Source organism: Pipistrellus hanaki (assembly GCF_964339955.1).
Source record: "Pipistrellus hanaki genome assembly, chromosome: 7".
NCBI lineage: Eukaryota > Metazoa > Chordata > Mammalia > Chiroptera > Vespertilionidae > Pipistrellus > Pipistrellus hanaki.
The window spans coordinates 8,321,615-9,475,047 of NC_140509.1; the positions used below are offsets into that span (position 1 = coordinate 8,321,615).

The 1,153,433-nt window shown below is 43.0% G+C and overlaps 6 protein-coding genes and 3 pseudogenes across 13 annotated transcripts; 4 read left to right on the plus strand and 5 right to left on the minus strand.

Annotated features, from left to right (window-relative positions):
• Nucleotides 1-23,656: 23,656 nt before the first annotated feature.
• ZFAND3 (zinc finger AN1-type containing 3) lies at nt 23,657-271,155 on the plus strand. The gene is made up of 6 exons (XM_084889538.1): nt 23,657-24,185; nt 85,823-85,863; nt 185,254-185,436; nt 205,337-205,402; nt 237,941-238,108; nt 270,772-271,155. The coding sequence occupies exons 1-6, from the start codon at nt 24,115-24,117 to the stop codon at nt 270,924-270,926; spliced, it is 684 nt and encodes a 227-aa protein (XP_084745664.1). The 5' UTR covers nt 23,657-24,114; the 3' UTR covers nt 270,927-271,155.
• Nucleotides 271,156-284,861: 13,706 nt separating this feature from the next.
• Nucleotides 284,862-696,282, minus strand: BTBD9 (BTB domain containing 9). Of its 2 annotated transcripts, none has more exons than XM_084889529.1 (11): nt 696,060-696,282; nt 646,972-647,183; nt 639,204-639,567; nt 637,916-638,180; nt 631,877-632,096; nt 625,454-625,573; nt 439,513-439,622; nt 399,209-399,398; nt 358,873-358,980; nt 304,964-305,042; nt 284,862-285,830 (listed from the first exon to the last, which is right to left on the minus strand). In XM_084889529.1, exons 2-11 carry the CDS (start codon nt 647,154-647,156, stop codon nt 285,642-285,644), a joined length of 1,830 nt encoding a protein of 609 aa, XP_084745655.1. In that variant the 5' UTR covers nt 647,157-647,183; nt 696,060-696,282; the 3' UTR covers nt 284,862-285,641. The 2 variants fall into 2 exon arrangements, with proteins under 2 accessions (XP_084745655.1, XP_084745654.1); XM_084889528.1 differs by lacking the exon at nt 696,060-696,282 and adding an exon at nt 695,493-695,891.
• On the plus strand, nt 578,372-579,096 carry LOC311625678 (large ribosomal subunit protein eL6-like; annotated as a pseudogene). The gene has a single exon. The product of its transcript is annotated as a large ribosomal subunit protein eL6-like (transcript).
• LOC311625359 (large ribosomal subunit protein eL6-like) lies at nt 630,696-631,607 on the minus strand (annotated as a pseudogene). The gene has a single exon. The product of its transcript is annotated as a large ribosomal subunit protein eL6-like (transcript).
• Nucleotides 696,283-714,613: 18,331 nt separating the features above from the next.
• Nucleotides 714,614-732,546, minus strand: GLO1 (glyoxalase I). The gene is made up of 6 exons (XM_084890719.1): nt 732,234-732,546; nt 725,212-725,294; nt 721,726-721,866; nt 720,491-720,558; nt 719,551-719,640; nt 714,614-716,048 (listed from the first exon to the last, which is right to left on the minus strand). Exons 1-6 carry the CDS (start codon nt 732,315-732,317, stop codon nt 715,960-715,962), a joined length of 555 nt encoding a protein of 184 aa, XP_084746845.1. The 5' UTR covers nt 732,318-732,546; the 3' UTR covers nt 714,614-715,959.
• A 20,235-nt stretch (nt 732,547-752,781) lies between these two features.
• On the plus strand, nt 752,782-1,008,272 carry DNAH8 (dynein axonemal heavy chain 8). Its single transcript, XM_084889523.1, has 89 exons — nt 752,782-752,907; nt 754,955-755,144; nt 755,647-755,810; nt 761,461-761,637; nt 770,572-770,685; nt 776,054-776,161; nt 779,933-780,034; nt 780,501-780,647; nt 783,479-783,676; nt 786,587-786,663; nt 790,786-790,885; nt 791,474-791,593; nt 792,818-792,953; nt 797,539-797,726; nt 807,243-807,323; nt 807,724-807,840; nt 808,784-808,903; nt 810,114-810,249; nt 811,669-811,784; nt 815,203-815,309; nt 820,592-820,667; nt 821,457-821,649; nt 825,639-825,835; nt 826,380-826,506; nt 829,632-829,867; nt 832,020-832,124; nt 836,740-836,853; nt 838,297-838,359; nt 843,746-843,846; nt 847,070-847,207; nt 847,374-847,614; nt 850,160-850,359; nt 851,234-851,387; nt 853,023-853,186; nt 854,429-854,531; nt 855,466-855,570; nt 855,908-856,069; nt 858,986-859,210; nt 862,409-862,581; nt 863,916-864,094; nt 869,951-870,138; nt 872,845-872,931; nt 873,024-873,131; nt 873,999-874,133; nt 875,526-875,687; nt 877,484-877,730; nt 877,853-878,094; nt 878,184-878,324; nt 879,614-879,851; nt 881,864-882,006; nt 882,436-882,570; nt 883,120-883,242; nt 890,749-890,962; nt 894,353-894,462; nt 898,293-898,456; nt 900,423-900,615; nt 902,273-902,395; nt 904,059-904,189; nt 907,018-907,171; nt 908,697-908,861; nt 910,058-910,284; nt 912,009-912,127; nt 913,781-913,884; nt 915,493-915,669; nt 916,309-916,476; nt 916,880-917,095; nt 919,805-919,942; nt 923,709-923,836; nt 924,434-924,605; nt 925,777-925,932; nt 926,817-926,972; nt 928,935-929,117; nt 933,085-933,190; nt 935,208-935,460; nt 935,549-935,739; nt 941,788-941,909; nt 945,459-945,577; nt 947,018-947,220; nt 955,430-955,503; nt 957,950-958,102; nt 958,431-958,586; nt 967,756-967,872; nt 969,592-969,693; nt 977,218-977,378; nt 988,764-988,920; nt 992,771-992,923; nt 993,205-993,394; nt 1,004,450-1,004,571; nt 1,007,981-1,008,272. The coding sequence occupies exons 1-89, from the start codon at nt 752,797-752,799 to the stop codon at nt 1,008,266-1,008,268; spliced, it is 13,479 nt and encodes a 4,492-aa protein (XP_084745649.1). The 5' UTR covers nt 752,782-752,796; the 3' UTR covers nt 1,008,269-1,008,272.
• LOC311625679 (proteasome subunit alpha type-1-like) lies at nt 813,180-814,645 on the minus strand (annotated as a pseudogene). The gene is made up of 2 exons: nt 814,597-814,645; nt 813,180-814,081 (listed from the first exon to the last, which is right to left on the minus strand). The product of its transcript is annotated as a proteasome subunit alpha type-1-like (transcript).
• Nucleotides 1,008,273-1,027,333: 19,061 nt separating the features above from the next.
• Nucleotides 1,027,334-1,067,023, plus strand: GLP1R (glucagon like peptide 1 receptor). Of its 4 annotated transcripts, none has more exons than XM_084889536.1 (14): nt 1,027,334-1,027,441; nt 1,035,722-1,035,818; nt 1,036,455-1,036,562; nt 1,044,509-1,044,627; nt 1,044,946-1,045,052; nt 1,048,699-1,048,852; nt 1,049,106-1,049,265; nt 1,053,344-1,053,404; nt 1,053,865-1,053,934; nt 1,054,028-1,054,116; nt 1,054,453-1,054,591; nt 1,055,721-1,055,762; nt 1,060,924-1,061,114; nt 1,065,347-1,065,452. In XM_084889536.1, exons 1-13 carry the CDS (start codon nt 1,027,364-1,027,366, stop codon nt 1,061,089-1,061,091), a joined length of 1,392 nt encoding a protein of 463 aa, XP_084745662.1. In that variant the 5' UTR covers nt 1,027,334-1,027,363; the 3' UTR covers nt 1,061,092-1,061,114; nt 1,065,347-1,065,452. The 4 variants fall into 4 exon arrangements, with proteins under 4 accessions (XP_084745662.1, XP_084745661.1, XP_084745663.1 ...); XM_084889535.1 differs by lacking the exon at nt 1,065,347-1,065,452 and adding an exon at nt 1,061,343-1,062,238; XM_084889537.1 differs by lacking the exon at nt 1,060,924-1,061,114 and having other exon boundaries at nt 1,065,347-1,067,023.
• Nucleotides 1,067,024-1,080,086: 13,063 nt separating this feature from the next.
• Nucleotides 1,080,087-1,087,605, minus strand: SAYSD1 (SAYSVFN motif domain containing 1). The gene is made up of 2 exons (XM_084890081.1): nt 1,087,129-1,087,605; nt 1,080,087-1,080,682 (listed from the first exon to the last, which is right to left on the minus strand). The coding sequence occupies exons 1-2, from the start codon at nt 1,087,594-1,087,596 to the stop codon at nt 1,080,338-1,080,340; spliced, it is 813 nt and encodes a 270-aa protein (XP_084746207.1). The 5' UTR covers nt 1,087,597-1,087,605; the 3' UTR covers nt 1,080,087-1,080,337.
• Nucleotides 1,087,606-1,153,433: the final 65,828 nt, after the last annotated feature.

Genomic DNA, 1,153,433 nt, shown 5'->3' on the forward strand with positions numbered 1-1,153,433 from the left:
TGGAGCCCAGTGGGAGGAAGCAGCTGGGAGAGATAAAGGCCTTGCCTGCCATGAGCTGTTGACCTTTTGGCCACGGGGGCCAGAATACCTGCCTGGCCTTGATTAATGACAGGTCACTGAGTGGGAGCTGGGTGTGTGACTTTTAGAGGGGTAGTATATATAGAAACACACACATATACATGTGCACACATACATACACACAGAGACAGTAAGATTTCACACTCATAGAAGACTGTGTTGTTACAGTACTCTGGTTACTAACCAGAGTCCTCAGGCAATTTCCAATGCATGGACAGAGCCTCCCTCTGTTGCTCAGTGCTGTTGTGAGCGTTTTACGTGTATTCACTCATTTATTCACCAGAACAGCCCTATGAGGCAGGTGCTATTACCGCGCAGAGGAGGAGGCTGTGTGGTGTTGGGTTATGCTTTGGTGACCATCGTGCTCTCTCTCCACCCCCCAACAGCACTCAAAAAATTCTACTGTGTGTTCCAAAGTGTGTGTTTGAGCCTCGGCCCCCAGCTCACATGCACACGCACACACACGCACATGGACATGTAGCACGGCTCATGTCTGAACCAGGCTGTATTTGACTCCCAGTCAAGGTTCAATCACAGAAAATGCCCGGGATGAAATGCCTGGCTTAGGCTTATCTCAGTCCTCACATCCAGATCCTCAGGCCTCCTCTTCTCTGCTCTCAGACCTGCTGCCATGGAAGTATTTGAAACGCATTTTTACAAACATAAACGTGACTGAGAAAGACTTAAAATACTGCCCTGTACTGAATAGTCACTAAAAACCAACTCTATGATGCTTATCCTGGACTATGCCATGCTCTAACATCATCCGTGGCTCCCATTTTTTATTTTTTTTTTCCAGAAAGCTCAAACTCTCTCCTAGCATTCAAAGTCCCCTTGCACGGAATCTTTCTTCCTTCCTTTCTTTCTTTCTTTCTTTCTTTCTTTCTTTTTTGTTAATCCTCACCTGAGAATGATTTTTTCATTGATTTTTAGAGAGAGGGAAAGAGAGAGGAAAAGACAGAGAGAAACATCAATGTGAGAGAAACAAATTGATTGGTTGCCTCTATCATGAGCCCTGGCCAGGGCCTGTGCCCAGGAGGATTTTCTTCCTTTGTTTCTTCCTTCCTTCCTTTCTCTCTTTCTTTCTCTCTCTCTTTCTCTCTTTCTCTCTCTCTCTTTCTTTAATTTTCTCTAGCACTGAATCTAAACCATCTGTTCAGCTTTATCTTCCACCTCATACAGCCAATGTGTCTTTTTTTTAGACACAGTTCAAATAAACAGAACTATTTGTCCAGTTCAGTGAGGAAGTGCAGGAAAGATGGAACACTGGGAGTTCTCAGGGGAAAAGGAAAAAGTGTTCTCAGAGATAGAACGTGGAGCTGGGAAGTGTTGGCTGAGGGTGTGGGTGGCGAGAAGGACACAGGCAGGAAGAAGGACGGGGCAGGGGAGCCAAAGAGGCTTGTCTTTCTCCCTCATGCCTTGTGCCCCAGGACTGGAAACCGGAGCTGATGGGGATAACTATGCTGATGATGATAACAGCGAATATGAATATTCAATAAAACAGCAGCCCGGCACTGCTCTGAGCACATTAGGTACGTTAGCTCATTTGATCTTCACAGTAACACTGTAAGGTAGCTGCTATGATAGTGCTACATCCAGTTTACGGATGATGAAGCTGAGGCACACCCAGGGAGGTATTAAACTCAACTCTTCTGGCTCCTCTGGATCAACCTGTGTTAGAGCCCCATTTGGTTCCCCTCTCCAACACATCCCTGTCTGTCTTTCTTCCTCAGTTAGCTTTGGTATCTGGGCCTCTCCTTCTGCCTCCAGTTCCTGCCGTCTTTCTGTCTCTGCCCCACTTCCCCTCATCCGTTTAGTACAACACACACACACACACACACACACACACACACACACACATGCTCTTTCCACTCCAGTCTCTTATCATCCATCAAAGTCAAAAAGGGGAACTGGCACTGTGACTGAGCGCTGTGCCATCAATAAAGTGCTAATAATGCTTCACCCGGGAGGAGGCTGCTGGAGAGAGGGCTGGGGACACGGGAACGGGAACGGGGTTGGGAAGACAGGGGCAGGGGCAGCGACCGGGCTGCCTTAATCCTGTTTGTCCTGAAAGGGCTTTGGAGGGCAGGAGGCATGGAGTTAACCTCAGCTCTCCAGGAAGGATCTGGAAGATGATCGGGATTCCTTGCAGCCCAGCTCTATTTCTGGCCGCCTCCCCGGGCAGGCCTGGAGACACAGGCCATGAAATTCCCTTTGTGTGCCAGGCCCAGCCCCGGGCCCCTCCAGAGCTGGGGGAGGGACAGCCGACGGACAGCTGCAGTGGGAGGAGCAGCCAGGCCCAGGCCCAGGGAGGCTGGAACCTGATCCAAAGAGGGATTCCAAGGAGGAGTTGGAGGAGCTGCTGTGAGCTGAGTGCAGGCGACTTCCGTCCTTCCCTCTGCACTCGGAGGCCTTCCCACCTGTCCTCAGGAGGGGGACAGTGTCTGCCATATGCGGCGACCCGGGCAGCCCCGCCACGTGGCGGGCCCTGCCGCGCGGAGAGACCATGTGTGAGGTGCTCATCGGTGTATTTGCACCTGCATTAGGTCTTCACGGCAAGAATTGGCAGGAAAAAAATTAGCTCAAATCCTTAGCACACGTGCAGTTGGGCCCAGAGCAGCCCGTTTTGATAAGTTAGTGAGCCCAGCAGCTTTGGGTCAAATAAACATCCGATGACCGTGAAGCCGGGAGAGGGACATCCTCCAGATTATGACTGTGCTTTTGGACTGTGCCTTTCACTGTCCTCAAATACCAGAAATTCCCCCAGGAACAGACTTTGGCAAAAGGTGGAAATGTAAATACGGCATGTGTGCGCGCGCACACACACACACACACACACACTCACACACACTCACACACACTCACACACACACTGAAATCCAGCGAGGGAGCTGGGTGTTTTCATTCTTTTCCTGATAATGAATCCAGCAGGAGGCGGGGAGCCTCCCACGCTCTGTGCGTCTGCACTCGGGCTTTGTGCTGTGATTATAATTCATTTTCTTTGATTTCCTCTGTGGAAGCCCGAATGCTCTGACGAGGCCTCTTTGGGACCACATGAAAGCTTGAAGAGATTTATAAATAGAGCTAAATTCCCGGATTGTGTTCCCACAGTTTGGTTCTGTAAATTGAGATGGCTGAAGCGAGAGGCGGAAGGGCACAGTGGGCGGGACCTGCCCCTGCCTCAGCCCCCGCTCTCCCAGGGCAAAGTCACTGCTGTTACCTTTGCTATGGGGGCCTCTGAACCCTGGAAGCTAATGCTCCTCTGGCTCCCAGCTTTCTCCTGACGCCACAGGGCGAGGAGCAGCGCTCTGGGGAGCTTTCTGCCCTGCCCAACCTGCCCAACCGGGGGGCCTGGCGGTGGAGTACTAGGAAGGTGGTCTATAAAGAGGGTTCGGGCTACTTCTTTTAGAAAATCCCCTCTGTTTGGAATGTCCTCCTTTTGGAGATCTTGGCAAGAACTTCCCTCTTCCTTTGAGAATCCCAATCTACTGAGAACTTCTTTCCTCTACCAATGAAGAAATCCTAGAGGAAAACCCCTTTCTTGGTTTCTTGGTGAGCAGCCCTGCAGGCTGGGCTGGGTAACGGAGGTGGGAGGGGTGGGGGAGGAGTAAGGGGGCAGGGAAGGGGTGGGAAAGAACGGAGTGGGGCCTCTGTATGGAAGAGGCGCTCGGTGTTGAGTCCAAAGGTGGAATGGTTGTGTATTACTTACCTTAGAACAATGTTGTTTGTTTAAGAAACTAAACTATTTTTGGAGTCCGGATAGATAAGACTGGGGAGAGTGAAAGACAGGGGCACCGTAGGATCTGGTAGTCCACCCTCCCTCATGCTTCCTCCTTCCCGTGGTCCCTGCACGCCCCTCCTCTAGGGTCAAGGGTCCCAACTAGAGATGAGTTTGCTCCACCCGAGGCATTTGGCAATAGCTGGTGATGTTTTGAGTTGCCACAACTGGGAAAGCAAATGCAATTGGCACCTGGCGGGTAGACACTAGAGATGCTGCTGAACATCCTACAATGCACAGGGCAGTTCCCACAACAAAGGAGTGTCCAGCCCAGCTTGTCAATGGTGCAGGTTGAGAAACCCTGACCGAGCCCGTTCCTTAGAGGGGTGAGTGCGCCCGGGGATCAAGTCCTGGTGGGAGAGCCATGTGTGAATCCTGGCTTGGTGGGCAAAGAGAGTGCCATCCTGCATGCCCCAAAACTTCAAAAACCTGAGGGTGTAAGGGGGACAGGGAGAATGAGGGTACCTGTGGAGGGCAATGAGATGGTCCAGAGTGGGGTGGTCTGAGGAGGAAGAAGAAAGGGTGGAAGAGCCACGAACTCCCCGCAGCCCCCATGGATGAATCTGGGCAGGGCAGCCTGTCCCTCCGGAGCAGAGGACCTGGGGTTGGTGTGAGCACAAAGCTGGCCACGCGGCTATTGTCTGGGCCTCTCTCCCGCTGATCTCAGGGGTAGCGTTACTGCAGCTCATTACAAACCTTAACCAGAGACAAATACAGCAACATTAATTTAATTTTATTTACATTTCAGAGCCATTTAGACCGAATAAATGGAACCGAAGTTGATGGAAAGTGTCCTCCAGGACAGGCCCTGAGCTTCCTCAGGCCGCCTGGCACTGATGAGTGATGGCAGCGGCTGCCCAGAGCACGCAGCCTCCCTGGGAGGCCGGGCAGGGGCGGAGGATCCAGCCAGGGGACCGCCCACGCCCAGGAGCCCCAGGGCAGGCCGGCCCCTCCCACTTCACTGTGCCCTTCAGCAGCTCATCATCAGTTTGTCCTTTCTCCTCTTCCGTTTTCCTCACAGGCCTGGATGCCTTCCTCCCCCAAATCTGTCCTTTTAATTCGATTCAAATACAGCCTGCACTAACAGAGATCTGGCGCCATGCTAAGCGCTGGGGGTAGAGAGATGAACAAGCCACCTTCATGGACTTCGGGGGCAGGACTCAACTCCCCGTTTCACTAATTAAGGGGTTAGTGATCAGGGCAAATTTTTCACCTCCCTGGTCTCATTTTCTTTATCTTTAAAATGAGACTAAAGCGCGAAAAATGGAAGTGCTCTCTAAAAATGTTTTTAAATTGATTTTTAGAGAGAGAGGAAAGGTAAGGGATGGACAGATAGAAGCATCGATGAGAGGAACATCATCGATAGGCTGCCCCCTGCACGCTCCCTACTGGGGATCGACCCCGAAACCCCGGCAGGTGCCCTGACTGGGAATCAATCCAGGGACCTCATGGTTCCTGGGTCAACACAACTGCTGAGCCACACCAGCTGGGCGCAAGTGCTATTTTTAAAAAGCTCACGTAGTCTTTTCTACCGCCTGAACGAATGGGTCTTTCATTCAGGAAAATGCCTTGACACTACTTGATTTTGGTGGGGAAGTGGGGGTGCTGTGGGACCAGCTTGCATGGGGAGACCCAGGCTAAGGGGGGCTGAATTGCTTTTTGTAACAAAGTAAGGGGAGCAGGAGTCTTGGAAAGGGAGAGAAAAGGCAGGAAAGTCTGGAGCTGATAGTGACTGAATGCAGGCCACTTATATTGAAGACACCTCCTCCTCCACAGGCAGCACTGGCCTGTGGGATATCAGGTCCGAGCTGACTGCGGCTGCCCTGGTTTCACGGGGCCTGTGCTCTGGAGTTCACCACAGCCCCTCGTTACATCCCGGCCACCTCACCCGAGTGTGTTCCTTTCCTATTCCTTGTAGACTTGGCGTCTGTGATCTCTTCCAGGGACGAGGGGGTGAGCAACCACATGATGGAGGAGGGTCCTAGGAGGTACCCACCCAGTGACAGAACGGCCATATGTCCTAGGGCTCGTGATGTCTGCGCAACTTCAGCTGCTTGCTGCCCTGTGCTGTAATTGCTCCCAGGTGACTCCAAATCCTCAGGGAAAATTAACACCATCATGACGAGTTAGTGGCACTTTGAGGGGATGAAGAAAGAGGGCTGGTGTCCAGTGTGGGGTAAAGTGACACGAAAAGAAGACATTGGCAAAGGAGCCCAGGACAAATTTTAAGAGCCACCCAAGGGTAGAAAATGGTGGGTAACAAGCACAGAGTTCCTGCTCTGGGACAGAATTAGGATTGTTCTAGAGTAGCCAACACTGCTCCAGGGTGGCAGAAGTCAGAATGGTGGTAATTTTAAAATATATATATATATTTAAAATATATTTAATATATATATATATGATGAGAAGAATCATTGATTGTCTGCCTCCTGCATGCCCCACACTGGGGATTGAGCTTGCATCGGGCATGCACCCTGAGTGAGAATCAAACTGTGACCTTCTGGTTCAAGGTCAGTGGTGGTGTTTACTTTTGGGGAATGGGGGATGCTGAGAAAGACTCCTCTGAGGTGCCAGAGATGTTCAGATGTTCACTATCTTGATCTGGGTGGTGGTTATGCAGGTGTGTGTGTGTGTGTGTGTGTGTGTGTGTGTGTGTCAAACTGTAGATTGAAGGTTTGTGTACTTTCTTGCGTGTATGTTAAAATCTAATAAAAACCAAAGTTAAGGGAAAGCTGTGTGATGCTCAGAGTCTTTGTGCCTATTTGCTTGCATTTCCACTCAGCCCTGGCATCCACAAATCTTTCTGCCTCTATGGATTTAGTTTTTCTTCATAGTTTATATTAATAGAGTCGTACAATGTATGGATATTCGCACCTTTCTCTGAGCATGTTTTTGAGGTTCACTCATGTTGTAGCCTTACAGTACATTTTCCCTTTGATTGATGAATCGTATTTCAAGGTTTGGGTATATCATTCATCTGTTAACAGACAGTTGAGTCATTTCACTTTGTGGCTATTATGAATAATGTTGCTACAAACATTTGTGTACAAGTCTTTGTGCAGACATATACTTTCATTTTTCTCAGCAGGTAGATACCTTGGAGTGGAATTGCTGGGTTGTATAGAAAACCTAGGTTTAACCTATTAAAAAACTGACAAATTGATGCATCAAACAGACCGTCAAACCTCAGAGGGAAGGCGGCGGGGGAGGGGGTAAGAGATCAACCAAAGAACTTGTATGTATGCATATACGCACAACCAATGACCACAGACACTAGGGGGGGTGAGAGCATGTGCTGGGGGGTGGTGATGGCCAGAGATAGGTCAATGGGGTGGTGGGGGGGGGAGGAGACATATATAATACTTTAATCAATAAAGAATAAAAAAACACCTGACAAATTATCTTCCAATGTGTGGCACCATTTTACATTCCTACCAGCAACAGATGAGGCTTCCAGTTTCCCCACATCCTTGGCAGACTCGTTACTGGCTGTCTTTTTGCGTCTAGTCATCCTAGTGGATGCGAAAGAGTGCCTCGCTGCGGTCTGGGTTTTCATTTCCCTGATGACTAATGAATGATGTTGAACATCCTTTCCGGTGCTGATTAGCTATTCATCTCTCCTTTGGTGAAATGTCTATTCAAACCCTTTGTCTGCTTTTTAGATTGGATTGTTTGTCTTTTTTATTATCAGATTTCAAGAATTCTTTATATATTTTGGGGAGCAGGCCTTTTATAAAATATTTGATTTCAAATATTTTCCCACAGTCCGTGCCTTCTTTTTTCACATTTTGATGGTATCTTTGAAAGCACAAGTTTTTATGGGCTGCTCTTAAATGAAACGGAAATGAACTGCTGTTGTGTTTAAGCCACTGTTATTTGGTTTTGTGTTATAAGCAGGAAAATGGCTGATATGTGCCCTTCCCCTTCGCAGGCAGAAGGCCCCGGAGGCAGGCGGGGTGCACTGGGGGCTGCAGGAACGTGAAAGAGAAAGTGGGAACTTCTAAGTGGAACTTTGGGGAATGAAGTCTCCTGGGGGCATTGGCCTTTGAGTTAGGACTGTGGTCAGCAAACTGCGGCTCGAGAGCCACATGCGGCTCTTTGGCCATTGAGTGTGGCTCTTCCACAAAATACCATGGCCTGGGCAAGTCTATTTTGAAGAAGTGGCGTTAGAAGAAGTTTAAGTTTAAAAAAGTTGGCTCTCAAAAGAAATTTCAATCGTTGTACTGTTGATATTTGGCTCTGCTGACTAATGAGTTTGCCGACCACTGAGTTAGGAATGAACGTTCTCCGCTAGGTTTCTCGTCTGTCAGCTGTGTCTTTGGAGGGCGGATGCTCCTCAGTCTGGGCAGCCTTGGTCCCTTCACCAGCTTTAGGAACAGATTCTGTCTGTCTCTGTCTAATGTGGGAAGATTTGCCTCGTAGACTCCAAGCGGTTTCCCAGGGGAAGAACTCGCTCTCGACAGCATTCAGCTTCCTGAGTCTCCGTTAAATTGGACTATTCCCCCCAAAGTTCCTCTCTGGCTTGGCCCCCAACCTGACAACCTCTCCCCGCGGCTCTAAGCCTGGATCCTTTTCCTGAGGCTCTTTTCCAGGCCCTCTCCCAGGGGGACTTCCATTCAGGCCAATCAGTCTGGCCCCATTGCCTCTGCCACCGTGCCTCCCTGGCCGTCACAGTCCAGGCCCGGCCTGGTGGCTGACAAAGCACTCTGTTCTGGCCACAGAGACCCAGAATGGGTCTGAGGCATCGCCCACCTTTTCTGAAAGTCAGCTAGGTACCATGCTCTGCGCCAACTGGTTTTACTTTATCAAGTCATTTCAGCCTCATAACAGTCTTTGGTATCAGTGACCTGTTGTCCGGGGAGGTAGCCACGACTCTGAGAGGGTAAATAGCTCTCTCCAGTCCCACAGCCAGTAGAGGAGGGAGCCAGGAGGTCAACCCAGGTCTGTTTAGCGTCAAATGCCACAACCTTCTTTTGGCCATGCACACTGACCACCTTTGAAAGCTCCTCTGTGTCCTGGTCTATTGACTTAGAATCATCTTTAACTCCCCAGGCCCTCCTCACTGCTCTTCACTGGCCCTGCTGGGCACTCAGCTTGGAGCCCGCTAACCTCAAACCGCCCCCCTCCACACACACTCCCCAGCTGGGAGCTTCCTGAGGCTGGCACTAAGTCACCCGGTTCGAACAGGACCCACCCTCTTCCCACGAGGGTCGGCTTCTCCCTTTCTCTGAGTCACTCATGGTGTCTGGTAAGATGTTTTTTAGTTTTGTTTTGTTTTTCACATTGAACATTTATATAGAAAAGTGTACAAATCATACGTACCAGTCAATGAATTTGCACGAACTGAATGCATACATGGAAGCAGCATTTAGATCGAGAAATAAAATATTACCTATGACTAGCGCCTCCCCGCTCCCCAAGTCCCTCCGGTGCCCCCTCCCAGGCGTTCCCTGTCCCCTACAATGATAACCTTTCTCCTAACTCTCGGCCTCATAGATTAGTTACATCTGTTTTTAAACTCTATGTAAAGGAAATCATGTAGTAGATATTTTGTGTCTGACTTCTTTTGCTCAACTCTATGTGGATAATTCATATTGTCATGTGTAGTAGCAGTAGCTTGTTTGTTCTTATTCTGAGAAGATTTGGGAGGAGATGGTAATTAAATATCACACACAGTGGAATCAGAGACATGATCTCAAATCCTGGCTCTACCACTTAAAAATTGAGTCCTTGGTAGTTGATTTGGTTTCGTCATCTGCAGAATAAAACAAGGTAAAGTGTCTCCTGTGTGGTGATTGTCAGGTTTATGTTACTACAATCACTGATGTGTGTAAACCACCTGGCATAGTTACTGGCGTGTGGAAGGTAAGAAAAAAAATTAAAAAAAAATGGTAGCATTATGACTTATCCATGACAACTTTGCTAAATGATCACTGTGAAGGAAATAGAACCACAATGGTTGTGAGTCCCAGTGTTCATATCCACCTTTGTGCACGCCTACCAGCATGAGCACTATGCAGGTTTCCCTCCCAGCAGCTCTTTCAAGGAAAACACACCAGATGGGATTGGTGGGCTTCATGACTGAGCAGCGCCCCCACAGCAGAAAGGCGTAATCATTGAGTCCATCACGGGGTGCAGCTCTGAGGAGGGCATGGCTCCTCGTCCTGCCCAATGGGTCGTGGAGGAATGCATCCTTCTCCGGAGCGGAGAGCAGACATGGGCGGCCAGTTGCCAGGCAATGGAGCCAAGAGAACAGATGGCCACTGCATAGCCTCCTCCTGGCCCTGCTCCCTGGAAGCTGAGAAACTTCAGGTGGGATGCATAAGCCTCCTGAGTGCCTTTAACAGGATCCTAAGTCTCTGGTCCTATTGTAACCTTAACTCTATTCCCTGACTGTTAATCAGAGGCCAAGTTGCCTTATTTGATTAATCATAGCCTTAGGAGAAAGCCCTAGGTAATTCTATCAAATATCACATCACCCTTATCTGCACATTCTCACACACACACACACCAGACACACACACACACATACTGTCCCTAGGTGTGGCAGACATGTAGGTGTCCCATATGGATCCTTGGGTCTCACCCCTTCAGAGTGATCCCACCATCTCGGAAGGCCAGTGCCTGCGAATCTTTGCCTGAGGGCTTTCTCTGAAACAGGGAAGGGTGTTCTGCCAGCAAAAGGCAGGCTGAAGTGCTGCGAGCAGCTGTCAGCTATGAACAGAAGTGGGTGTACAAACACTCAGTCAGCTGAGATAACTTCAAGGTGTAATTTTGCACAGTCCTCACTGCACTCTAGTCACTCCCTGTAATAGCTGGCACACCCTGTATTTATCACCTTGCCATTCCTAGAGTGTTCTCTGCTCATCCGAGTTCTTGTTTCAGAGTCAGCTTTTGGGAAGGCAAAATCCAAACATTTTAAAATATATATATTTATACTAGAGGCCCAGTGCACAAATTTGTGAATGGATGGGGTCCAGCCAGCCCGGCCCCAATTGGGGCAGATGGGGCCAGCTGTTGGGAGGAGGAGATGGTGGGAGGTTGGCTGGCTGGCCCACCCCAATTGGCCTGATCAGGGCCTGGCCAGCCATGGGGAGGAGCTGTGGGAGGTTGGCTGGCCAGCCTCACCCCTGATTGGTGTGTGGGAGGCCCATCGGGGGCAGAGCTGGCTGGGGGGAGGGGCTGTGGGCTGATTGAGGTGGTGGGAGCCCCATCAGGAGTGCAGTGTGGGGGGGGGGAGGCAGTTGGCCAGATGGCCCTGCCCCTAATTGGGGTGGGGGGCCAATCTGGGGTGAGGCTGGGGAGGGGGAGGGGCTGCAGGAGGTTGGCCATCTGGCCCCGCCCCCTATTGGGGTAAGGGGGGCAATCAGGGGCAGGGTCGGCCAAGGGAAGGGGCTGTGGCCCTATTAGGGTGGGGCAGGCCTATCAGGGGTAGGGCCGGTGGGGTGGAGGGGCTGTGGGAGGTTGGCTGGCCAACCCCATCCCCCCAATCAGGCCAGTTCAGTGGCCGAAGTGGGCTTCATAGTGACTGGTCATATATATAGAGTGGCCAGATTATTATGATCTCTGAATGCATAATAATCTGGCCACTCAGTGTATATCCTTATATAATAATAGGCTAATATGCAAATTGTCCCCTCTACCAGGAGTTTGAGCAGCAGGCAGGCCAGCCAACTGTCCATGTTCCCTCCCCCTGGCCAGGCTGGCCAGACCACCCATGCATGAATTCATGCACCAGGCCTCTAATATATATATATATATACACACACACACACACACACACACACACACACACACTGAGTGACCAAATTATTATGTTATTATGCGTTCAGAGATCATAATAATCTGGCCACTCAGTGTAGATTGATTTCAGAGAGGAAGGGAGAAAGGAGAAGAGATAGAAATATCTATGATGAGAGAGAATCATTGATCAGCTGCCTCCTATAAACACCCCACTGGGGATCAAGCCTGCAACCCAGGCATGTGCCCTTGACTGGAATCGAACCCAAGACCCTTCAGTCTGCAGGCCAAACCAGCTAGGGCACACCAGCCTTAGCTTTTTTACTCTATCATGGATATCTAAGCCTCTCCCCCATTTATAACCATTTTCCTGAGCCACCAATTCTGCTTAGTGTTCTAAGTATCTACTCCTGTCTTCCCAGCCCAACCCATCCACCTCTGGCTCCCTCCCCAGTTTCGACCTGACAATGAATTCTAACCCTTGTTTCCTAACCACTCCCCATTTCTCAAGTACCTTTGGTTCTTCCCATTAGTTCAGTCCTTGGTGCCATTTCCTCCTAGATCCTATCTCCAAACCTGAGCAAGGACTTGATGGGAAACCTCAAGCCAGTCCCACACCTTTAGACAGGAAATTGGGAAGGCTGAGACCTAAGTCCTAGATGATTCACCTCAGGCTGCTCAGGCTGGTCCTGAGCCGAGGGGCTGGGCTGACCATGCCATTTGCCTCAGAGCTGAGCTTGCCCAACATGAGGTGGGCTGGGCAGGCTGAGGGCTTGAGCTTTCTCTCAGTGTTTGCCCCCCTTCTCCTGTAATTTCCTATCTTTTTCCCTTTAATTCTCTGGGGGGTTTTTCCTTTTCTTTTGACTTGTCAGCCATAACTAGAGTCCTTGAGGAAAAAGTGCCCATGGGGGCAATTAAAACACTAGCCAAGGTTAATTCATATAGTTTCTCTGCTTTTTAAACTCTTGAAAATCAAAAGCCTAGATACAACTAAGAGACAAATGACAGAGAAATAACTTGCAGCACATACGACAAAAAGTTGATATTCTTAATATCAATATAAATAGAGGGCGGGGAAGAAAGTAGGTTTACAGGTACATGGAAAATAATACAACAATGATTAAAAAAAACCTATATAATTTTATTAACCAATGTAATCCCAATTAATTTGTTAAAATAAACAAATGGGTTTAGCATTGAAAAATACAATATATGCATGGGGGGGGGGGTTTGAGAGAAGGAGGGGTGTGGTGGTGGGAGGGAAGCCTCCCGGAAGCCCTGTTCTTGCAGGAATCTTCTTGCAATGGGCCTCTATATATTAGTTAATAAATAATAATGCAAGAATAAACTTACACATACTCACAACTATACATCTAATTTTGTCCAACTCTGTACTTTATTTTTTTAATTTTTAAAAAAATATATTTTATTGATTTTTTACAGAGAGGAAGGGAGAGAGATAGAGAGCTAGAAAAATCGATGAGAGAGAAACATCGACTAGCTGCCTCTTGCACATCCCCCACCGGGAATGTGCCCGCAACCAATGTACATGCCCTTGACCGGAATCGAACCTGGGACCTTTCAGTCCACAGACCGATGCTCTACTGCTGAGCCAAACCGGTTTCGGCCCACTCTGTACTTTAAACTAAATAAGAAAAAAAAAAACATTATAGAAAAATGGATAGATAGTACACACATAAAAAAAAAATCCATGCAAAAATAAATTTAAGTAAGTCCAAATCTAAATTTTGTGAGACCTCCTCATTAATAACTCAACCAATGCAAATAAAAATTCCATTAGGTGCCTTTTTTTTTTTTTTTTTTTTACCTTTTACACTGGCAACTATTAAAAAGAATAATGATGTGCCAGTGCCAGTGAGGTGTGAGGAACCTGCCTTTTCCTTGACTATTGAAGGGAGTATAAATTGGTACAACCCTTCTGGAGGGAGGTTTGGCCACATATAACAAATGTGAAGTGGTATTGTATTGTTTCTAAAATATTTATTCAAGACCTTAAGAGGACAAGTGGACAAAGACTCATTGTACATTTTTAAATAAAAGCAGAAAGGAAGACCTCACTGTTCTTCAAGACATTTTAAAAAACTTTTTGTATGACTCCACCACTAGAGGATACACACCATTAGAGTGGGGAACCTTACCTATCTCATTTGCCACTGTATCCTTAAGGCTTAAAACAGTGCCTAGCACAGAGTGTCTTTTGAGTGAATAAATGAATGAATGAAAAGATAAATGAATTAAGAGGAAATTCATTAAATGGTTCACCCATAATTGTGAGCTCAATCCACAGTGGGGGACGTGCAGGAGGCAGCCAATCGATGATTCTCTCTCATCATTGATGTTTCTATTTCTCTCTTCCTCTCCCTTCTTTTCTGAAATCAATAAAAATATATTTTAAAAAAGAAACAATAATGATAGTGAATGTTAGGGAATGTCTATTATATGCTACATACTATGTTAAGATTTCTTCATCCTATAAAATAAAGAGCTAATATGATAATTAGACCAAACAGCAGAATGACTGTCCAGACGACCATCTGGACAACGTTCTGGATGAAGCTGAGGCTGCAAGGGCTGTGGCAGCCAGGGCTGTGAGGGCCAGGGCAGCTGGGACTGTGAGATCTGAGCCCCTTGCACGAATTTCATGCATTGGGCCTCTAGTCCTATATAATAAAAGCCTAATATGCTAAGTGTCCAGTCATCCAATCAGACATTCAATCAATCAAAGCATATTATGCTAATGATATGCTATGGCAGCTAAAACACTCGCTATAGCATGCATTGATCAACAGGAAGCAGACGCTCTGACTGGTAGGTTAGCTAGCTGTTGGGATCAGGCCGATTGGGTTTGAGTGAGATGGCCTGGACATGCCCTGGTGACCTCCTGGGGTCCCTCCCTGGCTGACCAACATCTCCCATCCCTCCCCATCCCTGATCATGCACCAGTGGGATCCCTCAGCCTGGCCTGTGCCCTATCACAATCAGGGCTGAAGAACCCCTACCCCGAGTGCATGAATTTCATGCACCGGGCCTCGAATGGAACATCACAATAAACCTATGACATAAGTAGATAATATTATCCATAGTCAGAACTTCTATCATTGAAACATACTGACTCAAATTAGCTTAGGAAAAACATTATTGGTCCATGTAACTGGAAAGTCCACAGGTTAGTTTTGGCTTCAGATTTCGTTGGATTCAAGGACTTGGTGCCTTCACGATATAGTTTTTCTTTCTTTCCATCTCTTTTTCCTCTATGTTGGCTTGATTACCAGAGAGCCTGTTTCACATGGAGGGTCCCTCAGTAGCTCTGAGCTTATATGAGCCTAAAGACATTTGATCTCAGAAGGCAGAGCTAGCAAGTCAGCCAGGAAAGGGCCCTGGTTCTCCTTGAGCCAGCTGAACTCCTGGAGGCAGAAACTCGGGTTCCCTGACTAAACCTGGTCACTGCATCTCTGAGAAGGCCTGGGAGCAGGGGAAGTGGGGTCACCAAAGAGAAACTGGGCAGTTGAAAGGCATAGCACATCACAGATGTTTCCTGTAACACAGATGAGGAAACTGAGGCACAGAAAGCCTCAGTGACTTCCTTGAAGTCTCAGAGCTGGTAGGAAGTAGAATTCAGATTTGAAACGAGGCAGCTTGACTTTATAGTGTGATGGTTAATTTTATGTGTCAACTTGACCAGACCATGGAATGTCCAAATGTTTGGTTAAACATTCTGGATATATCTGATTTTTTTCTAGATGAGATTAACCTTTGACTAAATAAAACAGATTGCCCTTCCCAATATGGGCAATACTGTTAAAGGCATGAGTAGTAAATCAAAAGGTTGAGCAAAAGAGAAAAGGCCACCTGCCTGATGGCCTCCCAGCTGTGGCACTGGTCTCTGCTGTCTGAGACTAGAATTTATACCATCAGCTCTCCTGGTTCTCTGGCCATTGGGACCCCTCAGCCTCCATGATGGCTTGAGTCAATTCTTTTTAATAAATCTCTTTTATATGTCTGGTAGATATAAATAAATCTCATATATAGTTATATATACTTTATAAGTATGTTTTTCATCTATCTATGCATCTATAGAGAACCCTAATACATTTAGCTACAAGACAACACTGCAAAGTTATATGCATAGAAATGGAAGATATCCATGACATGTTTTTAAGTTAAAAAATAATCAGCTAGAGCCGAAACTGGTTTGGCTCAGTGGATAGAGAGTCGGTCTGCGGACTGAAGGGTCCCATGTTCGATTCCGGTCAAGGGCATGTACATTGGTTGCGGGCACATCCCTGGTGGGGGAGTGTGCAGGAGGGAGCTGGTCGATGTATCTCTCTCATCGATGTTTTAAGCTTTCTATCCCTCTCCTTTCCTCTCTGTGAAAAATCAAGAAAATATATTTGAAAAAATTTTTTAAATAAAAAGCTAGAATGTGCTGTCAAATCACCCCATTTATATAACCATATATATACATGAGAAGCCTGGAGGGCTGTCTACCAAACTGTTAACAAAGGTGTTGGTTGGAGGGTGGGGAGGGGTTGGTGGTATTTAGGAGGACTTTTGCTTTCTCATTACTTGAATTCCCCCCCCCCCCCCACAAAGGTCAAGTGTTTATGAGAAAAACAATCTTTCCATTCTTGAGAAGAAATTTAAAAGTCAGTAAAATCAAATTTCACACCAAGATGGGAGTGAGAAGTAGGGAAATCAGCAATTGCTTCATGAACATGAGAATACAGGATGTGAAATGGCAGTATTTTCTCCTCTCTTCCCCTCTCCCCCATAGCACTCTTCATTTTAATTTATTTTTAGTTTCCTGAGAAAGGCTGGAGAGGGTATGCTTGGTTGCTCTTCCTCTCCCCTTGGTTCTGAGAGTTTATCCATGCCAACTGGACCATAGTGACTAAAAGAATCAACTGCACATCAGAAAATTGGAGGGCCAGAAGAGACTACAGAGAGGGTCTGGTTCAGTGACTTAAAAAAAAATTGTTTTTTCTCTCCTTTGAAAAACCAAACTCAAGTTAGGGAGGAGAACAGAAACTAGAATTCTTGTTCTGGGAACATGGTTTGAAAGCCATTAACCTAACCCTATCATTTTACAGAAGGGTCTCAGGTCTTCTGCTCATGGCGAACTGAACCACACATTCTTGAGTCTACACAGGTGCCTTGAAGTGCATCTTTTCTGGACAGTCAGAGACTGAGCAGCTCCTGAGTTAAGCAACAGGACAAGGTATCACTGGACAGTGTCTGTGTCCTGCCCAGGTGAGAGATGCCTCTTTTCTTTTTCCTGGCAGCTCAAAGACTCTTTTTTTCCCCTTCTTTTTTAAGGATTATTGAAACTGGCACCCATTCTCCCCAGGGAACCAGGATGTTATAGAGTCTCTGCTCCCAGGAGTGGGTCAGGGTCAAGGTACACAAGAAAGAACAGCTGGGGAAAACAACTCAGTGGCAAGGCAAGGGGCTCATAGAATTAGGGTTGGGATTAGGTTTGAAACCTTGGATTACATTTTTACAGATATTAGGAGTAGGATTAATATTGAGGCTAGAGTTCGGATTGGATGTTGGGGATAATAACCACATTAGAATGAATTATAATGATGAAAGGGTTTGAACTGGGAATTAGAGATGTTGGGTAAGCACTAGAATCGGAGTTGGAGGGCCATCTATTGTCTCTCAATTCTCTACAAGTTTCTCCCTTTTGGTTTTTTCATCCAGGGCTAAAGTCTTTGGACTCAGTATTACCAAGAAAACAACCGTGTGAACCCCTGACTGAGTCACACCTGGCTCTTTCCCATACCACCTCAGTTGCTAAGTCAAGGGCTCTGGCTGTTGCCTTTTTTTGGGGCAAATGGTGATTAAAACTGTCCCCAACAGTGACATCACAGGTTTATTTGGAATGTAATCCACACTAGTAAACAGTCAAGACAATTATGACGAAAGTATTTAAACCAATTACCCCCACACTTTGGTCCCCCAATTTGATGATGTCCTGACATTTTATGTCCTCTCTGAGTTTTCGGCCAATTCTGAGTTTTCGGCATGTTATAGGAATTGGTTCAAGGATTCTTCAAAAAGAAACCTTAGGAACTAAGAGGGAAGAGCTAGTTGGGTACAAATGTCATATGGAAAAGCAGATGAACACTGGGCTTCATTGCATACTACGGTGTGGTGAAAAGCTCACAGTAAGTCTCAGTCTTCTAGGGAAGTGCGTGGTGGTGGAGACATTCCCCCAGGATAATCTGATAAGGATGCCTACTCATATAGGGATCTCACATTGATAAACAAGTTATTGTGTCTTTTTATTCTTTCAACAAGTATACTTTTATTATGTTTAAAGATTTAAAATTTTAATTTTTAATTTTCATTTTGAGAGAGAGAGAGAAAGAAACATCCATGTGAGAGCAAAACATCAATTGGCTGCTACCTGAAGGCCCCCTACTGGGGATCGAGCCTGAAATCCTGATCAGAAATCCAACCAAGCAACCCTTAGGTGCTTGGGACGATGCCCAACCCACAACAAGTTTATTAAATGCCTCACCAAATGTGCCCTGGGCATTGTGTATATAGCAGTGAACAAAACAGACATGATCTTTGGAGAGGAGACACACAAATATTTAATCATATACTGTGATACGTGCTACAAAGGAAGAGGGTACCAGAGAAGATAAATAAAGTGCGGCATAATTTTAGTTGGGACTGGGTGGGAGGCTGTCAGCGAAGATGTCTTTGAGAGAGTGCCATTTAAATTTAGGCCTGAAATCGTTTAAGTGGGAGTTAGTTTTTTTTTTTTGTTTTTTTTTTTTGAGAATTCTTGCCCTTGTTCATTGTTCTTTGTATTTTGAATTTCAGGCTGCAATTTATTCCTTTTTTGGTGGTAGTCACCTTTTAGTCTAAACATAAGCAACCTTCTTAGAGAACTGCAGGCTACAGGATGGGCCTCTGGCAGCCATATCTCAGTACAAAACAAAGAGCTTTGACAACATACTGCTCTACTGGCTAAAGGTGACTGTTGCCAGATTAGACTACCTGACATAAACTAGAACTACTGGGGTTCATAGATACGGATTAATGTCTCAAATTTTTGTTGTAGTTAATTCTCACCCGAGGATATTTTTCCATTGATGTTTAGAGGGAGTGGAAGGAAGGGAGGGGAGAGAGAAACATCCATGTGAAACACATTGATTGGTTGCCTCCTGCACATACCCCAAGGTCTGGGGATGAACCTGCAACCCAGGTATGTGCCCTTGACTGGGAATCAAACCTGAGACCTAGAACCAATACTCTTAACCACTAAGTAACACCAGCCAGGACCTCTGCTGGTTCTTGAAGTGAGATGAGGCATGCTTGGACAGTCATGTTCTACTATGTTCCCAGACAGCAAGTCTGCAGAAAAGAATGAAGCAACTTTGTAGAGAGAAATAGTGATGGAAGAACATTTGACCATAGAGAAGGATAATGAAAGGATAGCTACTTGGCTTCCTGTTGATATTTTAAAAATTTACTTAAAGCAAAAAACCAGAAATGTTATTGTTGAGAGTGTTATAGATGTACCTCTTTTGTCCTCCTTTTCCCCCTCCCCCTGCCCAGCTCATTGCCTCCTTCCACCTGGTTCTCGGGCCTTCACCATCCTATTGTCCGTGTCCATAGGTAATGCATATATGCTTATATTTGGATAATCTCTTCCTGCCCTCCACCCTTCCTTTTGAGATTCCTCAGTCTGTTCCATGTTTCCATGCCTCTGAATTTATTTTAGTTATCAGTTAATTTTGTTCCTTAATTTCTTGTTCATTTATTTTGATTTTTAGATTCAATTGTTGATAGATATGTATTTATTGCCATTTTATTGTTTATTTTTTAAAAAAATATTTTTAATGATTTCAGAGTGGGAGGGAGAAGAAGAGAGATAGAAACATCAATGATGAGAGAGAATCATTGATTGGCTGCCTCCTGCATGCCCAACACTGGGATTGAGCCCGCAACCCAATATGTGCCCTGACCAGGAATTGAATGGCCATTTCCTGGTTTTTAAGTCAACACTCAACTGCTAAATTGGAAGGGCTTGTTCATATTTTTTATCTTCTTAAAGAATATCCTTCAACATTTCATGTAATACTGGTTTGGTGGTGAGGAACTTCTTTAGCTTTTTCTTGTCTGTGAAGCTCTTTATCTGACCTTCAATTCTAAATGATAGCTTTGTTAGGTAAACTTGGTTGTAGGTCCTTGCTATTCATCACTTTGAATATTTCTTACCACTCTTCTCGCCCGCAACATTTCTGTTGAGAAATCAGCTGACAGTCATATGGGCACTCCCTCATAGAAAACTGCTTTTCTCTTGCTGCTTTCAAGATTCTCATTAAGATCCTTGAGTAACCTCTTAACCATTGTTTTGAACTCTGTTTCCATTTCTTTCATTTGTGACATATGTCTTTGTCTCTGCATTTTGGTTGCTTCCCTGTGTTTGTTTCTATGAATTAGGTAGAGCTGCTATGTCTCCTTGGTAGAGTGGTTTTGTGTCATTGGTGTCCTGTAGGGCCCAGTGGCTCAGCCTCCCCAGTCACCTGAATTGGGTACTCTATGTGGGCTGTGTGCAAAGTCTTGTTGTTGAGCCTTGATTGCTGTTGACATCACTAGTAGGAGTTGACCTGCAGGCCAATTGGCTATGAGGACCAGGGATGATTACAGTATAAGTTGCTGTGCAGGATACGCTCCTATGGAGCAGGATTTGCTTCAGTGGGCTTTGGTGCTCACTGAGACTGCCCCTTGAATGTATCACTTGTGGATATGTAGAGTTGTAATTGGTATGGTCTGAAGCTGTCCACTGGGTGCACTGGCTCTGGGGTCTCCTGGAAAGTGCAAAGTCAGCCACTGCTTGGGGTCCCCTGGCAGGAGCTACAGAGAGATCTGCAGAAGGCTGCTAATTGTATTGAGCTTGGACATGCCCAGGTGATACCCAGCTGTGAAGCAAGTCAGGCTGGTGCTAGTGCCAGGTCTTGGGCCTTTTATTATAAGTGTGGGGCATGCTGACACTAGGTACTGCTTGTTTGAGAGATTTTAATAGTCTGAAGCTTGAGCCAGGCAGGTCATTCATATAGAAAAGCCATAGCAAACAGCTTGAGTGGTACTGAAAATTGGATGGGACAGGGTCTCAGGGAATCACTAGGGCAGAGCAAACAGTGTGGGCTAGGCTGATGGAAATTCAGATATGGCTGCCAGTCAACTCTGTGATGGGGGAAGTCCCAGCAAGGAATAATAAACCCTGGCAGCACCTTCATCTGGGAAAAAACTTCCCTCAAGTTCCTACCTGTATGCCAGACAATCCAGTTTCTCACCCTATGTCCCTGGATTCCCCCCAGCCATTGCATAGAGGAAGTGGGACTGTGTAAGTTCCTGCACCAGCCCTTTAAGAGGAACTGTGTGGGACACCAGCAGCCTCTGTGTCATTCAGGCACAACCCCTGCTGGTTTTTACAGCCCAAAGTTACAGGCGACTTCTCTTTCCAGCTCTGGAACCCTGAGCTAAAGGTCTGGTGTGGGCCTGGGACCCCTTGCTTCTCACAGGAGACCTCTGCAACAGAGATATCCTTCCCAATAATAATAATAAAAAAAATAAATAAATAAATAAATAAATAAATAATAAAGGCCCATGTGGGTTTAGAACAGCCTGCTCTGCACTTCTGTCCCTCCTACAAGTCTTGCTGTAGTTTCTTCTTTACTTCTCTAGTTGTAGGACTTCCATTCAGCTAGATTTCAGGTGGTTCTGTATGGTTGTTCCGTATTTTAGCTGTAATTTTCATGTGGTTGTGAAAGACAGCATTTACCTGCACTACCATCTTGGTTCTCCTCTGTTTCCTATTAATGTTTTAGATCCTTGTTCCAGTCCTTCATGGATCGAGTTTGCTTCAATCTGACAGAGATTTGTGGACCCCACAAGTCCACAGAGAATGAACAAATAAATGGTATATACAGAATAAAATAGTAACATTTGGTAATAAAATTAACACAGGGAATACCCCCTGTGCCTCTTGTATCCCCACTGGGTTGGGGGTACATACCATAGCTATTTCTAAAAGTCAGTCCTTTTGGAGCTAGGTTTTGTGAGGAGACAAATGTAAATTTCCAGGTATGATATAATGAGATTATGTGGGCAGAGGAACGAGGGACCAATCTGCCTTGTCAGGCTATGGAAGACATTGAATAAGTGACGTGTGGCTAAAGTAAGAGTGTGCTGGGCAAGAATGAGGAAGGGCAGTTGGGGCAGAAGGGAATGGGGGGACAAGGCCTTAGGAAATACTGGGTACTCCACAAATGCTTGTTAAATTGAATACATGGCAAACAGACAGGTAGGCAAGCAGTTTGTAAGATGACAATCACCTTTTATATTAAAGTACCCTTTTTATTTAGGGTTTCCCTTTCAATATAGAAAATTAAGATGTCAATAGTCTACTTAATCTCAGTTTGTTAAACTCATAGGCTGTGAGTCTTCCACAAATGTGGCAATTTTATGTCAGTTTAAGTGAAGATTTCAGGGCAGTATGAGTTCAGTGAGCGAGCGCTAGGTGTGCGGTATGGCTTCATCCACACTTTTGACAAATATTTATTGAAGGTTTGTGAAAATTCACAAAGTTGAAACTAAATATTTATCCCAAATAAACCAGCACTCACATTTGGGGGGTGATTCAGCATTAAATGGTTTTACTTTTCACAATCATTTGTCTTCATCATCAATAGCATCTTTAGGAAGAGGCTAAATGTGACCCTTGCTCTTTAGATGCCAAAAGAAGCCGCATCAACGTTAACAAGTCCACAGAATATGCACTAACAGAACATGTGGTAATAAAATCGATCTGGTGTCCCCACAGGGTCGGGGTACACAGCAGCTATTTCTAAAAGCCAGCAAACCTTCCTTCCTGGAAGTATCAGGGACTGAGAAGTTCACCCATCAGGACCTCAGCTGTGGGTCAACTCTCCAGGAAGTCTGGTGCAAGTTTCCTCTGGGTGGAAATGAGTCACCAACAATCGCCTTCAGATTACGTTTGGCTGGAGCTCAGAGTGAGTTCGGAACACAAAACATGCAGCAGAGAGCAACAGGACTCATTTTGTAGTGGTTCAAACTTCTTTGGTCACTCATCAATTTCCATCACTGACATAAATGATGTAGCTCCCCTTCAAAATCCAAACATGTCCACTCCAAGAGGAAAACAGGTCCTCCTAAGCCTAGGCTTAGAGAACGGACTTGTGTCTCTGAGGCTATGGGGCCCTAAGGCATGGGCCCTGACCTGGACACAACTCTCCGGCCCCGCCCTCGTTGGGACGGAGGAGAGGAGGGACACTTCCCTAAGTTCATTACTGCCAAGAGGAGGCCAGTTCCTCGAGTGGAACTGGAAGGGTGGGTCGGATCTGGGGGGGACTGGGAAGAGAGATTTCCAGGGTGCTGGAACTTTGCGCAGAAAAACCACCGGGCATTTCCCAGGGCCGGGAGCAGCCAATCCTGGGACCTCTCCGGCAGCTGAAGACCCCCGGCCATCCCAGGAAGACCGAGGCCCACTTCCGGGTTTGGGAGCGCTGCCTCCCGGCCCCTCCCCGCACCCAGTTACGGGGTCTCCGGGCGCATGCGCAGCGCTCGGCCGCCGCTCTGGGACCGGCCCAACTTACCCTAAACAACCACGCCGCTCCCCTCCCTCCCGTTCGGGGCGTACCATTCCCGTGTGTGGGGGGCAACGCGCCCCCAAGTAATCAGGGGTCGGCTGCCCCTTTTCAGACGTAGGGATGGGGGAAGGTAAGTTTGCCTCAGATTTTTAAAAAGTCCCCCAAATAAGAAAGCCTTAGGCCTGTCGTCCAGTGAAAGCCTCCCTCCCGGCCCCAAGCGCTTCCTTTGAGGAGCTGAACAAAGTGGCACGCCCGGCTCCCAGCTGATCAGCTGCTGGGCTTTGGCGGCGGCTCTCCCGGGCGAGACCATTGTGACTTCTTGGGAGGGGGGCGCGCGTGAGGGAGGGCGGGGGAGGGGCGGCCATTGTCCGGTCAGCGCAGCCTCCGGGGGAGGGGAGGGCGAGCGGGACCTGGAGCTTCACTGAGGCCGCTGCTACGCCGGAGCCGGCGGGGGCCTCGGGTCCTCCCCAGCGCGGCCACACAGGACATCGCTGTGGCTGGGAGCGGCGGTGGGAGCTGCCGAGGGCGCCGGGCTTCCCCTCCGGCCCCTCTCCCCGCGGGGCCTCGGCTCGCCCGCACGCCCCTCCTCCTCGACTCCCCTCCCACTCCGCTGCGCGCCTCCCCGAGCTCCCCGCACCCCCCGGCCCCGCAGGCCCAGTGGTGCGGCCCGCCTCCAGCTGACCGGCCTGGAATCCCGGCTCGGAGCCCCGGACTCGCGCCCGCCCGCGCGCCCGCTCCCTCCCCCTTCCCCCGCCCCGAGCCCCCCACAGTCGCCGCCGCCGCCGCCGCCGCCTCCTCCGAGCGGGGCCCAGGCCCAGCCGCCGCCACCGCTGCCGCCGCCGAGCTCCGCCGCCGCCGAGCACCATGGGAGACGCCGGGAGCGAGCGCAGCAAAGCGCCCAGCCTGCCGCCCCGCTGCCCCTGCGGCTTCTGGGGGTGAGTACCCGGCCGGCGGGGCGGGCGGGGGCCGGGGCGCGGGCGCGGGGGGCCTCCGGGGCCGGCCTGGGCCGGGGAGGCCCGAGCCCTGGGGGCTGGGCTCCGCCCGGGCCTACGGGGAGGAGGCAGGGCCGAGGCCGGGGAGGGGTGCCGGGTGGGGCAGGGGCAGGGGCAGGGGCAGGGGCTGGGGGTGGGTCCGGGCCCCCGAGTGCGCTGCCACCCTCCGTGATTCTCCTGCCCGAGGCCGGGGCCGACCGGGAAGGCCCAGGCCCCGGGTGAGGGGGGCAGGGCAGCGGGCAGGGGTGTGGGGGCGGCTGGGTGCCCCCTTTCCTGGGCATGTGGAGCTAGCCCTTGTCCCCCTCTCTTCCCTCCCCTCGGTGTGAGTTTGTGCCCAGGCTCCAGGAGGGTATTTCCTCTGACTTTTTCACCTCCCCTCCTCCCTGTGCCCCAGAGACTTGCATCATCACTTCCTAAATTATATCCCAGTGCCCCATTTGCTTTTAGGAAGCTGTTCACACGTCACCCATTTGTAAAGATAAGAATCCAGGCTGAGGTGAAGTTTTAAGACAGTGGAGGCCTCACCTTTATGTAAAATACATTTCAGAAGATCTATAAAACTTCCTTGCCAAAAAGAAAAGAAAAGAAAACAAAACACAAAAACACCCCCAAAACAATCTCAAGTCAGCCTGGCTTGGGAACTTGAGGGCCAATTGGTTCAAATTCCCTTTTCTCCCCATTAAACAAACAAACAAAAAAACCCCAATAAAAATATTCACATTGGCCAGCCAATATTATTACTTGGTCATTCTGTTTTAGAGTTGAAAAATGTGAAAAATGTTTAAGCTGAGCCCTTGAGTTTGAGAGCTTGCCACGTTTCTTACCTAACAGGTGCCTCGGTGGTACCTGAGGACTCTGGTTCTGCCCTAAGGAAACGAGACTCCAAAGGCCAACTTTTGTGATTGAGACCTTTTTTTGTTTTTTATTTCCCAAAGACTCAGTATATCTGGAGGTGCATAGAGGCAGTAAGGAAAGGATTATTCCTGGGGAGGACATCTTGGAAAGATATATTTTATCTCTCTGAACCTAGGAATGGTTAAGGTGGAAATGAAGGCAGTGATTTTGGGAGTGCAGAGAAAGATTACGGACTGTATCTTAATGTAGATTTCCGTGAACTTTGTCAAATCCGAGGGGTATGATGAAATAGAGTCTTGTCTTCTCATCTTTCTGCCTTTTATCTAAAGTTTCCCAGTTGGAAGGACATAAGTAAAAAGTCAGTTTGTGACATTACCAAAGGTTCTGAAGATGTGAAAACATTTTAGGTTTTATAGTCTTCTTTTTTGGTTTGAAAATAATAATTGGATTATTTGCTAAGGGCTATCTTGGATAGTCTAACTCCTTCAAGGACCTTAGAAAATCTTATCTATTTATTTATATAGATGAGGAAGGAGGCTTAAAGAGGGTGGGTAACTTGCCCCTCGCACACAGGGAGTTCAGTGTTGAGCTGGTGAACTCTTTAAGGTGCTTAGTGCCATCCTGTTTATGACATCAGTCTGCAGCCATGGAAAACTCGGGTGTCACAAGCCTCAGATTGTAACTCTGAAGGAGACATGTGGCTCAAAGGAGTTGCCAATGGCAATGAATGCCCAGTATATATCAAAGTTCTATTTCCTGGCAACATGTTTTTATGTTCTTTGGGCCATTGTCATGAGTGGAACCCTTATTGAAAGACTTATATCAAGACTTAGAAATTAAGGAATTGGAGTAGCCCTTTCCCCTTTTTCCCCCTTTAGACTGCAGAATTCTTTGTGATGCCAAGAGTTTGGTAGTAGCAAAGTGGGATAGTTAGGCTGATGCCATACTTGGCCTATATAAGCAATCAGGACTTCTTTCTTGATACTTTCAGTCTGAAATGTTGAACTGCAATTTGCCTAACGGGTGTAGTGACCACAAAACTAACATTTTTATGATGAAAAGTGCTCTTTTTAATACGTAATGTTTTAACCTTTCCTAAAGGTGTTTGTAGGCATCTGTGTAGTTTGCATTTTATACCAAAGTATAATGAAATTACTGCTTAGTTTCCATCGTATCTTAACTGACTTTGAACTTGTTTTCTTTATTGCATGATGACATATCAATATTATGTTCACTAAACTTAGAATATATTAAAATTTTTTTTTATTGTTTAAAGTTTTACATGTCTCCTTTTTTCCTCGATTGTCAAAACTTGAGCGCCTTTGATATAGGGGACCAAGGGGCCCTGGCCCCATTCTTTGGAGCGGGGAGCATAGAAAAGTAGTGACAGTTACAGTACGATGTGGGCTGTAGAGGAAGGAGCCTGGAGGAGGTGACACCAGCCTAGTCCTGTAGGAAAGGACGGAAGTAGGGAGAAGAGTGTTTCAGGCCGGGGAATAGCATTGGTGAAGGCCTGGACGTGGGAGAGCACTACACGTTTGAGGAACTGGAAGTTCAACGGGGTCGATTGGTAGAAGGTGAGGCTTAGATGGTGAGAGCAGTTGATAATGCAGGGCCCCTTATGACTTTGGACTTTCATCCTGATGCTTTATCCTTAGGACAGAACATTGCAGAACATTGAGCGGGTAGTGATGTGATTTCCTTTAATGTGAAAAATTATTGGATCATATTGAAAGTCACCTGGGTGTGTGGCTATGGTTTGTGAGTCTGTATGACTATGACGTATTATGTATATTCGTGGGGTGTTGCCAGACTAACAAAAGACTTATCAGGAGGAGTAATACAGGGCAGTGATGCTGGTGGCCTGTACTGGTTTAGCGGCCAGGAGGAGGGAGAGAAATAGGTATGAAAGCTGTTCAGGAGGTATCTCTTGCCTTTTCCTTTCACAAAAATGACGGTGTGTCTAAAAACTTCAGTCAGCATTGCACTCTGGGAGCTGTAGGTCTGTAAAGTCAGCTAGCCAGAGCCCACACCCAGTGCTTTGCAGAGAAGCCTCACTGCAGAATGTTCTGGCACCAACAAACTAAAGGCATTTCCTTTAGGATTGCTTTTTCTCTCCAATGCCTTAGGCTGCAGGACTTGCTGTCCAGCATTGTCCAGCCAGGACACCAGTCAGTGGGGCTCGGTTAAATAGAGCTCTGGGGTCTTTCTGTGGGAACACAATTAGAAAGGAGAATGCCAAGAGGGGCATATGATGCAAATGTGTTAGTGTTTAGAACACCAAGTTTCTAGTTCTCTCCCTCTTGGTTTATATTGTGTAAGTAGTGACCACAAACATATGTAAGATAAAGTACTCGTAATTTTTGAACCATTTTATAGAGAGGCCATCTTTCCATTGGAAAACTTTGCTATCTTGTTGAAAATGTACCTGTTTATAAAACTTGGAGGTTGTGCCGAAACCGGTTTGGCTCAGTGGATAGAGTGTCGGCCTGTGGACTGAAGGGTCCCAGGTTTGATTCCGGTCAAGGGCATGTACCTTGATTGTGGGCACATCCCCAGTGGGGAGTGTGCAGGAGGCGGCTGGTCAGTGATTCTCATGGATGTTTCTCTCTGATCCTCTCTCTTTCTCTCTGTAAAAAAATCAATAAAATATATTAAAAAAAGAAAACAAAATTTGGAGGTTTGCATAATAATGCAATGTTTTTAGGGTTAATGACCATAACCTTCCCCCCCCCCCCAACTTAAAACTTTTAGTGAAATATGAACATTTTCTTATGTATTTTAGGTAATCAGTACTTATGCAAAATAATAACAATTTATAATTGCCAAATATGGAATGACATAATTAGTACTTTTTCTTTAGTTGAAATATACACATATAGAAAAACACTTTTAAACTATACAGATATAAGTGATATTAGTTGAAGGTACTTTTCAAATTGTTTAGATGTTTAAAATGTACTGAGACACGTGGCTTTTTCAGATATTTTCAAAAGTTGTTGATAGAGCAGATTTAGAATATGGTAAAAAAGATAGGAAGAAGATTAAGACAAAAAGAATATACTGAGTATATTATAGGATAATTGATAGAATGTTTAGGTAGGTTGAGGAAAGATGGATTTTTTTCTCTCATTCTTAATGTTTATAAAAATTAATTACTATTATTAATACTTTGCTTTTCATTTGGAGACAATCTATCACAATGTAATTTTATAAAAACTTTGCAAAGTACTATTTCTTCTGTAAATAAGTTTTTAGACAAATGTTCAGTCTGGTATTAGGGAGTAATGGAGTATTTAAATATGGAATTTTTTGGGTAAACTGTTAATTGTTTTGATAAAAAAAGAAGCCTTCTAATGAACCATTTCATAAAAAATATTAGGCCAATATATATTTTTTAGGGAAATACATTTTATTGGTATTTCACCTTTGTGATCTATTCTGTTGAAGCATTGTACTTACTAGATCTGCTAGATAATTGATATATTTTAATTGATTATGTATGTATGTATTTATTTATTTATAGAATGGAGCACTGCTTTCTTTTTTGTTTCATTTTTTCCCATCACCATTTATCCACTCTATGCCCTCTTTCACCTCCATCCACCCTCTACCCCCAATCATCACAGTGTTGTCCATGAATTCTTTTATTTATTTAAAAAAATATTTTTATTGATTTCATAGAGGAAGGGAGAGAGACAGAAATACCAATGATGAGAGAAAACCACTGACCTGCTGCTTCCTGCACCCCCCCACTGGGGACTGAGCCAGCAAACCCAGTCATGGGTCCTTGACTGGAATTGAACCTGGGACCCTTCAGTCTGCAGGCTGATGCTCTATCCACTGATGCAAACTGGCTTTTTCGCTCAATCCTTCTACCCCCCAACGTCACCAAGAACTGTCTGCCTGTTCTTTTATCTATGAGTCTGTTTCTAGATAATAGATGTATTTCAAATAAAGATAGGGTTATGTAGAGATCAATAGTTTTCTCACACAAATTCTGTTCCTGAAATGGTTACTAGTAGAAAGTTGTTGATTGAACATATACTTTGTTTATTCCATTTTACTTTTGGAAATCACAAGATAATTGAGTTACTTTAAATAGAATTTACATACATATCTATATACCTATTTTCTCTTTCTTCTGAGCCTAGTCTTTGGGAATTAATATTGATCTCTGTCACTTTGTGAGTCATCTGGCTAGTGTCCTTGGCTCCTAAGCAGTGTGTAGCGCTCACACTTAGTTTGATTCCTCAGTCTCTGTCTCTTAATTGGAACATGTTGCCACACTTCAACCAGCTTAACCTGGGCTTTCAAGATTGTGGGACACAGCATGAATCACTAGTTAATCAGAATGTTCATTCCAATGATGTCACTAATTATCCCTTGATTATACAAACCCCTTAAACATTCTCTCAAAAACAAAGCAGCTTGTTTGTGCAGTTTTTCTTTTCACCTTTGAGTTTTGTGTGCACCTGAAGATACAACATGATTTAAATGAACTATTCACTGTCAATATTTATCTACTTGCTCTGTTTTCTTGATTACATTTGAGGTGTCCAGAAAATAGGAAATTTGCCCCTTTTATGTGATGGAATACAGGGAGACAATAAAAAAAAAGAAAAAAGAAAACATGGTCTTTATCTACATTGGTTTGACGTAGTAGCTTTTTAGAGTTATATCCAGTTAACATATATAGGATATTTGGCTCTTCTGGTATTATCCTTTTTTCCTTCCCAGTCACCTTTTTCCTCCAAAAAAGAGAAGAACCCAGTACTTTAAATCATACAGAAAAGTTTTGACTAAAAATTTTAAGAATAATCCTTAATGGTATTAAAATTAACATTGGTTTTCACAAATTAACTTTTTTTCCTAGCTGGAAAAATTAGAGGGTTAAAATTTTTTTGAAATGAATAAAGTCCATTAAAAAAAAAACACCTTAATGTATTAAATGTTATTGACTGAGAGTAGAGTGAGAATTAATATAATTTGGATTTTTTGTTAGGTTATAAGGAGGTTGTATCTTTGCAAAGTGATGCAAAGTTTTGAAATCCTGTAATAATCATAATTAAGTTGAGGTTAAAAATTCTTTTTTCTTTAAAAAAAAATCCTTACCTGAGACTGTTTCCATTGATTTTAGATAGAGATGGAGGGAGGGAAAGAAAAACAAACATGGGATTGCCTACCATATGCTTCCTAACTAGGGATGGAACCTGCACCCTAGGTCTGTGCCCTGACTGGGAATTGAACGTGCAACCTTTGGTGTAGGCAGGGTAGGGGAAGACATGCCAACGAACAAAGCCACATAGAGGAAGCGACTGGTCACAGCTCAACACTTTAATAATTTTAGTGAAACACTTAAAAAATCATGCAGATTCAGGCTGATTGGATAGGACTTTGTGCCAGAGTGGTTTGCAAAAGAGGGTCTTCTTCCCAACGAGGTGGATCACACTGATGTCACTCATTTCTGTTAGGGGCTTTGAGAAACAGGCTGATTCTTCTTTGGGCTGGGTCCCTACATAACAAGATTACATTGCTGAATGAGATATTTAGGCACAAGGAAGAACTTTCCTGTATGTGTTAAGTGTGGAAGAGAGGTTAAGCACCTTTATTTAAAGTGTTTATTGTTCAGAATCTAAGACCCTATTCTAGAATTATGCTGTCCAGCTTGGTAGCCACCAGCTAAATGTAGCAATTTAAAATCATACTAATTAAAATTAAAAATAAAGATTCAATTCTTCAATCTCACTAGCTACTACATTTTAAGTACTCACTAGCTCAAGAACTAGTGACTATTGAGGAACACAGATATAGAACACTTCATTCTCCCAGAATGTTCTGTTAGTCAGTTCTAGAATGTTGTCCAGATAGGGTATTCAAGATTATTTTCGTCCCAGTTTTTTGAGATATAATTAACATTCAACCTTATTTTCTTTTAAGTGCTCCAGATCCTGTTTTCTTATATTTTGAAAATGAGGGACTTGTTTAATTTTAACTGTTTCTTTCCAGCTCTAACATGATATTTTATTTACTTTGGGGAAGCAATGCTATTGTTAACCCATATTACAGGGAAATGCTCCTTTGATCACTTTTGGGAATTAAAATTGCAGTACCAATGAGTCTATAATTTGAACATTTCTTTCATGTTCCCTTTTGAGTCAATCATATTTGCTCTTTTCTACACACTACTTAACTGGTAATGTCAAAGGTCTATGAAGGGAGATGTTGGACTAATAGAGAATCGTGTTCTTTTTCCCCTGTGATTTTTGTAGAGGAATGATGTGTTTTCACAAATGTAAGTTTTACATGGCAGCTGTTGATATGTGATTGGGAATAACTGCATTAGATTTCCTGGAAAATTTAAGCCTCTAAAAATTTAAGAGGAAGATGGGAGTGTATTGGAGCATCCAGCAGCAGGGGACAAAACCAGAGTGGTCTGTGACGTACCAGGCTGAGGGAATGGCACAGATGAATGACAGTGACAGGGGTCGGAACCGCAAGTAGTGATGGACATCTGAGGTTGTGGCTTCAGCTGCTAACCAGAGGAAGGAAAAATGCAGTCAGAAGAAGATGCATTACTAGCTAACACCAGTTGTTCATTCAGCTGTACCAGATGTCTTGAATCATAGGCAGGTGCTACTAGTATTTTGTGTTAGGGCAAAAGAATGTCCCGGGAGAGGTCATTGATGCAGCTTGCTGCCAGTCTGGCCTCGGGCGAGGAGTGCAGAGCACACCACAATATTTTGTGTTTCAAGTTTGTGGACAGACTTTAAGCCTCATTGCTGCCTCATCGTGAATGACCTGGTAAACGGTGAGGTTGGTGATGTTGTACGTGGGACCTTTTGAGGAGTGCCTTTTCTCATTTATTTCTGCTGCAGTGGAGTGATGTGTAGTAAAAGCTGGTGATGTCTTATCTATTTCTTATACGCTGGTAAGCTGAAGTGCATTTATATAAAGTAATCATACTGTCAGCCACATTTCCTAAAAGAATTAATTGACCATTCAAAAGTACGCCTCCTGCAGTCAGGTTCTTGGGCCGGGCATTTGATTTCTCTTACATGCTTGCATTGGTAACATTCCTGAACAACCTATGAGGTTTCTGTAGCTTATGGTTCTTACTGGAGTGGGAGCAAGAATTTGTAGACTACAGATTGGGTGGAGGACTTAACATTCTATGCATTCAAAGTCTCTGCATTTTTCAGTCCATCATTTTTCTTTTTATTTATTTATTTTAGAGAGAGAGAGGAAGGGGTTTCACTTATTTATGCATTCATTGGCTGTTTTTTTCTTCTTCTTAATCTTCACCTGAGGATATGTGTTTATCAATTTGAGAAAAAGAGTAAGATAAACACATATCGATTTGAGAGAGACAGAGAGAGACATTAATTGGTTGCCTCCCATAAAGTATGCACCCCGACTGGGGATCGAACCCACAACCTAGGTGTGAACCCTGACCTGGAATTGAACCCGAAACCTTTTGGTGTATGGGAGGACACTCCAACAAACTGAGCCACCTGGCAGGGCTCCTTGGTTGGTTTTTGTGGGTCCCTGATAGGGGATGGAACCTACAACCTTGGAGTATCAGGATGAGGCTTTAACCAACTGAGCTACCTGGCCAGGGCCTCAGGACATTACTTTTCAAGTTTCAACCCTTTCTAGGGTGTTTTACATGGATAATTGTGCTGGCAAAGTTATCTTCTGAAAGAATTTTTTTCACCCGACATATGAATGAAACACTAGGCCAATTGAATAATACACTCATTTTTAAACTGGCAAGAAGTGTATTATCAGCAAGAAACAAAAAAATAAGCTTCAGGTGTGGGAGAATGTGTGGTATATTTCAGTGTGAGTTGTTTCTAGATTTATGATTTCTTGGTTTCTGTCCTGGGGGGGAGGGCATGGATGGTATTTTATCTTTTTCAGATGCTGCTGAAATCCAGAAAACCAGGTTTTTCAAGTCTTTGTATGTCTACTGCATATGAAACTTTGCATATAGTGTATACAAAATCTCCAGTGTGTATGGCTTTACGCAGTTTTTATCTATATAGTTTGCTTTTTCCTTTTAACATGACACAAAGCTGTGCTACTCATCTTTAAAAATAAAGGGGTGTTCTTGGATGTTGATCAACAAAAATGCTTGCTTAGGGGAACTTGTATTATTTTGTTGTGGCTAGGTCACTGCTAATCAGCTCTGCCTGTTATCCATATTGTCCTTTCCCCTCCCCCCTAGTACTATAGTACTTTCAAGATGTATCCAAACTGTACATTTTATTTGTGGGGCAAATCTTTTTTCTTCAGTGCATATTGGGCAGGATGTAATCAAGGAACAGTTGCTGTGACTTAAGCAATAAAGATATCTTGAGTGAAATGTGGAGTATTGCATGGTGTATTTAGGGTTTATAATCTCAATAATATCAGTATGGGTTAATTTATAAAATGATAGCCACAGTAAAACCTGTTCTGAAAGTATATGTTCTTAGAGACTGCATGGTTTTATCCTTTGTTTTGAACTTGCCTAGTGACTAGATATTCTTATCCCATAGTTTGAAAGCCCTCTGTATTTACTTGAATAATTTTTGTTGTAGATAAATTAGATAGTTATATATTGTTTGTGTTTTTGGTTGGGGCTAGGGACAGGAAGAATGAACATGTTGGTTTTGTGTTTAAACTTGGGTACAAAAAAGTCACTGGACAGGTCTGTATCAGACATCAGATATGGAGATGGGTTAGAAGTGTTAAGGACACAAGAGGATGGTTAAGGGGAAGATGAGTTTGAGGGGGAATGTAGACAGGGAAATGTGGATCGGAAGTGGGGTGGTAATTGAAAATGCTTTGTGGTCACCAGCTTCTAGTTAAAGTATGAGAGGTGGCCACATCTTAAGGGCTAATGAAACTAATATAAAAAGGTGGTGGGTGAGATTAAAGAAAACATTATGTATTGAGGTGTGTGTAGAGTGTGAGTCCTGTGGAGTCTTACAGGGAAGTGTTAAAGATCATAGGATCAGAGCCTGGCTGATTTGGCTTGGCTTGGCTCAGTGGTTGTGTGTTGACCTATGAAGTAGGAGGTCACAGTTCAGAGCACTTGCCCGGGATGCAGGCTAGGTCCCCAGTAGGGGGCATGCAGGAGGCAGCTGATCAGTGATTCTCTCTCATCATTGATGTTTCTATCTCTCTCCCTCTCCCTTCCTCTCTGCAATCAGTAAAAACATTACAAAAAAACCTAATTTAAAAAGATCATAGGATGAGAGCTATGGTGCAGTTCCATAGTGGAAATGGCAGAGCTTTCAGCAAAAGCCACCTGGGTTGATTTAACCTGCGCCCAGATATGAGCTTTTGACCAGGAATCAAACCCTTGACCCTCTTGTGCATGGCCCTAGTCACTGAGCACCCTGGCCAGGGCTAAACACTTTTTTCTATCCACGGACTATAGGGCCAATAGACCCTACATATAGCAATCCTGAGTGAATGCTGTGAAAGAAGAGCTGAGAATGAATGTAGGCAGAAACTTGGGTATTTTAAATAGTTCACTTGGGCTGCTATAATAAAATATACTGGGTGGTTTATAAACAACAGGAGTTTATTTCTCACAATTATAGAGGCTGAAAGTCCCAAGTTCACGGTACCAGCAGGTTTGGTGTTTGATGAGAGCCTCCTTCCCTTCCATGCTGTCTTTTCACTGTAACCTCATATGATGGAAGGGATAAGGGACCTCTCTCCAGCCGCTTTTATAAGGGTACTAATCCCATTCATGAGGACTCTGCCTCCCAAAGGCCCATCTTCAAACTCCATCATATTGGGCATTAGGGTTCAACATAGAAGTTTAGGGGGTGGGCACAAACATTTCAGTCCATAGCACTGGAGTAGTGAGGATGGAGAGTTCGAGAACTTGAGTATAAGAGCAGAGACAGATCGGATGAAAGATGGGATGGAGGGAGGTGGAAAGGAGAAGAGCGGCAGCAGGATTTCTGACATGGCAACTGGGTGAAAGATGGTGTCATTTATTCCTAAGTCCAAAGTGAAATTGTAGAAGCAACCACTAATGCCATCTGTCAGTGGAGTAGAGTATTGTTGGGTAGACAAAAGTTTATATACTTTGTAAGTTTTAAGTTGAGGTGATTGTGTCTAGAAAATGATGAGTGGGGAAGAGATGACTAACTTTAGTCAGGTTGAGTATATTTTTTTGGTGAATTAGGTAGCATGTCAATGTACTTTTATATCCTTTTTAATTTAGACTTTTATTGAAGTGTTGTGTACATAGTGAAAAATGCATACATCTTAAAAATATAGCGAAATGAATTTTCATAAAATGAATATGTAACTGGCACCTGTATCAATAAATAGCATTCCAGACCTCTAACAAACCTTCCTCCTATTCTCTTCAGTCACTGCCCTCTTCCTCAAGGGTAATCACTATCTTGACTGCTGACATCATTGTTTACCTTACATATTTTTCTTCTTAGATCTTCCTTCCATTTTTTAATTGAGGCATAATTAGCTTACTGCACATTTCAAATGTATACTTTAATCAGTTGAAAAATATTTTTAGCCCTAACCGGTTTGGCTCAGTGGATAGAGCATTGGCCTGCGAACTCAAGGGTCCCAGGTTAGATTCTGGTCAAGGGCATGTACCTTGGTTGCGGGCACATGTGCAGGAGGCAGCTGATGGATGTTTCTCATCGATGTTTCTAACTCTCTATCCCTCTCCCTTTTTCCTCTCTGTAAAAAATAAAATATGTTTAAAAAAGAAAGAAAAAAAGTATTTTTAGAGCAACATTACATTCACAGCAACATTGAATAGGAGGTAAAGAGTTCTCCTATAGGCCTATCTCTATACATAAACAGCTTCCCTCACTATGAACATTCCCTACCAGAATGGTTCAATTTGTTACTGCCAGTGAATGTGCATTAACACATCAAAGTCCATAGTTGGAAATAGGGTTCACTGGCCCTGGCTGGCATGGCTCAGTTGGTTGAATGTCCTCCCATGTAACAAAAGATTGCTGGTTCAATTCCCAGTGAGGGCACATACCTAGTTGCAGGCTCGATCCTGGGTTCCTGTGTAGCCAGCCGACTCATGTTTCTCCCTCTCCCTTCCCCGTCTCTAAAAAAGTATATATTAAAAAAAAAATAGGATTCACTTCTAGTGTTGTACATTCTATAGGTTTTGACAAATGTATAATGGCATGTATCCAACATTATAGTATCATACAAAATGGGTTAACTGTCCTAAAATATTCATATTTGTACTCCCTCGCAATCACTGATCTTTTTACTAATCTCCATGGTTTTGCTCTTTTTTGAATATCATAATGGTTGGAATAATACAATATGTAGCCTTTTCAGATTGGCTTTTTTTACTTAGTTAATGCACTTAAGGTTCCACGATGTCTTTTCATGGCTTGATAGTTCATTTCTCTTTAGCACTGAACATAGATACTCCATTGTTTGGGTGTAGTGCAGTTTATCAATTCACATGCTGAAGGACATCTTGGTTGTGTTCAAGTTTTGGCAATTCTGACTAAAGCTGCTCTAAGTATTCACGTGCAGGTTTTTGTGTGGGCATAAGTTCTCAACTTGGTAAACCAAGGATTGTGATTGTTGGATTGTATAAGAGTGTGTTTAGTTTTGTGAGAAACTGCCAAACTGTTTCCCGTTTTTCATTCCCACCAGCAATGAATGAGAGTTTGTATTGCTTCACATCCTTACCAGCATCTGGTGTTGTCATTGGTTTGGACCTTAGCCATTTTAAAGGGCTTGTAGTGGTTTCTCATTTTAATTTGCCTGTTCTTTAATGATAAATGATGATGTACATCTTTTCAGATGCTTCTTTGCCATCTGTACATCTTTTGTGAGGTGTCTGTTCAGGTCTTTTGCCTATTTTTAATTGAGCTTTTTTTCTTATTATATTTTAAAAGTTCTTTGTATATTTGATTATCAGATGTCTTTTATAAATATTTTTTCCCAGTCTGTAGCTTATTTTCTCATTCTCTTAAGTTTGATGGATTTTTATGTACAAATTGAAATACCATCTACCCAGATTGTCATATAGGCTGTCCACTTTCGGCACCTCTACTAAGATTTCCTTGTGCCTTATCCCAGTTAATACTCCCAACTTATTCTGGCTTCTATCACCATAAGATTAGTTTTGCTTGTTTTTAAATTTTATGCACTAGTAAATGGAATCGTTATATTTACTCTTTGTGTTTAGCTTCTTCTCCTTCAGCATTATGGCTATGAGCTTCATGTACATTTTTGTAGAGGGGTAATGATTTTTTACTGGTATGTGGTATTCTATTGTATGATATAACTTATCTGTTCTGCTTTTCAAAGTTTTTTTGTTTGTTTGGGGGTATTATGAATAATGCTGCAATGAATATTCTTGCATGTATCTTTTGGTGGACATAGCACTCATTTCTTTAGGGTATATACCCAGCAGTAGAATTGTTGGGTTATAAGGTGTATGTTTATAGTTTAGATTTAATAGGTGCTGCCGGTTTTCTAAAGTGGTTGTATCAGTTCACACTCCCACCACCAGTATGAGAGCTATGGTTATTCCACATCTTTATCAATACTTGATATTGTCTCTTTCATCTTTGTGTATAGAGTTATTGCTTTGTGATTTTAATTTCCCTGTTGAAATTAGTAAAATGTATATGAAATGGGAAGTCTGGCCAGTGGAGGTGAGCACTGTGCTCACTTCCACCCCAGTGTCAGCGGAATGACATCTGCTGGAAGACCTACCCCTGGGTCTGAGAGGCTGGCCTTGGACAAGGGATGGGGGGGCGCAACCTCAGGTCCTTGGCCCGGCCTCAGGTCCCCTGGTGTGAGGGCGTGACAACCATTTGCATATTAGGCTATTATTATATAGGACTAGAGGTCCGGTGCATGAAATTAGTGCACTGGGGGGGGGGGGGAGTGTCCCTCAGCCAAGCCTGCCCCCTCTGATAGACTGGGAGCCCTCAGGGGATGTTCTACTGACAGGAAGCGGGCCTAAGCCGCAGTCTGGTCTTCCTCTGCGGGAGGTGACTGGGCTGATCAGGGGAAGGCGCCATTACCCTGCTGCTGCTGCCACTGTCACAGCCACCAAGGTGTTTTCATCAACATGGACTCCAGTCCCTTCACCATGAAAAAAATGGCAACTTTCTTTAGGCATTTTCAAGATGCGTCTTTCATAGGATATGACATTTCTTTCTATTTTATCCTCACCTGAGGATATGTTTCCATTGCTTTTTAGAGAGCTTGGAAGAGAGAGGGAAAGACAGAGAGAAACATCAATGTGAGAGGAATACTTTGATTGGTTGCCTCCTGCATGACCCCTGGCCAGGGAGGAGCCTGCAACTTAGGTACATGACTTTGATCAGAATCGAACCCAGACCCTGCGATCAGCAGGCCAAGGCTCTATCCACTGAGCCAAACTGGCTAGGGGAAGATATGACATTTCTTAGCCCCTCCAGCAACAGACCTTAGTTTTTCCTACATGATTGTGGTGGAAAAACCCTAGATCACCTTGTTGGGTTCTTATTACTCAAGTTACCAAGAACACTGTGAGAGGCAGCTTACAGGGAGGGTTAGCCAATGAGCCCTCAGAAAAGGTGTTTCCTCTGCAGCGCATGCACAGAGGACCCCCTGCATTGTGTCCACAGGGCTTCAGTCCACTGGGCTGGAGGCCGCTCACAGCAACCTGCGCCCCAGGACCCTCGCTGGCTTCCCCCCAGCTGCCTGCAGGTATCTGGGACCCTGGCCGGCTTTCCTGGGGCCCTGGCTTTGTCAGGAAGGACGTCAGGAAAGTCGTTCGGCTGTCCACTCTAATTACCATATTACCCTTACATTATTATACATGTTTGTCTAGTTTTTATAGAACTCTTTCTCATTTATCAGTGTGTTTTGTATCTTGATCTGTGTATCTCTAATTTTCTATGATGGAAGGAAGCTGAATTGGAGTATTTGGGTTTAGTAAAGAGAATAACTTGAATCTGAGATCATAGAACTTTAGTAAATCTTTTAGAAGAAATATTGGTAGTTGGAATTTGTTGAACCTTTGTTTCTTTTAGGAAATTTGATAGACAGGGTTGGGAAGTGCTTACAGATAACAGTGAGTTCTCAATACTTAATGATACATGGGCGAATCCTGTGATAATTTCATAACCTTGTAGTTTTCCTTGTGGTGATTTCCTTTCCTCTTTGGTACTTTATTTGACATTAATAATCAGAACCAGAGTGAAATGTTGGGTATTTCATCTTTTCCTGTGTGAAAGCTGGAGCTGTGATGGAATTTCTTAGGAGCAAGGAATTGGTCTAATGAGAAGAGGCTAGAGATGAGGATAGTTTATGAAAACTTCTGATGTGATTTGGTGCTGCTCTTTCATATATATCCAACCATCTTGCCAATTTTCATTGGGATGGGAGAAGAGAATATGAAAAATGGTTTCCAAGGAGGCCTATTCTAGCACAGGGATGCTGAGGTATAAGAATTCTCAAACTGCCGAAGCCGGTTTGGCTCAGTGGTAGAGCATTGGTCTGCGGATTGAAAGGTCCCAGGTTCGATTCCGGTCAGGGGCACGTACATTGGTTGCTGGCACATCCCCGGTAGGGGGTGTGCAAGAGGCAGCTGGTTGATGTTTCTCTCTCATCGACGTTTCTAGCTCTCTATCTCTCTCCCTTCCTCTCTGTAAAAAATCAATAAAATATATTAAAAAAAAAAAAAGAATTCTCAAACTATTTTCCTTTTACCTAGTGGTCTGCAGAGCTTGAAAGAAGGAAGTCAAAGCAATTTCAAGGCTGTTCTTCCCTTGTTGAGCACTGTGCTGCGGAAGCATGTGGCTGGTGGGATGAGAAAGAGATGCAAGCTAGTGCATAGGTTCTACTCATTGTTTTTTTTTTTTTTTTTTTTTTTAATATATTTTATTGATTTTCCACAGAGAGGAAGGGAGAGGGATAGAGAGCCAGAAACGTCGATGAGAAACATCGACCAGCTGCCTCCTGCACCCCCCCCCACTGGGGATGTGCCCGCAGCCTATGTACATGCCCTTGACTGGAATCGAACCCGGGACCCTTCAGTCCGCAGACCGAAGCTCTATCCACTGAGCCAAACCGGTCTCGGCAGGTTCTACTCATTGTTAACAAAAAGTACCATTTGGGGGCTGACATCCTCCTTCATTCGATGAAAGCATAGCTAAAAAATGCATTTGCTATCATCCTTAATGTACCAAATAGTCATTTAAAGTTTTTTAGGGCTCCAGTGGTTTGCTCTTTATTTCAAATGAAATACCTTCCCCCTCTCTCTCCCACCCCAATGCGTCCCCATTCACACTGCAGACCAGGGAGAGGGCTGGGGCTGAGGTGTATATGGGTGGCTTTACTCTGCCTCCTGTATAGTCAGTGTAAGAACACAGCCTGGGGTAAGAACTGGGAGGCCAGGAAATACATTAAAAAAATTTTTTTTTAAAGTATTGCATGCTTATTTCAAGCAGTTCATAGTTGTGTAAAGCATAAAGTTGTCTGTTACTCCACTCTTTCCCTTACTTAAGGTATCATTAAGTGTTGAGAATTCTCTGTTACCTTTGTAGTCATCTCCTCCTACTTTCCGGAGATGACTACTTCTTGGTATCTAACCTTTTAGGCCAAAGGGCTTCTTTGGTGTAAAGAATAATGTATAACTTTGGCATGATGTTTGATGTTTATAACCTTTTATTATGGAACTTGACTGACATTTTTTTGGCAGTTTGTATTTCTTAAGAAGAAGTAGGACACTTTGGACTTTTTATGCTCTGAGAGTTAACAATATTCTGTTAAAAACCTATCCCAAAAAGTCACAACTCCTGTGCTATTTCCTTTCTTAACTGAAACAGCATTTTGGCCACAGATGTGATGAAAGGCCTGAAAGCTGGAGCTGTGATCTGGTGGCTTTTCTAGTTATCTGTTGCTTCTCAACAAACACTCTAAAATTTAGGGTCATAAAAACAATGATCGTTTGTCACGGTGGCCAGGCTCAGCTGGAAACGGCATAGCACCACTTCTGCTGTATTCTCCAGTCAGAGCAGTCACACGCCTGTCCAGATTCACTAGGAGGGGATTTAGACTTCCTCAATGAGAGGAGTAGCAGAGGCGGTCTTGGGAGGGAGAGGTAACTGAATTATAGAATACTCTTTTTTTTATCACTCATTTTTTTAAGAAAATTTCCTTTTTGAAATTTACCATGCCTGATCACAGCTCCAAGGTAAACTTATTTTGTTGTTATAAATAGGTAAATATGAGTAATACTTGGTTATGGAAAAATTTTTAATGATGCAGATAAAAAAAAAAAAAAAAACTCTAGAAGAATGGCAGATTTCCTAGTCGCTCTTCTTCCCAAGGAAGCATATATACATAGCTTATTCTTTTCATAACTAACTTGTTATGTTGCTTTTCTTTCTGAGGAGGACTGTGATAATTTCAAGAGTTTAAGAAAATGGTTTCTGACGCAGGCTGATAATATTATTGTATGTGTATTACAATACAATATGAGCCAAGTATGTCGATTTCCACTCCCTCAAGAGACTTAGTAGGCCAAACTTACTCCTTCCCTGTAACTCAGTCTACTCTAAACAGTATCCTCTTAGAGACTGGGAAGTGTTTTGGGAAGTGATGAAGTATGGTTTGAAACCAGCATTGTTTACAATTTTTCTACTTATTTATCTTGCTTATTCTTCAAAATGCTTACATTTCAGAAGTTTATGGTGAGGTTTTTCTTTTTCTGGTTAGAATTTAAAAATGAAACAAATTTTGAAATTTTTTTTAGAATTTGAACTTTCCTATATTCTGGGGTGTGTTCTTTCACCTCTGTACTTATGCTCTTGCAATTTCCTCTGTTACAATATATTTCCCATCACCTATCTAAGACCATTATTAAATATCTGTTAAACTTTTTCTGATCCTATAATAAACTAGAGGCCTGGTGCATGAAATTTGCACCGGAGGGAGGTGTCACTCATCTCAGCCTGCACCCTCTCTAATCTGGAACTCCTCAGGGGATGTCTGATTGCCGGTTTAGGCCTGATCATGCAGGGATTGGGCCTAAACCAGCAGTCGGACATCCCTCACAATCTGGGACTGCTGGCTCCTAACCACTCGCCTGCTTGGCTGCCTGATTGCCCCTAACCACTCTGCCTGCCAGCCTGATCAGCTCCTAACCACTCCCCTCCCGGCCTCATTGATACCTAACTTCTCTGCCAGCCCAATCACCCCCAGGTGCTCTCCCCTGCAGGCCCAGTTGCCCCCAACTGCCCTCCCCTGCAGGCCTGGTCACCCCCAACTGCCCTTCCCTGCCATCCATCTTGTGATGACGAGGGAGCGACCATCTTGTGATGTGAGGGCATGAGGGTCAATTTGCATATTACTTATTACTCTTTTATTAGTATAGATATGACCATAATTGAATTCTTGGCTTTACTAAAATAATTTCTTTATTTTTCTGGTGGTACATTAACCAGAGAGTTAATTTGCAGCAGTTTGATTTAATATTATCCTTTGGAAATGTATTGAATGTGAAAGTTTCTTTTTATGTTTTTATTATCTTTTGAGACTAACAAATAAGTTTTAACTGTATAAAGTTATTTGCCCAAATTAACAAGTGCTAATAAATCTTTAGTTAGCTTCATACTGGATGGAATACTCTTATTAATATTAGACAATCAGCATTATAGACACAGAAAGTGATTAGAGTGACTATTTTCTCAATTCTCTGTAGTATGGTACATAATTAGTATTCTAGATGATAGGAGAGAAGTTAATCTTAAGAATTAGGTTGCCTTAAGAATTAGGTTGACAACTATTGCCAACAACTAAATCAAGCTAAAGAACCAAGACGTTTTAAAAAATAAGAATGGTTTTGAAAAAAAAAATTTTTCTGTGAAAATTATATGAAGTTCAAATTTCATTGTCCAAACATAGTTTTATTGGAACACAGTCACATTCATTTACTTAACTGTTGACAGCTGCTTTCGAGTGCCAGAATTGAGTAGTTGTGACAGAAAGACCATATGTTCTGAAAAGCCTAAAATATTTGTGAAAAAGGTTTTGCCAACTTCTTCCTTAGGACATTAGTACTTAATTTTGTCCTGTGGAACCACAGTTGAGAAAAGCCAGGACTACTAGTGAAGACACCTGTTAGAGTGCAGTAGCATCCTTTGTATTTAAGGTGGGGCGGGCAGTGTGTGTATCAACTCCTTTGGGAATTTGATCCTCTTTGTTGCTCTGGAATGATGTTCTGTTTCACTTGGCTTTGACAGTTGATGCCTGGATTGGGCACCCAGGTTTTATTTTGTTCTAACATGCTGAGTTTGACTAATCCATTGTATTTGACACTTTGAAAAGCACTTTTAAATGGCTTACATTGAGAGTTGCTTTTGAGAAGCTACTAGTTGGCAATTCTAAACAGGACAGATTGAGGCCAGGTAAAGCCTGTAGGTGCCTGTTAGGCAGCAGTGAAGTAAAAAAATCACCTGCTGTCAACACCAGGCAATTTTATTATCATTTTCACTTTTAAATAAATGGAGAATCATTAGATTCCTGGAGCTGCAGCATTCAATGGGAAAATGAGTAGTCTGCTTCTGTGGAATATTTCCTTTGTCTCTGTAGATTCATCATAAATCAGTGTTTTCTAACCTCTTTTTGACTTTGGTTAAAAATTGTATCTCTGGTAAGTTTTTGATTAGAACATGCAGAAATAGAACTGCTTAAATTGTCATGACTTAAACTAGCCACGTAACTTTTAATCTGGAGAGGGAGCTGTCTAGTTTAGAAAGTGACTGAGTTTATCCGTGAAGAATTGGGGGGAAAAATCCACAAAAAAAGAGAGGGATGTGTTTGCTGCCTTAATGCTAGTAGTTTTATATTATATGAAGCCATACACAATTATAGAAAGGGATAAGAGAATTATTGAGAAAGCTGTTGACTTCTTTTTTAAAATTTCTGTTTTGTATGGAACTTTTAAACTTTGATCTAGCTTTGACAAGTGAGGTTCTTCAACATCATGTTTTCCTTTAGAAGTAGATCTTTAAATAAAAAATAAACTCCAAGGTTTGACAGAAGTCTTCTGGCACATCAGCCAATAGTGTTGTATTTTTCAGTTAATTGAAATAAACTGCCTTGCAAGTTGAGATGAATTAGCTCGGAATCTACATTCTTACTGCCCTTCTGCAGTAGTAGCCGATGGCCAGAAAGATGGTGGATGGAGAGGTGGGAGTGCAGGTGCATCACATCCGAGGGCCAGCGCTCTCCTTTTTGAGTTGCTTTGTGCTACTTCTTTTCTCCTTTTGTGTCACCCCACCCATTTTTTGGTGATGTTGGGTAGTAAGTAATTTATGAACACCTATCATCCCCAAATTATTTGCTTCATTTAGTAATTTATACCTATGCTGTTAGTATTTTGATTTTAAAACTTTACCAGGTTTAAGATGAAATAGAGTTGTGATGATAGTCAGAAAATATCCTGAAGGATAGTTGATGGACTTAAAATTTGACTTAAGTGCATTGTGGGAGGGATTATGATGGTCTTTAGGAAAGAATGAGTAATGAGGCTTTGTGGGTTCTGTCACCCTCTCCCCTTTTTTTTTTTTCCATAGTCTTATCAAGGTATGGATTCTTTCTCTGCCTTATCCCTTTCTCTCTGCCCTGTTCTCCTTCTTGGTGCTGCCACTATTGTCTGCTGCAGGTACCTGTAAGATGGCTGTGTTGTGTGTAAGCAATAAGTTGAGCTATGGATCAATAGAGAGAACACTAGAGGCCCAGCGCACGGAATTTGTGCACGGTTGCGGTTCCTGGGCCTGTCCTGTGATCTGGGCCATCTTCCATAGCTGCCAGCAGCCGGCTCCAAACCCCCCCCACCCCCCGTTCCCTATTTGCCATTGGGCAGTTGGAGCGTGCCAGCCGGGGGGAGGGACCACGAAGTTGGCTGTTTCTGCCGCTTGCCGGCCCTGCCCCCCTCCACCGGTTGCCCTCTGTGTGTGGCAATCAGTGGGGTGGGGGTCTTGGTCTGGCGCTGCCCATGTCCTCCATCACCCACCTCCAGTTTCCAGTTCTCCATAGGGTGATCAGGGCCTGCGAGCTGGGGGTAGTGACCGGTCATTCTGCCATTCAGTCGATTTGCATGTTACCCTTTTATTATATAGGATTTTATTATATAGGATTGTGTTCATGCTGGGTACAGTCCCATTAGGTTTACTGCTTCAGTGGGGGCTTGATTGAGTAACTTATCCCAAAGGGAATATAGATAAGAATAAGAATAGATAATTGAAACATAACCATTAATATTTATACCTAAGTGTTAGTAGAAACAAGATGATTTTCTTTCTGTTGAAGCTCTTTGGAGACACTCAGGAGAGGCCTTTTGGAAGAGGTTAGGCTTTCTTTCGGTGGAAGAATATACTGAAATTAATAGAGATTTTAAAAACTGGGATTAGGAATGTGATTGGAAGTTAATCAGTCAACAGATGTTCTGCTGTTACAGGCATGGTTCTAGGTACTGGGGTATAAGAAAAAGACTCTGCCCTCATGTAGCCTATGTGAGGGTGACCTATCTAGTGGGTGATGCAGTTATTTAATGCAGCAGAGGGCCTAAGTGAAATTATGGGGGAAATAGTCTAAGAAATGGCATGATGTCCCCTCTACTGGTAAAAAAAGGCCATGGTGAGTACTTTCTATTTATTTTTTTTAATCCTCAGCAGAGGATATTTTTTCCATTGCTTTTCAGAGAGAGTGGGAGGGAAGGGGAAAGACGGGGGGGTGGGGGAGAGGGAGGGAAGGAGGGGGAGAGAGAGAGAGAGAGAGAGAGAGAGAGAGAGAGAGAGAGAGAGAGAGAGAGAGAAAGAGAGAGAAAGAAAGAAAGAAAGAAACATGGGTATGAGAGACACACATCAACTGGTTGTCTCCCACGTGTGCCCTGACCAAGGGCAGGGCATGAACCTGTAACCCAAGTATGTGCCATTGATTGGGAACCAAACCTGAGACCCTTCTGTGCTCAGGCCATTACTATAACCACTGAGTTAATAGTGTTGTATAGTATAACCACACTGCCTAGGTTATACTGTGCAACACTTATATAGTCAAATGAAAAGCAACACTTTTTTCCTTTTTGGGGATTGTGGGCAGTGGTGCAATGACTTTATGAATCTAAAATTTGGGTTGCATTTCTTTATTACATTTAAAAAAATTATTTCAGAGAGGAAGAGACAGGAACATCAATGATGAGAGGGAATCATTGATTGGCTGCCTCCTGCACTTTGGACCCAGCCCGCAACAGGCATGTGCCCTTGACCAGAACCAAACCTGGGACCCTTCGGTGCACAGGCCAACGCTCTATCCACTGAACAAAACCGGCTAGGGTTGGGTTGCATTTCAAAATGGGAGAGCAGCCTGGCTGGCATGGCTCAGTGGTTGAATGGCAACCTATGACCAGGAGGTTCAATTCCTGGTCAGGGCACATGCCCAGGTTGTGGGCTTGATACCCAGTAAGGGATGTGAAGGAGGCAACCAATCAATGATTCTCTCTCATTATTGATGTTTCTAGCTCTCCCTCTTCCTTCCTCTCTGAAATCAGTAAACATATTTAAAAACAAAATGGCAGAACATATGTAAAACTTTATGTATTATGAACATACACAGTTTATGTACCTTATAATTTTTGCTTCACGACTTTTTGTGGAATAACTATCAATAGGAAGAATTTTCTTTCTGGATAGAAACTGTAAAATAATGACTTTATATTCAGGTATAATACTGCATTATGCTAAGCTTCTTGCCCTTTCCCCCCCATTCAAGGTCCTTAGAGTTTACATACCGGAAATGCAACTAGGAAAAAAACCTAGAAGTTATCCAAAGAAGAAAGAAAAGTTAAAAGTTCTTATAGCAAAAAGTACATTTTGAGATTTACATTAGTCTTGAATTCTTAGCTCTAGTATTAATCCAGGATGGTTATCTGTCGGAGCTTTATGTTCTTGATATTGCACACAGGATGATCCAATCACCTTCCATCTTTCCTTTCTCCCCCTTTTAACCTAATGTTCCTTACGTAAGCCTTGGTATTGGTTCAGTTTCTTCTTTGTCCTTATTTTCTGAAAGCTCATTTGCATAGCTTCAAGTAGAAACATTCTTTTTGGATCCAAGACCTCCTTTTCTCCTCCCTCTTTTTCTTTCTTCTAACCGTCACCTGAGGATATGTTTATTGATTTTAAAAAGAGGAAGGGCGAGAAAGAGTAAGAGAAAGGGAAGGTGTGGGGAAGCCAGCCATCAATGAGAGAGATGAAATTACTTTTCGTACTTGCCCCAATTAGGGACCAAATCTGAAACATAGGTATGTGCCCTGGCTAGGAATCAAACCCACAGCCTTTCAGTGTTAATTCTCACGTGAGGATATTTTTCCATTGATTTTTAGAGAGAGTGGAAGGGATGGGAGAGCAGAGAGACATTGATGTGAAAGAGACACATGGATTAGTTGCCTTCTGAATCAACCACAGCTGTGGACTGCCTCACTTTAGGTGGCTCAAGATTCAAATTACTAACCCACAAACGGCTACAGTGTTGGTGAGAATGTGGAGCAACTGGAACTCTCCTATGTTGCTTATAGGAATGTAAAGTAATATATAGAAACTTTCTCAAAAAGTTAAACATAAATCTACCATATCACTTAGACATTCCACTTCTATGTATTTACCCAAGATAATTGAAACCACAAGTTCACACAAAGATTGCACACATATGTTCACAGCAACATTGATAGCCAAAAGGTAGGAACAATCCAAATGCTCATCAATTGATGAATGGATAAACAAAATGTGACACATCCATACAATGAAAAACAACTTGGCTATTAAAAGGAATAAATAAATATATATATATATATATATATATATATATATATATATATATATATATAAAAATATATATAAAGAGCCAGGGTCCGTAATGTCCAAAATGACTGAAGGGGTGGGGACTGGTGAGTGGGCTGAACTGCTGACCTCTAGGAGAAAGAGAGAGGCAGGGCTAATCAGAGTTCCTTAAAGAATTAAAACAATTATTAGCACTTCCATTTGCAAGTTAAAGTTACAGGATTTCATCCTGTATGTATTTGGGTGCAGGTGAAGTCTCCCCTCTTCTGGCTGTGTAGCTAAGGAACGAGTTGGATAGGGCCATGGAGCTCAGGTATCATTATGTGTGATTTTTGTTTTCTAAAATTCTAGAAGTATTTCTTAGTTGGCATTAAGTCTGGGTAACTAAAGCTTTAGTCTAACATTTCATTGTTTTTGTGAGTTGCTAAAATTTTATTGAACTACTAGAGGCCCAGTGCACGAAATTCACTGCATGGGTGTGTGTGTGTGTGTCCCTCAACCCGGCCTGTGCCCTCTGCAATGTGGGACATCACTCTTACAATCTGGGAATGGTGGCTCCTAACCACTCACCATACTGCCTGCCTGCCTGATTGCCCCTAACTGCTTCTGCCTGCCAGCCTTATCACCCACTAACTGCTCCCATGAGGGCCTGATTGACTCCTAACTGCTTCCCTGCTGACCTGATAGTCCCGAACTGCCCTCTCTTGCCGGCCTGATCACCCGCAACTGCCCTTCCCTGCTGGCCTGATCACCTGCAACTGCCTCCCCTGCCGCCACCTGCCTCCTCCACGGCACCTGCCTCCTCCACACTCCAGAGCCACAGGACCCCCAGCCCTCACCGTGCGGAGTGACCACAGGGCCTCCCCTCTGCTGTGTGTGGCCATCTTGTGGTGACATCGCGCCATCAGGCTTTTATTATATAGGATAGGATTGGTAGTAGGGATAAAAAATACGCGTGTGTCCTGCTGCTCTGTACCCCATTCCTCCACTAATGTTACTGGTGGAAATGGAATAATTGATCCATGGCGCTCTTTCCTGTGGAATCTGGATCGGGCCTCATTTAAAAAAAATGCACTCAAAGAGTGAATAGAAAAAGCAAATTTTGTATGATTTTAACTTTATTTCTTAAATTATACTTGGATTCCTTCCTTCCTCCCTCCCTCCCTCTCCCTCCCTCTGCCCCCTCGCTCCTTCCCCCCCCCCCCCTCCCTCCCTCCCTCCCTTCCTTCCTTCCTTCCTTCCTTCCTTCCTTCCTTCCTTCCTTCCTTCCTTCCTTCCTTCCTTCCTTTCTTTCTTTCTTTCTTTCTTTCTAATTGATGACCTGTTTTGGTGCTATTGTTGAAAAGTTTTAGCTGTCACAAATCTAGTTCAGTTTAGCCAAAATGATTTTTCAAACATTTTCAATTGGGTAAGCAGTAAGGCTTTGATTATAATAACTGCCTAACTAGAGCAAGGCATACATTTATTTTGAGTGATAGACAGACCAAACAGTTTAGGACAAGTGATGTTTGGTCCATTTGCTGAATCCTGAAAGGTAAATTTATTGTTACCAAAATGGGTGGATTGATAATATACACTAAACTCCATGAGGACATGGGATTCTCTAGATCAGCGATTTTCAAACTTTAAAAAATTTAAAAAAAAAATTGATTTCAGCCGAAACCAGTTTGGCTCAGTGGATAGAGTGTCGGCCTGCAGACTGAAAGGTCGCAGGTTCGATTCCCGTCAAGGGCACGTACCTTGGTTGCGGGCACATCTCCAGTGGGGGGTGTGCAGGAGGCAGCTGGTCGATGTATCTCTCATCGACGTTTCTAGCTCTCTATCCCTCTCAATTCCTCTCTGTGTAAAATCAATAAAATATATTTAAAAAAATAAAAAAATTGATGTCAGAGAGGAAGGGGGAGAGAGAAATAGAAACATCAATGATAAGAGAGAATCCTTATTCAGCTGCTTCCTCCATGCCCCACTCTGGGAATTGAGCCCATAACCTGGGCATGTGCCCTGACTGGGAATCTAACTGTGACCTTCTGGTTCATAGGTAAATGCTTAGCCATAGAGTCATGCCAGCTGGGTGATTTTCAACCTTTTTCATCACATTGACACATGAATTGATTACTAAAATTTTGCAGCACACCAAATAATATATTTTTTGCTGATCTGACAAAAAATAGCTATAATTTTATTTAATTTACAAAAAAAGTAATAATGATTACCTACCCTTTTTTGCTCCAAAGTGACTGTTTAAAAAATCAGATGCCTATTCTATATAATAAAAGAGTAATATACAAATTGACTGTCATTCCAACACACAAGATGGCCTCCCCCATGTGGTCAAAGATGGCCGCCTCTAAGTAGACACAAGATGGCTGCCACAAGATGACTGGCAGGGGAGGGCAGTGTGGGTGGTCAGGCCAGCAGGGGAGGACAGTTGGGGGGAGGATGCAGGCCTGCAGGGGAGGACAGTTGGGGGGAGACCCAGGCTTGCAGGGGTGGACAGTTAGGGGCAACCAGGCTGGCAGAGGAGGGCAGTTAGGGATTACTAAGCCGGCAGGGGAGGGCAGTTTGGGGTAACCAGGCGGACATGAGAGGACAGTTAGGAGCGACCAGGCTGGCAGGGGAGGGCAGTTAGGGGCAACAGAACCTGCAGGGGAGCGGTTAGGCATCTATCAGACTGTTAGGGGAGTGGTTAGGAGTGATCAAGCTGGCAGGCAGAAATGGTTAGGGGCAATCAGGCAGGTAGGCAGGTGAGTGGTTGGGAGCCAGCAGTTCTTGATTGTGAAAGGGATGTCCCAGATTAGAGAGGGTGCAGGCTGGGCTGAGAACCCCCCCACCCACACGAATTTTGTGCACTGGGCCTCTAGTACTTGTATATAAGGATTTCTGGTACCAAGTATTAACTGTCAACTGTAACCTTGTTACACGACATGACCAATAAGATGCAACTTTATTATATAACCTGTATATTTATGGTTCAAGACAAAATAGTCAAACTGACAGCTATTACTGTGTTGGCTTTGTCATTTTTTAAATTTGACAGTCTATGGGAAAAGTGTCAGTGCCCCTGACTAAATAATAAGGTATTGCAAGTTTTGAAAATTGCTGCTCTAGAGTCCTGAGGACTAATGTGGAGATTCTTATTCTTCCCCAATTGGCCATTTAAGGATAAATGTTTACCAGGTTTATGAAGTTGATGAAACAGACCTTGATAAATTTTCATATTAGTGACAACTTTAAAAGGCTTTTGCTTTGAGGCTTGAATTTTCTGCACGATTTCTTTTTTCATTCATATGTAAATACAATTTCCCTTTATTCTTTTACCAGGCATTTTCCATAATGGCCCACTTACTGGGTATCTAAGAACTGTTGAGTATTTACCAGAATTCTACTTGGGAAGAATTATAGTTTTTCCTGTAAGATTCTTTGTCCCAATGGGACATAATGAATGAATGGTTAGGGAATGTAGCATGTTGTCAAATGTGTTATGTCTGTGTTGAACAACCTTTTTAAAAATTGAGATATAATTGATATATAACATTGTATTAGTTTTAGGTGCACAATATAATGATTTTATATACATATATATTGTGAAGTGATTATCACAATAAGTTTACCATCCATCACTACACATAGTTACAAATTCTTTTTCTTGTGATGAGAATTTTTAAGATCTCTCTTAGCAACTTTCAAATATACAATGCAATGTTGTTATCTATACTCATCATGCTTTTTGTTTAAACCTCAGGACTTACCTTAAACAGGAAGCTTGTATGTTTTGATCACCTTCATCTATTTCACCCCTCTCCTCTTCTTTTTGGCAACCTCTAATCTGTGTAACTATGAGTTCCTTTTTTTTTTTTTTTTTTTTAAACTGAGATTATATACAGTAATTGTCTTTCTCATTGTGACGTATTTCACTTAACATAATGCCCTCAAGTTCCATCCATGTTTCAAATGGCAAGGTTTCCTTTTTTTCTGATGGTTGAATAGTAGTCCATTTTAAATAGATAATACATTTTCTGTATTCATTCACCTACTGATAGACACTTAAATTGTTTCCATGCCTTGGCCATAGTAAATAATGCTGCAGTGAATATGGGGGTACAGATATCATTTTGAGCTAGTGATTTTATTTCCTTTGAATAAATAACCCAGAATGGAATTGTTCAATCATACTGTAGCTCTATTTTTATTTTATTTTTTTAAAAATTAAATCTTTATTCAGATTATTACAGTTGTTCCTCTTTTTCCCCCCCACCCGGTTCCCACCCAGTCCCTTTCTCTTAACCCCCTTCCCCCTGTCCTCATCCATAGTTGTACAATTTTTGTCCAGTCTCTTCCCGCATCCCTCACTCCCCTTTCCCCCCAAGGATTGCCAGTCCACTTCCTTTCTAGGCCCCTGATTTTATTATATTCACCAGTTTATTGTGTTTATCAGATTTTTTATTCACTTGATTTTTAGATTCACTTGTTGATATGTATTTGTTTTTCATAATTTTTATCTTTACTTTTTTCTTCCTCTTTTAAAAAAAAATCTTTATTATTTAGATTATTACAATTGTTCCTTTTCCCCTCCCCCCATAGCTCCCTTCACCAGTACCCACCCCACCCTCTGCCCTTACCTCCCCCACTGTCCTCATCCATAGGTGTATGATTTTTGTCCAGTCTCTTCCTGCACCCCTAGTACCCTTTTCCCCCTGAGAATTGTCAGTCCACTCCCTTTCTATGCCCCTGATTCTATTCTATTCACCAGTTTATTCTTTTCATCAGATTTTTTATCCACTTGATTTTTGGACTCACTTGTTGATAAATATGTATTTGTTCATAATTTTTATCTTTACCTTTTTCTTCTTCCTCTTCTTAAAGAATACCTTTCAGCATTTCATATAATACTGGTTTGGTGTTGATGAACACCTTTAGCCTTTTCTTATCTGTGAAGATCCTTATCTGACCTTCAATTCTTAATGGTAGCTGGGTAGAGTAATCTTGGTTGTAGGTTCTTGGTATTCATCACTTTGAATATATCTTGCCACTCCCATCTGGCCTGCATAGTTTCTGTTGAGAAATCAGCTGACACTCGTATGAGTGCTGTCTTGTAGGTAACTGTTTTTCTCTTGCTGCTTTTAACATTCTCTCTTTGTCTTTTGCCCTTGGCATTTTAATTATGATGTGTCTTGGTGTGGCCCTCTTTGGATTCCTTTTGTTTGGGGTTCTGTGCGCTTCCTGGACTTGTAAGTCTATTTCTTTTACCAGATGGGGGAAGTTTTAAGTCATTATTTTTTCAAATAGGTTTTCAGTATCTTCTGACACCCCCATAATTCTGATGTTGGTACACTTGAAGTTGTCCCAGAGGCTCCTTACACTATCTTCATATTTTTGGATTCTTTTTTCTTTTTATTTTTCTGGTTGTGTGTTTTTTGCTTCATTGTATTTCAAATCTTTGACTTGATTCTTGTGTTCCTCTAGTTTGCTGTTTGGTGTCTGTATGATATTTTTTATTTCAGTCAGTGTATGTTTAATTTCTAGTTGGACCTTTTTCATATCCTCAAGGGTCTCACTAGATTTATCAGTCTTTTCTAGGAAATTCTTGAAAAACCTTATAACCATGGTTTTGAGTTCTATATCCAGTCTTTTGCTTTCCTTCATTTCTTTCATTTGTGACCTGTTTCTTTGTCTCTGCATTTTGGCTGCTTCCCTGAGTTGATAGAATGGCTTTGTGTGGTAGGTGTCCTATAGGGCCCAGTGGCTCAGCCTCCCCAGTTACCTGAGGTGGACACTCTTGGTGTACCCCTTTGTGGGCTGTGTGCACAGTCTTACTATAATTAAGCCTTGGTTTTTGTTGGTGTCACTGGGAGGAGTTGACTGCCAGGCCATTTGGCTGTGAGGATCAGCTTTATCTACGATTGGAGTACATCTGTGCTGGAGGCAAGACTTGCTTTGGTGCTCACTGAGTTCTGCCCCCTGAGTGTTCCTTTAAGGATCTGAGGAGTTGCAATCTGGATGGTCTTACTCTGACCCCTGTTAGTCAAATGAAACTGGTTCTTGGATCTCCAAGGAGGTGCTAATTTAGCCTCTTGCCTGAGGACACCCAGTAGGAGCTGTAGAGAGATCTGTAGATTCCTCTTCTTCCTTTGGGTTTTGGAGGTGCCCAGATGAGGTCCAGCTGTGAAATAATGCAAGCTGCTGTGGGGTCTTTGGCCTTCTTTTGGATGTTTTGGGTCTCTCTGACTCAGCTGCAGTTTGTAAGTTTAGATTTCAAAGGACCAGGCCATTCATATGCAAAAGCCTCTGCATACAGCTTGGATGGGGCAGAGCCTCAGGGTGGAGCAAACAGCAATGGCTTCCTGTCAGCCCTGCCCTAAGAGGCCCCAGTTCTCAGGGTCCCACAGTAATTGCTGCAAGCACCTCTGAGAGAAAGCCTCGATTTTTGCCTGCTGCCAGACGGTCCAGTTTCTCCCCATATGAGTCTGGGTCCCTAGAGTCTCACCCGGAACTAGAGTTCAGAGTAGTTGGGAGCTTGTGTCTCCCTTCAGTTGAAAAAGCTGGCCGCATACTCAGTTGCCAGCCCTCTCCACACGCTTGCCTCCATACCTCTGCCTTTACTTCCGCAGTTCCTCTGAGTCTCAATGTGCTTTTCTCTTTCCTTCTACTTGTAGAATTTCCACTCAGCCAGCCTCCTGTGATTCTGGATGATGTCCTTTTTGTCTTTTAGTTGTAGTATTGAAGTGGTTGTACGAGGCAGCAAGTTCATTTGTTTATGCCACCATCTTGGTTTATCAATCTTCTCAGTGCTCCGTAGTTCTATTTTCAGTTTTTTTGAGGAACCTCTATACTGTTTTCCATAGTGTCTGTACCTATTTATATTCCCACCAACAGTGCCAACGGTTGAAGAGCCTTTTTTTGTATGAAAACCAATTAAAGAAAATAGTAAAATAAGACTTGTCAACATTTTCTTTCTTTTTAAAAAAAATATATTTTATTGATTTTTTACAGAGAGGAAGGGAGGGGGATAAAGAGCTAGAAACATCTATGAGAGAGAAACATGGACCAGCTGCCTCTTGCACACACCCTACCGGGGATGTGCCCGTAACCAGTGTACATGCCCTTGACCGGAATTGAACCTGGGACCTTTCAGTCCGCAGGCAGACGCTCTATCCACTGAGCCAAACCGGTTTCGGCAACATTTTCATATATATGTAATTTTTTCTGGTGAAGTTATGCTTTTTAAACACACAAAACAATATCTGTAATTGCAAGTAAGCATTTTCTTAGCTTTTTAACTGAAGAAATTCCCTTTGTGCTGAAAATTCAAAAGCTACATAGTTCACATGCATTCTAATATCTGTAATGTTTTTATCTTTAAAAAACTTTATATGGAATGGGACTATATGGGTGAGATACGGTTTTAGCATTTTGAGTAGAAAAGGTAAATTGGCCTCTGAATTCAATTGCAGATTAGTGATACAAAGGACAATTTTTTTTAGAGCTTCATAGGTGATTAGGAAGCTGGAGGGAAGGGTGCTGCCATTGGCAATGGAGAGCTGGGTTGAATAGGATTGGGTTACAGAAAATAGGGCCCACAGGCAGGTTTGGGATAGAATGGTAGGAGCATAAATTTCTTTGCTCAAACTATGGAACTGAGAGTGGAGCTTTCACCCTTTGGTCTTTTTGAATCTTTGGATAAAGCATTATTTGATTTTTAGTTTGTGTGCCTCAGTGCCAGATTCTGCCTGTTGTTTAAGTGGCATTTTCTAACTGTAACCTTCAGATACCAACAGCTCTGACAACCCCAGACTGATGGTGATAGTGGTTGGATTGGAATGATTTAGCAAGAGGAGAGCTTAAAAAAACTGAGGAAGTTACTGGTTGAGATTATCATTCTTTGAATATTTTAAATTTCTGTCTGAAATTATATGCAAGGATGTTATTGTGAAGTGTTGGTATGCTTAACATTGTTACATGATATGGTACTTGAAGGTATTCTGAATTTCTTTGATAACTTTATCATTTTTTTCTTATATTATTAACAGGAAACTAATTAAATCTATAAAGGGCTTATTTTTAAAGACATATCCAAACATATCTGAATTATCGGAATTAAAGAGAAGCTTGAAGTAATAAACTGGCTTATCCATAATGTAATCATGATAAAGCTATTTTGTTGACTACTTGATTAAAATTTTAGATTATCCAATACTTTCCATAGGACACTGCCAAAGATTGTTAAAAGCAGACATTTTGAGTACAGAAGTGTCTGAGATACTATTGCACTCTACTTGGTAGTGGATTATCCAGTGGCCTGTGAATTTGCTGTGTTGCTTGAAGAAAATAGGTTCTTATTTTTACTTCAGTCACTGTAAATGTCAGTGAGAGATACTTCTGTCGTCACTGACTTTCAGCAGTGGTAGGTCAGGTAAGGAATTCACCCAGCCTTTTAGGAGCTTGTGTATAAAGGTCATTGTGTTATCATGAAACATACGGACTCTTTTATAAGGACCTGGGATGTTTATATAGAAAACAACTCCATTTGTGGAGAAGGCTTATTTTATTTTAATTATTTTCTGTGTTGTCCTAGAAAAATGATGACTTACAGTCAGATGTTCACCTTAAGGGAACACAAAAAACTATGCATAGAAATAATTGGTGTATAGGCAGCTGGGTGGCAAAGTTAGTTAAAAGAAAATTCCTTCCTGTCTTTTTTTCTGTAGTTCTGTTATAGATTGTTTGAAGAGACTTGGATTTCCCTGTGTGCTTTGAAGTGAAGTTCATGTGCAGTAAAGAAGCAAATCCAACTTCATTGTGGAACTTGCTGGCTGTGGGTGTATCACAGATGGGAAGATGTTAAGACAGCATTCATATTTTCTTGCATGAAAAATTCATATGAAACAGAAACTCAGGAGTGGCCATATCATCAGGTTTCTCTGTTAAGGAGCTGTGATCCTAAGTTTCCAGCTTGCACCTCCTCAATTAAGACATTAACAACAGATTAGAGATGCCAATTTAAAAAATACTTGAATTACTTGTTTATCTGCTGCATTTTAGACCAGTGGTTTTACCTTTCTTCTGTGAGGCACAGACATTTTGAGGAAGGGGATTTGAGGTTCTTCTTAAAGTGGATTTAAAATGTTTTCATCCCACATTATTATTACTTATCCTATTGTATTCATCAACAATGGAATGGAATAATAATAATGGAATGTATAATAATAGCGATTTGAGTATCTTACTTTTTGGTGCAATCACTTTCAATGAAATGGCTGGAAAATTTGAAGCATTGCCACACGAGGGACTAGCACTCAAATCTTCGACCATTATACCAAAGAATGTCTGTTTTGACATGGGCCTGAAGATAAAGCGACACCATACTATAGTGGAAAAGTACTTTAGGTCAAAGACTGGATTCTGGTACTACAATAGCTTTCTTTTTTGGTTGTATGATTTAATATTTCTGACCCAGAGTTGCAATTATACCAAAAGGGACAGTAAACAAGGTTGTTGTAAGGATCAGTCAGATAAATAAGCACATACAAATGTTGACTATTGTTACTGAGGTTACTGCTCCTTGGAAGTTAAATATGATATAGATTTGCTTAGATGCCTTTATTTTATTGAAGAAATTTCTTTTCATTCTAAACCTAATTCTTTTAGGTTTTTTTTCACCTTTGTGTATTGACTTTTGTCAAGTGATTTTTTTGAAATGATCATATTATTTTTCTTCTTTATTCTGTTTTATGGTAAAAGAATTTAATTCTTGTCCTGTAGGAGTGATAGTAGAATAGAGAGTAACAAATAAATACTGTTAATATTTATTATTATTGAGGCTTACAAAAAAGGTAGTGGGGATGGAGAGAAGAGTAGTAATGAAATCAGCCTGACAAAGTCAGGAAGGATTTCTGAGGAACTGGGTGGAGGTGCAGATTTGAAATTTGAGGAAAAGGAGGGGAGTGGCACATCTTAGGCAGAGGGCATGGCCATTGTTGTGGGCGTATGGGGTGCATATTGGAGGTTGGTAACTAGAGATGTGTGGCTGCTATGCAGGTGCAGGGTTATGAAAGGAGCCTTCGTGCTATGTTAAGGTTTCTGTCTTGTATGTGGGTATGAGGAGGAAAAAAAGAATGTATTCTGCAGTTGTTGAGTACAGTGTTTGTTGAGTATAGTGTTCTGTAAATGTCAATTAGTTCAAGGTTATTGGTAGTGTGTTTGGACCTTCTATATTGTTACTGATTTTATAAATCTTGTTTTATCAGTTGCTCAAAGAAGAGTATTAAGAATCTCCAACTATGTGGATTTGTCTTTCATGAAAATTCTGGAATTTTTTGTTTTATGTGTTTTCAGCTTAAACGAGGCTCATATACATTTATTGTCGTATTTCTTGATGAATTGAGCTTTTATTATTATGAAATGTCCCTCTTTCTCTCTGGTAATAAAGTCTGCTTCATCTTATATGAATATAGTCACCCCACCCCCTCTGCTGAGATTTCCTATTTGTTAGGAGTAGTTTTCCTTTTTAATCCTTGAGTATAGTTATAGTAGTAGCTCTTAAGTTTCTTGTCTATCAAGAAAGACTGAGGCACTACCTTACGTTGGAGGAGACTAACAATACATGACAACTAAATGCATTGTGGGATATCTTGGATTGGATGTTGGGCCAGAAAAGAATATTACTGGATTGAGTTGACAGAATTCACATAAGGTTTGTAAATTAGCTAATAGTGTTGTATCATTAATTAACTTCCTGGTTTCTATTGCTGTACGAGATTTACTTAAGACTAGAGGCCTGGTGCATGAAATTCGTTCAAGAGTGGGACTTCCTCCCCCCCAGCTGCCGGCACTGGCTTCCCTCTGGCACCTGGGAACTGGGCTTCCCTTGCAGCTCCAGCTTCATCCAGAAGGTTGTCCGGAAGGACGCCAGGTCAAATTAGCATATTATGCTTTTATTATAGATGTTAACATTAGAGAAATCTTGAAGATTAAAAAAATTCTGTACTAATTACAACATCCAGGTTATTTTGATGTGGGTCTCTATGAACATTGTCTTTACACTTCTGTGATACACACATCTCTGTTTCTTTGAATGTCTGGTGTTTGGAATTGCATCTTGGACATGGTGAATAATGCATTATAGAGAATTTGGATCTGTTGTGTACTTCCAGAGAATATTGATTCACATTTTTTTGTTTTAGCAGGGTGGGTGCAAACTCCAAATCATTTTACCCTTTGGTCAACAGTTTAAAAATTGTATTTAGTTTTTAAGTCTAATCCAAAACGCTTGTAGTCTATCCCACATATGCATATTTCAGGGATCAACCAGAGATTTTGGACCAAGTTTATATGTGGACTTTGGGATCTCTTCCTTTGTGGCTCTCTCCTTTTCTTCATTTCATCTGGTGGGGTCACTCTGAACTCTGTCCTCTGGGTCTGCATGCTAGGTAAGAGTGTTGTTTCTATCCAAATTCTGTTATCTAATAATGTTTAACTGAGCTTGCCTTCAAGCAAAAAGCTATTAAAATAAAAGGAAAAAACTTCATTACTATTCCTTTTTTTTTTTTTTTTTTTTTTTTAACTGACTCTCCTATAGTCTGTTTTTGATTGCTCACTAGTGCCTTCAGGTATTTACTTTTTTTTTTTTTTAAAAAAAACAACAAACAAACAACATTCTTATTGATTTTAAAAAGGAAGGGAGAGGGAGAGAGAGAGATAGAAACATCAGTGATGAAAGAGAATCATTGTTAGGCTGCCTGCTGTACGCCCTCTACTGGTGATCAAGCCCGCAACCTGGGCTTATGCCCTTGATCAGAATTGATCTTGGGACTTTTCAGTCTGCAGACTGAGGCTCTATCGACTAACCCAAACCAGCTAGGGTGGTATTTACTTTTTATATTTTTGTCCAGAGTTTATAGTTATCATTGGGACAGTTGGTCATATAGAGCATAAAACGTTCCCAGTATTCTTAGGTAGCAGTTCCTGGAAGTGGAACTTAATTTTTTGGTTAACCATTTATTGAAATATATATGATTCACACACAGATACATACATACTGTGTACCAACCATAACTCTGCAGCTTAAGATGCTATCATAAATTGAACGCAACTTATGGAGAGAAATAGAACATTTACCAGCACTTCAGAGGCCTCTTTCATTTCCCTTCCTAATTTTTACTCTCACCTGCTTTTCCAAAGTAGCTACTCTCCTATCTTCAAGTGTTGTAGATTAATTTTGCCTGTTATTGAGCTTTGTATAAATGATATTATTTGTATATTTTCTTTTTTGCCTGATTATCTCTCTGCTTGTGAGATTATTTCATGTGGAGTATTTTGTTCATTGTCATCGTTGAAATGTATTTATTTTATTGTGTGCATTTATTACAATTCACTTATTCCTTCTATAAATGGGTTATTAGGGTTGTTTTCATTTTGGGCCTGTTATAAAAAAGTGCTGTTTGAACATTCTTTTATGTCTTATTGAATTACTGGATCATAGCGCCTGAAACTTGTTTAACTGTAGTAGATACTGCCAAACAGTTGACAAAAGCAGTGGTTAATTTCCCCCCCGAAATTCATAAGTGCTTTAATAGGATAAACTTACATACATGAACAAAGCATGGTAGCTTCTAGTGGTGGCTGGCTGGGAAGAAATCCACACTCCTTCCCAGTGAAACCAAAATGTGGGGTTTTTAGTCTTGAGTTTGTTGAACTCAAAGAACGAAGTCGTGGATACAAATGGTTAGCAAAACTGAAGTTTTTTGAGAGAAGCCAGTCCTGGAAAAGGTGCAGCTGGGTTCCATGTTGCAGTTGGGTGTTAAAGTCTGTTAGTCCATTTGTGCAGTCCCCCATGGCCATAAGCCATGCGGGTGCAGGGACGTGCTCTCTGCTATAGGAACGTCAGGAACCCATTGCCGGTTAATTATTTTTTTGAATGAACAAATATCAGGAGGTTTTAGTATTTAGGAAATTGGAACTAAAGAATTATTGCAAACACAATTTAATATTCTTTCCATGTGTTAACTTCTAGTGTTTGACTAATTGGTGGTTAGATAATAAAAAGAAAACACAAATCTAATTCATATATATTGCTTGCTTGCTCAGGCTTATTGAATTTTATTGGCATCATTTATGTGATTATGATTCTTGAATCTATCATTGACAGTTATATGATGTACTTTATCTAGTTTTATCAGTCACATAAGTTCTGCTAATATTGGTCGGCTTATGAGGTTCATAGTTTAAGAATATGTTAGTTGTTTTCATTAAAATTGTTACAACTTATTTATTAACTTATTTTATAATGTTTATAAATAACTATTTTATCATTTTCATGCTTATTTTTTAGTTTGATAAGGTATTTATATTTATTACTTGATCTACACAAAGTAGCCTTGGAATGTAGGTGTGATGTAGCTAATTTTTCTAAGAAAAGCAGGATACTGAAGAGCACCTGAAGGAAAGATGGAAAATGGTAACCGATTGACATTTTTGGTGTCTATGCATATCAAATGGTGTGATGCTTTATGACACAGTAGTTATTTTGAGACTGGGAAACTTTTCTGTAAAAGTATAGACAGTAAATATTTTAGGTGATGTAGTTTGTATTGCAGCTACTCAATTCTTCTATTGCAACCCCAAAGCAGTTATAAGACAATACATAAATGAATAAGGGTGACTGTGTTCAAGTAAAACCTGTTAACACTGAAATGTGAATTTATATAATTTTTACGTTATAAGTAACATTTTTTTATTTCCCCCACAACTGCTTGAAAATGTAAAAAAATTTTTTATTGCTCTGCGAAGGCTGCTGTAACAAAGCACTACAAACTGTCTTGCTTATCAAATAACAGAAATATATTGCATCAGGGTTCTGGAAGCTAGAAGTTAGTATTCAAGGTATTGCAGGGATGGTTCTTCCATATGGATATAGTTTGTCTTCTCTTTGTGTCTCTTCACATGGTCTTCCCTTGGTATATGTCTGTATACATTTCCAAGTCATATTGCTTTAGGGCTCATCTTGATGAGCTCATTTTAACCTCATTACCTCTATAAAAACCCTATATCTAAATAAGGTTACATTTTGAGATATTGGAGGTTAGGGCTGCAACATATTTTTTTTGGGAGGAGTTACAATTGACTCTGTCACAATCATTTTTAACCAAGGGCCATTAAAGCACAAGTGATAAGCTGGACTTAGCCATCTGGCTGCGCTTTGTTGCACTTGGCTCCTCCGATTGAGGCAGAGCTGATGGACTTGTGGGATTTCCCGCTCCAAAAACTTGTCCAGGTGCATCTTTGGATTCAGCAGAGGAACAGTCATCAGTTTCATCTTTGAATATGAGGACAACAGTTTATACTAATTTAGTATAGGATTGTGTTGTATAGGATTATGTTGTCTTAGATATATTTGGAATTAAAGTTCAAATAACCATTTTTGTATTTTTAATTGAAGAATATATTCCCTCCCCCCAACCTGATATTGGAGATGTGCTGGGAGGTGGGTCAGAGTTATAATGTATTAGAAGATGACTTAGAATAGAGATTTGAAATAGTTGCTAAGTGTGTTCTATGAGGTGCTTTAAGGATTTCATAAGTATTTGATAAGAATTTTATTTTTAAAATAAACTCAGTTTTAACACAGTGGCTGCCACTAATGCATTAATTGTTGCTATTACATTAAGTCATTTTTGTGCATATTTCCAAATGTATAATTTTTTTTCATCTCTGTTTAACATGGAGAGCCTCTCAAGGCTGTCAGGTGACCTGTTTAAAATAAAAATTAATCTGTTGTTAACAACTTAGATACGGGAGTCAGGACTTTAAAATGTTTTTATATATTTTACAGAGAGAAGTAGGAAGAGGGAGAGAGATAGAAACATCAATGACGAGAGAGAATCTTCAGTTGGCTGCCTCCTGAATGCCACCACTGGGGATCGAGCCCACAACCCAGCCTCATGCCCTGACTGGGTATGGAACCATGACCACCTGGTTCATGGGTCAGTGCTCAACCACTGAGCCATATCAGCTAGTGGGAATCAGGATTTTTGGTTGCCAACTATTGTATTCTTGTTTGTATGATACTTAATTTCTCTGTATAATTCTTATAACTCTTGATTTTAGTCTATGTTAATCGAATCAGCCTCTCCCCCTCCAGTAATTGACTTTATAATATGTGAAGGCTTTATAGTTGAACTTAGAATATACATATGTTTACCCTTGAATACTTCTTTCAGTTTTATAGTCATATTCTTTGTAAGGTTTTATTTGAAAGGAAGTTTTTTATTACCTGAAATTTTGGAAAATTAGTAATTATTATGTAACTTAATAAGAGAAGTTGAGGCAGGAGATAAAGCAGATTGGTTATTTTAAATTGGGTTAAGCCCTGGCTGGTGTGGCTCAGTTGGTTGTGCGTTGTCAGAAAGGTTGCTGGTGTGATTCTTGGTCAGGCAGGACACATGCCTGGGTTGCAGACTTAATCCTTGGTAGGGAGGGTATTCACAAGGCAGCTGATCGATGTCTCACATCAATATTTCTCTATCTCCCTCTCCCTTCCTCTCTCTCTAAAAGATTAATAAAAATATTTAAAAAATAAAATTGGATTAATATCCTGACGAGGAAGACATAACAAAAATGAAATCAGTTTAGTACTGGCTATCATTGCTTATTTCAAGTTGGCTTAGTATACTGATGGGGAAGGCACAGCAAAAATGAAGTCAGTCTGTTACTAGTTATCCAAGTTTTGTCTTCTTTTCCCTGACGACTTTTAGAATCCTGTGAATGCTGATTTGTTTCTGCCTTCAACGTCAGTAGGCATACTATTCTTGATTGTTTTTTTTTTTTTGTATAAGCTGTTTGTAGAGTTACTAGTCCCTCGTGAACAGGCAAAAATTTGTTTAGGTGTTAATGGTAAGAGAAGGCATCTCTGTTAGCATTATGGCAAAACAAGTAAGTCTGTAAAGGTCTCTAAACAGATATTTCTTGACTGTGCTGATAGGTATAGAAGAAAACAAGGAAAGAGTTCTATTCCTGTTGTATATTTTTGTAATAGGTTTTCCTTGTAGTAGTTCCTTTTTGTGTGTGTTTTGTTTTGTTAATCCTCACCTGAGGATATTTTTCCATTGATTTTTTAGTGAGAGTGTAAAGGGGGGGTGGGGGAGAAACATCAATATGAGAGAGAGACATTGATTGGTTGCCTTCAAACATACCCGTCCAGGGCCAGGAGTCCAGCCTGTGACCAAAGTACATGCCCTTGACTGGAATTGAACCTGGGACTCTTCAGTCCGCAGGCTGACTTTATATCCATGGAGCCAAATGGGCTAGGGCCTTGCAGCAGTTCATGTAGTTGAAATGATGTGTGGTTCTTTTGATGAGATAATGAGATAGTTAATTTTATCACTGCTCAGCCTTTCATTCCTAACCATATAAGTTATGGTGTGTGTCCTATGCTATTTAAGAGGCAACGGACATTTTGGAGTGTGGTAGAGCACTGAGCCTCTTATGTACATGCTGATGTGAGGATATTACTGGGTAGAGCTGTATTCCTGTTGGCTTGGAGTAGGATAGTTATTTAATGATCTTGTTGCCTTGTTTCTGAGATTAAAAGGCACACAGGTATAAATTAGCTTACTGAAATTAGCTACTTTGGATGTTATTTTTCTGTAAATTTGAGAAATTCTTTTGCTTTGAAAGTATATATACTCCATTGTGGCAACTCTGGAAGTGTATTAATTCCATGCCTGCAGCAGTCATTTCCTTGCATAACACATGGGCCCTGGGTTTTAATATTTGTTTATTTATGCAAGCACTTTGTACGTGTGAATGGAGGGCTGGAGAGTTTTATGGAATTGTTCACCAATATATTTTAAAGACAACTTGTTAATCTCTCATAATTTCTCCAGTGGGAATACATAAAGTAGTGATCTTTTTTGTTTATCCTTAGCATGGACATACCATATGACTTCTCATTGGTATTTTCCCCATCCTTGTGGGGAGAAAAATTCCTTGTGTAGCATATTATCATTTATTATTCTGTAGATATTTAATATGAACCTCAGATAACCATGGACATTGAGTATTTCTTTGGTTCCTGGTTGTGCAAATATTTTTTAAAACTTTATTGTTATTTTTAATACATTTTTATTGATTTCAGAGAGGAAGGGAGAGGGCGAGATGGAAACATCAATGATGAGAGAGAATCCTTGGCTGCCTCCTACACACCCCCTACTGGGGATTGAGCCTGCAACCTGGGCATGTGCGGTTCACTGAAACTCGGGACCCTGCAGTCCATAGGCTGATTCTATCAACTGAGCCAAACTGGCTAGGACTGTAAATATTTTTTTTGAAACTTGGAGAAATCGGAAGCAACTTCAAGCTATTAGGTTTGGAATTCGTATAGGTTCTGAAAAAGAATTTATACTACTCTAGTTGGTCAGTATTCTTAGAGTAGCAAGGAAGAGCCATTTTATTCCAAATGCAGAAGAGGCGTTTTTTTTGCGGGGAAGGAGATTGATTTTTTTGAGAGAATTGTATGAAATCACCTTTATTATTTTTGATACCCTCATGGATTTGCATACTAGGAGTAATTATTTAATGTGCTTATGAAATAGATTTTTTCTGTGTGAAACTAACACATATGTATGTAGGTATTTCTGTGTACCACAACCCAACTAAATAAATTAACTATATAATCAAAAGTACTTGAGTGTGTGTGTTTGAAATTTTGGTTTGCTTGTATTTTAAAAGTATAATTAACCAGTTAACTGCCACACATTCAAAATGGAAACCATCCCCATTTCTTTCATATGCACTAGAATATTTACGAATTTAAAATACCATAATTTTCTTTACAAACCCAGAGATATCACTGACAAGTCTGATTTTAAAATTGGGTGATCAGAGTTGATATGCGAGGTTTGTGGCTATAGAAGGGCACAACATGTGAAATGGATGAATGCACATGCTTTTTATCTTACTGTAAACGTTAGTAAATTCATTATTAGTAGAAGATCCTATCTTGTATGTTATATAGATTTTTTTTTTTTTAGAATGCAAGTTTAGGTATAAAAAGTAAATAACACCTAGAACCAGATAATGTTTGTTATTTAATTATTTTGAAGTAAATATATTAATACTAGAGGCCCCGATGCACGAAATTTGTGCACAGGTAGGGTCCCTAGGTCTGGCTGGTGATCAAGGCCAATCAGGGCCTTCTGGCTGCAGCCAGGGCCTTCCTTCATTCCACACCGCTCCCTGGTGGTCAGCGCACATCATAGCAAGTGATGGAACTCCAGGTTGAACTCCTGGTCTCCTGATCTAACTCCTGAGGGGACACTTTGCATATTAGCCATATATATATAATATAGCCTAGAGCCGGTGCATGAAATTCGTGCACGGGGTGGGGTCGGGTCTCCCTCAGCCCAGTCTGCATCCTCTCCATTCTGGCACCCCTCGAGGGATGTTAAACTGCCCGTTTAGACATCCCTCTCACAATCCAGGACTGCTGGCTCCCAACTGCTCATTTGCCTGCCTTCCTGATTGTCCCTAACCACTAATGCCTGCCAGCCTGATCATCCCCTAACTACTCCCATGCCAGCCTGATTGATGTCTAACTGCTCCCCTGCCAGCCTGTTTGCCCCCAACTTCCCAATGCTGGCCTGGCCACCCCTAACTGCCCTCCCCTTCAGGGTTGATCGCTTTCAAATGCCCTCCCTTGCAGACCTGGTCCCTCTCAACTGCCCTCCCTTGCAGGCCTGGTTCCTCTCAACTACCCTCCCCTGCTGGCCATCTTGTGGTGGCCATCTTGTGTCCGCATAGGGGCAGGATCTTTGACCACATAGCGACAACCATCTTGTGTGTTGGAGTGATGGTCAATCTGCATATTACTATTTTATTAGATAAGATAGAGGCCTGGTGTATGGGTGGGGGCCAGCTGGTTTGCCCTGAAGGGTGTCCCAGATCAGGGTGGGGGTACCCTTGAGGCGTGGGGTGGCCTGAGCGAGGGAGGGGCCTGTGGTGGTTTGCAGGCCGGCCATGCCCCCTTGTGACCCAGGTGGAGGCCCTGGTATCTGGAATTTATTTACTTTCTACAATTGAAGCTGTAGCCTGGAGCAGGGCCAAGCCTCCTGCTCGCTCAGGCTGCTGCCATTTCTGTTTGGTTTTATGTACAATATCTTCTATAATTAAAACTTTGTATCCTTGAGTGGAGGCCTAGGCTGGCCAGAATGTGTGGAAAGCTTGGCTTCTGTTGCCAGGGAATCCCAAGCCTCTCAACTGCCCTCCGTGGCTGCAGCCATCTTGGTTGGGGTTAATTTACATACTCACTCTGATTGGCTGGTGGGTTTGGCTTGAGTGGAGTAATGGTTAATTTGCATATTATTCTTTTTTAAGGTAGGATATTCATGGTAGCTCTTTAAACAGGTACTGGTTTGGAACTTTTTGAGAGGGCTGTGTAGTAGGCTACACATGAGACCGACCATTAGTGTTAGCTGCCTGGTTGTAGCCTAAAGATTAAAAGCAAAATCTTTGCATTTAATGTTTTGTATATTGGTTTAAAGCTTTTAAAAGTTGTGAGGTATGGGTCATTTTTGTTCAGATAAGAGGTCAGTAAAGCATTTACTAGCATGAAATGTTTTTCTTTTCCCCTTTCTCAGTATTAAAAGAAAGGTGAATGGACAAAATAGCCATTAAAGGATTTAATTTAAAAAAATGTAGCAACAAAAACCTCATGCTTTGGCCATCTATGTTACGTTAAGCTTTGTATTTCAAAACTATATATCCAGCTTTAGAAATAAACTCTCCAGTAGCTGGATGGTATTAAACAGGTGCTTTTCTTTTCTCTGTCTATTGTGTCTGCAGGGATGCTGCAGCAATTCTTTTTGATCTATGGAACTGAAAAAGAAAAATGTTCTAATTTCCTGCCAAAAGTTTTACCTCAACAGTGAGGCCAGTCAGACAGTGGAATAACTTGCTAAGGTAGTTCAGTGAGAATCTTTCCCAAAAAATGTTCCAGAATTGACTTGAATGACTCACTTGGAATTGAAAATCAAGATGGACAAGTTACCTGGGATTAAGGAATTAAAAAGCATGTTTTGAGAAAATATTTCCTAGAATCATTATTCAGTATTTAGTTTTTCAAGTACAATATGTTTTGTGCTTTATATACATCTTTCATGAAGGATATATTGAATAATTAAAAGTATATTTTTAAAAAAGCTATATGGTTCTAGATCATAAAGTACTCTTCTGTCTTATATGTTTTGAAAAGTGTATTATTCCTTACTGTTGTGTGCTAGTGGGTCATAAAAGGTAGTCTGCAAGGGAGGGCTAGGATTATGACGACTTTCAAATTAAAGAGCTGGTGGGTGGTTGGCCAGCTGTCACGGTCATTATTAATGTCCTATAAAGTAATGCCCAAGATCTAGATTTAATTGCCTATTTTATCTTTTTGCTTAGACCAGCAAGAGGTAAGATTGATGCTAGAGGGAGGCTGTTAGCTCTGGTGCAAGGCTAAGCCTTTAAACCTTCCACAGATTCCCTTTTTACTAATTAGAAAAGAAAACAGCTGGATTGCTGGAGCTTTGCTGTTTTAGATATCCTTAGCCAAAGGTACCTGCTGTATAGAGTTTTGAACAAAGCAATAGACCACTAAGGAGTTAAAAGCAGGAATTTTAATTTTTTGGAACCTTCAGAGAGAGAGAGAGAGAGAGAGAGAGAGAGAGAGAGAGAGAGAGAGAGAGAAAAAAGAGAAGAGAGAGAGAGACTGAGATACTTGTTCCTGGCCCCTTAGTATTTGAAAGAGAAAGTTCAGTGTTGAGAGAGCAAGGATTGCAGGGACAGAGATTGAGGCAGGTGTGAAGTTGAGTATCACTTGTATTTGGAATTTTAACAAATGTAGTTTAAAAAAATCATTCTTCTGGATACTAATAAATACTTAAAAAGTACAGTAAGTTCAACCCAATTCAGGTGGCTCAATGGTTGAGTGTTGACTTATGAACCAGAAGGTTATGGCTCGATTTCCAGTCAGGGCACATGCTCAGGTTGGAGGCTCCATCCCCTGTGGGAGCAGTGAATCAATGATTCACCCTTTCTCTCAGAAATCAATAAAAAGATACTTAAAATAAATAAAAAGTACAGTAAGTTAAAAAAGATCCCTGTATAATCCCACGAAGACTATAGATCATTGTGGTGCAGGGCTTAACAAATGATGTATGTCAGGACAGTTTTGTTCTTTTCATTTTGTTAATAGGCAATTTAATTTCATTGGTATTGCAGCAGAATGTGCCAATGTTGAATTTTCCTGGTTCTGTAAAGCCTGGTTATTGTAAATACAGCTGTGACATTTCAGATGCTTTTAAGTGACTGGCCTATTGTGTGGGGGTGGGGATTTTATTGGAGGACCATCCTTTATAATAGATAGGTAATATGCACATTGACCCTCATGCCCTCGCATCACAAGATGAGTGTCCCCTTGTCATCACAAGATGGCCACCCCCACATTGTCACAAGATGGCTGGCAGGGGAGGGCAGTTGGGGGTGATTGGGCGGGCAGGGGAGTAGTTAGGTGTCAATCAGGCCAGCAGGGGAGCAGGTAGGGGGCTATCAGGCTGGCAGGCAGAGTGGTTAGGGGCAATCAGGCAGGCAGGCGAGTGGTCAGGAGCCAGCAGTCATGGATTGTGAGAGGGATGTTTGACTGCTGGTGTGGGATCAGGTTTAAACCAGCAGACGAACACCCCTCAAGGGGTCCCAGATTGGAGAGAGTGCATGCTGGGCTTAAGGTCCCCCCACCCCCAGTGCATGAATTTCGTGTATCAGGCTTCTAGTCATTAATAAAAGTATTACTTTTTGTGTCTGACACTAAGGCAATCCAACCACCTTTGAAATAGAAAGGACCAAAGCTGAATTAGGTAAAATGTGAAAGATGTTTGTTCTAGCAGTGGCTTCTTCTCTTAACAGTATGAAGTGGCCAGATTAAGCACTCAACCTTAAACTCTTCAGATTCTGTTTTTGGAGGGCAGTGTTCAAATTCCTTTCCCTAAGGATGGGGTATTTGTTAATGTTAGGGCCTCCAGGTCCCAGGTTCCTCTAATGATTAGGAATCCTCTGAGAGGATTGCATTGGAAGGTATGTTTTCCTTTCTAGGGGTTAGTCCCAGGTGCTCTGCTTCTCTTTGGAGAAGGCAAACAGGGATGAGTATAATTCCTGTATAATCCAGAGACATCAGTCTCACTGCTCTACACCCCTCCATCCCCACAGACCCAAAACCCCCCTACCATTTGTTTAGCATGGCAAAGTTTGTCTTTACCCTCCTTTTTGACATTAGAGAAGAAGTTCAGGACTAGATTAGCCCAGTTCCTTGTATGAGCTACATATAAAGGGAGTAGTTGACCAGATCTTTCGATGTTTCTTGACAGACAGAAATCCTCTGTGTCTCTTTATATTTGTTCATTGTGGAACTTTGGAATTTTTTTTTTTTCTGTCTTCTGCTCTGCCCCAAAACATTACTCTTTCTCAGGATGTTCTAGTGGTTGCTTAATGTTTCACTATCACTATTTAGCATATGATTATATTTAAAATATCTCACAGTTTGATGTGAATCACAATAGTAGTAGTGGACAAGGCACATCTGGAGGGTGACTGCTTCATAGGATGATGATACAATATCACCAATATCATTTGTCACTGTGAAGAGAATTAACATTGGATTTTTCTGTTCGTCCTAATTTCTCTTTTTGCTGTTGATAGTATAGAAAATATACAGATTACAAATTAGTTTTTTGTTTGCAGGTTTTTTTTTTTTTTTTTTTTTTAATAGCTAAGCCTTTAGAAACCTATGTCATATCTAAATGGTATATTCGTTTTATTGTCTTCTCTTTCTCCCACTCACCAAGGGAGTTCATTATGTTCTGGAGATTTTCCAGGCCTGGGAACTTTTATCTAGAGATTCTAAAGGTTACACTCATCTTTTGTGGAGAAAACCTGGATGACTAAGATTTCTAGGTTCTTAAGAATTTATGTATTCAATAGGTAGAAAGATGTCAGAGTTCTGGCATATGTGTAGCTCTCATAATAGAAAATAATTTTGAGTTTGATCACATAAAAGTGGGAGGTTGTTTGGTATGATTTTGATACTGTTTGGGACCAATCAGGGTTTTACAAGTGGTTGAAATGAAGTATGTCTTGATTTACAAGCATGAGAATTGCATTGGGTAAGATTGCATGTCCTTTGAAAGATTGTTGGAATATAGTTCCAGTGTGGTGTCAGGCTATAGAGCAAGATACTTATGAAAGTATCTTCATTTCTACCATTTATTTGCCACTGTAAATATTAAGTGGAGAACAAGATTAATCAGCAAGCAGATTAGATTGTCGAGCCAAACAAGTAGGCAGTGATGTCCCTCTGAATACTTTTCTGAGAGGTGTGAATGAAGAAAAGAAATTACCAGTGGGTTTTTCAAGCTGTTGTAACACAGAGAACATTTATCACAGTTCTAGTCGCTCCAGCTATTGCCAGATAGTAGTTTCCAAAATGTGAATTTTGGGGAAGGAATTTTGACTGCATCTTGATTTTCTCCTCTACCTTCAAATTTCATTTCTGAGACAAAAGCAATTAGTATATGTTTTTAACAGGCTATCTATAACAAACATCCACATGGTTGTTTTCCAGAATTTTTGCTTTGAGCTTCATTAATTACTACTCCAACAATGATATCATTGCTCAAAATGTCTTGGGGGGTCTTTTTCCTAGTTGGGTCTTCAGAGACTGAAGAACATTTCTCTGACTGATCTTCATCATGACCAATCATTTATTGGAACTTGGATAGGTCTCTAGAGGGCGGGAGGGAATGACTTACATGTTTTTTAGAGATAAGGTTGGAAAAAAAGGGTTGATGATCTTATTGAGGAATGCTGAAGGTCTCTTAATTGAGGTGACTGTAGAACAGTGAAAGGAGCCCGTGCTGTTGGCAGAAATTTGCAGTCATAGGCTTTGCCTGATTTGATTAATTTCCTCATCTCTTAAACCAAGAACATACACCTACCTTATAGGATTGGTATGAAGGAGAACTAAAGAGTCTCGGCACCTAGTTTATCGTTGGCTTTCACACACAGTAATTCCTTCTTATGGTTTATAAAATGTAGATCTGAAGATAGTTTGAAGAATTCTAATATTGTTTTTGAATAATGGCCTCAATGTTCATATAGCTTGTTCCCTGAGAGTATACTTCTTAAAAAAAACATATAGTTTAACTGGGCATATGGTTTACTTGTTTGTTTAAGGAAAAAAGTCTGTATAATTCTGAGCAGAAGCAACTGAGCAAATGTTTTGTTTTTTATTTTATTGAAATCAATTTTTTAAAGAGCTGTTTTAGGTTCATTGAAAAAAAATGGAGGAGAAGGTACAGAGATTTCCCATATGCTCCTTTCCCCAACACATCCATAACCTCTCCTGTTACCAACATCATTCAATACAGGGGTACATTTATTACAATTGATGATCCTACATTGACACATCATAATCAACCAAAGTCCATATTTACCTTAAAGTTCACTCTTGGTGTACATTCTATGTTTTTGGACAAAACATCTATCATTATAATGTCATACAGAGTATTTTCTTTTTAATATAGTATTTTCATTGATTTTAGAGAGGAAGGAAGAGGGAGAGTTAGAAACATCAATGATGAGAGAGAGAGTCATTGGCCTCCTGCACACCCTATACTGGAGATCGAGCCCGAAACCCGGGCATGTGTCCTTGACCAAATTGAACCCGGGACTCTCTAGTCCGCAGGATGATGCTCTATCCACTGGGCCAAACCAGCTAGGGCCAGAGTATTTTCATTGTGCTCTTTGCCTGTTCATCTCTCCCCCTGACCCCGACCCCTGGCAACCATTGATGTGTTGTTGTGCCTCCATAATTTTGCCTTTTCCAAAATATACATATAGTTGGATCATTCAGTAGGTAGCCTTTTCAGATTGGCTTCATTCACTTAATATATATCTAAGGTTATTCCACGTCTTTTCATGGCTTGATAGATCATTTAATTTTAGCACTGAACAGTATTCAGTTGTCTGGATGTTGAAGAATGTTTTCAGTCCAAAGAATATGCTGAAATTCAGCCTTGAATAGTGCTACAACCAAACTGGGAAACCAATGCTAAGTTTTAGTTGAGGAGTAATGTGATATTAGTTCACATAAGCATCTCTGGGCCTTACTCTTTGTGTGGACAATTAGATGTTTAGACTTGATCTGTTAAAACAGAATCCTAGTTGGCTTGAAAGGTTGAATCCAAAAAAAGTACAGATTGTTTGGGCAGGACTAATGATTTCTCATTGGAGGAGATCTTCCATTGTCATAATATGGAAAGGCCCCTTGATTTCAATTCCACATGGATCTCTTCAGCACACTTTTGTTCAGTAAAGCGTTTACTATAAAAAGTTAAAAGATGGCTCAATGCATGTGCATGTGTATATGCTACAAGCAAGAATTTCATGATGTGGATGTTATAATCAAGAAGTTACTGGTTATGAATCTTACTGTGATTTCTTAATATGGCAATTTATTATTCAATCAATGAAAGTTATAAAGCATAGATTGTTTTAATGAAGTTGAAAGTGTGATGATGTGGTGAAACAAGCCCCCTTTACTTTTATTTAAAATGTCATTCTAGGTATAAATTTTGTTTTTGTATTTGAAAGCGGTGAAATTGCAGAGTAATGGAAGTAATTCTCTTGTAAAAGTACATCAGAGCTACTCCTCAGTTTAAAAGAAATGCATTTATTGTTCTTGGCATGTGTAAGAATTTGTATTAAATATGTAATCCTCATGACTCTCTTTTCTTAATCATCACCTGAGGAGTGAGAATATTTTCTCCATTGATTTTAGAGAGAATAAAAGGATTGGGGGAGGGAGGGAGAGAGAGAGAAAGAGAAACAACAATGACACACCAATTGGTTGTCTCCCGAATGAGCCTCAACTGGAGGTGGGGATCAGACCTGAAACCCTAGTATACACCCTTGACCTTGTGCAGGATGATACTCTATCCATTGACCACACTGGCCAGGACATGACCTTCTTCTTCAATTAAAAATCATTAGTACCATTGTCCCTTGGTGTCCTTGAGGGATTGGTTTTAGGACTCCCTCGGATAACAAAATCTGCAGATGCGCAAGTCCTTTTTATAAAAGGGTGTAGTATTTGCATATACATCTATGCACATCATCTCTATATTACTTATAATACCTAATACAATGTAAATGCGATGTAAATAGTTTTTATGCTGTATTGCTTAGGGAATAAAGACAAGAAAAAAAAAGTCTATACATAATTAATATAGACACAACTATTATAGACTAACTACATGGTATGTGTCAGCAGCCACGAAACATTCTCCCCCACCCCAGAATATTTTTGATCTATGGTTGGTTGAATTTGCAGATGTGGAACCCCCAAATATGGAGGGCTAAATATGCTTTGTACCAACTAAAACATTTGCCTTATGTCAGGATTACTAACAGAAATATCTATCTTTTAAACAGGTTAAGTAATCTTAATGTATATTATCAGAAAAGTCATGACCAAGTTGGAACTTCTGGTAGTTGGGACTGAACTTATAAAAAGAAAATAATCCACACACCTTGAATTGTATTCCCCGATGGAAGAATTTGTCTGGCATAATTCAAGTCCAAGGCAATTTGAATATAAAATAATATTTTAGTTTTTTTTCCTATTTAAATTGGAGGACTGTATTTGGTGCCTCGTGCAACTTCCATAGATATACCATATATGAGTTTTTTGTCTCTTTCTCTTCCTCAACATGTGGTTGCCTTGTTTAGTAATTAGGTGTTTAATCAATTAAAGTTAATCTAAGTAGGCTATTAACATGTTCGTTAACTACACTCATAACTTGGATACACGTTCTTTTAGCTGTTGATTAAAGATGTGAATTATTATTTTATAAATTAATATATAGCTTTTTGAAAAGTGAACGGCCTTGGCAAACACATTTGTAAAGTCATGTTATTTCCAGTGTAATTGGGTTTTTCATTGTGTTGAGATTCTATTTGTATATTCTCATCTATCGTTTTTGACTATTCTCAGAAGGCATTCACAGATTTTTCTTTAGTGTTTTCCTAATTTACAAAATAGAAAAGAACTATTAGTTGTCACCATAAGTTAAAAACTTTTCTTAATTGTGTTACATTTTCCTGGTAAGTACTATATCAGTCTGCAGTGATACATTTTTATGTTTGTTTTAGCTTTCTATATCAGAATATGATTAAACATTTTGCAGATTGTGAGTAGAGAAAATTTTAATAGATTACAAATAGGTTTTCATTGTGTGTTGCTTATATATTTTTTAAGCCAGACCAGAGTGTTTGAATGTTAAACAGTTCAGAATCTGATACTGTATAGATCAGCCTAGCTGAATTCTGAACTAGTTTATTGAAGTCTGGTAATAATATATTCTAGAGAATTAACATCTGAAATGTAGCTGCATTATTATGGCATCAGTAGGAATGCATAAGAATTCAATTATTTTTTATTCTTTTAGAGCTTAATTTTTTCAAGTCATTTGAATTGTATATGCATTTACTTTTCTTACATGTATTTCTCTTTCCCACAGTGCTTTGGGATCCTGGGAAATTTATGATTAGATGAGAGACTGAAATGCTATTCTCCAGATCATATTTGTTTCAATTTTGCTTAATTTCATTTGGTATGTTTTGTTTCTTGCAGAAAGGTTACTCTTAAAATGGATGAGGACATAAGAGGAATTATATAGACTACTTTCTCTAAGATCTTGCTGAACCCCTAGATATTTTGGCTGCATGTGGTTTAATATCCAATGTAAAAGTGGCTTAAATAAATGCTTTTCTACTATGTAGTGAAGAACCAGTTTTAGTTTAATATTAATTTATTGCAGTCTTATATGTTATAAAATACAAAATTGCTATGAAGTTTCTGAATGCTTTAATTATCTCATTGTGGACTGGTAATACACACTTTGCAGGCTGGCAGCAGACCATGGACCAACCACCCTTTGATTAGCACAGGCTTAACCACACAGACATTTATTATTTCACTTAATACGAACTCTGGAGTCAGTGTTTCCAGAGTTGGTTCAACAGCTCTACAATTTCCATTGTGGTCATAAAATGGCTAAAGCACCTCCCAGTATCCCCCTTCATATGAAGACATGTGAAGAAGGGAGGGAGGGAGATGTTTTAATTGTTTTTTTTTTTTTTTTTTTTTTTTTTTTTAAATCAGGGAATAAAAAACTTCTCAGTAACTTCTCTGCCACCTCCAGAAACTTCCCTTTACATTTCATTGGCCAAAACTGAGTCTCAGCCACAGCTACATCAGTTGGCAGATAGGAACAATAGTTGCCATACTGGCTTAGATCAATCTTGATTTCCACCCTGATGCTATGCCTGGGATCACCAGAAGAAAAGGGGATTTTGTGAGTGAAGAGGACAGAGAAATAGTTGGCTCTGTTACCAGTAGTATGATATTTGCCACACTGAGAGAAGAGTCAGCACTGAATTTAGTAATATTTTTTGTGTTATATTTAAGGAAGCATAGGAAGGTGAGAGGAAAATAATAAATGCCTTTGAGGCCCACTGTCTTTGATATTGGACTGTGGGCCACCCTTGCTGAATCTAGTATTTCCCATTGGGCATTGCTATTTTATAATAGTTGCAGTCCTGTCCGCGTAGATCAGTGGGTTAGAGAGTTGTACCTTCATGCCAAGGTTGTGGGTTCAGTCTCTGGTCAGGGCACATACCAGAGGCAACCAGTGAATACATGAATAAGAAGAACAACAAGTCAGTTCTCTCTTTCTCTCCCTCGCCCTTTTTTCCATCTTTCTCTAAAATCAATAAAATTAAAAAGTAAATAAATAAAAAATATGGTAATTGCCTACTGGCTAGAGTGTATTTCATTTGAACAATAATTCAATAACCAGTCAGAATTGAAAAAAGAAAATTATTTTTGTTTGTTGATATAACCTTTATTGTGTAATGTATATTTTTATTTTATTCAAATGGATGTTTCAATTTTAGAAGCTGCAAAGTATATGTTTTAAACAGTGATTGATTTTTTTCTGATTACTTTTGCAGCTATGTTTGAAAAGTGAAATGATTTGGCATGTTAAGACATGTTCCATCCATCATCTTTAGGACATCTCTTGTAATACTTCATTTGAACAACTAGGCCTCATTTGTTATGTTACTGCTTGCATTTAGCACTCAATCTTAGTTTTAGAAGGGACAAAAACAGGAATTAAAACAACAACATATAGCTTCTATGTATAGCTGCTCATAATAGCAAGAGTCATTGTTGCTCCTTCAATATTTATATCCCTGCTGACAAGACATACCGGCATTGCTTTGCTTGCATAAGCTTGTAATAAATAATTTTGAATGAGAAACTTATACATGCACATTTATAAATTTTCCTAATTTAACAGTTATCTAATGAATATGTGTGTTTGCTTTTTAGTTTTAAAATAAACATCTCATTTGGAGTTCCTAATAGTGTTATTAAGTTTGATATAATTAGACAAGTGATTGCTGATGGAAGATTTTTAGACTTTTGTGTCTCCATAGAGAAGGAATGCAGGTTTAATGGAAGATCATTAGCCTGAGAGCAAGGAGCCTGGGCTCTCCTGACACTGTTATTGACTGCCTTTGTGGTATGAAGAAGGCGCAGTTGCCTTACCTGCTCTGTCATTCTATCTCTTTGGATTGGGTGGAATGAAGTACACTATGAATATTCTAAAAGAGTTCACAAACGTAGTTGACATGTATTATTTTCATTAATAGGAAGTTTTGTGGAGTAATTCCACAATAGTAAAAGGTACCCAAAGCACCAGAAGTATGGCTAGTCATCAGATTAGTTTAATTTTTGCTAATTCAAAAAGCAACTTTGTTTTATTAGTTTACTTCATTTTGAAATAAACACAGTCTGATATTCTAATGTTCTTGATAATCTGTGAATTTGAAGATCAACATATAGCAGAAGTTATTTTACATTCTTTTTTTATTTTGAAATATTTTCAACTAGCATTGATTTTCTATGCTGTCTTTTTGTCTAAATAAGGTGACTAAATAAGTGTGTCTCTTTCTGGGTTCTTAATTCTGTTCCATTGCTTTCTCTTTCTCTGCTAATACCACACTGTATTTATTACTGTAATTTTCTGATAAACCTTGATATTTGGTAGTGTAGGCCCTTCAGCTTTGTTGTCCTTTAATATTGGTTTAGTTATTCTGTAATTCTTTGCAATTCTATATACATTTTAGAACCAGCCTGACATTTTATATACTAAAGAAGTTACTGGGGTTTTTATTGAAATTCTGTAGAATCTGTAGATCAGTTTTGGGAGAATGGTCATTTTGCCATTGACCAACAAGAGCCTTCCAACAAGAAACATACAAAGGAATCTAGAAATATCGACATCAGCATGTGAATTTGAAGCTGACTATAAAATCAATATACAAAAGTTTTTATTTCTATATTTGAAGCAATAAAAAAAATAATGAAATTTAAAGCAATAGTATTTACCATAGCACCAAAAAAATAAATCTAAAAGGTGTACAGGGCAGCTACACAGAAAATCATGAAACACTATTGAGACACAAATGGAGGTATACACACTATGCAGTATTCCATGCTCTAGTAATATAGGAGGGAGCAGAGTTCTTCATGGGCTTTTATTCTTGTTGCTGGAGGGGGTGGAACAAGAGTAAGGTAATGAAATATGTAATAGTAAATACTAACTATCCTATATAATAAAAGGGTAATATGCAAATTGACTGTCATTCCAAGATACAAGATGGCCGTCCCCATGTGGTAAAAAATGGCTGCCCCCATGTGAACAGAAGATGGCTGGCAGGGGAGGGCAGTTGTGGGCGATCAGGCCAGCAGGGGAGGGCAGTTGTGGGGGACCAGGCCTGCAGGGGAGGGCAGTTGTGGGGGACCAGGCATGCAGGGGAGGGCAGTTGGGGGGGGGCAGATATGCAGGGTAGGGCAGATGGGGGGGTGGACCAGGCCTGCAGGGGAGGGCAGTTGGGGGCAACCATGCCTGCAAGGGAGGGCCGTTGGGAGTGACCAGACCAGCAGGGGAGCAGTTAGGTGTCAATCAGGCTGGCAGGGGAGTGGTTATGGGGTGATCAGGCTGACAGGCAGAAGCAGTTAGGGGCAATCAGACAGGCGAGTGGTTGAGAGCCAGCGGTCCTGGATTGCGAGAGGGCAGTCAGACATCCCTTGAGGGGTTCCAGATTGGAGACGGTGTAGGCTGGGCTGAGGGACACTCTCCCCCCCCCCCCCCCCCCCCCACACACACACACACACACACACACACACACAAATTTCATGTACTGAGCTTCTAGTATAAAGGCTAAGGAGATATATTTTCTTAAATATTAAAAAAATATTTTTTTTTTTTATTTCAGAGAGTAAGAGAGAGGGAGAGGTAGAAACATCAACGATGAGAGAAAATCATTGATTGGCTGCCTACTTCATGCTCCCTACTGGGGATTTAGCCTGTAATCTGGGCATGTGCCCTGATGGGGAATCGAACCATGATCTTCTGGTTCATAGGTCAATGCTCAACCACTGAACCATGCAGGTTGGGTCAAGGGGATGTATTTTTAAATAGGATGTGCCTCAGCGAAGGATCAACAAGTGGCAATAATGATTCCTTTTAATAGGGGGAACTAGGTTTCTAACAGACAGGGATAGGAATGAGATATATTTTAACTAATACTCTTTATTAATGTCTTTAATTTTCATGATACATTTATAAGAATATATTTAATTGTTAGAGGTGGGATGGGGGGCAGAGAGCTAGCCTGCTTTCCTCAGATCATTCTGATCTTTTTGCCATGACTAGAGCCTTTTATTTTTCTTCTAATACCATATTAGGAAAAAGACTTGCTGATAAAGTAAGTGAGTTTTGAGTGGCAAATGTGTTAAAGGAGATGAAAAACTATTGTCAAATCTGGTAAAAAAAACCTTTGCTATTATTTTAATTCATTAACAAGGATATGTTTATCTTTCTAACATGGTCATAAAACCATCTATAACTACCTTCCAGAGGGCTTCATTTAAGCCTTTTAGAGAGGCTTCAGTTAAAAGCATTGAGGCTGAGGGGGTGATGGTCAGCACCATTTGGTGGGTTGCTACCTCTCCATTACTGCATTTGAACTGCCATTGTAGGCTGACTTGAGGTTTCTTTCACAAAAGCCAAAGGGACTCACAGGTCCTTGCATTAACTACTGAAGGAACTATCTAGCTGGGTATTTTAATAAAATTGTAACAATTTCTTACCTTGATATTTGATTCTATGCATCAAAACAATTAATTTATAACATTGGTTATATAGGGTTAATCTTGAGTGTTCTCTTATTTTGTCCCTGGTAAGTCTAATTTTTTTCCCCTTCTCTTTTCATAGTTGTAAATTTGGCAGGTATGGTAGGTGCCTGCAGAGGTAAAGATGGTATTAATTTGGAATAAGAGTAAGAATATGTTATAAAATGAATATAACATCAATAAAATTATAAAACAGATTTTTTTTCTATATATTTTAATGTTTTTCAGAGCCTTCTATCTAGTCCTTATTTGGTACATGAATGGCCATATCTCCCATGGCTATAATCATGAATTGGATTTCATTTACCTACCATTTTACAAATCATATTTTGTGTTTCTACTCATTTGGAATAGTTTTATAGATATTTTAAAATATTCATAATATCAGAGATTATAGCTAGTTATTTCGGAGTAATAGAAAGTTGGAAAATTGGCAAAGTATATTAAGCTGTATTAGTAGTAATTTAGGATGAATCTTTATACTTCTCTAAAAGGTTTTCATTTTTAAAAAGACGATTTGATCACAAGTCTCCACAAAGTTTTAGAGGGTCTTTTACATATTAAGAATCTTTAAGCATAGAAAACCACTCTTTTGATTTTTTTTGGCAGAATTGTGTCAGATTATATTTAGTTGTAGAATTGCAAAACTTGTAATTTAAAGTGTAAATATTTAAGCTGTCAAGATAGATTCAATAACAAACTAAATACTGGGATAGTTGATTTCATCTTTGTTTGAAGTTTTTAGACTAACAGAAGATTTCCTAGAGATTAAGTAAAATTGTTAGTTTATCACTAATGTACCAATCTTGTAGATTACTACAGTGTTTTCTGTGAACTTTGGCATTTAGGGCCCAATCATTATTTTCTGAATTGCCTTTAAAGCTTCTATCTAGTACACATGTGTCAAACACAAGGCCCGCGGGCCAAATCCAGCCCGCCAGGCCTTGCAATGTGGCCCGCACCGCGCTGTCATCACTGCACTCCGCTGTCAGTTTATGACATTGTCAGTTTATGCCTGTTCAGTAAACTATTCGGCCCGCGATTTAGGCTGGATTTTAGATTTTGGCCCCTTCTCTGATTGAGTTCGACACCCCTAATCTAGTATATAACCTTTCTTGCTACCTAGCTATTACCTACTGCACTTATTCCCTTTATCTAGCAGGCTAAGTAGGAATTGAGAGTAGGATTTTAGGATTAAAATTCACACTAGGTCAGTAGTAGTTTATGGCTATTTTTATTTTTTTGGTATAGCAAAGATGGTGATTTATGGAAGAACAAGTACTTCTCCCATGTAGGGAGAGGGAGGAGTCCCACAGAATGGACTCCCAAGTAGAGAGGGGGAAAGAGTCCCTGGACTGACTCCCATGTGGGGAAGGGGAACAGTCCCCTGTTTTTTAAATTTATTTTTATTTATTTTTATTTCTTTATTGATTTCAGAGAGGAAGGGAAAAGAGAGAGAATAGAAGCATCAATGATGAGAGAAAATCATCGATTGGCTGCCTCCTGCACGTTCCCTACTGGGGATCATGCCCACAACCCAGCATGTGCCCTTGACTAGAATCGAACCTGGGACCCCTCTTCCACTGGCTTACACTCTATCCACTCATCCAAGCTGGCCAGGGCTAGTCTATGGTTCTTGAGTGGGAAGAATAAAAGGAGGTTTAACAATTGAGAATTTAAAAGTCATCCATTAATTTTAATATCAATGGCAGTGTACTCTAGTATGATGAATAATTTAATATAACTAGGTAGAACTGATGAAAAAGCTTTAAAATTACTATTGATTAAAAAAATATGTTTACTTTAAAAAAATTGTTTTCCATAAAAAAGTTGGAACCTGTGCTCTGTACCTTGCAGGTTGCTAGCTGATGTTATCAAACAATCGTCCCTTTGTGAGGTGTGAGGGTTATTTTCTGACAATATTTACAAAGGGCTATAGGGGGAAATTCTAAAATAAAGAGTCAGATTAACTTAAAAAAAAAAAATAAAACACCCTAAAACACCCACACAAACAAACTACTTTGCCTACTTGAAAGGGAATAAACATTTATGGGCTACAGTTTTCGCTTTTCTGGAATGCCAAATTTCAGCTCAGAGCAAATTCTTCAGCAGAGCAATAAACCTTTGAAAATTGCTTTATAATGGAAATGCTGACAGACCATTAACAATAGTGGTGCAAATGCAGTGCTCTGACATACATAAAGTGTCCCAACTTGCTAAGTACAATAAACCATGTTGGTCCGTGTACATCCTGTAGAAGTCTATGTGGGTGTATATGTTTGCCATGTTATGCCACTTCATTATTAATGGATAAGCTCAAACAATCACCTTTGACAAGTAGGAGAAGTATCATTTTAGAAGGAAAGTGTGATTTAGGCTCTGCTGATGCTGATAGCTCATTTTATGTTTGCCACACTGGAAAAGGCCCAGAGTAAATTTAACATGATACATTTAATCACCATTCCAATTACAGTGCCACTGAAGCAAATCAGTGTTTTCTTACTACCAATTCATTGGAACTTCTAGGTCATAAAGTATCATTATTAGGCATATAGGAAATTCTCAGCTCAATGGAAATGGAGATCTGGGATTTTTCCAGTTGCTTTGAAGTAGTAATAGAGGCTGCTTGGATGTACATTTTCCCCATCTAAAATGAAAATTGGAATTTAAAGGAGTTGATATGACAAAGTGAGAATCCTATAATGCCCCAGGGAAGAATGAAGCAGAATGTTCACATCTAAAAGTAAAATAAGGAAATGATGAAAAGGGATGGGTATTTCCACAGCAGTCTGCTTAATGACTGATATATTCAGGTTAATAATAAGTGATGTGAGCTGAAACCAGCTTGGCTCAGTGGATAGAGCTTTGGCCTGCGGACTGAAAGGTCCCGGTTCGATTCCAGTCAAGAGCATGTATCTTGGTTGCGGGCACATACCCAGTTAGGGGGTGTGCAGGAGGCAGCTGATCGATGTTTCTAGCTCTCTATCCCTCTCTCTTCCTCTCTGTAAAAAAATCAATAAAATATATTAAAACAAAACAAAAAAAACAGCATGAAAGAAAGTCTTTAAAAAAAAAAGTGATGTGAGACTGTGTCTTGGTTCTTGGATATATTTACAGCACCCAACACAGTGCCTGGCACACTGGGTGCCAGTAACTATTTATTGGATTTATTTGTGTTTATTTGAGGCAAACTAAATATTAGATAAGATTACTAATATAATGCGTGTCTCACACACACATCCTATATAATAAAGAGCTAATATGCTAATTAGACCAAACAGTAGGACGACTGTCCAGACGACCCTCCGGTCGTAGCCAGGCCTGGGAGGGCTGGCCGGGGATGTGAGGGCCGAGCCCCTTGCACGAATTTTGTGCATCAGGCCTCTAGTACATTCATAATATACATAATAAATTACATGCACAGTTAGAATTCATTAATAAAAGATTTCATAAAAGCATTATAGGTACATACTGAGTATCATAAATTATAACAAAGATTCAAGTGTATTTTGTGAAAAATCATGCCTTATGAAATCTAATAGATCTGACATCATAACAAGATTATAATTCATTCTGATACTCCTGCACTCTAACATCAGTTTTAATAGGCCCATGCTTACCTGTTCTGTTCTGTTTGACTAAAAGTTGTTTTGTGGTGTTTTTGTTTTGTTTTGTTTTTTTAAATTTTCTTTCACTTGACTCAGGCAATTCTCAAATGTGGTTGTCTACCTGGGCTTTTAAGAAAACAGGACGATGCTTGGACATTAGCCCTCCTGCTGGTATATGTTTTTGGAGGGGAGGCTTTGCGCTTTCACCATATGAAGAGAGCTGACCTAATTACCATAGATTAAATCTTTAGTTGTGGGACCATTCTCTCAGATTACCCCTCTCCTCTGTATTGGAGGCATTGGAGGCATGATGTGGTGAAAACAACACAGCCTTTAGAGTTCAGCAGACGAGGTTCATCCACTAACGTGTTCTGTAACCTTTGGCAAATTATATACCCTCTTGGAGCTTCTGTTTTCTCGTTTGGTGAAATGGGGTTGAAGCATCTGGTATCGTGCTTACCACATAGTAGGCATATAAAAAGTGTTAGGTTCCACTGTTAATGCATCTTCCATTTTTTCATTTGTATGCAATTATTGATGCTTAAATTTCCTTACTTCCTTTGTTGTCTTTATATTAAGTAGAGTCTTAAAGAAAGATTCACCTGTTAACGTAGCATCATCTTTGGGAAGGAGAAATAATGACCATCTCTTCTTGACCCAAGATTTACCTACCCCCGATTTTGTCACCTTATGATAGTTAATAACCATTAGGTCTTTGGTTTCATTACATTGGCATACAATCATAGTTATCAGGGAATACTTCCTGAGGAAGGCTTTCATTAATTATAAAATTTACTAAGGAGGCAGAGGAAAGTTGGTTTATTCCATGTGGAGGAGTGGCTTTGGGCAAAGACTAAAATATGGGGAAGGGAGTTGCTGAGGAATATTGGGCTGTAAATAGGCCAGATTATTCAACAGAGTATTCCAGGAGTTGTTTGGCGGAAAGCTATAGGAATGAATCTAGTACTTGAGAAAGAATCAGGAAGGGAAATAGCAATGAGAATAACTTTCAGACAAATTATTATTGCTTGCCCACCGTGTTGTGCCTGGGCTGCTGTGTGATGCCACATACTGTGCTGTGCTGTGTGCAGAGGACCCTTTGGAGCTGGCTCAGTACCGAGGTCACACACTTCCTCTGCTCTTCTACAATTGTGTGATCTTGGGCAAGCTGCTCACCCCTCACATGGCATGCAATTGTATGGCCTTGATTTCCTAAGACCTCTGAACTTAAGATCCCTTGTAGGAGGGTGGTGGGAACATTTTCTCATTAAATTAGTCATTCCTTATAGCCAATTGTATGATGTTTCCTGTTCGTACAAATGTTAATGTGATTTTAAAAAATGCATTTAGAAGCAAAGCAATATGATAATTTCCATCTCAGGGATGTTAGGAAGATTAAGATAATGCATGTCAATTGCCCACCCAAGTTATTTTTCCATGACTAGTAGCTATTAACACGAGGAAAGGACATGAGAAATAATTTTATTGGGAACATTTGAAGAAAGAATTTTAAACAGCAAGGTCATAATGTGACATCTTGAAATAGGAATGGAATGGGGGGAAAGAAGACAAGATAAAAGTTCAAGTAATGCTGCAGAGATAAATGAATGTGTATACAATGAGGAAGTCTTACCCCTTTACAGATTAAGTTTTCATTGTAGTGATAACTTTGTGATAAATGTTCCAGTGTGAACTGCGGGAATGTGGTAATTATGTGGGAGAAACAGCTGCTAATCACAAAAAATAATGCATTGGGTAACTCACAAATAAAAAGTATTGTGTTTTGTTGTGGGGGTGGTGTGGCTGATTGGAGACTTACTATTAGTTTATTAGTGTAGTTGCCTGGCCAGTGATACTGAAGTTTTAGCTCTTCTTTTTTTTTCTTCTTTTTCTTTTTTGCCTTAGGTCCAGCAAGACTATGAACCTCTGTTCCAAATGCTTTGCTGGTAAGTGCAGTAAAGGATTTTTTATTTACTTTTATTTTTCTTCTTTTGATTGTTTGTAAGACTGTCTACTTCATTTGGCCCTCCTTTGGGTTTATGCATGGGGATTTGTTTTTTTGCTTGTGTGTGAAAGCAATTTCTCTTCAACAAAGTGCTTTATATATTTTCCTAGGACTATTGAAATAGCCTTCCCGAATGAAATGAAATCTTACGTGTACTTGCATCAAACAAACTGTCCTCAGTGTATAATTGTGGTCTATAGTGGAATTGTAAAATCTCACATTGTACTAAGGGTAATATATGTTCATGTTTGATCTTGAATGATTAATGGTGAATGTTACTTTTACTAATGAGAATGCAAGAGAAAGAATATTTCATGTTGGAGCCAGGAAGACAATCACACTGAATTAGCCTTTTTAAATCCAGTCCTTCATTTAAGTTACCTTAGGTAAGTCACAATCTCTTTGGGCATTAGATTCGTTATTTGTAACATGAAGGGTTGGGGTTTGATATTTACCAGGTGTTCTTTCCACCCCAAATATTGAGTGGTTGACTTCTTAGATTTATGATTCCTTCATGGAGTTGAAGCCTTCATGTTTCCTTTTTTTTTTTTTTAATTTTTTATTTTAAAAAAAGAACTTTATATCTAAATGATCTTATATAAAGCAACTAAGTCTTTACTACTTGAGATAATGATTTTTCTTTTAATCTTTTAATTGAGATATGTTTAACTTAATATTCCTTCTTTATCACTTTATTTTTGTCAAAGATAAACAGAGCTGGACACTGGTTAAAGTGGTAAGGACAGCTCTTAATCAGTAATTTACGGCTATAATAGAAGGTTCTGTGTGAACTGAACTCAACTTGGATTTGTGCAGAGGGACTGGGCATTTTATTTATTTATTTATTTATAAATATATTTTATTGATTTTGTACAGAGAGGAAGGGTGAGAGATAGAGAGTTAGAAACATCGATGAGAGAGAGTCATCGATCAGCTGCCTCTTGCACATCCCCCACTGTGGATATGCCCGCACCCAAGGTACATGCCCTTGACCGGAATTGAACCTGGGACCCTTCAGTCCCCAAGCCGACGCTCTATCCATTGAGCCAAACCGGTCTTGGCGGGACTGGGCATTTTAAAAGGTGAGGGACTAGACAGGGTTTGCTATTTTGGCCCAATAGAGTCAGGGAAGTGACAGATTACAAAGGGTTGATCAGTGTAAATGATAAGGTGGGGCGGTGCCTCTTAGTTGACAACCATGGAAGTTAGGATTCTGCAGAGATGGAGGGATGAGACCCTCTCCTTCCTGATGACCACCTTTTAAAGAATGGCTGTCATGTCCTTGAACAAAAACTTCAGAATTATAGGAGAGATATATACACATCTCCAAGGGTCACGGATAATTCACAATTGTAAACTCTTTTTAGTGAGTGCTCTAAGATAGGGTTCTCTGGGGGCTCTAGTCTGATGTTGGTTATAACAAACCTTAAATTCTTTTGGCAACCCTAGGCAGGCACTTACAGAGGGGCTATGGTCAGCCCTAGGGATGGGACCTTGAGCTGTTAGAAACTATTAGTGTTTGTTTAAATCTTTTACTGTTGTGGGAGAGGAGTAGATGAAATCATTTGTGTTAAGAGTCTATAGTTTTTATAGGCCAAGGTTGAGGCCTACTTGAGAAAGAGCTCAAGAGGATCCTAGCTAAAGTTTGGTAAAAGGGAGAATCTGTCATTTTTTATCTTCTATTCATTATGCCATTTGAGAACCGAAATAATCAAAGTATAAGCTTTAGACCTTTGTATTTATGTCTAACCTAGGCGATAAGTGGGAAATAGTTGAGAGGGCTGGGAAAACTGGCAGTTTGTATCTGTTAATGTTTAGAATTTGTCAAATACTTCAGATCTTTAAAAGGAAAGATATTGGTAAGTTTGGTTTTTAACTTTTAGCAGTATCTGCTATGTTAAACAAATGTATTATGCTTTTTTTACTCTTCATATCTACAATTTACAGGTATGAAGAGATGTTTCCTCACTGATGAGAGTTTCATTTTATAGTAAAAATGAAAATAGCAATAAGACAAAATGTTTTGTGGTTATTCCCATAATAGGGTTGCAAATTCTTATATCATAGCAGGTAAATTAAAAATTTTTGCATTAACCTGCTGCTCTTACTGCTTGGAACTATAATCTCTTTTCTGCCTTTATTCCCTGTTAGAAGTTAAGAATAGAAGTGGCTTAATTCTAGTAACCCTTGAAAGTTACTGCTGAATTTTGAGGATTTGCAATAAGAAGAACAGAGTGAATCTGAAATTTTTAAGGTTGTTTTCTTCTAGACATTGTGGTGTATCCATCAGGGAAATAGTATTAAAATACCCACTCCAATTAGTTATTTTATAGGTGAGGTTTGGGCAAGATAGTGGAATCAGTGTGCTTCTCATACCTTGATTTTGCAAATCACCTTTTCCCAGAAGAAAGGCAGCTTCTGGTTTTAAGATGAAACATTTTTTTCCTCAAGAAAAATTATTTAAATATGATAATATTACACGCAATAAACAACAATTATTCAAGAAAAATGATCTTACATATAATAATACATGCAATAAATATTAATATTTTAAGAATAAAAGGATTTTAAGTATAATGTTATCAAAACTGTACTAACATTAGTATGATATCACAAAAATTGTAGGAAATATTAAAAATCTGCAAATAACAGGATTACTTGTATTATATTCCAGTATATATTTTCCTCCTTTGGCTCTATTTTTGTTCATCACTTCATGTTGTTCATTATATTCCACAAATAAGTGAGATCATGTGATATTTATCTTTCTCTGACTGGCTTATTTCACTTAGCATGATGCTCTCCAGGTCCATCCATTCTGTGCAAATAGTAAGAGTTGCTTCTTGTTTACAGCAGCATAGTATTCCATTGTGTAGATGTACCACAGTTTTCTAACCCACTCATCTGCTGATGGGTGCTTAGGCTGTTTCCAAATCTTAGCTATTGTACTGCTATGAACATAGGGGTGCATATATCCTTTCTGATTGGTGTTTCTAGCTTTTTGGGATATATTCCTAGAGGTGGGATTATTGGGCCAAATGGGAGTTCCATTTGTAATTTTTTGAGGAAACTCCATACTTTTGTGAATGACCCATGTGCACTTGAGAAGGATGTATATTCTGCTATGTTGGGGTGAAATGTTCTATAAAGGTCTGTTAAATCCATCCAGTATACCCTTTAGAGTCTATTTCCTTGTTAAGTTTTTGTCTGGAAGATCTGTCCAAGGTTTTTAGATTCACTTGTTGATAGTTACGTATTTGTTGTTCATAATTTTTATCTTTATTTACTTTCTCTTCCGAAAGAACCCCCTTCAGCAATTCATATAACTCTGGTTTGGTGTTGATGAACTCCTTTAGCTTTTTTTTTTTTATTAGTGAAGCTCTTTATCTGGCCTTCGATTCTGAGTGATTGCTTTGCTGGATAGATTATTTTTGGCTGTAGGTTCTTACTACTCATCACCTTGAATATTTCTTGCCATTTCTGTCTGGCCTGCATGGTTTCTGTTGAGAAATCAGCTGACAATCGTATAGGTGCTCATTTATAGGTAACTACCTGCTTTGCTCTTGCTGCTTTTAATATTCTCTCTTTGTCTTTTGCTCTTGGAATTTTAATTATGATTTGTCTTGGTGTGGTCTTCTTTGGATTCCTTTTGTTTGGAGTTCTGTGCACTTCCTGGACTTGTAAGTCTAATTCTTTCACCAGGTGGGGGAAGTTTTCTGTCACTATTTCTTTCAGTATGTTTTCGATATCTTGCTCTCTCATCTTCTGGGACCCCCATAATTCTGATGTTGGTTCTCTTGAAGTCCCAGAGGTTTCTTACATTATCTTCAATTTTCTGGATTCTCTTGCCTTCTAGCTTCTTCGGAGGAGTGTCTTCTGGCTCTTTATGTTCCAAATCTTTGACTTGATTCTTGTGATCTTCCATTCTGTTTTTAGGACTCTGTGTAATATTTTTTATTTCAGATAATGTATTCTTTATTTCTTGTTGATTCCTTAGTAATTCTAGTTGATCCCTTTTCATATCCTCATAGGTCTTATCGACCTTTTCTAGGAAATTCTTGAAAAACCTTATACGCGTAGATTTGAACTCTATCCAGTCGCTTTTTGTCCTCCATTTTTTTCATTTGTGATTTATTTCGTTGCATTTTCGCAGCTTCCAAGGTGGGTCTCTTGTAGACAGCATATAGTTGGGTCATGTTTTTGTATTCATTCAGCTACCCTACACCTTTTGATTGGAGCACTTAATCCATTTACATTTAGGGTTATTATTGAGGGGTACTTATTTATAGCTATTTTAATTCTATATGGTTAGGTTTCTCTCTCTGTTTCTTCTTCTCAGCAATCCCTTATAGCAATTTCTTCAGCATTTCTTGTAATGCTGGTTTGGTGGTGATGGTGATGAACTCCTTTAGCCTTTTTTTTTTTTTTTTTGTCTGATAAGCTCTTTATTTGACCGTATATTTTGAATGATAGCCTCGCTGGATATAGTAATCTCCATCTCAGATCCTTGCTTTCTATTATCTTGAGTACTTCATGCCATTCCCTTCTGACCTGTAGAGTTTCTGATGAGAAATCAGGTGTGTCAGCCTTATGGGAACTCCTTTGTAGGTAACAGGTTTTTTGTTTGTTTTATTTTTTTCCTCTTGCTCCCTTTAAGATTCTCTCTTTGTCTTTAATTTTTGGCATTTTATGATGTGTCTGATGTGGGTCTCATTGGGTTCTTCTTGTTTGGGGTTCTCTGTGCCTCCTGAACTTGTATGACTTTTTCTTTTACCAGGTTAGGGAGTTTTCTACCATTATTTCTTCAAACACATTTTCTAATCCTTTCTCCCTTTCTGCCTCTTCTGGCACACCTACTATTCTAATGTTGCTACGTTTCACTTTGTCCTGCAGCTCCTTTAAGCTGTCCTCCTGTTTTTTAATTGTTTTTTTCTCTTTTTTTTTTTAATTATTAAATCTTTATTGTTCAGATTATTACAAATGTGTTCCTCCCTCCCCCCCCCCCCCAATTGCTTCCCTCCACCAGGTTCCCACCCCACCCTCTGTCCTTTCCCCATCTCCCATTGTCCTCATCCATAGGTGCACAGTTTTTGTTCAGTCTTTTCCCGCACCCCCACTCCCCCTTTCCCCAAGAATCGTTAGTCCACTCCCCTTCCATACCTCTGATTCTATTATATTCACCAGTTAATATTGTTCATCAGATTTTTTAATTCCCTTGGTTTTTAGATTCACTTGTTAATAGTTACATATTTGTTGTTCATAATTTTTATCTTTATCTTCTTCCTCTTCCTAAAGAACCCCCTTCAGCAAGTCATATAATTCTGGTTTGGTAGTGATGAACTCCTTTAGCTTTTTTTTTTTTTGTGAAGCTCTTTTTCTGGCCCTCAATTCTGAGTGATAGCTTTGCTGGGTAGAGTATTTTTGGCTGTAGATTCTTGCTATTCATCACCTTGAATATTTCTTGCCATTCCCATCTGGCCTGCATGGTTTCTGTTGAGAAATCAGCTGACAATCGTATGGGTGCTCCTTTATAGGTAACTACCTGCTTTTCTCTTGCTGCTTTTAATATTCTCTCTTTTAACTCTTTGCACTCCGAACCATTCTGGACATTGGCTACCAGCTACTCGACGCTACTTTGCGGTGGAGAGCGTTGAAATAACTTAATTCCCCGTAATCACTAATAAACTGCAATGTCCCCTGAGAGGGGACATCCTAGTGATATGCTAGAATTCCGATGTCACCTGAGAGGGGACAGCGGAGTGCAAAGGGTTAATTATGATGTGTCTTGGTGTGGTCCTCCTTGGATTCTTTTTGTTTGGGGTTCTGCGGGCTTCCTGGACTTGTAAGTCTATTTCTTTCCCCAGGTAGGGGAAGTTTTCTGTCACTATTTCTTCCAGTATTCTTTCGGTATCTTGCTCTCTCTCTTCTTCTGGGATCCCCATAATTCTGATGTTGGTTCGCTTGAAATTGTCCCAGAGGTTTCTTAAACTATCTTCAACTTTCTGGATTCTCTTATCTTCTTGCTTCTGTAGAGGAGTGTCCTCTGGCTCTTTGTGTTCTAAATCTTTGTCTTGATTCTTCCGATCTTCCAGTCTGTTTTTAGGACTCTGTGTAATATTTTTTATTTCAGACAATGTCTTCTTCATTTCTAGTTGATCCCTTATTATTTCTAGTTGCTCCCTTTTCATATCCTCATAGGTCTCATTTATTTTATCAGCCTTTTTTAGGATATTCTTGAATAACCTTATAACTGTAGTTTTGAACTCAACCCAGTCTTTTCTTTTCCTCCGTCTTCTTCCTTTGTGTCCTTCCTCTTATCTGCATTTTAGTTGTTTACCTGATTTGACAGAATAGTTTTGTGTGCTAGGTGTTCTGGTACAGCCCAGTAGCACAGCCTTCCCAGTTACCTGCGGTGGACAGTCTTGGTGTAGTCTTGTGTGGGCTGTGTGTGCAGTCTTGTTGTTAAGCCTTGCTTATTGTTGATATCAATGGGAAGCTTTGATCTCCAAGCCAATTGGCTGTGAGGATCAGCAGTTTCTCAGCTAGGAGGGCTTCTGTACTCCACTTGGATGGGGCGGGGACTTGGGGTGGCGCAGACAATCTTTGGTTCCCTGTCAGTCTTGCCTTAGAAAAGTCCTGTTCGTGGTGAGTTTCGGAAGATTGGTTGCAGGTACGCGCACCTCTTTGGTAAAGGCACAGACAAGCTTTGGATTCTGGCCAGTCCCTCCTTAGTGAAAGCCAGCCTCTGGGAGAGCTTCTGTGCTCAGCTTGGATGGGGTAGAGTTTTGGGTTGGTGCAGACAAGCTTTGTTTTCCTGTCGGCTCCTCCCCAAGTCCCGCAGTAATAGCCTATGGCTTCACACACCTCCGAGAGATCTCTGCCTGCTGCCTGACAGTCTGGCCTTTCTCCCTGCCTGGGGCCGTCTATCAGAGCAATAGGGTGATTCTGTTTTCCTCTTGAACAAGAAAGCCAGCTGCGCGTTAGCTGTCCGCCCTCTCCGAGCACCGGGAGTACTCCAGTAGCGAACTCGGCCCTGCCCCACTCTCTTCGCGCACCAGGAATAGGCCAGCAGCAATCTCTGTCGGGCCCTTCCTCTCCGTGCGCCGGGAGTAAGCCAGCGCCTTTTCTCACGCACAGTTCTCCGTACCTTCACAGTTCCTGAGGTTCAGCGTGCCTTCTCTCTCCTTCCCAGATGGCAGAGCCTCCTCTCAGCTAGCCGTCCGGTACTTCAGGGCAATGCCTCCCCTGTTTTCCAGTTCTAAATTCAAATTTGTTGTGGTAGGCTGCATTCGGGTGTCTACCCTATGCCGCCATCTTGGTTTCTCTTTTTTTTTTTAGTTTTTTTTTTTTTAGTTTTTTTTTTTTTTAGTTCTCTAATAATTTTATTGACTTTTTTACAGAGAGGAAAGGAGAGAGATAGAGATAGAGAGCTAGAAATGTCGATGAGAGAATCATCGATCAGCTGCTTGTTGCACACCCCCTACTGGGGATGTGTCCGCAACCAATGTACATGCCCTTGACTGGAATTGAACCTGGGACCTTTCAGTCCGCAGAGCGATGCTCTACCACTGAGCCAAATCTTCTGCTTGTGGGATATTTTTTAACTCTGTCTTCTAATTCACTGATTTGATCCTCAGCTTCTCTTAATCTGCTGTGTATTCCTTCAAATGTGTTCTTTATTTATGTTATGCCATTCTTTATCTCAGACTATTCTTTTTTCATAGTTATATATCTTTTTACATACTGTTGAACATTTTAAAAATCATTACTCTGAACTCTGTTTCAGATAAATTTCTTATCTCTGCTTTATTTATCTCTTCTGGAGAATTCTCTAGTTCTTTCATTTGGGGGTTGTTTCTTTGTTTACTCATTTTGGTTGTCTCTCTGGGTTTGTGACTATGTATTAGATAGACCCTCTACACCTCCCAATCTCTAGTGCAGTGGGCAGCAAACTGCGGCTCGCAAGCCACATGCGGCTCATGAGCCTCCGTTTGCCCCTTTGTTGACTAATGAGTTTGCTGCCACTGGTAGACTAAATATTGTGATGTAATTGGAAGCTGTGAGGATTAGGCAATTGTGTCATATTGTGTGCAAAGAGATAAAGGGTAGGATAGACAGTGGTTGGCAAACTCATTAGTCAGCTGCAGTTTGCTGACCACTGCTCTGTGCAAGACAGTGTTAAAGGTTGTTTCTGATTAATTGGATCAGGCAAAGATTCAAAGCCTGCAGAGACTGCCTGTCTACAGACTAATAGGATTGCAATCATCCTCTCCTGTGGTAAGAGTTTTTTCAACAGGGTGGGGCAGTTGCTTCTGCCTGGAGGGTAATTGTTACTTTTAATCTCCTAAGTGGCCTCAGGACAAGGTGCTTTCCAGTAAGGTGTGTTGACTGTCTTTCCCCCAGGCAAGGCAGATGTCTATGTGGGAAAGATGTCCTCTGCTGCATGAAGGAATGGATCAGCCCAGAAAACTTGGGGTGTCTGCCTTCTGAGCTCTATCCCCCAAGTCCCGACTCTTAGCTTCTTCTCTCACAGCTCCAGTCTACTTCACCCTCTCTCTGCCAGAGCACAAGGTGGGAATTTTTGTGCATTGGCCCTTCAAGAGGGTACCCAAACTTTCAGCTGCCAGTCCCTGGCAGACCCACCCCACTGCTTTTCACAGCTAAATGTTATGTGGGTACCGTCCTTGGATTTGGTGCTCTCTGCTGGGGAGTCCAGCTTTGGGATTAGATCCCAGAGTTCTCAGTGGCACCCCCTCACAGGTGAGATATCTTCCAGAACTTCATTCGCCATCTCTGGGTGCCTGGCTAGCCCTTTTGCGCCTCCACCCCTCCTACCAGTCTCTGTGCGGTCTCCATCTTTGATCCTTGAGTATCAGAGTTCTTTCCTGTGAGTTTTCTGTTGATTATTCAGGAAGTCTTTCCACATTTCAATTGTAATTCCAGCTTGTTCCTGGAAGCATGTCTATGCAGCATTCTGCTACTCGGCTGGCATTTTTCTAAAATGAAGCATTTGGAATAGGGCATGTCTGTCTGCCCTACCGGCTCAGTGTCTCAGCTTCAGACCAAAGGGTCCTGGGTTCGATTCTGGTCAAAGGCATGTCCCTTGGTTGCAGGATCCTCCCCAACCTGGGCCGTGATTGGGATGCAAGCAGGAAGTAACAAATCAGTGTATTTCTCTCACATCGATATATCTGTCTGTCTTTCCCTCTTCCACTCTCTAAAAATTCTCGGGTGGGGATGAAATATGGTTTATCTGTCTTTGTAATTCTTTTGGTTTTAATTTTTTTAAAAGCTGAAAATCCAAGAAAGATTTCTTATTTATAACACATATTGGTTATATATTTGTTGAAAAGAGTTCAGCTCATCAAATTCTTTCAATCATTGTGTTGTCTATTGGAGGGTATCTGTCTGTTATGGATGTATGAAAAACCAGAATATTATAGAAAGTAATGTAGTAAACATCCACAAGCCAATCCAGAATTAACAAATACTAATATTTTGGTCTATTCCCCTTTGTAACATTTTAAAAGGAAACTAAAATTTCATAGTTTTCTTTTATCTCAGTTATCCTTTTTCCACTTCACAGTCAACCACTGTTTTTTTAAATTATTTTCAGAGAGGAAAGAGAGGGAGGGGGGAGAGAGAGAGAGAGAGAGAGACAGAGAGAGAGAGGGAGAGGGGGAGAGAGAGAGGGAAGGGGGAGGGAGGGAAGGGAGGGAGGGAAGGGGGAGAGAGAGGGAGAGGGAGAGGGAGAGGGAGAGGGAGAGAGAGAGAGAGAGAGACAGAGACAGAGAGAGAGAGAGAGAGAGAGAGAGAGATGAAAGATGATGAGAGAGAATCCTGCACACACCACACTGGGGATTAAGCCTGTAATCCCAGGCATATAGCCTGACGGGGAAATGGAACTGTGATCAACAACCACCATTCTTATCCTTGTATTTATACTTTTATTATGAATGGGTATTTATGTAAAATATGATTCTGTTTTAAAAATGTAACGTATAAGTAATATATTATACTAGTCATTCTACAACTTGCATTCTTTTTTAATAATGCTTTTAGAAGCCAATCATGATGACACATATTGCTTTAGTTCATTTTAACTGTTAAAATAATTATATTAATGTCCTGGAGCATTTTCAGTTTATGCCTTTTTGTACCAGTGAATATATATAACAGCGTCTCCTTTGGTACTCCTCAGTGTGGTTGATGAATTATTAGTCACCCTCATTATACTGTGCCCCAATTTACCTACTCCCCTGTTAATGAACATGTAAGTTCTTTTCTACTATTATTTTTATATCACAATTGCAACCTCATGTTTTCTCTATTTTTAAAAAAGTAACACATTTGATTATATTTAGATTGTCTCTGTATTAGAACCCTATTCTTTGTGGGGTGGCTTCGTTGTGGGGTGGCTTCGTTGTTTTCAAATGAAAGCAAGACAAGGGCAGTAGGTCCTTAATTGATTAGCAAAGCTGAACTCTGGCAGCCCTTTCAGACCTTTTAGTCTACCGCAGTTTGCTGTCTTACTAACAAGCATTCATAAATTGTGTGGCTAATAGTTATGCTAGTCAAGGTAAATGAAGCAGTATGAAGATATTATGGAAATTATGTCAAGAACAATTGTTGCACTTCTAATGGGAAACAAAATGCTCTGTTTTGTAAGTAACAGAAAGACAACACCTTTTAGTCTTTAAGTAGAAAAAGTGTGACTATGTGTCAGTACTTCAGGCCCGTGGTTGGCAAACTGCAGCTCTTGAGCCACATGAAGCTCTTTGGCCCCTTGAGTGTGGCTTTTCACTCAAATACCACAGCGTGGGCGAGTCTATTTTGAAGAAGTGGCGTTAGAAGAAGTTTAAGTTTAAAAAATTTAGCTCTCAAAAGAAATTACAATCGTTGTACTGTTGGTATTTGGCTCAGTTGACTAATGAGTTTGCCGACCACTGCTTTAGGTGAAAAGGAAGAAATTTAATAGTTACTAGGTCTTTTAAGGTACTTTGACTATCATTTGGCTTTATTTCTGTTCTCGTTTGTCTAAAGTTGTGGTCTCTATACTGGTGCAAGGGATTGTCCATTGAAGCACTGAGAGAAAATTGTAGAATTTCTACTTAAATCTATTTTTATTATCCTTTACATATTAATTTTTATAATGTACACAACATAATTGCCAAATTTCCTCAGATTTGGTGACTTAAACAACAGAAATTTATTCTCTCACAGTTCTGGAGGCCAGAAGTCTGAAATCCAGAGGTCAGCCAGCAGGGTTGGTTTCTTGTGGATTCTGAGAGAGGATCTATTCCGTTCCTTTCATTGGCATCCCTTGGCTTCTGGACATTCCTCAGGTCTCTGCTTTATCTTCACATGCCCTCTCACTGTGTTTCTCTTTTTACTCTGTCTTTTCTAAGGACAAGTGTCACTGGATTTAGGGCCCACCCTTATGTAGGATGATCTTTACTGGAAATCTTGAGTTACATTTGCATAGGTGCTTTTTTTCAAATAACATTATATCCATAGGCTTCCAGTGGACTGTTTTGGGAGGTTGTGGTCTGTAGGGATGCGGGAGAGAGGTTGAGGATGGGTCACACTATTCAGTACACTGCAGGAGTATATAATTATTTAAAAAACAACAACAGACAGGTAAGAGGTATGTGCTCAAATTTTATAGTAATGTTATACTGCTACCAAAGAAGTTTGGAGACCCCTACTTCTGAGATCTGCTTGGGTTAGAGGTGGTTGGCCCCTTTTCTGTATAAGATACTCTCTTGACTGCACCATGCTACAGATATTTAGTATAATTCTTGATCTGGCTGTTTTCTTTGTGCTTGAATGAGAGGGTTACAGTGAGGTTGCTTTTTGACACTTTTCCTGGTTATAACAACCATTGCACTTAATTATTTGTCCATAGTAGAAATGGCTGGTAAAATGATAGGGCTTTATTTTCAGACCGTTAATGTATAATTAAAATGTGATCTTTAATATACAAAATTTTCTGTCAATTAAAAATGTCTCACTGCTCAGCTGGTTCTTTGTGTGTAAACTAGAGCTAGCTGTATGTTAATAATCCTATTACCAAAGATTTTTTGTTTGAATTTCTTAACTTATTTTTAGAATAAATATTGTATATAGAGAAGAAAAAAAAATACTTTAACCTAACACTTCTGGTTGGGAGAAAACAAATAAGGGTATGATCTTAAAAGCGGAATTCCATAAAAAGGTACTTAAAAAAGAAGTGGAACAAGAATTAATGTTTGTGAAATAAGATGGAAGGAGGGCAAGGACAAATATCCATGTTTGTAAAAAGGTGATAAAATTCTGAGATGAAATAATTGCAACAATAACTAAGATTTCTTTTATAATTTATTTTTTAAAATACATTTTTATTGATTTCAGAGAGGAAGGGCTGAGAGAGAATCATTGATTGTCTGCTTCCTGCATGCCCCCTGCTAGAGATCAAGGCTGCAACCTGGGCATGTGCCCTTGACTGGAATCGAACCCAGGACTCTTCAGTCTGCAGGCTGATGCTCTGTCCACTAACCCAGACTAGGACAGCCCTTTTATAATTGAAATCCATTTTACATAATATCTCATTTGATCCTCACAACTTTGGTGATTTTGTATCTCTGTATTCAGATGAGGAAACTGTGGCTTGGATTTATTAAATAATGTTCGTTCCAAAGATTAAATAAAATTTAAAGCTAAAAACTGAGATTTGATATTAGGTGTTTAGACCAGCAGTTGCCAACCTTTCGGACCTTACGGGCCACCGGTTGACAACCCATGGTTTAGACTACAAATCTCCTACTATGCGATATTGTTAGAAGAGAAGGTAGTAGGTGTAGATGGAAATATACTGTAAAAACCCCGTGAGGATGTCATAGTAGCATTGTTTTGCATTTGTGTGAACGGTAGGTTAGGGCTATACATTTTCCCTGTATATGCTCTTTAATTCAGTTTTAGCTTGTCGTTAGGTCTCCAGGGAAAATCAGAGAAATAGTGCTGGAAGCTTCAGGGCGTAGCTAATTTGGGAAAGGTTCGCATGTATGTTGGGGGCAGTGTTTTTGTCTAATGCTTTTTCTATTTTGGTGGTGCGCTATTCATTTCTTAACATCTTTCTTGTTTATGTTCGCATAACTTTTAGCTCATTAACCTTGCTCTCTGCACTGCATAGTGAAGCACCATTTCTAATTTAGTCTCCAGTGCTTAGCTTCGAATAAGGTTTTAAAAAAACCAAAAACTGGAGGTGTGATTTAATTGTAGGGCTGTTTGCACATTGTCAGTATGAAGGCAGAGATGAAGTTCATATTTAAACAGTGCAACCTGCAGGTTTCATTTATTAAACCTGCTTGTTGGTATTTCCATTCTCTCATACATGAGTGCATAATAATGTTGAAAAAAATTCTCGTTTTGTTGTATCCATACTTAGCAATTTGGTTGAGTTATGGGAGAGCACCGAATCCTAACTGCCAGACCACCAGGGAGCCTCTGGTTGAGTTATGGAAAGGCCTGTCCTCTGCCTTGTGTATTTGCTCATTTGGAAACCTTGTGTAGTTTATAGAGACACTAGTGATTTGTTCCCCAGTCTCCCTGTGGGTTCTATTCCGTATTACAATCTAATTCCACCTCCTACTCCCATACTCCTGTGCCGTTAAGATGCAGTTTGTTTCATCGTGTGTTTTTGTAATCCAAACTGAATGTAATGAGCTATGTGCTTCAGGGACCCGGCTTTGCCTTGCCAATTAGAACAAAGCGGTTACTGAGAAAGAGTATGTTTTAAATAAAACATGGCACCTCTGAGTGGGACTGACACTCATTTGGGAGTAAAATAGATGGTTTTAACTCTTTGACTCACAAAGAAGAGCCATTTCTAAAGATCAATAGTATTTTTGGGGAAAGAGGGGTAAAGATTTACCTCCATAAAATACAGGTTTGTAAATTTCCTCATGGACTAAATTAAAATTTTGTCCTTTCAAGTCCATTTTTTTTCTTTCATAATTAAGACATGTTAGCAAAATTCTCTAACTTCCTGAATATTTAACCAATAGCTGCTGGCAGTTTCTGAATTTTGAACTATTCATGCATAGAAAAGTGAGGATATGCAACACCATGGCTCGTAGCCTCTTTATTTTCTAATAGATCAAGCCAAGTTTTCAAATTTTAGAGAACCCCCAAAAGATACATGAAATTTATGAGGCAAAAATATAAGGTGTATAGGCGCATGGCTGTTATTTTTAGATGATAATAGAATTTTGCTTCATCAATGACTTAAGACTAATTTTAGCAGCACTTTTATTAAACATTTGAAGGAAAGATGTCTTTAAGTAGATATTTATAAGCTGAAAGTTTACTGCTCTACTCCAAGGGAGACTCCCTCCAAAGTTGGCTCTGGTATTGTATTTGTATCTGCACTAAAAATAATAGAGTTCTGTTTTTAGTTTATATACCAAAGAAATTTAAGAAATTCAACATTGGCACAAGGAAAACATGAAGTTGCTTGTGTTTTTCCTGTTTTCAATTGGACTTAAAGTTAGACAACATTTTAACATTTACTAACCTATATAAGCAAGAGAGAATAAAAGGAATACATTCATATGGAACACTTTACTTAAAAAGTATGTACATATACTTTGTTGAAAAAAATTGTTTCTGGGAAAATGAGCTCTGCACTAGAGAAAACTAGTTTAATTGGAGAAAATTAAACTAAATATATACATTTCTAGCACTGTTCTATGAAAAGCCCTACTGATGCTCTGAAGAGACAGTCATTATGACAACATTATTAAAATGCTCCATCATCCATTCCCTCCCTCCCCCCTAAAATATATCTTCATTGATTTCAGAGAGGAAGGGAGAGGGAAAGAGAGATAGAAACATCAATGATGAGAGAGAATCATCTATTGGCTGCCTCCTGCACATCCCCTACTGATCAAGCCTGCAACCCAGGCATGTGCCCTTGATTGGAATCAAACCTGGAATCCTTCAGTCCACAGGCTGATTCTCTATCCACTGAGCAAAACCAGCTAGGGCTCATAATCCATTTTTGAAGATTAATGCTCATTTTGATAGTACTTTAAGTTTGAAAAAAGTTCTGAGTAAAAATAAGTAAGACATATCTGCTGCTATTTTCTCCTTAGCATGGTTCTAACCTGTACCTGAACTAACAGGCCAGGGCAGATCACTTTGAAATATTAAACATCTTCAGAAATCACTGAATTAGCTAGCTTTGCATAAAGTGATAGTGGTGTTTTCTTTGATTCATATGGTGTAAGATTGAGTAGCTGTTAATCTCTATGCTTGAAGCACAAAGTAATGTCAGAAAGAGGCTCTCAAAATTTCTTTTAACACAGATCCTACCTAGACTTCTAATGGCAACTGAAAGCTAGATTGTTCATTTCTTCTATGCCATGTTTTGTAAGATGTTTTTAGGAAGTCTAGAAGTATTGACTCACATTGATCATGTAACATTAGGAAATGGTGACCTTAGACTATTTGAGTGGAAGGAACATTGATGACAGAGTATCATTGATCACCTCCTCCTGCACATCCTCTACTGGGGATCATGTATGTAAATCTGGGAATGTGCCTTGACTGAGAATTGAACTTGTGGTCTCTTGGTTCCTGTGTCAGTACTCAACTGCTGAGTCACACCAGCTGGGCGAAATACATTTTTTATGCTTCCCTCGACCAGAATTTGTCTTTATTGAAAAGAAAGTCAAAGGCAGTAAATTCCTTTTCTTTTAAGATGATCGATGTCTTGTGTTTTGGCCTGTAATGGGTGTCACATAGAGATGGTGTCACCAACAGCTTGTGTAGCAATTTAAAAACATGGGTAATAGCAGTGCTGGATATTAATATTTTGTCTTTGAGGGATTGGGAAATTGCATATTATCTAGAAAATAGCAAGTGAAGCAGATGCATTGGAACATTATCGGCAGTGGTAGTCACTTTGGCTTAATCTTTATAAAACAAAAATTAATGTTTTGCCTAAAATGCTTTTTTATATAGTTGTCATACAAAGTATTTGATTTTGTTTTAAGCAAACTTTTTCTTTTTTTTTTGGTGTTAATATTCTGAGTTTGAAAAACACAGCTCTTGCTTAAGTGCTTGACAACTGGACACTTGTGGCCCTCAGCCCTTCTATGTTGAGTCCTTGTTAAAATTCTGTGGGTGCTTCTAGTTGCACTATAAATCAAAATTCAGAGAACCAGCGACACCCCAATATCACCCTAATGATGTTTTTGATATTCCAAAGGGCTGGTGTATTTTGTCTGTTCAGTGGCTTCATTGAAAGGTTGTCCTTTGAAGCTCTGGGTGAGTTTTAGATGTAAATAAAGGCACAGTATTTAGGGCAGAAATTCAGAGTAAGAGAATGGAGGGGAGTGAAATGGCACACAACAAGCTTGTCATTTATTTATTTTTTTAACTGCAACCAAGGGAACCTTTTCAAAGTATCTTGTAAAGGTCAGTTTTCATGTATTTTCTATCTCAGCTTTGTGTGATTGAATAGAGACTATTTGGCTTCTTGATTTATAAGATATTTACCTATGATTCAGTATTTTGTGAACACCTCACATTGTCTTTACTGTGGCCCCACCCTTGTAATAGAAAACAAAGACACAGTTTGCACTGACAGAAGCTCTTCCTTATAGACTTTTGTTGCATAACACAAAAGAGCATTGGCCTTCGAGTAAAAGTAATTGTTTCGATTTTTCAAAAACAAATTAGGTTTTTTCCTTTGTGTACTAGTATGTTATAAAGTATCAAGATATCCTGTCTCAATAGTTCATAGTTGGGGCTTATTCCCTTTATTCTGTCGGGCCCTGATCTTGGTTAGGGGAGAGGGAAACATTTTTTTCTTAACTGAAGTTAACTGAGTTCAATTAAATTATTCTCTCTCTCTCTCTTTTTTAAATATATTTTATTTATTTTTTTTTACAGAGAGGAAGGGAGAGAGCTAGAGAGCTAGAAACGTCTATGAGAGAGAAACACCGACTAGCTGCCTCTTGCACACCCCCTACTGGGGATGTGCCCGCAACCAACGTACATGCCCTTGACCGGAATCGAATCTGGGACCCCTCAGTCTGCAGACCGACGCTCTACCGCTGAGTCAAACTGGTTTCGGCTAAATTATTATCTCTTAAGTTCACTGTGCTTTAATTTCTCACAATATTATCAAGGAATTGTTTTTTTTTTTTACTGTTTTGGAAACTAGTTTTAAAAAGTTTTGCAATAACATGGTGAGTCTTAAAGACATTATGCTAAGTGAAATAAGCTAGTTACAAAAGGACAATTAATTATCTTTCCACTTCTATGGGTTACCCAAGAGGTGAAATTCAGAGAGACAGGGAATGGTGGTTGCCGGGTTGGAGGGAGGGGGAAATGGGAAGTTGTGGAGATGGAAGGTGGTGATGGTTGCACAATGGTGTGAATGTACATAATGCCACTTAACTCACTTAAAAAATGGTTGAGATGGTAAATTTGATCTTACATATATTCTGTCATAATTAAAATAATGATAAAAAGAAATGTTTAATCTTGGATTTTGAGTACAATTTTGTTCTCTGCATTTGCCAAGAATTAGTCTTTATTTAGATTTCTCTTATTAACAGGAGATTTAAGTGTTTGCTTCAGTAGCACATATACTAAAACCGGAGATTTAGTGTGAATATTCTTTCTGTGCAACCAGTCTATTTTCAGTAGAGGCAAAAAAACCTAAAAATATTTACAGAAACAAATAAAATTTAGAACTGAAAGTAGTTTTTTCTCTTTGTGTTGTGTATATAATTATCAAAGACAATGTAGTGGCTCTGACTTCAAATCTGGAATATGAGTTAATTTGTCAAATGGAGGTAATTATACTTTTTTCTCTAGGAATCAAATGAGATGATGTAGATAAAAATCTCTTTTAAAAGTATTTTTGTCAAAATACTGTAAGCACATAGTCAAAATAATCCTATATAATAAAAGGATAATATGCAAATTGATCAAACAGCGCAACAACTAGTTGCTATGATGCGCACAGACCACTAGAGCACAGATGCTCATGCAGGAGCTGCCTTCTGGTGGTCAGTGTACTCCTACAGGGGGAGTGCTGCTCAGCCACAAGGCAGGCTCATGGCTGGTGAGTGTAGTGGCAGTGGTGGGAGCCTCTTCCACCTCTGTGGCAGCACTAAAGATGGCTCCCCATGGGCCTAAGCCAGCACTTGGACATCCCCCGAGGGCTCCCAGACTGTGAGAGGGCACAGGCCAAGCTGAGGGACATACCCCAGCCCCCCACCCCCAAGTGCAGTGGCTGCTTTTGAGGGAAAATGGAGGAAATAGGGAGGTGTGGGGTATTTTATTACATAGAGGCTCAGTGCATGCCCCACACCTCCCTTTCAATTCTTCCTGCTGTTTGTTCTAAATTTATACTCTCTGTATTTACCATTAATGTACATATATAGCTGTGCTTTGATTTATCACTAGTCATTTTTACTTTTTATTAATAAAAAAAGTTTGCTTTCTTATTCCACCCTGTTTTATCTTCTCCTCCCAAATATAGTTATAGTGAAATTTTTGGTTAAATAATTCTGCATTACTTACATTATTATGGGTATATAATTATTATGACCTATAGCACATTTTAGTGTACTGTGGATTTCCTTTTTCTTTCCACAAAGTATTTTCCAGAGATATTTGTTATTTCTATTTTAATTATATTGTATTCAGAAATATGTTATATGATTTTAGTTCCCTTATACTTATTGAGATTTATTTTTACATCCTGAAATACTGTCTATCTTGGTAAATACTTTGTGTGCATTTTGAAAAGAATGTTTATTTTGCTGTTGTGGGGTAGTGTGTGGGGTAGGTCAAGTTGGTTGAAAATGTTCTATGTACTATCTTTGCTGATTTTTTGCATACTTGTTCTGTTGAGAGTGGTAATGAAATATCTGACTATGAAGGTAGATTTTTCTTTTTGTTTCTTACAGTCCCATCATATTTTGCTTCATGTGTTTTGAAGTTCTGTTACTAAGTACATACATTTTTAGGATTTTTATGTGTTCTATGTGAATTGATTCTTTTATTATTATGAAATGACTGTCTTTATCCTAGGTAGTAGTATTTGTTCTGAAATCTACTTTGATATTAATTTACCCACTTCAGCTTTTATTAGGTTAGTGTTTGCATGGCATGCTCCCCCTCCCCCTTTAAATCTGTTTGTGTTTTTGTATTTAAAATGCATTTCTTATAGGGATCATATAATTAGGTCTTTTTTTTTTTTTATCAACTCCAATAGTTTTACCTTTTAATTAGGGCATTTATACCATTTATATTTAGTGTGATTATTGTTATGATTAGGTTTAAATCTTATATTTAATCTATCAAATAACATTTTGATATTTGTTTTATACTTATTCTGTTAGTCTCTTTTCCTGCTTTCTTTTGTATAATTGAACTTTAAAAAAAAAAAAAAATATATATATATATATATATATATATATATATATATATATATATATATATATATATATATATTTTATTGGTTTTTACAGAGAGGAAGAAAGAGGGATAGAGAGGTAGAAATGTCGATGAGAGAGAAACATCGACCAGCTGCCTCTTGCACACTCCCCACTGGGGATGCGCCTGCAGCCAAGGTACATGCCCCCGACCGGAATAGAACCCGGGACCCTTCAGTCCGCAGGCCGACGCTCTATCCACTGAGTCAAACCGGTTTCGGCTGAACATTTTTTATGATTCCATTATATCTCCTTTGTTGACTTATTTTTGTTTTATTAGTGCTTACTGTTTTAGTGTGTATCATACATTTTTAACTTCTCACAGTTGGCTCAAGGGATATTATGTTACTTCATATATAGTATAAATGTCTTATAATAGCATGCTTTAATTTCTTTCCACCTTTGTTTTGTTGTCAGACATCTTACCTTTGCATAGTTTATAAAACATTTACTACTTTGTTACTTATTTTTGTGCCAGTAGTCAAAAATTTTTTAAATCTTATATATTTACTGTATAATAACTTTTAATGCTTTTGACATGGACCTTTATATATATTTAAATCTGTTTTTATTGATTTCAGAGAGGAAGGGAGAGGGAGAGAGAGTTAGAAACCACAGTGAGGAGAGAGAATCACCAATTGGCTGCCTCCTGCATGCTCCTTACTGGGGATAGAGCCGGCAACCTGGGCATGTGCCCTTGACTGGAATCAAACCCAGGACCATTCAGTTCACAGGCTGACGCTCTATCTACTGAGCCAAAGCAGCTGGGGCTAGGTTCGTATTTTTATTAGGATTATTTTCATTTTGTCTGAAGGATGTCCTTTAACATTTTTTATGGTGAGAGGCTACTGGTGATTTTTTTTTTTTTTTTTTTCCATTTTAGTAACTTTGCAAAGTCTTAATTTAATTTAGCCTTTGTTTTGAAGATATTTTTACTGAGTGTAGAATTTTAGGTTGCACACTTTCTTTCTAAGTTTGCTTCGTGTATTAAGTTTTAGAAGATTTGGCCCCTTCAATTGTATCTGCAGAATTAAGTGTCATCTTCAGGGTTAGTACCCCTTTGTAGGCTTCAGTTAAGAACTTGGTGAAGAACTAAAGAGCTAAATTCATGGTGAATACTGGAATATGGCATTCTTGGCAGCCCATTTTACTTTCAGAATTCTCTTAAGTGCAGGACTTTGTTTTTGGGCTGCAGCTTTAAGGACATGATGTATCATGGCCTAACACAATACAGTGGTCCATAAATCAAGCTACAGTCTAGCTCTGTGAAGTTAACGTGCAACATCAGAAAACGTTTCAGTGCTATCAGTTTTTCCATAGTAGTGATGGTTTCCTGCAAGTGCATTTTAGCCTAACTTCATCAAGATAGAAATGTTAGTATTGGAATCATATTGATGGCTTCAAAACTGAGAATTTTGTACTCTATTGTGCACAATGTTAAAAATAGATTTTTACTTTCAAAGTAAACCTATAGTTTAAAGCAGTTAGCATAACCAGGTATTTCCTGTTGGCTGTGGTGGTATTTTATCTGTGTTGTTTCATCATTCAAAGGATGTTGTTTGAATAATACAGATACACATTATGGCTAGATAGATATGGTAATGAATTTACATAAATTGTCAAATATATAAATATTAATAGCTGAATCTAAAACAATTTGATGTGAACACTATTGAACCTTACTAAAAGACCTTGTCCTTGTGCTTCTTGCTTTATGTAAATGAGCATTTTCTGGAGCTGCTTCCTGGTTATATCTGTACTTTCAACATCTTTCTATTAAATTGGCATAACTTTTATCTTCCAGTCTCAGAATCAAATTGAGACCAAATAGAAGCAAATTCTTCAGGCTTTTAATTTAAAATTAAAATGTTTCCTTCTAAGTCTGTTTCCCACGGCTCAGAAGTGGGCCTCCCACCAACACAGGGCAGCTATGCAACCTGGCTCCCCAAGCAGACAGGGTCCTGATTCTCCGTGCGAGAAGCAGCAGACTCTCTGCATGCATGGGATTCCTGAGTCTCAATGCATGCACTCTGAGTACCTGTGACTCTAATTCTTGGCATATGCACACACAGGGACCCTGATACATGGCGTGAGGCCACACCAAGCAACAGAGATTCCGATACTCGATTCTTGGTGTGTGCACTTGGGGTCTCTGACTCCTGGCGTGTGCTAGGGGACTCTAATTTTGGGCATATGCCCATGGGGACATTTTTTCAGCATGGCACATGCAGTGTCCCGATTCTAGGTGCATGCACGAGTCTGCACTGAGTGGTGGTGATTCTGATTTTTGTTGTGCATGGCTCCCACCAGCCCATGAAGCCACATGTCTTGGTGTCAGAGCTCTTAAGTGACACTCAGGTGGCACAACGCTCCCACTACACATGGCCTAGTCTCCCGCAACTCTGTGTTTGGACCTTCTGGTAATAGAATGGGGAGAAAAAGAAACAATCTCCAGAGGAAAGAAAAAGAGGAATCACCAAGAAAGGAAATAAATGAAACCGAGGCATGCAATATGACAGAAAAATAATTCAGAGTAATGGTCATGCAATTCACAAGCCAGATGGATGAGAAAATTAACCTATACAAAACCTGGAAGAAATCAAAAGTACCATAGCTACAATCAAAAAAGCTATGGAAGGTTTCAACAGTAGACTAGAAAAGCGGAGGACCAAATTAGTGAGTTAGAAGATAAGGTCAAGAAACAAACTGCATTCAAGTTTGGCAATTGTCACAATGATGTCTTTGATAGCATATATTCCCATACTGTCTCTATTCTCTTCTGAAATAGTTCTTCAGTCTTTTCTTAACTTTTGTGAACTTCTTGGCACTTTTGGAGTTAACAGCCAGTTATTTTGTAGAATGTGTCTTGATTTGATTTTTTGTATGTCCTCATGATTCAAATTATGCACTGTTAGAGGAATAGCACATATTGATGTTTATTGTACCCTGTCACATGCCATACAATATCAGTTTGACCCATTACAAATGATGACTCCTTTGACTGCTTTATTGAGGTATTCATGGTCTGCTGGACTTCATTACTTAAGTTACTCTTTTAGCTTTGTAATTAGTATTTTGTTGGAAAGTGTTTACAACTATGTAAATATTCCATCTCCTGACAGTATTTATTTATTCATTAAATTTGTGTTTGTATTAATTTAGAGTTTTCCGTTTTACTTACTGGTAATGGGTTTATTCTGTTACTACTATTATGTATTTTGATGTCCAATTGTCCCATTTTTGGACATATTCCTTGATAAAATACTTTTGAGCATTTTTTGCTTTCTGGCACAAGATGAAGTTCCATGCTCATCTTGTACTTTCCTGCCCCAAACCTGAATTAGTCATTTCTTCCAGGAACTTTGGTTCTTTTTAGAGGAAAATAGTTTTCAGAAGCCAAGATCTGAGTGATTAGTGTATTTATTGCTATTAGGTGGTGTTGTTCCCAGATCTTCTCAGTGATGCACACCAATTTACCTCTATATTTATTTATATCTTTAAGTATTTTGAAAAATCAGAAATTCATATTAATTCCAATCTAATTATCACAGGATTCTAGATTTTTATTTTATTTTAATGTCACTCTCTTACACTGAGAAACTGGTTCCAGTTGTTATTAATACATTTACTGAATGATCAGTCCTCCTCTGTGTTACCAATCTTCCATCTCTGTCACTCCCGCCTCCTCTGCATGGATGCCCTGCTTTCTTTCTTGGGCTCTCACTCCCCATTCTAGACATTCTCCCACTTTCCCTCTCCCAGTGTTAGAATACCATTTTATGATACCTCTCCCAATGGAGGATACTTCAACTTGGGTTCTCAAATGAATTTTCATAATGACCACATTACACTATCTCAGTCTTATTTTTCTACTATATGTGTGTGTGTGTGTGTGTGTGTGTGTATATATATATATAAATAAAATGCAACATTGAGTTTTCTAAAATAATGGTCCTACTTTTAGGAAAGCACCAACTAAAAATAATCTAAGGAATTGAACATTATAGCTGAAAAATACCATTTTCTAGGGTCACTCTGGGTCAATAGTTTGTATTCTGCAAATTATTACAGAACTGGAATTATTCCTTTGACAAGAAATTGGGGTTTAATAGGTTGTACTGAAGTCTCATTAAGGATTGAAAAGAAAAACGAGTTTTACTGAGCACGTTTATTGTTATTCAGAGGATGTAGAATGAAGTAGGTTCCTGGGTGGGCAAGAGGGCTTAGAATGGATAGAAAAATAGAATCTTCTCAGAAGAGACTAATTGCCATGCCTAACCATTGGCAAGATATTATGCATTCAGCAAGCAGATTGGGGTGGAGATTGTTCTGGGGCAGACTAGATGCAGAGACTCCTCCTTGGAAGGCTGAAGGAGCAGTGTGACAGGATAAGTAGGAGCATGAAGCTGGCTGTTAATACAGGGGTAGGGAGAAAGTTAATTATACCGGTATTTGGTCTGTGCTGTTCCACAGGGAAAAGAAGCAGAAAGAATGGCTAGCAGGTACTGAGAGGGAGATTTTAAATATCTTAACAGTGAGAATGGGAAAAGAAGTGAGTAAGGTGACTGTTCTAGAGCACGCTGATTTCGAGGATCACACTTTCTCGTTTTTTTCTCTCATTAAACCAAACTGATAAGAGAACTTATTTTAAAGGTTTTTGAAACAACTCAGACTGTATCCAGTAATTTGAGGATATCATGAAATTCATCCTCTAAAATTCTTAAAGATATAATTTAATGCAATTATATAAACTACATGCTATTTGGAATTTTGGTTATTTTTTAAGCAAGGGAAAGGTATATTGTTGAATCAGATATACAATAGTGGTCAGCATAATGAATTACTCAGAAAAATTTAAGATATGGAAGGAAATTGGTCAAATAGTAACTGAAATTTATAACTGATTGATTCATAATTTTTTCCCCCATCCCTCCCCTACCTAAATTTAGTAATTTGGGAGTTACTCCTTGAATATCTATTCCTTTTGAGGGGAACCTTGCTCAGTGTTTATCCTTGGGAAACAAGCAACTCTCCTTGTGGTTTATTCACTTGATTTAGTAGTATCATTAAAGTGGGAGAAATTAGAGTTAGAATATAAAATTTTCAGAAGGAAGAATAACATATAAATCACAGATCAGAAATATCAGATTTTCCTTGCGAGAAAATGTGAGTAGTTGATGGACCTGAGTATATGGCAGTTCTTTGGACTATTCTTACAGTTTTTCAAAGTTTGGAATTAAGTAAAATTTAAAGGCAAAAAAAAATTGCATGCTAAAGTTCCAGCTAGTTTCTTTTGTTGTACCAAGAGGGTAGGGGAGCCCATTCTAATTACTGGGTAATGACAAAATTTGGTTCTGTGGCAAGAATTACTTAGTACCTCAGTACTGAGGACAAGGTCCAAGATTTGACTCAAATAACAGGGTAGTTGGCATGGAAGCTTGGAGTGATTAAAAAAAGATTAAATAGCCTTAGCCAATTTTGCTCAGTGGATATAGCATCAGCTTTTGGACTAAAGGGTCCCAGGGTTTGATTCCGGTCAAGAGCATTATGCCTGGGTTTTGGGCTCGATTCCCTGTAGGAGGCATGCAGGGGGCAACTGATCAATGATTCTCACCATTGATGTTTCTCTCTCTCTCTCTCTCTCCCTCTCCCCTTCTCTCTGAAATCAATAAAAATATATTTAAAAAAGACTATGACTTAGTTTAGAGGTCTCATTCATTTCTTCTCAGTTTTTCTGTGATGATTCACATTGAGAAATTTGATTGGTGATGTGGTTTGTGATTTCATTAACTTTTTTATTTTTTGAACAGAGATCTGAATGATGCATCAGGAATATTTCTTGGCTTTCATATGAGTATAATTTTTAGACACTTCTCACTATCAAATACTTTCCATTAAGCAGAATACTTTTGTAAGCCTGATTATTGCTGAAATCTAGTTATGTGACTTTTTCCTAAGCCATCAGTGCCATTAATTGTTGTAATCAATTCACAGCCCTATGTTTGTATACACTCAGGCACTTGTAAATAAAAAAGATGCTATTCTTTGTATCTGCATGAGTCATTGGTTGACCAGGTGTATCACTAATTGAGATTGATTTTTTTTTTTTTTTTTTTTTTTGCTTTTGATACTTGCTGATTCGACTGCCTTATGAGTAACATGATGAACACATTCTAAATTTATTGTTGATGGCTTGATGAAATTTTTGGGTACATTTCCTCATGTTGCAAAGTTCTAATAAAATGACTAAATCTACTTTTGATTCATTCTAGTCAGCAACTTCACATTTTTTAAGATTTAAGGGTTTTTCTGAATCAACAATGTTTGCTTTTCATATTTGCATTATTTCCCCCCTGGCTTAATAGTAGAAATCATGGTTTCATATTGCATTTGTATCAGATTTCTTTAGCTGATATTACTTGTTCTTATTCAATAGTGGCTTCCCCAAATGATTTTTGGATACCTAGGAGGAAAGGAAAAAAATGGAATATCAGAGTTAGTGGTGTGCATTGCATTTTCTTTTGCTTTCTTCCTCTAGGTCAGTGGTTGGCAAACTGTGGCTTGTGAGCCACATGCTGCTCTTTGGCTCCTTGAGTGTGGCTCTTCCACAAAATACCACGGCCTGGGCGAGTCTATTTTGAAGAAGTGGCGTTAGAAAAAGTTTAAGTTTAAAAATTTGGCTCTCAAAAGAAATTTCAATCGTTTGTACTGTTGTTATTTGGCTCTGTTGACTAATGAGTTTGCCAACCACTGCTCTAGGTTAAATAACCACCCTCATTTTTAACCTGTTAGCAATTTACTAAGCTTGGTAAGACCAGTTGTTACAACTCCATGCAGGGCTTTTTATTTTTTTCCTTACAGTGACTTAGGCATCAGCTGCTCTTCCAGCTGTACAAAGAGGACCCACACAAAATGATTCAGCACATAAACCCCACTCTTCGAGCATCAATTCATCAAACCAGTCTTTTTATTCTGTCAGCCATTCCAAGTCTACATTTTCTTCTGTAGGGGCTTCAGAAATAATTGATGATTCTTCTGTTGATTAAAATACCTCCTTAGATGTCTGATGCACATTAAATATGTTGTTAGAATAACAGATATGGCTGCCTAGCCTTTTTAGACCCTTGCAAATATGTTTAATTGTGAGGATTTTCATTTTGAAGATCTGTAAAGAGTTAGAGCTTATCAAAGTATAATTTGAAACATCAAAGGATAATTTTTAGTGTCACAATAGCTGTTACTTTATTTGAATGGAATTATCTTATAGTATATTGATAGTTGGGACCAGATGGTATACTTTATGCTCTCCCTTCCATTAGTAAGGTTTTTGGCTTATTAAATTATATATGACATTGGGAGAGATTTTATCTTGATAAGGAAATTAAGTGAAAGAGGTAGGTGAGTGATAAATAACATTCATTTCCACTATTGCCTGCAAACTGGGATTAGTTTTGTTAGTAGTCAGCTGGAAGACATATTGTGAAGTCAATAATATGTGGCTTCAGTGAAGATACCACTTAAATGAAAATGGACCTGAATTATTCATGCAGTTTACCATCATTTATATCCATTAATGAAGCAATAGTTTATTTTGAAAAACCTTTGCACTTATGGAGTTTTGTTGGCTTTTCAAGCCCCTTAATTTATTTGTAAAAGTCATTAGCTTTTGTATTACTATATCCATGGCTTTTAATTGTTTAACTGTTTTTTCTCAGTTTCTAAGTTGTTGATTTGGCAAAGTGGTTATGATTTTCTTCTCTTCAGCCTTCAAATGTTCCAAAGTGGGGCAGAACAACTTTGGGTGTAGAACAACCGATGGCACTTTTCAGGTAGTTAATTACACCGAAGGTAAAGGAAACTTTATAGGATTAAAAAGGAAATTTTGTGCTGCTTTCTAGATTGATGGTGTCTAAAGCTAATTTTATTCCATGGATGGACTTCCAAAAGCATGGACTCATAAAATTTTATTTTTTCCATTGAAAATATCATTTTTATCAAAATGAAACATCATTTATGAAAATATCTAAAAGAGATGTTATCTTACTATAAATTGGTTATTCTGGAGCAACGCTGGCCAATAAAGATTTCTGTGCTGGTGGAAATGTTCTCTTATTTGTGCTGTCCAGTATGGTGGCTACCAGCCACTTGTGGTTATTGAGCACTTGGAATGTGGCTTGTGTGACTGAGGAACTGAATTTTCCAATTTATTTTCATCTAAATAGACACATGTGATGTGACAGCACAGTTCTATGCTGATGTACTTTATACTAGACAACACAGTTTTGAATCATTACATTTAGTACCTAAGCTAGAGATTCTGAAAGATAATGATCCCATTAGGATTTTCTTTAAGCTGAAGACCTAAACACTGCCTGGAGTTACTCTTAATTTTTCCATATAATAAATAAGGGCCATCTTCTACTACTGCCATTTTTTACATTAGGGAGGTTTTGAAATGTTCTTTCTCATCTATGTAGTACCTTTATTAAGTCTTAGATGAGCATACAGTAGTCAGCATATTGTGTTATTAATAGGTTAGATTAGTTCTCTAGCTCAGAGAGACAGTTTTAGTGACCTGAGAGTTTTATTGCCTAGTATTTCAAAACTATTGGACTTGGAATGGAAATAGCAGCTTTTGCCTTTTCACAACAAATCTTTTTTTGGCTACTTCCTGTACCTGTCACCTTTATCTTTATTACTTACTTTCTTTAAAACATTTTTGCCTATGGTATTCTTTCCTTTTATAAAATTCATATGTAGGTAAATCTGGGAGTAACATTTCATGCTATGAAAGTATTTTTGCTTTTTAAGGTAGTCTTAACAGGTTACTCTAACTAGTATCCCTAAAGTTTCTCATCAACCTTAAGTTATCCAAGCCATTAATTGAAGGTCAATTAGAAAGAAAACTATGTTAATGGGGAAATAGTTTCTTTGTACAAAAAAAAAATTTTTGATTGCTTATTGGATGAAGTAAGGCAATATAATTGTCCCAAGAAACTAGCCCGTTAGCCATGAACTGGTGGTGAGCTATCTTCTTACATTTCCATCTGCTTCGTTCTAAGCTGCCTCAGTTTCTTTGCTTGTACTATAGCAGCAAGAAATTTTTTTTTTTGAAGTTACTATAAGTAATGAAGAGAAATAATTGTTTCACTTAAGTTCATTCTCTGAATTAGGAAAGTGGTTCTTAACAAACAATGTGAAGTAGACTGATTTGCCCTTTTCATAAATAGGGTTTCACCCAAAGCAACCTGCCTCTGTGCACAGCTCAGTTTAATCCACAACTGAGATAAATAGGCTATAGGGAGATCAGTGTGGTGGAAAGGCTCACTAAAACATTTCATTAAATATAAAAACACTTTTAGTTGTAATGCAGGAACTTGGAGAATTTGATGGACATTATTCTAATTTGAAAAGTGCTTGTAAATGTTGAAAAACAAAGGAGAAAGAATACTGTTAATGGGGACAGATAGTGATCTGAATTAGCTGATGTCCCTTATATTTGAAGTATGTTTATTGTACATTTAAAAAAAAGTGTTATTGAGATACGTTTGACATATGTATATATCTGTGAAACCCTCCTCCCTCACTTTTCTCCCCTCTCCTCCGCTCTCCTACCCCTTCCCCTCTTCTCTCTTCTTCCTTCCCTTCACTCTCTAAAAATCAATGGAAAAAATATCCTTGGGTGAGGATAAGCAAAGAAAAAAAAAAAAAAAGAATGTTGGATTTTATAAAATGCTTTTTCTGTGTCTATTGAGACGATCATATGGCTTTTCTCTTTATTTGTTAACCTAGTGAATTGATTATACTAATTGCTTTTCAGATGCTGAACTAGTCCTGCATTTTTTAGATAAGCCCCGGTTCATGATGCATTATCCTTTTAATAGATAAAATTGTATTAAGAATTTTTACACCTATATTTATCATGAGTATTAGTCTGTAATTTTCTTATCTTACAATGTTTGGCTGGTTTTCTTATCACAGTAAATTCTGACCTCATGGAATGAGATTAATCTGTATCCTCTCCACTTTAGTTGTCAGTAAGAATTGTTTTAGTGTATTATTTCTTCCTTAAATGTTTGGGAGAGTTCATCAATGGAGCCATCTATGTCTGGAGTTTTCTTTGTGGGAGGGTGACTACTTTGAATAAAGATATAGGGCTGTTCAGATTAACTTTTTGGGTGAGCTTCGGTGGCTTGTCTTGTCAGTAATTTTGTTCATTTTATGTTACTTGTCATATTTATAGTCTAGAGTAGTTCGCAATATTCTCTGTGTGTTGTTTTTTTAATATGTCTAAAACTGTAGGGACGACACTTCTCCTTTCTTACACAGGTAATTGGTATCTTCTCTTGCTCTCTCTCTTTTTTCCTAATCAGTCTGGCTAGACATTTGTTGTTGTTGTTGTTTGTTTTGATCAGTTTTATTGATTGTCTCAAAGAACCAACCAACTTTTGGTTTCACTTCTTATCTCTCTTGTTTTCCATTTAAAAAAGTTTTCAGTGTGATTTTTATCATTTCCTTCTTCCTGCAGACAGAGTTTAATTTGTTCTTCAGATTCTAGATTCTTAAGGTGGAAGAAAAACAAAGGAGGAAGGATAATATTAATGGATACAGCTGGGTTTATTGATTTAAGATATTTTCTATTAAGATGTTTAATGTTATAAAATTCCACCTAAGTACTGTTTTATTAGTAGTAGCCTACAAATTCGGCCATGTTGTTCTTAAAATGTCCTTATCTGCTAAATCTAACATCTGTGTTAGTTCTGGGTTGGTTGCTAGCTTAGTCCTTTCAGGTTGCTATGTAACAAAATATCACAAGACTGGATGGATGGCTTATAAACAACAGAAATTTATTTCTTACAGTTCTGGAGGCTGGGAAGTCCAAGATCAGGATGCACGTATGGTTGAGTAAGGTCTCTTTTCCAGATCTTAGACTTTGCATTGTATGTTTCCTCACATGGTGGAAGGGCTAAGCACTAATACAAATTATGAAGGCTCCACCTTCATGACCTAACCCTTCCAAAGGTACTTCCTCTAATATCACCATATGATTTTGGGGTGGGAGACAAACATCCAGACCTATAGCATTTGTGAATAATTGATTTTTATTCTTATTATGGATTGTATTTTCCACTTCTTTCTGTACCTTGTAATTTTTGTTTGGATGCCAAAATATTGTGAGTTTTACCTTTTTGCATGCTGGATGTTTTTGTCTTCCTACAGGTTTTCTTGAGCTTTGTTTTAGGATGCAATTAACTTACTTGGTAGTAATTAGGTCTTTTGGAGTTGTGTTTTTATGATTTTTTTTTTTTTTTTTTTTTTTTAATGTATGGATCTGGAGTGGTCAGTCTATGGTTAATGATTCTCTAGTTACGAGGCAAGATCTTCTTGAGTATTTTACCTATTGCCCCTGACTTACGAGTTTTCTGGATCTGACCTTTGGGCATTATTTCCATCTGTCAATAGCATGACAGATGCTTTTACCCCTAATCCTTTTGGATGATTCTTTCCCTGGCTTTGAATAGTTACTTAAATATGCATGTGCTTATTCTCCCCTATGAACTCTAGCTGAGTTGGACTTAGGAGACTTTCAGCTCAGGGGACCTGCCAGGCAGGTCCAGCTATAAAATTTGCAGGGCTCATATAAAATGAAAGTGTGACCCTTTGTAAAAATTATTTAGAATTTCAAGATGGCAACTTCAGAGCATTAAATAAAACACAGGTCCCTTTTGAGCTGCAGTTGCACAGATTGCGTGCTCAGAAGCCAGTGCCTACTGCAGGGTTTCACCTCACTTTCCCTTACCTGTTCCATGGCTTGGAAACTCTCTTCAAGGCAGTAAGCTGAGACAGCCATAGGGCTTGTCTCCTTTATGTACCATGTCTCAGGATTCACTGTCCTTTTTTCTTTTTTCGGCAAATGGTCATAGTATTGAAAACTGTTGTCTCATATATATTTTTTTCTGTTTTTTAAATTTTTGTTATTTTTTCAGGTAGGAGGATAAATTCAGTTCCTATTAGTCTTATCTTAACTCGAATAGTTACTTGTAAGTGTAAAGATCTGATAGCTTCTTTTTTTGTTGTTGAAGGATTTGGTAGCTTTTGTGTCAAATTAAGCTTCCCCTATTTGGTCTTTTGGCTTGACACCTTGTTTGGATAGCTGTTTGGGGTAAAATTTGTCTTGTGTCAATTGCTGATATGTTTTCCACTCTCAATTCCTTGGCTAGATGATCTTGAAGTGGAAGCAAATTTCCTGGTAACTATCAACTCATTTTCTGAATTGGACCACTTGATTTCAAGCAAACATTAACTTCCTGCTTGAAATCACTCTGCCCTTATTCTTTTCCAGGTTGCATTTAAATGCAAGCTGCAGAGGGGTGAGGAAATTCCTCTTTTCTCCCATCTCCTGAAAAATACACTGTACTCTTGCGGTGCAATTGGATTGGCATTTGTACAGTAAGGTATTAACAGCCTTTCAGATATGCCCTGCCCTGTTAGCAACAATATACAGTGATACAAAAATGAATTTGTCAAGAGTTTTATGGCTCCATGATCTATTGTACAATATTAATCCTGCTGCAGTGTTATTAAGTCATTTTTCATGTCCCCTCAAATTAATGTTGACATTCTATTACTAGATTTTTTTCTTGTCCCCAGATTAAAACATAAAGGAAAAAAAGTCTTTCCTGCTACAATATTAAAATTAATTATAGGGTAAGCAGTACCTTGCTTGGTGAAGTAGAATCGTCCCGGAACATTTTTAAATGAATTCATTTTTCTGCTTTCTACTTGTTTTTGTGCACAAAAAACACAATTAGAACATATAGTACTTCTAAGGGCACAAGGAGAATATAGCAAAGGGAGGGGGTAGATTAAAGTACATAAGATTTTCCAGACAGAAAATTCAGAAAAGCCGGGGCCTGAAATTGGGAGAACCACACCTATTTAGTGCTTCTAGCACAAAGCAGGGAAGAAATGCTGATGTATTATGCGCGCGCGCGCGCGCGCACATGCATACACACACACACACGCACACACACACACAAGAATTTGGGCTGATTTAGGATCATATTATGTTATGTTCACGGGAATGAAATGTTTCTTCTAGTCCAAGAATTTAGGGCCATTTAAAAATCACATGGTGAGTTCAACATTTATAGAGTAGTGTCATAATCAGTACTCAGGAATAATTTTGTTCCAGAACTAAGACTAAATGATGCTTTTCTGTGAATGCTTTCTTTCACATTTTTTATTTATTTGTTGATTTTAGAAGAAGGGGGGATTGATTGATTCGTTGTTCCACTTATTTATGCATTTATTGGTTGCTTCTTGTATGTGCCTTGACTGGGGAGATTGAGTTTGCACCATTGGCATACTGGGACAGTGCTTTAACTCGTTGTGCTAATTGACCAGGTCTACTTTAAAAAAATTTTATTTTTAAGAACATCATTTTCAACCATATGGGAGTAGTTATAAGTCTCATATCTGTGACCTCTGTAATGGTATTTACAAAGGTATTTTGGTGATTTCCGTTAATGGTTAGATAGGTAATTTGGAATGCTAATTGTTACCGCGGGAGGGATTCTACTGTAATTATTTAAGCCAAGATGTAAATTTTAACTTAAAGTATGTATATTTTTTAATGAAAGAAGCAAGCTGAAATGTAGTTATGTGTAACTATATAAAATATAACATAAGTAACTATATAAAATATAACATAAGTAAAAACATTTTTTGTAGAAAACCAACATTAGTTATAAAAATTTAGCCAATTGCTGAAACCGGTTTGGCTCAGTGGTAGAGCGTCGGTCTGTGGACTGAAAGGTCCCAGGTTCGATTCCGGTCAGGGGCATGTAAGTTGGTTGCAGGCACATCCCCGGTATGGGGTGTGCAGGAGGCAACTGGTCGATGTTTCTCTCTCATCGACGTTTCTAGCTCTCTCTCTCTCTCCCTTCCTCTCTGTAAAAAATCCATAAAATATATTTTAAAAAAAATTTAGCCAATTATATACATTTTTGTAAGTTTAAATTATATAAATAATGTAGCAACCTTTAAGAAAGTGAGAGTTGGGGGTAGGCTGAGGAAAATTGATGTTGTAATCTCTGGTAGGTTGGAAAAATAATCACCATTTATCACATGGATACACTCGATACTCACATTTTATTGTCTTTTTATGAATAATACTCGAGGCCTGGTGCACGAAATTCGTACACGAGGATGAGTATGTCCCTCAGCCCAGCCCGCACCCTCTCCAGTCTGGGACCCCTCAAGGGATGTCTGACTGCCCGTTTAGGTCCAATCCCCGTAGGCTCAGGCTTAAATGGGCAGTTGGACATCCCTTTCACAATCCAGGACTGCTGGCTCCCAACTGCTTGCCTACCTGCCTTCTTGATTGTCCCTAACCGCTTTTGCCTGCCAGCCTGCTCACCCCCTAACTATTCCCCTGCCAATCTGATAGATGCCTAACTGCTCCCCTGCCAGCCTGTTTGTCCCTAACTGCCCTCTCCTGCAGGCCTGTTTACTCCTTGCTGCCCTCCCCTGCAGGCCTTGTCCCCCCCCAACTGCTCTCCTCTGCAGACCTGGGTCCCTCCCAACTGCCCTTCCCTGCAGGCCCGGTTGTCTCCAACTTCTCTCTTCTGCCAGCCTGGCCACCCCTAACTGCCCTCCCCTGCAGGCTTGATTGCCCCCAACTGTCCTCCCTTGCAGGCCTGGTGCCTCCCAACTGCCTTTCCCAGCTAGCCATCTTGTGGCGGTCATCTTTTGTCCACCTGGGGGCAGCCGTCTTGTGTGTTGGAGTGATGGTCAATTTGCATGTTACTCTTTTATTAGATAGATACAGAAGTAAGAGTAAAAGATAGTGACAAACCTTTAGGAGTTTTAATTAGAATTTAACTGTAGCAAACCTCTGTATCAAGTAGATTTTGGCATCCAAACATCATAAAAGATGAACGAATACTGTCACATGTATATTTAGTAGAATGAGGTGGTCTATATTCTTATTGCAAAATATTGTGTGACAGTATCCTTCCTGATAAATGACCACCTGATGAAAATAAAATATTTTTTTTTATCTCTAAAAATATAAGAATATAGAGTGCTGCTTTCTGTCTCTCTACATTCATCTGATTATCTAATTGTGAATCATCTTCTTCTGTTAATTTTCTTGTTTGCTATCAGAGGCAGAAAATGAAAAGCTCTGAATTCTCAACTATATTTATTGAAAGATAAAAGCAGGCTACAGAGATGGTGTTTCCAGTCTTCTTTAATTCCTCTCTTAAACATGATGCAAATATTTTGGACAATTGTAGTAAGTTTCCTTCTTGACCCTGCTTGCTGTAGCAATTGTGGGAGTGCTCACTCCTTCATCCTGCTCACTATGCTAACTGTTGGGGATGCGTACTCTGCCTGGGGCTGGACCTCCTGGGTATGGGAAGAAGACACAAGAAGCGTAGGTGTATAAGAGAATCTTGTAGTTTAAGTAGCCATTCCTACCAAATAGCAAGCAGATACAGTAGTAAATACAAGGTAGTCCTTGCTAATGTAGCAGCCGCTGGCTGGTCTTTTATACACCTTCCCTACAATGCAGCTTGACACTGGCTGATCAGTAACATACTTTATACTAACTTAGATAAAAGAGGGTTTTTGCTGAAATAGTGACATCAGTTTTTTTTCTTTTCTTTTTACACAGCTGCGTAGTGTATACAGTGAAACTGCTGTGTTCTTATACCTGCCTATGGCAAGTTGGCCTTGAACATCCAGCATACTCTGGATAGGGTTCCCACAACAATGCAATGAGAAACCTGAAGGATATGGTTTATTTCACTGTTGTATCATCTTTCAATGTAGGCATTTCCATAATTTTCCCTTTCCCTTATTATTATAGTATTTTAAAAGTATAGTCGGATACAATCCTATATAATAAAAGGCTAATATGCAAATTGACTGAACAGTGGAATGACTGGTTGCTATGATACGCACTGACCACCAGGAGGCAGATGTTCAATACAGGAGTGGGTCTAAGCTGTCAGTCGGACATCCCCCAAGGGCTCCCGGACTATGAGAGGGTGCAGGCCGGGCTGAGGGAACCCCCCCACCTCCAAGTGTACAAATTTTGTGCACCAGTCCTCTAGTTGACTAATGATGCATAATGATAAATTAACTCTCAGGATGATGAAATGGCAGAATGTTTCAAGATATAGAAAAATAAGATGCCTAAACTTCCATAATGTGTTTTAGATTTATAAATTGAGTCCAATTGCAAGATAGAACATGAAATTTCTTCCAGTGACTCTTGAGAAAGAATAAAGGTCAATAAATATAAATTTTTAGAATTAGCTAGAACTGTTGGAAAAGAAACAAAATTAAACTGGTTTCATTGAATTAAGGAGGGTTAAGAGCTTTTAAAGTGAAGCAACTTAGCTCTCCCATTGTACAATATTTATGAGAAGCAGAAGTGGATTATCAGTAGCAGAACCATGGGTTGGAATGGAGTATCAGACATACTCAATCTTAGCTTCCACATCCCCCCAGCTTGTTAAAACAAACTAAACATTTGAACGTCAATCATTCCCTTATGGGCTCTTCTTTAGTTGATGGTTGGGTGTAGAGGTCTCACTTAGTGGCAGCCTTTAAATTGTATTTGATTATGTAACTTGAAAAAGCATTATCATTCCTGATACACTTCTTATGGTGAGTTGGCAGAAACTTTGAGTTAAAGTAGGGGTGTCGAACTCAATCAGAGAAGGGGCCAAAATCTAAAATCCAGCCTAAATCGCGGGCCGAATGGTTTACTGAACAGTCATAAACTGACAGTGTCATAAACTGACAGCGGAGTGCAGTGATGACAGCGCGGTGCGGGCCACATTGCAAGGCCTGGCGGGCTGGATTTGGCCCGCGGGCCTTGTGTTTGACACATGTGCGTTAAAGGGTGATTTGCTTAAAACTTCTTTAAAAGCTCAGTGGGTTTACCAAATCCCAGCATCCAGGTGTTCAGAATGACTCCAATCTATGAGAGAGAGCTGCTTTTCCAGAGGTTAAGAGGGTTAAGAGCTTTTAAAGTGAATGTTTAAGGCATCTAAGACAGTGAGCCAGTTGAGTTGCTGTTAGCATTATCCCCTCTTTGAGAATATAAAAGCCTAGGACTTGGTCTGTTATGTGTTCATGGGGCTGCTGCAACAGTTAGTTGTACTTTTCTTTTTAACATATTCTCAGCAAGTTGAATATGAAAATTGTCTGAAATGTTTAAAGAGATGTTTCATTTGCAATTTTTCAATTGAATAAAACTTTAGTTTTATTTTCCCCAGCTTCTTTTATTTTAGTAAATAAAGATCTGTAAGCCAGGCAAAAAGTATTTATTGAGCACCAGTTGTAGGTGAAGCACTGGAGAAATGTGATACTCAAGGGAATCCTTTTGTAAAATAAAAATTTGTCAGAACACCAACTCAGTTTAACAGACAGTTATATATTAAAAATTAAGTAGAGCCAGGAATAGGGAAGTGGTAGTTGGAAAATACATGAACATAACAATCCTGTGACCTCCCTCCCAATCTTAGAATTTATTCTAATAATTTAATATTCAAAGTAAAATCATCAGGTAAGTTTAGGTTGGTGTTACCACTTAAGTTGCTAGTGTGTGTGTGTGTGTGTGGGGGGGGGGGGTCGGGGGGGAAGAGGAGGGAACAGGGAACAGATGCAAAAGAATTAAGATATAGGAGAGTGATTCAACAGGACAGGAGAGGCTGATCTCTGAAATTGTGAAGCTATGTGAAATTTGCTTTATATTCTTCTAGTCTCTCTTAATACCTGAATTATCTTGTAATCTCAGATGTATCTGTTCATCTAACAAGACTTTATTGAGTCCCTACTATGCTAAAGGCATTGTGCTGATATGTGTAGACTGAATTTCTAACCAACTCTTCCAGGGGTATTTTGATTTTAACAGGAAACAAAAAAGTACAGATTGACTGAAGATGTTTTTGATTTGGCCTGTAATATTTTAAAAATAGGGTGGATTTCACAAAAATTTTGAGTGTTTGGCTTATCCTTAAAAATGTAGTAGTTCTCTTTTCTTTTTTAATTTCTGTGTGACAGAGTTCTGGTCAAGATGGTGGTGTAGGTAAAGGCATTATCTGTAACCTCCCACAGCCTCATCAAAATTACAGCTAAATTACCAAATGACCATCATTCACAACTACCTGAAATCTAGCAAAAAAGAAGTTCTAAAACTAAGGATATACTAGTATAGAAGAAGCCATATCGAGACTGGTAGGAGTGGAGATGTAGAATGGGCTGGTCCCACACTCGTATGTAGTGGTTAAAATCAAGAAAGATATCTCAGCTACAGAGGTCCCCTCCAGGATTAAGGGGTCCTAGCCCCAATAAGAACCCCCCTGGCCTAGGGTTCTGGTGCTGGGAAGACAAGTTCCCATAAATTCTGACTGTGAAAATCAGCAGGGAGTATTGCTGAGTGAGATGGAGAGCTCTGGAGTCTCAGGTAGTTCCTCTTAAAGGGCCTGCACATGGACTTACTCTGACACTTACTCTGAACTCCAGTTCTGTTTTAGGAGCTTGAAAGTTGCCAAGGATGCCAGAAGAAGAACTGAATTGTTTGATTTCAAGGCAAAAACTGGAGGGGCATCATGCTTCCAGATAGAAGTGCTGGCAGAGGGCATTGCTACTTTGCTGAGCCCTCCCCTTCAGAGTCCATAGGCAGGCGCCATATCTTAGTCTAAATCAATCTGGCTAACACTGGTGATTTTCCTGAGATCCTGCCCATCCAACTGGCAGGCCTGCCCAAGCCATTTCTAGTGGATTTTTCCATACAAATGCTGATCTTGATTCATGCATGCCCATACCTCATGTTAAATCACCCCAGGCTCAGCACTAGCAGCTGCTGGCCTTGATTCGCAGTTTGGCCTCTCCTAGGCACCTGTAAGCCCAGCACAAGTAGCAGCCATCTGCAGAGTGCTCTCTAGGTTGTGCCAGGTAGCTCCCAGGCAGGGCATAGGCATTGGCTGATCTTGTACCTTCTGGGAGGCCCCAGAGCCAGAGTACTCAGTGTACAGCTTCATACTACACCCTACCACCTCCGTGAGCTCCACACTCAAGGAATAGACTTGTTGGGCATCAAAGCTCCACTGAAGCAAATCCTGCTCAGTAGCTCCTCCACTGTGGTTACACTCAGTCCTCACAGCCAGTCAGCCTGTGGGAGTAGGTGGGGGGAATTTGCTCTCAGTTACATGCCAATAGCAATCAAGGCTCAAATACAACGTGACATTGCACATAGCCTACTACAGGAGTTAAGGGGGTTGTGTACCTGCAGTGCCCAGCTCAGGTGACTGGGGAGGAGGGGCTGCACCACTGGGCCTTAAAGGACACCTCTACATAAGGCCACTGTACCAAGATTGGGAGATGGGGCGTCATTACCTAATACACAGAAATGAACATAGGGTAGCAACTAAAATGAAGAGACAAAGAACAGGCCCAAATGAAAAAACTGGAGAAATCCCCAGTAAAAGAACTAAATGATATGGAGGCAAGCAAATTACCAGATACATATTTCAAAATTGGTTATAAGGATGCTCAAAAAGTTAGAACCTCACAGCATATAAAAGGACATGGAAACTATGAAAAAAACAAAACAGTCAGAAATGAGGAATAACACTAACTGAAATGAAGAATAAAGTACAGGCAATCAACAATAGATTAGATGAAGTAGAAAATCACATCAGCAATTTGGAATACAAGGAAGCAGAAACCATCCAGTCAGATCAACAAAAAGAAAAAAGACTCCAAAAAATGAGGTTAATATAAGGAGCCTCTTGGACAACTTCAAGAACCAACATACATCATTGGGGTGCTAGAAGGAGAAGAGAGAAAGAGCAAGAAATTGAAAACCTACTTGAAAAAATGGTGGAAAACTTTCCTAACCCAATGAAGGAAATAGACATATAAGTTCAGGAATCCCAGAAAGTCCCAAACAAGCTAAACCCAAAGAGGTCCACAATAAGACACATCATACAAAGAAAGAATCTTAAAAGCAGCAAAAAAAAAAAACAATTAGTTACTTACAAGGGAGCTCCCATAAACTGTCAGTTGATTTCCCAGCAGGAACTGCAGACCAGTGGACTGGCAAGAAACATTCTAAGTGATGAAAAGCAAGGACCTACAACAAAGATTATCCTACCCAGCAATGCTATCATTTAAAAATCAAAGGACTGATAAAGAACTTTCTGGACAAGAACAAACTAACGGACTTCACCACCACTAAACCAGTAAAATATGAAACATTAAAGGGTTCTTTAAGAAGAAGGAAAAAAGTCCTTCAGTGGTTAGTGTATCAGTGGGTTCAATTCCCAGTCAAGGGCTTATACCTGGATTGCAGGTTTGATCCCTGCCCGGGTCAGGACACATGGGAGAGGCAACCAATGGATGTGTCTCTCTCTTCCCTTCTCCCTCCCTCCCTTCCACTTTCTCTAAACATCAATTGAAAAATATCCTCGAGTGAGGATTAACAACAAAAAAGATGAAAAATATGAATAATAAATGGCCAAAGAAAATAGTGAAATCTGTAGTTTTTTAAAGCATGCAAGGTATTTCTTTCAGCCCCTGTAATAAACTTCCTTATTTCAGTTAAAAATTAAAATCTTATCATTTGAGACAGGATGGATGGACCTAGAGGATATTATGCTAATACCATATGATTTTATGTGTGAAATTTAAAGAACAAATAAAACAAACAGACTCATAATATAGAGCCCTGGTTGGCAAACTGCAGCTTGCAAGACACATACGGCTCTTTGGCCCCTTGAGTGTAGCTCTTCCACAAAATACCACTGGTTTAGTGGTGGTGAAGTCTTTTAGCTTTTTCTTTGGCCCCTTGTGTGTAGCTCTTCCACAAAATGGTCTGGTTGAGTCTATTTTGAAGAAGTGGCATTAGAAGAAGTTTAAATTTAAAAAATTTGGTTCTCAAAAGAAATTTCAATCGTTGTACTGTTGATATTTGGCTCTGTTGATTAATGAGTTTGCCGACCACTGGCATAGAGAACAGACTAATGGTTGGCATATGAGAGGGGTGTTGGGGGTGTAGGGGATGAGAATTGTAGATTGGTTACAAAATGGTCATGGGGATGTAAAATACAGCATAGAAGTCCTGGCCGGTGGTGTAGTTCAGTTGGTTGAATGTCATCCCATGCACCTAGAGGTCACAGGTTTGATTCCCGGTCCGGGCACATGCCTGGATTGTGGGCTTGATCCCTAGTAGTCAGCCAATTGATGCTTCTCTCTCATCAGAGTTCTTCTCCCTCTCCCTCTCCCTCTCCCTCTCCCTCTCCCTCTCTCTCTCCCTCTCCCTCTCCCTCTCCCTCTCCCTTCCCTTCTCTAAAATCAATAAAAACATTAAAAAACAAAAACAAAACCCAAAACACAGCATAGGGAATATAGTCAATAATGTTGTAATAACTATATATGGTTTCTGTTGTGTATGGTGGGGGGGGCAACTTTGTAAAGTATATGTTTGTCTAACCACACTGTGCTGGACACCTGAGACTAATACAAAGTAATATTGACTGTAAACTTTAATTCAAAAAATTATTTTTTTTTTCATAAAAACAGTAAAAAAATACTTTGGAGTGCTAGAAGGAGAAGAGAGAAAGAGCAAGAAATTGAAAACCTACTTGAAAAAACCTAGAGTTGACTATAGTTGACTATATATTGCCCCTTTAGATTGGCAGGCATTCTTGTGTTGGCCACAGTTCACCGCTCCTTGTTTTGCCTAGCCCACTTAGATATTGTAGTTTGTAACCCGTGCCCTAAGTGACCTAGCTGTGATGAGATTCTACTGCCTAAGGGAGATTGTAAACAGATTTGGGAGTGGTGGCAGTGGTTTACTGTGGTAAGCTGCTACCAGAACCACCTGCACATAAGAAATACCATTCTTGGGAAGTGAAGAAATAACTCAAATATCCTTAAATGATAATATAGCCTCCAGGTTTAAGTTTCTTATTCTCAGTTTTGTGGATAAAAATAAGGTCTTTAATTAGTAAAAAGGTTTATCTAGTTTTTTTCTAAAGCATTTTAACAAATCAGTTACTTTTTCCATCCAAGAAAGTTTAATCATAGTGCAATAAATGAATTGCTGAAGAAAACAAGAATGTTATATTATTTAACAGTCCATGATTAACTAGAAAGGGGGATCTTTTCCTTTTTGTTTGTTCCTCTGTTATATGGTTACTAGAGGCCTGGTGCATGAAATTTTGCAGTTGTGGGGGGTTGTCTCTGAGCCTGGCCTGTGCCCTCTCGCAGTCTGGGAGCCCTCGGGGGTTGTCCAGTTGACAGCTTTGGCCCTCACAGGAGAAGCTGTCAGTTGAACATCCTTAGTGCTGCTGTGGAGGCAGGAGAGGCTCCCACCACCACCACTGTGCTTGCAGCTTCTGGCTGAGCGGCGCTCCCGCTCTGGGAGTGCACTGACCACCAGCGGGCAGCTCATGAGTTGAGCATCTGCCCCTGGTGGTCATTGTGCATGATAGTGACCGGTCCTTCCACTGTTTGGTCAATTTGTGTTATTAGCCTTTTTATTATATAGGACAAGCTAACTTAGTCCATACTCAACATGTTATTAAGAAGCCTAAGTTTTTTTTTTTTTTTTTTCTTAACTATGTCCATGAAAAGAATTTTTTAGGTTGTTTGCTAAATGTTCCAGGCATTGGGAATATAAAGATGATTATCATATGATCTCATTCAGATAGCCTGTGATTTACCAATTTTAAAACTTCTGAATGTAGGTCAGTGAGTTAGCTCAGACCCAGTATTCAAGAATGTTTAGATTGGAGTGGGGTTTTATTTTGAATCAGATTATGGTACCCACCGACATAGCTTGAAATTTAACTCCAGTTCTGGGAGAGATTTAGAACAAAGGAGAGGGGTTTAAGTCTGTGCCCAGCATGAGAGATTCAAAGCATGAGAAATCCCATTCCTTAATAAGAAGAGTCAGAGCTTATAGGTGATGATGTTTAGAGGCATTAGTTTCTAGATTTTTAAAAAATGGTTTAGAGTTTTGAATTTGCTCTCAAAATTTTCCAGGGTAATATCTTATGTTCACTTAATCGGTCATTTTATTACCAAAAAGTTTACAATCAAATGGAAAGTTAGTAGAAAAAAACATGATTTTTCTTTATAGATATTTAAAATATGGTCCTCTAATGTATTCTGAGAAAAATGAGAATAGCTATTGCTCATGTGTGGTGTTGGGACTGTAAACTTAAATCTGTAAAACCTAAAAAAAATCAAAAGTATTCTCAAAGTAGTAATTGTCTGCTTTCAAAGAGTAGTTCAAAGTTACCTGCTGAATTTTTGTAAATTCTAAACACTGCTGTAAAAACACTGTTAATCCCTGTGAACACTGTTGTCTTGATAAAGAACTTCTGAAACCATTTGCTTAATCAAGATTAAAAGGAGAGGAAAGAAGCAAGAGACATTCACTGGAAACTAGTGTGGATCTAATGACTCTAGGTTATGATTTGCTTAGTTCTCAACTGCTTTCTCTTTAAAAGGAAGTACCACAAGTTTATCTGCTATCTAAAAGTAGAGCATTCCTATGAAACTTTGTAAGTCATAATGGTGTAAAAGCAAAGAAACTATTACAATTAATTTTTATGGAAAAAATTTGGAATATTCCCAGATGTAAAAAATAACCTACTAAATCATGCCAGATAATACCCAAAACCTAAAATAACATTAAATATAGTAAAAGCTGGAATTGTATGGTAAATACACAGCCTGTGTAAAGTAGTAGTAATATATGTATAGTGTATGTAATGTATATTTCACTTATTAAAAACACTGATTTCCTTGTAAGTATAAAAAAATGTAACACCACACTTTTGTATACCCATCAATCCAATTCTCAAGCAATAGACTTGTCTATTTTATCCATTACTGGATGCCCACTAGAAGAGATTATTTTGCTACTGGCAGAACCAAAAGTAACTTCCACAGCTTTTAAGATTAGTATGAATGGTGGGTGCAGGCAAATTCAATGTATCCAGGTATACATGCTTTGTTTTATTCACTATGATCAAAAAGTGGGAGATACTTATATTACTGTTGGACATGCCTTCAAAATAAAACATATCATTAAAATAATGTATTTTTATGGATTTAGTATTTTTCTGAGAAAAGTTCTGTGTTTCTAAAGCAAGCCTAGAACTGTTTTAATTACTTGCATATTCTTGCCCTTAGAGAGCATGTTTTGAAAGTTGCTGATTGTTAAAAGTTACTGGAGTTGGGAGAAAACATTATATGTTAGATTTTTTTGGTAAACATTTTTAATGCTGCATTAGAAATACAATATTAATTTTGCCAGGAGGTTGAAAAAATGAAGCAAAGTTCTATAGTAATATTATCTTTGCCCTCACACAGCTGCATTATTACCCCATTGAGCTGTGTGATTATTATTTTTTTCCCTGATAATCGTAGAAGCACAGAGGATTCTTTCTGTATCACTGGGTATGAACTTTAAAGCTGCTTTCCCAGTAAGCTGTGTAAATATGTGGTCTCAATATGTATCTCCAATTTGACCTTTATACTTTCTATTCCTGCCAGACTTTGTTCTTGCTGTGGTGTCTTGCTACATCTGTTGCAAACTCTTTTTCATTCCCCAACTCTTAGCCAGAAATGTTACTGTTATGAAATTTGTTTATTTTTCCCCATTCCTGATTTTTTGCATTATTTTCCTCCATGTAATTCAAGCTGTTCACATTCTCTAAGTACAGTTTCTAACTATAAGCTTACTGGTATTTTGTTTTGTTTTGCAAACTTCAAATATACTACTTCTAAATGCTTTTCTTAACTCCTTTTGTCCTTTGAAGGTAGCCCGCCCTGTGAGATAAAATAAATATTTGATTTGTTATTTCTTCTAACAGTTCCTCTGTTATTCTTGCTCACTTAAGGATGTGGTCGTTACTTAGATTGGTAGCTCTTTTCTCTTCTCCCTTTCTCCAATATTTACTAAATATGCTGTAGGTCAGAGACTTTTAGGCTCCAGAAATAAGAGCAATGTGAACCTTGCCTTCCTTTTAAGTGTCTAGGTTTTTATTCATTCCACAAATATTTAACTGAATATCTAATGTACACTAGTCACTCTCCTACCACTAGGAATATAGTAGAAAATGAAACTGGCAGATGAAACTTCATTTTTCTTATATTCTTGCAGGAGGAGAGATAAATATATAAATATGTAATGTGTCAGAAGGTGATGAGTGTTATGGAATACAAAGAGGATAAGGGGGTGCTAGGGAAGGGGTGTATAAACCTGCAGCTTCTTTATGTAGGGGAGGTTGGTTAATAGGTAAAGACCAAGCCATGTGGCATCTGGGAGAAACACTGTCCAGGCACAGGTGACAAGTGTAAAGGTCCCGAGGCTAGAGAGTATTTAAGATGTGTTTCAGAAACAGCAAAGACACTACTGTTAGCTGGTGCAGAGAAAAAGACAAAGAGATGGAGTCAATAGTAATAGAAGCTTCATAGCCACATGTGGCCAATAATAACCATTTAGATGTTATCAGTCTCCAGTACTCTTCTTCCCCGCCTTTTTTGCCACTTCCATTATGTCTAGCCTTGCTTCAGGTGCTGATTCTTGGTTTAATTAATTATAGACGTGGAAGTAAAGCTTGTTTTCTTTGATGCAGAAAGAATGACTATGGGCATAGCAGGAGTCCTAGAGCTGGATATACCGGTAGGCCTTTTTGTCTTTTAAGAGATCAGTCAGGAACAAGAATTTGTTGTTTTCCTCAGAGTCAATTTCCACCCAGGATATTGTGCCACATTAGAACCCAATGTTCTGTGAAAGGTCTCTTATAAATTCTGCAGGTTTGAATATTTTTCACTGGAAAAGTGGCTCTGGAAACCTCTAGAGGTGTTAAGGAATAGCCCTGATTCTTAAAAGCATGTATCATCATTGTTTTCTAGAACTGAGCTTCTTGATTCATGAGAGAGGCGTTTCCCTTCCATGTCTGTGGAGGGTTTCTTTTGTGAAAGAGGATTCCCTTAGGATTTGTGGTTAGTTTTTGATAGAGAAAATACACTTCTTCAAACACCCACTGTACCTTGCAAGGTTTTTGCTAGGATTTTACAGTGTACTACTATATCTGATTATTGCAATGTTGTGATCTTAATTAGGGAAAATTTCTTCACATGCTCCTATTTTATTAAATAGTAGCATATTTTAAAGGCATGTAGTGTACTTGTATTCTGTAAGTATTCATTTAACAAATATTTGAGTATCCACTATATGCCTGGCACAGTTTTGAAATTCTCTGCAGGTCCTCTTTAGAGTTTCATATTTTTCACAGGTGGTTCTCAATCTTTTTAGCTTTAACATATTGTAAGCAACGTAATGAAATCCTAATAGAAAAAAGATTTGTGGTCATTAAACTTTTTATATACATTCAGCATTCTTTCACACTTAACCCATTTGAAGGTAAACAAATGAAATGTTAAGATTTTTTTTTTTTTTGCCTCTGGTGATAAATCATGTTTGATAAAAACATTTAAATTTATAAATAGGCAATATGATTTGCATTTTTTGAAAATATTTTACTATTCTTGCTGACTGGCTTTCTGTAAGTTGGTTGGGGCTTTTCTTTTACGTAATAAGGTTTGGGAGCTGCATTGTTTCTTAGACTAGGCTTTTAAATTCACTCACCCTTGAAGGGCTCTCTTCTGAATTTGTTTTTCTATGCAGCATTTCCTGTGCTTAGAAAAAGAAAGAGTTTAATGTTTGTGCTGCCCATCAGGCATCAGTATTTGTCACCTTTTGCTGCTAAGAGAAATGTAATGATGATGTGGGTGGGGCCATAAGCAAAGGACAGTTCCTCAAGTGAATAAAAACACGAGTCTGCACACTCATTCTTCCTCTTCCCCAACTTTCTTGTTTAAAAATGTTAAAACCTACTGAAAAATTAAGACTAGAACATAATATGTGTATACCCTTCACTTAGACTGACCAAGTTATTAGTATTTTGTAATATTTGCTTTTGTTCTCTAATTCTTTGCTGCCTTCTGCTGCAGGTTGCAAACATCCTGACACTCCAACCCCAAATTATTCAGCATGCCCTTCCTAAGAATAAGGATATATATTTTTTATGTTCCCACAATATCATTATCGAATAAGAAAAATATCAACAATTTTATAACAATTAATACACAGTTCCTTATTCAGATTTTCCTATTTGTTCCCAGAATGTTTTTTTTTTAAATAGCTGGGATTTTTTTAGTTTTGTTTTTAATCCAGGATTCAATCATGGTTCAAATATTTTGAGTATCTTTATTTTAACCTACAATGGTTTTTCTGCCTTTTTAATTTATTTTTTGTTTTTCTTGACTTTTTTGAAGATTCTAAGCCTTGGTCAAAATCTATTTTTATGCAGTGTCCAACATTCTAGATTTATCTTCTATCTTTGAAAATTTGTAGCCTTGAGTGGAGGCCTAGGCCAGCAAGGAAAGCTTGGCTTTCCTCCATTGCTGGGTAAACACAAGCCTCCCTCCTGCTCTCTGTGGCTATAGTCATCTTGGTTGGGTTTATTTGCATATCTGCTCCTGATTGTCTGGTAGGCATGGCTTATGGGTATAGCGGAGTGATGGTTAATTTGCATATTACTCTTTTATTAGCTAGGACTAAGGAAATATGAATAAAATGTGGGCTTAGGGTATCAATATTTTCTGGTGTATAAGACGACTTTTGAAACGGGGAAAAAAAAAAAAAAAAAAAAAAGCCTGCTCAGATTGCCCAGAGTCAGAGAGGCGGTCTAGTAAACAAAGAACTGGTGTTGCCTCGGAAGTGGGGGGTAGTCTTATACAGCGAATATAGGCCTAAACCACATGTGTCAAACACAAGGCCCGCGGGCCAAATCCAGCCCGCCAGGCCTTGCAATGTGGCCCGCACCGCGCTGTCATCACTGCACTCTGCTGTCAGTTTATGACATTGTCAGTTTATGACTGTTCAGTAAACCATTCGGCCCGCGATTTAGGCTGGATTTTAGATTTTGGCCCCTTCTCTGATTGAGTTCGACACCCCTAGCCTAAACCTATGTTTTAATTGTAAAATTAGGGGGTCGTCTTATACGCCCGGTCATCTTATACACCGGAAAATATGGTAAATACTAGAGGTCTGGTGCATGAAATTTGTGTGGGGGCGGGGGTGTCCCTTAGCCTAGCCTGCACCCTCTCCAATCTGGGACATCCTTCTCAATCTGGGACTGCTGATTCCTAACTGCTGACTCCTAACTGCTCAACTGATTGCCCCCAATCACCTCTGCCTGCCAGCCTGGTTGACCCCAGCTGTCCTCCCTCCCAACTGGCTGGGTCACTCCTCACTAACTCCCCACCCCACACTGGCCTGGTCAACACTAACTTACCCCCTTGCCAGCCTGGTTTCCCCTCACTGCTCCCCTGCCAGCCTGGCCACCCCACGTAGCTTGCTACTGTTCAGTCCTTTGGTCGTCCCTCACTAAGCCCCTGTTCAGTCATTTGATCGTCCCTCACTAACTCCCCTGGTGGCCTTGTCACCCCAGGCAGCTGGCTGTTCAGTCGTTACTGTGTGGGTGTCCTGACCAATTTGCATATTACTCTTTTATTAGTATAGATAACATATTAGTATAAGTAAGATATTGATGATAAGAGGTATGCTTACCTAGGAACACCCTATACTAGGGGTGTCGAACTCAATCAGAGAAGGGGCGAAAATCTAAAATCCAGCCTAAATCGCGGGCCAAATGGTTTACTGAACAGTCATAAACTGACAATGTCATAAACTGACAGCGGAGTGCAGTGATGACAGCGCGGTGCGGGCCACATTGCAAGGCCTGGCGGGCTGGATTTGGCCCGCGGGCCTTGTGTTTGACACATGTGCCCTATACCATCTTAGTACCCTTTCTGTAAATCTAAAACTAAAATTAAAATTTTTTTAAAAGAAAAATATTTCTTAGTGGCACACAGCTAGAAAAAATCGCTTGTACTATTATTGATGAAATAAAAAAAAATTTTTTTTAATAAAAGCAAATTCAGATAAATCAAAAAGCTTCCTGTGGTGATCCTAGAGGTTCCAATGTAAGAACTGTCTTGGTTCTCATATTTATCACTTATAAGTCCCAAATCAGCTTCTGTTAATTAATTATAAACTTTTTCATCTAATTCTGAAATTGAGAAATAGAAACTGGTGTTCTTATGCCTTCCAAAAATGTTGTTTTTTATATTAAATATATTTTATTGATTTATCACAGAGAGGAAGAGAGAGGGATAGAGAGCTAGAAACATCGATGAGAGAGAATCATCGATCAGCTGCCTCCTGCACACCCCCTACTGGGGATGTGCCCGCAACCAAGGTACATGCCCTTTGACCGAAATCGAACCCTGGACCCTCCAGTCCACAGGCTGATGCTCCATCCACTGAACCAAACCGGTTTTGGCCCAAAAATGTTTTATGAACAAGTAAAAAGTCCAGAGATTCTGACCTTGTAATAAGTGCTTTACCTCCTCCTTTTTGAAATACGTATATATTAGTAGATGTTTTCATAATGAAAAAATTGTAGATACTGAATCTTCTCTGATGCATTGGATAAAGTTCTAATTACACTCAAAGAAAAACATGTTGAAGATGTAGGGTAATTTAGAAATGTAAGAACACCTATGTATCCTTTTGAAAGAGAGAATTTTTAATTTCCAAATAAACTATGTAAATAATTCTGACTCATCTATATTTATTCTTGATAGCATCAACTTCCAAATTGAATAATATCCTTCATCTCCTAAAACAAAATTCAGTTATTTCTGAAACTGGTTCACTGTTCCCCACTTCACGAGTCCCTTTCTGTTGGTGTCCAACCTGCTGGAAGATCACAGTGTGACCATAGTTAGGTCTGAGAACCAAATGTATCTCACAAGATAGTATGTGTTCTGTTATAAATGATCTTCTTCATGGAGTTCTTTCCTGCTCAGTTTACTTTATGTTCCTGGGATCTTTCCACAAAGCAGAGCAACATAAACTATATTGGAATCTTATCTTTTAGCCGGCTTTTGGCCAGAGGTTCAGAGCTCTCAATTTTAGAGAGTATAGCATTACTTTTTATGCTATAAAATTACAGGCTTGATATTAGCACTTGTTCTTTTTTAGCCATTGATTTTTTCCCCCAGAGCCATAGATAAATACCTTAAATTTGTAAAATGTAATTGGTGTAGTGAGATGTCTGAGTTACCTAGTTTTGGATTTTTTGAGAGCGTGAATAAACATGGATTTGTACATTTCCATAGCTCCCAACAAACTGTTGAGAAGGTCAGAGACATAAAAGTAAAGGTAACTTCTCTGTCCATGGGAATAAACACTACTTGCACACAAAAGAAAAGAGCTTTGGCTGTTGGCCTGAGTTCTTCTCAACCCTTTTGTTTTAGTCTAAATATTGATACAAGTGAATACAGAGTTTAACAATTATGTGCTATCTTTATTTTTGATTCTCTGGTTATTGTTTGTTTTCTTTTTCTCATTATTTGAAATGTAGATATTCAGAAACTTACTGAAATTTTAGGGCTCAAGACCTATTAGCTTTGAATCTTCAGTTTAGATTTTATTTAAAGCTAAAGTTGTACTGAGCTGCTAACATTTCTTTTTCCATTGAAGTCATTGGCATATTAAAATGAAAACAAGACTGACTCAAAGATCAAATTGCTCAACGATTAAAAGGAAGTAGCTTGGTTATATTTGATTAATTAATTTGGTTTTAATAGCCTTGAAGGTGAAATGCCGAAATATATGACCCAGTGGCTAGCAGGTAATAGACAGGTATTCAGTAAAAAGTACCCTTCTTTTATGACCAAGATCTTTGGTCTCCATTTGCCAGATAAGGAACAGTTGAGCTATTTATCATACTTATTATCTTACTAGATGGATATATAATCCTCTGATGTATTCCTTTCCTTTCCCCTTTCCTTCTTCTCTCTGTTGCCCTGTTTTTCATTTGTTGGGATTGCTTTATGACAGCAGTATCTTGCTAATGGCAATGTACTATTATTGTAAATGCAAAAAACTTTTGTAAAGAAGAGGTTCATTTAGATGCAAGAGAACAGTACAAAATATAACATTTTTCATTTGTACTTTTGAAACTATAATTCTAGATTTTGAATATTTGAATGTGCAGCACATAAATTTAATCCTTCAAACTTTACTTTTTAGCGTGAAACATGATGCTATTGTAGAATAGAAATAGGTTGGGAAAAACGAGATCTAGAGATAATTTTCAACTTTTATTTTTAACCACTTAAAGTTAATAAAACTCTCATTTCTTCCATGAAATGTTTGGCTATAGTGGTAAAGATATACCAGATTGAGAAAATAACATGGCAATTCTTTTGGGAGACTCAGTTGTTAATCAGCCAACAGCTTACCAAAGTCTATAAAATACAGATCTTAAACCAGAAAATTATTATGATCCCTTTTTAGCTATGAAAGTTGGTGATTTTCTTGGCATCACAAATTAGAGGAATATAATGTGGATAGTGAAATGCTCAATCAGTAACAAAAGGATATGGACAGTCTTCAACAAGATAATCAGCTTCTGAAAGAGCAGTGGCTTTGAAGTTTTTATATGAGGAAGATAGAAAATGTAAGTCTGCCCAGCAGATTTGCAGAGAATCTTTGATAAATTTCTTTAGTGCCATTTCAAACCCCAGGAGCTCCACATAGATAGTTTTATTTTGGGCTCTGTTGTGGACATATTCTGTATATATACTCTCACTAGCTAGATCTGTCTAAGCATTTTTTTTTTTTTTTAAAAGAGTGCTGAAGTCTTAAAGATGGGGTTTAATATCTTTACCAAGAGATGTCAGACACTGACAGATGGTTTCTAAGGATAATTCCTTAAATCAAACCTTAATTTCTTTATAGTGTCAGTATATAAAATGAGTATAGATATATATTATTACATTTTCAATAAGAACTAACAGTTGATTGCCAAAAATATACTTTTAATAGTACCCAACTTTTCTAGATCAGAATCATGTAATGTAATAGAAGGAGTTCTTAAAATTTACAAGTCTCTATCTTCTCTGTTTTGGATTTTTGGGAAAATCATTTAACCACTCTGAAAGACAGTTTACTTTTTTTGGTAGAATGATAATATTCCTATTCTATTCGTATTATAGAATTTTTGTGAGAATAAAGTAATACGTATATTGAAAGTATTTTGAAAATATTTTAGGAGTTACCAATCAAGTGAATTTAAGAATTCATACCCATGGTACTGTCACAAGCCCATCGATTGGGAACAGGGGTCAGGGGAAGGGGATCCAGTAGTTTAAAAGTATTTACACTGAGTGGACAGAATATTATGATTTCTGAATGCATAATCTGGCCACTCAGTGTATATCCTATATAATAAAAGGCTACTATGCAAAATGTCCCCTTGATCAGGAGTTTGACCAGCAGGCAGGCTGACCAACTGCCTATGTCCCCTCCCCCTGGCCAGGCTGGCTGAACCCACCCATGCACGAATTCATGCACCAGGCCTCTAATGTATATACTGAGTGGCCAGATTATTATGTGTTTAAAGATCATAATAATCTGGCCACTCAGTGTATTTTATGTTAGAATTAATGAAACTAAAATTTGTCTCTCATAGCTAGCAAATTGCAGATCTAGGTCCATGACTCATGTCCCTGTACTGTCAGTCCAGTTGCTCTTTTTTTTTTTTTTTTTTTTTTTTTTAATTTTTTATTTATTTTATTTTTTTATTGCAGAGAGGAAGGAAGAGGAAGAGAGAGAGAGAAACATCCATGATGAGAGAGAATCATGGATTGGCTGCCTCCTGCAAGTCCTCCACTGGGGATCGAGCCCACAATGCAGGCATGTGCTCTTTATCAGAATCGAACCTGGGACCTTTCAGTTTGCAAACTGATGCTCTATCCACGGAACCAAACCAGCTAGGGCCAGTTACTCTTTTTCTGCATGCCATATTGATTCTGTTCTTTCCCTTTAGACTAAAAATTAGGTGGAAGTTTAAGGCCATTTTAGGGTTATTTATAGTCTCTAGGAAGAATTGTACACTTTTTTACTTTATTCTAAATAAATGATCATGTATATTCCATATGTCATGGAATTATTCATTGTAAGAAGTAGAAGACAGTGGTGACAGAGCTATCTTTCTCAGAACACCATTGAAATCAGAGTAATTTTTTTCTTTGCCAGTTATAACAAATAACTTTCAATTTATACAATGTTATGCAAGAATATGAACATATTAGATCATATAGTCATTTTTTTAAATAATGATGGATTAGATGGATTTAAAAAAATCTTTTTAATTATTATACATTTATTATATTATGTTCTGCATAGTTAATGTGTGACTTGTCAAGAAGAGGTTATTATGGCTGAAAGGCCTTAACTTGATCAGGTTTCTAGAGCAGGATAGAATTAAAAATACTGTGATTTTATAGTTTTTTGCTATGTTTGAGGTAAAGTAGACCACTTGGCTATCACCAATCTGTACGAAACTGAAGGTACAATTCAGGGGACATGAGCACAGGCATGGACATTTGGCAGATTGATTAAACCCAGAATGGTGGTTCTTTGCAGTCTCCTTAAAAAGTTATTAATCAGGTAATCACCTATCATGGAACCAGAAGAGTACTAAATGCATTCAAATGAAGGCAGAGCCAGCTAGCTTCAGCCAGCTAGCTGCATGATGTAGCTCTGAGGCTCTCATTGCAGATGTGTAATATGGGTTACTTTTGCTTTGGCTTTATGTAGTAAGAGCGTCAACAAGCATTATGTTTCAGAGAAAGGTCATCACCTTCCTATTATGACACATTAGTATACAGTTTATATATATAATCTTTTGTGGGTGAAAGAGTTGGAGGAGAAAGTGAGTTTACTGGACCTCAGCTAATGTTTACTAGAAGATATTTGTGTGTGTCTACATTTAATGCAATAGAATGTGGTATAGTGAAAAGTTTCACACTAATTTTATTTCACACTTATCAATTCTGGTTGTTCTTTTTTTTAACCATCACCTGAGGATATGTTTTCTTTATTTTATTTTTTTATGGATTTTAAATAGAGAGGAAGAGTGAGGGAAGGAGGAAGGAAGGGAGAGATAGAGACAGAGAGACAGAGAAAAGAAACATCCATCCATGTGAGAGAGAAACATCAATTAGTTGCCTCCCGTACACGCCCTAACTGAGGATTGAACCCAAAACCTAGGTATGTGCTCTGACTAGGAAATTGAACCCACACCCTTTTTGGTGTATGGGACAATTCTCCCACAAACTAAGTCACCAAGCCAGGGCTCTAATTGTTTTTATTTTATTTTATCTTCTTATTTATTTTATACAGGACATGTGAAATTTGCCTAATTAGGAGGCTGTATTTTTAAATTAAATACTAATTAGGCGTTTTTAAGGAACTCTGATGTTCTGAGTGCTTTGTCCTCATTCAGTGTTGTCAATGCAAAATAACCTAACACCCAGCTAATACATAGCTTCTTTCGGTTATGAATAACACAGGGTACAAAACTCACCCATATACTTCTCTTGGCAGAAAATAAAACTTATGCATAACCTGACATGTACTCAGCCTACAGAGCAGAGTACGATATTTTTTGACTGATGGTTTTGTCATCTCTGGATTGTTCAGAGAGGAGGGAGGAACAAGAGGTGTAGATTCCCTGAAATAATCGCTGTCAGAGTTCCAGGGACCTGAGGAGTTGCCTTACCCAGTGTGCCTAAAAATCGTAACACTGCTCTCCCCCCAAATCCAGACTCACGTGAGGTAGTCAGCACAGTTCTATTAGTAAATAATATCCTAACCTGTGGATTGGAGGGGAAGATTTAAAAACGTGGCTGGGATTACAATTGCTCTTGCATTTACACACACACACACACACACACAATCTTTATTGAGAGTCTAATAAATAATACTTCTTTTCATATCAGAGAAGGGAAAGAGGTATGGAAAAGTTATTTGAATTTGGTGGTCTTTAGATTTTAGATCACATTAGGTTGTTTAAAGAAATAAAAAGGATCCCTAGCCGGTTTGGCTCAGTGGATAGAGAATCGGCCTTTGGACCGAAGGGTGCCCAGTTGGATTCTGGTCACAGGCAAGCTCCTCCTTGATCCAGGCCCTGGTCGGGGTTCCTGCAAGAGGCAAACAGTGGATGTATTTCTTTTATGTCGATGTTTCTCTAGGTCTTTCCCTCTCTACTCCACTCTCCCTAAAAAAAAAAAAAAGGGGGAAAATATCCTCAGGTGAGGATTAACAAAAAAATAAAAAATTATAAGGAGAGAAGGGAAAGTGACGTACAGAGGATTGCCAATTTTTATTCAGTTGGACATTTAAAGAGAAAGTCACCAAGGTAGAGTTACAAATAGATTATAACAAACAATATGTAACAATGTAGAATATATTTTCCTTTTTGAAAAACTGACATCCTTACTCTTCTCATTTAACTGTGAAAAATATTATCGCCCAGTTTATGGCCTAGGATTTAGGAGTTACCAATCAAGTGATTTAATTAACTTGAACAATACTGTGACAGTTTAAAATAAAACATTATGATGTTAACCTATTGCAGCTCATAGTTAAATCTTGTCCAATGATAAGCACTGCTACAGAATAATAATTTAGATAAATTTTGGTTCAACAACTAGAGAGGCTTATAGAAAACTTGAACACAACTGAGAAAACAACCCAAATCAATTTCAGTAGGTGTTCACAAAGGTGGGTGATGTATTGTACATTGTCATATTGAATTATTGTATTCCCAAATGATAATTCTTTTGAGATTGTGGAATAGATACGTTAAAATCTTGAAGAACAATTTAGGGCAAGCTTGTCAAACTCAAAGGCTAACACGGGCCAAGTAAATAGGTTTAAGTTTATGTGGGCCACACAAAACCAAAAGCTTCACTTTTCATAGAAGTGTAAGTTTATTTCAGTAGAGACATGCTGAATACATAGGGCTGAAATAAATGAGCAATCGTTAACAAAATAATAGAACATTTTAATAAAAATTAATATTTTTTCTTGAACATTAACTTAGCAGACACTGAATAACTGCACAAATTAGTAAGTGTAACACAAATAAACCTATTTTTCTTGTTCTCCGAAAGCGAAGTATTTCCTGTTGCGCACACCAAACAAGTCATTTCAAGACTAATGATATGGCAATCGGTTGCTAAAATATTCGCTGCTAGTATTAGTGGAGAGAAATGGTGGGCCTGTGCATAAAGCACGTAAGGGAAATGAATGCAACACGATTATAGTAATCAGCCATTAGCGAATGTTGAAGTTTGTTTTTAATATGTATAACTGGATGTTATAAAAATTAAGTTATGAAATTTTTATTAAAATGTTTCTTACATACCATTATGTTGGCTGGGCTGCAAAAATATTCCTTATGGGCTGCATGTGGCCCAGAGGCAGTGAGTTTGACATGCTTGATTTAGGGCCTTGTTATTCCCAGTGTAATCCAGGGACTAGCTATGTTAGCAGTACATGGGAGCTGCTGGAAATGCAGGATCTCAGGCTCCATCCTGTATCTGCTGAATCAGAACCTGCATTTTAACAGGATCTCCAGATAATTCACATTCTTAGCAAACTTGGATACTATGATTTATGGAACCTTTCTGAAAGTATGGGTTTCAAGTAGGTAATTTCCACATAGTCTTCTCTAACTAACTAATGAGGATTATTAGAGAAGACAGGTTGTTAAAAATACCAAGACTAGCCTAAGAATGTAGCACAGAGAGACATTAAGACCAACATTAATGATCTACCTAATAAAAGAGTAACTTGCTAATTGACCTTACCATTGCGATGCCCATAAGCCAATGAGGAGTGAGTATGCAAGTTAACCCAACAAAGATGGCCAGTTAATTTGCATATGCAGGAGCCCAGCGGCCAGGGTCAGGGTGGGACACTTGCATTGTCGCCAGGATGTAGACTTCCACACCACCCCAGCTGCTCTGGGCCTCTGGGCAGCGAGGGAAGGCCGAAAGGCCGCTCTGGGCCTGTGTGGAGAGGCTGCTCCACACAGGGTCAGAGCGAAGGCAGTGCCAGCAGCCAGAGGAATGAAGGCCCATTCTTGCACGAAACTTTATTCGTGCATGGGGCCACTAGTAACTTATAATTAGCTTATCAGTTTGATATAAATTGGTTTTTGTAAAGGAATTGGAAATATGTTTTTAAGGTTTATCTTTAAGGATTAGTTTTATATTTAGGAAATCATAGGTAAAATAGAGGAACATTTTTTTTAAGCAGATAGAAATTTCTCTCAATTTTTGGACTACAGAGTAACAAGCAATGAAATCTTACAATGTTTGAAGTCCCACCTCTCACCCCTTCTCCAGGTAAGCCAGTATCAGAGCTCTGTTTACAGTAAACATTTGAACTTGAGGACTCTGCTCTGTTTGGATACGTCTAGCAAGGGGAATCCTCCCTCCTTCCCTGATTGTCCTCCCATCTCCCTTTGCACCTCCCCACCCACACTTCATTCTCTCTGTTCTCTACATGTACTTTCACTGCTAGTGTAAATTTATGCTTCTTTTTTTTTTTTTTAATATATTTTATTGATTTTTTACAGAGAGGAAGGGAGACAGATAGAGAGCTAGAAATGTCGATGAGAGAGAAACATCGACCAGTTGCCTCTTGCACACCCCCTACCGGGGATGTACTCGCAACCAAGGTACATGCCCTTGCCGGAATCGAACCTGGGACCTTTCAGTCTGCAGACCAACGCTCTACCACTGAGCCAAACCGGTTTCGGCTAAATTTATGCTTCTTGAAAACAGTACTAAGCTTCTTGAGGACTTTGTCCAGCACTTACACAAAGACTATTGCTCATTTTTAAAAATTCAATTTTAGAAAGGGAGGGAGGGAGAGACATCGATTTGTTGTTGTGCTACTTATTTATGTATTCATTGGTTGATTCTTGTATGTGCTTTGACCAGGGATAGAACTCACGGCCTGGTGTATGGTGACGCTGCTCTACCAATTGAGCTACTGGCCAAGGTTATTGCTCACTTTTAAAGGTCAGTTGAAGGGCAAAGGTTTAGATCTGCTGAAGGGAGTTAAGAATCAAAATGAAATTTCTAGTGATAGTTAAATATGTGATCTTCTTTTATATTCATACACAAGTTTCAGAGTTTTTAGTCCTCTGTAATTAAGAATTCCTTTAAGGATGCTTAACTGCAAGAATATAGTTCAAAACTGGCTCTCTTACTTCTGTACTAGAATTGTTTCTTTTATATTGGGTTGTCAGTATTTAGCAAGTACTGTACCTGAATTACCTTCTGTGGAAGAATTGAAAGATTGGAGGATCTGAGCAGAAGGGCATCTTTTTGTGTACCTTTTTGAACCTTTTGAATTTTCAGCCCTGTGAATATGTTACTAATAAAGTAATTAAGTAAAATTCATATTTGAAGGGAAGTTTTTATAAACTTCACTAAGAGTGTGTAATTTGTGATGCCAGCACTTTTGTGTGAAAGGGGAGAAAATACAAGGTTTAGCTAGCATTCTGACAAAGGATAATGCTTTTGGCACACTTTCCACTAACATCCTACCTATGCTTTTGGTCGTGGAGTTCTTCTTTTTCTCCCTCCGCAGCAAGAAACTTCTAGAACACTGCTGGATATCAGGTTAGAAAAGAGCTAGCTGTTTATCTAACACCTTGCAGTCTTCTGTGTAAATATCCTTCTGAAAATGGATATACCAGGAGAGACAAAGCCACCTTTCAAATCTCTCATACATTACAGTCTGCAAGAGCCTGCCAGAACTGTATTTTGAAATCTTAATAGGACCCAGCCATAATGTATAATAGGTAGCCACCATTCCGATTTTGCTTTTTAAGTAGATTTGGTTTAGCTACTTTTGAAGGAGGTTTCCTAAGAAATTCCTGGGCCAAATTTGGTCTCCTCCCAACTGTATTCACACACCAACTGAGAGACCTCTCTTTGCTTTAATCTGGACATCTTTTAAGAAAGCAGATGTTATGACTGGTAGTTATCACTGCCTTTTAAGTTACAAACTGTGTAATCAGTCTCTAGAGTAACAATAAATTGCATTTATATTTACCTTCTCTGAAATTTAAAGTTCATATAATTTGTTTTGGTCTTACTGATGAAATGAGTTTAGAGAGAGAATGGTATGGAGAAAAAGTGTTAACTTTGTTTCATTTCTGCCAGGTGACTAGCCACAATGATACAGGCTGCCCGGAAACCCAATGTCTCAGTACAAGACTGTAACTAAATTTTGAAAATTGGTATAGCATAGTCTCATTTTGATTAGGTTAACCCAGCTTCAGTGGTATGCCTCTGCTTTTTCTCTGCAGTTAATCTTTTCTTGCCGTTGTTAGAGCTTCAGTGGGAATGTCATCATGCCAGATTTTAGAAAGCTCTCACTTTTCTGTCTTAGTTTGTTAATTTAGCTTTTTCTCTATATACTTTGTATGCAGAATATTAAAGATAGTTGGTGAATGCTTAATTGCAAGGTCACATTTGAAGATAGATGTTCCCATAGGGCTATGCTTTACATATCTAATAGTTTGTAATTGTTTAAGAACCCCGAAAAGAATTTATTGCTTCACTCTGGTAAAATCTGCAACTTGATAGCAGAGCCTTCCTTTACCAATTGAATTGTGAGACAACACCAGAATATTGAGTGTATCTTTTATCATATTGGCTATATTATAGTTCTGGCGGGGGGTAGATTGAAAAATCACTTTTGATATGTATAAAGAACTTTATACATATATATGATTACTTGATTTAAAAAAAAATATGTGCTTATTGATTTCAAAGAGCCACGTTGGCTGGACTGGTTACTTGATTTTAAGAAATAATTATACCCTTGGTGAACTCCTAAGAAAGGTGGTATATGCTGATATGTAAAATCAGCATTGGATTAGAAATCTGTTCTAATCTTTACTCCATTTTTAGCTGACAACCTTGGGCAGGTTACTTTTTCTGTGCATCTCCTGTAAAAAATAGGAAGTAGGCAATGTGTTACTTAAGGTTTCTTGATCTGTGATTATTTAATTTTATATAGTTCAGGGCAGCTTTGTAGATAAAGAAGTAAATGAGCTAAAACATTAGTAAGTGGTTACAAAAATAAAATTTGAACCATGAAATTGGAGAAGGGTAAAGAAAAATGTTGGTGTTAATAGTACAATAGTTTGCAGAAAAGCAATGTTTATATGAAGGCTAGATGTTCAGAAGCAGATGTGGAGTGTCTTTATGCATTCCTTCCTGGGCTTTCCCTCCCAACCCTGAGCCAATGTGTATGTATGTGCTCTCTTCTTTCCGCCCCTCCCCATTTCTTTCCCAGCCTCACCGAGGCTCCCTCCGACACCTGTCCTTTTCTCAGTAGTTAACCAGTGGCTTCATGCTGCATAAAACTTTTCCGTTTCCAGTGTTGAGGTCTAAACTAACATAATAAACTATGTTAATTAAAAAAATAGCTTTATTGAGGTATAACACATTTCATAAAATTTACCCACTTAAAATTTACAATGTAGTAATTTTTAATTTATTTACCAGAGTTATGCATCATCTCGGTCTAATTTTATAACATTTTCATCTGTACCTATAAATTGTATAGACTTGATCATACTTAATGTGGACCCTTAACTACATATTTTGTTCAGTAGTTATGGACCTCTCTAACATTACTTGATAACTCATACCATAAGAGTGACTCAAGTGGTAGAGATTTTAGACATTGAGATAAGGGTGTAGGAAACAGGTCATTTTGGTGTTCCCATTTTGTGTCCTAGAGATGGAATGAAATGAATGGGTTACCTTATTCCTATTTTATTAAGGTTTAGGATGTAGTTTTGGGGAAAGCTGGGCTTATTTATGAGAGTTCCATGGTGGGCCACAGTGAAATGATGTGAGAATCGTAATAAGGGGACATGTTCCAGAATTAATGTAGTAAGAACAGAGAGTTGGTGCTTATCCTTGTTGTTAATAGTAAAATCATTACCCCCAACATAGGCATGTGCCCAGACCTGGAATTGAACTAGTCACCATTAGTGAACCACCTGAGCCATACCGACCAGGGCTGATCTATTAATAGTAGCCATTCTGACAGGTGATACCTCATTGTAGTTTTAATTTGTATCTCTGATGATTAGTGACCTCTTGAGCATTTTTTCATTTCTCCTTCCTCTTTGGAGAAGTGTCTTTTCAGGTCCTTTGCCCATTTTTAAAAATTGTATTGTGTCTTCCTTGTATTGAGTTATTTATATAAGTTCTTTATATATTTTGAAAGTTAACCCCTTATTAGATGTATCATTGGCGAATATGTTCTCTTATACAATGTGTTCTCTTTTAATTTTGTTGATTTTTTTGTTCTGTTTTTATTTTGCTGTGCAGAAACTTTTTAGCTTGATGCATTTGTTTATCTTTTCTTGAGTTTCCCTTCCCCTCAAAGACATATTGGCAAAAATTGCTGCAATATAGTCTATGTTTTCTTCTATAATTTTTATTGTTTCATGATTTACATTGAAGTGTTTTATCCATTTGAGTTTATTCTTGTGTATAGTGTAAGTTGGTGGTGGTCTAGTTTTCCCCTCACTTCTCCTCAGGCCCTCCCTTCCCCCTTCATGTTCCTGTCCAATTTTGCCAACACCATTTATTGAAGAGACTGTCTTTACTCCATTGTATATACTTCCTTTGTTGAATATTAATTTACCATAAAAATGTGGGTTGATTTCTGGGCTCTCTGTTATGTTCCACTGGTCTATATTCCTGTTCTTGTTCCAGTTCCAGGCTGTTTTGATTACAGTGGCTTTGTAGTACTATAGTTTGATATCCAGTATTGTGATCCCCCCAAATTTGTTCTTCTTTCTGAAGATTGCTGTGGTGGCTATTCGGGTTCTTTTCATTCCATATAAATGTTTAGAGTGTTTATTCTAGATTTGTGAAATATGCCTTTGCTGTTTTAATAGGGATTGCATTGAATCTAAAGATTGTTTTGAGTAGTATGGACATTTTAATGATGTTGATTCTACCAATCCATGAACACAGTCTATTCTTCAACTTTTTTATATCTTCTATGTCTTTTTTCAATGCTCCATAGTTTTCTGAGTACAGGTCTTTTATCTTCTTAGCTAAATTTATTCCTAAGTATCTTAATTTATTGCAGTGATAAATGGGATTTTTTAATTGAACTTTTTGAAAGTTCATTATCCTATTGTATATAATAAAGATCTATCGATAATATGCAAATTGACCAAACAGTGGAAAGACTGGTCGCTATGATGTGCACTGACCACCTGGGGGAAGACACCCATCAGCTGGCGAGTACAACAGCAGTGGTTGGAGCCTCTCCCACCTCTGCTACAGCACTAAGGCCCTCTCTGGGGATATCCACCTTGGGGAGCAGGCCTAAGCCGGCAGGCAGATACCCCTCAGGGGTCCCAGACTCTGAGAGAGTGCAGGCCGGGCTGAAGGACCACCCTACCGGTGCATGAATGTCGCGTACCGGGCCTTTAGTTGATATATAAAAATGCCAATGATTTCTGGGTGTTAACTTTGTATTCTACTGCATTGCTGAAATCATTTATTAAATTTAGTAGTTTTTTGGTGGGATCTTTAGAGTTTTCTATGTACAATATCATGTCATCTGTGAATAATGACAATTTTATCTCCTTTCTAATTTAGATGCCTTATTTTTTCTTCTTGTCTGATAGCAATGGCTAGGACTTCTAATACTATGTTTAATGAAAGTGGTGAAAGTGGACAACCCTGTCTTGTTTTTCATCTTAAAGGAAACACTTTTAGTTTTTGACCATTAAGTATGATGTTGGCTATAGATTTTTCATATGTGGCCTTTATTATGTTAGGTATGATACCTCTATTCCCATTTTGCTGAGTTTTTATTGTAAATGGGGGCTATTCTTTATTGAATGCCTTTTCTGCATCAGTTGATAAATATATCTCAATATGTTTATGTGATGTATCACAAATTAAACTTGCATCCCCGGAATAAATCCCTCTTGATCATGTATGCTTTTTTTCAATGTATTGCTGGATCTGATTTGCTAGTATAGTTTGTTGAGGATTTTGGCATCTATATTCATCATGGATATTGGCTTATACTTTTCTTGTATGTTGATCTGTTTTAGGTATTAGGAAATGTTTCTTTCATAAAAAGAGCTTTGAAGTATTTCCTTCTCTTGAATTTTATGGAATAGTTTTAGAAGGTTATGTGCTCTTTTTTGATAGTTTGGTAAAACTCACCTGTGAATACATCCAATCCAGATATTTTGTTTGCTGGGAATTTTTTTGGTTATTGCTTTGATTTCATTAGTTGTTATTGATCTTTTTAGGTATTTTGCTTCTTCCTGATTCAGTTTTGGAAGTTTGTATGTTCCAAAGTACTTTTCTATTTTCTTGTTATGTAGTTGTTTGTAAAGAGAGACATTTCTGTATTGTTTATGTGATAAAATATGGCAAGTAGTATATGTTTAACTGTTTAGAAAACTGCCAAACTGTTTTTCCAAGTGACTATACCATTTTGCATTGCATTCCCACCAATAATGAATGAGAGTTCCAGTTGCTCCACATCCCTGTCAACACTTAGTATTGTTAATCTTTTCAAATATTAGCTATTCCAGTTAGTGTGTGGTGATTTCCCATTATGGCTTTAATTTGCAGTCCCTTAATGTTTGTTTTTAATGCATGAAGATCTGTGCTTTGTGGCATTGTGTTAAAAGCACCAAATAGGATCAAGTTTTGTGAGTTGTTTGTTTTTAGATAATTTTACTATTTTTGGTTTGCAACTCTACGTTCTCAGAACATAATTGGATTCTCCACAATTAGCAGCACAATTATTTTATATTAATTGGTTTTCTTTGTTGTCTAGAAATCTGTTATACTGAAAGTATGATCAAACACTGTAAATGATTGTATCACTAGTATAATTCTTTGTGATTGTATCTTATCAATTTGGATTCTGGGGAAATAAAACCTTATGTAAATTTTCAAAATGTTTTTAACTTTATCAGTTAATTAATGGATTCATAGCTATATTTTAGATCATTTAATTTTTTTGCATGAAACTACAGTGTGAAAGCTTAAACTATAAAAGAGAAGAGATACTCAAGTTTTGATATTCAATAGTTGGGTTATGATAGTACTTTGAGGCAAATTCTGTAGATGTATTCAGGATTGAAATTTTTGTTTTAATATGCTTCAGTTCATTAAAGGGATAGTGTGAGCAGGCAGTAGTGGAATGCTGATATCCTATCCCTATTGAAGAAATTGCATATTTTTACCAAGAAGTAGAGACTTTTACCAAGAAGTAGAGGGAGACATTTGGTAAAATACATGAGCAGCCAAATTTGGTGTCTTAACTATGAACACATCATTGCCCTGAGGGAATTCCTTCTTTCTGTTTGAAACTAATTTTTAACCTTTATGTAATAAAGTACTAGGGTCCAGAAATTTTAACTTAAATGTCAATTAGGAGCCTTTGACAATAAAGTAGAAAAGGTGATTGATATATCAGACTTGGTCACCCTCTAGTGGCTGCTATGGTCATATTGCAACTTTAATCCTCTTTGAGTGAACATCTGGAAGGATAATGGCTGGGGGTTTGTTGTTTCTATAGAATTCCTTTTTTTTTTTTTTTTTTGTACTACAATATAAAATATCTGAACTGATGAGCAACTTTAGTAAAGGAGATCCTTAAAATATCAACTTAGCTATCTGTGTAGTATGGCTAAGGATGACTTTATTTTCATAACTACACTTTTCTGGATTCTCTGAACTTTATTCATTTAGCTTTTTATTTTGTTTGTTTTAAGCCAGAGAAATAAAGAGGGATACCCAGAAGCAAGAATGCTTCCCTTATCTATGTGCCAGGAACTATTAAATACATCTAATCCTTAAAATACAGATTTGAGTTACATTGATTCCTGCATACATGCTTTATCTATGTGCTATGGCCTATATTTCACTCAACCCTGTTTGGAGTTAGATCATTATCTAACAATAGAAGCCAGATGCACGAAGATTTGTGCAGAATGGGCCTTCCTTCCCCTGGCTGCTAGCACTGCCTTCGCTCTGGCCAGAGCTGCCTTTCCTCTCCAGCTCAGAACTGACTTTTCACCTTCCCATGCTGCTCAGAGGCCCAGAGCGGCTGGGGGTGGTGCAAAACGCCTGTGTTGTTGCCATGGTGCAAGTGTCCTGCCCCATCCTGGGCTGCTTGGTGCCTGTGTATGCAAATTAACCCATAATCTTTGTTGGTCTAATTTGCATACACATTCCTGATTGGCTGGTGGGTGTTGTGAAGGTATGGTCAATTAGCATGTTACTCTTTTATTAGGTAGATTTCTGTGGCACAGAGTTCTTGCCATTTCTCATGAATGTTCTTTCTCTCTACTTAAGTCTTGCCCAGTAAAGTTCTCCTGGTCCTTTAATGGTTACCTGAAATGTCACTTCTTTCTGGACCATTAGCCATTCCTGTGAACCCTTCAGAGTAAACATAGTCTGTGTTTCTATTAGTTGTAAAATATTTTAAGTATAGAACTTACTGCTTTCTGCTACTGTTATTTCTTTGTGGACATAGGTGGTGAGTATATTTTCTCAGACGACAGAAAATAACATCTTTGCCGAAAACGGTTTGTCTCAGTGGATAGAGCGTCGGCCTGTGGACCGAAAGGTCCCAGGTTCGATTCAGGTCAAGGGCATGTACCTTTGTTGCAGGCACATCTCCAGTAGGGGGTGTGCAAGAGGCAGTTGATTGATGTTTCTCTTTCATCGGTGTTTCTAGCTTTCTATCCCTCTCCCTTCCTCTCTGTAAAAACTCAATAAAATATATTTTAAAAAAAAGAAAAGAAAATAATATCCTTGTCAACATTCTTGGATCTCTGGTTTTGGGCTTTATCCCCTACCCTTCAAGTCTCCATCTGTTTATTCTAAAAAATATGCTTTCCTAAGTTCTTAGAAAACTAATTATAATTATTTATATTGCCCTGCCTCCCCTTATTTCTCCAACTTTGGCAGCCTTTGAGGGTGAAAAGCCAGTTATCTCAATAGAATATGAATTTAGCATGTTTATATGTGACTTTCAATATACGATGGGTTAGCCTAGCCGGTTTGGCTCAGTGGATAGAGCATTGGCCTACAAACTAAAGGGTCCCAGGTTCGATTCTGGTCAAGGGCACATGCTTGGGCTGCAGGTTCAATCTCCAGTAGGGGGCATGCAGGAGGCAGCCAATCAATGATTCTCTCTCATCATTGATGTTTCTATTTTTCCCTGTCCCTTTCTCCCTGAAATCAATAAACATATTAAAATAAAAATGTCTCCTAAATAATTAAAACATAGTATAACAGTCTATAAGGTGGTTCTTAAGAAGCCTGTCATCCATATTCTTTATTCCATTGACATTATATATTCCTCTAATGTCTTCATTTGAATAAATAAGAAAGCATTTTAGTTGTTTTCATTTTGAAATAAAATAACGTTATAATATTACATGTTGCTGAGTGAAATAACTCCGAGAAAGACAAGCAGTGTATGATATCACTTATATGTGTAAGCCAAAAAAGACAAACTCAGACAAACAGTGATAGTTACCAGGGGGTGGGAGATGGAGGGAAATGGGAAAATACTGGTCAAAAGGTAAACAAGTTCTGGGGATTTAATGTACAGCCTGGTTACTGTAGCTAATAATAATGTGTTATATATTTAAACTAGAGGCCGGTGCGTGAAATCCGCGCACAGGGGGTGGATCCCCTCAGTCCAGCCTGCACCCTCTCCAATCCGGGACCCTTCAGAGGATATCCCTCTCACAATCCAGGACTACTGGCTCCTAACTTCTCACCTGCCTGCCTACCTGATTGCCCCCAACTGCCCTCCCCCCTGCCGGCCTGGTTGCCCCTCACTGCCCTCCCTCCCCCCGGCCTGCCTAGTTGCTCCTCACTGCCCCCTTGCCAGCCTGATTGCCCCCAACTGCCCCCACCCGCTGGCCTGTTTGCCCCCATTTGCAACCCCCCCCCCCACGCCCCCTCCCCCCTCCCCGCCACCGGCCTGGTCACCCATGCAGCCTGCTGTTCAGTCATTTGGTCATCCCTCACTAACTCCCCTGCTGGCCTGGTCGCCTCACACAGCCTGCTGCTCAGTCATTTGGTTGTCCCTCACTAACCCCCCTGCCAGCCTTGTCGCCTCCATGTAGCCTGCTGTTTGGTCGCCTGTCTGGTTATTTCGGTCGTTATGGCCCCTGGCTTTTTATATATCAGGATAAGGACATTTGTACCTACCTCCAGGCTACGAATATTGTAAGATAATGTATATATTAGTTATATTCTTGTAGCAGATGTCACAATTTATAATTCAATACATGCTAGTTTTTTTCTTTTCCTGACTTGAATGTCGCCATCTTAGCAGGGAACATTAAAAGGGTAGCATCAGTTAATGATAAAAACATATTCCAGATTATCTCATAAAACACTATGTTTTAGTGATACTTGGGTATAAAGAAAAAGTCTCGGACATAGTTTGTTCATTCTATCATTTATAATTAAATAGAAACTTCAGGCTTATATGCTAAAGCAAGAAAGCTAGCTACACAGTGGCATGTGAAAAAATTTTTTAATGCTTTTCCTAAAGAGGAGTTTAGAAACATCTGTTTTGCTGTTTTCCCCATTACATAGTCTGCTGTTGTCCAGATTGCCGTGGGTCGTCTCACCAAATGAGTTTTGTATCTTTAATTTTCTGACAGAATCACTTCAGTCTGATGGCTTTGGTGTTGTGTATCTATTAAAGCACACTGCCAAGATACGTATGTCCACTACTTTCCACTTCTCCCATTAAACAGCTATCAACAGTGTTACAGAGCTGCTCCCTTGCTCCGCATTAATTGTAGGGGCCTGCAGGATGCAGTGTAAAATGGCGGAGTAACCTGTAACTGGTTTATGTATCATAGAAAGTAAACATAAACCTGCCATCAGTTGGGTCTAACTTACTAGTGTTATGGGAATAGAAAAGCTATAGGAGGAAGTCAGTTTCAGTTTCAAAATTCTGTTTCTTGGTTAACCTTTCCCTTACGTCATTCAACAACCTCCACCAGTTAAATTCAGCAATTCTGAACAAGTACATACATATTGGAGAAGTCTCTGGTAAGAACTCTCATTAAAGTTGTATATAGCACCCTGCTGAGCTTTACAATTGGTTCTGAAATGAGAATCTGTTAGATTAGAGCAAACATTATCCTAGCTGGTCTGATAAGTAATGTGGAGATGATTAATGATTTGTCTGTGAAAGCCAGTGAGCATTAAGTCTGCTTTTGTGCCCTTTTTAAAAAGGTGGAGGCGAGAGAGGTGGCAAGGAGGAAGGACAGACCATGCTTTTCATAGCTATATGCTTATCTTCTTTATCTGAACTAGTGGTTCTCTAGCTCTTTCTTCTTTTATAAAACCAAGGAAGCTTTAAATTTCAGTTACACCCCCAAAGACTAGGCTATTTCACTCACTGGAAAAAGTGGGGTGGAACCTGGAATGAGGAGGGGTTAGGAAAAACCCACCTTGTGTAACTTTAAAAGTTCTCACTTCTGTCTCTTGTTGGTGATGTAGTTTTCTTTTTCCCCTTTCTCCGAATAAGTTGTGGTACTTGAGGCAGTCTAAAGGTGAATGGGTGAAAAATTGGTGGTAGAGTAATTCTGTTCCCTTTAACCCTACTGCATGCATCATATCAGGTAAAATTGAGTTGGGCTACTATTATAAATGTAGATTTCCTGATTCAGAAGGGCTGCCTAAGATTGTCCCTGCTTCCTCATTCAGCTGTAAGTGCCTGTTTTCTGAGCCCTTTAAGTGTGAGGCAGAGAGAGTGATACACGCACCATTTTGAAGCAGTGTGTGCCCTGATAGAAAAAGACTGGTATAGACGAGTACATCAGTACTTAAACATAGATTTATATATATCATAGCAAACATATAATGGTATCAACACCATTGTAATCCTGTGACTTGAAAATCAGTACCTGGTATCAGGACCGTTATTAAAAGTATGATCTCCAGGCTAGTAGCATTCTCATCACCTGGAAGCTTGTTAGAAATGCAGAATTTCAGGCTCTGCCCCTGATCTACCAAATACTTAATCAGAATATGCAAAACCCCTACATTATGTGAATGTACATTAAAGTTTGAACAGCTCTGCTGTTTTAAAAATACCTGCTTTTTAAAAATCAGCAACTACTATGTTTTCCTTTTGGTCAAAGTTGGCAGGAAAGTTTTTAAAAGGAATAGAAAAGAATAGAAAATGCCCTTTATTTCACCAAATAAGTCTGATCACAACTTTAGTGTCGCTGCAATGCCACATTGTTTGGGCTGTTTCTGAATCTTCCTGGAGATGCTGTTTATAAATGCAGTTATTTCTATCTGATCTCTGCAACAGAAATAAACCAGCTCTTAGTTTTATAGCTCTTTTAATAATAAGTTACCATTTAAGAGTTTTTTCTGTTTAAGACACTATATTAAGTTTCTTATATTCTCTCATTTAATCCTTACAACACCCCTCCCTCCTTTTTCCCATCAAAGGTGAGGACATAGGCCCAGAGAATTCTAATGTGACTTGGTCAGCTCATATATCTCCTTTAATATTGAGGCTGAAATTCAAACCTAGATTTGTCCGAGCCCAAAGCCAATGTCCTTGTCTGTCCCTCTTCCATTTAGTCAGAATTTACCTAAGAGCAGGGAGGTGAAATGTGTATTTTTCCTCCTGTAGAATATTTGACTTGAGGATTATTCTTTTAATCTTATAGTGCACAATACAGTCTGATGGAAACAGCAGCCTTAGACCAGAATAGGAAATCAGAATTGTAGTATTCTTCCACTAACTAACTCAATGTCTCTTTAGTTTCCAATTTTTCTCCCTTGTAAACTTGGGGAGCAGGTAAACAGGGGGTTACTTTAAAGACAAAGAATTTGTATATTTGCAAATAAGTAAAATCTCGTTTGCTACAAGAATGTGCTATCCTTTGAATTTCTCATTTTGTAATTTTCTAGGGGAAAGGGTGGTTGATAATACCTTTCAATAAATACTTAGGGCTAGAAGGGGCTTTAGGAGGTGAGTAAGCCAAATGCTCTGAACGGAGGAGATGGAATCATCTGATTGTTTTTATTTAGAAAACCTGTCTTGAGAAGGAGCTGTCCATGTGATGTGTGAGATGTATTTTAGGTAGACATTTCCCTTTCTGTTCAACATCGGTTGGTCTGGCTGAGGTATTATTGCTAACACTTTTTAAGATACTTTAATAACAATGAGGAATATTTTACACATTAAAAGAAAACTTGGAATTCTAAGGAAGAATTTAGAATGTGCTGCCTCTAAGATGCCTGTGAAACAACTTTTTGGCATAGGCAAGAAGGAAACATTTCATTTTGGCAAGAGGAAATATCCAGTGCATGAATAGTTTCATACATACACAGAAAAAGTTTTTAAAAGATTTCAAATAATTTAAATAACATTTCTACTTGCTTACTCAGTTTGGTCTCCAATATGTTCTATTAGTGTTTGAACTCTATTATTAGAGAAAAAATCAGGTTAATGATACTGGCTGATGGTAGAAATCACTGTATTTAGTATTCCTTTTTTCAAAGATCTATTATTAACTCAGCAATTCTATTACTAGTATATACACCCCGAAGAATTGATAACAGGTACTCAAACAAATACATGTACATTCATGTTCATAGCAGCGCTATTCACAATAGCCCAAAGGTGGAAATTGTCCACATGTCTTATCATTGGATAAATCAATTGTGGTATCTCTATAAGCAGAATATTATTCAGCCATAGAAAGAAGTGAAGTATGGATCCAAACTACAATTTGTATGAACCTCAAAAACATTTATGTGAAGTGAAAGAAACTAGAAACACGAGTTACTTTATATGAAATATACAGAATAAGTAAACCCATAAAGACAGGACTCGGATTAAACTGGTGATTACCAGGAGCAGCAGGGATAAGGAATTTTGGGGGGGAGGGGGCAATCACTGTTACAGGACAGAGTTTCCTTTTAGGATGATGAAAATAGTTTGACACTTAATGGTGGTTGTACAACATTATAAATGTACTAAATGCCACTGAACTCACTTCACTTTAAAATGCTTAATTGTATGTTATGTGAATTTCACTTCAATAAAAACTACAAATTATTCATTGTTTCTCATTTGGTTGAATCTTTTCATATATCTGGTATTTGGTCACATAATCATCAGAGATGATGCTCTTCTCATATATCAATGGCAAGTTTAATATCTATCTATCTATCTATATATCTATATCTATCTATCTATCTATCTATCTATCTATCTAATCTATCTATCTATCTATATATATAATAGGCTAAGGTCTGTCTCTCTAACCGGTCGCTATGATGTGCACTGATCACCAGGGGACAGATGTTCAATTCAGAAGCTGCCCACTGGTGGTCATTGTGCTCTACAGGGGGAGTGCCACTCAGCCAGAAGCCAGGCCCTTTCCTGCCTCCACAGCAGCGCTAAGCAGCAGCTAGCAGGCAAGCGGTAAAAAGCGAGGGGTCCCAGACTGCGTGAGGGCACAGGTCCGGCTGAGGGGGACACCCCCACTCCCCGTGCACAAATTTTGTGCACCGGGCCTCTAGCGAGAGAGAGAGAGAGAGAGAGAGAGAGAGAGAGAGAGAGAGAGAGAGAGAGAGAGAGAGAGAGACACATCAATGATGAGAGAGAATCATCAGTTGGCTGCCTCCTGCACTCTCCCTATTAAGGATTGAGCATTGAGCCTGCAATCTGGGCATGTGCCCTTGACTGAAATCGAACCTGGGATGCTTAGTCCCCAGGCTTCAGGCGAATTTAACATATTTTAATTTTGGGCTCACATTATATTCTTTTGCTTTGGAAATAAGTTCCACTTTCAAACTCAGGGATGTTAATTAAGTTGCTGTAAACATAGCAGCATTAAAAAACGTTTTCACCTCTAGGAATTCACAAGTCACATTTTCAGGAGTAGACATTATTTAGGAGAGGCAATACTTCTCCAGTTTCAAGTCCTCGAACAACTTCCTTTACATCCTGTTTTAGCACTATAATCAGGGGCTTTGTTTACACACATTGTTACCCGCAGGTAAGAATATAAGACTTAGCCTTTTAGTTCTGCATCACATTATGGACTTTGTAAGCATTTATTATTTATATTATTTTAGGATTTTAGATGTGCTTAAAAGGCTTTTAAAATCTGACGCTGGACATCCGCGCCCCCCCCCTCCCCCCCCCTTGTGTGGTAGGTATTGTGGCTCTTTGTATTTTAACAAAATAACCTAGTTACCTGGAGTGTGTATGTGTATGTGTGTAGTATAAATCTAAACATCTATTTGGGATGCAAATTTTGTTTTAATTCTTCCATAGATATTAGCTAGTTATTTTTCTTTTATAAATGAAATCCGTGTTCATGTTTTTAAATGGATTGTTTCCTAAATAAGGACCAAATTTACTGACCTTCTTTCTTTTGGAACTAAATAAATTCCTATTTCATTTTATCATTATTTTCCACAGCCCCAGAAGAGAAACTTTCATAAGCCTATAGGGTTCTAAGGACATGGAGTCTGTAGTGATGGATATTGAACAATGAGCACGAGCACCATGGTGGTGTTATGTGGATACGAACATCTGTGAGCCCCTCAAAATAAAGGATAGTTGATAGAGTAAATTATAGTAATTTTCTTCTGTGTTCCTCTACCTTCTGCTTTTTAAATTTTCCTTGTCTTGAAAAGTCTTGAAAAACCCAGCAGTGTGTATGTATCTAGTTTTTAGTAGCTCAGAGAGAGTAACAAGGAATCAAAGCAAAATTTTGAAGAAAAACTTTTTTTCATGGCTAGCTGGCTGCATGGGTAGGTATAAAATATTAATATTTTTACAAAAGGCTTTGCTCTCAGCAGAGGCTTTGAAAACAATCTGGATATCTTAGGGAGTTATGGTAAGGTGAGTGGAAGACTGACTCAGCAAAACATCTCAGGGAGCCCTCAGCCACAGTCTGAGGTAGGAGGAACCGCTGATCATCTGAACTGCCCCTGCTGTGGAGGCTGGCTTTTGTTTTCTCTATAATTCTTCCAGGCCTCTTGTTGCAAAGACTGAGAAGACATTGCTTTTCAGGCTTAAAGGTTATTAACCAACATTCCCCAGGGCATTCTTTTTTCTTCCGAAGTTGGCTGGCAGAATGTTTGGAAGTTATCTTCAGGTCCTTATTTCAGAGAGGTATGCAATCATCTCTGTAGCCAGTATCCCAGAAATACGATCTAACCTAAGAACAGGCTCTGTCTTCCTTTCTCTTTCTGTTTTGTAGTTTGTGCCTCCTACCAAGCACATGTTTACAAGATAAACAAAATGTGAATTAGAAAACAAAGATCTCTAGCTTCAGTTACAAATTTTGGTAGGGTTTGTAGGACTTAAATGTCTTTCTGGTATATTAAGGTTTTAGGTAAACATTGAGCCAAATTTTTTGTATTGTATTACAACTTAAAAAAAAATCACTCTATGTTTTTTAAAGTCATCTCTGGATAGCTGTAATATACTGTAATTTGAATGTACAATTGTCTGTATTTTAGGCTTGTATTTATTGTCAAGTCTAATGTCTTTTTTTCATATTAACTCCCTCCCATTGCAACTAAAGCTTGTCTGACCGAAGGCACTATGATCTTATATAATAAAAGCATAATATGTTAAATGTCCTACTGATTGGTCGACTGTTCAGTCAAGCACTCAATCAGTCGCTATGACACACACTGACCACCAGGGGGCAGATACTCAGACCTGTAGGTTAGCTTGCTGCTGGGGACCTGCCAATCAGGACTGGGTGAGACCTCCTATGGTCCCTCCCTGGCTGACCAGCCAACCTCCTGTGGTCCCTTTCCAGCCAGCCGGCTCCAATTGGCCCCAATCGCCGGCCAGGTCGAGGGACCCCACCCCTGCACTAATTTGTGCACTGGGCCTCTAGTAATAAATAATCCATTTACTGACCTCTCCTTAACAATATGGCAACAAAATAAAGTCGAAGTTGATGTGCCAGTGAATACATTCCAAGGTGCAGCTATTTACCTAATTGTGGGATCTTGTCCTGGCATCAGGTTTATCATGGATAGATTTCATATATTTCAGGGAGCATTGCATTTTATAGTGAATAGGTGACGAGGCTGTTTCCTTTTTGAAGAAAGCATGGAGCATAATAGCTCAGTCTAAATCAAGCTGTATTTTCTGTTTGTAAGGAATTTCAATGACCTCTGCTTAGATGTATTTTCAATGAGATTGCCCTTGACTTTCATCACAGACATACTTGTTTCTCTTGACCATCTTGATTGAGCCTTACTTAATAGTCCATGGAGTGACTGGGAAGTCCGTAGGACCCAAATTTTTAGTTTTGGGTCTTGCTAGCTAATTCAGTTTTATCTGAACTCTTACCTTGAGAAAATTAGGGTTTATTATAGCAGAAGCAATTAGGGATCTGTGAGGCTTTTTCACTCTTCTTTAAAACAGTACAGTTTTTTAAATGTTTGTTTATTTTTTAATGTTTCCATCAAAAAATATCCGCAAACTATTGCAAGTGTGTGACCCTCTTTTGACTGCTGGTCTAATCTAAGGTTGCCCAGGCTGACTGACAATCATCCTGTAACTTATAGTACACATTTTCAGCCTCTGGATCTCAGGAAGGATAGCAATTCTGATGTTATTTCTTGCCTTTACATCTACTTTATTATTTTCATTGTTACTAAATATCAGCAAACAAAACCACTTTATTTTTTAAAATATGTTTTTACTAATTTCTGGAGAGGGGGGGAGAGAAAGAGGGGAAGAGAAAGAGATGATAGACTCCTGGCTGGCTACATCCCTAGGGTGGGGCATGCAGGAGGCAGCTGATCAATGATTCTCTCTCATCAATGTTTCCCTCTCCCTTCCCCTCCCCTTTTCCTTTCCCTTCCCCTCCCCCTTCCACCTTTCCCCCTTCCCCCTCCTTTCCTTTCCTCCTCCCCCCTCTGCCTCCCCTTCTTTCTCCCCCTCTCCCTCTCCTCCTCCCCCTCTCCCTCTCTGAAATCAATAAACATATATTAAAAATAAAAAAGTAAAGAGGCAGTAAGAAAATAATTGTCAAATTAATTCAAACACCAGAAAAAGTTCCTTCAAAAATAAAAGTGAGATGTTATTTTAATGAAAACAAAAACCAAGGCAGTCTGTCATCATCAAATCTACCACTAAAACAAACAAACAAAAAATCTTTCACAAAAGGCTGGGGAAATGCCAGTCAAAAATGCTGGTAAAGGAAATGATCAACAAGGGATGAAATGGACTTATTTTTACTTAATTTAAGTGAATATTTACTATGAAAACTGAGCAATTCCATTGTGTTCTGGGTTTAGAACATGTTGAATCAAAAAGGATAGCAACAATAACATAAAGGAAGAAGAGCAATAATTGGAGTAAAACTCTTCTGATGTTCTTGTGGAATCTGAAATAAGGTAAAAATAACCATGTGAATAACAATGCGAAAGCTTGCCGAAACCGGTTTGGCTCAGTGGATAGAGCGTCGGCCTGCGGACTGAAGGGTCCCGGGTTCGATTCCTGTCAGGGGCATGTACCTTGGTTGCGGGCACATCCCCAGTAGGGGGTGTGCAAGAGGCAGCTGATCGATGGTTCTCTCTCATCGATGTTTCTAGCTCTCTATCCCTCTCTCTTCCTCTCCGTAAAAAATCAATAAAATATATTTTTTTAAAAATGTGAAAGCTTAAGGAAACAACCAAAAGAGAAAGCTGTCTTCCTCAAGGTTATATAACCAGGATAGAGCCCAGATCATTCTCTAACCAAGTTGCTTCTTTTTTCACTACATAATACTTTTGATTTTTTCTGTCCTTGGGCTACTCCCTGTTTGTTTCTTCCTTGATTGTCTTTTCCATTCAAACAACACATAGTTATTCTATAATCATATGCTTGGACATCACTACAACTTTCATTCACCACTTAGTACTAATACAGTTTCATGTTCATCTTCCATAACTACCCTTTTCTACTTGTGTTTTATGCATCAAACCTGCACTTCTTTCTAGTGACTCCACTATGCTCAGCCCTATTTTTTTTTTCTTTTCTTGTCTTGCTCTTCTGTAAAACTCCCCTTAGCATGTTCAATCCTGTCCTCAAATTCAAACTATCTCAGTTTTGAATTTTTCCTTGCTGAATGGAGGAAAGCACTGAGACTTTGGAGTTCATTAGATCTGTATCCTGATTGCCTCTTTCTAGCTCTGAGACTCTGAGCAAATTTCTGAACTTCCACAGCCTCAGTTTCTCCAGCTGTAAATAGTTAGTTATACTACTTCAAAAGTTTGTTGTTTAATTGAGATAACACTTAATTGCCCAATAGAATTTTTACCTAGGCAATTTAGTACATTTTAATGTATCTTCCTTGTTATACATGAATATTTTACATAATTGAAATCCTATTTGGTTTTGTATTCTGCATTTTTTGACATAATATATCATGAGCATTTATCCATGTAATTATGATAATGCTAATAACTATTATAGATCATATGGTAATATAATCAATCTATATATATAAAAGGTTCATGTGCTAACTGTCTGACCGTCTGACTGGTCACTATGACGCTCACTGACCACCAAGGGGCAGACACTCAATGCAGGAGCTGCCAAGCTGCAGTGACTTGGCAGTGGCGGTTTTCAGGTGACACACACCAGAACCAGAGAGCAGGGAGCCCAATTCCTCGCAGGGCCATGTAATTCCACCTTCAGCGTGGGCTATGTTGTTGCTGGGGCACTGTCGGCCTGAATTTGGTTTACTGCAGACTGGCATTTGCATTTCACAAATGTACGACGACAGCAACTCTCGCACCCTGGCCCCCTTGGGGGATGTTGGAGAGCTGGTTTCGGCCTGATCTCTGCAGGCCAGGCCAAAGGACCCCTCCTGCTGGAGGGATCCCGTTCACTCCACAGACGCTGGGAGGATCACAGGAGGTTGGCTCTAGGGCATGTCTGGTCCATCTTGCCCAGTCCCACTCCACTGGCCACCTTCTAATTAATTTTCTTTCAATGTGCACAAATCCTTGCACTGGGTCACTAGTACAATTATAATAATCTTGCTTTATAATTATACTTAAGTCGTTTTGTTTTTCATTTTAGACTGTTTTAAAGTTTCACTAATAGAAATAGCTGGGAAGAACATACTTGTGAAGTCTGAGATGGTTATACTGTATCTGAAGTGACATTTTGGCTCTGCTCAGTGGTCATGGAGGAATGGTAGGAAGGGCCATAGTGATAGAGCAAGTTATAGAGAAGCATGAACCTCATTGCCCAAGAGGTAACACAACTCTGAGCACCTACTTCCTTTAAAATGTGCTAAGAAACTACTGGGGAAGGCAGATGTTTGCTTGTTTTCAAAAGGTGTTTGATGAATATCTGCATCTCTCTTATTTTTTGTTTTTTCACTCAATATTTATTTATTTCTTAAAATTATATTTATTGTTGAAAGTATTACAGATGTACCTCTTTTCCCTGACGTGCTCCTTCTGGCTTGCGCCACCCCCCCCCCCCTCCCCGGCCCAAGCCTTCACCACACTATTGTCTGTGTCCATGGGTTATGCATATCCTATCTAATAAAAGAATAATATGCAAATTGACCATATATCTGCTACACCTACAAGCCATGCCCACCAGCCAATCAGAAACAACTATGCAAATTAACCCAACCAAGATGGCTGCAGCCTCACAGCCAGCAGGAGGCTTGAGTTGCCCCTGGCAGTAGAGGAAGCCAAGCTTTTCACCTGCCCTGGCAGGTCCAGGCCTCTGCTCAAGGATACAAAGTTTCAATTGTAGAAGATAAATCCCAACAAAAATGGTGGCAGTCACAGAACTGGAGAGAGCAGGAGACTTGGGCTGCCCCCGGCAATGGAGGAAGCCAAGTTTTCCGCCTAGCCTGGTGGGCCCAGGCCTCCGCTCAAGGCTACAAAGTTTCAATTATAGAAGATAGATAAATCCCACATATCAGGGCCTCTGCTTGGGTCGCCGAGGGAATTACCAGCCTGCAAACCACCACAGGCCCCTCGCTCAGGCCACACCACGTCCCAAGGGAACCCGCCCAATCCGGGACACCCTTCAGGGCAAACCAGCTGGCTCCCACCCTTGCACCAGGCCTCTATCCTATGTAATAAAAGGATAATATGCAAATTGACCATTACTCCAACACACAAGATGGCTGCCCCCATGTGGACACTAGATGGCTGCCCCAAGATGGCCAGCAGGGGAGGGCAGTTGGGATGGACCAGGCCTGCAAAGGAGGGCAGTTGGGGGCAATCGATTCTGCAGGGAGGAAAGTTAGGGGTGACCAGGCTGGCAGAGAAAGGAAGTTGGGGGCGACTGGGCTTGCAGGGAAGGGCAGTTGGGGGGACCCAGGCCTTCAGGGGAGATCAGTTTGGGGTGACCAGATCTGCAGGGGAGGACAGTTAGGGGTGACCAGGCCTGCAGTGGAGGGCAGTTAGGGGCAAACAGGCTGGCAGGAGAGCAGTTAGGCATCAATCAGGCTGGCAGGGAGTGGTTAGGGGTGATCAGGCTGGTAGGCAGAAGTGATTAGGGACAATCAGGAAGGCAGTCAGGTGAGCAGTTGGGAGCCAGCAGTTCTGGATTGTGAGAGGGCCTAAACGGGCAGTCAGACATCCCTCGAGGGGTCCCAGATTGGAGAGGATGCAGGCTGGGCTAAGGGACACACATCCTCATGCACAAATTTTGTGCTCCGGGTCTTTAGTAGACTATATAATGAGAAAGGGACAGAATTCAGGATAGCAAATATCAGTCCAATTCTGCTAGTCTTTATTGTTGTTGTGTGTGTTTTTTGTTTTTGTTTTTTTAAGATTGAAATTTTGCCTTTCTCTGCGTAAATCAGGTTGAATTGCTGGAGTGGATGTCATTGCACCAGTTGCTTGTTTGATCTAGTTAATGGAACTGGTACTTAGCAATAAGCCTCTTCTCACCTCATTGTGATACCAAGTTTGGGCTTTGTAGGGGGGCTCACAGGAATGGTATGCAAGTTTGCTTTAACCAGGCAATTAGATCAGCATGTCTGTGACAGGCAGTAGTATAAAGCAGTAATTCAGCTCACTCTAAAGGAGTATTTACCCTTCCATTTACTCACATTTCTCTATTTATACTACTTTGTTTTAAATGCCAATCAGAGTTAGTTTTTTATAGTAATATACTGTACTCATTATACAATTAGCAACTGTGCCTTGAGTTGAAAGTCTTTTCATTTTGTATTTTACTGATAGTCAAGAAACAGTAGATTTTCATGTTCTCCCTAGAAACCTTTTATGGTTAGCCCAGTCAGTCAATCACAGGACATCTCTGTGACAGCTCTCACAACATTAATCTAATGGCACTTAGCAAAAACAATTAAAATTAATAGCTTTTAGATATTTAAGCAAACTGAGTTAAAGCTTTTTAAAAATACCCTACTTCTAGATACTATTTCAAAATAAATTTTATTTTGCAAATGACTTAAAAGTCTAGGATTAAATAAATATATAACTTCCAATGAAAGAATATTGTGCATTGATTTTTTAAATATTGTGCTTTGTATTAAAGCATTAATACAGTTGGCCTTTTCACTGAATAGTGGTTTCCTCAGCTTGTTAAAATAGATTTGAAGGTTTTCTATGAACTCAGATGTGCAAAATTGCATTTTAAAAATGTTTTATTTAGTGAACATTTAGTCCCTCCCTTTTCTCTTTGTATGAAGCTTTTATTTTCTCTACTTCCACCCCAGTCCATATGTGAAGTTGGAGATGTTTAAAATACAAGAAAAAAATCCATCAAAAGAAAGGGGAAGTCCATTGAGATTGGTGTTATAGACACTTACTAAATCTGCTTTGATGAAAGGCCACCCAATACATTTTAATGTGTTGGCCCTTCTTTAGTAGAAGAAAAAGGAACAGTATTTTGTATTCCACCTCCAAGTATAAGCAACATTTAAAAGGGGGAAAAACTGGATATCTCTCTCTCTTTCTCCCTTCCTCTCCCCCTTTCTTCCTTTTCATGCTCTCTAAAAACCAACTGGAAAAAATACCTTGTGTGAGGATTAACAACAACAAAAAGCTGTGACCAGGTTTGACTGCCATTGTTGAGCTCTTGGAGCCCCTTTAAGCAAAGGTGTGAGGGGTGGGGATGTGTTTGGGATCTTTCTCGCTACTCTCACCTCTTCTCAGAACCCTCCTGAGTGCTGTGGTCTGATTGTCATGTTTGAACCATAATTTGATAAAAGATCCATTTGGGAGTAATTGCCCCATATGGAGCATTGGCTATGTCTTTGCCTGAAACCACTGCCTTCTCCGAATTTCTCCGTGTGTGTGTGTGTGTGTGTGTGTGTGTGTGTGTTTTAAATTATATTTTTATTGATTTCAGAGAGAGAGAGAGAGAGAGAGAGAGAGAGAGAGAGAGAGAGAGAGAGAGAGGGGTAGTTAGAAACATCATTGATGAGAGAGAACCATTGATCAGCTGCCTCCTGTATGCTGCACACTGGGGATCGAGCCCACAACCTGGGAATGTGCCCTGACCGGGAATTGAACCGTGACCTCCTGGTTCACAAGTGGACGCTCAACCACTGAGTGATGCCGCCTGGGCTCTTTGGGTTTTGAACAGTGTCCATGTGAACACAGACCTTGGAAAAGGTTGGTTTCAGGACCTTTGGAGGTCAGTCCTGGAAGCTGGAGAGCGGGGTGAGAGGTTGCAGTCAGGAGAGAGGACCCTGAAACTGTGCAAAAAGAGGAGGAAAAAAAAGAAAGAAATAAAGGGAAAACTGCAAAGCCAACAGAGGGAGCACATCTGGTGTCTGTGGAATTGTCTTGTAAGGAAAGATGCTGTTTTTTAAAGATTTTTGACCTAAGTAATTACAAATAAACAAGATAATTTTTCCAATGTGATTTCAAAATTGATACTAGTAAAACCAGAAGAAAAAGTAAAAAAGATTCTGTGTCAGAAGCTGATGATAATGGGTCTTCTCCTCGAACATGGATTTCAAGTATATGAAAAATTATAAGTTCTAAAGAATGTTCTCAGAACCACTGTAGTAGACATTTTAAAAAGTTGTGCTAGATTTAAAAAAAAAAAAAGGAGAATTGAATAACCTATAAGCATTGTCATTTATTTTAGTATTTATGTTATATTGATAGTTAAAACATTCACTTTGATAGATATAACTGTTTTACTTTCTAAAAAGAATTCATTGTGGGATGAAGGGAGTCAGTGGTGAAAAAAGGAGGACAACTGTAAATACTTTCAACAATAAAGATAAATTTTATAAAAGAATTATGTAGTAATGAGCTCTGTTGAATTTGAGTTTAATTTTCAAACTATATCATAGTGTTAAGACTAAATTAATAAGGCAGATTACAATTACTAATCTTTGACTCCTCAGAGAAAATAACTACAATAGTAGGACTTCATATTTATTGCTAACCTGACAAAATCAAAGCTTGCAAGTTAAGGATGGTACTGACTGATAGAAGGTTACCTCTATCAGTGTTACCACACCAGTTTTTCACATTGAGGAATTTCACTTCTGGCTAATGTTTGAGTGCTTTAAGGAAATCAATTCTCAATATTATTATTTCTTTCAATCCATATTTGCTTCCTGGGGAGTATGATCTGTTTACTTCTATCCCTTATTAGTTACTTAAATCTGTTTCCTTATCTCTCCTTCCTCAAAAGCCCCTTCTTCCACAAAACAAGGTAAAGCAACTGGCCACACTATCTGACTCTCAGGAATCAATTAATTGCTCAGCTTACAGGTGGTGGTGGTTTGAGTTGTTAATCCTCCTCACATAGACTTTACTTCCTCTGATGTTATCACTTTGTGCAACTCTTAAGCTAAATCAAATAAGAATATATATTTAAGAATCTTTTTAATAGACTTTATTTTTAGAGTAGTTTTGGGTACTGCAGCACAATTGAGAGGGAGGTACAGAGATTTCCCCTATCACCCTCCCCATGCACTGCCTGTTCCATTTCAACATCCCTCACCAGAATGGTACATTTGTTATATTTGATGGGCCTACATATATGTCATTATGACTCCAAATCTTTAGGATTCACTTTTGATATTATATATTATGTAGGTTTAGAAAAATGTATATGATACATAGCTACTGTTAATAGTGTCCTACAAAGTAGTTTCATGGCCCTGCCCTCCACCTATTCATCCTCCACCTATTCATCCTCCTGTCCTTGGCAACCATGGATCTTTTTACTGTGTCCATAGTTTTACCTTTTTCATAATGTTACATAGTTGGAGTCATGCAGTATGTAGCCTTTTCAGATTGACTATTTTCACTTACTAATATGTATTTAAGGCTTCTCTGTGTCTTTTCATGCCTTGAAAAGCTTTTCTTTTTATAACTCAATATTCCATTGTTTGGATATACTGCATTTTATCCACCTATCTACTGAAGGATGTTTTGGTTGCTTTCATGTTTTTGACAGTTTTGAATAAAGCTTCTATTAAGTTTATACATTAAAGATTTTTAATTATAGTGCAAGTTTAATTTGCATAGTGCTTGCTTTAATTTGCATTTCCCTGGTGCATATGATAGGAAACATCTTCTCTGATGCTTATTTGCCATCTGTACATCTTCTTTAACAGAGATGTCCGTTAAAAAGCAGTTGGATTGCTTTTTGTTCTTACTGTTAATTTCTTGAAGAGTTCTTTGTGTATTTTGGATAACTTTATCAGATAGGTTGTTTGGAAATAATTTTCCCAGTCTGTGCTTGTCTTCTTGTTTTTTAATTTTAACGATCAATTTATCCACCTTATTTTCATGGGTCTTGCTTTTTTTAAAATATATTTTTATTTTCGATAGGAAGGGAGAGGGAGAGAGAGATAGAAGCATCAGTGATAAGAGAGAATCATATTTGCTGCCTACTGCAAAAGCCCCTACTGGGGATCAAGCCTGTAACCTGGGCCTGTGCCCTGACTGGGAAGCCTGGTTCCTAAGCCGATACCCAACTACTGAGCCACACCAGCAGGGCATGAGTGGTGCATTAGGGGAAAAAATCAACCTAAGGTAATCTTGAGAACCTTGAAAGAGAAAGGAGAGACAAAAGAGTTTTTTGTTTGTTTTACAGCATGTATAATGGGAATAGATTTTAGTGTATTTATATGCTAATGGTAAGAACCAGCACATAGGGAAAGTTGAAGGGGAGCTAATTGGCTTGAAGTGGCCCTAATGTACCCCAGTGTATAAATCTTTCCAACAGAATTTGGTGGTTTAGATTAGGAGCAGATTTTGGGACTGATCCAGGGTTGGTTGGGGATTTGTTTATTTGCAGGGCCCGTGGAGCAGACCACAAGGTTGCAAGGGAGTTGGGGATTGGTGACAATGGTCCAAATAATGGGTGATGGGAATTTACTGCTTGGGTAAGGACTTAAGACTGGAAAGACTGGAAAGAAGGTAATGATCACTTAATAGGAACTGGGGAAGAAAAGCAAGAATTGTAGGAATCCTTCCTGACTCTCATTTTATCCCACACGTTACAGAAGCTGCATCATTCCGGTAAAGTTGCATTCTAGCTCAGGATGTACAGTTAATGTTTTTTACAGCCCACATGTCTCCTTGTGATAGATGGCCACCTTATAATGAAATACTTTGTACTCAATCAACTTACAAATAATGAGTGCTTCATTTTATAGCATTCAGAACAAACCCAATTTCCAGAAAGACCTAAAAAGAAACAAAGGACAGGAACAAGGGTGATTCTTAGACAGACAGGAGGAACCCAAGAGAGAATCTCTGTAACTCCTTCATTTCTAAAGAAGGTACAATCCTAAGGAGAATTTGATATCCAATAAGGCAGTAATTTCAACAGATAGTTTTGGAACAATTGCACATCCATATGCAAAACAAAACAAACAAAAACAAACCTTGATCTAAGTTTCATAAATAATATAAAAGTTAATCGAGTAGATTATAGATGTAAATGAAAACCATAAATTTGTATACCTTTAAGAAGAAACAGAAAAAATCTCTGTGACCTGGGATTGGACAAAAAGTATTTTGACCAAAAGCACAATGCACAAAAGAAAAAATTTGATAAACTGGAGTTTTTCAAAAGTAAAAATGGCCCTAGCCAGTTTGGCTCAATGGATAGTGTTGGCTGTGCACTGAAAGGTCCCAGGTTTGATTTCAGTCTAGGGCACATGCCCAGGTTGTGGGCTTGACCCCCAGTAGAGGGGCGTACAGGAAGCAGCCAATCAATGATTCTCTCTCATCATTGAAGTTTCTTTCTCTCTCTCTCTCTCTCTCTCTCCCTCTCTCTCTCTCTCTCTCTCTCTCTCTCTCTCTCTCTCTCTCTCTCTCCCTCTCTCCCCTCTCCTTTCTTCCCTCCCTCCCTCCCTCCCTCTCATTTCCTCTCTGAAATCAATAAAAATATTTTTTAAAATATAATTTTACTCCCCCCCTTTTTAAAAAGAAATAGAATATCTATTCTTGCTTAAAAAATTCTTGCTTTAAAAAAAAAATTCTTTAAGCTTTTGCAGTTTATTCTCTTTCATTATGTTTTATTTCAGAGGGAGTTGATTAATTAAATCCAGATTAACAATTAAAATTTAAATTCATTTAATTATTAAAGATCACTTTTTGCTTAGATATAACTAAATGTAAATTGTGATGGATCTCCCATAGAATCAATCTAAGTAAATATTTTCTATACTAGAGGCCCAGTGCATGAAATTCATGCATGGGTAGGGTCCCTAGTGGCTGCTGGCTCCTGGCTGGGGACTCCCTTTCCCTGGCTGCCTGCCACTGCCACTCGCTGGGGCTTCCCTTCGCACCTGCCTTGGCCTGGCACCACCCACTCTCCTGCTCCACCATCCCGCCACAGTCTCACTCTTGTCAGGGCCTATTGGAGCCGGCAGCGCCTCCACTGCCACCTGCTGCCAGTGTCACATCACTGATGCTCGCTATGTTTTGCACCACCTCCTGGTGGTCAGCGCATGTCTTAACTTCCGGTCAATCAAACTCCCACCCATAGGGATAATTTGCACACTAGCCTTTTATTATATAGGATGTGATTAGAGGCACTGCATTCTTTGTAGGTCTTCTCTTGTTATTTTTAAACATAATCAGGTTTGAAATTTTCTGTTAAGTGTACAGGGTTGTTGATGGGTTGCCTTTTTTCTGATTCATGCTATTAAATAGTCAGAATTGAGTGGAAATGAAATTTTTACACCTCCTGAGCATAATGTAAAGTTGATTTCACATTGACCTTTGGAGTTCATAAATATAGGTCAGATTTTCTTTCTTGGTGGTTTTTTTTGACACTTTGATGCATGGGGTTATGGAAATTTTGTACATGCATTAGAGTTGTCCTTTTCCTTGGTGAACTACAACTGAGATGAAGTATGTAACTCAAGAGCAGGAAGAATTCAAGTGCTTTTGCTTGAGAAGATACTTTCACATGTGACATCCTAAACCTTCCATTATGTTTGTTTACTTTGAAGTCTCATTTTCAAAATATGTAATTACAGCCATGGCATTTTTCTCTGAACCTCTTCTTACACAGGGTTTCTTCCTTCTGCTGCTCTAATTTTGTTTATTCAGGCCATGCTTCATGGTTTCTAAGCAACCAAGATGATTTATGGCTGAGCATATATGTCCAGCATTTAAGTGATAGCTTACTTTATTTGAAACTCTTACAAATAATTCCTAAAAGTGGTAGGGTGGCAGATTTTCTAATGTACCCACATTCTGGAGTTTCACTAATTTCAGGCAAGAACTTGGCTGAAGAGAATGTAATTTTCCTGGGCACTCTCAGTTTTAGTTTTTTAGGATAAAGATGAATGGAATTTAACAGCAATCAAATTGATAAACACGCTATTAAAACAGAAGTTGGCATTGTGCTTCAGCATTCCTTGGCATGCTAGCCTTTTCCCTTGAGTTTGCACTACAGTGTTACTCACATGTAGAACCGAGTGAAATGGCAAACCACTTTCACGAAATGGGAGCTTTGCGATTGGTTGTGTTGGGGAGATGTTTTTGCTCTTGATAAAGTACACTTGAAGTTACAAAAGTAATTACTCTTTCTTTTCAGAACAGCTCTTTTAGGTTTGTATGATTTGTGCTGAAATAAAGTGTGAACTGCAAGGGAAATTGTCCTGCTCTGACATTGTTGGCCCTTGCTTCATAAGCATTGTCTGTTCATTTTGTTTGACCATTACTTTGCAGCTTCTAACATTTTCAGATCTTCATGTGTCTTGCCTCAATGCCTGTTTGATTCTATTTAGTTGATATTTCTTTAGCATGCATCCCCGAAAGGTAAAACAAAACAAAACTATATTCATTAACTCTGATCTCCTCATACAGAAATTCTAATGCATCTCATGTAAAATTTTATTCCTAATATATTTTCTAGCAATTTTTCTTCTTTTTGGTTGATTAGTAACTTACTTAAACATAGTTATAGGCATAAATATATTATTTACAAATGTTTATGAAATCCTCACATAAAAATGGAATTATAAGTATTTTACCTCAATTTTAATTAATTATTTTTACAACAATTTATTTTAAATTTTTTATCATTGATACTATTGCAGATGTCCCACATCTCCCCCACCCCCTTAGCTAACCTCCTGCCAGGACCTGCCTCCCCCTCCCTTGGCCTTCACCACACATGGTCTGTGTCCATGGGCTTTATGAATATGTTCTATATCTAATCCCTTCACCTTCTTTGTATAATTCTTTTAAAAGATATATACTTTTTTTTAAAAAATTAATTTCAGAGAAGAAGGAGAAAGGGAAAGAGAGAAATATCAATGATGAGAATCATTGTTTGCTGTCTCCTGCATGCCCCCTATGGGGATCGAGCCCACAACCTGGGCATGTGCCCTGATTGAGAATCTAACTTTGACCTTCTCGTTCATAGGTCAACACTCAACCACTGAGCCACACCGGCCTGACCTTTGTATAATTTTTAAAGACAGTGTACAGATTGAAATCTGTGCTTTGTAGGAGTCATAGCAAAAATGGAAATGCAGATATTTAAAGTTCAGTATCCTATGAGCTCTAAAGCGAAGAGAGAGTAGTGAACAATGCTCTCAATAACAGTCTTTCAAAATATGTTTCACACGGTTGTTTTTTATACTATCCCTCATTAGAAGCCAAGAGCAGTATCTATGAAAGGTGAGTACGAGGGGTGATAATTGAAGTATATCTTATTTTCCTTTTTCTCGTTTGTTAGAATTAATGTTAAGCACAATCTCAGACTAATGCAAAATCTAAAATTTATTGCCTAAATTAGAGGTTATAAAGGGCTTGATTTGCAAGTCCTATTGTTTGGCTACCTAGAATAAGAGTAAGAGACAATTAGGGTTGTGTCTAGAACAGCATCACTTAATTTGTTTGGTACTAATACAGATTAAGGAGGAATTTGCATATATCACATAATATAAAATACTATTTTAAAATGGGTAACTTCCTCCACATTCTCATCTTATTCAAAACACAATTACCCACATTGCAAGTGAAGTAAAAAGCGTATTCCCAAATGAAAAATACCAGGTGTGCCGGTTAATATGCAGATTTTTCTCAATAGATGAAGTTACACATCTGTTGATATATAATGTGATTTGATATGTATGCTATTTTGTTGTATTGACAGCAAGCTTCAAAACTTCATATGTCAAATTTGCTGAAGTTGTTAACATCATAGATATTTTTATGCTTAAAAATGTCTTAATTTCGTGCCAAAAAAGAGCATTTACGGGGAGATTTAATTCATTATTTTGAAGAAAAAAAGTTATATACTTCAGGAAGCTTATGGTGAACATGTTCCATCTCAAGATACTTATGAATGTTGGTTTAGACGCTTTAAAAGTGATAATTTCGATATGAAAGGCAAAAAATGTCCAGGTCAACCGAAAAAGTTTGAAGACCAACAATTACAAGCATTATTGGATGACGATGCCTGTCAAACTCAAAAACAACCTGCAGAAAAATTAAATGTTACTCAGCAAACAATTTCCCATCGTTTACAAGCAATGGGAAAGATTTTAAAGGAAGGAAAATGGGTGCCACATCAACTGAACGAAAGACAAATGGAAAACCGAAAATCATCAGTAAAATGTTGCTTCAGCGGCACGAAAGAAAGTCTTTTTTGCATTGAATTGTGACAGGCGATGAAAAGTAGATTTATTTTGAGAATCCCAAATGCACAAAACCACGGGTTGATCTAGGTCAACCATCAACATCAACTGCATGGCCAAATCGCTTCGGTAAGAAGACAAAGCTCTGTGTTTGGTGGGATCAGGAAGGTGTGGGGTATTATGAGCTTCCCAAACCGGGTGAAACTGTATTAACTGATTGCTACCAACAACAAAAAATAATTTGAACCAAGCTCTGATCATGAAATGACCAGAATGTTCTAGAAGATACGGCAAAGTAATTTTGCTTCATGATGATGTACCTTCACACACTTCAAAACCAGTCAAAAATGTTAAAAGATCCTGCCTGGGAAGTATTAACCCACCCACTGTATCACCAGACCTTGCTCCTTCAGATCACCAATTGTTCCCATCAATGGCACATGCACTTTCTGAGCAGCACTTAAAAACGTACAAAGAAGTGGAAAATTGTGTCTCTGAACGGGTTGCCTTAAAACAAGAAAAGTTCCATTGGGACAGTATTCACAAATTACCTGCAAAATGGGAAAATGTGTAGCTAGCAATGGGCATTACTTTGAATAAAGCACTTTTAATGTTTCTCTTGAAATTATCATGTTTTCTTTGATTACAAATTTTGCATTATTAACTGGTACACCTGGTATAATTTTAAATGGGTGTTAGGTTTACATGTTTTACCTATCTTAAATTAATTTTAGACAAAATCATACTGAATTGCTTAAGGTAGTTGGTTTCTAAGAACTTTCTAATCTTTTTTTTTTTTTTTTTTTTCAATTTGACAGAACTGTTAATACTTCAATATATTGACTTAGTGGCCTTTGTCTATTTGCGAATTGGGAGTGAGCCCGAGTTGTAATCATTAAAATAAATAAAATAAACATAGCATGGCCTTTTTAATTTAAAACCCAACATTTTGAATTAGGGTCAGGCTCTTTTGTAGTTTAATAAAGAACAGGGCAATTGCATAAAATCATAGTAGTTTTTTTTCCAGATAAGACTTTATTTTTCAGTAAACCAGTTTCAGCCTAATATAGTTTTATTGTAGTTCGTATACTCAGATTTTCATCAGGTACTCTGTTTCCCCGAAAATAAGACAGTGTCATATATTAATTTTTTCTCCCAAAGTTGCGCTAGGTCTTATTTTCAGGGGATGTCTTATCTTTCCATGCGCTAGGTCTATTTTCGGAGGATGTCTTATTTTCGGGGAAACACGGTAGTAATAGGATTTAATGTAGCTTGGTAGAAAGTTTAGATTATTTCCCCAGCCCACACAGTCTACTAATCAGCAGCTGAGAAAATCAGTTAGGACTATTGTTCTGATTTAGTACAGTTAACAGTTGAACACTATGGGGGTTGAGGCACCAATTCCCTTTGCCTACGATTTTCAACTCACGACACACATAAGCTAATTACTAAAATTCTGTCATACACCAAGAAATATACGTTTTGCTGATGTGACAAAAAATAGGTATACTTTTGATTCATTCACACCAGATAGCTATTTTGTTGGCTGTTGTCATTTTTTTATTTGACAATCTTTAAAAAAATATATATATATATATTTTATTGATTTTCTACAGAGAGAAAGGGAGAGGGATAGAGAGCTAGAAACATAGATGAGAGAGAAACATTGACCAGCTGCCTCCTGCACAGCCCCTACCGGCGATGTTCCCACAACGAATGTACATGCCCTTGATTGGAATCGAACCTGGGACCTTTTAGCCCAAAGACTGACGCTCTATCCACTGAGCCAAACCGGTTTTAGCTTATTTGACAATCTTAAGGGAAAAGAGGACAGTGCCGCTGACTAAATAGTCAGGTATTGCATGCTTTAACAATTCTTGCGGCACACCAGTGTGTCTGCTATGCAGTGTTTCCCAACCTTCTCTCATGATGAGAATCACCTGGTGGAGTTGTTAAAACACAGATTCCTGAATCCCAACTAAGAAGTGCTAACCTAGAATTTTTGGGAACATATACAATAGGTAAAATTGTATACTTAACTAGTGCTCTATAGCACATCGGTTGAAAATAGCTGTCCTAAGCAGTTGAAAATCTACCTATAACTTTTGACTTCCCAAGTACTGTTGCCTTGGAAGCCTTACTGATAACATAAAGTCAATTCAGATATATTTTGTATCTTGAATGTATTACAATATATACTGTATTCTTACAATAAATCTAGAGAAAAATATGTTAAAATCATAAGGAAGAAAACATACATTGATAGTACTTATTGAAAAAAATTGAAGTATAAGAGGCTCCGTGTAGTAGGAACCTGTTATTCAAGGGTCAGCTGTATTATATAATCACTAGTAATGGCCATATGTTAGAGACCTGGCTTCTTTTAAACCCTGTCTTATTACTTATCTAAGTTCTATTTTCTGAGGGAGAAAATAGGCCTGAATGCATACACAGTATTGCATATAGTTTCATAATGTTAACCTAGAATTATACAGGTATACCTCAGAGATATTGTAGGTTTTGTTCCAGAGCACTGCATTAAAGCAAATACTTCAATGATGTGAGTCACATGCTTCCCTCCTCCCCCCCCACAATGCATAGAAAAGTTGTGTTTTACTATACTAGAGGCCCAGTGCACAAAATTTGTGCATGGGGTGTCCCCTCATCCCAGCCTGCACCCTCTCCAATCTGAGACCAACTGTGGCCTTAGAGAGTAGAGAGGCCTAAGTAGAGAGGGAGAGATGAAGGAACGGTTTGGTCACTGGCGCAGTCCAATGAAATTGATCAATTAAATTCACTATCTTCTAAGGACACCCCAAAACAACTAACAATAGTAACATCAAAGATCACCAATCACCTTAGCAATAATGAAAGGTTTGAAATAGTGTAAGAATTAACCAAAATGTGACAGACACAAAGTGAACAAATGCTGTTGGGAAAAATGGCACCAATAGGCTGGCTAGATGCAGGGCTGATACCTTCAACTTGTGAAAAATGCAGTCTCTGCAAAACACAATAAAGTGAAGTGCATTAGAATGAGGTTTCCTGTATGCAAAATTTTCTTTGCACACAAGTTATGAACCCTAGTTAATATTATTGTTCCCACATAATTGCTTCCCCTTCCATTTCAGATATCGTATTTGTATTTCACTGTCCACATCATTAGGTTCAGCTGTGTGACATCTTTTAACAAATAAAATGTGAACGAAAAGTTTTTATGCTACTATGAACAGAAACTTCTACAAGAAAGATTATGGTGTAATTTCATATCTCTTTCATCTTTAAAACTGGATTACTAAAATGAAGATGTGAGCAAAAATAACAAATGATAGTTGTAAAGTCCCTAAATTTTAGGGTCATTTGTTATTGCAGCATAAATTACCTAAGCTGACCAATTTAAGAACCCTACATTGATGCTAGATGTAGATAAGGTTTTTTATGTTCAGTTCTTATTAACCACTATACTTTCTGATTTGCTCTTTATATCTATTTGACATTAACCTGATTAATCATTTCTTTACCAGTATGTGAAATTAAAAATGCAGTGTACAAAATTTTTATGTTGTAAATACTTTTTCTATATTTAAATCAGGAATCTTAAGCTATTGGCTTGCCAGGCACAAATCTGTTGAATTTGGAAGTTTTAGTTAAGTTTGAAATCATATACCTCCAGGTGAAGCTCATACTTGCCAGTTAACCACAGTAACCACAACTCGCTGTTTTAGGTCAGCTGACCTTGTACATTTATATCTACCTGGTCCCTGAAAACGTTTGAGTTTGTGACCACAGGATTGCCTTATTATTGAACACTAGAAGCCGGGTGCACAAAATTTGTGCAAAGGGGTGGGGTCCCTCAGCTTGGCCTGCACTCTCTCCAATCTGGTAGCCCTTGGGGGATGTCCTACTTCTGATTTAGGCCCGGTCCATGGCAGTCAGATATCCCATCACAATCCGGAACTGCTGACTCCTAGCTGCTCACCTACCTACCTGCCTGCTTGATTGCTCCTAATGACTCTGCCTGCCTGCCTGATAACCCATAACCACCCTCTGCCTGCCTGCCTGCCTGCCTGCCTGCCTGATGCCCCTAACTGCTCCCTTGCTTGCCTGGTCACCCCGGAGAGATTTATAGGCATAGAAGGGAACATATATTGGGTCTAGTAATAATTAATGTCGTTTTCAACATACGTTTAAAATCTTGCTTGGCGTTGACTTGTATTGACATAACCTTCAAACACGTGGTATCTACAGAACGTGTGAAGTGCAATTAACAAGTTTTGCTTGAAAAAGTTTGTGTTTGGTTTTTGTTGCAAAACTAGGGCTAAGAAGATGGCGGATGAAGAGCATATTTGGCACTGCATGCTTTACGAGTTCCAATTAGGAAGAAAAGCAAGTGAGGCTGCAAAAAACATCTGTAGTGCTCTTGGTCAAGATGCAGTTAGCGCCAGAAAATGCCAGCGTTGGTTTGAGAAATTTCGCGAGGGAAATTTTTCGTTAGATGACAAGAGTGGTCGAGGCCGTGTGTCCAATTTTGATCAAGAAGCTCTTCAAGCTCTTTTGGTGCAAAATCCTCAAATTACCCAACAAGAGCTTGCGACAACTTTAAATTGTTCACAAAAAACAATTTCCAATCAATTGCGTGCACTTGGCAAAGTCCAAAAGTTTGGAAAATGGGTTCCTCATGAGTTGACCGACAACAACTGTAATCAAAGAGTCACAATTTGCAGTTCGCTCCTCTCTCAAAACCGTTTGCCGTTTTTAGAGCAAATTGTTACCGGAGATGAAGAGTGGGTGCTGTATGTTAATTTGAAAAGGCGGCCTCAATGGTTGGACAAAAATGAGGCTCCGCAGCCCACGCCAAAACCTGACTTGCATGCGAAAAAAGTGATGTTGTGTGTTTGGTGGAATTTTAAAGGAATTCTTCATTATGAACTTTTACCATCTAACCAAACCATTACAAGTGCAGTGTATAGTGCCCAATTGGAAAGGTTAGCCCAAGCTTTAAGAGAAAAAGAACCCGCGCTGATTAATCGGAAGGGCGTAATTCTTCACCACGATAACGCACGACCGCATACTGCAAGAATCACTGCTGAAAAACTGCGCCAGTTGGAATGGGAAGTTCTCCCTCAACCTGCATATTCTCCTGATATTGCCCCTTCCGATTACCATTTGCTTCGTTCTTTGCAAAACTTTCTTCTTGGAAAAAAATTTAATAATGAAGAATGCCTCAAAAATGCATTGACCGAATTTTTTTGCATCAAAATCACAAGAATTTTACAACAGAGGGATTAAAATGCTTCCTGAGCGTTGGGCACAAGTAGTAGAAAGCAACAGCAACTTTATTGTTGATTAAATTTTGTTGTATTGTTTAAATAAATTCGATTTAAAAAAGTATTAGAAAACGACATTAATTATTACTAGACCCAGTAGTAGAACAGGAGTCATTTATCACTAATGGGATATGTATATGTGTATATGAATGTTTATGCGGTATATGAAATATGTATATTTTCAACTTGTCTGAAATTATTGATCAGACAGCTAGATTAAGAAAATATTTATTTATTGCTTTTTAGAAAGAGAAAGTGGGGGGGGGGTGTAGGGCAGGAGGGAGGGAGAGAGAGAGAGAAACACATTGATGTTAGAGAGAAATGTTGAGCAGGCGAGTGGGTACCTCCTGCGTGCTTCCTATTGGAGATTGAGCCCACAACCCAGGCATGTGCCCTGACTAGAATGGAACCAGCAACCTCTTGGTGCACAGGATGACACCCAAGTAACTGAGCACACCAGCCAGGGTGACAGTCAGATTTTTAAAGAGGTGGAATCGTCGTGAGAACATAGGGGAGAATCTGGAAGGGTAAAGGTTTTTGTTTTCTTTTTTGTTTGCTAGAAGTTTTTTTTTTTATTATTATTACTGGTTCAGTTTCATCAGCTGTAATCAGCTAATTCAGGGTTTTTTTTAAATTCTTCCTGATTCAGTTTTGGAAAATTATATTTCTCTAGAAATTTGTCGATTTTGTCCAGGTCGTACAGTTTGTAGGCATATATGTAGTTGTAGAAATATAGTATTTTCTAACAATCCTTTCTATTTCTGTGGTGTCAGTTCATCTCTTTCATTTCTGCTTTTATTTATTTGGGTCTCCTCTTTTTGTTTCTTGATGAGTCTGGCTAAAGGTTTACCAATATTGTTTATCTTTTCAAAGAACCAGCTCTTGGTTTCATTGATCTTTTGTATTGTTTTTGTTGTCTCTCAGTCATTTATTTCTGCTCTGATCCCCCCCCCCCCTTTTTTTTTTTTCCCTTCCTTCCATTTTCTCTGAGCTTTTCTTGTTGTTCTCATTCTAATTCTTTAAGTCGTGGGGTTAGATAATTTATTAGAATTTTTTTTTTTCTTTTCTTGAGGTAGGCCTGTAGTGCTTTGAATTTCCCTCTCAGGGCTGCTTTTGCTGTGTCCCATAGCTTTTGGGTTGTTGTATGTTCATTTTCATGAAGTTTTTTTTTTTTTTTTTTTAATTTTTTCCTTGTTTTCATTGGCAACCCATTCATTGTTTAATAATATGTTCTTTAACCTTCCTCTATATGTTTGAATGATTTGGGGTGTTTTTTATTGTAGTTGGTTTATAGTTTCATATGATTGTGATCCAAGAAGATGCTTGATTTGATTTCAATCCTCTTGAATTTGTAGATACTTAGTTCATGTCCCAATATATAGTGTGGGAATTGAGAATGTCCCATGTGTACTTGACAAGAATGTACACTTGCAGTTTCGGGATGAAATGTTCTATAAATATCAATTAAATGCATTTAATCTAGTGTGTGGTTTAGGGTCGCTCGCTGTTCCCTCGTTGATTTTTTGTCTAGAAGATCTGTCAGTGATGTCAGTAGGGTGATGATTGTATTGCTGTTGATCTCTCTCTTTAAGTCCTCTGGAAGTCTTTTTTATATGTTTGGTTGCTCCTATATTGGGTGCATATATGTTTATCAGGGTTATATCCTCTTGTTATATTGATGTTTTTAGTATTATGCAGTGGCCCTCATTGTCTCTTGTTATGGCTTTCATTTTGAAGCCTATTATGTCATATAAGAGTATTGCTACTCAGCTTTTTCCCCCTTCATTTCTACTTGCATGGTAGTCTGGGACACAGGTGAGGTGAGCTGACTTGCAGCAGTAAGTTCGATTTTCTGGTGGTGCTGGGTCAGGTGTGCCTGGTCACAGAGGCAGGTCTGTGTATCTGGGGGCGTCAGGTCACAGTTACGGGGCCAGTCACAAGTTGGCAGGGCCGATCTGCCGGGGCCACCAGATAAGGTTCAAAGGGTCTGAATGGTAGGTCTGTCTGTCTGGGAGCTTTGGGTCACAGCGGCAGGGCCAGTTGCACCATGTTAAGGTGGTGGGGCCAGTTGTGCAGGGGCATTTATTTGGACAATGCTGGGACGGGGCTACAGGTCTACATATCCTGGCATGACTCTCGTCAGAACAGTAGTCTGTTTTTTTTTTTAAAGCTGGAAGATTGGTTACAAAAGGATATTTTAAATGAACCCAGTCAGATTGAGTAGAAACAGTTTCTCCCATAAACTAGCATCTAAGGCCATGGCATTTTAGTTCTAATAGTAACAATTCCTTTAGTTCTTGTTAATTCTTATTTAAACCAGTTTTTTTTTGCTGAGGCTATTAACTCAGGTTAACATCCAGCTACTAGAATTTTATTAAAATTTTAATTAGATGGCTGAAACTCTGGTTTGTGAATTGGCTGGCTACTGCTAATGGCTTTGTAGTTTTTAAAAATAAGATATCCAAGGTTTGTAAATGGGGTGGGAATGTGTAATTTTAAAAATCGAGAATTGTACTTATGAATTAGACTGAAACCTGTTATGGACATAATTGGGAGAAAGGATGAGCAAGAGGAGAAAAAACCCTATTCTGTTAAAAGAAGCCTTAATACAGTGCCTTGCAAGACCCAAACTCTGCAGATATCAGAATTGAATTGTTTATTTGTGACATTTCCATTTTACTTTAATTTGGTACTTGAAACATGCAGCATTTTATGGTGTCAAACTCCAAATTAGTGCTTCCAGTGACAGCATGAATTATAATCTGGGAAATAAATTTGGGTGGGGTTTGGAAAGTGCGAGTGTGGTAAGTAGAAAAGTAACCCCTGTAAACGTTCAGCCATTGTGTTTTGGCAAGCTGAGCAGTAGTTGCTTCAGTGCTGCATGCCACAGTGGGAAGAGTGTGGACATTATAGTCGCATAAACCTAGGTCTCAAACCCTAGCTCCAACACTTATTAGGATGCAGCAGGTTTCTCCAAACTTGCCATCCTCCACTGTCTGCTGAAATGTAGGAATGACATCTACTGCCCAGCTTATTTTGAGAATTAAATGAGAAAATGAATACAAGACCTCTGGCAGAATGCCTTGCTCATTGTACTCATTGTAGGAACTTAACTCTTAGTTCATATTCCACTTCCAATTTGATTTTCTTTATACCTAACTTTAGTGCCTATAATAATGATATAGAAGCCTTATTAGTGGTCACTTTTCTCAGTGGTTAGAGCATCAGCCCATGCACCAAGGGTCCTGGCTTCCATTCCTAGTCAGGGGCACATACCCAGGTTGCAGGTTTGATCCCCACCCCCAGTTGGGGAATGTGTAGGAGGCAGCCAATTGATGTGTCTTTCTCACATCAATCTCGCTCTCGCTCTCCTTTACTCTCTCTTTTTCCTTCCTCCCTGACTCCCTCCTACTCTCTAAAAATCAGTGGATAGTAACAATAACAACAACAGAAAATAGAAGAATATTGTGTCAACTGCATATTTACAAAAGAAAAGTACCTGAACATCGAGGAGCGTGGCAAGTGTGGAGTGTGGCAAGTGTGGACTGGACTGGATGGAGATTATGTGGGTGGGACCTGGTAACAGTGTCTTTAAACAAAAACATCCTTTAGCTTCAAAGAGGGCTGGGGATTGTGCTAGATGGTACAATGATTACTTAGTTTCAGTTCTTTTAGGGCCTTATAGCATTTCCAATTAAATGGTAGAGAGGTATTGTAGTTATAGGAGAGACACAATGATTATTGGCATAGCAGAACTAATGAGATGACATGACATAAAAAAGAAGCATCATTATCGCAGTATTTTTACTCCATTTATAGTGTCTTTTCCTCCAAAGGTGTTGTACAAATAACATCGAGATAATAAGCCATTTAAAAATGTCAAAACACTTAAAGAATAAGAATGGCTTAGAGAAATAAATACATAGAAAAGAAGCAGTAAAGACTAGAACAGTGACTGGCACATCAGGATAGTGATTCTTCCATTGCACTCATCTTTGCTGCTATAACTGGGTAGAGTCTTGTTGTGGAGGCGTTTTCCTGGCCAGTCTAGTGTTCACCATTCTTACATCCTGTGATTGAAGACCATGGGTTTTGGTGTCATATGGAGCTGCATTTAAATCCTGATCCTACTATTTTCTAACGGATAACTTGAAACAAAAGACCTACATTTTCCGAGCCTCAATTTCTTCATCAGTAAAGTGGTGTTAATTATACCTCCCTTGTTAGCCTTGTCTCTAGGATTAAAGTAAATGGATTATATACTAGAACACTTCACTTAGTGCCTGGCCTCATGGTAACATAAACTAGCAATTCTGATACTCAGAATATCTCAAACAGTAGTTCTGATAGGGTTATACAGCATAGTAGCAGCTTCTCTGTGGTTCAAATGATAAAGCAATGTGGAGTTGCCAGATCTTCTATCCTTCTCTGAATTGACATAGTAAACTATAATCTGCACTTCATAATCTAGCATTATATTTTTAAAAATTTATCTTTATTATTGAAAATATTACAGATGTCCCCTTGTTTCCCATGATCCCCTTCACCTCACATCCACCCCCCAGGTAGATTTTTTAAAATGAAACATATACATAACATACATAATAATTTTAGCCTATCATCAGCTTTAAGAAAGAAAAAAAAGTATAGGTAGATTTGAAAACTCTTATTTTTCCTCCCCCAATAAACACTATCTTGAATTTTGTGTGTCATTTCCATGCATGTTTTTGTATTATAATTATGTATTAATAAATATGGTATTTTACATATATAAATCTATTATATAAATATTATTATCTACACTAATAAAAGAAAGATGCAAATTGACTGTACCTTCGTGACACCAACCAGCCAATCAGGAGTGAGCATGCAAATTAACATAACAAAGCTGGTAGGTTAATTTGCATACATAGGCGCTGAGCGGTGCGGGGAGGGGGTGGGGAGGGGATATGCAGGCATTCCTCACCATCCCAGCTGCTCTGGTCTCTGGGCAGTGTGGTAAGGAGGAAAGGCGGCTCCATTCCAGAGCAAGTGAAGGCAGAAAGGGGGTCTATACTATACAGGCAAAAGTAGCTTTACAGTTGTATGCAAAAACAGTTGATTCTTATATTATTATTAATACATTTTTTATATAAACAACTGTAAACCTACTTTATCCCTACTTGTATATGCTTATTAATTTTAATGAATTTTACTACTTATTTTATCTGAGACATATATTAAAATTTTCTCTATTGTGTTAGTAAATTTGTCTGTTTTCTGTAAATACCATCATTTTTGCTTTTGAGGCTTTGTTATTAGGTACATACAGGTTCAGAATTGCTTTATTTTCCTGGTAAAGAAAAATTTTTTTGTTACTGTTATATGATGATCCTCTTTATCTCTAATAATGCTTTTGCCTTAAAGTCTGTTTTCTGACAATACTTGAGCTATTACTGGCTTTTTACTAGTAATTGTGTATTTGTGGGCATATTTTTATAGACTTAAATTTTCTATATCCTCATATTTATGTTTTTAGTATGTCTCTTGTAACATACAAAGAACAAGACTTTGTTTATCCAGTCTGCACCCACTTTCTTTTAACTGCTAAGTTTAGTCTGCCTGCATTTATTACCACTACTAGTATGTCTGTACTCATTTCTACTATTCTATTATGTTTTCTATTTACCCTGCTTTGTTTTCTGCAGTTTTTCTCTCTTTTTACCTGTCTTCTGTTTGAGCAACTTTTCTGTATTTCTTTTTTATTCTACTGATCATCCCTAAAATTTTAACATGCATTTTGCTTTTCAAAGTCTTACATTAAAATCAGCATTCTATCATTCTTTTAAACAAGTGAGGACCTTGGAAAGCTTTCATTGTAGTTATCCTCTACCAATTTGATATGTTTTTGACCGGTATTTTACTTCCATTTTTTAATTTGACTTTAGAGAGAGGAAGGGGCGGAGGGTGACAGAAAGTGGGGGTAGAGAGAGAAGGAGAGAAACAGTGATTGTCTTTCACATGCACCGTCCCCACTGGGGATCAAACCTGCAACTAAGTGCCCTGACCAGGAATCAAATACTCCACCACTTGGTGTATTCTTGGGCTGCTTTCTCTACAATTTACAAGATCTGAGCACTTACACTCCTCTTTACTTGGTGAGGAGTTTTCATGACCCATATCGGCTAAGGCACCTCAATTTTTTTAATCATCCAAATTAGTCTTTATTATTGCTGCTATTACGTTTCATCCTTTTTTCATTTTTTTCTGATACCCAAGGAGATTATGAATGCCTTCATTAAGCTGGTTTTCTTTTTCTCTTCAGATTTTCAAAAGAAACAACCAGACGATGATTCCGCTCCAAGTACAAGTAACAGCCAATCAGATTTGTTTTCTGAAGAGACCACCAGTGACAACAACAATACCTCTATAACTACGCCAACTCTTAGTCCCAGCCAGCAGCCGCTTCCGACAGAACTGAATGTAACTTCACCAAGTAAAGAGGAGTGTAAGTGCTCAGATCTTGTAAATTGTAGAGAAAGCAGCCCAAGAATACTACTGTATTATGAGTTTCTTGATAATGCCTCATCCCAAGAAAAAAGATAGCAGCTTTGTAAATTCAAGATTAATTGTTGGCATATAGTCAGCCCCAAGTCAGTAAATTAGAGGATAAGTTTCATCCATTCTGTATAGCTTAAGTTGATCTTAAAAGATTGCCTTTTATGATAATTATTAAGATATAAAAGATGATTAACCAGTCTAGGCTAGGGGTTCTCAGCCCTAGCTGAAAATTAGTATCCACTGTGAATTTTTAAAACAAATTTTAATCTTCAGCAGCATTTCTTAAGTCTGATTTAATTGTTCTGGATGGAGGGTCAGGAATCTGTTCTTTTTAACTCTGCAGAGGATTCTAAAATGCAGCAAGTGTTGAGAACCACCAGTGTAGGGAACCTGCCCCTGATTTAGGAACCTCGATTGAAAACTTACTTTTGTCACTTACTGGGCCTTGAATTTTCTAAGCAGTTGACAGAGATAATAACATTGTGGTTATTAGAACATAGGTAGTATTTGAAGGGAGAGGGTGATTTCTGTTACTCTTCTGTAAGTCCTTAGTGATAGGATACAATTATCATATATGTAATTTGGAAATCCATTGTCTATTTAATCTTTATTGATTTTATTTTAAAAAATATATATTTATTATTGATTTCAGAGAGGAAGAGAGAGGGAAAGAGAGATAGAAACATTAATAATGAGAGATAATCATTGATTGGCAGCCTCCTGCACACTCCTTACTCTCATGTGCCCTTGATCGGAATTGAACCTGGACCCTTCAGTTTGCAGGCCAATGCTCTATCCACTGAGCCAAACCAGCTAGGGCTGTCTACTTAATCTTTATAATGTTACTAGAGGCCTGGTGCACAAAATGTGCGCATGGAGTCGGGGGGTGTCCCTCAGCCCAGCCTGCACCCTCTCCAAACTGTGACCCCTTGAGGGATGTTAAACTGCTAAATGGGCAGTCGGACATCCCTCTCACAATCCAGGACTGCTAGCTCACAACTGCTCACCTGCCTGCCTTCCTGATTGTCCCCTAACCACTCCCATGTCAGCCTGATTGATGCCTAACTGCTCCGCTGCTAGCCTGTTTGCCCCCAACTTCCCTCCTCTGCTGGCCTGGCCACCCCTAACTGCCCTCCCCTGCAAGGTTGATCACCTCCAACTGCCCTCCCTTGCAGGCCTGGTGCCTCCCAACTGCCCTTCTCTGCTGGCCATCTTGTGGTGGTCATGTTGTGTTCACATGGGGGCAGGATCTTTGACCACATAGGGACAGCCATCTTGTGTGTTGGAGTGATGGTCAATCTGCTTATTATTCTTTTATTAGATAGGATAGAGGCCTGGTGCATGAGGGGGGGGGGCAGCTGGTTTGCCCTGAAGGGTATCCCATATTAGGGTGGGGGTTCCCTTGGGGCATGGGGCAGCCTGGGTGAGGGGCCTGTGGTGGTTTGCAGGCCAGCCACACCCACTGGTAACCCAAGTGGAAGCTCTGGTATCTGGAATTTATTTACTTTCTACAATTGAAACTTTGTAGCCTGGAGCGGAGCCAAGCTGCCGCCATTTCTGTTTGGTTTTATGTATCTTCTATAATCGAAAATTTTGTAGCCTTGAGTATAGGCTTAGGCCAGCCAGGGCAGGTGGAAAGCTTTGCTTCCTCGTTGCCAGGGCAACCTTAGCCTGCTCTTTCCAGCTCCATGGCTGCCGTCATTTTTCTTGGGATTTATCTTCTATAATTGAAACTTTGTAGCCTTGAGTGGAGGCTTAGGCCAGCTAGGGCAGGTGGAAAGCTTGGCTTCTGTTGCTGGGGAAACCCAAGACTCTCAACTGCTCTCTCTGGCTGCAGCCATCTTGGTTGGGATTAATTTGCATACTTGCTCTGATTGGCTGGTGCGTGTGGCTAGTGGATGTGGCTAGAGTGGAGTGATGATTAATTTGCATATTACTTTTTTATTAGGTAGGATAACCATCTCCTTTAGGGCACAACTAAAATTTACAGTGTGTTGAAAATTATAGGAATATTATGACATAGCAATTTTTGCCTTTTATAAAAGCTTTAGTTAACAGATTGAAATTTGGTATTTCAAATTTTATAAATACCTAGAAATTCTTGAAAAGTTCTGTTTACTAACTTTGAAAAGATTACCAGAGAACTAATATTTATATAAATTTATAAACCATGAGACTAAGTAAAATTGAGAATATAAAAGTAAAGAAGGCCATAGTCCCTGTCCTCAAAGAATTACTGTTTAGCAGGGGGAAGGAAATATATTTGTTATTAAAGATAGTAACTGTTAAAGAGGAGTTTTGGTTTACTGGAGAAAGTGGTATTGGAGACATTCTAGACAGAGTAGAGTGAGATATGGAGGAAAACCACGTGGAGTTATACAATGGCAAGTGACTCCTTTTGGGACAAGGCGGGATAGGCAGACTGTGGCCAAGTTATAAAGTTTTGAATGTTCAGCTAAGATATTGGATATTGGACAACACTTAGGCTTTTGAATAGAGAAAGTAATATTATAGTTCTTGCGGAGAAATAATCTGGCAATATTGTAAATGAGACTTTTTTAAATACTGTGGCTTTGATTTAGAGACTCAGGGGAAGGTGTAGAAATTGTTTTTAGAGAAGAAAAAAATGAAAATAGTACTGGTCATGTTATTGGCAATAGGTTTTATTTTGTTTTTAAAAATCTCTTTGAGGTTATGTATTTATTGAGGAGCTAATGAAAGCTATGGCCCTTTGTCTCAGAAAAGTATACACCATTCTTTTATACTTGATTATGAATAAAAAAATTTTAAAGCTCACTATGGACATTAGATTAATAACTCCTTGTCTGTGGAAAGGGTTGGAGCTGGTCAGGATCTTATTTGATGGAACTTATGTATTGGGCCTCCGCACACACCAGAGTCAGGTTACAACAAACCGATTTCAGCAGCCAAAATGCATGTGAGACTGAGATGATAATAGCTACCATTTATTGAGCACTTTATGTACAAGACATTGTGCTACATGTGTTGCATATTTTCTCTTTTATTTCTCATGACACCCAGTGAAATAGATACTGTCATTATCCCCATTTTATAGATAGGGTAACAGGCACAGTGAGATCAAGTAATTTGCCTGTGATCATGAACACTTATTACATATCAGAAACAGGACTCAAATTCAAGCATTGGGCTTCAGAGGAAAATGTTAGCTCACACTTATATAGTGTTTGCTCCATTCTAAGCTCTTTACATGTACTAACATTTTATTTTCACAATATCCTCTGTGGTAGGTACTCTTATTCCTATTTTACAGATGAGAAAGTCGGAGCACAGAGAGGTTCAGTAACTTCTGTCCAAAGTCACAGAGCTCCTGCTTTGCAGCATATTTCACATTCCAACCCACTAACTTGTCTTCAGAGTCTGTGCTTTCACCCACAGTAACATATTGCCTCAGTATCGTGAAAATGCTGCAGGCTGTAAACTGACAAGAGACACTGGAGACATCACGAGATTGGTCACTTTAATAAATGATTTCATTGGTTTGTGTATTCATTTGCTGAGAGCCCCCTTGGTTAAGTGCTAGGAACAGAAATGAGTAAGATTAGGTCTGTACTCACAAGGAAGTCACCTTTTCAAATATTGATACATAAATCTCTCCCTGAGTTTCTGGCTTGTTCTTGTAAACAGGTACTGAGAATTTTGAGGTAAGAGGGAGGCGGCAGCAGGAGCAGTGGTTTGCCGTTTTCAGAAGCTTTCTCAGGTGCTTTTGCTACCTCACCGAGGTTGAAAACTGCTAGAATGAAGAGATGTGTGTCTGGATTGTAGGTGGGGAATATAGGGATGGGGAAAGTAAGGAAGGTTTAAAATGGAGATATATGTACTACTATGTGTAATACTTTAAACAATAAAATAAAATTGTTTTTAAAAAAGAAAGTAAGGAAGGTTTGTTGAAGCTGTCAGTACTGTCAGGGTGGATACATTATACATCAGAGTGATTGCCAAGTAGGAGTGAAGACTCGGGAGAGATTAGACAGCCTGATCCATTTACACCTTCCAACTTTCTTAAGCTGTGACCTTCCTAGGAGAAGAAAGATGCCAGAAGCAGCAGTATGGGATTACTTATGTTGATCTTTTTGTATCCTCAGGAACCAGAATTTCTTAGCTTTTTCTCCTAAAGAGTTATGGAGAAGTAAAGGGTCGGGGGGTTGCAGAGAATGGGTTTGGGATTTCCAATCCAAGTACTACATGATTTGTAAACTGCACAGCAGTTAATAGATCAACTAGTAGCCCCGTGCCCGAATCCATGGGACAGTAGCTTTCCAGTAGCTCTCCGCCCACTGCCTCGCCCTCCTGTAGCACCCCCCCCCCCCCCATAGCTTGCTGCCCTGCCCCCTCCTCTGTGGTAGGTACTCCTATTCCTGTTTTACAGATGAGAAAGTTGGAGCACCGAGAGGTTCTTCACCGTCTGCTTGTAGCTCGCTGCTCCATCCTCCTATCGATCCGTGATCTGGTCGGTACGCAGCCGGTTGTTACACTCCGTGGCATAATAACCATTTGCATACATCATCTTTATTATATAGGAATGTTACCGTGTGTTGAACTGGAAGTACTTTGTCTGTGGGGCTTTTTGAAAGGTTTTATTCCTAGTAATCAAGAGAATGAGTATTGCTTATATAAAGCTTTCTACTTCTCACTGTTAAATGAATATGTGAACCAAAAGGTTATAAGAGTCGGTACATTAATGCTCTTTGAAAAGACTGCAGTTAGAATAAGTACTATTGACAAGAGTGTGTAAAATACACTTTTATCCAAAAGAGTTAAAACGCCTGACTGAAAGTCAAAATAAAGCATATCCAAATGATATTTTTTTGTCTGAATACACGCACACATTTCTTCCTCTCCTATCTTGTGTGTCTGCAGAAGAGTTTATGGAATGTTAGCCATTAGAAACATTTTCAAAAACAATATAAAAAATGCAAGTAGTGACCAAAAATTGTCACAGCATTTAATTGCTATAATAATGGTAACAGCTAGCACTAGAGTACTCTTCAAGGACTGTTTCAAATACTTTATCTGTATTAATTCTATCTAATAAAATGGCTGCCCCCATGTGGTCAAAGATGGCTGCTGCCATGTGGATACAAGATTGCTGCCACTAGATGGCTGGCAAGGGGAGGGCAGTTATGGGCAGTTGGGGAGGACCAGGCTGCAGGTGAGGGTAGTTGGTGGGGGACCAGGCCTGTAGGAGAGGGCACTTGGGGGGTATCAGGTGTTCAGGGGAGGGCAGTTGTGGGCAATCAGGCCAGTAGAGAGGGCAGTTAGGGATGACCAGGCCGGCAGGGGAGGGCAGTTAGGGATGACCAGGCTGGCAGGGGAGGGCAGTTAGGGGCAATTGGGTTCGCTGGGGAGCAGTTAGGCGTCAATCAGGCTAGCAGTTGGGGTGATCAGGCTGGTAGGCAGAAGTGGTTGGGGACATTCGGGCAGAGGCAGGTGAGCAGTTGGGAGCCAGCAGTCCTGGATTATGAAAGGCATGTCTGACCACTCGTTTAGGGATCAGGCCTAAACGGGCAGTTGGATATCCCTTGAGGGGTCCCAGAGTGGAGAGGGTGCAGGCTGGGCTGAGGGATTCCCCCCCCCCCCCATGTACAAATTTTGTGCACTGGGCCTCTAGTCTACTTTATAATTACCCTGTAAGGTAAGTACTGTCACCATATCTGTTTCACAGACATGGAAATGGAGGCACAGGATGATTCAGTATCTTGCCCAAGATTATAGAGCACCACATTATAGCTGTCTGTCTGTCTGTCTCTATAGTGATTTATACTATAAAGGATGTTGCAAGCAAATGAAAACAACATAGGGAAGGGATGTTGTACAGACACTTACAAAGAACAAAATTACATTTCTTTCTACTTTTGCTACTACCTATTTACTATAGTTCCAAATTCTAGGTTTTCTATAGAGGAGATAAAGTGTGATGATTTTATTTTTAACCTCCTATGTTTATTGAATCAACTAGTGGAGAAAATGTCACATTGCAGATAGAACACTGGAACAAATTGTTGTTTTGTTGTTGTTTTGAATGATGGACTGAGTACTGGTTTCCTGAAATCAGAGTCTTACCAGATTGGATTTAAATATGAAAAAAAAATGCCCCTTTCTTATCTCTCCTATAAATGAGCTTTCCAGTTGTCATACTCTTGAAGGCCTAGTTATTTTACTTATGACCTGTTTGGGAGCCTTATGATATGAATGCCTATCTAGTTTTCTCCCCCAAACCCCAGTTCCACTACATATTGGATGGAAATTGAGGTGTTGGAGGAGAGTCAAATGGTCTGTTTCTTTCTAAGCAAGAAAGAAAAAGAACTGCTTACTAGGGAAGAGGAATGGCAAGAAATAGTAGTTAAATATTCTGATCTGGCAGTTAGAGAAGGCCCACCTCATACAAAACACTCTCCTAAGTTCTGTAGAGAGATATATATATGGCGAATATGCAAAGTGTCCCCTCTGGAGTTCAACCAGGAGACCTGGAATTTGATCACTTGCCATGCCATGCACTGGCCAACAGGTGGTGGTGCAGAACATGGCAGGCAACTAGCAGTGGTGGTGGGGCACTGAGGGAGTGAGGAAAGGGGAGGTGAGGGGAACCATATGGTGGCAACGCATGGGTGGTGAGGGAAGGAGGAGGCAGGGAGGCGGGGAACCTGACCAGGCCTAGGGACCCTACCCGTGCACGAAATTTATGCACCGGGCATCTAGTAAGAAATAAACAGCAACCAACACTTATATAAAACTATCCTTTACAAGAGGAGTTGGCAGATTATAGCCTAAAAGGGCCAAATCCAGACCAGCACCTATTTTTTGTATGTCCTAAAGCTAAGAATGATTTTTAAATGATTGAACAATATCAAAAGTATTTTGTGACATGAAAATAATATGAAATTGAAATGTTATTGGAACACCGCCATGTTCATTCATTTATGTATTTTCTATGGCTGCTGCTTTTGTATAACAGCAGAATTGGGTAGTTGCTACAGAGACCCAGTGGTCCTTTACAGAAGAAGTTTGCCAACCTCTGTTTTACGAAACACTTTGACAAACATTTTCCTGGGATCATCTTGACAGTGTGCAACATTGGCAAGGCAAATAATCTCCTTTCTATTCTATAGATTATACAGATGAGAAAAAGGTTTGTATTTTGACCTGTCTTGAGTCACATGACAGGACTAGAACTCAGCTCTGGGCCTTTTCCTCCATAATGCTCGAGTTTTTCCCTATCTTTTTATACTGCATCTACCCAGGAGATGCAGTATAATCTATATCTTTTGTTGTAGCAAAAGAAAATATACAGAAAAAGTGAGAACCATACTATGCAAATGTTAGTAAAGATTTTTAATGACTGAAGCTTAATTTCTAAGTGTGGATGGATTTTTCTTTAATATGACAGTGATTGCCCATATAAAGATTTCAGAGCATTCTTTATTTGTGAATAAATTAATTTTGTTGAACAAAGAGATTTCTTCTATTAGATTTCTTAGAAATCTAAAATAGATTTATTTTATTTTATTAAAATCTAATAGATTTTATTAAAATCTATTAGAAATCTAAAATAGATTTCTTCTATTTTCTTGGAAACTGGTTCCTGGGGATACTCTCTAGCTTCCCTAGGCATTTAAAAGTAAAATAAAGTGGGGTGCATTTTAACAGATTGCTTAGACTGCCCTCGGGACGTTGAACATGCATTAGGCTTTTTTAATGAAGCATTAGGCTTCATTGGCTACTAGTCTTCATTTCTGTCTGACAAGCTCTTATCTATCCCTTAGAAAATTAATATCACTGCCACCAAGTGGCTGAACTTTTTGTTTTTACCAGTTTAGTTTCTAATAATTAATAAATGAAACTAGTTTTCCTTTTTTTTAAGTATACCTACTTCAGAAGACCAAATATTAGCCAAGACAGGCTGACTTAGTATTCTAGTACAATATTTAGAAAATATTACTTATTCAAATATTTTATGACTTCCTGCTGGGCTGGTTTTATGTGAAATATAGTGTGTGGGGGGGTTTATTTACAGATCTCTCTGTATGTGTCTTTCTCTTCCTTTTCTCTAATGAAGCTCAAAGCATCAGGCTGTTTATCAGAGATAATTATACAGCAGATGGAGCTTTTCTGTTTTATAATAGTCTCAAAGTGGAAGATTCTTTCCCATAATGAAAAATGTCTCTTTTGATTTTAATTTAAAGGATTTCCCCCCAGTGCATTTATCTATCCTGAAGCTGATTCTGTAGCATGCTGCTTTTATTAGGGCTATGTTCTAAAAAGATTGATACTTGGCGGTACAGCTTGATAATGTACAGTTATATGCTGTATTGAATTGAATGGCTGTAATTCACCAAGAATCAATGTATGGGATCATTAAATTAATCCCTATCAAAATGCAAGAGGACTTGAGCAGTTTAGCAGTGTTATCTTATGGAAATTATTTCTATTACATAATGTAAGCTGGGCCTGAACTATTTAAGCACTTAGTGTCATCTGACCTTTAACTTATTGTTGAAATAAAGGCCAAATAAAAACAACACCATGATTTTTAAAATTATTCATTTTCTGTCCCTCCCCCTTTAAAGTTTTAACCTTATTTTTAAGAATACAAGTAAAGTTAATGACACGCAGGTTTATCCTATATAATAAGAGGCTAATAAGTAAATAAACCGAACAGTGGAACAACCAGTCACTTTGACATGCACTGACTACTAGGGGCAGACGTTCAGTGCAGGAGCTGCCTCCTAGTGGTCAGTGCACATCATAGCAACCGGTTGACCGGCTGTTTGGTCATTAGGTCACTTAGGTTTATATATATATATATATATATATATATATATATATATATATATATATCCAGTACTTTTTCTATATGTATTTTTTGCTTATTTATTAGCATCTTTTTCTTACTGATTTGTGGGAACTCATATTCTGGATAATAAATCTTTGTTATATATCTGACACATATTTTCTTCTGGTATGTCACTTGCTTTTATTTTTTGTTTGGGTGCCTTGGATTCCATTAGAAAGTATACAAATTTTAAAATTCAAGTCTGTTGGTCTTTTGTCTTCTAGGTTTGTGTGTTTCTTAAGTTTTCTCCAAAGGGCTTATAAAAGTATTTTCTATATATATTTTAATACTTTTATAGTTTAGCTTTTAATTTATTTAGTTCTTGAATCCAACTCAAATTTATTTTGTATATGATATGAGGTATTTTTAGCTGATGGAGCTATTATTTGAAATCTTGAAGGACTTATTTATAAAACTGGCCCAATATCTGATATTAGAATATCATATTTTTGTTTCATTTAAAGGTAATATTCATATTTTTGTTTCATTTAAAGGTAATATTCATATTTTTGTTTCATTTAAAGGTAATATTAATAATTTACATTATGAAAGTATCCATTTTATCTAGATTTGTAAGTTTATTAGAATAAAATTACACATAGTATTCTTATTTTTAAAATTTCTTCTATTAATTTTAGAGTATGTATATATTATCTAAGTACACAAATTAAATCTTAATTATTCTTTTATTGTTCATATTTCCTAATTATGAATTTGTTTATGATCCCCTAGTTAAGCTCAATGGAGAAATATTAAAGGTCTGGGAAGTTTTGTCACTCCCACCATGTTTTTATAGGATTACAGCCCTAATCTTTATACTGTTCTTGCTTCTAATCTTTTCTATCAGATGAATCTCTCATTGATATTGTATTAAACCAAAAAGGGATTTCTCTTATTGATGTTGTATCTGACCTGCCTATTCCCAGCACTGATGCTGAACTCTGAACCAAACCAGACCCGTGTCCCCAGCTGACACCATGGTACTCATATTACCATTATTCATGTTCTTGGAAGCCCACTTCAAAACCATTTTTCTGTATTGATTTCTTCCTCCAAGGAATTCCTATATTTCTTACCTGAAACATCTAATCACGTATTGTCTTGGTTACCTCTTTGACATGAGAAGATCATCTTTCTGTACCAGTTTACAGACGAAAGCCAAAATCAGCCAAATATTTTTTGTGGCTTTTTAAAATTATTATTATTAATCCTCACCCGATGATATTTTTCCAATGATTTTTAGAGAGTGGAAGGGAGGGAGGAAGAGGAGAAGAGGGAGAGAGAGAGAGAGAGAGAGAGAGAGACATCCATGTGAAGAGACACATCCATTGGTTGCCTCCTGCAATGCCAGGGCAGGGGATCAATCCTTCAGCCAAGGTATGTGCCCTAGACTGGGACTCAAACTGCAACCACTTGGGCAATGCTCTGTTCACTTGGAAACATTGGCCAGGGCAATTAACAAAGATTTTCTTTTATGTTGCTTTGCTGTGCCCATGGCACCCAGCATAGTGTTTGGCAAGGCAATACTTAGTTATACTTACTGATTTAAATATCTCCCGTAGGTAAGTTTATTTTTCTTGGTTTTGTAAGCCTACTCACATGTGTTTTGATGCATTAAAGAGAGGCTTCTCATTGCCTGAACCTGATTTTGAAAAGTTGCTTAATATTTTTTATTATTTCCTGTGCCATTTCATAACTTCAAGATGAAGTAACTCAAAAAGGCAATTTCCCTACCATCCTGTATAATAAAGCCTAGGTGGCGTCGTCGACACCATCTTAAGATTTCACCACAAGATGGCCAGATGGCCGGCAGGGGAGGGCAGTTGGGGACCACCATGCCTGAAGGAGAGGGCAGTTGGGGGAGGGACCAGGCTTGCAGGAGAGGGCAGTTGGGGGTGACCAGGCCTGCAAGGGAGGGCAGTTGTGGAGGACTAAGCCTGCAGGGGAGGACAGTTGGGAGTGAGATGAGGCCAGCAGGGGAGGGAAGTTGGTGGCGACCAGGTCTGCAGGGGATAATTTTATCCCTTCAATTTTTGGAGAGAAATTTACAATTAAAATATATTCGTGTAAAGGGGAGGGTAGTTGGGGGCGACCAGGCTGGCAGAGGAGGGCAGTTGGGGGCCATCAGGCTGGCTGGGGAGGGCAGTTGGGGGCCATCAGGCCAGCAGGAGAAGGCAGTTGGGGGTGATTGGGCTGGCAAGGGAGGGCAGTTGGAGGCAGTCAAGCAGGCACTTAGGGCCAGCAGTCCTGGATTGTGAGAGGGATGTCTGACTGCCAGGAATTGGGCCTAAACTGGTAGTCGGACATCCCCAGAGAAGTTACAGATTGGAGAGGGTGCAGACCAGGGCTGAGGGGCACACCCCCCCTCCCCCCATGCATGAATTTTGTGTACTGGGCCTCTAGTCTTTAGATATTTGGTTATTTTGTTATGGTGACATTTCATCACTTTTAACAGAGCTTTTAAAACAATAGGAGACTTTTTAACTGTACAAAAAGTCATATACCTGTTGTGAAATGTTTTTTTCTCACTTGAATTTTCCCCTTCAAAATCCCCTTTTGCAAACTTTAAACACTAATTTTAAGGGTCCCTTTAGAAACCTACAAATCTGAAAGGTTAGTTTTCTATAAAGATTCGCTTGGGCACCAATGAGATTTTATAGTTATTGATATTCAGACTAGGTTTTAAAGCAATATCATCACTGCCCCCTTATTGCAAATGCAAAATTTAAAAAAAAAATTCTTATTAAATAAACTGTTCTATAGTTTGCTGTGAAAGTAAAGGTCACAGTGAACAACCGCACTTCACACAGCTTTAGCCCTTTGCAATTGTCATATTGTTTTTGTTATGTGTAGACTCAGGTAATGGGTGACACTGCTGATTTTAAAGTAAGCATAACCTTTATTATGACAGAAGTGTTTGGCTGAAAAAAATCATAATATAGGGGCATTAATTTGGGTATGTTAGAGGTAGTTATGTCAACTTTACATGAATATATTTTAATTGTGTTTGTGAATTTCTCTCCAAAAGGACCGGGAGCCAAATCGGTCTCAGCTCCAAATGGTTTTTAAATGTTCATGGGGCAACACCTCTGGCCTAAATAGTTACTTTTTTTCATTTTCTCTGAAGAACATCACTTTCCTTTCTGAAGAAGGCATTGTAGCCATTTTGTTGCTGATGTAGGCCAAGGTTTATGAAAACGCTCTTGGTAGTTGAACTTCGTAAAAAAAAATAAATAAAAGCTCTCCTGATGCTGAGTGGTTTCTCTATTGATGTGATGAAATTTATGCTCATGTTGATGGCAAAATGCAAATATAGAAATCTAAGTTGGGCCATAGTTAAGCCTGTAAAGTCAGAACTGAAGTCTAAATTGAAGAAGCGACAGCTCCTGATTTCATATCCATATTAAATATGCTTTGTCACAGAGAGAAAAAAAAGTGTCTAAAAATAGAATTGACTTTATTATCCAGGTGATGTTTTAACCTCTCAAAAAGGTTCTTAGTTTTGATCACCAAAATGATTGCTTTGAATTTCAGTGTTAATTGCTGTTATACTTCATCACATAAGAATTTGGAGTCTTGGTGGTGGGTGTTTAGCAGTCAGTATTTTAATATATGGGAAGCTCTATTTGGGTCATAATGGTTCCAGGTGAGAGACTGTGTCTAAAAAACTAAAATCAGATAAATTTAACTGCTTGCTCAGAATTCTTTGAGTTCCATGAAACATGTTTTATATTCTTTCCACAAATAGCAGAAATAAAATATGCTGGGTTGAAATAATGACGGTAGAGTGTATTCCAGTGTCCCTTGTATTTATGTACTTAAATATGATCATTTTGTTGAAAATGGGAAAACTTTTTATTGTTATTTATCCTGGTACATCAGTTGGTTTCTTCAAGACTAGAATAAACCAGTTGGCATGTGAGGAAAGTATGGAGAAATTGGAAATTATATTTACCTTTAGGTTCACTGTTTTGTTCTCTTTCCTTTCTCAATTACATATCTGTGTAAGGGTATTTTTTCTTTATATGCTTTGTATAAATACCTTGAAACAGATTGAATGTATGCATGCAGATGTAAAAATCCAGGTGTCTTTAAGCCAGGCCACTCTCATAGTTTTAAAAAACTTTAAAGTTGTTTTTCTTAAAACATGTTGACATGTAATTATTTCTGTGAATTTTAAATGAAGATATATTTTAATTTTAATTTTTTTTTTAGTTTTAATTTTAGATCAGGTAAACATCAATAGTTTTATCCCATATAAACAAAAGATCTATAATGTCCTTAATAATTTTTAAGTGTAAAAAGACTTCAGGAACAAAATGTTTCGGTGAAAATCAACTGTGTTTGTTATGAATTCCAGTTCCCTTCTGAATAGCTATGTATGTTCAATCATTGCTTTTGGCCTGGACCATTTTCATTCAATAGTGAAAGAAAATATTTTTGTTTTGTTTTTATAAAAATTGTACATTAAGTTATTCAACAGGCTGATTTGATATAGATATAATGATTATTACATTTAAGATAATTACCATAACTAAGTTACCATTTTTTGTGATAAAAGTACCTGAACTCTACTTTTTTAGCAAATTTCCAGTTTTTAATTTTTATTTTTTCTTGCTTTTAAATTTATTTTTCAATTACAGTTGATATACAGTATTATATTAATTTTAGGTGTACAACACAATGACTATACCTTTATATACTTTACAGAGTTATCACCCCAATAAGTCTAGTATCTATCTGGCAATATATGTAGTTATTACAATATTATCAACCTATAATCCTTATTGAAAAATATATTTTGAATACTTAACATGCTAGATTACCCAAATAAGTAAAACTTTGTCCCTGCCCTGAGGCTCATTCCATTAAAATCATTGCTTGTTCAGAAGAGGGCATTTTTTTCAAAACACATCACTAATAGGGATGTCCACTCTGCTATAATAGAGTTCGTCAGAACAGGTGAAAAAGCATTTCTGATTTCATTTTGTTTGCAATGCTTTTCCCTGAGGAAGGTGGTATGGAAGAATTTTTAATTTTGTTTCTATTGAGCAATCCTTCCTATATAATAAAAGGCTAATATGCAAATTGTCCCCTTGGGAGTTCGACCCACCAGGAATTTGACTGCCCGCTTTATCTTGTACTGACCACCAGGGGGCGGAGTGGAGCAAAGGAAGGCCCCAGTTTGCTCTGATCACCCACCAGGCCTAGAGACCCTGTGTGTGCCCTAGCCTCTAGTAGACTAATAAGCGGCCATGTGATGGCAGGCACATGCATGTGCGTACAGACACACATACACACACTGATATTTGCAAAACTGTCCAGCACTGTAATATATAGGGGACTAGGAGTGGAATGGTAATGAAATAAGCAAAATAGATTGCTACCAATATCAACTTCGATTTGTTTTGAAAATCTCTTCCTCATGAATCCTTTAAGTAGATCTACATGCTGTGAGACAAATGAGGGGTAGAACTTTAACTGAGAGATTAACACTTAGATTGTGCACCAATCTTTGTAAATGGTTTAATTTGGGAGTTCCATTTGGAGAAGTGGGAGGGCTATTATCTGTGCTGAAGATTTTCTGTAAGCTTGGATTTCCACTCATTATATCTTTATGTATCCTTGTTTTTAATCAATGGTGCTTTTCAAACTCAATTCTGTAGACAGATTAGGTGTGTCCTTTCTGATTAAAACAATTCATGAGTTGCAGGTTTAGAGTGAGGTTGGAGGATAGGTTTTCTTTTCTGAAGAGATGACTTATTTCCTGTGCATTCTGGTCTGTACCTGATACTCATTTATTACCATTTACTAATTTAAGTTTTCATGTGTACTAGTACATTGAAGGCTTTTAAAAGAAGGAATATTTTACTGCTGAAGAAATATGGTCTCTTTGAAGATTATTAAAAGGTATTTTTACATTCTTTTTAAAAAATATATTTTATTGATTTTTTACAGAGAGGAAGAGAGAGGGATAGAAAGCTAGAAACGTCGATGAGAGAGAAACATCGACCAGCTGCCTCTTGCACACCCCTCACCGGGGATGTGCCCACAACCAATGTACGTGCCCCTGACCGGAATCGAACCTGGGACCTTTCAGTCCGCAGACCAACGCTCTACCACTTAGCCAAACCGGTTTCGGCTATTTTTACATTCTTAATAAGGTCACATCAGGAAACACTGTAGAGTTTATTTCAATATCTCCATTGTATGGATGTTTATTTTCTGAAAGGTCTCTTTAAAAAACTCTCAATATGATATAAATCTCTAGAGAGGGGGGTTAATTTTAGCTCCTAAATCTGTTGTCCTAAATCACCTTTGGAACTATGAGCCTAGAAAACTTGGATGCTGCAAAGGTAAACAATGTGCAGATTAAGATAGAGTGGAATTGACAAGCTGGTTAAAAAAGGATGATGCATTTCTAATTAGCTCACAGTGCCTTTAGTTGGAAATTAATTAGATGCTGTTATGTAAATGTCATGTTAATTAAACAAGGATATTAAAGTGTTATAAATCTGCAGAAGGAATGGCTATTTTGTGTATTAATGCTTTGCAGTTAACATGAAGGCTCCAATAGAATATTTGTTTGGTTATTGAGCTTCTTATAATTTTTAGTTGGCTGACTCCTTGACAGTCCATTTGTCCCAATTGATGTGTTTTAGCACATGGTGTAACTGCAGCCAATGAGGGCAATAGAACCAAGAACTGAAAACAAAGAGTCATCACAGCTGTTTTAACAAAAGCTTTCTGGGTAGATTGCTGATCTCCATTTCCAAGGTTAAGGAGAAATACTATTTTTCTGTATTTATTCAGCCTTAAATTTTGAGGGCCTAAAATGATTGCCAGCCTAAATGCAGCTGTCCTCCAAACCTGTGTTCTCTGCTTTTCCTGGATTATAGTCTTCAACCAGTTTATGGGTGCTAGCTCGGGGTTTTTTGGCATGTTTAGTAACTCTACAGTTTAAAAAGAAAATTTAAGCATTCTGCTACTTTAGCTTGAAATGTCAGTGTTGATGGTTAATGTGATACCTTTATTCAGTCCTGGTTTTGTAAGTTACAGTGAATTTAATATCTAGACTTCAGCTTTACAGGCCTGAAATCAGTACTATTTCCCCAAGAAAATCCACTATCCTGTTGCAAATGCTATTAAAATTTCTGGTTGTTGGGAATAAAGCTGAAGAATTTCATTTCATGGTTCTCATGTGGAATTGCAAATGCAATCCATAGTGCTGCATTATGTATGACGCCTTTAATGTAAGACTAGAAACATCCCTAGAAGACAAGGTAGGATACTTAGACTTATGGTCACAAACCACAGCTACCACAGACTCTAAATTGTTGAAACTTAGGAAAAAGTCCTCTGACTGTAGTATCAAATGCAAAACTATATACTGAATAGCTTTAGATAATGAAGAAACTTGAAAAAATTCTGATGATTAATTTGTTTTTGCAAAAGAGAGTAAAATGCAGTCATGGTGATTGGTTGAAAGTGAGTTCATGTTGGTTAATCTTGTTACCTGGCAGGAGAGAGCCTGTCAGATTAAGGAAGAAACTTAACTGCTTTTTAATTTTTTTAACGTTTAAAAATCCAAGACATATTCAAAACTCAGTTGCCACTAATATAGACTCGAAGGTAGTGATAGGAATCGTTCTGTGCTTAGAAATACATTTATTTTCCCAATCTGATCCCACCACACACACACACACACACACACACACCTCCAATAGAACCCAGTCATCAGGACACTTTTCACACCTTGCTCGTAAGTTATTAGCTCAGTTCACCCTACTGGGAAGGAGAGGAAGAAGAGCCAAAAACAGAGTTTACAATGATTTGTGGGACCATATGCCAGCCCTTCTCTCAGACGTTAACCCAGTAAAAAAAAAAAAAGAACAACAGCATTTCTTGATGGAGGAGATGTCCTGACTTTGACCCTTGCCATCAACTTTCAAAATTATTTTGTTTGCTCTAGCTACATGGGTCTCAAGTTAATATTTTTATTGTAGTCAGAAACCTGAAAAGGTTCCTCTTGAGTAGCCAGTAATTTCCTACATTCATTTTAACAGAGTTGATTTGAAACTAATTGTGTAGGAGTATACATCATATCTCCTGTGGCTTCTTGTTTTATTCGAGAGTACACTAATTTTGTATGACTCCACAGTTATTGTAGTCTATATGTACAGTGTTTCTATGCATCTATTCTGGATTTTTAAAGAGTTTCATAGGTTATAGTCTGTCAGACCAAAGTGAATTCCAAACTCTCTGTTTATAATATTGTGCAATTATCAAAGCTGGGATTTATTATCACTGCTAGTTACTCTCGCTGTCAATTTGTTTGGGCTCAGCTCTGGTTCTATTTGTGTTTACTGTAATTTGGTGACTATATTGGATTGGGTTGTTAGTTTAATAAGCTCTCTGGAGAGCAGTTTCATGGTGATGCATGTGGAGTTATGTATGCTAGGCAGCCTGAAAGTTTTTTGCATACTTGCCAAAGCTGCATAGGAAGTCATTCATTAGGAGTTTTAGAAAGGATAACTGTCACCCTCCAGATGAGGTGAAGTTTGCATTTGTAAACATGGGAGTGTTAATTCACAAGTCCCAGCCAACTACCACAGAGGCTACGGATCAGACCCTGCTCCTCTGTCCCGGCCTCTCTCCAGGCCTGATCCACAGTCCCCTCGGCAGTCAGTGCTGGTCGCCGCCGGCAATCAAGCACTGACTGCAGAACTGACTTCTGGTTGGTCGAGCCTTCTGTCATTACAGACCCTGGGTTTTTATATATTAGGATATTTAAACTCTTAAGGGCGTACATTTAAGATTTGTACATTTCATTTTAGTATTTTGTTATTGTTATACCTCAGTTTTTTTTTTTTTTAAAGATTTTAAAAGCCTTGGCCAGTGCAGCTTAGTTGGTTGCCATTTGGATTCCTGGTCAGGATGCAGGCTTGTTTGCTGATAGGGGGTGTATAGAAGGCAGCCAGTTGGTGTTCTCCTTTTACATTGATGTTTTTCTCTCCCCTCCCCCTTCTAAAAATCAATAAAAAATATTTTAAAAGATTTTAATAAATGTACATTAGTCTCTTGATTCAGTCAAGCAGCTTGCACTGTTTTTTGTTTGTTTTTTTATTCTCACCCAAGGATATGTTAATCAATTTTTAGAGAGAGAAAAGGGAAGGTGAGAGAAGAAGGAAAAGAGAGAGAAAAACATTGATGAGAGAGAGAAATATTGATGGGTTGCCTCCTGTACACACCCAACTGGGGATCAAACCCCAAATTCAGGTATGTGTCCTGAACAGGAATCAAACCTGCAACCATTGGTGTATGGGATGATGCTCCAACCAACTTAGTCATCCAGCCAGGGCTCCATGTTACTTATTTTCATGTCACAGTTGCCTATTTGAATCTATGTAATTTTAGTATGTTAAGCTTTCTCTGGGGAAGTGATATTTGTAGAAAAATGCCCTGCCTTTCTGGTCTAACTTTTCATTTTATTCTTGCCTCATTTTGAAATTCTTCAAAAGTATTTCCAAGTGATACTGGCCAATGATGAATATCCCTCTTTCTGATTACATTTAGCATTCATTACTAATTACATATTCTTTGACACTTGATCATTTTTGATCCAGCTCTTTATTGCTATCATGTATTGTTCTCAATTATTTACACTAATTTTGTCCTAATAAGATTGTAAGTTCCCTGAGCATGAGACTTACCCATGATGGCACATAGTAGGTATTTGCAAAGTGTTCTTTGACAATAATACACTTACTTAATTTTTCCTCCCCTTTTCCATTTCCCTTCTGTGTTTTCTTATACCCACTAAGGTTTGCCAAACTGATGTTACATCCTTGGTGTAGGAAAGAGTGGACTGACAATGAACTCTTAGGCATGATTTACAGGTCCCTAAATCCCATGGATCTTCATGGCATAAACTCTAAGAATAGGTCTCAGAGCTTTTTCATCTTTCTTTCATTTCTATTAATAATTTCAGTGATATGAAATCTTCTTCTGGATAATATACAACTCTGTCAGTTAACCATGTTTACCTTTACTATTCATAGTCACCTGGGACCCTTTTCAGAAAATATGTCTAACATTTGCCTGTGTGTTCTATTTCTTTATGATCATTACCACGGCCCTTTCCAGGGCATATCAAGAACCAGTGGTCTTTATGTTTATTTATTAATTTCTAATTTCAGAAGTTAGGGCATGGTTGGTAGGGAGTGTTGAGGTATATGTAAATATCAACTTAAGAACTTGTTAGTAGTCCTGATTCTGAACCAACTTCAGAATTTGTTGGTGGACTTGAAATTATTGCTTTTCACTCCTTCACCCACTGACTGACTAAATCTTTTGCTTACTCTTGAATTATACCTATTCATCAGATTTCTGGATTCTCAAAGATTCCATGAATGCCCTCTTTATATCATTCTTATAATTAAGCTAGATATTTCTTTCTTGGTTCCAATATCTTTTTATATATTAAAATGATCTTTATTTATTTTGGCAAGCAGTTTGTTGTTCCTTAGGCAGCTCCCGCCCCCCTCCCCCCCCCCCCCCCCAAAAAAAAATAAGGCTAGTTTTGCAATGAATTTAAAGGTAGGATAACAACTGAGATCAGCTTACGAGGTTGTACTCCTACTTGTTGCTTTGTAGAAAAACTCATCTCCCCAAACTTGTGGGTAATTTCTTCTTGCTGGATTGGGATTCTAGTTAATATTTTAACCCTTAACTTTATAACATTATGTGATATTCAATTAGTTTTTTACAAAAAGCATGTTCTAATGTAGAAAAAAATGTAGATCTAAATTGCTGAACTAAGTTCATCTACCACTATCACCACCTTTTCCATCTTTTCTATTATGTTTATTTGCAGGCTAATCTCTGCCTTTTTAGGTTTCTCTTTATCCAAGATAGCAGCTATGGGCATGTAGCCGGTTTGTCCTGACTGATGTGCCTGCCTTTCTGTTTTTAGGTGGGCCATGCACAGACACAGCTCATGTCTCGTTAATCACACCAACCAAAAGATCCTGTGGTACAGGTACGTATATCATTCTTGTTGTTTTTTTAAAAATCCTCACCCGAGGCTATTTTTCCATTGATTTTTAGAGAGTGTAAGAGAGAGGGAAAGATAGAGGAAAACATTGATGTGAGAGAAACACATTGATTGGTTGTGGAAGCTGGGCCAAGAGGAGCCTGCAACCAAGGTACGTGCCCTTGACCAGAATCTGACCCAGGACCCTTTGGTTCATAGGCTGACACTCTATCCACTGTGCCAAACCAGCTAGGGCCATACATCATTCTTATCTGGCTTCATTCTTATCTGAATTATTCATAGAAATTAGCTACTGGTTTTAATGTGGTGTCCATGCCAGGATGCTCTCTAATTTCTTCCATCAATTTTGAAGTGATATAGTTTGTGCTTAATATTGGGAGTGGAGTGTGAGCAGAGGTCAAAGTGGTGCTCTTGGAGGTCAAATTGACTGATTTAAACTTCCGGCTAGAACCAAGAAGATAGGCAGTTTCCTAATGTCTGAAGAATATTATAACATGAAACATATATTGCCCATTTTCTAGAATGTGGCTAATTTGTCTGAGTCTTGGACTTACTACAAAAAATATTTAACAATGGAGACTGGAAGGTGAAAGAAGTTGTAGTACAGATAATCAGTGTTTTAACTTGACTATTAGAATATCCTAATAGTTTTGGAAAATTACTTTCTCATCTTCAGTACATGGGGTATGTTGAAATTATTCTTTTCAGATACATAAAGTCTCCCAGAAATCTCTGTGCATCTATGACATTTTTATTAAATATGAAGTCATGAATCTTGTAGCTCTCTAAAAAGCAGTCATAATGACCATTGCTCCCTTAGCCTATAGCTCAATTTATTTTAAACAGTAAATTTGCCTTTTCCAATAATGCTGCCTGTTATTTAAAATATCTCAAGGATTATATTTGGAAGAGTCAAAATAATTATATTGTTTTTCTAAAGGTCACAGTCAAAGTATTTTTCATAATTTAAAAAGTCCTTTTAACTTTTCAACAAAAATAGCCCAAACTATTTCTATGTACAAACTCATTCTGAAACCTCAGCCCTTTCAAATGCTCATAGTTTTTATGTTAAACTAACTCAAAAAGGCCTGACCTTGCACAGTTCCTGAGTGGCATCTAGGCATTGAACTCTGGGAATTTAATTTTACTCTTCTGTTCCACGTGACCAATTTTGAGGCAGGGCATGCTGTCATTCCTCCTGTCTTTAGTACCCACGCTCGAGTGGGTAGTTCCAAGGGAGACAGAAGAGAACCTTGCCCTGGAGTGAGACAGACCATCCTGATTAGCCAGTGGGAAGTCAGAGTCAGCTTCCTATCCACTCCAGCCAGAAGCTTTGAAAACATTCAGAGTCCTTTGATTTCAGGTCTTTTAGTCTTTCTTCTTTCCTTCCAATCTTGGCCCTCAGTGCAGGGTTTCCTGTTAGCATTACCAATATGTTTAGGTAGCAGTCAAGGAGTGAACCTCATGCACATTGGAACATCCTGAGAGATAGAGAAAAAGAGACTCGTGTGCTCAGCTTAGGCACCGAAACTAGTAGGAATCCTTCTTTGAATATTATGTACTTGTGTCCTTTGTGTCCTTCATGTCTAGGCATGTATTTCCTTCTCCCATACTATTTTGTGTATCTGAAAATAATAATAGCATTTATTGCATGCTAACTATATTACCAGGCACCATTCAATATGATTTACATACATGACAATTTAATCTTCAGAACAAATCTGCAAGAGAGTTATTCCTCTTTTACAGATGGCAAAATAGATACTCAGAAAATTAAGTACATTTCTTGTAGTAATATTTTAGTAAGAAATAGAAACAGAACTTAAACACAGATCTTTCAGATACTAAAGCCTGTGTTGTTTTGCACTACATCATGTTACTGCTTTTCACAGTAATACGCTAATTAGACCGGATAGACTGGATGTCCTTCTGGACAAAGCCACAGTGGTGGGGCTGAGGCAGAGGCAGTTACGGGTGCAGGCAGGTGAGCGGTTGGGAGCCAGCAGTCTCGGATTGCAAGATGGATATCCGACTGCAGGTTGGGATCAGGCCTAAACCAGCAGTTGTCCCAGTGCACAAATTTCATGTACCGAGCCTCTAGTTGTATTATAATTATGTTCTTAGCCAGATGGTGGAAAAGCATATCATTGAATGAAATAGGGAGAATGGGAGACCCATAATTGGAAATACAGCATGTAATGAAGTAGTGCTTAAAATGTGAGTTCTAAAAACAGATTTGGTTTCAGATCCTAGCTTTATGTATTACAAAATGTGATTTTAGGTAAATAAGTTAATATCTCAAAATTTGTACTTTATCTGTAAAATTGGATGATAAATCTATCGCATAGGTTTAGTCTAAGAAGTAATATGCATAAAGCTCACATAATAGATCTCTAAAGGTAATTGCTATTTCAGTGTAATTGTATCATTAAAGATTATGTGTATACAGTGGCCAACCATTAAATACTGTGGATAACACATCAGAAGGTAATTTAGATAGAAGACTAGAAATGCAGAATTCGTTGCTATATCTAGTTTCATTAATTGATTTTATGTTGATTACATTTTTTTTGTTGCATTTTAGTATTACAGTAGGAACTCATGGTAATATTTTTAGGTCTCCGTAAAGTGAAATGATAAGCAAGGATTGAGCTCTCAGTCACACATTTCCAGGCCTTCTTTTAGGTGATTACATAGCTCTTAACTAGGAAAAGATTGAGAATTTCTGACTTGGAAGGAAATTAATGCAATGTGCAGGTCATCTTCTAAAAAATCCGAAGGAAAGTTGAGATTGATCACCCTGCACGTTAAAAGTTATCAAGTTCATCTTGGTGCACTTTTCAAGAAGCCTCTCTGTGCCCCCTCTGACTTCCTGAACTATGGCCCTGACATCTGACTTGTATAGGTCATTGGTTGAACATTCATCTATTAACCAGGAGGTCACAGTTTGTTTCCCAGGCAGGATGTGTGCCCTGGTTGCGGGCTCGATCCTCAGGGCGGAGCGTGCAGGAGGCAGCCAACCAATGATTCTCTCTCATCTTTGATATTTCTATCTCTCTCGCTCTCTCTTTCTCTCTGAAATCAATAAAAATATATTTAAACAACAAAAAACTATGGCCCTGACATCAGAGGACAGAGTTTCCTGTCAGAGGTAAATTGAATGATTTGTTTTGAGAACTGCAGGTTGACAGTCTTTGTCTCCATCTTTCTGTCTGTCCTTGAGTCAGCAGGCTGCCCATGATGGGGATTCTGAACATTTTTCTTATGAGTCTTCATCAGTTATAGTGTTAGATTGCTGGAGTGTTCTTGTATTCCTTATGTCTAGGTTCTTCAAGAGAGGACTCATACCTCTAGCATGCTCTGTGGTGCTTCTGCCATAAAGGGGCACAATCACAGTAGCTCTCCCAAAGAGATCCTAGAACACAGGGCTTCAGGCATAAATGATCTGTAAATAATTGCCTGACAGTAGTATCACTTTTTTCTTGGCGTGAGACCTGTGAATTAGGTCTTACTGAACCCTCCAAACCAATCTGTTCAATACAAGGTTGGACCTAAAGCAGCCTCTAGCATAGTAATGACGTGTGTTAGGAAAAAGATACTTAGGCTAAAATATAGTGGTTCTTTAGGTCAACAGTCCCTGAAGAAGGCATATCTATATATATAAAAGCCTAAGTAACTGGTCGACTCGTCTGACTGGTGGCTATGATGCACACTGACCACCAATGCAGGGAACATACGCTCAATGCAGGTGCTGCCCCCTGGTGGTCAGTGCGCTCCCACCGTGGGAGCACCGCTCAGCTGACAGATGAGCACTAGACGCAGGGCTCTCTGCTGGCTGCCGCAGCCCAGAGAATGCAGCGGAGGGGCAGCGAGCCTCCCTAGAAGCAGCAGGCATAGTGGGGCGGGGATGAGCAGGAGCCGCAGGCAGGAGTGACAGGCCAATCCCCACAGGCTACACCAAGGGACCCCACTGTTGCATGAATCCATGCACTGGACCTCTAGTAATGTATAATCTGTGAGGTTTGGGAGAAAATAGTAAAAGTTCTTTATCTCTGCCTTCTAAATTTTCTGTTTTGCAGATTCATTTTATAACTATATAACACTCCATACATATAGTTTAAAACCAGCAAATACATAGGATGCGTATTAAAGGTACATAGCCAGATATCTTAGAGAGTGTACTCGCAAAAAAAAGGTTAGCGACCTTTTCAGTGCACAGGTCATTTTCTTTTTAGTACTTTGAAAATTAGATCTAAAGATTAGCATTAGGCTCATAATTACAAGCCTGAGTGGTTGATTAATAACGTCTCTGCTTCAAGGGACTAATGTTGATCTGAGGATATTGTAATTTAAACAGGTGGAAAACAATATAGAGTGGCTTGTCTACAGCCATCAAAGTGAGAGGGGGAACGCTTTTTTTTTTTTTTTAACTTATTATAATTTTACTATTGACACTATACATATCCCCATTCATTCCCAGTCCCTTCCCCGCCCCCCCCCCCCCCACACACACACACCCTGTCCAGCCCCTGTTTCGCCTTCCCTCTGGCCATCATCTTAGTAGTGTCTGTGTCTGTAGGTTATACATATATGTTCTTTGGCTAATCCCTTCATCTTTTTTCACCCAATTCCCCAAGAGGGAACTCTTTTTAAGAAATAGTTCTGTAGTAACTGGAAGTCTAAGAACCAGATTGCAAAAAGTAGTAGTGGCAAGTAAAAGATCAGTTTGTATTTGCGAACTAGGTCAGAAACTTTTTCTTTAGCTGCTGGCTTTTGGCTACATAGCACTATTAACAGTTAAACTCTGTAATCTTTAGATTGGGGGCGGGAGGGAAGCAGCACCATGATTATTTTGGTATTTAAAACAGAGAAAATTTAAGTGAAGATGCTTGTGGCTTTGTAGAGCTTTGAGAACTGTCAGCAAAGAGTTGAAAAGTGCTGCAAATCCCAGGTTGCTTTGGTTAGAATGTGAGAGTTAAAGCATATCACACCTTCAGATAACTAGAGAGAGCTTACCTTTCTTCAAAGGCTTCGGGTATTTTGCACATGTTCCCTTGTTAATTCTCACAACATTCCTGCCAAGAATGAATATATTGTGAAGGAAGAGTTCCCTTTCCTTGGCAACAAACCACCTTTTGTCCTTCATCTTTTCTAACTATTAAGTTATACTTGAAGCCAAAACATTGTAATCAGAGCTGTGGTAATCCTTTTTAAACAACTTTATTTGGAAGTTGTTTGGATATTTATGTGAATATCTTTAGGAAGTCATATTATTTATTTTTAAAAATATGTTTTTATTGATTTCAGAGAGGAAGGGACAGGGTAAGAGATAGAAACAGCAATAATAATAATAAAAATTTTAAAAAGAAATATCAATGATGAGACAGTCATTGATCAGCTGCCTCCTGCACCCCCCAACTGGGGATTGAACCACAACCTTCTGATTCATAGACACTCAATCACTGAGCCATGCTGGCTGGGCCAGAAAGTCATATTTTTTGTTTAAAGTGCCTTGTGGGAGGTCTTTTTGCCTTTTTTTTAAAAGACATGTTATGTAACCTTTTTTTTAAATTTTTTATAAGACTTATTTGCAGAGTTACAATAGAAGAAGTTATTTTGTGTTTTATGTATTTGAATTTGCTATTGGTAAAATTAAAAATTAAAGTTGTAATGTACAAATAGAACCATGTCTTGTCTTAAATGTACTTAGAGAAAAAGTCTCTCTCCAGCAGGATCCTTGAACATGACTAACCCAAGGATTCTTCTCCTTCCAGATGAAGGATTAGGCAGTTCTTAGCTCTTGGGTTGACTATATCAAAGAATAGACTTTTTAGCATATGAAACAAAGGAAATTGTTCCTTCCCGTTTTAACTACTCTATTGCTTGATTTTGTGTTTTCATTTTATAGTCCCTTTATTTCTGAAGTTAAAATAAAAAGTCATAAACAAGCTTGCAGACTTGATGGTACTGTTTACAGACTTTTGCTCCTATATCTATATTCACTATTACTCTTCTTCCAACAAATATGTTGAGCAAATAATATTCTCTGATCGACTTGAAAAATGATAGTTTTAAAATGCTCCTTGTAGGAGCTCCAGTGTTGCAATCAGTTAGTGCACGGTGCTTATAAAATGCTCTGTGTAAGTTAAAAATGTGATTATAGTTAGTAGAATAGCAAATAAAATAGCCATTTGTGGGGCCATACGGGAGCTCTAGTATTGTTTGATATGAAAGCAGATGGGATTAGGAACTCCCATTAGAAACCAATGCAGGTTTTCTCAGAAAGTACCATCTTTGCACTCTGTAAGAAGCATGTTAATTCAGTTTAACTATCTATCCTTTGCCTGCTTTTTCTTTTCTTTCCTCTTGAAAAGCACATGTTTATTAACGTTTTAGGTCACCTTTTTCCTTTCAGCATGATGAGCAGTGACATGAACTAGATAGCCTTGTATTGTTCATTGTTTCCCTTTTTCCCCTAAAACCTTTTTTTGGCTCATTTCTCTCAGGCAACCTGCTTGTGATGTTATTGTCTGTTTTTACAAAGACAAGAGAAGAAAACCCCTTTCACCTGGGAGATAAGAGAAGATTGATGTACTAAACAGTTTCCACATCAGTGTTCAGAAGCCACTTAAAGGGGAATGTTTCATTGTTGTTATGTTACCATGAGGTTTCTATAAGATCTTTTAAATTGATTCAGAAGCTAAAGGGTGGCAGTGTTAAATCAGAAGTGGCCCTGTAAATCTTAGAAATACCCACAGTTGTGTGTTTTATCTCCTGGTAAAGTCAGTATTCATGGAAACATTTCAGTATATTTAATTCTAGAGAGTTGAGTCCTTGACTATAAACTGTATTGGTCCATATTACACTTTGTAAATGACTCTTCTAAAAAGGACTCTGTAGAGCTTAAAGGAAGGTAGCTTTGGGTGTGATTCAACTATGTAATTCAGTTCTTTCTTTCTTTTTTCTTTTTTTATTTCTTTCTTTTTGGTCCTTAAGGTACAGCTTTTCCCTCTGGTCTGCAGTATCAGCATTTGAGACAGAAAGTTCGAAATTTGACCTACTTATGTAATATGCAACTTTCCATCAGGAGGAGATTAGGGAAGATATAAACATTTTATTTTTTTAGCATTTAATGTAACCATTGAAGAAAGATTAAAAGAGTAACGTATCATGGCAAGGAGAAAGTATTTTTAAAATGTTTTACCTTGTGTATTCATCATTTTGGGTCCTAAAGGAGTTCACTCAATTCCTGAGGCAGGGGACAAAAATTAATACCAACTATTTGGAAGATTGCAAAAAAAAAAAGTCTAGTCTAAAAGGTGCATGTTATGTTTTACCATGGCGGGGGGAGGTATAGGTGTCCATGGTTTGCCATCGTTTATTTGCTGACAGTATGTGCTTTTTGACCATCCTAGTAGAAAACTGGGGAGGGGAAATAAATTGCTACATGCTTTTTCATGTGGGTTTTTTTTTTTTTTCTATTCCAACTTTAATCTGTTTGAGTTGTTGCTTATATTAAAGAATAGAATGAGATAGAAAAGCACTGTGTAATTAAGTGATTTGATCTCAATATGCAAATAATAGCAGGTGAGTTTAAAAGCGTCTCAGATAATGTATAGATCTGAGACAAACTGTTTTTCATTTGTACCCCTGAGAGAGAATTAGGTCCCATTGTCCCCAGTCGTCGTGTTTGTGTTACTGGCTAGCTAGGCATGTAATGTGTGAGAGTTTGCCGAGCTTGGAGTCATTGGCTTGTTTCACAGGCCTTGTTTGGGTTTTCCTCAAGAGAAGCAATGACTTCCTATCTGGGAACAGGCTGATATAAATGAATATCAAGCCAGGATGCCAATCTTACCAAAAGGGATTTTTGAACTTGAAGGATAAAAGTGCACTCCGTATGAAAAGGAAAAGGCAGTGTGATGAGGCTGATTGCTCTTTGAGGTATGTTGTATGTCTGAGAAGCTAGGCTGTGGTGTTGAGATGCTCATGATCCACTTGCTTTGTGCTAATTCAGTTTGCTTGGATCCTTGAATGCAGTTACAATGGAGGGTTTTTGCCTTTGTGGTTATTTATTTTATCATAGCTTGCACTCTTACCAAGGAGAAAAGTTCTGAGCTTCCATTAATTAGCTGTTCTATTGCTCCACTGGGGCAAAATGCCTGAGCCAACATTGTTTTAAAAAGGTTATCAAGGGAATTTAATGCCCCTCTCCTCCTTCGGAACTTTTGGATTATTTTGGGGGGGAGGGGGATATGTGGGGGGTTTCTTTTCAGGTGCTGCTCTACAGCATGTATGTGCCTGTTAAGAGTGCAGCATGTTAGAAATGTAGCTTTCCCAAAGCAGTCTTACCAGAAGGAGTAAGATAGAACAGCCATAATGCTGCATTATAAATCATCGGGCCTCGCAATGATACTGCCCATTAAGGAGACTTTTTTTGTGTGTGTGCTCTACTCAGTTCCTAGCTGTACTAATAGAACAGCACATCAAGCAAGGCTGTAAATAAAAGTTATTACCTAATAGGTGAGTGCTGAAGTGGAACGGACGGAGCTGAGGCATGGAGGCCTTATTACCGCTCATCAGCAATTATAAACAGGATAAAGTGTCTGGGACTTGGGCTGATGCAGCGAGGGCTAATAGAGGCTGGGAATGACACCAGGCCATGATAGGATGATGTATGCTGATGCGTTTTTACTGTCTCATCGTGCTGCTTGCTTCTGAGACAAGTTATGTTATCTGTTTTTCTGCTTGCTCATCTATCTGAAGAGACATTCCCATTGCCTCTCCTGCCAGCAGGTGGGCTAGCATTTATTCCTCATACCTGTGTCTCCTTCTAAGGCAACCCCTCATGAAGAGTCTTCAGAAGTATTTCATAATCATGCCGATTAAAGCCATACTCTTATTGTATCATCTGCTGTCATGGGTATAGATCACACCTTCAGAAGTGGGTGCTTTCGTGGAATAGGACCAGCTGAGGCACTATAGTTAGTCTGCCAGCCCAGTACTTGATTCAAAGACGACTGTGACATTCCTGCAGTAGATTCTGCAGTGACATGCACAAGGAGTGGTGAAGGTGCATTTGTTCCTGGGAGCTGATCCCATAAACAGAACAAGTACAGAAACATAAATACTACTAATTTCAGCTATAAAATAGAGCAGGGAATGTAACTAATGTTTATCTTTAAAAGTGAACACAGGGAGGATAAATTATACTAATCATTATGAGTAAATATTATACTACCGTGGTCTTTGTCTTTTAAAGGATTAGCTTCCTGATGAAATGCTTAGAATTTAGTTTCTTTATTTTTAATTTATTTTGTTGTTGAGAGTATTACAGAAGTTCCACATTTTCCCTCCTTTGCCCTCTACCTATCTGCCACACACCCCTCACCCAGACCCTTTGTGTCCATGGGCTATGCATATATGCTTAGAAGTTCTTTGGTTCCTTAGAGTCAATAGGAATGAAAAGGAGATGTAGGAATGTGGAGGGAAAGTCTAAAAGTAGGACTGTGTTCTTTAGCGAACAGAAAACTGCAAATATGACTTGGCAACGCATATAGCAGAGAAACAACTATATTTGGGAAAATTGAGATACAGATCTCTTCAACTTTGACCATTCAACCTCACTAGATCCCAACAATTAGACTTGGAGATAGGAGCACTCTGTAGCAGAGCCAAAGAGGAATGCTTTGAAAAGAGTTTACCAGTCTGATCCAGGAGTTTATGAGCATTCCAGTAGTGTAATTGTTTGTCACTTGTGCCTTTAAATGAATACAACTCCTGGTGTGTGTTTGTTTTTGTTAATCCTCACCTGAGGATATTTTTCCATCGATATTTAGGGAGAGTTGGAGAGGGAAAGACAGAAACATTGATGTGAAAGATACACATCAATTGGTTGCCTTCTGCATGAGCTCTGACCAGGCCTGGGTCAGGGAGGATCCTGCAATCAAGGTAAGTGCCCTTGACTGAAATTGAACCCGGCACCCTTTGGTCCGCAGGCCAAGCTCCAGCCATTGAGCTAAACTGGTTAGGGATAATTACACCTCTTACACAACGCATTAAAAACTAACCTATCAGGAGATTTTCTGCTGTTTGAGAAATTGTAGTTTTTCCATGTAGTTCTTTGATACCTCAAATTATGCATATGTGTACCTCATATTTAAAGAAGCCTGATATATGATAATATTATAAACCAGATAAACTAAGAATTAATGTTATAGGAGAGTCCTTCAGTCTATAAATGTTTGCTACTTGGTGAAGGTGGATAAATTTTTACTTTTGCACATTAAGTAATATTTGACTTGCCAGATAATCAATTCCTGCTTATCCCATTTATTCTCAGAGTGTTCTCTGGGTAGTGGCCAGTAGAATAGAGGAGAGGAGATGAACGTAAGAAAAATGTTTTAAAATAATAACAGGATTTGATAACTGATTAGAGTTGGCCAAAGAAAGAGTATAAAGTTCTAAACATGGAGAACTGAGAGAAGAAAAATGAGATTGATGGCAGGAAAAAGATTGCGAAGGAAAACTGGTTGAAACTATTTTCAGTTTCTGATAACCTACATTTAGGTTATTTTAGATTGTCCTGAAGAAAATCTAAGCGTAGTTTGGAAATCATTAGTCTAGAAGCAGATTAAAGGTGTGCAAGTGGGTAAGGGAAATGAATACAGAAGAACAAGGGGCTAAGGACTGCATTTAGGGGGCTGGGGAAGAGAAAACGATCAGTACGTTAAGGAAGCTAAAGAAAGGACAGAGCTTTGTTCAGTGTTATGAAAGATGTATGAGAAGAAGGGCCAGGAAACATGAAGACTATGGGGAGCTGTTGTCTGCAGCTAGCAGAAGGTCACTGAAACGCTGAAAGAAGTTCCTGTGATGTGGTGGGATTAAAAGCTTGATGGGAGGCCATTATGAGGCACTTCATAACAAGGAAAGAAAGATAGCAGATAGAAATCATTCAGTTTAAAGAGAAGGTGAGCCATTAAAAACCAATAAGTAATGGTGGTTGGAGGGGCAAAGGAGGTCAGTTATGGAGGTGGTTAAGATAGGGAAATATTTTGCCTTTGTTAAAATACAAAAGAAAGAAACATGGAAGAGGAAGAAATAGAAATATTAGGAGAAATAGAACTGATACAAAAGCAAGATTCTTTAGAGGCAGAAACCTAGAAGGATTATTTCCTTCCAAGATTATATGGAAAGAGATACAGATATAGATAAATACATTTCCTCTTTTCATGTGTACTAGTATAATGTTTAGCTGGACGAGATGAACCAAGGAGTTCATCTTAGAAGGTCTTCGTTTTCTGAATAGATAGATAATACCATCAGCTATAAAGTGGCAATAGAGAACAGGTTATAAGGAGAGAATTATTGTGGACTAAAGGGAGGAAAATAGGATTTCCAAGTAATAGCTAATCCATATTATCATTAAGTACTAGTTTAAATTTACAGTGGGCCAAAGTAAGACTTTCTCTGGAAAGAGCAAAGAGAGAACAAGTGGTACTCATTTCTTTCTTTTTCTATTGTTTCCATTTTCAAAAGTAACACGTGGTAGCACATCATAACAGAAGAGTTTATAAAAGAAAGTGATAGTCTAGAGACAGTCCACTCCACAACACCAACCAGCATTTCTCCCTTGACAGTTTCTGTTGTAATATTTTCTTTAGATTACCATTATAACTGTGGAAGAAAAAAAAGTACTGTTACCCCAGAATTTCCTTTCACCATTGTTCTGTTCCTCATTTTTGGAAATATAACCCCCAAACAAGTTCCTAGGAGGAGTGTTGTTGGGGTTCTTGCATTTCTGAAAATGTCTTTTTTATTCCTAGTATGACGGAAAGTTTGACTAAGTATAGAATTCTTGGATGAAAATGATTGTTCCTTCCCTTCCATGCTGTTACCGAGAAGTCAGTGCCACTGATTTTCTTCTTCTTAAGTAATATATCGGATTTTCTTCACCTCTAAAACTCATAGTTTTGTGTTTTTATCCTTGGTGTTACAAAATTTGTAGTGACATATCTCTCTCCTCCCCCTCCCCCCCATTCAAGATGTTGGATGCTTGATGGGCCCCTAAAATTTGAAGACTAATGTCCTCCTTCAGCTGTAGACTGTCTTTGATATTCCCCCAACTTAACATTGTCTTCTCTATTGGGTTTCATAATGTAGATCTTGGGCCTCTAGATTGGTGATTTTCCTCTTAACTTCTTTCTTATAATTTCCATCTCCTCTTGTTTACTTTATCTTCCAACACTTCTTTTAACCATTATACTTTCATTGAGCTTGCTCTTGTTCCCTGAAAGTTTTTTTTCCATAGTATCTTATTGTTGTTTATCATAATAGTAATCCAACATAATAAAGAGGTAATATGCAAATTGACTATTACTCGAACACTCAAGATGGCTGCCTCCATTTGTCAAAGATGGCTGCCCCATGTGGTCAAAGATGGCCAGCAAGGGAGGGCAGTTGGGGTGATCAGGCCTACAAGGGAGGACAGTTGTGGGGGACCAGGCCTGCAGGGGAAGGCAGTTGGGGGGAACCAGGCCGACAGAGGAGGGCAGTTGGGGGCGACAAGGCCAGCAGGGGAGGGCAGTTAGGGACAATTGGGCCTGCAGGGTAGGGCAGTTAGGAGCAACCAGGCTGAAAAGGGAAGACAGGGGTGACCAGGCCAGCGGGGGAGGGCAGTTAGGGGGAGCAGTTAGGCATTGATCAGGCTGGCAGGGGTGTGGTTAGGGGGTGATCAGGCTGGAAGGCAGAAGTGATTAGGGGCAATCAGGTAGGCAGGCTGGTGAGCAGTTAGGAGCCAGCAGTCCTGGATTGTGAGAGAGATCTCATTGGAGAGGGTGCAGGCTGCGTTGAAGGACACACACACCCCAGTGCACGGATTTCGTGCACCAGGCCTCTAGTAGTAGTAGTAGTAGTAGTAGTAGTAGTAGTAGTAGTAGTAGTAGTAATAATAATAATAATAATAATAATAATAATATAGTGATGTATTCTGAGTATGTTAGTGATTAGACTTGTGCTCTTCTGTTGGTTGTTATCTGTGATTGTCTTGAGGTCAGTTTTCATACTTGTCTTAGTCTTATCCTTTATGCTTCTGTTCTCATTTGCCTGGTGAAGCTTGGTTTTCTGTTGACTTCTAAGGGGGAAAAATGTCTAAATGGATAGAGAGTTTCTCTAATGTGTCTTTCTTGCATGGGAATTTTTATTATGGGCTCTGTGTGTGATGGAGCAGGAAGACAGTGTTAACTGACAGAATTTATTGTGAGAAAGTTGAGATCTTGCTGTCAAGGCTCTCAAATGCAAAATGAGGACTTCACTATGAGGAGCCATAAAAACAGCTTTGCCTTGATGAGTCATTCAGTTTGTTTAGAGAAGAGGTATCTAGATTTTTACCAAGTAAATGTGAGCTGCTACCAAGGATGGGAGGTGTAGACCAGTGTTTTTCAACCTTTTTTGGGCAAAGGCACACTTGTTTCATGAAAAAAATCACGAGGCACACCACCATTAGAAAATGTTAAAAAATTTAACTCTGTGCCTATATTGACTATATATAAAGTAATTCTCTTGAATAGGAATCAAATAAACACAAAGAAAGTATTTTATAATTACTTTATTATGAAATATTAAGTAAACAAAATAGTGAAAAATTATAAAATTCTTGTCTTGTCTGCACCTACGGCACACCAGGCAACATCTCGCGGCACACTAGTGTGCCGCGAAACAGCGGTTGAAAAACGCTGGTGTAGACTAGTACAATTATTCTGCAAATACACATTCAGAGGAGCCCCCTGATTTCTGCTTCTCCTTGCATGTAAGCTGCCACCTCTGCAGTCACCAAGTTTCAACATGGCTAACAACATCTAGATATTTAAAATCTGTTTTTTTTATTATGTTAAATGCACACAATTTATTATAGTGGGTTAATTGTTCATGTTGTTTTTAAATTTTATTTCAGTTGGGTCTAGGGAGGGGAAAGGGTCAAAGGAAAATATGTTTAGCCCTGTTGATCTAAAAGTTACCTGGGACAGAGTCAGGATTATGTTTCCTGATTTATCCATTGGGGGGAGATGCAAGGGAAAGGGTAGAATGTTGTGGTTCTTAGAAACCTAGTAAATGAGAATGTACCCAAGTTAAAGTCTCTAATCCTGAAGGGAAAGAAGTATAGAATTGGTGGTTGAGATTGTGGGCTCTCATTCCAGTGCTCCATTTTACCAACCATATAACTGGAAGAATTGTTGAATTTCTCTATGAGCCTTATTTTTCTCTTTTGTAAAATAATAGACCCAATCATAGTGAGAAATGAAACAATGTGTTTAAAGCACTTAACTTGATGTTTGATAATCCTCAATAGGTAGATGTGGATAGAAGGTACACGGTGATCTGACTGAAAAGAGAGTGAAGAGAAACTTGAGGAAATGTAGAGGAAAGTGTGAAAGAACTCACACAACTCAGTCCGGTTGGAAAAATATATGGAACCAGAGACCCAGTGCAGGAATTTGTGCACCGGTGGAGTCCCTCAGCCTGGTCTAGCCCTCTCGCAACCCAAGACCCCTCCTGGGATGTCGGACCACCAGTTTCGGCCTGCAGGGATTGGGCCTAAACCAGTAGTCCTCAGCGGCAGGTGGCCGGGGAGGAGCCCACGCCACTCTACTCATCTCGGCCTCACTGCGCCTGCTACCACTCGGTAAGCTTGCTGAGTGGCGCTCCCACTGTGGGAGCGCACTGACCAGCAGGGGGCAGCTTTTGCATTGAGCATCTGCCCCTGGTGGTCAGTGTGCATTATAGCAACTGGTAGTTCAGTCCTTGTGTTGGTTAGGCTATTATATATAGATAAGAAACTGGTAATGAGGTCCGGAAGCCAAGCAAATTAGAAAGTACGGACATGGAAAGGAAGTGGAGGTCAATGAAGTGTCAGGTAGGAGGAGAGAGCAGTCAGTAGCTCTTGTTTGAACATATGAGGGTTGTGAATGATAGGAAACTCGAAAATTGGGCATCAGAACTGCAAATATAAAACTTAAAAAAAAAATGTTTTTATTGACTTCAGAGAAAAATGGAGAGGGATAGAAACATCAGTGGTGAAAGAATCATTGATTGGCTGTGTATTGCACACTTTCTATTGGGGATGGAGTCTGAAATCCAGGCATGTTCCCTGACCAGGAATCGAACCATGACTCATGGGAAGACACTCAACAACTGAGTCACACCAGCCAGACAACGATCAAACTTCATTTTTATTCTATTAGTTTTGTTTTATTTCTAGGCCTTGCTTTAAAAGTAAATTTTACTGTATGTATTGGTGGAAAATAATTCTTACAGAGATTTCACAAGCTTGCCTTCTGAAACAACAACAACTACAACAAAAACACCTCTTATTTCCTGAGCTCTTCTCTATACTTTTATTCTTATAATTGAGAATTTCTTTTTTGGGCAAATCACAATTCAGGAGCTATGGAGGTTTGATAGTTTTCTTGTGGGTAAATCTTGATAAAAGAACTGGCTGGTGCATCCAAACCAACAACATGATAGAACCTTAGCCAATAAATTCACTTCTTTATGATTAAAAATCAGACAGTTTAACCTTGGAGGTATTTTTGTCATGGGGGACTTCATAGTGTGATTAGTTATCCTAACAGCAACGTTCCTCTCCCACTCCATATGTATAATTATTTTTAGTGCACACACACACTGCTATAAAAGCTTATTTGGCCTTATGCTCCCTGCCGTTTTGAATTCTCTGTTTCATTACCAGTATCCACCCACAGAGTTTAAGAAAGCCATTCCCAAATAGCAGAACCACAACTCAGAATTTTAAATAAACCATCTCTCTATTAGTTCAATGGACAGGGGAATTAGTTACATGCTATGCATTTTCAACATCTATCCACCCTTTCAAACTTATTAAAAATGTACACATATATAAGCAAGAAAATAGGGCCCTTAACTCAGATTGTGTTACTCTTTCTGTTACTTTAGCAAATGATAAAGCAAGTGAATACAGTACATAGTCTTTAAGATTTTTACCTTGAATGTGGACCAATGTTTACTTGAAAAAATACAGTGGATGCTGCTGCTTTTTTTTCTAGAGAATGTTGAACAACTCCAGAGATATTATCCTATCTAATAAAAGAGTAATATGCAAATTGACCATCATTTCAACACACAAGATGACTGCCACAGATGGGGTCAATCAAGCCTACAGGGGAGGGCAGTTAGGGGTGACTAGACCTGCAGGGTAGGGTAGTTAGGGGTGACCAGGCATGCAGGGGAGGGCAGTTAGGGGCAAACAGGCTGGCGGGAGCAATTAGGCATCAATCAGGCTGTCAGGGGAGTGGTTAGGGGGTGATCAGGCTGGCAGGCAAAAGCGGTTAGGGGCAATCAAGAAGGCAGACAGGCAGGCACTGAAACTGGTTTGGCTCAGTAGATAGAGCATTGGCCCGTGGACTGAAGGGTCCCGGTTTTGATTCTGGCCAAGGGAATGTACCTTGGTTGTGGGCACATCCCAGTGGGGGTGTGCAGGAGGCAGCTGATCGATGATTATCTCTCGTCGATGTTTCTGACTCTCTATCCCTCTCTCTTTCTCTCTGTAAAAAGTCAATAAAATATATTTAAAAAGAAAAAGAAGGGAGGAAGGCAAGCAGTTGGGAGCCAGCAGTCCTGGATTGTGAGAGGGATGTCCCAGATTGGAGTGGGTACAGGCTGGGCAGAGGGACACCCCCGTTACCCCTCAACCCTCGTGCATGAATTTTGTGCACCAGGCTTCTAGTTACATTAGATCTTGAAATATATTCCAAATATGCAAGATAGCTTTTAAAAGAAATTTGAACTTGGGGAGGGAACTTAGGTAGCACTAATTTGAACGGGAGATGTTAGCTGCAGCAGAGTCTGTTTTCCTGCTTTGGCATTTATTGGCAGTTTCTGTAACTGACATGGATTTAGAACTACTTTTTCTTTGGTGTCCTGTTGATAAATCCATTTCTAGAAGATTAAAATCACATCTTAAGGTCTTGATGGTCATCCTTCCTAGAATAGCAGTTGCAATAATTGTTGCAAATGGGTCCTTTTTGGTATTGGAGGAAAGATAGACTAAGAGAGTGACATGTAAAAGTCTGACTAGTCATTAAAGTGTACTTACAGATAAGTGTTGACTTCATTACAATCCTGGAGAAGCATGGGCTTTGGCCTTCCTGTTGATTACCTGCTACTACCGTGTTTCCCTGAAAATAAGACATCCTTGGAAAATAAGACCTAGCGCATGGAAAGATAAGACATCCCCTGAAAATAAGACCTAGCGCATGGAAAGATAAGACATCCCCTGAAAATAAGACCTAGCGCAACTTTGGGAGAAAAAATTAATATAAGACACTGTCTTATTTTCGGGGAAACAGGGTACCATTTTGTCATGCACTTTCCTAACAGATCTAAGTAGTGTCAACATTTCTCTGTAAGAATTCAGCAGGCACTTAGCCAGCCATCTCTAAGTATAGTTACTCTGGAATATAGTTGTTGGGTTTTATAAAAACATAATTTCAGAAAGATTACATAGAATTCTCAGGCACACACCCACCTACTACCAGAGTCCCCAAATGTTAACGTTTTACCACATCACAGATTGGCTTTTTCTTTTCTCCCCCATGCATGCACATGTGCATTATATCCATACCCTAACCATTTCAGTAAGTCGCTTTTGTTATACTAAAAACTTCAACGTGTAATTCTTAAAATCAGGTATTATCTTAATAGCCATAGTAATTCTTTCAGTGAAGAGTGTTGAGCAAAGTCAGTAAAATTGAGGTTAAAATGCTAGGCACTTGCTTCTTTGTGTTTCAAATATGGACTAAAAATAATTTTAATAATAATTTTATGCAGACTTCCTTGCCTCTGATTTCCCAGCAGCTTTAAAAAATATATATATATATATATATATATATATATATATATATATACACACACACACACACACACACACACACACACACACACATATATATATATTTTATTTCTCTTTACTTCATAAGCCATTTTTATCAAGGCAGATTTCTTTAATCCACTATACACTTGGTGGTATCTACATCAGCACTGACAATATCCTACTAGGAGTGAATACCTATATACTAAGGGAGGAGGGGTAGGGACAGGGCTTTCTTTAGGCACCCTTTGTCATCATATAGTAAGTTCTAACTTTAGGTTCTTTTACCCTCACATCAGAAAGAGTTAAATTGAGGTACAGAAGTATTTAAAAGTTTAAGGATTTAGTCTGGGAGTAATGAGCCAAAAGACTAGACCTTGGATGGCAAAAAACTAATAAGTAGAGAGAACTGAATTAAGCTATGCTAAATTAGAAACCAAAATAGTTTAAAAACAAATCAGCTATTTAATTTTAGCATCTACAGTACTTAGGTATGCATTCAAGCTGATTTTTTTAAAATAGCAAAATAAAAACATTCAAACATTTTCCCCTTACATTAAACCTGGAATGCAGCCTACTGATGACAGTCTCTCGTGGAAAGAGTACCATCATTAGGAACTTCTTCCCTGTGTAGAGATATTCTTAATTATTTTTATCACTATTATTATTATTATTATTATTATTATTATTATTTTATTGTTGGGTACCAGTGGTGGAATACGAAATATTGCTGGTTCTACCCTTGCCCCTAGAGGCTTGCATTATAAGACAGACAGAAAAAACAATTGAAAAATTAAAAACACTCAGAGTGGTGAGATGATTTGCATTCAAATATTTGACTTGTTGTCTATAGGTATGTTTTTGGTGGTGCTTTTTGTTTGTTTTAAAATATTTTTATTGACTTCAGAGAGGAAGGGAGAAGGAGAAAGATATAGAAACATCAATGATGAGAAAGAATCACTGATCATCTGCCTCCTGCATGCCCCCAACTGGGGATTGAGCCCGCAACCCAGGCATGTGCCCTTGACCGGATGGAATTGAACCTGGGACCCTATGTCCGCTGAGTCAGACTGCCTAGGGCTGGTGGTGTGTTTAATACTTACCCCGGTATATGTGGTTTTGTTTGTTTTAATCCTCACCCAAGAGGTGAGGATATTTTCTTATTTACTTATAGAGAGTGGAAGGAAAAGGGAAGGAGGGAGAGAAAAATCGATGTGAAAGACAAACATAAATTTGTTGTCTTTCGCTCACACCCCAACTGGGGTCAGAGATTGAGTCTACAACCAAGGTATGTGTCCTTGACTGGAAATTGAACCTGATACCCTTTGTTCCTTGGGCTGACACTCTAACCACTGAGCAAAGCTGACCAGGGCTCTTTTTTTACTAGAGGCCTGGTACACGAAAATTCTTGCACTCCCTCAGACCTGCCTGCACCCTCTCGCAATCTGGGACACCTCGGGTAGGGTCCTTAGGCCTGGCCTGAGATCAGGGCCTGTCAGGGCTTTCCTTCCCCCGGCTGCAGACAGCTGGCCCAACTCCTGCCGCTGCCACTGCTTGCCATCTGTGCAGCACTGCCCTCCCTTCCCCTGCCACCAGTGGCCTCCTTCTGCAGGCGACAGGCGTGGTGTGTGTTGGCTTGGCTGGCCTGGGCCTCCCTCTGCAGGGCTATCACTGGCCAGCCAGACACTTGCCACAGTCTCTGCCTTTGGGCTGGGCCTCCCTCTTTCTTTGCTGGGGGGATGGAGCTAGTCCTGCCATGGCCCATCTGCGTACCTGATTATCCCTAAATGCTGGCCTGCCTACCTGATTGTCCTTAACCATTCTGCCTGCCTGATCACCCCTAACTGCTTGCTGGGAGATGGGGCCAGTCCTGTGAGGGGCCATCTGCCTACCTGATCATCCCTAACCCCACTCTGACTGCCTGCCTGATTGCCCCTAACTGCTTGCTTGGGGGCAGGGCCAGCCTGGCGAGGGGCCATCTGCCTACCTGATTGCCCCTAACTGCTGTCCTGCTTACCTGATGACTCCTAACCACTGGTCTGCCTGCCTGATCACCCCTAATTGCTTGCTTGGGGGTGGGGCCAGCCTGGCGAGGACCTGTGGTAGTTCTGGTCATTAATCTTATGGTGGCTGGCCTTTTATTATATAGGATTGATTTGAGAGAAAGAAACAGAAACATCAATGTGAGAGAGAAACATAGATCAGTTGCCTCCTGTTCATGTTCTGAATGGGGAACCTAAAATGTTATGTACCCTGACCAGGAATGGATCCTGCAACCATTTTTTTCTTTTTCTTTTTTCTTTTGGTGTACAGGACAACACTTCAGCCAACTTAGCCACCCAGCCCAGGCTATATATACTAGAGAAAATTCGAATTAGTGTCTTACCTTGTTTACTCATTTCCCTTACCCTACTACCCCCATACTTAGTGCTTTTCATTCTTTCTTTCTTTCTTTCTTTTTTTTTTTTGTGTGTGTGTTTTTTTGTTTTGTTTTGTTTTTGTTAATCCTCTCTTGAAGATATTTTTTCCATTGAGTTTTAGAGAGAGAAGACAGAAGGAGAGACAGAGAGAGAGCGAAAAAAAGAACATTGATATAAGAGAGACACATTGATTGGTTGCCTCCTGCTCTCGGCCCTACCAGGGCCAGGGATAGAGCCTGCAACTGAGGGACATGTCCTTGACTGGAATCGAACCCAGGACCTTCAGTCTGCAGACTGTCACTAGCCACCGAGCCAAATCATCTTAGGCATGTTTTTTCCTAAAAGACACCTATTTTCAGCTTTCCTGGCCCCAAATCCAAGGCTATATCAGGTTAACTCTGGACAAGTCTTGCATGCTTTGGAGACCAAGATATGGAGGGTACAACATTATTTGGAGACTTTTGGCCTATTCCTTCCCTCCAAGGCTTCTTCAAATGATAAGTCAACAGTAGGAAAAAGTGACTATAGTCTATGTCTACTAGTACATACTGCCCAGCTGCTTAAAACGGTTGTGTAATTTTATGAGGAATAATTGGAAAATCTCTAGGCTTCACTTAAGTACAGAGTAAGTAGAAGTCTTACTCCATATTTTTAGTCAACTTCTAAATAAGCAGTCTAAGAAACTAAATGAAAACATTGCTTGTCTTACACACAGTTATATGAAAACTAGAGACCCGGTGCATGAAATTCGTGCACAGGTAGGATCCCTAGTCCTGGCAAGCGATTAGGGCCTATCAGGGCCTTCTGGCTGCCGGCCGGAGCCTCCCTTCCCCAGCTGCTGGCTGCTGGCCAGGGCCTTCCTTCGTCACGTACCACCCCCTGGTGGTCAGTACATGTCATAGCAAGCAATCGAATTGGTCTCCTGGTCGAACTCCCATGGGGACAATTTGCAATTTAGGCGCACGCGCGCGCGCACACACACACACACAGTAGATAAATATGGATATGTAGATACTTCATAGATCTCTCAAACTATCCTCTTTTTGGATTAATGAAAATAAATCATGGCTAATCTTAGTTTTCTGGAAATATGGGCAAAGATGGTAAAACAGAAGTTCAAGACCAGTTTAGCACTATAAACATCATAGAACCCTCATGATCATAGATGATGATTTGTTGTCAGAAAATAAATTAGGGAATTTGGGCATGTAGCCTTTGAGAAGTATATCCTTCTCTTCGTTTTCTTAATCTTGCTTCTCTCTCTGTCTCACTGTGCTGCCTTATTCTGTACTCTACCGATACTATAAATGTAATTTAAAAAAAACAATGTATTATAATGTAGTTGAACCCTAAAATACCCAAGCAGGTTACAAAAAGGAAAGATTATCTGGGGAGGATAATTTGTCAGTTACTTTGAGTAACTGAAAAATCTATGAGAAAGGTAATATAGTGTAGTTGGACAGGTAGGAGAAGCTAACAAGGAAGTGGTGCCAGGACAGTACAGCTACAAAGGATGACTACTCAATTGCTAATCTGACAGGCCTGCTGACCAGCACCCCTATGTAGAATTTCACTCCTGGTGATACCCTTTAAGTAAATAGTACAGCAGGAATGACACTTATCAAACAGAAATGGTAGCTGCAGTTTTTCAGATGAAGCTAGGAGTGGTTTATGGGTCATCTGTGCCTTTTTAAAGACACCTGACTTATGGGCTATAGGAAGCCATTAGGGTGGTTGAGAAGAGAAAGCTTTGATTTCTGCCTATGTAAGGGTGAGAAGGCATGTTTTACCTTTTCTAACCATTAAAAGAAATAAAATTTCAAGTGAAAAATAACTGGCTTTCTTTTTCCTATTGGGGAAAAAATATATATATTTTTTAATCCTACAAATAATCACTATGGAAACTTTTTGGGGCAGATTTAAAAAAATAATAACATGGGGGAGGAGGGAAAGAACTGATTTTATATAAATTAAATACTGTGACTATAATCCACAGAAATCCCGAGAGTTATTAAGAATCATATTCTAAGAGCAGAGGATAAGTAGAATTATTCAGACATTCAACAGAGATGTATCTTAGAGAAATCGCACCAAAATATTTACAAGATTCTAAATGGAAAGGGGAGGGGAGTTTTTGTTCTCTGACTTGGCCCAGGATCTGCTCTGCCACCCTCATCTTGGAGACAGCAAGCATCTGGTACATAAGAAACTCATCTTCATGGTAAAGTGTGCTCATGGAAGAGCAGAAGTAGAAACTGGAGTAACAACAATTGGAGACAGGATAGTATAGTGTGTAAGAGGACTCGAGGCCAGGCTGCCTGGGTTTAAATCCCAGTTCTACTAGTATTGACTAGCTATATGATCAGCAATTCACTTAACTTGTGCCTCAGTTTCCTCATCTTAAAACGTAGCTAATAGTAGTACCTACCTCATAGCCTTATTATAAAAGCTAAATGAGTTAACTTAATGTAAAAGCATTTAGAAAGTGCTATTACCAAAAGTGCTTTCTTTTAGTGATTATTACTGAATCTTAATTTAGGAATCTTTTGTCATATCTGCCTACTATAACTAATGCCTTAAAAATGAATTTGGACAAAAGGTTACATAGGATGATTTCATTTATGTGTCTATGTGTATGTTCATATATATGACATTCTTGAACTGACAAAATTGTAGAAGTGGATACATTAGTGTTTGCCAGGGGTTGCCAGGAAACAGGAAGGAGAGAGGGGAGTAGGCATGGCTGTAAAAGGGCAACATGAGGGATCCTCATGGTGATGGAAATGTTCTATAGCTTGGCTGTATTAATACCAGTATCCTGGTTGTGAGTTTGTACGAGTTTTGCAAGATATAACCATTGGGGAAAACTGGGTGGAGGTTGCATAGGATTTCTCTGTATCAATACTTACAGCTATATGCGAACCTACAATTATCTCTAAATAGTTTAATATAAAAAGAAAATGGGCTTGGGAAATTCCTGATAGAGGGGGGGGGAAAGGCAGTTAAAGCCATGTATATGTCTGAGCAGACAGACAGACCAATATTAAGGTTAAATATTAAAGATGAAAGGAAAACTGTGAGGTAGATAGATATTGACATTTTAGTGAGATATTTGTTAACCCCCAGAAAAAAATTGAACCATTTGGGGTTAAAGAAAGAGGAATGAGGAAAGATGAACAACAGCATATTCTCTAAAATCTCTTCAAACTGTTGTTCTACAAATGTTTGCTTTCCAAATTGTGAAATGGTCTATTAGTTTATATGATTTTTGGTAAAGAGAAGTTAGAAGGTAATGAGTAATAGCTTCTATACAAATGGTATTCTCAAAAGAATAGGGTCTCAAAGGGTCACAAATGTGAGCTAAACATCACCTGTCTTCATATGTACAATAAAGTTCTTAAGTTCAAGAGGGTATCTTCTCTGACCTTTTCTTCTTCTGCTTCCTATCACCACTCCTCTTATAAAATATATCACTTCCTTATTTTGTGCTCATAGCATTCTGTTCATATATTAGTATGCTACTTACTATTCTGTAAGTTTATTTGTGTTTCCCTTTGGATTATGATCCCCTTGAGGGGAGAGATCACAGCCATGTGCAGTTCTGATTTGAGAGTTCAAAATCCAGTATCTGGCACACAGTAGGCACTTGAGAAATAATTAATGAAGTGTTGACTTTTGTTATGTTTCTGAATAGAGTGGTCACTAATTTAGAGACCTAAAAAAATTAGATTATATTAACTGAGGCTATTATTGTACTTAATAAGATTGTGATTAATTTTGGAAATGAACCTTCCTGGGTGTTTGCTTTATGTATTTGTTTGTTTTTATTCTGGTGAAAATTTTTTCCTTTGGTTTAAAATAAGGAAGAATTTTAGAGTTGAATGATTCAGCAATGAAGATGTGTCTTCTAGCAACAATTAGCAAGTCAGAAGGGGACGGGAAATCAGAAAAAGGCCAAGAAGCCATTGGAAAGGAGATAATTGGAGGAATGACTTGTGGCTTTTTGGGACCAACTTCAGTCATAGATAATGCCGTTAGCCTATAATTCATGGGCTAACCCACCAATAGCTAGCTCATCTCCTCATGCATGTCTAAGCATCCATTCCTTGTCAAGGCACAGATAAACGCTGTCCAGTATGTGGCGGGGTTGCAGTGAAGGCAGTTAGAGGAACAGCATTTCCCTCACACCACCCCACTCTGCCGCGGTACAATGGGAACTTGGCTGATGACATAACACTGGGTCTTCTTCACCTGCCCTCCTTGTGCCAACCCTCCTGCCATGTAGGTTTCTCAGGTGCTTGCTGGAAGCTTTATTTCTGGTCTTGGGTATGGAGCAGAATAGATGTACAACTCCTTCCTTATAAGTTAAATAATGCTATTAAAGTAAATAGGTAGTGTGGTAGGAAGAAAAAGAATCCAGGGTGTGGTACATTCCACAGGAAAACTAACCAGGACTATCCAAAAAGTCCATGTCATTGGAATGAAGGAAAGAAAAAAGGAACAGTTTGAGGGACATTTATGTTCTATATTGAGAAACTCTGACATAAGCTTCAAATGTAACACATGAAACTTGGTTGGACATGCCTTTGAAAGCAAAGGAGATAATTTGGATACAGACGGAATGACATTGGATTATTCTTAATTTTATTAGGTGTAATATTTTGGTTATGTAAGGAAATACCCATATATTTAGATGTGTATGTATCAAGTATTTTCATGTTTGCAACTTATGTTTAGATGGTTCAGGGGAAAACTGTATAAATAGGAAGGGGAGAGATAAAGTAATGTGACATTGTTAACAGTTGTTGAATCTGAATGGAGTGTACATAAGTATTTATTGTATTACTAGAAGCCCAGTGCACAGATTCATGCACTAGTGGGGTTCCTCAGCCTGGCCTGCGCTCTCGCAATTTGGGATCCCTCGGGGGATGTCAGACTTCTGGTTTTGGCCCAATTCCACAGGCTGGGTACTGTGCTGCTCCCACTTATCTATCCTGGCCCCACTGCGCCTGCCGCTGCTGCTGCTGCCGCCGCTGCCACTGCCGCTCCGTAGCACTGCCATGGAGATGGGAGAGCCTGACACCTCTGCGGCTGCGCTTGCCTGTTTGTCAGCTGAGCGCACTCGCTGTGGGAGCACCCTGACTACCAGGGAACAGCTCCCATGTTGAGTATCTGCTCCCTGGTGGTCAGTGCACATCATAGCGACCGGTTTTCGGTCACTTAAGCTTTTATTTATAGAGAGATAGATTATTTGAACCTGGCTATTTAGTTAGGGGCACTGACTTATTTTCCCTTAGGTTGTCAAATTTAAAAATGATAAGAGCCAAAGTGAGTTTTAAATAAGTTGAATGAAGGCTGAGTACTTTCCTCCTGAGATTGGAAACAAGGCAAAGATGTCCTCTCAGCACTCCTATTCATATCATACTAGAAAGCCAGCCCAGTGCAATAGGCAAGAAAGACAAGAAAGGCAGGCGGAGTAGAGAGAAAAGTTGAGGGGAAAAAACACTTCCTTTGTAACTGTTGGGCTCCAGTGCCATGATTTTAAAGATTGTTTTATTTAATGGAGAGCTGTTCTCCTCACAGCACATTAGCTGCTTCTACTGGATCTTTTGATGACTTCATAATCACTTTTTTTTCTGGCGTCAAGATGTGCCACCAGAATCAGCTTCCAGCTACTTTTACAGCAGGAATCAGAGGGGGAAGATGGACTGACAGGAAGTGACAAATCTGATCCCAGTCTTTAAAACATGCTTCTGGGATATGTGGGTGCTCATCTCCTGGAGGGTATCCGTTGTGGCTCATTAGTGTGCTGCTTTAAATTCTCTTCCAACCAGAAATGTCCCTACAAACGCAGCTTCTGCATTGCTAACATGAGGGTCAAAATGAGATGAGTAGATGAGGTAGTTACCCCAGGAAGATTTCTGTTGCCTTATGTCTTTTGAGCATACTGAAGAGGAAAGAGACCCCAAAAGTTCAGGTGCACTCCCAAAATAGTCAGCTCTACTGACATAGAGATAGATATACCCCAGGTCTGCAATCTTGTGTTCCCAGTAGGGATGTAGAGTCAGAGGTCTGCTTTCAGCCTTGAGGTGGTGACAGAGAAGGAGACCTCCCTAGGATCTCTCCCTTGGATATCTCTGGCCTAGGAGGGAGCCAGAGAAAAGAACCTGGGGTTTTGGGGTGGAGATGGAAGGAGAAGACAGAGACTAATGTTAAGGATAATACTGCCTGGCAGCTTGATTACAACTGACCTTTGAAATAGTTACAATCTGAGACAGCGATTTTCAATCGGTTTGCCCGTGGCACACTGGTGTGCCACAAGAATTTTTAAAACATACAATACCTGGCTATTTAGTCAGGGGCACTGACCTCTTTTCCCTTAAGTTGTCAAATTAAAAAATGATAAAAGCCAAAACAACAATAGACATTCTTTGTGAATGAATCAAAGTTAATACCTATTTTTTTTGTCAGATCATCAAAAATGTTTTTTAGTGTGCCGCAAAATTGTAGTAATTAATTTGTATGTGTCAGGAGATTGAAAATTGCTAATTGCAGACGTAGCATCCTAGATGTATTTCGTGCTAGGTTCATCACCATATCATATATCAAGTGAAAATGAAGGCATTTTTCACAAACTTTAATAACCAATCTCTTCCAAAGACTTGAACTTCTCTCTCTATCCATGTAGTAGCTGTTGACAGGTATGTTATTCCAAATTGTTTAAAGGCCATTAGAAAGATAATAAAGGAGAGGAAAATCCCAGTTGAATAAGGGTGGGGGGTGGGCAGTTAATGGCTAATGAGGGAGTTTTCTCTCCAGAGGTCTTTCATGACACACAGTAAAATGCCACGAGAAGGTGAATATAATCCCTGTATAAACTCTGAAAACAAAGCATTAGGAGAAACACAGAGGAAAAAAACCTATAAAACAGATTTTTTAAAGGCTCTTCATTTTTCAGTGAGAGTGGTACTTCTCATGGACAGAGGTTTTACAGCTTAAGCTCCTTTTAAGTGGACAGAGGCAAGACAGCAGTGATGTGTGCGGGTTCATTAATTATTGCTCTTACTGATGTTTGCACAGGCTGTTGGGATCATAAATGTCAATCTGTCAGGAGACTGTGATAGGTTCTAAAAAAACTGATTGAGTACCTCAAAAGCTGTCATAGAGCCTGAGATTAAACAGATTCATCTTTCTTTCTTAGAAGTGAGGGAAGGTTTGGGTGAAGTGAATAGAAGAAGGCTCCCTTCTCTTTGTTGCCATGGTGCTTCTCCCCCTCTCCTAATCTCTGAGGACTGGCTGTGCCAAGGGCTGAGAGCCCACCTGGTGTCAGAAGGCCACAGTCAGTTAGCAGCCCCGTGTGCAGGCTGCCAGCTGCACAGTGACGGGAGATTAAGAGAGATGGGGATTCAACGCTGACAGGCCTGACACAATTTATTTGGAAATTTCTGGGAGAGAACATGAGTAATAAAGACAAGAAAAGTGACAGTAAGGGACAAATGTGAATTTCTGTCAGAGACAAAACAGAATTTTAAAAGAAATAGCTCTGTTTATTGTCTCCAGCCAAGCTTTCCAGTTAAACTGTTTCTGAATTAAGTCTTAACACTATTTCTAGCGATTTGGTAGGAAAGTACAATTAGAAGAATTGCTCTCTTTGGAAGATTAATGTGTTTTAAATAAAATCACTGTGCTTGTTTCTCAATCACAAATTAAGCACTAGCTACCTTCAAATCTAGGGAGTTCGTAGGTAAAATACTTTTTCTAAGATTTTTCTTTCTAGGTTAATCACATTGTAATTCTTGACCAGACATTCCTTTGTCTAAAATACCTGATATATTATTCTCATTCTGTTAAATTTAGGCAGAGAAAGAAAGGGTCTGATAAGTACCAAGAACTATGAATCTGGCATGGGAGTGTGGCAGCTCTTGTGTGGGTATATACAGACTAGATTACTTTCTCAAGAAAAGGCACACGGGGGGAAAATGTGCTTTGCTGGCCCTTCATGAACGATCTTAATTAGAAATCACTCATAATTCCTGGGGTGGGGACACTTTCTAGCTTGCCACTACAGCTCCGCCTGCTGCTAATGAGCATGCTCCTTGCAAGGACTCGTTTTTGTGTTTTTTTCCCCTGACAGTCAAAGCTGCATGTAAGAGTTATTTCTGTTCACTTTTCTCTCCATACTTAACCCTTACTGCCCAAGTTCACATTAGGCAAGTAGACTGTTAGGTGTTTCCTGTCCTTGTTGAGGAAATTAAAAGTGCTGCAGGGTATTATGTTTGTGATCAAAAAGTAAAGTATCACAGTTAGATTTATTCAAATATGGACTGTAGATGAGTATTCCTTTAGTATGACTATGTTTGGATCTTTTTTAAATGGACATAAAATTTATAATTGAATAGTTGAATTATTTGGTTCATTATTATGTAATTAGAATCCTTGCCCTGGACATCTGTTTCTCTTATTTAGGCAACTCACCCCATGGCACAAAGTTTCATTAAATAATTAGCAGAGGAGATGTAAATTTCTTATGCAGACATGATGATGATCCTGTAGACCGTTCTTTATTTCATTAACTTCTAATTGGAACAGCAGGTTGGCTGGTGAGAAAATGCCAGGGAATGGTTTGCTTCACCAAGAAGTGATGCATAACACAGTCACCTCCCTGGATGGCACCGAGTGGAGGATGGTGATGGCAAACCGTTTGGGGAGTTTATTCTCCCTCCGCTTTGTGGTAAGGGCATTGGAGGGCACAGGGTTCCTTTCCATTTAATAGACCTGGACTGAGTGAACAAGGTTAATTGGACATATTCCAAGCGTAAAAGTTATGGATCTCTTAATGTCTAGGGACAGCTCCTTGATTCTAAAAAATAACATTCTGGTAAACAGTGTGTGCGTCTTGGTTTAGAATCATGGGAGGACTCTTCTCGTGGCTCAGATTTTCTATATGCTGATGCCTTTGGTCTGAGACATTGACTATCAGACACTCTTGGCGGCATCAGAAACCTCCATTGGGACCCGTTATTTCAGGAATGTCCCAGGCTCCTGCCTACCAGAACAAATAACTAGTAGTCTTCATCTATGGTGTCAAGTAGATAAAAGAATATTTCAGCATGAGATCAAGAAGACTGAGTCCTTAGTTTTGTTATTGAATGCTCACTGGCGAGATGAGGTGGGAAATTAGAAGAAAAGAGATTAGGCTTGGAGGACCCTATCAAGTGTGTTGTTTGGTGATGATCAATAATGATTATGATTATGTAAATATGAATTGTGTCTCCCATTCTTAGGAATCATACATTTTAAAATATGTTCTTCATATATCACTTCCTGGCTTATCAAAAAAAAAAATATCTACGGATAGCATTGCCACATTGAAAGAAAATTGTCTTCTTGTAGCAAAGGTTTGCTTTAGAAATGGAGGTGGTGCTATGCAGCTAGACAGCGAATTTGACAGTTCGGGACAGATTCATGTGAAAATTGGCTTTGTGAGCTCTGCATTTCTAGACACAGTTTTATCAGATAGCAATGTGAATGACGGGCTTGTGGTCTGAGGTGTGCTGCATCATGTCAGGGCCTTTTAAATTTTAACAACATTAATAAGTGCCAAGGATTCAACTGCTTCCCCTTCTTAGGTGGGCCCTTCTCTTCTCCACCCCATCCACCAGCGTTGAGGGGTAATTTCTTATAAGGATGTTCCAGATTTAGGACTTTGTCTCAGAACAAATAACATTTTGTTTTGTTTTGTTTTGTTTTGTTGTCACAGCTTTTACTCTAGAATTTTCTCCTTTTGTTGCCAAAAAACAGGGGAGGGGAGGGTGTCTAAATAGGGTCATTATACAAATAGTGCCATTGCTGATTTGTGAAAAAGGACCCTCGAAGAAGAGCAGTGTGGCTCATGCAAGGTGAATTCTTTTTGGCTGGCTGCTCTGTAATGATTTACATTTAGATTGTTGCTTGTTGCTCTTGTAGGGGAAAGGGAGGGGGCCTGGTGTGTCTGTACCTGCCTCAGTCATCACACTGACTGGGTTTGGACAGCTTCTCTCAGCAGAGCTTGGAAATAGGCTGAACTTGCTTTCAATTGTTTTCATCAAAGGCCTTGTTTAGTTGGTTTGTATTTGGGGAAAATGTCATGTAGGACAGGAAGAACTAAATGAGATGAAAAATGAAGTTTACAATTGCTAAGAATAGTGCGTGCCTTACACTTCCTAAGTCAGTGCACAGTGCCATGGGCTGGGGGCTGTGAGCGAACTGTCACCATCGTCACCATCGGGACCAGTGAGTGCTCTCTGATGAAGTGCAGCATCTTCTTCAGACAGAAGGAGACCGGGGAAAGGGATGCAGACAGCCTTCATTGAAATGCATCCAACTGTCTGTTGCTTCTCACTAGAGCCACTTTAAATAGAAAATCAGGACTGCCTAGGAGAAGATTCAGTCATTCAAGAAATATATATTGAGTTGTAGGCATGGAGGGCATGTTAGTGAACAAAGTAGGTGAAACTTCCTATCCTCCAGGAGTTTATATTCTCCTGGGAGATAATGTTAAAAGTGCTATGGAGGAATGAAAGGGAAAAGCTAGGGAAGGGGGACAAGAGCGGTCTAGATAGGATGACCAGAGAAGACGTCATTGAAAAGGGTACTCACTTTGTAAGTTATATAAATGTCTAATCACTACACCTGAAACATAATGTATGTTAACTGTAATTTAAAAAGGAAATATGACTTAAAAGAGGTTAGATCCCATATAGATCTGGGTGAAGAGTGTTCCAGACAAAGGGAGCAGAAAGTGCAAAGGCCCTGAGGTAAGACAATGAGGAGGCCAGTGTGGAGAGAGCAGCAGGAGATGAGGTGAGAGAGGAGAGGATGGCACATCTGGCAGCGACTTTTGAAGGTCTCGGGTAAGAATCTGAACTTTTATTCTGAGAGGGGAAGTTATGAGAGGGTTTCAGGCAAGGAAGTGAAGTAATTCTAACTTTATTTTGAACTGGATCACTTGACTGTTGTGTGGAGAATCTACTGTAAGGAGGTGAGCAGGGAGGCCAGTGAAGCAGCTGTTTTACTAGGCTGGGTGAGATGGTGATGAATTGGACCAGTGTTGGAGGTGGTAGAGGAGTGAGAAGTGGAAGGGTCTGGATCTGTTTTAAGGAAGATCATCCAGGCTTCCTCCCAGAGGTGCTTTAGCACAAACCACTCCGGGACCTTGGCAAGAGTGCATCCTCAGGAAGCAGTGGGGGCACTTGCAGCAGCACAGAGCCCCCAAGTGCTGCCCTTCTTTGGAAGGCAAGAGTTATTACCAGCCTGCCTATAACATGAACTTTATTGCATTTAGTTACTTTTTTAAAGTCATGTGAAATAAAAGTTGTCACGTTATGCCTCCCTCCACCTGCCAATTTGGCATCAACCCTAGGGTGTGTTGTGGTACCAAGTGTTGCCTCTCTGCCATTCCACAGTGGAGGCCTGGGGCAGCTGTTTGATAAACAAGCAGGGATACATTCCTTAACTCCGAATACAGAAATAATTTACAATATTAGAAACTGATTCTTGTCCATTTAGGAGTAGAAACATGAGTATTTTTGCTAGAAAAGATTATAGATCACCCATCAAAACACTGGCTTTAAGTATGGAGTTATGCTAAACATGGCAATACAAAGAAGTACTAGACATAGTCCCTTCTCTAAAGAATTACTAATTTGAATGGTCTCAAAAAGACAGCCATTATTAAAAACAACAAATTGGCCGAAACCGGTTTGGCTCAGTGGATAGAGCATTGGCCTGCAGACTGAAGGGTCCCAGGTTCGATTCTGGTCAAGGGCATGTACCTTGGTTGCGGGCACATCCCCAGTGGGGGGTATGCAGGAGGCAGCTGATCGATGTTTCTCATTCATATTTCTAGCTTTCTATCCATCTCCCTTCCTATCTGTAAAAAAAAAAAAAAAAAATCAATAAAAAATAAATAAATTAAAAACAACAGACTTTTGTGGAGCCACTCCCTCTCTCCTCTCCTGGTTCAGATTTAGCTCATTAGAAGTAAGCCCTGAAGGTTCATGCTTGTCACACTTTGTGGAGTAGAAACCAGGCCAGTCAGAGCTGGCTGTTTCTTACACAGATCCAATTCCTGGAAAAGGGCAGTAGAATGCCTGGAGCACATTAATTGCTGTGCTTGCCAGGCCACGCACTAACCCTGACCCCCAAATGTGTTGTTTTGGTCAGATTCACAGTCTGAGAATGAGGCTTCGCCAGTGAAACGGCCACGACTACTGGAGAACACTGAACGACCTGAGGAAACCAGCCGATCTAAGCAGAAGAGTCGACGTCGGTGCTTCCAGTGCCAAACCAAACTGGAGCTGGTGCAGCAGGAACTGGGATCGTGCCGCTGTGGTAAGCATCTCCCCCAGTGACATGACGGAGACTATGTCCTGTCATAGCTTTGGAAATTATTCTAAGAGTCTGAACTCCTTTTTCTTCCAGAAACCTCCCTGAAAGCAATAGTTTAGAGTTTGAGAAATCAGGAGTAGGGGATTTTTAGTTCTAAGCACATACAAAGAAGCAAAAACACCCCACACTATTTTGTCACATGTCTTCAAAGTTGCATTGTCATTGCTTACTGCTTTAACTTCTTCCCATTGATTACTCTGGTTCCTTCTCATGGATGACTTATTTAGAAATTAAGCAAACCAGCCAAATTCTGGGATATATGTACTATAAAATTCAGATAGTAAATTAATTTTTAATGAGTCTTTTACTATGTGTAATAAATGGAAGATTTCTTCTCCCATATCCTTTTTAAATTAGTTTGATTAGAAAATCATTTTCTTTGAACCATAATTTGTCAGTTAACCCCATGAAAATAACTTTAAAGTAGCCTCTTCTTCTGTATTATCTATCCAGTGTAATATCAACTCTTAGAATTGTTGCACAGAGATATATTTTTTAAAACTTTATGCGAACCCACAGTAGAACAAAATTTAGACCAGTCATTTCTCTCCCTTCAACCACACATAATTGTATAGCTGCAGCATTTAGGCTGACTTAAAAGTCTTTCTGTCCCTGTTCCTATTTCTCTATTTTAAATCTTAATATTACCAAACTGTTGTATGGGACAGAGCTGTCATCAGGCCAACTTTGAGGCCTAGGTCTAGCCTCTCAGAATTCTATGTCATTGTCCTTGGGTATGAGCTTAAGAAGCTTCCTTTCACCCCTTGGATAGTCATAGCTAGTCTACAAGTACTGAAGCCGGCGACCAGGACTAGATGGTTCTCTCAGCAGCTAGGAAGTTACAGGCACTCCAAGTCCTTCATCTTCTGAAGATGCAGCTGTTGCTGCTCTTGTCCCTCAATCTTCTGCCCTGTTGGAAATGAGAAGGAAACAAGGGAGTACCAGCTTCTCATGGAAACTAACTTGGAACTCCTGTTTCTGCCTGTTGCACACTTGGGGGGAGGGGGGGAGAAATGGGGAATAACAAGATCAGAAGCATATATTCAACTGCAGAAATGGGGACATTTAATGGCAACATGGGGAGTCTAGGTGTCAGTGGACAAGTTTTTATTTCTAGATTGGCATTTCATTTTCTCCTAAATGCTTGTGTGGAAGTATCAAGAGGAGGGCTGGGTAAGAGGTGGGGGCAGATGCTATCAGCAGAGCTTTCATACTTCAGTTGTGTTCATGCATGTGGCATGGCCCGGGTGAGCCCAGAATTTTATTTATTATAGACGGCTCCTGGATCAACCCTCCGAAGTAACTTAAATTCTTGATGAGGTAAGGAGGGAATACCATGGTTAGCTAAGGAAACTCGGGGGCCTGATAGCTAACCACCTTTACCCATATTGCAGAGTTGGATTTTTTGTCATAGCCTTTCTGCTTTGGTCTCCGTGTGAACTATTGGGGGGTTCAGCAGTTCAGTTCATTGCCAGTGTTGCAAAACGTACCTGACCGTTTTTGCTGTTGCTTCTATAACATAGACCTTTGGTTGTTCCTAAATTAGAATCATGAGATTTTCCTGGACCTTAGTGTTCACTTTTCCTTCTGGAAAGTAACTGAATCCTGGGTACCAAAAAGGATTTGCCTTAGTGTATCAAGCAGTTGGTCCTTGCGTGTTCCATCTTGCCTCTGTCATAATAGTTCATCTCCTTGTCAGGCAAGCAATAGAGTTCCCAGTTTAGCCCTGAGACTTGTAACCAAGTCTTTCAGCTTGGATGCAAACCACCTGTTTTCCTGAGGTCTTCAGCACTGCTGGAAAAAAAAAAAAAATCTAGAAATACATCACGTGCTTCTAAGTGAAGCCAACTTGATTGTCTCTGTAAGCTTGTCTCTGGTAAGCATGGATTACTCTGCTGTGCTCTTCACCTCTTGGGATAGGAGGCTGACTTTGGAGTGCCTATTGGTTTGGCAAAAGACGTGCATTCTTTTTAAAGGATATATATAATACGTAGTCCCTTGGCTTATGCCCAATTCTGAGGACCTGCTGTGGAGAGATTTGATTTTTCTGGTGGGAAAAAAAGTTTTGAGCTTTCTGCAGTCCCTCCGGATGTATCCTTCCTAGAGAGAGTCAGGAGCTCCATTTGGCCCACTGAGAGCATTAAACTTCTGTGCCCCGAAAAATGCCTGAGTCACCTGCCACATTTCAAAAGATGAAGGACAGCAATGGGAACATACACCTCTGGGACTGTCTTTGACAAATAGCTCTTGTGTTTCTCCTGCCTGTCTGCTTGGATGTCTCCAGGAAAGGGTGAATTGTATGGTTTTAACTTGAGGATGCATGGAGTGTTAGAGAGACATTAACTGCCCTGAAAGGTTTTATGAATTGGGGGGGGGGGGGGCGGGCAAGGGGGGGCGCATGTTGCAATAACTCACTACTGAAAGTGACGACTCAGGAACATAGTTTGAACTCAATCAGCACACTTCTCCACTGCAGAAAATGTGTGTGTGTGTGTGTGTGTGTGTGTGTGTGTGTGTGTGTACACACACACACACACACACAATCTTTTTTCCCATTCCTCTTCAACTTTGTACAGGTTATTAACTGCTGACAAGAAATTCACATCTCATAAATAATGTTTAAGAGCCATTGCTATATAAATTGAATGTGTTATGAATTGTGATGGGCCTTTTTGTAGCATTCGATGCCTAGAGCAGGAAGAACAGAGGATGTCATTTTCATTAATTTCTAATGAGGTGCCAATTAAAGACGGGGAAGACGCTCCAAAGGGAAGAGTGGCCAAGCTCCCCTGAATCCTCTGCCCCAGGGCTGTCATCCAAACACTGCCAGCAAGCCTTCTCTAAAAATCCCATTAAATTACAGTCTCATGGAGCGCACCCACAGACACATTCAGCTTCCCTTTGATCTTCAAAAGAGCAATTTGTAAGATGAGTTTGGAGCCTTCTCACATAGGGAACAGCTAGAGGTGGTAGGAATTATTAATTGCCAAGGCACTCCATGGGTTTTCAATAAATAGATGAATTTTGAAGGTGAATCCTCCTCTGCCTCTCTATGACTAGATAACCTTTAAGTCAACAATACCAAAGCAACACCTTTTTCTGTAATCTTTCAGGATGCCAATTAGAAAAGGCATGTGGTGAGGCTGGGACTAGATCCTCCATCCTAGAGTAACTTCAGCTGTTTAATTTCTCAAGATAGAAAACAGTTGCATAAAACTGGATTTATTTGTTTAATTTTCTATTCAGTAGGTAAATTGATCAGCTCATTCTCTTTATAGGCATCTTATCTTTCCAGATGCTACCTAGAAGGTGTTCTTCTGAAATCTGGCCATCCTCATCAAATCTGGGCCACATCACCGCCACATGAATGCTGTGTTTTCTAAGTAGATCTTTCATGATACAAACAGCTTTTTAATTGCTGTGCATTGTTTCCCAGAACCACAGAATTAATTTTTAAACTACTAGTCCAATAGCTTACATAAATTATTGCATATTTTCAATGGACAGTGACTTAACAAACTGTAAGCTGATAAGATCCCTTTTGGGACAACAGTGCTTTTACTAACCTGAGTAATCTGACTTTCTTTATTGCTTTTAAAATAAATCTTTTATTTACTTTAGAAAGTCAGAGTGATGCTTTAGCTGCTACCTTTAGAGTAATCATCTCCAAGTGCCCCAGTGCTCATTTCTGCTTTATCATTCACTGTTAAATTAAATTGAGCAAGCATTTATTGAGGTATGACAATACACAAAGCAATTTGCTAGGTTTTGCGGGACTACAGGAGCTGGATATACAGACTGTAGAAGCTCATAGTCTGGGTCAGTGGCTTCAAATTTGAGTGAGCGGCAGAATCACAGGGAGGGTGTGTTAAAACAGAGTTGCTGGGCCCCACCCCCAAGGGTGCTAGTTCAGTACTGTGAATGTTTAACAAGTTCCAGGGTTTTGAGAATTGCTGTTCTAGGCAATTTTCAATCCTGGGAAGCTTTTCAAAAATAGAATATCTGGGCTTTATTCTGAACAAATCAGAAAAGGTTTCCAGGTACTGTCTTTAATTTTTTTTCTCCCTTTAGTTTTGTTTGTAGTTGCTTTATATATTTTGGTGCTCCCTGATTAGGTGCATATACACTGAGTGGCCAGCTTATTATGATCTCTGAATGCATAATAATCTGGTCACTCAGTGTGTATATGTATGTGTGTGTGTATACTAAAGGCCCTGTAATGAATTCATGCATGGGTGGGGTCTGGGCGGTTGGCCAGCCTGCCTCCTGGTCGAACTCCGGGTTGAAGGGACAGTTTGCATATTAGCCTTTTATTATATAGGATATACACTGAGTGGCCAGATTACTATGCTTTCAGAGATCATAATAATCTGGCCACTCAGTGTACACTGAGAAGGGTTGTGTCTTCTTGATGTTAGTATACCCTTTATTATTATTTTTTCTTCTTTTTTCTTGGTGCCGTAACTCAGACCTGAACCGAGGTTGCTGTGGTCACTACCCTTTATTAGTATAGAATATCCATCTTTGTCGTTTGTTACCTTTGTTATCTTGAAATCTGCTTTGTCAGATGTAAGTATGACTATTCCTGCTTTTCTGTGAATGCGTTTTGCTTGGAGAATCATTTTTTATCCTTTCACTTCGAGTCTTCCTCTTTACAGCATAGATGTGTCTCTTTAAGCATATGGTTGTGGGTTTTGTGTTTTATTTGTTTTGGGATTTGTTTAATCCTCACCCGAGGATATGTTTTTATTGATTTTCAGAGAGAGAGAGAGTAAAGGAGAGAATGAGAAAGCAGTATTGATTGTGGGAGAGAAACCTCAATTGGTTGCCTCCCTCATATGCCTCTGCCAAAGATCGAACCTGCAACCTTAAATATGGGAGTAGGAATTGAAATTTTTGAGCTTATTGAGCAGCTCAGCCAGGGCTGGTTAGGTTTTGTTTTTGATTCAGCCTACCTCTCTGTGCCTTTTTATTGGTGAATTCAGTCCATTTACATTTAGGATAACTGTTAATGTATGAGGATTTCCTGTAGCCTTTTTATCTTTTGTCTTCTTGGGAGCTCTGTGTCTCCATTGGCTCTTTTCCTTTGTATTTCTGTCTGTTGTTTTTGTTTGGTAGTATTCCATACTTTTCCCCTCTGTTTCCTCTTTTTTTTGTTGTTGCTAATCCTCATCCAAGGATATTTTTTCCATTGATTTTTAGAGAGCATGGAAGTGAGGGAGGGGAAGAGAAAGAGAAAAACATAGATGTGAGAGAAACACATTGATTGATTGCCTCCCACATGTGCCCCAACTGGGGCCAGGCATGGAACCTGCAACCCAGGCACATGCTCTTAACCAGGAATCGAATCCATGACCCTTTGGTAGGCAGGCCAATCCCCTCACTATTGAACCACAGCAGCTGGGGCCCGTTTCCTCTCTTTTTAAGGTGTTTCTGTTTGGGCGTTTTTTGTGTGTGTGGTTGCCATTAACTTTTTACTTGGAAATTAAAAGTGTTTTCCTGACCATTTGAGAGTAAGTTTTTCCCTTTTATAATCATCAATGAATGTTTCCTAAGAATAGAAATATTTTATATAACTACAGCACAGTTATCTACTTTAGTAAATTGATACTAATACAGTGCTTTATATCAAATCTGTTGCCCATATTCCAGTTTTGTCAGTTGGTCCTATAAAAGGCATTTTGCCCCTCCAATACTGATTCCATTCCATGATTAGATATTGCATTTAGTTATCATGTCTCTTTAGATTCTTTTAACTTGGGACATTTTCACAGCCTTTTTGTTGTTGTTTTTGTCTGTTTTTTTAATGATACATTTCTACCCCCTACCCACATACCCAGCCACACTTTTTATAATAGGATATTTCTCATTTTGGATTTGTCTGGTGGTTCTTCATGATTAGATTTAGAGTACATATTCCCAGCAGAATACTATGTAAGTGATATATTCTTCTCAGGGTTTTACATTGGGAGGCACAGATGTCCATTAGCCTCTCATTATTGATTCACTCAACCATTCAAAGTTCGATTTCTTCATTGTGGAGTTACTATTTTTAACCTTACAGCTAGTAAGCAGTCTATGGGGAAATCCTTTATTTTTTTTAATGCATTGATTAAACATTTTTTTTAATTAAATTTATTGTGGTGACATTGCTTGATAAATTTATATAGATTTCAGGTGTATAATCATATGATATATCATCTGTATATTGTTTTGTGTATTTACCATTCAAAGTCATCTTCTGCCACCATATATTTCACCCCTTATGTTAACCCCAACCTCCTCTTCCCATCTGTGTATATGAGTTTCTGTTTTGTTTGTTCATTTGATGCTTTTAATTTTATATCTCGCATATGACTGAAATAATATGGTTCTTGATTTTTCTCTCACTTCTTTCACTTAGCATGATAATTAAGATCCATACATGTCGAAAAATGGCAGTATTTCATCTTTCTTGTGGCTTAGTAGTATTCCATTGCATATATGTGCCACATCTTCTTTATCCAATCATCTACAAAAGGACACTTAAGTTGTTTCCAGGTCTTGACCACTGTGAATAATGGTGCAATGAACATAGGAGTACATATATCTTTGCAAGGAAATGTTTTCAAAAGAGGGATTGCTGGGTCATATGGTAATTCTAAATTGTCTCACTCTTCATCAAAAAAATGTCTCCAAGGTTTAGTATTCATTTATATTATTGCCTGAACCAGTCTTTACTGTGATGGTTGCACAATTATGATTTTCTACTCTAGTTCTTCTACATTTACCATTTGGCACTCAGTGTTCTTCTGTAAGTGAGAACCCTCCTCCTCCCCGCCCCTCAATTTATTTATCTTTCATTGGTATGGACTCATAAGCTCTTATATATTTTTTAAAATAAATCTTTATTATTCAGATTATTACAGTTGTTTCTCTCCCCCCCCCCCAATAGCTCCTCTCCACCCAGTTCCCACTCTACCCCATGCCCTTACTGCCCCCCTCCCCCGTCCTTGTCCATAGGTATAAGATTTTTGTCCAGTTTTTGCTGCACCCTCCACACTGCCTTCCCCCCTGAGAATTGTCAGTTCACTCCCTTTTATGCTCCAGATTCTATTATATTCACTAGTTTATTCTGTTCATCAGACTTTTTATTGACTTGATTTTTAGATTCACTTGTTGATAAATATATATTTGTTGTTCATAATTTTTATCTTTACTTTTTTTTTTCTTTTCCTCTTCTTAAAGAATACCCTTCAGCATTTCATGTAATACTGGTTTGGTAGTGATGAACTCCTTTAGCTTTTCTTATCTGTGAAGCTCTTTATCTGACCTTCAATTCTAAATGATAGCTTTGCTGGGTAGAATAATCTTGGTTGTAGGTTCTTGTAGTTAAGTCTTGATTGTTGTTGGTGTCACTGGAAGGAATTGACCCCCAGGCTAATAGGCTGTGAGGACCCGAAGTGTCTATAATGGAAGAATTGCTGTGCTTGAGACACGCTTATGGAGCAGGACTTGTTCCAGGGGGGCTTTGGTGCATTGAGTCTGCCTCTTAAATGTGTCCCTTATGAGAGTATTTGAAACCTGGTGTCATCTCACACAGACCACTAGATACACAAGCTTCTGGATCTCCAATGGGGTGCAGGCCAGCTACTGTCTGAGGCCACCCAGCAGGAGCTACAGTAAGAACTACAGTTTTCTCCTCTTTGCTTGGGGTTTGGAGGTTTTGGAGCTGTTTGACTGGAGCTGCAGTTTATTTGATTAAGCTATACCAGGACAGGCCTTTTTTTTTTTTTTTTTTTTTTTTTTTTGCAAAAGCCACTGCTTGGAGCTTTCACTAAGCTAGGGTGTGGCAAACAGCAATGGCTGCCAGTCAGCCTTCACTACCTTTCCACATCCCATGTGCTCCAATGCAGTAAATAATTATTGCTGGGTGCACCTCTGCAAGAAAGTCACCCTCACTTTCCAACCCGATGGCTGTCAGTCCAGCTTCTCCCTGTAGAGTTTGGCTCCCCCCGAGTCTCCCCAGAAACTGGATTTCAGAGTAATCAGGAGCTTTTCTCTCTTTAGGTTGAAAAAAAGCAGCACATCCAATCGTCCACCACCAGCCTGATTTTTGCACCTCCTTACTTTAGCTTTTTAGCACTAGTGCACATCTAAATGCTCTTCTCTTTCCTTCTAGTTGTAGAACTTCCACTCAGCCAGCTTTCCCGTGGTTCTGGGTGATAGATGTTTTGTCTTTTAGTTGTAGTTTTAAAATTGTTGTGCAAGGCAGCAGTTTAGGTGTTTACCTTTGCCACCATCTTGGTTTCCTAAAACAGTTTTTTTTTTTTAAAGATATAATTCATGTATCATAAAAATCACCTATTTTATGCATAGTTCAATGAGTTTTAGTAAACTTAGGTTGTTGAAGCCTTCACCAAGTTCAAATTTTAGAATATGTCTATCACCCCCAAAAGCTTCTCTTCTGCCCCATTTTAGTCAGCTTCTACACTCTCCCACCCAGCTCCCAGGCAACCACTGGTCTGCTTTCAGTTAATGTAATTTTGCCTTTTCTAGAATTTTAATATCTGTGGATTCATATAATACATATATAGATTTGTGTGTCTACATAGCATATTGTTTTTGAGATTCATCCATATTGTTATGGACCAATAGTTCATTCCTCTTGAATGTTGACTAGTATCTCATTGTATGAATAATACCACTTTTGTTTATTATTTACCAATTAACATACATTTGAGTTGTTGCCAGATTGGGGATATTATGAGTAGAGCTTTTGTAAATATTTATGCACAGTCTTTGGGTAGACATACATTTTAATTTCTCTTGGGTAGATACAGAGTGGAATTGGCAGGTTGAATGGTTAGTGTATTTTTAACATCTTAAGAAAATCCTAACAGCAGGGTATTAGGGGTCTAACTTCCCCATAATTTGCAGCATTTAATATTGTCTTCCTTTTTAACTTTAGCTCTTCTAATAGGTATGTGGTACTGTGTCACTATGGTATATTAATTTGCATTTTCTCATGACCAGTGATGTTAGGCATCTTTTTCATATGCTCTTTGGATACTCATTATATTTTCTTTTGGTGAAGACTCTATTCATGCTTTAAGTAGTTTGCCCATTTATAAGATTTACAGAATTGCCATCTTAACAATATCCTATATCCTAACCCATGAATATATATTATATATTCATGGGTTAGGATATATCTCTCCATTTATTTACATCTTATTTAATTTATATATATCTATATAATATATATCTCTCCATTTATTTACATCTTATTTGATTTCTCAACAATGTTTTCTATTTTTAGCATACATTTTTTTGTTAAATTCTTAGGTATTTTCGTTTTTCATACTAAGGTGGAAAGAATTTCTAAATTTATTTTTTATATTATTCTTTGCTGCCACTTTGAAATAAATCAATTTCTTATATGTGATCATTTATTCTATTATATAACCTTGCTAAATTTATTTTAGTTTTAAATTCACCTATTTTATGTATAGTTCACTGAGTTCAATTTTAGAATGTGTCTATCACCCCCAAAAGCTTCTCTTCTGCCCCATTTTAGTCAATTAATCAAATTCCCACTTTCTTTTAATAAATGAGGAAACTGAGGCCAGAAAGGTTGCCACTAGCCTCGGATCATACCTTTATACTAAATATCAGTATTTCACGCAGCCTTTGATCTAAGGGTTGCTTAAAGTTCCTGACCAATATGATTCCCACTCCTCCCATCAGCATATACTAATCCGCACTAATTATGTATAGCTTTGCATCACGTATTCTTACGGTCCTTCCCTGGACATTTATTCTGTCATCTCTTCTAAAGTACCCAGAAGATTTCTTGATCCTTCCTCCTAATTAGTATACCTAATTCTTTTAACCTTTTATTTAGGCTTCCAAGACCTTGCTCAGGACTCAGGACTCTTTGAACTCTTCATGGCAAATGTCACCAAATTAGACCAGTTGTAAAAATGGTATTAGTCAAAATAATAGGATTTTTAACAGATTTTTTTCAAATTGATAAGTTCACAAAGTTTTGCTAAAGAAATGTCCTTTTCAGGTACTTTCATGTGTGTAGTTAAAATAATTTGTGTTCACTGCACTATGTGCAGATATCTGCTACTAGACATACTCAGTCTTCCTTTTTGTATGTTATTAGTCAATACTTACTAGGTACCCACTTCAGTCACATACTCTAACAGGGAATGTGGCAAGCTTCAGAATGACGTCTGATTCTGGCCCTGAGATTCTCATTGTGGTTCCCTCTTGAGCAGTGCCTCTTAAAAAGCCGGGGCTGAGACCAACACTTCACAGGCCCTGGGTAGAGAGGGATGGAATACTTCCTTTTTAGAAAGTAAAATTGCAGTTGCTCAGATAATTCTCATATAACTCAAAGTTTGATATACTACCTATACACTTAATAGCTCATTTTTCATAGGAAATGCAATGGTACTTTAAGACCAAATAGAATTACTAGCAATTTCAAGTATGAGGTGATCCACATCATAGAAGTTTTATATCCGATCTAGCTGACTCCATTCTCTTTCATTTAGAGATTTATATCTTCTGAGTGTTTAACACATGCCTTCCTCCGCTGGTCTGCTAGATTCTAAAATCCTCAGGGCCAGAACCAGATGTCATTCTGCAGCTTCCCACATTCCCCGTTAGAGTATGTGACCTGTAGTGGGTACCCAGTAAGTATTGACTAATGACATACAAAAAAAATTTAGAAGGCAGGGATGTAGTATTCTAATGAGCCTGCTGGTTATCTTTAGGGGACAATCCTTTTGCAGTAGTATTTGAAGGCAAGCCCAAGCAGGTGAGCGGGAGAATGTCTCCAGGCAAATTTTTGAAGCCAAGGAACAAGTGCAACCTAAGGGTTTTCCAATTAAATATTTGGCTGAAGAAATAAGATCCAGAGAGCGAACCTTAGCATTATTTATTACTAGAGGCCCGGTACATGGATTTGTGCACCAGTGGGTCCCTTCCCCTGGCCTGTGCCCTCGGGGGATGTCGGACTGCCAGTTTCAGACCGATCCCCACAGGCCAGGCCGAGGGACACCACCAGTACACAAATCCATGCACTGGGCCTCTAGTATGCATATAAGATCTTTGGTTAATCTCTTCCCTACTCCCTCTTCTCTCTGAGATTCATCAGTCTGTTCCACGTTTCTATGCATATGTATTTAGCAACTGCCCCCTGGTGGTCAGTGTGTGTCATAGCTACTGGTCGAAGGGTCAAATGGTTGCTTAGGCATACACACACACACACACACACACACACACACACACACACACACACACACTGTAGGCCCAGTGTACGAAATTTGTGAATTGGGGGGGGGGGTGTGTCCCTCAGCCCGGCCTGATCTCTCTCACAGTCCAGGACCCCTCGCTCTTTACCACCTGCCTACTTGCCGCTCCCTGCCTACTTGGGCTCACTGCTTCTTAGCACTGCCACAGAGGCAGGCCGCCACTGCGTGCTCTCCAGCCATGAGCCCCACTTCTGGCTGAGCAGTGCTCCTCCTGTGGGAGTCCACTGACCACCAGGGGGCAGCGCCTAGGTTGAGCGTCTGCCCCCTGGTGGCCGGTGCACATCATAACAACCAGTTGTTCTGGTCATTTCACTGTAACAGTTGCTTAGGCTTTTATTATATAGACTAGAGGCCCAGCACACGAAATCATGCGGGTACGGTCCCTAGGCTTAGCCTACGATCAGTGCCATCTTCTGCCCATTCGCCAGTCTCCAGGCTGAGCCCTGCCTCCGCTGCTGGGGCAGGTAGGTCGTGGGCGCAGCCTGCAGCTTCCATCATTGCTGCAAGCCCGAGCAGCAGTGGCAGTGGCAGCAATGGCGGCGGTGGCAGTGCCTGCGTGAGTGGCCCAGAATGGGCAGCGCATTCCGTCAGTGACCAGCCTGGCACATGCACATGGAGGTGAAGTCACCCGGCCCACTTTCCCACCGGCCTGAGCCCCTGAGCAGCCAAGAGTAAGCTGGGGATCCCAACAGCCTGGCAGCCAGCCCGGTCCTCCCGCCACCCACCCTGGTTCACTGTTCACCATCACTGATCCATCGGAGCCTGCAGGCTGGAGGGAGGGACCAAGCAGTCAGCCATTCCATCTGCTTGCCAGTTCCTAGTCCCACTCTACTGCCACCCACCTGCTTCTCTATGGTGCTCCATTCGCCTGCGGGCAGGGGTGGGTGGATGGGAGAGGTGGGGGGAGGGCCAAGAGGTGGTCAATACACCTCATGGCAACTGGTCCAGTAGTCATTCGGTTGTTATGCTTATGGTCCCTGGCCTTTTGTTATATAGGATTACATACTTTTATCTGCCCTGAATTTTTATTGGTAGAGGGGAGAAAAGTCAGACAAGATATACAGAGGAGGGGTAAAGTAGGTTTACAGTTATGAACATGCAAAACAGTTTATTATTGTATTATTTATTATTATATTATTTTCCATATGAACAATTATAAAACCACTTTTGCCCCATCCTTGTATATACTATCAGATTGGGTAGCCTTGCTTGCTTGGTCTAATTAAAATTATTTGATATGTGTGGTTTACTTAAATACTTAACTTTGGGATGGGTGTATTTGTATAAATAAAACCTATGATTTGTCTGGCACATGAATAAGATGGGCTCTTTGGAGGTCATAGATCTATTGTGTGAAAGAAACCACATTAATCTCCATTCACGCCTGGCAACCTGACACTCTCTGACATAAAATCTAAGCACTTGAGTGACTTATCTGGTGCCCATCCAGCCTCCTGAACTGATGCAGCAGAAACACAGCAGTAGTGTCCTGGCTGTTAATCCAGACACTGTGTACATCCCTGGCCTGTAGGAAGTGTAGCAGGTCTTGTTGCCAGGCAGCTTAGACTGGCCAGGTGCTTGCTTCTTCCATTGAACTAAAACGAGTTTTCTTGCATAACCCATCCTCACTGCTCCTCACTCTGCTCTTCTGATACTTGAATGCAGTGGCTTTGGCTTTCCAGCACCCTCGTTACTGCTGTGGCAAGGTCATTCACAGAGATAAAGAACTGGTGTGGGGGCATCAAGGACAAGCTGGGGCACAGAAATGCCCGACTGGCCTCAGTGTTTGTCTCCACAGCTTTCCTCATCAGAGGCCCTCACAAAGTCTGGGGATCTTTTTATTTTATTTTTCATTTTTACCAAAACCCTTCCCTTGTTAATGTCCTTCTGAGACTGCTCAAGTCTTCTCTTCTGAGGAGATCATGGTTGGCCTCTGTTGCTATACTTCTCATAACATATTGCAATTGTCTGTCTACATGTCTGTCCTCCCTGAAAGGAGGAGGGACCATATAATGTTCTTGGTGGCTCCCAGTTCCTACTTCAGTTCCTGGTATGTAGTGATGCTAGTAAGCATTTGAACAAATGAGTGAACCCTATCTCATCGCCATTGTGATCTTCTGGGCGAAGGAAAAGGAATAGCTTTATTGAGCACTTTTTATATACTGGATGCCTGAACTGTGTTAGATCATTTGATCCTCATAAAAGTATCATTGGACGAATGACATTCCATTTTTACAGAGGTGAACACTCAAGCTTTGAAGTTAAGTAATTAAGGGAGTTCCCGGCATTTGAACCCAGGTCTGTCCAACTCCCAGAATCGTTCCATTTTTTATGTCCTATGGGGTTCCCTCAACAGTGAGATGACTGTAGCATGAGATGTCTACATTTACAGCCATATAGATCTTAGCCCAGGCCTTAAGTACCCCACATTTCAGAGATGCTTTTTATTGAACATTATGACCTACTGTGTGACCCACCAGAACCAGTCTTAATATCATCCCAGTGCAGTGCTCCGTTGTGTTCCATGTGTCACTTGTCCCTCCATTTAGATAGGTGCTTCTGCAGGACAGGGCCAGTTGCCACATTTTGTCTCCCACTGCACCTGGTAATATGAGCCACAGTTAATTCTTATTGACATTCCATTTGCTCCTGAGTGCTAATTCATGTCCTCATTTTCCTTGAAAACTTATCTCCTTCTGGATACCTTATGCTGTTGACCTCTCCTCAGTGCCCCCAATTTATTACACATAGCTGGATTGTATTGATTTTATTTGCAGTTGATTTCTTGCTTTGCTGCTTATGTCCTTCAGCTGTTTTCCTCTCTGTTCATCTCCAGCTGTCTTTAAAGGCAGGAGCCAGTGACTTCTTTTTCCCCTTCTCCTCCTGGCCCCAGAACTAGAGTCTGTAAATAGTGTGCAGATGACCAGTAAATACTTTTGATTCTTGAGCCTGATAGCTTCTTTCCTTTGCTGGGCTGACAGCCCAGCACTGGAGCCTGAATTCTTTATATATCAGATGATATTTCTATAGCATTTCCCTCTGAAGACATCAGTATGAATGAAGTTTGTTTCTGCTTCTGAAAAGTGCTTTTACCTGAGCAGACCAAGGTTCTGATAGGATCACATTGTAGGCCTTACTCCTTCCCCGTTGGGCCCTGGAGAGCGAACTGTAAGGAAAGCCTGGCCTCTGGCTTTGCTATCTTCTTCCAGCAATGAGCCTGAATACAGCTGTGACAAATAGCAACACAACTCTCCAGTGTTGGTTGATAATTGTGCTTCTGTACAAAAAAAGAGAATTGAATTGGGTGTGCTGCTGTCTCTTGGAAGGCAGATGTGGAGAAGCCCATCTCAGAGCTCAGTACATCTGCCCACAAACTGGAGCCCTAGAACAGCAAGTGTTTGTGGGTTGTTGACTCTCACACAGTGCCTGATGTCACTAGGCACTGTGTGAGACTCACTTCTTAAGACTGAAAGTCATGCCTCTGGGAAGGACCCACAAAGGGCATGAGACATAAATATTCAAGCAAGGGCTGGATAGGTGGGGGAAGTACTGAGCGATGGTCTCTCCTAGCTATTGGGAAGGGGAGCTGTCCCACTGCAGATTTGGGTGGTCAAAGCTGACCATGAAATATTGGAACAAGTTAAGAGGCCAAAACCTGAAAAAGGTGTGTGAGTTGGCCCTGTAATTCATTGGAGAAGTGCCTAAAATAATTGGATCGGCTAGCTTCTGGAGGGAATTACCCCCCTTTCCACATCTCCTTATTTGTATAGATATTATTCCCACTATCAGGGTGAGGCAGAACTCAGTAGGAAATGCAGCATCTCCTGTGGGCTCTGCAGATGGATGAGAGGTGCACACATAGAAACTGCTTGGTGTGGATTCTTAGGAGCATCAGCAGACTCGGCCTGCCCTGGATCTGCTGTCCAGGAAACACCCTGCTCTGTCAGGTCAGGAGGTACGGCAACCATAGCTACTGAGCCACCTTGGAAACAAAGGTGGGGGGGGGGGGGCAGGTTATTGGAGAGAAAAAGGAAGGAAACTAAGTAAAGGACTAGAAATGTAAGGAGATGTGAGGAGGGCAGAAATAGAGGTGTGGTAGGTATGGGAAGCACACTGCAATTTACTCAAGGGTGGTGTGATCTTAGGAGGATGCCTGTTCCCTCCGGAGAGTTAAAGGGTGTTCTCTTTCTCTGTTGTTGCCTGTGGGGTTGTGAGGTAGAGCCACCTGTACTATTTTATCCTCTGCTCCAACACAGTGCCTGGACATAGTTGGAAAGAGGAGATGGCAAGGAGTGCCCCTCTTTGCTTATACCTCCTTATACATGATCATGGGTTCTCACCAACTGTTGTATATGCTAAAATGTGCAGTGCCTGAGTGGATAACTGAGAGACAAATGACACTGGAGGTCTGTGTAGAATTCCATCTGATGGCTCTTCAGCAGCAGCTAGCCGGGCCTGCTTCATTTATTCTGATGAGTCCTCCTGAAGAGTACTCAGGCTGCAGGGGAGCTGGGGAAGTGTTCTAGACAGGTGCTAGATGCTCTCCTCCAAATTTTGCTGTTAAGTATCAATCAAGGTACTGCTTTGATACAGAAGATGGGCTGTTGTTAAACCATAACATGGGAGTGGAAGGCAATAGCTATTGAAGACATTTCCCATGGATTAAGGAGGCTTAGTCTAGCAGAGGCCCAATTGTTTCTAGAGGAGCTGAGCAGGCTTTTTTTCACTGGATTATAAGGACACCTCCTGCGCAGCCTCAGGCCTCTAGCCATGCAGCCCAGAAGCCCCTGGGAGATGGAAGCTGTGAGCCAGTACACGATGGAGTTTGTGCACTCTTGTGATTAATACACAGGATGACACGTATTCTCTAGAGCTGTGCACTACAGTGTTACAGATTGACTCAGGAAGGGGAAATGTTCCAGATTTACAAATTTAAGGTTTGTATTAATATCCTTTAAAAAAATTAAATTAACTAGTTAATTAAATTTTAAAGTATATTTTTATTGATTTCAGAGAGGAAGGGAGAGGGAGAGACAGAAACATCTCTCCCATCAATCAGAAAGAATCATTGATAGGCTGCATGTCCCACTCTGGGGATCAAGCCCACAACCAGGCATGTGCCCTGACCCAGAATTGACCTATGAATTCCTGGCTCATAGGTCAACACTCATCCACTGCACCACACCAGTCAAGCTAATTTATTTTTAGAAGAAATATTTTAATATCGTTATTCACCCTTTCTGTATAATAGAAGTTCCAACCAAATTCACAATCAACAATGACAAATCAAAACATGTGTGATTGGCACTAGCAAGAGCTTTATATGTTCTGCACATTTGTGAGTCAACTTAGCCTTTTATATGTATAGAATAAACTTGCTTAATTAGACTTGCTTTCTGATTTAGCTAAACTTTTTCAGCCCAAATGAAGCGCCCCAATTTTTCTTTCAGGTAATTGTCAGCAACACAGCAGTAAATATCAACATGAAGCAGACTATTTAAAAAAAAAAAAAAAATATATATATATATATATATATATATATATATATATATATATTTTTTTTTTTTTTTTTTTTTTTGATTTTTTTTACAGAGAGGAAGGGAGAGAGATAGATAGTTAGAAACATCAATGAGAGAGAAACATCGATCAGCTGCTTCCTGTACACCCCCCCAATGGGGATGTGCCCACAACCAAGGTACATGCCCTTGATTGGAATCAAACCCGGGACTGATGCTCTGTAGGCTGATGCTCTGTAGGCTGATGCTCTATCCACTGAGCCAAACCAGTTTCGGCATGAAGCAGACTATTATTGTAGATCACATAGGGAGAACAAAGGGTGAAATATTTAACTACAGCAGTGTTTGACTATATTTTGTGCAGTAAAAAAACCTGAAGTCATTTTCAAGGTCCACCATTTCTTACTTCTTTTTAGTCAGGTCAACTTTCTAAATCTCTATTTTCTGGCTAATGAAAAGAAAATAGGATTCCACCAAGTCTCCTATTTACCTCAGGACTTCTGTGAGGATCAAATGAGATGATGCCTGAGAAAACGCTTAACAAACATTTGGTTACAGTGCAAAATGTTTTCACCTGGCTATCAAGCAAGTTGTGTTCCTGGGCTGAAGAAACTCCAAGGAGGCCAGTTGCTAGGGAGAGGAAGTCAGGTGTTGCTACATGACATCATTACCTGGAGCCCACAGTGACCATTTCTGGCTGGGCTGGTCTGTAGGCAGCATTTTGCACCCTGGGGTCTTCGCAGCATTGACTGTGATTTGGTGGGGTGTTGCTCCCTGGTGGTGGCGGGGAAGCCAAGTGTTGGTTTGTCAGCGCACGTACTTGCACGTCATGGCAGCTCCTACATTGAGCGTCTTCCCCCTGGTGGTCAGTGCACATCATAATGACCAGTCAGACAATCAGACACTTAGCAAATTATCCTTTTATATATATAGATATATATAGATTAACTATATTCTCTGTGCTGTTCTTTACATCTCCATGACTGTTCTATAACTACCACTTTTTATTTCTGAAGTTCTTCATCCTTTTTGCATGTGTCTCCTAACCTCCCACCATCTGTACATAAAAATGTACTCTGCATCTATGAGTCTGTTTCTGTTCTGCTTATTTGTTTGTTTGTTTGTTTGTTTTTTGTTTAAACCCCATATAAGTGAAATCATCTGGCATTTGTCTTTCTCTGTCTGACTTATTTTACTCAGCATAATATCCTCTAGGTCAGTGTTTCCCAAACTTCTCTCATGATGAGAATCACCTGGTGGAGTTGTTAAACTACAGATTCCTGAATCCCAACTAAGAAGTGCTAAACTAGAATTTTTGGGAACATATAGGTAAAATTGTATACTTAACTTAGTGCTCTGTCTTAGAGGAATTAATTAACAAATATTAAAAAGCACATTACAGGTCAGTTACCCTAAGAAAAAAAAAACAAAGAAGAAAAAAAGAAATCCCTCTAACTGCTGTGAAGGAGAAGCCTTGGAGGGTAACAGAGGCAAAAACAGAAGGACTCATTGTAGGCTCCGGGAGAGGTGTGGCCTCGTCGTGTCATGTCCAGCCTGCTGCCTTTCTTCCCGTTCCATCAGCATCCTGCACTCATCCTGCCACAGCTGTTTGAGAGAAGCAGGGCAGATTCAGGACATCACTTAGAGGGACAGCAACAAGATTACTAAAGAATGAGAGGAGCGAGGGAAAGTGAGGAACCGAGAACAAGTCCTGGGTGTGGCCTGGACTGTGTGGGTGTGGTGTGCTTCACTGAGGCAGGGGCGATGAGAAGATGAGCCGATACAGGAGTCAGGATTGGGGGTTCTGTCCTGAGCATGTCGAGATTCCTAGTAGCCATCTAGTTGGAGGTGCTTGTCATGTAGGCAGTTGGATATAGCAGTTTGGAGTTTAGGGGAAGTATTTAGGGATGGAAACAAATTCAAGAGACATCAACATTTAGATTCTACTTCAATCCCTGAGTCTGGGCGAGATCACTTAAAGAAGGGAATATAAAAGGAGAAGATACACAAAGGCCACATTCTGTGGTGGTTTTAAAAGAGAAGCCAATCAAGAATTCCAAGGAGCAACACCCATCCAAGTGGAAGGATAATCGAGGAGCGTGATCATCGCTGAAGGCGAGAGAGGGAAGTGCTTCAGCAAAGAGGGAACATGCTGCTGGGGCAGGATGAGGATATTGGATTTGGCCACTTGAGCTCTTAACTGGCTTTCACTTGTCCCCTGAGCTTCAGAGAACACAGTCTATTGTAACTAACCTCTCCCTCATTCACTCAGCCAAAGTGTTTTGAGTGAGCTGCACATTGTTCTAGACATGGGGGATGTGTGATAAATCACAGAAGCATGGTTCTTGTTTTCATGAAGTCAAGTCAGAGAAACACGTTAAATGAAAAAAATTATACAGATGACCTTATGATTATATTTGTGACTAATGACTGAAGGAAAAGTCCTAGTATATAATGGGGTCCTAGCCTTCTCTGAGGGTCTAGGAAGGTCTTCTTGAGGAAGAGCCGTTGAAACAGGCCTGAAGAAGCAAGACCTTAATTAGCTGGTGAGTGTGTCTAGAGCACATGTGTCAAACACAAGGCCCGCGGGCCAAATCCAGCCCGCCAGGCCTTGCAATGTGGCCCGCACCGCGCTGTCATCACTGCACTCTGCTGTCAGTTTATGACATTGTCAGTTTATGACTGTTCAGTAAACCATTCGGCCCACGATTTAGGCTGGATTTTAGATTTTGGCCCCTTCTCTGATTGAGTTCGACACCCCTAGTCTAGAGCATAGAGTTTACTAGAAAGTGAATGGCACAAGGGGAGTGAAAGAGGCAGCAGAAACGAGGATACTGAGATGGTGACATCCTAATTCTCGGGAAGCAGTTAAAGGGTTTAAAACATGAGTCACCAATCATAAATAGGGATGGACAGAATCACTTTGCTGCTATGAAGAGGATGAATTTCACTGGGGCAACAACCTATCGGAGGCTTGTGCAGCAGCCTCAGCCAGAGATTATAGGGGGCTTTGACCAGATGATGATAGTAGAGAGGAAAGAAGAGAATGGGAGAAACCAAGATGGGGGCATAGGTAAACACCTAAACTTGCTGCCTCGCACAACTTAAAAACCTCAGCTAAAAGACCAAACAGACATCATCTAGAACCACAGGAAGGCTGGTTGAGTGGAAATTCTACAGCTAGAAAGAAAGAGAAAAGCACACTGAGACTCAGAGGAGCTGCGGAAGTAAAGTACAGAGGTACGGAGGTGCGCGCATGGAGCGGGCTGGCAACTGAGTACGTGCCTGGCTTTTTCAATCGGGAGGGAGACACAAGCTCCTGACTGCTCTGAACTCCAGTTCCAGGTGAGACTCTGGGGACCCAGACGCATACAGAAGAAACTGGACTGTCTGGTAGTGGGTGGAACTCGAAGGCGGCTTTCTCTCAGAGGTGCTTGCAGTGATTACCATGGGACACTGAAACCCGGGGGCCTCTTAGGGCAGGGCTGACAGGAAGCCATTGCTGTTTACCCTGAGATTCTGCTCCATCCAAGCTGTGCACAGAGGCTTTTGCATATGAATGTCCTGGTCCTTTGAAATCTAAACTTAATAACAAACTGCAGCTGAGTCAGAGAGACCCAAAACATCCAAAAGAAGGCTCAAGGCCCCACAGAAGCTTGCATTGCTTCACAGCTGGGCATCATCTGGGTACTTCCAAAGTCCAAAAAAAGAGGAATCTACAGGTCTCTCCGTAGCTCCTGCTGGATGGCCTCAGGCAGAAGCTAAATTAGCAACTCCTTGGAGATCCAAGAGCCAGTGTACCCAGTGGTCAGAGTAAGACCATCCAGATTACAACTCTTCAGATCCATAAGTGACTCACTCAAGGGACAAACTCTGAACACCAAAGCCCCACTGAAGCAACTCTTGCCCCATAAGCGTGTCTCCAGCACAGAAGTTCTCCCAGCGTAGACACAGCTGATCCTCACAGCCAATTTGCCTGGAGGTCAATTCCTCCCAGCAATAACAACAATAATCAAGGCTTAACTACAACAAGATTGTACACAAAGGGGTGCATCAAAAGTGTCCACCTTAGGTTACTGGGAAGGCTCAACCACTGGGCCCTTTAGGACATCTAGTACACAAAGCCACACTATCAACACAGAGAAGCAGCCAAAATTCGGAGACAAAGAAAAAGGTCACAAATGAAAGAAATGGAGGAAAGCAAACTACTGGATATAGAGTTCAAAACCATGATTATAAGAATTTTCTAGAAAAGGCCAATAAATTTTAGTGAGACCCTCAAGGATATGAAAAAGGGCCAACTAGAAATTAAGTATACAGTAACCGAAATAAAAAATAATATACACGAGATCCAACAGCAGACTAGAAGATCCCAAGAATCAAGTCAAAGATTTGAAATACAAAGAAGCAAAAAACACCCAACAGGAAAAAAGCAAAAAGCAAAAAGAACCCAAAAATATGAAGATAGTATAAAGAGCCTCTGGGACAACTTCAAGTGTACCAACATCCAAATTATGGGGGTGTCAGAAGCAGAGAGAGAGCAAGATACTGAAAACCTATTTGAAGAAACAATGACAGAAAACTTCCCCCACCTGGTGAAAGAAATAGACTTACAAATCCAGGAAGCACACAGAACCCCAAACAAAAGGAATCCAAAGAGGACCACACCAAGACACATCATAATTAAAATGCCAAGAGCAAAAGACAAAGAATATTAAAAGCAGCAAAAGAAAAACAGTTACCTACAAGGGAGCACCCATGCAATTGTCAGCTGATATCTCAATAGAAACTATGCAGGCCAGAAGGGAGTGGCAAGAAATATTCAAAGTGATGAATAGTGAGAACCTACAACCAAGATTACTCTACCCAGCAAAGCTATCATTTAGAACTGAAGGTCAGATAAAGAGCTTCACAGATAAGAAAAAGCTAAAGGAGTTCATCACCACCAAACCAGAATTATATGAAATACTGAAAGGTATTCTTTAAGAAGAGGAAGAAGAAGATAAAGGTAAAGACAACAAGTACATATCTATCAACAAATGAATCTAAAAATCAAGTCAATAAAAAGTCTGATGAGCAGAACAGACTAGTGAATATAGTAGAATTAGGGGCATAGAAAGGGAGTGGACTGACAATTTTCCGGGGAAAGGAGTGTGGAGGATGCAGGAAGAGACTGGACAAAAATTGTACACCTATGGATGAGGACAGTGTGTCGGGAGGTAAGGGCAGAGGGTGGGGTGGGGACCGGGTGGAGGGGAGCTATCGGGGGGGAAAAGAGGAACAATTGTAGTAATCTGAACAGTAAAGATTTATTTTTTAAAAAAGAAAGAGGAGAATGGATTTGATTTTTGGAAATAGTATCCCACACAACTTTTTTAATTGAATGTAATACTGAAGAAACCAGTGAAGACCCCAGGTTTGTGTCAGGAGCCATTGCTTGCATTGCATGGTGGCCATGTTCTCGTAGAACGGAGGATACTGAAGGAGAAGCGGGTTTCTGGAGAAGGAGTAGCAAGTGTTCCATTTTGGACACCTTAAGTCAGATATCCAAGATACCAAGTAGGTGATTGCATACAGAGTCATGGAAATCCAAAGAGAGGTCTGGGTAGAGGGAAATGTCGGTTGTTAGCATGTATAGTGAGGACATTAAACTTCGGGAGAGCATGTGGTGAGACAAAAGGAGCCTCCAGCGCTGGATCGGCCTATAATGTTCCAAGGGCAGTAGATGAGCTACCGGAGAAGAAGGAAGACACAGTGCCACAGGGCCCGTGGGAGCAGCCAGCCGTTCCAGGTGCTATCACTGAGAACTGAACGGCTCATTGGATTGCAAAGCGCAGGCTCCATTCCTGGTGGTTTTTATACCCAGACAGAACACTGAAGTTTTCATATCTGAGCCCACCCTCCCACGGACTCCCCAGATAGGAAGTCTGTCCGTTCAGTGAGAGGTTTAACTACTGTATAGTCCATAATCTGACCTAAAATTGGAGCTGATGTCTGCAGCTAATACAGCCTTCTGTCACTGAATAAGCCTCTTTCCCCCAGGGGAGGTGTGTTTAAATAAACTAACTTTAATCATGGGGAATCCAGAAGCCAGCTTCGCTCTTTCCCCCCACCCCCTTCCCTCCTCCCCCTCCCACACACAATAGTGGACCGCAGCTGTCGTGGGACTTGTGACCCTACAGCTCAAATTTTGTGAAAATGGAGAATTCTTGCCGAAACCGGTTTGGCTCAGTGGATAGAGCATTGGTCTGCGGACTGAAAGGTCCCAGGTTTGATTCCAGTCAAGGGCATGTACATTGGTTGCGGGCACATCCCCAGTGGGGGTGTGCAGGAGGCAGCTGATCGATGTTTCTCTCCCATCGACGTTTCTAGCTCTTTATCCCTCTCCCTTCCTTTCTGTGGAAAATCAATAAAATATATTTTAAAAAAAGAAAAGAAAAAGAAAATAGAGCATTCTGCTTACACTCTCAAGGTCCTTAGAATGACCTTTTGGAAGTATTGTGAAAACAAGAAGCATGTGGACTTTGCATTCTTAAAAGAAGCACATCAGACAAGTGCACGTGGTGCTGGACAGTCTGTGTCCACATTGCAAACCCATTGCTTCCTCCCGCTCATCCTTTCTCTGCAGCTCCCAGCACCACAGTCTCCGACAGACAGACATAGGGCTCTTCAGCACCCGCCAGCCGTGGCTGAACTCGGGAATGCACGCGCTCTGCTCCTGCTTATGAAAGCGGCTTGCAGAATTCTCAGCCATGCCTGTGGGAACACCCCCCCCCCTTCCCCCAGAGCAAAGAAACACGCTCTGCTGTCCTTGGAAAGTTCTTGAGTCCCTTTCATGGTGTCCCTACCCACTGAGCGCTCTTCATATATTTAAATCAGGCTGCCTTGTGTAGTCTTCATATATTTAAATCAGGTTTCTCTAAAATTTGCATATCTTCAACAAATCTTTACAGAGCTTGTCACTTAGCATGCATGTACAGTCTGTACAGAGGTTTGTGGAAACTTGTGTATCACACGTCCAGAGGAACATTTCCTTGTTCGTTCTCCTTGTCAGTAGTGGCTTCTCAAAGGAGAAGGGAACCAGTTGAGACTGAGAGGTAAAAGGGGGCAGAGGAGGGGAGGAGGTGCCTCCAGCCTTGAAGCCAGATGTGTTAGTTACATGCGTAAGGGACAGGATAACAGTGGCCGGAAGAGCCACCAGTAACAGCAACCTCCTTTGTGCAGGGACTTCCCGGGCAACAGCTGCTTTGATGCTCCTAACAACCCCATTTTATAGGGACCACAACTGAGGCTCTCAGAGGTCATAGCTCACCCGCAGCCACACAGCTGGTAAAGCTGTGCCACTGAACGGAACTCCAGGACTCCAGGCTCAAAGCCCACGTGTCTGCCTCCGCGATACCCAGAGAGGACTTGGGGCCCCTGTGGAGGGCCTTGCCATCGCAGTAGGGTGGGACTAAGCCATCGGTCTCTCCCAGCTTTCGTCTGTCACCCAGCTCCCTGTCACCCAGCATGTGGATTGAAAGGCATTGGAGAAAATGTGGGGAGTATTCATTTCTTTCCCAAGTGGTGTTCTGGAGAGAGAGACACGGCATCTGTAGTCTGATGCCCCTAATGGCATTGCCACTTGGATATTCTGTGACTTGGATGAACTGGCTCTTGCCAAATTAGCTTTCAGGGATGGCCAAAAAGGCCACACTTCCCTAGCCATGCCACGGGCCCAGGCTGTGCCCTCAGTGGCTCTTGGTAAAATGGTATGGCCCTTTCTCTTGTCTCCACTGTATCTTTGGAGCTGGTTTTCTAGGAGACATTTATGTTTATCTTCTTTTAATTTAAATTATTTATTGTTTAAAGTATTACATATGTCTCCTTTCCCCCCCATTAACCTCTCCCCAGCCGCTCGCACCCCCTAAGACAGTGTTTCGCAAAGTGTGGGACGCGTACCCCCAGGGGTACAGGAAGAGTTTGGTGGGGGTACACGTTGCACTGGTGTTTGGTGGGGTATGCACTGCACCGTGCTTAGCTGCGCCTAATTCTACGTTCTCATGAGTGCGAGGGGTACTCAGCGTTACGAACATTATAGAAAGGGTACACACGTCAAAAGTTTGGGAAACACTGCGCTGGGACATGCCCTTACCCCCTTACTGTCTGTGTCCATTGGTTATGCTTACATGCATGCATACAAGTCCTTCGGTTGATCTATTACCCCTCACCACCCCACCACCTCCTAATTTCCTCTGCCTTCCCTCTGAGGTTTGGTGATCTCTTCGATGCTTCTATTTCTCTGGATTTATTTTTGTTCATCAGTTTATGTTCATTATATTCTACAAATGAGTGAGATCATGTGATATTTATCTTTCTCTGACTGACTTATTTCACTTAGCATAATGCTCTCCAACTCCATTCATGCTGTTGCAAATGGTAGAGTTCCTTCTTTTTTATAGCAGCGTAGTATTCCATTGTGTAGATGGACCAGGTTTTTTAGTCCACTCATCTGCTGATGGGCACTTAAGCTGTTTCCAAATCTCAGCTATTGTAAATTGTAAATCTATGAACATAGGGTTGCATATATCCTTTCTGATGGGTTCTTCTGATTTCTTGGGACATATTCCTAGGAGTGGGGTCACTGGGTCAAATGGGAGTTTTTATTTTTTGAGGAAACTCCCTACTGTTCTCCACAGCGGCTGCACCAGTCTGCATTCCACCAGCAGTGCAGGAGGGTCCTTTTTCTCCACATCCTCACCAGCACTTGTTGATTTGATGATGATAGCCATTCTGATAGGTGTGAGATGGTACCTCTTTGTTCTTTTGATTTGCATCTCTCGGATGATTATTGACTTTGAGCACAGAGAAGATAATCTTTCAAAGGATATGGAAATGCTGAAGGGGAAGCCAACAATTCAGGAGCCTACTGAGAGGAGAAAGTCACCCCAAAAGCCAGTTCTCTGCCGGGACCTCACCATTCTCCTGGGCACAGAGGGAGGAGGAGTGCAGGCACCTTGGGGGACTTTCCAGATCCTAAAGACTGCCCAGGTACCAAGAGAGTAGTGCCGCCTGCTTTCACTGCTGAAATGAAATGATGTTTGAAAGACCAAGTCATTATTCCAGCGGCAAAAACTGCCTTGAGCTCTTTTCTCTTAGTTTTAAATGTGTGTCATCTCTAGATAAAACAGCCTAGCATAACGTGAGCCTGCAGCCAGTTCCTTCTCCCTGTGCACCTAAAGCCGCTCAGAGGAGGGCTCTCACCAGTCAGAGTGATGGTGCAGGGTCCTTTGTGGTGCAGGCACCCCTCCTCCCCACCCGCGTCCCCACCAGGCCCCCCTCACCCCCACGCCCACCTCAGTGACACAACTGAGTTTGTCCTCTTACAGGCAGTGGAGGTGGGAAGACTTGTTCTCCGAATGTCAGGTGGTGAGGCTGCGGGGTTGGTGATGGGTCAGGGCACCCGTTCCCCACAGAGGAGAGGAAAGCGGGCATTAGAGTTTCTGCAGGAAAGGGGCGGTCGGGGAGACTGCAGGAGAGGACACCTAGAGGTGAGGTTTTATACTTTTAGAAAAGGTGTCGGAGCTTCACTGAGCTCGCAGCGCGCACAGCTGCACAGGCTCCTGTGTCTGCGCCTACCACACGGCCTCTGGTCCAGCACGTAGCTTGTATCTGACTGGTGTTTTAATTGATCGTGGGGGCGGGGCTTCTGTTTTAGGATGTTTTCGGTATGGATTAGTGGTTTTTATTAAATTGTCAAGTGGAGTGACTCTTCTCCTTTCCTTTGAAAGACAGACCTGGATAATTCACTGTGGCTTTGGTTGTGGCACCCTGGGCAGCTGACCCATCCCGTAGCCCGCCTCCTCCCCCAGCCCAGCCAGGCCCTGTCAGCCAACCCAGGAGCCTGGAACCAGGCTGTTGGCTGGAGTGTGGTGCTGTCCCCGCCCTGCAGAGCCAGGAGAGGAGAAGAATGCAGAGGAGACGCAGCCCATTCCCCAAACACCTGCAGCGGCTTTGCCTGTGCCTGGGCCTGATGAAGTAAAACGCATTACGATCTTTTAACACATTTTTGTGTTACAATTCTGCCTTGGGCATTGGGTCAGTGGATGCGGTGTAATCCAGGGATTGCTGCCGATGGGAGTATAAATGGCGAATGCTTTCCAGCAAGCTTTCCTGTAACCTCCTGCAGTTCCCCGTGAGCACTTCCACAGGAGCTGTGAAGTCATGAGGTGTCCTGAGCTTTAAGAAACTCTGAACTTGCTGGAAAACGTGATTCTTTTTTTCTAATGAGCTTGCCTGGCCATTTCAGTCACATGGGTCAGGCGTCTTTGTCATTTATTTTTTAAATGGGCACTTTAGCCGAAACCGGTTTGGCTCAGTGGATAGAGCGTCGGCTTGGGGACTGAAGGGTCCCGGGTTCGATTCTGGTCAAGGGCATGTACCTTGGTTGCGGGCACATCCCCAGTAGGGGGTGCGCAAGAGGCAGCTGGTCGATGTTTCTCTCTCATCGACGTTTCTAGCTCTCTATCCCTCTTCCTTCCTCTCTGTGGAAAATCAATAAAATATATTTTTAAATGGGCACTTGAGATAGCAGAGGGTACCTGTGGAGATTGGGGTCCTTACCTAGGCCTCGAGGGAAGTTTCTGAAGGGCTGGGCAGGCTCTGCCTGCTGGAGCACACGCTACCTCCTCACTCCGCCTGCAGCTGGCACCCCGGACCCACGTGTCCGTCACAGACTGCATGTGCCGCCGGCTCAGGCTGCACTCCAGGGTGGTTCTCCCGAGCCTGGGTCCCCACAGCCTGTTGGTATTTTTAGATTCTGCTTGGACCTTTGACAATCTGAAATTCAAATGAACAAGAAAGTGTAAAACACTTCTTGCAAGTGAGGTAAAAACACCGAGCCCTGGCGCCGAGGCCTGCCCGGTCCCTGCCCTGACTAACGTGGGGGCCTCCAAGTGAAGGGGTGGCGGGGGGGGGGGGGGGCAGGGAAGCTCAAGGAAACAACTGTAATTAAAGCCCAAAAGTATCCAGAGCTGCCCGGTTCTGCCAGCTTTAAATTGCGCTTTTCATTCCAAGACAAAGCTGAAAAGCAACTTTTCAGTCTGGCAGGGATGGAATAAAAATGACAAGGGCTTAGAATTTGAATGTGAGTTCTGGGAGCGCTTTCTCTGTCTCCCGTAGGAAATTCCATAGAAAACGACAGTTCTAACCCCTTTTTAATCCTTAGGGTTTGGGGGAAGGTGAGGGCTGCACTGCCCCAGCCTGTGGGTGAGGGAGCAGGAGGCAGGGCCGGAGCTGGCAGATGGGGCTGCCGCCTGGCCCAGCTCCCGTAGGCCCGCCTGCCAGACCTGAGCGGCGAGGGCAGGCCCCGGGCGAGGCCTCTCTCGGTGCTCCTCTTGGGCAGCCATGGCGTTGGTTTTTGTAAACAAGTGAAACAGAAATACCGTAGCAACTGTGAAAGCACTTAGAGCAAGGTGTTGGGTGTGTTTTCTCTCTGCCTAATGGCAGCGTTTGTACACGTTGTTCTTGATCGTCAGTGCCTGTCTTAGAATTCCCTGGCCGGCAGAGGTAGGTTTGAGGGTGAATGAACTGTGTGACTTTCAGGTTTCACCGGAAAGCTCCAGGGTCAGGTCAGACGTTTGGTTCCCATCAATGAGCGAGTTTAGGAACCCGCACGTCAGAACTTCGAATCTTGGGAGAATGAGCCTGGTTCCCCTTCCTGCTGGAATGTGTTCCCAGGGCCATCCCAGTGACTGGGCATCCTCAGGTTTATGTGGCACACGGCTCAGTGTCACAGCCCAGGGCTGTGTCAGGGGGCGTGTCCGGATCACCTGCTTCTGCCATCAGCACCCTCTGTGAAATGCCTGTCCTCCCACTGAGCCCCAGCCTCTGTCAGGGCGTCTGCACTTCTCTTTCCCTGGGGCCTTTGGGACAGAGGGTCAGGCAGGTCTCAGGTTGATGCCTCGCGCCATCATCTGTGTGTCTGATGGTGACAGCCAGGAAGCTCCTGATCTCACCTCTTGCTGCCACAGCCGTAGGTGTGTTCAGGGCCCTGGGATGAGCCCCGTGGTTCAGCCATGATGGCTGTCTACACAGGCATGCTCTCCCTCCCCTTTGCCGCCGATGTAGTTAAAGAAGTTCTCTCATTCTGCGAGTGTAGCTGCCGGAGACCTTCTGGAGGCATTCCAGCCCAGCTCACCAGGGCACTGCTGTGGTCTGGCCTCCAGTCCCTCTCCCGTGCCATGATGGCCAGTCAGGTGCCGGGTCATGGCAGGCGGAGAGGGGCCTGGAGCGCGGGGCGGTGGGACCTGCTCCCCTGCGCTCCCTGTTTCGTCGAGGGCTCATCCCAAACTGCTTCCCAGTGCCAGCGAGCAAAGCAGTGCCCACTCAGCTTGAGTGTGTGGTGCCCATTTACCAGGATCACCCCTGGCGGCGTGAGGGAGCTCTGCCCAGGGCCTCCCCCAGGCCAGTGCTTCACGCAGCCAGTCCCTGGCTCCATCCCTGGGCCCCGCGGCACAGCACGGAAAGGGCTGAGGTGGGCCGGGTTAGCAGGCAGGTCATATCTTCAAAAACGTTTTCCTCTCTTGTGGGAGGTCAGCATCCTTTTTCTCACCTCCTCCTATTCTCCTAATCCCTCCAAAGCATGCACGGTAACGAAAGCACAGCTGTTGCTAGCTAAAGTGTGCTAACTTGTTCTGAAAAGTGCAGGAAGCTGATCTACGGGGCCCTAGTGGGAGTGATCGATATGGGTTGTGTGTTTGTGAACAAGTAAGTGGATTCCACATTGACATATAACTTTTCTTTGTTTAATATATTTTCATTGATTTCAGAGAGGAAGGGAGAGAGATAGAAACATTAATGATGATAGAGAATTATTGATCATCCTCCTGCACATCCCCTGACCAGGAATTTAACTGTGACCTCCTGGTTCATAGGTCGACACTCAACCACTGAGCCACACCAGCCAGGTGATATATAACTGTTTAAAATTAGGGGAAAATAATTGTGTGCTATCACCAAAGCCTGGGCCACGGCCCAGCTGCTCAGTTCAGGTCCCCTGTGTTTCTGTGCCTCTGAACACACCTTGTCTGACCTTCTCTGGAGGCCCCCCAGCTTCTAGGGAGGAGGATGGCCTGGCCAGGGTGGAGTCCCCTGTGCTCTCACTGCTCATCACTGAAGTTAGGGGCAGGCCTCTCCCCAAATCCAGCTCAGTCTCCAGATTCCACCAGAGAGTCCTCGAAAGTCCATGTCACGTGCACTGGTTTCTGGAAACAGATCCTTGGGTACCAGGAAAGGAGGATAAAGGTCCACCCCACTCCCCGAGTTATCCCCACCCTCCCTGTATCCCACTGCTGACACGGAAGTGCACGTCCAGTGGGCTGCTGTCCGTGGTAACACCTGTGCAGCATTTGGGACAGTTCCCGCCCGCACCCCCTCCTGACGGGTGATCCTGACGGGAGCGGGAACCGAGCTTCTCTGAGCATCTAATAACCTCGGCACGGCCACGTGTGAAGTCAGCTTTCCAAAACCGCCCAGTGAGTTACAGGCTATCAGCACCGCTCCCAAACTCAGCTGCTGTAGGTGGTCTTCACCTTCCAGAATGAAATGCCAGGTGCTCAGGTGTGTTTTGATAGAGGTTCGCAGAACTTGGCAGAGAAATGAGGAGTTTGGGGATGGATGGAGATCCTTGGGTGGGTAGCGAGAATACGTGGAAGTTGTTGTGGTTGTTACCCGGGGCTCTCAGAGCCACTAAGCAGAGTTGTGGGGTGTGTGGGTAGGACAACACTGGAGCATCTCTCCTCGCCCCGGTCAGCCTTGAGATGTAAGCCTGAGCCAGGTCCACGTGAATTCACAGGCAACCCATTTCCTGCTACTTGTATTCAACGAGCACCGTTCATCAGGAGAGACAAGTCCTGGGACATTCTCCTGTATCACCCCACTATCTTAAAGGGAAGAGAGAGAAAGGGGATGCTAGGAATAAAATGCTGCCACCGTACCGCTGGTGTGCCCACCCCAAGCCCTACCTGGCAGCTTGCCCTCATCTGGTGGCTGTGCTGCACAGAGACGGCTGGGCTGGTAGGTGGGGCTGGGAGATCCTTTAGGAGAAAGGCGGCTGGTGTTCAGTAGCTTCGAGCAATGAACTCATCAGTAAATAGAACACGTGAGCTCATTAATCTTCACTCCGCCTTTGGACCAAGTGGGAGCTCAGCTTCTCAGGAGATATAATTTCATCTGTTCTTTTCCTTAAACCCAGGCCCAGTTAGAGTGAGGCACGTGGCCTTGCTCTTCCGGGAGCGGCGAGGATGCGCGTTCCCGCTCAGGGCATGGCCTGGGCTCGTCCGCCCCGGGCCCCGCCCCGGGCCCCGCCCCGGGCCCCGCCCCGGGCCCCGCCCCGGGCCCCGCCCCGGGCCCCGCCCCGGGCCCCGCCCCGGGCCCCGCCCCGGGCCCCGCCCCGGGCCCCGCCCCGGGCCCCGCCCCGGGCCCCGCCCCGGGCCCACGGGAGCTCAGGGCAGCTGAGGAACGCTCTCTGGGGGAAGCTTATGTTTAAAAGTTCAGGCTGTCGACATCTTCGTCCATTCTGGCCACTTAGTCTCTGCTCCAACTTCTGTTCCTCCGAGATCACTGCCTCCACCCTTTGTCTCTGAAAAGGACAGAATTGAGGGTGCGGAGCGGAAGGGCTCCCAGTTTGCACCGGTGGCTGCCCTGGCCGCCAGGGACAAGAAGTCCGGGCAGAGCCCTGCTTGGGGCGGGAGTGCGGAGAGCCCCGGGGTGGCGGGCTGTGGTGCCTGCTCCCGGCCAGGGAGAGGAGCTGAAGGGGGGGTTCAGATGTCCCACGGGCTGGCCTGAACCTGGCCTAGGCCATGGGACCCTGAGATGTGGCGAGACACAACTGATGGATGGAAGCCAGCCAGCACCGGCCGGGCTTCCCAGCACCACCCCTCCCCCCAGAGCAGGTCTCAGGAGACATCGGGTGTCCCTGCGCCTCGCACATCCACATACTGACCGGCATTCCTGGATGTTGATCAGACGAGGGGAGGGAGCAGGTCACATTCTGTGGCAGGAATGTTCCCTCTGTCCTCTGGGCCTCCTCTCATTGTTCCCGGCAGAGGGACTGCACCAGCCCCTCCCCCATCGCTTTTCCACCAGCTTCTCCCTCGCACCTCTCTGCTCCAGAGAGGACCACGCCTGGGTGCGGGCCTCAGCCTCCCACCTGCCAAGTGCAGTTTAGAGGCATCAGGCTCCTTGGAGTGAAGCAGCTCAGCATTGCCGCTTTGTCCTCTGTTTTTATGTAAAACCTTTTCCAGCGCTTGAAATCCATTTTCCTTGAGAGCCCCCTTCACGTGCAGCTTATGGTTTGAGCACTGCCACGATCCCCACGCCCTAGCTGTACGGGAGGTAGGATGTAATTTAACATAATCATCGGTCTGCTCCCTGTCTTCCTCCGGGAAACGCTGGTGTCCGGGTGGTGGTGCAGGGACAGCGCTGAGCTGGCGGCTCTGCTCCGGCCTCCGGCCTCCGGCGGGCAGGAGCGCAGAGCCCGCTCTCCCAGGGAAAGGCGTGTCCACAGCGGCTGCCGCCTTCGGCTCTGCCTCCAGGCCCCTCCAGGCACGAGCGCAGGGAATGCCCGTGGGCTCTGGGGACAGCGCACTGAGCTGAGGAGGGCGGGCCTGGATGACTCCTCAGCAGCAGGAGCCTCTGCGGACCGTCCGCCCACTGAGGTGCCTCCGGACGTGAGCTGGGCTCTGGGCCTGTGCAGCCCCCTAACCCTCCTCTGTTTTCTCTGCTTCTCCCGCTTCTGCAGGTTACGTGTTCTGCATGTTACATCGCCTCCCCGAGCAGCATGACTGTACGTTTGACCACATGGGCCGCGGCCGGGAGGAAGCCATCATGAAAATGGTGAAGCTGGACCGGAAAGTGGGGCGCTCCTGCCAGCGCATTGGGGAGGGCTGCTCGTGAGGGCCCAGGGCCGCACGTGACGCTGTTCTTAGTTCACTGATGTTAGCCTTATTTAGGACAGAGTCAGCCAGACACCTTTCTGGGCACGCGTCAGACCACAGCCAGGCCGTTTCCTTCCTTAGCCAGCCATCCTGGTACTGTAGTTTAGGGGTTGATGGTGGTTGAAATTGATTTCTGGCTGGTTACTAAGGTGCCTGCTAGCCATTGTATAAAATTAAAACATGAAGAATATTTTTTTTGAGCATGGCTAGTGGATTTAAAACAACACATACCTGTCACTGCTGGAGTCAAACTTATAAAAAGCCTTAAGCGGAAGGGTTCCAGACGGAGACTCTTGAGTTCGTAGAGGAGTAGAAGCTGGTGTTCCAGTCCCCACAGCGCACACGGCTCTGCCAAACTCTGGTTCGTGTCCGGCCTTTCACCTCCTCACTTATCCTTAGTCCCAGCAGCACGCTGCCTGGTGGCCACGCTGCCTTGGCCACAGGAGGCTGCTGAGATTTGCCACGTGGCTCGGCTGTGGGGGCCTCACACCCCCACAGAGCTCACTGGGGGTGGGGGAGCAGGTTCTTATAAAAATCTTAACATTTTTTACCTGACTTGTTACGAAAAGCTCAGCACGAGAAGAGAAACAGTAACCTCACTCTGAAAATTAGCTCCACTCAAGTCTAGTCCACCCACGAGGACCATCTTCTACTCCGGACCCCAGGCCATGGGCGGCCGCCCGGCCGTCCCACCCACTGGCTCTGGCTGCCACTCGCCAAGTCCAGGGTCTGGCAGGTGGTCCCACGCTGACGGCAGCACCGCAGGGAGGCGGGGACCCGGCGGCCTCCGCAGCCACAGTTCTCCTTGGGAGTGTTTTAAATGACGGTTCCAGCCCCAGGAGCCTGGGAAGCGGCTGCCCCGGTTCCGCCCCTTCCAGCAGGAGCCGAGGGGGAGGGCCGCGCCCGCCTGCAGCCTGCAGCCCAGCGACTGCGGTCACGCCTGTCAGGGAGGGAGGCAGCCGTGCGCGGGGCAGCGGTGTGCTGTGTACAGCTGGCTCGTGGCCGTGGCCGTGGCCGTGGCCCGGCTCCGAAGGAGACGTCGGCTCAGCAGGTGGGGCGGACAGAGTGCAGGAGCTCGGGGGGAGGGGAGGGGTGGGCCTCTTGGCTCACGTTGGGAATCAGTACCAGGCGGGTGGGGGACGGGCAGACAGGATAAGACGGGCAGGCGTGCGGGCCCGAGCCGTCGTCCAGGCGGAGAGCCGAACGCTCCTGCAGCGGCCGTTCGGGCCTGTCCAGCCCCGGCTGTTGGAGCAGTTTAACCCAGCGACTCGCCCTTTTATACCACAAGCAGGTCAACTCTGTCTGCAAATTAATTCCCGCAACTGAAACCGTCCTTAGGTCCGGAATCCACAGTAGGAAATAGGAAATCATGCTCTGCCCCCCCTCCCCCCACCAGAGGAACCCGCTGCCGAAGCTCCAGCCTTAACTCTCCTTCAGGACCCAGGCCGGTCTGCTCCAGGGCAGCCGGGCGGGCCGGTCTGCCCACGTTTACCACTGTCTCAGCCACGGCCCTCGGCCAGACCCGGCCCCCCTCAGTGAGCTGGCCCGCCTCCGCCCCACGCCCCGACCCCGAGGCCCGAGCCCCGCCCTCCTCAGGCCCCACCGCTGCTGCTTGGAGGCGGCGATGGGGAGCCCACAGGCTCGGCCCTCTTCCTGGAGGCAGAGCGGGGGGAGGGGGGGGCTTGTTCCCTGCAGTATCTGTTCTGTGAAGTTTGTTAAATGTAAGGAAAGCTTAAATTCTTGTATCTTTAAAAGAGAAATCTTATTTAACCCTTTTGTGTTCTAGATTTACTTACACACACAGCCTAGAGCTCGGTTTTAGTTTTAACATTGTGAAAATATTAAAGACTCTTGTAACTTTATTCTTTTTTTCCTGCTGAAAAATTAAACCAGTCGTACGAAAGTTCGGATTTCTCTGTTTCGCCCCTTCTCCGACATGCCTGCCCCGGACCACTAGGAACACCACAGCCCCTCCCACGAGCCCCCGGAATGGTCTGTGGGCCCGGCCAGGGGTGCCTGCTGGGCCCAGCTGTGCCGCAACGGGAGGCTGCACATCTGGGGAGATGGGAGGAGGGGGCACCTGCTCTGGGCCCGGGTGTGCGCGGCAGGACGGAGAGGGTGAGGAAGGAGGAGGGCCGGGCGGTGTGTGCTGTGAGCTCACGGGTGCAGAGCAGCGACTTCAGCAGCTTCTCTCAGGGCCACACAGACGGCTGACGTTCGGAGGCACACCAAAAATACTTCTTTTCTTTTTGCCGATATGACCCAAAAATGGTATTTGTTCACAACAGACGGCTGCTGTGTTGGCTGTTGTCGTCTGTTTGGCAGTCTGAGGGAAAGAGGTCAGGGCCCCGCAGGAGTCAGGCACTGCGTGTTGTAAAGCCCGGTGGCGCAGTGGGAACGCTGGTGTAGAGGATACACTGATACTGGGAAGGTGTTCACATCCATCTGGCGGAGGGGCCCCTCCCCACCACCTGGAAGGCAGGGATTGGTCACACGGCTGTCACCGCGATGACGAGGATCCCCGGAGGGAACCCGAGGTGCACAGCGGACAGGGGCAGAGCGCACGGGGTCTGGGCCTGGGGACGCCGCGCCTGGCGAGGCGAGTGGGACTGCCGGCCTTGGGGCTTCGGGAAGAGGAGGGCGGGCAGGTGGGCAGCAGGGGCACGGGAAGCCCCCCGGCCGGTGGAGTGGGACGGTCATGGAGGTAGGGGTCAGCTGGGGACTGGGCGGCCTCCCACTCGGAGGACGGGCGCCAGAGCGCGGAAACGCCCGAGGAAAGACGGGGGCTTCCGAGAGTTTCCCTCCTTCGCCACCATCCTCAGAGCTTCCCTGGGAGGGCTCGGAAGAGGGGAATAACCAGAGAAAGAGGGGACAGACGGGGTGCGGGAAGGCACTGCCCGGCGAGGCCCAGGCCATGGCAGCCCGTCCACCTCCCTACGGGCTGGGAGGGGTACCTTCTACCATGGGTTCAGATATGAGTCTCAGATAGAAAATTACACAGACAATTTATTGCAAAACAAAAAATAAGAGGAACCACAGACCCCGCGTGGCTTGGCCGTGAATAATATCAGATACAAACCAGGCGAACACGAACAGGGAGGCGGGCTGCTCTGGGACAGAGCAGGAAGTCTGCCCGCGGGCCCAGTTCCGTCTCCCGTCCTCGGAGGCAGGTGCGTGTCTAACATCCAGGAGAGCGATGTGTGTGAGGTTAGGAGTATAAGTGCAGCATGATGCTCTCCGGGTCCATCCCTGCTGTTACAAATGGTAAGAATTCCTTCTTTTTCACAGCGGCACAGTATTCCATTGTGTAGATGTACCACAGTTCTTTAACCCACTCTTCTGCTGATGGGCATTTAGGCCGTTTCCAAATCTTAGCTATGGTGAATTGTGCTGCCATGAACATAGGGGTGCATATATCCTTTCTGATGGGTGTCTCTGGTTTCTTGGGATATAGTCTTAGAAATGGGATCACTGGGTCAAATGGGAGTTCCATTTTTAACTTTTTGAGGAAACTCCATACTGTCTTCCACAGTGGCCACACCAGTCTGCATTCCACCAGCAGTGCACAAGGGTTCCTTTTTCTCCACATTTTTGCCAGAACTTTTTGTTGATTTTTTAAAAAAAATTCTTTATTGATTAAGGTGTTACATTAGTGTCCTTATCCCCCCAGTGCCCTCCCCCGCCCCCATTCATGCCTCACCCCCCCCCCCCCCCCCCCCCCCCGTTGTCTGTGTCCATTGGTTAGGCGTATGTAAGTGCATGCAAGTCCTTTGGTTGATCTCTCCCCCTTACTCCTACCCTCCCCTACCTTCCATGTGAGGTTTGATGGTCTGATCGATGCTTCTGTCTCTGGAATTGTTTTTGTTCATCGGTTTATGTTGTTCATTATATTCCACAAATGAGTGAGATCATATGGTATTTATCTTTCTCTGACTGGCTTATTTCGCTTAGCATAATGCTCTCCAGGCCCATCCATGCTGTTGGAAATGGTAAGAATTCCTTCATTTTTCCTGCCACATAGATTTGTTGATGACAGCCATTCTCACAGGTGGGAAATGGTACCTCATTGTTGTGATTTGCATCTCTCGGATGATTAGTGACTTTGAACATGTTTTCATATGTCTCTTAGCTTTCTGTATAACTTCTTTCGAAAGTGTCTATTTAGGTCCTTTGCCCATTTTTTTAATTGGGTTTTTTATCTTTTATTAAGTTGTATGAGTTCTAAATTTTGGAGATTAAATCCTTATCTGAAATATCATTGGCAAACATGTTCTCCCATCCAGTGGCCTCTCTTGTTGTTGATGGTTTCCTTTGCTGTGCAGAAGCTGTTTGTTTTGATGTAGCCCATTTGTTTTCTCCTTAGTCTCCATTGCCCTAGGAGCTGTGTTGGTAAAGATATTGCTATGACATATGAATGCTATTTTGTTGCCTATGTAGTCTTGTAGGATTTTTATGGTTTTCTGTCTTACATTTAAGACCTTTAGCCATTTTCAGATTGTGTTTTGTGTATGGTGTTTTTGAACTTTATATAAATGAAGTAATATTATGTGAATTCATGTTTTTTAAAAATTTATTGTCTAAAGTTTTACATATGTCTCCTTTTCCCCCGAATGACACCCTCCCCACCCCCCACCCCCAGCCAGTCCCATCCCAGGCACCCCTATGTTCATAGCAGCACAATTTCCAATAGCTAAGATTTGGAAACAGCCTAAGTGCCCATCAATAGATGATTGGATTAAAAAAACTGTGGTACATCTACACGATGGCATACTATGATGCTGTAAAAAAGAAGGAACTTTTACTATTTGCAACAGCATGGATGGAGCTGGAGAGCATTATGCTAAGTGAAATAAGCCGATCAGAGAAAGATAAACACCACTCTCTCACTTATGTGGGATATAATGGCATAATTTGATGAACAAGAATAATGGCAGGGGATGGGGTGGGTAGAGAGCAACCAAAGGACTTGCATGCCTGCACATTAGCATATCCAATGGGCACAGACAGTGGAGCGGAGGGGGCTTGCCCGGGGCAGGAATGGCTGGGTGAGGGGAATCAAATGGGGAAAAGGAGACCTGTGTAAAGCTTTAGACTAAGTAATAGCAATAAAAGAAATGTAAGTGCAGCAGGAAAAGCTGACGGTCCGCACACTCTCTTTGGAGTGGCGGGTGGGAATGAAGCAAACTGTGTGTGTTCCACCCTGTGACTGTACACATGCATGATGTGATGTTATAAGTCAGAGAAGACAGAGGGACCAGCCCTCCCAGGGTGCTGGGCACCGTCTTCAGAAACCAGGCTGCCCAGCACCCCCCAAACCAGGGCTACATCCAGGACCCGCCATGCCAAGCCGGGTCTGGTTTCCGGTCAGACGTTTTGGAAGAAGCAGGCGGCAGGCTGGGCGGGACGCACAGCAGGACTTCCCTCCGGACCTTTTCTTAACTGGTGCCTCTCGGGACCAGCTGTGCAGTTCCTTGAGCACCTTCCGTGTTTTTTAGGAAGAACTTGGGGCAGCCTGGAGGTCCGTGCACATGGGCCTCAGTGCTGCGTTGTCACAGCAGCCCAAACTCACGCCACCTGCCGGTCAGTTCCTAGACCCTCACCTTCCCCGCGGCTTAACTCTGTCCCGGGTTTGTAAGCAGCAGGTGTTTCTCACCGATTCCCGGAGGGAGTTGGAGGTGGACAGTGAGCCAGGAGCAGCAGGTGGTGCCCACAGGCTCCGGAGCTCCCGCCCGGGGCCGCTCACCTGCGGCCAGAGCCCAGCGGGCGTCCAGAGGCCTGCAGTAGCCCCGGCCCCGAGCACCAGGAGGCGCAGGTTCGGTCCCTGAAGTGAGCGTACGGGAGGCAGCAGGTCAGTGTTCCTCTCTTTCCCTCTCCAAAATCAAACATCCTCCAGTGAGGATTTTGAAAGAGCTACAACTGAAATGACAGTCACCCTCAGTTGGCACCTGGGCCTGGGAGACAGGCAGCCGGAGCTCCAAGGCGTCTCAGACGCGGGGGACTGAGCTGCTGGCGAGGAGGTGCTCCCCAGACGGGGCCTTGAGATCACGTGTGATGGTGATACAACGTCCAGTTGGGTTCACGGACGTAGGGGGCAGGTGGTTGGCACCCCATGCCGCCCTCCTGGGTGGGCCGAGCCTGAGCTATTGGAGGGAGTGTGGGCCTGGTGGGGCAGGGCTCTGGAAGGCTTGGGAGCAGGAGGCGGGTCAGAGGTGAGAATGTGCCACCCCCTGGGGCGGAGGCTTTGGAGTCCACAGGCCCAGCCCGCCAGCCACGGAGGAGGAGCTGGGTCCGGAGAGGAGGATAGGAGGGAGACAGGCCTGCATGGCGGAGGCCGGGGAGCCCATGGGGCAGAGCCGGCTCCACACCTGCTGCTCCAGGTGCTGGGACACGGGGGAGGTGGGACCATCCAGGGTTTGAGCCGTGGAGGGATGTGGTCTGACGGGTTTTAAGGAGAAGAGTTGCCCAGGGATGAGGCTACTGGGACACTGACCCGGGTAACTGATGTGGGCAGAGCTGCTGGGGAACGTGGGTGGCAGTGGGGGCGGGGAAGTGGGCTGAGCTGCAAGGGAGAGAGGACAGGAGTGTGGACAGCGGGCGTGGGTGAGAGGAGACGTGGCGAGCCCCGGTTTGGGCCTGAACAGGAAAGGGAGGTGGTCACTGAAGGGCTGGTGGGTGGGCTGGGGGGGAGCAGACTAAGCTGGGTGCAGGCTGGACACGCAGGTGGAAATGCTGACCAATGCCACACACAGCCCTCCGCTCCGCAAGGGGTCCTGGCTTTAAGGTCGTTGTGGGAGGGAGGGAGCAAGGCCCAGGGACACGAGCCAGCAAGGGAGCCGGTGACCCAGAGAGCAGAGTCCTGGGTGTGTGAGGAGAAGGCGGTGTGGGCACCTGTGGGGGTGCTGCTCAGGGACCAGGCATCTGGGGACTGGCCACTGGGAGCCTGGCTACAGGGGCTTCCTTTTCGAGGAGAAGTTGGGCAGCAGAGCGGTGGGTGTGGGGTGAGAGCTGGCTTTCAAGTAAAGGAGAAATTCCTGTTACACCAGCCTCATGACCCAGTGAGAGGGGTAAACAGGAGGTGCAGGAGGTGCAGGAGGGAGGGGAGGTGGAAGATGGGGCCGGGGGGAGGGCAGGGCAGGGCAAGCCAGTGCTGTGGGAGTTATTTCTCTTGTTTCCTCCTGGGAGCGGGCGCGGGCAGCAGGCCCTGTGAGGTTGGAGACGGAGTGACAGGTTCGCTGGGTGCCAGGTGGCATCACAGTGTGAGGACCTCCCTGCAGGTCCCAGGGTTTGTAAGGTTTGCAGGAATGGGATACTTAACTGCTTTGGTTGAAACGGGTTCCTAGTTCAATTCCAGCGTCACACTCCCCACTCCAGCTCCTGCGCCCCCCGCCCTCAGTGTCTTGCATCCATTGGTTATGCTTATCTGTATGCATACATGTCCTCCTGTTGATCTCTTACCTCCTCTGCCTCAACCCTCCCAGTTGTCTGACAGTGTTCGATGCTTCTCTGCCTCTGTATTTTTGTTCACCAGTTTATAATGTTCTTTATGTTCCACAAATGAGTGAGACCATGTGGTATTTTTCTTTCACTGACTGGCTTATTTCATGATATTCTGGACTTTTTAATGTTTGGATATTGGTCAGCTTTTAAAAATGTAATGTGTGGTGATTTCTCATCAACCCCCGTGGAGCAGGGTCCGAGGTCCTTCCCGGGTCTGCGTGTGGTCTGTGTGGCTACCATCTGCTTCGGTCGCTGGAGTCTCGATGGAGGAAGCAGGGTGCTGACTGTGTCTGATGTGAGCACCATGTTGAGTCACATGGCTGAGTAGCACTGGTCTGAGGACAGATGAGACATGCCATGGGCTTGTCGAGACTTTAAATATGTCCTTGAATTCCCTGAGCCCTCCCCCCGAATGTGGCTGGCCTTGGTGACTTGCTTCTACGACGCACATGGAGAGGGCTGCTTCCTGGTGCGGGCTGGAGCCGAAGGCGCGGGAAGCGTGTGTGCCTCTGTGTCACCTGCCGCAGGGCTGAGGGCCGATGGGTGAGGGGCTGACTGGTCACGCCCACAGCAGGTGTTGTGGTTTGGACGGACCCCTCGGGCACTGTTGGTGGGACCGGAACGTGTGGCCGCTGCAGAAGGCAGTTTGGTGGTTCCTCAAAAGGTTAGACTTACCGCATCATCCAGCAGTTCCACTCCTGGTACACACCCTGAACATGAATGCAGGGACTCGCGCACATGCAGACGTGCACACACATCCACAGCAGCCCCATCCAGGGGCAAAGGGCATCAGCCCAGGTCCACCGAGGGGCGAGCGGGGCGAACGGGTGTAGCATGCGCACCCAGTTCTGCCTCCAGGAAGCGAAGGCGGCCGCGGGCCACCTCGCCGACGCTGGGCGAGGGGGAGAAGCAGGCCCGGGAGGCCCCACGTTACGTGACTCCATTTAAATAAAATGCCAGAACAGGAGTCACAGACGGAAAGCAGACGGCCTCCACCAGGGGTGGGGGGAGAGCACGGGCTTGCTTTCCAGGTGGTGAGAACGATCCGGGTGCTGTGTGCATGCCGTCGTAAAGGCACTAAACGCCACCGAAATGGTCGTTTGCAGTGGGGGAGTTTATGTTGTGTGACTCTCAACTCAATTTAAAAAGGCCCGATGGAGGCACGGCACTCGCCAGACGCTGGGAGCATCGCCGAGCAAGAGGGTCCTTCCATTCCCAGCCAGAGTCTGTTCCCCAGGACCCTGAACCCCGGACCCCGTTGGGTCCGCCTGCCCCTCACGGTTTGCCCACCGCGGGTAACGCTCACGGTGCTCCAGGGCAGGAGCCAGGCTTGGGGCGGTCAATGCACCTGACGATGAAATGGGGTTTTAGGACTAGTTCTGGGTGAGGAAAATGGAGACAGACAGGTGTGCGGACTGCCTTAGGCCAGCGGAGTGGCGTTAACATCATCAAGATCGCTGGCAGTGATGGCACACCTGCTTGGTGCCGGGCTCTGTCCCAGGAGCCGTTCACACACACCTTATCTACTCCTCCCCGTCCTAAGGGGCAGGACTGTTCGCTCCACTTGCCAGGCGTCTCCTGAGCCAGGCGGCGTCTCTACAGATGATCTGAGAATCGCGGAGCTGGCCCGCGGCCGAGAGGACCCCCAGGCCTCCCTGCGGGACACACGCGCCACCTTCCAGAGATGAGGCCACTGGGTGGTCATTCCTGCGTGGAGGCCCGTGTCCTCCGTTACCGTGTCATGTGTGTGCAGGCCAAACCCAGCCTGCCATCGTGTCGTCCACCCCTTCTCAGTGTCTGGCATCCCCAGCTCATTGCTTGTGATTTTGAGGGCGGGGAAAGCAACAGTGCTGTCACTGAGCCTCATTTGCACAAGGTAAGTTGGGGTTAATATTGCCCACTGCCCTCCAAATTAGCCACCTGCCACCTCTGCCTTCAAAGACTTTAAAGACTTTAGATCTTTAAAATGTAAACAGATGAAACAAGCAGGACATACGGAAGCTTTGTGGTCCAGGTAGGTGAGGTGGCAGAGTCAGGTGTAGCCACTTCAGGAAGTGTGTCCTGCCTCCAGTCCTGCAACGTGCAAGGGCAGCGTTAGGAGGGAACGTTGGAAAGTGGGCCCCCAGGCCCCCACGTGAGCTCACAGCCAGCCTCAGCGACTGTCCCACAGGCGGTCAGTTCCAGGAAACCGATGCCCCCAGAATCGAACACTGGCACTGAGCGCCTCCTTGACTGTCACCACCAGGTGCCCGTCCCTCAGCCCTCGCCATCTCATCTCTGGGCTCCACCGGGCACCAGGGCTCAGCCTGGGCCCCGTCTCTCCCCTGCGTGATCCCTCCCGGCTCCAGAGCCACCGGGAGGTGACCCAGGTCTTCCCCACCCCGGCCCAGCTCCGCTGCTCTCAGGTCCAGCTCAGTGTCCCCGAAGGCCGGGCACTTTGTGGGAACCGGACCGCATCCCCCCCCCCCCCCCCGCCCCCAGGCCGGGCGCATGCACACAGGTGGCACCTTACCAGGTCCCCAGCTTCTGGGGGCGCTGATAGAGGAACCCGCACACTCCCCCCCTCCCCACCTCTGAGGCCCGCACCGACCCCAAAGGCACCGTGTGACCAGAGTCGTTCACAGCCAAGGCCCCGTCACCCTGAGGTGCTCCTGTCACTCCCACACCCTCCAGGCCTCTCCCCTGACTGGCAGGTGCTGGAGGGCCGGTGCCCTTGGGACCTTGGCTGGAGAGGCAGGCCCTGGTCAGCGTTCTGCCGCCACCATCACCCCCGTCCCACTGACGGTGGGGTTGCTGACCAGCGCCAGGGACTCCCCATTGCTGTGAGGGTGCGGCTGTCCCCTCCTCCCTGACTGTCAGGTGCAGGACAAGCAGTAAACCCGGAACCCGGAGCTACAAGCTGCCCTCTGCCCCCCCAACCCCTCCCACACGCCCCCAGGGCCAGACATGGTGACCTCACACAGGCTGGTTCTGTCCACCCCGACGCCGACCCTGGGGCTCAGGTGGCAGGAAGAGGCTACGTGGAGGCAGAGGGACGGGCTGTCAGTGAATGCCACCAGGTTCCCAGGGCCGGGCCCACCCAGAGGCCTCTCACACCTGCCGCCCCCCCTCACCTTCCAGGGCGACATGTCTGCTCTGTGCCGCCCACCCCTCAGGGCCGCCCCCTGGTGGGCAGGAGCCCGGAGCCGCGGAGCAGGTGCAGGCCTCACCTCCCTCTCAAGGCTGTACACAGGATGCACATGGCAAGTGCAGGGACTTTTACCACAAATTGCAGGGGGGTGACTGGGTCTTAGGGGAGGCCCCTGGGGAGAACGTCAGTTCTTAACAAAGGAGAGAGGCTGCGGTGGGCCCCTCAGTCCGGCTCGGTGAGGCACAGAGGAGGTGCAGGCCAGGGCAGGACTCGGAGCCAGCCAGGGGCGGGCACCCTTGCCCCTTCTGCCAGGTTAGAACGTTATTCCCTGAGATTACCTTAACAATCAGTGAGTCATCTTAAAAACCGTTCTTTTCTAACCAGGACGCAGGGGCTCACCTGGCCCCATGTGCCTGCTCCCACCCCACCCCCAGGGGAGGCAGGTCCTGCCTGAGGGTGTGGGTGCTTGGTGGGGACTCAGTCACCGTTGGCAGAGGTGGTCCCAGGCCCCGGGCGGTGACGGCCCCTCCAGCCAGGCTGACGGAAACCAGAGCCTGTCCTCTCCTCCACACACCTGCAGGGCTGCGGGCACAGGAGGCTGCTCTCCCCGCCAGCCCCTTCTCGCCAGCTTCCCCGTTCCTCTGCCCCCCTCCGGGCTCTGGATCCTCACCTGCAACCAGGTGTGAGGGCACCTTCCGGGAGGAAGCAGCGTTCGGGGTGCCTGCGTTCTCTCAACCGCGCCTCCCCGTCCCAGAACCCTGCACACACCCAGCGCCGTGAGGCCTTCGGATGTGATAGTCAAAGCCCAGGCGGCACAGACCACGCGGATCTCAATTCCCGGGGCCTCGGGCGAGCACAGGCTGCAGCCGGAGCCGTGGCCGGGGCAGGCTCGAGCGTTCAGGGCTGGGGCCACGGCCTGGCCACGGCCACGGCAGCTGCTGGGCCCCAGCCACCAAGGCAGCATCAGGGACCTGCCACCCACAGGCAGGCAGGGGTGTGGGGAACCCCGGAAAGCGAACACTAATGAGGAAAAGTTCCTGGAAGGAGACAATTTAATGTTCCTTCCCCTCTGACTCCTTCCTCTCCTGTCCAAAGGGGCCCTTCCCTCAGGGAGGGGGGCACGCCCGCTACTGCGAGTGGCCGGGCCGAGGTGCTGCTTTTTATCCGAGGCCCTTTCCTCCCGTCTCCGGAGGGATAAGTGACGACCATTCTGTTATCTTCTAAATTAAATAAAGGTGAAGCTGCCTGGGCAGCAGCCGTCCGCACAGCGGTTTAGCAATTGGGGCGACAGCGTAACTACTGGGCAATTTTTTGCACAATTCAAAACTCATTTTTTTTTTCTTGCCAAGGAATCGGTCTAACAAACACCCCACTGTTGCTGAAATAATGTATTTCCAAGCTCTTCTAGGAATAAAACACTTTTAATGTATTTGTCATTAAATAAGATTTTTAAAGTGACAATTGAAAGAGCAATTGAGAAGAGTCCCACATCCATGGTGGGCTCATGGTTCTAATGTCAGAAACAACAGAAAAAGCACTGAGACACCGAAAACGTGTGTGTGGATGGCTGTGTTACACCTGCACCTGCTTCACGGCGGCAGCTTGAATAGCACCTTGACGAGGTGTCCCCCCGCCCCCGGCCCCGGCAGAGGGGCCCCGAACCCGTCTCCCTCCTCCAAGGAGGCTGGAGCTGTCAGGTGCCCGAAGGCTCCTCCCTCAGCCCTGGTGACAGGCCTCTCACTCCCAGGTGCCCTTGCCTGGCCCGGGGTGGGGAGGGGGGAGTAGGAGGTGCTACAAAGCTGTTGTTTTAGTTTGTGACTGACAAGGGTCACAGTGACGGGCCAGAGATCACAAACACCCCCGTCCACCTCCGCTGCGGGTCCAGCCTCACCCGGTCACCACCCAGGCCGTGTCCTCACACCAGCCCTGCCCTGCCCTGGCCCGGCCCAGGCCCTTCCTCAAACCGGGTGTCTGGGAACCCTCCCCGCTGAGTGCCGCCCAGCCTGCACCTGCACCGGAGGCCCCCTGGGTCTCCTCCTGGCCGGGCCGCGGGGGGAGGGGGGAGTCCGCCGCAGGCCCAGCCGCCCCGGAGAACGGCGGTCGGGCAGTCGTCTGGGGTTCACCCCTCTCCCTGGAGGTGCAGGCCTCGGGGGGCGTGACTGCGGTGAAAGGCTCCGGGGTCTCCAGCCCCTGCAGCCCCTCCCTGGTCAGGAGGCCATCGGGAGGCGGAGCCCCGGCCTGGCCCCAGGGGACAGCTGCACGGGACTTGCTGAGCTCCTCCGGGCGCAGAGCGGTGCCCGTGCCCGTGAGGCCTCCCTGCCATGTCAGCAGACTGCCTCGGTTTCCCCTTCCTTCCCTTCATCCGATAGGAGGAGCCGCTGAGGTGCCAGAGGCAGGGGTGAGGTGTGGGGGGGGGACCAGAGACCAATCTCTCCAGACATCTAGGGCAGGTGGAAGGTGCACTCCCAGGGGGTCTCCGGGAGGCAGCAGGGAGGGCAGCCTGGCGGGAAGGGCCGCTGGGTCCGATGCTCTGACAGCCTGTGCCCTTCGGGGGAAGCTGAGCGGCAGGCGGCACGCAGCTGGCCTGGCCGCGGGTGTGCTGTGTGGGCAGCGGGGCGGCCACCCATGCCCCGGGTCCTCGCTGTGGGCTTCCCCTCTGGACAGGCGGCGGCAGAGCTCCCGAGGCCGTGGACGGTGAGCCTCCGGAGGCCCGCACTCCCTGCTGCCTCCGCCGCCCAGGGCGGGTGCCGGCGGTGGGCGGGAACCACGCTCACGGGCCGGGTGGGTGCGGACAGCAGCTCCGTGCCGTCCCACGCGGGAGGGAACGCCAGGGGCAGAGACTGGGAGCCCCACTCCCCCGGCCTGCTCCCCCCGGCCTTCATCCGACGCCACCCCACTGCCCTCAGTCACTCGGGACTTGGCTATAGGAGAAAGCAGTGAGCCCCCTGCTCTTTGTACCCCCAAACCACGGTGTCCTAAAGGCGCCAGAGAAAGGACCCCTGCATGCACCTCCGGACACAGGGTGCGCCGGCCTCTGTGGGTGCAGGAGCTTCCCAGAGCGGCCAGCCAAGGGAGAGCACAGAGGAAACAGCAACAAGAATCGATGGAGGTACAAGGGAACCCAAATGGAGACACAACAGCGCTGGCTGAGCAGGCTGCGAGACATGGTGCAGGGAGGAGGAGGAGGAGGAGGGGGAGGGGGAGGGGGAGGAGGAGGGGGAGGAGGAGGAGGAGGAGAAGCAGGAGGAGGAGAAGCAGGAGGAGGAAGAGGAGGAGGAGCAGGAAGAGGAAGAGGAGGAGGAGCAGGAGGAGGGAGAGGAGGAGGAGGAGGAGGGGGAGGAGGAGGAGGAGAGCGTCTCAGAACTGGAGGACAGAGGATGACCAGGGCTGCGCCAAGCCAGGCCTGCGTTCCTGCCCGCCCTGCTACAGGCGCAGCGGGAGGTGTGCAGGTTCCACAGGCATCAGCATGTCATCAGTGGGTGCTCCTGCCACCTCCCAAGGCGGACTCACAGGGAAGGACAGGTCGGAGACCTGGCAGCCGAGTGAGGGCCCGCTGCTCGGGGCCCGCTGCTCAGTGCCCGAGTTTTGACGAACTTCCTTGGAGGAGGACCCTGTTGCCCTGGAGACACAGGTGCTTCTCGCTCCACCCCACACTTAACCGTTCACAACTAACTAAGGCAGGACGATCGGTGTGAAAGGGGTTGAAGCAGTGCTGTTGGGGCATTTCAGAAAGACCAGGACACCCCTGATCCAGCAAACAGGGAGTCACTGAAAGAAACAAAAAGCCAGTCAGTTGCCAGAGTGACGTGTTCATGAGCAGACACGAAGGAAACCATTTCTCACAGGGCCTGTGTGCCCGGCCACCCACACGCCGGCCTGGGTGGACTGGAGAGGTAGGGTGTGACCTGGACGGATGGAGCTGGAGACCAGCCCGACCGGAACGAATGAGAACAAAGCGGCCCTTCCTGTCCTTGGTTGCAAACCTGCTCCGTGTCCGTCTGAGCCAGGTCGCTGCCCGCGGGCAGGGGCGGGCAGGGGCAGAGCCCTTCACTGGTGCTGCCGGCCGGGGTGCGGGCCGGGGCTGGCGGGCAGGGAGCCGCCGCCGGGGGCCTGCAGCGCGCGGGGCTCGGGTGGCTGACCGGCCGGGCTGGGGTCCCCTGTCCCCGGCTCCTCGCTGCTCTCCTCCTTCAGGCTGCTCTGCTGCTCCGGACACTCGAAGTGGACGCAGTGGAACACCTGGGGAGAGAAGGCACACGCGTGAGCGGCGTCAGTGTCCGCCTGGCTGCCACCCGGCGGGGCCTGTCCTGCTGCCTGCCCGGCAGGTGCCGGCAGCTGGGAGGCTGAGCACAGTCGGGGAAAGCAGAGGAACATGGAGGGCTGGCCCCGGACCGGGTTCCTCTGATGGCGGTGACTTGTCCCCGTGCTCTTCTCTTTCATTCGCTAATTCTCGCTTTGGCGCTTGGTTAAAAGTCTGTGGGCAACTCGGACTATGGAAACGTGGGGAAGATGCTAAAGGCCTCTGCGCTGTGCACTTTCCACAGGTGACTCGTACGGTAGTGAGCTCTCAATGAGGTACTTACAAAAAGCAGGCATCCCTCAGAGGACCCGCTCATCTAGGGTGCCAACCAGCCCCTCCCCTGGCCTCCTCCGGGCCTAGTTAGACGCTGAGGGGACTTCACCTGCCGGCCTGGCCAACCTGCAGCCAGAGCCTCCCCCGGAGGAGCCGCACCAGGACCGCGTCACCGTGGAAGCAGCTCTGGGCTCTGCAGACAGGGCTCCCCGCAGCACAGCGCTCAGCCAGCGAGGGCCGGCCCGGGCCTGGCCCTGACCCGAGCAGCAGCAGGGCTAGGGGAAGGGCTGTGACCCTGACCCTGACCCCAGAGCAGCAGCAGGGCTGGGGGAAGGGCGTGTGAGTGTGACATGCCTGGTACAAAGCAGGAGGTCACGCTGGTGTGAGCTGGAGCGTGTGCAGGGGCCCGGCCGAGGTGGGCCTCAGGGACCCGCACCCCCAGCGCAGAGTCCTCTCCGCGGGCTCCCGCTCTCGCTGGGCACCGCCCTGCACACAGTCTGGAGTACATGCGTGCTGGGAGCTTTACAGAGGTCCATGTCCAGATCCTCAAGCTATTTTCTAAAATGGCCTGAGATTGTGACTCATGTAATTTTCAAAAGCATCGCTGGAATTTTCCTGAATTATGAAAAGATTTTCAAGCTGCCCTGGATGTACAGTTCCCACAATCACGTTCACATTTGCTCTGCCTTATTCAATGGGTTTGATTAAAATCCATTTTAGCAAATCATGTCATCAAACATTTATTCCTAATAATTAGTCCTGTCTTCCACCTTCTGTTTAATTTTTCTATCCCATATTAACAAAAATAACTAAACTTAAGAGCTATTTTATTTATCAACCTCAAGTAAATGTTCAAAGGATGCCATGTTTCCCACAGCCCTGTCAGGAGACACACACAAAAGCCACTGAGGCCTTCAAAGCTGGGGCCGTTGGAGGGAGAGGGGGAGAGGGTGGGGAAAGAGGGAGGGGGAGGGGGAAAAAGAGGGGGGGGGGCGGGAGAGGTGTTCCAGGTGCCGGATGTGGGGAGGAAGGAGGTCTGCGCTGATGTGAGCAGCAAACCCAGGGCAGAAGGGCTGTCGGCCGGGGAGGGCAGTGGAGCAGGGGTCCTCCACGGCCTGCTCACCCCACGAAGCCACAGGCCCAGCCTGAGCCTCGTCCCACATGGAGACTGCGCGGTGGGAGTGTGTGCGCGGTGAGGTGGTGCAGGCAGGCACTGGGGAAGAGGGAGGTCAGCTTGGCCCCCGGGCTTCCTCACCCAGGGGTTCAGCGGTGGGAGCTTCGCCCGCGGGGCCGCAGAGGCCAAGAGGAGGCGCTATGGTCCACCACAAATGGTTTAGAGAAACGGCCGCACATTGTTACTTGTTAGAGGTGAGGGAGGTCTAGATGGTGGGGTCCACCCGGAAGGTCCAGACCCGCAGGCTGAGAGGGCTGGCAAGCTCCCTGGGGAGGCCGAGGGTGAGCAGGGGTGAGGGGCCTGCAGCATCCAGCCGAGGCAGAGGTGAAGGGCGGGACGGGCAGCAGGGAGCAGACGCAGCCTCGACTGGAATGGATTGAAGGCGAGTTCCAGCTCCTGAGGTTACTGAGGGCCCGAGAGTGTCTTAAAGACACAGGTGAGCTGAGCCAGACATGTGACAGGAACTGAGGCTGGGGCCGGGGCAGAAGACAGCTCCAGAGCCAAAGCACCTGGACAAACCTGGCAGGGCCGGCTCCCCAGCTCCTTACCCTGAGGCTCCTGCCCGGCCCCCAGGCTCCTCCCACACAGGCTCCTCCTGCCCTGGGCCCCCAGGCTCCTCCCTGGTGAGGAAGACGGCCACCTGTTGTAACGCCGTCCTTGAACCTGCGAATGCTAGGACTCAATCCACAGTGACTGGTTTCCACGGATATGCCTGCAAAGGGCTGGTGGCTGCCTGAAGCCGGTGGGGACAGCCAAGGAGACCCACAGGGCGGACACACTGCTGGCCCTGCCCTGGCCACCCCGTGTGCACAGAGAATGCCGGCCTCATGCTTCCTCAGGGAGGGTCCACCCTGCCCTCCCAGGGCCTGCTGGCTAGAGGAGCCTCTGTGCTTGGATCTGCCCACGACTGGTAAGTCCATTTCCGGAAAGGGCCCATCCCAGGGGTCAAGGCACTGGCACCCGGGTGTGGGCGGGATGCAGGCGGGGCTGCTGGACACCCGCCACCTCCCTGAGGGAGGACCAGGCAGAGGAGACGTAGGGGGCTCAGGAGGTAGAGCTGGGGGTCGAGGGGCTTCGTCCACAGCTTGGGCAGCGGCACATGTGCGCGCGCACACACACACGCGCGCACACACACACACACACACACGTCTACTATAGAACCAAGTTCAGAGAGAAGACAAATGTAATATCAACTGTGAAATTACATTTAAAATAGAAATCCGTGCTTTCCTTCCTGCATTACTATTTTTCCATATTTCCACTTCAATTCATTTATCTACCACTGTTTCAAATTTCATATTTCCAACTCTAATTCTGAGACTAAGTGAGCTCTCATCTCCGGTCCGCTCTCCTCATTTTCTCTTTGAGTGAGCCGATTCTCCCAAAAGCTCAGCCTCTGCTGTCCTCGCCATGGCACTTCCTGCGGACTCCCCGTGGCAGCCGGCCTCTCGGTCTTCCTTTCTTTCCTTGCTCTCTTCCTTCTACACCAAAACGCCCTCTTTGGGTCCCTCTGTAGGTTCTTACCGTCAGCAGCCAGATGGGAGGGCCTGCAAAACTGCATGAGCCCTGCGCTCAGACCTGCCTGGCACAGGGTACACTTGAAAACCTTCTCCTAAGTGGCAACACTAATCTAGTCTCCTCCACCGGCTCCACCCTCTGTAAGCATTTGGAGGGACAAGACCATCTCTGCCGGGTGTGGACAGTCTCTCTTGCTTCATGAACACGGGACAGGCGAGGCCACGCCCAACAGGCTTTTGCTGAGTGGCCAGGGCAATCCCTCCGAACACAGCTCCACTTCTTCACATCCACCTCACACTTGCTGCCCCTTGAGCTGCCTGAAAGCAAGCACACAGCCCGTCCCGTCCCCGGGAGCGAGCACACGGCCCGTCCTGTCCTGGGGAGCGAGCACACGGCCCGTCCTGTCCCGGGGAGCGAGCACACGGCCCGTCCTCTCCCCGGGAGCGAGCACACGGCCCGGCCCGTCCCCGGGGAGCGAGCACACGGCCCGGCCCGTCCCCGGGGAGCGAGCACACGGCCCGTCTCTCCCGGGGAGCGAGCACACGGCCCGTCCCGTCCCCGGGAGCGAGCACACGGCCCGTCCCGTCCCCGGGAGCGAGCACACGGCCAGTCCCGTCCCCGGGAGCGAGCACACGGCCCGTCCCGTCTCCGGGAGCGAGCACACGGCCCGTCCCGTCCCCGGGAGCGAGCACACGGCCCGTCCCGTCCCGGGGAGCGAGCACACGGCCCGTCCTGTCCCCGGGAGCGAGCACACGGCCCGGCCCGTCCCCGGGGAGCGAGCACACGGCCCGGCCCGTCCCCGGGGAGCGAGCACACGGCCCGTCCTCTCCCGGGGAGCGAGCACACGGCCCGTCCCGTCCCCGGGAGCGAGCACACGGCCCGTCCCGTCCCCGGGGAGCGAGCACACGGTCCGTCCTCTCCCCGGGAGCGAGCACACGGCCCGTCCTCTCCCGGGGAGCGAGCACACGGCCCGTCCCGTCCCGGGGAGCGAGCACACGGCCCGTCCCGTCCCGGGGAGCGAGCACACGGCCCGTCCCGTCCCGGGGAGCGAGCACACGGCCCGGCCCGTCCCGGGGAGCGAGCACACGGCCAGTCCCGTCCCCGGGAGCGAGCACACGGCCTGTCCCGTCCCCGGGAGCGAGCACACGGCCCGGCCCGTCCCCGGGAGCGAGCACACGGCCCGTCCTGTCCCCGGGAGCGAGCACACGGCCAGTCCCGTCCCCGGGAGCGAGCACACGGCCTGTCCCGTCCCCGGGAGCGAGCACACGGCCCGGCCCGTCCCCGGGAGCGAGCACACGGCCCGTCCTGTCCCCGGGAGCGAGCACACGGCCAGTCCCGTCCCCGGGAGCGAGCACACGGCCCGTCCCGTCTCCGGGAGCGAGCACACGGCCCGTCCCGTCCCCAGGGAGTGAGCACACGGCTAGTCCCGTCCCGGGGAGCGAGCACACGGCCCGTCCCGTCCCGGGGAGCGAGCGCACGGCCAGTCCCGTCCCCGGGAGCGAGCACACGGCCCGTCCCGTCCCCGGGAGCGAGCACACGGCCCGGCCCGTCCCCGGGGAGCGAGCACACGGCCCGTCCTCTCCCCGGGAGCGAGCACACGGCCCGTCCTGTCCCCGGGAGCGAGCACACGGCCCGGCCCGTCCCGGGGAGCGAGCACACGGCCAGTCCCGTCCCCGGGAGCGAGCACACGGCCCGTCCTGTCCCCGGGGAGCGAGCACACGGCCAGTCCCGTCCCCGGGAGCGAGCACACGGCCAGTCCTGTCCCCGGGAGCGAGCACACGGCCCGTCCTGTCCCCGGGAGCGAGCACACGGCCAGTCCTGTCCCCGGGAGCGAGCACACGGCCCGTCCTGTCCCCGGGGAGCGAGCACACGGCCCGTCCTCTCTCACAGGAAGCCAGCACATGGCCCGTCTTGTCCGCTGAAGCACATGCAGTCTTTCTGAACATAGTGGGTGCACAGTCCATACCCCGCCTCCCTACCCTACCCTACCCCGTCCTGCTCTTTAACCGGCTCCTGTGTCATCCACCCGGCTGTCAGTGGCTCTCCTCAGCTGCAGGCTGATGCTCGTCCCCCCTCGGGCCTCCCCTCTTGTGTGGAATGGGCCTCTCCCTGTGCTCTAGGGAGCTCTCCGGCCTCCAGATTTCCCGGTGAGCTCTGTGCGCCCTGCCTTCCAGGCTTCAGGGGGTCTCCTGGCCCAGGCCCAGCCGTCCTCCTCTGTCTGATGGGTGGGGGCCCCTCTGACTCAAGGGCCACTTTTGCCGCCCTTTCTCCCACTCAGGGCCTCACACAAGAATACACAAATCAATAAAAGTCCAGGATTGAAAAAGTTATAAAAGGTCTCAGTGTGGCCGGGCTCTGAATGGCTGGTCCTTCAGAACGAGCCTCTCACCTAAGAAAAGCTCCCGTCAGCGACGCTGTCTGCAGGTGGGGAGGAAGCTGGAGACACCGGCACCGGCAGCACTTAGTGTCCGCTGCCCCCGCGGCCTGGTTCCCGCCTCAGCCCCCCCTCCTGCCGGTGGTGCTAAGGGCACGTCTTCAGCACGTGTAACCGGCCTGTTTTAAAATAATAGTGTAAATGGCCACTTTCCCCAACACACCGAACAATGCCAACGGCAAACCTCGCCGGCTGTTTCGGCTTTCTCCTCTGCATATTTCTCCCGAAATCATGACCATTCCTCCGACACCGCGGGCTCAGGGCTCAGGCAGGCTTCCATCTCAGTCGGGGAAACTGGAGGCGCTTGGAAGTCCCACCGCTACCTGGGAGCGCTGTGACCGCAGAGGGAGGCCAGACAGGAGGACCCAGGCTCGGAGCCGCACCTCGGTCCGAGAGCCCCGAACCCCAAGAGTGTCGCTAACGGCCCAGCTGACTTTCGTGCACTGGCACTTCCAGAGGGCAAGCAGGCTCTAAAGTTCAAAGGCAACAGGCAGGAAAGTGACCTTCATTCAGTCACAAAACTGAGGGGCGAAGACTCCATGGGGGAGGGTGCTTCGAACGGAAAGATGGGTGAGGCCTGGAGCCAGTGGAGGTGGAGGGTGGAGGGCCTCAGGTGAGCAGGCTGAGGGCAGGCAAGGCCGGGAGAGAACTCCTTTGGAGTACTCCAAAAGGAATGCATGCACACGGCGACAAATAATGTGTCTAAAGAGAGGGTGACTTCAACACTTAAACCTCGTGTAAAAAAATCATAGTAATGTCAACGGAGCCCCTGAAAATGGAGCAGAGCTGCCATCCAGGAGGGCTGCCTGGCAGGTCCTGGGCCACACATGTTCAGGTTAAAACAGGCGAATAACCTCTGTGCTGCGCCTAACGCAATGCTGTGCCCAAGAACTATCTGCGAGGACAGGAGGCGGCAGACGCTGTGACTACCCACCGAGACCACCCCGGGGCTGAACGTCTTAAACTGTTCACAGTGAGCATCACTGTGTTACCTTCTCCTTCTCAGCACCAACAGAACCGCCTTCCTTCCACTGATGCTACTGCCCCTGCCCTTCCTCACAGACTGGCCTTTGTCTCCTAATTGGGACATTGTTTGGGCTTCACCTGCAGATGCTGCCTGAATAGCTATTCTTTGATCTCAAATAAATGCCTGCTGCCTCTCACTGGGAAAGGCCTTTTCTTTTTAGGAGAACACTTGAAACCCCTGAGGCAGATTTAACCATTTGGGATAAACGAAAAAGACTCATTTTTAAATGAAGAACAACAGAACTTGGTAACAGACCCGGTAAGACGGACAGGAAAAAAAGGGCCGGAGACTCCAGGTTCTCTGGGAGGAGACTGGCAGGGGCAGTGCTACGCTCTGGGGGTGACAGCAGTGGGGCCTCAGGGGCTCCAGTTCAGCCAACCACCCAGGACCTGTGCTCCTTCACTGGTTTTGTTTTTGAAGCATTGACCATCTTATTGAGCTGGAACATGACTAGGGTGCACACTGCCCAGCCCAACAGGAGAGAGGGCGGGCAAAGGTGCCCGAGGTCACACCCATGGGGGTGGGGGTGGAGGATTCAACCTCAAGGCCCAGCAGCCCCAAAGCCAGGATGCCTGCCTCATACAGGAAATTGTAATCGGAGACCAGACATTAATTTTTTCTGGGAGGGGAGGTTAGGGAAGGCCAGAGAGGGAGCCGCCGTGAAGAACTGGGAGGCAGACAGGGAGGGGAGTGGCTCCCAATAGAAGGGAGAGGGAGAACGTCCAGATAAAGGCTGGGCCCGGCACCTGGTCACACTGGAGGCGCTGCTCACCCGCCTGGAACAGCGTGAGGCTCAGTCATCTCAGCATCTACTCCTGCCCACCGCCTCGCACCCAGCTGCCCAGGGCAGAGGAAGCGTCCTGGTGCTTGCGCCTCACCACCACCTGCACCAGGCTGGGCTCCTTCCCTCCGGAGGCGGCACCTGCGGGCGGGCACCTGCTGCTAACGCACCCGCTGCTAACTGGCTCCCAGAGAGGCTGTGGCCGGTCCTGACAACGCTCTTGGGGACAGAGCTGGGAAGTCAGCCTGCCCAGGGGGAGGGGCTCCTTCGCCGGTGGCCATGTGGCCAGGGGTGCAACCTCTGCTCTTCACAGGAAGCCGGAGGAAGTATGTCTTGGAGAAGTCCTCACTACCAGTGGGGGTGCCATCTGGAAATGTGTGGCCCGTCCCCCCAGGTCCGCTAGCTCCCCTCCCACATGCACCTGTGGGCCTCCCTGTAGGTGGAACAGGCAAGTCCTGACTTTTGCTTCGCTCAGAAGCTTGTGGGATTCAATTTCTTTCCTCTGAACCTTCCTGCACTCCACCCCGGAAAGGCCGTGTCCGAGAGCGAATGAGGCGTACAGGGCAGAGGCGCAGGCTGATTTACGCAGACCCATTCCGCAGTCCCCGCTTCATCTTCCCTCCGCCTTTCCGGCAATCCTGCATCCCATTAGCCTGTTTGATGGCCGCCGCTCACAAAGGGGCACCTTCGCTGAACCAGCTTCAATGGCCTCTGGATCTGTCCCCCGGGAGGAGCCTGCTAATTTAGAATGTAGTCTGGGAAGAATTGCGCCGCCTCAGTCACTGCGGTGTCCTTCCCCGTGGCTGCTGTTTAGTATCTCCTCTCCGGAGCCAGGACTGAGGTGGCCGGGTGTTCTTTCCGCTGCGAATCCTGGGGAGCGGGCCCACAGCGGGGGTGGCCCCTTCTCTGAGCAGACTGGCTCTCCGTCGTCAGTGCCTCTCATTGCAGGGGCTCCCTGAGCACTGTTTGTTCCCTGTCCCTTCCTGGTTTTTAAAGCAGAGCCGCCTCTGCTAATTTCCCCAAGCTGGTTTAAGCATCCACCCTGAACTGCAGCAGAAGTTGGGGAAATTTAATAAATGGTGATCAATGACTCTACCTTGCTTTTCTGGTTTCTCCCGAGTAACTGTCACAGGCTGCTTTCATTGCAACCAGTACAAATAGGATCTGTGACCCAAGCTTTCCACTCCCATTTACCGGGCGGCATGATTTTATAATGGAGACCTAGCGCTAACGATGCCCGCCCCTGCCCGCAGTCAGGCTCCTGAGGGCCACCCCTGGGCTCCCTGTGTTTCCTCCACGTGGGTCGTGGCAGCCGCGCCCGCCCCCTCAGCTGCAGGAACCGTGAGTGATCCTGAGACGGTGATGTGACCGTCTTCTTCCTCCCCTCTTGGGAGAAGGGTCCCTCTGCAGGAGGTTTCACTTTTGTTCCTTTAAAAATGAAGACCAAGCTGGTTTGGCCAGTGGACAGAGCACTGCAGGGTCCCCGGTTCAGTTCCATCAGGGGCACAGGCCTGGGATACGGACTTGATGCCCAACAGGGGTCGTGCAGGAGGCAGCCAATCAATGATTCTCTCTCATCATTTATGTTTCTATCTCTTTCTCCCTCTCCTATCCTCCCTGAAATCAATAAAAATATATATTTAAAAAATAAACCAATAAAAGTGAAGACCAAGTGTTTCCGACAAAACATCCCTGTCTAAAAAGCAGAGTTACAGATGGACTTCTGACAGTCCTAACCGCTGTGTCCAGGTAAGGAGTGAGCCACACTCCTCACAGGTGCTCAGGGCAACAGGCACCCAATCGTTTTGCACAAATATTCACTCATTCCCAGTGGTTTCTTATTGACACTGCTTAGATGTGGCAACAGTTTTCTAACTCTCCAATGCCATTCCTCACAGCACCGAGGCAGGGCACCCACAAAAACTAGAACTCACTGCTTGGAAGGTCCTGGAGAAAGAGCCTTTCTAATCCTATTCCCTCGGGCTGCCCGGGATTCCTGATTCCCCTTCTCATGTTTGCATGCCGGGTTCCAGGGAGAGCAATTCACTCACTCAGCTAATCAGGCCCTGAAGTGTAGGTGGTATTTTTTCATTTTGGAAAAACAAAAAAGGGAAGTGTTCTAGTTCCAGGCAGCATCTGGTAGGTGTGGCCTCACTAAGGCCCCTTCCCCCAGATGGGCATCATGAGAACCTGGCTGTGGCCCCCCGCCCTGGAGGGCAGGTGCATAGCATGCCTGCCCGTCCGTCCTGGGAGGTTCACTTCAGCCCGGGGACGGGCGCGGCTTGTCTGGAAGAGCTCCAGCCGCTAGGCCATTTCAGGACCAACTCCTACCTGCTGGCTCAGCACTGGGACACGGGTTGGCTTATCCTCCCAAGCCGATGTCTCCATTCCTCTCGCTGCTCAGCGGCTCCTGGCACCTACCCGCTCAGGTTCTGGGCACCTTCTCCCAGCCAGTTGTTTGGCGCAGAATTACTGCTGCTCCAATACCAGAGGCACAGGACTTAGAGTGTTGGAACAAGGACATATGCTCACTCTTGTGTCATTTCCCAGTAAAATCTTTCATAATAGACATTTAAGTAAGAAGATGCCTACAGAAGGACCTTTTATCATTCTGCTACAAGTGAAGTATTTTTGTGCCGTTTTTGGTCATGCCGGGCAAGAACCTTTAAGATCTAGTTCACTCTCCTTATTTCAGAGACAAGTGTCCTGAGCGCCAGGGCGGTGGAATGATCTGCTGGTCACAGTGCCGAGGCCTCCACACTTCTCTACACCCTCCGCTCATTCCCCATCTCTCTGCCCGCTCACAGGGCCGTTTCTCAGGCTGGCTTCCAGACCTTTCTTCCTCCAGGCCTCTGACCTTGACCATTATCTGCACACGCAGTCCTTACATCCACGTCTTGGTTTGGATGGCTCACCTTTACCCTTTATTTTCTTGCAATAAATGCTTCCAGGCTTCCTCATAGCCAGCACAGCCCCACTGCTCTCCAAGGTCATGGGGATTGCAGCCTTGGTGTGATCTGTTCTCCCTCGTTCCTCAGATCCAGGGCGTCAGCAGTGAGCCTGAGAGCTGATTTCCTGCCGAACCCAAACCAAAGCTCTGGCCTGTCTGGTTTATGGAGGGGCTGCTGGGTGCTGGGGCATGGAGAGGCCATGGCGTGGTCTCTGCCCTCAAGAAGTGCAGGTGAGGCTGTTAGCAAACTCACAGGTGCAGGCTGGCCTACATGAACTCGGCCCTGCGGTTCCAGTGCTCACCCTCTCTCTGGCCCACACCCAGTCCGGCCCCTACAAATGCCACTTGTGTCTCCAGTGTACACACAGGCACCCAGGCGCCTTTCAATCCGGTTTCAGTGACTCCTGTTTCCGAGCAGATTTTATTTGTGAGCATCCCTTCCGCATCCCTGCTGTGTGCAACCTGCAGGGCAGGTTTTGTGTCCTGGCAGAAGGGGCTGAGGGCTGGGACTGGCTCTCTCCGCAGGTCAGGAGCACACAGAGGGAGGGATCCGCATCTTTGGAGTCTGCCACCGGATGTCTGTGTCAGCTCCACGGCTTACTCTAGGAATTCTGCCTCAGGAGGCAGCACAGGACCAGGTGCACCTTACAGGCTCGCAGGACCTCCTCTAGAGGAAGCTGCAGGGGTCCAGGGAGCCAGAGGGTGATAAAACCTGGGCGCTCAGGGCTGGGAAATCACAACCACCAGGCCAGGGTGGAGGTCTAATGGTGGTTGTTTTAAACAGAGTCCGTTTATCTGTATTTTTTCCTTCACTAGAGCCACATGTTGCTATGGGAACGAGGATAGCACTGGGAGCCCACAGCCACTCACGGGCCTGACAGAAGCGTGTGAATAAACTGCGCCTCACTCCAGGCTCTGCTGAGGGTCTCGGAGGGCAGCCCAGGCAGCCACGTGCAGACTTTCTGTCCTGCTGGTGCCTCTGGGTTCCTGCCGGGCCCCCTGCCGCGGGGCCTCCCGCTGCGGGCCAGAGGGCAGCACTGAGCCGGGGGGGAGGGATCTGCCACCCTCCCTCGCCCTCTCATCTACCTCCACTCAATCCCCAAGGGCCTGCTCACTGGACCCTTTTCTTCGGTGAGGTAAGGCCCCCCTCCTCCCGCCCTCTCACCCGCCCCACCGCCCCATCTGCCGCACATCCATCCACACCAGCCCTGCTTCACCTCATGCCTCTCCACTTTGGTCCGGATCATCCACTGTTTGTCGCAATGTCCCTAGAACTAAGGCCTCTTCACTGGCTTGATTTCTCTAAGACAGTGAACCTGCAACCCCCAGGAAGGTCCCTGCCTTGTTTCTCTCCTGTACCTGGCTGCCCAAGCCCCCCACCTCCCTCACACACACAGGCACCACCTGCTCACTAAGGTCTGACTCAGAGGGCAGGGCCAGGCAGAGCTGGGCTCACTTCTGCAGCATTATCAGTTATTATGCCTTTAGAGACTACACAAAGGTGTGAACATGCTTAGCCACAGGGTAGGCTGCACATATTCAACTTTGGTAGAAAACTTCTCCAAAGTGACTGTATCCATTTATACTCCCGCAGCACTGGTGAGAACTGCCCATCACACCTCATCTCTGCCAGCACTGGGACTGAGTCTCCTCATTTTCACAATGCAGTGAGGGTAGCTCCTTTTCACATCTGAGGGTTACAGAGTGTAATAAATTAAAGGACTTGGAATAGGGCCTGGCACATAGTAAGTGCTCCATATACAACAGTTGTAATTTATTATTAGAGGTTTTTTTTTTTTTTTATTATTATTATCCTAAGTGAGAAGAAGCTGAGTATTTGGTATACATATTTTTCCACTAACAAAAGTTTCTGGTTTAAGAGACTCCACTGACCACAGAAACTCAGCCTTGAATGCCAGTCTCTCGACAAGCTGAATTAGTAAGTCTTTTCCTTTATTTGGCTGACTGGTGGGAGAGGGAGAGATGGATGGACAGACTGAGTGATTCACTCACTCATTCAGCCAGCAGGTACTCTATGCGCACATGCGCCAGGCCCATGCTAGGTGCCGCGGATATAAAGATACACTTCTCTCCTCAGCCACATAAATTCGATAAGTAAATGGAACCCTGAGAGCTGCCTGAGACTGTCAATACCATCTTCAGTTGTGTTATTGACTTGGCAAAGGCTCTCATGTGGGTTCTCGTGAGCAGAAACTGTCTACACTGCAGAGTGAGTGTTTCCTACATCCCTTTTAACCCTTGGTGCTGCTGTGCCCAGGAGCTCAATGCCTAATATAAAAAATCACACCAAAAAATATGGCAGCATAGGTAAACACCTGAACTTGCTGCCTCGCACAACCACTTCAAAACTACAACCAAAAGACAAAACGGGTATCATTCAGAACCACAGGAAGGCTGGCTAAGTGGAAATTCTACAACTAGAAGGGAAGAGAAAAGTACACTGAGACTAGACGAAGGAGCGGAGGTGCAAAAGTGAAGTGCATAAGTATGGAGGTATGTGCACAGAAAGGGCTGGCAACTGAGTACACTGTTGTCTCTTTCAATTGGGAGGGAGAAGCTCTCAACTTCTCTGAACTCCAGTTCTGGGTGGGACTCTGGGGGCCCAGACTCATACAGGGAGAAACTGGACTGTCTGGCCTCGGGCGGAACTTGAGGGTGGCTTTCTATCAGAGTTGCTTGCAGCGATCATTGTTCCTGCATGGTGCCACAGGACACAGAGACACAGGACGTCTTCCAGGCAGGGCTGATGGTCAGCCATTGCTGTTTGCTCCACCCTGGTGATTCCCTGAGACCCCACCCCACCCAATTTATGTGCAGAGGCTTTTGCATATGAATGGCCTGGCATTTTGCAATATGAAACCTAATGTACTGCAGCTGGATTAGAGTCCAAGAGCTTCCAAAAGTAGAATCAAGGCTCAACAACAGCTTGCATTGCTTCACAGCTGGGCCACAACTGGGCACCTCCAAATCCCAAACGAAGAGAAGGAATCTGCAGATCTCTCTGTAGCTCCTGCTGGGTGGCCTCTCTCATTGGAGATCCCAGAGCCAATGTACCCAGTGGTCAGAGTGGGACCATCCAGACTTCAGCTCTTCAGATCCATAAGAGACACACAAGGGCAAACTCAGTGAGCACCAAAGCCCCACTGAAGCAACTCTTGCCCCATAAGTGTGTATCCAGCATAGAAGTTCTCCCAGCATAGACACAACTGATCCTCACAGCCAATTGGCCTGGAGGTCAATTCCTCCCAGTGATACCAACAACAATCAAGGCTTAACTATAATAAGACTGTGGACACAGCCCACAAAAGGGTGCACCAATAGCGTTCACCTCAGGTAATTAGGGAGGCTGAGCCACTGAACCCTATAGAACACCTAGAACACAAAGCCACACTATCAACACAGGGAAGTAGCCAGAATGCAGAAACAAAGAAACAAGTCATAAAAGAAAGAAATGGAGGAAAGCAAACTACTGGATACAGAGTTCAAAACCACGGTTATAAGGTTGGTTACTCAAGAATCTTCTAGAAAATGCTGATAAATTTAGTGAGATCCTCAAGGATTTGAAAAAATACCAACTACAAATTAAGCATACACTGACTGAAATAAAGAATATACAGATATCCAACAGGATTCTAGAGGATCCCAAGAATCAAGTCAAAGATTTGAAATACAAAGAAGCAAAAAACACCTAACCAGAAAAGCAAAAAGCAAAAAGAATCCAAAAATATGAAGATAGTGTAAGGAGCCTTTGGAACAACTTTAAGCGTACCAACATCCAAATTATGGGGGTGCCAGAAGAAGAGAGAACGCAAGATATAGAAAACCTATTTAAAGAAATACTGACAGAAAACTTCCCCTACCTGGTGAAAGAAATAGACCTATAAGTCCAGGAAGTACAGAGAACCCCAAACAAGAGGAATCCAAAGAGGACCACACCAAGACACATCATAGTTAAAATGCCAAGGGCAAAAGACAAAGAGAGAATATTAAAAGCAGCAAGAGAAAAACAGTTACCTACAAGGGAGTACCCAAACAACTGTCAGCTGATTTCTCAACAGAAACTATGCAGGCCAGAAGGGAGTGGCAAGAAATATTCAAAGTGATGAATAGCAAGAACCTACAACCACGATTACTCTACCCAGCAAAGCTATCATTTAGAACTGAAGGTCAGATAAAGAGCTTCACAGATAAGAAAAAGCTAAAGGAATTCATCACCACCAAATCAGTATTATATGAAATACTGAAGGGTATTCTTTAAAAAGTGGAAGAAGAAAAAGGTAAGACAAAAATTATGAACAACAAAGTGACAACAAATACATATCTATCAACAAGTGAATCTGAAAATCAAGTCAATAAAAAATCTGATGAACAGAATAAACTAGTGAATAGAATAGAATCAGGGGTATAGAAAAGGAGTGGACTGACGATCCTCGGGGGGAAAGGAGTGTGGGGTGTGGGAAGAGACTGGACAAAAATCAAACACCTATGTATGAGGACAGTGGGGGAGACGGGTAAGGGCAGAGGGTGGGGTGGGAACCGGGTGGAGGGGAGCTATGGGGGGCAAAAAGAGGATCAACTGTAATAATCTGAATAATAAAGATTAGGGGAAAAAATCACAGCAAAAACTTACTCTTAAGCTCAGGTTTTTATAAGGGCCATGAAAAGAAACAGGCATAACTTCTATTTCTTTTGATACACTGATTTTCATAGATGCAGACAGTCCCTGATCGGGCCCAGCCTGCTCCCTTTAAGGGAGCTTTCACGTTGCTAAGGAAATTCATGAGATGAAATGAAGGGGCCATGAGTGGCGCAGCATCAGAACCAGAGTGGCTGGCTCCGGGACAGTCACTGCAGCTAAAACTTCAGTTCCAATGACATTAGTGGTGCTGTTGACAAGGCCCAGTTTCTAACCTCCCCTGGAAAAGGAGGGTGGGAGGAATGTCTGCCTCCTGATTAGCTCAGTCATCAGCAGTCGAGGCAGGTAGGCCAGGTGACCACACAACTGCTGAGTTGGCGACTGAGGCTTCCATGAAAGCAAATGAGGAAACAGCCAAGAAGGACCATTTTGGCGCAGGTGCTGAGAAGAAGCACATGAATGGAAAGAACTGAAGGAGAGCAGAATGAGGTGCATGTCCCAGAAGACAAACTGGCATGTGTCTGCCATCTAGTGCTAAGTGTGAGAGGATGACAAAGGAACCCCTGCGAGTGGGCACAGAGGATGTGCAAAAAGGCGCCAAGGGTAGAAGAGAGAAACACATAAGACGTGAGAAGGACACCAAGCACAGGGGGAGAGGAGCAGAACATGACACACACATGTGCGCACATGCACACACACACACACACAGGAATGAAAGGAAAATGTTCTAAGAAGTTAGGTTTAATGACAAGGATGGCACAGAGCACCCAGGGGCAGGAGGTCACTGGAGGCAGTGGTGCAGTCTTTAAGAGGAGAGCATAGGGGGGCTTATTGACAGAAGTCATAAACATAGCTAAAACATTAAAGGAATTCACTGCGGCGGAGCTCACAAAGGAAGATGAGGCAGATGCCCGAAGCAGACATACACTTCCCAGAGGAGAGGGATGAAATGCCGCAGGAAATCAGAAGCGTGCCCAAACAGGTGATCAGGAAATCTGAACCTCCACAGACTGCCCAGGCTGGGCCCCGTGGAGAGAAGTGGGGAAATTAGCATGCAGCAGACAGAAGCTGAGCCCTGCTGCAGGAAGGCCTGGCCGACTGGAGCATGACAGGCACAGAGCGATGTCGGGCATGAAATCCCTATCTGGTTTAGGCGGGAGGCTCTGCTATCCCAGTAGCAGCCGGTGTTTGGAGGTCAGGGCAGATTCCAGGCCACTGTCGCACAGCTGCCGATCGCCTGGCCACTTAGACATGTTCAGGCGACTTGTCCACCTTTTTCCAGAACAGCCCCGCCCCATCTCCACTGAATGCTCTTTACCTCACAGGAGCCTCCACGCTGCTCATTCCCCACCGTCCCCGGCTGGGGCCCTGCCTCTCTGGATAGGACGCACCTGCAGAAACAGTCTTACCCGGGACACATGGCAGGTGATTCCCCCACATTTCCTTTTCTGCCATCGCACAGACAAGCTGACCTTTCCATGGGAGGAACCACGACCATCTGCACAGTCTTCAGACTGGCAGACATTGGGTGTCTACATGGGCACGGGCTCTGGCTCTGACAAAACGGAGGCTATTGGTGTCGGCTGGCACACAGAAGTGACACACTGAGGGACTCTGCATCCCCTCGACACTGCCCTCCACTATGACACGGGAGCCCTGACCCCATGGGGCATGATGGCATGGCCCTCACCCTCAGCATTCTGGTCCCGATTCTGCCCCAGCCCCCTTTCTTGGCTGTTGTCTGCCAGGAGTCCTGCCAACCAGCCCGAGTCACCCCTTCCCTTCATCAACCCCTGCCCCTCACGCCTCTTTGCCAGCCTGACTCACACACATTCCTGCTGTGCTAAGACAGGTGACTGTTTCTTCCATATGTTGTCCCAGAACCCAGTTATGTGTAGCCAATAACACTCCTCGTTGAGAGTTTGCTATGTGCTTGATGCCCAGTGAAATTCAACGTTTGTGTGCCTCATTCACTCTGAGAATGACACATTATGGATCTTGCCTGTGGTCCGGTCACCATTTATTTAATGGTTTAAGATGTTTCCCCGTTGGCAACACTACACTGAAGCTCTTTTCCTGATCAATAACTGACTCACTAAGGCAGCTGAGTGAGTTGCTCATGGCCAAATGTGACCAATCACAGTGTCCTCCCAGCCGACCCATTCACTCCAGCTGGTCCAGGGAGAGATGGCGCGCTCAGCTTTAGAGCTGTGTGACGAAGGGATTCTTCATCTGGTCGCTGAGGTGAGGGGTTGGGACCCCCTCAGACTCTCTCCAGTGCTTCTCAGCCCTCTCCCACTGAAGAATTCCTTTTGTTGTAATACATAATCGCAGAACCTCAATATTTCATTTTAGCTAACAAATTTAAGTGGTAAGAAAAATTGGGATTTATTCACAAAACTCAAAAAATATGGGAATCATGGATGTATTAAAATGTAGCCTTAAATTGACTTTCCATAATGATCCAAAAAGTGTTTTTATGACCTTATGCTTAGAATTCTTTATTTCATGGTTTAAAAATTATCCATTCACTTACTTTTATAATTTTCAAGTTTGTTTTGAAATAAAGAGATAAAAGGTGTTTGAGGGCCAGAACTATTTACAAGTTCTCTGCAAGAAACATATTGTGGGTGGGTATCGTTTTTATTCTAAATAAATAAAAAGGCAAAATGAATATAAATCTGCATAATATTTTCACTTTTAAAAATGCTGTTGTGAACAAGAAGCACCTGGATGTGCTCTGGAGAACCTGATTCGACAAACACAACGTTCGATCTTGCTAGCCCTGCTGTCTGGAACCCTCTGCTCAAAAGGCAGGAAAGCTTTCTCCAGCCTCTCTCTTGACCTGTCACAGGGCACTCTCTTGGCACGGGGACTCTAGGCTAGATGCTCACCAGCGCCAGGGGCCCGATCCCGGGACTCGCACCCTCTCTGCAGACGTGCCAGTGCCCTTGGGGAAGGATGGCAGTGGTTGTGGGCAGGCTGGGGAGGGACAAGGGCCACCAGGGGTCAGGGAACTCTTCTTGGGAAGGCAGAAGGGGCGGAGACGAGCCTGAGTGTGAGCTGAGGCACCAAGGCCCAGGTGGGAGTTTCCCTGCTCATGGGGCTTCCCTTATAAAATAATTCAAAGGTAAAACTGCTAAGGATTTCAAGACGGTACTGGAGAGCACACCACCTCAAGCACAGGCCCCTTCTGCGGGGGAGGAAGGGGGGACCCATGCAAGTGCCTCGGATGCCTGCTCAGGAGGCCGGTCCTGTGCAGATCTGAGAAATATCGTGTTAAGGTGAAATTGCAGAACTGTTATTATCTTTGTGCCTTTCCTTTACCTCTGAAGTTTCAACCTCACTGCTCCTCATAAATCTGTCTTTAACCCGAGGTCCTTCAGAGGTCCACACTAAACACACTCCTGTGCAAAAGCAAGTGGGGGATGGGCAGACTCAGTCCATCTGCCACACACCAACCCTCACCCCTGGTGTTTTTGCAACCTGAAGAACAGAAAAGGCCAGCAATTGACTATTAATTATTTTAAACTTAGAATGGAAGGAGAACCTGACACTCACCGACACCGTGAGTGAACTCTGAGGTTGCTGTGCTCCTGTTTCCGAGTCATTTCCATTCCAGACAAAACAGCACGGTGATGCCAGAGGCCCAGGCACCTCACCTGACTGCTGCCCTGACCACAGGTACCAAATGGGGGAAGAACCCGCCCACGCTTTCTTCATTAAATCCAAAGGTGAAGGACCATCTACAAACAGCATGGTCCATTGGAATGAGCACCTGTCCCTGAGCCAGGCCTGGGCCCTGGAGGAGCAGGCCCGGAAGGCGGCTCGACCATAAACATGGCTGTGCAGCCGGCACAGGACCCAGCAGGCAGACAGGAACCCAGCGACCACACCACTGCTGCCCGTGGGGCTGGGGTCCTTCACCACCACGCTCTGAGCCACGGGGCCTCTGAACAGCTGTCCTCTGGGAGGCAGAGGACTCTGAGGACAGGGCATTTGACCTCTCAAGGTCCCTGTGGCTGCGATCCGCAGGGGCTGGAGGGGTAAGCAAAGCCACAGGATTGGCTTTCAGCCGCTGCTGGAGAGACAGAAATGGTACCGATATCCCCTCTGTGCAGGAGCAGAGCTTTCTGCTGTACCAAGCTGTCGACAGCGGGCCATTAGCGGGCAGGACAAACAGTTCCACTTAACTCGGGCGTCGCATTACCTGTACGTCAGGAACTATCACAGCGTCTTTCAAGAAGGAGACCCTTACCTCATTTGCTGTGTTGTGTGTTCCAACGATTCGGATGAAGGAGGCAGGCTGTCTTTCAAACGTTACCGACTGCCAAGACCTGAGGGAGGAAGCACAACCATCCGCCTGGTTAGAGGCACAGTTAACCGAGCACATGGAGAGGGAAGGCCGCCTGTCTGTCCCCGGGAGACCTGTGCTGGAGGAGGGGTGGGGGACAGGGACAGGGACAGGCTGCACGGAATGTGTGGCTGAGGGAGGAAGCGGTACTCAGTGTCCCATCAGAGCCTACAGTCTCACTGGAGAAGGTGCTCCAGCCTTCTGTGAAGGTGACGTGGCTTCTTATAAAGCTTTCCACAAATGAGTGCCAACTGCACACCAAGCTCACAAGAGTGTGCCAAATATACGTGACCCAGGTCGGTGGGGAGTTCGTGAAACACACCTCCTCTGTGAGACGGGCCTGGCTCAGGGGCCACCAGCTGCATGGCCACACAGAGTGGCGCAGTGACTTCCCTGGGGATTCTGGGAAGAGGAGAATCAGGGCAGGACTGTGGGCAAAGTGCCCTGGGAAGTCCAGCACCGTGGTTAGAGAAGTGGGGGGTGCTCACTGAGGAATGAACCCCATGCAAGAGATGGCACCTGGGGAGGAAGAGGCAATTTCCCACAGGCCTCCATCCTCCCTTTCAGCTTCCAAATCCTTTGGAGGATTGGGATTAAACCCCCAAAGGTTTGTTCTCAGGACTGTCTGGGCTCCGGTGGGCCCCACAGGAGCCCTGACATGTCAGAGGCAGCTCCTCGTGGATCAGCAGGGTAAGCCAGCTCATTTAAAGCCCCAGAGCCAGGCGTGAGCCCTGCGAGGAGGAGCTCCCTCGTGGTTTTCGCTCACAGCTCATCAGAATGCCCGGGAGGAACGCATGGCACTCACGACTGTAAATGCCAATAATACTTTCTGTAATAAATGTGAGGAGTTCACCATTGTTGCCATCCCTCCTCCACTGCACAGTGGAAATGCCAGCTGCTGGAAGCTGTTCCTGTAATTGTCTAATTACCAAGTAACACTACCAAAGAAAATGGATGTATTTGCGGTTTGTTTTCCCCTCTGGTTTCAGGTGTTCCATCTTCTCTCTGCTATGAGCCTCCCACTGAGACTGATTCACTGCTGCCTGGACACCAGGCCCCTTAAGGTCATTAAAAAGTCGTTATCATCCTGTGTGCAAAGTCTGTGCCTCTGAAAGCAGTTTTCTGGAAACAGCACAAGAAAAATCACTCTCCTTGTACAAACGCTATCATTCATACGTGAAGGTGATGCCGTTGACCATCCCCAGAGCTGGCACTCCTGGCTCTTTCTCTATGGGGGACTGCTTTGCTCCCAGACCCACCCAGCCCTTGGAGATTCTGCTAGGCAAGTTGTGGCCCGGGGCCAGCAGGCCCTGTGGGGCTTCTGCCCTGGTCCTAAGCTCTCACAGGTCTGGCTGTCACTTCCCAGCTAAGCCGTGGAACCCATGACGGACGTGCCTCCTTCTGGTAGGTCTGGGGACGCAAGGGCCACTGCAGGGGCCTGCTTCTCAGACCACCACCCAGGAAAGGGAAACAGGCCTAGGGTAAGTGACAACAGCCAGTGACAACTACCAGGCTCAAGTCAGCTTCACAGAAAAGATTGGGGTGGAGAGGGATGGGAGTGGAGGAGGTACTAGCCCTAGGCTTATCAAAAAAATCTGCAAGTGCTTCTGGATGTGAAGGGACAAGACCCTTGTAGGTCCAGGGCCCCAGTACACGCTCATGGTCCAGAGAGTGCTGGCAGGTCTGAACTAGCCTCCCGTGGCCCAGCCCCTCCTCCCTCCACCAGGAAGACTGGAGCCCCAGGGAAGGAACGAGGCTGCACTGGGTTGCCTCCTCTCACTGCTGCTGCTCTCACCATCTCTCTCTGCCTCCTCTCCAGACACCACTGCCCTCACTTTGCTTGGGGAGGCAGGGCTGGCAGGGCAGCAGCCTGACCAGGAAGGAGCGTTTTGTGGAGTAATAAGATCCAAAGGCCTCAATTTAATACCAATCCTCCATGCCATTACATTAATATCTAATCACATTAGAGTTCATTTCACTAACACAGCCTGAGGCTGAATAGACGATTTCATTTTCAGCAAAACTAGATACACCCTAAGACCAAGGTATCAGTAGGAGGAAGATGGTTAGGGTGAGGTAATGAGCGCCACGCCATCCCCAGGTTTCAGATTCCATTTCCCCCCAACTGCTTCCAAACAGCCTTGAATGCTGCCGGAAGGGAAGGTGGCACTGGAACAGTCCTCATGGCTGAGCCACATTTGCAATCATATGCAACATCCATGGAGGCTGTGCAGCCGAGATCCACAGCGCCAGGAAATGCCACAGGACTAGTCCACTCAAAAGCTCAACTGCTGTTTTTGCTGAGAGCTGTAGAAATATTCCTACTTTCCAAATACCCCGTATCTATCTACCTTTCTCTCTCTCTCTCTCTCTCTCTCTCTCTCTCTCTCTCTCTCTCTCTGTCTCTGTCTCTGTCTCTGTCTCTGTCTCTCTCTAAATGCATTGACTTGAGAGAGAGAGAAACACTGGTTGTTCCACTTATTTATACATTCCTTTGGTTGTTTCTTGTATGTGCTCTGACTGGGATTGAACCTGCAATCTTGGCATATCAGGATGACACTCAAACCAATTGAGTTGCCTGGCCAGGGCCACCCTGAATCTCCTGTCTGGTAGGCAACACTCCCAGAAAACGGGAGCATCAAGGGCTTGGCACTCATGCAGGACAGAGACAAGGCTGAACCTGAGTAACAGGTGTCAAAAAATACACGTGGACTTTGCTTTGAGCACTTACCCTCAAATCACAAAACCCCCTGCACTCGCTGGCACTCCACTGGACAAGTCCAGTCCCTTCTTGAGTTGCAATCTCCTTATGTGTCCAATGCTGATGGAGAGAATCCCCTCCCCCCGAACCCTGGCTACAGAATGAGGCACCAAGTACATTACACTGTAATGAATGTATCTGTGCACACATGAATTCAAAGGTGTCAATCAGGATATCTGCTAAAATGCTGATCAAACTTTTAGTTTGGGATAGAATTTCAAGAGACATTTATTATAGTTTGGTAGAGTATATATAATCATTTTTAAAAAGTACCTATCTTAACCTACTGCCTAAGGTACGCTTCATGTGACACGAAGCAAGCAAAAAGGCAAGCCTGTGTTATGATGCAAGGTACTTCCGTTGAGGAGGGTCTCTGGTGGCAGTCCAGACCACAGGCCTTAATCCTGGTCCTTCATGGACTGGAGGTAGGATGGCCCTGAGGTTGATGGCATGGGTTCTGGAGCCAGGCTACCTGAGTCTGAATTTCACTTTCTTTTTAAAAAATATATATATATTTTATTGATTTTTTTACAGAGAGGAAGGGAGAGAAAAAGAGAGCTAGAAACGTCGATGAGAGAGAAACATCGACCAGCTGCCTCTTGCACACCCCTACCAGAGATGTGCCCTCAACCAATGTACATGCCCTTGACCGGAATCGAACCTGGGAACTTTCAATCCACAGACTGACACTCTATCCCCTGAGCCAAACCGGTTTCTGCTGAATTTCATTTTCTTACTCTCATCAGCTGTAACATTGGGCAAACTGTTGAACCTCAGTGGGATTCAGTCTCTTCATCTAATCTTTAGATGTATCATTTTAAATGTATATCCTCTCTAATAAAAGAGAAACATGCAAATTGACCACACCTTTGCTACCCCCACAAGCCACACCCACCAGCCAAACAGGGTGAATATGCAAACTAATCCAACCAAGATGGTGGTTAATTTGCATATCCAGACCAGAGCGAAGACTAAAGACATCGTAGAAAGAAGCAAAATGCTGCAGAAGGGAGCGAAGCTGAAGTGAAGCAAGCAAGTGGGGCAGTGGAGAAGGAAGAGAAGCAGGTGGGTTGAGGGAGGAGGGAGAGAAGCTGGTGGGGCTGGGGAGAAGGGAGGGAAGCAGGTGGGTTGGTGAGAAGGGAGAGAAGCTGGTGGGGCTGGGGAGAAGGGAGGGAAGCAGGCAGGGCAGTGGAGATCACAGCAGGAAGCCCTATTGCAGGAATCTCCCTGCAAGGGGCACTGGTACTGTATATAAAAGGCTAATATGTCTGTCTGGGAAATGACATCACGTAGCAATCCTAGTGGCTTCCTCTCCCTAGCAACTAGCCTCCTTGGAGTTTCTTCAGCCCAGGAACACAGCTTGCTTTATAGCCAGGTGGAAACATTTTACACTTTAACCAAATGTCTATGAAGCATTTTCCTGTGCCTCATCTCATCTCATTTGATCCTCACAGAAGTCCTGAGGTAGGTAGATAGGTGACTTGATGGAATCCTATTTTCTTTTCATTAGCTGAAAAATGGAGATTTAGAAAGCTTAGAAAATTAACTCGACGCAAAGAAGAAATGGTGGACCTTGAAAATGACTTCAGGTTTTCTCACTGCACAGAATATAGTCAAACACTGTTGCAGTTAAATATTAAACCCTTTGTTCTCCCTACATGATATACAATAATAATCTGCTTTGTGCTGATATTTATTGTTGTGTTGCTCACAATTACCTGAAAGAGAAGTTGGGGTGCTTCACTGAGCTGGAAAAAGTTTAGCTACATCAGAAAGCAGGTCTAATTAAGCAAGTTTAATATATATGGCTAAGTTGACTCGCACATGTGCGATACATATAAAGCTCTCACTGGCACCAATTGCACACATGTTTTGATCTGTCATTTTCGATTGTGAATTTGGTTGACATTTCTGTCATAGAGAAAGGGTGAGTAATGATATTAAAATATTTCTTATAATTAATTTCCTTTCAATGTGCATGAATTTGTGTACCGGGCCACTAGTAAATATCAAAATTTTGGATGAATATTAAATAAACTAACAAATGTAAGATCTAGAACAGTGCTGATGTGTACGAGGTGCTAAAAATAATAGCTGGCATGGTTGTTACTACTGTAATTATGACTCAGCCCAATGAACCCAGACAGGACACAGTGCCTCCCTGGCCCCATCTGGGAGTCACCAAGGGGAACAGTGCATGAGTTAATGACAACTGCAGAGGTTCCTAGGCAGACCCACACACCCCATCAACACCCAGGTCTTGGAGGCAGAGAGGTAGGGGGGCTTTGGAGGAGTGAATAAGTGTTTATTGAATATACTTGTGAGTGTGGCACTTGCTGGTATTATGGGACATCCACACAAGATGTAGTGGCTGCCCTTAAGTTTATCATCTCTGTGGGGAGATCAGCTATCCTTCTGTGAATTAATTAGAAAACAATGCAAACAGTATAGTGGTCCCAACTCACACACTGGTGGTGTTCCCAAACTTCCCTTGTAATTAGTTGTTTGAGGCTCAGAAGCATTTTTTTCCAGAGAAATAAAGCTATAAATCTTGATTGGCTTCCTAGGCCCACCCATAAAACTTAATTTAACCCACAATGAGGCTGAAATATATGAAGCTAATAAAAAAGATGATGTTGCCATAGTAGTAATTAAACAAGCCAGAAAAAAACAAGAGATTTAAAACAATCTCTCTAGGGCTGCTGCTGGCAGAATGAGGACTAAACTCTGGAATGAGTATAAAATTGTGGGGAGGTGGCTGGAGGATGGTGGGTGGGTGCTGATAAGGTCTCGGGGCTATGGCCTGTCCTCCCACTGCCTCTCCCCTGCAGACCACTGTGAGGTTTCCCGAGTGCTTAATCATGATCGATCTCAGGTGGTTCCCACAGTCTGCTCCACATGTGGGCAGCCAGCTGAGTCCCACTGCAGAGGCAGGCAGTGAGGCAGGGATTACCTGCCAGTGTGCGAGAGCCACCAGCTGCAGCTGACCACGGAAGTCAGTTCAATGGCTACTTGCATGTGCTCAGAGGGAGCAACTTTCCAACAACCGAGAGGCTGGCACTCACGGCTCAGAGTCACCAGTCCCAGAACATGTCTACACTTCGCTCATGTGCTGGTGTCCCGACTCCAGGACTGGACACCATACCCCCAGGATTACAAGCTGACCTCAAGCAAACGAGAGCCCCTAAAGCCTCAGTTTCCTGTGTGCAAATGGGGTAATGGCACTAACCATTTAGGGGTGTGAGAATTCAATGAGGAACCGAGAGCCTGGCATATGGTAAAGGCATCGTAACTGCTGGCTGCTCCTGTTAAATCTTTATATTCACCCATTGGAGACCTGGAGGAGGCAGGAGGCTCGGCAGGGGCACCCTCCCTCCACACAGATCACTGTGGAGGGATGTGTAACATCTAAAGCACAGGCTTACCACATGCAAGTTAGAGGACGCTACCCAGCCTGCAGTACCACGCACAAAACTGCACAGAGGTTACTCATTCAAACACATGTGCTTGTAAAACATTCTCTAAATATTCTGGAAGGACATATGCGGAATCCAGGGCAGTGGTTGTCTCTGAGGAGAGGGCAGGGATGGGACTGCTTTGGGGAAACAAAGGAGACTTCAACATTAACTGCAAGATTTTATTTCTTTGATTAAAATAAAAAAGACTTGAGTATATATGAAAAATATTAACTAGTCAATTCCGGGGATAAGTATGTGAGAGAATGTTATATTACTTTTTAATCTCTTCTGTATTTTAAACAGTTCTTTAAATAAATAAAAAGAAAGAGGAAGAAGAAGGGGATTAAACCACATCTGCATTTATGTGAGAATTTGCTAGAGGTGGAATTAACGAAAGTGCAAATATAAAAATCAGGGAGAATAGTGTAGCTATCCTCTGGGGAGGGAGGAGGGTGGGAGGAGGGGAACTGTCACCATCTGTCAGTGCAGGTGTGTGCCAAGTCTGGGTGCAGGCCCCTGAGGGCCACAGGAGGAAGGACCAAGAAGGGCTTTCCAGTCTGTGCCCTGCCTACCAGGACCTGAGGGTCTCAAGCCCAGGGTGCCTGGTCTTTCCGCTCTGCAAACACATGACTCTGCTGCCTACGTTGTAGAGAGAGTGTGAATGCCAGAACTTTCTGTAGGAGACCTGCTGAGCAGTGAGGGACGGGGACAAGAAAGCACTTGGCCAGGGCCAGACTGGCAATGAGACAAGGCAAACTAATTCCCTGGGTTAATCGTTGCTTCCTCCACTAAAAACACAGGACAGGAATTTAATAAAGCTTTCATATCTAATATGTATTATTTCTCTTTCTCTCTCTCTCTCTCTTTCTTTCTCTCTCTCTCTCTCTCTCTCTCTCTCTCTCTCTCTCTCTCTCTCTCACACACACACACACACACACACACACACACATGCGTGCGCACAAAACAGGATCAAGGAGATGTTACCATCTTTGCGTCAACACCTCAGAGAGAAGACATGTAGGAAGCAGTGGACTCACCCTGCAGAAACCTAAAAAGGCTCATGTGCTTGAGTCACCAGCCGCCTCTGATAGTGAGAGTGTGTAGGGGCTGAACCAAAAGCACTAGTTGAAAGCAGGTAAAGGAGCAGATGGATGCCACCAACTCTCCTGTCCTCCTCCCTAAACAGTGGGGATGCGGCCCCTTCCATCTTGGCAGGAGACAGGGATTTCACTCTGGAGTCCTTGAACATAGAGGGTCTGGATCCTGGGGCATTAGGCAGAGGGGTTCTGCAGGGGCTAAGAGGAAGGGGTCACATGGAAGTAAGTGAGTACCCCAGAAGGAGACTTCTGGGCACCCAGGCCTAACCCTCAGGCAGGAGACTGACCAGCTCAAGATACTGATCTACTTTCCTTCTCTCTGTCCTTCCATGCATCTCCCTATAAATATTTATCAAGGCTTCCTATGGAACAGGCCTCTGCCCACAAGAGGCTTCCATTGTAGTGGAGGAGAGAGGCAAACAATTTTATCCGACTTAAAGAGGGCCATGGGGGAAACAAGCACATGACTAGACAGAGCAAGGAGCATCGCTTTGGGTAATGTATTAAGGAAGTTACCTCTGGCACAGGGACAAATGGCTAAGATCAACACTAAAGGAGGAAAGGCCATGCCAAACTGGGAGAGGGCTTCTGAACTGGGTCTGAATGAGTGGCAGGGTCTCCAGGGAAACACGCAATCCCCTCTGCTGGCCCCCGGTGAGGCCCACCCGACGGCCACATGCAGATGCTCCCACAGCTTTCTCAGGGCCTAACTTTTACAAGTAAACAGCCAGCCAAGGATCAAAGACTCTAACATGAAAGACAGAGACCAAAAGCAGACAGAAAAGAAAAATAACTCAGAGGATATAGATGTAATTCGGCAAGCAGAATAAAACTTCAGAAAAAAAACATATAATCCCTCTAGAAAGATAAGAGAAAGTATTATTACATGTTTGAGATAGAATAAAATAATATGAAAAGGAATATTTGGAGAACAAGGAAATGCTCTCATAAACTAAACTGAGTTGAAATACATAATTCAACAAAATAGAAACTTAGGTTGAGGAAATTTTTCAGAATGTCAAATAAAATGACAGAAATAGAGAATGGAAGAGAAAGGATAAGAGGAGGAGAGAATCAAACTAAGAGGTCCACTACCCAATTGGCTGTTCAGAGAAAGAGTGGAGAAGAAGTGAGCTAGAAAATTGCCGATGTAGCAGAGGCACCTTCCCAGACCTGAGGACAGGAGGCTCCAAGTTAAAGAGCCGCCACAGTCGGTGAGGAACCACTGGCCCACCATGTTCCTCAGACACTAGAGGATCTAAAAGCTCTGGAGGGCAGCAGGGCAACAGGAAGAGGTGGGGGCCAGACCAGTGAGCTACTAGAACAGCAACACGGGGAGCTGGAGGGTAAGGGAGCCCTGCAGTCCAAACGCTGAGGGAGAACTTAGTTCCCAGCCAGAGGACTGTTTGCAGCCAAACTATCGTCAAGTATTAGGATAGAACAAAGAAACTTTCAGTTAGGCATCAATCTCAAAATCTTACTTCCAGTGCATTCACAAGAAACTAATGTAAAACGAACACCAAACAAAATGTTAAAAGAAGGCAAAGGAAGTCATGGAATTCAGGAAATAGGAACAGGGCCTGGGAATGTCCAGATGGTGGGGCTGCCGGAGAGAGAGGGAAGGTGGGGGCAGCCAGGGGACCTTCTCAGGAGAAAAACCACACTGACTTAGCAGAGACGTTAGAGCAGGTTGAGGGAATTTGTATCCCTCTGACAAAAGTTACGGGGAAGAGTTAGTGGTAAGTACGTAGAAAATTAATGAAATGTGCAAAATACAAAGTAATTTTTAACTCCAGGAAAAACAGACGAATGAAAAAGGAAAGGTGATCATAACTCGTTACATGGCTTAGCTCTGAACAACAGTTACACAGTCATGCTAGTGGCGCCCATAAATGATACAAAGAAAAGCAGTAACTAGAGAGGGAGGTGGGGAGAGGAGGTGGGGGGGAAAGGACAAGGAGGCCAAAACCACTTCCAAACTAGGCAGACAACAGATATTTGATAACAGAATTAAGAAACAGAAGAAGCATGCTGTTTAGAAACATGAAGGTATAGACCAAAAGACAGGTCTAAAATAAATGAATGTGTCTGCCCCCAAATCGGAATCTGACCACATGCTGGGCTGGACAAGCCGAGTCCGGGCATCTCACATCGGGAAGAAGTGCTGACTGACACACCGGCCACCAGCAGCATCCGAAATGTCTACAGGCCTGGAGCGCAGCCCTCCTCCACCGCTGTTCACCCCACCGGGACACAGCAGCACAGGACAGCCTGGCGGCGCGGTGTGGACTAGAGAACAGAAATGGCCTAAATGCCCATCCCTGTGGGCTAAGAAAATGTTGGTACAACTCTCTCCCTACTAGGAAAGACTAGCAGGAAAGAAAACAAGAAAGACTAGCAGCTGGATAGCTGGATGGAAGTGGGGAAGGTAAGAGAGTGAGAGGGGAGTCAGCCACAGGTGGGGGCACGACTTTAGAGATGTCTACGGTATTAAAAAAACAGGAAAAAGACACATCTGTTTATGCATAAACAATCCTTTCTGGAGGAGGGCATTTCACTGTCCCTATAGTTTTCTGGTTTTTAAACCATATTAAATGTATTTTCTTTGAATATATAATATTTTCAAAATATTAGCTTTTTTAATGAAAAAGGAAAGAAGTTGCTGTGGGAGAGGAACCTGCAGTGGGAAGGGTAAAGCAAGGGGCTGCTGCTCTTTGTTACAAGTTCTACTTGGTTTTTAAAACTATGTACATGTGTAACTTTGATAAAAATGGAAAAATTCAGAAGTTAAATAAAGGACAGCAGAGTGAAGAAAGGGAGCAAAGCCCGTGGTAAGGAGGAACAGAAAGGGTCCGAGGGGAGCAGATGGTTCATGCCCTTCGGGAGCAGGGCTGGAAGGCAAACGGGAACCTTGTAGGAAGATTCCCGAAGTGGAGGAAACCCTACAGGCTGCCCCCTATCAACTGAGCTCTGTGGCTCTGAGATTTGCTTTGTCCAAGGCCTTGAGAGTTCGACTGGGTGAAGCCGGCTGACATCCTTTATGAGCGCGCCTCACCCTTGAGAGCTGACCCATAGCTGCCTGCTGTCCCTCCGAGCAAGCTGTTCTCACTGTCCTCCTCGCCCTTGTGATGGCCAAGGGCCACAGCCATTCTTTCATCATTCCTACAGGTGTGCCCTGGACAGACATGTGAGGAGAGCACGCCTTCCAGCTGGGGTGAAGGGGGGGTTCTCCAGCTGTCACCCTCAGACTGGCCCTGGAGGCCTCTCCCTGTATTTCCCAGCCAGCCTGGACTGTCCTGGGGCCCCCTCCTTTGCTCCAGAGAAAGGGTGTCTATGCAGCCGATGTTACAGCTGCCTCACTGCCCTGGTTCACAGGGAATTCGAACCCACTTATTCACCCTGTCCGTCCATCCATTCCACATCCATTTAATGAGAGCCCTGCATGTGCCAGGCTCAGGTACACTGGGGACTGCAGACCCGAGGAGGCAGGAAAACAGCTCGTTAGAAGCCACCAGTATCATGATCACTGAGTCACATGCTGATCAGCCAAATGCTTCCTGAGAGCAAAGGTCACACATGGGAGGCTCAGAGACATATTTTGCTGGTGGTGCTGAGTAATTTTTAAAATATTTTTTTAATAAAATATTTTTTTTTATTTTATTGATTTTTTACAGAGAGGAAGGGAGAGGATAGAGAGCTGGAAACATCGATGAGAGAGAAACATTGACCAATTGCCTCCTGCACGCCCCCTACCGGGGATGTGCCCTCAACCAATGTACATGCCCTTGACTGGAATCGAACCTGGGACTTTCCAGTCCGCAGACTGACGCTCTATCCACTGAGCCAAACCAGTTTCGGCTGGTATGCTGAGTAATTTTTAAAATTGGAGTTAGCTGCCACTTAAAAAATGGGAGATGACAAATACCAATACAAATGTTTGGTTTCTCTTGAAAACGAGAAGCTCCGGCATCCGTGGGCCTCCTTGGAGCTGAGGTGAAGGAGCTTCTGGTGGTCTCCACCCCCCGGGCCGCCCTGTCTGCTGTGCTGGCTTGCATCACTCATCTGGCCAAGCAGGTGGCCAGGTTTCTTTTCCAGCCTTAGACAGAGCTCAGATGGTGGTGAAATGGAATGAATTAAATTTCTAATTCTTATACAGGACTCCCACCACCTCAAAATTCTTTGGGGACCCAGCACCAGAACTGATACGCAAATTATGTTTCAGTTAAAAACCCCACAAACCTATCTTCTTATGCTGTTCTCTTCTCAGCCTCAAGACCAGGACAGGGAGGCGTTTGCAAGGAGGAAGCGCTGTTGCTCTTCAGCTGCTCTAGTGGAGCTCCTAAAATTCCATCTCCAGGTCGCTCCTCAGGCCAATCAAAACTCAGAGCCTCTGGGCGGGCCCTGCTGAGCTCCTCAGGTGACTTCAATGCACAGCCAAGGGCGGTCTTCCTCTGCACTGATGGAGGGTGGGGAGCAGCCTCCTGGAACAGGACACGCCACTTTCTGTCCTAATTACAGTGCACCTGGGATTTCTGGGCCTCCCGGGCGAATGAATGCTTGCCTTTACTGCTCTCACATGAGCTGGTCTTGGGTTTTTGCCTTCCCTGTTCATAGCATAATTTTCCTTTTTAGAGAATTTCCTCTCAAAGAAAAGACCCTGACCCTGGCCAGCTTCTTGGGAGTGGAGCTGAGAGTTTCTAACCCTGCGGCAGCCACAGGAAGGTCTGTGTCCTGGGGACACTGCAGTGAGTGTGTGTGTGTGTGGGGGGGGGGGGGGTGGGGCATGAAAAGAGGGGCTGTTTTCATACTCCACATCTCGCTCAGTCCCCATCCCCAAGCTCCAGCGCTCCTCAATACCCCTAAGGGGGTGCAGTAATTGATGATTAGCATTCCACAGCTTGGCTTACATCCTGCTAGCCTGTCATATTTAATTACATTTTAACTATATTCGTCTTCAATAATAGCACGAACATAATTTAGATAATTATCTCTCTCTTATTCTCTGACTCTGTCTCACTTAGAGCTCCTTGCAACGAAGATTGCTTTCTCGGTGCAAACACATAAACAGACTCTGGGCCAAGTGCTTCTCCCTTGCAGCAGCAGCTGTGCTACAAACCAGTGGTTCTGAGTGTCATGCAGACAAAAAGGAGATTCCTGTTTCTTCCTGTCTCTGTATTCATGTTTGTACACAACCGGGGGTGGCAGCTGGTGTGTTTGGGTGTGTGTGTGCCCCATGCCCGCTCGCTTCTCCGCACCCGCACAGAGCTCTGCGTGATGTAGGAACAGGGGCGGCCTAGTCAATCAAATTAGCACCCACAATGCACCCTCTCGGTCTGGCATTTCTTCCCAGGTTTAAAGGTTCCCTCGCAAACAAACTGTTGAAACAGTTCTAAATGTCTGGTTAGTCTTCTGAAGAGTTCTTTCTAATAGGGTTCCTGTCACACATGGACCTTATCATTCGTGACCTTCAGCTTTGCCTGAGAGAGACCGCCAGGGCAAGAGACCTGGGACTCTTCCCAGAGGGAGTGTCTTCAGCCCACTGCTCTAGGGTGGGGAGTCCCTACACACCGCCCAACACCAGTGAGGCCACAAGCCACCCGAGGTCCTCAGCTCTCATCTCGTCCCCACTCAGGGAAAAAGGCTCCTTCCTCAGGAGCCTGTCCATTGGCTTCTCTGGTAAAGCTGGCCAATACAGCAGAGCTTTTAGTTAAAGATTTTATGTTGTAAGTTCCCACCTCTAAGAAGATTTCTGAACAAAAAAGTGAATAAAAAATGAGTTCCAAAATAGCTACTATCAAAGGCAAACTTGCCTGACGTTTAGAAATCTGGAGAAAGAAAGAACTTCAACAAATTCACAAGATACAGTATGGATGGAGATAGGAGTCTTCACCCCCAAATTATCCAGGTTCTGTCCATTTTCTTGGAATTCCCAAAAGTATCAATGAATATGAATTTTGTAAGAATATTTTGTATAAATATTTTGGCTAAACCCTTGTCTGATATTAAAGGAATATCTATTTGCTTAAGATCAGTTACTCGTCTTTTCAGACAAAATTCACTGCTCATATGGTTCTCCATCCACATTAGATCCAAGTACCCTTTTGACCCTCTGAAAATAAATACCAGCATGTAGTCCTGCAGTGCTAAGGGACAGGCAGAGGAGATTACAGGGGTGTCTGTGTAGATCATCCTGGCCGATTTGGCTCAGTCGTCAGACAGAAGACCAAAGGGTCTTGGGTTTGATTCCAGGTCCAGGGCACAAGCCTTGGTTGCAGGTCTGATCTTCAGCCTGGTCGGGATGCGAGCGGGAAGCAACCACTTGATGTGTCTCTCTCACATCGATGTTTCTCTCTCTCCCTCTCCTCCTTCCTTTCCACTCTGTCTAAAGATCAATGGGAAAAAAAAATATCCTCGGGCAAGGCTAAATAAATATATAAATAGATGGACTCTTGCTGCCACTTGTTTGGGAGGCCAAAATTCATGGCTCTCTCTGGAAACAAACATTCAGAAAGAATTCAGGAGCCAAACAGTTGTCTAGAACAACAATGGCTATCACTATGTTGAATTCACAACTGACCCTTCTGATGTGACTGGACCCACTACTAGCTGATGTGCAGGAGGGAAATTAGCAACCTGCTGATTCTGGCAACTGAGCAGTAACTCTTGGTCCAGAAGAGAAATTCAAAGCCACTTAACATGGTGATCAGGAAGGGTTCTGGAGGCCTGTCCCAGGTGCCGTTGGGGGAGAATGGAGGCGGCCTTCCCTTGTGTGTGAGGAGAGTAGGAGAGCTCTCTTTACGAGCCAGGGCTCCCATCCATGGCACAGGTTCTGGGTTTGCTGTTCACCTCCCTCCAATGGCAGCGGGGCGAGTCCATCCTGCCCGGCTGCGGTGTCACAGGCTGCGATGTTCCTGTGTAAGTATAACCAGGGGACCGTGGGCCAAGCCTGTGGAGGGGGTGGGGGGGACTTGAACAGGTGAAGGAAGACTCACCTCTCCTCCCCCATAGCCCTGCACCCTCCAAAGACTTTGATTTGTTCTGTGTTGTTCATTAGGGATGTTTTGGTCCCTCAGTGGAATTCTCACTGGGGAATTTTGCTGAAATCTGCCTGAGAGTAGGAACTACCCAATGAATGAAGAGCGGCAGCCCGGCCCACTTTGTGGCAGCAGACAGTTCTAGAGGCTGGTGGAGAGGGCAGCTGTGGTCTGCTGTTCCTGAGGATTCCCTGTCCCCGCAAGCTCCACGCCCAACAGAATGATTGTTTTAAGGACGTGAGTGGCTCCTTTCAGCCAGCGAGGAGCCACACTAACTCAGAAGAGGCTGCTGCCACCAAGGGAGTACCACCTCCTCCTTGGCTCTGCGTGACTGCCCAATGCCATGTCTCCCAGGAGCACACTCTCCAAAATGCACGCTGGAAATCTGAGGACTAGGCATGGGCAGGAGCCAATTTCCAAATGTTAGGAATCTGGCAATTTCATTTCCTAGTGTTTTAAATACCGAATGCATTTAGAACACAATGAGGACTAAATGCCCCCTGAATTTCAAGTTTAAAAAACGAGTGCTTTTTTAGAAGTTCATGCCAAAAGCCTGTGCAGAACAACACCTGGCCTCGACCTCAGAGCCACTACAGTGCCCAGCCGGGCAAGCAGCGGCCTCCAGAAGGACAGGCAGGCGGCCTCTGAATCAAACCTGACCAATTCCATACCTAAATATCACACTAAGCTCCCGCGGGCATTCCAGACCTGATGACATGCCAAAGCCGTTCAGCACCCAACACCGGGATAGATTCAGTACAAACTTAAAAATAGACTCTCTCTCTTTCTCTCTCTCCAGCCATTAAGGGCTGATATTTGCAGCTGAACAGATGAGAAATTGGGGGCACTGGGGAGAGCTTTAAAAATATCCAGAGTACAAAAAGAATGTTTCTCTATGATGAAAAGTATGGCTCGTAGCAAGGAGCCCTCGAGATTAGCCTGGAGCCATTCAGTGCCCAGAAACCTCTGAATGTGAGTTCTGTAATAGAAAGGTGACAAGTGTTCTGGCAGCCCCATAAAGGCCTTTTCCAGAATTTGCATAAACTGCCACATTCAACACAATTAAAGCAAGATCATGAATGCCTGCAAGCTGATGTAAGGCAGTGCAGTGAGGGCAACAATCTTTCTTCTGGGACCTTTCTGACAGAAAAAAAGTTGACTTTTAAAAAGTCATTTCTTCCTCTTTCAAACACTTTCTTATTAACAACAACAACAACAACAACAACAACAACAACAAATCATCAACCCTCAACTTGGTGTGGTGACTTCCTGGTCCTCTATTGGTTTGCTTAGACCTCTTAAGACTGTGTTCTGTTATAAGTCCCTGGCTCCCCTCATGCTGGGTCCAAGTCACCCTCTAATCCCTCCTCCCCCACATCCAGTCCTCGCTGTGCACAGGCCTACACTCAGGCAAGAAGAAACTTGACCTACGACCCTGCTCTGCCCATCTCCGAGTGCTGCCTCGTGTGTCCTAGTGTAGGCAGCCTGGGCTCCCTGTGAACTCACAAAGCCTGGTGGACAACAGGGCATGTGTTAAGCACATGAATTAAGTTGAATGATTTAGATAATTTATGACATAACCAGATGCTAAAACAGGTAGGAGGCCGTGGCTGGGTAAGGAGAGAGGCTGGAGGCATGGCAGGTCAGGGCTGTCATCCAATCACTTGAATTAGCCACAGGGGAAAAATGAGATTGAAAGAAGTTGCATGATGGCACCTCACTCTGAGGAATCCAGCAACCTCAGATCCCTGCCTGCATTTCCTGAATGGAGGCCATGAGTGTGCGTGTGCACCATGCCCAAGATTTGATGTCTGGTATTTCTTAACACCTGCTTTGACCTTTGTTCATGTCCCCAAGGCTGACACCACACAGTGGCTTGTTTACTGTGAAGTAGTAAATTGTCAACTATGGCTTCCCTTCAGGCTGTGTCTCAACATGCCCTAGTTATTCACAGCCCAAGGCCCTGCCTGAGGGTCTGCAGAGTTGAAGGCTGACGTCAAGAAGTCCAATTGCATTTAGCAAGGTTAACAGTTATCCTTGGCACATGGAAATTTCCTGCAACAAAGGTTGACTCAGTGGATAGAGTGTTGGCCTGCGAACTGAAAAGTCCCAGGTTCAATTCTGATCAAGGGCCCATGCCCAGGTTGTGGGCTCAATCCCCAGTGGGGGGCTTGCAGGAGGCAGCCGAGAAATTATTCTCTCTCATCACTGATGTTTTTATCTCTTTCCCTCTTCCTTCCTCTCTGAAATCAATAAAAATATGTTTTTTAAAAAAAGAATTAAAAAAAAATAAAAAGACTGCAAGACTTGCTAAAGCCAAATCTGCTTGTTTCTCTGTATTATGTTTTGGGGAGGAAGATTGCTGGGCAAAGGGGATGGATGGGAAACCTGACCAGTAAGTCTTTCTTTCTTTTTTTAAATTTAAATTCTTCATTGTTGAAAGTATTACATATGTCTTCCTTTCCCCAATTGACTTCTCCCTGGCTGCTCCCACCTCCTAGCACATACCCTCACCCCCCCCGCCCCCCCCCCCCCCGCCCTGCCTGTGTCCATTGGTAGTAACTCTTTCTGATTCCATTGTCAGCCTTTAAAATCAGATAGATAAGCTATTAATCTCAGAAAGCCAGCAGTGAACGTGTGCAATAAATTTGTCATCATTTTATGAATAAGTTCTCGGTCATGAGGGCTTACTGTCTGGCAATTCACCTTTTCCATGATATTTTCTATCACTGGTATTTTGGAGGAGCTTAGAAAGAATATTATTTGTGTTCCTGTAGATCGGAACATAAAACACCCTCAGAGTGATGGAGATGTACAGGCTTCCCGCCTGCCCCGGGCTCGCTAGACAAACAGCTTACCAAGGCCCAGTAGACAGCCCTGGGGCAGGACCCACTCCTCTGGCCCGGAGGCGCACCTGTTCCTCACAGCTGCTGACGGGGGCCCTGTTACTGCTAGTGATGTGGCAAATACCCATTGGCTTTCTGTCAGACTGTCAAACAGAGCTGTTGGCAATCATAACCAGCAAGTTGTTCAGTCAATATTTTTGAAAAATTCAACCAAGTGTGTGAAAGTATGAAGTAGATTTTCCTACAGTGGCTGGATAATTTTCTCATCTCCCTGCTTTGTGGTGGCTCTGCCCCGTAACAGTCATGCCAGTGTCCCGCTGGGCAGTCCCAAAGGGCTGTGGGTTGGAGATGCAGAAATGGATGAATTTCAGCTGTTTTGTCATTCAGCTGTTTGTTTTCCCCCCATCGAGTCAGCAGAACTCCAGATCTGAAATTCTGTACTGAGGAGCCTTTAAATTAGAGATTGACAACCCCAAACACTCTTTACACCACTGCCCCGAATTACATAGTCTTGCCTCAACACTGCCCCAGGGAGAAGGCCCCTCAGTACCCATTTGGAGGCTTTGCCTTCATGCTTTGAGAAGGGCCAATGCTCGGACCTAAAGATGACACTCCTTTTGGAATCACTTCTTCTGGATATGACAAAACAGCATGCAAGGGAGCCACATTGTTGGGTTTGGGGGCCAGAAGACTGGTGAACACTTCTGAGAGTCCTTGGCCAGGAGCCCTTTCCGTAGTGAGCAAGTCTGGTAGGATGCAGCGGAGTGCACGCTACAGAAATGCAGCATTTGGGAAACTCAGGCTTCCTTTGAGGATCTTAGTTCTTGGGACTCCCAAGTCTGGGTCCCTGGGTGAATGAGTTTTCTGCCCAGCTGACCACAGTGCCATGTGTGTGTGTGAGCAGGTGTGTGTCCCCCATTCCTATACTCTGTTTTGCCCCCCCCACTCAGTATTGCTCAGCAGCTCTGACAGCATCTGAAGAATTTGCCTGGAAGTGAATTCCCAATGGTCCTCATAACAGAACCCTCCACAGTGACCTGTGCTGTAGCTGTCACTCACACCTGCAGTCAGTGAAAACAGCAACTGCCTTCAGAGAACAGGGCACTGTGGTCTAGGGCTGCCCACGGGTGGGAAGATGGTGTGCCTGCACTGGGGCTCTGGTGTGCATTCTCATGCGCTGGTCCAGAGTTCTCACACTAGAGCTCACCAGCACAGATGTAGGGAGCGCTACACACAGACAGGGGTAGAAGGTGGGGTGGGGTGGGGGGTTGGTCCCTGAGACGGAACCCAGAGCTTCTGATGCCGTAGGTATGGGGTGGGACCTGAGGATCCTGCTCTTGTGTGCGAGTCCTCAGAACTGGCTCTCACCTCACTCCTGGCAACTCAACAAGCATGTCAGCCCCTGGTTACAGCAATTATTTTAATCAAGTCTATGCCTATCCCCACGGCCAGACAGTAAATATTTTAGGCCACACATCCTCATCACATATTCTTCTTTATTTTTTACACTTTAAAAACACAAAAACCATTTTAAGCTTAGAAGTCAGACAAAACCAGGCTATGGGACAAATCTGGCTCTGACGCCTGCTCTCCCCAACCCCTTTGACACCCTAAGGTCCTGCTATAACCCTTCCAGCCTCCCTGGGGCTACAGTCTGTTTCTGACCCCCGGGATCCCAGGCTGGGTCCCTGCTGCTCCCTGGACCTGCCAGACTTCCCTGAGGACTGCTTATCCTAACTTTTACCTCCAACTGTGAAGACCTTCTGAGATATTTTCTCACAACAGTAGGAAAAACCCATGTTCAGATCCCAGCTTCATGGGTCTGGCATATTCACTGTCAGATGCCTGGGTTCCCTCAGGCCGAGTGTGGGGGCACAGACAGAAGGCCCCAAAGACAAACAAATTGAAGCTATGACTGGGCAACTGTGCAAAGGAAACGCTGTCATCTTAATTTTCTTTTCTCTCAAATCCTAATGATCAACAGATTGTGTATTTCTGACACAAAAATGTAATGACTAGTTATGTGACATTTAATTTCTCTACATATGAAATATAATTTCTAATTACAAATGACATTCCCCGATGGGAGAAATAATCCTGTGTTAAGTGTGGCGTTCTGGACAGTCCCCTGTCCTGCACAGTTCTGCGGTGCCCGCCAGGCCGAGCGCGGGGCTGGTGACACTGACAGCTATGATGACTGACTAGCTCTTTGTGCAGGTCGAGTGAGAAGCAACACACACGAGTGCTGCTGTCTGCTCCTGCAGGAGGACGAGGACACTGATCCATCACTTCCTCTTCTGCGGACAAGACATGCTCTCCTCACAAATTAGCACCTGAACGCAACTTCTTGACTTTCATCTTTCTGATAAATTCTCTGCTTTGAAACTGCTCCCATTCTGCCATGCAATCTGGGAGCTTGTCATGCATCTCACGTGTGATCTGACTGTGGGACAACATACCCCCAACGTTCTGTCACTCACCAAGAAAGATAAGGCCGGGTCCTCTTGAGAGGGTGAGTGTTCCTATGGTAAAATTAACTCAACAGCTACCAAAGATAGGAAAGCAAATAGTGGTGGCCATTTTTGCCATAAAAGTCACTGATGGCTTTGTTAGACCTTTCCACAGACATAATCTAAAACAAGATATACAAACACACTAATTTCAAACATCGAGGAAAGCATTCAGCTACCCCTGCCATCTCAGGGGCACTCCAAAGAGCTGACAAATAGATGGTCTTTGGCTAACTTATTTTTAATATGATATATCAATGGTAGTTAACACTGTATTTAATATGGTAATACAGTATGTCAGATTCAAGAGCTGACATGGCTGTCTGTGTTTACAATACTGAAATAAACAACCAGGGAAGTGAATTTGTTAAACACCAAGATAATAAGAAGCTGTCCACTCCTCAGTGTTTATCCCTCTGGGCTGGGGCAGTGGCTGCGGGAGCAGGTGAGCAAAAAGCCCGGTGGAGTGGTGTGCGAGGTGAGGAAAGTGTCCCAGGGGGTGAGCGTGCCATCAGGGTGGCCCCGCCTTCTTCAGCGATGTGGCTCTGGGACGCTGACCTCTGCCAGCCCCTGAGGAGCCAGCTGAGTGTGCAGGGGAGCTGAGTGGAATGACCCTTTGATGGGAGTCTCCTCCTGGCTTTCTTTGAACCAGCTGCTGTGGCAGTGAGAAAGCTCCTTCACCCCAAAGGAGCTTACACTTGAAACTGCCTGTGGAAAGGGGAACAGCCTGCTAGTGTCCTCCCCGGGATGGATCGGAAGCTATCCTTTCTGCAGGGCGGACGATACACACTTGTACTGGCCAATGGGGATCTTTTACTCAACTCTCTTAAAGGTTTACTGTGTGACTCATTTCAGAAATGAGCTTTGTAACGCAGATGTATCACAACGAGAAGCCTGCCTTTAAAATGTGACTTAGTTATGCCTCTACTTATTCACTGACACCTTTATAAAACTGTCAGTGTGGAAATGTATTTGTCTCTTCAAAAATAGCTCAGCCTCTTACAAGTGTCGAGCAATACAAGAACCGTACATTAAAAACACAGCAGGAAGAGTTGCGTGGTCTAATTATATTATGCGGAGGCACTATCACACGGAACATTGTCTTTTTTAGATTCCGGCCACACCACCACCAGGCACAGCCATCATCTTTCCAGTAACCTCCACCCAAGCCTCTGAGTCCTCAGCTTAACGCTGCTACTGTAACCAGCGGGGAGAGAAAGGCTCTCCAAGGTCGCACAGATGCAACAATGCAGTAAGTAAACAGGCTACTGATTATGATTTAATGCAGCTTTTCTTCCTACCTTAACTTGGTTTATGAACAGATATTGATGATTTAACCTTTCAGCCAATTAGAACAGAGGCTTGATTGACAGCAAATGAATAAATACCGTTTTAGTGCAGGAGATAGAGTCATCCTCCCCTATTAATCAGCCCCTCTGCCCAGAGCAGGAAACACGATATCCATCACGCCACTCCGTTACAGTCCCGTGGGGTGTCATTTCATGGCCTACCAGTAAAACTTCACATTTACAGCAACTGCCCCTCGATTACTGTCGATAACATCTAATTGATATGTCAAACCTCCAAGGAATGCAGTAAATTGAAACAGTGCCTCCCCTAAGAAAATCAACTGGCAAACAGGTAAATCAGCACCTGCCTTCCTGTAATCACTTAGCCACCTCCCGACCCAAAGCCTCCCCCACAAAGCCAACGCCACCATCTTCACTTCAGTCTCAGACATCCCCTAAATCCCTGCCCACAGGATGTCACAGTGAACTCTGAGCACAGCCCAAGATGGGCACTGAGTTTAAATCATTCTGCCAACGAAAGCCCAGCTCGGCCGGCCATGGGTGCCCCAAGTATTGCATTACATGGGGTGCAATTCGTTAGAGAACAATAACGACTGGATAATAATGCTGCAGGTTGTCTCTGAAGATCAGGCAATGCTGTCAGAGATACGATCTCATTTACCTTCCAAATATCCCTGCAGAGCAGGGCGGAGCTGGAATAATTATTCACAGCTCGAACATAAAATGAAGCCCAGAGAAGGTAAGAGATTAGCTAAAGCACTTATCATGACTTGGATACATTTGACATTGACATAAAAGATTTGTCTTTTTTTTTTTTTTTTTAAAGCAGGACTTAGCTCAGCCTGTATGGCTCAGTGGTTGAGCGTCAACCCATGAACCAGGAGGTCATGGTTCAATTCCTGGGAAGGGCACATGCCTGGGTTCAGGCTCAATTCCTGGGAAGGGGGGTGGGGGGATACACAAGGGGCAGTCAATCAATGATTCTCTCTCATCATTGATGTTTCTATATCTCCTTTTTCCTTCCTATCTCTGAAATCAAGAAAAACATATTTAACAAAAACAAAAAGGACTCTTAGCCATTCAAATACAACACTTAAAAGTATTAATAAAAATGCTTAAAAATCACATTGATGAAGGAAGAACTAGAGTAACAATGATAATGCATTCCATTTATTTACTTAACAAAAGAGCCCTGCTTTTAATAATGGACAAAAAAAAAGTAGCAGATGTGTAAAGGTTCTAGTGGAAGAATATATAACATTCATCTGTCTCCAAAAAATAGGAACACCCATATATGGCAAATGTAAAGTAGATAGACAGACATATAAAATATACATTTATAGGAGATGTATACACACAGGCAGGTGTGTGGCCACACATGTTCTTTCTCGCATCTCGTGCTAGTTTCTCTCCCACTGCTTCCTTTACTTATTCTTTCACTATTTTAAACAAAACAAAAATATATGTGACTAGAGACCAGGTGCATGACATTTGTGCACTGGGGGCAGGGGATCCCCCAGCCTGGCCTGCGCCCTTTGGCAGTCCGGGACTCCTTAGGGAGCAGGTCTAAGCCGGCAGTTGGACATCCCCCAAGGGGTCCTTAGCACTGCCACAGAGGCGGAAGAGGCTCAGCCACCACTGCTGCACTCACCAGGCATGAGCCCAGCTTCTGGCTGAACGGCGCTCCTCCTGCATTGAGTGTCTGCCCCCTGGTGATTAGTGTGTGTCACAGTGACCTGTCATTCTGCCATTTGGTCGATTTGCATATTAGGGTTTTATTATATAGGATTGCCTTTTTTTTTTTTTTTTAACTTATTCTTTCTTTATTTAAAACAAAATAAAAACTTATCTGATGTGGGCAAGTCAGCAGGAATGAAGTTCCAATCCTGAATTTTGGGGAAATTTTGTAAATTATCACGACAAATAATTTGAAAACATTCTAACAACTGATCCCTCTAAACTATAGTGCCATATAATTATTCTTTAAAACACAGAAGGTATTCTTGCACAGGGATTCTGAATTTAGATATTTCATGATCATGATCTTTCTTCCTACCCAATTCCTCCCCCAACCACAGTTTGCCTGCATCCTGCTCAATTCCATCTAAACATATGTTTACTCGCCTTTTTTCTGTTATTTCCCTTTCTTTTAAAAAATTTTACATTGGTTACACCCAGCCCCAATATCTTCCCCAAATTTTCCCAATTTCTCATCTTGCTTTGGAAATTCCTAATTTGGTCTTCTTTCCTACAGCTGGGAATTCTGCACAATACGGAGGTACAGATAACTCAGTACCAAGATTTTTTTTTTTTTACTCTCCTGGCCTGCACAACCTGTTGTCATTCCTCTCCTGCCTGGCAGTTGGCAAGCCCCTGGCCTTCTGAGCAATAGTCCTAATTTTGGATATGGCCATGAGCATAATTCTGGATGAGGGCCATCTCATAATGACAAGAAAGAAAAGGATTGTCAAAATCCAGTGCCTCTGCCTGGGGGGGATCAGATCCTCAGGGCAAAATCAATGTTGGGCGAAATATACTTAAAAGCTCCACACAAAGGCTTGTATAGGTTACCAGCCCACATACACACAAGTGTAAGCAGGGATAAGGGAGTGCCATGAAAGAAAGGTAAAAACATAGTAGCAGAAAGCTCCTGAAAGCCCGAGATCTGCAGGAGAGAGAAAGAGCCATTACTGAGCCAAAGACCAGTGTAGCTGTTTCAAGCACAGAACTGACTTATCCCCCATGATTTTTATGTTTAACCAGAGTTATCCAAATATCACCCATTACGAACTTGCAGCTTAATATAGATCTTATTTCAGAGCATGTGTGGCAGGTGATGCTGAAATTGCTTACAAGTCCTGGTCATTCACAGTGAAATTGTGATTTCAAGGTAATGATGAAGGGTGATGCTACAATTCCCCAAGTGAATTAAGGTAAATCCATAATCGTAGGTCCGAAAGTCAGTTGAAGGTAACTCACTTCTGATGGAATTCTTGCTGGTGTGTGGTGACTGTATGTCCTTCTGAGCTCCCTATGAGGAGGGCACACACTGTCACCATGGACAGGAAGGTCGGAAAGAGCAGGCCTTCCCTGAGGGCGCACCAGGGTAGCCCTGGCATTAGTCCTACATGCTTGGTCTGAAGGTCACTTAGCCCTCTAAATCTGAAGCCCCAAAGCCACCAGCCCTCCTTCTCCTAAACACCCTGGACAAATGGAACAAGGACAAGCCAACTAAGGCCGCTGCCACCTCCATTCCAGTAATGTGTTCTCGAGGCTCGGAGTTTTATTTGAATCAAGTGACCAGCAGTCAAATTCAATGGTACCGGGAAGAGGCGGAATGTTCCAGGTACATTCAGAACCTGAAAGTAAAGGTCCCCAACTTGTAGGATTCTCTGTCCGTAATGCCCTCTTGGGAACCACTTCTTTATACCTCAAAAATATTATCTGGGTACTGGGAATGTAGATAGGAACAAAGCAGACAGGGCCCCTACTTTCATGGAACTTAAAGCTGAATGGGAAAGACATACTTTAACAAATAAATTTCAGATAAAGTAAAATTATAAATTGTGGCAGGTGTCATGAAGGAAAAAACAGTGCTATGAGAGAGAGTAACAGAGAAGGCTAACTCTAGCTTGGCTGCAAATGGTTATTTAACCAGCCAGGCGAAGGGCAAAGAGATATGGGACCATCTTTGAGAGTGCAAAGAAACATCCTGGGCAACCCTGGACTTCAAAGAGCTTATTTAGTTAAAGAGACCTAATGATACCTTATATTTGTATAATGTTTTACCACTTAGAGATGACTTCTGTGGTCACCAATGTATTTGAGGCAAAGGGGACACCTACATAAAGAGAAGTGTAACAATACTAGTGCTCAATGACTAAGCACAGTCCATTGGCTTGGATGGAGTCCGGGGTGAAAGGCCAGAGGTGGATTAGCTTCTCTATTTCCCAGGCGTCACAAATCCTAGACATACTAGACCATCTTGCCCTAAGGTACTTAGCCTGTTCCCTTATAAAAACACCTGCCCTCTCTGGGTCTTCTTGCTCCATCCAAATGTACACGAGTTAGGTTTGCTCAGGTTACTAGGAATAGGTCAAGCTCTGGATTCATAGTAGCAATGTAAACCCTTTTTCCTGTGGAGAAGGGATAAAATACTGATCCCTGCCTACGTGATCGAACTGCATGATTCAAAGCATGGCAACCAGGCATCAGGAAGTACTTGTGGCCACCCAGGCTGGCACTTCTGAGATGAGAATTGGGGCCCTTACTGCTGCTGCAACCCCATGAAAGGAAAGCCAGAAAGTGGACTTGGCTGGCACAGAGCAGTGAGGAGGGAAAGTTCAGAATAGATCTGTGATGGATTAGACACCTCCCATCATGGTGAGTTTGGCTGGGCAGCTTCAATTGGTCCCAGAACATCACACACAACAAGACAGTGTAAGAGGAAATAGGCTAAGAATCTAAGGGTGATGCCAAGACTTTTGACTTTGGAAAAAGAAGTATTAAAAACTCAAGGCTGAAGCCAAAGTGCCCATCAGCAGATGAGTGGATAAAAAAGCTGTGGTACATTTACACCGTGGAATATTATGCAGCAGTGAAAAAGAAGGTTCTCTTACCCTTTGAGACTGTATGAAGGGATCAGAAGCATATTATGTTAAGCAAAATAAGCTGGTCAGAGAAAGACAAGTATCATATAATCTCATTCATATGTGGAATCTAATGAACAAAATAAACTATCAAACAAAACAGATTCAGACATAAAAGCATGGCATAGATTGTGGAATCTCAGAGGGAAGGTAGGCTGGGTGGGTGGGAAGAGATCAATCAAAAAACTTGTATGCATATATGCATAACCCATGGACACCGACAATAGGGTGGTGAGGGGCTGGGGCAGGCAATATGGGTCAATGGGAGAAAAAAAGGGGAATATATGTAATACTTTCAACAATAATGATTTAAAAAATGACAAAACAAACTCAAGCCTGAGACCTGGTTGGGATACTTATCTCATGGTGCTTGCTCAGGCATGAGGGCACAGGTGTACACGCGCGCACAGATTTACCTTCACAACACTGGAGGCTTCTAAAGCATCTGCAGTACCACGGGGATCCAATTAGCTCCGGTCTCTCACAAACATTAGAACACTAGTTAGACGTGAAAACACTGCGGTGGCCCATCAAAGGCAAGCCCACAGCTGACAGCAGCTCTGAGTAAAACAAAACACCTGCAGGAGCAGTGTTGCTTTGCAAGCAATCAACTTTATCACCATAGCTTGACCCAGGGTTTTACAGCTGAACCAGCAGACGTTGGGTGATGTGCGGGTTACCACTTAAGTGGGTCCTGGAGTGGCTCTCTCATCCAGCCTCGTCTCAAGTCTCCCCCAGTGCAAAGTCACTTAACAGCGAAACCAAACACTCCACTGCAAGGACACATGAACATCAGCTAGAGAAGTGCCACATATTTCCTGTCTTTGAGTTTCCAGAGAATTCGGGGACCCTGATTTCTTTCCAAACGAGATCACTCTCCTGGGATTTGTGCTTTGAAGTCTTGGCTGCTGGCTTTAGTGCTGCCACTTAATGTTGTTTTAAGGGCACAGACATTTATTATGTTGTTCGCAGCACTTCCTGGCTTCAAATTCCTCAGATTTCTAATCCAAAGATTCTTGAAGGCCTACACAATGAGCCTCTCAAAAAGGGCTGGAGAATAAAGAGCCGCACAATGAAGCTTGGCTGAATGCTGCAGAGCCTCAGACACACAGCCCCTCTGGGTGGATGGGCAGGAGGCAAGGCAAGGGGCCCTACGGGCAGGAGGCGGCGGAGACAGCAGGGCTGGCAGCTCAGCGCAGGCTGAGTGGCTGGTCAGGGGTAGGTCCAGGACTGCTTCAGAAGAGGTCATAAAGCCATCTGCCAAGGTCACAGCCCTTTGTGCTTAAGCCCTCCTGGGACAGAGCTCTGAGAGAGGGAAAAGGGTGCGGCCAGCAGTCTCTCCAGGCTGATAGGCGGAGAGGCTGAGAACAGTGGTTCTATTACAAGGGCGCTTCTGAATAGTGTGGTACTGTCCTCAGATGAACTGCAGCCTCTGACTGGTGTGCCCTCGGCAGTGCAGCTGCTGACTGGTTGCCCCAAGTCTGCCCCGCTCCCACCACTAGGGCACACAGTCACAGGTTTTTCAGGCCTTCCTAAAGGGGCCACCCCACTTCAGTTTCTCACCTGGAGTATTGTCTGTCCCAACGGCTACTGCTCTAGTTTAGCCTGTCATTACCAAATGTCTCTAACTGCTGCTCCCAGCTTTCCTGTCCCCAGGCCCTCTAACCACCAACTCATTTTATTGTTGAAGAATAATGTACCCGAATCAAAGGCACAGCTTTATCACTCCCCTCTTCTGCCTAGAGTAAGTTACTCCCTTGTCAAGGTAACAGTCTGGTCCCACCCTGTCCCTCAGCCTTGTCTCTAGCTCCTTCCGGTTGTCTCTTCAGAGACTGCCCAGGGCTCACTGTAGGAGACATCCTCCTCACCCTCCAGAACAGGCAGTCCCTGGACCTCCCACCTGCTTTCTGGTCGTGCCAACCATGCTTAGTCACCTGATATGCACCAAGTCCCTGTGCCCATGCCTCTGCCCATGCCACTCCTCCCTCAAGGCTCAGGAGAAGTGGTACCTCCATCAAGACATCTCCCTCAACCTTCGCAGGTAGAGTGGTCACTCCTTCCACTGTGTCCCCACTGTACTTGATGCATACCTGTGCTACCAGAAATATTTTATTATCATTTTACTTATTCATTTATATACCTATCTCTCTAGGTCGTAAGTGAGTGTCATAAGTTCAGGGAATTTTAAAAAAAGTAACTTGCACTGAGCAGATGCTCATTAAATGTGTGTTGAGGGTAGGAATAAAAAATTTATTTAGTGTCAACCTCTAGGGTTAACAGAATTAGGGCTTCTTTTCCACAAGAGGGCTCTGTACATATTTAAAGATAATCTTCAAGACCCAGAACTCTTGTGGTCTTGTCTTACCTGAATCTTGTTTTATCCCTAGTTCCTTCAATTGGTTCCAATCTACCCCCACCCCCCACCCCACCATGAAACAGCTTGTGGAACTCACATCATCTGGTCACCTTCAATGCCCCTCTTTAGCAGGCCACCTGTGTCCTGACCAGCACAGAGCTCAACAGGAAGGTCGCACGGGCATGTGCACCCCAGGCAGCCAATGCTAAGGACACCCATGGTTTATTCTAGTACCTCACACTGCGTTTGTGACCAGCTAAAACCACAGCTCTTTTCACGTAAACTTCACTTAAGCTTGACTGCCCCCTACTGTATTTATAAAATTGATTTTCTGAACCTAAATGGAGGCATAACATTTATTCTTATTAAATCCCATCCTGTGGGGTTGGTTCCACACTATAGGCAGCAGATTTAGAATTTCATGCTGTCAGCTATCACAGCAGTCACCCCTCCTGGCTCCTATCTAGGACACCCAAGAAACATGCCTTCTGCCTTCTTTCAGGACACTCATAAAAACCTTAAAATGGTGAAATGTCCAGGACTAAGGACAGAGCCAGACGGTACATCAATACCTTTTTCTCTCCTCTTCCACGCCCCCGTCTGGGTCTCCAGTACAGTCCATAGCCAACCACTGGGTTTCCCACAGCCAACCACTTCTCTCCATCTCCAGTGTCACTACCCTCATCCAAGACCCTGCCATCTCATCTGGGTTGTAGCACAGCCTCCTTGCTGATTTCCCAGTTCTGTATTTACTTCCCCACAATTCATTCTCCACACAGCAATTTGAGAGATTTTTAAAAAGCGGACAACAGTTCATACCACTCCCTTGCTTAAAACCCTCCAATAACTCCCCATTGCTCACAGGATAAAACTTACACCCCTTACCAAGACCTAAAGGTCAAATATGATCTGCGCTCTGCTGGCCTTTCCATCTCATCTCGCACCACCCTCTCTCCGATTCCATCCCAGGCTTCGGCAGCACTAGCCGTCTTTCTGTTCTGCACACATGCCAACTCTTCGCAGCCTTAGCTCTTCCTGAAATTTTCTCTCCCCAGGCTTTTGTAAGGCTGGCTTCTATATCACTTGTCTCAGCTCAAATGTTACTTGCTCAGGCAGGCTTTTCTCAACTCAAGAAGCTGCTTCTTACCCATCACAGCCTTGTCACTATCTACCTTCTACTTTGTTTCATTTTCTTCACAGCATTTGTCAGTATTTGAGATTTTATTTATCTGTTATTGCCTGTTTTTCCTTAATAAGATGCAAAGTTAATGAAAATAGGGATCTTGTCAGCCTTGCTCAGTGCCTAACACTTAGTAGGTGCCCACTTTGTTTATTTCTTGAATGAATGCATACTAGCTAGAATTATGGAATCAGAAGAAATCTAATAGATTTGCTCTGTCTTCACTTGCATTAATAAAAATGGCTCTTGGTTCCATTCTCACACCATTATTATTACCAGCTTTGTTATCAATATTTTATGATGCCATCAAAAAATTAAATTGAATTACCAGCACAGAGTTAGGTCAGACGATAATTGGTAGTAAAAATGCATTATGTGGGATAACACAGACGTGTAACTTAGAAACCATGCCCTATGAGATCTCAATGGTGTCCGTGCAGAATTACTATCTCGTATGCAGCTGTCACAGGATAGGATTGCTTTAATATAAAGAGGACTGTCATTCAATTAGGTCAAGTTCATGCAAATGTCTTCAACTCCTGCACTTATATGTTCTTATTACTGTGAGACATTAGGGGCAAGAGTCATTCTGATTTCAGAATTTGAATTTTACTGACTTCAAGTCCCATTAAAATGCCAGGGTATGACTATTTACAGCAGGAATTCATACTGTTGACTTAGTGGACAACACATAAAGCAGGCTGTAAAGGGTCTGAAATGATCAAGAGCTTGGCAGCTATCAATCCCAAGGCCATTGAGTGCACCCCCCTGAAGCTGCACTGGCTCCTGGGCCTAGTCACACATGATGAAGACAGGACCATTCTTTTTACTATGGCAGCAGGGCTGCATGGTCTGTATTTTGCACTCATCTCCCCGAAAATCCTCAGAATGAAATCTCTGGGTTTTAAAAATAAATTAAAAATGCATTAAAGCATCGATCCAGGTTCTGCCACACATCTGTGGAAAGAGCCGTAAGAACTAAAGAAGAGGTGGGGCAGGGCAGGTAGCGAGAGAGAAGGGAAAAGTGAATATGACCCTCTCTTCTCGTCTTCCTTCTCAAGGAACTTCAAGGACAAGGCAGAGAAAAGCAGTGGAGAGAAAAGCTATGAGTCTCTGCTGCAGTTTTAGTCCAGCCTCCTTCAACAGCAAGCACCCATTAACGTGAGGCTTCTGTGAGATGAACACTGCAGGGGTCTGTGATCTAGACCGCTCACATTAACAAAACTGGACAAACAAGGGCCTTGTTACTGCACAGCACGGAGGCAGGTCCCCGACCAGGACAATCCTTACAAAGGCACTTTCAGCCCTGGTCTAGAAGTGTCCTATAGACTCTTCTCTTTGTGAAAAATAACAGTGTTATTGTAATACTAGTGGCCCGTGCACAGATTCATGCACATTGACAGAAAATTAATTAGAAGAAATATTTTAATATCACTATTTGTCCTTTCTCTATAAGTGTCAGAGATGAAAGAAAACTGGTAAAATATATATGAAAATAATATATAAATAAACAATAACAACATAATGTAATAACAAAGACGACATAAAAACAACAAAAACATGATATAAAAACATTGATAAAAACAATGACTGATAAATTGATTAAATTTATTTTAATGTCTCCCTGTATACCAAATTAAGAGTAAAAACACTTTCAGAATGTTTGACTAATTTCCCTTGTGATGAAGTATTTACAACTTTAATGTCGCATGCTCTTTGAACTCGAGAGAAAGGAACATATAACTGACCATGTCTAAAAACGAGTTCAGGTAGAAATATTCCTACTCTGTCATGAGTTTGTCCTTGTGATTTCTTAATGGTCATCGCAAATGCTGGCATCATGGGAAACTGTCTTCGAATTAATGGGAGGCCAGTGTCAGATGGGGACAAATCAATTCTTGGAATCAGAACAACCTCTCCTTCCGCAGATCCTGTTAATAAACTTCAGCTTTTAGAAACACATGTGTGTGACTGGTGCCAGTGAGAGCTTTACATGTATTGTGCATGCATGAGTCAATGTTTATTTTTAAATTGCCAGTGTACATCATATGTACTGGCTGTCTGGTCACTTAGCCTTTTATATATGTAGGTAATTCACACACCATAAAATTCACCCCTTTTGAGTGTACAATTTAATGGTGTTTAGTACATTCACAGAATTGCGTAACCATCACCACAAACAATTTTAGAACACTTTATTCCCCCCAAAAGAAGCCCTTTATCATGTCATAGTCATTTCTCACTCCCCAACATGCTTGATCTCTAGAAACCAATAATTGACTTTCTGTATCGATGGATATGCCTATTCTGAACACTGCACAGACATCGTCATACAATATCTAGTCTTTTGTGACTGGCTTCTTTCACTTAGCATGTTTTCAAAGTTTATCCACAATGTGGCAGTGTCAGCATCATTCACTTTTATTGCCAAATGATATTCCATAGATGTACCATGTTCTGTTTATTTATTCATCAGTTAACAGACATGGAAGGGTTTCCAATTCTGGACTATTGTGACTAATGCTACTGTTAGCACCCATGCACAACTTTTTGTGTGGACATATATTTTAATTTCTCTTGTGTATATTATACCTGAAAGTAGAGAGTCTGAGTCCCCTAGTTTTTCTTTAATTATTATGTTACCTATAAGTTCTTCAACTTCCAGTAGAACTTTAAGTCCTAGATCAGGATACAGATCTCCTGGATTGTTTAGGCAAATTAACACATGCCAAGCTTCTACCAAATGGCAGGAACATAGCAGTGAACAAACCAGATCAGGCCTGAAATGCTTCCCTTCCCTTGGGAAGTTCTGTGAGTACCATTGCAGAACTGATCCAAGAGAACAGAGGTCTTTCCCACATTTCGTCTGAGTTGGGGATTATAGCTAATCCAAGTTTAGACTGGAGGGGTCAGAATTCATAAAGGAGGTGATGCTGAGCTGGGCATAAATGATGACCTGGAAATCACCAGTCTGAAAAGGGGACAGGGAAGGCCTTTTAAAATGAGTACCTCTGAATCATGGCTGAGTGCCACATACAGAGGCCAGACTTCTTCTAAAGCCCAGGCTGGGCCTGCCCGCTCCGGCAAGCCCTTCCTGGAGGAGGCTCTGGGAACCACCACTTTCTGAATCCATCCTCTGAGGAACTGGGCCACCTGGGTTTTTAAATCACATTTTAGGCAGGGGGTCATACTTCCTTTGTTGGAAGACCTCTGTTGATCTGTAAGATGGTTCAAGGTTTTGATCTCCAAGATAGAGAGCAAAAAAATTGGTTTGAATTAGTTTAAATGTCAATTCCTCCTCTTTCATAGTAATAATCTTTATCTAATTCACTATTAAGAGTCTGACAAATCTGTTATGATTATTTTTTAAAACTTGCCCTACCCCCCAAAATAACTTCTTATTCATTCATAAGTTCATTTTTTTGTTGTTGTTCACAAATCATTTCCAAGCTCCTACCATATCAGGCTCTGTGCTGAATTTTGGTGATTCGAAGATAAATAAGACTTATTAGTAGTCCCTGACCCCTGAGGGATAGCAGACAACCCTATAAATACTTCAGACAGAGTCTTTGCAGCACATATTCTCTGACCACAATCTCCACATCAGCAACCGGGTATTCTGAGAAGAGCACACTCCTCTCCCCCCCCCCCCCCCAATCTACCCCATTCTGTGGCATTCTGCCCAAGATGGGCAGAGAACAAGGGCTCAACAAGAGGGTTCCACAGGCTGCCCGAACACAGCCTCTGCACCATTAATGTGGTCTCTCTGTGCCAACTGGAAGCTGCCAATTCTCACCTTTGGCAGGTGGAGTTTAACATGAACCAATAGTCCTGCTACTAAATGACAGACCTGCACAATCCGAGGGTTGGTGACCTTTGCATTCATTAAACAACTCAACCTTTCTCAAGCAGAACAGTCACCCACCTCCACTCATGAACCCGACTTCAGCTACCACATTTGCATGCATAATGTATTGAAAAGCCTTCTGTATAATGTTTACTTCTATGTTCTTTCCAAATGAAATCACTGAAGGGCAAATTTGATTTTCAAATCAGTTTAAAAACATCTGCCTTCTAAAAAAGTAAGAGTAAAGAGATAAGGCTTTTAGATTACAGGCAAGGACTAATTATTTTCACTGATACTGGTGAGTCCATGCTAAAAATACAAATGTGGAGACATTTTTAATGCACACTCAACATCTAATGGATATTAATATTTCATTAGTAAAAGGCTTCCAGTCATGAGGTATGTACTTAATGATTTTAGAAGAAAAAGGCTAACTTCCTGACCCTTCTTTCAACACAAACTCATCTAACCATGACCTGTTTGTGGTTCTACATGACTATATTTCTTTCAAATATAATTTAACTATATACGTTATAACAGCATGCATCTCTAAGAAGGTCAAGGTATTGAATATATTTCAAATTGCTGTTTTTGTTTTTATTTTTTTCACTTCCCAACAAGAATAACTGAGGTTGGAAGCTTTTCTCTAGAGATGGAAGTCTGCTGTCTGGGCTCAGGGACACAACAGTCAGTCATAGTTTCCAGGGCCCAAGGGATGGAGAGAAGCAGCTGCAGAGGTTTATTTTACCATATATATGAGTTAAAAACTTACCCATGTGCATTTTGTACATATGGCATACAGGTATGTTAGTGTCCAGCCAACACAATATCCTAGGACTATAAGAACCATGCTATGCAATTGTTAGAAGGTACTTTTGAGGTAAATTCATTGTACTTTGTATTTTACATAATTACTATATGTTTTTATTGGTAACGTAACCCTGTACTATTACAATAACGCAGCCCCTGGAGTCTGGTTGTGAGCCTCGTTTAGGAAGATTTTTACAGATGTAGGACAGTACAGGGAGAGGAAAGGACTTGCCCAAGGACACTCAGCCAATAAGTGGCAGAACCACGGCTGAGACAGGCCACCTGATTCTATTCCAGGGACTTTCATTTTACCTGTTTTACTTCATTCATGTGCAGTTAATGTCATACTGCACATTTTTCTTTCTGGTGGTGAGATATTTATGTTTTTAAGAACCTAATTACTAACATAAAGGCTCAGATTTGAATAATTTTACGTTTAACACAAATGTAGATTTTCACTTTCATTCATACAGACATTATTTCACCCTCTAGTCCAGGGGTCCTCAAACTTTTTAAAGTGGGGGCCAGATCACGGTCCCTCAGAGAGCTGGAGGGCCGGACTATATGAACTACTAATTCCTACTGTAACACCTCGGCTGCGCTCACTGCCCAAAAAACCTGGCGGGCTGAATCAGACTCCTCTGCGGGCCGCATGTGGCCCGCGGGCCGTAGTTTGAAGACCCCTGCGTCTGTACCTTCCTGGGGGCAGGGCTCTGAACCCTGCACCGGCCACTGTCTGGGACACACTGAGCTTGGGATGTGCTGCTCACTCCCAGCAGTCACCTGGGACAGCCAAGGTGCAAGCTTCAGCCCACTTACATGGGTTCTTGAATTCTATGGGCAGATGGGCTTTTGCCTGGCATAGTACCAATATCATAGCAAGCACTTCATAGGAATGGGTTTCCTGGTGGTAAAGGGGAGTACTGAGAGAAGTAGGCAGTCAGGAGGTTTAGAGCAAGGGATATAGCTCCCCCAGCCCTGATCTTTTAGATCAAACCTCGAGACTGATATGCAAACGCAGCTGCAAAACCAGAAATGATTCTGAAATCTGAGCCTGGTGAGGAGGGCTTGATTTTCACTGTGAACTTCATCTGGCTGCCAGCACCACTCACATTTCAAGGCTTAAGGTGGAGGAGAGGTCAGTGATGAAGATGAGCCTGACATGCTCAGCTTAGCGGCAAATGGCCCCACACCTGGGGTGCACACCAGATGGACAAGGTCACAGAAGGTCAACTAGAAATGAGGTAAAGAAAAACCAGTAACAAAGATGTCAGTACTGACACTTCCTGTGTTTATAGAAGTGTCTGCTTTATCGAGGGTTCTCATATGATCCTTACGTCTTCCCTTTTTGCGCCATGGATCTCTCTGGCAGTCCCTTTAGAATGCTTTCAAACGCATGAAACAGAATGTGTAGGGGAACAATGATATGGAAATACAGTGCTGCCCACAGATCACTTGGGCAGAAGGACACCGACAGAGCCCTGGCCACAGGTAGAAAGGACAGGCCTCACCACTGGGCAGAACTGAGCTGTATGGACAAGCTTCAGAGCCAGGAACCTTGCTTCTCAAGGAAGCACAAGTCAGAAGTTCCCATTGCGAGGAAGGAGCACCTCAGTTCAATAATAACAAAGATAACAGCTCTCACATTGCTGCCCCACACCCTTTCCCCAGAGCCTGTCTGTGTGCTTTTCCTCCTCAGGGTCCCTTTCCAAAGAGAATGGAGACCAGGAATTGGCAATACTGGTACAAATTCCCTCTTTGAATACAATCCTGAGTTTTCCATGGCTTTCCCCCACCTTACCTTACTTTTCATTACTTTACTGTAGTAAAGTTGGCAAATAATTTGACATAGATATTTCTAGAGGAGAATACTCGTCTATGGCATTTCAGTTTGGAAAGCTACCCCCAAACCTGAAATCCAATTACACAACATCCCAACAAAACCTAAACAATGACACCCAGATCAAATGTAGGAAAAACATGTCTACTCTCAAGGAAAGACCTTCACTTTGATCACAAGTGTCTGCCAACACACAATGTTCTATATCTGTAGTTGGCGGTGGTGTCTCCATGTAAAATTCCTAAGTAAAAGGATCTCAATAACCATAAATTCTAATTTAATTAAACATATAAATAACCCCCAAAAGATAATATGCTAGGCCAAAAATCAAACCCCAGTAAACAACTAAAAAGTGTTGCAGCGGTGAGGCTAGGCCTCCAGAGACTTTGGTAGAAAGTGGATTGTTCCACTGGTGTTTGATTAGAAATCTGCTTTCACCTGGGCCAGTGCATTTCCGGCGCCGGCTGATTGGGTTCCACAGGCACAGGAGCCGTTTCCAGCGAGGCACCTCAGGGGAGAGAAACCATCGCCTCTGAAAGCCCTGCCACTGAGATGATGTGTGTGGGACACAAAAAGGCTATGAAAGTGCCAAATGGATGAGAAGCACTTTCTCCGAGCAACACGGCAGATGTGGGCCACAGGAAGCCTGGTCTCCACCCAAGCACAACTTCCCCCCACATCACTCATAAAGAAGCTAACTTTATGAAGGTGACTTACTTGCTTTTTAGATCTAATAAACTGTCTTCATAAACTGTCCACTGTTTATTCTGGTTTTTGGCTGAACTTTTAAGCATACCCAAGAAGTAAGCAATCATTCAACTCCAATTTGTTTTTTAGGTGACACCAGGAAAGAGTCAGCTGATAGGAGAGTCTTTTTTGATGTGTATGTTGCTTTTGAACTAGACCAGTGGTCGGCAAACTCATTAGTCAATAGAGCCAAATATCAACAGTACAACGATTGAAATTTCTTTTGAGAGCCAAATTTTTTAAACTTAAAACTTCTAATGCCACTTCTTCAAAATAGACTGGTCCAGGCCATGGTATTTTGTGAAAGAGCCATACTCAAGGGGCCAAAGAACTGCATTTGGCTCGAGAGCCAGTTTTCCGACCACAGAACTAGACTACAGAGAAGTGGTCTAGCTTCTTTCTTCATAACCCCATACAGAGCCTTGCACAGAGGATCAATCTATCATTCTGATGAATAAATCCAACCTTTTGCACCCAAAAGGCACAATCATCTTTTAAATGTGAGGTCAGCTCAAGCAACTTCTGCCTCTTAGTTGACACCATTCACTGATATCCTAGTTTGAGAAAGTCAGACACACCGAAGTGCCAGGCCAGAAATCTGCAGGAAGGCCAGCCTGTGGCAGATCAATGGCAGGGCAATGACTGTAGAAGTACCAGGACTCCAGCACCATGATTCAGATGGCTCCCCAACATCACCCAATCAACAGCTGCTGGGCTTGCTCAAGCCTCTGGAAGGGTAAGTGGTGACCAAGAAGGCAGGAAGAGAGAACGCAAGCCATGTATCAGGAAAAGGGAAGAGTCTAATTAAAAAAGAAATCTTAATTTATTACAGGAAAACACTAAAAGTCAAGAGATAACTTTAAATAGAGGTTGAGAGGATTAAAGTGTAAAACCTATGTCTGTTTCTTTTCTAAAAGTATTTTCCAATGATTAAAAAAAATCAGAGCAAGAACACCATCCAATCTTGACAGTGTGTGGCTCAGGGGAGAAGAGCACATAGCACAGTGACCCATCCTCTCTCAGGGAAGGGCATCAAGTTATCTGGGCAAGTTCACTTTATATTTAAGATACAATCTCTTACAGAAAATTTAAAACAATAACTTGAGACTTGGCAGTTTTATCATCTCAGCTATTGGGCTAAGCTTCAAGCTACTAATCCCTTGAGGAAAAGCACAGCCAGGAGACAGCTAAAACGAGCTTAAGAATGGATATGGTCGTTTTATTACAAATGGGTACTTCAGAACCATTTGATTTGACTTTGACGTTTTAAAGGCAAGATTAGACATTACACATTTTGGACACATTTGGAAAACAACTTGCCAATCTATTTAGTGAAGAAAGATGACTCTGAAAAATTCAACATCTTGGGAAAAGCCACCCACATTTTGGCTACCACTGAAAGCCAAGCAGAAATCTCCTGTTATCAAGGGTAAGTGGAAAATTACTGATTATTACATGGTATTACACAGTTTACAGAAACTGCAAGTGCTCACTACAAAGTGAGCACCACACTTATCTCATTATTGGAGAGGGCAGCCAGAGCACAGACACAGCCTGCCACAAAGCCTGCTCGTCTGGAGGCTGCTGTGGCCAGGCTCTTGTTCCCAACACAAAGGTAACAATAAGTGGCCTGGCGAGGACTGAAGGCCGAGGGCACAAGCTGCACTCCAGTCCTGCCATCTCCAGGAAGGTCTGTGCTCTAAGGCAGTGATCGCCAACCACTGCCCTAAGGTACACTTGAACTTCCCTCCAGCAGGCTGAAGGGAGGAGTGATCTTTATTTATCTATTGGGTCGGCAACTAAGTAATTGCGGGTTTCACACATATATGGCTTCAGTTGAATTTTTAGGTTTGCAGACGTAGTACAAATGTAAAACACATTTTGTTATTTGATAGTTGGCTATTCAGCTGTTAATCAGTAAAAAAAGTTTTTTGATCTGTTTTGTAGTTTTCGTTTGGCGTTCGTTAAAAAATGGAAAATCAAAAGGAACATTTTCGTCATATTTTGCTTTTTTATTTCCTCAAAGGGAAAAACGCATCGCAAGCTCATAAAAAGTTATGTGCTGTTTATGGTGACGAAGCCTTAAAAGAACGGCAGTGTCAAAATTGGTTTGCCAAATTTCGTTCTGGTGATTTTTCACTCAAAGATGAAAAACGCTCTGGTCGTCCAGTTGAAGTTGATGACGCCCTAATCAAAGCAATAATCAATTCGGACTGTCACAGTACAACACGTGAGATTGCAGAGAAGCTTCATGTATCACATACATGCATTGAAAATCACTTAAAACAACTTGGCTATGTTTAAAAACTCGATACATGGGTTCCTCACGAACTGAAAGAATCACAGTTAACGCAACGCATTAGCAGCTGCAATTTGCTAAAGAAACGTAATGAAAATGATCCATTTTTAAAACGACTGATAACTGGCGATGAAAAATGGGTTGTTTACAACAATATCAAGCGGAAAAGATCGTGGAGCAGGCCAGGTGAACCAACTCAAACAACATCAAAAGCTGATATTCATCAAAAGAAGGTTTTGTTATCAGTTTGGTGGGATTACAAAGGAATTGTCTACTTTGAACTCTTACCACCCAACCGAACGATCAATTCTGATGTCTACATTGAACAACTAATGAAATTAAACAATGCAGTTGAAGAAAAGCGGCCCGAATTGACAAATCGAAAAGGTGTTGTATTCCATCATGACAATGCAAGGCCACACACAACTTTGGTCACTCGGCAAAAATTAATGGAGCTTGGTTGGGATGTTTTGCCACATCCACCATATAGCCCTGACCTTGCACCATCTGATTACTTTTTGTTTCGATCTTTACAAAACTCCTTGAATGGTAAAAATTTCAATAATGATGATGATGTCAAATCATACCTGATTCAGTTTTTTGCTAATAAAAACCAGAAGTTTTTTGAACGTGGGATTATGATGCTGCCTGAAAGATGGCAAAAGGTCATTGATCAAAATGGGCAATACATTACAGAATAAAGTTATTTAGTTCCATGAAAAAATTGTCTTTGATTTTCTTTAAAAAATCCGCAATTACTTAGCTGCCGACCCAATACTAAGGCCAAGCTCTCCCTTCTGCAGTCTGTGCTTCCAGGCTCAGCAGGCTGCTTGCTTTCATAAATGTTATCCCTATTGATTCTTTCGGGGAAGATTGGGTCTGTCTAGGTGTGTCAGAGTCCACAAGTGCCTCTATTTGCATTTGGGTCAGAGCCTTTCAATCCCCACTGGCCCTGAGCTGAAGGGAAAGCTTAACTGAGGAGCCCACGAGAGGAGGGAAGCCCCAGAACAGGGCCTGACCTAGAGCAGTGGCTCAAAATATGCCTGTGAAGTTCATGGAGGGATACAGCAGATTTCTGAGTTAACTCGGTCTCCTGCCCCATAAATTGGGGGTTTAGCAGGGCAATCATTCAATATTAGTTGAATTATAGACTTAGTTAAGGAAGTAACAAAAGAAGAAAACTGACTGAGAAGATCAGGTGTTCCATCCCCAAAGAGGAAGGCTTAGAAGACAGTGTGTGCCATCTTCCCTTCTCATCTTAGAAATATGTAACAGTAATTGATAATATAAGAATGCAATATTAATATTAGTATAAATTAGTGCAATGTAATATTAGTATAAATTTGAATATCAGATTAGAAATACAAAAATGAGGGCATTTGTAATTGTAGGCACAATACATGCCCTGTCTTACCAAAAACTTCATTACTACTTAATGTCATGTGGCTCTCCATCCTCAGGGGGCAATGTAACCACATCCTATGCGTCTGAAGCCTTTACATGAAGCAGGCACAAACAGGCAGAGCTATGATTGAGGATTCAATGGTGCTGTGAGAATGTGATCTCCACATTAGATTAGCATAGTTCTGATTCTTATTTTAACTAGGAGAGATGAATTCAGAAGATTCAGAAATGTAAAACAAGTAAATAAACTTCATGGGTCTTTCCCTCCCCACCCCCAGCATACCTCAGAGAAAGGACTATACATTCCAAAGCACCAGCAGTCAGAATTTCTATTAAGCCTACACATCCACTGCCACATTCTAGAGAGAATTCAGCAACTCCCTAGAGAATCAGGAAGGAAAAAGAATATACACAAGTTACTTTCATCTACGAGCAGCAGTACCAACACTGCTTCCCTCCTTTGCCTGAGCATCACCGGCTTAAGAAATTTACACTTGAAGGCTCAGAGAGGAGATGAGGAAGCAAGGACTATCCCCCAGTCTTTGTCCCTGGAGGAAAATCAGGAGCTCTCAGACAAGTTTAATGCGCAATTCTCCGGAAGGTAGAGGGGTGGGCACAGTGAATTCTCATTACCCCTTCCAGGTCAATTCTGTCAAGCCCATTATTTAAGAATACAAGCATTCTTTTGCTCAGGTAAGGTGTGTGTGTTTTTTTAATTTTTATTTTTTTTATGGGGCTCTGTATTGTTGTATAAATTTGAATAAAGAGGTGAAAAGTGTATGAGCAGAAAACACTTGTTAACTCCCTCCAAAGCAGCTGGTTAATATGTGCAATTCCAGATGATCACCAGTCTGAAACTACACTATAAAACTGTAAGTAAGAAAAGTTTATTACTGATCCTCAGTACATAATTACAACACCATGGTGAAATTCACTTATATTCCACTTCAAGGGATTGTGAAAAGAAAATGTCAACTGCGGGGAAAATATGCTTTATGGATCTTGGCTTAACACAGGGGAAAAACTGGGAGGGAGATGTGGAGGCTACACGCAAGTCTCTTTTGATAGAAGGAAATACTCTAATAAATGGCCTAAAGGACAGAGTGATGACATTTTTTAAAGTAGGAAACAGGAAGGAAAGGAAAGAAAAGCAGAGGCTAATATACTCTACAACTTGGATAATGAAGCCCTAGGCAATCTGGACTTGACCACTGGTGTAGAGACTATACTTTAAAAACTGATTTTTAAAGTATGAATTACGATATAGCTAACCTAATATTCTGTGGAGCAAGTAGTAGTGACAGCAAAGTAGGAATTCATATGCAAATTTAAGAATAATATATCTACAATCTATGGTCTTCATCAGACTTTTTGGAAGGTGAGTCTATCTAATTTGTTCCTTTATGTGATTTTTAAATCTGGACTTCACAGGTTCCTTTGGAAGGGAAATCAACAGTTTTCCTGCGGTGGCTGGGCTCCAAATGCTTCTTTTCAGAAGATCTATCTAACTCCATGCCATATTCTGATCAAGTCCATATTCTCACAGCCCTTACCTGGTCTTATATAGGCCATGCAAAATTCTGGGAGACAGACTCAGAACCAGGACATCTGCGTTCTAATGTGGACCCTCCTCCAGGAGAGAACCTGGGAAAGGCACCTGCGGTTTCTGTCTCAGATTCCCATCTGCACGGTGAGAGGCCTGGACTGTGATTTCCAAGGTACTCTCAGTTGCTATATTTAATGATTATAGGACCCTGGTTTATATTTTACACTCTGTGTGCATGATATGGTTCTCAAATGTTCAGAATGTGTATATCAGAGGAGAAATACCTTCTTTCCTCCTCAGTATTCTCCCTCATGAGTGGCCTCTACCTAGCAGGATCACTTAACAGATATCAGACTGAATCAGAGTTGGTTGGGCTATGCATCTGATTAGAGCCTGACTTGCTGGAGGCTACTCTGGGAAAATCTGGCCTTGTACTTCCAAGGGGTCAATCCCACTGCACCTCGAAAGACAGCTGATTTTTAACAATCAGATGTCCTTCCAGCCTAGCCCCTTATTCCTCTCTTCTCTGAAATAGATCCAAGGAAAAGTGAATATTATCAAGTTATATGCAAACAAATTAAGATGGTCATTCAGCTGACAGAGCAGTTACTTGTGTTTGGGAGAAGGACAATCAAGGAAGATGGCTCTGAGCACTTTTGGCTGGGTTTTGAAGGGATTAGAGACGAGCAGAGATTTGAAGATCAGCAGGTGGAAATAAAGATAATTAGCTGATCTAAAGTATGGACTTGTTTGGCAACAGTAATTGGGCCAGACTGAAAGGAAAGTTGGATACCCTCAAGGAAAAAAAAAAAAAAGAGATAAAGGTTAGAAAGTTTGGTGAGAGTTAGAGACATGGTAATTATATATTTGAAATCTGGACATGAGATCCAACAGCGGGGCAGAATATTGAAAACAAGCTGCTTGGGGAAAGCTGGTCACATGGAGACAGCAGATGACTCAGGAAGGCTCTGAGGCTTTTCTCAGCAGACCTCCCTGTGCCTTCAGCGGGGAGTAGGAATAAGCCAACCAGCCTAACAACAGTGGTCCAGACACCAAAACAACACCAGTTGTACATGGAGTACACACTCAAGGAAATCTGTTAGAGGCTGCTGCAGTGCTCTGGGAGGGAGGTGTGGAGGTATGAAATACATGCAGGCAAAGTAGAGGACGAAAGGGCATTAAAGAAAAGATGTGCTACCTGACAAGCTGTGGAGGGCAAGAAGAGGAGAGTCGGAGGGGGAAGAGATGCCCGGGGAAGGGCTACACCAACACAGGCGGGGACACCGAGGAGGAGGGGCTGCTGCATGGGGACCTGACAATGACCTTAGTCTCAGACAAGCTGAGTTTGAGAAGTCATTCTAGAAAGGGGCCAAGGTTTAATGGAGCTCATGAACGGATGAGAATACACCCGAGTCAAAGAAGAATGCCCTTTCAGCTCTAAAACCCGATTCTATGTGCATGCTGGGCCGCTAAATTAGAGGAACACTTTCCCCCCTCTTTCTTTTTTTTAACTTAGGAAGGAAACACAAGCCTGTTAGCGCTCTGATATACTAGTACACTTGAGCCCGCATTAATCCCAGCATATTACCCGGACAGTGCTTCTTGCTAAGACCCAGAGACAAACGGAGGCAGGTCACTTTAAGACAATATGATCCAAACTACACTGACCTTTCTAATAGGCTCTGCTTTCCTCCTTTGCAGATGTGCATGCTAAACATTCATTTTAAAAAAGGATTTATATGATGACTGCTGTTCTGGTCTTTCTATGTACTCAGTTTGCTTGCCTATATCAGGGTTCCGTGACAACTACGAGAGGCCCAATGAGGAGTAGGCTGCGTTGCTCTGTTGACAGAGCCTATCTTCAGAAAGGGGTTAATCCAGGCTTAGTCACGGAACAGTGCTGCGGCTGAAGGGGCCCAGAGTCCCAGGATGCCAGAGAGGAGTGTGTGCTGTGGGACAGATTCTATCTACCTGCTGGACAGGTACCCAGGGTGCCTTGGCAGGTGGCTTAGAGTTCCTCATCAGAGATTAAGGCCAGCTTTAAAAAAAAATTTTTTTTAACCTTTCACTCTGAACATCCAGAGAAGCAACGGAAACATATTAACCTGGCAAACAAGGCAAACAGTTTTTAAAGCAGTTGGCCTCTCCATAAAGAAAAACTTGACTTTCTCTAAGAGTTGTTAAAAGTAAAGGTAATGGTAACTGATAAATGGAGGACCCAAGTCATTAACCTGAGGGGCAAGGACAGATGTGGAGACCAGAGAAAAATGAACCTTTGACAATGATTGAACCTGTGTTATGAATAAGGCTTAAGTGAATTAGGATGATAGACCAATAATGGATTAATAGAGAACTTGGGAAGACATGTTCTAGTCTATAAGGATACATAATCAGGGCAATAAGCAACTTTTATTCTCTCACACAAACTCTGCTTTGCTCCACATGCCAACATGTGGACTGGGATGGACAGATTTTCTGATTGAGCTCTGTGATGACAACAGTTCTAGTAGCAGGACAAAGGAAACCATGCATGCATGACTGGACACTAGAGTGGTAGCACTTACCATTCATTCATTCATTCATTCATTCATTCAGACAATACAAGTGCAAGGTCCTTGCCAGGCTATCATGACAATAATGGGTAAGACAGATCAAATCCCTGGAGCTCTCATGGAGCTTACAGTCTAATGAGAAAGAACAACAACAGTCATACAATAACCACACTAAACAAAGGGTCACTGCAAACTGATGTGAGCTGTGAAGGGAAAGTAGCTTGGATCAACGAGAGAGAATAACAAGCGATCAGATTGAGATGGGTGGTCAGCACAGACTTTCCTGTGAAACTGGCCCTTGAGCTGAGAACAGAAGGATTATGGCATTAACCAGACAAAGGGCCAGGGTCAGGGCTTCAGACAGAGGCCACGGCGTTTGCAAAGGCTCTGGGAAGGTGCAGCGTGATGTGTGGAGCCAGAGAGAGGAAGCCAGGCTGGCGTGAACAGGGACAGTGAATCAGGACGAGTATGGAGAGACAGGACGGGATGGGGCCAGATTGTGCAGGCTCTCCAGGCCACCTGAAGAATGCTGGTCTTTATCTAGAGAGCAGTGAGGAGACAGTGAGGGGTCTTAGCAGGTATAATACAGTGCTGGGCTTGGAAAGCACCACTCTGGCTACAGCGAGCAAACTTGAGCACAGAGATGTGAGGGGCAGTTAACCAAGTGGAACAGAGAGGAGAAAGATGATGGCAGTTGGAATAGTGTGGTCTTGATTTCTTGTCATTAGAATGTAATAGTGATATGAAAGCTATTTTCTTCATAAAAGAAAAATCTTTCTGACCATGCACATTTTAAGTGTGCTCACCCAGCTCACTGGGAAAGTTTATTAAGGTATGCTTCATTTTACTTACAACAGGCATCACAGAATGAGGTGGCTCCTGGAGGAAGCAGGAAGGAGAGAGGGAGCTCTGGGCTTCTCCCTCCTGATCATCTGTGAGCTGACAGGACTTCATTTCTTCCCAGCTCCTTCATCTGTCAAATGTTCTGGATGGGAGGAACCTCTCCACTGGTGGTTGACAGAACCTGCTGATAGCTCTACGTTTACAACTCAGGTCATGTACTTCAAAATCTACTTTCCACCTGGCTTCCAATATATGGGTAAATTTCTGCATAAAAACTTTTTGCGGCAAAGAAGATAAGTCCTTTGTGTAGATATGTAGGTATGAGCGACTGACTCCCTACTGATGTTTTTTACTGTAAAATATTCATACACTCCTGGTACTTCATTATCCGATAGACAACAGTTTGATGAACAGGTGTCTCCTGGTCTGGTCTAACAGATGCCTTCTACAGGGCAAGCTCTGACATCTCACCATTAACACAAGAGTCTGCCTACTGTCCCGTGTGTGTGTGTGTGTGTGTGTGTGTGTGGTGTGCTCGCACTTTATCTAAATTCTGTTGGTATTCCAATTTCATTTTTTGCCATTCCTTACAGTTACATGCTCCTTTATCATTCAAGTTCTAAATCTTTTGACAAAATTAACACCAATGTTTGCCCTTTAAAAATTAAACTTAGGAAAGAACATGACTGGCTTTTTTCATTACTGTCAGATGTTATGTAGAAAAATGGAATTAAGTGTGAGAAGAGAAAAATAAAATCTCCCCGAACATTTGAGAAGTGACAATTACACAACCAGAGCCCGTTAATTGGCTCACACTTTAAGAAGGAACAAGCTAGTACAGTCCTCCGACCACACAGGGAAGGGGACCTGAGAAGAATAGCGTCTGTGCCCACAGCAGAGACTTGCAAGAAGCAGTAATATTTCAGTCCCAGCCTACATGACAGTCAAGAGCTCCCGTCCCATCCTGGAAACTGAACTGACATTAAAAATGAACCTCCTCTCATCAGCAGTCTCAATGGTGAAGACATTTCCTCTTTTAAAACCTACTTTCTTTTCATTGCATCACATTAATGACTCCAAGCCCTCTGCACACAACCTGCAGGCTACACGATTAGCAGTGACCTCCTGGCACCAACCCAAGATTTTCGCTTTGTTAAGTGTCAGGCTAAGAAACAAAGCTGGCAGAAGAAAAGCTTCCTCAACTTTATCACTAACAATGGCAGAAAAAGATGTAGGAAATCACAGGTAAGGTAAATTGTTTAGATTTAAATGCACTGTTTTTCAATCTTGCTACACTTGGAAGAGTTTACTGAGGCTGTAAATCTCCACCTTTAATTTATCTCATTGCCCTCACCCATTGCAGCACTCAGAAAAAGAAACACAACTCCCTGTTCTAAGATTCCTAGTGAATACACAGAACCAGCTACAGAAACCGACCCCCGAACAGAGCGTTGACCTTCCCCAGGACTAAATGGCAGTACAGTCCGTGAGGGGCCCGCACTGCTTCTCAGGTGTGAGTGCCATCATGCTGAAGGACAGTGAGCAGACGCGCTGACCCCACAGCAGCCCCTCCCGGGGACACAGACTGACCAAGTGCTTCTCAGGGAGGGGGCAGGGAAGAAACCTTCTCATGGGAGCATGCTGTAGAAACTGCCTGATCCATGGTGATGCTCCAAGGTCTCAAGTAGGCCAGGGCCTCTGAGAGGGAGAGCCATGTGGCAGCAGACTGCTGAAGTTCCTGGGAAAGGCAAGCAGAGGAAGCACTCAGAGAACCAGGCAGAGGAAGCTCTCAGAGGCCCAAGAGAGAAGCATGGAAAAGGTGGCTCAGGTGTCCTTTTCAGGGAGCACTACTTGTGCTCGGGTAGGTGGCAAGGTTCTGAAAAGCTAATAGGATATTGCTATGGAAGGCATTCATTTATTTAATTTACTGCTGACTGTGCATAAACCATGCCACTCTGCCGCCTATGCTGCTCTGGGAAGAACAAGTGTCTACAAAACATTCATGGCTGCAGCAAGGAAAAACTCTCAAATAGTTTTCTTTTTTATTTTAAAAGAAATACATGTAAGTTGGCCAAAAGTGTAGAAAACTAGAAATAAGTCCCATAACCCCAACACACAGAGGCAGTCATTATCATCATTTTGGCCTATTTCCTTCTGCTTTTCTTCTTCCATATTTTATTTCCTACTTGTGATAATACTTCCATAATGTTTTTACCTTGCTTTAAAAAACCTTATTATATAAGTATTTTCTTAAGTTATTAAAAACTCTTCACATCATTTTTTTCTTAATCCTTACCCAAAGACATACTTCCATTGATTTTGGAGAGATAGGAAGGAGGGGAGGGGAGAGAAAGTGAGAGCCAGAGTGAGAGCGAGAGCGAGAGCGAGAGATAATTGGTTGTCTTTCATATGCTTTCTGATCCGGGCTTGAACTTGCCACCTAGGTATGTGTCCTGAAGGGGAATCGAACCCACAACCCTTGGGTGCCTGGTAGGACACTACAACCTATCAAGCCACATCAGACAGGGCCTTTACAACATATTTTCCCCCCATTTTTAAAATTAAGGTATTATATGTGTACTTATCTTACCATTGCCCTACCACACCCTACTCCCATACATGCCCTCACCCCCCAGTGTTTTGAGTCCATTGGTTATGCTTATGTGCATGCATACAAGTCCTTTGGTTGATCTCTTATCTCCCCCACCTCTCCCTAACCTTCCCACAGTATGTTTGATGCTTTACTGCCTCTGTATCTATCTTTTTGTTCATCGGTTTATAATGTTCTTTATTATCCACAAATGAGTGAGATCATGTAGTATTTTTCTTTCATTGACTGGCTTATTTCACTTAGCATAATGTTCTCCAATTCCATCCAGGTTGCTGCAAATGGTAAGAATTTCTTCTTTTTTATGGCAGCATAGTATTTCATTGTGTAGATGTACAACAGTTTTCTGATCCAGTCATCTGTTGATGGGCACCTAGGCTGTTTCCAAATTTAGCTATTGTAAATTGGGCTGCATTAAAAAACTAATAGATTTAATAAATAAATTCCGCAATGTAGCAGGATACAAAATTAATGCTAAGAAATCAACGGCCTTTCTATATATCAATAGTGAACTTACAGAAAGAGAGACTAAAAAAGCAATTCCATTTACCATCATACCAAAAAAATTAAAATACCTAGGAATAAACTTAACTAAGGAGGTAAAAGACCTATACATGGAAAACTACACGACACTGAAAAAAAGAGATAGAGAAAGATGTAAACAGATGGAAGAACATACCATGTTCATGGATTGGTAGAATCAACATCATTAAAATTTCCATACTACCTAGAAAGAACTCTCCAAAAATCCATCTGGAATAAAAAAAGACCCCGAATAGCCATAGCAATCCTGAGAAAGAAGAATAAAGTAGATGGGATCTCAATACCAGTTTTCAAGCTGTATTACAAAGCCACTGTTCTCAAAACAGACTAGTACTGGCACAGAACAGATATATAGACCAATGGAATAGAATAGAGAATCTTGATATCAACCCAAACCACTATGCTCAATTAATATTTGACAAAGGAGGCATGAACATACAATGGAGTCAAGACAGTTTCTTCAATAAATGGTGTTGGGAAAATTGGACAGATACATGCAAAAAAATGAAACTAGATCACCAACTTACAGTATACACAAAAATAAACTCAAAATGGATACAGGACTTAAACATAAGACGGGAAACCATAAAAATACTAGAGGAATCCACAGGCAGCAAAATCTCAGACATATGCCCAAAGAACTTCTCCTAGACCTAGGGCAATGGAAGCTAAAGAGAAAATAAAAAAATGAGACTACATCAAAATAAAAAGCTTTTTCACAGCAAAAGAAACCATCAACAAAATAACAAGAACATATGGGAGAACATATTTGCAAATGTTATCACTGGTAAAGGTTTAATCTCTAGCATCCACAGGCAACTTATACAACTTAATAAAAGAAAGATTATATTATACACCCTAAACTTACACAATGCTGTATATTAATAACATCACAATAAAATCGGGGGGAAAACAAAAGCACTCAAAACACAAATAGGGTTATCCACGACAGAAAATGAGCCTTTATCCTAAAAGCAAAGAACTTAATATACTAATAAAGGAAAACACACACACACACACACACCCCAACCCCAAGGAGCGGAGGGACTTAGAGGAGACACTGAAGAATCTCATTTCCTGGTATTTTTCAGAGGACAGTAAAAAAAAAATCTACTCTCCAATTACTTCTTGACTAGGCAGAATGCTATTAAGGCAGGATCTAAGGCAGGATGTAAAGATCCTATAGAACTTCACTTTATAACACAACTCACATTCTTTATTTCAATAAAAAGCAGGCTACAATTCTTCAAGCTAATAGAATCCTCTTTGAGGACTGCTCTGGAATATAGCAGTTAAAAAGGAAAGGCTTTCTTCTTTTATTATCTGCATATCTCCTATTATATTTAAGACCTAACACAAAAATGGAAGACAGTACTTTGTGGTTATGACTATAACATAAAATCATAACCATTGGTTCCAATGATCCCAAGAGGGTTAACAGGCATTTGCCTTCATGCTACTACTCTTGTTCATCTAATATATTACTTATTTATACACTTATTGCTGTAGCATCGAAGTGCTAATATACAAAGTTAAAAACATATAAATTATTTAAATCCAATAAAGTAATGGAAATAAAAAATAAAAAAGAGGAAAGAAAGATATTGATAACTTTAATGCAAAGCTCCTGGGAAAGGTCCTAATAAGTGTATGGGTTTTTAATCAAGAAAAAACCCATTTAAATAAATATACAATTATTATGATATATCTCAATCAGTAGTCAGCCAATTCTTATAGAAAACTAACACTGTATAACACCTTCAGCAAGGGGATATAAAAGAAAGAGATGAGGCCCAAGTGGCTTAGTTGGGCATTTGACCTATGAACCAGGACGTCATGGTTTGATTCCTGGTCAGGGCACACTACTCTCATCATTGATATCTCTCTCTCTCTCTCTCTCTCTCTCTCTCTCTCTCTCTCTCTCTCTCTCTCTCCCTTCTTCTCTCCCTCCCTTCCTTCTTCTCTCCCTCCCTCCCTCCTTCCTTCCCTTCTTCTCTGGAATCAATAAGAATATATTTTTTTAAAAAGAAAGAAAGAGGTGAGGAATTATATTAGTAAAAGATGAAATGACAGAAGAGATGGGTGATTGTAACCAGTAGATGTGTCAAAGACAAAATTTGAGGAAGCAGAGGATATGGCCTGTGAGCTGGACACCCAATAAGCAATGACTATGGGAGGACAAATGGGCAGCTGTTCATGGACCTTGAAAGCCCCCATCTTTTTTTTTTTTAATGTACTTTTTCTTGATTTCAGGGTAGGCTGCCTGCGGCCCATCCCCTAACTGGGGATTGAGCCCGCAACCCAGGCATGTGGAATCAAACCGTGACCTCTGATTCATAGGTCTATGCCACCATTTGTATAAAAAGGCCTCCCTCTTGTATAAAAAAGATTCTTAGAGCTTGGAAACAAGCTAATCACTCCATTTACCAGTTTTCATCATCAGCCTTGGTTTAAGTTCTCTACCAATGCTAGGAGGCGATGCAGTAAAGCAGAAAGAGATATCCCATGAGGTGCTTTGGATTCAGGACAAGATGAGATAAAATATGCAAAGTACTGAATCTAGTTATTAAATAATTGTTAGTTTTCTTATGCTATGCCAGAGATGACTTCAAGATTTGTGTTCTACTGAGAAGTCACTGCCCAGCCTGAAAGCGACCTATTTCCTAATCCTATTAAAGTGACTGTGGCAACGAACTATAGTTCTCTCTTGGGTAATGCAAGTGGAAGAGATGTTCACTATGCCTAGGCCCAGTTGCTCAGAACCAGGAATACTTTCTCTCTATTCTCTCCCCATCTGCCAGCTAGGTGCAGGTGATGCTGAAGAGGCCCTAGGTGAGGGCAGAACCACAGAAGATGGTAGGTTCCACCATTACCTGTAGAGACCACTTGAGAACCAGAAACACCTACATTGACTGTTACATGACTGAGAAATAAATTACTGTCTTAAACCACTGAAATGTTGAAGCCACTATTTGTTAAGTAGCAAGTGTTGCCCTAACCAATATAAACATGCTATATGATAATATTATGATAATGTCAAACATTGCATCAAATAACTATCATTAAAACTATTACCAAATCTTGGCCAAAAAGTAAATGAAAAGATGTTCCACATTATTAGCCATCAAAAACCAAAAAAACAAATCAAAACCACAATGAGATGCCACTTCACTCCCACTAGAATGGCTATGAACAAAAAGATAGTCAATAGTAATTTCTGGCAAGAATGTGGAGAAACTGGAATCCTCATACATTGCTGGTGGGAACACAAAATGGTGCCGCTGCCATGGAAAAGTTTGGCAGTTCCTCAAAAACTTAAACCATATCACCCAGCAATTCTCCAGTTCTAGGTATATGCCCAAGAGAACTGAAAGCATACAGTCACACAAAAAATTGTACCAAGAATGTTCAAAGCAGCACTATATATAATAGCCTAAAAGTAAGACAATTGTGTGGCTTAGCAGTTGAGTGTCGACACAGGAACCAAGAGGTCACCAATTCAATTTCCATCAGGGCATATGCCTGGATTGCAGGCTCAGTCCCCAGAACAGAATGTGAAGGAGGCAGCGGATCAATGATTATCTCTCATCATTAATGTTTCTCTCTCTCTCTCCCTCTCCTTTTCTCTCTGAAATGAAGAAATGTGTGTGTGTGTGTGTGTGTGTGTGTGTGTGTGTGTGTGTGTACGTATATATAAATAAATAAAGTAAGCCCTAACCGATTTGGCTCACTGGATAGAGCATCAGCCTGGGGACTGAAGGGTCCCAGGAACGATTTTGGTCAAGGGCATGTATCTTGGTTGCAGACACATCCCCAGTAGGGACTGTGCAGGAGGCAGCTGGTCGATGCTTCTCTCTCACTGATGTTTCTAACTCTCTTTCCCTCTCCCTTCCTCTGTAAAAAATCAATAAAATATATTAAAAAAGTAAAACAATTCAAATGTTCATAAAATGATGAATGGATAAACAAAATGTGATATAGATCTCCATATGATTACATATTATTCAGCCATTAAAAGGAATGAAATGCTGATACATGCTATAACATGAAAACTAATACTAAGTGAAAGAAGCTGAGAACAAAAGATCACTTACCATATGATTCTATTTATATGAACTATCCAGAATATGCAAACCCATAGAAATAATAAGTAGAATATTGGGTGCTGGGGCTGAGGGAGCTGAAGGGAAATGGGAGACTGCTAATGGGTAAGATTCTTTTGGGTGTGATGAAAATGATCCTAAACATTAAATAGTAGTTATGGCAGCATAGTGAATATACTAAAAACCACTCAATTGTATGATTTAAAAGGGTGAATTTTATGGTATGTCAATTATTATCTCAGATAATTTGGCTCTACATAGAAAAGTACTGAGCTTTTCTGAAAAAAACTGGTAAAGGGTATGAGGGAACCATCTAGACCAGTGGTTCCCAACCTTTTTTTGGCCATGCCCCACCTAAGCACCTCTGAAATCCTGATGCCCACACTCCCTGACATATAATTCTTATTATTTCAAAAAGTGAATTATTATTCACGGGGAGGAAGCCTAAAAGGCCATTAACTTGGTCTAAACAAACTTCCAAAGAACATGGCATCCATGAAAGAGAAAAATAAAAGAACAAAAGGAAAGTTGAAGTAATGAGGAAGAAATCACTAAGAAATTGTTTAAAAAATAATAGTAATAAGAAGTTATATGAACAAATAGCAAATAAAATTTAAAAACATATAATAGAGAACCGAAAAGCATAAATGTCACAATATATATTTATATATTGTATATGAGGCCCCTAGAACCATAAGAAATGCAAAAAGTTCACTGTTAATAACTCATTCTTGAATTGCCTCCCTTAAAAATCAAACTGCCCCCTGTGGGGCGTGTGCTCCACGTTGGCACCACTGGTCTAGACACTCATTCAATCTGAGTGGTAGTTACATGAGTATATACACATGTACATGTTCATTCCAGGCATAAGTCTAGGCTGGTCAGAACTAGCAGAATCCTGCCTCCTGGCTTCCCCACACCAGGTCAGCTCAAACAGCCCCAATGCCCTATGCATGAAATACCCCTGTTTGACTATAAAGAACCTAAGCTACAAACTTTCCTTAATTTGGGTAATAGCGAACATAGAGATGAGATAAGTATTTAAAGCTACCCCTGAGTATGGTATGAGGGTGGGGAACAGGACAGAGTTCCAGAATAATGACTGAAGTGTATATTGCATCAGCAAAATTCTCTAGGGAAGAAAAAGTTCTAAAGGGGTAGTGTGGGATGTGGAGGGAGGACACAAGACAGAATTGTATATGGAAAATATATTTTCCCCCTGCTTATTAGTACATGCCATTTTCAAAAATCAAGTTCAAATCACAAAATAAGAAGAGCTTGTTTGGTCATATAAAGTAAATTCTCATCTAAGTACTTAATAGTCAAAACTGAAGTCAAGGATCATGAGAATGTTTCAAATTCCAAACAAGATATAATCTGGTGATTCTATGACTCTTCATTGGAATCTTCTGAATCCATTGGAAAGACTGTATTTAAATTGGAACACATCTCTCAAAGGATGTCACTTACTTGCAGGAGACTTTAGTTCTGTCGGCCACCATGGTCCACTGTTGCTGGTTGGTGGAAACCTCAATGTAGTAGCTGTAGCTTCGATCATCACAGTCCCAAAGTAATAACCTGAACAAAGGGAATACAAGGATGCTGTGAAATGTCCTCACTGGCCGGAGGGAGTTCCTGTCTACTCTCCATCCCACCTGCCCCTTTGCCCCAACACACTTCAAGGACTGGGGAAAGAAAGGCAATCCCCCAACAAAAGTTTGATGGGAGAGGGCAGAGTCTGCAACAACAGGGTCACCATGTTTCCCTTTCCCTTTCCCCTCTGTTCCTGGTTACCCTAATAAAAGATCAATATGCAAATTAACTATCACTCCTCTACACCCACAAAGCCACACTCACCAGCCAATCAGGAGCGAGTATGCAAATTAACCGCAATCAAGATGGCTGTGGCTATGGAGTGAGCAGGAGGCTTGGGTTTCCCCAGCAATGGAGGAAGTCAAGCTTTCCACATACCCTGATGGCCTGAGACATACACTCAAGGCCACAAAGTTTCAATTATAGAAGATAAATAAATCCCAGATACCAGGGCCTCTGCTGGGGTAGCCGGGGGGCATGGCAGGCCTGCAAACCACCACAGGCCCCTCGCCCAGGCTGCCCCATGCCCCAAGGAAACCCCACTCTGATCCAGGATGCCCTTCAGGGCAAACCAACTGGCTCCCACCCGTGCACCAGGCCTCTATACTATCTAATAAAAGAGTAATATGCAAACTGACTGTTACTCCAACACACAAAATGGCTTCCCCTATGTGGTCAAAGATTCTGCCCCCATGTGGACACAAGATAGCCATCACAAGATGGCCAGTAGGGGAAGGCAATTGGGAGGGACCAGGCCTGCAAGGAAGGGCAGTTGGGGGCAATCAAGCCTGCAGGGGAGGACAGTTAGGGGTGACTGGGCCAGCAGAGGAGGGAAGTTGGGGGTAACCGGGCCTTCAGGAAAGGGCAATTGGGGGGACCCAGGCCTGCAGAGGAGAGCAGTTGGGGAGGGACTAGGCCTGCAGGGGAAGGCAGTTAGGGGCAAACAGGCTGGCAGGAGAGCAGTTAGGCATCAATCAGGCTGGCAGGGGAGTGGTTAGGGTATGATCACACTGGCAGGCAGAAGCAATTAGGGACAATCAGGAAGGAAGGCAGGTGAGCAGTTGGGAGCCAGCAGTCCTGGATTGTGAGAGGGATATCTGATTGCCCATTTAGGCCTGATCCCGGTAGGATAATCAGTCGAATATTCCTCGAGGGGTCTCAGAATGGAGAGGGTGCACACTGGGCTGAAGGACACCTCCCCACCCCCGTGCACGAATTTTGTGCACCAGGCCTCTAGTATGTATACATATGTATTGCTCTCAATGATTAAGTCCATAATACCTAATATTTTAGAATTCATCTTTTTTTATTTAAAAAAAAATATGCTTCTATTGATTTTTAGAGATAGAGGAAAAGATAGGGAGAAACATGGATCAGTTGCCTTCTGTACACATCCAGACTGGGGTCCATGCTCAGCCAACTAAGCTACCGGTATATGGGCTGGGCTGGAATTAATCTTTTAAGTAGAAGAAACTATTAAAAGGTTTGGTAAGCATAAGCAGATTACACCTTCTGATTCCCTTTAATTCACCTGAGTCTTTTATCTCTCAAAGTACTCTAAATGAATGATATAGGATCCCACCCTCTTATTTTTTAAAAAAGTGTCCAATAGTTCTACTCTTTTTTTAAAAAAATATATATTTTATTGATTTTTTTATAGAGAGGAGGAGAGAGGGACAGAGAGCCAGAAACATCGATGAGAGAGAAACATCGACCAGCCACCTCCTGCACACCCCCCCACCGGGGATGTGCCCGCAACCAATGTACATGCCCTTGACCGGAATCGAACCTGGGACCTCTCAGTCCACAGACCGACGCTCTACCACTGAGACAAACTAGTTTCAGCAGTTCTACTCTTATATTATGTCAGCTTGCCTGATAAGAGAGGGAATCATTTCCCTCATTAACCATTTCTCAAATATTATTCTAGTTTCTCAGCACTTTTATGCAGTTAGCTTAAGTTAATTTATATTTATGTTGAGTAACTTTTAAAAGTGTAATTTTTGCTTCTATGTTTGTATGTTTCTCAGGATGATTATAAATCTTTTAGAAAGAACATGATCTTTTTCTTTAAAAAAAAAAAAAAAATTCTACTCCAAACATGAGCTCTGCTCATAGTGCATGTTTCATATATATTTTGGGCTGAAATAATTCATAACTCTGCCAGAATAGATTAAAACCAGGAAAAATTTTCAAGTTAATCAATCACTCTATTGACTTAATAGTTCTGGTAACAGGTATTTTGGGAGATAATGTTGAGGCTATTTCCCCAATGGATTATTTTGATTATTCATAGAGTCAGGTTTATCATAATCCCTCTCCTTCTGGATAATAATGAGTTAGTGTTCCTACCAGTGTATCCAAATGAAAATAATCAATCCCTTTTGGAACACAATCTAACCAGATCCTATTTCATAGGAAAAGACTGTCCCAAGAATATAGGATATAGAAAAGATAAAAAGGAAGACCAATTATGAGCATCCTAAATGTTCTTGTACAGATTCTTGGAATGATAGCCTATTAAAATAATTTTTTAAGTTGTGCACATTATGTCCCATAGTAGCTTATTCTATAGAGTCTTCCAATTTGTTTCAAAGTAAATTATGTTAAAATAAGGATCGTTTGTAATTCCTGTAATTTTGGAAACATATAGTTCAAATTATTTGTAACTTGCTTGTTTTGTTTTATGACCTATTACGAATACCTTTTCTTATATTATCAAATATTCTTCTTCATTATATGTTCTGCCTTCATGGAATTTCACTGAGTGGATGATTTGTAATATACTTAATTAATCTCTTATTTTGGGGCACTTAGATAGTTGATAATATTTTATTGTTATGAAAACTCCATGATGAATATTCGTATAAGTTAAATGCATGATTACTGCCTGTGAAAGTTTCTGTAAGTGAAACTCCTTGAACAGAGCATATGAGGCCTTGATATGCATTGGAAAATAGCTGCACACCCTCCCTTTCCCTCAAACTAAAGTCTGTACCAGTTCCTACTCATACCACTCACAGTGTATCTGTCACAAGCCTACCTCTGTGCATCTCTATCAGTATTGTGTATTATCTTTAAAAATATTGCCAATATTATAGATGGACTATTATCTCATCATGTACTTTAATTTGCAACTTTTTCCTTATCACTGAATTTGAATATTTTACCCATTTTCTATTTATTCTTTTGTTAATGACTTATAAAATGCCCTCTATATTTTAAGGTTATTAATCTACTGCCTATCATAGTCTCCATGCTGAAGATATTAATTTTTATTAGCCTAGTCGATCGATCTTTACCTCAGTAATTTCTCTTGGCCTAAAGTCTTTTTTCTGAACAGCAGCCAAATGCACATACTGGTTGAGACATCTCCTCTCTATTCCTCTATTAAGAATCCCTAGGGGCTGGAATTGTGGGGTCATGTGACTTCTGAGTGGAAAAGGGACACTAATGGATCGGAAGTTATGAAGCCTACAGCTCAGACTCACCTATACTTCAGAGTTTTTAAGAGATATTCTAATTCATGTGCCAGGATACGTATTTATTTGGAATTTAGGCTTAGCCAGGAATGAAAATCCCTTTGTTGATTCAACTGGAAAAAGGCAAGCACAGCTTGAGAACAGTAAAGGGAAACTGGCTCAGTTTATTTTTCCATGCAGAGAAATTTTGTCCTAATAAGGTAAAACAGCAAAGCCCACCAACTCCCTTCATTTAGTTCCTGGCCAGAAAAGTCTGCCTGATGTCTTTCTACCTGCAACACAGAGTTACTAATCTGCTGAGAATGTTTTCCCAGGCAGCTGACAGACACACTCCCTCTGACTTTAACTGAAAGCAGCTCCTTAAACATATACTCCACATCTCATCTGGCCACCAAAACATCAGAAGCCATTTTCAAATGGGGCTGAAAAAAGGGAGCTGCTGGCCAAGATCTATCAGTGCAGTCAGGGTCTGTGTTTAGCTGTTGCCACAAACCCTCCACCTAATGAGCACTGCATGAAATGCTTGGTGATGTGAAACGTCTCTCCATCCTCCCTATTCTCACTGTGAAGTGTAACTTAAAAGCAATAAAATGCTGGGCTTTTTAAAATTGATTAACAGATGTGATTTTGCATACCTCTTCCATAAATGCTCTGGCTGGTTCCATACCACTCATTGATTACCAGGGTTCAGTTTACAGCAGCTAATTGCTCTCCTCGCTGGTGTTTTGATACAAAATTCAATAGTAAGTATGTTTTCAAAACTCTTGTCTTTGTGGCTTGAGTCAGAAGTGACTTGAGGCAAACCCAGTGGACTGAGTTTTCCCTTCTTTAAAATAATTGCTCTCTCATCAGTCTGTGAAGAAAGTTTCCAAATTGTAGCATTCTAATTGGAAAGCCTGCATTATGCATGCGATGACAAACTATGTTGTGCTGAATGGCGGTTTTTTGTTTTTTTTATCCCTTTCTTAAGGGATTAATTTTGTGCCAGACTTGAACAATGGCTAAGGTTTAAGAGTTGAGATCAACAGCTTTTCCACAGAATGGTATCTTTTAAAACAGGAGCCAAGTGTCTGTTTTGCTAACTGTCCACTGCTTGGGGGAGGTTCCACTGGAAGGCCTGAGGCCCTGACTGCTGCTGTTGCAGTTTTCTCATTTGGTTGAAAACACACAATGAAAGGAAGATCAACTGCCAGGATGTTGGTAATAGAATAACTTATCACCAAGCCCATTTCTAATATCTCAGGCAAAATCAATTATGACCTCAAGTATTTGTATAGATATTCTTTGTTAAAGATCTTCAGAAATTAAGTTCTTTAAAAATTATTGTCTTCATTCAGCAATTCAAAACATATTTACTGAGTATTGATTAAGTGATATTAGGCAAGCCACTTAACTTGTGAAATGAAAGGGCTAGATGTGGTTTCTGAGCTCTTCCAGTTCCAGCACTTTAAAACTCTCCATAGCAGCACATGCAGCATGCTTTTTTGGTTTATCTGTCTGTTATATAATAACTCCTCTCTCTGAGACTGTTTATGGTGGTTCATGAGTTTGGTTTGTTGACCTGACTGCATTCTAGAGAGAAATATAACCCATGCTGAGCCAATCTGATTTCCTCTAAAAATTTTAGAATTATGTGAGATTCTCCTTTACTTGGCCATTTGGTTAAAATGAGATGTTAAAAATGCAGGAATTCTGGAGTGATCCTCTCTCATCAGAAGTACAAATAAAAGCAAAGACCGTCATCTGCAGTGAGAAGCAAAACAAGATGGTGTGGCTGAGAGAGGGTCGTCTTGGCTCCTGGCAGGATTCCAACATTTCATTTGAGTCCCTATGAGGTTTACCAGAGTTTCTGCCCTAGGGTTCCATGAGAAATTTCTCAATCATCATAATAAGGTCACCATTATGGCTTAAGCCATCATTACCTGCTTTCTACAGCTTGGAGCCAAAAGGGCCTAAGGTAAGCTCCTAGCAGAGAACATGAGACAGAAAAGGTACCCAACAACATCTAAATGCTCAGATGATAAGGATAATGAGGATGACGTACTGGCTACAGGACCAGAGAGACGGTGATGAGAACAGGGATGGTGAGGAAGCTCATTCTGAATGGCAATCTTTTCATTCTAGTTTGAAAGAAGGTTCTCTGTAGAACTGGGAGTGGGAGGACTGCAGTGGTGAATGCAAAGGAAAACCAGGTTTTGGCACAGACTCTATGGAGCTGCTGAGCTGCAGGGAAGGGCTTACAGATGCAACAATCAGCATAGTTTAGAACTCCTTCAGCAGTGGCCCCGAGGGAGCAGGAGAGAAGGGACAGGTACACAGTGACAAGGAGGATGCAGTGCAGGATCAGGCAAATGAAGGCCAGTAAAAGTATTTAGACTAGGCTGCTGAGGAGTTAAATGGGATCAGAGGAAGCTCACTAACTTTCAGAATAGAGAGGGGCTGGAGGTCATGAGGTGAAAGAAGAAATGCAATTGTCAGGAAGTGAGGGAGAAAGGTAAGAACTTGTGGCCACAAAGGGCAATGTCAGTGCTTTACCTCATTCAGAAGAGTAAGAACTGGACTCTTCTGAATAAGGAGAAAGACAATCATGTTATGGGCTCTGTTCTAATCTCTGCTCTTGAGAGGCAGGAGGGAGCTGGAAACAGCTGCTGGGAGGAACTGAGGAACGACTTGACTGGTGAGAAACTGGGATTTGCCCGAGATGAGAGGTTCTTCATTGTTGGCTGTGACAGGGTTCGATTACACAGCTCCCTCCTCTGGTAGGGAACAAGGTCAAGCTGAGACTAGCTGCTGGAGGTCTGTTAAGTCCAAAATGAGATTCTCAGCAGGAGACTGAGACCAAGTAACAACGCTTTATCAAAAGTGTGTGAAGCGGATGAGGTGGGCGCCCTGCAGATTCCAGACATGAGAACTCCTGAGGAGCTGCCACCACGGGGGCCTGTCTCCATGTGGGCCACCACCTTTCAGGACAAAGTGAATACTAGCCTCCTTCCAATAGCAGGAGGAGGGAAATACAGGCTGCACGCCAGATGGAGTGGGATCTTGGGAAATAGGTTAGTCCAAGGACATCAGAGAGTGTACGTCCTGCCTGATATTGTTTACTCACTTATATCTTGAACAAAGAAGGTGGTTTCTCTAAGAGAGAAAGAAATAATGGCCCTGGTGAACAACAGTCTTTCGCAACTGACGAGGGAAAAGACAAATACAAACTCTGGGTGTCTGGCACGTGTAGTTTCTGTGTGTAGTCCCTGAAGTCCCAGGGTGACAGAGTGAGGAGATGGCAAAGTACACACTTGGGCTCCATTGTGTAAGCTGGCTATGACAAAGGGGGAATGAAAGGCAGGGTTTTTTCTCCATCAACTCTTATATTCAATAAAGTAGGATCCCGGTAAATTATATGAAAGTAGAGAAATGATGATGGAGAATATGCCTGCAGAATATGGCTATATGGCTGGGATAATAGGACAACTTGTAACAGCTGAGACCATCATTTCACACCTTGGAGTGGTTAAGGTTTCAAGTTTTAGGTGATAACATAAAAGGTAACACCATAGCACCAAATAGTATGGCTGCAGCTGCAGCATTCAATAAACACTGCATGTGGACTAACTCGTGAATGACTAATCATTATCCCACCTCACATTCACACACACCTCACTGGTCTCAAAATGTTTTTGCATACATTATCACACTTAGAAAAAAAACAACAATTTATAATCAGCACATTTCCTGCTTTCAATGCAAATCTATTTTCTAAGTTGCTTTGTTAATTTTTTAACAGGGACTAAATACTGCCCAAGCAATCTTTTACAGATTATTCAATCACTTGCCAAACCCTTTATTAATAAACTAGAGTCCCAGTGCACAAAATCTGTGCCTGGGGAAGGGTGTATCCCTCAGCCCAGCCTGTACCCTCTCCAATCTGGGACCCCTTGAGGGACCCACCGGGATCAGGCCTAAACAGGCAGTCAGACATCCCTCTCACAATCCAGGACTGCTGGCTCCCAACTGCTCACCTGCCTGCCTGCCTGCCTGCCTTATTTGCTCCTAACCACTTCTGCCTGCCAGCTTGATCACCCCCTAACCACTCCTCTGCCAGCCTGATTGACCCTAATTGCTCCCTTGCCAGACCTTTTGCCCCTAACTGCCCTCCCCAGCCAGCCTGGTTACCCCTAACTGTTTTCCCCTTCTGGCCTGGTCCCCTCAACTGCCTTCCCCTGCAGGCTTGAGTACCACCCAACTGTCCTCCCCTGCAGGCCTAGTCGTCCCCCCCACCCCACCCCCCCCAAAAAAAAAGTCTTCCCTTGCAGGCTTGGTCCCTCCCAACTGCCTTCCCCTGCTGGCCTGGTCTCCCCCAATTGCCCTCCTCTACTGGCCTGGTCACCCCACCTCCAAGTACCCTCCCTGCAGGCCTGGTTTCCCCCCCCCCCCCCCAACCACCACCACCAACTGCCCTCGCTGGAAGCCTGATATATCCAACTGCCCTCTCCTGTAGGCCTGGTCCCCCCCCCAACTGCCCTTCCCTGCTGCCCTGGTCCCTCCCAACTGAGCTCCCCTGCTGGCCTGGTCTCCCCCAACTGTCCTCCTTGGCGGCCTGGTACATCCAACTGTCCTCCCCTGCAGGCCTGGGACACCCAACTGCCCTCCCCAGCCAGCCTGGTTACCCCTAACTGTTTTCCCCTTCTGGCCTGGTCCCCTCAACTGCCTTCCCCTGCAGGCCTGAGTACCACCCAACTGCCCTCCCCTGCAGGCCTGGTCCCTCCCAACTGCCCTCCCTGGCAGCCTGGTATATCCAACTGTCCTCCCCTGCAGGCCTGGTGCATCCAACTGCCCTCCCCTGCAGGCCTGGTCCCCCCCAACTGCCCTCCCCTGCAGCCTGGTCCCCCCCAACTGCCCTCCCTGGCAGCCTGGTATATTCAACTGTCCTCCCCTGCAGGCCTGGTACATCCAACTGCCCTCCCCTGCAGGCCTGGTCTCCCCCAACTGCCCTCCCTGGCAGCCTGGTATATCCAACTGCCCTCACCTGCAGGCCTGAGTCCCCTTTTCATCTGCCCTCCCCTGCTGGCCTGGTCCCCCGCCCCCCCCTCCCAACTGCCCTCCTCTGCTGGCCCAGTCACCTCTAACTGCCCTCCCCTGCAGGCCATCTTGTGTCTTGAAGAGATGGTCAATTTGCATATTACTCTTTTATTAGATAGGACTAGTGGCCTGTTACCCCTGGTCCCTCAGCCTGGCCTGCACCCTCTCCAATCTGGGACTGCTGGCTCCTAACCACTCACTTGCCTGCCTGCCTGACTGCCCCAACTGCATACGCCCTGCTGGCCTGCTCACCCCCAACTGCCCCCTCCCCCCTGACAGCCTGCTCACCCACAACTGGTCCCCCCTGCTGGCCTGCTCACCCTGAACTGCCCTCCCCTCCTGGTCTGATCGCCAGTAACTGCCCTACCTCGGCCCCACCACCATGATTTTTTCTGGAAGGTATCCCCCTCTAATTAGCATATTACCCTTTTATTAGTATAGATAGGGTTTGGCCTAGGATTATGATCTAGATTTCATATTACACAGTCCAATTTGATGAAAATGTTTTCATTTTATGTTTTCAATGTGGATATATGAAGAAATTTTGTCTAGGTCAAGCAGCTTTGAGAAAAGCCATTTTCTTCTATTTTTCAAGGTGACTCTTTCCAATGCAGCCCCTTTCTTAAGAAAGATGTTGGCATCAAAAATATTGGGAACCATTTCAAATGGTCTTGTTATATTTTAAAAGGTGAAGTCTCATTATGTTACAGACCTTTCCGGCAGTGACACACTAAGCAGGTATGCAGCTGTTACAGCTCTTTCCCTGTGCTTAAATTTGGCATTGTCAATTTCCCTCTCTGCAGCAAGGCCATCCTCCTTGATCTCATCATGACGCGATACAAAATCAGTGAAATTGGCCCAATTTGGCTCACTGGCAAGCTTGGCAAAGGATTTGCAAGAGGTAGAAGTGCAGAGAGCCTGCCCAAACCACAGGGCTTAGCTCCCTAGGTATCAAGTCCAGCTCACTTTCAGCTTCATTTGCTGGTCAGGCTATTAGAGACTGTTGTCATTTTAAAAGGCCAGATTCTTCCGTTAACACCTGCAGGCAATAAACATTTCTGTTTTTCTGTATCCTGTCCCCACATCTGTGAAATTATTAGGCTGGTGGGAAGAAGGGACACGCACGCTAAAGAGCTCAGAGCTCACTGATCTACAGGCTGAGTGTGAGAAATTTTACTCCTCGGATCTTCACTTACATTTATGACTCCTATGGAATAAAATGGCCTTCATCCAACAGGTAGAGGAGTAGAATATCACCTGGCTCCAGGTTCTCTGAATAACACCATTCAATGTCCCTTCCCAAGTCCAGTCAAGTGCACAGACTATGCATGACTATGGTCTTGGTATTCCTCATTGTCCCCAGCACAGATCAAGCTCTACTGAGGTGAACTGGGAAGCAGGACATGGGAAGCAGGTGACATGGGAAGCAGGACAAAATCTAGGTAGCCCATCCTGTACAAGCATCTTTTAATTACGTTTACATCCACTCTGCCCCCAGCCAGTCCCCTACTCCTACACCACTTTGGAGAGTCTCACTGAGATAAAGTATGTACTATATCAACTCTGACTGCTATTTTTCTCTTGAGCTTATTTTTGTGCCCCTCCTCTGACCACATGCTAATACGTGCCCACATGTACAGAGCCTACAAAGCACCAAGCAGCAGAGCCAAAGAGAAATTTAATGAGCTCCATAGCTCCTTTCTATTCCCTTGGGTCAAGTTTTCACAGGAATCTGTGTCTGTGGGAAAAGTCACGATTTAGCTATAGGCAGATCTTTTTATTCTTTCAACCTAGTGATAAAGGGAGAGAATGGAAGGGCAAAACAAGGTGGGAAGGCTCAGCTCTGAATATTACAGGTGAGAGTACATTCCAGCAGGGATACACTACAAGGGAAAACTCTTCCTATTCAGCCATGTCATCTATTTTTGTTCTCACCAATCTCTTCTCTAGTCTCTCTTAACATAGTATTATTTCCTACATCTCTGTCTTTCTTATCAGTCTGACCTTTCCACCCAAATCAGATCTGGGTTTCAACCTTTGCTCCAGCTTTGAATCATATTCTTTTTTCCACAGGACACAATCTACAAAGTCCTGAGCTCTTGCTGAAATATAATTTTAAAGCACTTGCCCATCCAATTCAGGCCTTCATCCTCCTGTACCACCTCCACCTGGACTAGCTGTTGCTCATTTCTCCTCTAATGTTCTCTCTACGAAGTTACTTCCTGACTCCTGTCACATTTTTAAACCTCGCATTTACTCTCTTAGGCCATGAATGCTGACATGTTCGCCTGCGTGCACATACTCTCCCCTCATATTTTCCTTGTCTAAATTCTTCCCTTTAAGTCCCTTCTCTCATGAACTTACTTCACAGAATTTTCCCGTGAAGGCTTTCACATGAAAACAACTACTCTCTAAAACAGAAAAATAGCCGAAACTGGTTTGGCTCAGTGGATAGAGCCATGGTCTGTGGACTGAAAGGTCCCAGATTCAATTCCGGTCACGGGCATGTACATTGGCTGCGGGTACATGCCCAGTAGGGGGTGACCAGGAGGCAACTGGTCGATGTTTCTCTTTCATCCATGTTTCTAGCTCTCTATCCCTCTCCCTTCCCTCTATATAAAAAAATCAATAAAAATATATTAAAAAAATAAAACAGAAAAATAAATCTATACAATTAAACACACAGGATAAACAGATTATTCTATTTGAAGTCAGAGATGTTTGGCCAATCATAACCCTCTATGTGGTACACGATTTACCATTACAATATTGCTCAGAATAATGGTAAGATCTTCTCTACTAATATATCAAAGAATCCTAACTATGACAAATACTTATAAACAAAAGAATTAATCTATTTAATATATAACTGTTGATAAACCTTTTGAAGAATGGTAAGAGGCAAGAAAAAAAAAAAGCAAAATTTTATGTAATTTTTGGTAACAGCTAGAGGGAAAAATGGCTAATTATGTTTTTCAATGGAATTCTTTTGATCACTGGCCTCTCAGTACGGTTTTCTTGATCCAGGTCTTCAAAGCTGTGATCAAAAGTTTTAATTCAAACATTTTCAGCTGAACATTAATAACTCTAACTTTTCTAACTGCTAAACAGTTGTAATTAAATAAAACTGGTGTGGGTTACAGGACCAAAGGCTAAATGGGCAGTTGTCATCTTGTTGCTGGAATCGCCTGTACTGCTTTCCCCAGAGCGGGAGGCCCAGGCAAAGGCTCCGAGTGGAGAGGGGCTGTGGTTCTCCCCGCTGCTGCAGAGGATCTGAGGATGTAGCTTCTGTCTCGCCAGAACTGCAGAGTAGCTTCCCTCCCTCCCACATTTGTTTGGCTGAAGGATAGGCAGGCAAGAGAAAAACACTCTCTTTACAATGTATTCTGTGCGAGCTGCCTTTTTAGAAATAACCTTCCCAGTGCCGCTATGAATATTCACCAGAGTGTACTGGGCACAAGGGCCAGCCTCTATGCCATGTACACTAATCCTTCAAAATGTATTCCAGGCAAGCTACCAGGGTAAACTCCTGATCAGAAACCAGGATCTCTGGTGATAGGCACTGGATTGCTGAAAGGAGAAAACCAGAGTGAAGGAAGCAGAGATGAATCAATCCCTCAGATCTGCTGGAGGCCCTGCTGCAGCTAGCCCTCGTCATTTTAAGGCAAGCACAGCATGAAACTTCATTAGAATATTGCAGTCTGAATTAAACTGTTTCTTTTGTTCATCTGGCTAATTCTTCCTCATCATGAAGAACAAACATTTATCTTCCCTGTGTCCCATAACTCTGTCTGTAGAACCTATTTTTACTTTATTCTTATTTTGGCTGATAGGAGCCACAGAGACATTCTGAGAACACAGTCCTGGTACCATGCAGACACCCCAAGTACGCGCGCGCACACACACACACACACACACACACACACACACCCCTATATCACTGCCCTGACTCACATTCGAGAAGGCATAGACAGAAAAGATGAAGACTACTCACAAGCCAGGGAAGGAATCAAGCCAAGGTGATGAAATCACATTGCTGGAGTTCCTCCCCCTCTGGCACTGAATCCCTTTTGTCTAATAAACAAGAGAGTCAAAATCGAAATTCATGCTGAGGGGAGAAGGGGACCTGGCTGAGGCAGCTTGTCTGCATCAAACATGAGACGGTTGTAACTAACATTCTCCAGACAATCAAATTAATGTTTAGGTGTTGGGCAATAGGAGACATTGTGGGGTAACCTCTAAGGAGCGGGTGCTGGGACTGTTAGAGCTGTAAGCACAGTTCGTGCCCTAATAGCTTGGGGCTTTCAGGAACTTGGGGTTCCAAGCCGATGAGAGGAAGAAAGAGCCTGAGCCAGGAGGAAGAAAATGGCTTCAATGACATGGATCAAGTTATCTTCTCAACCTATTTGATTCATGACGGACACAGATGTTCCCAGGCAATGTGGTGTAACTAGTAGCAGTGGCATTAGTCGGAAGACTAGTGTCCCAGGTCTGCCTCTGTCCTTCAATCTTACCTTCTCAGATTTATAATGGGGTGGGGGTGGGGGGGGATAAAGGAAAGAAGGAGATAGATTTCAGTTTATTTGGATGATTTGTGGTTTCTTTTTTTAAAAAAGTCTTTCCCCCCTTTTAATTTCAAAGTACAGTCTGCTCTCTAGACTGTGGGTTTCACATCCATGGGTTCACCCAGCCACAGATCAGAATAGTACATACTTTTGGTCTGTGGCTGGGAATTTGCACATGAAGAAGGCCAACTATATGCACTGTTCTACCCCGTTTCATATGGGAGACTTGAGCATCCGTGGCTTTTAGTATTCAGGAGGGGTACTGGAAACATCCTCTATGAATACCAAGGGATGACTGTAATATATGAAAAATCCTTTGGTATTTCTCATAAAGTATCTATCCTAAAAAGGAATTATAATTATTGCAAAAATTTAAACCAGTACCGTACTAAAAATATTCTTTAGTAGCAGACCTCCTTTTACAAACATCACTTAGAAGAATCTCAATATTCATAACAGATCAAAGTACAGCTGCCAGACTCCCTCTTAGTTCTTCATTGTGGCAGCCCCTAGACTCATCCCCTACAAAATAAAGAAGGAAAAACTACTAGGTCAGTGTTTATTTTGTTCCCCCAAATTTAATGCTGATATTAATATCATATCTTTCAATCATAGGCCTATAAGCATCATTCAGATTTTTTGAAACCACAAAAGACTGGTCCCCAATTCTTCACTTTCACCTATATGGACCAAAACTTCATTGAAGAAAGATGACTAGATTAAGCATTGCAGTGATAGCTCATGGCTGTCTCTTTTGTACGTAAAGTTTTACTGGAACATAGCCATGCCCACTTGGCAGAGTTGTGTGGTAGTGACAGAGACTATCGCATACAAAGTCAGATAGAAAACTAAAACTGTTATCACTGAGCAGTAAAGAATCATGGTACCAAGGCAGGAAATAAAGGAACTATTTAAGGTTGGGCTAAGTCTAGAAATGTCTAAAGTCTCTTTCTTCTGTTGAAAGGGTTTCAATAAATTTTCATGCAGCAAATTCATGAAAATTTTAAATTCTGCTATAGTACTAGCCCCATTTTTGTTACTGTGACAACACTACTGACAATTCCAAATTTCTGATATTCTCCTAAGAATAAGAGAGTAAGAAAAGAAATGGGATCCCCTCCCCCACCTAAAGGTTCCAAATAAAAATGAAAATTTGGAAACCATTACCAAACCCTTCTTATTCCCTGAACTGATTAGATGCCCAGGAGCTACAGTCTCAAATTTAAGAGGTGCAAATAGGACAGTTACTGAACACCACCCTCCAGATGCCTATAAACCACATAAAAGTAGTAGGTTAGGGTGAAGAAGTTATAGAGACATTTAAAGTCAATAAACAATAGACAAACAGAAGCTATATAGTCATTGATAAGGCAGTTAATATGACAGCTATAAAACACTGCTGTCTCAGTTATAGAGGAAAATGATACTGTAAGACTAAGCCATACCAATTAGGTAGATAGTGCTGAGTTGTTTATTGGTCACCAGGAGAAAATGGATTTGTATGGATCTATCCCCTTACTATCTCTTCAGCTCTGTCTAGTGTGATTATAAAAGGCAGCTTACAAGGTAGCTGACCAGGGCAGTCTGACCACAGAACAATAAAAACTTTATAGTGTTTGCTGTTTTATTGGAACTAGTCATATGGAATCTTTAATGAAACCAATTTTAAGTGAGTGACTCTAACATGTCCCAAATAGTTCCAACTAATTTCAATGAATTCTCTACTTTTGCTCTGAGTCTAATACATACAGCTAATATTTCACTATAGTGGACACAATCATGGCAAAGCCATTTACTAGTCTACCAAGAAGTTTATTATCAACTAGAGGCCCGATGCACACAGATTCATGCAAGAATGGGCCTTCCTTTCCCTGGCTGCTGGCTCTGTCTTCGCTCCAGCTGGAGCCGCCTTTCTGCCTTCCCATGTTGCCTAGAGGCCTGGAGTGGCTAGGGATGGGGCAGGACGCTTGCATCACCATGCTCCTGTGTATGCAAATTAACCCTCCATTTTTTGTTCGGTTGATTTGCATATCTACTCCTGATTGACTGGTGGGTGTCATGAAGGTATGGTCAATTTGCATCTTACTCTTTTATTAGTGTAGATGAGTTATTATTTATTTGGTTACCATCAATTCTCAAAACAGTTCTCTATAGACAATGCTTCAGCTCTTTCTAATGGGGCTCCTGTGAACATCCTAATAAAGGATACTTTATCATTTTTTTAACCTCAGGAAAGAAATGAATACAGAAGATTAGATATTAAGAAAAGAATTGACAAGGGTTTGTATTAAACATCAGGGGACAATTAAATGGTAGGTGTCTAAGGGACTTAGGATCAAGATCAATGTCCTAGACCAGTGGTTGACAAATTCATTAGTCAACAGAGTCACATATCAACAGTACAGGATTGAAATTTCCTTTGAGAGTCAAAAACCAATATCTGCACATGGGCGATGAAGTTTCAATGGCACTGTACGTGTGCGACCGCACATGCTATTTTGTGGAAGAGCCACACTCAAGGGGCCAAAGAGCCGCATGTGGCTTGTGAGCCATAGTTTGCCAACCACTGTCCTAGGCCACAAGTTTGCCAAACACTGTCCTTCCCACAAGGCTATTGAGATAAGTGTATGTGAAGGAAAATCACAAGGGATAAGCAAAGGGACATTTTATTGCTAGAAGAATTTTTGAAAACTATTGCAAAAGGCATAGAATATGGAGTACCGTACTCCCTGTTCACAAGTTGGTTATTCCTGAACAGTTTCAACCAAAGTAAGCTAGAAGGCCTTCTTCAACACCCAAAACTCATTCTTGGTTTTTACCACTAAAAGTTAAGGAAGGATTAACCCAATATACATTCTAGTAGCACCAAACTGTAAGGGAGAGGCCACTGTCCTTTGCTGCCTGCACTGAGCTATCCCAGAGCTGAGGCAGTAACCGCCTTGCTGCTCTAAAAGATAACAGAGGAAGTAAGAATGACCCAGAAGAGAAAAGGATGGGTCTGCTTATCACTTTTTTTGTGGGTGAGAACAGAAGAGATGAGAGCTAGGAGAGAGACAGGAACAAAGACTGGAATGTATTGCCTCTTAGCAGCAGCATTAGTCCTGGCCTATGCCACACACACCCTATGGGAGACACAAAAAGAAGTGATTCCACTGAACTGTGGCCTGCTACTCTCTGTCCTGTAAATTTACAATCTGCTCAGCACCTCCCTGGGAAAGGCACTAAACACCTTGACCTTGACCACCATTTCAGGAAGGAGTGAAAATGGGTGTGCGGTAAGGCATAAAGAAATGGTGGGAGGAAAGCAGAGGGTATTTAAATTTCTTCTCCCAAGATTTAAAGTCCTAGGATTGTATTTCTTGTTAAAATGTATCCCAAACCAGAAACACTCACTATAAGCCTACAAAACAAAACACCACATTCTAAGAACTTGAGGAAAAGACTGGAGGTGGTATGATGGTTTTTATTCCTTTGAAAGTCAAAGGTTTTGAATGTATCATTTTATTTTAGAATGGAAGGGAATGTTTGCCTTAACTCCACATCTTTAAGACTGATTGCCAATTTTAACAAGAATTCAGATATGTTAAAATACACTTAAGTAGAGTAAAACCACACCAAATAAAACTTGTTCTCTTTTTGATCAATCGGAAGGTTCTTGGGATCTTGCTTGCCCTGCCTTCCAGATTTTATTAGGTGTATCCATTATCACTGTGCAGGTAACGCACAAAGACCAGTTACAAAAACAAAACAAAACAAAACAACAACAAAAACACAGTAAAATCAAATGCTAGGTAACAAACAGTTTCTTTACAAGAGGTAAATTTCATGAATAAGAAATCAAATTTATGGCCGAAACCAGTTTGGCTCAGTGGTAGAGCGTCAGTCTGGGGACTGAAAGGTCCCAGGTTCAATTCCGGTCAAGGGCATGTACATTGGTTGCGGGCACATTCCTGGTGGGGGGTGTGCAAGAGGCAGCTGGTCGATGTTTCTCTCTCATCGATGTTTCTAGCTCTCTATCCCTCTCTCCTCCTCTCTGTAAAAAAATCAATAAAATATATTAAAAAAAAAAGAAATCAAATATATGTAATAAATAATGCTTCTCATTTGGAATCAAAATTACCCAGTAGGCAGATATAGGCTTTTTATTGACAGCACATTTTAAAAACTGAGAATAATATAAAATATAATTATTATTTTTACTTTTCCTGATACATCCAGAAGTTGTGGGTTTAACAAAATAAACGGACAAGATGGCACATAGGCAATGTGGTACTTGCCTCCTCCCACAACCATATCAAAATTACAATTAAACTACAGAAAAACCATCACTCAGAACCACCTGTAATCTAACTGAATGGACAACTAGGGATATCAAGAAGCAGCCACACCTGGACTGGTAGGAGGAGAGGAAACACAGAAGGAGCTGGTCCCACACCCATGTGTGATGGATAAAAACCAGTAGGTCTATATTGGCTGCAGAGGTGCCCCCCGAGGAGCAAGGGTTCCTAGCACTACACCAAGCCTTCCTAGCTCAAGGTTCTAGAGCCAGGAAAAGAAATCCCCATAACTTCTGGATATAAAAAACAGTGGTGATTGAGCCTGAGGGAGATGGAGAGCTGCTGGCAGTTCCTCTTAAAGGGCCTGTGCATAAACTGACTCGGACTCACACTCTTTGAGCTCTAGCACCAGGGTAGCAGCTTGAAAGGAATCAGAAACATACAGAAAGGAACTGTTTTATCTGGCATCAGGGTGGCACGGGGGTGGCGGAGAGCATTTTTCTGCCAGATAAAAGTGCTGGCAGAGGCCATTGTTTCTTTTCTGAGAACCTCCCCACAAAACACACAGACACACAGCTGGAAGGCAGCAGGAGAGTGTCATATCAGAGTCTCCACTAACCTAGCTAACACTGGTGATTCTGTCCTGGTGATTCTCTGAGACCCTGCCCTACTCAGCTTGCAGGCCCATCCAAGCTATTTGCAGTGGCCTTTTCATAAAAAAATGGTTTCTCTTGCTTCATGCTTTGGACTTTACTAAAATCTCTCAAAGAAGCAGCTGGCTTCTACATATTCTGTACTTCTTGCTAAGTGGCTCCAGGTCTGGCACTAGCAGCAGCGGCTTTGGTTTGTAGCTTGGCCTCTCCTGGACTCCTGCAAGTCCAGCACAAGTAGCATCCATCTGAAAATCACTCTGTATCCCATGTTGGGTGACCCCAGGTAAGGTATAGACAGTGGCTGACCTCGTACTATACAGGAGGTCCCAGAGCTAGCACACCTGGTGGACAGCTTCAGGCCATGCTAGATTACAACCCTACAACCTCTATAAGTGACACGCTCAAGAGGCAGACTCGGTGATCCCCACTAAAGCCCCACTGAAACAAGTTATGCTCCACAGGTTCAACTTCTACACAGCAGTTCCTCCTCTGTAGTCACAGTCTGGGGAGTCAATCCCTCCCACTAACATGCCAACAGCAATTAAGGCTCAACTACTATAGGACAGTGCAAACAGCTTACACAGGGGTGCACCTTCAGTGCTCAGCTCAGGTGACTGGGGAGGCTAAGCCATCAGGCCCTTTAGACATCTACTACACAATGCTACTCTACCAATTCTAGGAAACATAGCAGCTCTACCTAAAATATAGAAACACAGAGAAGCAGCAAAAATGCAGAGATAAAGAATCATATCACAAATGAAAGAACCGAAGGAATCCCTAAGAAAAGAATGAAATGAAATGGAAGCAAGCAAACTATTGGATATAGAGTTCAAAACAATGATTATAAGGTTGTTTGAGGATCTTAATGAGCTTCAGAGACTTACTGAGAATTTCAAGGACATTAGTGAGAATACCAAAGACATGAAAAAGAACCAGTCAGAAATGAAGCATACACTAATTGAAATAAAGAATAATTTACAGGTATTCAGCAGTAGAGAATTCCAAGAATCAAATCAATGATTTGGAATATGAGGAAGCAAAAAACAGCCAATCAAAAGAGCAAAAAGAAAACAGAATCCAAAGATATGGGACAAATTCAAGGGTACCAACATTTACTTTTAGGGGTGCCAGAAGGAGAAGTGAGAGTGCCAAATTTAAACCTATTTGAAGACATAATGACAGAAAAATTCTCCTACCTAGTGAAAGAAATAGACTTATAAGTCCAGGAAGCACAGAATCCCAAACAAAAGGAACCCAAAGAGGACCACACCAAAACATATCATAATTAAAATGCCAAGGGTTAAAGACAATGATAAAATCTTAAAAGCAGTAAGAGACAAGCAGTTAGTTATCTACAAAGGAGCGCCCACATGACTATCAGCTGATTTCTCAATAGAAACTTTGCATGCCAAAAGGGAGTGGCAAGAAATATTTGAAGTGATGAATAGCAAGGGTCTACAACCAAGATTAATCTACCTAGCAAAACTGTCATTTAGGATTAAGAATCAGATAAAGAGTTTCACAGATAAGAAAAAGCTAAAGGAGCTCATCACCAGCAAACAAGTATTACATAAAATGTTGAAGGGTACTCTTTAAGAAGAGGAAGAGAAAGGAGAAGAAGAAGAAAGAAGAAAAGGAGGAGGAGGAGGAGGACAAGAAAAAGATAAAATATATGAGCAATAAATACATATCTATCAACAATTGAATCTAAAAATCAAAATAAACAAATAAGGGAATCTAATGATCAAAATAAGCTGATGACTAAAATAAAACCAGAAGCACAGAAATATGGTACAGTCTGAATCTCAAAGGGAAGAGGGGAGTGGGGGAAGATATTAATGTAAGATCTTATATGGATAGTATATGTATTACCTATAAACATAGACAATAGGGTGGTGAAAGCCTGCGGAGGGGCGGGATCTGGATGGAGGGGAGCAATGGGAGGAAAGAGGGGGAGACACCTGTAATATTCTCAAAGATAATGACTTAAAAATAAATAAATTTAAATAATAAATAAATGGAAACACCCCCCCCCATTGAATTTTATACTTTAAATGGGTAAATTGCATGATGTTTGAATTTTATCTCAATAAAGCTGTGTTGTTGTTTTTAAAGAATATTTTTTATTGATTTCAAAGAGGAAGGAAGAGGGAGAGAGAGATAGAAACATCGTGATGAGAGAGAATCATTGATCGGCTGACTCCTGCATGCCCCCCACTAGAAATCAAGTCCACAACTCTGGCATGAACCCTGACTGGGAACTGAACCGTGATCTCCTGGTTCACAGGTCAACACTCAACCATCAAGCCATGCCTGCTGTACTCAATAAAGCTGTTTTAAAAAATAAGTGGAATGCATGAAATATGGAGATTTATAAAATTCCAAAGTAGATGTGAAATGTCAAGCAGGGTTTGTGGCAGAACTGTTGACTGGATGAGCAACCATGCCCTCAACTTCCTCTCCAATCCTGATGGGGAAGACTGCATAACACAGCTCTACCTAATAACTAAGTGGAAGTTGGTAAGGTGCGGCTTCAAATACAGCTCTGGCCTCGCTTAATAGAAGGAACAGACTTGCTGGCAGGGTTCTTAACTCTTACACCCCTCTTACCCTTCTCCTCCTGCCTAAATGCAGACATGGTAGTTAAAGCTGTAGCAGCTGCCTTGTTTCTGTGAGGCCATGATACATGTGGAAAAGATGGGAAAAATCGAAAAGCTCACTGAAATGCAGAGCCAATACCAGCAGCCTTTTTGCTATGTGAGACCAAAGGAAACTAACAAAATCAAAACAAAATAAATTAAAAAACCCAACACTTTAAAAGTCTTTCTTAACTGGGATCTTTATTTGCAGTCAAATGGATCCTTTTGAGCAAATGAGTGCCAGTAATAAAAATACATGTTGTCATGTCTTAGCCACAACACTTAAATGAAAGTTTCTGTGACTTCCACGAGAACTAATTTTCTTTTTAAGGCCATGGGACATTGTGTAGGAACTTGCAACAAATTAGAATCTTCAAGACAGAGTTTTAGCACCAGATGCATGGCCATGTTCACGGTGGAGAGAAAGAGAAGGAATTCAATTGTACTTTGGTTTCATCATCTCTCACATGGAGACAGTGAGGCCACTAAAGCTCCAGAGCTACTGTAAGACATGGCAACTGAAAGGACCATTGGCCATTTCAAAACATTAGACTGTATAGAACATCTAACAGTCTTGACTGGTTTTCAGTTACAATGAAATGATAATGTGGCAAGGCTGGTAATGTCAGAGTCAATGAGGGACATGATTTCAGACATCAAAAGGTAAGAGGAAGGAAGAGGATCCTTACCGTTAGGACTTAGGGGAGAAAGGAAAGACAACCCGGGGAGAAGTAAATGCATAGTCTGCTGTTATCCAGTAACCAACACCCCTTATACTGAATCTGATACATTGCTGAAAGAGGCAACGCAGCAGAAAAAAATGATTCCTCAGCTGGAGCTGGGCCTGAGTGTCCAGGAAAGTTGCTGAAAGGAGTCTTTGAGGGCACCAACTCGCCTGTCACAATCACTTTTCCCAGGAGGAGGATGCGGAATGGAGGTAGATGGAGGTGGAAGAGTTCCTTGATCTCGGTGCTTCTCCTTGTTCTTAACTAGAGATATGCGGATGTTTTGGTCAAGTGCCCCGTGGTTACCATTTTACAAAGGGCTAAGCTTTACAACAAAGTGAGATATGCTGACATCAAGTGCTACCAAGATGCACCAAAAGCAGCTTAACAAGGTGACAAAATTGGGCCCTTGGGGAAAAATCTCTCTGATTTGAGGATACCCAAGGAACTGAAGGTTTTCAAAGGTGACCCTTCATCGGTTTTCAGTTTAGCTTTACTTAACATTCAGAATATATCTCCAAGTGATGTGATGTATCCAATTTGTAGGAATTCCATTCCGTTTGCCGAAAGGCCTCTGCTACCTTTAGCCCTCCTGAGAAGAGGCACATTTCTGTGACCTGTATGCCCTCTCAGGACAGCCATGGGTAAAACTCCTGCCATAGTGAAGTACAGAAGGAGCAGGCTGATGTTTTCCGTTCATTTCATCTTCCAAGGTAAATGATTCCAGTTTTTTTTTTTTTTTTTTTGTGTGTGTGTGTGTGTGTGTGTTTAAAGCACTATTGGTGAAGTATTTGCTTTGGGGGGGGGGGTCTTAAATAACAATTCTGCATAACTATTAACATACATTTGTGCATTAAATACTGGGTCAAATGGGGCTGATAAGACTGTAAAAATGTCTTCTTGATGGGTTTATCTTTCAAAGTAAAAGGATTTTTCTTTTCATGTATCCAGCTATATTTTACGATGACTAGTTGTCAAGTTCTCTAATCACTCAAGAGAGATAAATGGTTGACATGTGAAGTAAATCAAACACACACACTCTTTTCTTTGGCATTTAACCTTTCCTGCTTTTCCAAAGAACATCTGAATTCTAGTGCCCCTCCTGTATTTTTAACATGCAATCTAGTTGCCATAGCAATACTTTCTGGTTTTGAAATACTTCTAGGATGAAACTGGTGTAGGCATATTTACCATGCTCTCGACCTACCTCCCTTAAGCTCCAGGATTTCTTGTCCCCTAAACAGTCACACAGTTCAGACTTAAGTGTCTACTGGAAACCACAGATATTATTGTTTTTGTTTTATTTATTTGTTTGTTTATTTTTGTTAATCTTCACCCAAGGATTTTCCCCCCCCATTGATTTATAGAGAGAGTGGAGGGGGGAGGGAAGAGAGAGAGAAACATGGATGTGAGAAAGACATATTTATTGGTTGCCTCTTGCACTTGCCCCAACCGACCAGGACTAGGGAATGAATCTGCAACACTTTGGTGCTAGGGCCGATGCTCCACCACTGAGCCACACCGGCAAGGGCGACAGATATTATTTTTTATTCAACAATTTTTTTTGGGGGGATCAGAATTCCAAGGTCTGAGAATGGTAACAGAAGACTAGTGCAATGCAGACAGGCTGAGAGAGAAACAACGCTTGCTAAATAAATCACTGATCAGCAAGACAAGGAGGAATTCCTTGTTTCAGGGCTGTGACAGACGATGCTCAGCATGACTGATATGAAGCAAATTTTATAAAATATCTTTCCAATTTTGACGAGAATTATAGGCAATCTTAATCTAAGCCAGAGGAGTCATATATTTTGATGTTTGTTGTATTCTTTAGTCTATAAAAAGGAAATGTCTAGCTCTCTAGGTTGCAAAGGAGGCTGTGCACATGTAAATAGATGTACTGCTTGCCCGTGCAGCACTCAGCCAGAAGGAAGTGGAAATGGCACAGAATGTGAGAGAAGCTTCTTACCTGTGGCAATGTCGGTGCCTAACTCCAGAGCTTAATCTCAGTCATTTGCCGAAGATGCCAAATCTTTAGCAGTTTTCTCACATACACTTAGATCAGACAGGAGCAAATATGATGTCCAATTTAGCTGATAGATAGAACTCCCTTTACTGCACTAACATACTATGTTGTCAGTTCAGTCAATGAGTATTTATTGAGTACTCACAGAATGGAGAACTGTATTAGATACTTGGAAATCATGACAAAGATCCAATTTCATATCAATCCTACAAAATCACTATCTTCAACTGGAGATTGTCTGTGGTCCTATGAGAGACCAAGGGCAGCATCAATGTGGAAGATACTCAAATAATCACAAAACATCAGCTTGGTTCCTCTCCCCATTCTTATTGACTAAGCCTTTATGGAGCAATTAAATAGGAAACAAAAGGGAATGGTATGTGACTCCTCTCCTTTTTCTTTTCTGATCCTAGCCTTTGGGCAAGAAGTGGATGAGCAGCAGTTTGGCAGGGAGGTAATTGGTGGGAAGAAGGAAAAACAGCCATCAAATAGAGGTCTCAGGAATTTGCACACTGAATAACAGCTCAGGTTGTAGCCACACCACAGAGAAAGGGCAGCTGAATCTGCAGGAACCTGACAACTCAAAGAAAAATATGCTGGGGTGGGCGAGGACCACAGTGGCTTATCTATTTTTTTTTTTAAATGATCAACTTGCTATTGCTTGCTATTGCTTTATTTTATGTTTAATAATTACAAAACATAACCTGATTTGTGGTTCAGACATTCAGTGCTAGATTAACTTTTATAAATATAATTGGCTTTTCCAACTGCAGAATAAAAAGAGCTTCACCTGCAGAGACTAAAGAGATCAGGAATACCCATCAAGAACATACTTTCGGGTAGACCCATTCTGTCCTAACATTTTCCAAGGGAGGGACTCAAAATCTTTTTGTGTCACTAACTCCTTAATCCTCAGCACCCAAGATTCCAGTTTTATTTTGTGGCACCTGCCTGTGCTGCTTTGTCTTTGGGAAGTCTACTTACAATTAGGTTTGTTAGTTAAAGTATTGTGGGTATTTTTACTTACGGTATTGCTCATATCAATTACAAATCCATAATTTTCAAAGCCAATGCAAAAATTGTTTGTGGTTTCTCATACTAGCCTGGAAATACTTAAGAGAATATCAAGATTAGCAAGTGAAAGATAAATCTTAAATTGAGGTGACAGAGGAACTAAGACATTAAGTATATCTGGTTAGTTATTATGACTCTACGCTGGTCTTTCATGTGGCCAGGCCTCTGAGGATTTCCTGTTATTTAAATTTTAATGTTTTTTAAATGGCATGAAAATTATATAATTACCACTCAGTTGCCACTTTTAAAGGCCCATTCCAGGCAATTTCTCCTGTTTTCTCTCAAATAAAATGCATAACTTCTGCTGTGCCTGTGAACCTAGCAACAACAAAGACTCACTCCTTTATTTCCCAGGTGCACTGCCAGCTTTGGCTCTGGGAAAGAGAAACACAAGGATGGGGAGAAAGTTTCCGGTTAGACTGCAAGGACTAGGACGCCTCCTGCCGTTCCTTCTCCAGGAGCTGGTTAGATAAAAGGCGGCCAGGAGCGAGGAGGGTGCTTCTAAAGGCATGATGGCCCCAGCCCTGTCTCTCTTTAGCAAGAAACCTCCCCTCTAACTGTGCCGTGAAACTACGGGACCAGGTTGGTGGCAAGTGGGATGGTCAGGGAACTGGTGACTGAAAATTAAAACAGCAGCAAAGCAACTCGGGGCTGTCACCTCTCCAGTTAACTCCCTCCATCTGCTCCAGTCACAGTGGCCCCCTTGTGGTTCCTGCAGCCGGCAGGTGACTGGGTCTTCTAAATCTAAAACTGCAGCCTCCATCCCCTAGTCCTCCCTCCTAATTGCCTCTGAGCACTTGGGAATAACTGACACCTTACAAAATGGTTGTTTACTATTTATCTCTCCCACAGGATGTCAGTTCCATGAGAGCACCAATGTTTGACGACTGTTTTCTTTATACTGTGCTGTAGCCCAGTGCTTAGAACAGTGCCTGACACACAGTAGAAGACCCAACACACTATTGCTAAATGAATAAAAGAAAACAGGGGGAGGTGGAGATGGTCAGAGATCATATTTCAAGGTTAGCTTCTCCAGACACACTAACCTGCTAACTGAGGTTAGGTGTAAGCATTATCAATCAAGAAACAAGGCTTGCCGAGACCGGTTTGGCTCAGTGGATAGAGCATCGGCCTGCAGACTGAAAGGTCCCAGGTTCGAATCCAGTCAAGGGCACGAACCGTGGTTGCGGGCACATCCCCAGTAGGAGGTGTACAGGAGGCAGTTGATCGATGTCTCTCTCTCATCGATGTTTCTAACTCTCTATACCTCTCCTTTCTTCTCTGTAAAAAAAAAAAAAAAAAAAAAAAAAAAAAAAAAAAATCAATAAAATATATTTAAAAAAAAAAGAAAAAAGAAAAAAAGAAAAAAAAGTGACTGAGCACGTGCGGACCGGAAGCGGTGCGAGGTGGTGGCGGGGCCTGGGCTTCCCGCGCTCCCCGCTGGCTCTCAGGCGGTGTGTTGGCTATGAAGCAGATACTACCAGCCACGAGGGGGCAGTCAGGGGCCATCTCAGGAGTAACAGGTTTACGGATGACAAAGCCTTGGAGAGGCGCCAGCAATTATTTGCTCTGCTTTCCCAGTGGCATCCATGAATACTGTTAAATTACCTGGCAGTCAGTTTTAAAGGTGGATGTGATTTGATTAGCTTGATTTCATTGCCTTCCTTAAAAAACAACTAATGTCCAAACTAAAGTGGGCCATGAGTCCTAGTCAGAACTTTATCAGCGAAACCCTGTGAAAAAGGAAAAGATTGAGAAGCACTCTGGGCGGAGCTTGAAGATGGCGACCGAACAGATGGACTTGTTCTGACCCCGGTCCCAAAACAGATAGAAGCAACATCTGAGTCGCTCAGGGAATGTTGATTAGCAGCTAAGGGGCAGCGGATCACTCTAGGAAGGTAAGGAAGTGTCCGCTGGACAGGTTTTCCTGACCAAGCGACCAGCACTCCCGACTTCTCCCGGAGCTCCGGGCTCGGCGCAAAGGCGGCGCCACCCTACCAGGAAGAGAGCAGCTTCTCTGAGGCCTGGAAAACCCACAGCCGAGGAGTCCATCAAGCACCTGTGGCGCCCCGATCGGAACAAGTGTGTGGATTCAAGGAAGCTCTTCAACCACCCACAGAAAGGTCAGAGTTTGTGTGGCTAGCCTGAGAGTTCAGGCTGCGGTAGCCCCATTGCTCCCGCGAGGCCCCGCCTCCAGAGCGGCCCTGAGCGCCGCAGCCCCGGAGCGCCGCGAGGCCCCGCCCCCAGTGCGGCCCTGAGCGCCACGGCCCCACCTATTGAAATATTGTAGCACCAGAGCGCTGCGAGGCCCCGCCCCCCAGTGCAGCCCTGAGCGCAGCGGCCCCGGAGCGCTGCGAGGCCCCACCCCCAGTGCAGCCCTGAGCGCTGCGGCCCAGAGCGCCGTGAGGCCCCGCCCCCAGTGCGGCCTGGAATACCGCGGCCCCGCCTATATTGTAGCCCAGGAGAGCTGCGAGGGCCCGCCCCCAGAGAGAAAGAAGGCCAGAGCAACCAAAGACTGGGAGGTCAAACTGGTAACACTGACAACTAAGGGCTGAACTACAAACTGCCTTTTTTTTTTCTTTTTTTTTCTTTTTTTTTCTTTTTTCTTTATCTTTTTCTTTTAATTAATCAAAAATAAATGGACACAAATAACTAAGATATAGCCTACCTAAAATTAAGGACTACCTTACAAAACTGAGGTGCAGTGGAATGCTGGGAACTGCAAGACTCTCTGATCCAAGAACCAGGCATACCAAATACAATAACAGAGGAAGTGATTGAACACTACTGGACAATTTTATGCTAATTATACTATTCTTTATTTTATTTTCATTTTTTACATTTTTTATTTAATTTTCATTTTTTACATCTTTTACTTCAGAAACGATTTTTTTTCTTTTTTCCTTACTTGATTTTACCTTTTCAATTATTACATTTTTCAATCTCTAGCATCACTATTACTACTGCTATTTTGCAATTTTTTTTTTTTTCTTTTCCTCTCCAGTACCATTTTACTTCGTCTTTATTTTACATTGGGAGTAACCTTCATTCTATTTTAATCTCTACTATAGCATCATTCAACCCTATCTCAATTCGACCTTTACCCCATCACTCTCTTACTAAACTTTAACCTTTTAGTCTCCAGTTTATCCTATCCCTTTCTGGCTTTAGTTTTTCCTCTATTCTTTCTGTATACCCCCTGCTAAAGCTCTCACTATACTCATAGACCTAAGTTCCAACCCCTGATACGAGTGTATAAATACCACTCTCTGCACTATATTAACTAGTTAAAAAAAAAAAACAAACAAAAAAAAAACACACACACCAAAAAACGGTTCTACTTTCTATCCTTTTCTCATTGTTTGAGTGAAGGTTGATTATTGTGAATATTTATGCTTTTCAGTGAAATTGTTATGCTTATCCCTGTGTTGTTATTGTTGCTTTGTATTTTTTTTTTAAATCCTCTGTTTTTGTTTGTTTCTTTGACTTCTGTATATCATAACCTTACTTAATAATAGTGGATATTGTATTGTAGTTTGTATTAATCTCCAAGTATTGTTACCGGCATTGGCTGGGCTCAGTGGTTGATCTATGGAAATTTTCTCCACATATATATAGTTTGTTTCCCATTTTTTTAGTTTGCTTCTTTTCTCTCTCTCTCTCTCTCCCTCTCCCTCTCCCTCTCCCTCTCCCTCTCTCTTCTTTTTCTCCCTGTTTTCTAACTTCATTTTGTCATTACTTTATTTCTTCTTTGACATTTTTTTTAAAATTTTCCTTTATTTTATTTTTACCTTCCTTCCTTCCTTCCTTCTCTCCTATACCCTAATTTGCCTATCGCTAGGGGTTACCTTTATTAGAGGTTATTAATATTGTAAATACATTCCTGTTAAGTGCCTCTCGTGTTGTACCCGGTAGTGTTGTATTTTGCACCTATAAATTAACGCAAGAGAAAGAACACCTCATAACCAGACATCCTGAAAAGAGATACCATGGGAAGACAAAGAAACACCCCACAAATGAAAGAAAAGCAGGCATCACCAGAAAAGAAAGTAAAAGAGCCAGAGGCAAGCAGCCTACCAGAGCAAGAGTTCAGAATAATGATTATAGGTTGGCTAAAAAGAATGGAAGAGAAATTTGACAATAACCAAGAAGAAATGAGGAAGAACCATCAGGAATTGAGGAAGAACCAAGAAGAAATGAAAAATGACATCGCTACCATGAAGAACTCAATAGAAAGCATCAAGAGTAGACTAGATGAAGCGGAGGACCGCATCAGTGAGCTAGAAGACAAGATGGAAAAAAATACCCAATTAGAGCAGCTTCTAGAAAAAAAGATTAAAAAGCAGGAGGAGAGCCTACGGGAGCTTTGGGACATTACAAAACAAAATAATATTCGAATAATAGGGGTTCCAGAAGGAAAGGAAACTGAGGTAGACGTGGAAAAAGTATTTCAAGAAATAATGACAGAAAACTTTCCTAAGATAGAGAAGAAAAAACCCACACAAATCCAAGATGCTCGCAGAGTCCCAAGCAAAATGAATCCCAGAAGACAGACGCCAAGGCACATTATAATTAAAGTGGCAAACAACAACGACAAAGTAAGAATCTTAAAAGCAGCCAGAGAGAGACAGAAAGTTACTTACAAAGGAACCCCCATCAGACTAGCAACTGATTTCTCAACAGAAACGTATCAGGCCAGAAGAGAATGGGATGAAATATACAAAGTCATGCAAAGGAAGGGTTTGAATCCAAGAATACTGTACCCAGCAAGACTATCAATCAAAATTGAAGGGGAAATCAGGAGCTTCACAGACAAAAAAAGACTGAAGGAATTTATCTCCACCAAACCAGCAATGCAAGAAATGCTAAAGGGTCTACTGTAAAAATAAAGAAATAGGAATTGAAGAAGGAACATGGGTATAGAATAAAAATGCCATCAAATGAGTACCTATCAATAATAACCTTAAATGTAAATGGATTAAATGCTCCAATCAAAAGACATAGGGTGTCAGATTGGATAAGAAAACAAGACCCTTACATCTGTTGCCTACAAGAAACCCACCTCAGAAAAAAAGATGCACACAGACTGAGGGTGAAGGGATGGAAAAAAGTTTTCCAGGCAAATGGAAAGGAAAGAAAAGCTGGGGTAGCAATACTTATATCTGACAAATTAGATCTCAGAGTGAAGGACATAACAAGAGATAATGAAGGCCACTTCATAATACTAAAGGGTACAATCCAACAAGAAGAAATAACCCTGGTAAATATATATGCACCCAATACAGGAGCACCCAAATACATAAAAAAAACTGCTGGAGGACATTAAGGGAGAGATTAATAGCAATACAATCATAGTAGGAGATTTTAATACCCCACTGTCACCATTCGACAAATCATCTAAACAAAAAATCAGCAAAGAAATATCAATCCTAAAAGACTCACTAGACCAGATGGAATTAATTGACATCTTTAGAACATTTCACCCCAAAGCCACAGAATATACATTCTTCTCAAGTGCACATGGGACATTCTCAAAGATAGACCACATTTTGGGACATAGGCAAAGTCTCTTCAAATTCAAGAAGATAGAAATCATATCAAGCATCTTCTCAGATCATAGTGGCATAAAACTGGAAATTAATCACAATAAAAATAATCCAAAGAAATCAAACACATGGAGACTAAACAACATGCTATTAAAAAAGGACTGGGTTACCAGAGAAATCAAGGAAGAAATTAAAAACATCCTGGCAACAAATGACAATGAAAACACAACAATCCAAAATCTATGGGACACAGCAAAAGCAGTTTTGAGAGGGAAGTTCATATCCTTACAAGCCTATTGCAAAAAACTAGAAAAAATGGTAACAGATGAACTAACTCTACAACTCAAAGAGTTAGAAAAAGAGCAACAAGAAAAGCCCAGTGTAAGCAGAAGGAAGGAAATAACAAAAATCAGAGCACAGATAAATGACATAGAGACGAAAGAAACAATACATAAGATCAACAAAACCAAGAGCTGGTTCTTCGAAAGGATAAACAAGATTGATGGACCTCTAGCCAGGCTAACCAAGAAACAAAGAGAGAGGACCCAAATAAACAAAATCAGAAATGAAAGAGGTGAAATAACAACAGACCCCACTGAAATACAACAGATTGTTACAAAATACTACAAACAACTCTATTCCAACAAACTAAACAACCTGGAGGAAATGGACATATTCCTAGAAAAATACAAACTGCCAAAACTCAATCAAGAAGAATCTAAAAATCTCAATAGACCAGTGACGTGGGAAGAAATTGAAACCGTCATCAAAAAGCTTCCAACAAACAAAAGCCCAGGGCCAGATGGCTTCACAGGAGAGTTTTACCAAACATTCAAGGAAGATCTAAAACCTATCCTCCTCAGACTATTCCAAAAAATCCAAGAGGAAGGAACACTTCCGAACTCCTTCTATGAAGCCAGCATCACCCTAATACCAAAACCAGATAAAGACAACTCAATGAAAGAGAATTACAGGCCAATATCCCTCATGAACATAGATGCCAAAATCCTCAACAAAATTCTAGCAAATCGACTTCAGAAGAACATCACAAAGATCATACACCATGACCAAGTAGGATTTATTCCAGGAATGCAAGGATGGTACAATATCCGCAAATCAATAAACGTGATACATCACATAAACAAATTGAAAGATAAAAATCATATAGTCATATCAATTGACACAGAAAAAGCATTTGACAAAATCCAACACCCTTTCCTGTTAAAAACTCTTAAAAAGGTGGGAGTACAAGGATCATACCTCAACATAATAAAAGCTATATATGATAAACCCACAGCCAACATTATACTCAATGGGCAAAAACTTAAACCATTCCCTCTAAGAACAGGAACAAGACAGGGATGCCCACTCTCGCCACTGCTGTTTGACATAGTTCTAGAAGTACTAGCCATTGCAATTAGACAAGAGGAGGAAATAAAAGGCATCCAAATTGGAAAAGAAGAAGTAAAGTTATCCTTATTTGCAGATGACATGATATTGTACATAAAAAACCCAAAAGACTCCATTAAAAAACTAATTGACTTAATAAATGAATTTGGCAACGTAGCAGGATATAAAATTAATGCCAAGAAATCCATGGCATTTCTATACACCAACAGTGAAACTACAGAAACAGAGACTAAAAAAGCAATTCCATTCACCATCACACCAAAAAAATTAAGATACCTAGGAATAAATTTAACTAAAGAAATAAAGGACCTATTTGCGGAAAACTACACGACACTGAAAAAAGAGATAGAGGAAGATGTAAGGAGATGGAAGAACATACCATGTTCATGGATTGGTAGAATCAACATCATCAAAATGTCCATACTTCCTAAAGCAATCTATAGGTTCAATGCACTCCCCATTAAAATACCAACGACATATTTCACTGACCTAGAAAGAACTCTCCAAAAGTTCATTTGGAACAATAAAAGACCCCGAATAGCCACAGCAATTCTGAGAAAGAAGAGTAAAGTAGGAGGGATCTCAATACCAGACTTCAAACTATATTACAAAGCCACTGTTCTCAAAACAGCCTGGTACTGGCACAAGAACAGACAAATAGATCAATGGAATAGAATTGAGAACCCAGATATCAACCCAAATCACTATGCTCAATTAATATTTGACAAAGGAGGCACGAATATACAATGGAGTCAAGACAGTCTCTTCAATAAATGGTGTTGGGAAAATTGGACAGACACATGCAAAAGAATGAAACTAGATCACCAACTTACACCATTCACAAAGATAAACTCAAAATGGATACAGGACTTAAACATCAGACGGGAAACCATAAAAATACTAGAAGCATCCACAGGTAGCAAAATCTCAGATGTATGCCAAAATAACTTCTTCACTGATACTGCCCCTAGGGCAATGGAAGCTAAAGAGAAAATAAACAAATGGGACTACTTCAAAATAAAAAGCTTTTTTACAGCAAAAGAAACCATCAACAAAACAACAAGAAAGCCCACTGTGTGGGAGATCATATTTGCAAATATTACCACTGATAAAGGTTTAATCTCCAACATTTACAGACAGCTTATACAACTAAATAAAAGGAAGATGAATGATACAATTAAAAAATGGGCAATGGACCTAAACAGAATATTTTCAAAAGAAGACAGAAGGAAGGCCAAAAGGCACATGAAAACATGCTCAAAGTCACTAATTATCCGAGAGGTGCAAATCAAAACAACAATGCGGTACCATCTCACACCTGTCAGAATGGCCAACATCAACAAATCAACAAATGACAAGTGTTGGCGAGGTTGCGGAGAAAAAGGAACCCTCGTGCACTGCTGGTGGGAATGCAGACTGGTGCAACCACTGTGGAGAACAGTGTGGAGTTTCCTCAAAAAACTGAAAATGGAACTCCCATTTGACCCAGTAATCCCACTTCTAGGAATATATCCCAAGAAACTTGAAACACCAATCAGAAAGGATATATGTACCCCTATGTTCATAGCAGCACAATCTACAATAGCCAGAATTTGGAAACAGCCTAGGTGCCCGTCAGCAGATGATTGGATCCAAAAACTATGGTACATCTACACAATGGAATACTATGCTGCCATAAAGAAGAAGGAATTCTCATCATTTGCAGCAACCTGGATGGAATTGGAGAGCATCATGCTGAGTGAAATAAGCCAATCAATGAAAGAGAAACACCACATGACCTCACACATCGGTGGATGATAAAGATCTTTATAAACTGATGAACCAAGAGACAGATATAGAGAAAGTAAAGCAACAGGCAGACTGTCAAATTACAGTGGGGAGGGTAGGGATATCAGGGGGAGATAATAGATCAACCGAAGGACTTGTATAAATGCATATAAGTACAACCAATGGACATAAAACTATGGGGAGGGAGGGGATGTGTGGGAGGGAGGGAGGGGGACAATAAAAAAAAAATCAAGAAAATATGTAAAAAAATATATAAATAAATAAAATTAAAAAAAAAAAAAAGGAAAAGATTTGTTACAACTGAAAGGAAGACTGCACACACACAAACACACACACACACACACACACAAAATAAGCACGTACCCACCCACCTGGCGACATACTAGTCGCCCTGTGCATGAATCCGTTCGCCAGTAGCTCACTGCCCGTTGCTCCACCCTCCTGTAGCTCCCTCAATCCCCCTCATAGCTTGCTTCCCTGCCCCCTCCTGTAGCTCTGCGCCACCCACTTGTAGCTCTCTGCCCCACCCTCCTACTGACGTCTACGGCCATACCACCCTGAACGCGCCCGATCTCGTCAGTCTGAGCTTTATATTTCTGAGTGTTTCTATTCTGTTTGTTCATTTGTTTCACTCTTTTATTTTCCACATATAAATGAAATCATATGGTATTTAACTCTGTCTGACTTATTTCACTTAGTATACCCTCTAGGTCCATCTATGCTGTTGCAAATGGCAAGGTTTCATTCTTTTTTTTTTTTTTTCTTTTAATATTTTTTATTGATTTTTTTTTACAGAGAGGAAGAGAGAGGGATGGAGAGTTAGAAACATCGATGAGAGAGAATCATCGATCAGCTGCCTCTTGCACACCCCCTACTGGGGATATGCCCGCAACCAAGATACGTGCCCTTGACCGGAATCGAACCTTGGACCTTTCAGTCCGCAGGCCGACGCTCTATCCACTGAGCCAAACCGGTTTTGGCGGTTTCATTCTTTTTTATGCCCAAGTAATATTTCATAGTTTCTCTGTACCACTGCTTTTTTAATCCACTCATTTATTAATTTATTTTTTTATTTCAGAGACAAAGGGAGAGGGAAAGAGAGATATAGAAACATCAGTGATGAGAGAGGATCATTGATCAGCTGCCTTCTGCATGCTCCCCACTGGGGATTGAGCGTGCAACCTGGGCATGTGCCTTAACTGGGAATCGAACTATGATCTCCTGGTTCATAGGTCGATGCTTATCCACTGATCACACCATTTTGGCAATCCACTCATCTATTGATGGGCATTTGGATTACTTCCATATTTTGTCTATTGTAAATAACACTGCAGTGAACATAGAAGTGCATATATTCTTTTGAATTATACTTTGGGTTTCTTCGGATATATACCCAGAAATGGAATTACTGGTTCATAAGGTAGTTTCATTTTTAATTTTGAGGAACCTCCATACAGTTTTCCATAATGACTACACTGATCTGCATTTCCACCAATAGTGCACTAGGGTTCCCTTTTCTCAACACTTTCTCCAACACTGGTTTGTTGATTTATTGATGATAGCCATTCTGACAGGTGTGAAGTGATATCTCATTGGGTTTTAATTTGCAATTCTCTGATGACTAGTGATGTTCAGCATCTTTTCACATATCTATTAGCCATTTGTATGTCCTCTTTGGAGAAGTGTCCATTGGCTCTCGCCCATTTTTTAAAAATTAAATTATTCTTGTGTGTGTGTGTGTGTGTGTGTGTGTTTGTGTTGAGTTGTATGAATTCTTTATAAATTTTGGATATTAATACCATACTGGATCTATCATTGGTGAATATATTCTTCCACTCATGGGTTGTCTTTTTGTTTTGTTTATGGTTTCCTTTGCTGTGCAGAATCATTTTAGTTTGATGTAGTCCCATTTGTTTATTTTTTTCTTTTGTTTCTCTTGTCTAAGGAGATAAATCAAATAAATATTGCTAAAATAAAAAAAAAGAAAAAAAAAAAAGAAAAAAAAGTGAAACAAGGTTTGCCCTAACCAGTTTGGCTCAGTGGATAGAAGGTCCCAGGTTTGATTCCAGTCAAGGGCATGTACCTTGGTTGTGGGCACATCCCCAGTAGGGGGTGTGCAGGAGGCAGCTGATCAATGATTCTCTCTCATTGATATTTTTAACTCTCTATACCTCTCCCTTCCTCTCTGTAAAAATCAATAGATTTTTTTTTTTTAAAGAAAGAAACAAGGCTTGCCCTGGCCACTTTTGCTCAATGCTTAGAGCATCGGCCCTCGGACTGAGGGTCTTGAGTTCAATTACCATTCAAGGGCACATATTTCGGTTCCTGATCCCCCAGCCCTGGTAGGGGCACACTGAGGAGTCAACCAATCAATATGTCTCTCTTACATTTCTCTCTCTCTCTCCTCACCCCAAACCCCCCTGCCTCCTTTCTACCCTTCTCTAGAAATCAATCCTCGGGTAAGGTTAAAAAAAGAAGAAGAAAAGAAACAAGGTTCTGCTTGCCTACCAGCCACAGGGGAAACTCAGGAAAAGAAGAAATGGATTCTGTGGATGAAATCAGACAAATAGAGACGAAAACAAATTGTTTTTATCCACAAACAACTATGTCTCCTACAGGAATAAAGAACACAGTGATGGAGATCATTTGTGTTTGAGACTTTGGCCTTAAAAGTCATCACCTACAAAGAAATCTGAATTTGAAGTCAGGGTACCACGAGTTTCCAGGACTGTCAGCTCGCTTTCAGATGGGAACGTGTAAGTCACTCAGCCCTGTAACATGCATCCTTAGGAACTGATTCAGATACAGTGAGAAGGAAGCAAATCAGTCATCACAAGCAACTGTAGAAACTGTAGGTAAAATGTCATTGACTAGTCAACTGTCATTGGTCAATTACCCGTCCCCATGAAGAGGTGCCCCTGATCTACTTTCCCACCAATAAATATCTGTCTGGGCACATGAGCCACTGCTAACCACAGCCTGCCAGGACATCCAGCATCGTCCAGGGGCATTGGTGGTTAATAAATCCCTCTCCCTCTCTTCTTAACAATGTCACAGAAGAGGCAAATGCAGCCCCTGACAACATAATGTGAGTTTCACAGAGACGTGTCTCTCTGAGCACTCAGCCAGTTACACAGGCTTCAGCGGCATGGATTTTCTCCCCGCAGAAACAATATCTGGGCTGGAGGAAGTCGGAGGCGTCACACTGTGCTGAGATGCACAGCTCTGCCTTTGGCTGTGCTCATGCACATCGTCCCTTCTCTGAGTCAGGAAAAGAAAAACTGGGGGAACCATTTTAATCCCACATTCAAAGAGAAACAAATGGACACTGTTCCCTCTTGCCATAAGTCCCAATCACACCTTTTTCTGGAGTCAGATTCAACCTCTCTGATGCTTTGACCTGAGCTGGAGGTCAAGGTGGCCTTGTCACATGAAGAGCCTATTTGTCTCTAAGCTGTCACTTTGGCTAAGACCTCATGAGGCCCCTGTTGGATCTAAGATTTTAGATCTCTTACTAGATCTTACCCACCGCAATTTTCCCTCTATCTTGTCAGACTACCTCATCTGCACAAACTGTCGAGGGATGCTCATTCTGAGTTGCCACAGGCTTTATATATCAGCTGAGGCTCGGAGGAGGCAGCAAGGACACAATTTGACAAATACAACAAATGCTCTGGTAGCAATTTGATTGCTGAGATCACTGAGGAGGAATGTTCAAATTAGCCCAGAAGATGGTGAGGTTATAGAAGCGTGCTCAAAGGAGTGGAGATTTGAAGCAGGAATAATAGCCAGGCATACAGCGGGTGATGAGAAGGCAGTGAGAGACCCAAGCCCTGAGGACAGTGTGTTCAAAGAGTTGAAGATGCGGGGGGAAGAGGGTGACAAGTGTAAAACTGCAAGGAGCAGAGGAGGCTGTGACAGAGCAGGTGCAGGGTGGGTGGAGAAGCCAGAGACAGGCTATACAGACAGAAGCCAAGTCAGATCACTTTTAGTGCCTTTGTTGGAACTTTCTCCCAAAGACAAACAGTAGCCACAAATTCTCTAAGGAATGAGATTTGTGGTAACAGGTGGGAGATGATTGCTGGGGGGAAGGAAGGGCTAGATGAAAGTCTGGAAGGCCAGGTGGAGAGGAGGAACTACAAAGGTGCAACTGTGGTGATGACAGTGGAAGGAGAAGAGGAAGGATTTGTGAGACCAAGTAGGAGCTGGTATTGACAGAACTCTACAACTGACTAGTTGAGGGGAAGAGGGAGAGAGAGGAAGAAATTTAGAGAGATCTCCATGTTTTGGGCTCAGTTGATGGATAGAAGGGTGGTGCCATGGTATGAAATGGGGCATCGAGTGTGAGGCAACTTGAACAGGGGAAGGAAAAGATAATAGGATCCATTTCTGACATGGGTTTGAGATGCACATAGGACCTTGTTAGGTGTGTGTGTATGTGTGTGTGTAGGAGGGGAGGAAGGGAAGTACCAGGTAAACAGACACAATACAAGGAACATTAAAAGAGAGTGGGAAGAGCTACTAAGCTGCCAGTTTGCTTACTTGTTCATTGGCAAGACGGCTGGTCTCCAAATTAGAAATGGCAGAACAAACATAATAAAGAAAAAATTGAAGCCCCAAATAGGTGAAGTGAAAGAAAGAGGGTATCTAGTCAATTTAAATGATTTCAAGTCTCCTGGCTCAGATGAGTTACACCACACGCCTGCTGAAAGAAATTGCAGATGTAATCTCAGAGACACGAATGGTAATCTTCAAGAAACTGTGGAGACTATAAAGAGCGCCAGTGACAAGAGAAGGACAACTGTTTCCCAGGTTTTTAAAGTGAAGAGGGATAGACTGTAATGAGAAATATTCAGATAAGTTTCACACCACCTATGACAAAAATTCACAAATGGCTTATGAAATAGATGGCTTATGAATACTTTAGTTAATGCATGCAGGTGAGGAAGAGGAAGGAGGGGTGCTGTTTGCTCTGTGACAGAGGCTATTTGCACTGGCAGTTTGTTCAGACTGCCTGTGGCTTGTCTCTTCCCCTTCCAAAGCACAATGTGAGCTGTCTGCCTGCAGTATAAACTCCAGGCTTCTCTATCTGCGATTTGTTGGCTATGGTACTCCGGCTGTATATGGCTCTTCATGAAAAGGGGTTGACAATTTAAATGAAGAAATCCACAGTCTTAATTCTCCAAGAAATCTACCATCACTCATCAGGGTTCCCAGAAACTGTTGTGAAAAAAAATTAATATCTATGTCAAATCATTGAGGCAAGCAGCAATTACCTCTGCGGTTACCAAACTAAATACCAATTAATTTTTGCGTATTAGACCCCTACTACCTTAATTTGTCCTATTGCTCTCTTTATACATACTGACTTTAAATTGAGAAGTGATAGGGGGAAAGTGGCCATGTCCTGCCAACGTCTTTACCCCTGCAGGCTAAGAGACAATGCAAAATAGCTCATCTAATGCTAAATATAAATATAAATACACACACACACACACACACACACACACACACACACACCCTATATAATAAAGCCCTAATATGCAAATTGACCGATTGCCCCACCTTCCAGTTGCCCCACAGATGGCCCTGATTGCCAACCAGGCCTAGGGACCCTACCCTATATATTGGGAACAGTCCCTTAGATTTAAAAATTCAAACCTGGCAAGGCTGCTCTAACACTGAAAAAAAACAGGATGATGCAGCGATGACATGCATGGACTCTGGCTTGCACATTTTGTGGTCAGCCCTGATTCTGACACTTACAACTGTGACAAAGCCAATTACTTAACTTCTCTCCGCTTCAGTTTTTCCACCCATAAGATGGGGAAAACAGTACTACTGCTTCAGAAGGATTATGTTATGTTCTACTTTTTATAATCAGGGCAAAAAAATGTAACTGCCCAAACAACAGCAAGATGCCTTTCACCTGTATGAAAAGTATGGTCACTGGTGCATACAGTGTCCCAGATTGCCAGAAGGATGGCCGACTGCTGGTTTAGGCCCAACATCTCCCGAGGATGCAGGCCAAGCTGAGGGACAACCCCCGACCCGTTTGTGCACGCATTTCATGCACCAGGCCTCTAATATATATAAAATTTACCATTACTCTTTCAGAACATTAAGAACAAATAGACAGCCTATTTAAGACCCAGATGGTTCTCTTGAACTAAAAGTATATTTTCTAGGCTCTAGAGTCTAGGAGATGTCACCAGTCCCTCACCAGTTTTGCTCAGTGGTTAAATATCAGCCTGTGGAGTGAAGGGTCTTGGGTTTGATTCTAGTAAAAGCACGTACCTCAGTGGCAGGTATGATCCCCAGCCCTGGTCAGAGTGCATGCAGGAGGCAATCAATTGATGTGTCTCTCTTACATTAATGTTTCTTACTCTGTCTTTTCCCCTCCCTTCCCCTCTCTCTAAAATTCAATATAAAAATATTTCTCAGGTGAGGATTAACAACAACAACAACAACAACAACAACAACAAAATTATGTGATCCTATAAATCAAGCAATATTGGGTTAAAGTTCCTTTCTTAAAGCAAAATGAAAACAACAAATAAAAAACAGACACAAAGATCATTACAAAAACTCTTTAGAAGCAGGTCTCATATACAGTTCTCTCTCATCCCTATGAAAAGCCATTTATTAAAGCTGCAAATGATTTTTTATTCTGTATATCTTGTGTTGACATTATCCTGCAAGTCCCTAACCAATACGAATCAGGGAGAGGCCTCTAATCTAGTTTCCCCAGAAGTCTAACTCTTGTTGCATCTCCCCTTCCCCCGAGAATCCAACAAGTACCTGTATCTCTGTACCCCTTTCTACCCCTCCCTATCAAGAGCAAAGAATAGAAGAGTGTCTTCACTGAAGTTATTGACACATCGCTGTGCCAAACTATAATTTGTATGTGTCTTCCATTTCAAAAGTAATGAGTGAGAAGTAGTCTTCTTACCGTATGGACCCAATCATGTACGGCTGTGCCAGCTGAACCACAATGGCCCCGCTTCCTAGTTGATGGCATGTGTAGCCAGAATCCCAATCATAATTCTTGGTGTCCCCATTCAGCAAGGCGTTTCGGCTCCGACTGACTCCTTCAATCACACTGGCACAATCAGCAATGGTTGCGACATTCTCCTTGGGAACTGTGAAGCCAAGACAAGAAAAACCAAATATATCTCGATAGTGTGTTGTGGGAAAAAAAATAAATCAATATTTATCTCAAATCATTGACAAAAGGTAAATTAGAATATCTTGATTATCTCAGAATATGAACACATTTTCCATGTCAAATAGCTTAAAAACAAAACAAAATGCAGTTGTACGTAAGGTTGGAACAAACCAAACTACATATAACAATTAACCTTACAAAATTTTATGGAAAAGAAACATAATACCCCATAAAATATAAAATGAACTAACACACTGCAAAATAATACTATAGAGGGAAACTACACAGTAATTGAGATTAATGAACCATAGCTATATGCAAGTAGATGAATAAAAAAAATGTTAAGTTAAAAAAAAGACAGAAGAACACAGAGTATGAGTTTATTTATACAATGTTTTAAAAAAGGCAAAACTATAAATATACTTTGTTTAGAGATATATAAATACATCTAAAACTGAAGTCTGGGGAATTATTATACAAATTTGAGGATAATTTGTCTGGAAAAAGAGAGATGAAATCTTGGAGGGACTCCCACCAATGGGGTTCAAACATTAATGACTTCATTTCCAGAATGAAATTTTGTAGGGGTTTCAAAAGTACTGGTCTTGTTCTGTTCTTTAGCTACGTGATAGTCTCATGGCACTTATATTCTCTAAACTGCACTTATTTATTATGTTTAATAAATTTACTCGAAGAAAGATTATGTGTGTGTGTGTGTATACTTATATTACCATTTGAAAATTCATAAATAAGAAAAATATCCAGGACATGGCACCAACGCTTTTTCAGAATATACATTGCCCTCAGCCATGATTTATTTCCCTCTTTTGTTTGTTTACTATTCCATGCATTTTAATACATATGCTTTTCTCTTTGTTCACAAACTGCTATATTTTGAAACACCAGCTCTGTTTTGATTCTGAGTTTCCCTCTATACTTCCAAGCCATATCAACCTGTTTATTTATAAAAATCAAGGGCTTCCACAAAATAACATCTGTTCAAAAACAATGCAGATTTTCTAAACAGTAAGAAGAGAATGATAAAAGGTGGTGAGTCCCGCCCCCCCCTTAAGCTATTTAAGTCATTTAACCCAAATCTATAGTTAACCCTGGCTATGTCCATTCAAGATTTATAACTTACATTACATAATTTGAAAATAGATTGGAAAAAAAGATAATTTCTCATCAGATATACAGTATACTGTACTTTTCGGTACAAAGAGGGAGAGCAGTACTACCACTGTGCCAAAACATTTCCAACTTTAAAAGGATGCCAAGTAAATAGTCGTACATGTATCTTTATGAAATGTACTTATTTCCCAAAGCTGGGCAAGCCCTCATCTCACAGACCTTCCCTAATGGTTCTGCTCTTGGCAGATGAGGACAGCCATCCACAGATAAAGAAGGAAGGGAGGGGAGGAGAAGGGAAAGAGAATGAATTTTCTGGTGATGAATCTCTTGCTATGAAGCTTAACTCCAAAGCAAAAACACTGGTGCAATAACCTGCAAGGACAGTTTTCTGACAGAGAAGGGGCTTAGAGAGAAGCTTCCATGACTTTGAAAAAAGACAGATGAAGCGCTATATTTAGAGGCGGTGTTCTAGTACCTTGTCTCTTGGAAAAGAGGAAGTATTCTGTGATTTGGAAGAGAGAACTTATGGAAGGGACACAAGATGCACAGTAAATTGAGCTGAGACATAACAACACTGTGGGGGCAGTAACAGCCCCAACTCTCATAGCGGTTCACACAGCACACGTTTGTTCTTCGCTCAGCCTGTGTGTTCAGGGACAATCAGCCCAGTGGCTGTGCTCTCTGTATCACTCAGGGACCAGGTGACAGAGGCTTTGTTTTAGTGTGTGAGAAGAGAGAGAGCTGGGTACTGGCTCTTAAAACTCTTCCTCCAAAGTAACACATCACGTGGCTCACATGTGGTGGACTTGGCAAGTCACAGGGCCTTCCTAAGTTCAAGGAGGTGGGAAAGTGCAACCCTGCTGTGTCCTTAGAAGAAAGGAATGTTTGGTGTACAATGTTAACATTTACCACAATCACTGAACATTCAATAGAAGATAAATTTTTTATTATTCATGTAAAGTATATAAAATATTTTAATGTGTAAAGATGCAAACATTTATATATCTAGTCTCCTGCTGAGAGGCATTTAGATTGTTACCATTCTTGTCTTTGTGATTACAAACAAAGGTATTTTCTTCTGCTCACGGGTGTTTCTTCAAGGAATCCATAAGATTTACATGCACATGGAAATGGTATTACACTCAAGGCTATGAGTTCACCTTCCATCTGCCAAATTACTCATATATGTGGTTGTAAGAATTTATACTCTCAACTCATGTTCCTCTTCACAGTCTCTTGGTAATGTTAGATAGGTAAGTGTGACAGGACATCTCAATGTGGTTTTGGCTTTTGTCAGATTAACATTTTTCTCTTTCTTTCCCCTTTGGAATCATTCTCCACCTCTTTTCTGCAAACTATCTTTATCTTTTGTCTATTTGTCAATTGTCTTTCTAACTAATTTGCAGAATGCTATTTCTTTGTTGGTTAATGTATTGAGTTGAAATACTTAATATTTTCCTTTATGATTTGTGCTACAGCATCTTTTTTTTTAAAAAAAATATATTTTATACAGAGAGGAAGGGAGAGAGATAGAGAGCTAGAAACATCGATGAGAGAAAGTCATCGATCAGCTGCCTCTTGCAGACCCCCTACTGGGGATATGCCCGCAGCCAAGGTACATGCCCTTGACCGGAATCGAACCCGGGACCCTTCAGTCCGCAAGCCGACGCTCTATCCATTGAGCCAAACAGGTCTTGGCTGTGCTACAGCATCTTTATTTGGCTACTATTTCCTTAATATTATTATACTTTGTATTTTTTAAGTCAGTATTTTTATAATTGGCAGATTTATATGACTTACATTAACTGTTGCTACTCATATCTTTGGGTTGACTTTACTTTCTATTTGTAAGTTTTTTCTTTGCTATTTCCCCAACCTCTCTGTCCATTTTGTTGCTGCTTACTAATAAATTGACAGTTTTCCTTACTTTCCTCACCAGCTATCTATTGATTTGAATATTATATATTTCTACTCTTTACTAAATTTTAGATATGCACACCACACTTAATGCCTAAAATGAAAAATCACATATGCCCTTTACCTTAACAGTTTTAATACACATCACTTGCCTTAAGGCTTGTCAGTGTTATCTAACATTTTAGTTCCACTTTGCTTTGCATTCTGAATATTAGTAGTCATTATTATCATTTCATACAGTCAAAATTTACTTATTCACCTATGTTTGCCATTACTTTTTTATACAGTCCTTCCTTTTTGGCTCAATTTCCTTCTTTCTAAGACACATTCATTAGTATTCAGCAGTCTTTGTTTAAAAGTGCATTTTGCCACTACTCTTGAAAAATAGGTTAATTGGGTATAAAACTCTATGTTAAAAGCTGTTTTGCTGAAACTGATTTGGCTCAGCGGTAGAGCGTCAGTCTGCGGACTGAAAGGTCCCAGGTTCGATTCCGGTCAAGGGCATGTACATTGGTTGCGGGTACATCCCCAGTAGGGAGTGTGCAAGAGGCAGCTATTTGATGTTCCACTCTCATCGACGTTTCTAACTCTCTATTTCTCTCCCTTCCTCTCTGTAAAAAATCAATAAAATATATTTTTTTTAAAAAAAAGTTGTTTTGCTTTGTTTTTTCTCAGCCCTTTGAAGATATTATTCCAGTCTTCTGGCTTCTACTGTTATGTCTGCCCAATTCTGCTATCCCTCTGTTATACTTGTGTTTTTCTCTACAGTTAATATTAAGGCTTTCTCTTTGATTTTGGTGTTTTGTTATTTTACTATATTGCACCTAGATGTAAATTAAATTTATCCTGCTCAGGACTGAATATGAACATTTATGGATTTATTGACTTTGGGAAATTTTGGCCATTATTTGGGTATTGATTCCCCCTTACTTTCTGTTTTTTTCTTTTAGCATTCCCAACAGACCTCTGTTAGAACTTTTCATTCCATCCTCAATGCTTTTTAAGCTTCCTTTAAATTTTTCCTCTTTAACCTCTTTTTGAAGCATTCTGGGTAATTTCTTAAGATTAATATTTGTGTTTAATAATTCTCCTTAGGTGTGACTAACCTGTCCACTGAATTATTAAAGCTCATTACTAAGCAAAAATTACGCGGCACTAAAAATAAATCAACTAAAGCTAAGTGTGTCAACAAAGCTCAACCTTACAAAGAAAAGGTTAAGAAGAGCAAGTCAGAAAAACACATAGAGTATGTTTCCATTTCTACTGTTTAGTAATATATATGTACCTATATGGCGACCTTAGAAAGAAAAGCTAGGAAATGCAGAGAAATAGTTATCCTCTGGATAGAAAGATAGTGGGGAAGCAAATTGGAGAGGGACACACCAAAGCTTTAAAGATTTATCCGTGTTTCATTTCTAAAGTTGGGTGATGAGCATGAGAGTGTTCCTCGTCTCCAAACTTTACATACATGTTCCTATGTTCTGTTCCACATACGGAATATTTTTTTTAATAGTTTCACACATTTTAACACTGTCCTCATGAAAACTAGAAAGCTGGCAAGCCTCTGGTTGGATAAAACCTTTTATGACGATTGTGAATGCTGATATGCTCTTTAGCACCCACTGGGTCTTATCAGTTGTCTTTGTGGACACTTCCTAAATTTGTTCATTTCCATCTACCCTAATTACTGCTTCACAATTTTATTCCTAGATAATCTGATTTTAACTAGTGGTCCATTAGTACAGTAGCAGCATCAGGGACTATCACAAAGTCATTCCTAATAACAGTTTCTAGCTCTTTGGGAAACATGTATAGGGTAAGCACTCAGAACTCCTTTTACTTAGACACATTTATAAATGGGTTTATTAAAGAAGATTCTTTCCACCTCTAACATTTTCTTTAAGCAAAAGTACTTTAGTAACATTACCCTCTGACCCTCTGGAATCTTGAGGTGGTCTAACATATATGCTATATTAAACAATTTTGCCTTCTAAACAAGGAACCCTATATGTATATGCTGAAAAATAGCATACCATGGTCTCTACTCTGATTCTGACATAATTATTCATTAATGTTTATTAGTCAAAATCTGGATCTACAAAGAGTGGCCAACACATACACATCTCAACTTATACATGTAGAGGTGGACTTTATTAGTGAAATCTACCCTAAACGCAAAATTTCCTTTTAAGAAATAGCTTTTGCTAGAACTCTACTAGCAACCTGATAAGCAACTATATCTACTTCATAAAATACAAAATCAAAAGATTACCACTTTTCTTAATTGTCATGCCTATTTTTAGATAATGAGTCAAATTAACAGTAAAATGACCAATGATGCCAACAAGTGAAAGGGAGAGAAGAACAGGAACTTGTATACAACCCAAATGGATAAGGAACTTCTATAAATAATCAGTATTTATTTGAGACTATCCGTCCAATACTGTACCAATCAATTCTTAATAACCAAATCAGTATTTAACTTCTGACCTAACTTGACAATGAGAGAGATTTAGAATGTGAGTTTCATAAAGGCAGAAACTTTTTTTTTTTTTTTACTGCTGTACTCCTAAATGCCAAAAAATAGTGCCTAGCATAGACTAAGTATTATATATTTGCTGAATGAATTAACCAGAGGTGGAAAACGAGATGACTATGCAGGTTATGGCACTTAACCTTACTTAACCTAGTTCCTTACCAAAAGATAAAAAAATCTAAAAGCTACTGAATAAAGCAGAAAAAAATTGCTTTCTTAGTGAAAGTTTTCTTAGAAAAGTAAAGTATAATCAATCTTTGGGTCTTGACCTAAACATTAGAACGAAAACAAATATGCCCACTGCAGAAGAGCTGCTATCTAAGCATTGCGTACCCATCCGCTCTCTCCACTTCTCCCCTAACAGTTTAGGCCGTAGACAGAAAGTGTGGTCACTCATGGTAGACTAAACTATTTTGTGACAAAGAAATCGTTTTGGGGAGTTCAGGAAGGAGAGAAGGGATGTATGTAACAATGTGGCTTTTAGTGAACATAAAAGCTCTTTTATGCCTGAGGGAGAGCTATCTGCTTTAGTCACACTAAGGGAGTTCTCACAGAAGAGGTTTGTCTTAAATGTCACTGCTGGGTTTACTGGCTCACATAGGCCATTCCCTCCATTTCAGCAATAAGTAATTCTGTTATTAATTTTTCTTCCTAGAAACACAAACCTCAGCCTGCCTAGTTGGACTGCCTAATGATTACTCAATGGTCTGAATAAGTTCTGTGAGTCCTTTACTGGAAAAAATTAGAAAGTGATTCTAACTGATTGCAAGACACAAAAGGCGTCATACTGTTTTTCCTCCCAAAGGGGCCGGGCCACTCCCCATGTGAATGTTTATTACCATACTTCATATGTGCCTGATAAATTTATTAAAAACACCATCTGGATGGACTCAGCTTTATACTGTATTTCTAGTCTTCCTGTTTCCTTCCTTGTCCCACTGGAATTTTTGCCCTAATTTGTGTCATTTTGTTTATAAAACCACTAGTGGCCCGGTGCAAAAAATTCATGCACATTAAAAGGGAATTAATTAGAGGAAATATTTTAATATTGCTATTTGCCCTTTCTCTATAATAGAAGTGTCAGAGATGAAAGAAAATTAGTAAAATGTGTATGAAAATCTTCCTCCTGTCAGAGTCTGGGGTGCGCCACCGGAACCAGAGTCAAGTTCCCACCTATAACGCACACTTCGAAATTACTCAAGACCCACCCTGTCAAGCCCCACAGGGTGGGGGGGAGGGGGCAGCCTCAGGTCCCCCATCAAGCCCTGCTGGGCAGGGAGCATGGCCTCAGGCCCCCCAGCCTGGTGCCGGGCAGGGGGCACAGTCTCGGATCCCCTGGCCTGGCCTCAGGTCCACCGGCCCCGGTGCAAGGGCATGATGACCATTTGCATATTAGCTCTTTATTATATAGGAAACTGCCAAAATCCAGCATCTGTGTCTCTCTCTGGTTTGCCTTTCTCTGCCATCCTTCAGTTAAGGGAAACTGCCTGGGCAGTTACTTACCCCCCTCTGTGCATATAGCAATTCTGCTCAGACAAATTTAAGTTGCTGCTTCTGAATGCAAAAGTTGCATGTTAACAAAGTGTATACATTTTGCAAGTGTATGGGTATTGGGATGACTCAGACAGGGGGAACTACAGAAAAAGTGATCTGAAAACAATTTCACCATTCTTCCTTCTTACTAGTACATAGCACTGGGGTAGCTAAGAGCTTGCCAGTAAATTTAAATCAGTAGTAATACATTTTTTAAAAGGTAGTATTACTTCACTAGGACATGACCTGAGGGCCAGCTATATCTACAATATTCTATAATAATAAAAGCATAATATGCAAATTGACTGAACAACCATCTGGAAAACCTTACAGACCACCATGCTATGACACCCATTGGTGCCAGGCCAGCCAAGGCAGGTGCAATATGATTGACCTGGGGCCTGGCCATCGCCCCATGATTACCCTGCAGAGGGAGGCCCAGACCACCAGCCAGTGGGGCGATTGATCAATCGGGTGGCTCCACAATCATCCCAAAGAGGGAGGCCCAGGCCAGTGACTGGTGGGTGGGCAGTGCCTCCCTCTGTGCAGTGAGATCCATCACCCCAAAAAGGGAGGCCCAGGCTATCCCACAGGGGTGCTGAGGAGGGTAGGAGGGGCTTTCCTCTATGGGGTGATCCATTGCGGAGCCCCGGCTGGGTGGACAGGGCCTACCTATTTGGTGCAATCAATCATGAGGCTCCCAGACTATGAGAGGGCACAGGCTGGGCTGAGGGACCACCTCCCTGCCCCTAGTGCATGAATTTTGTGCACCGGGCCTCTAGTTGAAAGATAAGACTGACATGTTACTTAACTGTCTCCAGTGATTACCTTTGAGAGGAAGAGAAAACAAACCCATCTGACACAAAAGCACTTAGCACTTAACAGAGGGCCACTTCAAAACTGTGCTCATGGAGGGCTTCAGTCACTGTTTCCCCGCCTGATTTCAGTACAAAATGTATTCCAACAGCACAGTGGCTCATGCCACAAACAAATGCTTAATAGCTTCAGCACAGACTCTTCTCTACTGCCAAGATTTTCAGAGATACAAAGTATGTCTCTTTCAAAAAGGCAACTAAGGCTCTTAGCTGAAGGTCACACCCGCACATATATTAACCCGCACAGCTACACTTTTTGGTTTTAAGGGAGACTCGCCTTAGGGGCCTATCACCAAGCATATACAGGTACTTGTTGCTGACAGGCAAACTTCCAACCCAATTGCAATCCACCCTCTGTCTTTAGTTCAAAGGAAAAACTACCTTCGCTAAAGGAACAATAGCAAATTAGAACACAAGCTCATCTTTCTTGGAAACTATCAAAAGCTACAAAAATGTATTCCACAACACTGGCACCAAGTTACATTAATTCTTAGTTTTATCTATCAGATTAAAAAAACAAAAACAAAAACAAAAACACTTTTCAATCATATATTACATCACACTGCTGAAGAAAAACATTTTAAACTTTTCTTTCCTCAAATTTTCCTGGTTCCCAGCTCTGTAAAAAGGCTGCTTCCTAACCCAGTTCCCAGGATGCTGTCATGATTCCTCTCCGTATTGGCAGGGGAACATGGGGAGAAAACAGGCTATGTGTTTGAGTGCTAGAGCCTTGTTCCTTTAAGCCTCTTTTTCTTGTTTGCTTTTCCTTTTACAATTTCAACTAGTATTCATTTTAGCATCCATTTCTGACATCACCAAGGTTGCCCAAATCACAGCACATCTTGATACTGATTAAAAGAGCTTACATAACCATATTGGGCTATATTTAGCCAGGGACAGGAAGAGGTAACACTTTTCCAAGCTTCACATCTGGCCCTCCCTCCATGCCAAATAATCAAACTTTACTAGAGGCCCAGTGCACAAATTTGTACACCCGTGGGGTCCCTCAATCTGGCTTGTGGGATCAGGACAACACTGGCTCTCCAACATCCCTTGAGGGGTCTCGGACTGTGAGACAGGCCAGGCTGAGGGACCCCGCTCATGCACAATCGGAGCTGGGGAGGGATGCAGGAGGTTGGCCAGTGGGGAGGGACCACAGAATGGCTCCAGGGCGTATCTGGCCCGTCTCCCTCATTCCAAATCAACCAGATCCCAGAAGCAAGCTAACCTACCAGTTGGAGCATCTTCCTGGTAGTCAGTGCAGGTCATAGCAACTGGTCGACCAGTCAATTGCCCCCAGGTGGTCAGTGCACATCATAGTGACTAGTCAACTGGTCAACTGGTCAACCGTCTGCCCCCTGGTGGTCAATGCACATCATAGTGAGCAGCTAAATGGCCTTAGAATATCATTAGCATATTACACTTTGATTGGTTGAATGGCTGACCGGACACTTAGCATATGAGGCTTTTGTTATTCTATATAATAAAAGGCCAGAGGTGTCATGACTGAAACGACCAGAGACCAGACCACCACTGCCCCCCGCAGGCTGGCCCTACCCTCAAGCAAGTTGTTAGGGACAATCAGGCAGGTAGAGTGGTCAGGGGTATCAGGTAGGCAGGTAAGTGGTTAGGGGCAATCAGGTAGGCAGGCCAGCTGTTAGGGGAGATCAGGTAGGCAGATGGCTCCTCACCAGGCTAGCCTCACCCCAAGCATTTAGGGGCAATCAGGCAGGTAAGCAGATTGGTTAGGGGCGATCAGTTAGGCAGGCAAGTGATTAGGGGTAATCAGGTAGGCAGGAGAGCAATTAGGGGTGACCAGGTAGGCAGACGGCCCCTTGCAGGGCTGGCCCTGAACCCCAGCAAAGAAAGAGGGAGGCCCAGGCCAGCCAAGCTATCACACCCCAGCCTTTCGCCTGCAGAGGGAGGCCACTGATGGCAGGGGAGGGGGAGCAGTGCTGCACAGATGGCAAGCAGCGGCTGCGGTGGGGGTGGGGCAAGCTTCCTGCAGCTTTTGGAAGAAAAGCCCCGAAAGGTCTTTTCTCAGGCAAGGCCTAGGGACTGTACGTGAGAGTCCCAGATTGTGAGAGGGTGCAGGCCAGGCTGAGGGACCTCTACGAGTGCATGAATTTGTGTGCACTGGGCCTCTAGTATAGGATAAAGCTACTAGAGGGTAGGTGTACGGAATTTATGCATAGGTAGAGTCCTTAGTAGCTGCTGGCCAGGGCCTCCCTTCCCTGGCTGCTGGCCAGGGCCTTCCTTCATTCCGTGCTGCCCCCTGCTGGTCAGCACAAGTCATAGCAAGTGAATGAGCTTCCAGTCAGTCAAACTCCCAGGGGGACACTTTGCATATTAGGCTTTTATATATATCTGCTTGCCTCAGGTGCCACCCCACCCATCACGGCTCGTAGCTCACGCCCTGCCCTCCAGTGCTTGTAGATCTCCACCTCTAGTAGCTGTCTGGCACTCACAGCTCTCTGCTGCTAGTAGTTCGCACCCAGCCCTGCCCATCTCCGAGAGCTGCTGCTCCTGGGCCAGGGGGAGGGACTGAGAGGTGCTTAATGCACTTCCTGGTGACTGGTCATTTGGTCATGATGGTGTTATGGCCACGGGCCATTTATAATATAGATAGATAGCTCCAAATATTTCAGAAAAAAATGGCCTTTTTCTAGAAGATGAAGGTGAGAAATCAGAGGTGGATATTCCCAGGGGCAAAGGTGAGGCCAAGAAATCTCAAATGTATAAACTCACCAGGACCAATGAATTATCTCTCCACACACTGGGGTCTTTGAAGGAAAGCTCGACACTTTTTTTTTTAATCCTCACCCAAGGATATGTTGTTATTGATTTGAGAGACAGAGGGAGACCAGTTGCCTACTGTATTCACCCCAACTAGGGATTGATCCTACAACCTAGGCTTGTGCCCTGACTGGGAATTGAACCTGCATCCTTTTGGTGTATGGAATGACACTTTTACTAACTGAGCTACCCAGCCAGAGCCAGAACTAATTATTTAGAGGTCAGCTCTCTTCTGTGTGGCTTTAATGCTGGAGGTTTTAGCTGTGAGAATCTTTAATTCAAAAAGATCTTACTGGGGTGGAGGTGGGCAATGAGGAATCAATGGGAGAATAAAGGGGACATATGTAATACTTTCAACAATAAAGATTTTAAAAATGAAGAAACAGACCAAAAAAAAAAAAAAAAAAAAAAAAGACCTTAAAGCAGTGATTTTCAACTGGTGTGCTACAAGAATTTTTAAAACATGCAATCCCTAACTATTTAGTCAGGGGCACTGACCTCTTTCCCCTTAAATTGTCAAATAAAAAAAAAAAAATAACAACAAGCTAGCACACAGTAACCACCTGATGTGAAGGAATCAAAATTATACCTATTTCTTTTATCAGATCGGCAAAAATATATATGTTTTTTGGTGTGCCACAGAATTTTAGTAATTGGTTTATGTGTGCCATGAGATGAAAAAGGTTGAAAATTGCTGCCTTGAAGAATCCAGCATTAGACTTTTAATAGCAATAATCACAGCGGTTTATCAAAGAGGGATAAACTCCGTTGGCTAGGCCTTTAAATTTAAGACAAAGGCATCCCAGGTGTAAGAAAAAAGATATCGGAAACATCCAATTCTGTTTGCGTGAACAGTAAATATCTCACTGGGGTGCGTTTTTCTTTTTCCAGATATAAACTCTCAGAAAGTCTACATCTGCTCCCACAGAGGGACAAGTTTACTCAAGTCAACAGGGATGGAGGTCAATACTCAACATACAAAAAGTTGTTGAAATTGGTTTGCAGGTTTTGAAAACTCTATCTCAAAAAATTTGAAAAGTTACAGTATAAAGAACATCATTTTCTGTATCATAAGAGTTTTAGGTGGATTTATTTGTCCTTATCTGCTAAAAGATGTTGAAATCAACAGTTATTTTTGTTCTGCTACTGGGTGAGAGGTCTTGTCAGGCCACAATAATTCTGTGACTCAAGATCAGAGATGCCACCACAGCCTGGGGGAATATTTCTCATTCCAGTCCAGCATAGAACAAAGATGAGCAAAAGGATTGAAAAGCCTCACAAAGGAAGTGGTGGTTTGCATAATACTTTTTTGTAAGGAAGTTTGTTTGTTTTTAACTATCCCTTTCATAAAATAGTAGCTTTCCTTTTTTCTTTTCTTTTCAGCAGAAGGATGGATGCGGTTAAAAAAATATGAAGTCAGAATGATTCTGGGATAATGGGTAATTCTTCCGTCTTAAGACCTTATATGAAATTTCTTTAAAATGCATCAGTAACTGTAAAATTTGAATTTTTACTAAAAGTAGTATTGGAAGTGAGTGCTCAAACATTAAGTGGAGCCTGTGCACTGCACAGAAAGGCCCCAATCACATCTGTGACAGGCCTGCTCTTACAATTCCTCTTTGGCAGAACCTTCCTGCCACAGCTTTTGGAGGCAACGAGAAAAAGGCTAGAGATGACGCAGAATTCTCACGTCTCAGTCCCCACAAAGCATCCTGGATTGAGGTGTGGGGGAAGGAAAGAATCTCTGAGGCTCTCAAGGGAGCAAGACTAGAAGTTAGCAGAAACAAATGGGTGAGTCTCAACATCTGAATACTGGGCTCTCAGAACTGACACTTGGTAATCAAACCACACAGGATGCTGGAGGGAAAAGCTTGCCTCCCGGGCTTTCTTCCAGGGTTAGCCTGAGGGACCAGCCCAGGGCTGAGGAAAGACTGAGCAATCCCCTAGGTGACACTGAGGTGATACCTCTCTACAGGGAGAAGTGGGGTCCCTGGGGAAATCCGGCTCCCCACTCCAAAGACTGACAGCAGGGTCTTCCACGTGACCTAGAACAACTCTATTCTTGCCTCTAAGTAAAGCCGTTAACAGGAAGAAAAAAAAACACCTCAGCAGAACCAGTTTATATTACCTTCTGGAGGCCAGTTAACCCACATGGAGGAAATAGAATCATGCTGTTTTCTAGTAGATTTATAGCATGTGACGAAGAAAGTCTTGTCTAGCCTTCTCAGTTGATAGGACATTGTCCCTTGTACCAAGAGGTTGCTGGCTTGATTGGTTTGATTCCATCAGGGCACATACCGGGGGTTGCAGGCTTGATCCCGAGTAGGGGGCATGTAGGAGGCTGCTAATTGATGTTTCTCTCTCCCTCTCCCTTTCAATCTCTCTCTCAAATCAATAAAAATATATTTTCAAAAAGTGTTGTCTATGCCAAAACCTGTTTGGCTCAATGGATAGAGCGTTGGCTTGGGGACTGAAGGGTCCCGGGTTCGATTCCGGTCAAGGGCATGTACCTTGGTTGCGGGCATATCCCCAGTAGGGGGGTGTGCAAGAGGTGGCTGATCGATGACTCTCTCTCATCAATGTTTCTAACTCTCTATCTCTCTCCCTTCCTCTCTGTACAAAATCAATAAAAAATATATATATATTTTTAAAAAGTGTTGTCTAAAATACAATAAAAGTTAATTTTTAAAAAGTTTTTTGCTACTATTTTAAATTAATTCTTCTAATGGTTTAACACAGTGCTTTGGGAAATGAAAAATGGGTATTTTTAAATGGGGCTTGATTACAAACATTTTAAATCTGCCTGTTAGGAAGCATTTTATTTCTGAGGTCTAGCGCCCTCTGCATCATGTCTGAAACTTTAACTCTGAGAGGGGAAAGGGCTGCTCTCCTGCCTGCCTTCAGCTCTAACATCCGCTGGATAAGCAACAGATTGGGAGGCAGACACCCAAAGAATGGACCTCAGTTCTGTGAACAGATTTCTAGGCAGTCCCGAGGTGGATGTTTAAACCCCCTGTGACTCAGTTTCTTTACCACTAAAGAGAATAGCCCCTTCTTCTCTATATATTCCTACGAATACTGACAGAATAAATTAGAATTCAGTGTTTCCCAAACTTTTGACATATGTGTACCCCTTCTATAATTTTCGTAACGCTGAGTACCCCTCGTACTCATGAGAACGTAGAATTAGGCGCAGCTAAGCACGGTGCAGTGCATATCCCCACCAAACTCTGCTGCAACGCATACCCCCACCAAACTCTTCCCATACCCCTGAGAGTACGCGCACTACACTTTGGGAAACACTGAATTAGATGATATCTTAAAAGAATCTTGAGATTTTCAAAGGCAAGACCCAGACTTGGTACTTCCCAGCCCCGAAGAGCCAGGTTTTTCACCGTGTGGAAGATGCAGGGGGACGAGTGTTTCAGGAACCTAGGCATTATGCAAGCAGGGAGTCTTCTATTCCCATGAGCCACCTTATAGTTGTAAAAGGATAGGGGGTAAGGGAAAGAAGAACCAATAACAATTCTCCTGACCTGAAAAAATAACTATTAGCACCTGCTACTGTAATATGCAGCTGGCAGCTTCAGAATCACCACGAAAGCAGTTCCTCCTGGTCGATATTTGCTGGGGACAGCAATTCCTGACCTCCTGAATCAGACCAAGATGATCCGAGTCATTAGACTGAAGAAGCCTCTTTGTGCTAACAGTATGTGACTACAGGTCTCCTTTCATTAAACAAAGAGGTCTGTCTGTCCACAGCCTGCCTTCCAGGACAGTCACTGCTTAGAGGCTTTATAAGCCATCAGTAGGAAACCAAGACACATTAAAAAAATCAGAGACACAAATGAGCTTATAATTTATCAGGGAGAGTGACAGTGGTAAATGCTATGTGGCTGCCCCACTCTTCTTAGGGGAAGGCAGGAGGGGGTGCAGGGAGAGATTGGAAAAAGGGCTCCTTACAATATTTAGATGGTCTTCAAATGCCCATAATTTCCTGAGGGTGTGCTTGTTGCCAACTTGACAGATGTTGCTGGAAAAACCTGTACTATTCTGAAGAAAGGCTAACCTTTCAAGAGAGGGAGCGGGGAGGGAGGCAGCCGTCCCTCCGGTGAGGAGATGACATTAGACTGGACAGCACACAGCCCTTCGCAGGCTGCATCTTTGAAAGCTGTGCAATAACACTGCCAAAGAGAACTGTCCTGGGAAAAACCTCATTTACCATGGTTTTCCTTGCCATGAGTTTAGTTTTTAAAATTAAATATTAGAAAGCCATAGACAAAGAAATGATTATTAATTATTACTTTTAAACCACCACTCTTAGCAATTAGTTGCACAATATCCCCCCCAAGAGAAGCCACGAATACGCTATGTAAAGGTCTCTCCTAAGCCTCACCCACTTTCTTTTTCATTCCTTCTTCCTTGTTGTACTTTATATTTTATGCATGAAGAGAAATGGGTTCTTCAAAGCAGACTGCCAATGATCTTAACCCGGCTTCCCAATGGGTACAAACTCACCCGCCTCTTGTGCTTGCCTGGCCCTTGACATTTTCCAAAGAGAGCCTTCCAACAGAGGATCCAGAACACTAAGTGCTCATTTATGGAACAAAATGGTGGCTTTGCAAAGCTTTAGTCCTTTTCCACTAAGGAAAGGGAATAAAGCACAATAGGACTTCCTTGTTTAAGATGGTCAGCCTGTAAGTCAGTGAGTGCAGCAATATCAGCATTCTAGGTGGTAAGAGCTGGGGCTGGGGATGGAGGGTGGAGAGCTGAGAGCAGCCAGACGTGCCTCTCAGCATGCACTCTTTGTCCTCTTCCGGAGGACTGCACCTCCTGTTATTTCCAAGGCAGTTTTCTTGTATTCCCAACTCTAAAACTCCCTTAAAAATCCACATGCTGTTGCTCATTAATGTGGCCATTAGTCATTTCTTCCTGTGTCCTGGTTACACCCTATGTTTTTGTCAGCTCCAATAAGGAGCAACTCACCTAATGTCTTCTGTGGAAGGCAGATTAACCACCGTACCTATTTAAAGATGAACAGTAATGTGCCATAAGGAAAATTATACTCCAGCATGAAAATCTGCAACTGGGGGACCATTTTACAGGATAGCAATCATTTATATCAATTATCTTGTTTATCAAAGACAATGAAACCCAAACTAGCAGTAAAAAGGTACAGAGTGCACTGTGAGGAATAATTAGGTCTTACCCTTCCAGGGCCGACAGCCATTTACCACCTCGCTATGGGAGGTGATGTTTACAGTATCTGCTTTATAACCCTCTTCACATTAACTTTCAAATGTCAAAAGCAGGCGGTTAATTGTTTATCATACAAAATGTCACATATGTAAAATACTGAAACATAAAATTATTATAACCAATCTACCACAAGAAATCCTAGCTTTAAAAATTTTAGAGCTTGTTTGTCAGACTCTGGATTGCAGCTTAACTGCCATTACATGGACTATGTGTGCCAGGCGGTCACTAGCTGACAAACTATCTTCTCTGTGTGCACTCTGTCCTCAGCCAAATGAGAAATAAAAACAACATGATATGAAAATTACTATTATAGTTGAAACTGATATGTACTAAGAATGGGAGATGTCTGAATAGCAATGTCACATGTTCTGATTTCATTTTAGTTCTGACGGTGAGATTTGAGAATCATGATGCAAAGCTCATCAAAGCAGTTTATTAAACTGACAAGAATGAGTGTGTGTTGCCTAACACCCTGTGTCTATCCCAGAATCTCTCCATCAGGAAACTAAGCACCAGCGTAATTTCTTTTATAAAAGCCTCTGGGTGACTCTGCCAAATCCTCTCCCTCTATTACCCACTACTTCAATCTTGCCCAAACCACCCCTTTGGGCAATCTCTGTCTTTAGGCTCAATGAACCCAATTCTCTTCTAGAGTCATAAAAATCCTACAGGCAGGAAGGAGAAGAGTGCAGTGGGAAGAAGGGAGCAAGCAGGAGTAAAAACAAGCAGTATATTACTATGGGGAAGGAGAGTCCAGGAAATCAGCTCGATGGGAGTGAGGCCGGATAGCCCCTTTACAATCTATTAGACACAATTTATATACCAAAATTTATGTGGCTAAAATTTAGTAAAACAAATGAATGGATGGAAATAGCTACCAGCTGACCATGGGACTCCTGTCTAAAGTGCTCAGTGGGCTCAGATTGGAAAATTCCGTTGTGCCTGTAGTTGGTGACCCCCTCTGACATCAGCAGGCCCTGAATGCATGTGAATCGGCTTGGCTAAACCACACAGCCAGTGAAGCAAAGGTAAGAAACTCACAGTAGCTCATCAAGTCATCAAATTTACTTAGGAAGAAACCTTGAGAAACACTAAGTTGAGGAATAGATCATTTGTGTCTTATTACAGTGATCCAGAAAACAGAAGAAGAGGGAAAGCTGCTCAAGTCATTTCAATGTAACTTTGGTTGTAAAATGACTCAGAGATGGGTCAAAAAAAGAAACTTATGGCCCATTTTCTTTAAGAAAGCAGGTATAAAAATTACAAAATAAATATTAACCAATCAAACTGTAATTATTTAGAAAATACATAATGTCCAATAGCAGTTGTCCTGGGAATGCTAGTATGGGTTACCATCAGATCATGTATCATTTCAGTGGATTAAAGGGATAAAAAGCCCCTGTGTAACTCAGAATAAAGGAGGGTTTCCGTGCGATTGCTCTGGCTGGAGTGTGGAGAACAATGAGAAGGACCAGAGTGGATGCAGGGACACCCATGCGGAGGCAGGCTTTGGCAGCGGTGAGGAGATGGTGGTGGCCTGCACTAATTAGGGTGGCGGGAGCAGCAGTGGAGAATGCCCTAAGCATCAGAGAAATGGAAATGGACACACTGAGATACTACTTTATGGCCAAGATGAAAGAGTAGAAGTGTGGGCAAGGGCTCCTGTGCACTCCGGTGGTGGGAGTGTGCACCGGCACAGCCGTCCAGGAATGCAATCTGGAAGTGTGAAGCAAAATTCAAGTTGTGTGCATTCCAGGACTAAAGTATCACACTTTTGAATAAGTCCCAGAGAAATTTTCACATAGGTAGCAAGGAGACAGATACAAGGAAACTCATTGTCTTACTGTTTTTTGGAGCAGAAAGCTGGAGGCAACCGAAGTTTCATCACCAGGGAATGAATGAATAAGATAGATCAGAACAACAACAGTGTCTACTTTACAAGATTGTTGGGAGGGTTAGAAGATTTTATGTAAAACATATAGAACACTGTCAAATAGTAGGAACTATATAACTTTGCTAATAATAAATTTGTAATTATGTGATGGAATGCTAAGCAACACTGAGAAGCAATGATGTATAGATCTTAAAAAGCATAATATTGGATGAGAAAAGTATGAAAAGGAATAAGATTTATAGCATAAAAACATTTGAAAATTAAAACACATATACAAACATCCAACATTGTAGATTTTACAAATATATGTTCATATTAAGAATATAATCAAATATACTAGAGATGGTGTCATAAGGCAAGGACAATAGAAGTGGGGTTCAGAGAAATGAAAATACAAATAAAAAAGAAGGACTTTCGTGGGCTATTGAGGATAATTTATTATGACCTGAGATATATGATTAACACAGTTATTTACACCCAAGGGATACTTGTTTAAAAGCCAACAAAACACTTCAGATCCGTGGTCGGCAAATTGCGGCTCACGAGCCACATGCGGCTCTTTGGTCCCTTGAGTGTGGCTCTTCCACAAAAGACCATGGCCTGGGTGAGTATTTTGAAGAAGTGGCATTAGAAGTTTAAGTTTAAAAAATTTGGTTCTCAAAAGAAATTTCAATCTTTGTACTGCTGACATTTGGCTCTGTTGACTAATGCCAACCACTGCCTCAGATCATTATGTTAGTTTTTTCATTTCATAGTTGAGAAATCTGAACTCAGAGATATTGTATCTTATGTATTACACAGCAAATCAGCAGTAGAGTGGGAATTAGAATCTGAGTTTACCTTCTGGTCCTCAGAATGCAACACATCATTCCACCCATCCATCCATCCATCCACCCATCCACCCACCCATCCACCCATCCATCCATCCATCCATCCATCCATCCATCCATCCATCCATCCATCCAGTAAACATTTACTGACTATAGGATTACACGTACTTGGAATACAGCAGTAAACAAAGCAGACACCATGCGAATTAATGTATAAGTTGGTTACAAATGAAACTAAATGCTTCGCTCGCATGTGGAATCTAATGAACAAAATAAACTGGTGGACAAAATAGATCCAGAGACATAGAAGCATGAAACAGACTGTCGAATCTCAAAGGGAAGGCAGGGTGAGTGGTAAGAGGGAAGAGATTAACTAAAGATCTTGTATGCATATACCTAGTATGCATAACCCATGGACATAGACAATAGTGTTGTGAAGGTCTGGGAAAGGGTCAATGGGGAAAGAACAGGAGACATATGTAATAATTTCAACAATAAAGACTTTAAAAAAAGAAACTAAGTGTGTTAAAGGAAAATCCCCAGATCTATTAGCACCATACAAAGAAACTTTAACTAAATTTGGTGTAAAGGTTCGGCAAACTTTTCTTAAGGAGTGACATTTAAGCTGAAATACAGAAGATTAATAGGAGGTTACCTAGATAAAGGAAGCGGGGTGTGATGAGGCGAGAGTAAGAATGAGGACAGGGTAAGGAGCATTCCAGACAGAATGGCAGTGCAAAGGCCCTCTGGTCAGAGAGCACATGTGCATTCTGGCAATGGGAAGAGGCTTGAATGTAGGAAGTCAGATGGGGATTGGCACAAGATGAAGCAAGTATGCTGGCCAGATTATGCAGGATCTTGATGGCCATGGTGAAGATTTTGAACTTTATTCTCGGAGCAACAAAAAGGCTCTGTGTAATTCTGAGCAAAGGAGTGTTCCGACAGGAGTGTGCAGAACAACGAGAGGGACTGAGGAGGATGCAGGGACACTGCTGAGCAGACAAGCATGACAACAGTGCAGGTGGTAGCAGCAGTGGTGGCATGAGGAAAATAGATCTGACATTTGAAATATGGTATCAGTGTGAAAGTTATTTCTATGATATAAAAATATCTCATGATATATACTTTAGGGAGCTTCCACAGCTCACTGAGGTTTTACTGAGGTGTGCTTCCAATTTTTTATAACAGACATCTACTGTTATTTCATCAAAGGGTCATTGGAATAAAGCATGATCAAGCTCCTGGGTGACTGGGTCCTTGGTTTTGAGCAAGAAGGCAGGAAATGGGGCTCCAGGCCCTTTCTTTCATTATCATTTGCCAACAAAGACCATTTCTCTGTTGGCCAGCTTCTCTGGCCATTAGCACAATGGGAGCTGCCCATCGGACGGGGGGTTCCACCTCCCACAGCCATGAGACCTGCCTGCACAGCTCTGAACTGTCAGTTCTGAACTGAGAATTCAGTCAATTCATATGTAATATTTTACAGAATTATTTCCTGCAGGTTCTAATTCAAACAGTCTAACACCTTCTGCACTTTTACATCTCACTTGAGTCCCTCACTTTTACATTCCACTTTATTACCATTTTAGTTGATTTCATCACAGCTTCATGGAAAACAACTTCGCCAACGACCATTTCCTGTCATTATGTGCGCAGAATTGAAGTAACCCCCTGCTTGAATACTAGGTAGTTTTTATGATAATTTTACCACAGGTAATGCTGTGATTTCTAAGTACATTTCTCTCTTGCACAGCACTGTACTGATTCCTGTCTTTAAAAAGATAAGTATTGAATGCAGCTATAAAAGAAACATACCCATCGTTATAATATTAATGAGCCAATAAATTAAAAAAGATTGCTGCTTCTTAGACTTGTTCACCTACCAGGAACCCACTATCATATGATCACTTAATTTTACTCAAATCTGTGACACACCCAAGCCTGTTACACTGAATAATGAGGCAGAAAAGGGTGTCAGGTTCAGAGGACCCTCCCCAAATACCTTACGCAGCAGTCTGTTCCAGCCATGTCTAAGTGCTAAGCTTTTATCTGATTCACAGATGCACAGCTCTCACATTACTATTTTAACAAATACCATATTTTTCTGTGTATAAGATGTCTCCATGTATAAGACACCACCCCCTACTTTTCCAACCCAAAATAAAGAAGTCAGTATTTTAAACATAAAACAGAACACATTTTTTAGTAATTACTGCAGGTAATGTTTACATACCAGTGCTATGATATTATGCAGTATATCACTTTATTCAGCCTCTGTTATATCACTGCTCCCTTCATCACCGTTAGTTCCAGACATAGCAATTTCTTCAACTTTTATTGTATCACTACTGTCTTGAGTCACTGTCTATGTATGTGAGATCATCCTCAGTTCTGTCTATGTCCATGGCATTGCCAATTCCACATTTCTTGAAGGACTTCACAATCAATCACCTCTTGTTTGATGCCATACCATAAGTTTAGGATCTAATTGCAGAACCTGGTAATGGTTATTTGTTTTTATTTTTCACTTGCTTTTTGCATCTATCTGCTCTAATCTTCTCTCATCAGGACTTTTAATGGCTTGTTGATTGAAACATCTAGTGGCTGTAGCTGACCTGTAAGTCCACCAGGAATAACTGCTAGGTGTGTTTGTAAATCTGATGCAACCCTTTTTGTCTTTTCTGTTAAACTAGAGGCCCATGCACAAAATTCATACACTTGGGAGGGGGGTCCCTCAGTCCAGCCTATGCCCTTTCACAGTCTGGGAGCCCCCAGGGGATGTCCGACTGATGGCTTAGGTCTGCTCATTTTTTAGGCCCGGGGGAGCAGGCCTAAGCCATCACTAAGTCACCCTTAGCACTGCCTTGGAGGTGGAAGAGGCTCCCTCCATCACTGCTGTGCTCCCAGCCATGAGCCGGCTTCTGGCTGAGTGGTGCTCCCCCTATGAAAGTACACTGACCACCAGAGGCAGCTCTTGCATTGAGTGTCTGCCCCTGGTGGTAAGTGTGCATCACAGCAACCAGTTGTTCTGCCATTTGGTCAATCTGCATATTAGCCTTTTATTATATAGAATGTGTTTGGAACTGATCAAAGACAAGTAGAACTGGCTTCTTTAAGAGCCCCCCAGATCTTCTGGACCAAACCTTTGCAAACCAAATGGCCATAATGTCTTCATTCATCCATCTCTTCTCTTGAACTTGCACAATAATGCCAGGTGGCATGGTCTCTTTAGGATATGTTTTCCTCTTAAAAATAAGTGTAGAAGAGGTTAGGACCATCTGCACAGCGTGAAAGCACAGCAGATAGTGTGTCTTTTCAAGGACACTTGTTTTGATTGCTACTGTTTTGGTTCCTTTCACATCAACAGTTCTGTTGGAAAGCACATCAAAACTGAGAGGCATCTCATCTATATTTGCAATCTGACTTGGTTCAAGATCATATTTTTTCTGAAGTTGTATGACATAAGAGTGAAACTGTTGGATTTTATCCTCATAAACTGGTGACATTTTCTGAGCTAACTTTGTTCATGTTCTCATGGCCAAACCTTCTCTCCTCATGACACTGAAGCACCATTTTGCCTTTCCTGTAAAATCAACAATGTTTATTTCACTTGCAATCATTCTTGCCTGACATAGAATAAGCTTGGTTAACACACAGAAGCCACTCTGGTGCTGCTCCATAATCCAAGTCTGAAGCCTCTGCTCCAAGTTTGCCCATTTTGCTAGTTTTTCCTCTTCAGGCCTTCTTCTTTTTTGGCATCTTAAGGAGTTGTTCTTCCTGTTTTCTCCACTGTCTGATCAAACACTCAGAGTGAGGAGGTCTAATATGTCCCTCTGCAGCTCTATTTCCATGCTCTTTTGCATAGCTGATTACATTCAGTTTTAATTTTACAGAGTAAGACAATTGCTTACTGGTATTTATCCTTTTAGTTTTTGACATACATATTTATGGGCTCAGAAAGCTCTGATCCCTGTTACATCTGCATACTCTCCAATTACGGCAGCAGCTGATGTCAGTAACAATAAGGAAAAAGCCTGTTTGACAAGGTATAAGCAGCCACACACCCACACGGCCCCCTCCTCAGCTAACTTCAGTGTATAAGATGCCTCTCAATTTTCAGTCTAACAATTTAAGAAAAATATAGTGTCTTATGCATGGAAAGATACATTAAGTAATACTATAATGCTTAAAAGGCTACTGAGATCTTTCCTTCCAGTCTCTCTTGCCCTTTTAAAACCTATTTCTTGAGATAAATTGACAAAATAATTAGCATGTATTTAAAATGTACAATCCCATGAATTAAGCATATCCCACACCCATGAAACTATTAGCATAATCAAGATAAACCTCTCCTCTGCCCTCAAATGTTTTCTCAAGACCTTTTGTATGCCTCCTGCAGCCTCAGAGAACTAGGGGTCTGCTTCTTGTCACTATTGGATTGCATGATCCAGAATCTATAGACAGTAGCTCCTTGGGTTATGTCAGAGATCCATTCCTATGGTATGATGTAATGCGATTTTCGCAATAAGTCAGAACCTACCTACATAAGCACCTACGTCACTCACATGGAGCACATACACAGCAGTAATGAAGTGAAACAGTAAAAAAAAATTTAAAAGAAAGATAATAATTCTTGATCTTCTCTTGTGGTAAATAATAAAAAATATAAAGCACATATGTACAATATATACGTCAAAATGATGGAACATTTTTTTTTTAATAAATAAATGGGAGATGGCGATGTAACCACAAAACAAAGTAAGTCAAGTCTGATGTAACCCAAGGACTGCCTGTATGTAAAAGCCTAAGTGACCAGCCAATGGGCCAGTAGCTATGACATGCAATGACCACCAGGGGGCAGATGCTCAACGCAGAGATGCAGAGCTGCAGTAATTTGGTAACTGTGGTTCTTGGGTGATACACCTGGAATCAGAGAGGGAGCCCGATTCTGGGGTGCATCACGGAGAACCACCCTCTCACAATCTGTGACACCTCAGGGGATGTCGGGGAGCCAGTTTTGGCCCTATCCCCCCAGGCCAGCCCAAGGGGCTCTAGTTATTCATAAATGGAACATACAGTATATACTCTCTTTTGTCTGACCTCTTACAAATAGATTCTCAAGAACTCTTGGCTTACTCAATAGAATCATCAGGTAAAACACTATACTTTAGAAAGAAATTCCCCTACCTAACTCAGAAACAGGACATTTCTTAATCTAGGGGCTACATGTGGGAGCATGTGAGGAGCTAAGGTGCATGGAGGGCACTAGTGCTGGCCCTGCCTACTCTGCCTTGTCCTTCACTTAAGACAGGCAATGTGGTGACAGCTTTATTTGAAAACTAAAACATTTTTTCTGATTATAAAAGTAATACATATTCAGTGAAAAAAATATATAAATTCAGAAAATACAATAAAATAATTAATATTACCTATAATCTTACCCAACCAGAAAACCTCTGTGAAGATTCTGATGTCCTTCCTTATAATCTTTTTAATGTACTGTTTTGGACTGAAATCTGTCCCCACCAAGTTCCTATGTTCAAGCAGTAATTCCCAGTACCTTAGGATATGACTGTATGTGGAGATGGGACCTTTAAAGAGGTCATTCAGATTAAATGAGGTCATCAGGAAGGGGCCCTAAACCAGTATGACTAGTGTCTTCTAAGAGGAAGAGACTTCAGGGATGGAGCCCAGGAAGAAAAAGCCCTATGGGACAGGAGAACGTGGCCATTTGCATGCCAAGGAGAAGGCTCAGGAGAAACCAAACCTGATGACACCTTGATCTTGGACTTTCAACTCTAGAACTGAAAGAAAGTAAATGTCTGTTGTTTAAGCCTCCCCACCTGTGTGTGTGTGGCGGGAGGTATCTTTTTTTTTTTTTTTATGGCAGCCATAGCAAATTAATACCTGCACCTATAAAAAATATATATTATCTTTAATTTTAAAATATTGGCATCAATCTGGCTGTAAAGATGGTATCCTACTTCTGTTTACATTATATTATGGGCATTTCCCTGTTATAAATGACTATACAGAAATGTGATATGCAAATGTGCCATTATTCATTTCATTATGTGGGTATTGTTGGACATTTGTAGTCCTCCTTTTTTGGTTATCATAAATAGCACTGTGTTAGAAGAAACGCTCTTCTTGAATATTTTTAAGATAAATTATTAAGGCAGATGTAGTAGATCAAGGAATATTTTTATGACTCTTAATACATATTTCCAAATCACCTTCCAGAAAACTTTCATCACACATATTTCACCAGTAAATGACACTGCCTTTCAGTGACAGCCTCACCCATACTAAGCATTTTCATTTAAAACATCTTTGCCAACAGGATTTTAAAATGAAACTTGACAGCTGATTTTCAAGTTCGCTGGAAAAGAAAATATGAAAGAATAGCCTAAAAAATTTAGAAAAAAAAATAACTGTGAGTATGGATTTGTAGTACTACACAGCAAAATAGATAAAGCTGTAGTTACTTAAATGGTGTGACACAATCTAGAATAGATATACAGATCCATGATATTTATGATTTTTAATCAATGAGAAAAAAACATAAAATATCAATAAAGAATTTCAAAATAATCGGTCACATTTTTTAGAAATAAAAGCCAAACTCCTACTTCAGACCAAACACAGAATAAAATTTCAATGGGTTAAAGAGCTAATTGCTAAAAATAGATATACAACAATAACAAAATAATAATTAACACTGACAACTATTATAGAGGACCATATTTTTATATTTTGACCAGGGGAGGGAGTTTTTAAGAAAGTCACAAAATCCAGAAGCAAGACATGACTGTCAGGTATAACTAAGTCAAAATAAAAAGCTTCTGTACAGCCAAACATAAACAAAATGAAAAAGTAACTAACAGTATGGGTGAAGAATTTGCAGTGTATACAAAAGCAAAGAATGAATATCTATAATCTACAAATTAATAATAAAAACACAATCGAGAAAAAAAGTTGACCAAAATTAAGAAGTACTTCAGGAAATAGTAAAAATGGTCAAGAAACATAATAGATACTCAATTTTAGTAATAACTAGGCTAGTGCAAGTTGAAACTGAAATATTTTATTTCAGTGTATGTATTTCTGCATTGTTTTCTTTGTGAGAAATTGTTATTATGTAAATAAAACATTTTTAATAAAAAATATTTACCAATAAGACAGGCCAAAGAAACAGTGTCTTGTTTCAATCTGCATTTCTTTGACTATTAGTGAGGCCAAACTCTTTCAAGTTTATTGACTATTCTGTTTCTTTTTCTTTCTTTTTAAATAAATTGCATTTTGTACACATATCTAACTGGAAATTCATATTTTTTCTTAAGTATTTGATAGTACTGCACATTTATTAAAGTGAATACTTCATTGTCATGTATGTTGTAATTATTTTTCCCAGTTTGTCAAACACCTTTGAGTTCTGTTTATGGTTACTGCCTTTGCCTTTATGCTGAGGAAGGAGTCCCTCACCTTGAGGTTAGATGAATACTTATTAATAGTTCTCTACAATTCTTTTGAAATAACATTGTAAAATATAACTCTTAACAGGAAGCTATTTTGGTTTATAGTGTAAGGAAATAATTTTGTTAGGTGTTTTCGATATATTAGCACCATTTGCAATATTACCCTTCAGTTAGCAGCTGACGTGAAATGTCATCTTTATCCTGTGCTATATCTTTACATATCCTGGGATATATTTCAGAGTTTGGATGTTTGCTTACTTTATTTACCAGTTTATCCCTGCATTAATGCCATACTACTCTAGTATGTAGTACTAACTTTAATACATGATGTTAGTGGACCTCTCATTTAATTAATTTTGCTTTCTGTTTTGGGGGGAGTTGGATTTCTATTTATTCATTCTCTTGGAAAACTTCTTAAATAACTTAGTCAAAGTTGTTTTATTTTTTTAAAGCACAACTGGGTTTCTGAGTAAGTCCTACATTAAATTGGTAGATTAAGATGGGAAGAACCAACACATTTTCTATATTAAATTTTCTCATCCAGGAATACCTTTCCATTACTCATTGTTTCTTAAAGATTTATGATTTCTTTACATTAGAACCTGTGGATTTATTAACTTTATTCCCAAGTAGATATTATTGTATGTGGGGGGGGGGTGTTAAAAAAATTCTAGCTGACCTTCTTGGCATTCTAACTTTATATCTACACCATTGATGAGCTCACATCATTCCTCTGTCTCCCACTTTGGACACTTATCCCATCTCTAATGGCCAAAGGTGGTTCAGGGATGGATGACCTTTGGTAATATGAACAGGGATGGTCTAGGTATAAAGGAGAAGTACAGTTCATGGATAGTTACTAGGTATTTTAGTGTTTATTACTGTGATGAATGAATCCATCCCACTCCCCATTATACTTTCTAACTGGTTATTGTGGGTATTTGAGAAAATCATTGATTTTTGGATATATTATTGCATCTGGCTACAGTCCTTAGAGTTTTTACTACTAATAATAATTCTCCAGTGCATTCATCTGCAAATAATGATATTTTATCCCTTTTCCTCAAAATGTATCATAATTATTTCTTGTTCTTCCCTTTCTCCATCCTTGCTTTTCCCTTCCTTCCTCCTTCCTGCTTCCCCAGTCAGGGCTTCCAGACCAGTGTGAAATAGAAGTGGTAATCGGGACCAGCTTCAATAGCACACAGTCTGTGCTTTCAGACAGGCCCTACCTGCAGAAGACACCCACACTTAATGTCCTGTCTTAAAATTCTTTTATGTATTTATTCATATTGAGGGACGGGAGGGCAGGCAGGACGAATAGAAACATTGATTTGTTTTTCCACTTATTTATGCATTCACTGGTTGAATCTTGTATGTGCCCTGATCAGGGACTGAATCCACAACTTGAGTATGTGCCTTAACCGGGAATTGAACCTATGACCTTTTGGTGTATAGGTTGTCATGCCAACCAACTGAGCCACACCAGGCAGGGCAAAATAATTAGTTTTAGAGATAGACTCATAGAGAGTAGGCTGACAGCTGGGGGGAGAGGTTTACTGGGGACAGACCATGGAGGGATTGAGAAAAAAAAAAAAAGACAACAACAAACTCATGGAGATGGACAACAGTGTGATGATTGCTGGGATAGGAAGGTGGGGGGCAATGGAGGAGGGTAAGGGAGGATAAATGGTGATGAACTGAGACTTTACATGGGATGGTGAACACATACCGTAATATAGTATACAGATGATGTGTCATAGAATTGTACACCTGAAACCTGTACAATATAGTTAGTCAGTGTCACCCCAACAAAATTCAATAAAATTGAATAAATAAATAAATAAATACAAACAAACAAACCCATATCCAACTATTTAGTTTTGTGCAGAATTTCCATTGTTTTGTAATAACTTATACACACATATATGAGCCACCAAATGTGAATTTTGTAATTTGGTGATTCTGCATATAAGATAAATGCTCCATATTTGCATTTAAAACTTCTACTGCACAATATTAAGATGAATGATAAAATAGTTGCTAATAATTTAAATGTTTCTTTTTTCCCCCTCTTTACTTAGAAGGAAATTAAACAAAACACCATGCCAAATTGAAAAGACTGCAACATCAAGAAAAAAGCTTTTTTAAGTATTTAAAAAATAACAACATCTAATTTTAGAGAGAGAAAAGAAGGGAGGGAAGGAGGAAAGGAGGAGGGGAGAGAAACATCTGCTCATGTTCCAACTGGTGATTGAATACACCACCTTCTGGTGTATGGAACGATTCTCCAACCACCTGCACCACACCGGCCAGAGCTTCACTTTTAACTGCACTGTTACCTGTTCTTGAACAAGGAGGTCCCACACTTTCATTTTGCACTGTGCTTTGTAAATTATATAGCGTCCCTGGGACTTACAATGGGTATTTTTTGTTTTGTATTAGGCTTTATTGGAACCTCACTCTTTACAAAAGGGTCATCACAGAAATGTTATTGTAGAAGACTGGAAACACCTACATGTCAGTCAAAGGGTTAAGTAAATTATAGCACCTCGAGTCAATGGACTACTGCACCAATGTAAAAAGGCACGAGAATACTCCGTATATATAATTAAAAACACTGTTGACTGAAAAAGATATATGTGAATATATGCTATATATATAGAATGTGTTATACTAAGTGAAATAAGTCAGAGAAAGAGAAATACCATATATTTTCACTTATATGTGGAATCTATAAACAAAATAAACAAACAAAACAGAAACAGATTCAGCTACAGGGAACAAATGATAGTTGCCACATGGGAGAGGGGTTGGGGGGCTGGGTGGAAAAGGTGAAGGGATTCGGAAGTGCAAATTGGCAGTTACAAAACAGTCAGGTGTTGTAGAGTACAGCATAGGGAATAGAGTCAATAATATCGTAATAACTATTTATGGTTAGGTGGGTATTAGACTTCTTAAATTATATAAATATCTAACCACTTTAGTGTATACCTGATACTAATCTATAATAATAAAAGCATAATATGCTAATTCGACTGGACATCCTTCTGTCCTTCTGAACAAAGCTGGGCTGTGAGGGAAGCCAGTACCAGCAGCCAGGGGAAGGAAGACCTACTCTTGCACGAATTTCATGCATCGGGCATCAAGTATAAAATAACAATAAATGGCAACTGTAACTGAAAAAAAATTGTCTACATTTACATTTACCTGGACACACACATCCTGCTACATCCCTGCTAGACAAAGGGGAAATGTAAATAGAGCCTAAAACATTTAATCCTATAAAATATATAATTAAATTCTGTAAAATAAGAGCAATAAAACCTTTCAGGTAATCTTCATTCTCCAACAAATAAAAACAAAAAACAGGTATAAAGGATAATGAAACTTAAACACACACAAGGGGCTACATTAAACCAAGAATCCTAAATGACTATGGGAAATCACTGTCTATTCATCCTCTACCTCTCCCCCATGTAGGAACTGCATCCCATTTTCATTTGAGATCATGAGTTCCTCAGGGTAGCAGGCAAACAAATATATTCTGTATGCATTATTGTGGGATATTTACTTACCTACAGTTTTGTAACACTCTTAAAATCGTATGAGAAAATAATGCTTAATTTTCTCCAGAGGAAGAATGAGAGATTATGAATAACTATAATTCCTACTTCAACCCCCACCAGACGGTCCACTGGAAGGGGCACTGGCTTTGGAGTGAGTCAGAGGTAAGTATGTCTTTGCACCATTTTGTATGATTTTCTCCTGACCCTCACTTTCTTCCTCTGTTTATGGACTGGCCCACTCATAACCCTATCATGATAACATCCCCAACTCAGCTTAGGTGCCCCTGTTCCAGTGTTCCTATAGCATCTCCCAGTAGATGGTTTATTTTGCTATGTTGTCACCTTCTGTTTAAGTGTCTTTCTCTCCCATTAGCTCATACGATTCTCCAAGGCAGAAGCTACCTGTGTGTTTTTCTATTCCCAGTGCCTAAAATACAGTTGGCAGCCTCTTAATGAATGTCTCCTTAATGCCAAGTAATTTACAGTAGATAAAGAAGTTAAGCTTCACTGACAATTAGAACCAGCCTGAATATCTGGTTAGAGAAACAGGTTGGAAAGTACAGCCTCTTGGTCTGGACCAGTCCAGCCTCAATAGTGCCATTTTAAGAAACTGCCTGCAAGGAGGTCTTCAGGGCCGCTCTGCTACTCCAGCAAGCTCCCGCCTTTGCCACATTCTAACCCTTCCACCTCTGGTGAACTCCCACAGGCTCAATCTCTTGTTTCTGCTCCAGAGGAGCAGTTTTAAACACAGCTGCAAAGCACAAAAGTCATATCCCCAACTCAACAAATTTCGAAAGCCCTTCACAGCAAAGATTTCCAACTCTGCTTACTTTCCCAGGAACTTTACAGAATTCTAAACAATTTAAAATATTTTTAGATGACAGTAGCAATTACAGAACACCTATTTGTTTTCTGCCTTCAGCTTTCCCCAAGGGACCCAGTGGTGCCATTTTGTTGCTATGTAAATTAGCACCGTGTAATGCTCTGGATTGTTTACTGAATTCTTCAAGGCCAATTCTTCTGGATTGTTTACCATTCTTCACAAAGTTGGGTTCCTTCACAACCCAACTAAATATTTAGCTTTTCTTTGTACTCTGCTTGTGCCTATGTCGGCTGTTCTCAGCTCCACACATTTCCATGCCTGGCCACCGTGCTCCTCCCGCTCCTTTGAATCAGATGGCATGTCTCCTGATGTCTGGAGCCCTTTCACAACCAGTTCTCTGTCTGTCGGCTTCCAGCTCCATTCCCTCCCTTGCTCTTGGAGGCTAAAGCTCTGAAAACAAGTTCCCAAGCTTGCCAGCTTGGTTTTTAGTAAGTTCTGCCAATGGAAGAAACTGGTGTGAGACTGGGAGGAGGAAGAAAACATTTCTGTCTGCTCTGGTGTGCTGCAGGTAGCACAGTGGCTGATGAATATGGGTTCCGGTTCCTGTTCAGACAGCGCAGTTCCATGGTGGCAGCAGTGACTGTTCCCAAAGCTTCAGCACTTAGGCTGCCTATGTTGTTGCCCTACTCGATTACTAACAAGAACCTAGAACATAAAAGCTGTTGGTCTTCATGGATGCATGCTGGCAGACACAGAGCTAACACCTAATGGCCTCACTCTGGTGGTGGAAACGGCTTCTTGTTGGATGAAAGGGTTAAACAGCCCTGAATTTTGAGCCTAGAGCTCCAGCTTTAGTTGCTATCTCTCAGGCAGAGGTAGAGCCAAGGATAAGAACGGAGAGGAACTTATGAGAGATTATGTTTTCTAGAGGAAGTAGGACACCTAAGAAGGGAAATGAGACCCATGTAATGCTAAATAGCACAGTCTAATATCAGTGTGAAGTGCTTACTGCTCCCCCAAGTCTTACTAACTGCATATTCTCTATTCATCTACAAGACTCATTAGAAGAGCTATTTAAAAGGAAAAAAGAAATGTAAATCGCCCTTAAACATATGAAAAGATGCTCAATTTCTCTCATAAGAGAAATGCAGTTAAAAAATTCATGGAGATACCATTTTTCACCTATTAAACTGGCAAAAAATCCAGAGGTTTGACAATATGTGCCACATACATTGTCAACAAGAATTGTAAAATGGTGCAATCCTTATGGAGATGAATTTGGAAATATCTAGTAAAATTATCTATGCATTTACCCTTTCATTATGTAACCCTCTTCTCAAGATTACAAAAACATATTAGCAAAAATAAAAAGTCTTATGCACAAGGCAACAGCACAATTTCTAATACCAGAAGACTGAAAACAACCCAAATGGATCATCAATATATAACTGGTTGAATAAACTACAATATATATACACTAATGAATACCATGCAGCTATAAAAGGAATCAATAATACCTTTCCATATAACTAGCACTAGGATAAGTGTTGAGTACAAAAAAGCAAGGTGAAGAAAGTATCTACAGCATATAGTATCCTACCAATGTTGGGAGGATACAAAATATAAATTATATTACTTCCCATTTTTAAGAACAGAAAGACAACCCAAAAAACTAAAGGGAAAAAGAGATTCGTTACAGGAGTAGAGGGGACAGAAATATAAGCTTGATTTCTCTAAACATAGTTGTTGTTGTTGTTTTTTGTTTTGTTTTGTTTTTTTGTAAATTTGATTTAGAGACCATGTAGATCTCTCTATATAAAAGGCTAATATGCAAAGTTTCCCCTCAGGAATTCAACCGGGAGACCAGGAGTTCAACTGCTCACTATGACGTGTGCTGATTAACAGTGGGTGGAACGAAGGAAGGCTCTGGCTGGCAGCTGGCAGCTGGAAGCAAGGGAAGGAAAGCCCCAGCGGGTAGCCAGAGGCCCTGACGCCAGCCAGTTGAATTTCGCGCACTGGACCTCTATATTTTACATAGTTATAAGACAAAAAGCATTTTGAAGGCAATCACTAAATAAGTGAAATGAAACAAATGAATCAAGGTGTATACTGAAATAGTGTCATGATCACACAGAGAATTATTTTAAGTATTTGAAAACACAGTAATTTTACTATATATCTCTAGTTGGATATACCATAAACACCCAAAAAGTACTTGTAACTGCAAAAATCTTAAAACTAATTTTAGTTATCGTATGGTCCCTGGTAGTATCAGAACTGTAATTCTGAGACTATTTGGTATGTACTGGGGACAAAGCAAATGAATTACTGTGCTGTATTACTAACAACCAAGATTTTCAGTATGGAAAAAAGGATATGAAAGATCAAAAGGTGAAACCGAAACTTTGTGTACTGAATTTTAATTAGAAATGTTAGCATGCACTCATGATATATTTTACATGTTAAATAAATATATATGTGCAATTATTTCTGAGTTCTGTCCATGAAAATGCCTAGAAATAAAGACCAACCCAATAGCAAGTACTTTGACTGAGGTTTCTAAATGTCATTTCCCACTTAACGGAAGTAGGGCTTCTTGCAGAAATGGCTGATTCCAGATCAGGAGCAGGAGACATACAAGGTGAACCTGGTACATTTTGTCCGGCCAGAAATCAAGGAACTATTGAGGACTACTGAGGTTGTGTCAGAAAGACTGAAGAGCAAATCTGAAGAGGCTAAAAGATGAAGACAATTTGATTATCAATAATGAGTACAACTGATTAAAAGATATTCAATTTGTTTAATCCCATAAATTCAAAATAATATGTACTCCTGCTCCAAAAGGAAAACTCCACAAAAAACCTCACTGATCAACTTTGGAGGATGCCAGGTAACAATCTCTTCACTTTAAGAACTGGTAAATAAAAAGAAAGAATGTAAGAGTTATCCTTTTCTTCCTGGGCAAATCACATCTCAGGATTATTAAAAGAGTATTGAGAACATTTCTCTCTTCCTAGCTACTAAATGAAAGAATGACAGAATTAGCTGTAACTATTTTGCAGTTTTAAATAGTTGAGGATGAATATCCAAAAGGAACAACCAACTATTTTCTGTGTTTCTTCTATATAATAAAAGGCTAATATGCAAATTGACCAAACAGCAGAATGTCCGGTCGCTATGATGCTCATTGACCACCAGGTGGCAAACTCTCAATGCAGGAGTTACCCCCTGGTGGTCAGTGCGCTCCTACAGGGGGAGCACTGCTCAACCAGAAGCCGAGCTCATGGCTGGTAAGTGCAGTGGTGATGGCAGGAGCTGTCAGTTGGACATCCCCCAAGGTCTCCCTGATTGCAGACTGTAAGACAGTGCAGACCAGGCTGAGGGGACCCCCCCCCCCCCCCCCAGAGCATGAATTTCATGCACTGGGCCTCTAGTATTCTTACAAAAGTAAAAAATAAAAATAAAACTTGAGCCAAAACCGGTTTGGCTCAGTGGATAGAGCATCGGTCTGCCGACTGAAAGGTCCCGGGTTCGATTCCGGTCAAGGGCATGTACCTTGGTTGCGGGCACATCCCCAGTAGGGGGTGTGCAAGAGGCAGCTGGTTGATGTTTCTCTCTCATCGATGTTTCTAACTCTCTATCCCTCTCTTCCTCTCTGTAAAAAATCAATAAAATATATTAATAAATAAATAAATAAATAAAACTTGAATCAGATTAATCCTCTACCAAGTTACAAGAAGCATAAGAGAGAAACATGTTGATACTACCATGGGGATTTAATCACCAAAATTCAGGCTGTTAGAAACTCTACAAGATAAAAACTTAGTTTCTTTAACAAATAAACTGGAGAGAAAGAGATTTGAGAGTCGTAACAGCTATTTATTGAGAGTACAGATTTCATCTGAATTCTGATTTAAGCAACCTATAAAAACACATACATTAACTCCAGACTTTCACTCAACTAGGGACATTTGAACACTGAATATTAAATACTCATAAAGAATTAATATTCAATTTTGTGGTATTATAATAATACTAAAGGCCCAGTGTATGAATTTGTGCATGGGTGGGGCCCTGCCAGCCAGGGGGAGGGGACAAGGGAAGTTGGCCAGCTGGTTCCACTCCCAATCAGATTGGGGGGCAAACAGGAGAGGGGCCAGATGGGGGGAGGTGCTGTGGGCAGTTGGCCAGTCAAGGGGACAATTGCATATTAGCCTTTTATTGTATAGGATTATAATTATGGTTACAAAAAGGAGTCCTTACTTTTAGAGATACATTTTGAAATATTTATGAATAAAATGAAAAAAAAGCCTTAAAAATAATCTGATGGGGAAGAAGTAGGCAACGTATAGATAAACTAAGTTGTCCGTCCATGAGCTGATAGTTCTTTAAGCTGGGTGGTGATTACTGGTCTATCTGAATAACTAATAGGTTATTCAATGTGAATTTAAATACGAGATTAAGGCAGTTGATCCATGTTTTTTTCTCACCAATGTTTCTAACTCTATATCCCTCTCCCTTCCTCTATAAAAAAGCAATAAAACATAATTAAAAAATTTAAAATAAATAAATAAATATTAGATTAAATGCAAAGAAATTTTGGCAATGCTTATGAAAAAGTGGAAGGACTTGGCATAGAAAGTATAGTGCCAAGGTAAAACAGACACATTCTTTGGGAGGCTGAATGCTTACAAAATAGCAGTCATATCTATTCTAATATTGCTTCCATGGCTCACTAGTAAGACAGGTTCACACTCCTACGTACTACTAGAAGCCTGGTGCATGGATTCGTGCATTGGTGGGGTCCCTCGGCCTGGCCTGCAGGGACTGGGCCCAGACTGGTTTTCCAACATCCCCCGAGGGAGTGCCAGATTGTGAGAGGGCGGTTCTTGGGTGATGTACCCATATTTTCCTGTGTATAAGACGACCCCCTAATTTTACAGTTAAAACATAGGTTTAGGCCTATATTCGCTGTATAAGACTACCCTCCACTTCAATGAAAGACTTACTTTGCCGTCAAGATCTGCAGGTAATTTTTGTGCAAATTTGGTCTTTTGCCCCTGATTTTCGGTTAACTTTTTTTCGTTTCAAAAGTCGTCTTATACGCCGGAAAATACGGTACCTTGGAATCAAACTCTCTCCTCTCTAGTTCTGGATGTGCATCTGTCCCCCCTGGTGGTCAGTGCATGTCATAGCTACCAGCCAATCAAATGGTCGGCCAGTTGTTTAGGCTTTTATATATATATAGACTTGAGGCCTGATATACAACATTTGTGCATGGGGGGTGGGGGGGGAGAGTCCCTCAGCCTGGCCTGTGCCCTCTTGCAGTCTGGGACCCCGAAAGAGCGGGCCTAAGCTGGCAGGTGAACATCCCCCAAGGGGTCCTTAGCATTGCCTCGGTGGCAGGAGAGGTTCCTGCCACTACCACTGCCGCTGCACTCGCCAGCCATGAGCCTGGCTTCTGGCTGAGCAGTGCTCCCTATGGGAACGTAATGACCACTAGGGGGCAGCTCCCTGCATTTAGCGTCTGCCCCCTGGTTGTCAGTGTGCATCATAGCGACCAATTGTTCTGCCATTCGATTTGCATATTAGCCTTTTATTATATAGGAAGATACTCCTAATGAAAAGAAGACAGTTATCATAGGCTGACTCCCAGGTGAAAATACTTCCCAGCATGGTCCAAAAGCAGCCACCGCATGGAGAGGATGAGGTGGGAGCATGCTGGGAGGGAGTCTGACACTCAGAACTGGTCAGTGTAGTTGAAGTTCCCATAAATACATGAGCCCACACAACTTCCAAGATTCCCCGTGAATCTGTAAAAGTGCAGCATGAAGAATGACATGCTGTCAACAAAAATGGGTCAGAAACCCTTTGGTAGAAGAAGACTAAAATCTTATCGCGCAAATGTCATTTATTTTTATTTATGTTTTTCCTGGAATCATTGTACATTTTAAGTAATAATATTAAAAACTGATTTACGGCCAGGCTCGGAGCAGAGGCTGCCAGGCTGGGAGCAGCCAGGCCCGGAAGCAGCCGGGTCTGGTGTGGCCAGGCCCGGAGCAGTGGCTGCCAGGCTGGGAGTGGCCAGGCCCGGAGAAGTGGCTGCCAGGCTGGGAGCGGCCAGGCCCGGAGCAGCAGCTGCCAGGCTGGGAGTGGCCAGGCCCGGAGCAGCCGGGTCGGGTGCGGCCAGGCCAGGAGCAGCAGCTGCCAGGCTGGGAGTGGCCAGGCCCGGAGCAGCAGCTGCCGGGCTGGGAGCGGCCAGGCCCGGAGCAGCCGGGTCTGGTCCAGCCAGGCACGGAGCAGCGGCTGACAGGCTGGGAGCGGCCAGGCCCAGAGCGGCCGGGACCGGAGCAACCGGGCCCAGAGCAGCCGGGTCAGGTGCGGCCAGGCCTGTAGCAGCAACAGCCAGGTCCAGAGCAACTAGGTCGGGAGCGGCAGTGACCAGACCCGGAGCAGCTGGTTGTGGAACGAACCAGAGCAACAGAGGCCAGGCCTGGAGCAGCCAGGCCCGAAACAGCTCGCTCCTCGCCTGTCCCTGCCCACGGCTGCCTCTCAGACATGGCTGGAAACTTTTGCGGGAACTTGAGGGTCTGCTGAATCAAGTGATGAAGGCTTAGATCTGGATGTGTTGAGTTAGTATAGCACTGGGGTGTTGATCTGTGAGTGCCTTGGGTGGGGCCTGGATGAGGCTGGTTGACCTATTTGGAAATGTCTTTTGTGTGAAGTGTATCATTGGGCATGTGGAGGTATTATTGATATGAGAAAATGCTAAGTAACAGATTTACAATCTGAAAAGGGATTTACTATCGGGGAAAGGGAGGGTGGAAGAGACTGAACATAAACTGTGCACCTATGGATGAGGACAATGGGGGATGGGGAGGGGGCAGAGGGTGGGGTGGGAACCTGGTGGAGGGGGGAAGAAATGAGGAACCTTTGTAATAATATGAACAATAAAGATTGATTAAAAAAAAAAACTGATTTAAAAAAAACGCAAACATTTTAAAGTAATTTTAAGGTGTATAAGGAGAGTATTCCTCTAATTCGAGTAACCTACACTATGAAACAATGACCATGAACTATGAAAGAAAGAAGTTCTGAATCTTGAAATATCCAAGTAGGGTTTGATACCCTATTCACAAAGACATTATTTTAGTTTTGCTCTTTTCCCCTCATGAGAACCTGGAGTTGTATGAGTGGTTCTCAGGGGGAGTGCACATTTCACAGGATGTGGGGAGGAATAAGCAGTTGTCAGCTACAATTTAGAAGTACCTCCGAGTGGTTCTGACACTCACTTTGTCCTCATTAGAGGGTCACTCCTTACTCCAAGCCTCCTGTAGAGTGGCTGGCTGAGACCTGTGTGCTTGCCAAAAGTTATCACATGGAAGGCTGGCAATTACTATTTCAAACACCCCTTTCAACTACGCAGAGCTACCATGTCAGACAGGTACACCCTCAGGATTCACACACCTCCCCGCTTGCCCAGCATGGGGGCAGCTGTGAGCTATGAAGATAGCAGGAGGAGGACCAGACGGGATCTCACTGCAGATCATCTGCCCTATGTGCACCACACACCTGCCCACCTGCACCACTGCTCCCATCTGGCTGAGGAGGGATGATAGGCAGATGACTGCAGTGTTCTTCGCAGTCAGGCTTGTGAGCACCACAGAAAGGGCATGATGTAAAGTGTTCGACCAGACACCAAAAACACTTCTTGCATCTCTGTAGTCTTCTCGCACCCTGACACACCTGAGACTATCATGGCTTCAGACTATGCTGACTAGTTCAGTGTAGACACCACACAGACCAAGAACAGCACCCCTCACTACAAGTAATTCTGAGTTTAATTCCTGTAACAGCCTCTTATGCCAGATCGTCTTGTTTCTTCGATAATTACCGTGTCCACAAATTTGTTCTTTCTCCAATAAAAATGGGGTCCTTTTAAAAATAGGTGGCAACTTCTATGCAGTACATTCAAAACTGCAGTGCACTGGGTTGAAATGAATAGACAAATGCTACACATCTTAAGACTATGAAGGTGGTCTTATTTCTCAGATTTTTCCCAAGGGGTACTGCCATAACCACAAACTATAAGGCCTGAAGTCTATGAAAGAACCTGGAGAAGAACTGAACCCTCCCTATAGCCCCATCACCAATATTCCACTACAAAACTCAAAACCTTGATAACATCAGGTAAGGCTTTAGCACTGTTAGTTTTAAAATTACTTAAGTTACAAAAACTATTAACATTTATATTTATATAAAAAACCCATATCCATAACAAACTTAAAACCAAATTATTTATTTTAGTTGAGCTCTAAAAGTTCTCTGAGTCGGAATAATTTCTAGTTCTACTGTTTTATTAATACTACTCTCCTATATTTCCATGATAAAGGATTACATTTAGGGGACAGCAGGCGTTAGGAAAATGTAGACTGATGACAAAAGAACTAGAAAGCATTTGCAAGTTATACTTGTCTTTCCCATCTAGTCACTGCTGTGATTTTAGGATCTCTGTCACTATGCTGTGTCCCAGCATGGACAGGACTTGAGAATGGGAGGAGAAATGAGTCATTTGTGAAGGCAAAAACTTCTATTTTGCAGGGACATCTCATTCCCCACCTGAACCCCTAGCGTGCATGTTCCATGAGGCTACGGTAAAGGCACAGATTTAAGAATCTAATTAGTCAAACCATGATCCTGGTGAGAGAAGAGTAAAAACCTGTGGGCATGGGGAAAAGGAACAAAAAGGAAAAGCTACTCATGACATCTAGAATGACAAAGCCTGGTGGGACTGTACACAATGCCAGACCACATAGTACCTAAAACAAGTACAAAACACAACAGAAAGCAACCAAATAACCAAATTTTAAAATATACCCTTTGGAAAGATCAATCAGGAAGTACTTCCCACAAGGTAACCTGACTTTCACAATGACAATTCAGTTACTCTGGTCTTATTCAAATCCATAATGAATTTAAAACCATTTTCGTAAGATGAACTTGGCTAAACAGGGCAAATACAGACTGAAAAGAACATACATTCATACCAAATCAATGCCAAAATTAAGTGCATAGCCTTGGAAAGTATGAGCACTGGATCACTGTTATACAGACCTCCTCCCTGATCTTACTACCATTAAGTACAGAAAAGACTTCGGTATGAAAGGCTTTGCCCAGCTGTCATAAGCATTCCCCACATAGCAAATCTGAACAAATCATTAGAACATTTCAATTATTAACTACTAGAAAAATGTTGATATTCTTTTAAGTTTACTGGTATTATTTTGACTTCTAAAAAGATAAGCCCTCCCCTGTTGTCACTCAGTCTTATTCAAACCAACCAAATTTATTAGTCAAAGCAGGTTAAGAGATGAGGCAAGGGAATTAAAAAGATACTTGAAAATAAAATATCTAAGCAGATGTACAAAATGTAGCTGTAACACTTACCTATCAGGCCCTTCTCGAGAGTGAAGGTTTGGTTTGTAAACATGCATTCAAAAGCCACGATGTGAAAAATCTTGTTCACTGTGTTGTGAGTCCCAACTATTCGAATATATCTGGGGGTAAAAAGAAAAGAATGTTTGTTGAAGAAAGCGAGCTTCCATCACAACCAATCCAAAAATAACAGAGTAAGGTATATTACATAAACATACAGTGTACCAGGGCCTGGACTAAAGGAGACTTTGAACTTGACTTCAGACCCTGTACCTGCTCCTTAGGGCTAGCTGCAACTGAGCCTTAGGAAAATTACATCAAAATTAAGAAGATAGCACTTTCCAGAGAATTAAATAGGACTTAAGATTTTATTTACCTAGAAAATCAAACCATGTACTGTTCAGCTCAAATCCTGAACTTCAGCACAACTATGCATCCATGAGACATTTACGCTAGAGAATAACAAACCGCTTCTATCTTTGCCTGTGGTTAGGAATGTGCCTGTACACAGGTGCACAAACACATAGAAAATCAAACACTTTCCAATTCAATGAAAGTTTTCATCCATTGGAGACAAATACAAGAAATCAATATTGCTTTCTTGCTTAAAAGAAACATACACAAAACCACTGGAAAACACTTGCAGTTTCTTGTATTTTAATACTACTCCCAAATCGTTGTTAGGAAGTTATCCCCTCCCCCCACCCCCCACCCCCCGCCCACCCCCGTCCCCTACACACCCTGCCTTTACTACTGAGAAGCTTTCTCCTGACCAGAAGTGCTCTGCAGAGGTGACCCAGCCTGCTCTGCACCTCCCTCTGGGCCACCCGGGTCTGACACCTGCACACAGTGCAGAGTTTCACAGGGCAGGTCTTGAGCATCTTGGCCTGTTCCCCCTCTGTATCTCCCTGGAGGCTTCACCTCCAACAAACAAGCATTAACCTTGGAGTGACTTGCTCCTCTCAATCTCCAAAGGGACCTGACAGTTCACAGGTTAATGAACAGACAAACTCGTTCTTCTGAGTGCCACACGGGGAATGTACCACATTCTTACTGGAATTCAAAGGAAGAACCAGGAAAAATAACTAGATCAACTGATGATGCTCTCCCAAATTATGAACCATGCACTCTGTAGGACAGGGCATATTAAACGCACAGATTTCAATTAGGAGATGACAGACCAGGCCAGGGTTCAGCAATATCCTCTCTCCACTGTGTAAAGCAACCTTCAACTTAGATGATACAATTTTACTTCTGAGTTAATCGCTGTTCACTAATTCGGTAATTTCCTTACATTTCTCATCACTCTACGTTAACTGTATAACATAAATGCCGATTTTAAAAATTCTTATTAAGGAGACTAGATTTGGGGGTTTTATATCATGGACTATTTTCCCTCCTGTTTCTTCAAGCCTGAATCTCACAGCATTCCCCGTGCACCTCATTTAGCCATCTGTTCCTTGACACGAGCTGATCACTCATCTTCATAACCAATATAAATGCCATCTCCTGGACTGGCCTTTCAGCATCCCACAGCCATTGCGGGAGACACTGTGCTTCCCGTGTGGAGCGCCAGGGCAACTGGTCCATCACCAGAGCCCTCTGGTGAAGCAGGAGGCTGGCCCTGATCTGTTTTCTTCGGCCCTCAAGGTAGACAGAAGGTGCTGAATTTCCTGGGTTTGGGTGGGTTCCTTTAAAAGAAAGTCTAGATGGTGTGGGTAGAACAGACTGCCTTGTTCTTTACTGCTAACGGTGACACTGGGCTTTCTGGAAGGGAAGGGGTGTGTTAAGGCTGGCACCTTGGTCTGAATCTAATTTTGTCCATTTCCTTAAAACCACAGAAACACAACCACCATAGCATTTGTAGCTGCTCATGATCATGATAGCCTGAGTGCTGCAGTCTGCAGCATGGAGGGGATGGAGGGATATGGTTTGGTGCAATTTGATCAGACCACTCTCCTGCTCCCGAGGTCAAGCCTCCACCAGAGGAGAGACAGCTCTCCCAACACTGCGCAAGGCAGAGGAGCCAGACAGCAACCAACAGGGCCTTTCCCCTTGGCAATTCTCAAGGTTAACAGTCCCAATGACTAGGGGATGCAGTATGATCCCCCTCCCTTACCCTCTTTTTAAAACATGATATAGAATCAAGTTCTCCAAGTTTAGGTAATAGTCATTTCCCAAAATTTATCCTGGTGTGAATGTCAGGAATTGGAGAAAATACGCAACCTTCCTTTCCCTAGTTCCCTAATTAGAAGAAACTGAAAATAAAAATTGTACTGGAATAAATTTCACAGCCTTAATGATAGTGTTTGTGATAACAAACAAGATAATACTTATGGCTGGAAAAGCACGAGAGATGCCTCCAGATAAACAGTTCTATATAAATGAAGATAATGTTATCTCTGCTGCATAATCCTGAGGTCAAATTAGCAATTCACCACTGTATATTACACTTCTCGATTAGCCGTTTCTATGTAATGCTCATAACAAGTTTAATTATTCTACTTCTATAATACGTTATAAGTCTGCAAAAATTACAGCATAATTTACAAAAACGGCAAAAAGTCCCTATTCAAACACACATTTTTAAAATGGTAACAAAGTCAAGAAACCATGCTCCTTTTCTCCAGCAAGGAGCTGCTGGCATAGGACTCTGTCCTTTACTGAAAATCTCAACTAGAACTAGCAAACAGGCTTCAACTCATCCCCCAACTTCGCAACCGGCAAGGTGGCCTGGAGCTCTACATTGCGAACTTCGAACTTCGAGGTCCTCTGTGCAGCTCAAGTGGAGGGGGCCCTGATCCATGAGCAGTGTCTCCCGGCTGGGGGTGGGGGGAGGAGATAGCACAGACTTTCTTAATAGGCCTCACAATGGAGCCTCCCCAGGCAGAAGGGAAGTTATATTGAAAAGCCAATGGATGGAGTTGGAAAAGAGTCCTCTCTCACCATTTTACTTTTCTTGAAAAACAAAGCAAAACTTGCTCTGGGTCATAACATCTAAACCAGAGAAGTAACTACCATATTTTTTTCTGTCGCAAATTTTTGAATAAGAGGAGAAGTTTAAGATTAAATTTTTTTCCTTTCAACACCATCTCACCAATGCACAGTCAGACTCTGATTTAACCTCATAATCAGGGCAGTGACAGCTCGTGACTTCATCTGTGTTCAGAGAAAGCACTGCTGAAAAATGTAATAGCCACCCTTTGTTCTCTCCGAGGTCCTCAAAGCAGATTGGACAGTTGAAAGATAATTAAACCTTCAACAGTGCTAAGGCAGGCAGATATGCAACAGACTGGCCATTTCTTGTGAGGGTGAGTGCTGTCCACATGAGCCCTAGTGTGACAGTCTGTTTCCAAAATTCTCCTCCCTTCTCTATGTTAGTTGTCTTCTCGTTACTGACAAAGACTGGATCCTGAACATGGTTCGGAAAAGGATGTTTCAATGCAGAAGTTTCTAGGAGCTATGATAGTGTGAGTGAAAACAGGTCCTGTCTTTTTTTAATCAAATGAAATCTAAAGGCACTCTAAAATTGAAAGGCACCATGGAATTTTGAGGAATGTGCTTTAGAGTCTAACAGAGCCAGGTTTGTAGCCCAGCCCCATCATTTAATTTGCTGTCACTTGGGGGGAAATGCTTTAAACCTTTTTAAGCTTTCGTTTCTTTCTCTATAAAGAGAGGTTGGTAACAGAGACCTTTTAGGACATTTAAATGAGGTAAGCATGTAACATGTCTAATGCAGGGCTTGGCAGAGTGGGATATCTTTAAATAGAAATTTAAAGAGTAGATCATTGGGTACAAAAGGTCTTTGTGTGAACTTTAAGAAAACTGGTTGTCTGGGTAAGAATGCTTAACTGTGGATGCTAAAATGGTAGTCTGTAAGGAGGCAGGCCCAGGGGCAGACTTCAAGAACACAGACAGGGCCTCGCCCTTGCTCGTGGGGCACTGAGGGCCACAGTAAGAAGATGAACTGGCTCTACAGTATTTCCCACTTCAAGACCCTAATCTTTAGAAAAGCCTATTTATAATACCCTTGACCTGACTCAGCTATGCACGAGAAGGCAAGGCAAGAATCCTCTGCCCATATTTGGTCCAGCAGCCCACACCCACAGAAGAATTTCCTTTTTGTGCAAACCCTAAAAGTTTAAGGAAAATAGGATTTCCTAACAGTAGATATCATAATACTGTGACCTACAGGAATTTTGCTTTGGAGGTTTCACTGCATTCCCTGCTTGCTCTGGGAAGGTACAAATTCATATTCTTAACCTATATTCCATCTTTTCTTATCAGGATGCTACCCTCACTTACCATTTCTAAGTCATAAACATTACATCTTTAACATCCTAAAGAAAACAGAAACAAACAGCAACTTGTACATTCCTACTTTAAACCCTTGATATTTATTCTTTAGTCTTTGATTCTGGTGGAGTACAAGCCTATTTGTAGCAGTTTCTACTATAAGATAAAATTGAATTCCATAAGAAATATTTAAATGAGCTCTCATGGGATCAAATAAAGCCACAACCACCCATCAGAATTCTATTCTTTGGTAAACAAAGTTTTATTCTCAAAGTGGACTTCATATTCTTGGGTTAAACAAAGACTCTTGAGAAAACTAGCGTTAGCCTGACTCTTGCATGAGAAGGGACGCCTAACATTTTGGCGCGCTCTCTGAGGTGGCCGCAGAGAACTGTAGGGAGAAAACCTGTTCTTAGCTGTGGACAGATGCAGTGACGGAACAAAAACTTGAACTATAGCATTTACGAGGGACTTGGGACCGTGTGGGATTTGGATTCATCATTTCTATGATTTCCTATTGGACTTTTCCTCTCAAGGACATACTAAGAATGTATATAAATAATTCTCTAACCTAAAAGCAGGTAATATCTGTGGGTTTCCCTAGTATGAAATTTTTCTTCTAGTCCCAGGTACAATGTTAGTGCTCTTATAATCAAACCACACTGGAAGGGAAGTGAATTCAGGTCTTGTTGCTAAGGCAGCGAATGGAAAACAGTTTACTGCCAGAATGACAAAAAGCTTCTAGAAAAAGCATGTTGCAACAGAAAAGATTTGTTACTCTTAGAGAACCTTCCTTCTGGCTGATCTGTGGAGCTATGATTCTCCTCTACTGACTTCAGCAAAGGCCCCAGCAGTGCTTGCTATCTGGGAGAGGAAGAATTATTGAAAGGCTAAACACTGTGTCCTGAGTGAGCCTAAGCAGAGGCTACCGTCTCAGAGAGCAGTCCTGACAGTGGGACCGTTAACCCTGCAGAGGGAGCGATCATGTTGCACCACCTCTGCTATTCAACCTGAAGGGCAAATCAAACGTGAAATCATCTTGTGTTTCAAAGAAAACTGATGCTAAGCAGAATCAAGTATGCAGAGAGGGTAAGATGGGCAAATAATTACTAACACATCAGAACCCAGTGCTTCCAAAATAGATAGTCATTCCAACTTTAGAGATAAATATTTAAGTGCTGTTTTTTATTTGGAGGAAATAAATGAATTTTGAACAGTAATAGGCTTTTTCCTCATCTCCAAGTACATAGAACCTAAAACCTGCCATAAAAATATGCCTTAAATTTATGAAATTATATTTGGAGTTAATATAAAATGTCTTAATTACAATATTTACATAAATCATATGAAAATGATATAATATGTAAAATGTATGTAATTCATTCCAATTCTTTGCTTATATACTTAACCTTGTAGGTATATTGGGTAAGCTTGCTTTTAATCAAGATTTAATAAACACCTATAGGTACAAGAAACTGTGTTAATCACTGTGAGGAATGGACCCAAAATATAGGACATAAGCCTACATCTGGAAAAGTTTACAGAGCAGTTTAGAAGGGAAGACTAAAATACCTTGGTAGTAGTGATGACAAAGACAAAGAGCTCTTACCTAATTACACATGGAGTCTAACCTTAAAACACCGAATTTAGCAACATGAACTATAAAAGTCCTCCCTTTATGGAGGGACCTAGAAATGATTATGCTAAAGGAAATAAGCCAGTCAGAGAAAGACAAATATTACATAATCTCATCTTATGGATCCAAATATGTGGACTCTAACAATCACAATAAACTTATGAATAACATAGAACCAAAGGCATGGAAACATGGAAGACTGATGAATCTCTGACAGAAAGGGGGTGGGAAGGAGGATGGCAGGAAAGATTAGCCAAAGAACTTATATGCATACTTGCATTGCCCATGATCACAGACATAGGGTGGTGAAGGCTTGGGGTAAGGCTTGAGTGGGAACTGGGTGGTGGGAGGCAAGGGGGAAAGAAACGAGGGAGGGCTCATCTGTATACATTCAACAATAAAGATTTTAAAAAATATAAAAAGCCTTCTGTGTAAGCTATTCTTGCTTCAAAGATCAAACCAAAACAAATGTGGCTAAAAGAGAAATACCGCCCCCCACACACAAATGATCACCGACTCAGCCAGCAAATATTAAATATTAACTGAGCATTTACTGTGCCAGCTACTGCTGCTGCATGCTATGATATGGGATTAAATAATAAAGAGAAAATCTCTTCCCTATGATATTTACCTTTCAGGTCAAGAAACGACAACAAATTCAAAAAAATCAAATAACTACCTAGTGGATGGTAGGTGATCTGTTTAGCATAGAACTTTATAGACCATCTTGCTAAATTGGAAAGATAAACAGTTATGAAACTTCTCTCTGCAGGAATAAAAGAGGGTCAAATGGGAAGGCACAACTAGCTGCCTGAGAACATGGATCCAGTGTAATGAGTCTGAGGTGTAGACACAGTGCACCTATTAGAGATGTGTAACAGGATATAGGCAAAAAAGCTAATTAAGTAGGCTTCTTAGGATCTGGAAAGAGGAACTGATTTGAATTTCATGGGAAGAAATATTTATTTAATGGTTTAGCTTTCTTTTTATCTTTGCTTTTTTTCAGATTGTAATTTTAAAGGGATTATAATGGTAAGTGGAAGATATAAAAAAAAATGAATAGTAGAGAGAGGGATGGGGGGGATGGTCAAAAAAAGAGGTGGGATAAAGGTAGGGGTGGAGGAAAGAGAGAAAGAGCATGAATAAGAATAACCCAATCCCTTCCCTATCTCTGTTGTGTGCTAATGTGAACAAACCCCCATGTGGGAATACTATTACCAATTTTACTACCGTACTCAATAAAACATTTTAAACCAACACAAAGTATATTTTAAGAAATAGAACTAAATTACCGAAAGTTCAACATTTGCATTTTTTCATTAACTTTTCCCCTAGCCTTAGATGCTAGGAGAGGGAGAAAAAATTTCACTACTTTTATCTTTAAAATGGCTGCATTATCTTTTTCAGTTTATCCAATAGGCTGTGCATTTCCACGAATGTAGACAAATGAGCCTAATGGAATTGTGCAGTAGAGAAAAAGCAGAAGAAAATTAAATTTGTTAGTTTTCCTATGAATCTGTAAGAATTCATTTGCTGAATATGACCTGTAACAAGCGTGCATTAGGAACATGATGGGTAAGAAAAAGTTTTTCTTTTTTTAAACCTAAGATGAGGGTGAATATATGGCATCTGTTGTAACAAAATTTTAAGGATTTGGAAAGATTAAACAGAGAAGAAAGGCAAGTAGAAGGAAAAAATTTGCCTCTTCTCAAAGAAAAATCTAAGAATCCAAGAATGCAAACATTTGACACACGGAGTAATAAGACAGGAATTGCCCAAGACAGTCAGAATAACAGAAGTGAAAATTGAACACCAAAGTCAAGAGAGTAATAAAGAGAGCAGAGGGAGTAAGGAAATCACAAATCTTCACTCCAGATCCCGGAGAAACTAGCACTAGAATTAAAATATACACTACCATCTTCTGAACACATCCCACGTGCCAGCCTTTGCATGCATTCTCTCCTTTCATAGCAACCCATTACCCACACACCCATACAATCAGGCTGCAGAATGATCTCAAAGCTCCACAGAACACGCACCCCTCAAAGCTTGTGTATTCTTAACACGTTATGTGGTGCAGGCAACAATAGCTCCTCAGGGAAATAACTAAAATATATTTGGGGAAAACAAGCCCAACCCATAAAAGTCCCAGACTTGCCATCTACTATCCCCAGACTGTTTCATTGATCACAAAGAAAATCAGGGACTCTTCTTTGCTTTTGGAAAATTCTGGACCTTCACCTAGATATTTACTTAGCACATAATTCAAGCATCAGTATAACTATGTACAAAGCAACCAACCACAGGCAGAGTTGTCAAAGTAAACAGAAATAGTACTACAAAAACTTGAGAGAAGTATTTTTGTCTTGGGTGCCAAACTGGATATGCTAATGTACTATCTCAGGGACTGTAAAAGCTGGAAGCGCATGGCTAATCTCACTATAGAAGCCTGTCCTCCGGGTTCCAGGATTACTAATTTCAGCATTACTGCTATAAGAGATTTTGCTGCTAAAATCTGTCAGTGTGTTAGAACTTTAACATAAGAAAAACAAAAAACACAAGATGCTCCAAGTGGCACTATTAGGTGGTCTGCAGAGTCTGCAGCTTACAAGAGGACTGAGCAGACATGGGACAGTTTCAAACCTCACAGTCTGCCCAATCTCTTTAAGACACCTCCCCATAGTCACACCTTCTGTGTTAGCAGTCCTATGCACTGTGGAGGTTTAATTTTGAAGCCTCTCCCCAATTCATATTTCTGGATTAGCAAGCAGGTTGGGAGATAGGAGAGTTGGCAAGAATTTTTTTCCCTTCCCAAAGCTTCTTGAGAGTTCAACCATTCATGACCTAGACTTTACTGGTACAGCATTAGTGCTAAGCCAGTGATCAGAAAGGAAATGTCAATCTTTACACTTGTTTCAGAAATTTAAGGAAAGAAAAACATGAGATGAATGCACATAAAGTAAAATGTGGATTTTTTAAGAGAGGATTTACTTTTTAATAAACAAGAAGATTCTATGGTATTACTAATAGTCATTGCTACTGCTGCGGTGTTTGGACTCCTCATTAAAATAAGACAGACTGTGGAACAGAGGGAAGACAGAGGGAAGAGAGGGGAGGAAATAAACCAAAAACTTTGTGTATATGTACAATATATCTATATCTATATCTATATCTATATCTATATCTATATCTATATCTATATCTATGCATAACCCATGAATACAGACAATAGGATGGTGAAGGCCTGGGGCAGGGAGCGGAGCAGGGCTAGAAAAGGTCAATAGGCGTGGGAGTCTATGTAATATTTTCAACAATAGATTTAAAAAATAAAAAAAAAATAACTGGCTTGAGGAAACTCCATACTGTTTTTCCATAATGGCTGCATAAGGCTGCATTCCACCAGCAATTCACAAAGGTTCCTTTTTCAACACTTCCTCAATGGCACTTGTTAGTATTCGTTGATTTATTGATAATAGCAATTCTGACAGGTGTGAGGTGATACCTCATTGTTTTAGTTTGCATCTCTCTGATGATTAGTGATTTTGAGCATTTTTTTCATGTGTCTTGGCCATTTGTATATCCACTTTGGAGAAGTGTCTACTTAGGTCCTTTACCCTATATGCATGCCTATGTTCATAGCAGCACAATTTACAATAGCTAAGATCTGAAAACAACCCAAATACCCACTAGTAGATGAGTGGATAGAAAAGCTGTGGTACATTTATACCCTGGAATACTACACAGCTGTAAAAAAGAAGGATCTCTTACCCTTTGAGACAGCATTATGCTAAGTGAAATAAGCCAGTCAGAAAAAGACAAGTATCACATAATCTCACTCATATGTGGAATCTAAAGAACAAAAGAAACTGATAAACTAAATAGATCCAGAGACAAGGAAGTATAGGCCTGTTGAATCTCAGAGGGAAGGCAGGAATGGGTGGGTGAGTGGGAAGAGATTAACCAAAGAACTTATATATATATATATATATATATATATATATATATATATATATATATATATATAATATATATATATATATATATATATATATATATATGCATAACCCATGGACACAGACAATAGTGTGGTGAAGGCCGGGGGGAGGGGGCGGGTGCAGACTAGAAGGTGACCATGGGGGAAAAGGGAGACATCTGCAATACTTTCAACAATAAAAAGTAAATAAATAAAACTGGCTTGACTATTCCTTTTTCTTCTTTTACATTTTAAAAATACAGTTTTACACATACATAGTTTAAAAAGTCAAATAGCCTATAAGGTTTATTATAAAAGATACTCCCCCCTCCTCCACACTTGATTTTCCTCCCCTTCCCTCAGGCAACCATTTTTACCTGTTTTATTGAGTTATTTTAGGACTTATCAAACATCTCTAACTACCATGCTTTTAATGCTACTTCTTGATTTTTCAGTTTTAGGCTTTATCTACAAGGATTTAGGTCTCCTCTTTTCACATGCATCCCTTCCCATCCTCCCAATTTAGATTATATTGTAACTGGTTAATCACTATTCAGTGTTTAATTATGATTTTGTAAACATGAACACAATTAATATATGGAGTACTTTACTTTCCTGCGCAATTATCTTCCCTACTAGAGTTAAAAATTATCTTGATTTTTGGTTTTGCTTAGTTTGGTATATACACTAATTTTCCTCTTCTCTCTCAACTCGCCCTTACTTAAACTAAAGATCTTCTCAAAACATTCTTACACATCAGATATTTCTAACAATTTCTTCTTGAAAAAATCTTCTCAGGCCTTTTGGCTGGTTTCAATCAAGTCTGTTCCCCCTAAATTTTAAACAAGTTATTATCCTGGGATCTGCCTTCACCATCATTCTAGGGATTCCTTTCATCTCTTTCCCAATCTATTATATACTACCCCTATCCTGGATCTCATGTTGTTTCCTTTCTTGCTCTACTCTCTCATTTTTCTGGAGAGCATCTCCCAATAGCTTTTCCCAATGGAATTTGAAAGGTAAAAATATTAAGTCTTTGTTTGTCTGAATATTCCTTTGGTCTACCTCCATATATGATTGGTAGTTTGGCTGGGTATATAATTTTAAGTTGTAAATAGTTTTTCTTCAGAATTCTTAAGGTCTTATTCGATTGCCTCTTAAGCTGCTAGTTTTGCCAGAAGTCATTATGATACATGACCTGGCTTCTCTCTTCTTCCTCTTCTTTTTTAAATAAAATATGTCCTGCTCTGGAAGCATATATGTTTTCTCAACATACTGGTATTCTAAAATTTCATGATAATGTGCCCTGGGTGGATTTATTTTCTCAGTGGGTTGGATGTGAAGAAGACTCTTGCAATTTAGAAACCTATGTTTTTCAGTTTTGGTAAATTTTCTTGAATTGTTGTTATGAACTTCTTCCTCTGGATTTTTATAATCTCTCCTTATGAAACTCTTAGTTTTGAATTGGTCCTCCTAATCTTCATCTGCACTTTTATACTTTCTCTATTTGCCATCTTTTTGTCATTTTGTTCTACTTTCTGAGAGTTACTCAACTTTATTATCTGTGCTACCTACCAAATTTTTCATTTCTGCTTTGATATTTTTAAATTTCCAACTATAATTCTTGTTCTCCAAATATTTCTTTTTTATGGAATCTTCTTCTTGGTCTAAGATTGCCATATTTAGTCTAATCTCTCTGAAGATAGTAATTATTATTTCATCTCCCCATGTAGTTTATTTTTTTCCTGTTTTTGTAGATGTCTGGTTGTCAAGTTTTCCAGGAAGGAATCTAGATATACCATAGGAAATTGTGAAAATATACCTCCTGAATGGGTCAGTTGTCGAAAACACACACACACACACACACACACACACACACACACACACACAACAAAAACAAAACAAAACAAAACAAACAAACAAAAAAAACACCCACTTTCAGATTCTTTAGTTCTTGACTAGTCAGATTGCCACGGAAAATGTTTCTAACCCACTGCATGAAAGATATGGACATGAGTATCAGAGTTTCAGAAGTAAAGTGGTGAAACAGGGCAGTGGTATTTGTCTTTGCGTATATGAGGAGGGGTGAGGAGTGAGGTGTTACTGAGAGGTGGGGGTCTCAGCACATGACCACTCAATCTTCCTGTAGTATAACCTTTCTCAACTGTTGATGGTATCTTTCCAGGTTTAGAGACCCTTGTTTTACCTTCATCAAAGAAATTTCCAAAGTCGGACAGAGGAAGACAAATACTTTAGAAACCACTATATGTGTTTTCTAAAAAAAAAAGCATAACTCATCAAAACAGAATAGAATGGTGATTGCCAGATGCTGGGAGGTGGGGTCGGAGAAAAGAGATGTTGGTTAACAGGAACAAACTTTTGAAGACAGAAGGAATTTATAAGATAAATAAGTTCTGGGACTGATGTATAGCATGGTGGTTTCAATTAACAAAGCTATATTATATACTTAAAAGTTACTAAGAAAACAGACTGTAAATGTTCTCACCACATATACATAAAAAGGGTATTATGTGAGATGATAGAAGTACTAACTAATAATCCTACTATGGTACTCAACTGACAATATAGAAATTTATTAAATCATCATGTCACACATTATCATGTTAAACTTACACAATATTATATGTAAATAAAGAGGAACTATGCTAATTGACCATCACACCCTCAGAAAGATGGCAGCACCCAGAGCCAATAAGGGGAACTATGCTAATTGATTGCCATACCCTCAAAGATGGCGGTGCCCACAGCACAAGATGGCAGCACCCAGGCCCCTCAGACCTGCTGGGGAAGCAGGCGTGTGGCATGGCCGAGCCCACCCTCAGGTAGGTCTGGCCACTCTGTGCACCTGCCTCTAGTCCCCCAGTCCTCTCAGCTCCCCAGCCACCCAGGGCCGGCCCAAGGTGTAGGCAAGCCTTTGATGGCAACTGCCCAGAGGCTCAGGTAACCAGGGCCATCTGAGGCTTGTGCTGCCTCAGGCCAGCCTGAGGTGTGATGTGGGTGTCACCTTTCCCTGATCAATTGGTTGCCCCCCATCCCTGAGGGCTCCCAGACTGTGAGAGCAGGCAGGCCGGGCTGAGGGACCCCCCTCCAGTGCACGAAAAATTCATGCACTGTGCCTCTAGTATCTCAATAAAGTTGGTGGAAAGCAGAGTAAATTTCCAGTTTTCCATCAGAGTGGCAGAGAAGCATTAAAAGGTCTGTAAAGTGGGGAAGAGAATCTAGAGCTCTTTATTGTTTCATAAACACAATTAACCAATCCTCCTCATTTCAGCCTCTTCCTACCACCTCATGCTGCAGCTTCTAAGGTGCCTGGTACCTCTAATTCCTAAGCCTTTTAAGATTCAGTGGCTTAGGATTCCAGTTTTCTTGAGCCTGTTACCTTGTTTATCTGCTTTGTAGCTTCCTCTCTTGTGTTTTTACCGCCTCTTCCCATTTTCTTTATCCTTGTAGGTTAATCTAAAACAAATCCCTTTATTGTCATTTTAGTGGGGTTTTGTTCTGAAGGGCCTGAGACTCGTGTTCATTCTACCATCATTATCTGAAAGTTTAACTATTTTTCACAAGAGCATGTCCATCCATGTGGTTATTGCTATAGGGATAAAGGTTTAATCAAGAATCTTTTCTGGACTAACTCACTAGTCTGAAACCTTAGGTCTTCCAATCTGCTATGGCCACAGTGTACAACCTCTAAAATTGTCTGCTCCTTAGGACAATAACACGGGAGATAATAACAATTCCTTCTCATTTCCTTCCCTGCCTTCTGCCTGAGGGCTACAACTCTTTATTCCTTCCTGCCTCAAAATAACATTTTCATCCTGTTGCTGCTCCTCCATCCTCCTCCTTGTCCCATCCCTTCTATCAGGTCTTCAGTTGTCTCATATTATTTAGTTATTTAATTGTCTGAACTGGTTTTCATTAATTAAATGTTCAGACAATGATATGTTCAGACAGTAAAACATTCATAAATTATCACCATTCTACAGAAAGATTCAAATCATGGAGTGACTTTTGTTAGCCATAGTCTCCCTCTCTCTAAAAGAAAGGTGTGTGTGTGTGTGTGTGTGTGTGTGTGTGTGTGTGAATTCCCACTGAATAGAAATGAAATAATTCAGCTCATGCTCACACTGAAACAGCTGCAGACACAGAACTGGCTACTCTGTTTATCTTGATCATTGTAGAAAAACACCATTTCCTCCCCTATCCACTCTCCCCAGAACAATCACTGTAACTCACATGCAGATGCGGTGATTTAGACTCTGGAGCAGAGACAGGCTTATCTGGTGTTCTTCCTGCACATTTGCAGGGCACCCTTCCTTTGCTGCTATTGGCAGGACCCAGTTGGTTCAGATAACAGCTGTTGCAGGGGACCTAACAGATTCAGCTGGGAGTCGACTGGAGGCCTCTTAATGCTCTAGCTCAGCCAGCTGTCTCTAAGCAGAGCCTTGGGATGCAAGTGCCAAAGTAGGAGAAAGTACAGACTGTACATCCTCAGCAATACTTGGAGCTACTGCAGCAGCAGTAAAGGACAAGGAGAGGATACGTATAGAAATACTTCATAGATGTGGGGAGCAGGGTGCCTCAGGGTTCTAAATCAGACAAGTGGAGAGCAAGATGCAGGTGGAATGGGAGAAACCTTGCAACAAGGCTCCATTCAATTTCTCACTGCTTACTTCAGGGAGAAAAAGGAAACTCTCAAGTTGTTTGTATTCATCCAGTGAGTCAGACAGGATCTGAAAACAATAGGAAATGATTTCCAATTGATTGTGAACTTTTTGCTAAGCTAAGGAAAGTTATGCACACAGGATGACCAACCACCCGAGTTTGCCAGGGAACAAGCTGGTGTTAGTGAAAGTCTGGCAGCCCAGGAAACGGCTCAGTCTGGGGCAAACCAGGAGAGATGTTTACCCTTCACCACCAACAGCTATTTCTCCTTCTGGGGCTCGAGTGAAGCTGGGCTGCATTCACATTCTGCTCAGTACCTTCCTTATTTTCCAGGACTGCTCCTGCCACACACTCCTCAGTCTGTGTCATGTACAGTCTAACAGACAAGGGCATTAAAAAGGCCATTCTGGGCTTGACTCTCAGTGGGAAATGAACTGTGTCATTCAGAGTTCTCCCAGCTTCCTGGAGGCCCTGTCAGAAGCACCAGCCTTCCAGCCCACACAGTTGAGTCAAAGTGATCATGGCAGAAACTAAAACAGAGCTCATCTCAGTGCCTGGAGAAAGAGTGCATCCCTCAATAACTTTAAAATGCCAAACTCTGAAAAGAAGAAAGAAAAGAAAACTTAATTACGCAGAGGTGGTAATTTAGTGTGTGGATTTCTCAGGCTTTTTTTCTCTGCTCTCTCCTCCCTCTGGCACTAGTCCTTAGGCCCTTTCACTGCTCATTAGCAGGGAGGAGGAGGAAGGAAAAGAGGGGAAAGTCGAATGAGCCAATTTTTCTATTTATAAGCAGATTTCCTAGAGAGGGTGTTCAAACCATTGGCTCAAGAGGTTCTTCAGTGGGGAGAAAGGATTGGGAATTGGGGGTTGTAGAGTACTATCTGTTGATTTTAATCATTTGGTCTCTCTAAATCTCCAAATAAAACGAATTCCTGGTCTTCTATCTTTATTGAAAGGCTAGCAAACTATAAATGTGAGACAAAGAATAAAACCACATAAGATCCCATTTTTTTTTTTTAAAGCCTTTTGACAAACAGCAGAGACAATTGGTAATGCTGGCAATTTACAAATAAATATAATTGGATATTATGCTTTAGAAATTTTACAGTAAAATTACAGACATCCCTCCAGTTTAGACTAAATGTGATATACCAATTTGAGAAAGATATCAGAAAGAGCAAGTCAGTTTTGATTTATTTTCAAAGCCTCATGTTTCCTCACTGGGGAGGGGATGGTGTTAAATAATACATATGGTTAAGCAGTCAGTACTTGACCAGGCACATAGTAAGTGCTCAGTAATTGGTAGCTAACAGATAGTAGGCACTCAAAAATGTTAAATCAATATATTTAACATGATTAATTTAGCAGATTTTTATTTTTAAAAAAATATATTTTATTTATTTTTTACAGAGAGGAAGGGAGAGGGATAGAGAGCTAGAAACATCAATGAGAGAGAAACATCGATCAGCTACCTCCTGCACACCCCCAACTGGGGATGTGCCTTCAATCAATGTATATGCCCTTGACCGGAATCGAACTTGGGACCTTTCAGTCCGCAGGCCGACGCTCTATCCACTGAGCCAAACTGGTTTTGGCAGGCAGATTTTTATTGAGTAATTACTATATACTGAGTTCTGGTAGGCAGTAGGTATGAAAACAAATATAAGTTAATCAATTCTAAAAAGTCCATTGCTTTGATGCAGACAGGTAACTACAATATCATATATAATAAAACCCTAATATGCAAATCAACCAAATGGCAGAACGACCGGTCGCTATGATATGCACTGACCACCAGGGGGCAGATGCTCAATGCAGGAGCTGCCCCCTGGTGGTCAATGCTCTCCCACAGGGGGAGAGCCGCTCAGCCAGAAGCCAGGCTCATGGCTGGCGAGCCCAGCAACAGTGGTGGGAGCCTCTCCAGCCTCCACAGCAGCCCAAAGGACCCCTTGGGGGATGTTGCTTGCCAGCTTAGGCCCACTTCCCAGGCAGGTGGACATCCCCCAAGGGGTCTTGGACTATGAGAGTGTGTAGGCCGGGCTGAAGGACACCCCCACTCAGTGCACAAATGTCATGCACCCAGCCTCTAGTATATCAATAAATGTTGTTATACAAATTCTACAAAACAGCATAGTAACACGAAGGTATGGCATCCAATCCAGACTGGGAAGAGCAGAGAAGGCTTCCCCAATATGATCTCTAAGTACTGAAGGATGAGTGTGGGAATATGCCAGGAAAAAGAGTATGGGGCCTTGGTCTGAACAGTGGTTACAATATCAGCCTGAGCACTGAAGGGTTGCAGGTTAGATCCCCGCCCCAGTCAGGGTATGTGTATGTAGGAAGCATCCAATACATGTGTCTCTCTCACATCTCTCTCTTTCTCCCACCCCCCTGCCCACTCCCTCCCTCATCTTCTTCCCTCCCTTCCATTCTCTCTAAAAATCAATGGAAAAAATATCCTCAGGTGACAAAAAGTGGGGGAGGGTGGAGGGAAAATCCAGATGGAAGAGTAGCATGTGCAAAGTCTAGGAATGTGACACACTCCAATGCTGGGGAAATGTGGGCAGTGCAGTGGGAAAAGGCTGGAGGGGAAATAAAATTGGAAGCACAGGGCAAGATTACAAGGATAAGAACAGGATGATGACCAGACTGTAGACAAGAGAGGGCTCTGGCTTATTCATTAGTAAGTGGATCTGAGCATGTTTCAATGCTATAGGGGAAAGCTGTGAGAGAGGTAGATGTTGCTGTTTCCTATCAGTGCAAGAGTGGAGTGGGTTCTGACTTAAGGTTTCCCTTTCTCATTTTAATGACTCAGGGTCTCCTCAGATGCCTCCACTGCCCTGTTCAAGTGTTGAGTGGGACTGGACCAGTAGTTCTTAACTTTGGCTGCCATCAGAATCACCTGGGGAGCTTAAAAAATATGGATCCCGACCTTAGAGATTCTAATTTAACTGGAAGGAGGCAGATATTTTAATGTACAGCTATGGATGTGAACCAATAGTCTAAATCATAATAAATACCTATAATCATGCATCAATAAAAACACATATTTCAAAAGCAAAAATTAATTCCTTTGGGGTAATGCTCCTCTGAATTACTGGACTGCTGCTTCTCTTTGTCAGTGCACTGCCACTTATTTTTCGGGACCCCTGACTAGTTACTTATATCATACTAGAAACCCAGTGCATGATATTCGCGCACAGGGGTTGGGGGGTCCCTCAGCCTAGCCTGCACTCTCTCCAATCCGGGACCTCCTGGGGGATTGGGCCTACACCAGCAGTCAGACATCCCTCTAGCAATCTGGGACCATTGGCGCCTAACTGCTCACTTGCCTAATTGCCCCTAAACTGCCTCTGCCTACTGACCTGATGCCCCTAACCACCTCTTCCTGCTGGCCTGATCACCCCCTAACTGCCCTCCCCTACTGGCCTGATGATCCCTAACTGCCCTCCCTTGCCAGCCTCATCTCCCCTAACTGCCCTCTCTCTGCTAGCCTCATTGCCCTAACTGCCCTCCCCTGCTGGCCTCATTGCCCCTAACTGCTCTCCCCTGCCAGCCTCATCACCCCTAATCGCCTCTGCCTCGCGCCCCTCCTCCCCTATAGCTTTGTCCAGAAGGACATCTGAAAGATGTCTGGTCTAATTAGCATATTACCCTTTATTAGTATAGAAGCCCTATATTTGAATCACAGGTCACTGTTCAATGTATTTCAAGTATCTATGGCTTTCTCAGATGGTGTCTGCTCCTGGACACACCCTTCTTTCCTTACTCCCTTACTGGGCCCTTACTTCTCCTGTAAAGCCCAGCTCAAATGGAATGCACTTTATGTAGTCTCCATGAGCACTGATTATCACAAAGCAGCAATTTCTCCCTCATCAGTGCTTATAGGGCAGTGGTTAGCAAACTCATTAGACAACAGAGCCAAATATCAACAGTACAATGATTGAAATTTCTAAGCATGGGCCATGAAGTTGCAATCACACTGTACGTGTGCGCCTGCACATGGTATTTTGTGTAAGAACCACACTCAAGGGGCCAAAGCGAGTCACAGTTTGCCAACCACAGATATAGGGTATTTCACGCTGTATTACAGTTAAGGGTGCATTTTGGGGTTTCTCCTACTGAACTCTGCTCTTTGGAAATAGAACCTTTCCCTGTTCATTTTCCTTTTTCAAAGCCTCCAGTACAGGACCAGTGGAGTCACCAAATGCTCTCAGATGTTTGCCAAATGAACAAATCAAAGTGGATAAACAAAAGGTAATCATTATAACAACTGCAGTTAAAAACTGAGAATTTTAAGATTGTTAAAATTAATCAAAGCAAATCATATTTATATAATACTAGAGGCCCAATACACGAAATTCATGCATGGGGGTGTGTGTCCCTCAGCCCAGCCTGCACCCTCTCTAATCTGGGACCATCCCTCTCACAATCCAGTACTGCTGATTCTCAACCGCCTGCCTGCCTGATTTGCCCCTAACTACTTCTGTCTGACAGCCTGATCACCCCCTAACCACTCCCCTGCCAGTCTGATCGACACCTAATTGCTCCCCTGACAGCCCAATTGCCCCTAACTGCCCTCCCCTGCCAGCCTGGTCACCCCTAACTGCCCTCCCCAGCAGGTTGGTTCCCCCCAACTGCCCTCCTTTGCAGACCTGGTCCCTCCCAACTGCCTTCCCCTGCTGGCCATCTTATGGTGGCCATCTTGTGTCCACATGGGGGCAGCCACCTTGTGTGTTGGAGTGACAGTCAATTTGCATATTATCTCTTTATTATATAGGATTACTTCTCAGAGAAGTATAAACTAATTCCAAAGAACAAAGGCCAAAGAACTTACCATGGTGTTATACAGAATATGAAACTAGATACCTATGTCTTGGTGTACATACACGTCTCAATGAGATAGCATTTCTGTTTTCAAAATTTCTTTTTAGAAAGCAATCACAGACTGGTGAAACAGGCACAGTTGCAGGAATGAGTAGGCAGGATTTGAGTATAGCAGGAAAAAGGAAAACCACCAGTAAGGTTTCTAAATGACAACCATCAGCAGATTGGAGAATTGCTTACAAATACAATAGAATTAAATAACCGGGTATGATGGCAGAGTGGCTCAAATATCATCACAGAGGAGAGATAAAAATTCCTGTCTAGAAAGATGATGATATTGAAATCTATCCTTCACTCACGGGAGTGCCAGAAATAGCAGAGAGTTGCCCAGAAATGACAGGACTAAATGACTTAAGAGAAGAAAATGAAAATAAAATTAAAAACATCAAAACTAGCCTGATTATTGCTATGAGAAAGTAGCTATTGGTACTTCTATGGGATTCATCAACATCTACTTTTTGAAAAGCTACTCTACTGCTGAAAAATCTGCGTGTAATACACTCCCTCCAATTCTATTGGCAGGATTATGCTTATCATGAATACTCTGGGCAAATATAACTGGGAAAACAGAAAAGGAGGAGATAAAATTATTTATGTTATCAGAGAAGCACAAAGGGAAGAATATAAAATGGCCTTAGATGTATTTTACTAGGAGTAATGGGAAGAAATGAAGAAAATGGTGAAATTAGATTGCATAACAGACATTCTCTCAGCATGGCTTCTAGCGCAATGTGAAAGCATCTTGGGGGGGGGGGGGGATGCCAGTTTTAATGCCTTCTTAATAAAATGACCAGGTTGCTATAACCTATTAGGGAGCAATTAAAACCTTGGGGGTGCTGCCACTCCTTCCTCAGGGCTGCTGCAGCACAGCTGTCGCAGGGAACAGGCCGTGAGTCCTGGCGCTCTGGGGTTACACTGGCCAGGTAAAAGATGGGAGGCCCATCATTCAAATCATTTAAAATTGGACACAACATTAGAGAAAATGCAATGGAGCTGAGAAGGATGAACTAGAGAACCTAATGTAGCATTAAAAAAAGAAGTCACATTCATTGGTGCCAAGGGACATTTGGAGGACACTGTGTTTAAATTTTGGACTCACTTTGCAGGAATGAGTGTTAACTGTCCTTGACTCTGCACTTAGGAACTCCCTCCTAAAAATATTAAGAAAAGCATCAGCAACCTGACAGGGAACAGTTTAAATCTTCAGCTCACAAAAAAAGATATCCTTTCTTCCTTCTTTGGTTCAGTGATGATGATGTCATCATGCATCTGTGGTTTGTTATTTTTACATGAACACAAAAGTGGACAGAAAATATATTAAAGTGATGTGCAATTTTCCTTGCAAATGATTTCAGACTAATAAGAGTTGTGCTTTATAATTAAGTGGAAATTTGGTTATTTGCTTTAAGTATTTATGATAAAATGTTTATAATTAATTTTGAAGCTATTCAATCCATGAGATAAAAAACTTTGCACTATTCCGTGGCTGATCTTGGTGATAGGGTAATTATGTTACCTTCACTGTGGAAGGACTTTATGTAATAAACCACATCCACAAATAGCAGTCAGAATGGTTTTGTGCCCAGTTCTCCTACCACACTAAGGTAACCTAGAGCAAATCCATTAACCTTGCTCTGTTTCAGTCTTCTAATGTTTCAGCATAAAATAAAAATATTGATATATTAGTATCATAGACAGAAGAAAAACTAAGCCATATAGGTTGACGAATAAGACAAGGTCCTGTGGATCTTGAGAGGTGATGAATTCTCACTGCTCTAAGACTTCTGCCTGAGATTCCTCAAAATCATTCAGTAAGGTACCAGTTTTGTGTAAATAAATCATGCCATAGGAAAATGAAATCCTATGACAACAGAAATTCTGAAGTACATGAGAGAGACTGAACAATCCAGCCTCCACAGGTATTTTCAGGACTATGATAAACTGTAACACTAATAACATCAAGGCTAATGTTGAATGCCTCATAATGCTAACATTATAATTATGGCAAAGAAAAAAATTCAGTTAACACCTACTGAGCATGGAGTCTGTGCCAGGCACTATACTAAGCTCTTTACCCATTTTATTTCATCAAATGCTTATAACTTATGAGGTCAACACTATCACTATCCCCATTCTAGAGATGAGGAAACTGAGGCACATTCATAGTGTTTAGCTAACCTGCTCATGCTTTGAGTCAGGCTGAACACCAAGGCTATGTTTCAATCCTTTATGTGTGCTTTGCCAGGCAGCATAGAATGACAATGGCTGTTGAGTCATAGTCTCCTATTGTTTTTTTTTTTAACTTAAACTTGCATTTCTCCCTAAGGCCCTGACTATAGACCTGGGGGCTAATCTGCATAGCTCTGAGAATTGAACTAAGAAAAGTAAAATATCTGACACACTTATAATCATGCAATTATGTATGAGCAAGAGGAACAGGCTACTACAACTGATAATACAATCCCTAAGGCTAAGTCGATCTGCAAGTAACATTTTCATGTGCTCCTTAGTGAATAATTTGAAGATAAATTATTAAAAAATAATTTCTGCTTTTAAAAATGAAAGGAAAGACTGCTTACAAATTAGGCAACTGTTGGTTTCCAGAAACAAGGTTCAACAGAGAACAGATATTTTTGTTTCTATGTTAACTGGATGCCACTCTGCCACTCACTCCAAAGGAAGAAATTACACATTGAGTTTTAGCTTTCATCTGGTTCTTCAGTGGTTGAGGGGAAACAATACCAGCTTTACTTCTTCAGAATTAAAAGGAGAATATGGCCTGCTTCATAAGTGAATGGACTTGATTCATCAAATGTAAAGAATTTAAAAGTTAAATATTTTTAAAAAACCCATCTAAGCTGATTTTCACTTGCCAAGAAAAGAGGTTCACAATTTTAATTTGCAAAATAAGTGTCCCCCTTCCTTGCTTCCATCGTGGCAATCGTGTGTCCTTAGCATGATGTACAGGTGCTGCATGGCAGTCTCCTCCACCTCCTTTTCAAGGAAAATCTTTTCCTGTCTACAGATCAATTCTGACAGCTATCTGGAATTACCAAGGAACCACTCCATTTCCCCAGCACTGTGGGTGCCAATCAGCCGACACAAAAAGCAGGGTCTGTAAAGGAAAGCTGTCCCCAAAGCATGTCATATAAAGCACATCTATACTGTACCATCCATTACAAGGCACACCACGGAGTATATACAAAACAGAGGCCTGGCTTCTCTTCACAAAACAGAATTATTGGTTTATGAATTAAGACCAAAAGATGTATTGCTAATCAAAGATCTTGAAAGTTGCTGAACACTGAAATGCTCCTAAATAGTTGTAAGCACAAAATCGTGATTGATTCCATGAAATAAAGTAGAAAAGAATAATTAATGGTGATCTATCTTATGGGGTCTTTTAGGAAGAATGGAGGGGGGGGGGAAAGGCTTTCAGCCTTATGACCATTCACTAAAAATGGAAAGAAGAATGATCTTTTCTTCTAATGACATATATTCAGTTTCTTCCAGCATTTCCGTACTGCTGCTGTCGCAAGGTTGCCGCATGTGGTCCTTGGTTAGGTAAGGTAAGCACCCATGTGGCATGTTCTCAGTATCCTGACTGAGGAGGCCTGGGAAGAGTAAATTTTCAGAATAAGGCTTCAGAATAAGAATATAGGTTCAAAGGACAGAGTTGTTTTCCTTGAAGTGCACAAGGCATACAGTTACCCTATGAAAACCCACACCCACATGTTTAAAAAATGGGAATACTTTAGAACAAGAGTCACTGCAGATAAACTATTTTTTATTTAATGAATCATAGTGGCCAGAAACCTGCTGATCCTGCTTTCCCCTTCCAAAACTTGCTGCTCTCAGCTCTTGCCTCAAGGGTGGTCAATAATTTACATTAAAATAAAATAATGGAAATATTAGGAAAACTTGGTAACTCAAACATATTTTTTATAAGCAACAATATAAAATAATTAAGATTAGTCATACAAAACATGTTGCACAGTAAAGTGGCTGCCTGTAGATACTTAGTGACTTAGGTTTTCTTGAGAAGGGACTCGGAGCATGATTTCTGATGACTACACCGCAGCAATGACTTGCCTCTGAAATGAACTGCTGCTTTTGTGGGGAGGCAGGGAGAGAAGCTCCTCAAAGAGGGTACGAGGTCCTCTTTGAATTCATGTAAATCTGGTGTCATGTACACAGGAAGCCTCAAAGGACACTCAGTGGAGAAAATTATTAGCTATAGAAGAGATGGTAGGGAAAAGATCCAAAGGATAATAATTCTTGAAAGCTTCTAGCATTCCCAGACCACAAATGGTGCTCTTTCTCAGTCAGCAGACAGGGTAAGTAGACATATCCATTAATGTAGAGCTGGTTTTAAACTGTCCTCCTAACTCTTTATAGTCTTACCAGTGACTATGTACTTGCACCAGAAATGGCAAAAAGACCCCTTTCCGAAAAAATGCAGTTTTTCCTTTTATTCCCCATACCTTAGTAAACTTAGTTCACTGTGACAGAACTTTTCAGAAGGTATACACTGGGTAAGTGTTGTGGTGGTGATGCGATTACAGGTGTGGTCCAACATTATTGCTGCCAGCAGAAACCATAGATTCTTTGTGTTCTCAACTTTTCAACACTAATAACAAAATAGACGAGAACCAACTGCTCCTCTTACTCCACCACCAGTGTCTTACACGCCTTTCTCCATATATAAGGAGCCTTTTAAGACATTTTCTTTCTAACTGCCCCCATGAAACTTTAATACCACAGATATATAGTATATCTGTTTATGTACCGTATGTATATCTGCACTTTATACATGAAAAAAATATTACCCCCTTTCAGAATACATGCTCTACACCAAAGTCCTTAAGCATTTTTTGATTCATAAACCCCTTAGAGAATCTGATTAAAGCTACGAATCCTTTCCTAACCACCCTCCTCCACCGGTACATATGTGCACAATTTTATACACAATCAGGGCCTTCATAGGAACCTCTGGAGCCCATCCATGGAACAGAGGCTGAGAGTCCTGCTCTGCACGCTTTCCTGGGGGTGACTGCAATATATTCTCATACCTCTAACTACCATCTGAGGATTCTTGAATCCCAATTCATAATCTGAGCACTGAATCCAAGTTTCAGGTTGAGATGCTTAGGCTTCTAGAAATATGTTAGATGTCCCACAGATTCTTTAAACTGAATTATCCAATTCTGAACTCATCATCATCCACTTAAACCTGCTTCTAGATCCCAACTCATTCATGCCACCCTTTCTTACCAGCTTCCCAAGACATTTGGATTCCTCTGATTCCTTTCTCCTGGCCTCACAGCCATTCAATACACAAGTCTTGCTTACTGTACCTCTTTCATGTTTCTCAAAGCACCCCTCCCTTCCACCCCCTACCCTAGTTCAGACCTTATCTCCCATCTGAGATGCCCACTCAAACAGTCTCTGCCTCTACTCTTGCCCTTCTCCATCCAATCCATTCTATAACAGCTGCCCAAGTAAGCTTCTGAGAATGGAAAATCTGTCAGGTTTTACTTAAAATTCTTCAATGACCAACTTTCCCCCCTGGGGTAGGGGGAGACAGACAAGTGGCTTTCCAGATAAGGCCCCATATTTCTATCAGAGTCTCCAAATCACTTGCTCCTCAAGTCTCATTCTCAGGCCATTCCCACTCCCCATGGGATGCTCAACTAGCGTCAACTTATCAGGTCACTTGGCAGATTGTGCAGCTTCATGCTCCTGCTAGGTCCCCTGTCTGTGTCTTTTCTCCCCTCTGTACCTTCTCAAACTTCACAGAAGAAGAGAGGTATGGAAGGGAGGAGAAATAACAAGAACTGTCTTTAGCCCTCATACCCTTCTGGTGCGGGACAACCCTGTCCTTTTTGCCACAGCTCTACAGCTCCCAGAGCATGCCGGGCCAATCAGATTCTATTTCCAGGAATTTGGATTTAGGACTCAGGGTTCTAGCTGGTTGTTTGGCATTTCTTGAATTGGAAAATAATACAAATCTGAAATGAAGGCAGCCATGGCTGGCCACATACTTCTCACTGAAGAAGAGAAAGTCAGTCTGCAGGCAGGAGCAGTGATGAGAGACAGAAGACTGTCCAGCTCTGGGAGGACAACCAAAATAACCCTAGCTCGTGACCACTCCCTGGTCCTTTTTCTGGTCTGCAGTGAGGCCTAACCACATTCCTTCCTTGGTTCCAACAGCTATCCTGATTCCTGATTGTGACACCCCAGTCAGTCTGAGTGGTTTCTTCTCCTTGCAATATAAGGGGCTTGATTATGTCATCATTAGTAGAGAACTGACATCCAGTATGGAACCTAAATTGCCTTCGTTTGTTTCATGGCCAGTACCACTCACTCATCCTTCCTCTTTGAATATATTACTTTCTGTGTAAATGGAAGGGCAATCATATTAAAAGTCATAAATGTACCTGATTTAAATAAATTAGCCAAGCTTCAATGCTCCAAGAAACATAAAACAGAATTAGAAACAAATGAATCTTTGCTTTGGGCTTTAAGGCTTATGAATTAAATCAGCCATTAATCAGACTTGGAAAAGCACTGTCTTCTTTCCCATAGTCACTACTAGAGAATTATTATACAGAATCAATAGAACCCACTAACCTACATGACTTTCTGGTACTTTAACTCCCTAGTTTACTGCAGAACTTATTACTAATTACTATAGGTCTAAGAGAATACACACACAAGGGACAAAAGGCATAAATTATTTACAGGGTTATTCGTATCCAATGGACATCCCATCAGATTCAACCTTGTAAGTGTCATAGAACCAGTTATTTTAAAATCAGATTGTATTTTATAGGAAATAAAAAAGATGCTATAGCAGTACAATAAATTCACACTAACAGCAGATCTGCATTTCATAGCAACAAATGTCTGTACTCTATTAACCAAGTACTGAAATCTGCCCTTACTGTGCCACAGAGTCAAGGGTTTCCCTCTCAATGTTGTGCTGACTTGCAGGTATCTGAGGTTAAGGACCTAGTGTGGGATATATTTTAAATACCCTCCTCCCTGCCCGAGTTTCCATATGGGAAATGAGACTGTTGGATCTGACAGGACTTGCTCTAATTTAAAAGGACCTTGCTCCTGGCATTTATTTTCTCATCTAAAACATTTTTTCTTCTCTGCTGTGATCCATTTTGTCTCTGCAACAGAATCATGTTTATCATCCAGGACTTATCGCATTGCTCTTGCTGACTGAGTGGTCAGCAAAAAAAAAACAACAAAACAAAAAAACCACACCACACAGGCTGATGAGTCTAGAGTGTGAGTACTTGGCAGCCCCCTCACTGCTTTAATGGCTCTCAACAGTATTAATTCACCGAAAGGCGATCCAGTCCGCCTGGGACAATTTACCATTCTGTGTATTGTGCACCCATGAGAACTTTTATTTTGTTAGAGTATAACTTTGGTTTTCTGTTCAAAAGACAGAGAAATTTAAACTCTGAAAGAGTTCCAATAATCAGGCAGCAATTAATAAAAACAGCCCAGTTGCTTGTGATGGATGCTAACACCACTCAGGATTACCCAATGAACACTGCCAGGACCAGGGAAACTGTGGGCTCTCCTTCCCAGGATCTCTCCCAGCACGACAGACGGCTCACTCTGCCCAGGGGTGCTTCTGAAACACAGACCTGTGCAGACGCCCGGAGTGAGATGGATGACTTCTCAAGGTCACTGCCATCGCCATGATTCATTATGTTGGACAGGCTGCCGCTCTGAGCTGTGTGTTTTCCTAAAGCAATAGACTCTACTGTCCACCTTCTGTAAATAATAAATCTCTCAGGTTCCCAATCTTTCTGTAATCTGCACACCAGCACACTGAAAATAATGTAAACAAGGTTAGCTCACAAAATGTGGCATGCATCCACAGTGCATCCAGTAAGTATGATGTAGTTGATGTCCTTTCCTGTCTCCAAACTATTACCCAGTATCTAAGCTGTGCTTACAATGGGAAAAATTAATAGAAATTTCAAATTCATATACCTTTTATAGCCTCATGTTTATTTATAATTTTTATAAACTGAAGGGGAGATTTATTCAAAGAAAACAAAAGACAATTTTATCCACAGACTAACAACAACAAATCATGGCAACTCAATGTAAAAGAAGTAGGTTCCCTTAGATGTCCACCCCATTCTACTCCACCCCCATCTCCTAGGCCATCAGTCACAAGTGTCTCTGAGCCTGGAGTGATGAAATTTTTACTATATCTTCAGTTCATTCACAACCCAAAATCTATAAAGTGATTAAAATTTAAATATATCCAAAATCCCTGGGAAATTCTATCTTTGTAAAAACTGCCAGTTTATTCTCTTCCCACGTGGAGTCAGACTCATTATTAAAAGACTCCAAACCTAACTACACTAATTTGTCACTTTCTCAGGCATTTCTGCAATGGTGAGCTGGGGTTTAGTGGCTTGGTGTGGACTGACATAACCCATTTCCTAAAAAATCAAACATAGTACAATAGCAGTGAAAAGAAAATCCTACTTCATCAATCTACAGATCCTTAAAAAAAAAAGAAGAAGAAGAACACTTTAAAGTATGAGGCAGAACAGGTTAAAGCCCCTTTTATTCATATTTTCAGGAAAAACAAATTTATCATTTTCTGTTTATCTTCCCTTTTTGGCAGGTACATTCTTGGCATCTCAACATTGAGCCCATAGCCTACCCGTCTGGAGCTGGGAAATCTTAGAAGGGCTGTTCTGACTCCCTGGCTTTGGTTTTCTTTTAAAAAATTATATTTAATTATGTTAGCATACAATATTATATTAGTTTCAGATGTACAACATAGTGACAAGATATGACAATGTGATCACTCTAATAGATAAGTCTAATCAGACTCCCTTGCTTTCCCTCTACCCTCCACTCAGATACATGAGCCTCTCTGCAGTCTGCCTTCCAACCATTTATTTCCCCAAATCTGACATGATTTCTACAACTTTGTACCTGTGATGCATCCAAATGCCTTCCCTTCTACCAAAAGCATCTCACACGTGGCATAAAACAAGTCCATCAAAGGTCTTTCAGATCCTTTAAAAACCCTAAGCTGGACTTCCTCCCCCACTTCTCTGTCCAGGTCTTTCTTCCACACCCCCTTTAGGTTTCTGTGAGCCCTGCGTGTATGTGTGCTCATTACTTTATCTCTTGGGAAGGGGAAGAATTAGGTCCTTCTATGAGCTTGTTTTTGCAGCTTTGGGGCCAGTGGCTGTGAGGTAATCAGCATCAATAATTTAGCAGCTAGCATTTGATAAGGACCACGGTGTTGGTCCTTGCTGGCTACTTTCCTCAGAAGGCTATACAGCCACAAGAGATAGAGTGAAATGTATCATTTTGCTGTTTCCAGAGATTCCCTCGACATCACTGAAAACTAGAGGCCTGGTGCACGACATTTGTGCACTGGGGTTGGGGGTGGGGTCCCCTCAGCCCAGTCTGCATCCTCTCACAGTCCAGAACTCCTCCGGGAATGTCTGCCTGCCGGCTTGGGCCTGCACCTCCACAGGGAGTAGGCCTAGGCCGGAAGGTGGACATTCCCTGAGGGTTCCTTAGCATTGCCACTACTGCTGCTGGGATCACCAGCTGTGAGCCTGGCTTCTGGCTGAACGCCGCACCCCCTATAAGAACGCACTGACTACCAGGGAGCAGCTTCTGCTTGAGTGTCTGCCCCCTGGTGGTCAGTGGGTGTCATAGCGACTGATTGTCCCGCCATTCAATAGATTTGCATATTAGCCTTCTATTATATAAAATAATCTAGTGAATTCTGATTATTTTATATAATAAAAAATTTAAAATTATAAAATAAAAAATTTCTGATTAAGCTTTGTACTTTGCTTAATAGATTTTAAGTTCACTGAATAGAGGAATCATGATTAAGTTGTATTTATACTTTCCACAACATTACTACAAAAAAAACCCTACCAATTTGTGTTGCAGGAAATATTGTGATAGTTTTCTTTTTAATGAGACCACAAAAAAATGTACTTTAGTAAAACATTCTGCTATATTTAGCTTTGGGAGGTACACACAAACTTGTTAATATTGGTTTAACATTCAGTTTAAAATAAGAAGTGGAATAGAAATATATAGATATCAAAGTAAGTGACATTTAACGGTTTCAAGGCCTCTCAGCTTTGTGAAAAAGAAGCTTTTTAGATATCAACAGCCAAACTGAATAAGGGTAAGAGAGAATAGCATAGAAAAGGTATATTCTTTGAACTTCAGACCTAGATTTATTGATACTTAAAAATGCCTATATTATAAGTAACATTATTTAAAAATCTAATCCTATATAATAAAGAGATAATATACATATTGACTGTCACACCCTCACAAAGATGGCTTCCTACTACCAGGCTGGCAGAGGGGTTAGTGAGGGACAACCAAACAACTGAATAGCAGGTTGTGTGAGGCGACCAAGCCAGCAAGGGGGGACAGTTGGGGGCAATTAGTCTGACAGAGGGGGCAGTGAGGAGTGACTAGGCCAGTGGGTGGGGAGTTGTTGGGGGTAACCAGGTTGGCAGGGGCAGGAGTTAGGGGCAACCAGGTCGGCAGGGAGGGAGAAGTTGGAGGCAACCAGACAGGCGGGATAGGGGGCAGTTGGTGGTGACCTTTCCGGCAGCAGGGGGCAGTTAAGGGCGACCAGGCTGGCTGGGGGCAGTCAGAGATGATGAGGCATCACACAGAGGCAGTGAGGGGCAACAAGCCAGCAGGGGGGCATTTAGGGGTGACCAGACAGTCAGGCGGGTGAGCAATTAGGAGTCAGTCATCCAGGATTGTGAGAGTGATGTCTGACTGCCAGTTGAGGCCTGATCCCTGAGATCGAGCCTAAATAAGCAGTTGGACATCCCCCGAGGGTCCCGGATTGGAAAGGGTGCAGGCTGGGCTGAAAGGACCCCACCCTCCTGTGCATGAATTTCATGCACTGGGCCTCTAAAAAATTATATTTGAAAATCTAATAAATTATTTTGACTTATTGAATCCTAATAAAAGAATTGATTCCTGAGAGTTCTCATTTTTAGCAAAATTATCAGAATAAACTAATTAATGAAATGTTTTAAAACAAGTTGTTTTAAAGATAGATTTGAGAAGTTATGTGTACATGCAGCTACACCCTCCAAAATACACACACACACACACACACACATACACACACACACGACCTACAGAGAGAACTAACCCTACATAGAAATCAGCATGAAATCAATACCTTTTATGTGGCTTTGAAAGTACTGATAGACCTATGGATACACCTACTGTGTCTTAGAAAAGTGTCATTGGCTTTTCCCCTAATGGTAGTGACAAGGAAAGGAACTTAGAGTTAGCAGCAACCTTTTAGTGATCTTTGGAAAACATGGTTAAAAAAAACCCAGGCCATCAATCTCCAGGAGAGCTGAGATGTGATAACCTTACTCTAGAAATCTGAGGGAAAAGAGGCTTACATAAAAGACGTTTCTATGTTCTTGTCTTTAAGGCCAGACCACAGACTGAATAATGTCTCAATATTCTTCTAAGTCCCTTGATAAAACCAGCACTGAAGGAGAAATCAGGAGGGGAGAGGTGCCAGGACTAGATGAGTAGCAGCAAAGTTAGTGGAAGAAATGCTGTTGTTGAGTTGTCCACCGAGCTCTTTCTCAAAATGCCAAGCACAATCAATCTATGTATATAAAAGCCTAAGCAACCCTTACAACAGAATGACTGGAATGACAGGTCGACCAGTTGCTATGATGCTCACTGACCACCAGGGGGCAGGCGCTCAAGGCAGAAGCTGCCCTCTGGTGGTCAGTGTGCACCAACAGCAGAATCACTGCTCAGCCAAAAGCCAGTCTCATGGCTGGCAAGCAGCAGTGAGAGCCTCTCCTGACTCCATGGCAGCACTACAGAGTGGCGGCAGCAGGCACAGTAGGCCAGGATGAGCATGAGCCGTGCAGTGCCCAGATCCAGTTTTGGCTTCTACCTGGCTGCCTGCCACTTGAAACACTGCTACATCCCCTGAGGGGTCCAAGATTGTGAGAGGGTATAGGCTGGGCTGAGGGATACCCCCCTCCAGTGCATAAATTTCGTGCACCCAGCCTCTAGTATAATAATAAAATATAAATTTGGTTAAAATCATGATAAGCAGGAACCGTGAAAAGGCTTATTCAAACATAGCTGAGTTACCTATCCTGCTTTTTATCAGCATCGAGTATTTACTGAGAAGTCATAAGATGCAAACTATTGTGCCAGGTATTGGCATTAAAAAGTGTAGGTTAGAAAGTCTGTGCCCTGAAAGTGCTTACAATTTTCTAGACAAGTTCTAAGCTAATTACTGTGACAAATAACTAGAGAGGATGGGAGTAAGCAAGCACCTGAAATCAGAGAGCCAAGGCTTGGCACACAGTCTCCCAGATTGTTGTCTAACACTGCTAACCACTGCATGAAGGGTTACCAGATATTTGAACTGTAACTACAGTATCAAACCTTTTCTTGCTCAGAAGGAATTTAACCATTAGAATTATTGAACAGGTTTCTTCAAGAAGACAAGGGCTGTGGGAAAGGGCAAGTCGGAGTTGAAAAATTCAACCTTGCTTGAGTTGCTAGGATAGACACACAAAAACAAACAATAAGCAGTTCCAGTAAATAAAAGTATGTTTCAAACATCAGTTTATTAGTAAAAATGTGAATCTGGACTTAGCTGAAATTCTCCCAAACAGAAAAACTGTATAAGGGTAACTATGACAAGAGAATAAAGCCAAGTCTGCAATTGTATAGATGCTATTCAATACAACCAAAAAACATACCCACAATTTAGAGGCAGAAAACTAACTCCATATTATCCTTGAACATGGGAGGCGACAAAGAAGTTTCTTTAAAAAAAGTAAGATGGACAGGAGTCAAGATGGCAGATGGCAGGATGGCAGTGAGAAAGAGAGTGTGTGTAAGGGAGAAAAAGGGGTGTAAACTATGGTGTGTGTGTGTGTGTGTGTGTGTGTGTGTGTGTGTATGCGAGTAAGGGTAAGTTAGATACTGCAGGAGTCTCGGGGGCCATAAGACTGGGCTTTCCTAGACAGGGAGCCCCTGCTACCACTGCAAGCATGCCTGAGACAGCAGGCTCTGGAAGAGAAACCATACCATCTTGAAGGGAGAGCTGCTGTGAGTAGGAGCTCAGCCTCTTCACCACCTAGACTTGCCTCAGACACCATACCAGACCCTACAGCCACTCTGGCCAAAGACCTGCTACCTCAGCTGCAGACCCACAAGCTCCTGTGAGTCCCAGAATGTGCGACCTTCCTGCTGACTTGTCACTGTGGCCTCAGGCCCCACACATCCCAGTGCCTGGGCACTCCAGTGACTCAGGTGTGCAACACTCCTGCCAACCCACCTCTTTGGCCAGTGCTTGGGCTCTCCAGTGATTCTTGGGGTGTGTGACCCTCCCACCAAGCTCTCTGCTTCAGCCACAGGTTGAAGCTACTCGATGCCTGAACCCTTCTGTGATAGCAAAAATGGGGAGACAAGATAACAACCCCAAGGAAAGAAAAGGAAAAATTGCCAGAAAAGGAATTAAATGAAACAGATGCATGTAATATGTCAGAAAAAAAAATTCAAAGTAAGGGTCATACAGTTCCTAAACCATCTGGATGAGAAAATCAAAAACATATGTAAGAATCAAGAGCAAATCAAGAGTGATATAGCTACAATAAAAATAAATAAAAACACACACAACACAATGGAAGGTTTCAATAGTAGATGAGAAGAAGCGGAGGACAAAATTAGTGAGTTATAAGACAGGGTAGACAAACACATCCAATCTGAACATCAATTGAAGAAAAAATTAGAAAGAAGGAGGAGAGCCTAAGGGAGCTTTGGGACAACATGAAACAAAGTAGCATACATATAATAGGAGTGCGAGGAGGACAAGAAGAACAACAAAGATTAGTAAATCTATTTGAAGAAATGATGACAGAAAACTTCCCTGACTTGGGGAAGATAAAAGTAACACAAGCACAGAGAGTCCCAAACAAGATGAACTCAGAAAGACACATCATAATTACAATGGCAAATGTTAACAACAAAGAGAGAATCTTAAAGGCTGCAAGAGAGACAAAAAGTTAACTACAAAGGATCTCCTATTATATTTAGCAAATGATTTTTCAATAGAAACACATTAGGCCAGAGGGAATGGAATGAAGGATACAAAGTGATCCAAAGAAAAGGGATGAATCCAAGAATACTCTATCCAGTAAGGCTATCATTCAAAATTAAGGGGATATCAGGAGCTTCTCAGGCAAACACACACACACACACACACACACACACACACACACACAAATAAACAAACAAAAAAAACAACCAAACAAACAAAAAAGCACTAAGTGAGTTTATCACTACCAAGCCAGCAATGCAAGAAATGCTAAAGAGATTGTTGCAAAAAGAAGAAATAGAAAAGGAAGAAGGAACACAGGCATAAAGAATAAAAATGGCTACAAAAAAGTACCTATCAATAATAACCTTAAACATAAATGGACTAAATGCTCCAATCAAAAGACACACAGTAGCTAAATAGATATGCAACCATGAGTCATTTATATGCTGTCTACAAGACAACCACCTCAGAACAAAGGACTCAGACAGATTGAAAGTGAAGGGATAGAAAAATATTTTTCAGGCAAATGGAAATGAAAAAAAAAGAAAAAAAGCTGGGGTAGCAATACTTATGTCACAAAATAGACCTCAAAGTGAAGGACATACAAGAGATAAGGAATGCCACTTCATGATACTAAAGGGATCAATACAATAAGAGAATATAACTCTGGTAAACATATATGTACCCAATGTAGGAGCACCCAAACACATTAAAAAAAAAAAAAAAAAAAAAAAAAAAACTTCTGGAAGATATCAAGGAAGAGATCAATAGCAGTACAATCATAGTAGGAGACTTTAATACTCCATTGACACCACTGGATAAATCCTGTAGACCAAAAATCAGCAGAGAAACAGCAATCCTAAACAACTCCCTAGATCAGATGGACTTAGTTGACAGCTTCAGAACATTTCACCCCAAAGCTACATAATATACATTCTTCTCAAGTGCACATGGGACATTTTCAAAGATAAGCCACATATTGGAACACAGACAAAGTCTCTTCAAAATGAGGAATATTGAAATCATATTAAGCATCTTCTTGGATCATGATGGTATAATATTAGAAATAAACTACAATAAAAAAATTCAAACACTGGGAGGCTAAATAAATAGCATGTTATTAAAAATGATTAGGTTACCAAAGAGATCTAAGAAGAAATAAAAAAACATCCTGGACACAAATGATAATGAAAACACAACAATCCAAAATCTATGGGACACAATGAAAGCAGTCCTGAGAGGGAAGTTCATGGTATTACAAGGCCTACTTCAAAAAAGAAAAAAAGAAAAACTGGTAATAAATTATCTAACTATATAACTTAAAGAATTAGAAAGAGAGCAACAAGAAAAGCCCAGAGTGAGGAGAAAGAAGGAAATAATAAAGATCAGAGAGGAAATATGACATAGAGACTAAAAAAAAATAATACGAAAAATCAATAGATACAGGAGCTGGATCTTTAAAAAGATAAACAAGATTGATGAATCTCTAACCAGGCTTACCGAGAAGCAAAGAGAGAGGACCCTAAAACACAAAATCAAATGAAAGAGGCAAAATAACATCAGACCCCAGGAAATACAAAAGGTTGTAAAAAAAAAAAAAAAAATGCTATGAACAACTCTATTCCAACAAATTGGTCCACCTAAAAGAATGGATATATTCCTAGAAAAATATGACCTTCCAAAATTCAACCAGGAAGAATACAAAAAATCTGAATATGCCGATAACTGGAGAAAATTGAAGCAGTAGCCAAAAAACTTCCAGCAAACAAAAGCCCTGGGCCAGAGCACTTCACAGAACAGTTTTACCAAAACATTCAAAGAAGAACTAAAACCTATCCTCCTCACATTATTTAAAAAATTCAAGAGGAAGAAACACTTACAAACTCTTTCTATGAAGACTGCATTACCCTAATCCCAAAACCATATAAAGATAGTACAAAGAAAGAGAATTATAGGCCAGTATCTCTGATAAACATAGATGCTAAAATCCTCAACAAAATTCTAGCAAATCAGATTCAGCATTATATTAGGAAGATCATACACCATGACCAAGTGGGATTTATTCCGAGGATGCAAGTATGGTACAATATCCACAAATCAATAAATGTGATAGATTACATAAACAAATCGAGAAATAAAAATCACATAATCATATCAACTGATACAGAAAAACCATTTGACAAAATCCTACACACTTTCTTGATAAAAACTCTCAGCAAAGTGAGAATAGAGGGATCATACCTCAACATAATAAAAGCCTCATATGACAAACCTACAGCCGACATCATACACAATGGGCCAACACTAAAACCATTTACCCTAATAGGAACCAGACAAGGATGCCCATTCTCACCCCTCCTGTTTGACACAGTACTGAAGTCCTAGCCATAGTGATCAGACAAGATTGTGGTGCATCTACACAATGGAAGACTATGCTGCTGTAAAGAAAAATTCTTACCATTTGCAATAGCTTAAATGAACCTGAGAGAATTATGCTAAGTGATATAAGCCAGTTGGAAAAAGATAAATATCACATGATCTCACTAATTTGTGGAATACAATGAACAACATAAACTGATGAACAAAAATAGATCCAGAGACAGAGAAGCATAGAATAGACCATCATACTTCAGAGGGAAAGCAGGGGGCAGGAAGTGGGGGTGGGTGGGGGGAAGAGATTAACCAAAGAACTTGTATGCATGCAATGGACACAGGCACGGGGCCGGGGGGGGGGGGGGAGGGGAGGGAAGGGTGAGGGCATGTGCTGGGGGGTAGGGTGGCAAGGGAGAGGTCAATAGCAGAAAAAGGAGATATATGTAATACTATATGTAATACTTCATGTAAACTATAAAGAATAAAGAATTTTAAAAAAGATGTAATACAAAGTAAATAAAATCCAGAGAGAGCAACACGTGAAGTAAAGCTTAGACAAAATGATTCCAGGAGAAAGACTTTAGAAGTTAAGTACTAGTACATATAGTTTGGCTAAGAGCTGACTAAATAGGGACCTGTCTCTATAAATAATGTAGAAGGGAATTCCAAGGATGAAGAAATTTTTGGTAATATTTGTTAATGTGGAATGAAACAGGGGATTGAGGAGAAATAAGAATGAAATTAAGGGAAGGAAAATTTATCCTCAATGCCAGAACTTCCCCACAATCTATGTAATATAAACACCATCTTCAGAGATAATAAAATACACACATATCAAGTGATTACGGTATATATACAGATAGACACATAAGTTAAACAGACTGAAGGCTGTAACAAAATGATTCTAAATGCAGAAACCAAAGCTGTGTTAACTCTCTGATAAAAGGGAAATCATTATGCAAATTGTTAGCCACTAAGAAACCTCCTATGTATATCACCCTGCAATGTACATCAAGTTTTATTGCAATTGTGTACAAAGAAAATTGAAGACAAGCTGATGTATTCTGATATCATTCATTTTACCTAGTCTATGCACTTGGGTACCCAATAGCTTTGTATGCTTATTACCTCATAGTTGTCTTTCTTGGAGTGCTTATAATCATAAAAAGCTATCCAGCATCCTGAATGGACTGGATAATTAGAATTACAATGACTTTCATATGAATATACAGTGTCATAATTTCTTTTAAGTGCATTATCCTATTCAGTGACTACACCCCTCCCACTCCCCTGACTAAAGGCTGCGCTCCAAGGTGGAGATTAAGTTTCTTGAGCAAAGTTGGGCTTATCTAAACCAATTTCTTCAGTTGATGGATGAGATCTCTAATATTTCATCAGGTTCACTTACCTGAACCTACTATATTTCTTTTATAACCATCTTATTCTGTTCAGAAGGTACATAAATTTTTTGTTGAACTTATTACAAGTCTACTGTGAAATGCAAGTAAATGAAAAGTAAACATTTTACATAATGATTTCTTACTCCTTTGTTGAAGATACATTTCAGTATATAACTATATACTGCTACCTAACACATTCTTCTCAGAAGAAACCATGTCAGGCACTGCAAAACTACTCTGGGGTTAGGACTAGTGTTTCCATGGGAAACCATCACCCAGAAACAGAGTGAAATCATCCTCTCTGTTTAGCAATAAAGAGACAGACATTATTTATTACAGTACCTTTTAAGAATATCAGAACCAATGATAGAATACATCTGTTATAACTGAGGCCAAAGCAATCTATTGTCTAAAGATAGGAACAAGTTTAATCTCTATTTTGGGTTTCTGTTTCTCAATTTACTGTGTGTTTCTCCCCGCCATTTCATTCTGGAATGTAAAACTTTTTAATTCAAGTATAATTGACATAAAATATTTTATTAGTTTCAGGTGTACAATATAGTGATTCAACTTTTATATACCTTAAAAAGTGATCAACACAAGAAGTCTAGTAACCATCTGTCAGCATGCAAAGTTATTGAGATATTATTGACTGTATTCCCTATGCTGTACTCAATAACCCTGTGTCTTACTTATGTTATAAGTTTGTACCTCTTAGTCCTTCACCTTTTGATTCAAGCCCAGCACCATCCAATCCTCTGGCAATTATCAGTTTGTTTTCTGTATCTATGAGTCTATTGGTTTTGTTTGTTCAGTTTTTTTAGATTCAAATATAAGTGAAATAATACAGTGTTAGTCTTTCTTTGACTTATTTAGCATAATACCCTTTAGTTCTATCTCTGTTGTCGCAAATGGCAAGATTCCATTCTTTTTATGGCTGAGTAATATTCAATTATATATATACTAGAGGTCCAGTGAATGAAATTCGTGCACTGGGGGGGGGGGGGGGGTGTCCCTCAGCCAAGGCTGCACCCTCAGGGGATGTCCGACTGCCAGTTTAGACCCAATCCTTGTGGAACCGGCATTCAAACATCCCTCTCACAATCTGGGACTGCTGGCTCCCAACCACTCGCCTGCCTGCCAGCCTGATTACCCCCTAACCCTCTCCTGACAGCATGATCGATGCCTAACTGCTTCCCTGATGGCCCGATTGCCCCCAGCTTCCCTCTCCCGCAGGCCCGATTGCTCCCAACTGCCCATCCCTGCTGGCCCAGTCACACCTAACTGCCCTCCATGCCGGCCTGGTTGCCCCTAACTGCCCTCCCCTGCTGGCCTGATTGCCCACAACTACCATTCCCTGCCTGTCATCTTGTGACTACATGGGATGGCCATATTGTGTGAGGGTATGATGGTCAATTTACATATTACCTTCTTATTATCTAGGACTAGAGGCCCAGTGCGTAAAAATTCTAGCACTGGAGCAGGGTCCCTCAGTCTGGCCTGACCCCTTTCACAGTCTGGGTGCCCTTAGGGGTGGGAGGTGATCTGACCATCAGGGGAAGGTGACACCCCCATCACAGCTCTGCTGCTGCCACTGCCGGCAGCGCAAGCCTTGGCTTGCCTGTGCCTTGAGCTAGCCCTGGGTGGCTGGGTAGCCGACATCTGAGGTTTGCCTGTACCTTGAGCCAGCCATGTGTGGCTGGGGGGCTGAGGGAACTTCGGGACTTCGAAGGCAGGCACACAGAGTAGCCAGACCTGCCTGGAGGTGAGCCTGGCTGTGCCCCATACTTGCCGCCCTGGCAGAGCTGAAGGGACAGAGCACCGCCTTATGGCTGTAGGCACCGCCATCTTTGACGGCATAGCAGCCAATTAGCATATTCCCTCCTATTGGCTGTGGGTGCTGCCATAAGGGTGTGGTGGTCAATTAGCATATTCCCTCTTTATTAGATAGGAATGTGTATACAGGCAGTCCTCGAATTATGTCAGACTCGTATGTTGTTTCGTGGTTACATCACCATCTCCCATTTATTTATTAAAAAAAGGAAGTTCCATCATTTCAACGTATGTACATATGTGCTTTATGTTTTTTATTATTTATTTACCACAAGTAAAGGTCAGGAATTGTTACCTTTCTTTTAATTTTTTTTACTGGTTCACTTCATTACTGCTGTGTATGTGCTCCACATGAGTGACGTAGGTGCTTATGTAGGTGGGTTCCAACTTAAGGCAAAAATCACGTTACTTTGCGCCATACTAACGGATCATAGCCCGAGGGCCTACTGTGTGTGTATGTGTGTATATGTGTGTGTGTGCGCGCACACACACATACATCTATCTATCTTTCTATCTATGTATCTATCTATCTATATTGTTTTTATCCATTCATCTACTGATAAACACCCAAGTTGCTTCATGTCATAGCTATTATAAATAATGCTGCAACTACCATAGGATGCATGTACCTTTTTGATTTAGTGTTTTCATTTTCTTTGGATAAATGCCCAGAAGTGGAATTGCTGGGTGCTTTGTTATAGTCTTTATTTATTTGTTTTAAAAATCCTCACCAGAAGATATTTTTTCACTGCTTTTTATAGAGTGGAAAAGAGGGAGAGGGGAGAGTTGAAGGGGGGAGGAGAGGGAGAGAGGGAGAGAGGGAGAGCGAGAGAGAGAGCATGCAATATGAGAGAGACATTGATATGAGAGAGGTATCAATTCTCTGCCTCCCACAGGGTCAGGGAACGAACCTACAACCCTGCACTGCATGGACTGACACACTAACCACTAAGCACACTACACTAACCAGGGCATAGTTTTTGTTTTAAACGCTAATATTTCTGATATAAATATTGTTGCCCCATTTGTTTGCTTCCATTTTCACTAAATATGTTTTTCCATCCCTTTACTTTCAGTCTGTGTGTCTTTCAATCTGAACTGAGTCCCTTGTAGGTAGCATATTGTAAGAGTTATGTTGCCTGCCTAACTGGTTTGATTCAATGGATAGAGCATTGGAATGTGGATTGAAAGGTCCCAGGTTTGATTCCAGTCAAGGGCATATACCTGGGCTGGGGAGCTAATCGATGTTTCTCTCTCATTGATGTTTCTAACTACCTATCCCTCTCCCTTCCTCTCTGTAAAAAATGAATAAAATATTTTTAAAAGAAAGAAATTGTATTAAAAAAAGTTTTGTGGGTTATCTTAATCCATTAATCCACCATCTTTTGTCTTTTGAATGGAGCATTAGTCTATTTACATTTAAAGTGATAGGTATGTATTTATTGGCATTTTAATTGTTTTCATACCAGCTTTAGTTTGTTTACCTTTACTAGTGAGATTTGTTTTCTTTCATATTTCTAATTTTGGCCTTTTCTTTTCCACTTAAAGAATTCTCCTTAACATTTCTTGTAATGCCAGTTTAGTGATGATTAATTCCTTTAGCTTTGTCTTGTCTGGAAAACTCTTTCTCTCTCCTTCAATTCTGAATGAACCCTGGCGAGGTAGGTCAGTTGGTTAGAGAGCACCGACCGAATATGCCAACTGTAGGTTCAATTCCTGAATCAACCAATAAATACATAAATAAATGGAATAACAAATCAAAATTTCTCTTTCTTCTTCCCTGTCTCTAAAATCAATAAATAAAATATTTTTAAAATTCTGAGTAATAATCTTGCCACTCAATTTACTATATATTGATTGCATTATTAGATTCTAAAAAATTAAGAGCACACACACACACACACACACACACACTCCTACTGGGTTTAGCCAGAACAATCTGGACTCTGCTGTTAATTTCCAATAACAATATTTGAGAAAGTTAATTAGTAAATTGTTCTCACTCTCTTAATAATCATGTTTACCTAAAACATTATTTTTCTATATAGTACATTTTTTCATTATAATAGAATTTTACTAATTTTTTTTAAATCTATGAAATGTTTTATGGTAGTGTAAGGAAGAAATATAGTAAGTTCTTTCTAAAATATAAATATTTAGATTCCTTCTTGGAAAAGATCTAAGATTTTTAGATCTTTTTCTAGCAACACAGCTGACTATAGGTGTAAAGAAAATTCCTTTTCATAAAGAAGTCAGAGGCAAAAACAAATAAACATAAAAAATGAATTTGGAGGAAACAGAAAGTCTTAACTAAAAACAAAATTGAGCTCTTGAAGTTAAAAACAGGAGAGCAGAAATTTTAAAAATCAAAATAAAAGCCAGAAAATTATAATGTGTCAATATCCCAGAATGTATAGCTTAAAGATAGACACAAAAACAAAAAACAACCAAACAAACAACAACAACAACAACAAAAGTAAAGAGTAAAGATTTTAAAAATTGAAAGATCAGTCCAGGAAGAAAAATATTCAAATAACAGAAGTTTAGGAAAGAGGCATCTGAGAAAATGGATAGGAGAAAATTCACAAAATTGAAGTATATGTGTTTTCATATTTAAAGGGCTGAGAATGATGATAGCATTGGGACCAGCCTAGCTACATGATTATGAAATTTGGCACATAACAGAGAAAAGCTTACAAATGTCCAGAGAGAGAAAAACAAAACAAAATAAAACAAAAAATAAAAGTACATCATATACAAAAGATCAGTTTCAGATATTTTGTATCAGAACAGTTTGAGATTTCTCAACTGAAGGCAGAAAGCATTAGGAAAATGTCTTTGAATTTCTGAAGGAAAAGAATTTCCAAACTAGAATTGTGTCTGTAGCCAAACTGTCAAACAAGTGTGAGTAGAAAAAATATATTTTCAGTCATCCAAGGTCTCAAAGTTTATTTCCCATGAATCTTTCAGAAAACTATTGAAGGGTATCCTCTACAAAAATGAGGGTTTATCCTAAATCATGAAGTACAAGAAATAAAAGATCCAACAAAGAAGAGAATCAAAGGGAATCTCCAAGGTGGTGGTGAAGAAAGTTGACCACTTGTGCACCAGGCATAGAAGGCAACCAATCTGAACAATTGAAGTAATGTAACTAAATAAAATAAATAAAATACAGGACTATTGATGGCTCTCATCACCATACCCTCAGCCACCGTATGCTTTATAATATGACAAAACTTCTGGAGGGTTTGCTCTACTAAAAAATATGACAATAAAATATCACCTCATATCATCAAAAGACAAGGGATAGCAAGTAATAGGGAGGATGTGGGAAAAGTGAGGATGTGCAATGTTGGTAGAACTGTGGAATGATAAACTGTACAGCTAGCCACTATGACAAACAGTATGGAGGACCCTCAAAAATTAAAAATAGAGCTACCAAATGATCCAGCAATTTTAGTTCTGAAAATATACCCAGAGGACACCCAAAACAATAATTCTAAAAGATATCTGTTCCCCCATGTTCATAGCAGCATGATTTACAATAACCAAGAAATAGAAAAAAACCTAAGTGTCCTTAGACTGAATGGATAAAAATTGTTGAGCTATACATTTGCAATGAAATATTATTCAGCCTTAAAAAAAAAAAAAACAACTCAGACTTCAATGGTCAAACAGAGCAAAAAAATGCATTTAAAAAAATATATATTTTATTGATTTTTTTACAGAGAGGAAGGGAGAGGGATAGAAAGCTAGAAACGTCGATGGGAGAGAAACATCGACCAGCTGCCTCCTGCACACCCCGCACTGGGGATGTGCCCGCAACCAAAGTACATGCCCTTGACCGGAATAGAATCTGGGACCCTTCAGTCCACAGACCGATGCTCTACCACTGAGCCAAACCGGTTTCGGCAAAAAAAAAAAAAAAAAGGCATTTTTTGAAGTAGTTTTAAAAAGTCACCGAGAAGCGAATAGTAACAACCCAATAACAAGCAGCATCAATAAACTCTAGGAAGAGGAAAGAGTTTAATTTTCAGAGTTGTTCCATTATAATATTCAGAATGTGCAGTTTTCAAGAAAAAATTATAAGACATGCAAAAAAAATAAGGTAATATGGCCCATTCACAGTAGAAAAAGAAACTTATACAAACTGTCCAAGAGGAAGGCCAAACATTGGACTTACAAAAGAAAGACTTTAAAAATTGTAAACTCTAGCCCTAGCTGGGTTGGCACAGTGGATAGAGAGCTGGCCTGCGGAATAAAGGATCCCAGGTTCAATTCCAGTCAAGGGCACATGCCTGGGTTATAGGCTCAATCCACAGTGGGAGGCCTGCAGGAGGCAGCCGTTCAGTGATTCTCTCATTATTGATGTTTCCATCTCTTTCTCCCTCTCCCTTCCTCTCTGAAATCAACAAAAATATATTTTTAAAAATTGTAGGCTCTAATTAATGTGGTCCTTGGAAGTCTATAGTTTAAAATGCTTATACTATTAGAAAATAGAAAAGCCTGAAAATTACTAAATAAAACATTCAATCAATTTGTTGTTATTGTTGTTAAAATTGTTAGAAAACAAAAGCAGTAGAAAAGAGAAAGAAGAGCCTGGCCAAAGTGGCTCAGTAGTTGAGTGTCAACTTATGAACCAAGAAGTCATGGATCAATTTGCAGGTTGCAGGCTCAATCCCCAGAAGGGGGAGTGCAGGAGGCAGCTGATCAATGATTCTCATTGATTTTTCTATCTCTCTCTTCCTCCCCCTTCCTCTTTAAAAGCAATAAAAATGTATTTTTTAAAAAGAAAATAGAAAGAAGAAATACTAAGGATAATACCAGAAAATACTGAAATAGAAAACAGTGGATAAAGAGAAAAACAAAGCTGACCCTTTGAAAAGATTAACTGACAAAATTCCAACAAGATGGACGAAGAATAACAGAGAAAAGGGACAAATAATATTAGGCATGAGAAAGGTAATATAATTACATATGCGTAAGAGATTAAAGCCCTTGCTGGGTGGCTTAGTTTATTAAGAGCATCGTGCAATATCCAAAAGTTGCGGATTTGATCTCTCTAGTCAGGGCACATGCAAGAAGCAACCAATGAATGCATAAATAAGTGGAATAACAAATCAATGTTTCTCTATCTCTCTCCTTCTTCCATCTCTAAAAATCAATGAAAAAAGAAATATGAATAACATTAAGTCAATAAATTTGAAAACCTATTTGAAATGGGCAAATTTATTTTAAAAATATGAAATACTAAAAAGAACTTAACAAGAAACCAAAAACCAGAGTGGCCATACAAACATTAAAATTTATATATATAAAAGGCTAATATGCTAAGTGTCTAACTGACCATCCAGGTAATGACATCACATAATAATGTCCCACTTCCTCTCCCTAATGACTAGCCTCCTTGCAGTTTCTTCAGCCCAAGAACATGACTTGCTTTATAGCCAAGTGGAAACATTTTGCCCTGTAACCAAATGTCTATAAAGCATTTTCCCATGCCTCATCTCATTTGATCCTCACCGAAGTCCTAAAGTAGGTAGATAAGAGACTCCATGGAATCCTATTTTCTTTTTATTAGCCAGAAAATAGAGATTTAGAAAGCTTAGAAACTTGACCTGACTGAAAAGAAGAAATAGTGGACCTTGAAAATTACTTCAGGTTTTCTTACTATGCAGAATATAGTCAAACCCTGATTCAGTTGAATATTTTATCCTTTGTTCTGATAAGAAGTAATAATGAAGTAATAATCTACTTCATATTGATATTTACTGCTGTGTTGCTGACAATTACCTGAAAGAGAAATTGGGGTGCTTCACTAGACTGGAAAAGTTTAGCTACATCAGAAAGCAGGTCTAATTAAGCAAGTTTATTCTATATCTATAAAAGGCTAAGTTGACTCGTGCATGCTCGATACATATAAAGCTCTTGATGGCCCCAATCACATGCATGTGTTCCCATCTGTCATTGTTGATCATGAATTTGGTTGACACTTCTACTATAGCAAAAGGGTGAATAACAAAATTAAAATACTTAAATATTTCTTCTAATTAATTTCCTTTCAATGTGCATGAATTTGTGCACTGGGCCACTGGTATTTAATTAATAGCCAGTAGTCTTCCCACAAGGCCTAGAAGGTTTAACAGGTGAGTTCTACCAGACAGTCAAAAAACCATTTTAATATTATACAAATTTCCTTCAGGGGAAAGAAAAAGAGGCAATACAACACATTTTATGAGGCTGATAAAACTTGAAAAAACTCAGACTAAGAACATACAATAAAATTCTAGTTGACTCATAAATATAAATGCAAAACTAAACAAAATTTGGCAAAAACAAAACCAATAATGCATGAAAACGTAACTCATCATGACCAAATTAAGTTAATTCCAGGAACTCCAGGTATGTGCAACATTAGAAAATCTTAAAATATTATCCATCTGATAAACTTTAAGTGAGGAAACATATATAATCATCTCAATATTTCCTGAAAAAGCATTTGATAATATTCAACCAGTTTTCAAAAAATTTAAAAATTCATAGCAAGTCAGAAATATAACCACGGGCCTCTAACAAAATCCTATCACCAAATGCCTTTTTCAAGGGTAAAATAGAAGCACACTCTTTAATACTTAAAAACAAACAAATATGAGAAAAATAACCACCTATGGCTTCTTCTAATAAATATTATCTTGAGATCAATGATCAGAATAAGAGAAAGAAATGGGGGGTAGGGGGCGCGAGCAACAAATGAAATTATTGTCCATGTAAAAATAAAAACCAAAGAAACTACTAAGTATGGTAAGAGAGTTTAGCAAGATGAAAAGTCCAAATCCAAGAGACAATTGCATTTCTACACATTTTGTAATAAATGTGGAGAATATAATGAATAAAGCTAGCAAAAAGATATGCAAGATGTGGAGAAAATTATATATTTGTATTGAATGACAATAAAGACCAAAATAAATGGGGAGACACATATGTTTGTGGATAGGAAGACCCAATATTGTACAGATGCCAAAGTAATGCTCAATCTCTTAAACCTAGTGATGAGGAAAGGGTCTTCATTTTATTAATACTCATTATTTAAAAGGTATATAAACAAGATATACACTTTGTATATCTTGTTCACAAAAAATGTTATAGTCCAGGTAATAATGTTTGTAAGAAAAAATTGAAAGAGGTTTATAAAAGAATTTTTACAAGTGTATCAAATGTTTAGCAAAAAAAAAATCTCTCTCACACACATATACATGTGTGTACACATAACAATAATTGTTAAAAACTGGAATAAAATCAGAAGGTATAATGGAGACAATGGCAAAGATATTAGTGTGCAGCTGAAAATCTGGGTTGAAAACAGAAAATAAATAGGGCCAGGGACTTGAATGGAATTTTTCCCAAATCCAAGGATGACAAAGTGGGCTGAGGTGGAGAGGCTGACCTTTTGTACTGGACAACAGCTAAGCTGTACTCAGCAGCCCTCCTCAGTCATCCAGTATCCCCCTTTAGCAGGCTGGCTTTTTAGGACTCAGTAAGAAAACCTTAAGCATAACTTGAGCCACAGTGACTGACTCAGTTGGAAGATAAGGGCAAAATCAGAGTACATTCTGTCCTTAAATTTTACCTTAAAAGTTTCCTTTTCATTTTAAGCTTGCAATTGATTCTTTCTGTAAAGTGTCTTATGATTCTGTGAATTAGGCTACATAAAAATAAAGCACACTACATTTTATAAAGTTTTACTGCTTCTCTGCTATAACCTCAAAGTGCTTGATTCTCCAAGCCTAATTTGTATATATTTAGACTCCTGAGTAGTTTCACCTTATGAAGAATTCAATAAAATGGTATTAAAAGAGACAAAGACTGCTGTCAGATATAAATTCCTTTTTGTCTCTCATCTGAACCTAGGCCTCTGACAAATGGTTCTTATGGATATGTAAAATGAATCTCCACCCCTTACCTAACACTCCCCCCCCCCTCCGCCACCCGCCACCTCCCCCAGCAAAGGCCTGCTTAGCTAATATACAGGAGTTAGATCAGTTAACATTCAAAAAACCTAATAACTCATCTTAATGTTTTTAAGTATTAAAGTTGTGAAAGTCTTCACAACTAGTATTTCCTAACAGTCACATAATTGATAAGGAAAATCAGTGTTTTCAGGCCCCCAAAGACTGGGCAACAATAGTTAGACTGGAGTACATTTGATACCTCCTGAATTACTTCAAATGCCAAAAAGAAGACAATGCTTGAATATGATGGCCAATTCAACAGAAAAACATTCCTAAGATAAAAGACTTCCAGGCTTGCTGAAACCGGTTTGGCTCAGTGAAAGGTCCCAGGTTCAATTCCAGTCAAGGGCATGTACCTTGGTTGAGGGCATATCCCCAGTAGGGGGTGTGCAAGAGGAAGCTGGTTGATGATTCTCTCTCATGGATGTTTCTAACTCTCTATCCCTCTCTCTTCCTCTCTGTAAAAAATCAATAAAAATATATTAAAAAACAAACAAACAAACAAAAAATCCTCCAGGCATTAATGGGAATTTTGTCTCAGCTTGCATAGGGTATATTGACAAAAATACACTTGCTTCATAGCAAATCTAAATGTTCAAGATTCTTTTAGCTTGAACTCAGCTATTTGGCTTCAACCTTAACCTTTTGAAGTGCGTTAAAAGCCCAAGATCTGCTTTAGTGTCATTTCTGGCATCCCTGAATCATGTGACATGAAGGTTGCTATAAAATCTAATTCATGTTAACAACCAAAGTAATAAGAACAAAGTACGCTGTTAGGATTTCCAGTTAACATCTGATTACTCACTTTCAAACAGAAGCCAGCATGCTAAATGCAACTTGGAAGGAAAGTTTCTTCTGTATTTTTGGTATTAAAATTTAATCAGCTTTAGAAAGAACAATGTTTTTTAAAGCCTATAAGCCCCAGCTGGTTGGGGTCAGTGAAAAGAGTGTCCACCTGCAGACTGATGGGTCCAGGGTTTTAGCCCAGTAAAGGGCATGTACCTCGGTTGCAGGCTCCATCTCTGGCCCTGGTAGGGGCATGTGCAAAGGCAACCAATCGATGTGTCTCTCTCACATCTATGTTTCTCTCTGTCTCTCTTCTCTCCCTGCCACTCTCTAAAAATCAATGGAAAAATATTCTCTTGTGAGGATTAACAAAAAAAAAACACACAAAAAGCCTGTAAGACTGAAACAAAATATCAAGCCAACTATTAAATATTAGAAAATATCATAATTCTAATCTTTATAATATTATTTAGCAAATTATTATTCATAGCCTGAAGCAAAAACCTCTATTTAATTTTTGTTATTTTATTCCATTTGGGATATGAATTTCAAGAAACAAGTCTATTTGAGAAATCTTCATGTCATGTGAGGATAAATGTAAAGTAGATGTCAACTTCATCACGTCAAAATTTCACAAGAAGGAAAGATTCCAAAGTAACATATAACAATATCCATGATAAATTACCTTCAGTTTAAAGGAAGAAAAGACTACAGAATAAGAAAAAAATGAGTTGCCCCAAAATATCTTGCTCCCCCTCAGATTTTACTTGAAAGAGCCTATAGTAACCACAGGATCAATTTAACAGGTGATGGTACTGAGAATTCTGGTTCCTACATCAGTTGGTCAAATTTTAAATTCTGACTACTAAAAATGTAATGAAATTATAATAACATTTTTATTTGGAATAAATACACTTTTAGATTTATTTTTATTTGCTATTAGTCTATTCTGTGATATTTTTCATCTCAATTTTCCATTTTTCAAAAGTATGTAAAATACCTCTAACATGACATTCTGTATTGTGTAAAAAAAAAAAAGATACTTGAAGACAGAATTAAAAATGATATATTTAAAAGAATTTATTCTTGGACATTCACTGTACTAAGAACTCAAGTTAAATAATCAAATCACATTTCTTTTTTAACCACTATTATGTTTCTGAATGAAAATCTTTATATATTTGTTTGCTGTTTGAGATTAAGTTAAATATAGAATTATAGGACAAAAGCCATAGGAAGGTATCTAATGTGCATTATTCAGCAGTCAGTATCTGGTCAGAATGAAAGAAATTATGAGTAATGGCCACAAGATTTAACATATGGATTTGGGAGGAACCTTTCAAAAGTATATCATTTACTTTGTCCCATCTGTGCCCAGAGGAGAAATCAGCCAAATACTAAGATATTCCACTAAATTATTGGAAAAGGACTTGTGCATATGCCAAATTCATGCAGAATCATAGTGGAGAAGAATGAATTCAGAGTGTGTCAGATATTTGTGGCAAAGAGACCTAAAATTCAAGATAAATAATGGTCCGTTTCATTAGCATTCCACATTCTCAGAGTAGGTGGCATCACCTTGATTTGAAATGCATGTGCTCACCTCACACCAATAGGATACTCTCCCTTCTCAGACACCTTTTCTAATCACAGCCCATAGGGCTGTCGTCTGAAGTGAAATGTAATCTCCAAGTGACAAATATACAATGATGGAAAAAGTATTTTCCTCACTCAAGTGAAATCTGGTTTTATGATGCTCTTGCTCAAGAGACATCTGTTAGCATATTTGGATTTAAATGTTCAGATGTGCATTTTGTGCCAAGGAAACTGCTCTGAAAAGAAATCTGCTTTAGTGAAACAGCTTTGAGGTTTGCAGTTTAATTGGCTGGAGTCAGACTGTGTTGGTAATTAGGGCCCCTCTCCTATTTGCCTTGTACAATGAGAGTGGCATCAGCTCTCCAACATTAAGAGCTGTTTTGTTTGACTTTTTTTTTTTTTAATATATTTTATTGATTTTTTACAGAGAGAAGGGAGACAGATAGAGAGCTAGAAACGTCGATGAGAGAGAAACATCGACCAGTTGCCTCTTGCACACCCCCTACTGGGGATGTGCCCACAACCAAGGTACATGCCCTTGACCGGAATCGAACCTGGGACCTTTCAGTCGGCAGACTGACGCTCTACCACTGAGCCAAACCGGTTTTGGCTTGTTTGACTTTTTTTTTTTTAATATATATTTTATTGATTTTGTACAGAGAGGAAGGGAGAGAGATAGAGAGCTAGAAACATCGATGAGAGAGAGTCATCGATCAGCTGCCTCTTGCACACCCCCTACTGGGGATATGCCCGCAACCCAAGGTACATGACCTTGACCAGAATCAAACCCGGGTCCCTTCAGTCCCCAAGCCGACGCTCTATCCATTGAGCCAAACTGGTCTCGACTGTTTGACTTTTTAAGAAAAGAAAAAGGAAGATGGTATATCTTAGTACCACCTATATTATTGATTAGGGTCACAGTCTACTTATCTATATACCTATAAAACACTAATATGCAAATAGAATGGCGGAACAACCGGTCACTGTGACATGCACTGACAACCAGGAGGTGCACGTGGAACATGGCAGGCGTCAGCAGCAGGTGGCAGGAAGTGGAACATGATGGGCATCGGCCATGGTGGGATGGTGGAGCAGGTGAGCGTGGGCGTCAGACCAAGTTGGGGCACCAGTTGCTGTCATCAGGGCGAGCCTCTGGTGGTTACTGACAATTCTTTGCTCCTGCGCACCACAGTCCCATTGGGCACTTGCACCTGCTGCAGGCACCAGCCCTGCTCACACCCACTGCCAGTACCCAGCACTGGCCCTGATTGCCCAAGGGTGTGGAGGATGGGCCAAGATCACCCCTGTGCCCACTGCTGCCTCACAGCCCACGATTCCTTTCAAGGTGCAGGAATTCATGCACTGGGCCCCTAGTATGTTTATAATGATTTTTTTTTTTTTTTTTAGAGCTTTATGTTTTTCACTGAGGGAAAAGGGAAAAAGATGCTTTGGAATAGTGAGCTATTTTGTGTGTTTTTTCTGCTTACAGTGTTTTAGCTTTTTCTTATCTCTTCACCGTATTAGAGTTCGTATTGACTGAAAGAGAACATATCAACTGAATTTAGTGTATTTAGAGATTTGATGTGTTTTTTTTCAAATGAAGTGTGTTGAAAACAGCAGTAACCATTAATCCTTTGGCCAGTAGGATAATACAGATCCTTTGTATATATAAAAACACCTATTCTGTTTCTAAACTTTAACCTTGAAGTGACCCTGTTTCGAATAAATACTAATACAAAAACTGGAGAATCACTGAAAATGGAACTTAAACTTCATGACTTCTGAAATATTAAAATGCCATCATAAAAGTTACATTTTTAAGGGTTTTATAAATTGTATTTTATGATGCATTGTCTTACCCTTTCTCAAGAATGAAATCTGAGTTACGTTAGGTCACAGGTTTTAGATTAGCAAAAAAGATTTTTAAACAAAGGGAGAAAACGACAATAGTACAACATTTTATTTTTAGGACTATGAAATGAACCCAATTCTCTACTAGATCTTTGAACTGTCTTTAATGGGCAGAAAACCTGTGATAATTTATAATATAGAGATTAATGAATAGCGATGAGGATTTAATAAAGAATCTTTTAAACTTACTTTTACCACATTTTAAAGACATATATCTAAAACCAAATTTCTTTCTGCCTATCCTCGTTGGAAAAGTTTATTTTCTTTAACTCAATACATAAAATCTGCACCTTTCTTTAACTCAATACATAAAATCTTCACCGAAGAAATATGTTCAAGACTTGGTCTGTTTCATGGCTTGATACACCACAATATATATACTCTTAGTGATACATTACTGCACCAAAAAAACAAGCAGATGCAATACCATGTTCTTTGTACATTTCAAATAGAGCCAGGAAATTTCAGGATACTCTCCTTTAATCCTTCAACATCAGTATCGTCACCAATACACATATATTAAAATCTGCACTACACATATAGCCATGCTGGATATTGCTGGGTGTTCACATTCATTCACAAATGAATGTACTTTAGAGTGACTTTACAGTAGACAGATTTTATGGAAAAAAATGCAGTAATTATTCATTAACTGTTTCAAGAACCAGTCACTTGAATACGACCTAAATTAATTATTGTCAGCTGATGTGATAAAAAAAATAGTATAAAAATCAAGAAAACTAACCTGAAGAAAAGATGAATAAAAATTAGATGCCTTAATCTATTATATGCCAGGTTTAAAATCATGGGCACTGTGAATATTAAAACTATACCAAGTGGTACATTTTACAGGTTATATTTTCTCTCTGGTTCCTGGTGCCTCAAGCTTCATGTTAGTCATTTATGATTTAAATTGTCAGTCAAAGCTCTTAACAAAAATACAGCTTTATGTCATTCAGCTGGGAATAGATTTTTTTCCCCCTTTCTCTCTCTGTAGAGTCTTACATATATATTGAATATATTCTAGTAGTAATTATGAAATATAAGACTTTAGGGACATCATTGATCGTCATCATATGCCACTCAAACTTCTTCCTGATGGTACAATGAAGTGACTGGAAATGGCTACCTGCTGGGGCTGTCGCATATCTGAGTGTGCTGGACTGTAAGAACACAGAGGCTTTCCTTCTCCCTGCATGGTAGACACTGCAGACATGTTCCCAGCGCAGTCACATCAGGCTCTTTGGACTTGGGAAACCTAGCCTTCCTACACAGGCTGTCTCACACACATTCATCTCTACCATACAGTCAAAAGAGAAGTTTCCAAGAGGAGTTTCCAAAGTGCATTCACTCCAGGGGATTGTAAGATTCTGTTCATTGATTATAAAAAAAATTACTAGAATTTATATTACCATTACCTTTATTGTATACTTTAAAAAATGTTTGTTTTATAATGTACATATTAGTACAGGATTACATATATAAGATTTATAAATAAATAAATATAATTCAGGACTGTCCACTTGGAAATCTTTTTTGTAACAGCCTTAGTAAGTTATAATACACATACAATTCAATGGGTTACAGTACAATCACAGAGTGATCAATCATCACCTCAGAAAGCAATCCTGAATCTCTCAGCTATTAATCACCCTACTTCTCCATTTCCCTAGCTCTAAGCAGCTTTATATCTCTACAGATTTGCCTATTCTGAATATTTCATATAAATGGAATCATAATGTGTGATTTTTTGTGGCTGGATTATTTCACTTAGGATAATGTTTTCAAGGTTTATCCATGTGTGGCATATATCAGTGCATCATTCCTTTTAAAGGCTGAGTAATATTCCACTGCATAGCTATACCACATTTTATTTATCCATTGATCAGTTGATAGACATTGGGTTTTTCTGCCTTTTGGCTATTGTGCATAATTCTGTTATGAACATTCATGTTCAATTTTTCATGTAGACATATGTTTTCACATCTTTTGGGCATACACCTAAAACTAATTGCTGGGTCAAATGGTAACTCTATATTTACTGTCAGATTGCTTTCCAAAGAGGCTGTACCATTTTTATATTGCCACCAGCAGTTATGAGTGTTTTAATTTCTTTACATCCTTGCCAATACCAGTTATCAAACTTTTTTATTCTGGCCATCCTGCTGGGTGAGCAGTGGTGTCTCGTAGTTTTAATTGGCATTTCCTCAATGACTTCTGATGTTGTTTTTTAACTAATAGTTTGCATGATCAGAAAAGCTGTAAGACCACTGGTATACAGTTGTTGTTTTTTTGGCAATTTCAGGGGGAGTTATCCAATGAAAACCCCAGGGAGCATTCTGAAGTAAAAATAATAGCTCATATTCAAGACATTTAGCATTTCATGGACAAGAAAAAAGGAGCACCTTTAGGTGACATATAAACCAAGACATAGAGCATGGGAAACTCATGGAGAATCAAAGGTCAACCAGGGGTAGACATCTAGATACCACATTCAAATCAAGGCCATTGTACAACTCTGAGGAACATGCAGAGAACCCCTTCACTGTCATCACTTAAGCTGACACATAGCTCTACTCTTTAAAAAAATAAATAATTTTAAAACATATATATATATATATATATATATATATATATATATATATATATAATTGATTTTTTTACAGAGAGGATGAGAGAGGGATAGAAACATCGATGAGAGAGAAACATTGATCAGCTGACTCCTACACACTCCCCACTGGGGATGTGCCCGCAACCAAGGTGCATGTCCTTGACTGGAATCGAACCTGGGACCCTTTAGTCCGCAGGCTGATGCTCTATCCACTGAGCCAAACCGGTTAGGGCTAAACCTTCACTCTTACTACAAAGGGGCAGTGGCAACAATGACTTAGTTACTTCCTGGGCACACCATCAGCAGTCCACAAAAGGAAACCTTAGGGACAACTTTGAGGGAGGCACTCTACAAGGACCTAGAGGCCACTGCCTGTGTCTGTGAAAACAACTCTCCTGTGGAACTCAAAGAACGGCATCGAATTTTTAAAATACAGCTAAATATAAGCAATTTAAAGAACTGCCGTTTTAAAAAAATTATATCCACTCTATATTTTGGTATTATGAAACAACAGTGACACTCAGCATTTTTACTTAGCAAAATTGCTTTTAGAAATTGCACAGGTTGGTGAAATCCAAAAGTCTGGGAACTGCTAGTTCAGTAGATGCCTTCCAATCTGGAAAGGACCTCCCTAGCTTACTCCACTCATTCCTGCTGTTTCCCTAACCCTGGAATATCAAGTCTTCACATGCTACCCATTTTTATGACTCAACTTATTCAGTCAGTATGTCAGTTAGTTTACTCAAATATTTACTGAGCATCTAAGCAGAAGGCACCATGCTTGGCTGAAAGAATAGGAGTATATGCACCAAGACGATCAGCTCATGAACCCTACTCTCAAGGTGTTTATATATTATGCTCTCCATCAAGTCTTCAGTAATAGACTGATTAACAATTTATGAATCACATCATCTGTTAATGGAATGATGAAGAACCGGAAAATTTAAAATCAGAGTTGCTGTGAAAAATCTAGCACATATAGGTAGGTCACAGTACCTACTACACAGTACAGTCTCAAAGAGAAGGGGTTTTGGATGAGTCATAGCTTTAAATAGGAAAGAGGGCAATAATAAAGGTTTATATCTTAAGTCAGGTCAGCAAAGCAGAGCTTCCTACCTTCCTAAATCTAAGAACTAATATCAACATCTTCTGATTATTTTACCAAGAAAGAAAATGCTCTAATGATTAATTCTTCTTTAACTAATCCTTTTTATACATATCACACCAGAGTGGTTGTTCCTGAATAAAAAGTCTCCTTTTTCTTTTTTCAGAACCATTCTCTCTCTAATCCTTACCTTGCTGAATTTAATTGCCTGGCAATGCCAAAACAATGTCTGATCCTAATAGGTCAGCATTGATCGCTCTAAACCAATTGGTTCCTTCATTAGCAAGAAAATGAAGTAAAGAGAAAAGGCAGGTGGCTCAGGAACAGGCAGCTGGGCTTTTGCTCCTCTTGCAGCGCCTCTCTCTCATTACATAGTAGCTGATCGATTGGAAAGTTGCTCAAAATCCACAAAAACTATTCATCACTTTTGACACAGGCCCGTTTTAACAGGCCACTCAACTCAAGATTTGGATACGCCAGACAGTTTATTTGTGGGGCCCATCACATTTCTTTCTAAACAGATCTCTCTGAAGACCACAAGGAGACAAAGGAAGCCACATCACCCAAACAACCACACCCTGGCAGTGCTCCAAGTAAGGCCCTGAGTGAGAAACCCCAGCTATGAGTTCTGGAAGCAAAGGTTTCCCAGGCAGAGGGTCCTTCTCCCAGAGTCTGGATTTTATGGCTTTGGAAAGGCAGGTGGGGTGAGGAACTAGTCTCTTGGTGATACCAGCAAGTGCAAGTAAGCAGAGATCTAAAAATAGCATCATCAAAGGAAGGCAAAAACATACACAGGAAATGCACAATTCATTCAGACTGCACCACTCTGGTTGGCAGACGTAAACTAAGGAAGAGAGCAGACTTAAGAGTTTTGTCAGATGGCCTAGGGAACGATCTCTGCCAGAATCAACCAGTCACTTACTCCTGGGGCAAAAAGACCCTGATCCTCATGACAATGCTAAGCACTGCTTCAAGCTAGGAAAGCAGACCAGGGGAGGAGGGTACGACACAGTCTTGACTGAACAACTACTATTCTAGGATACAATAGGCACTTCATGTAGATACATTACTGAGCCTGATGACAATCTTATGAAGGGGTCATTTCTATCCTCATCTTCATACCAAAACAATAAAACTCAGAGACATAAAGTAACATTTAATCACGCACAGTCAAAAGGAAGTGACATTCTGAATTTGAATGTTAATAACTTCTAGTACGGAATTTGAAAACAAATATAAATTTTAAAAATCATAAAATTAACTTATAAAGTATAAAAATAAAGATAAATATAAAACAAGGCTGATTTTTAAAGGATACGAAAAGAGGGGAACATGTATTCACATTGTATATACTGTGTTATTGCTTTATTCCCAGTGGGCTTTGGTAATTGACCGGGTCCTGCACTTTCTAAGGGGAGGGACCAGCACTGTAGACAATAAGCCTTCCTTTCACTTGCTACATAGCCAGCAGGTAGCTGAAGAAAACTGGCCTTAAAAACAATGAAGTGTGAAAGTAGTAGGTCAATTTTCTCCTAAATTTCAAATCCAGAAACAGAGAGTTTATTTCAACTTATAGATCAGTAATTCCTTGTCTTAACAGAATCAAGATCTAAGAAAAACTATTCAATTTTCATACAATCTGAAGCTTCACCATAGTTTCTCAGTAAAAAGCATTGTAGAGGCTGAAAGAAATAATATAGAAAAATTCCCCTGCTAGCCCAAACTTCCCATGAGAATGTGACCTTTAGAACTGCCCCAGGAAAAACAGGGTATGAGCCACACAGCACCAGACCACCAGACTCAGCCCCTAGAGGTAGTAAACTGGATGTATTATCAACACAGCACCAGACCACCAGACTCAGCCCCTAGAGGTAGTAAACTGGATGTAGTATCAACGTCCTGCGGCGGTTCCACCCTGTTCCTTGTGATAATGTCTATCCTCCCCTCAAGGAATTCCTGTCCCTCTTTCTAGAAGACCCCCTCCCCTTGTCCTTTGTTCTAACTTTGCGGTTTTTGCCTTTATAAGCCTGTAAGAAGTTCTGCTCGGGACTTGACTCGGCTGCTCCTGCGTGAGTAACAGGTCAAGTCCCAGCATGCTGGTATTAAATCCTCTTGCTGTTTGCATCAAGTGCGTCTCTTGCGTTTGACTGGGTCGTCGCTGATCCTGGGTCAGGGCAGGGGTCTCCTTCGGGGGGTCCAACAGCATTTGCCAACATGTTGAATTTATTCACCATTCATAAAAAAACCTTTCATGTTTAAGATACAGTCAAACCTGAATGAACATGGCTATGATTATTAAATATAAATATAAATTATCTGAAATATTACAATGTTGACAGAGAGGGAAATACCAGCAATAATTGAAATAAGAAACCAAATTTACCACTAATGCTGAGCCTCTCTAAAACTTTATACCATTAAAAATAGGGGGAAAGATAAGGAAAAAGAAAGAGATATTCTTTTGGGGCCTGTCATCTGTGGTGGGCACTATATAATACCCTCAGGATATGAAATGAAAAGACCAGGGCACTGCTCTCTAGAAGGTGAGAGTCTGGTACAAGAGACAAGATATAAATCATTAATCCAGTGTTTTTCAACCTTTTTTTGGGCAAAGGCACACTTGTTTCATGAAAAAAATCACGAGGCACACCACCATTAGAAAATGTTAAAAAATTTAACTCTGTGCCTATATTGACTATATATAAAGTAATTCTCTTGAATAGGAATCAAATAAACACAAAGAAAGTATTTTATAATTACTTTATTATGAAATATTAAGTAAACAAAATAGTGAAAAATTATAAAATTCTTGTCTTGTCTGCACCTACGGCACACCAGGCAACATTAATCCATCTAGTCACCCATCCTTCCTTCATCTCTCCAACCAACTATTTATTGAGAACCTGCAATGTGTTGCCAAGCGCTGTGCTGGCATTGGGGGATAAAACATTGAACCAGAAAGAAAGGGTCTCTGCCCCCACGAATTCAGAGTCTAATGGGGGAAACAGCAGCTATAATAAAATGTGGTAAGTACAATGACAGGAGAAAGACATGGTACTCTGATAGCATAGTATAAGAATGCCAATGGTGAAGGGCAAATAGGAGAAAGGCAAACAAGGAGAAGATAATAGAAGAGAGAACTATTTTGTGGTGAGAATCCAGGCATGCATGTTAGAAGGACTTAAAGAAATTCTATAGATGTGCCATTTAGTGTACATCTAACATGCATGTTAGAAGGACTTAAAGGAATTCTATAGATGTACCAGCCTTCTATATGGCTCCCAATGGTTGTCCTCTGTTATTCATGTCCTTGTGTAGTTCCCTCCCATATCAACATATTATGGAAATGATGATGTGTGACTTCTAAGATTAGGTTAAAAAAATTGTGGCATCTGCTCTGTTCTTTCTTGGGTCACTCTGGGAGAAGACTGCCACCATGCTGTGAGCATGATCCAGCAGCCCTCTCGAGATGCAAAACTGTCCTTAATAGACAAATCCATAGAAATATTGTATATAGTAGATTAGTGGTTGTCAGGAGTTGGGGGTGAAAAATAATGGGAGTGACAGCTAAGAGATAGAGGGTTTGGGGGGTGATGGAAATGTTATAATATATACTGTTGATAATTGTACAACCTATGAATAAAAACCAATTAATTTCACGTTTAAATGGTGAATATTATGGTATGTGAATTATATTTCAATATAAGGTAGCTGATATACCTCTACTCCTTTAAAGCAACAGTCTGTTTTCTCCCCTCCGTAGACTTAGAGAACTCGTCATTTACCATGGAACAATTTTTGTTAGTCTTTTATATTTTAAAACAGCAGTAGGCTCAGTTGGGTAAACTCACTAGATAAAGGAATAGGATAGAGAAATTTGCATCTTATCCAACACAGTTCTCAAATAGAGGACACATTCATTATTGACAGCACAGTTAGGACAACATAAGAGTCAGGCATTTAAAAGCTGAAAGCTGCAGCTGGAAGGAAGGTAGGAAGGAATGAAGGAAGGAACAAAGGGAGGGAGGAAGGAAGGGAGGGAGACAAAACCCACACTATGAAACAAACATCCCTGAGCCTGCCTGGCATGCAGGGGATGTATTTCTACCAAAGCCCAAATTCAAAACAAATACCACGATTCTAAGGTGGGCAAAGCTCAAGTAAGCAATAGCATTTCTAGTTGTTATCAGCAGATAAGGGGAAATAAACAGATGTGCTTCATTCCGGCTTTGTTATTATCAAATTAGGTTGGCCAGCAAAGGGGGGAGGGGGGAAATAAAAGTGGGGCTGTTTAACTCCACATGAAAAGGTGGAGCTGAGCTCAGTGGCCCTTGCTTGAAACACTCTCTACCTCAATTAATTCTCTCAGAAAAGGGGCAAATTCAGAAACCTTTTCAGGTTATAGACTGGCCCTTTTCCTTTCAGTTTTAAAATTCATACTGGAAAGTGGCTGAGCAGGAAATATTGAGGGTTTCAGTGCTTATTGTGAATCTTACCAAGCCATCCTTGTCAGATCCATACCTCTAAACAATCAGAAGAAATCAAATTCACAATGCCAGAGTTTCAGGAACAAATACAAAATTGCCTGAGGTTGTGGCTCTGACTGTACACTCCTAGGAATGTTCTATGATCTCTGGCTTCTGTCCAGAGGGTTAAATGGAATCTGTCTGGGAAGGCCTGTCCCCTCACACCTGACCTGGGCAGGGCTGTCACTACCTGTGCATCACCACTGTGAACCTTTTAAAGAAAACAGATGCCCTATAAGTGAAGATAATTTGGAAATTGGCACAACAGTTAAAAATAAATAAATCCAATTGGACAGTCATTGTAGGGCTCCTGCCAACTTCTGGTTTCTTGCCATAGAGAGTAATGATTCCTGTCAGTCACTTAGAAAAAGAATAGCTTTTAGAAAGCCAAACCATCTTGACCTAAAAACAGCAACCCTGTATCAGCACATGAAAACTCACAGGAAGTTGGGAGTCTGAATTCAAATTCAGAAAGTTAATTTCTGCTCCAATATTGAAGCTATAATGAGAAATAAGCTCCTGCAAAACACATATTAATCATTTTATTGGTTCAGTTGTAAAAATCAGAAAGAAAGAAAACATAGTGTTGCAGTCCCAGCACAAATGATATATTGTTTTATGACTGTGCTTTCAAATTATTTTATCCAGATTTCTGTAACTTCTAAAAACCAAATATCCTCAAATATTGGGGTGGTAAACTCACAATACAACATACAGCTGATATATTATAGAATTACATATCTGAAACCTATATAATTTTATGAAGCAGTGTCACGCCAATAAATTCAATAATTTAAAAAAAACCCACATACAAATATCCTCAAATAAATGCAAAATGTAATCAAGAAAAGTAGCCATAAAGCCTACTTGAGTTTTCATATTAATCATAAATATTACAGTGTTTTTTTTTAAGATGCTAAACAATTCGGCATGTAGGCTAATTTCACATGTCAGTTGTGTACAATAGTTACAAATTAAATTTTTAAAAAGCCTCTGGGAAAATAAGAGCCTGGTGAAGATATTAGGGTAGGGGTGTCGAACTCAATCAGAGAAGGGGCCAAAATCTAAAATCCAGCCTAAATCGCGGGCCGAATGGTTTACTGAACAGTCATAAACTGACAATGTCATAAACTGACAGCAGAGTGCAGTGATGACAGTGCGGTGCGGGCCACATTGCAAGGCCTGGAGGGCTGGATGTGGCCCGCGGGCCTTGTGTTTGACACATGTGTATTAGGGAGTGATGGTGAAGTGTGGGTGTTTCAGAGCTCAATGATAGTGGTAAGAATGTCAAAGGGCCAGGGAACTCGCAGAAAGATGTATTAGTTAACTACCTTCGAGTGGGCTACATTTTAGGCCTGTCACCCAGAACCTGCCCTTAGACCCAAGAGGCACTCATAAGTCCTAAGGAAAAAAAAAGGGGGGGGGGGGGAGAAAGAAGGCAAGGAAAGAAGTTTTTGCAGCTCTATGGGAGGGGGTCTAGCTCCTCTTACAGATCACTGGCTACCACACAGCTCAGGCATTTTAGAGTCCCAGAAAAGGGGAACAGTAGGAGCATCAGCTCAGGCCAAAGGCAAAATTCTTTGCCAAACTGTAAGTTCTGCTGAAATTTTAATTTACAGTCTGAGAATTGAGGGTTGTTGTTTTGTTTTGTTTTTTGGTGTTTTTTTGTTTTTTGGTTGTTGTTTTTTTTTTAAATAAAATCTCCAAATTACGACTATGGGCAAATTTAAGTGAGTCCCACATCACACTGTATTTTGGAATATACATACATTACCATTCCATTAAATTAGTTAGAAGTGGCATTTGGATAGGCCTTTTAGATTAGGGAATTAAATTTTCTTACAGTAAGGACTTGGCATTCTCAATTCCAGAGAATTCAGTGATAGTAGAAAGATTGGGAAATAGTGTTTGATACCCTTACCCTCAAAAACAGTGTCCGAAGATTAAAGGACTGATCCTGGATGTGTGCACTCATTATGAGAGATGATGTGTGTGTGTGTGTGTGGGGGGGGGGGGGGGGTCAGGGGAGGGAATTAAAGTTTCTAAATCATCTGAAATCAATACTTGCCTTGATGAAAGAGATAGGACAGATAACTTGAGAACTTTGCTCAAGGAGGCTCAGTGACCAGTCTGAGGAGTCACTCAAATACCAAGTGACAGAGCCAGTCCAAAAATGAAGTCTTCAGAATCCAATTTCTTGTTCTGTTCCTGCTACCTGACTGTCTTTTGTAAATAAACAACCCAACATAATCAGGGGGACAGAGATGGGAGTGAACAGGGAAAGAACAGAATAAAAATCTATGTTGCATATGAATAATTCTCAGATTCTGATTTTAATTTTCTACAGGTCTAGAAAATTATTTGGTGACCATACTGTTTGTAAAAGTTTGTTTTAAACTGTTTAAACTTTTGTTTTCATTTTTAATCCAACTTGCAACACATCTGTTGATCACATAATGATATTGCCAGAGATTAAGCAATGAGTTTTCACCAAATTTCAACATTTATTCCCTGTCCAATTCAAATGACAGCTTTCAGAGCCCAAATTGAAAGATCATTTCTGAGCAAAAAAGAGAGGAAGCTCTTTAATTGGGGGATCAATTTTGAAAGCTGGTTCTTTAAAATTTTATGTTCACAACCAATTAGTTATCAGGTGTGTTTACCCTTCCTGATGCCGTGCACACGCCTGGCTGTGCGAACTAGCCACAGCTCTTCCTGTGCACAGTCCGCACCACCCAATGAGTTTTTCGGTTAGGGCTCTGAAAAATTCTGGCCGTGCATTTAAAGTCATTTTTGCAACATGCTAGACTTCAGTACTAAATTAGAAAAAGAAAGACAGGTTGGGCAGATAAATGTGGGGAAACACACAAGATAAAATCAGTTAAGGAACTGTTTTCAACAAAAAGCAAAAAGAATATAATCACCGTGTAGCTTAACAATGAGGATACGTTCTGAGAAATGTATTGTTAGGTGATTTCACTTACTCACACAAACCTAGATGGTAGGAGATAACCGATTTTTTTTTTTTACTTCAGAGGCAACCTTCCACAAACCGAGGCTATATGGCATAGCCTATTGTACTAGACTACAAACCTGTATAATGTTACTGTACTGAATACTGTAGGTAACTGTAACACAATGGTATTTGTGAATCTAAACATAGAAAAGATAAAGTAAAAATATGGTGCACCTCTACAGGGCAGTCAACATGAATGGAGCTTGCAGGCCTGGAAGTTGCTCTGGGTGAGTCAGTGAGTAGTGAGTGAACATGAAGGCCTGGGTCATGACTCTAGACTACTGTAGACTTTATAAACACTGAATATTCAGGCTGCACTAAATTTATAAAAAATATTTTCATTTCTTCAAAAATAAATTAATCAGTGTACTGTAGCTTTTTACTTTATAAAACTTTAAAAAGTTTTTAAACTTTTTGATGTTTTTGTAATAACAGCTTACAACACAAGCATAGATGTACAATAAATTTTCTTTATAGTTCATTCTGTAAGCTTTTTTCTATTTAAAAATTTTTAAAAATTTTTTAACATTTGTGTTAAAAACTAAGATGCAAGTACACATTAATCTCTGCCTACACAGTGTCAGGATCATCAATATCACTGTCTTCTACTCCACATCTTGCAGAGTCTTCAGGAGCAACAAACATGGAGCTCTAATCTCTTATGATAATAAGGTCACCTTCTGGAACATCTACTGAAGGACCTGCCTGTGGCCCTTCGTGAGGAAGTGCCACTCTTTTCAGAAATATGTTCATAGTGATTCACTTGGTTTGTTTCTTGTTTTCATCATAGTTTGCTTATCCTATATAATAAAAGCCTAATATGCTAAGTGTCTGGTCATTGGTCCAACCAATCAAAACATAATATGTTAATGATATGTTAAGGCCACTCAACCACTTGCTATGACGTGCACTGACCACTAGAAAGCAGACACTCCAACTGGTAGGTGAGCTTAATGCTGGGTCTGGCCAATCGGGATTGAGCAAGACAGACTAGACACACCCTGGTGAGGGCCCGAGGCTCAAGCAATGAGGGATGGGTAAGACTCAGGCAAGCTGCAGTAGTTGCTTTGACCAAGGCTCAGGCAGCCTCATGGCCAGCAGTGGCAGCAGCAGAGGCATGATGGGGGTGTTGTCTTCCCCTGATCAGCTGGTCACCTCCCGCAGAGGGAGGCCAGACTGTTGCTTGGGCCCACACCCTGCAGCTTAGAACATCCCTTGAGGGCTCCTGGACTGTGAGAAGGGGCAGGCCAGATTGAGGGACCCCTCTCCTCCCCCCCAGTGAACAAATTTCATGCACCAGGCCTCTAGTGTGTGTGTGTGTGTGTGTGTGTGTGTGTGTGTGTGTGTGTGTATATATATGTATATATATATATATATATATATATATATATATATATATATATGAATGAAAGCCTAAGCGACCTTTACAACCAAACGACCAGAACAACTGGAACGACAGGTCTACCGGTCGCTATGACATACACTGACCACCAGGGGGCAGACACTCAACTGATCCCTGGTGGTCAATGCGCCACTCAGCTAACAGACCAGTCCCGGTAGCCCACCAGCCTAGTAGCAGCCATTCACTCCCTCAGTAGTCCTGCAAATCCAACCTCTGAAGAATGGGCCAGGCACTGATGGACCAGTGCCACTGGCACCATCCTGACAGTGCTGCCGGCCTCCTGGAAGTCAGCCTTGGGTGCTGCAGCCACTTCCCTTCCCTAGATGCTCCGCAAGGAAGAAAGGATATAAAAGTGTCCACCAGGTGACTCCCAACAACTGGCACAAATGTCAGCAGGACAGATCTAGATCCCAGGCTAGCAAGGGCATTCTACCACCCACCTGGAGGGCCAATTGCGTCCACCCCCATCAGGATCCCAACCGTACACGAATTCGTGCACAGGGTCTGTAGTCTATATATATAAAAGGCTAATATGCTAAGTGTCCTTCCTACTGTCTGATCAGTCGCTATGATGTGCACTGACCACCAGGGAGCAGACGCTCAACGCAGGAGCTGTCAAGCTGCAGTGACTTGGCAGCAGTGGTTCTCAGGTGACACACCCTGAAATCAGAGAGGCGGGAGTCCGATTTCTCGTGGGGTTGTGCGATTCCACCTTTGGCCATGGGTTATGTTGTTGCTGGGGCACTGTCAGCCCGAATCTGGTTTACTACACACTTGTGTTTGTGTTCCACACACTGTATAAGAGCAACTTTGCAGAGTGCCCTCTCACACCGAGCAAAGGCCCAAACCCTTAATTTGATTAGAATTAAGTTTCTTCCTTCCCTCCTCAACCTTTCCTCTCACTCCTTCCACTTTTCTTAACTATTCCCTCAGGAAGGACAACATCCCTTTTTAAAAACCATTCTTTCTCCAAGTTAGACTCTCCCAGCCACATGATTTCATCTAGGAAATGGAAAATTGAAATATCCATGTGTTGGCATATGGGGGTCAAAGACATACTTACTATAGCCAAGAGGGAAAGGAGATCGGGTGTTGACAAAGCTTCCTGTTTTTTGTTTTAGCACAGCTGGTAATATGATTTTTTAATGGGAAATTCCAAAATTTTTTAAAGCTAACATTTAATTCAGATTTCTTTATACTGTACAGGTCAAGCAAAAATGCCACTGTTTAGACTTTCAGTTTGTAAACTCTAATTTAAATCTTATTTTCCAGGAGGCTTATTTTTTAACCAATAAATCATCTGATTTGTTCTCCTCCAGACCAGCCAGTTACTCATCAGTTGTTAAAATACAGAGATCAAAAGGGCCACAATTTTCTAAGAATGTGTTGTGATTGGTATCTAGTGTGACATCTTACTTTTACAGTCTCTCTCTATTTAAGAACTCTAGGATCTCATTCTTTAAAAAAGAAAGACAAGTAGTGCACTATCCTAGGATGCAACTCCCCACCTGCCCACAGTTACAAAGCTACCTCTTATTATTATTACTACCACTACTACTACTACTACTACTACTACTACTACTACTACTAGAGGCCCGGTGCACAAAACTTGTGCATGGGTAGGTCCCTAGGTCTGGCTGGTGATCAGATTTCCCACCTCCCCACCTCCTCCTTCCCTTGCTCCCTCAGTGCCCTGCTGCCGCCGCTGGTTACCCGCCATGTTCCGCAACAGCCCCTTGGTGGTCAGCGCACTTCATAGCGAGCGATCAAACTTCCAGTCTCTCGGTCGAACTCTGGAGTTGACAATTTGCATATTAGCCTTTTATTATATAGAATTAAACTGAGTTCAGATTAGAAGCCTGCTCATTTGTTGCTTGATTCAGCCCTTCTGTTCCACTGACTTACTGTGTGACCTTCGAGAAATTCCCATCCATAAAATGGGAATAATAAGATAGTATTTACTTGATGGAGCTGTTGTACAGACTGAATGATCTGGGATGTACAGTGTTCTTCACAAGGCCTGGCACAGAGATAAATTTACCAGACAACATGACTAATACTACCATTATAGCTACTATGTAGCTATGTGTACATTTAACATTCATGCAATATAATATACCCCCAAAAGTTTTACCAGTTTAGGTGTCACATTTATTATCTCCTCTTGTTTCTGGACAATCAGTGAAGAAGACCTGACCAACATACAAGAATTTCTATTGCAAAATACTGTCGTTGTTCAGTGCTTACTGTTTGTCAAGGTGCCTATTTAAAGTGGGTTGTTCGATGACATGATATAATATCTTTCTTGCTATGTGAAATGGGAAGACATCTGTAATTACTGGGGTCTAGGAGCTATTCTTCAGTGTTTTTTTATAGCTGTCTTTTGTGCTCTGTGGCATTTAAAAAATAATAGCTAACATTGACTCTATCTATGAATTTTACTAATTCTTTGAATAATAGAGGATGTAAGTCACAGGGTCCTGCCAATATGAATTCATTTCCCCCTAGCCATGTATCATTATTAAAAAAAAAAAAAAAACCAAAAAACTTTTCTCAGATCTGTATCTATCTCTGGCTTCCCTTTTTTCTCTCTCCCTCACCTCAATCTCCCCTTTCCCTCTTCCCATTTACTCCCCCTGTGTGCTGCCACAGGTCTTCTGTCCCACATTCCCCTGGACCTACCCCATCAGATATTTTCAGTCCTACTGACCACTGAACAGTTTTCTATGACACCATACTTTCCTTTTATCCTTCTTGCCTCTTCCTATGCTCTGCATCCACATCTTCCTCTTCTGTGCATGGTCCTCTTCCTTTATTTTGTCCATTAAACACAGGTGTTAGCCAAGAGTCCCACCTTCCGTTCTCTTATTTTTACTCTATATACCCATTTACAATCACATTGGCAAATGCATCTGCAATCATGACTTCATCTATTAATTTAAACTAAGAACACCCAAATTAACACCTACTAAGCCCCAGACCCACACTTTCAATTGCTTATGGGACATTTCCCCTAGATGGTTCTACAGACAGTTTAAATACCAAATATCTAAGATAATAACCATCAACTTAATGCTTCCACCTAAAAATTTTTTCTTTGTCCAACACAGCAAAGGTACCACTACCTACTCAGTGTGACCTTCGAGAAATTCCCATCCATAAAATGGGAATAATAAGATAGTATTTACTTGATGGAGCTGTTGTACAGACTGAATGATCTGGGATGTACAGTGTTCTTCACAAGGCCTGGCACAGAATGTACAGTGTTCTTCACAAGGCCTGGGATGTACAGTGTTCTTCACAAGGCCTGTCCTTCCTCCCAAAGATGTCCATGTTCTAATTCCTAAAACCTGTTGACAGATTATTGATAAAAAGGGACTAAGCTTGCTAATCAACTGACCTTGAGATGGGAGCTAACTTGGATTATGTGGGTGAGACCAATGCAATCACGAGGTCATTTGAATGTGGAAGAGGCTGCAGTATGAGAAAGAACAACCAGCCACCGCTAGCTTTGAAGATGGATGGGGACCATAGTCAAGGAATGTGGGCAGCCTTTCGAATCTGGAAAAAGGCACACACACACACACACACACACACACACACACACACAAACTGGCCTGTCCCCTTGAACCTTTAGAAGGGAATGCAACACTGGTGAGACCTGACTTTTAGTTCAATGAGAACTATTTCAGACTTCTGACTTCCAGAACTGTAAGATAATAATTTGTGCTGGACTGAGCCACAAAATTCATGGTAACTTCCTACAGCAGCAATAGAAAATTAATCCAGCACCCAAGGCAGAGGCTGGAGAGTTAGGAGAGTTCCCCTCTGCTTCTAGTCAATTACTCTCTGTACTGCACTATCGTCTAAATAAATTGCAAAGCCAATTCCTCTTCTTCATTCCCATTAGCACAATCTCATCGGGCTTAGATAGACTACTTTCAGTTTCCTACTGGTTATTCTGTCTTTGGTATCACACCTACCCATTGATACTTGCTGCCTGTCAGAGAAGGGAGAGGGGAAGGGAGGCAAGAGTTCTAGGGTATATTGTTCAGCTGCTTCCTTTTCCCATGGTAGGTCCCTTCCCTGATCATATTTCTTCAAATGGCTCCTCAATAACTTCACAAGCAAGCTATTGAGCAATGATATCAGAAGAGAGATTGACTATATAGAACATTAAAACATTGTTGGGGACTAAACATTGCTAGAATGCAAAGAGATGGAAGAAAACTACATTGAACAGAATTCCAAAGTACTAAACACTATATGAGGTTGGAAGAAAACACTGAGATGTAGGGATCATGAGGAGATAAAAGCCCCAAGAAGCAGTCCTGAGTGGCAAAATGGGTGTTGAATTGGCATCTAAGAAAGATCTATGCCTTTAGCTAAGAAGCATAGGAGGGGAGGCTCTGTAATCTGGAACCTGTCACTGAAGGGCTTAGCCCTCTCCTCTATAGCCCTCAGAGTTTCTAGTACTATCAAAGATTATTTCTAAAAAAGGTTCCAAATAACTGGTCTGCCCAAGACTGGGGAGCTAAATTCTCTCATCCCATTATTCTGTTTGCATACTCAGGTTATGCCCATGGGGCAAGCACCTCCATCTATCTAAGGTTAGCCACTGTCTGAGGCTGCCCAGCAGAAACTACAGAGACATTTGCAGATTCCTCCTCTTTGGGGTTTGGAAGTGCCTAGAGGCGGCCCAGCTGTGAAGCAAGGCTGGCTGCTGCTGCTGGGCCTTAGGCCTTCTTTTGGAAGTTCTGGGGCTCTCTGACCCAGGTGCAGTTTGACAGGTTTTAGGTGGAGAAAGAACAGGCCATTCATATGCAAAAGCTGATGTGCACAGTTTGGGTGGGATTGTAAATTGGGTGGGGCGAGGTCTCTGGGAATCACCAGGGCAGAGCAAAGAGCAATGGCTGCCAGTCAGCCCTGCAATGGAGAGGTGCAAGGGTCTCTGCTTCCTCCGCACCTCCATGCAGGAACAATGATTGCTGCGAGCACCTCTAAAATAAAGCCCCCTCACATTCCTGTCCCGACACCAGACAGTCCAGTTTCTCCCCGAATGGTCTGGGTCCCCCAGAGTTCACCTGGAACTGGAGTTCAGAGCAAGCGGGAGCTTGTATCTCCCTCCAGATTAAAAGAGCAGTGCATCCAGGTGCAGCACTTTCCATGCCTCCACACCTCTTACCAGTCTCGATGCCTTTATTCACCTCTCTAGTTGTGGAACTTCCACCAGCCATCTTTCCCACAGTTCTGGGTGGTAGTTGTTCTGCCTTTTAGTTGTAATTTTGATGTGGTTTGAGAAGTAGTAAGTATAGGTGTTTACCTATGCCACCATATTCTGATTGTTTTTTAAATCTAATTTCTCTGCCTAGAATGTAATCTCTTTGAGGGTGAGATTTGTTTTATTCATCTCTGTACCCCAGTACTACTACAATGTTCACAAATAACTGATATTTAAACATTTGCTGAATAAATGTATAAGTATACAAATATAAGTTTTAGTAGTCTCTATCATTTTCCCACATTATGAGTAACATTTGTTTTGGGTAACTGATCATCACAGCTTATTTTTCTCAAAGGGGAAGATGAACAAAAATGAAAAACCTTTTAAAAGCCATTTATCAGCTTCCTACCATGGGAAAAGAAAGCAGCTGAACAATGTACCTTAGAACTCTTGTGCCTGCTATAAATGAAAAATGTTTGTTTCTATTATCAGTTATATCTTTGCTTATTGCCCATAAAGAGTCAGATTTAACTGCATTGAAAATTTAAGGGAAAAATATAAAGGATCTTGATGAAACAGAAGTGTTGATATGAGATGAGCCTTCCAGGGGAAATAAATTATACAAAATCACTCTTTCTGACTCTAAGTATAGTGAGAAATATGTTTAGGGTTGTACAACTACCATGTAAATCTATTAAAACCCAGATGCAGAAATTGGCCTAATTGTATATAAGACTGCCCATTTACCAATCAGACAATCTGGACTTATCTACCCAAGTGTGTTCTGGTCCTTTTCAGTCATTCATCCATCCATTCATTCATTCATCTATCTAGTATGAGTGTTTGTTTCTTTGGTTATTTTTAAATCCTTGCCCGAGGATATTTTTCTATTGATTTCTAGAGAGAGACAAAGGGAGGCAACAAGGAGGGAAGAAGGGAAGGAGGGAAGGAGGGAGGGAGGGAAGGAGGGAGGAAGAGAGGAAGGGAGGGAAGGAAGGAGGGAGGGAGGGAGGGAGGGAGGGAGGGGGAGAGAGAGAGAGAGAGAGAGAGAGAGAGAGAGAGAGAGAGAGAGAGAGAGAGAGAGAGAGAGAGAGAAACATCAACATGACAGAGACACATGGAATGGTTGCTTCCTACACATGCCCCTACCAGAGCTGGGGAACCTGCAATCCAGGGTATGTCTTGACTGGGAATTCCATCTGAGCCAAAACTCTTAACACTGAGCCAAACTCTCCAGGGCCTGGTCCTTTTCTTTAACTCTACCACTCCCAACACAGCCTACCATACCTCTAAAAAGAGAGGGAGGAAGAGGTGCAGAGCAGGAGAGAGTATATGTGTCTATGAGTGGAGAGAGCGAGCTAGTGAATTTCCTGGTTACTATAGGAGATCCTTATATTTAAAAATTCTCAAATGAAGCCTGAAATTTCCCAGGTTCCTTTTGAGCCAGGGTGGGGAACCGTTTTTCTGCCAAGGGCCATTTGGATATTTATAACATCATTCTTGGGCCATACAACATTATCCGCCTAAAAATTAGCCTGCTATATTTGGTCAAACATTTAATTAACTCATCCCTAATACCTTGGGAGGACCAGATCAAATGATTTCGTGGCCAGATGTTCTCCACCCCTGCTCTAAAGCTATAATTTTCCTCTTTATGGCAGTAATTCTCAACATGTTTTCCATTAACCCTTACGGAGATTTTAAGTGTGTGTGTGTGTGTGTGTGTGTGTGTGTAATTATACCCCACCCCATAAAATTAAAGCAGTACAAAATATATTTTTGTATGTACTTTGTGTGTGTATGTATGTTATATTCATGTTTTATACATAAAAGAGTAAGATCTTTTTGACCCCCAAGAGCCAGTTTTTACCCTTGAGGGGCGATATCCCCCTTAATGAAAATGCATGGGTTAGACTAAGGATATGAATATTATAACCACTGTTCTTAAACAAAGAAGGCCAAAGATCATTAAACTCATTCTTATAAAATAGCTATGTATTTACATTTAAGGAAAATACATGAGATGATTTTTCAATCATAAAACTTAACTTTACTTAGGAATATGGCTAGTATATATATATTTTTTTATTTTTTTCTTTATTGATTTTACAGAGAGGAAGGGAGGGATATAGAGTCAGAAATATCAATTGATCAGCTGCCTCTTGCATACCCCCTATTGGGGATCAAGCCGCAACCAAGATACATGTCTCTAACCAGAATCAAACCAGGGACTCCTCAGTTGCGGACCAACGCTCTATCCACTGAGCCAAACGATTAGGGCTAGTTTACCTTTAAACATGAATTGCATAACCTATTTAGGTGGAATTCCTATCTCTTAATATTTACTGAGAGTGTGTACACAGTTGAATTCCCATGTGATCAAGTGCCATGTCCTCTATTCCCACTCCTATCAACTTGTTGGCCCAAAGGGGATTCTGTTTGGGGGAGGTTATGAGTAGATTTAATTTTTGCTTGCAAATCTCTGTTTCCAAGGACTATAAAAGAGGGACACCCTTTCTTTCCATTTGCTGATTATCCTTTCTGGAGGCTGGTTATGGGCAAAACTTTCCATATCCATTCCTATTACCAATTAAGCTCCATCAGTGCTAGGGCCAGAGCTTTCAAGATCTTGAAGAATCTTACTTTCAAATGTATAAACATAATGTGGCTGACCTATAAAATGGAATATTATGGGCTATAAAAATAAATTAAGCACTTATCAGTATATGTATTAGCCATATAGCCAACATGGATAAACCTTGAAAACATTGTGCCAAATGAAAGAAATCAGTCACAAAATACCACAATTTTATGATGCCATTTACATGAAATATTCAGAAGAGGCAAATCTAGAGAGAGAGAAAGATTAGTGGTTGCCTGAGGCTAGAAGGAATGAAGAAATGGGCGAGGGGATGGGGGTGATAGCTAAAAGACACGGAGTTCATTTTTAGGGCAATAAAAATGTTCTAAAATTAATTGTAGTGATGGTTGCAAACTATGAATATACATAAAATATTAAATTATACACTTTATGAATTGTATGGCATTTGAATTATATCTCAGTAAAGCTGTTACAATAAAAAAGGTAGTGTTTATAATTCAGAAATGTTTAAATATCACATTTGAGACCATCTGATCAGTCCCTTTTACTTGGTTTAAAATTTTATTTTCATGGTGATGAAAAGAATCAGTGTAAGATCTAGTTCATAAAGAAGAGAAAAATGCTCATTTTTGAAGACTTTAAAATACTGGCTTAGAAACATTAAGAGAAAACATTTTAACAAGTTTAATGGTGCTCAAACAAAGCTTCCTCTCTAACAAACTAAATGCCCAACAACAAGGTAATATAAATAAATTACACCAGACCTGAAATAGTCAAAACTGACTTATTCCAAGGTACTCTTAAATCTGCAGATTCTGAAAAACCACTGACAACATCTCATTTCCCTGACAAATAAATAAAACTGGAAAAAATTTAATCCTTTTAAGCTTTCAATTATTCTGTAAGTAGAAGTCTATAACTATTTGTAAGACTAATGCAACCAATTATGTCACTAAAATGAACACTGTTCTGCATCATTACTATGGGAACAATACCGAAATCTCTGTGCCTCTGTGAGGACAGTATATTTCTTTAATCACTCTGGGCACACAAGGACCAGGAGAAAACAAGATGCTACTCAAAGGCTATGCTGGGCAGGGACTCTGCACACTCACCGGCTACGACACTAATTTGGCGCCTGCAGGGATCGTCAGCAGTGACCCAGACGTGCGCCTCAGTAAAATTCCTCAGTCATACATAGGCTTATGACTTGTTAAATCCAAGATTATCAAGAGGTCAGTGGTAGGCATTTACCAAAATGATGAAGTTAGCATGCAACTATTAAAAATAATACCTGTGACAGCTATATAGGAAAGGTTAAAAAATAATGGTACGTAAGAAAAAAAGCACAAAATTTTAAATTTATCTTATAACCACTGAATAAGGTTGCAGTTTTAAGATTGGATGAAACTTTTTAAGATTCTTATTCCTTTTATGTCTTAAAAAGCATTTAACAATAAAAATGCTTTAGAAAATATTTACAGTTTTAGAAGGCAAGGTTATTTATATGGCAAGATTGTTTTATTCATTTGAATTTATATTTTGGTTTTAAATTCTAGTTTTAATTTTTTAGCAATTTCCTCTGTACATATATAGGTTGTCCCAAAAAGTATACACACTTTAACAGGTGATAGCTCAATTTTGAAAATGAAATGTATTTTAATAAACACTATCTTCATAATTATTCAAAGTGTGTATACATTTTGGGGGGAAACCCTATGTATTAGTATGTTGTACACTGCCTTACAGATTAGACAGCTCATCACAAAGATGCCCGCACCTACAGGTCAGCCTCGGGATAAAGGTGCATGGAGCAAAGGATTTAAGTGATGTACAGCAACATGGCCAATGAGCAGATAAATAATTCGGAGTAGATACCACTGAATTTTCAGATGACATCAAACAGTGAGACATTAACTAGATCCTAGAAATTCTGACTAAAGCTAAATTGTCAATAGAATAAGTAATTAGGTTCGTTATGACAAGTACAAGGTACGTCCATAAAGCAAAAGAAACAAAGAAAGGCATGGAAATGGGGAGTACAAATATTAAAACACAGAAGGCTTCACCAAAAACATGCACGTTTTCCTCTTGAAATAATGATCAGTTGCTCTCAGTTTTCATTAAGGATCAATGATAATTGACTAAGGAAGGCAACATAAGGGACTCGGGATAACTAAGGAAGGAACAACTCTTCAATTGGGTAACCAAAAAAAAAACAGTGCCATCATACAATTGTAAAACCTCCATATCAAGTCACTGTTCTAAATCAGAGGTGTTTGGTGGGGGTGAATTAACTCTAGGAGGCATTCTGGAAACCTGTGGGAGTACTTTCATCTTCCAGTCTAACCCTTTCCTTTCTTCTTTCAGCCACAGCTAGAGTATAACAATGATTTATTCAAACCCCCTCTTATTGAAATATAACCAACATACAGAAAAATATGGGTAAAATATAAAGGTACATCTTAGCAAATAGTTGTAAAATGAATCCCTACTAGCACCTCAAGCCCCTCATGTGCCCTTCTAGACTACTAAAGCCAGTCTTCACACCCTCCCTTCTCCTTAGGCGAGCGGGTTATTTTTGACCCTTTTCACTTTTAATAAAAGTTTACAATCAACCTGTTAAATTACACTAAAAAACTACTTGAGGTTATATTGATTTTTAAAAATATATTATTTTTGTGAGTAGTTACAATATCTACAAATTTTATTTCAAGATGGTAAGGGCCTGAAATAATACTTATGAAAAGGGAATGTTCTCAATGAAATAAGAAAGTAGCACTATCCCTTGCTGAACAGGGATTTAATAGTCTAAGACTACATCTTCTGTGAAAAGCAAAATTCACTCAAAATGGTCACTGAGAATATACCCATGTGAAAGCCTTCCAGATGTCATGACTTGACCAGCTAATTATTTTTCACGGGGGAGGGTCGGGAAGGGGGAAGAGGTTGGTTGGCATTGGTATACTAGTACCTTGCCCTGTAGAGGTTTAAGTGATTTCATAAAAAAAAAACAAGGACATATACACAAATGTCAAAAAGGTCATTATAAGTAAACTCATTTTTATTCGCCAATTAAAGCCACAAAGTTAAAAAACTTGAAATCCATCAAATCAAAGGATAAAAATTAGTATTGGGATTCTGTAGTTAAATAATATTACAAAAATGATAAATCAGATAACAAATTGGTTAAAATAATGTTTTTGGAATCTTAAAAATGTAATCCAGACCTGTTGGCCTACTCATCCATAATGAATAAATGATTATATTTTTAAATAGTTCATGACAGGGTCCATGCCTTGTTTAGTACTTTTACTTGCTGACTGAGTGATGTGGGACAAATTACTTGACCTTTCAGAAACTTAGTTTCCTTATCTGTAAAATGGAAATATATTGACATTCAACTGTTTGTATGACTAACTGGAGAAGAGCATTCAAAGCATCTAGGAGCTAGGCACCTTAAAGGAATTAAATCTGTGACACCATTCATATTATTTTCATTTACTGACTGACTTGTGAATTAGTCCATGAGTTTCAGTGGATCTGTCTCGGAGGCATTTGCATCTTAGGCTTTTACTTCTAATTGGGGAATGAAAATCTTTGTCTTCTTTAAAGGAATTTCAAGAATCAGCAGGCAGATGACATAGTCCATTTAAAATTCATCCCACAAGGTTGTACTGTCCATTCAGTTTATAAAGAAGAAATTCTAAAGCAGTTGAGAAATTCTCTATGATACAGAAAGAAATGTAATATTGCCCCCAAACTGGCTTGATGACATGGCTTCAACTCACTGTAAATTTTCTGTCAATTACGGACCATAAGTATTAGGTAGATTTCCCCTGCTACTAGCCCTGAATCTGAATGAGTTATAAAAGTTTCCAAAAGTTTATTTTTCTTCAAGATATAGAGATATTTTCTACTGGAAACATTCAGAATATACTAGAAGATAGTATGAAGCGAAAGAAAAAGCAGAGCACTTACAGCCAAGAGAAATGGGTTTTCATTTTAGTTCTAACACTTATAACATTGGTGTGACATTAGACAGCATGTTTAATTTCTACAAGTCTCAATGACCTACAGAAATTAAACATACTAAAAATGAGAAGGATGCTTTATCTTTCAATCTCTGAGATTCTATGTGAAAGGTATATCCACGGTAGGGGTATGGGAGAGGGAGGTATAGGTTGCCTCTCATAATCACATTGTATTAAATGGCAAGCCACATCCAAAAGTTAAACCTGATATAATTCTTGGTACCTTATTTGAGAAAGGATAAAAAAATAATAATAATAATAATAAATTAAAAGAAAAGAAAGGATCAGCATGGACCTCCAAGAGGAGAGGAAGCACTGTCTAGAGTCTATTCTGATGTGTTACAATAATAATAAAGAATGCCTGATGTGGTACATCTGGAATAGGAGCCAGAACCGCCCAACCTTCAAACTCCCTTAAATGACTCTAATGAAATTTCATTACTGGTCTCCCCTGATTCCAAGTGAAGTCTTTCTATGCTCTGTATCCTAAATCTTAGGTTGGCATAACCTTTCTGTCCTCTACAGCAGCATCATGGTGTTCCTACTGATCATCCTGGGACACACTGATAAACACTATACCACTGTCCCTTATTTGCAGTGATACTCAGCCCTACCTGCATATTAAAATCGCCTGAGGAGCTTTAAAACACACACATGCAACAACAAACAAATGACAGGCCCAACCCAGACTCATTTAATCAGACTCTCCAAGAGATGGGATCTAGGCACTGGATGGAACTTTGTAAAAGAATCCAAATAATTCCAATGTACAACTGGAGTTGAGAGAAGTCCACAACAAGGGACAAAACACATTGTGCAGGAGTTATAACAGTGCAGAAAAGACACCTCCCTAGAAGACTGAGGAGGAAATCTGGCACCTAGAAGTACCAGAGTTTTGTTTTTCTAACCTGTCAAATTATCCATATGGTGTTTATAAGTACACAAAACTATTAAACTATACTAGCATCAAGAAAAATGTCAACAGTAAAGATAATTATGTGTAAGAAAGAACCAGCAAGAAGAAAACACACAAGATCTACTCTCATGTTCAAGAGAAATATTATTGCATTCTCAGAACTATTCTCTACTTAATAATTACAATACAGCAACAATAATGATAAGGTTGTTAGGGTTTTGCGTTAACTAGAATAAGTTTTATTTGATTACAAGATTAAACTGTTCCTGTATACTTAACCTTCATAGTTTGTTACTCCAGAACAGTGTAATTTTTAAGGGAACATTGCTCCTGAGCATTAGGAAGTCTTAATGTTCTACATTTGCATAAGTGAAGGTACTTTCCATATTTGCATAAAAATGGGTAACTGGGTCCCTTCAAAGGTGTGAGGAACAAAGAGCAGCTGCTCCCAAGGTGAGAGGCTTTGTTGAGAGTAGTAGAGATTAAGGTGAAGTAAAAAAATAATATAAAGGAGGGCTGGGAAGACTGAAATAAATTCCTAATATTTAACCATTAAGAAGTGCAACAAGCTGAAACCAGTTTGGCTCAGTGGATAGAGCATTGGCCTGCGGACTGAAAGGTCCTGGGTTCGATTCTGGTCAAGGGCATGTACCTTGGTTGCGGGCACATCCCCAGTAGGGGGTGTGCAAGAGGCAGCTGATCGATAATTCTCTCTCATTGATGTTTCTAACTCTCTATCCCTCTCTCTTCCTCTCCGTAAAAAATCAATAAAATATATATATATATTTAAAAATATTAAAAAAAAAAAAAAAAAAAGGTCATTGTGGCTGTAGTGGAGAAAACAAGTAAAAAAGAGAGTTCAAAAGGTAATGGGGCACCAGAATATGGGGCCTTGGAGCCACTGTAAGGAGTATGACTGTTCAATAGGGTGGGATGGGAAATCACTAGAGACATGGCTAAGAATGTTATGAGCAGTGACATGATCTGATGTTTTTAAAGGACCAGATCATGACTCTTTGGCTGTTAGGTTGAGGAAAAATTCCAGGAGGCAAGGGTAGAAGCTACTGTCACAGGGCTGCTGTAATAACCCAGCAGGAGACCGAGGACAGGTGTTGAACAGGAGTGGGGGTGGGGTAGTTGATACAGTCAGAAAAGATCATGTTCTGGAAATATTTGAAGGTAGAACTAATAGAGCTTATTGACAGACTAGATGATGCCAGGATTTTTTACCAGAACCAAAGGGTGAAGTTGCTATTTTCCAAATTATGGAATACTATAGGACAAATAGAATTTTAGAGGCCAGCTCAGGAATGTGACTTTATTTTACATTTCAGATGTCTACTAGACATTCAAGTAAAGATGAATTTATAAGTCTGGAATTCAAGGAAGAATTCTGGGCTGGATATATAAATTTTGAAGTATTTGGCCTAGAAATAGTTACAGCCTCTAAGTCTGAGTGAGATCATCAAGTGTGAGTATGAGTATAAACAGAGAAGAAAAAAGAGTCACAAAGCCCGGATATTCACTTTTAGAGGTCAGGGAGACCATGAGGAGCTAGCGACATACAAAGTGGGAGCATTTGGTGAGTAAGGAGGAAAGCTGAATCAAGTAAATGGAGTTTTTCAAGGAGAAGGGTCTAATCAACTGAATCCAAGGCAAAGGAGGACAGGACCTTGACAAGGGCAGGTGAGGGAATAGTATGAGGACAGACCTATTTGGAATAGATTTAAGAGACTGGGCCAGCTTTGGCAAACTTTCTTAATATTTCTGGGAAGTATCAAACATTCTCACACAAACTATCTAAATTCCTTTCAAGTTCCTTCCAAACTGTAAAAAGGCAAGCAACATTAGTGTTAATGAAATGGTTGGTTTTATACTATAGCTAACATTACTTTCAGGTTATGTCAAATTTGTGGCACAATAGATGTATTTTTAGTGTGTTTGATGTCTACTTTATAGTGTGTTAAGTTCTTCTAGATATATCAGCAGTCGCTAACCAGTGGTCCAAAAGATTGGCAATCGCTGTTCCATATCACATATACTAATTAAAGATTTAGGCATCCTATATATAAAGAGGTAATATGTAAATTGACCCTCACACCCTAGTATAAGATGGCCACTCCTATGTGATCAAAGATGGCTGCCACAAGATGGCCTGCAGGGGAGGGCAGTTAGAGGGGCCCAGACAGGCAGAAGAGGACAGTTGGGGGTGACCAGGCCTGCAGGGGAGGGCTGATAGGGGCGACCAGGCAGGCAGGCAGAGGTGGTTAGGGACAATCAGGCAGGCAGGGGAGCAATTAGGGGAATTAGGCAGGCAGGAAGGTGAATGGTTAAGAGCCAGTGGTCCTAGATTGTGAGAGGGAAATCCCAGATTGGAGAGGGTGTAGGCTGGGCTGAGGGACACCCTCCCACACACGCACAGTGCATGAATTTCATCACTGGGCCTCTAGTGTTTTATAAAAGTTTTAAAGGAGAGATAATGTGTTATCATGGCTGAACACTGATCAATCAGAGAGCCAGGAGATCTGTGTTACATTGATGGTTCTTCCTTTAACTAGCTACATAAATTTCATAAATTGTTAGCATCTATGGGCCTCTTTTATTAACTGTAAATGAGTGGTTTATACTGTATCATCTGTAAGTTCTTTGCAACCTTAAAATCAAAGAACTTTTAGCAATTTTAAGGGCTTAAATGCTTTATTTGATGTGTCTTTACTTTTCCAATTTATCACCGTCCAAAATCTAGAATATTTTTATACTGAGTTCTAAGCTAGCAAAGTAACTTACACTTATATTTTACCTACCAAAAGCTGTAATTCGTTTTGTCTAATTTCCAGAAACATCCTGTGGAGAAATAGAGGAGCTAGATGACTGCCTCTGAAGGCAGTAAAGATAATTATAACCCCGAGGGTTAAAACCACTATTCTACACAACTCAAAGCTAACACTAAAGTAAAAGAGAAACCGCCTGAGGAGCATGGAACACTGGGTGACCCAACCTCAGGCCCAAAGTGCTACGAGGCTGTCCATGGCTCAAGGGGGCGGTTTAGAGGCTAGGTTTCATTTCTCTTGGGTAATATTGGTTCCTCTGGATCTACCAATCCCCTCCCATTTCTTTGCTAACTGCCAAATTTTTTAGGGGAAAGGGGTCTTCTTGAATACAGAATACTATGTTAGACACTATAGAGAGTTATAGATAGGAAAACCTACCTCCTCTATCCTATGAAATATAAGGAAGGCAACAATAGCTAACATTCACTGAGCTTTTACTATGTGCCTGGTACTATTCTTGGTACTTTACATATTGAAAACAAGCTATGAAGTAACTGTTAAAAAACAGTCCGTTTTGAAATGGCACAAACAAAAGTTAGTCACACAGTTCCAAAGCCTAAAATTACACAGCTAGAATGTGCAGAGCTAGGAAATAACCCAGCTTCAGAGTCACTCTCCTAAGTATGAAGTTTTCCTCCTCCAAATTCCTCAGAGAAAACAAAAGTTCCTATTTTAAGGGCTCAGGCCAAAACCATGGCAAGAAATATTGGCTCCCAGTACTGGAACATATAAAAGTACATAAAACAAAGTCATGGCACCTTCATAATGCTGGTGTTGGGGGACAGGCTTTTGTTAGACTCAACTATTATTTTGTAGGGGAAAGATTTACTCTGAAATAAACTTGAATTCATATAGTAATAGAGTCTTGCTGTAACTATATTAAAATAAAAACAGGAGTACTGAGCACCTAGAGAGGAAGAAGACACCCAGGCTAATCTGATGCCCTCAAAAGCTTTGCCCTGCCGAAACCTGTTTGGCTCAGTGGATAGAGCATCAGCTGGACTGAAAGGTCCCAGGTTCGATTCCGGTCAAGGGCATGTACCTTAGTTGCCGGCACATCCCCAGTAGGGGGTGTGCAAGAGACAGCTGATCGATGATTCTCTCATTGATGTTTCTAACTCTCTATCCCTCTTTCTTCCTCTCTGTAAAAAATCATTAAAAAAAAAAAAAAAAAAAAAAAAAAAAAAAAGCTTTGCTCTTTCTGCTCTGCTCAGCTACAGATGTGCCTTCCAAGGGAGAAAGAAAGATAGAGGGAGTCAGGTAGAATGGTCCCACCTGTGATATTGAATAGAGAAGTAGCAAGACCTTTTTGGGGAGAAAAAAAACCAACTCTGTAAGGAACTCAAGCTGGACAGAATCATCCTGATTTCTACTTTTGTGTGTCAAGCAAATATTTACTTCACAGGCAAATGGATTATGGTGATATGACCTTGTGTCACCAGTAACCATTTCCCAGACAAGGCTGGACAACACTTCTATACTGACTTAATCAGAGAAAAACAGATTTAGGCCTCTGTGAGGAATAACAATGGAGACAGAAACCCCGATCTTTCAGACAAATGTCCTCTATGAAAAAAAAGTAATAAATGCATAGAACATTTAGATTAGTCTAGGTAGGCCCTGTGTCCATGTGAAGGGATGTGAATGTGTTTTCTAGGCTGTATCCTTCCATGCCCCAAAATCTAGAGATGCATCAGCGCCCAGCTGGTCCCTCGCTTCTGGCATGTTCTCACATTCTCTTTACAATGCACACCCTGTCCTTGTCACTCTTCCTATCTTGGCCTCCTCCCTGTTTCACACTACAGAGGTGGACAATGATGCTCACCTGCCCCTCCGAAGGCCTCTCCACCATGCTCTGTCATTGAAGAGAAAAGCAAGCACTCAGCTGCTCAAACCAGAAATCAGGAAATTGACCTTAACTTTTATCTCCCCCCACTCCCTCCTGTCCTCTCTCTCGCCTTAGCACTCCTGATTCCCATACACATCCAGTTAACCACGAAGTCCTAAACCAGCTTCCTTCTAAATCTCTCAAATCTATTAGCATCTCTCACCCCAGCTGCCACTGCCCTAGTCCCCTAACTAGCACCTCTCACAAGAATTGCTGTAACAGTCTCATTGGTCTCCCTTATCCATTCCTATTTCCGTCTAATCTACTTTGTACCTCTGCCAAGAGCAGTTTTCACACCAATCTGGTCATGTCATTTCCCTGATTAACAGTTTCCTGCATCTAAAAGCCTGCATCCCTGGGTGCTCTACCTGTGGTCTCTGTGCCTTATATCCCACTGGCCACCTGCATCTCAGCACTGGGCCTTCTTTGTGCATCCCTCTGTCCTTACTTGCCATCCTCATCTCCAATGACAAGGAGCCTTCCCTAGCTCTCTGAGAAGATGTTAAACCCTTGACTACCAGCCGCTAATGACTGTCCGCTGCACAGAAACAAAAACTTCATGACAACAGGGGCATGTTATTATTCACTATAGTAAATCCCCAGAGCCTAGACCAGTACCTGGCACACTTAATACTCACTCTATATATTTTTAATTTTACTCCAGAATCATAATAGAATCATATGGCTGGAAAAGAATCTCTTGGTCATCTAGTCCATCCCCTGGCCAATACCACAATTCTCCTCTTCTAGTCACATAGAAAAATTATTTTAGAAATCAATTTTCTGAGGAAAATGACCTTTGCTGTAAGTACCATATAGCCAATTAATTAGAAGCATATACTCTAGCCCTAACCGGTTTGGCTCAGTGGATAGAATGTCGGTCTGCAGACTGAAGGGACCCAGGTTTGACTCCAGTCAAGGGCATGTGCAAGAGGCAGCTGATCAATGTTTCTCTCTCATTGATGTTTCTAACTCTCTATCCCTCTCCCTTCCATTCTGTAAAAAAAATCAATAAAATATATATGTAAAAAAATAAAAAATAAAAGCTTATATTCTAGAGCTAGATTACAAGCTTTTAACTAAATCCTGGCTTTGTTACTTTCTAGTCACTTTAAAAGGCTTCTTACCTATTCTCTTTCTACTTCAAATTAAACATCTATAAAATGGAGATAAGACAGTGCCTTTTTCATTAAGTTATTATGGGATTAAGTGAACTAAAATATGTAAAATGCTCAGAACAGGGTCTTCTACAGAGTAAGTGCTATGTTGGTATTAAATGCTGTTATAACCAGATTTTATATTATGTGTATGCCACAAATAAAAATGCTAAAATAGCTTTATTGAAACAGTCTAACTTGTCAAATACAGCACTAAAAACTAACCTCTCAAGCCCGACATATACACAAAGGTCACTTCATTAAGAGAAGATTCAATAAATAAAGGCAGTGTCCACAACCAAAGGACCAACCGGTTGCCTCCCCGCAGCCCACAGGGGACTGGTAAGCTGTGGCAAGCGGCTTGCACTGGGCCAGCCCCAATTTTCCCCCCACCAGTGGCACAGCAGAGCCCATGCCAGGCAGAGACAGGAGAGGAACGTCCCACACCCTGCCAGGTTCTCAGACCACCGCACCAGCATCGAGGCCTCAGATGCCAGCGCTTTATTATCTGCCATAACTCTGCAGTCCCAGCGCTGCCCAGGCAGAAGTTTTGTGTGCCTCACCTGTCCGGCCCAGAGCCAGTTTCTCTGACTACTCTTGCCACCTGCTGCCTGACTGCTGCTCAGACACACTAGCCAGGAACTCACAGGCCTTGCCAGTGGCTGTTGCTCCCCTCAGGCATCAGCCCACTGGCACAGGAGGAGAGGAAAGGAGGGAAGCTAACAGTGCAACTCTGAGGGGTTCAGCCCACCTGCCTGAAAGCTCTCCCCATGTGCCTCCCTGCTCCGCCTCTGCAGAGGGGACCCTGCCCCTGACATGCGTTTGTCAGGGTTGCCACCATCTTGGGAATGCCTAGCTGACTGCCAAGGCCTCAGGCAATAGGTGCCCTGACGTCACCATGACAAAGAGGTCATGAAGGGTCAAGACACTACCTCTGGTTAAAGCAGATGCTGTGGGAGAAAAGGGACCAAAAAACAGTTGGTTACGTCCAACACCATCTGAGGCCACATGTGATATGCGAATTAGTCATTGTTAGAACCGAGTTTAGTACTGGTATGCCCCATTTTAAGCAGACCCCCTAAATAGATTTACCATGTTGATAATTCACTTTACTCAGAAAGAATGTACAAAGATTCCTAAAATAAGCAAAATATTTTGCACCTCATAGTACGAAACGTTTAAACATCATTAAAGATAATCTCTATGAGTAAAGGGAGTTGATATTAGCAAAATCTAATATACCCAATTCAAAATGTCATTCAGAAATGCATCTACTATGTAAAATCAAATTATGGGATCTAGGGTTTGGAAAAAAGCAACTTTACTCCACTCTACCTGCTCATCCCCTCAGTCTTAATTCTTTGCAGAAAAGTCTCAATAAATAGATGGAGCAGAAGGAAAAGTAATGCCTCATGGCATTTAAAGTTATCAGTTTCTTCAACAAATATTTATAAAAGTTATATTAACTTTGTGCCTGTATTACAGAAAAACAATACAGCTCTGTCTCTATCTTCAAAAGGCTTAAAGTCTCTGTGAGTTCCTGGTAAGGTAAACCCATAAACAGCCAAAGAAGAAACAGGTTCCAATACAATTCTTATTATAAAATTACTGAGTAAAAAAGTGTCGTCACTCTCCCTCTAGAAAAATCAGCTGCTTCCTATTACGCTGTGGTTGGGTGAGGCCACATGCCTGGGTCCTGCCTGAGCGGGAAGGTTTAACTGCTTGGAACTATCTTTCCCTGCCTTAACGATCATGGAAGCATGTGCTGAGATGAAGCCTCCGTCAGTCTGGGTCCCTGACTGACTACCGAGGGCACAGCCCCTGCCACTCTCCTTGAGTGTGCTGTCTGAATGAAAAGCCACTAAAGATTTTGGAGCAGTTTGTTGCTAAGGTATAATCTCACCTGTTCTGACTGGCACAATAATATCTGCAGACCATTACTTTCCCAAATGATCCATAGGAAAAGAAACCTAGCTAGGATTCTTTGGTCCTAACTCCTTTTCTGTTGACTGTCCCATATTTGACCAACAGTCAAGCTGAAAAGTCTAATAAAAAAGAGTCAAATTCTACTAAGAAATACTGACCTGCCAGTAATTATGAACTTAAAATAAATTATGCAAGTCTGATGGTGAATTGGTGTGCTCTAATAAGGCCTTTCTTCAAGTCATTCTTACTATCATTATAATTTGATTATGCTGAAGTATACATTCAAAGAATATTGGAGAATCACTCTCTATAAAAAAGTCTTAAAATAGACATTTTAAGAATATTTTTGGTTATCTGTAACATCACAGTTTCTTCATTAAATGCAGACACCTAAACAGAAAATTTTAAATGTCTTAATTTTAAAATAAATTTGAAATAAAAATTTTTATTAAAATAAAAAAAATATCAGATCTTGGAATGAATGTACAGAATTTACAATTCAGAAGATGTATTGGTGTTGACACTTTTACCATATAATCTGGTCAAGTGGGCATATCAGGAAGAACAAGACCAAGTGCTTATCTCTTAGATAATCAAATTTATTGAGAGCCTATGGAATATCATGCTAAGCACTGCTGAAGAGGAAAAAAAAAAAAAAAAGGAATACTCAGTTCTAGAAGCACACAATCTAGATGATGTAAATGTCAAAATGCAATTCATCTCCCCATTGATAGAGGTTTTGCTGAGCCTCCTAGGAAGCTCTGGCTGAACCCAAAGATAAACATTAGAGCAAAGCAAAAAGACATAGAGGTGGTGAGGTCTCCACAGCATGGCTCATACAACTGGGACTCGACTCCTTTCTAGCAGAAATGTAGCTGCCTCCCTGAAGACATGGCACAGTCTTTCAGCTAAACCATCACAAGGACTGACCACAGAAAAGCAGCCTCTTTAAATGCACCCTGTACTCTGCCCCTGCATGTAGGTAACCATAACTAAGTAGTTACTCTTATAAGGATTTTTTTTATTGACCTCCCCACCGGTAGATAGACAGATGTCAACCATTTATCGAGTGATAACTCTATGCCAGGCACTGAGTACACCTATGATTGCATTTAATCCTGAACTCAATGAGGTAGGGTCTAGTATTCACTATAGTTTATAAATACAGAAATCAAGGCTTTGAGAGGTAGCTTACTGATGGTCACACAGTTGTACTTAAACCCAGGTCTGACACTAAAGAAAATGCTCAATACCCAATACTAAATAGTTAATTTCTTCAATACATACTTTGAAGTCCTAAGTTAAATCCTGCACACAAATCTAGACAAATTAAACAGAGCAGGCAAACTTCCTGTGCACACCTAGCTAATTAGAAAGCCTAAATGATCCTTTAAAAAATCCTTGGTTAAAAAAAAACAACAATAACTCTTCCCCAGATAATACATATTTTTCTTATTAATGGCAACTTTATAACTCACCAAAAAAACCTGTCATAGCTTGGATTTTTGCCAAGATTATTTAACTACAGTTATTTTTTTTTTTTTTTTAAGAAATGAAAAATATATCCATACAAATTGATTAGTACTGAGACAAAATACTGCAGTGAAGGAAGACTCACAAAAGTTCTGCTGCTTTGTCAGTCCTCATGAGAATATTTAGGTCATACTATATAATAAAAGAGTAATATGCAAATTGTCCCTTATTGCGGAATGTCCAAAATGACCACTCAACCAGTCACCATGAGGCGCACTGACCACCTCTTGGTCCCTTTCCCCAGCCAGCAGGCTTCAATCACCCAATGGTGAACAGGGAACTGGGGGTGGGTAGTGGGGGACACAGGTGGTGCCAGGCCAAGGCCCTGGCCTCACCAGTTGACCCACACACAGAGGGCAACCCATGGCAGGGGTGGGACCAGCAAATGGGTGGAACAGCCAACCTCTCAGTTCCTCCCCCAGGCCAGCAGGCTCTGATCACCCAATGGTGAAGGGGAACTGAGGGTGGGTGGCGATGGGGAGGGAGACGGGGCCTGCTGCAAGCAGCCAGGGAAGAAGGCCCTGATCACAGGCCAGGCTTAGGGACCGTACCCATGCACGAGTTTTGTGCACCAGGCCTCTAGTAGTTTATAGATACAAAGATAGTAATTTGTTACAATTCAGCTGTCAATTTTGGGATCAGAAAGATAGGGAGGAGGGCTTCTCAATCACCTGGTATAACAAGATACAAAGAAAAGATGTTGGAAATAATTCAGCAAAGTAAAAAAAAAAAAAGCTAAAACAGTAATATTTGGAGACTGTGATTGACTGGCATCCTTATTCTTAAAGAGAAACATTAGCAGGAGAAGAAACAAGAGCTCTAACAGTCATTAACAAATTTAGTGTGTTGCCAAAGGATAAGTAAGTAAAAAAATTCAAGAATGTTAGAGTACATACTTTATCCAGTCATACTGAACTTTGACACAAAAGAACTAATTAGACATCTTTTCTGAATAAGATTATAAAACAAACAAACAAACAAACAATACTATCTCTCCCTCTTGTTTTCCCCACCCACCAGCCTGCTTATTAGAAATAGTTCACCATGTTGGAAAAGCACCCCATCCTATATAATAAAGAGGGGATATGCTAATTGACCCTCATGCTGTTGCGAATATGGCAGTGCCCACAGCCAATAAGGAGGGAATATGCTAATTGACTGTCCTGCCCTCAAGATGGTAGTGCCCACAGCCAATAAAGAGATTATATGCTAATTGACTGCCCCACCCTCAAAGATGGCAGCACCCACAGTCACAAGATAGTGGTGCCCAGTCCTCTCAGCCCCGCTGGAGTGGCAGGCGTGCAGCAAGGCCGGGCCAACCTGGGCCAGACTGCTCCGTGTGCCTGCCTCCAGAATGCCCCAGCCCCCTCAGCCCCCCAGCTGCCCAGGGCCAGCCTGAAGCACAGGCAAGCCTCGGATGGCGGCTGCCCAGCCAACACCCAAGGTGCAGACAAGCCTCAGATGTTGGCTGCCTAGCTTCCCAGGGCCAACTGAGGCTCAGGTAACCAGGGCCAGCCGAGTCTTGTGGTGCTGGCAGTGATAGCAGCAGAGATATGATGGGGTGTCGCCTTCCCTTGATCATCAGGTCACCTCCTTCTCCTGAGGGCTCTCAGACTATGAGAGGGGGCAAGCCGAGCTGAGGGACACCACCCCCTCGAGTTCATGAATTTTCAAGCACCAGGCCTCTGGCCTTGAAATAATTGATATTTAAGCTTTTCTGAGGGAAAATTCCTAGTGTTGGTGGGATGCAAAAACTGAGCTAAAATTTAGCCAAGGGAGAATGAAGCCTGCAGGAAGATCCCTTAAAATGTTTTTTGGTCCTGGTTCAATAGCTTTAAAACAGACATAGAGATGTACATTTACATAACTCTCCAAGAGGCAATTTATAATATAGATTCAGTTTGTTCAGCTGCAGCTCTGGTTAACATAATCCCAGAGCCCAAGCCTAAGAACTGCCTTATGGCAATTAGGGTCTGTCAATGGCCAGAGAGGGGAAGTCTAGGCATGGCAATGGCTGCCTCTGCTCTGTCCTTCAGCCTCTCTTCCACCACCGCATTCTCCAGGACTGTCTTACATTTGCTCTACCCAAAAGTACCTGGATGACATGAAAGCACCGATAACTTAATTCTTAACACATAAGGAAAGGGAAATAATAGAGAAGGGGACCGAGAAAGAAAGCTGTAAGAGGGAAGAAGGAGGTGAGAGATACATGTTTTTATAAACCAAGATGTACAGTAAAATTAAGCATGGGGGGACATGGGAGAAAATACAGTATCCTCTCTTGTTCTATTACATTCCAACAACTAAGCACACAAGCCAGTCCCAGTCTCTTTCTTTTCTCAGTGGCATATAATCTCTTAATAAAGGTTATTCCAATCAACCCTTTGTCCTCATGTTTCCATTACAATATTTATGAGGACCATATGAGACTATAATTGATAAAACCACATGGCCCATCTGGGTACTATTCACTTGCAACTCAGAGACCATGCAGTAATAATGTTTAGTTCTGGGTGTTACACTTTGCAAAGGTCACTGAAAAAATGGAATGCATTCAGAGGCAAGGTCCAGGACAGGCAAAGAACTCAAAAGCAAACCAGCGAGGACCTGGATGTGTTCAGCCTACAGAAGAGAGGCTTCTAATACTTGAAGGGCTCTCATATGGGAAAAGGCCTGTTATTGTTTTCTATGACCTCAAGAGGAGAGAGCTAAAATCAATGGATAGAATGGATAGAAATTTCAGCTCAGTTAAAGGAAAAACTTTCTTAGTACCTCAGAAGACAATCTCACTTCATGCAAAAGGGTAGACAGCCACTTAGCAAAGATGCTTAATAGAGGTCCTTTAAGCACTGATTGAGTGCTTGGGACCAGGTCAGTGTTTCCCTAAGTATAATTAAAAGACAAACTGAATTAGAATCACCCAATGTGCTTATTAAACAGAAAATAACAGGAATTCAGAAAATAATACAAGTTCCTGGACCATTCTCCAGGTTTCATGGCCCAGAAAGGGGAAGCGACTGGGAACCTGCATTGTAACAGCTCTCATGTACACTCAACACTGAGACTAGACTAGGTTCCTCAGGAGCTTCACTGATCCTCTAGTATCACTCGAGCTGTTCAGCTTTGATCATTTTTATTGTTGTTTCCTCTGTCAGAAAACACCTCACTCAAGTCCTACCAACCCCTTCTTTGTCTATTTAAAACCTATCCATCCCTTCAATATACAGCTTTAAACAAACAATAAATGATTTTTTCCCTGATTTTCCTACCACCTGTGATCTCTAATTAGTCTAAACCAGTGGTTCCCAACGTAGAGCACACGCCCCACAGGAGGGCAATTTGATTTGTAATGGGGGCAATTTGAGAATGAGTTAACAGCAGTGAATTTTCAGGTAAAAAACTTGAAGACCAAAAAGGTCAAGTAACAGTCCCTAAGGTCATATCACTACTATGAGATTATTCTGCAATTCCAACTCATGTCTATTTGGTTCCCAAGCCAGTATATCACTGCACTATGCTATCTCTTAATAACACTAATAACTTCAATTATTTTTGCAATCACTTCCAAACTTTCCAATTGGTAAGAATAAAAAAAGCCATGTTTTAGTAAGCAAAATATAGAGGTAATATGCAGGATGGATTGGAAAAAAAATTAGGAAAGGAATTAAATAGGTTGGGAAACCAATTAAAAATATAATATTTAAGCACGAGTCAATAATGGCCTACACTAGAATGCTAGCAATGAAATAAAAGAGACGATATGAGAGAAATTAGGAAAGATGAATCAAAAGAACTTGGCAACTGCTTAAACATATAAAGAGGGAAAGAATCAAAATGGACTTAAATTATAAGTCTGTGTGACCAAGAAACAACATGAACTGAAGTAGGAAACACAGGAAGGGCAAGATGAGTTTGCAGGGAGAGAGGGATGAGGGTTGGGGGGTGTGTGATAAATTTCTTGTTATAATTATCAAAAGTAAGACAATGATATGACCTATATTTAGACTATACCTATCTTGTAAAAATGCCTTTCTGCTTTTCCTTAATGTGACACTCAGACTAATAGAAAGAACGTCAATTGTAATAAATACCCTTGCGTTCTTTGCATTTGATTCCTTTCTTTTCCCAACGTGTAAAAAGTGCAACTCCTGCAGATTCCAACACCATTCATTCAAAGGAGATGGTTAATAGGTCTCATCTGTTTAGCTGGAAAGCGTATAACAGGTCCTTCGTAAGAAGACCATAGACAATCGTTAGAGTGAAAATTTATGCAAAGTAACAGATTAGTAATAGTTTTACACCAGCAGGGCTTCATGTCTCATTATTTTATACTGACTACTAATAGAGTTTAGTATTAGAATTTGAAAAGGAACAAAATGGAAAGCTCTCCCTGTAGAATTTATTATACCCTTTCAGCTATTATGGGTTTTATTACAGATTTCTACTCCAAGGCGTTATTCTTTGTTTTATTTTCAAAATGTGGCTCATACTTTAAAAATAGCTTTCTGGGAAACCTCTTCATTTGCATGAATTCAAATGAAACCCTGTTCTCTATCTGCTGTCATCATTCTGTTCAGCAGCTTGTTACATATTTTATAGGGTTAGGACGTGATTAACAATGGAATCCTCTGCAGCATTCCATAAAACAACAAAATCAACAGTAAAGCTCAGCAAAGTAAACACCCAGAGTGCTTTTAAATATTTGGTTTTATAGTTCTTAAATGACAAGTTCTAAGAGAAATGCAATGATATAGATGAGGATGTAGCTACGGTACCATCCTGCGATGAAGGACAGCCTGATAATTGGATAGATTCTGCATGAAGAATGTTCCTACTTAACTCTTCAACACTCTCTTATAATATCTACTGGAACATCAAATGTCTCCCTGCATATTGCATATCATCCCAAATGGAAAGAGAAGATGATAGAGGGAATTAAAATGCTACAACTGCAATAACTGTTACCTAAATAAATCAAGTTGCTTTTTGGAAAGAGAAGACATCAGAAAATGGGACACATTTCAAATGGTGCGGGAATGTTGAGGATGCATTCCAAATTCAACCCTGTATTTTACAGACTCGTGAAAACTGTAGGTCACACATCAGCAGGACAAAAAATGGTTTCCATTATCAAGGCAGGTAATAGAAAAATACATGCAGGTAAGTTTTTCAAAGGTGATCAAAAGATGCAATGAATAATGAATCTGATGTACTTCAAAATGGAAATCCTTCAAGCAAATAGGTCTGAGTTTCAAGTAATTAACATTTGCACAGTAGATTGTGACAAAATATAATAAAGTTAGTGTACTTTATTATATAAACACTGCTGTTAACTCAATGTTCTCATCCTCTGGTGGACACAGATGTTTTGTTAGAGGTGAGTGCAAAGATAAAATTTGGGAAAACACTATATTATGGTTTGGTTGTTTTTGAGGTTAAAGAGTTTAAAATTCACATATGGAATGCTGTGTCATAAAGCACTGAAAATCATCCCATTCTTAGGAAAGCTTAAGTTTAAAAATCTCTTTCCACAAGTTTTTTCAAAAGCATTGTGGACAAGGTGGGGGGAGAAGGGGGGACTGCAATAAATTTAACTGAAAATAACCTCACAGACCTAATCATAAAATTTCTAACTGGGCAGGTCATGGTGGACAGTCACATCGTAGGCCTATATCTCTATGTCTTCTTTCTTAAAAAAAAAAAAAAAAAAAAAAAAACTTTAAAAAATTTATTTCAGAGAGGAAGGGAGAGGGAGAGAGATAGAAACATCAATGATGAGAGAGAATCATTGATTGGCTGCCTCTTGCATGCCCCCTACTGGGGATTGAGCCCGAAACCTGGGCATGTACCCCCGACTGGAATCGAACCCGGGACTCTTCATTCAGCCGATGCTCTATCCACTGAGCCAAACCAGGTAGAGCGGCCTATAACTTCTTTAGTGAAAGGTTTATCTTGCCTTAAGCAAGCCCTGCCCACTGTGCATTTAGGTTAATACACCTAGGAAATAAGCATAACCACCCTCAAGAGAATACATAATCTTATTAACCATCCTGTAATCCAATCCCCACCTTGCTTTCTCCCATCTTCACGTGATCTTATTCTCCTTTCTTAATTCCAAATGCATAACAGAAACTGCAAATATCATTCTCTGGAGCATTTGAGATTGCTTCCCAGCAATGGTTGTCAGTTTTGGCTCAAACTCTTACTAAGATTCTTTACAGGTTTGAATATTTCTTACATAGTTATATCCAATTTTTGTAAATTATTAATAATGTTGCCATAAACATTTTTATTTAAGTTTTTATGGGGAATGACTGGGTGGAGTGGCTGGGTCATATGTAGGTATTATATTTAATTTGTAATGTACTGTAGAATTGTTTTCCAAAAAGGCTGTACCATTTTTTGCCTTCCTACCAGCAATAAATGAGAACGCAAGATGCTCCCTATCCTTGACTAGACTTAGTATTGTCAGGTGTCTGTTTTTATCTCACTGTGGTCTTACTTTGCATGTTCTGAATAACTAATGATATTTAGCATTTTTTCATGTACTTATTAGCCATCAGGATATCTTCTTCGGTGTACTAGCTGTTTATATCTTTGCTTTAAAAAAATTGGATTTGTCTATTTTCTTATTGTTGAATTTTGAATGTCCTTTATATATTTTGGATACAAATCCTATGTCATATATGTAACTTGCAAATATTTTTCCCCCCTGTAGCTGTTTTACATATCCTCTCAAATATCAGCTCTTTTACGTATCATTCCCCTGGCTCACTTTACCACAGCCTTTCACTATTATATGGCATGGCATTAAAATAATCACTTTAAAGTAAATAAAGTGATATAATAAAGATAAGAGTCATCAGAAAAGACTCTCTGAGGTGGTATTTGAGAACCAAATTATAAGAAGCTGAAGAGAAGAACAAAACAATGCTCTTTGGAAGGAAAGAACTTGGCAATCCAAGGGAAAAAGGTAAATCATCATGTGGAACTCAGTGAGGGAGGCAGAATAGGCCTGGCATGAAGATAAAGAAGTAGAAGCAGGGACTAAACCATGTAGTCTTAAAGGCCTTGGAGGAGTCTAAAGGTAAGATGGCACCTGAAGGGTTTTAAACAAAGAAAATAATTCAATCTTCTTTAACTTTAAATTTTAAAGTAATTGAATCTTCTTTAACTTTTGCTTATGTCTGGCTATCACATGAAAAAGTAATTGGAAGAGCAAGTAAAGAGACCAGTGCAGTTTGGTAAGAAATAACTGTAGTCAACTGGAGTGGTGGCAGCACAGGATGAATCTAAGATGTGCTTTAGAGTTAAAACCAACAGGACTGAAATGTGGAGAACAAGGAAAACAGAAGAATAAAAGATGACTCCTAGGCACGAAAACCAAGAAAATGGGGTGGATAACTGCCATTTACTGAGACAGAGAATAACTAATTGGAGGAGCAAAAATCAAGAGTGACATTTGGGATGTAAGTTTGAGATGTCTAAGAGATATTCAAGTATTAATAGATATTTCAAGTCAATAGGTGAGGCCTTGACCAGAGAGATAAATCTGAGCTAGAAGCACATACATGTATGAAAAAATAAGGAAGTGCAGGATAAAGCTGTAAGCATTCTAACATTATATTAAAACTAGGGGCCCAGTGCACAAAATTTCTGCACGGGTAGGATCCCTAGGCTTGGCTGGCAATCAAGGCTGATCAGGGCCTTCCTTGCCATGGCTGCCAGCTGCGAGCTGGGGCCTTCCTTCATTTTGCTCTGCCCCCTGGTGTTCAGCACACATCATAGCGAGCAGTCAAACTCCCAGTTGGTCAAACTCCTGAGGAGAAATTTGCATATTAGCTTTTTATTATATAGGATATCAATTTACATCTTTCTCCCCCAACTGGCTTGTAAATCCTTCAAAAACATAGATCATGTCTTTTCATATCTGTTTTTGAAAGATCTTGGTGTATGACACTTAACAAATACTTAATAAGAGTGTGGGAAACTCAAGCGGGAATAACACACAAGGGAAGATGACGTCAGATAGTGGGGGTGGGGAGACAGACATGCACAGCTCTAGGGAGACTGGAGTCCAGAGTGGAAGCTTCAAATGCCAGATTTTGCAGTGTCCATGAGGATAACTAGCATCTCAAGCAAAAAGGAGCCCTAAAAATAGCAGATTGAAATATTTGCTCGCAAAAATAAAATAAATAATAAAAATATTTGTTCACAAGTAAAAGAAATTGGTTTTCAACTGGAACTTTTATGACGATTCTCTTTCCTACTACTTTAGTTTCCTACAAGCAAAGTAATGATGATGTCTTTCCCTTTATTAAAGACTAGAAGCCCAGTGCATGAAATTCGTGCACTGGGCGGTGGGGCGGGGGGGGGGGGGGGGGCGGAAGGTCGAGGGAAGAGGTCCCTCAGCTAGCAGTCAGACATCCCTCTCACAGTCTGAGGCTCTTGCAGTTTGGAACCCCTCGCTCCTTACCACACGGCTGCAGCAGAGGAGGGAGAGGCTCCCGCCACTGCACTCACCAACAGTGAATCTGCCTTCTGGCTGAGTGGGGCTCTCTCTGTGGGAGCACACTGACCACCAGGAGTCAGCTTCTGCATTGAGCATCTGCCCCCTGTTGGTCAGTGTGCATCATAGTGACTGGTCATTGCACCATTCGGTCGATTTGTATATTAGGATTTTATTAAATAGGATTACAAATTGGTAGGTCAAATGACTGGGTTAATTTGAGACAGAATAATCTTGGATTTGATAATCCTATATAATAAAAGTCTAATATGTTAAGTGTCCAACTGTTGGTTCAACTGTTCAACTAGTTGCTATGATGCACACTGACCACTAGGGGGCAGACTCTTCAACCGATAGGTTAGCTTGCTGCTGGGGTTCGGCTGATTGGGACTGGGAGAGACAGGCCAGACACACCCTACAGCCCTCTCTCGGCCCCTCCCCAGGCACAATCATGCACTGGTGGTCCTTCGCCGGGCCTAACAATCTGGGGCCCCTCAGGGGGATGTCAGAAAGCTGGTTTTGGCCTGATCCCCGCAGACCAGGCTGAGGGACCCCCATAGGTACATGAATCTGTGCACCAAGCCTCTAGTCAGAATATAAATCTCTCTTTTATACACATTACTTTCCTAAAAATAAAAAGAGACTCTAATAATCCCAGCCACTGCTATCCTAAATTACTTCTGCATTTCATTTATTCCCCTCCTTCTCCTCCCCCTCCTCCCCACCAAAACACTAAGGAAATGGCCTAAGTAAAAGCTCAAGATAATTCTATTCTGATATAGGATTTTCCTCCTCGATGGTTAACTCAGCAATTCTCAACTGATGTACCACAGCAGGCATAATGGTGTGCTGCAAGAATTTTTAAAACATGCAATACCTGACTATTTAGTCAGGGACACTGACCTCTTTTCCCTTATTGTAAAAAAAAAAAAAAAAAAAAAAAAAAAAAAAAAAAAAAAAAAAAAAAAAAAGACAACAGCCAACACAATAATAGCTGTCCAGTGTGAATGAATCAAAGTTATACTTTTTTCATCAGATCAGCAAAAAATATTATTTTTTGGTGTGCCTCAGAATTTAGTAATTAGTTTGTGTGTCATGAGGTGAAAAAAGGTTGAAAATCGCTAGTTTAAGATTTACTGGGGAGCCGGGACCGGTTTGGCTCAGTGGATAGAGCGTCGGCCTGCGGACTGAAAGGTCCCGGGTTCGATTCCGGGCAAGGGCATGTACCTTGGTTGCAGGCACATCCCCAGTTGGGGGTGTGCAAGAGGCAGCTGATCGATGATTCTCTCTCATCGATGTTTCTAACTCTCTATCTCTCTCTTCCTCTCTGTGAAAAATCAATAAAATATATTAAAAAAAAAAAAAAAAAAGATTTACTGGGGAGAAAAGCCACATAATTACTCAGCAAAAACTGGAATTCAGACACTCCCAAACAAGAAATCAGTAACCAAAGATACCAGAAATCACTCTAGCTGTTTTCAAAATATATGGCAAGTTTTCATTGTAGCCACATATATCTATACAAACATACACACAAAATCTCACTTCAGGGTCAGAAGCAAGGTCATTTTGATTATTTGGAAAATGGAAACTGACAACTTACTATTTATATGAACAGTGGTAAACAAAGAACACATTACTTTTCTTTTCCCTCTCTTCGTTAACAAGTAACAATACAAAAACCTTAACTGTGACCTAAAAAGGCATTTTTATATGCATCCTTACCAGTTGGATACTTGAATTATATAATATTAACTCTTCTATTAAAGTGTCAGGCAAAGTAGACCACCTGCTATATAAAAATCTGACCACCTTGCTACAGCAAAGACATTTACTTATCACTGACCACCCATGGGCTCCCCACACAACTCTCCAGATACCTTGCAGTTACAGGTGGAGCCACGTTACTGGTTCTGGCCAACCTTCTGGTTGTGAGTGAAAGAATACGACACTTTCATGCTGAAAAATTCTAGTGTCTGACCCTCCATCCCTCCTTCCCCTTCTACAGTGACAACGGAGGCCCCATGTTCCAGACGGCACAGTTATAAACTAGAGGAGCTTTCATTGGTTTCAGTCTCTGGGAAACTGTGTGGAATCTCTGGCGAATGGTAAACGTGTAATGTCAATAAGAAACAGATTTTTGACATGCTGAGTCACTGAGATTTTGTTTTTGTTGTTACTAAACTTATTAATATGCCTTTACAGCTGAAAAATCACATAATTATGGATAATCTGGAGGAGATACATTCAGAGACTAATTTTTGTCAAAGAATCCTTCATATTGCACAAAAGTATATTTAATTTACAAGTATAATTTCTTGCAAAGACTAATTCTTTTAAAGTAGAGGTCAGCAGGTAGTCTTTGATTTTACGAGTCATTTTATTTCCTATTGTTACTTCCGGAACTGGTGTGTATATCTGGTTTGCAGCATCCCGTGGGCAGAACTATAGCTTTGTGTTGTCTCATTTGTTTCATATACCATATAGACACTCAGCCAAACCTGGATCATCTCACACTAGCTTATGGTAAAGATATCAACTAAAAACCCGACCAAAACAGCCTATTTAATACAGAGGGGAATCGATGCTAATGTAATTACTCCAGAGAAATACTGTTTGCTTATACTTTAGCACACAGGCTGACAGGCTTTCCCTCACAACACTAAACTTCCAAGGGACTAACTACATCTAAATTCTGTAAAGTAAGAAAACACAAATGATCTTTTTTCTACATGAGTTTTTCTGTGTATTTAAGTTTTGTGCTTTCTTCTTTTCCAGCTCAGTAATATCACAGCAATCATCTAACCGTTGGATCTGAGAAATGATGAAAACAGACTGACCCTTATGCCTTTTCTGCCCAGGAAGCTGACAACACACTGCTATTTGTTTTTTGGTTGGTAACAACATTAGTCTGAACATCATTATGCACAATGCAGTTGCATATTTATTCCTCCTTCCAAGAGAAGAGAAAAAAGAATTTACTAGTATAATATAACAACAATGGGACACTTTAAACTAATAGCTAGTGAATTTATAATAAACAAAAAGAAAAGTTTCTTCATATACCATATAGACACTCAGCCAAACCTGGAATCTGTTACTAATTATTTCACAGTTGGGGCTTTTATAAAAGCTGTATAGCTTAATAATTGATGAAATCTTTAATTTTTGTCAGCTAACTATAAAAGTAATTAAATTTTGTTCTTCAGAAATTCACCTCCCTAACCCTGACGAGGACTTTCACTCTTACACTGTTCCCCTCTGGGGTGAAGGGGACGGCAGTAAGTTTTACAGCCACACACTGTGATATCTCCACTAGGCATACCTCAGGCAAGTCCTAAAAACCCATTCCAGCTTGGTAAAAACTCAGCTTCACAATCCCATTTCCTTCTTCAAGAAATAAAGGTGGTTTTGTTTGTTTTTAACCGCTTTATTAAGATTTATGTGAAAAAACCTCATATATTTGAAGTTATAATTTGATAATTTTTGACATAGGAAACCATCACTATAACCAAGATATGAACTTACACATCACCTTCCTTGGGCCCTTTGTAAGTCTTCCTCCTCCCATATCTCCCCACTTCTCACTCCATTCCCAATAATAAGAAAATAAAATACCAATATTGCAGGGTCTACTATTTTTATATCAAATCAGGAAACACGTTAGAATGTACTATTGAAAGAGTTGATTAAACCAAAATGCAAATGACATATTTTCCTATTTGTAGTTCCAAATTTGGGGGGGGAGGGGGTATTACAGATTAGAAAAAGTTATTAAGATAGTTCCCCCCAAACTCACAGGGAGAGAATGCTATGAAAAAGGATCTCATTCTATTTTTGTCCCTCTCAGCTATGGTTTCTAAAAACTGTCAGGTCCTTCTTTTGCCCCAAGATTTCTCCCCCTAGACCTAGGGAAGAAAACGCATGTCATTTCACAAGAACAAACACAAAGGTATTTATCTGTTATTGAATGTATGCAGGTCTATCAACATCTCTGTATACAAAAACCTCAGTTATAAATCCAAAGTAGAAATCATAGAAATTATCCCTACCCTACCAATAGAATACCAGGCCATAATACCAACTTAAATATGAATTAAGACTACTAGGAGTAGTTTAACTTAGGTAACGGAGAAAATTTCTTTCATCCGCACCCACAGCTTTAGCGTGTATAGTGCCAATTGAAAATCCAACCTACCTTATGCAACACCACCCCATGCTTTCACCTGCCTGCTGCATAAAACCATTTGGTTATCTTGCTGGCACCTCAGACTCAACGTGCCCAAGGATTCATCAAAGCTTCTCCTCCCTCCTCTTGACTTCTCTCTGTTCCAGCTCCACTACTTTTCTAAATAACCCAAGCTGAACAACTTGATCATCTTTGTCTCCTACATCTTCACTCTCCACCCTCCTCCATTTACAGTTACATGGGGGTGGGGAAAGGACATGTTTAGGAAAAGGCAAGTATATTGCAGGGGCAATCAGGGAAGGTTTACTAAAAAATATGCATTAGGCCTTGAAAGATGCCCAGGATTTTTCTGACAGAAGGGCCTACAATTTTTTTGGAAGCCATCCCTGAACATCCCTGCAGATGTTAGTTTCTTTCCTGTACACTTCTACAGCATTTTCTACTTCTGTTATCTCACTTAACACATACTTTTATTGAAGTTATTTTGCTCCCATCAAATTACAAGCGCTTTGAAGGCAGAAATCATTTTTTATTCTCCTCTGTAACTCTCTAGGTTACAAGGATAGTATTTTAAAATTCAACTAAAAAAAGAGTGTACCCTCTGCTATGTGCAGTATACCACTGTAGGTCCAGAGAACAGACTCAAACATTTAGAGAATGGGCAATGAATGAATAGAACAACCCCAGTATATAAAACTTTAATTAAAGAACATTTATAGATACATAGTTTCCATATTCCTCTTCAAAAGCTTTTGACTGCTTCTCTGAGCATAACTTTTTACTTCCTTAATAACCATTCAAAATATTAAATTATGTCTGACTATGAAGGCAAAATCTTGAGGATAGACTTGGGACTCAGAGATTGTCAAAATATTAAGAAAAAAAGAATTCCACTCCTTAATAAGAAAATAAAATATCAATATTGCAGAGTCTACTATTTTTATATTTTTATAAAAATCTAAAGTTGCGCTAAAAAAAAGTCTATTCAGAAATGCTGATGAATGACCAACAAGTAAATATGCCCGATGAGGCCCAGACTCACCAATTCCACTGACTTTCAACAGTGTTTCCTGATCCCTCACCTCCAAAGAAAGCTTCTGAGACCTGCTTGACCATGTCCCCGAACAGTATGGAAAAGGAGGATGAGGACGGTCACTCTTTATTTATTTATTTTTATTGAGTTTTTACAGAGAGGAAGAGAGAGGGATAGAAAGCTAGAAACATCGATGAGAGAGAGATTGATCAGCTGCCTCTTGCACACCCCCTATTGGGGATGTGCCCGCAACCAAGGTACATGCCCTTGACTGGAATTGAACCTGGGACCCTTCAGTCCGCAGGCCGACGCTCTATCCACTGAGCCAACCAGTTTTGGCGGGAATGGTCACTCTTAAAATACACTGCCTCATTCACGACATTGTAATCCCCTCATCTTTCAAGAAAAACATTGTTAGAAGACGGTTATAAGGGCCACGTGATCATTTTATCTAAGTGATTTTAATGTGGATTGTACAAATGATCACTCAATTTTCACCTTGAAATATATTGCCTGTATTCCACAACCACATCTTTGCCCTTTCAATAAGTTTTCATATCTGCCTGTAGTCATTACATGTGATATATTCTTTCAGTCTTCAGACACTTGAAAGTCGCACAAAATATTTTAATATTTAACTCAAAACTGTCCGTGTACACCAGTACTTAGAATTATCTCAAAATTTTATTATTGGTAGGAAACACTGAAATATTTCCTTATAAATCAAAAGACATTAATGTAATATCCTATAGACCAAATTGTTTTTACCCGATACCAATGATTTCCAGAGAGAAAGAACAGAGAGGGAAAATTTATCTAGTGAGTGGTAAATTTCAATCCCTTATTAAAGACATAAATATGTTTTGTTGCCAGTAATCTTAAAGGTCCCTGCAGACTGTGTGCTTTGCAGTTGTTAAATGGGCTTTGTTTTCCTTTCTATAGGAGCAGAAGAAATAACCAGGGAGGAAAGAAAATGACGAGGGAAGAAAGAATCTGGCCGTGAAATGCAGTCCGGTTTTCACATTTATCTTCCTGCCCAGCACAGGCCTAAGCTTAGATGGGAGCCAAGCTTGGATGGGAGGACAACCATGGTCCCAGCCACAGGATTTCCATCTAGCCAAAGGAGATCTGTCTGGTCTTAAAATGAAGCATAGTCCAACCTGGGTGGATTACAGCTCAGGGAATTGCAGGCAATGCCTTGCCCATGGACATAATGCTGGTTAGGGAATGCTCATTTTATTGAGGGTCAGGAAAAAGCCTTTTTTGGGAAACCTTTATTACCCAGATACTATCCCATGACTTCATAGTCAGCTTTTGAAAAATACTGTATCGTTTTAATGTGAACATTTTTGAAGTTTCTAGATAAAAGACAACCAACAAGAGAGGAGCTGATGGAGTCATTGTCTTAAGTGAAGTGATGCTAGCACGAGCCATGTAGAGGCATGAGAGAGCCCTCCTAATAAAGCACCTCCCACACTAGCCCGCCTTTAGGAGAAATGAGCCCTGGAAGGCCTCCTGCCTCGGTCCCACAGGCCAAGCAAAATGCCAGTATCAACTGGAAAGTGCCACCTCAGCGGCCTTTAAAATCATATCCAGTTATATGATTCACTGCTTCTTCAACATGCACTGAACAAAGCAGTAAATTAGAAAGAGCTGTTTTCCCAAGATTCATTTGTTACATTAAAACTCTTTGGGAGTTGTCTGTAAAAAAATCTTCATCACTGATTATGGCTTTGGAGCTCTGGGGAACCATATAAATACAGGATAAACTTCTTGCCACAGCATCACTATTTAAGGGGCAGAACCAATGGACTTAATTATCTGCAAATGTATTTTAAACAAGTTGTAAGGTTTTCCACTTAAGAAACTGGCTATCAAATATCAACCTACCCTTGAAAGGTGGTAAAAGCTCATCTCTGGGCGTCTTAATTGGCCACTTACATCAGTCTGTTTTTGAGACACATCATCTTTTCAACTGGGCAGACATGCAGGCTGCCTCAGCCAGGGAATCAGACCCATTTGGACATCAGAAATAATGCTAACTTCTATAGTTAGGACTTAATCATAATGAATTTACATTCTTTCCCTCACTTTTACTAGTGGAGGACATAATTAGAACTCAGAATTGAATAATTATAGGTAACCAGTCTAAATGACTTGTAGTAACGGAAGGTTGGTCAACATGATCCAAAAAAACCCTTCCGAAGTCTTAAACCTTCCATCCCCTAAATCATCTCCTCTAGTTCAAGGACACGTAGAGAAAGAAAACAATATGTCATTCCCTGGAATTATTTTTCTTCACTACCAGAAAGAATATCAACTTACATTATTTCTGATCCATGTAGTAAATACTTTTTGAAGGTGAAAACATAGTCATTAAGGAATAATTACTGCCTCTTCTGAGATGAATACATTTACGGTTCAATCCTTTATTAACCACTTAGAAATGTGGAGAATACATGAAATAAAAGAGCTTCCCAGAATATTCTGCAAGATTCTCCTTTGTCTTTGTAGAAAATATAGGTATTGTATAGATTTTCTGCAAAGCGCTCTGAAAATTCCATAAATCCCATCCTGCAGGGATTTCACTTTTCTTTAGTCTTTCCACCATACTCGAGTTCATATCCCCTCTAAATATATGCTTCAATACAAACATTTCCATAGACAAAGCACCACACACTAATAAAACACAGCACTGTTTACATACACTGCAAATATATAACATATTTTTAGCGTAGCTTAGGAGCAATATTTTTAGATGGATGGAGCCTGCAGTGATATTAGTAACAAACTTCTGTAAATTAGTGGCCTAAATAGAAATTTATGTTCCATAAAACCCAGCATGAAACAATAAGTTAGAAATATTTAAATAACATTTCACAGAGCGTTAAGCAGCAAGCACCACTGTGTCAGGCTGAGTCGGATAGTAGAAAGGAGAGCTGGGCACTGTCTCACAGAAAGCAGCAAAAGACAACGTCTTGGTTTTTAAAATAACTTTTAAAAAATCATGTATGACCTTTAGATTGCACCTAACATCTCAAGGGTCGCCTCAATCTTGAAGGCAAGTGAAAAATGACCAAACAGTCTTGGGGTAAATTTTATAACTTCTATAGACTCAAGGCCAAAAAGCATCTACAGGAGTTGAGGTTTGGGTTCATATTTTCATTCATTTTCTAAAAATCTGCTAGGACTATTATATGTGAACAGTCTTGTAACTAGGTTTGGCTTTCTATAATCCTGCTCAAGTCATAATCAAGTCCATTGTTGCACTACTCACATTTCAGAGAGGAAAAAATATTTCTAGGGGAAAATCAGCTTCTAATTTAAATTTATCTTTGCAATTCTGCAAAATACCAAGACTTTAAGCATTATATTCAAAATCTAATATTACTAACCTGATACTATGGTTGGTTTCAGTAAGTACATGAAAACACTATAGAATCTCCCCAGCTTTGTAATTGAGATATTTTCCCAATATAATTGAAAAGGGAGTTTATGGTAGTTTGGGGTAGGGAGAAAGAAAGAAAATGTCAACTTTCTTTTCCAAATAGAATGGGAGGTGTTAGGGCTTCAGAAATGGGGATAGTAGCATGCCACATAAGCCTAAAATGCTAGCTTTATTCTTTCTATTTCCTCATGCGAAATTTAGAAGAATGCAATATTCTAAAAGGGGGGGGGGGGTCCCAGGGTCCCAATTTAAAAAAAAAGGAAAGTTCTGACTCATGAATATCTCCAAATTAAAAAATGAACAACTGGTTTGAATTAAGGCTTTGTTTTATTAAGGCAAGAGATTGATTTTGACATGCTGGATTTTTCCAGTGAACAATCCCAATTATCCCACTTTGATCCTTTAATTCCTCATGCCTAAAACTGGATTCATCATTTTCTCCTAATTTGACTTAGCCTAACCATGTCTGTCAATGGCATTTTTATCCTACTGACCATTTAAATTAAGGTTCTGATTAGTCTTCTTCTCTTACCCTCAGAGCCACTGTGGAAGCTCAGTAAGATTATAAACTCTAAGAAGATTGAACTATGTCTATCTTATTCACCTTTTATTTATTCTTTCAGGTCTGCCATATGAGAGGTACTGGGCAAAAGTGAGTAAGACAGTCATGGTCCCTGCCCTCATGGAGCTTAAAGTCTAGTGGGGGAATCATACATTAAATAGATATATAAATAAAGGTATCATTACAAATTGTGATGTGCTGTAAAGAAAAAGACCCGGGTTCTATGAGAGGACTTAATTTTAAGATAAGGGGTGGTGGTAGCCAAAGAAGATTCTCTATAATAGTGAAAACTAAGCTAAGACTAAAGGGTAAGTCTAAGGTAGCTAGGTGAAGATTGGGGAAAGGGTATTCTAGGAAATGTGACATGTGGGGGGTGGGGGGGAAACCTCAGTACATTTTAGAAAATGCTAAAATTGGAGGTAATAAATAGGCAGTGCAGCAGCCAAATTAAGGCTTCTGGGTTTTTATCCTGGGTATAATGGGAAACCTAAAAGGTTACATGAGCTGATTTATGCCTTAGAAAGAACTGAGTGGACAACAAAGGGGAACAAAGCTTAAACAGGGAAACCAGTTAAGAGTCTGCTGCAGTTATTCTCAAGAGCGCTCACAGTGACTAACACTGATCCAGCCATCCTCATTCCCAGGGCCTGGCACAGCTCCTGGGTCAGATGAATGAATGAATCAATAAGTCACTATCAGTTAGCATCAGTTCTCACAGCCTTCTTTCATGACACTCCTACCTATCCCAGGGTAGAGGCACCCTCTAATTTCTTTCTAGGATACAATTACATTTATTTTCTAGAATCAAATCTTTAGTCAGCATATGATTTTTTAAAAAATTAGATGGTATTTAATGTCTACAATTTAAAGTTAAAACTCCTCAACTGCCACATTCAATTCTACATGAAGGTGAAGAGATTAGCCAAAGAAAATATATCACAGCCCATGGACACAAACAACAGTGTAGTGAAGTCCAGGAGAGGTGTAGGTGGGGGTGGCGTGGAAGTTGTTGAAGGGAGGGCTGGGGTATATCTGTTATAGTATCAACAACAACAAAAAAGTTATCCTCAGAAGATTTTTAAAAATTCTATAGGAAAGTATTATTTTTTGAAACCTCAAATAATCACATAATGTCTAAATAAGAATAAGCAAAAATTAATATATATAAGAATATTGATCATGGCATTATTAATAATGTCAAAACAGAAACAATCTATATGTATATAAATATAGGAAAAATCAAACTATGATATTTCTATATAATGAATATACAATCTAAAAAATGTTTTGAAAAAATAAATATTTCATGTGAAAAAAGCACTATTAACATTAAATGAAAAAAGGATATAAGACATATATAATGTGATCTGAAGTTCATTTTTTAAAAATGCACATGATCAAAAAAATAGATCATTTCAGAAAACTACTCGAAGATCATGAGGATTCCTTCAACAGAAAGGAGTTGTCAGGTCTGCTCCAACCACGAAGACAAGAGAAGAAACAGTCCAGAGATGGAAGACGCTGACGACGCCTGGCCACGCTAGCAGTCAGCAGCTGTGCGTTGCTGCAGGTTGTCCAGGACCAAACCAGAGAGGGTCAGACTGGCATTGCCAACATCTGTCTATCATCCAGATATCATTGCTGATATGTACACATAAGGAACTATTTGACATTGAAACTGGGTCTCAGAACTGTTGAACATTGAAATTGGGGCTCAAACGTTTTTTTGTTATTATATGTTTATTTCTAGTCTGCAGTTGCAAGATTTTTCAAAGAAAAGAAATGAGGGGAAAATAGTTATAGAGAAAAGAACCATTGAACAGACTGTCAAACTATATTGGGAAGGCAAGGGAGGTTGGGGGGGGGGGGGCGCTGTAAGAGATCAACCGAAGGACTTGTATGCATGCATACAAACATAACCAATGGATACAAGATGGGGGGGGGGGGGGGAGAGGGGGAGGCAGGTGAAGTCATATGCAGGGGGGGGCGGGGTAGGAGAGGCTGAGGGGAGGTGGGGAGGTCAAGGGGGGGAAAAAAGGAGACATATGTACTACTATTTGTAATGCTTCAAACAATAAAAAAAAATAGATCAAAGATAAAAGTAATGATTTATGGATTGTGAGGCTATGGGTGATTTTTACTTTAATGTATTTTTCTAGTTTCCCAATTTTCTGCAATAGTAATACTTTTAATCTCAGAAAAACATCCCAGAAAAAGAAAACATTTGAACCCAGCTCATTCCCCTCCCAATTCGTGCTCAGGAGTCTGTGACTGTTTCCCATGACCCCCTTCGCCTGCACATGGCATACGACTGCTCTGCAGCCTGAGACTGCGAGGCCTCCCTTAGTACCTCAATCCCTGCTCTCAGCGATACTACACAAACATTCCTCTGACATAGCACATGCTGTCGTGACTCATACATTTCTTTTCTGTGCCTTTAGCTCCCACTTCTATTAAACTGGCTTTTTTCCTCCTGCCCCACAGCGCCAAGTGCAGTGTCTTCTATAGAGACACAATATCTGATTGTTCAGAACGAAGTTATTCTAACAGGAGCCACTGTTTGGTTCTCAGAAGACTGGCATGGCCATGATCTCCCGGATTCCTGTTTTTGTTGTTTTGCCAAAAGCTGCTGCATACTCCCACTTTGAATCATAGCTGATTAGGGCAGTGAAGAGACCTGAGACAAGAAACGTGTAAAAAAAACAGACCCTCAGTTCTCTGCTGGTCCCTGGGAGAGGCGGTGGCAGGGCCAGGCCTGGAAACAAGATGACTCAGGCTCAGCGGTCCTCTCCCCAGTCCTCCTATGGCAGGGAACTCCAAGAGCCTTTCTCCAACTTGCCAAGTAATGTGAACTGGCAAGCAAGTTTGGAAATGCCCACGCAATCTCCTGAAGGTCCATTTGGCAGGCTGGAGAAAATTAATCTGGGATTGCCATTGTGGTTTCCACTCTGTGTAATCTAACTGCTGAATATCAAAGGTTCATTTAAAGTACATGGAGCGGCTTTTAAGCTTAACCGTTGGGCACTTTAGAAAATGTTCTCAAAGCAGCACAACACAAAAGCCACAATAATTTGATCACGAATTCCTCCCTGGGATATGAAACTAAAAGCACAGTTCAGTTACCTGTGAGGCCACATCTTCCCTCCCCACACCCTGCAATGAATGAGCACAGGCCTGAGCCAGGCAGGGCGTGGTGTGTGCTGTGAACTGGCACAGTAAGGCCACTTTCAACCACTCCAGGAAGGAATAGTAAAGTCACTGACGAGTAATTACTCTGAAAAAGTAACAAGATCCTATGAGGTTAGGCTGTGATCAAAGTTGACAGCTTTGCTTATAAACATTGGTTCTAAAAAACACCAATTAATGATTAATTTGAATACTACTCTGATACTGCCCAAATTCTGGCACTTCGTGTCATGCCGTCATCTTTTACCACATAAACTTCAGTTTTATTAAGGCAAAGAGAGTAAAAAAATACTTCCAAGGGAACATAATACAAGTAACAAAGGAACTCTGACAATTTTCTTTTTGCATTAAAAAAAGGTAAGTGTCAAACCAGTTATTACAATACACAGCAGCTTCCGAACAGAGAGCACAGCCCACACATTGGAAAAGAGCAAACAGTTTTCCTAACAGATTTCTCTGCCTCAAGGCCAATATGGCAAATAATCATAGAAAATGTCATTACTCTACCTAATTTTCCCTTGGGGCTTTTAAATAGAAACTTTAAAAAATTATTTTTAAAATATGCAGAGGGACTGTGGATGACTATGAAGGGTCTTGCCAAAGGCACCCAGGCTTAAGAGAGGTGACACGTGGGATGGGTGGGGTCTTGAAGATGGTTAATAAGGCTGGGGAGCAGGGATGCGTGACCACAGCAGATGTCTTTCCTAAAGTGGAAGGGCTCCTGAAATGGCATGAACTCCACTGAGGTGGAAGTTGGAGAAAGGACAAGAGAAGCCTTAATCTGTGCTTTCTTTCTCTAATCACTGGGGATGACAGTCAAAATTAGAGGAGAGTACAGCAATTCAGAGGTAAAAGGAACAGAAGCAAAATGAAGTCGTTGAAAGGTGACAACATTTTATTAGAGGCTGAGATCGTTTCATTTCAGCGAACCTGTCTCAGTCAGCCTGGCTGCCATAACAAAGTGCCGCAGATTGGTGGCTTAAACAAGACACTTATTTCTCACAGTTCTGGAGGCTGAAGTCCAAGGAGCTAGCCAATTTGGTTCCTGGTGAGAGCTGATTTACTGGCTTACTGATGGTCACCTTCTTGCTTTGTCCTCACATCCAGGAGACAGAGAGAGCACTATGATCTCTCTTCTCTTCTCTTCTCATACGGCACTAATTCCATCATGCGCCACCCCCAATGACCTCATCTAAATCTACCTACTTCCAAAGGCTCTATCTTCTATTACCATCACATTGTGGGTGATTATGGCTTCAAGATAGGAATTTGTAAGTCACAAACATCCAGTCCACACATAACTTTTGCTAGTACATGTTATGTTGTTAGCTGTAAGGCCTGATTAAAATTGCATACATGTGGCTTCTTTTATAAGAGCCAATTCTCATCCACAAGACATTATTATAAGATGCTCAGAAGCAAAACTGTATTTTCTTTTATACCTAAAAATGCTTGTTTAGCAAACAAAGTTATCTTTATCTGAAATGCTTTTAAAGCCTATGCTTCGTATTTATGTCTATCCTCTTTAGATAAGACCTCCTTGTTGCCAATTCTCACATTTTACTGATCTATTAAGCGGTATCTATACTTGCTGATTTTATTTTCTGTCACCTAATGTTATCATAACCTAATGCCATCAGGGAGTAGGAAAGAATCAATGCTGACTGTAGTTAAGGAAGTGAAGGGAAAGCAACCCTAACTGGGGATGTCTGTTTTTTGTGAAACCTGGACAGGAGCTCCTCTTATCCTGCAGTCATTTAAGAATCACTACCTTGACTCAAACCCAGTACAGATACTACAAATACATCAGGTAACAGTGTCAGGCGTTTTCTGTTGAGACAGCAGTTTAGAGGGGAGAGAATTCACTCAAGGTCTTTGGCGTCAGACAGGCCTGGTTTTGAAATCCGGCATGGCCGCTTTTTTGTTATGGTTAACACCGTGACTCCCCCGGAAATGTCTTCACCTGTAACAAGAACAGCCCTGCGGCCCAGGATGCTCTGCTGGACTAGGTGAGACACAGTAAGTGCAGGTACCTAAGCAGCAGCAGCACATGGTCAATGTGCTGTTTCCTCTTTGTTCCCTCAAATGCCTCTTAATAGGAAGGGGGCAGGGCTCACAGTCTGCTTGAATGTGCCTATGTGAGAGAGGGGCCACGTGCAGAAGGTGATATATTTGTGAGAACTGTGCTTTCGTGACTCTTGCTGTTTAAAATATTTTTTGTTTTACTTGATTGATTTGAATATCATATTAATTTATCCATACATATCATACCTCCACTTACTGGTCTTTTAGGCCTCTCCGGGCATGCGGATGCTTGATAAACAGTCAATTAGCATGACCTGACTATATCTATCCTGTCTTCCTTTTTTTTTTGAGAGAATTACGCAGCTGGCAGTGAGGATGGCATCAAACCTCATCACTCATCTACAACCACATTCACCCTTTCTGTACCACTGGTTAGACTCTGCTTCTTTCCATGTTTCCTCCAGGACCACCTCTGGCTTCTCTCCCTGAGAGGAAATGTTGACAGGCAGGCAAAGCAGAAGACTAAGAAGGGGAGAATGTGGATTCTTGGTTTCTTCACGGGCTTTGACCCACCTCACTTGCCCTCAAAACCTATGGGCAGCTATTTCAAGCCACTGCAGGGAAGGGCTGAGGAATCTGGTTTTCCTTAAAGAAGGGAATGAACAATCACCAGACTAAAAATCAGAGGCTTTGAAAATTACAAGAAGGGCTGTTCCTGTGGAATGACTAAGTTGCCTCGCTATGTCTTGTGGGCTACAATTCCATTTCATTTTCATCACACACAGAGCCGGCATTACAGCTCTAGCGGGAAGAGCTGCAAGTAGTGCTCCCTCTGGTCCATCTGAACATCCCAAATAGTATCACACTCTACCTGAAGAAGCCCCTGAAATAGACTGACAGTGCTTCAATTATCTTGGCTGCAGGCTGACAAAATAAGAGTCTCAGGGGTTCTCAAAAAGCTTGAAAAGTTCTCTCTAAGCTATGTTATCAGGTAGAGACCAGAACACAAGCAAAACTATAAGAGTAGATTTCCCTGGGCTTTGTGCTTGCTATAACACACTTCCCAAATATGCAGTGAAGGTGGAGAGAAGCAGGGTAAATAGAAGCCAGAGGCCAAGGTACATCAGTGACCAGACTTCAGACACACAACCCACTCAGCAATATCATACCCCCATCCTCCCACTCACACAGTGTAATCCAGATCCACCTTCCCATTTAAGTTTAACTCATAACCCACAATGTAGATTTGAGAGAAAAATGGAAACACCAAAAGGAGAAAGCATAAAAACAATATTGTGCTTAATGCTAGGAAAAATAAAACTTTGTTTCATGGCAAATCATTGTGAGGCAGTGATTAGGTCAACAATACAATGGCAACATTATTATAATCTTGTAGGGAAAAAAATCCCATTTCTTAAAAAATTTCTAACATTAAAATCCAGGCTCAGGCTTGGGTCCCAGCTGTACAAGGTAACACTCCCTCTCTGAACTACATCTGTGTGACTGGACCCCGGATGCTGCCATTACTGCCCCATCAACACATCTGGAACAAGAATTTCATTTATGTACCCAAGCCTGTTCAAAATTCCCCCAGGGAAGCGAGCATGTAAAAGTTCTCCTAACTTAGAGTAGCAGCCTTATGTTTAAACTAAAAAATGCCTTCCTACTTGAATTATCTTCTCTCGGGTAAAAGGGAATGAAACAACCCTTCAGACCCTTGAGTAGAATCCCATTGAGTAGGAGGAGGCAATAGGAAGGTTTCATTTAAATGGTGAGAAGAAAAGAAGAGAGAAGAGGAATGGCACTAAATCTGGAAGGGTTACGTACATCCCAAGAGCACAGTCCGAAGGTGTGCCAGCACTTAGCTTTCTTTCTTTAAGGAAACAACCACAGCATCACGTAATTCAAATCCATTCCTTTCTGAGAGCTGAGTAACAAAGACAGAACTTGGCAAGATGGCACAGCACAGTGAGTGAATTGTATTCCCAGCTGATACGTGGTGAGATGTTAGGTTGTCAGCTAATGTAACATAAAATGAGGCCACACATCGGAAAGTGTTTTGAAAAGAAAAACTCCAGAGAAAAGATGAAGGAAGCATTATAATGAATCTGGAGAAAGTAAACTCCATGTGGTGGGGGCCTTGACTGTGGCCTTTCTTCAGCTGGCGTCCCAAGGGCTTCTGGGAAGGGAAGAGTCATGATGAAGAGGCCGTGCCTGCCTTCTTTCCCATATGGGATGGATGGCAGCACCATTTTCCAGCACCTGGCTGCCGAGAGAGAAAGAACACCTGGTGTGGAGACCTCCCATCCATTGAAGTCAAGAGAGGGAGAAGTGGGAGAGGAAGCTCTGGATGCAACAGTGGTGACCGGGGTCATACAGTAAGGAGTTATAAAGGCATAAAAGCCTCTTTATTCAGATGGTTCCTTTCAGGGCAACTCATTTCATGATTCTTAATGCAGGCGGTTAAGAGAACAGTTGGGTTGGACATAACTTACAGCACGTCACACAAATCTGGAGTGCCCACGGAACATTAATTTCAGGGCACGTGTTGAGATTATGCTCTTAAAACCAGCCTCTTTGCCAGGGGCAGCTTGTAATTCAGAAAGTCATGTTTCATTTAGGATGTGCTGTATAATGTTGAAGGGGAAAGTGAACTATTTTGTTTTGTTGAGTTTTTTTCTCCACTCAAGTAGAATAAAGGATTTGGGAAAGAGCTCTCTACATGCTAAACTGAAATTTTCTATGAAGCTCTTCTCACTCATTTCATCAATCTGCTTAGGTCCTATTTCTTTAACATTTACTCTTGTTCTAATCACACAACTTCCCCTGCTACACCGAGATTTCACAGGCAAGCTGACCACACGAGGATTTGCTTTTCCTACACACACTTGGGGCCCACTTTCTCCTCAACCCAGAACAGTGCTTCCCACACTGCACAGCAGCACTAACCTTCCCCACCACAGGGGCTGCTGAAATCCCACCTTCTTCCAAGTGGCAGAGAAGTGAAGTGGCCCTTTCCCCCCACTCTTGCCTACTCCTCAGCTCTGATAACCAGTAATAACTCATTCAACTTAAAAAATCATATTAATTATTCCAGGTAATATACTGCATGTCTGTATATTCTTTTCTATGGCATGTCTGTCTGTGTAGCTGTTACATGAATCCTTTGTACTGACGTAACTGTCATTCCTTCAGCTGCGTTCTTGCCAAACACAGAGCTGTGTCTGGAGACACGAAGATAACCACTCCTGTTGAAGAGATGCCAGGTTAGTGGGAGAGACAGACATGTAAACAGATCTGTATGTGAGATAGATGGCCCTGAGAAGGAGGAAAAAAAATGATTGCGAAATAAGTCAGCACAACAGCTCAAATCATCAGGAGGCCATAACATACCACAAAGACCCAGCAAAACACAGGATTGTGAACACGAACGTAATGCTTCCATTTCTGCCTCATCAGTCTACCCTCCTCACTGGCCTTTCCCGCTGTTACAAGGGAAGAAGTAACCTGATCCCGAGCTAAAGCCAGTCTTCTACCTGAGCTCTCTATCAGGGACTGCTACCCTGCAGAGACCTGCATTGTCAACTTTCCCTTAAGGTCTGTTCACTCCAATTAGAACATAAACAGACCTTAAATACCATCCTCCTTAACCCTCTGCTTCCCTTCCCAGTCAAACTCCTTTCATCTACTTTTACTGCTATTCATTCTGCCTCACCCTCCATTCTCTCCTCCCACTAATCAACTGAATTGGCTCTTAGCAAGGTCACCAATACCCTCCATCTTGCTAGATCCATTAGTCAATTTTCTGTTCTCATCAGTCTTGGGTAGCACCTACTGTCCATTCCTACCTCCCATCTGCCCATATTGAAAGACTATCTTCTTTAAGCTTCCATGAAAATTCTCTCATGGTGTTCTTCCTGTGTCACTGGCAACCCCTTGCCAGTTTTCTCTACTCCTTGCCTGCCTAACTTCCGGTCCCCCTTATGTCCATTCTCATATTGCCTAGAGTGATTTTTCAGAAATATAAAACAAGTTACTTCATTCCCTAATGTAAACCCTCCAATGACTGCCCATAATCTTTAGAATAAATTCCCCACTACCAAGGCTCTGCAGTTTCTGACTCCTTCCTACTTCTTCACCTTCATTTCTCGCCATACCTTCTCCCAACACCTCACAGACTACCTAACACTAGATTTCAGACATACATGGACTTTTCTCTGTTCCTCAAACACCTCAAGATAGTACCCCATTCCAATTTCTTCAAAACACTGGCAGCAAGTATCATGTTTATTCCTTCACGTTTTTTTGTCTACTTCTCCTTCTAGAGTGTGAGCTGCATGAGGGCAGGGCCTTTGTCTCCCTCGCTGTGGTATGTGAAGCTACAGGCACTGTGTTCAGTACATTCTAGCTGCTCTGTAAATATTTACTGAATGAATGAATGAATGAAATTCTTGTTTAGAATACTGTGCCCAGCCCTTTGCTCTTCAACTACAGTAAGGTTAACAGTGAAACATAAAAATAACTAAATCACAGGGAAATCAGACTTATGGCAAAAGGTTAACAGAATTAGAATTAATAAGGAAGTAGTATTTTATTTTCATTCTTTAGAGATCATTGCTAATTTTTAAAAAAAAAGTCTGAGGGTTAAGTAAAAAGAATGGGCTACAGGTTCAGTGGACTGGGTTCAAGCTCTAGAGTGAATTAGTAATAAAAACACTTCCTGGGATTGACTACTACCTGAGATTATAATGGGTTCCTAAGGAAAAACACTGACTACTTTCTAAAACAAAAGGAAATAATAATAATCCCATGTCGGTTGAGTGCCTCCTCTGTGCCAAGGGCTGTGCTAAGACTGTGTGGCCAGCCTGATATCCTCTGCCACTTGATGCAACCCCAGGAGACACAGTACTGCTGTTCTCATTTTAGAGATGAGGAGACTGAGCTTGAAAAGGACACACAGCTGATAAGTGACCAAGCTGGGACCAAACCCCAAGTCCGTTTGACTAGGAACTCTGTGCTCTCAACCACTCGGTGTAGAAGGAGAGTTCAGAGAACTGCATGCAGTCCTGCTGAAAGCACGAGGGTCAACTTTCTGAGTTTTCACCCAAATCTAGAATTCTAAGATATTTTCAGGAATAGTATAAACATTTATATTAAAAATTTTTTAAGCAGTCCTATAATGCAGACTCTACATTGAGCATTTGGTTATACAGGCATCTGATGAACTGGACAAAATAATGTGCTTTGGGTTATCCGTGACATACATTCTCTCTGTCATCCTAAGGGGTTACTTTATTTATAGTCTGAAGACCTGTCTTAGAAAAACAAAGAAAGAAAAACAAGTTTGCAAGCATCACAAATAATTTCTTGTACCCCTAAGGCAGGGGTGGGGAATGACCAGCCTGCAGGCTGTATAAGGCCCAAGAAATCATTTGGTGTGGCCTGGCTAAGGCATTAGGAATGAGTTCATGAAATGTTTGACCAAATATAGCAGGCTAATTTTTAAGTGGATAATTTTGTATGGCTTGAGAATGATGTTATAAATAAAAAATGGCCCTCGGCAGAAAAAAAGGTTCCCCCATCTCTGCTCTAAGGTTATGAACAGAGGTCAGCAAATTATGACCCGCAAGCTAAGAATTTTAAACCTTTCAAAAGGGTTGTTTATAAAAGAAAAAGAAGAACATGTCACAGAGACTTTGTGCGGTACTCAAAGCCTAAACTATTTATTATCTGGTCCTTTTCCAAAAAGGTTTGCTGACCCCTGGTCTAGAACTTAAAAAATGGATACAAAAGTATAAAATAGCTATAATAGATAACGAAATACCTGCTTAGAAAAAGCGACTCCCTGAAGGTTTTACAAAGTATCTATGAAGGTTTTTGTTTGTTTTACCATGGACCACAAAACTTCCTAGAGTCCGATTTTAAAATGAGTCTGGCCTCCGAACCTAGGATCAATGAGATGGTTTATGGGGACATAAAAGGAAAGGAGAGTGTTGAAGAGCTTGGGGAAGAATCAGAGTGATCTGATTTTAGAGCTACATGGGGCCTTAGAGAAACCAGCACACTCACTCTGTCAGGGAGGAAACCCCAGGGGACAGGCAGGGACTGCTCTAGGCCACAGTGTGCACACACGGCACAGTGGTGCACCCGGACTCCTAAGCTGGGTCTGTTCTCCCCGTGCTGCCATGTGGCCTTCACCTTCCTGCAGAGACACGCTCCACAAACCAAGAAGTGGGAGACAGCTTTGTATAATAAAAGGTCAGACAAGAACCAGCAGATCTGCAAAGAGTGTGAGATCTGAAGGTGAAGTCCCAATCCCTCTTATTAAAACATGTTTGTTTCTTTTTTAAATTTCAAAAGTAGTATACTTCTTGATAGAAAATTTAGAAAATGCAAAAAAAAATTTTTTTTAAAGAATAACCATTCATAATCCCTCCATTCAATGATAAAAACTTTTAACATTTGGTGTATTTGTATATATTTTTTAAAAATGTATATACACACATATCAATTAAAAATTAGAATATTGTTTAGTATCTTTTTTTCCCCTACTTATCTTACTACAAGTTAACTTGCAAGCGTTTTTAATACAGAATTCTACTGAGACAGTTTTAATGGTCATATAATTCCACTGCATGTATGTATTGTAATTCTAATAACTAGTTAATCCTTCCAGGACCAGCATGTATGAGAGAATGTTTCAGCTCACCCTCACAACATGGCCATGGGCATAATTCAAAATATTTTCCCATTTGATAACCACAAAGTGGTTTTTCTTTGCTTTACAATGAGGTTGATCTTTTCTTCATGTGGCCATTTATTTATGTCTTATTTTATGAATTATCTAAATCCATTGTTATATGTTCTATTCCCATTTTTCTTCTGGGTTGTTTTTCTTATTCTTTTTAAGAGCCAAATAATAAAGATTCTGACCTTTTTCTCCTGGCATAAATTTGGTATATTTCCCACTTTGCCATTTTCCTTTTAATTCTTTTTAAACTTTTTGTTTAATGTCAGAAATGTAACATTTCTGTTTAGTCAAACTTCCTGCTTTTTGTTCTCTGTGATTGTGATGGAGATCAATAACAGCCCAATGTTGTCATGGGGCCATATAAGGATAATCTGCTTGAACTGGCTAGTCATCTGTTAAACCGCCTCTAAAAGCAGCCAGCATCAGTCTTCCCAATCTGCACAGCCTGCAGAGGTGTGACCACTGGCCAAGTGGAAGGATGGCAGGGGCTTGCCATGGGATGGACTAAGAATCAGAACTAAGAATAATCATAGGCTCGCTGCTCGCTTGCTGCATATCACAAGGCATAGTCTTTCTGAATACCACATACCTCACTTATAAAATGAGAAATGTGGAGACTACAATCTGAAAAGACACATCTAGTTCTAAGGCTCATTATTATTTGACACGTGAAAGAAGAGAGCTCAGTACTAGATGTTGCCAGCTGACTAGAACCCACACCCCACCATAGAGACCTGTCAATGAAAAGAATGAAGAAGGTGAGAGGCGGTAAAAGGGAAAGTCTGACAGGAGAGCCTGCAGGCTGTAGAAATTCATTTCCAGTAAGTTGGCAGGATATGCAGGGTGGAAGGCAGAGCCGGAAAGGGCTTGACATTAGTGTGCAGGTTTTCCCAGAGACGGCACCAGGCAACCTTCCTGGGGCTTCCTGAGTTGGCTGGGGGACAGTAAATGTTAGATATTATTAGCCTAAAAGCCAGAATAATAAAATAAACAAACAAACAAAAACAAAAGGGGACTAGGAAGAGAAAAAGTGGTGGAAGTTTTGAGGTGAAGGGAAAGGTGGGGCATGGGAGTGCTTTTCGAGAGCAGGCATAAATCAGATCCCAGAGACATAAAAGAACTTTTACAAGGCAGTGAAACTCGAGCACAAGACAAGAAATGGTCCCTGCAATATTGTGAAAAAACAGTACTTGCTCTGAAGTACTATGATGCTGGAAAGAAAGGCAAAGTGTTCATCAAGTAATAGTAGCACCAACCTACTGGAGTCCAGGTACACAAATCACAAAAAATTACATTAATGAGCTAAAGCCCTTCCCTTTACCTGGTAACTAACTAGTACTTACTTACATATACCTAACAATAATTGTTTTTTTCTTGCATAAGATTAAGTAGTAACCCTGCTTCGTTTTCTTCACTTTATTGCTATGTTAGTAATTTATCTTAGCACTGATTAAAACATAAAATGTCTTTAGGAAACGTTATGTCCTAATTTATGGCTGAATTTAATTTCAGCAGTCAAACACTGGTAACACTGCATGCCTTAAGGAAATCAGCACATCTATTATCACACACCAATAAGTACATTATAATAATAATAATAATAATAATAACTAAAAAAAAAATCTCCTTCCCAAGTGAGAAGAAATGGTTTAACTAGGAAGCAATGAAGAAAGATCCCGAGTCCTCCGTCTGGCCCACGAGGTTTAAGAATTAGGGGGGCACGTTCCAGGGTTTCAACAACAGAGGCTGCCTTATCCATCTGTTTCCTCCCAGTACTTTTCAAACTTTGTCCTCTTTCACTTAGGAGAAAGAAAAGCCACTCCTTCTTCCAAAAACAAAGAAAGTAAAAACCACACTGTAAATAGCTTTTACCCCCAGGCTCAAAATTCTCAATAAGTTAAAACTCCATTATTGCTTATTCTGTCTTGGGTAAAGTTGGAAAACTACTAACTAGATCCATTTCAGAGGTGAGAAAATTAACAAATTTCACAAATCTAGAAAACACAGGGACCCAAGCCAACCTTCCCCACAGAGGGCCTCGGGTGCTCCTGCAAGCCGCCCTCCAGGTGCAGGGCAGCCCAGCTTTGCCCCACGCACTGCGGCCCTGGGAAAGCAGCTTCAGTGTCCCATACCTCTGTTTCCTTCACTATAAAATGGGGGTAATATTTATATTTACTTCCTAATACAGTGTTTGTAATACGCAGATGAAAGGAAGTGCTCTTTATAAAGTGCTGGCATTCTTGTCATTTATGTATTTAAAAAAGAAAGATGACACAAAAAATAATGATTTTTAAACTACATCACTGTCACTCATGAATTTCCTAAGCTCATCTCCTAAAAGTGCTATATGGCATATATTTAAGAATAAGCATAATTTCTGTTTCAATTATTTTGTTTTACTTAACAGAGATAACTATTGTATATGTGTATACAAGTACACACATGATATTTAAAACATATATATGTACATTTACATATAATACACACATTTAAAATTCTAAGAAAAATTATAGTATAGCACAAATATCATATAAATTCTTCCTAAAAATTGTTGATAAATAAACCAGTATTAATGTTAATTTTGCTCATGAAATTAAATAAGATAGCATTTTGCTCATGAAATTAAAGCTTTCAATTTAAGATTTTATTCACAATATAAAATAGTGCCACTGAATATAAAGTATTATTACATGATGGTATGAAATACCATAAGGAGTAGACAATTTCTGTTTATAGGTTTTTTTAAACCAAGACAGCAATTCTCATCTAGAATTTAATCTAAGAATGATGAGATACTTCGGCATTTTTAATCCTTTAAAAATTATCCAGATTATAGACAAAACTTCCAGAGTTCAGAATAATAACAAAGCATGACATAACTTAGCAATTACTTTCAATAAAGGATATTTGTCAACAATTACAATGGGTGAAAATGTTCCTTTCTCTGGCACCCTGGAGGAGCGATGCTGAAGAAGAAAGAATTATTTATGCTACAAACGGAGAACTGTAATGGGCAGTTTTAATATAACACATTGCAGCAGTATAAGCAAGCTGCCAGGAAGGTGTTACCTTGTTTTGACTTATACTCATCTGATTTCCAAGACCAGAGGAAAGCTCTGAAAGCAGCTGGGGCATCGGCTGGTTGTTTTGTTTTGTTTTGTTTTGTTTTGTTTGTTATTACTGAGAGTCAGTGGCAACAATGCCTGTGCTGATGGGGTCTTCAGGCAGGAACACTGAAGTTCCACCATTTTCTGCTGAAAATGAGTTCTCCCGACTGCCAGGTCTAGTGATGTCAACACCCACTTCCATCTTTTCTCCTTCTTTTTAAGTGCTTATAGTAATTTAGGGATTCCAATCGTTACCAGATTCATTTTGAAGTAACAACATAATACATTGCAAAGACAAGTTTTCAGAGGGGAAACGATCTACAGTTAATCAGTTTGCTACCAACTGTGGCTGTGGGTATACTGAAGTCAAATTAACTATAGAATAACAGGAAGAGGGTAGAAGGTGTGGGGCAGAGAGAGGGCTGAGGGGAGATGCGCACTGAGCTGAGATCAGCCAGGGCCAGAGGAAAACCTCTTTGCAGGCTGATCCTGCAGCAAAACGAGGAAATTGGTTTTAGTGTTTTTAACTTCAATTAGTCACATGAATTAATGCTAAAAACAATGTTAACAGTATATTATTTTCATCTAGTTAAATAAAAGATTATACAGACGAGTAAATTACATAGCATTAAACATTTAAATAACTTGAAATGAAGCCATTACTGTCATTCGAACAAGTTTCTACAGTTAAAGACTGAATGTTAAGTATGAACTGTTTTGGCATTACAGGAATATAAATCCTTTATCTTTTTAGTGAGAAGAACAAATGAAGAGATTTGATGACTTCTGACTTGAATAAGTCGTTTGCAGTAGCACACCGCCCTCCAGTGGTAAAAGACTCAAATGAAATTCCCAAAGGCCAAAGTTCATAGCAAATCTCATTTTGAATGGTGGTAATATAAGATTAGCCCACCCCCCCACCCCCTTTTTTTTTTTAATACAAATAGTTTATCTCAGCACAGATCATCTTTCACTGCTAAATTTATCTCACCAAATGTAAAGTTTTTTATTCAAGACTAACTGGTTCCTAAGAAATGTTCTGGAGAGTAAAAAAGAAATCAAAGTAAAACAAGACCTTACATGGACAGACACAGCTGCAATAATGAGTGAGATGTAATTCTATAATTCTAATAATGGCTGAGATGTCAGGAATATAGAGATATTAATTAATTTTGTGTGTTAAAATTTAAACTCTAAAGTGAGATTATAAAAATTACGGAACAATTTTGCTTGTCATACAATACAATGAGTACATATAATGTGCAAAATTATAGAAATTAATTACAATTATAGAACTGCCTTTTACATATAAAATGTCTCTTACTCATTTTTTCTATGTACAAACATTTCTGTTTTTAAATAACAGTACAAAAATTTATTTATGTACATTATTTTTTCATCATCATTTTAGGGTCTATTAAAATGGAACCAAAATCAAGAGCTTTAAAAATTAATCTGAAGAATAAGGAAAGATATTTACCCTTACAGGTGATCAAAAAAGTTCCCTCAGACAAACCTATCATACTTCTATTCTTGAAAATACTTTGATTTCTCATGTACAAGGGGATCATAATTCTAAAGTAGTAACTAAAATGATTATAATATTCTTGGTCTTCTACCCTATAAAACGCAAGGTATGAAATCATTACACCAGACCCTTCAGCAAACACATTACTAGGTAGAATAGGGTAAGTTATTTTCAAAATAATAATGATTATTATCAAATTTTTCTTCTTCTGTTGCTTGTGCAAAGAAAAAAGTCTGAACATGATTCTGAAAGCGGCATTCATTTCACTGGAACCCACAAAGCAGCTCTGTATAATGTGAAGAGAATGGCTTTGGGTTTGGATTTTGACTCCACTAGTGCACAGCAACTTAGGCAAACAACATCTCTGTGCCTCAGTTTCTTCATCTCTGAGACGGAGATAATCCTTACCATCTCATGGGAACACTGTGAGGATTCAGTGTAATGAGGCAAGTAAAATACTTAGCCCAATGCCTGCACTCACTTGGGAGATCCTCCAAGAATGCTAGTTTACTTCTATCCATTCTTACCACGGAAGGCAGGCAGACCTAGTCTCCGCTCCAGAAGGACTAGAACCAGAGTAGGAGATATGGAGTCACAAGGATGAATCAGTAAAACACATTTAAGATTTCATCTGTGAAAATCCTGTCTTCCTTTACAATCATACATTAGAAGATACAAAGAAGCAGAAACACTGAATTCTGGGAAGGGGAGGGATGGGAGGGAAATAGAACTAGCATTAGTTCGGTGTTTCACATGCTACTCATTGCACCAAGCCTTGTTACACATTATCTTATTACTTATTAAGGCACCAAAGGTCTCTATCCAGCAGAATAATTACTGTGATGGCAATCGGTGACACTGGCTATTCTTGTCCAGGGAAGACTGGAGGATGGGCCGCACTGACTCTGTAGGTAGATCAGGGAGGGAGGGTTAGGACAGCAAAGAGGAGAAGCAAAGCCCCTTGGGATGGTGGCTGAGAGAGAGGGATATGCTCATGAATGACAATGTCTTGCTTAAACCATCTTAACTACTTTCACCTCCTTTTCTCTTCAGAGTTGAGTGTGTAAAGCAGTGAGATGGTGGAGATGGTAATGGGGTCATATCAAAATCTTTTCCGGGAAAGACGGTGCATGTATAATTTTCAGAATTATAACAAAATGTATTTGTAAAGTGGGTTCTCCACCCTTTATAATCATGAAAACAAAGCAGTTAAACAGGGCTGATGTGAAGTGACGCTGTGATGTGCTGTCACTATCAAGAAGAGAAAAACGTTGTAGCAACCAAGCAGACCCCACTTTCACACTGATTTCATGTGACTGAAGTAAAAACCATTCTTCCAAGACAGCCCCTGCCTCGATTCTTTTATTACAATTCCTACTTTTTAATGGATATTTTAAGTAATATTAAAGGAGTAAGACTTCCATTTTATAAAAAAGGGCAAGAATTTTAAAATATTTAGAAACATGTTTATTTTTGAATATGTAAATCAGCTTCAGGAAAATGAAAGAGTAAAAGGGAGGGAGGAAATGCAAATGATCAGGCTTCTAGCTTTTGCCAGCTTACTGAGTACCCTGATGACATACCAATGTACCTTATGCCTCTTGCTGTGTCAGTGTCCTAAACAACGCCACAACGCTTAAGACAGCTGATGCCAGGTACCCAAGTGGCAATACCTGGCAGCGCGCGCGTGCACACACACACACACACACACACACACACACACCAAAGTCCACCCTGAGGGTGGAAACTTCCACCAAGGCAGCAAAGAGCAAAGGTACACACATGTCCCACCAATCCACACAGAAAACATCTTTTTTCCCAAAAGGGAACTCTCACATTAAAGAGCTAGGACCACCTATAACAAGCAAAAGACAGATGGGTCTAGATTCATAAGGTAAAGGACAGAATTGTTTTTGGTGACTCTCTGAATATTCATAGAATCCATAAAAAGTCCAATCCTTTTAAGATGCAGTCTGTTAGAAATGAATATGCAACTGTACCAAATAAAAACATTATCTTTCTCAAAATGTACACATGAAAATCTGTACATGGTGGGAAATTTGCCACCTCCTTTTGCTGTCTAAGTCACGTACTATCTGAACTTTATATTGATTAGTGATTTCTATTTTCTAATGCAGGCCCAAGAATTTGCTTTCCTTTCTTTCTGTTTCTTTAACACTGCATTCCCTCTTTTATCATTTTACCATCACTGGTCCAGTGCTGCACACTTCTCATGGCAGCCTCACAAAACGCTGTGCACAGGTCCACCACTTGGCCTTCCACTGTGTCTGAGATTGCACGTATTTATCTTTATTTTTAAAATCTCATTTATTTTTAAAATCTCCTCAATGACACTTGAAGACTATTATTAATCCAGCTACTCCTAATAATAGTATTTAAGTAACTTGTCATCTTGGGAACTTAACAGACAATAGTTAATTAATTGTCAAGCATTAATAAAGCAGGATTCTAATCTCCAACCTTTGAAGCAGGGTGTTTATTTGTTATAATGGTGAAACTTTTGTTTGAATTGCTTATTTATGCAATATACATTCTCTATCTCCTCACTTCTAATTTTTATACCTGCTTTGTGAGTGAAATAATCGCATGCCGAAGGACACAGACAGTTCACTTCACAAACAGTAATGAATCTCCTGTGAGCCCTTTTTTTCACACCACAATAGATTCTATATTACCAGGCAGAGGAAAACAAAACAACACCATAGATTATTTCCCTTATTTGCAAGATATGCACACAGTATTCTGATAGGAACAAGAACCTGAAGGTGCAGCGAGCTCTGTCTTAGGAGTGTGAGTAAATACAATATTCTGTTGACATCTTGTTCCTGCTTTCAAATAACCAGGTATGTTACATATGAACTGTCAGAGCAGCTCAATAAGTTTTCCTGTCTAAGTGTGCCCACATTCTTTTCAGAGACCTTGTCTTAAGCTAACTTTCCTATCTTAGTTGAATACCATTGTAATTTCTTAACTTGCAATAGTCATTTCAAATCAATATTTAAATGGTATAAACACCACCACTTTTATCCGCTAACCTTCCCTTCAGATACACCATACATACTTTCCATGTGACAGTGCAAATGGTCTGCATCCAGCAGAAAACAGAAAGGCGTCAAAGAGAGAGAGATAGAATCCCTTTCTTGGGCCCTTAATGAGGTCTCCAGAGCCAAAGGCAAACCAATAACAAATTGTACTTCCCACATATTGGGTGGAAAAAAAGGAGAAAGGCAAGGGGGCTGGGGGGAGCCTGTCATCTGAAATTAATTGAACTTAGCCATGCCAGGAAAGCTCGGGTAATAAACCCTCCCCATCTAAATTAAGGGTTTTATACCATGAAAAATAAAAATAAAAAATTTATGGCAGTAATTTCATCTGGGTTTTTCCAAGAAGTGCTTGCTGATTTTCTTGTACTCAGTAGAAAAATCCCCAAGGAGCAATGCAGACTGCAATAAGGCAGACTTCTAAAAAGATACCATTTAATTTCTCACTCCTCCCCTTGTATTATTACCACATTTCCACTTTTCACTAGCTCGGTATTAACTCTCTCCGCACAGTTCTCCCCCATTAGCTCTCAGCAACATCTTCAGGGGCAGGGAAACATGCTCAGTCTACAAGCGCTCATCCATTGCTCTGAGTCCAAACAATCGGGAGCCCCAGAAGCACAGGCATTTATTTATTTGCCTTTGACTTTTCGTCAGGACACCCAGCCATCTTACTCAAAGGCACCAAAAGTCAAAATGGTTTCAAAACAGTTCTATCACTTAACATCTTTACCACCGGTGACAAGAACTGGTGAATGACTTCTGAAGGAAAAAAAAAAAAAAAAATCAATCACAGAACCATGGTTCCCAAACTGTGGATTGCATGTGGCGGGGCCAAATGTTCTGCAAGTCCCCAAGAACACCAAGCAAAGCCTGCAGACCAAACTGTATAACATACAAAAACATAGTCACAGTATTGTTTTCTAATGTCCACAGACACTGTTGCGATGACTAAAATGAACATTTATTTAAAAACACAACTAAAGTCATAGTAGCTTTTTTCTCATTTTCTCAATTAACGGATGCTATAAGTAAAAGAGCTCATTTAAAACCCTGCAATCTTTTCAAGTCAAGGTGAGTCTTCACAATGAAGAAGGAAAATAACTGATAAGATTGTCAGCATTTTCAGTGCTTTATGTTCAGATACATGGCAGGCACTCAATACTTGTTGACCACAGGTGTGAGGATGCTATTCGTGGCCCCATTTGTATTTCTTTTTTTCTTTCATTCGCCCCATCTCTTCATGTACAAAACAGCAGCAAACCTCAAAGTATGGTCTGGACTCCTGGGGAACAGAGTACCGTTCAGGAGGTCTACGGGGGTCAAAGCTTCTTAATTTTAAGAAGTTATTTACCTGCCATGTATGTACAGTTGAGCTTTCCAGAGGCTACATCTATAATATTACAACAGACAGAAATAAATATGAGAATCTAACTGTCTTCTACTGTAACACCAAAAATTAGGAAAGTTTGCAAGGTTACTTTCCTCAGTGAATTATTTTTGTTTTTAAAAATTGTTACTTTTCATTAAAATGTTATTGCACTTTAAGTTAATTCATAAATATTGATAAGATATACCATGCATTAACAAAAGTTCTGTGAGGTCCTTAATAATTTTTAAGAGTATAAAGAGCTCCTGGGAACAAAGTTTGAGAACTGCTGTTACAGAGGTAGCACGGCCCTGGTTTCTGTTCACAGTATACAAGAAGATGCTGGAGGGATGCTGAGAAGAGCTTCACAGATTCCACTGGGTGGCTGACCAAGGGCTCTCACATCCCTTCTAGCATTAAGTTCTATGATTCTATCTTAAAGGGAACTTAAGAAAGTCTCCTCCCAAAGTTGTCATTACTGATGTAGAATATGAATAAATATGAATGTTCCTTCATTTTGCCATTCACAAAACAATATGAATACATTAATGGGCAAATTAATATTGTCCGTGGTTGTATGGTCTTCATGTCAGTACAATATTTCCAACATTTTGGAAGCAAGGTGACTTTTTAATTTTGCTTATTAAGTTCTTTTTACAGGAAAAGCTCTCTCCTCCAATTGGAGCCTCCCAAAGATTTCAAATCACATAGTTCAGTACCATTCACTCTGAAGGGAAATAATGCTAGCACAGTGCTATTCAATCAGAAGAATAGCCATTCACTATATTCTCAAAGGATGTCCTTACGACCAAATGGTAAGGTCAATAACAAGGCAAAGGTTCTGCTGACAGCAATTCCCAAGGCAAATAAATTCATGCCAAACCCATACAGATGAGGAAACAACTTAATCTTCTGCACAGGTCCTGCTCTTGTAAACCATAAAAATAGGATGGCTTAGTTTAATAAGCACACTGTGCCCATAGAAACCAGTAAGTTGTTTAGAATGTATAGTTTCAGATCAAAGAAGAAAAAGCAGTATTAGAAAAATATAATGAATATACTTGTGTAATTTTTTTTATTTTATTGATTTTTTACAGAGAGGAAGGGAGATAGAGAGTTATAAACATCGATGAGAGAGAAACATCCATCAGCTGCCTCCTGCCACACCCCCTATGGGAATGTGCCCGCAACCAAGGTACATGCCCTTGACCGGAATCGAACCTGGGACCTTTCAGTCCACAGGCTGACGCTTTATCTACTGAGCCAAACCAGTTTTGGCTACTTGTGTAATTTGATTCAATTCAAAGAACATTAAGTGCCAGCTATGTTCCTGTCATTACTCTAGGAGGTGATCATGAAGATAAGATAAGCCTTACTCTCTAGGAACTTAAACTCTGAACAGGAAAAATACTGTACCTCAATGTGATGTGATATAAAAATAGGTGTTTAATACTACGGAAACACAGATGAGAAAGCAATTAATTTAGTCTCCTGGAAATAGGGGGAAATAGTCACTACATATGTAATAGGAAGGGAGGGTAGGGAGAAGTTTGTGCCTAACCCAAGATCTTCAGTCTGAGCTGAGTCCCTAACATCTCCCGATAATCGTTCCATGTGTCACTTCCATTTTTCCATTTTCCAGCTGCTAGTTCAAACCTCCTCCATTCCTCCCACATCTTCCAGCCAACTCCCTACAGCCTTACCCTCAGCAGCTGCTCTTGTCGCCTTCTCTGAAATGAACCAGCCTTGGGCCACCTATCCCATGGCCAGGTCTGCTGCCCCTACTCCTGCCCTCTTCAAGAAGGCCAAGCCTAGTCTCTCCACTAAGCCATACAGCCCATCTATTCTCCCTCCTCAGAACCTTGCTCTCTAGCCTCTTCCTCTCCTGATTCCTTATCACCAGCATTTAAACATGCTTCCCAGCAGCCATTTCAAGAAGTGATTATTTATTCCTCTCAATGCCTCATAAATCCCAGGGCCAGGAAGTAGGGGAGGCAACTATACTTGTTACAATTACCACTCCCAACCAGGCTCTTCCAATTCTGCCTGCACACAGCCCATCCCCTGCTGTCATCATTATCTACCAACTTCACACTCATTCTACTCAACTGGAAACTTGTATCCCTGGCTCCTATCCTCACCTGCTAACATGAATGTACACCACGCAAACAGAATCTGGGCGCCCAGGTCCCTGATAACTTCTTTCAGGGCCCCTTCCTCTACATACCTCAGTGACTCAAATCCATGGGCAATACCTTGACTTGATCAACAGAAACATATACCCATGCCAAAATTCTAATATGAAACAACCAACATTTTATCTCCCCTGCCCGCCTTTCCCATTCATTTGCTATAGTATCCCCCTTGCTAAAAATTCTTCCCTCTCATTAAACTGTCTAATCCACTGATCCTGTCACAATCCTTTCCCCTTTGTTCCCTTTGTTCAGCTTGGATTCTTATAATTTATGTATAATCATTCCGTATTTCCCTTGTCCCTCTCTGCATTACACTTGCCTGGCAAACTGCAACCCTGGTTCTCCTTTCTCAGAACACAAACTCAAGTAACAGTACAGAGCTAAAGAAAAACCACACAATCAGACTTCATTTTAAATTCATCAAATTAATGTTTATCTCTGTTTCTCCCTCTTTCTTCCACTCTCTCTCAAAATAACCAATGGGAAAATATCCTCAGGTGAGGATTAACAACAACAAAAAGAACTACCCTGTTTCTCCGAAAATAAGACAGTGTCTTATATTAATTTTTGCTCCCAAAGATGCACTAGGTCTTATTTTCAGGGGATGTCTTATTTTTCCATGAAGAAGAATACGGTACACATTTATTGTTAAATGAAAATAAAGGAAATTTATTACCTGTATAAGGTACGGTAGTACGGTAGTTGTCAACACAAACCAGACAAACTGTGAATCCTGCAGTATCAAGAATTTACTCATTTATTCAATGACAATCATGTCATCATCTTCTGGAACATCATCATAACAATCCAATTCCTGAATTTCCTAGTGAATTTTGTTGTGACTCCATTTCTTTCAGAATCAGTGGACCAAATCTCTCATGTTTAGCCTGGGGGGGGGGGGGGCTTATTTCTGGGGGGATGCCTTATATTTCACTCAGAAGGAAACCTGTAAGTAGGTCTTATTTTCGTTGAAACACGGTAGGATCTATTTTCAACAGAGTAGAGGATATGGCTCAAAAAAGATCTTTAATGAATGATCACAACAGGAAGGAATGAACAGAATGACCAAATTTCTTCTGTTCAACAATTCTCCAACCCCTCCACTCCCAGTTATCACCCACCCACCTTATTTCTGCTGCCTCAGTCCAAGGTGTACAACATGATTTTTTTACTCATGATGACTTTACCTCACCCCCTTCAACCTACTTCTCTTCCTCCTGACATAACATCCTGACATAACATCGTCAAAGCAAATGAAAATTTCTTCCTGATCTCTTTATGACATTTAGCTCCCTGGGATCACTCCTTCCCCTTTAAAGCATTCTCTTGCAATTCACGCTCTTAAGGCTCCTCCTACTTCTATTACTACTTCTCAGGCTCCCTCTAAGCTTCCCTTTTCTCCTTCTTTCCTAAACTGGTGGTATTTCTAAGGATTCTGAACTAGGCCTTCCCTTCTCTCTATATATATACTGAATCATCTCATGCATTCATATAGTTTCAGTTTCTATCTACATGCAAATATCTTACAAATCTTTATCTTGAGCTGAGATCCTTTTCCCTAGCTTCAGACCAACAGCCTAAACGCCTAGTTCAGATTTCTATTTGGATGTCCAACAGTTACTCCAAACTGTATATTTAAAGTGAACTTATCAGCCTGGCCGGGTAGCTCAGTTGGTTAGAGCACCACCCTTATACACCAAGGTTATGGGTTCAATCTTTAGTCAGGCCACATACAAGAAAGCAACCAATGAATGCATAAGTAAATGGGACAATTCTCTCTCTCTCTCTCTCTCTCTTTCTCCCTCTCCCTCCCTCCCTCCCTCCCTCCCTCCCTCCCTCCCTCCCTCCCTCCCTCCCTCCCTCCCTCCCTCTCCTCATTGACTTTCCCTGGCAAATCTGCTTCTTTTCCTATATCCTCATCTTAGTGATTAGTATCTCCATCCAACCCACGGTTCAAGCCAAAAGCCTAGTTTTTGATACATTTATGTCTCTCTCACACACCCCACTCCCAACACATCTACTTCTAAACAAGGTCAATATATTCCAACAACAAAGTATTTCTTTAAATTTCCCACTTTTCTGAATTTCCATTGCTACTTGCTTGATTCAAACCACTGGCATTTCTCATGCCTAGACTTCTGCAAAAGTTTTCAAATTCTATTCTTATGTCCCTGAAAGCCATTCTCCATAAAGTAGCAGGAGTGTTATATGAAAGCATAATAAATCTTATATTAATCACTCCACTACTTAAAACTCATCGTCTTCAATTGTCTACAGATAAAATTCAAATTTCTGAAAACCTGGCTGACAAAGCCCTGAATGATCCGGACTCTGCTTGTCTCTCCAATCTCATCTCTCACTATTCTTTGCCTCCTCTTCTACGCTCCAACTGCAATAAACTACCGCTTTCCCATGCTCTCTCTCCCTGCATGTATACATGTTATTCCCCAAAGCCCGAGTCAGGCTTTTTCCTTCCTCATCCTGTACACATGCCCTTCTCATTTAGCCACCAGCCCTGATCTTCCACGATTAGGCCAGATGCTTCCCCCCGCCCCCGCCCCCCAGTACTCACTGTCTTGTTGCCCACTTCAGAGGATTGAAATTGCCTATTAATTTATCAGTAATACTACCTGCCCACCTCAAAACTACAGAATCAGAATCTCTAAGGCAGGGACCCCAGCAACTGTATGTTTTTAAGGCTCACTCATATAGCTCAAGCACAGCCAGGGTTGAGAATATTTTCGTACCTTCTTATGCAGACAAGGAGCATTACCTTTACCATTGTAACCCAATACCCAGCACAGTGTTGACATTCAAGTTACCTACTAAATATGTACTGAAGACAAGAAGGGAACAGGGCAGCCCTAGTTGGTTTGACTCAGTGGATAGCATGTCGGCCTGCTGACTGAAGAGTCCCAGATTTGATTCTGGTCAAGGGCACATGGCAGCAAATCAATGATTCTCTCTGATCATTGATGCCTCTATCTTTCTCTCCCTTTCCTTTTCTCACTGATATAAAATATATTTTGATATAAAATATAAAATGATAAAAAGAAGAAGGGAACAGGGTAGCAAGCAGAGGAAGGGAAAGGATGAATAAATGTATTATAATCCTCAAGAAAGATTTGAATGTTCTTCCACACACCTGTAAAAGTACATTACCAGGAGTGTAATCTTTACCACTCAAGTTTCTATTCTGCTTTCAGTGTTCTTTTGTTTTTCTTTGCTACAACTAGACTCTATTCTCTTTGCATCAACTATTGTATAAGTAAAGAATGTCAGCTAAAGTATGTTAGGCCGAAAAGGTTGAGTACAAATCAGCTTTCACATCTATAACACTGCATGCCCTGCCTTGCTGACCTTATAAATACTGGCTGGAAAACACAACATGCAGAAAAACGTCAGCCATTTGAGCACTGTACTCTCCTCAAAATGCAGAGTGAGAACTGAAATAGAGCAGTGGAGTGGGTTAAATGGTTCTGAACCTTTTAGAGAGGGTAATAAGTGCACAGTGCTTTAGTAGCAAGCATACATAAAACATAATAAAATGGCATAAAATTAATATTTCTCAAAATAAAAATCTAATAAAACCCTGAATCTGGGAAGAGGCATTGCACAAACAGGGCAGAAACATCTTTATATTTCCCTTGTTGCTCTGAGCACAGCAGTCTCGGTATATACTTGTTGACTAAATGCCTGATGAATGAATATGGTTCTTAAAGGATTACTCACATTTCCCTCCCCTGATCAAAGAGCCAGATACTCTTAGACTCGTGGTTCATTAAAAAAAAAAAAAAAAAAAAAAAAAAAAAAAAAAAAAAAATTATTGCCCTGGCTGCTGTTGCTAAGTGGTTAGAGCATTTGCCCATGCACCAAAGGGTGGTGGGTTTGATTCCTGGTCCAGGGAAGGTATCTGGGTTGCAGATTGGATCCCCAGCCCCAGTTGGGATATGTGTGAGAAGCAATCACTTGATGTGTCTCTCTCACATAAATGTTTCCTTCCTTCTCTCTCTCTCTCTCTCTCTCTCTCTCTCTCTCTCTCTCTCTCTCTCTCTCTCTCTCTCCCCACCCCCCCCCCATTCCCCTCCCCTTCCTCCATCCCTTCCACTCTCTCTAAAAATCAATGGAAAAAATATTCTCAGGTGAGAATTAACAAAAAATATATATAGGGTATCCCCCCAAAAAATGTATACACCTTTGAATAAAGGCAGTGTTTATTAAAACACATTTCATTTTCAAAATGTAATAGAGTCTACAGACATTGTGTGTACACATTTTTTGGGACTCTATGTACATATATTTATCAAGTGCCTAAACCAGCTTCTAATTTGCTAGTACACAGCATTCTAAAAGAACCTGCTTTTGCACTGCAGAGCTTACCATGCAAATCTTATTTGGGGTATTGCCTCCAGGGCACCAGCACTACCAAATAACAAGCAGTCCAGCCACGTTCCTTTAAACATGCAACATGCCATGTGCTTTCATGATGCACGACTTTTCATATATACTATTCCCTCTGCCCCAAATAACCTTCCCACCTGAAAAATTCTACTCATCCTTAAAGATCTAAATAAATATTATCATCCTTGTAAAACATTCTCTGAATTCCCGAGAAATAATTAATCATTTCATCCTCTGTGTTCTTCTGCCATAGAATTTTCTAAATATCTTTAGTGTCTTTGAATCCTATTTAAATTAGGATGATCAATTACATATTCATATGCACAATTCTAAGTACAAAGAGAAGCCATTCACTTTTTTCATAGATCTAGAAATGCTTCACATAGGAGAATAAAGAATAAAGATTTGCCTGGATAGATGACAGGAAGGGCATAAGGTACAGTCCTGGGGAAGACTTAACCAAATAGAGGAAATGTAAATTAAATGGTCTGAGACTCTCTTCAAAGCTCAGAGGGTGGATTATGAGCTTGATCCTCTACGTTTTACAAGAGGAAAGGGATGGTATGATTCCCATCAACCATTTAATCTTGGCATGTCTGTGGAACATGCACACGCCAAACACCATATGGTGACTATCCATTAGGTGCCATCAATTCAGATGACCCATGTAAAATTCACTCTTCCAGTAAAGTGTGCGCTCTTTAAGAATAGGAATGTGGGCTCAATCAACACTGTCTCTCCAGTGCCACACAGGTGGGAGCTTACTTAATGAACCGAAATGAATTCTTCTTTAATAACTTTACATAACATGCTCTGCAAAATCTTTACCAGCTTCTATAACACAATAGACATGTTGCTGGAAAGTAAACTACTTTGCCTGACTCTTTTATAGAAAAACTAAAACAATCCTTTTAGAGGCAGTCATTAATAGTTTAATAAATTTCAAGAAATATTAAAACCCTTAAGAAGTTTTTAACTCTCTGAAGGGGTGGATTTAAAAAATGAACCCATTTGACAGGTCTCAGAGGGGATTGGGGGGAGGGGAGGAAAATAGGGGATGAGAAAAGATTAACCAAAGAGCTTATATGCATAGCCCATGGACAGACAATAGTGTGGTAAAGGGCTGGGGTGGGGCAGGAGCTGGCTGAAGAAAGGGGAATGGGGAATATCTATAATTTTTTAAAAAAAATTTTTTTAATAAATCCATGGCCCTAGCCAAGTAGTTCATTTGGTTAGAGCATCATCCCAATACGCCATGGTTGTGGGTTCAATCCCAGATCAGGGCATATGAAAGAATCAATCAATCAATGCTTGAATATGTGAAACGACAAATCAATGTTTCTCTAAAAATCTATAAATATTTTTAAAAAAATGAACCCATAGCATTAATAGCTATTCTTTATATAAATGTTTAACCAACTACTATGCTGAAAAAATTTTGTGCTTGAACCTTAAGTATTTCCATTTAGCCTAATGCTGAAGTTTAACATTGTGATACATGTAATGTAAAAATAACAAGATTTTAAAATATGTATAATCCAAGAGCACCAAAATCAACAATAATATAACAAGGATCCAGTGAAAAACCTATGTTAACAAGTGCAGTGGTTTTTTATGGGGTTGAGCCATAACTTCCAAGTATAAATTCCAAGGAATTAATGGTGTCCCATCCTTAATCCAATGCCTACCAGTAACTATGGACCCTGTTAAGAGCCCCGAGAACCCTGGGGTTTATCTGGCTAATAGAATTTTTCTTCTAGGGTTGATTTAATAAAAACATGTTTTAAGAAGTGCTCCCATCTTAGATCCAAAGTTCCATAAGGTTTTCCAAAAGCCCTGATGTAAATGGAAATGAAGAAATGCTACATGGGATGGTTAAAATTGAACTAGGAGTGCTGTTAATAAAAATGAACCCAATGAATGATTCTGCTTTGGAGAAAGAGATTCATATGAAGACATACACACATACATATCCACTTACAGCCACTCTCTCAGTCTGCTACTGGTTGTAGAACTGTCAAGAGAGGCAAGGCAGAAACACCAATGGCATCATCTAGACCAGTGGTCGGCAAACTGCGGCTCACGAGCCACATGTGACTCTTTGGCCCCTTGAGTGTGGTTCTTCCACAAAATACCACGGCCTGGGCGAGTCTATTTTGAAGAAGTGGCATTAGAAGAAGTTTAAATTTAAATTCCAATTGTTGTACATACTATTGATATTTGGCTCTATTGACTAATGAGTTTCTGACCACTGACCTAGACACATTCAGGTGGTAGCTGTTTTGTGGGCTAGGGGGTTGTCTGCAGCTCACCAGCACCAGTACAGTGCTCTCTCAGATGATATTTTTATTTCTGAAGCCTTATTAACATATCCCAGGCTCCAAAATGCAGTATATGATCCTTGACTGCAGAAACAAATTGCCAGCTGCCTCATAAAGGACAACCTCATTTAGCAGAAGGCAAATGCTAGCATAGAACAAAAGTAAATAAAGATTGCTACATATGCTCTAGCTTTCAAACTGGAAGGTGACAGTGATGAGAGGAGCAGAAGAGAGAAAGGATTAAACATAAAAGAGACCAGCTGCCAACTATCTGACTATTTTAGCAGTCTAATAATATAATACGGCAACAATGCCAATTAAAATGGCTGGTGTGAAGCTATAGATCCAGAGATCTTAAGGCTAAAGAAACCATGAGAGTCCAACAATTCATCCCCCACTGTCATATAAGGAAGGCTACTCTAAACTTCAATAAAGAGTGCTTTGTAAACTGCAGTGCTCTATAGAAATACATGGTATTGCTGCTATTCCTAATATGAGTCTATTCTTATTTTAGTCATACATTTATCAGAAGTCCCAATTCCTTCTGCATTTTTTTCATTTCTGATAAACAGAGTTGTAGTTGTTAGTATTACCGATGTTATTTTTATTATTTTATCTTTTATTTCTTTGAGAATCTTCAAACAGTTTATGCTGCCCAAACTGAACATCTTAGTGATGTAAAGCATGAATGGAATATGCCGTTTATTATAAGAATTAAACCCGAATAGGACTCACTTCATTTCCACCCACAGAATGCCAGTTGGATCGATCAAAGTTCTCAGATGTCCTGGGAACCCCATATCTTCATAGACCCAACCACTCATTAAAGGTTAGGGATGGAAGGGAAGGGAAAAAGAAATGGCTAGCCTTTCTTGTCAAAGAAGGAGGGCTCGGTCATGTGCTTTCAGTAAGTGGAATAAAAGAACAAGTTCTAAAGGGTCAAAGGGAGAGAGCATGAAGAGAAGCTTAAATGTCTGACTTCAGCACCCACCTTAAAAAGACTACTTCCTCCAAGTGAACTAAAATAGACCACCACTAGCTATTACAAAACCACCTAAGAAGAAAGGATCTCTATATGTGACCTCTGATTACCTTTCAACACTGCAGCCCTCCTAAACAAACTGGCACCAGAGTAAATGCAGCCAAGAAGAACCTAACGTTTACATTTTATGATTTCATTTCAATTTTTCATATAATTTTAGTAGACTTACTTTGTGGGTATAATTTAATTCTAAAGTATCTGGGAATTACATTTAGTCCAGTTGTGCCTGAAAAAAGGAAAGAAAAAGTAATTTTCCAGTTTTACAGATGCTTCCAGAATTCTGTCTGAAGATGGATTAATCTACAGTTACTCAGCTGCAGAATATTACTTCTATTCCACAGACTTTGTATATGAACTATTAAATCCATTAGATCGATAGCAGTTCCTCCCACCTACTCTTAAAGAGCTGATTTAATAAGAACACCATTTTCTTAGTCAGGGCTTTCTTTATTAAGGGAACACAGTCCTATGTGAATACAGTCAACATTTCCTCTTACATTATGACAACTTCATATAAACAGAGCCTGCGGCAGGGCAATGAGGCAAAATGTTGGGTGGTAAATAAGAGAATTTGTTTAAAAGACACCATAATGGGGCTTAAAACTGAACTTAACTTGCAAAGGTTAAGATAAAAGAAAACCAACATTAACCATTTGCTCAAAAAATATTGAAATGATAGGCACTAGTGGCATCAAAACATAGAAAAGGAAGTGTTATTTTCTTAAGTATAAAACTATTCACTATTAAATATTTCAATATCCCTACTCCCCTTCTGCAGCTGAAAGACAATAGTGGAAAGAAATTTACCCTTTTGTTCTCTCTGGACCTGCATATTAATAGAGATGACAATGACATTATGCCCATTGTTCTTGGTTTAGACAATATGAGCAATCAATGGAGGCCCCAAGATACAGGCAGCAGCTACTAAGCTCTCTCTTTCTCCTCTGAGCTTTTATACACAAAAAAGCATACAAGAAATCATAAAGTGCTACTTAACGCCCCAAAAATTAAAAATGGAGAAAGAGGGTGGGATCAATGTGTATTGTCTCACAAACATAGTTTCAAAGATAATTGGTAATGTTCTCTTTTTCCAAAGAAGTGAGGGTTAAATATAGTCCCTCAGTACAGAGACTGATTATCTTCAAGATGTGTAAATTATACATTACAGTTACATAACAGACTAAATCACAGTCATCAACAAAAGAACATTTGGCACAATTCTTGAATTTTTATGATTCTAGTTCATAAACAGAGCCTCAAAAAGGAGGCGGAAAATCTTACCTTTAAATCATCACTTTAAGCAGCCTCACACCTCATGACAGGTACCAAGAGTCCAAGGTGAATGGAAGATAAAGGCAATCATCTTCATTGGAGTGCAGAATGGGAGGGGGCTTTTTATTTTCAAGGTTTTCTTAAAATAACAGCCACTCCATTAGTTTTTAAAAACTGGAAAAAGGTCAACTACTCAAATACATGTAGAACTGTGTGTTTAAACAGCAACAACCTAATGTGACTTTCTGTCCCTAGGTCAAATTCAGTTGCTGAAGTCTAGTGAAAGAACACAAAAGACTTTAAAAAATTTGGGCACCACAAACCAAAGACTGGCCAAGAATTCTCATGCTTTTGATGCAGCTAAAAGGGCTACATGGCCCCACAGTGCCATGCCAGTGCCACCACTATAGGCAATTCAGAACAAGTCAGGAGCACTCGGCTAGCAACATGCTGAGAATGTCCAAACATTCTGCCTCAGTTCCTATGACAACACAGAAGCAGGAAGTCTGCTCAGGCTTATCAGATGCACCCAATTAACATTCATCTTGGACAAGCTCATCCTTTAATCTCCCATACCAAAACAGCTACCATTATTCTATAATACCAGTTAAGAAGTCATAGTGAGCTGAGTAAAGAACACCAATGGGGAGAAAAAAAGAGATCTTAACCCAAGAAAATGGAAGAAACCAATGAGGAATGCAAAAATCAAATCAACCCAGAAAGGACATTCTTTCCTTCATTCCATCGGGTTGTATCTCTTCTGCCACCAATTCAACACAATCTTCTCTCTGCACTTTGAATAAAATGCAAAAATTTCTCTTTTTGAAAAGAGACTGGCCTTTTAAGGATTTTTAGAATTCAAAGGCAATACTCAGAGGATTTCCAAGGGTCCAGAGCTCCAAAGAATCTATCAATCTTGATATATTTGGAATGACCGGCAATCTAAGGATGCCCTTACCCACTCCACTCAGTCTCAACCATATTTTAAGATGACTATGAAGCAGTCAATGTTGACTTAGATCCACAACAACCAATATTATTTGTGGGTCCCTGGAACACTGCCAATATTTCTTACATATAAGAGATTCTCAGACCAGAAAACAGTAAAACATATCATAAAGTGATTATCTTAAACTTCATAGCCTTGGATAACAAAAACAGTCTCTGGCTTATTTTCTGAAACTACTAATATGTTTCCAAGTAATTAAATACCAAAGTAATGCTATGACAAAAAATTAAAACTTCTTAGGTGTATTGGGACACAAATCTGTGTGTGTACCTTCTTAGACACAACCACCTCCATGCATGTGCGTTCTCTTTTTCTCTCTCAGTTGGTGCCTTACCCCTTTGGACTTGGATGAAATACCCCACGCAGGGCATGGGATCTAGCTTCCTGAGTATCTACAGAGGGCCTGGGTGAGGCAGGTTGGGAGTACAGAGGAGTTTGTTCCCAGGGATAAACCTCTATCAACTGTGAACAGGAGAGGAGACTGGAGGAAATCAGGCAGACAAATTCCCCCTTTCTTCCTCTTTTCCAAGGACAACTCCAAGCATACTTTCTCCTTAAAACCCTTTCAAAGAAATCCGGTTGGCAAGTGAACATGCTTGCTGAGTGATCTGCTCTGGCTCTTTCCAGCTTGTTATGAAGCAAGAGCTAGTACAATCCATCAAATCAATTTCTTTGCATCTTTCCTTGCTTCTCTTCCTTCTGCCTTCATCCTTACAGACCTGGACCTCTATCTCTCAAAGAAAGCATTAACATTTTAATCCTTACCTCCGGCTCTGTTTGCCAGAGAACCCAGGCTTAGACATTAGGATTAAAGGAATTTAATTCCAGAACTAAGAAGAAACCATTAAAATATGTACTTTTTTTTCAAATACAAGAAATCCTAGGGAGAAGTAGAAAAATATTAAGTACCTAAAACTTAAAAGGCCAGGGCAGATACAATATCAAATGTCACCAACTGAGAAAGCAGTTGGGTAGCAACGAGTCAAATACAGAATTTCTTCAATGTGCCCCACACTACCAACTTCAGAGGACAAACAAGATGAGGCATTTTCATTAGAGAACAATTCTGTGTAAAAGATGCTACCCGTTGCCTATACATTTTTTCTTTCCTACTAACAAAGTCCTGATAACATTAGTTTTGTCTACTCCTCTCCAATGTGAAGAGGTAATCCTGATCAGAAAGCACACGGTTCTGTTATCTTCACCAGTAATTGATTTGGGCTCGTTAATATCAATTAGTTCTAGTCATTGGCATCTGGAGATCTGTTAAGGAGCCTCTGGGAAAGGTTTCTTAGCTCTTTTGAGGAACAGAAGAGACATTACGGAATAGGGCTGTGATGCCTTGATGTAAGGGCCATCTTAAGACCATGAAAAGATAGAGCCTGAGGACAAAGTTGACAAAGAAATGATGGCAAGGATTTCAGAACCCCAATCCTTCCCTAACCTAGGAGGGTTGCCACCTGCAAGGGTCAGACATGTCTGGGGCCAACTGAGATGGCTCCCAGGTGCTTTATTTATCTTGCATGGATTTGTAGTGGGGCTCGAAGAGGATGGTGGGTGAGAAGAAAACTAAGAAGCTGGATACTGAGAAGAAACCTGAAGCCAAGAAGGCTGGTGCTGGCAGCAAGGTTAAGGCACGCACCTAACAAGGGGAAGCCCCACTGCAGCCGAAACCCCGTCTTCTTCCGAGGAATTGGCAGATATTCCTGGTCGGCTATGTATTCGAGAAAGGCCATGTACAAGAGGAAGTATTCAGCAGCTAAATCCAGGATTGAAAAGAAAAAGAAGGAGAAAGTTCTTGCTACTGTCAAAAACCAGGTGGTCGAGACAAGAATGGTGGTACCCCCGTGGTTAAAGTCCGCAAAATGCGTAGATATTATCCTACTGAAGATGTGCCTCGAAAGCTGTGGAGTCATAGCAAGAAACCCTCAGTCAGCATCTGGGGAAACTGCGGGCCAGCATCCCTCGTGGGACCATTCTGATCATCCTCATTGGGCGCCACAGAGGCAAGAGGGTGGTTTTCCTGAAGCAGCTGAGCAGTGGCTTGCTACTTGTGCCTGGCCCTCTGTCCCTCAATCGAGTTCCTCTGTGTAGAACACACCAGAAACTTGTCATTGTAACTTCCACCAGAACTGATATCAGTGGTGTGAAAATCCCCAAACATCTCACTGATGCTTACTTCAAGAAGAAGTTGCGCAAGCCCAGACACCAGGAGGGTGAGATCTTCAACACAATTTTTCTTTTTGAAAAAGACACAAAACATGTGCTATATTAATTAAAGAAAAAGTGATGAAGCATAGGTAGAGAGAGTAAAGAAATCATTACTGTGTTATATGAGGCAGCTTTCTAAAGAAAATGAAATAAGCATGCCTTTAGTACAGCATAAAGGTCTGCTGTCTAAATTCAACTAGTGTAATTTGACTTCCAGAAAGCTCTCTCCTGCAGATGTGAATAGTTCTGTCTGTCCAGCATCCTCTTACAAGTGGGAAGTACTGCTGCTTTCACTCTCTGAGCTCAGGGATGAGTGCCAGATCCAAAGTGGACTAGTCAGAACAATTCCTGGGATTCTTTAAATATTAAGATTTTTTTTTTTTAAGTGTCATAGCATTTGGGCTACAGGTGTGTGGATTTGTCAGAAGTCAGTGAATGATAACAAAATTTATGCATTTTCTTGGATGTCAATTTTACATTACAAGAAAAATGTAAACAAACTGAATTCTGAGTTAATAATATGCATGCTGAAGTACTTAGGGGTGTGTGTACTAATGTCTGCAATTTACTTTGAAATGGATTTTTAAAAGATGCACTGATAAAGAGGAGGATGATAGACATATGGGTATGTGATAAAGCAAATATGGTAGCATCCATACATGGTGAAACTTTTTCTTTGTATAATTTTCAAAATAACTTTTTTTTTGGAGAGAAAAAAAATTTGTTTACATTTTTCTTGTAATGTAAAATTGACATCCAAGAAAAAAATTTTTTGGAGAAAAACAAGGTGAATGCCCAGCTGGGTGTAGCTCAGAGGTTGAGCATCGACCCAGGAACCGAGAGGTCACTGGTTCGATTCCCGGTCAGGGCATATGCTCAGGTTGCAGTCTTGATCCCCAGTAGGGGGCATGCAGGAGGCAGCCAATCAATGATTCTTTCTCATCATCGATGTTTCTATCTCTCTCTCCCTCTCCTTTCCTCTCTGAATTCAATAAAAATGTATTAAAAAGAAAAACAAGGTAAAGTCCCACTCTGCTGGCAATGCTGTGAGCTACACAGCTCAGGAGTTATCTGTGGTCTTGTTTCCCACGGTGTGGAGGAAACTGTTTCAGAAAACAAACAATGTAGAAAGAGCCAAGAAATATGGAGTGGAGGGAGTTTTGAAATATCTGAGTTGTCCCTGACTTCAGCAGTGCCCCTTGAGGCCACTGCTGAAGTCAGGGACAACTCAGATATTTCAAATTGTCCTCCTCTGATGGCCTGATAGCCCACAACTGGCATCCCCTGCAGGCATCTTGTGGCAGCCATCTTGTGTCCACATGGGGGCAGCCATCTTTGATCCCATGGGGGTGGCCATCTTGTGTGTTGGAGTGATGGTCAATTTGTATATTACTCTTTTATTAGATAAGATTGCTTTTAGAATAACCAAGAAAAAGAAGTCATCTCTTTAAAAACTCACTACCATTAAATATTTTAACATAATATATCTTATGGCCTGGCCAGCATGGCTCAGTGACTGAACATCAAACTATGAACCAGAAGGTCATGGTTCGATTCTCAGTCAGGGCACATGCCAAAGTTATGGGTTTGATCCCCAGTGGGGGGGTGCAGGAGGCAGCCAATCAATGATTATCTCTCATCATTTATGTTTCTAACTCACTCTCCCTCTCCCTTCCTCTCTAAAATCAATTAAAAAAAAAATATATATATATATATATATATATATATATATATATATATATATATATATATATATATATATATATTTCCAATATAATAAAAGCCTAAATGCTAAGTATCTGGTAGTTTGTTCAACCAATGAAAGTGTAATATGCTAATGATATACTAAGGCTCCTCAACTGCTTGCTATGATGTGCACTGATCACCAGGGGGCAGACGCTCCAACCTGAAGGTTAGCTTGCTTCTGGGGTCCCTACAAACAGGACTGAGTGAGATGGGCTGGATACGCCCTAGAGCCTCCTGCAGTCCCTCCCCAGCTGGCCACCTTCCTGTGTCCCTCCCCAGCCCCAATCATGCACCGATGGGGTCCCTCAGCCTGGCCTGTGCCCTCTTGCTATCTGGGATCCCTTTGGGGATGTCAGAGAGCCAGTTTTGGCCGGATTCAACAAGGCAGGCCGAGGAACCGCACTGGTATACAAATTCATGTACTGGGCCTCTAGTGTGTGTGTGTGTGTGTATGTATGTATGTATGTATGTGTGTATATATATATATATGTATGTATATGTATGTGTGTGTATATATATATGTATGTATATGTATATGTGTGTGTATATATATATATATATATATATATATATAAGCTATGACTTGCTTCCTGAGCACCACTCCCACTATAAATGTTCTAAATCAGGGGTCTTCAAACTTTTTAAAGTGGGGGCCAGATCACAGTCCCTCAGAGAGCTGGAGGGCCGGACTATATGAACTACTAATCCCTACTGTAACACCTTGGCTGCGCTCACTGCCCAAAAAACCTGGCAGGCAGGATCAGACTCCCCTGGGGGCTGCATGTGGCCCTCGGGCCGTAGTTTGAAGACCCCTGTTCTAAATATTCATGAATGTTTGAATTCTTCCGTATATTCCCCAAGGCCTGGGAAGTATTAGCCCAACAGTTAAGATCATGATCCATGAAGCCACACTATTTCAGTTCAAATCCCCACTATGCCCTTATTTTTGGCAGCAAAACAAAATGTATGGTTTGGAGCAGATTAGTTCATCTTTCTTGCCTTAATCTGTCCATTAAGTGGAGAAATAGTATTTATAAGTTTGGGAAATAAATGAGATAATACATGTAAAACACTTAGAATAATCATGATCACCTTTACGAACAGCTTATCTGATGATGTTTCCAAATTTAATAACAGAATTTAACTCATTGAGTATTATTAACTTACTAGAGGCCCAGCATGCGAAACTGCTCAAGACCCAGACCCGCTGTGCTGGTGGGAACACAGACCCATCCGCATGAGCCACGGGCTCTACTGGGCCCTGCTAGCCCCGCGCAAGCCCTGGCAGTCCCACACAAACCCTCGAAGTCCTGTGCGAGCAGAGTCCCAGCCCACAAGAGGTGCTCCATGCACCTCCTAGCGAACGGCTGTTTGGTCATTCTGAGTTAGGGCATGATGGCCTTTTATAATATAGATTACTTTTCACTTCCTATTTATAAATACCTAGACTACCTTTGTCCTTTCATTCACACTTTTGTTTCCAAATACCTGCTGAAAGTCCAGGACTGTCCCAGGCAGAAGATGCCACTGCCTTAAGCAGTATTTCCCAAACTTTTGACATATGTGTACCCCTTCTATAATTTTCATAACGCTGAGTACCCCTCGTACTCATGAGAATGTAGAATTAGGCACAGCTAAGCACGGTGCAGTGGATATCCCCACCAAACTCTTCCCGTACGCCTGGGGGTAGGGGTACCACACTTTGGGAAACACTGCCTTAGAGTATGGGCCTCCTCTCTGAAGCTAAACCTATGGATTCTACCTTATACTTCACAACTAGTTTCTTGCCAGTTTGTTTCACCTCCTTCTCCAAATCCTGCTCTGTGTCTAAAAATGTACACATCTATCATAATTTTGAAAAAGAAATTCATTTGAACCTACTGGAACCTTCTTCTTCACCCAAACTTCTCAAATAAAACTCCTCAAATTTGGTTTATTATAGGTGACTGGAACTTCACTTACCAAGATTACTCATGGACTCCTTAATGCCAGGTCCAATAATTAGGTTAGACTTCATTTTGTTTCTTCTGTGGTCTCTAATACTCACTATGTATTTCTTTAATATAAGTGGTTAACACCATCTTAGTTTTCTCTCATTTCTCTGGCTGCTTTGTCACACTGCTTTCAAACAGATGCTCCTAAAATAATAGGCCTAACTTTTTTTATTCTCTCTCAAAGATCTTGATTCTTCCATAGTTCAAATATTAGCTCTAAGGAAATAACTGCCATACTTCTAACTCCAGCCCTGACTTCTCTCCTGAATTCCAGTCCTTCATTCCAACTGTCTGTCAGGCATTTCCCATTGGCCTTTCGATCTTATAAGCATGTCTGAAAAATGTGATAATCCCATCCCCAGACTGCTCCCTATTCTAATTTTCCCTCTGTACTTAAAGATACCAAATGATGGGGGGAAACTATAAGTCTATCAATTTCTGCTAATTCTGAAAATATAATGTTAATGTATCAGGCTAATCTTCCATTTTAACACAAGAACAAGCATATATCTTTTGTTTTCATTTCTCTATGAACAAAGAAAACATTAGGTATAAGATAAAATGGCAGACCTCCAAAATTTTTCTCCTCCCTTCGGCAAACTTTAGCTGGCACATGGCTACTCAACTGAGACTATATTTCCCAGCCTCCCTTGCCAGTAGGTGTGGCCAGTAGCTAAGTTCTAATCAACAGATTTTGAGTGAAGGTGATGAATAGCACTTCCAAGCCTTGATCTTTATACATTAGGTATACACTTCTTGTTACCATGGAATCCACCAGAGGAATCATGGAAGTCATGTCTAAAGGATGACAGAATCACCTTGCCAACCTAAGCCCCATGAGGTTGTGAGGGAGAGCCTACCTATCAGCCCTAGACTCTTCAGTGGGAGAAAAATACCTTCTATTTTTCTCAAAGGCATTGGGCTTTAATAATACAAACATGGATAAAATTAAACATCAGAACTGCATATTAGAACCTACAACCACTCTGCAAGTTCATAGTACTCAGTCACCAATTTAGAAGAAAAAGTCACCCAGAATGAATCTATTCCTACATACTTGATGCCTAGGAATTCATTAGTTTCTTAAGATAAAAAAGCAACTAGTGAGTCCATAATATTAAGCCCAAGAGATGAGAAAATTACAAATTACTTTGGGGAAATTAAGGGGTTTCTGAGGAGAACATGCATTGTCAACACTAGCAATAAAAAGAAAATGAGAGTGGGATGAGTGGAAGAAATAAAAGTATTGATTGTGATTTTAATTCTGAAATCAAGGTACATTTAAGGAGTGACAGGTGCTATCTACATAACATTCTTTTTAACATTTCTTATATATAAGCAGGAGTAATTTGGTATCTAAAATTATCTTCATCAGTTTTTTTCATCCAAGTCTATAGTCTTTTATTTAACAAATTTTAATCACTTGTAGCACATTTAACTAATATCAACAATTAATGTCAACAACTAATGTTGATATATTAGCTCAACCAAATATTAACATCAGTCTTATTTAATTATCTACTAGAGGCCCATTGCACAGATTTGTGCAATAGGTCTTCCTTCCCCTGGCTGCCGGCACCTGTTTTTCTCCAGCACCTGGGACCCAGGCCTTTGCTTTGGCCAAAGCCTTCAGTCTTCGCTCCAACCAGAGCACCACTCCTGTAGCTCCCTCCGCCCCCATCCCACATCCCCCACTCCCTCATAGCAGGTGTCTCACCCCGCCCAGCCACTCCGCATGTGCACCTGCATGCGTGCTGCCCAGAGATCTGGAGTGGTTGGGTTAATTTGCACTCACTCCTGATTGGCTGGTGGGCATTGCAAAGTGATGGTCAATTTGCATATTTCTCTTTTATTAGTGTAGATTTATTTTCAACCTTATTTAAATGTATTTATTCATCTAAACCAGTGGTTTTCAACCTTTCTTTTTTTAAATATACTTTATTGATTTTTTAAAGAGAGGAACGGAGAGAGAGAGTTAGAAACACCGATGAGAGAGAATCATTGATCAGCTGCCTCTTGCACACCTCCTACTGAGGATGTGCCCGCAACCAAGGTACATGCCCTTGACCGGAATCGAACCTGGGACCTTTCAGTACACAGGCTGACGCTCTATCCAGTGAGACAAACCAGTTTCGGCAGTTTTCAACCTTTCTAATGCCGTGACCCTTTAATACAGTTCCTCATCCCTTTGCACTCCGAACCATTCTGGACATTGGCTACCAGCTACTCTCGACGCTACTTTGCGGCGGAAACGTGCATTTACAGACCCTCGTATTATTTAGTATAATTTTGGAACCAAGTAACGTATTATAATGATATTGGACTTATATGAATTGGGTGACATCGAGGAATGTATATTTGCAAAAAAAACCAATATTTTATTGTTTATAATTTTGTACAGTATGATAAGTTTCTAATTGTTATTACTAACTGACAAGATGATATTTACCAAAATAGCTTTCACCAAACAATTTATTCACTAAGAAAAGAATCACTTTTCCGATTTTCTCACTCGTTAGATCTATGTGCACTGCTCGAAGCTTCAAACCAAAATGAGCTCAGCTTTGAAAATCTTTTCCTCCAGATGTAGACTTGTTTATTTGTACTTATATATCTCACTATACAGTGCGCGCTATGTTCGAAAACCGACCTTTCTTCTACAAACTCCCCTTATCGCTCTTTTCAAGTGGCGTTGCGAGGTGCTCGGACCGTCGTGAGCACGCATCTCACGTTCTCGTCCGACATAAAACCCGCTGACATTTCTTGTATATATCTTAGTAATTTTACAATATTTTGATTTAATTTCTTGTGCCATTTCAAGATAAAACGTCAGGGAAACATGCATGTCTCAAAAAGTTGCGTTGAAATAACTCAATTCCCCGTAATCACTAATAAACTGCAATGTCCCCTGAGAGGGGACATCCGAGTGATATGTTAGAATTCCGATGTCCCCTGAGAGGGGACAGTGGAGTGCAAAGAGTCATGTTGTGGTGACCCCCAACCATAAAATTATTTTCATTGCTACTTCATAACTGTAATTTTGCTACTGTTATGAATCGTAATGTAAATATCTGTTTTCTGATGGTCTACCCTGCTAGCGGTTCTCAACCTGTGGGTCAACTGCTGTAGAGCCTAAGACCATCAGGTCAACCTGGGGGTCACCACAACATGAGGAACTGTATTAAAGGGTCGGGGCATTAGAAAGGTTGAGAACCACTGCTCTAAACAAATGAACTCAGGGTTAACACTAATTTCCAAGATGGGTAGAAGTTAAGTAAAGAATCAAACTCTGGCGCCTGAATTCCTTTAGACAGATGGCTGGTCTTAAAGTATTTATAACCAGATGACCACTATTCTATTCAAAAATGATATTGTGTCACTGCCAACTTTAGATTATGTATGCTAACTGAAGGCAGAAGCACAGATAATCAAAAACAATCTGCAAATCAATTTTAGTTGGCTTTGAAATATCTATTAGTTTTTTCAAAGAGATTTATTTTACTTTTTCTCAGGATAATACGAAAAATGACTTGCATTCCCTGGTTCCAGCCAAATAGTGGGAGCATAATTGGCAGTTGAACCAATTCAACATGGGTATAAAAATTCACCACAGAAAAAAATGGAAAACAGACTAATTATAAGAGATAAATGAGACTTGATGACAGGTATTTAAAAAATAAAATATTTTAAAACATGATCTTGTATTAAGCTAAATATAGAATTAGACTGGAAGAGATACAAGCAGATAAAAGTTCTGTGCTATATTTGAATTCACAAGCTCAGGGAAATAAATATTTCTAGAAGCCCCTTGGTGGCTGGACAATCATTCTTAAATGTATCATCTCAAAGAATGATGACAGGGATGCTAATGTTGTGTGTTTTCCCCTTACAGTTAAGGTTCTTTATTAATGAGCAGGACACATGATCATGAGCATGCTACATGTACTTCAAATGTGAAAATGGGGCTGCAATCATTTAGGAATTAATGGTACAGTAGAGGCACAGTCACAAAAACAGGAGGCACATAGAAAAGTAGAACTTTCTTTCCTCCCATGTCAGTGTGTAAAACAACTTTCAGTCCCATCTTCTGATTTTTGTTTAGGGCCTAAGAAATTTTTGGCATTTAATAAGTACTAAGTGATAAGAACATAGAGGAGTTATAATAAATTACTATGTTCCACAGTGGGGCTCATTTTATGGATTAGCCTAGTAATCCATGAGCCATATTGTTGATAAATTGGTTTATATTACAATAAAATTTATTGTATTACAACAGATTCACTGACTTATAGCATGTTATACACTTGCAAATCCCAAACCTATAAAGCATTTATTTTTTATTTAAGATTTATAAAATCATGTCCATTTTAAGATGCCTCCTGGTGCTTTTATGATATAAAAGCAGATATAAACTTCTAACAAAAAGAAAAGCCAGGCTCTGTTCAGATTTACTTTCTGTTCTTTTTTTAAGCACTAAACAAAAGTAGTATGTCTTATACCTGAGGTCAACCCAAAGGGCCAACTTTATAAAGATTTATAAAGTAAAAAGTCTATCTCAAGAAAATACTTCTTTCTCTGGACACCAAAGGCTGGGCTGACTAGCAGGACAGCTTTGGCAGTACCTCACCGGAAGTCAGTGTTAAAACACATAAAGGTTTAAGTAAAAAATTTTTAAAAATTCACTATTCTGAATTTAACTCCAAAGCAAAGCAGAGCTGTGATGTATGTCCTGCTGTGTTCTATGAGGCCAAATGCTACAGTGCCATATTCTGCACACAGCATCACCTCACATGGTCTATACTGAGCAGGGTCCTTTTCTTTCACATACATGCACAGCTTGATCTATTCTAGAGGATAGAAAGTCAAGAAAACACAACAGCTGTCGTATTGTTGATCAAAGGTGAAATGATAAATAGAAACTTAATAGCAATGTTTCTGGTAGTCTCAGGTGAAAGACCCCTAAAGTGAAATGCATATTATTCATATTAATTCTGATTTTTCAGTTTAAGGCCTCCCACATACCTCTTCCCTATAAAAAGCATGAAAAATCACAAAATGGATGACAGAATAATATAATGTTTGAACAGATATTGTTACTAAAAATAGATAGCAAGTTTCATGGTTTTTTTTCTTTTCACGCTTGTACAATACCTTGCATATAGTAGGTGTTCAAATGTTTGAGGAAGATAGGAGGAAAGACATTAAGGAAGAAAAAATTTAAACAGGAGGAAGTTTTATAAGTGGAACATGGACATAAAAGTAACTATAACATCTTCATTCTGGGATTGACCTGCACCTTGTAATCTTTATTCTGAATTAGTCAAATTAACCCTTCTTTCTTCCGCCATTTCTTCTAGTTATATATGAGTAACTCCTTAGAATTTAGACTCCTGAGGTTCTTAGGATCTTACTAAAACGATAAACGAACATATAAATTTACCTACCAGTTTAATTCATAAATATACTAGTATATGGAGAGGTATATAGAAAGGTAGAGCAGAGATTGTTATTAAAAGACTACAATTAATATTCTCAGGTTGGACACATACCCTCTCATCTACTTCTCAACCCTTCACTTTAGTTGAGCTCATCTACTCCCATAGCTTCAACTCAACTATATGTCGGTAACTCCCAATTTGTATTTCTAATCAAGACTCATTTTCTACACACCAGTCCTTTATAGCCAACACTCTCTGGAAATCTCCATTTGGATGACTCACAAGCATCTCAAACCTAAAAGCCTCAATACTAAATACTTTGGTCTTAGTGCACCCATATGCCTTTCCCCAGCCTGGTAACCCCCAACTGCCCTCCCCTGCAGGCCTGGTCACTCCCTTCAACTGCCCTCTCCTGCAGGTCTGGTTCTCCCTTTCCCCCCGCAAATGCCCTCTCCTGCAGGCCTGATTCCACCGCTTAACTGCCCTCCCCTGCTGGCCTGGTCACCCTCCAATTGCCTTCCCCTGCAGGCCTGGTACCCCACCTCCAACTGTCCTCTCCTGCTAGCCTGGTCATCCCCTAACTACCCTATTCTGCAGCCCTGGTCCCCACTTAATTGCCCTCCATTGTGGCCTGGTCATCCCCCAACTGCCCTCTCCTGCAGGCCTGGTCCCTCCCTCCCCAACTACCTTCTCCTGCAGACCTGGTCTCCCCCCAACTGCCCCTTTCCTGCTGGCCTGGTCACCCCTCAACTGCCTTCCCCTGCAGGCCTGAGTCCCCTTCCCACTACCCTCCCTTTCAGGCCTGGTCTCTCCCAACTGCCCTCTTCTGCTGGCCTGATCACCCAGAACTGCCCTCCCTTGCTGGCCATCTTGCTGGACATATTTGACCACAAGGGAAGGCCATATTGTATGTTGGAGTGACAGTCAATTTGCATATTGCCTCTTTATTATATAGGATTGTTTATTATCTGTCTCCTCCCATTGACTATAAACTCCTTATTGGTAGGGACTTTGTCTGTTTTATTAGTACGGTAACATAAAATGAAACACTCTATGCTTTCAGTAAATTTTTGTTACATGACAACAAGACACCCATGTAAAACATACATGGTGTCAAAACACGCCAAAGGAAAATCATTTAGGCAAAAAATGAAAAAGGATCGCAAGTCAAGTTTATAGAAAAGATTCCTTTATTAACTTTTGATCGAGAATATGTTTGTATATTTTCAGAAAACAACTCTGAGACCATGTGGATTCCTGCAACAGAGAGAAATTGACAGGAATACTCCAGCCATGAAGACAGAAGAGAAACATTCCAGAGATGGAAGATGCTGACAATGCCTTGCCATACTAGCAGTCAGCAACTGTGTGTCACTGAGGGTTGCCCAGGACCAAACTAGAAAGGGTCGGACCTGCATTACCACCATTTGTCCACCATCCAGAACTGGAATATCATTGCTGACATGTACACATAAGGAACTGTTTGACATAGAAATTGGGACTCAAAAGAACTGTTGGCCCAGAAAGAAACTCACTATAGACTGATTCATTTGCCTCTCAGCATAACCATTATTGCTTGTCTCATTTTCGGTTCTTAAAAGTGTATTTCTAGTATCACATGAGCTCACTCATCTAGGGGAAATGATGAATAACATAGACTGATGAACAAGAACAGCATCGATCAGACTGTTGGACCTTAGAGGGAAGGTAGGGGATAAGGGAGAGAGATCAACCAAAGGACTTGTGTGCATGCATATGAGCCTAACCAGTGGTCATGGACAACGGAGGGGGGCGGGGAAATGCGTGGAGAGGGATTTGGGATGGGAATAGGGAGGATGATGACAAATATGTGATATCTTAATCAATAAAGTAATTAAAAATAAATAAAAAGATTTAAAAAATTGTTACATGAATGAAGTTTCTTTCCTATTGTGAAAAATTTGCTAAGTTCTAGGAAGTTTTTAAAAAAATCACTCATAGCCAAAACCGGTTTGGCTCAATGGATAGAGCGTCGGCTTGGGGACTGAAGAAACCCAGGTTCGATTCCAGTCAAGGGCATGTACCTTGGTTGCGGGCATATCCCCGGTAGGGGGTGTGCAAGAGGCAGCTAATCGATGACTCTCTCTCATCGATGTTTCTAACTATCTCTCTCCCTTCCTCTCTGTACAAAATCAATAAAATATATATTTAAAACAAATATTTACATCAAAAAAGAAAATAGGCTGGGTCCAGGTCATCCTTAAAAAATGACAGCTTTTAAAAAAAAAAAAAAATTAATTAATTAATTAATTAATTAAAAAATCACTCATAGCACAAATTTTAGTGTGAATTATATAAATCATTATTATACTATTATTTTTGATACTTAGTTACCTCTGGTTTGTTATTATGCTTCTTTGTAACATCTATAAGTACACTATTCTCTAGAAACACATAAAAAACATTATATGTTTTATTTTCAGTAAGAAGTAATAGAATTATTTCATTTCACTCATTTTCACCCCACCAAAATGGTATAGGTTTAGTAAGTTGAAACAATTCACTTTCCTTTCATTTACACATTTATCTGTGAAGGCAGCATGAAGTATGCCACAGGAATCGCCTCTCTTCTAAGCCTATTATGTATGCTTTGTAATTTACTGAAAATTGAAATCATCAGTAATCATTTCTTCCTGTTCTCTTGTCAGGCTACTGTCTTTTCTTTAGAGCTTTCTTTTCAGGTTTTGCCAACACATGTGTAAAAGTCATTTTGCCTCTTCTTTTAAAATGAAAATATGCCTACAAAGTTCAAAATTTTTAAATAGTATATTCCTAGATGGCACATACAAAAAAAAAAAAAATAGAGCAATTTCAAAGCAAAATTTCTTTTTTTGCCCAATTCAGCACTTGCCATTCCCTAGAGACATGTAAATGAGTAAAAAAGAGCAGTTCATACATTAAAAAAAAAAAAAAAAAAAAAAAAAAAAAGCACAATATACTAAGATGTTTAGCTGAAAACCACACTGTAATTCAAATACTGGTAAGGGTCACTGTCAACATGGTTAGTCCAGGAGCACAATCTACCTTTAAATTATTGTAAGCTGATGAAAGGGATAAAAGTTTGACATATATTTCTCTAAAGAGAGCAGGGTAAAAAAATGGGCAATAAATCCATGAGAAAGTGGATATGGCCAGGCCAGCGTTATAGGAAAGGCAACAGGAAAAATCTGTAACTGCAGAAAGGGACAACAGAACCTGTGGTTAAAAGGCACCTCTAAAGTCTATGTATTAAAGATCTTTTGGATAATTTTCATTGGATTGTGGTGTTTTTCCAAAAATTGAGCCTCTGGGTTTACAAAAATAAAAAGAATTCTCTTTTTAAGTTCATAATATTTTTTAAAAGCAATCCATAATGTAACTCCTTTAAATGCCTCCGTGCCCAGTTCCATAAATGGGCCTGACACTCTATAGTTTTTCATAAAACTTCCCTGGACATTTCAATGAGCTCCCAAAGTTGGTAAGATAAAACACAATGCTAAGAGAGTGGTCACAAATTCTAGCTATTTACCTGTAAGACTTTCTTTATGAAGCTCTATCACCCCAAGTAGCTAGTGTGGTTAAATGGATAATGATGTAAAACATCCAGACTGTGCTGGCACAGAGGAAGCACTCGATAAATATTAGCTATTCTTTGTGCACATGGCATTGCCCCAAGTCTTGGGAAATGCTGTGTCTCCAAACTGACACTCCTGTTAACCTGCTTTGGAGGACAGTATCTTTGCCCCCAAATGAAGGCTGGCTCAGCATTTTTCAGCATTTTTGCATCCTATTTGAAGATCAGGGGGGAAAAAGCACGATTCCAGCAGGTCCTAACTTAAGCATTGTCAATGAGAAAAGCAACCCAAAATGACAGCTGTCAGGAGGGGAAAAAAGGTTAATGTTAATAACTAGGTTTCGCAAAAGTAACTTTTCCCAGATAGCTAATACCAGACGTGACTGTGTAGCTAAGCCTCCAGAAAGTAGGGAACTACCGCCCTACTTCTTTCTTTTATAATTAAACTTCTTAAAAATGTTGACTATATATGCTGTCCAGATCTTTTCTTTTCTGAACTATTCCAATTAGGCTTTCATCCACCTCATCTAAAACTACTTTATGAGGGCATTCAGGATCCAGTCATCAATCACCAGTACTCATCTACCATGATCTCTCCGCAGCACAACACAACTGGCCACTCCATTCCACCTCACTAGCAGCTCCTCTGGGTCTTGTATGCTGGATCCATCTCCTGTCCTCAACCTCTTTTTCTTTTTTTTTAATTTATCGATTTTAGAAAAGGGGGGAGATAAACAGAAACATTGATTTGTTGGTCCACTTCTTGACACATTCATTGGCTGATTCTTGTGTGTGCCCTGACCAGGGATGGAACCCACAACCTTGGTGTATTAGGATGATGCTCTACCTGACGAGGGCTGTCATCAACCTCTTAACACTGGTGATCTCATTCAGTCTCATAGATTTAAGAAGCATCTATGCTGATAACGCCTACATTTATATGTGTAGCCAGACTTTTCCCTTGGTCTTTAGATAATATGTTCAACTGCATCTTCAACATTTCCAGCTGGACATCTAAAATGCATCTCAAACCTAAAACATTCAAACTGAGCTACCCTAAAACCTACTCTACTGTCCTTATCTCAGAGAGTTACAGTGCCATCCTTATACTTGTGCAGGCAAAAAACAAACAAATAAACAAAACAAACAAACAAACAAAACAAAAACCTGTGGTGTCATCCTTGATTCCTTTTTTAGCTCCTATCAAATCTATTGGCCAATGCCACTAGCTCTACAATCAAATATAACAGACTCTAAAGCATTTCCCCCTATCTTCGCTGCTTCTAAGCCACTACCATCTTTTGTCATGCACTGACCACCAGGGGGTAGATGCTTACTGCAAGGGCTGCCCCCTGGTGGTCAGTGTGCTCCCACAGAGGAAGCATCACTCAGCCAGAAGCCGGGCTCACAGTGAACATAGCAACAGTGGCGGGAGCCTCTCCTGCCTCCATGGCAGTGCTAAAGATGTCCGATTAATGGCTTAGGAGTGGGCCTAAGATGTCAGTCGGACATCCCCTGAGGGCTCCTAGACTGGGAGAGGGCGCAGGCTGGCTGAGGGACCCCCTCCCCCTGAGTGCATGAATTTCGTGCTCCAGGCCTCTAATTAGAATATAATCTGTACTTTGTTGGATCTTAAATGACTGCAGTACTCAGGTTGTTCAGAGTTTTCATAGAGAAGTAATGCTCAGACATCAAGTATATCATGTTTAAAGACACACAATAATAAACTAGTATCATATGCATTTAGAACCAATAAGCAGTTTGGTTTGGTTGATTTAAAGTTTAAGCAGAAATTAAGACTACAAAAGTAAGCAGAGGTCTAACACTAAGCATTTACTATGTGACAATCATTGTTTTAATTCCTTTACTCTTTTTGAACAATTTAACCATCACAGCCAACCTTCTCCTATAAAGAAGGCATTATTGTTATCCCCATTTTACAGGGGTGCAAACTGAGGACAGAAAGGGTAAATGAGTTGGCCAAAGTCACTCAGTTAATAAATGAAAGTCAAATATAATGAAGTCAGGCAAACTTAACTGTTATCCTACACTGTCTTGTGCTAAGGATCTTGGATTTCATGGTTTAGACAAGAAGGAACCACTAAAAGGTTTTATGCAAGGGGATAACATTTCAGGAAGATAACCCTAATAGCAGTGTGGAAAATGTATTAGCGAAGGACAAAGAGAACACAGCCAGATCCAGGCTGGAGATGTTGAAGGCAGGATTTAGAGTAGGGAGTATGAAGGAGGAAGTTAAGATTTCTAGAAACATCCAAAATGTATAAATTATTAGAAGTTTTGATAGTACTGTGCCGAAGACAGGAATTCCTGCTCTTCCATTTACCATACTCTCCGTATACATTTACATTTTTTTAAATAAAAGATATCAAGCACTGAATGTAAATCAAAGTATCACTCTATCATCAGTTAATTTATTACCCAAATACCACAAAGCAGGAATCCATTAATTTGGCTTAAGATGAAGATACAATCAAGGGCCTATATCTTTCCTTAAATCTAATTCTGTATCTTGGGATTTTCCCATTTTCAGACAAACCAGTAAGTAAAGAAACTTGAAGTAGTCTGTGTTCAGCACACTTTCAACTCATGTACTGAGAAAACAAGAGATAATGAGATGACCATAAGATGAATGCTTAGGTTACATGAAGTGTTCTGGTTCAACTTACTACACTGACTATATGGAAAGAGGAGGTATAAAAGCAGTCCAGAAGGAAAAATGATGGCAGAATACCTCATGGAAGCAGGAATCCCTCAAGAGGGAGAATTGGAGGACAAGGGCAGCCCAATCACAAAGATAAGGAAATGAAAGACAGAAAGACTATGGCTGTGTGATTATTTACTGTATATTCTCCAACCTTGCTCACTACTAACTACAGCCAAAATCCTAGACTCTGATCACTAGATTAGAAAAAGCCACCAGACACAAAGTGCGATGAAGAAGGGGCAAAAATCGAACAGGATCATCATACCATGGTCTGTCAATCAAAAGTTAAATTAATTCCAAGATAGTGAAGAGGGGACTGAAATTTTAACTCAATATTGAATTGTTTTGAAGGAAGCAGGTACTTTTGCAATTTCACCTGAAATCAGGCTGACATTCTGAGTGTTAGAGAAGAAAAAGCTGGGTAGACCTCAGACCTCAGTGTCTAATATTAGTTGGGGGTGGGACATATAGCCTCTCTAGAAGATCAAGAGCAAAACGTTAAAAGTATTCCAGACAATGGAAGATATTATCTAGCATAAGAACCAAGAGACAATAATCCTTCCATGCTTAAAAAAACAGATAATGGCAAGACTTTCTATTAGCAATCTAGCTGAATGATAGACCTTAAAATATCTAAAACTAAATTACACTTGGGAAAAGGAATTCTAGTCCAATAGATTTCTAGACTGTTCTAAATACTGGGCACATGGAAATGATTCAACAACATATATCACTTACTCATGTAAGTCTTCTTAGGGTCAATTTTTCTGGTAAAGAGGCTTACCTCTCTCACCAGTCAGACCTAATGATACTTCTGGAAAAGCTCATTAGTCTTATCAAGAAGCATTTCTTTTGATAACAGAAAGATAATTACTTTTAACACAGCCTGTCTTTAAAAATATATAATGCCAAACAAAATGAGAATTTACTAGCATACAGATCATAGAAAACAGGAATGTAAAAAACTTTCAATTATGACAAAATCACCACATATCTGATGTTATTGCTTTTAGAATCCAATTGGGCAGAAATTATAAAATAATAACAACACCAACAACAGGCAAGTCTGCTTTGAAAGAATTATATTCATACATAAATTTTAAAAAGATTTAATTGCATCTACTCAATTTGATAACTTAATAATATAGAAAATAAGCCATATGCAACTTTCAAATTTTATTTTAGGTTGAAAGTCACATTTTTGTATGTTTCATTCTGATGCATCTATAATATACATCTGTAACTACCTCATATATCACAAAAGAAATTTTTGCTTTTCATAAGCCCAACTGTCTCGTAAGGAATTTGAATTGAGCGCTCTCCCAACTGGACTGTAAAATCCTTAAGGATTATATCCCTAGCTCGTAGGAGGCAAAGTGCAGAGAACAAGTGCCCAATAAGTATTTGTTGAATGAATGAATAAAAATTGAATAAATCTTGTTGCCAATGTGTGGTTTAGAAGAGTTTTCTTAATCTGGATAGTGAAATCCTGGCAGGAACATGATGTGTATTATAAAATTTAATTTTTGGATGGGACCTGGAGATTAGCAGAAGTTCTCTGCCTAGCAGAGGAAGAAAAGCTTGAAAGCTCCAAGGGGAAATCCTAGAGAGAAAGAGAATCAACAAGATTGGGCACTAAGAGGTGAAAGTGTACAAGGAACCTGTTTTTGCCTCTCGCCTCTTACTCCTCCACCCCCATACTCTCCTTGTCCAGATAATTCCTTTTAATCTTCACCCACCCACATCCCCAGTAAGGTCAAACCTCTCCATTAAATGTTCTCAAGTACCATGTACCTCTTTTTCACAACACTTATCACAGTTAGAATTTTACATCAATCTGTGTGTCTGCTTGATTACCTGGCTCCCCTACTGACCTATATGCTCTATGAAAATGGGGACCTGTCTTCTTTTTGCTCATTATTAACTACCCAGTGCCAAGATCAATGCTGGACTTATTAAATATATTTTGATGGAAAAATAAAAAATATCTCACACAGTTTAAAAGATTTTTAACATTTGTTCCATTACTAATGGAATGAATACTAAAGTTTTCTTCCCTTCTCCGAGTGAAAGCCTGAAAAAGTCTACCTCTGCCGCTAATGCTTCTGTTGGAGAGGACTCTTCTGAAGGAACGATAAGCTGTGTTGAGTTTCACATCTGGGACAACATGATGCAGCACAAATTTAGCATAAACGATAAAGTAAATCAGAGTCAGGGCAGCTCACTAAAGAAGTCAAGTCCTAGGACCTCTCATATATCTTTGGAGATTTTCCAAGACGATGGAATGGGGGGAGAGGGGAGGTCTGAGGCACTCTTACTTAGATTGCATGGACTGGAAGACTCCAAGGGACCCCTGGGTTATACATATATGAATTGGACATTTAAAGACTCATTAAAAACAGAGATGTAGACAGAAAGAATACTACTTATGAGTTTCAAGGGAAAGAATAACAAATAAAACGAAACTCGACAAAAGTATCCTATATAATAAAGAGATAATATGCAAATTAACCCTCAAGTCATCACATGATGGCAGCCTATCACCAGGCCAGTAGAGGGATTAGTGAGGAACAACCAAATGACTGAACAGCAGGCTGCGTGGAGCCACCAGGCTGACCGGAGGGTTAGTGAGGGACGACAAAATGACTAACAACAGGCTGCATGGGGCTACCAGGCCAGTGGGTGGGGGAGGGGGGCAGTTGGGGGGAACTGGGCCTGCAGGGGAGGGAGGGCAATTGGGGAAGACCAGGCCAGTTGGGGTGGGGGGACAGTTAAAAGCGACCAGGCTGGTGGAAGGGCAGTTAGGGGCAATCAGGCCAGCATGCAGAGGCAGTGAGAGGTGATCAGGCTGGCAGACGGGGTCAGTTAGAAGTGACCAGGCAGGAAGGCAGATGAGCGATTAGGAGCCAGTGGTCCAGGATTGTGAGAGGGATGTCTGACTGCCAGTTTAGGCCTAATTTCTGGGATCAGGCCTGAACCGACAGTCGGACATCCCCTGAGGTGTCCTGGATTAGACAGGGTGCAGGCTGGGCTGAGGGAACCCCCCCCTCGCCGTGCAGATTTCATGCACCAGGCCTCTAGTATATAAGAAAAAATAAATTGTTTTTGAGACTATATCATACCCTTTTAATACTGTTAACTTATTACCAAGAAAATTTTTTCCAAAGTCTGTTCTTGAAGTATTATATTAAAATACATTATTATAATAAAGATTACATGACTATTCTAAACCTCATTTACTCCTCAGTTTAAATTCTCACAAAAATAAATCAATTAATTAATTAGCTAACTGAAGAAACAGTCAATAATGCCAACTTCAGGCCAGGCACTAGACCAGGAATGAGAAGCCATCAATTATTTAGTCTGCTAACTGTAATTCAAACCTGATAATATATGTCCGTAGTTTTATAATGAAAAATACCATTTTTAGATAACTTCAACACATTTTCTGAAATTTTACTCTATATGTGATATAATGCAAGGTACACACTGACCAAACAGATAGCTAAAATCTTCCCTGAAGGAGCTATTGCTTCAACACATACATTTAAAATATTTTCTAAAGTATTTTCTAAATAATGCAATCTAAGAGATTTATACTTATTAGCTAATTGGATGGTGATTTTAAAAAAACAAATAAACCAAAGTACAGTAATCCCAGCATTATCTGCAATTTTGCTTCCAATTTCAGTTACTTGCGATCAGCTGTGGTCCAAAAATATTAAATGGACCCTGAATCAATGGGCTCCCTTGCTCTCTGGCTTCTATTTGGCCAATAGGAGGCACTAACAGAAATTGGAGGGCAGGGGGCAGAGGAGAAGGAGGTAGGCCCAGAGGCCACATCTCCCATCAGACAGCCTTCTCTATACAGTTACACTCCCCTTGATGACTTCCTTGGGGCCAGATTTCTGTCTTATTGGATTCTTCCCTATATCTTTATAAATATCCTCTTTATTAAAATCCCTTCCAATTATTAAAAAAAATACATTAAATGAAAATTTTCAGAAATAAACAACTTATAAGTTTTTTAAAATTATTTTTACTGATTTCAGAAAGAAAGGGAAGGGGCGAGAGATAGAAACAATGCTGAGAGAGAATCATTGATCAGCTGCCTCCCGTATGCCCCACACTGGGGATCAAGCCTGGAACCCAGGCATGTGCTCTAACCAGGAATCAAACTGTGACCTCCTGGTTCATAGGTCAACGCTCAACCCTGAGCCACACCAGCTGGCAATCATAAGTTTTAAATTGCGTGCCATTCTGAATACTATCATAAAATCTTACACTGACTTGCTCCATCCCCTGATGAGAATCATCCCTTTGTCCAGCTTATCCATGCTATATACAATACTCACCATTAGTGACTTAATAGCCATCTGGGTTATCAGAATGACTGCCATGGTACTGCAGTGCTTATATCCAAGTAACTCTTATTTTACAAAATTTATGGAATACAATCTTTGGATGGGATGTAGCATTAAAGTCACCCATATAATCACTGAAGGATTACAAGGAGCAACACTTTGATGTGTTAAAAAGAAAGAGACAACAATGTCCAATTACAACATTCTTCCAAAAGATTTCAGAAAAGATTAAAAAAAAAAAACTATTAATATCCCCAACCATCGATATCATCTGCCACTGATGTCCAACTATTCACATCATCATGGCTGGATATCTAGGACCACCAGAAGCACATGATCCTACTCTGACATATTGTCAGAAAGTCATTGGTAGCTGCAATGCCTCATTTCACCTCCCTATAGGGTTCTTCTCATCACATAGGCACAGTGTTACCTCACATCCTCCCAATAGGAAGGATGAGTGCAGTACAATAAGATATTCTCAAAGAAGGAGACCACATTCACATAACTTTTATCACAGTATATTATGACTGTTCTATTTTATTATTAGTGATTATTGTTCATCTCTTACTATCCCTAATTCATAAATTAAAATTTATCATGGGTATATATGTATAGGGAAAAACATGTATAGGGTTTGGTATTATCCATAGTTTCAGGCATCCATCAAGGGTCTTAGAATATATCCCCTGTAGATAAAGGAGAATTACTATATTTACCTATTTTCTTCTTATAACAAACAGATGGCATAGTTTAATGAAAATACATTCTTAATCATACTAATAAAAATAAACCATATGGCACTGAACCTTTTCAGCTCTAAGAAGGTGAATCTGAGAGTAAAATCTTTGGGTAAATATAAATTAAGATTCATAGTTAGCAAGATATATGAGGTGCATGATTGGCCATAAAATAGAGGAGAAGGAGCCAGCCACGCGTCATACTTTTCAGTGAAAAGCAATCTCACAACTATTAAGAGATTCATGACATGTCCCTCACACAGGTACTACAGCCAACTCCAAATCCTGCAATGTTCTGTCCCCAGATCAAGGGTCTTATCTAAACCACACAATGACTAATTCAACCCTTCTCGAAGGGAAAAAAAACTTTTCCAATAAAAGAAAGATAAATTGAAATGCCAGCTACTTTAAATCAAGCACTTAACTAATGTGTTGCTACTTAAATCGCACAGATAAATATTCTGGCCTAAATTCAAGGGAAGCAAGAATGTAAATTAGGGTCATAATGAATGAGCTCCATTTGGAGAATGGCTTTAAGGTATATATTATTTTGCAGGTCTCAAAAAAACAATCTTCTGCTTTTGCTTTGAACAGGGCTTGCATGTTGCTGGAAGTTACAAAAAATCAACTATGCACTGCATTTTCAATTAATATACAATATATTCTTTATATATATTTTTTAAAACCCAGGAAATACTGAAGTCTCTGAAACTGACACTACCACAGGGTATTCCACAGACTCCACAACTTTAAGAAAAATCTGAAAAGGAAGATTCTCTGCAGAAATAATGGGCATCCAGACCATGGCTGTTGTGAGAGCAGCCAGCAGAGGACATTAGACTCCACTCTTGCTGCTGCAGCTGAGCCTGCCAAGTCCACCAGTGGGCCAAATTAAGGCTGATCAAGTTACAAACACATTTTTTTTTTCAAATGGACTAGGGAAGCTCCAAAATATATTCATCTAGGAATCTGAGAAACATTAAAGCTACAGGTAATGCTATTGGAGAAACAAAGACTTCAAAAATAAAAATAAAAACTACTGCAATCCCCTCAACCACCCCCAAAATGGAAATCTTTCTTTATGTAATGCCTTTTGATTTAATGAGTGACCTGAAGTCTTTTCTCCAGGATAAATGCCTAACCTGCTGAGAGCTGTTCTAGAAGAGACTACGGCTCATTGAGGTTCTGTTTCTTTGCCTCGCTGGTTAAAAGAGAGTTTGACTCAGGATGAGGCACCCTATATCTAACTGGCCACACCAGTGTTAGCGCTGTTGCTCATTACTGACATAGCTGGAGAGGAACGACTTGCAGATACATAAAGACAAGTATAAACTCATCATAGGAGGGTCTCATTATTCCAGGAAAACAGTCATCTGAAAAAGGACATTAAAAGTAAATTCATTTAAAATAGGGACCAAAATTTCATAGTGAATGTGGGGAGGAAAGGTTTCATTAAATTAAAAAATTGAGAAATCAAATATATTTTATTTACTATTTAACAAAATATAAATAATAAAAGCCATTATGTGCTAACCAAAATAATAGTAGTAGCAGTAGTAGTAAACAATTATTAAATACCTTTTGGTATAGGTTTTCTAACATTTCCTATCTAGCTTTCTGAGCACAATTATAGTGACAGAGATTCTTCCAAAATACTTGGACACCACCAACTTTCCCTTCTCTTGAAATACCTAATGTGAATTTTCTCCTCTTCACTCACAGATCTAATACTACCAGAATTTCACTTGCCAATGACTTTGAGTGCAAGTCTGGCATTTCTTCAACATCACTTTTCTTGATTCCATTAAACTTTTATTTTTTATTAGAGGTCCAGTGCACAAAATTAGTGTACGGGTAGAGTCCCTAGACCTGGCTGGAGATCATGGCTGATATGTGGGGTGACTGGCAGGGTGATCAGGGGGGCCTTCACTGGCACCCACCTTGGCTGGGGCCTGCAGGCTGGGGGCAGCTCCTGCATTGAGCATCTGCCCCCTGGTGATCAGTGCACATCATAGAGACTGGTTGTTCCCTTGGTCGAATTGCATATTAGGCTTTTATTCCATAGGATATTTTTGCAAAATCTGCCACTTGACTTTTCAATCAAGTACAGTGATTTTTACATCTTCCCAACAATCAGTGAAACACTGTGAATAACAGGATGGGCAGGGATGGTATTCATCAGGGATGAATGTTTGAATGGGAACTAATTATACACGTGGACAGTTTATCAGTGAACGTTTTTATATTATGAGGACTTCTGTTTCCCTTCTCAACCTTTGCATCTGCAAGGCAAGAGACAATGAATATTCAGAATACATGAGCACCCATTAATAAAAGGCCACAGACATCATAGAAATGCTTCTGTCTTCAGGAATGAGAAGTTTCTCAGAGGACTAGAAGCATATTTGAAAAACACAACCTAACATTCTACATTTAATATTGCCTGTCTGCATGTCCTAGAATCACAGTATAAACAGACTGAATAAAATGATTCCTAGTAAGCATCTCACTCTTTAATAATGGAAATGATTTTAATCTGGCACTATTCACTAACCATAGCAGCAAAATTAAAATCTTAACTTAAGTATCCAAATGTACACCTGACAGCTGCCAGAATCTGGATCCACTGAGGGTACTAAGAGCTTTTAGAAGATTAAAAAATATGTAGCATATGGGTATTATCCTTGTCCTATAAGGTGTGTGTGTGTGTGTGTGTGTGTGTGTGTGTGTGTTGATTGCCTTACAGTAAAAGCTATTACTTCAGAATTCTGAAGTCCAGAATAAAATTTAAAAATTTTTTTTATCATTGAAGCCTCACAGAAAAACAAAGACAATGCCAAAAGACGATAAACAGAGATGAAAAACACAGCACACAGTGTATTAAAAAGACCTTAAGCTTCAGAGAGATCTGGGCTTCCATCCCAGATGTTGTGTCTAGCTGTGTGATTATAAGTTCATTACATTAAGTCTCACGTTCCTCATTTGTGAAATACAATATTTGGACAATAATGTGTGGCTCCCAGGAAAGACCAAATGAAACACTTAAAGTTCCTGACTAGCTTTCTGAGCACAATTATAGTGATAAAGATTCTTTTTGGGCATTGCCTGTGCTGTAAACCATATCTTAGCTAATAAACTATAACTTTGTTCTTTCAGGCATATGACAGTATGTAAGCCTCCAAAAGTTGCTGATGAGGCTCTACCTGTTTATAAAAACAAGGTGTTGAGGACTTCGTCATAATCCCTTGATAAAGCCAGTATCAAGTGAGATCCCAGACCCAAACACATATCTGCTTAGTCTTACAAATAAAAGAAGTTACTTAACTGTGAAAGGGTTCTTTCTCAATGACACTGTATGCTGTAACTGTCTTTGAAGCTAGCCATATCTGGGTTAAAAATCCTAGACCTTTCTGGTTTTGAGATCTTGGACAAAGTATTTAACCTTTTTGAGGTTCTATAAAATGAAAATATTCAAACTAGTCTCCAGAGTTGTAAGAACTGGGAAAAAATTATGTAAAAGCACCTAGTACTCAGAAGGCATCCATTATTATTATCAACACTCCTTAGATAATCATTTTAAAAATAAAGTAATAATTTATATTTTAAAAGCACACACACAAACCCAAAACCTCCACAGATCAATATGTGAGTTAGTGTTTTTCAGAACCAATTTCTGTAGTGTGTATTTTAAAACACATTATGACAGCAATAAAACATATTCCTAAGGTCTGTTCCAAAGATGTCACATCTATAGGTCGTGTCTTTTCTAAGATTTCAACATAAAAAACTGATAAAACCAATAATAACAGTCAAGTAATGAGTTTTGTTCACCAACAATGTTCAAAGTAATCTCTCAATTAACCAAGCAATTAAAAAGTTCACGAACAAGGCACCATCCTCTAAGTAAAACATGGGCAATGGCAATAGCACCATCTGGGCCATACTCTGATTCAATTAAACCTACTACTTTTTCTTAGTTTGCTTTCTGGGCACACTCATAGGTTTATGTAAGTTTTATATTTAAAGATAAGCCTCAGGATCTGTTTTGAAGAGCTATGAGAAAGCCAGAAAATAGCTACATGTTGTTCATAGTTAACAGTCAAGTCAAAGAGCTGTTCTTTATATTCATTTAAAACTGGTAGTGGTGGTCGAGACAGTGGTGTCAACATAAAACAAAAATACGAAATAGCACCTAGATATGAACAATTATTATTATTATTATTATTATCCCATCAGCAATTATCTCTAGACTTTTCTTTGGGGTCTTAGCTAATATTCTCACTTTCTTGCCCTCCCACTTTCTATTAACACTCCCACCAGAGCCCTCAACCACTTACTTCTCTAAACATTAACCTGAGTAACCTGAATTTCACCAGAAAAGAAACACCAGATGCTGATGGAATTACTATTGGAAGATCCTGCCTCCCAATCTCACTCACAATGAACCCTGTCTGGCAATAAACCCTGCCCAGCATGCCACAGAGTTTCCCCAATTAGCTTACTCTCCCTCTGTCTGCAACACCTATGTCCTCCCTTTCTCCACTCTACTCAAACCTCCAGCTACCCCTCCCTCCAGCTGAGGATTTTGTTTCAGCATCCTAAAGAAAGAAGAAGCCATCACTTGGGTGCTCGCAGTCTGGAACTCATTCCATGGGCTATCTTTCTTGCTCCCTTCTCTCTCTCTCTCTCTCTCTCTCTCTCTCTCTCTCTCTCTCTCTCTCTCTCTCTCTCTCTCTCTCTCTCTCTCTCTCTCTTCTGGATCCGTTCACTAGCATTAAACATGCTTTAGTATCTCTCATCCCTAAAAAGCACATCCACTTCCAGCTTCCATCCTGTATCTTTATTCACCTTTACAGCAAAGTTTCTCAGAAGAGTTATCAATTCTTTCTCCATATCCTCACCTCCCATAGGTTCTTTAAAGTTCAACTCCCTTTTTAGTTTAAAAAATGATGTTATAGCAAATAAGATAAAAATCAAATACTACCTTTCTACTTTCCTTACCCCATTCTTTTCCTAAAGAAATGAATATTAAAATTTCATGTGTATTCTCCCACACCATCCTCTATCCTATATAATAAAGAGGTAATATGCCAATTAAAATCAACCCTCACACCCTCACAAGGTGGCTGCCTACAACCAGGCCGGCAAGGGGTTAGTGTAAACAACCAAAAGACTGTACAAGCAGGCTGCGTGGGGCAACTAGACTGACAGGGAGTTAGTGAAGGATAACCAAATGACTGAACAACAGGCTGCGTGAGGCAACCAGGCTAGTAGGGGAGTTAGTGAGGGACAACCAAATAACTGAATAGCATGCTGCATGGGGCAACTGGGCTGGCGGGAGGGCCATGAGGGGTGACAGAATGGCAGGGTAGGCAGTTGGGATAGACCAGGCCAAACGGGGGGGACAGTTAGGGGCAACCAGGCCGGCAGAGGGAGGCAATTGGGGGTTATCAGGCCAGCACGGGGGGGGGGGGGGGGGAGTTAGAGGCAACCAGGCTGGCAGCAGGGGGGGGGGGGTAGTTAGGGGCAACCAGGTCAGCAGGAGGGTCCAGTTGGGGCCGAGCAAGCCGACAGGGGGCAGTTGGGGGCAATTAGGCTGGCAGGGGGGGCAGTGAGGGGCGACTAGGCCAGCAGAAGGGGCAGTTGGGGATAACTAGGCCAGCAGGGGGAGGCAGGTGGGGGTAACCAGGCCAGCAGAGGGGGCTTTAAGGAGTGACCAGGCCAGCAAGGGGGGGAGGGCAGTTAGGAGCAACCAGGCTGGCAGTTGCACATCCCAGAAGGAGTCCCAGATTGGAGAGGGTGCAGGCTTGGCTGAGGGGACCTGCGCCCCTACCCTTGTGCATTAATTTTATGCACCAGGCCTCTAGTGCTTATATAAATCCATACAAACATTTATATACATATTTAAGGTAGTTTGTTGACAAAAGAAATGTCATAATTAACATAGAATTTGCATCATGTGTTTTTCATATAACAATATTTATGGAAAGCCTTCTCAGTCAGTTCATATGGATATAATTTATTCTTTTTAATTTTAATGAATTCCCGTATTGATGGGCACTGGGTACTTTCAGTTTTTTATTCTATTAACAGTGCTCAGCCGGGACCGGTTTGGCTCAATGGATAGAGTGTCGGCTTGGGGACTGAAGGGCCCCGGGTTCGATTCCAGGCAAGGGCATGTACCTTGGTTGCGGGCATATCCGCAGTAGGGGGTGTGTAAGAGGCAGCTGATCAATGACTCTCTCATTGATGTTTAAAACTCTCTATCTCTCTCCCTTCCACTCTGTACAAAAATCAATAAAATATATATTTTTTAAAAACAAAACAGTGCTCAATAAGCATTCTTACATGCATATTTCCTTTGAATGAATTTTATCAGAAGTTTAAAAAGGGAAGATGGGTATGTGCATTTTTAAATTTATTATAAATTACACATTTAATGTATTAACCAACTGTAATCTGACTTCCACCACATCAGTAAAACTGCTATTGCCAAGGTGAACCATGCCCTCTATGTGGCCAATGCAAAGTCAATGGATACTTCTCATTCCTCATCTACTGGATCTTGCAGCAACCACACTTTCCTGCTTGTCCTCACTTCCTTTATTGGCTGCTCCTTCCCCAATTCCTTTGTTGACTTCTCCTCTTCTATGTTGACAGTACCTCAGACTCAGCTTTAAACCATTTTTTCTCTCTCTTTTTATGCTCTACCTCATTCTACCTCTTTCTAATCTAATCATTTCCTCTGGCTTCAAATGTCTTCCTCTAATCTAGCCCAGACCTCCTTTTTCTGCTCCAAGCCTATATATCCATATATAGCAACATTCCTTACAAGTCTTACAAGCTGAAGAACACACCTCAAATCCATTTCCCCTGCTATCATAACCTGCTATCATTACAGGAGAATCTCATTATGCCCAGCTGCCATCCTTACACAAGCAACCAGCATATTCCTCCTGAACTATATAAATAGCAAGGCCTCCTGATTGGTCTCCCTGTTTCCACTCTCACCCACCTAATCTATCTTACTTCAAGTAAGATCACGTCACATCCTAGCATAACAGCCTTTCGCAGGGACTGCACTTTCGCAGGACTACACTCTCTTTGATGGGCCTGAACAACCTGGTCTTTACCTACCTCCCCATTCTCTCTCGCTACCACTCTCCAACCACACTAATTTCCTTTCATTTCCTTACACAGGCCAAGTTCTTTGCTCCCTCCAGGTTTTCCTTTCTCTCTGCTCCAAATGCTTCCTCCTTTTTTCTTTGCCTACTTAACTTATAATCATCACTTAGGTCTCTACTTAAATATCACTTCCCTAAAAACTTCTCTGACTCACCCAGTTGAAACCGTACTCTTCTTTAAAAAAAAAAAAAAAAAAAAAAAAAAAAAAACCTATACTCTTCTTTATACCACTAATGCTCACTTGTCTTTTTCTTTCTCTGCATTTACCATAGCCTATAATTCTTCCTTTACATGTGGTTATTTTGTTCAATATCTGACTCTCCTACAAAGCTGTAAACTCCACAAGGCAGGAGATGTGTGTTTAAAGCTCGCTACCATAGCTCTAGTACATAGCACAGGGCCCATCTTGTAACAGGAGTTTGATAAGTATTCGTTTACTAAATGAAAAACAAAACCAGTTTTATTTCATCAAGGAAGATTTCCCAAAGAAAACGGCACTTCGTCTTTCTAAATATATAGACGTGATTTTGGTAGTAAAGATGAAAGAAGAACATTTCAGAAAGAGGAAATTGAGATCCAATAAATGTTTGGTACCAGTTAGAGATTTTGTAATCCAAAATCCGACACAATCCTGGCACCAAGTGTAAAATTAAAACCTCACTGTATAGGAGAAACCAAGATGGCGGCATAAGGTATACACCTGTACATGCTACCTCTCACAACCACGTCAAAACTACATCTAAAAGACAAAATGACTATCATCCAGAACCACAGGAAAGCTGGCTGAGTAGAAGTTCTACAGCTAGAAGGAAAAAAAAAAGCACATTAAGCGCCAGTAGGAGGTGCAGAGGCACAGAAGAGCGAATCAGGCTGGCAAGTGGGTGTGCTGTTTTTTCAATTGGAAGGGAGATACAAGCTCCCAACTGCTCTGAACTCCAGTTTCCAGAGAGTCTCTGGGGACCCAGACGCCTTCATAGAGAAAATGGATTGTCTGGCATCAGGTGGGAAAGTGAGGGTGGCTTTCTTGCAGAGGTGCTCACAGGGATCATTGTTATGGGATGGGGGTGCAGGGTGCGGGAACACGGAAACACAGAGATGCAAAGAAGCAGAGACAGCTGACTGGCAGCCATTGCTGTTTGCTTGGCCCTGGTGATACCCTGAGACCCGGCCCCACCCAATTTACAATACCACTCAAGCAATGCGCAGCGGTTTTTGCATATGAATGGCCTGTCCTCTCGCAGCCTAACCTAACAAACTGCAGTTGTGTAAGAGAGCTCCAAAACTTCCAAACTCCAAACAGAGGAGAAATCTGCAGATCTCACTGTTGCTCCTGCTAGGGGGCCTCAGGCAGTAGCTGACTTTGCACCTCCTTGGAGATCCAGCATCCAGTATACCTAGTGGTCAGTATGAGACGATACCAGATTTCAACTCCTCATATCCATAAGTGACACAGTCAAGAGGCAGACTCAGTGAACACCAAATCCCCACTGAAGCAAGTCCTGCCCCATAAGGGTGTCTCCAGCACAGTAGTTCTTCCATTATAGACACAGTGGGTCCTCACAGCCAACTGGCCTGGATGTCAATTTCTCCCAGTGATACCAACAGCAATTAAGGCTTAACTACAACAAGACTGTGCACACAGCCCACAAAGGGGTGCACCAAGAGTGTCCACCTCAGGTAACTGGGGAAACTGAGCCACTGGGCTCTATAGGACACCTACCACACAAAGTCACTCCATCAACACAGGGAAGCAGCCAAAATGCAGAGACAAAGAAACATGTCATGAATGAAAGAATGGAGGAAAGCAAACTACTGGATATAGAGTTCAAAACCACAATTATAAGGTTACTCAAGAATTTTCTAGAAACCTTGAGAAACTTAGTGAGACCTGCAAGGAACTTAGTGAGACCTTCAAGAATCTTAATGAGAATGCCAAAAAAAAAAAAAAAAAAAAAATGGAAAAGGACCAGTCAGAAATTAAGCATATACTGTCTGAAATAAAAAATAATATACAGAAATTCAACAATAGACTAGAGGATCCCAAGAATCAAATCAAAGATTTAAAATAGAGGAAGCAAAAACACCCAACCGGAAAAGTAAAAAGAAAAAGAATCCAAAAGTATGAAGATAGTGTAAGGAGCCTCTGGGACAACTGCAAGTGTACCAACATCAGAATTATGGGGGTGTCAGAAGAAGAGAAAGAGCAAGATATTGAAAACCTATTAGAAGAGCCCTGGCTGGTTTGGCTCAGTGGATAGAGCGTCGGCCTGTGGACTAAAGGGTCCCAGGTTCAATTCCGATGAAGGGCACATGCCCAGGTTGTGGGCTCTATCCCCAGTGCGGGGAGTTCAGGAGGCAGCCTATCGTGGTTCTCTCTCATTGATATTTCTCTCTCCCTCTCCATTTCTCTTTGAAATCAATAAAAATATATTTTAAAAAAAGAAAAGAAAACCTATTACAATAAATAATGTCAGAAAACTTCCCCTACCTGGTGAAAGAAATAGATTTATAAGTCTAGAAAGCACAGAGAACCCCAAACAAGAGGAATCCAAAGAGGACCACACCAAGACACAGCATAGTAATTAAAATGCTAAGGGCAAAAGGCAGAGAGAATCCTGAAGCAGCATGAGAAAAACAGTTAGTTACCTACAAGGGAGTACCCATATGACTGTCAGCTGATTTCTCAACAGAAACTATGCAGGCCAGACTGGAGTAGCAAAATATTCAAAGTGATGAACAGCAAGAACCTCCAACCAAGATTACTCTACTCGGCAAAGCTATCACTTAGAATTGAAGGTCAGATAAAGAGCTCCACAGACAAGAAAAAGCTAAAGGAGTTCATCACCATCAAACCAGGATTATATGAAATGCTGAAGGGTATTCTTTAAGAAGAGGCAGAAGAAGAAAAAGGTAAAGATAAAAATTATGAACAAAGTGATAACAAATACATATCTATCAACATGTGAATCTAAAAGTCAAGTCAATAAAAAAAAAAAACTGATGAACAGAATAAAGTGGTGAATATAATAGAATCAGGGGCATAGAAAGGGAGTGGACTGACAATTCTCAGGGAGAAGGGGACATGAGGAGTGCAGGAAGAGATACGACAAAAATCTTACACCTATGGATGAGAACAGTGGTGGGGGATAAGGGCATGGGGTGGAGGGTAGGGGAACTGGATGGAAGGGAGCTATGGAGGGGGGGGGGAAGAGGAACATCTGTAATAATCTGAACAATAAATATTTATTTTAAAAATAATTTTTTTAAAAAAACCTAACTGTATAAAAACAAAGCAAATTAACAACAAGGAGTGTCACTATGTATTTCTAAGTAATAATTCTACAACTAGTTCAAACTGGCTCCACACACCTTCTGTCCACCAATGTCATCCCTTTTCCAGCCACTTAAGTTTCAAACTTGGAAGCTCTCTTTGACTCAATTTCTTTTTTTCCCTCCATATTTAATCAGTCACCAAGCTTGGCTTGTTTTTCCTTTTAAATGTCTTTCTCAGCTATTCTTTTCTCTATTTCAAGAAAAGACATTCTAATTCAAGCCCCCTTCACCTATGGAATAACTGCAACCTGCTCCTAAATCAGGGTTTCTCAACTTTGGCATATTGACACTTGGTCTGGTAATTCTTTGTTGTGGGAGGCTGTCCTATACATTATAGGACGTTTAGCAGCATCTTTGGCTTCTTCTCCCTAGATGCCAATACCACCCTGTCTCTCACCTGTGACTACAAAAATATCTCCAGCCAAGGCTAAATGTACCCGGGGTGGGGGCAAAATCACCCCCAAATGAGAACCACTTTCCCAGATGACCTCATTGGGAAAAACCTCTAAAATCACCCAGTCAAAATTCAACCATTCTTTTCAGGCTAACTCAAATTTCATCCTTTCTATGAAAATATGAATGTTTATCAACAATCAGATACTCACTTACCTTTGCAAATAAGAAAAAAAAAAATCTGCACAATAAAATAAATGAGAAACCATGGCTTGCTTGTCAGTTTGACCAAAGATTAAAAATGGTCATACCGTGTTAATAAGGATGTGGGGAAATAGTTACTGTCATATACAGCTGGTACAATGATTTTACATGGCTTTTATCGCTATGTTTCACACTTTAAGATGATCACATCCTTTGACTCTGCTTATGTGATAAGATAATCAGGAAAGTGTAGAAAGACTACACTGTTCTATAGCAAAACTGGAAACATCCTAAAAGTTCCTCAATAGGAAACTAGTTAAGTAAACAATAGTACATTAGAATACTGTGCTATTGCTAAGAAAGATAAAGCAGCTATATGAATATGAGAGAGAGAGAGAGAGGAGAGAGAGAGAGAGAGAGAGAGAGAGAGAGAGAGAGAGAGAGAGAGAGAGGGAGAGAATATGCAAGCTTTCAATATAGTATGTGCTATATAATGCCATTTTTGTAAATAAAGTGTTTATGTATATTTACATACAGACGACTAGATGAGTATATGTCAAAATATTAACAAAACTTCTGTAGTGAAATCATATTTTTTTTTAAATATATTTTATTGATTTTTTACAGAGAGGAAGGGAGAGAGATAGAGAGCTAGAAACATCAATGGGAGAGAAACATCGACCAGCTGCCTCTTGCACACCCCCACTGGGGATGTGCCCGCAAACAACGTACATGCCCCCGACCAGAATCGAACCTGGGACCTTTCAGTCCGCAGACCGATGCTCTACCACTGAGCCAAACCAGTTTCGGCTGAAATCATATTTTAAATGTATTAGAGAAACTATTAAATTACCTTTAAAAATATCTTGGAAAAGTCCAATTTATGAATCTATACTTTAAATTTTTCAGATTATTTAAAGCAGGTTTAGCCGAAACCTGTTTGGCTCAGTGGTAGAGCGTCGGTCTGCGAACTGAAAGGTCCCGGGTTCAATTCCGGTCAGGGGCATGTACATTGGTTGCGGGCACATCCCGGGTAGGGGGTGTGCAAGAGGCAGCTGGTCAATGTTTCTCTCTCATCGACGTTTCTAGCTCTCTATCTCTCTCCCTTCCTCTCTGTAAAAAATCAATAAAATATATTTTTAAAGCAGGTTTATAAGTTTATTTACTACCTCATTTTAGACAAATATCTTAGTTGGAATAGTCTGTGCTGAGCCATATTTTTGCCCTAGAGAAATCAATGGTAAAAAGGAAGTTTACAGAGAAAAATATATTTTTGTGCATGACAGTTTACCAGTGTGATGCACCATGAATCATACTGAAAATATGTCCCTTGAAATCAAAGAAAACAATATGTTTATACAAAGAATGTGCCCCAAAGTTCCCCAATAAAGAAAAGTATTTAATCAAAATATTTGTTGACAGCTGGTTAATGCCGATTCTAAATAGAAAAGAAAATCAGTGTCATTATAATCTTTTGTTTTGTGTAAAAGAGCTGAATATGCAAATTAGCCAGAAATGGAGACTCATTATCTGTTTTGCACTTCAAGTGTGATTTTAAGCACTGTAGGTATATATACACACACACATCCAGAATATACATATATCTCAACAAACCATGCACATCATCTGTTCAGAACAGGGAAACGCAAGCATGCTTCTACAACATTAAATGGAAGGCAGATGGCAAGCACTGATCAACAGAAATAAAATAAAATCCTTCTATATTCAACTACTTCTAACAGATCTTATAGTTCTTTTCTTTAGAAAAATATCAAGCAATTCTTCATATCTGTTGATTTGCAACTTCAAAATTACAATAGGCAATGCAAACGAGGACTTCAAAGAGAGAAAACGTCTTTTGGCACAGATTCTCTTAGGCAGAAACTAACAATAACTTTGAAACTCATAGCATCCTGTAGTTTTATCAGTATCTAATGTGTAAATTAGCACTTTCTATAACTGGCAGTTTAGCTTTCAAAATACATAATTACTGATCATTTTAGTCTATATCAATTTCTTTTGCAGGGTGAAATGAACTAAAACAGCTGTTACATTCTAATAACTTCATAATGTGCATAGAATTTCTATGACTATTAGAAATTAAACCTATAGCTTCCAATCAGGCAGAACATATTAATGTGTATATATGACCCACATTAATTGAAAGAACAATTATTAACTTATGAAATTATAATGTGAAATATAATGAAGTAAGCTGCTAAAGAAAAATATTACAATCCTTAAATGAGGTCAAAGCCTCTGGTTCACAATAATTAGTTCCCCCAACTTTCCTTGCATCAATAGAGCAATTTGGGCCTAAGGAAGTCCAAGAGCTCATGCTACTACCACTCCTTGCAGAGATCGAGCCCTCTATTTTCATGCTGGGAGATGAATTTTTAGAAGGTGAACCAAGCCTGGCACTCGGCCCAGAATTTCTGGCAGCTGCCAGGCAATCTGGCTTCACTTCTGGCCCACTCTCCCCTGAGCTAACCTTGCATCCACAGAAGGAACACTGATCTAGGGAACTTGTACTGTTTATATGATCATATGATCACTGAGAAAGCTCTAATGATTTTATTAACCACAGGACCTGTACATACAGTTCTCTTTAAGCATATTTTCTGTGGAAATAAATCCTGTAAAATCTTATTTCCTGGTATCTCCTTCTAACACTGGAGGGGGGGAAAACAGCAGTGTTAAAAGGATTTTTCCAGAAGAAATCCATTATTATCCAGGCACCTGCACTGAGAGATAGGAGAGGGCTAAAGAGATTCAACACGTTACCTTATGTGTAATTTAAAGGTCCAGGAAACACAAAATAATTAGAGAGGTGTACAAGATATAGTATGTAATTAATGGCTAAAGTGGATGATTCAAGCTATAAATGCTATGAAAGGTCAAAGCAATCACTGCTAGGCAGTATGGGATACAATTAAAGTATATACATACCTAATTCTTCACTAAGAGAATGTCAACTACTTAACCAATACCTTCTTTAGATTACCATTTCCAAAGTAAACAGGACTGGAAAATGACTCTGCAACTCACAAATAAACCTGTGTCAAGTTTTTTGTATTTTTCACTTCCAAGATTTAGCTATAATTCCCTCTTCTCAATCTTCCAAAAGTCAGGAAAGCTTTACTCCACTAACATGTTCTTACTCTCTCCACAGGTGTAAACTTCTTGCAAAGTTTTCCAACCATAGCCATTAACTCCCAGGTTCCTACTCCCAGCTCCATAGCTCACCTTTGTTTCTGTCTCCTCTGCTGAAGGCCCCTGGCTCTTATTAAGGAGCCTAGTGTCCCAAGGGGCTTTGTATTCTATTGCCCAGGAGTTTAGTACCGGGCTTCCTAAGTTCCATAATCAAGAGCTGGGAGAGCTGAAGTCTCAAAACAGATTCCAAAAGGAGATCTCCAATAGGAAAACTGTATTAATAGTTTTACACTACTGTTAAATTCCTTACACACAGCATGTACCCATCCAATAATGAAGTGACTACACAAATGTATTCTTTTTCTAAGCAAAAGACACATGGACTCAAATCCTGGCTCTAAAAGAGGGACTTCTTCACTTCTTAAGAATTTTTACTATTCTCTGAATAGCATTTGTGCAAATTAACCTAATTTATAGCTCTTCACAGAGAGTCTTCTAATCTTGTTAAAGGTTTACAAAAAAAACAACAACAACAATAAACAAACAAACATAGCTTTAACTAAAATCAAGTCCCAGATACCCAGAAACAGTTGTACAAGATCACATAAAGAGGAAAGGACCATCATAGAGTCTTTGAGCTTAGAGACATAGGCAAAAGGTATGAGCAAGTAAACAGATGAGATTGAGACAAAACAGGGCTTTTAAGTAAGAATCAAAGATGACCTAGAGAAGCAAAAAGACCCGTTGATGGAGAGCTTTGAACGAAGTTTATATTTGGTTAAATCCACTGCAAACTTTGCTTTCAGCAAATGTCCTGTACACACAATACATCCTTTCTCCCTTATGTTGCCTGCTCAATCAATCCCTTGGTTCTTTAAGACTTGGTTCAAGACCTCTCTTCAGTAGGGTTCCCCATAACTATGTTGCTCCTAGGTGCGTGTTCTCTCTCTCTCTCTCTCTCTCTCTCTCTCTCTCTCTCTCTCTCTCTTTCTCTCTCAGAGAGAGGAAATATGCAAATTATAAAAATATGCTGGCCAGGACTCCATAATAGGTCACGACCGGACAGGAGGAGGTTGCACGCACAAGTGAGGCCTGGAGTGGAGATGGAGACAGAGAAGGGGGGGGGGGGACACGGACGGTGAGCCGCTGTACCTCCCCTAGAGCTGGAGCGGACAAGGACAGGGACAGGGGGCCAAGCGCAGGCCCAAAGATGGCAGGCTGCCTCCCGCAGAAGCAGTGCGGCTCCCTCCCGCCTCCCATGGGTAATGGCAGCTTGCTTCCACCTCCCGCAGAGGCTGCACAGCTCCTGTGGAAGCAGCGTGGCTCCGGGCAGCGTCATGTGGTTCCTGCCATCTCTCAGGGAAGCAGCTGGCAACCTACTGCACACAATATCACGCGATGGAATACTAGTGTGTGTGTGTGTGTGTGTGTGTGTGGTAATAATAAATACACACATATTTAGTATTACACCTATCATATTTTACTTTATCAATCTTTAGAAAATTATCACTACTATTGTATCATGAGTAGCAACTGTCTTATTATTCATCCTTTTATACCTGGCACCTAAACTAAGTTCCTGCAATATAGCAGGGGTTAATATATGCTTGTTGAACAAATGTCTAAATGAATAAATCCTATAAGTAACTGAATAATATATAGGAAAGGAAAGGAAAGGCATGAGAAAAAGGATGTTTGATGGTCAACTAGAGAGGCAGTATCAGAACTTAATCCTGGATATAACTGCTTAGGAAGCAACTGTTAGTACCACCAAATACAATTCTTGCTCTTCCCAGAATGAAAAACAAACAGCTCTCTGTGGTAATAATAACTGATCATTAGTGTTACTAACCTCATCTCATGTAGTCAGCTTATTAAAAAGATACTTATATTCTAAAACTATAAAATATAAAGCAAATGGGCAACCCTCTTCTATTTTCTCATATTTTGATTCTTCCACTTCACACAAAAGAATCTCAACATGTTATTATCCTTTTTTTATAATTATGTTCTTATTGATTTCAAAAAAGGAAGAAGGAGAGAGAGAGAAACATCAATGATGAGAGAGAATCATTGATGCGCTGCCTCCTACAACCCCATACCAGGAGTCAAGCCCACAATCTGGATATGTGCCCTGACCAGGAATTGAACTGTGACCTCCTGGTTCATGGGTGTCAATGCTCAACCACTAAGCTACACCAGCTGGGCTGTTATTATCCTTTAAACAAAATATAATAAAACAAAAACCTTGGATTTGACTGAATAACTTAAGCACACACCCATGTTTGAAAGGTCTTACTGAATAAAAACAGTGGATTTGGGGTGGAGGGGCCTACTAAGAGGATTCTAGGTGAAAATAATAAATGGAAAATTCCTCAACTTAAAAAGAAAAAAACAGACCCTGGCTGGGAAGCTCAGCTGATTAAGAGTATCATCCCGATATGCCAAGTTTGTGGTTCGATTCCCAGGTAGGGCACATACAAGACTAAACCAATGAATGCATAAATAAGAAAAACAACAAATCAATGTTTCTACTTCTCTCTCTTTCTCAAATCAATAATCTTTTAAAAAGCAATTCAACATTAAAAGATCTTTGAAGAGAAATCCTATAATAATATGAAATTTGTTCCTAAACACAGCTGAAGCAAAAATAAATCAAGAGTTAAAAACATCAGGTTCACTGTAATAAACAAATCTAAAAATGATCTTATGGGGAACTAAGGGGCAGGAAAATTCAAAGCTTTATTGACAAACTGACAAAAGAGACTTAGATAAAGGATTGCTACACTCCCTTTGGAACATTTTAAAAGAGAAAAACTTCCTCAATTGTTCATCATCACTCTCATCATCCTCAGCTTTAGTATCCTGTCTCTGGGCGGCTGCAACCAGCATGAGCAGAGGATGGCCACACAGGCCGCCTTCTTTTAGCTTTCCTGGAAACTGCTCCTGCCAAAGAGGCAACGGAGCGTCTTTGGAGTTTTGAGTTTCCTCCTACCCCAAAACAGAGCTATTTCCTTTTTTTCTTTTTTCTTTTTTTAATATATTTTATTGATTTTTTACAGAGAGGAAGGGAGAGGGATAGAGAGTTAGAAACATCGATGAGAGAGAATCATCGATCATCTGCCTCCTGCACACCCGCTACTGGGGATGTGCCCGCAACCAATGTACATGCCCTTGACCGGAATCGAACCGGGACCCCTCAGTCCACAGGCAGACGCTCTATCCACCGAGCCAAACCGGTTTCGGCCAGAGCTATTTTCTTAATCTCATATCCTGCATAGGCAATGTAAGACTGTGGTGTTAACTGTGTATTCAGACAGACCTGCATATTTAGCTTCTCTAGAGCTCAATGTCCTCCTTTGTAAAAATAAGGTAGTGGTATTTTTCTCATAGAGCTATTAAAAGAATCACATAAGGTAACAATGCAGATGCTAGTAAGTGTTAAACTATTCCCTCCCTGTCTCTTTCCTGAGGTCCTATAGCCCTCTCTCTCCTCATTCCTCCTTTCTTTCGCTTTCCAATTCCTTACAGATATTTAATGGACTATCTCCTTTGAGTTACTCTTATGTTTATTTCAAAATTCTAAAGGGAGAATTTTCCCCCACATTTTTTTATTGGCCTTGCTTTTTGTTTGTTTGTTTGTTTTTATTGATTAAGGTATTACATATGAGATTTTTTAAAGTACTTGTATGAAACCGAATAACAGAACTACAGCAGCCCACATAACTGCTATACTGTGCACATGGAAAGTCAAGAGCTGGCTAGCACCTGAAGGTACACCTACGGACTTTGGGCATAATTAATGCTCCACATGAGTAGAAAGGCTTAAATGGTACAAACAGTTTCACATGTTATTTCACAAATCACAGACTTCAGAACAATTTCTATTTAAATACGGTTTTATGAAAAAACGCAATTTCAGCCTCTCTTTGGACCCAAGTAAAATTGTAATGATATAGTGACACCATGTGGCTACATTCTGTTTTTCATTCTCTGTGCTAGTTCAATTATGGTATCAAAGTTATAGGTAGAAAGACAATTCAAACTAAGTATAAGCTAAAATGGTTACTTTTAAAAACTATTTTTCTACTTACATAGGAATAAGCTATTTCTTGAATTCTGAAGATGTCAATCATATAAAGAAAGTAAAGGCTCAGCATAACTCTAGCTGTGATTCTAAAGCTAAAGCATCCTGGTAAACCACTGAGTAATGTAAAAGTGCCTGCCTTTTTTTAAAAAAAAAAAGCAAATAATATCAATGCCCAGTTATAGGGCAGGGGGAGGAGAAAAAGAAGACACAGGCTTTTGTACAATGTTAATGTGGTAGGGAAGGAATGTTGCCATCAATAGTAATGTTTATTTTCTGAATTGTTTTATGTCTCATAGATCTATAGAACTGTGTGGGTACTATAATCTAATGAAGATAGGTAATAAAAGTTATGCTGCATCTAATGATGGCAGGAATGAGGAGAAACCTGAAATAAACAGTAGCAATAAAAGAGATTCAAGTGCCCAATACCGAAAACAGTACAGTTTTAGTATTCATCTAATGAGGCCTCCTACCAAATATCCCTGAAAAATATTAAATGCACACCAAAGAAAACCTAAATATCTAAAATAATGACCAGGGAAAATCTAAAATCTAAAATAATGACCAGGGAATATCACTTCCTTCATCTCGGTTTAAAACAACCACTTCTCGCCCTGACCAGGTGGAGAGTCGTTCTGTGCATCACAAAGTTGCAGGGTTTGATTCACTATCACAATATCATCTTCACAACACTCATAAATGTGACGTGTTCTTACTATTAGTTTATCTGTTTCTCCCAAATTCCCTGAGAGCAGAAACCTTGGTAGTCCTCTTCAGTGCCATGGACTCAATATTAAATATAATGCAAGCACAAAGTAGGAGCTTATTTGTGAAATGAGTGAGTGGTAAATAAATAAACAGATGTGTAAATGAAGAAAAACCTAGTTCCTTAGCTGGTGAATCATGCCTAAATTTCTTCTTATAAATGAGAATAGAACCATTCTAGTGAGATGTTTATCATCATTTATGGCCTCTAATGTGGCCACTGAGACCAGAAGACAGGCGGGCAGATGCTCTATAACGCCCTTTCTTTTCTCCATAACACATTTGTCACATTATAATTCTAATTGTTTTTTTTTGTTTTTTTGTGTGTGTTTTTTATTGATTTTACCCAGAGAGGAATTGAGAGGGAGAGAGAGTTAGAAACGTCGATGAGAGAGAAACATCAACCAGCTGCCTCTTGCACACCCCACACTGGGGATGTGCCCGCAACCAAGGTACATGCCCTTGACCGGAATCGAACCTGGGACCTTTCAGTCCGCAGGCCAACGCTCTACCACTGAGCCAAACCAGTCCCGGCTATAATTCTAATTGTAAGAAAAGGAAAAAAAAAAAGGAAACTATAATAATTAAAACACTTTGAGCAACAGTCAACGAAATCAATAGAACAGAGCAGAATGCATGCTAGAACTTAGTGCATGATGAATATGGCTACTCACATTAGTGCGGTAAGGAATGATTATTAAATAGTCTTAGCCAGCTGACTATCTCTGCCCAAAAATATACACAAAAAATATTCTAGCTGGATTAAATATTTACACATAAAAATAACAAGTAGTAGAAAAATACTTATAAAAATATAGAATTCTTTAACGTTGGAAGTGAGGAACAACTTTCTAAACATGGTATCACTTCCGACCACTGGAAATCATAAAAATCGCAGATTTGATCAACCTTTGTTTTTGGTTAATCCTTATCACAGGATATTTTTCCATTGATTTTTTTTAAAGAGAGAGAGAAGGAGGGAGGGAGGGAGGAAGGAAGGGATGGGAAGGAAGGAAGAGAGAAAGAAAGAGACAAATGGAGAGACATCCATTGGTTGCCTCCCGCATATGCACCAATGGATGGACCTGCAACCCAGGTACATGCCCTTGACTGGGATTCAAACCTGAGATCCTTTGGTGCATGGGCTGACTCACTAACCATTGAGCAGCATCAGCCACAGTTTTTAAAAAGTAAAATTCTATATGGCAAAAGGTACCAATAAAATACAAAAAAAACCCAAAAACTAATAACAAACTATAAAACATGACAGGCAAGAAGATAATGTCACATATAATAATGAATATATTATTTATAATATATATCTATACACCAATATTAAGTTGTCACCTGCCAAAAAAAAGATAATTACCCAAGAAGAAAAATATTCAGAAGATAAAAATAGGCTTTTCATAAATGAGAAATAACAAATGGCCAATAATAAAAGACATTCTACTTCACCGATAAAAGAAATTCAAATTAAAGTAAGATCTTTTTTGACAAATCATAAATCAATTGGCAAAATGTTGACGATGCCTGCACTGGTGCAGTTTCAGAGCAGAGGCGTTTTTATGTGCTATTGGTAGAAACTTGCTATGGTTTTATCAGATAGCAAGCTTTATCAATTTTTAAAATATGTACTACAGTTTAATTTTGTAATAAAAATGTCATAGAAAAGACACTTCCACTTTGAGAATTAAAAACAAAGAAAAGAAAGAGAAAGCCCAGTTCTGTGTTCCCTGGGTTGTCCCTCCTGCGCCATGATCTAATTATGAAGCTCATCTTCTCGATACCCTGCTGGCCTTGTCTTCAGTAAGCTGTGCTCCTCCCGACTCTCCTCTAATCTAAGAGCCCTGCAGCAAACATGTCTGCCCTCACCTCTTTTCTTCCCTCTCCCAATAAGTATATCCTTGAGGACCTTGCTTTTAGGCCTCAACTCCCAGGTTTTATCCCAAGATCTCTGTTTTGTAATTCCAGCCACCATATACAGGCTCTGAAATCTATCTCTACCCTTCACACCTATGTTTCGAGTCTTCTCATATTTAGCAACATTATATGGCTGCCAAATTACCAGTACCATGTTGAGAAAAAGCCAGAAAAAAATTTAAGCGCCAACCCCTCCCCCACCCAGGGATACTCAATATTTGCCATTCCTTATTAGTGTTTTTTTGGTAGTAAGCTCCACCATCTAAGAAAGCTGTGGGAGTATTTGATGAGAGCTTACTAGATAGCCAAGAAGACTATTTGAAGGTTAGAGAATTTATGGATAAAACAGAAATTGCCTTTTCCTGAGAAAGAGAAAGCTGATAAGACATTACATGGTTCTGAGTATATATGAAAAATTGTACTGAAACTGGCAAGTCACTTTTCTTCATCCCCAGTTGGGGGCTGAGGAGGGAGTTATTAAAGTTTTTGGCTACTTAGAGCAGCACATCGCCAAATGAGTACCTAAAAAAGACCTAGAAGGCCAGAGAGGTTAATTTCCCTCCATTCACTGTTGTGGTTGGCACCACACTCTGGCTTTGTCACTAGATAACATCTACTACCTTGGTGAGGTGAAATACAGACTGAATTACATTCCATAAAATGTATGGATAGGAAATCTTACGTTATATATATATTTTATCAGAATAAAAAATGTTTTACCAAAACAAAAACATTTGAAAAATGCTGGAAACGTACAAGTGGGCAGGTTATTAAGATAAAGACCTACCCTGGCCAGTGTGGCTCAGTTGATTAGAGCATTGTCCTGTACACTGAAAACTCGTAGGTTTGATTCCTGGTTAGGGTACATACCCAGGCTGCAGGTTCAAACCCCTGGCAGGGTGCATACAGAAGGCAATTGATCAATGTTTCTCTTTCATGTAAATGTTTCTCTCTCTCTCCCCTCTCCCTCTTCTCTCCTCTCTCTCTTTGAAAAAAAAAAAACAAAACAAAAAACATGTCCTCGGGTGAGGACTAAAAAAATTAAAAAGATTGATATAATTTTTTAAAAAGATAAAGAGACCTGTTTAATGTATGTTTTGGATTACTAAATATGGACTGGCAATAGAAAAGTTCTGAACCAACTAGGCTCCTGTGATAAGGAAAAATTTCCTTGTAGTGAGAGCCACCATTACCAAAGAGGATGGTAGGGATGGTTCCTTTCTCTGAAAGTCAAACACCAGTTGAGAGACTTAGAAATGAGAAAATTAATTTTTTTAAAATTATTAATAAAAACAATTTACTGAGCCTATTTTGGGCCAGGCACTGTGCTCAGTACTCATATATGTGCTATGCCATCTAACCCTCCACAACAGGTCCCATAAAGAATGTGGCTGTGTTTGTGTGTGTGTGTGTGTTGTTCTTAATCCTTACCTGAGGATATTTTTTCCATTGATTTTGTTTAGAGAGAGTGAAGTGGAGGGAAGGAGAGAGGGAAGGAGAGAGGGAAGGAGAGGAAGGAGAGAGAAAGAGAGAGAAATGAAGTGAGAGACACATGATTGATTATGTGCCCCAACCAGAGCTGGGAATCAAAACTGAAACCCAAGAACATGCCTTTGACAGAAAATCAAACCTGAGACCTTTTAGTGCACAGGCTGACACTCTAACCACTGAGAATCACTGGCCAGGGCTATTACTGTTTGTTTTTTTGGTGTTTTTTGTTTGTTTGTTTGTTTGTTTTGTTGGGGGGGGGTTATTTCTATTTTTACTGGTATAAAAATGAGTGTTCAGAAAGGCACAACTTGATTAAGATCACAATGCCAGTATTAGCTGAAACCAGATTTTGAGAAGAGCTCCAATTCCACAGCCCCTGGTTTTTCTACTGCAAAATGCTAATTTGCATGCAGCCCAGCCTGGACTCCGAGAGGGCTGGGTAATCTCGCACTCCCCAGTTCACAGAGTACCTTTTCTTTTGTGAATATATTTGATGTAGTCTTTCATCAATACATGACATTCATAGCTTCTGGGATTAAACTCAAAATTCAGTTTTCTAAAGAAAAAAAACAAAAAGTAGCCTTTGCAAACAGTACAAAACCACTTACCACTCCAGAGAGTTCTCCAGCCATGATGTGCATTTTAACAAACACATGAATTAAAAGTACCAATGAAAATATATACATATCAACGTTAAAGCAATCTCTCTTCATTACCCAGTCAGTGCCTTGACCCCATAAATCCTGTGGTAACATTTATAGAGCACCTACTGCACCTAAGGTCATAATCTGAATACTGTGTAAGAACACTAAAAGATCACAATTTATATTCCTTGATTCCAAGAGCTTGTAATTTTAGTATCAGAGGCAAGACTAACATGTGAAAGACACTGAAGAATAAAGGTGACATGCAAACATTATAAATGTGCATTTTAACTGACATAATACAAACAGAATACTGATATGCTAAAGAAATAATTTATATGTGCCTAGGGAAGCTAGAAGTGTATTTAGACACTGTTTAGGTAGTCAATAAAAGACTGTGAAGATAGCCCAAACCGGTTTGGCTCAGTGGATAGAGCGTTGGCCTGCGGACTGAAAGGTCCCAGGTTCAATTCCAGTCAAGGGCATGTACCTTGGTTGCAGGCACATCACCAGAGGGGGTGTGCAAGAGGCAGCTGATCGATGATTCTCTCTCATCGATGTTTCTAACTCTCTATCCCTCTCTCTTCCTCTCTGTAAAAAAATCAATAAAATATATTTAAATATATATATACTATTAAAAAGACTGTGAAGATAAGAAGCACCAAGTATAAGACATCCTTGAATAATCAATAGGGACTTATTCTTAGGTTCATTTTTAAATACTACCAAAATTCCAAACACTACAAAAGGCAGTGTATATCAAGGAATGTAGTAATTAACACAAAACATTAAAGTAGTTATAAATACATTTAAATTTTTAAACCAATATCAATACCAAGGCTCCTTCCTTTTCTTGTTAACACTTTCTCTAACACCACCTTTTCTCAGTTATTCTTGACCAGAGTTGGGAGCAACTAAATCAAGACAAAAACTAGCATCATGAATATGCCCATGTTCCACAACGTATAAAAGCTATACCAGCAAAGGCAAGGCCATCCAGGAGGGACAAAATAAGGAAAGGGGAATATAAATAATGCCCAATGATAAATAAGGAAAAGTATATTTTCTAAAAACCAGAGGCCATAACTGAGGGCTTGTTTTAAAATGGGTAAAGAACACAAACTCTGTCATGGCTGGTTTTATATTCACTATGATTTGTTCTGGGAGTCATGTTCCTACGGTTTCAAATTAAATACAAGCACACAGTCCTTCGGTGCACATCAGACGCTTTGGCTGTTACACCGCTTATTTTTTAATCCAATACAATAGTAATAAACTGAGTCGATGCAGACTCAATCATGTCCCCCACGTCAGGGCTCCTCTGTCACTCTTGAAGTATCCCAAGGCAGCTCTGAGATACAGAATCTTCACTCAATTTCTTGTCCTTCTCATTTTAATCCATTCAAAACTCCTCTGATAAAAGAGCAACTGCCAGACCTGAGACACTTTAGTCCCCCCTTTGGGGAAATGAAATTGATTTTCTTCATTTTCCCACAAGAGGATCCCTGGATAACAATATTGTGTCTGGTCATACTATAAAAAAACAACAACAACAACAAAAAAAAAACGTAGGCAACATTCTTTACTATACCAGAGGCTGAAAGGTTCTGTGAGTTCCTGTGGCAGAAGTAAGAATTCAGCCTGATTTTGACAAACCATGCATTTAATAAGTATAACTGACCAAGAGAGTAAGTGCTGTGGGAATCCACCTGCTCCAAATCAGCCACAATAGAAGGTCAATCGAGGTGACAGGTGAGAGTGAGGAGGGAATTGGGTGAGGGGTCAGCTCCACATTCTCCTTAGTTAACACCTTCAATATCCCTTCCCTTCTCTTCTTGCCTCACCACACCAAATGAACCTGCCTTTGATCCTTTGACTCTAAGGTAAAGAATATCTGAAGGCAATTTCCAAGGGGAAAATTATAACAGAAACAACACAATTTGGAGATCCTTTAACCACCATTCTTAACTCCCAATTTAATTATTCACTTAGGTTTTACAGAATTTCATAAAGAAAGCTTAAAATATGGGTTATACCTAAACAATACTTTTTAAGACAAACTAACATGGGATTGCAACACATCACAACAATACAAGCTAAGGAGCTCTGAGCCTGGAGCCCCACCAGCTGAGCCTCCCTCGCCCAAAGCCCAACCCCACTAGAAACATTGGCTCTGTCCAATTCTATGGATATTCACTGACTTGGAAAAAGAAGTCAGATATTCAGAATATGCACAATGACATCAAAAAAGCTCCTCATGCCCTGAGGACTGCCAGAGAAGTCTCCAGAAACACTCTCCTGGCTACCGTGGGGAAAATGTACCGCTTAACAATAACTGCTTTCAAGGTACAGCATGCAGTTCAGAAAGTATTTCTACTCCTCAGTGTTCCTGTCCCTTCATGTTCCTTTACATGTGTACTACATAAAAACAGTACAAAACACTTTGGATAAACAGTGCCACAGCACACTCTAAATATTAAACGCCTAATTTTCCATAGTTTCTCTAAGTTTTTGCTGAGATGTATGTTAGCTGATACTCTGAAAAACTCTTCTGTGAAACCAAAAATGTAATCTGTTTCTTGTCAAAGCCCAAATCTCCTTAAATAAACATCAAAGTCATTTATTATACATGAGAACTAACCTGCAAACACGGGCTGGAAAATATAACTTTTGCCAAGAACGACACAGATACTGTGAATGATCAATCACTCTGATCCAATCAAGTTCATCCATGGACACTTCAATGAAGTAGGAATAAGACCTATGAGTCAAAAGGAAAAAGGCAGAAAAAAGGATCATATTAAAATAACAATACAGGCGACAAGAGCAAGATGGAGAAGTCAATACGGGGAGGGGGGAGGGAGATGTTTATAATACTTTCAACAATAAAGTTAAAATTTTTAAAAATTAAGTTAAAATTAATACTTAAAAAATAAAATAACAATATAGTTATCTATATATATATATATAACAGCCTAGGCAACCGTTTGACTGTTCAACTAGTAGCTATGATGCATAATGACCACCAAGGGCAGACACTCAATGCACAAGCATGGAAACATAGAACAGACTGATGAATCTCAGAGGAAAGGAGGGAGGGAGAGGACGAGAAGAGATTAACCAAGATCTTCTAGGCATACTAGAGGCCAGGTGCGTGGATTCGTGTACCGGTGGGATCCCTCAGCCTGGCTTGCACCCTCTCGCAATCCAGGACTCTTCGGGGGATGTTGAACTGCTGGTTTCAGCCTGATTCCTACAGGCCAGGCCGAGGGACCCCACTGGTGCACAAATCTGTGCACCGGGCCTCTAGTACTTTAATAAAACATTAACGGTCACACACACACACACACACACACACACACACACACACCAACCACACACTTCACAAATTACATTTTCTACATAATAATCAAATGTGGATAATGATGAAATCTATATAGATCCCCTAATATAGCATTCACCACAATGTACTACAATACTCTCTCAACACATATGTCTACTTTAGTAGATCACAGCTGCTTAAGAATAAAGATTATGGCATATGTATTTTCATATACCCAGGCTTTAGCATGGTGTTAGTCACAAAGGCATGGAAGACATTTGTTCCTTTTCAAACAGGGCCAGGATGGCTTCCTCACACCATATTAGCAGACTAATAAGGCCATGACAAAGACAGGACAGAACATAGAAGTAGATGTGCCTTCTCCTTCTACCTTCCCGGCCTGAGAGCTCAGCCCTACACTCTCAGGAGGAAAGCCAACTGGAGTGGTTCCCCACAGAGGCCAGATGATTTCCGACTCCTTCCCAGCCTCCCACCACCCCCCACAAACATGCAGCCAGCGGCAAAATAAATGACCTGGGTGAAGAGATAATAGATGTTTCTTTTAGGTACAACTTAAAATTTGGCAGCTAATAACCTGGCAGTAATGAAAATAAGTCTACCACCCTGCCTTAGTCAGCCACACCAAACCACTGCGTGCTGATCCCAGATTGAACAAATCTATATTCCCCTGTCATGAGCCAAATTTAAATTTGAGATGCAGTTATTACTTGTTCTGTAATATCAACAGGAACAATCTCAGAAGATTTAGGTGACCATAAATGTCAGCCTGCAACCAACAGTTGTGACCGGAAAAGGTCAGCTTATTTTGTCATCCCTCATTTTCTGCTGTCCTCTCCCTCCCATTCATTTTATCGCTCAGTCTCAAACTGGTTGTAACCTTTTACTGAACCTCTCTGGGTTATCAGAAATGCAGGATATAATTTTACAACACATGTCAGAATCTTTTTTGGTTAAGATTCTGAATTTTTCACCTTTGCTTAGTTGGTAACAACTTCTGCAAGAAAAGAATGGCTATGTGGTAAAGTTAAGCCCCTGTGAATGTGACACATATAGTAAAACAAGGTGGTCTACAAATATTTAACATCCTGGAAACAATAATAACTACTTTCAGTTTCAGCATACTAACCTTTTATTTTATTATTTTTATACCAATTCCATTACTAATTAAATGAGAATATGTAAAACTTTTATAACAATGCCTACTACATAAAAGTAATGAAAGTGCTATATATTATTATTGTACTACTAGAAGCCAGGTGCACAAAATTCATGCACGGGAGGAGGGGGGTGTCCCTCAGCCCAGCCTGCACACTCTCCAATCTGGGACCCCTCGAGGGATGTCCGACTGCCCATTCAGGCCCAATCCCGGTCAGTCAGACATCCCTCTCACAATCCAGGACTGCTGGCTCCCAACTGCCCGCCTGCCTGCCTTCCTGATTGCCCCTAACCACTTCTGCCTGCCAGCCTGATCACCCCCTAACCACTCCCTTGCCAGCCTGATTGATGCCTAACTGCTCCCCTGCAGGCCTAGTCACCCCTGCCGTCCCTTGCAGGCCTGGGTCCCTCCCAACTGGCCTTCCCTGAAGGTCTGGTTGCCCCCAACTTCCCTCCTCTGCCAGCTTGGCCACCTGTAACTACCCTCCCCTGCAGGCTTGATCACCCCCAACTGCCCTCCCTTGCAGGCCTGGTCCCTCCCAACTGCCCTCCCCTGCTGGCCATCTTGTGGTGGCCGTCTTGTGTCCACATGGGGACAGGATCTTTGACCACATGGGGGCAACCATATTGTGTGTTGGAATGATGGTCAATCTGCATATTACTCTTTTATTAGATAGGATAGAGGCCTGGTGCATGGGTGGGGGCCGGCTGGTTTGCCTGAAGGGTGGCCCAGATCAGGGTGAGGGTTCCCTTGGGGTGTGGGGTGGCCTGGGCGGGCCATGCCCCCCCACCCCAGCAACCCAAGCGGAGGCCCTAGTATCTGGGGTTTATCTTATACAATTGAAACTTTGTACCTGGCGTGGAGCCAAGACATTTCTGTTGGGATTTATGTATCTTCTATAATTGAAACTTTGTAACCTTAAGCAGAGACCTGGGCCAGCCAGGGTGTGTGGAAAGCTTGGCTTCCTCCATTGCCAGGGGAAACGCTAGCCCCCTTTTTCCAGCTCCATGGCTGCAGCCATTTCTGTTTGGATTTATGTATCTTCTTTAATTGAAACTTTGTAACCTTGAGTAGAAGCCTAGGCGGGCAAGGAGAGGCAAAAAGCTTGCCTTACTCCATTGCCGGGGAAACCCAAGTGTCCCTCCTGCTCTCTGTGGCTGTAGCCATTTTGGTTGGGTTTATTTGCATATTTGCTCCTGATTGGCTTGTGGGTGTGGCTTGTGGGTGTAGTAGAGTGGTGGTTAATTTGCATATTACTTTTTTAGAAATGACATGTAAATTACCTCCATTTTGCCAACTAAACACCATTATTATGTCCAAAAAGATATGTATCAGAAATATTCTTAACTTAAAAACACAGATAGAGATAACATCAGGACCTCAAAGACCATGCACAGGAGATGCTGACTCCCATTTCATAAAGCTTCCCTCATATTTGGCTCAAATGGCCTAAAAAGCCAGGATGGTGGTCGATGGTACTAACAAGCGAAATGAACTAACCTGTAAAATTTGCAGGGTAGCCCAGCCAGCATGGTTCAGTGGTTGAGCACCAACCTATGAACCAAAAGGTCACGGTTCAATTCCCAATCAGAACACATGGCCAGGTTGGCAAGGTCAATCCCCACCCAGTATTGTACATGCAGGAGGCAGGTGATCAATGATTCTCTCTCATTATTAATCTCTCTCTCTCTCTCTCTCTCTCTACCCCCCCTCCCCCCCGCTCTTCCTCTCTAAAATCAATAAAAATATATTTGAAAGGCTATAAAGATTTGCAAGATATCACCAATACTATTAAGCCCTTCCTGCCCAGACTCAAAGAGGCATGAGTAGGGCCTAGGAGATTCTCTGCATATCAGTTTTCTGGAATGTAGGGTTTAGGTTAATGATAAGCAGAAATGAGAGAGACAGTTCAGGTCTTGGTCACCCTTACTGCTCTGGAACTTTGGCTATCATGGCTGAACCCTAGAAACCACAGTGGGTAAAAGTATCAGAATGGCTAGAAGGAAGGCAGAACCTTGAAACTATTGCAAAACTAGGTGGATTCCTAGGCTAGAGTCCACCAAATTTTTTTTCACAAATTTATTTTGTTTTGAAGATGATATTTATTCACACACTAAAAAACATTTTTTCTTCATCCATAAGATAAAATGCATTTAATGTTATTGTTATAACATCCAAAAGTAAGGAATCAAGTAAATAATTAATGGGAAACACACAGAGTAGAATACCTGATAACCATATAAAGTAACATTTTAGGAAAATATTTTTAAAGGAGAGAATATTCACAATGTATTCATTAAAAAGTGAAGTTAGCCCAGCCAGTGTGGTTCAGTGGTTGAGTGTTGACCTGTGAACCAGGAGATCATAGTTAAATTCCCAGTCAGGGCACATGCCTGGAGTTGGAGGCTCAATTCCCAGTGGGGAGCAAGCAGGAGGTAGCCAATCCATGATTCTCTCTCATCATTGATGTTTCTATCTCTCCCTCTTCCTTCCTCTCTAAAATCAATAAAAATATATTAAAAAATATGTATGTACACATATATATTTTTATGGATTTCAGAGAGTTAGAGGGAGAGAGAGATAGAAACATCAATGATGAGAGAATCATGGATTGGCTACCTCCTGCTTGCTCCCCCCTGGGAACTGAGCCTCCAATCCCAGGCATGTGCCCTTGACAGGAATCAAAAATGGGATCTTTCAGTTCTGTAGGCCCACACTATTCACTGAGCCAAACCAGCTAGGGATATGGAGATATATACAGTGGTGCCTCGCATAACGAACGCCTCGCACAGCGAACTTTGGACAGGTTTTTCATGAAACCATCGGCCAAAAAGCAGAAAATGGATGAAGATGTGCAAGATTCGGTAGACTCTACTTAGTCTGTCTTAAAATTAAAAAAATGTGTGTTTTTTTAAAAAAAATTATGTTTTTAGATGTATCTAAATAAAAATATGTCATCTTAGCATATTTTTTTTATGTCATCTTAGCATATTTTATGCTACAGAACGAATTATTTTTTTTAACATGTATTGTTATGGGAAAACGCGTTTCACATAACGAACTTTCCGCATAACAAGCTTGCTCCTGGAACGAATTAAGTTCGTTGTGTGAGGCACCACTGTATATATATATATATTTTTTTTTTAAGTGAAGTTAGCTTTTTACACATCTAATTTCTATTTTGTAAACTATATGTGATTTCATTGGTTTGTTTTGTGTATGTATGAGATATACTATGCATAACAAAAAAATGATTAGATATATACAGATTAATAATGGGTGGTGAGATTACTAGAAATTTTTATTTCTTTGTGATTTTCTATGCTCTATGGTTTTGTGTCTTTTTTAATATATTAGTTATCTAATCCAGTTCTTATAAGAAATTCAGAACACCAGTTTGTGAGGATAAAGCCCCATTGGTGAGAGCAAACAGAGAGCAGAGGTAGCCCTGGAGCTGAGGAACAGTTAGTTTTTTGGCAGAATTTGTGAGTCCACAGTTTTCTGGTCAACCTTGCACTGCTCTATGATCTCATATTTCTCTTTCTCTGTGTCGAAGAGTGTTGATCTATGAACCAAAAGATCATAGTTCGATTCCCAATCAGGGCTTGTGCAGCTTCTTCTTGAAGTAAGCATCAGTGAGATGTTTGGGGATTTTCATACCACTGATATCAGTTCTGGTGGAAGTGACAATGACAAGTTTCTGGTGTGTTCTACACAGAGGAACTCGATTGAGGGACAGAGGGCCAGGCACAAGTAGCAAGCCACTGCTCAGCTGCTTCAGGAAAACCACCCTCTTGCCTCTGTGGCACCCAATGAGGATGATCAGAATGGTCCCAGGAGGGATGCTGGCCCGCAGTTTCCCCAGATGCTGACTGAAGGGTTTCTTGCCATGGCTCCACAGCTTTCGAGGCACATCTTCAGTAGGATAATATCTACGCATTTTGCGGACTTTAACCACGGGGGTACCACCATTCTTGTCTCGACCACCTGGTTTTTGACAGTAGCAAGAACTTTCTCCTTCTTTTTCTTTTCAATCCTGGATTTAGCTGCTGAATACTTCCTCTTGTACATGGCCTTTCTCGAATACATAGCCGACCAGGAATATCTGCCAATTCCTCGGAAGAAGACGGGGTTTTGGCTGCAGTGGGGCTTGCCCTTATTAGGCGCCTTAACCTTGCTGCCAGCACCAGCCTTCTTGGCTTCAGGTTTCTTCTCCTTAGTATCAGGCTTCTTCTCCTTAATATCCAGCTTCTCAGTTTTCTTTTCACCCGCCATCTTGCTAGATGGTAAAGAGAACTAAGGTCTATGTTCCATGTTTTCCACAAAAAAAAATATCCATTACTTTGATAAGCAGAAAAAGAAAAGGAAAAAAAAAAGTCTTCTTGCTTTTTTTTTTTTTTAAGGAATAAACTCTTCAACCCTTTCCTCAGAACAAAACTTCAAGAGAAATAGCCAAGTAACCACAAAGAAATAAATCATTAAATCTGTAAAATCAAAGCAGATGACCACATAGGTCATCTCACTCAAACACAACATTCGTTTCTCTCCAAATCAAACAGACTCACCGGCTATCTCGGTCCCACAGGAGAATCCGTATGTGATTGATAATAGACGGCTGACCTAGCTTAATCTCAATGCCAGAACGGCAGTCGTCATCTATTGGATGTCTGGAAAATCCATGGTCCAAATCATAATTTTGAGTATCACCATCTAGTAAGGCAGATTTCAGCTCCCCTTTAACAACCTGGGCTCCGTACTTCATAGTTGCAATGTTTTCTTCTGGTACTACAGTTAAAAATACAAAAATGGCAAAGTTAATAGTTAGTTATTAAATTACTCTATAACTTGGGGGGGGGGGATCAAATTCTAGGATTCCAATATGTATATTTAATTTAAAATGGCAGAGAGAAGCCTATGAAAATAGAAGATATGCAATGTCTATGAGGATTAAATTGAAAAACACCATCACAGCCACAAAGTGTTTGGGACTAACGTTATTAAGGAAAAGTTGGTAATACTAGAAAAAAATACATGTACAAGCTAGCACAAACAAATCAGCTCTGCTGAGTTCCTTCTATTAGCAGTTTCAACACAGGTTGAAAGCCGCTGCTGTAGAGCCTACGACCATCGGAAAACATAGATATTTACATTATTATTCATAACAATAGCAAAATTACAGTTATGAAGTTGCATCGAAAATAATTTTATGGTTGGGGGTCACTACAATGTGAGGAACTGTATTAAAGGGTCACAGCATTTAAAAGGTTGACTATACTAGACAAAAACAGCATGTTAGACAAGCATGTCAAACTCATGGCCCATGGGCCACATGCAGTCCACAATGAATATTTTTGCAGCCCAGCCAATATAATGGTATGTAAAAAACATTTAAATAAAAAACTTTTGTAACTTAACTTTTACAATATCCTGTTACATATAATCATTAATAACAAACTATAATGTTCGCTAATGACTAATTACTATAATCATGTTGCACTCATTTCCTTTAAGTGCTTTACGCGCAGGCACACCATTTCTATCCACTAATACTAGCAGCGAATATTTTAGCAGCCGATTGCCAGGTCATTAGTCTTGGACAATTTGTTTGGTGTGCACACAGGCTATATTTTGCTTTTGGAGAACAAGAAAAATAGGTCTATTTGTGTTAAACTTATTGATTTCTGTAGTTATTCAATGTCTGATAAATTAATGTTCAAGAAAAAAAATATTAATTTTTATTAAAATGTTCTATTATTTTATGTTAACCATTACTCAATTATTTCAGGCCTTTGTATCCGGCATGTCTCAATCAAAATAAACCTACATTTCTATGAAAATTGAAGCTTTTTGTTTTTTTGCAGCCCACATAAATAGACATTGTTTATTTGACCCATGTTAGCCTTTGAGTTTGACATGCTTGATGTAAGATAACCTATACCTGCCATCTGGACTGAGCACAATGTATTAAGCAGAGCAGACAAGTCAGACATCTGAATAAATAACAGAAAAAGAGAGGTTCCAATACACCAGAGCTATTGGTCATATACGGATGAGCTAAATCAACCAATCTAGCTAAAAAACAAAAATATGTCTAAAAGAAAAGATATTTTTCTTCACTTGAGTATTTTTAAAAATGAAAACTCAGTCTGTCATCAAAGTCAGTATTGTGGTTATAATTAAACACTCGCCACTTTCCAACAGTAGATTTATTAAGTGTCCACTGTCCTTGAGACTCTGAAGTCCTCTATGCACACTTGGCTTCACAGATCTGGAACCCATCCTCCAGGTACTAATATTCTAAAACTGACACTCCCCGTAGAGAGACCTGAGGCAGCATAAAGTAGATGTCTTGAGCTTCAAAGTCAGTTTAAATAGTGGGGCTCTACCTTTAACCGAGTGTATCACTTTTGGGAAGTTACCTTCTCTGAACTTAAATTTCTCCATAGGGCAATATCTATCCCCAAGGTGTTCCCATTTTTTGTTTTTGTTTCAAGAATTAAGTGAGATGATGTTTGCAAAGTGCATAGTAAACTCTAAAAAGAGACTGCTATAATTATTATGAGCCATATTTTTTAAAGCAACAATAAAAGAACTAAGCAAGTTTACACACAGTAAATAGTGATTTGAACAGACTCAAATATGAGCCATAACTGGGCTCTTAGGGAAAGGTGTTAATTCATTATTGTGGATCACGTGGAAAATGTGAAGTTTAAAATTTTTTTTCAAATGAAGACAGGTAAGAGAATGACTTTGGGAGACACTAAGTACAACTGGAATGCAATTGGGATGGGTTTGTTCAACTTGCAAAGACTAAGGCAACTCAGACAAAAAAACCTAGTCCTGGCTCAACTTCTTACCACCAGAAGCTTAAGTGCATCCTATTGATAACTTCTTAAATTCTGTTAACTCATGGTAATCATACATATTCTTCATTTTTATTATTAATTCCTTTGACTTACTTCTCATCAAAATCCTTTGAGGTATAATATTACTACTACAACCATTTCGCAGATGGGTAAGTGTGGGCAGGAGAAAGATTACGTAGATGGACTTTCTTGACCGAGGTCACATGGCCAGCCAGTATCAGAGCCGCAATGACAGCCATGCAGTCTGTCTCCAAGGGCCCTGCTCTGATACCTCCTTCATGAATGGTTTTTTATATGAAGGACATACTTATCCCCTCTTTCTAATCCCTTCCCTCTAAGATGACCTAAAACCCAGAGGAAAGAAGCAGCATGATATATTTTTTAAAAGTTAGACTTAAAGCAAGAAAACCTAACCTTGAGACTCAGGCTCTACCTGAAGCTTCTTGGTCTCTGTGAATCTGTTTTCTCATCTGAAAATAACACTTTGCCCAACCACCCACAGGATTACTGTGAAGGTCATGCTACAAATAATACATGCTAAAGTACTGTATAAGTCACAAAACGTTTACTGTGGACTTGTTCTGCACCCCATACCATGTGAAGGTCTAGGACTAGCTCAGTGAACTAGACAGAAAAGCCCGACTCCTGATGTCTCCAATCTAGAGATGAAGCACTTTATAAAGCAAGCAAACAAACAAAAGTTTCAAATTTGTGCTTTTCAAATAACAATGATGTGTAAAATGCCTAGTAAGAAGAAACCTGAATAATCCCTTTCTGCTGGGCATGAGAGGTGGTCCAAAGTCTGCAGCTACCCACCACTGAAACCATTTCCTCGAGTTCTGACACCACTATCAGGGCCAAGACAACAAAAGCGGGAACTTGAACTTTCAGATTCAGAAACTGCATTACCCTTATATTTTCTCTAAACATAAGTTTCTTCACTTATCAAGCTAGAAATAACATACTAGGCATAGGAATTTCAAGTGACTATAACGAAAGGTCTAAAATTGAAATAAAACTTCTACCAGAAGTTTAAGTTGTCTTTTGAAGTTTATTTCAAGAGTACTTGAGAACTTTTCTGTTTTTTATAAAGATTCTCCAAAAGTATCTTTCACTTCAAAACAGGCAACATTTACACAGTAGCAATTCTTTCATGGTAACTATAATCTGAGTACCTCTCAGGATAAAAATACAAAATCTATATAGCTAAATGATAAATTTAACACAAAAGGTAAACATGAGAAAATCCAAATCATAATAAAATAATTCAATCCATAAATATTCTTATTTTTTATATTTGTCTATCAGTAGAGAAAAAAGACCTCTCAAAAATACAGGATGAGGGATTAAGGAGCTAGTGTCCCCTCGGGAGTTCAACTGGGAGACTAGGAGTTTGCTCGCTATGACGTGCACTGACCACCAGGGAGCGGCAAGGAATGAAGGGAGGCCCCATCTGGGTAAGGGAGGCCCCGGCCGGCAGCCAGAAGGCCCCAACTGGCCCTGATCCCTGGCCAGGCCTAGGGACCCTACCCATGCATGAATTTTGTATACAGGGCCTCTAGTGGAAACATAGAAGAGCTGAAAAGGACCTTCATCCTACTGATTTAAAGGGGGAAAAATGCTGGACTCAGCCTTCTAGCAATTCACCACTAAACAGGAAAATAATCTTAGGAACAGTTCTGAAACTTTAGACCCTTTTTTCCCCTAACAATAAGGAAATATGTTGAAAGAAATAATGATATAAATGTTTGGACAACATTTATTTAGAAAATAGCTAACTTATTTTTTAGAATCTGATGGGAAAGTGATATGCTTTCTTAGTAGTTATATTATTGATTTTACTATTCATTTAATTTAAAAGTCAGAAAAACAGGCTGCTACTTAATCATTTCTCAAATTTAGAAGTTAGATAGAAGATTCCCAAACATTTGTATAATCTCTTCCTTGAGTTCCCACTGAATTATTCCAAAATAAAAAGCTAACATTAAAGAGGAATAATTGCATATGTCCATTCTTGAACCAAGTAGCCCTTAACTGGTTGGATTACTCCCTTTCATGGTAATTTCATTGGTTTATTACAACCCAGGTCTGAGCACTTCCATATGCCCGCAACAATGTCTGAAGCCACCCCTATAACGAACCCAGATACGGGACTCTATCAGCACCTCAAATCAAAACTAGGGCAAGAAGACCCTAACTGGTTTGGCTCAGTATATAGAGCATTGGCCTGCAGACTCAAGAGTCCCAGGTTCGATTCTGAGGGCATGTACCTTGGTTGAAGGCACATCCCCAGTAGGGGGTGTGCAGGAGGCAGCTGACCGATGTTTCTCTCTCATTGGTGTTTCTAACTCTCTATCACTCTCCCTTCTTCTCTGTAAAAAAAATCAATAAAGATACATATATATATATATATATATATATATATATATATATATATATATTCACATATATATTCATATATATTAGTATATGGATATATATTAGAATACACACATACTAGAGCAAGAAGGGAAAAAGGAGCTTATATAAAAGGATCTAACAATGAGAGTTCAGAAAGTCTAAAATTAGGCCCTGGCCAGGTAGCTCAGTTGGTTAGAGCCTCATCCCTATATGCCAAGGTTCCAAGTTCCATATCCAGTCAGGGCACATACAAGAATCAACCAATGAATGCATAAATAAGTGGAACAACAAATATCTTCCTATCTCCCTCCCTTCTTCCCCTCTCACTTTCTCCCTCCCTCTCTCCCTCTTTTCCTCTCTCTCTAAATCAATAAAATAAAATAATATTACTTATCTTGTAACCCTCCCCCTCCCATCCTCCCAATACCTTATCTAGTACCATTCTCTAGCACCTCCAAATCCCCTACTGGATCTCTCCAAACCTATTCCCTGCAGCTACCATACTATTTCTCAACTATCTTTCACTTCAATTCATACAGCAGATAGTCAATACATTGTTTTTATTTATTAACCTGTTAACCAGGGAGTTCCCTTTTTAATTACACAACGTACAACGGGCGCATACTCTTTCACTGGGATGGGTCAGTAAGTCACGCCCAGTAGACGTAATTTTATATTATTATTTTATTTATTTATACTTAATTAAAATAAATGAAATATATATTTTTTCGTTTATTTTTATATAAAGCACAAAGGAAAATGCAAAATTACAAGCAAATAGAAAAGAATACCAGCAAAAAATGGAAACATCAAATTAAAAAATTATAAATTTTATAAACAATTATAAAGATTATAAAAAATATATACCGTCCCTCTCAGGGCGCAACATATATTTCAAGAAACCAGTTCCCAATATTGTTTACGTTTGACGTATTTATAGGTCCCACTCGGTTAACAGGTTAAGAAAAATCATCACATAAGTGGTGGAAATGCTACATACATGTTAAGTTATTATTGTTATTTAGAATCTGTATATTCATGCTGCCTAAAATAATGAGCACATAGCATGTAGTTAGCACTGATTTGATGGAGAAAGGAGGAAAAATTTTGAGGAAAGTATCTATTTCTTACACTATGGAATAGCTGGAGAAATTTGTCCAAGGATGGCAAGAAATACTATTTGGAAATCTACAATGGCTATGCAATCTCTGTAGGAAGTAGAGCTATATGTTCTTAGACCTGTATGTTCCATATATACCTACATTATGGTTTCATAGCTGAGACTGTCACACAATGCAAACAGAACTTTTGGTGAGATTAGGATGAACAGGTACTTACTGAGCATGCCTCTGTAATTGAGGTCCATATCCCGGCTCTCTGATCGAACTTTAATAGCATCCAGAATGGCATCAGGAGATAGTAGTCCCGAAGGCCTCACAACATTGAGCAGTTCGGTGAGGCTCATCAGAGGCAAACGCACAGCCTGCATGATTTCTGCATGATTCTCCTTTGAATTGTGCTTACACCAGTTAAACAAGGCTAGGAAAATATCTTTTTCAGGAGCTGCAAATGAATCTCTTAATACGATGTTTAGAAGTGCTGTCTGAAAAGGATAACAAGAACAAATTCCAGTTATTATGGAGCTCAACCATGTGCAGTATCCAACAGAACTGCAAGTTATCATTATATGTAAACAATGAATTCTCTTTGACAATCTTCTCTCCATATTCTGTGCCATGTACTCTCTTGCACATGGCTGTGTGACTAGCTGTAGGCATCTTATACCACTACTTCAAACATCCAGTGTTTCCTACACATCTGCATCCATCTTTTAATAAAATAAGAAGAAAAACAGCAACATGAGGATCTGTCTTTCCATTCATGTTCTTCAGAAGAGTTTACCTTTATGGGTCAGTAAGATACATATAGCATTTAAAATTCAAAATCTTTCCCTTCACAGTATTACTGTGCTATCATTATTTTTGGTTCTCAGATTTTCAGACCCCCCAGCAACACTGGTGCAGCCCTCAAAGACCTTGTTTCTATAATAAAAATAAAGTAGGATAATAAAAATCATAGTTTAAACTCAAAACAAGATGTGTAGCTTTTCAAATAAGTTTTCTCTTCAAAATATTCAGGTCCTAGGAGAAACACTGAAAGGGAAAAGAGAGACAGCCACCAAGGTTCAGAAAAAGGTTTGAGCAAAAGTTTTACTCTAGCTATTATTCAGTATACAGCGCCATTAACAGTGAATTTTGAGAAACTAATTTAGAGACATATAGCAACACATCTCCCTTATGAATTTTCCCTCTCATAATACGGAATTATTGTCTTTATCAAAGAAATACAAGTTCCAAAAGCAGTATGCAAGACCACATTGAAAACAACCACCTAGCATCATAGTCTCTTCTGCACTTGGAATTTACCAAAAGAACCTTAAGAGAAAACAGAAGCAATCTGTCCTTCTCTTATATGATCTAGGGTCTCAGGAGCCACAGGCAGTTGGTTGGACAACCTCTTCCACGCCTCTGACTTTTATTTTTTCTTAGTCCATTGGGGCATTTCTACTGTACAGATATAAATAAGACCAGGCATGCCTGCAAGTTACTTGCAGACAATGACACACCTTAGAAAGAGAGAGGAAGCCTTCACTTGAGAGCACCTCCTGAGCATTTCTGTCCATAAACATGCAGCACATGCAAGTTAACTTGGGCAGTGAGTAGAGACTGGCCACGTCAAAAGTCATACAGACATTCTGAATGTTGAGTATGGTGCAGAGATACTCAGAGGTAGAATCCTCCAGCTCTGGAAATCCATATTTATGAGCCAGGCTCAGAAAGTCCAGCAGCACCTCCTCCTTCTCATCCGTCAGTGTCGCCCGCCCAGTGTAGATGTACTTGAGTAGCATGGTGAAGGCTTCCGCAGTGGTGTCCTGGAGGGGGATTTCTGCTTCTGGCTGAGATTCTCGCATTCCACCATACAGCAATGCTCTGCACGTCAGAGAAAAAATGCACGAGAAAAACCTCAAGTAAGATTGCTACAAAATCATGAAATCACGGGTATCAACATTATACAAACATAAATTTGTTTAATGACATAAAGATACAGGTAAAGAAATGCTTAGTTATCATTTGAAGTTCTCAAAGAAACTAAGAGAAATACCTTTAAAACTATTTTGAATTAATTCTATAAACAAGTGAAATAATGAAATATCCTGAAAACTCAAGATATGGAATAGACATTCATTAAAAATACACAGATAAAAATGCTCTTTTTGCCCTGGCTGGTTTGGCTCTGTGGTTAGAGCATCGACCTGTGGACAGAAGATTCCCAGATTCGATTCCAGTGAAGGGCGCATGCCTGGGTTGTGGGCTCAATGTAGGGGATGTACAGGAGGAAGCCAATCAATGATTCTCTCTTATCATTGATGTTTCTCTCTCTCTCCCTCTCCCTTCCCCTCTGACTGAAATCAATAAAAAATAAAGAATAATTTTTTTAAAAAATGCTCTTTTGAGAGGAATAGTGAAACAATATAAACATGTTAAAGACCAATAAAGCCATTTAAAAAGCATAACTCCATAGTGATTAGAGTGTTGGTCCAAGGACCTAAATGTCACAGGCTTGATTCCTGGTCAAGGGCACATACTGGATTGCAGGTTCAATTCCTGGTCCTGGTCGGGCCCATGCAGAAGGCAACCAAGCAATGTGTCTCTCTCATATCAATTTTTTTCTCTCTTCTCTTCTCTTCTCTTCTCTTCTCTTCTCTTCTCTTCTCTTCTCTTCTCTTCTCTCTCTCTCTTTCCATCCTCCCTCCCTCCCTCCCATTCTCTCTAAAGATAAATGGAGAAAATAACCTTGCTGAGGATTTAAAAAAAAAAAAAAAGTTAAACTCCTAAGATTTGGCAACAGGCCAAGTGTCCATCAGTAGATGAATGGGTAAAAATTACACAATGCAATATTTTACAGCTGTAAAAAAGAGGGATCTCTTACCCTTTGGGACAGCATGGACGGACCTGGAAAATATTATGCTAAGTGAAATAAACTAAGAAAGACAAATATCACATGGTCTCACTTATTTGTGGAATCTAATAAACAAAATGAATTGACCAACGAAGTAAGAGACCTGAAGCATGGAGGTAAGGAACAGACTGACATACCTTGATGTAGAGGTGGGGGGACAAGGAGAGATAAACCGAAGAACTTATATACTTACTAGTAGCCCTGTGCACGAATCCGTGCACCAGTAGCTCTCTGTGGGGCCTGGCGGCTCCGCGCCTGCTGCCCAGGGGCCCATCTGCAGCCCAAGGGCCCATCTGCAGAACGCTTGCCTTGTCACCGTGGCAACGAGGCAAGCATTCTGCCAGGCCACTCATGCTGTCCTCTCTCAGCAGCTGCCCCTCCTCCTGCCCCCCCCTCCCGCCCCCCCAGGACTGGGGGGCTTTGACAGGGCTGAAAGGACTAGGCATCACCATCTTGTGGCTATGGGTGCTGCCATCTTTTTGACAGAGTGACAGTTAATTTGCATCTTATCCTTTCATTAGATAGATAGTATATGCATAGCCCTTGGACACTGGCAATAGGTTGGTGAAGCCATTGGTGGGGGCAAGGAGGGGAAGGATAGGGGCTGGCTGGAGGGAGAAAAATGGGACACAATTATCTAGTACTTTTTTAAAATCCCCCTAGTAAAAAAGTTGAAGAAAACAAAAAAGTAAAACTATAGAAAAAAACAACTAAACACAACCAGGTGCCATTCTGTTAGATTGACAAATTAAAAAACCTGTTAATATCCAGTGCTGCAAAAGCAATGTAAAAACAAGTTCTTTCATTCACTGCTTTGAGTATAAATAGGCACCCCTTTTTGGAAAGTAATTTAAATCTAAAAGATGCATACCTTCAACTCAGTAATCTCACTTTTATTTTTTTATTTTTTTAATATATTTTATTGATTTTTCACAGAGAAGAAGGGAGAGGGATAGATAGCTAGAAACATCGATGAGAGAATCATCATCGACCAGCTGCCTCCTGCACACCCCCTACCAGGGATGTGCCCGCAACCAATGTACATGCCCTTGACTGGAATCAAACCTAGGACCTTTCAGTCCACAGACCGATGCTCTATCCACTGAGCCAAACCGGTTTCAGCAGTAATCTCACTTTTAGGATGCAGCTGGAGAGATTTAATAAAGCATGATTATAAAGAGAAACTTATAAAAATAGATACTGGCCGAAACCGGTTTGGCTCAGTGGTAGAGTGTCGATTCTGGTCAGGGGCATGTACGTTGGTTGTGGGCACATCCCCGGTAGGGGGTGTGCAAGAGGCAGCTGGTCGGTGTTTCTCTCTCATCGACGTTTCTAGCTCTCTATCTCTATCCCTTCCTCTCTGTAAAAAATCAATAAAAATATATATATTTTTTAAATAGATACTGAAATAATGGAGATAATGAAACAAATCTTAAAGTGTCCATCAACAGGAATGTGACTAAAAAAATTGTGATATATACATTCTATGCAGCCATTAGAAAGACCAAAAGAGGGCAATATATACTGTTCGTAAAGATGTCCAGGAGATAGCAGTTATGTTGCAGATCAGATCCATGTGTTGGGTAAAAAAAGTGTACAGCACATACTCGTATTTGTATGTACATAGGTGTATATATAAATACTAGAGGCCCGGTGCACGAAATTGTACATTTTAGGGGGGTCCCCCTCAGCCCGGCCTGTGCCCTCCCGTGGTCCAGGTGCCCTTGGGGGATGTTGAGCATCTGCCCCTGGTGGTCATTGCACATCATAGCGACCGGTTGTTCTGCCATTTGTTCAACTTGCATATTAGCCTTTTATTATATAGGACACCTATTTATATTAAGAAAAATCAGGGAAAATTCATATTAAACTGTTGACAGTGGTTGTCTCTGGGGAATGGGATTAGACAGCTTGGAGGAAAGGGTTTTCATTGTTACTTTATAAATTAAAAATGAAATTGAAGTTGGTAATGGAATTATGGGTGATTTGATTTTTTTGTCTTTCAGTATTTGTCAGATTTTTAAAAAATCCCCACATTATTGCTTATCTCTTCATCTAAAGAATTAAAATTAGAAAATTCAGTCATATAATGAATTTTAATTTCTACCTCTATGACTCTAGAGAAATAATAAGAACCAATTAAACTTTCACTCTATCAGAAAAGAAAGGGCAACCGGACCATGACAAAGGAGGAAAGCAGAAAAGGAAGAGTAGAGTGAAACAGGAAACATGTGAAAATGAGAACAAGAGAATAGGGGGCAAAAAGAGATTCCCCCTGCTCCTAACACTCTCAGAGCAAGACTAGCATTTCAAGGGTTCTCTCCACACCTGCCAGGAACTCTTCTCACCCTCTCCCAGCATCCAGCATTCTTGCTTGACTCAGGAAAATAGCTGAAACCATCCCACAAAAAAGTCATGAATACTGTATTTTCTGGCGTATAAGACGACCGGGCGTATAAGACGACTCTCTAATTTTACAGTTAAAACATAGGTTTAGGCCTATATTCGCTGTATAAGACTACCCCCCACTTCCGAGGCAACACCAGTTCTTTTTTTAATAGACCACCTCTCTGACTCCGGCCAATCTGAGCAGGCTTTTTTTCGTTTCAAAAGTCATCTTATACGCCGGAAAATATGGTATTCTGAGCATACCTCTTCATTGGGTTATATTCTGCCTAAAAACACTCTTGAATATTTTAATTAATCCAGAGTACATTCAACCACAAATTTAAAATTGCAAGATTAAAAACACCTTCCTTGGAAGATCTCACCAAGACTTACTCCAGTGTGACCCATGATATTCACATGGATTCTCAATGCTCTTAAAGTGGCTTTAGCCTAGCTGGTGTAGCACAGTGGTTGAGTGTCCATCTATGAACCAGGAGATCATGGTTCAATTCCTAGTCAGGGCAACATGCCCGGGTTGTGGGCTCGATTCCCAGTGTGGGGTGTGCAGGAGGCAGCTTATCAGTAATTCTCTCTCATCACTGATGTTTCTATCTCCCTCTCTCTCTCTCCTCCCTCTCTGAAATAAATAAAAATCTTATCTATTAAAATAGTAATATGCAAATTGACCATGCCTCCACTACACCCACAAGCCACGCCCATCAGTCACACCCACCAGCCAATCAGATGAGTACGCAAATTAACCCCAACCAAGATGGCTGCGCCACAGAGAGCAGGAGGGAGGCTTGGATTTCTCTAGCAATGGAAGAAGCCACGCTTTCCGCCTGTCCTAGCTGCTCTAAGCCTCCACTCAAGGCTACAATTTCAATTATAGAAGGTAAACAAATCCAAACAGAAATGGCAGCAGCCATGGAGCAAGCAGAAGACTTGGCTCCACTCCAGGCTACAAAGTTTCAATTGTAGAAGATAAATAAACCCCAGATACCAGGACCTCCACTTGGGTCACCAGGGAGCATGGCTGGCCTGCAAACCACCACAGGTCCCTCACCCAGGCTGCCCTATGCCTCAAGGGAACACCCACCCTGATCCAGGATACCCTTCAGGGCAAACTAGCTGGCCCCCACACGTGCACCAGGCCTCTATTCTGTCTAATAAAAGAATAATATGCAGATTGACCATCACTTCAACACACAAGATCAAGATGGCTGCTCCCATGTGGTTAAAGATCCTGCCTCTATGTAAAACAAGATGGCCACCACAAGATGGCCAGCAGGGAAGGGCAGTTGGGAGGCACCAGGCCTGCAAGGGAGGGCAGTTGGGGGTGATCAACCTTGCAGGGGAGGGCAGTTAGGGGTGACCAGGCTGGCAGAGGAGGGAATTTGGGGCCAACAGGCTGGCAGGGAAGCAGTTAGACATCAATCAGGCTGGCATGGGAGTGATTAGGGGATGATCAGGCTGGCAGGCAGAAGCTGTTAAGGGCAATCAGAAAGGCAGGCAGGGGAGCAGTTGGGAGCCAGCAGTCCTGCATTGTGAGAGGGATGTCCCATATTGGAGAGAGTGCAGGCTGGGCTGAGGGACACCTCCCCCCCGCCCCAAATGCACGAATTTTGTGCACCGGGTCACTAGTATAAAAATAAATAAATAAATAAATAAATAAATAAATGTGGCTTTGACGAGGGGTGAGGGGCAGTAGGGGAGGCTGGGGGAAGATCAATTGGGGGGGAAATAGGAGACATATGTATTACTTTTTGTAATATCTTAAATAATAAAAAAGAGAAAAAATGTAAAACAAAAACAAAGAAAAAGGTGGCTTTGATGAAGCTCCTTGGAATCCTAAATATGAACTCCAACTTATGGAACTCAAGTTCCCTCCTGTACAGTTTGTCCTTATTTGGGAATTGATAGGTTCTATGACACTTAGTAAAGCCTCTCCTGACTCCTGACAGTTAGTTGACCTATCTTGCACAGGAATGTTATCTGCAATGAGAATTTAAGACTCTGAGGATAGCCTTGTGAGCCACCAGACATTAAGGTTCAATATCCATAGACATTAAGAAAAGGTCAACAAGAAAGGAGAGTATATTCCATTTATTTAATATGATCTTTAATTTTTTAAGTATTTTAGTTTCTTTCAAGAATATACTGATTACCTAAAATATACCCACTTATAGTTGTCTCAAATTATTTTTGAAAAAAGGTAAGGTATAAACTATTAAAAAATATTAAACATAAAGCTGAAAAGTTCTGACTCAATAAAGAATGAATTCTTCAGCCTGGCTGAGTGGCTCAGAGGTTTAAGGTCAACCCATAAACCAAGAGTTCAGAGTTCAATTCCGGTCAGGGCATATGCCTGGACTGCGGGGTCAATCCCCAGTGGGGGGTGTGCAGGAGACAGCTGATCACTGATTCTCTCTCATCAATGATGTTTCTATCCCTCTTTCCCTCTCCTTTCCTATCTCTGAAATCAATAAAAACATATTTAAAAAATAAAAGAATGGACTTTTCAAAAAACACTAAATAGTGAGTGAACCAAAAGTTAAGAAATGGGAAAGAAACAAAAAAAGTGTGCAGATGACAAGGCTGGTAACAAATAATGACTAGAGCAAGGCCATTAGCAAGAGGAATCAGAGAGTGTGAGTGAGAACTCTTAATAGTAGACTCCTCTGTTTTCCAGGCTCCTCACTTCATCTACAGTGTCACTTTTTACGTAAGATGGGATGCTCTACAAATTGTTATCAGATCTATAAAATTCTCATCCAATAGTAAATACTTATAAGAGACACCCTTTCCTGTGTGACTCTAGGTGTTGCTGTTTTGTTGTCTTAGTTATTTCTGATTATAAAACTTAGGCTGCAGTTTTCACTAGAGGGTAACTGAATTTTTTTCTTAGCCATCAGCATCTCAATTTTAGATATCAAGTTTCCCATGTAAATCAATGACTTTATAGATATAGACTAATGGATTTATTAAAGACAAATTATCGTTCAATGATGACCCCCTTTTAACTAACATTAGATATAACACAGAGTAATTAGAGCTCACTTTAACATTTATCACCCTGGAAATTAAGGGTTTGAGTAATAAACAATAGCTTTATATTAAGTAAAATTTTTATATTAATTAAATGCATAAATATTTTGTCTAATTTTAGTTCTAGTATAACTATGAAAAAATCTCAGAAAATAGCTGTTTTATTTAGCCCTAATGGATTTGGCTCAATGGACAGAGTGTGGACCCATGAACTAAAGGTCAAGGATTAAATTCTGGTAAAGGGCATACCTTAGTTACAGGTTTGATCCCTGGCCCTGGTCAGGGTGTGTGCAGGAGGCAATCAATCAATCAATGTGTCTCTCTCACATTGCTGTTTCTCGCTCTCTTCCCCTCCCTTCCACTCCCTCTAAAAATTAATGGGAAAATATGCTCGGGTAAGGATTAACAACAACAAAAAAAACTTGTTTCTAATTTGGGGTTATCAAATGCTTGTCTTAGAGAGAGATCCGTTGAGTTACCTACAGGTCCTGGATCTCAGTAACCTGAAACTAAGAGGTATTCAAGTTCATTAGAAAGTCCAGAGAACCATCTGTCTGTATAACGAGAAGCTTATCTGCCAATATATCTATTTAACTTCCATTAGTAATCAATGGTGAGAAGAGGTGAAGACAGTAAAGACTCAGCCTAAAAAATATTCTTGAGATCCTGAAAATTGGTGGATTGGGTACAGTCTAGCCTGAAGAGCCTTCTAAGCCAATAGTTCTAAAATGGTTTCTGAAGAAAATGGTGATTTTCAAAAAATAACAAAAAGTCTATAAAGATGAAATTCTTTTAGATGTTGAATGGAAGTATTGCTAATATTTATTGTTATGCTATGTTATATATTTCTTGTTGTTGTTACATATTTTTATAGAGTAAAAAAAAAATCAATGTTACTCTAAGTTAACTTGAATCTTCATAAAGTATTACAGACTTACCGAAAATATTGGCACCTCGCTGCTAAAATTACCCGGTGAGCAGGAAAACGTTTCTTTTCCACAACAAATGTGACATCACCATATTCTTCCCCAATCAACAAGGCACCAATATGTTCAGATAAAATGTGCACGTGATCAATTTCCCCCACTGCAGTAAAGGGGCGAAGTGGGTGGCTGTTACTCATTTTGTAGAATAGATAATAGTCGCTGATCTAGGATAAAAAAGGGATGAAAGTTAGTGGGGGGAAGAGGGAGGAGAATACATGTAAAAACATCACATACCATAAGCATAGCTAAATAAAAATTTAAACTACGCATTTTAAAACACTCACATGAGAGAGGTTTTATCATTATTGATATCTTCATTAACCCATTTACTGTGAGAAGCAATTCTGCTTGCTTCCATTAGCACACTACCTTCCTTCACTGCGTTTTCACACTGGGAAAGCAAAAATAAATGCCAGGGTGCTCAAATACTAGCAGTACAAAGAAATATCACAATCTAGAACTCTATGCCAAATACAGGTCCCTTACTTCTCAGAACTTCAGAAAGAAGAAAATCAAGCACCAGAAGAACTCCTCTTTTAGCACAGACAGACTTAATAAGGTGGGTATAACTAAATAACTTCAGCAGAAAATGCATTCAGGCATAGATCTAGACCTAAATCACAAGAAGAATAAACTTCATATAAATCACAAGAAGAATAAACATATTTCAAATATTTTCAGAGCTTTGGGTCTAAAACCATCTTAAATATTTTCTAAAAATTACCAATCTTCTGTACTCATAAAAATAAGTTGACATTTATTAAAGCATCCTAATCCTCCTCAAAAATGAAGTATTTTTCTCAAGACTAACTTCTAGCCCAAACTTACAACTCTAATGATCACATTACCTAGGTTTACCAGATCATTATATTTAATCTCATTTAAAGACACATCCTTGCTTTTGTATGCCATGCCTTTCAACATGTTAACTGCACGTCAAAAAGCCAAAACTTAATGATCATCTTCACGTTAGAAAAGGAAGTGATGTGCTTCAAAAGTTAAAAATGTTTATATTCTTAAATCTGTAATGTATTCTCAGGTACTGCTTTTTCAGTTACAAGTAACCCAGGAAGTGGATGAGAGCCTTCACCAGCATCCAGGGGCCAAGGTGGAGATGTGGTCGATAGCTCAGAGGTGAGCCAACTGCCCTCTGCTGCTCTAGAGACTTGGGGAATTAAGCCAGATATGCTCTCTCCACTAGCCCTACACACCTTCTAGAACTCTCCACTTTGACCAGAAAGGGTTGAGGGTTAAGCCACTCCTAATTTTTAAACTTTCACATCCAAACCCATTATTAGCAAAGTGTATGAAAAATGGTCTTTATCCCTAGAGACTGCAGTAGGAGTACCTCCTGATCCAGTTACCTGCTACTCCATGACCATCCCAACAGAGGGAGGAACAGCAAGGACTGTGATGTAGGGGAACATGGAGGATGTGAGTTAGGCAAACAGACACCCCTGGTAAGTAAACAAATATGGCCCCCCATATTAGGAACATCAGAGGGTTAGCAGCATATACCTCAATGCCAAGGCAAATCCCTTTCCCTCAATTGCAACCTCCATTGGAAAGCCCTAAAAACAGAATCATCTCCAGTCACCTGTGCATGAAAGACCACATTCAGATTAAGAGGATTAATTTAAGAAGTGTCAGCAAATCATGTGTGACTCAATCATCAAATGTGCAATACAACATTCTACCACAGGAATTGGCAAACTTTCAACAGAGTCAGAGATTATTTTAGGGTTCTACAAACTATACAGCCACTGTCACAATACTATTCAACTAAAAGCAGCCACAGACAGTAAGTAAATGAGGATGGCTATGTTCCAGTAACTATTTACAGGAGAAAGCTGGATTTAACCCTCAGGCCATAGTTGGCCAATCCCTGCTCTAACATATGATCAAGGACTGACTATAAACTAGACAAAGGTTCAAACTGCTTTAGTTTTTGTTTTGGTTTCTGGCTAGATTACATAACCAATGTTCAAAATAACACGGTCATTTCCTATATCAGCCATAAAATTCTGATAGTGACTCGTACATGATTTTAAAATCCCATTCCTTGTCAACAAGAACTCTCACATCACTATCAAATAAAGGGTATAATAAAAATAAAAAAACTGTATATACACACTTTGAATAATTATAAAAGCAGTGTTTATTAAAATACATTTCATTTTCAAAACTGAGCCATCAGCTGTTCAAGTATATATACATTTTTTCAGTACTCCCTGTATTTCCCTCAATGATGGTGCATGACTCTGAACAAAACTGACACTCTTCTGGCTGAAAAGATGCAATGCATATACAGACATACCTCAGTTGCAGAGCACCACAATAAAGTGAGTACTGCAATAAAATATTTTTGCTGGTATAAGTTCTTACCTTTAATTTGTAAAAAATGCAACATATATGAAGCACAATAAAGAGAATTGTAATAAAATGAGGTGTGTCTACCCAGTGAATATTTTCTCTATTATAACATTCTCTTACATCATGAGTAAGATTTAAATGATTAACTAAATGATTATTGATGCACAATGATTAGTTTTTGGTTAATTAGCTCAAAAGTAAATGTATAATTCTTCAACTGTTACAACATATGCAAATATCATAGTAGGTTCTCTAGATCTAAACTTCGTAGTCACACAATTTCATTTTGCTAAATTTACATTTTTATTATGCTTTTTCCAAAAAAGACATAAAGCTAATATTTCTGGGTATAGAAAACAGCCTCTTAGTATGGAATAAACACAATTTTTATTGGCATACAGAAAGAATTTTAATTAGACCAAAGGTTCTCAATGAGCTTGCCACATACTGGATTCAGATGAGGAGCTTAAAAAGAAAAGAAAGATGATTGAGGACCTCAGGCCGCACCTATGAGAGATTCTGATTTAATTGGCCTGTAATGTGTAATCACTTTTCTGACTTAATTCTAATGATCAGCCTGGAAAAGAGCCACTGAGCTAGACTCCGTTGTAGATTCACAACTCTCACTCAGGTGTGCAAATCTATCTGCTTACCTATACAAAGTGGGAATATGCAAATTGACCATCACACCGTCACAAAAATGGCAGCCCCCACAGTGGAGGCAGGGTTTCCATAAAACAAGACAGCTGCGCCCACAGCAGAGGCTGAGTTCCCAAAACAAGCCTTAAATAACAATCAGCAGGGACCCGAGGATGCATGGCACTGGGCTGTGGCAGGGGACCTGAACATGAGCCCTCGCCTGGCAGGGCTTGATAGGGACCTCAGGCCGCACCCCCCTGCCCTGTTGCGGAGCCCAGGAGACCTCAGGCTGCACCCCACGCCTGGTAGGGCTTGACAGGGGACCTCAGCCCGCATCCCCCAACCAGCAGGGCTTGATGGGGACCTCAAGCTGCATCCCCCCCGCATCCCGGTGCTGAGGCGGGGGACTTCAGGTTGCTCCCTTTACCCCAGGCGGGAGTACCTCAGGCCACACCCACTGCCAGCGGGGCTTGACAGGAGACCTGAGACTGGACCCCCACCAGGTGGGGCTTGACAGGGCACCTGAGGCTGGACCCCCCCACCCAGCAAGGCTTGACCGGGATCTCAGACTGGGACAGGGGACCTCAAGGCATGCACCCCGCCCTGGCCCAGGCTGGGGGACCTCAGGCCAGCCCCGCCCCCTGTCCCAGCGCCCAGGCCAGGGGACCTCAGGCCGCACCTCCCATCCCAGCGGGATTTGACAAGGGACTTCAGGCCACGCCGCCTGCCCTGGCGCTGGGCCAAGCGACCTCAGGCCACATACCCTGGCGCCAGGCTGGGGAACCTGAGGGTGCGCTGGGGGACCTAAGGCTGCACCCCCTGCCCAGTGTGTGCCAGTGAACCCGAGGCTGCACCCCCGCCCAGCGGGGCTTGAGGGGGCACCTGAGGCTGTGCCCTCTGACTAGCAGCCAGGCCCGGGAACCTGAGGCTGTGCCCTGCTTAATGGGGGTGTGGCTGGCCAGGTCTGGAGCTCACCCAATGGGGGTGGAGCCAGCTGGGTCTGGGTCTCACTCGATTTTGAGGTGGCGAAGGTGGATGGGGACTTAACTCTGGGTCCTGCAGCGCACCCCAGACTCTGACAGGAGTAAGATTTTCATATACATTTTACTAATTTTCTTTCATCTCTGACACTTATTATAAAGGGTAAGTATCAATATTAAAATATTTCCTCTAATTAATCCCCTTTTAATATGTATGAATTTTGTGCACCGGTGACTAGTATACAAATAAAATACTAGCTGAGAAAGTTCATTTGGGATATGATTCCATTTTAAGTTTTATTGCAAAGAGAAAATGGTGCTAACAAGTTACTAGTGTGACAGCTTCTGTGCAGAAAATACTTTCACCTAATGCTGTAGCTTATCTACAAAGTCATATTGGGTCCATTGCTTTCTTTTTTTAAAAAAGCATGTTTTAGAAAACACACACCAATAAATGTAATTTTTAAACAATTTTTTAATTAGATAGATAAAATTGGAAAAATTTAAATTTACGGGACAAAACTGTTTATTGATTTGTTTCTTAAGTTTTGAAACTTATTCTCTCACTAATGACATAGGTGATCTTTGACAAAATTTCTGGCTTCCGTGAGATTGTTTCCACACCTATAATGACATGGTTACATTAGGGTTTTTTTAAATATTATTTTTTAACTCTGCCACTACTTTTTATTATCACTGTTTTGGGCCTGTCATAAGAAATGGACTCTCATGACACAGCATATGGCCGTGCTCATGGCTGTTATTTATGACAGCAAAAGAATACAGTGCGAAATAAAAAAGCAAGTGGAGTGAAGGCCCTCACACATGAGGGTCCTCTCCCAATGGAGTAACATTGGATGTGTTTAATTCCCCCACAAAGCTGTGACAGCACAAGTTAAATGTTTCTAACCAGGAAGCTTGCTAGAGACTCAACACCCAGAGTGTTTTACAGGAGGCTGTTAGTGTTAGGTAGCCCTTGCCTTGCCTGTATCCAAATTCCAGATTCCAAGAAGGAAAACAGCATTTAACATAAACCACACTGCTTTGTACACAGTTTAAATGAGCCACTCTTATCAATTAACAGCAGGAACCCTTCAAAAATCCAAGTTTCCAAATACCAGGCAAGGGACAACTTTGCAAGCTGGCCTTCCTTTCTAAAGATAAAAGTTCAATCCTGCTATGTTAACTTTTTGTATACTAGTAGCTCCAGAAACAACCAGAGGATCTAACAATGTCTGCAAAACCACTGAAACAAGCAGTCTAAGAACTTATCTGATACACTTATTTAATCTTAGATTTGGATAAGAGAAAGTATTCTAAGAAAATAACCTACCCCACCTGCCCAAATGTATTCCTGGCCCCTTACTTGGCAATATGCCAGATCCAAACAGTTCTAAGGAGTTTTCTTCAGAATTTTAAAGATCACATAATTCCAACTATTCCTGTGCATATGAGAAAAAATAAAGTTTTCTGCTTCTTCTTATGAAGCCAACATAACACAAAGATATAACCACACACTCAAAAATCAGTATAAATGAAAAAGCAATCCTATGTAAAATATTGGAAAATAGAATTAATCAGAAGGATTCATAACAAAGTGGGTCAATTCCAAAAGGATGATGAATGTTAGGGAAAAGAATAAGTCGTCAAATTACAAGGTCAAAGGAGAAAAAGGTCATATAAATAGCTCAATAAAAGTTAAAATACCTTTTTATACAACCATTAATAAGTTTAATAGCTACATACACAGTCTAACTGTAACAGATATAAATATCTCATTAAATAATAAAATACTAGAAACATTCCTATAAAGTTCAGAAATAAGGTAAGGATGTCTACTCTTATCACTATATAATTTTTAGGAACAAAACAGAAAGCAATTAAGAAAACCAAGTTAAAGCTAAATTGATGAGGAAACAAAGAGGCAAAATAGTCACTATTGCTGATAATCTGATTGCTCACATGAAATATCCTTGAAAATGAACTAAAAAGATATGAGAGAAAATAAGGAAGGTTCACTAAGGCAGTGTTTCCCAACCTTCTCTCATGATGAGAATCACCTGGTGGAGTTGTTAAAACACAGATTCCTGAATCCCAACTAAGAAGTGCTAAACTAGAATTTTTGAGAACATATAGGTAAAATTGCATACCTAACTTAGTGCTCTGTATATAACATCTGTGTTAGAGCACTAGTTAGGTATACAATTTTACCTATATGTTCCCAAAAATTCTAGTTTAGCACTTCTTAGTTGGGATTCAGGAATCTGTGTTTTAACAACTCCACCAGGTGATTCTCATCATGAGAGAAGGTTGGGAAACACTGCACTAAGGAGACCACATAAAACTACAATATTACATGACAAGAGGCCCAGTGCATGAAATTCATGCACGGGGGGAAGGGGGAGTGTAGAGGCCCGGTGCACGAAATTCATGCACAGGAGAGGGGGTGTCCCTCAGCCTAGACCGCTCTCACAATACAGGCTGCTGGCTCCCAACTGCTCGCCTGACTGACTGACTGCCCCTAACTGCTTCTGCCTGTCAGCCTGATCACCCCCCTAACTACTCCCCTGCCTACCTGATCAATGCCTAATTGCTCCCATGCAGACCTGGTCACCCTTAACTGCCCTCCCCTGCCAGCCTGGTTGCACCCAACTGCCCTCCCCTGCAGGCCTGGTCCCTCCCAATTGCCCTCCCCTGCAGGCCTGGGTCCCTCCCAAATTCCCTCCCTTGCAGGCCTAGTGCCTTCCAACTGCCCTCCCCTGCTGGCCTGATCACCCACAACTGCCCTTCCCTTCCGGCCATCTTGTGTCCACATGGGGGTGGACCATCTTTGACCACATGGGGGTGGCCATCTTGTGTGTTGGAGTGATGGGTCAATTTGCATATTACCTCTTTATTATATAGTACTCTTTTAGGCTAAAAAAACCACCTGTAAAATTAGAAAAAATATTCCTATTTTTAGTTGCAAAATACATGCAATACCCAGAAATAAGCTCGTAGAACATGTAAAGAAAAATATAAAACTCTTTTGAGGGATTTAAGAAAAATAAATGAAGATACATATATTGTTTCGAGACAGAAAGATACAATGTGGTAAAGAGACCAATCATCCCTAAATCATCTCATAAAAAGCATAGTAAATATTTTATTGACCTTATATTGTGAACAAAAACAATCCTTTAGTACAGAAAGCAAAATTAATCAAACATTCTTGGTAGGATACATAGTTAGAAACTAATAATTTGACAAATGGGAACCCAGATTAGAAAACTGAGAATAAGAAGTGATAATTTTATATTTATCAAGAGGTTTTGCTAAGCTGGCACAGTTCTAATTAAAAGTAATCCTTATCAGAACCACAACAGAGTTTGTAAAATAAATTGGGATAAATGAGTTCATCTGGAAGAATAAATGTGATTCGGTATATATTCTGGAGAGGGGGGGAAAAAGAGCAATAAGAGGGCCAGCTTACTAAATGAGAAAGCAAATCGTATATTAAGCAATTAAAGCAATGTCTTATTAGAGACACAGGTCACTGGAATGTATTAATCCAGAAATATACACAACTACACATAGGGATTTAGCATATATGTATATAAGTGTAGCATTTCAATTTAGTGGAAGGAAATGTGAATTTTTCAATAAAAGTGGCTAGCCATTTTGATAAAAGCTAGATATTCACCCAACAGTACAAAATTAAATACAGAAAGATGTCAATTTGTGAAACAGAAAAAATTGGGGAAAAACTTAAATGCCCATTTAAAGGGAACTGGGTAAGCAATTATGGTAAGTCTACACACTGGAATATTATACAGTGATTTAAAAATGATAAAATTAGATACTACTGACATTTAAAAACTCATAAATATATGTATGTATGAAAAAAGGCAAGCTGCAAAATAGTATTATAATAAAATCTTATATTTTAATAAATAAAAAGCAAACACCAAACTATTAACTAGGGTTAACCCAATGAATAAGGGCTGTGGAGAAAATTTTACATAATGCTCTGCGGGGGCCAGATATGGCGGTGAACTCCTTTTTCCGCGTCCAACACCAAAAGAGAGATGAATGAACCTGTTCTAAGTGGAGGCGGCCAGGGATTGAGAAATAATAGAAAGAAGACGCAGAGATAGATTTAAAAGCTGGGAGCTGGTGGGACGCCATTCTCTCTGATGGAGAGGCAGCGATGACGACCATGTAGCACATTTATTTTATATCCCCAGATACCAGGAAGAATCACCAAAACCTAGGATCAAAGGAGCTTATTTGCATTCTTAAGTAGGCCCTTGCATGCCTGGATTTACAGATCTAGTCCCACTCCTGCTGACACATGGGCTGATATGAAGGCCAAGCTGATTACTCTGTCCGCCATCTTGGGGAAATGTGTATCCAAGACGTGGCTCTGCCAGTAGTTTCACATTTAGCTAACAACAATTTAAAGAAATGCTCATGTGCCTTCCCAGGTGACCCTCTACAATGAAATGTTTCTGAAATGTTTAAAATTTGTGTAATAAGCATTTTTGTAATAAAACTATATACAAGTATTTCAATAACTCTGACCACTAAATTTACAAAATAAATTAGTTTGTGTATGACACAGCAAAAGTTTTAATTTGCCACAACCCGCAGAACCTGATTTAGTGACTAAAGCAGGACAATATATAATATCCACAAATAAAAAATTAACAACTTGAAGGCCAGGATAAAAGGTTCATTACACTGAGACAGGCAAAAAGTAACAAATAACAAATATCTGAGTAGCGTGGCCTTCTAGGACACTCTATCTGATACATTCCAACTAAAGATCTTCACTTTGGGATTTCAGTATGACTTTTTCTAGACTTAAGGCAGATATTCTCAGATGCACACAAAATGCTCTGAGAATTGCTCCTATTGACTCCTAGTCTCAGAGTCTAAAACTTGATGACTTTTACAGGATAGGGCAGGATAACCTATTCTCTTAAATTATTCCTACAAGGTGTGAGGAAGAAAACTTAAGAAGGCAGGGGAAACGGGGATTTACTCTAAGAGAGGGCAGGGGTCCCTCAACCAAGAAATGGTGCCATTCAGCATACCATTCTCAATTATTAGTTGAGGGTTCTGGGACTTCATATTTACCAGGGATTGTGGTATAGAAACTACACAATTTTTTGTGGTTCGCTAACTTACGTGGACTCATATATATATATATTTTTTTAATTAAGACTAAAATATTCAGGATTAGCCGGGACCGGTTTGGCTCAATGGATAGAGCGTCGGCTTGGGGACTGAAGGGTCCCGGGTTCGATTCCGGTCAAGGGCATGTACCTTGGTTGCGGGCACATCCCCAGTAGGGGGCGTGCAAGAGGCAGCTGATCGATGACTCTTCTCATCGATGTTTCTAACTCTATCTCTCTCCCCTCCTCTCTGTACAAAATCAATAAATATATTTTAAAATATTCAGGATTAGTGACTGTTTATTATGCAATAAGAAATCCAGACCCATTACTTCTAACCAAGATAATGAACAATGCCCATCAATATACTGAGAGCACCATGTCCTATCCTATATAATAAAAGCCTAATAGCTAAGTGTCTGATTGTCCAGTGGTCCATTCAACCAATCAAAGCATAATACACTAATGATATGCTAAGGCCGCTCAACTGCTTGCTATGGCATGCACTGACCACGAGGGGCAAAAAGTCAACCAAATGACCAGTCACTATGACATACACTAACCACCAGGGGGCAGTCAACAGGTCAACCAATAGCTATGACATGCACTGACCACCAGGGGGCAGACACTCCAACCAATAAGTTAGCTTAATGCTGGGGTCCAGCAGATCAGGACTGAGTAAGACGGGCCAGACATGCCCTGGAGCCCTCCCGTGGTCCCTCCCCGGCTAGTCATCCTCCTGTGTCCCTCTCCAGCACTAATCATGTGCCAGTGGAGTTCCTTGGCCTGGCCTATGCCCTCTCACAATCCAGGACCCCTCAGAGAATGTCGCAGAGCCGGTTTCAGCCCGGTTCTGCAGGTAGGCTGAGGAAACCCACTAGTGCATGAATTGGTGCACCAAGCCTCTAGTGTAGTTCATAATGCTGTAACTGCTTCCTAAGGAGTTTGAAAACACCAAGTCAACCTAAATATCAATTTCTTTACTTAATTCTCTCTTCTAGAACTGTTTACAAACTCTTTTAAACAAGAGTTTATCACATTTTTAGAATTAAAGTTTATTCTCCAGAGTTTAATAAGGAAATAGACAAAGAGCAAAGTCCTACCAGTGTCGATGACAATGAGTCCTTGAATGCTATATAAACCTCCCTGGGAAGCCCTCTCCATCCCGAAAATTTCCTGACCAAAGGCCTTTATGGGGAAAAGACCTTCTGCTCTTTAATTACAAAATATAAATGATCTTTCTCTTGAGGAAAGAGATGGCATTTACAAGCATATATATGGTTCACCAATTTATTTCTGCTCTTGGTACCCATGTGTTGTATAATTTGAAATAGGATTCCTTAAATTTTAAATTAATATTGCTTGGGGAGATAAATGATGTCCTTTCTACATCTTAAACTCTAAAATATATCACATTCCAGTTTCTCATGGGAAGGATATCTCACTTCTTTTGATATATACTGTACCCATGTCATCCAAAAGTTTGAATGAAAAGGTATAGAATGAGGGTATAACCTTGGTTCTGACATCCTGCAAATCCAACCCAAATCCTCAAAAGAATAGAAACACCTGGCAGTAAAGTGTTATAGCGCAAACATGACTGAGCTTATGGGCATTTTCTAGTTCATGATTCCTGAAATATCTTTTTCTGGAAGAGAGCAAATGATTTCTAAATCATTCACTAAAAAAAAAAAAAAAAAAAAAAAAAAAAAAGTGGCGGAATTAAATACAGTGTCCTCGTTTGCTCAAGGGAAGTGTCAGGTTAACCTTTGTGCCTGCTTATGTGAATTTTTCAAATACTATCTAGCTTTGATTAGATTACCACTCACAAAAATGACAAGTGGATTAAAAAGGGTTCTTGCAAGGAAACCACTGATTGAAGATAAAGTAGCATTGCCAACACAAGCAAACAAGAAAATGGCTGTTATGACAACATTACTACTAATTAGATTTCATAAGGTGACCCTGCAATAAGTCCTAGAAATCAAATGCAGAGACTATAATGAACATAGACAATACTAGAGGCCTGGTGCATGAAATTCGTGCACTGGATGGGTGTCCCTTAGCCCAGCCTGCGTCCTCTCGCAGTCCAGTACCCCTCGGGGGATGTCCGACTGCTGGCATAGGCCTGCTCCTCAGAGTGGGCCTAAGCTAGCAGGTGGACATCCTTCTCACAGTTCAGGACTCTTCACTCCTTATCGTTCGCCTGCTCGCTGCTCCTTACCCCTTGGCTTGCTGCTCCTTAGTGCTACTGCAGAGGCATGAGAGGCTCCCACCACCACCGCTGCACTCACCAGCACTCTCTTGCAGTCCAGGACCCTTCAGTGGATGTCCAACTGACACCTTAAGCCCACTCCCTAGGGACATCTGTCATTCGGGCATCCCTCTGGCAGCCTGGGTACCCTCAGTGGATGTCTGACTGATGGCTCAGGCCTGCTTCCCCAGCCTAAGATATCAGTCTGATATCCTTAGCACTACCACTGCTCCCGCCACTGCTGTGCGCTGACCAGCCATGACCTGGCTTCTGGCTTAGTGCTCTCCCTGTGGAAGCGCACTGACCACCAGGAGGCAACTCCTGCATTGAGCGTCTGCCCCTGGTGGTCAGTGCACTTCATAGCGACCTGTTGTTCCAGGTTGTTCTGCCATTGGGGTCAATTTGCATATTACCCTTTTATTATATAGGATAATCTTAAAACCTGCTAAGAGACTAGAACTTATTCTAACCACAAAAAGCAATGATAATTATGTAACACTAGAGGCCTGGTGCACAAAATTCATGCACTGTGGGGGGGGGGGGGAGTCCCTCAGCCCGGCCTGTGCCCTCTCACCGCACGGGAACCCTCAGGCAATGTCTGACTGACTGCTTAGGCCTGCACCACCTGGCAATCAGACATCCTTAGCACTGCATGGAGGCGGGAGAAGCTCCCACCACCGCTGGGCTCACCAGCCATGAGCCTAGCTTCTGGCTGAGTGGCACTTCCCCTGTGTTGAGCGTTTGTCCCCTGGTGGTCAGTGCGCATCATAGTGACCGGTCATTTCACCATTTGGTTGATTTGCATATTAGCCTTTTATTATATGGGATGAAAGAAGTACTATAACTACAATGGCAATCGTATTATAATATAAAAATGCATCAGATTAACATACTTAACACCTTAAAACATTCACACATTACATGTCAAATATATTTCAATAAAAAAATGACCATCCCAAATTTGAAAATCAAGGTAGTTTGAAACGTATTCTATTGCTAGCAATGAACATTTATACGAAATGAATTAAAACATATGCAATGAAATAATATTGGTTGAATGTTTTAACCCAAAAAGAAGCTTAAAACAAAATTATAACCTGGTAGAAAATTAACCATTTTGCAATGCAATAGGAACACAGAAAGTACTTCCCACCTAGTAATAATGGTTATTATTATTATTAGGAAGTTAGTCTAACCCAGGCTGAGTCCGAATAGGCATGTTAGGCACAACATCTCATCTAATATCTAAGAACTGGATTAAGTAGATACTATTATTTTTTATCCTAATTTACAGAAGGAAATTGGAACAGACAATATTAAGCAACTTGTCCACGGCCACAGACAATAAATAGAAGATTCAAACCAGGTCTGTCAGGGTCCTGAACTTAACAAGAGTTATGTTGTTGTGACATGGAAGTAATTAGAAACGATTCTAACTCAGACTCCTAGACCTGCCAACTAGCTCGTCAGACCAGCAATTCTCAAACTCTTTTTGATACACCATATTCAAACCAGGGAAAATATGCCGTGGTGATATGATATGAATAAAGTGTCATTTTTCAAGCCAACTTTTGGAGAATACATATACATCTGCTTTTCTAATATTGGAGAACTTATATTTTAATTGCAATTTAAACTCTAGTAACTGAAAAATTATAGACCAAGAATACTGTTAGTACAAACATGCATCAATAAACATTACAGGGTTAACTTTTACAACCTACAACAAATTAAATTGATAATGATAAGTCTAAATAATAATAAGTCTAAATAGTAATTTATAACAAAAAATAGAAACAACCAACTCAACACACACTGATGATAAATTTCTTTCTAAAAATATAAAATAGCTCTATCTTATGCATTTTCATTTGTGGAATTGGAGCTTTCCAACACTGCATAGTAGTAGCCACACTTCTTAGAATACTAAATCAAAATCCTTTATAAATTCTAGCATTATATTGATGTGAATTTATAAATGCTACATTTTTACATACCCTAATACTTCACAGATTGGTCATTAGTAAGTTGCTGAAGGATATATGTGTGTGTGTGTGTGTGTGTATGTGTGTGTGTGTGTATGTGTGTGTGTGTGTATGTGAAATACTATGAGATCACCTGGCATTTGCCAATACTTTTTTATCAAGCCCCACCAGTGGTGTTAGGCCATCTTTGAAATCGTGTTCACCTTTATATATTTTTTTATATATATTCTTGTCAATTGCCCTAGCTCAGTTTGGCAATAATATCTAATTCTGTGGTAGTTGGGAAAAGCTACTCTATTATTATTCAGTCACAAAATATATGACTCCCCAAAATAAAAACAGCCCAAAATAGAATTTGCACTATAATTTTTATTTTCTTTTAAATTAAGCCTTCTTCGGTTTCTCTGAATCCAATCTCTAATTAAAACGATTTTCCACCCAGCTGGTGTGGCTTAGGGTTGAGCATGAACCTGTGAACCAGGAGGTCATAGTTCGATTTCTGGTCAGGCACATGCCCAGAGTTGTGGGCTCAATCCCCTAGTATGGAGCATGTGAAAGGCAGCTAATCAGTAATTCTCTCTCATCATTGATGTTTCTATCTTTTTCTCCATCTCCCAACCCTCTGGAATCAATAAAAATATACTTTAAACAAAAAAAATTTTCCCCAAATGCCTGCAAAAAAATGCAAAAGCATTCAAGTGAGAATATAATAAATATCAAATTACCCAATGAGTTTTGTGTATTGTTTTAAAGTTTTAGTGTATTATGTTTTAAACTTATGATTGCTGCTGCTTCTTTCTTTCCTACAAAATACAGGGTGTATTCTTAAGAAAGAGATAAGGTACAAAATATAATCACCAGATTTTATTAATCTAAGTTCTGAATGTCTACCCCAAGACCTGTGTTGTCTAGCCATCCTCCTTCTCTCAGTCTCTCAGCTTCTGTTAGTTCTACTGTGTAACCTTCTATAAAATGGGCGACTTTGGGGAATAACAAGTCACAGATTAAAATGCTAAGAAGTGGCTATCAATTAATAGATTTCAGAGTTTATTTAACTACTGTTTTTCAGTTTCCCAGCCTTTTAGGTCCCAAGCCATAGAAAACTACATGAACAGCCCTAGTCGGTGTGCTCAGTGGTTAGAGCATGAGCCTGCATGGATTAGGGGTTGGATTCCTAGATTGCCCTTCACTCCCGGCCTCAGCGCCTGTGGGAAGTAACCAGGCAATCTCTCTCACACATAGATATTACTTTCTCATTCCCATTCTCTCTTCTCTCTCTCTCTCTCTCTCTCTCTCTCTCTCTCTCTCTCTCTCTCTCTCTCTCTCTCTCTGTGTGTGTGTGTGTGTCCCACTCTCTCCCCCACTTCTACCATCCCTGAAAAGCAATAAAAAAAAAATCTTCAGGTGAAGATTTAAAAAAAAAAAAAACTACAAGAATTGACTCTCCCTCCTGGGAGCATGCCCTTGCCTTTCTCCTTCCTCCTCCCCCCTCTTCCTCTCCCCACTCATATTACCATTACCTTCCTCACTCCCAAGCTCCAAGGGCCCCCTATAACTTGTTTCCTAAGACCACTTCTCCTACAAATTACTTCTCCTACCTCTATGATTTTTCCAAATAAATATTCTCTTTTGAAAATAATAATACCTACATGAACTGTATTCTGGAAACAGAAAAAAAAGAAAAAAAAAATATATATATATATATATTTAGTCTAGGTGCATATGCACCTAGACTCAAAAACAATGAAAAAGTCGTAAGTACAGAGGTTATTAGCTATAATATTATAAAATACACGTCATTTCTGTTTACCTTCTTCAGTGGCAATTTATAGGTCTTTAATATTACTGTATGTTATTTTCCTAATTAACAAAGGTTATTATAGCATGAACTCCCATTAAAGCAGTGGAATCATCAATTGCAATAATTTAACTTCTTTGTAGCAAAGCTACTGTGAACATTTGCATTATTGTCTCTGTAAGGAAACTGGCTTTTCATTTGTAGATTTTATAAAAATGTTCTACTGCGCATATTTTGATGCAGTTTGTTAAATCCCTATATCTTGCTAGTTCTATGAAATTAAAAACAAATATCAACTCTGAGAAATTAGTCTACCTAAAATCTTGATTTATAAGTTTATTTGTTGCCATTCTAGAACATAATCTAAAGGAAATGTTTTATTATCTTCCTTTTGTTCCCTTTTTGTCCTTTATAATTTCTTTCCTTTAGTTTTATGAGCACTGTCTTTATTCCTCCAACACAGTATTTTCTTCTCTATAGGGAAGAAGAAGAAAAAGAACAAAACTCACAGTTAATTACCCTCATGTACCATACGAGTTACTGTCCAAATGAGAATTAATGATTCAAATGTGTTGGCAAAGCCAAGACTACAGCCAAATTCAAACCTATAGTGTATACTTAAGAATAAGAGAATGGAAAAAAAAAAAAAAACAGCAGCCTTAAATGACTAGGAAACCAGATGGATTTAACTAATATCTTCACAGCATTTCACCCCAAGCAGCAGAATACATGGAACATTTTGTAAGAACAAAAACTAAGTCTCAATAAAGTTAAAAAGACTGAAAATATATCAAGCATCTTCTTTTACCATAATGGTATGAAACTAGAAATCAATCACAAGAAAAAAAGTGAAAATCACACAAGGACATGGAGATTAAATTACATGTGACTAAACAATGAAGGAGTTAATGAGATCAAGGAAGAAATCAAAACATACCTTGAAGCAAATGAAAATACAACTCACAACAATTGAACACAGTGAAATCAGTCTTAAGAGGGAAATTGACAGCATTACAAATAAGAAAAATATCAAAGAAACTTAACTAGAAATAATAAAAATATCAAAGGAACTTAACTAGAAAAAGAGTAACAAAGCCTAAAGTGAGTAGAAGAGAGGGAATAACAAAAATCAAAGCAAAAGTAAAAGAAACAGAGAATAAGAAAACAATACAAAAGATCAATAAAACCAAGAGCTGGCAAACCTTTTTAACCAGACTCATCAAGAAAAAGAAAGAGAGGATCCAAATAAATAAAATCAGAAATTAAAGAGGAGAACAACTGACACCAAAAAAATACAAAGGATTGTAAGAAAATATTACAAATAACTATATGCCAACAAATTGAACAATCTGGATGAAGAGGACAAATTCCTAGAAACATTTAATCTTCCAAAACTGAAACAGGAAGAATCAGAAAATCTGAATAGACCAATTATAATTAATGAAATTGAAGCAGAAATAAAATTTTTAAAATTCCTAACAAACAAAAGTTCTGGACCAGATGGTGCCACAGGTGGATTTTACCAAACATTCAAAGAAAAACTAACACCTATCTTTCTCAAACTATTCCAAAAAAATTCAACAGGAGAGGTGAAGATTCCCAAGCTCACTTTATGAGGCCAGCATTATCCTAATTTCCAAACCAGATAAAGACACAACAAATAAATAAAATTATAGGACAATATATCCCTAATAAACATAGATGTTAAAATCCTCAACAAAATATTAGCTAACTGGATCCAGCAATACAGTAAAAAGATCATAGACTATGATCAAGTGGGATTTATTCTAGGGATGCAAGGTTGGTACAATACCTGCAAATCAATAAACATGCTACATGATCATAACATCAATCGGTGCAGAAAAAGCATTTGGTAAAATCCATCATCCCTTTCTGATAAAAACTCTCAGGTAAGTGGAAATATAGGGAATATACCTCAACATAATAAAGGCCGTGTATAACAAACCCGCAGCCAACATCATACTTAATGGGCAAACAAGTGTTCCCATTAAAATCAGGAACAAGACAAGGATGTCTGCTCTCACAACTCTTATTCAATATAGTACTAGAAGTCCTAGCCACAGCAATCAGGCAAGAAGAAATAAAAGGTATCCAAATTAGAAAGGAAGAATCAAAATTATCATTATTTGCCAATGATATGATACTGTATAGAGAAAATCCTAAAGATTCCACAAAAAGACTACTAAAACTGATAAATGAATTCAGTAAAGTAGTAGGATACAAAATAAAGATACAAAAATCTGTTACATTTCTATACAACATTAATGAACTATCATAAAGGGAAACTAAGAAAACAATCACATTTTACTATTGCACTAATGATGTAAGAGACCTATACCAAGAAAATTATGACACTGAACAAAAAAACAAAAGAAAATACAAATAAGTGGACGCATATACCACGTTTATGGATAATAAGAATTAAAATCATTAAAATGTCCATACTACCCAAAGCAATCTATAGAATAAAGGCAATTCCTATCAAGATACCAAATAGCATACTTCACAAAACTAGAACTAATATTCCAAAACTGTATATGAAGTCCTAAACAGTGTGGTTCAGTGGTAGAGTGATGGCCCACACACCAAAGGTCAAGGGTACATACCTGTTGCAGGTCCATCCCAGGCCCTAGTTGGGGACCATGCAGGAGACAACCAATCAATGTGTCTCTCACATCAATGTTTCAGTGTTTTTCTTTCTCTCTTTCCCTCTTCCTCTCTTCCTCTCCCCTTCCCCCCCTCCTCTTTTCTCTGCCTCTCCCCTTCCCTTCTTTCTCTTCTCCTTCCCTCCTTCCCTCTCTCCCTCCCTTCCACTCTCTCTAAAAATCAATTTAAAAAATATCCTTTGGCAAGTATTAACAAGCAAACAATATGAAACTACAAAAGACCACAGCAACCTTGATAAAGAATGAAGTTGGAGGAATCATGCTACTTGATATTAAACTATACTGCAAGGCCATAGTAATCAAAACATCATGATACTGGCATAAAAACAGATATATAGATCAATGGAACAGAAGAGAGAGCCCATAAATAAACCCACATCTTTATGGTCAATTAATATTTGACAAAGGAAGCAAGAACATACAATGGAGTAAACACAGCCTATTCAATAGATGGTGGTGGGAAAACTGGGCAGATACATGCAAAAAAATGAAACTCGACCACCTTTTACACCTTACACAAGCATACATTCAAAGTGGATTAAAGACTTGAATGTAAGACTCAGGCAGTAAAACCTTGAACATTTTTCATAGCAACATTTTTCTGATATATCTCTTTGGAAAAAGGAAACAAAAGAAAAAATAAACAAATGGAACTACATCAAAATGAAAAAAGATTTGCACAACAAAGAAAACCACTGACAAACTGAAAGACAAACCCACTGAATGAGAGAACATATTTGCCAATGATACGTCTGATAAAAGGTTATGTCTAAAATTTATAAAGAACTCAAGACAACTCAACACAAAAAAACAAACAATCCACTTAAAAATGGGTAAAGGGTTCATAGCAGCACAATTTGCAATGGCTAAGATTTGGAAACAGCCTAAGTGCCCATGAGCAGATGAGTGGAGTAAACAACTGTGGAACATCTACACGATGGAATATTACGCTGCTATAAAAAAGAAAGAACTCTTACAATTTGCAACCTCATGGATGGACCTGGAGAGCACTTTCCTAAATGAAATAAACCCTGTAAGAAAAAGATAAGTATCACATGATCTCACTCATTTGTGGACTATAACGAGCAACATAAACTAATGAACAAAAATAGATCCAGAGACACAGAATCATTGAACAGATGGTCAAACCTCAGAGGGAAGGCATGGGAGGGGTGGCAGCAGGGGAAGGGGATAAGAGATCAAAGAGCTTGTAAGCATATAAGCATAATCAATGGACACAGACAATGGGGGGGGCAGTGAAGGATAGGGGTTGGGGGCAGGCTGGGAGAGGACAATGGGGGGGAAAAGGAGATATATGTAATACTTTCAACACTAAAGAACTATTTAAAAAATGGACAAAGGACCTGCATAGACAAGTCTCCCAAGAGGATATACAGATGGTCAATAGACATATGAAAATGCTCAACCTCGCTAAACATCAGGGAAATGCAAATTAAAGCCACAATGAGGTATCACCTCACACCTGTCAGAATGGCTATCATCAATAAATAGACAAACATGTAAATTGACCATACCTCTGCTACACCCACCAGCCAATCAGGAGTGATACACAAATTAACCCAACAAAGATGGAGGTTAATTTGCATACACAGGCGCTGAGCTGGGGGGGCGGGGCAGGCAGATGGGACACTTGCATTGTCACCATGGTGACGATGCAGGCCTTCCACCCCATCCCCTGGTCTCTCAGGGCCTTTGGGCAACGGGGGAAGGCAGGGCCGGATTGGAAAGAGGCGGCTCTGGGGCCAGAGTGGAAAGAAGTGGTAAATAAATTTAATTTAAAAAAAAACAAAAAAAAAACAGCAACAGAATCATCATATTAAAAAAAAGAATCAGCATATGAATGGCACATACCAAGAAAATAACTTTCATTAAGGAACAGAAAAAAGCTCTAGAAGCCCATGTTCTTTCCAATTCAACATTCCTGTAAAACTGTCACACTTTCATGTTCCAAACTTAATCTTACCCCAAATATTCCACTAACCCCCATGAATAAGCAAATATTTTATCTACCTTTCACCCTCTTCTGGTACATATATAAACTTCACTTATACTGAAAAAGAATAAACCTCATTAAAAAAAAAAAAAAGAGAATAATGTCTGTTGTTTTTCTTCTGTTTTAGAACAAAATCTCTAAAGGGTAGTGGATGGGGTCTTCTGTATTCTCTGCACTCATCCCCTGGGATGCTCCTGAATAATTGATGAGCTTATGATTAGACTGCTATCCTCAGTTTTGAACAACATTCATAGGCCAAATTTAATTCACATCTAATATTAAATTCTATCTCTTTAATCGTGATCACAATATGTATCAAGGCTGATCTCTGTTCCTCAGAATTGCATTAGTTGATTCTTTACCTAAAATCATAATCTTGATATGTGACCAACTCAGCTGCAGCATCAACTTGTGATATCACTGACACAAATTCAAATAGCTCATCAAGAAAAGATACTAGACTGTGTCTTTATAAGAGAAGCAAGCCAATAATACAAGCACCTGAGGTATATATATATACTGACTCAAGAAGAGGAACTCTGTTCATACTTTATAAGCAGAAAACTTCCTCATTTCTAAGAGAAAAAATAAATTGTTAATAAATTTTAATGTTATTAAAGTTGGCTTTCATTTAGTTGAAATGCCATCACATTATTTAACAAATATAGTCATCAAATGTAGCAGAAATGTTACAATAAACAAAGATCTTCAGTCCTTTCCCACATTTATAAATGAAGAAGCTTATGTTTTACTTGGCCAACAGGGTGGGGTCAACTGCTGATGAGGAAACAAGATTCAGAAAACACTTCCTTTGCTGTGCTACACCCATGGGTAAATCTGAAGTAACCCATACACCCTGTGGTTTTAAATAATGGAAGAAGGTAGCTTTTTAAGGATATTAAATGAAAGATGTTCCGTGCAGACAAGATGGCAAGGGCAGAGTCTCTTGGTATTATCGGGGAAAAAATGTGAGACTGAAAAAGAAGCTTGTTTTGAATACCAGAGAAGGGAAGACAATAATAAATAGTTTGGTATAGTCTCGCAATATGAAATGTGTCTAAAGTAAGATGATGCCTCAGGCAGACCGGTGTGGCACAGTGGCTGAGCATCAACCTATGAACCAGGAGGTCACAGTTTGATTCACGGTCAGGGCATGTGCCCACGGCATGCACAAGAGGCAGCTGATCAATGATTCATCATTGATGTTTCTATTTCTTTCTCCCTCCCCCTTTCTCACTGAAATCAATAAAATTATTTTTAAATAAGTAAATAATAAGTAAGTAAGATGACTCTATGGGGCTAGGAAGTACTCACAGTTCTTCTGGATAAGATGTAGATAAATTATTTCAAGTCCCTGACACTCAAGCTTCTACATTGGAAAAGGGATAGGAGGGGTTAAGCTATATCCTGTGGTGGTCCTTTCAAGTTCTAAAACTCTGTAACTAAATCATATATGTAGGAAACAATGATCTCATATACCACTGGAAGTATAATCTGGTTCAGCTTTTTGAAGGTTAGCTTGGTAGAAGCTGTCAAATTTTTAAACATACATTTCCTAAAACCCAGTAATTGTGCTTCTAGGAATATATAAGGTTATTAATTCAACATTGCTTATAATAGAAAAAAGCTGGTAGAACTAAATGTCCATCAATATGGCAAGTGGAAAATAAATTATAATGCATCCATACAGCACAGCCATTAATAAGAAGGGAAGCTGAATGTTCTGACCTGAGCTCTAAAACACAGTATGTGAAAAAAGCAGGCTGTGAGCAGATGTATATATTTAAGAGGGCACTTAAATATCTACAGAACTAATTAAGTAAATATATACACAGAAAAAAGACTGCAAGGACACACTCTGCACTGTGAGCAGTAGTAAGCTCCAGGCAGAGGAGTAAAATGAGGGGACAAAAGGGAGTAAACAGAAAGTTTTATGTTTAAACTCAATGTACTTCTGAAGTGTTTCCTTCCTTTAAAACAAGAATTTATTTACCTTTTATATAAATGACATTTCAAAAACTTTTAAGAAGTGGGAATTTTAAATGTGCTGTTATATTTATGTTAATGAAAAGGAGACTTTTTAAAAAACTAAAGGATGAAAACACTGATATACATCAGCATTCTTTTGTTTCACTTTACTAGAAGCAACGTGAGCAGAAATCAGTGACCACTGATACAAATAAATTTTTAGTAAATGACAGGTTTTAGGAGTTAGCAAAAAATAAGCTAAAACAAATTTCTGGAGAAAAGCAGTAACTAGATCTTTCTCGCTGGTATCCCACAAAAACAACACTCAGTAAACAAGTATTACATTGAAATAAATGGTCGAATAGACACAAATGTGGGTTCCATGTTGTTCTCAGAAACTAATTATAAAAATATATGTGCCATCTTAAAACTATCTTTCAATGATTTATAATCAAATGTTTTCATTAAAAAATTCTCCCTCCTTTTAATATTCAGCAGGTTTTTGGTTTCCTGATTTCCATATTACCAACCAAGGTTATACTCCTGTATCACACTTTATATAATGTTTCTCCTATTTTTCAAATATTTTCAAACTTATAAAACTACTTAATGATTATGCAGCACCTTCCTTATTTTTCCCAAGTCTCTAGTGATTTATCGTGGGGTTTTTTTTTTCAATATAAATTCTATAAATACTTTAGTGGTATGTAAGCAAACATTAACAGCTCAATCCCAGAGATTCCCATAAAATTTTTTGATATATCACTAATCTATCCATTCGTAAAAATATAAAACTCATGTTGGTGTGCTTTTAGAGAGTGCACAGATTTGCATTTTCAAAACAGAGGAAGGACAGGGCTGTCCTTTTTACACTTTATGTTATTTAATTAGGATAAGCCTGTGTTGCTCTTTATTAGGTTAGGACCCACAGGAAGTAAATGTTTAAGAATGGAAGTTCATGAAGGAAACAATTCAAATAGCTCAGTTCTGGGTATATTTGCTTTTCAGCTAATATTCAACTCAACAAACAACAGGCAAAGGCTTACAATGAGCCTACCTCCAGAAAAAATAAAGTAATAGATAATGAGCATTATCCAGAAATCAAACTAAAAAAGTTAACTACTCTTCCCCTTGTGCGTGATCAAGCAAATGATCACTACAATTTTCTCTCCAATCTCACCACCTCCACAATTAACAAGAGATGGCATTCCAAAATCAAATTATTTAAAAGCCTTAGATTACGAAACTCTTTTCCACAGAAACAATATTAAACAGTATCTGTTAACCAGCCACTTTGGAAACTAACCACTACAGGTAAAACTACTAATATGGGAAAATGCCCAGAGTCTCAATTTGGGAAGAAACAAAGATACCCTGACTAACTTCAGGGCGATAAGAGAGAAATCTCTTCTCCGCTAATCCCTGCTCACTGGGTCAGACCCAGGAATTACCACTCTGTCTTCTCGTTGTATTTGCTTCATCTGCAGATTTATGGCAGGTACCTCCCTCCCACTTTCCCTCCTTTCCTCCTTCCCTCCCTCCCTCAGCTGTAGAACAGAGAACTTTCCATCCACTTTCCTATCCCTTTGGAGTTGCACTGGCCAAAACTGTACTACTCACGACGTCTAGATATTGGGCACTTAACCTGTGACTAGTCCAAACTGAGACGTGCTGTAATTGTAAATACACATTGTCATTTCGGAGACTCAGTAAAATATCTCATTTACTTTTTCATATTGAGTACATGTTGAAAAGATATTTTAGATATACTGGACTTTAAAAAGTTGTGTGTGTGTTTTTTAATAATCTTACCTGTTTTTTTCTTCAGCATGGTTACCAGAAAATTTTGAATTACAAACATGGTTTGCATTTATGGCTCACATTATATGTCCATTGGACAGCGCTGCTTTCGAGATTGTCTTAGGAAAGGCAGTAAAGAGCCCCAAAATCACACTGCCTGAATTTTAATTTAAGCACTGCCATTTACTATTGTGTAACCTTTGACTTAACCTCTTTCTAAACCTCTGTTTTCTCTCCTGTAAAATTTGGTAATAATAAAATGCTACCCCAGAGGGCTACTGGTAAAATTAAATGAGGTAATGTAAAGCAGTTACTATGGTATCTGACAATAAATGTGTAATAAATAGTTATCACTACTATACAAACAATTATACTATTATTACTATTTGCATGAAGAAGAAAAGGTCAAAGAAAGAAAAGATAAAAGGATAATACAAGTAGAGGCAGTCCAGAAAGAACGCTCTATTTATATTCGAAGGGGTAGACCCATTAAGGAACAGGTACCCTGTGCCATTCAGGTAAAGAACTAACTCCAAGCTGGCATCAGCTCCCAAGACCCAGCCCAAATGGAGACCTGCATTACTCAGGACATTCTCTTCCCATATAAGTATGTCAGGGAGAATGTGGAACTATACAGTAAAGGGCACCACCACACCCACTGCAGTGTAAGAACCTTAGCCTGACTCTGGGAGACATGGAACTGCTGACAAAGTGAACGAGGCAACTTTCCTCTTTGGCTACTGATAACCTTGTTTGCAAATGAGAAGAAATGGCTCAAAACTCTCTGAAGTGCCAAGTCTCCTCTCCTCTTTCCCAAAAGGGTTGCAGAGCAAGAACAGCTACATCAGAGTAACACCACCACCACCACCACCACCACCACCATAAAAACAAGTGGCTTAGGCACAGACAATACCTTCCCTTGTGCAATCCATAGTGAAGGCCAGAGATCTACAGTCATTGGCTTTGCTGAGATGTCACTGTCTTTTCTCATAGAACCACAGCTTTTATTACTGGAACTTTTTTTTTCTTTTTTTTTTTTTTTAATACCAAAGGCCGAGTGCACACCCCAGCCTGTGCCCTCGCAGTCCGGGATCCTTTAGGGCAGGGGTCTTCAAACTTTTTAAAGTGGGGGCCAGATCACGGTCCCTCAGAGAGCTGGAGGGCCGGACTATATGAACTACTAATTCCTACTGTAATACCTTGGCTGCGCTCACTGCCCAAAAAACCTGGCGGGCAGGATCAGACTCCCCTGGGGGCTGCATGTGGCCCGCGGGCCGTAGTTTGAAGACCCCTGCTTTAGGGGATATCTGCCAGCCGGCTTAGGTGATCGGGCCTAAGCCAGCAGGCAGACATCCCTCTCGCAGTCCAGGACCCCTCCCTCGATACTAACCACCTGCTCACTGCTCCTTATCACTCAGCTAGCTGCTCCTTAGCGCCACCGCGGAGGCCTGAGAAGCTCCTGCCACCCAATCACCTCCTTGAACTCATCCCCTACCTCTCTCCTGCACATTCTGCTCCAGCCACACTGGCCTTGCCATTCCTTAACACAGACAAGCTTATCCCTGAACTCAGGATCCTTATAATTACCCTCTCTCTGCCAGAATGTTTTGTTCTCAAGAGTCTATAGTACTAGCTACTCACCATTCAAGTCTCTGTTCTCTGAGCACCCTACCTAAAAGAACTCCTACCCTACCCCACTTCTAACCCTCTACTTAATTTTCTTCACTGCACTTATCACTAGAAGATAACCTCTAGTAGGTTATCCGCCCCCATTTATCTCAGTACCTAGAAAACTACCAGGCACACAATAGGTACTGATACCTGTATAAATGTGTAAAGTAGGTAGTGAAGTCCTGTTTCCAAAAACTGAAATGTACTGACATACATAAGAGATATGGATATGAAGATTTCATAGTAGTGGCTGCAATGGGCAGAATTACAAGACAGTCCCATGATTTCCACCTCTGGTATAAACATCCTGTATAACCCCCTTCTCTTTAGTGTGGGCAATACATGTTAATATGGGAAAGTCACTGATATGATTTAGGCTTATATTTATAGCTCACATTATGTTTCCACTGGACAGTTGACTAGAGATTTTTCTACTGGCTTTGAATGAGTTACCATATTGTGAGATGGCCACATGATTAGGATCTGAAAGTGGCCTCTAGGTACTAAGAATGACCCCCAGCTGATAGCCAGCAAGAAAATGAGGACCTTAGTCATATCATCACAGGAATAGAACTCTGCCAACCACCAATGATCTTGGTGGATGACCCTGAACCTCAAATGAGATCACAGTCCCTAAAGACACTTTAATTTTAGCCAGGTGAGACCCTCAGCAAACAATATAGCTTACAATGTGTGTGGACTTCTGACCTACAGAAACTGTGAGATAATATATGACTATTGTTTCAAGCTGTAAGTTTGTGGTACACTGTTTGACAGTAATAGAAAACTAATACAATGGCTATCAACCCTATCACATCCAAAGCTCACTTTTTATAACAAATATCTTGTCTCCCCTCCCACCTCCTTACTATTCTACAATAAATTCATACATTGAGAACCTACAGCCTATTTTTTTTATTAATTTATTTATTTATTTATTTAAATATATCTTTATTGATTTTTAGAGAGGAAGGAAGAGGGAGAGAGAAAACATCAATGATGAGAGGGAATCATTGATTAGCTGCCTCCTGCATGTCCCCTACTGGGGATCGCAGCCCCTCTTTCCAGGCAGTGCCCTTGACCAGAATCGAACCTGGGATCCTTCAGTCTTCAGGCGCTATCCACTGAGCCAAACCAGCTAGGGCTACTACAGCCTATTTTTAAATACACTGGCTATAGCCCTGGTCGGTGGTTCAGCTGGTTGAAGAGTCATCCCACGCACCAAAGGATTGTGAGCTGGGTTCCCGATCAGGGCCCAACTAAGGTTGCAGGTTCAATCCCCGGTTGGGGCATGAACAGGAGGCAACAAATGGAGATTAATGTTTCTCTCTCATACCAATGTTTCTCTCTCACACTCTCTCCCTTCCACTCTCTAAAAAAATCAGTAAGAACATATCTTCAGGTGAGGACTAACAAAAAAAAAATATTTTTTATAAAATACATTGGCCCTGGCTGGTTGGGCTCCATGGATAGACAGAAGGATCCTGGGTTTGATTCTGGTCAAGGGCACATGCCTGAGTTGCTGGCTTGATCCCCAGTGTGGGGCATGCGGGAGGCAGCCTATCAATGATCCTCTCTCATCACTGATGTTTCTCTCTCCCTCTTCCTTCCTCTCTAAAATCAATAAAAATATTAAAAATAAATATATATTGGCTATAATATAAAGGAGAAATCAAAAGAAAATAATAATAAAATAATATGTAACTCAACAATCTTAGAAAATAAAAATGCCCCTATAAATTTCCAAAATGCCCTCAAAGGTAAGATTGCATTAATTGAAAACCTCTGCTTGCCACAATCAATGTATCTAGAACACAGTGGCTGAAAATCAGGAGAATCTTTATCTTGTATTAACTTAGTATTTGTAATTTTGTTTCTTTTTATATCATTGTTGTAAAACATGTATTTGAAACTCACATTAGCATGATATTTTTATCCTAACTTTTCCAAAATGGACTTAAGAAGGTTTGAAAGCCTCATTCATAATTTCCTTTTTCCCTCCTCCTCAATTACTAAGTTCTCACTGGGCACATAATATGGTTCCTTGAAATTAATTTTCACAATTAAATAGAGCTTTAAAGATTCTATTTCATTTCCCAACTCTCATTTTTCAGATGTGAACAGAGAATTGCCATCATCTAGTGGCTCATTATACACACTATAAAATATTTCATCCCAGCTGTGAAGTTGGCCATTGTAAATACATTTTGTTGCCTTAATCAAGATTTATGATAATATAATAATGTAATTTTTAAAGGTCACATGCCAAAGAACTTTTAAATTAACAAAAACACTTAGCACTTAACCCATAACACACTTTAAAATAATCTCACAATCTTGCAGGTAGCTATTTGCCCACGTGCCCAGGGCTAGTAACAGCTGATGGAGAGCCTGTCACCGAGCCTATTTTCTTGATTTATTTTGCAGTAGCCTTCTAAGCCCACATACATAATGAGTACTCACTTTGTGATGGGAAGATAAATTATTTAGCCTGGACAATTTGACAATGTTACTATTAAGTTATTAATTCAGTAGGTGGATGGGGTGAGGGGGTTTAGACTTTTTCTTATGACCAAAATAAAAACCCCACTATTAACAATCACAGATTCCTAGGACCCTAGAGCTGGACAGGACTTAAGGATCATAACCACATCTTTTTACAAATGAGGAAATTGAAGTCCAAGATCACAGCCAGCAGTGGAGTAAGGCTAGGGAATGTTAGGGAGAGCTGGGGGAGATGAGATCAACGGAAAGTCTTGTGTGCATGCATATAAGCATAACCAATGGACGCAAAACTCTGGGGGTGGGGGGCAATGGTAAGATATGTACACATATAATACCTTAATAAAAAAAATGAAAATTAAATTAAATTAAATTAAAAACTTGAGGGGAGGGGGGGAATAAGCCAGTCCCAAAAAAAGACAAAAAGAAAGAAAAAAGAAAGAATTCTGGAAGGAAGGAAGGAAGGAAGGAAGGAAGGAAGGAAGGAAGGAAGGAAGGAAGGAAGGAAGGGCTAGAGAATCTGAATTTCCTTATTTAGAAAATGGGGATAACCTCATCCCCAACAGGGCTGCTATAAGGATAAGATAGAATAATCTATATTAATAAAAGGGTAATATGCTAATTAGACTGGATGTCTTCCAGATGTCCTTCCAGACAAAGCTGCAACAGCTTTGAGGGCCAAAAGACAATGGCGCAGGAAAGGCAGGGCGGCCCATGGTCCCAGAGCCTCTGCAGAGGCTGGACTAGACAGGGTGCGACTGTGATGCCTCAACCTCCCACAGCCCCTCCCACAGCCCGCCAGGCCCCAGATTGCCCCCCACACACACACACACACACACACACACAAGTGGGCAGGGAGTGGGGGCAGCGCTAAGAAGCAAAGGCTGAGGGTCGGCAGCCTTGGCGGCTGGTTTTGGCAGCAGCAGTGGGGTGATGGGGGTGGCACCTTCCCCTGATCCGCCTTGTTGCCTCTCACCGAGGGCTCACAGACTATGAGAGGGTGCAGACCAGGCTGCAGGAACCCCTCCACCTAGTGCACAAATTTTTGTACACCAGGCCTCCAGTATATAATAAAACACATGAAAGGACATAGAACAATGCCTGATACTTAACTGCCATTGCATAACTATCATTTTTCTTCTGAGTTTCCTCACCCCGAATAACTCCCATCATTCTTTTCTTTCTCTACCTCTTTCTCTCTTTCCCTCCCTCCCTCCCTCCTTCCTTCCTTCCTTCCTTTTCTTTTTCTGCCAAAATATCACTTAGGACAGTGGTTAGCAAACTCATTAGTCAACAGAGCCAAATATCAACAGTACAATGACTGAAATTTCTTTTGAGAACCGGAAACCAACTTCTGCACATGGGCCACAAAGTTGCAATAGCACCATACATGCACACCCCCATGTGGTGATTTGTGGAAGAGCCACACTCAAGGGGCCGAAGAGTTGTATGTGGCTCACGAGCCGCGGTTTGCCAACCACTGACTTAGGATGATGCACTTTGGTGATGATTTCCCGACATAAAAATTGCACAGACAACAAATTAGAACAATTTGGGAATAGAAAGCGTCAGTGGAACACTACTGAGGAAGCAGCTGGCCCCAACTCTCAGGAATTGAGTCTACACTCCCCAAAGTTTTTCCACTTGTTGGGTTAAGTCCAAACCAACTTAACCCAAGATTGAGAGTCTGCAGAGCATACTCTGCATACCTTGTGCTTCACACATCATAACTGGAATACCCAAGATTCATTTGCCATCCTTACCTTCTTGGATCTCTTTGCACCATGTGACAGTCTTGAACACGCCCACCTTGAAACTTTACGCCCCTAGCCTCTGTGGCACTCTCCTCTCCTGGTTCTCCTTTTACGTCTATGTGTCTCTTCTTTCTCCTTCACTGTCTCTCTTAAGAGTTGTGTTTCTCAGGGCTACACCTTCCTGGTGAGTTTATTTCTCTATAATCCTGGTTTCAACTACCACCTACTAACTTCTGAATCTATTCATAGGCCAGACCTCTCCTATGAATTTCAGATACACATACCTACAATTTAATTCCACTGCCACGTCCCCCCTGGCACCTCAAATCAACATAACACCAAACTAATCTTGTCTAAATGTTTATCGTCTTCCAGTGTCCTTGGTTTTAAAATGCAGTATCACGATGGTCACCCATGCCGAAAACCTGTTAAGTGTCCCTTGAATCCTTCCTTTCCTTGATGCCGCCTTATCTATTCAATTAGTTAAACCTTCCAATTTCACCTCCTAAATATTCTTCTAATTCAATATTCCTGTGCCTATCTAATACCTTCTACTTCAGGTTTTAAATCTCTCTCCCAGACTACTTCAACAACTTCCCAATTATCTTTCTGCCTCCCATTTTGTCCCCCTTAATTCCATCTCCATTGAGCTTACAAATAAGCAATCTAAAATGAAGATATAACCACTCTACTCCCTGCTTTACAATTTTTCAATGATGCCCCAGTTGAAAGGTTCTGGAGTGAGACCTCTCTGCACTTTGGAATCCACTCTCCACACACATTAGACATAGCTTTGAAAAGTTACTCAACTTGTCTATACCTCCATCTTTTCACTTGTGAAAAGTTACTCAACTTGTCTATACCTCCAGAGTATTAAATGAGGTAATAATTATAAAGCACTTAATACAGTTCCTGGCATTTAGTAAGTGCCAAATTAATGGTAGTTATTAATAATATTAATATAAATGCAATTATAGTAATGGTATTTCGGTCACTGGACTGGTATACAAGTTCAAAGACATCATGCACTGCCCTCCTTAAATTGACCCTCATCTCCTTTCTAAGATACCTGCCACTTCTTTTATGCTTCAGCAACACCAAACTTACCCTGACACACTTTGCCTTGTTTCTACCAAAAATACATACTCCTTTCACCCCCTGCAGAGGTAAGACCTTTTTCTTTAAGCCTAAGGAAGTGTCACCATCACCAGAAAGCCTTCTCTGAACCTCAGTTTATCAAGATGTTTCCTCAAAAATATTGATAAAAATTCATGGCATACAAGTTCTCAGCTAACGGTCTTGTGGATGTATTCTGCTACAGCACTTATCACTTAATATTATAAATACCTAATTTTAATCTACCGCCCCCAACTAGATTACAAGTTCTTAGTGGGCAGGGAACAGAAGTGATATAAGGAATTTGTACTCACAATACTTAACCTACCAGGATGTCAACACAGCTTTTCATGGGTGAAAAACAAGCTGTCTAGGAACATTTCCACCTGAACTAGGTCAATTCCTACCATAAGGAGTCACATCGTACTCAAATTGAACTTATGTGCATTCAACTACTTATATGGAAGGAGGAATGAGAAACAGTGAGAGCTACCCCCACTCCACTACATGATCCTTGCTGTAAACAAGCCTAAGACAAAAAACATGAATGGTTTTAGAAATTTCTCAATCACTGATAAGTGGAGACAGTGAAGAATTTTTAAAGGCTCTAGAAAAACACTGACAACAGAGAGATAGAGAGCTGGTAGACCAGAGTATCCCTCCTTAGAATTAATCCTTCCTGTAAAAAGGTGAGTTCTCCATATCTAAAGAATTTAATAACCATTAAAATAAACAGTACAGGCTGCTCAGCCAGAAGCCAGGTTCACAGCTGGAGAGCGCAGCAGTGGTGGCGGGAGCCTCTCCCACCTGCACTGCAGGAGGGTAGTAAGAAGCGAGGGGTCCCGTACTGCGAGAGGGCACAGAATGGGCTGAGGGACACTCCCTACCCCCATGCACAATTTTGGTGCACCAGGCCTCTAGTTATTTGTTAAGGGCTAAAGCTATGTGCTAGATATGAGGAGTTCATTATAATGCTCCGTTCTGCCTATGTATGTATGATTGAATTTTTCACAAAAAAAAAAATTACAAGTTTAAAAAAACTAAATAATAATAATAAATGGTATACAACTGTTTCAGTAGTTAAAGTATATCTGTTAATGTCTAGGTAACCAAACCTTTCAAAAAGGTATGACAGAACAGTAAAACCAGCAATGAAATTAATGAAAACAATATTAGTAGTAAAATGAAACTAATTGTAGATTATTACTACTGTAGAATAGCAAACTAAGTACTACCTGAGAGAACTTTACCAAACTGCCCATTGCGTAACTGCAAACAGAACTCACTGCGGGCTTCTGAGACAGGCCAAGAAATGCCTAGCAATGATGGCATTCATGAAGTGAGGTGGTAAGCCAAATTAGGGGGTGACAAATAAAACTTCTAGTAAAATTAAATTCTCACAATTAAAATTAACTTATTTGTGACATACCTATATTAAGAAGAAGGATCTTGCAAAGATAATGTTGACAGTACTTGACTTTACATTTTGTCAACTGACTTTTGAATATAACCACTAACTTCACTCCCTCCTCAACGTTGTGACTCCACTAGATTCTCTTGCTAATACCACCATCTGTAAGGACAGATAAACCATTCCGCTGTTAACAGAAGCCATGGGATTTCATTTGAATTTCTAAAACTTGATTAGTTCCACAGCCAGCATCAAAAATAAGAACAGTGGCACCCAGTGTCCCAAGAAGAGGGAGGTCCAGTTCTGCTTCAGCTAGCACCGACCAAGAGCCTATGAGAAAGGGCAAATGCTATGAGGAAAGCAAGTCCATGCAGTTCTTTCTCACCCTAAGGAAACTAAACTTAGCTCTCTTAGTAGATTACTCAATATCCCTGCTACTCACTCTTCATCTGGTATCTTTTCTATTCTAGACTATAAACTCCTTGAGGGCAGAAACTCGGTCATAATGTTTGATGGAAAAATTATCAAAACTCTCTCATCCATTAAAGAATCCCATAGTACTACTTTAAGACAACACAGATTTTCCTAGTGATTAAAACAGATATGAGCTGCTTTGTAAAGAAATTAAATGTCCATCACAAAGGGACTTTTAGCCCTGGTGGGTGGCTCAGCTGATTGGAGCATTGTCCCGAACACCAAAAGATTGTGGGTTCGCTTCCCAGTAAAGATACTTACCTAGGTTGTAGGTTCAATTCCTCATCGAGGTGCAAACAGGAGGCAACCAATTGATGTTCCTCTCTCACTTCCATCTTTCTTTCTCTCTCCCTCCCTCCCTCTCTAAAATTAGTAAAAAAATATGTCATCGGGTGAGGATTTAAAAAAAAAAATAGACATATCTGTTAAAAGGTCAAATTTTATAAGAGAAAAATCATGGCACATACAAATACTATAACACATGTCAAAGATTTTATTTAACTCATTAATTAATGAAGCATCCAGTAAGATGTTATAATCAGTTCAAAGGAGATGTCAAACATATCTATGGGTTATCTGAATGCTGCAACTGCTTTACAAATAGATGTCACTATCCTTAGGAAACATTCAATTGCATTCTGCTGGACAAAATCCATTTGTGTTTCTATAGACAAATATTATCTGCAAACCACCATCAAAATGAAAAGGGAACCCACCATATGCAAGAACATATTTGCCAAGGATATATCTGATAACGGGTTAATATCCAAAATATATAAAGTACTCATACAACTCAATTAAAGAAAGACAAACAACCCAATTAAAAAAGGGCAGAAGACCTGAATAGGCATTTCTCCAAAGAGGACATACAAATGGCCAAGAGAGATGAAAAAATGCTCAAAGTCACTAATCATCAGAGAAATGCAAATTAAAACCACAGTGAGATGTCACCTCACACCTGTCAGAATGGCCACCACCAATAAATCAACAAACCAGTGCTGTGGAGAGAATGTGCAAGGATGTGGAGAAAAGGAAACACTAGTTCACTGCTGGTAGGAATGCAGATTGGTACGGCCACTATGGAAAACAGGACGGAGTTTCCTTAAAAAATTAAAAGAACTTCCATTTGATCCAGCAATTCCACTTCTGGAAATATATCCTAAAAACCCAAAACACCAATCAGAAAGAATAAATGCATCACTATTTTCATAGCAGCTTTATTTACAACCAGAGGCTAGTTTGCAGAAAATTCATGCACAAGGGGAGGGAAGTAGTGTCCCTCAGCCCAGCCTGCACCCTCTCCAATCTGGGACCCCTCGAGGGCAGTTGGACATCTCTCTCTCAATCCAGGATTGCTGGCTCCCAACCGCTTGCCTTGCCTACCTGCCTGATTGCCCCTAACCTATTCTGCTTGCCAGCCTGATCACCCCCTAACGACACCCCTGCCAGCCTGATCAACACCTAACTGCTCTCCTGCCTGCCCGATTGCTCCTAACTGCCCTCCCCTGCCGACCTGATCACCCCTAACTGCTCTCCCCTGCCAGCCTGGTCGCCCCCAACTGCCCTCCCCTGCTGGCCTGGTCCCCTAACTACTCTCCCCTATTGGCCTGGTCCTCCCCAACTGCCCTCCCTTGCAGACCTGTTCCCTCCCAACTGCCTTCCTCTGCTGGCCTGATCACCCACAACTGCCCTCCCTTGCAGGCCTGTTCCCTCCCAACTGCCCTCCCCTGCTGGCTATCTTGTGGCAGCCATCTTTGTTCACATGGGGGAAGCCATCTTGTTTGTTGGAGTGATGCTCATTTTGCATATTACTTTTTATTAGATAGGACTATAGGCCCAGCGCACAAAACTCATGCACTTGGGGCGGGAGGGGGTCCCTCAGTCCACCCTGCACCCTCTCGTAATCCAGGAGCCCTCTGGGGATGTCCACTGACAGTTTAGGCCTGCTCCCCATGTCAGTTGGACATCCTTAGCACTGTCACAGAGGGGGAGAGGCTCCCACCACCGCTGCTGTGCTCACCAGCCATGAACTTGGCTTCTGGCTGAGCGGCACTTCCCCTGTGGGAGCACACTTACCACCAGGGGGTAGCTCCTGTGTTGAGTGTCTGCCCCTTGGTGGTCAGTGAGTATCAAAGTAACCAGTTGTTCCACCATTCAGTCTATTTACATATTAACCTTTTATTAGATAGGATATCCCATAGCCCATAAACTTGGGCAATAAAGTAGTGAAAACCTTGGAGGGTGGATAGCATCTGGGAAGGGAGGGGCAATGGGGAAAAATGGGAAATACCTAAATACTATCAACAATAAAAAATGTATTTAATAAAATGTATTTATTTAAAAATGTATTTTAATAAAAAATGCATTTAATATTTTTAGAAATCCACAAAGATTGGGTAGCATGAGAGGGTAACATGAAACAGTGAATCAAATGACCTGAACTGTATTTCAAATGAATCACATAACCACACTGAAGGGGTTACATAACCCATGTAACTTTTGAACAAAGTATTTGTACTACATTCCCTCAAGCTAATTTTTTATGTTAAACAAATAATAAACCATGTGGTATAAGATTGGAATAGGAATTGTCAGTGTGAATTCAAGAGTTTAATACAGATAGATATACACAAAATTAGATATAGATGTGGGGGTACACACACACCTGTTTGCTAAGAGGGCTTATAAGCAATGATATCCCAATAGCCATGAGCACACCTAGCACTGAGATTTCAATTTCTAGAAACAATTTCCCACTAGGGGTTCTCTAGAGCTCTGGAAAGGATTCCAGTGCAGGGGCAAGGGGGGAAAAAAACAAGACGAACCTGAACTATCCTGTCGTACTACAAAATAAGTGCTCAAAGAATAATGGGGACACATCAAATGAAAGCTAGACATCAGCTAGCTTTCATTAGTTGAATATGGAACAATATGAGTAAACAGTTATTTATAAGTATTTATAAAGAATTATAGACCGTCTCACGGTCGTTCCAAGATGGCTGCACAGGTAAACACCTAGCCGCAGCTGCACACAACAATTTCAATAAAATACAACTAAAATATAAAATGGACATTACCCAGAACTACAGGAAAGTCGACTGACTGGAAATTCTACAATGAGAAGCAAGGAGAAAACCAGAAGGAAGCGCGGAGGAGCTGTAAAAGCCAAAGGTACAGAGAAACGCTGCGCGAAGAGGACAGAGCTGGAGAAGAGGGAGGCTGAGTGAGTGGCTGGCATTCCCTAGCGGGAAGGAGATAAACGCTCCGACTGTGATGGGCCCAAGTTCTGACTGCTCTGAACCCCAGTTCTAGGCCAGACCCCTGGGACCCAGGCTCATCCACAGGGAGCTGGGCTGTAAGGCGGAACCCCAGGGGAGCGGCGAAAGGAGGTCCCAGCAGCGCGCCCATTGAGCGTAGAGAAGGGAGGGTTGGCTGTGCCACGGGATTGCCCTGGCCGGAAGGAGACAGGGGCTCCAGACTGCTCTGAACGCCACCTCCAATCCCACTACCAACTGAACTGAACCCCAGTTCCGGGCTTATTGGGGGAGAGCATAGACTGTCTGGCAGCAGGCGAAAATCGAGGGTACCTTTCTCTTAGAGGTGCTGGCAGCGAGTACTGAAGGACCCACATAGGGCGGGGCTGACGGAAGCCAAAGCTGCAGTCTCCACCCTGAAATCCCGCCCCATCCAAGCAGAACTCAGAGACTTTTAAGGCTACCAACTCAGGAAAACTGCGAAAATGCCAAGACAACAAAATAGATCACAAACAAAAGAAATGGAGGACAAAAAGGGACTGGATATAGAGTTCAAATCTACACTTATAAGGTTTTTCAAGAATTTCCTAGAAAAGATGGATAAGACCTATGAGGATATGAAAAGGGATCAACTAGAATTAATAAGGAATCAACAAGAAATGATAAGGGATCAACAAGAAATAAAGAATACATTGACTGAAATAAAAAATATTATACAGAGTCCTAAAAACAGAATGGAAGATCGCAAGAATCAAGTCAAAGAGTTGGAACATAAAGAGCAAGAAGACACTCCTCTGCAGAAACTAGAAGACAAGAGAATCCAGAAAATTGAAGATAATGTAAGAAACCTCTGGGACAACTTCAAGCGAACCAACATCAGAAGTATGGGGGTCCCAGAAGATGAGAGAGAGCAAGATATCGAAAACATACTGAAAGAAATAGTGACAGAAAACTTCCCCCACCTGGTGAAAGAATTAGACTTACAAGTCCAGGAAGCGCACAGAACTCCAAACAAAAGAAATCCAACAGGACCACACCAAGACACATCATAATTAAAATTCCAAGAGCAAAAGACAAAGAGAGAATATTAAAAGCAGCAAGAGCAAAGCAGGTAGTTACCTATAAAGGAGCACATATACGATTGTCAACTGATTTCTCAACAGAAACCATGCAGGCCAGACGGGAATGGCAAGAAATATTCAAGGTGATGAATAGTAAGAACCTACAGCCAAAGATAATCTATGCAGCAAAGCTATCACTCAGAATTGAAGGTCAGATAAAGAGCTTCACTAAAAAAAAAAAAAGCTAAAGGAGTTCATCAACACCAAACCAGAATTATATGAATTGCTGAAGGGGGTTCTTTCAGAAGAGAAAGTAAATAAAGATAAAAATTATGAACAACAAATACGTAACTATCAACAAGTGAATCTAAAAACCATGGAAATTTTTTTAAAAATCTGATGAACAATATTAACTGTTAAATATAATAGAATCAGAGGTACGGAAGAGGAGTAAACTGAAGACTCTTGGGGAAAAGAGGAGAGGGGAATGTGGGAAGAGATTGAACATAAACTGTACACCTATGGATGAGGACAATGGGGAATGGGGAAGGGGCAGAGGGTGGGGTGGGAACCTGGTGGAGGAGAGCAATGGTGGGGGGAGGGGAGGAACATTTGTAATAATATGAACAATAAAAATTTATTTAAAAAAAAATTTTTTTTTAAAGAATTATAAACCATTGGGTAATAAGTGAGTTCTTAGTATTGTTGGGGATCTTTTCTATAGTATACAATACTATTGAAGCAGTTCATACTATTGTATCTGTGAGTTCATAGATATTAATTAATTAATGAGGGGAAGTCAACTAATAGATATAGAATGATGGAATTAGGGAATATTCATTTGGAAAAATGAAAGTTGAAGGAGTAACAGGGTATTTACATAGTCTCACCAGAACACAAATTACTTACAAAGGAAAAGTGTAACTTTACCTCTGGGGAAAAACAAAACAGGAAAAACCCACTTTAAACAAATGATCAAAGTTAGCATCACCAGTAATGGGACACATCAACACCACTGGCCTCCTAACATGACCACTAAGAAAACCACATCACATTTGTGGTATTCTGCCAAAATATGGATCTAATCATGAGGAAACACCAAACAAAACTCAGATGTGAGGCATTTATTTTAAAACAAAACAAAACACTGGCCTATCCTCTCAAAAATGTCAAGGGTCTCACAGACAAGGACTGAGGAACTGTTCCAGATAAAGGAGACGAAAGGAAAACCAATAAATGAAGGCACACTGCATCAACTGTTTTTTATTTTGTTTTGAGGTGTTTTTATTGTTGTTGCTATCAAGGTATTCATGGATAAGTCAATTGGGATAACAAGGCATGCAGATTACATAACAGTATTCTATTAATGCTAATTTTTTGAGGATTATAAAGTAGTAAAAATATTTCTTTTCCTTTTAGGACATGCACACTAAAAGAATGAAATAAAACAACATTGTATCTGCACCTTACTCTTGATCAGTTAGGAAATATATACATATGGAAAGAGAAAAGAATAAAACAAATGTGGTAAAGTGTTAACATTTGGGGGATATGATGAAGGCTATATGAAAATTCTACCTAAAATTAGGTTAAAAGTAAAAGAAGAAAAAAGCAAGCAGGTAATTGATACGTGTTGGGGGTAGAGGTGGTAAAGTTAAGATTTGGTTAACATCTAAAGGAATAAAGTGCTGGAATAAAAACCAGACTGTGATATGTTCTGAAAAATTTCCCTGACTGAGCCATGTGTTTTCTACATACAACATCTAACGGATGAGATCTGGAATAAAATAGATCTACTTTAGGATCTTACTCAAGAAGAGTTCCTAACGCACCCAAAGGACTTTAATATGTTTACAGACTCATGTAAGGCATGTGACTCAAAGTCATTGCACTATATAGAAGTTGACATGCATACCTTCAGACACATTAAGCAACTACTTTTCTTCTAAACGTTTGGAAGGTAAATTGATTTACCTAGAAATGTTTTATTTTATTTAAGATTAGTTATAGAAAAACATTTCAGAAAAGTGCATGCAATAGGCACAATTGGTATGGCTCAGTGGTTGAGAGTCAACCTATGAACCAGGAAATTATGGTTCGATTCCCAATCAAAGCACATGCCCAGGTTGTGGCTCAATCCCCAGCGTGGGGTGTGCAGGAGGCAGTTTATCAATGATTCTCTTTCATCATTGATGTTCCTATCACTCTTTCCCTCTTCATTCCTCTCTAAAATCAATGAAAATATTTTTAAAACTAAATAAATACATGAAATAGGATAAAAATGAAAACATTTTAGCTCAGAAAGCTAATGAGATAGATACAAAACTTCAAGAAATCACCAATAAATCGTAAATTATATTTTTTTAAATGTGCTTTCAATTTTAAAAACCACTATCATTTCTTCAAAGCATTTCCATAAATGCTGTGAATACGTAAGTCAGAAAAATTACAGCATGCCCTACAATGGGGACAATCCATTTCAGCTGAGAATATGACTTTATCTGACAAAGGACTTATGATTGTTTTAAAATATGTCTACAAATTCTTTGACAAAACCCCTCTCTCCACCCCCCAAAAAAGGAGCCTAGTTGCCTCCTCTTGAGTGTGAGCTGGACTTTGTGACTCATTTAAAACAGAATATAGAGAAGGGGCAATGTGTGTACTCAAGATAGGACATATAGGCATGTGATTTCCTCCCTGCTCTCTCTTGCATCACTACACTCCAACAGTCCTTGTAAAGACCTATAGCTTCATGCCAACAGCCATGTGAGAGCCACTTTAGAGGCAGATCCTCCAGCCCTGGTCAAGCCTTCAGATGACTGCTGCAATGCAGGTCAACAGCTTAAATCATCAAAAACTCTAAGCCAGAACCACCCAGCTAAGCTGCAACTGAACTCTTGACCCAAAGAAATGGCTAGATGTTTGTTGTTTTAAGCCCGTGGTCGGCAAACTGGCTCACAAGCCACATGCGGCCCTTTGGCCCTTGAGTGTGGCTCTTCCACAAAATACCACGGCCTGGGCAGGTCTATTTTGAAGAAATGCCGTTAGAAGAGTTTAAGTTCAAAAAATTTGGCTCTGTCAGGCCCGGAGCAGCCGGGACTTGTGCGGCCAGGCCCGGAGCAGCGGCTGCCAGGCTGGGAGCGGCCAGGCCCAGAGCAGCCGGGTCTGGTGCGGCCAGGCCAGGAGCAGCAGCTGCCAGGCTGGGAGCGGCCAGGCCCGGAGCAGCAGCTGCCAGGCTGGGAGAGGCCAGGCCCGGAGCAGCTGGGTCTGGTGCGTCCAGGCCCGGAGCAGTGGTTGCCAGGCTGGGAGTGGCCAGGCCTGGAAAAGCGGCTGCCAGGCTGGGAGCGGCCAGGCCCGGAGCAGCAGCTGACAGGCTGGGAGCGGCCAGGCCCGGAACGGCCAGGACCAGAGCAACTGGGCCCAGAGCAGCCGGGTCAGGTGCAGCCAGGCCTGTAGCAGCAACAGCCAAATCCAGAGCAACTAGGTCGGGAGCGGCAGTGACCAGACCCGGAGCAGCTGGTTGTGGAATGAACCAGAGCAACAGAGGCCAGGCCTGGAGCAGCCAGGCCCGAAACAGCTCGCTCCTCGCCTGTCCCTGCCCACGGCTGCCTCTCAGACATGGCTGGAAACTTTTGCGGGAACTTGAGGGTCTGCTGAATCAAGTGATGAAGGCTTAGATCTGGATGTGTTGAGTTAGTATAGCGCTGGGGTGTTGATCTGTGAGTGCCTTGGGTGGGGCCTGGATGAGGCTGGTTGACCTATTTGGAAATGTCTTTTGTGTGAAGTGTATCATTGGGCATGTGGAGGTATTATTGATATGAGAAGTGCTAAGTAACAGATTTACTATCTGAAAAGGGATTTACTATCGGGGAAAGGGATGGAGGAAGAGACTGAACATAAACTGTGCCCCTATGGATGAGGACAATGGGGGATGGGGAGGGGGCAGAGGGTGGGGTGGGAACCTGGTGGAGGGGGGAAGAAATGAGGAACCTTTGTAATAATATGAACAATAAAGATTGATTTAAAAAAAAAATGTGGCTCTCAAAAGAAATTTCAATCATTGTACTATTGATATTTGACGCTGTTGATTGAGTTTGCTGGCCACTGTTTTAAGCTGCTAAAGTTGGGGTAATTTGTTACATAGCAATGATAACTAATACAGGGCCTAATACTTATCCATTTATATAATTACTAGAGGCCGGGTGCATGAAATTCGTGCCTGGGGGTTGGGGGGTTTCCTTCAGCCCACTCTGTACCCTCTCCAATCTGGGACCCCTTGAAGGATGTCCGACTGCCCATTTAGGCTCAATGGGATCGGGCCTAAACAAGGACTGCTGGCTCCCAACTGCTCGCCTGACTGCCTGCCTGATTGCCCTTAGCCACTTCTGCCTGCCAGCCTGATCACCGCTAACCACTCCCCTGCCAGCCTGATCGACGCCTAACTGCTCCCCTGCTGGCCCAATTGCCCCTAACTGCCCTCTCCTGCACACCTAGTCACCCCCTAAATGCCATCCCCTAAAGGCGTGGTTGCTCCCAACTGCCTCCCCTGCTGGCCTGGTTGTCCCCAACTGTCCTCCCCTGAAGGCCTGGGTGCCAACTGCCCTCCCCTGCTGGCCTGCCTTCCCCTCTCCCCCCAACTGCTCTCCCGTGCAAGCCTAGTTCCCCCCCAACTGCCCTGCCCTGCAGGCCTGGTCCTCCCTAACTGCTCTCCCCTGCAGGCCTGGGTCCCCCCCAACTGCACTTCCCTGCAGGCCCAATCGCCCCCAACTTCCCTCCTCTGCCAGCTTGGTCACCCCTAACTGCCCTCCCCTGCAGGCTTGATCTCCCCCAACTGCCCTCCTTTTCAGGCCTGGTCTCTCCCAACTGCCCTCTCCTACTGGCCTAATCACCCACAACTGCCCTCCCTTGCAGGCCTGGTCCCTCCCAACTGCCCTCCCCTACTGGCCATCTTGTGGCAGTCATCTTGTATCTACATGAGGGCAGCACCTTTGACCACATGGGGGCAGTCATCTCGTGTGTTAGAGTTACGGTCAATTTGCATATTACTCTTTTATTAGATAGAATAGAGCAGCGTTTTTCAACCGCTGTTCCGCGGCACACTAGTGTGCCGCGAGATGTTGCCTGGTGTGCCGTAGGTGCAGACAAGACAAGAATTTTATAATTTTTCACTATTTTGTTTACTTAATATTTCATAATAAAGTAATTATAAAATACTTTCTTTGTGTTTATTTGATTCCTATTCAAGAGAATTACTTTATATATAGTCAATACAGGCACAGAGTTAAATTTTTTAACATTTTCTAATGGTGGTGTGCCTCGTGATTTTTTTCATGAAACAAGTGTGCCTTTGCCCAAAAAAGGTTGAAAAACACTGGAATAGAGGCCTGGTGTATGGGTAGGGGATGGCTGGTTTGCCCTGAAGGGTGTCCCAGATCAAGGTGGGGGTTCCTTTTGGGTGAGGGGCGGCCTAGACAAAGGGCCTGTGATGGTTTGCAGGCCAACCACGCCCTCCAGCAACTGAAGCGTAGGCCAGGGCCAGCTGGAAGCAGGTATCTGGGATTTATTTATCTTCTAAAATTGAAACTTTGTAGCCTTGAGCATAGTCCAGGGCAAGCCAGGGCGAGCAGGAAGCTTGGCTTCCAACATCACTGGGAGAAACCCAAGCCTCCACTGGCTCCAGCTCCGTGGCCACTCCCATCTTTGTTGGGATTTATTTATCAACTATAATTGAAACTTTGTAGCCCTGAGCAGAGGCCAGGGCAGGCCAGGAAGCATGGCTTCCTCCATCACTGGGGAAAACCCAAGCCTCCTACTCACTCCAGCTCCATTGGCAGCCGCCATCTTAGTTGGGTTAATTTGCATACTTGCTCTGATTGGCTATTGGTTGTGGCGGAGTGATGGTCAATTTGCATGTTTCTCTTTTATTAGTGTAGATTATTTAAAAAGTATAATAACCTTGTAAAAGGCATAGCATAGTGCAGCTACTGGATAAACAGTAGCTAGTTATTAATAAACTTTTTGTTTGCATGTTATTATAAATACATTTCCAAAACCAAGAAAATAATGGCACAGATTGCCGGAATTTTTTTTTTTTTTTTGTCATACAAATCTGCCTAGGAGATTAATGTGGATTTATGACATGTTTAGTTTCTGGAATGTTACAGCAGCTTATGAGTTAAAATAAAACCTGAACACTCAGGCACTGGCAAACTTAGTCTGTGATCACTGTTTACATAGCACTTATCATATTTCATACAGCATTATAAATATGTTTTTTACTCCCCTACCAAATTACCGATTCTTTGATTGCTTAAAAAAATTTGTTTATCCCTATTTTTTTCATGGCTCCTTTCATACATAAAGCTAAATTTAACTTCAAATCCTTGATGTCTGCTCATACCAATATATTCTTGAGATTATAAAATTCAGGCACCAGATCTTCCCCCTGACAATATGTCTGCTCACTCATGCAGATACCCCCTAACAAAAGCTAGTGTTAGATGCCCAGAGTAGCAATCATTTCTCAATGCCCAGAACTGTGCACAGCTCCTGGCACATAGTAAATACTTAATTTACTATGTGCCAGTGTTAGAGGAATAAATGAAGAGAACAAGAGGCCAAAAAGAACAAGTAGTATGGTGAGTTTATAATTTTAACTCCTAAAATCTCTTTACAGTATGCTTACCTTGTACAACTACTGTTTGATTTCCTATACAGTAGACCTCCTTATACCTCCCAATAAGAGATTAGGACTAACATTTGTGCTCCATGCCAAAGTCCTAAGATACAAAGCATATCAGCAAATTCTAATAAAGAAGGAATATGCTAATTGACTATCACGCTCTCACAAAGATGGCAGTACCCACAGCCAATAAGGAGTGGATATGCTAATTGACTGCCACGCTCTCAAAGATGGCAGCACTCACAGCCACAAGATGGTGGCACCAGTCCCTAAGCCCCGCCAGAGTGGCAGGCGGACCTAGCCGCTCCACACACCTGCCTCCAGAGTTCTCCAGTCCCCTCAGCCCCCAGCTGCCCAGGGCCAGCCCAAGGCTCAGGAAAGCCTTGGATTGGGGTTGCCCAACCAACATCAGAGGCACAGGCAAGCCTCTATATTAACCACTATACTAACTCTTACTTAGTGGTACTACTTCCATAGCCTCAAGGGCTCTCATCTTCATTACAATTAAACTGATCTGGAGTAGTATTTCCAATTATCTAGTGTAGGGGTGTCGAACTCAATCAGAGAAGGGGCCAAAATCTAAAATCCAGCCTAAATCGAGGGCCGAATGGTTTACTGAACAGTCATAAACTGACAATGTCATAAACTGACAGCGGAGTGCAGTGATGACAGCGCGGTGCGGGCCACATTGCAAGGCCTGGCGGGCTGGATTTGGCCCGCGGGCCTTGTGTTTGACATGTGATCTAGTGGGTCTCTCTAAATTCCAAACAGGGACCTTAAAAATTTGGCATGCCATCATTTCTTCTCTCCACTACAAGTCTATTTCTCCTCCTGTGTTTTCTAATTTAATATCATCATAATCGTCAGATACTCAAGCTACACAAGTCTTCTTTAACTTCTCACTCTCACTTTTGGCAGGTCATAACTCACTTCTGGCTGGAGAAGTATAATTTTAGTATCTAAAATTTCTCTATAATTCATCGATGGACAAAAATTACAAGCATTTCCTGTAAGATGAGGAACAAGATAAGGATGTCCACTTTCACCATTCTTATTCAACACTATGGGTCCAGTGCACGAATTCATGCACCTTGAAAGGAACTGTGAGCCGTGAGGCTGTGATGGACACAGAGGCAGGTCTTAGCTCATCCTCTGCGCCCCTGCCCAGCCCCTCCTGCCATGGCCTCCTGATCGCATCTCCAGAAGCTCCTCTCTCTACAACATCACTCTCACATTGTGACAGCACAGGCCCTGCTCTCACCTGCTGATGGCGTGGAGCGACTGGGGCTAACTCCATCAGCAGGTTGAGCAGTGGCTGCTGGCCCTGATCGCCCCTCAGGAGCAGGGAGAGGTAGAGAAACCTCAGGGGTGATCAGGGCTGGCCAGGCCCGGAGCAGCAGCTCCACTTGCACCCACAGCTGGCGGCAGAGCCAGTGCTTGCACCTGCAGCCAGTGCCAGATATGCTGCCTGTTCCCAGCGCTGGTCCCAATCCCATGGTGTTGTCAGTGGGTACAAATGGTGGCTGCCAGCCCTGATCACCCCTGAGGTTTCTCTACCTCTCCCTGCTCCTGAATTGCTGAAGGGGGTTCTTTCAGAAGAGAAAGTAAATAAAGATAAAAATTATGAACAACAAATACGTAACTATCAACAAGTGAATCTAAAAACCAAGGAAATTAAAAAAAAACTGATGAATAACATTAACTGTTGAATATAATAGAATCAGAGGTATGGAAGGGGAGTGAACTGACGATTCTTGGGGAAAAGGGGAAAGGGGAATGTGGGAAGAGTCTGAACATAAACTGTGCACCTATGGATGAGGACTCCTCCAGGCTTCACTCATTCCGGGAGCCTGGCGGAGCCCCGCCGAAGCCCCCGACACCTACTTCTCACTAAACCTTTCACATTATAGACACAGCAGGTCCTCACAGCCAATTGGCCTGGAGGTCACACCAACAACAATCAACAAGACTGTACACAGGGTCCACAAAGGGGTTCAACAAGAGTGTCCACCTCAGGTAACTGAGAGGCTGACCCACTGGACCATACAGGACCCCTAGCACACAAAGCCACCCTACCAACTCAGGGAAACAGCGAAAATGCAAAGACAAAGAAAGAGATCACAAACAAGAGAAATGAAGGAAAACAAACAATTGGATTTAGATTTCAAAATCACGGTTATAAGGTTTTTCAAAAATTTCCTAGAAAAGGCTTATAAATTTAGTGAGAACCTCGAGGATATGAAAAAGGACCAACTAGAAATTAAACATACAATGACTGAAATAAAAATAAAATGGAATGAAAGACCCCTTCATAATTGGGTCCCAACCATACCTTTCCTGTCTTAACACTCCTGCCATACAACAAGCTTACAAGAAACAAGATTTTCCAAAAACCCCATTCAATTTTAATCTTTGGCAACTGGCTTATGCTGTCTGTCCCCTCTCCTTAGAATAAGATGGAAAAATTGTTTTCCCTTTTACTTGTAGCAAAATTGTACTCAACCTTCAGGACTAAGTTCATCCTTCTTTCCTGACTCTATCAATTTTTTCCTAGGTAAAGTGATCTACTCCCTCAGCATTTTATTCATTCCTAAAGTAATTAACTCTTATCATAATATAACATGGTTAGTGGTTTGTCTCCTCAGACAAATGCTTAGTATCTCAGGAATATACTGTGTCTTATTCTTTTTCTTCCAGCACCCAACATATTGCTAGCCACAGCCAGCACCCAATAAATATTTGCTGAGTTGTTAAATAATGCAACATTTAGTGTTGCAACTTTATACATCTTAGGTTAGCAATCCAACTTCAGGTTTACACCATTCAAAAGAATTTTAACATAACCACAATAAAAGATACTGTAGAAACCAAAAATTCAATATTTAACAGCAGCCATTTTTAATTTGCTCAAATCTTTTTGTCAATATTTTTCTTAATTTTTATTGATGAGAAAACAAATCAAAACATCAATTTGTTGTTTCACCCACCCACGCATTCAGTGGTCAGTTCCATAGGTAACCTTGTTTTTGTCTTTTCAGGATCAGCAGTAATAACCTTACAGGCCACTATGAGCGAGAGAAAATCCTATTCAAAACTGTAACACTGAGAGTGAGAGTAGCTTTGGGTACACCATTTCAATAAATTTCCAATGGAATGGGCCAAGCACTTCAGGTATGATAGATTTTAGAAATGGGGACATGCACTGCTGACACATAAGATACCTGCACATTAATGAGGCATTTATTCAAGTAATAGAAATCAGAAGTGCACAACCTAATGTTGTCAACTGTAATATTCCTTCAATGTGTTAAAACTCTACTTGAGTAGCACAAGGCCCATCCCATCCAGCAAGAGGACTTTCCCTCATTGTCAGTGGGATGCTGATAAAGCCTGCCTGAGCCTTCACACTTTCCCCTCTCAATCCGCTAACCCTTGTATCTCCACATTCCCCTATCAGAGACCTTCTGCTCCACGCATCCAAGTGTCTCTTCAATATTAGTATATCCCCCAAAGACAAATTCACACTATTTTCTCAACATCTAATTTCTTGTCTCTTCTCTAATTCAAATTTTACTCTTCTTCCAAAGATGAGCTCAAATCTTACCTCTTCCAAAATGTTCATTAACTCAGCCCACCACAGTCTTTTATCTTTTCTAAATTTCTAGTGCACTTAAAGTGTAGCAGCTCAGAGCACTTGTTTAATTACTACCCCATTTGGTTTCATAATTATCTTTTCCTAACCAGGCTGTTTGCCCTTCAGGGGGGAAAAAAGCCAGGTCTTCTATGTCATTTGAAATCCTAACAATCACCTTGGCTGGTTTGGCTCAGTGGACAGAGTGCCAGCCTATGGACTTAAAGGTCATGAGTTCAATTCCCGTCAAGGGCACACACCTTGTTTGGGGGCTCAACCCCAGCAAGGGGTGTGCAGGAGGCAGCTGATAAATGATTCTCTCTCATAATTGATGTTTCTCTCTCTCCCTCTGGATTTCATATATATATATGAAATCCCAACAAATATGAAATATATATATGAAATATATATATATGAAATATATATATGAAATCCCAACAAATATGTCACATAATATTGGAGAGAGGAGCACATGTATTCACTACTTTTAGGACTGAACTAAATGCTTGCTATACACCACTTATACAGCGTGATATATAACAAATATCTATTGCTTGCCTATTCTGTGGCAAGCACTTTTGTAAGTACTGAAGATATATAGCCATGATGAAAACACACATGATTCCTGTCCTAAAATGCTGTTACACTCTAGTGAGCAAGAGACACTGGATTTTGAGTACTCTAAGTATGACAGAGCAAGGTGTGTTTTTTTACTGGTTCCCTGATGTAAGAACTTCAGGCAACATACTTTACAGATCCTCAGTTATGAAACTGAATCACAAACTTTTACAGCTGAGTGATAACTTAGAGAAGTAACTTTCTTGCACAGATCATGATTAAACTTCCGAAGAGTTTAACTTTCTAAAATTCTAGGCATTGCCTCAATCAACAGTCCGAAGAGACCAATTCTGTCTCCCAAGGACGGTAACTACAACCAGCACACAGGTGACCACCCATGAGAAGCCCAGCGCCCCAAAGAGCACACCCTCACACTCGGGCCTGTCTGACCATCAACACCCTCCAACCCGCACGCTGAGCAGAATCTGTACTTTCTACTCAGGGAACAGCAAGTCTGTTCTACGTTTAAGAAAACCAAAAAGAGCGGTGTCTCCATGCCGGGAAATAAAACAGCTGGTTTGAGTCTATGAGGAAGGACTGAAGATAGATACCCGCCCCTTGGCCACAAAGCTGTGGCAACAATGTGATAAAAATGCCCAGAGCGGACAAAGTTTTAGGTGTGGATGAAGCACGTGCACATACATGTGAAGCTGGGAGCTCTGGGTAACAGGCTGGTCCCCTATCTCCTCTGACAGCTCGCCTTCCCCAGGCCGTGGGTGTGTCCGGCGCCGCGCGCAGGCACTGATTCACAATTCGGAACTTGACGACCGGCTCCTCGTCCCCGGGCGGCGGGGGCGCGGAAGGCCCCGGCGGCGCCAAACTTTCCGCACCCCAAACCCGGCGTCCCTGGCGGGGCCGCCTCCTCTCGTCCCGGCTGCCGCCCCGTCTCAGGGAGGATGAGGCGCCGTTCTGGGTGCCCGGGCTCCTCCGGGCTTCACTCATTCCAGGAGCCTGGCGGAGCCCCGCCGAAGCCCCCGACACCTACTTCTCACTAAACCTTTCACAACAACAGTCTCCGCCGGCCCCTCACGGCCGCTGCCCGGACCGCCCGCGTCCAGAAACTGACCCTCGTCAGCCCCCGTCCGCGGAGGAAGCCGCGGAGGGGCGTGGGGTGGCGCGCGCAGGTGCGGCGGGGGCGTGCGTCCCGCGCCCGGCCCGCGCAGCAGGTGCGGCCAGGCCCACCTCCCCTGCGAGTCCCGGGCTACTCACCCCGACCAAGTTCTGCGAGCCAGCCGCCGGCTCCGAGGCCACTTCCGCCGGCCCCGCGGGCCCCCTCGTAGCCACCGCCCCCTGGGCGCCTGCCGTCGCCGCCGTCCTCGCCTCCGCCGCCGCCGCCGCCGCGGCGCGTGCCCGCTCTCACGCACTCCACCGTGACCGCGCACGCACTTCTGCGCGCTGGCGTCACTTAGCAACCGCTGGGCGGCTGGCGGGCGGGGTCCGAGGGTTTAGGGACCCGCAGGCCGCCTCAGGCGGCAGGTTAGGCGGGCTTTTGCTGGTTTTCCCCACCCGCCCGACCCTTTGCCCTGCGGAGCAGGGGCCCAGGGTGTGGCTGCCCTTCCGGCACCTGGCTCCGGATAAGTGACGTCACCACATGTCGCTGTATGGCGTCACCGATCTCATCACTGCGGATGGGAAGGTCCCCAGCTTGATCGCGGCCCGCGAGTTTGCGGGGTGCCTGTGGTGGAGGGAGCAGTGGCCTCGTCTAGACCAGCGTGGAAGCCATAGACTTCTGCCAAGTGCGGACGGTTCTCACAGGGGTAAAGCCAACGGGGCAGAGTGCGCGCTGACTCAGGAGAAGGGGGTAATGGACCCAGCCTTGAAGTCCCCTGCCTCTTGGTTTCCTCCTTCTATGAGTAGGGATGATTAGCAATGCCCACCCAGCCTATGTTGGAGCTTTGTGAAGCTGAAAGGAAAGAATGTATGCAAAGGTGCTCTGTAAAGCTTTATTTTAAGAGAAGGCAGTCAAGCAAAAGCAATTAAGAATGGACTTTGAGACCTTGCTGGTTTGGCTCAGTAGAGTAGGCCTTCAGACTGAAGGGTCATGGGTTGAATACTGGTCAAGGGCATGCATGTACCTTGGTTGCAGGCTCAATCCCTGGCCTGGATGGGGGCAGGCAGCCAATTGATGAATCTCTCTCACATCCCCCTTCCTTCCAGTCTCTCTGAAAATCAATAGAGAAAATATCCTCCAGTGAGGATTAACTAAAAAAGAATGGACTTCCAGTCAGATTCAAGTGTGGGAGTTTGGAGTAACTGGAAAGGACATAATTCCAGGCAAAAAAAGCTTCATGAGTAAAGATGTAAACATGAAAATGAACAGGAAGAATAAGACTTGAGGCAAGGAGATTAAGTTTTGAGGCCATTGCTGTACTCCAGATAAGAAGTAATGAGCAGAACCGAATCATTGGCAATGATGACCATTGGCAATGGGAAGGGATAGATGTGAGTGCTGTGAAGGTGGTAGAATTGACAGCACTGAGGGGAATAAATGTGTAGGCCAGATCTCTAATATGGGTGCTGCTGGGGTAGATGGAGGAAACATTTAACAAGATGCAAAGAAAAGTGAGTCTTCCGGGTGTCCAAAGGTTTCTGATCTAAGTTATTAGTAGTGGCAGTCTTAGGGGGATGACTAGACTTGTGGGCTATGAGGATGAGTTCAAATATAAATACGTTTATTGGGGAAATGTGGGGCGCGGCTTCAGTATGCTAGACAGGTTCAAGTCTTGGACTGATGAGCAGACACAGTCCTCTCGTGGCCACGTGCAAGTCCCAGCCTGGAGGGCAGAGCCCTCCAGCAGAAGTATAGCCAACAGCTAGAGTTGTAAGCTTGAACCTATGGTCCAAACACGTGGCCCACGTGCCTCATTGATATAGGCTGCAAGTAAACAAAGCTTGATCAGGTGCATGTAATTGAGTAGGATCGAAACCCACGAGAATGTAGTAAACATCTTGACCAGCCCTTACTTTTCCTCATTGGATCTGGCTATAAAATAAAGACATGGCTTGTATTCCGTGGCGCTGTCTCCATGAGGGAGCAGTGTCTCACCAAGACCCAGCTTTCATTCTCTTGTCTGTCTTTTCTAAGCCTTTCAGCGGCCCCCACTCAGGTTCACCCTTGGCCGTGACGGCGCGGCACAGGGAAGCACTTATTCTTCACTCATGATGTCTCCTTCCATATGCAGTGACATCCATTAATATTCGTGGCCTCCCACTGTGCCTGCCCCCAGCTCACTCCTCCCTTGAGTAGTGACTTTCTGATTTGTGAATTTAGAAAAAAAGAATGTGTACCCAAAGGAAGCTGCCTTCACACAACTCCAGGAGCAGGGCCTTGGGGTGGGGTTGAAGGTGCCTGGTCCAGGGCTACAAAGTCAGTAAACCTATTTAATTCCAGAGTTTGGCATTAGGAAGCTCTCTGTCTACAGATAATATCCAATACTTTTTCAGTTGTAGTATCCTATGTAATAAAACTCTAATATGCAAATTGTCCCCTTAAGTGGGAGTTTGAATGCTTGCTATAACATGTGCTGAGTACCAGGGGTTGGTGCGGAACATGGTGGGCATTGGCGACACTGTGCTTGCAGTGGGCGGCAATAGAAACACTGCCAGCTGCAACAAGAGACGGACCTTGGTGGGATGGCGGAGCAGATGTACGGGCAGCACCAAGCCAAGGTGGGTGCAAGCGGGGCCCGGTCACCCTGCAGGTGACGACCAGCGGCTGAGAGAGCTGAGCAGGAGGCCCAGCCCTGACTGATCGCCCCAATGATAACAGTGACCAGTGGCAGCAGGCGGGGGTGGGGCCAGCAAGTGGGCTGTGCCAGGCCAAGGCAGGTGCAAGCAGGGCCGCATCACTGGCCAGTCACCCTGCAAGATAGCAAATAGAGGTGGGGGTTGGGGCCAGCAAGTGGGAGGCGCCAGGCTCAGGCGAGGTACCAGGGCTGTAAGGTTGGGGGCACAGGCTGGGGCTGTGAGGCTGGGGGGAGGGAGAGAGGGAGCATGAGCTAGGGCCCAATCTCCACAGGCCGTCCCAAAGGACCTCACCTGTGTATGAATTTTGTGCACCGGGCCTCTAGTACAGAATAATGCCCCAAAGATGTTCATGTCCTACTCTCCAAAACCTGTGAGTATGTTAACCTTACATGGTAAGGATTTTGAGATGGGGGAATTATCTTGGAATCAGACTGGGCTGGAGGCAGGAGAGTCATAGAAAAGGAAATAGGATGATGGAAGCGGAGATCAGAGAGATTTGGACATTCTGTACCACTGGCTTTGAAGATGGAGCCAGGAATGCAGTCAGTCTAGAAGCTGGAAAAGGCAAGGAAACAATTTCCCCTAGAGCCCCCAGAAAGAATGCAGCCCATGTCCTGGCCAGTTTTGCTCAGTGGATAAAGCGTCGGCCTGTGGACTCAAGGGTCCCAGTTTCGATTCCGGGCAAGGGCATGTACCTTGGTTGCGGGCACATCCCCAGTGTGGGGTGTGCAGGAGGAGGCAGCTGATCAATGTTTCTCTTTGTCCCTTTCCCTTTCTCTCTGTAAAATCAATAAAATATAATTTTTTTAAAAAAGAACAGCCCAGTCAATGTCTTGATTTTAGGATTACTGATCTCCAAAACTGTATGAGAATAAATTTGTGTTTTAAGCCCCTCAGCTTGTGGTAAGTTTTTTGCAATAGGAAACTAATACAGTCAGTGGTGAAGATGATAGTTGGTCGTTGGCTGCATTCTCCTTTGTCTGGAAAAGAAGGGTGCAATTAATTAGGTTCCCTTCAAGATTACAGCAATGTGACTGTGACTTGATGAAACCTCCACATCTAGAGGGAACTATCTAATGAGCAGTAGAATCACACAGGTCTGTGAATGGTGTGACATTGAGTTAAAATAGTTGTGGAAGACATTAACTTACTATTGGTAATATAAGTGCTAGGCATAGATCAGGGAGAAAATAGAGAAGAAACAATAAAGAGGACCAAAGACAGAGCCCAGAAAACACTCACTTAAAAAGGATGGTAGAAGCCAAGAAAAATCTGAGGAAGAATGGCCAGAGAGAGAAAAAGAAGTAGGTGGGGGAATGCCTCTGAAGCCATGGTAGGAAAGAATTATAAGATGGAGATGGTCAGCAGGGCAGAGACCACAAATGGGTCAAGTATTTCAAGGGTAAAAAGCAGTGACTGGATTTAGTAACACAGAAGTGTTTGTTAACTAACAATAGTAGCTGTAGTGAGGCAGAAGAGATAGACACCAAATTACTGGGTTCTGAAAAGCAGGAGGATGTGGTGGATTAGCCTCTGGACTGATTGATGTGAGTTTCAGAGTCTGGCTAGATAACCTCTGGCAAACCACTTAACAATTCTATTCCTAGGCTTTGGTTTTTCTCATCTACCAATGGAGAGAATCAGGCTAAGTGATCATAAATTCCTAGATAATCCCCTCAACTTTATATTATTGTAGATTTGTCTACACTAATAAAAGAGAAAATGCAAATTAACCATCACTCCACTACGCCCACCAGCCAATCAGGAGGAGATATGCAAATTAGAAGGAGAAAGATGGTGGCTGCCCAGCTGCTCCAGGCACAGAGTGGTCCAGCAGGGCAGAATGCCTGCTATGAGAGGGAGGGCAGAGGGCAAAGGGATCTACAGGAGCAGCACTCTGGCCACAGTGAAGATGAAGACAAAGACTCTGCAGTCCAGGCAAAGATGGCAGACTCCAGCCGGAGTCTGCAGCAGAAACGAAGAAGACAGACTCTGGCCGGAGTGAAGGCCTGGGTCCCAGGTGCTGGAGGAAAACCGGTGCTGGAAGCCAAGGTAAGGAAGGCCTATTGCACGAATATCTTCGTGCAACAGGCCTCTAGTTTACTTATAATAGCACATTTGAAATCCTACTCAGATCATCTCATCAAACAGTGAGAGTAGTATATGGACATGATACAGTTATTCAAGACACTCACTTTGGGGAGGAAGATAAACACATAAGTATGTAATTGCCATAGGTCTTTTTTAATCAAAGCAAGGCATAAATTCAACAAACTGTAACTGTAACAATGTATATATGCTATATTAGAATTCTGTATGAAGTGAAATGAAGGATATATAAAGTTTTACAGATGAGGGAGTGATCAGTTTTGCCTAATTGTTATAAAGATATTGTATTTACCAACTCTCTCAGGTAGACACTGCACCTCAAAAATGGACTAGCTATTCCCAGGCATTCCCATGATGATAAAAAAACAGCTGGGGTTGTCCTAAGTCAATGCTGATCATTTAACATTCCTTCTAAGTGGTTTTGTTGTGATCTCAATGAATATTTGTGTATAACTACTTCCAAACAGTGTACTTAGTTTGGGGGAAAGGGAGAACATGTGAAAAATTGATTGCAAGACTAATTGACTTTCCCACTAGATCCAACAGAAAGCATTTATTTGTTATACATGCCATGGTGTGTTACATTTGTTCATCTAATCCTCATATATTTTTGTTAGTACATTCAGACTAGGGAAAAGCCCCAAGTCTGAAAACCTACCTCCGTAAGCAAAGGGCAGGGAATGGCCAAAGAAAGAGGCTGGCCATCCAAGCTGGTAATTAATAGAGTTTATTAAGGGAAGTTTACATACATTGGATGTCTTGGGAGGCCGCAAGACAAAGTGGATCCCTGTAGCACTGGGACTTGTCACAGATACTCATACCTGAGTGCTGGCAGATTTGGGAAATTATATGCTTGACCAGGTCAGGACAACAACCTGTTGTAGAAACCAGCACAAAGCAGGAGGCAAGGAGTGGTGGTGATTTATTCCAAAAGTCTTTAAGGGGGTTTGCAGAGAGCAACTCTGTTCTGGCCTTGATCCAGCACATGGGAGGGTAACTGCTCTACAACCCAGCAGATTGCTTTCATGTGGTAGTATGAGCATCTGGGTTTGCCAGATTTGAAAATTTATCACGTTAGTTACCACTGTAGGTAACTAACATAAACTTTGTAAAAATAAATAAGTAAATGATGTGTCTATGAGTTTGCAAGGCCCTCTGCTCTATCAGATAGAACTTTACGGACTTAAAAACCTAATTTTCCTAATTATTCATTTATTTTTAAGAATTGTTTTTAAGGAAAATCATGGATTGCCTGAAGATTCCTCCCTCTGTCCACCATCATGTGATATATATATATATATATATATATATATATATATACACACACACACACACACACACACATACACACATACACACACAACAGGATATTATTCAGCCATAAAAAGAATGGAATCTTGACATCTGCAACAACATGGATGGACCTTGATGGCATTATGCTAAGTGAAATAAGTCACCTAACAAAAAAATGTGGGATCTTATTATATGTGGAATCTAAAAAAACAAAATAGTAAAGTAGTCTCAGTTTCCCTCTTCTACCTGTCCTGGCTTAGGGAAGATGAAGAGAGTAAAGAGGATCAGATGTATGGTGATAGAAGGAAACTATAATTCCTCAATTATAATGCACAATAGAGTATATATGGGTGTCAAATTAAAAGGTTGTACATCTGAAATTTGTATGTTATAAATCAAAATTACTCCAATAAATTTTAAAAAATAAAGTAAAGCTCAAAGGTACAGAACACAGAGTGATGATTGCCAGAGTTGGGGGTGGGTGAACTGTACAAACATACTCAGTTATAAAATAAATACGTCATGGGGATGTAACATGCAAAATGGTGACTATCCTATATAATAAAAGGCTAATATGCAAATCAACCAAGCAGGGGAACAACTGGTCACTATGATGTGCACTGACCACCAGGGGGAGATGCTCAATGCAGGAGCTGCCTCTGGTGGTCAGTGTGCCCCCACAGGGGAAGTGACGCTCAGCCAGAAGCCAGGTTCATGGCTGGCAAGTGCACCAGTGGTAGAAGCAAGGGGTCCCAGACTGCAAGAGGCTCTGACTGCGAGAGGGATGCCTGAGGGCCAGCTAAGGCTTAAACCCTAGGGTGGGGAGGGGGAATACGAGGGGGGGGAGAGGGGAAGGGGAAGGACCTAAGCCAGCAGGCGGACATCCCCCAAGGGGTCCTGGACTGTGAGAGGGCACATGCTGGGCTGAAGGACTCCTCCCCTACCCCCAGTGCACAAATTTCATGCACCAGGCCAGTTGCTAAGAGAGTAGGTCATAAAAGTTCTCATCACAAGAAAGACATTTAAGAGAAACAAGTACAATGTACTGTAAGTTTTATAATCCTGTTTTGGTGTTTCTTCTTCTTTCCTCGGTATAACTTTAAAAAATGGAAATATTATAGGCCTAATTTCTGTTTCAGTTTTTATTTACCAGTTTATTCTGTGCCAGGCACAATGAGAATGCAGAGATTAAAGATAAAGTTCTTGCTCACAATCTAGAACTGCAATGTCCAGTATGGTAGCTTCTAGCCACATATGGCTACATTTAAATTATATTAAATTTAAATTCAGTTTCTCAGACTAGTCATATTTCAAGAGCTCAATAGCCACATGTGGCTCGTGGCTAGACAGTGCATGTACAGAAGCTTCTATCATTGCAGAAAGTTCTACTGGATAGTGTTGATCTAGAAGTCATGTGTGGATCAGACAGGCAAGGTAGGCACAGTGATTTCAGACTAAGAAAGATCATGTGTTAAGTGCATAAAAATGATTTGGGGGCATGTTGAGGCCTACTTCCAGAGGATCTGATTTAAGGGGTACCATGTGAGTCTGTTTTCAACAAATACCCTATGTAATTGTGATACAAAAAATATGCAAAAAAATACAAGTAGGATGTATCGGAAACACCCAGTAGACATATTCTGAATTTCCCATCTAAATGGCATCTGGATGCTTGAACTAATTTAAATGTAATTTAGAAAGATAAGAGTGCTGGGACTACCTGTCCTTTAAAAGTTGTGGAATATTTTGCCGAAACCGGTTTGGCTTAATGGATAGAGCGTCAGCTTGGGGACTGAAAGGTCCCGGGTTTGATTCCGGTCAAGGGCATGTACCTTGGTTGCGGGCATATCCCCAGTAGGGGGTGTGCAAGAGGCAGCTGATTGATGACTCTCTCTCATCGATGTTTCTAACTCTGTATCTCTCTCCCTTCCTCTCTGTACAAAATCAATAAAATATATTAAAAAAAAATAAAAGTTATGGAATATTTCTTTTTTTCTTAAACAACAGAGCTTTATTTTCTCTCAGTTCTGGATTTTTTTTTTTGTTTGTTTAAATTTCTTTATTGATTAAGGTATCACATATTTGTCCTCATCCCCCATTTTTATGTTTTCTTTCTCTTTATTGAAGTTCTCACTAAGTTTATATACTCTTACCCTAAAATCATTGAGCATCTTTATAACCATTGTTTTTAACTCTGCCTCTGGGAGATTGCTTGTCTGCATTTTGTTAGCTCTTTTTCTGGAGTTTTGTTCTGTTCTTTTATTTGGGCTATGTTCTTTTGTCTCCTCATTTTGGCAGCCTGCTTGTGTTTCTATGTATTAGAGCTGCTATGTCTCATGGGCATGGTAAAGTGGCCTAATGCAGCAGGTGTTCTTTAGGGTTCAGTGGCACAGCCTTCACAATCACCCAAGCTGGACACTCCAGGAGTGCCCTCCCTGTGTGGGCTGTGCACACCCTCTTGTAATTGAGCCTTCATTGCTATTAGTACATCAATGGGAGCGATTTACCCCTCCAGGTGGATTATCTGCAAAGACTGGCTGTGATCACAGACCACCAAACTCTGATCTCCATGGAGGATCAGGACCACCCCACAGAATAGTTTTTTGTGGAGGTGGTTGGGTGATGGTGCTTCATCATGTTCTGAAGCAGTCCACCAGGTGCTCTGACTCTGGGACCTTCCATGAGGTTTAGGTCAAGGTCAGCTACCACCTGTGTTCTGCTGGAGCCAACTGGCATGAGCTACAAATCAAGCTTCAGATGGCTGCTACTTGTGCTGGGCTTGGAGGTGGCCCAGGCCAGGCTAAGTCGCTAACCAAGATTGGCTGATGCTGATGCCTGGCCTAGAGCCACTTAACAAAATGTATAAGGTACACTAAGACCAGATACTGCGTATTTGAAAGATTTTAGGAAAATCAGAAGCATGGGCCAAGACAGGCCATTTGTATGGAAGACCACTGGAGAAACAACTTGGTTGACCTCAAATTTGGGTGTGGTGGGACTTCAGGGAATCACCAGGGTGGGGCAAACAGTGTGAACCAGATTTGATGGAATCTCAGATAAAGTACCCACCTGCAGGCCGGGACCCTTCACTCCTCAGTGGGGCCTCCTGCAGCTGAGATATTCTTCCTGATTTTTATCTGCTATATATGGGTATGGAATTAACCCATTATATCAGTTTCAACATGGCTTCTTCTTTAATTCCCTTCTTTAAATCTGTTGTAGGACTTTTTCATTCAGCCAGATTTCAGGCAGTTATGCATTATAGTTGTTCTGTAGTTTAGTTGTAATTTTGATGGGGTTATGGGAGGATGGGAGAACCATGTTTACCTATGCCACCATTTTGACCAGAAGTATCTTGAAATTTAAAAATATTTTCAGTAAGGAAAGAAATCACTCCACCTAATGGAGGTGCAGAAATAAATTAAGAAATTGGGAAGCAGGGAGATACAGAAGCCTACCAATCAGTTATTGCCACTAAATGTGTGCAAAAAATAGCCACAAAAATGTCATTGGCATACAATTAGCATTTATGTCTTGCTCATTCACATCAGCTGAGATCATCTGCTGCAGGCCGTGGGACACCTGGGGTGTCTCTGCTCCATGTGTCCCATTCTGGGATTCAGGCCAGAAGGGCAGTAGCTCCCTGGAGTATGTTCTTCTCTTGGTGATGGAAGCCCAAGGGGTCCACTTTACAGAAAAGGAGGTTCAGTAGTGAGCACAGAACCATGGAACTCTCTGGATCCATCACACTCTGACCACCCAGAAGTTGCTGCTATGAGACAGACACGAAATGGTCTTTGAAGATGCAGCTGGGGTACCAGCTCGGAGATGATACCCTGCAATGACGAGGTGCCACCCACCAGATACATTATATCCCTTAAATCAATTATCATCGTTCATGCTGTACTCCTAACAAGTATTATATGGGCCAGAAACCAAGAGTTGGGGGTGGAAATATAAGCAGTCCCTCTGACTACTATTGCGCCAATTATCCACTGAGAACTTGTTTCCTGTCGCCACAACTGTAGGTTATGCTTGCCTAGAGGCCCTTCTTTTCCAAGGGGAACACTTACCAGGCGACACAATGAGGCCCATTGATTTCTTTCATTGTGGTAAAATACACAAAAGATAAAATTTACCATTTTAATCATTTTAAAGTATACAGTTTAGTGGCTTTAAATATATTTACATTGTTTCGAATTGACCACCACCATCCATCTCCAGAACTTTTTCATCTTTCAGACTGAAATTCCGTACATATTAAGCAATAATTCTCCATTTCCTGCTCCCTCCAGCCTTTGGAAACCATTCTCATGTAATATAAGTGGAATCGTACATTATTTATCCTTTTGTGTCTGGCTTATTTCACTTAGTATAATATCTTCGATTTTCATCTATGTTGTAGCATATGTCAGAATTTCCTTCCTTTTTAAGGCTGAATAATATTCCATGGTATGCAAACACCACATTTGGTCTATCCATTCATTCATCAATAAACATTTGGGTGGTTTCACCTGTTGGCTTTTTGTGAATAATGCTGCTACATACACTGGTGTACAAATACCAGTTTTAGTATCTGCTTTCAGTTATTTGGGGTATTTACTGTGTTATATGGTCTCTCCCCAGGAATTTTCCTTGGCAGAAGGAAGCTGCCTTACGCAAGATAAATTCCCTCACCCTAAACGGTTTGGCTCAGTGGATAGAGCATCAGCCTGTGGACTGAAGGGTCCCAGGTTCGATTCCAGTCAAGGGCATGTGCCTTGGTTGCAGGCACATCCCCAATGTGTGGGGATGAGGGTGTGTAGGAGGCAGCTTATCAATATTTCCCTCTCATTGATGTTTCTAACTCTCTATCTCTCTCCCTTTCTGTAAAAAAATCAAATATATATATATATATATATATATATATATATATATATATATATATATATATATATATATATATTGTTATGCCCAGACTTCAAGATACCCAAGTTCCACCAGGGAGCTGAGTCCGATGCAAAAGCAAAAGAGCCTTTATTCAAACTGGAGCCTGGTCTCCCTATCTCTACCGACACAGCGGCAGGGTGCAGAGAGCCTCGAGCTCTGAAAGTGTGGTCTTTTTATAGGGTTTAGGGTTGGGTGGTGGGGTGATGCTCGAACCACTGAGTTGACTCATTCTGATTGGTGGGGTGAGGGCCAGGGTCCGGTTACACTGGGTTACTTCCCTCTTTATTTCTATTGGCTGATTTAAGGGTGGGTTGGGTAGTTGATACATTTTATACAAGATGGAAGACACAGTACAAAACGGAGTCAGTCCTGCTCTGCCCTTGAAAGAAGGCCTATGTATCGTATCTCAAGGCCTGGCCTGGTGTCCGCACTGATAACTCTATCTGGGGCACAGTCCACAGACTCTCTGGAAGTATGCTTCAACATTTTCACTCTCTAACAATATATAAAAAAGATTCCCTCTTTGGGGGCAAGTACATCAAATAACTGGTCATTGTAGGGGTACAAAGGCCAGGCCTGGTCCCTGGCCTCATTTCTAAGAGACCACCTCAGCTTCAGAGCTCCCTGTGGAACTGGAGGAGGCCTCTGTTGCCACTGCTTTGGTTAAACCTGTCCTCCTGCCTGATTGCGGCTTTTTCACTCCCTTAGAGGCATGGCTCCTGAAAGCAATTCCAACTAAACCTCCCTTCTGAGCCTCCCTTCTGAGCCTGTTCCCTGAGCACCTACCTACAACTTCGTCCTCTACCTACAGCTTTGCAGTGCTAACGTTCTCATAAATCTAGTATCCATTACCTGAGGGTCTGTTTCTGGGCTTTCTATTCTTTCCCTTGGATCTATATGTCTATCATTATATCAACACCTCACTGTCTTACTTAATTTAGCATTATAGTAAGTCTTGACATCTGGTGGAAAAAGAGATCTAAGTTTGCTTTATCACTTTATCCATGCCTGTGTGGTCCTTTGCATTTATATAGACATTTTAGAATCAGCTTGCCAAATTCCATAAAAATCCTTCTGTGAGTTTGTCTGGGATTTCATTGAATCTAAAGGTCAATTTAGAGATAACTTATTTCTGGTTATTGATTCTTCTAATTTGTAAGCATGGCATATCCCTTCATTTATTTGTTTTTAAATTTGTCATTAAAATTTTATTGTTCTAGTTTATAGAGGTCTTACAAATCTCACTAGATTTATTCCTAGGAACTTGATGTTTTAGATGCTATTTTAAATAAAGTCATTTAAAAATTTATGTATATTGATTTTTGTATATTGAGTTTCTATCCAGGTATCTTGCTAAATCCTGATTTCTTTATTAAATCCTCACTCTCTGGTCTCCAGTCCATTTACAAGTCATATTCCTGCCGATCTTACTGAGCAAGGAAAGCAGGTGAAAAAAAATGCTGGGGACCTAGGAGAATATGTCCTTAATGGGACCGGGTTTGCACATAGTACACCAGGAGGAACAGACGAGTGTAGAGGAAAATTGCCAGGAGTGGTTCTGAGCTCTGAAGAAATGCAAAGAGGGGGGACTATCAGAAACAGATGAGTCATTTATGTCACTTGGAAAGAAGGTTGGAATTAGCCAGGAGGCACGTGTTAATGGGGGGGGGGGGCCTGCAAGTGAAAGGATAAGGGATGTCGGAAGGGCTGCAGAACAGATCGATGTCACAGTGGTTTTGTAGAATTAAACCTGCAAACCACCCATGGAGAGTGTGACTCTTAGGGCAGCTGTTCTCAGAGTGGGGTCTCTGACCTGCGGCAGCAGCAGCGTCCGGGAACTTGTTAGAAAGGCAGATTCCAGAGCCCTGTCAGGCCTACTGAGTCAGAACTCCGGGGTGACAGGCCTTCCATGTGATTCTGATGCTGCCAAATTAGGAGAACCACCCATTTTGGAGAGGACTCTTCAAACTAGTTCAGATGCTGCCATTGCCGCTAGTAGCCCAGATTAGGGTAATTAGGATTGTGCTTACACCTATTTTACTCTTGCCGACATTTCCCTTTGCCCCGTGCTCCAGTTGTTTTGTGCAGTTTGCTCTTCGGACTCTAATGTTCTCCTGTAGGATCTGCCTCCTACTCCCAGCCTCTTGCTCTATGAGAACACTTAATATGATTGTGTGCTCCTAGTCATGCTCAGCACACTCCTCTATCATAATAATGGGATATAAATCCTTTTCCCCATGGTTCAGGTGGCATATTTTCAAATATTATTTTTTTCTCCCTGCATTTCTATAACCCATGGCCTTCCCTCATTCAGGCAGCTGCAACATAGGCCTAGGGATGTTAAAAAGAAAAAAGGCCTTTGACTTTTAAAAATGGAAACCTACATACTTTGGGTTGGGGAGGGAGTCAGGAGGGAGAGCTCCACCACCTGGTGAGTCCCTGTGAAGCAAATGCCAACAGGATGGCTCATCTGTGGGAGATCAGATGCTCTCCCTTCCTCTGCACCTGTGGGTTAAATAAAGGGAAGTCCCAGTTCTGCAATCTGGGAGTCTGGAGATCTAAAAGGCGAGGGCCCTTGTATTTGGTTTCCTGGGTGGGACCCCTGGAAGTGGGCAAGATGCCTGGGAAGAACTGGCTGCGAGAGAAGTCTACTGGATAGGACCGTATACAAACCTCAGGGTTAGCTTCCCATGGTCTCACGGGATGCCAGAGCAGCAGCATGATCCAGTGCTCCCTAGGGAAATGTGGTGCAGAAGTCTGAGCCCCAAAGATTTCCCTGAAGGTAACATAGCATGGAAATAGATGAATGAAGCAGCAAGGGAGGTGCCAGACCTGAAGTAGCCTCAACAGTGAGAATGAATGATGGTCTAACAGCAAGCTACACAGATTTACAACAGAGGACTATTTAGGGTACTTGACATTTTAGCAAATGCCAATAGGGTGGTTTACCTGTGGAAGATCAGATGCCCATCTTCTTCCAACCTTCTAGACCAGTGGTCGGCAAACCGCGGCTCTCGAGCCCCTTTTGAGTGTGGCTCTTCCACAAATACCACATGCAGGCGGGCAAATACAGAGTGATTGAAACTTCGTGGCCCATGCGCAGAAGTCAGTTTTCGGCTCTCAAAAGAAATTTCAGTTGTTGTACTGTTGATATTTGGCTCTGTTGACTAATGAGTGTACCCACCACTGTTCTAGACAGTAGAGGAACCTAAGACTTTACCTCAGAGAAAAGCCTCAGGAAAGATCCTGAGTTTACTGAGATTGTTTCCACTGACCCCCTCAGAAAATGGGGGCTTTAATTATGTGCAATTAGAAAACCCACTTCTTACACCCCTGAGTTTGTGGGTTAGATACATATCCCTTATATTCGTTACCATAATTGAGTGTCTTACTATTTTTATAATGGAGGGTGAAAATAATTCCTATTTTTGGATACACTTCTCTGATTTTAGTGGCTTTAAAAAGGAGCCTGTACAACAATACTTTTTTATTCACACCGATCCCCCGGGGATCCTCTGAAAGTAAAGATTCCGATTCGGTATGTCTGTGGTGAAGCCTGAAAGTCTTAACTTTTAACTAGCATCAGGTGATGTGATGCTGCTGGTACAGAGACCATCCTGGGAATAGCGAGGCTGTTTCAAATTCTGGTAGGTGACTATGCTACAATGGTTTCCAAGATACATGACTGGCACTTTCCTAAATAAACACAGGGTGGTGCTTGTGCCTAAACTGTACCATGTACTTATGGTACAATTCCAGACTATAATTTAATGTGCAAAATGAATGTAACAACAACAAAAAGTTCATTCAGAATAAGTCAGCTAAGAGTGGGTAGTGTGGACAAAAAGACAATGCCAACTTCCTTCATGGGCTATCAATGACCTGTTTCAACTCTTAAAATTTAAATAGTTTAAATGTCACTGAATTGAATATGCTTGTTTAGAATCTTAAGTCTTTATAAACATGTAAAGCATTTAAAATAATATAAGAGCATCTTTTAATCTTGATTATATGTTACCATCTTAAACAGAAATTTAGATAGCAACATGTTCATTTTAAATACTTCAGTTTAGTCCTAACCAGTTTGCTCAGAAGATAGAGCATCGGCCTGCGAATTGAAGGGTCCCTGGTTTGATTCTGGTCAAGGGCATATAATATATCTCAGTTTAAGGCTTCCGGCCCTGGGCCGAGGCATTCGGGAGGCAACCAATAGATGTGTCTCTCTCACATTGTGTGTCTCTCCTTCTCCCTTCCACTCTCTCTAAAAATCAATGGAAAAAAATATACTCAGGTGAGGATTAACAAAACAACTTCATTTTACTCAAAAGGTGAAAATAGTAAATGTTAGCAAGTTAAGCAATATATCTCAGCTTTTCCAGATTATAAAAGGAAATACTTGCTCATTTTAGAGAATTTGGAGAATACAGAAAAACATAAAGAAGGGAATAAAATCACTGGTAATCCCAGCAGCTAAAGCAATCAGTACTTGGTACTAGTATATTTTCTTCTAGTCATTTCTTTATATACTTGTTTCTTAAAAAAAAAAAATAATAAAGAACAAATGTTCATTAGTTCGCATACTGTTTTTTTTTTTTAAATATATTTTATTGATTTTTTACAGAGAGGAAGAGAGAGGGATAGAGAGTTAGAAACATCGATGAGAGAGAATCATCGATCACCTGCCTCTTGCACACCTCATACTGGGGATGTGCCCGCAACTAAGATACATGCCCTGGAATCGAACCTGGGACCTTTCAGTCCCCAGGCTGACGCTCTATCCACTGAGCCAAACTGGTTTCGGCCATACTGGTTTTTTTTTTGTTTTGTTTTGTTTTCACTTAATATCTCATGAGCATTTATTTATCCACATCTTATTTTTAAATCCCACCCAAAGATATGTTTTTATTTATTTTAGAGAGAGGAAGGAAGGGGCGGGGAGAAGGGAGAAACATCAATGGGAGAAAGAAACATCGATAGGTTTCCTCTCATATGTGCCCCAACTGGGACTGACCCCACAACCAGGTATGGGACCTGGCCTGCAATCGAACCCCAGAGAGCCCTTTTGGTATATGGATGACACTCCAACCAACCGAGCCACACCGGCCAGGCCTCCACATCTTTAAATATTCTTTGAGAATACAATTTACTGGTGTAAAAAATAGGTAATATTCTACCATATGTGGGTGTTAGAATAATTAATTTATTTCTCGTTTTTATACATTTATTTCTATTCTGGATAATGATGGATGCAACAAATTGGATATAATTTTAAAACTACAATCTGATTATTTCCTAGGAAACAGACTTCTCAGAAAATAACAATAGTACCAGATAAAAGGATGAATATTTTAAAGTCTGTAATGACTCTTGAAACATATTGCAAAATCAGTGTATCAACAGTTAGGATAATGTTTATAAAAGTGCCTATTTCATTACATCTACAGCAGTCATAGATACTGACATTTAAAAAATCTTCTATAATCATTCTAATATCAATGACTCAAATTGATGCATTAAAATATTCTATAATCTTTGCTAATATTAATAGGACTCAAGTTAATGCATTTTCCTTTTTAAAAATATATTTCATTGATTTTATTTTATTTTATTTTATTTTTAGAGAGAGGAAGGGAGAGGGAGAGTTAGAAACATCGATGAGAGAGAAATATCGATCAGCTACCTCCTGCACATCCCCAGATGTGTCCGCAGCCAAGGTACATGCCCTTGACCGGAATCGAACCTGAGACCCTTGAGCCTGCAGGCTGATGCTCTATTCACTGAGCCAAACCGGTTAGGGCTCAAACTGATGCATTTTCAGTAGGAATTCTTTTAACCAGTTTCCACTTGACGAATGATTGGATGAACCTGGCTCATCATTTCCTCGGTAAGAGCCAATGTCCCGGCAGGCTACCTGTACCTGCTGTCCCCGCTCCAGGACACCCATGCAGTTCCACTTCCCTGATGAGCGGTGTGCTTCTCAGGTCAGCTGTTTCCATTACCAACATGTTCAAGCCAGTTATTCTCATAACTACATAATTTAATAAAATAAAATGAGTTTATGTAAAAGGTAAATTGAACATGAGGATTGCAAATAGCTAAAATAAATGCTGAACTAGTGGCAAACAAAAATATGTAAGAAGAAAAGCATAAAACTGTGGGTTCTGAACTCAGATTCCTTTGTAAATGCTTTAAGGTCACACTCTATAGAAACTAGAATTGGGAGTCTAGGACAGGACCAGTGATTCTCAACAGGGCAGTACTGACCCCTAGAGGTAGTTTCAGAAACTTGTGGGGCATCTTTGGTTAGGTTTCAATACTGGCATTCAGTGGACGAGTGGCAGAGATGTGGTTTATTATTGTAATGATCCGAAAAACTTTGTGACGTCTCAGTGAGTATTCATTAGGTAGAAAGCCATTTTCCCCTCAAGGAGGAGCCGAACGCCCCACACCTTAAGTGTGGGCTTCACATACCATTTCCTTCCAAAGAGCACGTATGGAAGGAAGTATGGAAGTGAGGTGGGGGTGGAGAAAAACGTTACTGTGGACACAAGCCTGACAACAGCACTGCAGCCAGGTGATCAGGGTTAACGCCAGTGACAACATGTTAACAGTGCGTGCCTTTGATGGGATGAGAATTTTGCTACTGTTATGAATAGTAATGTAAATATCTGTTTTTCGATGGTCTTAGGCTACCCTGCTAGCGGTTCTCAACCTGTGGGTCATGACCATCGGAGAACATAGTAGCAAAATTACAGTTATGAAGTAGCAACAAAAATAATTTTATGGTTGGGGGCCACCACATGAGAAACTGTATTAAAGGGTCATGGCATTAGAAAGGTTGAGAACCACAGGTCTACTTGAACTAAAGGTTACATGTATGGATTACTAATTTATAAAATCTATATATAGGACCATGTGCCACCACCCAAAGTCAAATCTTCTCTTGTCACCCCTTATCAGGGCCCCTTCCTTCCCCCATCCTCCTCCCTCTGGCAACCACCACATTGCTGTTTGTGTACGTAAGTTTCTGTTTTATATTCCACATATGAGTTAAACCATATATTTCTTAGACACAATGGAGTACTACATGGCCATAAGAAAAACTCCTTGAGATCAACTTAACCCTTTCGTATCACCACTTCTCAGGTAGATTAATTTGGAAGTGAATTGTCCTAATTGCTAGCAAAGCCTGGTGATACAATAGGTATTTTTTCAATGAATAGAAGGATGAGTTTAAGAATAAGCAAGGGCTATCTTTTGACAAGTTTTTCTTAGCAAGTACAGAAGGCTTCTTCTGTGAAAATAAGGTTTAAACAACTGAATTTATGAATCTAATAATGTGCCCATTTGATGTTATACCCAACATGTGAAACTAGTCTTCATTGTTTCCCACAACTCGCCTTTTGATGTGGCCGTTCTTCTTTATACTTCTTTCTCCTTCAACCCTTTATTCCTTCCTTCCTTCCTACCCTCTTCCCACCTTTCCCACCCCTCGTTATCCATAGGAACTATCTGCTCTGCAGGATACACAGAATTACATCAACTCCCAGTTCAGAGCAAGCCTGCAAGCTCCTTCACATCCTTGCACTACTCCCTGAGGGCAGCCTTTTTCCTCTTTTAAGAAAGAACATGCTGGAGAGTTTACAAATTAAACACAGTCTTATTTAAATGCTTATTTTATTTCAGTCTATAAGTATTGCCATTTGTTTGAGTTGCTCACATAAACCCATTCCATCCAAGGAGGAAATGCCAAGTGCTTCTAGCAGTGTAAGCACAGCTGGCATGGCCTACCCAAAGACCTTCCACCACAGTCTACAGGAAACCGAAATGCAGTTCAACTAATTGGATGCTCTTTTCTCTGGGCCTGAAGAGATTTTTTAAAAATCAGTTTGGTTTTTTAAAATCCATCGAATGTCAATCATGGCAGAGAAGACCACTGAGCTGATTTCTGATACCTAAGTTGACACTGGTCATAACTTATCCTAAATGACTACCGGCATCTGAAAGACCTTAGTGTACGGCTCTTCACAGGTAACACAAGCACCACTCACACCGAGCAACGGGGCATCCCCAGAGCAGTTGAGGGTTACACACTTCCTACACTGCTCCCTCCCTCACCACGGTTCTCAGGCCGAGAGCGGAGAGGATAATGCTAAGTCACTGAAGGTTTTACAAAGGAGGCGAGTGGGGGACGTCCTATGAGGTACTCATTTATGAGGTACATCTGAATGCTAAAAATGATGATGAGATTTTGAGTACTCATGCCTATTTTGTATCGCCTTCCATTAATTAGTTATTTTACATGTCTAGCCTGTGTTCTTTCTCACAGGATAGTTGGGAGGATTAAACAAGATAAAGCATGTTGACCACCTAATCTGATGTTTGCAAATCCAGGAAAAAATTTCCCACCCTTCTCCCCACCCCCAAAATAAAGAGGTTAGTCCTTGAATTTCAAAAGCATTTTATACATAAGAAGAAATTAGTCTTTCTGTCAGCATCCTCATTAGCATGATTCTGAATTCCTCCCAAGAGTGCCTTCTCTCTTGTAAAATAAACACTTTATTCTATTTCAAGTGCACATAAAGTTTTGTTTTTGGTCAGTGCTCTTTACTTTCCGCTGTGAAACGTTATTTCTGAGGTCTGAACCCCAGAAGGAAACATGTTAAATTTGTTTTTTTAAAAATGATGATTCAAAGACAGACTTGTAGAGAAGTCATGTTGGGAGGGAGAAGGCAAATGCAGCCTCTGAAGGGAACTGTTCTAATCATTACCTAGAAAACTAATGTTCTACAACCACATTCAAGTACACAAGGCAAAGCACTACTTTAAAACTAGAGGGACTGGTCAGGTCGGTGGAAAGCACAGCTGAAACAGGGAGGGAAATGCACTTGAGAATAATTTGAATTGAGACAAGACAATGCACCATCAGTCCTCAAAGCTTCTGTTATCCGAAAATATCCAGGTTCCCTGTCTCTCTTTTCTAACTCGCACAGTATCTTCATGGAAATCTCAAAGCAGTATTCTCACAGATCTAAATAATAGTGATCATTTTGTTAGGATTCAAAATTTCAATCCAGTAGCCATCAGGGTCTTGAATAAATGCCAGGCCTTTCATTTTACCTGTAAAATGAAATGATTTTCATTATTAAAAAGACTGAAAAACTTTTAAAAAGGTTTTTGTTACTTCAAATTTAATTTGCATTCTTTATAGTATTAATTTTCAAAAATTCTGTTGTCATTGTTGCCCAAATGCATGTTTTTTGGAATGACTAATATTCCAACTTCTATACATAGCTGGGAATATACTATAATGAAATAAACTGTGGATACATCTTTTAGGTAACAGGTGAATCTCTCCTCTTTATAACATCACTTCATGCTACCAGTTGAGTCATTACAGAAATTGCATGCCCCCTACTGACGGGGTGGGGTGGGGGGTGGGGGGGCGCGGATTGAGCCTGCAACCTGGGCAAGTGCCCTTGGCTGGTATAGAACCTGGAACACTTTAGTTCACAGGTTGTTGCTCTATCCACTCAGCCAAATTGGCTAGGGCAGAAATTGTCTTATTTTAGAGGAAGAAGAAAAGAAGGAGGTGCTCGAGGGAGCAGGGGGCATGGCTCACCCACAGCCCAAAGACCCAGATCCTCGAATCATACAACCCTGTGAAGACTACTCTGGGTAACCCAAGGTCCGCTGATCCAGTTCTTTCTCACAGGAATTCATAACTGAGATTGAAGTAGCAAGTAGAGCTGTTGGCTTAAATGGAACAATGTGACCTCGGAAATTTATGGGACTAAGATGCTGAATTAGTTGACTCCTATCTCTAGTTCCTTTTCCCAAAATCACCCGAGAGGAACATAGCAAGTAGGGGGAAAAGTAAGAACCCCTTGGGTGATGGTTGTGGAGAGGAAATGTGGGAATGAGGTAGGGCGACTGCTTTAACTGGTCTATGTGGAAGGGGGTACTTTCCATCACGCCTGTGGAGAATAAACAGGAAGAGTTTTGTTAGTTTGATTCTTGCTCCTCCCAGTGGCTGGGGCATCAGCACCACCCCACACTAGGGGGAGGGAAGTGGTGAGGGTTCGTGGAATGGTTCAGATGTCCTCAGGAGTAATGGTACCCCACACAGAAGCCTGTGGGGAATGAGAAAAACACGTGGGAACCGACTGATCCCCTCCAGCCTTCACTTTCCACACAGCCAGGCTTAGGGGCTGACAATCTCAGGAATGTCTCCTAGTAATACTGCTAATATTTCGTCCTGGAGGGACAAAGCAGGAAGATCTAACCGAGAGACTTGGTCTGTGGAGTGTGAGGTGTTTGTCATTTTCAGTGCCTAGGGGTTTCTGCCCAGCCCCCCTTCCTGTCACTGGGTTGTAAAGAATCTGGCTTTCCCCTCATTCACATTGCCTGATGGGCCGGGATAACTAATATTTGCAATAAAAAATATTCCCTCTAAGAACAAAATAACAAGAATTTGAGGAACATAATCATCAACAATGGATTATAGGTTCAAAAAGAAGAACAAATATTAGATCAATGGACCAAGAACAATTAAAACACGTAAAAGTGATAAGGAATCGTATATAATAAAAGTCCAATATGCAAATTGTGTCCAAGGGTGGGAGTTTGACCAACTGGGAGTTAGACATGCGCTGATCACTAGGGGGCGGCATGGAAAATGGTGAGTGTTGGTGACGCGGTGCTGGCAGTGGCCAGCAGTGGAGAGAGCGGGAAGAGCGGCACCATGGAGGGATGGTTGAACAGGTGAGTAGGCGGTGCCAGGCCATGTTGGGTGTGAGTGGAGGCCCCAATCACTCCACTGGTCGCCCCAAAGACAGCAACCAGTGGCAGTGGTGGCAGGGGGTGGGGCCAACAAGCAGGCAGATCCAGGCCAAGGCAGGTGCAAACGAGGGCCCTGATCGCCCTGCTGGCCGCCCCACAGATAACCCCTGATCACCAGCCAGGCCTAGGGACCCTATGCGTGCACAAATTCATATTGCTAGTATGAAATATAAGCAATATGAAATAAGAACAAGAAAAGTTAAAGGGCCCAGCTCAGTGGTTGAATGTTGACCTATGAACCAGGAAGTCATGGTTCCATTCCCAGTCAGCGCAAATTCCCGGGTTGCAGGCTCAATCCCCAGTGTATGGCAAGCAGGAAGCAGCCAATCAATAATTCTCTCTCATCATTGATGTTTCTGTCTCTCCCTCTCCCTTCCTCTCTCTGAATCAATAAAAATATATTCAAAAAGAAAGAAAAGTTAAAGCAATCAAGCAAAACTTAGGAATCAAAATTATAATAGCTGAAATAACACATTAGATGAGAAACCAAAAGAATCTATCAGAACAGATACATTTGAGAAAAAATTAACAACTGGTATGCTAGTTTGAGGTAATCTCCTAGAAAGAAGGCAAGGAGAAAGAAATAACAAATTTTAAAACCTTCCAGAACAAAACAGAAGACAATATACCAAAGAACATAAATCAGCCCTAGCTGGTAGCTCAGTTGGTTAGAGTGTCGTCCTGATACGCCAAGGTTGTGAGTTCACTCCCCAGTCAGGGCACATACAAGAAGCAACTAATGAATGCATAACTAAGCAAAACAACAAATCAATGTTTCTCTCTCCCCCTTCCTCTCTTAAAAATCAATAAATTAAAAAAAACATCGAAAGAATACAAATCAGACAGCAGATTTTCAACAGCAACATTGGAAAACTAAGACAATGGAGTTCTATGTCCAAAATTGAAGAAAAATAACCCTAAAATTTTATATTCAACAAAACTGCCGTTTGTGTCTGAAGGCATGGTTCTTAGGCATGCAAAGCTTCAAAAATTTATTTCATAAATCCTTTGAAAACAATTTGGGTTGAGGTACTTAATAAAGGGACAAAAAAAATCTAAAAAATGCTGTAAGAGACGTATGGAGAAAAGGTGATCAAATACTTTGAAATCATATTTATTATCTTTAAAAAATGAATCATATCCAAGAATGGGCAATAGTAACATGATGGGAGTAAAAGGGAACAAGTTCTTTTCCTGTGGGGAAGATATCTGGATATCAAATCTTTTAATTGAAATAAAAAATTAAAATGAAACAGGGAAAACAGTGAAGAGTTTCAAATGAAAACTGAAAAAATAAATTATGGCAGAAACAAATCTAAGTACAATAAATTACACTGCATGTAAATCCAACAAAATCTAAACATATACTATTTCAAGAAACATATATAAAACTTAAGGACATGCAAAGGTTGTAAAAGATGAAAAAGAAATACCAGGCCATTACTAACTGAAGAGATTTGGTATGGTCATATTAATATCAGATAAAGCAGACTTTAAGGAACTTATTTTGGGGTGGCTAGATAACACCTGAGACAGAGAATAAGGTGGGGTCCGAGGGTAGGTGAGGAGCCTAGGTCTTTGATGGCTCCCCATATCCTGTGTCTAGTCCCTTGGGAACCACCTACCATCTTTCAGGTCCTAAATAAGCAGGTATTCTTTCAACAACTCTCTTCTTTCATTAAGCCGGTTGAAGTAGACCACTTCAAAGTTACTTGCTCCAAAAGGGTCTTACTACCACAGTGCCCTCCCATGGGTGCTCAGTGAATGTCCTATAACTCACCATCATCAGGCTTCTTCACAAATTTGACTCCCAGTTCTTCAAATCTTTTGCAAGCACCATGTACATCAGGAACTGCAATTCCAATGTGACCTTAGGTGACCACCCCCAAAACAAGGCAAAGAGAAGGAAGAAATCATTACAACAGGTGGCCAAATGCTTTCAAAACAAAAGGCATCCAAAGACAGACTGAATCAAGAAGGTTAGAAAACTATAATATACAGGGTGAAGCAGAAGTAGAACTATAGTTGTTGATATAGAAAATAATACAATAATTAGTAAATAATAATAATAATAATAATAATATAAAAATAAACTCTGTTTCATGTACTCATAACTGTAAACCTATTTTTGTCCTGCCCTGAACTAAAGAATAAAAATGTAAGTCTAACTGGCTGGGTATAATAAATTAATTAGTTGCTCTAAATTATAAATTATTGAAAATAAGGCCAAAATTGACTCATATATTACAAATAGACTATTAAGAATAGGTTATTCAATCTATTAAGAATAACCTATAAAAGAATAATCATTTACTCATACTTATTGGGTTTGTGGTCGACACTGACTATATAACAGCCAATTTAAACCTGCAATCTTGACTGAAAGGTTTTAGTTCAGGCAGAAATATATGCTAAGCAAAAATCAAGATTATTATTCACCACAGCTTTTCGTTTTTACATTAAAAACCTACTGGAAATATAACACAGAGACTGAAAAGCAAAATCACTGTGAGAGAGTAGATGTAATGTTCAGACTGAGACTAAGAGATTAAATGGCTCCTAAATATTATAAAATTCTTTGTGAAAATAAAAATAACAACAACCCTACTCCTAATAAATTACTTACACTTCATGCTTTAGATTATTTACAATCATAAAAAGGAATGCGGTGCCAACAGCACACAAGCCTGTGTATATTATATACAAATAGGGAAACATACCGAAGCCTCGGGGGTCTGAGTTGCCGCTGTGGTAGCTCTGGGCCTCATCCTCCTCAGTGCCCCAATTGCTGTGAAAGGAGGGAAAACACAATTACAAGGGACCTGCAGAACAGATATTCTGGAAAGAAAGTTGCAACCATCTGTCTTTGTATTCTTATCATATATATTATTTGATATACTCGGTCTAATCTCTGCTGTTATAAATATTAAATTTTCAACTACAGAAAGGACAAATGGGCAAAGCATGATTTTAACTAGACTAAGGAGACTAAACCAGGCATCTGGATAGCAATAACAAAAGCAACTATCACTCACTGTGCCCAGTAAAATCCTCATAACAGCTCCATGGGCTATATTAGAGTATCTGCATTTTATAAATGAGAATGTCACGGATGGAGGTGATATAACTTGTTCAGGGCTACAGAGCTATTGTCAGAGTCAAGACTCATGTCTAGGTCTGTCTGATTCCAGAGCTGTTTTGAATCAGGGGGCACATTAAATCACATATCCTGAAACAAATGTTGTTTTTGGTTATAAAGAGTACACAGAACCTTGGCTAGGGTGGCTCTATGGATGAAGTGTTGGTCCAAGGACCAAAGGGTTGCAGGTTCAATTCCTGGTCAAGGGTACGTACCTGGATTGCAGGTTCGATCCCAGCCCCAGTAGGTCAGTTAGGGAGTGTTCGAAGTAACCAATAGATGTGACTCTTTCACATCAATGTGTCACTCTCTCTTCTTTCTTCTCTCTCTCTCCCTCTCTCTCTCTCTCTCTCTCTCTCTCTCTCTCTCTCTCTCTCTCTCTCTTCCCTACTCACCCACCCTCCCTTCCTTCCACTCTCTCTAAAAATCAATGGAAAAAAATGTCCTCGGGTGAGGATTAACAACAACAAAAACAATGCACAAGAACAACATAAAGAATAAAAAGAGAAATACCTATTTCAACATTTTATGAAGACTTAGTTGTAGTACTTAAACATTTGTTAGCTATAGTTTGGCAAATATCTTGCCATTTCAGTCTTAGATTTTCTACCTAAAAAGCAAATGATCTCACTTGTCCTATTTATGCTGTAAGACCAACACAAAGACCAAAAGATCCATGAAAAAACACTCAAACATCCTGTTACAAATGCAAAGTGGTTCGGTAGACCAGGTTTGGATTAGGCTGGTAAGGGAAACAGGATATAAAAACAAGCCTTTAAAAAATATAGATATAAAAAGACAGAAACTCATACTCACTGTGTCAGTTCAAGTGTAGCTTTTCTGGAGAATACCCACGCTACCTTTTCATCTTTTTCTTTTGGGATGTCATTTTTATCCTCATAAGCCAAGAAATAGAGTGAAAATTTCATGGTGGGAAAATCTAATTTTTGGAGTAGCCTGAAATTAAACAACAATCCTGAATTAACAACAGGAAAGGTTGATTCATGCTAAAATCAACATAGCAATTTTCAAGTTCTACTAAGAATAACTCTGTAATAAGGCCATTTTAATAGGAAAAGCAAGATAAGCCAATGAAAATATTTCATTTTTAAAAATCTATTCAATGCTGTGGCTCAGTTGGTTGGAGCATGTCCTGTGCACCGAAGGACTGCAGGTTCAATTCTCTGTCAGAGCGCATACCCAAGTTTCGGGTTCGATTCCTGGTTGGTGGGTAGCCAATTAATGTTTCTCTCTCACATTGACGTTTCTCTCTCTCTCCCTTTCTCTCTCAAATCAATAATAATTTTTTAAAAAGTATCCTCGGGTGAGGATTTAAAAAACAACATATATTCATCTGTAAATATCAGTGAAATAAAAATTTAAAAAGCAAACTTTTGTAATTCATCATTTCTTCAAATATCATCAATTCTTTAAATATAATGAAACTTAGCCAGAATTATGATACTTGTTTATAAATGGCAAAAGATATCTTCAAAATAAAATTTTATTTTTAGTAAAAGATATAATGTGTTACTTTACTGTCCTTTCAGGTATAAGACATTCAGTTAAAGAAAATAAATGCATTGAAAGTATGACTGTCTAATCACCAACTTGGACATCTGAAACTGAATCAAAATAGCCCAGCCCATGTGGCTCAGTGGTTGGACATCGACCTATGAACCAGGGGGTCAGAGTTCATTTCCTGCTCGGGGCACATGCCCAGGTTGTGGGCTTGATCCCTGGTAGGAGGCATGCAGGAGGCAGCTGATCAATGATTCTTATCATTGATGATTCTATCTCTCTCTTCCTCTTCTTTCCTCTTTGAAATCAATAAAAAATATGAAAAAAATAATAACTATAATTGAAAAATAAAACTTAAAAATACTTTTTAAATAAATAAATAAATAAATGTACTGAGTTCTTACTAAGCCAAAACTCCTAGGGGAAAAATCTGTGGTAAGGAAGAAGGAAGGACACAGAAGAGGTGACTGTCCACAATTAAGTGGTTAACAGTATCAAATACTGCAGAAAGGTCGAACAGGCCTGAGATTGGGAACAGGTCACCAGATATGGAAAGGTCCCATGAGGCAGTTTCCGCAGCATGGGGCAGCAGAAGCTGGACTGCCTGCACTGGGAGAGAAACGGGGGGGAGCAAGTCAACCAGCAGCGTGGTCTACCTCCATAGATGGTGGGAGGCGATGGGTAGGAGGGCCAGAGAGCAAAGAGGAAGAATTAACCTAGAATAAAGACGACTTAAGCTTTTCTGTAGGTTGAGAGGGAAAAGCCAGTGGAAAAGGAGAGACTGATATGAGAGAAAGAGTAGACAAATTATTAATCCTGAGGTTTTAAAAAAGATCAGTGAAGTTATGGCCTATAAAGTGAATTCAGAGTATAAGATTATTTTGCAAGGAATAGGATAGTATGAGTATGCATATAATTTTCTTTAGATTAGGATTAAATGCTCCAAGACGACCTCATCTATAATAATAAGTGTAATATGCTAATTAAACTGGACAGCCAAACGACCTTCTGGACGAAGCCACAGTGGTGGGGGCCAAAGCAGAAGCAGTTAGGGACGTTCAGGCAGGCAGGCGAACAGTTAGGGGTGATCAGGCAGGCAGAGTGGTTAGAGGCGATCAGGCAGGCAGGCAGGCAGGCGAGCGGTTAGAAGATTGCAAGAGGATGTCTGACTTCCAATTTAGGCCTGATCCCTGTGGGATCAGCAGGATCAGGCCTAAACTGGCAGTCGGACATCCCCTGGACAGAAGATTGCGAAAGGGTGCAGGCCAGGCTGAGGGACACCCCTCCCCCTGCCCCATGCACAAATTTCATGCACAGGCCTCTAGTTCATAATAAGAGGGGATGACTGAAGCCTAACAAATGAAAAGTTCCTAGAATTCTGTTGAAATCTTTTGATTATCACTGGTATGTAACATGCCCTGGCCGATAAAATCTATGCACTGACTTAGCACAAATAAGACTTACTCTATCTGTTTATAATAAAGCATCAAACACCTCAAATACTGCAGTCATGAAACACTTACACAGACTGCACAGCCTTGCAGACCTGTCAGGTGGGAGATGCAGCACATGATCCTGCTGAAACTTGCTTTTCTCAGCTGAGCATATCTTTCAGTACAACCTTACGACCCCCTCTTGGGGGTGTTTAAAAACAAGGTCAGCGATGGAGTTCATCAGACCTGGCTTCAAAATCAGGGCTGGTTACTTAATGTTTAACCCCTGGCTTCTTCCTTCATATGGGGACATAAGCTACTTTATGGACCTACTCTGAAGATGGAATGAAATACTGTGTCAAATGCCTACAAATAGCAAATGAAATTAGTTTGGTTTCATTCTGTCCTTTAAATATGCAAAAGACTTTTCCTGAAATAAATAAATAAATAAATAAATAAATAAACTACAATAAATCATTTACAGCAGTTATCTCTGGGGAGAATTGGGAGAGGGAGGCTATTACATTTCATTTTGTACTTTTCTGAACTCGCTGGATTTTTAAAACAGAGACATATGCTGTATTAACCAAATTTTTCTCTCAATGTCAATGAAAGTTATCTAGGTAGCAAATTAAAGAACATTTTACTCTTTATCTTTATTATAAAAAACAAACAGAAAATGAGCTCTGCGGAGCCCGCCCACGCCTTTCCTGTCCCCTCTTCTTCTTTGCTTCTTATCTCCAGGAGAGTTACCTTTGCCTTTCTCTCTCCTAAGCTCCAAGGGCCCGGCTTTTGCTTCTGTAACCTATTTCCTGAGCCTCTGCAGCCCAGCTGGCTCACTTCCACTAACTTTCTAAATAAATCTTCTCTTACAATTTGAAAAAGAATAATAAACAAATGCACTTGAAGAATGACAAGATCAGAGGATAACCTGTTCAGCAAAAGACAACATTTTCTATAAAAATGGGAAGGTGGCCAGTGTTAGGTAAACTCATTCATTTTCTAAGTAATAGGTCTTTATATCTCTACCTTTTCTGAAGTAAACAAGAGGCTAAAAGTGGCTCTAACATCCAAAGGGTCTGGGCATACTAAGGATTTAACTGGCAGCTCTCAGAGAGAAGGGAGTTAGAGAAAATACAAGTATTGGTGTCTCACTGCCCACCGAGCCTGGCTGGGACAGAGGAACTGACAGAAGCCCTGACAGCAGCCCCTGACCGCTGGCCAGAAGGACTTTTGTGATTTATGAAGCAAACTTGAAACCATTTTTAAAAATATATTCGAAAGCATTCCCTGTATTTGCAAAGCTATATATTTAAACATTACAGGCGCCAATATATAGTTTACTTACGTCATTCCAAGAATTCTAGTATAAAAATCCAAAGACTTCTTAGGATCCTTAATTCGCAGCATGGTCTGCTGCAACAGAAAATCCTAAGGAGAACAGTACGTATTAAACACCTTCCATTTTTACCACTTGTACCAACATTAACTGTGCCTTCTGTAACAAGACGCAAACGGTCCACCATTGTAACAACGTTTAGGGAGAAAACAACTTTTTGTCCCTTCTGTCTACCATCTGGAAAGTTTCCATACCTACTGCCTACAACTTGGGCTCTCTGCCAAGGGTATTTTCTGGTCACAAGGGTTGGCAGGTCCCAAGTGCCAGGGAGTTTACAGCCCAGAAATGACACTCAACCAATTGTCCTCAGTGGGACAATTCTGAGGCAGGTGCCAGTTTCTCAGAGGCTTCCCAGCAAGCCCAAACCCGAATGTCCTCACTCTTTTTTAAATTTTTTATTATTATTATTATCTGTGTACATATCTTACCATTGTCCCCCCCCCCATACATACCCTCCCTCCCCAGTTTTGTTCCAAATGCCCTCACTCTTCTTCTATTATTATTATTATTATTATTATTATTATTATTATTATTATCTGTGTACATATCTTACCATTGTCCCCCCACCCCCCCATACATACCCTCCCTCCCCAGAGTTTTGTTCCAAATGCCCTCCCTCTTACACACTTCCTATCACCTCTGTTCCCCACTCCAGAGATTTCTCTGACTACTTCCCAAATAAAAGAACTAACCCCCTATCTCCAGTCTGCTTTTGGGTGCCCAAACTAAACAGTGGCATTATAAATAAAGAATCCAATCACTGTAAAATCACTGTAAAATTTGTTGAATAAACACACAAGTGCCCTCACAGAACTATTTGTTGGTAACCATAGCAAGGAGCTACAAGATCCTAAACTAAATACCTAAAAGCGTAAAAATTGCTGTCTGTAACACCATTGAGAAACTGTCCAATTTAAAAATCAGGAACCAAGAGACTCGATTTGACTGATAAAAGGGTATAGAGAGTATAATAACTCATGGAGTTAAGGTTATTATTAGCATTAATAATTTGCCTTGGGGTCTGACATCACTAGGGAGTTTACTTTCATTAGGTACATAGTATGAGGTATCACTGCCTGTAGGTATTAAAATCCACATTTAATAGATGAGCGACATACTCAGAATGATTAAATGAATTGCCCCCAACTTTCGGATGCTAAGCTCAGGTCTTTTTCTACCACAGTATCTTTCAGACCATGAGTTTCTTAACTATGTTTGTGCTTCCGAACACGTTTTTATTCTTGTCAAAACAAATGAATTATGAATTTGATTTCCTTATGTTATAGAGCTATTCCAATTATTTATTTCACACTGAGTAAGTTTATGACAGTTTTGTGTTTTTCAGGGAATTGTCCCACTTCATGTAAATTGTCTAGTTAATGTATAGACAGTTGAACATTGATGCCTGGCTTTCTGACAGCCATAGTCTGTAGTATTATTCCCTATTTCATTTCTGATGTTGATAATTTGTGTCATCTTTGTTGTTGTTTTTTGGCAGTCTTGCTACAGTTTGTTAAATTCTGTTGCTTTTTCCTAAGAATCAGCTATGTTTAATTGTGTTTTTTTCTATTTTCTGCTTTCAATTTTATTGATTTCTACTCTATTATTCCCCTCCTTTTGTTTCCTTTGGATTATTTTGCTTTTCTTTTTCTAGGTTCTTGAGGAGGAAACTTAAATGACCGATTTGAGACTTTTCCTCTTTTCAAACGTATGCATTTAGTGCTATAAATTCTCCCCCTTAGCACTGTTAGCTGATATTTCGCTTTCATTTTTGTAAAGACAGAAAAAGACCTCTCCTTTTCTATGCTGTGGCCTCCACAGAATCTGGCAAATTAAACCCCAGGATTGTTAGTTCCTCTGATTCAAACAGTTCCTCTGTTCAAACTCAGGGCAAGAGAAGCTTCAGTACTCTCAAGGTTGCAATCTTTCATGCCCTTTCTCCCTGCTGTTTTCACAACTCAAGGGAAACATTTAAATAACTTGAAAATGTTTAGATAATTCGCACCAAGGAGTTTCTAGTTAGTAGAAAGTTCCCCTCTCCCCCACTCGTCAAACAAGCCTCTTTTAAGCTCTTCATAACTTTGTCCTAAGCGTGTTTTACAGGCTTGGAAGAAACACTGATAAGACACCACCCGAGGACATCTGCTGGACTGTCTCCTGGAAAGCAAATAAACTAACTTTTCAAGACAGCCCCTGGTATCTGCTCAGCTTCAACACAATCCCCCTCCCTTCCTTGTCACTTAGCAAAATGTAATTGCTAGCTCTTTAAAAACAAAAGCCACTGCCTCGCCCCATTCCCCACTCCCATACAGGGGCAATGGTAAAATATGTACACATATAATACCTTAATTTAAAAAAAAAACTGTCAAAAAATAAATAAAAAGTGCAAAGCCACATTAAACAAAAATTAAAAATAAAGTAGCCCCTCTTCCATAAACAAACAAACAAACAAACAAATAAATACAAAAGCCACTGTGTGGTCCCTGCCCTGTATTGACTAGCAATGCTTGGCCCTTTCCTCCCTGGGAAAGGAAAGTAAGTTTCCTCTTGTCTTAGTTGTGAATTCTTTCACAGCCCGCATCACCAGCCAAACTCTCCAATGTGTTTTTTAAATTTTGCCCTTGAGAATTCTCTTGGCCCATAGATTATTCAAAAATGTATCATTTAGTTTCCAATTGTTTGAAGATTTTCCTGTTATGTTTCTGCTATTGATTTCTAGCTTGATTCTATGATAGTCAAAATACACACTCTTTATTTCGATTATTTTAAATTTGTTCAAGTTTGGTTTTAGGGCCTGTGACATGATCTACCTTAGAATATTTTCTGTGGGCTCCTAAAAAGAGTGTATTCTGTTATTATTGGGTGGAGTGTTCTAGAAATGTTGATTATATGTTCTTGCTGATTAGATCTTATTTGCTGAAGGTGTTGTTAAATCTACATACTTGCTAATTTTCTACTAATTGTTGAAAGAGGAGTACTGAATTCTCCAATTATAACTGTAGATCTGTCTATCTCTTCTTTCCATTAGGTCAGTTTTTGCATCACAGAGATGTGCAGTTCTGCAGTCTGGTACAAACACATTCAGGATTGCTATGTCTTCTAAGTCCATTGACCCTTCTATCGTTATATCAGGTACTTATCCACGATCATTTTTTTTTGCTCTGGAATCTACTTTGTTTGATATTTACATAGGCACTCCTGCTTTCTTTTGATTACTGTCCGCATAATATATTTTCATCCTTTCACTTTAACTTGCCTCTATCATATTTGAAGGGAGTTTTATGTAGATAGCATGTAGTTGGGGCATATTTTAATTTTTCTTTCAGCTTGAGATATAATTGACATATAATACCATGTAAGTTTAAGTATACAGCATATTGACTTAACTTACATGTGTTGCATAATGATCAGCATAATAAATTCCATCATATATGGATAAACAAGGGCATGTTTTTCAATCTACTCTGTCTTAATTGGTTCATTTACATCGAATGTAATTGTTGAAACATTAGGGCTTAAGTTGGCCATTTTACTTATTTTTGTTTTTCTTTCTTTCTTTTTTTCTTTTTTGTTAATCCTCACCTGAGGATATTTTTTCCATTGATTTTTAGAGAGAGGGAAAGAGACACAGAGAGAGAGAAAGAAACAGCGATGTGAAACAGACACATCTATTGGTTACCTTCCACATTCACCCCGATTGGGCCGGGAGCCAGCTTGCAACCCAGGTACGTGCCCTTGACTGGAATCGAACCTGAGACCTTTCAGCCTATGGGCTGACGCTCTAACCACTGAGCAACCGGCTAGTACTGTTTTCTTTCTTTTCCTTTGCCCTTCTATAGATCACTGGGACATTTTATTATAATTCCATTTAGAGTATTTTTACATGTATTTATTTGTAAATAGCTTTACTAGTAGTTGCTCTGGTGTTTTGTTATATACAGGGTGGGCTGAAGTAGGTTTACAGTTGTATGTGAAACTGTTTATTCTTATATTATTATTTATTCAATTATTATATTATTTATTACTATAATTAACCTACTTTGCCCACCCTTGTATATAAATAACTTATCACAGTCACTTGGTGTCATTATTTATCGGTTTGAATCAAGTATAGAAACCTTACCTCTCTTTATATCCCATTACTCTCTCATTTATGATTTTCTTAAAATACTTCTGCTGCTGGGTTGGGGTAGGATTTCAGGTTTCCCATGTTTCTCCACTGACACAGCACAGGGGGAACCTTGTTATTTCCTGTGAGATGGAAGTTCTGGCTCCCTACTCCGCCTTCTCTGACTCCACCCTGGCAGGGGTAGGTCAGGCACCTCATTATTGCCCCTTGGGGGGACCAGACTCCCCGTTCAGCCTTTGCTGGTGCAGGGGGGGCTGCAGCCATAATGTTTTTCTGTGGTGCTTGGCTGTAGCAGAGCAGTTATTGTCTAAAAGTTTCCAACTTATCAGGAAATACTGCCCATTTCCTCTTCCTGTGGAGAGAGCGCGAGGCTTTCCTTGTTCTGTACCCACTGGCATTTCCAGATTGCTAGCTTCGTTAGCTCCAAGTCTGGGCTACATGAGGCAAAAAGAAAGCCGGGGAAACGCACTCCCATGGTGTTCTTAGGGTCTCGAGGCCCCTAGCCAGTCTGCCTTCTCCTCACCTTTCCGTCTCCTATGTTTGTTTTACATAGAATGTACTTATCAGGAGGAATAGGAAAAAGTATGTTCACTCCATTCCCAGAAGAAGTCTACAAATGGATCTTCTACATCTGCCCCCAACAACGTTTGGTCACTACATGTCTGTTTTCAGGATATAGCAAAACTTGTCAAGAAGCCAGAATAATGGCAAAAACAGTTGCTTGACTTTGTGTCTTCTACCTCTCAGATTCTTTCTAGTGATGAAGACACTCATTTCTCTAGAACTGTCACTACGGGGCTTTGTAAGACAGTACATCTTATTCAAAACCAAGATCTCTTTTGCCTCTATCCCCTTCAGTCTTCAGAAGAGAGAAACTTCACGCTTAAATTTAGCACTAGCCAAATGTTCAGAAAAACGGAAGTTTCTTTGGCCTAACGCGCGTGTGTAGGCCTTAGTAACCGTGATGCCAATGCCCTTTGGAGCCTATAGCACGCTCTCCCAAGCAATTGTCAAAGGTGTTGCATCACCCTGAGCAGCTGAAGTCTTATGGCTCAACAGAACAAACAGCCATAGGCTGAGAGGGTAAGGAAAAGAGCTGGACTAGGTGCTCCTCTCCAGCAGGAGTGCCTGAAGGAGCTGGACAGCACCGCTCAGGGAGAAGATCCACACCGGGGAGGCGTGGGACTTCATCGACGTTTCTAGCTCTCTATCTCTCTCCCTTCCTCTCTGTAAATCAATAAAATATATTTAAAAAAAAATAACTACCCCAAATCACCAAGAGAAATTTAGATTATGAGGAGTGTAAATTAAGAATGCAAGGAAAACTCTGGGGAGGGAGAGTATGTATGAGAGTGGGGGGTGGGGGGGAAAAGGAGTGGTAAGATATGTACACAGATAATAATTTAATTAAAAAAATAATAAAAAAATAAAAAAAGAATGCAAGGAAGTGTACTAAACAAATTTCATAAATCTCCCTGAAATTTTTTTTACTACTAGCCCAATACATAAAATCCCCACTTACCGGGGAAATTAATGTATATTGAAAGACTCTATGTGAAATAACTAAGCATTATTATGAGAAGGTATATAAGTGAGATGAGTGTGAGAGACTGTATATATATATTTGCCTAAGTAACAGATGTTAGTCAGAGGCTTTAGCAATTACAGGTGTATGACTCTTTGCCCTGAGGGCAAAGAGCAAGCAGGGACCAAAGTCATGCATCCCTCTTAGAGGGCTACATAAAGCACATTTAAAAAATATATATATATTTTATGGATTTTTGACAGAGAGGAAGAGAGAGGGATAGAGAGCTAGAAACATCGATGAGAAAGAAACATCGATGTTGCCTCTTGCACACCCCCCTCTGGGGATGTGCAGCAATCCAGGTACAGGTGCTCTTGACCTGAATCGAACCTGGGACCTTTCAGTCTGCAGGCTGACGCTCTGCATCCACTGAGCCGAACACATTTAATCTTCAAGGAATTTAGAAATTCCCCAGCCCAGTGAATAAATACGAAGGCGTTTACTGACACTGATGAACAATCCCCCAGCAACTGCTGTGTCTAATCTTGACAACGGAAGTACCACACCTCAGTGAGTTAGTTACACTGGCTCTTAGTACAGACAAGTTAAGCAAGCTGGAGGGATGAGAGCCTTCATGTGCAACAGGTCAGTCCTCCACTGAGTAGATCAGTGAAGAAATTTCTACGAATCCTTCTGGATCTAATCTCCAAGATTCTGTGATCTCTCCTAGTGCTAAATCGCACAGGCAAGGCAGAAGGGTGGCTGTGAGCATACATACGTAGAAGCGAAGGAAAAGTGAAATTCTGGGCGGGGTTAAACCCGAAGCGATCAAATTAGCTTCCAGGAGTTGAGCCTGGAGCCAGGGCAGTGACGGGGAAATGCTGCAGGCTGGGAGAGGCCGGCACGGACAGGGACCTTGGAACCTGGGTTGGGTGTTAGTTCTGAAATTGCTCTTCTAATTCGCCACGGTTTCTGACCTTGGGAACACGCACACCCACAAACAGCGAATCTGACTCTGAGTTAGTTGTGGCTTCAGTGAACATCTCCAAATTAAAAAGTTAATGCAAGTTGGGCTGCAGGCTTTGAAACAATCTGAAGAAATGGATCCTCTCACGGAACCCCCATTGCATACCCTTAGTCCTCTCCCCAACCCACTTCGGCCCGCCCAAGGCGGACAGAGTTGCACAGGCGGTCGAATGGGGTTCGAATCCAGTCCGAGCCGGGCCTGGCTGAGCCCGGGGGAATCGGCTCTATCTTTGGACCCCAAATGCACCACGCTGGGCCCCGGGACTCGGGAGAAATAGGTTCTGCGCCCACCTTTGTGCTGGGGTCCGGGTCCGAGCAACAACCGAGGGCAGCCTGGTCGGTGAGGCCGCCGGACGCGGGCTGCGGTTCTGCCATGGCTGCGCTGCTGTATCACGGACGGAGGACCGGGAACGCGGTGAGCTCCACACTACGCCCAGCCCCGGGATGCCTCCTCTAGCCTCTGCGTCAAGCCGCGGGGCGGGCACTCGCTGCCTTCCAGCCAATAGCTGTGCGGAGAGCAAATTGGTTCTGGGCTGATTGAGTGTCAGTGAGTCAGCGCCTCGGGCCACAGAAGTCTGTGCCCCGAGACTACAACTCCCAAGGCGCCTTGCGCCCAGAACTACAAAACTTTAATGAAGGACCGCTTAAAGGGCAAGTAAAATAAACTAACACCACAGATGGCTGACAAGAGTGGCTTTTCTTCGTTGCTTGATGACCTAATTTTGTGAAAATTCGGTAACCATTCATACCTCAGGGCTGCAACTTGATAGGAAATTGGAATCTGATGGAAAGAGAATTGGGAGTTATTATTTTTAAAGTATAGAAATCCCCAAGTCTAAGTTTAAACAGAACAGGATAATTAAAACAATTCTGACTTAGTAAAAAACCTAGGTCAAGTTTTTGGTTCCACTATTTATTAGCTTGGTATAACTGGCCCCTCTGAGATTCCTTGCAGGATCTGGTTGAGGATCAAATGAGATTTGTCATTGTTTCACACTTAAGAGTCAAAGATCCAGAACTTGTTTTTAAGTTAATTCCGCTGAGGCACATATTTTAATTGTCTTCATTTGAAGACTTAGTCATCACTGTTGTCAACTGATGTTTGGTTGTTGGTGCCAATTTAATGCCAACAGGAATCCCCAACTTGGGGTGTGGTGCAGAAGGAAACTAGTGCAAACAATTCAATTGTGATACAGCAAGGCTGATGGCTGTGGAACAGCACTGACCCAGGCTGCTCTGGAGCCAGGTTAGACAGCTCTGTTCTGCTCTACTCAGGTCTGCTCCACTCAGGTCTGCTCCACTGTGCTTATTTCTGCTACTGCACTGGTCTGATCAAAGTGCTTCAGCTCCAGCCGAAACCGGTTTGGCTGAGTGGATAGAGCGTTGGCCTGTGGACTGAAAGGTCCCAGGTTCAATTCCGGTCAAGGGCATGTACATTGGTTGCGGGCACATTCCCCGGTAGGGGGTGTGCAGGAGGCAGCTTGTCGATGTTTCTCTCTCATCGATGTTTCTAGCTTCCTTATCCCTCCATTTCTCTCTGTAAAAAATCAATAAAATATATAAAAATAGCAAAGTGCTTCAGCTCCAGTCATGGAAATGCAGTCTTCAGCTTTCAGTCATCTTCAGTCTTCTGTGGAAAGGGAAAGTGCACTGTCTGAGCCAAAGGGAAGCTGACTTATATAGATAAAAGTCTCTGCCCCCTTTCCCTGATTGGTCCGTTTTTATGCAAATGAGGACTCCAAATCCTCAAAGTTTGATTGGTCAAAGCAAACAAAACAAAAAACACTGTCCTGATTGGTCAGTGAAGATGCTTATGGGAATATAGATGTACAGTTCCAATTGGATGGGGAAAGCCTCAAACCTACTGCTTGAGAAATTCATTTGTAAAGGCTTGCTTAAATGACAGAGACACAATGCAGGTGGGGAGTTCAGTGCTGGAGGAGGCAGATAGCTTAGTGCAGGATTGTCCCTGAAATGCAACTTGCATGAGAAGTTTCTTGTGTAAAAATGGCTGCTAGGCTCTGTTTTTTCAATGTGAGCCCATTTAAGCCACTGAGAGTCCTTCTTAGTAAGTATCTTCTTTCTCAGGATCCACACTCTTCTATGATGATTAGAACAAAATATATGCTCAATAAATATTTCCTGTTGTTAAAAGACTATCATTACTAGTGAATACAAAATTTAGAAAAGAACTTTGTTAATAAATGAATGAGTAAAAGAGAGTTTTTTAAAAAATATATATGTTTTATTGATTTTTTAGAGAGAGAGAAAGAAGAGAAACATCAATGTAAGAAACATTGATTGGTTGCCTCCCACACACAGCCTGACTGGAGACAGAACTCACAACCTGGGCATGTGCCCTGATTGGGAATCGAACCAGTGACCTTTTGGTGCATGAGATGAACTCAATCAGCTGAGCCGCACCAGCCAGAACTGAAGGAGAGTTTTTAAGTGAATAGGAGGGTCTCTTTAAATTAGCAAGAAGATAGATGGATGCCAGAAATGTTGCTTGCAAGGGGTTAGGGCTAGGCAAAACGGGAACCTATTGGCTCACCTAATCAAACTGAAGCAGGGCAGGGATGCCTCTGGCCTCAGGCATCAGGAATCTGGGACTATGCCCTTGGACACCGCCAAGATGTCTCCATCTCTCATCGTACTTCTTTCTTCATGTCAGTTTCATTTTGTCAGGCACACTTGCTCCAGTTGTCTAGTAACTTGAAGTTTTTAGCCTCTCAGTCTCTCACCAGAGAGGAGTTAATCTCTTCCCTGAATTCCAATGTGATAAAATCCAGGGAGAAGCTATGATTGGCTGAGGCCAGGACCTGTGCTTACTCCTGTGGTCAAGGCACTGCTGTTGGGCAGTTTGGATTAGAACTCACCTGGTAGCAGCAGGGAGGGAGGGAAACCAGTTCCCAAAAGAAGAGAGAGTTGATTCAAACTGAACTATAGATGTCCACTGCAAAAAGGTGATAAGAATTTCAACAAATTTTGTGCATATCTAGTACTAACTTATTGAGAGATGGATCATCCAAACTCAATGTACTAGAACTACAGGACTTTAACATGGAGATTGACCTTAAAGCTACTAAACACAGAAATTGAGGCAATACACAAACTCTGCTTATATATTGTGTGTTAATACTGAATTTTTGTATAGTAAGCCCAGACAAAAGAAATTTATCTGAGATGTTTTATAGAAAAGACACCCAAACTCTGTGTGTGTGTGGTGTGTGTGTGTGTGTGTGTGTTTCCCCCCTCAAATCCCTCTAGTGAGTGTCTTAGAATATGTGAGAGATAAACCAGGTGAATGGATAGAAATACTCAGTGTCTTAAAATATCGATTTGCTTTCAAATTAATTTATTAATGTAAAGTAATCGCAATAAAAATCTTACGGGCTCTTGATGAACTCAATAAATTATTTATAGATTCGATTTTTAGAGTCTTTTAAAAGGCAAGACACATTTGGAGAATAAGTAAGTAGGGACCTAACCTTTCAGATAACAACTTAATATAAAGCTACAGTAACACAGAGTGATAATGGCACTGGTATCTATAATAATAAAAGCATAATATGCTAATTAGACCAGATGTCCTTCCAAATGGCCTTCAGGATGAAGTCAGGACTGTGAAGGAAGCCCGGGTCCCAGATACCAGAGGGAAACCGGTGCCTGCAACTGGGGCAAGGAAGGCCTGCTCTTGAACGAATTTCATGCATCGGGCCTCTAGTAGTAGATTTAAATGGGAAAAGGCGGCTATAAGATGGTTCCTATGATCCTCACCTCCTGGCATTCACACTCTTGTGCTATTGCGAAAGTGATGGGATGTCACTTCTGAGGTTAGATTATACGACTGTGATTCTTGTATTGGGAGCTCTCTCACTTGCTTTATCTCCAATCTCTCACTCAGAAGGTAAGCAAGCTGTCATATTGTAATCAACAGTATGGTAAGACTCACATAGCAAGGAAGAGATGTGTATTCTCAACAGCTAGAACCTGAGGCCTGCCTGTGGCCACATGAGTAAGCTTGGAAGTGGGTCCTCTCCCAGGAGAGTTTTGAGATGACTGCAGCCCCAGTTGACACCTCAATTTACAATTCATGATAAATCCTGAGCCAGAACTACCCAGCCAGCCCATTCCCAGCTTCCTAACCCACAGGAATCATGAGAGATAATAAATACTTACTGTTTTTAGCTATTAAGTTTTGGGATAATTTGCTGTGCAACAATACACAGCTAACACACACACACACACACACACACACACACACACATGATATAGATCAGGGGGGAAAAATGATGTTCTCAATGAATGGTGCTAGGACATAGTTTATATGTCTTTATCATAAAAAAATAGAGAAATCTACATTTCCCCTAAAAATATAAGTTTCTACTGTGAGTTGTTTTAAATTTCTGCATTGGCAGTCCATTTTGTTTTATTTTTTACTAAATGGAATGGACAACTAAACAGGGGTATTAATGTGCCGTTTCAGCCATAAATCAATAATCCTGGAAGGAAAGCTTGAGAAAAAATGAACTGTGGATAGTTATTCAATATTTATATACTAGTGGCCTGGAGCATGGATTCCTTCACATTGAAATGAAATTAATTAGAAGAAATATTTGAATATCACTATTTGCTCTTTCTCTATAATAGAAGTCTCAACCAAATTCATGATGGACAATGACAGATCAAAACACACGCATGCAGTTGGCACCAGCGAGAGCTTTACATGCATTGCACATGTGTGAGTCAACATCTATTTTTAAATTGCCAGTGCACGGCATATATAGTGGCAGGTGGATGGTCAGTCACTTAGCCTTTTATAGTCATAGATTTTTTACTTGAATAGTTGGCTACTAAAATTATTTGATAATATGATCAAGTGGCTATATTAGGACAGTTATAATGTAACAAATATTGATAATCTGTGCATTTTAACTGCATATTACCTACAGCATCTAGACATTTTCAGTTGGTTATCTTGACATTTTTATTTCTATCAATAATATCATCTGTCTCTCAGTTGCTGAGGCTTGAAATCAAACTCATCGTGGAATTATAGATTTTTGGAGCAGGAAGGAAACTTAGAGATCAACTCATCTTCCGCATTTCATTTTACAAATAAGGAGACTCAGGACCAAAGCAGTTTCACAATATGAATTTCAGAATAAATTAGTTGAGTTATTGGGTAGCATAGTCTTAGGATATATTCAGGTCCCCTGATTACTAATTCAATATCCCCCCCCCTGTACTCCATACACTGATACTAATACTTAATAAGTAGCATAATAAGTAGCATTGATTGAGCCATTACTATGTTCTACTGTGCTGAGTATTTTCATGTGCATTCTCTCGTTGTATTTTTAGGGACATTTAATTTTCAGGGTCTTGGGCAGTCTAACCACTTAAAGTGTTACATATGCTGCATAGTGTTTTGTTTCTATTAAGCCACAAGAGAACTCTCTGGAAGGTGCACTTTTCCCATATTTCAGGCACCATGAGAAGTGCTATCATAGGCAGTATTTCATGAACCTAGTTCTCTGCCAGAGTCAATTAAACTATTGCATGGATCACAGGCTACAAGCCAAATGCGGCAATGCACATCTTTTGAACAAAAGCTCTGTCCATATTAAGTATTTTTCTTTAGTATATATTGTCAGAAGAGGAATTTGTAGGAAAGGGAACATAGATATATGTAAAGCTCAGTCTCAGAGCCAATCAGGGACAGCCAGGTGGGAAAGGAAAGGGATGGTGGGAGGTTGGCTGTGGGAGCACATTGACCACCAGGGGCAGCTCCTGCATTGAGTGTCTTTCCCTTGGTGGTCAGTGCATATCATAGCTACCAGCTGGTTGTCCAGTTGTCTGGTCAATCCAGTCCTAACCACCTCTTAGGCTTTAATATATGTACTAGAGGCCCAATGCATGAAATTCTTGCGAGGAGCTCAGCCCCTGCCACTGCAGCAGCTGCTTTGGCCTCTGCCACCACACTGGCCACCTCTGCCTCGGCCCCCACCTGCCATGGCAGTGGCTTCTGCCTCAGCTTTGTCCAGAAGGACATCTGATCTAATTAGCATATTATGCTTTTATTATATAGGACTAGAGGCCCAGTGCATGAAATTTGTGCATGTGGGGGGGGGGGTTGTCCCTCAGCCTAGCCAGGACCCCTCGAGGGATGTCTGACTGCTGGTTTAGGCTTAATCCAGACATCCCTCTTGCAATCTAGAATGTTACTAGCCAATCGTTGCGTGTTAACCACTTTCCTGCCTACCAGCCTGATCACCCCTAACCTCTCTGCCTGCCTGCCTGATTACCCCTAATCACCTCTGCCTGCCTGAACACCCCTAACTATCTCTGCCTGACTGCCTGATTGCCCCTAACTCCTCTTCTGCTGACCTCATCACCCCTAACTGTCTCTGCCTCGGCCCCCACACCCGGGACCCAGGCTTCCTTCCCTCTGGCCGGCCACAGGCACCTGGGACCTGGGCCAGCTTTGCCTGGGCCAGCCACGAGCACCTGGGACCACGGGCCGCTTCGCCAGGAAGGACATCTGGAAGGTCGTTGGAAGACATCTGGTCTAATTATCGTATTACCCTTTATTAGTGTAGACGGATACCTCTGCATGAGAAGATGGCAAGGATTATAGTAAATCTGCCACAGCTGAAGTGCCCAAAGTAGACTAGTGGAAAGATGGACCAGAGAGAAACTCTATTACTCACAGCCCAACAAACAGCAGGGGTATCACATGGGAGGCCAGTTCTGCTCCCAGGTCTCCCTGACGCAGACCGTGGATTGGGAAGGCAGCTGCAGGTTCCAGGGTTAAGGGGTCAGCATCTTTGATGGCACAAAGTAAGCAAGCTAGTCCCTCTGGCTTGGGAGGTGAGCTCCTTAGCCACACCAGGGTTGCTCAGGGTCAGGCCAGTGAGGCACTGCAGTTTGGTGTACTCAGCAAGATGTGCAGGGGCCATTATGGAGCCTTAACGTCACATAATCATTTCGTGCTGCTGCTTAGTATGGCTGGGCCTTGGTTTATTTAACTTTCTTTGTGATTTTAAAATAATCATTGTGTTGTTTGTTTTTTCTTCTAGTTGGCAGATATCTCAGTCTTCACTGTAAATTAATCTGCTCTATATCCCAAGATTGACTTGTGTGGTTTTAATTGACCCAATTAAACTGTATTGACCCTTCATACAGTGCCAGGGAATCGCAGGAAAAGCAGAAGTGCGGTGGAAAGAGGCAGGCGTGGACTTCTCAGTTTTCTTCAGCCATTGTAGTCTCTGTGTCATCAATCATAGGTTTCTGAGTAAAGGAATTCAAAGGAAAACATTTTAGGTTCACCAGAGAAATACTAACTTCAGGAAATGTAAAGGTTACAGAAAACGTCCTTTTATGTATTTACACTTTCATGCCAGCCCCCTTCAAAGCATATCCTGAAATCCTTCCTAGCCCCACCCCCCAAATTCCCATCTCTAGGTCCCTAAACCATGGTTCACCGCCCGCTGCGCTGAGAAGAGCGCGCGTCCCCAGAGAGCGCGCGGGGCTGGGGTGGGGGCGCCCGCGTCCCTGCAGCCAGCGCCCCGCACCCCGCACCCCCCCGGAGCAGCACCCTTCCGAGCCTGCGCGGTGTCCCCCCTCCCCCCAACCGCTGTTGGACTCCCAACGGCCGAGCCTTGGCCGCGGAGAAGGTCAAGAGCGCAACCCCCGCTGAGCGGCCGCTCAGTGGCCCGGTGAGCTGGGGAGCGACGGGGAGTGCGCGCGGCGGGTCTGCTCCCCTTTTGGGGGAGTGGAGTCGGTGCTAAAGTTCAGTCTCCTCCCTCCCCAGTAACAGCCAGCTACAACCCCCAGCGGGGTCACTGCCCCTGGTAACGTACATCTGTTCGCGGGACAGCTAAGCGACTTCACACCCTCCTCCCCTTTTTTAGAATTCAAAAGTGAAACAGACAAAACACCGATCCCTCCAGCCTTATTTTCTGCTCCCCTGCTCCACGGTCCCCTACAGTCTCCACTGCATTTACCACTTTTCCCAAGCCAGCTACGCCCTCTCCTGCTTTTTGCACTCCGTTAATCCCACGTGTTTTCCAGAAGTTTCTTTCACTGCCAATCTCTCTCTGCCCTTCGTTAATTCACCCTGCGTGTTTACCAGTCTGTCTCCGCATTTGCGCGTTGGCTTTGGCGGGGCTCCTCCGTGTTTGTGGGTAGCCACAGTGGCCAGGAATGCAGAAGACCCTCAGTGGTCACGAAGGAAGACGGGATGGGCTTAGGGAAATGGTCCAGGAGAAAGGGGTGTGGGTGAAGTGGCTGGCCCTTCGCTTATAAGCATGCAATCGCTTATTTCAGCATTTCTATGCGTAGAGGTGTCCAGCTCCTCAAAGCTCCTGAAAATGCCTAGGGGTGACTGGGGACATCCAATGAACCTCCAAAATTGAACTTAAGAAGAAGGGGTGGCGAGAATTTAAAATGGTTGCATGTGGCAATGACTTACCAGTGGAGGAGATGGGAGGAGTGAAGGGAGAAGATGAACAAGTGTTTATCCTGCGTTCACTCTGTGCTGTTAGGACCAGCCAAGTGTGTAAGGACCTGCCTCTTCACTGCAGAATTAGTGTTGCTAAATCCTAAAAGACAGGGGGAAATATAAATACATATTGTATGTTATTATATATGATATACACACATTTGATACAAGTAAAATATGCACATGATTAACTTTTATTGTTGTTAATCTTTGCCCCAGGACATTTTTCCCCTTTATTTTTTTAGAGAGTGGAAGGGAGGGAGAGGGAGAGAGAAAAGGAGACACATTGATGGGTTGCCTCCTGCACATGCCCCAACTGGAGCTGGGGATGAACCCAGAACCATGGTACTGCAAACCCGGCACATACCCTTGACCGGGAATCGGACGCTGTGACCCTTTGGCGCACAGGGTGATGCTCTTACCGCTGAGCATGCCAGCCAGGGCATGCATTACTGTATTTTTTTAAAGAGCCATACAGAAAGTTATAAAGTTGAAAAGTGAGGTTCTTCCTCACTCGAGGTGATCATTGTTAATTTACTGTGAATCTTTCCTGGAAAGTTTTAAATATTTTTCATCAAATCTAAACTATTACTGATTTTATATAATTACATACTTTTTATATTTTTAATTTTAAGCTTTTAATTTTTAATTTAAATCTTTTAGTGCATTTTACCAAATCTAAACTGTTACTGATCTATGAAAGTACATAAATTTTATGCAATTACATAAATGCAAATTTCATATACATAATTACATAAAGGAAAGAAAAAAAATATTGCCAATTAAATTCTTTTTAAAGTGTATTCTAGGGCCCCTGCCTGACAGCTCAGTTAGTTAGAGCATTTTCCCGGTATAGCAAGATTGCAGGTTCCATCACTGGTCAGGCACATAAAGAATCAACCAATAAATGCATGAGTAAGTGGAAAATCAAATTGATGTTTCTCCCTCTCTTTCATTCTCTCTCTAAAATCAATTTTTAAAAGTGCTTCTTAGAATAGATGAACTACCATATGTGGCATAAATACACTTTAAAAACTTTATAAAATTACTATTGTTCTTTTCTATGTAACAATATATAGAAAATATCTTTCTGCATCTGTATATATAGTTTTTCTTATCCTTTTTATTGCTAATGTCTGCATTAAAATTTTATTGAACAGAGAGGATATTATAGAACGATTATAGTACAAGTATTAATTACAGTACAATTAATGGGTCCTGTATGAAGGCACATTTGGTTTGTTTCCAGGAAATGTTTGTTTTCTTGCTTGTTTTTGCTATTATAAACATGTTGATGTAAACAACCAAAATATATACAAATATATGTGACGTGGTAATCTAATTGATATTTACTCAGATTTTTTCCATTTCACCTATATAATATATTTAGAATTTTGCTATAATTTTAAGGAATTCTTCTATATAAAGTAACATAGCTGTATTCCTTCTCTAACTTAAGTAGTTGCATCATTGTTTGGAAGTGGTAATGTGGCAGGTTAGTAAGAAGAGAGAGAAATTCCTTAGCAACTGGAATAAAGACATCTGAGACAAAAAATTAATCAAGGCCAAACAATTTGAGCAATTTACAGCCAGCTAATGAATGAGTGACAAGGTTGTATTTCCCCTAATCAAGAACGCTTAGGAGCAAATGGTTTACACATTCCAGACTGTTCTGGGTCAGACCATCCTCGGTCCTGCTCCCTCTTCAATGACTTTTTAAAACTAACCCACAAATAACCATGACCTCTCTATATATGACAAGACAGACTTACAGATGATGAATCAACACATTGAAATTGCATCTCAAATTATATCATTAGAGAAAGATTTCTACAGCTCCCTTAGGCAAAAATCTCCCCTAAATGAAAATCTCAGGTACATGCTTTTGAGAGTCTTAGATACATGATTTATTTATTTATTTTATTATTATTATTATTATTATTATTTTTTTTACAGAGAGGAAGGGAGAGAGAAAGAGAGCTAGAAACGTTGATGAGAGAGAAACATCGACCAGCTGCCTCCTGCACATCCCCTACCAGGGATGTACACACAGCCAAAGTACATGCCCTTGACCGGAATCGAACCCAGGACCTTTCAGTCCGCAGACCAATGCTCTACCACTGAGCCAAACCGGTTTCAGCTAGATACATGATTTATTTAGACAATAATAAAAAAAAAACTTTTCAACCATAGAAATTATTTAGAATGTATTTGTTTCTCAGTCGTGATAGTAATTAAAACCTAGTTATTAGTTTCCTTATATTCAGTGTTTTCAAACTACTAACTATAAATATTCTTTTTAAAAATTTATCTTTATTGTTGAAAGTATTACAGATTTCCCCCTCCCCGCCCCCTCTCCCCCATTACCCTCCTCCCCAGGCCTTCCCTGCACTATTGTCTGCCCATGGGCTATGCATATATGCATATAAGTTCATTGGTTAATCTCTACCCTATGCCAGCACTCAATTACTAGAGCACAAATTGAACTCTTGGCTTAGAACATGTACTCTGGAAGGAATATTCTAATAAGTTTCAGAAATTCAATGCTTTTTTTAAATTTTGTTTTGTTTTTTTCCTTAAACAGCTTTACAAAAATTCCAAGGAAACTGAGGTAAGAAAGAAGACACACACAGAGGTGGTTAGTATAACCGATGGGGTGTGTGTGGAGCAGCAGTCCCCTAGGGTGATATCATGATCAGGAGGGGTTCTTATAGTTTGAAAGGCCCCTACTGTGTGTGTGTGTGTGTGTGTGTGTGTGTGTTTAAAAAAATCAGCTTTCTGTACACCCGAAACTAATACAAAATAATATCGAAGGTAAACTGTAATTGAAAAGTGAAATAACGTAAGTAATTTCCTGTAAATTTATCTTCTGTAGATAACATAGTTAAGGGAGACACAGATTATTTTGCTCCTTGTCCAGCTTCAAGGGGAGGAATCAGTGGGCACATACACACTCAAATCTATTGTACAGTTTTAAAAGAAAACTTTTTATCACTTGCACTCCAGGTTTTGAAGCGTGAGGCGGAGCTCCGCAGGAGGAAAGAGGGGCGACCATGAGCGAGGAGCAGGATGCCCCGCCCCCTCCGGAAGAGGCCCCGCCCCCTCCTCCTGGCGCCGAAGACCCCGCCCCCCCGGGCCCCGGAGAGTCGGCCCCGCCCCCTCCGGGGGACGAGGCCCCTCCTCCCGGCGGCGAGGAAGACCCGCAGGCCAGGGCCTCGGAAGAGACGCCCTCTTTTCCTGAAAAGAGGCCTTCCTCTGTGGAGAGCGATTTCCTGAATCTCATTCCTTCCAGTGAAACAATGTTTCCAGAGGATGATGAGGAGGAAACGCAGAGAGTTCGGGCCCGGCCCGCGCCCAGGACGGTGCAGTCCATGCTGTCCCAGGCCCTTTCTCAGTCTTCCCACAGGTCCTCCAAGTACCTCCGAAGCATGAGCGGCCTCCCCAACCTGCAGGAGACGTTGAAAGAGAGACAGGTTCTGCTTGCCATTTCTAAACGTCCCTTTTATTTCAAATTCAAACGCATTGTTAGTTCTTCTTTGTAATTGCCGTGTTTGCCTATGGTGTTTATTCTTTAGGCAAGGTTTAGAGACGCAAGGGAAAACCGAAGAATGCAAATTGACCCTTCCTACAAATACTTATTTGAAATTATATCTGAAATTCTTGGTCTGGACGTAGTAGCCGTCGAAGAATTACTTTTGGATTGCCCATCTGTAAGTCTGACTCGTCATTCTTTCTCAGATGGCTCTTTGGAGACGTGATTGGCTTAAGAAAACTGGAGTCACGAACAACAACACATTTAGAAAGAGAGGGTTGGGATTTCACTGACTAGAGAAGCTTTATTTGCTAGAAATATAGCCAAGTTGGATGACATTTCTAGTTAGGTCTACTGTTGAGAAGGAAGAAAAGAGAAGAGCTGGCAACTAGAATTTGGCTAAAATTCTAATTCAAAATGACTTTAGAAGTCAGAGAAATAGGCAAGCATAGGCAGAGTAATATTTTTAAAGGACAGGTTATAGGAACTGCATATGTAGATCATTTGGATAGAAAAACTGCAGAAATCTTAGCTAGGGAACAGTGACTAGTGCTTGAGTCTGGTAGAAAACAGCGAGGCGATGGACAGACATTTCAGCGTGCCAGGGCCAGCCCAGGATTATGCCTATTTTCCTGACATAATTATGAACAGCCCCTCCTTTCACTCCTAAAAGGGTCCCAGATTTGGATGATGAGTTTATATGGCCACCCTAACAATACTGTTAGATGATAACCTGTGACTGCCCTAGTAGCTCTTAGAAGCAGTATCATAGCATCCTGTCTGATAGCTCTGGTTCTAAATAGTTTCTCAACAAAATTACTACTAATAATGAACTGCTACTAATAAAAAGCTGCTTGAGCATTTTATCAACTATTGGAGTGGAGTGTGCTGGAGCCCCAGCAAGATCGGTGAACAGATACGTGCTGGTGATGAGCTGATTGTCCCACTGAATGCATTGGTGAGAGGGTTGGGTGGGTGAGGTTGTCATCATCAGGGTCTATGCACCCTGCTTTCACAGGGACTAGCGAATGTGGGCAAAACTCATTAGCCTGATCTAGGAGCCACGATTCTGTGGAATGGCTCCTAAAAAAAAAAAAAAAGCCTCTCTTTTGCTTGATGTAGTGTTTTGTGTTGTCAAGTTCTGGAAAGTTGTCTGCCCTTTATTTCTTCCAGGGCCTTATAAAACTTTACCAATGGCAGTTCCCTGACAGTGTGAATGGGAGTGTTTATTTCCCAGCCCCCTTAGTGTGTTACATGCGATGGGAAATGTGATTGATGCGGAGAGATCAATACCTTTGAGCTATTTTAACGGCGAAGGTTAGAAAGATGCCTGGAGACGGGTACACAAAACAAGAGGTGCCATAGCAAACACCTGGAAGTAGGGTATGGTTTCTCAGGCCACTGAAGTTCCCTGCGGGAAAGTACAGGTCTGGTCAAGGGTGGCTTCATGGGCATTCCGACTGGAAGGGCCCTGCTGTGGGTTTAGTGACCTGCTGTCGCCATCTTGAAATTCGTATTTTTTAAAATAAGCAGTCCTGCCCCTACATTTCACCCTGGACCCTACAGATTCTGCAGGCTGTTTTGACTGTGAATGATTCCACTCGTATGGCGAGATGTTTCTCTGTGTTATTCTCAAGTTGTTTCTGGTGTTTTGTTTTGCTTTATTTTTTTATTTTATTTTATTTTTTTTTAATACTCTCCTGGCCTCCCTTCCCTACTAGTTATTTAGGTTCCTTTGGCAATTCTCGCTATGTATCTGCACATTCTTAAACCCAAGAGTGGTGCAAAACCCCCTCCCCCCCCCAAAAAAAAAACAACAACAAAAAACAAACAAAAAAACAACACCCCAAAAACCAAAAACGCTGTACATCCCTGAGCAGATGACTATGAGATGAAGAAAAGGACAGTTTCTAAAAACATGTTTCTCATTAGGCCCAGGCTTCAGGCCTGTCCCAAGGACTGTTCCTGCACTTGGTAAAGGAGGAAACCAGATGGGTAATCACCTTATTCCACCTAAAAATGGTTAGGCCACACATTTGGCTGACGATGGAATCCCAGCAGTTCTGCAAAGGGCATAGGCATGGGCATTGGGCTTGGCCAGTGCCGTCAGGGGAGGACAGCCATCAGGACTAAGGGAGACGAGTACCCGCAGAGCTGGCCATCTCACCTTTAAATATCTGTTATCCCTGGCTTTAAATATCTGAAAACCCTGGCTTTTTGGACTAGCATCCTATGCCTGGAGGAAGTCTTTCTCACTAGCCAGCATGCTAGCCAGGAAGTGGGAGTGCCATGCATCTTCAAACCCTTCTTTTTGTCATTCCTGGAGTGTGTCTCAGACTTTGGGTCTGTGTGGTTAGGCTCTTCTGTTAAGGCCATCACAGACCAGGCCAGATCCTGCTTAGGCTGCACTGAGTGGGAAATCTGGTGCTTAAGGGAAGAATCAAGACAGGAAAGGTGCTGCCTTTAGAAGTGTCTGTGAATTGCAAAGCCCCAGTGGAGGGAAGAAAGGATAGCCAGGAGGAAAAGCAATGTCAAATCTGGGAGAGATGAGAGCACTTATTTCCCCAAAGGACCAGGCAAGGACATGCAGTAAATTTGCATCCAACTTGGTGGACAGGTGAGCATGAAGATGGAACGAGGAACAGGGGGTGTCATGGGTTGGTGTGGTGGTTGAGAAGACTATGCGGAAAAGGTTTCCATGTATGTGAAGCCTGGTGTGAAAGCAGCTTATCAAGAGCACAACAAAGCTGTGGACAACAGAGGGTGTATAATTCGTCTTCAGACCCATTCTCCACTTTGCTTCACCGTTCTCTGTGGCCTGGAAGGATGACCTTTCTGGAATCCATCACCTGGGCTCCCTTGCTCTGTGGCTTCCAAGTGGCTCAGCCACTGGGAGACACCAGCAGGAGACTGGAGGGCAGAAGGGAAGGGAAGTCTGACCCTCCCCACTTGGCCTTTTGTCTGGCCATGGTCATGTCCTCCTATAACTACAGCTCCTCCTGAGTGGTCCATCTCCCACAGCTCCAGTTCTCAACTGCTTTCAGCTACACCATTCTCCCCATGCCTACTCCTTCAGGACTTGGTGTGCTACTGGCTTTCCTTTGTTGCTAGTCCTGTTATATTGGTGCTAGTGCCACCCTTGACTCTGCTCTGGCCTCTAGAAGTAGCTTCTTTGTTATGAAGTTTCTTTGAAAGCTCTTTTTAAAAAAACATGTTATATTGATTTTTTACAGAGAGGAAGGGAGAAGGATAGTTAGAAACATCAATGAGAGAGAAACATTGATCAGCTGCCTCCTGCACACTCCCCACTGGGTATGTGCCCACAAAACCAAGGTACATGCCCTTGACCTTGAGTCCACAGGCTAACACTTTATCCACTGAGCCAAACTGGTTAGGGCATTGAAAGCTCTTTTGTTGGGACTCTTTTTCTTACTGGGACTCTTCACCAAACCGGAGATTTCTACCCTCTTAGCATTCACACTTTTGCTACTTCCACTTTGACTGTTCCCTTCGTTCAGCACTGCTCAAGGTAGTCCCATACATTGCTTTCCTGACTTATATGACAAGTGTTTTTAAAAGTCAAGGAGGCAACAGTACAGCTCTGTGGAAAGAGCGCGGATCTGTTCCCGGCTCTGCACTGTGGTTGTGTATTGGGTCGTTCATACAAATTCTTTTTAGCTCCACTTTTCTCTTCGGCCAGGGGCCTGATAATGCCGCCTTACTTAGTGTAAGGTTGTGGTGCAGCGCAGATGAACTATTTGTAAAACATTACATATTATAAGTGAATCTTAAATTCGCAGTCATGATCTTGGCCTATGACAACGTTCACTCTGCCGGTCTCAGGAGAACAATCTGTCTAAAAAAGAACCGAGTGCATTTGGTATTGTGATCTCTTTTTATCACAGTCAAGTGCTCTACTTCTGAGAATTTGTATGCTTTCAAAGCTGAAGGGACATAAAAGTCAGACGCAGCAAGGAAGTATTTATGGAACTGGGCAAGAATAGCTGTGCTGACAGCTTTTGTATCTTTCAGGTTACGACCTGAAATAATTGTGCAAGAGAGTCATTTATGTGTGAGATGGAAGTGTAGGAAATTAAGGGCTAGAATCTTGCACATGACTGTGGCTCCTTTTCACCTTCTACGTGGTGGTTCCCAGACCTGGTCCCGGGATCCAGGGCATGGACACCACCTGGAACCTTTTAGAAATGCAGGTCCTCAGGCCCAGCATACTGTTTTTGTAAAAGCTCTCCAGGTACTGCTCTGAAGTGCACTTTCGTTTGAGAACCATTGTCCTAGGGGGAGAGGCTTTGCCAGACTTGGGATACATCCCACATATGGTCAGTAAGTGAAGAGAAACACACTGCTCAAGAGAGACACTTAATGTATGGAATCAGTGAAGTGGGTTCAGTAACTCTATTTCCCAAATGATGTGTGTGTGAGAGGTTTTGTTTACACGATCTGTTTAATTTTCGAATTATTAAAATATCACACTGACTCGTAATTAAATAAAAACTTCAAGCTCATAAATATAGAAGACTGTCATTATAATAATTTGTTTTTATATTCTTTTGGCTACAATATGGTCAAATTACAATTGCTAAAAACGTAATTACTCAAGTCATTGGTCAAACAAAACAATTAATCTGCCAAGTTTTCTGTTCCTCAAACCCACTTTTAAGAATTGCCCTTGCCCTAGCCAGTTTGGCTAAGTGATCAGAGCATCAGCCCATAGACTGAAGGGTCTTGGGTCTGATTCTAGTCAAGAGCCCATACCTCAGTTGCAGGCTCAATCCCCCGTGTGGGAGGCAACCAATCAGATGTGTCTCTCTCACATCGATGTTTCTCTCTCTGTCTCTCCCCCTCCCTTCCACACACACACACTCTCTAAAAAAACTAACAACCCTCCCAAACTCCCCCCCAAAAAACAAACCAAAAAAACCCAATGGAAAAGATATTCTCTGGTGAGGTTCAGAAATAGAATTCACCCTATATTCTATAGTAATTTTGGAGTTAAATTAGTTCAGATTCTAATCCTGCCTCTGATGTGCCTGACACTGTGTATCATGAATAAACTGTTTGAGCCTCTTTTTTTTTTTTAATCTACAAAATGATGAAGATTACAGTATGTAAAATGCCTAACACAGGGCTTGGTTCATTTTGTTGTAGTACCCTAGTCGTTTTATTGACTTTTTTTTCCTTTTACTTAACAGCTGGAACCACTGACTTATTTTTTTATGAAAGATGGTTGTAAGACATTGAAATTCTTGTACCAGGAAGGAGATGCACCTGGTTTGGGTAAGGATGCTTTCCAGGGTACTGTGCTGGCTAGTAGTTCATAAATGTTAAAGTGCAGCATGTCATTTCTCTTACACATGGGAAATCTTATATTTATAAAGAAAATTTATCAGAAGCTTATATCTTAAAAAATACATTTTAAATCCAAATATATATGTTTCAGGTATTAATAATGATTTAAAAAAAGTTTATTTACAACTGTCAAAATGTTCTCTGTTTCTATTTTGCTTGTCTGTTTGTTTATTTAATCCTCACTAGAGAATACATTTATTGATTTTTATAAGGAAGGGAGAGAGAGAGGGTGGAAGAGAACCATCGATGTGAGAGAGAAACATCTATTGGTTGCCTTCCGTATGTGCCCAAACTAGAGATTGAGCCTACAACCCAGAGGTGTGCCCTGACTGGGAATTGAACCAACAACCTTTTGGTGCGATGCTCAACCAACTGAGCCACTCCATCTGGGCTACTATAATGACTTAAGGAGAAAACATTCTTATAGAAATCACTGGCCTCTCCTGGGGAATACAGATTTTCTCTAGAATTTAATTGGATTTTCCCTGAAACAGGTGGAGCCATTTTGTACACGTTTTCAGATGACTAGAAATAGTCACAAAGCCACCCAAGAGCTCAGCAGCCGCTTCCTGTGGTCCTGGTCACAGCTGTCTGCTGCAGCTGTCAGTTGGAATATCTGGCTTCCCCTAATGTTCTCGTTATTCTTAAAATAATTAACAGTTTTCCAGGTAGTTAAGCCTTTGTCTTAATAACTAGGTGCATAGGCCATCCTTTTGGCCTTCGACTCCTTACCTTCCAAACCTTGTGGATTTTATCTTCAGTGTATGTCCCTCCTATTGGTCCCTTTTTGCTTTAAACTCTGCTCCTATGGCTGGCCCATACTCTATGCTGCCCTAGTATTCCAGATTGAAAACCAGTATCTGTTACCAGACTCCTCCTCTGAAGTTCACACTACTTACTCCAGCCAAGTAAATCTTTCCTTGTGCTGCTAGTTATGGGACTGGGTGCAAACCCTCAATTACCCGCTAAGACCCACGGTAACCTGGACACACAGGACCTGTTTGGTCTGATTTCCTGTTCTTCCAGACATGAGTCTTCTGCTCTCTGTAAGCCAGTCCCTTCATTGTTTTCTGTTCATACTGGAGTCATTTCTGTGAGCTTTCTCCACCTTCCTGACTCAGAATGCCTTCCTTCTCTCCACCCAGCCAAGACCTGCCCCTCCTCCAGGTGACCTGATGCACTCTTTTCTAGAGAGCCTTCCAGAATGTTCCAAACCACACCCGACCCTGTTCTCCAGACTCCTGCATAGCACCTAATTATATTATTCTAATTTCATCTAATTGTTGAATGTGTATATCTTCCTCCCCCAAGAAAATATGCAAACTCATACATTCTGAATAGGTCTGCTCTTTGGATTTCCTGTCTCTCGCAGTTCTTACCCTGGTGCATTATTGCATGGCCCATATTTTCACAACTCATTAAAAACTATAATAGCTGAAAACTATCTACTATTAGAATAAAAATCACCCACATTCTCCCTCACTTGAAATAAACATTGTTAATTCCTTGATGGATTACCTCCTCCTCCTCCTCCTCCTTCTCCTCTCTCTCTCTCTCTCTCTCTCTCTCTCTCTCTCTCGCTCGCTAATGTAATTATGATTTTCAAGACTTATCTCCTTTTATTAGAATTTAGGTTATTTATAACTTTTTTGCTCCTTTAAACAATGCCTCAATGAAAAGCATTGACGCTAATTCAATGTGGATTATGAAATGTATTGGAAAGAATTCGCAGGAGGGGAATTGTGAGAAGGAAGGATAGACCTATTTTTAATCATTATTTTTACTATCTACAAAGTAGCACATTTCTCAGCTTGGTAAATATTTCTCTACATGTCTTTCTTATATGCATGTGCTAACATATAAATGCTTATATCATTTAAAGATGTGATCATATGTTTTATTTTTGACTAGCTTTTTGCAGTTGACATTTTCTATGTTAAACAATGTTGTTCGGTATCCCATAGTACAGTTGCATTGTGATTTTTAGAAACCATTCCCTTATTATGATCTGCCACCCGGGACTATGTTCAGCTGTAAGTCAGAAATCCTAATAGTGGGTCTGTTTTTCTCTCGTAACAAGGGAGGCAGTGACTAGCAATGGTTCAAATGCTCAGCAATGCCACCAGAACACAGATTCTTTTTATTCTGCCATTCTTAATATGTTGGCTTTATGTTCATGTTTTCTCCATGAAGCTCTGGGCATCACAACCAGGTCCAAGGCACTTGTGGGAAAGGGCCTCATTAGTCACACACCTCCTCTTTTTCAGGAAAGCCCAGGCTGTCTTCTTGGCCACAACTGTGTCACATGGCTACATAGGGAGGCTGAGAAAGCAGCTGTTTTCCAGGGAATGTACACATTGCTTAATGGGAAAAGTCAGGTTCTCTTATCAAAGGTAGAGGTAGCTCTCATCCCAACCGCTATGAATGAGCATTTAAGCTTTTATATAGTACCAGGGTTCTTTGACTGCAAGCAACAGAATTAGACTCTGACTTAAATAAGAAAAAAGGTGTCTGGGTATTCACAAATTTTAGAATTAGTTGAACCACCAGGCCTTGGAAAGGGCAGGAATAGAGCATTTCCATGGATTTCAGGGCAGTTGTTTTTGCATTCATCACCAGACTGACATCTCTCAGATTCCCTTTTATCTTTGTGTGTCTCCATTCAAGAGAGCCTAATTAGTCTAGTTTTCAGGTGCCCACCACTGCAGGGCTCTGAGGCTGGTATCTCGGGAATGACAGGATGGGAGGAACCCCCTGAATTCAAAGGAAGACAGGCAGGGCACACAAAATCATTTTTGTGGTTTTGTGATGGGGAATTACAATTTTCATTTTTCTTATTTTAAATTGGCTATTGTAAATGGAAAAAACTATTGATTTCTGCATATTACTATTACAACCAGCCATCTAACAGAATTAGATTAATAGTTTTTTTAATTCAAAGCAAGATTTATAATTAAATGATTAATTTCCACTGAAATTAGTTCAAGGAAGAATTTAATATAAATTGGGTGCTATGAATATATTCCATAGGTGACTGAATCTTCTCAGGGGAATCAGTGAGCTTCCCAGAGACATGGTGTTTCAACCGAGATTTGAAAGATAGATTGGGATGAGGTAGGCAAGAGAGGGGGATGGGATAGGGACCAGTTTGTGTGTAGGCCCTGCCTGAGGCCTGGCCAAAAGGAACGGATGTGCAGAACTCGGGGAGAGGAACCAGAGGAAGCCCCAATGTAAAAATTCCAAGATTGACATCTTTTTGTAGACAAAAAACAATTGATGCCACAATCATACCAAAAACGTCTTATAATAAAATGAAGCAAGAAGCGGCAGGGTAAGGAGAAGAGTAATTCCCAACATTTGATCAGTTATGTGATATTGTGCTAAATTCTTGACTGTTGTTTTCAGAGTGTGGTCGAATTATTGCTGGAGTAACGAAAGGGTCAAAAATGATGAGATTGTATATAGACAATGCAGTCCCGGAGAAACTAAAAGGAAAGTGTGTATTTTTTGTTCGCTGTCAAAATGATAGTGCCATAAATCTTAAAAATATTCATGAGGTATGTTTATATTTTGTTTTCAAATAGATAGTTAAAGATTTTTCCAGCTTTATTGAGTTATAATTGACATATAAGATTGTATAAGTTTAAGGCGTAGAATAAGTTGATTTAATGAACTTTTTAAGTATATATATATATGTGTATATATATATATATATATATATATATATTGTGTGTGTGTGTGTGTGTGTGTGTGTGTGTGTGTGTGTGTATATATATATAATTGATTTCAGAAAGGAATGGAGACGGAGAGATAGAAACATCAATGATGAGAGAGCATCATTGATCAGCTGCCTCCTGCATGCTCCACACTGGGGATTGAGCCTGCTACCTGGGCATGTGCCCTGACTGAGAATTGAACATGGAACTTTTCATTCCATAGGTTGACACTCTATCCACTGAGCCAAACTGGCTAGGGCTCTAATGCACTTTATATTCAGAAATGATTACCATGGTAGCATTACCATCTCCATCACCTCACATAATTACCAGTTTTTATTTTTTTGGTAATGATATTTAAGATCTACCCTCTGAGCAGCTTTCAAGTATATAATATGGTATCCTATATAATAAAGAGGGAATATGCAAATTGACCATCACTCCATCACAAAGATTGCTGCACCCACAGCTGAGGCCAAGTTCCCATAAGGAGACTTAATGAGCAATCAGCAGGGACCTGAGGCTACACCTCCCCTGCCCCCGTGGGGCTTGACAGGGGACCTCAGGTCACATCCTCCACCTGGCAGGGCTTGATAGGGGACCTCAAGGTGTGCTTCCCGTCCTGGTGCTGGGCTAGGGGACCTCAGTCTGCTCCCCCTGCTCCAGCACCAGGCTGGGGGACCTCAGGCTGCACCCCCCACCAGGTGGGGCTTGATAGGGGACTTCAGGCCATGCCCCCCACCTCACCACCAGGCCAGGAGACCTCAAGGTGCACCCCCAGTGCTGGGTCGGGGGAATTCAGGCCATGCCCCCACCCAGTAGGGATTGACAGGATACCAGAAACTGTGCCCTTCCCTCCCAGTGCTGGGCTGGGGGACTTGAGACTATGCCTCCCCCTATACCTGGCGGGGCTTGATAGGGGACCTCAGGCCATGCCCCCTACCCAGTGGGGCTTGACAGGGGACCTCTGGCAGTGTTCCCCACCTGGCAGGGCTTGACAGAGGACCTCAAGGCATGCCCCCCACCCCGGTCTGGGCTGGGGGACCTCAGGCCACACCCCGTGTCCTGGCGCTAGGCCAGGGGACCTGAAGCTATGGCCCCTGCCTGGCAGGGCTTGACAAGGGTGGGACTGGCTGGGTCTGGATCTAGCCCAATGTCAGGAGAGGCAGCCGGGTCTGAGTCTCATGCGATTTTGAGGTGCATGTGAGTGGGCGGGGATTTGACTCTGGGTCTGTGGTAAGCCCCAGACTCTGACAGGAGGAAGGTTTTCATATACATTTTACTAATTTTCTTTCATCTCTGCCACTTCTATTATAGAGAGAGGGCAAATAACAATATTAAATTATTTCCTCTAATTCCCTTTTAATGTGCACGAATTTCGTGCACCGGATCACTAGTTGTTAACTATAATCACCATGCCTCATGGTAGATTCTCAAACATACCAATAACAAAGTTTGTAACCTTTGACCAATGTTTTTCCATGCAAAACTCTGAGCAGAGGCTAGTTTTGTTGCTTTTTCCCTAGACTGGCACAGTGTTTATGATTCCCTTTTCAGAGACCGGGCAACTTTCACCTGAAAACTTTGTTTATGCAGAAGGCCCAGTTTCATTTCCCTCACATTGCACAGGCTCCAGGCCACATCTCCGTCCCTCTGTGGAAATTAAAGCACCAGGGGAAGTTTTACTTGCTGAACAAGCATGTAAATGGTAAATTGAGGGCAGAATATAAGTTTGATGATTTTAGAACTCTAATACTCACAACCACTTAAGCTTTCCTAATAGTTTATAAAATGTATTGTCTGTGCTTATTGTAATGTAAAATAGGTTATGATTTTCAGTTCTTTATTGGGATCAGCATGTAAAAACATTTGAACACTGCCCTTTCAGGAAGTGCTGGTTACTCTCCTGGATGCCTCAAGAGGACTCCTAATTGGGATCAGGAATATGCTGGCAAAGATATTTCTGCCAGCTATCCTTGCAACAAATAATTGGGGTGCTTTAAACCAATCCAAGCAGGGAGAGTCAGAAAAACACATTTTTACTGAAACAATCAACAGATATCTTTCATTTTTAGATGGTAAGTATAACATTTCTTGTCTAACACATTACTAAAAATGAGAAAATGAACTATATGTTATTAAAAATAAGCATGAGTTTAATATATTCCATTTCAAAAGAAGATGTTAAGGTACCAAAGATGTTAAGGTATCTCAGAGAGGTAAGATACTAAATCATTAGCATCTCTCTTCTTCAGGACTTTTGCAGGAGTAAGTTAAGTTGTCATTTTTGTTTTCTATTACAGCAGGAGGATTCTCTTTCTATATTATTTGTGAAAAATTCCACTATATTTAAAAAGACATAATTTATTATAAACTCTCTTTTAAATATATAACTACACTATTTCTATTGTTAAAGGACAATTTTATTAACAAATCAATTCACAACCTAATGATCAATTAGACTTATATTTTTATTAACTATTAGGTCTCTAACTTTTTAGTAATTACACCTTGAAACCACATTGTGATATTTAACACATTGACATTAAACACCTCTTCTCAATATTTTTTCCCTTTTAGGTGCTAGAATAAGTATTGAGGGAACAGTTAAGTTAAAGAGTGTAGACAACTTTGATTTTTCCAAACTGCAAAGCTTTGAAGAAGTGACAGTCGCAGCTAGCAATTCTGAAACTGTTCGTCAGCTAGAGGACGTGTTGATGATATGGTACAAACAGATCGAACAGGTGAGCTAACTCAAGTAATTTCATCAGGCATGCATCATTGTCACATCTGTGTTCTAGGCACTGCAATTTATCTCTAAAAGCAAAGGGGAGAGGAATCTTCTAGATTCTGTTATGAAACTTAGCCTATTCTTGACTCCAGTGCAAAATTCATTGTCCTCTATGGACCAATTAAAATCAATTTTAGTATATTTTTCACATTAAGAAGGAAACTATAACATTATGGGTTGAGAATGAAATAATGAAGAATCAGGAGTAGCCAACATTTATCTCTAATACTTCATATATTGTTTATATTCTTCGAGAGAGAGAGAGAGAGAGAGAGAGGAAAAGAACATAATGAAGAGACTAGCTACAGTGCTGGGCACTAAATAAATACCTTTTGATTGGTCAATGGAATTGTCTGGGTTGACAAAGATGTCCAAACTAGGCTCATTCATACCAGTACTACTCTAGACATGTAAGTGCTCTCTGGCAGTAACAAAAGCAATGTTAGGAACGGGGTGTATGTCAACCTTCTGAGAGGTGCCAACTTATAAACACTACTAAAAATCATGTAATTGCCCCAGATGGAAAGAGGACTCTAGGAGCCAGGTGGCAGATCTCTAGCTCCTGAGCACAGGACAGTGGACCTAGGAGAGAAAGTCTTCAGTTAGGTGAGGACGGGGAGAAAAATCTTGACCATGCAAGAGTTATACAAGAGCATTTCTGATGTTCCTTCTCATGCATAGAACTATGTTGGAAGCAGGAAGGTGCAGTTGCAGAGAAAAAAATTGGAGGGCTTTGGAAACTCCGCCACGGCCTGGAATGCTGGCCACAGAATTTGTCTCCACGTGTCACTAGGTAACTGAAGAGCAGAGCTGCTCAGCAGAAACCTCCTGCAGCCGCCCACTCGGCCCCTGGAGGAAGGGGGAGTTGTAACCCGTTGTGGAAATCCAGCTCTGTCCCACACGCTGGCCAAGGAGGTCCTCTCCAACTATTATGATCAATCAATATAGATTCTCTTTTGCAAAAATGAGCAAGGAAAAGAAAATAGTTTGACATAGGAGACTTAGCAACCTGAAATAAGAAAATCAGTAGTTGGGCAATTGTAGCAAATAGCCTCCAATTAAGCAGAATAAGTGCAGGAAATGGAGAGATCTGTAAAAACAACAACAAAAAACCCCCACAGACATAAAAAATAAACCAACCTTGACCTCTTGTCATACACAATAATTAATTCAAGGTGGATAGTAGACATAAACATGAAAGCTAAAAGTGAAAAAAGAACATTAAAACATGAATCTCAAAAACATGTGTGAGAGAAGCCAGACTTAAAAACAGTTATGTGAAGAAGAAAAAACATTTAAAAAAAAGACCAACAAAACAAAACAAACCAAAAACAAAAGAAAAAAAGCTATAAATGAAGCAGAACATAAGACTATAATAATATGTTCTTAAGCAAGATACAAAACCCAGAAGCCATGAAAGAAAAAAAAAAAAATGATAGGTTTGGCTATATGAGAAAGATATTAGTAACTTCCACATGTCAAAAACCACCATAAAGTTAAAAGATAAATCCCTTTCTGGGAGGTTATATTATCAGCATGCATAACAAAGAGTATCCATAATATATAAAGACATTTTATAAGTTATTAATAAATGGGCAGTGCAGAGAAAAATAGGCCAAGGCACTGAACAATGTATTCAAGGAAAGAACATGGAGACGTTTGACCTGGGAAAAAGGGGGTGTAGGAATGACATGGTATTTTCAACGATTTGAGGGGATTTCATGTGAAGTTAAATGTGTATGGCAGAAGTAAGCCAGAGAGAGTGATGGCTATCAGGAGAGAAATGGAAATGGAATGTGCTGAATCACTGGAAGTATTCAATTTGAGGCTGGATTATCACCTATGAATAATGTAACAGGAATTAAACATCAAAAGGGTCATTTGATTTAAAATTTAAAAGTTAATTTTAAGAGTCGTTTGCATTCTTTAATTCAGTTATTCAAATTATATAGACCTTTAGCCATTTAAAAAAGCTTAAATTATGTCTACTATCCTCTATTTAAGAAGGTAGAAAAGCTTGTAATTAGGTTAAGAAGAGTTCCATAAATCATGGTTAAAATTACAAGCATTTTCTGGATTAAAAATAGAACTTCAATAGGTTTGAAAAATTAACTATGTATTTTGCCTCATTTGTATCTTTAAAAATTCCATCACAATTTAAGTTATGAAAAGTTATGAACATTAAAAGGTATAGGAAACAAATAACACGCATCTCTGTAACTGAGATTAAACAGATACCATCCTATATAACAAAAAGATACTATGCAAATTGACCCTAATGACAGAACAACTGGGAACGATCAGTTGCTATGACACCCACTGATCACCAGAAGTTTAATGCAGGAGCTGCCCCCTTGTGGTTAGTGTGCTTCCACAGGGGAGCGCTGCTCAGCCAGAAGCTGGCTCATGGCTGGCCAGCACAGTGGTGGTGGCAGTGCTAAGGATGTCCGACTAACTGCTTAGGCCCGCTCCCCAGGGCCATTAGTTGGACATCCCCTGAGGGCTCCCTGGCTCCCAGCGGGATGTCTGACTGCCAGCTTAGGCCTGATCCCCCTGGGAGTGGGCCTAACCTGTCAGTCGGACATCCCCCGAGGAGTCCTGGACTGTGAAAGGGCACAGGCCAGGCTGAGGGTCCCCCTGAGTGCACGAATTTTTAGGCACCAGCCTCTAGTTTGCTCTATTTGCTTCAGAATTTTTTTTTATTTTCACTAAAGTCTCTAACTCTTTCTTCTCCCTCCCTCTGTATTACCACTATTCTGATGTTATTGACTCCTCCCATTCTCTTTAAAGTTTGACACTTTTATTGCATTTACAAATTTATAAGCTTTATATTATAGATATAATATATTTGTGTTTAAAATCTTTACATAAACAGTATATTATAAAGGATCCTTTTATAGGTGTTTTTCCCCCCTCAACATTCTCTTTCATTCATGTTGGTACAACTAAATTTAGCTCATTCACTGTATGGTATTCCTCTGTGAAAAAAAATCAGTTTATTATATAGATGTTCAGACATCTAAGAGACATTTAAATGGTGTCTAGTAACTTCTGTTTAAGAAGTTAGAGAAGTTTATTTATTGATTCCCTCAGAAAGATAGTTATTTCTACATTTTTTTGCTATTGCAAATAATAAAAATACATATTTAATGAATATCTTTGTTCAGATCTCCTTTGTACATGTTCAAGAATTTCCCAGTGGAGTGTTGTGCTAAAGGGTGGGGGGTTCAATTCCCAGTCAGGACACATACCTGGGTTGCCGGTTGGATCCCTGGTTGGGATCACATCAGAGTTTATCTCCCTCTCCCTTCCCCTCTAAATAAATAAATAAATAAATGAATAAATGAATAAATAAATAAATAAATAAATAAATAATGGTGGGAATATGTCCTTGGGTGAGGATTAAAAAATAAATTTCCCAGTGGAACTGCTGAGAGCAGTAATGTATGGATAATTTATTGGGTATTGCAAAGCCCTCCAAATAGTGATTATAGTAACTATAAAATATTAACTATAATATTTTGTACAGAAGCATATGAGAGTTTCCCTTTCTTCAGATTTTCATTACACTTGGGATTGTCAGACTTTTAATGGTTGCCAATATACTGGGTGTGAAATGGTATCTTGATTTATTTTGCATTACCCTGAATACAGTTGAGGTTGAGTATGTTTAATGGCTCTTTAGGTTTCCTCTTTGTTGAATTGCTTCTTCATTTCCTTTACGTAGTTATATTTCAGATTGATGATATCTTACTGAATTGTTGGAGTTTAAATAGTATTTTCTGGATGTTAATCCTTTCTTGGTTCATCTTGTGTCCTGCAATTTCAGATGGTCCCATAAACACATTTCTATTCCAGTGTTATGAAGATATTCTCCTACATTATTTATTTTAAATGGTGAAATACTCCAGAATAAATACAATACAATAAAATAAATAAATTATTGCAAAATTAACACCTGTATAAGCTTTGCGCAAGTTAAGAAACAGAGCACTGCTAGCACTTTGCAATCCCCTAGTATTCCTCTTCCCAACTTCAATTCTCCTTTCTTCCCTCAGTGGTAACTGTTTTACCCCTATCTTCTATATTTTATTTAAAAGCTTTACCATTTTGTCCAATCTGGAATTGCTTCTGGAATTGTGTGTTTGGGTACAATGTGAGGTAGGAAATCTAATTTTGTCTTTTTCCATATTGTCAGCCAATTTGTCCCAAGCTGCTAGTCTAATAAGGCCATTCTTTCCTAACAAATTTGTAATATCAACTCTGTAACATAACAAGTTTCTGGGACCCCTTTTCTATCCCACTGGTCTACTTACTTATTATTATTATTTTTTTGTACTTATACCATGTTGCTTTTATTTCTGTAGCTTTTTACTAAATCAGTATTTGGTATGGCAAGTCCCTTTCTGTATTTTTCTTCAAAATTGTATTTATTACCTCTGGTTAATTCTTTCAAATTTAATTTTAAGGCTAGTTTATCAAGTATCAAAAACCCTTTTGAGATTTTGATTGAAACCTCATTGAATGTATACATTAATTTAGAGAAAAATGCCATCTTTATATGACTGAATTTTTCCATTCACGAACTTGGTATAATCTTTCCATTTCTGTAGGTCTTCTTTTGTTTGTTGGAACAAACAAAAATTTTGTCCTTAAGTTTTCTAATTTTCTCCAAAAAGATAATGTACATCTTTTGTTAATCTCTTGATATAGTTGTTATTTGTTATAGCAAGCAAATGCTATATGTTTATATTTACATTTTTAGATTGTTCTATGATTTTAAAGAAATGCTACTGGTATTTATATATACACCAGAGGCCCAGTTCATAAAATTCATGCACAGTGTGTGGGGGGATGGTTCTTCAGCCTGGCCTGCACCCTCTCCAATCCGAGACCACTTGGGGGTGTCCCACAGGGATCGGGCCTAAACTGGCAATCGGACATCCCCCTTGCAATCTGGGACCGCTGGCTCCTAACCACATCTGCCTGCCAGCCTGATTGCCCCTAACCGCCGCCCTGCCTAACTGATAGCCCCTAACTACCTCTGCATGCCGGCCTGGTTACCCCTAACTGCCCTCCCCAGTCAGCCTGGTCGCTTCTAGCTGCTCTCCCCTGCCAGCCTGATCTCCCCTAACCACCTCTGCCTTGGCCTCTCCCACCATGGCTTCATTAATTGTAAAAGTTTATCTTTTAGATATTTTTGAATTTTTAGAATGTGGTCAACCATGTCAGCTGTGATGATTCATCTTTGCTTTTTCATTTCTAATTTTTATTGGAATTCTTTTGTTTACTTAACTTGTTTTGGGATCTCCATTACCAGGTTGAATGGAAGTGGGTTGTGATAGTGGCAGAGTTGTCTTGTTCTTGGTTTTAGAATGATATTTTCTAAAATTTTGTCCTTAAGTATGTTTGCTGTAGATTTTTGGTAGCTAGGTACTATTTATCATTTTAAAGAAGTTCCCATCTATTCTTAGTCTGTTAACAGTTTTTATTCTTCAATGTTGAATGTCATTTATACTTTTAGTTTCCTTTGAAAAGATGAAAGTAACTAACTGTTAAAAGAAAGTAACATTTCTCTATTCTGTGAATATTTTTGATTGTAGGTACTTATTGAGAGTGAGCAAATGAGAAAAGAAGCTGATGACTCAGGCCCACTCACTGAACTGGAGCACTGGAAACGCATGTCAGCCAAATTCAATTACATCATTGAACAGATTAAAGGGCCAAGTTGTAAGGCTGTCATAAATGTGCTTAATGTTGCACACTCCAAACTGTTAAAGGTAAAAAGGCCTGTATTTTAAAGTTTGATATAGTTCAGAACAACCAACTAGAAAATTACTCTTCTGGAACTGCTTCTTTGCATCATATATGAACATCATATATGCAGGAGTATTCATCTTTGAGTAAGACTTTCTCATATAATAACTTATTCCCAGAAGAGGGAAATGAAGTATAGAAATGAAAATTAAGTCCTCAAAATTTTGCACACCAATTTAAACAATACTAGTATGGGATGATTGCTATTAAAAAAAATTTTTTTTTGAAGTTGTAAATCAACAGAAACTCATTGAGGTCAAGAACTACATGAGCCCTGACTGGTTTGGCTCAGTGGATAGAGTGTCAGCCTGCGGACTGAAAGGTCCCAGGTTCGATTCCGGGTCAAGGGCATGTACCTTGGTTGTGGGTACATCCCCAGTAGGGGGCATGCAGGAGGCAGCTGATCAATGTTTCTCTCTCATTGATGTTTCTAACTCTTTATCCCTCTCCCTTCCTCTCCGTAAAAAATCAATAAAATATTAAAATACATATATAAAAGAACTACATGAGAAGTCAAAAGCGAAAATGCCCTCTCATCATACATTTCACTTTTTCCTATAGCTTATCTTTATTAACAGTTTAGCTTGATTCTTTTCATCTCCTTTTCTTTTTCTTTACTCTTCCTTAAAAAATTATATTTTTTGCCCTAGCCAGTTTGGCTCAGTGGATAGAGCATCGGCTTTCAAACTGAAGGGTCCAGGGTTTGATTCCCATCAAGGGCACATGCCTGGATTGCGGATGGATCCCCAGTGGTGTGTGTGTGTGTGTGTGTGTGTGTGTGTGTGTGCAGGAGGCAGCCAATTAATGATTCTCTCCCATCATTGATGTTTCTATCTCTTGCTCCCCCTCTCCCTTCCTCTCTGAAATCAATATAAAATATATTTTTTAAAAATTAAAAAAATATAAAAAGACATCTTTATAACAATCTAGAGGCCTGGTGCACAAAATTTGTGCATGGGGGAGGGGTCCCTCAGCCTAGCCTGCACCCTCTTCCAATCTGGGACCCTTTGGATATCCCTCTCAAAATCCAGGACTGCTGACTCCTAACCGCTCTCCTGCCTGCCTGCCTGATCACCCCTAACCACTCTGCTTGCTTGCTTTATTGCCTCTACCACTTGCCTGCTTGCCTGATTTCCCCTAACCATTTGCCTGCCTGATCACCTTTTTTTTTTTTTTTTTAAAAAAAAACATTTATTTTTCACAGAGAGGAAGAAGAGGGATAGAGAGCTAGAAGCATTGATGAGAGAGAAACATCGACAAGCTGCCTCCTGCACACCCCCCACCGGGGAATGTGCCCACAACCAATGTACATGCCCTTGACCGGAATCGAACCTGGGACCTTTCAGTCCTCAGACCAACGCTCTATCCACTGAGCCAAACCGGTTTTGGCCTGATCACCCTTAATCACTCTGCCGGCCTGCCTGATCACCCCTAGTCACTCTGCCTGCCTGCCTGATCATCCCTAACCACTCACCTGCCTGCCTGATCACCCCTAACCACTCACCTGCCTGCCTGATCACCACTAACTGACTGCCTGCCTGATCACCCTAACCACTCAACTGCTTGCCTGATCACCCCTGACCACTCACCTGCCTGCCTGATCTCCCCTATCTACTTGCCTTTTGGCCTGATTGCCCCTAGCCACTCTGCCTGCCTTCTTGATTGCCCCTAACCACCTCTGCCTCAGTCCCCACTGCTGTGGCTTCATCTGGAAGCATGTCAAGAATGACATCTGGAAGGTCATTCAGATGTCTGGTCTTATTAGTATATTATGCTTTTATTATTATAGATAATACGTTATCTTTTGTAAGATTTTTAAACAGTGCAGATAAAACAAGTGTCTCTTTTTAAAAATTAAATTTATTGGGGTAACATTGGGTAATCCTATCTAATAAAAGAGTAATATGCAAATTGACCACACCTCCACTATAGCCACAAGCCACACCCACTAGCCAATCAGGAACAAGTATGCAAATTAATCCAATCAAGATGGTTGTGTCCACAGAGTGAGCAGGAGGCTTGGGTTTCCCTGGCAAAGAAGGAAGCCAAGCTTCCCGCACAATCTGGCCTGCTGTGGATTCCACTTAAGGCTACAAAATTTCAATTATAGAAGATAAATAAATCCCAGATACCAGGGCCTCTGCTTGGGTCACTGGGGGTGGAGGGCATGGTCAGCCTGCAAACCACCATAGGCCCCTTGTCCAGACCACCCCATGCCCCAAGGGAACCTCCACCCTGATCCATGACACCCTTCAGGGCAAACCAGCCAGCCCCCACTCGTGTACCAGGCCTCTATCCTACCTAATATGCAAATTGACCAACACACAAGATGGTAGCCCACATGTGGACATAAGATAGCCACTACAAGATGGTCAGCAGGGGAGGACTCATGTCTGAAAGGGAGGGCAGTTGTGGGCAATCAGGCCAGCAGGGGAGGGTAGTTGGGAGGGACTAGGCCTGCAAGGGAGGGCAGTTGGGGGTGATCAAGCTTGCAGGGAAGGGCAGTTAGGGGCAATCGGGCTGGCAGGGGAGCAGTTAGACATCTATCAATCTGGCAGGGGAGTGGTTATGGGGTTATCAGGCTGGCAGACAGATGAGCAGTTGGGAGCCAGGAGTCCTGGATTGTGAGAGGGATGTCTGACTGATCAGGATTGGGCCTAAATGGGCAGTTGGACATCCCTTGAGGGGTCACAGATTGGAGAGAGTGCAGGCTGGGCTGAGGGACACCCCCTCCCTGTGCACAAATTTTGTGCACCGGGCCTCTGGTAACATTATAAAGTTTCAAGTATACAATTCTATAATGCATCATCTGGGTAATGCATTGTTTGGTTATCACCCAAAGTCTAGTCTCCTTCCTTCCCCATATATTTGACCCCCTTTATTCACTTCAACCTCCTTGACCCCCTTTCACCTCTGATAACCACCATACTATTGTCTATGTTTGAATTAAAGCAAGTATCTTTTAATCACACACCCTCCCATCCCTTAACTCCTGTTCCTGAATGATAAGTACATAGAGATAACCAAAATTTTTTATTTGTTGGTTTTTAAAAATATTTATTATTGAAAGTATTATAGATGTCCCGTTCTTTCCCCTGTTGACCCTCTCTACCCTACTCCCACCCCATGCTCAGGCTTTCACAGCACTATTGTTTGTTCATGGGCTATGCATATATACATATAAGTTCTTTGGTTAATCTTCATCCCCCTCCCTCCCTCCCTATTCCCCTCTCCCTCCCTCTGAAATACATCCGTCTTTTGCATGCTTCTATGTCTCTGGATCTATTTTGTTCATTAGATTCCACATAAGAGTGAGAACATGTGATAATTGTCTTTCTCTGATTGGCTCATTCTGTGATACCTATATACTGGAGGCCTGGTGCATGAATTCATGCCCCAGTGGGGTCCCTTGGCCTGGCTTGTGGGATTGGACTGAAACTGGCTCTCTGACATACCCTGAGGGGTCCTAGATTGTGAGAGGGTGCAGGCCAGGCTGATCGACCCCACTGGTGCACAATCGGGGCTAGGGAGGGACTTGGGAGGTTGCCCAGCCAGGGAGGGACCACAGGAGGGCTCCAGGGCATGTCTCACTCAGCCCCGAATGGCCAGATCCAAGCAGCAAGCTAATCTACCAGTTGGATTGTTTGCCCCTGGTGGTCAGTGCACATTGTAGTGAGCAGTTGAGTGGCCTTAGCATACATTAGCATATTACGCTTTGATTGGTTGAACGGCTGACCAGATGACCAGACACTTAGCATATTAAGCTTTTATTATATAGGATGAGTATACTCCCTATATATGAAATGACATAATTTTGTGTTTTTATTTTTTTATAACAGTATCATAATGTATTATTCTTCAATCCCTCTTCTCCCAATAGCATATCTTATTAAAAAAAAAAAACTTTATTGTTGAGAGTATTACAGATGTCTCCTATTCCCCCAATTTTCCCCTCCATCCAATTCCCACCCTGCCCCAGGCCTTCACCACCCTGTTGTCTGTATCCATAGGTAATGCATATATGTACCTAAGTTCTTTGGTTAATCTCTTCCCGCCCCCCGCCCCTCAATTCCCTCTGAGATTCCTCAGTCTGTTCCATTTTTCCATGCCTGTGGTTCTATTTTATTCATCAGTTTATTTTGTTCATTGTATTTCTTGTTCATTTATTTTGATTTTTACATTCATTTATTGATAGATATTTATTTATTGCCATTTTATTGTTCATATTTTTAGTCTTTTTTTCTCCTCTTCCTCCCTGGTGTTACTTGGTGGTTGAATGTCAATCCATGAACCAGGAGGTCACAGTTTGATTCCTGATCAGAGAACATGCTTGGATTGCAGGCTCAATCCTAAATCGTGTGCAGGAGGCACACGATCGATGATGTTTCTCTCTCATCAGTGTTTCTATTTCTCTATCCCTCTCCCTTCTTCTCTGAAATCAATATAACTATATTTTAAAAAAGAATACCTTTCAACAGTTCGTGTAATACTGGTTTGGTGGTAATGAGCTTTTTTAGTTTTTTTTTTTTTTTTTTTTTTTTGTCTGTGAATCTCATCATCTGTCCTTTATTTTTAAATGCTAGTTTTGCTGGGTAGAGTAATTTTGGTTGTAGGTCCTTGCTTTTCATCACTTTGAATATTTCTTGCGATTCCCTTCTGGCATGCATAATTTCTTTTGAGAAATCAGCTGACAGTCATATGGGTGCTCTCTTGTAGGTAACTAACTGCTTTTCTCTTATGATTTTTAAGATTCTCTCTTTGTTTTTATCCCTTGACATTTTAATTATGATGTGTCTTGGTGTGGGCCTTTTTGGGTTTATCTTGTTTGGACTCTATTTCTTTCACCAGATAGGGGAAGTTTTCTATCATGATTTCTTCAAATAGGTTTTCAATATCTTCTCTCCTTCTGGCACCCCCATGATGAGAAAGTTAGTATGCTTGAAGTTGTTCCAGAAGCTCCTTACATTATCTTAATATTTTTGGATTATTTTTTCTTTTTGCTCTTCTGTTTGGGTGCTTTTTGCTTCCTCATATTCCATATCACTGATTTTATTCTCAACATCTTTGACTCTGCTGTTGATTCCCTGAAATAAAGAATAAATTATTCTTTAATTCAGTTAATTATGCTTCATTTCTGATTGGTCCTTTTTCATGTATTTGGTATTCTCACTAAGATCCTTGAGAGTCTCACTAAACCCATTGAAGCTCTCATTAAGATCTTTTAGCATTCTTATAACCATTTTTTAAAATTCTGTATCTAGCAGTTTGCTTGCTTCTATTTTATTTAGTTCTTTATCAGGGGGCTTCTTCTATTCTTTAATTTGTGGTATGTTTCTTTGTTTCTACATTTTGGCTGCTTCCATTTGTTTGTTTCTATGTATTAGGTAGAGCTTCTATGTCTCCTGGAATTGGTAGAGTGGCCTTGTGAAGTAGGTGTCCTGAAGCTGTCGCCTGATCTGGGCACTCTAGGTGCAGCCATGTGTGGGTTGTGTGCATAGTCTTGTTGTAGGTGACATAACTGGGAGGAATTGACCCCCAGGCCTATTGGCTGTGAGTACTAGCTGTAACTACAGCAGAAAAGCTGCCGTTCAGGAGACACCCCTATGGAACAAGAGTTGCTTCAGTGGGTGCTTACTGAGTCTGCCTCTTAAGTGAGTCAGTCACTCATGGGTGTTAGAGTTGTAATCTGGGGTGGCTGAAGCTGTACACCAGGTGCACTGGCTCTAGGGCCTTCCAAAGGAGCTACAGAATGATGTGCTGGTGGCTGCTACTTTAGTTGGGCTTGGAAGTACCCAAGGTAGGCCCAGCTGTGAAGCAAGGCAGGCTGATGCTAAGGCTGGGTATTGGGCCTTTTATTGATAGTTTTGGGGCATGCTGACCCAAGTTTCTGCTTGTTTGAGAGATTTTAGGAAAGAGTGAATCCTGAGTTAGGACAGACCATTCATATGGAAAAACTGCTGCTAACAGGTTGAGTGGTACTATAAATTTGGTAGGGTAGGGTCTCAGGGAATCATCAGATGGAGTGAACAGTGTGAGTCAAGTTGATGGAGACTCAGATATGGCACCTATCGGTCAGCTCTGTGATGGGGGAGGTCTCAGCATAGGAACAATGACCCTGTAAGCTCCCTTTTCTTGGATAAAGCCTCTACTGAATTCTTGCCCTGATGCCAGACAATCCAGTTCCTCACCATATGTCCCTGGGTTCACCCAAGCCACTGTTCCAGCTCTGGAGCTCAGGGGGAGCAAGTCTGAGTAAGTCTGTGCACCGGCCCTTTAAGAATAACTATCTGGGTCTCCAGCAGTCTCCTTGTCACTCAGCCACATCACTACTAATTTTTACAGCCTGAAGTTATGGGGGCTCCTCTTCCCAGCTCTGGAACCCTGGGCTGGGGGCCTGGTGGGACTGGGACTCCTTGCTCCTCATGGGAGGCCTTTGCTGCCAATATATCCATCCCAATTATAAAAATGCCACACGTGGGCGTCAGATCGGTCTGTTCTACCCTCTGCCCCTCCTATCAGTCTCAATGTGCTTTCTTCTTTAGTTCTCTAGTTGTAGGACTTCCATTTAGATTTCAGGTGGTTCTGAATGATGGTTACTCTGTATTTTAGTGGTAATTTTGAAGTGGTTGTGGGAGGCTGTGAGTACTGTATTTACCTATGCCACCATCTACCCTTCCTCCCCAATATCATGTCTTAGAGAATTATGCTGGTCAGACTGAGCTTTGTAGTTCTCCAAATATTAATACACTACGTTTTATCTAATAATTTTCATATATATATATATATATATATATATATATATATATATATATATATATATGGTCTAATAGGCAAAATGTCTCCTTAGGAGTTCGAATGACTGGGAGTTCAATTGCTTGCTATGCTATGCGCTGACCATCAAGGGATGGTGGGAAACAAAGAAAGGCCCCGGCCCACAGCTGGCAGTGGACCCTATCCTGGGTTGCAAGAGGGCACAGGCCATGCCAATCAACCCCACTGGTGCATGGGACCCTACCCATGGTGGTAGGGACCCTACCCATGCATGAATTTCATGCACTGGGCCTCCAATTTATAGATAAATAGGAAAGACAGTTTTCTTTCTTTTTCCCTCAACAATGTTAACTGTAGGTGAGCCTTGATTACTGTTGGCATCACTGAGAGGAATTAATATGTAGTCTTAATATGTCAATTCTATTTATTTCTCCCATTTAAATAGTATAATTCACTGATTTTTAGTATATCCACATAGTTGTGCCCCCATAACCATAATCAATATTAGAACATTTTCATCACCTCAAAAAGAAACCCTGTACACTTTAGTTGCCACCTCCCATTTTCACCCATCCTTCTTCTGCCCCGGTCCCCCAGGGTTAAGAAACTTCTAGTCTACTTTTCATCTCTATTTGCCTATTATGGACATCCTATATAATGAAAGCCTAATATGCTGTCAAGTCGTCCAGTTGGCCATTCCACCAATCAAAATGTAATATGCTAATGATATGCTAAGGCCTCTCAATTGCTCACTATAACAAGCACTGACCATCAGGGGACAGATAGTCGACCGGTTGACCAGTTGCTATGATGTGTACTGATCACCAGGGAGCAGATGCTCCAACTGGTATGTTAACTTACTACTGGGGTCTGGCTGGTTGGGACTGAGCAAGACAGGCTGGACATGCCCTAGAGCGCTCCTGTGGTTCCTCCCCAGCCCGATCATGCACCAGTGGGGTTGATTGGCATGGCCTGTGCCCTCTTGCAACCCAGGATCTCTCAGGGGTTATTGGAGAGCTGGTTTCAGCCCTATCCCACAGGTCAGGCTGAGCGACCCCACTGGTGCACGAATTCGTGCACTGAGCCTCTAGTTTTATATAAATGGAATAATCTTTGTTGGCTTCTTTTACTTAAGATGTTTCCAAGATTTATTCCTGTTATAGCATGTATCAGTACTTCATTACTTTTAACATGTTCCATTGCAAATGATATCACATTTTGTTTATCACTTTATAGACATTTGGGTTTCCACTTTTGTCTATTGTGAACAATGCTACTGTGAACATTCTTGTACAGGTTTTTGCATGGAGATATGATGTAGGAGTAGAATTTCTGGATCAGATGCTAACTCTGTATTTAATTTTTTTGAGGAAAATAGTTTCTTTTTATGTGTTAACAAACATTGCTGCAGTTAAAACTTCTGTATGCATATATTTAAGTATTTCCCAAGGGTGTATACTCAGCAACTTTGTCAATACTTATTAAACAGTTAATTTTTCCCCCTTCAATCTGACATGTGGAAATGACTTGTTGTATTTGCCTTTTCCTTATTTATAGTGAAGTTGGTCATCTTTTAAAGTTTATTGGCTATTTGCTTTTCTTGTGAATTAACTGTTTATATTTTTCCTCAATTAAAAAAATTCAGAAGTTATTTTGTACTGATTTTAGGAGTTCTTTATTCTATTGCTATTAATCAGTTGTTATATATGTTGAAAAAGGCAATCCACCATGGTCCCAGAGCAGCTCTGGACATTCTTGCTGGATATGAAAAGTTCACTTTTCTGATAAGGAATATTTTCTTGGAATAATGTTCTGTTTTCATAACTTGACCCATACTTGAATGCCCAGAATAATGTACATAGCTAACCTAGGAAAGTCATTCCAAATTGAAGCAGATCCAGTTTAAGCCTACAGACAGGATGTTAGTTACCAATGGAATAAATCCTTAGTTTTAGTACATTTAAAATATTTATAACTTTAAGTCTTAAATAATATAATAAAAATATATATCAACCACCTTTAACTATCTACTACTTTAGTGTATATATATTGAATTACTTGATTAAACTTTAGCACACTCACGTATTTGGATGTGTCATAGAATTCTTATACATTTTTTTTCTTAGAATTGGCGCGAATTGGATGCAAGAATCACAGATACAGCAAATGAATCAAAAGATAATGTCAGATATTTGTACACTCTAGAAAAAGTATGTCAACCTCTCTATAACTATGATCTAGTAAGTATGCTTTTAAAAGTGTAGCTTAAAAATTACCACATTTAAAAATAAGAATATGTGTATATGGGAAAACATACTGCAGAAAAATTATTTAAAAGATTTATTTCCCCATTACATATTTATAATGGATTAAAACTATATTGTTTTAACCAACATTACATATAATGTATTAACATAAAGATGACATCCATTGTGATTTAAACAAGACAAATATACTTGTTATCTCACAAGTGACGCTCCATCACGTCTGTCGTATTCTGTACGGTGGAAGCAAGTCAGGCAGGCCAGTGCACACACAGGAGAAGGGATTACAGAGGAGTGTGAATACTGTGAGGATGAACATCACTGGGGCCGTCTTTGAACCTATCTACCAGGTTAGAGATTAGGAAATCAAAACTCAGGGTGACACAGTGACTTTACCAGCATCACTCAGCTAGTCAGTGATGCACCTTCTACTAGTAGTTTCTAACAGGAGCCATCTTCTAGTTTTGAACCTACTTTTCTTATAATATTTCTTTTTTTTTTTTATAATATATTTTATTGATTTTTTACAGAGAGGAAGGGAGAGAGATAGAGAGCCAGAAACGTCGATGAGAGAGAAACATCGACCAGCTGCCTTTGCACACCCCCTTCCAGGGATGTGCCTGCAACCAATGTACATGCCCTTGACCGGAATCGAACCTGGGACCTTTCAGTCCGCAGACCAATGCTCTACCATTGAGCTAAACCGGTTTCGGCTCTTATAATATTTCTATAGAGTTCCTTTAAAGGACATATTAGTACTACCATTTCCTTCTAATTTTCTAAGTTTCTATTAGTTTTTTATTCATAAGTTATCTGGCATTTCATAATGTTTTATGTGAAGTATGAAAATGAAAGAGAACCCTCTCTCCTTTCTTTATTTTTTTATTTAAATATATTTTATTGATTTTTTTTACAGAGAGTAAGGGAGAGAGATAGAGAGCTAGAAACATCGATGAGAGAGAAACATCAACCAGCTGCCTCTTGCACATCCCCTTCCGGAGATGTGCCCGCAACCAAGGTACATGCCCTTGACCGGAATCGAACCCGGGACCCTTCAAACCGACGCTCTACCACTGAGCCAAACCGGTTTCGGCTCTCTCCTTTCTTTAGATAGAGCGGGGAAATCAAGGAACCCAGTTTTTGTTGAGAACCTCGGGCAGTTGTGGTTTTAAAGATGTCCACCGTCTTGAGAACCTAGGTCTTTCACTGTAGGCATTTCCATATATTTCCATTCTGTATTCACAACAGTCCTCGTTTTAAAGACTAGGAAACTGAACTTGAGCATTTCTACAAGTATAAGTGATGAGGCTGAATTTGAATCCAGCACTCTTTGACATTATAAGTTATATTTCCCCCCACTTCACTTTGCTGCCTCCTCAAGGTATTCTCTAAATTTATATGCTCTTGAAATAATTTACATTAGTGTTCGACATACATGTTTGACATTCTCCATTAATCTTTGAAGAGAGAGTCAAATCCTCCACATACAGGGCACCACTGGCCATATAGCCTGGGTAACCAATCATTTTGGGTTCGAGTTTCATCCTAGAGGCAGGGAAAGGGGAAGAGTCTACATTCCGAATCCCTTATATTGGAGAAGAGGGATATGTAGGGATATTTCATATATATATTCCAAGAGAATATTGGTAGCCAGGGATTTTAATGCGGGTGGTGAGGGAAAAGTGGGTTGAGAGTCCTGGACAGGTGCAATTCTTATTGCCATGTGGGAATCAATCATCCACCAGGAAGCACCATGAAAGAGGATAGAAAGACTTCTCAGAAGCAGTTTTTAAATTGATTCCACAAAGAGATGATGGATTTTAATTCATTTACAACTTATTGTTGTTGTTAACAAAGAAGAATGATGATTTAAATTTTACTAGATATTATGAGCTTCTAAAAGCAGGTGAAACCGTTAATACTTATCACTACCGACAACAATCAATTTGAACCACGCTTTGATCATGAATTGATCAGAATGTGCCAGAAGACACGGCAAAGTAATTTTGCTTCATAATAACGCAGCATCACACACTTCAAAACCAGTTAAAGACACGTTAAAAGATCTATCCTGGGAAGTATTAACCCACCCGCTGTATTCACCAGACCTTGCTCCTTCATATTAGCACTTGTTCCCATCAATGGCACATGCACTTTCTGAGCAGCACTTCAAAACGTACAAAGAAGTGGAAAATTGGGTCTCTGAATGGTTTGCCTCAAAACAAGAAAAGTTCTATTGGGAGGGTATCCGCAAATTACCTGAAAGATGGGGGAAATGTGTAGCTAGCAATGGACATTACTTTGAATAAAGCACTTTTGATGTTTCTTTTGAAATTACCAGGTTTTCTCTGATTACAAAATCCAAATTATTAACTGGCACACCTAGTATTCTCTTCACTTCTACTCCTCGTACCAGCTACTGAACTTACGTTGGGAACCTTTTTAAAATCTTTCCATATAAGAACATCTTAGGTGCTTCTGTGCTTGTGACCATGAGCAAAAAACCCCAGATTACATGGTGATAGAGAAATACGGCTATTGCGTGGCTCACTCTAGATCAAGGACTTAATTCCTCAGCTTTATAACATGTGCAATTGAAATTTGTGTCTAAGAAAAATTAGAAAATTAGAATGATCACATGTCACAAGCATTTGGAGTTACAAGAGTTGAGGGAGCAAATGTTAAGTACACATACATGTAATGCCAACTCTAGAAAGGTCTACCTACAAGTGGCTCTTGATGTAAAAAATAATAGGTGAATGAAGATAGCAAAATGCTAACATTTGTCAAATCTGGTGGTGGGGATAGATGATCATTAGACTATTCTCTTCACTTTTCTACACATTTAAAACTTTCCAGTATAAAAAATAAACGTGGAAAAATGATACAATAGTTCCTATTGTTATCAAGACCTCTAGATTTTAAGGTCTACTGATTTTACCTTCTTGGTTCAACAGACTTGCTTAAATTTCCATACTTTTCACATCTTTTAGTGCTGGTGTTCTTTTCATCCTAGTCAGTTATAACACTTCGTTCAGTTGTTCTAGCTATGGATATACATTATTACTATTATTACTATCATTTTATTGTTATTGAGCTTTTTACATTCTCTGATGTAGGAATGTTTCAAACATTTTCTTTTGAAATTGGAGTATTAATAGTGTTGTCATGTAATTGCTTCCCCCCAATACACCCACTATTTTTGTAGTTTCACAGATTCCTTTTTTCTCACTTTCTTTCTTTTTATTAAAAACAATCAACAATTTCTGTTTAGTTTGTCACTGTCATTTGAGCAGGAAAAGTGCAGAGGACTCATGCTTCCATTGCTCGTTGATAAATTTTATCATCCTGGTATTATGTGTTAGGCAAATCTACTATTACACATTTCACATAGAAGATGTCTGAGTATTGTGTAAAAATAGGTAAGAACTGTGCCTTCAAGCAGCTACTATTATAAGTAACTAGAGGCCTGATGCATGAAATTTGTGCAAGAGTAGGCCTTCCTTCCCCAGGCTGCCGCCACTGGCTTCCTTCTGGCACCCGGGACCCGGGCTTCCCTCACAGGCCTGGCTTTGTCCAGAAGGTTGTCCGGAAAGATGTCCATTCTAATTAGCATATTACGCTTTCATTATTATAGAGGATGTTTAAAATTCAGATGAAGGGCATTCTCCTGATGGGTCCATTTGTTGCTGTCCCTAAGCCTTTTTCATTGGATTTGGGGGTACTTTGTAGGCTTGCCTTATTAAGGGTGGCAGGGACACCTTCTAGGCACATTTTTTTTTTAATTAGAATCTTTTTTTGATCTACAGATGACACATCTAATATGAATTCTGACACATAAGGTTAACTATGAAATAATGTTAATGTTCTTAAGCCACATACAATTAATTTAATTATGTCATTGTCACACCTCATACCTGGGACATATAGTACATGAATTAGTAGTTGTTCTTTCTGGTTTTACTTATTCCATTACCATTTTTAAAATAGTTGATATATTTATATTGTCTCAGAAATGAATCGGCATCCTCCTTGAGGGAGGGAGTGCCATTGCCCTTATCTGTTCTTCCAACGTGATTTGCATCATGGGGAAAAGCAGGCCTCGGTAATCTCAGGCACAGAACTGGGGTTATGCCGTAGCCCTCGGATCTCGATCAAGGTGCTTAACTCCCCTACCTTTCCATTTTCTCAAGGGGAAAATGGGAGTAATAATATTTTATTTTATCGGGTCTAAAACATAATTACATTTTAACATCTCTGCACTCAGAGAACATTTTATAGTCAGTTGACTTTATGCATCTTTGTGAATGTGACTATTAGTTCTCTCCTTGAGGGATAGATTTTTTCCTCTGTTTGTTTTTGTACCATTGGTGTGAGTTCAGACTGCAGTGAATGAGTGCCAGCTTGTAGTACAAATTCTTAGGGGAATTCCTCTTCCCTCCCTTCAGGAGGAGTGGGATTGGGACATACAAGGTTTGTCCCTATCTTTTTCTCCAAGGCTCCTCTGTTTCATCTTCACTGTAACCAAGGGGGTGGAGCGATTTGGTGGCTTAGTTTTATGTGGGAGTGAGATACCCTTTTCTTAGTATCATGGAAAGTAGTGGGACAGTACAGTCAGTCTTGCGATCAGTGATGTCTTAGCTGTGATGAGATCAAACCTACCTTAAGTGGCCATTGTCAGCATAAATGACGAGGCGGAGCTCTTTGCCTAGTGCCTGGCACACAGTAAGCCCTGGATACACGTTAGCAATGGTTTTATCTGTGTTTGTACTTGTTCTGCTCTACTGTGTGCTGCTCTGCTGTTTAACTTGTTTGGGTACGTCTCTTGCGCTCAGCCTTGACCTCCTCCAGAATAGGTCCCATCTGGGTGGATTTTGCCCAGTATACTCAGAACTTAGTGGCACTTAGTATGCTTGCTGAATGGCAAATTGAATGGAACACATGGAAATGAGTACTAGTCTAATCTCTGTTTTTAACTAGCTTTCTGACCTAGGTAAGTCACTTTACCTCTCAAGTTATCAGTATCTTCACTTTTAAAAAGAGCAGCTTGAACTATTAATCCTTAACATAACTTTCAGCTCTAATATTTTATTTCTGAATACACCTTTAAGCAACAGTAGTACCAAATTCTTTTCACCCAGCTTCCCCTGTTAGCATCTTGAATTCTCTTGGCATATTCACCAAAACTGATGGCCTTTTTCTGTTCCAGGATCCAGCCTGGGCTACCACATTGCATTTAGTAAAATTCGACGTTTATCTATGTTTAGAGTTTTGAATAATATAGGATATTGTTATTAAACTTATCAATATATGATGGAATTCACTTGATATATTTCAATTTTAGGTTTCTATGGCCCATGGAATACAAAATTTGATTAATGCCATCAGAATGATTCACAGTGTGTCTAGGTACTATAATACCTCAGAGAGAATGACCTCATTGTTTATCAAAGTAAGTTTGTAAGTGGGGAAGTCACACCTGTAACTCTGTGAATAATGCTCTCCCTCTGAACCGGAAAATGGGAGGGTTGGGTGCCTCTGGGAGTTTTGGATTTTAATACTTCCGGTAGACAAGAAAAGGAAGGTGTTGACTGGAGTTGGTTGTGCTTAATTGAAGGGTACTTTTCTCCTTGCTGGAGGTAAGCCTCCAGGCTTTTTTGTTTAAATGTAGATGGTGACCATATTTATCCACTCCAAATAGTTTTGCTCAAGAGCTAAGGTTTGTGTCCACTATTAACAATATTTCTTTAGCTACCCCCACCGGCACTGTAGTTTGTGTAAAATCTCTCATGTAATGCCTTATGGTTAATTATTTTAAATGATTTAAAAAATTGTCCAAGAAATATATGAATAGAATTTCTTTGTAAATGATTCAAGCAGAATATAAGTAACATTCACAGTTAAGCTTTAACCCTCCCTCTCCTCCCCCCCCTTTCTGTCCCTCCACGAAGGGTAGATTTAATCATTGTGTTCTCAACAAGGCAAGAATCTTGGTATTCTTCCCTGTCTCTTCCTTCTCTCCTTCAGGCTCTTTATGTTCCACATTGAGATCTCTAGTTCCATATTATTATTAACTAGGAATGGGTCCTCAGCCAGACCTGCACCCTCTCCAATCTGGGAGCCCTCAGGGGAACCCTCTCAAATCCAGGAGTTTCTGTCTGTCTTTGCAGTCATATGAGTGAATTGTCTGAGACTCCAACCCTGTTTGGTTTGGTGCTCACAGAGGTCTTTGTTTTTCTTTGCTCCATTGGTGGAGATTTCCTAAAAGCTGCAGGATGTCTTTCCTTTAATTTTTCCTCAACACTGTGACTTTACTTATGTCTCTCACACTTGCTTTCCCTCCATCCCCCACCTGCAACAGTATCTTGCTCCAGGCTCACTTTGCTCTAGTGTCTAGGAGATCCTGCAACACATCTGCCACTAGAACTATGATTCCCAGAATTCCTGGTGCTCCCCATGCTTTTGGTTTCCCTTTCCAGTCCAGGGCTGCAGAAATCAAAAGGACTGTGAACTCCAGCTGCCCTCAGGCCAGGTTGACAGGACTGGACACTCCAGTGGTTTCCACGGGACCCCGGCCACTCAGTGTTGGTGTGCGTGCTAACCACAGGGTCAAACTGGGCAGGGTCCCTGGCATGTCCGCCACATTGCCCTGGCTACGTGAAGGTGGGTAGGTGTCCCACCTCACCCCTCCCACCTCACCCCTGGCCACTCAGTGTCAGTGCGTTTATATCCTGAGTGCCCTGCCCGCAACCACTCGACACCTGTGCTCATAGGCCCTGAGCATCCTGCCCCGCTCCTGGCCACTCAGTGCCTGCATGCATGTGCATTGCCGATAGGTCTGCCATCTTTGTTGGGTTAATTTGCATACTCACTCCTGATTGGCTGTGGGCAGTGGAGGAACAGCCAATTTACATATTTGTCTATCATTAGTGTAGATATTTTTTCAACATTATGAATTAACAAGTATTCAAACTAAAATCTAAGTAGTGTTAGTTTCTTTGATAACCTGTTTTGTGATTTCCACATTTTCTTCCATTGTGGATTCATTACTTCTTTTTTTTTAATTTGTTAATTTTTTAGAGAGAGAGACATATAGGGAGAAAGAGAGAGAGAGAGAAATATCTATTTGTTGTTCCATTTATTTATGTATTCATTGGTTGCTGCTTGTATGTGCCCTGATCAAGGTTCGAGCCCACAACCTTGGTGTACTGGGACAATGTTCTAACCATCTGAGCTGTCAGACCAAGACAATTCATTACTTCTTTTGCCAAAAAAAATTCTCAAGTGGTTCTTTTCTGTGTGTGGTGAACCTTCTGAATTCCCACATGTCTGAAAATACCTTCATTTTGTCTTACCACTCAAATATTAGTTTCACTGGAATCCTAAGTTCAATGTATTTTCTTCTGGAACTTTGAAGGTATTGCTGTCTAATACACAGTATTGTTGATGAGAAATTTAATGCTAACCTGATTGTTTTTCCTTTGTAGGAAACATGTTTTATTCTCTCAGGAAGCTGTTAGGATTTTTTTCTCTATCCTTGAACTTCTAAAATGTCAAAGTGATGTGGTTCTTTTTATATTTATTATTTTCTATAGTGCTGGGTTGTTTCAATCCAAAGACTTTTGTCTCTCTTTTTCCAGAGAAATTGCCTCTTTTGTCTTTGATTATTTCTTACCCACTTGTTCAGTTTATTCTTACCCTTTGAATCTAACTCCCATTTCTCTTAACTATTTCTTTTTGTCTATCTTTGTCTTTTGACCCTTCAGCTCACTCATGTGTTCTTAATTTCTTCCCCAAATGCTAGACAATCTATCAATAGATTAAAAAAATTTGACAATAAAATTTTCAATTTCCAAGTTCTCTAGTTTTAAAATTCTCTCATTTCTTTCTTATGAATTAACTAGAGGTCTGGTGCATGAATTTATGCATGGATGTGGTCCTTCGGCCTGGCTGGTGATCGAGGCCTATTGGGGGACCAGCCAGGGAGAAGGACTCTGGGAGGTTGGCTGGAAGCCCCTCCTCAGGGCCTATTGGGGGGGGCAGTCAGCAAGGGGAGGAACCTCGAGAGGTTGGCTGGTGGGGGGGAGGGGCCATGGGAAGTTGGCCGGGGGTCCCTCCCCTTGGGGCTTATTGAGGGGCTGGCAGTGGGGGAGAGACCACGGGAGGATGGCTGTGGGAGCACATTGACCACCAGGAGCAGCTCCTGCATGAGCGTCTGCCCCCTGGTGGTCAATGTGCATCATAGTGACTAGTGGACCTGTCGTTCCGGTTGCTTAGGCTTTTATATATATAGATTTGGTTGATAAAAGACATTTTAAAAGATTTTACATATATTTCTTCTGTATTTCCTATCTTTGTTGAGTTTACTGCCTCTGTTACCAAGTTTGTATTCTTTAATTGCTTGACAATTCTTAGTTGTCTGGCCATTTTTGTATTTGAGGCTTCTAATTTGCCTCCCTGTTCTGTTTCTTGTAGGGGAGGGGTGTGACTTACATTGAGAAGGAAGTATGAATAATATTTTCTCTGATATGTCCTCCTAGCTACCTGACACAGCCACTCCTCTCCAAGACTGTGGCTCACACCTACAGCTTTGTCCTTTCAGCATGTGTCCCTTTGCCTGTTGTAGAAGTTGCTGCAAATTCAGTGTGTGGGGTTACAACCAAAGGCCCCTCATGACATCTTCCATCTTGAAAATTTGCCATATTGTTTCACAGTAACCTTCACAATAATCTCCAGAACTGGGTTCTGGTTTTCTCTAGTCCCCCCTCCCCTTGTTTAAAAAATAGATTTGATCCCATATGCTTTCCATATTTGAGGAATTCTCCAAAATTTCTGTGTGTGAGTCTGACATCTTGACTTAACTTCCGGACTATTTAAATAGATATCTTGACTTTTTTCACTGTTTGGGGGGGATATGATATTTGGTTTGCATGTTAAAGGATGGTGAAGAATCACACTTAGACTGGATCAAGTCCTAATTAGCGTAGAAATAGACAAGTGGAAAATATAGTAGGTTTTGAAATTTATAGCCCCAATTACATTGACTTAAATGTTGTAGGTAAACATGACTTTTTTTTTTTTTTTTTTTTTTTTACTGGAATGTATATTTCTGGAATGTTTCATATACTGTCATACATTACATAGGTTTACTAATTATCATTTTATGCTTGTGATTTTAAAAAAGTATTTCTCTTCAGTTATTTTGGTCTAATATTCATTTTAGGTAACAAATCAAATGGTGACAGCATCTAAAGCCTATATTACTGATGGAGGAACTAACCATGTATGGGATCAGGAAACACCCCTTGTACTAAAGAAAATTCAGGTTTTTATATTTATTTATTTATTTATTTTATTTTTTTACGTATTTTTATTTTCATAAAGTAAAGCTTTCACCATTTGGCCCAAATGTATTTACTTTATTCATGTACAAAGCATTTAATTTTGATAAAACATTGAACAAAGTAGCCTGAGAGAAAACTTTCACTTTTCTCCAAGTCTGCCTCCAGAGATAGAAACATCAATGATGAGAGACATTGATTGCTGCCTCCTACTGGGGATTGAGCCTGCAACCCCAGGAATCAAACCATGACTCTGGTTCATAGGTTGATGCTCAACCACTGAGCCATGCGGACCAGGCAAGAATGTGAACTTTTAATGTTACTAGCAATAGCCCCTGTTGAGGAGCTGATGTGATCAGCTCTGTGTGAAGGTAGAATTTTTGAATTTTTGACTCCTGAACATTGAATGTCTCACCTCCCTTTCTGTCCCTTTTTTAAATTTTTCCACAGGATTGCATTTTCCTCTTTAAGGAATATCAGGCATCTTTTCACAAAACAAGGAAACTGATTTTAGAATCCTCAGGGGAAAAGTCTTTTGAGGTTTCAGAAATGTATATATTTGGAAAATTTGAAGCTTTCTGCAAAAGACTGGAAAAGGTAAGCATGGTACAGCCACAGCACCCACCCCAAACACACCTCTCTGGTTATGCGGCACTTTACATAGCACTGCGAGAATTATTGTTCCAGATTGCTCGTCTCACTGTTGGTACGACTCATTAGATATTACTCACTGCATTTTCCTGATTAGTGTCTTCTGCCAGCTACACACAAGCTATTGCAGACTTTTACTTTTCTCCAAGTCTGCCTCCACCCAGGGAGCTTGAACTCAAAAGCCTCCGCTCTTCACCATTGTTTTGGGCGAGAGGAAGTGTGAGATGAAATGCCTGCAGTACCTGTCAGAACCTGGTGGTCATGTCGGATCTGGGTGTGTGGGCACCTTCTCTTTCGAGGCCGATGTATAGGGTGTATCCACAGACATTGTGTGGGTGATGTCTCTACTAGGCATATGAATAGTGCTTCTCTGAACATTTGTGTACACATGTTGTTATTGCTCTGGAGTATATGCATCGGAGTGGAATTGTTGTGTCATGTGGCAATGCCATGGTTAGCATTTTGAGAAACTGACAAATTGTTCTTCAAACAAGCTGCATCATTTCACATTTTCATAAGCAACTTAAGAGAGTTCCAGTTTCTCCACATCCTTGCTATTATCTGTCATGTTAAATTTAGCCATCCTGCCGAAATCGGTTTGGCTCAGTGGTAGAGCGTCGCTCTGCGGACTGAAAGGTCCTGGGTTCGATTACGGTCAAGGGCATGTACCTTGGTTGCGGGCACATCCCCAGTAGGGGGTGTGCAAGAGGCAGCTGATCGATGATTCTCTCTCATCGATGTTTCCAACTCTCTATTCCTCTCTCTTCCTCTCTGTAAAAAAAAAATCAATAAAATATATTAAAAAAAAAAATTTAGCCATCCTAGTGTGAAGTATTGTAGTTTTGATTTGCATTTCTCTGATGACTAATGATGTTGAACATAATTTCAGTGCTTAGTGTTCATTTGTAGTTCTTTTTTGGGAGAAATTTCTATTCATATTTTAAAATACATTTTATATTTAATTATTTTTGTATTTTTATTGTTGAGTTATAAGATTTCTGGGTAGCCCCTTATCATATATGATTTGCCAATATCTTCTCCCATTCTGCGGATTATCATTTCAGTTTCTTCTTTTTTTAAAAATTTAATTCTCACCTGAAGATATGTTTTACGTTTTTATTGATTTTAGAGTTTAGTTTTGTTTTCTTCTCACCCTGGACATTTGTGGGAGAGAAGAGAAGTGGGAACTGGTTTTGCTCGGGGGAGAGTTAAGAAACTAGAGGTAGAGGTGGGGTAGAGTCTTTACTCCTGGTCACACTGAGATGAGGGAATCATAGCAAGTTGAGAACTAGAAAGGATGCCAAGATTGGTGAACAGAGAAGGAATTACACTGAAAATTGGCTGTCAATATTGAGGGGTCAAAACCTGATAAAGAGAAAGCTCGTAAAAAAAGCCACGGCCAGGAGCAGGAGGAGGGTCATGTTCAATGACCATGACTGGCTTTTATATTGCTGCCGTGTGTATGGGAGTGGGGGATTCGCTGGCTAAGTTTGGGACTGACTGCTGTCTCTGTCTCTTGACCATCCATTATCCACAGATGGACAAAACAGAGGATTTGTTCATGCCAGGGATTTTGTCCCTGAGGGTCAGGTGATAAGGTAAGGAATGAAGATCAGAGTTTTAGGATAGAATAACAGAGCAAGTGGGTAGTTTCGTTCTTCAATATGTTTTTTAAAGTTTTTCTTTTTCTTTAGTGTTTTGTTAAGGTGAGAAGCAAAATGTATTAGTAGAAAGCCCAGCTTTTTCTCACTTTTATATAGGGCACACACAGCATGCTGTGAATTCCAGGTGGTCCATGTTTACTCCAGGCTTGGGCTAGCTTCTAGGGTGACAATCGTTTTGGAACTGTACAGAAACAGTGACCTAAGAGTGACAGTTGTTCAGGAAATGGTCCTTTTGGATTGACATGCGCAGGGACTTTGATTGCTGGTTCGGCGTTGTCTCCACGGTTTTAGTCTCTGGAGGACTCCCCTGAGAACAGGTTTGGTTTCTGTCTGGGCATTGGACAAAGGGAAGCAAACCTGGAGAGCTTTGAGCATTGTTCTCCAAAGCAGGAATCAGAACAGAGAATCACTAATGAAGATTAAGGGACTGTGAATGTGGAAGGTTTATTTATTTATTTATCTATCTATCTATCTATCTATCTATCTATTTATTTATTTATTTATTTATTTATTTATTTTTGTGTGTGAAGGAGATGGTGTTGGTACATTGAGATGGAGGGAGCCATTTCTGCAATAAAGTTCATTTTGATGACTTCCTGGGACTCTTCCGGGGTCAGAAGTGACTACAGTCATGCTTCAGTGTTTTTGGGTCTTCCCTCTACCTGAATGCAGGGGAAAGGAAAACAGATGCGGATTTATGCTGGTGCTATATATCAGAACCACAGTGAAGGCAGGGGCAAAAAGATGGTAAAGCTTTTGAATCCAGAGAAATAATTTGCAGAAAATTTTCAAGAATAAAAGAATGAAATCATTTAGACACCTGCCAAGGCTTTTACTCAAATTCCTTCCCTCCTACCCCTGTTCCTTTTGAAAGATAATATGATCAAATTCCAAGATATACTTGAATATCATTGATTTAAATAGTTGAAGAATAGTACTGATTAATGACAGGGATTTACCATCTAGTTTATCTATTCTGGTTGGTTTTAAGCTAAATGATTCTGGGGCCTCTTTCTTGGTCTGCTTTTTAATCAATGATTCATTAAGAGTTTACTCCAGGGAAAGGAGCTACAATCCCATGTTAAAAATAAAATAACACTTCTCTTTTTTAAGATTACAGAAATGATAACTATTGTACAAACGTTTTCAGCCTTGAGTAATTCTACCATAGAAGGAATAGATATAATGGCAATAAAATTCAAAAATATATATTCTGGGGTTAAGAAAAAGCAATATGACATTCTGGATCCAAGAAGGACAGAGTTTGACACAGATTTCTTAGACTTCATGTCAAAAATCAATGCTTTAGAGGTAAGTAATTATACATACTTTAACTTGTAATTAATAATATTGGAATTCACATATTTACTATTTATTTTACGTTCCTCTTGCAAATGGATAAAAAATATTTGCTAGTGTGACTAATTTTTTAATTAGTCATTTATATTTTAAAATATTATAAAATATTTTCCACCTTTAAAAAAAACACATTTTATTGATTTTTGACAGAGAGATAGAGGGTTAGAAACATCGATGAGAGAGAAATATTTATCAGCTGCCTCCTGCACACCTCCTACTGGGGATGTGCCGGCAACCAAAGTACATCTCCTTCACCAGAATCAAACCTGGGACCCTTCAGTCCACAGGCCAATGCTCTACCCACTGAGCCAAACCAGTTAGGGCATATTTTATACCTTTTTTTAAAGTGAAAAAAGGGACATCCTATCTAATAAAGAGTGAAGATGCTAATTGACCCTCATGCTGTCACAAAGATGGCAGCACATACAACCAATAAGGAGGGAATAGGCTAATTGACTTCCCTGCCCTCAAAGATGGCAGCACCCAGTCCCTTCAGCCCCACCTGGGTGGCAGGTGTGCAGCCACTCTGCGTGCCTGCCTCTGGAGTACCCTAGTCCCTTCAGCCCCCCAGCTGCCCAGGACTGCCCAAGGCTCAGGGAAGCCTTGGATGGCTGCTGCCCAGCCATCCAGGGCCACCCGAGGCTCAGGTAACCTGGGCTGGATGAGGCTTGCTCTGCCGGCAGTGGCAGCATCAGAGGTGTGATGGGGCATCGCCTTCCCCTGATTGCGGAGTCACCTCCAGCCCTTGAGGGCTTTCAGACTGTGAGAGGGGGCAGTCCGGGCTGAGGGCCTCTAGTAGTCAGTAAAAGATGTCAGTGAACAACCAACTAGAAGCCCCAAGGATGATTGTACTTAGGGGTCATTTTTAGTTTACATTAAAATTTGTATTCGATTTTTGTTGTGTCAAGAAGCCAATGTCATTTTTCCAGTGCAAGGGAAAATTCATCACTCTTGTTCTTTGTTTTAGTGAGAAAAGAGTTGAGGACAGATTAAGAAGGTGCCTCACTCTCCCCTTGGCCTTGTACTTTATGGCCACATTCTCTCTGCAACCTAGAGGACAGCTCTGAGAGGCCCTCGTCCTGTTTGTCATAGCTTCTGGGGCACCGGGCGGATGAAGGGTACTTAAAAATAATGTCTGGTGCCATATTTCTCTCTCACCTTTGGGCTTATATGGCTTCAGTTACTCTCATACTAACTGAAGCTAACCCCATGGGAAGGCCCTCTGCTTGCTTCCCAATGTTCTGGAGATATAGGGAGGGACAAGAATACACTCTGCCCACTTCCCACGTCTTGCCATGAAGGTGAGGAAAAAGATAATTATATTTTCTCATTTACTCTTTAAAGATTCTTTAAAAAAAACAACAAACTATCTTGCATGTAATCTGGGCAATATAAAAAGATAGATCCTAAAATTCTAACAGCAATTTTTCTTTTTGGCATAGACTTCCTTTTAGTTTTTGAAAGTGAAACTCTGATCTCATGATATATTTTAGCTATTACTTTTAGTGTTTGGCTAGTCGGGCTTTGTGAGTTACATTTTTATGGCAATGGGAATTTGGATTTTTTTTTTAAAAACAAAATTATTGCTTAAATTAATTTTATAACTTTTTAATAAAGATTATATGTTGTAAAGGCTTTACTATGTAGTCTTAGATATAAATTTTAGCTTCCAGTATCTTTAGATATTAACTTTTTAATATTTTAAAAAGGTGTCAGTGTTTGAGTAATACTGTATTTTAGGTAAGTAGACCACCTATAATAATAAAAGCCCAATATGCTAATTAGACCAGATATCCTTCTGGATGACCTCCAGATGAAACCAGGGCTACGAGCGAAGTTGGGGTCCCCAGTGCCAGAGGAAAGCTAGTGCTGGCAGCCTGGGAAAGGAAGGCCTACTTCTGTACAATTTTCATTCATTGGGTCTCTAGTAACAATATAATCTGTAAGTGAAGTAATTTAGAAAGAGTACTACAGTTCCATTGGTACAAGGAGTTTGGAATTCACTGTTTGGGATGGTGTAAGTTTCAGAAGAATATTTTCTTGTTGTTTCTCCTTGGCATGGCAAAGAGGTTTCTGGAAGCAGTGATGTTGGAAAGTGACATATATTGATCCTGGGTGTCTAATAGTGTCATCACATTGCTCTACCAATATGCTTAGAAATTATAAATATCCTAAAGAAATATGCTTGGTAAGGGACACTCACTCCTTTCAAAAATTCTCTCGGTCAGTAATTTCCCCAAACAACCACATATGTAATTATAATTTTTCTAGTAACCAAAAAAAAATAATAGTTAAAAGAAGCAGATAAAATTATTTTAATAAGATATTTTGCCTGGCCAGTATGACTCAATGGTTTAGTGTCAGCTTATGAACCAGGAGTTCATGATTAAATTCTTGGTCAGAGCACATTCTGGGTTGTGGGCTCAATCCCCAGTGGGGGTGTTCAGGAGGCAGCCAATTGATGGTTCTCTTATCACTGATGTTTCTGTGTCTCTCTCCCTCTCTCTTCCTCTTGGAAATCAATAAAAATATATTTTTAAAAATGATATATTTTATTCAACCCAACATACTAAAAATATTAACATTTCGACATATCATCAATATAAGAAACATTGAGATATTATGCATCCTTTTTTTGGTACTAAGTCTTTGAAACCTGTTGCATATTTTATACTTCCATATTTTACACGTCTAAATAGTGAATGCCAATGGCCATTCTGCTGGGCAGTGTAGTTTTAGATGCTTAGATGGTAGTTGCGTTGAAGGCTATTTTGATTCTGTAGAAAAATCATTAAATGTTGTCAAACAAAACTAATCTCTTAGTGCCAAGATAATTGATTAAATATCAATGTTTTATTTTAGGTACAAATACAGGCATTTATGAACAGTACTTTTGGAAAAATCGTATCTTCTCAGCTGGCTCTTCAGCTGCTTCAAAGGTATTTATTATCCATTAAGCAGCATAATTTCTAGTTGGCATAACTTTATATCTGAAAATACAATCTTAAGATGTTCTTGGAAATCTCTTCTAGGTAAACTTTTATTTATTTATTTATTTATTTATTTTAAAATTTAATAAATTTTTATTGCTCAGATTATTACAATTATTTCTCCTTTCCCCCCTCATAGCTCCCTTCCACCCGGTTCCCACCCCATCCTCTGCCCTTACTCCACCACCCCCCATGTCCTCATCCATAGGTGTACGATTTTAATCCAGACTCTTCCTGCACCCCCACACCGCTTTTCCCCTAATAATTATCAATCCACTCACTTTCTTTGCCCCTGATACTATTATATTCACCAATTTATTCTGTTCCTCAGATTTTTAATTCACTTGATTTTTAGATTCACTTGATATATATGTACTTGTTGATCATAATTTTTAATCTTTTTTCTTCTTCTTTTTAAAGAATACCTTTCAGCATTTCATATAATACTGGTTTGATGGTGATGAACTCCTTTAGCTTTTTCTGATCTGTGAAGCTCTTTATTTGCCCTTCAATTCTAAAAAATAACTTTGCTGGGTAGAGTAATCTTGGTTGTAGGTTCTCTCTATTCATCACTTTGAATATTTCTTGCCACTCCTGTCTGGCCTGCATAGTTTCTGTTGAAAAATCAGCTGATAATGGTATGGGTGCTCCTTTATAGGTAACTAACTGTTTTTCTCTTGCTTGTAAGATTCTCTCTTTGTCTTTTGCCTTTGGCATTTTAATTATGATGTGTCTTGGTGTGGTCCTCTTTGGATTCCTCTTGTTTGGGGTTCTGTGAGCTTCCTGTACTTGTAAGTCTTTTTCTTTCACTAGGTGGGGGAAGTTTTCTGTCATTATTTCTTCAAATAGGTTTTCAGTATCTTGCACTCTCTCTTCTTGGCACCCCCATAATTATGATGTTGGTACGCTTGAAGTTGTCCCAGAGGCTTCTTACCCTATCTTCAACTTTCTGGGTTGTCTTTTCTTCTTGCTTCTCCAGAGGAGTGTCCTTTGCCTCTTTGTATTCCAAATCTTTGACTTGATTCTTCTGTTCCTCTAGTCTGCTATTGGGCATCTGTATAATATTTTTTATTTCAGTCAGTGTATGTTTAATTTCTAGTTGGTACTTTTTCATATCTTTGAGGGTTTCATTAAATTTATTGGCCTTTTCTAGGAAATTCTTGAAAAACCTGATAACCGTGGTTTTGAACTTTATATCCATTCTTTGTTCTCCTCCATTTCTTTTGTTTGAGATCTATTTCCTTTTTTTCTGCATTTTCACAGCTTCCCTGAGTTGGTAGGATGGCTTTGTGTGTTTGGTGTCCTATATGCCTATATGGCCCGGTGGGTCAGCCTCCCCAGTTATCTGAGGTAGACACTCTTGGAGCTTCCTCTTCTAGGTAAACTTTTAAAAAAGATTTTATATATATATATATATATATTTTATATATATATATTTTTTTATAAAATATATATATATATTTTATATAAACATATATTTAAATATATGTTTTATTGATTTTTTTTTTCAGAGAGGAAGAGAGAGGGATAGAGAGTTAGAAACATCGATGAGAGAGAATCATCGATCATCTGCCTCTTGCACACCCCCTACTGGGGATGTGCCCGCAACCAAGGTACATGCCCTTGACTGGAATCGAACCCGGGACCTTTCAGTCCGCAGGCTGATGCTCTATCCACTGAGCCAAACCGGTTTCGGCTAAAAAAGATTTTAAATTTATCTTTATTGTTGGAAGTATTACACAGATGTCCCTTTTTCCCTATCAGGATTCCCTCCTCCCCACTCCCACGCTCCTCCCTCCCCGGGTCTTAGCTGCACTATTGTTTGTGTCCATGAATTATGCATATAAGTTCTTTGATTAATCTCTTTCCACTCACACCCCTCTTCCCTCAGAATCGTCAGTCTGTTACATGCTTCCATGTAAGATTCTTTCTTTGTCTTTAAGGCAGCTTCTTTTGTTCATTAGATTTCACATATAAGTGAGATAATGTGATATTTGACTTTCTCAGACTGGCTTATTTCACTTACCACAATACTTTCTAGGTCCTTCCATGTTGTTTCACAGATTAAGAGATCCTTCTTACAGCTGCACAGTATTGCACTGTGTAATGTACTACAGCTTTTTTATCTACTCCGCTACTTTTGGGCTGTTTCCACATCTTAAAAAAAGAACAAAACAAACCGAGTGAGGCTTTCTCTCTGCGGGCTCTGGTCTCCCTGGTAGCCAGAAGCTCTGCTGCCTTTCACAGCTGGATGTTAGGTGGGTCACTGTTCTCGGCTCTGTGACTCTGGGCTATAGAGTCCAGCCTGTGTTCCGGACTCGATCTTTTCAGGGAAAAGCCGTCCTGTAGCCACGGGATCCCTGGGCACTCTGAGCCTGCCGCCCAAGGACGCTGGGCACTCTGAGCCTGCCGCCCAAGGACGCTGGGCCAGCCCCTCTCGGGACGCCGCCTTTCCTATCAGTCTCCAGGTGCTTTCTGCATTTCCTCGGTATAGGTCTCCTTCTCAGCTGGACCTTAGTTGATAATTATGGGTGAATGCTCCCCAATTTAGTTTTATTTCCAGTCTAACCCTGGGATGAAGTGCAAGAAAGGTCTGTTTGGCCACCATCTTCTCCCTTTTCTTCTAGGTAAACTTTTTGAACTCATAAACATTGCTCTTTCAGTTACCATTGAATAGGATGGTAAACATTTGAAATATATTTTTCATTGCATATTTTTTTGTAACAGTCTTTCAATAAGAAAATGAAATATTTTACATGTCTCCCTCCCCCCCCCCCCAAGCTATATAATATAGTTGAGGTTGATTTCATAGGTGTTATTGGAAAGAGAACAATAATGTTTAATTCTGCGTACTGAAAAGATTTTGTTTTGACTTTTAGAAAAAAGTGAAATTAAGAGTAGCAGATCTCCAAACTCCCATTTTCCCTCCTGAGGGCCCCTGCTGCGCCTGTCCCCTCAGTTCCTGACAACAGTGACCTCCAAAAGGTCAGGAAAGCCTGGACGAGAGGGACGAGCTGGACTAGGGGCTCTTTGCTTCCAGCTCAGAAAGGGCTCATGGTCATGTCAGGGACCCTTTGGGGACCCTCTCCTGAGAGCCCGTGGTTCTGGGCTTGGGCCCAGCTTCCATGTCTCTCTAACTCTGGATAATATCAATGTTGTATCTGGATAATATACCTTACCTTATGCGACTATCATAAGAGTCAAACAGATAAAGTGATTTTAACGCGTGACAGATGGCAGGTAATACTTTCTTAGTGATGTCTCTGTCTCTTTCCTTCCATCTTTGCCCTCCCCCAACCAACCTATAGTGCACTGGTGTTAATTCACTTTATTATCAGAACGCCCTGGTTCTAGCACTTCCTGTGCATCACTGGGTCTCTAAGTGAAAGTGATATTTGGCCAAAACCGGTTTGGCTCAATGGATAGAGCGTCGGCTTGGGGACTGAAGGGACCCGGGTTGGATTCCGGTCAAGGGCATGTACCTTGGTTGCGGGCATATCCCCAGTGGGGGGTGTGCAAGAGGCAGCTGATCGATGACTCTTTCTCATCGATGTTTCTAGCTCTCTATCTCTCTCCCTTCCTCTCTGTACAAAATCAATAATATATATATTTTTTTTTTAAAAGAAAGTGATATTTAGCTGACAAAATCATTATTATAATATTATTATTCGGCTATTTGGGATCATGTGACATTAATATTGGCAGAGGGATAGTCGGTGTGCCCCCTCCATCTTTACAAAGCCACTCCCCACTCACCCTTTCAGTCTCAGTTTAATGTCCCTTTCTCAGGAAAGTTTTTCTTGTCTTCCCAGATTTGGCGGGGTTCCCTGTTAATATGCATTCCTGGCACCCTGGTAATTTAAATAATTATTTATGTAACTCTTGACTGATAGCTTCTTTTTCCATAAGATAACAGACTGCAGGAAGTCTGGAGCCATACATGTCTTGTTTCCACTGTATCTTAGCAAATGCATTTGTCAAATGAGTAAAGGAATGGATTTTTAGGACTGCAGCAATTCTTAAGTATGTTTCTCATTTACTTTTTAATTCTTCGCCTTCAATTACTCTTAGATTCCAGAAGCTGAAAATTCCCTGTCTTCAATTAGAAATAAATCACACAATTGAGCGTATCCTTCAGTGTTACGTGTCTGAACTCGAAGCTATTAAGAAGGCAAGTATCATGTTTACAATAAAGATAGGTACTTTAGTACAAAAGTAAAAGCATTCTGAAAGTATTTGCCATGGTTATATTGTGTTAAGCAGCTCAGGAGCAGTCCTGTCACTGTGAGACGCCTCTGAGGTCCCTTCTCAGTGCGGGAAGGGCTGACTGTGTATGTCACTGGGAGGCCAGGCATACATCTTGTGCTCTTAAGAATTGCCTTTGCATGACAGCATTCATGCGTGCACCAGAAAGCCCATTAAGCTCATAGAAGTATGGGCGCTGGAGACTATTATGACAGGTATAATGGAGCAATGTGCTCCCTCTTTCAAATACTTCTTTAAAAATTGAGATAAAAGGCAGAAAAAGTATGCATGTAATGGGAAAGACGGGTTAGAGATCATTAAGTGTCATATATTTTTAACATAATAGTTCCTGAATCTCGGCTATTATCTCTGAAGGGTGTTTCTATATTTATTGATTACGTCCTTGGTATAAAACGTGGGAATAATGGCAAAACATCAATAGCTTTACATATTTTTTTTTGGCCTTTTTCATTGTATTGAATTTCAAACATTAATACCAGCTCTTTCATTACAGCTTTACCATTCTCAAAAGGATGACCCTCCTCTGGCTCGCAACATGCCCCCAATAGCAGGGAAAATACTTTGGGTGAGGCAGCTCTACCGCCGGATCAGCGAGCCCATCAACTATTTCTTTGTAAGCCAATGCTGACTTTTCCAGTATGTGGGCTAGGGTTTTGAATACAAGAAATCTATTTGATCTTATAGTATTTATTTCCAAGAAAGTAGATAGAGCTCATTATTTTACTGGTGAAGAAAATTTAGTTTATAAATACGCTTGAGAGACACTAAGCCAATTATTTCACGTATGATAGATAAGCCTGTTTCATTACAGTTATCTCTAAGAGGGTGAATCTTAAACTTTGTAACTTTTAATAATACAGGACACTTTATACGGGCTTTAAAAATTGTTTTGAAAAGAATAAAGTACTTCTGTGTATTAGCAAAGGGGAGGCTAGGCTCAGTCTCTTCCTACATGAGAAACTGAGACCTAGAGCAGGGAATCATAAAAGACATTCATTCCCTGTGTCCTTAAGAGTATTCGATTTCTGAAAAACACCAGGATACTCTTAGGCCCAGTTGGAATTCTGAAATTGCCAGTTTGTTTTCTCTCTCTCCTCTTTTTTTTTCTTTTTCGTTTTTTAAAGAGACAGCTACACAGTGGAGCTGGTTGGCTTTAGTTTTGTGTCTAGTGCCTAAATTCAGAACAAAATGCCACCAAAATACAGTCTTGCGAGTAACAATATGATTTAAACGTTATTAAATATTAAGCTTTTGTTGTTTGTGTTTGGCTACTATCACTTATTTAGCTGTTCTCGATATTAAAAAACATTGAGCTGCTGGGCTTACACAGGGGCCAGGGTGGAACTCCATTGCTGATTGACTGTTTTTGACATATGTGGATCAAAACATAAAACCTGCCGTAATTTGCATAAGAAATTTGGTTGTGTTCTTAAATACAGGGTTACTGTTTTTGGTGCTGGAACTTAGGACTTTGTCCTGATATCCACACTTCAAGGAAGATCCATCCATCGCCTCTTGTCTAGAAAAGTGGGGAGGGAGGCAGCCGATCAATGATTCTCTTCTCATTGATGTTTCTGTTTCTCAGTGCCTGGGGCTGGCTGCAGGGCTAGACCTTTCTAAACTGTATTTCCTTCCCCAGTTTCCCCTTCTACATAATGTTTCCCTACTCCCATGGCCAGCTTATACAGCCTCCCTCATCTCTGATTTACTCTGAGGTAAACTCTAGATGGGAAGCATAATTATTTAATGCCGTTTTAAATACAAACAGCTTCATGATATGCACGAAACAAGCAACAGTCTTTTAAAATAAAGCTTTCTCTTTCTCTTAAAAAAATAGAAAAACTCAGACATTTTGTCAAGTTCGGAAGGTAGAGCTGTCATTCGTCAGTATAACAAGATTTCCTATGTGCTGGTGGAGTTCGAGGTGGTCTACCACACGGCCTGGACCAGAGAGATCTCGCAGATACAGTACGGTGGGTGCGCGGCTAGGCGGTGCCGCTCCCGAGGGGGCTGGGGGACTTGGAATGAGTTCGTGGTTCTGGGGAAGTTTTACATCCCTTCCATGTAGTCTTATGATGGTTACATTGAGATTTGGGGGTGATACAATTATATATATCTTTATAGTTAATACTTTGGACTTTACGAGCTGATGTTAAAGTTGATTTGTTTAGATTATTATTTCCTCCTAAAAAAAAAAAAGTAAATATTAAGACTCTTTATAGATATTTTCCATAGATTTAGGGAGGTTTTAATATTTAGTTTTATCATGCCATAGATCAAATCTCTGTCCCAATCAGGGGAGAATTGCAGCTTCCCTCCCTTACTCCCTCTTTCCTTTTCACCCTTCTCTTCCTCACTCCTCTCTTGTTTTCTCCTTTCCTTCCTTTCTTTTTCTATAACTGAATTTAACTTCAATTTTGAGCTCCAGTAATTAAGAGTATTAGGCCTACATGGCCAGTGTGGCTCAGTGGTTGAGCATTGACCTATGAACCTAGGAGGTCAAGGTTCGATTCCCAGTTAGGGCGCATGCTTGGGTCCCAGGCTTGATCCCTAGTAGGGCATGTGCAGGAGGAAACCGATCAATGATTCTCTCTCATCATTGATGTTTCTCTCTCTCTCCTCCCTGCCTCTCTGACATCAATAAAAAAAAATCTAACCTATATCTCTATCTATCTATCTATCTATCTATCTATAGAGAGAGGAGTATTAGGCTGATTAGGCTGGTCCAAGTACCTCCGAGGGTCCAAGTATCCTCAGGCACTGGGCAGAGCTGAGTGTGAGGCAGAGGATGGGGATTATCAGCTATCACCCACTAATGCTGGCATCATCGGGGGTGTTGCTGTTATTGTGTGGGCTCAGCTGTTGGCTATGCTTTGTCCCACCTTAACCTTAAGCTCGTTATTATCTGTGACCTTGTGGGACGGTGACCTTGTGTCCTGGTAGGAAGCTTTCTCCCTCCCAGCCCGGGATCTCCACTTCAGCAGAGCACATAATTGCAGGCACAGCTAGCACAACTTCAGGGGGTGGGTCACCAGGAGTGAGAGTGAGGGGGCCACTCCTACTTCTGCCTCTTGGTTCCAGATCCATTCACTTGAGCAGTTGGGGACACAGCATATATGGGGGGGGGGTGGATTCAGTGCACACCGGCATCCTGGAGGACAGGGCCCCAACCCCGCCGGGTGTCTTCCCCAACTGGCACCTTAACCAAACCTTTAATAGGCACTTCTGTCCGGCCATATACGAGTGGCGGGCCGAATGCATCCCAGTGAAAGCCCGCTAATGGAGCAACACTCTCAAAGGAGCATCGAGAAAGCTTACACTTGACACTATGGAAAAGGGCAAAAGAGAATTTTTAACAACTTAAACACGGGACATGTACTATTTATTTAGCTTCTGAAATACCATGCATGTCTCTACTTTTTGTTTTGTCCTGCTGGTTTTCCCTCTCATCTGCACATGTTCTAAATTGAGTTCAATAGTCACTTGTTCTATCAAGCCCTTCCTCATTCTTCCCAGCAGAAAGTAATGGCATCCTTCTCTCGAGTGGTCCACGAACTATCTGCAATTCTTTCTCAGGACCCTTACTGCTTTTTAGACCCGTCTTAACTCCCCTACACATCCAAGAATACTCTGTCTGTTTCATCATTTTATCCTTTAAATAGCAGTCATAGCTAACATCTATATAGTGCTGGCCATGTGCCAGGCTTTGTCTAAGTACTTTACATATACAACTAACTGCCTTTCATCCTCATGGCGACCCTGTGAGGAACTATGATTACCCTCATCTGGCAGATGAGGAAACCCAGGCTCTGAGAAACCAGTTAACTGACTTGCTCAAGGTCATACACCTGGGAAAGTGGCAGGGCCAGGACTCAAATCTGCCTTTCATGTGCACACAGGCTACTGGGCAGGAATCGCTCTGAAAGGCTTCTTGTTGATACAATGGTGTGATGATATTTAACTATACAGGCAATAGGGATAATAATTGGAGACCTAGTATCAACCCCTGTTATGCTTTTCTAATGATGATTCACCTGGAACGAAAGTTCACTCAGCCCTGGGGAGAGCTTCCAGGCTGACATTGTTAGTGGTCTTGCTGCCCATGCTGTTCTCTCACGGAAGCTCAGTACAGCTCTACGAAAGACAGATTTTATTAAATGAATGTCCAAGGGTTAATTTAGATGTTAACTTGGGAAGATAAATGATTTTTAGCTCAATTTTAAAAAGATTAAAATAAATTGGGTAAAATTTTTAGTTGAAATCTCCATGAAATTAGCATTATTAAAACTAACTTTACAGGATGAGTAAAACTCCACTAACCTCAAGGGGATATACAGACTCTTCTATTTAAGTAGAAGATGCAGCCACAATCTGTGCAGTAATATGAAGCTTGGACATCCTCAAGTTAGTAGTGTTTGTTAATATAATATGTAATTTAAGCTTGTACATACTTATCTACAAGTGTGTGATTATTTTTTTGTTATCATCCTATATAATAAAAGCTTAATGTGCTAAGTGTCCGATCATCTGGTTGGCTGTTCAGCTAATCAAAGCATAATATACTAATGATATGCTAAGGCCAACTGCTCCCTAAGATGTGAACTGACCACCAGGGGTCAGTTAACTGGTTGACCAGTTGCTATGATGTGCACTGACCACCAGGGGCAGATGCTCCAACTAGTAGGTTAGCTTGCTGCTGGGGTCCGGCTGATTGGAACTGAGCGAAACCGGCTGGACCATGGAGACCTCCCATAGTTCCTCCCCAGCAGGCCAACCTCCCATGTTCTTCCCTGGCCTCAGTCATGCACTGGTGGGGTCCCTCCGCCTGGCCTGCACCCTCTCCCAATCTAGGACCCCTTGGGGGATGTCGGAGAGCTTGGTTTCAGCCCGATCCCACAGGCCAGGCTGAGGGACAACCCCTCCTACCCCGTGCAGGAATTTGTGCACCAGGCCTCTAATGCTATAATAACAAATAATCCAAGGCTCCTCAGCATGAACATAGGGGTGCATAATAAAAAGCATATCTGAAAATTCCTATTTATATTAATGACTAGGGGCCCTTTGCAGGAAGATTCCTGCAAGCAGCTGCTGCAGCTGCTCGAACTGCCACTGCGGCCACCATTGCAGCCGCCGTGGCTGCACATGCTGCCGTAGCTCCGGCCCGCCCTGCCCCGCCCCACCTGCTGCTTTCCCTTTGGCAACTGCCTTGCTTTCCGTTTTTCATCCCACTTCCTTCTATGCTGTTTTCAGTCTTTACTCCTCCCTCCCTTAGCATATGCAAATTAACTGCCATCTTTGTTGGGTTAATTTGCATACTTGCTCTGATTGGCTGTGGGCATAGCAAAGGTACGATCAATTAGCATTTTTCTCTTTTATTAGTGTAGATGTTTATGTATTAGTTCAGATATAGTGTAAGAAAATCTCCCTCTGTACTTATTCTAGGAGTTCACAGTGCAACAGAGTTTAATAAATATTTCTTACTGATATTGATCCTAGTTGTCAGAAATTCAGGATGGAGATTTCATTCAGATAAACCTCCTTAAAGAAGCCAGTTTGGGGTTAGGCATGGAAATGGTTTGGGAAATCTGTGAGGTGTGTCAGTCACATTTTTATAGTTGTGCACATCTTCCTGTTCTCTTCTAGGGGTTCAATCACCATCTGTGAAAATAAACTAACATGGTAATACAGCTTGCCCACCCTGAAACGATCTGCAGCTCATAGCACAAGGACTAGCAATTCTTGGCCCCGTTTTCTCTCTTGATCAAATTTTATGGCCTTATAGACACTCTGCATTTATTTATCTATGTCTTGAGCACCAACTGTGTGTCAGGAACTTGGAAACTGGGATATTCAATGCTATTGCTCTGCCCTTAAGCCTGGCTGCCATGGCTCAGTGGTTGAGTGTCATCTTATGAACCAGGAGGTCAGGGTTCGATTCCCGGTCAGGGCACATGCCTGGGTTGCAGCCTCAATCCCCAGTGGAGGACTGCAGGAGGCAGCTGATCAATGATTCTCTCTCATAATTGAATAATTGATGTTTCTCTCTCTTCTTTCCTCTTTGAATTCAATAATACACACACATACACATACACACACACACATATTAGAGGTGCATGGATTTGTGCACTGATGGGGTCCCTCAGCTTGGCCTGTGGGGATTGAGCTGAAACCAGCTTTATGACATCCCCCAAAGGGTCCTGGATGGTGAGAGGGTGCAGGCCAGGCTGAGGGATGCTACTGGTGCACGATTGGGGCCAGGGAGGGGCCTTGGGAGGGCTCCAGGGAATGTCTAGCCCATCTCACCTAGCCCTAATCTGCCAGACACCAGCAGCAAGCTAACCTGTCTGTGGGAGCATTGGCCCCCTGGTGGTCAGTGTGTGTCATAGCGACTGGTCGAATGTTTGAATTAACAGCTGGACTCTTAGAATATTAGGCTATTATTATATAGGATTTTAAAAAAAGAAGTCAATAGTTCAGTTGGGAAGATAGGCATGTGAAATAGGGCTGGAAGCAAAAATAAATTCAAAATATCTAAAGTAAAAAATTGTTTATTTGTAGCTTTACAAGCCACACTTTTTGTGCGACATCCAGAATCAGGGAAGTTGATGGTTAATTTTGATCCCAAAATTCTGGAAGTTGTTCGGGAAACTAAGTGCATGATAAAAATGAAGCTGGAGGTACCAGATCAGGCAAAGAGATTGCTAAAGCTGGAGAGTAAGTTGAAAGGAGATAAATTGCATTTGCAGGTAAGACAAATTATATTTTCTAATTAGTTTTGAAGGGCTTTTTTTGTGGGGGTGGGGGGGGATATTATTGCAGTTGTACTGACATAGCTTTGAGCGGGAAATCTGTTACTATCAATATGTGGATTCTTTTGATTTTTCCGTTTTACTGAGGCATAATTGACAAATAAAAATTGTGAGATATTTAGTGTACGTTGTGATGGTTTGATATACATGTGCATTGTGAAAGGATTCCTCTCGTTTAGTTAATTCACACATTCAGCACCTTACATATATGTACATGTGTACCTGGGTTTGGTTTTTGTGTGTGAGAACATTTAGGTTCCACTCTCTAAGCAAATTTCAGTTATCCAACACAGAGTTATCAACTAGAGTCACAGTGTTAGGCCCACCCTGAAACGATTGCTCAGCAGATATTATTTATCTTATAGCTGAAACTTTGTATCCTTTCACCAACCTCTCTCCACTTCCTCCTCCCCCAGGTCCTGGCAAGGACTTTCCTACTCTCCAGTTTTACGAGTTTGGTTTTTGAAAATTGCACATATAAGTGATACCATACAGTATCTGTCCTGTGTCTGACTTATTTCACTCAGCATCCGGCCTCAAGGTCCATCCATATTATCGGAAGCGGCAGGATATCCTTCTCATTTCCATACCTCAGTTATTGTGACTAGTGCTGCAGCTCACATTTCATTCCCATGGAAGTGGATTGCTGGATCATATGGCATTTTTAAATTTTCAGCAACTTCCATACTGTTTTCCATAGTGGCTACACTAATTTACATTCCCAGCAACAATGCATGAGGGTTCCCTTTTTTCCACATCCACCCCAACACTTGTATTTTCTTTTTTCTTCTTCTTAAATTTAAATTCTTTATTGTTAAAGTATTTCATAAGTCTCCTTCCCCCTCTCCCATTGACTTCTCTTCAGCTGTCCCCAGCCCCCAATACATGCCCTCACCCCACAACTGTCTGTGTACATGGGCCATGCCCATAGGCATGCATACAAGTCCTTTGGTTGCTCTCTTACCTGCTTCCTCCCCTGCCTTCCCTCTGAGGTTGGATGGTCTGTTAGATGCTTCTATGTCTCTGGATCTATTTTTATTCATCAGTTTTTTGCTGTTCATTATATTCAACAAATGAGTGTGATCATGTGATATTTATCCTTCTTTGACTGGCTTATTTTACTTAGCAAAATACTCTCCAGGTCCATCCGCTGTTGAAAATGGTAAGAGTTCCTTCTTTTTTTTTTTACTGCAGTATAAATACTATACTGCAGTATAGTATTCCATTGTGTAGATGTACCACTGTTTTTTTAATCAACTCTTCTGCTGATGGGCATTTAGGCTGTTTCCAAATCTTAGCTATGGTGAATTGTGCTGCTATGAACAAGGGGTGTATATATCCTTTCTGACTGGTGTTTCTGATTTCTTTTTTAAAAAAAATCTTTATTGTTCAGATTATTACAGTTGTTCCTCCCCCCCCTCCAAAAGCTCCCCTCCAACTGGTTTCCACCACACCCCACCCCATGCCCTTACTCTCCCCACACTTTCCTCATCCATAGGTGTATGATTTTTGTCCAGTCTCTTCCTGCACTCCCCACACCCCTTTCCACCTGAGGATTGTCAGTCCACTCCCTTTCTATGCCCCTGATTCTATTATATTCACCAGATTATTCTGTTCATCAGATTTCTTATTCACTTGATTTTTAGATTCACTTGTTGATAGATATGTGTTTGTTCTTCATAATTTTAATCTTTATCTTCTTCTTCTTCTTCTTCCTCTTCTTAAAGAATACCTTTCAGAATTTCATATAATACTGGTTTGGTGGTGATGAACAGATCAGTTTTAGCTTTTTCTTACCTGTGAAGCTCTTTAGCTGTCCTTCAATTCCGAATGATAGCTTTGCTGGGTAGAGTAATCTTGGTTGTAGGTTCTTGCTATTCATCACTTTGAATATTTCCTGCCACTCCTGTCTGGCCTGCATAGTTTCTGTTGAGAAATCAGCTGACAGTCATATGGATGCTCCCTTGTAGGTAACTAACTGCTTTTCTTTTGCTGCTTGTAAGATTTTCTTTTTGTCTTTTGCTCTTGGCATTTTAATTATGATGTGTTTTGGTGTGGTCCTCTTTGGATCCTTTTGTTTGGGGTTCTCTGCGCTTCCTGGACCTGTAAGTCTATTTCTTTCACGAGGTGGGGGAAGTTTTCTGTCATTATTTCTTCAATAGGTTTTCAGTATTCTGCTCTCTCTCTTCTTTTGGCACCCCCATAATTCGGATGTTGGTATGCTTGAAGTTGTCCCAGAGGCTTCTTACACTATCTTCATTTTTTGGGATTCTTTTTTCTTTTTGCTTTTCCAATTGGGTGTTTATTGCTTCTTTGTATTTCAAATCTTTGAATTGATTCTTGCAATTCTCTAGTCTGCTGTTGGATCTCTGTATATTATTTTTTATTTCAGTCAGTGTATGCTTAATTTCTAATTGGTACTTTTTCATATCCTCAAGGGTCTCACTAAATTTATCGGCCTTTTCTAGAAAATTCTTGAAAAACCTTATAACTATGGTTTTGAACTTTATATCCAGTAGTTTGCTTTCCTCCATTTCTTTCATTTGTGAACTGTTTCTTCGTCTCCACATTTTGGCTGCTTCCCTGAGTTGATAGAGTGGCTTTGTGTGCTAGGTGTCCTATAGGGCTGAGTGGCTCAGCCTCCCCAGTTACCTGAGGTGGATACCCTTGGTACACCCCTTTTTGGGCTGTGTACACAGTTTTATTGTACTTAAGCCTTGATTGTTGTTTGTATCACTGGGAGGAATTTTGACCTCCAGGCCAATTGGCTGTGAGATCAGCTGTATCTGCGATGGGAGAGCTTCTGTGCTGGAGACACTCTTATGAGGCAGTACTTGCTTCAGTGGGGATTTGGTGTTCACTGAGTCTGCCTCTTGAGTGTCTCCCTTATGGATGTGAGGAATTGTAATCTGGATGGTCCTACTCTGAGCCCTGGGTACACTTGCTCTTGAATCTCCAAAGAGGTGTTAATTTAGCCTCTGCCTGAGCCCACCAAACAGGAGCTACAGAGAGATCTGCAGATTCCTCTTCTTTGTTTAGGTTTTGGAGGTGCCCAGATAGGGCCCAGCTGTGAAGCAATGCTAGCTGCTGTGGGGCCTTGGGCCTTCTTTTGGATGTTCTGGGTCTCTATGACTCAGCTGCAGTTTGATAGATAAGTTTAGAATTCAGGGGACCAGGCCATTCATATACAAAACCCTCTATGCACAGCTTGTATGGGGCGGAGTCCAGGGCAGAGCAAACAGCAATGGCTGATATTTAGCCCTGCCCTAAGAGGCCCTATGTGTCAGAGTCCCACGGTAATTGCTGCAAGTACTTCTGAGAGAAAGCCTCCTCGTGTTCTGCCCACTTCCAGACAGTCCAGTTTCCTCCCTTATGAGTCTTGGTCCCCAGAGTCTCTCCTGGAACGAGTTCAGAGCAGTTGGGAGCTTGTATCTACCTCCAGGTTGAAAAAGTCAGCCATGTACTCAGTTGCCAGCCTTCTTCGCATGTGTGCGCGCATGCCTCCATACTTCTGCCTTTCACACCTCCTCTGAATCTCAATGTGCTTTTCTTTTTCCTTCTAGTTGTAGAATTTCCACTCAGCCCATCTTCCTGTGGTTTGGATGATATCCGTTTTGTCTTTTAGTTGTAGTTTTGAAGTTGTGCAAGGTGGCAAGTTCAGGTGTTTACCTATGCCACCATCTTGGTTTCTCCTCCCAGTGTTTCTGATTTCTTGGGAAATATTCTTAGAATTGGAATTACTGGGTCAAATGGGAGCTCCATTTTTAATTATTTGAGGAAATTCCATACTGTTCTCCACAGTGGCTGCACCAGTTTGCATTTCCACTAGCAGTGCAGGAGGGTTCTTTTTTCTCCACATTTTTACCAGCACTTGTTGTTTGTTGATTTGTTGATGATAGCCATTCTGACAGGTGTAAGATGGTATCTCATTGTTGTTTTGATGTGCATCTCTTACATCAAAATAAGCAGCTCTGCACAGCAAAAGAAACCATCAACAAAACAATTAGAGAGCTCCCTGCATGGAAGAACATATTTGCCAACATTATACCGATAAAGGTTTAATCTCCAAAATTTATAGGGAACTCATACAACTTAACTAATGGAAGATAAACAATCCTATCAAAAAATGGGAAAGAATCTAAATAGACAGGTTGCAAAAGAGGATTTACAACCGGCCAAGAGACATATGAAAAACTTGTTATTTCTTATCTTTTATTTTCAGTTACAGTTTATATTCAATATTACTCTCTATTAGTTTCAGATATACAGCAAAGTGGTTAGAAAATCATGTATTTTACAGAATGCTCCCCCTGCTATTTCAAGTACCCCCCTGGCCCCATACATATTTATCTTGATATTATTGACTGTATTCCCTATGCTGTAATCTATATTTCTTTGTGATTTTGATTTACCTTTCCCTGATGATTAGAGATGTAGAACATCTTTTCATGTACCTATTGGCTATTTGTCTGTCATCTTTAGAATGTGGCTATGCCCATATTTTAAAGGTATTTTAATTTTTGCTATAGAGTTGTATGAGTTCTTTATATATTTTGGATATTAACCCCTTATCAGATATGTGATTTGCAAATATGTCTTCCCATTTCGTAGGTTGTCTTTGATTTTGTTGATATTTTCCTTTGCTGCAGGAAGCTGTTTAGTTTGATATAGTCCCACTTACTTTTGCTTTTGTTGCTTATGCTTTTGGTGTTAAATTAAAAAAACACACAAAAAAACACCCAACATTGCTAAGACTGCTATCAAGGAACTTACTATGTTTTCGTCTAGGAGTTTTACAGTTTTAGATCTTAAATTTAAGTCTTTAATCCATTTTGAGTTGATTTTACATATGGTATAAGACAGGTGTCCAGTTTCATTCTTTTGCATATGGCTGTGCAGTTTTCCCAGCAGCATTTATTGAAGAGACTGTCCTTTCCTCATTGTACATTTTTTGACTCCTTTGTAAATTAACTGACCATATATACATGGGTTTATTTCTGGTCTCTCTATCCTATTCCATTGTTGATTCTTGATAGAATTAAAATACTGTCATGCAAACAAAAGGAAGGATTAGAGTTTGAAAGCAGAAAGTGAAAAGATTATCAGAAATCAGATTTATACTTGTTGATAGTGATAATGATGAATAATTATTCTTAATACTATAATTTTATAGATTAAATGCATTCTATTTTATAATATGTTTAATCCTGAGGGTACCAGTAAGATACATCTTCCCCTGGCCAACACTAAATCTGCCATTATGGCTTTTGTAATCTAGCATGAGTTTTCAAAGTTCATTCATGTTGTTCCATGTAGCAATACTTAATTTCTTTTTATAGCCAAATAATATTTCATTGTATACTTATACTCCATTTTAGTTGCCCATTCATCAATTGAGGGATATTTGGGTTGTTTATTCTTTTTGGCTATTATTGGTAATGTTGCTGTGAACATTTGCATAAAGTTTTTTTTTTCAATATATGTTTTTATCTTATACACACATCAACTAATTACTAAAATGCCATGGCACACCATATATATATATATATATATATATATATATATATATATATATATATATATATTTTTTTTTTTTTTTTTTTTTTTTCTGATTTAATGGAAAAAATGTTATTATTTTGATTTATTCACATTGGACGGCTGTTGTCATTTTTATTTTATTTTATTTTATTTTATTTTAATCTCCACCCAGTTCCTATCCTGCCCCAGGCCTTCACCACCCTATTGTCTGTGTCCATAGGTAATGCATTTATGCATAAAAGTTCTTTGGTTAATTTCTTCCCTCTTCCCTTTGTCACCCTCATTCCTCATCCCTTCCCTCTGAGATTTGTCAGTCTTTTCCATTTTTCCATGCCTCTGATTCTGTTTTATTCATCAGTTTATTTTGTTCATTAGATTTATTATTCATTTATTTTTTTAAAATTCAGTAGTTGATAGATACGCACTTATTGCCATATTATTTCCCATATATTTTGTCTTTTTCTTGTTGTTGTTGTTCTTTTTCCTCTTCCTCTTCCTCTTCTTAAAGAGGTGCACTGGCTCTGGGGCTTCCAGGGAGGCCCAAAGTCAGCCACTGCTTGGGGCCACCCAGCAGGAGCTACAGAGCGATCTGCAGATGACTGCTACTTGTGTTGGGCTAGGAAGTGCCCAGACCAGGTCCAACTGTGAAGCAAGGCAGGCTGGTGCTAGTGATGGGTCTTGGACCTTTTATTCATAGGTTTGGGGAATGCTGATGCCAGCTGCTGCTTGTTTAAGAGGTATTAGGAAAGTCTGAAACCTGAGCCAGGACAGGCCATTCATATGGAAAAGCTGCTGCAAACAGCAAATTGAAAAGGGGCTGCAAATTGGATGGGGCTGGGACTCACCAGGGTGCAGCAAACACTCTGGACCACGCTGATGGGAACTCAGATATTGATTACAGTCCTCTCTGTGATGGGGGAGGTCTTAGCATAGGAACAATGATCCCTGTAAGCACCCCTGTATGGGAGAAAGTCACCCCCAAGTTCCTGCCTTAATGCGAGATAGTCCAGTTCCTCCCTGTATGTCTCTGGATTTCCCTAAAGCTGCTTCCCAGTACTGGAACTCAGAGGAATTGAGAACATGTAAATTAGTTTGTGGGCCCTTTAAGAGGAACACGTGCGACTCCAGTAGCTTTCTTGTCAATCCGCCACAATATCTGCTGATTTTTACAGCCTGAAGTTATGGGAACTTCTCTTCCAAGCCCTGGAACCCTGGGCTAGGCGGGTGCTGTGCAGCTGTGATCCCCTGCTTCTCATGGGAGGCCTTGGAGATATCCCCCCAATTAAAAAAATTCCACACGGGGGTGTTGGACCAGTCTGTTCTGCACCTCCTGCCAGTCTTGATGTGCCTTCTTTACTCCTCTAGTTGCAGGGCTTCCATTCAGCTAGATTTCAGGCGGTTCTGAATGATGGTTGTTCTGTATTTTAGCTGTAATTTTATGTGGTTGTGGGAGGTGGCAAGTACTGGCATTTATCTGCACCACCATCTTGGTTCTCCTTGACTGTTGTGATTTTTAAATTTAACAATCTAAGGGAACAGGGCTCAATGTTCCTGACTGAATAGTCAGGTATTGCTTTTTTATAATTATAAAAAAATATTTTCATTGATTTCAGAAAGGAAGGGAGAGGGGAGAGAGAGATAAAAACATCAATGATGAGAGAGAATAGTTGATTGACTAACCACTGCCTCCTGCAAGCCCCCTACTGAGGATCGAGCCCACAACCTGGTCATGTGCTCTTGACCAGAAATGAATCTGGGACCCTTCAGTCCACAGACCAATGCTCTTAGCCACTGAGCAAAACCAGCTAGGGAACTATTTCATCTTTTAAAAACTCTTGAGGCACATTGGTTGAAAGTTGCTGCTCCATGGGGTATACCTAGGAGTGAAATTACTGGGTTTCAGTAACTTGGTAACTCTATGCTTAACCTTTTGAATAACTGACACACTTTTTCAAAGAGGATGCATTATTTTGTATTTCCACGAGCACTGTGTGAGGGTTTCAATATCTCCATAACTTTGCCAACAACTGTTACTATCTGTCTTTTTCCATTTGAACATCATTTGGATGTGAAGTGGTGTGTTAGTGTGGTTTTGATTTACGTTTCTCTCATAGCTAGTGATGAGCATTTTTTCATGTGCACATTGTCTAGACCTTTGAAGGAATGTTTATTCAAATTCTTTAGCCCATATTTTAATTGAGTTATCTACCTTTTTGTTACTGAGATGTAAGTATTCTTCACATAGCTTAGGTATAAATATCTTATCAGATACAGGATTTGAAAATATATCATCCTATCCTGAGGGTTGTATTTTTATTTTCTTGAAAGTGGCCTCTGAAGCACATTTTTAATTTTGGTGAAGTTAAAGTCATTTAACTTTTTCTATTGTCTCTTGTGTTTTTAGAGTTATAGCTAAGAAATCTTTGCCTAATCCAAGGTCATGAAGATTTATAACTATGCTTTCTTTTAAGAGTTTAATAATATTAGCTTTGCCAAAAATAGTATTTAATTGCTATACTGTATATCTTTAAAAAAACAACAACACACACCTCAAAGGAGTGTTGGCATTATGTAAACTTTAGCTTTAGCATGGGAAGCCCTAGGCTTTTGTATGGCTAGTTGTGGCTTTGGAGAATTGAGTGTCAAAGTGCTGTTCTAAATTGAGGTTCATATCACTCCCATTGCATCCTTTAGGATTCAGTTAGTATTGAACGATAATGCGAAAGTCAAAGTCCTTTGTCAAGTGTCAAGTACACATGAAAGTTCACTGCAAGCAAAAAACAAACAAACAAACAAACAAACAAACAAAACCAACCAAACATAAACCCCAGAAAAACACACAACAAAACAGTGCGGGGGCCTGATGTGGTGGGGGCCAGACATGGTGGGGATCTCTCTTTTCCACAGAAAGAGAGATGAACGAACCGGTTCTAAGTGGAGGCAGCCAGGGATTGAGAAATATTAAAAATAAAGAGGGAAGACACAGGTAGATTTTTAAGCTGGGAGCTGGGTGGGCTGCCATCCTGTCTGCTGGATAGGCAGGAAGAAGATGACCACCTCTCCCAGGGCATTTATTTTATATCCCCAATACAGGAAATAACACCAACTTATTTGCATTCTTAAGTAGGCCCTAGCATGCCTAGTCCCGCCCCTGCCGACACCTGGGCTAATATGAAGGCCAGGCTGACAACATGTCTGCCATCTTGGGGAAACATGTTCCCAAGGTGTGGCTCTGCCTACCCCTTGAGTTCAGCTGAGGATTATAAAGGAAAATTGCCCATGTGCCTTCCCAGGCGGCCCTCTATAAAACAGGAAAGAAATGAATAACTCTGAAACTATCGAGTAAACATTGAAACAATTTGATATTATTACTTTGGGGAGGATTAACTTGAATCCACATCTCCCATCACACAGTGCAGTAAATTACAAAAACAGTCAAAATCGATTGTTGTGATGGCTCATCTCTGAAAGATATATAAAAGAAAATAAAAAGCTTATTCATTCTGATTGTGGGACATTGATTTTGACTCAAGAAAACAAGTGTGGCATCAGTGATGTGTATGCTTTGATATGTCAGAGGACAAGGGGAAAAAAGGGGGAAATATGTAACGGCAGACATCATGAAAAGATAATTTTCCAAGCTATTTAAAATAGCATAAATCTCGAAAGACAATTACATCCTAAACATGAAAAATGCAAATCTCAAAAGCCCCATTGACTCACTGTTTAAAGGGGGTGCTCAGGTAATTTGCAGATGGGAGAAGTGCATGAACTAGCATACATTTAAACGGGCACCCTACATCTGAGCAGGCATATGAGGACACAGGTATCATGAAACCTTCTTGGTCTGAATCAAAATGGGACTACTGTTATCACATCAGTTAAAGTGAGACATGCCGTTTGGACTTTTAACAGGACCTTCTGCAGTATTATGACGAGTTGTGTCAGGAGGTGCCCTCCGTGTTTGTCAATCTGATGGCCCCTAAAATGAAGAAGGTTGGTAATACTGAAGGTTTACGTTGAATTTCTCGTTGTTGAAGGTTACAGTTCTGTAGATTGTGGGTTTTAGAACATCTGTTCTTGCCTAGATCCTCTGTCTTTCTGCTTCAACTTTATAGCTCTATTATTTCTACACAACGGTTTCTTGTCTACGTTTTGTTACCTTTGTAAAACAACTAAATCTAAATAATTAGCACTTTCTAAAAATCCATGATTGCTTCCTGGATAGCTGAAGATGATTAATAAAAACCAAAAAGTCACGTTTGTCAGGTATAATGGAGGAGAAATATAATTAAGGAAATATAACCTATAATATTTCTAAGTAATAAAAGAAAGCCTTTTAAATAAATGCAGATGCTTCTGTTAATAATGGAAACATCCTTTTTTATTTTTCTAGGTGGAATCCGTGCTGAGACAAGGGCTCACAATATTAACATGGTCATCTTTAACACTAGAAAGCTTCTTTCAAGAAGTTGACTCAGTTTTGAATATGTTCAACCAACTTTTAAAGAAGGTAAAATAGACAAACATGAAAAAAACTTCATGCATGAATCCTCAGGCTGTGAGCAATAGTTTGATTACCTATGAAACCCCGTTACAAGGTGTGACTTTTAACTGAAAGGATATCCATTAAGCTAAAAACAATCAATGCTTTATGTTTCTTTAACTGCTTCTGGCCCTTTTCATTTAGGATTGCCTGTTGTTGTCGATGAATGACATTGCCTTTAATATGTTAAAATGATGGCTTAGTTTTAAAAAAACTGTGGACTGTAGAAAATGGCGGAGCAGAGTTCTTAAATAACCATACATCTGATATTAATTTATCGAGGTAGAGAAAGTTGGCTATTGTCTGTTGGTTTCTGATGTGCTTGCTGGGTAGAAGCACTTTTTTTTTTTTTTTTTTTTGGGTGGTGGTCATCATTAGCTATCTTTTATTTTTTTAAATTTATCTTTATTGCTGAAAGTTTTTCTTTATCATTGACCCCCTACTCCCCACTCCCATCCTTCACCTCTCTATTGTCTGTGTCCACGGGTTATGCCAGTACGCATAGAAGCTCTTTCTAGAGACGCTCGTCTGTTAGTGTGGCAGTGTGGTGTACCCTCAAAACTCCGAGGCTTGGGTGGTGTGGTTCTCTGCCCTTCACCAGCTGGGTGTCTCTCGCCAGGTCACTTTACAGCAAGAGTATTGGTTTCTTGTGCTGTCCAACTGAAATAGCGATGGCTCCTGGGTGGATTGAGGCTTTCAAAGAAATAATACATCTGGTACACGTTGCTGCTCAATAAAACTTTAGTTCCAGGTCAAGCTTTATTTGCAGATATACATCTAAAAATCCCACCAAACTAAACTTGGCTCTGGAGGCAGGATTCTAGATTCAGCCCTCTGAGTTAGTTTATAACTCAGGTACATTTTGGATGAAAGAAGAGTTTCCCCCCACATTTGTTTTTCTTGTTGGTAGATCAATGATTTGTGTGAGATGCATATTGATACAGTTCTAAAGGAGATAGCCAAAACTGTGCTAATTTCCCTGCCTGAAACTGGTGCTACCAAGGTGGAAGATATGCTGACGCTCAATGAGGTATGCATTTATGTGTTATATTTTAATCATGGAGACACTCATAAACCTGAAATGTGAATTTTTACTATAGTCATCCTGGTGGGTATCAAATTGAGGTTTTGATTTGCATTTCCCTAATGACTAGTGATGTGGAACATTTTTTTCATCTTCTTGGTAACCTTTTGTGTATCTTCCTTCAGAAATACCTATTTTTTTTTTTTTTTTTTAGTTGTAATTGTTTTTTATATGTTCTAGGAAGTCATTTGGAGGCCTAAGTCAGCTGTTCCCATTTACTTTCCTCTTTTCTAAAATGTCTGGATGTTGTCAAAGGGCCTATTCCATTTTATAAACCTGCTTTCTCTTTTGAATTTAACCAGTTTTCAACTTCTTCCTAAAGCCTTTCTGACTATTAAAAAAGTGTCGAAAGGCAAAACCACAGGCTTTTAGAATCAGTCCAAGCTGGCTTTCAAACCTCTGTTTTTACCTCCCACTGGGTGACCTTGGACAAGTTTCTTATTCTTTTGAGCCTCCGTTTTCTCACCTGTGAAATGGGGACAAGAGGTTGTCCTTTAATTAAATGAGTTAATACACACAAAGCTTTGAAATTTTGATGCCTGACCTACACCATGCTTACTTAAAAAACTAATATCATTTGAATCAAAGCAACACTTTGGATTGTCCTTTTTAAAACCGCTTCTCATTTAAACATTTTTTAAAAATATGTTTTTTTAATTGATTTCAGAGAAAGTAAAGGAAAGGGATAGAAACATCAATGATGAGAGAGAATCATTGATCAGCTGCCTCCTGCAGGCTCCCTACTGATGATCAAGCCAGAAACCCATACATCTACCCTGACAGGGGAATTGAACCGTGACCTCCTGGTTCATGGGTGGATACTCAACCACTGAGCCACACCTGCCCTAGTTATTTTGAACTTTTGACAATATTATGTCTCTGCTTCTTCAGCCTTCTTTTTTTTTTTTTTTCATCATATCAAGGTGAATGTGATGTCTGTGTGATTGCATCAGGCAAAGGTCAATGACTGATTTTTCCTCCTCTTGGCATGGGCTGGAGCAGCTGTGCCTTTAGCCATTGGCAGTTTTTGATCTGAAACATGCTATTGGCAACTATCTCTAGTTATTTTTCAGTGGTGGTTAATTATAGCTTTTTAATAATTTTCACAGTGTTTTAAAAGTATCTGGAAATTAATAATCATTTTTAAATTTAATAGACATACACAAAAGAATGGGCTGATATTCTAAACCACAAGAGTAAGCATGTGGAAGAAGCTGTCAAAGAACTTATATCAATATTTGAGGCTATTTATGAAGTTAAGTACACTGCCAAGCCAGGAAGACACGTATCAGGTAATTTCACTCGCTATAATGTTTGAATCACAATAATTAAAGATATGTTCAAAAGTAAACTCCTTCTGCTTAGCAGGAACCAAAATTCCAAACTTCCAGAAGGAAAGCAAAGCAGGTGTTCAGCATAAAACACATTGTTTGCATGAACTATTTAGACACAGTGAGCCCTTTAAAAAAAAAAAGAGTATATTTTTATTGATTTCAGGGAGGGTGGGAGAAGGAGAGAGACATTGAAATATCAGTGATGAAAGAAAACCATTGACCAGCTGCCTCATGCATGCCTCCTACTGGGGACAGCCCGCAATCTGGGCATGTGCCCTGGCTGGAATTGAATGGTGACCTCCTAGTTTATAACTCAAGGCTCAACCACTGAGCCAAACCAGCCGGGGCTGTTTAGTTAGTTAGGGGAGCGATTTTCAACCTGTGTGCTGCAAGAATTTTTAAAACATGCAATACCTGACTCTTTAGGCAGGGGGCACTGTCCTATTTTCCCTTAGATTGTCAAATGAAGAGATGACAACAGCCAACACAATGATACCTGTCCAGTGTGAATGAATCAAAATTAGACTTTTTTTTTGTCAGATAAGCAAAAAATATAATGTATTTTAGTAATTAGTTTATATGTGCCAGGGGCTGAAACAGGTTGAAAATCACTGAGTTAGAGGATGGTGGGAAACCTAAAATCCTAGTTCCCAGATACCAACCAAGGACTAACCTTGCAAGCAGAGCTTTTCATAGATAGTAGTCTCAGGATTGCTATAATAATTCTCTCTCTCTCTCTCTCTCTCTCTCTCTCTCTCTCTCTCTCTCTCTCTCTCTCTCTCTCTCTCCCCCCACCCCCTTACTCCTCCCCCCCAGCATCCTGAAAGGCCTGGAGACACTTTCGGCTGTCACACAGCCAGGGGAGGTGCTACTAGCTCTAATGAATAGAGACCAGGGATGCTGCTCAATATCCTAAATGCTCAAAAGCCCCCGCCACCAAGATACCAAGAATGGCAGTGGTGCTGAGGCTGAGAAACTCTGAGCCTAACAGTGAGCACACAGGCCTTCTTTCTCTTAGAGTTTCCCCACTTAGTTTAATTAGTTTTCCTCAAAAGTTTCAAAACACAAACATATCAGCTCATTACATTCTAAAACTCCAAAAATAAATAACTATTTTAGAAAGATCGTAAGTGAAAAACTTAAATGTTTCTTAATTCCAGATACTAAGACAGCATATTTTAAAAAGTATATTTCTCAGTAGAATAACAATTCTATTGAGATGGGTGATTTAAATGGAATTCAAGGAATTCCTACGGGAACAAATTTTAAGTTAAGAACTTTTTAAGAAGAGTTTTTTAAAAAGAAGTTTGGGGGCATATATAATAAGCCATGTGCTCAATATTAAAAATTACATCTTGTTTTGTATTTTATCTGCAGAACAGAGAAAACATGTTGTTTTTGGAAGTGACGCAGAAGAGACCGAAAACACTGATTATGAACCTACAATTGTGCCTGAGGTTGCTGTCAACGAGAAAGAAGATGAATTTAAAAAGGTATTTATTGTGAAATGACCTCAGTGGATTTCACAGAGTTATGATTCAGAGGTTGTAGATAACCCGAGTGGCACGTCACCCAGGAAGTTCTGCAACCAACCTGTGTGGGTTTAGAACTAAATTGAATTTGTAACAAAATCGACAAAATATAATTTTCAACTTTGCACTGATGAATCTGGCAATATATAGCAATCCTTACAGTTCTCTTCAACTTTATCAACTTTTAATGTGATCTGTCAACTACGTTTATATTAATACTTATCTTCCCCTTTGGTGATTGGCCGTGCTTTCTTGCATAGTAAAGGCCCCTCGGGGACTGCAGCACTGGTCTGTTTGACTCAGAGTGTGGAACGTTTTCCTGTTACTATGTTTAACAGCACTACCTGTATTGCAAGCCCAGATTTTGATTCATTCGGGGTCCAGGGATCTGCCTTCCCTTCCCTTCCCTTCCCTTCCCTTCCCTTCCCTTCCCTTCCCTTCCCTTCCCTTCCCTTCCCTTCCCTTCCCTTCCCGCCCCTCCCCTCCCCTCCCCTCCCCTCCCCTCCCCTTCTTCCTTCCTTCCTTCCTTCCTTCCTTCCTTCCTTCCTTCCTTCCTTCCTTCCTTCCTTCCTTCCACCAGCAGATGAAACAATTTTATTTCACATTTGTATTTAAAACCAGAAAGACACTACGTTCTTTATATAAAAACATTAGTAAAGGCAACTGTACTTTCTAGAAAATGATGATATAGACCCTCTCAAAAAAAATGCATTTCATTATATGGTTTCAGTGAAGCTGCTTGCAATTCCAAACCTCACATCTGGACTGATTCCTAAAACATACCATTCCACCGCTGCACCTTTTGGTTCAAAGTATAGATGACTGTCAGCAGTCCATGTTCCTACATTCTTACACAGTTGCCAATACAAATACCCTGTTTCCCCGAAAATAAGACGGTGTCTTATATTAATTTTTGCTCCCAAAGATGAGCTAGGTCTTATTTTCAGAGGATGTCTTATTTTTCCATGAAGAAGAATATGGTACACATTTATTGTTAAATGAAAATAAAGGAAATTTATTACCTGTATATGGTACGGTAGTACAGTAGTTGTCAACACAAACCAGACAAACTGTGAATCCTACAGTATCAAGAATTTACTCATTTATTCAATGATAATCATGTCATCATCTTCTGGAACATCATCATAACAATCCATTTCCTGAATTTCCTGGTGAATTTCTTGTGACTCCATTTCTTTCAGAATCAGTGGACCAAATCTCTCATGTTTAGCCTAGGGGGGCCTTATTTTTGGGAGATGCCATATATTTCACTCAGAAGGAAACCTGTAAGTAGGTCTTATTTTCGGAGGATGTCTTATTTTCGGGGAAACATGTTATGGACTGGGGGATTATCACTTAATGCTCCATTGGTTCATCAGCCTTTTCTGCAGGTTCCTCAGCAGGCTCAGCAGGCTGTGCCTTTCTTTGTGGTCTTTCTTCAAGGCCGTCCAGGAATGGAGACATCATCATCATCATCATCATCATCATCATCATCATCCGTAAACTTCCAAGTCTTTACCAACAAGTCCAATGGAAACATTCTTTGTAGTTAGGTCTTGTTCTGCAGGAAGTGTCTCTCTTAAAGCACGCAGACCATTCAAACTGCACTCTGTACACTCAGACATAAGTCTCTCCAAGTCAGTACGAGCTGATTGAGAACGGACTCCAATGGACATAGTTCTGCAGTCAAAATTGTTAGCTGATGGACAGGTTTGGAAAATATGAGGGTCCATATCATCGTAACCAGCAATAAGTAGTCCAACACAATATTGTCTTTGGCCATATCTTTGTGTTGGTATCTGGATCTTGCTTCCAATTAGAGCTACAAGACAAGACACAGCAAGAGGTCTGTCAAATACCAATCTGGAATCCAAACACTCCTGGCGCATACAATTACATAGCAGTCTAGCATCAGCAGTAAGTCTCGCAATTGAAATATCAATTTGGTTGTCAACATGGAGAATTTTTTTTCTGATGAGCAGCAAGCACTGACTGTGCTCTCTTCAATGCAACCAATACTGCATGGGTTTTTTATTTCAGACCAACTGTGGCTGAATCTTGTATGACAGCTTCCATTGCATATTCAATTTGATGAATCCTGCCCTGAGGGCTCCAAACAGGGACATCATTGTCATATTGGTTGCGACAGGGCCCCCCTGGCTTTCCGCTTCTTCTGCAAAGCTGTGGATCAAGGATCCCAGGATCTGCATTTTCATCAGCACCGTGGGCAACCTGTGGAGTCTCCTCCAGGAGAAACCCTGAGGGGGAGATTTTCACGTTGTGTGGAGAATGGAGGTTGAGAAGGAGGCACAGGGTTTCTTGTGCCTCTTGCCTCGCCCTTCTGGTGACAGCAGCACTGAATGCCCTGCCACGATTGTGCTAATTTCTGCTTGCCCTGCTCCTGTCAATCTTCTTTTATCCCATGATGCTCATCGTCTTTTCATTCTTTCTATTTCACATTCTTTTGCACTTTAACACACACTGTAATACAGACACACATTTGTTCCACTCTCATCTTCTTGCTCAAGGATGATAATCAGCAATTGAGGGGAAACACTGTCTTGCTGAAACTAGATTTTAGCTGTGGATTTCCTCTCAGAACCTCGCACCAGCCGCTGTTAGTAGTCTGCAGGCATCGGCCAGAGCCAAGGGGGTTAAGGGGTCGTGGGCCCAGGCCAGTGGCCCTTCTCTTTCTGCTGCATTCCCTGAAACACTGGTGAGGTCCTCAGAGTAAGACTGAGAGCAGTCAGAGCCTCTGGAATTGGTGGGTCACCTGGCGGCATCAGTGCAGTCGCCTCCTCAGTAGTCTCCACCTTCCTCATGGCTGTCTCACATAAAGATGGATATGTCAACCGGTGCTTTAGCCGGATAACTCACCGACCCTGACCTACTTCTCCTGGTTCACACCGACTGAGCAGTCCTTATCCAGCTCTCAGAAATCAATGAAAATATATTAAAAAAAATAAGTAATTTAGGATTGACCTTATACAATATAATCAAAATTGTATAGTTTATTATTTTTCATTTTCCACATAACACTTCTAATATTGTATTCTTTCTTTTTTTCTTTCTTCTTCTTCTTTTAAAAAAAAAAAATATATATTTTATTGATTTTCCACAGAGAGGAAGGGAGATAGAGAGCTAGAAACGTCAATGAGAGAGAAACATTGACCAGCTGCCTCCTGCAGACCCCCCAAAGGGATGTGTCCACAACCAACGTACATGCCCTTGACCGGAATTGAACCTGGGACCTTCCAGTCCCCAGACTGACGCTCTATCCACTAAGCCAAACCGGTTTCGGCTAATATTGTATTCTTGCTTTGGGGATGGTAGGAGTTTTTATCTTTTGTACCAAATGTAATGTGATTTCTCATTACAGGAATGTAAAGAGGTCTATGCTTTCTTCTCTCATCAATTACTAGACAGTCTTCAAAAAGCTACACGGTTATCTTTGGACACAATGAAAAAAAGAATATTTGTTGCAAGGCAAGTTGAAAATATAATCTGATAATACTATCTGTAGCAACAGTGCTAATAAGAGCACCGTTTTATTAATTTAGAAAATTATAAAATTTAAAATATAACATTGATGACAAGACTATATGAAAATACCTTAGTGCATCGGTGGGGTTAGTGCATCGGTGGGGTTCTCTCAACTTGGCCTGTGGGGATTGGCCCAAAACCGGCTCTCCAACATCCCCTGAGGGGTCCTAGGTTATGAGAGGGCAGTTCTCGAGTGACGCACCCCGGAATTGGGATCCCTCCTCTCTGGTTACAGGTGCATCACCCGAGAACTGCAGTTGCCAAGTCACTGCAGCTTTGCAGCTCCTGCTTTGAGTGTCTGTTCCTTAGTGTTCAGTGCTCATCATAGCTACTGGTCAGAGCGTCTGCCTCCTGGTGGTCATTGTGCGTCATAGCTACCGGTTGCCTGGTTACTTAGGGTTTTATACTACCCTGTTTCCCTGAAAATAAGACAGTGTCTTATATTAATTTTTGCTCCCAAAGATGCGCTAGGTCTTATTTTCAGGGGATGTCTTATTTTTCCATGAAGAAGAATACGGTAAACATTTATTGTTAAATGAAAATAAAGGAAATTTATTACCTGTATATGGTACGGTAGTACAGTAGTTGTCAACACAAACCAGACAAACTGAATCCTACAGTATCAAGAATTTACTCATTTATTCAATGACAATCATGTCATCATATTCTGGAACATCATCATAACAATCCAATTCCCGAATTTCCTGGTGAATTTCTTGTGACTCCATTTCTTTCAGAATCAGTGGACCAAATCTCTCATGTTTAGCAATAGCATTCTGAGACAGAGCCTAGGGGGGCCTTATTTTCGGGGGATGCCTTATATTTCACTCAGAAGGAAACCTGTAAGTTGGTCTTATTTTTGGAGGATGTCTTATTTTTGGGGAAACACTGTAGTACATATAGGCTAGAGGCGGATCCGTGCACTGGTGAGGTCCCTTGGCCTGGCCTGTGCCCTCTCACAATCCAGGACCCTTTGGGTGTGTCAGAGAGCCAGTTTCAGCCCGATCTCTGCAGACCACCAGTGTACGGATTCATGCACTAGGCCTCTAGTATGCATATAAGATCTTTGGTTAATCTCTTCCCACTCTCCCCACTTCCCCCTCTAGCCCTTCCCTCTGAGATTCATCAGTCTGTTCCATGTTTCCATGACTGTGTGTTGAACATCTGCCCCCTGATGGTCATTGTGCATCATAACTACTGGCTGGTCGCTTAGGCTTTTATATATATAGATAAGGGCAATATTGCAAGAACAGTGATCAAATGAACAACTAAGTTCCTAGCAGCCAGACCAAGATGAAAAACACTGAACAGTCCCCTTACTGGTCCTCTCTGGCTCACTCAAAGGTAACTACTATCCTGAACTTGATGTTTATCATGGTCCTTAGGGTTTACCACATATTTGTATCCCCAATCAATGTGTCATTTAATTTGGCCTGTTTTGGACTATGTTCAGCATTATGTTTTTGAGATTCATCTATGTTGATGTAACTTATTTCACTTCAATATAGTTGAAGCATACATAATCTGAATTCTGTACTATAGGTGATGGCCATTTGGGCTGTTTTTGGTTTGGGCTACTGTGAATAAAACCTTTCTGAACATTCTTGTCCCTGCCTCCTGCTAAGAGTGGAATGATTGGGCCCTGGAGCATGTGCCTGCCTCTCTTTGCCAGGCAAGACCTAGTAGGAGAGTCCCATGGCTCCTCATCCTCACACACAGTTAGTATTGTCCAGTTAAAAAACCTTATGTGAACGGCATCTCATTGGATTTTCAAATTTTCCTAGTGACTGTTGAGGTTGAACACATTTTTATGTTTATGAACCATTTGTGCTTTCTCTTCCTTAAAATTTGTGTTTCCCTTCCCTTCTTTTCCTGAACACTCAAATTATTTATTTACTGGCATATTTCATTAAAGTCTTCAGGTTCTTGTGTATTTCTTATCTCACTGGTTGCTTAGTGAGGATAGAATGTATGAGGGGTAAACTCTCTGATTCTTCATTTTGAGTCTAAAAATGCTTTTGTTTTTGCTCTCTTTCAAGACAAGTTTGGCTAGATAAAATTCTTTTGTTTGTCTCTCAGCACTTGGAAACTACTTCATTTTTTCTGCTCTATTTGTTGCTGATGAGCAGTATGCAGTAATTCTAATTGAAGATTGCTTTTTATCTTGGATGTTCTGCAGTTTTCTGTCCCTGTGAGGACATGTCTTTATTTATTCTGATTTGTTCTCAGAGTGCACGTTCTATTTGAGGGCTTATAGTGTTCCTTAATTCTGGAAAATCACCAGCAATTTCCTCTGCAGTTATTGCTTCTGGAACATTCTCTCTCATTTTAATTTTTATTTTTTAGGGAGAATGGAAGGGAGAGAGGAAAGGAGAGAGAGAGAGAGAGAGAGAGAGAGAGAGAGAGAGAGAGAGAGAGAGAGAGAGATGTGAGATGTGAGAGGTGAGAGAAAGACACATCCATCATTCCCTGACTGGGGCTGGGAATTGAACTTGTAGCCCAGGCACATGCCTTTGACCAGGAATTGAACCTGCAATCCTTTGGTGCACTGGCCGATGCTCTAACCAGAGAGCCGTACCAGCTAGGTGGTACTTTCTCTTATGGAACTCCTAATAGCTGAACATTGAATTGATTGACCACATAATTTATTGTTCCAACTACAATAGATCACTTTTTTTTTTTTTTTTTTTTTTTTTTTTTTTTTTTTTTGTGAGGGACATGATTCAGGTGAAGGGTCAGGACAGACTTAACCCAGACTGTCCTGGGCACACTGGACGTGTGGTCATCTCAAGTGCTGGGGCCTATCCTCCCCAGCGCCTAATTCCTCTATCATTTAGTTTGTCTTTTTTCATTTCTGGGCTGCATTATGGGCCAGCATCTCTGTATCTAGTATAAAGTGATTTTATCTGCTGTCTCTTAAACATTTCAATGAATACTTTTTCTTATCATTTCTGCCTTTTTAGTTGAGCAATTTTAGAAGATAGCCTTCATTTATATCTTTGAACATTCTCATTATACTTACTTTAGAGTTTGTCATACTTCTCTACTTTGACTTTTATCTGGAGTGAGTTTCTGGTTCAATTATTGATTTCTTTAATTCCCTTTCTTACTGTTAGAAATAGTCATGCTTGTTGGGATTTTACTTCATATGCCATCTTTGAGCCAGAGATTTTTTGTTTTTGAGTCTTAGTCTCTCCTTCCTATTTCCCTGTCTAGGAGTTTCACTTTTGTCTCCACATGACCCTCAGAACCTTGAATATAGAGCCAGTTCTTATTGGTTCACAGTTATTGCCCCCTGAAGAGGGACTAGAGTATGGCACGTTCAGCTGGGAGTATACAAGAGATCCGGCTTAGTCACTTATTGGGGTGCTGTGCCTTTGCTTCTATCACCCCAGGCCTGCATCCTGAAAAACTGTAGCTGCAGACAGTTGGTTGTATTTATAACTGGAGGTGTAGTTTCTCATTAATGACAGCATTTATTGCTATGGAAATTTTACATCTACATATATAAAAGGCTAATATGCTAAATGTTCAACTGTCTGACCACCAGGGGATAGATGCTCAATGCATGAGCTGCCGTGATACACACTGGCCATTTACTGGGAAATGACACCATGGAACTGGTTCTCACAAAGCAACACTCTGCTTCCCCCAAGTGGGACACAGGCCACCCAGCCCAGCCCTGAAACGGTGGCTGTGGGCACTGGTTAATGATGTCACATAGCAACACTCAGCTTCCTCTCCCTAGTGACTAGCCTCCTTGGGGTTTCTTCAGCCTAGGAACACAGCTTGCTTTATATCCATGTGCAAATATTTTACACTTTAACCAAATGTCTGTGAAGCATTTTCCCATGCCTCATCTCATTTGATGCTATACCTGGAGTAGGCAGATAAGAGACTCAGTGGAATCCTATTTTCTTTTCATTAACCAGAAAAGGGAGATTTAGAAAGCTTAGAAATTTGACCTGACTGGAAAGAAATAAGAAATGATGGACCTTGAAAATGACTTTAGGTTTTCTCACTGCGCAGAATATAGTCAAACCTTGCTTCAGTTAAATATTTTTACCCTTTGTTCTCCCTGCATGATCTACAATAATAATGTGCTTTGTGTCGATATTTACTGCTGTGTTGCTGATAATTACCTGAAAGAGAAGTTGGGGTGCTTCACTGAGCTGGAAAAAGGTTTAGCTAAATAAGGTCTAATTAAGCAAGTTTATTCTCTCTCTATATATATAAAAGGCCAAATTGAACAGACATGGGCGATACATATAAAGCTTTCATTGGCACCAATTGCACGAATGTGTTTTGTTTTTATTTATTTATTTATTTTTTAAACATATTTTATTGATTTTTTTTACAGAGAGGAAGAGAGAGAGATAGAGAGCTGGAAACATCGATGAGAGAGAAACATCGACCAGCTGCCTCTTGCACACCCCCTACCGGGGATGTGCCCGCAACCAGTGTACATGCCCTTGACCGGAATCGAACCTGGGACCTTTCAGTTCGCAGACCGACGCTCTACCACTGAGCCAAACTGGTTTCGGCTGCACGAATGTGTTTTGATTTGCCATTGTTGATTGTGAATTTAGTTGACACTTCTATTATAGAGAAAGGGCAAATAGCATTATTAAAATATTTATTCTAATTAATTTCTGTGCTCCAGGCCTCTAGTTTATTATAATTTTGTCTGGGATGGGGACAGATGTCAAGGCAGAGGGAGATAATTTGCAGGCCTGGTATTTGTCACTTACTGTACTTGTGTGTTTGTATGTCTATACTTCTGTCTGAGCATGAGAGATATTGTTTAAAAAGAAATGTTTTTGGAAATTTTGACCAAAAGCCTCCTGTTTAACCTTACAAAAAAAGCATATTTAGAAGAATACATGAAGGTATATGCTTTTTGTTGGTGAATCTTGTCTAGTATTTGTTACGGGGTTAGGAAAAAGAATGCTTTTAACACATTATTAAATACTTTTGACTAACAGAACAACATTAAAATACTATAAAATGTATATGAGACTTAATATTTTATTTCCAGAAATATTGTCGCTGTCTTTTTTTTTTTTTAGCTCTCTGAAATTTAATTTCATTATAAAAATATTCTCTTCATGTAATATAGTATTTTGAAATTATCTTTATTTTTTAGGATTGAGTGCGATAGCATAGCAAGCTATTTATGAAATTGTAGGTTAAGGTTAATCAGCTAAATGTCCATCTTGTTACAGCCTCTATGGACGAAAGCGGGTAGAAGATGTCATTTCCTTTATAAAAGCAGAAGTACATCTTGCGATTCCTAATGTGGTAAGAATGAGGGAATAGTCAAATTAACACAAGGATATTTGGGTAATGTATTTGACAAGGGTTTCACGAGAACTGAACTTTCATTTATGGTAACCTCTTGGTCCTATATATATCTTTCTATCTCACCTTCATATTTAACAAAAATAAAAATATTATCGTTAATTCCTGTTATAAAAATTGCTCTGCATAGCTCATGGTGTGCTGAAGTTGAGTCAAGCATCTGGTCAGCCATCAGTTAGCAAGTGTTCTAAAAATCTTGCTTTTTCTTACTTCAAACCTTAAATTACCTAAATAAGACCACCGCAAACACACGACCGTGAGGCAAACCCACTGAGGGTGGCAGAATAGAAAGAGAGAGAGAGCGAGCCTACGCCCTGAGCACCATGGACTTGTGCTTTCTCATGGACCGTCTCTCCCACCACCCGCTGCGTCCCGGCATGTGGAACTCTGACAGGTGCACGCTGAGAGGGTCAGGGTTAGGCCAGGGGGACGGGCTCACATCCCCGAAGTGGCCTCCTGGACACCCAACACACAGTCCACAATTTTTGGCCGCATCCAGCCCCCCTCACGGGGAAAGGGTGACAGATCCTGTGTTTGACCTTCTTGCCTGCAGGGATCGAGAAAGTCCGCATGCAGTCCACACTGCCCTCACATCCCTCTCCTGAAAGCAGCCTTTTCTTGGGGGTAGCTGAGGCTTTCCCCCTCAGGGGGGAGCAGAGGGGGCGGTGAGAAGCAGAGGGACGGATCGCATGTGCCCACGGAACCAGGGCCTCGTTTCTTCTTCCGCAGGTGATGGTTCCGAGCTTGGATGACATTCAACAAGCCATTAACCGGATGATCCAGTTAACCCTGGAGGTGAGCAGAGGAGTGGCTCACTGGGGGCAGCAGCCCACCCGGCCCATGAAGAATCTCAAGCTCAGTTCCAGCCGCACCACTGACCCGGCCTATACAAGCGCAGGAAGACAGGTGAAGAGGGAAGAAAGTAAGAACCCTACATCTCAGATCCATAGATTCTCTGAATTACAGTGTGCAAGTGCTCTTCTCGGACTCTTCCTGGGTTCAACAGCGTGTAGATATTTTTAAAAGTAATTTTTATATGTTTATTTGTTAAGTTTTGCATTTAAAAACTAGTCTTTTCCATCCTCCACTTTTTTAAAAGATACATTTTTATTGGTATTAGAGAGAGGGATAGAGAGATAAGAACATTGATGAGAGATATATCAATTGGCTGCCTCCTGCATGCTCCCTACTGGGGACGTGCCCACAACCCAGGCATGTGTCCTTGGCCAGAATCAAACCTGGGACCCTTCAGTCTGCAGGCTGATGCTTTATCCACTGAGCCAAATCAGCAAGGACATATCTTACATTATTATTACCTACAGTCACCATGCTACATGAGGCCTCCAGAACTTATTCATCTTATAATTGAAAGTTTATATCCTTTTCCTCCAACCTTGACTCTGGTAACTACTGTTCTACTCTCTGTTACTATGATTTAAAAAAAATTTTTTTTATACAATAAAATGCTTTCATTGTAAATATTTTCAGCCTTAAAAAGAAGGAAATCCTTCTATTTGTGACAACATGGGTAAATCCAGAGGGCATTATGCTAAGTGAAATAAGCCAGACACCGAAGGAAAATATTGGATAATCTCATTTATGTGTGGAATCTAAAAAACGTCAAACTATTTTTCTGAAAATATACTACCTCCTTCGGTAACCAGGGAAATGCCAATTCAACATAAGGTACCATGTGAGCTACAGACCCCAGGCCAGCTTTCCGTGTTGCATAAACACTCCTCTCTCAGCTCACCTCTGTGGTCTCATGGGGCATGCCCTGTAACCAGCTAATAGAGGACAAACACAAGGTCAGGCTAGGCCTACGGTGCATTGGCTTGATGTTTTGGTGTGAGTCTAAATGCGCCTACTCAGGAGTGGCCCTTAAGGACTGTGAGAGGGGGAGTTTGCCCATGGGCAGAGCTCCAAGCAGGGGGAAGTGATCTGAAGCAAAGGTATCCATGGACTCATGGGCAGTGACGATGGCTGGACAAGTTGTGCAGGTCCTAGCAGGACCAACACGGGAAATCGCAAGGAGGTCTGAGGGGAAAAGCCGGTGAATGAATCTATGAATCTATGGGTCTATGAATATACAAACTTAGTGACGGGGCTAGGAATGAATCCAGAGGAGAGGACTGGAATCCAGTTGTTTTTGAGTTTTAGCCCATTCGTATATTATTGTAGCGGGACAAATGTAAAGCTAAAAACCATAAGGTGCAAGAATCTTTCGACTTATCAACAACTTTGCAAATAAGAATTCTATTCTCTGCCATATTATCAACTAAGTGTGATGGTAGAATAAAGACATTTTCGGACATTGACTGTCTTAAAAATTTTACCCAGTGCACCCTTCTCCACAAAGTTACTGCACCCTTTCAAAATGAGAAAATAAAGTAAAGAAAAAAGAGAAGACATGAGATGTAGGAACCAGGAGTGAAATGCAGCAGGGAGCTGAAGGAAATTCCCAGGTGGATGATAAAGGATGAGTACACAGGGACACATGTAGTCTAAACATAGAGGGCCCCTGGTGTAACTCAAGAGATAGACAAGTGTCCACTGCTCTCGCCATGGTGCCTGGTGCCATTGTACTGCCTTTTAACTTGAAGACTGAATGCCAGGGTGAACCTGGTCCATACTCTTGTCTGTGCTTGCCTGCTTTCACCATGTGCTGACAAAAGTCGCTGCTCTACTCGCATTGCTCGGTCAGTGGTCGGCAATCTCATTAGTCAACAGAGCCAAATATCAACAGTACAACGATTGAAATTTCTTTTGAGAGCCACATTTTTTAAACTTAAATTTCTTCTAATGCCACTTCTTCAAAATAGACTCGCCCAGGCCATGGTATTTTGTGGAAGAGCCACACTCAAGAGGCCAAAGAGCCGCATGTGGCCCGCGAGCCGCAGTTTGCTGACCACTGCCCTAGGTCAGCTGAAGCTGGGGTCACTCTGAAGTGACAGTGCCTTTGGCCTGCTACTGAGAACTGGGGGGAAGGTAATGTGATCCAGGAGAATACAGAGTGGCCCGCTGTCCTGGCCCTATTCCTGCTGGACATCCATTACTTGGCTCATAAACACAGCCCTGCCAGGTGCCCTGATTGCGATGAGTCCTGTATTATCTCTATGCCATAGGACTCATGACCCTACGCCAGGGCTTCCTCCAAAGGGCTGTCATCAGACTGCAGGAAGCTGCAGGAGGGCTAGATCCAGAGACCAGCTTCTTTTATCCTGGGAGTCTCCATCTAGCATGAACATTAATGTTTTTTTTTAAAGTATATTTTATTGATTTTTTTTACAGAAAGGAAGGAGGAGGAATAGAGTGTTAGAAACATTGATGGGAGAGAAACATCAATCAGCTGCCTCCTGCACACCCCCCACTGGAGATGTGCCCGCAACCAAAGTACGTGCCCTTGACTGGAATCAAACCTGGGACCCTTGAGTCTGCAGGCTGAAGCTCTATCCACTGAGCCAAACCAGCTATGGCGAGCATTAATGTTTTTATTTCACAGCTGCGTGTGTCCTTTGGCTCAGTTTAAAAAAAGAAATCAAACAACATATTGTTTAGAGATAAGTACATTGGTTCATCTTCAAAGAAAATTCAGGAGAGTGGTTAGTTACCTCTGGGGTAAGGGAATGTGATTGGAGAGAGGCCCAGAGAGGATTACTGGTATTTTGGTATTTTCTTCTTAACCTGGTGCCGAGTACATTGAAATGTGGACCCTATGCTACCAGCTTTTAAGAGAAAAAGCTCAAAATCTGGAATTTTGTGTGAAATGTCATGATTTTTAATTGTTAACAGCTGCTTTAAAAGGGAAGGCACTGTTTGAGTCAAACAATAGTATCTGCATGGTCTCGGATGGAGGATACTTGAAGATTTCCATTGACCAAGAGATGCTTATAGTGGTGGTTAGTAGTGATTGGGTAAGCTCCATGTACCAGCTGCTTAGCTGAAGATGGACATACGTTGTCTAATTTCATTCTCACAAGTATCTCCATGAGTAGTAAATAACATGCCTAAGGTTATGTGGGTAATAAATGCAATGCCTCTTCTTTAACCACCATACTATTTTGGAAGGTAGCAGTTTCAACTCTTTTTACCTTTTCTTATAGGTCTTTAAATTGGTTTGTTTGTTGGTTTGTTTTCGGCGGGCATTAACTAGTGTCTTTCAGTTATCTCCTCTGAAAAACACAGTTTTTCCACATTAAAGAAATCTAGACATTAAAATATTTTTTAATATTTTTATTGATTTTTTGAGAGAGAGAGAGAGAGGGAGGGAGGGAGAGAGAGAGAGAGAGAGGGAGAGAGAGAGAGAGAGAGAGAGAGAGAGAGAGAGAGGGAGAGATATCAATGTGAGAGCAGAGCATGGATGGGCTGCAGCTGAGGGATGTGCCCTGACTGGGAATCAATCCAGCAACCTTGAGATTCACAGGATGACACTCAACCAATTTTGTCAAGCTGGCCAAGGCTGAAAAATAGTTTAATAAGACACATAGTTTAGTAAGAATAAGTTAAGAGCTTAGTTGGTTGAGAGTCATCCCGTGCACAGAAAGGTTGCCAGTTGGAATTCTGGTCAGGGCACATACCTGGGTTGCAGGCTCATTCCCTAGTCAGGGGCATGCTGGAGGCAGCCGATCCATGTTTTGCTCTTGCATGGATGTTTCTCTCTCTTTCTCTCTCTCTCTCTTCCTCCTCCTCATCCTCTTCCTCATCCTCTTCCTCCTCCCTTCCCTTCTCTCTGAAAAATCAATAAAAAGATTTTTTTAAAAAAGAAGTGAAGTTAGCAAGAGAATACTTCTTAATTACTTAGAGGGGGAATCTTTAAAATAACACAGCTTGCAAAAGTCTACAAATATTGAAAATGATATAATATTTAAAGTTGTATAGACATTGACCATATTTTCAAAAACCTGTTTTCAGGATCTTTTGAAGAAGTCATTCCCGCGAGGAAGCTGAAGAACTTTTACCCCGGGGTAGCGGAACACAAGGACATTTCCAAGCTGGTCCTCCTCCTTTCGTCCTCGGTGAATTCTCTAAGGAAGGCGGCCCACGAGGCCCTGCAGGACTTTCAAAAATACAAGACGCTCTGGACAGAGGATCGAGACGTGAAAGTGAAGGTGCATTTTGCTACTTGTGATGCAGTTGGGGTTTGATTTGTTTGTGTGAAGGAGCACCAAGCAAACATCAGTGATAATGACAGGAACTCATGAGCAGAGGTCAATAACCTATAAAATGCCAAGCACCTAACCCGTTGTGTCCCGTGTCATTCTCACAGTGACAATCTGAGGCCCAGGCAGATTTCGTTTAATTTGGGTGAACAGTTGAGGACCAGTCAAGTTTAGACCATGCAGGGGCCAGGCACTCAGGGTGTGCACACCTCCAGAGGCTCCGCTGGAGTTTTGGTTAGGCTCCAGGAAACTTGAGAACTCTGAACAGCCATTCATGACTTCTGAGGCCCTCCCTTCCACCACTCTCTTCCACTTAGTTCACCTCGTCTTGGTCTGTTCACATCGTAGTACAGACCAGTGTAAAAGTACCTAAGTAAGTGCAGTGTTCTAATGGAACTATTTTCGTAGAGGATTGATACTTTTTATGTGAAGGATTTAATTTGGAGAAGAATCTAAAGCTAAAGAAAACACTGGTTTTTTTTTCCCTCCTCAGGAATTTTTGGCTAACAACCCCTCTCTGACTGAGATCAGGTCAGAAATTCTGCACTATGCCACTTTTGAACAGGAGATTGACGAGCTGAAGCCTGTCATCATTGTAGGAGCACTTGAATTGCATACAGGTATTTAAAAATATTACGTAAAATATCGGTATTTTCACACGAAGCATCCCTTAATTTAGAAGCAGTCATTAAGCTACCTTGCTACAATAAAATAAATGTTAAATATTTCTGGACCACCAGTATTGTTCATATATGTGCTATATATAGTATGTATGTGATATGATATATTATGTATTTTTATATATATATCAATATAATATTATACCACCGTGGCTTAATACACTTAATCTGCAGCACTGTTCCTCGATTGGCAGTCCAACAGCTAAGAGTATAAGGTGGAAGTTTTCATGGGGAGGGGTTGTGTACTTGAGCTAGGAGTCAAACAGTTCGAAGTCTCCTGAAAAGTTATTTGAGAGAGTCATCCCATGCACAGAAAGGGATTAGAATATCAAAGGGTGATGAAGCAACCACTTAATGTCTGAAATAAAAGCCCAAAGTGACTTTAGTGCTTCCTGAAGTGAGGAAGAGCTAGGCTGGCCGGGCACAGAGCTCCCTGAAGAGCAGACTGGAGGTCTCCCGTTGAGGGCCTAAAGAGTTTACATCATCTGTAGAAGGATGCTTGCTTGGGTGAGATTATTGCTGATTGGTTGGCACTCTGAGGAGGGCGTATTGAGTATGTTCATCTTGATTGGTGGACATTCAGAAGAGAGGGGTTGACACTGACTTGCAAAAGTATGTGAACTAAGGTGAATTGGTCTATGGTTGTGGTAGCTACTTATTGACATGGTTACAGAGGTACAATCATTTTTGTCTTAAGTTTGTGAGATAATTATTCTCAGAAAATATTTGAATGACCTATTTTGCATCAACTAAACACTTTAGGTAGGTTTTCACATCTATGCTCAAGGAATCAGTGTAACAGTGGCTCTCAAATTTAACTACCAATGTTACTTGACTCCTTTTCTCCTGGTGTAGTCAGTACCCACCTCATGAACTATTTTATTTTTAAAATATATTTTATTGATTTTTTACAGAGAGGAAGAGAGAGGAATAGAGAGTTAGAAACATCGATGAGAGAGAATCATTGATCAGCTGCCTCCTGCACCCCTCCCACTGGGGATGTGCCCACAACCAAGGCACATCCCTTGACCGGAATAGAACCTGGGACCTCTTAGTCTGCAGGCCGATGCTCTATCCACTGAGCCAAACTGGTTTTGGCATGAACTATTTTATATAAGCTTAGCATAGTACCTGGCAAATAGTTAATGTCCAATAAATATTATATACTACTAGAGGCCAGGTGCACAAAATTCATGCACTGGTGGTGGGGGTGTCCCTCAGCCCAGCCTGTACCCTCTCCAATCTGGGACATTGCTCTCACAATCCAGGACTGCTGGCTCCCAACTTCTCACCTGCCTGCCAGCCTGATCACCCCCTAACCACTCCCCTGCCAGCCTGATCAGTGCCTAATTGCTCCCCTGCCAGCCTGATTGCCGCATCTGTCCTCTCCTATAGGCCCAGTCCCCCACAACTGCCCTCCTCTGCAGGCCTGGTTGCCCCTAACTGCTCTCCCCTGCCAGCCTGGTTGCCTCCAACTGCCCTCCCCTGCTGGCCTGATCCCCCGCAACTGCCCTCTCCTGCAGGCCTGGTCCTCCCCAACTACCCTCCTCTGTTGGCCCAATCATTCATAACTGCCATCCCCTGCTGGCTTGGTCGCCCCTAACTGCCCTCCTCTGTTGGCCTGATTGTCCACAACTACCCTCCCCTGCCAGCCATCTTGTGGTGTCCATCTTTAACCACATGGGGCGGTCATCTTGTGTGAGGGTATGAGGGTCAATTTGCATATTACCTCTTCATTATATAAAATTATATCTACAAAGAAGGGTCTTAATTTGGACAAGAATCACAAATACTTGAGGGGATTATTTAGCTAGAAACAAACTATATATCAAGAGCAATAATTACAAGAACTTTGGTAATATTTTGGAAACTGTACTCTACCTATTATTTTAATGTTCTATTTGTTCCCTTGTTGTCGTTAGCACTATGATCCTTAATAAAAAAAATTAACTGTAGCACAGTGTTCTAGTTGTCCAGGTACTTGCTCTTAGAGAGAGAAACTAAAAATGGGATAGGTGAAAATAATTATAAAGAAAGGGAAAGGTAGGCTGAATCCCTGGGGCCCGAGGAAAAGGAGAAAAGAGGCCCAGGACCTTATGAAATAGCATCTCACAGCCTCAGCCAGGAGCTGGCCCTGTGTGTGCTCTCCGGGTACACTTTCTTCTGCGTCCTAGTCCTCTCAGTATACATGTTAGGAGTTGCGAGGGGAGAGGTTATGTCTCCAATTTGGCAGGGCTACGGAGTTTAGGGTGCCAAGAGGAGGAAGAGGAATGAGTAAGGATAAAGAAGGTAGAGTTGACTAGTTAGGACTGTTTTGTTTTTAAGGAACAGAAACCTACTTGAGCTATGTTGAAGGGAGAAAAGGTATATCCCAGAATCCAAGGTGCCACTGGGCTTTCAGAATGGACCAGAACCAGGGACAGTAGAGGAAGCTGAGGAAATCCTTTCTCTCTGACTCTCATTTCTTCTTCCCTCTGTGCATGACTTTTTCTGCTCTCCAGTCAAGGGGGCTCCCCTTAAGTCTTATTTCAAACTCTCAAGAATGGACTCTGATTAGTACATGAAAAGTCAAGACTGACTGGGACAATCAGCAAGGCCCAGATTCAGGGTCAGGTTATACATATTCTCTAGCCATATGAATGAGGTAGGAAGTGTAATAACAGGCAGGTTTGGCAGACAAAACAAAACAAAACAAAATAAAAAACATTATACTGTGCTGTGTAGGGTTACCTAGAAGAAAAGGAGGTGATGCGTGAGGGTCAGAAACAGCAAGTTTCATGTTGGACAGTGTTAGAAGTAACTTTTGAAATTCTTCTTCATAGACTTTAGTGTCCTCATGCACAACTTAGCTTACTCCATGGGGATAGGAATTAAATCTTCAAAACTGAGCAACCTTACAGCACATTCAAGTTGAACTAACTACTTTTGAAGTGCTCAGGGGCCATATGTGGCTAGTGACTATTACATGAGACAGAGCAGTTATAGGTGCTCAGATTACACATAAAATGAATCATTTCAGAATGTCAGTTGTATTCTGTTTTGATCTTTTTTTTTGTCTTCACCAGAGCCAATGAAATTGGCCTTATCAATTGAGGCTAAGGCATGGAAGATGTTACTCTGTCGATACCTGAATGAAGAATACAAAAAGAAAATGTCAGACATGATAGCATTTATTAATGATTATTTGAAAAAGTTATCTAGACCTATTCGTGATTTAGATGATGTCAGGTTTGCAATGGAAGCCTTGAGTTGTATCCGTGATAATGAAATTCAAATGGACATGACGTTGGGACCAATTGAAGTAAGAAATGATTGCATTTTTCATTTTAAAGTGCTATTAGCCAAGACCGGTTTGGCTCAATGGATAGAGCGTCGGCTTGCGGACTGAAGGGTCCCAGGTTCGATTCCAGTCAAGGGCATGTACCTTGGTTGTGGGCATATCCCCAGTAGGGGATGTGCAAGAGGCAGCTGATCGATGACTTTCTCTCATTGATGTTTCTAACTCTCTATCTCTCTCCCTTCCTCTCTGTACAAAATCAATAAAATATATTTTAAAAAAAATAGAGAGACACTAAAAATTGATTCTGTTACTATATTTCATTATGTCATGGTACAGTCTGTCTATTTCTGATGTTGATTTCTTTGGAGGTATTTTGACAACTACCATCAGTGAACAGTAAACAAAGGAATATTGGTATATTAATAATGCTGCACTGGTCTAGACAGTGTTCATTTTTTTGCTGGCGCTGACCTTTTACAGAGGGAGTGGTTGCCCTGCCTCACACCAGTCCTAACATGTTAGGCAAATTCTCCAAATATCTTTGTCTTTCCTTAGAAACCCGGCCTAGGTCTCATTCATGGCCAGTGGCACTCATGGGCAGCACTGTGTGAGTGATACACTTAGGCTTACTGGTAAGCTGCTGGAATTAAGATGAGCAGATGTTTTAAGGGAAGAGTACTGTATTCACGTTCTTTTGCTAATACAATAAATGACCATAAACTTAACGGCTTAGAACAAGTCAGAGTTATCATCTCAGCGTTCTAGAGCTCAGTAATCTGAGCACAGGTCCATCGGGGTGTCAGCAAGGCTGTGTTTCTTCTGGAGGCTCGCAGGAAGAAGCCTTTCAGGTCCTAGAGGCTGGCAGCAGTCTTGGCTCATGCGCCTTCCAGCAGTGGCATCTCTCTTGCTCTGTTGTTGTCCTTACGCCTCTGACTCCTGTTCTCCTGCTTCCACCTTTCCCTGGTGTGGACCTTATGATTACACTGGGCCCACACAGTCAACCCAGGATAATCTCGAAGGATGATTAAGTTGCTTAACTTAATTACACCTGCAAAGCCCCTTATGTCCTTTAAGGTAAAACAATCACAGGTTCCAGAGATTAGAATGTGGACAATTTTGGGGAGACCATTGTTTTTTGTCTACCATAAGGGTTTTATGACTAATATTTAGAAGTCATGGCTCATGGTGATTAAAAAAAAGTCAGACTTTTAATTCATTTTATTATTGTTTTTAAATTCTCTATAGACAATGCACTCCTTCATTGCCTGCAATACCTGGAGAACTGGCATTTCCACTGCCTCCTTTTGGTACCCAATCTCATGGCTGAGCAGAGCTTTCATATTTTTATATATATTTCAGAGAGGAAGGGAGAGGGAGAGAGACATAGAAACATCAGTGATGAGAGGGAATTATCCGTTGGCCGACTCCTGCACACCCCTTACCTGGGATCGAGCCCACAACCTGGGCATGTGCCCTGATGGGATCAAACTGTGACCTCCTGGTTCATAGATTGATGCTCAACCACTGAGCCACGCCAGCCAGGCTGAGCATAGCTTTCTTGATCCCATTTAGAGTTTATGCTTTTTGGTAGCTAATGAACTTCATACCTTTTCTACTTCTTTAAATATTAATATTTGGGATTTTGGATACTAACCACCCATTCCTCAAGATTTAGCAAATCACCATGCCATTTTCCCCCTGACTCCAGAAGCTCAATTCTTTAATATAAATTCTTTTGGTAAAGCCAGTTGCCAATCCATTTCTTTAATCATTCAAGTTTCATCATCATTTTGTTCCATTCTTTATGTAGCCAACTCATATTTTAATAGAGCACGAGACAGTATTTTGCATGGTGTCAACACAAGATCAAGTAGGAGAAAGAAGCAGAAAATGATTCTAGGGATGTTTCCTAGGGTTGATCTCTGTGTGATCTGCCTACAGCTCCAACAGAATCACCTAGGCACTCACTACATGCAGGTTTCAGGGTCTCAGAGTTAAGTTAACACCGATGTCAGTGAGACTCTAGAGGCGCTTCTTTACAAGGTTAGTATTGGAAACAAGTCTCCTGAAGTGTGCTGTTTGCTAAGACATAGGAATATGTTTCTAGAAGGCATCTAAATCATTTGACAGTTGCTTCCCTTGTGATGTTTCTGAACTCACCCTCACTCCACAGGAAGCCTATGCTATTCTAAACAGATTTGAAGTTGAAGTAACCAAAGAAGAATCAGAAGCAGTGGATACCTTGAGATATTCTTTCAACAAATTGCAGAGCAAATCTGTAAGTACAATCTTAACTCTTATTTTTTACTTATCTTATGTAATTCTTTAAAAAAAAATATTTTATTGATTTTTTACAGAGGGGAAGGGAGAGGGATAGAAAGCTAGAAATATAGATGAGAGAGAAACATCGGCCAGCTGCCTCCTGCACACCCCCTACTGGGAATGTGCCCGCAACCAAGGTACACGCCCTTGACTGGAATCGAACCTGGGACCCCTCAGTCCGCAGGCCAATGCTCTATCCACTGAGTCAAACCGGTTTCGGCTCTTATGTAATTCTTATAGTGACTTGCTTAAGTGACTGTCTCCAGAAAAAACACACACATTTCATACTTTTTAAAAGATAAATATATATTATTTTAATCACTTTATTGATATATAATCCACATAAAATTTACCATTTCACAGTATACAGTTCAGTGATTTCTACTGTATTCACAGAGTTGTGTAAACACCATCACTATTTAATGTTAGAACCTTTTCATTCCCCAAAGAAACCCTAAACCCATTAGCAATTACTCTTTATTTTCTCACCACAGCCTCTGGCAACCAACTCTGCTTTCTATGTATGGATTTGCCTTTTCTGGATATAAAATATAGATAGAATCATACACTGTGTAGTCTTTTGCCACCAACTTCCTTCACTTGGCATAATATTTTCAAGGTTAATTTGTATTGTCTTATGTACCAGTACTTTATTTTCTTGATGGCTCATGATGTTGAGCATCTTTTCATGTGCTTTTCAGCCATTTGTATACATTCTTTGGAGAAATGTGTATTTAAATCCATTGTTTTCAAAATTGTGTTATTTCTTTATTTTTGAGTTATAAGAGTTCTTTATATATTTTGGATATAAGTCCTTTATCAAAGGATTTGAAAATATTTTCTCTCATTCTGTGGATTGTCTTTTCACTTTCTTTATAGTGTCTTTTGAAGTAAAAGGTTTTAATTTTGAAGAAGTCCAATTTTGGAGAAATCCAATTGGCATAATTTTTATTTTTTTGCTCGTGTTTTTGGTATCATATCTAGAAATCATTGCCTAATCCAGGATTATGAAGACTTACTACTATGTTTTTTAAAAAATATATATTTTATTGATTTTCTTACAGAGAGAAAGGGAGAGAGATAGAGAGCTAGAAACGTCAATGAGAGAGAAACATCGACCAGCTGCCTCTTGCACCCCCCTTCCGGGGATGTGCCCGCAACCAATGTACATGCCCTTGGCCGGAATCGAACCCGGGACCCTTCAGTCCGCAGACCGACGCTCTAACCGCTGAGCCAACCGGTTTCGGCTACTATGTTTTTTTTAAGAAGAGAGCTTTATAATTTTTTAGCCCTTACATTTAGATCTCTGAAACATTTTGAGTTAATTTTTTTCTGTGTTGTGAGTTTTGGTCCAGCTTGATGCAAAAGAGGTAGATATCCAGTTGTCTCAGTGCCATTTGTTGAAAATTCTATCCTTTCAATAAAGCACCCTGTTTACCATCAGTTGACCCTAAGTGGAAGGGTTTATTTCTGAACTCTCAATCTATTCTGTTGTTCATATGTGTACTCCTATGCCAGTACCATACTATCTTGATTATTTAGCTTTGTACTTTTTTTTTTTTAATTGTGGTAAAATACACATACCTTAAAATTTACCATCTTAACAATTTTTAAATATATACAGTTCAGTGGTGGTAAATATATTCACATTGTTGTGCAGTGAATCTCCAGAACTTTTTCATCATATAAAACTGTAACTTTATATGCATTAACCAGCAACTCCTTATTCTCCCTTCCTTCAGCCCCTGTCATTCTACTTGCTATCTCTATGCATTTGACTACTATAGGTACCCTGAAAGTGGAATCATTCAATATTTGTCTTTTCGTGACTGGCTAATTTCAGTTAGTATAAGGTCTTCAAGGTTCACCCATGCTATAGCATGTGAGAGAATTTTCCTTGTCAAGTCTGAATAATATTGCATTATATACATAGTACCACATTTTATTGACTTGCTTCCACTTTTTGGCTATTGTGAATTATGCTGCTATGAACCTGGGGTATGAATAGCTCATTGAGACCCTACTTTCAATTTTCTGGATCTCTATTCAGCAATATAATTCTATTTTAATTTTAATATAATTCCATTTTTAATTAATAATTCTGTTTTCCATAGCGGCTGCACCATTTTACATCCCCACCAACAGTGCACATGTTCCACATCCTTGCCAACACTAGTTACTTTCTGTTTCCTTAGTAGTAGGCATCCTAATGGGTGAGGTGGTATCTATTGTGGTTTTGATGTGCATTTCCCTAATGATATATGATATATGAAATGAGCATTTTTTCATATACTTATTGACCATTTCTGTATCTTCTTTGAAGAAATGTCCACTCAAATTGTTTGCCTATTTTTTAATTGGGTGGGTTGTTTGTTGTTGAGTTGTAGGAGTATTTTTATATGTTCTGGATGTTAACTACTTATCAGATATATAATTTGCAATTATTTTCTCCCATTCTGTAGTTTGCCTGTTCACTCTGTTGATTGTGTCCTTACAATCCTTTTTATTTCTGTAAGCTAGGTGGTGCTGTCCTGCCTTTCACTCCTAGCTTTAGTAATTTGAGTCCTTTCTCCTTTATTCTTGGTTTGTCTAGGTAAAAGTTTATCAGTGTTATTGATCTTTCAAAGATGAAACTTCAAATTTGTTGATTTTTCTCTATTGTTTTTGTAATCTCTATATCCTTTACTTGTGCTCTATTTTTAAAATTATTTCTTTCCTTCTGCTTGCTATGGGTTTAGTTTTCTCTACTTGCCTACTTTGTTAAGGTAGATGGTTAGTTACTGATTGGAGATTTTTAATGTATGCACTTATAAGTATATATTTCTCTCTAAACATTTTTGAAATAGGTAAATATCTACATACCACAAATTAGACATTAAAAAACTCCAAGGGAGTGTTCAGATTCTTTAAATATACTGAAATTTTATATTAAATATTAATTAAATGAACAGTGGCTTAATATTTCTTGTGTACAGAAAGATTTGTCACTGAGGTTGAAGCAAGACATAGTAGCAAGGGCATAGAGCTGAACCTGGGGTCATGACTTGGGATTCCATCCCTGCTGTCAGCCAATTGGGTTATCATATGCAAGTTAATGATCTTTGTTTCTAAATTTCTTTATGTGGTCACTTAAAATTTTTATATATGGTTATGAGGCTCACTTGAGGTAATGTATATAAAATATTTTTATGTTTATTTACATTCATGTTAAGTATTAATTAATATGCTTGTTTTGAAAAATGTTTGCTGGTTAGTCAGGAGAGTGAGTCTCAGGAAAGAAGTGGGAAACACTCTATTGAAATTTAGTGAAGTCCAACTTTCTCTTGTTCAATGGAAATAATTCATGTGAGTTGTTCTATTTCTTTAACTGTTGGTGTTAAACCCACTGACCCATCCTCTGGCCAGTTTTCTCAGAGCATTAGCCTTCACACTGAAGGGTTGAGGGTTCAGTTCCCCATCAAGGACATGTACCTGGGTTGCAGGCTCGATCCACAACCTCAATTGGGGTGCATGCAGGAGATAACCAATTTATGTGTCTCTCCCATATCGATGCTTCTCTCTCTCTCTCTCTCTCTCTCTCTCTCTCTCTCTCTCTCTCTCTCTCTCTCTCTCTCTCTCTCCCCTTTCGCCCCCCGCACATACACACACAGTCTGCCCTCCCTTCCACTCTCTAAAAAAAATCAATGGAAAAAATATCCTTGAATGAGGATTAACAAAATAATGGAAAAAATAAAAATAAACTCACTGACCTGCCCTTTAGTAGAGGTAGCCAATTCCATACTATAGTCATCATTAAACTTAAAGTAGTATATGTTCCAACCAAGATAGAGGCTATTGTTGAGAGCAGTTAAGGGCAGGGGCCTTGGAACCCCACTGCCAGGTTTTGAATCTTGACCTTACTTCATACGGGTGCTGGGACCTTAAAGAAATTACTTAACCTCTCTGTGCCTCAGTTTTCTCACTTGTTAAATAGGTTTAATATTAATATTTACCACACAGGGTTGCTTTGAGGATTAAATGAGATAACACATAAAGAGCCTGGTGGATAATAAGCATGAATTAAGTGGTATTACGATTAAAAGTTTAAGCAGAAGCTTTGAAGACTATTGTGGAAGACATTTGCTATATTATTTTTTTTATACCCAGAGTAATATCACTATTCTTTTAGGGAATAGCTCCAACCACTGCAACCATGTGAACCTACTAGAGATTGCTAATCCGTGACCTTGAGCTGGCCCCAGAGACAGCATGTGACCCAGACTGGGCCCACAGAAGTAACTGTTTGCTGGGCTGCAGTGATGGCCTGAGATAGATCAGCCGGAAACTAACTTCCCTAACCTCAGTGAGAGAAGATGTCTTGGGTCATGAACTAGGATGATTTGAATCTTCAATTAGTGCACTTGGATTATTTATTTCTATGTTTTTGTTTGTTTTTATTTTACAAAAACACTGCAGAGATGTCTTTGTTCTTATGTGATATCTGTGGGGCAACAGACTTGCTGGAATAGAATTGTAGTTTTCAGTTAATACATTACTTTCACTCTCACACGGAGTATTCTTTTTTGTTCTAGGTTTCTGTACAAGATGAACTAGTTCAAGTGCAGCCACAGTTTAAAAGTAATCTGCTTGAGTCTGTGGAGGTTTTCCGTGAGGATGTATTTAACTTTGCAGAATCATACGAACTGGTAATTTCAACATTTGCATGGTCTGTGTTATTTGCTGGTATGTTTATATAAATGGAAGTTATAGACACCAAGAAATACACTGTGATTTGTACATGTAAGAGACTATATTTGCATATTCACACTGATCGAAAAGGGAGGCATGTTTTATAGAATTAGGAAAAAGATTTACCTGAATTTAAACATCCTGGAAGGAACAAAGAGTCTGGTTTTGCCCATTCTCAGGCCAGAATCTCATAGTGGAAAATGTAATACGGTTGTTGAAAGGCTCTAAGAAACTGTAAATGCCCTAATACCAGGGTATTACCCCCCCCCCCCCCCAACTTTTAGAAAACTTAGAGAGTCACTGAAAAGAAATAATAAATGTCATATTTGGTCAGTCCCACAAGCTGTTCAATTTCAATAATGACTGATAGTAGTCGATCTCCAGATGTTAAACTCGGAAGTTGGATGTATCCTTCCCTTTCAGTGATCACAGCAGATCTGGATTCATAACAGATTTAAGCCTTTAGTGCTACTTATATAACACTTTCTTTTGTACATACATGTTCCGAACTTATCTCTTTAGTTGTATTAGTCAACATTTGACCGCCCAGTCATTCTGTTATACTGGGAACCTGGTCTGCTATTTTGCCCACCCATAACATTCATGATGGTACAGACTATCTGGGGTCCTTTTTGCAACTATTTTCTGGCTCATGCCAACAGAGACTGCCCACTGCTTCTTCCAAGCATCCAACCTGTGTGTGTGTCTGTTTCCATGTGGAGCTGAAGAGCTATGGAAAGGAGGCTGCTCCCAGCAGCATCACTTCTAAGCGAGATGGAACAGCTGTGATGGGACAAATGTCATACAGGATGAAATCTTGTCACCTTTTTAAAAAGAGGAGACCACAGAGACACAGTGACTACATGTGATAAGGGATCCTGCACGAGTTCCTGGAACAGAACCAGACTTTAGTGGGAAAACTGAATAAAGTCTACTTAATAGTCTTGTACCAATTTTAATGTTCAGTTTTGACAAATGTACCATGTTAACATGATTGGAAGCTGAGTAAAGGGTATGTGAGAGTTCTCTTTGCAACTCTCCTGTAAGTCTACAATTAAAAAAAATTTAAAAAATAGCATCTGTTTATTCTAACAAGTCAAACCAAATGAGAAGTATTAAGATCGTCCCAATGTAAAAATGAATGAAAGTTGGAGTGATGCAATGTTCCAAAGTTAATTGTGTTTATGGTTACACAACTCCATTAAGTAAAAAAATATTGAATTGTACATATCTCAAAACTGTTACAAAAAATAAATGAAAAATTCATGTACAGGAAAAAATTACACCATTTAAATTTAAAATACTGTTTATTTACTTAAAAGAAAATAATAGGTAAATCCAGTAAGTTAATAAGTTCATATGATTAGGAATTAAAATGGAGATTATATTATTCATTATAGGAAGGACCGATGGTTCCAAATATACCACCCCAAGAAGCTAGCAACAGGCTACAGATATTTCAGGTAAAACTATGTTTTTTGGTAATATGTAAAACTACATTTTTTTTGTTACACATTTGGCAATGAGTAGTGATTTTTAAAAATGCTTTTAGGAAAAAATTTATGCGCTTTTCCTAAAATGGAAATGTTAATGTTTAAAGTAGATTCAGATTTTAATTGTATTCTAATCTGCTAAATAATATAATTGATTCCTTTTCTTCTGTCCCTCCATGCTCTTTCCCACAGAATATCTCTATGTATTTTTAGAGAATAAGACTTTAATTTTGATTTTAAGTGTATACCTTATTCTAGTTCCAAGCATTTCATTTGTATGTTAAGTGATAAAAAATTATAGAATAATAAAGTCCTATATAATAAAAGGGTAATATGAAAATTGACCCTAATGGTGGAACGACCAGGAAACGGCAGGTTGCTATGACGTGCACTGACCACCAGGGGGCAGATGCTCAATGCAGGAGCTGCCCCCTGGTGGGTCAGTGAGCTCCCATAGGGGGAGCTCTGCTTAGCCACAAGCTAGGCTGATGGCTGCAAGTGCCTCCTGGGCAGCGCTAAGGATGTCCAACTGCAGCTTAGGCCCGCTCCCCATGAGGGCTCCTGGGCTGCAAGAGGGATGTCTGATTGCCAGCTTAGACCCAATTCCCTGGGGAGCAGGCCTAAGTTGGCAGGTGGATATCCCCTGAGGGGTCCCTGCCTGCAAGAGGGCGCAGGTCAGGCTGAGGTACCTTCCCAGTGCACGAATTTTCATGCACTGGGCCTCTAGTGTATCAAATAAGATTTTAAATATTAATAGTTTGTCCTCCCTCTGTATCCATTAATTTTCTTCCTTCTGTTTCTATCACTTTCAACTTCCCTGCCTGGGACCATCCACTACTCCTTGAGTCAGGCCATCCATTCACCGTCTTTTTCTGCACTCAGCTTGCTGAGCACATGTAGAGAAAAGTCACACACTCGGATAGATGCGGTGCAGATTCGTGGATTCCTACATAAGCCAGCTCCTGAGAGCATCAGGAATTCTGCGGTTTGTTCTGTTCTTGCTCCTGCTTTCTGCAGTGGCTGTTCAAAATGTCCAGGTTCTCCTTATGTCCCCTCTTCCACCTGCATTCTTAGTTATCAAATATTATTCATCAGAGTCTACTGTGTGACTTGACAGATAGAAAGATGGCAAAGAAATGGTTCTTTTACCTCTAAGCTGCTAAAACCTGACAGGGAGACAGAGAGCTAGAGAGACAACCACAGTACCGTGTGGTGAGCACTGTGGTCTGGCTACGAGGACCCGTGGTCTGCAAACAGATGTAGGAGCTCCCCACCCCGATGGGGGCTGGCCGGGCAGACAGGGAGGGCTCCCTGGAAGAGGAGGCATCCAAGCTGCATCTTGAAGGACTGATTAGACTTAGCCGGGAGAAGGAGGAAAAATAAGTCAGGCAGAATTTGTGGCCCCCAAATGAGGAGGTAAGCAGGGAGCTTTGGGGAGATGGAAGGAGTGTAACCTGTAAGGTGGGGTGCAGTGGGCCAAAAAGGTAGTGATGAGGGAGGGGCAGCAGAGTGGGTCGCGATCACTAACGGGAGGGCCTCGCAGGCTACAGTGAGCTGGGAGTGATACAGTCAGGTTGGGCTGGCACAGCAGTTGTGTTTTTAAAAGATCTCTCTGGCACCGGGGTGCAGAGGGGCCTGAAGGAAGATGGCCTGGTTCATGGCAGTCTCAGTAAAACAAACAAGAAACTGTAAAGACTGACACCAAGACGTGGCACTTAGAATAAGGAAAACTGGATGGATCGTGAGTTAGTCCTAATAGGCTCGGAGCCTGGGTTAGGGGAGAAGATCAGGTGTGGAGGAGTTTTTGGATGACGCAGTCAGCATCTAAAACTGTTTGTCTCTTCTTCTTAAAGTACGGTAACAAGAAGAAACCTGTCTGTGTCCTGGGCCTCCTCCAGACCTCACTTCTCCTCTCTCCAGCGCCTGTTCTGCCTGCGTTTGTACTCGGGCAGTTCGTGGCCGTCCCCCTGGAGGTGCTGGGGTGCTGCCCAGAAGCCAGCGCCTTCATCTCGACGAGGGGGCCGCAGGCTGAGCAGCCATCCCGCCACCGGGAGGCAGGCGTTCTGCACTCCACCACACGCTGGGGGGCGTTTCTATGTGCCCCTCCCCCAACCCCGGGCATTCCTTCATGCCACCTGATCACTGGGTTTCACCCACGCAAGTGAATGGAGGAGTGGAGCCAGCAACCTGTTCTTGCCGCCCCGTTTTATGTTCCATGGCCGGTTTGGCTGGCCCCAGGCAGCCTTTCACCAGAAAGGTTCGGTCAAGATAGAGGAGTCAAGTCGCAGGTTCCTCTGAAAGTAGGAGGGTGGCTCAGGCTTTCCCCGTCATAACCAGCTGGAGTTCCCCCTCTGGCGTCTAACTTCCGGGTGCCCCCCTCGGGGCGGGTGTTCTGGAACAGAACGTCTATACTGAGACGAGAAGAGTGCTTCTTCAGGACCTGGAGGTGCGGCTCGTTCCTCGTGGAATAAACGTGCGAAGCGGATGCGATCCTCTGCCCGAGCCCAGGGTCCCTGCCGCCGGGTTCCGGGGACGGTGTAGCCCAGGAAGGCTCGTGGGTTTTATAAAGGAGGGCGCGTGTGTTGGCGAGGGTTTCCGTGAGTTGCAGCAGGCACACGCCTTCCACTTACACGTGACGCCCTCAGACCAAAGAGTCCAGTTCCCTGTTGTTGTCACGATTCTCCTCTCCCCAGAAATATGGAAGTCACTCTTGGACCAGCACCAGCACTTTCCTCCGGACCCTGGAGGAGGCTCTGGTCCTCTGCTGACTGAAGTCCTCGGGTTTGGACCCAAAGTGCCAGGGAAAGGCCTGTCTCTCTGGAGCAGCCAGGGCTGAAACCGACCTGCTCACCGGGTCGCTGCCAGCTGAGCCAGCCACGCGAAACCCCTCAGCCGCAAAAGCAAAATGAATAATGAAGAGATAGGGATGTTGGTTAACCATAAGTGCTAAGGGGGTGGGGGAGGCAGGGAAGGGCCATAGAGTGATGGGCTGTGTGAACGTGTGGAGGTGAAATTTAAAATAGGGCTGCCAGAGAGGGCTTCCCTGAGCAGGTGGCAGTTGAATAGAGACCTAGAGGAGGAGGGCAGGAGCCAGGCAGGTCTCTGGAGGAGCCACCTGCCAGGCCTGGGAAGAGCAAGTGCCTGGGTAAGAGCTTACGTGAGAAGCAGTAAGGGGGCAGTGTGGCTCGGGCAGAAAGAGCAAGGGGAAAGAGAACTAGCGATAGGGTGGAGAGGGAAGGAGGGGGCAGGCTGGAGAAGCTGGCCAGCCCAGAAAGGGCCCTGGGTTCCCTCTGAGTAAGAAGAGTGACTTGGCCGAAACCGGTTTGGCTCAGTGGATAGAGCGTCAGCCTGCGGACTGAAAGGTCCCGGGTTCGATTCCGGTCAAGGGCATGTACCTTGGTTGCGGGCACGTCCCCGGTGGGGGTTGTGCAAGAGGCAGCCGGTCAATGATTCTCTCTCATCGATGTTTCTAACTCTCTATCCCTCTCTCTTCCTCTCTGTAAAAAATCAATAAAATATAAAAGAAAAAAAAAGAAGAAAAAAAAAAGAAGAGTGACTTGATCTTATGTTTGCAGGGGCTTGCCCTGGCCGCCGTGTTGAGAACAGATTGCTGGCAGTCAGGGGGAGAAGCAGGGAGACTGACTAGGAGGCCATTGCAGTAAACCTGGTGCGAGGCGTTAGTGACGTGGGCCAGGGGGGCGGTCCTGGAGTTGACCAGGAGTTGGGGGCCTGGGTATATTTTGAAGATAGACTTTGTCTTTACCTCAACATTTACCAATTTATGGGTCAGCAGCTGGGCCTTGAATGGGTCACCCATAGACTATTGGAAAGACAACGCCAGGGCCTTCTCTTGCCTTTTAGTATCTTCTGTTCTGCTTATTCTGCTCGGGGGTGAGCCCAGCAGGCTGTTGGCCATTTGTCTGGCTGGACATGGGACTTGGGGTCAGAGCTACAGGCCCAGTTTACCCCAGAGCAGGTGCTGCCCTCTGTCCTCCCAAAGAAGCAGTTGCCCGATCTCGGTCTGGCGAAGGAGCCGGAGCCTCACAGTGGGCCTCTGGTGCCAGCGTTCTCCGCTGCGGCGTTATTTACTCTGATTTCGGGAGTTACTGGGCACTTGGCTGGCCTGTTGACAAAGCTGGCATTTTCTTCCCCCGTCGTCTGGTCCTGGGGATCTTTGTAAATTATTTGGGACCTGAATGGAAAAGAGATGAGTGGTTGGCATCCATCAGTTGTCTTCACCACATGAATAAGATTTTAGACATCATTTAATGTATGCTAACTTTGAAGCTTTTGTCTCTTCTTTTCTGAGAGTCACATAGTCCCACTATACTAACCATCAAGGAATAATATAAAGAGTACAAAACATGGCCTTGCCCTGGCCTGTTTGACTCAGTGGATAGAGCATTGGCCAAGGGCACATGACTGGGTATCGGGCTTGATTCTCAGGAGGGGGCATTCAGGAGGCAGCCAATCAGTGATTATCTCTCATCATTGATGTTCTATCTCTCTCCCCCTCTCCCTTCCTCTCTGAAATCAATAAAAACAAAAACACAACAACATGGCCTTTGCCCTCTAGGAACCAAGAGTTTATTGGAGTTCCTCCATTGTCTTCTTACCTTCCTGTTTGGGCTTCTGTAAAATAGGCTAACGTGTCTGTCAGAGCTGTATCACTGTCTGAGCCTTGTGAGGTCTGATGCCATGGGTTTTCCAGGGTTGGAAATTGAGGACCCTTACTGGTATGTTACACCACCAAAGTAGCGCACACATATCTTGTCATAGGTGGGCTATTTCTCCTGGCTTTGTAGCATTCTAACTATTGGAGATTCAAATTCTAGTTCGAAAGACAAGCATTAACTTTGCCGATTTAAATGTTAGAATGATCACACATGGTGTTAACATGGAATCATTCATTTTATAGACTCTCTTGCTTACAGAGAAGATAGGGTTGAGTGGATTATACAGATACTTCACTCCTTTGAACCCTGTAGGAGACCTGACCCATCTAAATTAGTGATAAAGCCTGAATTACAGATGTTTTTAAATGCAGTTTTAAAAACTCTGTTTTAGAGATATTTATGGGAACTTGAAATATAGGTCTTCTAGGGGCCACTTAATTTATTAAAGAAATAATTTTATATAAAATGGAGACTTCTAGAATGCTTAAAAGTTAATTTTCCTAAGTGCTTAACTTTTCCTTTCATAGCTTGGTATCAGCATTAATTTGCTTCATAAATTGTCATTTCAAAGAGCATATTAAATAAACCTCAATGTAGCTTTTATTCCAATTATCATACATTTTACTTTAATGGAGTCTGAATTAATTATCTTTTACTACAATTCGAAAACGCTTTTACAGGCCAATTTTGATGATCTGTGGAGAAAGTTTGTTACATATTCATCTGGTGAACAACTTTTTGGATTGCCTGTGACTGACTATGAGGTTTTGCACAAAGTCAGGTAAGTTTAGAAATTTTATAAGTGTTAAAAGCAAATAATTAAATACTGGCCATTAGAAGAATCATGTCATCATTAATTCTGTTATTATGGCCCTAGATGGTTTGGCTCAGTGGATAGGGCGTCAGTCTGCAGACTGAAGGGTCCCGGGTTCTATTCTCGTCAAGGACACATGCTGGGGTTGTAGGCTCCATCCCCAGTGGGGGGCGTGCAGGAGGCAGCACTCTCTTTCTTTCCCTTCCTCTCTGAAATCAATAAAAAATATATTTTTTTAAAATCTGTTATTATGTAGAGAAGGGCTGCCCATGGAACACTCCCAAGGGCTCCCCTTATTCTTGGCTATTCCTGACCCACTGTATACATAGTCTCTATATACAAAAGGAATGTTCTAGAATAGGAGAAAATACATTGCAAAAATTCCGGTCTTCATGGCCAAGTTGAGCCTTTGCTTCATTGTTTTCTTTCCACTATTTTTTATAGTGTCAGTGATTGTGTGGGAGCACTGCAATTTTGGGTAACTTTTGTTTATTTAAAGGAGTAGCCATTCTCCGCTCTCAATCTTCTTAATGGAATTTGTGCTAAGTGCTCTGAAATCAATTGGGCAGACACAGACTTTTCATGGAGATTGAAGACCAATGAACTGAAGTGATTATAAACAGTAGATCTAGGATTTAAACAAGTATATTTTAATAAAATTTTAAATATAATTTTCCTTAAGGGCAAAATGAACTAATTAGTAGGACCTTGTCTTGGTATTAGCTTATCAGGATCTTGGCTTTAGGAAAGAGCTTTATGTTAGCTTCTTTCAAAGTCACAGCATGGAAGTGTCATGGCAAAACAGACCTGAAATTGTCTGAAGGTAAATGGTGCGTCAACCATTTAGGGTAGATGCTTTGTGTTCTTTTCCTAAAGTGCTCATTCACCAAGCTTAACCCAGTGACCAATTGTGTTAGAATTGCCTATGTCTGCTGGCCCTTGACCCTGACTTACTCTATCAGAATCTCTGGGGCTGGGTCCTAGGAAATCTGTATTTTTACAAAGGTGCTAGTTTGTTTGTTTGTTTCCCCCTCCCCCCCTATTCCATTGGAGACTCGGTGTTTTATTTTATTTTTTAATTTATTTACTTTTTTTGAGAGAGGGCAAGAAGGAGAAAGGAAGGGAGGGTAAAAGAGAGGGAGTGAAGGAGGGAGGGGAAGAGAGAGAAAGAGAGAGAGAGAGACATCGATTTGTTATTCCACCTTGGCATATGGGGATGATGCTGGAACCAACTGAGCTACTTGGCCAGGGCTCAGTGCTTTATTTTAACCCTTAGTATTCTAGGAAAAATAATCATTTTTATTTACCATTTGGACCAATGGACCTTTTTTTTTTTTTAAATGTTTTTAAGTAATTTATGAAAATTAACAGAAGTAAAAATAAAGGGATGGCGAAAAAGCAATCTTATTAGAAAATGTAACAAGAACTTAAGTAGTGAAAACTCACTTCCCCCTTAGTGTCCTGGTTTTAAGATCCATACACATGGAACGGAGACTGAGTTTAGCCTGCAGCCAGCTGCTCAGCAGCTGTCAGGCAGGGCCCTGGAGCATCCCGACCCATAGACACTGGTTCCGGATTATAGTTCTGTCTCCAGCACTTCTATTATAGCTCTTCCTCACCTCGGATTGTTCTTAGACTTGCATTTTTAAAACTGTTGAAAACTCAGGCTATCATCCTTCTTGCATATACTTTCAAAAGCCATTACTTTGAGGTTTGAATGATCATCAGTGAATTTTTTAAATGTCTGTATCTATTTTCTTTGAATACAAATCTGCCTTCAACATTTGTATTAAATAAAACTTACATAAACATCATAAATAATGAAAAAAACATTGCCACACCTTTTTGGCAGAATAATATCGTCTACATTCTTGTTGCAAAATATTGCATGTGAAGCCCTTGCCTCTACAGAAATATATTTATTGTTCACTCCTTAATCATTGAGCTTAATACAACTTATCCAGCTTATCATCATCTGAAGACACAGTCTGAGATTTCTTTTCTGTTTAATGTTGCAGAAGTATCTTCCTTTGTCATTTTTTCTCTTTTTGCTTGCTGTTTTAGGTAGAAAATGAAAAAACTAAGTTCTTAATTCTTTTAAATGAAAACAAAAGGAAAAAAAATAAGATTACAAAAATGATATCTCCAGAATTCTCTTATTTATTTTATTTTTTGTACTTTCTTGCAAAATAACGCACCACTTTATTTATGAAAGATAATGCAATAGTGATTCCCCCCCCCGCTATTGCATCATCCTTAGAGGAGATTTCATTATTCTCCTCTTTTCTTACTATTTTAGTCATTTTAGCACAATTGGGAATAATCAGTGATTAATAATTAAAATAATTCCTAGGATGATGAATTAGCAAAATGAAACAAGAAATGGAAAAACAAGATGACTAGGATTCCAGAATGTGTCTTAGATTTAGAAAAGGGTCCAGTTTACCCTTATGATAATTGGAAAATAAAATGAATTTTACTCCATTAAGAAAATAAGCACATTTTAGCTTTGGCCTATACATTGTCTATAATAAATAATAACAGTTGTGAATATTAATTTTTACAAATAGGACTAATGAAGCAATGAACTCAAAAACTAAAACTGGGTCCATTGGACCCTTATTGTATACTGATGGCTGAGGAATACCTGGAAAAATCCAAAATTCTATTGAGTGGTCAATTTTTGATGTTTTATACGAGAAAGACTTTTACATGAACTTGGAATCCCTCTTTTTATTCTTGCTTTGGTTATAACTCCATGTGGCACATGAGGGAAAGCTTCTGGTAGGAAAGTAATAGTTAATGTCAGACTTAAAGGCAGACATTCTCATAAAAATCCAGTTTGCATAGGAAAGAAAAAAAATCAAATAAAGCCTTAGCCTTGGCTATGATCTTGTTATCAAGTTTTGGTCACATTGTTTGCAATGATTGGTATGGTAATAATAATCAAACCGTTTGTCAATGTCAGGTCATAGTATGATTTTTGGATACTTCAGAGGTGTAAACTTGACCTAATGTATGGAGCTTTAATAAAGTCTTTGTTTCAAAAATGACAAGCTTGTATGCCTGTTGGTATCTATAATATTTTTTACACAGAGTGTAGGAAATATTTGATTGGATTAACTATGCTTATAATGGAATTTATTTTTTTAAATATACATTATTTAATGACTTAATTATTTGGTTTCAGAAAGGAACTCAACTTGCTGCAGAAGTTATATGGACTGTATGACACCGTAATGGGCAATATTAGTGGTTATTATGAAATACTATGGGGAGATGTTGACATTGAAAAAATTAATGCAGAACTGCAGGAATTTCAAAACAGGTGGGTTTCAACTGAATTAAACTTACATTTTTATAGTGCTTATATTCTTAGGATCTTATAGGTATATCACAAATGAGTTTATCCTCTGTTTTATTGCTGTAAATATATAAAACCTTCTTCAAAGAATTGTGTAGGTGAAATATTTTTTTCTTTTTTTTTCTGAAAGATGTCGTAAACTTCCAAAAGGACTTAAAGATTGGCAGGCTTTTTTGGATCTGAAAAAAAGAATTGATGATTTCAGTGAGTCTTGTCCTCTACTAGAGATGATGACCAATAAGGCAATGAAGCTGAGACACTGGGATCGGATCTCTGAGTTAACTGGGACCCCATTTGATGTGGAATCTGATTCTTTTTGTCTTAGAAATATTATGGAAGCACCACTCCTGAAAAATAAGGATGACATTGAGGTACATAAAATTATAAGATGGTTCATAAAAGAATATCTCATTTTTCTTTTATGAAAATTATACACATTTTATTCAAGGGTATACTAATTACCCCATATAATGCACCCTCAAAATTTGGGATGATCTTGGAACATCTCTTGGTTTTGCAAAATAATGCTGTAACTCAGGGAGATAATATGATTATTTGAAATATGTAAGTTTTGAAGCTCCTCATTTAAAAAGATGTTTATTTCTGTATTGTGTACTTGGTAAATTCCTCAGAACACTTTCCAGATTTCTAATTCTAACTTTCCCTTATGTCTATTAACTATTTAAAATATTATGTTTTCCTTTTCTAAGATTTTAATTGGTTCTTTTTTTGTTTGTTTTATGTTTGGTGTTTGCATGGTATCTTATTTTAAATTGAGATATAATTTGACATTTAATATTATATTAGCTTTAGCTGTACAACATAATGACTCATGTATATATTGCAAAATGGTCATCACGCATAGACATAATTTTTTTTCTTGTGATAAGAACTTTTAAGATCTACTTCTTAGCCACTTTCAAATATATAATAGAGTACTATTAACTAGCGGCTTGGTGCACAGATTTGTGCACAGGGGTGGGGGTCCCTCAGCTTGGCCTGCACCTCCTCATAATTCGGGACCCCTTGGGGGATACAGCAGTGCACCAAGGCCAGCACCAGGCCGCTTGCGCTCATCCTGGTCCGCTGTACCAGTAGCATTGCCACGGAGTTGGGAAAGGCTCCTGCCGCAGCAACTGTGCTCTCCAGCCATGAGCCCGGCTTCTGGCTGAGCGGCACTCCCCTGTGGGAGCGCACTGACCACCAGGGGGCAGCTCATGCATTGAGCGTCTGCTCCCTGGTGGTCAACGCACATCATAGTGACTGGTCGACCGGTTGTTCCAGTTGTTCAGTTGTAATGGTTGCTTAGGCTTTTATATAAATAGTCAATCAACATGCTGTACATTATACCCCCAGGACTTATTTATTTTGTAACTGGAAGTTTATACCTTTGATCACCTTCATCATTTTCACTCTCCCCTGTCACCCTCACCAATTTGTTCCTTGATCTGTCTGACTTATTTCACTTAGCATAATGCCCTCAAGGACCATCTATGTTGTCACAAATGGCAGGATTTCTCTCCTTTTTTTTTTATTGATTTTTTACAGAGAGGAAGGGAGAGAGATAGAGAGCTAGAAACATCAATGAGAGAGAAACATCAACCAGCTGCCTCTTGCACACCCCCTACTGGGGATGTGCCCACAACCAATGTACATGCCCTTGACCGGAATCGAACCTGGGACCTTTTAGTCCGCAGACCAATGCTCTACCACTGAGCCAAACTGGCTTCGGCAGGATTTCTCTCCTTTTTATGGATGAATAATATCCATACATTTTTTATTCATTCATTCACCAATGGACACTTAGGTTGTTTCCATGCCTTGGCTATTGTAAACAACGCTGCAGTGAACATGAAATAAAGATACATTTTTAAATTAGAATCTTCATTTCCTTCATATAAATACCCAGAAGTGGAATTACTGGATCAATAGTGGAATTACTGGATCAATAGTAGTTCTATTTTTAATTTTTTAAAGAATATCCATACTGTTTTTATTGTAGCTGCAAAAATTTATATTTCCATAAATAGTGCACAAGGATTCCCTTTTCTCCACTTCCTCAACAATATAATAATTATAATTTCTTGTATTTGTGATGATAGCCATTCTAACAGGTACATGGTGATATCTCGTGGTTTTGATTTGTGTTTCCCTGATTACCTATGATGTTGAGCGCCTTTACATGTGTATGTGTTCTTGAAGTGTCCATTCAGATCCTCTGCCTGTTTTCCTAATCAAATTGTTGTTGCTGTTTTATTTTGCTATTCAAGTATATGAGTTCTTTACATATTTTGGATATTCAGCCCTTAAATAATTTTTATGATTTATAAATATTTTCTCCTATTTAGTAAGTTGATTTTTCATTTTGTTGATGGTATTCTTTGCTGTGAAGAGACTTTTTCATTGGATGTAATTCCACTTCTTTATTTTAGCTTTTATTGTCTTGGCTTTTAGAGTCAGATCCAAAAAAATCACCACCAAGACCGCTGTCGAGGATCTTACCACCCATAAGCAAATGAGAAGTTCATACTAGGGCCTGAACAGGCAGGAATATAGCAATGTTTATATATTATTTAAAGTGTTCACAAGATTCTCACATATATTCTCTTTTTTTCTCATAGCAAACTGCTGTGATAGAGCAGCTGTGATTATCTCACTTTTGACCCAAAAAATCCAGTTAAAATACAATCAAGAAAAATGATGATTTAAGTTTCATTATTTCATGTATGTGGTAAAGTAATTAGTAGTCAGAGTCTTCAAAGGTTCTACTTTGAACTTGTAACACAATAATCTTGAGCCTTGTGTTTCTTGGCCATAAAATGACTAAATGGCTTCTAGGTCCAGGCTAGGTCCATTACAGTGCACTTAATTTGTAACAGAAAACATTGTGACACATTCTTCAATTTCCCTCTGAAGGACATTTGCATATCTGCCATCAAGGAAAAGGATATTGAAGCCAAGCTGGCTCAGGTTGTTGACAATTGGACCAACCAGAATCTGAGTTTTGCAGCGTTTAAGGGAAAGGGAGAGCTTCTGCTCAAAGGAAGTGAGTCATCAGAAATTATCACCTTGATGGAGGACAGTTTAATGGTCTTAGGTTCCTTACTAAGCAACAGGTAATTTTATACTTTGGGGTTAATTTTTATAATTTTATTTTGGTAATAGAAGTTATAAAAAGCCCAGTTTTGCAGTTGCAGCATAACATGATATTCTGACCCAGAGTGTGACTCTTGTCTCTCCATGAACTACTTTCCCTCCTTAATAATCATGGCCTCCATCTCCCTTTCATGATACCTATCTCCCCTTCCTGTTTTTTCTGATGGTCCCCATAATTATTCTCCCTCAAATAAGCAGTTTCTCTCTCTCTCTCTCCATTGATTTCAATGAGAGAGAATCATTGATCAGCTGCCTCCTGCACGCCCTACACTGGGGCTAGAGCCCACAACCCAGACATATGCAATGATGGGGAATTGAACTGTGACCTCTTGGTTCATAAGTCAATGCTCAACCACGGAGCCATGCCGACTGGCTGAGCAGCAGCTTGTCTCTTGAACATCTTGATTCCCCACTGAGATGATGATTTCTTCACTTATTTTTTTTCTCTTTCATTTTTCTGATTTGTCGTCATTGCCCTCCTTGGCTAAGCCTGCCAAATAGTCATCCAATGGCCCGGGAAAAGCATGCTGGCCACACATGAAAGGAATATACTATTAGGGGCTTGGCGCTTACCACTTTGCACTTTTTCATGATGGAGCATGGCTACACCTATGCTGGGTCCTCTGTGGGTCTGGGGCCTGAAAGCTTGGGATGCAGATGTGTGACCAGGTGTCTTTAGGACAGCTTCACCTCCTTATCTGCTACGATTCCTGGTCCAGTTAAGTTTTTCCTGGTCTTTGTCCTCCTGTGGCAGGAAGCTTACAAATGGTCGTTAAGGATTGTATTGCCCTAGAGGCCTAACACTGAAATGCGATATTTTCCCACTCTTTTTAGATATAATGCTCCATTTAAGAAAAATATACAGAACTGGGTGTATAAGTTGTCCACGTCCTCAGACATAATTGAAGAGTGGCTAGTAGTCCAGAACCTTTGGGTTTATCTTGAAGCTGTCTTTGTAGGCGGAGATATTGCCAAACAGCTGCCTCAGGTAAATGTGGATTTTGTAATTCTGCTCGGATAATTTGGTGTGTGTTGTCTGTCTATGTGTCTCTGTAAAAGTCATGGCTTGGTTCCTCTCCTGGAGCTGGCAAACTATGGCTCCCTTGCCTGTTTCTTTATATAAAGTTTTATTGGAGCACAGACATGTCCATTTGTTTATGTTCTATTTATAGGCTTTAGCATTACAAAAGCAGGGTTGAGTATTTATAACAGAGACTATATGGCCTGCAGAGCCTGTACTATTTACAATCTGGCCCTTTACATAACTATTTTTTAAAAGTGCCCTTTGATTTACATGAGTAGAAAGAAGAAACTCACATATTTTCAAACAGTGAAAACTCTCCAGGTTGTTTGAGGATGTGAAGTACGTTCAAGTATGATACTGTTAAATTATAGCAGCTCATCTCTTCCAAGAATTCATATCCTATCCCACTGAGAGTAGAATTAAAATTAATCTGTATTCTGTAAGTGCAATTCACTATCAGTAAATTGACTCATGGTAGTTTAAAATATACCAGGGGGCAAGGAAATTTCGCCTTAGAAGCATGTAATAAAATTGTTAAAACAGCTCAATTGGAACCTTTTAAATAAATGCCAATAACTCACTAATAGCTCTATTCTGCGAAGGTAACTTCCCTTTTATAAAATCAAACCTGCTTTTTCTGAATTTCCACATCTGTAAACAGGATCTATACAGATTAAAAATCAAGGATAAAAGAGTTTTGAAAAATGACAGATTTCATTCATTACCTAACGCATTTTAAAAACACAAATCTCTTTTTTTAATCAGAAAGGTGCATTCTAGCCGAAACCGGTTTGGCTCAATGGATAGAGCGTCGGCTTGGGGACTGAAGGGTCCCGGGTTCGATTCCGGTCAAGGGCATGTACCTTGGTTGCGGGCACATCTCCAGTGGGGGGTGTGCAAGAGGCAGCTGATCGATGACTCTCTCTTGTCGATGTTTCTAACTCGCTATCTCTCTCTCTTCCTCTCTGTACAAAATCAATAAAATATATTTTTTAAAAAAAGAAAGGTGCATTCTAAAAATTGCACTTAAAAGTTTTAAAATAGGTGAGATTATGCCAACTTCTAGAGATATTCTCACAATTGAATGCAAAGCTTACTGCCATCCATCCATTGGTAAATAGAAAAATTTCACTTGCCAAAAATGTAAATGAAGCTTTGTTTTGGGTTTTTACTGTTTTCTTCCTTCTTTTTCCTGGTGCATTATGGAGCTATAATTCTTCCAAGGATCCTGAGATCAAATTATTTTCACACCTTTTCAGTTTTCTTATCAAACCAGAACACCAGGAGCGCGGAAAGACTAGATTTGAGCTTGAAATTGATAGCTTTGCAAAAGCAATCACGTGGTACTTTGAAAAACCGTATTAAAAGGAGGAAACAAGTAATCAACTCTGTTGTGATGAAGCAGTATTTCAATAAGCAGTTCTATCACTTGGGTTTTTGTTGTTCAGAATGAATTCAAATGAAAAAGAATTGCCCCTTTAAATTATGTAGAGGCTAATAGAGGCTGGTTTGAAGAACTAGAGGAAATTCCAAAGTGAATACTTTCCTTTATTCAAGTTCCCAAAGGCTGATTCTTACTGACCCTGGATTTGTTTTTAGGAAGCAAAACGTTTCCAGAATATTGACAAGTCGTGGGTCAAGATAATGCAGCGCGCTCATGAGAACCCCAACGTGATCAGTTGCTGTGTGGGCGATGAGACCATGGGGCAGCTGTTACCTCATTTACACGAACAGCTGGAAGTATGTCAGAAATCCCTTACAGGGTAAGTTAAATTTTTAAACAGCCTATTGTTTTGTACGTGCTGGTGTTTTGTCCCAAACAAGTTATATATAGGGTGTCCCCACCATCCCCCCCCAAAAAAAATGTATACACATACTTTGAATAATTATAAAGGCAGTGTTTATTAAAATACATTTCCTTTTTAAAATTGAGCTATCTGCTGTTGTAGTGTATATACATTTTTTTGGGGGGGGGTGGGGAGACTCCCTGCATTTCTGGTTTGGTAGTGATGGTGGGAGGGGTAATATCATAGTAATTTAACATTTCACATACATTTAATTTTTCTGCAAAAGAAGACACCTTCAATTTGGGGGTGGGTGAGTGAAGGCATAGTATTCATTTGTAGGGCTGCGGTAACAAATCACCACAACAGAAACCTGTTTTATCACAGTTTTGGATGAAATCCGGTGTCAGCAATTTTGAAGGCCCTGAAGGAGAGTCTGTGTTTTCCCAGCGTCTGGGGGCTGTAGGAGTTAGCTCCCTGGCTTGTGGCTACATAATTCCAATCTGTCTCTGCATTCTCTTTGTTCTTCTTCCTGTATTTCTCTTATGAGGACACTTCTTGGATTCAGGGCTTATCTGGATAGCCAGGATGAGCTCTTCTTGATAGCCTTAACCGCAGCACACCTGCAAAAACCCTTTTCCCCAATAAGGTCACATTCACAGGTTCCAAGGAGCAGGATGAGGACCTGTCTTTTGTGGAGGGGAGGGAGCTTCCATTCAGCCCAACAGGCCTGGAGTAGAGATGTGCACTAAAACAATTAACCAGACAAAGTCCTGGGTCCTTTTCTTACAAAGCAGCTCATTCTCAGGCTCTCTGTGAAATGGGGCGGACATACATCCTGCTTCCTTTAAGTTTACGCTGCTGTCTTAGCTTCATGGTTCATTGTCCCCCCCTTTCACTCAGAATGTGCTGCTTTGTGGCTGAGTTACGTTCATGCTGGGTTATGTCATACTGCGAGGTTCACAATGCTCTTAGGTCCCAGGAGTGCTCTTGAGGAGAGAGAAGGTGATGGGATGATGGGCAGGCCTGCTCTGGATCCCTTTCTTGTTTTCATTTGTTTTCCCAAGTGACATCCATGGTTCTAAGAAAAACACTTCAGAGGCAAATGGCAATGACTCTAGGTGTTTGCTGCTATCTTATTGACGACGTTTGGTGATCATGTCTTGGCTAAAAATAAATAACCCAGAAACATATCATTTGGTAACATGGCTTTATTTAAAGGTATTTGGAGAAGAAGCGATTACTGTTTCCAAGATTCTTCTTTGTGTCTGATCCGGTTCTCCTGGAAATTCTTGGACAAGCCAGTGATTCCCATACCATACAGGTATAACCTAAGTATCTATCACCTGAACACCAGCACACCCCACCCCCCCAGCATGCATAATGGGCAATAAAAATGAAGTTAACACTTTAAAAGTGGAGGCAGGAAAGAAAGCATTAAAAATTGTGTTGATTATAAAATGTCCTATTTTCTGTATATTTGGAGCATCTACCTAGGGCAAGGGTCACTGATGATGCCACTCACCAGTTGGACGCCCTTCTTAATTTTCCTGCACCTCCGTTTTCTCATCTGTACAGTCAGGAGACTAATGGCTCCGCCTCATAGGCTTGCCATAAGGATTACCTGAGATAATGCAATGAAAAGTATGTGGCATACATTACATGCTCACTAAATGTGACTCCTTATTATGAGCATTTTTAGTCTAAATATTCTTAGATCAAATAGAGCTGGTGGTTTCTTTTCGCCTTACCACCCCCCCCCCCCCCCCCAATCCAGAATGCTTTGCAAATGCTTTTAGCCATTTCCCAGGACAATATTTCCAGGAGGAAAATACAGAGAACTGGGAATGGGAGGCATCCCAGGGCAGTTCTGTTTGGGAGGCTGGGAAGCCACTAATAAGACCTGTTGGTTTCCAGAAAGCTGTGGGGATGAGAAAAGAGAGAAGCAAAGCAGCTGCGTAAGGCAGAGGTGGAGCCGAGAGAGAAGGCAGGTCTGAGCTGGGGAGGGACTGTATGGCTCGGTCCCTCCGGAGGAAAGGGACAGTCATTACTCCAAGGGCTTGAGGGCACGTTCTGCAGGGCTGGCTTTGAAACGTGGGCCCTCAAGTCTTTTCTTTCTCTATTTCTTCATGAAACAATGAAGCGAATTCTTGATATTTTACAAAGGTTAAAAATATCGAGGCTTTTAAAAACATCTCAGCGGCTTTTGTGCTTAGGCTCACGGGTGATGTTTTTGCTTTGTCTTGTGCTTCTTCCAGCCACACCTCCCTGCAGTATCTGACAACATAAACGAAGTGACATTTCATGCAAAAGATTACGACCGGATCCTGGCTGTCATATCAAGAGAAGGAGAAAAAATTATTGTAATTTAACTTGGTTACACTTTGGTTATTAGGAGAATGGTTACACTTTGGTTACTAGGAGAAGCCCCGGGTGACACACTAATGTGGGTAACTCAGCTATCTTCTGCAGGACTCACTTCATCATGTATAAAATGAAAGAATTTTTAGACCAGATGATCTTTATCGTTCCTTCCGCCTATAGTATTAGTTGATTTTACTCACATTTTAAATATTTTGTGTAAAATATAGAACTATTTGTTTTGCGTTAAGGAACGATGGTTTGTCAGGTTAACGTGTGACAATTGTAAAAACACCAGATTATTACCCATCGGTGATCTGTTTATAATCTATTTTTTAGTTGGACAGTCCTGTGATGGCCAAAGGTCCCGTGGAGATTTGGCTTCTGGACTTGTTAAAAATGCAGATGTCATCATTACATAATATAATTCGATCTGGGTTCTATCAAATCAGTGATTCAGGATTTCAACTCTTACCTTTCCTCAGTCATTTTCCAGCACAGGTGAGAATACACACGGTTTAAATAACAGTTATAAGGGATGGAAATAAGGGGAAGGGTGCTCGGGAGGCAGTGGCCTGGTGTAGCTGTGAACTAGTTCGGGAGGCCTGCCCACCTGCTCCCAACCACCCGCTTGTCCACCACACCATTCCAGGCCTATCTGTCTGCCCCTCTACTGCTCTCCCCTCAGTAAGAATAAAACCACTTTTGGAAAATTTTACCTTATATATATAAACCATAGGTATAGATACAGGTACAGATATGGATGTGGATATACATAGAGAGGGAATGAGCATGTCTTTTCCTGAAACAAAATCCGTCTTGCCTTTTATTTAATTTTCCCTTCAAGTGATTACGAGTTGGCAAAGTCCATGAAAGGAGGCCTTCTCAGGCAACTAACTTCTGAATGCGAAGACCTTGAAGGAGGCTGGGGTTGGAGCAGGTGCTGTCTCTCATGGGTCCTCTGGCTCTGAGAAGGGCAATGCAATGTGCCAGGTAGTTGTAACACTAGACGGAGAAAATTCCAATAGTCTCATCACATTTTCAACCAGGATAATGGACCAGCGATGACCTGTGATCTGGGTCAGGGACAGTATGGGATCGAAGGCAAGAGATGTCCAAGGAAAATATAGGCAGTTTTGCCCAAACCATATTTCTTCTCCACCTGCTCCTGCCAACCTGCACTCCAAATCCCGAATGACCGCACACGCGGCGGAGACGGCCAAGGGCTATGAAATTATCCATTCAAACGGCATAAATACAGATAGAGAAACAGCCTTTATTGCAAAGAATACTCGAATACTGTGATTTTTAAGTAATGTATAATTTCCTTGGCAAGCTTTAACATTTTTACTGGTATTATTAATTTTGTGATAAATCTTTATAAAATACTTTATTTGATAAGCTGGGAAAATAGCTGCTTAGACAAAATCAATATACTTTTCCTCTCCCAGGAAAGCTGGATCACCAGCACATTCAGAAGAAGAGGCTCAGTCTAGTTTAGTCAGAGGAGGGAGCGTTACAGGTGGAGCAGTTGAAGAGCAAGGTCAGAGCAGTGGTCAAGTTGAGCAGGAGATAGCAGGGAAGTTGGCTAGCTTGCAGGGTTTCTTTAGTGTGCATATATACAGACATAAGGTAAGATTTTTTAAAAAGTTTAGATAAGAATCTTGACATTGTAGTGGGAAAATTTCAGTTCTTTGGAAAAATTGCTTTAAAGAGTAATCCTACATAATAAAAACCTAATATGCTAAGTGTCTGGTTGACCGGTCAGCCATTCAACCAATCAAAACATAATATGCTAATGATATGCTAAGGTCTCTCAACCACTACTATGATATGCACTGACCACCAGGGAGCAGATAAGTATGTAGACACTCTGACTGGTAGGTTAGCTTGCTGCTGGTATACAGCTGATCAGGACTGAGCAAGAGAATCCTCCCACAGTCCCTCTCTGGCTGATCATGCACCAGTGAGGTCCCTTGGCCTGGCCTGAACCCTTTAACAATCTGGGACTCCTCGGGGGATGTCGGAGAGCCGGTTTCGGCACGAACCTGTAGGCCAGGTCAAGGGACACCACTGGTGCACGAATTCGTGCATCAGGCCTCTAATGAATATATATTCATTCAAAATAGACTCATTTACTATATACCTTACTCTTTAGAGCAACTTCTCCAAAGAACTGACATTTGTCCAATACAATGTTAATTTAAGGTTTTATTTGACATTTTAAAAATTTATTCTTTGCTTTCTTCCAAAACACATTTCTAAGACTATGAATGAATGCAATGGATTTTTGCTGCAAACATTTGAAACTTTTTGAAAACTATGAAAGTGAAAACGAAAATTTTCCATCTTCCTACCACTTGGAAATGATGTCTATAAATATTTAGTGCATTCCCTTTCAGTATTTTAATATGTTAATTACCGGGAATCTAATAATATTGCAAAGAATCAACATTCTTACTTTGTTTTTTATTTTAATGAGGCATCCTCCAGTTTTTATCGTTATATCCTCTGCCTGCTTAAACTAAGTAGAAACCATAATTTAAACTTTTGTTGGTGACTCAAGATAGTCATTTTAAAGATTCGGGTTTGGAATGTATCCCTATGCAGTGATGTTTCAGGGTCTGGAGATCAGCCTTACTCTGCTGTTTTTGTATTGTCTCTCTCTGCTTTTCCTATCTTAATGCCCCGTTCTGGGGCCAACAGGGTCAGAACCCGCTTGCTATTGGGAGCTTCCTGACTGACACTGGCTGTTTCCTCCAGATCCTGTCGCTCACCTTAGCCAGGTGCTTTCATTTGTCGTCACCAGCAGACCCCGGGATTGGCCGCTGCTCTAGCGGGAAAGTTTTATTCCTACTTACCCACTGCAGTGCCCAGTAGCATCTACATGCCACACACACTGCTTTCAGTCCTCTGCCAGATGTGGGTTCCTTTTGGGTCCAGACGATTTTGTATCTGTTCCTTTGCGGATGAATAAATGCTCCCAGGGGGACCGCCGCTGTATGGAGGAGGTGAGGGTGAGGGATAGCTGATCAGTTTGACTCCCTTTTCTGGGGCAGAAATTGTAGGCGAAGTGACATTCTCTCACAGTTTCCTTAGCTTCATCAGGAGACAAAGACAGCCTTCTCGAACCTGTCTCACTTTGTCTCTTGCTCCTTTAGATAAGTATGTAGACAGAGAAGTAGATGTAGCTAATGGTATGGATATTAAAAGGAGTGGAGGTCAAGCAAGGAGGTAAGCAGTTGCAAAGAGACCTACGGAAAACTATTTCTGGAAGTAGAGAATAGCATGTCCCTTTTTTTTTTTTTAGTTTAAAATGAGTAAAACCCTGTTTGCCTTCATGTGAGTAAGTGACCACCAAATTTCACTGTAGGGTGTGTTTTAAATAGTTGGCTTATTTGTCTGCTGGATTTGTAGGTTGGGCTTCTGGGACTTCAGATGCTGTGGACACATGATTCAGAAGAGGCTCTACATAATGCGAAAGATGACAGGAAAATCATGCAAATAACCAACCAGAAATTTTTGGATATTTTAAATGTTCTAATTAGCCAGACAACACATGACTTAAGCAAGTTTGAAAGAGTGAAATTTGAAACTCTAATTACTATCCATGTGCATCAGAGAGATATTTTTGATGACTTGGTAAAGTATTCTTTTTTTCTCAATTTTGAGTAATTTAGTGTATTAGTTAATAATTTAGTGCTCCTAATAATGAAAAATTATTATATGAACTTATATGAACCTTCTATCTACCTGACCCTTTTCCACAACTGGTATGTGTGTGTATGTACCATGTCTACAAATATCTATATTTGGTGATATAAACAACTATATATGCATATTCACATATGCCATTCTGAAAGTCTGGAACCAATTGATGTGATGTGAACTAATTATTTCATTTAACCAAATAACAGAGTCATAATACAATTTTGATGAGATTAGTCATGAGTTATGATGGGCTAATGGGGAAGGAGTCAAATAGAATCAAGCATCAGAGAACTCTCATGGGTATTTGTCCAACTGATGGTGTTCAGCAGGGCATCATGGGCTTGGTGTGGCCAAGGTTTTGTAGGGCAGGAGTAAGAGGAGTAGTATTTGAATTACCTTTAGATAGCACTCTTAGTAACCAACAGTCTTGAGCAAGACTAAGTTGTCCTAAAGCAGTGGTTATCTGTTATAAGGATGGGGCCCCAGGAGATTTTGATAAACCAACATTTAACTCTCTTTGTCTTTAACTAATATTGTGTGTGTTTATTTGATTCATTTTAAAGGCACCTCTTTCCTTTATTAGAGACACATAATTCATGCAACTTTGGACCTTTTTTAAAGAATATGATCACAGGCATTCTATTTCAAACTTATATCAGAAATTCTGGTCAGATAAGTTATATAATTGAAAATTGAAGGACCTGCAGTCTATTTATTCCCCTGGAATGTAGATCTCTTCTCAAAGTATTGTATGCCAACCAGTTGCATTGCCATTTCCCGGGAGCTTGTTAGAAAAGCAGGATCTCCAGCCTCTCTCCCCCTTCCCACCCCCGACCCTTGCCACTCCTTCAACTCATGTCCTGAATCAGAATCTACATTTCAACAAGATTCCCAGGTTGTTCATATGTGTATGAACACTGGTGTAGAATTGATCTCTGGATCAAACTAATTATCAAGCATACTTAGACCATATTTCTTTGGTCTTCTACAAATTTGCTTTCACTGAATTGCAGTTTCCCTTATGCTAGTACTTTGCCTTTCACTGAAACCCACCTCCAGAAATTCCTGGCTAAGAGCATACTATTGAGGCAGATGTCTGCATATTTCTCATTGATTCTTAAAGCTGAAGTCCCACAGAAGCCGTTTCTTTTAAATTTAAATGCTGAGCAAAGCATTACTTTCCATACAGAATGGGTTTTTAAAATCTATACAAATTAAAACCATGGAACTGTTTTCTTTTTGTTTTAATTACTATTGAACTCATGATCCACTTGCATCTCAACTAAAATGAGATTTCTTGGCCAGCATATTTGCATTTTATTTTTTCAGGTATAATGCTTAGAATAGCCTGTTATGCAGTAATAACTCAATAAAAATTGAGCTATTCTTTCTTCATCCTCTTTCATCGCCTCCTCACCATTTTAGTGGCTAACTGACTGCATCTCCATGGCTATGGGTCCTGGGTCAGAGAGCCGAGACCCTGGGGGTTATGTTACCTCAAAGTAGCTCTTTTAAGGTGACAAATACAAACTGTGCTTTAGTAGGGAAGACAGAATTCTTACCTGGAAGAGAGGCAATGTCATGAACTATGAAACAATACAATAATGAAAAGCAAGCTTGTCGATAGCGTGGAGACTTGTTTAGACAGAGATCTGAACACTGTCACCTGAAGGACCTGAGTGGGCCACTGGGATTGAGAGCCACGAAGGGGCCATTTGCCACTTTCCCATGCTGATTTGCCTCCACGAACAGGGCTAGAGTTTCTCTAAGTTTGCCAGTGGAGTCATAAACACCTCAGAATGTGGTTGTGGGGGGTTGTTGTTCCTAAACATGCTTTCCTGGTTTCTACCTCTTGCATCCCTGGTGCTGGGAGCCTGGCATTGCTTGCCCCACAGGTCTACACTGGTGCCTGGCAGGCTGATGGGTTTGGCCAGAGTGCTGGTGCAGGAAGGCGTGTGTGCACACATGAGCATCTCCTGCTTAGTCCCTTCAGTGGCTTCCCATTGCCGCGAGAGCAATGCCCTGCCCTCTCCTCATGCCCCATGAAGCCCCAACTCTTACTCCTCTGTCCAGAGTCCTGAATGCCTCAGCTGTTGTGAACTTCTTTCAGTTTCTTTTTCTGTTATTTATTTATTTATTTATTTATTTATTTATTTATTTATTTATTTATTTATTTAAATATTTTTAAATGATTTCAGAGAGGGAAAGGGTGAGGGAGATAGAAACAACAATGATGAGAGGAAATTATAGGTCGGCGGACTCTTGCACACCCCCTCGTGGGGATCGAGCCCACAACTTGGGCATGTGCCCTGATTGGGAATTGAGCCACAACTTCCTGATTTATAGTTTGATGCTCAACCATGAGCCATGCTGTCCAGGCTCTTTCAGTTTCTTGAACTGCCAACCAGATCTTCTAGGCCTTTGCCTAAAGCATTTTGCCCTCCCACACCTCCATCACCCACACCTTTTGTTTATTTCCCTGACTAATTCCTACTATTTATTCAGGTGTTAGATTTGTTTGTTTTGTTTTTTGTTAATCCTCATCCGAGGATATTTTTTCTCCATTGATTTTTAGGAAGTGTGGAAGAGAGAGGAAAAGACAGAGAGAAACATTAATGTGAGAGAAACACATCAATTGGTTGCTTCCAACACAAGCCCTCATCAGGGCCCCGGGCCAGGGAGGAGCCTGCAACCAAGGTATGTGCCCTTGATCAGAATTGAACCTGGGACCCTTTGGTCCATAGGCGGTTTGGCTCTATTCACTGAGCCAAACTGGCTAGGGCCAGGTGTTAGTTTTGAAGGTTTTTTTCTTCTTCTTTTCATTTGAGTACGCCCCTCAGACACCTGACAGTAGGTTAGGTCCTCTTGTGAGTTATTTTCAGAAACCCTGAATTTCTTTTTATACTTTATCACAATTACTTATTTATCTGTTTGTCTTTTGTCCTTTTCTGTAAGCCTATGTGTATCTCTGTTTACCCAGCATGGTGTCAGGTCCAAGGAGGGATTCAATAAATATACTTTAAATGAAAGAGAATCTGTTCATGAATGAGCGAATAAAGACTGCCCATATGCTGTGGTTTATGCTATTGCAATTCAGTATGCAATGTCTTTGTATTTCATATTTTTAAGGTAAAAATGCACATCAAATCAGCAACTGATTTTGAATGGCTAAAACAGAGTAGATTTTATTTTAAAGAAGATTTGGATCAGACTGTAGTGTCTATTACAGATGTTGACTTTATTTACCAAAATGAATTTCTGGGATGCACCGATCGACTTGTTATCACTCCGTTAACGGATAGGTAGGAAACTTAGTTTTGTAATTGCATTTTGTAATTGAGTAATGTGCCTAAAATCGCTTTTAAATTGTATTTGGAATATTTTAAAAAGCTTATTGCTGTCGTGTTAGGTCTATGCTAGCGCATCAAAGTCAGTCCAGCACTGAAATAACCAGAGTTGTTACTTATACATGTACATTACATTTTAATGAAGTAGAAACAGATGAAAGAATAAAAGCAAGCTGGAATGTTGGCTATGAGTAATTAGTTACAAGCTTTAGGCTGCAAGATGGAAACCTATCTCCAGGACCATCAAGGGAGTCATGAGAATTACAAAGAAGGAAGGGTCCTTGGAGATTATCTCATTTAGATCCTGGTTTTTCAAGTTGTGGACACTGAAACCTTAAGTGGCGTTTCTCGGCCAGGTCTGAATGGTCAGTTAATGGCAGATCCCCTCGCAGTCTTTTCCGTGGATGACACTAGGCAAGAACTGGGACTTTTTCATCTTTATCTACTCACAACAGCTCAATACGTTGTGCACAAGTAGACACTCAATAAATATTTGTAGAATTGACTTAAGTTTAGCAACAAGACAATGAATTCTGCCCTTATTTTACATAGCACTGCCTCCAGGTAAAAATGTAACATTTAAATTCTGGATTCATCCAACTTCCCTTTGTGTGCCCAATGCCCCTGCCCCATACATTTGTCAACGTGTGTTCTCTTCCATGGATGTGTACACGTGAAGCTTCATGGGTCACGAAGTTTTAGTGAGTTTTACCTGCAGGTAAAACACATGTCACTGAAGCTGGGTCACAGATCCAAGGAGGTTCATTAGATTATTCCTTATGCTTATCTAAATGAATGAGACTTTTCGTAATAAAACCATTTGCAGTGGTGTGCTGGGGTTGGCTCGTGCCAGCTTGTTGTGGAGTTGAGAAGTTTGTCCCGAGAAACGTTTGCAGTCCCTCACGGCCTCACAGCTCGTTTGGTTGCCTGTCTCTTAGGGATGCTGCTCACATTCTAAAGTAACAGGTCACCCCAGCTGGTTTGGCTCAATGGATAGAGCGTCAGCCTGTGGACTGAAGGGTCCCAGGTTCGATGCCAGTCAAGGGCACATGCCTGGGTTGCGGGCTCAATCCCCAGTAGGGGGCGTGCAGGAAGCAGCCAATCAATGAATCTCTCATCATTGATGTCTCTATCTCTTTCTTCCTCTCCTTCCTCTCTAAAATCAATAAAATATATTAAAAAAAAAAAATAAAGTAGCAGGTCCATAACAATGGCATTGTACTTTTCCTTGCGCTGGGGTGTCTCATGTTGTCCGTACTCACCATGCTTTCTCCGACTGATGCCTGCAGGTGCTACATCACGTTGGCACAGGCTTTGGGAATGAACATGGGAGGTGCCCCGGCAGGACCTGCGGGCACTGGCAAAACGGAGACCACGAAGGACATGGGACGCTGTTTGGGCAAATACGTGGTCGTGTTCAACTGCTCAGATCAGATGGACTTCAGGGGCCTCGGCAGGATTTTTAAAGGCAAGTGTCAAACACGGACACTCTTTGTTGTGGTTTTATTTTTATTGCACTTCAGTGTAATCTTCTGATACCTAAAGTATGTTTTCCCACATAACCAAAATTAGTATAAGTTGATGCATATGACAGTGCCATGTTTTACGGTCAGAAATGGCTGATATCATCTGTTTCCCTGGCTCAATTTTATTGCCATGAGTTGAATGTGTGGTGGATTATGAAAATGGAGCCCATTTATGACTGCCTGGAACGATGGTGGAGGAGATAAGATGAAGGTTACAAAACACATGTGGTTTCCCTTCCAGCATTAAATCCCACTGAAATGATTGATTTCTTTTCAAAAGCATAGCCACACTGGAAGACAAGGAGGAGGGCCATTTGCAGATGGGAAATTCTGAGAAAATCCTGGAAGATAGGTAGGCGGTGGTTTCGGATAGACAAGGAGAAGAGGTTAGAGAGCACGCCCATCTTAGAACTCAGTGCCTGGCCGCCCTCCCCTTTCTACCTACATGCGTTCTCTTTAAGTACTACCTATGTGATCGAATGGGTATCTCTAGCTTGGACTTCCTGAAGTTTCAGGTCTGTATATACAGCTGATATCTACTGATTGACATCTCCACTGAAATGGCTAGTAGGTCTAGCATGTGATCTTCCTTCCCCCCCACCTACTCCATCCTCAGCCTTTCCCATCCCACCGAGTAGCCATGTCATTCTTCCAGGTGCTCGATGAAAAATCTTAGACTTATCCTTTGCTGCTCTTTCTCTCATACTCATATCCAGCCTGTCAGCACACGCTGTGACCTTCGGAATGCACCCCAAATCTGAGCACCTCTGATCCCCAGTGCTGTCAGCAAGCCAGTCGTCACCCTTCACCTGTGCCGCTCCAATAAGCCTCCCAATGGGCTCTCCGTGCTTACCTCAGAGCAGCGCCACGGCAACCCTTTGGCATGGAAGTCAGGTCACGGCCCTCTTCTGCTGACAGCTGCCCCGAGGCTTCCCTCTGAGGAAAAGCCAATCCCCTCCTGTGGTCCTGGCTTGTCTCACAGTCACTCTTGCCCCTCCCCATTGTATTGGTCTGACCTTCTGACCCTTCTCCTAATACTCACTGCTCCCCTTACTCTCCTTCCTGTAGCTATATTGACCTTTCTGGTGTTTCTCAAACATTCAAAGCAGACTCCAGCCTCAGGTTCCTTGCTCTTGTTCCTTAGGTTCTTCCGCTAGATACTCCCCACATGGCTCATCTGATAAAGGGAGTCCACAGCAAACATCATCGGCTGAAAGCATCCTTTCTGAGAGGAGGTGTAAGACAAAGACTCCTTATTGTTTGTTCTAGTCATCACTGTACTTCAGATCCTACCCAATGCAGTAAGAAACAACAACAAAAATACAAAGATTGGAAAGAAAGAAATGCACAATTTTATTATTCACAAGTGATAGGGCACACTTTTTTTAAAAAAATTCAACAAGATCTATAGAAAAATAGAATTTAGCAAATTTTCTAGACTGTAAAATCAACACAAAATAAATTTTATTTTTATAAACCGCCAAAAACAGGTAGAAAATGAAAACTTCAGAAAGATATCACTTAGAATGTAATTTCAAGAGTGTGGTATTGGTGCAGGATTGATGACTGGACCAATGGAATATAATAGAAAATGAAAAAAATAGGCCAAGGACACTTGACAGGTGGCACAGTATTACCGTAAATCAGTGATGGAGAGACAGACTTTACAATAAATTGTTCTGGGACAGCAGTTGATCAATATTTAACAAAGGAGATTGGGTCCCTACATATATAAAAATTGGATGCCTAAACCATACACTGTATACCACTCAGTTCTGGGAATCAAACATCTAAATGTGGGAGGCAAAATTGTATGGGTTTTTAGAAAGTAATAAGGAAAATATCTTTTTTTTTTTTTTTTTTTTTTTTTTTTTTTTTTTTTTTTTAGAATAGAAAGGGATTTTTAATATAAGAGTCACAAACCATAGAGAAAATATTTGATACATTCCCTACCCTGAGTAAAAAAAAAAAAAATCTCTTCATCAGTGAGTACAAAAAAAAAAAAAAAGAGAGAGAGAGAGAGAGAGAGAGAGAGAGAGAGAGAGAGAGAGAGGGAGAGAGTCATGCCTGAAATTTGGAAATGGCATTAGCAACATATATTACCTACAAAGGATTGGTATCCCAAACACATGAGCAATGCATATGATATGATTCAGTGAGAAAGAGATAATTCAATGGAAAAATGAAGAAAAGTCTTAAACAGACATTACCCAAGTGAAGCAAACCAGATGACCAGCAAAGAATTGCACACTGTAAGAGGATTCCATTTTGTACACACCAGATTAAGAACATTTTAAGTGTGACTTTTTATTAAAAAAAACATTTTTTATTTCAGAGAGGGAGGGAGAGGTAGAGAGAGCCAGAAACATCAATGATGAGAGAGAATCATTGATTGGCTGCCTCTTTCATGCCCCACACTGGGGATCAAGCCTGCAACCCGGGCATGTGCCCTTGACTATAATCAAACCAATCTTCAGTTTGCAGGTGATGCTCTATCCACTGAGCTAAACCAGCTGGAACAGTGTGACTTTTTTTTTTTTTTTTTTCCATTGGCAAGGTGTTGAGCCGTAGAAACAGCCACCCACTGCTGGTGGCAGTGTAAACCTTTTTTAGAACAAAAAAAGCTTACATGTGTATTGTCAGACTCCCACCTGCTGATATCAGCTCAGGTAAACTGCACTTATGCACTGGGAGCCTGTGTGTAAATGCTCATGGCAGCATTGTTTATACAGCAAACACCTGGCGATAACTCGAGTGTCCTCTCTGGTGGGCTGGACACACTGATACATAGATTGTGGACATAAGATTTATATATCATATGCATAACAATGCTCGGTAGTGGTAAAAACGAGTAACTACAGCACGATGCATTGATGTAGAGCAGTCTCACAGTTTAGAGCACATGTGTCAAACACAAGGCCCCCGGGCCAAATCCAGCCCGCCAGGCCTTGCAATGTGGCCCGCACCGCGCTGTCATCACTGCACTCCGCTGTCAGTTTATGACATTGTCAGTTTATGACTGTTCAGTAAACCATTCGGCCCGCGATTTAGGCTGGATTTTAGATTTTGGCCCCTTCTCTGATTGAGTTCGACACCCCTAGTTTAGAGGGAAAGAAGCAAGTCTCACAAAAACCCGAAAAGCTGGTTAAATTTATTTAAAATTTAAAAGTAGGTAAAACCAAAGGTATGTATTACATAGATGTACATGCAGATATAGATAGTAAGAAAATAGTCTGGCCAGTGTTGCTCAGTGGTTGAGCATTGAGCTATGCACCAGGAGGTCACTGGTCTGGTCCAATTCCTGGTGAGGACACATGCTAGGTGCAGGCTCCATCTCCAGTAGGGGGTGTGCAGGAGGCAGGTGACCAATGATTCTCTCATCGATGTTTCTATCGCTTTCTCTCTCCCTCTCTCTTCCCCCCTCTCTAAAATCAATACAAACATATTTTTAAAAGCATGAGAATGTATATGTCTCCTCTGGGAGGGAAGAAGGATGATGCCATTGGGAAGAAGTACACTGGGCCTTCCCTGAATTGAACGTTATGCGTTCATTCATCCAGCCCTTCCTTCCAGTGGGATGTGAGCAACAGCTCCATAACAGATAGCATGAGATGGCACCCCTAGCTCAGGAGGATATGAACAGCATCAGCTAGCTAGATGAATAGACACACATATAAACTTTGAGCATGTGAAATACATATTGTTCATGAATACATGCATAAGAGCAATAGCTTAAAAGCGTGCATAGGAATCATTGGTGTCAAATTCAGGGTAGAAGGTGGGAGTGTGGATTCAAGAGGGATATACATGGACTTGAACAGCAGTTTTAACATTATTCTAAAGCATAAAGTTTGAAACAAATTGTTAGGAGTTGACAGGTGGGTACATGGGTATTCATTATATTATTCTTTTTAGTTGCCTGTCTGTCAAACATTTTTGAACTCGGAGAATAATTTTCTAATCAAAGAGAAGGGTTCTTCTGTGGATCACTCCCAGCTTGAGGTTGGGGACGGTTGGGAGAAGCGAGGTAAACCCCACGATCCCGAAATGAGAGCAGAAGGCAAAGAAAAGGCAGGTTTCCTCCTCACAAAAGCTGTAGCACAGCTATCTGAGGTGGGAATCCTGACAAAGGCTAACCCCAGAGGTGGGCTCTAGACAGGCAAGCAGTGTCCCAGGCCAGACAGACGGCCGGCCCCAGCCCCAGAGAGCAAGCCCTCTTATGGCTCCATCCCTCCCCTCAAATCACGGAGGCAGGCATGCATCCCGCAGACAGGAATTTGCATTCGGGAAGAGGAAAACAACTTATGCAGAGATAACAAAGTCTCATAAAATATTTGAAGGAATTGGGGACGCATCCAAAACAGCGGAGACCTACTGACCAGTAAACTGTTCAACAGAGAAAACAGAAGAAAATTCAAAAGTAAATGAAGTTAATAGCTTAGAGAGATTCAAGAATGTATCACATGTAGCCAATTAAAAAAACAGGCTACTATGAAAACATAACAACTGGAAAGTTTGGATATTGAAAAAAATCTCTCTTGAATTGGAATATGTGGCCAAGAGAATACACTGCAAAAAGAAATGGGAAATTTAAAAACAAAAAACAAAAAACAAAACCCTTAAGGGTCATAGGAGTAGTGAAACCAGACAACCAATGGGTCCGGGCTGCCTGTCACCACTTGGGCCAATTCAGCAGAGACGGGGTTGAATCATAGATGAACGTTTATTCCGATAATGTGGGCAGCATGGGAGAGCAGTAGGTCATCCACAACATTCTGCTCTGCCTCCCCCCATAGACCAGCTGCTTGTACAGGCAGGACAAGGGTTCCATGGGGAGTAGGGATTGCAAGCATTGGAAGCAGGCTGTGCCGGCTGAGGGGGGACTCCATTGTCTGGGCAACAAGGTTGTTCATCTTTCCGTGATAACAGGCAGTTCTTGAATGAGAATGGACGAATTCCAAGGTTGACTCCCAGGTCCAAAGTTGACTCTCAGGCCCTGGTGGGGGAGAGAGGGACGGTACAACTTCCAGCCAGTTTAGAATGTCCCTTCTTTAACCAGAACAAGGCAATCACGGTTCACAGAGCATGGCTAATATTTCTCATAACCATAGCTAGTCCCCAATATTCTTTTTTTTTTTTTTTTGCCCCTAACAGTAGCTATCCAAGTTCCAACATCCGTGAAATGGAAATTCCCAAAGGAGAGAGAAGAAAAACTAGAGGGGGAGGGCGTAGTAATAAAAGAAAAGAAGAGCATTCCGTACAGGTAAAGATAATGAAGGTTTTCATCCTTAGAGATCAGACAGGAGCAATGTTTCCAATATCCATCCAGGTCTTTCTTTGTGCTGGATTTTGTAAGCAATAAATAGAAATCCCTTCGGCCATTCTCTGTCCTCCTCAGCCTCCAGATACTGCTCTCATTTTAACAAGAAGGGAACGGAGCGATCTGGCTCTGGCATTCCTTATTGGTCAGCTTCCTCAAACAGTGCGGCTTCTTCCACCCCCATCCCCACCGGAGGTGACACTTCCAGACCGAATCCAATCTCAGCACCCTCAGCATCCCCGGCTGCAGCGGCGCGTCTGCTCTTTCATTTTGGCAGTGAACTGTTTTCATTGTCTTGGTGCTGATGTACAAACAATGGAACTTCTGAATATGACTGGAATTCAATACGTCTTTCTAAACAGCAGATATGAAACTTGATATAACTTGTATTTCAGCCTTTAATTGTTTGCGAGCACTTTGGAGAGATGATTGCTATTAAGAAGTAAAACTTTTCAAATCAACTTGTTTTTCACACCAGGTCTTGCACAGTCAGGTTCCTGGGGCTGCTTTGATGAGTTTAACAGAATTGAATTGCCCGTCTTATCGGTGGCAGCCCAACAAATTTATATTATTTTGACGGCAAGAAAAGAGAGAAAAAAACAGTTCATTTTTTCTGATGGTGATTGTGTTGACTTAAACCCAGAATTTGGAATCTTCTTAACAATGGTGAGAACTGGGATTTTAAATGCAATTTGGTTGGTTTAACTGCTATGGACTTAAGTAAAACAAAACATCTACTCATGGGTAAATGACTGACTATCCAGGGCTCAGGAGCTACTCTTTCCTATCATAGGATTTTTTTGAGTAGTAAAAATAGACAAGACAGAAGATAAAATTGTAATAGGTTTATGATAATAATAGCTACTGTTTATTGAGCACTTATTATGTGTAAGGCAGTGGGCTAAATACTTTATGTATTGTATCAGACAGGCCAGCTATAGTAACAATGACCAAATCTTAGTGGCTGAAAACATCAAAGATTTGTTTCTCCCTGCTGCTGGGACTGGGTGGAGAGGGCAGGCCTGCTTTACAAGTCCCTGCTCCAGAACTGTGTCAGTCTTTGCTGGTGGCTGTAGCAAAGGAAAAGCAGAACATAAAGAATTATGCTCTGGCTCTCAGAGTTTCTGTCCAGAAGTGACACAAGGTACAGCCATTAGTTCAAGCAATTTTTTTTAATACTATTTATTTATTTATTTACTTTTAATATATTTTATTGATATTTTACAGAGAGAGATAGAGAGCTAGAAATGTCGATGAGAGAGAAACATTAACCAGCTGCCTCTTGCACACCCCCTACTGGGGATGTGCCCGCAACCAAGGTACATGCCCTTGACCGGAATCGAACTTGGGACCTTTCAGTCCGCAGACTGATGCTCTACCACTGAGCCAAACCGGTTTCGGCTAGTTCAAGCAATTTACATGGCAGTGTAGGTCATGTGTTGCATTTTGTATGGTGCATATTTTATAACGGAGGTACCTGAGGCAGAAATTTAAAAACTAGCTCAGGTCACAGAGCCAGTTAGAGAAAGGTGTTATTGTCTGACATCGTTCTCACTACTTATTCTCAACGCTTGGTTTTCTCTGAAACGTAATAAAAGATCCTGGGAATGACTTAAAATTTCCAAAATAATTCCTATACCAAGGAATTGTGGAAGTTCATTAACCATGTGTTTGAGGGCGGGGCTTTGAGATACTGTTGTGCAGATAGAAAACCAAAGACTTGAATAGATTCTTTTTATGAATTGGAGAAGTGAAGTTAATGTTGAACCAGTTTTACTTAATGTGTTCATATGTAAGTTTTTCATCCCGTTATCTCTGAGTTGCAAGATAATGCAAAGTACTCTGAGTTTGAAGTGTCCTAGTGGATCAATCAGAGGAATCAAAACAAAGAAAGTTTCTGATAAGTTTCATGGTAAGCTGATATCCAGGAAAGCAGTTAATAATAATCCTGAAGTGATCAGTTATAACTAAGACAATGGGCTGAAGAAATTCCCTCAGTGTGATAACTGTGGCATAGAATAATTTAAAAGTTTAATATTATCCCTGGATTGAGAATATTAATTAGATGCTAGGTTAGGCTGTGAATAGCTGAGACATGAAAAACAGTGACGGCACGTAAGGAGTTATTATCTTAAGATTTAAGATACTCCATCCTGGTTTCCAACTTCTAGGTCACCTTGTGACTTAAGACGTTACTGAAGCATCTCTGTTTTGTTGCAGTCAGTTGATTGAATTAACTCCCTTCAGGCAACAAGGTTATTTCATATAGTGTGTCCCTTTGGGTCTCACGGTGTAGAATTTAATCTCACACCAGCTGCAAGGCAGGCTGGGAAACATAGTTTTTTATCTGGGTAGTGACGCTCCTAACTGGCAACTGGGCTTGTGTGACTGAGGACAGAGAAAGCAGAAGTATTGGTAGGCAACCAACAATCTCTGTATCCTGCCTCAGCAAGGTATTTGGCTCATTGACAGCATCTGATAGTCAGAGAATGAGGGTTTCTTAGTGTACTTTCCCAAAATAATTTTATTTTTACTTAATTTTAATTAATTAACATGTAAATAGCCATACATGTGTACTGGTCACTATGTGGACAGTGCAGTGAGCTACAGATGTCCAAACGTGCATCAGGGACATTCTAGCTGGCGTGTCTGCATTGGAGGTAGAGCTGGACAAGATTACACCACCACATCCCTTCCAAGCCGAATCACCTGTGACTGTAGGTGATGAGAGTTATAGCCTACCCAATCATTTCTCATGAGATGAAATCTTAAATTATTACGCTTTGGACCCCTAACCTTACTCTTGGGACCTTGGGTCTGACCCATCCTCAACCTACAGCTACTCATGAGGCCTTAGCTTCCTCCCACCTCACACTGGCCTTTCGAGCATTTTCCCCTTCACCCCCATCTTTATTTCCCTTCGCCACCATGGGTTTCTTTAATGTTACTTTGTCTGCCAAAGAATTCTGTAATTCCGACTGAAAAGGATAATTAAAGAGAGGAAATAAAAATTAAGTAAACTCATCAGTTTGAAATCCTGCATTTTTTTTCTTATTTCAATAACATTTCAATAATAATTATCTAGGTATTTATTCGGTTTTCTTTTCTATTTTCTTAACCAATAAACAGATGCCTAATTTTTGCTCACAAGGTAATATGTGTGTCTGTGTTAGTATAATGAAACTGGAACTATGTCAAAGGGAGCTATGTGACAATGGTCCAATGCACATTTTTGAGAAAAGAGGGAGGTTTTATGAATCTAATATTTTTCTCAGTGCCACCTTAGGAACTGAATTAGGGATCTGAAATGTATTTGTATTCATGAAATAAAATTTATATCAACAATAAAAGTGAAATAATTTTAACTTTTAGAACCCTGGATATGCTGGGCGCCAGGAACTGCCCGAGAACTTAAAAATTCAGTTTAGAACTGTTGCTATGATGGTTCCTGATAGACAGGTATGCCTTGGGATTTAAAAACATAACATAATTTACATTTTTAATTGTTTTTCATGCACATTGTTTAAAATCTCACTGTATTAATTTTCCAGATCATTATGCGAGTTAAACTTGCAAGCTGTGGTTTCCTTGAAAATGTTATCTTGGCTCAAAAGTTTTATGTTCTTTACAAACTGTGTGAGGAACAACTTACTAAGCAGGTAACTTTGTCCATTTATTTTCCCCCTAATTACAGAACTTGATTTTTTACTTTGTAATTTTACCTTCATAAAATGCTAATCATTTAAAAAATCTCTTTGACTCTTTTCTAAAATAAAAATTTAATTACTTTGACCTGTTTGGTTATGTATTTTGAATACCTGTTTATTTTTGAATAATTATAAATTCAACAAAAATTGCCAAGAAATGTGCCAGGAGGTCCCATATATTCATTACCCTACTTCCTTCAAAGTTGGCATCTTCTACCCATAGTACAATAACAGACCCAGAAAATGGCCATAGGCAAAATCCAGAGTTTACTAAGGTTTCACCAGTTGATCATGTACTCAGTGTGTGTGTGTGTGTGTGTGTGTGTGTGTGTGTAGTTCTATCACATATGTAAGATTTGTATAATCACCACCACAATCAACATACAGAACTTCTATCACCACCAGGCCCCCCCATGCTGCCCCTTCATAGTCACAGCCTTCTCTTTCCCAAATCCCTGTCCCCTTGCAGCCACCGATCTTTTCTCTGCCTCTATAATTTTTTTCAGAAACATTATATAAATGGAGGCATATAGGACATAACCTGTTGGTTATGCATTTTAAGTATTTTGCCTCTCAGACGGCAATCAGGCTGTCTTATTCTCCACCGATGTTTAAAAGTGCGGACACTGTCATACAGCTTGACCTTCCTGATGGGAGGATCATTTTTCGGTGAAAGGACAAGTGGGAGAATTCAGCTTTGCAGCTCAGCCACTCCAAAACTCCAGTACCTGTGGATCAGAATGCCTGCTATATGTATGTGGTGGGTCTGCACTGAGAGCCTTTCAATTAGGTAATCTGTTCCCCTTCCTCCCATCTTAGGTTCACTATGACTTCGGGTTGAGGAATATCCTATCTGTATTGAGGACCCTTGGATCTCAGAAAAGAGCCAGACCGGAAGATAGTGAATTAAGCACCGTCATGAGAGGACTGAGAGATATGAACCTTTCAAAACTGGTATCTTTCTTCTCTGACTTCACTCCTATTTCAAGAATTTGGCCTGGTTTCTTTCTACTTGGGAGGGTGGCGGGGGTGGCTCATGTTAGGCTGTGAACATGAGTAATTGTAGTAACAGTGGGAGTGGGAGTTTTTTCCAGAAGGCAAAAACCTCATGGCCTGTTTGACCAGCGTGGGCTGGAAGGGCACCCCCTTGTCAGTTGGGTGCCCCAGAACAGGCCTCATCAGTGGGCCTCAGCCCCCCGGTTTCAGTCCAGTGCTTGACCATTATTCATAATGAAGCATATTCCATACATGGAAACCTGGTTCACAGGGAACCACGGGGCCTTTTGCACTGCCTGTCTATGCTTAGCTGATGTCAGCTATGTCTCCCCCCAAACATCAACACTGTTTCTGTTTTTCCGGAATGCATAGGAAACTTGCTGTGGGGATGACAACAGTTGTTACACTGCTTTCATTCTTGCCCCAGGACCAGGTTGTTCTGAATCGGCTGATGGAAAGGTTCACATGGTCTTTATTCAAAGACTCTCCCTGCTGCATGTAGTGCCCAGGCCCTGAGGGAACGAGGCTGAGGAAGAGTTGGTTCTCAAAGTTCACACTGCAGTTACAAAAACTAACACTGGTGTAGTTCCTTGCTATCACAGCCTTTTCAGGGGGTATTGTCTCATAGCCACTCTGTGGGACATGGATGGCCCAGGAGGGCATGGGACTGGGAGTCTGGAGAAGCCATCCGCAATCCCAGCCAGCTGAGAAGCTGGGACAAAAATCCACAAGACTCTCTGATGCCTAGTGCTCTGCTGCTTCCCTGGGATAATGGCATCCTTGAGACTCCTAGACAAGCATCCCAGAAAGCACCAGGGGCTCGCCAGAAAGTAAGGCGAGATCAGAAGTGGTCAACAGCTGTGAGTGGGGTGACAGGGCATTAAAGGTGTAGCTAAGAAGGATTCGACTCAGTCTACTCAAACCTGCCGCTTAGAAGTCAGAGCACTGATGCTGGTTTTCCAGCTGATGTTGGGTGAGCCAATTATGCATGGATATATCCTTATAGTAAAGAGATATTACTGTTCTATTTTCATGGGGGAGGGACTGTTAACGGCCTGTTTGAAGTTGGTGTGCATACCTGGCTGTGAGGAGCAAAGCATTCCTCTGACAGCACTGAGGGGAAGTCACCTTGGAGCAGGAGACGGTAGAGGACGCCAGATGCCGGGGTCCTTGGCTGCGGTGCTGCAGGTAGCGTGGCTGCCGTGGCGTGTTCGGGAGCGAGTCCCAGAGGTTACAGGTCTGGTGAGGAGAGGACTGACCTCTAGGCAGGACGTGATGGTGCTGTGTGCGTCCTGGCTGACCCGTGCCCGTCTGCTGACAGAAGGAGTAAGTTGCTCTCTGCCGTCGTAGGTGGATGAAGACGAGCCCCTGTTCCTCAGCTTAATCAACGACCTGTTCCCCGGGCTGCAGCTGGACAGTAACACTTACGTGGAACTGCAAGACGCCGTGGCCCGCCAGGTTCAGGCAGAAGGGCTGATAAACCACCCACCCTGGAATCTCAAACTTGTGCAGGTAAAGAGATTTTAATCCATTATCAATCATAATCCATCATCAGTGTAAGGAGAGGCACGTGTTGTTAAAGGTCAGCGTTTTAAGAGACAAACTCATGACACTAGTCTCACTTGATGTAAATGTTGAAACTCAATTAAAACACATCAATGCAGGGAGAGGCCTCGGGGGGGACATGTGGGTCCTAGCGGGATGGGATGGGCTGACCATCGTCACAGCATGCAGGTGCGTACACCTGGTGAGAGGGCTGGGCTGGGCCAGAATCGCAGGGGCAGTGGGGAGGGTGAATTCAGTTACACAAACTCAGGGAGGTGAATGGCCCAGGTCCAGGTCCAACCTGGCAGTATCGCCGGTGGCTGGGTGCCTCCCCGGGGCAGGAGCTGGAGGAGTCTGTCGGGTGAATCTGCGCCTGCTCTGTGTGGGCATGTGTTCACGCCCACACTGATGTCCAGTCTTCGTCTGCACTCCTGGCGTCTTTGTGTGTATCACCTGCACCCGCTGCGACAGCCACTTTGTCAGCAGCGGCACGGAGCTGTCGCGGTGGCGGGATTAAACCTCTCTGAGCTTCCTGCTTTGGGGGTATTTTCCAGGGGTTTTGGAATACGGAGGAGCTGAAATAGTGGGGAGCGTTAAAAACCGCATTTCAGAATTAAAACTCTTATTTTAATGTAGTGTTTCTGCCAGATTATAAGAAGTACAAGAAACAGACCCAGCTCTTGCAAGGAAATACTTAACATTTAAAAGTTTAAGTATTTGTTATCATCCAAGTATGGGAAACCATTTAAAACTCTTTTTAATTTCTGGGAGAACATAATGTTATGTCTGATGTGGATACAGTGTACTGACCACTGTTTTCGTTTTGTATATCAATAACATTACTCTTATGTGGGATGCTGTGGCCACTGCCTCAGTTGCTTTGGGCCTGTGGGCTAAGTAGTAATACATTTCTATTTGAGTTTTAGGAGAAGGCAAATTCTACCTCTGATCAGCTCTGGGACCTCTGACTTATTTTTATTAACAAAATAATGGACAGGACGTCGTCACAGACACTGTCCACTTTTTCGTATGTCGCCATTTTTGTGTAATTCTAGCTCATTCACCCACATTCTCCTCCCCCCTCTGGAGAACTGGAGGGGCAGGCGCAGCAAGCTGCAGTGCCAGGCCTGGGGTTTTGTCACCCCGTGCTGGGCTTCTCTCGTTCCTGTCCTGCTTTTCCTTCCCTCGTTCCCCCCTCAGTTTCTCCTCAGAGCACTCTCCGAGTAAATCACTGGCACAGGAACCCTCATCTCAAACCAAGCTTCAGGGAATCCAGCTGTGCCACTGGATCCTCTCAGGATGGGGTGTGTTGCTGCTTTCCACCATGAGGGGGCGATACCACCACGCTGCACGCCGAGAAAGTGAAAACATACACACACACACACACACAAAACAAAACAAAACAAAACAAAACAAAACAAACACAAAAAACTGCTCTATAGGTTTCAGCAAAACAAAATCACAAGGAATAAAATCACGAGGTTTGAGAAGCAGCATCTAGAGCCCGAATTAATTATTTCCAAAACGTAACTCAAATTCCACATTGTCACTGCTTCATCACATATTTTATACCGTGGTGCTAATTTACTTCCCACCTATAGTAAGATAAAACAAAACAAAACAACCCCAAAACATTTTTAAAAACCATGCACTCACTTTACTGGGGTGATTACTAAAGCGTCTTCAAGGCCAGCACTACTTGTGTGCGGCCAGGAGAGGCCCGCGGGCTGCCCGTCCCCCTGACCGCCCCTGTCCCTGCCCAGCTGTACGAGACGTCGCTGGTGCGCCACGGCCTGATGACCCTGGGGCCCAGCGGCTCGGGCAAGACCACGGTCATCACCATCCTGATGAAGGCGCAGACCGAGTGCGGCCGGCCCCACCGCGAGATGCGCATGAACCCCAAGGCCATCACCGCGCCGCAGATGTTTGGCAGACTGGACACGGCCACCAACGACTGGACGGACGGGATTTTTTCTACGCTGTGGAGGAAAACGCTAAAAGCCAAGAAAGGTACACGCAAAGCCAAGCCCCTTTGTGATCGATTCTCCCCTCCTCCCCCCCCTCCCCAAATGCCCCACCACCGGTGTGTGGGAACAGTTGTTAGCTTAATTTTCTGTTGCAATTCTTGGCAGGTGAGAACATTTTCCTGATCTTAGATGGCCCCGTGGATGCCATCTGGATCGAGAACCTGAACTCCGTGCTGGACGACAACAAGACGCTCACGCTGGCCAACGGGGATCGCATCCCCATGTCCCCCAACTGCAAGCTCCTGTTCGAGGTCCACAACATCGAGAACGCCTCGCCCGCCACGGTGTCCAGGATGGGCATGGTCTACATCAGCAGCTCCGCCCTCAGCTGGAAGCCCATTCTGCAGGTGGGTGGGCACCAGGAGGCCTGGGCGCCGCTGGGCTGTGCCCCCCGGCCTCCGGTTCCTAACCCGCGGCCCCCGCCCCTGTGCCCCAGGCCTGGCTGAAGAAGCGCACCGTGCAGGAGGCCGCTGTGTTCCAGAGTCTGTACGATAAGATATTTGAAGATGCGTATACATACATGAAACTGACCCTCAACCCCAAAATGCAGCTCCTAGAGTGCAACTACATCGTGCAAGTATGTTTTTCTATTTTTGTATATTTTTTGTTTATTAGATTGGAGGTTCTTTTTCCTACTCGGTTGTAGTGCAGAGGCATCTGAAATAGGACCGGTGTGAGTCCACGGACATGCTTTTATCCTGTGGCTGAGAGGGCTCCGCAAAGTCGCGTTCCTGCTGCAGCCTCGGCAATGCCCTCACTGCCCTCTCTCCGTTACTCTCACTTCCCAGGGGGAGGTGGTTGGGGGCGTGGGAGAGGAATGAACTCTCTTTCCCATCGTCAAGCTTGGTGACCTTCCCAGAAAGTGTGTCCCATAAGGGGAGTGGACAGATAAATAAAGCTCGCGGCTCTACAGGAGAATTGGGAAGGAGCTGCTGGCAATCGGGAAAGCCCGGATGCCGTCTTGGCTGAGCAGGCTTAGCAGATAGCAGATAGGGGGACTTGGGGACAATTCTCCAGGCAGTTTTTAATAAATTCCCCCCCACCCCCACCCCTGTGTTCAGTTTTCCTTATTAGTCTTTAGGGGGGAAAAAAGAATTAAGCATAGACTTTTAAGGGATCCCCTGATTCTAGTCCACAGGTGATCCTCCCTTACCCATTCCAGTGTGTGATTCTTAGTGCGAGGAGCGTCCGTCAGCAAGGGAAGGTAGGTTAGAGAGAATATGTAAGGCCAAAATAAATATTTAGGAATTACTTTAAAACGCATGACAGAAGTGGAGATATTTTGTTTTTGTAAAATATTTCCTGTAGATCTATTTCTTTCTGAAGCCGAAGGGCGGTGGGCACACATTTTTAAAGGAGCAGCTAGTACACACGCACAATGCTCTGTCTCAGCCGCTCAGCTCTGCTGCTGCACTGCAAAAGCAGCCCGACACTGCACATGCATGGACGTGCCTGGGTTTCAGTGAGACTTTACTTGCCCGCCAGGTGGCTGGCTGCTGGGCCCACGGGTTGCGGAGCCCTGCAAAATGTGAAAGAAAGAAAATCTTTGGTCTAGAAACTTGCAGCAACCAAACTTTAGAACCAGAAACTAGAAAACAGCCAGTGTAGGCTTCCCGAGTTTCAGGTCAGGAAGCGGGACCTCAGGTGAGAGCCCTGAGCTGGGAGTAGGAACCTCAGTGCCCGCAGGCCACGCGGCCTGAGGCAGGGCCGCTTTCCCTCTGCCTGCTGGTGGCTGCTGGGCAGTGACCCAGCACTAGGTGGACACACATTTGTTTTCTCGTCCCCTTCTTCTAAATGTAGTATCATCTGAAGTTTTTTACTTAAGGTTTTAAATATAAAAATTTGTTGTATTTTAAATATTTTCAGTCTCTCACTCTTCTGGAAGGCTTAATCCCCTCCAAGGAAGAAGGCGGAATTTCGTGTGTCGAGCATCTCCATAAATTATTTGTGTTTGGCCTCATGTGGAGCATAGGGGCTCTTCTGGAATTGGACAGCAGGGAGAAGCTTGAAGCCTTTATGAGACACCATGAGAGCAAGCTGTCCTTACCAGAAATACCTAAAGGCGCAAATTACACCATGTATGAGTTTTATGTTACCGATTATGGTAAGCAGAGTGACTCCGACCTGAAATGAAATGACATTTTTAAAAATGGGAAAAATGTAAACTTCCATGCTTCTATGGGGAAATATTAAGCCACTTATGAGTAACATCACTGCTAATACATTTAAGAGGTAATATCGATAGATGCAAAGAATAGTATACATTTGCATGCTGGCCATGCTGGGAGCAGGTATGGCGACGGTCGGCTTCTTTTGGAGTGGCCTAAGGGACATCTGGCATAAATAAGTTGGCATTGCCTCTTACATCACCTACTTTCTAATGCTTGACAAGGAAAGGCAGCAGTGTAGGGAACACAGGCTCTTCACGACGCCGGGACAGATCGATCCCACAGCTTCCCCGTTGGAAATGTCAGAGTAAGCAGAGAGTGAACCCAACAGGTGGGTCCACCTGACATGGAGCAGACCCGCTGCCCCTGGGTGGCAGGAGCCAGCTCACCTCCCTGTAAAAGAAATGCCCTGTGCTTGGTGCCTTCATCCGGAGCCCAACTCCCGGTTCTTCCAAGTCTCAGAGAAGAGAAGTCATGCTTCCTCAAAACTGTATTTGCCTCGATTCTCTCTAAAACCCTGAAACAGCAAAGGTATTTTTTTAATGCACAAACTCAAAAGAACAGGAGAGTAGACTGCAATAATTTCATATTGAAAGCAAGAAAGCAGAAAGGTAAGTGGCAGTTGGCTGAGCACCTGGGCAAAGGTAAGCCCCACACCAGCAGTGGGAAGAGTTATGAAACAATGTGGTGCATGTCACAGAACCTTCAAAGGGCTCAGGCATTGGACATGGGGGCAAAGGGGGAGGCAAGGACAGGAAGGCTGCTTGTAAGTCTGCTTCAGAAACACGGCTGCAGGCCCTCTTCCCAAAGTCACGCTGCTAGACAGCTGCACCGACCCCAAGCTGGTCAAGGACTGAAGAATTATTGGCTGGAAAGTGTCAAACACAAGGCTGCCTGGACTTAGGGGATACCAGGCACATTTGAGGGTAGGGGAATCATTTGAAAATGGAGGTTAAGTGAAACTTAGTATTTTAAAGGGCCTTTATATAGAGACTGAGGTACATGATTTTTTTTTTTTTCCAGCTGGCCATCTTTATCCAGAATGACCAATACTTTTACAGTATGTGATTAGATTTGGGGTGATAAAAAGAAAGTCTCATTCAAAATGTAAACTAAAATTAAATGTATCCTTGAATCTAGATACGAATTCTCTTAGAATCCAGAGCCCAACCAAAGATGTTCTTTGAAAAGATCAATAACATTGATGAATCTCTCACTAGCGATATCAGGGGGAGAAAGAAAAGACATAACTCACCGTTGTCCAGAATGGAAGAGGGAACTCATCACTACAGATCTTACAGACATTACAAAAACAAGAAATGAACATTAGAAGCAACATTATGAAAATGCACTTGACAGTGTAGATGAAATGGACAAATTCCTTGAAAGATAAAAAACTGCCAAGCATCATCAAGAAGAAAATAGACACTCTAAATATTCCTATATCTACTTAAAAAATTGTGATTTGCGGGTAAGACTTTTTCGATAAGAAAACTCCAGGGTCAGATGGCCTCATTGGTGAATTCTACCAGATCGTTAAGGACGAAGTGATACCAATTCTACAGTCATCCTTTCTGTGGTTTTTCCCATCCTTTCTGTGGATGTGGCTTTTCTACACAACAGGACACGCACACCTCATTGGTTTCACCTCCAGCTGATTTGTATTGCACTTCAGGCCCGATTCCTCTGGATGAATGACTTAGCAATTGAAAACCTTTGTAAGAAAGGAAAACAAATTCACCAAATGTCACATATATTAGATAAGCAAACATTAGCTTAGATATTAGAGAAGAAGTTAGATTAGGTAAGCAGATATGTTAACATGTTTTAGGAAAATGTTTTATTGTTTTTATGATTCTGTTGATTATTTATATCACTTGCATTTTTGTATTCTCATTACTCTCGAAGAATGCAGTTTTATGGTGATGAATTTTTACTTCCTGCATAGGTGATTGGGAGCACTGGAATAAGAAACTTCAGCCATATTATTATCCCACTGACAGTATTCCAGAGTATTCATCAATTTTGGTTCCAAATGTTGACAATATTAGGACGAATTTTTTGATAGACACCATTGCAAAACAAAATAAAGTAAGTTTGATAGTTTCTTAGATGATTGCAAACCATGTAAGAAACACATCCTTTCCCACACACTGCAGGTGGAAAAAGTAAATTCCAGCACCACGGGCTGGGGGCAGTGAGAGAAACACGTTTGGGAAATGAAGCCCAGGTCCCAGGATGCACTCAACTCAGTCTCCTCTGCACTGTGGCCCCCGCCAACTGAGGACAGCCCTCCCGCACCCCGTGGTCCCGAGAATAGCCACCCATATTTCCTCCCAGCACTTTCACGGTGTACATTTTACATTCAAATATTTAACGCAGCTAGGATACATTTTTGTGTAAATGTAGTTCTAAAAAATGAGTTGTAGTAATTTATAGAATGAAAACATGGCCACCTGAGCCATAAGATATTTAAAACTAAACATAACACCTTTCACTGTGATTATCCTGTGATTGCAGGCTGTTTTGCTCACAGGAGAGCAGGGAACTGCAAAAACTGTAATGATTAAGGCCTATTTGAAGAAATATGATCCTGAAATACAGTTATCCAAATGTCTAAACTTTTCATCTGCCACGGAACCAATAATGTTTCAGGTAAAACTCCTCGTTTGCTGAATTAATAAACATTAAATACATGTTTAAGTTGTGGAATAATGAAATATGTATATGCATATGAAATAATGTATATGCATCTAAAACATTGACATGTATTATACACACACACACACACACACACACACACACACACATATATATATATATATATATATATATATATATATATATGGAGAGAGAGAGAGAGAGAGTTGCTTGTTTACATTCAGCTATCTAACCTCCCTAAGGCTGAGATTAAAGCCAAATCCAAATAGCATATTTGGGTTAATAATCTAATATTGGTTAATAGCCTAAAATTTGGATTAATAGCCTAATATTGAGGCTGAAGCTGGACTTTTGAATATATCTCTTTTGACATAAATTAATAATTAACATTCTAATAACTTATTTTTAAAAATTCACAATATATGTTTTAATAATGATATTTATGCATATTAAATAGTATTCTACTCTGGAAAATATGCTCATTATTTTTAGAAATGTAGCTTGAGATCTGATGCATGAGACAAACCATTTCCTCTTTTCCAGAGAACAATTGAAAGCTATGTGGATAAGCGAATGGGAAGCACATATGGGCCACCAGGAGGCAGAAAAATGACTATATTTATTGATGATATTAATATGCCTGTCATTAATGAATGGGGAGACCAGGTATGACTGAAATGGCTCCTATAGGTGCTGACCAGTGGCTTGGTTGGTTGAAGCATCATCCCATACACCAGAAAGGTTGTGTGTTTGATCCTGTCAGGGCACTTAAAGGAGGCAACGGTTGATGTCTCTCTCTCTCTCTCTCTCTCTCTCTCTCTCTCTCTCTCTCTCTCTTCCTCTCTTTCTAAAATCAATAAGAACATATGCTCGGGTGAGCATTAAAAAATATACCATATACATTGCCTATAGGTTGTATTGAATCAGTATTTTTAGTTATATAATATATAAAAAATGTCCATCGCCTTCATCTTACTAAGCCTCGTAATCACTCTTAGTCTCTTTTGATTTCTCATTAGAGTTGACATTCTCCCTTCTTGAAATTGCCCTGCGGTTTTCAGCAACACACCCTCCTGACTCTCTGGCTACTTGACTTCATGTTCTGGCTCCTCTCTTCCTTTCCTCAGGGTTTAGTCTTACTCTGCACACTCTCCAAATGAGTTCTTGACTTAAAAATCACTTAAAAAAATATAAATGTGCCCCATACCACTGTCCTAGTCGTGATTACCTGCCAATCCCAGAGCCATTCCCTGTTAGAGAAACTCACTGATGCTTCTAGAATTCTGCGTGTTCCTTGTGGGATCCCAACATCTCTCTCCTACCTCCACACACTGCCTTATCAGCAGCCTCCACCTGGAGCGGCCTGGACCCATCCCATCCTGCCCTCTATCCCAGTTCACCCAAGATGACACCAAGGGGGTGTCTGTGCTCAGGTCTGTGTGCACCCTGAGAATAATGCCCAGACAGCCCTGCCCTCTCCGACCTCATCTACCTACCTCCCCATGCCTTCCTGTGGGCCCCTGGAAGCCAAGGCTCATCACAAAATCCACTGTAAATGTGACTTCTCTGAGAACCCAGGTGCCGCTTTCCCTGCCGACTTCTCAAGCTGAAGCCAGGCCTGGAGGTGAGGGGATGTCCTCCGAGCTTCTCATTGCCCTCTCCGCTGAAAGCCCGTCAGGCTATCACCCCTCTCTCCCTGAAGGGCTCAGTTCCTGATCTCTCACTCTGTCATGTAGTGCAGTACTGTCCCTGTCGCACATGGTTTAATGCTCTGTTGTCACCATCTCAAAATTCTTAACTTTTGAATAAGGAGCCTTGCATTTTCATTTTGCCCCGGGCCCTGCAAATTATGCAGCCTGCTCTCATATTTCTTGGTGATATCAGTACCGACACACATGATCTTGGCCTCTTAGTTCCTTGACCTGGCCTCTTCACAGAGCATGCCTTCCACCCTGTCTGAAGGACGCCTTCCTGCAGCCATGCTCTACACTTTGTCATCAGTGCAACTCCCTCATTAACTCAATTGCAAGCATTTTATTCTCTGATCACCACGTCCTCTCTGTAGCTTGGTCCCTCTCCTGATTCCAGTGGTTGAGTGTCGACCTATGAATCAGGAGATCACAGTTTTTTGTTTTGTTTTGTTTTTAATTTAATTTATTTTTTATTTATTTTTATTTTTTTATTAAATTATTATCTGTGTACATATTTTAACATTATTCCCCCCCTCCCATACATACCCTCCCTCCCCAGAGTTTTGTGTCCATTAGTTGTACTTATATGCATGTATACAAGTCCTTCGGTTGATCTCTTATCTCCCCCAGATCTCCCTATCCTCCCCACTGTAATTTGACAGTCTGCTTGTTGCTTTACTGTCTCTATATCTATCTTTTGGTTCTTCAGTTTATAATGTTCTTTATCATCCATAAATGAGTGAGGTCATGTGGTATTTCTCTTTCATTGACTGGCTTATTTCACTCAGCATGATGTTCTCCAGTTGTATCCAGGTTGCTGCAAATGATGAGAATTCCTTCTTTTTTATGGCAGCATAGTATTCCATTGTGTAGATGTACCACAGTTTTTTGATCCAATCATCTTCTGATGGGCACCTAGGCTGTTTCCAAATTCTAGCTATTGTAGATTGTGCTGCTATGAACATAGGGGTGCATATATCCTTTCTGATTGGTGTTTCTAGTTTCTTGGGATATATTCCTATGAGTGGGATTACTGGGTCAAATGGGAGTTCCATTTTCAGTTTTTTGAGGAAACTCCATAGTGTTCTCCACAGTGGTTGCACCAGTCTGCATTCCCACCAGCAGTACATGAGGGTTCCTTTTTCTCCACAACCTCGCCAACACTTGTTGTTTGTTGATTTGTTGATGTTGGCTATTCTGACAGGTGTGAGATGGTACCACATTGTTGTTTTGATTTGCATCTCTTGAATAATTAGTGACTTTGAGCATGTTTTCATGTGCCTCTTGGCCTTCCTTCTGTCTTCTTTTGAAAATATTCTATTTAGGTCCATTGCCCATTTTTTAATTGGATCATTCATTTTCCTTTTATTTAGTTGTATAAGCTGTTTATAGATGTTGGAGATTAAACTTTTATCAGTGATAACATTTGCAAATATGTTCTCCCATACAGTGGGCTTTCTTGTTGTTTTGTTGATGGTTTCTTTTGTTGTAAAAAAGCTTTTTATTTTGATGTAGTCGCATTTGTTTATTTTCTCTTTAGCTTCCATTGCCCTAGGGGCAGTATCAGTGAAGAAGTTCTTTTGGCATATGTCTGAGATTTTGCTGCCTGTAGATGCCTCTAGTATTTTTATGGTTTCCCATCTATGTTTAAGTCCTGTATCCATTTTGAGTTTATTTTTGTGTATTGTGTAAGTTGGTGATCTAGTTTCATTCTTTTGCATGTATCTGTCCAATTTTCCCAACACCATTTATTGAAGAGACTGTCTTGACTCCATTGTATATTCGTGCCTCCTTTGTCAAATATTAATTGAGCATAGTGATTTGGGTTGATATCTGGGTTCTCGATTCTATTCCATTGATCTATATTTCTGTTCTTTGCCAGTACCAGGCTGTTTTGAGAACAGTGGCTTTGTAATACACCTTGAAGTCTGGTATTGAGATCCCTCCTACTTTACTCTTCTTTCTCAGGATTGCTGTGGCTATTCGGAGTCTTTTATTGTTCCAAATGAACTTTTGGAGAGTTCTTTCTAGGTCAGTGAAATATGCCGTTGGTATTTTAATGGGGAGTGCATTGAACCTATAGATTGCTTTGGGAAGTATGGACATTTTGATGATGGTGATTCTACCAATCCATGAACATGGTATGTTCTTCCATCTGTTTACATCTTCCTCTATCTCTTTTTTCAGTGTCATGTAGTTTTCCACATATAGGTCCTTTACTTCCTTTGTTAAGTTTATTCCTAAGTATCTTAATATTTTTGGTAGTGATGATAAATGGAATTGCTTTTTTAGTCTCTGTTTCTGTAAGTTCACTGTTCGTGTTTAGAAATGCCATAGATTTCTTGGCGTTAATTTTGTATCCTGCTACATTGCCAAATTCATTTATTAAGTCAATTCGTTTTTTAATGGAGTCTTTTGGGTTTTTTTTATGTACAATATTATGTCATCTGCAAATAAGGATAACTTTACTTCTTCTTTTCCAATTTGGATGCCTTTTATTTCCTCTTCCTGTCTAATTGCAATGGCTAGTACTTCCAGTACTATGTCAAACAGGAGTGGCGATAGTGGGCATCCCTGTCTTGTTCCTGTTCTTAGAGGGAATGGTTTTAGTTTTTGCCCATTGAGTATGATGTTGGCTGTGGGTTTATCATATATAACTTTTATTATGTTGAGGTATGATCCTTGTACTCCCACCTTGTTGAGAGTTTTTATCAGGAAAGGGTGTTGAATTTTATCAAATGCTTTTTCTGCATCAATTGATATGACTATATGATTTTTATCTTTCAATTTGTTTATGTGATGTATCACATTTATTGATTTGTGGATATTGTACCATCCTTGCATTCCTGGAATAAATCCTACTTGGTCCTGGTGTATGATCTTTGTGATGTTCTGCTGGAGCCGATTTGCTAGAATTTTGTTGAGGATTTTGGCATCTATGTACATGAGGGATATTGGCCTGTAATTCTCTTTCATTGAGTTGTCTTTATCTGGTTTTGGTATTAGGGTGATGCTGGCTTCATAGAAGGAGTTTGGAAGTGTTCCTTCCTCTTGAATTTTTTGGAATAGTCTGAGGAGGATAGGTTTTAATTCTTCCTTGAATGTTTGGTAAAGCTCTCCTGTGAAGCCATCTGGCCCTGGGCTTTTGTTTGGTGGAAGCTTTTTGATGACTGTTTCAATTCTTCCCAAGTCACTGTTCTATTGAGATTTTTAGATTCTTCCAGATTGAGTTTTGGAAGGTTGTATTTTTCTAGGAAAATGTCCATTTCCTCCAGGTTGTTCAGTTTGTTGGAATAGAGTTGTTCGTAGTATTTTGTAACAATCCTTTGAATTTCAGCGGCGTCTGTTGTTATTTCACCTCTTTTGTTTCTGATTTTGTTTATTTGAGTCCTCTCTCTCTGTTTCTTGGTTAGCCTGGCTAGAGGTTCATCTATCTTGTTTATCCTTTCAAAGAACCAGCTCTTGGTTTTGTTGATCTTATGTATTGTTTCTTTGGTCTCTATGTCGTTTATCTCTGCTCTGATTTTTGTTAGATCACAGTTTGATTCTTGGTCAGAGTACATGCCCAGGTTGCCATCTTGATCCCCAGTAAGGGCTGTGCAGGAGGCCACTGATCAATGTTTCTCATTATTGATGCTTCTATCTCTCTTCTCCTTTCCCTTCTCTGAAATAAATAAAAACATATTTTAAAATATCTATATATATTAAAAAAGCCAATGACTGGAATGCCATAATGACCAGAATGACCAGTCAGTATGATGCCCACTGTGGCCAGCGAATCTCCTTCTTAAACTCTTAATCTCCCTCTTAGTCTTTCTTCTCTGCCCTCTATGTTTCTGTAATTCTCTTCTATACACCCCAGCTTTATAATAATTACATTCTAGATAATTTTCTCTGTTTTCCACTTCCTAAATTTTCTTCTCAACTTTGTCCAATCTACTGTCAAATTATTTTTGACATACTCAAAAGTCCATTAATTTTAGTTATTTGATTCTCTTTTCTTTCAAAAAATGCTGTCATTTTTAATAATTTCCTACTCCTTGCAAATATTCTTAAATTTGTTGTCTATTTCTTTAAACATGTTTAGCACAGTTGTTTTAATTTCTGTTCTTGTTAATTCCAGCATATGGGGGTCTATGTGGTTCTGTTTCTGCTCTCTGTGGTTTTAATAGTTTGTGTTCAGGTTCAAACTGTCTTGTTTTCTGTGTGTCTTTAGCTGCTAGCTAGGTCACTGCCTTTGAAAATTATATGAAGCCTAGGATGGATGTGCCCTCATCTAGACAGGTTTTGAGCTTTCCTCTTCCAGGTCCTTAGAGCTTACTCAAGGATCAAAGCACAGTTAAGACTTGGAAGTCTCTGGCCCAGTTAGACCGTGTATACCCAACATGCGAGTCTATGCAGATGTCATCCTCAGGCCTGGGAAGCTTTTCCCCTTTTCTTTCTGCTCTTCTCCCCCATTTGGTTGGGTTCCCAGGCCCACAGACCTTTCAGCAGTTCCTAAAAGGTGAGGAGAGTGGCAGCATATTTAGATATCATCTATAAACTGAAGAGTCCCTGAATTTCAGGCTCATGTATCCAGGAATGTCTGGTTGGATTTCAACCTTACCATGTCCTTTCCAAAGCCAAATTCCTGTTTACTCCCTAAACCTGCTCTTCCATCTCAAAAAAATAGCAACACAATTCAATCTCTCAGGGAATCATGTTGGCTCTATCTTCAAACTATATCCAAGATTTATCCATTCCATTGCTAATACCTGCGCAGACTACTCTCTCTTCTTGACCATTACAAATGTCTCCTCATTGCTTCTGTTTCCTTTGCCCCTCTCAATCTATTCTCAAATCAGAAATCAGTTAAAACATGAGCCATAGCATGACACAATCCTCTGCTCAAAGTCCTCCATGAGACTTACAGAATACACATGCCAGAATTCTTATCGTGACTCAAAGGCCCTATCCCATTTGACCTCAGCTCCCCGTGACTCTGCTCCAGCCACATTTATTGAGCCTTGTGCACACTGGATATGATGCCCACTCAGCCCCTCACTAACTGTTTAATCCGCCTGCAATGCTCTTCCCCTACATCAGTGTTTCCCAAACTTTTCTCATGACTAGAATCACCTGGTGGAGTTGTTAAAATACAGATTCCTGAATCCCTACTTTGAAGTGCTAAACTAGAATTTTTGGGAACATATAGGTAAAATTGTATACTTAACTAGTGCTCTAAGACAGAGGGGCCTAGATATTTGAGTGGTTTCCTTTCTCATGTCCTTAAACTCTTTCCTTATGTCTTGAGAGCTGTAGCCTCCCCTACTCCCCATATTTAGTTGTACCTCTGAGTACTGCCTATTTTCTTTTTCTGCTTCTTTTTTTTTCTAAAAAGATTATATATATGTGTGTGTGTGTTTTGTTTTGTTTTTACATTTTCTCTTCTCTCCCACTACTAGAATGACAGGGGCGGCTGTCTATGTTACCAGAAACCATTCATTAAATGTTTGTTAAATGAAAGACTGCTATATTTGAGGTACTTGTGTGCCTCAAATTGGGAGATGCCCAGTAGGAATTCGGACATAGAGGTGTGGAGCTTAGAAAGGAACCCGAGGTGGGGTTCCAGAGTTGAGATGGGATCTTCTGGGCAGTGGGAAGAGAAGAGAAAGATGGAGCCCTATGGAGCAGTTACATGTGAGGGATGGTGGAAAATAGTGCTTGGATGTTACCCAAGTCTTTAGATGAATCTGGAAAGAACTGAGTCTCTGACACCAAGAGAGGAAATATTTTTAAAAATATATTTATTTTCATTAATTTCATAGAGGAAGGGAGAAGGAGAGAGAGATAGACATCAATGATGAGAGAGAATCATTGATCGGCTGCCTCCTGCACGCCCGCTGCTGGGGATCCAGTCCGCAACCCAGGCATGTGCCCTTGGCTGGAGTCAAACCTGGGACCCCTCAGTCTGCAGGCTAATGCTCTATCCACTGAGCCAAGCTAGCTAGGGCTGGAAACATTTTTAATAAGGAGGGAGTTTTAGCAATGTTAGAAGTTGCAGGAAAGATAGGGTGAGGATGCAAGACCAAAACCCAAACATTCAGTCATATAATTTTGAAAGCTCAGGAGTAAAACTGTCCCACATTCTGATGTAAGTATTTTGAAATGTTGAATTTTTTTGTGAAAGATATCTTTAGTAAAACTTGCAACTTGAGTACTATTGTAATAGTACCAAATATTCCATAATTTATCTAAGTGTATTTGGAAATTGGTTGTATCAGTGTGACGAATAGCAGGTTGGACTTGCACCAGACACATTTAACTTATGGTTTAGATTTCATGGGTGATGGGTTAAATTGAGTAACCTTGAAAGTGATCATTAACATTTACAAGCACTTCAATGGTGAGAGTGGAATATTTTCTTTTAATCTCATGTGTACTAATTTTATAGGAGCTGAGGAGGAATGTGATAGTAAAATAGTATTGTATAACATTTCAGATAACCAATGAGATTGTGCGACAGATGATGGAAATGGAAGGAATGTACAGCTTGGATAAGCCTGGAGACTTCACTACTATTGTTGATGTACAGCTCATAGCAGCAATGATCCACCCTGGAGGGGGTCGAAATGACATTCCACAACGTTTAAAAAGACAATTTACTGTGTTCAATTGCACGTTGCCTTCAAATGCTTCAATAGACAAAATTTTTGGTATGACTCTTCTTGGTGTTTAATTTTTAAAAAAATATATTTTATTGATTTTGTACAGAGAGGAAGGGAGAGAGACAGAGAGCTAGAAACATCGATGAGAGAGAGTCATCGATCAGCTGCCTCTTGCACACCCCCTACTGGGGATATGCCCGCAACCCAGGTACATGCCCCTGACTGGAATCGAACCTGGGTCCCTTCAGTCCCCAAGCCGACGCTCTATCCATTGAGCCAAACTGGTCTCGGCTGGTGTTTAATTTTTTAATTGCATATATAATGGACATAAACCATGCAAAACCTTACTTACGAGATAAAAGGCTCTGTTTGAAGGGAGGATTAAGTATGTAAAATAGAGAGCCAAGTACTAGAAAAGAGGGGAGTAAATACTAAGAAGAATGTTTATAGCCCCTTTAAGACTCAGGCATCTTCTGAAATAGCCTTGTTGAAGGTCGGCTTTAGAGATAAGCAAATCTTTGTGCTTTGGGTTTCTTGGCATGATTCATAAGAGGAATCTGGGCTGAGTAACTGCACATTGATCATAGGTTAACAACATAATATACCAAGTCAAATGTAGCATTTTGCTATGCTAATAAAAACGAAATTTTTAGTGCCAAATTTAGGTTGAATTAAACTATACCATCAAAAATTATGTTTGTGAAGACATGCAAGAGAAACAGACTCATGAATGTGTGGACATTAGTTATTTGACATGGCAGGTACTGTAGATCAGAAGGGAAAGGCACCTTCAATGCGTGGTTCTGGGATATCTAGAAATTCTTATGGGAAAATCATTGAAATTGGACCCCTACTTCACACTAAACATAAAATCAATACAGATAGATTAAAGATTTAAATATGAAAATCAAAGCTATAAAACACTTGGAAGAAAATAAAGGAGAATATCCGAAAGACCTCTGTGTAGGAAAGAACTGTTTAAATGAGACCTAGGAAGCATAAGCTATACAGGAAAAGGATGATAAACCTCACTAGGTTAAGAACCTTGGTTCCTCTAAAAAGCAGCATTAATGGAGGGGGGAAAAACAACAACAACAATAAAACAAGACTCAAGTGGAAGAAAAAAAAAATTTCAACCCACAAAACAAAACAAAACAAAACAAGTTAGTATTCTGAATATTTAAAGAAATCTTATGAATCATTAAGAGAAAAGCAAACAGCCCAATTAGAAAATAGGCAATTGCCAAAACCAGTTTGGCTCAGTGGATAGAGCATCGGCCTGCAGACTGAAGAGTCCCAGGTTCGATTCTGGTCAGGGGCATGTACCTTGGTTGCAGGCTCATCCCCACTGGGGGGTGTGCAGGAGGCAGCTGATCGATGTTTCTCTCTCATTGATGTTTCTAGCTCTCTCTCCCCCTTCCTCTCTGTAAAAAATCAATAAAAATATATATTAAAAAATGGGCAATAAAAAACCCAGCACTTTAAGAAAATGTAAAACCAAGTAGCAAGTAAACAAATGTAAAGGGGATAAGCAATAATATTCAGGAAAATGCAAATTTAGAGCACCAAGGAAATGCCACATCATACCCGCTAGATTTGTAAAAAATGAGAAATTCTGATAAAATCGGGCATTGGTGGGAATGTGAAGCAACTGGGCGTGCAATTTGCTGCCAGGCCTGTTGAGTAGGGGAGTGAGTAGAGGTGGTTCTGGTGAAGCAGACCTTGGCCACTCCCCCTCCCCCAGCAGGTCCACTTCCAGCTGGGTAACAGTTTACCATTGTTTTCCTTCATGGCGTGTGCTCTCTGAGTCTCACTTGAGAAGTTCTTTCCTACCCAGAGGTCATGTATTCCCCCCCAAGCACTGTACAGCTTTGCCTTCCATCCACCTGTAATTGGTTTTGCATCTGTGCCCCAGAACAATGTTTACGACAGCAAAAGCCTTGAAGTAACCCCCATATTTATTGCCAATAAAATCAGATGAATAACTTGCTGCCTAGGCAGGCACACAGCGTAATGCCACACAGCAGCAAATCTGAGCACACGCAGCTACATGCTTCGGCATGGATAAAGCTCAGAAGTAGTATGTTGAGTGAAATAAGCAAGTCACCAAAAAATACATGATTCTATGAAATCAAGTTTCAAAAATTAAGGTTAAAAAAAAAAAAGTTCAAGTTCAGAAGAAAAAGTGGCAAAGCCATAAAGAAAAGCCAGCTATGGTTCTCACCATGTCAGAATGGTGGTACCTCGGGCAGGGATAGGGATGGACAAAGGGCTTCCAGTGTCCCAGGCCATGTGGTGTCTCTCAGGTCTGTATGTGAGCATTTGCTCAGCTGTCACACTAGTTTATACACTCTTCGATGTGATTCACATTGCAAGTTACATGTGGAAACAAACCAGAAATTGAGGTTCTGAAAGAGAGAAATAACTGCCCGGTCAGGGCCGTGTGGCTAGTGCAGGGCAGAGGCGAGGTGCTAATCCTGATTTTGGGCTCCAGATCCCATGCTTCCCACAGAACACGTGCCCACAGGAAGCTGGAGACCCAGATCCCGAGGAGTTCAGGAAGCAAAGGGCCTTCCGGGCCTTGGTGCCAGCAGCTGTGACTTCGGAGGACAGTTCCATGTTCCCTCCAGCCTCTCTTCTTCGGGCTGCGAGAACGAAGCCCAGTTTCTTTAGCTGCCCCCCCGCCCCCACATGCTCCAAATTTTTAAACAGGGGTTCACATTCATATCCCCCCGAAAACACCTTGCTCAGCACCGAGCACATCATGCAGTGTGCCATCTCACTGGGGGGAATAGAGCACCCAGTTTTTGCAGCCTGAACCCCAAACATTCTAACCCTACAACGCCTCCTCCCGAGGGCGGTTATGTCGCACTGTCTGTGCCGGGTGTGTCCCGGGAACCATGAGAGGACCAGCCCACTCGGGGGTGTTGACTGACTCCAGGTCCAGAGATGTGGGTGCAGAATCCATTTCTTTCAACAACCTCTCCGCTGACCGTGAGCAATTGCTTCACCTGCCTGACCCGGGCTGCTCCCCTGCAGGAGGAGGGAGTGGCCTCTGCGTCCTTTGCCAGCTTCCTCCGCCCCAGGACGAGAGCTGTGCAGCAGGTTCTGAGCCAGGCTTCGTGGGTTCAAATCTCAGACCCGCCCACACGCAGGCCGTGTGACATATTACAATGGGAACACTCTGTCTCGCATAGTAGCTCCACTGGAGTCAGGAGAGGGACTGAGAATTCTTTCTCAGAGGATGCTGGGAGGGTTAAATGAGCTAATCCATATAAAATGCCTACTAAGCTTCCCAGGCCCTCTGCTGATGTCGTTGGGAAAGTCTTGTAATGATTTATTTTCAGGGATAAACATGCACCTTATAACCTTTTAATGAGCTTGCACCGTTCATCTTGTGTATTTGTCTGTGTGTGTGTCTTTGTTGTTGTTTTTCAGGAGTGATTGGCTGCGGATACTTTGATGCCTGTCGAAAGTTCAAACCTGAAATAACTGAGATGATTTCACATCTGGTTTCGGCGGGCAGAGTGCTGTGGCAGTGGACTAAGGTACCGTTGTCCGTGGTCAGTAATAAAAACACGTCAAGTGTGATCCGGCCTCGTTCTCGCGCGTGGCCCGCGAAGTTATCACCGCGTTCCATGTGGTAATGCCGTTTTGTGCCAGACAAACGAGGTGCTCAGAGAGATTTAGGGCACCTTTTCCGCCCAGGGAGCGTGCATGCTGATGGAATGATGCTTTCCATATGCATGAGGTGTTGCTGTGAACCAGATACGACACCCAAGAGGAAGTAGGATTTTGCTGAAATGAAAACACTGCTTTTCCACTTGTTACTTTGATTTGTAACTCTTTGTATGTCTGTCTCCCTGCCGCAGACACACCTCCCCTCTCTGATCAAACTATGTCAGACCCAGATATTTACTGACTGAGTGGATACTTGGATTTCCAGATAGTCTTAGCTAACCAAAATGTGTGTGTTCCTCAGAGATGGAGCAAGAGTTAGTAAATGGATGGAAATGTACTTTAAAAAACAGGCTAGGTTTTAATACACAAGGCAGTGCCCTAGGTAAAGCTCAGCGGATCTGCGCCTGCCAGCAGATGGCTTAAGGCAGACTTACGAATAAGCAATTAAGTGTAGGTCTGAGATAAAAAACAAAGTTGATATGTTTGCCAGAAAACGGCAGGGATAAGAATTAGCTGTCACAGTTCACTATCCATTCTTTAGGCCAGTTACATGCATCTGTGCGGGAGCTGCGTCCCGGAGGCGACACCCGGGCCAGCCTCTCCGATTCCGGGGCGGGCTCAGGGCTTCTAGAGACTGAATTCTCAGGAAGTGGGCGTGTCTCATGAACACAGCCCCCACCCACCCCTGTCAGCACAGGGCCTTTGCACGTGCTGTTCTGGCTCTCTTAAAGAAACTCCCAAATGAATGGCACGATCTGAGTGTCTGGGAATTTTCTGTGGTAAGACCCATCTGTTTCCAGTGGGACTATTGCTCATTTTTATGAAAAGCTTTGGTCTTCCTGGTGTCTTTGAAAGCTCCTCTTGTTACCTGACCGCTTAGTGGCTCCCCTTCCTCACCTTTCGTTCCCTCATTAGCCCACTGTGCACGAGCTTTCACTTGCACTGCTCTCATCGGGTCACCCAAGAACCGGTGCTGCCAAATCTAAAAGCTGGTTTTTTACTTGACTCTCAGCAGCTTTTGATACAAATGGTCCCTCACTTTCTCCACTCGGCCTCAGAGGGGCTCATTCACTTGGTTTGCTTCCTCGGTCATTGGTTACCTTTCTAAGCCCCTTCTCCACCCCCTTAAGTACTGGCGTGCCCTTAATCTGGATGCTGGATGTGGTTTCTGTCTCAGTCTTTTTTTTTTTTAATAATATATTTTTATTGATTCAGAGAGGAAGGAAGAAGGAGAGAGAGAAAGAAACATCAATGACGAGAGAGAATCATTGATTGGGCTGCCCCCTGCATGGGATGGAGTCAATAACCCGGGCATGTGTCCTTGACCGGAATTGAACCTGGGACCCTTCACTCCACAGGCCAATGCTCTATCCATTGACCTCAACCGACTCGGGCTCAGTCTTTACCCCGAATCTCATCCGGCCTCAGGGCTCGGAACACCTCTCTGTGCCGATGGCGTCAAAATCAGGACCTGGGTCCCAGCCTCGTTGCTTGGCTCCAGACCTGTTTCTAACTGCTTAGTGGACGTCACCATTTTGATACCCAATAACCATCTCACTGCTAGCATGTCCGAATAGAACTCTTGGTTGTCCTTGAATGTGACCCTTCCCAGACTTCTACATCTCAATTACCAGCAACAACTGTCCTGCTTCTCGGGCTGAAAATTGGGCCACCCTTGATTGTCTTTCCCATCCCCTGATTCCAGCCGGTCCGCAAGTCTCAGTACCTGCTTTCACAGTGTGCCCCACGCTGAGAGCTTAGACCACCTCACTGTGAACCCTGTGGGGGCTTCCATCACCTGCCTGACCATGCAGCTCCTTCCCAGCCAGCCTGCTTGCTTGCTTTCTGACCTCCTGAGTCTGTTCTGCCACAGCCCTGAAACGCTTTTCAGAAAGTAACCCCGAGAGCGTCCCTAGGTTCCCAGTCACATTCACAGCGAGAGCCACCACCTTGCTGGGGCTGTGCCCTCGCCCTGAGCTGGCCCTGCTCACCCGTCTCCCTCCCACACTCTGCTCCAGCCAGGGCGCCTTTCTCCGCCTCGGAGCCAGACCACTTGATGTGACTTGATTCACATCCTTCTGATCTTCCTTTCCTGGATCATTTCCTCCAGAGTGCCTGTCCGTGGCCTCATCTCAGGCATTCTCTGTCCAGACTCCATTTTTTTCTAGCCATGATTTATAGCATTATTGTTTGTCTATTTGTTTATCAACATGCTTGTTTCCTAAGTATTATTATCGGCTTCCCACTAGATGGGAAGCTCCTTGAGGGCAGCAGACCCAGCGGTCTCCTTTACTGGGTGTCTTCAGTGGGAGGTGCTCAGACACCATCATTGAAGAATAAATACATTTTCCTCCTCTGCCCACCCCCAGATAAACAGCCTTCTTTGTATTTTATCACCTGTCTTCACAAAACACACTTTTAATCCACTCGCTGTACATCGCTTCACCTTCATATTATTTCACGTAGCTCTAAAACAGAAGCAGGTCCGAAAAGAAGGGAGTTGACAAAAATTAAAGGGAAATACTAGAAGAGAGGGAAAGAAGCATGCTAGTAAATGAGCAGCAGAGGGAAAGAAAGGCACTGACCTAATCCTCTTCAGTGGCCGCTCCGGATGCTGATGGCTGTCTTTTACAGCAAAGAAGGAAAAGCAGCGTTCCCATGGCCTTGTCCCTTCATTTTTGCATATTTGTATTGTAAGTGTATGATTTACATTTTAGCTTGGCCTGGAATGGGCAGAGGGAAAGAACACTTCCTTCTCTCTCCTTTGCTACCTGCTGTTTTTACTTCCTCTGTGAATGAGCCTGTGAAAACCACTCTCCAAACTCAGCAGGGGACTAGGTCAACAAAGAGAGGGCTCATTCCAGGAGGGAGCTCCTGAACTCATCCTGTGGAGTCTGCTCCTTTTCTCCAGGATTATAGCTTTGCTTTGGAAAGCGATGCTGATCATATCAATATACTCTCCTCAGGGCGAGCAGTGCCACCACCCCCCCCACACACACACCTGCTACACCCCAAATTCATCCCCACCTGGGCATGGTTACAGCTGTGCCTGTTTAGATTCTACAAGTTGGTAGGAATAATAAGTAAATTAGTGTTCAAACAAACAAACAAACAAACAAAACCCGAGAACACCACCTAGTACTTACAGATGCACATCAGACTAGCCGGCCGATTTATTCCTGGTGTGCAGACATATGAAAGCCTGAGCCTGTGTCTCCTCTGTGCAGATTACACATGGAAATACAAACTCACGAAAGCCCCTAACCAGACAGTCTATAGGACATAGTCATTGCTGATGTGAGAAGTGAACCTGGTGACCAGCTCGCACCGTGCTTTGTTAGGACCTATTTCCGAGTAGCACTGAGGAGGTTAATGATGACCAGGAATGCTTATTCCCACAACTCACATGGTTCTTAAGAAGTCAGGGGAAGTGGCTTGTTCAAAGTCAACTAGGGGTGGTAGAACCGGGGCTAGAATCTGCATCCGGTGCGTCATGCTTGAATCCCTCCCATTCAAGGGCTTATGTTCCTTTACATTCTACGGTGGCTTATGTGTTTTCTCCAGCAGCACTGATGAAAATACAAACTTAACGTTGGTTTAATGCTCAGCCTATTTAATTTAAAATAGGACTTGGGAAATAAAATAGTTCTAAAAACAGTTGAATACGTATCACTTTTTTTTTTTTTTCCATCTCTAGGTGAAGATGCTGCCTACTCCTTCTAAATTTCATTACATTTTCAATCTTCGAGATCTTTCCAGAATTTGGCAAGGGATGTTAAACATAAAAGCTGAGGAGTGTAATTCGATCTTTGTTCTCCTGTCACTTTTCAAACACGAGTGCACCAGAGTCATTGCAGACAGGTGTGTATCACAGCGCCTGCGTTCAAGGTGCTATATCAAAGTTTATACAGTCACCCTCAACAGTTTAGCTTCCTGGATAGAGTGTCGGACTGTGGACTGACGGGTCCTGGATTTGATTCTGGTCAAGGGCTCTTACCTCACTTGCAGGCTCTATCCCCAGACCCATTCTCTAGCCTGGTCTCCAGACATGAGGGAGGCAAAAATCAATGTATCTTTCTCACATTGATGTTTCTCTCCCTCTCACTTCCACCCTCTAATCAATGGGAAAATATCCTCTGGTGAGAATTAACAGCAACACAGAAAGTTTATACAATAGATTAACTCCTGCATTGTCTGCTCAAATCAGTAGAGTAGGGTGTAGTGAATCAGTAGAGTAAGGAGTAGAGAGAATCAGTAGAATCAGTAGGATAAAGAGTAGTGAATCAGTGGAATAAGGATAGTGAATCAGTGGAGTAAGGATAGTGAATCAGTGAAGTAAGGAGGAGTGAATCAGTGGAGTGAGGAGGAGAGAATCAGTGGAGCAAGGAGGAGAGAATCAGTGGAGTAAGGAGAAGTGAATCAGTAGAATAAGAAGGAGAGAATCAGTAGAGTAGGGAGTAGTGGATCAGTGGAGTGAGGAGGAGTGAATCAGTGGAGTAAGGAATAGTGTCTTAATATTCTCTGGGGCATCTGAAGCATTGATGCTGTTTCCCACCTGCTGGTTGCCTTAAAAAGTTTGCTGTGCCACATTTAACAGGACATCTTTTTAAATCACCACATTATAATAGAGTTGTTAACATTCCGAGGCAAGTTTTAGTTGTGTACATTTTCTAAAAATTGGAGCTCTGTGTAGTTTTGGGGTGAAATCTGGTACATAAACCCAGTCATCATTCTGAGCCTGTGTCCCCCTCTGTGAAATGTGGAGGGTAATGTCAGTCTTACAGAGTTGCAAAGGCCGCCACAGTGTCTCACACACAGGTGACATTTGTCCAGTGTTAGTCACCACCATCCTCTCTTCTCTCTGATACTGTCAGTCTGAAAAAGAACCTTCACGCACTGTGTGTCCACAAACCCAGAAAGAGGACGTCCTGCCCACAATGACTGTCACTTCTGTACTCTTATTGCAATTTTTAGGCACCTTTGACCTCAACCAGTTGACTCACCTGTATTGTTAAACAAAACAATTATTCATGACACTGGTTAAAGCCACTGTCGTGACAGGTAGAGTGATTGCTGCTGCCGGGCTTTGCGGTAAGGGGCAGAGGCTCAACTCCAAACCCAACAAGGAAAAAGTAGGAGTTTATATAGTAAGGTGACCAGACATCCCACTTTTGGCGGGACAGTCCCGATTTCTTTCCAAAAATCGGGACTTTTTTAAAATGCTGCGGGACACCAGACAAATTGTTAAAAATCGGGACTGTCCCTCCAAAAGCGGGATGTCTGGTCACCTTAGTTTATAGGCAAGTAACAGGATGGGGAGGTCGGCAGGTGGAAAATCAGCAAAAGGAAATCTCAGGTGTAGGGGGATTCTGGCTAAATGGACCCTAATAGGATTCTTGCAGGCCAGGTGATCAGATTACCCTCGGGGGATGGAGGAGAATGTGGAATTTGGTCATACACGAGTGTGATCGGATATTGGGGGTGGAGGATTCTAGCTAAATGTACTTAACAAGATTTGTGTTAAAATTGGGTGATGCAAAGAAGGGTATGGAAGTACCAAAGCTGAGGGAAGAGTATTCCGAGGAGCCTAAGTCTGGTCAAGGAGGGACTGTTCTCCTCAGTATTTTCTGTAAGTAACGCTGCCAATGTTATAACTCTGTTCGATAGGTTAGGTCCTTCCTATCAGAAGGCAGAACGTAGTATTCCCCTTTTCTGACGTGATGGAGGTATGGGATGGGGCCAGAGGAGGTGGAAGGAGGCAGCAACCACGCTGGGTGAGGAAAGAGGCCTCCATGTTTGCATTTTCACTCCTCGTCTCTTCTGGCAGATTTGTATCACCCGAGGACGAGCAGTGGTTCAATGTACATGTTACTCGTGCGATTGAAGAAAATATCAGCTCGGATTTGACAGCGTATGTTCATCCTGAGCCATATTTTGTAGATTTTCTCCGTGAGATGCCTGAACCGACTGGTGATGAACCTGAAGACACTATCTTTGAAGTGCCCAGGATCTATGAACTGGTATTTATTTTCATCCTCAAAGAGAATCTTTTGAGGTCACCTATTTAACTAGAAATTTTTCCCTATATCTGAGCCTCGCCATGGAGTCGCTGTAACTTCTTCATTAGTCATGGGTTGTGATTCATGTCATCATACACAAAGTGTAAAATATTTCTTTCAATTAAATTTAGTAGCTATCTCATGGAAGTCAGGTTTAAGACAAGGATGCCTGATCTTATCACTATTATTTAGTACCAGAGGTCTGGTGCATGGATTCTTGCATGGGTGAGGTCCTTCAGCCTGGCTGGCAATCAGGCTGATGGGGCTGTCTTGCCCAGTCCTGATTGGGGCCAATCGAGATCGGCCAGCCTGGGAGGGACCTCGGAGGTTGGCTGGCTGGAGGGAAGGGACTGCAGGATGTTGGTTGGCCTCAGGAGGTTGGCTGTGGGAATGCACTGACCACCAGGGGGCAGCTCCTGCATTGAGCTTTTCGTAGACTGGTCATACCAGTCAACCGGTTATATATATTGGTTTGAAAGTTCTAGGCACTGCAACAAAATGGCAAAAAGAAAATAGATGTAATTATCAGATGGGGAAAAAATTCAATTTTATTTGCAGATGATATGATTATCTCTTCATATAATCCAAGAGAATTTAATAATCTCTTACAAGTGCTAAGAGTTCAGTAAGATGACCAAGTATGACATAAATACAAAATTCAGTAACTATCCTCTATACCAGAGGTTAGGCTAGATCCAGCTGACTGCCTGTGTTTTGTTAGATTTGCCAGCTGATAATGATTTTTACATTCTTAAGTGGGTAGAGAAAAAGCAAATGAATAATAACATTGTGTCCTGTGAAAATTACACGGACTTGAAGTACCAGGGTTTATAATACAGTAGCTTTGGGACACAGCCACGCCCACTTGTTTACCAATGTCTGAGAGCTTTCACAGGCCAGGGGCGGAGCTCTGAGTAGCCTCTGGAGACCACATGGGCCACAAAGCCTACCATATTCACTGTCTTGCCCTTTTCAGAAAAAGTTGCCAACTCTTGCTAACAATCACAAGGTAGAAAATGTAGCATAAAAGTATTTGATTTGACAGAAAAGTATGTAAAATACCTAGGAATAAACATGATAAAACTTTACTTGATTAAATGACTCATTAGGCTTCCTAAATTAGTGCATGGGTTTAATGAAGTTTGAAACAAGACTCCAAAGGGCAGCGAAGTAAGTTTGGAGTGCATGTAGATCAAGAAATAAATTTGGGGGAGAAACAATTTGCAAAGCAAATACCTGAATATTTATTTCAGAACAATTTGACTGTATAAAGAATGTGAAATTTCTGTGTAGTTTTTTTTTTTTTTTTAAAAATGCATAGACAGTATTAAAAAGCAAATAAAAACTGAGAAAAAATATTTGTTATATTTCAACCTTCATTACCAAGGGTAGGAGCGGATGCTGGGTTTTTGAAGGCAAAAGTTGGGAATAATTTCATATTGGAAAGTTGGTTTTCAGGCCCCTGAAAATGGAGATAATTAAAAGTGAACTAATCCATGACACATTTTTAGAAATGCAATAGGTTTAAAAAATGTGGAATTACTTTGGAATGTCTTTACCATTGATACTTTTGTAAATTTTGGACCTTACCTATATTTTTCTCTCTTCCCACCCACAGCTGCCATCCTTTGAATTTCTGTGTGAAAAACTCCAGTTTTACCAGAAACAGTTCAATGAAGTCATTAGAGGAACATCTCTTGATCTGGTCTTTTTTAAAGATGCAATGACTCATCTTGTTAAGGTTCTAACTGTGGACTGTTTACTGACATAAATAGAGCATGTAAAAGCTTAGTAAATTGCAGAGATAAAACTCTTGAGAGAATAAATATATAGTATCAGGAAGCATATAGAGAGTGTCCTTAAAATTGGGCTCGTTCACTGTCTCCGAAAACAAAGGCTTAATTAGAAATCCCTTATTTGAATTCACCTGTATGACAGCAGGCATTTTTCCCGGGCAAATTGATGGGTTTTGTGTTCAGAGCTTTTGACGCACCGAATCAGTTTTACCTTCCTACGCAGTATGCTGGAGAACCCTGTGAGGAGATATGTATTCCCTCCTTAAATCATATTTTGACATAATGGGAATTCTGTTCCTTGTAGAGGAAAAGTGGATGCTTTTAAAATGTCTGTCTCATGACAGGCTTACAGATGAGGGGCCGACTGAGGGGGAAAGGGATTGGGTGGGAGTGGGGGATATAGGGCTGATGGAAAAGCAGAATCCAGCTAGCGGCAGCACTGAGGAGAAGGGCGGTTTAATCCAAGTCTGGGAAGCCACAAAGAGTTGTTTATTTGTATAATTTATAGATCAAAATGGAGTTTCTCCAGGAGTCAGAGCACAGAGTAGAAAGGTGATAAAGAGGAAGCATTTAGCTCTACTTATCATACAGGGTGAGGCAAATGTAGGGTTACAGTTGCCAGTATATTTTTTTTGTGTGTTATTGTTTATTCATTACGGCATTATTTTCTGTGCGAACAACTGTACAGTTGTTGACTGAAAAAGTTGGTGGATTTCTGGATGTCCTAGGGCTCTTTCTCATTTCACAAGCAATTCTCTAGTACCCCTGTGGCTAGTTCCCGGGGCCTGGGACCGTGTTCTAGGTGCAAAACCTATAAGGGATTAACGTGTCTTAAAATACAATGATGGAATTGATACATTGCTGATCTGACAGCTATAGACTTGCACTGAAAATCACTGTTAGTGGTGATAATGAAGTGAGTGTTCCATCTAGACTTTCTTCCTCGCGGGGACTGTGAGGGAAAAGGCAGCTCTTTAGCAGGGTCTTCCATTGGCCTGCATTAGACCTGAACCACTTATCCTCACTGAAGAAATCCACCACAGAAAAGCGACCCAGCACTAGAAAGGCTGTTCCTCTCATCCTTCTCCAAATGCCTTTCTGCCCCCATTGCAAGTAGAATTCTGAGACTTTTGAATACTACCTCTATCCTATCTCTTTAGGAGAGATAGGATAGAGGTAGTATTTGTGGTAGAGCTAGCCGTTAGTAAGTGGGGTGTTAGACTGGTGAGGAATAAGCCAATGTGTCCACATTTTGTGCAGATAGGCAAACACAACTCCACCATCCATTCATTTGAGAAGTAAAAATAAAAATAAAAAAATCACTTACACACACACACACACACACACACACACACACAGAATAGTTTTAAAATAGGACAAGAAAGATAATTTGGCCTGTTTTTCATGATGAAAATATAGATGGGCAGGGAAATGATTTGAATCAAAATCAACGTGAACTTTAATTTTTGACATCCTGAGATATATCATGAGAGGAAAAGGTTTAATATAGCCTGGCAGTATCTGGTCAAATCTTGGACTCTTTTAGTGCAAGGGTTGGAAAATGGTTGAATTCTTTTTTCAAAGAAATTCTTTTTTATTTCAAAACAGATTTCACGAATAGTTCGAACATCGTGTGGAAACGCACTGCTGGTGGGTGTTGGTGGGTCAGGAAAACAAAGTCTGTCGAGATTGGCCTCTTTCATAGCCGGGTACCAGATCTTCCAGATCACATTAACCAGGTAAGATAACGGAAAGCCGGGCAATAAGTTTTCTTGCAGTTAATTTTTCTGGGGTATCAAACTTGGTATCTAACAGTCACCGTGTCAAAATTCTCAGTGGAGCTCAGCTCGTGTGGCCCAGTGTTGAGTGTCCACCTCTGAACCAGGGCACATGCCTGGGTTGTGGGCTTGATCCCCAGTGGGCGACATGCAGGAGGCAGCCAGTGAATGATTCTTTTTCATCAATGATGTTCCTCTCTCTCTCTTCCTTTCCTTCCCCTCTGAAATCAATAAAGATATAAAAAGAAAACAACTCTCAATGAAGTAGATGGTGCAGAAGCCATGTTGCTTTAAAGAAGTGAAGAAGCTGAAACTGGTTTGGCTCAGTGGTAGAGCATCAGTCTGCGGACTGAAAGGTCCCAGGTTCGATTCCAGTCAAGGGCATGTACCTTGGTTGCTGGCACATCCCCAGTAGGGGGTGTGCAAGAGGCAGCTGATCGGTGATTCTCTCTCATTGATGTTTCTAACTCTCTATTCCTCTCTCTTCCACTCTGTAAAAAATCAATAAAATATATTTTTTTAAAAATAAAGAAGTGAGAAGCAGAGACAAGTTCAGAAACTCCTCAAGAAGCTTAGCTATGAAAGAAACGAGAGGAGAGAGGTCAGGACCTAGAGAGGGATGTGTTGTGAATGAGTCCTTATATCACAGAAGCAACACATACAGTCCATTTAATGAAAAGACTTTCTCTCCCTCTCCTTCCCTCTCTAAGAAATCAATAAAATAAAAAAACGTTAAAACACACACACACACACACACACACACACACACACACGCACGCACATGCACACGCACACGCACACACACACGCACACACACACAAACAGCCAAAGTGGCTCTGAGCCCTCAATGCCTGGGCCATTCAAGACTGGCCAGTCAGAGAGCGTCTGGGAGCAGCACCCGCATGGCACCCCCGCAGGATGGTGTGGCTGGGCTCTGCCCATAGGCACAGTGGCATCTCAGCAAAGCATCTCTTGAATGAATTCCCTTCTTGGGATTTATTTTAAAGAAATGTATGTTCTCTGTTTGATGGCGTTCTTTTTGCCAATGAAAACAGTTGAATTTTATTGTATTTTCAAATACATTCTATTTCATTTCAATACAGACTTTACGGATAGTTCAAACATCATATGGCAATTCACGGCTGGTGGGTTAGGAAAACAAGGCCATTGAGATTGGCCTCTGGCATAGCCGGGTCTCAAAGACTCTTTACCCTCAGCGGAGGGCAGCCAGCTGATGCTCCCAGTGTAAACATCAGCTCCTCGCTCATCTAGTTTCACTTATGCTACATCATCTCTAATGCCCACAGCAACCTTCTCAAACAAGCATTCCCTTCATTTTTCAGATGAGGAAACGGGGCTGAGGAATGTGGAGGAAGGTTCCTAAAGCTGCAGAAAGGGGATTTGAACCCAGGCCCTTCTGGTTCCAAGTCTCCTCAGTACACCCGTGGCTCACATGACACTTCCTGCTCCTTGCACTGTAAAACCTCCTTCAAGTGAGGTTTCCTTGTGGTCTTTGTTTTCAGCTTACTCATGGAGATTTACATGTGCACTCGAGAAAGTGTCTGCTTCCTTTTCACACTCACACCAGCTCTGGCAGCACACACATTTAGTGGAAAACAGCGGAAACAGGAAAACGGAAACTAAGGTCTTCTTTTCATAATCTGTAGCCACACAATAATGGCATTTCTGTTATTTATATCACATTGCATAATGCATCTTTTCTGGAGGCTCTCTCTGCATCTAGCCACTCAGTGAAATGCACCAATTACCATGACATATCCTTTATCACTAATTTTATTCATAATTAGAGGCCTGGTGCACAAAATTCGTGCACGGGGAGGGGGTCCCCTCAGCCCAGCCTGTACCCTCTTCAATCTGGGACATCCCTTTCACAATCACGAACCGCTGGCTCCTAATTGCCTGCCTGCTCACCCCCAACTGCCTCCCTCTGCTGGTGTGGTTGCCTCCAACTGTCCCCCCTTCTTGCCAGCCTGGTCACCCCACACAGCCTGCTGTTCAGTTGTTTGATTGTCCCTCACTAACCTCCCTGCCGGCTGGTTGCCCCATGCAGCCTGCTTGTTCAGTCATTTGGCCTGGTTGTAGGCAGCCATCTTGTGAGGGCGTGAGGATCAATTTGCATATTACCTCTTTAATACATAGGATTTATCTTCACTTTTTTTTTATCAGTCCAAACTCATCCAAGTTTCACATTTGTTTTAGATACAATACATATTCGCTGTTGGGCAAAATCTCTTGCTGAGGACTGTCTGATTGTAGGGAATGAAAGTTCATTTCCCTGTCTCAGTTATTCTTTGTGAGTCACTGATGGTCAGTTCCCCAGTCCTCACTTCTCAAGTTAAATGGAATCTGTGTTTGGAACTGTAACATACAGCTATTTCATGCTAATCTCTGTGGTTTTAAAAACATATATTTTTATTGATTTTTTAGAGAGAGAGAGAAAGGGAGAGGGAGATAGAAACTTTGATGAAAGAGAATCTTGATTGCTGCCTCCTGTACGCCTCCTACTGAAATCCAGCCCACAACTGGGATGTGCTGTGACCTAGAATTTAACTGTGACCTCCTGGTTCATAGGTTGATGCTCAACCACTGAGCCACGCTGGCCAGGCTAATCTCTTTGTTTTTAGCGGACATTGTTACTTAATATTTCTTGCAGCAGATGCAGATTTATGCTCTAATCATCATGGGCTTTATTGAATTTTGAGATAAATTATGACATTAATATATATGTTGTAATTTTAATTTTTTTTTTTTACCACTTCTATTTTTAGGTCTTATAATGTGACTAACCTAACAGACGACTTGAAATCTTTATACAAAGTTGCAGGGGCTGACGGAAAAGGCATCACTTTCATCTTTACTGACAATGAAATAAAAGATGAGGCATTTCTAGAATATCTTAACAACCTGCTGTCTTCAGGGGAGGTAGGTCTCAAAAGTAGAGGGAAAAAAAAAAACTCATGCTTTTTAAATGTACATTATATTTGAATAGAAAAAGCAGTGACCCTTCACCAACTGATATCAAGTGAGGCCCATGATTACACGTTTTTCATTTTAGAAGTGATTAACATATGAGATTTGGTCAGTTTTTTGAAGTTCCTGTGAAATTAATGCTGCTTATATCTAGATTTTTGTGTGTTCTTTGTTCCATTTTATTTATTTATTTTAAAATATATTTTATTGAGTTTTTTACAGAGAGGAAAAGAGAGGAATAGAGAGTTAGAAACATCGGTGAGAGAGAAACATCGATTCAGCTGCCTCTTGCACACCCCCTACTGGGAATGTGCACGCAACCAAGGAACACGCCCTTGACCAGAATCGAACCTGGGACCCTTGAGTCCGCAGGCTGACGCTGTATCCACTGAGCCAAACTGGCTAGAGCGCTGTGTTCCATTTTAAATACGATTGCTTACTTATCTCTATAGTCTCCAATTTGATCCTGTAATTTGTTTCAGGAATAGCAAAGTATCTATCCATCCACCCACCCACACACCTCCTTCCCTAATAGGACTGGAGAAGAGTTGGAAGGGTTCGGTGAGCTGTACGTAGATGTCAGAGTTACCGCCTCTGACCCCACTGTATCAGCACCGTCACGACCCCTCCCACACGTGGCGCTTCATTAGCAGGACTTGTTCATGAATGCAACACAGTAGGGCGTCGCGGCCAGATCAGTAAAGACAAAGACACATTGGGTGGATCTGGAGAAACCCACGTGCAGGCTGTCTCTGTTCCCGCCAGAGGCCATTGGGTGTGATTCTCCTGCAGCAGCAAAGAGCCACCCACACACGCGGTCCTTCAGGGAGCCTGTCTGAAGCTCAGAGGCCAATGCTGTCACTGGCCCTGGCCAAGTAGTCACTCCCTGCCCGGCCATGGGTGCCCAAGTCGCAGACTCCCGGAAGGAACGCAGATGTTCACCGTCTGTCCCAGGGTTGGCATCCATAGTCTGGGTGCAGTGGAACAGCCTTATCCGTCAGCAGCGGGGGAGGCATTCCAAAGCCAGGGTCCCAGAAGCCAGCGCTGAGCGCACACCCTTCCTAACGTCAGGCTGCGGTGTTGACGCTTCCCTGCGCTCTGGTGTCTGGGGATGCTCGCCGGCGATGAGCTGGCTAACCAGCTTGGGGCCAGAACTGAGACTTGACAGTGACTCAGAGAACTGGGCATGTTAAAGACATGCTCGCCGTGGCGGAGAGACCGAGTGTTAGTGATAGCTGTTTGGACAGAGGGAAACATAAGTTGCTCCTGGTTAAACAGCTCAATCTGCTGCTCAATGAATAGTTGCAATCTTGACCATATCTGGCAAACCAACAGTGTAACCGTGGAGATGCAGAAAGAAAATATGATAGAAGACGATAGGAAGGGGGTGGGGGGAGGGGAAGAGGATCAGACTCTGGCAGGGAGCTGGCCGTGGGGACTCTGAAAGTGCAGAGCACTGTCTGTCCGTTCCTCGAAGATCGCCAATTTGTTCGCCCGGGATGAGATGGACGAGATCACCCAGGGCCTGATTTCAGTGATGAAGAAGGAGCTGCCGCGCCACCCCCCCACCTTCGACAACCTGTACGAGTACTTCATCAGTCGCTCCAGGAGGAACTTGCATGTGGTGCTCTGCTTCTCTCCCGTGAGTGCTTCTGCGGTCACGTCCCCGCGGGCGGAGCTACTGGTTGGTCTAAATGCGTGTAGGCAGTGTGTTTACCTTCTCCGATGAGATGATTGGCTCAGAATCTAACATTTGTTATAAAATAAATAAAATTAAAATGAACACTTTACTACCACCAATCTCCATGGTTCAGAATCTCCTATCGGAGTGAATAATTTAACATTTCATCTCATGAGAAACGATTGGGTAGGCTACAACTCTCATCACCTACAGACACAGGTGATTCGACTTGGAAGGGATGTGGTGGTGTGATCTTGTCCGGCTCTACCTCCAATGCAGACACGCCAGCTAGAATGTCCCTGATGCACGTTTGGACATCTGTAGCTCACTGCACTGCCCCCAGTAGACATGTGTGGCTATTTACATGTTGATTAATTAAAATGAAGTGAAAATAAAAATCCAATTTTTTGTCCCACTTGCCCCATTTCAGATGCTCAATAGCTGCACGTGGCTGGTGGTGACCATGCTGGACAGCACTTACTGAAAATGTCCACCTCCCCAGACAGTTCTGTTGGTCAGCTCTGCTGGGGGGGGGAGGGAGGGCCAGCTCACTAATTTACAAGGCAGCTGCTTCATTTCTAGATAATGTCAGAAGGTCTTCTTTACAATCAGCTGAATTTGGCCTGTCTTCTCCCCCGTGGTGCTGTAAAGTGAGCCTGACGCTCTCCCACACACAGCTCCTCGTATTTGGAGAAAGTTTTTGCAGACTCCCTAAACTGTTTCCTTTTTAGATCAAACACCTCCTGTTCCTTCTGCGATTCCCATTTGCTCTGAGGTCCAGGCCTTTCATGTCCTGCTTGTCTCTCTGTCAGTTTCCTCATCCTCTTAGGAGGTAGCTCCTAGAATGGAACCCAAGAATGCAGATGCAGTTTTAGAAATGAGAAGAGTGTGGACATATAACCTCCCTTCATCTGGACACTTTATCGATTTCTTTAAATTTTTTAAATTGATTAAGGTATTACACATGTGTCCTTATCACCCCTTACCCCTCCTCCCATGCATGCCCTTGCCCCCCTGGTTGGACACTTTATCATTAATGCAGCCCGAGTTTTTTAAAATTGTGATGTCACACCACTGACTCAGCACGCACACACAACTCTCTCCAGCCCAGTGATAATCTGCTTGTGTCTCTCATGCTTCCGCCTTGGCTGTGACAGGTCGGCGAGAAGTTCCGCGCCCGGTCTTTGAAGTTTCCTGGCCTGATATCGGGCTGCACTATGGACTGGTTCAGCCGCTGGCCCCGGGAGGCGCTGGTCGCCGTGTCCTCCTACTTCCTCTCAGGCTACAACATCGTCTGCTCTGCTGAAACCAAGAGACAAGTTGTGGAAACCATGGGCCTCTTCCATGACATGGTCTCCGAGAACTGCGAGAGCTACTTCCAAAGGTAGGGGGCGCTGCAGACGCACGAGCGCTGCGGGGCCACGAAGTTCAGGCCTGGGAGGAATCGCCTGGAACAGCTGGGAGAGGGCTCGCGCTGGCTGAGCTCAGGGTCCCAGCGGCTCTTACATTCTTTTCCTGCTTTGATTTTCTGGTGGTTGTGCAAAGGGTAGTAAAAAACGAGATTTAAAAATGAACTGGTGTCCATATTCAAGTACCTCCTTCCTTCTAAGCCTCAAAGTAACACATGCTTAATGAATCACTTTGTTTTGTGTACTTAATTTCTTTTTTTCAGAAATGACTTAACTATTCATCACAAGCCATTTAAAATTAGTTTCTCTTTCAAGTGCATTATTTATTGTGATTAGAGAAGGGCGCTGTTTTAAAGTTTCATCACTGCCTTCTGTTCCAGGAACACTTAGGTTTTGTGTTTGCATCACTTAGTCTGATCAAGTGATGCCTGTTTCATCGTGTTGTTAGGCCAAACGGTTATGAAACAAAACTGTAATTGACTGTAGGAGAAGCTTCTCACTGACAGCGGCGATGGTGCTCATATGCGAAAGCTGGTGTCAACAGTTTAGAAGTACACCTCCCTTCCCCCGAGCACGACAGTCTGCGTACGACTGACAGGTGCGAAGGCCGCAGGGCCAGCCTGCACTTCCGGAGCAGTGGGCTTCTCCCTCGGGGATGCGAGGTGGGCTACAGGCTGCTGGGCCCGCCAGAAAGACCACGTCTGTTCTTCTGCAGAGGCACTCCCGGTGCCAGCTCCCTGATTTTCCGGGGGGTCCCTGTCTCCCAGAGGGTATGAGAAACTCTACCTAACACACCCCTCCTGAACAGGCAGGTGTAGATGATCTGGTGAGTTCGTGGGCATTCGTTCTTCCTGTTAGGAAGATGTTCTTTCTACCTCATCCGAACTCCTCCTGCTGCTGTTACCTTCAGAGAGACATCCCCACCTTCGGATAGCTGCAAACACCCATGTCGGTGTTTGAAAAACTTGGTGTATGTGTCCCATCCTCTCATGGGGTAGAAGTTTATCCTGAATGTAATATTTTCATAACACTGTAACGACAGTCATCGATAGGCCAAGTTCTTAAAATATTTTTAAGGTGAAACATCGCCTGAACGCCCAAAGCGCAAAATTAATCTAAAAGGTAAAATGATGTTATGTACGTGTGGAACTCTTCTCTGACTTGGGTTTCTTCCGTATGAAATTATTATTTTTATTTATTTCTATGGTTAAATCTAATGACTAGGCTAAAGCCCACCAGGAGGTGAGTGTGGAACCAAGCGTGGCTGCTTTGATTTTAAGGGCCGGGGTCCGCCTCTGGGGGCCCGCCAGCTGCTGCCCGCTTTGAAGGGGTGTGTAGCCTGTATCAGCCGAGTGAATACAGATCACCGCACAAATTTACTTCAGCCACCTCACGTATCCCTGATATCTGCACAGAGTCTTTTATATATTTGTTATCTTCACAAAATTCTGGCAGGTACAGAGCGGTGATTTTTTTTTTCCCCTCTCGGTTTTCCAGATGAGGAAACAAGCCCAGAGTGGGGTAAGGGTGAAGTCAAAGTTCCCGAAAAAGTCAAGATAGATATTTAATGGTCTCACCATCTCATCTCCAGGGAAACCATTCACAACCCCTGCCCCGATTTCACGGGGAAGAGCAGGGGCTCCGACCCGCGGGGCAGCCGCGATGCAGAGACGAAGCTCACTCTGTGTCTCCCTTTCAGATACCGCCGGAGAGCACACGTGACTCCCAAGTCTTACCTCTCATTTATAAACGGTTATAAAAACATTTACACGGAAAAGGTGAAATTTATTAACGAGCAGGCTGAGCGCATGAATATTGGTAAGCAGCATGGGATTTGTACGGGCTTGTTTGATAGGGGTCCCAGTATCTTGTTTGGTGGGTGCCGCTGTGATTGAAAATGAAATACGGACTTCATTGTTAGGAACCGGGTGTTTAAGGGAAGGCGGGTAAGGCTGCTTTGACCTGTCAAGAAACTCGGCGGAAGAAAATCCGAACAGGTGGCCTGTTCTTTTTTTTTTTTTTTTTTTTTTTTTTTTCTAGAACCATTCCCTGCCCCCCTCCTTCAACTCTGGGTCCACCAGTTGGGCAGTGAGTGACCTTGGTCACTTGGGGAACAACCAGCTCTTGTGAACTGACCACAATTTCAGTTTTCGGTTTCATTGCCATTTCCCTCAATTTGTATAACCTTTGTGAAGTTAATGCTTCTCAGACTTCTCACAAAGGAAAAGGCAAAACAGGAACAAATGAAAACAAAAAGAGAGAATTTACTGGAGTGATGGTTTTCTGAGTGTTCAGTATATATAAGTAGAAAAAAATAGAAATTGGAATCAATTATAGGTCCAGAAAGCATCTGACCCCTGCACTCCAAAATACCTTAGTGTTGTCCTTCCATTTCTCCTGCTCAAAACTGGGTCCCGGGGCTCCCGGAGCTCAGGGGCGGGAAGTTCAGAGCTCCCCGCTGTCCTCACGTCACCTCCCCGCAGCGGCTCTGCGTGATGCTCAGGACCAGCTCCGCGCTGACCCCATGCGCTGGCTCTCGGGAGGGAGCCAGGGTTAGTTAGGAACCATATGATCTGGTTGGTAAACACAGTCTTTATTAAAATTAAATTACATTAGCTCAATTAAATGAAGTGTATTAAAAGTGAAGGCAAAACTACTCAAAACGTCTCACTTCTGAGTTATTTTCATTTTGTTTTGCCATTATTATTGTCCTTGAGGTTATGTCCATTCTACCTGCATGGTAGAAATATTGCAGCGTGCCCCTGAGAATCTCTCGGTAGCTTGAAATCGGCCACATGGGAGTATTTACACCATGGACACCGAAAGTATAGAAACAAGTGCTTCCCCATCCCTGTCAGGAGACCAGATGCTAACCATTCACTGGACACGTCTGCCTAGAACCCAGCCGGGATGTGAGAAAGCTGGCTGCTTGCTGTCCTCTCCAGCGCTGAAGGCCGCAGGCCAGGCGCGTGGGTTTTGGCGGTTCTTTTGTTTTTATGCTGAAGAGGACAACAACAGTGTTACCAGAGGATGTGTCTCCTTTGCCGTCTCAGCGGCAAGAGGATTCAAAGGCAAAAAAAAAAAAAAAAAAAAAAAAATGACAGCCACCAAGTGTTGGCAAGGCCCAGGGGAGCGTGGGTTTGTCAAGCACATTTCTCACTGACGTTTGTCAGGCAGGTCCAATGACTGACGCTCTGGGTGCGGCCCTGGGACTTCCCTTCAGTGTGGCCAGGTGATATTCTTCCGCCAGAGCGACTTTCTTCACGCCCTGCCGAAGCTCTCAGAAATATGGCCGGGATTGTTGCTCCTAGGATATGTGCATTTTTAAAGCCTTTGTCTGTAACTAATTACCTTGTGTTTGTTATAATACCTCTGTGGTTGGTGCCTTATAAGTAGTGAATGTTGGGTGAATATTTGATGGAGGGGGTGTTCCTAGACTCAGCAAGCGTGTACACGTGTGCGTTTGTAAAGGTCTTGACAAGCTCATGGAGGCAAGCGAGTCGGTTGCGAAGCTCTCGCAGGACCTCGCCGTGAAGGAGAAGGAGCTGGAAGTGGCGTCTGTGAAAGCAGATGAAGTGAGTTTGCATTTGTTTTATCCCGAGTGGCGAGGAACATTTTTCCAAAGTAAAGAAAAAGCATTTAGAAGCTTACAGAGTACAGACTTAGACTATTTCTGGTAGGATAATGTTCCCAACGACCATTAGATATTTTGTTTAACTCACACCAAGGCATACCTAACCTATTCCATCTCACCGGGTCTAATGCTGTTCGTTCTTCTCTGGCTCGGTCTCTCTTGCTCTCTCTCATCTGTTTATGACATTTCTGCTTGACTGTAGTTATATTTGGTAAGCTCCCTGCATACTCTAAGTTTCTAGGATGCCCCAAGTCGCATCTGAAGTTTGTGTCAAACGGGAAAAATAAGAGGAGGAGTTGGTGAAGTTAAAAAAAAAAAAAAAAAAAAAAAAAAGATACTCCTCCCAGGGGGTAGGGATATGGTGCTGCTCCTTTATCTACGACCCTCTACCCCTCAAGCTGTGTTTGCTTCCCCTCCCTGAGGCTCAGGCAGGAATTGACACTTAAATCTTGACCTTTATTCAGTTGCTGAAAGGAGAGAGAATTAAGAGAGGCACTTAACAAAGTTCTGGCACATGCTAGGCACTTAGAAAAAATATGAGCTATTTTTATTGTTATTTACATGAGGCTTAATATGGTTTCTGATCTTATTCCATTACACTTACTTATATTGTTTACTTTTTAGAAATTACATACAGTAGAAATACCATTTTTCCTGAAAAGATAAATATCTATATATAGAAAAGCCTAAGCAGCTGTTAGGACAGAACAATCAGTACAACTAGAACAACCTGAATGACTGGAATGACCAGTTGCTGTGACATGCACTGACCACCAGGGGGCAGACACTCAATGCAGGAGCTGCCCCCTGGTGGTCAGTACACTCCCACAGCGGGACTGCTGCTCAGAAGCTGGCGAGTGCAGTGGTGGAGCACTGAGTGGGTGTAGGGGTGTGTGTGCAGGGGTCTGGGAGGCATGGGAGGTGGGAGGGTTGTGCCTGGCATGGTTCAGGCTCCTCCCCAGTCTCCTGCCTCTTCACTCACTGCTACATCCCTAAGGGATGTTTGAATGCGTGTTTAGACCTGATCCCCAAAGTCCAGGCAGAAGAGACACCTGCCCCTGCACAAATCTGTGCACGGGGCCTCTAGTTTATATATTCTAAGCCTGAATAAAGCTTAGGAAATAACAGACTGCAAGGACTGCTCAAAGGAGTTACTTTAATACACCTTAAAATATAGATGACTCAGCCCTGGCCCAGTGGCTCAGTTGGTTGGAGTGTCGTTTCATGCACTAAAAAGGTTGCAGGTTTAATTCCCAGTCAGGGCACGTAGCTAGGTTGTGGGTTTGATCCCTGATCAGAGTGCATAAGAAAGGCAATGGAACAGTATTTCTCTCTCACATCAATGTTTCTCTTTCCTCTCCTCTCTCTCTAAAAATCAATTAAAGCATCTTTAAGTGAGGATTAAAATAAGCATATATATCTTAGATGGGGAATAAATGTGCTCTAATTCATGTTTTACATTTTAGTGAATGAATATTCTCAGTACTCAAATCTGTAAATGCTGCTCAGAGGTTTCTGTTTGCTCTCACGTGTCTCCTCAATTTAACAGGTGTTAGCAGAAGTCACAGTAAGTGCTCAGGCTTCTGCCAAGGTGAAAAACGAGGTGCAGGAGGTGAAAGACAAAGCCCAAAAAATTGTGGATGAAATCGACAGTGAAAAAGTAAAAGCTGAGAGCAAACTCGAGGCCGCGAGGCCTGCCCTGGAGGAGGCGGAGGCAGCCCTGAATGTGAGTAGCAGGTTGCTGTCCCCCTCCTTGCCTTGAATGTCTGACAATGACTCATATGACTCATTCCAAACCCAGCTCACATACGGAAAATGCCAGAAGAGATCTTTAGGAGGCATGTGTTATAATACCTTCTCCTGTCTCCTTTGCATTCCTCCCCTTCCAGGGTAGGGCCGGCCGGAGGTGAGGCTTCTGCTCCTCAGGCCTTGCTCCTCTTTGTTATCCGCACAGAAGACAGGCTCTGTACTTTGAAGATGCAAGTTATCTAAATGTCATCTATTATTGAGGCTTGTTGCTAGCAAAGGCCTGTGTGTGTGTGTGTGTGTGTGTGTGTGTGTGTATGAGTGTGTGAATGTGTGAGTGTGTGTGTGTGTGCAATGAATGGTAGTGATATTCAAGAAACTAGTTGAGGGCAATAGAGCGGGGGGGGGGGCACTAAAATAAACAAAAATCCTAGAATCACAATGAAAGAGCTATTAGGAAATCTTAGAATGCACACCCTTAAGGAGATACTGTCAGGGCTTGGGGAGAAAATGCATTTTAAAACTTTCTGCTTTCGTTACTTAAAAGTATTAGATTGCCACATGACTGTGAACACTACTCAACAACAACAAAAATATTGATTCCTCACCCCCAATACAGACGATCAAACCGAACGATATTGCCACGGTCAGGAAGCTCGCAAAGCCCCCGCATCTTATTATGAGAATCATGGACTGCGTTCTGTTACTGTTTCAAAAGAAAATTGATCCTGTGACTATGGATCCAGAAAAACCGTGCTGCAAGCCGTCCTGGGGAGAGTCGCTGAAAGTAAGTGACAGCTACTTCCTGGGCCCCGGGCAGCGCTTGGGAGTCCTCAGCCGCCACACAGGCTGGCCGGTGAGAGCATCTCTCAATCTGCATCTCCCAGAAAGCAAGCAGGGAAAGAGGTTTAGGCTGAATGCTTGCTTTCTGCCACAATCTGTGCGGAACCAGTGGCCAGTTCTGGCAGTCCTGATGTCAGCCCATTTACTAGTAAGTGCACCCCCTGGACAGGAAGCTGGGGAACGTTGATCTTTAGAAATGAGAGGACAGTTTGCGGTTCACGGATTTAGGCTGACCCCTGTCCTCGCCTTGATTTGTGTGGGGGAGCCAATCGGCTTTACCCTTCGGAGCGCCCGGCTGGGGAGCAGGCAGGCCTCTCCTGGCAGCCCTGCGGTGGGGTGTTTTGCAGCTGATGAGCGCCACAGGGTTCCTGTGGAGCCTGCAGCAGTTCCCCAAGGACACCATCAACGAGGAGACGGTGGAGTTGCTGCAGCCGTATTTTAACATGGATGACTACACCTTTGAAAGTGCCAAGAAAGTCTGCGGGAACGTGGCCGGCCTGCTGTCCTGGACACTTGCTATGGCGACATTTTATGGCATCAACAAGGAGGTGCTGCCTCTGAAGGTACGTTTCCCTCCTCCTTCCAGGAACTCGGTAAAACCAAGGCCTCGTGTTACTGCTGTTCACAGGCAGAGCATCGTTCTGACCAGTAAAGGTCGACGTCCCGGTTGCCGACGTTCTCCCTTTTTCCCGTGTGCCCTCTCACCATCTCGAGTTGTGTTTATACTTGTTGCATGTTTTGGGCATCTCAGGCAAGAAACTGGAGCCAACTTGTTAACTTGGACCGAGAATGAACTTAATGGGAATAATAACCAAGCCGTCATAGGAGAGAACTTGCCTTTTCTCTGAAGTTTGGGGATAAGGTTTGGAGACTGAAGTTGGTTGCTAGATTCCAAATGAAATTTATAAAAATTGGTATCAAGATTCACATTTCAAAGACAGAAAGGGCAACTTGCATGCATCTAAGAAACAATAAAACAACATTTAAAAGAATGATTACAAAAGAAGAGCATTCAAGGTGCCACAGACTTCCCACCAGCCTTGTGCTAGAGCAGAATGAAAAACGCAGGCAGAGTGCTGAGGAGGGCAGGTCCGTGGCCCGAGGATTCAGTATCTGGCCAAGCTGCCCTCCGTGTCTGAAGGAAAAAAAAAAAATTCTCAATGATGAAATTAAGTATTGAGGGTAAATACAACACACATGCACGCGCGCGCGCACACACACACACACACACACACACACACACAGCCCAGCTGCCCAGCCCAGCCCCGTGCCGATGAAAGAGTTGCAAGTGGTTGCCCTGTGGAATGGGAACTGGTGAGGAGGTGGGCAGGTCGCTGGTTTCCATAAGAAGCCTTTAAGAAGGGATTGCCTCTTTAAACTCTTGTGCTTCGCGAGGAATAGAAGATAAATGAAAAAATAAGAAAGTTTTAACAAAGGGAAATGATGAGAGTATAGAACAAACACACCCAAACAAAAAGATACCAAGAGAGAAATGTTATATAAGTTTCAGAGTTCAAGAAAAAGAAGAAAAAAAGACTTAAAAGAGCTGTTAATTTTTAGTGATAAAATTTTTTATTTCTAACAATTAAGTCTATGGTAAGACTTAAGTGTAGTAATTAAATATAATGATATTAAGGTACATAAAGCAAAACCCATAACTACGTTAGGTGGAGATTAATAAAAATCATATTGTAATTGAGATTGTGGCTCACAGCACCACTCCAGCGCAGATGGCGTGGGCCCGGCGCTGGCTTTCCTGTGCATGTTGTGTTAAGGGCCCGTGCTTGGCTCCATGCTCTGCTGTCACCCTGTTGATGTTCTTAGTAATATTGGAACAAGGACCCATGTTTCCATTTTGTACGGGACCCTGCAAATTATTTAGCCAATCTGGAGTAGGCATAAATTCGTTATATAGAGATTTTACACCATATTATTTTAAAGTTTGAATTGCTACTTGAACTTTTTAAAATATAAACAAAGAATATGATTGCTATTGTCCAAGAATCTTCACAAAAATGGATCATGTTCAATGCAAAAATCGCTGAGGCCTTGTTCTTTGATAATAAGCAATAAAATCAGAAAGTTTATATTTTAAAAAGTCAGTCACTTTCATTAGAAAATGTTGACAGCTAGCTACCAAAACTTTTGTGAGGTGGTAAAATGATAAGTTCTTTGCCCTTAAATGAATCAAAGATACTAAATCCAGTACATACTCACTTATCAGCACACATATGCACCAACTTTGAGGAAAGTGGAATAGAGCTAATAAAAATAACATTAAAATTTAGAAGAGAGAAAAGTAGAATTAATGAGTAAATCTAGAACTAAATGGTGCTTTGCAAAAACAAAATATGAAATATAGTCTTAGAAAATACAATCAAGAAGAAAATATAGAAGAGCAAATGAGAATAGAAAGATAAATCCATATATTCACAGATGTGTAGATTTAAGTAATTAAAAAGCAAATTGTACACAGTTATATGTAAATACATTAGAAAATCTAAATGTAGTGAAAATTTGTGGGGAAAAGGGCTAAATTCAAACAATTGAAATATTGAAAAAGAAAATGAGAAAATTTTCAAAAACTTATGTCAGAAGGCTCTTGGGCTATCTTACTTTGCTGATTAATTACTTTATATGTACAAGAAAATATAATTACCATGCTGTTAAGACTTAGAAAAAGATGAAAAACTACTGCTGCAGTAATTTCACTTCAAAGGATCACTACCAAGGAATCCATCCACAATGTTTACACTCCCAACAGTACTCAGCCCAGCATTACCTATAACAATTAAAAAGGGGGTGGGGGGCGGAATGTCTGAAAGTATAGAAAAGCCTGAAATTTATGAAATGATGATGCATCCAAATTGCATTTTATGCAGCCATATAACTGATGTTCACCAAAAGGTTTTAAGGATGGGGAAATGATTCTACTATTATACATTAGGTGAGGGGTGGAGATTTGGGGGGGGGCAATCAAAATGCCAATGGTCAACCTCTTAATACAATACTCAGACTAGAATCACTGGTAATTTTTGTTCTCCTTCCTACACATTGCTGCATTGTTCCTGTTAACATTAATAACTAAAAGAAAAATAATTTTAATGAAGTATCTTCAATACACTCTGCTCCCCCAGCTGAAAACACGGACACAGGCGACCTCCAGACATCTAGGGCACAATCATGGAGTATATGGTTTGCCTACGATTGAAGTCAAGTGTTTTTTGCAGCCCCAGTACCGCTCTGACTAATCACCCCCTCTTCCTCCCAAGACTAACCTGGCCAAGCAGGAGGGCCGCTTAGCCGTTGCCAATGCTGAGCTGGGGAAGGCGCAGGCACTGCTTGACGAGAAACAAGCCGAGCTGGATAAAGTACAAGCAAAATTTGATGCGGCAATGAATGAGAAAATGGTGAGATTAAATACCCAAAGTGATGGAAATGTTATGCAAGTATATATTGTTTTTAGAAATCAGGTACATGTGTGTGACAGAAAAGATTTACCTGAACGTCCTTCCCTGCTAGCGACTTCTACTTGCTTTGGATCTTTGACCCTTCAATTCTTTATTTTTATTTTTATTTTTTAATTTTTTTTAATTGATTATAGTATCACATAATTGTCCTCATCCCCCCCAATCCCATCCCAAACCCCTCCGTACATATGCCCTCACTTTGTCCATGGCCACTGGCCAGGCCCATATGCATGCACACAAGTCCTTTGGCTGATCTCTTCCCCTTTACCCCCACCCTCCCCTACTTTCCCTCGGAGGTTTGAGAGTCTGTTCGCTGGTTCTTTCTCTGAGTCTGTTTTTGTTCATCAGTCTAGGTTGTTCATTATTTCCTCTAGATGTGTGAAGTCATGTGATCTAAGATATACCTCATCACTTTCCACAAGGGGAGCTGTGATGTCCTGCCCTTTGCAGTTGGGAAACTGGGTTTCAGGTCCCGCTCATGCACTTATTAATTTTGAACTTGAGGTTAATTGTCCTCAATTACCCATCAAATGGGGATCCCGATCCAGCCTCTGAGGTCAGATGTGGAGTGGTGGCCTGACTGTGAGGCAGGAGCCAGGGGAAGAAGAAGGCCTGTGGGCAGGGGTCGCTGACTTCTGGGGTCTAGGTCCTCTCATCACTGCCCATTGGCGCTGTCATTGGGGGGACATTGAACTCAGATGGAAAAACGTGTGGGAGCAGCAGCAGCACTATAATGTACTCTTTTACCAGGCTGACACGCCAGGCTTACCCTGTTTCCCCGAAAATAAGACAGTGTCTTATATTAATTTTTGCTCCCAAAGAAGCGCTAGGTCTTATTTTCAGGGGATGTCTTATTTTTCCATGAAGAAGAATACGGTACACATTTATTGTTAAATGAAAATAAAGGAAATTTATTACCTGTATACGGTACGATAGTATAATAGTTGTCAACACAAACCAGACAAACTGTGAATCCTACAGTATCAAAAATTTACTCATTTATTCAATGACAATCATGTCAAAATCTTCTGGAACATCATCATAACAATCCAATTCCTGAATTTCCTGTTGAATTTCTTGTGACTCCATTTCTTTCAGAATCAGTGGACCAAATCTCTCATGTTTAGCAATAGCACTGTCTTTAAATGAGTACTTCTTGTCAAGGTAGCCTGCTCGCAGTGCATTTGAAAAACAACTGTCAGTGATTTTCTCCCATGAATTCTAAACCCAAGTCACAACTTCTTGCAGTTTAGGTTTCACAAAGTTTCCACGCTGATTTCTCTCCATTCTACTTTCAGTGTAGTCATTAATTTCCATGTGCAAATTGTCTTTGAATGGCTTGTTAATTGCAATATCAAGAGTCTGGAGATAGGCCGTCATTCCTTCGGGAATCATTATCTGATATATTTTTCTTTCGTGAAGAAATGTCTTCATGTCTTTAGCGTGGTGAGTGCTGGTTGCATCCCAGACTAGCAGACCTCTTTGGCTCCCTCGCATAACAAGTGGCAGCATTAAATCGACCCACTTCCTTATAACTGCTTATGTGGCCCAGGCTTTTTCAGTTTCAAGAATAAAAACGCCCAAAACACATTCAATCTTTTCCTTCTTGCCCTTAGAAATGATTAAAGGTGGGATTTTAGTGCCATCCAGACGAATTGCCAAAATACAGGAAACACGTGCACTTTTGTAAGCAGTGGAGGGTATGTACACTAAGGAGGCACCCCGCTATTCAATTATTGTTTGAGATGATTGGCCCATAAACACTGCAGTTTCATCCATAGCAATCATGTTGGAAAGATTGTATTTAGAGAAGTCAGCATCATCAATAAAGGACTTGAATGCAAGTGCTCGCTTAATAACTTGAGTATCTTCCAACCTAAACAATGTTGTAGATCTTCTTAAAGACAGTTCATTTCGCTGAAGGAAATTATCCAGCCAGTGTTGTGATGCTTTGAAGTCTTCGGGGGCTATGTCAAACTGTGGTGTCATTGGAAGGGCAAATTCTTGAATCTGAGCCCTATTCACAACCAAAGCCTCTGTTCTCCTCTCAACAACCCATTCACAGATCAGGTCTTCCAGCTCGGAAAATAATGGTTGCCAACCTGATCCACACTTGTGCTTTTTAGCATTTCCCTTGTCCACTTGTTCAATGAGGTTATCATACTCTGCTCGCCATTTTCGGACCAATCAGATACTCAACATCTTCTCTTTGTAGAAAGTGGTAAGATTTTGGCCCCAAGAGTCTTCCACAATTCCTTTCTTGTACTCCACCGAGTAGCTTTTTCTTTCTGCACTCATTTCGCAAAAAGAAAAAGGAATTGGGGTATCAAGGTGGGGGGGGGGGTCACTTAAAATGACACAGGGGGGATCAGAGGGGGGAATCAAAAAGGCACAGGAGAATCAGAGGGGGGATTACCATTTTAGTAACCCTTTTTGATCCTCCTGTGTCATTTTGATTGCCCTCTCTGATCCTCCTTTGTCATTTTAAGTGATCTCCCCTGCCCCCACCCCTGTGCCACTGAACACCTTCACCAGACATCCCCCCTACCCCTTTATCAGATATTTACCCCCTGGGGCCTGCCTGGGGACTGTCACTGGGCTTGCTGGGGCCTGGATCTGGGCTGGAGCAGGGTCTGCCACTGACTGAGAACCTTCAGTCATCATGAGGGTGACCGAGAGCATCAGGTAGTGTCACCAGAGACAGACCATAACTCACCACATTCGCCGTGTCCCGTCCGCTCTAATCCTCCTGTTCTTCTACACGCATCTGCGAAAGTCTCCTCCTCTCTCCTGCCCCGTGCTCACCACTCACTCCGACCTCTGCTCCGCCTTCACACAGCAGTGACGTCAGGACTCCATGTAACATCACTGGTTGCTAGATGCCAGTTGGGATGGCCCTAGCGACCAGTTTACGGTAAATTAATTTTCATTCAGAGACAGAGCCTACGAGGCCTTATTTTCAGGGGATGCCTTATATTTCACTCAGAAGGAAACCTAAAAGTAGGTCTTATTTTCGGAGGATGTTTTATTTTCGGGAAAACATGGTAGTAACTCAACGAGGTAACGCTGAGACGCAGTTAGTAATTAGGAGGTGATGGATTTTGGTTATTCGTTACCTTTTCTTTTAATATGATTTGTTTAGTTATAAGTTTATATAATTTAATTTTTAATACCGGCTGTTGAACACCAGCACACATTCCCTACAACTTTAACAATTGGCTCTTGTGAGCGGATGCAAGCTGCCTGCAGCACATGACTGTTGTGCAGAAATTTTCTGGGGGGAAATCTTGCTTAATTGCAAAGAACTCAGATTATTATTAAATTCAAGTCTTTTAAAACACTATATTTTATTTTGAAAATATTTAATAGAAATGCTATTTATTTCATTTAAAAATTTTTCTTTATTGATTGAGGTATTACATATGTGTCCTTATCCTCCCATTCCCCCCATAGAAATAATATTTTAATTGATGTGATTTGTATTCTGGCTTACAAAATTGCTTTACTTGACCTTTAATAATGTAAAGTGACTATATACTGAATAAATTACCAGAATTTAACATGTAAGTTTTCCCTTACACTGTACTCTTAGATTATATTATTTTACACATTAAGGGATTCCCTCACGTATTTCACGTGTGAATATAATGAACATTTAACTCAGGGATTTAAGAAGTTCTTGGAACCTTCTTCCCGTTGAACGCAGGATCTGCTCAACGACGCCGACATGTGCCGGAAAAAGATGCAGGCAGCCTCCACCCTCATCGACGGGCTGAGCGGAGAGAAGATCCGATGGACTCAGCAAAGCAAAGAGTTCAAGGCTCAGATTAACAGGTATGCATCGCCGTCTTTGTTATACCCGCTGTCCACAAACGGCACCTCTTTGTGACTCGAGAACATAAAACCCGTGTCTTTTGAAGAGCTTTCTCCCGCATGCCCTCTCCCATCCCGAATCCCTCCGTCTGAGAAAGTGCTTGCAGCTTACGTTCCTCGCTCTCTGTGAAACAGAGAGGGAAGCACCTTTTGTGAAGCACCTGTCATCTCCATCCTGGCTTGGCAGTGTGGGTTTCCTGTAGTGGGTGCTGCTGAAACGGTTCGAGTTTGCCAGAACAATCTGTAGGCTGCTCCATTTGTCTATTCTTGGCGTCGTGTACTCAGGAAGCAGGCAGGGGGTGAGAAAGGAGAAGTAGTCTCCCAAGACTGATTCTGAACAGGACCCGCGGGGGGGCGGGGGGGCACAGGCTACTTCCCTCTGTCTCGCTCCCTGACCTTCCCCGCGTAAGGCCCCTGTTGCTCCTTAGTGCTCCCTCTCTCCACCTGTGGCCTCCAAATGTGGGGAGCAAAGAAGGGGCTCACAAAGTAACAAGCCAAACTGCACTATGGCTCTCCCACTCCTTACACTGTGGAGGGTCTGTGTTTCCTCCTCCACAGACTCGTGGGCGACATCCTGCTGTGCACCGGATTCCTCTCCTACCTCGGTCCTTTCAACCAGATATTTCGGAACTATCTGCTGAAAGAGCAGTGGGAGCTGGAGCTGAGGGCACGGAAGATTCCTTTCAGCGAGAACCTGAACCTCATTTCCATGCTGGTGGATCCTCCCACAGTAAGCCTTTCTGTCCTCATCACGTTATCTGAATTTCAGTCTCCTTTCTTACTAAGAAGTCACGGTACACCTACTTTGTTGTTGTTGTTTTCATTTAATTGAAAAGATTGTTTGAAAATGCTTACGAGCTCCAAAAATGGAGCTTCTTTGTTGTATAAAAGTTACTCTGCATTTTAAGAAATGCTCCTTTCCAATGAGTGCCAGTTGCACTGCTGGGAACTAAAGGCCATTGGTGAGTAACAGGCAGGCTGACACTGAGCTCTCTTTACAGCCCGTCAGTGCTTACACCTTCCTACTGAACCACGCGCTCTTGCGAACATCTTGGGCCAGGGCAGACATTAGCCTGGCCCCGAGCACTGCCATTAACCTTCTCTTGGCCATTAGCAATCCCTTACTAGTAGCTCGTTCTGTGTCACTGAGGAACAGTGTGACCTATTTCCCAGCCTCCCTCGTGGGGGCGTTGACGCCCCTGCCAATTACCAGTGCCTCTTGCGGGGCTCCTGGGGCAGCACATGCCTCCCAGGCCATTTGTATTCATGAGCGGCTTTTCTGATCTGTGGATATGCTCCCCGGTTGCCCTAGAGACGCCATGCTATGAATTTCATGTTATCTCTACTTAAAAATGAAAAATTCGTCTTTCCAATTCAAACAATGTTGACGCGGTCCTGTCAGGGACTAGATCAGGTGTTGAATATAGCGGGTCACTGGTGAGGCCGAGCGGGCCAGGGTAGTCTTTATTAATTACGGCCTGTGAAGGCGGAGGCTGGTTGGTTCATTGGATCTCAGGTGATTTTATGGACACGTGGAGGCAGGCTGGCAATTCCCTCTGATTTTGGAAAAGAAATATATATATTTTTTAATGTCATTGATGAGACAATATAATATCTTGTCTCTCCTGACTTCTCTCCCTCCAGCTAAGCAACCCCGGACCCCACTAAACCTAGTTTTGCATCATGAAAGAGAGGATTTATTTATTCCATTTAAAAAAATTTAATATTACTTGGTTCACATTTACAAGTTTAGGTTTTTTTATTCTGGGTACCTGTTGCACATTCTCAGTGGAAAAATATATGCCCCGATTTTAAATTCTTTTATATGGTGGTGCTTTTATCTACTCATGAAAGCATTCTCATTCTCCTTCGAACATCCATGTCCACTTCCTGTTATTCAGATTGGCGAGTGGGGACTGCAGGGCCTGCCAGGAGATGACCTCTCGATTCAGAACGGCATTATCGTGACGAAGGCCACCAGATACCCACTCCTCATAGATCCACAAACTCAAGGCAAAACTTGGATCAAATCAAAGGAAAAAGAAAATGACCTGCAGGTGGGTTCCATTGGGCGCAGGGGACTGTAATCTTGAAGTCATGAAATTTCCCCCAAATTTCCGTGGAATCTGCCAGTCATAGTTGTCATCTCTGCAATTGTTTGCTAACTTACACCTTTTGGTTTTGTAACAGGGATTAGGGCAAAGCCTTAGCAATTTTCTCTCTTGTGCTCTCCCGTGGTTGCCCTCTCCCCTCTCTGTCCACTGGCCTGGCTCTGTGGCAGAGGATGGATGTGGTTTCCATCCTGGGCCCTGGATCAGGAAAGCAGCCAAAGAACTTGTGGTTTGGGTCACTTGCCTCACCTCGCTCGGGCCCTTGGTCCTACAGAGCATCCGAGGGTCCAGTGTTGGAGGTGGTGTCTAATCACGTGTTCATTTTCAGGTAGTGAAGGGGCGAGGGGCAGGATTCCAGCCCTCCTATCTCCCTGGGGGAATCTCATCACCATTGATATTTCAATTCAGCTTCCCATATGGACTGTTCATTGTTTCCCAGACACTGTTCTAAGCCTCCTGGATCCACATTTTTGCTTGTGCTCTTTCTCCTAATGAGGGTGTCTCTCTCCAACCCACTGCCCTCTTCCCTTACATCCCAGACAAAAATCTGAAATATCTCAAAGTCCACATCCAACGCTACCTTCGCAAAGACTTCTCTGCATCTGAGGAGCACCCCTCCTCCTCCTCTTTCCATCACAGAGAGCCCGTTACACACCCAGGACTTCTGCAGGCCACGGCTCACCGCGCTTTGAAAATTATGTTTGCTCCTTTTATTTTCATAAACAAGGCTCCCCAAATAGCCCTCACAATTCCTAGTCAGCTCTGGATTTCCACCGAGGAAGAGGCACGTTCCTGTGCCATTTGTAGAGTAATGAGCTCTTCCTGTTTAGGTGACGTCGCTGAACCATAAGTATTTCCGCACACACTTGGAGGACAGCCTTTCCTTGGGCCGACCCCTGCTCATCGAGGACATTCGTGAAGAGCTGGACCCGGCCCTGGATAATGTGTTAGAAAAGAATTTCATTAAATCAGGCACCGCTTTCAAGGTGAGCTTTGCAAAAACAAGAAAGAAAAGGGTAATGGTGACATCTACTTATCTTTTTGAGCATAGCAGTAAAGGCAATTTCTTTCAAGTATTTGGTATTCTGGAAAAAATAATTTCCAAACTCATGCTCAGTGTTTCCTTTAAAAATATATAGTGTAGCCCTGCTGGTGTGGTTCAGTGGTTGAGCGTCAACCTATGACCCAGGGGGTCATGGTTGGATTCCTGGTCAGGACATGTGCCTGGGTTGTGGGCTCGATTCTTAATGTGTGGGGCATGTAGGAGGCAGCTGATCAATGATTCTCTCTCATCATTGATGTTTCTGTCTCTTTTTCTGCTTCTCCCTTCCTCTCTGAAATCAATGAAAAATATTAAAATATAGATGTGTATATATTATTTATAACAGATATGGGGGGGGCAGTTTCTTGGTAAGAGTATCCATTTCACTGAAACTAAATAATATATTAAGGAGAGACATTGTCTAGTCATAATAATAAGATATTATTATATGCATTTTAGCAACTCCAATAAAATTCTTTTTGTAAGCCATATATACATCTATACAATAAAACCTGTATTTCATTGGAGAAAATGGCATTTTAATAAAGTCTATGGACATTTATTTGTTCGTTTCTCTATTAACGTTCAGTCTAAATTCATGGACTTTGCTGAGAGCTATGGAATTGTGTTCCTGATTTTTTATTGTAATTGTTTTCAGTCTGTTTCTTTTTTCATTGATCATTCTCTACTTTTAGGCTTCTTCAGGTTTTTATTTTTTGATGAATGACAGCCTTTCTGGTTGAAAAAAATATTTTTTTAATTTGGACAACTTAATTTTATGAATATCAGTGAATAAAATTTGAAATTAAAAAAAATTTCTCAATAAACAAAGAGATATATAGAAAAATAGTTCTTCATAATGTGAATTCTTTTATTGCCATGTTTAATATGCCAAGGAGGTTGCAGACTCACCATTCCTGGAAGTCCTTTAAAAGACCCCAATTCTTAACTGCAGTGTCAAGAATTCTAGCTGCCTGAGAATGTGCTAGTCCCCTCGCATGTGGATTATGATTAAAATCTAAGTTATTTAGAAATGTTATAAATTCCACCGGACTTTATTGTTGTTAATCCTCACCTGGGAATATTTTTCCATTGATTTTTTTTTTTTTTTTTTTTTTTTTTAAGAGAGAGTGGAAGGGTAGGGGAGAGACACAGAGAGAGAAACATCGCGGTGAGAGAGAAACATTCATTGGTTGCCTCTTGCATGACCAGGACCTGGTATCAAGCCTGCAACCAATGACTGGAATTAACCCAGGACCCTTCAGGCCTGGGACTGATACTCTATCCACTGAGCCAAACCAGCCAGGGCTCCACCTAATTTTTAGACAGCAAAACCTGTTGTTTTTCAATACACTGCAGAGTGTAGTGTTTAAGATAAATGTCATCTTTCTGGAAAATTATATTGGCATTTTTCTTCTTGGGAAATGTTATTAACCCTTTCTGTTGTTAAGTGGGAAAAATATGTTGACATGTTTTTTCTTTGAAAATTTTGTTAAACCTTTCCGTTGTTAAATGTGCTTCAGATATGACTGTGAAATGGAAGGAAAAATTATATATTCTATAAACACGACACATTTCCATAGCAGGAAACAATTTTCTCAAGTGGAAAACACAGTCAAGTCTTTGAATGAGTTTTTCTTTATTCAACGTTTGTCTTGTATAAATTTTTCATTGAATTTGCTTGGTGTTCTGGCTAAAAACATCTCCAAGCAGGACCACAGATGTAACTTATTCTAAAGGGATAGGCTTTATTCTTTAAGATCAATGAGTAAAATTTCACAACTTCCTTTTGCAGTTCCTTCAAGTTTCACAGCATTAGCCTCCGGTAAAGTATTTCTTAAACTGAACCCATAGTCCTAGTCCTGTCCTCTAAGCTTTTTTAAACTTTATATTTGCATTGATGTAGGTGAAAGTCGGTGATAAAGAATGTGATATCATGGATTCATTTAAACTTTATATTACTACAAAGTTACCGAACCCTGCCTTTACCCCCGAGATCAATGCTAAAACATCAGTCATTGATTTCACTGTTACAATGAAAGGACTTGAGAATCAGTTATTAAGGAGAGTAATTCTAACAGAGAAACAGGTAATAATTTCTCAAGGTAAAGAACTTTTAAACTATTATATAATAAATGTTTGTACTTTATTGGGAAATTGTTAAGTCTATGGACAAAAAAGATTAAGTATATCCTGTTTACCTTTGTTAACATAAATATTTGTTTTGTAGTCTCAAGTCCTGTCAGAAAAGTAACATAACTCACCTCTCCTCCAGCTTCAGACTCACACACACACACACACACACACACTCACTCACACCCTTATTTTCACTTCCTACATCTGACTTTAAACCTTCGGGTATGTTGACTTACACCTCTATAGTTCTGTGAATGGATGATCTTGTTTATAACTGAAAATTTTGATAAAATAATGATCCTGGAGAAAAAGAAATTGCTCTGAATGAGTATTATCATCACTGTAGTTGTTTCAACCTCTACAATCTAATCTATACTAATAAAAGGGTAATATGCTAATTAGACCAGGGTATCTTCTGGATGTCCTTCCAGACAAAGCCATCGTGGGGGGGGGCTGAGGCAGAGGTGAGAGGCGGTTAGGGGTGATCAGGCCAGAGGGGAGGGAAATTGGGGTAGAGCAAGCTGGCACAGGGGGGATAGTTGGGGACGAGCAGGCTGGCGGGGGTAGGGGGCAGTTGGGGGCAAGAAGGCCAGCATGCAGAGTGGTTAGGGGCAATCAGGCAGGCAGGCAGGTGAATGGTTAGGAGCCAGCAGTCCTGGATTGCGAGAGGGGTGTCTGACTGCCAGTTTAGGCCCAATCAGTTGGACATCCCCTGAGAGGGTCCCAGATTGGAGAGGATGCAGGCCTGGATGAAGGACAACCCCCCTCGTGCTCCCGCCTTCCTCTCCCCCACCCCCCATGCATGAATTTCGTGTACCAGGCCACTAGTAATCTAATAATATAGGAAGCCATACCTTTATTTTAATTAAGTGAAATTTTCACTAAAAAGGGAATGTATCCTATATAATAAAAGCCTAGGTGGTGTCATGCCCTCACACGATACCATCACGAGATGACCGGCAAGAGAGGACAATTGGGGACGATCAGGCCAGCAGGGGAGGGCAGTTGGGGTAGGGCAGTTGGGGGCGACCAGGCCCTCAGGGGAGGTCTGTTAGGTCTCAATTAGGCTGGCAGGGGAGTGGTTAGGGGATTATCAGGCTGGCAGGCAGAAGCAGTTAGGGCAATCAGACAGGCAGGCCGGTGAGCGGTTAGGAGCTAGCAGTCCTGGATTGTGAGAGGATGCAGGCTGGGATGAGGGACCTCCTACCACCCTCCCCTGCATGAATTTAGTGCACCAGGCCTCTACTTTAAGTATAATTGAGAGTACTAATAAAACAAAGAACAACTTAAGATGGGGTGGTTCTAAGAGGTTGACACAAGATTAAACTAATTGTTAAGATAAATGTCAGAAACTGTTAAATGTTATGCACAACGTATAATTTTATGTATCTGCAGATATAAAATATATTTGCACAAATATAACTAATTTTAGTAGTAAGGGTTCAGGGGAAAGGCAAGGTTAGAAATAGAAAGAGTAGAGAGGCATAAAATGGGAGGGTGAGAAGCTAGCAGAAGAAGACAAGACAAGGAAAGGAAAAAAGGCAAGAGATCCGAACAGATGGACACAAACAGAGAGGAAAGACATACAAAAACAGAAGGAGGAATGACATTGACCACAAAGAAATAGAGAGACAGTGAAAGGAGAAGTGAAATCCTCCCTCATTCATAGAGATGGTCACTTGGCACAGGCCTGGAAGGGCAACCTGTCTGGTGGAGGGAAGGCCACAGTCCCAGCTTGCATGCTCGTTTGATCCTAATTAACAGCAAACAACCCAGGGCTTATGCAATCCAGAAAGAGAATCCATTCCACTTCCACAGCCAGGCAGAGAGAGCATGGGCCCCTCCACTCATGGTCTCCATCTCTTCTTAAGGCCTCGTGGTGTCAACTGGTAAAAACTAGCCCTTCCTTTGTGGTCTGCCTGGTACTGTCGGTCCCAGGATGATTCCCCGATGGTCCAGATCCCCCATGGAGGCTGCACTAGCTTCTGTCAGGCGGGCCCCTCCATGTCCCAGAGCGCTTATACCCGTTCTTCTAGGCCCGAGCTTCCTCTTCCGGAGATGTGCTGAGGTGTTCACATGAGGCTTGCTGGAGAAACAAAATGCATACTTAGTCTGCAGGAGACCTCCTGACCATAATGTGAACCCTCCTAACCGCCTGCTCTGAAACCCATTTTACAGGCGAACAAATGGAGACCAGAGAGAACAGGGTCTTAACCTGTGAGAGCACACAGGCTCTCCACCCTGCCAGACCTCGTAGATAAACGTTACAGGTCATGCTGCAAAGCTCATGAGCATCCACTGCCCCGTGATGCTTGTGTTTCTGTATCTTACTGAAAGGGAAGCTAACAGCATTCACGTTGTCCACGTATTCCTACACTGCCACCCAGGGGTGAGTCTCCCAATGAAAACAATACATGAGCTATTCCCCTGCAAACACAGCCGGCTCCTCGGCTCTTCATTGCCACCTTATCGCACACTGCGGTAGGGAGTGCTGTTATACGCTGTACACACTGGTCGCGGAGTTGAAGGACAAGGCTGTTGGGCCTTTCTCTGACAGTAGCTAGCTAGCTATGCGCATTATATTGAAATGCTCTTTGGAGTTAATATTTCTGGATGCTCAGTTTCCCCGGATGCAAAATAAAGTTGATGACTAAATTCAGCAGATTTCAACTTAACAAATATTTATTGGGTGTTGAGTCCAATCTCTGCAAAGCCTTGAGATATTATACGTGCTGCCACGAATACAAGAATGAACAGGACAAGTTCCTGCCCATTAGATGTATGGCTCCAATCGAGATGGGGATCCTGGGAGGTATGCAGATGGCTGCTGTGCTGTGGCTCTTGACTGATGGGTTGGTTTAGCAAGACCTTCTGAACATGGAGGAATTTCTGAAGCAGTTTTTCAAGACACTTCCTCTCAACGAAGTAGTTGAAAAACACAGTTCTGAGTACAAGTTGTGAGTCTGCATAAAATCAGAAGAAAGCGCTATCAAGAATGTTATTGAGACTATTTCTGTTTACTCTGTGTTTAGCAAGAGCATTATATCCACGTTAAGTTTCTGTGTTTGAAAATTGCACTATAGTTATGTAAGAGAATGTCTTGGATCTTAGGAGATTTGCTGAAGATCTTAGGTGTAAAGGATAACATTAGCAAATGGTTCAGCAATGATGATAATAAATATTATATAGAGAGAAAGAGTGAGAAAGCAAAATGTTATTTGGTGAACCTAAGTAATGGGTTTGTGAGAGCTCATTGTACCAGTCTTGCAACTTTTCTGAAAGCTGGAAAATTTTCAAAATATAATTTTAAAAAACACATCATTTATGTATGAAAAATATACCTCCTGAACATCCAATCTAGCCCCTCTTGTAGAAGGAGCAAAATAGTGGAAAATGGATTTGTATTGGCAACTGGCTACGCCAAACCAGGTGCCCGGAGTTCCTACAGGCAGGTCCCAAGCGAAGAGCACACTTTGGCTTGGGTTCCCTGGTGGTTTCTTGGTATTAATCAATGCCTCTGTTTCTACCACTTCTGACTGCAAATAAAGTTAACATTTCTCCCAGAGGCAATGTGGAAGCAGGGCCAAGAGAATGGGATGCTCTAATTTAAATAAACGGGGAGCTGGAAAGACAGCTGCAGATAATTGGGCAAAATTATTTTAGCAAGGTAATCGCATGCATGCTGTGTAAGTGCTATGGAAACCTAATGCTACTGAGCATACTTAAAAACAAAACAAAACACAAAACTCTCTAGAGAAACAAAAATATGGAAAAATAGGTTTGACTAATGGTAGCCATTCCTTGCCATGCAAAAGGCATTTTGGGTTAAACTTTTAAAAGTTTGTAATAAACACTGGTAAATTGGATTTATGGCAACAACTGGTAACATTCTGGGGCTGTTTTGTGTTTCTTAATAACAGGAGCTGGAATCTGAGAGGGTTAAGCTTTTGGAGGACGTGACTTTCAATAAGCGGAAGATGAAAGAACTGGAAGATAACCTCCTCTACAAATTAAGTGCCACAAAAGGTATTGTGTTATCAAGACATAATCAAATAATGGATTCTGAAGAAGGATCTCTTGTATCCTCTTCTCAGCGGCCCGTGATGACAGATGTTAGGAAATAGTTATCAATGCAAAGACAAGCGAGCCAATTTCCCTGTAGACACTAAAGAGGGACGGCAGGGAATCTGATTACTGAATTAGCAAACAAGGCCTGAGCATTTGAGAATAACCGTTTTCTTGATATAATTGCTCTCTCCTGAGGAAAGGAAGAGCTCCCGGGAGAGCTAGGTAACTCATAATAGGCTAATTTGCCTGCCCAAAGGAAACTAATGGGCTCCATCTATTTTTTTTTTTTTTAGATTCACTCTTTCAGTTGGCGTTGAAATGTAATCACCGCAGTGGGCTCTGAGGTGTGTAATCTGTGGTGGAGGCACTTCAGCACCCAAGGCCCAGTTTACCGCATCCCTTTTTATTATTATTATTTTAAAAATATATTTTATTGATTTTTTTACAGAGAGGAAGAGAGAGGGATAGAGAGTTAGAAACATCATCAATCAGCTGCCTCCTGCACACCCCCTACTGGGAATGTGCCCGCAACCAAGGTACATGCTCTTGACCGGAATCGAACCTGGGACCTTTCAGTCCTCAGGCTGATGCTCTATCCACTGAGCCAAATGGGTTTCACAACCCCCGCTCTCACCCCTTTTTTTTTTTGTTCTTGTTGTTAATCCTTACCTGAGGATATTTTTCCATTATTTTTTAGAGAGAGTGAAAGGGAGGGAAAGAGACAGAGAGAAACATTGATGTGAGAGGTCAATGCCCCAACCAGGGTGGGCTGGGGACTGAATTTACAATCCAGGTTCATAGGCTGACGCTCTATCCACTGAGCCGAACCAGCGAGGACCCAGCTTACTCTCAGTTTGACTTGACTTCCCACTTAGAAGTCAGGTGCTGTCTGGGCAGTCAGATCATCGCACCACCCCTGGATTTGGGGATGTGTTCTCTCTGAATGTGTAAACATATCTTATCCCAACGAAATAAAATCAAGAAACACTACAGTGTTCTGAAGTAGGCAGCTTAATGCCTTGTAAATTCTACCATTAATTAGAAGTTTAATGATGAATACTTCTGAACAGCACTTTAATCCTTGGATTAAAAAAAAAAAAAATCTTAACCTCCCAGAAGAACACTATGCATTTCGCTCACAACCGTCTCCAGCATCACCTTCCAGGTGACCTCAAGGGGAGTCCTATTTTCCGCCTTAATTGCACTGTCTGTCTCTTGGTGCAGTGCGTTCTCCCACCACTTGGTTCCTCTGGGGATTCTAAATATCAGAAAGACGGCTGAGTGCTCTTCTCCTGACCGGGCCAAGGGTGTGCTGGGTCAGGGTCTCTTTCCTGTGAGGTTAACCGCAGGTCAGACTCCATCAGGGGACCTAGTGCATCAGCAGCTCCGCCCCCTCGGGCAGCTCAGGCCCCGCCCTAAATGCTTGGCTAGGCCCGAGCACTGCTGTTTGCAGACATCACAGCCAGTAGCTCAGCATGGCTAAAGTGTCTTCCATGCCTTAAAATCAAATGTCACAAACTTGTTCTATCTATTAGAAACAATAAGGAAGGGGAAAGATAAAGTTAGAGTTTTTCTCCTGGTGAGACACGCCCACCAGTGGCAGGGCCGCTCGCTCTCTGAAGCAGCGGTGAGAGTGCACCGCTCACCTGCAACCCCGGGGCGCAGCATACGGGTCCGCAGGGAGCCCAGCTGGACGGGCTGGCGAGCTCATGACACTGCAGGGCGCCATCAGGGTGAGGATGGTGGGGACGGCGGAGGCCCCTGGGGATGCAGACTTCTAGGCAGCGAGGGAGGCAGGCCTTGCAGGAATGTTTGCAGGATTCAGGCAGCGCGTGGTAGGTAGACTAGAAGCCCTCTGGGCTCTGAAGGAGCGGGGTTGGACATTAACGGGGAGATTCCTGAACGGATGCACCTGGCTTTCCAGCTTCCCCGTCAGTGTTCTGCAGCTCCCACACTCTTCCTGTTTGTTTTTCAGGCTCCTTGGTAGACGACGAATCTCTCATCGGTGTCCTCCGGACCACCAAGCTGACGGCCGCTGAAGTGAGCGAAAAGCTACACGTGGCCGCGGAAACGGAGGTCAAGATCAACCTGGCTCAGGAGGAGTTCCGGCCGGCGGCCACCCGCGGGAGCATTCTCTACTTCCTCATCACGGAGATGAGCATGGTGAACATCATGTACCAGACCTCCCTGGCCCAGTTCTTGAAGCTGTTTGACCAGTCCATGGCCAGGTGGGCCTTGCGACCTTCCCGCCAGAGCAGCGACTTAAACGTTTCTGTTTGGTATTCCTGCTCCTTTGATTTTTAAAATGTATTGCAGGTCTGAGAAGTCTCCGCTCCCTCAAAAGAGAATCACAAATATCATCGAGTACCTGACGTACGAGGTTTTCACATACTCTGTCCGAGGCCTGTACGAAAACCACAAGTTCCTCTTTGTGCTCCTCATGACCTTGAAGATCGACCTCCAGAGAGGAACGGTGAAGCACCGCGAGTTCCAGGCTCTCATCAAAGGTGAAGGGCATGGGCGATGGATGTGACGGAAAGGATATCGCGTTCGCTGTGCTCTTTGGTGGCTGTACACTGATTTTTACAGCACATTGGAGCAGTTATGCTGTCAAGAAAGTGAAGCTCTTTATGCCCCTTTGTTTTTGGTTTCCATCCATTGTGCTCTGGTTACTCAAGGTAGCGTCCTTCGGGCCCGTGTTACCGCCATGACCCTCAGTGATGTGATTAAATGAAGGCTGGCCACTGTTGCCCGCGGTTGGGAGACCCGGATGCTGAGGGTGGGGAAGGGCAGCTGGCGGTGAGCGTTCCTTGCAGGAGGGCGGTTCCTCAGGCTGGGATGTGATGGCTTCTACTTGAAGTTAATTCCCTTCAGGGCTTATCTCCGTGTTAAAGTATAATAACTAAGACAAAAGTGTTTTCATTCAATTCAGCGAAACAAGTGCTATGCACGCCCAGCATGCTAGTGTTTGGGATACAAAGATAAAGCAGATGTTGTTTTAAGGGAGATGACAGTCTCACATAGGGGATAAAATAATTGCAAAACAAGGCTGGATCGCCCGAGTGTGATAAGAGAGCTAAGAGCAACGTGTTGGGTCTAAAAGGAGGGAGAGGTTACGTGCGCTTGGTGAGGTCAGAAAAGCTCTGCGGAAAACACGCCTCTGCAGGGTCCGTCAGGAACTTTTCAGGTTATTTGACGCATGGGGAAATGTGTCAATCTTTTCTTGATGGTTTTGCGCTTGTATATAGTTTAATAAATCGTGTTCTCGCTGCTCCTCCCCACCCTCCTAAAAAAGAAAGTGGCGTTTGGGTGGCTCCTGACGGTAGAGACAGAAGCGTGAGAAGGAAGCGCGTGGAGTGTGTGAACTGGGAACCTAGAGGAAGGGTGTTCTTGATCTGGTGGGCAGCCAGGTGCCTTGGGGGTGGTGCTGTGGTCTGTCGGAACCTTTCCTTGTTCTCGGGAAGGTCACTCGGGCAGACGGGTAGGCTGGAGAGCAGAGGATCGAGGGGTCTGTTATAACCCCCCGGGCCGCAGCCTGCGGGGAAGGCGATGGGAGTAGAAGGGAGGAAACAGGTGAGGGGTCATAGCAGGGACATGCACTGGACCGGAGCCAGGAGAGCTGTCAGAGCCGAGGTTCCGGTCTGTGCAGAGATTTCCTGGTTGAAAGAGGAGCCAGTGTAGGAGTGTCGGAGTTGGGGCACAATGAGTGTGAGTTTGGGGCCTAATTTTCAGTCGGCATAAGAACAGCCCCCAAATGTCAACACAGCCAAGGTTTACTTCTCCTCCACTCTCGCTCCAGCATGCCTGTTACCGTCACCCAGGAATCCTAGCTGCCTCCCTAATTACTAGGCAGAGGGACGGGATGTGGCAAATTGTGTCCTGGCCCTTAAAAGGTACCCCATAAGTGGCACATGTCACTTAACGCTCATCTTTCATCAGCCAAAGCGAGACATGTGGCCACATCTAACTCCTGGCGGCTACGCAGACATGGGATTTGAGACATCGGCAGGCAGACGGCAGGCCAGACAGGCGAGAAGTCAGACAGCGGCCACGTTGGGCGTAGAAATAACAACCAAGGCTGTGGATCAGCAGAGGCCACCCGGGAGGAAAATGCAGAGTGTTTCCGAGTTCACGCTGCAAGGCGCAGGGACGTGATGCGCTGTATCCTCATCGTCCAGCTGACGCTAGCAGGCAGGAGCCATGCCTAGCTTCTCTACCCTTGTTCTTCAGTTAGTTTCCTCCTCGGCCCAGGACAGGTTACCGGATAAGAGACGTTGTAAAAGGTTCTGCGGACTCACTGAAATGTCTTCTTTGACTTTGTAGTTCTTGGAGCTCAAAGGAAATGAGAATATGTCCTGGGGTTCATGTTTTGTCTAAGGCTGGTCCGCCTGGAGGAGCTGGAGTCTGAACTGCATGTAGGAGTTTAGAGACCACGTGGTACCTAAGGCGTGCGCAGGGCTGGAACCAGGAAACGAGCAGGTCTACCCCTGCCTAGCGGTGTGATCTCAGAGCGACCACAGGGGGCAGTGGGCCCCGGGGAAGGACAAGGCCCTGGAGAGACGGGCGGGCTCCTAAGAGGAGCGTCCATCCACAGGGGTGGTCTCTGTGACATTTAAATAAAACGCGCCTGAATTTACCAGGCCTAGAAAGCTGCTCTGACTCGTCCAGTCACCCTGAGGCTCTCACTTGCCTAGGGCCACAGCCTTGGGGTTTGGAGCCCCTGGGCAGTGGGGAAGGGGCAGGGGAGAAGGGGCAGCGGGGGGAAGGGGCAGAGGGGAAGGGGCAGAGGGGGAGGGGCGGGGAGAGGAGAGGGGAAGGAGCAGCGGGGGGGGGGGGGGGGGGGGAAGGGGCAGAGGGGAAGGAGCAGAGGGGGAGGGGCGGGGAGAGGAGAGGGGAAGGAGCAGCGGGGGGGGGGGGGGAAGGGGCAGAGGGGAAGGGGCAGAGGGGGAGGGGCGGGGAGAGGAGACGGGAAGGAGCAGCGGGGGGGGGGGAAGGGGCAGAGGGGAAGGGGCAGAGGGGGAGGGGTGGGGAGAGGAGAGGGAAAGGAGCAGCGGGGGGGGGGGGGAAGGGGCAGAGGGGTAGGGGCAGAGGGGGAGGGGCGGGGAGAGGAGAGGGGAAGGAGCAGCGGGGGGGGGGGGAAGGGGCAGAGGGGTAGGGGCAGAGGGGAAGGGGCAGAGGGGAAGGAGAGGGGAAGGGGCAGCGGGGGGAAGGGGCAGAGGGGAAGGGGCAGAGGGGGAGGGGCGGGGAGAGGAGACGGGAAGGAGCAGCGGGGGGAAGGGGCAGAGGGGGAGGGGTGGGGAGAGGAGAGGGAAAGGAGCAGCGGGGGGGGGGGGAAGGGGCAGAGGGGTAGGGGCAGAGGGGGAGGGGCGGGGAGAGGAGAGGGGAAGGAGCAGCGGGGGGGGGGGGAAGGGGCAGAGGGGTAGGGGCAGAGGGGAAGGGGCAGAGGGGAAGGAGAGGGGAAGGGGCAGCGGGGGGGGGGGGAGGGGAGGAGCGGCGGGGGAGGGGGGGACCTAGGCAGCAGTGGGAGCAAATGGCCTCCCGCGGAGGACAGCCTCCCGTCTGCGGGTACAAGCGGGATGGGAAATACACTTTTGGATGTTTCCTCGTTTGTGAGCTGGCTCTGTTGCCAGTGCGACTCTGAAAAGGGGACAGCTCTGACATAGAAAGACGTGGGAGCCCTGCCCCCTGTTCTATGGGCCGAGGAAGGACGGAGGAGTCGGAGGAAGAGGGAGGTGGGGTGGGGAGAGGAGGATGCTCTGCGCGGAGCCGCGCCAGCACAGGGGCTGCCGGGCGGGCAGCGCTGTGAGGGAGTGGCGACGGATCCTCGGGAAGTTTGGCAGCGGGGTGTGGGCATGGAGTGTGGAGAGGCTGGTGCACACCAGAGGCCTGGGGCCCAAACCAGGCAGCTGCAGAGCAGGGACCTCTGACCGGAGACAGGCCCCATCCCTGTGGGTGACAGCCCCTGCGCCTGCAGGTCACACAGGGTGTGCTCAGGGAGACGGTGCGGGGTCCCAGCCTGGTAGAGACGAGAGGGGGCGCCCCAATCTGAGGCCCCTCCCTGTCCTGACACAATCACCCCCCTGCAACCTCTCCCCACCCAGCCAACCAGCCAAACCCGGCTCTTACCTGAGACAGACGGGATTCTGGGAGACTAAGCATGTAAATCAGCGGGGGCTGCGAAACACAGGAACACAGCGGGGAAGGAATCTGTGAGGAGAATTAGATTTGACACAGAAAAACAACAAGAAGGCTGCACACCGGGGCTGTGGAGAGAACACAGCTGTGCCCTTTGCATCAGCTGGGAGCGGGGAGAGGGGGCTGCACAGGCCAGCAGAGCCGGAGTGAGGAGTGTGGGCGCCTTAGTGGGCAACGGGGAGCCATTGTCTGCTTTCCGAGCGGGAAGCCCGGGACAGAGCGGTGCTGTAGGAAGATGGATTTGGGATTGTCTGGTCAGTTGATTAGCAAAAGCACAGTCAGCTCAGCAGTAAAAGAGGTTTTGTGTTTTTTGTGTTTTTTTTAAAAACAACCCAAAGCTGGCTTACTGTGCAGTTTGTATTAGCTTTGAATGGGCTTACATAGTGACCAAATTATTTTTTTAAAGGTGGCGTGGCTTTGTTTTTCATGGTTTTTACAAGGTGAGCACTTACGGTCCTTAGATCATTAATTTTTTAAAAATCATTTGAACTCAGTGCTTACAGGGGGCGGGGGGAAGGAAGACTCATTGGCCACAGCACAAGTGTCTGTCTGGCTTCCCCGGGAGGACCGTCCCTCTGCCTCCACTCCGACTCGCTTTCTTCAGTGTCTGGAAGGTGCCCTTGACTTTCTGTTCCAACGGACAGTGTCAGGCACGGTGAAGCGGGCAGCGGGTGGCAGGGGCAGTCCTGCCTCAGAGAGGAACGGGTGGACTGCTCTCCCCGCCCAGCTCCTTCAGAAAGGCGTCATCTTTCTTTTGCTGTGACCCACGGACAAAAGCCACGTTAGGGCGTGCGCCCTTGCCTTCCGGGTTGGCCTGCACCTGAGTTCCAAGTCAGACAGTGAACGTCACAGCCACAGCTAACGACTGCCTGGCTGCCTCTGCGGACCCAGACTGTCCTAAGCTTTCTGCACACAAACGTGCACTTAACCTCCACAGCACCCGTCCCGGAGACTCCGTTGTGACACCTTGTGGCGGGAGAGGAGGCAGAGGCTGAGCTCCTGAGCTCTGTCCGCGTCTTTGCAGCTCGGTGTGTTAGAGTGGGTGCCGGGGAGAGGCTGTCTGGTGAGTTGGGGTGCACGCGCCTGAAACACTGCTGCAGCCTCCACGGCCTCTGCCGGTGCCTCGGAGGCTTACGGTCCCTGAGCACACTGTTTTGGAAACAGCGGAGAAGAAAAGGAGGGCCAGTCCCTGGGTCAGAGGAGCAGAGGCCCTTAGGCCCGCAGCCGACTGCAGTGGCTGCTTCCCCAGTGAACTCGGTGTCAGCAGCACCGGAGCCCGGAAGGCCTCCTCCCTCTGCAGCCGCACAGGGCGGGCGGAGAGGAAGGTGCCGGGCTAAAGGCGTGGCGGCCTCAGAATCACTGCCCCGGGGGGGGTGGATCACAGGGCCGTGCATGGAGGGGCACTTCAGCTCATTCACCATCTCAGGAAGGTGCTGGCGGGGGAGCAGAGCCCTGTGCTCCCCCCACCCCCCCCAGCCCCTTTTTTGCCCAAGTGTCCATTATGAAGTGGAAGGATTCCAGGAGCTCTTCAGGATAATGGGATTTGAAAGCTGCTGAATCACCGTTTTTGCATAATCTGAATTAAAAACAGAGCTGGAATTATTATGATAAAAACATTACTAAAGATATGCAGCAGAGGGATTTGCAATTGTAACAGGAGTCACGCGACTGGGTGGGAGATGGTCACGTTGGGGATGCTTGTTGACTTGTGATGGGCTTCAAAACACCACCCAACGCTGCTGTCCACATGCTGTGAGGCCAGGGCCTTGCTCATTTTCTCTGCTTCACTCCCGGTGCCTGGAATGGGCCAGGTACACAGGGAACACCTAAGTATTTTTTGAATGAATGAATGATTTGATCATTAGTTACTCCCTTAAAACCCCACAGCTGTACTATGTCAATATCTCCATCTCCCCATCTTTTTGACCTGGCAACAAATACTCGTAGTATTGAATATGAAACTTGTGGAGGAGTGATGACTTGGAAGTGATTTTTAAAATCACACATGGGATGATCAGCCTATTCATTGGTAGCAAAATGGTATATTGCAGACTGTTAAATCACAATAAAAAGGCAAACAACCACAACCACCTGGGAACAATTCTTTGCAGAGAAAATTGACAAGGAATTGCCACCATCTGCATGTGGTGAGACAGTACAAATCAGTAAATAAAACAGGAAGACATAAAGGAAATGAACGCACAAAGGATAACCACCACATTTTCTGTAATGTGACTATTTTCCAGTTTCCCCATATTTTCCTGTAATACTGTTATCTCATTTTTATGATCTGAGGGGAGGGGGCGCGTTTTGAAAAAATGGAGCCGGAGCTGAGCTGGTTCCCCGGCCCCCTCCCCCAGGCGGCGCAGCCCTGGACCTGAAGGCCTGCCCTCCCAAGCCCTTCCGCTGGATCCTCGACATGACCTGGCTGAACCTCGTGGAGCTGAGCAAGCTCCCGCAATTCGCAGAGATCATGAACCAGGTAACGAAGGGCGGCGGGAGAGCGCGGGTCTCTGCACCCAGACACACCCCGGCCGATGGTCGTTGTTATTAACCCTCCCCCAAGGATATTTTTCCCATTGATTTTTAGAGAGAGTGGAAGGGAGAGGTAGAGACAGAGAGAAACATGGATGTGAGAGAGACACATCGATTGGCGGCCTCCTGTACACACCTGGACCAGGGGTGGAGCCTGCAACGGGGGTACGTACGTGCTCTTGATTGGAATCAAACCTGAGACTTTAAGTACAAGGGCGAACGCTCTAACCATGGAGCAACCGGCTAGGCCGCACATGTGTCAAACACAAGGCCCGCGGGCCAAATCCAGCCCGCCAGGACTTGCAATGTGGCCCGCACCGCGCTTTCATCACTGCAGTCCGCTGTCAGTTTATGACATTGTCAGTTTATGACTGTTCAGTAAACCATTCGGCCCGCGATTTAGGCTGGATTTTAGATTTTGGCCCCTTCTCTGATTGAGTTCGACACCCCTAGGCTAGGGCCACTCAGGCCGTTTAATGGGGGACCTCCTGGTGACAGGTCCTCACACAAAAGGGCCCACACCATGGTGTAGCTTTAAGTCTCCGTGTGGCTTGCCAGGGAGAAGATAGGCAGAGGCTTGGGGGGTGTCTCAGAAGGAACATTTTGGGGGTGCAGGCGGCTGCCTTATTTTTCTGTGCTGGGCGTGAGTCACGCACAGGCTGCTTGAATTGCTGTCAGAATGGGAACCAGGGGTGGATCCTTTTTTGTAGAGTATTGATGTCGCTACATTTTTACTTCTTTTTATGATTTTTAAAAAAATCTTTATTGTTGAGAGTATTGCAGAGGTCTCCCTCCCCTCTCCCCACCCCATTGCCTGCTCCACCTGGTTCCCGCCCGCCTGGCCTTCACTGCCCTATCGTCCGCGTCATAGGTAATGCATACGTGTTCTTTGGTTAGTCTCCTCCCACCCACCCCTCCCCTTCTCTCTGAGAGTCTTCAGCCTGTCCCAGGTTTCCATGCCTCTGGTTCTGTTTCATTCATCAGCTTATTTTGGCTCATTAGGCTGCTTGCTTGTTTATTCTGATTTTTAGATTCAAATGTTGATAGATATGTATTTATGGCGTTGTTGATCCCGCTTTAGAGATGAGAGAACCGAGATTGGAAGAGGTTAAGTATTCTCCGTGTGGCCAGTGAAGGGCGAAGCTGTCACCTGACCTCATGCCCTTTCCTGGCAGCAGGCGTCATTTCTCCGCAGCGCCTTGTGCCAGGGCTGGGCCAGGTGTGAGGGAAGAGCTGTCCTCGGGACAGGGCAGAAGTTCACCGGGACCCCCCATCGGGCGGCTGCGCTGGCCTGTTCGTGGGAAGGAAGGGAGGAGGAGACGACCAGGCTCCCAGCAGAGTGCTGTCAGCGACTGAAACAAAAATAGCCTCCAACAGCAAGCAGCCCTGCCTTGGCGTCCCAGGCCCAACTGGAAGTGGTATTTGCCAGGAGAGAGGCCCAGGAAAAGGAGTGGGCCGTGGAGGTGGGCAGCACAGGGCTGGGAATCAGCCCCTTGCTCATTACAGATGCAGTCACCCCTGGGAGCTCTCCTGTGACATCAAAATCAGCAGGTGGAAGGTTGGGAATAAACACCTCCCAGTCTCCCTCTCTCTAGCTGCTGGTGTCGGGGAGGCCAGTAGGGGGCGCTGTGAATGGCAGTGTGCTGGGGCCAGGGCAGTAGGGTGGGCTGCCAACATGATTCTGTGAGAGCAGCCAGCCAGGAAGAGCCCGGAGAAAGACGGCATCTGAGAAACATTTCAGAAACCCTCCTCCATCTCTCAGTGTCCCAGGGACAAAGTTGGAGCAACTGGGCTCCTTGTTTTGCTGTTAAGATTGTGGGCTTTGGGCAGCTGTTCTTCTCTGGGCCTCAGCAAAAAGTGGGGAGGCTAGAGGGGAAAGGACAGGGCTTGGGGGTGGCACGCAGCCTCTGCTCTGTGCTGTTTGCTGTTAGAGATGACTGTTGCTCTTTATTTATTTATTTCTAAAATATATTTTATTGATTTTTTTACAGAGAGGAAGGGAGAGAGATAGAGAGCTAGAACCATCGATGAGAGAGAGACATCGACCAGCTACCTCCTGCAAACCCCCCACTGGGGATGTGCCCGCAACCAATGTACATGCCCTTGACCGGAATCGAACCCGGGACCCTTCAGTCCGCAGGCCAACACTATCTACTGAGCCAAACTGGTTTCGGCGACTGTTGCTCTTTATTATTTATTTATTTATTTATTTAAATTATTATCTGTGTACATATTTTAACATTGCCCCCCCCCCCATACATACCCTCCCTCCCCAGAGTTTTGTGTCCATTGGTTTTACTTATATGCATGTATACAAGTCCTTCGGTTGATCTATTATCTCCCCCAGATATCCCTACTTTCCCCGCTGTAATTTTACAGTCTGCTTGTTGCTTTACTGTCTTTATGTCTGACTTTTGGTTTGTCAGTTTATAATGTTCTTTAATATCCATCAATGAGTGAGGCCATGTGGTATTTCTCTTTCATTGACTGGCTTATTTCACTCAGCATGATGTTCTCTAGTTCTATCCAGGTTGCTGCAAATGATGAGAATTCCTTCTTTTTTATGGCAGCATAGTATTCCATTGTGTAGATGTACCATAGTTTTTGGATCCAATCATCTGCTGACAGGCACCTAGGCTGTTTCCAGATTCTAGCTCTTTAAAACATGCTTGTAAACTTGGCCTAAGTAACTGGCCGCCGGTAGCCGAGGAGCAGTGCCAGGCCCACGCAGCGTCTGCCACTGGTTTCACAGGCCTGGGCTTCACCATGTGCCGGTGATGCCTCTGAACCCGCAGCTCTCCCCAGGCTCTGCAGGTCGAGCTGCCTGGGACCAGCTCCCGGAGAGACCTCTTCCCTCCTTGGATCTGATGCTCGGGGTGGGGGTCGCTAGGAAAGTGGAAGTTTTGATTGTGCCATCCATCAGTATTTTGCATAGAGGTCAACATGTAGAGGTTTGCTCATCAGAATGGTCTCTATCGGTGGTTCTCAACGCAGGGCAACTTTGTGCCCATTCCTCTCCCACCCTCACCCCCCACCCCCACAACCTCCCACAGAGAGCCTTTACAATGTCTAGAGATTTTTGACGGTCCCGAACTGGGGGAGGGGTGTTACTGGTATTTAGTGGGTGAAGGCCAGGAAGACTGCCAAACATCCCACAGGGCACAGGACAGCCCCCTGAACAAAAAAATAACTGGCCCCAAATGTCAGTGGGTCGATAAACCCTGGTCTGTGATTTTTCCCTCCCAGTCATTTAGCGGAATTGATTCATGGTCCTAATCTTAGTGAATAGTGGAGAAAAGCAATGGGAAAACTGAAAGAGGATCGTAATCTCCACATTGTCTGAGTCATTGATTTTGAAGAAAAATGTAGATGAGTGGTTATATTTGAAAAATGATGCGCCTAGAGAGGACGACACTCTGTTATTCGGCATTCTCCCCAATATATTATTTCAACTCCATGTGCTCCCGTGGCTTGCTAATTGGCTTGTTTATGTTAGATATCTCGAAATGAGAAGGGATGGAAAAGCTGGTTTGACAAAGATGCTCCAGAGGAAGAAATTATCCCTGATGGATATAACGATTCGCTGGATACCTGCCACAAACTCTTACTTATCAGGTGAGAATAGGGAGCTCAGAGCTGGAGGCATCATACTGTCAAATTACAAACGTACCTCAGGGAGTTACTTCACTGTGTCCCAGTTGTTATTATAAGCAGTGTAGGTACTTTTACATTGCAATTTGGGATGGCAATTCTTTAGTTCCTTGACAAGCAAATAAAATGATGATGGTGGCAGGGAATGGCATGTTTTGACAATGTATTGATGATAGTGCTTTTATCCAAAAAAAAAACATGAAAAATATGCTTTATTATTCACTTCATTATTTATTGTTGTATTTACTTCTTTAATAAATATAACTCACAAGTTATAAAGCAATTAGTTTGTAAGCTGAAATTCAATTTCATCTGAGAAAAAAAACCTATAAATATTATGCTATTGAAATGTGTGATGCAGGCTTGACTATTAAAATAGAAGCAAAAGTTTTAAATTGATGTTAAGGAAGAACATTCTTTTTTTTTTCTTTTCCTTCCCACTTTTCATATTTTCTTAATATCCAGTAGCTTAAAGAAGGCTTCTATATTAGAGTGTGAGTGTGTGTGTGTGTGTGTGTGTGTGTGTGTGTGTGTGAGAGAGAGAGAGAGAGAGAGAGAGAGAGAGAGAGAGAGAGAGAGAAAGAGAGAGAGAGGAGATTGGTGGGCAAGGTTGGCATTGGGGGCAGAAACCCTCAAAAGATTAACAAAGAGCTGTTGGATAATTTTAAAGTCATTTTTATCTATCCAATGTTATACTCCTGCCTGAGCTCACATTTCTTATAAAAAGTTGTTTTCTGGGTGTTGTCACTCTCTGTGAGTGATCACAGCAATGGTGACCTCATGACCTACAGAGGCTGAAAGAGCTACTTGTTTTTATTAGAACAGACGTGTCTGTCTTTTATCCATTATTCTAAAACTGAATCTTTGCCTAATGAATACTATAATCTGTAGAAGTTGTGATTTAAAATATCAAATGACGTTATTTAACGTGTCATTGTGTTTAGAACCTACTTCAACGTTGGCAACACAGATGGCATTACATTAGTGCTTGCTGGTCAACCTACTTCTGACACTTGGACAGTTTACCTCCCTCCCCACCCCGATGCCTACAGAGCTTCCTGTGTGCACAGGCTGGCCCATGGCTTCCCTGCTGAGGGGCCTGATGCCTGATGACTGCCTGCCGAAGATAAGCGTGCTCCTGTGCGTTAGCCTGGATGAGGAATGGCTCACCTGAAGGGATACCAGGGATAATCATTCGATGCGCTTTTAAAAACGGCCAATTAAAATTTCAGAATATGCCTAGCTCCGAAACCCAGGGTAGAAGACCTTGCCCCTACTCAGACCCGCACAAGGGCGAGCTAGCTTTTTGTCCTTTGCTAATTATGCTCTCTAGGTGCCTAGAATGAGACAGGATAAGAAAGGAAGAGACTGAATTTTTTCCCTCTGGCTCATGTCCATTTCTAGGTCTTGGTGCCCAGACCGCACTGTTTTTCAAGCAAGGAAGTACATTGCCAGTTCCCTGGAGGAGAAGTACACAGAACCAGTTATCTTGAACCTGGAGAAAACTTGGGAAGAAAGCGATACACGGACGCCTCTGATCTGTTTCCTGTCCATGGGGTCCGACCCCACCATTCAGATCGACGCCCTGGCCAAGAAGCTGAAGCTGGGTATGAGCAGCAGTGGCGACACTTAGCAAATTGCCTTTCATAACTTTGTAACTGATTAGGAATATGTCCGTAAAACTGAGTTAGAAAAAAAATACCAAACTCTTTCCTCCTTCTTCAGACTTCCCAGAGTGAGGGTGGGAGAGAGAGATCTTTGTGCAGAGAGGAACAAACACATCTACCATATTCTGTGTTTTTTTTTTAATTGTAAGCCATGCTACATGGACAGTAGATTAGCAAGAATGAACGTACAAGAGCAGATTTTATTGCCATCTATAATACTAAAAGCGTAATATGCTAATTAGACTGGACGTCCTTCCAGACGAAGCCGGGGCTGCGGGGAAGCCCAGGTCCCAGATGCCTGCCAGGGGCTGGAGGGAAGCCCGGGTCCCGGGTGCCAGAGGGAAAGCAGTGCCGGCAGCTGGGGGGGGAAGGAAGGCCTACTCTTGCACAAATTTTGTGCATCGGGCCTCTAGTGTCTACATAAAATGACAACAAAGTCTATTTTGTCACAAATTTAAAAGAACTAGAACCATAGTAATTGGGGATTCATTTATCCATGCTTTCATTCAGAAACCATTTAGTCCAGTCAGGCTGATGGATTCAGGGAGTACAGAGATGAGCACAACACAGCTGGGGAAGGCAGACATGCCAACATGTAACGGAAGACCACGTGACGGCTATTGTAACAAAGTTACGTACACATGTCTGATTACAAGATCCCGAGCTACTCAGACTGCAGGGGGTACAGGGACCACATTGATGCTATTTTGAATAGAATCTAAAAAAATAGATAAAATTTTATTAGATGAGAATGATGGGAAATAGACAGACAGTAATTCCAGGGGGAGGAGGTAGGGCCAGGAGTTACTATAAACACTTAAGTTGTGAGAGCAGTGACTGAGTGGCAGAACTAAAGGACAAGGACCTGCAAAGACACAGCCCAAGGTCATAAACTTGAGTCACCTGCTTACAGAGGCTGTCTGTCGCTCTCCATCCTCCGAACACCTGAATGTTGTTGGAATTCCAATCTTTCAGGTTCAGATCTCGATAACTATGTCTTATACGGTTAATTCATTCCTATGTTTATAAAGATTATAAAAGTGATTATGAATCACTAAACCTACTCTATTAAATAAAATTTACAATTATCTTATTACATAGTTGATATAAACGTGATACAAAATCCATTTAGTCACCCCCAGTACTCACCATATGACCCTCTGCACCAAGAAGTTACTGTAATCCATTAGGTATGGTAGCATGCCATATGTTCACTCCCACTTTTCTCATCTGGACTTTGCTCAGTTCATTGTCACCACACCATTCCATGTTCTGTACAGATCCATGTTTAAATGGTTCTTTTGGCAATAGCTTGTGGTTAAGTCTCATTAACCACCTTTAAAATGAGCTCTTTGCTCTGGTATTTACTCTGACATGCTACTCATCTGCACTGGTCTAGGAGTGGTGCCTCTCTCACAGCCTTGGAGCTTTCAAATCTTTCTCAGATCTAGTCTTCCATGGGTCTCTGTCCAGCTGCTTCTATGCTCCACTTCTCTCTGCACACAAACTTCTACTCTCTTGCCACCAATCTTCATGTGACAGAACTCATGGCTTCTGGTGGCTCCTGGGCTTACATGGTTAGTAAGTTCAGCACTCCTGGGGAAAGTCCCCTTACTCTCTTGGTCCCAAGTCCAAATAACCAGGGAAGACATTCATTGGTTTTGCTTTGGTCATGTGCTCCTTTCGAGGCCAATCAATGAACTGTTGCTGTGGGGATTTGTTCATAGCAGGAACACCATATATGGAGCTTGAGTAGATGCATTTCTTAGAAGGGGATACTGTTCCTAGAAGAAGAGCCTGTTCCACTAGAGATTCCATTTCAAATAAATATTAATATTTCTGCTGTCTAGGACCATGTTCAAAACAAAAGTGAGAAATTCAAGATCTTCTTTGGGAGGAATTTTACTATGACATTAAATAAAGACATAAGGCCAGAATTGTGCTATCACCTTTAGTATTATTACCTGTTATCATACTGCTTTGCTTGGCAATTTGGTGATTTTCATTTCTTGCTACTACTTTCTTTTTCCAACAATTGTTCAAGCTTCTATTGGTTACTTTGTTAGGAGAATAAAACAAAGTAGATTTGACTTTGACACTGAAGGTCCCAATGCACAAAGAACCATTTGCTAAATCATTTTTAGGAATATTAGAAAGTCACATGCTACTCACTGCTTTGGGTCAAAAGTAGCTGTGAAAATAGAACTATTATGTAGACAGAAGAATGTATTAATCTAGTCTTAAGTAGAAATATTTTATTTGGGTACCTGGATAACAGATCATCATAGAATGCTCAAGGTAAATCTGATTCCAGAAACCTTGCAATGCAACTACCTTATTTTACAGGTGAGGGAACTAAGGTCTGGGGATAAGGCCAGAGAGCTTGCTGGTGACAGATCTGATTCAGAGCTCACTAGGAAACCCCACTTCAGTGGTCTCCCTCTTTCATCATCTCTCACTGCCTTATTGGTTGAATTAACCCATTACCTGACAGCAACTTGAGGGATGGGACCAAATCAAACAAGCTTTTATAGGAAAAAAGGAGAAAGAAAACACACCGAGGATGCTGCCTGGTGACTGCCAAGCTCTGCAGTGAGAGGTGCGGAGAGGACGGATTCTGCACAGAAGCACTGGTGCCCACACAGCGTGTGGGAAACACATGGATTCAGCATGAGACCTCTGCTCAGACAGGGTGAGGGAGGGGACCTGGAGGAACCCATGCACAGATAAAGAGAGCAAACAAATGAAATGCAGACTCAGAAACACACACAAGAATTAATGAAAATGGGTATAGCAACATATACATATTTTAAAATAAAAATAATAAAATACATAATTCTGGCAATAAACTTTAAAATCTCATTAAAATTGACAAATTTGTAGAAAATGCAATTTTACAAATTTTTTTTCTGACGGGATAGAGGGATCTCAGAAAGGGTAGAAAAATATAAATAGACTAATAATTGAGATGAGCAAAATTAGAAGTTTTGAATGATTATCTCAACGAAGGCTGTGGGTTTGGATGATCTTTTGGTAAGTCCTTTACAATGTTCACATGCTGTATTCCCTTCCACAGGAGAGGAAAAGAGGGTGCATCCTCCTTTTTATTTTATCCTGATATCAAAAACAGACCACGATAGTAACTGCATAAAAGAAAGAAAAAAAAACCCCACAGATTGATCAAATTATCGATGTAAATATAAGGATCTTAACTAAAATGCAAGCATGAAAAATTCAGTGTGATATTATAAGAAATAACATGCAAAAAAAATAATGATAACCTGCCCTGATGGAGTAGAAATGCACAGTTGAAATAAAAAAGATAAAATAAAAATATCTTACCACAACAGTAAGTGAAAGACTTGCCCTTAAGCTATCATATTATTCCCTTGATAGATGCTAAAATAACATTTTATAAAAAAAATTTAATATTTGTTTCTCACTGTTAATGTGATAATGAACTTCAAACATCAACATCATACTTGTTGATGAATGATCAGAGACATGCCCATTAAAGTCAGGAAGAAGATGAAGATGTCTGCCTGTACCACTATCATTCAGCACTGTTGTGGGAGATATAGCTAATGTATTGTAAGAATAATAAATAAAAGATATAACTTCTGGACAGTAGGGGCAAAAATCACCATTATTCTAAGACAATGTAATTGTTTAACTGAAGAAACAAATGAATCAGCTGAAAAACTATCAGATTTAACAGGATAGTTCAGTAAGGTGGCCGATCACAAAATAAATACATTAAAAAATCAATGGAGCGTCTTGTAAAATAAAATGCAAAAGTCCCATTCACTATAGCAATAAAAGTAAAATGGAGAAATAATTTTTAAAATACCCATTAAAAGAAAACTATAAAACTTACATAGAGACATAAAAGTAGGATAAAATAATGGACAGTTAAACCCTGTTCCCAGTATAAAGATTCAATATTGTAAAGTGTCAATAGTCTCTAAATTAATCTATAAACTGAATGCAAGTGTAATGGAAATTCTAGCATTTTTTTTTTTTTCTGATGGGATAGGAGAGGGATCTCAGGTCATCTAGAACAATAAATGGACAAAAATAACCAAAAAAGCTTGAAAAGGAAAAAGAATAATGGGGAATGGACAGCACCAGGTTTTAAAAACTTCATGCAATTGGGATAATTTAATGAGTGTGGAGATAGCTTAGAGTAGGTAAACAGATCAACAGAGCAAAATACAAGGCCCCAAATTAGACTCTAGTATACTAGCATAGAGCAGCTTAGCCTATGATGAGATTCACATTTCAAGTCAGTGGAGGAGAATGAATTACATACACAGTGTTGGGGTAGCAGGCTACCTTCAGAAAACAGAATCTCACCTCACTTTACACCCCATAGTAAGTTCTGCATTGATTAGGCGTTTAAATGGTTTCAATCGAGCTGTGAAAGAATAAAAGAAATGCATTGAATACTTACATAGTATGGCTGCCGTTTCCTGGATCGTAATACCAGAGTCCCAACCCAGGGGACAAGGTGGATAATCTGCACACAGTTTGAAAACTTCCGTAAGTCAGAGGCACCAGGAGCTACAGAGCAGCCGCGGTCAGAGTGCGGGTCAGAGTGCCTTAGGAAGTGCAGCATTCCACTTCGGCTGGGACAACGGCCGTCCTGCTCTGTGTGTGGCACCAGTCCTCCTCAGGATGGCTGTCTGCTTTGTCCCAAGTGTTCTATGTGTAAGAATTTCTTCTAAGAACATTCTGAGGGGTACGCATCAAGATTTATGTGCAAGGATGCTTAATCTAGTTACAATGTTGGAAAGCTGGAAATGTCCTAAATGTGCAACAGGGTCATGGGTGAATGACCAGGAAAAACTGCTTTCCAATGATATTTAATGGCAGTAAAATGCTCACAACATACTGTTAACAGTAGAGACATAAAGTAACGTGTGTTATTTCATGTGTACATATATGTAATGCCATATGTATACATGTAACACAGATACATATATGAAATATATAAAATTTTTAATATAGATAGGTGTACAATTCCCTATTCAAAATCCTTGGGGCCAGATACGTTTCAGAAATCAGAATTTTCCAGCTTTTAGACAGGTAGTATTCCCTATATTACATAATACACTACAGATAAGATTATTAATATTAATAAAGATAGTGATAATAAAAACTATAAATAAATTCATATCCTTTCAGGTCAGCTTTTGCCACTAAACTAATTTTATGGCAAAACTTTCAGTTTTTGGAGTGTTTTGAATTTTGAAATGGCATAAGGGATTGTGCATATTAAAAAGGATTAGAATGAATAAAATAAAATTGAAATTTTTTTTAAAAAAAGGATTAGAATGAAGGTTTCTAGCGAGGGATATTGGTGATTTTTGTTTTTTCTTTATGCTCGCCTATATTTTCCAAGGCTCTCACTATGAACATATATTACTTAATTAAAAATAAAATGTTTGTTTTTAAAAGGAAGAGGAAAAGTGAGGGAGACACAGGCCTAATTTGGGAAGGAAATGGAAAGGCAGTTGAAATCTTACTAAAGTCTCTCCAGTAGAAACAACTAAAAAGTAAAATAAAGTAAAAATGAGACCAAACCTGAGGCCACCAAAGAGTGATTGTGCCACCGCCTACAGCAGCTTCTCCCACAGGCCCCTCTGCAGGGTCCTCCCTGAGGCCCCCTCCCCCCCATGGTGCCAACCTTGATCTCTTCAGAGAAGATCCTGTGCTTTTCATTTGCTGATTCTCTGTTGTTTTCCTAGTGAGTGCTGGGGTTGGGGGGTAGGGGGCGTGATGGGGAGAGACTGTTCAGGCTTTCTTTTTGGACTGATGAAAATGTTCTGAGATGGGAGTAGAGTGACGGTTCTATAACTTTGTGAGTACACTAAGAACACAATTCAAACTGTGTACTTCAACCTGATATGTGAATCATATACATCACTTTTAAAAGTGTAAGGAGATAGTTACTGAGAATCCGCTGAGTGCATATACTGTCTAGTGCTGGGTAAGGCCCCAGAGCTACCAGTGAGTCCCTTCTCCCGTGGAGTTGACGTTCTAGTGTGGGGCAAAGCAGACGATGGTTGATAAGCAAGTGAGTATGTGATAAGCTGGGAAAAGTATCTAATGGGCTAAGGAAGAAGCAGGGTAGGGGCAGAGTGAGGGGGTGGTAGCGAGGAAGACTGAATGTGGAGGGAGGGTGTCAGAGCCCCTGACAGGGAAACACAGTCAGGCAGAGGGAACAGCAGGGAGGCTGTGTGGGAGGCCAGTGTGGCTGTAGAAAAGGGAATAAATTAGGGCGACAGAGTGGGATAAGAAAAGGTGTGTGTGTTGGGGGGGGGGGGGGGGGGGCCGCGCGCGCGATTGTGAAGGACCTTGGAGACTGTGGGTAAGGACTTGGGATCAGGTTTTGGATTTTGCTGTGATGAAATGGAAAGCCATCAGAGGGTTCTGAGCAGAGGATGGACATAATGAGGAGTTCAGGGCCGGCCCGAATCCCTCAGTCTGCAATGGGAAGAAAAGCTAGTAGGGGCAGGAGTGGGAGTGAGGCCCCCTGTCAGGAGGCTGCTGCAAAAATCCGGGCAAGAGGTGATGGTCACGTGGACCAGGGGATAGAGTGGAGATGTCGGGAAGTGGTCAGACCCGGCCTCCAGGTCTCCTCCCTACCTCTTACCTGGATCACTGTGAGCAACTGAGCCCGAGTGCCTTACAGGAACCGAGCCAGTTCCTTTTAGGCGGCGCGTTCAGAAGATTTGGAAGGAGGGGAGATGGGCTGCGGCTCACACGCACGCGGTGGCATTTTGTCCACATCGGCTTCCCCTGTTGACCCGATGAGCATTTGTGTGTTCTTCCTTCATAAGAAGTGTTCAGGGTGTCTTTGTGCCCTCCAGAGCCTCCTGCAGTTCAAGTCCCACTCCCTCTTCTTCTCCTTCTGTAGGTTGTGCGGGTTTTTCTCCAAAGCCCCTGGGAGCTGGGCGTGGTTCCTCTTGAGCCGGAGAGATGAGGGAGCCTTGTCAGGGGCTGGGGCAGGGGTGGGGGGTCCAGTTGTTCAGTAACCCCTGGCCTGTAGCAATTCCTCATCCATCCTCTCGCAGGTGTCCATTACAGTTTCTCTCTGGGCCCTGAGTCCACAGATAATCCCCAACGCTGCACTCTCCAAACCCTGGTGGAAACTCTGGCCACGAACCACACGGTGCCATGTAATTGGTGTGCCCTGGAAACACCTCCCCAGTCCCCTCCCACCCGTGACTTTCCCCGCTCCCTCGGAGCCTCTCTGAGCAGCTCCCGGACCAGCCGCGTTGCTCGTCTGGCCACGGCTGCCCACGTGTCTGTGTCTGAGGACCCGGGCCCACCCAGCGGAGCAGGGCCCAGGCCTGCCCGGCTTCCCCAAGTCTCCACCGACCTTTCCCGGCATCAAGATCACACCTCCCAAACTCAAGAACGTCCGGGTCCACGAATGCATGCTTAAAACTTGATTTCCCATCCGAGTTTCACAAGCAAGATTCATAGACTTCTTCCATGTAGGGAACTCCAATGGCAGGACAGAACCCCAACGTGGTTCTCTGCCCAGGACAGCAGATTTCCTTACGAAAGCAGCGTCTTCTCCCTCCATCAGAACGGCTCTTCAGTCCCCGAGGGTCTCCACCTGCTGTTTGCACTCACTGCCCAGGGGGCCATTTAATCTGAGGAGCCACTACCTCTGCATGCAGCCCTCAGAGGGCCAGGCCACTCAAGTTCCATCTCAGCAATAGACAAACATGCAAATGAAGAAAAAACAGAGAACACGGCAAGCCTGGCATCCTAAAAGAGTAGGAACCCCGTTCAGGCTCCCCCGAGCATCTGTAAAACACCAAAGGAGGCTTCTCCTCAAATCAGAGCCCAAGGAACCAACCCCTCCTTCCCTCTGAGTAACATGGCAGCCGCCTCTCCCTCATCACCTTCCTGCTCCTGCCTCCTCAGACCCCACACACCGGAAGCCGAGTGGTTCCCCCACTTTCTGCTCCACTGGTGTCTCTCACTAGTGCAAGCCGAGGCCAGGCCTGTTTGAGCAACAATGGCTCCTTGGAGGGAGGCTACGACCATTCAGAAATCATTTTTTTTTTTTGGTCCCAATCCTGTTATAGAATATATGTTTTAACACGGAGAACCTTCTGCTGTGTTACAGAATGTAGAACCATCTCCATGGGGCAGGGACAGGAAGTGCACGCCCGGAAGCTGATTCAGATGTCCATGCAGCAGGTACGTGGCGGGGCAAGCGCTTCTAGGCAGCATTCTGGCCGGTGTCCTCTGGCCATCGGCCCGCCCAGAACTGCCGCAGCGCCGGGAAGCCGTCTGCCTGAGGCCCAGGCGCCCTTTCCATGTTTGTTTATGTGGACATAGTCAACCTTTGGTCCCCTGTGAATCTTAAACCTCCAGCTAGTTTGCTTCTGACATCCCCACAAAAAAGCTGGTTTCATTTTCCACGGTATATGCTCCCTTCTATTTTCACTAATTCTTTTTGGACAATTTGGCATACACACTTTTGAGTCGCTACAGGCATATAGCTCTTAACAGTCTTACAATTTCATGATCAATATTAATAGGAAGTGACAGATTGAGATAGTTAAATTTCAATTTTTGGTTAAAATTAGACTTGCATTTTTCATTAGTGGGTAGTTTCAGCCAAATAAATATTTGAGGATGTTTTGTTTAAATATTGATGATGGTTGTTATTGAAAATCCCAAGCTGGGTGGAATGTTGAGGGATGTTTTCCGTCACACCTAATAAAGTCACAGGACATTAATTTTGTAGATATGCTTGGGAGATAGCAATTTCATCCGTAATAAGAAATTGCACCATTTATGAAAATAAAATAAGATCTTGGTTTATTTTTAAGCTTTTTACCTCATAATGTTCAGAGCAACTTTGGTGCCGTTTTGCCTGGGAATTAATGACTAGAGAATGCTAATGAGCCAAAACCCTGACTGGGTCATCAAATTTTCAACCTGGCCATTAATTCCCAAGTGCTCTGAGCCTTAATTTTTATTACCTAATCAAATTCAATAATATAGTGTATTTAATTTCTATTCAAAGCAATTACATATAATTATTTTTATTCAGACTAAATGATCCGCTCTGTTGAGTGAGTTGACAGTTGATCTCTGGGTCTTCAATAATTACTTGAGTTTCCACGAGTGAGAAGTTTTGTAGAGACCTCATTCACATTAACCGTCTTTGGAATACTGGCCTTTATAACTTTTATGCTCTCCTCCGTGTGGGAGAAGTCCTGACAATCACGGCATCATCGGGGGAAAACACACACACATGGCCAGGTGTGGCCACATTTACCCGGAGCAGGACGCCGGGTTTGGGATAAAGCTGACCTGTGGAACTCAGAGTGGGGGACCAGAAAGCACCTGGTTCCGGGATGGCACAAACGAACTGAAGCCCGGCTTCCCCCCGACACCCCCGTAGTGAGACCAGCACGTCCTCTTTGCCGTTTAAGCCAGGAGGCGGCGTATATTCTCTGACGGTAGAAAGCACAGCACGCACACCTTACCGTAAACTTACTGTGCTCAGTGTTTTGTAGCTGTCTTTGGTCTGCTCCAGTGGCAATTATATAATGAGATATAAAGGTAGCAAAATATCTGGTTAATAGACCTTTTTTTCTCACACAGCAGTGGTGGTTGTGTGACCTATGTGGTTAGAGCTAGTTTTATCAAGCCTTTAGATCAGAGGTAGGGAACGTCCGGCCCAGGGTTCGTGGAAGGCCTGCAGAATCATCTGGTCTGGGCCTGCCCAGGCCTTAGGGTGAGTTAATTAAATGTTTGACCAAATAGAGCAGGCTAACTTTAAAAATATATATATATTATTGGTTTTTAACAGAGAGGGAGAGAAAGGGATAGAGAGTTAAAAGCATCGATGAGAGAGAATCATCAATCAGCTGCCTCTTGCACACCCCCTACTGGGGATGTGCCTGCAACCAAGGTACATGCCCTTGACTGGAATCGAACCTGGGACCTTTCAGTCTGCAGGCCAATGTTCTATCCACTGAGCCAAACCGATTTTGGCAAGCAGCAGGCGGACTTTTAAGTTGATACTTTTGTATGGCCCTGGAATGATGTTACAGACATCCAAATGGCCCTGGGCAAAACCAAGGCTCCCCGCCCTTGATGGTGAGCGTGCTTAATACATTTGGTGTTTTCAGGAATTATGGGAAGCGTGGTGACAGAGAATGAGGCTTAGTATTTATGGTAGCAAACGTCACCAAATGTACTGTATCCAGTTTCCATGAGGGAATGCGTACCTCTGTTGGTAACTAGAGTTTGGGGGCAAGTCGGTTCTGACTTCCTGTAGGCAGAACTATCGAAGTTACAGATTCCGAAATCCCCCTTCCCGCCATTAGATGGTGCACACACTGTACTTATACAGGTCTGACTGCATGTTTTCATTCCTGCTCCCTCCTGAGCCAGGGGTGGCAGGATACAGTCACTCGGAGCCCACTTGATTCCAAGTGAACAGCTTTGTCGGTGGCAGAAGAAATGATTGCATTGGCATATAGTAATTTTACTAAAAACATAGGCTCAAAACGGAGTATTCACACTCCCTAAGCAAAGGTTTAAAGAGAATCTGCCCATTTTGTTTTTATTGAAATCGTAGCCAAAAAGTTGTAAGAAATTAATATGCAAACCCTTTGGAATGCAGGGCGGCTGGGTATTGCTGCAAAATTGCCACCTTGGCCTGGAATTCATGGAAGAACTGCTGGAGACCATCACCAACATCGAAGCCAACGATGAAAGCTTCCGGGTGTGGATAACCACCGAGCCCCACGACCGGTTTCCAATCACCTTGCTTCAGGTTGGTTTCTAGGGGATACGTGTCTTTCCCCTTGAGCGTCACACAAGTCGAGACGGCATCATGGGCGTCACCAAAGGATGGGAACACAGCAGGGCTTTCCGGGGCTGTGGAGGCGGCCCTGCAAAACCTCACCCTGGAATCACCGAGGCTCCCCGAGCATTTCCACAGGAGGGTGCCGAGACCTGGGACCGATGGACTGGGTTTCGGCTCTGATCAGTGCCACATCTTATGCACCATAAGCATATTGCTGCCTGACATACTGCAATTTCCGCTTTCTCCTTGGCCATAATTTATAGAGACAAAATTGTCATTTGCTTTTTTGCCACAGACTTCTCTCAAGTTCACTAACGAGCCGCCCCAGGGCGTTCGCGCAGGCCTGAAGAGGACGTTTGCCGGGATTAACCAAGACCTCCTGGACATCAGTAACTTGCCCATGTGGAAGCCGATGCTCTACACAGTGGCGTTCCTCCACTCCACCGTGCAGGTACCTCCGGCCGCAGCGGCCCCTGTGGGGACGCTCACGCTGTCCCGGGCCTTGTCGGAGAGCCCTCCCGGGGGGGCGCTCTGCACTGTCTGGCCCTCACCCTGCTTTTCTCCCTCCCCACCTGCCAAGTGTATATTTGTCTGTCTGCTCACCACCTCCTGCTCCTCTCAACCCTCTCCCGCTCCCCATCCCAGCCGCAGGGTGTCAGCCCGGTGACTGCTGAGTCTCCCTGGCACGGCAGCAGGGGCATTGCCCGAGCTCAGTAATGTCTGTGTGATGAGCAAACGGATCAGTTAGGTGAGAGCTGGGTTTAAAACGTGGCTGTGGTGGAGGAAATGGAGATTCACAGAGGTCAGGTTCACTTGTAGGCGGAGGACACAAGAGCCGAGCCCTACACGGGCCGCTTCGGCTCAGGGGCTGACACTGCTCCCTCCGGTGAGGTTGGTGGCTATCGGCAGGAGTCACGGTGGTGATCTCTCTTCCAGGTCCTTTGCTGTTGGCTTTTACCATTTACTTACAAAGCAACTTAATTGTTTCCCAGCTGCCCAGCCACCTGTCTAGGGAAGTTTTCATTCTGTTACTGCTTTGTTCTACATTTGGGTGTTGGGTGTCGTTCTGTATTTGCAGGTCACACGTGGTTCACTCCTCGATTTGACAGGGAGAGGACCAGGCTTCCTTCCCCCTCGCTGCATCCTCCCTTCCCGGAGGCTGGGCGGTGTGTGTAGAGCCTCTGCTCCCCACCCCACCCAAAGGTGGAGAGGGGTTGAGTGTCACCCAGAACACGCTGGGGCATCTGCCCTCAGGCTCCTTGTCCCCGCCCTTTCACAGGCTCCACACTGCCCTGTGGAGAGGGTGGCGTTTCTCTGTCCCGAGAGGGTGAGCACAGGCAAAGCCCTGTGGTCACTTCCCGCCGGGCCCCTGGCAGCCTGTGGTTGTAAATCACTCCGAAGCCCATTTCACACGTTCCTATCTGGGGATTGTTCGCTTCACCAGATCTTATCACACACTAATCCAAATATGGCTTTAACTCTGCTATTTAATTCCCAGTTCACAAATGATATATTTTGTGATTCAGATCCTAGCGGTGATGGTTCAACTCTCCCGCCGTGCTCTTGGGGTAGAGAGGACTGGGATGTTTTCCATCCCGTCAGTGCGGCAGCCTGTGTTGCTGGTGGCCATGATCCGAGGGCTGAACAGAATAACACAGGACTGTAGTCCGGTTGTAGGGCTGAAGTGTGCAGGCTTAACAGGACTTGTATTTGGCTAAAACAGAAAAACAAAACAAACAAACAAAAAATTAAACAAAAAAAACACCTTTCATTGCTAGGGCCATGAAGCTAACAGCGCCGTGTCTATGGAAAGAAGGCTGACCCTCTCTTACAACCCCATCTAGCAGGCTAGAGAAAGAGCACTCACTGAGTGTCAGGTGGCGTGGACTTCAGTGCTCGCCCCGAAATCAGCCGTGTGAGTGATGTTGGCCAAGCTGTGCCCCTCTCTGAGCCTCAGTTTCCCCACTAGGGCATTTAGAGGCAGAAGGAGTTCATCTTTCATGATTTTCCCCATTTCTAACATTCTGTTACCTAGTTCTATGACTAAACAGGAAGTGTAGACAATTCAAGCATATTTTCCTCTGTTCTATTTTAATTCAGACTTGTTTACTGTGATATTAGCTAAGTATTTTCTTTAACTTGGTTGGGAGAGACTAGTTTGACAGAAAAACCTAGGGTTCTTTAGGGGCTTGCAGACCTGGGCCAGCAGCACTGACCCACCTGGTAGTTTGTAAGAGGTGAATCTTAGGCCCCACCTCAGAGTTGTGGAGTCGGACCCTGGAGTCAAAATAAGACCACCGGAGGCTGCTGATTGATTAAAAAAGCAGGCAAGGATTTATTGAACTGGCCAGGACGGCCGCGAGAGCACCACACGCAGGTGGAGTCCACACTCATGGCTGCGCTGTTCCAGGTGTAGGCAATCCTTTTAAAGGTCTAAACCACAAAAATTTTCCTTTGTTCTGAATTGTAAATTCTAAAGGCTGGGAACAACTCGAAGGGTCGCTCCTAGCCACATCCTGCTGGATGCTGGAATGTGGGCCTATCTTGCGAAAGCAGATAGTACAGAAGCAGAACTGAGCAAAGTTAATCTCTAAAGGTTATCTGCAGTTTCAGCTCCTGGAGCTGCTGAGTCAGTGGGAATCAATCTCCTGTGGTCCTGGTCCACAGGCACAGGAAAGTTACCTTTGTGAGTTTCCAGGTCTCAATCTGTTTAAGCAAGTAAGTGAGTACAGAAGCCAGAACAGCAGGGTTAAAATTCAAACAGCAGTTTTTACCTAAGTATGGTTGCTACCATACTTCAAGACCTCTGGAAGCCGGGTCTGCCTGTAATAGATGCCCGAGTGATATGTGTGGACATTAGATCTTGGGATGTAACTAATGTGGGAAAGTCTGCCTGAATTGAATGGATTGTGGCTCTTATTTTTCTCGTGTTGGACGCAACAGCCAAATACTTGATTTGTTAATTGATTTAGTCTTCCAAGTGAACCCAGATATTCATTGCTTTCTGCAAACATCATGTGTATACTTGTGTTTCTGCAGAGAAAGAAAAAGAACAGGGAATTGGTTCATGACACATAATGTGGGGCTTTGAGCTGGGGAGAGGTCCATGCTGGCCTCCATGGACCTCTCATGTAGTTTCTCTTACATGAGTCGTGGTTTGGCATCATGCCAGCCACTCCCTCCCGCTCTGGGTGTGGTACGTGGACCCCGTTCCTGTTGCAGAGCACGCACTGAGCACCCTCCTCTCCTATAAGGAGGGAAAGTTGGCCGGTCAACTTTCTCAGGCAGAAGAGTGGTGGAGAGGGTAGTTTGTTTTGTCACTGGGGTGGGAGCAAGCATACCCTGGAGGAAAGGGCCCTGGGGGCCTCCCCGGGAACTCACAGAGATGCCCAAGCCAGATCTGCACTAAGCCCTGCTCCTCCAAACTCTTCCCCACTCCCAGCTTCCCTTCCTCCTCCTCCAAGAGCTTACTGCCACCACACAGGCCAGGAAGGCACTGCAGCAGTGGCCCAGCTCTCATGGCAGCCGGGCAAGGTCTCTGCTATGCAGCCAGCCCTCCTGCCCTCCCCAGGAGCCGTTCATTCCCAACAGCCTGGTGCACGCATGCGCTCTTTTGGCCACTACCCCCAGAGCACTCTGCATCCTCTTCTGCTGGCCTCAGTATGATCTCTTCGTGGTTTCCTGGAAAACTCCATCATTGCGCCATGCTGGGGTTCAGAGCAAGCCCACACTCACCTTTCAGGATTTTAATTTTAAATATATTTTCCTCCAAAGTCTTGGTCTTTGAAACGCAACAATTACATTAGTAGTCTCCTCGCAACGCGTCCTGCAGAAGATCAGAATCACATTTTCTGTTTCTTTCCTATCGATGCCAACATGCCACCCTTTGTTTGCCCAGCACATTGGACCCTGGAACACTTCAAGCAAAGGTTCTTAGCCATTGCCTGGGCCCCAGAGTCCCTGGGAGGAGGCGCCTGGGTGGGGTGCGCAATCTTTTAAACACTTCCCAATTGACTCTAATATGCACTGGGATTGAGAATAACTGCCAAACAGCCACTGCCCTTAAGGGAGGAGTCTTCAGTCATTTTTATGTCCTTTTCATGGCTTGGAATTTTTATCATGGCTCTTAAAAGTAATTTATTAAATAAAAATGGCCAGCCCTAGCCAGTTTGGCTCAGTGGATAGAGCATCGGCCTGTGGACTGAAGGGCTGTGTGTTCGATTCCGGACACCTACCTTGGTTGCAGGCTTGATTCCAGCCTCAGTCATGGGAGGCAACCAATCATGTGTCTCTTTCACATCGGTGTTTCTCTCTCTGTGTCTCTCCCCCTCCCTTCTATTCTCTCTAAAAAATCAATGGAAAAATATTCTTCGGTAAGGCCTAACAAAATAGATAAATAGATGATAGATAGATAGATAAAAATGAGCTTGACTTATAAAAATAAAATAAAATCTAAAAAATCGAAATAAATAAAAATGGCCATATCAACAAGGGAGTACCACTGTTAGCAGTTCCTCATTCAGAAAAATGTTTCCTTTACATTTTTCTTTCTCGAGTTTGAACCTTGACAGATTCACCCTTCAAAGGTAATCGTCTATTTACAGGTCTTAGTTTAAATGTTCTCACCATGATTTCAGTAACAGGATACAGATTTTTAAAAGATCTTTTAACCCAGCCGGTGTGGCTCAGTTGGTTGAGTGTTATCCTATGTATTAGGAGGTCTCCGGTTTGATTCCTCCGTCAAGGCACATGCCTGAGTTGTAGGTTCAGTCCCCAGTAGGGGGTGTGTAGGAGGCAGCCAATCCATATTTCCATTTTTCAATAAATAAATGAGTGAATGAATGAATGAATGAATGAATAAATAAATAAATAAATAAATAAATAAAGGGATATTTTACACTTTCCTCTGTAGAGTTTCCCTGTGGTTCTGCCAATGTCTGCTCCTTATTTTTACATATTAAATTCCCTCCCATTGCCTACTGTGGGCTGCATGTTCCATCTTATGCTGCCTCCAGGTATCACAGAACTAGGATGGGACGCCAGGAGATCCTTGTGTTGAAGAGGCGAGTGAAGGGATTCTACCTTGGGCTGTAGGGGGTGGGGTCACTGGGTTGAGGCAGAATCGAGCATAAAATTGGAAATAGTTTTGACATTATTAAAAGTATGACACTGTTGAGCAACTCTACTTTCGTGGCCCAAGCAGGACTCCAAGTTTTCTCTACTAATTCTGTTTTGTATATTCTTTGGAATAAAAAGAGGGAGCTGTGCTGGATAAATTGAGTGAGTATACTAGTCTTCCTCAGTGCGTCCCCCTCCAACTTAACCATGGATGCTGACTCCATTCTGCTGAGCAGCGTTAGCTCTCTCTCCTGACCTTCAGGTCTGTCTGCACTCCATCCCTGAAGCAGCCCCTGGGCGCTGGTTGCTGCTGCTCACCAGGGCCACCCTCTGTGCTGCAGGACACTCGCCGAGGCCTCCTGGATGACTGAGCTTTGCCCCTGTCTTTGCTCATGGCCTCTGCCAGCCTGGCAGTCTTTTCTTCCTTCTTCAGGTCTGGCTTCTGTTTCATTCTTCCCAGAACCCAGTGATTGAATGCCTTTCTCAGGCTTATCGTCTATTAAGTGTTGACAGTCAATTATACTCACTGTCACATTTCCCTTTCCTTGTTTGTATGTCTTATTTTCTCAAGTAGGCTAACACTTCTTGACAGTACATTGATTTCAGTATTTTTCTATTGTATCACATAGGTCTCATCCCATGGTTTCAAAAAACTAACTGGAGATAATTCAATATTCCAAATTCTAGCAACGACTCCTGCTTTTGAGCTTCCAAATGACTAGTTAGATCCCAATGGTTTGTCTGTCCTGATAGCATTCCAATGTGATAATTCAGAGTTTCTTCTTTATTGTCATTTAGAGAGATCACACACACACACACACACACACACACACACACACACACACAAATAACAAGTGAAATGACTTTATTTGTGAAATAAAATATTGTGACTTTTCCCCTAAGAGCTAACGAGCTAAACAGTCTACAGCCTTAGTGAACCAACCTAAAGAGTGAATGCTTTAAATGAAGGGAGACAAATCTCAGCATTTGGAGCAATTTTCAAAGATCACATTTTAAGGAGCAGCTGAATTGTAATTGCCCAGTGCTTCTAATGGGAGTGTTTCCATAGAGCCCGTTTAGGCTGCTGCAATAATTGGGAGGAAAGAATTACTCTTCATTCAGTCTTCTGTCTTAATTGGACAGTCAATTTTAAAAATTAAGTCAAACACAGGTGAAACTATTTTAGATTTGATTCTCTTTTTTAAAAAATGAGAAAACATTTGCATTTCACCAGTAAGTGGTTAGCATTCTTCTCTTTGAATACCTCAAGACAGAAAGAATTCCTGGGACTCGGGGGTTTAGCTGAATGTATTTTCACATTAATATTCTATAGGCCCTTCCCACGCACACTTGTCTGGAATAACCTGGAGGAGGCTCACTTCAATGTTTCTGGGATCCACTCAAGAAATTCAAAACACTGTCAGACTTGAATTTGACCCCCCTCTCCCAGAGGGTGAGAGAAAACGTGCCTTTCATTCTGATCATTATTAACTAACCAGAGGCCTGGTACAGGGATTCATGCACAGGTGGGGTCCTGTGGCCTGACCTGCGGGGATTGGGCTGAAACTGGCTCTCTGACATTCTCCGAGGGGTCCCAGATTGTGAGAGGGCGATTCTCTTGATGCACTCTGGAATTGGGCTCCCTCCTCTCTGGTTTTGGGTGTGTCACCTGAGAACCACAGCTGCCAACTCACCACATTTAGACTCTCTGCAAGTTGAGGCCAGATGCTAGTGTTGGACATAACAGCAGCTCCTGCATTGAGCATCTGCCCCCTGGTGGTCAGCATGTGTCATAGATACTGATTGGATGGTCAGATAGTAGGTTGGTTGCTTAGGCTTTTATATACACTTGAGTGGCCAGATTATTATGATCTCTGAATGCTACTCAGTGTATATCCTATATAATAAAAGAGTAATATGCAGATTGACCATCACTCCAACACACAAGATGCCTGCCCCCATATGGTCAAAGATCCTGCCCCCATGTGGACACAAAATGACCACCACAAGATGGCCAGTAGGGGAAGGAAGTTGGGAGGGACCAGGCCTGCAAGCGAGGGCAGTTGTGGGCAATCAGGCCAGTAGAGGAGGGCAGTTGGGAGGGACCAGGCCTGCAAGGGAGGGCAGTTGGGGGTGATCAGGTCTGAAGAGGAGGGCAGTTAAAGGTGACCAGGACTGCAGGGGTGGTCAGTTGCGGGGGACCAAGTCTGCAGGGGAGGGCAGTTAGAGGCAATCAGGCTGACAGAGGAGTGGTTAGGGGGTTATCAGGCTGACAGGCAGAAGCAGTTAGGGGCAATCAGGAAGGCAGGCAGGCGAGCAGTTGGGAGCTAGCAGTCCTGGATTGTAAGAGGGATGTCCGACTGCCCATTTAGGCCTGGTCCCACTGGGATTGGGTCTAAAGGGACAGTCGGACATCCCTCAAGGGGTCCCAGATTGGAGAGGCTTCAAGCTGGGCTGAGGGACACCACCCAACAGCCTTGCACAAATTTCATGCACCGGGCCTCTATATATACACACACATACTGAGTGGCCAGGTTATTATGCATTCGGTGACTATAATAATCTGGCCACTAAGCGTATATAGATGCTCGTTAGGCAGCCATGATCCTTACCCCAAAATACAAGTGTAAAAGGGGAGACTAAAATGGGAGATGTTTTTCACTATCAAGGCTCAAAACTGAGTATAGACTATGAATAACTAGAAAAACTCACCAAGGCAACATGAATGCTGAGACTTTGACACAGAAAGCCACCAAGAGAAGCTGATGCTGCCTGGCCAGTGTGGCTCAGTGGTTGAGCATCAGCCCATGAACCAGGATATTTCAGTTTGATTTCTGGTCAGGGCACTTGCCTGGGTTGCAGGCTCTATCCCCAGTAGGGATGTGTTATAAGCAGTCCATCAATGTTTCTATCCCTCTCTTCCTTCCCCTTCCTCTCTCTAAAATCAATTTTAAAAATTTTTTAAAGAGAAGCAGACACCTTTGAGAGCCAACACTCCCTTCTTGCACCTGGAACAACACCACAAGTCTCTCCTCCCGTCGAGGCCACACCGCTGCTCCTTCCCCCTTCTCTGTCAAGGTGGAAGGTGGTGCTTCCCAGCTCCTGAGGCTGAGTCTCCTCCCTAGGGGAGCTCACTAGGGTAAACACCAGTAGCAATTCTGAACCCCAAGTCCACACTCCTGGGAGAAGGAATCCTGTTGACTCTTTTTGGACTGACTGTCCACATCTGATGGAATTCGCTAAGGGCCAAAACTGGGAGTCACACCACAGAAACGTCACATGCCTGACAACCGAGCCTAAAGAAGTATGGAGCTAGAAGTCGTGGGGGGTAGATATTTTTAAAAGTTCTATGTTTGCCCCCGGTCTGATCTCCCAGAGCCAGACATCTGGGCCCAAATTAATTTTCATGGTTTACTTAATATTTGAAAAGTGTATCCTGAAAATCAGTAATTAAAGCCTTTGTGCTTTCTGAGTTTCTTCTCTGACCTGTCCACGAACTTGTCCAAACTAACATTCAGTTAGATTCCTTTCATTGGTGGTGTTTGTCAGGATGCAAGCATGAAGCAACTGCAGAAGGAAAGATTGGGCTTGTGTGTGTGTGTGTGTGTGTGTGTGTGTGTGTGTTGGGTTGGGGAAGGCAGAAGAGACAAAAAATACATTCAGAGGTAGAGAAGTGTAATCACAGCTCCCCACAGATACACAGGGATTCTACTCTCCAGGTGGGTCCTCATCTCAGGTGGTGGGGTCAGAGCCCAGGAGGTCACCCAGAGAAATCACTGGACCTTCCCGAGAGGCTGGCTGTGTGTTGGGTGGGGGAAGCCGAGGTAAGGCAACATTTTAGCTCATCCGGGTGGTTTGCTAGGTGGCCCGGGCCTGGAAATAGCAGTTCTAACACAGCACACCTTTAACGTGGTCTCCAGAATAGCAAGGCAGTTAGTCACTGTGAGTAACCTCACAGATGGAACGTGTGGATGAGGGCAATCTGAGCATTCTGATACAGAGCGATGTGCCATGTTTTAGAAACATTTGGTTTTCAGAAGCCAAAATTGCAAGATTACAAAGTGAAACTAGCAGATAGTCTAAATGCTCTTGAGTGCTTAAGTTATCCAAGTTGAAAAACAAAAATTCAAAAACCTTACATTTAACATTTGAAACTTCTAAGAGTCTAATTTAGAATAAACAACGAATAAACAATTCACTCAACAGATATTTTTTGAGCACCTGTTTTGTTGTTATTTTGTTTGTTTTTGAGTTGGCAATGGAGACCTAGACTCTCTAAACCAAGAATACCAATTCAGGAAGTGTTTGGCGATTTATTCTGGTAAGCCATCTGTCTCTAGGGCCATGGAATAATATTTTGGAAGGTTATTATACTTCTTTTATGTCCATCAGTTTTGATACCATGCTTTGATTGTACTTACTTTACATGTTACCAGTAAAGAAGGGGTCAGCTGCATACATTTTAAACACCTCACTCAGGCCTTTCCTCTGCTGTTTTTAAGGAGCGCCGCAAATTTGGCCCCTTGGGATGGAATATTCCCTATGAGTTCAATTCTGCCGACTTTACAGCCAGCATTCAGTTTATTCAGAATCACCTTGATGAATGCGATATTAAAAAGGTGAGTGACATTTTTTTCTCCTTTCTATTTTTATCGCTGTCCTTAATCAAGCTTCTATAGACATTTTCAGTGTGAAATTCAGAGAGCCTGCTGAGGTCCCCCAGCTCCTGCACAAAGCCTGCTGCTTCCCGTCAGCTGGGTACTGGCCCCGTCCTCCCCTCCCTCCCTTCCTCCCTCCTGCCCCCGGGAGTGCATTCGGACTCTTGCACACTCGTGTCCTCACACCCCAGCCAAGAGTCCAAGAGCACTTCTAGAGAACTTCTAGAGAACTAGAGCACTTCTAGAGAACAAGAGTCCAAGAGCACTTCTAGAGAACTTTCAAGTCACACTTTTCTTCCTTCCTCCCCCTGTGCCTCAGCCATATGAAGTTCTTTTGCCCATGAATCATGTCGGAACAGGCGTTTGAGCTCATGCATATGAATTGCAACAGTTCCTAACAATGGCCACTAGTGATTGTACTGAGCTCTCTGGTCTGATAATTAGGCCACAGGCAGGGTCTAGTCCCATTTTCACAGCTCTGGGGGCACATACAAAAGGCGTTACTGGTAGCCCCGTCTTCCTGGTGAGAATAAGGGACTCCCTCATGGTCACAGAGCTGGGAGTGCAAACCTGCTGTCCTTTCACAGGGGAGCTGTGAAGGCCCACGATCTGTCTCTCTGTGACCTTGAGCAAGTTGCTGGGCCTCTATGAGCCTGTTTCCTCCCCTGTGTGATGGCCCTGGATCCGGGGAGAGCAAATGAGTCAGCTCTGTGACAGCCCAGAGTGCGGGGCTAGCAGGGCTCAAAGCGCCGGCGCCCTGCTCCCCTCTCCTCCTCGTAGGTCCTGAGGGAGATTATCTACAGGACACCAGGGGGATGGTGAGCCATGGGGAATCTTCACCTGGGCCGGTGGGAAATCCAGGATCAAACCACCACTTTTCCTTGCTATTACAAGGGGATAATAAACTGACTATGACGTTTTGATTAAAAAGACTTATATCACCGTGGGCTCATATTCTGCAATGATTATTTTGGCATATACAAGCAACAGTGCTCTTGAAATAGTTGCTCTGAAGGGCCACAAAGCTGAAAAATAACGTTTTAACCAAGAGGAAGTAAAGAAAAATCAAGCATCCTTATGTCTCCCACCTCAGATGTATTGAAGGGACTTTTAAATAAAAAGAAACTATTCAGATCTGAAATGCATTGCTAGTATGAAATGGCTATGGACATTAATCCACACTTTAATGTAGTTATCGCTCACAGAGTGAGATACCAAAGGGTTTCACTGCAGAAACATCTGGTGAGGCATTTCCGAGTTGTTCTCGTCCTGATTCCGAAGGCATAGTGCTAAGAAAGCATATTAGAGTGTTGATGACTTCATTTTTCTTTTCTTCACTAAACACAACCTTTCCTTCTCTGACAGCTCAGCATTACCGTGATGAGCATTACAGGTGATTACAAACACAGAGTGAGAAACAGGGCGTGTTTTCCCTGTTGTAAACCATCAGTGAGCACCGCAGGCACGGCTGTGTAGCCTTGCGGAACTGTCTTTCGTGAACAAACGGTGGCCATTCCTGTTGTGTAAGCGCCAAAGATCTGTTGGTGCAGCACGGTGAGAAGCTCCAGCGGCCGAGCAGGGGCTTCCTTTTCCAGACCTCGGCCCCTAGGAGAGACCCGGAATGTTTAGCCGTGCTCCCTTGGATCGACAGCGAATCATTCTTTATTCTTCCTAATGCAGGGCGTATCGTGGAGTACAGTTCGGTACATGATTGGAGAAGTGCAATACGGAGGCAGAGTGACAGACGACTTTGATAAACGTCTACTTAATTGCTTTGCTAGAGTAAGTCAATTTTTTGGGGAAAGGGTATGGAGACACATTTTATTGCATTTTCTTTTTAAGCTAACACATTTTTTGGTAATAGATAAGCCAGCCTTAAGGGAGGCAGGGGGGGTGGGTGGGGAAGGTATAGAGCTGAGCTGCTGCAAAGAGCCAGCCAATAAAACAAAATTAAAACCAAAGCCAAACCAACTGGCAATCTGCGCGTGGTCTGCGAGTCTTCTGTGCAGATGAGCTGCGCATGCCCGGGTCCTCAAACCCCCTTCTCCTTGAAAACACTGCACATAATTTCTCTGTTCCTTCCTCTGAAACCACGCAAAGCGATTGCAAGCCCCAAAATAACTGATTGGAAAATGAACCATAATTTGAGTTTTCTCATCTTTTCCATTAGGACAGACAATTGGAAATTGATGGAGTGCTCTTTTTTTTTTCTTTTTCCTCTGTGCCCAATAAAACCCTCATATTGAACATTTTCTAGAGAACGTTCTTAGCAATTATGGCTTTCACCTTTCACATCAAGGATGAATAGGATAAATAGCCCATCAGACTCAAACGCTTCTTAAAATTTTTACATGTTAAAGAAGCAATATATATTACCTAAGTGAGAGCAAATCAGATATGTATTTTATGGTTATTTGAGTTCTTTATTTTAGAATCCATATGGCTAATTCTCTGTTTCAATGATTTCCCTCCTCTAAACAAAATTAAAACCTCAACAAAATTAAAAACCACAAGTTTTTGGGGGTACTTGGGTAAATTGGGGGTTTACCGGAAAGCTGAATTTTCTTTCAACCCTTTACACGTTTTTCTGGAGCCGTATGTGAAGAGGTGTGTGTCGGTAAGGATGGCGAAGGCAGGAGTCAGGCTGCTGGACATCAGACTGGTCCAGACCTCCTGGGAAGCTGTTGGGTAAAACTTACTAAAATGAAGTATCCTGGGTAGGTACATCCCAGAATATTTCTAGGAAGAGTCTACAAATGGATATGTCGACGACAAATGCTCATGGTGCTGTTGTGGGGGAAGTTGAAGGCAACCTAGGAATCTTCACGGGGAGGGAGGAGTTAAAGGTCCTAGACGCCTGCCCTGGGACACAACGCAGCCCTTGGAGGAAGCGATCCATATGACAGCATGCACAGATCTTAGAAACTTACTATTGAGTGCAGAGGTTAATGAAATCAAATGAGATCTATAAAGTGATATGTGTGTATTTCACAAGGATAAATGCATCATCAAGGACATATATGGAGGACATTTCAGTAGATGCCCTCAGAGGGAAGGAGATGGGGAGTGGATATCAGGGATGAATGGGGAAAAAGACTAAGGTAGAAGGTGCCTAGACTCATGAGAACATAAAATCAAGGAATATGATAAACTCACCTCTGTATCCAAGGGTCAAAGGAGAAAGAGATATCTCAACCTCAGCTTCATCTTACCTTCTAACCAGGGGATCTAACCTCTTTGTGGCCTCTTCACCTTATGTTACCTAGCGTTGCCCGAGAGAGAATTGGTTTAATTGTGTATCAGTGCCTTCCAGAGGGATCCTCCATTCCTGTGACTTTCAGTTTGAGGCTAATCTTTTCTCTATTCTCAGCAACTTATGGTGTGTCTTTCCTAAAACCAACAACTGTAGAGCCTTATTTGTCTTTGGAGTATGACTGCATGTCTTTGTAAGTACCTTCTAGAATCTCCCACAATAATTCCATGTAGACTTCATATTCTGTATTTTTAATATATCCTCAAAATGTCCTCCAAATTGGATGAAATTCAGCTATTTGTGTTAGTGAATCCAACTATTTGTGTGCGTGTAAATAAACTAATGGAAGAACAGGTGGAGACTTCTATTTGCTTTTATAGATATACTAGAGGCCCGATGCATGAATTTGTGCATGGGTGAGGTCCCTTGGCCTGGGTGGCAATCTCTCCCGGGGGTAGGAGGTTGGCCGCTGCAGGAAGTTAGCTGTGGGAGCATACTAACCACCAGCGGACAGCTCCTGTGTTGAGCATCTGCCCCCTGGTGGTCAGTGTGCGTCATAGTGCGTAACGGTGGCTTAGGCTTTTATAGATGTAGATGTCACCTGACAACACTGAGCCCAAGTGGTCACTGGTGCTCTTTGTGCTGAGGACCCTGGCCTTCCCTTGCCTCCTCATCCCCATCCCCAAGAACATAATCTGTCTCCGAATGACCACTATCACGGCACTGTGCTCTCTAATAATTTCCACCTGTTCCCCACTTCTTAAATTAGCACCTCATCACCCTGACAAAAGACAGTCATCCATAACATGGCCCCCCTTCCCCTCTCTGTCCTCTCTCTCACCCCCACACTAGATTTACCTGAGCCTTCGTCATCATTTCTCCCACCGGCCTCACGTGTGCATCAGTGTGGTCTCCCCATCACAAGTCCCTCTGTCGCAATCCTGTCCTTCAAGGTTTACCTCCAAGATCACCTCCTGGCTGAAGCCTTACCTGACTACCTCATCTTATTTCTTCCAGTTTCCCTCCCATGCAGGTCTGGCTGTGCTTCCCCCCTGCGTTAAGCCTCCTTAGTACTTGGCTTATTTCCATTTCCCCGGCTCTCGCCTCCGTGCACTTTGTACTGAGGCTATTATGTTATCAGCATAGCCCTCCATCGGGTCACAAGCTCCTTTTTAAGGAAAGGACTGTGCGTGCCTCATCTTCGCATCCTGTTCTCATTCTAAGCTCCGTGCCTCATGCGCGGACGTTGAATAGGCTAGGAGTGCGGCAAAGAGAGCAACCGAGAGAACAGGTGCACGGGGCGTTTCATATTCAGAACAATCGCTGGCCCTAAAAAGAGTGGGAAAAGGGGCGATGGTTAGCACAACCCTGCCTCTTTCCGCGTGGCGTCCTCGCAGCGTCCTCGAGAGACTCAGACACCCGCCTGCTTTTCTGCTCCTCTGTCTCCCCATTAGTTCCCTTCCGACCGGGAAAATTGCTCTGTTAGACACTAAAGTCATTGTCTCAAATCGGGCTGGTAGGCATTCGGCATTATTTTTTCCTCTTCCGAATAAGTCTATTCAGACCAAGTATATATTTGTGCTCTCGCTGTTACATTACACGTAATCAGCTCATATGGAACGAGGAAAGGATGTCCTTAAGGCGAACAATAAGGCGGTTGGATACATTTGCTTCTTGTGGCCAAGGACAGAACTTAATTAACAGGGGAGCGCTCCGGTGCAGGGCGGGAGGGGGAGGCTGGGAATGTTCCTGGCCTCGTGCTGTGCCCAGTGCTGCTCTGAGACAGGCCCAGCCCCTGTGGGGGAGCAGGGAGCACTGGAAAGGCCAGAAGCTGTCTCGTATGTGTGTGTGTGTGTGTGTGTGTGTGTGTGTTGCCTCATCTCTTCTGCGTGTGTTGCCACTCCTCTTTAAAAGAGGGATCGAGGGGAGGATCCAAGATGGCTGCTCGGGTATACACCTAGCCGCAGCAGCTCACAACAATTTCAAGGGAATACAACTAAAATGTAGAGTGGACATTGCCCAGAGCTACAGGTAGTCGACTGACTGAAAACTCTACAATAGGAAGGAGGGAGAAAACCAGAAGGAAAATCAGAGGAGCTGAAAAAAAGCCTAAGGTACGGAGACATGCTGCGCGCTCGCACGCACGCGTGCGCGGAGAGGTCGCAGCCGGAGAGGAGGAGAGGGCTGGGTGCTGCCTGGCATTCCCTAGCAGGAAGGAAATAGAATCCCCAGCCTGGGCTGAACCCCCGAACCGGCAGCGCTGAGCCCCAAGTTATGTGCCAGACCCTGGGGACCCAGGCTCCGGCAGGGGGAGACAATCCCGGGGGACGGCGAAATGCGGGGCCCCCGGAGTCGCGCGCACATGGCGCGCAGAGGACTGAATGTTGACTCTGATGCTGGATTACCCTAGCCGGAAGAAACAAAGCCTCCGGCGGCGGCTCTGAGCCTCAGTCCAGACCGCCCCGAACTCCAGGTCTGGGCCAGTCCCTGGGGACCCAGGCTCGGGCAGGGGGAGACGGAGCTGTGAGGTGGAGTCCTGGGAGTGCGGCGAAAGGCCGAGCCCCCGGAGTCGCGCACACTGTGCGCAGAGGACAGTCTGTTGACTCTGATCCTGGACTCCCCTAGTGGGAGGGAGAAAGAAAGCTCCAGACTGGAGGAACGCCACGAGGAGCAGGAGCCCCTGCCGGACACCGGCCAGCCGGGCGCCAGCAAGGAGCCGGGCGACGGGGCCCCCAGGGGGGGGGGGTGCCCCTGAGCCTTCGACTGCTGAGCGCTGGCAATTGAGCCAAGGACGGGGGCTGCTTCCTGGGCGGCGCCGACCCCGGCAACAGGCTGGAGCAGCCCGCGGAGAACAAAGGGGTGCCACAGGCCAACCTGCTGAGCTCCCAGGACAAGGAGGAAGAAACCAAGGAAGTTCTCAGTGTGAAGAAATCAAGTGAGAGCAAATGATAGTGAAATTACTTGGGAAAGAATGCAGAGAGGATCTTGAAAGATCAAAGACTAGGTCAGAGCTCAACGCACCAGCCAGCATTGCAACATAAATGCGTTTTGTTTTTTTTTGAAAGAGAAAAAAAAAAAAGAAGAGAGAAAAGGGACAGAGTGTTGGAACGGCGGCGACCAGGCCTGGAGTGGCCAGGCACAAGGCAGTGGCGGCTGGGCCCGGAGCAGCAGCGGCCAGAACAAGAGCATCAACGGCCAGCACTGGAGCAGCCAGACCTGGGGCAGTGGCAGCCAGGCCTGGGGCAGAGGCGGCCAAGCCCAGGGTGGCCAGTCCAGGAACACCCAGACGCGGAGTGGCTGGGCCCGGAGAGGCCCGGTCCAGAGCAGCCGGGTTGGGAGCAGCCAGGCCCAGAACAGCAGTAGCCAAGCACGGAGCATCCAGGCTGGGAGCGGCCAGGCTCGGAGCAGCCGGGTCGGGTGCGGCCAGGCCCGGAGCAGCGGCGGCCAGGCTGGGAGCGGCCAGGCCCGGAGCAGCTGGGTCTGGTGTGGCCAGGCCTGGAGCAGCGGCTGCCAGGCTAGGAGCGGCCAGGCCCGGAGCAGCAGCTGCCAGGCTGGGAGCAGCCAGGTCCGGAGCAGCCGGGTCTGGTGTGGCCAGGTCTGGAGCAGCGGCTGCCAGGCTGGGAGCGGCCAGGCCCAGAGCAACAGCTGCCAGGCTGGGAGCGGCCAGGCCCGGAGCAGCCGGGTCTGGTGCGGCCAGGCCCGGAGCAGCGACTGCCAGGCTGGGAGCGGCCAGGCCCGGAGCAGCCGGGTCTGGTGCGGCCAGGCCAGGAGCAGCAGCTGCCAGGCTGGGAGCGGCCAGGCCCGGAGCAGCCGGGTCTTGTGCGGCCAGGCCCGGAGCAGCGACTGCCAGGCTGGGAGCGGCCAGGCCCGGAGCAGCCGGGTCTGGTGCGGCCAGGCCAGGAGCAGCAGCTGCCAGGCTGGGAGCGGCTAGGCCCGGAGCAGCCGGGTCTGGTGCGGCCAGGCCCGGAGCAGCGGCTGCCAGGCTGGGAGCGGCCAGGCCCAGAGCAACAGCTGCCAGGCTGGGAGCGGCCAGGCCCGGAGCAGCCGGGTCTGGTGCGGCCAGGCCCGGAGCAGCGACTGCCAGGCTGGGAGTGGCCAGGCCCGGAGCAGCCGGGTCTGGTGCGGCCAGGCCAGGAGCAGCGGCTGCCAGGCTGGGAGCGGCCAGGCCTGGAGCAGCAGCTGCCAGGCTGGGAGCGGCCAGGCCTGGAGCAGCAGCTGCCAGGCTGGGAGCGGCCAGGCCTGGAGCAGCAGCTGCCAGGCTGGGAGCGGCCAGGCCTGGAGCAGCCGGGACTGGTGCGGCCAGGCCCGGAGCAGCGGCTGCCAGGCTGGGAGCGGCCAGGCCCGGAGCAGCTGGGCCTGGTGCGGCCAGGCCCGGAGAAGCGGCTGCCAGGCTGGGAGCGGCCAGGCCCAGAGCAGCCAGGTCTGGTGTGGCCAGGCCAGGAGCAGCGGCTGCCAGGCTGGGAGCGGCCAGGCTCGGAGCAGCAGCTGCCAGGCTGGGAGCGGCCAGGCCCGGAGCAGCGGGGTCTGGTGCGGCCAGGCCCGGAGCAGCGACTGCCAGGCTGGGAGCGGCCAGGCCCGGAGCAGCCGGGTCTGGTGCGGCCAGGCCCGGAGCAGCAGCTGCCAGGCTGGGAGCGGCCAGGCCCGGAGCAGCGGCTGACAGGCTGGGAGCGGCCAGGCCCGGAGCAGCCGGGTCTGGTGCGGCCAGGCCAGGAGCAGCAGCTGCCAGGCTGGGAGCAGCCAGGCCCGGAGCAGCGGCTGACAGGCTGGGAGCGGCCAGGCCCGGAGCGGCCGGGACCGGAGCAACCGGGCCCAGAGCAGCCGGGTTGGGTGCGGCCAGGCCTGTAGCAGCAACAGCCAAGTCCAGAGCAACTAGGTCGGGAGCGGCAGTGACCAGACCCGGAGCAGCTGGTTGTGGAACGAACCAGAGCAACAGAGGCCAGGCCCAGAGCAGCCAGGCCCGAAACAGCTCGCTCCTCGCCTGTCCCTGCCCACGGCTGCCTCTCAGACATGGCTGGAAACTTTTGCGGGAACTTGAGGGTCTGCTGAATCAAGTGATGAAGGCTTAGATCTGGATGTGTTGAGTTAGTATAGCGCTGGGGTGTTGATCTGTGAGTGCCTTGGGTGGGGCCTGGATGAGGCTGGTTGACCTATTTGAAAATGTCTTTTGTGTGGAGTGTATCATTGGGCATGTGGAGGTTTTATTGATATGAGAAAATGCTAAGCAACAGATTTACTATCTGAAAAGGGATTTACTATCGGGGAAAGGGAGGGAGGAAGAGACTGAACATAAACTGTGCACCTATGGATGAGGACAATGGGGGATGGGGAGGGGGCAGAGGGTGGGGTGGGAACCTGGTGGAGGGGGCAAGAAATGAGGAACCTTTGTAATAATATGAACAATAAAGATTGATTTAAAAAAATAAAAAACAAAAAACAACAACAAAAAAAAAAAAAAAAAAAAAAAAGAGGGATCGAGTCCTGGCCAGTGCACAGAAATGTTGTCTGTTCAATTCCCAGTCAGGACACATGACCCAGGGCTCCATCCCCAATAGAGGGCATGCAGGAAGCAGCTGATCAATGTTCCATTTTCACATGGATGTCTCTCTCCCTCTCTCTCTCTCTCTCTCTCTCTCTCTCTCTCTCTCTCTCTCTCTCTCTCCTCCTTCTCCCTCTTCTTCTCCCTCTCTCTTCTTCTCTCCCTAAGAATAAATTAAAAATCTTGAGACACACACACACACACACACACACACACACACACACGGGGCTGGCGGGTCAGCCAGGTACTGGACCCGGGAGCAGACTTGCGAGGCCGGCTCCACTCCCCACTGTCAGCAAACAGCTTCTCTGCTGCGGACCAGGCCGGGGCTCCACTGCCTTCGCATCTTTTCTTCCTCTGTGAGCTCATTATCCTGTCAGCGGCCGCGTTTGGGTGCTTTCAACCTCAATATTAAAAACTATTAAAATGGAAATAAGGCAACCCTTTCTCTTTTCCAGTCGCAGTTTTCATTTAGATGTTTATCGATTTTATTTCTTCTGTGTTCTCTCCCGCACAGGTCTGGTTCAGTGAGAAGATGTTCGAACCGTCGTTTTGCTTTTACACCGGATATAAAATCCCCGTCTGCAAAACCCTGGACCAGTATTTCGAGTACATCCAGTCGCTGCCCTCCCTCGACAACCCTGAGGTCTTCGGGCTGCATCCGAACGCCGACATCACGTAAGCGCCTGGCCCTTCGGAAACGTGAAGGAGCCGTTTGTAACTCAGCCTGGCAATAACCGCACATTCCATCTCTCTCTTAATCTCTCTCCTTTCCCCACTTTTTATTTTATTATGAAAAATTGTGTCACTTTCTGTCTCCCAATTACAACTTTGTCGGATCTTGGCAGCTCTCCCCTCACTAAATCCCGGGGCTCCGGAGTTTATGGCAGTGCGAGGGCTCTAATTTATGCACTGATTACTTCTCTGTCGTGCCATAAAACCGGCTGGTGAGATTGGCGCCGATGCTCTCCCCCGATAGGACAGTCCTTCTCGCCTCTTACCTCAAAAAAGTCCATAAAAAAATGATGGTCCTCAGTAGAATCTGGCAGGGCCAGGAGGGCCGAGAGCGGAGGGGGCGGTGGTGCTTGTGCTTGATCTGCTCCCTGGCTGCTCACGGCCGCCTCTGTCCCTGACCGTCCCTGTGGCACCGGGCAGGGAGCTGGGCGCACTGGGCAGGCGAGGAGGGGCTGCAAAGGAGGTCCCCGCTCCCATCCCACAGGCCGGAGGCGGGTGAAGAGGTGGGAAGGGCATCCAGTCCCAGGCCCCTTTCAGGACCCTCCTTTGGAGGCGGTCTCATCGCTCACCCACCCCTTCGGATGTCGCACCTGCAGGCAGAGCCTCTGGCTCCACGGAGAGGCCCCTGCTCACCTCCTCTGGGTGGTCTCCTCCGGCCCCCTGATGCAAGGCCACAAGTCTGCTCTAGGAGGGCGGTTTTAGGAAGGAGAGAGAGACCAGCAGGCCCCTGGAAGGCTCTGAGCTGTGGTGGCTGAGACGGCGTGTGCCGTGCCCTCTCCCGTCACTTACCTGCAGCCGCAGCCACGTCCTCACCTGGTCGTGGGCCCTCACGGGCAGCCCAGAGTCCCCGTGCCCTCCCGCCCTGCACGCGCCTCCCCCGTCACCAGGCCTGGCCTCTTGGCCTCTGTCGTTCCCTTGTTCTCACTTCTCTGTTCCCTCTCATCTCTCTCACGCTCTTTTCATCTTCAAAGCTGTGAGCGTCGCTCCAAGGCCCACGGATGGCTATCACTCCCTTCCGACCCCGCGGGAGGAGCCCGTGGCCCTTTGGTGGTGGCGGTGCTGGCGGCTATTTGAAGAAGAAAAGCTGTCATAAAGTTAGCTGGAGGCGAGAGACAATTAAAAGGATTCCGCAGGGACCCATTTGTGAATCAACTTACACATTATCTGAAAGAGAAAACAGAAACAGGTTTGCTTTAGCTGAGACTTTTAAAAATGTGCGTCAGACCGCATCAGGCCTGTGGCCAGAACCATCTGAAAGCCCATCTTACTCTGAGTCAAGGTCAAAGGCCAACAGTGACCTCCAGGTGACCTCCAAGGCCCAGTGATTCCTTCGGCGCCTACTCTTAGTAGGTCCCTTTCTGTCTCGCCCGCTTCCCCCTCCCCCCGTGGCCACCAGCTCCACGTGCTGCCGGCTTCCTGTCACTCAGACAGACCCAGGCTCTCACCACAGCGTACCTGCACTTCCTGGCAGTCCTTCCCACGCAGCTCTGTGGCTCACCTTTTCACCTCTTCCGTCCTTTGCTGAGATGGCAAAGAAGCCTTCCCTGGCCGCCCTATTTCACAATTGCTAGCCACTCCCCACCCCCTCCCTTTACCCCAGAGTCCATCCTCCTTGTCTGCCTTTTTCTATAGATTTTCTCCCCAACTGACGCATCTGTGTTTATCGTTTGCTGTCGTCTGGCTGCCATCATTTAACATAAGCTCATTCTGTTGAAACTCTGGCCTCTTTTCACTGCTGTTCCTCCCGCGCCAGCCCGTGCCTGGGGGCAGGGAACATCTGTTAACTGCAGCAGCCACAGGACGTTCTTCAGGTTGTGGAGCCTAATGAGGGGCTCCTCCACAGAGAGGGCTCATGCTGCATGTTATGCACTTGGAAACGAGCAGGTGACGTGGTCGTGTACAAGGGCTTAGAACTTGGGCTGCGTTCTTGGCGAGAGCCCTCAGGGCGTGGGAGCCTGTTCCTGGAAACGCAATGCTGCTGTGGCTGCGGGTTCCTGCCAAGGCGGCAGAGCAAGGCGGGCCGCGTCTCACCCTGGCTCCCAGGACGCGCGGCAGCGCCTGCATCACCACGGGCAGCATCGTCACCAGCTCACAGGAAAGATAAACGGAAGCTCAGAACAGCTCAGAGGAAGGCAACTGACGTGTAATTCAAATGGGAAGCCGCAGAGAGGCTTTCCCGGGACTGATATGTGAGCTATTACAAGCCCTCAGACGAGTTGCAAGTAAACTCTCATAGACCCTTCACTGAGATTCACTGATTACTAGCATTCGGTTCCATTTGCCTTTTCTTTTTCTATATTTAAACCTCTGTATATTTATATGTCTACAGTGACATCACATATAAGAGCATTTATTTCTCTGTGTGTGTGTGTGTGTGTGTGTGTGTGTGTGTGTGTGTGTCGGTGGATGAGCTAGGAAGTACGTATTTTTTAAAGCATCACAGGCCGATACTAACAGGCCCGATTCCAATGGTACCCCTCAGGGCTGTGCCTTGTCTTCCCTTCTTTCATGTTGCTTCCTCCTTCCTCCCACGGTGAGAACTCCGGTTCCCAGCAACTTCAATATCTTTACTCACTGGCTCTGAGTCACCCCACCGGCACCCCTACAACCACGACGTCCTGCGAGCAGGTCAGGGTTTCTCTGCTGTCCTTCCGCCCTCTGAGGGTGCCCGGAACACTCTGCTCAAAAGTCAGGCCGATTCTTTCCTGGGTGGTTATTAATGTATTACATTTCAGTGTTTTCCATCTTTGCTCATTGTGGGGGTTTTAATATATTTTTATTGATTTCCGAGAGGAAGGGAGAGGGACAGAGAGATAGAACCATCAATGATGAGAGAGAACCATTCATTGATCGGCCTCCTCCTGTACACCCCACACTGGGGATCGAGCCCGCAACCTGGGCATGTGCCCTGACTGGGAATCGAACCGTGACCTCCTGGTTCACAGGTTGACGCCCAACACTGAGCCACGTCAGATGGGCTATCCATTATTTTAATTATGTGAAACGTGAACATGGCTGAAAGTCACAGCTAGATAGTAAGTTGTTCTTAGGGAAGTCTCATTTTCAACTCACTCCCTGCTCTCTTTAGAAGCAGCCAAAATGCACTAATTTCTGGCTTATCTTCCCTGTGCTCTTTTTGCCCAGACACACATACACATGTACAGATATATTCTCATGATCCTTTCTTTCTTAAACAAAGTTGCCTTACTCAAGACATATAATTGTGTGATTTGCCTTTTTCACTTAACAGTGTTTCTTATAGCCACTCCATTCAGTGCATAGATGCTGGCCTCATTACTGTACAGCTGCCGGCTCCTCCGTGTTCACGTTCCATCATCCCTGCATCCTTCTCCAGAGGCTGGGCATATAGGGCTGCTTCCAATGCTTCACTACCCCAAATAATTCCTCAATGAATGACCTCCCGCATGAGGTTCCCCATATTGCGGGAGATGTGTTTTCAGGGTGAATTGCCATGCTGGGATGCTGGCTCGACCAAGGGCTGGTCCCTCCCATCGGCCGTGCTGTTACTCTCACCAGCAGTGCGGGCGTGCCTGGCCCCTCTGTCTCACCCGCAGAGCAGTGGTGAGGTTCTGAATTTTCACCAGTCTGGCAGTGAGAAATGGTGCCTCAGCATGGTTTTAATTTATTTCCTCTACTTTTGAGTGAAATTGAGCACATTTGCCTACATTTACGGGCTATTTGCCCTAATTGACCACCTCGGAGGCCCTGTGTGTGACGTAGGCTGCAGTCAGGGGCGGTGGTGGGCTGCAGAGGTGGAGTGAAGCTGCAGGACAGGTCCCAAAGGCGGGCTGATAGGGTTAATGAAGGTGGAACAAGACTGGGAGCTATCTACAGTTTTCATTCATTCATCCTTTGTCATTGATGGGCAAGATTCCCTCCACAGCTCTGCACACAGCTCACATGCCTTCACTGGCAGGCCTGCTGGGGCTGGCACAGCTGTTCTTCCCAAACCGATCGCCAGGGTCTCGCCAGATCCCAGCCCACTGAGTGAGAGCAAGTAAAACATCTGGACCTCTGCCTCAGATGGACTGTTCCTGCCAGAGACAGCAGCTGGCCCTGGGACCTGTGGCCCCCTCTTGGGATTTCTCTCCGTCCTTAACTTACCACTTGGTCTGTCGCAGGGTCTTCCTCTCCCTCCCCCGACCCCTGCTCTCCTCCTCCCAGTGACCATGGCCCCTTCCGGTGCCTGCTCAGGCCGTGGGCTCTGTCCCACAGGCTGCGCTTGGTCATTTTCTGTCTGAGTGAGCTCTGACCCGGGCTGGACCCTTCTCTCCTCTGGGCTCCGAAGTACCTGGTAACCAGAATCAGCCCCAGTCTTCGTGTCAATTGATCTCCTTGGAGGGGCTGTGCTTCAACCCCATGCTGTTCCCACACTAGCCACCAGGAGGCAGTAAGCAAAAAATGGACACAGCTTTCCAGCTACAGCCCACCCCAATCTCCTTCCCCCAAGTACACCCTTCCCACTCCCACGGCTGCAAGAGGGAACTCTCCCCATCAGTGTGAACTAAAAAAGGCAGTCACAGGGTCTGTCGTGGTTTCCGGTCTGGGAGCAGAGATGATGGAGGCGTTGGGAACAGGAGTGTGTCTTGAGTAGTTATCCTGCTTGGGCGTGGTGAGTGAGGAAAGACAGAGGGATGCGTCAGTGTGGGGTGAGAAACATGGGTTTCAGTGCATTTGTGCAGAGAGGACAGTTGAAGATACAAGAGGGGGTGGACTGTCTGAGACACACTGGCTGAATCAATGTGACTGTCGCAGTGAAGAGGGTCCTTATTGTATCTGACTGCCCACGTCACTAAGAAGCACTCTTGCTCCCAGACTGGCTGTCCCTGGGCCATGGTGGAGAAGGTGTCCCTGCTCATCAGAACCTGCACTCTGACCTTAGCACCCACAAAGTGGAGGGGAGAGGGGCACTTGGGCAGGGGGACCACACATCTCCCCACTCCGTCCATACCTGCTTAAGAATGCAGAAGTAGAGAAGGAAAATCAAGTTGAATAAATGCTTTCAAATAAATAAAATCTCTCCCAAGAGCTTAGATACTTTGGTGACAGGAACCATAAAAATGCATAGTTTAATCACTATGCATAGTCTAAATAGTTTTATTATCTAGATTTATAAGGTACCAAGGACATTACAAATTCAACCATCTCAATGTCAAAAACATTTATTTTCGCTCTTTTTCCCATTAGCAGTTTTGCATATTTTTCTACCTTCTGAAATTTATCAAATGTCTTATTACAACTTTTGTATTCACTCCTACACAGTTTGAATTTAATTGTATTTCTTTTCTTGTTCGCCAGCACTGCTAAGTTTCAGATTAAAAAAAAAAAAAAAAAAAAAAGATTGTGCTCATTGTGGTAGATTCCTTTCCCAGTCAAGGCAGGAATCTGTGGATCTGTGGGCTCAATCCCTGGTCGGGGCACCTTTAGGAGGTAACTGATCTCTCTTTCTCTCTCGCTCTCGCTCTCGCTCTCTCTCGCTCTCATTCTCTCTCACTCTTGCTTCCTGTCTCTAAAATCAATTAAAAATTATGCTCATTGCACATTATGTTTCATGTGCAAAGATGTATATAAATTGAGGCTGATTTGGATGTGATAGTGTGCGAATACTCAGGAAATGGTTAATTATTTCAGCGATAGCCCTCTTTGCCAGTTGTCTTGCATTTGTATTATCCATGACCACCCAACAGAGATGACCCAGACGACTCCCCAAAACCCGCCGAGTGACAAGGCCAGTAGAAGCTCCTTCCCACGTTTACTTCAAGGAGAAATTCCTTCTAGAAGTAACTCGGGACCAGAGCAAATGGAGCATCACCGTTCTCTTTCTTCACCTCGGCATTTATTTATGGGACTTTTTCCCCGGGAGCCCTTGGGGTTCTGAGGCTCACGGAGGTGGTTGCAGTTCTCCAGTGAAGCTAGTTAGGCAGGCCTCTGCCTTTTCTGTCTTTGCAAACATAAAACCACACTGTGGAGAAAGACATAAAGGGGATGGAGGTTGTACATCCCTGGCATTCGGTGGCCGGTGTATGGTGGGTGGTGATCTGAGAGCTTGTCCAGCTCACGTGCAAAATGGGGCAGCTTTTCAGGGATTCTTCCCACAGTCGAGTCTCAGGGTCTGTTTTCAAATCACCGCAAAAGATTAATTGAATGGCTCCCCGTAGGAGTGGTCTCTTGAGTGAGATCCAGCTGTGGCCCCTCCACGGGCCCTCCGGGAGTGCTGGCGAGGGTGGCGGGCGGCCGAGAGCAGGCTGGCTGCCCCGCCCGCAGTGTGTGCTGGCATGCAGCCCTGGTGCAGAGCCTTTCCAAGGAGGAGGTGAGCAGACAGGGAGCCAGGGGAGCGCCTGGGAGTCCCAGATAGGGGGTCCTTCCCCGCCTCACATGTGGTTAGCACAGACGGGAAGAATAAATCAGGATTTCCTTGGTATGAATGGAAATTTACTGTGGTTTTCTTGTCTGTGACCTTTAAAGATCTGAGATGTATTTATCTTCAGGTGGAGAGGTGCCAGGAAAGAGACACATGATAATGACAATATACTTTGGCCATAAGAAGAAACAAATAATTACATTTTCATGCCCTTTAAATATTAGAGGATTGCTCTCCGTTAGAGGTGAGCTTTAGCAAAATTCAAGCCCAACAAATATTTACTGAGAACTTACTCCCCAGCCAGCTTGCGGATTAGCAAGTCACAGTTCTTGCCCTGGAGCTCACCATCTATCAGAGAAAATAAATGAATGGCAGACAGTTATGCAATACAATATGGTTAAACTCTAAAATCAGGACACACACACACAAACACACACACACAGTGCTCTGAGAACAAAGGCGAAGAAGCAATCAATTTCCATTTAGGGATCAAAGTGAGCTGGTGAGTGAGTGAGGCCACCTCTGAGTTGGGCCTTAAGGACCTGCAGGGACTCTCAGGATGGAGAAGAGGAGGGAGAGGGGAGGAGTGGAGGCAGCACCAGCACTAGGGTCAAGAGTACAAAGAAAGAGGAAGATGAGGAGGCTGTGTTTGCATATCAGATCACCTTGTACACCTTAAACACGATTTTAAGGTCAGCACCGGGAACAAAAGCATAGATGAGGGCACATGCAGGAAGGAGCTCTCCAAGGAGGGGCAGGAAGCTGTGAAGAATGTGGTATGTTTGGGAGGCCGAGTCCAGTGCGCCCGGAGCCTGGAGCCAGGGTAGGGGAATGGGGGATGAAGGCTGGAAGAGAAAAGCTACCTGACGATGATGCTGATACAACGCAGAGCCTGGCTTTGGGAGATGCAGGGAGGTCCTGAGAAAGGGTTTGGGATCATCCCAAATGCAGGAAGGATGAGGATGCTGGATGCTTTTACCTGCTGCTAGACATGATCTGGAAATGGGACTTGGAAGCTGAGAGAGGCTGGGGAGTGACATGGGGGTGGAGGGGCGGCATCTCTGAGGTTCCCCAGTTGGGCAGCTGATGTTAAAGGAAATGTGCAAGTGCCAGCTCAGGCGAGGGAAAGGGGGGATTAAGGCCAACCTGGGCGAGAGCTGTGTGGTTTAAGAACAGAGCTCTGGGAGGCCGTGGGGATTTGGGTGCGTGGAGTTCACGATGGAGTCAGAGGTTTGGCGTTACTCGGACCCGCCTGGCGTGTCCTGGCTCCTCAGGACCCCGGCGACGAGACACCTGCATCTTCTCCGGCACAGCTTCACCCGCACGCCCTCCTCCCTGCGGGCTGGCGTGCAGTGCAGAACCAGGTCGCGGGGTGATAGGAATCACACACATTTACATTTCTGATTAAATCTCTGTTACATAATAACATGTGGGTCCTTGACTGTTGATAACTTCATTTTGTTGTTGTGTCAGCTATTTTCACCCAACACCAGCTATTACATTCAGGGTCGGGAAAAGTAGGTTTACAGTAGTTCACATGGAAAATAATACAATAATTAATAAACAATACTATAAGAATAAGCTGCATGTTTCTTGTATCACAACTGTAAACCTATGCTTGCCCCATCCTGTATTATTGTCAAAGGGGCAAGCGTGGATCTGCACAGGGCACTGTTATTTGTATTTTCCTTTTCCTTATATGACTTTTAAAAACTGAGATAGCGCCATACTTCAAAAACCGGTAACGAGAAAACAACAGTCAATGGATCGTAAAGGCCTTTTGTGCCATTTTCCTTGGTTGTTTTCCTCGCTATTCTTATGTTCAATTGTGTGTGCCGGGGTTTGATATGCTCATCTTTCAACTCTTTAAATAAATGCCTTTTGGAATATTTTTTAAAACCTCAGCTTCTGAGGGAGGTTGCTCACCAGAGAGTAATCCTATATAATAAAGAGCTAATATGCTAATGGTCGTCACGCCATCATGCCATAATGACTGATCAGCAGGAGGCTGTGTGCTTAGCCAGGCGCACACGGGTGGGCGGGGACTTGACACTGCATCCTTCCGGACGAATCGGCAGCAGCTGCCTGAGGCTCAGGAAAGCCTCGGGAGGCAGCTGCCGCTGCCCAGGGCCTGAGGCGCAGGCAAACTTTGGTGGCTGTGAGGGCTGAGGCTCAGGCAGCTGTGAGGCTGGCAGTGGCAGCAGCAGAGGCATGATGGGGGTGTCATCTTCCCCTGATTGTCGAGTCGCCTCCTGCAGATGGAGGCCAGAGGCAGCAGCAGCAAGGGGGTGATAGGAGTGGTGCCTTCCCCTGATCGGCTGCCAAGAGGGGGCCTAAACTATGAGGAGGACATCCCCTGAGGGCTCCTGGGCTGTGAGAGGGGGCAGGCCAGGCTGAGGGATAACCCTTCCCCAGTGCCTCCAGTAAAATAATAAAATAAAAAATTACATCTAAAATTATATAAAATCCATTTTAAGGTATTAAAATCAGCTTTTGCCTATTGGTCTCTATTGTGAAATTCTTATGTTTAAATGTAAAGTGGAGTTAGTTCCCCAGCCCTGGTTGGGTTGCAAACATTCACCAGTTCTGTCCCAGGGCCCTCGTCAGCACTGCACATCCTCCCCGGCAGCCGGGCACCGTGGCAGGTGCGTTGGCCTCAGCCGGGACTTGGGAAGGATGCAGTTGTTAGGATACACAGGCTGGAGCCCAGATAGTCAAATAAAAATGCTGAAGGCAGAAGCATCCCCTCCCCTCTTAAGCTGGTGTCCTAAATAAGCCAAAGGCCACCTGAATAATTCAGGAGTCCTCAGTTTGCACAAAATTGGCTTTTTCACAAGCAATGAAGTCTGAGTAATTTTAGCAGGAGCCACTTCTACAAAAGGTTGTTTAATTCACACTCAGGGACGAAGAGAGAGAGGTAATTTCCTCATTCCATGTGCTGTGAGAAAAGGCGGGGGTGGGTGGAGGGCACTTCTAGCAGTGCATATACCTTAGTAAGGATTTGTAAGATGCATTTCACAGAACCCAAAACATTTGTCATTGATTCATCTCTGTTGAGTTCTTGACCCTTGTGGGCTTTGCTTCTCAGGTTTTTTTTCTCCCTCTTATTTTTCAAAATGTAAATGGTTTTAATCCTCTTTATTAGGAAAGTCATACTTCCTCTTTGAGAAAACAAGCCAGTATAGAAAATAGAAAGTAATCATTGAAGCAAAAGCTCACCACACAAAAATCCCAATACCAAAGTACTCCAGGTTGTCTCTGCACCTATAAGTGCACAGTGTTATATAAAGGTTGGTACTGGAACTGCCTTTTGTATCATTCAATTTTAGTCAATAATTTCAATTCCCAGCTCCACTGATGGTCTCAGGCTGCCATTAATCTACTTTCTGTCTCTATAGATCTGCTTGTTCTGGACATTTCCTATAGATCGGATCATATGCCACGTGGTCTTTGCATATGGATTCTTCATTTAGCACAATCTTTTTGAAGTTCATTCAGGTGGTAGCATGTATTCATTCCTATTTATGGCTAAAGAGTATTCCAGTGTATGAATGGACCACATTTAATTTATCCATTGACCTATTGATGGGCATTTGGGTAGTTCTCACCTTTTAGTTATCTACTCTAATAAAATAGTAAGAGGCAAATTGACTGTACCTTCACAACACCCACCAGCCAATCTGGAGTGAGTATGCAAATTAACCAACAAAGATGGTGGTTAATTTGCTGGTGCTGAGCGGCCAGGGGTATTCGACACCACCCCAGCTCTCTGGGCCTCTGGGCAGCATGGGAAGGTGGAAGGTGGCTCTGGGCTGGAGCGAAAAGGCGGCTCCAGCTGGAGTGAAGGTGGTGCTGGCAGCAAGGAGAAGAAAGGCCGGCCCGTTCTTGCATGAATCTTTGTGCATCAGACCTCTAGTTATAAATAATGCTGCTATGAATATTCATGCCCAAGTCTTTTATTTCTCTTGGTAGGTAACTAGAAATGTAATTATTGGGTCATATGATTAATCTACCCTGAACATTTTAGGAATCTACCAAGTTGTTTTTCCAAGTGGCTGCACCACTTTATAGTACCCTCCACCAATGTATGAGGGTTCAAGTTTCCACACATTCTTGAGAGGGAGGGAGGGAGGAAGGAAGGAAAGGAGAGAGGGAGGGAGGGAAGGAAGAAGGGAGAGAGAGAGAGAGAGAGAGAGAGAGAGAGAGAGAGAGAGAGAGAGAGAGACTAAGTTCTCTTAAACATCTGTTCTGTTTCTCCACAGAATTGCTTACAATGGTGTTGACTAATGTCCCCTCTTCCACTAGGGAAAGGGACCAAGGCAGGGACCTGTTTGTCACCACATTCTAGCACTCAGCTCAGTGCCTCGTACAGCGTAAATCTTTCCTGAATATATGGATTCTAAAGATGGATGGCTGCAGTCAGACAGGTGGAGCAGGTGGATGCCCATAGATTACCTTGGAAGTAATAACACACGTGGGAAAGTGAGAACACAGAACAGAAAAGACCAAATAAATTTTAATAGTTTATAACTCATTGAGCAAATGTGAGTGGTGCTCTTTGATCTGACAAATTGTCCCGTAATGGCAGCTTCTTAGGTCCAGTCCGTAAGCCGGAGAGGAAGAAAGCAGGTGGGCTCGCTGCCCTGCCCGAGGCGGTTAGGTCAGCTGCGAGGAGATGGATGGCACACCGTGGACTATCGGCATCTGCGGAATCTCTTTCCCCCAGGAGGAGAGGTTCCATTTCTGTGATGTCCTTGGTCCTCCACTGGGAGACAGTAAAATGGATCTCCGGGTTTTTTCTCTCATTCCTATTGGTTGATGGTAAAGTCCCCCACCTTCTTTTCTCTTTTGCTGGATGTAGGTGATTCATCATTTCGTGTGCGCTTTGATCATTATCTGTGAAGGTGTAACTCCCTGCATTCCCAACAGTCCCCTCTTCCCATCAGGTACCAGAGTAACACTGCTTCCGCCGTTCTTGAAACAATCACCAACATTCAACCCAAGGAGAGTGGAGGAGGAGTGGGGGAGACCCGGGAAGCCATCGTCTACAGATTGTCCGAAGACATGCTGAGCAAGCTGCCTCCGGATTACATTCCTCACGAGGTGAGCTGCTCCTCCCCCACCTCCAGGGTGCAGGGCGAGCTCAGGGCCCAATGGTGTGCTTCAGTCCCTTTCCTGTCTGCGCATCCCTTCTCCACTGTCAGCTGTTCTTGTCACCCTTGGTCTCCCCTGCCTTGTCTTTCTCAGCATCTTGCAAATGATGGTCTGCACTTTTTCTGACACCTTTCTCCACTTCCTTTCTGCCCCACTTTCCCTTTCAGTCATGTTCTCTCTACCCTTTTCGCATCTTTGGATTCCCAGAAGTCTTTTTTTTTTTTTTTTTTAATTCACTTTCTTTTTTTTAAAGCATTTTATTGATTTTGTACAGAGAGGAAGGGAGAGAGATAGAGAGTTAGAAACATCGATGAGAGAGAGTCATCGATCAGCTGCCTCTTGCACACCCTCTACTGAGGATGTGCCCGCAACCAAGGTACATGCCCTTGACTGGAATCGAACCTGGGACCCTTCAGTCCCCAAGCCGACGCTCTATCCATTGAGCCAAACCGGTTTCGGCGGATTCCCAGAAGTCTTAACCCTCTAGGCTGGACACCTCTCCCGCCCTCTCTTGCCTAAGCCTGCTTTGTTGGTTCTTAAATTGGCCCTTTGTTATTGTCATTTTCCAGTCCTCTCAGCCAGGTACTAGGAAAGCAAGGTACTAGGTACTAGGAAAGTAATCGATTAAAGTGAATTCACTTCCCAGGTTGGATGGCAATAACTTTCTACTTCTTGGACCTCCAGGTGCTTGCTTGTTAATTAGTTTTCCTCAAATGTTTTAACTCAGGACCCCTTTACAAAATGATTGAGGACCATCAATAGTTTTTTTTTTTTAATGTGATGTTTTTATATTCAAAATTTAAACTGAGAAATTTCAAAAATATTAACTTATTATAAAGTGACAGTAATGAAACCATTATGTAATAACATAAATGACTTTTTAAAAAATTTTTTTTATTGATTTATAGAGAAAGGAAGAGGGAGAGAGAAAGAGAGAAAAATCAGTTGGTTGCCTTCCATATGCTCCCTGACTGGGGATTGAACCTGAAACCTGGGTGTGTGCCCTGACCAGGATTTGAACCCACAACCCTTCAGTGCGTGGATGTTGATCCAACCAACTGAGCCACACCAGCCAGGGCAAATGGCATTTTTATTTAAAAAGTAAATATAATTTTCAAAACTGGGAAGTGCATGGGAATGAGTGGGATTGTTTTAACTTTGGCAATCTCTTTAATATCTGGTTTCATAGAAGACAGTGGGGGTCCCACGCCTCCCTCCGGGTCCAGTGTGCTGTGAGGGCAGGGCACAGCCTGGAAACTCCTCTGTGCACGCCTGAGGCAGGGGGAGTGAAAAGTCAGTGTCTCTGTGAGAAACTTACCCCGTCGATCCCCTGAAAGGATCTCAGGGGAACTTAGGGGACCCCAGACCACACTTTGAGAACTGCTGATCTAATTAAGTGTCTGTGGTAAAATTTCCGAGCGTCTGTAAGTTCTGTGAGAGACCCTCCAACCTGGCCTCCCGCTTCGTCCAAGGTGGCAGTTGTGCCCAGAGTGTCTGAGCTGGTGTCTTTGCTTCCATCAGCCGTGCCACCGGCAGAGGCCGTCGGGGTCCTGACCGGGCCTAGTGGAGGCTGATGCCTGAGGACAGGTGTGACGGAGGCCCTGCGTCTGCCGGGCCTGCACCCCCAGCCTAAGCCAATGCGCTTGGCCACTGGGAGCCCCCACCCTCCACCAGCAGTGAGTGCCCAGCAATGAAAATCGTTTTCCTGCCTCTTGAAACGATTTGTTTCATCACGCAGATGAGTGGCCAGACACTTGGCCATGACTCTGAAATCAATGGCTTCACATAGAGATAGCGCTAGCAAGGCGAGAAAATATGTTTTAAGTGGGTCAATATTTTAAGAACTACAGGGACTTTCTTTGGTTTGTTGGAAGTGATCTTCAGAGAGCAGATGAGGGTTGTACCTGCCTCCAAAGGTGGTACAAACCGGCCTGTGAACCAGAGGTGGACGCAATGGGAGGAGGGCCTCAAGGCCATGGGTAATGTGAGGTTCAGGCTTAGCTGGGCACCTCTTAGCAGGGGGGGTGGTGGGGGGGCGCTGGGGGGGGGGGAAGCTTGAGGGACGTCACTATGTATGGAGGCCACATACAGTCACTTCCTCTCTCAAGGTCACTTCCTTTCCTGTGATCTTTGTTGTACGGGGGAGAGGTGCTCTAAGAGGTGGCGATGTGACGTTTGTAAAATGAAATACAACCACAGTGCTGGCCTCCACAGTGAAAACTGGCCCGTCACGGCCTGGTCTCACTGACAGCGGAAACCCGCCACGGACTCCAGCAAATCGTTCACTTATTAATGAAAAGACAGATTTGGGCTGGGACAGTGATCATAGTCGACATAAAGTCAGCACTGGTATTGGGTTTTGTGTCTCCTAAGCATGTCTCTGCTAGGGGAGCTTCTCTTTTGGGCCCTAAGCGGGGGGAGGCCAATTGTTTGGGGCTGTTAGCCAACTGAAAGTTACTGAGCTATCGATCCAACCTTGTAACCAATTTCTGTGCTTTATTTCCCCCTTAATGGGGTTGCAAAGGTTTAGTTCCTTATTTTCTCTTTTTGTGACTCTCTGCAGGGTAGCCATGATATAAAGGGCTCCAGATGAGGATGGGGTAGTGGAGCCTGCAGAAACAGAAGTTCTAGAACAGGAATTTGGGAGAACGCCAGGAAGCTAGGGACCTCCACTGGCACGTGAGGGCAGGGAGGGCGGGGGGGGGGGGGGGGGGTTCGGTCTTCCTTGCTGCCTGTGCGGCCCTGCAGGCTGCTCAGTTCACCACTGCTGCCCTCCAAGTCTGTGCTCACCTCCATCCCTGGCTTCCTGGCAGGGCGTGGGGTCTGCCCAGGCAGGACCTCTGGACCGTGGTTGAGTGTCCCGTGAGATGAGGACGTGGTCTGGCGCCATCTGTCCCTAGCATTCCGTGACTCGGGACAGGCAGTGGGCACCTCCGGCCGAGGACCCCACGGCTCTCTGCTCCCCGATGGGTCCTTGGACGGGATCGTCACTGGAACTCTCTCCCTCTCTGTGCATTTATCCTCCCCACTGGGCTGGTAGCTCTCCCACTGCAGCCAGCGGGAAGGCCAGACTCTCTCAGAGTGCTTGCAAGGATTTGTGGTCAATCCTATCTGGGGTAGATGTCACGAGATTGAAATGTGCACGTGGATTGACGTATTTTCCAATAATTGTTGTGCTTTTGTGTTGGTTTCTTCAAAATGGCTAGTAAGGGACGTACCAAAAGGGGCAAATGGCAGGTGCCTAACGACCAGCCCATGAAGGCAAATATTTCCCTTGGTTAAGTTGGGAGAGTCTCGACCGCAGGCACCCTGGCCCAGGCCACATGGCCCCTGGGAATCCTTTTCCTTGGCGACAGCTCTGGAAAGATTCAGCCGTATCCACTGTCTGTGGCATTTCTCATAGCAGCTCTGCAAGAATTAAGAAGAAAAAAAAGTATTCCTAGCTGTGTTCTTACAAAAGTTAAATTGCAAAAGAGTATTTAACGGTCACTTAGTCATTAATCATCTGAAAGGGGAAAAGGTGCAATTTTACTTCAGCTTTTTGAAGTGCACGTTCCAATTATCAACTGAAGTATAGCCAGTAGGAAAGAAAAATCATTTTATCTGAACCGTCATGTTTGAAGACCAGAAAATGGGGGACTTCACGGCGGGCCTGGTTCTGCAGGCGATCGGTGGGAGTGTGCTGGGCTGTGGAGGTACTTCCCGGGGCCGGAGGAGGGCAGAGAGCGGAGCGGCCGTCGGGAGAGGGGTGACAGGCGATTTTTTTAAATCTCCCTCCTTGTGCCGTACTTTGTTTCAGGTGAAAGCTCGCTTGATCAAGATGGGACACCTGAACTCAATGAACATATTTCTCAGGCAGGAAATTGACAGAATGCAGAAAGTGATCACAATACTTCGCAGCAGCCTCAACGACCTAAAACTGGCCATCGAAGGGACCATCATCATGAGTGAAGTGAGCGGCTGGTTTCTCAACGGTCCTTCCCTCTTCCTGTGGCTTTTCCTGCTTCTCTGTTTTAACTTCATCCTTTTTTCCCCTCCACCTTCGGTCATTTTACCTTTTATTCGTGTGTGTGTGTTGTTTTTTTTAAATTTTTATTGATTCAGGTATTATATATGTGTCCTTTCCCCCCATGGTCCCCACATCCCCCTCACTCATGTCCCCTGGGGTCTGTGTCCATTGGTTAGGCTTATATGCATGCAAACAAGTCCTTTGGATGATCTCTTTAACTTCAGAACTTGCGGGATGCCCTGGACAACATGTACGATGCTCGCATACCTCAGATCTGGAAGCGGGTGTCCTGGGACTCGTCCACCCTGGGCTTCTGGTTCACCGAACTGTTGGAGAGAAACTCTCAGTTTTCGATGTGGATATTTGAAGGGAGGCCCAACGTGTTCTGGATGACTGGCTTCTTCAATCCCCAAGGTACGTGCTCCTAGGAGAGCGGGCAGCCTGGAAGGTGTGGGTGTGTGCACAGCAGCGCGGGGTGGCACACGTATCTTACATCACAGGGCGCAGGGGACAGCCTGCGGGGTGCTGGACATGCGCTTTCAAAGCTTGGAGGCCACAGACGATCTTCTGGGTTTGTTTTGCAAATTCAACCTTTGTTTTTCTTCTCGTCCACGTCAGCAAGCCAACGGGCTGTGGTTAGACCATGTGAAATAGTAAAAAGGTGCCACGCAAACCTTCGTTTTTAAATCTCTATAAAAATGAAGTACTAATATATGCAGAAACTGTTGCCAAAGTACAGGAGATTAGACTGATTTCAACAGTGATCACGTGGCAAAAGTTTTATTGCCTGAACTCTAGAGTCTGCCCTCTCCCTTCCCCCTTCTTATTTTTTTTTTTCTTGAAAAATGCTCTGCATTTAATCCTTCATCCTGGGGATGTTTGCTGTGTAATGTACTGACTGACGTCAGAGACTTCATAAAGTTCAGAAACACAACTTTTTCTCACTGCAACATGGATGGTGTTACTTCACGTAATTCTTGACTAAAGCAAAGAGATGGTGACCCCCTGGCAGTCCCACACCTTGCAGCTCCCCTGGCGATGCCATTTGAGAAGCGTGCACGCTTAGAGCTGGGGTGTGTCGCTCTACTCGCAGCTGTGTGGCTGAGTCTCATAAAGTAATGGTAAGTGAGGGACGTTAAGCAGGACTCACTGTAATGGTGCCCATTGTACTGTACGTGCAATGAGTGCACGTACACTGTATAATTCCACTTGTACAGAGCCAACAGGCAAAACAGACCCACAGTGTGAAATGAGGTGGTGGTTACCCTTGGGGGCAGTTAGGGATTGTGAAGGTCACAGGAGGGCCTCGGGGTCAGGAATGGCCCATTTCTTGATCTGGACATTGCATTTCTTGGTGAAAATGCACGGAGTTGTACACTTTTCTTTGCATGAGTAATACGTCAATAAACAGTATCCCTTAAAAGTACACATTTAATTATCCTCAGGGTACATGCATTCATTCACTCCGTGCATTTTCAAATGCCCTAATATTTTCTAACTTTGAAACACTAACCCGCTAACCTTGGTGGCTGTTATGAGCTTACCAAGTGGTGCCTGTCAGATTTGAAAAGGACAATTTCACTTCTCCATTTTTCTCCCAGACTTTCCACTGAATTTGGGGAGGAAAGTTTTTTTACTGTGATTCTCAGATTCCGTGTGTCTACGTGTGAGTCTCTTTCCTCCTTACCAATGCTCAGTTTCAGTGAGTTGTCACCAGGTGACTCCTGGCTTTGGAGCCTGAAGAAATAGCATTCATCTTAATTACGCTGTTTAACCACCTTCTGTTTGCCAGCCCTCTGCTGGGTGCTTTCAATAGGAAGAAGTCTGAGGCCTGATTCCTGCTCCAAAGGGACCCGTGATGTGGTTGGCGAGACAGATGCTCCAGCAACTTTAATGCAATGAGAAGGCAGTGCCACCCGGGGACAGAGGACAGAGAGGGCGGGGCTTTCGGAGAGCTTCCCCTGGAGGCAGGGAGTAGGGTTTGCCAGGCAGGGATGCCCACAAAGGCAAGGCGTGTCCAGGGAAAGGAGGAGCAGTGTGGCCGGAGCTGGAGCTCTGGAGCCGGAGACGGGTAGTGGGGAAGGAGGCTGGAGCCTGAAGTCTCATTGGAAGGGAAGCAGGGGGCAGATTGGATGGAGCGGTTAAACGGGAACCCTGGAGAGCGCAGGGCTGGGGTGAAGGCAGGTGCCAGGCCAGTGGTGCCAGAGGCACAGGCTGGGAGGGAGGGCGGGATGGCCAGGTGGGAGGTGTGCTGGCAGACTTGGAGTGTTTGAGACCAGCCAGAACCAGTGATTTTAAAAACTGTATGGTTTTGAGGATATTTTTAATATTTGGAAACCAAGGGAGTGGGTTGGTTCTTCCCTGGCTTTCCACAGACACAGACAACTAAGTCGGACATCACAGCACACAATCTCTTTCAGTAATTTTCCTCATTAAAATGTGACTTCAGCCGTAGCTGGTTTGGCTCAGTGGATAGAGTGTTGGCCTATAGACTGAAGGGTCTCAGGTTCAATTCCGGTCAAGGCACATGCCTGGGCTGTGGGCTCCCAGGGGGCATGCAGGAGGCAGCTGATCAATGATTCTCATCATTGATGTTTCTATCTCTTTCTCTTTCTCCCTTCCTCTCTGACATCAATTTTTTAAGAAGTGACTTAAGCCTGGCCAGTGTGGTTCAATGGTTGAGCATTGACCTATGAACCAGGAGGTCACGGTTCAATTCCTGGTCAGGGCACATGCCCTGATTGCAGGCTCCATCCCCAGTGGGGGCATGCAGGGGACAGCTGATCAATGATTCTCTCTTATTAATGTTTTTTTTTAATCTTTAAATATATTTTTACTGATTTTTTATAGAGAGGAAGAGAGAGGGATAGAGAGTTAGAAACATTGATGAGAGAGAATCATTGATCAGCTGCCTCTTGCACACCCCCTACTGGGGACGTGCCCGCAACCAAGGTACATGCCCTTGACCGGAATCGAACCTGGGACCTTTCAGTCCGCAGGCCGAGGCTTTATCCACTGAGCCAAACCGGTTTCGGCCTACTGATGCTTATATTCTTATTAATGTTTCTGTCTCTCCCTCTCCCTTCCTCTCTAAAATCAAAACATTTTTTTAAATGTGACTTAAAATAACAAGATATTAACAGGAACTTACCTTCGCTTGGAACTTTCTGTTAGTGTTACAAGCCAGCTCACTGAAATACAAATGCAGGCGTCCACCTCAGGGTTGCTTTTACTCATCTTTACTTGTTAATAATCCACCCCTTTCTCTCTCTTTTATTTCTGGTTTCAAGGTAAAGTTTGATTCCTCCTCCCAGGGTGTTCCACGTGTTGGAAAGCCCGGACTTGTTCCAGCTCCCTGCCCTGCGCACACAAGCGCACAGACACTCGCCTTATCAGTGATTGCTTTTCTTTTCCGCGTGGAGGGCAACTTCCCCGCATACCAATCGCTCCTCCACTGCCTTCCCCACCCCTTATCTCCGTCCCCATCACCTGGCCAAATCCCCAGAGCAGGGAGCGCTCAGCCACTCCTGCCATCAGCCTTCAGGGTACTAGCAGATCAGCCCTTCAGACTCAGGGCCTCTCCGCTGCTGTTTATCATCAGAAATTGACTTCTCAACGAGAACGTATCTCCTGGATTCATAGCCCCGAACCCTGTAGTGAAATACGTTCTTCAGGTCAAAACATTTAAGTAAATATTTTAAATTTGAAAAGCACACGCTTAAGCAAAGCATGATGCAATTTACCAAAAGGCCATAGTTGCATCAGAAATATGCATTGTCAAAGCCACTCAGACTGTAACGCGCTTGAAGTGCTCCGTGGCTGCATGCCTGTCTTTGTGTTCTTACAATGTCGTGGCATTGGACATGTCTGGTGTGTCTCCCATCATGCCTCTGCTCCTCGCCCTGCAGACCCCCTTCCTCTGAGGGCCACGCAGCTGCAGGATGGGTGTCGGCCGGAGCCCCCGCTGATGGCTGAGCTCAGGCGGTTGGCGGTGCTGCTCCATGGCACTGTGGTGGCCCGGTGTTTGTCAGTCACGTTCGAAGAGTCTGGCTCAGTGACCAGGCAGCTAATCTGGTATTTTCAGCCCCTCCACACTCATTACTGTGGCAACTGACAAGCTCAATATGTGGCAGTTAGATCTGATTGTTGAAATGGTCAAGCCCTCTGCACCCATGACCCTGTTCAGTGGTGCAGTTTTGGGCAACGTGTGGGCGTGCCTCCGAAGAGCTTTCTCAGGTGTGGACTTTCAGAGCGTTATGTTCGTGTGAGTTAGACTCTGGTGTGTGTGGTCGTGTGTGGGTGTGTGTGTGTGTCTGGGAGAGAGAGAGAGAGAGATATGGGATGGGGGGTTAAAACTGAAGACTATGAGTTGTAAAGTCTGACTTCAAGCCAGGTGCTGACTGCCTTTGGAGCCTCCTCCTGTGCTGGGCCAGCTGCTGGGGCTGTGACCACTCCCCCCCCCCCCCCCCCCAGTGCTCCTGATGAAGCAGTGGGCGGGCCAGTGTGCTCTCCAGCTCTCTCACGCCTCTGGTCACACTATGCTGACCACTCCCTCTCCCTACACTACAGTGACCACACCTTCTCTACACTACACTGACCATGCCCCCTCTCTCTACACTACACAGACCACCCCCTCTCTCTACACTACACGGACCATGCCCCCTCTCTACACTACACTGACCATGTGATATAGTTATTTTCAAGTGTTTAATTCACTCTGGAGCTTGAGGCCATTTGGATGCCAAACTGCACTGGTTTTTCTGATTTTTCCTCAGCGTCTTGACAGGCCACACCAGTCTGTGGTGGCAGATACCGGCGACAACTTGTCATTTACTGTTAACACAGATGGTGATTTCAGTAGACGGAGTTTGCTGAAGCAAGGAGACCGATAAGCTTGGCCTGTTATCCTGTTCCTGTAAAACCACCTCGGCCTCTTGCCGGTGTTTGTCTCCACATGGTGCCGTCTGCACGCAGCAGGGTCTGAGGGCTTGTCTGGGGACAGTTATTGGAGCATTTTTTTGGGTGGGAGAGAGCTCCGATGGTTAATGGAGCTTTAGCCTTGAAGAGGCTGGGGATTTCTTCCAACCTAGTAACAATCTAAGCATGCCCCGTGGCTTCCTTCTGCCAAACCCCAGCTGTCCCTAACATCTGAGGGGCTCTGAGTGAATGGACCCCGTGTGAGTGACAGCACTCACCTGCCTGTCCCCAATTTGCAGGACGACAGGGCTGTGCCAGCTTAGAAATGCCTCCAGAGTGAGTAACAGCCCCTCTCCTTGTCATTGTGTGTGAGGGGATCTGATGCAATGGCTTTAGCCACAGCCATATCCTTTATGACTCTAGTCTCTGCACACTGTTACTTTCCTCACCACCTACCTGGCCCCTGGGAACCTGGCCAGCCTCCACCCTGCACTGACCTTCCCACCAACTCCACTGCCCTTGCCTATGCTGGGATGCAGCTTCAGGAATTCTCATACCTGGCTTGTCCAGGGCCTGCCTTGGTCCTTCTCACCTCCCAGAGAGCTGGTTCTTATCCCATTGGGGGCTCTTCTAAAGCAAGTTCTACCCTTGGCTCAGCCCTTCATTGATGGCCTCAGCCATTCTCACCAGTGCAGCTACGCATACCTACCCATGACTGACTTGTCTGAAGCCCCAGCCCGAGACTCTGATCCTTCACTTCCGAGTGCCAGCACAGGACATGCCCTCCCCTGCGGACTCCCCAGCACTACCCCCTGGGCCTCTTCCTCCCAAACCAGCCCCGCCAGGATTCCCCTCTGTGGGCCTGGGCATCCTCCTTGTCCAGATCACAGGAGCTCTTGTGAAAGGCCCCTCACATCCAACGGCTTGGAAGAAGGAGCCAGGAGAGTGTAGCGTCATGAAGCTGAGAGGGGAGGGAGAAACAGTGGCAGATGCCCCCAGAGGTCAGGTCAGATAGGACCCAGATGGTCAGGTGGCTGTCAGCAAGGAGACTCCTGGCAAGACAGCTCCAGTGGAGTCGGGGGAGGTAAAGGAGCTGCAATGCAGGGGAGTGAGGGAGAGACAGAGGGTGATTGTGGCCAGCAGGGAGAATGCTAAGTGGGACCCCAGAGACCCAGATGATAGCAGAAATTTGTCTTGGAAGAGGAGAGGCAAGTTAGAGGGGTCGATTTGAAAAGGAAGGATTTTCTTCCTTTTTTTGAGCTTCTTCAAATATTGGTGAGAAGGGGAAGGAGCCAGGAGAGAGGGAGAGGGGCAGAGAGAGGAACGGGGAGAAAGAGTTCAGAGGGTCAAAGAGGCAGGAGGTGGCGCCCCAGTGGACAGATGCAGGCCGGCCAGGCGGAGGGCCTCGCCTATTGGAACCAGAGGATGGGGAATGAGTTGGACGCAGGAGAGTTGGCAGGCTTAGTGGCAAGGAGTTCTCTTTGAAGAAGGAGGAGGCACGACCTCAGGAGGCAGGGAGTGTTGGAAGAGAGACTTGTGGAGGGAGCAGAAGTTTGGGAGAGAGGGCTATGGTGGGGTGAGCATTCGAGGCTGGCGATGGTGAAACCTGGTGGTAGCTGTGTGTTTCTCTTGGGATTGTTAGTAGCCTGGTACAGGTGTAAGAAGGGGGGCGTTCGATTCATGAGGAAGGGGGGGGGGGTGCTGGGTAAATGATGAAAAGGTCCAGACTACTAGTAAATAGGAAAGTAGGTGAAGAAAAGGGAGGAGGAGGTCGTCAGAAATGATGAATTCAAAGAACTAAGGCAGAGGTTCTCAAGCTTTTTAATGCTGAGACCCTTTAATACAGTTCCTCATGTTGTGGTGACCCCCAACCATAACATTATTTTCTGATGGTCTTAGGCTCTACAGCAGCGGAGCCTAAGACCATCGGAAAACACAGATATTTACATTACGATTCATAACAGTAGCAAAATTACAGTGATGAAGTAGCAATGAAAATAATTTTATGATTGGGGGTCACCACAACATGAGGAGCTGTATTAAAGGGTTGTGGCATTAGAAAGATTGAGAACCACTGAACTAAGGGGCCAAGATGCTGAGAGGGGTGCCAAAGAGACCCAGAGGATGGCAAGATGTGCAGTGCCCAGGGCAAGTGGCATTTGGCAGGAACAGTGAGGGGAGGGGCCTGTGGCCAGAGGGTGTGGAGGTGGAAGCACAGAGAGCCTCCTAAGAATGAAGAAGGACTAGGATGGCATCTTCATAGCCAAGTCGGGTTCTAAGAGCAGGGAGAGGGAGAGAGGTGCTGTGACGAGGCAGGAAATATTGAAGCTTTTGTACACCGTTGAACCACCCCAGGGGCAGCGGGAAGATTTGGGAGGGCAGGCACAGTGTGAGTCTGGGCCAAGAGAAACAACGCATACAGCAACACATGGAGAAGTCAGGGCCGTGCGAGGAGTTGCCTTTTGGCGAGTGAGACATGGTGGGCTTAGCCGATCCCACCGGGAGTGTTAGCTCAGCTCTCCAGCTGGTACCCAGGCTGTGTCCTGGATGGAGGATACGGTGGGGCACGTGTGTCTCAGGGGATGTGGGGAGAGTGGTGGCACCACTGACAGCCTTCTTCATCTTGTGCTTGTCTCCTGGGTCATTTCTCTTCCTGCTTGTCAGATTTGTTTCAAAAACAAATGTGGGTCAGTGGCCTGTCAACGGCCTCTTGCGCAGATCTTTATACGGAGCGTGATCCTCAGCCCTGTCCACCGGGAGAAGGGCCTGGGGTTTCCGTCCATACGATTGCCGGGACCCCTGACCAGTGGCCTCAGAACCTGTGGAGGGGAGGCCTCTGGAGCCTGTGAGGTTAACTTTCTTAAAAGCTCCACTGGCCACTAAAGGGAGCAGAACCTCGGCCTGGGCCTCTGTCTCCCAGTCATGTGGTTGGTCCATCAGCAGCACATCCTGGGGGCGGGGTAGAAACCAGGACCTTGGGCCTCACCCCTGCCCTGCCTCCTGAGTCAGAGCCTGCACTGTAATGAGTGCTCCTTCCCCAGATGAGACCTGCGCCTGGAAGCAGGGCTGACGCCGCGTCCCAGCTCTGAAGATCCTGGCTTCACTGGGCTGGGCTGTGGCTCGGGGATCGGGATGTTAAAGGCTGCCCAGGTTTTTCTCATGTTGAGTCAGGTTCAAGATTCCTGCCTTAGAGCATCCAGCAAAGTCAGGAAAGTGCCCGGGGTGCTTTTATTCACCTGGTGGATCAACCCCGTCTGTGTTTAATGGTTTCTGAGCTTTTCTTTAGCTCACCAAGGCCCTCCATGTGCTTCTCATAGGGGGCAGAACTGCCGGTCTTAAACTTGTGGCAGGAACATCATTTCTCCTCATTTTCAAAGACACTACTGGGAGGCATAGCAACCGATAAGATAGGAAACACTGCACAACCTAAGGCCCGTTACATAAGGACTGGTTCATTTATTAAAGGAAAAAAGGTGCTGCCATAGAACCATAGTTACTGAGTGCCGGTCAACTCCTCATAAAACCGAGGAGCACAATATTCCTGATTAGTTATTTCTGTCGTCCTTTCTAAGACCCTGTGTGAAATGATCCTTACAGCACTCCATAGCGTTCTTTAAGCCAACTGATTGCACCGTCAAGTGGCAGTAATTGGTTTGCTGAAATGTCATTGTGTAGATTAAGACTTTGCAAGTGTTGCTTTAGACCTGTCTCCAAAGTGTAATTCCTACTTAAAAGTGAGTGATTTCTTTTTTTTAAGAACAAGCTTTGACACATGTCATAAGAAAGCATTGGGCTGTGTAAGTCTTGACGGGAAACATTTCTGTAAAGCATCTCTCTCAGACCACACGTGACTCCCACATTTGAATATCAAATCACCCCTTTTCATGTGGGTGGCTACCTCTCAGGGAGAATAGAATTATTGTAATTGAAGAGTTTCCCCAACTTTTTCTTCTCACTTCAGAGTCAGACATATGAATGTATGAATCGCTCTCCACCCCTGGTGACTGAGTTTTGGTTTGGAATTATTGAAACTACATTGGTGCCAAGATAAAAGTACTGCTTCTCAAGCTTTTATTTTAGAAAATATATCAATGGCCTTTTCAGGTTTCAGACAACATTGATTTTTGCCTCCCTTAGACTTGATAGAAGTCTATAAGAAAGTCATTTTTTAAATTCAATAATGAACTATTCAGTGGAGTCGCTATGGTTTGAATTCTACAAGATCATTTTTTTTTTTTAAAGAAGCCAAATGAAAACTATCAAGAATTGGAAAAAAAGTCTCCGTATTCTCTGAGTGGGCCCAGCCCTGGAACAGCCCCTTGTCCCCCGCGCTGGGCCTCAGACATGTCTTTAACACTTTCCTTTCTAGTAGCTCCAGGTAACGTGTATTCTAGATTCCACACATCGCACTGGCAGACAAAGGGGCTTTCTAAGCATCAGAAGGGTCTTCGCTGAAGTCAGCAGGAGGGGAGGGGGAAGGGGAGGGGGAAGGGGAGGAGGAGGGTTCTCCTCAACTGTGCTGGAGTTTGTCTGTGACAGCGATGGGAAAAAGTCTCTGTCACAGAAGAGAGAATCCTGCTCCTTTCTCACCTGACACCTGTGGCGTTGTCCTGAGGCCCACATGGAGGGAGGCTAAATTCACAATTTAGTTGGAACTTAAAATGTCAAAGGAAAATATAATTATTAAATGTGTGCAGATGGATGGTTAAGACTGGGATTCACGTGACCTTGTGCACTGACAGGTCAGCTATGAATTGTAAAATGTCACGAAATCAGGTCAATTGAATTCCCAGTACTCTGCTCCCAAACACAATGTCTAACAGCACGTGGTGCACGGTTCACGTTGAATGATGGAGAACTGGACAGTATTACTGTGGTCATATGTACACTGTCTGGCAAACACGCAAATGTTTGTTTCACTACTGAGTGTGGGATCTCCAGGATTTAAAATGGAATTCCACATAATCGCATGCTGATCAAATCACCTCAAATGACCCCATTCGTAGAGTAAGAAGTTGCTGCCAGGTAAACTTCACCAGGTTTCCCACTCTTGGAGTTAACTTCTCATGTCATAGTCATCCTTTCTTCCAGGCACCCGTTGTTTTCTGAAATTATAGTTTTAGAAGAATCAGTCACTCATGGATTGACTGACTAATTTTTTTGGGATTAACAGAAGGACTCTCCTGAAGCCCAGATCCTGTTTTAGTGAGCACTCTGATCAACCTTATATGCTTTAAATACAACCAGGTCATTTGCCTGCTTTAAATATTGAATGGCTTCCCACCATCCACAAAATCAAGTCCAAACTCTGACCCTGAAAAACCCTCCTCTACCTTTGTCCTGACCTTCTCTGCCATTATTGCTTCACCTTTAGCCTAGACCTCCACGCCTTCGCACATGCTGTTCCTCCAACGGGAACTGTCCCATCTGGAAACTGCTGTGTATCTTTCCAGCATCGCCTTCCGCTTCATCTTCTCAACTCTCGTGTGGTTCGCTTTGTTCGCCTCTTTGCTCACAGCGACATTGGGTTATAACTCTTCCTCCCTCCAGACTGAGCCCTGGAATGCTGGGCCTGTGAGTGGCTCTTCCTCTTTGTAGTCATCCCACTTGGAGCAGTGCCTGGTCCGCATGGTGGCCACCCCCCAGAGAGTTAACAGGTCAATGAGCACCTCCCCAAGTTTAGTAACCAGGGAAGAGCTTGGCAATGGGAAAACTTGACCTCTCTCTAAGCCAGGCTAGGGGCCTATGCTTTCTGTCTAACTCCCAGGGATGTTAGGTCTGTGCCTATAAGTATGTCTGCAACTTGGCACAGCGTGATGGTCAGTATTAACCAGGAGGCCTCAGTGTGATATGTCACAGGTAAATCCTCCTAAGATTCTGAAGTCCATTTTGCAGTTTAGGGTATAGTTGCTAACACCAAATGCTACTGTTACTGATTTGGATGGCATCGTTTGCAAATACTGAGTTTAAAGAAAGGCCCCAGTATGCAGAATCATGTAGTGTCTTAAAATAACTGTATTATGCATACTAAAGCACGCAGCTTTCCTCCAGCGTGATTGCTTTGTTTGATCAACTTGAAAGTTGGGTTTTCTATTTTGGCATTATGAATAAATGAAATTGTTCCATTATAGCAAATAGAAGCTCGATAATGGTTTGATTCAAGTTTTAATTGGAATGCTGTTCTCAGAATATTTTAGCATTCCAGTCTGGATTCCAAGATATCATATCTTCAAATAGAGACGATGCGCTGGGACCAGGTTACCATCCTTATAGGACTTGAGTGGCTGGAACCTCAGGAGAATTTCAAACCAAGACTCTTGTCTGAGGCCGAGAGGAAGCTGTTCTGCCGGGAGCTCACGGGAGATGCTGAGCTCATAGCAGGTCCCCATAGAAACAAAAGACTGAAAGAAATGTCCCCGGAGGTCTGATATGACTCCTCTGGATGGGCAGCCTTTCGAGGCTGATAAGCAAATAGCAATTAGCTCTGCTCCCTTTGTTCCTCAAGTGGGCTGCAAGAGCTGAGCCGTCAACATTCTGTTTCTTTTTCTTCAGGCTTCCTGACAGCCATGAGGCAAGAAGTGACCCGTGCCCACAAAGGCTGGGCCCTGGACTCCGTGACCATTCACAACGAAGTTCTGCGGCAGACCAAAGAGGAGATTGTGACACCCCCTGCGGTAGGCGCCCCGGGCAATGGCAGGGACAGTGCTAGAGCTGGGGCGGAAGTTCAAGTTCTGCCTAGAGTTGACCTGTGCACACCTCCGTCAAGTCCACTGGCTTTGCAGCCAGGGCCTTTCCTCATTTGCAGCCAGAACAAGCACCGGGAACCCGTTTCTTTATCATTACAGATTACAGTGTGCTTGCAAGGGAGGGGTCTCCAGTTCCTGCTGGGGCTGCTCGGGGAACGGGAGAGTGTCAGGACCCGAGTAGAGACTAACAGGACTGACAGGCCTGAGTGCTGGGCCAGTTCCGGCTGCAGGGCCCCGGGTGGGGCACAGGGAGGGGCTGGGGGTGAACAGACACCCTTGGGAGCCACTGTCTGTGTTTTTGGAGAAATGCATGGACGGTCTTTCTCTGTTGCGAGTGGGTGTGGGGTTCTTGGGGGGCCACTGGAATTAGCATTTCTGGAGGCCCCCACGGGAGGACGGGATATGGTAGAAAGCTTTATTTGCATGGAATTACATCCTTGGGTTTCCAAAGTCCCTGAACCTAGTCCTGGAACTAGAGTAATTGAGGATTCAGCAGAGCTAGGAGCCAGCATCCAAAGTTTCCTTTCCATGGTGGAATCCGGTCCGGTTTAGCATCAGGCTGGCTGTAGCCATTGTGTGTTTAGTCCACATGGCCATGTGGGAGAATGCAGGAGGGTGAGAGTCCCATAGGCTGGCATTCGAGTCAAGAGGCTAGAGCCAAACTCCTCTATTTAGTATCTCAGATATTCCCACTCTTGCTGTGGTCACACCTCTTCTGGCCAAAGAACTGTTCCCAGGTGTGATTGACAGGCTAGTACCTTCCCTATGTCACCCAGACTTAACTGGGCACACATCTATTCCTCCTCTGCCCGGTCCCGTGGCCCCCTGGGGAGTGTTGGGCCGCAGCCTCCTGGCAAGGCTGCACGGATGGCTACGATACTGGCCTTTCCTTTGCTTCTTTCCAGTTAATTAACGACTGGGTTAATTCCCAAAGGAATCTCACCTGGACACTTACCTGCTTTGTGAATTTGGACACGTTCTTTAACTTTTTGAACCTCAACTTGTCCAACTGCAAAATGAGGAGGGTACACCAACCTCACGCAGGTGGTTGTGGGAGTTTAGTGGGATCATTTGGGCTTGGTGCCAGACCCCATAGAGACACTCAGCAAATCTTCATCCGCTTTTCTCTCTCTGGCTTTCATTCCCTCAACTGTCCAGTGAGGGCATGGACCATGAGACCCTCAACTGTCCAGTGAGGCAGGGACCACGAGATTTCCCAGTCCTGGCCCCTATGGCCCCTTTGTAACAAGGACCTCCTTCCCTCTAGCTTCCAGGAGTGTGGTCTTTACTCCTACCTGAGGTCTCAGCAGAGCACCTAGAGTCTCTGTATGTCCAGCAGCAAAGGCTGTCCTGCCATTGGCCTCGGACCTCTCCCAGTTTCTTCCCATTATGTGATGTGAAGTCCACGTTGTTAGGTATCTAGTCAGCAGCACCCGGTTTCCAGGTACCCAGATGTGCATGTGTTTCTTAGGGCTGTGGTAACAAACTACCACAAACGGGGAGTGGGGGGACTTAGAACAATAGAAATTTATTCTCTCACAGCCCAGGGGGCCAGGAGCCTGAAGCGAAGGGGTTGGCAGGTTGCTTTCCTGTGAAGGCTGTGAAAGAGAATCCACTACACCCCCCCACCCCCGACCTCACCTCTTCCACTAGCTTAGGGGGGTCCTACCATCCTTGGCTTCTCTGACCTGTAGCTGCATCACCCGACTCTCCGCCTCCAATGTCAGTGGCCTTCTCCCTGTGTGTATCGCTGAGTTTCTCTCCTCTCCTTGGAGGAACGCCAGCCAGAAGGAACTTGCCTCTTCCAACCCGAATGACCTAAACGAGTTACATCTGCAAAGAACCTATTTCTGAATAGTCACATTCTAAGGGTCTGGGTGGATATGAATGTTGGGGTGACACTGTTGAATCCACTGCTTTTAAGGATAACTATGGCTTTGTAAGATTCTGAGACCATCAGCAGCCTTGAAGGATGCAGTTTGCTGTCCGATGGTACCTAAGTGGCTGTTGTTCATGCAGCAGCTAATGTTGTTGTGATCGCCTGGCTTGCCCCTGTCAAACCAAGTACCTCAGTTTTAGCTGAGAAAAAGGCGGCCCTCGTCCTGTTAGGAAACAGCCTGCAATTATCTCGCTGGCTTTATTATCATTATAGTTACTCCCCGCACCCAGTCCTCGCTGGAAATGGAAAAAGGGTCACCATCTTCCACATAAATACTCTTTCTACGCTGACGTGATCATTGGAGTCTCCTGTGACTCCCTGTTGCCTCTCTTGGCTTGTCTTGCTGAATATGTGTTCTGTGGCTCCCTTGGCCTGTAAGGTCAAGTTCAAACCCTTCAGCTTGGTGTCCAGATCCTCCCTGCTTGGGCGCTGACTTATTGTATCACCCCTAGACCTACTGCCGAATCAAATGATGCAATGTGGGCTTTGCATTGCAAAGGGCTGCCCACCCTCCCAGCTCCCTGCAACATCGCTCTTGCCCGGGATGCCCAGCCTCTCTCCTCCATCTTCCCACATGCAGCCTCCCTTCAAGGATTCATTGCCCACAAAGACCCTGAGCACTCGGCCCACAGTGCCTTTCACCGCACCGGGCCTCGCACTGTGCACCAGGCAGCCCTTCCACACGTGGGTGCGGGTGTTGGTGCTGAACTCTGTGTTTTGTCTCCCGATTCAATGGTGGAACTTCAAGGGCAGGTCCTACTGTGTGAAAGAGAGACTTGAGGTGATGGCCAGCCAGTGGTGAACCAACCATGCCCGCTCTGCCCCTCACACCCAGTCTTATCCACCTCCCAGCCTGGGCAGAGGGGGAGGCCTGGTGGCACAGACCTCACTTCCTCCTGGACCTGAGATGACAGTAGAGCCATCGGTTGGCTTGGCTGGTGCAGGTGGAGGTCCCACATGGTGCCTGGCTCCCAGTACTGTTCCCTGCTCCCACCTTCCCCTCCCTTCCCCCCCTCCCCCCACCACACACACACACCAGCTCAGACCTGGCCTCTGGGGGACTCAGATGGGGCCCGGTTGGGGCCTCTGGAGACTGTCAGGCCGCTGCAGAGCTGATTCGGTGCTGGCTGAGTCTGTTGTTGCCGGCAGGCCACCCGACGCCCAACCCACCGAGAGCAGGAACATCTGTGCAGGGCTCGTGGCCTCGAGGTCGGCTGCAGGGAATTGGGCTCCCACCTCACTATGTGGCGTGCCCAGCGGGCTCTCTCTTCTTTGGGGGGCTCCTTAAGATTGGGGTGTGTCCTCCTGCCAAACGGGCAGCCTTCGCCACAGTAACGGGTGCCCACTCACAGCACCTGATTTCTGTCCTCCCCTTCGCCCCCTGCCTGGCTCCTGCAGGAAGGAGTGTACATCTACGGGCTGTACATGGACGGCGCGGCCTGGGACCGACGCAACGGGAAGCTCACGGAGTCCACGCCCAAGGTGCTGTTCACGCAGCTGCCCGTGCTGCACATCTTCGCCATCAACTCCACGGCGCCCAAGGACCCCAAGCTGTACGTGTGCCCCATCTACAAGAAGCCCCAGCGCACCGACCTCACCTTCATCACCGTGGTGTACCTGCGCACCCTGCTGTCCCCGGACCACTGGATCCTGCGGGGCGTGGCCCTCTTGTGTGACGTCAAGTAAGCTCATCCCAGCAGCCTCCTCGGCCGCCGCCACCGAGAGTCAGAGCCGTGTCTCCTCCCCCTGCTCACTGCTTGCTTATCTTTCTAAATTAAAAGGTCAGTGTTCCCTACCCGCTTGTGTATGTGTGCTTTCCCCGATATCAGCATGCCAAAGGATAATTCTACAGTAATGCTTTCCATTTCAGGCAACCGTATTCCATCGTAATTACCTTTTAGAACACGCAGGAAGGTTTGAATTTTAAAAATCTAAAAGTATTCATTTGTTGCATCTAGTAGATGCAAACTCTTCTTTCTAAAAAATTCCACTTTCCCTTCAATAAAATCTACCCGTGTCCATGATTTTCGTTTGAGCTTGGCCTTCTGTCGGTGTCTGTGAAATGGGAACGGGGTGGAAGGGAGGGGGGCGGTTCGCTCAGCACCCCTAGGGTCCCAGCTGTCTGTGAGCGCTTTGGAGCTCAGAGAACTCTGCCCTCCACCCTCCCCTCCTGCCCAGCTCCGTGGAGATAACGGGGCGCACATTTCTAGGCAGCAAACGGAGAAGGAAAACAAACTCCATCAAGTGCAATTATGTTACATGCTTAATGCCTTGAAGACCAAAGCCTTTACAAAGAGAAGCTATTTCTTTGTAAAGAAACTCGGTTGGAACCTTTATTTCCTGCTAAAGGAAGTTGTCAATTTAACAAAACAAATGGGGTCCTCTATTGAATTCTCATGCAGCCTCAGGAAAGTGAAAAAGTGTCTTCCCACCCAGAACCCTCTCCCTGGTCCTCCCCTCAGAACCCTCTGCCTGGTCCTCCCACCCGAACCCTCTTGCCTGCTCACAGCCAAATTCACAAGCCTCATTTTCTCGTCGGTGCTGAAGGCGGGAAGCGTTGTCCTGATCAGAGTTGCAATGACGAACAAAACAAGAGGGCAGCACAGCAGCCCGGGTGAGGTGTCAGAGACGCCCCAAAGGGAATGCCACCATCGCCTGGGCCCAGGGCACTCTCCAGCGGTAGGAGATGCAGTATGAAATGCACACTGCACAGGTGGCTCTGGTGTGCTCCTGGTGTTGATTCAGCATTAGGGCCGTGGAACTTTCCAGGGTGGCGAGTAGCCCCTGGCCCAGGTGCTGGGTGTTTCTGTGGCCAGCAGGCACACCGAGGGAAGAGGGGCCTCTGGGAAAGCTTGTCCTCCTGAATGGAGGCTGGAATTTGGCTGCCGTGATTGGAGGCAAAGCCCCCCAGATGTCACAGTAAGTTTTCCGAGGGTAACATTTAGGTTCAATGTTCTCTAGTAACTTGAATACCTTATGGAAAATTGGGGAAGAGATGGAAAGTGGGTGAGTCTAGCAAGGGCCCACATCAGGCTATTGAAAGCCACAGGCCATTTCCTGGGAACTTTTTCGCGGTTGCTGATTATTTTGCTCTCCGTCAGCACCGAGGAGAGAGATGGGTGCAAAGGCCACCTGGGGGTGAATGCCTGGCACCCAAGATGGGCCTCAAAATGGTCTTCTTTATGGCGGGCTCTTCTCGGCCATCCCTAGTTTTGTAAAAATGGGCTGGGTTCCAATTCTTTTTTCTTTCACTAACCCATTAAATGGTTTTCTTAGACATTTTGAGCCATTGAACTTCCATAAACCCATAACCATTTTCTCAGGAAAAATGGTTCCTTTTTACTAATTATATAATTTGCCACACTTGGGAGGGAGACCTGGCGAGCATAACAGAGCAAAGAATTGGGACAAGGTGGTTAAGCCAATGAAGCGGGGAGAGACAGTTTTTCCTCTTTGGAATCAATCCACATGGTCTCATTTTGGTCTCTGCAAAATGAACAACGAGACTTAAAATGTTATTTTAGTTTGAACTCTGCATAAAAATAAGACCAGAAGAGAAGAGTCTAAAGATACACCTTCCAAACGGGATTGGTCTTGTGGTGATGTGGCGTGAGCGAGCCCCACTCTGCTGTCCAGACCTGTGCTGTGGGTGGGCCTGGGGGCCATGGGTGGACAAAAGTGGTTAAAGAAAGTCGGGGACGAGGGATGAACTCAAAGAACGGTAACATTTCACTCAGCTGACATGGCTCAGTGGTTGAATATTGACTTATGAAGCAGAAGGTCACGGTTCAATTCCTGGTCAGGGTTCATGCCCGGGTTGTGGGCTCGATCCCTAGTAGGGGGCGTGCAGGAGGCAGCCCATCAATGGTCCTCTTTCATCACTGATGTTTCTATCTCCCTGTTCCTCTCCCTTCTTCTCTGAAATCAATAAAAATATTTTTTTTAAAAAAGAAAACCAGTCACATTTCAGTAGATGGCGCCAAGCAGGTACTGAGATAGTAGGTGGATATGCTCTAAGGAAGAGAACAGCATGAGGAAGAGGATGGCATAACGATGGGAAACTGTAAGGAACATCCAGAGAGAGGCCGGGCCATGTGGTCCCCTTCTCAGGAGCCTTCAGTGAGTTTCCATCCCAAAGCCTCTTGTGAATAGCCGAAGTCAAAGTTCCTGCCGTGGCCAGCCGCCAGGCACCCTGCATGGCTTCTGCTGCAGGACTATTTGGTATTCCATGAACATCTCATGTTGCTCCCTTATCAAGGGAGACTTTCCCGTGTAGAACAACTGACCTCGCACACACAGTGGAGGCAATGGAAAACATCACCGCTGTTTTATAAGGCAGGTGGGCAGTTTCTTCAAGTAAAATGTCCAGGTAGCATGCAGCCCAGGCATTTCACTCCTAGATTTTACCCAAGGGAAATAAAGGCATGTGTTCACACAAAGACTTACATATGAATGTTCATAGAAGCTTTATTTGTAACAGCCAACAATTGGAAGCAACCCAAATGCCCACCATGGGTGAATGGATAAACAAACTATGGAATAGCCATTCTGTAGACTCAGCAACAAAAGCACAATACCAGATACACACTGTAACATGCTCATCTCAAAATAACTATGCCGAGTGAAAGAAGATTTAAAAAGGGGCATTTGTAGGATTCCATCTTTATATATAAAAGCCTAAATGACCATTACAACCGATCCACCGAATGACCTGTTGATAGATCACTACGACCATGCACTGACCACCAGGGGGCAGATGCTCAAAGCAGGAGCTGCCCCCTGGTGGTCAGTGTGCTCCCACAGCCAACATCCTGTGGTCCCTTCCTCCCACCAGCTGGTCCCATTTGGCCCCATCACCGGCCAGGCCGAGGGACCCCACACATGCACAAATTTGTGCACCAGGCCTCTAGTTTATACATGATATTCTATTAAATGCAAGCTAACCTACAGTGGCAGAGCAGATTAGCAGTTGCCTGGGCTGAGAGGGGCTGGGGCAAAAGGGCGGGAGGAAACCAGAGGTGGTAGACGTGTTCATTCTCTGGGTTGTGGTGAAGGTTTCACAGGGTCAAAATGTGCTGTTTGCTGTACTCACTTGTACCTCGATAAGGCTGAGAAGGAAAGTCCTCTCTGTGCCACCCAGTTCTTTCTCCACCCTCTGTCAGGACTACCACAACCCTCAACCCTCACGCCTCCCCCAGGTAGGATTTATTGCTCCTGCTGCATTTTGGTTGCAACCGAATTTAACCATTTCAATCATAGAAATCAATAACATCTTATTGATTGTCTCTTCACTCAGTACCAAGCTTCTTAAAAGCCGAGTCTGGCCTTCTGCACCCCAGTTAGTACTGATTGAATGGAACAGTGAACATACCCCAATTTGAGTGGTAAATGTAGGCCAGTGATGGGGAGGGAGGGGCTGTCAGGTGGGCCATGATGGGAGGGTCTAGAGCACTGGCGGGAGGGTGGGTGGGGGGAGTGTCAGGGATCGAGGATGGCTCAGGGCAGCTGCGGGAGTGGGAGTAAGAGGCCAATTAGGAGGCAGTTGCTGTGGACCAAACAAGAGGAAGTGAGGCTGGAACTAGAGAAGACAATTCACTTGGAAGTGAAGCAAGTCATTTGAAAGACTTCATGGAGGTAAAATTTTTGAATTCAGAAACCAAGCAGGAAGGGTTGAAAGATAAAGCAGTTTATAGCCTGGAAAGTCTGGTCGGATGTTTCTTCTGTCATCACATTTGGGAAAAGAGCCATTTTCCTAGCCATGTGCTTATACATAACTGCCAGCTCTCTGAAGAGAGACTCAAACATCTGTGTGTTCGCCTTTGCTCATGATGAAGTCTGTGAGTTAATAATACCGCATAACCAAATGCCAGGCACTGGTCTCTGCACTGACCTGAATTAGCCTATGTAACCCCCTTACACTAACCCTATGGTGTCTGGTCATTTCCATTACACAAATGAGGAAACTGAGGCCTGGGAAAGCTAAATAACTCGTCCAAGGTGTCACCACCAGTGAGTGACAGCTGGGATTTGCACCCAGGCTGAATTCGCAGGGCAGCCTAGATTTTAGTTTCAAAGCCAGAGGCTCTTGCATAAACCTCTACAATTCAAAGTTGTGCACAGAAAACAGCACCTCTATGTTTCCCTGACGCTGGTTTGAACAGCTGTGGTTATCTGGGTGGAAAGGATAACAGTCTCACTCCGAGAGACTGCCAGGCAGGTATCAGCATTTGCATATGTGCAAACAAAACGTGCATTTGAAATTCGGGAACTTTTAAGGGAATGAGTAGGCTCACTTAGCATGCGCCTCCTGGGCTGCTCCTGGGCTGTCTTGACTCTTCAAGTCCAGCAGGTGCGTTGCTGATTGGCAGCCGCTGAGGAATGAGCTCTAGAAGCCCAGGGTCCGTCCTGGGACACAGAACCCCTGCTGGGTGGCTTCCCTGTCCACGTGCAAAAGAAAGAAAATGTAACTACGATGTTATTTTAAAGAACACAATTCAGCAAAGGATGAAAGAGAGCCGAAAGTGAAAAAAATAATCCACTAATTTATTCCTAGGTGTCTAGTGGAATCTTCAGTGACTTTTTAGGGTTTAATCATGATCCTGCTTTAGATATAAAAAGATGTCATGTGACAATACCCTGGGAAGAGTTAGGACATGCAGTCCTACCTCGGAGATGCTGCGGGTATAGTTCCAGACCACTGTAATAAAGCGAATACTGCAATAAAGTGAATCACACCGTTTGTTTGTTTGTTTTGTTTGTTTGATTCCTTGTGCATATAGAAGTGTATTTGTATTATATTTATACGTGGCCATGCTTTCTCCCTCCACACTTTCCCTGGTCCCCTTTCTCCCTCTCCCTCTGCCTCCTTTGATCTGGAAACAAATCACGGACATGCTTTCCCTGGCTCCCTCTCTGTGGTCTCCTCGGGTCTCCACGGGCGCAGCCAGGTACTTCTCACATCTGCTGGAACTAGAGAGAAGTGGAGCCCCTGAAGTGGTGGGGACCTAGGGAGGTGATACCCGGATGAGCGGAGCAACAGGACAGACTGGAAAGACACCCCAGACACACAGACAGCTGAGCTCTGAAAGCATCCATTCTAGCTTGCTCTTTTCCTCAGAGCTGCGGAGTCCCTGAGACGTCCCGAGGAAGGAACCGCATTTTGCCTGAGAAGATGTCTTTGTGCCTTGAAGCACCTGGGAGGAAATTTGTCAGTTCCCTCGCTTCTCTCTCTCCAGCATCTGGCTCTGACTGCTAACGGCAGCATAATCTTTGAACACTCCCACTTTGCCATACCTCTGCGGTGAGCGTAAGGACTTCGGAGCAATGCTCAAGAACTGGCAGTGCTCTTCGTCTGACACCCCTGCCTGAGACGCTGTGGGCTCAGCAGCGTGTGCTCGCTGTCCGTCTCCCAGGAGCCGGGGGCGGGGGGGGGGGGGGGTCCCACCCTCCAGGGCTTGCCTAGTCGCCTCCGTGGGACCGTGGCAGGGTGACAGTTGTTTCTTTTCAGACAGTTGGAGCGGCACAGGTGGCCCCGGGAGGAGCAGAAGTCCGTTTCCTTCACACAGGGCTGGCGGCAGCCCCCCGCGGCTCCTCGCCCTCCTCTCTGGCTCTCAGAGCAGAACACCGTGCCGGGGCCTCTGATCTCCCGGCTCCGCTCCCTCGCAGCTTCCTCAACGTGGGTCATGCATGGGGATCTTTCCCAGTCTCCCCTGACAGGTTCAGGGGTATTTGTGTCACTGGAGCCTCCTCAGACATGTGACTGGGGATCTCAACCTGTGACTGAGGGAAGGACACCCACCTGTCCTGTGTGGTTTTCACATATTCCTTCCTGATTATTGTTCCTCTTCCCTTTCATTGTTCCTCTTCTGCCGTCCCCCAGAGGACATGGGCGCCCATCGCAACAAGAACCTGAGTGAGAGGCTGCCTGCTGGACACGTAGAAAACCTCCTCCCTCCCTCTCTCTATCTCTGTCTCTTTGTCTCTCTCTCTCTCTCTCTCTCCCTCTCTCTCTCTCTCTCTCTCTCTCTCTCTCTCTCTCTCTCTCTCTTTCTCTCTCTCTCTCTCTCTCTCTCTCTCTCTCTCTCTCTCTCTCCCCTCTCTCTCTCTCTCCTCTCTCTCTCTCTCTCTCTCTCTCTCTCTCTCTCTCTCTCTCTCTCTCTCTCTCTCTCTCTCTTCTCTCTCTCTCTCTCTCTTTCTCCTTCTCTGCCTCTCTCTGTCTTTCTCTTTTTCTTTCCTCCCTCCCTTCCTCACTCCCTCCCTCCTTCCCTCCCCAGAGTGGAGAACCGCTGCTTGGCATCAGCATGACCATGTCAGAAGCTTTGTCTTTTCTGTGTCATCTCCTCTCCTGGGGAAAGGAGCCACTTTTAGTTTTTTTCCATGCTTACGGAATTTTTCTGGAGAACAGATTTGCTCTCTCTGCCTGGTCTGCTTTCTCCGGAAACCCAAGCCAGTCCTCCGTGGCCAGCAGTCACTGCCGTGTCCCCTAGCAGGTCCCAGGGCCCTGGCCGTGGTATCCCGGGCTGTGGGACAGGTGGCCCAGGGGGTGAGCAGATGAGTCCTGCCCTTGCCTCTCATGCTCACCTGCCCTCCTGGGGGGCAGATGCCGCAGGAGGAAGGTCCCGCTCACACTTGCCTTGTGCACGGGACTCGCTCCAGAGCCACGTCAGGGCAGCAGATGGTCACCGGGAATGGGCAGCACCCTGGGCCGAGGGCACCGGTAGGAAGGGGGCCCCTTTCTCCTCATATCCTTCTTGCAGCCCCAGAAAAGCTGGGAGCCAGCCTCCTGCTCCGGGTGCCCAAAACCTGTGAGAGCAGGCTCCTCCGGTGCGGAGAAGGCCGGCTCCCTCAGAGCTGTCGATGAGAGCTGTCTTCACCACCAGCCTCTCTGCGGGGAGCCCCGCCGGCTGACAGCGTGCGGACACCTGCCACGTGCAGCGCGGAGAGCGGCTCCCGCTCCCTCCCGTCTGGGGCAGTGCGTGCTGCGTCCCCCGCCGATTTATGTATTAATTTGTCACTCAGTGCCTAATATTTAGCGCTGCGATAAAAACAAATAAGCCAATCCTATGAGAAATTGATTTCCCTTCCACATCTGCTCACATAAACATAAATCTAAAGTTTCGTTATTTTAAAAGCCTCCCATGCAAATATAATCGAAAGCTGCTAGGCTTCCAAGTTGGGCTTCTCTGTGAAGAGATGATTATGGACCGGTTCCCTGGAGCTTGGCCTCCCGGCCCCGTCACGTTGATCACCTCCTGAGGTCCTTTCCACCTGGTTCCTATGGGAGATGCGGGTGTGGGATGGCAGAGGAGCCCTGCCCTTGGGCACCTGCCCTCGGAGGGCACCCACCGCACACAGTGGGAGCAGGGCAGTCACTGTTAAGATCCCCTGGGCAGGGGCGCAGAGGAGGGAGCTGGCTTTTCTGAGGGAGGGAGGCGCAAGATCCTTGGAGGAAGTCGAATTTCGGCTGAGTGGGGCAGGATGGCGGTGGATCTGACCAAAGGAAACAGGGAAGAGCAGGCTAGGGGAGGGCACAGCCGGAGCAAGGCCAGACGCGGACGGCAGCCCAGTTGAAACCATAGCCGCGGTGACTGCAGGGAGAGATGGGAGGGAAGCCTGCTGAGTGGGGAGTCAAGAGCGATGTGGGTGGGACCGGGGTGGTTCCTGACATCTAAGTAGATTGTTGTAGTTTCCAAATCGTGAGCACAATGTTATCTTATTTGACCTTCCCCACAAGCCTGTCAAAGCAGAGGTCAATAGAAGGGTGAGGAAGCCGAGCCCTGAGCCCTGAGCCAGTCCGCTTTAGGGGACGAAGGAAAACAGAGGAAGACCCAGGGTGAGAGCCCAGGCCTTCCCCAGCCCCGGCCAGGCCTCCCCCTGCGCAGGTGGGAGCAGGGAGCCTGTGCCAGCTCGTGCTCCTCAGCACCGGTCCGGAGGTTTTGTTGGTTGGTTTGCTTTCAGGTTAAATTCACTGAGTTTCCTTTCCTTTTATGGAAAGGAAACTTTTTTTTTTTTTTTAATATAGTGTTATTGATTTTTTTTTTAAATATAGTGTTATTGATTTCAAAGAGGAAGGGAAAGGGAGAGAGAGATAGAAACATCAATGATGAGGGAATCATTGATCAACTGCCTCCTGCACACCCCACACTGGGGATCGAGCCCGCAACCCGGGCATGAGCCCTGACCGGGAACCAAACCCTGACCTCCAGGTTCATAGGTCGATGCTCAATCATTGAGCCACATCGGCTGGACCCACCATGTTTTATTGTTCAAAAGCACCATAAAGTGGCCACCCTCGGATACTCTGGTGGGGGTCAGTGAATTGCTGGTGGGAGACTTTCCAGAGCTGTGGGCCTTGGACATGACACTGAAGTGGCATCAGCAAAGCCAGCAGAGTGGGCCCGGGCCTGTGGTCCGCGCCAGGGGCCACGACAACGCGGGGCAGCGCAGTGGCCGCGTGCGTAGCTGGTCCTCCCGGGGTGCCGCTGCTCCAGGAGATGGAGAGCATGGCAGGGTGAAGCCACCAGACGGCAGTGGTACCTCTTCCGGCCATGTGACACCCACACTGACATGAGCGCCGTGGTCCCCAGTGGCTGCAATCGCCTGGAACCTGGCCAGCCTAGGTCTGCGTTTGCACAAGCATGATCTTCACCACCTGGTGTGTGAGGGGCACCCCCAGAAGGAAGGCCGTGACATCCAACTCCCCGATGCACAGAGAAAGGAGACTGACCTTCAGGGGTTCAATCATCGTGTCCTGGGCCCGGCAGCCTGGCTTGATGACAAGGACCCCTCCTTGTCCTGTTTACTGCCCTGAATTTCAAGGGCTGAGCCCTGGAGCCGACCTCCACCAAGAGCCCAACCTGCAGGTGCCTCAAAGCCCCATGGCCTCTCAATCCGGACGCCGGGGCCTCCCGGCCACCCGCAGCGCCGGCCACCCGCTCTCCTCCTGGAGAGGTGTTTGTCACTTTCCTGTGGAAAGCTGCCGCGCTTGGAATTAATCCCGAGCGCACACACCCGCCGGGCTCCCCGGAGAGCGCCGGGGTGGCCGGGGACCGGGCTGCTGAGCCATTAGGTGCTGAGCAGCTTCATCAGCTCTGTTTGCCATCCCGTTTGGCAAATGAGCCAGAAACCGGAGCGTGGCTGAGCGCATGAGGAACCAGGGCTTCCTCGGGGGGAGGAACCGGTCGTGACCCGGCCTGGGGAGGGGAAAGCTTGCCATGGGTCACGTCCTTGGGAAATGTCACCGGCCCCGGCAGGTCGAGAGGTCAGAACACAACCACAGAGGGCGATGCCCACTTCCCCTAAGGCCGGGCTCCGATTCTGAAGAGGGACACTGTCACCCGTCAGGCAGGACTGAGGAATGGCCAGAGAGGGCTGGAAACTTCGGGGCCGTGAGCCTGTGGAGGCGGAGGAGACACTTGCAGGGTCTGTGCTGATGGTTGTGGCCGCGTCAGCCGGGCTCCTGGTGGGACCTGTGAGGCCTGGGGGATGGCTGCCGAGTCCACACTCAGAAAGCCAAGGCTAATGGGCAGGGGTGGCCTAGAACTTTCTGTCTGTTTGGCGTTGGTTTCCTATGAACCAGGAGAAGGGAGTGAAGATGCTCTCACATTCCCTTCATGCAGAACTGAGGGGGTGACCTAGACCAGTCAGAATGTCAAGCTCCCGGAGGAGGGTCAGGCTGCTGCTGGTCCGCCCACCCTGCCTGCTGGTTGCTCCTTGCCGTGGGGGCTCTGAGGAGGCTTTGCAGTGACCTTGACACAACCCCGGAGGTGGCCTCGCTCCTGAGAGCAGTGGCAGCGCACCCCACACCCCGGCCCGTCTCTCCCAGGCCTGGGGAGCCTGTGGGGCTGCGCTGTGCGAGGGGAGCAGCGGGGACAGCTCCCCAGGAGGAGGCTGTCAGCCCGGTGTCCCCGCTCCTGTTCGGCTCGGGCCGGCGTTGTTTCCAATCGCATTGTGGTCACAGCGGCTTTGTGACAGTGCCCGGCGAGAAGCCAGTGGGATGCGTCCTTCTCATCAGCTGTCCAGGCGTGAGGCTTGGCACGTTCCTCTTCCCGCAGAGCTGTAACTGCAAAGGGACCATGTGGGCTCTGACGTGACCACTCCCTCCCCGGCCCCCTCCCCTCCAGGGGCGAAGGCTGCCATGTGGGGCGGCCAGGGGGGACCGTAGGGGGAGCCATGAGGATAAGAAGGAGGGGTCTGCCCTCCAGCCCCAGGAGCCATGCCCCACAGACCCCGAGCCCCTTCCTACACTGTCAGTCACTGTCAGAGGAGAGGGGACCAGGGGAGGAGACGGGCCCAGAGAAGGGGCCCCGTTCACCTCATGGCAGCTACAAAGAGGGGACCATCCGGAGCCCTCTCCGTGGACGTGGACGGACTAGCCCCTTCCCCTGTCAGACGCAGGGGCACTGCCAGCTGTGCTTGTCAGGGGAGCTAGCTGCCGTGACAAACGGCTCCCAAATCTCGGCAGCTCAACACGACGAAACCCAACATGGTTAAAGGTCCATCCTGATGGCTGTGCGGACATTCAGGACACAGGCTCCTCTGTCTTATGGTTCCAGAGTCTCCGGGGGCCTCGGAAGCCTCCGGGGCGGGGGGGGGGGGGGGGGCCCTTCTGTGTGCAGCTGGAAGATGGGGAGGAGAGGGTGTGGAGGACTGTGTGGGAGGCTTCTTGAGCCCAGCCTGGGAACCTCTGTCAATTTCCTGCACGTTCAGTTGGTCACTAAGCATCAACGGAGGCCGGGAGATGTGGACTGGGTATGTTAGGGGTTGAGTTGTATCTTTTACTTTTCTTACAAAATTTGGTTTCAGAGAGGAAGGGAGAGGGAGAAGGAGATAGAAACATAGAAAATGATAAGAGAAAATCATTTGATTGGCTGCCTCCTGCACATCCCTCTACTAGGGATCGGGCCAGCAACTTGGGCATGTGCCCTGACTGGGAATCATACCGTGACCTTCTGGTTCATAGGTCAACGCTCAACCACTGAGCCAGGCCAGCCAGGCCCAGAAAGATATCTTGAAGTCCAAACTCCCAGTGACTTAGAATGTGACCTTGTTTGGAGATAGGGTGATTCCATAGAAATAATTGAATTAAAATGAGGTTATTAGGGTGGGCCCTAATCTAACGCCATGGGACGCGGGACAAATTGTTAAAAATCGGGACTGTCCCGCCAAAAGCGAGACGTCTGGTCATCTTACCCTAATCTCCAATGACTGGCACCTTTGCCCAAAAGGGAGAGCTGGACACAGAGGGGCATGCAGAGGGCAGACATGTGAAGACAGAGGTTAGCCATGAGCCCAGGAACCCCAGAGGCCAGAGCTGGGAGAGGGGTCTGGGGCAGGCCACTCACGGTCTTGGTCCCGCAAGGAGCCAGCCTGCTGACACCTTGATTTCCGGCTTCTGGCTCCCAGAGCTGAGGCGATACATGTCCCCGTTTGTCACCTGGCTTGAGATACTTGGTCCCAGCAGCCCCGGGGAACCGGCCGCACAGTTGTGTGCCAGCCTCTGGGAGCGTTCAGCCAGCTCAGCCACACGATCTTCCTGCCAGAAGGAAGAGAGGAGGCGCCCTCCTGGTGTCTCCCGGGTTCTGCACCTTGCAGCTCTGCCCCCAGGTTTTCTCTCACCTTAAAATGAAGTCTTCTCCCACGTGGCTCTTCTCACCTTAAACTTCTTCCCTTCCTTGGTCCAGAGGCCCAAACCCTGCCAGCTCCTCGCTCACTAACCTCAAGCACATCCCTGACTCTATGGGACTCGGTTTCCCTCCCTGTGAAGTGGAGGCAGCCCCCTCCTCTCAGCAGAGGAGCCAGACAGGAAAGGGATGCGTGACACTTTGGAAATACGGCTGCTGCCTTCCCCTGAGACAGCAGTAATCAGTGTAGCTCGAGGCTGTAAATCCTCCCCAGCCGCTGCCCAGAGCTGGACCGGACCCAGCGCCTGGGAAACGTGCTGGACAGTGAGGGGGCGCAGCGCTGGTGGCACCACACGGGAAGGGCCTCTTTGGTCCAGCCGGCCCCCTCCTCCCCCAGCGCTGTAGCCACCTGGGCGGGAAGGGATGCACTGAGCCAGACCCAGCCTCTGCTGAGACCTGAGACAGCTGGTGCAACCCCAGCTGGGGAGACGGAGGGCCCGGGTGACAGCGGTGTGGGTGCTGCCATTGACTGAGGGCTGCTGTGGGCCAGGCTCCGGGGGTCACCGCTAGGCTCTCTCGGGCCATTTTAAACCCTCTGGGACCCAGGCTTTGTGCTTCAGGGTCCTCATCAGGACGACGGGGATCAAAGGATGCCACTTCACAACCCAGAAGCTCTGGGTCAGGGGCAAAGGGCGGGTCAGAGTGGAGAAGCAGGAGGCTGAGGGTGAAGCCTGTGCCTCGAGGGCCATCCTCCCCAGACACACAGCTGGCCCCGGAGCTGTGGCAGCCCGGTTCGGCTGGTACAAGGCAGATTCCAGGCCACTCCTGGGCCTCGGCGTCACCCAGCAGCAGGTCTTTGATTCCAGGGGCCGACAACTGGGGTGGTGGTGGGGGTGGGGGCATAATGAAGCAACACTCGCGTGGCTCCTAGGACAGTGCCTGGCTGAAGGCAGGGCTCAGTAAATGTGACCTTTCTTATTACTCCAGTTTATAGATGGTCAGACTGCTGCTCAGAGATGTTCAGTGAGCTAATGACGTGGCTTTGAACCCAAGACTGACGTGTGTAAGTGTGTGTGTGTGTGTGTGTGTGTGTGTGTGTGTATGTGTGTTCCCAAGTGTGTTTACATTCAGCTAAAAGATGTTGGCTCTTTCCCCATCTAATCCCCCCGAAGAGGGATATGATCTTCAGTTTTGGGAAATAAACACATTCAAAAGAACCTGGAGCTTGGGAAGGAACCCAAGCGATATGGTCAAGAGACACCTGTCTCCCCACCTCCCCTCCCCTCTCCCTCCCTCCCCATCTTCCCTGAGTGAGAGGTTCTGTCCCCCACCAGGTCTCCCTGCTGAGGAGAGCGGATTCCTTCGCCAGGGACAACGGAGGGTGGGTGGCCTGCCAGGGACTGTCTCCAGGGGCCAGCCTTGCGGTGACATCTTTCCCCCAGATGCTCACAGCAGCTGCTCCCCTTCCCATTCCTGAAGCCAATCTGAAAACCTAGAAGGGCCTACTGTGGAGGGTGAGGAGCAGGACCCAGCTCTGGGCCGCGGAGGAGGCAGGGGGAGGTGCTCCCGAGACAGGCCGCACCCTCTGCACTGCCACAGGCCCAGGGGGACCGGGCGCTGCCACAGCCTGGCGGGCAGGGGCCTGGGCTGCTCTGGGAGCAGCTGCTCTTCATCCCTGAACTCTGGTCCCCGCATCCACACAGTGGGCACATCCCCGGAGGAGGCCAGGGCACAGACAGCACCCAGCAGCACCCACTCAGGGTGGGGCTCGAGAAATGGTTGCTACGTTTTCGAGCATGGCTGTTGCTGCTTTTGGAAGTGCTATTTTATCTGTTCAAATGTCTTTGCTTAGGGAGTGTCTGCCCTCCTTTCTGGGCTTGTCTTAGTCCATGTCAGCTGCTACAACAAAATCCACTGACTGAGGGGCTTACAAACAACTACACGCTCTCTCCCTGTTCTGGAGGCGGGAAGGCCAAGATCACGGCAGCACCAGGCTTGCTGTCTGGTCTGAGCCCACTTTCTGCTTCTTCCTGTCCTCGACGGTGGGAGGGCCGGGGAGTCCCTGGACACCAATCCCATTCAAGGGGCTCTGCCCTCATGCGGACTGGGGGCCACGAACGTTCAGACCGTCCTGGATGGACACACTTCCCTTGGGACAAACGTCATGGAGCACCTGCTACGTGCCAGGCCTGGGCTGAGGCCAGATGGCCAGGGGTGAAAGCAGAAACATCTCTCCAGAGCGCAGGGTCTAGGACGGCGACAGGACACGGTAAGTGCCTCGGTTCATTCCACTCGGTGCTTTGAACAAGAGTCACCAAGCACCTCGCATGTGCCAAGCATGGCACTGGGTGCTGTGGGCACAGAGATGAGAAAAACAAGACCCCTATTCGGGGAAACCACGGAATTAGCCAGCAAACACTCAAGAGGTTCCAACGTGCCGACGGCAGTAAGCACAGGGCCCGGGCCCTGAGGAACTGAGGAGGGGAGGAATCACGGACACTCCCAGGAGGGGTGGAATCACGGACACTCCCAGGAGGGGTGACCCCTCTGCTGAGGCTCTGAGGGGGAGGAGAACCGTGTTTAGGGGAGCTTTCCAGGGTGCTTGTGGCTGACAAGAGCCCCTATCGGCTCTCCAAGGTGCCTGAGCCTGTCCGGAAGCCTAAGTAGGAGCTCAGGGGGGAGTGGGGGCGGGGGCTGAAGACACTGCATAGAGAAGGGGCCTCGCTGCAAGGAGATGGGAGGGGAGCTGCGGGCAGAGCCAGGCTGACTCCTCTGCTGCTGCTGAGTTTGGAGGATTGGTCCTGGGTGGGGGAGTCAGTGGACAGGAGGAGGGACGAGGGTGGGGGAGGGTTTTAGTACACAGATCCTTCCGGAGACCAGGTGAGAGGGAGGGAGAGCAGGCAGGTGGTGGAAAAAAGGGGTCAGACCTCGGCCCACTCTGAGGCTCCCTTACCTTACACCCTGGGGAGTCAATGCACCTTCTCCAGCAGCCCTAGGGCATGCTCCCTGACCTCCCTATGTCCCCCCCTCCCCCCCCCCCCCCCCCCGCATCTCCCAGAATACCCGAGACAGAACCGGAAGGTCTGCAAGCACTGGGCACTTACTGGGTACAGGCTTGTGCCAGTTCTGAAACAGCCTGCGGCGGCTCAGAGCCTAACTGATGTGGAGTCAGGGATAATCCCGGGTGGCACCCGCTCAGAGGTGGCGGCATTGCAGATGTAGAGGCTTTGGACCCCAGGTGCTGAAGGGGAGGCTGAGTAATCTGCCCCCGTGTCTCTGGCTCAGAGGCCACCCCACCCCTGGGCGCTCTCAGATGCCCACCGTCTTCAGCGGGGCCCTCCCAGGAACAAGCCCTGAGAGGAGGACTGGAGGCAGGAGCATTATTTCTGTTTGGGGGGGAGGGGGCTCCAGGAAGCACGGCTGCAGGGCGTTGGAAAGTGGGAAGTGAGAAGTGAGACAGGCGGGAAGGAAGCCAGGAGCGGGTGCGTTCCTGAGCAGCTTCCGCTGCCGGGGAGTCTGGGAGACCATGGGACACACCTGAGCTGTCTGATCCCGTGGTGAGGAGCTGGGGACTTACCGATCCACTCCTGTCCTTCGCGCTGGAGAGCCGCTCCGAGGGGAACACAGGGCTCTCCTCCCGTCAGAGAAAGCCCTGGCCGAGGGCAGATGGTCCTCCAAGTGCTGAGGGGGCTTCAGAGCCCTGCTGGCCAAGGCTGTGACTGCAGTCTGCGTGGTGCCAGGTCACTGCGTTAGGCCCCCACTGGCATGAGGGTAGCTGCTCTGAGGACAGACTGTCTCCGCTTTGCGGTGGGTGGGGCCTGGCTCAGTGTTCAGTAGACACTCAGGATTTGATGTAATTTGGAAGTTGATAAGCTCTTAGTGAAGACCTAGCTCTGTCTGAATACTTTTCTAGCCTCCTATCTTCTGTCCTGTCCTCGCCTCGCCTCCACCCTGGCAGAGCAGAGCCTGCAAATTATTCTCAATAGCCAGCTCTCTCTCTGTCTCTGTCTATTCACCTACCCCACCCACCTACCCACCCACCTATCCACCCACCTATCCATCCACCTATCCACCCATCTATCCATCCACCTACCTATCCACCCACCTATCCACCCACCTATCCACCCACCTATCCATCCACCTATCCACCCACCTATCCACCCACCTATCCACCCACCTATCCATCCACCTATCCACCCACCTTCCATCCACCTATCCACCCACCTATCCATCCACCTATCCACCCACCTATCCATCCACCTATCCACCCACCTATCCATCCATTTATTCACCCATCTACCCACCCGCCTACCCACCCGCCTATCCACCCACCTATCCACCCACCTATCCACCCACCTATCCACCCACCTATCCATCCACCTATCCACCCACCTATCCATCCACCTATCCCATCCCCACCCCACCCCCCCACCTATCCATCCACCTATCCCCCTATCCCACACCTGCCACAACTTCCTCCACCTATCCACCCCCTACTCCACCCACCTATCCATCCACCTATCCACCCCACCTATCCACCCACCTATCCACCCACCTATTCACCCACCTATCCATCCACCTATCCACCCACCTATACCATTCCATCCACCTATCCACCCACCTATCCATCCACTACCTATCCATCCACCTATCCACCCACCTATTCACCCACCTATCCACCCACCTACCCACCCACCAATCCACCCCTATCCATCCACCTATTCACCCACCTCCCACCCACCTATCCACCCACCTATCCACCCACCTACCCGTCCACCTATCCACCCACCTATCAACCCACCTATCCATCTACCTATCCACCCACCTATCCACCCACCTATCCATCCACCTATCCACCCACCTATCCACCCACCTATCCACCCACCTATTCACCCACCTATCCATCCACCTATCCACCCACCTATCCACCCACCTATCCACCCACCTATCCATCCACCTATCCACCCACCTATCCATCCACCTACCTATCCATCCACCTATCCACCCACCTATTCACCCACCTATCCACCCACCTACCCACCCACCAATCCACCCCTATCCATCCACCTATTCACCCACCTCCCACCCACCTATCCACCCACCTATCCACCCACCTACCCGTCCACCTATCCACCCACCTATCAACCCACCTATCCATCTACCTATCCACCCACCTATCCACCCACCTATCCATCTACCTATCCACTCACCTACCCACCCACCTATCCACCCCTATCCATCCACCTATTCACCCACCTATCCATCCACCTATCCACCCACCTATTCACCCACCTACCCACCCACCTATCCACCCACCTATCCACCCACCTATCCATCCACCTATCCACCCACCTATCCATCTACCTATCCATCCACCTATCCACCCACCTACCTAGACTCTTGATTCCAATAATTACAGGCTATTGTTGTTCCTTGTGATTAAGCCCCTATCCCAGTGGTCGGCAAACTCATTAGTCAACAGAGCGCCAAACTGCGGCTCGAGAGCCACATGTGGCTTGAGAGCTGGTTTGCCAACCACGGCTTCAGAGTAATAAAAGCCCCAAGATTTAACCTTGCGGTGACTGCTGGAATAAAGGCACTTTCCTCAGTCCCTTCCACTGCCAGGGGTCTCAGTCCCGGCCAATGGCTGGGTCTGGCGACTGGGGCTCTCAGGGTGTGTCCCTGGGGGAGGAGGGGCGCCCTCTCCCTGCTGGCCTGCTGCTGAGCTTGGACGTCATGGGGCCCGGGCAGAGCATTAGGTGGAGCTGTGGACCAGGGGGAGGTGCGGCCAGGAGAGCCGGGCTGGTGCTCAGCAGCCACGCTCCAGCCCTGCCCCAAACTCCAGCCTCGCTTTTAGGACACAGCCCTTCATCGCCATTGTTGTTTGGGGTCCTCTGTTCTGTGTCACTGAACAAACACCCTAAGTGACACCAAGAGGTGACTGATAGGCCTAGGCAGGCCGCAGGGAAGAGGAGGGAGTGAAGGACTCCTGGGCAGTGGAGGCAGAGCTTGCTGGAGAGGAGATCCCTCTGGCTGTCTGTGTTCCCTCCTGCCCCATCCCTCCTCCAACCCTCCCCTCCTCTCCCAGCCTCTCTCCTCTCCCCCTCCCTCCTCCTCCCCCTTCCCCTCCCCCTTCCCCTCCCCCTTCCCCTCCCCCTTCCTCTCCCCCTTCCCCTTACTCCTCCCTTAGATCAGCCTCCTCTGGGCTTTGAGTTCTGTTCTCTCCCCAGGAGCTACTCCAGCAGAACCGCTTTCCCTTTGGAATGTTCCAGACATGTCCCAGGGCAGGTGCAGGGCTGAGTGCTGCTCCCTCGCCCTCCTCAATGGTGACATCCCAGTTCTGGTGGTGGTGGTGGTGGTGGTGGTGGTGGTGGTGGTGGTGGGCGTGTGTTGTGGGGGTCCCCTTCTCCCGCCCCTCTTCTCCTGGGCATTAGGGAACTAGATCAGCCTGCTCAGGCCTTGCTCTCACCCGCCCCCACCCCTGGCCTGCACTGTTTGGAGGTGGTGGTGGGGTAAAATACAGGGAGACGACACAGGGGTCCTGGGGAAGCCATGGGCCTACATTATCATGGGACACTGAGGTCTGAGAGCCCCCGATTCAGAGTGGGCCATGGGGGCTGCAGGAGGGGGGGGGGCAGACCTCCTGAGCAGCAGGGCCCCACCGCCCTTCCTTCTCCCCTCTCTCCCCCCCGCCCCCAGCCCCGCCCTCCCAGGGCGCCCTTCCGGGCAGACCAGGGAGAGGGGCTCCTTGGAAGGAGGCTCCCCTCGAAGTGGGTCTGTCCGCCTGGTCACTCGCAGCTGTTGGGGTCGCACTTCCTGGGAGGGTCTGCGGGTGGGGTGACCTTGGACGAGTCCCGCGCGCCCCGCAGGTCCCATCTCCTCCGGGCGCCGGAGAGGTGGGGTGCTTTGGCTCCCTTAGCCGCGGCCCCGGGAGGAAGTCGGGGCGCGTGGGTGGCGCTCGGGGCGCGGGGCCCAGCACCCCGGCCCGGGCGGACGGAGCGCGCAGGGCTGCGGGGTGCCGGCCGCGGGAGGGGGAAGGCCGGGACCCGCTGGCCCCTCCCCGGGCGGGGCGCCCCGCGCCGGCTCCTCCCCGCGCCGCCCGCCGCCGGCTCAGTCGCGGTGCCGCAGGTGGCCGCGATGGCCCGGTGCTGAGCCCGCCATGGCCGGCGCCCCCGGGCCGCTCCGCCTGGCGCTGCTGCTGCTCGGGGCGGTGGGCAGGGCCGGCCCCCGCCCCCAGGTGAGCCCCGCGGGGAGGGGGGTGCGGGCGGGCCCGGCTGGGGCGGCGGGACTTGAGAGAAACTCCGCGCCCGCCGGTGGAGCAGCGGGAGCTGGGGAACGGGGGCTGCAGGGCTGGTCCCGGGCTGGGCGGACCGGGTGGCTGGGCCGGGGCCATCCTCCCCGCCAGCGCCTGTCCCCGGCCGCCCGGGCCCCTCTGCGGGGCGCCAGCTGCCTCCCGCCGCCGGGATCTCTGACTTGGCGCCGCGTCTCCCAGACACTTTCCCAACTCCTTCTCTCGGACCCGGGCCGCCCCTGGCCCAGCCCGGCTCGCCCCCTCCCCGGCCTCCTCTTCTCCAAGCGCCGGCCTGGCCCCGCCCGCTGCGCCCCGACCCCGGCCGGCACTTTCTCCACCACCACCCCCAGCTGCTCGCTGGCTGGTCCACGACCCTGACACCCTGAGAAGGCTCTGGGTCCGAGGGGGCCGGGTGCGCGCGCATGGAGAGGAGGAGAGGGGACCCCCGGCCCCCAGCGCAGCCTTTGACTTATAGCCCCAGGGACCCTGCGGCGCCCGTCCTTCCTGGTGACCTCCCAGATGGATTTGTCACACGCACCCTCCCCGGCCCCTGCGGCAGCAGGCTGGAGGCTCTCCCCCCACCTCCCACCTCAGGCTGCAGGCCCCTCACCAGCCCGAGCCCCCTTCTGACCCCCTGGTGGACAGCACACACCAGAGCACATCCCGAGCCACGCAGACACCTTGGCCTCCTCGCCAGCGGAGAGCAGGCCACGGGGAGGACCGCTGAGGCCCCCTCCACGGCCCCCCCTGCCTCCCTGCCTCTCCGGTCTGCAGACTCGGGGGTGGGGGTGGGGGTGGGGGGCTATGGTCAGCCTGTGTTTGGCATAGGGGGTTGTCCTGAGGCGCTGGGAGAAGCTTGAACTGAGAGGAGGCGCAGGCTTGGGTGGCCTGTCCTGTGTCGCAACTGCCTCTTCCATGGCCTCCCATTCCCACCCCCAGACCCGAGGGACCCAGAGCTGCGAGGAGTCAGTGTGCCCACACAGGCCTTGGACTGGTCCCAGCACAGATGGGAGGCAGGATGGGGGGCTATTGCCCTGGTGGGGGCCTCCTCCACCCCTTAAGGATCCAGATTGACAGATGTGCCTCCCAGCTAAGGTGCCAGCCCATTTTCAGCCCCCAAGTTCCTCTCCAGATGCCCTCTGTGTCCCTGTCCCCCAGCCCAGCTACTGCCTCTGGCCATGGAGGTATCCCCCCTGCCCCCAAGTCTTCCCCCCTCCCCCCCACACAGCATCTCCCCAACCCCTCAGCCAGGCCGTGGCCTCCCTGGTGTGCTTGCGATCTTCCGGGAGCCAGGACGGCAGGCCCAGGACCTGCCTCTCCCTCGCCGTCACCTCCTCTCCGGGGGGAAGATGGGGTCAGGCTCCATCCTGCTCCGGGGGGCGTGGGGACTGGTTTGGATCCAGGGAAGAGGAGAGGTTCTGGAGGCTGCCTGTCTTCTCCCCAAAGTTCCTTCCTTTCCCCAGAGGAGACAGGCTCCTTGAACCTGCCCTTCCTTCTGATCCCCTCATTCCTCAGCTCTAGGCCAAAGGCTAAACCCAATATCCTGGGGCCATGGCAAGGCTGGGGGACAGAGAAGGCAGGGTGAGCCAGGCTCTGAGCAGACACGCTCTTGTTGGGGGGCCCTGAGCATCCCTGGCTGCCATGGACAGGGACTTGGAGATGAGACCGCAATAATTGTCATGTCCTCATGCCCGAATATAAGACTCTAAAAAAATGTAAATTTTTCCTTCTATTTTCTGTTCATGAGGTTGGCAAGAATAGAGTTACTCCCTCCAGGCCACTGATGGGGGGGCAGTGGGTGGTCAGAGCTCAGAAAAGAAAGGTTCTCTGTGAAAGGTGGCCCCAAGATTCAGGATCAGAGAGGAGCAAAAGGGGTGTGGGGCTGGTGCGTAGTACCTGCCTGCCCAGGTGGGACGGAAGGAAGGTCCCAGAGAGAGCCCCGGGGTCAGGGGGGGAGCTCTGAAGAAGGGGGCCTAGGCCACTCCATTGCTGCTGGCAAGGACCACCCATCCTGCTCCTGACCTCCCAAGCCCCCTGGGATGGAGCTGTTCTCCTGGGGACGGGAGGCCTTTGACAAATTAGAACCAGACAAACCTGGTTCCCATTTTGAGTCCATCGGCTGGTGATCTCGGATAGGACACCTGGCGGTCCCGGACCTCAGTTTCCACATCTGTAAACAGGGTATGGAGAGGACGGAGACACTGGCACCTGAGACAGCTCCCGCGGCTTGTCAGACTGACCCCTTTGTCCTCGGGAGTCTGCCCCAGGCAGCAGAGGAGGGCTGGGAGAGGGGCTGTGGAGGCCGGCTCTGCACCCCAGGGGAGGCGGAGGGAGTCCAGGGCGCACTGCGGTCAGCGTGGGTGTTGTTCTGAGCGGGGCTCACTCCTGACATGGACCCAGGTGGCTGCCGGGGCAGGAGCAACCAGCAAATACATCCTGCCCTGTGATGCCTTAACTGCCACCTGCCTCTGTGCAGTGTGTGTGTGTGTGTGTGTGTGTGTGTGTGTGTGTGTGTTAGAGAGATACAGAGACATAGAAACAGGGAGAGAGAAACTCAGTCAGACCAGGGGGTGAGGGCTGCATGGGCCTGTTTCTCTGTGTGCTTGTACACGGCCCTGTGTGTGTGTGTGTCACTGTGTGTGAAACATCTCAGCATGTGATTGTGTCTGACAGTGCATATGTGTTTGTGACCTCATATGTGATACTGTGTCTGGAAGGTGTGTGTGTGTGTGTGTGTGTGTGTGTGTGTGAGACATCTTAGTGTGTGGCTGGCTGGCTGCCAGGATGAGTCCGGGTGTGGGTGAGAGATAGAGCACTTGTCACAGAATGTGTGGCTGTGTCTCTGTATGTATGTGTGTGACCCTGTGAGTTGAGTATATGTCAGTCAAGGAACATGTGTGTGTGTGTTTATCTTGTGGGCAGTGTCTCAGCATGTGAGAGACTCTGGGTCATCTCTCGGGAAGTAAGCATGCGTTGACGTAGGTGGTAATGTGTGGCCAGGGTATCCGTGTGAGGTTGTGCATGTGAGAACGTGTGTGCACCATTCCTTTCCCTGTGTATCTGAGCCCTTAAGACGACAAAAAGGAGGAGTGTCTAAGAGCCGGGGCCGACAGCCCCCCCCTCCAGGGACCAGGGGCCAGTGAATTGGGCCCTGGGAAGTGGCTGAGGGCCTTGGGGTCCAGGGAGGAGCCTCCGGGGATCAGGGCTGTCTCCTGAGCCCTCTTTCTCCTTTTGGGGGGCCCTCTCCCATTTTCCCACCTCAGTGGCCCAGAAAGGCAAGGTCTCTTTCCTCCTCCCCTTCGCTCAGACCCGTGCCCAGGAAAGAGAAGAATCCAGTGCCCTTACTCACCCTCCAGGGACCAGGGGCCAGTGAGTCGGGCCCTGGGAAGTGGCTGAGGGCCTTGGGGTCCGGGGAGGAGCCTCCGGGGATCAGGGCTGTCTCCTGAGCCCTCTTTCTTCTTTTGGGGGGCCCTCTCCCATTTTCCCACCTCAGTGGCCCAGAAAGGCAAGGTCTCTTTCCTCCTCCCCTTCACTCAGACCCGTGCCCAGGAAAGAGAAGAATCCAGTGCCCTTACTCACCCTCCAGGGACCAGGGGCCAGTGAGTCGGGCCCTGGGAAGTGGCTGAGGGCCTTGGGGTCCGGGGAGGAGCCTCCGGGGATCAGGGCTGTCTCCTGAGCCCTCTTTCTCCTTTTGGGGGGCCCTCTCCCATTTTCCCACCTCAGTGGCCCAGAAAGGCAGGGTCTCTTTCCTCCTCCCCTTCACTCAGACCCGTGCCCAGGAAAGAGAAGAATCCAGTGCCCTTACTCACTGGGAGGAATAAAACCGCAGGAGGGATTTTCAGGTTAGCAGCGATTGGCTTGGGCTCAAGGCTGAGTGCCCTTCCACCTCCACCCTTCCTCCGCCCCTCCTCCTCACACTGCCCACGCTACAGGGCTGTCAGCTCCTGAGGATGCTCACCTGCCTTATCTCGCCGGGTCTGTGCAGTAACTCTGAGAATGATCTTCCCGTTTTCTAGGCCAGTGTTTCCCAACCTTCTCTCATGATGAGAATCACCTGGTGGAGTTGTTAAAACACAGATTCCTGAATCCCAACTAAGAAGTGCTAAACTAGAATTTTTGAGAACATATAGGTAAAATTGCATACCTAACTTAGTGCTCTGTATATAAAATCTGTCTTAGAGCACTAGTTAAGTATACAATTTTACCTATATGTTCCCAAAAATTCTAGTTTAGCACTTCTTAGTTGGGATTCAGGAATCTGTGTTTTAACAACTCCACCAGGTGATTCTCATCATGAGAGAAGGTTGGGAAACACTGTTCTAGGCGAAGGAACTGAAGCCCCAAAAGAGTCACAGCTGAGATCTAAACTTCGGTCACAGCTGAGACCTAAACCAAGAGGCCAGGGGTCCAGGTCCTCTGACTCTCTGCTCAGTGCTCGCACACCACTCCCTCCGGCATCCTCTTTCTCACCTCCTGAATCTGAGACACCCCCTCCTGTGGTAAACTCCACCCGCATTGGCCCTCACCCCCCTCAGAGAGATCCCAGGAAGCCTGGCGAATCCCAATTTTAAAAACTGCCAACCCAGGCCTGCGGGCCCCTCCCCTCTGCCCTGTACTCTGGGCCAGCTCTGCTGCCCTGTGTGGGGCAGGGGCACCCTCCACTGAGCCCTCCTGTCAGCCAGCAGCCCAAGCCCCACCTCGCTGGCTTGGGGCGGGGCCTCATGCCACAGGAGCCTGCAGTGGGGCCGGGGCTGGTGGGCAGGGCCTCGCTCCTCCTCACCGTTTCCTGCCCGGGGACACGGAGTTCCCCGCATCCTCTCTTGGCTGCTCCATCCGTTTGTTTCCTGCTTTGGGGAGAGTGTTGACCCTAAAAGTGATGGAGGGGTGGGGCCCAGACTCCCCAGGAAGCCAGGCTGCTTGCTCCACTGCTCCTTCTCCCACAAACAGCAGCATCCCGAGGCCGGGCTGTGGACCGTGCATTTCCCTGCCAGGCACCCCTCTTGGCATGAACTCACCTATTCCTTCCTCACGGCAAGCCTGGGTGGGGAGGGACTGTTGCTATTCCCATTTTGCACATGTGAAAACTGAGGCTGGGAGTGAAATTCCTGCACAAGGTCACACAAAATGGGGGGAGGGGGATGTTAATTAATTAATTCCATGTCAGGCCCAGGTTTGAGCCCACAGCCAGACAGGGGGACACAGCCAGGGCTGTTTTCCCTCCACGGTGTTACCGAGTCCACTTGAGCACCTGGGCCCGGCAGTCAGGGTGGCCCCAGCCCTGCCCCGGCCAGATCCTCAGCTCTGCCCAGGTCCCGTTCTGGCCAGGGAAGCTTCCTGAACCTCAGCCCAGGCTTTCCTCTGCTCCCAAGTGTCAGTGCCCATGCTCTGTCCCCTGCTGGGCCCTTCTGCTGCACAGCCCTCCCTCCACCCCCACCCCCCCATAGCCCAAGCTTCCCCCCGCTCCTCCTTTCATCCCCAGCTCCCAGTCTCCCCGGCTCTGGAGTCTGTACTGAGCCGGGCCCAGCCTGAGCAGGTGCCCCTCCCTTCCCCCTCTGACCGTCCTGCAAAGCAAGTACCCACCCCACCCACAAGTGAAGGGCACAGCCCTGGCCTGGGACCCCCTCAGGCCAGAGCTGGGTCCTACATCTTCGTCTTCCCCAGGCCTGCCCATCCCCCACATCACCCCCCAGAGCCTGGCACAGTGAGGCTCCCGTAACCCAGGTGGGGAGAGGCCCGAGGCCCAGTTACTTAGTCCTGGGGGGCCACAGGAGGGGTGTGAGCAGTATCTGGAGACCCAAAGCTGGTGCAGACCCCAGTTGTCAGAGAGCTCTTTCTGAGTGGACACAGGCCTCTTCTTATTTCTGTGTGTGTGTGTGTGTTCTCATAGCACTTGACTTATTTTTAATTATAATTGACATATGATATCATATAGTTTCAGCTGCACAATATAGAGATTCAGCATTTATTTATCTTCTGACATGATCATCATAATAAGTAAGTGTATGTGGTTGTAACAATACTATTGATTATATTCCCTATGCTCTTCGTTATATCATGGCTTATTCCTCTTATAACTGGAGCCCCAGTCTGAGGGGGACACAGCCCTGTCCTCAGGGAGCCCCAGTCTAAGGGGGACACAGCCCTGTCCTCAGGGAGCCCCAGTCTGAGGGGACACAGCCCTGTCCTCAGGGAGCCCCAGTCTGAGGGGACACAGCCCTGTCCTCAGGGAGCCCCAGTCTGAGGGGACACAGCCCTGTCCTCAGGGAGCCCCAGTCTGAGGGGACACGGCCCTGTCCTCAGGGAGCCCCAGTCTGAGGGGACACAGCCTGTCCTCAGGGAGCCCCAGTCTGAGGGGACACAGCCCTGTCCTCAGGGAGCCCCAGTCTGAGGGGACACAGCCCTGTCCTCAGGGAGCCCCAGTCTGAGGGGACACAGCCCTGCCCTCAGGGAGCCCCAGTCTGAGATTGAGCAGGTGACAGGCTGCCTGGGTCTAAAGCTCCCTGAGGTGTTGGCCAGGCCTTCATGGCCTGACCTTGGCCTTTAACCCCCACCCCCACCCTGAGGCTTCTGGTTTCCATCGCTGCCTTGTCCCCACTCCCTGGCCCAGTTATACCTTCTGCCCAGTTCCCAGCAGTGACCTTGCTCCCTGCCACTCTCCTCCCTGAAGGAGAGGTCAGGGGAAATCTCCCAGCCTCTGCCCTCCTGCCCCCTCCTGCCCCCTCCTGCCCTCTCCTGCCCCAGCAGCCCCAGCAGCCTCTGCTGCAGGCTGGGCCAGAGCCGCAGGAAAGGGATTTGGAGGGTGGGGTGGGCCCACCAGGCCTCATTTGTAGCTAAAATCCTGCTGCTGCCTTTGCTGCTGTTGAGGTTGACTAAGGAATCATGTTATTTATTTATAACAATACTATTCAAATACATTTGAACTTTGCCCTCAGAAGAGCTCCATCCTCCAGCACGCTTCCTCCAAGCATGTGCCTGGGGCTCCGGCAGGCCTGGTGCCCTCCCTGGGGGACCAGCACGTGGTAACATGTGTCTTTTACAGGCCGGGCCGTGCCTTCTAAGCCAGGACTCCGCTCCCCGGGGGCGGGACCCTCAGAAACCAGGCCCAGTGAGCGCTCAGGGCCCCGTCAGTCAAGGCTGGCAGCTTCCAAAAGAAGCTATTTTGATTTCAGCACACATGTCTACTTGTGTGATTTCAGAAAGTGAGATTTCTTTTAAATTATGCATAGGTCCTAAATTTTATATGTAGGGCTCCTTGGCCATTTTGCAACTGCAGCCCCTACATCAGGAATGTTTATAACCTTGAGCCAGTTCAGGAAAAAAAAGAAAAGAGGAAAAGAGGAAAGAAAAGAAACAGAGTCCCAAGACAAACCTACAGGAAGTACATAAAAATGTTTGGCAGGGACCGTGCTCACCGGGCGGGTCCTTTGGGGTCTCCTAAAAGGCCGTTTCTGTTACCTTATCTGAACATTGAAACTCATATTCCCCTAATCCCAGACAGGGGACCCCTCCTGTCACAGGCCTGAGCTCCATGTTCTGGAACTTTCCTGAGCCCTTCACACACACCAGGCCCTCAGGACGCCCCTCTCCAGCTGCCTGGAGCTGGGCTCACACTTTACCTGTGTTGTCATGTTACGGGGGACACTGGGCAGTGTTGCTGCCTCCCCCACAGGATTGCTTTGTGCAGGAGGGTTGAATTACCAGCGGTGAGCCCCACAGCACCTCTGCCCCCCAGGACTCCCGCTGGCCTTAGCTCTGCCCCTTAGGGTGCTGTGTGGCCCTGACTGTGTCTCTCTCCCACTCGGGGCCTGTATTTCCCTTCTAGAAGGGTTGGAAGTTTGAGAAGCCTGTTGGCAGGCTGACTGGGCCCTGGGAGCGGGGCCCTCGGCAGTCACAGAGCACGGGGTTCCCAGGTGAGGTCAGAGGAGACCATGCTTGACCCACATCCTCCGCTCTTTCCCCCCCACGCCTTCCCCAAAGCATCAAGTCAGGAGACACTTGCGGGGCACTGCCCACTCCTCAGACTGGGCACCAGCCCCTGGGAGGGACAGAGACATAAAAACGTCCTCTGAAGCGCCACTGGGTCCCGTCCCCTTCTCAGACCGCCAGCGTTGGTGGAGGTCGGGGCTCCAGGTCCCCTGGACGTCCAGAAACCAAGTGTGTTGGGGGTGGGGGTTAGAAGAGAGGTTGGCTTGAACCAGAGGGGCCCCATGTCTGCCCTCCCCGCAGGGCGCCACCGTGTCCCTCTCGGAGACGGTGCAGAAATGGCGTGAGTATCGCCACCAATGCCAGCGCTTCCTGACCGAGGCTCCACCCCCGGCCACGGGTGAGTCCAGGTGGGGCCCGTGCCTTGGGTGGGCACCCTTCACCTCTGGGATGCCACGTCTGCCCTGGGCTTTGGGGGTGTTGTCTTGTTGATGTCCCTGGCGTGGGCCCCTCAGGCCTTTCCATTCTGTGTCCTCGGCACTCCCCCCTGTGCAGGGACTGTGGGCCCACCGGCATATCTGTAACAGTGAATGTTGGGGGGAAAGCGGGATTAGGAGACCAATAGGCCTGGGTTCAAACCCTGACCCTGCAATCACAACGCAGCAACCTTAGGAAGGTGACAACAGCCTGTGAGCCCCCACTTCCCCCTCAAAGGCAGTGAATAAGAATAGTCCTAAGGAGCTTGTTTACTGAGCACCTACTATGCTCCGCTATCTCTCCATGCCGTGCTGTGCACTGTGTCCCCACAAAGCCCTGGGGAACCGGGGTTACCCCCATCTTACAGATGAGGGAAGAGGGACATTCAGCAACTTGCTCAAAGTGCCACTGCTAAGGGGCCTAGTCTGCTTGCCTGGCAAACAGCAGGTGCTCAGCAGAGGCTCACAGAGCGCAGGGTGCTGCCCCCCTACCCCCCCAGCCCCGTGGTAGGGAGGTGCCTCGGACAGGCGGGACTCAGGACTGTTCTCTCTGCACCCAGACCTGTTCTGCAACCGGACCTTCGATGACTATGCCTGCTGGCCAGACGGGCCGCCCGGCTCCTTCGTGAATGTCAGCTGCCCCTGGTACCTGCCCTGGGCCAACAGCGGTGAGTCCCCTCCCCTGGTGTGGACCGCCCTCCGGTGCCCCGGCGGCCGGGGGTGCAGTTGGGATGGGGTGCACACTGCTTCCTTTCCACTGGGACACAGCCTTCCTCACCCCAGAAGGTCTTTAGGCCTCCTTCTGGGTAGCCTGCCTGCTTTTCCTTGGGGTGAGGGGACAGTGGGGGGCATTGGGTGTAACTGGGCCTGAGGCTGGGCTGGCAGGTGGGGTGGGGGAAGTGTGGGGTCTGACTTAAGGAGAAATGTGGGAACAGTCCTAGAAGGTGCCATTGCTCTGATGTACCTATGCATGCATGCATGCATGTATGTATGTATGTGTGCATGCATGTATGCATGCATGTATATATGTATGCATGTATATGTGCTGGGTGTTGGTAGGTGCCCTGTACCTGGTGGTGGCATGTAGCTACCTCCTAACTCTTCAGGGCTTCGCTGCCAGATGGACCCAGTGGGAGTAGTAATGAGGGCATTGGGAGCTGTCCCTCAGGCCTCCCAGCTCACTCCTGCCTGCAGGGGGTGCCCTGCACGGGGAAGGTGTGACCAGATAAGTGAGGGGTCCCTGGGGTACAGAGACCACAGAGGCTGCATGCGGGGCTCTGGCTGGAGGGGCAGTTAGTGCGCCCCCACACTACCATCTATCTCAGTGTCAGGGTTAACAGACACGCACCCTGCCTCAAGGAGCTCAGTCCCAATCAGGGGAGAAAAGACACGCTGTCATAATAACGATCACAGAAAGGGTTGATATATATATTGAGGACCTACTATGTGCCAAAAATTGCCTGAAAGCAGGGTGTTCATTGACTCTTTACTACTGCCCCATGGGTATGCCTCTTGTAAAGATGAGGAGACTGAGGCCCCGGAAAGTTTAAGCTACTTGCTCCAGAGGATGTGGTAAATGGCAGGGCCAGGATTTGAACCCAACCTGGGATCTTCAATCCTGTGCCCGAGGGGCCCTGAGACTGACTGAGCAGAAACCAGGCCGGAAGCAAGTGTGAAAATGATTCCGCACCACGGGAAGCCAGCAGCCTTCCTGGAGGAGGCGCCCATTAGCCGAACAGGGCAGGGCCTGGCAGGAGCCTCACCTCAGCTCTCAGGACTGAGGTCATAGGGAGCCGCAGCAGGGGTCCTACAGATCCTCCACCCGCAGGACACCCCCTCCCCGAGGTGCACAGGGCGAGCCTGGCTGTGACAGCCCCTTCACAGCACCTTGTGGCCTGTTGTAAGCACTGCACATGCCTGAGCTCATGTAATCCTCACAACTCTGAGGCCAGCACTCCGGTTATCTCCTGTTTTACAGAGGTTCAAACCAAGGCACAGAGATGCTGAGTGACCTTTCCAAGCTCACACAGCTTGTAAATATAAGACCCAGGACTCAGTCAGGAGTCTAGTTTAATTGCTAGCCCAGACTTCCCTGCATGTGCAAGCATGAGTGTGTGTGTGTGTGTGTGTGTGTGTGTGTGTGTGTATTCCTGGGCATGGAGACAGGTGAGTGGCCGGGGCATCGCTGGCTGGGCACAGCTTGAGGGAGAGCAGGGAGCTGCCTGCCCTCTTTCCAGAGAGGGAAAAGCAGTCTGGCAATCGGCGGCTGTGCTTGCTGCTGTTCCGAGGGGCTGTGTGAGCTGGAGGGAACCCTCAGGCCTCCCTGGGCCTCAGCTGGCTCACCTGGGACATGGGGCGGAGCCAGGGGATGGGGGTGTTGGGAGGATTGCAGGTTCTTGAAAAATGGTTGCTGTTAATTTTTCTACCCACCCTGTCTACCTCCCCCTCCTCCCGGAATACCTCCACGGTCCCTGCCTCCCAGAGGTTTGGAGGCTGCTAAGGCCCTGCCTGGGCTGCGCCCTAGACCCCCGGGAGCCAGGCGCCGGACAGGCCCCATCACTCAGCACAAGCCGCCCCCCCTCCCCTGCCGCTCCTGGCTCCATCCATCACCTTTAATTTTATTTGAGTAGGAAATAGGTCCTGGTGGTGCCCGTTTATGAGCGAACACAGTTTTATTGCTTTCTACGCGAAGATAACGGCCGCAGCCCGGGCCCCTGCCAGCCCCCGCCCCTCCCTGACTCCCGCGCTGATTCATGCCCTTTTTTGACACTCAGAACCACCCAGCTGCCTCCCCTGGCCCTCTCCCCGAGTGAGGGATCCGGAGAGACACCCACCGGGCTCCCGCAGCAAAATTGCTGTCTCTGGCCTGGCCTGGCCGCCCCGTGGGCAGAGGCTGGCTTCCCTCACCCCCACACAGGGCATTCGGGAGCAGGAAGGAGCAGTTTGGGATCTTTCTGGGCTGAACAAGGAAGTGACCAGTGAGCACGGCTTCAGGGTGGGCAGAAGGAAGGGTTGTCTCGGGCGGGATGCTGGCGGAAGACACACTCAGCAGGGATGTGGAAGAGAGGTTAGTGGTGGGCACTTACAGAGGCTGGCAGAGCTGGGGCCGACAGGTACATGAAGCACCACGCACTGCAGCTGAGGGAAGCTTAGCACCCTGGCACCCCAGTGGGGCAGGAATGGGGCTCTGGGGCCCCCTGACAGCCGGAAGGTCGTGGTGACAGAGAGGCCAGCCTGAGGCCACTGACTGAACCTCCAAATCAAGGCAGGAAGGGAGCCAGGGAGAAATCCCCCAGCGTCTCCCCTCTCCTGACCTCCTACCTTCTGCTGACATATCCCTTAGTCACACCCAGTAGAGGTCAGAGAGCCCAAGTGATGCTGTCCACAGGGGTCAACCTCCTGGGGGCAGAGCAGGCCGGGGAATGAATGACCAGAGAAGGAACTACATTCAAAACAGTTAGGTGTGTGTCAGGAGCTGGGGCGGCCAGGGTGAGTCCCGCTGAGGGGTGTGTGAGTGTGTGTGCTGGGCGGTAAGGGTGACCCCGCACCACGAGGCTGAAGCGGTGTGTGCTGAGGGAGGTCAGAGCCCCCTCTCCTGCCCACGTTGTGGCTTTCGGAGCGGTGACTCCGGGCCTGAATGAACAGGCAGAGGAAGAAGGCAAGGAGGGCCGCTCATCAACACACAGCGATCTGCTTGTTACCCATCATCTGGCCTCATTAGCTGTAGCCCCTCCCGATCTCGACCTGCGTGTTAGCTCTAATTACACAGGAGCCATAAAAGGCGTGTAAAATGGCCTATCACTCACAAGTCTCGGGAGCTCTGACAGGTGCCTCCCCTGAGCAGCAGCGTGGGCGCTCCTGTGGCGGACCTGGGCTGCCCAGGGGAGACGGGTCCGAGCTTGGCTTTGGGGGAGTTCTGGCCGAGGAGGTGTCCCGAGCCCCGGCCCCGCCTCTGGGAAGGGGTGCTCTTTGGAGAAATCAGGGTGGGGCAGCAGCAGGGCTCCCACAGGGACCACATGTTGAAGGCTTCCTGTGCACCAGGCCAGGGGTCAGCAAACTTATTAGTCAACAGAGCCAAATCTCAACAGTATAAGGATTGAAATTTCTTTTGAGAGCCAAATGTTTTTATTTATTCATTTATTTATTTATTTATTTATTTAAATATGCGTTTTATTGATATAGGAAGAGGGATAGAAAGTTAGAAACACCGATGAGAGAGAAACATTGATCAGTTGCCTCCTGCACATTCCCTAATGGGGATGTGCCCACAACCAAGGTACATGCCCTTGACCGGAATCGAACCTGGGACCTGTCAGTCCGCAGACTGACGCTCTATCCACTGAGCCAAACCGGTTTCGGCAAGAGCCAAATGTCTTTAACTTAAACTGTATAGGTAGGTACATTGTTATTAACTTAATTAGGGTACTCATAAGCTGGCCTTTGCTAAAAACTCAAGGGGCCAAAGAGCCGCCTGTGGCTCGCAAGCCGCAGTTTGCTGGCCACTGGCCACTGGCCACTTCATGCTCTTTTTCTCCTAATCCTCACCTCGCAGACCCGGGCAGGGCAGTCATTACGGTCCCGTTTACAAATGAGGAAACAGACTCCCAGGAGGGCTGTTCCCGGCCCCATGGCTGGCTAAGGCAGAATCAGGATCTGAACTTGAGTCTGTGCAGCTCAGAGCCTGCCCTCCTCTTCCTGGGCCGTGATTGGTGCTGCACCCCCAGCTCACCCCGCGCTGATGTCCGAGCCCCGCCTCTGACCTGCATGTCAGCCCTTTGGGGAGGGCCTGTGATCCCCGCCCCCGGGGGCCCTCAGCTGGGCCCACGGCCTGTGACAGTGGCCAGGCGTCCTGCTGGCACTGCCGCTGCCAGAGCAGAGCTAATGGATTCATGAGCGGCTCTCGGCGGCCCCGCGTGCCGCAGCCACGTGGAAGGGCGGCTGTTAGCTTGATTACAGACGCCGCTGCAGTTTCCGGGAGGGGAAGTGTTTAATTGGGGGTTTTATTTCCAACACCAGGGTCTGACTTAATGAAATATGCCTGGGCCTCCTGGCACGCGGCCGGCGGCCTCCTGGTGTTGACAAGACCGGAGCCAAGCCCCTGGCTGACTTACCCGCAGCTCCCGGGCCAGATAAAGCTGGGCTGATAAGCAGGGCTGGGCCTGGACCCGCTGCGCCCACGGCCAAGATGGGCATCTGGGGACTGCGGCCCGGCCAGGAGCCGGCCCTGGATTTTAATATTTGCTGCTGCTGAAGGATAATTGACAGCCACCCTCACACAGACTCTCAGGGACGCGGTGATCCCTGACGCTCTGCCAGTAACACCACATCTGTGCTCACACCACCTCCCCATCCTTCCGTCCTCCCCACCAGCCCTGAGCAGAGAGGGTGGCCTGGGGTCCCGCTGGTGGGAGGACCTGCAGGGAGGATCCCGGATGCCGGTGATAGGCCCGGGAAGGGCAGAGGAGAAATGGCACGTGGCCAATGTTGACTCGCTCAGAGCAGTGCGTGTGGCTGCTAACTCGTGGCTTTTGGAGGCGAAGAGCAGGGGTGTGAGTCCGACCGCTGCTGCATCCTGGCCGGCTGGTCTGGGGCAGGTCGCTTGGCCTCTGAGAGGCTCCGTGTCTCCACCTGCCAAACGTGATGAACCGTGTCAGGTGGTTGTGATGCTCCAAGGTGTCAGGCATACAGCAGGCACGTGAGACAGGCTCTAGGAGTGAGCAGCCTGCAGAGCGGGTGTGCAAAGGGGCGTGATGGGAGTGCAATTGTGGAGTGCCAGGCCCTGAGCCCATGGTGGCCAGTAGGTATCAGCAGGGTCACGCTCGCATGGGCTGAGGGCTGGGTAACTGGGCGACTTGATGGTTTGTGCCCCAGGCCATGTCCTCCCCCTCCCCTGGCCCTTCTGCCTCCCTCTTTCTCACTCCCCACCCACTCGCCCAGGGGTGAGAGCCCAGATCCTGGCACTGCTGTGGGCTTACCTAGCACTGGTTTGGCCAGAAAAGGACTGGACCCCTAGTGAAGGCTTTTAGGCATCCACCCAGCAGACAGCAGACACCTACGGGGCCTGAGGCGGGCCCTTCCCTCCTCTGCCCCTGTCTTGCTTGGTTCTGGGTTAGGGGTGCTGGGACAGGCTCTGCAGCTGCCGGAAGTCCCGCCGTTAGACTTCAGACTTTCCCGGAGAAGGCTGTTAACATGCAGGGCCTTCTGAGAGCGATGCTGCAAGCTGACGCCTCACCGTGTGCTCAGTCCGGGGTGGGACATGGTTCAGGCTTTGCTTGTGGCAGGGAGCCGGGGAGGAGAGCCAGCAGGGAGGCTGCCCAGGTGCCCAGGGGCCAGCTAGGGAGGACAGGGCCTGCAGGTGCCTGACGGGGTGCGGAGACGCTGTCCCAGACCCTGCAGTGAAGTCTGCATCACACTGTGTGCACTGGGAGACAGCCCCAGCCTAAGCCCGCCCTGGGCCCCAGCAGGAAGGCTGGCCAGCCCGCAGACAAGGTCTAATTCCACCTCCACCAGGAAGCTTGCCCCCCTGTCGCTCCCCCTCACTGGGCTCTGCCTCCCACAGCTGGGGAAGCAGGGCTCTGACATCATTAGAATTGTAAGCTCTTAAAATTTGTCCTGGCTCCAGCTTCTCTCCTGGGTCCCCCTGTGCCACCCCTCCCGTCCCCCCTCATTCTGTCCCGAGTCCTGCCCTGGGGGCAGACTCATGCTCACTGAGCAACCTGTGGCCACAGGCCCGGCGTCCTGGGGAGGGGACGGTGTGCCCTGGCCGGGGACGGACTCCGGTCCAGAGGCCTGTATGTGCGTGAAGGGCACTGCTCGCCTGGCCAGTGCTTGCTCTCTCTTGCTTTGCATTTGTGCTTCCTTTCTGCCACATTTTTGGCTTTTTTTCTGTGAGTCTCATTAAAGCCAGGATGTGTGCTTCCTTCCTGCTTCAACTGGGCTCCCTGAGGACATGGCTGTGTCCCCTCAGACTGGGGTGCCCTGAGGACAGGCTGTGTCCCCTCAGACTGGGGCTCCCTGAGGACAGGGCCGTGTCCCCTCAGACTGGGGATCCCTGAGGACAGGGCCGTGTCCCCTCAGACTGGGGCTCCCTGAGGACAGGGCCGTGTCCCCTTAGACTGGGGCTCCCTGAGGACAGGGCCGTGTCCCCTCAGACTGGGGCTCCCTGAGGACAGGGCTGTGTCCCCCTCAGACTGAGGCTCCCTGAGGACAGGGCTGTGTCCCCTCAGACTGGGGCTCCCTGAGGACAGGACTGTGTCCCCCTCAGACTGGGGCTCCCTGAGGACAGGGCTGTGTCCCCTCAGACTGGGGCTCCCTGAGGACAGGGCTGTGTCCCCTCAGACTGGGGCTCCCTGAGGACAGGGCCGTGTCCCCTCAGACTGGGGCTCCCTGAGGACAGGGCCGTGTCCCCTCAGACTGGGGCTCCCTGAGGACAGGGCCGTGTCCCCTCAGACTGGGGCTCCCTGAGGACAGGGCCGTGTCCCCTCAGACTGGGGCTCCCTGAGGACAGGGCCGTGTCCCCTCAGACTGGGGCTCCCTGAGGACAGGGCTGTGTCTTTCCCATTAGACTGGGGCTCCCTGAGGACAGGGCTGTGTCTTCCCCATTAGACTGGGGCTCCCTGAGGACAGGGCTGTGTCCCCTCAGACTGGGGCTCCCTGAGGACAGGACTGTGTCCCCTCAGACTGGGGCTCCCTGAGGACAGGGCTGTGTCCCCTCAGACTGGGGCTCCCTGAGGACAGGGCCGTGTCCCCTCAGACTGGGGCTCCCTGAGGACAGGGCTGTGTCCCCTCAGACTGGGGCTCCCTGAGGACAGGGCTGTGTCCCCTCAGACTGGGGCTCCCTGAGGACAGGGCCGTGTCCCCTCAGACTGGGGCTCCCTGAAGACAGGGCTGTGTCCCCTCAGACTGGGGCTCCCTGAGGACAGGGCTGTGTCCCCTCAGACTGGGGCTCCCTGAGGACAGGGCCGTGTCCCCTCAGACTGGGGCTCCCTCAGGACAGGGCCGTGTCCCCTCAGACTGGGGCTCCCTGAGGACAGGGCCGGGTCCCCTCAGACTGGGGCTCCCTGAGGACAGGGCCGTGTCCCCTCAGACAGGGGCTCCCTCAGGACAGGGCCACGTCTCTCGCTTTCTCTTAGCCCCTCCTGCCCACTTGGTTTCCAGGCCCGCTCTGCCCACGGGGTGCTGGGGGGAGGTGGGCACTGAGCCAGCGGGTCTGAAGCCGCAGCAGGTGGCTGTGGGCTGGCAGGGCCACTGAAGTCACAGGACCTGGGAGCAGTGTGCCTGAGGCGGAGACGGGGCCGGGAGCGGCTGGAGTCGGCTCCTCTCAGGCAAGGCTTCCCGATCGCCCTGCAGTGCAGCCAGGACGAGGGGCTGAGGGCGGCGGCACCCCATCTTCGTGACCGCCTCCCTGTCCCTGGACCCGGCGGGCACCTGGCAGGGCAGGAGCCAGGTGTGCGGGCGTCTGTGTGTGTGCTGTGTGTGCATTGTGTGTGCACTGTGTGTGAGTGTCACTAACTCCCAGAGGCCAGTCCCGGGGCGTGGGGAGCCCGGGGTGCAGAGGACGGGAGGCTCGGGGCAGCGGCCGAGGCTCAGCCCCGTGTCCCCCATGTCTCCCCAGTGCTGCAGGGCCACGTGTACCGCTTCTGCACGGCCGACGGCCTGTGGCTGCACCAGGTCAACTCCAGCCTGCCCTGGCGGGACCTGTCGGAGTGCGAGGAGTCCAAGCGCGGGGACAGGGTGAGTTGGAGATGGGGCTCCGGGCCAGCAAGGGGTAGCAGGTCCCAGCATCAGTGGAGCAGGACCCTGGGCCCTGGTGGGTGTGGGGCCGGGCCTCGTCATCTCCATCGCTCCGGGTGGGAGCTCCGCACACCATGCTTTCTGGGCAGAGGCGGTGTGTGTTTGCCTCTGGCCTGGGACCAGGGCCCTGGGATCTGGGGCCCATCCCCCTGGCTAATTCTCTTTCTTCGTTCTGGGGGCCCACGGTCCCAGGGGAAGGAGGGGTGAGGGAGGGACGTCCAGGGGCATCCATGTCCGCGTGTCCCTATGTGCACACAGAGCTCCCCGGAGGACCAGCTCCTGTCCCTCTACATCGTCTACACGGTGGGCTATGCGCTCTCCTTCTCTGCCCTGGTCATCGCCTCCACCATCCTCCTGGGCTTCAGGTAAGAGGCCCGCCCGAGGCCCTGCCGCGTCCCAGCTCCTGTCTGTGCCCAGGCGGAGGCGGGGGCGCCAGACCAGAACCACAGGCAGCAGGTTCTTCCCCTGAGAGGTCTCCAGAGAGCCCGCCCCATCGAATGTGAAGCTGAAAACAGGGCTATGACGCTGTGTGCTGCGTCTAATCCCCGCTCCATAAACGTGTGCATGTAAGAAAGGAACACAAACGCCACATGTCCGCACACAAGGCACCCGCACCCCTTCACCGGGGGCTGAGCTGAGGGGACATGCTCTTAGGGCGTGTGTGTGACTCAGGTAGTCAGGGCTGAGTGTGGTTCTAGACAGGCCTCGGGTTCAGAGGGCCTGCTCTCTTCAGAGCTCATCAGTCACCCCAGGGAAAGGATTTCCTGGAGGAGCCGTTCCATCCGGAGTCCCAGCTTCTTCCCACGCCCTCGGCGCTGGCCAGGGGTGGGCGGGGGCTGGCATCAAGGGCAGGAGGGAGTCCAAGGGCGGGGAGCTCAGGACACCCGTCAGCAGGAGCCGGAGAGCTGGTACTCCTCCTATGTCCCCTGGTTCCTGGCACGGTCAGTGCTGAGCACACAGTCAGTGCTGAGCACACAGTCAGTGCTGAGCACACAGTCAGTGCTCAATAGATGTATTCGCTCCAGGAATTAATTTCACTATGAAGTATTTCAGTGATTTGGAGATACCGTGCCTGATCCTGGGGTCACCCATGCACGCACCATCCAGTCTAAGAACCACAGTTTCGATCCCCAGGATAGCACTTAGTTCCTGTCCCCTCAGAGGGCTGCTTATAATTCCCACGCATCTCTCTGGAAGACTCTCAGTGCTTTTGTAAGTCTCCGTAAGAATATATAGCCCGAATGGTGCATGCTTTAGACGACATGCTGGACATTGATTCTTCCGCAGTGTTATTTTAGGCCTGACAATGTTTTTGGGGAGATTCATTTCCGTTGAAACAGGTAATTCTTCATTCCTTTTCACTGTCGCCGTGTACCACATTGTGTGATGTAGCACAGTTCATTTATCGCTTGTCCTTTGAGTGGGCATTTGAAGTTTTCCTCTCCTGGATTATAAACCTTGCTACAAGGAACGCTCTTCCCTGTGACCCCTCGTGCATTTCTCCGAGGGCACACGCCTCCGCGTACAGTGGCCCGATCGGAATAGCGCGTGCTGTTGCGAATTTATCAGGTGCGGCTGCTTCCGAAGTGATCACACCAGTTTGCCTTCTCTCACCAGTTAATGAGAGTTCCCTTCCCTTAATACCCTCACCACTATTCAGTATTTCCAGGCTTAATTGTTGCTAATCTAAAGTGTCTGAAATATCTCATTGTGATTTTAATGCGCATATCTCTGATTCCCAGAGAGAGCAACGTTTTTTATGTTTAATTCTGTGAATTGCTTGCTCGTAGAATCGCTTACTTTTTTATTGGCTTATTTGGCTTCTTCGTTTTTATCTTAGGCTTTCATTACACATTCTGGATACCAATGCAGGAAATGTCTGCTCTTAGTCTGGTGCCTTTTATGCACAGAAGACATCAATTTTAATGGGATGAAACATCTTAATTTTTCTTTTTTTATTGATAAATGAACTTTGTGAATAGATTAAAAAAATAATTTTGTCAATTGATTTAAAATGTATCGTCTTTTCCAAAGACCACATTTTGTTATGGTCTTGTTTGAGAAATCGTCCCTTATCTCCTGGGGTCATGAGTTTTGCTCATTCCTTATGGTTCTTTGATGTGCCTGGAATTTGTTTTTGTCTCTGATGGAAATAAAGGTGGATTTACTTTTCCATGGATACATCTAGTTAATTGTCTCAGGACCGTTTACTGCCAGTCACCCTACCCCCTCGGTTGCAATGCCTACCCTGCCAGGCAGCAGGGGCCACCGGTGGCTGGGTTGGTTTCGGTCATGTTCCTTAGACTCTTCATTTATGGTGCCTTTGCTACTACATATTCATCAGAAGTCTCTGTTCGCTTGCAGCGAGAACCCCTTCTTTGTAATCTGGACTAATCTTAGCCCTCGCCTCTTCTTTATACGCTTTTAAATTTCATTTGTAAAAACCAACACTGTTGGAATTTTTGTTATAGCTATATTGATTGACCTTATCAATTAATATGGGGAGAATTGACATATTTAAGAGAGTGAGTCTCTCTGCGAATGCGGTATAGCTTCAATGAACTTAAGTCTTCTTTAATAATTTTGGGAAGTTTTATTCTGCCTAGAAATCTTGCCCATGCTATGTCACACTTGTTTGTAGGTAGTCAATTAGAAGTATTATAAATGAATTTTTAAAATTTACTTTTTCCTTGTTTGTTGCTGATGTATACGAACCTACATATCACCTTGCTGAACTCTCTTACTAGTTCTAATAATGGAACTATTATTAGAACTGTCTTGGATTTTCTATGAAGATAATCTGTCATCTACAAATAATAACAATTTTGTTCCTTTATGCCCAAATCTATTTTTTTTAAATCCTCACCTGAGGATATGTTTTTGCTGACTTGACAGAGAGAGGAAGGGAGAGAAGCATTGGTTGGTTGCCTCCAGGGATCAAACCTGAAACCCGGGTATGTGCCCTGACTTGGAATCCAACCCATGACCCCTCAGTGCATGGGATGATGCCCCAAGCAACTGAGCCACGCCAACCAAGGCTTCCCCAATTCCAGCACACTCTTTCCTTTTCTTATTATAGTGGCCAGGGTCAGTCGTGCATTGTGAATAGATGTGAAGATAGCTTCTTATGTCCAGACTGGAGGCCTGGTGCACAAAATTGGTGCAGGGGCGCGGGGGCGGGGGCTCAGCTCAGCCTGAACCCTCTCCAATTTGGGACATCTTTCTCACAATCCAGGACTGCTGCTGCCTGCCTGTCTGATTGCCCCCTAACCACTCCCCACCAGCTCAATTGCCTCTACATGATTCCCCCGCAGGCCTGGTCACCCCTAACTACTCTCCCCTGATGACTTGATGGCACCCAACTGCCCTCCCCTGCTGGCTATCTTATGTCCACATGGAAGCAACCATCTTTGACCACATGGGGTCAGCCATCTTGTGTGTTGGAGTGATGGTCAATTTGCATATTACTCTTTTTATTAGATAGGATAATCCTTATTTTTTTCCTGATTCTAAAGGGAATACTTCTGAAGTTTCTTGTTAAGAGTGATGTTTTCTCCTGGTTTGGGTAGATAGCCCTTATTATGCTAAGAAATGCCCTCATATTTCCAGTCTGTAACACTGTTTTTACATGAAAGGCTATTGAAATTGTATCCAATACTTTTGGAATCCTTTCTGTGTGCCCTCTACAACAGCCCTGAGGTAGGTAAGAAGAGTCCCTCTCCCCCACCAAGGGAAGGTCCTCGCACCTTCACCGCTTGGGCTGCACGTGACTTTGTGCCACAGACAGAGGACAGAATGTGGGTGGGGTGGATGTGTAGGGACCACACAACCAAAGGCTTATGGAGAGGCCAGACTTGAAAGAAGCAAAAGGGTTGTCACGGGTGTGGGGAGACGGGCATTCTCGGAGGAGGACAGGAGCACAGCCCCTGAGCTGGAGCATTCCCTGTGGGTGCTTGCCCGAGAGCCGGGGGCTGCGGGCCGTCTTGCCAGAGGCCCTGCTTTCCCTCCCAGACACCTGCACTGCACCCGCAACTACATCCACCTGAACCTGTTCGCGTCCTTCATCCTCCGGGCGCTGTCCGTCTTCGTCAAGGATGCGGCCCTCAAGTGGATGTACAGCACTGCGGCCCCACAGCACGCGTGGGACGGGCTGCTCTCCTACCAGGTGCGGGGTGTGCCCGGGAAGGGCCCCGGGAGGGGCGGGCAGACGGCGGAGGCTGGTGTCCCCCACCCTCCCAGGCCTGGCACAGAGAAAGGCGCCCAGACCTGGTCCTCGGGGAGCCCTCAGTCTGATGGGAGGGGCAGTCCAAGGAGACACGGCCCCTGCCCTTAGGGAGTTCTCGGTCTGACACGGGGGAGGGGTGAAGAGAGGCCGGGGCCAGAGCTGTCGTCCCCCGGGACCCTTCCTCCGCCCCCAGGACTCGCTGAGCTGCCGCCTGGTGTTCCTGCTCATGCAGTACTGCGTGGCGGCAAACTACTACTGGCTCCTGGTGGAGGGCGTGTACCTGTACACGCTGCTGGCCCTCTCCGTCTTCTCCGAGCAGCGCGTCTTCCGGCTCTACCTGAGCATAGGCTGGGGTAAGGCCCCCGGCCATCACATCCCCACCCCAGGGGGGGTGGGGGGAGGAGGGAGGAAGAAAGGGGAGTGGGAGGGGCAGGGGCTCCCCCTCCCCCTGAAGCCGCCTTGGTGCTCAGAGCACACCGCCGGCCTGGGGCAGGGCTCCCTGGGTAGCTCTCACCTGGGAACAGGCTGTGCTGCCCATGGGGTTAGGGCTACCCTCCCCCTTTTCATAGCCCTCCCCCTAATGGAAGCCACATCCACTGCCTACGCCACAGCCCTGCACCGTCCTCCAATATCCCCGCCCCTGAGGCCCGCGGGACAGAGCCCACAGCCGCCAGCCCTGGGCAGCGAGGCCGGAGGGAGAGGGAGGTCTCGGGCCACAGTGGGGTCCCTGGGTGGGCAGAGGGCTGTGGCTCCGTCACCCGATGGGGACGAGGGGTCAGAGGAGGGCAGGGGTCGCGGACGCCAGCGGAGGAAGGTGGACCGCGGACGCTCCTGGAGCCCGGCCGGAAATGTTCTGGCCAAAAAAGTTTGCCGAGAACCACTGTGTCTTTTTTTTTTGCTGGAACATTTCTGGTTGTGCTTCTGCCTCTCGCCACGTGGGATCCCGGTGAGGAGGGGGTGGTGGGGCAGGGGCTGGGACCCCAGCAGCACCCCCTGGCCCCCACTCGTCCCCGGAAAACAGGCAGCAGGATTGCTCCGGGGCCACCGGCGCCCACGGGGATGCAGCACAGGCCCTGCCGCCTGGCCTCCCCGGCCTGCGGGTCCCTGCCCCCCGCCCACCACAGGCCCCCTCCACCGGAGCAGCAGCCATCCACCCACTCCTCCCTCCCTTCACTCGCCCGCCTCAAGCTGCTCTGACTGCTGCCCGACTCCCAGGGACTTCCACTCAGTCATGGCCACGTCCTCCTCGAAGGCCCGTCCATGCTGCCTCCTGCCCCTGGGCCTGGCAAGGCTGCCCGGTCCAGCCCGCCCCTCAGGGGGCCACGCAGGTTCTGTGCTCTCTCACACTCCCCGCTTCTTGCTGGCGTCCCTCGGCCACTCGGCTCCGTGTGGCCCAGCGTAGAAGAATGCCTCTAAGGGGCAATAGTGGGGTCAGTGTATGGAGGGCACCGGGGTGCAGATGGGGCAGAGCCTCATGGGTAGGGTCTCACAGAAGGGGCAGAGCCTCATGGGTAGGGTCTCACAGAAGGGGCAGGGCCTCATGGACAGGGCAGCCCTGGAACAGCCTCCTGAGTCCCAGGCTCTGGGCCCCACCTGTCCTGCCCGGCTCTCCAGCCGGCACTGTGTCTCCTCCCTTCCCCTCTGCCCAGTGGAATATGCTCAGGCCTCTGCACAGGTGACCCTCTGGGCCTGGACTCTGCATTCAGCTCCCTGCTCCCGCCTTCACCCCTTCCCCCCCACCCTGCAACCCCAAGGCTCGGCCCCTCCCTGACCTCCGAGGCTTCTCTATCCCACGAGGGCAGTCAGGCACGGCAGCTGGAGAGCCCGTGGAGAGCCGGGGTGGGCCCGTGTGGAGAGCTCTGTCCTCAGGGAGGGGCTGCTGATGTCCATTCTGGGAAATAGCATCAGCACTGGGAGTGCCTGTCACCATGGCGACCTGTGGACAGGAACAATCAAAGGGACGCTGTGGTGTGTGCGGAGGAGGGGGTGATTGGTGGGGGGTTGGTGGGGACACACCGTGCCCTGAGGTCTCGAGTGGGAAATGGGAGAGAGGTGCCAGTCTTTCTACCACCTCACTCCCCAGCTCAGGGCTCAGGGTCTGAGGGGCTTAAGGGGACCCCCTCCCCAGTCAGAGCATCCTCTTCTTGAGGAATTGCCATATGGAGACGCAGAGAGACTCAGAGGGACAAAGGCAGAAGGTCCGAGAGAGTCAGAGAGCCAAGCGCCCGCTGTGATGCCAGGAGGCCTGGTCCTGTTGGCCGCGTGGGCAACAAGGAGCAGCTTCTTGTGTGAGCAGAAGAACGAAAGTGGGGACTCCAGCACAGCGGGGGGTTCCCAGAAGCCATGTCCATGGTCGGCCGGGCACCCCAATCCCCACCCCCCAGGAGGCAGCGCAGGACGAAGACAAGTGTGGACGAGGGCCCCATTGCTTCTTGGAGCTGGTTCTGTCTTAATTCGAGCTTCCTCTGCAGGCAGTCCTGTGGATTTTCTAAATGGGAGAGAGATGAAGCCAGCAGGGAGTGCGTAATGTTTGCATGCGGCAGCGCTGTGCCTGGTTTTAGAAAGGCTTTGTTAAGGAGATGCTGATGAATGAAGGAAGCCCGTGTCTGGTATCAGGAGTGAGGCCCAGGCCTGGAGCGGGGGCTCTGAGGAAAGGAACGGCATGTGGCCGGGGTGCTCAGGACGGCCTCTTGGAGTGGACATGTTCTTGCCTGGAGAGCTTCCCTTCTCTAAATGCTATACTGCCTCCTTCATCGTCCATCCGTCCGTCCATCCATCCATCCCTCCATCCCTCCCTTTCTCCCAGAGCATCTTCTGTGCTGGGGCCTTTGGGGCATCTGTGAAAGCCTCTTATTAAAGCATCGTGGATGCTGAGAGGTCTGTTGTGTTCAAATAAATGGCCAAGAAGAAGCTATGTGGGAAGCTGTGGGCTTCTCTGCTTCCTCCATGCCTGTCTGCAGCTCCACACACAGCCGCTCCAGACATGCGAGCCGCTTGGCAGCTGCAGTTGAGTGGACAGCACCTGTTGAGGACCTGGATGGCGGTGGCAGGAAAGGCTGTGAAGTGTGTCCTGCCCTAGAAGACCCCCCCAAAGTCACATATGCTTACACATGACACCCCCACACACACAGAGAGCTGTGTCCACACCCCTTACAATGCACCCTGTTCCCTATCTCAGACACCCACATCTCCAGCCCTGAGAGGGGTGCCATAGAGACAGACATGGGGGGGGGGGAGTTAGTGTAGAAGCCACTGAGGGGACTGGCACAAGCGTGGGATTGCAGTCCCCCCTGAACCCCCTGAGCCGATCCCTCCCCATCTGTCCCATGAGGATGGACAGTCTGTAAGTCAGCACACACACCGAGCTCTCGGTGAGCTGAGTGCAGGCTCTGGAAGTGAGGGAAACCAGTTGCATTCCTTGCCATTCGCTGCAAACAAATGACCCCACAACTTAGCTGCTTAAAATATTGTTGCCTCAAAGTTTCTGTGGTCAGGAATCTGGTTCACCTTAGCTGGCCTCTGGGTCAGGGTAGGGTCTCTGACAGATGGAGTCCAGCTGTCAATCAGGGCAGCTGTCATCTCAAGGCTGAGCCGGGATTGGAGAATCCACTGCCAAGCTCTCGTGAGGGGCTGAGGGCAGGGAGCCGAGGGCCTTGCTGGGCGCAGGGAGGAGGTGGCATTCCCTGCCACAGGGACCTCTGCCCTGGCTAAGTGTCCTCATGACACGGCAACAGGTGACCTCATTGAGCGAGAAAGTCCACAACAAGCCTTTCCTAACCTTTTACGATTGTGTTTTATAACCTCATCTACGAAAGGCTGTGAAGTGTGTCCTCCCCTGGAAGTGGACACACTTCACAACCTCATCATGCCATCACTTCCGCTGTGCATCCATTGTCACCCAGACGAGCCCTGGTACAAGGCGGACCATGCCAGGGTGTGGATGCCAGGAGGTGGGGCCCTGGTGGAGCCTGGTGGAGCCTGGTGGCTGTGGGCCACGGTGCAGTTGGTTGGGCTGCAGGCATCAAGGTCCTGTTCCCACCCCAGGCTCTCCCCGGCGCCCCACAGGTGTGCATGGTCAGGGAACAGGTGACTGGTGGGGCGTCCGGTGCCTGAAGAAATGGACTGAGATGGGGGTGTGGGCTGAGGCTGTGGGGGAAGCGCATCAGAGGTTTGGCCTGTTCCCACCGCATGCAGAATGCTCTCCCCCTCCATGGCCCTCTCTGAGGAAGGCTGGGGGCTCGGTGGGCGTGGCTCCACCGCCTGCTCTTCACGCACCCAGCCCAGCCTCGTTCCACCCCTTCTGGAAAGTGTGGTGCTGGCCAGGCACAGAGAGGGGCTCAGGAGGGGGAGCCAGGAAGGAGAGGCTGCTGGGTGTGCGTGCGGTGGCCCCCGTCTGCCAGCCCTCTCCCCTCTCTCTCCCTCTGCTCTCAGGTATCCCCTTGCTGTTTGTCATCCCCTGGGGCATTGTCAAGTACCGCTACGAGGACGAAGGGTGAGTGTCTTGCTCCTCGGGGTGAGTGTGCTGACATCTCTGTCCCCTAACCCCATGTGGGTTCCTTGGCCCCAGGCCCTGCAGCTGGGACCTGTCGGGAGGACACACTGAGGGACCAGAGCTGCATTTATGATGGCTCTCTCCTGCCCTGTCCACCCTCCTCGGGATTGTATGAGGACGAATGGTGGGGGTCCGTGGGGAGCGTGGCGCCCCCTCCAGGTTCTGTTAAGAACTGATGGAAGTGTCTGTTGCTTTGTGTGTGGTGCTGGGTACACACATGCCTGTGTGTCTGTGTGTTCAGGGCTGTGCGTGTGGGAATCTGTGGGGTGGCTGTTGGGTAGCTCCCGGTGGCAGTGCTCGTGTGGCTCTGCGTGTGTCCCTCGGATGCCCGGTGGGCTCGGTGCCCTGTGCCTGCCCCGTGCTGGGCCCCATGGGGCGCCTGTGTGTCTCCCCTGTCCAGCTGCTGGACCAGGAACTCCAACATGAACTACTGGCTCATCATCCGGCTGCCCATCCTCTTCGCCATCGGGGTGAGTGGCGGCGTGGGGGTGGCCCGGCCAAGCCGCGGGGGATGGGGAAGTGTGTCCTGAGAAGGCCTCCGGCCACCCTCGTCTGCCCTGCAGGTGAACTTCCTCATCTTCGTCCGGGTCATCTGCATCGTGGTGTCCAAGCTGAAAGCCAACCTCATGTGCAAGACGGACATCAAGTGCAGGTGCGTGACCGCCGGCTCTGCCGGACACCCTCAGCCCTCCTTCCAGCAGAGACGGAGCTCCCAGAGCCCAGCTCAAGCCTGCACGACCGTCTCCCACCTGGACCTCACTGGGGCCCACGCCTTGCCCCCTCCCTATATCTGGGCAGCTCCTGGGCTCGGGGGGCAGGGGGTGGGGTGGGGGAACTGGCCGCTACCTCCTTCCCTCCAAGCAACTGCCCCAGGGTATTGGGGTGGGAGGGTGACTAACAGATGCCAGGCCTTGGTGGGGTTTAGGGCACAGAGGGGAGAAGAGGTAAAGGGAGAGGCCCAGAATGACATCTCCACCCCGCCCCCCAGACTTGCCAAGTCCACGTTGACGCTCATCCCCCTGCTGGGCACCCATGAGGTCATCTTCGCCTTCGTGATGGACGAGCATGCCCGGGGGGCCCTGCGCTTCGTCAAGCTGCTCACAGAGCTCTCCTTCACCTCCTTCCAGGTGACCAGGGCTGGGCCCTTCCCTGCAGAGCCCCAGAGTGAGCGCGGGCAGAGCCGGCCGGCAGCAGGCAGGCAGGCAGGCAGGCAGCGGGCCGGGAGGAGAGGGATCCTGGCTCAGGTTGTCTGGTTGGAGCTGAGCCTGAGCTGGAATCCCTGGTGCCCCAATGCCAGGCCGGTCTTTTCTGTAAGCGCATTGACAAGAAGCTTTCCGGATGTAGCCGTGGGCACCCAGCCATGAATTGATCTTCTCCACTAGTATTAGAAGACGCTGCTTCAGGGGTGCAGGTGTCATTGGGGGCGTAAGAACGTAAGATACTGGTCCCAGCCTCTCAGGAAGCTCATGGGATGGCCACAAGCATGCGGACCTGTGTGTGCACTTGCACACACACACACTCACATCAAACAGTCACATGTGATGCACACATACACATTCACATGCATAGTTACATGCACACACACATACTCACATACACATATTCTCACACGTGCATATACACAGAGAGACACACAGCACATGCACACATACAGACACATATGTGCATACAAGTCACATGCATATGCATTCACATGTACACACACGCACATATGCGCACATACTCACACTCACGCACTTGTATGTGCATGCACACACAGAGAGACACACATGTGCACAATGCTCAAATGCACACAGTCACCCATAAACACATGCATACATGCTCACATGTACACACCGAGAGACATGTGCACACATACAGTAATGCACAAGCACACATGCACACATGCAGGCGCACACATGCACACACATACACACAGATCGGAGTTCTGGAGCGCATGTCTCCTGAGTGAGCATGGGGCTGGGCGGGGGAAGTCCATGCAGTCAGAGGTCCCTCCTTTGGGGCCCTTTGACCCCTAAGGGAGATGGGAGGGCTCCTGGAGCACCTGGGCAAGAGGACTTCTTGTCCCTCCAGAGAGGAGAGGAGAGCAGCCCCCGGCTCTGGGCTCCCCAGTCTGAGCAGGCAAAGCTGGGGCGGGAGCCCCATGGAGCTGGGGACCAGGGCCATCTGCAGGACGCCAGCCTTCCCCCACCCCCCGCCTCTCCCTCCTCCCGCCTCCTCTCACCTCCCCCCTGCTGACGCGCCTCTCCTTTCCAGGGGCTGATGGTGGCTATCTTGTACTGCTTTGTCAACAACGAGGTAAGGCCTGAGGAGGGGCGTGGGCACCCTGCTAAGCTGCCACCCTCGGTGTTCTGGAACTATTCAGTGGGGTCCTCCACACTCTTCCAGCTCAGACCCCTACTTAGCAAACCCAGTTTTCTGTGCATTTCTCTCTCTCTCTCTCTCTCTCTCTCTCTCTCTCTCTCTCTCTCTCACACACACACACACACACACACACATGTACGTGTGTGCAGGCTAACCTTACCATCTGTGAGTTTGGAGGAGACCCAGCCCCATGGTAAGAGAATCCTGAGTGAGTAGGTGGTGAGACTGTTACAAGGTGACTCCACAGACGTGCCCACGGCCGACTTGGGGCTTTAATAATCACTGTCTCCGTTAAGTGTCACAGCCTCTTCCTCCCAGAAATCCCTGCTAAAGCTCGGATTTGATATTCCCGTGCCCCTCACATGAGAACGCTGACGGTCAGAGACGGAGATGCATGCCCAGGTTTGGCCTGGAGAGCGGCAGGGCCAGGACTCAGTGAGTTCTGCTGGGAGAAGCCAGCCGCCCTTCTTGCAGGCAGGCCAGAGCCCGGCCACCCGGGAGCTCCTCCGAGGCCTGCTGGCGGCTGGGCTGGGAGGAGGGCTTCTGGCTGACCCCACACCCTCTCCTGGAGACCCCCTGGGACCACAGCCCTCCCCCTCCGGGAGGGCCAGCTCCTGGGGAGAGGGGCTGTTTGGGTCTGTGGTGCCGGGGGCAGGCTGCTTGCTCCAAAGTACCCAGCTTGGTGCTAGAGCAGGCACACCTCAAGCCATCATACCGGATATCACAGATCTCACTGCTCACCCCCACTCCCCGACACACACACACACACACACACACACACACACACACATCTTCCAGGGGAGAAAACAAGTCATAGTTCAACAGGCAGCACAGGGCCGCCTGGGGAAGTTTCCACAAGAGGCCTGACCCCCAGAAGGTCGGCACTCCTCCCTGCAGTCTCGGGGGACTGAGGCTCTGTCAGCTGCATCCAGGTAACTGCAGGGGTGGGTCTGCCTCAGGGGGCCCAGGGACACTGTTCATCCAAGACCCAGCTCTCCCTGCGGCTCTGTGTCGCTGAGACCGGGGTCGGAGCTCAGAGATCTGAGAGTCTGCGCACTCATGCAAACTGCGCTTTTGCTCTGGGCATGGGGGACAGGGGAGCAGCGGTTTCGGGGATCTGGGAGACGCTCAGAGAAGCAGTGTGATGCCGCAGGGAGGATGAAGGATGTGGGCAATGGCCTCAGCTTTCCGCTCTGGTGCTGGCCCCGTCACCAAATGAGCTGTGTGACATCGGGTGAGCGACAGGCCCACTCTGAACCTCAGTCTCCTTGTCTACAAAAAGGAGGTGCCGATGCTCGCAGGGCGTGGACTCGGATCTCTGAAGGAGAGGGAGACACCTCCGGAGCACGGGCTGTGTACGAGGTGCTCGGGGGTTTTAATGAATCCAATCCTGTGCAGCAGGTGTTATCCTCCTGTTACAGATGAGACTATTTAGTCTGAGCAGCGTGGAAGGAAAGCCCCCATTCGATGGCGAGAAGGTGGAGGAGCTCGCAGGCTGTGGGAGGCTGTGGGAGGCTGTGGGAGGCTGTGGGAGGCTGTGGGAGGCTGTGGGAGGGCGCCTACGTAGCCGGAGGGGCTGCTGGGACTGAGGAGGCGGAGGCAGCCCCAGGCAAAGGGCGTTCCCGGGCAGGTCTCAGAGGGCTGGCAGCCGCGTGGGGTGGGCCAGGCAAGGAGGGAAGGTGGGTGTGGAGGACACCCAGAGGGATGGCATTCCCTGCAGGAATGGCACAGCCAGAGGGGTGGTGTGCTGCCTGGCCCAGAGCTCTGCGGCTTTATCTTCTGGGGACAGGGCCAGGATGGCGGTGTCCCTCCCCTGTGTGCTCGGCAGGGCGGCGGAGGCCTGTGAGGAGAGAACTGGGCTCCTTGCTGCCACTTCTCACTGAGTCCCCCAGTCCCACTTCCCACGTATCCCTCCCCTTTCCCCAGAGCCCTGCTGGCAGCGCACGCTCGCGCCCCACCCCTGCATGCACCTGTGCAATGGCTTCCCCAGCACTTCCGTAGAGTGTCTCTCCTGGACCCTGTCTCAGTCTCGTCTCCTGATTCCAGTCCTAAAAGCCCAGTCTCCCTGCCACCTCCCTCCTCGCCGGCCTCCCCCGCCCGGCTCCGCTGTGTACTGAGGGAGGGAAGGGCACATACCCCTGCTCTGCTCCTGGCAAATAACTTGACCTGTGAATCACCAGATCCCTGCTGGCCTCTCCTGGGGGCTCTCCCAGGCTCCTGCCTTGGGCTCCCAGAGGCCCCACCCAGGGCACCTGTATCCCTCGTGGAGCCCCTTGTGCGCGGTAGCTGCCAGCATGAGTACAGACCTGTCACCATCTCTGGGCCACAGAGGCACCCGTGGCTCTTGGACTGGGGCCTGTCCTCCAGGCCCAGGGTTGCCATGGCAATGCCAGGTTCTTGTGACCCGAAGAGGAAAGATGGCCCGGGCATTGGTCTGCGTGGCTGCCCGGCACCTGCGGCCGGAGGGCGGGGAGCAGGCCCAGGAGGGGTGGCCTGGGGGAACTGATGGCGGCTCCTGTGCTCTGACCCTGGAGCCCACGTGCTGGTCCGGTCTGACACTGCCTGGCTGTGTGGCCTGGCGGTCGCCTTGCTTCTCTCCCCAAGTGCAAATGGTGGTGAATGAGCGTTACCAGTTCACCCCAACCCCAGAGCCTGGCTCGGTGCCTGGCCAGAGGGGCCGTGGGGCAGGAGGGGGGTGACTTAGGGGGTGCAGTGCTAGACCAGGTCCACACTTGCGTCATTGTCCATGCGGCTCCATCGTAATAGCCTGGTATCCAGGAGCCCAACGTCAGGGGCTTATTTGTTACTCATTCATCCATTTGGCTCCTTTAAGAAACACTTACTGAGTACCGACTGTATGCCAGGCACTGTGACAGGTTCAGGACAAGTGAGGTGAGGAAGGTGTGGTGCCGGCCCTGCCACCTGAGTTGGGGGTGCGGGGCGGGGCGCACACAGAAACAAATAAGGCCGAGATAGTTGGGGGAGGCAGGGCTTCTGGTAGGAGACTGGCTTTGGAGTCAGTCCGATTAGTTCAAATCCAGGCTGAGAGCCAGAGAAATATTTTCAAATAGATTTTTTTAAATATATTTTATTGATTTTTTACAGAGAGGAAGAGAGAGGGATCGAGAGTTAGAAACATCGATGAGAGAGAATCATTGATCAGCTGCCTCTTGCACACCCCCTACTGGGGATGTGCCCGCAACCAAGGTATATGCCCTTGACCGGAATCGAACCTTGGACCTTTCAGTCTGCAGGCCGACGCTTTATCCACTGAGCCAAACCGGTTTCGGCTCAAATAGATTTTTAAATTGATTTCAGAGAGGAAGGGAGAGGGAGAGAAACATTAATGATGAGAGAGTCATTGATCGGCTGCCTCCTGAAACCCCGGACATGTGTTCTAACGGGAATCGAACTGTGACCTCCTGGCTCAACCACTGAGCCGGGCCAGCCGGGCCCAGAGAAACACTTAAACACTACGCACCTCAGTTCCCTCAAACAGGAGCTGGTCACAGGGCTGCTGTGACATTTAACTAAAATAATCCATGGAAAATGCTGCGTGTCGTAGCTCCCAATAACCGCTGCTTTGTGATGGGAGGGACACCAGCGGAGGTTTGGGAAAAGTGCCGAGGGTGATGGGCACAGAGGCCCAAAGTCGACACACTGGGGAGCCCTGGTTCTGCCTGGTTTCCTGCTGGGGTCCACGAGACCCCTTCAGTCCCTGGGTGGCTGCCCATGGACGTGCCTCAATTTACCATCTCTCCCCCCAAATCCCTAGTTAATGGCTGCTGCACAGAGACCACCATTGTCTGAGGTGTCCCCATCCCAGCTGTGAGCACACGCTCCACACACACTCTGCTGGGCAGGGAGCTGGCGCATGGCGGGGGCTACACGTGTCCACTTCCCGTCCCTCCGCACCCGGGCCTGGGCTCCGCAGTGTGGCCTGGGGCTCTGGGCCCATCCTGGCAGGCAGGCCCCTGGCAGCTCCTCTCCACTCAGTGCAGAAGACGTTCTTTTAAGGGGTGGTGAGCGATCACACCAGGCGTGGGTGGGCCCCGCTGGGTGGACATCGTCCCTGCAGCAGTGGCAGCAGAGGGGGGGTGTTTGTGCAGGGGCGGATGGGCATGGGCAGCAAGCTGCTTCCTCCAGCTGCTGGCAGCTGGCCATCCGGGTGGCTGGGGCCGGAAAGAGGAATCAGGTCCCGGACATTCCGGTGTGGTGAGGCCTGGGTCCAAGGGTGGGCATAGGAAAAGTTCTGGAATCTTCTCTAGAACTTACGGGAACGTCCCCAGAAGAGCCCTCCAGGCACCCTGGGCTGGACAAACGTGCAGGTCCCAGCAGCCCCTGGGGGACCTGGGTCACCAGCGTGTGGCCACGAGCCCATGGTGACTCGGGGATCCGCAGTGTAAACTGGTGTTGATCTCTGTGCCCACAACGTGGTCCCCACGCACCAGGCCCCTGGAGAAGGCTTTTCTCAGGGGAGCCCGAGCCCCGCACAGCAGGGCCCGGTTGACTGACCTCACCTGGCTGCACCCCTGGGGTCCGGACTGGTTCCTGGATGGGCTTAGTTCAAACACAGGCAGCGAAGCCCTAGCCCAAGGCCCCTCCTCACTGCTGCTCCCAGGCACAGCCTCTCCCGCCCTTTCCTCCTCCCTCCCCTGAAGCCGGGGTGGGGGGTCAGTAGGGCCTGGGGTGGGCACCATGAGAGGTGGGGGCGTGCATCCTTCTCCTGTCTTCCAAGCTGAAAAGTCAGATTCTCTCTCCTCCCCCCTCTCGTCTCCCCGAGTTTCTCCCTCCCGTTCTCTTCCGTTCAACGATCCCGAGATGGATGGGGAAGGTGCTTGGTGAGTCAGAGTTTAGAGATGGAAGGGACCGATTAAACCATCAAGCCCATCTCTCTCTCCTGAGCTGAGGCGGAAAGTAGGAGACAACAATAAACAATTTTATTGGGATATTAATTTAGGCGCCCGAAGGCCTTGACTTGTGTCTCCTGCTGCAATGCCGTGGATGCTTCCCTTCCCCGCTAATGTAATCACGGCCATCCTGTGGGCGGCCGGTTTGCATGATGGCTTTTGTTCCCCTCCTTTTCCCACGGAAGGTCCAGCTGGAGTTCCGGAAGAGGTGGGAGCGCTGGCGGCTGGAGCGCCTGCACATGCAGAGGGACAGCAGCATGAAGCCCCTGCAGTGTGCCACCAGCAGCCTGAGCAGCGGGGGCGCCGCGGGGAGCAGCGTGTACACCGCCACCTGCCAGGTCTCCTGCAGCTAAGCCCGCGGCGCCCGCCCTCCCAGGTGGGGGAGAGCCTCCGGGTGGGGCCGGGGAAGGGAGGGACAGCTGCTCTCAACACCCTCTTCTCCCCGCCCGCGCCCCCTTCCCCAACCCATCAGACAGGCAAATGGGCAATGCCCCCGGGACGCGGACACATTTTCTCTGAAGAGAAGCAGCCTGCTAATTTGATCACTGTGGCGGGAAGAGAGGAAAAGCGATTGCTGCTAAAATGAGGATCTCTTCCCGTTAAGCCACAGGCCCCTGGGGTTCCCCCAGACAGCGCCGCAAATCAGCCCCAGATCAAACGTGAGGTCAATGGCTTATTAGTGGGACTGCAGCTGTTGGAGGAGGTGGTCCTGAGAGAGGCGGACATAACCCCAGCCAGACGAGAGCTGGGTAATGCAGCGCTGCCCTGCCTCTGGGGAAGGGGGCGGGAGTTCCCCCCAGCCCATCGGCTCCTTGGTCAGGGGCGATGGGCACGTGTCCGGTCACAGGTTCCCCTCTGCTGGCCCCTCATCTTCCACCAGCTTCTCTTTGCAGAGGTTTGTTGGGGCTGCACCCAGCAGCTGGTTCTCGAAATGGCTGTGGGTCACGTCGAGGAGATGCCTGCGGGTTTTCTTTGCTGGTTCCCCCTTCTCCTGGGCATCTCTCCGAGTTGCTTTGGTGCCTGCCCCTGCCACACCAGGGAACCGGGCAGACCCACTCCCCAGGAGCCCGGCCCTGTGCATGAACCCCCAACTCTCTTCTGGAGATGCTCAGGAGTCCCATGGGTTCCCCTAGGAGCTCCAACAACACCCACGCCAGGGGTTTGGTTGCCCGCTGCTGGCGGAAACCCAGGAGCCGGGAGGGTGCTCGCACCACCCCGTGGACATGCTTTCACTTCTGGCCAGATTCTGCATTCGCATGGGAGTTTGGGTGCCTCCTCTAACTTTAGGAAAAGTGACCTCTTGTGGGACAACTGCCAGGCCCCACTGTTACCATGGAGACAGGCTTCCCCTCCCTCTGAAGAACCCCCACTGGGGAGCTTGTATAGACTGGATCCGCTTCTCTCCATTGCTGTGAATAGTCTGTATGTGCAAACGTGCCATTCTGGTTTCTCCCACCTGATGAAACAAAACTAAATCGTGGCAGTGGTGATGGTGGTGATGTTTGCTGGGGTGGGGTGGGGGGATTAATAGGGCGGGGGGGTGTCACTGATTGGACTCCTCCACACTCAGAGCCCATTAATGTTTGCCCTGCCTCCGGTCTCATCCCATAAGTCATGAGCAGTAGTAACCTGCTAATCCTGCCGCAGCCACCATGAGCTGACACGTAGCAGCACCAGAGATTCCCAGGAACAAGGGAGCCAGCCACCCTGGGAGGCTGGTGGCGGCGTGGACGGGTGCCGAGGACGGTTCCAGCAGGAGAGACCTCTCTGGAGTCCCGGCCTCCCGGGAGAGCCGAGGGAGAGGCTTCCGATGAACTGCCGTCGGAGCCCCTCTCTCCCTCCTTCCTGTTTGAAGCGGCGGGGGCCTCCCCCAAAACCTTGCACCAGACGAGTTCTCAGCAGAGGCGTGTGACACGCAGGGAAAATAATAATGGGACATAAAACACGTCAAGCAGAAAATTTCTTATACCTCAGCTTCAGCCAAGTGTTGTGTCTGTGTTAATAGGGAAGCTGGGCCTCGGGCTAAAGAATAACTGTGCGTACCGCCTCCTCGGCGGAGGCAGGGCAGCCTTCCCGGCCGGCACCGCTCCTCGGCTCTCTCAGTGGAGTGGGGAGCGGCGACGGGCTCTGGGGTGTTGATGGGGTGGTGGGTACAGCGCTGGTGCAAGCATTTCGGTTTTGGAAGATTTTGAGAATATTGATACACTGCACGGCAACAACGAAAGAGACGCATTGGCATTTCCTGCAAGAACTACATTGTTGAGGGGAGACAGTGTTTAGTGAGGGGCACCCGGGAAGCTCGGGCAATTTGGCAAGCACAGTTCTTTTCCCGACTGGTGCTGGCGATTCCTGATTTCAGAAGGCTCGTCACGCCCCCCCCTCCCCCCCCCCCCCCCCATCCCACGCCTTTTAACGCCGAGGGACTTTCTCCTTCTTGGAGACTTACCAGATACTGGAGAAAATATTTTCTTTGTTCCAAGACCCGCACTATTAATATTCATGTGAACTGCAGTGCACTCCTTTCAAAGCTGTTCCCAAACTGTCCTAAATGTAAAATAGTTCTAACAGATCTGGGAACCATCAAATGCGACGTACCCCGGAACCCACCAGCTGTTTGCATGCCTGACGCTGAGGCTCTGAGGCTTTGCATGCCTGATGCTGTGGGTCTGGAGCTTGTCCGCCTCTGTGCTGAGGGAACTACTGCTGGCCAGCAGGGTGTGGTGCTGGAGCTGAGCGGCCCTCAAGGTCTGGATTCAGCACTCTGGCCAGCTCCCTCGACTTTTAGGGGCTTAAATCCTGTCAGCCTGTCCTTGCCATTTCAATCTTTGGAGCAGCTAAATCACAGATCTGAAGCAAACCACATGTTGCAAACTTTCCTTCCGTTTCAAAGGCCTTTACAGGTTGTGGCATGATTTTCAATTGCCTTAATGCAATTCTTGCTGAAGACCACCCCAGTGGAGTTCTCTGAGACTCAAGAGCAGGAAGGACCCTGGAGAGCCCTCCTGCCTGAGCTACAGGGAGGAGGGAGGCTGGCAGAGCTGACGTGCCCAAGGTCACAGTGCTACCCTGTTTCCCCGGAAATAAGTGTCTTATATTAATTTTTGCTCCCAAAGATGCACTAGGTTTTATTTTCAGGGGATGTATTATTTTTCCATGAAGAAGAATACGGTACACAGTTATTGTTAAATGAAAATAAAGGAAATTTATTACCTGTATACAGTACGGTAGTACGGTAGTTGTCAACACAAACCAGACAAACTGTAAATCCTACAGTATCAAGAATTTACTCATTTATTCAATGACAATCATGTCAAAATCTTCTGGAACATCATCATAGCAATCCAATTCCTGAATTTCCTGGTGAATTTCTTGTGACTCCATTTTTTTCAGAATCAGTGGACCAAATCTCTCATGTTTAGCCTGGGGGGGGGGCGCCTTATTTTCAGGGGATGCCTTATATTTCACTCGGAAGGAAACCTGTAAGTAGGTTTTATTTTCGGAGGATGTCTTATTTTCGAGGAAACACGGTAGATAGTGGCTGAGCTGGGCCAGGACCCCGGCCAGCTCCTGCCTATCCAGCCCGCGAGGCCTCTAGCAAGGATAGGTGAAAAGTATAAATGGCTTCACCAATGCTCTAAGTAAAAATGAGCTGTTATCTGGGTTTCCGTTAGAGAGCAAACAGCAGCAAATGTAGGTGCCATCTCTGCGGTGACTTATTTTACTGAGATAAGGGGTTGCATGTGCTTTATAATCTCTATGCCATACTTCACTCATCCTTGTCTTAACATTAAGAAATGAAATGCATAAAGCCCGCATGCGCATAGAGACAGCGAGGGGCCATCCCATGTACCAAACCCAGCGCTCTTCCAATGGTCTGGCTCCATGTGCTCCTGCTGCCCCTGTACTTGTTGGAGAAGTCCTGGCAGACACACAGAGCGGACTGAAGGAGCCCTACAAGGGTCCTGGCCCTCTTTTGTTTTCTGTAGTGCTCCCCGAAGTGGGAGAAGCCCAGCAACCTGGGCAACGTCAGCCTGGCAGAGGTGGCACAGCCATCACGAAGGGCACACAGAGTCCGTTCACGTTCGTGCCCAGCAAGGCTCGGTCACCTCACCCATGTGGGCCACATCTCAGCAGCTCCCATCCCCTTTTCCTCCCGTCCCTTTCCTCCACAGGAAGGAACACTCCGTGTGTGTGTGTGTGTGTGTGTGTGTAGTCCTGCGCATAGCAGCATAAAGTTAGGAGATGATGAATCTAGAATCTTCCCACCCACTGTGAAGGTCACGGGACCACAGGACCCCGGGGGAGGATGTGTGGGAGTCTGAGCCATAGATGCTTCCTCTCCATGCACAGACAGTGCTCCCATTACTGCTAATGCCTGCTACGTGCTCCGGGGAGGCAGAATCTGTTCCACAGGTTTATTTTCCTTCCACTGAATTGATTCTAATCTTCAGTGCTGACCCCGCTTTTGGCTCCTACAAGGCAAACTAGGAAAATCCTTCAAGTATGTCAGCTGACTCTGCTAAGACAGCCATGTGAATGACATTCTAAATATTCAACAGAAACCAAATTAGTGTCGTCTTTTTTTCTTCTTCTTCTCGCCGGAGCAAGTTTGCTTGGGAAGTCACATGCGCAGTGAGGGACGTCTGCCAGCGACCCGCCGTGCCCTGCGGCGTTACCCGCTGGCCCCACGCACTGGGCCGAGCAGGGCCACGCCAGGAAGCGTCGTTAAGCAGTGTAATTTGAAACACTTTACTGAATGCCGCATGTGTCCACAGTATCTATAATTACTTCTGCTCTGTCAATGGATACAGATTGGCAGGAAGCAGATAAGGAGAATTATTTTCCCATTAACTCCTCCAGGTCTCTTGGACTTTGCCTGCATCCGAATCTGAGTTTTCTCTCCTCCCCTTGGTCATGTTAGCCAGTTTCCAGGACCTCATCCAGCAGCCCTGCAATCCCCTCTGACGCATCCTACCTCCTCTGCACCCCGCCACTCACTCCCTCAGCCCCCTCCCCACAGTGAGCTCCCCCCACTCCTCCCCTCAGCGGGAGTGGCCCCTGCTGGCCATGCTGTGAGTGCCCTTCTCTCAGCTGTGACCAATTTAGGGGTGCAGCTGGGAGGGAGGCGCCGCCAGGCTGACAGTGATGCACCGAGTCTTGCACTGGGCGCAGCGAGGAGTGCGGCCACCAGTGGCTCGGATCCGAACGTGCACAGGGGTCGTGCGATCTTCCTGAAGGGGCCTGTCAAAATTATCGGTGATTGTCATCCCGACAACCTAGCATGACTAATTATCGCCGTGTCATAGCAGTCGGCAGATGGAAACCAGACAAACGAGGGTGCTCGGTGTTTGGGAGCGGGGAGAAGAGCGCTCCTGCCAAGCCTGGGACATGGACCACCTTGCTGGCTTCTTCCCCTGGGAGCCAGTGAGCTGATGGGTCAGGGCCAGATTCAGACGGACAGACAGGACTGGGTCTTGCCCAATGGCTCTCATTTCACGTCCAAATCTGCAGTTCTTCTAAGCTCCTCCCAAGCAGATAAACCTCAGCGTCCCCTTGGTTTGGCCAAGGGTTTGATGGGATCCAGGCTGCTGGAGCCAGTGCTTTCTGTCTGTCTTCAGTGCTGGGAGGGGGTGTTGGCGCCTCATTCATGTCTCAATAAGGTAATTGTCATGCAGTTTCTTACTGTACAGACTCATGCAAAACGTGACCTGCATCTATAGGTAGCAGACGTGGACGGTGTGTAATCCCTTGTACGGATGTGAACGGGTTCGGGCTCTTTCTCAATTTGCCCGGTAAAACCCAATAAAGGCCTGTCGTCACTGTGTCTGTCCTGCTCTTCTTTCGGGAGAGGAAATGTTTTGCAGTGTCAACCGAGGTGACTCCTGGTGTGGCAGGAAAGCACAAACGATGCCATTTGCAGCCCCGGGAAGAAACCTTGTTCACTTTTGCATCGAGATTTTCATCTTCAAAGCACTCAGCACGCACTCGTTTACCCGCCGCAGACTTTATCCAGGGACTGCGATGTCATTTCATTAGACATGTGGGGTGGTCGAGTGGCTTAAACAAAGACTGATGGCCAAATGGATGCCTCCTGATTCCACTCGTTCATCCGATCCCTGGTCTAAATGAACTCAGTCCATTAAGTCCATTTCTTTAACAACAACAAAAAAGCCATAAAAGCAGGAACCTTGTTTGCAAAGCAGACACAGACTTTGAATGGGGCTGCTGGTTAGAGATTCATCTTCAGAGAAATGAACTTTTCACCAATTTAAATCTTCGCTTGAACCCTCCAGATTCGCAATCCCCTCTCACGGCAGGGAACATTCCCACTAATTCCCCCACCGTTCACTTACCACTACTGGTAGAAAATGAACACACTTCTTCAAAGGTCTCCTCAAACACACCTCCTGGTAGGACAAGCTGTGTTCCTTTCAAACAGAATAAATCTTACTCTGAGAGCAAACTACAAATTAGCCAGCCCCTGCTATCTGCAGACACAATCTTTGCATTTGGAGTTTCTGCACCAACCTTGGTTTTGACTTCATCTCCCCTCCCTTCGCCCGCCCCCCCCCCCCCCCTTGCTATTGTCACCTCTCTGCATCTTCACCCTGACACTCAGCAGGACAGGCTAGAGCTCAAGCTGTTCCCCTTCCCACCCCAAACACCTGCCCCGACCAAGGCAGCTGGCCCTTGAGAAACACGGTTTAACCTGCGCGGGTCCACGGGTACCCGGGTCTCTTTCAGAGAGTTCCCAGCGGCCCTCCCTATCCCTGGATTTCTAATCCACCTGTGGGTTCAACCAACCACAAATCAAAAACGGTGTTTTCAATGCAGGGTGGGAGCCAAAGGGAGGAGGAGTTAGGGAGGATGTAGTCTTCTATGAGAGGGAATTGCAAATCCAGAGGCCAACGGCTGCCTGTATGCATTGTTCTACAGCGTTTCATACAAGGGACTGAGCATCCATGGGGTGCTGGAGCCAACGCCCTGCAGATACTGAGGGAAGACTATAGTAAAGGTTTGGGGGAGTGAGATTGCATATGGATCTTCAATGGGGTGCGGGAGGATTCGGTGCCTCTAACCCATTAGAGTAGGAGTGTCGAACTCAATCAGAGAAGGGGCCAAAATCTAAAATCCAGCCTAAATCGCGGGCCGAATGGTTTACTGAACAGTCATAAACTGACAATGTCATAAACTGACAGCAGAGTGCAGTGATGACAGCGCGGTGCGGGCCACATTGCAAGGCCTGGCGGGCTGGATTTGGCCCGCGGGCCTTGTGTTTGACACATGTGCATTAGAGGATTGTGGCCACATAATGGCCACCCACATTGGTAGGACCCTGGAAGTCGGGTAGCTGCCACCTCGGGAAGAGAGGGTGCACTCTGGTTTAACAGGGCTGACCCCGAGGCTGAGGGAAGGGCGAGGGGAGCTGCCTTGCCCTTCAGAGGCTCAGCCATGGGGGTAACAGATAAAATGAACTCACCCTGTTCACTGCAATAGAAAGCCGCATTCAGCGATGATGCCCCACAGGAGGGGTGACCGAGTTCCCCTCAGAACCTGTGACAGCCTCACTCACATGCCATCTGTGTAGGCATTCCCAGGTGGGAACCACCTCCCTCCCCAATCTCTCACACTCCTCTCAAAGCCAATGCCAGTAGCACATGCAGTTCACTGTCTTCCAACCTTTCTCCTCCTTCCCTTCCCTCCAACCCCATCCCATCCCCCCCCCGCCGATAAAAAAGTCTGAGAGCAATGGGTCTCCCTTATCAGAAACAGCAGGGAAACCCAGGCAGCACAAACTGGAAGGGGTGACAGGGGTAGCCAGGGAGCTAGAGACAGTGGAAAAGTAGATCCAATACTGGGACGGGAAGGAGTAGGAATTGTGCCCCCAAAGGTGGGCAGGTAGTTGTAAAGAGATGATGAAGAGGCCAGAATATAAGACAAGTAAGTAAAGGAAAGCAGCAGACTGCTTAAATGTGAAGAAGAGCCTCGGGATGAGAGGGGCGGGAATGCAGAGGTGGGAAGAAGGAGGGGAATCGCAGGGGGCCAGCCAGCGAGAGGGAGCCAAGAAGGACCAGGTCTGGTCGGCGGCATTAACTTGCTTCCATAAATCGAGCTGTTTCCCTGCAGAGTTCTCTAATCCCAAACTGAGATAGATTGCTTTCTCTGGTGCGAAGGCTCATTCTAACTAACAGAATGACTTAAGAAAGAGAAAAAGACCCACCGCCTAGAGTAAATCTAACAATTAAAAATTTTCCCCACTGACTCAGGGCACCAGCGTTCAAATGAGTTACTGCGGCTCCTCCCCAGGCAGGGCGGGCAGACTCAGAATTTATCCGTGTTACAACCTCTAAGAACAAAATCAATAGCTGAGAATTATCAACACTGAGCGTCCCGTGCCAAGAGACGGATTGCTTTGGGGCTCAAGTGGGCTGGAGGGCACTGGCAAGCAATTTATTTTTTAACTTCCCAGATCCCCAAGGTAAAAGAGCAAGGACTTGAAATAGTAAATAGTAGTTACAGAAGCCTTTTTAGCTCCAGTGACTAAGGTGGAATTAGAAACACAGTTCAGACTTAGGAACATAAGGATAGAAATGGAATAGCTACACAAAAAGGCCATAGTTGCTTTATCGTTTAGGTCCATGCTTCAACAATCTATAACCATTTATGTACATTTTTGCCTTAAAGAGACAGGTGTTTTATCACCGTATATTTTGCCTTCCAGACAGTTTCAGAACCTTCTAAAGTCCCAGAAAATTGAGTTTATTGAACCCTGTTAGTATCCACTAATTAGATGCCACTTTATAATGAAACCACCCTCAAGCTCTCATCTTTCAAATCCTGGTATGGGAAGTGAGGTCGAGAGACCCAAAATGCAGGAGACACACCAAAGTAAATACATTTCACTCTGGCTAAGCTGAACCAATGTCCTTCCAACAGCATCCTCTGGAAAGAAAGATTAAAAATATAGATGAAAAGGCATTTGTGTAAATTTATATAAAAGAATCATGTTGCATTAACAATTATACTGGCTGGAATATTCATAGCAATCAAGAAATTTCACAATAGCACCTTCTTTTAGCAATTGGTAAAGGCCATGAGGCTGCCCACCAAAGCAGATGGGCTGCACGTCCAGGTAAGTGGCAGCCAAGGTCGGCTCCTTCGCATTCTCCCGGCTGGAGTGCAGGCTGCTGCTCAGATACAGCCCCTCACCTAGCCAGAGGGCCTCTGTCTCTCGGCTCCTTGACCAGGTTTGTCTTGGTTCCTTCCTCACATTAGAAAAGCAAAAGCTCTTGGGAAGTTCTGCATCCATGGTGCAGGCCCTCTGGGAGTGTGCCCAGCCACCTGAACCCCAGGAATGCCCCCAATTTGGAGTCATCTCCGTAACGGCACGTGGGGCTCACCTCTGCCTCAGCTGCCCACGTGGAAGACTTTCCTCGGCTCCCTCACAATGGTCCCTGGTGGGGATGTCCGGGCGCCACAGTAGCGAGGTTGCTGGCATCCAGGTGGACTCTTCAGAATCCGACCTCTCTCTCCTCCGTGGGGCTGGACCCTCCAAAGCTAACATGCATTCCCGTTGGCCATCTTTCCTCAGGAAATCTCCCCCCAGCTCCCCAACTCACCCTGCAGTGACCAGCCTTCCGTTAGGCCACGAGGCCTCCTCTGTTTTGGAGATATGTGCAAATTGTATAGAAAATTCTTCTCTTTCTGTAAATAGTTCTTGCAAATCACATGTGGGGGCAGAACCTGGTATAATCCATAAGAAGAGCCAGAATAGCCCAAGACATTTTTTTTTTTTATTGATGAGGCTCTAGAACAAAGTAATTCTTCATATCAAGCTATATTTACCATATAATACATTTGGTACTGCCAGGCTCAGGGGAAAGTCATTAGAAGGAATATGATTACAACAGACTCTGTATCACAAACCTATTTTTGTCCACGGAGATGTTCCACTGTAAATAAACGTCTACATGCATAAAAATGACTCTGCCTATAAACAGGTATGCTTTTCTTAGGAATTATCAAAATATAATCAATATTATTTATAAAACTACTAGACAAAATATGTACCAGAGGGAAGTGGCAAAAATGACATGGAGATCTGGGGGAGGGATGCTATTGTAGACTGGGTGGTCAGGGGGCCTGCCAGCTGACTGACATCTGAGAGACCTGAATGGAGTGAGGGAACAAATCCTAGGATCATCCAGGGGAGGTGGGAAAACCCTAAAGCAGAAGCTTATTCAGTGTGTACAGCAGGGGTCAGCAAACTATGCCCTCCCAATCCTGCCTGGTTTTATAAATAAAGTCTTATTGGCACACCCATTTGTTCATAATGGGTTGACCTTGGCTAGTTGTGACAGAGACAGTATGGTCAATGAAGCTATTTATTGTTTGGCCCTTCACAAAAAGTTTGCCAAACTACTGTACATGATGACGGTGAAGGAGGCAAACGTAACCGGGAGGGCAGGCAGGGCCAGGTCACTCAGGGCCTGGTAGGATAAAACCACCTAAACCACCAACTGCCCACCAAATGAGGCACACACCTCCGAGGGTCAGGAGTGCAGATATCACTTACAACGAGGAGTTCAAAGGCTTCTTCACACCAGCTTGCTCCAGGGAACCTCTCTGACCTCTGCTTCATTTGCTCATTGGTTCTCAGCCTTTCCCCCCCGTGACAGCAATGTGCGCAACTGATCGGCTCCCTGCACACATGCATGGCGGCCCAGACCAGTGAGAAGATTTACAGTATAAAGGTAACCTTGCAAAATGAACATTCATTAGGTTTGTTCCTTTGATACAAACCTAATATTTTAAAGTTTGTCACAAAAAAGAATGAGAACCATTAATACAATGCTTTCTAGCATTTTTTCATTCAAGCAAAATTCCACAGACACAAAATATATTCCAAGACCTTGCTACTCAAAATGTTCCAAAGACCAGCAGCATCAGCAACACCTAGGAGCTTGTTTGAAATGAGAATCTTAGGCCCTGGCTAGACTACAAAACCAGAATCTGCATTGTAAGCAGATCCTCAGAGATTGGAATGGTCAGTAAAGTCTGACACCACTCTCCAGGAGTTAGAAATGTAACTTTAAGTTTCAAAGAGGCTAGCCTGGTTTATACTATTCATACTAATGAACATTCAATACATTATAAATGTTTGAATAGGGCATTGGCTAAGTAAATAATGGTACACTTATTAATATACAAATATTCTGAAGTCCAGTTGGTGTGGGTCAGTGTTTGAAGGATGACCCATGAACTAGGAGGTCACAGTTCAATTGCCAGTCAGGACACATGCCTGGGTTTCAGGCTCCATCCCCAGTAAGGGGCATATAGGAGGCAGCTGACCAATGATTCTCTCTCATTATTGATTTTCTAACTCTCTCTCTTCCTTCCTTCCTCTGAAATCAATTAAAAAACACATGTTTTAAAAAGAAATATGCAGCTATCAAAATCAATATTGTAGAAGAATCACATGAGAATATATTCATAGTTTATCATTAAGTAAAAAAATCAATTATAGTATGACTAAGACTAAAACAAATAGAAATTATGATTAAAAAGAAGAATGTAGATGCTTTAAACCTTAACAATATATAATCAAGGAAAGGAAAAGGGATAGAAGGTATAAAGCAGTGTAGGTATGTTGACTTCCTCATCTTTCATAGCCACAGGTAAAAATATGTAATTTAAGGCTAACAAATTGAGTAATAAGTTGAAATTAAATTGAAAAATATAAAGTCAAGAAGTCAATCAGTTAATAGAAGGAATAGAGAGAAGCAGGGAGAGGGTGGAAATACAAACTTATGATATTCACTTTTGCACAAGATATTAATAAATCCTGCCTAAAATATGAATGATAAAATATTTTAAAGCTAAAAAAGAACTTTGGAACAGAAATTTGTTCTAATTATCAAAAGAAACAAAACAAAAAAAATTAAAAAACAGAGACCATTATGGTAAAAAAAAAAAATTCAATATAAATAGAAAACTAACATAAAATTTGATGAGATAAACAAGACTTCAATAAATATAAATGAGTTACACTCAACTACTCAAAGAAAAATATTCTCAGCCAAAACCGGTTTGGCTCAGTGGATAGAGCATTGGCCTGCGGACTGAAGAGTCCCGGGTTGATTCTGGTCAGGGGCATGTACCTTGGTTGTTGGCACATCCCCAGTAGGGGGTGTGCAGGAGGCAGCTGGTCGATGTTTCTCTCTCATCGATGTTTCTAGCTCTCTATCTCTCCCCTTCCTCTCTGTAAAAAATCAATATATATATAATAAAATCAATAAAATATATATATTTTTTAAATTTTTGAAGAAAAATATTCTCAGAATAAATTATAAAGAAAAATCCAACTGTTCTCTACAAGCAACCTACCTAATAAAAATTATTCTGGCTGAAAATCTAAGATTGGACAGAAACATACTTGGCAAATGCAAACAAAAAGTAAGGAGGGGTCCCAATCTTAGTGTCAGAAAAGGAAGAATTAGAAAAAGGGAGGCTAAATTTTATATTATTTGAAAGGAAAATAATTATTTATGTAAAAAACCTAGGAGAATCAATTTGAAAATCATTATAATTAGTAAAAAACTCATGAAAAGAGAAGAGCTAGTATGATATTAATATATTAAAATCAATAATTATCATATATATATATATATATATATATACACACAATATATATATATATTCACACACACACACATACACACATGCACGGGAGGCCCAGGCCAGTGAGGAGATTTATAATATAAGGATAACCTTGCATTGTATACACACACACACACACACACACACACACATGCACGGGAGGCCCAGGCCAGTAAGGAGATTTATAATATAAGGGTAATCTTGCATTGTATACAAACACACACACACACACACACACACACACACACTAGTGGGAAGGAATAATAGAAATCCTCAGAATACATCACTTTCACAAGCATGCTAGTCTGCATCATGATTATCACCTTTTTACCAGGTTGATTTCCTGTGTCTGAAATGCCAGCTCCTTGTCCTTGCCTTCTTCCCTAGGGGATGATGCTCCTGCAAAATCAGGACATCACTGCCTCCAGGAAGCCCTCCATTACCCCATATCCCTTTTCTATGCTCTGGTTCTTCTTTAGACATCATGTTCTCGTAGTGCTTACCACACAGTATTGTAACTGATTTGGGACCGCCTTCCCCATTTGACAGAACTCCATGAGAAAAGGGACCTCGACTGTATGCTCTCTCATGCTCAGCACCAGGCCTGGCAAAGATTAGGTGCTCTGTCAAAGCCCACAGTAGATACCATTAGGCTTTGATTCTCTTCATTGGAAGTCATGACCCAGGATGGAATACTGAACCAGAAAAAAAAAAAAAAAAAAAGGTTCGATTTTGCTGTAGAGACTATCAAACAACTGAAATTTGAATAAAGTATATTAGTAGAATTTAAAAATAATAATAATAATGAACCAGATCCCAAGCAGATAAATGGCTGAAGATTGACAGATAGGTAAATAGATGGGGAAAGATCTGATAGATTCATATAAGTTGAAAAAACAGGTGCTAGTTAGTAGATTGTTATGCCTCATTTGGTCATGTTTATTGATTGTAATTCTTTCATTAATGAAAGAATAAATTCAGAAAAAAAGTTGTTCTGTAAAGTGCTGTCTAAAACAGTTAAACTGATGAATGCATAAGCGTATTTGTTCTGGAAACAAATGGTTACAGGCTTTATTCAGTTCTTTTACTAAAATTTTTTAAATTCTTATTGTGTTGACTTTTAAGATATTCTGACTTGGTTTTTAATTATCATGATCATTAATATAATTGGTTTCTCCAAATTAAAACATTCCACTTTAACAAAAAAGGTAGAATGTATAAATATACTTCATAAGCCAATAATTTTGCCATAATGGCAATACTGTTAATAAAATCTTAAAAGATGGTTGAATAAAAATATGTAAATATTTTCATAAATCAGATGACCCATATGGATGGAGGATGGATGGATGGACAGGTGACAGGTGGTGGACAGATGGGAGGACAGATGAATGACACAGAGTATCTGCTCTCCATATGATAGCCCAGGTGGCCTTTTAAACCTGAAAACTGGATCATGTCACTCTCTCATAAAAACTTCGTGCATGGAAATAAACCCAAAAACATAACAAAGAAAATAGAAAGCAAAGGGCAGAAGAGTGTATGGAGTATGTTATCATTTGTGGGCTTGAGAAAGAGCAAGCATGGCAGTGGGAGGGAGCTTCATCCCTGTTATTAACTTTTGAATTCTCAAATATATGCACATAAATACAAAGTTAAAATACTTTATTCTTTTTCATAATTCCAAGATATTTTAAAATAAACACGTGTTTCTTTTTGTAATTGTATTTATTTATTTATTTTTAAATATATTTTATTGATTTTCCACAGAGAGGAAGGAAGAGGGATAGAGAGCTAGAAACATCGATGAGAGAGAAACATCAACCAACTGCCTCCTGCATGCCCCCTGCCGGGGATGTGCCCACAACCAATGTACATGCCCTTGATGGGAATCGAACCTGGGACCTTTCAGTCCGCAGACCAACGGTCTATCCACTGAGCCAAACCGATCTTGAGAAAACTTCAAAAATAAAGCACCTTTAATAGCCATACAGCCTTCGGAGTGAGTTCCTCATCGTTTTAAAGCCATTTATGTAGCTATGATGTTCTGAATGAACAGTTTGAAAAATAGAAAACTTTTGTTACCTCCATTTAAAATACACATCCAGCTTGGCTGGTGTAGCCCAGTAGTTGAGTCTTGATCCATGAATTAGGATGTCATGGTTCGATTCTCAGTCAAGTCAGGATAGATGCCCGGGTTGTGGGCTCCATCTCCAGTAGGAAGCATGCAGGAGGTAGCCCATCGATGTTTCTCATCATTGATATTTCTGTCTCTCTATCCCTTCCCCTTCCCTTCTGAAATCAATAAAAACATATTTATAAAAAAAATAATGAAATAAAATACACAGCCATCTTTCTTGGCTTGGATCTAATATATACTGTTTTCTTCCTAGTTAACATTTATGATTTATGTCAGATTTATGTTAGTAAGCTAGAAATTTTCCCAGGGAGGTTGCTAAAATGCAGATTCTCGGGGCCCTATCACTAGACATTTAGAGTCAGTGGGTCTGGCCCTGAGATCTGCATTTTAACCCTACCAAAGGAGATTCCCATGTAAGTGCGCTTAGTCCACGCTTTGTAAAACATTCATCCATTATTTAAGGGAACTCAGTTGTTTTTTTTAATATATAAAAGTGATAATCCTACGTAGTATAGACTTGAGATCTGATGACTCCCACACATACACCCTATCCCTTTATAAACACTATACCATGTTACATGCCTTATAGTGCAGTCATCTTGCACTGACCTTGCCTTCTAACTCAGCTTTTGGAGAGTGAGATTCAAGTCTTCGTCTAACCCAGTGCTACACTGTTGTGAAATAAAAGTGTGTGACAGAGACCAAAGCGTGCAGTTCTAACACTACTCTCTTGGCTTAGGGATCAAGTTTCTCTGGCGGCTGTGTAAGTTCCTAGCCTTTTCCCCCAACAGAGCTCAGATATGGACAAGCACAGGGCTAACCCCCTCGACTGCTACATCTAGAGGGGCAATTGTTTTACTTTAAAATGTGTGTATCAATCACTGGCGGCTTTCTGTGCCTTCCCCAGGACCTCTGATGAGCCCTTTCCTTTGTGAATCTTAAAGAGAAAAGACCATTTGAAGAAGCAGCAGAGTGAAGAGCAAAAGCCAAGAATGTGTAAGTGTGATGGGAAGAGACCCACGAGGCACAGCGGCAGCTCTCTGCAACCCCCTGGTGGCAGGATGCTCCAAGCATCCCAGCCCCACCCGCATCCCGGCTCTCACAGTGGACTCAACAGCAGAGGCTCATTAAGAGTCTCAGCAGCAAGCCCAGGAAGCCTACAGAGACTTGCTGGTAAACGGTTAACAGTGTGAGTGGCAGGAAACAAAAACACACAGTTAGACTTTTACTTTCTCCTGTCCAACCGGGGATCACTGGCTCTACCAACTGTGTAACTTCCTTCTTCTTTTTGTACAGCTTGTGAGCTTACTCTTAATGTGCAGATCACCCAGCCTCAAAGCACAATCCTCACAGCACAAAATAGAGACGCCTACCAGGGGTCTTCAAACTACGGCCCGCGGGCCACATGCAGTCCCCAGGGGAGTCTGATCCTGCCCGCCAGGTTTTTTGGGCAGTGAGCGCAGCCAAGGTGTTACAGTAGGAATTAGTAGTTCATATAGTCCGGCCCTCCAGCTCTCTGAGGCACCGTGATCTGGCCCCCACTTTAAAAAGTTTGAGGACCCCTGGTAAGCCATCACTGGTAAAACTCAAGCTTTTTCAGAACCATCCTTCATCCCACCCAGACCTGGAGCCTTCAGTGCAAAGTGCTTGTCCCAGAGGCAGGACTGGGATGGCTGAGCCTGAAGAACGGAGGGGACTGAGAGAGATGGCTCAGTCTGGAGGACCCTCAGCATCCACTGAGATTAGGATAAGGATATCCTGGGGTGGCGATTAGGGGGGCGGCTCAAATTCTTTGGGTAAAGAACTGCCTGGAAGAGACTGAGTTTTGTGTCTGGATTCTTTTTCTTCAGCAATCACTAGGTGGGCAGATTTTATTCAAGGAATAAATGCAGCCCTGCTCAATGCCGGGGGACATCTGATGGCATTTTGAGGTCTCTTCCAGCCCTCCAAACAGAAGCTCATTTAATTGCTCCTGTGAATAGGCAAGATGGGACAATGTAAAGACGAGCAAAAGCCAATTTACTTGTAAGATTCGGACAGAAACGACTTCACCCCCGCACACAGCTCTCGCGGGGAGTACACGCAGCTCCGAGGTTCGCATTTCCTGATGACAGAAAGCCTTCTGATGGAGGCTGCTTGCTGGGCTAACGGTCAGGCCCTGCGTGGACCTTCTGAGAGAACAAGCCTTTCTAAATTCCGGAAATCAGATCGCACCTAACAGCTTAATGGGCTGATCAGAATGGCAATACATATAGTCCCTGCCTCTTCCCCGCCAAGCATTTAATTGGTTCACACCCCGCTTTTCCTAGAAGTTAATCCTGGCATTATGTAACCTTTGAGAAGAAATGAGCAAGGAGAGATGACAAATAGTTCCCAGAAAACCCTAAGAAAGCGGGGCTTCAGGCAACCTGGGCTCAGCCTCAGGAGAAAAACAGCAACACTTCAAAGAGCGCTAGTGGTCCATTCATATGTTGTTCTCTTCTATGCTTATGAGAAGTCTCTACCTTGCTGGGACTAGCAACTGAACCCAATTACTAATTGAGAGTTCCTAATTGAGAACATCTCCTCTGTAATTATTCCTAGTTGGTCCGAAGGTTGTGGGTTATTGTTAAGCTGTAATTATTCCTAATTGAGAGTTACAGGCACCTTGTTTTAGGGGAAAGTCAGAGTTATAGTCTTAAAATGCAAATTAATTATTTCCTAAACAATGCTTATTGGTCAAAGATATTTCTTCTATCCTGGGTTCATGTGGCTCGGTTGGTTGAGCGTCAATCAATGTTTCTCTCTCTCCCTCTCCCCTCCTCTCTCTTTCTCTCTTTCTCTAAAAATCAATAAAAACTTATTTTTAAAAAGATATTTCTTCCTTGCATTTAGATTTTATAAAATGAAAAATCCCAAGTAAAATATCAGGAAAATGCCTGGCTGGCATGGCTCAGAGGTTGAACATCAACCTATGAACCAGCAGGTTGTGATTTGATTCCTGGTCAGGGCACCTGGCTGGGTTGTGGGCTCAATCCCTAGTCATGGTTTGCAGGAGGCAGCCAATCAATGGTTTCCTCTCATCATTGATGTTTCTATCCCTCCCTACCTCTCCCTTCCTCTCTGAAATCAATAAAAATACATTTTAAAAGTATCATGGAAATGAAGAAAGCCTTAATAAAATAAATCAGAAGACAAAATCATGCATCTTCAATATAATGAAAACTTGCATGTTTGTTAGGGATTCTGTTCCCCATACTCTTTACAGATCCACTTCAGACAGAAGTCATGGAAGAAAAGACTTCTTTATGAACTAAAGTGATTTCTGCTCAATGGGCTGACTCTGAGGGACAGCCAAACTACCAATCAGCAAAGGGCTGGCGAGAGGAGCAATGCATAGCAGAGTTTTCAGCAATGGCTGACACTTCGCCCAGGTTTAGTTGGCTACAAAATGTGATAACTGAGAACATCTCCTCCGTACTCCTTCTATTACTAAAACATATCTCTCTCTATTACTGGAAACGCTTATTTTATTTTATCTACTACTCCACTCCGGTCCAGACTGTATGCTCGGTGAACTGGGGGGTATGTGTGCTTTTCTCATTATCATATCTCAAGCACCTGTATTCAGTGAACAAAAGCTAACTTTAAATTGAGCTGAGATTTTGCAGAAATAAATAAATCATGCAAAAATGAAAAAAAAAATAGTAAGACCTCCATTACTTAATAACATCTCATAGGTATTAAAATTACTTTCATAGTATCAGAATTAATAACTGAATTCTGAAGTGGGAAACCTGCTGAGGAATCACTAATTGCTTAAAATCTTAAGTTTGGAAAACACTATTGCTTTAAAAAACTACAGTCCTCTTACTCCTCAGTATGATCCATTAAAAAGTTTTTAAGGGTTTTCTTTGCTCAATTTAAATGAACCCAAACTCTAACTCTGTACCGGAAGGAGAAGGAACACTGAAAGCAAACCTATTACCACTATTTACAGTTTCTCACCAGAGGCCCACGGGCAGAGGCACTGCTCACTCCAAACAGGAAGCCACCACGCAGCCAGCGAGTCTGGATTCCGCTTCCAGGGCTCCCCTCTCTCTGTACACACTGGAGAATTTTTTCCGACTGACTTCATCATTAAGAACTATTTATCAAATCTGCCCATATTGACTTGGTGAAATCCCTCCCCACATGTCACCAGGACTTTGTCTTCTCTCGTCTTCCTTCACTGAGTCGGGGCAGGATCAATGAGGACAGTGGAGGATGGAGATGGGAATGGGGTCTATCTCTAAATATTAATAAAATAGTCATTAATATTTTGCAATACTATTAATGACTGAAAAAGCAAAGCAAAACAGAAATAAAAAACAAAACTTTCAACTTAAACTTAAACTTTCCAGGAAGAGAAAATGCTGTAATTATGAAATGACTTACAGAGAACATTTACTTTTAGTGTACAGTCCCGTGGATGTGACCATCACAACCACCAGCTGGCTGTTTTCACAGGGGCCTCTGTAGTGCTCTAGAACCATCTCTCTCAGAATCAGGACACAAACGGGTCTCCTCTCCAGTATGTAATTTTTATCATTGTATCAGATACACAGTGAGTATCTTTCAGGGAATTTCACCCAAACCAAAGAGAAGTTCAAAAATAAAAACTGCAGCAGATCAGGGAAAACAGGTCAAATTGTGCGGTCACAGGACTAACCTGCAAGCTGTCCTTAGTCTGGGGCACCTGAACAAACCCTCAAGTCCAAGGCCAAGGGCTAGGAGGGCCAAGGCGTGCAGGCGGCTAGCCAGGGACAGCAGAGCGGCTCCTATCTCCCCTGCAGGGGTCTAAGCTGTAACTCGCGCTCCAACTGCTCTGCAGTCAGGGTGCCCTCGATGGCTTCGCAGCCTGGGTTGAACACAGAGTAGGCGCTTTTCTCTCCCTCCTTCTTCTCCCCGGGACCTCGCATCCCGACGTACATCCAGTAGAACAAGGACAGGACAAAGTAAGCCAGGCCGAATTCCAGTTCCACAAACAGTCCCAGCAGGATCAACCAGAGGAGAACTTTCAGGAAGGTGATGCTGGTCAGGAAGGACTGGTCCCGCGGCAGCGGCGGGGGAACGGCTGTCCTCGGTGGGGGCTGTGGCGTCCTGCTCCCAGGCTGAGCGGCTTCCTAGGACACAAACAAGCGAAGGTAGAAATAAAGGGTAATGAGGCTGAGAGGATGAAAGCCAATCTGGAGAGGCAGCTCTCATTGTCCCCGGAAGGCTTCTGGCTCATTGATTTCTATTTCCTTGCCCTGCTCTCTAAAACAATCATCTCCCAGAGAGCTCTTGTGCCCCGCTCCGACTGGACCAAGACCGGTCAGCACTTAGTGAGATGACCCGATGAAAACCCTACAGCACTCAGATGGGTTCCCTTTGTGGGAGGCACTTCCTCAGACGAGTCTGCTGCTAACAAGAGCTAATGTGTGCCCCCCACAGAAGCTCCCCAGCAATCGGTAATGCAATAGCCACGCGTATGCTTCACATAGGATCGATGTCCGTTGATTTGATTAGATGAGCTAAAATTTTGAGTGACATGATTCTAAAATGAGGACTACATCAGAAACAGGAAAGAAAACTCCTTCTACATAATAAAAAAATAAAAATTGCTGTTTCAGCTACAACCTTGCCATCCGGTGACCATCCCACACATCCCAGGCCCAGGCAGTGCCTCCTAAGTGGACTCTCACCTCCTATCTCTCCCCTCCCCACGCCATCCTGTGTACATACAGTTGCTAAATGAATCTCCTAAAACACCCATCAACCTCCTGTTCACAAGCCTTCAACAAATTTTTTATTGCCTAGAGGTTAAAATTTAAACTCTTTGGGCTGCAATCCAAGGCCTTCCATTTACTTAGCAGATAGAAATGCCAATACACAGGCCACTGTGCTGGCGCTAACGGGAGACACGGGAACTTAGGCCGTTTTAGGGAGCTGGTCTCTACTCCAGTATTTTTTCCAAACCTCTTTGGGTGTGACCTAGAATAAAAGATACATTTTATACTGTGACTTAGCATGCATGTGTATACGTATATGTATGTGTATGTATATGTGTATGTGTATGTAATTTTAAAAAGTTTCACAAATCAACAAATATCTTCACATCATATGAAGCTGTCATTTTCTATTCTATTTTATTTTAACAGAGGACTAGATTTCTCTAAATTGATGTCACCACTCACTAAAGGGTCATGACTTGCCATTTGAAAAATGCTCTAAGAAAGTTCCTGCACGGCACAATCTGAAACTGTACAAATGAACCCGCTACTCCAGTTCAACTGGTCTCACTACAGAGGCCATTGCCCGACTGGCCTGGAACTGCCTCTGTCCCTCTCCATCCCCGGCTCCTTGCCTTCCTTCCGGGCAGCCATGACTGTGCGCTGTGCATGCCTTGGTCTCTCCACCACCGAGAAGGGTGCCCAGCCTCCCGGGCACTGACTGGCTCTGTCTCACTGAGCACCCAACTATTCCGCTAGTGTCTCTTTTATTTATTTATTTTGGTAAGTTAAACACACAAACAAAATAGAAACAGACTCACAGATACAGAGGACAGACGGACAGCTGTCAGGGGCTGGGTGGAAAAGGTGAAGGGAATGAGCAAAGAAAAAGAACTCATGGACACAGGCAGCAGTATGGTAATTTACCTGAGGGAAGGGGGGGCGGGGGAGGGAGGAGAGAGTAAAGGGGCGTGGGGTAACGTGATAGAAGGAGACTTGACTTGGGGTGGTGAACAAACAATACAATAATATACAGATGTCTATTAAAAAAGAAATTGTCTCAAAAAATAACAAATCTGAGGTAAAATAATACTTACTGAAGTGTCTCTCTTTTTTTCTTATCCTTACCTGAGGATATAATTATTGATTTTAGAGAGAGGGAAAAGGAGAGAAACATTGATGTGGGAGAGAAACATAAACTGCTTGCTTCCCATACTCGCCCTGATTGGGGATCAAACCTGTAACCTTTCGGGTATAGGAGACGGCGCTCCACCTAACTGAGCCACCTGGCCGGGGCTGAAGCTGCTCTCTTTGAATATAGGTCACCTGTATCCTAGGTAGGCACCGTGAAGACACAGACTGCTATTTGTCATCCTTTGTTGTCGCCAGAGCCAAACACAGCACCCATACCTAGGTTCTCAATCCACAGAAGAACTTTTAGTTCATTTCTCCAGTTATATCTCCTCTTCTTCACTTCACTTCATTTTATTTTTAAGATGTTCTTTTTTTTTCCTCCTTCATTTCATTTTAAAAGGACCACAAACTATATTTGGTTTCAATGAAGTATACAGGTCGCCCTGGCCAGGTGGCTCAGTTGGTTGGAGCATCATCCTGTACAATGAAAGGCACTGGCAGGCACATACCTGAGTTGTGGGTTCGGTCCTGGTGGGGGCACATGCAAGAGGCAGCCAAAAGAAAAGTTCTCTCTCTCTCTCTCTCTCTCTCTCTCTCTCTCTCTCTCTCTCTCTCTCTCTCTCTCAAAATCAATAAGAACATGTCCTCGGGTGAGGATTGAAAACAAACAGATAATCTGATTTATTATATTCAGAAATTCTATTTTGTTAGAACCTTCTTTTTTTAGCAACAATATTGTAATTACCTTTTCAGTAAAGGCCCTTAACATAACATCAGCAAACACCCCACCTCAACAGACATTTATTAAATAGATAAAGGTCCTTTTTGGATTTGTCAGTGTGCACAATAGGGAAATCCCTGCAGATCTCAATGGGAGCTATACAATCAATTGATAGTTCAGACTGCTCTGGCTGCCAGGTAGAGAATGGGCTTCGAGGGTAGAAATAGGGAAACTGTTAGTAGCAGGAGGCCCAGTGAGAGAGGACCAGGCAGAGATTAAGGTGGTGACCCAGATGTCAGAGAGAAATGGTGGACTGATGGATACAGAATACATTTTGAATGTGTATGACCTGAAATTCATAGCAAACTGGATTTATTTTATTATTGAGGGAGTATAAAAATAATGCTTGCACCATCATTTATTTATTGAGTGCCTTTAAAATGCCTGATCTCCTGTAATCCAGGCAGGCACCGTTATTCCCAATTTACTGATAAGGGATCACTGAGATGTTAAGTAACGCCTCTCAGGTCACACAGCTGGTGATAGGAGGGATGAGGCTGGTCTAGGACCTGAGAATGGTCTCCCTCCACAGCCCTTACTTGGAGATACTTCCATTCCCCAAATACCAAGCTGCTTCCCCCCCCAGGGCCTCTGCACTTGTACTAGTTTCTCCCTCTGAGACGAATGCCCCTGTCCCCTCACATCACCTGCTGACTCCCTTGCTCCTATAAACCTCAGCAAAAACGTCACAGGTGGCCTCGGCCTTGGCCCCAGGTTTCTGCAAGAGTGGCTCCTTATGAAATGCCGCCGCCTGGGTGAGGTCCTGCCTGCCTATCCAATTTAGTGCAGCACTCTGCACCCTTCACCCCAACTCACTGCCAGTGGCTATTGCTGATTCCCCTTTCACCATTCTCTTCTCTTATCATCTCCTCTCCCAAAGCTGGTTCTGTGAGAGTAGCGTTTTGTGTGTCGTTTTCACAGCGTCCCCCCAGACTTAGGACAGCAGCTGCAACTCAGTGGGCACAGGATAGAATTTTGCTGAGTGGTAGTGAGGGAAAGGAAGGAGCAAAAGGTGACTCCTGGATTGGAGGGGCTGATGCAAACACTTCTTAGCCAGGCGACTTCAAAGAAAAAGCACGTTTGGGCAGTGGGCCAACCTGAGCCAAGGGCTGGAGGTGAGGAGTTGCAAGCCAGGTGTGGGCAGTAGATCCTGGGACTAGCCAGGGGTCTTCAAACTACGGCCCGCGGGCCACATGCAGCCCCCAGGGGAGTCTGATCCTGCCCGCCAGGTTTTTTGGGCAGTGAGCGCAGCCAAGGTGTTACAGTAGGAATTAGTAGTTCATATAGTCCGGCCCTCCAGCTCTCTGAGGGACCGTGATCTGGCCCCCACTTTAAAAAGTTTGAGGACCCCTGGCACTAGACTCTCGGCGGCTGGTGGGGAATATGCCTGGGACAGAGGCAGGGGGTTTCCACAGGATTAAAAAAAAAAGTTACAAGCATTTTTGCCCTATTGTGGCAGAAGCTTGTCACAGAAAGAAAGACATTTGAGTGGGGAAAGGAGGATGTGGGCGCTTCCTTATCAATGACTACAGAAAATTACAAATAGAAGGCAAGATAGCTGGCATGCCACTGTGTGCCACCAAAATCATTAGGCAGAGATGGATTATAAATGAGAAAGAAAATTTAATGAGAATTGTCACCCCAGAGCAACCTCAGGAATGATAAGAGAATGCATGAAAATGAGCTTAGGATAGAAACAGCTTGATTAATAAGAACCAGCTGCAGGCCCAGCATTTCCTCTCATTCTGCTGTCAGGCCACCAGCTTTCGGGTTTTTAACAGCAGAATCTTTCTCCAAGTTCAGATTCTCTGGGTCCAACTCAATGATCTCATACTCCTTTGATAATGAGACATACAGTCAGAAGCTCACTGTGTGGAGTAGACATTGTTTTTTAACTGCAGGGAGAAAAATGGGTAGGGGAAATGGATTCTAAAATCTTAAGCAGTTGTGCCGAAACTGGTTTGGCTCAGTGGATAGAGCATCGGTCTGTGGACTGAAAGGTCCCGGGTTCGATTCCGGTCAAGGGCATGTACATTGGTTGAGGGCACATCCCGGGTAGGGGGTGTGCAAGAGGCAGCTGGTCGATGTTTCTCTCTCATCGACATTTCTAGCTCTCTATCTCTCTCCCTTCCTCTCTGTAAAAAAATCAATAAAATATATTTTTAAAAATCTTAAGCAATTGTGCTCAGGGAGTTCTAATTGACAATAAAGTTACCCCAAGACAAACTGCATACAAGGAAATGGGATGTTTGAACCCTATAGCACCTTTTCTGGAAGTCCGTTAGAACCCTGCCTGTCATGGAAGAACATATCAAACTTTAGGAACAATTCATGGGTTTTTTTTTAAATTTCCCTAAAACCAGATGTTGCGGCCCTCGCCGGTTTGGCTCAGTGGATAGAGCATCGGTCTGCAGACTGAGGGTCCTGGGTTCGATTTCAGTGAGTGGCACATTCTTTGGTTACAGGCTCCTCCCCGGCTCAGGCCTTGGTTGGGGTTCAAGCAGGAGGCAACCAATCAATGTATTTCTCTCACATCGATATTTTTCTGTCTTTCCCTCTCTCTTTCACTCTCTAAAAATCAATGGAAAAATATCCTCAGGTGAAGATTGAAAAAAAACCTAACCAGATTGAAAACAAAACAAAACAAACAAACAAAAAAACACCTAACCAGATATTGTGCAATAATAAATGAACTTAATATAACAAAAAATTAAGGGAGTAAGGTACACTTCTGCTCCAGAACATTTTAAATTCCAAAAGGAATTTTTGGCTCTTAATATACATCTGAGGTACAAAGGCCAGCCATGTCACAGATGGTCTCAAAGCACTGATTTTCCCGTGATGTTTTGTCCTGTTCTGGTATTCCCCCTTAGATACTCCAATCTCATGTGCAACTCACCTGGCCACTTTATTCGTGAGAGAAAACTAAAGAAAGATAGAGATGTGAATAAGTTCATCTGCAAAACAAGAGCTACCGAAAGGATTAAAGGGGAGAATGCTATCAGACTAACCCAAGTGCTGTTTTCACCTTCAGCATTCAGTATTGAGCTTTTTGCTAGCCTGGTTCTACAGCAGCGTAGTGATAGTAACCACATTTTTGCAAGTTTTATATTCAAACGTAGGTCACTAGCTGTATGTAGTCCAGGTGCGAAATCATACGAAGCCTTAATTACTGCCACTTTTGATTATACCTTTCCACTAGCAGAAGGCTGGGACTCAACACGGTTGTGGAGAGGTTTCTGGGAGCTGCAGGGCGTCACAAGATAACTCAACTCGTTGTTAGTAACTCAAGGGCAGAGGGACTTTCTTCCAGGACCCCAGAGCAGCGATTTTCAACAGGGAGGATGAAAGGCGGGGGACGGCAAGAACTTTTTTCAGTGCAACACCTGACTACTTAGGCCGGGGCACTGACCTCTTTCCCGTTAGATTGCAAAATTTTAAAAAATGGCAACAGTCAACAAAACAGCCCATCTATTGTGAATGAATCAAAATTACACTTTTTTTTTTGTCAGATGGGCAAAAACATCATTTTTTGATGTACACAGAATTTTAGTAATTGTGTGCCATGAGGTGAAATAGGTTGAAAATCGCTGTTCTAGACCTTTGCTTCCCAGCTGGAATGAGGAGCTGCAGGAAAGAAAAGGTCAAATCCACTAATCACTGGGGTGATAAAGACCAAGGCCCAGCCCCAGAGCAGGTGGGGGGCGCCTGAAGCCACGCCCCCTCCAGCGAAGGCCCCTGAAGCCCCGCCCCCAGAGGAGGCGGGGCCTGGGGGCAAGGGTGTGTGGGCGGGGCCGCTCCTCCACCCAGAGCCGGCTCCTCGCGGGGGCGGGGCCTGAGAGCCACGACGTGGTGGAAGGAGCGGAGCCTCAGCCAGAGTTTCCAGAGGAGCCACGACAGCGGCCCCGAAGCCACGTCCGGGGCCAGGCCTCCCTCCTCTCACCTGAGCGAGGCTGGGCTGGGCCGGGGCACTCGCGGGCCTCCGTTTCCACACCAGGAATCGTTTGAGCCAGCCTGGGGCTGACTCTGGAGTGGCAGTAGCTTCCGCCTTCTCTCCCGAGGTTTGTGCGCTCTGCCTGGAAGTGCTGGGTTCGGCCGCCAGCCCGGCCCGCCTCCGGGCCTCTCGGAACTCGGCTAACCGCTGTTCCATGGCGCGCGCCTCGCTTCCTGGGAGCCCGGGAGCGCGCGCGCCCGCCCGCTGGGAGCCGGCGCTGCGCGCGGCCTGGCGCCAGGCCGCAGTGCGCCTGCGCAGCGCTGTTGTGTGCTGAGCATGCGCACTGGGCACCGGGTCCCAGCGTGCGCTGGCTTTGTGACGTTCCTTCTGAGCGAATGCCCCTCCGAACGCACGTGGATGCGGTGTCCACCTCCTCGGCACAATGGTGAAGAATCTGAAGCTTAAGGACTGCTCCATCCTTCCTCTCTAGCCCCAGGCTCCTGGGGAGGGGGTGGGGGAGGCGGTTCCCATGTGCTCCATCTCAGTTCAGGGATCTGCTCCTCAGCAGGCGAAGCTTCCTGCAGCAGGGGCCAGATTGGGAAAGGTGGTCCCAGGGCACTGAAGAAGGTCCATGATCTCTGGGAGCAGGATACAGCCTCCCCTTTTCCTTTTAACGAGTATGCCAGTCAGTACTTGGAGGGTGGCTTTCTCGCTGCTTACCTGGCAGGCAGGCAGGCTCTGCAGACTGCTACCATTGCTCTTGCCACCATGCGCCCGTGGGTGCATCTAGATAGGCCAGAAACTTGAAGACTTATTGGGGTGCAGCTTAAAATAAAATGAACAAATCTGTAAGTGTATGGCTCAGTAAGTTTGTAATTACGCATAAAGAACTGTTCTGGCACGCTGAGGGCCCCCTGTGCCCTCTTCCAATCACTACTCACCCAGAAGTTTACATTTCAGGTCAGGGACTGCTAGGTATACTACTTTTAAAGCTCTAAGCATCTGGTTAAGTGCCGCTCACATAATTGAGACTCAAATATTTTTTGGATCTTGCTGAGTTTGAGTCAAGAATTTAAAACTAGGATGGATTCTTTTGTTCATTAAACAAATACCAGGTGGTGTATCTGGCGCTGGAGATGCTGGAGTGAATACAATCAATCATGTTTTCTTAGTGCTTACATTCTGAGTGGAAAGACAGACAACCAAATGCACACCTGCGTATTTACGTTTAGTGCAGTGTCTGCTGGTTAGTGCTATGAAGAAGAGTAAAGTCAGGAACAGGAATGGTGGCCATGTTGGGAGTCAATGACCAGAAAAGACTTGGTTGAGGAGTTGCTGTTGGAGCAGAACTCTAAATGAAGTATCCAGAGACACATATCTAGAGGAGAGTGTTTTAGTCAGAGAAAATAGCAAGTGCAAAGATCATGCGACCTCAGGTAGTTTGCTTGACCTCACAAAACATCAGGGAAGCCAGTACAACTGGAGGAGAGGGAAGGAGGGACAGAATGGTAGGAAACACAGATGCACAGGTATCAAGGACCAGATCATGTGAAATCTTATAGGCCATGATAGACACTTTGTGGTGCGTTTGGAGTGTGGTAGTAAATGACTAGAGGATTTTGAGCAGGAGATGACATAATGCCTTTTTAAAGAATTGATTCCAAATAGAAGAAAGGAGAGAAAGAGAAAGACCGATGTGGGAGAGAAACATCAATTGGCTACCTCCCGAATCCTCCCTGATGGAGATTTGAACCCGCCACCTTTTGGTGTACGGGACAACACTCCAACCAACTGAGCCACACTAGCCAGGGCTGACATTTTTGAAGACTTCACTGGCTGCTGGAGGTGGAGCCATGGAATAGTGCAAATGTAGGAGGGAAAAGACAGAGGTATCAGAGAGACTCTGACTCTTTGGGCTAGAGTGGTAGTGATAGAAGTGGTGAGAATTCTCCAATTCTGAATATATTTTGAAGATATGAACCAGCATAATGTGCAGATGGGTTGAATGTGGAGTATGAGGAAAATGAATCAAGGATGATGGATTTTTAGGAAAAAGGGGGTGGGGGAAGGGATGACAGATTTTTGCCACACCACCTCCCCACTCACATCCTAAACAATCAAATGATTGATGCTGGGACACCCCCTCCTGAAATGGGGGAAGATCAAGAAGAGGATTATGGAATAAACATAGATAGTTTTATTTTGGACATGCCAAAATAGTTTGAGATGCCTATTGGACATCCATTATAGGCAACTGGATAGTAAAAACTAAAATTCAAGAAAAAGTCAGGACAGGAGATACATATTGGGAGTCATCAGCATATATATATATATATATATATATATATATATATATATATGGATATATATGTTATTTAAAGCTGCAAGATAACTAGATGAGATAACTAGAGTGAGTGTGGATAGCAGAGAATATATTTTAGGACTGGGCCCTGAATAATTAGAGGTAGTTTGTAAGACGAAAAGAATGGTCATTATACTATTATATGATCACCTCTCTGAGCAATCACAGAGAAAATTTCTTGCCCATCTTGGTGTCAAGGGTAGGTCTGCTTTGCTCTCTCTTTCTCTTCCTTTGTTTTTTTTTTCAGTTTATACATTTATTCTAGAAATCTTCTTTCAGTGTCTTGGGGCCAGATCTGTTGGTACAAAAAGAAAAGTTTACCAGATAAAGGGGGTAGGGGTACGCCCAACTCCAGGAAGTCACAGACAGGTATCATAGAAAACACAACTTGTGTAGATTTGTTTAAAAAGTTATGGAGCCCTAGGCAGTTTGGCTCAGTTGATAGAGCATTGGCTTGCCAAAGGGTCCTGGGTTCGATTCTGGTCAAGGGCACGTACCTTGGTTGCAGGCTCCTCCCTGGCCTGGGCCCTGGTCGGGGCTCGTGCAGGAGGCAGCCAATCGATGTGTTTCTCTAACATCAATGTTTCTGTTTTTCCCTCTCTCTCTCCCACTCTCCCTAAAAATCAATGGAGAAATATCTTCAGGTAAGGATTGAAAAATAAGGTGTGATGGAAGGAAAGCCAAGGAAGATAAGCCAGGCATCACCTAGGATTTTACTGGCATCTACCAGGTGCCAGGTTCCACCACGGCAGCATCCCAGTCACAGCACGTGTGATGGCTCTGCCTTCGGCCCTCCTGTGGAGCATCCAGACTGAGGATAATCAGGGCAGAGACTGCTGCCAAAGGCTGGGCCATCTTACCCTGGAGATAGGAGAATGGGCATAGAGAACAGTAGATCTGCTTCTCTTGAAGGATTAGAGTCTCTCATTGATTGTGTTTCCCGCTGGGTAATCACACTGAGACCTTGGAGCTGTATTTATGGTCTCCTAGTAGGCATTAGAGTTAAGGCATAGGATTTGTGGGCTATTGCAGTCAGGGTCCCTGACAGGAAACATGGCATCTTTAAAAGGGTTACCTAAAGAGAACTTCAGGAAGGAGTTAAGTTACAAACGTATGGGAGGATTAAGGACGCTAACAAGGGATGGTTCCCAGGAAGTGTGACCAGCCTCTAGGCCTTAAGCAGAAAGAGGACTTAGCAGATGAGTAATCATCAGAACCCAGCAAGACCTGTAGCTATAGGAGAAGCTGGAGACGAGAGCCCCCGAAGGAACAGAGAGAGAACTCAAAAGAGCGGAGAGCAGGAGAAGGGTGGGGAGAGAATCAAGAACAAACGGGCAATATCCAGCCAAATGCAATTGTCATCTGAGCTCCCATCTTGCTCTGATAAACTTTATTTCCCCTTTGCTTTATTCTCTGACTTATTGTAAATTTTTTTTGATGCTTTGTAAACTTTTTAAAACTCTTTTTGGAAGAGGTTAAAAGAATGGAAAAAAGTAGAGATGATCATGAAAGAATAACTCCTACTGAACTAACTTCATTTCCTTTTGGGTTAAGATTATGAGACTAGTAAATAAGCAGGGTCTCAAAGTGTACTTATAATGTGTAAATTTAATTTTTATTAAATATTTTGTACATAACAAATTATGTGTATACATGTATGTCATATTTGTAAGTTGTAAATACTAACCCTTTGCACTCCGAACCATTCTGGACATTGGCTACCAGCTACTCAATGCTACTTTGCGGCGGAAACATGCGTTGAATTAACTCAATTCCCCGTAATCACTAATAAACTGCAATGTCCCACCTGAGAGGGGACATCCAAGTGATATGCTAGAATTCCGATGTCCCCTGAGAGGGGACAGCGGAGTGCAAAGGGCTAAAATACCTATATGTCCTGTGATATTCAGTCTTTGGCCTCAATTTTTTACTCTTCCTTACATCCATGCCATAAGGAAATAATATATAAGGACAGAGTATACTTCCCTATTCCTTGACTTTATTTATTTATTTATTTATTTATTTATTTATTTATTTATTTATTTATTTGGGTTAACCCTCACCTAAGGATATTTTTTCCATTGATTTTTTATTTATTTATGAATTTATTGCCATTTTATTGTTCAATGAGAGAGACACATTGCTTGATTGATTGCTTCCCTCATGCGACATGACCCGTGCTGGGGATTCAGCCTGCAACCAAGGTACATGCCCTTGACCAGACTTGAACCTGAGACCCGTTAGTCTGTTCAGGCTGATGCTTTAACCACTGAGCCACACTGGGTAGGACCCTATTTGAACTGCACCTTTCAGGTTGCTTTGGTCAGTGGGATAATGGCCGATATTATGCAAACAGGGGCATGAAGTGTGTTTGTCCTGTTGGGGGCACCCACTGAATACTTTGCACTGCCATGAGATGAACTTGCATCAGCTAGCCACCTGGTCCCAGAATAATGAGTCACATGGATATAGTCACCCAGCTGACCTGCACACCTGCAGTTTAACGCTGAGCTGCCCAGCTGAGCCCAACCTGAAATAGCTGACCCAAAAATGTGTGAAAAATAAATGCTTATTTTATATCACAGAAATTTTGTAGGTTTCTTTGGTTACACAGAAAAGGATCACTACTCAAGAAAAAGAATATTTCTTTGTGTGCCTGTAGTCCATTCCTGAGTACTTTCCACCCCTTCATTCTATTAATACAGTGAGTAACTTTAATAGATTTTCTATTAAACTACCCTACATTCTTGGAATAAAAAAAACTCAGTGACTTTATTTCTTTTTAATCTTTATTGTTGAGAGTATTACAGATAGATGTCCCTCCTTTTTATCCCCATTGCCTTCCTCCACCCAGTTCCTGCCCCACCCCAGGCCTTTACCATCTTATTGTCTGTGTCCATAGGTAAAGCATACAGTATATGCATATAAGTTCTTTGGTTGATCTCTTCCAGCACCCCCATTCCCCCTTCACTACGAGGTTCATTAGTCTGTTCCATGTTTCCAGGCCTCTGGTTCTGTTTTATTCATCAGTTTATTTTGTTGATTAGATTTCTTGTTTGTTTATTTTGTTTTTTAGATTCAACTGTTGATAGATATGAATTTATTGCCATTTTATTGTTCACATTTTCTCCTCCTCCTCCTCCTCCTCCTCCCCCCTCTCCCCTCCCCCCTTTTTCCTCCTCCTCCTTCCTCTTCTTAAAGAATACCTTCAACATTTCATGTAATACTCGTTTGGTGGTAATGAACTCCTTTAGCTTTTTCTGAAACTCTGTTTCTGACCTTCAATTTTAAATGCTAACTTTGCTGGTTGTAGGTCTTTGCTATTCATCACTTTGAATATTTCTTGTCACTCCTTTCTGCCTGCAAAGTTTCTTGAGAAATCAGCTGACAGTTGTATGGGTGCTCCCTTGTAGGTAACTAATTGCTTTTCTCTTGCTGCTTTTAAGATTCTCTCTTTGTCTTTAAACCCTGACATTTCAATTATGATGGGTGTTAGTGTAGGCTTCTTTGGGTTCCTCTTGTTTGGGACTGTCTGTGCTTCTTGGACTTGTAAGTTTATTTTGTTCACCAGGTAGAGGAAGTTTTCTGTCATTATTTCTTTAAATAGGTTTTCAATCTCTTGCTATCTCTTCTCCTTTTGGTTGGTGTGCTTAAAGTTGTCCCAGAGGCTCCTTGCACTATCTTCATATTTTTGGATTCTTTCTTTTATGCTCTTCTGATTGTTTTTGTTTGATTCTTTGTTTTGTTGCTCTTTTTACTTCCTTATATTTCAAATTGCTGATTTTGATTCTCAGCATCTTCTCTAAATTATTATTTATTTCAGTGAGTGTATGATTAATTTCATGTCTTTGATGTTTTCACTAAGGTTCTTAAAATTCTCACTAAGTCTCTTGAAGTTCTCACTAAGATCCTTGAGCATCCTTATAAACATTGTTTTGAACTCTGTATACAGTGTTTGCTTGCTTCAATTTAATTTAGTTCTTTATCTGGAGATTGCTTCTGTTCTTTCATTTGTGACAAGTTTCTTTGTCTCCCACAATTTGGCTGCTTCCCTATGTTTGTTTCTATGTATTAGGTAGAGCTGCTATGTTTCCTGGAATTCGTTGAGTGGCCTTATGTATTGTAGTACCCTGTTTCCCCGAAAATAAGATAGTGTCTTATATTAATTTTTGCTCCCAAAGATGCGCTAGGTCTTATTTTCAGGGGATGTCTTATTTTTCCATGAAGAAGAATACGGTACACAATTATTGTTAGATGAAAATAAAGGAAATTTATTACCTGTATACGGTACAGTAGTACGGTTAGTTGCCAACACAAACCAGACAAACTGTGAATCCTACAGTATCAAGAATTTACTCATTTATTCAATGACAATCATGTCATCATCTTCTGGAACATCATCATAACAATCCAATTCCTGAATTTCCTGGTGAATTTCTTGTGACTCCATTTCTTTCAAAATCAGTGGACCACATCTCTCATAGCAATAGCATTCTGAGACAGAGCCTAGGGGGATGCCTTATATTTCACTCAGAAGGAAACCTGTAAGTAGGTCTTATTTTCGGAGGATGTCTTATTTTTGGGGAAACAAGGTAGGTGTCTTATAGAGCCCAGTGCCTCAGCCACCCCAGTCACCTGAGCTAGGTGTGCCACTCTGTGGGCTGTGTGCATTGTCTTGTTGTAGTTGAGCCTTGATTGCTGTTGGCATCACTGGTAGGAATTGATCTCTTGGCCAATTAGCTGTGAAGATCAGCTGCTACTACAGTGGAAGAGCTTCTGTGCAGGAGACACCCCAGTGGAGCAGGAGTTGCTTCCGTGGGGCTTTGGTGCTCACTGAATCTGCCCCTTGAGAGTGTCGCACATGGATGTGTAGAACTTTAACGTGGTGTGATCTGAAGCTATCCACCAGGTATACTACAATAGTTTCGGCCTTTGGGGAAGTGCAGAGTCAGCCACTGCCTGGGGCTACCCAAAAGGGGCTACAGAGTAATCTGTATCTGGCTGCTACTTGTGTTGGGTTTGAAAATACCCATGAGTGGCCAACCTGTGAAGCAAGGCAGGCTGCTGCTAGTGCCAGGTCTTGGGCCTCTTACTGAGAGGTATAGGGCATGCTGATGCCAGTTGCTGCTTGTTTGAGAGATTTTAGGAAAGTATGAAGCCTAAGCCAGGACAGATCATTTATATAGAAAAGCCACTGCAAATAGCTTGAGTGGGGCTGCAAATTAGATGGGGTGGGATCTTAGGGAATCACCAGGGTGGAACAAACAGTGTGGGCCAGGTTGATGGAGATTCTGATATGGTTGTCAATCAGCTCTGTGATGGGAGATCTCAGCGCAGGAACAGTGAACCCTGTGAGAACCCCTATCCCCAAGTTCCTACCCCGATGCTAGACAATCCAGCTCCTCTTTTTATGCCACTAGATTTTTCCAAGTCATGCTCAAGAGGAGTGAGTCCAAGTAAGTCTGTGCATTGGCCCTTTAAGAGAAATTGCCTGGGACTCCAGCAGGTGCCTTGTCACACAGCCACAATCCCCACTGGTTTTTACAGCCTGAAGTTATGGGGTCTTCTCTTCCCAGCTCTGAAATACTGGGCTGGGGTTCTGTTGTGTGGCTGGAACCCCTTGCTCTTCACAGGAGGTCTCTGCCGCCAAGATATTTCTCTTGATTACAAAAAACACCACACGTTGTCGGACTCTGCAGTTCCTACCAGTCCCAGTGTGGCTTTCTTCTTTACTTCTCTAATTGTAGGAGTTCCATTCAGCCAGGCTTCAGGCAGTTCTGAATAATGGTCGTTCTGTATTTTATTTATAATTTTGATGTGGCTATGAAAGGTGGTGACTACCAGCATTTATGTACACTGCTATCTTAGTTCTCTTCCAAAACTCAGTCACTTTATAAAATATAAATTTCAAAGCTATATTGAATTTGGTATTTTTTTAAAGGAATTTTGCATCTAAGTTCATTAATGAGATTTTCCAATAATTTTCTTCCTTTCATGTACTGTCCTTGAAGGGTTTTGATTTTAGGATTATCTATCCCCCTACCTCCTCCCCCCCGCCCCCCATTTTCTAGAACAATTTAAAATAGGAATTAACTTTTATTCGAATGTTTGATAGAACTTAGTAGTAAATCATCTAGGCCTGGTGTTTTCTTACATGAAATAAATAAATGTAAGCTACAGTTAAATGAATCCATAGCTGGACAACACAGCCTTTTTAAAAAGAAGTGCTAGATCAACATTGGCCTGTCTGTCTGATGTTTTCAGAAGTGGCCTGCATGAAAGTATATAAAAGGCAATTTATCATATGTTCAGTTTATCAGTTTATCATATGAAAATTTGAAAGAATGTTATTAGGGTAAAAAAAGAAAGGAATTTGATTCAATTTATTATGATTAAAGGATTGTAGAGATGTTCAGAGGGAAAGCTACCTCCTAAATTTGCATATATATTTTTATAGCTTTGTTTTTGTTTCTTAACTATTGGTTTGAGAGCAGTTTGTTTCAGTAAGACTCGGAGATTTTCCCTGACCACACACTGGAGGGGAGGGGCCGTATGTGGTGGGTGCTTTAGCTGCTACAGTCATCTCCATTGTCTAGTGAGAGAAGAGCCTCATGCTTTCGTGCTGTCTCTGTCCCTATCCCTGCAGGTACCTCATGCCGAGTATGAGCACTGTGCTTTACATATGACAACTCATAGAATGTCCAGAGGGGAGCGACCTGGATAATGATGTGTCTCTAGCAGGGTTTCCCAGCCTTGGGACTTTAGACATTTTGTGACAGATAATTGTTGTGGGGGTTGTCCAGTGTCTTGTAAGATTCTTAGTAGCCTCCCTGGCCACAACGCATAGTTGCTGGTAGCACTCCCTGCTATTGTTGTTATGACCAAATATGTCTCCTGGGAGGCAAATTTAGCCTCAGTTGGGAATGACCGGTCTAGAGATCATATTGTAGTAAGAATGGTGAAGGCAGTGGATGATTTGGGCCAGCGAAGAGTCATAATGAAAACACACCAGTTAGATTTAGGAACTCTATTAATAAAGGGCTACTGCTACTGTGGATAGAGCATCAGCTGCAGACCGAAGGGTCTCAGGTTGGATTCCGGCCGAGGGCACATGCCTGGGTTGTGGGCTCAATGCCCAGTGGGGCATGTGCAGGAGGCAGCCAATCAATGAGTCTGATTGTCTCTCATCATTGATATTTCTCTCTTCTTATCTCTTCCTCTCTGAAATCAATAAAGGAATATATATATGTGTGTTTTTTGGGTGTTTTTTTTTTTTTTTTTTTTTTTTTTTTTGTGTGTGTGTGTGTGTGTGTGTTTTGTTTTTTTGTTTTTAAAGAGCTACTGCGAGTGAGGGAGGAGAGTCACTCTGTGGGGCTCCAAAAGGCAGAACTAAGACCAACAATTATAAGGTGAAAAATGTAAAATCTAATAAAAAATTTTTTTTTCAACAACTCAAAAACATTAACTGCATGGGCTGCCTTTCAGAACAGCGAGTTTCCTGGCACTATCAGTATTCAAGCAGAGACAATGCTTGTCAGGAATGTTTAGACAATTTCAGAACTGAAGAGGGGTTTAGTTAACCTAGATGACTGCTGAATCTCTTCCAACTAGAAAACTTTGTTTCATTCCAAGTAGAGCCAACTGGGAGGAGAGAATGGAAGACTTTGGGTCATCAAGCTAAGAATGTGTCAAATAAACTGCTGGTGCCACTGTCCATATCCCCTCAGACCTCACTATTGCTGTACATGCTGATAGCTTGTTTCCACAAGCATCTGGAACTGTCTGGCTGCAGGAGTGTGTTCAGCTAGTGCATGATGAGGCAGACTAGCAGTGCTGGGAGATTATCCCCCCACCCCTTAAATAGCCTCCAACCAGATTGGGATAGGATTTGGTGGGCCAGAACCCCAGCTTCCTCACTCCCTATGGGGGATGACCTTGAGATGTGCTCCACAGAATCTCCCAGGGGCCCTCAGGAGGAGTGAACCCACAGCTCATTAAAGCATCCTATATCACCTTCTCTTTCCATTCTCATTTCCTGGTCCACCATCAATGCTTCCTTGAAACATTTCCCCATTTAACCCCTTCCATTCAAATCGTTATCTCAGAATCTTCTTCTAAGTCTAAGAGAATCTAAGGTAGGACCCACACAAGACCTACGTAAGGCCTATGGACTTGCTTGCAGAGAGGAAGGAAACCAGAGGGCTGGTTGGTATTTCACATTTAGAAGCCCATTGTGAAGTTTGAAGCAAGCAAAACAGGGCTTTAGGCAATGCAAGGAGAATGATGTTTGAAGATGGGAACAAAGAAGGGAAAGAAACAGACAGGAAGGGAAGGGGAGGGCCACAGAGCTTCGACTGAAGCAGCCTGTTCAGGACAGCTGGGAAGGTGATTTGGCCCACACTTTATGCTCAGCTCTGTGGAGGACAGAATCCAAATGACTGATCCATTCATTCTGTGACTGTCCTCCAAAGACTTTAAAGACCATTCAGTCAACAAATGTTGATCAGACACCTGCTATATGTCAGCCTGTGCCAGGCTTTGAAGATACAGAGATGAATAAAATATAGTCCCAGCCCTGAGTACCCTAAGGTCTATTTGGGGAGACAGTAACATTAACAGACAATTACCCAGGGAAATCTGAGGAAGCAGAGAAGGAGTATCACTCCAGGCCAGGGATTTAAATATGGGGAGACTGTGGCCAGAGAAGGAAAACTGGTGAGGTTATATGATTGCTGGGCACTGCTGTAGACAATAAGTATTTTGATGGTAGTTCATTTCTTTGTATTACTGTCTTACACTTATTTGCATTAGAAGGTATTGCCGCATGACCGCTTGCCCCCATCTGCTTTTGGCTTGGTGGTCCACTTCTGACAGCTACTGCTGATTTGAGCTTGGCCTTTTTCTTTCCCCCTCCCCTCCCTACAATTACAAGGATCTTGTATTCCAGAAGACCTCAGCAGTCTGCTGGTTTCCCAGTCTTACCTGATCCCATTATCTGAAGTTTCCTCATTACCCTCTTTTCTATCACCTACACTCCCTTTAGCTTCCAAGACCTCAGGTTGTGACAGTTTCCTGCCATCTGACTTGCCTCACTCTGTTCTATTTTGAGTTCTATTGTGCTTAGTTCTGATGCTCAGAAAAATGCCTCCTGTGCCTTGCAGGACAGATGATCAGACAAAGCCCATAGAATTACAGCAAAGATTATGTGTAAATCCCATCCTAAAACTCTTCTTAAAATTATCTGAAAGTATTTGAAGGAGAATCTCTTTGCAAATTGAGAATGCCTGTAAAGAAAGCAATAGGTGTTGTATGTTTCAGATGTATAGGAATAAAATTATAAGGAATGCAGGCATTTGCCCTTTAAAGTTCTTCAAGAAATAGGTTGCGTTGCTAAAATACATGCATACATACCCACAGTAATGTATTTCCTAATTTTTAACAAAGTCAGTTACTCAGCCTTTTCCCTGCAAATTCTTGATTCAACCCTTGCATTTCTCTCCAGCCACCAGCCTTCTAGAGTCTGGCCTCAACACTGAGGTTGGGACCCAAATAGACTCATCTTTCATCCTAACAGCATTGGCTGCTGCTGAGGCTTATAGGCAAAGCTGGCCCCTTCTTCATGACTTAGTAGTCGGAACACTGCCAGGGCCCCTAACTCTGCCTGGTTGTTGCCTGCTCAGCTGTTAGTCATTTCAGTACTCTGCACACGGGGGAGCATTATTTTGCTGTAAGGTGGAAGTGATGGAGGGGATGTGAGGCATTTCCTACCCAACACTTGGCCTCTTTCCAACGTGCGTGTGAATTTTCTACATTTGTATTCTATGGAAAAAAGATTTCCTATCTTGAGTTCTTTCTTAAAAAAATGTTTTTGTTGGGGTAAGTGGGGAGCGGGGGGGATCCTAGATAGCAGTGGATAAGGTGGATGCTATACTCATCTCCCAGGACCAAACTGGAATTAAACTAAAATATAGAACAATCACCTGAATAACCAACTGAAGACAAGCTGAATAGAAATCTTATAACCAAGGATTTACAGAAGCAGCCATATTCAGACAGATAGGAAGAGTGAAGATGTGAAAAAGGCTGGCCCTGCACCCATGGGCAGTAGCTGATATTTCAGAAGGATATTTCAGTTGCCAACATTCCCCTTGAAGAGCAGTCTCAACCCCATGCCATGCTCCACAGCCCAGAGCACCAGAACCAGGAAAAGATGCCCAAATATCTGGCTATGAAAATCAGCAGGAATTCTGTATTCCAGGGAAAAACAGTCCGTTAGAGTCACAGGTGCCTACCTAAACGGCCAACACACAAGATCTTGTTTGCAATCACTAGCCCTGGGCTCCAGCAGAGGAGAGGGGATGGGATGAATTGGAGTCGTGTGAGGAGATACTTGGATTTGTGGCTCCAGAGAGAGAGCTAAGTGGACAGCCACCAGGACCCCTGTGCTGAGTCAAATCTTCAACACCACAGACACCATCTTTCTTGGTTGGAGCACTCCTCTCCTTATGGCATCAGCCTGGGGGAAAGCAATAGCCACACCCTGTGACCTCATGCCTTGCTGAGGAGTCAGCTGCCTGGGCCTGGGTGTAAAGGTATGGGCAGACTTAGGTGGTGTCAGTAATTGAGTAGTGTAGCTTTGAGGCAGGGTCCATTACTCCCACATTCCCATGAACCTAACTGGTGCCTCCCTATCACAGGAGATCCTCTAGCCCCACCCTCTTGGCTCCTGGTGGCCCCATCCTGCCAAGGTCTGGGCAGAATGCAGGACAGACTGAGTTGTGGCTCTAGGCAGAAGCCACTCCTGCCATCTCTCCTGGAGCCTGACTGGCACCTTCCCATCACATCCTCAGAACTCACAGGAGCTCCACCCTGTTGAACCCTGGCTCCTGGCAGAATCTTGAACAGACTGAGTTATGTGCCTCTAGGATGCAGGTCATTTTTCTTTCACAAGCATGACCACTGAAGATCCCTCCCTTCCCATGGCCAAATCTTGGTCTGTTTGGATCTGATAAAATGATGGCCTCTCCCTGATGATTCCCTGGGACCACACCCCACCACGAAGTCTTTGGGCATTTGGCAAGAGGCAGCTAAACTTGCTATGTCCTGGGACATTTGCTGATTGGCCTAAGACCCAGCACTGGCACAGAGTTTGCATCTATATGCATCTGGTGAACACCACTCAACCCTACCTGGTGACTCACTGAGAACATACCTCATGCAACTCAAGTGTCACCAGAGGCTCTTTCAGTGACTGAGTCTATCAGGCAGCCAGCAATTAGAGGCAGGCAGAGGCAAATCTCAGGGTGCCTTGGGACTTTTTCTGACCTGCCCATGGTCCCAGGACTGGTAAAATCCAACCTTGGAGTGCACCTTGGTCCTTCCCACACATGCCCAGGCCCAGCAGAGGCAGCCACAAATTGGGATTGCTTTGTCACTCCAAATAAGTTGCCTGGGACCAGTCACAGACAGCATCTGACATTGGCCTGCACCAGAATACCTCCTAAAAGGCCGCAGAACTAACACACCCAGTGGTCATCTTCACACAACATCAGAGCAGGATCCAATAAGTTTCATAAGAAGCGTATCCAAAGGGAGCTCTTGACATGCACCAGGCCGTGCTGAGGCAAATTCCACTTCATGGGATCAGCACATACCCAGCAGCCCATACACGGTAACCAGGGGCAATCCTCACAATCAGCTAGTCTGAGGGTTGGGTTCACACACAAGCCAATAGCAGCCAAGACTCAATAATAACAGAAGTGCTCACATAACCCACACAAGTATTCCTGAAGCACCCGGATCAGGTGATCAAGGAGACATGCCACTGAGTCCTAGAGGACACATACTACATAAGTTTATCTTACCAAGACTGGGAGTAATAACAGATATATCTAATACATAGAAACAAACACAAAGAGGCAGCCAAAATAGGAAGACAAATATGACCCAATAAGAGAACAGGAGAAATCTACAGAAAAAGAGCTAAATGAGATGGAGGCAAACAATTTACCAGATACGGAGTTTTTAAAAAGTGGTTATAAGGATGCCCAAAGAATTTAGAACTTAAAGTGATAGCAAGCATAAAAAAGAATATCCTATATAATAAAAGGCTAATATGCAAATTGTCCCCATGGGTGGGAGTTCAACCAACTGGGAGTTAGTTGTGAGCTGACTACCAGGGGGCAGCAAGGAACATGGCAGGCATTGGCGATGCAACACTGGCAGCAGGCAGCAGTGGAGGCACTGCCAGCCCCAATGGGTCCTGACGAGAGTAGGACCGTAGTGGGATAGTGGAACAGGTGAGCAGGTGGCGCCAGGCCAAGGGGAGTGCAAGTGGGGGCCCTGCCATTGCCCCACAGACAGCAACCAAAAGTGGAGGGTGGGGCCAGTGAGCAGGTGGTGCCAGGCTAAGGCGGGTGTGAGCGGGGGGAGGGGGGTGGGAGGAGGGGGAATGGGGGTCAAATCACCCCAACAGTCACCCACAGATTGGCCCTGATCACGAGCCAGGCCTAGGGACCCTACCTGTGCATGAATTTCGTGCACTGGGCTTCTAGTAGAAACCATAAAAAAGAACCAATCAGATGAAGAATACAATATCTGAAATGAATAATACACTAGAAGGGATAAATGGTAGATTGGATAAAGCAAAGGGTTGCATCAGCAATTTGAAAAACAAGGTAGCAGAAAACACTATTAAAATAGTAAAAAGACAAAAGAAGTTTAAAAGATGAGGATAGTTCAACACATGAAGTGTTGCAACATCTACATCATGGGGAGTGGGGGGGGGGGGGTACCAGAAGGAAAAGAGAGAGAGCAAGAGATTGAGAACCTATTTGAAAAAATAATGGCTAAAAACTTCCATAATCTGGTGAAAGAAAAAGACACACAGGTTTAGGAAGCATTGGCAATCCCAAATAGGGATGAACCCAAAGAGGCCCACACCAAGACACATCATAATTAAAATGGCAAATGTTAGGGACAAAGAAAGAATCTTAAAAGCAGCAGAGAAAGACAGTTAATTACCTACAAGGGAGTTCCAATAAGACTGTCTGCTGATTTCTCAACAGAAACATTTCAGACCAGAAGGGCTTGGCATGAAATATTAAAAGTGATGAAAATCAAGAGAGAATCCAAGATGGCTGCTCGGGTAGACACCTAGCCGCAGCCGCATGCAACAATTTCAATAAAATACAACTAAAATATAAAATGGACATTACCCAGAACTACAGGAAAGTCAACTGACTGGAAATTCTACAATGAGAAGCAAGGAGAAAACCAGAAGGAGGCGCGGAGGAGCTGTAAAAGCCCAAGGTACGGAGACACGCGGCGCGCGCGGAGAGGACGGAGCCGGAGAGGAGGGAGGCCGAGTGCCTGGCTGGCGTTCCCAAGCGGGAAGGAGATAAACACTCCGACTGTGCTGGGCCCCCAACTGCTCTGAACCCCCATTCTAGGCCAGACCCTGGGGACCCAGGCTCATCCAGAGGGAGCTGGGCTGTAAGGCAGTACTCGGGGAAGCAGCGAAAGGAGGTCCCAGAGGCGCGCAGACAGCGCGCAGAGAAGGGCCGGCCGGCTGTGCCGTAGGACTGCCCTGGCGGGAAGGAGACAGGCTCCAGACTGCTCTGAACGCCACCTCCAACTCCACTTCCAACTGAACTGAACCCCAGTTTCGGGCCCATTGCGGGAGAGCTTACACTGTTTGGTAGCAGGCGAAAATCGAGGGCACCTTTCTCTCAGAGGCGCTTGCAACAAGTACTGAAGGACCCTGAGTCTCAGGAGTCGCATAGGGCGGGGCTGACGGAAGCCAAGGCTGTAGACTCCACCCTGAAACCCCGCCCCATCAGGAAAGCTGCCTGCGAAAATGCCTAAACCAAATAGATCACAAACGAAAGAAATGGAGGACAAAAAGAGACTGGATATAGAGTTCAAAACCACACTTATAGGGTTTTTCAAGAGACTCCTAGAAAAGGCCGATAAAATAAATGAGACCTATGAGGATATGAAAAGGGATCAACAAGAAATGCTAAGGGATCAACAAGAAATAAAGAATACATTGTCTGAAATAAAAAATATTCTACAGACTCCTAAAAACAGAATAGAAGATCGCAAGAATCAAGTCAAAGATTTGGAACATAAAGAACCAGAAGACACTCCTCTGCAGAAGCTAGAAGGCAAGAGAATCCAGAAAATTGAAGATAATGTAAGAAACCTCTGGGACAACTTCAAACGATCCAACATCAGAATCATGGGGGTCCCAGAAGATGAGAGAGAGCAAGATATCGAAAACATACTGAAAGAAATAGTGACAGAAAACTTCCCCCACCTGGGGAAAGAATTGGACTTACAAGTCCAGGAAGCACACAGAACTCCAAATAAGAGGAATCCAAAGAGGACCACACCAAGACAAATCATAATTAAGATTCCAAGAGCAAAGGACAAAGAGAGAATATTAAAAGCAGCAAGAGCTAAGCAGGTGGTTACCTATAAAGGAGCACCTATACGATTGTCAGCTGATTTCTCAACAGAAACCATGCAGGCCAGATGGGAATGGCAAGAAATATTCAGGGTGATGAATAGCAAGAACCTACAGCCAAAAATACTCTACCCAGCAAAGCTATCACTCAGAATCGAAGGTCAGATAAAGAGCTTCACTAATAAAAAAAAGCTAAAGGAGTTCATCACCACCAAACCAGAATTATATGAACTGCTGAAGGGGGTTCTTTCAGAAGAGAAAGTAAATAAAGATAAAAATTATGAACAACAAATACGTAACTATCAACAAGTGAATCTAAAAACCAAGGAAATTAAAAAAAAAATCTGATGAACAATAGTAACTGTTGAATATAATAGAATCAGAGGTATGGAAGGGGAGTGAACTGATGATTCTTGGGGAAAAGGGGAGAGGGGAATGTGGGAAGAGACTGAACATAAACTGTGCACCTATGGATGAGGACAATGGGGAGTGGGGAAAGGGCAGAGGGTGGGGTGGGGAAAGGAACACTTGTAATAATATGAACAATAAAAATTTATTTTAAAAAAAAAAGAAAAAAAAAAAAAAAGTGATGAAAATCAAGGAGCTACAACCAAGACTGCTTTACCCAGCAAGGCTATCATTTGAAATCAAAGCAGAAATAAAGAGCCTCTCAGACAAGAAAAGGCTAGAGGAGTTCATTATCACGAAACCAGTATTGCAAGAAATGTTAGACTCTTTTTTAAGAATAAGAAAAAGGGAACATAGTTATGAAGAATAAAATGGCAATAAATATGTACCTATCAATATTAAGTGTAAATGCCAGGATCGGTTTGGCTCAGTGGATAGAGCGTCGGCCTGCAGACTGAAGGATCCCGGGTTCGATTCCGGTCAAGGGCATGTACCTTGGTTGCCGGCACATCCCCAGTGGGGGGTGTGCAGGAGGCAGCTGGTCAATGTTTCTCTCTCATCGACATTTCTAACTCTCTGTCCCTCTCAATTCCTCTCTGTGTAAAATCAATAAAATATATTTTTTAAAAAATATTAAGTGTAAATGGCTTAAATGCTCCAATCAAAAGACATAGGACAACAGAATGGGTAAGAAAACAAGAACCATATATATGCTGTCTGCAAGAGACCAACCTCAGAATGAAAGATACAGATTAAAAGTAAAGGGATGTAAAAAAGATATTTCATGCAAATGGAAATGAAAAAAGGCTGGGATAGTAATGCTTATATTTGAAAAAATAGACTTTAAAGCAAAGGCCATAAAAGACATAAAGAAGGACATTACATAATACTAAAGGGATCAATCCAATAAGATGATATAATCCTTGTAAATACTTATGCATGAAATGTAGGAGCACCTAAATACATACAGCAAATCTTGATGGATATAAAGGGAGAGATTGACAATACTACAATCATAGTAGGGGATTTTAACACCCCATTGGCATTAATAGACCAATCTTCCAGACAGAAAATCAAAAGAGAAATCATAGCCTTAAATGACACACTAGATTAGATGCATTTAACTGATATCATCAGAGAATTTTAACCCAAAACAGCAGAATATACATTCCTTTCAAGTGCATACCCTTTCTAGGGTAGAGCACATGTTAAGACACACAAAAAAAACTAATCTTAATAAATTTAAGATGTTTGAAATCCTATCAAGTATCTTCGCTGACCACAATGTTATGAAACTAGAAATCACAAGAAAAAAACACCTGAAAAAACACACAAAAAAGATGGGAGCTAAATAACGTTACTAGATATGCAATTTTCCAAAACTGAATCAGGAAGAATCAGAAATCTGAACAGACCACTTATAACCAATGAAATTGAATCAGTAATCAAAAACTCCCAATAAACAAAAGTCATGGACCAGATGGTTTCACAGGTAAGTTTTACCAAACATTCAAAGAAAAACAAACACCTATTCTTCTCATGCTATTCCAAAAAATTCAAGAGGAGAGAAGATTCACAAGCTCTTTTTATGCGGCCAGCATTGTCCTAATTCCAAAGCCAGGTGAAGACACCAAAAGGAAAGAAAATTATAAGCCAATATCCCTGATGAAAATAGGTGCTAAAATCCTCAACAAAGTATTAGCAAATCAGATTCAGCAGTACATTAAAAAGATCATATACCATGACTAAGTGGGATTTATTCCAGGGATGCAAAGTTGGTCAATATTGCAAATCAATAAACATGATACACCACATAAACAAAATAAAGGGTAAAAATCAAATGACCATCTCAATAGATGCAGAAAAAGCATTTGATAAAATCTAGCATCCATTTATGATAAACACACTCAGCAAAGTGGGAGTGGAGGGATCATATCTCAACATAATAAAGGCAATGTATGACAACCCAAAGCCAACATCATTCTCAGTGAGAAAAAGCTAAGAGCATTTCCCTTAAGATCAGGAACAATGCTGAGGTTTGCTTTCACCACTCTTATTCAACATAACACTGAAAGTCCTAGTCATAGCAATCAGACAAGAAGAAATAAAAAGCATTCAAATTGGAAAGGAAGAAGTGAAACTGTCCTTATTTTAATGATACTGTATACAGAAATTCCACCAAAAAAAAACCAAAACAAAACAAACTACTAGAACTGATAAATGAATTCAGTAAAGTAGCAGGACACAAAATAAATATTTAGAAATCAATTGCATTTTTTAAAAAAATGTGTTTTTATCGATTTCAGAGAGGAAGGGAGAGGAAAACAGAGGGATAGAAACATCAATGATGAGAGAGAATCAGTGATTGGCTATTTCATGTACACCTTCCACTGGTAATCAAGCCTGCAACCCAGGCATGTGCCCTACACCCTTCAGTCCATAGGCTGACACTCTATCCATTGAGCTAAACCAGCTAGAGTCAATTGCATTTTTTACACTAATAATGAACTAAGAGAAACTAAGAAAATAATTCCATGTACAATTGCATTAAAAAACACACACCTAGGAATAAATTTAACCAATGATATAAAACACACCTGTACTTGGAAAATTATAAGAGACTGAATAAAACAACATGGTAAAGGCATAAAAACAGACATAGATCAATGGAACAGAATAGAGGGCCCAGAAATAAACCCACACATTTATGGTTAACATTTGACAAAGGAGGCAAGAACATACGATGGGGTAAAGATAATCTATTCAATAAATGTCATTGGGAAAATTGGACAGACACATGCCAAGAATATGGACCTAGACCACCTTCTTACACCATACAAAAGAATGAACTCAAAATGGATTGAAGACTTCAATGTTAGACTTGAAACCATAAAAATCCTAGAAGAAAATATAGTAAAATATTGAACATTTCTTGTAGCAATATTTTTTTTCTGATATGTCTCCTCAGGCAAGGGAAACAAAATAAAATAAACAAATGATACTACATTAGTCTAAAAAGGTTTTGCAAAGGAAACCATCAACAAAACAAAAATACAACCCATTGAATGGGAGAATATATTCACTAATGATACATCTGATAAAGGTTTAATATCCAAAGTTTATAAAGAACTTATACAACTCTACACCAAAACAAACAATCTAATTTAAAAATGGGAATGGGACCAGAATAGACATTTCTTCAAATAGGATATACAGATGGCCAATAGACATATGAAAAGATGTTCAAAGTTACTAATCATCAGAGAAATGCAAATTAAAACCACAACAATATATCACCTCACACTTTTTAGAATAACTTTCATCAATAAATCAACTAACAGCCCTGGCCAGTTTGGCTTAGTGGATAAAGCCTCAGCCTATGGATTGAAGGGTCCTGGGTTTGATTCCAGTCAAGGATATATGCCTGGGTTGCTGGCTTGATCCCCAGCAGGGGACATGCAGGAGGCAGCTGATCAATGATTCTCCCTCATCATTGGTGTTTCCATCTCTCTCCCCCACTCCCTTCCTCTCTGAAATTAATAAAAATATATTTAAAAAAATAAATCAACAAACAAGTGTTGATGAGGATGTGGAGAAAGGGAAACAGTGCAATATTGATAGGACTGCAGACTGGTGCAGCCACTGTGGGAAACAGTATGGAGTTTCCTCAAAAAATTTAAAATGGAATTATCTATGACCCAGCATTTCTACTTCTGAGAACATATCCGAAGAAACCAGAAATACTGATTCCGAAGAATATACACACCCCTATGTTTGTTGCAGTGTTGTTTGCAATAGCCAAGACTTGGAAGCAGCCCAAGTGCCCATTAGTTGATGAGTAAATAAAAAAGCTGTGGTATATTCATACAATGGAATACCATTTGGCCCTACAAAAAGCAAGTCTTACCTTTTGCGACAGCACGAATGGCCCTGGAGATTATCATGCTAAGTAAAACAAGACAGTCAGAGAAAGACAAATACCATATTATCCTATATATTAAAGAGGGAATATGCAAATTGACGCTCATGCCATCACAAGATGGTGGCATGCACAGTGAAGGCTGGTTTCCTGTAACACAAGATGGCTGCTTCCACAGCAGAGGCAGGGTTCCCATAATGAGTGATCAGCAGAGAACTGAAGCTGCATGGTACCTGACCAGGGCAGGAGACCTGAGGCTCTGCCCACTGCGTGTCTGGCAGGGCTTCACAGGGAACCTCAAGGCATGCCCCCTGCCCAGGGTACCTCAGGCTGTGCCACCCATCCTGATGCCGGGCTGGGGGACCTGAGGCCGCACCTCCAGCCTGGTGGGGCTTGATGGGGGACTTCAAGGCATGCCTCCCACCTGGCAGGGCTTGACGGGGGACCTGAGGCTGTGCCCCCTCCCCGGCGGGGTTTGACAGGGGTGGGGCCGGCTGGGTCTGGGTCTGGCTTGATTTTGAGGTGCATGCAGATGGGTGGGGACTTGATTCTGGGTCCCACGGTGCACCCCAGGAGGAAGATTTTCATATACATTTTACTAATTTTCTTTCATCTCTGGCATTTCTATTATAAAGAAAGGACAAATAGCAATATTAAAATATTTCCTCTAATTCCCTTTTAATGTGCATGAATTTTGTGCACTGGGCCACTAGTTTAACTTATATTTGGAATCAAATAAAATAAACTAGCAAAAAAAATAGAAATAGACTCATAGATACAGAAAACAGACTGAAAGCTGTTTGAGAGGAGGGGGTGAGTGCCTCAGTGAAAAAGTTGAAAGGATTACACACAACCCCCCCCCAAAAAAAGGGCAACAACCCCCCCAAAAACAAACAAACAAACATAAAAAATCATAGATACAGACAATACCATGATGATTACCAGAAGGAAGGAGGGTAGGAGGGAAAAGAGGGGATAAAGGAGACTTGACTTGATAGAAGGAGATGTGACTTTGTGTGGTGAACGCACAATACAATACACAGGTGATGAATTAGGAAATTATACACCTGAAGCATATAATTTTATTAACCAATATCACCCTAATAAATTCAATTAAAATTTTAAAAAGTTTTTAACTTTGAGGACTGGTTGAGTAATTCACTATCAACAACAAATACTTGTTGGGTTTCGATAACAGTTGACCTTTTTGTAGTGACTGTTTGCCACACCCTAAAAATTATGTGGTTTCATTTTTCTCAATAACTCTTAGGAAGGCAGTTGGTCAGAGATGAAGTAATTTGATGTCACACAGCAAACAACTACATAGTAGGGCCAGAATTTAAATTTGAGTCTGATCCCAGAGTCCAGGAACCCATTTACTCTGTCTCTTCCTCTCTGCAGACAACTTTCAAGGTTTTATGAATACAAACAGGTATAAGCTGTGATTCTTTGCCTCCAAAAAACTTACAAACTCATAAGAAAGACAAAACAAGAATACAAAATGTTGGATAATGCCAAACACTGACTACTAAGTGTCCTACCAGTGGAACAAACAGGCAGGAATTTACCAGGTAAAGGAAAAGATCGGTGAGGACAGGGGTGGTCTGAAATGTTCCATGGAGGAGCATGACATTCCATTGGCCTTGAAAGATGGAAAAGACTTAGGTAAACTGAGAGAAGGAAGTCAACCAAGGTCCAGAGGACTTTGATCACAAGGGTTCAAGTCCCAGCTCTGACATTGCCTAGGCAATTATAGTAAAGTCCCTCATTCCCTTTATTGCTCCATTTTCTTTGCCATAAAGAGAAAGGCCTAGAGAGGTGACATGGGAGGGAGGGGAGAAAGCAGAAGTTTGGAACCAGAAGAGGCTTAAGTGAGATAAAGAGGGAGGAGATAGTGACCTGAGGTGGCAGAGATGTTGATAAAGTTTTATCTCTGTACTTAAATGGTGGTTCCATGAGTAATCACTATGATATCTGTGATAAAGCTGTAAAAATCAACAAACAAACCAAAACCACCCCCTCACCATTTTCCAATTTTGCCTATTTTATTTTATTATTTTATTTTATTTTATTTTATTTTATTTTAACTTCTCTCCCTATTTCTTCTTCTGTAAATGGCAATAAGACTTTATAGGAAGATATCAGGATGAGGTGAGCTGATATGGAGTGCCCAGCAGTACCTGGCTAATTGTAGAACCTTAGTCAACATGAACAGCTAAGAGAGGAAGAAACCAGCATGGTCCAAACTTAGTGAGTGACCAAACACCTGGAAAGAAACAATCCCCACATGCATTCCAATTTCTCTAAGTTAGGAGAAATTGGAATTCATGTGGGGAATTGGTGCCTTGGTAGGTTGTTAAACTAAAGAAGATACTATTTATCTCAGATGGCTGAACTGAAATTATTTACTTATCAAAAAACTGACATATGGCTCTGCTCCTGCCTTCTCCCTGACTGCCATTACTCTCCAGAGCTTGTCTGAACCAAAATAAACCTCTTCCTCCCATTACCTCAATAGACATGGATTAAATTTACTTAACCAGTGGCCTCACTTGGAGTCGCTTTGATCTGGTATTGATAAGCCTATAGCTGAGCCAACCTCCCACAGTCTGATTGTAGGAGCCACTGGGGATTCCTGTCAGCCTCATAAGAAATCTTGCTGTTAGGATCCTGGACTGAGCCTCTCTATGAATCTGTGATCTCCACCAGGAAGCTAACAGTAGGGGGAAATCATAAAGCACTTATCTTTGGCTTTCAGTACTTATCTTTCTCTTACCAGGAGCTGCTAAAGACATTCCATGGTGAAGGACTCTCTGATTAGTTTTCATTATGTCACCACACCCTCTTCTTTTCCCATACAAAACTCACTCCCAAACCTCAGCCTCATTGCTTCCCACTGCCCATTCATACCTGACTCTTCAGGCCTGCTAAACCCTAATTTCCCATAGATCTCGTGTTGTTTCCTACCTTTGTACCTTTGCCCATACTTTTTCTTTGTATCTGGGCATCCTTTCATTCCTTCCTCACAGGTGTAAGTGCCACTCATCTTACATACCTGACTTAAATGTCTCTTCCAGGAAGCCTCCGGGGCCTCACTCCGCAGGTAGAGTTTGGTTTACTCAGATCCGTTCTCCCAGCACCGAGTGCATCCTCCATAACAACCCTAATCACCTGCACTACTGTTGTTGGTCACTCGTGGGGGTATAGTGTAAGACTTTTTAATAAAGGCCAAAAATAATAGTGGCTTGAAAATAAAGAAGTTTGTTTTCCTTGTAGGCATCACTTGGGAGTACCATTGGGCAGGAACCCAGATCCCTTCTCTCTTGTTGCTCTGCCATCTGTAGGTTGTCCACGAGCATAGTACAGGTTGACTCACAGCCTCACCAGAATTTCAGCATTTAATCCCAAGGCCAGCCTCTTAACCACCAGGTCATATTGTCTAGGTGAAGCTAAACTCACTGCAGATTAAAGAGGAACATGTGAAAAAAGAAAAGATCAAAATATATTGGAGAACCCTTGGAGTGCCTGGTGGGAAATGGTGGGAGAAAGTTGCATCTTATTGTGCAGGACTTGAAAGTCAAAAAGTGATAATAACCGCCACTTTTAGATAGTGTCATTTCTCAGCCACATATTCCAGAATCACTACCCCTAAAATAGGAATCAGATTCAAGTGCCCCTTAAGATTCTCCTAAATCTTCCTTATATCATTTTGGAGAGACATCTTTACAAATGGAAATAGAGTAGAAAAGTTAATAATCACTTCTAAAGCAGGAGCCCATGGGAGCCCATGCTCCTGAGCATCCATCATCTGAGTTATTTCTAAATCTGGCTGGTCATCAGAAACACCTTGGCACTTTAATTACAAACAACAAACAAGGTCCTGAGCCCCTCCATGACATTGAATTTCAAGAGTAGAGTTCAAGAATTTGTGTATTTTTGTAAAATTATCCCAGTGATTCTGATGGAGAGCTGGCGTGGGCACCCTTGCACTGAGGAGACCTATCGCCACCGTGTGTTTGCTCTAACTGCAAATTCATGGTTGAAGCATTTTTCTCTGTTTGGACCTATGGAAGGCTGATTCCTGCTTAATGTTCTCTCTGAACTCTAAGCTCCGGGTTATTGCAGTGTCCAAGGAGTTTTGGACCTTCTCCAAGCCTGCTCAGTGACAAGTTTATTCTTTAGAAACTGAAGTACAGAGTGGAGCAATCCAAAAATTTGGTTAACCACAAATCCAATCATTTTATTATTTATTTATTTATTTATTTATTTATTTATTTATTTATTTAAATATTTTATTGATTTTTTTTTTTTTTTTTTTTTTTTTTTTTTTTTTTTTTTTTTTTTTTTTTTTTACAGAGAGGAAGGGAGAGGGATAGAGAGCTAGAAACATTGATGGAAAGAGAAACATTGATTAGCTGCCTACAGGGATGTGCCTGCAACCAACGTATATGCCCTTGACCGGAATTGAACCTGGGACCTTTCAGCCCACAGACTGACACTCTATCCACTGAGCCAAACCAGCTTTGGCAATCCAATTATTTTATATCTTGTAAAGAGTTTTGGAAAATCACTAGACCTCAAAACTTGAAGTGGACCCCCAATAAGTTTTTGTTGTTTTTTTGTTGTTTTTTTTTTACAGTTGACCATCCCACTAATTGCCATCCCACTAATCCCCTGGACCAAGCTTTCTGTCTTTTAAAAATTGTCCAGGCAGAGATTGAGCCCAATGATAGTAGAACATTATTTAGTACCTTCATGAGCCATGTGCTTTATATATATATATAAGCACATGGCTCATGAAGGTACTAAATAATGTTTATATAATTATATATATATATAATTTCATTTAATGCCTTTGACAATCTGGGGATATCAGCAGTGTTAGTCCCAATTCATAGGTGAAGAATTCGAGGCTCTGAAAATGAGCAGAAAGGAGACTCAAACCTAAACCTACTTAAGTCTACATACTGAGTTGCTATACTGCTTTTCCCCATGGTGTGTGTGTATGTGTGTGTGTGTGTTGTGGGGGAGGGGGGTAGTTTGGAGGGTGTGCAGGGGAGAGGAAAAGGACAGGGAATGGAAATGGAGAGACAGTATTTCCTTTCTGGGACCTGCTGCCTATTATCCTTTCTTCCCCTGTCCCCTCCCTCCTTCCATTTTCGGGCCAATAGCAGCCAATACAAGCATAGCTTTTGATGCTCCACGGAAACTTCAGCAAAGAAAGTTGAGCTTCTGCAGAAACTAGCTTCCCCTCTGCATCATTTCAGAGCTCAGTGGACCCACAAATACAATTTTCGGCTAATCATGTATGCTCCAGACATTTATGGTATATAATAAATGCTCAACACATTCAGCTGAATCCCTTGAAGACAATTCACCAAGTTTATTGGAAGGCACTTTATTCAGGATGCCATGCAGATTATTTTTCCCTACATTTTTTTTTTTTTTTTTTTTACTCTGCTGAATCACTGCGTATTGTGCCTGAATCACTTGGCTTCTCTAAATCAACTGAGCTGAATGGGAGAAGTCGGCATGTGATTACTGCTGGGAAAATGGCAGATTTGGCTCATGAGAGAAGTGGTCAGAGCACTCTTTGAGACCAAGAACATTCTAAATCTGAGGCACTTGAACCCTTGGAGATTGAATTTGTCTCCCAATAATGCTCTTATTTGTTGATGGGAAGAAAATTATACTGAATCCCCTTGGTCTGTAGCAATTAGAGTGAATTCCCCTGTGACAGGATGGACTCTCTAGCGCTTTAATTGGTTCCAATGCAGAGTGGCTTAAAATTAATTCACTCTTCCACAGGCTAATCTCTCATTTCCCGGAGCAGATTGGGAATTGTTCAGAAATGAGCCTTTGAGAGAACTGTTTCTTCTCATCCAGCCCTAGATTTAGAACATATATTTCCAGAAAAAAAGGAGGCCAATGCAAGGGTGGGGTGGAGGAGGCTGGCTGTACCTATTCTTTGACTTCAAATTGTTTTTCTCGCCCTGGCTGGTGTGGCTCGGTTGCCTGGGCATTATCCCATGCACCAGGTGGTTGCTGGTTCCATTCCTGGTCAGAGGTACATGCCCGGGTTATGGGATTAATACTTGGAGGGGGGCATGCAGGAGGCAGTCAATCAATGTTGTACTCTTGCATATATGTTTCTCTCTCATCCATGTTTCTCTCAACCCTCTTCTCTCTTTAAAAATTAATAAACTATTTTTTTAAAAAAAATATCAACTAACAGCCTTAGCCAGTTTGGCTTAGTGGATAGAGCATTGGCCCTTGAACTGAAGGGTCCAGGGCTTGATTCTGCTCAAGGGCACATACCTTGGTTCAATCTCTGGTACTGGTTGGGGTGTGTGCAGGAGGCAACCAATCAGTGTGTCTCTCTCCCTCCCTTCCACTCTCTCTAAAAATCAATGGAAAAAATATCCTTAGGTGAGGAATATAAATATACTAAATAAATAGATAATTTCCCCCTCTAGTCTTGTTTCCCAAACCTGATTGGTGAACCTATTATAATAGGCATTAAGAAAATCATTCCATTCCTATACCACTCAGAGTACTGGATGGGTAAAAATAATGTTAACCAAATGCAACTGTGTGGAAAGGATGTCGTGGTACAAGTTTTTGCTCTGGCCCTATACAAACTAGCTCAGTTTTCATGTCTGAAAAATGAGCCCGTTGGGTTCACTTTTCTCTGAAGACTCTTAAGTTTATTAAAGAAAGGTTTGATTAAACTCACTTTATTATTCTAAAACAGGGTTTCCGAACCTCAGCACAAATAACACTTTGGGCCAGATAATTATTTGTTGTGGGGGCTGTCCTATCCATAGTAGGATGCTGAGAAACATCCATGGTTTCTACATACGATATGCCAGTAACACACACACACACACACACACACACACACACACACACACACACACACCACAGTTAGCAACAACAGCAAAAAAACTATTTCTAACACTGCCAAATGGGGGGCAAAAATTTTCCCTAGTTGAGAACCACTTTTTTTTTTTTTTTTTTAAATATATTTTATTGATTTTTGTACAGAGAGGAAGGGAGAGAGATAGAGAACATCAATGAGAGAAAGTCATCAATCAGCTGCCTCCTGCACACCCCCTACTGGGGATATGCCCGCAACCAAGGTACATGCCCTTAACCGGAATCGAACCCGGGCCCTTCAGTCCGCAGGCCGACGCTCTATCCACTGAGCCAAACCGGTCCCGGCTGAGAACCACTTTTAATAGCTCTCAATTGCCTACAGAAAATACACTCATTTATTAAATATTTAACATTATTTTTTGAATACTTACTAAGACCAAAGATAATTGAGAATCAGTCCCTGTTCACAAGGAACTCAGTCTAGTTAGAATAACAGACAAACAGAACATTATAATCTAGTCCAATCCTATATAATAAGAGGCTAATATGCAAAATGACCAAACAGCAGAACAATTGGTTGCTATAATGTGCACTGATGACCAGGGGGCAGACACTTAATGTAGGAGCTGCCCCCTAGTGGTCAGTGCGATTCCACAGGGGGAGCTCTACTCAGCCAGAAGCTGGGCTCATGGCTGGCAAATGCAGTGGCAGTGGCGGGAGCCTCTCCTGCCTCCATGGCAGCACTAAGGGTGTCCGACTGCCAGCTTAGGCCTGCTTCCAGTGGAGAGTGGGCCTAAGCCATCGGTCAGACATCCCCCAAGGGCTCCAAGACTACAAGAGGGCACAGGCTGAGCTAAGGGACCACCCCCCCTGAGTGCATGAATTTCTTGCACCAGGCCTCTAGTATATGAAGACCAAAAGAAATGCAGAAGGGGGAAAGCTTTTGAGGTGATATGTAGAGGAAGCTCAGAACATTTTTTGGAGAAATTAGTGATTAAATGGAACATTAAAGCATGAATAGAAATTAGCCAGGCATTTCCAGCAATGAGAAAAGGCATCTTGGTGAAAACAATGACCTACTTCCTCAAAGCTCTCTCATCTGGGGAGTAGTGAGGATGAATGCCTCAAGGACAAAGAGTCCTCCAATCCTAGTTGGGTGTTGTTTCTTTTAACATTCCTTTCCAGGGAAGCAGTTCAGAATCCTTAAGAACTCTCAGCCATGTTTGGGCCTAATCCCCAATAGAGGTGAACTCTTTGGCGCTCTCCAGGGTACTGAACCTCATCCTTCTAAACTGCCTTTAATCCAGAGCACTCTGCCAAGGGACTTGCCTAGAACCCTGCTCCTTCCTGACCCTGACTCCTGGCCATTCCTACTGCTCTTGGCTGGTGCCATGTAGTAGAAAGAGAATAGATTTACCAACATAAATGATTCAAATTAGGAGACAGTCAAATAAATTATTATAAATTATGATGTGTCCCTAATTGTACCCCCAAATTATACAATTTTTGGGTAGCCTTATATGTTTTAAAATATGGATTTGGAATTTTTTAATATATTTTCTAAGATATCTATAATAGCCTGTATTGCTTTACTCAGAAAAATATATTTTAAATGAAATAATAATAAAGATCTTTGGAATCAAGGAACTGGGGTATGAATCCTAACTCTGTCACTTAATAACTGTCTGACCTTGGGTCAGTTAATTTAGTCTTCACTGGCTATTATTTACTGAAAAATAAAAAAATTTAACTTTTCAATAATTTCCCAATGCCTATCATGTCAGGCCCCTTGTGGATAGTAAATGAGCTCAACTACATGTATGTACTGCTGTTTCCATAAGTAAAAGAAATTCTCAGCAAATGCTGGTTTATTATTTCCTACCCCATCGCTTGGACACTCAGTTTTCTACTACAGCAAGGTCAAGCCTGGTGTATTACAAAGTGTTATAGGCATGGACTGGCAGTGACCTTCCCACTTCTCATCCTTGAGGGCTTCATAGGAAACAGAGCTCTGGAACAGGATTAACTCTGAATATGTTTGTGTTATTTCCACACTTGGCTCCCAGTACATTAGCATCTAGAATCTTACCTTCATGGCAAGATACAGGAAAACCACTCTTTAGGTATCTGAAAAGGATATGCCTATATTCGATGTTCTCCCAACAAACAGACGAGCCCGATTTCCCTACTTGAATCTAATCTCAATGTTGTCAGGCTCTTGTCAGAGCTTCCAATTAGTTTTTTTTTTTTTTTTAAACCTTCCCATGTATTATAACCATACAGCTAAGTTTCACATCAGAGCTTCCAATTAGTTTTTTTTAACCTTTCCATTTATTATGAACAAACAGCCAAGTTTTACATCTAAGGTAAGGCTGTATTATGGGAGACATAGATAAAAAACAAGAACAAAGTATTTTGGAGGAAACAGAAACTGCAGGGGAAAAAATTCCCAAATAAATTTTATGACTAATATATTTTGAAAAATAAAAGAACTTCCCTGAAACAAGAACAGTATATATATGGTATAATAAATGAAAACCTCTAACTGGGTAAGAAAATAATACTGAGGGAATTTCATCTTACTCTTATCCCCACAAAAAGAGAGCAAACAAACATAGAAAGAAACAAAATAAAAATAAGAGAGTTCCATAATAAATGTCCAACATTAGAATACTGGTAGAGAAAATGTGGAAGAGTAAAGAATTCTCAGAAATAATGCAAGAAATTTCCCAGAGCAGATCAAAAGTACCCACCAACTATCCAGCCTAATGAGTGAAAGAAAAAAACTCACAAGGCACATATATTATTGTGAAATTTCACATCAGTGGGGACAAAGAACAAAATATACAAAGTACCAGAGGAAAATATACATATATATGGAATATATATATATATATATATTGGAATATATATATGCCTCTGTGTGTGTGTGTGTGAGAGAGAGAGAGAGAGTTAAGATTCATACACCAGTCCCTTGATTTCAAAAATCTTTATTATTATTTTATTTAAAAGATATTTTTCTGAGTACAGAAATACAGGCTATTATAGATATCTTAGGACCTGGAATATATTCCAAGGACCTGGAATCAGAATAGCTTCTTCTTTTTTTTTTTTTTTTTTTTTTTTTTAAAGAAAGGACCATACTTTTTTATTTTTACTTTTTGAGTGTTTTCATTGATTTTAGAGAGAAAGGAAGAGCAAGTGGCAGAGATAGAAACTTTGGTGAGAGAGAAACATCAATATCAATCAGCTGCCTCCTGAATACTCCATATTGGGGATGAAGCCCAAAATGCAAGCATGTGCCCCACTGGGAATCGAACTGGTGACCTCCTGGTGCATGGGCAATGCACAGTCACTGAGCCATACCAGCTAGGTCAGAATGGCTTTAGATTTCTCAACAGTTATATATATATATATATGCCTAATATGCAAATTGCCCCCTTGGGTGGGAGTTCAATGAATCAGGAGCTCAACTGCTCACTATGAAGTATGCTGACCACCAGGGGGTAGTATGAAATGAAGGAAGGGAGGCCGGCTGCCACTAGGGACTCTACCTGTGCATGAATTTTGTGCACTGTGCCTCTAGTGTGAAATAAGACAATAGAAAAATGCCCTCAAAATGCTGGTGAAAACATTTAACTTTTACCTGGAATTCTATACACAGCTCAACTATAAAAGCAAGTACTATAAATCAAGTCCCATAGAATAAAAACACTAAAAATGTAAGTACTATAAATCAAGTACTATAGAATAAAAACATTTATAGATCTGTACAGTCTTAACAAATTTCTCTTTCCATGCATTTTTCCTCAGGGAATTACTGGAGTATATGCTTTATAAAATGAGAGAGAGAGAGAGAGAGAGAGAGAGAGAGAGAGAGAGAGAGAGAGAGAGAGGAAGAGAAAGAGAGAAACTAGAGAAAGACATCGAATATGGGACACATGCGCTCCAACACTGGAGAGAGATGAAAGAAATACCCAAGAGGGTGGTAAATGGTGTCTAGATTGTCAGCTGTGTACGTGGCATAGAGGACAACCAGCCCAGATGAGAAAAGAGTGCCTCAAAAGGTAGATATGTTAAGAGCTGTCATCACCAAGATGCCCACTACTATTGATCCTTTTGGGGGGAGTGGTGCCTGAAGACAGAATTCCTGGATGAGGCTGGCTGATGTGACTTGCCTTATTCACTTCTGCTGAGGTCACTGCTTTTCCTGCTACGGTCTATTTAATAGCTCAGCTGAAGTTGCTCAGTTCACCCCACAGAAGGGCTCTGCTGGGATCTGCTTCAGAAGCTGAAGGAATTTGGCTCAGTGGATAGAGCGTCGGCCTGCAGACTGAAAGGTCCCAGGTTCGATTCCGGTCAAGGGCATGTACCTTAGTTGCGGGCACATCCCCAGTAGGGGGTGTGCAAGAGGCAGCTGATTGATGGTTCTCTCTCATCGATGTTTCTTCTTTTCTTTTCTTTTCTTTTCTTTTTAAAAATATATTTTATTGATTTTTCACAGAGAGGAAGAGAGAGGGATAGAGAGTTAGAATCGTCGATGAGAGAGAATCATCGACCAGCTGCCTCCCGCACACCCACTACTGGGGATGTGCCCGCAACCAAGGTACATGCCCTTGACCGGAATCGAACCCGGGACCCTTCAGTCCGCAGGCCGACGCTCTATCCACTGAGCCAAACTGGTGCCGGCTCATTGATGTTTCTAACTCTCTATCCATCTCTCTTCATCTCTGTAAAAAATCAATAAAATATATTAAAAAGAAGAAGAAGAAGAAGAAGAAGAAGAAGAAGAAGAAGAAGAAGAAGAAGCTGAAGGTGGGCCGCGGTGAGGCAGCAAATCCAGAGCAATGCACACTCTGGACCGTATTTCTTCTGGATACTAAGTACCTGGCCCCCACCTGAGCCCTACCAGATGCCCACCTCCGAGGAGCCCTGTGTTTCCCAACTCATGACTTTGTTCGCTGACTTCCCCAGAAGGGACTCTTGTAAACTCGGGGAAACTGAAATCAGACTGGCCCAGAGACCCTGTTTGCCTCCTCTCTCTCCCGGACCCTCCCATCGAACAGGAGAACCGTGCCCTTCATTCTCAGCTGGATTTGTGCTTCTACCCCACATACACTGTTTGGGAATAACACACACCTAGCGGTACAACGGTGAAGAAAACCAGGAGCGGGAGGAGCACAGACGTTAAGACAAGGCCCCCTCTGGGGAGGAGGGTGGAGGTATCATTTACAGAGGAGTCCGTGGAGGGTGTCGTAGGTCCTGGTGAGTGTTCTACTTTTTAATTTGTATGATAGGCACATAGGTGCTAAATGTACCATATTTTCAACTCCACATATATTTCAAATACTCTTCACCCATCCTATACATATGATATACTTCCCAGCACAACTCACACACCGAGCAAAGCCACCCTGTGAAGCAATGAAATCTGGGTTCTCTGGGCCTTAAACTAAGGTGACCAGACGCCCTGCCTTTGGCGGGACAAATTGTTAAAAATCGGGACTGTCCCGCCAAAAGCGGGATGTCTGGTCACCTTACCTTAAACAGGAAACATGAAAAGGCCACCCACTTCTCCCTCTCTCGGAGCCCTTGTCACCAGGGAGCATCAACCGCAATGACATGGCCACCCAGCAGCTACCGAGGTTTTCCGGCCACTCTCATACCCTGGTCGTATACACTTGGAATCCTACTGTCATAACCTGGACACAGCAGCCCTGTGTGAAGAGGCAATTCAGAGCCACTCCCTGGACTCTGGGTGCGAGCACGGGGACTGTGACTCACCCCTGCCCCTCCTGCCCCGCCCCTGCCCTGTCCCCCCAGCGCCGCCCTCTGTGGACCAGGTCACCCAGGCTTCTTTATTCTTAGGCTGTGAGCAGGGTTTTGTCAGTGGGAGGCACTGTTGGGAGAGTAAAGGGCATGGAGGAGTGAAAGGTCAGCGTATTTCTTACCTCCTCCTTTCCTGCCTCGCTGTACCTTACTGTCCCCGTAATCCACGCGCCCCTGTGAGTGGTCCATATTAAATGTTCTTCTGTTAAACCCTTTTGTGTGTCTCTGCCATTTCCTGCTGGGCCCTGACTGACGTTTTTATTTTAATATTTAAGTGTCCCTTTTCATTTTCAGGCTAAAATGGATGTTGAGGACCCAAAAGCCCGTAGAACCCTAATAAGCAGCTCTCTAGTGGGGTGGTAGTCCGGGCAGTATTCCAGAGACGTCCTCATGTGAGCTCTCCAGTTAGACCTTTACCAGCAGTCAGGTGTTTTTATAAGCAGCCTGGTCCCGGGGAAGATGTACATCTAAAAGCCTCTCCCTCCAGCGGGCACCTGCAGCGCGCGGCGTTTTGTAAGAAGGCTGCGTTCATTATTCACCGCGTGATGCTGCCGGCCGAGTACCGAAAGGCCTGGGGCTGTTTGCTTCCGGCCTGTGGCATATTTGCTCCTTTCCGATTCTGTCCCAGAGGGAAGGCAGGCCGCCACCCGGCAGGATGCTCCGGTCTCAGCTGCTCCCTCCGTTGCTCCCAGAGAGCCCCTTCTCCTTCACAGAGTGAGTCAGGTGCCACAGACGTCTAGCATCTCTATCGTCTTCCTGCTGCCCCTTCCTCTAGGAAGATCAAAGCTCACCCCGGAGGAACTCCCCAGGAGAAGAAACAGCCAGCGGAACCCCCGGGGCCAGGCAGGAAAAGCAAGTAAACAAGTGATTGACGCACTTTGTAGACAAGCCGGAGGGGCCTGGCCGGTCTGAGCTGCGGGCCAGTGCGGGCAGGGGAAGTGGAGGAAGCAGTCCCGGATGGACAACAACTCATTGTTCCTCTGGTTCCCAGGGAAGGAGGCAGGCCTCCTCCGACCAAACAAACGTGCGAGGGGGTCAGGCTCTTTGTGTTGATAAACACGGAAAGCAGGGAAGTGGCAGGCTGGGGGAGGGGGGTTTCAGTGGAATGTGCTGTCTTCCCCGGGGCCCTAAGGGACACAAGAGGAAGGAGATGCTCAGGCAAAAAGGGGCTGAGTGCTGTTAAACATGTGGGGCATGGAGGTGAGCAGACCTGGGTTCAAGTCCCGGGGCCTCCATTGCCTAGCTCTGTAACTGGGCCCTATCCTTTGTGGACGAAAAGAGCCACATACTAACCTGACAAGCTCAGGGAAGGTCTGCTTGGCAGTCTTGCAAACTCAGAGACCTAAGGTAACCACAAAAGATGGTCTGAAAATTAAATATTTAACTACAAACAGGTTATAGTGGGTAGTCATGTCCTAGGCCGATATTTTCCCTGACAAAGACCAATTTAGATCTTCTTTCCTGAGCCCATTTGCCTTTTTGCCTCTAATATAACATATCTGTGAGATATCTGGGTAACTTGTAATTTCCCTTTTTCTGGAGCCCCTGGGGCACAACCAAATGTGGTGGGCGCCAGGACAGATGCCTCAAATTCCTTCTTTATCACGTTAATTGTCCCTGTACCCACCTAAGTATGTGTCCAGCATTTTACTTTTTATCCAATCCCAGGGGTTTCCCACCGCTTTGCTTTCTCCCACCTCCTTAATCCATCACCAGTGAATTTCATGTCACCCACCTATGTCCCTCCTTTGATTGCAATGCATAAATACATATGTAACCCGCCATTCTTCGGAGCATTATCTCAATCCATTGAGGTTCTTGCTTCCTGGCATATGTCGACAATTTGGCTCAAATAAACTCACAAAAATTCTTTACAGGTTTCAATGGTTTTTTTTTGTTTGTTTGTTTGTTTTTGTTTTTTGTTAACACCTTTTATGTCTCGGCTCCTTGGCTTTATTATCCGTGAAATGGGGATGGTGAGGCTTCCTCGAAGGCTTAATAAAAATAACACACTTCACTTCCGGGTGTCAGAATGTCTACTGTTGTTTTAGGAAGATGCCTTATCCAGAGGGGCGGGATTAGCTCAGGGAAACTGCACTGCTTCGTCAGACACCTGGGTTTTTGTCAAGGCTCCAGCGCAAATTCACTGTGTGAACGTGAGCAGTTACTGCTCCTGCCCCGGTTGCCAAGCTCTGCCTCCCTGGGATGGGGGTGCTGAGCAAGGTCTCGGGGTCTACTCGGCGCCTAGATGCTGGGTTCTAGAGAATTGTAGCTCAGGGGACCAGGAAAGTCTCTGACTCAGAACAAGAGTAACACACACACAGCCCAAAGGGTGTTTGTTTTTATCTTGTACTTGTCTCCTTGGGAACTTGACTCTTAGGATAGCGGTGCTGCCATTTCTCACAACACTCTCAGATTCATTGGTTTAAAATTATCTGCAGGGCCAGTTCTTGGAACCAAAGTAGAAAAGCATCTCATTGCTTTATAGCCATGCATTTCTTCTTTCGTTTTGTTTATTTTCTGAGCCAAAAAAAAAAAAAAAGTTCTCTTTCCCTTAAGGCAAACTATTATAGATTCCAGTTCCAATTCTGCCACTAATTAGAGGATTGTAATTTCTTTTTTTGGCCTTGGTGTCCTCCCCTGCAAAATTGGATAATAAAATCTACAGTGCAGTATGGCCATTGACGAGCTGAGGATTAGGACAGCAGGAGCAGGCAGAGTGCTTGGCTCAGGACAGGCAGTCAAGCACATTAATACAACCATATATGCAGACTTCCCCTTCCTGACTGCCTACTTCCCCTCTTTATTCACTGAATAAATTCATCGTCCACTAACTTTCAGGCTCCATATCAGAAAAACCAAGCCTTTGCTCCTCTTGTGCTTTTCCTCTCTACTTGCACACAGAACATGTCACTTATGACCCTCTGCCCGCCTCCAGCTCTGTCCACCACTTCCGGTCACCAAATATGTGGGGTTTCCCCCCACGAAGCATTTTTTGCGACACCAGCTGAGTGTCCTACGATTTAACTCAATTTTGACACTATCTACCTAGACACGGTGTCCTATCCCATGTATAAGGGTGCAGTCCCACAAGGCTGTCCCCCTCTTCAGATGCCAATCCCATTACCCACAGTTCCGGTCCAACTGCTACAAAGCTGAGGTTACCATGACTCCCTCCTTCGGTTCGATTAATTTGCTAGAACAGCTCACAGAACTCAGGGAAACGTTCACTGTAATGAGCACGGCTCACGACTAAAGGATGTGATAAAGGATGCAGATGTGCAGCTGGAGGAAGCCATGGGGGAGCTCTGGGAGGGTCCTGACACGGAGCTCCTGTCCTGGGGCACCTGGGTGTGTCACCCTCCTGGCATGTGAATGTGTTCATGTACTTGGAAGCTCTCTGGACCCCATGCTTATGGAGGCTTCCTCACAGCCATCCAGGAGCCCACCCAGAGTCACCTCATTACAACAGAAGATGCTCCCAGTCCTCTTGTCACTTAGGACTTTCCAAAGGTTTTAGGGACCCTGTGTCAGGGACTGGGGACAAAGACCAAACGTTATCTTTTTTATTATAATTCACAGTATCACAAGCTCCAAATGATTTCCTTCCATTTCCAAAAATCAAATACACTTTCAGAGGTAAAGATTTGCCACTGTAAAGGATATTCAAAGGGCTGTGCTCAGATTCCAAAGCTTTCTCTTTAGACTACTCACTACAGTTATACATGTGTGCATGTATGTGTGTACATTTGGCATTTAGTAAAATCCTCAACCGTGTGAGACCAGCAGAAGACCTGAAGCCAATGCCGTGATGCTGAACAGACGTCAGGCAGCCGGGGCTTAGGATGGGACCCCGAGGCCAGGAGTAATGAGGGTGCGGATGCTGTGGAGCCAGCCAGCCTGGCCTCCAGGCCCAGGGAGGTCCTCTGGCTGGGTGACCTCTGTCAATCACATTATTCTTTGGAGTCTCAGTTTATTCACCAGGGAAATGGGAAAGATAGCTTTATAAATCTGTTACGAGGATCATAAGTGCTAGTTTTATGAACAAGCAAAGAACTGGCAAAGGTGGGAGCGTTAGTTATATGTAAGGCGGAAGGCATAGCGTGCTTGTACCAGGTCCCAAGACGCAGGGAAAGATGGGGAGGAAAAGGCAGACCCACAGTCTAACTCTGTCCCAGCCTCTAGGGCAGAGGTTCTCAACCTTTCTAATGCCGGGACCCTTTAATACAGCTCCTCATGTTGTGGTGACCTCCAACCATAACATTATCTTCATTGCTACTTCATAACTGTAATTTTGCTACTGTTATGAACCATAATGTAAATATCTGTGTTTTCCTTTGGTCTTAGGCTCTACAGCAGTGGTTCTCAACCTGTGGGTCGCGACCATCGGAAAACACAGATATTTACATTACGATTCATAAGAGTAGCAAAATTACAGTTATGAAATAGCAACGAAAATAATTTTATGGTTGGGGCTCAATGCAACATGAGGAACTGTATTAAAGGGTCACGGCATTAGAAAGGTTGAGAACCACTGCGGGGTGGGGGTGGGGGGTGGGGAGATGCCCCCTCCCCCACCGGCTGTGCGGGCCCCCTTCCTTCCTGTTTGGGAGCGTGCTATCTTTTTTTTGGCTCCCTCTCCCCATTCTCCAGCTGCTGGCCTCTGCAGCCCATTCAGCCCTGAAGCTGCCAGGCAGGTTTCAAATGTATTTATGAGATGCCTTCACCTGAGGCGGCCTGATTGGTTTATCAGGCTGGCCCGGAACACTCCCTGCAATGAGCAGTGACATTCACAGCTTCCAGAGGTGCCAGGGAAACATTTTTCTTGCTGACTCCTCTCTGTCTCTCTCAAATGAGCCAGTCAGTACCGTCTTTCAAAGGTGGCCTCTGTCAGTGGACGATGCGCCAGACTTCCCTCGGGAGGACGCTGGAAATGTCAGAACCCTGATCTTTCTGCGCAGCGTGCACCAGACCAGCTGCTTGGAGATTGTACAATAGAACAAAAGGTGCGTTTCTCCCTGTTCTGCAGCCGGGCAGGCTTCCCGGGCATGCGACCTGCTCAGTCACAGAGTCCTGTGCCCAGAAGCACCCTGCTCTTGGTTTTATAGTCTGCATTTAAAACTGGCATTGCACAATACGGAGAAGAACAGTAAAATTTGTGCTGATAATTCCAAACTTTAATTTTTCTTTATTTAGAAAAATTTTGAGTAGCAAATAAAAAAAATAAAAAAAAAACACCATGAGCAGCTGAGAACTGCAGAAGAAAAGAAAAATGTCTCCATTTTTGTACTTAATGACCTTTTTTTTTTTTTTTTTTTTGCTGTTTTTGGAACAAGGAGTCCTGTATTTTCATTTTGTGTCAGGCCTTTCAAATTCGGTAGCCAGCTTTGTCTGCAGCAGTATAGAAAACAGCAGATGTTTCTATCATAAGGACAGAAAATAAAAATAAGCACCAATTACCAGCCCTTTGGCATAGATCACCTAGTGATGACTACTTTAGCCGAGATTTCTTTTCCCAATTTGTGGCTTGTTCGCTGTGCGTACATATTTATTCTTGCCTGTACTAAAAAGCTGTCTACTGCCGGACACGCACATTCCTCTCCATTCCAATTGCTTGGTATTTTGCCTGGGGTTATATCTAGAATACTTCTTTAGGTAATGCAATTATATCCTTCTATCTATGAATGCTGTATGAAAAGGGAGTCTTCCTCCCTGGCCATCTCTCAGTGATTTTTCTCTCTCTCCACCTGACAGCATATTACTTTTAAAATATATATATATTATTGATTTTTATAGAGAGGAATTGAGAGAGGTAGAGAGTTAGAAACATCGATCAGCTGCCTCCTGCACACCCTCCACTGGAGATGTGCCTGCAACCAAGTTACGTGCCCTGGACCAGAATCGAACCTCGGACCTTTCAGTCCACAGGCCGATGCTTTACTCACTGAGCCAAACCGGTTTCAGCCTGACAGCATATTAAAGGCTCTGAGAAGTCCTGCAGCAAAAACAAAGAAACAAAACATCCAACCTCTTTTGCTTTGATTAACCCAGACTTTTCAAAACTTGTTATTTTCCAAGCTGGTTTTGATCCCCTTCATTGGTATAAGACCTCTGATCATCCTTTGAGTCAACGGTGTAACACAGAGTCTGTAACCCCAGCTGTGGGCTCAGATCTGAATCATGCTCCCGCCAGGGGCCTGGGGGAAGTCTCTTAATCTTTCTAAGCCTTGTTCTTCTCCTCAGTAGACTTGGATTAATAATCCTATCTCATAAGATTTTTAGGATTTAATGAAATTGTATGTGAAATGTATACAGTAGGCACTTGATAAAGATAGGAGCTCTTTTTTTTTTTAAATATATTTTATTGATTTTATACAGAGAGGAAGGGGGAGAGAGAGTTAGAAACATCGATGAGAGAGATCTTGCACACCCCCTACTGGGGATATGCCCGAAACCAAGGTACAGGCCCTTGACCGGAATCGAACCCGGGACCTTTCAGTCCCCAAGCTCACGCTCTATCCATTGAGCCAAACCAGTCCCGGCGGTAGGAGCTCTTTTTATTAAAAATCTTGAGATGCTTCCCCTCTGTAAGTAAGCCAGTCCTCCCCTCATCAGTTATAGCCTGTCTTTATGTTCCCTGGCCCATCTGTCTCTCCCTGTTTTGTTTTTTTTTGTGTGTGTGTGTTTTTTTTTAACTCTTAACTTTGGGTTCATTAGGAAGTCAGCACCCCGCAGCCCACCAATGTGTCTGCAGTTCTCACCCCGAATGCCAGGGATTGGTGCATACATTTTCCTTTCCTATCACCCTCCTGACATTGGGCTGCAGTGGGAATGGGGCACAGGCAGGTCAAGAGGCCACTTCTGTGACACCACGAGGAAGGGCTTATGGTCATTGTCCTCATTGGGGAAATTTTACTTATTTATTTTTTGAAGGAGACGATCCTTTAAGTGCACCAAAATGTTTATACCTATAAATATTACAATTTAATAAAATCTGCCTGCTGAGTGACAGATGCCAGCCCTGGCCTTAGTGACATCATGTTCATGGAAGATTCCAATTAGCCGAATAGTTTGTTTGACACTGGAGTTCTTAGTCCAAAGCAAGAGCACCATGCAATGAGTAAACGCCTTGTGTTGGACTGTCTGTTGCTGATGCATCCTCTGTCTCCTGTGTCACCACCACAGCTCTAATCGTGCGCCTTGTCCCTCCCTGACGGGGCCTATTGAGGAGGGCCCAGGGAGCCTTCCTGGACCTGGTGGGTAGAGTGTCAGCCCTCCAGCGCACCCTCTAGGACACGAAGGGGAGTGCACCAGGAAGCCACTGTAGTGAAGTCTCTGAAGCAGTCAGGATTCCTCGGAGGAATCAGAAACCACTCTAGGTATTTCTGTCCCAAAGCAATTAGACTTCATATAAGCAATCAGGTGCTTACGGGAGGAATAGAAGCCAGGGGCCACTTGAAGGCTGTTGGTTCAAGGCCATACCTCCACAGCTGCAGGCCAGAGGTCAGGAAATGGCTGTTGCTATTGCTGCTGTCACCATGATGTAAAGCCAAGAAACTGGTAACCAGCAACTAGAACTTGACCTCTGACAGCTACAGTCACATCTGCCCAATCTTGCTTACTTTCTTCTTCCAAATCTTGCCTAAATTTACCTCAGCCTAAACTCTCTAGCTGCAAAGGAGTCTAGCAAAGTATTATAGGTTCTGAAACTTCTAGCCCTTAATACGGACAGAAGGCGAGGGAACATGGAAGAGAGTGGACTGGATTCCAGGAGACCATATCAGGCATATCTTCTAGACCCGTGGTCGGCAAACTGCAGCTTGCGAGCCACATGCGGCTCTTTGGCCCCTTGAGTGTGGCTCTTCCACAAAATACCACGGCCTGGGGGAGTCTATTTTGAAGAAGTGGTGTTAGAAGAAGTTTAAGTTTAAAAAATTTGGTTCTCAAAAGAAATTTCAATCGTTGTACTGTTGATATTTGGCTCTGTTGACTAATGAGTTTGCCGACCACTGTCTAGAGTCTAGACAAAACAAGAATAGCTTTCATTTAGTAAGACCCTATAATTTGTCAGATGTTAGGTTAGGTGATTTACATACTTGTCCCAATTTGATTTTCACAACAGTCCTGTGAGGCATATGTAATAATAGCTCCATTTTATAGGTAAGAAAACTGAGAATCAGTGAGATTGAATAAATTACTCAAGGTCTGTGATGGTTAATTTTATGTATCAACTTGGCTAAGCTATCATGTCCAGTTGTTTGGTCAGACACCAGTCTAGATGTTGCTGTGAAGGTATTTTTTTTAAGGATGTGATTAAATCGGTAGTCTTTGAGTAAAACTGATTACTGTCCATAATGGGGTTGGACCTCATCCAATCAGGTGAGGGCCTAAGAGAAAAGACGGAAGTCTGTTCCCCTGACTTCGCCCCCCACCCAACAGGAAGAAAGACTCTACCTCCAGATTGCCTTCAGACTCAAGACTGCAACATCAACAGCAACTTCAAGCCTGCTGACCTGCCTTGAAGATTTTGGACTTGCCAACCCCCACAATAAGCATGAGTCAATTCCTTAAAATGTATATTCAGATAGATAGGTAGATAGGTAGATAGATAGATAGATAGATGAAAGATATAGTTAGGTAGATAAATAGATAGATAGTACATCTATTATACAACTATCTATCTATTATCTATCTATCTATCTATCTATCTATCTATCATCTATGTTTCTATCATTTTAATCTTATTATTTCTGTTTCTTTGAAGAACCCTGATGAATATAAGATCCAGCAAGTAGTAAATATTATAGTTGAGTTTCAAACTCAGGTTTGTCCAACATGAAAGCCCATGCTCTTGGGACACAGATTTCAGACGACCTTCTGTTCTTAGACTTCCATCAGCTCTTTCCATTCCTTAGGAATCTCCAGACTCAATGGCGGAATATGCCCATGCATTCTGGGACATCTCAGGGAGAGGAGGCAACAGTCTACCTCAATATGAAGACCCGAGTTATGAGGAGGAATGCAGTATCTATTTGATAGTCATTCTTCAAACATTTCTTGACTATCTCTAGGGACCAGACACTGTGTGTGGCTTAGTAGAGATGCAAAACATACACAAACAAACACAGCAACTGCATGGCCCTGACTTCCAGTGTGAAGATGACAGCCTCATGATGTTTCCTGTTCTTGTGGAAATCCCCTAAGAGAAACAAGGAGAACAAGAAGCAGAAAGTCAAACTCTGTCTTTGTTAAAACTATAAGAAAGTCAAAAGTCTAAATGGATGGAAAGAGTGTCAAAAGATGTAGAAGTAGATCAGGAGCAAGGGAGGAAAGAAGAGAGAATATAGGGGCTGCAGAATTGAGTTTGCAAAGTACCATTGTCCAAGGTGGGGGTCAAACCCTAACTCCTTGATTTATAAGAGTAAGACTGGGTGGCCAGGCCAGGAGCCAGGGTGTCCCTGGATCTCATTTGGTCCTGAGGAAGGAAAGAGAAGGGGTAGAAGCCACACAGTCACACCATGTTTGTAAGTCACGTCATGTTTGTGAGAATGAGGAGAGAGAGGTTTTAAGGGAAATTCCTGCTGGTTATAAGAAAAATGCTGGTTTGGAACCTCACTTCCTGCATGAGCTCCTCTGAGTAGCAGATGGAGGAAAAACACCCCTCACTCATCACAGGCCTGTGCAACAATGACTTCCACTTCTGAAAGTAACAGGGTATCTTCTTCCTGAAAACAACAACAAACAAAACAAAACTTTTTTTGTCTAAAGAGCAGACAAAATATTTGAAGCAACGGTGTTCAGGATATTGGTTGTCACCAGTGACATTCAGTGATCCCTGAGAGATGGGAAATAAATGAGGTGAGCCCCACAATTGTCCCGGGTTAACACTTCGAGAGTTTTGAGGTCACAACACAGAGAAGGAAACTCATTCAGAGCCTGGTGATCTCTCAGTTCAGCTGAAGGAGCTAGAAGAGCTGAAGGTTAAGGGGCTAGAGTTGTCATGGAATAATATAGAGAGCAAAGGGTGGAGCGGGGGAGAGAGAGAAAGAGATCCAGAGAGCTCCCGAGAGGAAACTACTGAGGAGGCAGGGTTGGGGGTGGGAGGAAGAAGAGAATCCCCTGAAGACAATTCTTTGGGTGAAAATTCCCACATAAGATCAGGGACAAGGCAAGGAACAAGGCTGCCTGCTCTCACATCTTCTACTGAGACATGTGACAACATGGATGACTTCCAGTAACTATGCTGAGTAAACAGAGTTTGTTCTGTATGGTATTATTTATATAACATTTTAGGAAATGCAAACACACACACACACACACACACACACACACACACACACACACACACACACGGTAACCTGAAGGAAACACTGGAAACCATCTAATAGAAGAAAAATTAAAGACACAGCTGTTGAAAAGGGATAGCTGATTCCAGAAAAACTCTAACAAGGATTCTCATAACCAAAACGCATCCTCGCAAGATTACTGGGCCTCGGCGATAAAGACCCTTCTGTGAGCTGCGGACTGCAGGCCCCTCGGAGTCCACCCTCAATGCTAGAAGCCCAGAGCAAGTCCTGGGAATTCCCCAAGGAAGAGAGTGCGATCTAAACTCTCTGTACTGAGTTTTTACTTTAGAAATATAAACTTGAACATTTTTAAAAATATGTTTGTATTGATTTGAGAGAAAGAGGAAGGGCGAGAGAGATGGTATCGGCTGCCTCCTGCACGCCTCCTATGGGAGTCGAACAGCGACCCCTCCGTGCACCCAGCCAAACGAGTCACACTGGCCAGGGCTAACCTTGAACATGTTTAAACATGAAAGAATTAAGGAAAAGATTTCTCTTTGAAGTGTTTCTGAAGAAATTATTGGAAAATCAACTTCAATCCAAGGGACACTCAGGATGGAAGATAACAAGGAATTACACGAGGGCACTGCCCGGCAGAGAAAAGCCTGTTGTTAGAGGGAAAATGCCTGGAAAGGATTTGAATATGCTGGAAGAGTCTGAGATCTTGATTGTACAATGGCTTGGAAGCATCTGTGTCTCAGAATATGGCCAAGAAATAAGCTCAGGAAAGCAGCCATGTCTGACAGCAGCGGCGATTCAGAATTCCCAAACTGCTATGCTGACATGCCGCTGGCCGCTGTGCCTAAGCAATTTAGGCTGGGCTGGAATTTTTTTTTAAATCCTCGCCTGAAGATATTTATTCCATTATTCCATGATTTCTAGAGAGAGTGGAAGGGAAGGAAGAAGAGGGGAGAAAGAGAGATAGAAACATTGACAGAGAGAGACACGTTGATTGGTTGCCTTCCACAAGCCCCCTCTTGGGGCTAGGGACCCTGCAACCAAGGTAAGTGCCCTTGAACAGGAATCAAACCATTGACCCTTTGGTCTGCAGGCAGATGCTCTAACCACTGAGCAACTGGCAAGGGCTGGATGGGATTTTTATAATGGGCCTGGGTATTGAATTTTTACTGCCTTCTTGAGAATGGTGCATTTGCCAGTTTCTTTGGAGGGGGAAGGGAAGAACACTCCTCCCCATAGAGTTGAAGATACCAAGTGATCAAATAACAAATTGCTCAGTAATTAAAATGATCTTAGCAGAATTTTAAAAATGATTTTAAAGTTGTCTGATTCACCCTGGCTGATGTTGCTAAATGGTTAGAGCACTGGCCTGTGCACCGAAGGGTCTCAGTTTTAATTCCCACTCAAGGGCATGTACGTGGGTCTCAGGTTCCATCCCCCACCCCGGTCAGGGCAACTAATCCATGTATTGCTCGCACATCGATGTTTTTCTCTCCTCCTCCTCCTCTTTTTCCTCCTCTTCCTCCTCCTCCTCCTCCTCCTCCTCCTCTTCCTCCTCCTCCTCCCCCTTTATACTCTCTCTTTAAAAAATCAATGGAAAAAATATCCTTGGGTAAGGATTCATTTTGGGACAAATAAGGAAATTTTAATTGGAATTATTGTTCCTTGGGTAAGAATTCATTTTGGGACAAATAAGGAAATTTTAATTGGGTTGTATTTTAGGTTTTGGAATTATTGTTAATTTTTCTGAGATGTGGTATTACAGTAATGTCAGGAAATGTCTTTATTCATTGGAGAATTATGCTGAAATATTTAGGAATGGAATGTTACATCTGTGATTTGCTTCCAAATTATTCAGCAAAAAAGTATACATCACAGAGGAAGAAATTATGGCCAAAATGTTAGCAATTAGTGACTATTGGTGAATTGTATATGGGATATTCATCACACTAATCTCTCAATTTTTCTGTAGGTATAAAACTTCTGAAATAAAAAGTTACCCAATTAAAAACAATATCAACCTTGCCAGTGTGACGCAATGATTGAGTGTCGATCTATAAACCAGAAGGTCATGGTTCAATTCTCAGTCAGGGCACATGCCCAGATTTCTGGCTCAATCCCTGGTGTGGGGCATGCAGGAGGCAGCCAATCAATGATACTCTCTCATCACTGATGTTCCTACCTCTCTCTCTTCATCTCTGAAAAATAAATAAATAAATAAATAAATAATAAAAAAACAAAACAAAACAAAAACAAACCCAAAACCCCAGAATATCAAAACAGCAAAGATTTTTTCTTTTTTTTTTTCTTTTTTAGAGAAATCAAAACCCCACAACCATGTAGCTAAGTAAGTATTTGGGCTTAAATATACAATCAGCCCTGGTTGGTTGCTCAGTGGTTAGAGCATCGGTACTTGGACTAAAGGTTATGGGTTTGATTCTAGTCAAGAGCACATACCTCTGTTGCAGGCTCAATCCCTGGCACATGTGGGAGGCAACCAATCAATGTGTCTCTCTCACATCAATGTTTCTCTCTGTATGTTTCTCCTCCTCTCTCTAAAATCAATGAAATGACTACCCTTGGGTGAGGGCTAACAAACAAATAAAAAAAGATATGATCAGGCGACTTAAAGAAATGACTTAAATGCACAGGAAATGTGCTTGCTATTTGGGGACAGAGGAAAGGGCAGAATATAAAAAAAGTGTCATGCCCAGCTGGTGTGGCTCACTGGTTGAGTGTTCACCCATGAATCAGGAGGTCACAGTTCGATTCCCGTCAGGGCACATGCCCAGTTTTCTGGCTCTATCCCCAATGGGATGTGCAAGCGGCAGCCGATCAATGATTCTCTCTCATCATTGATATTTCTATCTCTCTCTCTCCCTTCCTCTCTGAAATCAATAAAAAATTTTAAAAAATGTTTTAAAATAAAAAATTTGTTGGAAACCTGGAACTCCATGGTAAAGTTACACATTTTCACTAGAAATTTTTATAAAACTTCCAGAAGGAGACAGAACCCCTAATAAAAATAATTTAAATAAAGTGAAGATATGCCACTGCACTACTAAGGTCAAGAAAAGAAAATCTAGCCTTAAGCTATTATGAAAATACTAGAGGCCCAGTGCATGAAATTCGTGCACTGGTGGGGGGGGGACAGGTGGTCCCTCAGCTTGGCCTGTGCCTTCTCACAGCTTGGGACCCCTCAGGGGATGTCTACCTGCTGGCTTAGGCCTTCTTTCCAGTCCCTAAGGGGTCCTGGACTGTGAGAGGGATGTCCGACTGCCAGCTTAGGCCCACACTAGCAGTCGGACATTCCTCTTGCAGTCTGGGACCCCTCGCTCCTTGCTGCCCACCTGCTCGCTGCTCCTTAGCGCTGCTACAGAAGCAAGAGAGGCTCCCACCACTGCTGCTGTGCTCGCCAGCCACGAGCCCGGCTTCTGGCTGAGCAGCACTCCCGCTGTGGGAGTGCACTGACCACCAGGGGGCAGCTCCTGCATTGAGTGTCTGCCCCCTGGTGGTCAGTGCACATCATATGGACGGGTCATTCTAATCGTCCTGCCTTACTGGTCACTTAGGTTTTTATTATATATTATAGATGATGATGAAGATTGGAATGAATGAAATACTGAGCTTGGCAAATGAATCCAATCCTATTACAATAGAAATCTCAGAACGTTCTAGAAGAGACTATTGTGCAAAAAAGAATGAAACTCTCATTTTGAATAATTGCATTGGGCTGTTGAAACCCCTGATGATCAGGGCGAGAAGATAAAAAGTCAGGGGAAAAGAGAAGAATGGTTGAAAAACATAGAATCCATTTCCAGTCCAAACTGAGTGATGAGGCGTCAGCGAGCCATAAGCTGGGAGCACAAAGAAGTCGGCCACTGGCCCTAAGACACAGCATCCATCCCGGCTCACCTGGGAAATGGATGCACAGCGGGCCGGCAGAGGAAAGGCCGGGCAGGAGAGTGAATGGGAGCGGGGAGGGGGAGTCTGCCCTCAGTTGCAGAGGCAGCAAAAGCTTATGCGCAGAGAGTTTAAGAACAGGAGGTGAGGCATGGGGGAGGGAGGGCGGGATGAGATGTAATATGCCCTAAATTGCTCGTTTTGATCGGGGAGTCTCAGCAGCAGGCATACTGCTGGTGCTGCAGAAAGCACTCATTTTGGAGGGAAGAGGCGAGCTGCCAGCTGGAGACAGAAATCAATACAAATAAAGCCAAGACACCAATGCGTCCTACACTGGTAACTTTAACTCCAGGAATTCTTGTTATCAAACCCCACTTCTGAGAGGGCTTCTGAGCCCAGCCTGCCCTCTGCCCACCTGCCAGACTGACGGTGTGGTCCACCCAGAGCCAGCTGCATCATCTGCTGGGTACGGGGCAAAAGGAAAATGTGTTCCTTGGTCAAAAAAGCAGGGGGAAATGGCACCAAAAGTACTGAAATTCATAGCTCTTTCCTCTCTTCTGGAGTATCTTGATGTGATGTTCTTTAAGTTGTTAACTGTCCACCTAGGAAAAATTAAAATTTCTCATTATTAGCGTGAATTTTACCACTTAACTTTATATTATCCTATGGCACTTTTAACTGCAAATATGAGAGCCCTGCCCAGCTGGCTCAGTGGATAGAGCGTCAGCCTGTGGACCAAAGGGTCCCAGGTTCAATTCTGGTCAAGGGCACGTACTTTGGTTGCTCAAGCTCTGGTCAGGGCTCACACAGGAGGCAACCAATCGATGTGTTTCTCTCATATCATTATTTCTCTTTTGTCTTTCCCTCTCTTCCACTCTCTCTAACAAAAATCAATAAAAAAATACCCTTGGGTAAAGTTTAAAAAACAAAACAAAACAAATAGAAGAGCATTTATCTCGCATGCAGAATCACTGAAACCACACAATCCTCATTTTGTAGTTTATTGTGTATATGTTCTTAGTTCTCACCAGAACTGTGGAAACACTGCACAAAACTAACTAAACTTTCAAAAAATGTTGCTTCTTGGTTCCTGCACACCAGGACCCTCTGCTTCGGCTTGCTGAGGAGTGAGGAAGCCAAGGGAGGGGAGCGATGGAGCTACCAGCCTCTCCCTTTCCTTCTGTGCCAGCCATTTCGGGCAAGAGGCTGGCCAGCACAGCACAAGAAGCGGCACAAGTGACAAGGGACACGGTGGTGTTCCCTGGTCCCTGGCATTTCCTAGGACGCCACGGCCTTCTTTCTTCTTTGGAAGCGAGTTCTGGCTCTGATGGAAGTGTGGCCCCACCCCCATCCCCCAGGCTGTCAACAGCCGGGCTCACCCAGTCACAGACCTGACTGCTCACCTGGGCCTCCCCTCACTCAGCCTTCCAGCTCCGCTGGCATCCTGTGTGCAGGAGCCAAAACACAAGCTCAAAGAGAACGCTATTAAGAATTTCACGATGGCCCTCACCGGTTTGGCTCAGGGGACAGAGCATCAGCCTGAGGACTGAGGGGTCCCAGATTTGATTCCAGCCAAGGGCACATGCCTAGGTTGTGGGTTCAATCCCCAGTGGGGGGCATGCAGGAGGCAGCGGATCCATTATTCTCTCTCATCGTTGATGTTTCTATCTCTCTAGCCCTCGCCTTTCCTCTCTGAAATCAATAAAAGTAAGAATTTCACGATGGCAGCACAGGACATCAGGCGGATCCTGGGGCAGACTGAGCGGCAGGCCCCATGCAGACGCAAGCCCACGTAGCCAGCCCCGCCTCTCCCCAAAGCACCAGCCGCTCCACTGAGCGAACCCTTTTTTATTTGAGGATCCTTTCTGGATCTAGAAGGGAACTTGTGGCTTCCAATCAGCCTCTACCCCGTTCTAGAAGTCTCTCTCTGCAACCTGGTGCGTGGCATGGTCGGTGCTGTCCCAGGAGTGTCCGTGGGACCCCACCAATAAGAGGGCATCCCGCCCTGGGTGACTGGACCCATCCTGCAGCCACGTTAGGGGCCTCCATCCTTGTTCTTCTCGGATTCTGGGCTCTTTCCAGGCCCAGAGGAGATTCCCCACGCTTTCACCAGGAACCAGGCCCTTCAAGGTCCGCAGACACCCACCCTCTGCATCCTCAGCTTTTTCTTTTTCTTTTTCTTTTTTCTTATTTCTTTTTATAAAAATTAATTTCCTGCCGAAACCGGTTTGGCTCAGTGGTAGAGCGTCAGTCTGCGGACTGAAAGGTCCCAGGTTCGATTCCGGTCAAGGGCATGTACCTTGGTTGCGGGCACATTCCCGGTGGGGGTTGTGCAAAAGGTCGATGTTTCTCTCTCATCGACGTTTCTAGCTCTCTATCTCTCTCTCCTTCTCTCTGTAAAAAATCAATAAAATATATTTTTAAAAATTAATTTCCTTATTGATTAAGGTATCACATATTTGTCTTCAACCCCCCATTCCAACCCCCCACCTCCCCCTACTCATGCCCCCACCCCCCTATTGTCCTTGACCACTGGTTAGGCTCATATGTGTGCACACAAGTCCTTTGGTTGATCTCTCCCTTTTATCCCCACCCTCCCTTTGAGGTCAAACAGTCTGACCCATGGCTCCTTATCTCTGGGTCTGTTCTTGTTCATCAGTCTATGTTGTTCACCGTTTCCCCTAGATGAGTGAGATCATGAAGGGCAAATAAGAAGCATCCTCAGTTTCTTGAGTGGCCTCAAGTGGCCGCACACACCGCCTCACGCACACGCCGCCTCCTGGTGTCACACACAGGGCTCCAGCCGGGCTTCTCGGACGTCCAGACTGAGCCGCTGGATGGAGCTTCGGGAGCACTGTGTATGCTTTGGCATAAAATGTGATTCCTTTGAATGTCCGGCTTGTGCTTACCACTTTAAAAGTTCTTTTCTTTTCCTCTTCACCTAAGCCTGACCAAGCATGCCACCCCTGAGTTTGTTAAATGTGGGGGGGGGGTGGGGGGCGCGTCGGGGGAGAAGGTACTTATTCAAATAAAGATCACCTCTTAAGCTTTATAACGCGACATATCTGTTCTGGTTTTAGCTCCCATTGTTTGGGTAATTGATCAATGTTTCCAAATGCCATGAAAAGTAGAATGTATAAGCACTTTTACTTTTCCAAACTCCAAAATGCCGCTCCCATCCTAACAGCCGGAGGTGACTCCGCTGGTGCCTCCAATAACAGCCCCAAAATTTGTCAACGGCGCCCAGACCACAGATACATACTGAGTGGCCAGATTATTATGATCTCTGAATGCATAATAATCTGGCCACTCAGTATATATATATTAGAGGCCCAGTGCATGAATTCATGCATGGGAGGATCCAGTCAGCCTGGCCAGGGGGAGGAGACATGCTTGCTGTTTGAACTCTGGTTGAGGGGACAATCTGCACATTAGCCTTTTATTGCATAGGATATACACCAGAGGAGGTGCACCGACAGCTGCAAAGCACAGTGCCCTCCCTCCTCAGGGAGTGGAAGGCCGAGACACAGCAGCAGCCACACCTCACACATCTTGCAAGGATGTCTGAGCCTCGGCTCCCTAAGAGCCCCCAATCCTGGTCCCCCCACACTGAAATCGCCCGTCTCTGAGCTCCCCTGGCTCTTTCATTCTCCCATCTGATCGCTCTCTGCCTTTCCCCAGAAAATTATTATACCATTATTTAGAGTGTTTGGGCCAGACCTTTTCAAAATCTGCCGAGATCCTGACCTCAGAATCCCCCGGGGGGAGGGGGGCTATTAAAGTCCAGGGTCCAGCCCTCTGGCAGCATTTGACAGCAGAATCTCTGAAATTCTCAGACACCTGCAGTTTCAACAAGTTCTCTGGTGAATTCTAATGCCCGTGGAAGTTTAGAATCCACAGACCTAGTCCAACACCCATTTTACAGCTGAGGAAATTGAGGCCCTGAGTCCATCTAAGTTAGAAGCAACAGGATGGGGACTACAAGCCAGGTATTTTTTTAAAATATATTTTCATTGGTTTTAGAGAAGAAGGGAGAGGGAAAGAGAAATAGAAATATCAATGATGAGAGGGAATCATTGATTGGTTGCCTTCAGCATGCCCCCTATTGGGAGTCAAGCTCACTACCCACTACCGGGAATGTGCCCTTGACTGGATTAGGACCTGGAATGCAGGCAGAAGCTCTATCTACTGAGCCAAACTGGCTATAGCCAAGCCAGGTTTTCCCCCTCTATGCCCTTCCGAAGTCCCTGTACCAGAATGCCTACTTTCCCCTGTTCCCTAATACACATCTTGATCCTCAATCACCTCCTAAACTCCTAAGTGACAAGGACCCTATGAATCAAACAGGGTCCAGCATGGTACTGGTGTGACGAGTGAATTGTTATTTCAGTGAGTAGGGAGGTTTTAAAAAAGCTTTCCAGCGCTTTCTAAGGGGACTGTTGGTGTCTTTGTTGCTAGCCATTGCAAAACCTCTTTGGCAGAAGGCTGGTTCTCACAGATAAAAGAAATCAGGCAGCCCTGGCCAGTTTGGCTCAGAGGATAGAGTATCAGCCTGTGAACTGAATGGATCCCAGGTTCGATTCCGGTCAAAGGCATGTACCTTGGTTGTGGATGTGTGCAGGAGGCAGCTGATCGATGTTTCTCTCTCATCAATGTTTCTCTCTATTCTTCTCCCTTCCTCTCTATAAAAAAATCAATAAAATATATTTTTGTAAAAAAGAAAGAAATCAGGCAGATGAACGAAAGCGGTTCCAAAGGAGCAAAAAGACTCGGGCTGCCTGCCCAGGTGCCAGGGATGGGCCCCCAGAAAAATGACTTCCTCTCTCCCCTCCTGCCTCAGCACGCCCCCCATGCGCCCCTGCCGGAGTCTTGGCCATGCTCTGCACCCTCCCCAGGCCAAGGTCAATTTGACCCAATGCTAGTAATTGTCTGTTGCCTTCCATTTGGGCTCAGGTGCTTGCTTATAAAAACACCCATCATCCCTCCCGGGGTCCGGAGCCGTGAGAGAGAAGTTCATTAGTCTTTACGGCGGTGCTAATATCGATATGTCATGTCGCAGGAGCGGGTGGACCGGCCCACGCACCCTGCGGTCTCTCCGAGCTGCTTGGCTGCCTGTGGGATGGTCGCATTGATTGCATCTATAATGACATGATGGCTGCTCTCCGGACTGAGACATGTAAATACCTTGACTTTCAGGCGGGAGGGAAAGGACCTTCGAGAGCAGGCATGTGTCCTCAGAGATCACGAGAGTCCACTTTGCAGGGAAAGGCCTACCAGGTGGCATCTCTTCCCACAGTGAGGACCCCCGTCTGTCCCCCTGGATGCCCACAGTCTTATGGATGGATGGATGGATGGATGGACGGACGGATGGATGGGATGGGTAGATGAGTGGAATCACTTCAGTCAAATTTAACAATGAATAGAGTGTCCACAGTGGAAGGGCTCCCACAGACCTTTGAATTCAGCACCCTCATTGTACAGAAGAGGAACCAAGGCTCTGAAAGAAGAAACGCCTGAATATGAAGGAGCAAACCTGGGCGTGCAGACTTCTAAGTGGATGTCTAGGACAGTGGTCGGCAAACCGTGGCTCTCGAGCCACGTGTGGCTCTTTGGCCTCTTGAGTGTTCTAACGCCACTTCTTCAAAATAGACTCACCCAGGCCGAAAACCGACTTCTGCGCATGGGCCACGAAGTTTCAATTGCACTGTACATGCGCACCCGCACATGGTATTTTGCGGAAGAGCCACACTCAAGGGGCCAAGGAGCTGCATGTGGCTAGCAAGCCGCGGTTTGCCAACCACTGGTCTAGGACATTAATATGTTTGTGTTCTAGTGATAGATCCTCCCTTCTTCCAATTGATGGACGGACATAAACTCCACCTGCAGCCAGACATTCCTGAGCATTGAACCACCAATCAGCACCTGCCAAACACCCTAAGCTCCGGTTCCTAAGTCTCTAGGTCCCAAATCATGTGCCTTATATGAAACCACCAATCAACGTGTGCTGAGTGCCCTAAGCCCTGTCCCCTCTCTCTCCTCCTCTTAAAGGTGCTTGTACCCCGGCCCTGGCTGTCTTCCGCTCTCTCTCTGGAAGCAGCCGGCAGTGGTACTCTTCTCTTCAATAAAGCCTGTGTCCTGGCATCCTGGTCTCCGCCCCTCTCTATTTCATCTTTCAGTAAGCAACAACTATATCCTAATAAGGGCAGCTTCTAGCCCATATGGGGCATCTTTGCAAAAAAAAATAAAAGACACCCTTTCTCCAGGTGGTCCCAGCCCAGCTCCGGGTGCCTAGCTGCGCAGGCTGAGGGCAGCTGATTTTCATTCCCTGCTGCCCTTGTGCAAGGAACAGCCTCCGTGCTGCTCACGAGTGGCTCTGACTGGGGATGTGATGCACCTTGTTTACCTCTGTGCATCCCCCCTCAGCGGGAGCTGTTCCAGTCCCAGCCCCGGAGGAAGAGGGGTGTTTATACAAGGAAAGAACCGGATGGGGAGAAGGAGCAAGACCAGGATCCTTGGGAACCTCATAAGTGAAACTTTGGGAAGAAACAGAACAAGTAAAACCTACACAGCCGATTGCTCAGCCAGGCACGGGAAAATAAAGCAAAGTGAAATAGAGCCCAATTAGTTTGCTTAAGCAGTATTAAACTCCAGAAGAAAATGGAAGGACAGCCCTGCTGGCATTACTGCGCTCTGTGCAGAGGGGCCAGGCGATTGTATTAGGGAAAACAGATAAGTTTGTGACTTACCGAATAAAGAAGCAATCACGAAGATAAAGCAGGCGCTTTCCCCAAATGGAAAATGTAACTAAATCATTTATCTGCTTCCTACACGGAAATCAGGCACCTGATCCAGAGACAAATAGGGATTTTTTTTTAGATGGTGTTATCTTGAATAGCCTGATTCCTTTGCCTCGGGCTAATTTGGGTTAACCTGTCTCCCCAGGAGGCTATAACATTCTTTCTTTCTCCCATAAACCTTTGGAAAGACAGATGGTCACTTATCTGTGTTTGAATTCCCAAGGTGAAGTGGGGGAGGGGGGCCCTCCGGGGTAGAGGTATTGTTGTCAAGGCAAGAGGCAGAGAAAAGGGAGAAGATAAAACCTTTCACTAACTTCACTAATGTCTTCTGTCTGTCTGTCTCATTTATTTAGACAACATGCCCCTCTGTTAGGGTCAGGGTGGCCTGACCCCAAGGCACAGATTTTACCACCTTTTTGAAGTCACCGATCTCTTTGAAAATCTAGTCAGAGGGTATTAACTCCCCCTCAAAAAAGATGCCCATAGACACATGCTCACACACATTCACAAACAGTCTGAGGACTCGTGCATCCCCTGTAGCCTATCTTTGGATCCCAAGTTAAAAACTCGTCTTAGAGCCTCTCATGGGAGAGGCCCTAGAAGCTCAAAGGACAGCACCTAACTCTGACCATTTTTCACTTTAATAGTTTGAAGGCCTCAATTGCATCAAGAGGAGCTTCTTGGAAATGGTCGTTCTTGAACGTGTTAGTGACCCTGCTGCCTGAGACCTTGGGAGAAGGGGAAAATGAGTAGAAACTTCAAGTTAGCTCTTCATGGAAGTTTAGCCTGTAATTTATGAATGCTGCCAGAAGGTGGCAGTGCTGCAGTCATATGGCTCTTCTTACAAGTAAGCCGGTGTGTACATGTTTCTGGGTTCTAAAATCAAACCAATAATTTTCTATTCAAAGTTTCCAATAAATCAAGAATGATACAGAGACCCAAATACTTGTCTACCAAATGCCTACTGCTAGTCTAGGTATTGGGGTGCAAAGAGAAAGAAAACACACCCATGTCTTACATTCCACTCTACTTCCTGTAGCAATGACTGGCCATTGGAGGGACTAGATTTTCATTGCTAAAACTCTTTCAACCATTTTCCCTTTCAGAGTCAGGTGGTGGGTACCTATATGCCTTTCCTATATGCTATGCCTGGTATCCCCGGCCCCGCTCTGAATTTCCCAAACTTTGAGATGATGTTGCTTCTTTTCTCTGGATAATCAAAACAAGAATTCTTTACTGAATCAGCTAACCATTACACAGATGAAGAAGTATTACTCGTCACCAAAGAGGTCACTAAGCTCTCTTCATAAATTAGGGGTGGATTTCCTAGGTGCCTCTTGCCCACCTCATGTCTAATGTATGCATGCGTGTACATACACACACACACACACACACACACACACACACATACACACACTGTTTAAGTTAATAGGAGGTAGGACTACTTTCATGGGGAAGTTGAATTTGGCTTAGGCCTTGAAGAAAACTCTATCTCTCAAAGTATTTGTCTTCTCTGAATTCCCAAGTCCTTCAGACCTGGCATTTCAGTACACGTCACATCCTGCAGTATAGGGATGTGTTCCTGTCTTCCTGGGCATCTGCAGTAAAATGCTCAATAAGTAACTTTGGTTGACTACACCAGCCAGCAGCATATGACTAATCAGAGATCACTGACTATTCAGTGGGGGTGGGGGTGGGGATGGGGCAGAACACACTGGGCAGAAAGAGTAGCAAGTGCAAAGACACCCAAGTAGGAAACTTTGAGGCCCTCACAGGAGAAGGTGACTCCTCCCAAAGAAGATAAACAGATGGCAAATATACCCATAAAATGATGCTCAACGTTCTTGATCATAAGGAAATACAAACTTAACACTACAATGACATATCACTGTGTACCTATTAGAATGGTTAGAATTAAAAATATGCATATACAGATAATATCAAGTGCCGGCAGTGATGTGGAACAACTGCAGCTCTCCTACATTGCTGGTGGGAATACCAAATGGTATAGCGACTGTGGGAAGTGGTTTGTCAGTTTCTTACAGTTGTGCACACACTCAGTACACCACCAAGCCCCCTACGCCTAGATTTTTACTCTAGAGTGTAGACAAATGAAAACTTGTGTTCATATTTATGGATAATAAAGAACATTATAAACTGATGAACAAAAAGATAGATACAGAGACAGTAAAGCAACTGTCAAATAAAACAGACTATCAAATTACAGCGGGGAGGGTAGGGAGATATGGGGGAGATAAGAGATCAACCTAAGGACTTGTATGCATGCATATAAGCATAACCAATGGGCGAAAAACTCTGGGGAGGGAGAGCATGTATTGGGGGGGGGCAATTGTAAGATATGTACACATATAATACCTTAATAAAAAAAAAATGGAAAAAAAACTTGTGTTCGTACAAAAACAAACAAAAAAACAGTCCACAAATGTTTACAGTAGCGTGATTCACATTTACCAATGTGCAAATAATCCAAATGTTCTTCAGCCGTAAGTGGACAAACAAGTGGTGACACATTCACGCAGTGAAATACTCCTCAATAGAAAAGCATGAACTACGGACGCATACGCAAACTTGGGTAGATCTCACCGGCATCTGTGCCCAATGAAAGAAGTCAGTCTTCAAAGACTACTCGATTCCGTTCACCTGGCCTCTGAGAAAGGTGACACGCAGTGGGCTAAGCTACGCCCTCTCCTCAAAGAAAGGCATCTATGTTCTAATCCCTGGGACCTGTGCTAACTCATCTCACACAAAAGGATTTCGCAGAGCTGCTGACGGTGGTAAGAATCTTGAGGTGGGGCCATGATCCTGGGTTATCCAAGCGGGTCCTAAATGCTGTAAGGGGAGGAGGCAGACGGTGTCCTCACGCAGAGGAAAGGGCGACTTGAAGAAGAGACTGGTGCAGGAGAAGAGGTGACAGAGGAAGAGATGACAGTGCTGGTCGTGCGAAGTGAATGAACACCGCCATGTCTGGGAAACGCTCACACAGCGCCTCGATGGCGCAAGGATGTTGGCTCCTTAGAGCCTCTGAGAGCAGGCCCGTGGCCCTGCCAACACCCCGATTCCTGCCCAGGGGTCCCGATTTTAGACTCTTGGCCTCTAGACTGTGAGAGAATAAAGTCCCCAGTTTGTGGTGCTTTGTAGCAGCCACAGGAAACTGATACAGAACAGAAAACAGATTGGCGTTTCCAGAGGTTGGCATGGTTGAAAGTGTTCTGTGTCCTGTTTGTGGTGATGTTATAAAAAGCAGCCCTAGCCAGCTTGGCTCAGTGGATAAAGTGTCAGCCTGTGGACTGAAGGGTCCCAGGTTCAATTCCAGCAAGGGCACATGCCTGAGTTGTGGGCTCGATCCCCAGTAGGGAGCGTGCAAGAGGCAGCTAATCAATGAATCTCTCTCCTTCCTTCCTCTCTGAAATCAATAAAGAAATATATATATATTTTTAAAAGCTAGGCATTTACTGAAGTCCATGAAACTGAACAGCAAAAAATAAATAGGACAGTATTTAATTTTTTTAAAAAAATCAATCAATAAATAACATTAAATTTTTTTTAAAAAAATAATAGTCTGGAGCCTCAAAGAAAAGTGGCCCGGCCTCTGCTGAACCCCAAGAGGCATGGAGCAAGGTTGAGGGCGGCCAGGTCTCGGGCCCAGCGGTTCAGGCCATCACAGGAAGTGCCGGAGGAGCTGTGGGGCGGGGCTGGGGATCACTATGCTGGTTTTAGACCCCGTGAGCCTGAGGGGACCACAGGCTGTCCAGGTACAATGAGCAGCAGACAGCTGGAGATGGTGACTCTGTGGGCAGCACTGTGTGTGGGAGCCGGAGCGTGCGGTGGTTAAGAGCACAGATGTTCAACTAAGATAACCCCAGGGGCAAATTCCCGCTGTGTCTCTCTCGGCGTTACTGAGCCGTCCCAATCCCAGCATCCTCTGGGAGCACTTATCTTACGCGAGGATTCAGTGGCAGAAGGAAGTAAACCAACACTGAGCCTGGCATGTGATAAGGGCAGAGCGTGAGCCATGACAATGACTGCCCAGAGAGCAACAGGGCCCCGACATGTGGAAGGAACCATGAGGGCATGAGGGATCCCCGCAGGGTGCAGGGATGGGCGTCACAGGAGTGAGCGGGGCCAGCAGGGAGGCTGAAGGAGAGGGCGGGCAGGTCAGCGCTTGGGCCAAGGGCTGTCCTGGGGTGCAGAGAGGAGGAGAGCGGTGTGTCAGTCTCCTGGGGCAGCTGTGACAGTAACCACAGACCGTGTGGCTTAAAACAACAGCGATGCATTGTCTCACGGTTCTGGGGGCTGGAAGTCCAAGATCAAGGTGTCAGCAGGGTTGGTTCCAACTGAGAGCTGTGAGGAAGAGTCCATTCCAGGCCTCTTTCCCAGCTCTGGACACCTCAAGATGGGGGGGGGGGTGATGGGGGAACAAGGGGTGTATTGGCTACGGGGCAGAGGCTGGGAGAAGTCTGACGCTGCAAGGTTGCTGCTGGAACATGGATGTGAAAGGTGAGTCTCAGATGGAAGGAGGAGCACGCTCCTGGGAACTGGAGGAAAGCTGGCGCTGTTCTGTGTGCCTCGGGGCTGGGACAATCAGTGTTAGCAAATATGTGTGCGTCAGGGTTAGCAACTATGAGGGCTCTGATGTCAGTGTTAGCAAGTATGAGGGCTCTGATGTCACAGCACCGCGTGCCTGCCTCCATGGGGGCAGCTGCAGGCTCAGCTGCAGGGTCAGGGCGGCTCCTGGCAGGAATTCCAGGGTATGAGACGCATGCAATCTGTCAAATTCCTCAAAGGCAAGTGGGGAGGAGGCCTGGGGGCCTGTCCCTGGCCTGAGTTCCCTCTCGTGAATTCCTCCTCCCTACTTGCTTTTTCATGGGCGGTCTTCTCAAACGCCCAGCACGGGTTTCTCCAGGCTGGTTTCTCCCAGCCGTGGCCCTCTCTGCTCCCCGCGTGGCAGTGCTGCTCCTGTTTGACCCTCTGTGCCTGCCCTGGGCCTTGTGCAAAGGGCATCTGCCAGGCCTCCCTGGGGCCAGCAGGACAGTGTCAGCCTCACATTACAAATGAGGGTCTGGAGGCGCAGAGAGGTTCGCTGACTTTCCCAGGACACACAGCGTGTTTGGGGGTAGCAGCATCCAAACCCCTGGTCTCTAGACTCCAGCGCACTTCACCCTATGGCTTTGGCTTCCTGTTCTGGAGAGAGGGGAGCTGGGGGCAGAGACACCCGGAGCTCCCCAGTCCTGAGCCCGGCAGAGGGAATCTGGCTTTGGGAGGTCTTCATCCCCGGCCACTGAGCACCGGGGGACAGAACGTCCGCAGCGCTGTGGTGTGACCACAAGAGGGCAGTGGCGCCTGCGTGATGATCTGCTGCGGGTCCCCCTGGAGGCCCGGAGGTGGGCAGGGGGCTCGCCTTCCCTGAGGTTCTCAGAGCCCCCTCCCCAAGGGTCTCATGGGCTTTGGGGCACATAACTCTGGCTCAAATTGGTCGTTCCCAGGTTTCCTGAGCTGGGGCTGGGCTTGGTGCCCCATCTCCCAGGCCGGACACTCATGTTCAGGCCCAAGTTTAAATCACTGGAGCCCCTCACTCCCCCCTCCCTGGGGCCTGAGTTCTGATGGAATCCACACCGGGAACCCCCTCTCTGCTCCATCCTTCAGTCCTTCCCTCCTGTCCTTGGGATCTGAGAGAACATTCCTCCACCACCACCCGGGGTTCTGGCGCGGGATCTACAGACTTACTGGATGCCTGCTGGGGACACTGGGGAGGAGGATGGGGAGGAAGCGGACTGGACTCCAGCCCCCTCTCCCTTCCCGTTCGAGACCATCTAATAGCAGCTGTTTTGAGCTTTTTCTTAAGATTCCTTTTGAAGAAAGTATTGCACTGCGTGAGAGGAGGGAAGAGGAAACATCTTTGCAAACCATTCACCTAATCCCACCTCCTTGTTTTACAGGTGGAAAAACTGAGGCCCAGGGGCTGAGACTTGCCTGACCACACCTCTCAAGAGGAGCAGAATCAATCCTGGAACCCAGGCCCACCAGGCCCACCTCACATCGCCCCGTGGGCATATGGGCAGTGTGTGTGTGTGTGTGTGTGTGTGTGTGTGTGTGTGTGAGATAGAAGGCCATGAAACCTTACCAGTTAGAATCTGTCACTCATTTAACAAATAGTAATTGAGCACCTACTATGTGCCAGGCACACAGATGCATGGATGCAACAGTGACCAGAACAAAGGCCCTGCCTTCCAGAAGCTTGCATTTCCCTCTGGTGGTGATGTCCGGAGAGCACGCCCTGAAACCGCACTTCCCGAAGGGGAGGCAGAAAGGAAGCACGGGCCAGCGTGCACCTCGGGGACCGGGGAGAAAAGGTGTGGATGTCTGCCACGTCTTCGTCCTCCGGTGACACTGCTGTCCATGCCAGCGATCTTTCTGGCCAGGAAGCCGTCTGCATGTGCCAGGTGGGGTGAAGGCAGAGGCGGAGCGAGGTGAGCCCTGCCATGCCCGTCGCCAGGATGTGGCCCAGAGTGTGAGCTGGACACCGCTGTCCTCCACGTCAGCCCGGCCACGGAGCACAGGGAGCCCGGCTCGGGGCCCAGGCGGCTCTCGGAGCCCTGGTCCTCTCGGGAATGAAGATCTCACAGATTGAGGATGTCACCCCATTCCCCCCCTTTCCCAACAGCACCGCAGGAAGGGAGATCATTGTGGTTGCCCTCTTTGAACAAGACTCCTCAAATTATTGTTTTCTGTGAATAAAATGCCTTTGTGTAGAAAAAGAAATCCTAAATTCTAGTGGGAGCTCTGTTTGTTCTGTGACAAAGCAACCCTGGCAAGATAGATGGTTAACGCCCCCACCCTCACCTCCATCTGATTTGTCCTATTTTCCTGGTGCCCCTCGTCCATCTCCTCTGCCTCCTCCAAGGGGCACCCGGACAGGCACAGGCCTGGCCCCGGGGCAGCGGGCCCAGCACTGACGGGCGGTGCACCTGGCCGGCCAGAGAGGGAGGAGCCGCAGGTCCTGCCTGGCCCAGCGCTGGCGCCCAGGAGTCGTGTGCTGCCACCGCAGGAGAAGAACTGCGCCATCAGTGACTGCCTGGGGCCACAGACCTGGATTCCAACAGGCTCTGCCTCTCCGCAGAGGGGGGGCAGAAGGCAGGGATAGGAGGGAGGGGTGGGAGCCCGCAGGCTGACCCCTACATCACTCCCCCACAGCCTGCGGGCAGCCCCAGGCCTCCGGGTCCATCCCATCTGTCTCTGTTGACAAGGACCCCAGGCTGGGCCTCCGTAAATGCCACGCCAGGAACAGAAGGCATTCCTGGGCTTCCTGAGAAGCCTCTGAGGCCAGGGCCAGTGGGCTCATTACCCAACACTCAGGGAGGACTCGTGGTCTAGAAGGTTCCCTTCGTAGGTGGGTCAGAGGGTCAGCGGGACCCAGCCGAGGGGAGACAGGACCCTGCCCTCAGGGAGCCCCAGCCTGAGGGGGACACGGCCCTGTTCTCAGGGAGCCCCAGTCCAAGGGGAGACAGTTTCAGGTCATCAAAGGTCTCCAATGGGAGTCTCTTTCTCTCTTTCTCTCTCCCTCTCTCTCTCTTCTCTCTCTCTCTCTCTCTCTCTCTCTCTCTCTCTCTCTCTCTCTCTCTCTCTGAAACACACACAGACACATGCCGACATTCAGAAGTCTTAAAAACACTGTAGTCCAAATCTCAATTAATGCCAAGAACACAGTCCAAACTCCAAGGACCACAGAAACCCAGACTAGCTGACGACTCAGGGGAGACATTGAGGCTGGGCTGCCAGAGGGAGGCTCAGACCTCACCTGAACTCTGGAGCCCGGAGGCAGCCTTCCTCTCCAACAGAGGAGTCCTCAGCTTGTGCGAACCAGCAAGGGGTGTGAGCCTCACCTCCTTGGAGCTGTTCCCTCCCAGCCTCACAGGTCCCATCCGTGGTCTGGCTGCTCAAGAGAAGGGTCTGGAAGGACACACACACACACACACACACACACGCACACACACTCACCACTGTCTTGACTCCTGGAGCCCAGGGCAGAGGGGGCAGGCCTTAGCATCTTTCAGGGGTGTGTCCCATTGCCCTTGCTTAGGCCTCCATGCTGGGAGGGCCAAAGGGTGGGCAGGAAGGGACCCTGCATGGGGTGAATTCCCATTATAGGCGAAAAACATCCTTTCTTCATTTGCATAATTCCAGTCACTTTTGTCCCAAGAAAAGGGCCACTCCAATTCATAAACATGGAAACTTGAGGCTATGATTGGAATTCACACTGCAAAGGAGCCAGAGAAAAGGGAGAGGGGAGTGAACTGGGGGTGTGGGGACCCGGTGAAGCCAGCTTTTCTAAGCTCTTTTAACTCAGACCCACTGTCTTCCTCTAAGTCAGTCCATCTAGAGTCAGGGGGATAAAGACTTGACCTCTGCAACCGTAAAAGCTCACAGTGTAGAGAAGCCTGGCTCCTGAGGGTAGGTCACCTCATTGACGGGGAGCTCACTTTCCTTTTGAAGGTGCCCTTGCCTTCACCAGATGAAGGGAGGGGGATTTGGATTGTAAGGCTACCAGGTCCCCTGCCCTCCACCTGGGCACAGGACCCTGGCAAAGAAGGTGGGCCACTGGAGCTTGAGTTTCCAGGTACACAGCGCCCGGAGCCTTCCTTCTGAAGCCGGGAACGCCTGGGAAGACGGTGTTCAGGGATGAGATTTTGCTCTGAAGCAGCCCCATTGTGCTCCCAGGTGGCGCCAGCCAGTTGTGGGTGGTACAGGGAGGAGGCTGTGCTCTGAGCCACTGTGTAACGAAGGTGCATGTGGCCTGGGCACTGCCTGGTCCCATTAGCAGCCTGCCATGTGCCTCCGGCCTTGGCATTTCCCGCCCGGATTATGGTCCAGCCAGACTTCCTGCTCAGGCCTGGCCAGTCCTGAGCCCCGGGGGGCAGCAGGAGGAGTGTGTGGCTGCCGGCTACTGTCTGGTGCACAAACAAGATGTTTATTCAGCGAGGACGAGAGGAGAGGCTCAGGGATGAAGCTGCTGGTGTCCAGCCCTTCCTTCCTTCTCCACCCCACCCCACACCACACACACTCAGAGCTGCACCAGGGTCAGAGGCCCAGGCCCACACCCCAGACATTAACACCAAAGGGCCCCTAGACACACACACACACACACACACACACACACACACACACACACACCGTACGAGGGGGACCCTGTGGATGAGGCTGTGTTCACTTTCCTGATATAATCTCCCTAAACACACACACAAAGACAAACACACACAGGCTTTGTGTTTTAAAGTCAACTAATTAGTCCTGGCAAAACACAGAGTTAAAGGGATGGCTCTGGTCCAGGGGTGTCCCAGCCGCTGCCAAAGCCAAGATGGAGACTTGGCCTCAAGAGGGAGGGAGGGAGGTGGTAGCTGGCGGCAGGGACCGGGCATGCAGGGTGCGCTTGCCAGGGCTGTGGTGTGGCACAGCTGAGCTGAACAGACTGGGCCTTGATCTTGGATGCTGTCCTGGAGGCTGAAAGGACAAAGGGCCTGCCTCCCGGGACTCAGGAGCCAGGCTCTGGCTCCCATGCGGACAGCAAGAGGGTGGACCATGGCAGATGGGCTCCTGGAGGGCGTCTGGGGCCCGAGGGCCTGGAGACTCAGCGTCGTAAACAGCAGCCTGACCCCGGGCTTCCTAGAAAAGCAGACTCTCTGGGCCAACCCAGACCTGCTGGTCCATTTGCACATCCAAGTGCTGGAGGTGCTTCTCTTGAAGCTTTCTGGACCTTGGACGGGGGTTTCCTCAGGGTGAGGCATGGATGACGGCATCACTCTTAGTAGACTCCACTCCTGAGCCTGAACGACTCTTCCCAGCATCTGGTCTCTCATGGATTCGCTCTTCCGTTTTGCAGTTGTTTATTACGGCACCCTTCTAGGCATCAGGATGCAGTAATAAGCAAAAAAAGGCAAAAGGCATGGTCCCTGCCCTCTGGGAGCTCTCAGGCCAGGGGGATTGACAGACAGACTTCCCTGACAAAGACAGCCTGAGCTGCCCTTGGGAAGGTCACCTTGTTGAGAGGGGAGAGAAGCGTGTTCCAGGCAGAGGATGCAGCACAAGCCAGGGCCCTGTGGTTGGCTGGAACGTGGCTGGTTTGAGGACTAAAGATCAGTGGCTGGAGGGCAGAGAGCAGGACGCCCATTGTATCAGATGAGACCGAGAGAAAAGTCTCCAGCTAGTCGGAGTTCCAGGTGGCCCCACACCCTTGGTTAAGTTCCAGAGAATCCTAGGACGTGAGAAATGGAAAGAACCTTGGGCTCCATCCAGGCCAATGGTTTGCACCTGGCTTCGAGCCTCCGTTTCGTCATGGATTAACTGTAAAGGTGATCTTGGATCATGAGTTTGTTATCTGAAAAGCGTTGGGAGTGCAAGAAGTGACCCATGCTTTGCCTAGGCTGGGCGCAGCTCAGGACGACTATTTTATTTAGGACACATGTTAGGCTGCTATTCAATAGAAACCCCCTGCCCTAGCCGGTTTGGCTCAGTGGATAGATCGGCCCTAGGACTGAAAGGTCCCAGGTTCCATTTTGGTCAAGGGTGTGTACCTTGATTGCAGATTCGATCCCTAGCTATGGTTAGGGTGTGTGTGAGTGGCAACCAATTGATGTGTCTCTCTCACATTAATGCTTCTCTGTCTCTCCTCCTTCCACTCTCTCTAAAAATAAATTGAGGGGGGGGGGGGGGAGAGGAGGAAATATCCTCGGGTGAGGATAGAAAAAAAGAAAAAAAAACAAAACACATCCAAATATCTTGCTTAAACAAGAAACACTAATTTCTCTGAGTAGGGGCTGCAGAGTTAGTGTGTGGAGAGCCAGGCCTCTCCTCCCTTGTTGCTCTGCCACACTCAACACATGGCTTCCTGTGGCCCAAAAGGGATGCTCCAGCTCCTGCCATCACATTTTCACCCTCCTTCCCTTTAAAGACATGATCAAAGTATTTGTTCTACCTACCACTGCTGTTCCTGTATCACTGGCCAGAACTTAGTCCTGTGGCCACTGCTAGCTGCAAGAGAATCTGGGATATGGAGTCTTTTGCTGGGCTGCCATGTGCCCAGCTAACAATTCTACTGCTAGGTAAGAAATGGGAGGATGAATATTGGGGGACCGCAGGGGATGATTCATAGTCTGAAGGTCAAGTTGGAGCCAGGGCACCCAGCCAGGCCTCTCCAGGGTTCTCCTCTCGGCCTTGAACTCCTGGCCTGCTTCTCTGAGTTCATCAGGGTTGGGCTCCATTCTGCCCCACAATTCACCCCTATCCTCATCGACTTCAGGAAGTCAACGCAGACTGTGGAGGCTTTGGTAGTGTAGGGTTACAGACATGGAAGGCGAGCCGGCCCTTGCCTGGGCCCCATCGCATCCCATGCTGAGTTCGAGGAGAGTTTCTGGAAGGCTAGCAGGACAGA

Bases quoted from the DNA above. Each gene is read 5' to 3' on its own strand.
- ZFAND3 (XM_084889538.1), top strand. From the start codon at position 24,115: ATGGGAGACGCCGGGAGCGAGCGCAGCAAAGCGCCCAGCCTGCCGCCC. The intron at 205,403-237,940 runs GTACGTATATCA...TGTTTTGGTCAG, and splicing joins CAAAAGATCCTGTGGTACAG to ATTCACAGTCTGAGAATGAG. The intron at 238,109-270,771 runs GTAAGCATCTCC...CCGCTTCTGCAG, and splicing joins ACTGGGATCGTGCCGCTGTG to GTTACGTGTTCTGCATGTTA.
- BTBD9 (XM_084889528.1), bottom strand. From the start codon at position 695,792: ATGAGTGAAGCCCGGAGGAGCCCGGGCACCCAGAACGGCGCCTCATCC. The intron at 439,623-625,453 runs GTTAGTTCTCAT...TTTTACCCCCAG, and splicing joins TTTCCAGCCCGTGTTTGCAG to ATATATTCGAATAGTTGGGA. The intron at 285,831-304,963 runs GTAAGGGTCTCC...TTCTCTCCCCAG, and splicing joins CACACAACACAGCAAATGAG to GTGTTCCACTGCGTCCACTT.
- GLO1 (XM_084890719.1), bottom strand. From the start codon at position 732,317: ATGGCAGAACCGCAGCCCGCGTCCGGCGGCCTCACCGACCAGGCTGCC. The intron at 725,295-732,233 runs GTGGGCGCAGAA...TGTTCTCCTTAG, and splicing joins ACCCGGACCCCAGCACAAAG to GATTTTCTGTTGCAGCAGAC. The intron at 720,559-721,725 runs GTGAGTATGAGT...CTCCTTTCACAG, and splicing joins GCTACACTTGAACTGACACA to CAATTGGGGCACTGAGGAGG.
- DNAH8 (XM_084889523.1), top strand. From the start codon at position 752,797: ATGATGAGATTGTATATAGACAATGCAGTCCCGGAGAAACTAAAAGGA. The intron at 825,836-826,379 runs GTGCATTTTGCT...TTCCCTCCTCAG, and splicing joins ATCGAGACGTGAAAGTGAAG to GAATTTTTGGCTAACAACCC. The intron at 988,921-992,770 runs GTGAGCTGCTCC...ACTTTGTTTCAG, and splicing joins CGGATTACATTCCTCACGAG to GTGAAAGCTCGCTTGATCAA.
- GLP1R (XM_084889536.1), top strand. From the start codon at position 1,027,364: ATGGCCGGCGCCCCCGGGCCGCTCCGCCTGGCGCTGCTGCTGCTCGGG. The intron at 1,036,563-1,044,508 runs GTGAGTCCCCTC...ATGTCTCCCCAG, and splicing joins CCTGCCCTGGGCCAACAGCG to TGCTGCAGGGCCACGTGTAC. The intron at 1,053,935-1,054,027 runs GTGAGTGGCGGC...TCTGCCCTGCAG, and splicing joins CCATCCTCTTCGCCATCGGG to GTGAACTTCCTCATCTTCGT.
- SAYSD1 (XM_084890081.1), bottom strand. From the start codon at position 1,087,596: ATGGAGCAGTCCTTAAGCTTCAGATTCTTCACCATTGTGCCGAGGAGG. The intron at 1,080,683-1,087,128 runs GTGAGAGGAGGG...TTTGTGTCCTAG, and splicing joins CCCAGCCCAGCCTCGCTCAG to GAAGCCGCTCAGCCTGGGAG.